Below are 1,153,433 nucleotides of genomic sequence, written 5' to 3' on the forward strand. Positions count from 1 at the left end.
TGTGAGGTAATGCACGTGTGGAGTGTTGCAAGGAGACCCTGCTCTGTCCATGTTCATCTGGCATGCTCGTGGTTCAGTCATGGTGATAGAAGATGGTCATAGAAGTGATATGGCATAGAGTCAGTCAAGCTCACTGTTCAGTAGTTTTTCTATCAGGGATTACAGGCTGGTGGAAAACAAAAAGTTCTTATGGACTTCCTTGTGATGTAATAATGAAAAGGGGCTGGAGGGGATTCTCATCTTCCTCACTTCAGGGGGATTTTTTTTTGGAATTTTTGGAGACATCATCAGTTAGGGATTTCAATGGGAAAATTGTCTCATGGAACAATTTTATTTCTTTATAACTTTTGAAGTTAATTATGCTAAGAAACTTGAATGAGAAAGGCCATAGCTGCAATGAAATATTTAAAAAATGTTCATGCTGGCTCATGGGTGGATTCGAGTACAAGACTTTGCTCTTTTGGTTTTGAAATTTTGAAACTCCCCTAGGATGGAAACCTCTTCCTAGTGTATGTAAAAGTGAATAGCCATCTAAGGTTCTATTACGTTTGGGTAGAACAAAAAATATACTTGTCGCTTGAGAACATTTTACTGTGTTTTGATATCCTATATTCACTACATTGTTACACGAGTGAAAAAAGTCACTTTGGGGTAAGGAGCATTTCTTTAATTTTTAGATGCATTCACTGTGCTCATACCTATTTTAATACTTGATTTTCTGCAAATGTTCTGACAGTAAGCTGCTAATAGGAATGTTCACTGAGGCAGCAAATACTTTAGTGAACATTCAAGTATATCGTGAATGAAAATGAATTCTAAATATATACATAAAGTACAAGATTTTTCATCAGCTGTATGATCTGTGCGCTCACATAAGCAGTCACAGCCTGAATTTTTTGGTGGTGCATGCATATAACAAACTTGCTGAGACACAGTTTACAGAAGGAAACAACAGAAAAGTTTGAAAAAAAGTTAGAGCAGATCTGGTAATGGTAATTTCTGGATTTAAAAAAAAAAAAAGAAAAGAAAAGAAAAAAGAAAAAAAAAAGTATATGACAAATTTCTTTCTCCGCAAATGGGGTTTTCTGAAATGCTACCTCAGATGGTGTAGATCACAAAAGCATAGTCACCTCTTCCACTTCTATAGTTTTTAATTAGCATTGCAGCAGTAAGTAAGGTTGTATTTAAACATTAACTGCAAAAAGGAAGCACCTCACTAAAACAAGTCTGAGTAATTTAAGATTTCCCATGTGGAGACTTAGGCTGCATTTGCTTCAAAATGGCATAAATTCAAGCTGCTGCTGCAGGACATGTCCCCTCTGGACTCTAGGTTCTTGCTGCCTCCTTTGTGCTGTGCTGGTGGTTGAGAGCGAACCAGCTCAGCCCTGTGAGCCAGATGGGAGCTGATGGAGGCGAGGGGAATCAGCCTGCCTTTGTTTTCAGCTGCTCAGCTCCCTGATGTGGTGATGGGAACACGAAGCCAGAGGTGAGGGAGGGCAGGACTGTCTCATGCTGGCAGCCTGTATTTAGTTTGGCCAGAAGGGACTACAGAGCCAGTTGCAGGGAGATCTTGAGGCACTGTTTAATCTCAGAAGGTTGATTTCTCCTCTGTGAAATTTACTGTCTCAAAAACAAAGCTTAAAACTCTGAAGCACAAAATGAAGTGTGCAGAAGAAAACACCCTGTTGATAGGTCATCCAGAGGTGATCCAAAGTGTTGTTTGTGCCTGGCCCAAAGCAAGGCAGTTTCTACCCTTTAATTTGTGAAGGAATTGCAGTAGGCTAAAATATTTTTTTGTATAAATCCTCTGACGCCATCAGAGTTTCAACAAGGGTGATTTTGCCCACGGTAGTATCTGCAGCAAGAGATGTGTTACAATGCCTCCCAAAGACCTGCACGCAAGCACCAGTGTGGATTTATTAAACAGATGGTCAATAACAAAGGAGATGGTGTAAGACAACATGGTGAGCTGGGAAGGTATAGCAGACTTGTGGGAGCTGTCACCACAAATTTCTGGGAGCCTCTCCATGTCCGTATGGCATTTCACAAGTTACCAGGCATAATAAAAATAATTACGAGGATCCTCTGCATCAAGAGCAAGGTGTCTGATGCATTATGGCCATTACCAAAGGTCACTGGATTTCTGAGAGACCATTGCAGTTGCCAGCAAATCTGTCTGTTGCTGCAGGCATCAAGCTAAGATTAACAATCCAACTTCTAACTGAGCATAACTGAAATTGGTGAAAAAAGATCTGAATTTAAGGATAACGTCATTAGGTTTTGAATTATTTAGACCATCACAGTCATGGGGACCCAGAATTGCTCTTTTCACCCTGTTATCTGGAGTCATCAGCTGACTGTCATATTTTCCTATCCTTCCAACGTGAATCTAATAGTTCCTTTAAAAGGAACTAAAAATATCCAAACTCTTTCCCTCCATTCCCCTTCACCTCTTGCTCTTGGCAACCAAAGCCCTGACAAGCAGAAATCTTCACTAGTGAAGCCTCCACCCTCAAAATTAAATTGAAAGATAGCATAGAGGTAAAAAAAAATAGTATGATCTGGGTAATTTTACCCATTATTATAAATAAAAGTGTTTATAAGCAAGTGTTCTCCAACTTCTTGAGAAATGAAGTGCCTCTGAGGATTTAAACAACGCTGGGTAGATGATGAGTCTCAGGAACAGTGAAAGGGAACACAAGTAGGTCAGCTTGCTTTCCTTGCAAGCAGCTCTGCAAATGTTTTAATGCAGACATAAATTAGTGGCTTGGAGAATGAAAAGGAAGCAGTCCTGATAAGTTTGATCGATTGTGGAAGCATCTTCTGGGGGCAGAGTTCCACCTTTATCTGCATCTTCAATGTTTTCCTCTTTCTCTTGGGACCCTGTCTTGGAAAAAAATATCACATTTCACAATCCAAGGTAATTAGCCAACAAAAGTGATTTAAATCATTAATTATGAGCATCTCTGCTTGCACATGACTATGTGTTGACCTTTTTATGGCTGGATGGACTCCTGTGTCGCTGCTTTCTTACATCTTTTTATCACTCTTTATGGCCCATCTCTCTTGTCCTCATGGCACGTTGTCTTTCTGTGCCTTGCCTGTGGGGCATGTCAAGCCAGGTAGTTGCTGTGTGCTCCATGGATGTGCAGCTATTTTATTACATGCAGTTATTTTCGTTCATGCTGGTATCCTTTCCACTGGCACGCTGGCTCCTCAGTGGCAGCAAATCCTCAGGATCTGGCCCAGAAAATGGTGGCTGGTGGATTATAAAATTGCTGTCTTCACAGCGGCAGCCGTGTGTTGACCACAGCAAGAGAGATAAATTTTGATTTTCTTTTTCTCTGGGTTATCCACTCTTTTTCAGTTAAACAACAGGTGCATCAGGCTCAGTCGATGCCGAGGTGACTGCTGACATTCTCCAGCTGTGCATTTATCATCTGCTTCTTCTTTTTTTTTTTTTTCCTTCCTTTTTTGTAGGATGAAAGTAATGACAACGTGGGATTCTAAATATATCCGAGTAGCTCGCAGGTTCTCTGATTGCGCTGTAGGCTGTGTGAAATCTGCAGGCAACAGGACGCCTGCCTTCAGTGTTGCTTTAGGTGAGATGCTGTTTAGTGCCCTAAGACAAAGTCAGAGACATACAAAGGCCCAAAGGCTGACACGCTGGAGGAGATGCTGGCAGGGTTTGCCTGAAACCCTCCTTCTGTTATCAGGCCGTGCTGCTGCTGGAAAGCAGTGCGTGCGGCTCAGTGGTAGATCCCCACTGCAATGAATTAGACACCCACCAGCAGACAAAGCTTTATCCAGTGAAGCAGTGCTGGGATAGGGCAGAGGAAGGACCACCCTCACAGGGGAACCCTCAAAATACCTGATCCTAGTGAGGTATTAATTTTTTTAGGGCCTCAGGCCTGCTGAAACCATCCCTTCTACTCTCTCACCTCTTTCTCTGGCCAGCCGCTCCATCCTGCTCCCTTTGTCCTCCTTCTGCTGCCCTGGCACATGCATTTGGACATGTGGTGAAGTGCAAGGGGAGAGCTGATCTGGCTGAAAACAATTCTGGCTCACAAAGAAGGGACGGGGGGCTAGCCAGCTCGGCTCGCTGGCCTGGTCTGTCTGCTGGGGGCACAGGGAGGAACGCTGCAGGGACTCCTAAACTAGACAGAGTTTAGGCCTCGGGCCATGGTGGCATTTCCTTCTTGTGATTACTTCTTCCTGCCACCTGCACGGACACAGGGTTGCCCCACTGCAGGTTGCTTGGAGACAAAATCACCTCACGGCCTTTAGCGCTGGGCTCCTTAATTTTGGGGGCTGGGATGTGAGTTGAAGGGGGAATTAGAACAAAGCACCCTGTCAAGACCTTTTAGATGCTTGTCTCTTTGGCATGTAGTTCAATTTAGAATAACAGGTTTAAACTAGAGAAGCCCTGCATGGTTTGAACCTTGTTACCTCCAAAAAGAGGAACTGTTCAAAAGCACCGCTAAGAGAAACCAAGAGAGGATTAGAGAAACATCTACGTAAAGGGAAATGTCTCCTTGGTTCAGGAGTACCTTAATTGTGCTCAAAAAACTTATATTGTAAGTTAAATATTATCATTATATTTATGTGTATATCAATATTTAAATATGTTTCTTTTATTTTTCAGTGTTATGTACCTCTAGGCCTGAAAAAAATAAGTGGAGGCTACACAGAGCCCTTTCAGTGAGGAACTTCTAAAGTTGCTCTGAGGATCTGAGGTCGCATGAGTACTTTGTAAAACATGACCAAGGGTCACACTGGAGCATACCCTGCTGCTACAGGGTGAAATAATGCTTCCTGACCAAGTCCTGGCCATCAGGTGGTGACCCCAAGTGCTGGGAGTCTCCAGGTAGTCAGTGAGGACAGCTGAGAGGGCATTTCAGAGGGCCTGAGGCAATACCTTTCCTTCTGTCTGTAATGAGCCCATGGGATGAGGAGGTCTGAGGAAGAAGTCCTTGTGCTATTGAAGGGGAAGTGATGGATGAAGATGTACCTGAGACCAGGTGCTGGATTGGGACTGCCCGGTGGGTGTTTCTGTCCCTTACAGGTCAGGAGTACTGAGCTTAAGGAAGGTAGGCAATGAAAGGTAGGCTTGTAAATGGAAAAATGCAAGTAGTCCCTGAGTGAGAATCAGCTTCCTGCCTTCCAGAGGTCTTACTATTGATGAGTAAGGAGTCAGATTCACACTTATTTTCTCACTGGCCCATTGAATGCTGCTTTCTTAGCAGCTCAGTGCCCCAGCTGTAGTAAACGTATGGGATGGGGGCTGAGCGCCTGTCTTCTGATGACTGGAAGGTCTTGCTGAGATGTGGGAGGAGGGGGCAAAGAGGAATCTGGGTCTTTCATATCTTAGGAGGGTGATATAAACACCCTCCTCAGTTATGATACAGAAGATTATCATCTTTTCCAGTGAGTGCCTGTGTAAGACTCACTCAGATATACAAAGATGGGTTTTGCAGGAAGTACGAAAGTTTCACAGCAAGTTGGAGACAGTGTTAGGGGCTCTGCACGCTGCTTCTTTTCCAGCTCTAGGTAAGTTTGTATTCCAAACTGATGACAACAGCTGATTTTGTTTTTATTTAACATTTATTTTAGTTCCTCTGATAGCTATTTGATACTGTGGTGAGTGATTCGAATCGCTATCTGAGAGCATCTCCAAATTGGCTAAAGTTGGGATTTGCTGATGATGTAGGTGTGGAGGATCTGGCCTTCTGGCTATTAAATTAGGCAGATTTTTTTTTCTTTCTTTCTTTCTTTTTTTTTTTTTTTTTTCTCCAAATTGATTTGTGTTAGAGAAGTACAATACAATATGGAGCAAGTCCTTTGCGTTATGATTTTTTTTTCATTCCAGCAGGAATGGCTGGGGGCAGGGAAAGGAGGGGTGTGATGCACAGAGATCAACCCCCACTTTGTCTTTAGAAAGTAAGGATTTACAAAGTGATGAGGCAGTGGCTGTGTTTCTGTTGTGTACTGGGCAGATTGTGACTGCTGAATAATCTTTAAACTATTGCCCCACCCTCTGTAACGCTGAGCTCCCGAGTTACATTAATCTCATGTTTCATCTGTAAAGCCGTGAAGCAGATACATTTTTCAAAGCCTAAGAAACATTTTTCTTTCCTATTTTTTTTTTCTCGTGCCAATTCCATATCTTTCCTGAGAGAGCTATAATGCCTGGCTGAGTGGAAAAGTAATAGTGGGTCTGCAACAAGTAGATAAGATGGAAGGCTTGCTCTATTGTACAGGGTACAGCTGCTTGATTGCATCTGCTTATTTTGTCTGCGTGTGATATCCACTTTCTAGTTGTCAGAGTTTGAGATTATTAGTACTGCATCTTCACCTCACTGCTTGCATCTACTGATAGCCTTTCTTATTTTCAACCCCATCATGTGATAGTCTCAGCTACTGTAATGATAGCTAAATTTATGAAGGAAGAAAAAAAAAACACAAAAACAAAACATATCTGAAGCAAGTCGCAGCACCCACACAAGTTCCAGAGAAGTGTTTCTTCCTTAGCTACTCCACGGAGTTGCTACAAGCCTTGACGTTTGTCAGAGTGGGGTTTTAGGCAGGGGGAGGTTTGGTATGCAAAGACTCACCCAGCAGTGGAGTGGCCACGCGTGTCTACCTCTGCTGGGGGTCTGCTCATAGCAGGGGCGAATACGTTTCATTTGGCTTTGATCTGCTTTGCTTGGGCAACAAGCAGAGTGAAGAGATCACAGGAAGTGCCACCCACTCGGTTAATCACCCACAGCCCGATCCATGCTGCCGTGTTGACGCTGCTGCCTAGAGCTGAGATACACAGGACAGGAACAGTTTGCAAATGTTTACAGGTGCTGCAATTTTTTTTTTTTTTTTTCCTTTTTCTTTTTCTTTCCAGGTGCAGCACAGACCTGTTGTTCTGTGGTGTATGTGAAGGCATTGTGTGAAACCAGGGGTCCATGGATCTAAAAGCCTTTGTTTTCACAAATGCTGAAGTTAAGATATAGGAGACCTGAACCAGGGCATTTGGGCTTTATAAAGAATTAGTACCAAAACATTTCATAATTCATTAGCAAAATTCTGACATTTATGGAAACATCCTAATTTGTCCGTTAGTAGATATGTATAGCAACCCATGAAAAAAAGTGGAGCTGAATGCATGGAAGCATTAGTGGAGATATGGGAGGTTAGAGGAGAGTGTTTGAGAAAATTAGATTTTCCATATAGCAGAAGATGAAAACACTACTTTGGGAAGATGGGTTTTCTTTGATATCTCATATAGACACATATTAAGTTTTGGTGATGACTGGGCTTGTATAACTTAGAAAAATAAGGTGAGCATTAATCTTTATGGTGTTTGAGGTACAAAAGCAAAAAAGGGTAAATCAATGGGCAGTTGTCAACAGGAGAACTACCATAGTTGTGAGTACTCTACAGTAAGTGGCAGCTGTTGGATGTTGGACTTATGAACTACAAGTCAAAACAACACACCTTAGTCTGCATTTTTTACTGCTAAATGGAAGAGTACTTGCTCTGAGTTAAGTCCAACTAGAGATTTTAGGGTTTTTTCATCAGCTTTCATCAGCAACTACTCCCCAAAATTTATTTGCTTAAGGTAGAAGTAAGGTCCAGCTCCAGTTTTTGTGAATCTTTTTGTGGAAAGGCCTTTGTTGGAGGAAATGACCCATTCCTCTGCTGGCAGAAAAAAATATGTTCTAATGTTTTCATACTACTGAAGAGAATTAGCCCCTGGTCTCTGTGGAAGGCTGGGCTCCCACCTCAAAATACTGTTTGGCCAGTACCAGCCTCAGAGCCCTTCTGGTGCGTGACTTGTTGCAACCTGAAGTATTCACACAATTTTCCCCAAAAGCCTTTTTTTTAAAAAAACAAACAAACAAACAAACAAAAAAAAACAACCAACCAACCAACCAAACAAAAAAAAACATCAGTTCTGCTGCTTGGATCGGTTAAACACAGACTTGGAAAGATATCTGATAAAAACAGCAGGGGGTTAGGAGACAAGGAAAGGTGTGCTGCTTTTAAAGGTGCCTCCTGGGTAGGTCCAGTCACGTGCACCTTGGATCTTCATGATTTTGGACAGCTATATATAGCTCTAATAAATATTTTTGTAAAGCCCGATCAGATCAAAATGATGTTTGTGTTGTGCATGAGGGTTGTTGTGGTGGCTCGGTGAACCAAAGACTTTGTCTCCACAGAGAGGCTTCTTGATACCTCTGGTTTGGCTGAGTAACAAATGCATTTAGTAACTGGAAAAATATGTTGCTGCTTTGTTGATGTGTTGACTCACTTGATGTATTAAAAAACAAAACAAACAACAAACCGATTTGCCTGTCCAAACTAGTCTAACTGACATGTCTGCGGAGGTAGGCTGGGCTGGAGGATGGTGAGATTGGCTCTCATCAGACCATTGTGATTTCTTGTTTGCTTCATGGTCTTTATGAAGAAATCGGTTCTGTATTACCAACAGCTCTTCTGGGCCTCAGATGAGGTCTCATATGGCATTGCTGTGACAAGCAGATCTATGCTTTGTGAGCAGAATGTTGTGGGAAACTCACCAAGCCACAGAACATGAGCATATTTGAGATTTGATATAAACTCCATGAAAAAAAAAAAAAAAAAACAACATTTGATTGATATGGTAATGACTCAGTAAGAAGAGAAAACATTCTATTCAGTGCACAGGAGACGAGATTGGCAGTTCCCAAGCTAGTGTAATCGTGGGTTAGTTGAACCTGCCGGCAATTTGAAGGGTGGGAACTCTCAGGAAGTTTTGCACATATTTGTGTAGTCGTTTTTGAATGATGCACTTCTCCTAGTGGGGGTGGGTTTATATCGCGCGGAGCTGGGTTATTGTTTGCATCCTGGTGTTCTCCTGGGGGAGTTTGAATCCATCTTTTTAGCGTGTGTGTCCGTCTAGGTGGAATTGCCATTTTGGGAACCGGCTGTAATGCATCTGTTGTCAAGCAGATAAAGATTATCTGCGTCTATCAGAGAGATAATACAAGCTTTTTTCCTAAGAACACCAAATTGAAAACTCAAAGATGGAATTTGGAGGTGAACACTACAATTAATATAGGAACTAGAAAGATACAGCTAACTTCACGCTATTCCCGTGTTCATTATGGGCAGTCTTCTTTTTTCCCCTAAAATTTGCAATTTGTAAGTGTATCACTGGCATTGTTTAGGAAGATAGGGATGAGTAGAGTAATTCAGATGTTCCCTGGGTACTGGCTAGACCTTCTCCTGTTTTCCAAGTTTCTTCAGAAGTGCTGAGGTAAACTCCCCTGACATAAAACCACAGCTTCTGGTGTATTATTTCTGAAATTAGACATGTGATATATGGCAAGCTCCATGATGCAACATCATAAAGTAAGTCATTTATATGGAACAAAATGTTGTATTAGTTTTTAAAAGCATGTAATGCAGTTTTGTCATACATATTGTGTTTATACATATACACATACATATTCAGAGTTTTACCAGAGTTAATAACCAGATTTCAAGGTAGACATGAAAAGATATGAAAGTGAACACAAGAATTTACCAGAATTCTCCTTGCTTTGCTTGAGTTTGATGAACTACTGCTTTCATTAATTATGAATGTTGTAGCATAACGTTTCTCTTAGAGTAGGAAAGCTAGCTAAATAAAAGGGTGTTATTAAAATAGTTGTCAGAGTTACTGTGGTTGATATTCCCAGCTAAAACTGGGTCCCAGGTCATGCTGGACTGGTTTCAAGTTTCAGACTGTTACTTGCAAAGAGCAGAAGGGTAATTTCTCAGCTGGGGTAAACTGAAGTTGTTAGAACTCGATTTTAAAGGCAAAGAATTGGAGTGGTTTAAAATAAGCTTTGCGTAGCCTCTACCTCAAAGAGACTTTCTAAGGCATTCAGCTACCATGGTGATGAATGTGGTATAAATAGAAAATAGATTAGATAGAATCCAAAATGTTTCTGAGTAGATCTAAATTAACAGTAGCCATTTGGGAAAGAGAGGTAGGAAATCACTGTGCACAGTTTATGAAAATACACCAGTAGTAAATCTAGAGTGGTTTATACAAAGAGGAAGGTAGGAAGCGGTTGGTAAAGCCATGGCTGGGAATGTAATCTCAGTGGGAATACTGGGTTGTTACTCTGTTCAACCCTAGCATGAAAAAAGCAGAAACAGAAGATGGACTAGAAACCTGGGAAGCACAGAAAAATTCTACCTGGGGTACAAAAACCTCTTCTGAGCAGGCTCGTGCTTAAATGGCAATGTTCCCCCATATGCCTATGGGGCAATTAAAGGATCCCACAGCCACTGGGAAGGACACACAGACATAAGTCACCTGTTCTACAAAGGAGGTACAACTGTAATTTGTGCTGTGTTGCTTCTTCTCCCTGTCCCCTTTTCTTTTTTTTTTTTTTTTTTTCTTTCTTTCTTTTTTTTCCCCCCTCCTTTTTCTTTGGCTGCAGCTGAGGGAAAAGCTCAGACTCTCCAGCAATTTACTTCCCAGTGATTGAGTAATACTTCTGTGATTTCTAGTGTGTGAACACCATTACTTGGTGACCTTTCCTAGTGATTGTATGATGACAACTGCATAACAGCTGCCCTTAAACTGCCCTCATGTCTGAGATGATCAGAGGATTAAAGACCTGTCTTTCATGCTGTTACTTTTAGAGCTTCTGAAGTGAGTCTTTTTTTCATGCTGTTATCATTTTTGCTAGTTAGAAAAAAAAACAACAAGTGCATACTGTAATTATGTATTTGTGAATAATATATAAGCACAGTTTTTGGCTGATCAGATGGGCAAAAAGAGAGGGTGTGGTGTATCTAACTCAAAAACAATTCACAGGCTATGATCTGGTAACAGTTCTCTGCTACTTGCCCAAAATCAAGGTCTAGAAGAACAATGCTGACCAGCCATTCATTTAGAGATTGAAGTTTTAGATTTTGAAGTGCCTTTAAAAAAATACATAGCTGAAATTATTTTGGGTGAGGGATGATGGCTGGATAGAAGAGAACCTTTTGGGGATGTGCCGATAGTGCTCTCTCACCCTCACATTACTTGATTCAAGATACTACAGACATCGCTGTGGGGTGCAGGAAAAAGTTCCTGGGGAGACCCTGTGAAGGTTTCCACGAAAAAAAGCAGTGATGGGGCCAACACAACTATCCCTTCAACTAGGATTCATCACAAACATATAGGCTGAAGGAAAGCTGTTCAGGCAATGTGAACTTAAGTGCCAGCAGTGTCATCCTTTAGATCTCAGGTCTTATCAGTACCACCACGTTAGCCTGGTGCTTTTACAGATCAGATCAGCAGTGAAGAAGAGCTGACTTAAGCTGATCTCAAGCAGGGGGAGAGGTTATGTAAGCAAAGAAAATCTTATTTGTAGCCTCGTTTATTTGAGGGTAGGCAAACACAATTAGTTAACTTGTTAATTAATTTGGCAGTGTCCCTGGACTCTGAGCTTTTGCATGCATTTTGTTTAGGAACCCTGTCTCCTCCTGGCAGATTGCATATGTAACTGAAGCTGGGTTTCCATTACCCCTTCTCCAAAATAGCAATGTGATATATCTGGATATGACACTATCGGCTTTTAAGATGCATGATTTAGAACACAATGTGCAGTTCATCTTAATAACACAAAGCTAGTGCAAGTGCATCAAAACCACCCTCCTCTTCCACACTGACTTTTCACAGCTGAGCTCAGGCTCACTGTTTCAGTTATCTGAAAAGTTTCTTGAGGGCTGCCCTGTTGCTGTTGAATTAATCTCACAGGAGTTAAGGGTTATCAAAACTTCAACACCTTCTACTTCTTTAGAGTACCTTCTTTATTGTAAACATAGAGGAGCATCAACACTTTAAAATAAAAATCCTAAAACAAAAAACAACCATCTGCTGCCTACGCAGTTCTCCCTTTGAGAATGAAATGAAAGAATAGCAGATATTAGCCACATCACTTAACATGTTCCTCAAAGGCATTTGGATGCTGTGGTGAAAAGGGGTGTAGTCAAACTCATCTAAAGGATCTTCAATCATGTAACTTGTGGTAGGCTCTGCAGATAATAAAACTGAGACCGCTTAAGTTTCTTGGATGTCTTACTTCCCTTTCAGTATAGCTTAAACTTGGCACAAACTGTTGTGGCCTATACTGTGCAAAAGGTGGAAGGACGTAATGATCCCTGTTGGCTAAAAACATGAAACTACAAATAATAATGGTTGTGTTTTGAGGAAAAGCCATGACATACATCAAATGATGAAGAAGACTTTATCAATCACTAAGTTATATAGATCAGGTGTCTCCTCTTTCCTCCTCTACCTGAGGAATTACTTACCATTATTTTCATTTAAATAGTCATTAGCTATTTGAGTTCTAATGTATCACCCGGACAGATGAATGTTCTCACATTAGTCATTGCTGCTGGGTAAGATCACTAACTGATGTATGTTATCATAGTTTTATGGCACAGTTTTTGTTCTGGGTTCTCCATGGACTTATCTCTATGTTACTTAGGCTATGGACAGATGTCCTCTTCTGGATCCAGCTGGAACAGCTCAAGATGTTACTGTGCTTTACCCCTCCCCTCACTTCTGCTAACAAAGCAGTTTGTTTGAGTGCTCCCTCACCCACTTCAGGCACAAGCAACTGAGTTAGCTCATAGCACCTATTCAGACTGTTTGAACTATCTCAGCTGGTTTTGCTTGAAGTGGGTTAGGGAGCACACCAGCAAACAGCTGGGAGAGCTAGGGGGTAGTAATCAATGCCCCAGGGACCATGATAAACAGCTTGAGAAGAGAACAGCGGGGCACACATGCTTCAAACCTCTGCAGCTGTTTGCAAATTGAATTTCTACACGCAGGCTGCACGTGAGCCATGGCAATACCTCTCTTTCCAGATGAGGCTTTTTCCTCAGCCATCACAGCGAGAACCTTCTTTAAAGAATAATAAACATTAAAAATTAAAAAAGTGAAGTTAAAAATGGTAAGAAACTTTAGAGATGTGCCCAGATAGCATATGAGCGCATATTCTCTGAGCATAGCATATTGTGCAACAGCATGTGAGAGGGTAACTTTTGGCCAAGGAAGACAAAGTATATTCTTTATTTTATCTGTTGGATCTCGAAGCAGTGCCTTTTATGTGCCGTTCAGATTTGACTGTCCTGAAGAGGAGGCAGATGATTTTCATCCAGCTTGAATCCCCAGTCCCAGAGCCTACTTATTAGAGCCTGCCTGTTAGCTATTTCAACACACTGATAAGGGAGCCCTTCCAACAAACAAATTGGGCTGGCTTCCACTCCACTCTGTTATCTTCCAAAATTTCCACTGGGACTGGAGGACTGGAGTGAGCAAATATGTTCAAGCGAGTGCGCTCGGTTTGGGTAAATGGCTGAACAACCCCCTAGGGCGTCTGCACAGTCTACAGCTATTGCACCAAAGATGGCCTTTCTGAGGACCAGGGGATGCATTTCATTCATGGTTTTACGGACAACCTGTGTCTGTATGAACTTCTGTGCAGCGATGTGGGGCTGGAACAGGGCGGTAGGAAGCAACACCCTCATAATTAACAAACTTGTGGTGAACGCTTGGGTCAAGGCATCTGCAGGGCCTATTTCTGGCGTGCACACACAGTATGACCATGGCTGAGTCACGTATAAGAAGACATTATCATATATGTAAATAGGGTGTCAACAGCTTTGCAGGTGATGTTTGTTGCAGCCTATTTTTTTTTCAAGCATCATCGAGACCTGTGCCTGAATTTACTGCCTTCTGGGCCTGCTCATGGCCAACGGAGAGGATTTGTGGGCTGTGCCACAGCCACCTGCACCCAAAGAAACCCAGCTTTGTGTTTTTACAACTGACTGCTTAAATGGTGGTGTTTTTCCGGGGGCAAACCCCACCATCACTGAAACGTTAACCACCAGGCGAGTCTTGCTTGGAAGGGCAGCAGCATCTGCGATGCTTGCTGAGGGGTGGCGAACCCTTTCTTTCCCTTCCTTCCTTCCCCAGCTTTGTGGCCATGTTTGAAAGAAGCTTTTTCATCTGATCAACTCAGTCAGCGTGCACTTGCTGAGGCGAAGGGGCACCCCTCGGAAAGCTGGGGGATAAGCACAGCACCCCTCAAAAATCACCGTGCCAAGCCCTGACAGAAAATTACAGAGCATTACAGCCCTGCTGACATGCATAGCCCACGACAAGCCCCTGACACCTCTCTGGAGCCCGTCACAACGCCACGAAACTCCGGGACGGACCCCATGGGGTCATGAGGCTGCCCCTCCGTCAGCCCCTCCGCCCTCCCCTAAAATGGCCGCCCGCGAGCGGTGGAGGCGGGCGGGGGCCGCGCCGTGTGGTGGCGGCGGGCGGCGCATGCGGCCCGGGGGCGGCGCTGCCTGGCGGCTGCATGGTGCCGGCCGCCGCTCCGCCGCCCATGCAGTGAGGCCGAGCCGGGCCGGCCCGGGGGGAGCCGGCGGCGGCCCGGCTACTGGTGGTGGTGGTAGTGGTGTAGGAACCGCGTTGCCGGCTCCCCAGCATGGCGAGCTACCTGCCCCCCTGCGTGATAGACGGAGGCACCGGGTGAGTGCGGGGAGCTGGGGGGGGGGATCGGTGCTGCCGGTCCCCGTGTGGGTTCGTTGAGGGGGGGCTTTGTGCCGGGGGGAGGCTCGGTGGGGCGTCCTTTTTCCTCTCCGGGTTTGGCTTTTCTTTGTCACCAGCCGGGCTCGTGCTGTGTGTCCCGGTCCCCTCTACCCGCTGCGGGCCCCTCTGCTGCTGGGCAGGCCGCTGCTTCCCCCCGCCGGGTGCCTTCTTCATCCTCATCTTCCTCCTTCTCATCGTCCTCCTCTCCTTCCTCCTCCTCCTGCCCTTCCTCCCCTCTGGCAGCCGCAGCAGGGCAGGCCGTGTCACCCCGGGGATGCTCCGTCTCCCTCTGCCCGTTTCCCCTCATGGGTCCAGTTTCCACTCACGTTCACTGACTTTAAACCATCATAGGGCTAAAATGCTAAAAACGCAGGTGACGTTTTGAGTGGCTGCATGCTGAGAGAAGCCCTGTGCTTCTCTTGCTTGTGAGTTGCACACCAGAGGTGACCGTGGGCCAGGTGAGGCGTTCTTGCTGTGCTGTGGCATCTCTCTTGCACGCAGCGGCTGGACCACGGTGGCCTTGCTGGGTTGTATCTGATCGTGCCGCAAGGAGTGCACATCTTCTTGAGCTTTTTGGGGTATTGCCTTCAGCCAGCAGAGAGAGGAAAGCCACCTGTATCACATTAGTGGTGTCCTTTGGTGTTAGGTTATCCCTTCTTAGCCCTCGTCAAGTCAACGTGAGATGTACTCTACATTTAGCCAAGCCATGAGTTTTGTAATCCCCAATGCTCCAAGGACTCGAATCTAAATTGCAGAAGCTGTGCTGAGGAGGCATTTCTCTTCTCAGAGGAACAGGTCTTACCTACCTGTCTGTGGCTAGCGAAGAGCAGTAATCATCGAGGTGGTTGTGCCTTGGGAGTGGGAGGTGTCGAAGGGAGTGGTAATGAAGGAGATACTGGATATGTAATGTGCTCTTGCTAATTTCTTTCCTTTGGCCCAACAGTTATGGAGAGCTTTCGGGAGGAGAGGAGACACCGGTCCATGAGTAACTGTTCAGCCAATAACTTCACCTGTCAGGCTGTGCCTCAGGGTCACTGATTGCCTTAATTTATTATGATAATAGACCTTCCTTCTGCAGGGAACTTGCTGCACTATTTTCATTTATGTTATGCTTGGAATTTACTTTTAAGACTTCCAAAACTGAGCCATCATATTAAGAGGAAACAAAAAAAGAGGGAACCAGAGGAAGCACATTACATTGACGTGGTGTTACCTTATCTTCTTCCAGAAAAGGGTTTTGTATTTTGAAGTATGTCTTCATTAAACTGTGACAAAATTTTAAGAAGTCTCTTGTCTCTGTTCATACCTTTATATTACAAGAAATCAGTTCAGTCTTCTCAGTGGAGAATACTGGAGTGCGTAGCTGAAAAGAAAACTTTGGGAGTAGAATAGAGAATGGGTTTCATCTTGCATCTGATTCTGCGTGTGCATTAGCTGCTTCTTGGTAGTTCCCCAGGTTCAATCTATTTATTTGCTGAAGATGTTTTAAGTATCTGTTCTGCACAGAACTGTTGGTGTTATAGGAGTATTGATTCACAGTTTTGAAGAGATTTCCTGGAAAGCGAGGGGAACTCTAGGTGAATCCTTTACAGAAGCTACAATATAAACTACAGAATCCAGAAAATGCACAAAATATGCCTGTGTCTTGCAGGAGACCTCTTTTGCTCTAAGTTTGTGAAGTGATTCCATTCTTGCACTAGCAGTAGATACTGCTGACCAACAGTTATACAAAATAAATAAGGACAGAAAATAGCTTACTGCGTGCTTGCAGAAAAATAATAATTGAAGTGGAGTTTCTGAAATCTATTTAGTGCTTGCATGGCAAAAATTGTTGGATGTGTGTGTGCTTGTATATCAGTTTGTTTCAGAAAGGGTTCAAATATCCCCCAAGTGGACTTCTAACGTCCGTGCCTCCAAATGGTCTTAATTCATGAGACAACGTGGTGTCACTTCTGATGGGACTTCTGCTTGGCTTTGCTGCACAGCGCCAAAGTGTTGAAGACCTTTTAGCAACGAGGTTACTAAATCTGAAATAAATAATCTTCCAGCACAAGAAGAAATATTCTGAACAAAAGCAGCCAGAAGTAGCTTGAGTCACTGATAACAGTCTCTGGAATTTTCCTCTGTGTGGGTTGAAAACCTTCTTATTGTTAGAATGAATCTACTTTGGGCTACAAGCTTCAAACAATTCATTCAAATTATTCGTGAAAAGGCTTTCAGATGAAACATTTGGAAGAGCATAGCGGAAATGAAAAAGTATATGCAGACGAGCTGTGGAACATTACATATATAAAATACACTTTTCTACTTCTGTGTCTGATACTGAATGAGGTGCTTTGTCTGGAGATTAATCCCTGTTCTTTTCATGTAAGTGGATTTAAGAAGTTTGTGAAAAGACTCTTTCTGATGTTGTTTTGTGCACAAGAAGCCTGGGTGAGTTTACTGTTTTTAGCAGCCACAGGCCTCAGTCCTGCACAGCACTGGAGTTCCTCAAAAAAGCAGCAATGGGTGCATAGGAAATAGAGGGTTTTGGCGAGAAACTTATTGTCATAGCAACAGGTTAACATTATTAGAGAGATGACTTTTTCTTTATGAATGAAAGGCGAACCATTTATGACAAATGTTTGCAGAGCGCAGTAACAATTTGTTGGATATGATTGCTCTTTTCCAGTAGTATTTGCAAATGACTTGTCCAATTTTGATGCCCTACATCTTCATTTTATTTGCGGGAGGTTTTTCTGGCGGTCAGGTTATGTGTTGCTATCAGTCTTTTTGTGGCGAAGGGCATGCTATTTTTAGTTGGTTAAGGACTCCCAGGCCTGTCTGATGTTGCTGTTTTAAGCAGCTTTAAACTTCATGACTAGTTTTAACAACTGGCATTTAGTGGTGGGCCATCAGCGTGCTGGTAGGTGGGTGTGCAAACCAGAGGTGGCTCAAAATACTTCTCGTCATTGTGTGTATTTGCAGACACTGAGGATTACTTCTATTTTGGGTTTATTTTACTCAAGTCACTTCGTTTTTATTTTAGTAAGGAAAACTTACTTTGGCAGTGCATTACCGATCAGCTTAGAGGTAACTGCTTGATTTCTGGGTTGAGTGAGCTGAAGTTGTCTAAAAATTGGTGATATAAGTGTTGTGTGTGTGTGTATATATATATATAAATTTTATTTTGTGCGTGTGTTGTTGCTGACCTGTTAGAGATAACATCTTCCAGTGTTGCAGCTACTTGTTTCACCCCCCCTTATTATATACTATACTTCTGGTGTGAAATGGGTTGCTCTATGCAAGTATCACCTCTGCCCTTTCCACGTGAGACTTGCAACCAGCCATTTTTCTAATTGCTGTTCTGGGTCTAAGGAGCATGAGTTAATTAGCTGTTGTTTCTAATAATGGGTTTCAGTCCTGTAAAGGTCTGAACCAGAGGCCCCAGTCCTGCTCGGCTCTCTCAAAGCTTATTACTGTAGTGGCTGGTGGTGCTTCTTAGCAAATCGTGCAGACGTAATGGATTGGGGTTTGATATTTCCTACTTTGCATTCCTTCTTTCTTTGTTCTTCCTTTGCCGTGTCCTTTTTCATTTCAAAAACGCTTTTCCACATCTTGATGAGGACCTCGCATTGCAAGTTTCTCAGGCATGTTTGTAACAATGATAATACAAACTGCTTATGGCAGGATGTCGTGACAGGTGTCCTGGAAGTAAAAACTGCTAAGCTGTAGCATCATCTGAAGTTTTCCCATTACGGAAGTTACTATTTTTTTGTTCCTTTACAGGCCTTTTTTTTTTTTTTTTAGCCCTTTTGATATTCTTCATCATTTTCTCTCTCTCTCTTCAGAGCTTGTTTATGGGTGTAAACAAGCTGCTTTTTGTAAACACTGCTTTTTGGTCCCAACTTTTAAAACAATAGGAATGAAGGAAATTCGAAAATGTTTATGGCCTTACTCTTCTGCATAGCTGTCCAGAGAAACATTGTCTTCTGTTTTGAGGTGGTTAAAGCAACTGCCTGAGTTTGTGGTCTCAGGTGCCTAAATCATGTTGTTCTTATGCTTTAGTAAGACATTTCCCAAATATATCCCTTTTTAAAGTGGCTGAGGGGTCCATATCTCTTTCACTGGTTTGGTCTGTTTGTACATCTTTGCAGTCATCTTCTTGTACATTACATTTTTCTTTGGATTTCTTTTAGTGTTTCAACAGGACCTCAGAAGAGACAGGGTTTAGACTTACTATTCCTCATGCCAAAGCTAGTGAGACTGATTTGTGTACTAGCTGACCACCTGGAAAAATAGTACTTATTAAAACCCATTTCTTTTTCAATTTTTAGAAACTGTTTCAATGATAAATAACTTTCAGGTGACTGTTTTTAAACTGAGTATTTCCTTCACGTCTCCTTTGAGGATGTAGCTTTCATCTGTTGGATCACATTTCTCCTAATCGTTAATGAAGTCTCCAATATGCTGCGTTTTGTAGACTTTCCAGTAGGTTCCTATCTCACTAGCGATAAATCTGCTACTTTTAATGAAATAAAATTGACATACGGGTTCCCTAAAGCTGTCTGTATAATTTACAGATCATGAGTTGTTGCATTACCATTAGTCTGCTAGGCTGTTGCCCAGGAGAAAGCAAACCATGCTTCAGATGCTTAAATATTCATTGGAGAAGGGACTGGAGAGCAGGTAACCTCCCCAACTGTTTAAGTCCAGAGCCTTTCAGGTCGATGAATATTCAAGTGTTTCGTATAAAAGGGAACAAGGTCCGTAGGAGGTCCTGAAAGTGGGTCACCCAACGCTTTAATGGACTCCTGGGTTCTGCTCTGGGAGGTGGGACGTGCTCAGGTCCTGCTGGGCAGGAGAAAAGTCTGGGGCCACGTCTGCGATGCTCTGAGCGAGTGGGCTGGGTAAGAACGGGGAGCATCGTTTGCATCGTTTTTCTTCCTCAGTGGCTTTGAGAGTACTTTGAGTTTCCCTTTCATGTGGTTTTGTCAAAACACCTGAAATATGCCACAGACGCTGGAAAGTCCGTGTCTTGTTTGGTCCTAAATAGGTTATCTTTTCGGTTTTGAACACGATTTTTTTTCCACTGAAACTGAAAATACAGTTATTTATATAGCTCTGATATTATTCCTTCATGGATTAATGGCATGCAAAAGAAACCTTTCCAGATGATCTCTTCTGCGAGGTACCTTCTTCCAAGGGAACTCTTTCTACTGATACTGGAAAATATTAGGGAGATTTTTCTGGAGCAGAGGAAATTCAGCTAGTGACAAAATACTGAGATATGGCCTGTTGGTAACTGCTGAAGTAATTCTTCTGGTGGGATCTGATCCCTGTTTTGGTTATAAGGTATTGTTTTTAGAGGCTGCTGCCCCAGATTGGCTCTTTGAGGGTGTCTTTTTAATACTGTGATTGACTCGGTGAGTTTGGCAAGTGTTTAGAAAGGGGAAGGATGGCAACCTGAAGTCACCTTTGGGCCACTGTTTAGCTTAAGAAATAAATGTTGGTTGTATTGCAGGAACTTTTTAATTTTAGTTTGTGCACACACACACACAGAAATTGTATTAAAATGCTTATATATACATATTTATAAGCTTATACATATGTGTATATATGTATATATTGACTTGTTTTGTGTCAGTGGGGCTTGGAGGGCTGAGGTATGACTGATATTTTCATGATTTCACGAGGCTTCTGCGTGATTGCCATTTCTAAGGCTTAGACATAGGCCTTCTGAATCCAAAAATGGTTTTCTTGGATGGCAGTATGGGCATGCAAGCCAAACCCCTTTCAGAGAGGCAAATGAAGAGTAAGTATCCTGTAATGCATCTTAAATCCCAGTGTAACGCCTGCTTTGTTGTTGGGTACATTTCAACAATATTCCCAAGGTGGGCTTCCTTCTAAAATGTGCAGAAACTAAGCAGTAATTATCATAAGAAGAATTCTTGCTAGTAATGGCCTTTTTTACAAATCAGTCTAATTTAATGCCCTGATTATATCTTTTGAGAGCCATGGAAAGTATGCATAAACATTCTGGATTATACAGGCATATGCTTTCAGTCTAATGATGATTAAAAATACAACAAACCCTTGCCCCCAAAACACAGCCCTTGTCTTTTTAGCCTTGGGGGAAATGGCTTTTTTTTAAAGATTACTTGAAGTCTATTGAAGCTACAGCTTTGAAGAGATGTTGAAAATATAATATTTAAATTCCAAGGTCATTGCTAATTCAGTTTTGATTTAATTTCTTTATCTAAGCCAACTGACTCTTAATGAGTGTTTTTATGCCGAATACTCCATGAAGAGAACTTACTTTATAATCTGCTTAATGAAAAAACAACCCTCAGTTTTAGCGATGTAGTTAGCAAATATTGAGAGCAGGCTGCAGATGAAGATCCTAAATTCACTTTAGGACCTAGGCTGTGATTTTGTGGTTGGTCTTGTTTAAGAATTTTGTGGCTTTAGGTTTTTAGGGCAAAACTGGCTGTGAGTAATGCTCATTCCCTCGCATCTTGCTGCTGTTGTACTTTGTAGCTGTCTAATGACAATATTGGAGGAAAAGTTCAGTCTCTGGAATAATTTTTGTTTTTCTGAAACTGCTTCTGAATGTATTTGTTTATTTTAGGGATTAGAGCTATTTTCCATAGTCTGGGATGCTAATTATTTCTAGTTGCTGGAAGCCTGAACCAGCTTGTAGCCAGTAACGTCATGCAGAGATCTTAAGTTTTGTGTCAAAATTCCTTTTTTTTTTTTTTTTTTTTTATTCCTTCCCAAGTTACTTGCTTCTTTTTTTTTTTTTTTTTTTTTCCTCTTGATACTTTAGTTGATAAATATATATACTATATGTATATTGAGACAGACAGACAATGCTTCATACCATCTGCTGTGTTTCATGAATCCTGCTTGCTTTTGGGTAGTATATATAGATTGCCATACCATACCTGTGGCAGAGTGAGTGGTTTGTGCAAGGCATGAAGAGAAGTTGTATTGGGTTGGAAACTGAAGTTCTGAACTGTGCTTTGTACTTAAGCCACACTTTTCCCTCTGCCCTGTGTTTGACGATATTAAATATGCCGTGTCTCACGACTACTTCACTTACATTAGCTTTCTGAAGCTAATCTTCCTTTCTGAAGCTCCATCTTCCTTTAATCACAGTGTGGCCTGCCCAAATTTTGTCATAGCTGGTGAATGGGATGGAGAAAATAAGAGCTGAGCGTTCAGAATTCACGGTTCTGAAAATCCACTTCCAAAATCTCTGGAAAAGCTGAAAATGTCTAAAAAATAGCACCTAGAGTATTTACCACTTCTGAATCTTCTTCTCAGCAGGTTTACACTTGAAAGCATAACCTAGAAAATATAGACGTGTTATGTGCATGTTTGGCCTTCACTCTGAGAAGTGTTGTGAATTTTTGTTTGAAAGCTTTATTTATTTATTTAAAAGAGCATGCATCTAATGCATCTAATGACCTTTTGATCATTCTTTTCCCAGGTACACCAAACTTGGCTATGCAGGGAATACAGAACCTCAGTTCATTATTCCATCATGTGAGTAGTGTTTTATTTTTGTCCCTCCAACACTCAGTGCACACTGCTTATTACTAAGCACTTTGGTGAGTAAATGGCTTGCTTTCCAATTCCCAGCGTGGCCTTCGTAGTCTCTTGTCCATCTGGGAAGTGATATTCACTGTGTTAGCATCGTTGGCTGGAGTGTAGCTAAACAGAACTTGTTTGCAGTTAGCTACGACTGTTGCTCATTAAATCAGCTCTTAGTTGCTATGACAAACATGAAGAGACCTCCAGTCCTATTTCCTTTTAATCTCCATTCTTTTTCTGCCAGGACTCTTGAGTAGGCAGAATGCAACTCACCTCCTGTCTACCTGACACCATGGTTACTGCCTGGATAATCTGGGGAAGGCTTCCCATCAAATTAAGTACTGAAGTGCAGGTGGCGTCTGCCTTATTTACGTTTGTCTGGGGCTTCAGACAGTTCAATAGTCAAAAAAAGACTAGATAATGGTCATTTTTAGTGGGTAAATATAAACCAAATGTTGTTACCCATTTGTTTTATTGAGCAGAATTACTATTGTAATTTGTTTTCTATGTTAAAATTGTTTAAATGAAAATGTTACGCGTTTTCAGTGTTCTTGATTTTAATTGTAGTCTTAAAAGTTCCTCTCAAATGTTATATATTTGTATAGATTGTAGCACTGACTACGTATTCAGTTCCCTAATGGCACTTACTGTCTCATAGTTAATCTCCAGTTACACTAAACACTGTCTTTTACTTTTTGTGGACTTCATCAGTTAACGCCTTACTAAAGCATCTAGCCTGCCTTTTGAATATTCACAGTAGAAGGTATAAAGATTTTTTTAAAAAAAAAAAAAAAAAAAAAAAAAAAGGATAACCGAGGGGTCAAAGAGTCTTCTATCTAGACTACTGGTTATAGTCTAACTATATTAAGTATTGTTTTAAAAAATCTAACGTATGAATTTCTAATGTATTTTTTTTGTAAAAATGTAGATGTCTTATGTTAAAGGTGTGGTATACCAAGTGTTTCCCATGAATTTGTTTTAAATACTGTTACGTAAAACTGAGATAATGCGTGGAGGCTTGAATGAGTTTCTGCAAGAATTGTTTGCTTGTCAATAATTTTTGGTCCTGGTACTGTTTGATGTGTTTGAGGATGATGCCTGTCTACTGTGCATTTTCTACTCTGTGTGATTAAATAAGTAGTGTTTTACTTCATTCCATTTTTATTTATAGCTTGCCCCAGATTTTTTTTTTGCTGTCTCATCTTCGTGCCTATAGCAGCCATCTAATAATTTTAGTGATAGTTGCAGGCTGATAATGGGACACATGAGAGTCTCCAAAGATTTCTTTGTAGCACCGCAAATTGATTTCTCCCCTCCCTGCTTCCTTGTTCTCACTGATGGGGATAATGACTCCACTACTTATTTCTGAAGTACATAGTTTTTCTTCTCCTCTGCTCTTTTTCTTAATTCTCTGAGTTGAAACTCAGAAAATCACATCGCTTGCAGACTTAAAGGGTATCTCTTGGTGGAGTGCTGCACCTGTGCAAGTTTAGTGACTGCTGTAGGCTGTAACAAACTGAATTTTTAGAGATTTTTTCTGAGTTATCATTTACTTTAATGAGAGAGAGGTGACCAAAATCCTACCTGAGAGAGCGATGAGAATGAATTCTGCTATATTGGTTGGTCAATAGATATAATTTCAGCTTTCTGGCAACTATACTTTCTATATTCCAACTTTTACTCCTGGGAAAGAATCCTTAGTTAAAAAAAAATGCATATCAATTTTATTTTTAGCTCTTTTAATTTTGCCTCAATTTGTTTGGATTTTATTTTAAGGTATTGCAATCCGAGAATCAGCCAAAGTAGGTGACCAGGCTCAGAGGAGGGTAATGAAAGGTGTTGATGATCTGGACTTTTTCATAGGAGATGAAGCCATAGATAAACCTACCTATGCTACAAAGGTAAGGATTTTTTTTTTTTTAAAAAAAGCTTCTCAAATTTGCACATTTTTATTACTACGTATTGTTCTAGACCTTTTAGATAGCTATTTAAAAAACCACATTGACTTTCTTGTGAAACATTTTGTGGCATTTTAACAACTGCATGCTTTTGGTTTGTTGGCCTTACCTCTTTTAAATGTGTGTTTACTAGTGCTGCCCTGTGTGATTGGTGCTTGATGACTTTTGTAAATACCCACCGCACAGTGCAGTTGTTCAGTTTTCAAAATGATTTGCTATTAAAATAGTCATAAACGCTGAATATTTAAATTCTTGCTAAGAGTGTATCCTTTTAATGTGGTGTATGAATTGGGGAACGTGTTGGATACTTTTGCTTCAGGGAATGTCACAACTGCTTTGTGGAAGGCTGTCTTCAGTGTGGCTTCTGTGTGAATCATATTTTCCATATCCTACTAGAGGACTCATTGTACTTACAAGATGTTAACAGCTTATGAATTATGTGGAAAAAATCATATTTTATACATCCTACTCTATTACTTAAATGTCATCTGTGTTCTTACCATTAAACAATATGTAAACATATCAGATTGTATGTTGAAAAATATATTGCCTATATGGTCTTTATTTCTTTTTATAGATTGGCAGACATATTGAATATGAGTATGATTTTCAACTTTCTAAGTGATAAAATTGATACAAAAAGAAATTGAAATACAGTGCTGCTACAAAACAATAGTGGATTAAACACAGTCTGGCTTGCAGTTTTGCAACATAAAATTGCAATTGGAATTACCTGAGGGTACCAGATAATTTAGAGTTAACTACTTCAAGTTAAAGTGAAAATAGAGGATTTGATAATGTGATCATGAGATGAGATGTTTTAATTCTTGCAGAAGATGTAAGGATTTGCGGGCTTCCAGCATTGCTATTTTTGGTTTTGTTTATTCTCATATGGTCTAGAAGGTTGACATGTTTTCTTGCTTCAGTGGCCTATACGACATGGAATTGTTGAAGACTGGGACCTCATGGAGAGATTCATGGAGCAGGTCATTTTTAAATACCTACGAGCTGAACCTGAAGATCACTATTTTTTAATGGTGAGTTATTGAGACTGGGGAAATAAAACATTATTGGAAGGAAAACAACATTTTTCCAAGAATATTTTTCTAAGAGGAAAACTTAAATAATATTTCAAGCTTAAGCTTCCACTATTCCAATTCCAAGCTCTGTTAGAGGGTTTTTCTCTGCATGCCTTACATTTCTTCATCACCTGGAACAAAATATCCGTGAAAGTGCATCAGAACCAAATTCTGTTCAGTTTGTGATTTAGGCTACTGAAGGTTGGATTTTGTTTTTGAAAGGCTTTAATTGCTTTATTTAAACTGAATTCTATGTGAAATTATTGGCTGACTTTACAATGTAGTAGAGGATATTCTTGCTTAGTAGAGCACCATATGTTAGTGGTAAAGCACAAATGTATGAAAACTTCTCTTAAAGATCAAATTAGGATACTAGATTTTAAGTAGTTTGCAATAGGCTTTTTAGAAATTATTCTTTATATTCATTTGCCCTTATGCCTGGTTTGTCTCCAGATTTTTCATTTAAAGGAGCCCTTTGTTGGTTCTAGTTTTGACATGACTCTGAATCATGGAATCATCTTTGTTGGAAAAGGCTTTCAATATCACCAAGCCCAACCTTCAGCCTGGCCTACTGAGTTTCATCACTAAACCATGTCCTTTGGTGCCATGTCCACACATCTCCTAAATACCTCCAGGGGTGGGGACTTCACTGCTTCCCTAGGTATCTTACACTGGAATTTTTGAACAAAAATCCCACCTCCTGCTAACTCTATGGTCTCTCACTGCCTGGCTAAAACTGAGCGTAGGCCGCATGTAGCCATCCCACATCCCCAGCATGTCTTATTTTGTAGCACCCAAGTGAGTGTGGCAGTGTCTCAGCCCACAGCTGCTCAGTGCACTGAACATGGGAGGTCTGGGACATGAGGAATCTTCAAAGATTGTCTGCTCCTAGCACATATGATTAAACCTTTCCCCTTTGTTTAAGCATTGAGTACTGTGTTTTTTCCTATGAGTAGTCCTTCTGAAATCAGCTGTGCTACTCTAACACATTACTTTCGTTGTGAACATTTGGACGTTGAAATCATGCCACTCTATCTAGCCGTAGTGAGACAGTATGGTACAAAACAGCATTTCTTGTAACATGATTATTACTTTCCTTTGAAAACTTAAATTAAGTCATCTGTTGTGGAAATAACCTCCTTGATACTCTCCCCAGATTGTATGAAATTTTTAGTTTTGGAGCTTGTTTGAGACTTTTGAGTTCATTAAGAATTTAAAAAGTTTATTAGCATACTGAGCTAGTCATTACATTAACTGTTAGGACACTACTGAGGATCTTTTTCAAACTTTTTCTTTTTTCTTTTTTTTTTCCTCCAGACAGAACCTCCATTGAATACACCTGAAAACAGAGAGTATCTTGCAGAAATCATGTTTGAATCATTTAACATACCAGGACTTTACATTGCTGTTCAGGTGAACGAAGTGAATATATCCTTCTAAAGTACAGTATAGCTGTAGTATGTATAGTCTTGCATATATAGCACATGTCTATAATGCTTGAAACAATACTTTCTGAGATTATAAATGAGCACATTCTGCCTGCTTCTAAGTGTGTTCTGTTTCTCATATAGGCAGTGTTGGCCTTAGCTGCCTCTTGGACATCACGACAAGTTGGAGAACGTACTTTGACTGGAATTGTCATTGACAGTGGTGACGGAGTGACCCATGTGATTCCTGTGGTATGTAGCAGGGTGCATTGTGAAAATATCTGTGGTTTGGACAAATTTACAGTTTGGCAGTTCTTATTTTAATCTATAGAAAATAAAGTAAACTTTGTTTTAAAAATTTTAGAAGTGCTTGGTTGTTTGGGATTTTCTTTCCTTCCTTATGGAGGTTTTGCAAAATTTTTCTTATATTATGTGGCTTTATTTATTATTTATGGGATTATTTTAGCTGTCCAGGCTACATGAAGACCACAGTAAGGAATCATTAGGCCATATTTTGGAGAATATTTCTGTGTAACTCCTTGTCTTGCATTATTGTGATGCCTCAGTTCTGTTCAGTATTAACACATATCAGTGGGTCAAATCTCCTGCATGCCTAGCATGCTTCTTGTGAGACATCCAAACTTTTTTTTTTGGTGACCTGCACTTTGTGTTGTATAGCTGGTGTCTGCTTTTTTTTTTTTTTTTTTTTTTTTTTCTCTTTTGGAAGTTAGTGAACTCTGCTTGTATGGAAGCAACTGCAAGCTTGCACAAATGCATGTTCATATATATGTGGTTGATTTCAGATGGCTTAATTCTGTTAGGATGTTAAAAATACCCAGTTATCTGTGCATTACTAATATCTGTTTTACTGATGACAGTGTTATCTCTGAAGCATATAGTATGCTTGAATGATCAGTTATTTTAGAAATTAAAATTTGAGTCCTGTTAATTTCTTGCATTTTGGTATTAATTTGGTTATATCAGTATTGTCTTCAACTGGGAAATATTAGGAAAAAAAAAAAACAAACACAATAAAACATATTAAACATATGAAGTTCTGAAGAAATGTATGTGAAAGGCAAGATAAGAAATAGTGTCGGCTCAGCAATACCAGTCAATACGTCCTGGGAAAATATCAACACATGGATTTCTTGTTTTCATTGTACTTATAGTTAGATATTTATTCATTTGATTTTTTTTTTTTTTTCCTGATCATTTTAATAAATTTATACTTTTTCCTATTTGTTCTTCACTCTGACACAGAACATGAGCAGTCTATTCATATTACTTTATCTTTTCAGATTATGCCTGAAAAAAAATATCTGATCAGACTTTGGGTTGTAATGTGTAATGTGTACAAGCTGTTTTTTGTCTACCACTTGTGTGTTTCATTGTCTATTATCTAATCAGTATCTGTTTATATGTTGTAATCAAGGATATTTAAAAAAAAATACACCTTGCAGGTTGCTTGTACATTCTTATGGTCATTTTACAGTTTCAAGATTTTACTTTTTGATTAAAAATCAAAATGACGTAGTATAGAAATGAGTGATAGTTTTGCTGTTAATTGTTGGTATTCCACACTGTATGAGTATGCCTAAACATATTTTTTTGTTGTTGTTTTTCTCCCTCTCCTCCCACATAGGCAGAAGGCTATGTAATTGGAAGTTGCATCAAACATATTCCTATAGCAGGTAGAGATATCACTTACTTTATTCAGCAGCTCCTAAGGGAGAGGGAAGTAGGAATTCCTCCTGAACAATCTCTGGAGACAGCAAAAGCCATAAAGGTACACCCTTCTTTATCTCTTAATAAACATATAAATAAAATTCCTTGAACTAATTTTTTGGCTTTAACAAGTTGCTGGTGGCTCATTTAAAAATGCAAATACAGGCACTGTGTTGTAATTATGCAAGCTTCTGCTGGTTTGTCCAATCAAGTGCAGGGGAAGGAAAAGAAGGAAATCTTCATGCTAGACTCTTTGGTAGAGTTGAGTATGTTCTGCAGATTAAATTAGCATTTTAAGTTCGAAATTTGTTTAAAATTTGCTTTTTAATTTAATAAATATGCCAGTAGGCTGATTGTATGGGTCTGATCTTGCCATGAAAGCTAGCCATTGAATTTCCCTGTTGTCGCGCACCTAGTGCTTGTGGCATTTTCATTTTGAGACAGACTAATCTGATGAGTTGGTGTGGAATTTTATTCAATATATGTTGTCTTGGGTGGTTGAGGCTTCAGTATTCATTTGGGTACAAACATATGTTGAACAGCCCCATCTGTAAGAGTGGTTACATATTTTTGTTCTTCTGTTTGTGATACATTGTAATTCAATAATGGAATAATTATTTTGTCAAATTTTAATGCATGGTACTTCTCAACAGGAGAAATACTGTTACATTTGTCCTGACATAGTAAAAGAATTTTCTAAATATGATGGAGATCCACGAAAATGGATCAAGCAGTATACTGGCATCAATGCAATCAACAAAAACAAGTTTGTTATAGATGTTGGTTATGAAAGGTTCCTTGGACCTGAAATTTTTTTTCATCCTGAGGTAAGTGTATCATTCTGAGGTAAGAACAGGTACTAGTAGTATTAAGTTACAGGCACTTTATTGTGTAAATAAAGTGGAGGGGGGAGGGAATTACAGTGATTTTTGATGCGAGTGCGCCATCACGTGGAAGTGAGGAATCAGTAAGTTTCCTAACTCAAACCTTGTACAGTCTCAGGTAGCATAAGCACAGAAAAACATGAGCACAGTGGGTAATTATTTTCTCGTGTCGTCCCATGTTACGTTTAAAGCCTCATATTTTCTTTCCTTAAAGGCAATCTAAAATTGAGAAGAAAGTTCTTGAACTTGCAGATTTTATATGGTGTTTTCCTTCTTTCTTTAAGCACAGGTTTAAACTAGTATGCTTTTATGCTGTGTATTTGGTTATGCTGCCAGACCTTTTGGGCACTGCTCTGCATGGTAGCATTCCACTAATACTATTTTAAGTCTTGGACATTGACTTTTTTATACTTTCTATTGACATTGAGTCAATTTATAAAGCATATATGCTAAATTTCTCCATTGTCCACTGAAGTCCACTGAAATCTCTTGGTGTGGAAATAAGCAGTTTTGGGAAACATTTACAATACCTAGTCTGGTTTTTGGTAGTTCAGTCAGAGTGAACTTCAGGATGTTGTGATATTCTGGGAGAAGATAGAATCGAGTTTTAATATGTTACAGCACGGCAGAGTATGTTTTCTCTATTCAGCTTATTGCAGGCAACTGTAGTCTGTAAAACTATTAAAAAAATAATCAAGTCCATATTAACAATGAAGTTTCTTGTTGTCTACCCTCTTCCTATTGGAAAGGCATTTGAAAAATCTCATTCTCTCACCTTTTGTCTGAATTCCAGCCTTAATCTGTTTTGCGGTCAATTTATAGGCATCTAATCTTATGTCATCATTAAACCTCTAGGCTAAATAGTTTCTCCTCCCTGCTGTTTACCCATGTAATTCTTATAGAATCCTATCTCACACGTTTTAATAGTTTCTCTTTCCATAGTCCCACAAAGACTGTTAGGAGTAGGGTAAAGGACTAATTTCCATTTTCTTCATTTCTTGATAGTTTCTTGGCTCTGTATTGAAAAAAAAAAAACAACCAACAAAAACAAAACAAAACAAAACAAAACAAAAAAAAAACAAAACTGAACTGACTTTCTAGACAAGAAAAACACAGTAGATGATGTGTACTGTATCCAAAAAGAATTTCTCACTAGACTTCATTAATTCCTCACTTTAGAGGGTAGCTAGGTAAAGCTGCCTTTTGTAAAGCCATCTTGTCATCTTATCCTATTTTCAGTTTATCTCTGTCTTAAAAGATTTCAGAAAAAGTTTAGTAATTCTCCTGAAGTTAGTCTTTGGGGTTTGTAGTAATTCAGATAATTTCTCTGCTTTTAAAATAAGTACTTAGGTATTTTACTTGTCATTCCCTAGCCATATAGTATTCGCTATGAGATGTAATTTCACATATTGGTTCTCTGGTCCTCTTTCTGGGAGCATGTTATGCTCTGCTTTGGATATCATAACTCTAATTTCTACACGTCCCTTCTGCCCTGCTCTTTTATCAGTATACTTACTGGAGAGGTCGGGAGAGGGTTTCTGGCTGTAGTTCATTCAGTTGAGAACTCTCCATGAGAAGCAACACCATTTCTTTCATTATTCTCTTTTAATTTGTATCTTAATGTTTTAACTTCTTGCATGATTAATTCTTACAGTGGAAATTAGCTTGACTTCTTGGGGATTTTTCACATCATTCTTATGGCTCTTGATCTCCAAGCCAATTTCATTTGCTAATTTCTCTTTCAGTTCAGTGTATACTTTGTTTTGGCTTTTTGTTATTCATCCCGTTAGATACTTCATCTCACCTAGGATATAAATCGCGAATAGTGTCTGCACCTTTGGGAGAGTCTTAAAATTATATAATAATATATTCTAAAATAATATATTATGTATTTCTCAGTAATTTACTTAATTACTCAAAAATTTATCTCTGAAAGGGCAAAACCTAGGCTACAAGCATTTTTTTTTTAAAGCATCTGTTAAATTTTAAATGGAAAGTGGCCAGTAGTCCGAGATTATTCACTAGCATTAGTAACTCTAACTTTCTAGTATTTATAAATGCAGAAATTTTGTTAGCACTGGACAGGTATTTGTATTGATGGGGCTTCCACCCAGAACCTAGAGTATTTATGTCTGTTTGAGTATTGGAGACACTTCTGTGCTTAGGAAGGAAAACAAACAAACAACAAAACAAAAATGCCTCAGATTTTTTTTTTTTTTTTTTGTGGGAATTTAACATGTGTGTCTTAGTAGGGTTGAAATCTTTTACGTGGAACATTCTGAGTTGTGCAGTGATGTATTAGATTTCTATTAAAAGGAAAGACATGACTTCACTGCACAGTACCAGCCTATTTAATATTGTAGGAGAGCTCAGACTCACATCACATGCAGTAGTAGGCTTCTAGTGCATAGATTTCGAACAGTGAATTTATGACCAAGGAAGAGAATCTGAATTTCTCTACAAGGGAAATAAGAATTCCTTTTTCGGTGTAGAAGTGGGTTTGATATAATGTAGAATACTTGGTGAACAGGAGTAATATTGGCTTTTATTTTCCCTATCTCCCTTAAAAGTGCTATTGCAAAATCTCTCTACAGTCTCACTTCTGCCTTTTTTGTTTCTTCGTTCTTCTTGGAAGGAAAAATACAATGTCTGTTCTGTTTGATTCTAGTTTGCTAATCCTGATTTTATGGAATCCATTTCGGATGTAGTCGATGAAGTTATACAGAACTGTCCCATTGATGTCCGGCGTCCATTATATAAGGTATGATCTTTCTGTTATAAGATAAACTCAATTACTTTGATAACTAAAGATCAACATCATCATCATGAAGCATTTATATACGGTATGCATAGCTACAATTTCCACTAGTATGACAAATGTGAACTTTGAGTAGAAATAAAGATAAACAGCATGCCACTTCTGAATAAGGAGTAAGCTCTGTGGCAAGCTCTCTTGCTGTATTGGCAGCAGACTATGTGCTTCCTAGTTGCTTTTTGCTCGTGCAGCAGCAGTGCTTTTTTGGAAATAACAGCCTAAAGTGAGAGTGTGGAGAGGTTTGCTTGCTCAAGTAGAAGGCAATAGTTTTTGTCTCCTGTTAGAATGAGCGTTACCCCATCTAGAATAAGACACATTGATTCAGAGCAAATCTGGAGCAGGTTAAAAGACGAAATTCAGCTACTTACCAAACTCAAATGGAAAGTGGCTTTTTTAGTACTTCAGGCTTAGGCATGCTGCAGAAAGTTTTAGGAAATGCTTAATGCCCGTCTGTCTTTTGGGTCTGTGCTTTTTTCCTGTAAGACCAAAGTTTCCATAGAGAAACTTCTTTCGTTGCTAGGGTAGAGATTAGTAGTGGCTTCTAGAAAGTGGTATTCAACAGTTGAGGTAGGTTACTCTTTCTGTACTGTAATCATCAGGCAAATAATTACTGACAAGCCAAGAGAAACTTGGGATTTTTTTTTTTTTTGCCCCTTTCTGTTTTTCATTATACTTAAGTAATTGAAACAATGTTACACAACTGTCTATTGAATGTAGATCAATGTCGTAGTTGCTTAAAAGAGATTGTAAGTGTTAGTAAGGTCATTGCAAAGGGAAGAGCATCTCTATTCTTATAAAACTGTGTAGGTGCAGAAATTCACTCACTTCATTTGTGTGGTTTGTCAATTCCAGTTGCCCACAGTGCTGCTTGGTGGCCAGCCAAGGCCCTGTGCTGTGGTGCTGGGCTTCCACTGAATATATTTGGATGCTTCATCAGTGTTCATGCAGAAATTATCTGCAAGTACCTTCTCACAAATTACATGTGGCATGTAGCCTTTGGAGAATTATTTGCAACCCATCTTTTGATGTCCTGTGGTGTTTCTATCAGGTTCTATTGCCAGGATCCCTGTTTCCTGATCTTATCAACATCTCTCTTACAAGGCCAGCTATCTCACCTTATGTCGAAGTTTGGAGCAGCAGGACCTTTGCAAGGCTGTTGTTTGGCCAGTGCCTGTAGCTGTTCAATAAATAGCACATGGAAGCATTCTTTCACATGTGCAAATGAAGCACATTCATTCTTTTAAATTGTATAATGGTTAATAGCAATGCACTTTTTAATTCCTGTGATTACACCATCTTCATGTGTTGGCTTGGAAAGATTGTTTTATATTCAAAGAATTATAGAATGGTTTGGGTTGGAGGGGACCTTAAAGATCATCAAATCCTACCCCACAGGCAGGGTCACCTTCTACCCGCTCAAAGTCCCATCCAACCTGGCCCTAGGCACTGCCAGGGATGGGGCATCCACAACTTCTTTGGGCTACCTGTGCCGCTCTCTCACCACCCACATTGTAAAGAAAACTGCCACTTTTATTTCGTACTCTATTTCATCTTCCTTTTTCCCCATCCAGAGTCTCTCCCCAGATACTTCCAAGAGTTTTGATAGTAACGTGATGAGAACAGTTATTGATAGGTCTGTGCCTTCTGCAAGTGTAATGCAAGTGGATGCAAGTGTGAGGTCATTGGTCATCCCCATGATTAATTTCTTTCAACTCCTCTCCATTTTTTACTGTGGTTTTGGCACAAACATATGGATGAAAGACTTCAAGATAAAAATGATGTCTGACAGAGCATTCACCTGGTTTCAGAAATATCTCTGAAAGGTTCTAGCCAAGTAAGTTTAAATATTCAGGATTCAATTCAGGGTGGATTGAGTTCTGATATCCTTGGCCTCAGACTTCCTAAGCTTGCTTTTCAAATAGGAAGCAAGGTGTGAGGAGGGGGTTGTAGCATGTTGGAGAATGTGGGCTTTAATTATGGATAGATCATCCAGGTTTTCGGTGGAAATGGAGGTGGGACAGAACTTGAAGGATGCTAATTCTTTTCCCTAGAGATGACTTTCAGTTGGGTGTGCAGCTAGTGGGAAATTGTGAATTTGAGCTTGCTGCTGCAGTTGAGATGTGGCATAGGCTTGTTAACTTTCTTTCAGAAGGTTAAACTGTTGAATACCCAACTTGTAATGACCCATTGTCAAAACCTGGCGAGATCCAGAGTTAGGGAGGCTAATCAGGGGTAAATATCTCTCTCGTTTCACCTCTAGCTTAAGTTACTTTGCTCTACTTTGTGTGAGAGCAGCTTCCCATCTGCTGCTTGGTGTGTAGATGGCGCTGTCAGACTGCTCTGTGGTGTGTGAGCTGAAATCCTGGCTGGGATGGTTCCCAGCTTGTTCGCTGTATCAGCCCTGTCCTTACCTTTCCCCTCTGAAATTGTAGGTGTCTTCGAGTAGAAGACTAGGTAGGGTTCAAAAATCAGGTTTGCTGTTAATCTCTAATGCAAAGGGGGGAGTAATTGTGGGGGAGTTCAGGCTGGAGGCAGCACCAGGCCTTTAGATCTGCATTGTGTTGGTGCTGACGGTAAGTCATGGGGGAAGGAAGGGTGTGCCTACTGCTGAAAATGGAAGCCCCAAGTGATTAACACTGTCAGTGTAGCACAGTACCGCTGAGAAGAAACCCTTTATATGCTTATCCCCTCTGTTATTACCTCTATAACATTTCTTGTGCTAGCTGGCCTGACAGGAGCTGAATCGCAGTTGCTTTTGTCTGAGTGCAGATGGGTTTCTGCAGAACGGCAGGGACCGTACTCAAACTGTTAAATGGACATTGAAAATCGTGATTTTTAAAGAAACATATATATATATATATATATATATTTTTTTTTTAAAGAAATATATATATTTTTACTTCATCATTAAAATAAAACTCATTCCAGAAATAACGTTTCTTACAATGCATTTACTTCATTGTGGAGATAATGTTTCTTGCTCAAGATGTAGAGTACTTCTTCTCACACCTGACGTACAGTCTTGGCAAATATTGCCCAGTTTTAACAAAATTAACAAAAGTGTGTAACTTAATTGATTCACTTGCTTGTGGAACACTTGCCTTCAGATTGTGAATCCTCCTATTTTTACCCATAATTTTTATTAACAATCATGTGTTTCTCTAATGATGTGTCTCCGGTGGTGTGGTTGTGTCATATAAAACAACTTTCGGCTATTATTTGGAAGGAGGGGAGCTCTGAACATGTTGCTGAAGTTCGTATTTATCAGGAAAACAGATGCTTATCAGCTGGGTGCTGCAAAGTCTGAAGTGTCCAGCTGAGAGTGTTCTTACACTGCGTTGCATCTTTACACTGCACCAGGCAGAAACCACTTCTGTACCCTGTGTTTGATGGCGTGGAGCTCTGTGAAAACTTTGAGAAGTTTCACCCCCAAGTTTCCTCCCATAAAAGGGCTGCTTTTATTACTTGTTGTTACCTCATTCAAGTGCATGGAAGGTCTTCCACTCTCTCTTCTAAGGAAATATATTCTTTTCTTCTAAGAGTGTGTATTCTTTCAAATCAATGTAACTTACAGCAAGTTAGCTATAAAAGTCAGCTGGAGCTTTTTTCCATCAGATGGTAAGATCGTCAGTGTCAGCTGTGAAACCTGTGCTTTGCACAGAACTGTTAAACCAGCTGAAGTGTGTTTAAGCACAGTAAGATCAGAAGAAATCTCATTTAAATGAATCAGTTGTAAACAGATACTTGAATCCTAACTCTTGATGTCTTTTTCTGGGAGGCTAGAGAATACCCAAGCAGTCTGGAAATCCAAACAACATGTTTAGCATCCTTCATTGTTATTGTGTTTTTCATTCCAGTAGATATGGGCATCTTTGTATTATGCTCAGTTATTCTAGAGAAGGTATTTGCTGGTGTTTTTTCTTTTTTTCTCCATACAGTCTTTTGCTTCCTTCACTGTGTCCTTTGTGAATGGTGGTGTTTGCTCAGGGGGTGGGGAACGTGTGTGGATTCTGCTTCCATCGTGAGGACTACCTGTCTTCTACCCTCCTTTCAGAAGATTGACCTGCTTGGTGAAGCCCGTATGTGAGCAGTCTTCTGCTAAAGCAGTAGGAGAGATTTGGCCGAGTGCTGACCAGAAGTGCAGGGAACAGGGGAACTGTAGCTGTGTATAATCATGTTATGATGGCAGTTAGCGTCACCTCGTATCACACATGCTGCTTGGCCTGGCTTTTCCAGATACGTGGTAATGAGGTGACTCACCTTTTCAACCAGTACACCCTCTTCTCTTTCTCCTTGACATGCAGAAATACTTAAATAGCTGTAATCTGAGGGAGCTGTGACCTTTTAGCTTCTTGCCCTGGAATGGTAAAAGATCCTTCTAGTGTTACCACTATCTCTGTAGCTGCATAAGTTGGTCTCAGATGTATTCACACAATTATTCTCAGGTACATTCTGAAATCCATTTTTAGTGGTAGCATTGTCTACTTTATGCAGTATACTCAAAGTTTAATTTGCTTTGAACAGAATTATTGCTTTCACTCTCTTTGCCAACTTCATTATCTCCAGGTAATATTTTCTGATGGCATCTTTTTAATTGCTATTTCATCACTCAAGTTAGTTATGTTTTTTTTTTTTTTTTTCCTCTCTCATTAGAAATTTTCTCATATAGAGTGCATGACCACTTTGATGCAGGGGAGGAGATGTTCTTGAATATGGGGGGCAAAAGGGGATTTACCTCCTGCTTAATTTTCTGACCAAGTGTGGTTTCTGGCTTCAGTTTTTATATCTATGGCTCCTTTGTCCTCCTCTTATGAGAAATCTTTCAGTACTGTTATGGGGAAGCGTGCTTTTCTTTTAAGTATCTCTGTTCCTGCTTTGTTATATAGTCTTTTATATTGTAGATAATCTGAAACCATGAAGAAATGAGTTTTCCTTACTGTAATGGATTTTATGATGTGCACAGACTTTATTTTTTTCATAAATAAGCAAACAGCTTTCTTCTCACTTAACAAGGATAATCTTGTGATTTGTAATCTGTTGCTTAAAATCCAAGCAGTTACTTCTGCAGCCTGCAAGTGAATGCTTATTATGCATGTTTTCAACTCTTCAGATCTCTATGCAGGTTTCCTGGCCATATTTTTTCATTATGTGCACAGTTTTGGTCTAAAGTGTCAAAAACTATTACCAAGAGGTAACCCTTTGCCCGGCGTGTAATGAACTCTTGATGTAAGTCTAGTTCCTTGTCAACGCGCGTCTCAGGCATAGAAGTGATTTTAGTAAGCACTTATTGGCATTTGGTTTATGGTAGCAGCAGTATGCAAGGGCACACTTTTTTTTTTTTTTTTTTTTTTTTTTTTTTTAACACGTAGAGTTCATTTTTTGATCATGAACTGCATTCTCATTGCCACCAGTGTTATGTTCTAGCGTTCCTGTTTTGAGTCCCCTCACTGTTGAAGTGACTTCTGCATTAGTGTACAGCCTTGCAGCATTATCAGCAGAAGTAAGGATGTGACATTCTAGAACCTGTCTTCAGAATCCAAGCACAAATCCAGCTATGAGGCTGTCAGCTCTGCTCTGAAAATACCAGAAAAAGGGAAGGCACAGTATTTTTCTCAGCATTGCAGTCCTCTTTGGAGGCCCGATACATTTTTGAAGAATCCTTCGACTTGCTGAATACCATGTTTAGGAATTTAACTCTTAAAAAAAAAAAAAAAAAAAAAAAAAAAAAAAGTACTAGATAACTTTACATATTGTGGAAAGACACTAATGGTAATATAGTCAGACTAGAGCCTTATTTGACATAAGGGCTAAAACTGCTTACTGTGAACATCTCTGAAACTTCTTTGTGCTGCTCTGCATGTATAGAGTACTAGCTAACTATTTTAATGGACTCTTTCTTTAGTGATAGCACATTCTACACAAAACTCTTATTTAAAGAAAAAAGAAGAGAACGTAGGGGGCCGTGGACCTACTATGGATAAAAAAGAGCAATGCTTAAGGTGTTCTTTGTTGCATGTCAGCTTCCTAATACCTTTTGGGAAACTTGCTTGAAGATGGATTTAAAGAGCGTGTCTTTATTTTCTGCACAGAATGTGGTCCTCTCAGGAGGATCCACGATGTTCAGGGACTTTGGACGACGACTGCAAAGGGATTTGAAAAGAGTAGTGGATGCAAGATTGCGACTTAGTGAGGAACTCAGTGGTGGTCGGATAAAAGTAAGTAGGAATTTCAAATGCTTTGATTATGAGGGTAATAAAAGAAATGAAATTCAGAATTTTCACCTCACCAAGTGAAAACAGTGCTATAAGATGAATTGTGTGTATGTATGTATTATTAAGTCTGTTGATAGCCTTCCAATGTATGACATGTCTTTACAGAAACCGTGAAGCGACTGTGAGCAGTCTGTAAGGGCATTTCTGGTAGTATCTTTCTAGGAGATAAGTGATCTTAGCAGTAGGCAAGAGGGGATTTAACTGTTGTGTGCTAATCAGGAAGAGTTATTTGACTTGGTCTCCCAGGGGGTATGGTACACTGAGTAATAAGTATGAGATAGCGATGTTAGGGGATGGGTGAAGATCTCTGGTTATTTTCAGTTTATAAGAGTCTTGCCAGGAAATGCAAACTGATTAAATGTGAACTGTTTCTCTTAGCCCAAACCAGTTGAAGTTCAAGTGATAACACATCACATGCAGCGTTACGCAGTTTGGTTTGGTGGTTCCATGCTGGCTTCAACAGTAAGTCTTCAAGAAAAACTGCTAAATTTTTTATTGCATGTTTTCTCCTGGCTGTATTTGATTTGAGTACTAACTTTCAAACCTTTTAATGGTGACAGCATGAACTATGTCACAATCTGGAATCCTCATGCAACTTTCATCACAGCAAAATTTGTACAGGTCAAGTGGGAGCTTTACTTGAGTAAGGGTATCATGATATGACATAATTCTGAAATAATTTTTATATGATAGCTGTAATATAGTCCATTCGTTCTTGAAGATATCACTTGGGATTAGCCAGGACTTCAGCAGTATAGGATCCAAAGCAATGTTCCTAAAACTGAGAGAAAATCAAATGGAAGAAAATGGAAACAATTCATGTCTCCAAAGTGGGATTTCTTACTGCTGTATTTAAAAGCAGTCTTTTGGTTCAGACAAACTTTTCTTGATTGCCTTCACATTTGAAAATTTCTAATTTTATTCTGTTGTGAAGGTGTAATATCAGATCATAAAGCTGCAATCTGCAAACATTTTAAATCATTATTTATTTGTCTGTTTTTCTATTTTATGCATTCTTATGTTTTTGAGAGGATTTGTTTTATATTTTCATAGCCAGAGTTCTTCCAAGTATGTCACACCAAGAAAGACTATGAAGAATATGGCCCTAGTATTTGTCGTCATAATCCTGTTTTTGGAGTCATGTCATAATGCTCGTACAATGGAAACAAGATCTCTGATTTCTCGCTCGTGAAGAAACTTGTGTAGAGCAGAGGAAGGCAGCAGGTACTGTAAATACTGAAACAAGATGTGGTTATCTCTCGGAAGCATTTGGATCACCACCGTGCACTACAGCACAGCTCACAGCCCCAAGTCATTTCAGTGAAAGCCATTTCTCTGCAAACTACTTCAAAGCCTATCCTTCTTTCTTCCTAAACGTGAGGTAATTGAAAGTAGGTAACTCTCTGTTTAGGAGGTTGTGCAAATACTACTGAAGTGGAATCTAGAAGAATAAGGCAGTGTTTTACTGCTTGTGGAAAGATTTAAACCTTTCCACTTGCCCCGATTCTGCAATCAAATCTTTAGCAACAGAGCACTAAAAACCACATTGCCTTCAGGGGAGTTGGAATGGTTGCAGGTACCTACCCAAACAGATTAGATTGCAGGATTGGGACTGTACTTTGTAAATGTAGTTTTTTCATATCATTTTGTATTTTATTATATTGGTAGGGTGAACTGATGACTAGTTCTAAGCACGAACTGCTGTCAATGTCATGGAGTGATGTTATGCATTTCTGGGTGTGAGGCATGTACTGGAGTTGTGCTGGTATGTTTTATTTCTGGGGAGAAAAAAAAAGCCATGTATGCTAAAAACTGATTTGTTCTTGTTTGAATGACACAAACTAAGTGATTCACAGTATTGTATGAAGTTTATTATAGCCACTGTTATTTTGTTTTGAATTTTCTGAAACTGTTTTATAGAAGATGATGTTTTGTTTTGATGTTGGTGAGTGGTGGATGACACGCGGGCCTTGCACCAGTGAAATAAAAGCTGTTAACATCTTTATGAATGTCTGTGGTAGTCCTGATTTACATACTCCTCTGTCTTATCTCCCAAGGTTAGTTTTTCATTTATATGTCATTGATATCTAAAACTCCAGTTGAAACGAGATCTCTGGTCAAGACTCCTGCTCAGGGCAATGCTTGCTTCAAAGTTAGGTGTGGTTGCTCTGGACCAGTGAAATTTCAAGGATCTTTGAATGGGGATTTTTCAGGACATCCAGACAGCTTGTTCAAAGGCTGAACTACCCTATATTGGTATGTGTTCTTGTGTTAGAAGAACAAACATTGTGCGCCCATGATTTCAATCTTAACAGGGTAGGAAACTCTACTTTTTTAGGGTAGGAAACTCTACTTTTTCTGTTTGTGCTGATATTTATCTGATCTTTGGCAACAAGCTTTGCAAGTCTGCTCCTGTAACAGTTTGTGGAGCCCAGTAAGGATTTTGCAATAGACATCAATTTGTTTTTAACTGTCATGGAAGGAATGAGACCAAGCAATTATTTGTTCAGCATAAATTAAATATTAAACAAAGCATAACTCCATGACTCAAACCTGGTTCTGAATGCTTTTGAACTAAAAGTTCGGCTCAGGGTGAATGTATTGAAGCTTACTTTGCTCAAGTCCTTCCCTAAGAAAGAAATAGAAAATCTAATGTAACGTGCAGTGTTTCAGCTTGTACCAGCGTTACGTCAGCTTGTCTATGTTCAAATATTTTGCACCAAGGCTTACTGCAAGATATGGTGAGGTACAGACTTTAAATAGGTGCAAATCATATGAGAGTAAATCGCTGGGAATACACTTAAAATGCTGGACGAGTATTTCTATGCAGCCCTGAACTGAATGAGTTTTTCTGCCACTTCCAAATCATGTGCTTAAGCAATAGCTTGAGGAAACAGAAACATGGGAATAAGCCTGAAGAATTCTGACATGTTAGCCTAGCAGAAGTTCAGAGGTTATTAATTCAAAGAAAAGGGTGGTCCTGAGAATAATATGCTTCAAAATTACACACAAAATCAGGAGCCATTAGCACCATCCATTCAGCTAGTCTCAAAACGGCATTGGATTTTGAGAATATAAAATAGAAATTTGTCTCTGCACTTCTGGATTTTCATTTTTTTTTTTTCTAATGAATGCAGCAGAACCCAGATCAAGGAGCACAACGTGATGGAAGTCAGGCTTCAGAGGAAGACTTCCATGTTCAGTGCACCGAACATCTGTGGGCTGAGACACTGTCACACTTGCTTGGTGCTACAAAATAAGATGTGCTGGAGAGGTGGGATGGCTATATGTGGCCTACGCTCAGTTTTAGCCAGGCAGTGAGAGATACTGTAGAGTTCGTAGGAGGTGGAATTTTTGTTCACAACTCCAGTGTAAGATGTGGGCACCCTTTTTCCATGTTTGTGTGCTTGTATGCGTGTCAAAAAGCAAGCAAGCCTCACTTTGAAAACAAATGAGGAAATGAAGATGAAAAGAAAAACAAAACAACGAAAGGCCCACCCCATTGATAGCAAGAATACTAATACAGAATATTTGAGTGTGCCAAAGCTGGGCTCCCCTGCTCCTCTTCAGCTTTTTGGAAGGCTGCCTTGCCTATCACATGACAGAGAGCACGTGAGGTTAAAGCCATCATTGGGCAGAAAAAAAGTCCAGATGAGATGTCAGAGGACAAACGTAAATGTGACTCGTTAGCCTCTTTATGTCTAATTTAAGCTTGTTGGTAACTCAGCATGCTTTTTTACAGATTCCTTGCAAACAGTTAATGAGTAAGCACACTTCTCTGTGCACAGCAAGTTGAATGTGCTTGGTTAACCTGCTGCTCTGGGCACTCAGCTGAGAAGGAATGTGTGCATTGGGTTTGAATGTTCTTGGGCAGGGGAAGGAACTGAGCCCAAGGCATACATCCAGAAGGAATAGGTATCTATTCTTCCTCCAGTCACACGCACCAGCAGTTTTTAGTGTATTTCTACAAACCCGATTTCTTAAAGTGTGTTCTCTTAATACATAACCTTTCAGGGCAAATTTCTGGAGCCCTGTGAGGATAGTGGATCAGCTACTCATTCCTCTAAGACAAGTCTTTCTGTATATTTTCAGGAACAGAAAATGTTGTGTTTAGATGGAAAAGTGCCTGTTTTTATCTACTTTGAAGTGGTGAGGTGGTGTTGGTATGCTGTCTTCAACAATATAATTTGGGATTAAACTCTGCCGAAGCACGTAGGACTCCGTAGAGTAAAACAAGTTGGAATTCAGAAGTAGCTAGACCAAGTATTAAGTTTGACAGGCTTTTTGATTTCACCTACCACTGCAGCCTGAATGCTGAGACCCAGTTTGAATCTGGAATGAGGGATTTTTTGCCTAGGAACTGCTATGTGGTTAAGCTGGGGTTTCAAAAGCACCTGAATTGCTCTGATAGCTTGCTGCTGAAGAGCTTCTGGTCCTGCTTTGTCCCTGCAGCAGGCTCTGGTGATCGCAACGCTTCTGTGAGATGATTTGATACGCTAGCCTTGCAGAAACCTCGTTTGTCTCTGTGTGTCGTTCTGTCAGCCTAATGAGTTGAATAAACTCTTTGAAAGTCCAATAAGCACTGGAGCTGATGCAGTGGAAAGGTAATATCCAATTTGAATGGGAAGCTCAGGAGGGGGCATTTTGCCCCACCCTGTTTTCATGCATGCAAAGGTCTGCTGGATTGGTTCGCTGTGTGAATTGAAGCTCTAAATTTACCTAATAGAGGACTGAACCTGGGCCTAAACTGGTCTTGAGCTTTGCTGTCTGTTGCTCAATGAGTCTGGTGAAGTCAGTTCCTCTGTTTTGCTCCTTTTTACTTTGCTTGTAAAATCGCTTGAAAATCTGTAGAAAAGCACTATAAAGACCTAGGGCAACATCATCGCTTCAGTAGCTGCGTGGAGACTGGATGCAGGTAGGCTAAGCTGCAGCAGGCAGTTGTCTGAACTGACAAATTATAACTGGGGCTTCTGACTTTGAGTTTATGATACCACATGCCTGTTGAGAATGGGGTTTATCTGTCCCCATCAACCAATTAGCAGATGATGTATTTTAGCCTTGATTAACTTTGACTTGATTTGAGTCAATGCTCCAGAAGTGGAAGGTATTGTTTCCTGCTACTGATCCCCTGAGCCTTTTTCCTTTTGCAGTAGTATTTAAAAGCACTTAAGGCTTTTATGAACCTGAAGACTGTTGTGCATATGTTCAGCGTGGTACTTTCAATTAAATACAATTAGTGAAGTCTTGACGTGAACCGGAGTGCTGATCTTTCCTTAAATAATTCATTCTTTATGATATAACTAGGTTCTCTCTCATCTGGAAAAATTACTGTTGTGCCAAACAAGCGTTGTAGATGGAACATGTGAAAAGCTTATTTAAAACCACCAGGGATACTCAGAAGAGATATGCAACCTCCTGCTTAATTGAAGAGTGCATTGCATAATATTAAGAAGTGCCGCATAGTGGCTGACAGATAGTTACAGTGAATGAAAGCTCAGGTAAAACTATGGTAAAGAAATAGCCAGTTTCCTCATTTTCATATGCTGGACTTTAGTAAGAACATTTCTTCAAAAGGTAAAGAAAAATACCAGGAAGGAAAGTAGCAAATGAGTGTCCATATGACTTTTAACTTCTTCGGCTTCTTCTCTCTATCACAGAAAGTTGAACATACATGGTAGAAGATGATGAGGAATTGCACATATTCACAGCTTGCTTCTGTGGCTTCTTTTATTCTGGTTTCAGATGTGATGATCATCCTGTTGATATTCAGAGCCTGGCCCAAAATCAGGGAAAAGGCTCCCTTTTGGGATTACTGATCCTGCAATGTTGCAATCCTGCAAATGGCACTTGCCATTTCTTACTGCCATCTGTCACTGTCAGTCTTTGCATCATTTTGGGGAAGTTGCTTCATTTCTGCATGCTTTTTGTCTTTTCTGGTCTTTTCCTAGGGGGCTGCCTCTTAGTGCTGTAGTGCTTGCCTGCTCTGAATTAACTATGAAAAGGTGGGGGCAGATGTCTGAAATGGTCACTCTGGCTTCAAAGGGAGTAGCATAATTGTATCTTGAGGGCAAGTTGTCTTTTCCTCAGATGTGCAACTAAAGCAGGTCAGTTGACTCATCCTTTTTGGTAGTGCTTTATCCTTTCTGTTGACTAGAAAAGGCTATGGTGTCTAGCACAAATATTACATCTAATTGCAAAAGGCTCAAAGTTAGAGGAAAATCCCAGCCTAACCTTGATTTTGGTCTCTGTGAATGGTCCAGGTGGTGAGGGAGCAGGCTCACGGAGGATGACTAACACTATACCATGAAGATCAGTGATGATTGAAGGATGAGTGCTGTGTTGCTTCAGCTCCCAAATGACACGAGCATGTTTTACTTTAACGTTCTTGCAATGAACAGCCTTTGAAGTCCTGCTTAATGTTCACAGCTTGCCTAACTGTGCCAACCTGTTATTTGTTTGGTACGCTCCATACCTTGTTTTGTGAATTTTTTAAAAGTAACTCCTGTAAGCTGCAGCTTATTCATGTGCAAGGTAAGTGTGTTAGCATAGCAGGTTTGATATGCCTCAGGAAACAGCACATGTCTAACAGCTGCCATGCTGTGCTCCCACAGCATCCAACACAGAGCCCCTGTGTGGCAGCGGCTTTCCCGTGTGCACCAGCACTTTTCACATTGGTCACAAAGGAAATTCTGACCACTCCGCCTCTATATGCAGTGTGAGTGGCATTTATGTCTTGCAGCACTCCCCTGCCAGGCCGATGAAAGGCTCTGGAGCTAGCCTAAGAAAGTCTGCTGCCTTGGAAGCAGAGGTCAAGGCAAATTAGGGCATTTTGGGTTATTTTTCAACTCTCCCTCTAGTGGAATTGGGAAGGGGAGGGAGCACTTTATAACTTCCTAGGGATTTAAATGGTATTTGCATTTTTTTACAAATTATTACAACAAAAAGATAGGTGTCACACTGGGGAGAGACATAGGATTCATAAGTACCTGTAAATGAGTAAGCAAACTCCCTGTCACCTTTCCTGCTTCTCTACTGCTATTTCCTTCTGAGTTCTGTTGAGTTCATCTGATGAGCATAACTAGGTTATATTATTAGTCACTGTTTTTTAGCTACGTCTAGTTTGAAGTTTGCTGCTGCTCTCCTTGTGGTCCCAGGAGCCTGCCTGTTCCTCCCAGTTACATCAGCTATTCTAAAATCAAAGATCTCACATTTCCCAACAAACACTGCATCGTGCTAACCCGAAGGGATTTTTTCTTTATTTCGTCATCCTCTGCAATTGGGGCAAGAAGTGACAGGGCTACCTGTAATGGGAGATATTTAACCCTCTGACTGCATGGGAGACAAAACGAGTGGATGTAGACTGGAAAAGACTGAAAGCCTTGGGTATTTTTGAGGGTGATGGCCACCACACACAAGGTTTGTGATGCCTTTGCGGTCATGGGCATCTCCCTTATGCTCCCTAAGTGGTGACTATTAAGTCTATTGTATATCAGTAAGTAAAGGGGCAGTGTAGTTTGACTAGATCTGCACTCATCTTGGACAACTTTTCAGTAGTTTGCTGTGAGATTGTTTTTCCAGCTCCTTGCAGGGTAATGACAAGAGCTGCAGCTACTTTTACAAGGGGAAGCTCGTTCACTGTCTTTGACAGGTGGTAGATGCTGTATATGAAGAGATAACACATTTTGTCTGTGTCCTAAACCCTGTCCCTTCTCTGGAGCAGCTGATTAAGTGCTTCAGGGACACTTCAGACCCAGCAACCAGATGTTTCTGGGGTTTTTCATTATCTTCATTCAGAGTTCACTAACTTAGCAGGGTTGAGTCTTCTTATATGTGGCAGGTGATGCTTACCTCTAAAGAACTAACCTTGGGGCAGAACAGCTGCTGAGGAAATTTCTCGTTAGGTTTAAGTGGTTTCTTGTGCTCCTGAAGTCTCTTACACCAGGAGAGGATGTGAGAGCCCATCAGAGGCTGGAGTGGGCAAAGGGACCAAGTTCTAGTTTCTGTACTTGAACTGTTTATGCATTTGTATTGGCAATTGCTGGTTAGAAATACAAGTAACTCTTGGATCAGTGAAGAGATTTTTGAACAATGATTTACCTACCTGAGACTAACCACTAGGCTCCAAATTATGTTTCCTTTTAAGCATTTTCTTTCTGGTCCCATGCATTGCGTGTGTTCTTAAACATTTCACTTAGCAAACTCTCTGCTTCCTTGGCTTTTATTTTCCATGATAAAACCAAAATATGACAGTGTCAGTGTGATGAATGTAAATAAGAGATGACCAGAAGAATAGTTCTCATTAGCAACTGGATGTATGGTCTATTGTAGTTTAATTGCATTTTGGACTGGGTCAGCATTTACTTCAGGGTAAGTCCTCGTAACTTCTTTCTGAAGAATTGCTGGAAGCCTGTTTCTGCCCCTTGCTTGATGGTTGGTTGACATAGGTGGCAATTTATGACACATTTCTTCCAGTAGTTTTATGCATCCAGTAGGGTACTTTAGAAAACCAACTATTAGTGCAACACACACAACATGAGAGTAGAAATCCTGATGTGTCTGGGCTGTGTATTCTGTTGCTTATTAATTGTTCATCTTTGTTTAATAGCCTGCATGACAGTCTATGCTACTGCCTTTACTGTGGCTTGCTTGCAGGATGTTTTAGTACGTTTGTTCATCTAGTCATACGGCATGTCTACAACACATTAAATGATATTGGCAATTAAAGGATTACAGCCAGGATATAATTATGGCCCGGTGAAATAAAGTTTTCAAATTACTCTACCACAGTCTATAATTATACCGTGTGTGCCCCGGTGCCAAGGATTAATAGGGGGATTACAAACTGTTTTCCCATAACATGCACTTCATGGATACACAGTTTACAATTTGCTGGCTTTAAGGAGTTAGTGACCTCTTGTGGGAAATATTATGAGAGGATACAGTCAAAGTGTAATGTTTCTGTGTTACATTATGCTTTTTCCCTCCTTCACCTGGAGTTTATCATGCAGTGATCAGTCAGAGTAGCCCATGTCCTGACTGTCCAGGGAGTGAGAACAGACTAGCTTCAATGAAGAGCACAAGAGACATCTCAGCAAGATAACCTGGGTTCTCCATCTCTGTGGGATGGAGATGGGAGCCTGGATGACGATTTGTTCCATATTATGCTCCTAGTAGGGTTTAAACATTTTATTTCTGTATATCTGGAAATGATTTACTCTGTGAACCTCTGCAATCAACACTTTTCTAAAGAACTGCAATTATTTGGTTGTGATGAAGATAAACCAATGTTAATGCTATTTAAAATGGGTGAGAATGTAACTAAGGATCATCTCTGACATAGCAAAACAGCATTGAGTTGGTTCAATGGCAGACTTAGGCTTCTTTCTACCAAATTTCAGGTAAACTGAACGCTATTTAATTTTCTGTGAACTTGGAACTCTCTGTAAGGGTAGTATCCAGCCTTGTACTAACTTTGAAATGCAGCATCTTGCTTCCCATGTCAGTTCTGAGTGGTTATAGCAATGCTTATAAATTAAACATGCTCACAACCCTTCTCTGGCATCCACTTGCATGGGAACAGCCTGCTCCTACTAAACTCTCATGTCTTTCCCAATAAAGTGACCACATGCAGACTGCTTTTGGGATGGTCTCAGGACTGTGCTAATTCCCGAGTTGTGCTCTGGCATTAGCTGGCTCAGTGGCAATTGGCCACGGCCCAAATGGTGCTATGGATCATGCTTACAACCTAACTATACAGCTGATGGTACCCCAGTGCCTGGGAACGTCCCTTGGCACTATTTAATTTACCAGCATAAATCGAACCCATGTATCTGCAGTGGCAGAGTGATATCAAATAATGGACTATTTTATTTTCTTAAGGCTCTAAGTCTTTGTCATGCTGTTTTTTATATGAATCTGTTTTGTGTTTAAGCAGAATGCTTCTACTATGGTTTCTTCTGCTATAGAAGAAATGTAAACTGTGTGCTGTCAGGTAATGATGACAAATAAAGTTTTCATTATTTTTTTGAAAAAACTCATTTTTTTAAGCCAGTGTTACAGTTCTTGATGTCAGAATAATATTTAAACGTGCAAGTTGTACATTCATAGAAGGACGTATCAGTTTTTACCCTCAATTTTCCATGCTGTGGGGTCGTGGGTTCTGCAGGTTTTGCAGCTTTTCACTGTTAATGCTTTTCTTTTCACTTCACTATTTTGTACGAGTTACCATCCTGTAACCTCTGTAAGGCTCCAAGATTACAGAGATGTATCTAACATCTAATTTGTCTCTAAGAATCTTTCCTCCTGATGGGAACATGCAAGAAGGGAAAAAAGAACCCAGCTTGACTTCTACATTTCTCTGGATAGCTTTACGGAATTATAAATCGAACAATTTGTTCTGGAGTATTGCCACAAATCAGGCCTGGCAGCTGCAACTAGCCTGCTATGCACATTGCATGAACATCAAGGCTTGCAAGTCTTTCTCCTCAAGCAGAAGTTGCTTTGAATTTGTGGTATTTTTTTTTTTTTCTCCTGTCATGTCTGTGTGATGTATTCCCTGTTTTTTTCACCTTGTTTCCCTGTTTTTTTCACCTTGGTTTTCTTCTGTCTTGGACCTAAGAAGCTTGTGTGGACATTTCAATGAAATGATTGAATTAACACAAATATTGGCTGTGACAAAACAGCACGTTTTGGTGGAGGTGGGAAGAGTTTTTTGGGCAACTCAGTTAGAAATATTCACTTTACTTAGTATTTTTTTCTGAAGAAGGAATACAATTACCAGTATTTGGCAAGATGCAGTCTTCTGAACCAACACATTCCCAAATGCATCAAAATTGAAACTGTAAAGCTGCTGGATGCAGTTGCCATCCTGGTTTGCACAGCAGCAGAATAACACTGCAAAATAAATTGTTAATACCCATGAAAGAAAAGTTTAGTGATGGCATCATTTCCTTCAAAACCAAAGAAGAAAGCAAATCTTACACAGGTTGATAATTTAAATCTTCTGCCCTGTGAGTTACAGACACTTGGTCATGAGCACTCCAAAGCCTTAATAACCAAAGGTAACCCTGAAATTAATTCCTCTTTCCTGCTTGGAGACTCAATGTAATTGGAGTATTATCATCAGTTGCACCGTGTTGATATGAATATCCCCCCAAAATACTGAGCAAATTGCAGTAAAGCCAACTCAGTTCTTTCCCAAAGGAAGGTCCTGTTTCTTCCAGTCATGCTTTGTACTACAGACACTTTTATGGCAGGACTGCCAAAATCTTATAAAAATTGTAGTAGAGTAGGATCAGCCACCCTTAAACATATTGGGCTTCCAGCTGTGAGCAATCTGTCCCAGAAGCCCAATGAGTTTTGTGTGAGGTTGCTAATTTTCTTAAAATCCTCTTTAATGGTGTCTATTATTAAAGCTCTTTCTTCCTCCTGGGTGTATACAAAGAAACAAGCAACTCATGAATAAGTCCGTGCTGGGGTGCCGGCCATAGCACTTAGTGATTCATGAGCCATTGTCTCTTCAGAAGCAAAAAGACAACTACGCTCGAGAGCATACTTCAATTGTTCAAATAGGTGCATTAAACTTTTACACTTGAATAATAAATCGAGTGGAAGTAGGCCTGCCTCTTTGCAGTGACTTTCTATCTGCTGCAGCCAGCACCAGGGGGATCGTTCAGGTGGCTTCAGCCCCCCGGGATCCTTCAGGTTGCTTCTGGATGAGTCCAGTGGGCTGGAGCTCATGGGCTGCCTTTTCCAGGACTGCATCTTAAAAAAGATAAAGGTCTGGTTGGAGTAGGAAAAGACAGCGTTGAAAAAAACTCATTTACTGTATTTTATGATCAGGCAGAAGCATAGTAAGGCACAGCACTGATGAACTGGGGATGAATGTAACAGGCAAGAGCACACATACATTTTGGGCATCATAGCATCATTAAGGTTGGAAAAGACCTCCAGGATCATCTGGTCCAAACACCCCCCTACCACCAATGTCACCACTAAATCACATCCCTAAGCACCACGTCCAACTTCTCTTTGAACACCTCCAGGGACAGTGACACCACCACCTCCCTGGGCAACCTCTCCCAATGCCTGACTGCTCTTTCTGAGAAGAAATGTCTCCTAATTTCCAACCTGAACCTCCCCTGGTGCAATTTGAGGCCATTCCCTCTGGTCCTATCACCAGTTACCTGTGAGAAGAGGCCAACCCCCTCCTCATCACAACCTCCCTTCAGGAAGCTGTAGAGAGTGGTAAGGTCTCCCCTGAGCCTCCTCTTCTCCAGACTAAACAGCCCCAGTTCCCTCAGCTGTTCCTCATAAGAAATAAACCCCACCCTTCCTTAATTTGTTTTAAACTTGTTTCATTTAAAGTAATCTATTTCCCTCATTTACCCCACTATGGGCTCTGCTGAGATTCCCAACACCATACCCAAGCAGCATCAGCTGTGAGGAGGATTTTGGGATCAGCACAACTGAGAGCTGAACTGGGATTAGTTAGTTCAAACAAACATCGACAACAATGACCACAAAGCTAACTGCAACTGTACCTTGTGGTACCAGAACTTGAGGAGAGTTCTTCGTTGGCTGCTTAGCATTTCTCAGCCAGAATAAGTTAGTCCAGAAACCTCCTAACCTTTTTTAGATAAAGCCCTTTCATTAAAAGAGTTATATTTATCTATTTTTTCCTCTTCCCCCACTGAAAATAAAACATTTAATTCCCCAAACTGGAATTGTTCTTTTCTAAATTATATTAGTGCAAGTATTATAAATGAAGTACTGTTATGCTGTACTTCACTACAGATTGGATTTAATAGGGATTTACCTTTCTTTTGGGATCCAGACAAGTGCTTCCAAGATTTCTCACCAGCCTTTTTGATATCATGACAAACCCTGTCCTCCCTGAGAGCTTACCAGAGACAAGAACCAACAAACAGAACCCAAACTACCATGTCTTTGGGGTTAGCTCGTGCTATGTTAACAAGAATGTTTTATTTTTTCAAATTCTCCTGCGAAGAAGTTTTTATTTCAATGAGAAATCTTAAAAGAACTTAGTCAAAGTGCTGTTTTTAGCTTTTGTGGGAAAAACTGCAATAAACCTGATATTTTGACCAATTCTACTGATTGTGTGCTTGGTATGCTACCAGACCTTCACAGGACTAATGAACAGATACTAATTTCCTTCAATCCAGATGATCTCTCATTTAATCATGGGAAGAGTGCGAGCTAACTAGGAAGGCAAACATATGGCAACCTGGCATGCTTGGTCTATGTTAGCATCTAGCATCTCTTGCTCTAGATTTCTCTTTTCTTTTGGTCTCGTTATATATACCATCACTTTTTCAGCTGTCAGTGGGTAGCCCTTGTGAAGGGCAGCAGAGTAAATTTAGGGAGGAACGTGAAGAAAGGTGTGCTCACGTTTGGTATTCTTGCTATTTTAGTGCTAGTGGATAGTCAACTAAATCACTGTTGTGTGCTAAGAAAATGGAATCATAACCCTGAGACTAGGTGCTATTTTTGAGGACATAATTCATCCACTTTACCTTTAGGGTTCTCAGAGTTAGTTATCTAAATCTGAGCTCATCACTTTTGGGCCCCTTTATAATCCAAGGAGAGAGGCATGTGCCTGTGAGGGCAACTCATACAGGTCTAAAACAGGGCAGATGAACGACTCCGTGGTGCTGCCTGCTTTATTTTTATTTTTTTATTTTTTTTTTTTTTGTGAAGTTAGATCAAGATACAGAGCTGAACTTAGGTGAAAAGAGCTCTTTTCCCAGAAACTCTAATCTGTGCCAGAAGCTTGGGCTCAAATTTCTGGTAGTGCATCTGGTCTCTGACAAGAAGACATTTGCTAACCCTTCTTCAGAAACATCGGATCTTTTCCCAAGTCTGAGAGCATCAGAAAGGAGGTTAGGACTAAAACCTCTGAAAAGCTGGAAAAACCTGTTTACTCCTGAAGTAGAAAAAGACCCTGCATTTCTTACTGATATTTCTGGTGATGTTTTCATGTTGTCCTGAACCTGAGTTGATTCAGACATCCGTTTACCAATTACCAGCGTGGAGTAGCACTAAATTGAGTGTAACAGTCATGATCAGATGAACTGTATGTTTCTTCTTTTCACGTATCCTTTCCGCATTATTCAGTTGTGCTTCGTGAGGCTGTATCTTAACTGCTTGCTGTAATTTGTATGGGTCTGCATGCTCCAGGTTTTCAAAGACCCTGGGCTGATGCGCAGTGTCAGAGCTGGGGAGGTTCGTTTCACATTGCTGCTATTTATGACAGTACAGCTTAGGTTCAAAAATCTTCTTCTGACAACTTTGAAATCATCTGACTGCTTCTTTGTGTTTCGTGATTCTACCTTCAAAGTTATCTTCTTAAGTTATCTGCTTATCTTCACTGAGCTATCAACATCTCCTCCTTCTGGAAGCCATACTGCATTGCCTTGCTGTATTGTGTTTAATCAAGTGATAGGGGCATAAGCTGAGACATTATAATTTTGTGGTTCAATAGCAGGGAGTTCGTTATAGGAGTCTGTCATATTACCCTAAAGGCAGCTATAGTGCATCAGTGACTGTAATTCCTGTTCCTGGGTCTGCATCTGTTGCCACTGAAGACAAAGACCAAACCTTTTGGATTCATTTTGTATAATTTGGGATTGGTTTAACCTCTTCCAAATGAAGAACCAGAGCTTCTAAGAAAGAGCAGACAGAAGAGGAGGAGGAGAGCAATGTGTTAAACACATGTACATGGAAAAACAGGTGGGGACAAAAAGCCCAAGCAAGACCCTGGGGGAACGAGGGCAGCCAGCCCTTCTGTGGGGCCTGTTTTATAGGGCTTGTGTTTGGTGAATGAATTCTATGTGGAAGGTGCTATAGGATTGAAGGGGCACTGCTACTGTGAGTCTGATATTTTGTGTTTATTTTGATCATAATGGGAATTATTAGACCTGAGACAGCCATGCCATGACTTCATTGCGTGTGTCCTTTCCAACATCTGGCCTGCTCTTTTTGACATCTCTGACTTCCTATGGCAATGACAAAGAATGTGGCCTGTATTTACAGGGATGAAAATGACAATGCCTGGCTCAGTGCTCTTTTTGATGTTCTTCCCTGACATGGTGCTGAAGGTCTTGGTGAAAAAGTGTGCGAATTCTTATGACGTAGTCCCTCTGCAGTGCTTTAGCTGTTGGTGTAGTGTGAGTAGAAGGAGTAGAAGTATAGGACTTGGAAGTCCCAAGTCTTCCCATCACATAAATTTAGAACAAATAACTGGTTAATGACAGATTCATTGGCCAACAGTTCAAAAATCACTTCTAGCTAGTATGAAGCACTACCTATCGTCACCTTAGCAGTTTCTTTTCAGGACATTTGGGCACTTACAGCTCAGTTGTGTTCTTTCATTGTTGCTATAAAACTGCACACTGTCTTTTCCTGCTCTCAGCTGCCATATGATGTTGGTTATTATACAGTTGTCTATCCAGCTATTTGTCTTTCACTGAAAATTACTGCCAGGTGTCCTGTTGTTTCACCCATGTTTGCTTCTTGTAAGGTCATTGCCTGCCCGATCCACCTATGTTCTGTAGCAAACAGCAGCAATCGCCCTTGACATGAGAGTGCTGTAAGTCAACTCTCTGATTTTTGAGGCATATCCCAAGTTCCTCATCACAACGTTGTGGTTCAAATTGGGAATATAATTTAACCCTCTAAGAATGACTCTGAAAAAGCAAAGGGCTTATGCTGTTACCTATTTGTACCATTATAGTGGCTGTTCACACCATGGTTAAGAAGGTGTAATTGTAACAGAGATATTCATATAACATATTCCACGTCACAAGAGGAACAACCTGTGCTTCCATGTGGACTTCCTTTTTGCATGTCAAGATTTGTGCAAGGTGGCTCAATATTTTTTTGGCCATTTCACAGCTGGAGGAGCAAAGGCAGAGGACAGGTAAATGACTAGCTGTAGAGTATACAAAGGATCAATGGCTGTGGTGAAAGCAGAGTTGAAGTTTCAGAGGTTCCTCTCTGAGCTCAGAGTGGTGAATTTCCCCTGCTTCCACCCCAGGTTGTTAGTATTCTCCTGCTGTAGGCTGCCATCATATGAGCACATTACTCTGAGGATAGGCTTCTAATTAAATTGTTCACAGATGGGTGATTTGCTGGACTACACACATGGTGTCTTAATAAAACTGCCTGTCCCGAGGGTGGAGGGTGTAAAAGGAGAGATTTCAGCTGCCTGGATCAGCTGTGGTGGGCACGTCATGGGACTTTTAGGGTCATCACAGGGAAATTTTCCCTGCGATTCAGCCTGCATACTCAACCTCAGACTGGCAGAAGCAACACAAACAGCTCCAGTGTCAGTTCTTGCAATCTCTGTTGATGCTGTTCAGAACAACTCCTTTTTTTTTCTTTTCATCTGGACTGCCTGTCATATGAATATTCTATGCACTATAAAGGCATGCTAATGCTATGGGATGTTGACAGTTGTAGTAGAACAATGTTTCATGGGTGAATGTTCTTGAATAATGTTCGTTTATTTTGTTATTTGTTAGTAGCTTTAGAGTAAAAGGTTGTGAGAAATCAGAATACATGCAAGGGCCAGTCATGTCTCTCCTCCTTGGCTGGGAAGGATCCTGACAATAGATACGTGTACCAATTGGGTGAAATTCTATATTATGCATCTCCTTTCAGAGATTGCTAGGTTTATCTTAGTATTATGATTTGTCCTGTTGACTACTACAGTTCTTCTGATAACCTTAAGCAAGGACCTGAGCTGCTGTGCAGGTGCATGATGTGGGAGAAGATACAGTGATTTATCCCATGGGATCCCTAGGGAAAATATTTTTATTGCTCTGTAGTTTTCACTAGGGTAATTGCTAAAAGTTCCAATGCTCTTAAAAAAAAAAAAAAAAACTGATTTAATTTTGCCTGTTTGTTGTTGTTCTGCTTAACATGAATAATAAATTGAAAACATTTGGCTTTCTCCAGTTTGATGAAAAAGTTTGTATGGAAGCTTTCCCAATTGCTATCCACCACCAGTGTTTTAAACACCATCCATTAACTTGTCTGCTCCTGCTTGCTGGTCAGTTTTAAACCCTTCTTGCAATGTTAAGATCCTGCTGTTACACTGGTTAATTAAAAGAAATCCAAGCTTCTGGCCAGTTCATTGTATGATGTTTTAACTGATGCAAACCTTTTACTCTTCAGCTAACATTTGTACAAGCAGAAGGAAATTGGAGCAGCACTGTTAGCCTACAAGAAGCAGATTTTTAGCTGCTGGGTAGCAAATGCTATTCTTACGTTGATTTTTGTGTAAATAAAGTACTTCTGGTATACTGCCAACCTGCCAATTTTTTTTTTTTTTTTTTTTTTTTTTTTTAAAGTAATTTCTATTTAATGCACCATACAGCTGAATTCTGCTACAGTTCTCCCTGAGCAGGATTATGAATTCCTGTATGCTGGAAGAATATCTTTTGAAAACCTACCTTGGATATATTTTAAGGGCCTTACAGAATAGTGAAATAGTTGGGTGTTAATTAGTAAGGATGCTTTTTAAAGGATTTTGAAGATTATGAAAACAACAACAAACTAAAAGCTAGCATTCGCCCCAGTGCTCTTTCCTGAAATTTAACTGGGACACCCGATGGAAGCGTGGAAGCAGCTCAAGAGCCTTAATTTACCTTCTCCATTTCAGATGTGAGTGGGAATCAGCAGAGGAGAGCTTTTAGGCAATGATGATGGTTGGGAACCTGATGGACAGATTTTGACATTTTGATGTGCCCTTTCTACGGTCCAAATGTGTTTCTGATCAGTCTTTGCAGGATCCCAAGCTCTGGGGAACTATTCCACCTTGCAGTGAACAGTCCTTGCTGCCCCACTGGAGATCAAATACAGAATATGACATTTGCAGGGAGTTAAGCTGGGCCTGGGAAGGCAGCACGTTCCTCATCCTCTATTTCTGCCAACTGCAGGAGGGTGCAGATGAGGACAGGTGGTGGGGTTGGAGGATTTGATCTCCACGGGGATCTCACAGCTTATTTGGGAGAGAGGAGTCTCATTTCTTCCCTGTAATGCCAGTGTAGGGTCCTGTACCTGGCAGGTGTAAATAACAGCATCTGGTCAGGATAATCAGAAAGAGCTAGAACACAATTCAGGGTGTGATGCATAACTATAATTTGTACTCCATTTAGGTTCCATATGCAGTAACATTATGTGTTTGCATCCAAACAGTACAAAACTGCACATTTTCCCAACCACAAAGATGGCTGCACAGCTATTAGTTCCTATGACTAACATTTATGTCTTCGGTTAAAAAAAAAAAAAAAAAACAAAAAAAACCCCTTCATTAAAATAGAAATAGGTGGCTGGGTGGTGCCTTGTGCTTTTTGCAGAACGCCTCAGCTAGAAAAATTCAGAATTCTGAAGCCAAAAAGGGTGAGCAGCACCAAGCAATCAGAAAAAATTAGCCCACTACACTTACCCACAATGTTTAACGACTGTTTTGTTGCTGTGTGCATACATTCATCCCATGCTACTTGTCAACCCACAAGACCACAGCCATCCAACATCTCATTACCACCCAGGTGCCAAGGCAGGGGGTCTTCTGTCCCAGGAAAGGTGTGGTGCTCTCCATTACAATCTGAACTGTGCTGACTTCCCTTTTATGAATCCTTCTATCTTTTACTAAAACAATTAACTTTGGGAAAGCTGCTGAGTGCCAGTAGGAATTTTCCATTCATTTTGCTGGTCTGCTCAAGGGAAGAGTGACATGAAGGGGAAAACACCATTTAAAATGTGTTTGTATATCCCATTTTCTAATTTATTGCTTTTTAGTAGTTTGATTTTTTTATAGTTCAATATTTGGGGAGGACACGTGATACTAAGAGGTAATTTAAAACTGAAGCTTCTTATGATGGATTAATGAAGCTTCAGTATTTTATCTAACTGATGACATTTGTGAAATGCATCCTTGTGAAAGGAAAGCATTTGTGCACAACAACCCAGCAGGGTTAAGATTAAACATCATCCTCGCCAGTCCTTGGGCTGTCCCTTCTGCCCAGCTCACACTGCTGTGCTTGGCAGCCTCTGGTTTGGATTTCATTCAGTCAGAGGAGACTGCATTTGGTAACCAAAGCCAACACAAATTGCCAAATGAATCTAAGAGTAAAGCATAGGTATTGATGACATGTTTTACAACAGCCATTTTGTCACCTACCCTTTTTCTCCCCTAACCAGAAGTACCCTGTGATGGTCAGTACGGGTTTAATTTCATCACAGAAATTCTCCATGTAGCAGTGTTTGGGCATCAGTGCAATGCCAGTGGGCCTCCTGCTCCTGGTAGATGGGTCTTAGCATCCCCATGGCTGTGTGAATTAAAATAAACTAGCAGCCAGAACTTGTTTGTTAGTTATGGAAAGGCAATTAATTTACTAATTGGAAAGGGGATGCATAAATATGACTGGCATGAGTAGGAAATACCTGAGGAAGCTGACAATTCATCTCTACAATGTTGTTCCTCAGAATTTCTAATTAGAGATAGCAATTGGATCCTTTTAATTTTCTTCCACATGCACTCCAAGCAGCACGAAACTAATTAACTTTCTTATTGCATCTATACATTACTTTATGTACAGAACATAGTGATAGAAGACATTTCTATTTGAGTTCTTGCCTTTTGGCCTTTAATAGAAAATCAAATATTTGCTGTTTGTTAGACTATTAGGGAGTACGTAGGAACACTAATTTTTATCTTTTTTTTTTTTTTTTTTTTTTTTTTTTTTTTCTCTACCAGAAAGGAAATCCTAGACTTTTATAGTTCTAGAAATGTTTTTGTACAGCACTTGTGATTTCTTAGCAATTATATAAACCCTGTTAAGAGCACAGATTAATTAAGTTTAGATGAAGGAAACTTCTTTGCAGTTAATCTTTGAAATCCAACTGCTGTTCTGTACATAAAGCTCTCCTTGGCTAGGAGTAAGTATTTAACTAGGATTTTGTTTTGGGGGAAGGAAACGTAAGCTTAAGTCTGAGCACTGTGCACATGCATACAAAGAGTATGCTTTAAGTAAAATTAACCATTTTGATATACCTTGGGATGATTAATATGTTTAACTTTTCTCTGCCTGGCTGTCTTCTGTTTAGATAGGACTTATTTTTCAGGGAAATTTTCAGTAGGTGGAACGAACCCTTATTGGGATGCAGAATGATGTTAATTAGTGTGACTGCAGTGAGCACAGGCATTTCCCTCATTAAGTTCCCAGGAATTTATTTTGTTGGATTTTCCCCTTTCTGCTGGCCAGTAAGTAGTCGTGTATCACAGTTATCTCTGTCTCAGCATGCTGGTTACTGGGGGAATGCTGAATCTCCGCTGTTGCTTTCTAACAGTTTAACTCATCCCCTGGCTAGTGCTGCTAGATGGATTTGAAGAGGTCCTTTGTCACCTCCCTAAAGCTGCTGAATTTCAGGGATAATTGAACAATTTCTGCTTGGCTATGTCCTCCTGGTGAACTTGGAGAGAAAACAGGCTGCATTACATGGATTGACATAGCAGTATTGAGAGCCATGATTTTTTTTTCCCCTAAGATACCAAGAGAGTTACAAGAGGTAGCAAAACCTCCTAGAAACTGGAATGGAATCAACATTGAGGAAATAACCTGGAAGTGACATCTCAGGAAGCTGAACTTGATGGCTTACTTGTTTGTATTTATTCCTGTCCTCTAACCTGTGGGGTGATGAGAAGGAAACTTTTATACTGTACACACACGATACTGCAATACTTTCTGCAAAGCACAACTTGTGCACGCACAGCATCACTCTGTGGTGCAGGTTTTGTGCTCCTGAACACTGCTTGATTAGCCAGAGGGAGCTCTTTGTCTAATATACATGCTTTTTCAGCCCAGCTTTTTCTTATCGTTAAACAGTAATTTTAATATCACCAGCCTGTCACAACTATTCTTTTCCAAACATATTTTAAAATGACATTTAAAAATTTGGAATAGGTTTTCTGTGTAAGAAACTGAATTTTGCTGAGTTTGCTTGTCTGATCTCTAGGAAAAGTTTGGTCATGCTGGTAGGAGATCTTTGTGCTTCCCTTGTGACGAGTTCCTTGGGAAAACTGCTGTTTGCTGGCTTCATGTATGGGCATACTTTTCAGACCCAGAAGGCAGCTTTCTTAGGTGAGGATTCCAGGTTTGTCACCAGTCTTGCTTACAGGGAAGGTATCCAGATAGGAAGGTGCTATCAGAAATCAGGGCATGGTAAAGCTGTACTCTGTTTACAGGACCCCCACTTCTCTTGTAAACCTTGGATTATGCTTGAATGGAAGAAATATTAATGAGTCAGCTTTAGGTGCTGAAAGAAACCCTGAAAACAAGAAGTGCAAAGGCGAATAACTCACTACCTGTTAGAAAAAAAAAAAAAAAATCTCATTTTTGGTATCTGATGTTGTTAGAGCTGTATATAAGGGGAGTTTTCTGGGGAGAAGCATGCTTGCTCATGGGATGCTTTGCTCCCTAACTGCCTGATCCAAAGCTTTTTGCTGTCCATGGGGTTATACCCAATGACTTCAGCAGTCTGATCCCAAGTATTTCCTGCTGAAGAGTTACAGCTTCACACAGAAAGGTTTGCAGTGCTTGCAAGTTTTTAGATCTTTGCATAGGTGTCAAGAGTACAACCCGTGACTTTTTTCCTTTCTGGTCAGGCTTTTTGCTGTTTTGTGTCTGAATATCAGTACCTCCATGATATTTGACATGATATTGTGATATATGGTATGATATCAACACGTCAGAGACAAAACAGCCAGCCTAACTGCCCCAAACCTCAAAATCCACTTTGGTCAGCTAGAGAGAAAGAGTGAGATGTCTCAGGTGTGCGTGATAGATTTGTATCTACAGCTCTTACAGCAAGCTGGTAACTGGAACCACAAATATGAAGATGCAGCTGTGTGACTCCACCATTGCCAAGAGTCTTCTTTCTAGGTGAACAATTTGTTCTGGGCAGGACAAAATATTATTTCCATGTTTGTATTTCAAAATAAATATATTCAGGGTGAAAAGTATGTTTAGTTTAAATGCTCAAAAAAGCTATTCAGTTTAAAAATAACAAAGTAAAATACTTTGGAGCCCTTGAAAACTACATATTTTTTCCTCCACAAGATGATTCAAAATAAACTTGTGAAAATTGTTAGTCTCCCAAACTGACCTTTCTTCTGCCCACCTCCAGACCCCTGCTCCCACATAGTGTTGCATGGGGCGGTTTCAGACTGGCAAAGCTCTAGCTTGAAGGCGGAGATGCTGCACCTCAGCTGTGCAAATCAAAATCACAGCCTGAAATATTTCTTCTAAACAACCTGGAAAAGCAAGGTGTGCTTTGCCCTTTCCTGTCCCTCAGGTGACCTTCGCAGGGCCTGCTTTCTAGCTGCTCCTTAGGAACATCAATCAGTTTGGTCTGTAAGAGAGCACAGATGAAAACAACGTGTTCTTCCTTATCTGCAGTCAAAGATGCTCCAACTGGCAGCTGCTGCTGAAATCGCTTCTAATCTTGTCTTGCAGAAATGCTCTGCCAGGTAACATGCACTGGCCTTCCTTTCTCCCCGTTATGGGCACAGCTGCCAGGAGCTGGGGCCGGTTCCAGTGGGCAAGCTGGCAGCAGCCCTAGGAAGCTCTGCTGTAGGAGCAGCCCTGACAACGTTCATTGCAGCTGCACCTGTGGACTGTACGTATAGGCACGGATTTACAGGGGACAGGTTAAGAAGGATACAGCCCAATGGGATCAGCACCAGATGCTGATGTACACTCACCCATCACCTGATAAGGACGGAGTTATGTAGCTGCACAGCCCACCTGCTCGTATCATGGTGCACCTGTGGAAAGGTCAGGGGAGTTCCCAGCACCGCTGTAATTATTTTCTGGCCTTGGAAAGTGACTGCTCCACAGCCCAAGATTTAATCTCTCTAAAATTCTCAGGCTTGGGACCTCTGCCATTTAAAAATCCCTGGCTGAAAAGTTCCTGATGGGTAAATCTTTTCAGGCCGGTCTGTGAGTCTGCTAATTCCTTTGTTCATTGTTTAAATAACTAATTTTGGGGGAAACTTTTTGAACGCTGTTGTTCAGAGATACAAACCATGTGTCTGGGGTGGAAGTCTTGGAGGTGCCCCAGAGGCTGACTCTGCTGGTTTAGTGTAAAACAATTAAAATTACATGGGGGTTTATTTGCTATCTGGCTTAGATACCAAAACTTATGTGGCTGCAATGTAAGCATCTAAAAGTGAAGCAGATATTTGAGCTCACATAGCTGATGAAGATGTAGGCAAAATAATCAGTGGAGTTTCTCTGTTTTACAGCAAATTAAATAGTTCTTTGGACTGCTGATGGACTCTGTTGATGAATTTTCCATCAACTAGACTGGGCACTTGGACACCTGGCTTCCACATACAGATCTATAGGTAGTCATTTATGTATAGGTTCCTTTAATGGGGACCTGAATCCTACCATAAATGAATAGAAAAGAGAACCTGGGGACTGATAGAAACAGGCTTTCTCAGCCTAAATAAGAAAAGATTGAAGAGAAGTCATGCTAGTCTTCAAATACACAGAAGAGTGCTACCAAGAATAACATTTTTTCAGCTCTCTGGGGAATCCGATGAGAAAAGATGGATTTTAGTTGCAACAAGGAGGATTTAAGATTGATATCATGAAAAACTTGATAATGAAACACTGAATAGATTTACTGGGAAGGATGTAGAGCTGACAACATTGGAGGTATCTGTCAGCAAGTTATAGACAAATATTTGTTGGAGATGGGAGAGAAGATTGGCTGAAATTCCTTCCAGTTCAGTGACTGAAATGCGAGGTCACTTCACTGTTGTAGTATAACTGAAAGGCAATATATAAAACGCTACACAAATCATGCATTTAGAGAGACAGTTTCTCACCCTGGGACTGGGGATGTCATCAGGTTGGGATAAGTCCCCATTTGTTGCTTGCTGACCATGCTTACGTTTTCCTAAAGATCCTGCTGTAACATCAAACAAGTTACAGCTTTCTGGAACAGTGCAAAAGCAGTTCAGTTTCTAAAGACTTAAGTTATTTATAAATCTAAGTGTAAGCCATCTATAAAGACAAGTGGCATGAACATTTCTGGTAGCACTTTTGCTGTTGAAAGGAACCCCATTCACCATTTTGAAGATGCAGGCCATCTTGTTGTGCAGGAGATGCTTATGAAGTTGCAGGAGTCCTACTGAAACCTGTGTGATCTAGTGACTCTATGACACGTCATGTCTTTTGTGTGAGAGAAATTTGGCTGAGAATTTGCAAAATTCACATAAGAAATGCTCAGATACTGGATTTTCCTGGCCAAAAATAAATAAATAAATAAATAAATAAATAAAAAAAAATACAGAGAAATGAAATCTTCAAAGGCATTTGACAAAAAGTCGTTTAAGCCTTGTGAACTGCTGAAACAGCATGTTTGGGTAGGGCTATCTACTGTAGCTATTATAAATATCAAGCAATATATTACTGTGGCTGTGTTATCTCTGACAAGATTAAGTGCATTCCTGTCATAGAGAATTTTCCAATAAAGATTTCATTGCCTGTTCCCCACATACAAAATGATAAGTGACCCTGATATTTCTCAGCTCCACTTTATCAATAAAAATTGTTCTGGTTGGCTTATTTCTGTTTGTCTCCTAATGAAGTGACATTTTGTGATGTGTCAGTCAATTCTGGACTTCAGAAAGACGTATAAACTCAAATCCACATCCTTAGAGTAGTAGATATATACCACACACTGAAATATGCTGTGCTGTGCTTTTAATCTGTTTTACTCATAAAAGGATAAATCACCCATTAAAAATAATTACTGAGGTAAGGGAATAGATTACTTGATGAACCAGATTGCTCACAGTGAATCATACCACCACTTGCTGAAACAGGCATCTGATGATATGGAATTGGAGACATCAAAACTGATTTAGGAAGAGACACTGGCAATGTTAAATCAAAGTTACTGCTTAGGGAGCAGAATATATGCTCTACTGGATAGATGTTCTCAGGACTGCTTGGGGTCCCATGAATATTAAAATATTCTATGGCACATGTGAAAAATGCAACAGAAAGTTCCAGACAATGCATGTTGACCTGAACTGGTGACAGTGGCTGCTGCATTGAAGCCTGCTATTGTGGTCTTTTCATTGCTCACTCAACCTTGTGCACCAGTTTCCAGGGAAACTCAGCAATGTTGTGACGAACCCTCCATGGTAAATTGGATCCAGCACAACCAAAGCAGTTGTGCTTTCTGTTGGCATGGCAGAGCTTACCCAAAATAAAAGTTACCCACTGGCCTCTCTGTAGGTTAGAGAAGCTCATGATCACTGACACTAGTTTCCAGGGCTTCGTGTGAGCTGTGAATCTTGTTTTAAGAATGCTGTTAGCAATAGGAATGGGTTGGGAGATGCTAGAAGGAGTCTGTGGCCACAGAAGAAGAAGCTTGCAATATCTGACCATTCCTGGCTTGGAGTACAGGGCACTGCTGATGGTAACTGAGGGACTAACCAGAGTTACACCTCCGCCAGGAGCAGACCAAGGCATGTGTTATTCCCCAAGCATGAGAGAAAAAAGATGGAAAACTGTGTAGGGATGGCTGAGGCTGGTGAGATCCTCTGGTTTAGAGTGTGGAATTTTCTATACAGACTAAGGCATGGAGCAAAGTGAAGAGCCAAGAAGTAGAGCAGAGAGCTGTGACTGGAGAACTGACACCATGACATGAAGGAACGAATGATTCTGTCCAAACAAAGACCCATTGGTTCTTCTTAGACCAGGGGTTATTCTGGTAGCCTTAGACTACCCAAAAAACAAGACCAGAGGCCAAGAAATTCTACACAACTCTGCTGCAGCTCGTGCCACTAGAGCTGCAGCTGCTTTCCTAGGTGACATAGTTTTCACTGCCTGTTATGATGTCAAGTGTGCTAAATTTATGATGCAATGTGTTTATTTTAATGTGCAGTGTCTGCATCTCAGCAGTCACATATATTTCAATCTTTAATGTAGCCATCTCATTGTATTATAACACTTTGCATATTTACTCACAGGCTCTCTGAATGGAGAGTTGAACAGTATCTCAAAGAATTTTTACTAATTAAATAGATTGTGTGTTTTGCTGGCAGTGTGTTGTGAACATTAACTTCTGAAAGCTTTTTTCATTTGTCTTTGTCTCATTCCTTGGCATTATGATTACTGCAATTTTAAATGTGATAAGACTTTACAGCAAGTTAGACTGTACGTCAGAAATTCCTGCCTGCAGCAATCTGCTACACTAGATAGAAGTTTAATGGGATTCATAATGTTCACTCACACTCTCTCTTCATCAGCATTTCCTTCCTCCTCTTGACTGAAGGTTTTATTTGTGTCTCTCCATATTCCATTTGGACGGTGGGGAGGGGGGCAGCAGTTGTTTTTGATTTCCTGCTTTAACCTTGACTCTGAAATGCTCTTTTTTGTTGGGAAGCTGAGGCCTTTATGTGGTGTTTCATAAAGGCTTGGATGCTGGAGGAGCTTGCAGCTACGAATTTGATATGTGCTCTCACAAGTGCTATGGACAAACCTCAGCCTGTAGGACGTGTGTGAGTTCTGCAGGCTTAGTGACCCTGGATGCCCACCCTCAGCTTCATCTCCAGCAACAATCAGTCTCCTCCAATTTTGTGAAGGACGTCCTTCTTTCTCCTTCTTCTGGTGGCCTTTTCACCTGATGACATGCCTGCTCACATACATATGCATTTTGTAGCCCCTCTAAGCACTCTGACACTTTTTTATGCTTGTTAGGCTCTTCTGTTTCTTTAAGGTAGGCAGCTGCTCTGGTAAGTTATACTTTTTGAACTGATTTTTTTTTTTCCTTGGGCAAAATAAGATCAATCAAATCATATTGGTAATAAAATTGATAAAGAACCAATAAAAGCCCAGTGACACACCATCTGGCACGCTGAAGATGAATGACAAGAAAACCAAACCACTGCTCAAATCTTAACCTTCCTTATCACATTAGAAGCTCATTCACACTTCATAATAGCCCAACATTTCATTTCGGCTACTGAGATTAATGCCAAAGAATACATAATCACACAATAATTCTCTGTATCTTTCTATCCAGATGCATGAAGTGGAGTCATCAAAACAAACAGATCAGCCATTTATTCCCCCTCACAGACCATATTCACTAGCACTGCATCAGCAGCAACCGAAACAGAACCTCTGCAGTTAGAGAGGATCCTGCTGTTAAACAAAAGGCAGCTGGAAAGAGCAGATTTTCCAAAGCATCACAATTATTTAGGAGCTGAACTCTTGTTAAAGCCCACAAAATTTCAGCCTGTAACTTGCGTGGCCTCAAGCTCTTGACCCATTGATGTGCTTCTGAAATTTTCACCTGACCCTGCCAAGAAGGATATTAGTACAGAATATACAATTGAGACTTGGATGCAGAGCTGATATGATGGCACCCTGCTGCAGCCAATGGAGTTATATCTTGCCAAGGGTTGATTTTGGCTTTCAGCCTTCAGGAGTAAATTGCAAAAGTCAAATAGGGGTTCTAGATGCTTATTGCAAGTCATAGCACTCAACAATCACATCTATATCATGAGTGACCTTTTGGAAATTGCATACAAATATATCCCTAATATGAATCATGACCCTGATGCACCCCGCAAATGTGTGATATTCTAAAAAAATATTGATAAGTGGTCAGTGTAATCATACCAGACAGGGCTGGAGACTTGACTGCATATTTCACGTACAGATTGGTAAAGGTTGCTCCATTACACGTGTCCCGGTGCTGACTGTTCCTCTAGTAATGTAGGATATCATGTAACACCCATCTGCTGATGTATCGTGAGCTGTTCACAATTCTGGTGACAGGTTTTGGTCATCTATCACTGCAAGTCCTAATCAGGGTGCCACTGTGCTCGTGATGTGTTGGTGTAATACATCTGCACAGGGACACGGGTGAGGATTACATACTGACACAGCTGGCAAATACATATGCCCTGTGTGCTTATAGATGTGTGTATGTACACACACACATAGTGTACACACTGTTTGTTGCTCTTTTTGGCTTTAGATTAAAATTGTATTGATGTTTACAGTGTAGCTCAGGTCTCCTGGAAGAGAGGGATATTTATCTCTTGAGATGCTGGATTACCAAAGCAATCCTTGGTGCATCTGCCCTAGGGAATGATATGAATTTGGACCTATAACTCTAAGGAGATTGTTATAATGAGTGTTGTGTGAGTCTTCAGACATAATTTAGACAAATTGCCTTATTTAATATTTAAATAAAACAAATTTGATCTTAATGCAAACAGAAGTAACCGTGTTTGGGTGTAGCAAGGATTTATATGGACACTTTAGGTCCATATAATGGCCACTAAACTATTTATTAAACCTCATGTTAATACCCAGTGTCTTATAAAGCTGTATTACCAGGAGATCTCAGTGAGTAGATTTATCTGGGGAGAAGTGGTCAAGCATAGGGTGCTGCTTGGTGCAATACATTTGTTAATGACCTAAAAGAAAAGATCGGCTCATTATTAGCAAGGTTTGCATTTCGGAGCAATAGTTGGCAGTGGTGCATAATGGTAAGGGAAGGACAGTTCTACATCGTTTTGTAAGCTGGAATGATTTAAATAGCAAGTACTCTTAATGTAACCAAATGCCAGCATATGCTTCTGGGAAGTGGCGCTGTGCACTTACAGGATGTGGGGCTGCCTCCTGGAAGGCATTGCCTCAGGGAGAGGATGGGAGGTCATGGCCAATAAACAACACACCACGGCTGTGCAATATAACCTTGTGCTAAGAGAAGTAACGGGAGCCTCAGATGTATAACCATGGGGAAATTACATAAAAGGGGGAAAGTTATATTACAGCTGTTTGCTGCAATAATATGTCTGTTTGTCAGAAGTGATTGTGTGGTCTGTATAAAGGCACAATGCACTTAATTACTACTAGAATAATTGCAGATATTTTTCAAAATTATTTGAGTTCAGGAAAAAAACAGTTTACTTATAAGAGGAAAATTACTCAAAAATAACGATGCATCTCACTCACTGTCTGTAAGCATCCAAGTGGGGAGGAAAATATTGATGGCAGAGGACTGGTGAAAGGAAAAGGTAAAGCCCTAGTAAGATCTAGTTCCTGGAACTTCAAGCTGGACATATTCAGGGTAATGACACGAAATAACTTTATGGAATAACAGCCCTGACAATGATGCAGCTAATGATCTTGTGGACTCTCCATCACTGCTGGATTTCTCTAGGTAAATTATGCTCAATTCAAGCTGAAGTTATGCAGGAATTACCAGGTGAAATGTTATGCCCTGTGTTACGGTGCTGTCATACTCACTGATCATAATGTTCCCTTCTGGCATTACAAATCTATCAACCTAAGAAATGCATGACCAGAGGGCAGATGTGGTACAGTTACTGCATTCTTAAGTGGAGAGAGCTATCTGGGTCATCTCTCGGGGAGAGAGACTGTGTTAGGCTGGGGACACGGACATAGGTGAGAGCTGACCTTTGGCTTGTTCACAGTGACAGGAATTGCAAATACTTTTTTTTTTTTTTTTTTTTTTCAGAACTACATCTTTTCCTGCCAGTCCTAGGAAACCTTGTTTCTGCAAAGGTCTGCTGTATTCAGCACTGTGCCACCCCCAGCTCTCGACGCATCCCAGAATACCACCGGCTTTCTTGCCTACAAGGGCCTATTGCTGGATCATGTTCAGCTTCATGTCCAGCAGGGCCCTTCAGACCTTTCAGCTGCTCAGCCCCCAGCAGGTACTGGTGTCTGGGTTGTTCCTCCCCATATGCAGGGCTTGGTGTTTTCTTTCCTTGAACTGCTCAAGGTTCCTGGTGGCCCACCTTGCCAGTCTGCCGAGGTCTCTCTGGAGGGCAGCACAGCACTCCTCCCAGCTTTGTAGGGTTTACAAGCTTGCCTACTGATTCACTAGCTCAAGCTGGTGGACATTCTGCTATTAAAAGTATCTTTCTACATTTTCAGCAATGCAAGGAACTGCATGCCCATGCAGCCTGGCTTCTTCAGGGCTGTGAGCTGAATGCTAGCTACAACTGGGAGACCTCTACAGAGCAGGGTCTGTGTGACAGCATCCCCCTTCACTTATTCTGGCAAGTAGCAATCAGTGAGCCAGGAAAACATGTCTCCAGGAGAAGACTGATAGCTCCTGTGAATCATGAGCTGTCAAAAATGGTCTAACTCCCTGCACCCCTCCCTAGTGCAAGGCTAGACTAGAAGACAATCTCTTGGGCTATCCCAACTGTGGTCATAGCTACTACCCCTTGCAGCTGCTTTCAACTATTAGCAGGACACACTACTAGATTCTTTTCAGACTCACTAAATCCCAGCAGTACTCTGAGACTGAATGGAGAGCTGTGTTCTCAGCTCCCTGGAAAATGAGGGCTGTTATATTGTCACATCAACAATTGGGCAGGCATTTTTGCAGGCAAGTAATACCAGATCAGGTGGGAAGATTGAAAGGTGTAGCCAATAAAAAGAACAAAGCAACTGGGATGGAAAATTGTTGTGGTGCAGACTAATTGCAAAGCAGTTATAGATGTAAAGCACAAGTCAAACAAACAGGTAGGGAAAAGATAGCTTGATAGACAAGGAAAGAAATGCAAAGTGCAGGTACAAATGTAATTTCCACAGGAAGCTTTATGAGGAATTATTGCCTTGAGGTAAAGAATCTGAGTCTGTAAGAAATAGCCAATAAAGCAGAAAGAAGGTATTTTATTATTTGAAGAGGTTAAGGTGTAGAAGCAACATCTGTGACTGTCCTCTAATATCAGTAGAGAGTTCTGAGTGCCATTATTCCCCCTGGATAACCTTGAGACACCTCTGGGGCTTCTCCAGTTTACAAAACGAGACTGGAGGTAGCCTGCCCTGTTGACGAAATGATTGCAGGTCCTTCTACATAATTCAAGAACATAGGACAGTGAAAAATTTAGAGATAGAAAATGTGAACCTGAAGGCTGAATGAATTTGATGAATGCTTAACTTGTGAAATGTATTGCCCTGGGCTGTCATGGTGCCCGCCACGTTGAGACAATGATTGAAAAAATAGTAATAAGGAAAAAGGCTACATTATATTGACAAGTTGACATTACAGCTGAGCTTGCCTGGCCTATTGAGCTGCTGTAGGCAGCAAGTACCAGTTCTTTTTTTCAGATACCAAGCTCATGAAACAACTGTCATCTGCTCAATACAGGTAGCAGCAGCTCCTGCAGTGTTCACAGGTAACATTCCTGTCACTGTGATTACTTGGCAATTCCCCCTGTAAGACTGTCAGATGAAGTTGGCATAACTTTTCCAGACATTAATAATTAGGGGGAAACCGCCCTTGATTCAAGGAGGGTGGATTGGTGATTTCTGTTTTCCTTAGCTTGTATCTCAACCATGCCCAGCTCAGGCATGGGGTTGTGAAAATGGGCTTGTTTTGGGGTGTCCTTGGGGCAGCCAGGGCCAGTTGTCTTCATCAGTTGGCATATTCCTGGTGTGGTAGTTTTTCTAATTGCTGCAAAGTGTTCCAGCACATAGTAACAGAAGCTGTGTGTGCAGGATTTTTGTTTCCAGGGAAAGAGGAGTTTGATGTCTTTCCCTCCTGGTGACTGGTTCAGAAGATGGAAACCCTTTACGTATAGTGATGCCTGATCTAAAGCTCATTGAACTAAAGGCTGTTGTCTGATGAAAACCATTTTATGAAAGCTGCTTAACAACTTCCTAAAGAATACTGATGTCTTGCAGACCATGCTGTCCTGTACTAGATGAAGGTCCCTGGAGAACTTCCCAACAACTCCATGTGGAAACACCTGCCTTATGTACAGAAAAGCTCTCTGAAAACAAACAAACAAACAAACAAACATATCTACATCTTCTTTGCTAACTTGTCCATTTAATACAAGGAAAACTGTGCTGATTATCAATCTGAAAGAGGCTGAAATAGTTTATGTTATTAGCTAGACTGAATGAACAGTTCATAAGGATATGAGAATGTCCATACAGGGTCGGATCAAATGTCTATGCCTGTGTTTGACATAGTCAGTGAGGGTTGCACAGGAAAAATACAGCACAAAAGAGCAAGCAGACAATATGACCTCTACTGCCAGCTATCTGTGGCTTCCTCATAAGCATACACTTTTTTATTTTGTAGTTTATTCTCTTACTTTCACAAACATAGATCCCAGTGGTGAACTCAGTAGTCACATACTAGATTTAGATAAGAAAGTCTGATGTTTCCTCTGGGCTGGGTCAGTGAAAAGTCATCTCTAGGCCAACCTGCCACACTGATAAAATGCCCTTTCTGCAGGAATAGCCCAGATTTGGGGACCTCCAGTGGCTAGATTTAAGGACAATTAAAGATTAGATATGATTGACTGGCTCTCTGGGAATTTTGAGGTACAGTTTTCGTATTCTGCAAGAGTAAAAGTAGTCTTGTTTAAACTTTCAGGGATTATATTTCACTAAGAAATAAACTTTGCTTGTAAATTCTCTTGAATAGCTCTAAAAGACACCCTTCAGTGTTTCAGTAGAAAACGGAACCCTTGATGATTTAACAAAGCTGATGTACTGAAGCAAATGAAATTTTGGCCAGTGAATTCTCGAGGCTCAGCTAATCAGTGGTTTAAAGCCAAGAGTGTTTATTCTTTTCATTACTGTAAATACAATAAAACTTGCTATAAATTGTGCTGGTTGTGTATGGTCAGATTATTTGTGGGATTGATTGCTACATGGACTAGAATTACATTACCTTAGGTTATTGGATTACATATCATGTCTTGCTGCATTTTAATATAATTTTGTTTAAATGCAAATGCTAGAATAAATGATAGTTTTTGCTTTAGGGCTGTGGATTAGTTATTCAAGATGATCTTACTATTAACTGTGCAGGGAAGATAAATCGGTTAAAGGAAAAACTTGACATCTTATCAATTTTTTCTATATAGAGGCTTTAGTGGAAAAAAATGCTTGGTACAGCAGTTTCCTTTTAGTTCCTTAATCATGTGTTAAATAAGTCTGTACTCAGAGTTTAATATGGAATTTTAAAGTGCTTAAACCTGGTGAAACCTGAGAAATCACTGCACGCAGGGCAGTGGCAGTATGGCAGTGGCAGGAGAAGAGGTGTTACAATAGGAACAGACCAAACAAGGCATGCTGGAGTTCCTCCTTCCCAAAGACAAATTTATCAAAGCACTTATGGTGCTTGATGGCACCAAATTCTGGGTGTCAGGGATTCACAAGAGAGGCTGGTAACTGCTGTGTCCCTCCAGGTTAGATGAACAGATAGATGCTGCTTAGAGCTGGGCCAGATGGGGGAAGAAGATTGCAGTCACAGAAAATGCTTTAATCACGTTATTTTTCCTTGGAAGGCCAAATAATATTTTTCTTCCTCTTCTCTGGCTATGCCATGACTTTGTGAAGAAGTTGATTGCCCTTGTCCCAGGGAACAGTGACATTTCACAACTCAGTATTGAACACTTGAGACAGCAAACTGGGGGGGTTGGAGAAAGGGATAGAGAAAAATGAAATGATAATACAATTTAGAGAAGAAAAACATGGAACTAAACATGGCTTCACAGGAAAGACCGAGCACGTAATGAGTAGTAGGAAGGGGGTGAGAGTGAGTTCATGGGTGTTGTTGCAGGGAGCCCAGGGACAAGAAGGCATTGCCTCTGCCCTCCCCAAGCCAGCATGCCTTGAATTTTCTGGTCTCCCTGGGATGATCTTAGCTGGGAGACACTGATGGACTGGATAGAATTGAAGCACAGAGAATAATAAGGGCTGTATGGCAGGATTTATGAAGAAAAGTTAAGCATCAAATGTGCACCGTTTGTCTCTGTGACAGACTGACATTACAGCAGTGTAAATACAGATGAAAAGGAAGAGGTGTCATTTAACATAATAGAAGGATGCTGTGAGCAAGGGCTTTCCCTGGTCCTTACTTCAAGCAAGTCCATGCATTAATTGAAATTAAACTCAGCCTCTTCTTCATGCCTGGATGCTGATGAGACACCCTCCCTTGGCCTGCGCCCGATCCCTATCTGCGGGGAAGTTGCTCTCAGTCACCTCCCAGGGGGATGGAGAGAGAGTCCCTCTGCCTCCTGGGAGCCAGAAAACTCCCTTCCCATTTCTGCAGAGTCTCATTGTAAATCTCCATAGTCACTGCTCTCCTACAGCCCATAGCTCAGGTGATACCTGAGTGCTAGCTATTGAGGCTGTTGTCTCCAGTGCTCCAAGCAAATTTTGCTCCGTTGGACAGTGGCAGAGGATGACCTAGCTACACTTAGCCCTGAGCAACCACCTAGCCAGCAAAATTGGTTGTAAAGTTACCAAACCTTAGGGAAAACTTTGATCATCATCAAGTAGAAAGAAAAACCCATGCATCAGAATATGTAACATTCCTGTAAGCAGGAATTATACCTCCCCTCTAAGATTGCAGCCTTGTTTCCAAACCCCACCATTACCTCGCTCAGGCATTGCAGCTGCCTGAAAGCTCCTATGGCTCAGAGCAAGGCAGCGGATGCTCAGCTATCAGGAAAGCATCCAGAAGTAGTAATTTCCCATTATTCCTTAGATTGCATTTTAATTATTGACAGGCAAACAGCCAGCACTGGATGGTGATGACTGCAGGGAGCTGGAGTGCCCAAAGGCATTCTGCAGTAGGGGGTTAAATTTTGTTAATGACCTGAGTTTGTGCCAAACTCACTGCCACTTATCACGAATGACACTAACTAGACTTGGAAGCTCTTTCAGTTAAGTACTTACACTTTATTTACACAAGGAATTACATATACTGCTGCTCAGAAAATACAAAAATGCACAGAGAAAAAATAAGGATGGGTGAGTACCTTTGGATGGTCGACCAATTTCTTTCCTCACATTGCAGAGTTATTTTTCTGCAGCTGGGGAAGAAATTAGCTCATATTGTCACAGCTATCTCAGAAAACTCTGTTTTCCTCTGCTACTTGTATTTCTTCCAGGAAAGAATTTTACTAGGGCATTTGGATTTTTTATTGTTTTGTTTGTTTTTAAACTGTAATGTCATGATTTTTGGGATCTTCTAATAAGTGTTAATGTGTCTGTTTTGTTTTTCTTAGTGCACCAGTCCAAGGAGTCACACAGACAGTTTACATTCATAGCCTCCCTCAACTAAGTCTCTTGTAAGATATCACCTTCCTTTTGGGTTACAAAATCCGTCTCCCCCACCCCTTATTTTCCACTCTTTACAGCTTGGCACATCCATGTTTCACTTTTGCCCTTAGCACTCATATATTAAATTCAGAAATCCACCTGCCAATTTTCATTGTTCCATTCATTCCCTGCTTCTGGAAAATCTTTTTTTCTTTTACTACTGGGGAACTTCTAGCAAACCCCCATGGTATTCACCCTCCCCAAAACTCTTGGTAGGCTCTTGTGCCTCCCATATCAAAGAGAATGGTGCTGCTGCCACCAGAGGTAACGATGCCACAAATTTCTTGGCCATGAAGAGATTTTCCACAGGACTGCCATTTTTTCCTAATTCTTATATCCAAAATAAATGAGTGCAGCAGTGACAATATGTCATGGCAGTGACAATATGTTCAGGAGGTGACCTAACTGCATGCTGTGTCTCAGATGCTCAGTAGATATTGCAACAGTAGATAATGCTAGTAGGATGGTCATTTCAGCTTGTCCTTGTGGTCAAGGCTGCGGGGCTCATTGGCAGAGGAGGAAGGGACTGAATTGCCAGGCAGTCACATTCAGCATCAGCCTTTCATCTGAGCAGCTTCCCCTGCTCCTTGAGCAGTGGACACCTTTGCAATTCCCTGCAAGGTGAATGCCAGGAGATTGAAGAAGATCTAACTTGCATGTTTACTGCTTACACCCACACAGCTTGATTACAAAGCCCAAGATCTTAAGCAGAATTTAGGACTGAGAAGTATGAGATAAAAAGTTGTGTGGCTCCTCGCTTTAAATCAAGAGAGCAATCATCTATAAAGGCAGTCTATTTTCCCTGTTTTATCTTCTGAGAAGAAATGAATGGCTGATAAATTTATAGAAGTTAACACAAACAGGTAATTTCAAAGGAAATTTACACCACCCTCAAGAAATCCCTTCTGCTCATATTTGGCTTTCCACCAAATGTTTTGCAGAAGGCCCACTATTAACTCTGTTTTGATTCACCTTCCAGTTGTGCGCAGAAATGTATGCCTAATCCCTATCTTCAAGTTAGCTTCAACTTTATTCAGAAGGGTGCACGACTGGAGAGAGGAGCTACATTTGATCATTACAAGAATTTTCAATCCACGTGTGTCCTAAATGCTACAAAAGAATAAGCAAAATCTAACTTGTCAAGTGGATTTTATCACAATGTGAATCAGGATGAATGTCAGAACCATGCTGGCCATTTGTTTGTTAATATGTCTCTCCTCAGTATTTACTGTGTTGTATGAACCGTTGGACCATTGCAGTATGGCTGGTCTGGTATGAAGGAAGAAATGGGGCTTCCTCTCCTATATCAGCCCCAGTATAGGCACAGATCCACCTTGTCCATAGGTTTCTTTGGCCTCAGGGTCTCTGAGTGGCTGCACCACCTGCACACTGGATGGATCTTTTTGTACTTATACCGTCCTCAGCTTCAGTGGTACCTACCGTGATGTCAGATGCAGACATGCAAAACAGACCAGATGATCTGTGCCCATTACTATGCAAAGATGTACATGTAGACATCCAGTGTCTTGGTAGCCCCACTGTCCCCCACAAGTATGGGGTCTGCATTTCTCATTTGGTCAGTCATATCTGAAATGGTGGCCTCTTTCTCCCTGGGGGAGTCATTCATAAACCTCCTGAGAGGGACCTATAGGCCATACAAGCTCAGTCTATACCTCTTGCTTGAGACAGAGAACAGGCAAGAGGTGAAAAGTCTATCACTTTGCTGAGTAAGTCTAACAAGCTGTATATATGTGGCTATATAGTCTTAATAACCCCAGCTGTTAATACTCTAACTCTTGGGTTGTTTTTATTTTTTCATTTTTATTTTTTTGCTTCTACCATATAAATAAAGGGCAAAGTTCAATGCGCAGCATTAGTGATCTTGTTTTATATTAGTTTGGTCAAAGCAGGAGAGGACACTGATTGAAGGATAGGCTTTGTGCTTTGTGTTCAGCTCACTACCTTGCCTAGTTCCTTATCCTGGTAATAGACTCCTAGTAAAGTAAAATAAAGCTTAATAAAACTTACACTTGAAAAAGTAATTTGCCTGGACTATTGATTTAATTAACTTGAGTCCATTTGTTTAAGCACTATTTGTTTTCTAAATGCATAGCACAGAACCTACAGAGGAGTGTTTTCACTGCACTGGAGTACCCTGCTGCAGCAAGGTGAGTTACGGAGAAAAAGTAAAGTTTCTCCTTACAGGCACCCTGATGAAAATCTAAGCATTAGAGGGCTAAAATAACCCATCCATGACCTCTACCTCCATGTGGTTTAACACAAGCACTGATGCCTATGCACTGGGATCCCCTTGAGTACTTGGTTTACTGGAACATGTGTTTTTAGTACAGAGTTGGCAGCTTTATATAAATGGAGATTTTGTTTGAAATTAGCTGGCTTTCCTTATGATTTCAATAAAAAGGATCTTTAAAAGACCATGAAAGTCTTCATGCCTTGCAAAGCTTATGCTTATTCTAACAACTCCATCTCTTTTTTGGTTAAATTTGCTCAGTTCTATTGTTTTTTAATGCCAATACCATTTCGTTAGCTGTGAGTCACTTTATCCATCAGATCTGCTTGAATATGTCTTCTGAAAGGCTTCATCTACAAAAGGTCTTCGAGTGAGAGGTAGAAGGATCCTTCCATTTTGCTGTTTGTAAAGCAGGATTCTTCCTTCTATTTGATTTCGTGGTGGTGAACAGTCTTCTAGTGGAGAAAGAAGAAAGTAGAAGGAGGTAATTTTAGGAATCTTAGCTCTTTGGTACAAGAGTATATAGTCAGGTTACCTAGGCTCTGTGATTGCTAATAAGGGATGAGAAAGTCAGATTTCTGTGTCCATTTTTAAGGCTGAGATATGGAGAATGAGAAACTTTACTACTTAAAGCAGTGACATTTTTTATTCCAGTCACTCACTATGAGCTGGGAGTCACTACTGTTTAGTAGGAGTGTCTAAGAACTATACAACCGATTAAAAATAGTATTTCTGTAAGATTTTCCCAGGCTAGTACAGAATGAAAATTGTGGTGTAAGGTTACACATGTCTATTGAATTCTCTTTTGTGGGTATGAGAACAATGAACTGCAATCACCCTAAATCACTGAACTTTATTTCTACAGAGAGTGGTAAGTAAAAAATGCCCCTTCCTCCAAGGCATGACAACTCTGTCATCTGGGAATCCTGTCAGGGCTCTAGGGATTGGCTACATCACTGAATTTATGTCTGGAAGTCTCTTCAGTCCAAATTTCCGTTCATGAAAGGTGCCTAAGTAAATTTGAGGGATGACACTCTGACTCTGAGGAATATGGTACAAGAGCCTGAATAGGATGGAATAAATGAAAATATTTGTATTCTGTTTCTTGTTTAATGTACCACATTCTTCATGAAATTCAGAAGGCAGGTTGGATTTTTTCTTCTAACCTGACATTTCATTTCCTTCCTCAGCTGCAAGGTTGCCCTTTTTTACCATCAGCTAATTGTTCATTACAGTTGAAAAGGGGAGAGCAATTGGAAATCTCCATGGAAAGCAAGAAGTCACCTGGTTCCTGTGGGTGGGTTCATATAGCCAAGTGGACATGTTTATTGGCCAGCTAGTAACCTTTACTCCTTTGACAGTCAAAGGAGATTTACTCTATAAAGTCAATGAAGTGCATCCAAATAAGCACTCTCATTAGGTTTTGAAATAAGGACCTCATCACATAAGCCATTGATATTTCAATTAACTTGGAGAATCTCAGCATCCTTGAGGTGCCTGATGTTTACAGACTTCTGGCCTTCATGATCAGTGATGCTAACGCACCATTAGATATGAGCAGGTTCATGCTCATATCTATCATGAAATAGAAATGTATTTACTGCCAGAGAAATGATTTTACAGTAAACAGTTATTTGACACAAGAACTGTTAGTATTATTTCATTTCTCATTTTAGATTCCCTTGGATTTTTTAAGTGGTTTTGATTAGTTTATTTAAGTCCCATTATTCAATATCTCTGTGCCTAAAGAGAATGCACACCAGTGAGACACTGTGATCTATTACATCCATTTCCTAATAAGAAATATATGTCAGAAATGTTTAAGATTGCAAAGACAGACACAAAGAACTTAGGAAATTACAAATCTGCTGTTGTTCATTCAGCCATATCTCTCCCTCTTTGTGTATCATTTAATGAGGCATACATGGAAAAAAGCTTGTGAAGGTGCAGTTTGACTGCATCATGACATATTTCTGTGACAGACTGCTTGCTCTATGGAATTTCACAGAGCTTTCTTCTAAAATGTATGATATCATAAAGTTCACTGTGTAACCACTAGCAGGACACCTGCTGGACATCAAGACAAGATCTGAACACTGGGAAATCATCACATCCTCATGGGTATCACCCTGTCACCCTCTGGGTCTTTGAAATCTATTTTGCTGGGTGCAGATATTGAGTTTTCCATTAGCAGCATAGATTTGAATCTCACTTCCTAAAACTTCACCTAAACTCAGAGATTTATATGCTTGGCAATCACCTTATGGATTGTTGTGACAGGGAAGACATAAGAAGCCATAGATTACTCCAAGACGTATTTGTAGTAGCTATATGCTTCTCCAGACTTCAGAAAGGAGAGCCCATGCACATAAACATTTCAACATGTTCAACCTATTCAAGTCAACCTATTCAATATAAGGGCTGTGAAAAATATAGTATAATATTGAAATTTTCCTGAGCCATTCTATGTTCTGTGAGCCACTCTGCTCCTCACCAATTCAACTGTAAAAGCACCATTCACGATGTTATTGGCCATTTTGAGTAGCATCTTTCTTGAAGCTGTACCAGAGGGGCTACAAAAAGGCAGCTGAGGGACTGCTGGTGCCATATTTATTATGTGAAAATCTTTCTCAGTGCTGTTGAGAATGATAATAAACAAAAGGAATAGCTTTTAAATAATTAATTGTTATATTAGTTAGATAACATTGAAGTAAGAAAGTGCTAGGGCTTGTAAGGCTTTGTTTTTGTTATTTATTGATTTCAAAAAAGAGCTTATTGTCTAGCCAAGCAGATTTTTTACTGCCTTAGTGAAAATAATCATAAAATCCATAATATGTCCCCTTCCTACCCACTATCTCCTTGTTGAGCTGTCTAAGATAGACTTGGCCAGCTGCTGCAGCATACTGATACTTTTAAATCCAGGCCATCCTTCTTGTAAGTGGTTGCAATCAGTGAGGTCAAGAAAACTTTGCAGAATCAGCTTTTTTAGACTCAATATATGTGAAAAAAAATTAAAAGTCCAAACTTCTGAGCTAAGGAATTCATTCAGCAAATCCTTCCCTTAATCACAATCAAACCAGATTTCTATTAAAACTTATTCAGCACTTGACTGCATGCTATAGGAGCCACACAAAACAATTAGGTATTAGCTGCCTTTTTTCCCTTCTTTTTCCTCTGACCCTTAAATCTGTACAACATCCATTAAGTGCAACTAACCACAATCCTTGTATGTAATCTTAAAATGTAATTAAAACAAAGAAGTGTGAAATGAAAAGCAATCAGACGGAAAATATGGACTCCAATCAGAGCACTTCTTTCTTTTCTTTTGGGAATATCAATTCAGCTGGTTGTATAGCTCAGACCAGTACAGTCTAATCAAAGTGATACTGGAAACCTAAATGAGCTTTGGGGAAGAAAAAAAGAGATGCAATCTATAGATTATCCACAGTGTATTGGACACAAAGCAGCCAGAGTTGTGAAAGTCTTCTCTGGTGTGGAGCCAAGCTTGTAGACTACAGGAGACAAGCCTGTGCTGGGAGTCCCACAGAAAGGCTCCATCACCCTCCAGGGGAAGCAGCGAGTGCCAGTCTGCCAATTTTAGTTATCTCCCTGTAATTGTTGAGTCACAAATGGTAACAGAGGTCATGCACCACCAACAAAAGGAGCAGCAATAACGTCTGGGTTGATTTGGCATCTTTCTCAGGTCAGATCTTAGCCATATTATGCTTTGGGTTCCTACCTCATCCGATCATCACCGAGGAGGCTTTGCAACCATTAAACACGTAGTTTAATGCTTAATCCTTTCTGAGCCAGGGTTCCTAGCCTGCAAAACAGAAAAAGAAAGAACAAAGAAAATATAATTACTGTTTCTGGGAAGTTTTTGGCAGAAATTGTATGCTTTATATGAATACATCTCCTAGTCAAGTGGGAACTTCATCTCTTGACTATTTTCATGTTACCAGGATGATAAATGAGCAGTTCATGGCCATGCTGTTTTTATCCTATGGATCAGCTCATTTGACTCAAATGTTAAATAATAATAATATGAACATCAGTTACCGATACAGGTAATAAAGCTCTCAATCAGCATATCTAAGAGTGCTTTATGGATGTGGTCAGGTACAGCAATAACTAGTCTGCAGGCAAGGCAAACGTGTAATACTCAATGTTCTCTGTCTCAGAATAACACAGATAGGGGTCCATTTGTCCTCATCTCTGTCCTTATTGTGCACTGGCTGGGATATAAACTGTTCAAGTGGAAAATTATTTTTTTTTTATCAGTATTATCTACAGTCCCACAGTGGAAAAGTGGCTCATAATATTACATAGATGGTTTTGAAACAAACCTAATCTGTGTCCTCTCAAGAACCTTAAAATGAAAGGAAGGATCTCCATCACCTTTGGCAGATTTCACTCTGTTGGTAAATTCATTTCTGCATTTGGCCTATAACCACCATCACTCTTTGGCAGAATTAGGATTAATTCCCTTTACTGCACCTCCTGGATGCACAGTGCAGGGAAGCGTGTGAATATCCATGTAAAAATGTCTTTCTCAAGGACTATTTTTCTTCATTTGAATCAGGATTGTGAAAAATCTCATCACCATTTTGTCCTGCTAGGCTGCTCATCAGATCAACGTGAGCTCAAGAAGTCTGGGGACTAATCCTGCATTTGCCAGTTACCAGAAGTAGGAAGAAAAGTGTGGAGAGCTGTGCAGCAGCAATGAAAAGGACAGCCTCATCTCCTTGACAAGGCTGGCACACTTTAGGAGGACTGTGAGAGAGAGGAGCTGCTCCTTCACAGCCAGCAGAAGAGCTCACTTGCATGGGGAAATCCCCTTGATGTAGGGTCACAGTGTGCAGAGACTAGGGAACACACAACAGGGCTGTAGAAGAGGTGAGGACCAGGAAAACCTGAAGGGATTCAGGGAGCAGACCCTCATCCAGGCCTTCAAAGGGAAGGAAGGAAAGGGCTATTTCCTACGGACCCTGAGGAATACAGTCTGTTGAGCCCCAGAAGTGGCTGAAAGGTTGTCAGACTGAGATCTAGATGGAAGCAGTGGATCCACTGTGTGAGAATGAGGCAGATCTATTTACAAACCCTTTTACTTTCTGGTCCATCACACCCATAAGGTCCAAGTTTGATCCAACTAAAAGTTACCTTGTTCCAGTATGTTCTCTGCCAATGAACAGCACTTGGGGTTCAAAGATCTAGGGTGTTTTTGGTGGGGAAGATGGAGGCAGAGCCCCCATCAAGTCTAATGCCCTCTGAGAGCACCAGAGAACCCAGCCAGGCTTGCTTGGGTTGCCAGCAGGAACTCAACCTTCAATCTTCCCAGTACCAACCCAAGAGCCTCTCCAGCAGCCAGGAGATGAGTCCTGCATCATGTTTTTTTAGAAGATATACCTGGGAAGGGTTGGGAAATGTTTGGGGGCAGCCAAATTTCAGACTGGAAAGCCAGACTTGCCCAGTAGGATTGAGTAGAGAAGAGGAAAAGCCTGAAAATAACCAGCAGTGCTTTCCAGCTGATATTTTCCGTGGTTTAGCAGGAAGGATGACTGGTGGTTTTAGCATGGATCATGGGTTCAGTGCAAAGGGAGGAGGAAACAGCTGAAATAGTGTTGAATGGAGACTGTCTCCACTAAAATAACTTTATCATGACAGTGTGTTGGCCACTGACTAGAGGAGAGCTGCTGGGCTTGGTCATGATCTCTGACTATGTGCCTGTCTAGTTGTTTGGCAATGTGACAGAAACACAAATTATTTTATATTCCTTATTCTTCCCATTTTAGTACCTCTCTCCTTTCCTCTCTGCACTTTTCCTGCTCTCTCCTCCTTTCCTTCAACTTTAATTCTATCAGCCTTTTCCCCCATGCACTGTCAGTGTTTTTCCCTATTTTCTCCTTTCATGGCATCTCTCTCTTATCTCCTTTTGAGACCAAATTACTTTTGTTTAGTACCACCGGTGTTCTTTCACCAGTTCTATTCCTCCTCTTTACAACCCAAACTCTGTTTTCCCAAGAGGCTTGGCTCGTCCCAGCTCTTTGAATTCAATTAATTGATCTTCATCAGCCAGATTGCCGTTGGCAAAGAAACCCAGCACACTCACTGTCTTTGTGCTTTAACTTCTGTTTTATCCTCATTCAATTTGTGCCCTTTGCAGCTTACTGAGCCCTAATTACCTCTGCTACCACCTCACCATATTCAATTACAGCCTTCATCTTGCTGACCTGATGTCTCTGCCCTCATCAAATCTCACCTCTCTGACTTTGCCCATTATTTTTGTACAAAGTCAGTACGCTCCATGGGGACCTCAGCTCTTCCCATCTCTCCTTTCACCTCATTTTCTTGACTACTCCCATGCAAGAAGGACGTGCCTGCTTTGTGATTCCCTGCCTTCACCTCTCCCAGCTATTTTGGGGTGGGACAGGATGGTGTAAAGGGTTAATAGATGCAATGAGACTGCTACCAGAGCACAGATGGACCAGTGGCATGCAGTGGCTTCAACCAGCCTGCCTTGGCCCAGCTTGTGGAAACCTGGTCTTACAGCACCATTTTATAGTAAGGGTAAAAACAACTCCCACAGCCATCACCCAGCTGTGATAAGCCCCCCAGATACCCATGAAAAGCTATTAAATATAATTTTGGTGACAATTTTCTGATGAAAGCTTTCCCACTGGTGCCTGGGTACCTCCTCTCTCCCGCTCCTTTTGCTCCTTTACCAATTATCTCTTCTCCTGCTATCCCACTACTGTTGGGTCATGATCTCTAGGCAATTCTCTTTCAAATAGCCTAAATTTTCCACATCCTTCACTCCCTGGCCTATTTTTTGTTCTGCTCCTGCCCTTTTTCTTCTTACAAGCCAATCTATAGCATGGAAGGGAGCTGTATGGAAGTCCCTCTTCATCCTGATTTTTTTTTTTCCTAGAAAGTCCAATGACTTGTATAGACCTAACATGCTTTTGCACCTTTAAAATTGTTATCTTCATTTTAATATGCCCTGGTTTCCAGGATGATGATTTCTGAGTGAGTTATTGGCTGTTACTGGAAAGTTGGGGTAGTTTACTTCTCAAAAGAGTGTTATCACTCCACAGAAATGCCCCTGAAGGTTCACTTCTCATTGAGTTGGTCCTTCAAAGTACCTAGGTTTGACCATTCCCCCCTCTCCCTCCTTTTTGCCTCCTGCTCTGAAACCCCTTCCTATGGTTGGTTCAAGCTCCAGACTGCACCTGCAGCTCTGTCCTCCTCTTTCAGCAGATTTCTGGTCAGTGCTTAGATCTCCGTGAGTCATCAGTGAACTTGCCACAGCCATTGAAACTATGGTATCTGTTAATTCCACTTGCCTCATAATCTGGGAAAAGAAAATCTGCAATTGGAGACTGCTGCTGTAGTGCCCCATCTTGGGGGTGCTATGAGAGGAGAAGATCCAGATGTGAGGACCTGCTGTAGGAGCCAAAACCTATTAAAAAATGTCCCTTTGTGTAATTTCTTTCCGTTATTGTAATCCATCTCAGAGGTGAGGATGTCTGGGCAATTACTGTTTCTACAATGTATAAATTCCAAACTCATTAATCAGATTTCTCATTTCTCTTGAAGGTCTGATTCCCATTTCAGCTCATTTCTTTGTTAAACATTGGGCTTTGTACCTGACCCCAGCAACTCCATTCTTTTTTGGCTGAAAACCAGAGCTGGTTTCTCACCAGTGAGAAGTGGCCATGTGGATGCCTGTGCACCACAGGTGTTGTGTTGTAGATTGTACGTGACCCTCCATGGCAGGTCTTTTGCACATGGAGCCAGAGGCCAGTGAACCCCTTGTGAGGAAAAGTCGCGAATAGACTTTGAGCTTCTCTCTCCTGCAGTGAGATCCACTGTTCCTGGGATGAGGGTGGTTTGTGAAGTCACAGAATTGCAGCCTGGTGAGGCTCTGGGTCCCTCTGGCCCAACCCCAGCAGGGCCACCCAGAGCAGGGTGCCCAGGCCCATGTCCAGGTGGCTTTTGGAGCTCTCCAAGGAGGAAAATTTTACAACTTCTCTGGGCAGACGCAAATTCCCCAGAAATGGGGGATTCATCTCAGAAATGTCCATGAAGATTTCCCTGAATTATTTTATTACAAAAAGAAAGAAATGCATGAGAATAAAACAAACAAAGCATAAGTTTGGAAAACAGATCTCTGTTTTGATTACCTGGTTGCTTTTGTGCATTCCTTGAAAATAGTCTTTCTGTGTAGGATTTTTTTTTTTTTTTTAAAACCAAAGGAGTACTTTGTGCTTTCACTGCTTATTGAGGTGTTTTGTGGTATACACAGGTAGAAAAATATGATACCAGAGCTTCAGGTGTGCTCTGATTCCCATTCATCCCAAAGCTTTGCATGAAATCTAATTATTGTGAGGTCACTGAAAGAGTGTTTTCCTAGGGCTCCTGGAGCAGGCAGTCTGACCCCAATCTCTTCCCAGGGTGCAGTGAAATGAGATCTTCTGCCCTACTGCAATATTTATTCCAAGACAAACAAGGCAAATGATGGGGCTTCGTAATGTAAAGCATTACCGTAGCATTTATTATCATATCCAACTTATTCCTCAGCTTTCCTTAAATTTAATTTACTTACCTCTAAAATCAATGTATTTATGCTTCAAATGTGTACTATAGCTATACCCACCTGGAGAAAAATAGATAGTGTGCTTACCTCTTCTCATAAATGTGTATAAAAACACATTACGAGGGTCAGAATTTCAGCAGATACTAACCAACCTTGTTTCTTTAATATATTTGTAATATTGGCCAACTTCCACTGCTTAGTTTTATATGGCCATTTCCCCAAGTATGCAATGCATGGGTGTTGAAGCTACAGTTACCTAAAAAATAGAGAAGAACTGGGTCAGACTGGAGTGTCTGCACCTATTGCAGAATGAAAACAGGACTTAAAAATGAAGTTTGTCCAAATCAACATATGAATTGTTGGCTGTTAAGTGTGTAGGCTTGGTGGTTTGGTGTTTGGGAGGAAGGATTTGGAATTTTGCTGCCTGTTTATTTATGCACTTGTAGGTGAAGCAGGATGACACAGTGACAACAGTGCCGGGTGACTGACCTAAGGGTTTGTGTAATTCTGGGCATATCCTTAACCCAGACACAGCATCTGCTGTGCTAAGTAAAGACACTGCTCCTCTCCTCTGCACTGTGTGCTGAGGACTGTAGAGAAGTACAGCTTTTATTTTTTAACACAAAGACTTTGTTGAGAAAGGCAGGTTGTACCTGTACTGATACATTGCCTGTGAAGGTAAACACCACAGCTCTTCTGTTTTGAAGACGAATTGCAAGCACCCTGCCAATTTTTGGGTTCCCTGTAGGAACAGGTAGCGGTGAATCTCTCTGACTTCCATGAATACTAAAGTTTTGTGAAACCTGCTCTTCTTCCAGACCAGTGAATGGAGGCGCTGCCTTGCTGTCATGAAAGACAATTTTGCATGTAATGCACTTTCACCCCCTGCACTCCTCCTGGCAATTTTCTTTCAAAGCAATCTCAGAGAAGTAATTTGGGAAGCCATGCTTTAATTTTCCAACTCCTCCACTGACAGACCTCCTTCAGAGTCCAGGCCATTCCCTTAATGGTGATTCACCTTCTGCCACCCTGAGCATTAGGTTTACTACCCATAAATTTAAAGGAGGCTCAAAATGACATCTGTTCTCTTCTGCTGGGAGAGCTACAGACTGAAACAGAGTGGAAAAACCCAGCATATCTCCTCTTATTTAGGAGTTCTGACATCCTTTGGAAAAGATGGAGGGGAGCTTCTTACTTTCTGGGATATCTTCTGCATTTTGGGTATCTATCATCACTTCAACCACGGTTGCACTTTGTGCCCTGTTTTCTCTTAGGGTGGGTTTACCCTGCTGGGCAGCTGAACTCCACCACAGCTGCTCTCTCACTCCCCTTCCTCAAAGGAAAAAAGGGGAGAAAACATGATGAAAAGGGCTCAAGGGTCAAGATACAGATGGGAAGATTTATTTATTTATTGTCATGGGCAAAACAGACTCAGCATAGGGAGATTACTAGGCTTCTCCCTCCTCCCCGAGTGGCACAGGGAAATGGGGACTGGGGGCTGCGGTCAGTCCCTGAGGCTTTGTCCCCGCTGCTCCCTCATGGTCTCTCTCTGCCCCTGCTCCACGTGGGGTCCCTGCCATGGATGCCGAGTTAGAATAAAACAATTAATTCCATTTTTGATATCTGTATAAACTGTCTGTGATTGCCTTTGTCTTGGGATCTGTGGGAGATGCAAGTACCTGAGAACAAAGACCCCATCACTCAGGATTTCTCGTGGCTGAAAGACAGCTTCATCCAAGAAGGCAAGGCCTGGGATATTCTCATGCACCTCTCTGAGTTTCAGCTTTTAGCTGATAGGACTATGGGTGTCTTTACTCCAGCTGGGAACAGCTGAATCCCCAGTGCCTACTCTGAACTTATGTCCTGGCTCCTATTTGCAGGGGCCGTCATACAAAGGGGGCTCTAATTCAGTTTAGGGCCTGTCTGTGTTTTTCCAGTATTACTGCCAATAATGATTGAACAAACATAAAGGCTAATCAGCAATAAATGAGGATTGCTAAAGAATAATTCACTAATTTCCCAGGTTAATATGTTGCTGAGACATTCCTTGTCCTCAGGGAAAATAAGTCTTAAGTTACTGATGCTAGAACCGGATACAGGGCACAGCCTCTAGACCCTAATCTTCCTGAGGGTTTTGTTCCAGGACCATTGGTAATTTCTCCAAGGCTGCTGATGTTGAAAATTAATAATTCCCCACTTGAATTAATTAAAGTATTTCAATTGTCTTAGTATTAGAAATGTAATGAAGAAAAAGTGGATGTGGGGAAAGTGAGCCCAATTAAAATGTAATTGTTTCATGCAATTCACTGTCTTACATTAGTGAATCTCTGAAAAGGGATATTTGTAGTTAAAAACAAAAGTAGGGTCGAAGTTGACCAAAGCCACACTGGGAATCCACCTACATTAACATATCTGTGGTGATCTTTAAAAGTTGCTGTTTTAAACAACAAGAAATTCAAGATATCTTCATATGAAAAAAGCATCTGTTAAATACCCCTCCTTTCTGACTTGCTACGAGTTTGTTAATCATTAACACGTGGATAGAAAAAGCCACTCAAAAGAGAAAAATATTTCATGTTAGGTAGATTTTTACCATCATTTCAAGTATTGGAAAGATATAGTGCATCAAGGGAGGGACCCTCCCTCAGCACAGTAATGTTTTATAAGCCTTATAAAACACCTACCTGCTAACTAAATTCCATCTGTCCAAAAGTCTTCAGGAAGCACTGTGTTGCCCTAGATTTTGGCAAACCGTTATATGAGGTTTAGCCCCATATTAGCATTTTAATTGCTGGCTGATTGCTTTTATGTTGCAAAACTCCGTTCACAACAGTATGTAAGTTGCAATTAGTTTTTACTGTGTGATTCATTAGTTCCTATAAAGCATGTCGTGCTGCAACATTTGGAAGGTAATACACTGGAAACATTACTGCTTGCATTAAAAAGTGTGGAATGGCATTGAAAACCTACTAGTCCTGACCAACACAAAGATCAAACATTTTGGCAGGACATATTCTCTCAGATGAGGTTTGGCTGACAGCTGCAGATAAGGTTGTTTCATAGCTGCAGATAAGGTTGTTTCATATTGACAGGTTTTCCACATAAACAGAAGCTCAAACCTGAACTCTGTTCCGTATGGGTTCACATCTGTGTGGGGTTTGGGGTTTTGTGGGGTTGGTGGACACAGGTGTGGGAGTTTCCTTTATGAGGGTTTGACTGCAGAGCTCAGCCTGGTTTGTGATGTTCCTCCAGAGAATATCCGATATCTTCTTCATGCCTGGAGAATCATGTTTCTTTTGGAGATGCTGTCTTGTTTTCATTGTTCGTGATGGTGAGGTGTGTGTGTAAGTAACATTAATCAATCCTGCCTTGAGGAAGAGGGATAAACTATTTACATCTTTAAAACTTCCCTACGCCTGTTGTCCTGTATTCCTTAGGCAAAGCAGCAGCAGCTTTGGCTGGATTAAAAACCAGACAAGACTTATTGGCTCCATTCTGATAAGAACTGAGGTCCTTTTTGCTTTGTTCCACCTCTTTTGGAAATTGTTGGCAGAAAATTTCAACAAATAGTGCATGAAGACATGATCAAGGAGTTTTCCACTGCTAAACCCCTGGTATGACAGACTTTTGAGTGTCCCTGTCAGTCACATGGATATTTCGATCTTCCCTGACTGGGTGAAATGACCCTGGAAAGGTTGCTCTGCATGTGGGTGCTGGCAATCCCAATTGTCAATCCAAGCTGTGGTCCGGTGGCTGCTGTGCCATGCCATGCAGTGTACATCATCACTTGATGTTCGTACCTCACTGGAGGGGTAAAGCTCAAAATTTAGCCTATGCTTTTGATAGAACATTTGAGTTTTTCAAGACTGATGAATAAAGAGAGTATGTAAAGGAGAACAGTTGAAAAATTTCCCTACTGGACACTTTCGTGGGGGATTTTCTGTGTTTTCTTTCTTCTGTTTTCACAAAAACCCTGCAGATTCGAAGTCAGGCTTTTGTTCATGTTTGTTGCCAGAAAGTTTACACTGGAAGCAGTTGCCCAGTGAAGGGAAATATTGCTTATTCCTTCAGAAATATATTTATGCCAACACAGACTGATACATTTGTAATCTCACAACAAATGAGGTAAAATACAAACTTTCAGGACTTCAACACAGATTGTATCAGGTCACTCAATTTTCTGACATATACTTTACAGCTTTAGGGGTCAAAAGCACCTGCAGCTGGTCAGTCTGCCCCATTGATTTGGAGTAAGTGTCTGCTGCCTCCTAACCCTTATTTTAATCTCTCTGGTTAAGCATCTTGCTGCTCACACCAAACTGTAATACAAAGTGTGGTTTAATCCTGAATTTTAGAGACATACTCTTGTCAGGCAGTGGCAATTCTGCTTTTGGAATAGAAGTGTCTTCATTTCTTTTAGCTTAAGCTGTGCAGTGAAGACAGAATGACTCCTGAAAGCATGGACACAGCAGTCAGATATGCTGATGCAGCAGGTTGAGAGAAAAGTGAGACAACTCCAAAAGTTCTGAGTTAGACGAGGGAGTCAGAAACTCAGAATTTATGAATGCTTTTGTGTTTCTGCTGCCTGGAAAATGAAAACAATATGAGCTGTATTGACAGCAGCAGAGGTAACAATGAAGTGGGAAGGATAGAAATTTTTCACCTGATGCCTTTTCTTGTTTTCATAGTTTATGGTGCATGGAGTTCCTCCAGCCAGAACCTTCTCTGAGGTGCTGTTTGGTGGTTGCTGTCTGTCTGCTACACCAGCTGTGCTCATGAAGCATTTCTGTTTGAACCCTTGTGGGATGAGAACAGGTGGGGTTTCCTGAACATGGGTTTGTCTTGCTTGTTTTAGAGGACCAAGCCCAGCTTGAGTGGTGTAAACTAGTTCCACTCATTGCAGTGAAATGCCAGTGACTTTCCAAAAACAATGATGCCGTGAAGCAATTAGATAAGGAAAACAAAACCAAAAAAACATTCTTGCTTTGGAGTCAATCGAGTGGTATGCTCCAAGATGCCCAGGTAGTACCTGGAGATGGCAGCTCAGCTCATGGTAAGACAAAATGAAAGTTGTCAGTGACTCTTAACCCAGCAAACCAGCTAATCTCAGTGCCATGACAGATCAATTTGTGACTAATTTATCTGCCCATATATTTCTCTGGCACACTTTGTCTCCATTTTGAGAAAAGCAAGACATTTGTGTTTGCAGCATGTAGGAGGTGATGTGTCAGTGGCACTACTCAGGGTGTTAGTTAAACACAAAATAACTTTGTGTTTTACTAAATGTAATTCATCAGAAGCTGTACAGATTAACTGGGTAGAGCTACATTGAACACAATGGCATCTGCAGATAAAAAATGACAAACGATATTACTCCTGCTCTGTGATTCATTGGGAAGATCTCAGAAGCAAAGCATTTTTTTTTGAACACATTATTCAGTGAAGGCCGAACAGCAACTATAAAACAACAAAACCACCACCAATGGTTTTAAATATTGTTGTACATAAAATCTAATTTATATGGTATTAAAGGTTTTTTTTTGGACTACAAGTCATCTCTGGAAAATACTATTGTCTAAATGGTTCATCAGACACATCTCAAACACTTTTATGATTATTAGTAAATGGAATTAGAGCACCTTGTAGTAGTTTTATTACATTTTGCACAACCGTAATGGATTACAGGGAGGCTTGCATCCTATAGCTCAGGCAGCATAGCAGCTTTTAACTCAACATGTGCTTTTCATAGGTTTTGTGTTTTTTATTTTTTTATATTTTGTTTATTTATTTATTTATTTATTTATTTTTTATTTTGGATAGGGGAGGGTTAGAAGGGACAGGATGGGGATGATTCACTGCTCTTAAGTGATTCATGCCTGATCTCAGTTGAAAATGGGAGCAGTGGAACTTGGCTACCTAGGTTCACTAGCAAATCCCATTACGTGTGTAAATGCCTGGGCTTTGCCACCTGTTTTTGTTTCTTGTTTTATCTGGCAATTGGAAGGGGATCTGTTGTATCCAACCAAACCATCAACAAGTTTTAAGATGGGGAGGCATTTGCTTTGGATAATATTGGGTGTCTGCTGTGTAGGGTTTACGTGTGATCTTGCTCTGTAAGCTTCCATGATTCATGGTGGTGTTCAAGGAGTGATTTCAGCCCTGCTCCCTGCTGGGATGGCAGCGTGGTGCCAATTCCGTGTCTTTAGGGACCTCTCTACCTCTCTATCTGCATCTAGGGCTAGTCAATGTAGACCACGCTGGAGAGAAATAAGTATGTTTAGGCCATGAGTTAGTTTAGATGTCTGCTTTGGGGCATATTAGACTACAGTGTGAGTGTCTTTATTAGGTGTATGTAGACAGACAGGCAGCTTGGATAGATGTATCTGCTTTTGGTCAGATGAAACCAATGTGTTTAATCTAAAGTGTTTTTGTGGACTCTCCCAACAACAACAAATGAAATAGAGGGTGATTTTTCCTACCTTTCTTGGACAGATTCAGATGGGATGAATTGCTATCTGGTTCTCCACTGACTGCAGAGAAATCCTTGATGACTTGTTTAAGGCAGGATAGCTAACCTACAGCCAGCTCAAGTCAAATGAGATGAATCTCAGCTGTACAGGGATAAAGAAAGATCTGTGCTGCCTAAAATTTGAAAGTTTTCTTCAACTCTATATTGTATAATAGCAGATATTTCATACTGAACTTGGCTTTTTTGTCCTTAAATCATCATAGTTACAACATCATGACTCAGTCATTTAAAAAACTAAACCCAGCTTCTGATTTATTTTATTTTTTTTTTTTTTTTTTTTTTTTTTTTTTTTTTACTTTTGAAAATATAAGCAGTTACCCAAGTAGGATAGTATCTTGTCCTAGTGGGGGCTGGCCCAACAGCATTGATAGGACAGGTTTTACAGCCCCCATGCTTTTTCCAATTCACAAGAGGAATTATGTGCATGCTTGCTGTGTGTTGAAGTTAAGCACACGCATAAGTGCTTTGCTGAACAGGGATTGATTAAAATACATGCTTTGGGGCCTTAGTTAATTATTTGTCATGGAATGCATAATTGCCTCTATACTGGAGATGACTAATAACTTTCTCCTGATAAGTCTGAACATACACAGTGGTCCTGACCTGTAATTTATCATGATAACACCAGCTTCCTCAAAGCCCGTGGAAAAAGTGGGAAGACATTTGGATCTCTGGTTCCTTGTGAGTTTGTGACCACAGTCTGTGATCCAATAAAAAGCAGCTTCAGTGTATTTTTCCCCTGAAATAGCTTCTTACTTGAGTGGATCCAAGGAGTCCCTGCACAGCTGGCAGATGCTGAGCTTCCCCAGGTAATAAAATAAAATCTCAGCCACTGGCCAGGCTCATGCTGACAAATTCACTGCATAACTTGCACAGATTATAATGCCCTAAATAAATTTTAAATAGTTGTCTGGTACACGATGTGCAGGACACTCGCTATTGCTTGGATATAGTAAAAGACATTAAACTGTGTCTGAGCCCTCTGCTCTGTGTCTTCACACACTGCTGTGCTAACATTTGTAGAGCCTCACTAAACAGGCATATTTAGTAAACGTGTTTCTTTGGGACTGGTTTTCTTGTCTTTTCCCTCTCTTGTAGTACAGAGTAGAAAAAGACAAGCTGCTGTGCTGTTGGCGTACAAACGTGCACTGGTGTCTACATTGAATACAAGCCAAAAGAGGCAGGAGAGAGACCTTTGGGGAACGTGGGGGCTGCATGGGTCAGCTCTCCAAATACAAGACCTGGATGAAATTGCTGATTTGTCATTCCTATCCATGGATGGGGCTTACAACTTCTGTCCCCTGCTGCTGTCTGTCTTCTCTCAGTTACTCTGTAGGGCAACTCTAATGTCTTTTTTTTTTTTTCTTTCTTTCTTTTTTTTTTTTTTTCTTTTTCTCTCTGCATGCAGGTGTGCTCCTTGCTGAAGAAAGCCCAAACAAAGATTTGTAAGACATGCTGGGAAGAAATGTACTTTTCTCTGCAACTGGAAAGGCATTGATAGGTGTGTTTGAGTTTTCCTATGTGGTTCTGAAACTCAGCTTGTGCTGTATGGTGTAGTGTAGGTAAGGAAGCCTGTGCAACATACACACTCTTGTGGCAAGTCCTGCAGGACAGTGGTTTTCAGTCAGGGAGGCCATGGTGGGTGCAAGGTCCTTTCTACTAAGTCTGCAAGAAGCAGACAAGTGAAGCAAGCAGTTTAAATTTACCATACAGGAAACTCTTGTGTAAGCTGCCATATAGCCAAAGTCCTTGAATGTTCAAAAGTAGATCCCAAAAATAGAAAGAAGGATGAATAGCTGTCCAGAGACATTTCCGTACATGGACTCAGTTGTCCAGCAGCAACCTGGAGTTAGAAAAGCAGCAGGAGGCCTTTGGAGGGGACAGGTGGCATGGTACAGCTTTGGTTGTGGCTTCGTGTGTTAAAGGAAGAAGCTTTCTGTGTGAGACAAAGCATTTGCCAAATTATCTCATGTTTCCAGGCATCTGAGATATTGAATTCATCTTTTTCTTTTGTTTTTCTTTATTGCGGCTTCTGTTTAGACAAAATTAATTACTTTCTGTTAGTTTCTCTAGCACTGTTCTGGTAGGGGGTTTGTACATTGGTAGGATCAGATTGCATAAAAGGAGGCTAAATAGCTTTTCTTTTGTTTATGAACCTACCGGTGACTTAAATATTTTAATATCATTAAGTAGCTGCTGCTCTTCATGAAAGTAGTAAATATTGTGCAAAACTGAAATAAATGTTATATCAGGAATCTCTAGGGATCAGTAAGAAAAAATGGTCTTTAAACAGCAGCAGAACAGTAATTTTATGTTTTTACTTAATTCTATTTCCCAAGAAATTATCCAGCTTTATGGTGTAAAAAGTGATCCCGCCGAAAGGGGAGATATATTGTACCAAATGTGATACAAACTTATTAAATCAGGACTTACTGTTTCCTGAACAAGGTAGAACAGATGTTAGAACAGTATAAAAGAAAACAAAGCATCTTTGACAGTTCCCTGAAGTTAAGCAAATGGGAAACAATTGCTAAATGGAAGATTGAAAAGGGCAATCCATTTACTAACAGGGTTTCTACAAGGTGCGAGAGAGAGAGAGATGGGAAAGGTGAAAGCTACAAGCCAAAGAGTTGTAGTTGCCTTAATGAGAGGCATTTGTTAAGTAAGACAAACAGTGAAACAGGTGCAGATGCTGGCTGTCATCTCATCTAGCCCTATCTTGTCAGAGCTGGTGCCCTCATCTCTGACTTTAGGCAGCACACAGCCATTTCAGGCAGGGTTTCTTTGCATGAAACTTTGGAGTCACCTTGTGATCCCTTCATAGCTGGTAGAAGTTCAGTTCTTAGTAGTGTTATAAATGGCTCAGGATTCAAATTAGGATTAAATAAAAAAAATAGGATTTATTGGAAGAATATAAAGGAATAGAGGTAAGCAAACAGCGCTGGGTGCACCGGGAGTCTCCGCTCCACCAGGACGCACACCAGTTGCATCAAGCAGCTGATTTTTATGCTCCTAGACTAATACATATTCATTACTACTTCTAAAAAAAATAGATTATTAAAATTAGCTTCCGGGGTGCAGTCTCTCCTACTGGAGCATGCGCAGTCTCCTCTGGGGTCTCTTCTGGGGGTCTCTAGGGGTCTTTCATGCTGAAGGCTCGTAGTCTTCCTCTCCACCTTTGTACTTACTGGGCACCATACCAAGTTTACAGAACATCCTCTTCAAGTCTTGTCTCCCAGCTGTCCTTCAGCTTCTTTCTCCTTCCTCTTTATCTCTTGGCCCCCCCCTAACCAGATACCAAAGATCCACATAGTATCCCATAACAGTCACTAGTTGTTATCAGTTGTTCTGAAACTCCCAGATACACGAGTAATTAAAACATTCTTCCCCAGCCATTCACAGACACATCTATAGCAGTGTTAGAAATAGAAGTCCGGAATAACAAAAGCAAACAGGTTCATAAATTTAAGAAGTGATAAATTGACTAGAATGAGGGGGAGACTGGGACACACTGCATCTGTGGTTCAAGAATTAAATTGCCAGTGCAGGGCCCAGAGGCAGACAGGATTCAAACAGAATTGTTCTTTATGGACACGAATTGTTAAAACATTCCTCACAGTAGTAAAGACTGCATCACCATCACGAAGTAGGTATCTTCATCAAGCTAGAGCAATTGTGCTCCCAGGGTGCTTCCATGAGAAGGAAAGATATTTTGGGCTGATGGCTCAGGTGCAGCAATTCCATCTGGGCCAGCAACTGTGGCATGGCAGAAAGCTTTTGGGCCATGGAGTTCACCATGTGCCACCTCCCACACACTTTGAACTTTTTTGAACTTGTGTCCAAGCACAAATATGCTGCTCAAGAGAACAGAGATTGCATGAAGAGGTGTGTGCAGGGCACAGGAACATCCCCCTGCCCTCCATACCCCTGGAAGGCCACCCAGACCCTTTGTTCAAAGAAGCATTGCATCCTTTGGAGGGGTGCACAAAATGAATGCCAAGCATCTAAATTTAATAAGGGCGTATTGCTTGCAAAGTAGGAGGAATATTAATTTAATGATGGTTAAGGAGCTAATAGAGAATCCAAAAGCTGCTGGGAATAGGCAGTGATGAGAATTAGAGAGTTGTGAATTATTCACTTTTTGCCATCAGATAACAGGAGAGGCGTAGTGAAACTGATCCTCTCCATTGCTTGTTCCCTGCTGTGTGCGACTTACAACCACATTAGGTTACAGAATCTGCCATAAAAATTAAATTACGCTACTAAGAACATTTCAAAGGCAAAGACAAAACATTGAAGGATGCTCCCACCTCTGGGGATGCTGGTGCCTTGCGAAGGGTGAGAATTCACTGAGCAATTCAGAGATGGACCGCGGGGGGTTCTGCTGCAGGTTGGTGATAAATCTCATTGTTCCTTCTGTTCCTGGTTCTCCTTTGCAGGGGCGTCCTTTCTGAATCTCTTCTGCAAAGACAGAAAGTGTAAACGAGGGCAACTCCATCAGAGATGTCCATGTGAGATGCTCCCAGCTCCTTGCTAAGCCTCTGGCTGTGTCTCCATTCATATCCCATTGAAATTGCCCCTGCATCCCTCCTTCAGTACCTGGATGCTGCTCCCTGTTTGCGAGCCAGATGGGATGCTTTTGTCCGGCTTTGCCCTGAGGGGGGATGTAAGTGCTGTCAAACTTGGATATAGAGAGCACCGGGGCTCCTCTCCTCCAGCATCCCAGTTACCTGCCATGTTTAACAGAGGGAGAGTTTAATCGATGAATAACACAAGGCCCTTTGATTTTCAGCTGAATACCTTGAATGGCTGCTGCCCAGCCTGTCTCTGAATTGCTTAGACCGATGGTGCAAGCCAAAGCCAGCTTAGTGAGACCCCATTTTGAGCTCGTGTGACTTTGACTCTCCATTGCCTTCTGTGCAGTATCTTCTCCTTCATGCTGCTGTTACCAAAAAATGGAATTGGGGATTGCAATTGCAGCAGATCCCAGGCTGATAACGCCCTGTTGACAAATGGTGCTAGGTAATACAAAGCTTGTTTATGTTCTGCTTTGCACGGCTCCACTATCAGCCACCAGTAGGTTCTGGTTTCGGTGTTATCAGGCTGCTACAGAGACCTTAGCATGAGGTACAATGTAAATTAAACACAGAGATATACCCAATAATTCACTGCCTTTCCCACTTCTAATTTGGTGATGGGAGAATATCACTCCCTAATACAACATTTGGTTCCTGGCCAAATACTAAATTTAGATGTTCATTGTCCCTTGTTTACCATCCGTATACAGAGATAAATATTGCTTGTGTTGAGTCACTGTTATTACCTTAGAAATAGTTAAGCTGCCCTAAAAACTCACTCCTTAATTGAAACGGGCAAAAGGTGTGTCAGCTACAGGGGGCAGGGCATCCAGCAGAGGTGGTGCTGTGTCCTTTCCCTGTGCATGGCTTGATTAATTTTTGCTGTTTACTGCTCAGAGGGAACCATTGCACATCACTTTGAGGTAACTGCAGGGCATGGCTTCTTTTCTAAGATGGGAGGCTGTGACCCTGCATTTGTTATCACGTTCTTTGCTAGCGCAGTTTGTTTTTCCTGACAGGCACAAATCCCGGTGTAGTTTATCTCACAAGGATATTGATAACAGGGGAGCAGTATCTCCAGAATAGGAACTTTTTGTGAGAAGATTAACAAAAGAGCTTCTCCTCACTGCTGTTTAATTCCCTTGCTGACTCGAATAAGCAAGTAGCAGGGGTGGGCCACATCTTGTGCACGTGAGCTTGTCATCTGCAAAGCTAGGAAGAAGTGGGGGGGCAATGAGAGCCTTTGGCTAGGAGTGTAACATAACCAGTGTGCACAGGTTTTATAGAAAAGGCAGGGGAGCTTTGTATGGCATACCAGCTGTCCTGTAGCTATGGCTGTGCCATAATTCATCTGAAGGGAAGACAGTCACCTTCTCATGGGCTTTGGTGAATTCTCTCCAGTTTCCCATGTGTGTGTGTGTGTGCTTTTTTTTTCTCTTTGTCTTTTGCACAGTTTATGATCTTTGTCCTGTGCTTTTGCAGAGCATCCCACATGGATGTTTCCTGGCCCTGGGTGCTCCTGCGTGTGGATGAGCCACACGTGGTTCTTCCTGGTGCCAGTCGGTGTGTTGAAGACATACTCTGGTGCAAATGCACAGCTCGGGCTGTGGCTGTACCCCTGATGTTTCTCTTCACAGCTGTTCTTGGGCAGAAACAATGCCATGAAGATGATACAGTATGAAGGTGTGGGTTCAGTTTTGCACTGGTTTGTATTATTAAGGGCTGCTCAGAAACTGGAAATTGAATTTTGTTTGCAAGACATGTCTGTCTCTCTTGCTTTTTTAGCTGTCAGACAATGTGAATGAGTCAAATTTGACAATTGGCTGTCTCTCCATCAGGAAAGACAGCTCAGAGGAGCTGATGTTGACCCCCTCTACAGCTACATACCACAATGGATTTTACTTCAGACCAGTTTAGTCTGGTGATCTGGAGTGTGCAGCCACAACTTCCCCTTCGCTTGGATCCCTACACCCCATTTGGGACTGCATTTTGGAGTGCATTTGGTGCACATGTGGAGAAGAGCTTCTGCTGTGGTTTCCTCCAGAGGCAATTTATTTTGTCTGCACCAACACTACATTGCAAAACAAACCAGTGCATAGGAAGTCAGGACCATTTGGGGATTTTCTTCCAAACCTCTTTGCTGCTTTGAAACAACAACTGCCCTAATGCAGACACAACCAGTATGAACTAAACATGACTGGGCGCTTTTTCCCTTGTGACTTGTCCATATTAACTTGAACAAATCTGACTGCTTTCACCCTCTCCTTGTCATGGCTGCAAACAGGAAAAAATCAGTTCAGAAATGCTTCTGGGAGGTGGCATCTGGGAATGGGACTGAGGGTGAGTTGTAAACCCTTTCTCTAAAGGAGTGGGCTGTGGGCTGTGGCTGAGGCACAGTGAAGCTGTGTGGGATTCTTTGGCTGCAAACCATGATGGGATAGACAGGCTGGCTTCAGGTCTGCCCAAATACTGCGACAGAAGCAACAGTACTAAAAAACACACTAATTGCACTATAAGCTGTATTTTTGGTCAGATTTTGCCCTTTGTCCCTTCTTCCCCCCTCTCCTTTTAATTCAAGTTGGTTTGAGCTTTTCATTTAAAGTTAGAAATTATGCTAAGAGAACACTTTGAGCATAGTTTTCCAGTGTGAGACTGTTATTAAACATCGTTGATCAACCCTGTTGATTGTTGAATTTGTCAGGTTTCATTTTGGCATGGTAATACAGACTTTAAAAAGGAAACTTCTTATGAAAAGACTCAGTGGTTGGTTATATAAAAAAAAAGACACACAGATGTGGGTAGCAATAAAATCACACCATGATGTCTTTTAATTCCATATTAATATATAATTGAGTAATAAAGTAGTAGTCTAATGTTTTGCATGCTGCAGCTTTACATACCCATAATTTAGTCTGTAAAGTTACCTGGCTTCCTTAATCTTATCATGGTATAAAATTGGAATTTCATTATTTGAGTGAAATTCTATTTCTGCTACGCTTTGTCTGAGTCTGCCAGGCAGTAGTGAAAACCTTCAGGACAATTTCCTAGGAGCTAAAACTGCCATTTATTTTTCAGCATTAAAACCCATATAAGATGAAATGACATCTTCCAGTAATGTGGGTGATAATATACAAAAGCTGAGCTTTATAAAAATTAAAGAACAAAAGGGGAATGGCTTAGTTTTAAGTGAATCAAATTAAGGCTATAAAACCGCTATCCAGAGATGATATTGAGATGTTGATGTCACAGATTTTCTGATTTTTAAGAATCTGTAATCAAATCAAATAATTAAGGGGCTCTTTCATTATCTGTAAGCCGGGCTTTTTACAGGTTCTTTAGCTGTATGCAGTGCTTTCAAAATTGTGAAGATTTTCAACTGTATGTTAAGAAAAAAAATCATACAAATATTACATGGATAGTTAACTTGTGAATCTGGCAAACCATACATATTGCATTTAAAAGCAGGAGTAGGTTCAATTTTTAAAGGAGTGAACGTTATCTGAAAAGCCCTGCTGAAAAATGGGGCTTATTTTTGAAAATGCACTTTCAGCAAAGCATCATGTCCAAGGCAAAGCCTTTGGGAAGGGCCTTGGGCTCTTAGTATGCTACAGGAGGATGGAGCCTGGCCTGATTTGTGCTCTGAAATGCAGCATGCAACCTTCTGGGACAAACTGGCTTTTTGACATAGCCATAGGAAAAAAAGGTCAGAGCTGGGACAGAAACATGCAAAATTGCAGAAAGCGGCCTTGTTTTGGACAGTCTTCCAGAAAGTAGCATTTTGCTCGATACTTCACTTGTTTTTAATCTCATATGTATGTTTCTCCTGTCCTTAAATGTGCTATCACTCATTGGAAGCCTTGAGTTTATTGATTAAAATGATATATGTTAGCGCTTTTCATATATTTTCTGTATTTTCAGTACATTCAGTACATCCAGACCTGTTTCACTGTCAATTTTAATAGAAGTTCAGCAAGCTGTCGAGTCTGTCCAAATCCATTTACAGAGAAAAATATTATTTCTGTCGCTGTGTAAGAGATAGGAAAGGGTGTAATAAATTCCACATTTTAAAATAGTTGAGGAGAAGCAGCATAGAAGATTCTGGGAGTCTGCACACATTCATTGGACTGAATCACTGGATACAAAATATGATGAACAAAAAAAGTTCAGATCCAGCCTTTTTTGAAGACTTGACCCATCAGTACTTGGAAGTCTTTTTTTTTTTTTTTTTTTTCTTTTTTTTTCTTCCCTTAGGGGAAAATTATTTCTAGGTAAGATGATCTTACTTGTTGTGAAGGTTAGCTATATAAGAGCCAACGTATATCACTGAATGCAATTCTTTTCCATATTTTCTTTTCTGCTGAGACACTTTTATATAAGCTACACTTCTGACTAAAGACTTTCTTTTTGTTATAACTTGTTTTTCAGTGAATCCTTTATGATAAAATTCAGCGCATCCCAGATCAGACTATTCTACTTCTAAGACAGCACCTTGAAATTTTTAACATCATTTTAGCACTTAATTAGTATTGAGTCACCAAAAATGTCATTCCGCTATCTTCATCCTTGCCATTATGAAGAAAAGGTAACCCTTGCATTGTCTCCAAAGAAAGTGATAATCGTTGAAAAATATTTAAGATCCTTTCAATATGCATGTAATTATCTGGATAGTTGTGCCTCAATATTTTGCTGTGAATTTCCTATAATTTTGAAACTCCTTTGGCAGATGAAAAGTGACTAAAAACTCCCAGATCAAAGGACGACTTTCTGATCATGCTCTATTCTGTGTTACACAGTATGAGAGTGAAGTACCTGGCTGGAAGCAAATATTTGTTCTTGTTTTTCTTTGAATAGTAGACATTAAAATTAAAATTAGCGCTCCAAGTAAGGTTGTGTTTTCAAAGTCCCAGCTTTTTGCTTGATTGTAGGTATTTATTATTTATTTATTTATTTATTTATTTAAATCTGCAAGCATTCTAAATTAAGTTTCACTGCTGCCTGTCAGATAATCAGACAGTGGATTATTTCCCTTTGAAGCACAAAGTAACAAGCAGTTTTTGGAGATATTTTGGTATCATACTTTCAAGTATTAGAGAAAAAAATAATAAGCTATTTTCAACTATTTCATGTACTGTTTATGCATTTGGAAGAGGATGTATATGTATGTAATGTATAAGGTGTACAAAGGTAAAGCTGATATATTTTGGCCATGCACGAAGCTACTGAGATGCATCATGTTATCCTGAAGTTTTATTTTCCATGACTGACCCTTAACTTTGCAGTTACTTTCAGGGTATGAGTGACCGTAGGTAATGCTACTGCGCACTTCTGCTGCTTGTGTAACCTTGTCTCTTTCTTTCTCCTCTCTAGTTCTTGGCAAAGCTCTTCAGAAGTTTTGTTCTAAATAGCTATAGAAAACTATTATAATCTGCTCCATTTGCATGTTGCCTTCTGATAGCCCACTATGAGCAACATAGAAACTCTGCCTGCATAAACTACAATGAGCCTTATGGCCATTATTACTTTCTTCAGTGATCCATGGAAAATCGTGACTCATTTAAGAAAATGCAAAGTTTTTCCTTCTTTCAGGGCTTATATCTTGCCTTGCTGATGGGATGTTAACATCACTGTCACTTCTGGTCATGAGCTTTTTAGGGCTGTAATGCAGCTAACTGTAAATACATAAATAATCCACGGATTTGAGTTTAGCTCAAGTTCACTTAGCCTGCTTGCTCTCCCTCTGTGCTGGCTCATAGCTTCCCAGACACTGTGCCTGAGTATGATCAGTGCTTACTACAGGTGGTCAGTCCATGGCTGAAATAATCTTTGGAAGGCAAAAGTGTATGAGCAGATAGCAGTCTTTACGTGGTGATCTTTATGCACTGACCTTTCTGGTCAGGCTGAGGAGATTCTAAGAAAAAAGTTCACATTTTTTTCAGCCCCCTTCTCCCCCCCCTTTTTTTTTTGCATGTTGGTAGTGGTGGTAGAAATTGTCAGTTTAGTTTTTAGTGAAGCTTATGAGCTATTGTTCTTAAAGGAGTTTCATGAATGCACAGTTTTCTCTAAGATCAAGTGTATGATACGTGATATAAAGCAATACAATTTTTCTGGGAAATACTTCAGCCTTCCCTGAAGTCCACCTTTTTATATGTGATAAATTTTCAAGATAAATGTCTTTTCCAAGATAGTCACGTAAAAAAAGCTGTTTACTTTGTTTTCACATCTGATTTTTAAAATTATTTGCCAGGTATCAGTAAACATATTGTGCTGATTACAATTTAATTAATAAATTTAGATTACATATATGTGTTATCTCAAGAGGCAGACACTGAAGAAAGAACCAGCAATCTGCCTACAGGGCATATTTGCTAATTTCAAAATCAGAGAATCATAGAGTCATAGAATGGTTTGGGTTGGAAGAGACCTTAAAGGTTATTGAATTCCACCCCCTTGCCATGGGCAGGGACCCCTGCCTCCAGCCCAGGATGCGCCCAGCCCCATCCAGCCTGGCCTTGGGCACTGCTAGGGATGGAGCAGCCACAGCTCCAGGCTGAACAACCCCAACTCCCTCAGACTGTCTTCATAGGAGAGGTGTTCCAGCCCTCCGATCATCCTCGTGGCCCTCCTCTGTCTGTGTATTTCTTGTGGTAGGGACCTGCATAAGAAAGACCAACTACCAATTTCCAGATCAGCATCAGCACTGGATAATAACTAATGAGATACTCTTCTGGGATTCCCAGGACATTTCTGTCTGCAAAATCAAAGCTTTGTTAAAGAGGAAATACCACAGATTCAAAATCCTAAGAACTGCTGAAGTGGTTTGCAGATGAAAACAATTCTGGATGTAATCAAAGGACTTGGGCATTAGGATTCTAATAAGATGGAAACTTCAAGGAAATCACTGAGATGGGCTGCAAATTCATCAACCACATATAAGCTGGAGTGTATCTTCTCTCAGAAATAAAATACATGAAAAGACAAAGCACCAATGAAGTGTTGGGTAAATGTGATACTTTAGGTGATGATGGACAAGTGGAAAACAATTCAGCCAAGATTATAAGTGAAAGTATGTAAATACAGTAGAAGATCACTGTCCCAGTAGTTGTTATCATTGTCCATAAAATCAAGAATATAAAAGAGGGTAGAATACTGTTAAAATTAATAATATATAAGCTGAAACAGAAAATGTCGCATTCATCAGACATAAAATTAGACAAAAGTAGTTTATAACCCAAAACAGAGGTACTAATAAGTTATTTTGGTGATGCCTTATGTAATTAGTTGCAGGTGGAAAAAATCTACTAAAAGCATATGTTACTACTATTTGTTCTGGTCTTAAAGATGGTACCATCGTTCTCTTAGATTAATAAACAAATTGCACTGTTCTAGGTGACTTGTTCTTCAGAAATTAGGATTTGCTTCATAACTAGATCAGTGTTGTGTATTTTCTACTTTGAATTAGAGCAAGGTAGGTAGAGTGGAGCACTTGGCAAGTGTAGGTGTCTACTTTTGACTGAGTTGAATATCTCTCTAGATTGACTTTTTTTGACTTGATCACTATTGACTATAATGGGAACACACTCATACAGACCCATTAGTTTATGTGTCTGCTTCTTTAGCTTAATTGCACATGCAGAGATAGTAAGGGCTTGGTTCAGCTGCCCACTCTCAGGACACCTACCATTGTTTAAGATGTCCTCAGGTATATTGCTGAACTATCAGTACATTATATGATATACATAGAGGGGGCATTTAATTTTCATTCATTAACCTGTTAGCTTAGATCTATTAACCTAACTTCAGTCCCTGGAAGAGTTATGATGATTATCCTGGGTGCTATGGAAAGTCACTTGAAGAACAAAGCTATTATCAGTCATACTCAGCATGGGTTCATCAAAGGAAAGTCCTGCCTTAGCCATTTGATCTCCTTCTATGATAAGGTCAACTGCTTGTTGGATGAAGGGTAGGTGGAGAATGTAATCTTTCTGGATTTCAGTAAGGCCTTTGATACTGTGTCTCACGGCATCCTTTTGGAGAAATTGTGATTAGGAGCAGCAGGAAGTTCAACAAAGAAAAATGTTGGGTGCTGCACCTGGAATGGAGTAATGCTAGATGAGTGGCTGGAGAGCAGTTCAGCAGAAAGGGATCTGGGGGTGCTGGTGACAGCAGGCTTGACATGAGCCAGTAGTGTGCCCTCGCAGCCAACAGGACAAACTGCATTTTGGGGTACATTAAACACAGCATAGCCAGCTGGTCAGAAGGGGTGATACTCCTGCTCTGCATAGTGTTGGTGTGGCCTCACTTTGAATATCATGTCTCCACAATACAAAAAGGATGTTAAGGTTCTTGAAAGATTCCAGAGTTGGCTTGTGAAAGGGCTGGAAGGCATGTTCAGTGGAGAGGGGCTGAGGACACTTGGGTTGTCCAGTCTGGAGAAGAGAAAGCTGAGAGGCAACCTCATTGCTCTCTGCAATTTCCTGAGCAGTGAAAACGGAGAGGAGGTGCCAGTGTTTTCTCCCTGCTAATTGATGACAGGACACACAGGAAGGGCACACAGCTGCACCAGAGGAGGTTCAGACTGGACATTAGCTGCACCAGAGGAGGTTCAGACTGGATATTAGGAAAAAATTATTTACCATGAAGGGGGTCCAACACTGGAAGAAGCTTCCTAACAAGGTTGTTGATGCCCTATGCTTGTCAGTGCTCATGAGATGTTTGGACAATGGCCTCACTGATATGCTTTAACTTTTGGTTAGCCCTGAAGAGGGCAGACAATTGGAATAGATGATCTTTTAAGGTTTCTTCCAACTGAACTATTCTACATTTCTAACCTGCAACCCAGAAAATAGCTGTTAATGCTGTAAAGAGTAAGAAAAGGAAAATCAACATCACAACACCGTATCTGCAAAACAACAATATTAGAGAAATGTTTTTGTGTTTCTACATTACAGGCATAGAAACAGATTGCAGAAACAATCAATCAAACAAACAAGAAAAACAACAAAACCCAAAACCTGCATGGTCACATATATCCCCAAACAACCCCTTTCCCTGGTCATGGGTCTGTGTTACTAATAGAGCGAGTCTGGTTGAAACTATAGCTGGTATTAACAACATTTGCCAAATGGGGTACTTCCAATCGTTAGAGCTTTGTGAAGATGCAGCAAGTAATAGAATTAATGTAGTATACAGCAGTTACAAGGAGATATCAATTTAAAAAGTTGTGGAATGAAATGGAAGATTCAACATAAGCATTTATTTCAAGAACGCAGCAGCAGGTTACAAAATCCAGTGTATAGTTCCATTGGCAAGTCGAGTCCTACTGCATTCTAATTAGAAAAATAGGTGAAAAAATGCTACAAAGATGTTGTTTGTAAGCTTTTAATAGTACTCATGAGCTGCTCTGATTCCAGTTAACTTATAGCACTGAAAGGAAGAAGACCTTTACTTGTCTAAGGAGCCATGCTCCAGTGGTTTTCTGCATGCACTGTTTGCATCAAGTAATGGGTACAAAACAGTCTTAATCAGAACTGAAGAATCAGGCAATCTTGGGCTCTCTGCATTGTGCTCAGTAATGGTGTGCTCTGCTGGGTGTAGGGAGAGTTGTAAGAGACTTGGACATGGTTTATTTGAATTAATGATTTAGCATTGTCCTTTGAAACTGCTGCATGGAAAACACTAATTTTCCTGCTTGACTTTTCATGGGACATTGATATAGATTTTTCTGATAAAAGAAAGCAGGAGAGCCTAAAACTCTTGCAAAGCCGGTATCAGTGAATACCATTGTCAGCTCCTCTGTGCCAAAAAGAACAAGCGTGACACTAATCACACTGTTCTTGCTTGTGTGATGTGCAGACTATTAATGAGCAATCAGGAGATGCTCCTGACAGCAGGAACGTGATGTTAGGCATAACAGCTATGCCACTGATGCCAATGGACTTTATTTAGGTAGGTCAAGTAGCCAGACTTGGAAACTGTGAAATGCAGCTGATTCCATTTTTGACAAATTGGTGAATGCAGGTGCATTAGCAAGGTATTAAAGCATGCAGTGATATGCAAGTGTTACCAATCAAAAGGCTGATGTTGAAGAGCAAAAGGGAGTATTAGATCATTTCAATAAAGATAAGGAGGAGGAAGAGAATTACCATAGTGTTTGAAGTATATATCAAGTGTCTTACAAGTGCCTTGCCATGTGTCTGATATTCTTTTATCAGAAGAAAATATTGAGTTATTTATGTTACTTTTAGAGAGGAATATGTAATATATTTCTAGTTCCTTGCATGTATTAAAAATCTCTTTTTGACTAGTAAGTAGCAAGATTTAATTGCAAACTAAACTTCTTTCAAGAGATTATCACTCTTCAGAATCCTGTACTGCTACTGAGCTATCTTTCAGGGAAGGACATCATACTTAAACCAAGTCTGTGGCCCTAGACATCCCCATAGAGCATTCTTAGTGATTGCCTTAACTATTAAAGTGTTAGCAACAACTGTCTATGCTGAAGTTTGTTCATTGACTGCTGAATATTTTTTCTTCATATTTATTTATTTATTTATTTATTTATTTTACTGAATGCAAGAGTATTTGCTGGGAGTAAATCTCGAGAAGTCATAAACAGGAAGATTAAAGATGAAAGGTTGGACCTGGTGATTAGAGGCATGGTTTAGTGGGTCACATTGGTAGTAGGGTGATGGTTGGACCAGATGATCTTGAAGGTCTTTTCCAACCTTAATGATTCTATGATAAGCTCTTATTTTTTAATTTATATTGACAATTAAGTGGAATGACAGAACAGAACCAAAAAGAACATTCCCCTCTTTTCTTCCCATTGCCTTTTTTTTGGAACATAGGGTGTGTAACCCCCTTTCTACACCCCAACCTCTGACATAACTGTACTAATTCTTAGCTTGGGCAGAAAACACTGAGCTATTGTGATGCATGTGGGATACATGGGTAGCTCTCCCTTGGGAGCTGATGAGAAACAACATTGCTGTAAGTAAGTGAATAACATCTTAATGAGTTTATTGGACATATGTTGATTGTTTAGTGGCCTCAGGTCTAATCTGACTTCTGTTTTCAAAGGGTCACTGGGACCATTAACGAAAGAGGGATTGTAAATGTGTTTGAAATACCATGAAGGCCTTTATTTGATTTTATTTATTTATTTATTTCTAGCATTGCTGGAGTTAAGGGCAACCTCCCAGACTTTGAAAACTCTATTTCTGTCTCACTAAAGTTAGTGGGTGTTTTGTTTTCTATTTCCACAGAAGGAAGGTTGAATCCTATATCATGTCACTTTGGTTCTGTGTTGCTTTATTTTCACAATACTGGCAGATGAGCTGAGTGGGTGGTTTGAACACACCAATTAAAACATTTTTCTTGGTTTTAGGTCAAAAAATGACAGTGCCTTAGGTGCCTAATGAGAAATCTTTTTATGAAATCAAGGACTCAGGGCAGAGTTTAACAGGCCATCTTCATTGAGGAAAATACACTGCAACTTGTAAAGTGTGTTCCTTGCATAAATCACATTGAATTCAATATGTTTAAAACACATAATTGAAGTCTCTGTAGAGTGGCAGCTCTTTGTGGCATTTTTCACCCTGCCCAATGTATTTGGTAGCTACTAAAGGATTATTTTTTAGCATGTGAGGTTAGCAAGTACAGCAAACTTTCATCTCCCTGCACTTGTTCTGACAGCCGATTTTTTCCCCAATACACTTTAGGTGTGTGTAGGGAGTGTCTCTTTAATTTGGCAGGAGTAAATATCTGCAGCTCTAATTTAATCTTTTTTTTTTTTTTTTTTTTAGCCTTACATGATATTGTAAACAATTTACATGGCACTGATAATAACAATGAAAGACCAGCCATATGCCATAGAATACTATGATGTAATAGATACGGAATTAAATGCAAACAGCACTTTCTTTTATTTTGATTCAAGACTAAATCAAATGTGAAATTCAGATCAATGCGATAATTTTTATATTAAATATCACATTATCCTCTTATGGAGCAATAAACACTGACATAGGTCTTTCTTGATGGTAACACTCTTTGGAATACAGTCTGATTGCGGAATACATTAACTTCTAGTTTACAATAGCATTTAATATTTTTTTTTTTTTTACACAATATTTTAAGATGTCTGGCTCCACCCTTATGGTAAAGAAAATGAGAGATGTAGATAACTACATAAGTTTTGTTATCACTCATACTTCACTTAGGTTTTTGTGCAAAATAATACTGAAATCAGTATGCAGCTAGACTTTCTAAATGAACAGCAGAACAAGAGGTAATTTAACTGAGTCACAAAAATGAAAAATAACACAACTGGAGTATAAAACATGATCCATTTACACAGGAAAACAATGCCCCAACATCTGCATACCTCCACCACTCAGTTCTCTTTATGCACAGAGGAACAGGAGGTATTTCTTTCAAAGTGGAAATAATAAATGTGCAAGACTCAAGTATATGTTTGGTGTCTTGTCTACGCTTGGGTTGACTATGGCCTTAGGAGAAACTGAAGAACAGAGGGAACTCCTTTAACACTGTCCAGTTTGCTGGGAGATCCCATGGGAAACGCAACAGCCAGTGACACAGAGCTGTCAATGAAAGAAAATTTCTAAGAGATGACTTTGAGATGACTGTATTCATCTGAAAAACATGGAATAACAAAAGAAGTTGCACTTCTTTCTCAAGGCGAGACAAATGTAGTACAGGTGGGGTAACAGCTGTGAGCTGAGGGACAGGGTGAGCAGAACAAATCTTGAGGAAGGCTTCTGATAAGATAAAGAAAATTCAACACACCAATGTTATCTTTTAACTTGTCTCTCTTCCAACCTTACTGAGTCTGATTCTTCAGTGGTGCTAATTATCACATATTCCTTTTTCCTTGGAGGAGTGTTTTTTGGAGGAGTATGTCGTATATTTTGCTTCCAAGTTCCAGATGATGGTAATATGTCTTGGGGAGAGCATGGTACATATCATTAGCTTAATAGACATGAAGTGCTATGGGAGAAGGATTGGCTGTATAACTGTGGAGATAAAGTCTTACCATGGACTCAGTGGAACCAGACACTCTCTACTCAGGAGAAACCTCTCTTGTGAGTTATTATTGAGGTCTTTTAATGCGTAGACTTGTAGGACACATTTAATTGGTCGTGTATATTCTATTGAGGCAAACCGTGTGTTGAATTGTGACTGAGAAAGCCGTACTTGCTTGTGTCTAATCCTACCAAAAACCTTCTGAATGATACAGTTCTCTGCTGCCTGCAAAGTCAAGCTGACTTCAAAGTCAGAGAGGATGTGAAGAAGCATCTGAGCAGGACCTGGGTTCACAAAGAAAATAAATGTGACTGGGTTGTGCCATAATCTCCTATCCCTGAGGTTCCTCCTACGGTTCTTCTAGGGATGACTGCTGCACAAAAATGTCTTCGAGTTGCAAATGATGCACAATGAAGGCAAGATTAATGTCAGAGGACAGAAGACTGATCATGCCATGTGCAGTCTTAGAAGTCCATTTATCATCATCAGAATTTCCCCTACCTTAGAAGGAACTGAAGCTGAGGTTACAGAGCACCCACGTTTTGACACCTTGTAAGACATGGGGCAGCAGACGCATTGTCTTAAAATTGTTTCCCTCTACACAGCTGTATTGAGTATAGTGGAAGAGCATGTTTTAGAAAGCATTCATGACTGCTGCGTTTTCAATAGTCAAATGCAGTAAATAATAAACAACAATGGTGTCTGAAATCTGTTGCACCTACTCCTGTTAAGTGGTGTGTGCCAGTGTTTCACTTTCTGTAAAACGTTACCTTTTAGACTTGTAATCACATTTTTTCCTTCCTAACTGCCCAGTTTGGTTTGCTGTTGAACACTCCTCCAAAGGAGGGCTACAAAGATGATGGTGTCTGGAGGGGAAGAGGTATGAGGAGCGGCTGAGGCCCCTTGGTTTGTTCAGCCCCGAGCAGAGCAGGCTGAGGGGAGGCCTCATGGCGGCCTGCAGCTCCCTCACGAGGGGAGTGGAGGGGCAAGCGCTGAGCTCTGCTCTCTGGGGACAGTGACAGGACCCGAGGGAACGGCATGGAGCTGGGACAGGGGAGGGTCAGGCTGGGGGTTAGGGAAAGGGTCTGCACCCAGAGGTGGTCGGGCACTGGGACAGGATCCCCAGGGCAGTGGGCACGGCACCGAGCTGCAGTAGTTCAAGGAGCGTTTAGGACACCACTCTCAGACATAGGGTCTGGTTTTGGGGTGGTCCTTTGGACACTCAGGAGTTGGACTTGGTGGTCCTTGTGGGTCCCTTCCAGCTCAGGATATTCTATGATTCTATGAAGAGGAAAGCAAGGAATTTTCACATGGGATTGGATTCTCAGCTTACTTTAGATTTGATTAGGGGTTTTTGGATGCAACAACAACAGAAACAAAGTTTGGGCAATTCAAACCTGATTCAGAGGACTGTACTATTCTGGGGGTAATCCTAGGGATAATCCAGTTGTCATTTTGTGATTGAGAAGGAGGAAATTGGTATCAGTTCAATCCAGTTAAGCCCCTTAGGTATGAAGAACATTGTATCATGACAGCTTGTTTAGTCAACTAAAAAAAGCATATGGAAAATCTTGTCATAGGCATGCACAAGACTGCTCCCTTGTGTGTGTGTATCTTCTGCTATTGCCTGTTTCATCAAATTAAGCAAACGACCAGTGTCACATTTCCTGCCCAAACTTTATCGAGTCAGTTAATGTTCTCAGACCTTTGCTTCTATTGCATATTAAGTATGACTAGCCTGATCTTAAGATCTTGTCACATTTTGATTAACAATTGTATTAAACTCTGATCTTGTGATGCTGCAAGAAGGAGCAATAGCATGAATGAGTGGGTTTCCTTCAAAGTCTTCTGGTTTAGCCCCAGCAGGTATCTAAACCAGCACCACACAGCTGCTCACTCACTCTCCCCATGTGGGATGGAGGAGAGAATCAGGAAGGTGAAATTGTGAGAACTCATGGGCTGAGATAAGGCCTAGGTAAAGCAAAAACCACATGCATAAACAAACTAAAACAAGGAATTGATTTGGTACTTCACATCATCAGGCAGGTATTCTGCCACTTCCAGGAAAGCAGGGCTCATCACCTGTAAAGGTTTCTTGGGAACACAAACACCATAAATCCAAACATTATCCCCCTTCCATCATCTTTACCCTAGCTGTAATTGCATGACTTTACATGGTATGGGACATTCCTTTGGTCAGTCTGGGTCAGCTGTCCTGGATGTGTCTTCTTCCAGCTCCTGTTGTACCCCCATCATCCTCGCTGGCAGGGCAGCATGAGAAGCTGAAAAGTCCTTGGCTCTGTGTGAGCACTGCTCTGCAAAAACTAATAAATCAGTCTGTTATCACCACTATTTAGATAAAAAAAACAAAAAACAAAACCAACCAACCAAACAAACAAACAAAAACGCAACATCACACAGGCCTCTCTATGAAAAAAAAACACAACTCAGTTTCAGCCAAAATCATGACACAAGGTGTGCAGAACATAATTTAAGAAATCTTATATCTGACTCTGAAGCCTTAAAGGTTTAAAGGAATATGTGAACATCTTTTGTTTATGGTCAGCCGGAAAAATCCTAATTCTAGTTACACGTGTGAATCCAAAATAACTGCTCTTAAAACAATAAATCAATTGATTTGCTTTGCTGAAGTTATCCCAAGTTTACCAGTGTGATGTAAAGAACAGCATCTCACCTAATGAAGCTGTCTAAGGGAAAAAAGTTAACTCCCTGGGACTTATTTTGAGTAAATGAACAAAGAGTTTGACTGAAAAGCTAACTAAGCACCAGGATGTGTACTTGTAGAGAATGAGTTATTGCTATTCAGGAAGGAGGGGAAATAATAATACTAATTATTAAGAAAATAGATATGTTCCTGCTGAAGCTTTCTATTCCATGGCAGCTATTATTTCCACTGGAATTAACATTTTTACTGACTTTGATCATTCCCTTAGCTGGCAGTTTATGCTGCAGCTCTGTATATTTGCTTTCAGTGTGACTTTGGTGTATCATGCTGTGGTCCTCTTTCCTCACTGACTACTTGTGAATGTGTCAACAGTGACTTTAATTTACTCTGCTAAATCAATGGCTACCTTAATCCCCTTTGTACTCAAGCTGAGGCTGATGTTTTCTGCAATGAAGAACTCAGTAGACGGTTGAAGGCTTGGAGGAGATGAAAAATGAGATGTGAAAAAGCAGAACAAGATACACATAAATAGGGCAGTGAAAATGGCCTTAGGCAAAAAAATTGCACCTGATTTACTACATCTTTCCTAGAGAACTGGAGATTATTGCATGTTTGCAAGACCAAGTAGAATTTTCTGGTAGTTATGCACCAGTTCTTATAGGTAATGTGATACTGCTTAGGTCACTGTCTTTGCCAGTCTGTTTTGCCTCCTTTTCTCAATTTGATGTGTTTTAGTAGTTCTTTGTCATTTGCCTGCTATTCAGAGCGACTGCATTGTTCTGAGCCTGCCAACATTTCCTCCTCCCTCACAAGTTTCTCTTTTTATCTTTATCTTGCTTCTGGCATCCTTCTTCCTTTCATGCAGCACTCTACACTTTTTGAATCGTTATCTTCTGTGCTAATTGTGATCCTTATCCTTCTTTAAATCTCATTTATTTTCTAGGGCTCTAATAAAAATCCCCTAGGCTCTAACAAAACCTTTTGAAACTGTTTGGTGCTTCTTGCATTGACATCAGCAGCTACTAAGAGTCTAAAGCTGCTTTTCCTTAATATCATAATTCATTAAATTGTAAGACCTTGCTGGTGAATAGTCTTCTTGTATTTTAGCCTGCAAGTTTTAAATATTAGCAATGCTGGCTAATGAGTGAGTAAGAGTTAACAGGCTAATGCTGGGACTAGGGGTGATGAGATGAGTTGCAGAAGTGAGATCCAGGCAGATTTAAAAACTACAGCAATTTGCTGTGACCGAGGGAACTGAAATCTTGGTTTTCTGTGGCTTTATATTGTGTGGTTCTATTATCTTTCCTCAAATTAAGTACAGACTCTGACTGAAACTTTTCCTGATTTTGTAAGAGCGTTTGTAACAGTTTGCACTCAGGGGGATTCTCTCATGTCTAACTTCCTAATTAAACTCATGCTGAATTAATTTATTTTTTCTTTCCCCTGCATTAGAACATCTTTTCACAAAACTTTTAGGGATTAAGTGCATTTAAGACTTCAGTTTCTCTCTTCAAACTTTCACCAAAACTAGCTAAGCAATTCAGATGTTAGGACACTCAAAGGTAGTAATTGCCTGTCTACTTTTTGTCTCAAACCAACCTTAGAAAAATGGCTTCCACAGGACCTATTACCCAAATCTTTTGAAAATTGATGGCAATTTTCCAACCTGGAATGGATGAAGGATTGTCTACAACATTCCCTACTTAGCTTTTAGTGTAAAGTGTCAGTAACACTCAATAGATGCTCTCTGAATTACAAATATAGTCAGCATCCATCATCCATATACATGCACTTAAAACCATCTCACTGTGTCAGAAGATATAGAGAATGAGGTTTATTCTTGTTCTACATGTCATCTTTATGACAGTTCCATTCTAAGCAAACAACGAGAAACAGAACTTTGTAGCAACATTAAAATACCTACCTTTTAAATAGAAATTTATCTTTGAAGTGCATTTCTGTAGAATTAAGAAGCGTGGACATTTTAGTGTATAAATTATATGGATAGTAAGAACATAACTTGCCTTTTGAAAATTATTGAAGAGAGAAGTCCAGACTTTTAGGGACCCAGAGGGTGTTTCTGTGTTTGCCTTCTGAAGGAGATTCTGCTTACATGGGTATTTACCCACCTGGCTATTATAGTTACTGAACAGAATTGAGGTGCATGCTCAGCTCAATCTGGGCACTTGTTCAGATGGTGAAGCCATGAAAGGGGTATGGCACAGTTTGGGTACTGGTAGAGAGTGGGAGGAAGTGGGTAGCTATTGTGTGTATGAAGGAAAAGAAATACTGCTGTTTATCTATCTAAGAATGTTGTCCATCAAAACAGAAAGGACTGGTTCCTCTGTCCCCCAGGTTTTAAATTTCTGATGAACCTAGGTGATGGCACAGAGGTAAACTTGTCATCGTGCTGCCTTGCTATGAGTTGGACTTGAACATTTTGATGCAGGAATCAGCTTCATGCATTGAAATCCCAGATGATGGCTAATGGCTCTCTGTCTTTGTAGAAATGCCAAGTGGAAGACGTACGAGGAACGGCTGAGGTCACTGGGCCTGTTCAGCCTGGAGAAGAGGAGGCTGAGGGGAGACCTCATCGCAGTCTACAACTTCCTCGTAAGGGGTTGTCAAGAGGCAGGAGACCTTTTCTCCATTAACACTAGTGACAGGACCCGCGGGAACGGGGTTAAGCTGAGGCAGGGGAAATTTAGGCTGGACGTCAGGAGGGGGTTCTTCACAGAGAGGGTGGTTGCACACTGGAACAGGCTCCCCAGGGAAGTGGTCACTGCACCGAGCCTGTCTGAATTTAAGAAGAGATTGGACTGTGAACTTAGGCACATGGTCTGAACTTTTGGGTAGACCTGTGCGGTGTCGAGAGTTGGACTTGATGATCCTTAAGGGTCCCTTCCAACTCAGGATATTCTATGATTCTATGATTCTATGATTCTATGAAAAAACAAAGACATAGTTCTTGATGTGAGGAGTCACTTGGAAACTCATTTCTGTAGCAATTTGTCAACACAACATTATTTTCCTTTGCAGAAACAAAGGGGAAGGGAATGCTTGTAAAAGTATATTGGGATTTAGTCAAACCTGTATTGAATTAAGTCTTCCTGAATAAGTGTTATTAGTTAAATTGAAACATGTAATTTAGAAAGTTGTTTAATTCCAAGGGATGGCCAGTGCCTTGTAGTCATTTGTAAGCATTGCGTAATGATTAATAATTCTCTCCTAAAAATTTGCTTTTATTTCTTGCTTGAATTTGTTTCACTTCAGATATTGGACCCTGTTATGCCTCTGTCTGCTAAAGATCCTTTTAAGTCAAAAAAATCTCATTCTTTGAGTAGTTATTTCTAATCTAATTAATCATTTAAGCAAAATTGTGCTTTTAAAAATCTATTGGTGCAAAGCTGATTTTCCAGATCTGGAATTATTTCTCTATCTCCCTTGTGAACTCTTTCCTGACCTATGCACTCTAAGAATGATGATAACAAAAATGTAATGGGCTGATCTGTCATCATGATGTCCCCACAGTCATATGAACAGGCAATCCTATATTCTATTTATAGATTTAACAATTTCACTGTCATCCCAGATGGGATGAGTTACAGTGGGGAGATGTACGTTTATTCTTTCTGGCATAATAGTTTAATACTTTACTTCTTAATCTTCACTAGTACTTTCAGGCAAATTATAGATTATTTATTTATTTATTTATTTTTTACCTTTTCCTCTTCAACTTGCCTATTTATCTGGATATTTCAGAGAATATACTTTTTGAACTAAGAAGCATGTGCTTAGGGATACAATATTCCTTTAAAAGTCTTGCTTTCCAGTCTTCATTGCATCCAAGCCAAATCCTCAGGCAGCAGAGCTAATGAAACAATGCAATCACAGGTTATTCAGAGAAATCTGAATCTGTAACTGCTCCATATTCCATATGAGTTCATTATATTCCTCATTCTGGTATTAACACAGGCAGCAGACTTAAATTTTTTTTTTCCTTTTTCTTTTTTTTTCCAGCCACTAAGTATATAATTAAACCATGGAACTTACTGCAACAGCAAAGTGCGAAAGCCAAGTAGGATGGGACTATTTCACAGAAATGTTTCATTTTGGGCTATTAAACAATGACCCAGCTGCAACGCTCAATTCAGAAAATTGCTAGTTATCTTTTTTCTAGAGTATATGTCATGTCTTCTGGTGAATGAGATTTCTGTAGAGCTGTCAAAGCTTCTCAGTAAGCAGCAATATCTTAAAGATAAGTTTCTGCAACAGCAAGTAATTCCTGCTACTCTCAGCTTGTATTATCACTGCTAATGAGAGCCAGGTTTCCCTGCTGAAAGGTGTTGTGAGCCTCAGATCTACAGGAGTGGAAGGGATTAAAACGAAATCCAGTGAGAATGTTTTTTTTTTTTTTTTTTTTTTTTTTTTTTTTTTTTTTAATGACATCAAGACTTTGTATCTCACAATTGCATGAGTATCATCAAGTCTTGGTGATCTCTGCTCTGTAACATACAGTGTGTCTGTGCTTCATCCTATGATAGGGATACAATATCAATGATAAAACATGCTTCTCCAGTAACAAGTAACCTGGGGCTTACGTTTTCCCTTCTTTAGAAGCACTCCAGTACAGTGCACTCCAAGAAAGGATTTTGTTAACAGGTTCAGGGAGCTATCAAGTTTCTTCCTCTCTCTGGGCAATAAGCAGATGTACTTTCTCATTACAGAGCTTTGCTGTTGCTACATTAATCTGAAACCAGGAAGAAAAGACCAACAAATACTTAGGGTGATATGGGATTTGCTGATGTTTCATGAAAGCAGCTAGATTGCTGCAATACAGCTGGGAAATAGGAATATTAAAGTCTACTCTAAACTCTATTTTACTGCAATGATTCATAAAATATTGGTTCTTTGCTTTAAGAGACTGTGGCTGTATAGTGACTTTACATTTCTGGAGAAAGGAGCTCTAAATTGGGTACTAACTTATCAAATTGAAAGGAAATGAGAGAGTTTATTTATTATTATTATTATTAGCCCAAATGTGATATTCTGGCCTCAGATTTTAGAGCAAAAATTGGAAATAAATCTTATAAATCTTAAGAAAAGAAAAAATAGACTGTAAATATAATAACTTGGTAGAGCACTTTAGAAACCCTCAGCACAAACATTTCTTGTGATAGCTTTGTAGATGGAATGGTCATATTTCATGAGCTGATGCATACAACAGTAGCTGTGCTATGTGAGAAACATCAGTTTTTTGAGAAAGCTTATATCCCATCAGTACAAAGACCTACCACCTAGAAATAAGGTTGAACTTTGTTATCTTATTCACTATAAAACTGCAAGTATATTGTTGAGGAGAAACAAAGAATGCAGGCAGCAAAGAGACAGAATATAATCTCATTCATTTTGACTTCTTTGTTGCGCTCATTGGACTCCAAGCTAAAGTGCCGTCCAGAAAGGCTGTTTGCAGTGAAACCACGTCAAGGAAGCAGATCTTTAATTCATGGAAGTCATGATGCTCTGCAGTGCAGCTCCACAGAACTCAGCAGAATTACTTCAGATTACCCCAGTGGAGGGTCTGCTCCGTCTGTTCAGTGTCAGAACAACTTAATGCTGGGCTGATATAATTCTTCCTAAGTTCAGTTTAATGTACAGTTAAGGATGACCTCATCCTGTTCAGCTCTAGATGTCTCTAATCTAGTCATCTGCAGCTGAACCCAGCCAGCCTGTGCTCCTTTTAGTCAATAGGTCAGGTGAATTGGACCCTAAAAGTGTCTCTTCCTGGAAACTGGATGAAATGTGAAGTAGGGATCTAACCTTTGTGAAAGAAGGCAGAATAAAAATATGTTAAGTCTTTTGTATACAGATATGAGCTTGTTTTTCTCTTGATCTGCATCGGAAAGCAATGTACTCATTTCTGTGCTGTTCAGAGTTCCAGAGCCTTCCTACCTTTATTCAGGATATACTCCAGGTTTGAACTGGATATTCTCCAGGGTTATATACCAGGTACCCAAAGTTACTTGGCTTTGAGTTTGGAGCAAGAAGAGAGCAAGCATATCTATGCCAGCACAGTGCCTGAGGCTGCATCCTAGGTATCACCACCTTTGCAAGTACCCAACATGATTTGCATGTGCTAATGCAGCAAGGTGGGTGAGCAGCAGGGTCCTGAGCTGTGCAAATTCACAGCTACACAGTATGGGAAGAACTGCTGCAGAGGTGCCTTCTGGCTATTTTTCCCCTGTCGACCTTTGTGTTTCATGAGCACATCTCAGTCATTTGAAGCAGGTGTCCCAACAGGGGGAGAAAGATGCTCAGTGCTGAGTCCATAGCCCGCAGGACTAACCTGCTGATCAGGAGACAGCACTCAGCAGATATCATGCAAGTATACTTTTACCTGGCACTTTTTTCTTCCTCTTGTTTTGTTACCATAAAATTTAATCTACCTGTGACTTCTTTGACCATTGAGTCTGCACCAGCTAGACAGGGAAAACTGAGTGGGGTCAGAATAGCAATTTTGGGCCTCTTGTGATTATTGCAGTGAAAGCTAAAGAAGCCTGAAATTTGTTGTAGAAATGATGGGAATATGAAGGAGGCCTGCCAGCCAGCTTCTCACACTTCCTTGTCATTTGTGCTGTTTTATTTGGCTGCACCTCATAATCCAGCTCAAAGCAGCTGCCGGGGGAACAAGCTCAAATATAGCTTAAAGCTCTCAAGCAAGGGAATGAATACCAAGATATTACAGGAGACTTTACAGGGAATGGTCAGGGCAGCAAACACTCTGCTAGACAGTGATTGCTGCTCAATTGTCCCTTAATACCTTCTCTGCTTTTCCCAGCACAGGTCTGAAAAGGTGTTGTTGTGAATAGACTTCTACACAACTTAACAGCAAGTTAAGATTTATTAGTACTTTTACAGTAAATCATGAGATCAGATTGTGTCATTCTTAACAGCACTTAATCATCACTTAATCATCAGCCAATTTAACACAGTGATTCAACAGAATTTGCTGTAATAGAAATGGTGGCTTAGTTAAATATTTGAGAAAGGCAAGGTTCACATGAGACTTGATGAAGGGTACTGGGAGGTGGTTTCTAGGCCCGGTTACACGCTTACTGTTTTTTTTGTCCCATTCTAGTGAATTATACTTCTCCCTCATTGGAGTTTGTCTACAGATAGGCTTTGATCCTTGAGGAATCAGCCCTGAGAGATTTTCCACCTCAGGGTACCCTGAAAGGAGTCCTACCTCAGGGAGAGATCAAGGGTCAACCCCTGCAATCCATGCTCAAGGCATTCTCACTTAGGATCACTATTTATAGGATCTCAAGATGATTAACTTCAGGCAGTATTTTTCCATTCTGGCTCAAATTCAGAAGAGGTAATTCTGGAATTCCCACCAACTACACAGTTCCAGTACTCCCCAGGCTGTACAGTTCTTGTACCTTTCAGATCATGCTAAGATCCAGGTTGCAGCAATTCCAGGTACAATCAGGGAGGGCCTGATCTTCCCAACTCACAGGGATGAGAGGAGCAGCAGCAGTTGTCTCATGAGGACATGCCAGTCCCTGCCAGGACTGTGAGCTGATACAGCGTTTCTGCTGCTGTTGGAACAAGGCAAGGACATGTTTGCAGGGACAGGTGTCAGCAAATTGTAGCTTGTCCTGCATGTGCACTGAGCCATGTCCAGTCCTGGAGTCAGAATTGCAGTGCAGTGGTGCAGCTAACAAAGCCTGTCCTGTCTCCTTGTCTTGGCTTAGAAAATATATATATATATATATATATATATATATATATATATATATATATATTTTTTTTTTTTTTTTCTGGAGTAAGTTACTCAAAGGAAAAAAAATCTTTTAAAAAATCCTTAAATCTGTTTCCAGAGATATAAATTATATTAGTGCACAAATTAGTCTGCCTCAGGAACTGGCCAATCATCTAAATCAATCCAACACACAGCAGTAAAAAAATACAGTGAAAATAAAATATGAACAGTTTCTTTCTGAGCAAAGGCTCAAAAATACTGATAACATTTAACCTTCTCTTCTCTTCTGTAAATATCTGTCCCCTGAGAACCTGGGCAATGTTTTAAATCCAACTGTTCAGTCCAGCATAGCTCCAGAGACATCCAGCTGTTCTAAAATGGTGACTGTGAAACAGGATGGCAATATATCTTATTATAAAAATTTCCTGTGATACCATTTGGGAGACAATTTAGTATGCAAGAAGTGTCTTGGAGATGGATAGAGGCTTTCCCATTTTTCATCCTCCTCTGTGATATTATCTATGTGGGAGGCAGCCACTGGAAGGCTTGTGAGAACTTGAGAATTTGACTGAAAGCCATAAAGTTGCACAAATATGTTCAAAAGCTTTGTAAAGTTTCCATTGGAATCTAGGCTGTGAGTTTATGATGAAACCAGCAAACTTTGCCTGCTTATTATCTTTTGATGTAAATGTTTTGAAATATCTAATTTAAAATATGAAAATACGTCTGGAAAAGGTGTAAATACATTCCAGGAATTGACCCCCATGCAAGAAATTAATTACAGAAAAGAATTCTTTGCAACAGCTATCAACACATCTGTTTGCATCTAAGGCTGCTGTTTGTTGCCATTCAGAGGTTCTTTCAAACTGTTTTACATTACTGTGTTAATTAAGATGATGTTTTCATTAGTTTCAGTTCACATATTATTTTAATCTAGATTTTTGAAGAAAACGATTTTAGCAGATAATGGAACGTGGGCAGCATGGTGAAGGCTACAGGGAGCTCATTACCCTTTTCTCAATTCATTGTAGTTTCATCAGTCATTAATTCCACTTTAAGCTTCCCTGTTGCTGGAATGTACATTGTGAATGACTTTATTTTTCATATTCAACAATGTGCCACTTTCCATTCCTAATATAAAGGTAGAATGCAATTATTAGCAGAATTAGAACACTTCAAAAAGTTTAAAGAAGTGGGAAATGGCTCCCTGAGGAGAGAGCGTTTAAGAATGTTTGAAACAGCAACACAAATAACCCTGTAAGTGTGAAGAAAAAGGCAGAGGAGAAAAGGGGTGGTGTGGAACTTGCTCTCCCTTATATCATGAAGTCACAGAATGAGTTAGGTTGGAAGGAGCCTGTGGTCCAGGTCGTTGCTTAAAAGGAGGGTTAACTTCAATGTTAGGTCAAGTTGCTCAGGGCCTTATCTGACTAAGTATCTCCAAGAATGGAGATTCCACAGCCTCCCAAAACAATGATCCCAGGCTTTGATAACCCTTGTGGTGATAAGTTTTTCATCATATCTATTAGAAAATTTTCTTGTGACAACGAGCATCAGTCACCCCTTGTTCTATTGCTGTGCACCTCTGAGAAAAATTTGGTTCTCTTATCTCTATGCCTCCTCCCCACCCCTTAAGTAGTTAAAGGCAGCAATAAGATCCCCCCTTAGATCCTCTCTCTTTTGCAGGCTGAACCAACCCAGCTTTTTGAGCCTCTCATGGTACTTTTTGTCCATCCCCTGGAGCATTGTAGTGGCCATCTGCTGTACTAACTCCAGCATATCTGTGCCGTGCCTGTATATGGGAGGACCAAGTGGGACACAGTACTCCATATGCTGTCTTACAAGTGCCAAACAGAGAGGAAAATAATCACTTCCTTTGGCTTGCTGTCTGTGTTTTTGCCCAGTATTTATTTGCTGCAAGGAATCACTGCTCACTTGTAATCAACTGGTTGTCCACCAGGTCCTTACCTGTAGAGCTGCCTTCCAGCTCGTTGGACTCCAGCCTGTGTCCACTGTGCAGATTATTCCTTTCCGTGTACAGGGCTTTTCATTTGCTGAATTTCAGGAAATTTCTGCTAGCTCATTTCTCCAGTCTCTTAAATCCCCCCAAACAGCAGCCCTGCCCTCCAGTGTATTGACTTTTCCCCCAGTTTGGTATCATCTGCAAAACTGCTGATGGGAGTCCTTGCTATCGACTGGGTTGTTAATACAACATTTAAAAACTACTGGCTCCATTACCAAATGCTGAATCATACTGTGAGTAACTGGCTTCCAGTTGTACTTGTAAACTCTTACCACTACTCCATGTGCCTAGCAAGCAACATCCACTTAGGATGTTTAGACAACCCATCTGGTCCATATCTCTTCAATTTGGCTATAAGGATACTACAGAACAGATTGCCAAACTCTGTGCTAAATCAAGGTGCTTGACAACTACTGCTCTTTTCTTGTCCTCTCATCATAAAAGGCAGTCAGGTATGTCAAATATGATTTCTTTTTTTTTCCCGTTCTGGCTGTTCCCAATCACCCTCTTGTCCTACATGTGTCTGAATGCATCTGAGCTGTCTTCAAGGAGGATTTGCTCCATAACCTCTCCAGGACTGGGGTGAGGATGGCCTGTCATTTCCCAAGCTTCTCTTTCTTGCCATTCTTGAAGATACATGTAACGTTTACCCTTTTCAAGTCATCAGGAGCCTCCATGGCCTTTCAAAGATGATAGAGAACAGACTCACAATGACATTGGCCAGCACCTTCGGATGCATCTTGCCCAGTGCATCCATATATGTTTGGATATAGTAGACTTCAAATAGATCTGCTTCTGCCATGAGTAGTACTTCATTTCCCCAGACTCTGCTCTAAGCACAGGGACAGGGGAGGACTGACAGAAGACCTTGCCAGTGAAGATCAAGGCAATGAAAGCATTGAATACCTCAGGCATTTATAATCAATGTTCACACTCACATTTGTTTACACATATGTGCTCATGACCATATATATCCACCCTCCTTATAACATTCCACCTCCTTATATCACTGCAAATGAACTATATATGTACTAAGGCTCTCACTAGGGCCCTGGAGGCAAACTCCCCTAAATGAATTGAGTTGGTAACTTGTTTATGGCTGGGGTATGCTTTATTAATAGTTTTGCTATTTACTGACAGCTTGGTCAAATCCAGAAGTGAAGAGTCCCCCTAGAAAAGAGAAGTGAATGCTGGTGCAAATGTGTGCAGAGAAAGGTATGAAAGAGAACTACCAGCTATTAGAAAACCTGACGTATAATCCTGGCACAGTCCTATAATTCACAGAGCATATTAGGCACTGAAATTCTTATTCCTCATTTTCTTGACAAATGATGCACCAAGAGCAGAAAATGGCTAATATGAATCTTCTTTCAAGACTACGATTGCAACGGTAATAAGAAATGATGTAAACTTAACTCACTCTTCTTATGGAGAACTAAAGAGGACGACTTGGACTACAGGAGCAGTGCAGAAGTTTGCTCTGAAATAGCTCTTTAATCACAGGTATTCATATATGTATATATATTTTTGCACTCTGTTTAACTAGCATGGTTCTTGTGCAGTACTCAAAGTGGCAGAAAACAAATGCATCTTGGATGTTCCTTTTGACCATGGAAGAAAATTTTATATAAATGAAGGAAAGTGTGTATGGAAATAAGGCTGTGAATCACTTGTTCACAAACAATGTGTTCTGGCCAAGCTCAGGGCTGTTCTGCTTTACTTGAGCATGGACTCGCAGAAAACACAACATGGAGATGCAGAAATCATATGAAAAGGAGGATTCTGTTCTTGGAGAACTCTCTTTACTCCTTATTTTCTCTGCCTTTTGATCCCATTCTATATTTTCTAGGTAAAATGTTACTGAACGACTAGGCTGCAGTGAATCCAATAAATGACAACCCTTCAGTTTTCTTTCATGTAGCTCTAATGTGTCAGCCTTTTAGGAGGTCTTTCTAAGTTCTGCAGTCCTCTGGGCTGACAGGCTGCTGAGCTGTCAAGGCAGGGATTGTCTCAGGTGTTATTTTTGACCCAGGTTCCTGTAGTTTCACTTGCTTCTGCCAAATTCTGAGAACTCTCAAAAGCCTGATTCCCTTACAGGTTGTGTTTTCATCTCTGATTAATGACTGTGATTGAAAATGATTTTCTGGAAGATGATAGCTTGGTTTGGCACTGTCCATTTTGCTACATTCTTGCCTTTTTCTTTAAAACTGTGGAAACACTTTTCTTCATTCTTTAGAAATGCTTTGTTTGCAGTATCTCTGTTCTTTGATACGTTAGCATTTCTTTAGTGCCTCTATTCATCTGTGGCTAAATGAAAACTATTTTTGCTTTATGTGGATTTTCTGATTCTGGTATTCATTTTGGTATTTTCCTTCCCATCACTGTAGGAGTTGGTTCGTTCATCTCTGAAAAACATCCCAGAAAACGGTGTTAGTATTTTGATATATGGAATATGCACACAAACTGATTCTCTTCCATTTGAAATGTTTCTTCCTGAGTTATTTGTTTCTGGTTCATCTTGCAGACTTGCAGACTCAATGCAAAGCTTTTTATCATGTTTGCATACATTTTTACTACTTGTTTCAGATCATTAGCTACTCTTGAAAGTGGTTGTGCCATTACTAATGGCACCCAAGCTGAACCTTGTGATGAAATGCTTCCACATTTGTAAAAGCTTCCTGGTGATATCTGTTTTTTTTTTTTTTTTTTTTTTTTTTTTTTTTTTTTTTTGGGGTGGAGAAGGTAGCCAATGCTTATTGATTAGTTTCTGTTTTGAGACCATAACTGCAGAAAAAACTTGGAAATGTTATTCATAGACCGCTGCTTAGGTCAATATAGCAAAGGTACCATCTATTTCACTTTGTGTACACATCTTCAACTACCTCTCAAACCTGCGGGTGTATAGGATGCTGAAAAACAACCTGCTCTGTGATTCTGCTGCAGTACAGCTCCCAGACCTCCATGTTGCTTCCGTGAAGAGAGTTTAATATCTTTCAATAGGTCAAAAGTTGACATTTACTGTGATGGCAGAAGATTCTCTCTTCCTGTGCTGTAGCATTAACACACTCTCACTATTCTGGCACAAGTTCTGTGAGCTTTGCAGAGAACTTACATTTGCCCCTCTGACTTTTTAAGCATTTTGTCTTTGAGTCTTGGCACATGCAATATCACTTGAAAAAGGGATTCATATGAAAAGATTTTTTTTCCCTGAGAATAATATTGTTCTGGCTTAAAACTAATGTCTGGTGTTCTATGGTTTAAGACTTCGTTTCAGTCATTCCTAATGCTTGCTGTAGCTCCATGCCATCAGCATGCTTTTTCACATTTCTCAGATGCATAAGGTCTGGCCTGTAGTCCAGTAAAATTCCTTGGGAGATAAACTTATTCCTATGGAATATATGAATCCTACTTTACAGTGATGAGGTGGGCATGGATATAAAAGCTTCACCTCTATCCTAGACTTAGCATCTTGCTTTCACAGTTTTCCATCTCTCATGGCACAGCAGCTAGAAAAGTGTCATTTTTAATTCTTTGTTGCATGGCCTTCGCATGAGGGAAAGAGAATGCTCAGCTCCTTTCTCCATTAATGTTGGCACTCCTGTGTCATTTGGCCAGATGCATGCCAGAACTAAAAACTGCAGAGAAGTTATTCTGATATTGAAATATTCTACCTCCTTTCATCCTTCATCTTTGCTTCATTAGTAGCCAAGGGGAAGTCAAATCTGTTGGTTTGCCTCTTTCAATGATGCCCTCCGCTGTCTTTTTCAGGCTATTTCTTAAGGCTGCTCTGAACTTCTGTGTAGCAGGTGGCACAGGCTCCATGTTTTCTACTGTGGCCTTACTGATGCTTGGTTATATTTGTATTCTGGGCTCCATACAGAATATATTGTTGGTGAAACTTAGAAATTCCTAATTTGCTTAATTTGGTTGCTTTTTTATGTGCCTTCAAACCCTTTTCCCCTTTTCCCCTGTGTATTTTAGTACTGCATATGCTATTCCTGTCCCTTCAGTGAAGCCCCTTTGAACCCATTCTTCTAGAGGGTACTTGCACCGTAGTCTTCCATTTTCTTTAACTACATATACTTGTCCCTCCGCATCCAGCTGGAATGTTTTGTGCATGGTATTGGAATATTATTTAATTAATAAGATCTCTTAAGAACAATGTTTAAAAATTCATTTCTGTATTCAAAACACACATCTCACTGACTTTTCTGTAGACTGGAGCATAACAGTTGCACAACAGCATAGCTTTTTTGTCCCATTGTCTGCACAGTTGCCTGGATAGGGATATTTCCTGTATTTCTGCTGTGTTGCTGGCACTGCGTCCTACTTACCATCCTTTTTAGATTACATCAAATACATCTTTGTTGCATTTGCTTCCCAGTTTTGCTTGCAGATACTTATAGATATATTTTCCTGGTCTTTCTCTAGGGTTCTACATAACTGCTTCTTTTGCTGCTAAATATATGTATATCTGTATCTATGTTGACTTCAATAGTGTCAAATCCATCCCAGTAGATGTCATAGACTCGCTTTTTAATAGTTATAACCTGTCTAGTTTTTAATAAGAAAGTCTTTTATGATCCCATCTTCAAGAGAAAGGATCCTTAAAATTGTCTCTTCATTTTGTCTCCTTCTTATTGCAGTTTTTTAATAAGTAAAGCACAGTGCTCTAGACTTGCATTTCCATCTTTGCTGATTCTCAGTATAAATTTTCATGGAAAAATTCACGTGATGAAGAAGTAAATGAGACTTTCTTCAAACAACATGAGGCTTGTGAGGAAAACTTTTGCTAGGACATAATGAAAACAGTAAGTGAAATCCTGCCTCTGTTGTCATTAACGTCAGTGGAGACCTCGTGTGTTTGCCTTCAGTATTTGAGTACAACAGGGAAATGTTGTTCACAACTGCAGATGAATTGTGAAGAAAATGAAGTCCAGGTCCTGAAAGATATTTAAGATCTAAGCATCCCCCAAAATCTTTAAAGTGATTGCATTCTGTCATAAAGGGTGGAGCTGTGGAGCAGGGAATCACCATGTAATCACAGAGAGCTTGGAGAGAACTCTGAAGTTGGATAGGGTTACACAGGGCCTTATCCAGGCCTCTGAAAATCTCCAGAGCTGGAGGTTCTATGAGCACTACTCTCCCTGTGACTATCTTTTTCCATCTGCCTACCTCATGTCCTTTCAGGCGCTAGTTGCTGGGTCCTTCCATCTCTCTTCAGCACCCAAACACGTTCACTGAACTGTTGAAGTCAGATGATCTGCTGTGGTCAGCTGTGTGCAGTCACATGTGGGTCAAAGTGGTCACGAGGCTGCTAAGGAGAGGCAAGGATGAGAGAAACAAGGGCATAGCTGGTGTTATTGTCAGCCCACTGTCTGGGGTCAATGTTCAGGGAATGTAAATTTGCATGCTGGAAGCAAACACATGGCTCCATACTGGGAAGCCTTTGTTTCCCTAACCTGAGAGTGATCTTCTATAAGTTTATGAGTAAAAATGGAGACTGGGGAAGATCTCTGACTTGGAATTAATCAGTCCTAGAAGTAGCATAAACAATGATGACCTAGATGGACATAAAATACAAAATAAAATACAAGCTGGGTTGCTCTTCACAGTCATAGGACCAGATAGCTATCACTGTAATGCATGAAGGGTGAAAAATAAGCAAAAGTAGACGAAAGTCTTACTGCAGGTTGTTAGTTACCACATACCTGTTGCAAAGAAAATATGTGTCAAATATATTGTGCTTAGCAAGTTTTGTGAATGTGCTTCTGATTAAAGAAATACATCTGGTAAAGATGATTAAAATAAAGTAAGTAATATGAAAATTTGATTAGATACTGACCAATAGGAAGAAGTAGGTTATTAAACAATGTATTGACAAAGGGCAGTTTAGGTGAGAATGATCATGAAATGATACATCCATGATTCATAGGACTTGAAGGAAGATAAGTAGCAAAACAGTAACAATGGATGTCAGGTAGAAAGACTTCAGTAAATTGGTAGGTATTGCCTGGGAGGCAAGCCTGATGGAATAGGGAATTTTAGAAAGCTGGCAGTTCCTTAAAGGAGAATGTTAATAAAGCTCTCTGGTTGTGGAGGAGAGATAAGAAGTCAGTGAGAGATCAACTTGGCTAAATTACAAGCTTTTTATTGACTTCAAACACAAAAAGAAAGTATAGAGAAAGTAGAAACTAGGTCAGACTACTAAGGAGAATAAAGGCATTGCAAGAGCTCTCAGTGACCGAATCAAAAAGGTCAACACGTAAAGTAAGAAGAAATAGCAAGGTACATTAGTTATGAGCAGTATAATCATTGATACTTAATAGAAGATTTGGAGAAGCCTAAAACAATGAATGTGTTATTCTGTATGTCTTCACTTGCAATCAGGTGTATAGCACTATTAATGCCAGTGCCCAAAGCAGGGAGATGTCAGCCTAGAGCAGAAAAGGAACACAGTAGAGGGAGTTTTGAAATGTTCTTTGATATGCAAAGATTTAGCAATTATATCAGTGCTATTTTATTTTATTTTATTTGTAGTTGGAAATAAGATATCCAGTAGGTGTACAAAGGGGATGAATGCAAATGAACAAGGAAATATAGACTGATCAGTACTCTAAGAACAATGTAGCGTACAAGGATTTTATGTTGAAATAAAGGATATTGACAGTAAGATTCTTGAAGGGTCTGCCCAGTGTTTTTGTTAGTGACCTGTGTTACGGCGAGGAAATAGAGCTGAGAACATCTATCAGTACACTGCAATGCAGATGATAATTTAATCTTGACAGAATGGAAGAATGATCTAAAAATATGAGAGCATTATTTAATACGGAATGGCTATATATTTATGTAGGAATTATCAAGTATGTGAATATAAGAAGAGAAAAAAACTATCTGGATACTCAGAGAGGGGTGAAAAGGTAACAGGATTACAAACTGGAAACAAGTGAACAACGAAAGCTTTTACAAACCGTTTAGTATGATAGGGGGAGTGTGAACAGGAACACAGCCTACAAAATGCAAAAATTAATCATTCCACTTAGCAATAGGATGGCCTTAAATGAAGAATAGTACCCAGATTTGGATATTACACTTTAAGAAAGAGATGACCTATGCTGTAGCTGAGAACAGCTAAAAATATGACCTACAAAGAGAGATTGAAAGAGTTGGTCTTGCTCAAGCTAAAGAAAGAACACTGAACAAAACATAGAGTCTTCCTTATTTAATTTTCTCTTTATTATTTTCCTTATTTTTTTCCCTATTTTCCCTATTTAAAGGAAAAAAGAAAGTATTTTCTCTAAATGAATTTTGAAAATGGAAAAAAAGTAAGGATCTGACCTGAAGCAAAGAAGATTCAAGGTGAGCTATGGAGATGCCATCAGTCTCCATCAGCTGCTTCCAGAATTGGTTTGACAAATATCCACGTGGAATGCCAGTGGAGAATCCTGCTTTAGGCAAGGAGATGGAAGGACCATTTAATGCCTTCTTGGATTTCTTTCAGCCTAATTTTCTATGGTGTGAGTAAATAAAATTTTTATTTTCATGACTATTTGGAGGCAGTCACTCTTTGTCCTACTACTGCTATACTGGCTAGTGAACAGGACAAAATAAGGATGAATAGGAATTTTGCTCACAGTAATCATTTGTTGTTGCCTCATCTTTAATTTCAGATACCCAGTCAAAGAAAAGAGAGATAATATCACATGGCATAGCTGACTGCTTTTGTTGTGCAGACAGCTAGTGAAATTCACAAATGAGCAAGCCTTTGACTGAAAAGAGTTTTTTAACTCTGGAGAATATGTATGGCTAAATACTGCATTCTCAACAGTGGTCACTTCACATTTGACAAAAGAGTAGAAAAATAAACGTATTTTTTGTGAACGTTTGTTCATAATACAGACAAATCTGCTCACAGTATGAAATGAAATCAGCTTTACCAACTTTTGAGAATTGTTTTCAATGTTCTTTATGCGTCAGTATTGAACACATTTGAGAGAGCATATTAAGCAAGATAAAATTGCAGAAGATGGAAGCTGGCCAAGGAGTTAGGACTAACTTGTGTATCATCTTTCATCCACTAATTGTAGAGGGGCATAAATGGCTGTTAGATTCTTAAAGTTTATTTTAAAACAGAGTCTGTTGTGTTCAATGGCAATAAAACTGTCCACAAGGCAGTATGTTTCAGCTTTTTGTACTCTCATTTCTCTAAAATATCTGTAGATAGAATTTCCCAGAAAAAAAAATAAATATTGAGCTGTAGGTTACCTAATACAGATGAACACAAAGCCTTCAAATGCTGTTTGGCAAATGAAAAACCTCTGGGGAAACAAGGACAAGAGAGAGAATTTTGTTTCTAATAAATCATAAGCATTGAAAACTTCTAATGTCTGGGATGATATTCTCAAGACAAAAGCATCAAGTTTCAGCACTTGGTATTGTTACACTTGGAAGCCATTTGCTCCTAGACGCAGAAAGTAGCTGTATTCTGTTGAGGATGCAAGTTTGAGTACAATCAGAATGTGTAATCAAATGTTTTTGTATTTTAATATTTGTTATTACTTGTGGGAAGTTATGCATAATGCAACATTTGAGAATATTTTTAACATTCCTGCTAAAGAAAATCCATTAAAAAAAAAAATCTCAGGTTTTAATGAATGCAGGAATGGGTTATTCCTTACAGTCATTATTTTGAAGATTATCCCAGGTTATTAGATTTGATTAAAGGATTTTACGCTTGGCTTGCCTGAGAGCTGAGGATTAAGCAATAAGGAGCTTTCTCCTGTAACTTATCTTTGAGCTTATCATTTCAGTACTGCAGGGCTCTGATTACCTACCTGTTTTTGTAAAACATACAGATTTTGTTAATTTACAGCTTTTTAGATCAGTTGAAGCTATTAAGCCTGCTAGATAACCTGGCTGACAAGGCCTGTTACTTGCTAGATTTGTTTCTGTTGGCCTGACCAGTAAAATTCCTTGGTCAGTACAGAACACTCAACCTGTGTGGCCTCTACAAGGATTTCAGTGACAGTAAGGATTGAATTCTCCTCCCTATTAACCAGTACACAAAGTTTTGGGATTGGAAGCTTTTTTGTTTATTTTATAGGAAGGACTTGACATTCTCTAACTCCATCTAGAGTAATGGAGAGATACCAACATGGCTTGGGGTACCCCTAGCTGGGTTCTCCATCTACCGTATTGTAGAACTATTTCTGATCTGCCTTTGCACAAGACCAGGCTGCATTGGATGCTTTCTTCTAAAGACCCTTTGGAGGAGAACGGGTGGAATCTAGATGCTTGCTTAATCATTGCTGTGTCTTTCAGGCAAAACAACAGATGCTTTTCCACTATACGTAGACTGGGGATAGGGGTCACGAGTGCATCTCTTTATGTCCCCTTTCTGAGGCAGTACACAGGTGGCCAGAAGTACATGAACAGAGTCAGAATATCACCGTGAATTAACTTTCTGAGAAGGAAAAAACACTCTGCACATGGTCCTGCTCCCCATGTATTGTCAGCTGTAACTGTAAGAGGTCTTCTTCAGGCCAGTGGATATGTCTAGCTGTTGTGATACTGTTGATCTCCTGCACAGTGGTCTATATACCAGGGCTGTCCAGGTGGAAATGCTATCACTCAGTTCCCTCCTGACTAAAACTGCAGCAGTTTCAGCAATGTTCTGCTGAAGACATCTTTGTCTTCCCAGTTATTCTGTCAAATATTATGTCAAATTCAAGGATGTGTGTTTATGTTCTGTGTTGATTTTCAAAGTTGCTGGAAGCTTCTCAGGTAAATATGGGTTTTGTCCATGGCAAATGACTTCCCCTGTTCCTTGAGAGCTGCTGCAAGATTAGAGCTTGTGGTTCCTGGACAATTCTTGTGATGGCCCTTCATCTCATTTCCAGTGGTGGGGTGATTGAAGGGACCTTGGAGTTTAAAATAAAGCCAAACGTCTGTTTCTTCAACATAACTGCCCACAGACAGCTTTCTGACAGGATTATCCCAGAGGCTTGCCTAAGTTGCTTTTTGATATCTCAAGATCCTGCATACTTACACATTCCTTGGGATGTTCTTTTAAGTCCATGGATGGGTGGTGTCTTTAGTGTGAAACTTAAGTGTACAGAAACAGATAAACAGAGTTGCTTAGCTTTCATGATTGTTAATGCATTTAATTGTTTCTGTCCCATTGGACTTGATGTTCCCACTTTGGTCTCTCTCTCTCTCTCTCTCTCTCTTTTTTTTTTTTTTTTTTAAAGCTTTGACCTCTTTTCTATATCAAAGAGGTATAAAACTGACACCATTCTTTTACTTTTTATTCCCTTAGGTCAGTTCATAACATATTCAGCCTAATAATTGTGCGTTGCATTCTGCTTGGCTTTTCTTTCTTCAAACAACCCTTTGCAGATGTTGCAGCGCAGTCTTGTTGCTAGTGTTCTGGTGCTAGTTCTCTTTTGTTAGGACTTAAACTCACTTTCAGCAGAAAACAGTGGCCCTATTGACAGTGCAGGGAATGCTCTGGACCGCACAGCCGGAGTTCACTTAAAATATGTGAGGTGATATGGGTGGTGAAGGGAGGAGTAGAAGGAGTAATTAATAGTAATATCAGTGGAGAGACCTACAAGTGACTTAAGACTTTTCTGATGCTGTTCATCATTCGTTATGTATGCTATGTATGTTATGTTATGAAAGCAATATGCCATTGCTTTCCTTACTTTCCCTTTCTTTCCAGACTCTTGTACTTGTTTACATACTAGCCTTAGCAGTGGTATTTTGGATGTGTTAGATAGCAAAAGGGTGCCACCCCACAAAGGGTGGTCATTTTCAACATGACCAACACATGCTACTCAAATGCTATTTGTTCAGTTGTACTTTTATAAGCTTGGAGGGACAGACCTCAGTAACCTGAGGCAACAGTGAAGAAATTAAAGTGGCTGATAACTCAGAAACTCTTCCTAGCTGAAACACATCTCATATATATATTTTTTTCCTGGTATTGTTTTAATAAACCAATTAAATTTATTAAAACATGAGTTGTATTCAAAAATTAAATGTCTTTCACCTGAAATAACTTTAGACAGAACCATTTTATTAGTATTCTTAGACCTCCAATGAAGACTAATGATGGTAAATCATTAATATATATTCTACCATTTTAAAAATTAAATCTGTGCCATGATGTGTTTTACTGTTTTATAACTATTCTATGAAGCCCCTTGGGATGTTCTCATAAAAGGTGCCCCATAAATTTTATATAGCCTGGTACTGCATTATATTTTATTGCAATATTCCAGATTTCAAAAAGCCTCTGAGGCATCTTTTTTTTTTTTTTTTTCAAATTTGTGTAATTTGTGTTCACAATTTCTAGTGAAAACACCTACCATTTGCAATTGTCATCCCTGTTCCTAGTGACATATTGCCTTCTGTCATTTTGAATGGAAAAAGCTTCAGCAAAAAAGATACAAAGGGAGATAGTGCTGGAAGAATAAGGTGGATCTCTTTTTGTACATATTTTTTCTGTCTCTGATTACATATCAGTTGGTTTCTCTTTGCTTGTTTTGCCCTCCCACTGAGCTGGTTATGACCAGGGGAGAACAGAAGCAGCCACTTGGGTGTGATCAGAATGCCCCAGCCCCAGACAATTGCCCTGGAGATAAGCAGGACAACCCAGGGGTGAAATCCAAGCTTGGGGGACATCGTCCCAAATTGCCACCTGGTATGAACAAGCAAAGAGATCCTAATTTTTGTCAAACCTCTAAGGTTTTGAAAAAACAGGAAGAATTCTATTTCTCTCCTAAAGAAAAGAGGAAGAACTGTGTCCTGGTTGCTAACTTGAAATTTACTATGTGGGCTTAATTCCCATATCTGTTAAAGACTCTCTATATTGATACTATATTGGAAGAAGGCAGGTTTTCGGTTGTTTTAGAGTGTTTTGGTATATTCTCAGTTACTTTGGACTAAAGATGCAGATAGGGCCTCTCTGTGCTTTTAATATGGGGATGCTGCAGTGGTCTGGGGTGCTTAATGATAAAAAAATAGAGATGTGATGGAGTCCCTGAAACAGATGTCTTCTCGCTCCAAGTGTGCAGTGCCTAAGGCAGCAATGCCTGGAGGGAAGGGAGTCCTCCAGGAAAGCAATTCTTCCAGTGCCTGTGATTCCTGGATTCCAGAAACAGCAGCTGCTCCTGCTGCAGACTCCGACAAGGAGGGATTGCAGAAACCTGGCAGGTCAAAATAGACTTTCGCAGACATTGGGGAATACTGAGGAATACTTGCTACACTGTGAACACTCTTCTGCATGATATCAGTTGTTTCTTAATGTGGAAACAAGTTTGTCAGTACCACTCTACTTAAGAATTTAAATTAATCTTTGCTTGAATTACTTTGGGGCAGGCAGGCAGGAAATTCTTTCTAGGTCTTTCAATTTCTTCAAGAGCTAGCGTTGCTTTTCCTTAAAGCCTTATGTGCTGTGTGATTCTCAGTTATCGATTGAAATGTCCCCACTAGTTTCCAAGATTTAAGATCATGGGGAAAAAAAACTTTAAAAATTAGAACTGTTAAGGCAAAAGATACTTTCAAAAGGGTTTTATGAGTTTTCAATCTCCTGATGTTCCTGAGCGCTTGTGAGTTGCTTCAGTTATTTTTGACAGAACTAGAGATGTGCCAGCTAACCCTGCTCATTGACAGATCTGAGACAGTACCAGACCTATCACAATTGCTGCCTCTGAGCAAATTGCTTGAGAAATAGTAATTCCAGGTTTTGCTTTTTAAATGATGCATGTATCTACCTCTTTCCCCATCTGCGAAAGCTATGATCTAATTCAAAAAGTGAACTGTGAAAGTAAAAATGGTTTTGAGACACACTTGCTTCTTGTATTTTTGCCTCCCAAGTTTTTCCCTCGAGATTTGGTTTTGCAGTTGTATTGGGTGTGTTGCCAATCCTAATGCCTCTGTAAGCCCATTTACAGTCACACTATTTGCTCTGCTCAGTTCTGTTCTTCATTGTTTTCCATCCCTGTCAGCAATTTTAATCAGAGTGATGAAACCAGATTAAAACTATTTAAATATGCTAATATGGTGACAGGCAATTGAATGGCTTCTTATAAATGATTCAAAATCAAACATAGCTTCCTGTGCCTTGCACAGCTGCACCTTATTAGCTTTGATATTTCTGCTTGTCAAATACATTATATTGCCACTTACTTTCTTTGCCGTCTGACTTACCTTTTCCATTGCCCTAGGTTTATTTTGTAGTCTTCTCAAATTGCTTTCCTGTGTTTCTGTCATCACAAAGGTGGCTTTGTAAAGCAGCACCACAAATTGCACCTAATTGGATTTCTTATGCATCATAACTGGAACAGGCTGCCCAGGGAAGTGGTGGAGTCACCATCCCTGGAAGTCTTCAAAAGACGTTTAGATGTAGAGCTTAGGGATATGGTGTAGTGGAGGGCTGTTAGCGTTAGGTTGGAGGTTGGACTCGATGACCTTGAGGTCTCTTCCAACCTAGGAAATTCTGTGATTCTGTGATTCTGTGATAACCTACCAGAAAAGTGGGTGATTGTCCACGAACAGTTAAACAATAACTGGAAGACTTAAAAGGCTAAATCAGGAACCCTTTGGCATCCATTTTGAAACTAGAAAGACTGGAGATTTAAATTCAAACTTTAGAAATCACTGATGGGCAAGATGTAAGAATGCAATGTTAACAGAGAGTTGCCAAATCTCCTGGTGAGGGGTTTCAGCACTCCAAGATAGTTACAGTGTTGATTTTATTGCCAGGCTTAATTTGGTCAGCTGGAAGTATGACTTCATTTCATGCTCCTGACTAACCTAATTATGGGAGCAAAACGTTGTGCATTAGCAGTCTCCAGTGTAACCCTAAATGAAAAAGACAGCCTCAATCCCAACAGAAAAACTGGCCTGTTTTATAATTCTCACAGAGTCAGAGGGAGTGGGAACAGATAAACAGTGTGTCTTCTTTGTGCTTGCAGCAGAAGTGCTTGTCCTACATGGAATTATGTGGGGAATGCAGAGTTTGCTAAAGGATGGGACCTCCAGACAGATTTCCTCAAGAAGAGGAAACTTTTCTTTAATGTATACAAACCAGCTAGTAAAGGAATTGTTTTGAAATTCATAACATAAACATTGAAAATATTGGATATTTGTTTTTGGTCAAAATTGCTGTGTTTAAAGAAAACTAATTTGCCAAACCTAGAGGCAAAGTTTTTTTCAGACATTACCTTCTCAGAAAAAGTAGGAAATTCTAATTTTATGTATAATTGTCTTTTTGCAAAGTCTTCGTGACCCTTGGCATACTGTCACATTCTATTGCAAACCCATATATTATGCTGGGAGGTGCAAATGGTTATTTGCAAGAGACTTTAAATAATTTCATGTACATTATAGTCAGTGGAAGTTAGATATCAGCTGTAGTGTTATATACATGTTTTGCTAAGACATTCAAAGCAAATGCTGAGCAATTTTAAAGACCCTGGAAGATGAACTCTAGAAAGGAAAACATCTTCTGAAAACAAAAAGTATGGATTTCATAGTGCTCTAAAAGCTGGGCAAGAAGTACTCAACATAACATACAGAAAGGGAGATTCATGTTAGAAATGTATTCAGGTTAGGAAAAAGTCTTGGAAGAGCTTTAGAACTGTGTGAGAGGTGTGCAATTTTTGTCACTGAAGGTCTTTAACAAGTGCTTAGGTGAGCATTGCTTGGGATGGTTAAAGTATATCAGATTCTCATCTGGGATATAGTCTATAGGTCTGTCAGCGTCCCTTGTTTCCTGATTACTGTGTTAAATGGGGTAATTATGGAATTTATGAAAATTAAAAAAACTACAATGATTTATCATTTCAAATAAGTCGCTAATTAAAAAAAAATGTATCTGGAAGGCCAGAAACTCTTCTTCTGAAGGTATTCTGGACTCTAGGCTTTGGATAAATGAAAGGTAAGAAGAAATGTGGAGAATATTGGACAGAATAAGGTGCATTTCATTATTTTCTAAGCAGATTACCATTTGTATGCTTCACATCAAAACATATATATATATAACTGCAGTGGTTTGCACCTCCTAAAAAATACTAAGTACCTCTTCACTCAAGCAAAAAAGTCTCTTACTGTCATGTACACCAAATGTAGTCTCCTTGAAGGTGAGCTCAGAGAAAGTGACTAGCTTTTGGCAGGTAGGCGAGCATGTGTTGAGGAAATCTCTGGATTCTTTGTCTGGTTTTATCACCATTGTATGCAACAAAAAGAGTTTTTAAAGAGGTAACCAAAATCCATCTCTTACAGACATTCACTGTCCCACATCATGAATTGTGGATGTTAAGCAGGCATGAGAATACTTTTGATGGCATTGCCATCATAAAATTAAGAACTTGCTTAGTGTAGGACTGGATATCAAAACTGGACAAATAATTTTAGCCATTTTCTAGCCTGGTATGTATATATATAGCAAATGAATATACAGAGCAAATTCAAGATTTTCCTCTGCAATTAAAAAGCTAACAGAAACAAATCAATGTGTATAGAAACAAGAGAGAAATGTAATTAATGTCTCTTAGTGAGCTCTTCTCCAAATAAGAAACCTCTAAGAAAAACTACACCTGCAAGTGACTGGGTAATGTGAAGTGTCACTGACATCCTTAGCTAATGGAGATCTCAGTACATAAAATGATGATCTCCTAGCCATACAGATTACTGAAAATGATAAATAGTTCAAGGCACATGAACATAAGCTGAGCTGAACTTGCTGCTCATCTTTTTCAAGCCTTCTACAAAAGGGGGATTTAAAGGGGGATGGTAAGAAGCTTCTGGCCTGGGTCCTATCACCTTCCCCTACCCAGGTCAAGGCTCTTCTTTATAATACATTTTCTAGTGTTTGTCCATATGTTATCCATGACTAAAAGAGACAAATCTGAAGATAATTGCATGCAGTTTTAAATGTAGCTTTAAATCAATACAAAATTAGTGTTGGGTCCTGAAGTGCTTTTATATGTTTGATGAATTATTATTGTCTTGCTTAGTTGGACCAGACAGGAGGTGTTTGTTCTTTTGGTTACATTGATTTATTCTGCTGTATTCTGTGATTTGAGCAGGAGAAAAGCTGTATTTCAAAATCTGGTGGAAATCTTATTGTAAACAGACTTATCATGCCTTCTGTCAGCTTCGGTTTTTGATTTTTTTTTCTACTTTTCACCTATTTATATTCCAATTTGTAACAGTGACACAAAATTGTGATGTTTTTTCTTTTCTGTTTTATCCCTCTTGTATGTCCCAAACCTCCAACTCAAGGGCCCGGCAATGAAATGTAGCACTGGTTTAAATTCAAGTCCCTTATAGATGCCATCTAGTTATGGGTCTGTAAAAGATCTGCTTTTCTGAGATTCAATTTCATAGACTGTATTTTTGGATGAAAGTTCCATCTCAATGAATGAACAGTATTTGACACAACAGAATCTCAGACTTGACTTCAGTCTTTAGGACTTCTTTTAGTGAAAGTAAACAATTAAAAATGGTAAGAAAAATGTAGTTGCTGAGCCATTACTCAGCAATCAAGTGGTTTCCCTGGCACCTTTACCTTTACAGTCTTCAGCTAATCCTTTGGAAGTGTTTTCACTGCTTATACTCAATTAAATTTATTTTTCATTTTCACTTCTATTTATCTGTTTTTATAATAATAAAAGCCTAGTTCACCATTCAACATTCCTAGTCTTAGTATGATCCATTTTTGAACATTTTAATCTGATTATACTGGCAGTGCAACTCAGGGGATTAGCACAGTGAATTGTGAGCAGCTGGATGTTGTCTGACTTTTTTTGAGGGTTGGAGATTTTTTTTTCATGGGGGATTTCTGCTTTTGCTAAGAAAACAAATGAAATGACAATGCTGAAGAGGAATGTAGGAGAAAGGAAGACTAAACATAAGGTTAAAATGGGTCAATAACAACTAGGCAGAATGGTTGTGTGGGAGCTTATCAGTATTAACTCCCTCCTTGAAAGCAGGAAAGAGCCTGGATGCTCTAACTGTTCATGTGGAGGTGACTCCCCAGTACTCTGGTAATTCACTTTTACTGGTGTAAAAATCAAACCACAGAACTCTGAGAAAATTTAGAAAGGAAGATAAAGGTAATACTGTCAAAAAAATACAACAGAGGAGACAAGCCCATTTTTTGATGTCAGAAAGACAATCTGAAGCTGAGGTCTCATTGACTTTCAGGGAGAGTAAGATCTGAAGAGTGGTGGTTGTTGGCCAAGGTGCTTCTAGTGATGTCTATTTGGCAAAGTGCAGATGACTTACATAGACCAGGACAGGACAGTGCTACCATGATTTATCCCATTCTCTAGAGCTTCATAGTGGCAAAATTACACCTGCAACACAACCACACTGCTAAACTTTTGTCAGTACAGCATTGGTCACAAATCAGTTTGCCCAGCAGTTGGTGGAAATAAGTATTATAGCAACAGCTGGTTACAAATATCACTGATACAGGCCTTGGCCCTCAAAAAAAAAAAAAACAACAACAAAAAAAAACAACTGCTACTTTTGCAATTCTGCCTGTACAAGCAATACAACCCTTGCTTTGGTTACACCAGTGCAGATGATATTCAAAATTAGTTAATTATAGAGCTATATCATTATAAAACTACTCTACTAGATTGTATTATGAACTAATTTACAAAGTTGGAGCAAAAATGAGTTTGAGGCTGTTCTTCCTCTGGATATAGTCAGGTCAGTTCCCAGCAAAACTTTTTAAGTCTCACCAAAACCTTTCTTTGCTCTTCAGCCTTAATAGTGACATGCTATGGAGACATCAAGCTATAGATGTCTACAAAAACAATATTTCAAAACTGAAGAACAATACAGGTTATTCGTTACCCGGATAATACTAACAAGGTAAGAATAATCAGTTGTTACACATGGAAATTAAAATGAAGGCCATTTCCTTGTAAAGAGTCCTGTAACTTGTTCCTGCACGGCCTTAGCCTGGTCATCCCAAATTGCCCCTTTTCTGTGCGACAGTACATTTTCTTCAAGGCAGCACATTTTCTTCTTCTTTATGGCACTGAGGCTTCAAATTCACTTATGATTTTTTACAATTATTCCCCCCAAGTCTGCCCTAAAACCCTTGCCCTGTAACACAGAGATTCGGAAAACATACAGATTAACTGAAGGGTGACTGTGACAACCCATCTCAAAGACAGCTGACGTGTTCCTAGCCTGCTTCAGATGTGAGGCAGAGTGTTTTAACTTCACTTCTCCCTCCACAAATCAGATTAATTTGAATTAATTTGAATTGTGTTTGTTGCAGGCTGTGTGTTGCCTATGCAGGGATGGAAGGGTAATAACATTTACATGTGTTCAAATCCTCCTGTCAAAACAACAACCAAGGGCAGTTCACATATGGAAAAGGTAGAGATCTTGGTAACCTCCATGTGAAGAAGACAAAGGAGAGAGAAAAGAAAGTGGGATTAAGTTCACAGGCATATCTGTAGGGGCAAGGAACTTCTCCGAATACAAAGGCAGAGGATCAGCTTGAATGGGGTCAGTGGAGTTATGCTGCAGGTATTAGAAATCAGTGAGTGAGAATGAAAGTTGGTTGGAGTGTAGGAGCATGAGAGAAGCAGCAGAAAGAGATCACTTTATAGGCAGATTTGCATAGGACCTTTAAAGAGAAAAGTGGGAGATCTGGACTTGATCCAGTAGAAAAAAATACCTGAATTGAACAGGAGAGACAGTAAAAAGGGGATTTATGGACCTCAATGGGCAATGTTCAATACCGGGGTGTCCTGGTTTCAGTTAGCACAGAATTAATTTTCTTCCTAGTAGCTGGTGGAATGCTGTGTTTTGGCTTAGAATGAGAAGAGTGCTGATAACACCCCGATGCTTTAATTGTTGCAGAGCAGTGCTTATACTAAGCCAAGGACATCTCAGCCTTTGCTCTGTCCTGCCAACGGGCAGGCTGGGGGGTGCAGTAAGAGCTGGGAGGGGACAGACCCAGGACAGGTGACCCAAACTAGCCAAAGGGGTATTCCATACCATCTGACGTCATGCTAAACAATATATAGGGGTGGCTAGCCGGGGGGAGGGGGCCGGACTGCTCGGGGTTAAGCTGGGCATCGGTCAGCGGGTGGTGAGCAATTGCATTGTGCATCACTTGTTTGTACATACTATTATTACTTTCGTATTATCACCATTGTATCATCATTATTATTATTGTTATTATTATTTTGTTATTTTTTTTTTCCTGTCTTATTAAACTGTCTTTATCTCAACTCACGGGCTTCACTTTCCATTTCTCTCCCCCGTCCCAGAGAGGGAGGGGGGAGGGTGAGCGAACGGCTGCGTGGTGTTTAGCTGCCGGTCGGGTTAAACCACGACACGGGGCTTGTTGTACGTTACTCAAGCCAATCCTCTTTCCCCTGCTAGTCACATTCTGAAATATGGACCTACTAGGAATGTAATGGAGAGAGGCCAGAGAACAGAGGAGGTGCAGGGCAGCTGGGGTAATGCTGATGTAACTGAGAGCAATGAAAAAGGCAGTAAGAGAACTGTTAAGATCCCTAAACTAACTAATTACCATCTCTTTTGTAAAATCAAATGTTTCGAAAGACCAGTCTCCATTTGATGGGCAAGAGGAAGGAATCCTGCAAACTGGTTATCTTTCCAAAAGAGGACTGAAAATTCATGCAAAGGCAGAATTATTCACAGCTGCTCTGCCACAAGCCATTGAACTTACGCTGAAATATGAAAGTGACATTTTTGGCCAGATTGGATTAGTGAACCAACCACAGCTATTAGTGAAACTTAAGGCACTGTGAGATACAGTTATCCTATGGAAAATAATGTGCTGCAATATAAAAGGTAGGTGCATTTGGCACTTTTGATAGCTAAAGGCTAATGGCTTTGTATCTGCTTTTCTAAAAGCAGATGGGGGCTTATGAATAGGAACAAAAATCCATACATGTTTTTATTAACAGTGAAGTTACTAAGGGATCATAAAGAAAACAGTTTTTCCTTGGGGGGAAGTTCTTCCTGTCCTTCCTTGTTGGATTCTTCCCCTGTTGCTGTGCCGTCATAACTAGGATGGAAAACACATGAAGTGAACTGACAATTTGCATTCCAGCTCTGTCATGTTTCATTTTGTAGTGACAATGTCCTGTCTGGGACATGACAGAGGGCACAAGTACGTTAACTCAAATTTTCAGAGTTGTTTTGTTCAAATGGATTTTTTTTTTCTTTTTCTAAAGTAATGTTATAATGTTACGTTGTTTCCATAAAGAGGGAACAATGCCTTTTCATCCATATATTAGAGATTAGTGCCTAGCTCTGCCTCCAAATTTGCCACATTGGGTGGCTTGTTGGGGTAGGGCAGGAAAAGGTGCCTTGGCAGGCAGAGGGGCTGGATCTGTGTGGAAAGCTATGTGGGGAGTCACAGTAATCACATGTATGGATATGTGCTTCCCAGGTCTGGCTTTGGGACTCTCCAGAAGTTCCTGGAGTTTCTGTACTCATTAGGTTTGAAGACCTGACGTACTGATTCCTTAAATTATTAATGTAGTGAGCATTTATCCTGCATTTATGCTTCACAGATATTCCACTGTTCTCCATAGGCACACTTTTCACAACATGGACAATGTAAGGAGCTCGATTAGTTTTCCTCATGTTCCTGCTTTGTTTTGGTATCAGATTCTTGGCTTTACTGTGTGGTTGGGAGCACTATAGTGGGATTTTTGATGAATTGCAAAGACTCTTTCTACTCGATCAAAAAAAGTAATAGAAACATTAACCTCACGTTCTGCCTAAAAATATAAGTCAATGTAAATGTTGAATTTTAATGGATAGTTTCTATTATGTTTGGGGAGAAGGTCTCAGCAAACCTCACAACACATGTAAACTCCACTGCATTTGTCCATCCATCTTGCAATACTGTAATATGATTGCTTTGCAAAAACAGGCTATCTAACCAGCAGGAAGGAAGCAAGGAAGTATCCAATCTTGTAAGTGAAGAGAAATCTCCATAGCTCAGCTTAAATGAGTCGGAGATGACAGGTGTCTTCTGGACTCTGAGTATGAGGAAATATTAGCAGTCACCTGTGCTTAGTGGTTTTGCAGCATCTCAGTCTGTATCAGTGTATCACAATGAATCCTGAGATCAATACTGAATTGTTTTGTATAGTTGCAGAGCTGAATGATTAATTTAGCAAACAAATATAACAGAATGACAATTCCCTTCTGAAGACCTTTAGAGGAAGAGCATGATTTCCTTTTCAGTAGAGTTGGAGGCCCGCATATTTTATTATGTCTGGTTCCCAAATTGTGCCCATTTGATCTGTTTAACAGAAGGTGATGCATGGTGCTGAAGGGCTGAGGGCCTGTGTTACTTTTGCCTTCTGATATTTCCACTGGATGTGGGAGGTGGGACTGGGGTTACAGTCTCAGGATACTGCCTGCTGCATCCTCCTCTGGAGCAAATGATCTTGCTCTGAAATTCCTGTACTGCCCTTCATGCTTTGGGCTGATTTTCTTTCATTTTTGGTAGCTTTCAGCATTTACTTCAACCTTTGTTCAGCTCTCTCTTGAGGTGCAAAGCCCACCATTTTGCTGCTTTTATGATTATTTAATAATCCCCACTCAAATTATGCACCTTATTTATAGTACAAAATTACACTACTGCATTCTGCCTTCTATGTTTCCTTCTACTTTCAGAAATCCTTTCTGTCTGTGGGACACAAGGCCAACATGGGTACTCTCTGAATTAAACCAAAACCACACCAGAATGTCTGAACTGATTAATTTAAGCCATGCCCACTGAAATCCTCACAACCAGCCTTGTGTCCACTGTTGAGCTCGCGTACACAACACATCTTTGAATGCTTGGCTCACCTTTATTCTTAAGATAAAGGTGACTTTCCTGTAGCTTTCCACTTTGACTTTCCTGTAGCTTTCAGTATGTGGCCAAGTTGGGTTTTCCCTCAGAAGCCTATTTAGAGCCCTTTTTACTTCTCAGGCTTTGAGATGGGGCTTTGCTTTCCTGTAACTTCACCTTTATGCTCTCCATCCTGGACTGTCAGGTCTACTCTCACTCCCCCTGCACTGCCACCTTCCCTGGGCTACTTCTCAGCAGCTCTGCTCTCAGTCTTGGATACCCTGGACTCTGTTATGGACTTTGAAGTACAGCCTAATGCTATCACACAATAGCTGTTTGACACTGATGTACATAATGAAATGATGATGGAGAAACTGCATTTGTCATTGCTTTCAACCTCTGCTCAGCATGACTGCAACCTTTAGAAAATTTTCTTCTCAGTGTAGAAATTGTAAGCACTTATGTGGCACCTGGTTTCTGAGAGCAGAAGTGAAAGTGGTCATGTTTCAGCCACTTGTTATGGCAAATTCTGCACTCTGCATAGAAATGGGGACACAGCAATGTGCATGTGTATGCATTACCTCTCGGGTAGGGGTGGAGGATGTCAGCTTGCACTTTGGCAGAAACAGCTTCAAATCCCAGCCTTGCTTGGCTGTTAACAGCACTTTCCTGTCCTTGTCATCCTGAATTCTGCACAACGAGGGCAGAATTTATCTCTTCAGGCATCCAGCTTCACAAATGCAACTGTGTTTTCCACCTGCAGCCTCTGATGTGAGTTGCAGGAAACTGCAGAACCTTTGCCAATTTTTTTTTTTTCTGATCAGTCCTGTACAGAGGAGACATTATAAACAGTTCATTTCCCAGACATGTAGAGAGGTGGAAGTAGTACTTTCTAATTAGAGATGGAATTGCCACTTAGGTAGCCAGACAGACATTAAGCCACCTTCTGTGCTGAAGGAAATGGCTCCGTTTCAGAAAACAGGCATAAATCAGCTGGAGATATAAACTTGGAGATGTGGTTTGGTGGGCTGTTAGTACAAAGAACAACTCTTAGAGCTTTTTAAATAGGCTGTATTTACTTAAGAAATAACATGAAATACTGAAGGGATATGCTTTAGACAAACACTAATTATTCATTTTGATGCATGACTATCTTCAATAACAGCAAGTAATTCTGTGGCTGGGTGATATAAGAGATAAGAGCTGATGTTGTAATTGGTCTCTTCTGATGTTACAATCCACAAATACAGCAGGGATGGTGAGGAGGATCTGATATGAAATTTACTTTGGGAGACAGCTGAACCTGTTAAAGTCCAAATTTAAGGAAAATGATCAAGAGTTTAGTTCAAAACGGGGAAAAAAAAATGCATTTAGAATGTAGGGCTTTTTCATCCTTCCCCCTCTCCAGTTAGCTGACATAACATTACTGAAAGATTTAGAGCACAAAGAGGAACTTACTGTAGGTTACATCTCTAGCACTTTGCTAATAAAAGGTTATTTCTTTCAGAAATGCCACTATTTTAATCCACTGCCTCAATGCTCTGCTCTGTGGAGAGGTCCCAGTGAAATGAGAATATGTCAGTGGAAGGAGGTAGGAACAGGAGCATTTATGTAATTGGTCCCAGAAATCAGAAGATTCAAGTAGACTTCTAATCAGAAGGATTATATCACTCATGACCTTAATTCCCTCCTTATTATCCACAGTTGGGAAGTACCTCCTGCTTGTGTCTTCCCAATAAAATCAAAGGTGCAATGGGGAGGATAACGGTGTCTAAGATGTTGAAACAGCTCATGGACTCCTATAGGTAGGCTGAGAGGGAAAAGTGTTGTTCTGTGTTTTTTCTCTGCTCACTGGCAGAAAATACTTTCTTGGAAATTGTCTAGAGCCATTAGCATTTCAATTGTATTAGTATGCTTCCTTCATGCATGTAATCACAGCCGTTGCCACTCTTAGTGAGAGGAAATAATTATCAAAGGGAAAAGGAGACCTCAAGGTCAGGTTTCTATCTGAGTGCTTTGTATTTCAGACACCAGCAGTGACACAAGCCCTGGGACCTCCTCTGTGAGCCTCACCTGCCTAAAAATAGGTGCCTTGTTGGTGGAAAGCAGCACGTCCATACATGTCCTCCATTTAAGTAAAGGAAATTTAGATTTTGCCTTGATCTTTTCACTTCCAGATGGGTTCTTTGAGGGGGAACAATCCCTTCCTTTACTGACTTAAAGGAATTTTCTCTGCTCTCAAAAAAAGTGACTTTCACAATGTTTGATGCCAATGGGACTTGTCTATGCGTGACAAAAGTCAATCAGATCTGAACTTGCTATTTTATATAATAGACTGATATTTTAAAAGAAATTTACAGCTTAGTAAAATATTTAGGAAAACAGTAAGACATGGAGCTTCTTCTTTTCCTCTTTGGGGGGCTTTGCGCATTTTCTTAAATCTGTAGATAATGGTAGCAAAATTTATTATTCAGAAACTCAGCTTTCATGTTTCAATGTGTATAAAAATGACATACAGGGGAAAATTCAGTGCCTTAAAAGTGTTGTATGGACACGAAACTGTTGCAGTTGCTTAAACAACTACAGCTCATTAGCTGTGTTGCACAAAAGGGCGTGATGGCCTTTTTTTTTTTCTGACGCAGTTCAAACCTCCTCCTTTTCCTACAGTACTTCAAGCTGTGCCTTCCAGGGATTTTTGTTTGTCAACTGCTGTGCCAATTGGCCTAAAGTAGATATTTTTCTCTTTATAGATCAATCAGAGGGGAGGAAGCTTTCAGGAGAAGCAAATACCAGACAGAAGTTTTAGTAGGTTTGCATGGGCTTTTCCACTCTGTCTTTCTCCCTTCCTTTTGTCTGAGGAGCAGTGATCATTGCCTTTAAGATCTAGTGTTGTTTATACTTACCCATGTGGAATAGCGGGGCTCAAAACTTCACTGATTTTACTGCTGAGCTCTGAGAGATGCGCTAAGAGCACTGGGACTTGACATAACATTTCTTTTCCTGTCATCTCTGATGATGCAGATGCACAAACGAGGTTCTAGCTGTTTACTTGCATGTTAATTTTAAGCTTAATTAGTAACACAAGGGGTGCAGGGAATTAGTGTTTGACAAATGGTAAAAGACACATTTGGTAGGAAAATGAAGCAGCATTTATTTTTAAGCTCCTAAGAGGCTGATCCGAACTATGAAGAGAAAAAGAAAACAAAGTTGAACTACAGGAAAAGTATTTGAGAGTGTGTCCTTTCAAGTACTCCCTCTTCTAATTTAAAAGGCTAATGACTGCAAATATAAAGAATGCAGAAAATTTGTCCTGTATTTCATTTGCTAGAGGAACAAGAGCCAGTCTGAACCTGGATGTGCTTCCCCAGGGAAGACATATGACTAAATTACAGAGGAGGAAACATTATCTGCAACCTCTGTGCTGGTTACATCTCCCTCCTGAAAGCAGTGAAAGTACTTATCTGGTGAAGTTGTTCAACTGACAGACAGATTTACATTTTAAAAGGTTTTAAGACATTTATACTCTTCCTAGAAGCTTTCTCACTTCTATTTGCAGGATCTTACCTCATCCACCAGCTGTATGGAGTCACTTTGGAGCAACTGATGTATTTTCTCTTAGGGATTACACATCTGGGTGCTTTCCTGCTTGTGATTGTGTCTTTGTCCCAAGGATTTCTCATCTTCTTTTGGTGCTGTCCAGGCATACAGAACTACGGCTAGTTAAATAGATTTTTTAAAATAAAGTTAATGCTTAAGAAGTTCACTTGTACTTAAAAAATCTGTAGCTCCACCAGAGTGAATCTACCTGTCCTACTTTGTGTTTTGCTTTCTCTTGCATTGACCTAATTGTTCCTTCTTGTTAGTGAAGTGCAGCCCAAAGACAAAATTTGGCAAGTAAGAAAAGTGCATTTCTGTTGAGGAATGTACTTGGTCTCTCCGTGGCCAGTGGAGGAAGTAAGCCATCAGCTACAGGTAGGGACTGGCTGAGGATCTGACCTTCCCATTCACAAGGCTCACACTGCTGGCCTGTATGTAGAGGGGTGCAGGAATGAGCCAGAAACCTTGGGCTTGGATTTTAGTCAGGAGGTAGCTGAAAAGGGCATCCCATATCATTTTATCCATCAGCCCCTCCATTACCACTGTTAACAGCATTAATGGGTTTCTTCCAACCCTGTGTTGGTTAAATGGTGAAGAACAGAGATCACTTTCATACCCCTATCTAGCAGTGGCTGGTGTGCAGGAAGAATGGATTTAAGTACCCCTGACAATCTGTTTCACCCCTAATCTTCCCCCTCTTTAATTTAAGAGCAGCCTTTCTGAAGAATCTCACCTGCTCTTATTTCTAAACTTGGACAGCAAAATGGCAAAATGGCACTCTCCAAGGGCATGGAGAGGCAAAACCTGGTGTGAGGGGTAAGACTTGTGTGCAAGCACTAAGCAACTGCATCACAGGACAATATTTAACATTGGCTCATGTCATATTGCTGCTCCTCTTGTGCGCAGAGGCAATATTTCACCCCTTCCTGCTGTATGTGACACCTGCTCACCTGGAAACATGGAGCAGCAAGATCAAAGCATGTGAAGCAGCTGCCTTGCACTTGTAAAGTACTTCAAAGTTTTGTGCCTCTGTTCCTGGGAAGACAGCAAGCTGTCAGTTGTACAACCTCAGCAAAACACGATGGCTTTGCTCTGCAGCCTGCTTTTGATTTCTGAGAGACTCTGGAGGGCAAGCACTTGATTTAGATTTGGAGGAAAAGACTGCAAAAGTTCAGTGGGAGCAGGTGAAGGGTGAGAATTACTGTGCAGCTCAAGTGCAAAAGCTAAGAGGTCACGGTTCCTGAAGAATTTAAGCTTTGAATGATTATCTCTTCAGCACGGTGCTTTGCACATGAAGCTTCTGTGGGGTTGTCTTGGCAGCTGGATATCCCTGTTGTTTTTGTTTTGTTTAAAATATCATCCAGCAACTCTGGTAAGCAAGAGCATGTGGAGAGGGCACACTCAGTGACCCGTGCTGAAAGTCATGAAAAACAGCTCAACACCTCTCATCACCTGAAAGGGCTCCTTCAACCATTGTCTTCCAATGCAATTTGCTTCTTAGTGCCTTTGTGCTGTTGTGGGAGCACCATGCAGAAGTGCTCCAAGAGGCCCGATGTGCTTTGTGTTGCCTGGATTATTCCTGTGTGTTCCCCTCACCTGAGCTGGCTCTGCAGTAAACCAGCACCTTCTGGTTCTGCTACTCCCTGAGACCTCTTGTAGTGGCATTAGGGACTTCCACATTTCAGACACCCCACACACTACATCTCTGTCATGAAAATGACAACGGCCAATTATTTTTAGCATTTTGTACAAGCACCAATGTTCTCTATGTTTCTTGTTGCATGTACAAAGAGCTGAACAATAAAGAGTGTTCATCTGCCAGGTATCTATTTTTGTATCAATTGGCAGTCCAGTTTTGAAGTCCATATGGGTTGTACATCCTGCTGATTTTTTTTTCTTCTTTCCTTTAGAAAAATATCACTGTTACTAAGTATCTGGTAGCATTGGGCTCTCTTTTCTTCCCTGCCATGCTGGTAAGCACTTTGAGAAATTTCGACGTCCCTGGTAGTGAAATGAATTTACTCTGGAGGTTCTGAGAGGAGTCATTGGCTCTGCATAAATCTACCTACATTGCCCTGGATGGACTGGGTTATACAATTTTCATTTTGCTGCTTTACCTTTCCCGAGAACCCGTTTGTTTTTCCCTGAAGCAAAGGGGCGGGTCCACACCACTGCAATGGAAATTGGATTGGTTCTAAAGTGCCATTAGTCTTTCCCTGTTTATTGGGAAGGACTTTCAAAATCATTGACTAAACTAGAAACAGATTTAATACACGTTATGTACTTACAAGCAATCTACCTTTTGGGTTTCTACTGTGCTGGCTTTCTTTATTTCTCTTTTTTAAAACCTGTTACATCTTTTCTTAGAGCTTCAAGCTGTTAGTGCATTCTGTAGCTACTTACAGATAAATATAGTATATGGCATGTAGGGGGAAAAAGTAGTCTTCACCCACCCTTGCCTGAGTTGCTTAAAAGGAAAAAGCCTATTCCATGTTTTAAATTTACCAGCTTCCATAAAATTAAAAGGCATAGAGAGATTTCTCCTTCAGACTGAGCTGAAACCAAATATTTTCTGTCTTCCACCAGGGACTGAGTGCAAGGATGCTCAGAGCTTCCTCAGCAAGGTTTCCTGAAATCACAGGGGAGGCTCTTCTTACCATGAATTCAAAAGCCAGATCCTGACTCTCAAACCAGCACTCACTTGTGCTTTTCTCCCTTTATCAACTCAGTGTTCCCTAGATCAAAGAGGCAGTTTTCTACATCTAAGAAGCATGTAAAAATGCATACTCCATGCATGTTCTGGTTATATTCATGATGTAAAAAGTTTCTGGACTACTGCTGCAATATTTTTATTGTAATCTTTTTTCCTCATTTCCATTTCTTAGCATTTAGTCTAGACCTTGTAACTGACCTGGTTAATGCAATGAAATGTCAAGATGAAAATTATAACTTTATTTATTTTATTTTATTTTTTTTCTGAAAAGAGAATGGCAGTCTTATTTTTTTAATTGCTACTTTTTAATGTTGGGTTATAACTTCTTGTTTGCTGGCAAATCTATGAGTCATAATCATCTTTTGAATCCATGGTTGTCATAACTGACTTGAACCAGATAACTTCTTACCAGACTTCTGCAGCTGGATAACAATTCTTCTGAGGTTTACATAACTACTGAAACACACTTTTACTGCTTTTGCCAGTCACTCACACTTATGTAAATCTTAACAAGGCATAATGCTACAGATCTGTGCTGACTTTTACTCTGTTCTAAAGATAACCCCTTACCTGTGATACAGCTTGCTGTTCTTTGTGCTCCCACTGGTAAATATACCACATTTTCAGTTCTTGTGTTATTTATTTTGTTATTGCACTCTCTATATACATCTTTTTTATTGTATAATTATCCTACCTATGTGGTTGCTATTATTATTACAAAGGTGCTCTGCTCAAATCTCTGCATTTTTCTGAAAGTTCATATTATTCCCCTCAGATAGAAACACATCCCCCATTTGAAAAATGACTTTCCCATACACACTATTTTTTTTCCTTGAGAGAAGGAATTAATATCCTTTCTTAAGCTATACATTACAATTTTTGCTCTGTCCCATCCATTTTAATTTAGAGAATGACAAAGGATGGTTTAATTTGACCCAAAAGTTTTTCAAAGCCAGAGGACATTTCTGTACAATTTGTTGCTGAAACCCATTCCACATGCTACTATCTGGGACAACACAGGAACAAGGTTATCCCCCCCTTATATTATAAGTAGACACAGCTATTAGTTTCCCTGTTGATGAATGCAGTGGTATTTCAATGTTGTGCATTCATGTCTTTTCTTTAGCATGTTTCTAAGGTGTTTACAGAATAGGACGTCTACCTACTTTTAGGAAAAGGAAAGCAATATTTTCTTCTTTCTTTTGCAGACTGTTTCCTCCCTTGATGAAAACCTAGCTGTCTGGACTACTTCTTTACATGCAGGAACTTGTCTCTCTACTCTGACTCTTATTTGAAGGGAGATTTTGCTCTTATTTGAAGGGAGATTTTCTGGTTCTGTGTTATCTAACCCCCAAAATTCTGCTGCCTCTAGTTAGGCAGGCTGGCTGCATTCCCATCTCCTCCAAACACAAATACCTGATGTTAGAGTGCTTCTAATCAAAATGATAGATAAATATCTCAGTTCTGTGGGATGTGAACAAAAAATAATAATACATGGAAGGGAGGATTAATGAATTAATTTCAATTGTTGAAATAAATTCTAGAATAATGATGATTCTTGTCTTGCATTCAGTGTGATATTCACCTAATAGAGAAAACGTTATCCTCACGTACTACCCTATCATTCCCACATATGCTTCCCTTCCTACTTCCCACTGAGGTACTGCATGTGTTATTCTTCTGCAGCTCCAGAGAGGAAATGCACGTGGACCAGAAACAAGAACAGCTGAGGATTCAGACTACATGAGGGTCTGCCTGTTAGAAGGTTGTGAGGCTCCCTGTGATGAGTGGGCTGAGTTTCTCTGACTCTCTGGAGAGTCAGAGTGTGTAGGTGTGTGGGAGAGAGGGTTGTCAATAGATCAGGGTAGCAAAGCCTTCTGTTGATGTATGCTCTTTTGGGAGGGAATGACTAAAATAGCAGAAGAATGGAGCTGAAATTTTAATTTTGGCAGAGTAGCAAATGGTCGGAAAGAACCATCTGTTAATGCCAAACACTCCATAGAACAATGTTAGAGCAGGCTGGTCTTTCTAATTATACCTTCCCATGAACCACTTCAACAGACCCACTGTCTTCTGATAGTACCTCTGGACCTACAGATTTTGTAGCTAATGGTCCTTCACATGAGCTCAGCAAGGCTCTGTTATCTGTTGGTGTCTTGCCTTGCCTGTGGCAAGGTTAATTTGCATTCACTCTTGCACTTTTTGTGTTGCTGTCTTTTCTTATTCCTGGTACTTTTCCAGTGTCTCTTATTTAGGTGTACTGAGGAGACCTAAACAAAGCCTTTTCTTCCTAAATCTTCTGCTGTCACTGGTAGTACTCCAGAGGTAGCCATAAATCAGGCCTAATGACTTTCCTCTCTCTGCTGTAATACACCTGGCTCCATTAACTTCCATACATGAGGCCCCATCTTTCAAAAAGCATCACTATTCTGACATGTTTGGGGCCTTATGTGAAGAGTCTGGTGGTGAGGGAGGAGGAGAGACACATCCTGCCCAACCTTCCTCTCTTTACTCTGAAAATACTTGTGTTTGCTGATGTTGGTCACAAGCACAGGGCACCTCCAAATAAGAAGCTCAGCATGTGCTGTCAAAGAGCAATTTTAAATAAGAGATAATTGCCAGCTATCAGCAGCAGCTGTAAACAGATAAATCAAAGAGGCACAGATCCGTTTCTGTGACATTAGCATCAAAGGCAGCAACCATGCAGCGAGTGCCACAGCACAAAGGGGTCAAACTGTCTCTTCCATGGATTCTGCTCCTACCTTTCTTAGATCATAACCAAATTTAAGCTTGACTTTGCCTTCCTATCTCCAAGTGCAGAGAAGGGCTCTTTCCCTCTCCTCCCCATTTTATGACCAGAACCTGTCATAAAAATCTCGGGAGATCAGTGTAGATCTCCTTGCCAGCACTGCAGACAGCATCTCCAAGTCTCTCCAAACCCATTGACGACAGACTCATTTCATTACACGGAACTACCAGAAACACATCTCCAGCAGTACTCTTTGCACTTATGTCAGTGAAATGGTGGTGGTTTCAAAATGTGAATTATTTCCTAACTAAAAAAATTAATAATAAAATGAGTGGGTAAAAAATGATAGCTTAAAAACGAGTCTCATAAAAGTAAATTGAGTTCTGCAAAGTCAAATGAGATACGATGGTCTTTTTTTTATTTGGCTCCCCAAAATCTTGTTAATTTAAAGTCCTGGTCACTCAAATGTTCTGTATAATGAGATCACTAAAAATAATTAGGTATATGTTGCTGATGTAAAGGAAATTCCAGCAGAGATTGTATATAAACTGATAAAGAATCGCTGCTGGTACCGTTCTTGGAAATTGAAGTCAGGAAGAGGATAATTACTGTAGAAATCAGTGGTTAGTTACATAAAGCTGTCCTGGTCTGTTAAAGGCAACCCTGGTTCTGCAAAAATGAGGCAGTATTTTCCTAACAAGGATATAACTTGGCATTTCTGATGCCATGGAGCCAAAAAACAAAACAAAACAAATCAAAACAAAACAAAAACAAAAAAGCAAAAGCAAACACAAAAACAAAACAAAACAAAACAAAAACAGAAGTCAGACTGGATTTTCCCTGCTCAAATTTTTCAAAACATAAGCCCTAGTGGATTATTTTCCATTAGTGGATTATTTTTATGAGGTACCAGGAAGGCTGCAGGCTTGAGGGCATTCTGCCAGGATGCACAATGAGCTGAAGAGTTATCTTTGAATTTTTGATGTCATTTTCAAAGTAAGGCACAGTGGTTCTGCCTCTGCTGAGGTGCTGGAAAATAACATCTCTGTAAAGGATGTATTTTATTTTGATGATTTTCTGCTAGAGGGAAGGAAGGCTGGACAGCACTTGCACAAACTCCAGTGCCCTACAAAGGGGAGGCTGGGGAGGTTGACTTCTTCACATGGCTAACACAAACCTTACAAGTAGCCTTTGGCTTCCCTTACAGCAATCTCCAGAAGTCATTTAGGAAACTTTGTCTCCCAACTTTCTGCAAATCAGTCTCTGAGCAGCCCCAAAAAACAGGACACAGCAAAAGCCTGAAGACTCTATGGGCACGGTGATTTCCCCATTGCAAAACTGCCTCTGTACAAACGAATTCCTCCTCTTTGCACCTCTGCTCTTGGCTGCTGCTAACCACTGGTGTTGGTGAGGCCCAGTTAATTTTCAGCCCGCAGAGCCTGGCAAAGTGCTTTGAATCCCACTGTCTACCTAAAAACTATTTTATTTTTCTGTCAGCTTCCATACAGACTGTTATTTTCTTGTTGTTTTAGAAGCAAGAGTGCTTTTATACCTTTGGAGGCTTAGGTTCACCTCTTGGCAAATAACTGAGTCTGGGTGTCATTGAACTCAGCTTTTTAAAATGATTTGGTTTGATTCAGTGCTCTTCCATGAATACAAAATTATTCTTTTGTTTGCTTCACCTTTCCCCTAAATGTTCATACACCTTCAAAAGCAAACTTCAGGTAAAAGGCCATTGTGAGAATGCCAAAACATTCAGTGTGGGTGTTAAAAAGATATTGCAAGCAATTACACTAGTGCTAATAAAGGTAATTAGAAATGTTTAGCTTAAAAGGAGCAAGATGGTTTTAAAACCCTAAAAGCTACTGAGTTCTGCAAGCAGAGGGATCATCCTCAACAGGAGAAGATTTCATTTTTAATTCATGTGAGCTTCCAGCCTGGAAAATAAATATGGGGAATGGCTGGTTTAGGAAAGTTTTACCTTAGAATAACTGGCATAACAATTCAAGTCATGGAAGAGGATTGACTTGAATCCTGGTCTCCAGATAAGCTCTGTGTGAGTCCCACCACTTAAGAGTCATTGGAAAAATTTCTATTAAAAGACTGCTTACATTGAGCTCATGCTTATGAGGAAGAAAGAATAAAGAACCAAAAATCCTGATTTCAGTAACAATAAAACTCCTGTTTGCTTAAATGGGAGAAATTGCTTCTGGCGCTTATGGTTGTGAGTAGGGTGCTGCGGTTTGCAGTTACTATAATAAGTGATTTCTTGTGTAAAATTAATCCAAGCTATCAAAGCTACCCTCCTAAAATCCAGGCAAAGGGTTGCTGGATGTTGGAGGTCAAGGCTTTAGTTCAGCTACTAAACCATAAGACACTGCTCTGTGTGTCTGAACAGACAGGAATAGAATAGCAAAAATAACTGTGCTGCGAGCACTTTAAGTCCTGGTAAATGTGAGATAATGAGGCTTAAACTTCCACTGAGATGAAAATAATATATATTGCACTGCACTTGCTGTGGGCATTGGAGCCTGTGGATGGTTGCCATGGCTCAGCCAGCACATGGTAGCCTTTTCTCAGTAACCGGAGTGTACATCTGAACCTAACAGAACAAAACAAAACAAAACAAAACAAACAAAAAACCTCCGGGGCTTGTAAGGGTTTGTGATTATCTGGAATATCAAAGCTGCTCACCATCTCACCATCTAGTTTTTTTCTCTCATACCATGGCAAGCAGACCACTTACCCTATAGGTATGTAACAGATATCAAAAAACTTTAATGCTTTTTCCTACTATATCAGCTGGTCTAATAACAAAGTCCTCTTTCTCTATGCTTCCCTTGTACCCTTAAAACCCTTCAACACTATCCCTGCCATATACTTAGCACACACAAAATATGAGGGGAAATAGATGAGAACGAGAGAATTAACTTGTATTCCTGCATGATAGAGTACAGTTACATTGCTAGGGCTGTCAACTAGTGTTACTGTATTTATTTAAGTGGTAAGAATATTCAAGTTTTAATTGGATAAAATATTGCCTTTCTGATATCTCTTTCTTGGCCCTGATTTGATTCCTTGAAGTCTTGCCGCTTCTCTCTTGTCTTTATCAAACTCCTGGTGGAAACCACTTAGTAGGTGGTAGAACCAGCCCAGAACTGTCTGCACTTCAGGTAGGTGACACTCATGTCTGTAAATCTTTACTGCCTCCTTTGTACCCTGCTGTGACTGGTTTTTGTTGCTCTGCTCTCTCTTTAAATCCCGACTACTAATACAGAGGGAGCTCAACGCAATCTTGACTCCTTTTGTGTTACTGAGCCAGTGACTCCTTCTGTATTATTGAACCAGTTAACCTCTGATATATTCATGTTAAACTATAACATTCAAGAAGTAAGGGCTAAGCTTTAAATAATTGAGCACAGGGTAGCAGAGTAATTACATATTATGAACTGAGGGTGAATAAAAACTAATAATCTGTAGAGAACAGCAAACCCATAGAGGAAACACCTCTAGAGAATAACTCCTTTTTAATTTAGGAGTTGCTAGACAGACAAGGTGTAATACATATACCTGAAAACCAGGCTGTCAACACTGTGCAGGTCAGAGGGAAAATATATATAATGCTCATATGTCCAATATGGAATATGTAACAGAGTCCAGATCATTCAGATAAATAGTTTTTAATTAGCTAGGGAATCATGTTGTAATTCAAATATATGAACACTCCCAAGCATCTTCATGATTTATACATGGCTGTTCCTAGCTGCCATGGAAGCAAACCATGCCATGCCAGCAAACAAAGCTCAGTTTCCTGTTGATAACAAAACAAAATCCAATGGTAATTAAATCCTAATCAATTTATTAGTCTTGATGCTCCAAAAGGTTTTCGTCAGGCAGCACTGCAGGGAAAGAGCACAGAAGAGTACAGACCCTAAATGGTCCTTTTTTTTTTTTTTTTTTTTTTTTTTCTGATGCTATTAAAATACTTACTCAGATCTTATAGAATCCCTGCAGTTGGAGACCCCAATAATTTAGGGAAGGGACATAAGTTCCCCTCATAGTCACCAAAGAGCTCCTGGTGACATAACTATGTTTAAAATAAAGCTTTTATTTCATGAAAGCCTACAGTATTTGGATCTGAGGATTTTCATGCAAAGATTGAGAAATTTGGTAAATAAGTATTTCTTGGTATTCCTTCCTGACATTTGCTTGCAAGAGCTCAGTCAGTTTGCATGTGCTGTTGAAATTGCCTACAATTATCTAACAGTTCACAGCAATTGCTCAAACTGTGAAAGAGAACAATATTTCAGTGTGATTAAGTCAAGACAAAGTCTAACTGGGCTAATGCATTTTGAACTCAGTAGAAATGATCAAGTGGTTAGAATTAAGGGCTCAAATCATCTCTAAAATTAGTAGACAACAGCTGGATTTCACCATAAGTTTATTCACCCACATTTTAAGGGCATATAACCAAATAAGCAGATTGTATAACTCCCAAAAGATGGCAATGAGTATCTGTCAGCACTTTATTTAAAAACAAAACAAAACAAAACATTGGAAAAAGGGATATTTAGTGCTTCGGCATGGAACAGTTCATCTTCCTGAGCCCCCAGTGATCCTAGAGGATAGGAACTCCTCCAGACGGTTGAATTATTGATGTCTATACCTAGACCAGTCATCTTACACACCTACCTTACTGTCTAAACTGAGACACACTGAATCTCTTGGTGATTTGAACTGCTACGTAAACTTATTACCACAGCCAGCTGAGTCTAGGGAAGATAAGCTTGCACTGTTTGCAGTGGAGGATTCAGACATTTTCTGTTTTTCTCCAAACATGTTTCTATTCAGGGTCCCACATAAAAACCTGGAAACTTTTCATCTTTAAGGAAAACACAGATTTGAATGCCAATATAGCAGCTCTTCACATTCAAATAGGCCATTTGGACAACTGTTTCTATTCAATGCTTATTCATGAGTACCTTGTGACCTCAATAAAAATCCTGAGGTCCCTGGGTAGCACACAAGGCAAAATCTCTTTACTTAAATTAATTCAGTTCGGGGCTTCCTCTGGAGTCCCAAGTAAAATCATAATGGTGTCAATGTCCCTGGGAAGAATGAAGAGACAACTTTACAGGTAAACTCAGCATCTCAGCTCAGCTTTGGCATTTATTCATTATGTGGTAATTCCCAGTGAGTCTCTTTGTACATTCTTCTGGAAATATACACAAAAGGAGAATCTCAAAAAGAGGGAACATGGATGCTGTTTATAGATGAAAAGTAGGTTATCAGGAAATTAAATTGTTTTAGTAAAATTTTGGCTGAAAGTCTTAGGGTCCCTTGAGATGAGATAAAAAAATGCCCTGAGTTACTTCTATTAGTGATTTATGATGACTTCAGTGGTCTGTAGAATTATTCTCTCTGTGCCAAGAACGTTTTCATACCAATCCAAATGAAAGCATGTTCCTTGCCTTGAAGAACAGAAATAAATGCTATATAAAAATAAACAACATTGGGAGTAGAAAAAAATTCCCTCTTTAATCCACTCTTATATCTATGCTGCAAACCTTGCTGCAACAGCCTTCTTATCGATCAGTCTGTGTCCTTCTTTCACAGTTTAAACAGAAAAATAAAAAAGAGATTCAGCTTTTATACCCTCTTCAAATACAAAGCTCATCTGTTTATTTGTGAATCTTTTCTTTGTCCTCTCCTGATTGTATCCATGTGTAGTAGCAACCACTAATGTGTCTAATAATGTGGCAAAACTTGCAAAGGATGAACGCAAAGAGTAGAAATACTGAAGTGTGAGTGTAATTGTGCTAACTATTATTTTGTTCTTTCTTTCTCATGTGGGAATAAGATTTGCTTTTTGCAATGTGCTGCAGAAGTGGCATCTCCCAGGGGTGAAGAGATTGCTTCTTGCAACCCTAGCCAAAAGAAAAATTAGAGGTGAACAAGATGTTTTTTCCTCCTTCTCCTCCTCCTCCTCCTTCTCCTCCTCCTCCTTCTTTCCCTTTCTCCCCTTTTTTCTTTTTTTCTTTTTCTTTTTTATTTTCCTAATCTCTCTAAGGTTGATTTTGTGTAATAAGAAGCAGTATGTGTGTAAATAAGAAAACTTGCATATGTAATAATGCTTTATTTAAGCAGTAAGACATGTCAGACACTGAATTTTAGGGTGATAACAATGTACCCCAGGTGGCAATCTATCTATTTATTTATTTATTTATTCTCAATTTCTACATGTGTACCAACAGAGTGCCTTTTTTTTTGTCTGTAGACTCCTTACCATATACTGAAAAATTCTACCAAATGAAGACAAGAAAGAATACTGGCATACTAAGAGATCCTTTTTAGTGTACTAAAACAGCTACCTGCAAACAAAACAAAAAAAAAAAAACCAACAAAACACATTTCCCTTTCCCATGGTTTCTCCACAGCATCTCAAACTTTCATTGTAAAGACCCCCTGGATCCCTAAAGTCCTGTAAACACCATGCCCCATGGGATTTTTTTGTTTAAACCAGGGTTTAGCAGTTCTGTTGACCCTATCTGTGGAAAGTGAGAGTGCCTTGGCTTTGAAGCGTGCTGTGAGCATTCACAGTTTATGATTAAGAGAAAATACACTGATCCAGGGATCTAGATGTGTTACCAAATGCTGAAACAAAATACTTTGAACCACATAGAATCAGAAAACTTGTACCCAGGAACTTTAAAAGACTTGACCAAAAAGGCCTGGTCTAATATTTCACAAACTGCAAAAATCCTGCCTTTCTGAACAAGCATTAAAATTTGCAATTTATTAATAGTATTAGCTTTTCAAAGGAGTTCTTTTGAATCTTTTTCTTATTCTTCAATGTGTAAGGAAAAGGAGAAATAAACTGAGAGATAAGTTTTTTCATGTTTGTTTCTGGTGGGAGAATTCATAATCTTCTACTAAAAAAAACCAAACAAACAGGGATTATATCTGATAGACTTTAAGGAGTAGAATTTGCCAGTTTCATTGCATATTTCAGTTTCTTCAAAAACACTTAAATACAGTTCACTTTTGCTTATTCTCTTTTTAGGCAAAATCAAACACTCATATATAGGACTCACTATCCTTTCACACATGTATTTTGCAAAGAGATTAAATATCATGATATCATGATTTTTGACAGTGCTTTTGTGCCACCTGTCAGTAAATCCCATTCAAATTTTTTTTTTTTTTTTTTTTTTTTTTTTTTTTTGTCAGATGAAGGAACTTTGTAAACATTCATAAAATATTAAAGTAACCCAAATATACCACTGTGCATGATAGGAAAATTATAGACAAACATTTAAGCTGTCATTTCTTGCAACTGTCAAGATGGTTTTTACACTCAGAAGAAATTATATCTTCTATAATGATCTTTGTGTAGTCTGTAAACTGCCTTGATTTGTCACATCAGGGTCAATGGAAATGAATAGTCTCGGGTCCCACGATGCCAAAGCCATTTAAATGACTCTTACTTGCTTCTACAGTGTCTTAATCTTGTCTTTTTATTAGTAGGAGTAAATGGATTAAAGCCACTTCTGAATTAAACTCTGAGCTCATGCCTTGATCTTCTCTCTGAACCTCATCAGGTCAGGTTAGTCAGGTCTCTGGATGAGGAGGCAGTATTATGTTCTTTGACAAGATGCTGGGGCAACCAGAATCCTTTCTATTTGGAAGTGCATATCTATTTTCTCTGACTGGTGTTGAAAAGAAAAAATCTTTCCTGAACAAGGTTGACCTGCAGTGTTGCACTTGGAAGAAGCAGAGGGACTCCTGCTCTGGGGTGTCCTGGTGTGTTCATTCTTTCTTACAGTGCAGAGAGGATGAAAGGTTCTTGCTTCTGCATTGGCATGCAGCTGACTGTGGTGTAAGCTAGATTTGCTGTAAACAGACTCTGGAGATACTTGTTGTGGGGAATGGAGGAGCTTCTTCAGGCTCAGCCCTTTCACTATGTGCCCCCTGGGACACTGTGGTCACAATGCTGATCGATGCTAGTGGCACCAAGGGAACTGTAAAGCAGAGAACGAAGAATCAAACTCTTCTATTTCGATTAAGGTAATCGCTAGTAGAACAGGGGCTGTAACTGCTAAATACTGTTATTACCCTAAATGATCTGCAGCGACTTTGGAGACTCATTTTCACTTATTACAGAAGATACAGATATGAAACTCTTTCTCCAAAACAGACACAAATCTTGGGCCATAGCAATGCTACGCACACTGCTCCGGTTCCATGCTGTGGAACATCCAACTAATTGACTTCCTAATGCAAAGAAAAAAGGGAATAAGATGGTGATAAGTAAAGCTTAGAACTAGTACAGAGTGAGGTTTTTAAGGGTTTCTTTCATAGATACAGTAACCAGACGTGCATCCTATTGAGAACTGAAGTACAAGCTGATAAGATTCTGCTGTACCTTAGAAGTTGACTGTGAATTGCAAACTGTAAGCAGTGTGGCAGATGTTCAGCTGCTGAAGCATGGCAAGGCTTGAGCAAGTCAAGCAGGAGCTTCATGTATCTACCCTAAAATACACTGAGCTACCCTAAAAGAAAGCCTATCTGGACATCTTTTGTATAAGTTGTAGCCAAAATGCCTTGACTTCTGAAAAAAGTTTTGTTAAAACTCATCAAATAGTAACAGAAAGCCAGTATCTGGAGACAGTCCAGGGCTCCTAATCCACTAAATAACGTTTAGGAACTCAGCATGACAAAATTTACATTCTTACTCAAGGCACTTAGTGTCCCTTTTCAGACCTGTTCAATGTAATTTACCTTGTTGGCAATGCAAAGCTCAGACAGCAAAGACGAGATATCTAGATACGGCTTCCTCTCAGGCATTATTAATAATCTAGATTATGAAATTCCAGTCATTTACCTCTCTGCAACTTTGTTACAACTAAGACCAAGGATAGTAAGGATTAATTTAACTTGCAGAACATGTGTGTTAATGGAATTGATTTTTTTATAATCCAGAACCTGTTTTTTTTTTTTTTTTAAACGTGTCTGACTTTTCAGACCCAGTGGTTAAAAAAGCATATCATTTCAGCATGATTTTTTAAGTGTGTTTTTGGCTATATGTAGCACATATTGGTGTCACCATGCTTTCTCATATGAAAGGAGACAAATGAGTGCAATGTCCCCATAACATTTATAGTTATGTTAATACCAGCTAAATATATCCACATTTGTAAATGTAAGCGATTGTCATGGAAATTTAAAAAAGGAACAAAAATATATTCCCTAATTCCAATTGTAATACTACTGAAAAGTATTTGGTAAGGAGGGGCCCCTTGACTGAGAAGAAATCTTTAGATTCTTGTGTTCCTTGCAGCCACATGTAGAAATGTCAATCCTTTGGTAGTAACTCTAAGCAGACTCCTTATTACTGATCTCATCTCTTTCTAGCTAAAATATCCCAAGAGAACTCAAAGAATTGAATGAATTGTCACCCAAACCAGATGGACTGATGATCAGTTTAAATTTCATATGGGTTTGCCTCCCCAGCAGTCATTCAGTAGTGCATAGCAGCTTGACTTGTCTTCAGGAAGATGGAAAGCAACCTGTCAGGAGGACAAAAACGCCATCCATTCAAACTGTGATCTGTGCTGATAATGCCGATTGAGACTTGACATGATTGAACTGTATGATGTTTGAACAAATGCCCAATACCTACCAATAGCTCAGAATAGAAGGCAAATTGAAGGGCACTTCTCAAGTTTGGAGTTTGGTGTGGAAAGAGCCTGAAATTGCTCTTATTATTCACAAAGCTTATCTGAACTTTCCAGACCTCCAAACCTGCCCTATAAAGTAGAAGAAAGTAGTTTTGTAGTATCTCTGGTACTACCTGATTATAGCTGGGTTACATATGACAGGTTAATTTCAATCCCTTTTCTTTATATGATTTAGATGTGTCCTAGCATATTAAAGGCAAGAAGAGTCAAAACTTGCTTCGGCCTCAGTCAGCTGGGCTTCCAGTCCAGCAACGTGCATCCACTGAGCTGTGAGCACTGTTTATGTGCATGCTCTATGCCTATGATAAACACAATGTACTGTGGGTTATTTACATCTTGTTCTGCTGCAGGAGGAACTGAGTTAAACTGCTGGGCAGTTGGATCAGTGGCTAAGCTGATGAATGGCAACAATAGTCGTGTAGTCACTCTAACTGAAGGCAGGGGAGCTACCATTTTCTTTTGAACTGCATGGGCATTTTTGAAGCAGCCCCACTTACCTTCCTGAAGGCTTACCTCCTGGAGATCTCCTGGAACACGTGAACTGAACTGCTTTCCAGTGAAACTATTCCAGATGTCCTCCAGGAATACATATAATGTGCTCCAGTGGCTAATAGATGGGAACAGACCACAGGAACAAACAGAGCTGTTCTGTAATACAACCAGTAATGCATTCAGTGAGGATGTCACTTCCATAGCGCTGTTTCTCTTTGCATATCTGCTCCTGTCAGGCCACATTACCAGCTATCGTAACCACAGATATTGTTTCTTCTGTTTTCTAAGCTGAAATGCTTCAGATCCTAGGAATCTTCTTTATGAGTCAAAATTGTCTGTGAGCTCCCTCTTGCAAAGGAAATGAAACCTGAATATTCTTTTTCTGTGGTTTTTAGCGGGGGTCTTGGTTGCAAGCAAAGCCAGGGAATTACAGGTACTGTGCAAACCCAGAAGACAAGACAGGCCCTGTCCTCACCACTTAGGTGGACAGCCCAAGAGTTTTGCCAGCCCCAGCAGTTTAAAGGTTGTGAATCAGGTTCTTATAAATTTAGATTTCAGCTGTAATTTGTTTATTTTTCTAATGGTGAGTTCTGGTTTCTTTTAATTTAGCTCTTGGTAACTAAACTTTTTCACATGTATTTTTCCTTCTTTCCTTCCTTCCTTCCTTCCTTCCTTCCTTCCTTCCTTCCTTCCTTCCTTCCTTCCTTCCTTCCTTCCTTCCTTCCTTCCTTCCTTCCTTCCCTCCTTCCTCCCTCCCTCCCTCCCTCCCTCCCTCCCTCCCTCCTTTCCTCCCTTCTTTCCTGTAATCAGAAGGAAGGAAAACTATGCACAACATATAAATGAAACTCTATAAATGAAAGAGAAATGACAGAAAAATCAGAATTTTTGATATTCAAGTGTACTGGGTTTCTGACTGGGTTGGAGTTGACTTTGTTCCCCACAGAAGCCCATCTAGAGCTGTGCTTTGCACTTGTAGCTGACCAGACCCCTGATATTGCACCAATGTTTTGGTCACTGCTGAGTGCAGCATCAAGGCTATCTTTCCAACTCTCCCTTGCCAAAAAGCTAGTTGGCTGGTGGTAGGCAACAGGTAGAGAGGGACACAAGTAGGACAGCAGAACTAAACTGACCAAAGGGATATTCCATACCACTTACACTCAGCCATAAAAGCTGCAGGGGGGTGAAGGGGAATGGAGGACGCTAATTATGAAAGCATTTGTCTACCCAAGCAACTACTACATGTATTGAGGCTCTGCTTCCCGACATGTAGTTGAACATCACTTGCTGATGGAAAGTAGAGAATAATGTTTCTCCTTTTGCTTTCATGTATTTTTCCCCCCATTTCTTTCATTAAAGTTCTCATTATCTCAACCCACAATCTTCTCTTTTTCACTGTATTTTCTCCACCTGTCCTTCTGAGGAGGGGGAGTGAGAGAACAGTGCATTGGGGATTAGCTACCCACAAGTTGTTAAAACGTCACATCAAATAACACAAGAGAAAAACACTGCTGTTATTCCATTAATGCTGGAATAAGGTTGTCATGCCCTTAATCTATGTGTATAATTTCCTCTAAAAATTCCTTGTTATGTTAAAACCTTGGAGAAAAGATTTCTCAAAACCATGAAAAATCTCAAAGTTCTTCAGTGACTTGATCACTCTTCAAAGCCTGACTTTCCAAATACTGTGAAGTCTTTGTGTAAGAGCAAACTTCAGTGATAAGAAGTCTTTAAAAATGAGAACTACTAAGACAAAGTGTTTGAAGACAGACTTTCTGATGGTCTTTGAAGTCACAGGAGACAGAAATTACTAATTGCTAGGGAATTTCCCTCTAATAAGATGGTTCAGCTGAAGTCTTGATATTACTAAAGCTATTGTGAAATGTGTAAATGTGCATCCTGGTTCTCCTGGAGCACAACAAGAGATTATTACATTATTACTACTTTGCAAGAATTCTTATAACTCTCTTATTGGCTCATATACTGGATTTTCATCTACACTGATTATTATCATTTGCTTCCATGTTTGTTGAAGTTTGCTTTTGAGAGCTGGAACAAAGTGGTTGGGTTTATGTATTTCTTTAAATCATGTTATGCTGCTACCTAGAAAAAACAAACAAACAAACAAAAAACCTGTCAACAGCATAACAAAGACAGCCAAAACCACTGGCAAATAGTTTGATATATTTACCTTTCCTCTGAATAGTTCACTGATGTTACTGTTCCACTTTTGTGGACATGCAAGCATCTGGGGCATGGTTATTATTTACCTCTTTGTTCCTATGAAGAAAAAAGTTGATATTTGTATTGAATAATGCTCTTCAAAGGTGCCTCCCAATTGTGTTTCTATGCCTTTAATGAAAAAAAAAATGCCAGCAAAGTTAATTGTTTACAGTACAGCAAAACTCAGTCTGAAACAAATGAGGTGGAGTCCTTGATGTGAATGTTGCTCTCTGTTTTCACTTGAAAGATGGGCCTGTCTTATATGGCAGGACTCCAGCCAAAACTGTCTGTCAGAAGAAAATATTTTCCAAACATATAGCCAAATGCTGTACATACAGTTCTGTGGGAAACATAAAGGTTTTAAATAAAGGTGATAAAGGTTTTTAAAGAGTAATAAAACTCATTCTCAGCTCTTGTGTAAAGTCTCCATTTCCAGTTTGCTCCTAAATCTAAGCTAACCTTCCATTTCCTTGGGAGTGAGATAACAGCCATTATCCTCATTTTACAGATGGAGAAGTTATCAAAAAAAAAAAAAAAAGCTTAAAATTATTATTATTATTATTATTATTATTATTATTATTAGTGAAAACCTTATGCAAAAACACAGGTGTACACAGGACCCCATGTTCATCCTGTTCAGATCACTGTAATTTCAAAAGTGCTTTAACTGATCTTAAAGCCTAAGACATCTTTTGTAATGGGAAGCCATGTAAGAAACACACTCAGAATTTCATTACCAAACATTTGTGTGTAAAAATGTTTGTACACATATATGTGTTCTCATCTGAGCTATGTTCACTCAGGCCTACCTTTGCTGAGAAAATGATCTTTGTAGATGACATGGCTGTTCCTTAAAATATTACTGTCTAAATACTATGGTGACCTGAATTTGTGTCTGAATACTTGAACTGTGTTAAAACTAAAAACTTAAGTGTTTTCAATCCAAATTTTCATTGTTTTGGTGCTTTCAAAGTTTTTGTGAATACTATACAAATGAAAGCTTTCAGTATTTAATCAGAACATAAAAAAACTGCCAAAAGCTGCCTGATCCTCATGGTGGGTATGTTTTTTTTTTTTTTTTAATTATTATTTTTTGTTTTTGTTTTTTTTCCTTTTTTTTTTTTTTTTTTCTGACACTGTGACATCACCACTCTCCTCTACAAGACAGATTTTTCTGTTCTCCTCAGCCTTTCTTTTTCAAAATACACTGGAACCAGGAACTTTATATAGACCACCTTCCTTCCCATTATGGGATGGACTTCATATGAAACCTAAAACCATATGAAACTTCATATGAAACCTAAAAGGCATCTCATCTTACATTGAGTCGGTCAGGATATCTTCAGAAAAATGGGTAGCATTTTGGAAAACTACTGTTTGTCAAAAACAGGAGCATTTGCTAGAAAACTGTCTATCTCTTGGAAGGATTTTCATGCCTACTGAATAAAAAGAGAAACCTACTTACTGTAGAATAACCAGCAGGTATTCTACACACAAATGATCAAAATCTGTTGAAGAAGAAAATTTACATTTTTCAGTGAAACCAGTGATGGTTAAAAATGAGATCCACACAGCTGAAATCTCACTGTAACATTCAAGGTTGGTAGCCTGAAGGATTTTGACATGGTGAACTCCAGATTGGTTGGCACACAGTGTATGTTTATGTCTCTATTTTTAGTGTATTCTTGCATTTGTATTCTCCCAGTCTGAAAGCCCAATCATTTACATCTTACAGCATAAAGACGGATGGGTCTGGTATTTTTTCTAGAACTAATGCTGACTGTAGAGGTTGTTCAGTACCCTGAGCTGGTGGAAGGGGATGGGGAGCAGGATGTGGCCCTCACTATCAACGAAGAAATGGTTGGCGACTTGCTACGGCACTTGGATGTGCACAAGTCGATGGGGCCGGATGGGATCCACCCAAGGGTACTGAGGGAACTGGCAGAGGAGCTGGCCAAGCCACTATCCATCATTTATCAGCAGTCCTGGCTATCGGGGGAGGTCCCAGTTGACTGGCGGCTAGCAAATGTGACGCCCATCTACAAGAAGGGCCGGAGGGCAGACCCAGGAAACTACAGGCCTGTCAGTTTGACCTCAGTGCCAGGGAAGCTCATGGAGCAGATCCTCCTGAGAGTCATCACGCAGCACTTGCAGGGGAAGCAGGCGATCAGGCCCAGTCAGCATGGGTTTATGAAAGGCAGATCCTGCTTGACAAACCTGATCTCCTTCTATGACAAAGTGACGCGCTGGGTGGACGAAGGAAAGGCTGTGGATGTGGTCTACCTTGACTTCAGCAAGGCTTTTGACACCGTCTCCCACAGCATTCTCCTCAAGAAACTGGCTGCTCTTGGCTTGGACTGGCACACGCTTCATTGGGTTAGAAACTGGCTGGATAGCCGGGCCCAAAGAGTTGTGGTGAATGGAGCCAAGTCCAGTTGGAGGCCAGTCACTAGTGGCGTCCCCCAGGGCTCGGTGCTGGGGCCGGTCCTCTTTAATATCTTCATCGATGATCTGGACGAGGGCATCGAGTGCACCCTCAGTAAGTTCGCAGATGACACCAAGTTAAGTGCGTGTGTCGATCTGCTCGAGGGTAGGAAAGCTCTGCAGGAGGATCTGGATAGGCTGCACCGATGGGCTGAGGTCAACTGCATGAAGTTTAACAAGGCCAAGTGCCGGGTCCTGCACCTGGGGCGCAATAACCCCAAGCAGAGCTACAGACTGGGAGAGGAATGGTTGGAGAGCTGCCAGGCAGAGAAGGACCTGGGAGTGATGGTGGATAGTCGGCTGAATATGAGCCAGCAGTGTGCTCAGGTGGCCAAGAAGGCCAACGGCATCCTGGCTTGTATCAGGAACAGCGTGACCAGCAGGGCTAGGGAGGTGATCGTCCCCCTGTACTCAGCTCTGGTGAGGCCGCACCTCGAGTACTGTGTTCAGTTTTGGGCCCCTCGCTACAAGAAGGACATCGAGGTGCTTGAGCGGGTGCAGAGAAGGGTGACGAAGCTGGTGAGGGGCCTGGAGAACAAGTCCTACGAGGAGCGGCTGAGGGAGCTGGGCTTGTTCAGCCTGGAGAAGAGGAGGCTCAGGGGCGACCTTATCGCTCTCTATGGGTACCTCAAGGGAGGCTGTAGTGAGGTGGGGGTTGGCCTGTTCTCCCACGTGCCTGGTGACAGGACGAGGGGGAATGGGCTTAAGTTGAGCCAGGGGAGTTTTAGGTTAGATGTTAGGAAGAACTTCTTCACTGAAAGGGTTGTGAGGCATTGGAACAGGCTGCCCAGGGAAGTGGTGGAGTCACCATCCCTGGAAGTCTTCAGAAGACGTTTAGATGTAGAGCTTAGGGAAATGGTTTAGTGGGGACTGTTAGCGTTAGGTCAGAGGTTGGACTCAATGATCTTGAGGTCTCTTCCAACCTAGAAATTCTGTGATTCTGTGATTCTGTGATTCTCACACATGTAAAATGTCTAATTTTTTAATGACTATAACTAAGTGATTTGTTAGGTGAGCCAGTATTTCCTATATCTTATTAGAAATTTATTAGAAATTTAAAGTGATAAAATTAGCCTCTTCCATATGGAGAAAAATGCTTTTTTTTTCGGTATTCAAGGGAATGCAAATGAACCAAAGTGTCAGCAGCTCCTCAGATGCAATTACAGCCTCCAAGAACTTGTAACACTTGTATCTTTTAATATGAAAACTAATTCAGCATCTGATAGCAATATGACAGAGACCATACCTGAGAACGAGCATTCAGGAGTGAACATATGACCTGTGATACATATGGCATATACTGATTTTTTTTTTCTGTTATAGAAAATTGAGCAGAATTCACACTCTACTTGCATGCATACACATTTAATGATGTTCAAGTTGCAAAATCAATATCTTGAAAAGTTAGGAATTGACAGTATGAAAGAATCATACCCAGTCTTTTTTATCCACTTTGAATATATACTGTCAGGGTGTTGACTTTAGTAACTTGTAAATATAGTTGACATTTTGATTTCCACAGGATTTATCTTTCTATGTTTCAAGCCCAGTAGCTTTCCTGCTGCTTTTTGTGCCTATAGTTGTCACCTGGGTGCAGAAAGAGAAATGAGAATAACACTGCTGCAATCTTGGGTTAAACCCTTCTCAGTATAAGCAGTATATTCCGAAATTCCTTTTGTACTACAATAAGTCTTTTAATTTAGTGAATGAGTCAAGGAAAAGTACTGAAAGGAATGTCTCCAATAGAAACATAATATTCTTCAAAATTTGAAGTATCTGTTTCAAAACTGTGAATGTAAGAGAGCATCTCAGAACTACTCTGAGGAGGATTTAAGTATAGCACACTTCTTCATGGTAGACAGTGCAAGCATTCCCAGTTTAGGATACAAATTTGGGACTGCACAGAACCACAGTCCCCAGACATTATGAGCTCTCCAGCACAAGGACGGTTATGTACTGAACAGCAGACATTTCCCAGATCAGGTGCAAATGACCCAGGCATACAAAGAATCAGGACCAAGTGCATGTTCCTATCATCTTGCCTCATTTCCAGGGAAATTTGTTGAAAACCAAATCATATACGTACGGTTTAACAAATGGTTAGATACTGGCAAATTATTAGGCCATTTTTATTTTATTTTTGTTAAACCGAATATATTCTGGTATAAATATTCTTGAGAAGGAGTTAGCTTTTTTAAGGGGAAACTGTAAAGCAAAGGAAAAATTAGAAGCATTTTTGGCTTAGGTTTCAAAATGACCTTTTGTATGTAGAAAATGCAATTCAGAGAGTTTTAGTTGTTGCATATGCTTTACACTTTAGCTAATACCAAAATTTATAAAAGTCAAAATCAATCTTTTGAAGAAAAAAAAAGTCTGCTTTGTTAATTAATTAATTAATTATTTAGTTAATTATTTAATTTTTTAGTTTGGCACATGTTTAAGCAAAGCAGTGTTTTTAGCAGGAATGTTTGGCAGAGTTCATCTCAATGAATGATATGTCACTCAGAACGGGATTCATCCTACCTTCCTGTTGCTTTTTAGAAATAAGATATTTCATCTGCTCTCATTACCTAAGGTGGGATTGAGTTCAAGACCAAGATCCATGTTTACGTGTCTACCTTTGAGACAGGTACTTGAGCCTGTGCTGTAGTCAGTACAGCCTAGAGAAACATTCATCCCTAACTCAGACATGCACACATGGTTATACACCTTCATGTGTTGTAATCTCAACCTTTAAAGTCTCTTAATCATCTGGGCTGCAGAGAGGTGAAATGGATTTTGCACTTACTGATTATAAAAGGAAGCTGTAGGAAATGTGTGCCTTACATCGATACCCTCAGCTGGAACTTGAATTTCCTTTCAGGAGTATTTAGCAAAGAAGCAGGTGTGAGTCATGAGGATAGCAGTAAGTGCACAATGCCAAGTGCAGTCTTGTATGACTGGTTTCTAAGGCATAGAAATGTTTCTAATTCAAATGTGACTGCCAGTCAGCAGAATGTATGGTGAATGCTTTTAATGATGTAAAATACTGCCTGCTCCTGGTTTCTTCCTAACATACTGCATGAACTCTGTAATAACGGGTGCAGGTGCATTTTTATATGGTGAAATAATAGCATATTTATCCTTTCACTAAAAGCAGGTATGTTTTCTGTGCAGTTCATTAGTCACGAAGAGAGTGAGAAATAAGAATGTGATGTGCAGCCCCATCTGATGACATTTTTCTGGGAGGGCACTGGGCATGCTGGTGGCTGTCTGAGCAGGTATCCTGGTGGCAGCTGTGCAATAGTAACTTCAGGATGAATTAGTTAACCCTGGCACAGCCTCACATGAAGAGAAACGTGAAGGGACCCATAAGCTGCAAACCTGCTTCTGCCAGCCTGTCATATGATACATGTAACACTTCTAGTGCAGTCTAAAATATGCTAGTACGCTGCAGAAGTTCAAGATTGAATGGGCTTTGAGTTATGGAGCTTGGTTTCCTCTTGGGTAACTAGTCACTAAAGTCACCTACCTTTGCAAAGGATTTAACAGGGAAAGAGGGTTTTATGGAGAACAAGTCCATGTGAAGAGTAGGGTCTGGCAGTTAGATCAGGGAATGAAGTGGGAGAAGGTCAGGATGGCACTGTACAAGTAGATGGAAAATCAATGGACCAAGATGGTAGCAATATCAACACGAAGAATATGGCAAGGTACTCTTTCATAAAATAAGGAGAAATAAGAATGCACAAGATATTTACCTAGTCTAATGTATAAAAATAGTGGACTGAGAAAGCTGTCTATTCACACAACCCAAAATACTTGGAGGAGCCAGTCATCTTCATTTGCCCCAGAAAAAAAAAAAAAGCCAACCAACCAACCAACCAACCAACCAACCAAATAGTATTAAAAAGTCCTGAATCCAGTTTGGATTCAGATTAAAACTCTTGTTAAAATAGTCCTCTTGTTTCCGATTCTGTGCCCTACTGTAATGTAAAAACATTCTTCCCAATAAGTTCAGCAAGACCTGATGTGTCTGAGACACATTACATGCAGGGTATTTCATTTGTCATGTAAAGAATCTGATAGGCCAGCAATAGCTGGATGCTAATGATGCAAATTTGTATTTGCAAATAGTCTGTGCAGCAAAAGAGGTGAATTTTTGCTGTTAGTCATGCCTGTGTGAACCCAAGAAAAGGTTCATTTCATTTCCAACTCAAATCATGGGAGGAAGTGTCTGTTTTTGTTCTCACTTTCATTTGTCTTTGTCCTGTCTGCTCTCTTCCATTCTGCAAACCCACACTCATCTTTTAGGGCATCTCAAAGCATTTCATGGATATTGGTTAATTAAAACCTCACAAGCAGCCTTTAGAAATAGTTCTGAAGCCTTTGTCTAACACATGGAGGTTTGAGTGGTTTGCCCTATTTGCTTTGGATCTGAAGGATGATGACTGTCCACTGGACAAAAAGGGCATTTTCTTATTAAAGCTGACACCAGGGGTGATGTTTTTGCTCTGGTGGAGGATGAAGTTTATCTGCTGTACTCTTAGAAGAGTGAGATCTATCTTACTCTTAGAAACCTCTGGTGACTACCCTCCCTTCTGTTCCAGTTCTTCAATATCCAAAGTTAGTGAGTTTTCCCAGTGTCTAAACATCATTAATGCTGCTTAAACCTCTTAGTTCTCCTAGGCATGAAGAATGGTTTATTTCTCTGTTTAGTTTGTATCTTTTATATTGCTGATGTTTGTTGTCTCAGTGTCCTCTTCCCAAACTGAATTGACCCCATGCCTTCCTATAGGTTGTATTTTTTAAGAGCTTCTGTTTTTGTTGTTCTTCTCTCTTTGATCCATTCATTCCTTGAACTGTGATGCTCAAAGCAAAGCATAGTGCTTTTTTTTTGGGATATGGTTGGTTCTGAGTGCAAAGAAGGAATTCTGTTTGTGTCTAATGTTATTTTTTGTGCTTCTTTTCAGTCTGTTTTTTTTTTTTTTTTTTCCAATAGTTTGACATTTATTTATGTTTACTTTGTGATCCTTTAGAAACTCTAAATCTTTTATTTTTATTTTTATTTTTATTTTTATTTTTATTTTTATTTTTATTTTTATTTTTATTTTTATTTTTATTTTATTTTTATTTTATTTTTATTTTTATTTTTATTTTTATTTTATTTTTATTTTTATTTTTATTTTATTTTTATTTTTATTTTATTTTATTTTTATTTTTATTTTTATTTTTATTTTTGTAGAATAGAGGCATAACCAGCTGCATTCCAGCTATCATGCAATTGAGACCTTGTGGCCTTTCAACATATAAAGCTAATAATATATAAAGCTAATAAATCCTGTATTGACAGGACATGAGATAATGGTTTAAACTGAAAGATTGTTAATTTGGATGGGATATAAGGAAGAAATTTTTCACACACACAAAAAAAAAATGGTGGTGAGACACTGGAACGGCCCAGAGAAGCTGTGGATGCCCCATTATCAGAATTGTTCAGCGTAGGGTTGGATCAGGTTATGAGTAACCTGATGTAGTGGAAGGTGCCCATGCTTGTGGCAGGGTGCTTGGACAAGAGGATCTCTGAAGGTCCCTTCCAACCCAAACCATTCGATGATTCTATGATTATTCTGTAGAATTTGCACTTGTGTTCTGCATCATCTTCCTTATAGCCTGCTTTGCCAAGGGGACAGTTTTATCAGTTCACCACACTGAGAGGGACAACATATAAACCTTATTTTAGAGATGTGTTAACTGTAGGTGCTGTTGTACTGGCTGGTTTAGTGCCCAGGAACAATTCACCTACATTTTGCAAGAAATTAAAAATAAATAAATAAATATCATTTTAGATTTAACTAAAGTGTCCTTTATCCCATTCATATACATTATATGTACAAACAGTTAAGCACTGACATGAAATTATTTTGTAACAGAGCAAAGTTCATATCTAGAAGGGTAACAGAAATTTTAGTTCATTGTAACACTTTTTTTCCTAGTGGAATTTTATTGAAGTCTGTAGAAACACTCAGAATGGGATGACTTGATATTTTCTGTGGCAGAAGTGGTAAGCTATATTATTTCCTACATACTCTAGATCAGAGATGAGTTGCAGCTGTCTTCTTTTCACATGCCAAGTTATTCAGGAGATTTAGGAACCTCCTGCTGTCTCTTTTTGTATGAGTTGGAGGATGGTAACTATGGGTAATTTATAAGTAATGGAAATTAACAAGTGATTAATATAGGAAAATAATTTCAGTCCTGCTTATGTTCTTCTGTAATGAACAGCATTTGTTCTTTCATGATCACTATTATCACACTGTGAGCTTTAATAGAATAAGAGAACTGAGGGTGTAGATCTATTTGCAATCCAAAAAATAAAATTGAGTCGCAAAGAAATCAATTCAGCTGTGAAAGTGTCCTAAAACTTTTAATAAAAAAGGTAGTCCTGTTCCCTCAATGTTTATGCCACATGTTGATGATGTAGAAGCCTTCTTGTCACAACTCTCGCTCTTTGCAGTTTTCAGTATGACAAGAACCCTACAAGTGAACTTGATCTTCTGCAATCTGCACTTTTTATTTATTTATTTATATATGTATTCTGTCTAAATTCTCATTTGGTTGTGTCCTCTTTGTTGAATGTAGTTTTCTGCTATCAAATACTGCAGCTCCCTTGAGCTAGCAGTTTCAGCAAACACAACTTTATTCTCTGAGCTCCTAGGGTGCTCCATGCTGTCTGCTGACTAGAGGTAGTTTCAGGTATCATTACTACAGTGCTCTCTCAGGTGCCAATTAAAAATGATCCTAAAACATGTTGTGGTATATAGCCTGAGAAATCTGACAGCTGTGTTATAAAAAGTAGGAAGATTAGCCTTCTCCTGTAATCATTGAGAAATCCCAAGTAACACAGCATTTTTAAAGAATGATGTGAATGAATATAAATAACATGCATTTTTACACATTTTAAAATATACAAAATATTTAGGAGCTGGAATTACATCTCTAAAATCCCTGTGAACTCTGTTTCACTTCTTCCCATCTCAGTAACATAAATCTTACCTAGGGGAACTATTTGCAAACCCAAGCAGGGAATTTCAAGCCTATGTGAGCACCTCCTTCCCATCTTGCTGTGGATCAATCAATACCACAGCAGCACGATAATGTTCTGCATCAAAAATTCTGCAGAAGCCTTATCAAGACCTACCAGGGAATGAAGTCATAAAGTGTTATTTTGAGTGCAAAGGCTGGCCACACATTTTGAGAGTGAGGCTGTTAATCTCAGCACTGTCACAAAGTGTGGTACCTGGGGAAGAAATAAAAAGTAATATCATCTTGTTTTTGTTTTTGTATATATGGCTGGGGAAAGCAGTATTTCCTTTTCTTAATCCTGCTTCTGCCTTCCTCAACAGATTTCCCACCGACATGGTGTAATAGGTCAAGTTAATAGAACAAGAGTGCCATTTGGTTTGACTGGAAGAAGACACACACTTTTTTTTCTTTTCTTTCTGTGTACTTTTGCTTGTCTGTCCATATAGACTTGTGGGGTTCATATTTTACAGATTACTCTAAAAGATGTATTCTTCTGCCTTCTCTTAAGTCAGAAAGAGAGAAACATGGTTTTGGAATATTTAAATTAGTTATGAATATTTTGAATCTGAATCCCTAGCATCTGGTTGCAGCTACTTATACCCTGAAAACTAGATATAAAGTGCATTTTACAGGTGTGAGTAGCTGTAAAAACATGCAAGGCAACGTGCTATCTAGCGCTGAGGTTTTAAACGAGTAAGGAAGATTGTGTTTTAACCTACAAGGCATGGCTTATTCTTGCTTATACCAGGCAAGATATCATCATAATCACTTCCAATAGCATTCTTATTAGTCTCTTACGGTGTCTATATTAGCCAGGGGCAAACAGCTGACTTAGCATGATTCATGTAGAAATCAAAAGCATACTGTGTCTCTTATCACAACATCAGTGTGATAGGTCATTAAATGTTAATCAAGCAGTCTCCCAAGGTTCTGGGCCATAATTTACTGCTCTACCCAACATGATGGATTAAAGCAGTAATTCTGCCTGATAAGATAGACTCCATGGTATTTTTCCTCATTTTAATTCAAATGATAGAATTTAGTCCTTTCGGTAAGACAGTTTTCATATTGTATGTTTGTAGGTTGCTTTAGGAGGGGAGCATATGACAATAAGGCACAGGAAGAAAGAGAAAGAGTTTTTTTGATAGGGCAATAAAATACTGACAGCACAGCAAGTTGGGCAAAATAGCAATCTTAGAGCTCATCTCCTTTTGAAAAAAAGCTGCAATTCAGTGCAGTTCAGCCTCAGGAATGCTCTGAATGTTTGTCTTTTTTTTTTTTTTTTTTTTCTTTTTTTTTCTTTTTTTCCTGAGTGAAAGGTCCAATACACCATTTTTTTCCTTCCCTCCTAAGATTTTATTTTTTACTTTTCTATTTTGAGACAATCTCACTCACTTGGAAAGCAAAAGTTCGACAATCAGAAACTTCAGTCCAGTGACTGTCAATCACCATAGCACTCCTGGAGGCATTGATAGCTGTATTGTGTCTGTAACTGGTGAAACCATCTGGACAGATGGAGACACATGTGAAAGTTTGCATTAATAATCTTCTTGGCTTATTTTGAACTTGGATTTATAGTTATAATAAGAGCTGCCAGACCTGACTGTTAAGTGCACTGTCCTTTCTCAAGAAACAAAAATGGAAACACAAAGCTAAACCTTGAGGCTGTTAAGTTCATGAGTCTTCTACAGAAGTTAGGGTAAAAACCACAGAGTGTAGATTAGTCATGGGAATGGTGAATTATTAAGAATCCAAGCCTCCTGAAACCTGTGCAAGTTGTGCAAGATGTGTCATCCTATATCAACTCATGCTAAAAAATTACTGCGTTAAAGTAAAATGTGTAATGCAGATTATAATTAAAAATCTAAACACACAGACCAAGGCTAAAAGGGTTGAACAATAAAAGGCATGTTTTCTTGCTTCATCACTTTTTCACAAAGATGTTAATAGCAGTCTCTGATGAGAGCATGCCTTTACTATCTATCCACAAAGCAGCACTGAGGGGACTGCTTGCATCAGTAAAGGAAATAGCACTTCTTGGCAAACTAATTTTCCTGTTTGTCAACAGAAATGATGTGCAGCACTGACAAGTTCAGGAGGTATCAGTTCAGTTTTCAGTAAGTGATATGACCTCGTATTTGACCATATGACATTTGTTGTTAATAGTGGTTAGGTGTGTGCTGTGTTCTATAGCTTGCAACTTTTCTCTACCCAGTATTTCTGATCATTCTCCCCCACTGTTTAATTTTCTAGAGTTCTTCCTAGAGCACATTACACCAGAAATACAAGGTCATACTCAAGCTTTTGACGACATTTTAACTTCTACACAACTAAGAATAGAAAGCACATGGTTAGCGTAGTAAATGTGTATAATCCAGGTGAGAATCTAGTCTGCAACTGAAAGCACATGGTGTTTGTGTAGAGAAGAGAAGTCTCCAGTGATGAAAACATTGGGCACTGTTAAATTCCATGGGTTCTTCTGGCTGTGGGAGAACATATTTTTTCCAAACAATAGTGCAGTTCAGTGTACTTTGGGTGCAGCCTAGACTGCTTCAGATAGTGTTGGATGCTGATCTTAATGCCATGTGTTACACTGAGAGGCAGGGCTCTCATATGGAGGTGTGTAATGTTGGAGTTAGGACGCTGACGAAGTCGGAATTTAGTTTTATTGTGAAGGAATCTGAAATAGGTATGGCTCTCCTCCACAGCAGGACAGCAGCCCTTCTCCAGTGCTGTGGTGGCTCTGGGCAGCTTTGTGTGCTGGCCCCCAAGTGATCGACTATTCTCATGGTCCCCCTGGCTTTCACCTGTGCTAAGGAAGAAGATTTTATGATGAACCTCTGTGTTGTTCCAACAAACTGTGCACTCCTTTCTCATTTTTTTTCCTTCTTTTTCAGTGCCGCACTGATTCTGCAATATATTTGATTTTCTGCCCTTCTGTAGGAATGACTGGTCTCTTAATGGACAGTTATAAAACTTGATCTATAGGCCATTCTTCTTCCCAAATAGTTATTATATTTTAATGTGGAAAGAAATATTGTCATAGAAAACAATATTTTATTTATATTTTCCCTTCAAAATGAGGAGCAAGGAAAATAAATAAATAAAAAAGAGAGAAGAAGGAGTAAAAAGAAAATGGGACTTTTTCTGCTTATTCTGCTCCCTGTGACCTGACAATAATTTATGTGTAATATAAAGTAAAGAAAAGTTGCCATAAAGTTGCATATTGTCTCCCTCTTGAGGGAATAATAATTGTAAAGCTGCAGAACCCAGATCTAGTTTACTGTTATAAATGGATTGTATATATGAATAGCTTTTGGAGGTAAGTGGTGGAACTGTTGCTGATGAAGGTGTTTATTTTATATTGCTTTTGCGTGCAGGGCAATCATTCTCCACTTGTTTGTGATTTTTATTAAATATGATACCCACTCATACTTTATGAGAAATGTTTATGCAAAGTAATCTATTTGATTCAGCATCTCAATATTTACCTAATGAATATATATTGCATCTGATTAATCTTCTTATATTTTACTGTTCCCAGCATTTTAAAACAAAATATAACCAGAGTGGGCAGCTTCATGCTATGCAATAAACTGCAAATGAATAGAAGCTTTTATCAAAGGTGTTTGAACTTATAGCTCATGGCTGGCTTGCAATGTTTTGCTTTCAGACAAAATGACTTTTTTTTCCAAATATATCTGTTTTTATTCTTCTGAACTAAACTGAACTGGAATGCCTGACTTGTGATTTATATGATTTAAGAATTTGAACTGTGTAATTGGTTGTAATCTGCAATTTGATTCCATCCTTTGATTGTGTTTGTATCTTCTTGTTTCTGATACGATTAAAGCCACACATTGGATCTTTACTGACAAGTAGGACAGCTTTAGTTCTTTAGTTCTTGACTGATGGTCATGATACTTGTTCATGGTATTGCCACACAGGATACCAGCTTTGAAAAATCAAGTCTGTGGCAAAGCCACAGCAATGGGGAAGCAGAGATGAGGATTAAGATATGGATAATAATTTCCAATTTCCAAATCAACTTCCAAGTTGCATGTTTTGAAGAACACATATATACTGTTTTTCTACATAGGTTGCTTTATTTTGTTACTGTTTCTGTCCATGATTCAGTAGGTAGCTTTTCTGTGGGAAAGTTGATTTTTTTATTTTACTTTTTTTTTTTTTTTTTTTTTTTTTTTAGGATAGCATTATATAATGTTAAAAAATGTTATTACTACAGTTTTTATAATAATAGCTAAAATAAGAAAACAAGGAAAATAATCAATTTTCCCATAGGATGGCAATTAAAAAAACAAAAAAGTATTTCATTTTATTTGTTTTCCATACCTCCTCTAGTTTTCATATAGATTTACAGCAGTTTGGTTTAGTGGCTTTGCAAAACTGGTTAAGGATGGTGCTATTAAATTGTAAGAGCTATATTAAATGTAAGAGCCATCAACCTGGGCTGAACAGAATGCATTTAGTTGGTCTCTATTAGTGATTCACAGAGATCAGGATGAACAGGTTATGTGGGGAGCTCTGTTTATGTGGTATACCCTACCAGCTCCTGGCAAAGAACAGTTCAAAGAATTTCTCAGCCAGTGATAACATGCATTGACATATTCTCTATCAGTAAGTTTAATTTCTCTTGTGAGCCATATTTTGCTTTTTTCTCTACAGTTTCCTGTGGCAATGAGTTCTACACTTTAATTATGAAGTGTATGAAAAAATAATTTCATTTGTTTTTGTTAAACCTTCCTTCTGATCATTTTATTTCAGACGGCCTATTTCTTGGGCAGTAAGACGTTGTGAATATTAATTTGCAATTTTTCTTGTCTGTACAGTGCCTAGCTATAGAGATCTCTCCTATCCTTTTCTTCTCTCTCTATAATTCCCACAACCTATAATTTTGAACGTGTGGCTATGTTCTTTTTTTTCAACTAAATGCATTATTTTGTATTCATCAGTATTTAAATTTGACTGCAATCTTATCACACTGTCACTCAGTATTGTGAAATCCTTTTGTGAGTCTTTGAAATCAACACAGAATTGATTTTCTGAATAATTCTGTGTTATTTATTCCCTTTTCCAGACCATTTATGAATATGCTGAACAGAACAAACTCTGGGAGAGATCCTTGAGGGACTTCCCTGGCAACTTTCTTTCACTCTAAGTTATCTGTTATTCTTTTTGTTTCTTGTGTTCTAAGTATGTATTAAGCTGTAAGGAGATCATTTCTCTTCTTATCTGTCTACCTAGATTCTCTTAAAGCTTTTGGGAAGGGATGCTGTCCAAAGCTCTTAAAAAATTTAAGTATGCGATATCAGCTCAATCACATCTTTCCTCATGCTTTCTGACTCCTTACAAAGCTCTAACAAAAAATGCCTAAAACGCATTGACCCTTCCTCAGTGTAGCCATGGATACATGGGCTCGTTCAGCTTTCCTGTGATGGCTGTCCCTTCCTGAGAACTGCTGTCTTGCCCTGGTCACGTCAGGTCTTCTGTGGGCCTTCTGCTTCTGCTGTTTGTAATGAAGGCCTTATAGATATTTAGCAAATTGCTCCTTGGTTTTGTTTTGTGGGCTGTCTTCTAGTAGTGTTAAACTTGTCAGAATTTGTTCTCTTTCTCTACATTTTGGTACAGCTTCCACTTTTGAAGCTAATTGCCTCCTTTTATTATTAATCACATGGTTGTGAGATATGACAAGTAATTTTGAATGGTTTTTTTTGAATGGGTCATACCTATTTACTTCAGAAGTATTTAACACATGTTTTTAAATAGCTTCTGCCTCTCCTGCAAGTATTCTGCCTCTTTCCTGCCTCTTTAGTTGTCCCTCTTCTTTTGACTTACAGCTAATTTCTTTCTATATTCAACTTATGTCTTCTAGATATCTCCACAGAGTAGCCTGGAGGCAAACCTGGCCTTGGGCACCCTTTATTTTTACCCTGGAAGATCTGTTCAGTCTCAAACATATCTGAAGCTTCGCTTAATTCACTTATTTGATATTAAAACATGACAGCAGCACTTCTGAAAAAGAATGTTAACATGTATCCTCTATTGGCAATGCCAGTATCAGTTGGCCAGCAGATAAATAATTTATTCACTAAAGGTGATTGCAATGTTCAATTGCTGACTCAAGGCTTAGTTAAGCTCTGACTATATTGTTTGTTCTTTGTAAATGGAATTTTCCCTGCAGATGGTGGAAACGTATATGTGTGTGTGTATGAATAAACCTATATATCTTAAATGGACATCACTTTTTATAGAAACATGTAAATAATTATGAATGCAACAGACTATTAACATTTGACAAAGATGATTCATGGTACCTCAGTGCCCTCCAAGCCATGGTTTGTCATGCAGGTGTGCTCCATTTGGTTCGTCTGTCCACACCTGGGGTCACACAATGCATTGTTTCCTATCCATATTCACATGCTCCTTTTCCAGCTGAGCTTTTTTTTTTTTTTTACAAAGGGAGACCATTTCTCTACTGATTACACAAGAGGGAATCATGTCTGAGACTAATGGAGTTTGGAGCAGATCACTAAGCCTGGAAATCCCACTGATAGAGAAGGCTGAGGTACCTTTCCCTTTGTCATCATCCGAAGAGAACAACTACAGATATAATAAATAGTACACTGTGCTCGGTGCAACAGCAAGACAAGGAAGGGGAGAACAACAGACCTGGCTGTTAATTGAACTTGACAAGTGTTTACACAAGGCATCAGACTGCCTGTGGCCTAGAAGCACTGATTTATATAGCTATTGATTAGCAGTGACCCAGTCAAGAAGAGCAGTGGCAAACTGCTGCTTCAGCATTGCCCAGGAGAGCAAAGTTCAGTGCAAACAGCCCACGCATGTATATTTATAGAAGTAACCATACACCCATTACCATCTCAGACTTCTATTAACATATCCATATCTTACAACATCTGTACATTCACCAGACCAAACCCCTACTCTGTTATCTTTCATATTGATTGGGTTTTTACACAAGTATTGAGACAGATGTACCAGATGTACTTGTTTTTTAGTTGATACATATTTATAAAGGCAGACAACTAAGTATGCACCTGTGGCTGCAGTTTATCTTTTGCTGCCTTGCTTTCCTAGGAATTAAGCACAGCTCTCTTCAAGATTACTTCCCTTTTTATTGGTATCTCATCCTCCACACTGTAGCTGCTTCTCCCTCTAAAATAGTCCAATCCTTCGAATTATAAATACATCTTAACACTCCCTAATGTGATGCATGATATGTATGCACTTCACACTGCAAAGTCCTTCCCTAGTATGAAATATTCACTTGGTCTGCTTGGCTTGCAGTAGATGGAATATTAAAATTTTGTACCAAATGACTTTTTTTTTTTCTTTTTTCTTTTTTTTTTTTCAGGTAAATATTTATTCATCAACTTAATATTGGAGGATTTTTTTTTTTTTAGATGTATGCATAAATTCATTGTTTTAAAATCCTTATCTATACTAATTCTTCTGAACATGAGAGGAAAATACAATAGAAAATAAGAGGTTATTTTTTTGCCCTCTCTTTGGTAGCACAGAGAAATATTCTGTTTAAATCCAACTTTCATTTTTTACTTGAATTTGCCCATTGAGAGTGAGTAGATGACAGACTAGGAATTTACAATTTGTCAGAATTAAAAAGATTTCAGGGTTTTCCTATCATCAAATTAAAACCTGAAATTTCGCAAACATGCAATCTTGAAAAATCCATATCCCAGTCTCAAAAATATTCAAACAAAAAATCATTCAAATTTTATTAGTCAAGTTGTTCAGTTTTTAGTTTTGTCCTTTAAATATATATACATGCATATTAATTTGAATATCAGTTTATTAAAATTTCCAAGCTTGAGCATGTTTTTAAAGTAGATTTAATAACTTTAAAGTCAGATACTTTTGAATATTTGGAAATGGTGGTATAAACATACTCTGATCAAAAAAGTCAGAGAAACTGAATCCTTCAAATATCTTTGGTTCTGATGAACTTCCATCTCCTGAGAAGACAAGCTTTGAAACAAGAGATTCCCAGCCAGTTCTACTGACATGTTCTGGGTTTCAGAGTCCTGGGTTGCAGACCTGGTTTCAAAGTCCTGTTTCCTGCATGCCCCTGAGCTTCTAAGTCTGGGAGAGATCCTAATAGCTTAGGCTTTTGAGATTGGTGACTGGAAGTGGTATCCTTCCAAGGTGCTCTGAAATCACAACATTTTCTTCCAGAAGTAGCATTGGGGATGCCAAAGTCAGACAGAGCCAGCAGTTAACACAGCACAGGGATACATAGTGCAGTGTGGGCAAAATTTTCTTCCTGGGCAGATTTTGGAGTCACCATCAACATCTGAAAGCAACTCAGAATCTGTCTCTACAGCTTAGTTGCATTGCTATGAATTGTTGTTAGAGGCTTTGTTGGTTAGTTATAGCACTAGGAAACTTTTGGGCTGGGTGTTCTGAAGTCCGAAATGAGGAACATCCATTAGGAAAGAGTTGAGAGTGCAAAGTGAGGATGACGGATGGGTACAAGGGAGTTAGACAGCAAAGTGAGGACACAATGCCTTGAAAGCCATCAAGCAAAGCAAGATGAAGTTTAGGTCTTTGTTAAATAATCAAATTTGCAGTTTTTATTATCAAAACTCTCATTTCTGCAGCAATTGTTCTGTTGTTCTGGCTATTAATATGAAGTTTGTCTTGGATATAATAGAAAGTAAATAAAGTATTTGAAAAACAGACCTGGTCTAATGGGCTTGAGAAGCAATGTTATTTGTATTTGTAAAGACTGATATTAATCATTTCCTAGCAGTACTCCCATGTGACTGGTCAGAGCCCTGGAAGAAAAACTATTGCTCTCTCCAACCCCTCCATCACGGTCTGTCATCACAGCTCTCACAGCTCCAGACAATAGCATCCTATTAACAGGGTTGGTCCCCTACCATCATCTGGGTAGAGACTGACCTGAGGGCAGTTGCAGGGTCCACATCACTAACTGTCTTCTCCTGGAGAACTAAACAAGCTATCTGGGAGACCAACAGGAGCCAGAATTACTTATCTGTCTCATGCATCAGCATGAGGACTATTTCTAACTGTCTTTGACTCTTCTGTTAGTTCTACAAGAATCTTTGTATGAAGCTATGGGTTCTGCAGCTCTATAAATTGTCCTGGCAAGAAATCAATAAAGCCTAATAAATTAGGTTTCCACAACGGATTTCAGTAGAGGCCCCAAATCAGCCAGGTATTTAGATGGGCTTACCTTTAAGCAGCTGATCAGTCTTACTTCTAGTCAGCTCTGTGCTGTCTTAGCTCCAGGCATGCAAGCAGTTCAGGTAAAGACATCTTGATGGAATAAGTTTATTTACATGATAAATCACAATAACTGAAATACTTGCTATGTGCTTTCCTGAGCACAGACCTAACCAGAAAAAAGGCAATTGCTGTGTTTTTATTTTATTTTATTTTATTTTATTTTATTTTATTTTATTTTATTTTATTTTATTTTATTTTATTTTATTTTATTTTATTTTATTTTATTTTATTTTATCCTCTGCTTTATGATGTCACCTATTAACTTTAGGTGTGACTAAAATTCACAGAATTGCATAAACAGAAAAATAACTAGAATAATTTTATAATGTGCATTAACACTGGTAATTTCTGAGACAGCAATCTGGATCTCCAAGCATCTGTTATGAATGCAGAACAAGAAGGCCTGGATTGCACACTTCCACCCCTCTGCTAGTCCTGCAGCTTTTTAGGCCAAGGACGTGGATAGCAAAACTGTGGGTCCTGGAGGTTGTCTTACACTTTATCCTTCCAACTTCTAGTAACCTCCGGGAATTACTAATTATATTCCTTACTGGGGCTCTCTGAGAACCTCAGTTTCTTTAGCTGAGAAAGGGTGTTGGAGGGAAGCAGGATTTAAAGAGAAAGAGGGATGAAGCTGGAATACATAAACTATCCCAGTTTGTAAAGTACATGCAGCTGTGACTATTGTTTTGCATTTGCCATTCTTGCTTTGCAGATAAATAGCAGCACAAATGGATTTACATGTAAATTTATCCCATGATGATACTGTCTAACTGAAAAGAACATGGCTTTCCAGGGCTTGCCTGCTTCAGTTCAAGGGGTAGCAAATTCCTCTGTGAAGTTGGCTCATGTATTCAGTGTTTGCAGGGTTGAGATGAGAGGAAAGAAAATCAGGTGATTTTTTTTTTTTTTTTTCTTATTTCTACCAAGTTTGTGCAATCATGAAGTAGTCCTTAGAGTGGGTTAAAGCATACATCAGTGTGGTGGTGCAAAGAAGCATATTTCTTTTAGGGAGAAAATTTCCTTCAAGATCATTTCCTTCATTTGCAGTTCGGAAGCCACACAGTGCTCACTGCTGGGTAAGTGCTGAGGCTTGGCCCCTGCAGTGCAGAGGGCAGCTGCATGGCTAAAGGGAGATGAAGCAACCCAAAGTTTGTTAAAACAGACCAGAGCCAGCTCTCTTGAGCTGAGTGACGGCAGAGTTCTGCCTGCAGGAACATTTAGTTGAGTCCCCCTGAATATCAGCTGTTTGTAATGGAAATGCTGATATCTTATCTGCAGTGACAATAATGGAGGAACCAGGAAATATGTCCAGGGAGACCCGTTATTGGTTGTATAGTAAAAACAGAGGTACATTCACAACTGTAATCTTCTCAGGACAGGAATTTGCTCATGTTATCTGTGGGTCCAAATTTAATGTGTTTTTAATTGCCTATTCAACACACCTAGCAATTAAGGCAAAATGATATCTCTTCTTTTGAAAAATGCATGAGCTGTACAATTAGAAGTAATTGTCCTCGTTAATTGAAAGTGCAGCTTTATTTTCTGTTGATTGTATTTTGTTTTATTAAAGGATTCCAAACTCTTTTGAAATCCCATTAAAGGGCAAATGCTATCGGGCGCTTTCACTGCAGTCACAAAGGACAAATGAAAGGGTTGGCTCAGCACTTGTGGTGCTGTTTAAACTCTGTGAGCATTCAGCTTAAAGTTAGTCATGTTTAAATATGCTAAGCTGTGCTGGAGTGTAACTTTCACACTAGACATCTCTTTCTCACAGCAATCATTGTTAGATCCTTGCCTTTTGGGACAATGGCCATTGCACATGTACAATGCCAAGGAAAATGGTGCCAAGGTTGTGTGCTGCTGTTTGTTGAAGGAAGATTAAATATAACTGCACCGCATGAAGGAGAAGACACCTGGGGAGAACTAAGAGCTTTGGGAGGCCCAGAACAAATATTGGACACAGGTCAGCAAATCTGTAGCTGAATCAGGCAAACAGCCAAAATACTACACATGGATTGCGGGTGGTGCTTCACATCAAGGTTGGAGGAGATTGGTGTGACTGAGCTGTTTCTGAAATGTTTCTCTCAATGTAGGAAGGAGAGCCAGATTTCTTACTCTCATGTCATATACTGGGAATGGTTAAATTGAAGGAAGACAGGAAAAAAAGTGAGCCCAGATGACAATATTGAAAAAAATACATACTTAGGATGGAAACATCAGGGTAGTCCTTGTATATTCTGAACATTTCACTGGATATACAAAGGCATCTATAACAGAAGCTGCATCATGATTTTGATACCAAAATTACACTTGCAGCAGAAGAACTGGAACACTGTTGGCATCCAGGCTACTTTGCTTATCAGTGGATGCCAGAATTAAACCTCAGTGCATGAAATCAAGCCTCAGCACCATGTAAAGTTTCTGCACAAGACCCTCAGAGTCCCTCTTCATCCTTCAGTGGAGAGCTGAGGTGTGCAAAGGTGTACTGACTTACACACAAAGTCATCTTTCATCTTTTCTTGTCCATGGCCCTGCAAATGGAATCAAATGGACGTGGCCAGGCTTTTCTTCCCACAACCCTTTGCCTTATTCTTCGTTTCACCTTTAAATTACTAGATGCTGTGTTTCACAGAACAGCTCTGAAGAAAGACACGAGGCAACTGCTTCATTTAACACTGCTTGACAAAGCGATCTCGCATGACCTCCCAGCAGCAACCTGCTCACTCATTTTAAGTACAATGTAATTGCTGAATGTCTGACTCACCTCACTGTCTTTCAAGTGCACTTCTGTGCCTACATTTTTAGGCATGACTTTAAAATATGGTGCTAAACACTATCCACTTATTTTTCTATATTGTGGTGCTGTTCTCACAAGGATGTCCGTCAATCAAATGGATGTTTAACCTTTTCTTCTGAGAGAAGAAAATAATGCGTGATAATATTCATTGGTCTATGAGAAATGAGAACCTGAAAGCTTCACGCTTCTGTATACTTTTTTGAGTGTAATTAGATTTAATAGGACAATGTTTGCATTGCTTCTCCCCAGATGTGGCAAACAGCTCAGCCTTTTATTTGTGAATATTTCAGGAGTAGCAGTCCTGTTCAGCTTTTGAGTGGTTCAATACCATTCTGACAAAGGTCTGTGTATTCCTAGCAAAATGCTGGAGGATCCAGCAAATGGCAAAGATGCAGCTATGGTTATACTCCACATTAAAGCACAAGAGTATTGTTTGTGCTGTGTTCATGTCCAGATGCTCTGACAAAAGTCTTGGTCCTGCTGAGGCTGACATTATCCAAACCATCCCTGCCTGGAGCTCTGTAATCCCTGAAGTCCAGCTGAGGAAGAGGAAAGAAGGTGTTGCAATGGGATGTGATACAGGTTTGCTGGTAGAGTTAGAAAGTGTATCTTCATCCCCAGACCAGCACATTTACCTTGAAGGTTTTGCAACTCTTTTCACTTTCAAATGCCTGAAGATTTTTTCATGCCATTTTGATATTTATAATTTGGTGACTAGGCAACATAGAGAAAGAATGTCAGCAGCATCCCCAGAAGGCATTTCATCCTGTTTTCAGAAGCCTTAGCAAGGGGCAGGTATCATCCTCAAGGGGTGTGACTCTTTCCATTAATTTTGTTGGAAGACTGCAACTAGCCAGTCTAAATAGTATTCGCTGAAATGAATTTCCACCATTCTCTCTATAAACGGTGTCAGAAAATACCTCTCGTAGAAAATCCTACTTGTTCTATAAATGGAAATATATATATATATATATATTTTTTTTTTTTCCTGACATCTACCTTAAGATGGGCTGAATAACTCTGTCAAAGTACCTTTCTCCCCACCAAGTATTCAAGGAGCCCAAGAGTGGACTTTCAGTCAAGAGTAGTAAGAGCATCCTCAGTCCAGCTGGATGAGCCATATTTGACAACCTATTCTTTAGTAACAGTCTGTACTTGTAGTTCATATTTCAGGTATCAGTGAATATATTTAAAACCGTACTTACATTTATGCAGAACAAATGCTACAATTTAAAAACACATGAATAATATTCCCTTAAATTGCTTCCAGGGCTTTCCAACTCATGCTACCACTTTGCACTAAAATTAAGTGTCTTTAAAACCCATAGCTCTGATTCCTGTTGTGGAAACTGTGGGCTGAATTTGGACCCTAGGGACAGATTCTTTGTTGATGTAAGTGGGTGCCTGATCTTCTTTCTTCAAGTGACAGCTCTTATGTCTTAATCTGGAGACTGAAATATTTTTCAGTGTGAACATGTTGTCTAATGTACAGGGCATTCAGGAAAAGATTTCTCATTGTTACTGGTCTGCTGTGGCTGGTTGTCTGTAACAGTTTTCCATCTCAGATCTCCACCAGGTAAAGCGTGTCTGTCTAAGGCTTTACGCCACATGGCCATGAGTGCCTTGTGAAAGTCTAGAAAAGTAGACCTAACTTCAGTGGTCTCCCACTGGGAGACCAGTGGGAATGTTAGGTTCCTTACAGCTGGATGCTTTTAAAGAATAGGGCTTGCCTTGTTCCATAAGTCCTTTTTGATCTTGTTTTCTCCAGCCCTGTCTCCTTGTATAAATATGACTTGGTCCCTAAAGCCAGAAGCCAGCTTTGCAAGAAAGTGATTACACAAGGTGTTGTTTACATTAAAAATAGTTGAAGACACGAATTTGGAGCAAAGCAATTTTACTACCTGTTAAGTCTTGAATGGTATCTCAGATGAATTTATAGTAGCTCATTCCTATGTTCTATAATTCATATGGATTTTTAATTCTCCTTCAAGAAGCATACTGCCTACAGTGATGTGCATTTTTTACTTTATTTGTTTCTCGTGCCATTCCCTAGCTTGTAAGTGGGGAGAGGGCATTTTTGAGGCACAGACTACCGATTACTATGTCTATATGTAATTTAGCCATGAGCAATACTATATATCTGACTCAGTGGAGGCACTGCAATGTAGATGGGCCAGCCATCTGAAGCTGCCGAGAGTAGTGGCGTCAACATAATGCAAGGTATGATTTGTGGCCTCTTAAAGTAAGTTTCTAAACTAAATCAGATGCATCATTTTTCTCTCCATCTACTAAGAAAGCAGCTAAGAGAGTATAGTTCATCTTTACAGTGTCCATGCTATAGATGTCTGAAGCTGGCTAAGAAAACACCCTTCATTCCCTTTATCCCACTGGTAGGTCCCAAGCGATTGGTGTTTACAGAGTTATGCACAGACATCATCTTGGCTCTTGTTAGGGCTCTGTCTCTCAAGACTGTAAGTCTGGTAATAGCAACTGACAGTTCCAGAAACTACAGTGCAGCTGCTGATGGGAAAGATTTTTCATTCTCCAACTTGCAAATCAGAAGAGTTTTCATTCCATCAGAACTGCTATATCCCATTCTCAGGGTGACAAAAGCAGTTTCTTGGGTCCAAGTTCACATTTGCTAGGAGATCACAATGTGCTATAGAAATTGATTTTCTTTGTCACTACAAGAACACCTAGAGACAGCTCTGAGTCCTGAAGCATGGTGTGAACTTGTCTCACTCTGAGGACAGATGGCAAGTGTATCTGGGATTTTTCATTTCCAGTCTTTCTTTAGCTTGACTGGGACACAGGTGCTAATCTTGATAAACTATCAAAATCCTTTTTTTGTGCTTATTCATTGTTCAAAGGAGTTGCAGAGCAATTTGCTTATTATGTATAACATAACACCTTAGCATGTATTTTATTAGTGAGGGGGTGGCATGGAGAGAACAGGAACTATATGTCCTTCCTGGGGAAAAGTGTAAAGAGACAGTTATCAATGACCAGCTGGGATCTTAGAACAAAGACCTGAACCATCACAGATCCATTCCTTCACTCCACAGTACAAATGGCTGCTGAGGTCTATGAGCACCATTGCCTCTTCATACACTGATGGAAGCTAGGACCAAGAGTGGTGGAAAGTAGTCTCTTAGGAGAAAGAATTATAATCCTTATCTGAGTTTGGCTTACTGTGCTGAGGGATAGGTATGACTACCTTGAATGTGGGAAAAACTGCAGAAAACCTGGAAATAAATTTCAAAATTAAGATCAAATAACAGCACCTTCCAATTCCTATGTTTTCCTCTCACATAGTAGTTTTTCTGAGTGTTTTATGTCCTTTCACATTTCCTTGACAGATAATGCTGCAGTATCTCACTGCTGTTCTGTGATCTCTTCCCATACTGGAATGGGTTCATTCTGATCTTTTTAATGATTTCTGAACATTTGACTCTAACGATCACAGCACTGTCTAAGGTGACGAAGTGTATCTGAGCTGAATGACTGATGATGCAGCTGATCACAACCAGAATCACATATTTTCATTTTCACCAACCTGGCTTCACACAAAGACATTTTATTGGTAGGAAGTAAGTGTTTAATCTGGAATTTGATGGTCTTGTTTCATTGGTTTGAGACTACTCACTATGTGCAATAATGAAACAACAAGATATAAAACAACCTATCTCCTGGCAGTCATTTCACTTCTCTGTTAATTGACAGTGTTGTAAGTCTTCCTTAGCACCATATTGGAGTGAATGTGCAGCTATTCTCCGCACTTATGATACAAAATTAGTGTTTTACCCATACTGTGGGTATGTTCTTCACAGAAAATAGAGGGGGGTAGTCCTAAATTTAGGACAGCATCACAGAGCTGGAAAAACAAGCAGTTGCAAAACATTACTAGTGACCTACCTTTTTATTAATAGGTCACAAATTTTGTGGAGCTTTCTTACCAGACGGTATTTTTCTCATGGCTTCTAGGGTGATTGGGATGGACTTCACTGCAGAGAGGTGAAAAAAGGAGATAAATCTGTTTTATAGCTTGGGATGGAAACATCCTTATTCTTGTGTCTTTCCCAGAAGGTTCATGGTGGATAAAAGTGTAGGTCCATTTCTTTTTAAACTGTTTTTCTTTGGCAAAGTTTCTCCTGGTCCTAATTCTTGCTAATTCCCGTTTTCTTTTAATCTCTGAACTTCTCCCACTCTGTCCCTCCCTTTCTCTGTTTCTTTCCCCTATTCTGTACATCTGTTATTGTGCCTCTCTTCACTTTCTACTCCATAACATCATTACAAGTCTTCCTTCTACCCTTTTTTCCCTGTCAGCAGCCCTCAGGCTTCTCATCTCCTGATCTGTTATCCTGTATTTTGTCTTATATTATTTTGTTGTCTTAAGAATGGTGCTTAACTCTGCCGGGTACTTGTCATTCCTGCACTGGCAAAACACTGGGCAGCTTAAATGGTGTGGACAAGTTTTACAAAAATAATAATCTTTAATGTGTATATTTGCATGAAAAGTTGGTGTAAGTCCTACATAGGTTTCTAAGTATGTTATTGCAGCAATGACTACAATAATTTTGTTGGCAGTACTGTTCTTTTTGTGTTTTATGTGAGACAAGAAGCAAGTACCAGAGGCTTGTTACAGATATTACTATTTACCTTACTCTACCCTTACCACCACTATCCAATTCAGAACACACTAATTTTCATCACAAATTCCTGGGATCAGAACTGTGCAGTATTTTCCAAGGCATATGAAGCTTTGATAAAATATCATATGGCAGGCTGTCAACAATAACAACAACAACAACAAAAAGGTAAAGATTTTTTTTTTTTTTAAATATATATTTACCATGTAGTAAGCTCAAGCTCTAAAGATTTTACAGTAGCCTTTTCTTTTACCTGTGCACATTGACCAGCTATGGGCAGACCCCATATTGCCCAGAGTACTGGGAAATCTCATGGGGTCCTTTACAGCAGTCTGGCCAATTGATGTGTTAATGGTGGCACACCATCTCTAGAGATTTTCAAATATGCCTCAGGAATCAGTCTTTGTGAAAAGAATATTCTTATGTGTTCAGCTTCTGCTAACATCAGGTCCAAATGAAGTTCCTAAGGTACTCTTGAAAGAAAAAGGCAATGGATTATATGAATGTGTGGTTTATTGCCACTTGAGTACCTAAACAAATCACTGAGATGTTTATGGTAACATGTCGTTTCAGCATCCCAGCACAAACAGCATTGCTTACATACATGTACATGCAGGAGTGAAGCACTTGAGTATGCCCACACTGGCTTGCATACATACACCCCCCCCATACATGTGGGGAGATAAAGGGACAGGATTTTTTCACCATTACTCTCAGGGAAATTTTAGATCAAATTCATAGAGAAGTTAAACTTTGTCTGCCACATTAAGTCGATGTATACTAAAGGTACAATAAAGATGCAAAGACATCAATGAACACAACCCCCGGTGCAGTCAGAACTGACAGGCTGAGATCTCTGAAATATGTGATTTCTTTCCTTTCTCTTTAAAGCTTTTTTTCAAAAGTAGCAGCAAGCATAATTTACTGTCCTAGCGAGATATAAATTGCTTTCTGAGAAAAGAAAACTGGGCTTTTGCTTACATATTTCATGCAGCTGTGATTATAGAAAAAAAGGTTTTAGAAAACTGGCCATATCTGATTGCATGCTTGTTATAAATACATTCATTTCCATATCTCTGTTTTGTTACAACTGCAGAGACTATTTCTTTTTTTATTATTCTTTTTTAAAATTTCAATTAATGTTTATTTTTTAATCAAAACAAATACGTCATAAGGCAGTTGGTTATTCCTTATACACAATGTTCCTTACCCAACATTTAGGTATCTTTTTAATGATTTATTTTCTTTCCCAGCAGCAAATTCCTCTCCAAATCTTTCAGATCAAGATCAATTGCCCTTATGGGGAGATTAAGGAATCATCAATGCTGGATTTCTTTCACAGAAGATAAGGTGGACAAACTTGTGTCAGAAATGGCTAAGGTACCTCTGATTCTGTGCCTAAGGGTCTCTCCCAGTCTTGTTTTCTATGATTCCATGATAAAGCATCACTTAACCAAAGAAATTCCACTGCTGTGGGAGCAAAAGTAAACGGGGAATGATGTATGAGAGACATACTCTGCTCTGTCAGACTGTACATAAACTATGAAATTCCAAGAGTTAAGAAAGCTGACAGTGGTAAACCTTGACAACCTTGTTAAAGACAGTCTGTGTTCAGAAAAAGGTCTGGGTAAAGGCAACATATCGGTCATGCTCCATATTGTCTTCTGTGTAAAATGAGTCCAGCCTCATTGTGTTTTTCTTGTAATACATTGCAAAATCCGAATACAAATATCAGACCCATAAAGACCCCAAAGCCTATTAAGAATAGGCAAGTATTCAAGATTTATCCTTGATCCCTGATGGAGCAAGCTGGAGTGATAACATCTTCACACATGCCAGTGAAACACCTGACAAGTGCAATCTTCCCTGCCGGCATATTACATCAAATACTCAAAATATCAAGGTTGTATGTTGTTATTAAAAAAAAAAAAAAAAAAAAAAAAAAAAAAAAAAAAAAAGTGTAGTTCTTATTCACAAAAAGGGGTTGGAGCAGTCCCCAGCCTCCTGAGGAACTACTCCTCAGAAGCAGGACTGAGGGTCAACATTGTAGCAGGGTCTCACAAGGGGATGTATGGGTGCCTGCAGTATACAGCAAGGCAGAGGGTGCTGCTGAAAGCTGAAGTTCAAATATGTTTTTGGATATGAGAGTTGAATGTTAACAAGGGTAAAATCAGGTCTTTTCTACATTCTTCACAGAGACAAGACTGAAAGATACGTGCACAGCAAAACATGCAGAGCTTCAGCACATGAGAAACATGGGCTTCCAGGTCACAGTGACAAAGATGTGAAGTTTACCTTACAGCTTGGACTTGCTGGATAAATCACTTCTCTCCTCTGGTCCATAAAACTATACAACAGTTGTTGCAGATGTAACACTATAAAAGAGCTAGGACATTTACCTTTCTGGGACAAGCAGCATGTTCACTTCTGCAATTCTCTACATCTGCAACAGCTTCTTATGAGAGTTAAACACCTATCTAAACCCATTTCTTATAAGAAATGGGTACAATAGTTCCATCCACCTATATTCTTTATAAGCATTGATACTTTTTGCTGGGATGCAGTACAATTTACACTTTGCTGCTAAAACTGAAGTTGAAATAAAAAGCTTATCTTCTACTTAATTAATAACATTTTCACAACATTGCCTTCAGGTGGGTAATTGAGACCTGAAAACCCACATGTCTTTGATTGTTTTACTAATGGATTGGGTATTTAGTGACAGTGACAGGTTCAAGAAACTTTTCTTTTGAGGTAGCCAATAAGATAAGTCAATGATATACTTTTTATTATCCCTAAACAGTAGTAAATCTTGGGGCCTTGCAAATCAATTCCTGATAAAAGAAATATCTATGCTATGGAATCCAGCTACACTCCTAATCTGAGATCTTAACGAAGTTTATATACCGCTTTCATTATGTAGAGAAATGTTCAGAAAAAAATAACCAACAACAAATCACCAAAACAACAAACAAATCAAACTATCACTCCTAACAATCACAAAGACATTCACTATTTCCTCTGCAAGGACAAATTAAGTCATAAAATATACTGCCTGTTTGCTAGAGCTTCTGAGGCAAGACATCACCGTAATAACAATATGGCCTTTCTTTAACAGACTTGCATCCAGATAAGTTATCAAAATGGGTGTAGCAGAGTCTTTTAGTGCCTCTCACAGTAAGAACAGAAGAAGCCCATGCTAGGTAAGTAAGGAAGTGATGAACTGACACTTTATGAAAATTAGAGCAGATTGAACTTGGGAGTTGGGTGATGCTCTTAGCTATTTCTGGGTCTATTCATCTGAGAAATAACTATCTTCAAGCTCTTTAATGGGAAAAGATGAATCCTTTTTTTTTTTTAGGAATGCTCTGCAGTCTCAAGAGTTTTGTTTGGGCTTTCCTACATAATGAATGGCAGGAAGGAAGGCTGAGCTGAGAAAGACATGAAGAAAACCATGTTCTGCTTAATTATAGTGCTTAAAGAATCTGCCCTATTTTTAAGCTGAAATTTTGATTCATCACAAATATAAAGAAAATATAATCACAGGGTGTATGCTTCTGGCATTGTGTTTTGTACAGTACATAGCCACACCATTGAGAAATGTAAGGAGGGTCCATTTGTGTTCCATTTACTGGTTTTTCCTCCTTGGAAAGATTTTTTGATGATAAATGTGTTTAAAAATCCATTACAACTGGTACATTGGGTTGTTTTGAATTGGAATGGGGGAAAAACAGCATAAACAATTTTATATTTCAAATGCAATTCATGCTGAAACATTCTGCTGCAGCATAATTTAAACTGCAGACAGATTGGAACAAATAATGCAGAACTGCTTTGTTTTAAAATATTGGTATAGATAAAAAATGTATTATTCAAGACAGCTCTTTGGGCTAGTTCTGAAATAGAAAATAATGTATGCAGATGGTCTTATATACATACGTAAGTGAGAAATTTGAAGAAGCAGTAGCACATGAGACCCAGCTGTGATCTCATCAGATGCTCTACAGGGATACTCTCTAACTTGTAAAGTTTATTTTTCCTTTTTTCAATTCCAGTTCCAAAGGCCCTGGTAAATATTTTCCATCCTTTATTCTCTGCTCTACGCACCTTATTTAACCTTCCTTTGCATTTCCCTTCTTAGCCATCCTTGATAAGAGTTTGATCATATCTGAGCCTGCTTATGCTATTATTTCTCCTGTTTGGTTTTATTGATTTTGAGCTCTTCATCCTCACTCTGTCTACAGTAGCCACAAGAAAGACATCTTTGCTTTTCCATACTCGGACAATCTCTATGCCTCATTAGAGGTTTGTTTTTTTTTTGGGCACTTGGGAAGTTACCTGAACTGGAAGATGCTCTGGAGCTTCTGAAAAATACTCTCAATATTGCCTGGTCAGGAAGGAACCAGGGTATAGGCCTCCCCTGTAACACAGTAGACATTGCTTCTCACATGAAAGCTCTTCCTGAAACTTCCCTGTGAAGCCCTATTTTTGAGAAGTTGAAGCAATGTTGAACAACTTGTGTTTGTTCTCAGCAAATGGTCCAGTGCACTAAACAGTTGGAATGGGTGGATGTTTGCAAGAGAAGCAATGCTCTTCACTGCCAGGGTCACTCTGATTGCTGTAACATATCTCCTGAGTGGAAACTCAACTGCAAAGACACATATTTCTCTCCTAGCAGCAGCTGGACTTGGGGCACCCTGTTATTTTTAAAGGAGGAATCAACAGAGTTTTATTTTGCAGCACAAACACTTCAAGTTGAAAGCGACAAAATGCAGTTTATACTTAGTGCCCACTTATACTAAATTGTTCTCCTGTAGCTCATGGAAAATATGTTAGCTGTTGACTGGGACTGCATTATGTTAGACGCTGTATGGTCAGAAAACAAAGAGACAGTGTGTCTGTGAGTCTGCAGTGTCATCCTACCACTTGAAAGCAATATGCTGCCTGTGAGGCTTTCCAGCATCACTCACTGACTGTGGAAATGGCAGCATCAGGGTTCAGGGCTGACAGAGGGACTGAAGCATCACTGTAAGTGTGATGGTGGCTGCAGTCTGCTGTTGCCTCCATATTGCTGGCCTCAGATCTGTGACAGCTGAGCCCACTTTGCAAGCCTTAAATTGAGCTACTGCTGTGTCCGAACCCCTTACCTAACACCCTTCACCAAACACATTTCCCTTTCCATTGCCAGCTCTGGGACCCCAACATAAGAAGGATAGAAGGATGGGGACCTGTTAGAGTGGGTCCAGAGGAGGGCCAGAGCAATGATCAGAGGGTTGGAGGCCCTCTACTATGAAGGCAGGCTGAGGGAGTTGGGGTTGTTCAGCCTGGAGAAAAGAAGGCTCTGAGGAGACCTTACAGTGGCATGCTAAGCCCTAAAGTGGGCTACAGGAGAGCTGAGGAGGGACATTTTTTTCAGGGGTGTAGTGATAGGACAAGGAGGAATGATTTTAAACTAAAAGAGGGTAGGTTTAGATTAGACATTAGGAAGAAATTCTTCACTCAGAGGGAGGTGAGGCTTGGCCCAGGCTGCCCAGAGGAGCTGTGGCTGCCCCATCCCTGGCAGTGCCCAAGGCCAGGCTGGATGGGGCTGGGGGCAGCCTGGGCTGGTGGGGGGGTCCCTGCCCATGGCAGGGTGTGGCACTGGATGGTCCTTAAGGCCCCTGCCAACCCAAACCATTCTGTGATTTTCTGATATGACACCAAGAAAAGGAATTACTTTTGCCATCACAAGTATCGGGACTAGTGCAGGCAGCAGTTGATGAGCAAAAGTATCTCAAGCCCTACAGCCTGCCTCTGCCCCTGGCCAGCATACTGATCCAGTTGAGTCAGTAAGCAGGAGGACTGCCTTTGGACTAAATTCTTTGCCTTTAAAAATCAATTTTGAGGCCAAAAAATAAGGTTAGTGTGTTAACCAGAGAAGGGGTAGAGTGTACTCTAAGAATGATTCATGCCTATTGCCATGTACTGACATAGGAGGATGCTTAACTTACTCTTGGGTGGTATGAATGGAGAGTTAAGATTTTCAAATCTGTCTAATAGATAATTGTTGTGAGAAACTGCAAAGCTTGTAGGCAAGGAGTCAGTGCTGCTGTATTTGCAAATGACTGAGAAACTTGGGATTGCCTTTCTTCTGGTCTGTGCCTAAGAGCTGATGTGGTCTAAAACAGTGTAGATAAAAGTCTGTGGGCAGATGCCACAGATGACAGAAAGCATATTTAATTTCTGCCCTTGAGAGAACTGGTGATGGGAGGAACATTTCAAAGCAAAGACTGAAATAAGTGCTACGTTGTTTCACCTTCTTGATGGGCTTTGCTCTACTTTTTTCTTCTAGTCTTTCAACCAAAGAAACTGTACACTAGGTGACATTTCATATAAAAAAGGATCTCAGTAAATAACCAGGTAATGCTAAAGGATGTCTTTAATACTAGAAATGTGCATTAGTAGCTTTAATAGGCATGGAACTAGCTGTAAAAGTGACTGCCCTTTGTGCAAACCTCAAATTAGCGTATTCTGAAGAATCCTTTTGATGTGTGGATATAATCTGTCTTTGAGTAGTAATCATGCACCTCACACAATGGTATTAGCATGTAGACCATGCAGTTTGGCTCCGTGAATGCATTCTGCTGCAGCAGATGGAATAGCAGCTTGTTTTTGAAATTGAGTTAAAATATAAAAAAAGTAAAGGCTTTGATGGGGAATAGTATTTACTATAATTATGGAAGATCTCATGACAGCAGGATCACATACCTGGACCCTCTTAAGTTAAAACTTTTATCACCATGAGATAAAAATGCCAATTCATTCTTTGCAATATCAGGGCTTACATTTTCAAAATCAACCAGTTATTTCTGGTGCCCCAGTTTCTAGTTTCCTAGTTTTTTTTTTTTTTTTTTTTTTTTTTTTTTTTTTTTTTTTTTTTTTTTTTTCCACTATACAGAAACCTATTTTTGCAAAGAGACTCTTCAGAAATCAAATCTCTTCAATGAGATTTAAATTGGACACACACAATCCCTTTTTATTTGTGAATAATTCAGGCCCAGATGATTCTGATGTAAATACCCACCATTTATCTCTATCAGAGCCAGTTAATATTCGAGAAACAGTTTAAAATGCTATCAATCCATTAATGTTTTATGTCTATGTGAAAAGAAAAAATAAACTATTCATCATGCCCACATTGGACTGGACAGAGAGTGATGGGATTAAATCCAATGGTTTGCCTTAGATATGAAGAGTGACTTTCTAGCAGTAAGACAGCACTAGAGTAGATCAGTGAGGAGGTTGAAAAATCTCTATTATTTGAGTTTTTTGTGGAAAGCTTAGATACCTGCCAGGAATGATCGTTTACATCTGGTCCAGCTTTGCAGATGAGCAACTAGGTGAGCTCACGAGTTTCATTTTCTATCATTCTGTGGATGTGTATATCATTTTATCTGAGGTATATATTGTGAACATCATATATATGATTTAATGCATATGAATGTTTCTATTCTCACGTATATATGTGCATATACAGGACTCACAGACCAACATACATGTATATTGGCAGTTTAGAGACATGGTCTGCTGGAAGAGGAGTTTTCTATTTCGATTTTTAATTTTTTACACTGTGGCATGAAAAGCTAATCAGGCTAACAATAGTGAAGGCCACTGTATTTGCCAGGTTGGCAAGAGCAATGCAAATGCAGAGGTTTTGCTAAACAACTCATTCTTCCTTTTTTAGCTCCAAGAAGAGTCTGCAATAGAACCACAAGGTGGCAGATGAGCTGCAAAGATTACAAAAGATTACAGATTAATAGCAGTAAAATAAAATAAAATAAATAGATTGCAAATGACAAGTTAGTGGAAAAGCATAAAGGATAGAATCATTGTAGTACTTTTGGATGCTTTCATTAAAAAACAGGTGTACTTCCTATCACATAAGTAAATCAAATACCCTCCACTTCTTACTGCAACAGGTTTGAGCTCTAATTGTACCTAGTGGTAGCTAAATCAACCACTGCCAGTTTTTGGGTAGGATCCTTGTTTTGGGCATTATTCCAACAATTTTCCTATGGCTGACATTTTATCAGCCACAGGTTAAGCTTCATCCTGCACCTTAAACACATTTAAGGGAGAAAAAAAAAAAAAAAAAAAAAAGCTTCCAGGACATTTCTTGCTGCTTCAAATTACTGCTTCAGTTTTCAGGTGCTATAAGAGACCCAGCCTTTGGAGGTCTCTGTCAGAACCTTCCTGGCTGGTGTCCTCTGTCCCTGGGCTGTCCTGGGTGCAGGGCTGGGAGGCTCCTGCACGCTGTGTGGCTTGTGCTGTCATGAGGATGCTCAGTTGCTGAGTGTTCAAACGAGGCTCTTATGGACTTTGACAAAATTCAACATCCTGGAGCTGCTGAGGGGGCAAACGGCCAACACTGCTCCAGGTTTTTGCCTGAGACCCAGCCTAGGCCAGCCCAAATCAGTTCAGCCTCAGCCAGAGAAGGCAGGCTGATAGACCTGAGAGCCTGTGGAGCAGGCAGCACCTCAGATGTCCTGCCCCCCCAAGACCAATAGGTTGGCCATCTCCCCTCTTTGCAGGTCCTTATTTACTTGGATGACTCAAAGAAGACAGTTCTTCAGATTTTTTTCTGGAGGCTGAGCTGATCCTATTCTTGTAAGATCCATTTAACGCATGGAGTAGCTTTCAGAGAGTGACAGCTCCTCACAAGCAGTAATAAGCCTAATCTGAACAAAGACAAGCTGCTTGCTAATGGAAACATTAACAATGATTCCATTGCTTTTGTAGTTGAAAACAATTTTATTGAATAATTAAATGATAATTTATTCTTTTTTGTTTTGAAAGCATTCCTCTCGCTCTTTGGCTTGTTTTGTTATGTTGTTTTTGATTTTCCTGTGTTTGATCTTATGTTTGCTATAAGAAGAATATACAATGAAGTACTTTTAAAATGTAATAGATAAACGAATTTGTTGCCTGTGGTCTTGTGAAAGGCTTTGCAATTATATGAGTAAATCTTTTGTCATAAATAATTCAGTCAGTATTAATTAAAAATTCTTGGTTAGTAATCAGTGGGTTCCATATCTTCTGTTTATTAGTTTACCTTTTATTATAATAGTTTCTCATAAGTTATTGTCATTAAAGGAATTTTCTAAATATATTACAGAGAGATCCCATGACAGTCAGAGAAAGTGACTGAAAAAACATTTCTTTCAACATTTTTAAAAAAGATTTATCCTGTTTCTGTTATTTTCTTACCTCATTGTCCAATGAACAAGAACAGCTAAATTTTCAGAGCACAAAAGATACATGTTTGCAGTGTTTCTTGATTTTTGATTATTTATAGTGATTAATCACAATCAATTATAAATGTTTAATGGTTAAATTCATGAGAAATCAGAAAAATCAAGAATGCTTTTACTCTGAATGTGTTTCAAAAGGCAGGTATGAATTAGTAGTTTATATGTGTCAACAAATCCAAACTGTTATAGTCAGAGAAGGAAGAAAAAATGTTCATTATGATACACACATTCCTAGATTATTTAAATTGAACAATGAGAATGGTAAATTCCTAGTCCTGTTATGTGAGCATCCATAGCTTTGACTGACTTTAGGAGAGTTGAGGTTATTAAGGTGAAGCACCAGTTCTTGATGCATTAACAGAACAGTCTAATGGCTCCTTGCTGTAGCTGGCACAGCAGAGACTGGAAGTGCTGTTTTTCTCTAAGTACTGCAGTACTTACACTAATAAGATAAAATAATTTGTTTTATGTAGTATTTGGTCACTCTTCTCCTTTGTATTTTCTGATTTATCTTGGTTAGCTACCTGTGTCCCTAAACAGCAGTTCCAACAAAGCCTCGTCTCTGCAAAGAAAGTAGTTTTTATAGTTATTACAAACCTTATAAAAAACAACTGCTCCTTTTGGTATTATTCTACAATAATGAAGCTACTAGGATAAGTCATTTAAATAATTGTTTTCTTAGGGGAAAAGGACATATTTTATTAGCTTTATTGACCACGTCATTTTCAGTATTTGAAGCAGGAGAAAAATGGCAGTTAGGAAGTTATGAGGAGTGCACATTTTTTTAAGCCCTCTCAGAAGTCCTCAAACCATGTTTCAAATTTTGTCTGATATCCTGAATAAAGTCGATGTATTTTTGGAAAAGCTTGTATTGTGAGACTGTATACATAGGAGTTACTTGCATAGATGTCTACATCTGAGTTAATCATCCTCACTTTCCTTTACAAACACTGGAGGAAAAGCATAGGACCTGCAGGGTGTTATATTTCTCATTCAAAAATAATTTAAGTGAATCACATCCTTGAAGTGTCTTATTCTTCCTGCTGACCATTAACAGATGCTAAGGTGGTTAGTTGGGCAGCTGGCATCTTTTCTGTGGATGTTTAAAGTGAGATGAAATCCCACTCACATAGTTACTCTAAGACAAGATGGGAAGACTGTTTATAATAGGGCATCATGAGAACTTAAATGATGTAAAGCCAGATTCATTTTATGAGTCAGTGATGCTATTGTCAAGGTCTGTGGAACAGCTAAATCAACATCATGATTACAGTATCAAGTATCAGTATTATTTTTGCATCTCTCTAGTTACAATACTGTTATTAGCTATAATATGCAATAGTTACAACAATAATACTATGATTATGAGTTATTATGCAAAGAAGTATTTCACAGGTCAGAAAAAAGAAAGAAAGGAAAGAAAGAAAAGCTATCCCTAGAAGACTGAACTGAAATCATTACTGACTTAAAAGTCTATGTGCTTTCTGCATGGATCAAGTTTAAACACAGTATTTATAATTTAAAATGGGTATTTATGAGTTTTTCTGCAGAGTCCTATCTGGGGGATCTCAGATATTTCATATACTTGTTATAAAGTGCCAATGAGAACCCCACTTGAGAACTGAAGTGGAGACTCACTAGCTTAATTGTAGCTCTGGCTGAACATTATCTCAATTTTATAACCTACTGCATGTTAGTTACACACTACAGTAAGTGGATATAGTGCTTTGAAGGGAAGATTTTCTCCCAGTATGTGCCTGCAGTGCACATGAAGACCTGCCTTGCCAATGAACAGTGGAATGGAGAGGAGACATTACCAGAATATGAGGACAACAGTCAGAGCAGAACATGATTCGTGGTAATTTTGGTAGTAGACATCTTGAAGATTAGATTACTGCTAAACCTAGGTAAGAGCTGCATTCCTATGACTACTGACATAAAAATGAAAGCATAAAAGAAGGAATCTGTGAAAGGAATGGCATATCATAGTCTTGGAAACTGCTACAAGTGAAACTTCAAAGAAAGCATGGTGAAGGAGTTGGATTGCAAATATATTCCCATTGATTCTAACAACCCGTACATTTCAGAATCCATTGTTAGAAAAGTTTTTTTTTTTTTTTTTTTGTTCTTAAATTCCCATTTATCAACCTGCAAGAGAATACTCATGATGTATCGTAGAAGATATAAGATGCCAAAGTTGATTAGCTGGAGTTAGGAGGCTCTATAGCGGCTTTATCAGAGTTCTGGAATTAATTTTATGTCCTTCAGTATTATTTTTTCATCTTCTTCCAGTCAGAAAATACAACAGAGTGGTCTTTCACAGATGTAGGGTAGGTATACTTTTCCTTTGCTTTCTTCTCTGTGGAAAGTTCCTTTTTGAAGTCAATAAAGTCCCATCTAGGCAGGAGCTGGAAAATCTCAGCACAATGATTCATAAAGCATTGTACAACACTAATAAAAAGTCATCAACAGCTGTATGAATCAATAGCATACTGATTTTATTTCCAAATTATTCTTACATTACAGGCCAAAGATACCTATCTGTGGAAAACAAGACCATTTGATGGAGATGTTCTTGCATGAGGGTTTGTTATCAGTTTATTTATTTCTTTTTTCTTTATTTATTTTTCTGTATTATCACTTAATCCATTTAATCCAATCATCTGGTCAAAATCTCCCCAGAAAGGTTTTGTTTGATTATATATTACCTCCAAAAGAAATATAGGCAAGCAATTGCAATATTCTTCACTCCAGTGTAGCTGGCCACTCTTTGAAATGCAATAATACCACTTGCAACAGATTTCTACAGCAAGACTCTTCCCTGGGAGCATTTCTGGATGAAGATGCCAGGAGACAGATTTAGATGGTTTGACTGCGCTGGTGCGGCCTCACCTCGAGTACTGTGTGCAGTTCTGGGCACCACAGTATAAAAAGGACATGAAACTGTTGGAAAGTGTCCAGAGGAGGGCTACGAAGATGGTGAAAGGCCTGGAGGGGAAGACGTACGAGGAACGGCTGAGGTCACTGGGCCTGTTCAGCCTGGAGAAGAGGAGGCTGAGGGGAGACCTCATCACAGTCTACAACTTCCTCGTAAGGGGGTGTCGAGAGGCAGGAGACCTTTTCTCCATTAACACTAGTGACAGGACCCGCGGGAACGGGGTTAAGCTGAGGCAGGGGAAATTTAGGCTGGACGTCAGGAGGGGGTTCTTCACAGAGAGGGTGGTTGCACACTGGAACAGGCTCCCCAGGGAAGTGGTCACTGCACCGAGCCTGTCTGAATTTAAGAAGAGATTGGACTGTGCACTTAGGCACATGGTCTGAACTTTTGGGTAGACCTGTGCGGTGTCAAGAGTTGGACTTGATGATCCTTAAGGGTCCCTTCCAACTTAGGATATTCTATGATTCTATGATTCTATGACTGCAACTGTTCTAAGGAAGTAAACATGCCTGGGACAATCACAAAGTTCAAGTGGCACCAAACAAGCCATTTCCGTATTGCCATGTTCTCTTTCTGTCCAAAGTAATGTACTAGGAAACTGCTCTTGAAACTAATAAGGTTCTGGAAGACATTGGTCAAATTTCCTGTTGGAAGGACTCTGACAGCATTGCAAATATTTGGAGCCATTGTCTGGAATTGTTTAGTTTAGTACTATGGGTACAGTTTTTGCAATAACCAGAGTTATACGTGCATATTGATATCACAAATATCAGTACTCAGAAAGCTACTTCTTCCAGGATATCCAGCAAAACTTAGAGTTTTGTGCCAATTAAATATACTGCCAGTAAAAAGCTATGTTTTTGCATCTCTGAGGCTGAGAATTGGAGGAAGAATACATGATTCAGGGACTCAGAAACTAATCTGTTCCCTTACATATTATTCCTTTTAGATAAATGCATCTAATAACCAAAGAGTTCACTTCTTTCCTCAGCTGCCTTCATACCCTGAAATGGCTTCCTCTCTTCAGACATCGTGGCTATTAGTAGGAATTGAATCCATGACCTTCAGTATCAAAAGAGTAAAACTTTATTATCTAAGCCAAAAAAGTACACCTTTTATCTGTAAGAAACCAGTGGACTATTGCAGATGCTGGGGCTAGCTGTTAGATGAAGACATGATTATACACCAAGCCAGTGTGTTATTACACTTTCACTTCCTCTGCTGAAAGGTCTATTATCCTCTCCATGAGCATGATCTAATGTCTGTTGAAGTCAGCATGAGCTTTTCATTGAGTTTAATCGGCTCTGAATCATGATCTAAATGTGTGAGCCTCTTTGTACCAGCTAGAATTAAACAGAGTGTGAGAAATATGAGGAAGCAATCTTTAAATATATATGTAACTATACATCTACCTCTATATACTGATTACTACATCTCTCTTTATATTCATCTATCCTTCATATAAACACTGGTTTGGACATATCTGAGACAGTTATATGAAGGGGATAATATGATGTGTGAAGGAATTTAGTCTAAATTTAATCAAGGGGTTGTAAAGAGCAATTTAGTTACAACTGATAAAAAGATGAAGATTTGTGGGTGAAAGGAATGAGAAGATGGAAGTTCTCAAGAGTAACCTTCCCAAAGAAGGGAAACTGAGAGTCTGTTTTATGGTGGTTGTTTTTCCTCTTGTTGCTATGAATAGCTTGGCTAACCCAGTTATGATTAAGACATTTTCCTACAACAGTTTCTTATAATCAGCATATATTTGAAGTTTATCTTTGACTTTTTCTTTGTCACTGTAATGAATATATGATTTCTTTTCTCCTTCTGACAATGTTCCTCAGATAGTTTGGCCACAGATTTCATCACAGTTCTAGAAAGAGAACTGTGGAGAGGGGTCTCATCTCAGCTGACTTTAACCACTTAAAGTAAACCTTCTCAACTGACTTTAGCCACTTAAAGCAAACCACCCAGTCTCACCTTTCTGTCAATGGAGGGCACCTCCAGGAAAAAATGTATAGCGTACACCTGAGACACAGGATGAGATGAACACATTTTGGAGGATGCCTACCAGCTTGCAGAAGACTAATGGGACACTTTTACCTGTGGGAGGTTACACATTGGCTCTGTGCTTCTGTATATGCAAGCTTCCGAATCTTTACTGTTCTAGTCTTTGAAAAACCTAATTCAAAACAAATTGAACAGCTCCTTCCTGCAAGCCTACTTGTGCAGCTCCATCAGTGGGCTGTTTTGTAATTACCGCTTTACTAGTCATGGAGTTTCATCAGGAATGTCTTAAAACTGTACGTTCAATTTGACAGCTGTCATTAAAAGTTGGGCCTCCAAAATTAGGGCGGTTCTAATTGAAAAGTCTTTTGGCAATGAATCAGCAATGAACAGCACTCTGAGACCACATAAATAATATGGAAAAAAATCCCATCTTTCTAATTCTGGACCATATCAAACAGCCCCCAAAGTCTGAATGTTTAATTATTTGAAACTGTTTCCAGAGGACAATTTATAAGGACAAGATGACTTTAGGACAATTTTATATGGCAAGAAAAGGGCTCTCAGTCAACCTCAAGTAGTTGACCTGAATCTGTTAAGTCATTACTACTGTGTATAAAAGTGACCACACTGGAGAGACCAAGGTTTTGTCTGGCACCACATCCTGTGTCTGATGGTAGATATGCATGGGTATGCAGGAAACAAAGGGTCCATCATAAAGTGCATTTAGAGCTGTTCTGCCATTTATGTTCCTTAGCTTCTGTTAGTCAACAGTTTAGGAAATTTCAGAACTGGAGGTTTTGTAAATAATGTATGAAACAGCCAGTTTCAGTCCTCCCCTCAGGTATTCTAGTTATATTATAGAATCACAGAGTGGTTTGGGTTGGAAGGGACCTTAAAGATCACCCAGTTCCAACCCCTCCCACCAGCCCAGGCACTCAAAAGCCCCATCCAGCCTGGCTTTGAACATTTCCAGGGATGGGGCATCCACAGCTTCTCTGGGCAACCTGCTCCAATGCCTCACCACTCTCAGAGTAAAGAATTTCTTCCTAAGTATTTCTTCAACGGCGTAGAGGATTTTCTAATGTATTTCTTTCTTGACAACTTCAGCCTATTTGCATACATTCTCATGCCTACTTATTGATGAACAACTAAGTTACAGTCTAAGAGGAACCGTACGTGCCATAGTTCTGCCTACACCATGGATTTCCCCACTTTCAGACAGTAATATGACTGCACAATTACGACTTTTTAATGTGACAGCCAAAACATGTATCTGATGTGTATATGAAAGACAATAGAATATAGCAATGGAGAGAGCATTACATGGCATACAGCTGTGGGATGAAGACTGCTGGGATCAAATTTTCCTTTACATCAAACTCATAGAAATACTGACACAATTGAAATTTTGCATAGTTTGTCACTGCCAATAGAGAAATCATCTAGCCGGTGTTATGCTGTCTGTAAATAAATGAAAACTATCATAAATCAGCCACTTACTTTTTACAGATGAAAATGTATCTTAGTAATAACACTGTGCTGACAAATTTGAGCTCTCTGAAGGGCTAACAGAGACCTGTATCCAAAACCTTCTGCAGAGAGTAGAAATTACTTTCAAGGATTTGGGGGCAGGTTTTCTAACTTTCCCTATCTTCTCCTACATCTTCCAGTCAGCTGGCATTAACATCAATTACTATACTTGCTACAAGAAATGGAAATGTTTTCCATACTATATTATTGGTCTATAAATCATATTGTGAACCTGGAAACACAAATCTAATGGTGTGATATGTAGCTAGAACAGTGGTGAAAAATGGGAAAGACTGCAGTCTGCACGTCCTCTACCTTCCCTTACCACAGTCAGCCATGGCACAAACCCAAACACCATGTCTCCGAGAGCTCCCATGTTTCAAGGACCCATGCCAGATGACACAAGTCTCAGTCTGTATTTCCATCTGGCAACTTCCCTCTTTCTGACCCTTTGTCCACCCCCTGGCTTGGTGTGGGCTGCTCTTCATCATTTGCTGCAAAGTAGCAGAGGTGCAGAAGGGAAATAAAAGTGAGAGGAGGCTGGAAGCCTCAATGTTTGGAGGTCCAGGCCATGTTTGCTTCAGCACAAGCTGTGTGCCATTTTGAGATCCTCGTCTATAGTATGTATCTTCTCTGTAGCATCTCCTGTACACCCCATACACAACTAGAATACCTTGGACTGTGACACAGGGAACACCAAAAATGTGAATGAGCACTGCTCTTTTATGAATAACATTAAATCTCTGCTATGGGGAACCAAACTATTAATTGAAAATTTTCCAGTAACAATATGGCATCCCTAGAGAGCTGTTTTAGACAGGAAATGAGGATAAAAGGAAAGGAAATATAAATTAGGCAATAGTGATTTTTTTGACAGAGTTTTGGTGCACTTAGCAAGGGTGGTCAGGCTGGCTGATCCAATTTGCATTTGACCTAATAACCTCTGTCTGCCTTAGTACCAGTGGAGACAAGTAGGCTTTGCTAAGACATGACTCATCTCCTGAAAGCAGACATCTAGTCAGATGAAGTCCCCAGAAGTACCTTTTTTTTTTTTTTTTTTCATTGATCATATAGGTCAGACAGAAATTCTCAAATTACAGATACATAAAGTTAGGAAGGATGAAGCCTCCTATAAAGACATTGCACTCGGAGCAGAAAAAACACTTTCTACCTCTCCATCCAAGTGTAAAGGAAACCAATCAATTACACGATTAAATCTTTTGAGCAGAGAATATCTTCCTGATATGCAATTTCAGGTAAAAGTCTTGGAATTGCCATAAAGACTCTCTGTAATGTTACTAAGGAAATAATAATCATTTATGTATCTTACTGTCTTTGGGCTGGTATCTTATTTCTACTTAGATTTGGATGTTTGGCATTTTATAGTCTGGAAACTCAGTGTCTGCACTGAGATACATAACAGAATCTATGAAATAGAACTGACATTAAAAGAATGTTTCATTTTATTCATCATTTTGGCCAGGTTACAGATAAAGTAGGCTAATTTTGGTATCTTAACTATTCTGGGTTAAATTAGTTTTTAGGGGTTTAGAGGATTATGTTTCCACGTAAACTTTTATTGGCTACAACATGTTTATTACTCAAATCAAGTAGGGTCTGGTTTTCCAGACTTTATTTTGGTCTTGTGAAGTTATTTAATTTTATTAGATTGTTTAATCTTGTCTAAGTGCAGCTGTTAATCAGTCCCTTTCCACAGGCTCCTTTCTTCCTCTGTCTTTTCTAGAAAATTAGTTCTGTCATTACTACCAAACTCTGCTAGTCTTAGCAAAAATCATCTTGCTCACTGATATCGCAGGAAAACTTTTTATGATTTCCAGAATCCCAGATGCTCTCTGTAGGGCTTGCTTTTAGCAGGTAACTGAGTGAAAGTCATAAGACTGGGCTGGAGTAACCTTGTTATAGTTACCTGTGTGCATTGTTTTAGATTCACTGGTTATTAGCCCCACACATTTTTTTTAAGAGATTACTTAACATATTACTTTCATATCTTGCTGCTTTAATTACATCTATAAAACGTACAGCTCTCATGATTTTTTGTAGATTACACTTAAATACAGATGAGTGCTGTAAACAGGGGCAGTTGTGTGATAACTGCTATTTTGTGTTTCTGTTCATAAACAGGATTTTTATGTTTAATATAGTCTCACACGTTCTGAATCTCAAAGATTTTCTAGATGCTTTTTGTGTCTTTATTTATGCAAAAATAAAAATAACCTTCTGCAGAAAAGTAGATATATATCCATTATAAATAGAAAATTAGTTTGTTGTTTTCCAGGTTGCTAGAAAGTATTTGCTACCCAGTATAGAAATATATCACCAATTTAAGCAGAAAATCAAGGAACATGAATCAAGAAGGAGGCTGAAAAAAAACACACCTGGTGTTGGACTGATCTGTTCTTTCAGCTTCTGTACATGGACATTACAAAAATCCTAATCTATTTTTACACCGTGAACATTTGTTACTTAACAAAGCTAAATATTAGCCATTTTATATCTCTATAGTACTCTATGTGCATGTATGGTTTTAAGAAACCAGCAATGTTCAAAATATACAAAAGGATTGAAAGATAAAGTTGAGAGTCTGCTGCCCTGAATAGGATTAGATTCAAGGGAGATAATACGATTCAAAGATTCAAAGGAGACCATAATAATAAGGAAACTCTAAAAACTCTAAAAATGTTCATTTCCTATTCATGGTAGACCTCTAAGGATGCCCAAAGGGTGTTTGAGGTGGAGTAATGAACTTCAAAAAGATCAAAACTACAAATGTCACATTAGTGACCACACTTTAACCACTTTTATCCTGTTAAGATAAGCAGGACAACTGAGGCAATGGAGGAGCAATAACCTCAGGAAATCTACTCTCTGTCTGGGTCCATCCCATATTTATTCTCTCTCTGGTGGGCAGCACTACCCCAGTGCTGCAATGCTCTCCTGCATAGTGCTGGGTACAAAGACACACTCTGCACAACTCAATGCAGGTGAAGTGCTGGTTTCCCAAAACAACACTTATCCTCTTTATTTTGTCCATTAAGAGCTATGCACACTTAGGTTCACTGTGTGTCCGGGGCAGAGATTTTTCCCTTATTTGTGACTTTCCCTTATTTGTGACTTTGTGATAGCTCCAAAAGCTGATCATCAGACCATAAACTCTTGCATGCCCTGCCTTATATGCTTTCTGCACTTAAAATGCTCTTCAGAGCTAAGAATTGGTTCTGAAGAAGTGTCCAGCTCAGTGTTATTGCTTCTTCTGTAGCTATATTTTCCTTGTCCTCACCAGTTCATTCCCCTCTGGGAGCTGCACAGGCCAAGCAGATCTTTGAGCTGGGAATCTGGGTTGTGCAAAATGCAGTTTAACAAACTGTGAAATACCCGGCAGTACAGAAACAATATTAACAGTAGATGATGATTAGAGCTATTGGAGCCCAATTGTTAATTGGATTGTTACAAATGAAACACATGGACCATTAAAAGGACATCAAACATGGTGGCATGCAGTAGGGACAGCAGGCTTTGGCAAAGACAAATTGTTCATTAAGGCCATATGATGGCGATAAGTAGCAGTTGTTAACACCAAATTTCACTCTAATGAGATGCTCTTGGGTGCCTGGTTAATTTCCCTTTTCATCTTGTGCTGCTTTTTTTTTTTTTTTTTTTTCTTATGTTTTCTTTGGATGTTTTGCTGTCAGCTGGGTGCACTTTTGCCCTGACAGTCTCTTGACAGGTTTCCTGCTTGCCTGGTTGTTTGTGCAGCTACTTCTTCGCCAAGTCACTGACACACACCAGGAGACACATCAGTCCTTTTTAGCTTGGTGGGAACACTCCAGTACACACGAGAGCCCCAACTATTCTTTATTATCCTGCTTGCTTTTACTTTCTGTTCCATTGCACTGTTCCCAGGCTTCCTCCACAGCCATCCCTCTTACTGACACAGCCACAGCTCCCTACCTAGAAATACCCATGGTTCTGCTCCAAGACTGCCTTTTTTTTTTCAATCAGCCAGTGCAGATCAGAAGCAATTCCACCAAAGTGACAGTGTAATATCAGCACAAGCAAAGTCAGGAACAAGGCCTCAGTAAAGAGATCCTCCACACAACAAGGTAGTTTGTTAGTGCTCTAAGATATAGTCGGTTCTGATAAAACATTCCAGTCTACATGAAAGGGGGTTTTGACTAATTTCAAGACCGATCTTTGTATTTCTAACCTATAATTACTGGAGGGATCTGCACTGTGCAGCACTGAGCCCTAGGCAACAAGATGTAGCACCTGAGCTGAGCCCTGGGTGCATGCCATGGTGTGCCCCAGGGTCCTGCTTCTCTGTTTCCCACACCAGTGTTCTAGCTCCAGTGCTGGGTCTCCTCTGCAGCTCTTCATGGAGGCTTTTTTTCCCCTCACAGGAGCAGGTCTGGTGTGTGTTGCTCAGGTCTCGTCCCAGGATGCTCAGTTTTGGATATAGCTCTGATTCTCATCCTTACTTGGTGTTCTGTAAACCCCCAGAAGCTGGCTGCTTTTTCTGGAAGTGGGGGCCATGGGCTGACAGCACCAGCAAGTGAATGCACCACCTTTTCATTAGGCTGACTAGTACAGCCTTTCCATATCATGCAGCTCAGTGCAACACTACATTTAACACATTTCATTATTCAGAGATGCCCGGTACATGGTTTTAGTGCTGCTCAGAGGGTACATGGATGGGTCCAAATCCCCCAAACCCCAGGCTCAAAGTATCCAAGCTACAGTTTCTCATTGTGCATATTTGACCAGCCCTTTATATATGATGCAGCAATGGGAAAATTAACCCAATGGCTCTCATCAAGCATCTGTTGTGCCTATTTTTATTACTTAATTACTTTATCCATACTCCTAGCACGCACACTAGCTCCAGTCTTTAGCAACACCATGTATTCAATTCATGCTGTATATCTTTAAATTGTGTATTTGAACATTTTTGCAGTCTGCTCATCTTTCTCCATGCAAATACCATGTGTCTTGTGTAGACCTTCATTAATCCTCTGATGGACGGCAGGCAGCCTGATCATTAGTGTTGTATTTAATTGCTTATCAGTCACACTCTCAAGCTTTCCATCCTTTGAGCTGCACTTCTACTATTATTAAAAATGTCAACTTTTGCAGAACTTTCTAGCTTTTATTTATCATTTGCTTGGGTAGAGGAAGCCTTGAAAGATCTCTATGTGCTGGTTGAGAGAAGAGTGAAGAGGGGAAGGATGCTCTATTCTGGCTTTATCTCAAGTGAGATAGAGGTTTGCATGACTCACAGCAACATCATTTTAGCTTGAGCAACCCTTCTTTAGTGGTTTATGCTGTGTTTGTATATCCAGTGGTACCAGAACCCTGCCTGTATGCAATCCTGTGTAGACTCAATGCAGGTAGCACTGTGAACACACCAAGCCCTTAGAAACACTTATGTGCTTGTACCATTCATGGGAAGCAAAATAAACAGATACTGCTCTGGGGGAAGAGGCAGTGAGTTTGGCATGCAGCTTTGCTTGGCAGATTAGATTGAATAAATTCATACAGATACTCGGTCACTCAGCTGCTGCAGCTGTGTAGCTTTGAGGAATTTGAGCCCTTGGTGTCCTTCAGAAGCAAGTCTGCACCAGACACTAGGTGTGATAACAGCATCCATCTCCACACAAACCTCAATTCTGCATCTGATACTGTGAGCAGAAGCCTTTTCCCATGAAGAAACCCTCTGACATTAAGATTTCCCAGGCTGGGCAGGGCCAGTTGTAGCCAGGGAGAAATATTTCTGATATGTTGGTAGGGATACCAGAAGTAGCTCTGTAGGGATTGAAATGATTTTGATAAAAACTGAATGATGCTTGTCTCAGATTAATGCATCATATGTATTCTAAGTGCTGTCTCTCAATGTGTCTGGCTTGAATTTTGAGTAACGGAAATGAGATATTTTCCTCCTTCTTCAGTTGTTGAAGAAATGTTTTTGTTTTCCCAGGAACAATCAATATTTGCAATGTTTTAATCTGTGTAAACTCTGAACTCTGATGTTTATAATTACTTGCAATTATTTCTTATGGCTGGTCTTTACAACCCTAAGAAGCTATTGATGTCATTGTGCTTGCTCCTTATTAGGCAAATGATGTCCTGTAAATGTTTTTTGAGCAAAATTAATTGCTCCATCTTGTATTGACCTGTTTGGTTCATGTAATTGATTTATCTTTTATTGCTGATTGGCTGATGATGTTCACAATACAAATTGATAGATAAATCCCTTTGTTGTGCAAAGTATTGCAAAAGAAATTGCTCATCAGAACCTTTTTCTTTGCAATAGAGGTTTTACTGATAGAGAAAGGAGACCTGTCACAATGAATAAAACACCAAGGTAATTTTTGGCTGCAAAAATCCTTTTTGTAATGGGGAGAGATAACTCCTGAGAATTGAAACTGCTTTATCTGGTCATGGGAAGACTGTTCCCAATGGAAAATAACCTTGTCCCTAAATTTCTGTTGTAAATTTAACAGAATCATCAAGTTCACTCAACGAGTCAGGGAGACTGAATGATGAAATATGAATGAAGACTGATAGAGATGTGAAGCTTTTCACTTCTCTGTGACATTAGCTTATTTAATGCCAGTTCTTGAAGGTATCCAAATTCATATTGGGTATCAGATATTATTATGGAAAGACACAATTGGAAGGTGAGGCCTGTGACTGCTGTATTGTCCTTGGTCAGCCTTTCCCAAGCCATCTGGGAGAAATAAATGAGGACTGTGTACATCACCCAGGACATGTTCTTCTTTAACCTAAATATGGCTTTACCAGCGCGATGCCATCAGTTTGCTACCTACTGTACCACTCTACTCCTTTGTAGAGCATCATAAATATAAGAGGGTTTTGTAGTCCAATCTGATGGCAGTTGGCTTCAGTTGTGCTTGTCTTGCAGCAATGTGAAGGAGGGAGTGGATGCCAGGTCTACATAGGCATACCTTGGTGGTTTTCTACCACAAATTCATAGGAAATATGTATATGAGCTGTGGTTTATACCCATGTATTACCTTCTTAAAGATTCATGAAAAAGCAGAGTGTGTTTACCTATGCTGTACATCCATCTAGGTATGTGAAATTTCTAAATAGATCCTTATCCCCGCTGGAAAGTGTTGAGGGGTCTATGAACCAGGAGGAGCAGGGCTGGACTACATTAACAATTGAAGAGCCCCTTGCTCTTTCCTTTTCCTGTCTAACCTTCTTCAGGATCATCTTTTAAACACAGAAAAGTTCAAATATGTAAAGATATGTACAAAGTTTCCCAGAAAGTATAAACCTTCAAAAAGCAATGCCTGGAACATCATTGTGTAACATAGATTCAGTTGTGAAATGTGGCACGTGCTTGGAGTCACTGCCTGCACAAGTCCTGTGCAGGTAGCTAGAATTCAGGTGCTAATGTATTCAGTAACATTATACATGATTTTAAGAGGGCTTTTGGAAATAAAGAGGGGTGTTATGCTCCCTATAAAAGTATTGTTTGATAGTCAAGACCCCAAACCAAACTGCTTGTGCTGAAGTCAATGGTAATTTTTGCTTTCTCTTTTGCATGAGCTGGAGTGGGACAAGAGAAAGATGTTTCCCTTGGAGTTACTGAAGGCAGGAAATGCAAAGATAATCAAAATTGAATCCTTTGATTATTTTCTGCTGTTCTATTCTAGCTTTCTAACCTGCTGCTTCTTTCAGTCAGAAAATGTAGAACAATATTAATTTGTCTGAAGCAAACCACATGTTCTCATTAAGCAATCTCCCATACCTGGATTGTCTTGCCTTGAGAGCTTTTTTGCATATCCCATCTCTAATTGTCAGCCACGCTGACCTTCAAGCACTTTGTGCAGAATGCTGAAAAATGACCAAAAGCAATGTTTTAATAACTTCTCTAGCATGTTAAAACATGGGAAAAGTGCTACTTTATTGTGTGGAGCAGCTGGTACTCATTCCAGTAGGATTTACTGAAAAAACTTTTTTGCTTCTGGCTTTAGGATGAGTCATAATTGATCCCAAGAGGATAGCTCAACTAATCTCTGAACAAAACATAATTATGATAAGTATTTTGGAAAATTTAATTATTCTGCCCCTGGGAACTTACAGCCTTTAGAAGAGATCAGCTTCTTACCAGATTTATTTGGACTAGTGATTTGTAAAGGGACAAATAATGTTTAACTCCCATCATAAAACAACCTTAATTTCAGTCTCATTAAACAAAATTAATCAGGGGACATATCTTTTACTCCAAATAACATCGGTGTGTAGGCCAAGACCCAGGGCCTCTGAGATATGCAATTGTCCAGATAGGAATTAGATAACTAACATCATTGATTTTGATGTAATTATTTACTGAACTACCTTTGTGGATCTGGGACTGAATCTTAGTGAGGACCTCTGCTTTTAAGAGGCCCGTGCAAGCACCCGCTGGCATAGTTCATATGGTGCAAATGCTGATTTTACACAGCAGAGAGCGAGATACTGAGAGAGTGGTTCTGACACAATTGGTGGTGGCTGGTAAAAGCTGGAGATGTGTAGTTTGGGGAGCAGAGACTGAAAGCAGAACTACGTCATTGCAGTCATACAAAGAAGTGCAATGGATTCTAGCAAGGGGAGAAAAGACCATATGTTAACTTAGTATTAGAAGAGATTGGCCATAGTTCACTTATTGCTCAAGCATACTCACAAACATCCTCATAATGGCATCCATATTTTATGGGCTCAGACACCTTCTAGAGCATGTAATAAAAAATATATTGAGGCCAAAATCAGAGCTAGAGGTGTTACATATGAATATAATAACAAATCTTGTTCAGTGTTGGGTAAAGTTTGGATTTTGTTTCTGGAAATACTGCTGGAGGGATGATCCTAGAAAAAAGAATTAATTCTTTTGGTGAATGGTGACTGGAGCATTACATTCCTAGTTTGTTTTAAGAGGGAGCTGTCACTGGTAAATCTGTTGTTTTTTTTTTTTTTTTTTTTTTTTTTTTGTTCTTAGTTGATTGGAGAGACAGTGTAGAAATATTTTTTAGGCTGAGGGAGTTGGGGTTGTTCAGCCTGGAGATGAGAAAGCTCTGGGGAGACCTCACAGTGGCCTGCCAGGGCCTAAAGGTGGCTGCAGGAGAGCTGGGGAGGGATTCTGTGTCAGAGGGTGTGGTGATAGGACAAGGGGAAATGGCTTTAAACTGAAAGAGGATAGGGTTAGATTAGATATTAGGAGGAAATTATTTTCTGTGAGGGTGATGAGGCCCTGGCACAGTTTGCCCAGAGAAGCTGTGAATGACCTGTACCTAGCAGTATCCAAAGCCAGGCTGGATGGGGCTTTGGGCAGCCTGGGCTGGTGAGAGGGGTCCCTGCCCATGGTAGGGGGTTTGGATTAGGTGGACTTTAATGTCCCTTCCAACCCAAACCATTCTGTGATTCTATGATTCCATGATTTTCAGGGAAAAAAAATATTTATATGAAGTGCAAGAAAAACCTCTCAAATTAAAAAAAAAAGACATTTTTTACTTACTAGAAATGATCATTCAGTCTTTCTGTCTTTGCTAAAATAGTCAAAATAATTGAAAAAATCTATCTTAGTGTCTCGCAAAAATAATGTCTTCTTTAGTTAAACAGCGTAGATATATTTTGTTTGTTGGCAAAATTATATTATAACTCTAGACTATTTTTCTCAATTCCCTGAAATAGCCATAATAAAGGACCCTGAAGCTAAACAAGCGCTCATGCATACCAAATTCATTTGCACTATGTACCTGTCAGAGTAATGCTTAAGAATGGAATCAGGTTGGTGGGCATGAGCTCTTTCAGTCTGCTGTGAAGTGTGGATCTAAACATTGTACCAGCAATTTGCATCATTCAAAAAGTCAGGTGCTTATAGCAAGTAATAACACTGACACCAAAAAAAAAAAAAAAAAAAAAAAAGAAAGCTGTGAAGTCAGACTCTGATCCATCTATAGCACTGGTGTTATACAGAGTGGTGCACAGGAACCATCAGCTGTCACCTGCCTGTGTTTTCATCACCAAAGTGCTACAAGGAGGGATATCAGATCCACCTTAGAGCTGCAGATGTTGAAAGGGACAATTTGGAGCCAGATGTGGGGATTGAGCTGCTCACTCTCATGGTCACAAATTGCACTGGTGCTGCTAGAGAAAAACTTTTTGATCATTGGGAGGGTGCAAATGGAAAACCTTTCAGAGGAACAGGCAACATTTCTGAATCCAGGAAAAAATGAAGACAAGCTTTCTGGAATTGGTAATCTGGACACAGGTTAGGGGAAAACAGCAGCAACTGCAAACTGTGCAGGTACAAGTGTGCCCTGCAGTGCCTATAAGCTGCAGTGTCAGCCTTGCCACTACCTACTTGTTGTGGAATGGCCGTCCTAAGGGGGATTTGCAATGTGAATGCCACCTCTCTTCAAGGATCTCCCATAATAACTGCTTGCTGTGTTGTGGTCAGTGTGACGTTGTTAGCACTCTAGCGGGCTGGAGAAAGTGGATCTCCAAACAGAAAAGTAAAGGTCACTGTTTCACAAACCTCTCCATGTATTTATTTATTTATTTATCTTGCTAGTAAAAATATTTGTTTCTGCAATTAACTCCTGTGCAAATCCATTAGCCTTCAGCTGGACTGTAGGATTTCTGTAGCTAGGTTTTAGTGAATAAATTACAAACAATGTAGTTGTATACTTGACCATGTAGCATACTTTTATTTCTCTATGACTTCTGCTTCTACTCCGCAGGATGATCTTTATTGGTGATCCACCTTTTTCCTTTACCTTTTTTTCCCTCTTCATTGTTTCTTCAGTTTTCAAACAGCTTACTTTCTTCCTCCATCTTTTCTCATGCTTTTTATTGACATTAACGTGTGGCTGTTGTTTAAATGAATAATTGAGTGGATTCAAGGTTAAATATTGATTAATTGTTAAGGAGTCTGGATTCAAAGTGAGTGGCTGTTCAAAGGGCTGGCATGTGTGAGTAGGGAAATACCTGGATGGAAAAGATCTTATTTATTGCCTGATTTTGTCATATATTATTACACAGCTTAAAAAAATAATGTCATAGTCTTTTCAGCTCCAGATCTGATTTTGCTGTAAAAAGAGAATATTATTTTTTGTGTTATGCTGCCACAAAGAAAGAATTGTCACACTCATATCTACTTGTCAAGATGCGAGGAAAACACAGCCAGCACATTTAGGTGCTCTTGTCACACCATCATGTTACCTGATCATGCCTGAAGGTTGTCTGGTGTTTGAAATCCAGATCCATTTCACCAGATATCCATTCCTCAACAGTAAGTTTCCTGTTCCCCCAATCGCTCTATGTGGTCCTAATGGCAACTCCTTGGTCAAAACAAGTCACAGTGATTTAGAAAAAGGATGGAATAAATTTGCTTAGCAAAAGCAGTTAATGAAGGACAGAAATATTCCATAGGATATTGCAGCCCAGTGGATCACTCATTTTAGGAAGCGGACCATGCTATCAATTATAGATCTTCTCTACTATCTTCTATGTTACCATTTCTTGCAACAGAAGATGATAGCTGCATGGAAAGGGCAAAAGTATCACTGAAATCAGTACAGTTAGTTTAGATTTACTCTGGCAAAAATGCATTTGAAATTTGGCTTCCTCTTTTTATGCCTTGGGTGTGTCGTTTCTTGTTTTTGTTAGGTCTCTGCCTAGGTGGAGATTGGCCAAGAACTGGATTTAATAAATGGATAAAACCAATTATATATGTATGTGGAACTTGCTTACCCATTCAAAAAAGTCCATTTTTATTTCATAACAGAACCAAGGAAGTGATTTTTATTCTGGATAAAACTACAGAAATGACATTAGAAGTGCATTCTTCCAAAGATTTTTTTCCAAGGCCGAAGTACCTCACATCATGATGAGAGAAGGATGGTCTTCTGTGCAGTCCCTGTGCTCCAGAGGAGGACAGGGTAAATGTCTTCTGAATTAAAAAGGATCAAGTTATGTCCTCCTGCTACATTCATATCAGGGTGATCACCCTGTCCATCAGTGTCAGCAACTGGTCATGTTGCCCATCGTTAAGATACATTAGCACTCACCATGCAAAATATTGTCAGTAAGAGTTTCTGTTTCCATTATAATTTGTTTCAATATCAGTCTGCATAATAACATGTGGCAAAGAGACTTATCAAGAATTAAGGAGCCCTTTTGGTGTGAAATAACTGGTGAATCTCTGATGGTACTGACTGTTTTGGTGTGTCTGGTATGCAAGCCTGGATATACTGTTTCTGATGACATTGATTTATCAAATCAAGAGATGTGGGATATAAATATTTCTGCAACTGCATATCGAAAGTCAAAATCATGAAGAGTTTCTGGCTGTGCCTCTTTTAGCTAGATTTCTTTTTTTTTCTTCTTCTGAAAGCAGTGATCTGAGGCAGGCAGGATTTTTAGGGGAAAAAGTAACATTGCAGAGACCAGTGCTCTAGAGATTTTTGCTTCTCAGCATTGAGTAATACATTTCCACAAGCCAGTGCTTTGGCTTGCAAGAGGGGGAACAAATAGGACTGTAAGGATTCATTTTTCTCCCAGACAGCAGTATTTGCTGCTTTGTGGGCAGGTTTGTAACCCTGCACAACAGCAGTCTTTATTACTTACTTGGCTACTCCGTGGCTGGTATTGCTGCTTTCCTTGCTGTAACGTGGGTTTTTGTGCTGTGAAAGATCTGTGCTGCAGGGGTGAGAAGCAGCTAGTGCTGGCCCTGCTGTGGAGGACACTCAGCTCAGAGGAGGGCCACAAAGAGATGTTCGGTCTTTCCAGCAGCCAGACAAAAGATCTTTGTGTTTGCATTTTCAGACCGTGACCCCAGGTCTCTTGATTTAATAAATCAATATGACCAGAAACAATCTGGCCAGGCCTGGATATCAAACATGCCCAAACAGTAAACTACTTCAGAGCTGTACTGCACAGCAGGGGTGAGCAGAGAGGTCATTTATCCACATCTATAAGTTCACACAGAGATGTCCTGCAGCACTGCTGAGGCTCTCAGCACAAATCAACTCTCCACCACCCAGCTGAGTACTAAAAAGCTACTGTGAACCTTTCCTGGCTTTATAAGAAGTGGAATTTGACTAGTGGTAAGTGCTGTCTAAAACTGCAGTTTCCCTGCAATCTGATGAACCTTTTTGACAATTTAGATCCTTTCTGTGATGTGTTATCTGCAGAAGTGCTTATGTCTTTATATCCAGTATTAGTTTGATGAAACAGCAGCTTTGCCCTCATGAATTATAAGACACCAAAATGCAGGGTTGGTTGGATATTTGATCAGTCAGTGCAAGATGCCACAAGAATATAAGAACACGAGTGGCCGTATCAATTCAGATGAAGTGTCCATTAATCACAGCAGTGCATCCCATAGCTGCTCACCGAACATCTATGTTTAGTTTCTGCAAAGCCTTAAAGGGGAGGGAGCAGCCCAGAAAACCCCATGTCACAGCTGTATCAGGACCACTGGCTTTAAGGAATTCAGTGAATTGTGTTGTGTTTTCCAGCCTTTTGCTGCCATGCAGACCACAGCCATCCATGATGATGCAGCAGCTAAAACAGGAGCAGTGTTTGGGCAGGCTACCTGCTTAGATATGAGGAGAACCAAATCTGAAACAAGCCATGTTGAATCTAATATTGCTGCTTATTTTCCTTATCATAGCTTCTACTAACTGGCCTAGTGCAGCTACTTAGCTTTCAGGCTGTTAGTGATCCAGAGCCCTCCGTGATCCTTTTATTTTTCACTCCCTATATCCTTCAGTTCCTGGGGAAGTTTTATGTGAAAGGCTAAATGTTGCCAATAGTAATTCAGCTATTTCATTGCTAGGAAGGAAATGGATCCTCTGGTTAATCTTTGCTGTCTATTTGTACGTTGTCTATTCTGTGATTACTTCAGTGTCAGACAGAAATACAGGCTGCCACATGGTATATGAGAATCTTCCCAGTTTCTTCTAAAGCAAGCACCAAGACTTATTAGCTGCCTGGTAATGGCCTTGTCTTCCCTGACTGCTCCTTGTTTACTGGTGCTATCAGCTGGCCCTACAGACTTCCCAGGCAAGCTTTTTATTCCCAGCGTGTTGGGAGAATAAATTACTATTTGTTTTAATCTTTTAGATGATTGCTTATCACTGTTCATCTGACTGTTCTTTTCTTCTCTTCTCTTTTCTTTTCTTTTCTTTTCTTTTCTTTTCTTTTCTTTTCTTTTCTTTTCTTTTCTTTTCTTTTCTTTTCTTTTCTTTTCTTTTCTTTTCTTTTCTTTTCTTTTCTTTTCTTTTCTTTTCTTTTCTTTTCTTTTCTTTTCTTTTCTTTTCTTTTCGTGTTATTAAAAAGTTTATGACAGTTCACTATTACTGTTATTATTATTATTTGAATTGGGTTCAGGTTCAGTCTTTTAACCAATGCCTGCTTAATTCGAATAATCTCTATTTCTTTGTTGTGTCATCACATTGATTTCTTTTCATCCTTTCTCAAGACTATTTTAATTAGTGGTAGTCATGGGTTCTATAGTTCCAGTTTGGCATCCTTCAGTAGTCCCCACAGTGTGTAAATGGATTTAATTCCTTTAGCTGTCTGTTTTAACTTTCTAACAAGCTCCCTCATTTTTACTGAAGACATTTATTGGAGTTTGGACCTAGTTGTGGATTTTTGTTGCTTCTGTAAGAATATTGAATCTAAGTGCATTTTAGTCACTGTTAAAGTGTAGGGCTTCCACTGTGCAAGTTTGAATCAGATCCAGTGCATTGCTCAGTGTCAAGGCACAGGTTGCTTTTCATCTCACCATCTGCTCCAGTGAACTATTGCTGAAAACAGAAATCCCTGATACATGAAGAATATAATTCCTGTTTCACTGAAGTCATTGAAATCACAATTTTAGAAGATTTGCCTGGGGAAGATACAGGGATATGGAGTTCAAACCCATTTGTAGCCAGTCTTCATCAGTGAAGTGAAGAATAACTTGAGGAATGGGAACTACTGTTGAATTTTGGAATGCAATTGCCCTTTCCATATATCTCAATTCATGAGCAACAGGTACTCGGTCATTGCTGGGAGCGATAATACTGCTATCTTATAGACATCTATTGGGCTGTTTGCCAGCATCATACATCTTGTACCTGCAGGGTGTGTGCAGGATGGGAGAGGTGGAGATCTTAACAGCAACTCAGAAAGAAAACATCCTCTGATTGCAAATCAACCACAACCTTTGGCGATGTGCTTGTACCATATGGCACCATACAGCTCTGAAATGCAAACCTGACAGAGCAGGCTTTGCACAGACAACCTAATGTGTTGTGTCTTGCTGTTATTTCACACTTCTTAGGTACAGCTCTGGGTAATATTCAGCATATGCCAGCATAACCCCCACATTTTTTTTATTTTTTTTTCTTTCTTGGGGTCAGTAGTATTAGGAAGAAGCTTTAGACTAACAAACTAAATGACATGAAATTGACCTTATTCTCAATGGAAAAAGATGATATTCTAATTTCATTTACAAATGTCATATTCCCTATTCTGTCTGCAACAAATTTTCAAGTGTTTTTAGAAGAAAGGGGATTAAGGGACAGGATTGGAGTAGTTTTCCCAGAAGGCAAAACTGTGTTTTGAGATCATGAAAGCAGGAAGTGAATCTTCCCAGATGGTGATTCTTACCCTGCACTGTTAAATACTGCTATGAAATTGGCTCCAGATGCAGATAAGGTGAATGTAGACTGATGCCTGTTGAACCTCTGCCACTTTTGTTCTTGAACTGTGAAAATCCATAGATAAAATGAACAATTTTTAAGTATTAGTCTGTGTTGTCCTGGCAAAACCTGCGGTAAGAGGAAGATGTCATGGTGTTAAGGGATGGTAAACAAGGGAAAAGACTTTATCTTCTGAAAAAAATATCACTTTTTGTTTGAAAAAAATAATATAAAATGAAAATCTAAGCCCCACAAACAGTAACAAGACAAAACAAAACAAAAATCACAAGTATTTACCTTTGCTTCTTGTTATGACTGGGCAGAGAGAAGTTCATGTACTCATGTTGGCTTTGTATACAGTTTGGTAATGGTGTCACACTATTGGCAAGTACTCAACTGAACAGAAACCTGTGAAGATACTTAATGACACATTATAATTTTGGAGTGTACTTGTCTAGTGTCTTGTGCATTCTTAATTATTTATCCTGTTGACTGACACTGACAGCTCCTGTTGCAGGCTTGGCCACTTACAGGAGCATAAAAAAAAAAGTCAAGATCTGTGAATCACAAGAATACTAGCATGTTAGCATATTAGAATTCCCCCTCTATTTGCCTGAGCTGTCAGATAACATATATTTAATCAGCTGAGGATCAATAAAGCACACGCCCCACCTGCCAAGGTCTTAATTTGGGAACAGAGCTTTAAGAAGCAAGACCATTGCAATGCAGCCTTTGTTAAGTATATGTAGGACAGGGACAAGATGGCTATTGTTGGCAGTCTTATTTAGAGCCTCTTGTAATTTCATTAAAATTTGATTATTTCACCCAGACAATTTAATTCCGATTATTATTATTATTATTTGTTGTCATAAAGTGTTAAGAGAAGATGACACTGTTCTGTCAAGTCTTACAAGTATTCTTATTAACTCTGGATGCTATGTAAACTATTGAGAGCTTTTCCCTTTCACAGTGAATTGCAAAGCTGAAATGAGAAAAACAAGTTTGTGCCCTTTATTGCATTTTTATAATGCATAAAGGCAGTTTCAGAATCTGTTCTACCGCTGGCCTTTCAACAGAAATGCTCTGAATACCTGGTTTTGCTCATGAGCTCTGTGGAGAGTAGGTTCAACAGGACAGAAATATCATAATGGGCAGAAGCTGAAACTGCTGTTTATACATTATTTAACCCCTGAACTGCTGTGTGACTCCAAGACATTACTTTACTACTCTTTCCAAGGCTTGATTTCACCTAAGTCGAGGTGTCATTTGAAGTCAAGGGAGAGAAATAGGTGTGTTTAGGGAGTGGCTCATCTGACCTATCTTAAATGTGATCTTTAGCTTGAGAAGAAACATGCCAAGAATCACACGGACATGCTTCACCATGTCATAAAGAAGATCTCCAGAATAAGTCAAATGAATTACTTCAACACATAGAAGAAAAATCACTGACAGAGCAACACGGTGCCTCCTTAGCCTTATTTGCACATAAATATGTTAACTATGCAACAGAGTCACCAAGGCCATAGAGGCCTTCATCTGTTTCCTGAGATCACATACTGAGATGCTTTATCTGATTCCCAGGATACAGTTCTACTTTATTTATGAGTCTAGTTATTTTTAGGCAGAAAAACATCGGTGTTTCTTCTGAAGAAATCCTTCAGCTTTTCATCCAAGGGTAAGGAGCTGCTTGGAGGCTAAGAATAAATGAATATGACAGTACCTTCCACCTATATTTAGGTGTAAGAAAAGTAATTCCATTTGTCGTGTGAATGGAACTGGCTGAGAGCACAGGACATGGTGCACTTGAATCCTCACCTGAACACAGATAGCAGAGACACTCTAGAAATAAACTGCAGGTTTCACATATCACTTGTGTTTCAGGCTATTTTGATTTCCAAAAATAATCCTTTGGCAAAAAAGATAAAAGCAAACTTGCTTATTCTTGGTAGATAACAGGTAAAAGCCTATTTTGATAAAAGGATGTGAAAAGATACAGTGACAAGCATGTAAAAGATTCATCTAACATTTGATCAAATACTTCTAATATGTTAGAATATCTATTCCTGCTGAATGTCAGTGCTGATATGCCCTTTGGGCACACAACAAGGATAAGACTCGAATGTAAATGTGTGCTGGGAAAACTATACTCTGAACAGGGGAAATCTGTGCATTACAATCATTTCTCGTGCATATCAGCAGCTGTTGGTGGCAATCTGTTGTAGATAACATTAATATATCTCCTTATCACACTGTTAACCATACCTATATTTCCACCAGTATTTTATAATCCCACAGTTTTGACACAGAAACAGGGAATTGTATAGAGGGTTGTATGTCATCTTTGTCAGATATCAATTGGCTGTCCAATGTTGTGGCTGGTTAGTCTCCCAGTGGGGATCTGGAGGAGAACTGATTCCACCCACAGATATATCACAACTCTGAATATGAAGGAAGCCTTGAAACTTGTTTAAATTAGACAGGTAGAGTGGGATCAATCTGAATACCTGAGCTCCTTCACCTAGAGACAGGAATCATTTTATCTTAGTTTATCTTTGTTTTCAGTCAATTAATAGTAAGGGGCAATTTAGAGGATGATATATGTGATTACTTAGACATCTGCTTTGGGTTATAAATCATAACACAGATTCCCTTGACTGGGCATGAAGACAAAGGTTGAGTGATGTCTAACCGAATGTGGGCGAGACCTTTCTGAATCTTTTCTGCTCTAACTCTGCTTTTCTTCCTGCTCTGAAAGCATTTCTTCTTGCCATTTCAAGGGCACTACTGAATGCAGTACAGAGCAGTGTCAGGCTGGCAACCAAGCAGCAAACCCAGCAGTACCAAGGCATTAACTTCTTCTAATAAAAAATTGGCAGGCAAGTCTGAGGAGTGGGACTGTGTGAAAGATAACTATCACACTGTATTTTGGAGGCAGCATTGGAGCATAGCTTTCATGGAAATATAAAATAAATGTACTTCAGATTTTAGCTTTAGGTTGAAAAGTCAACATATGTTGCTGCCTAGAACCAGCGGCTTCAGTTTGCTATGTTCACCTCTGGAAAATTGTTGCTCATCCAACTGTGAATATCTGACAGAGAGCCAGACACCCCTGAAGGCACCTCAGAAACAGGCAGTTTCAGTAAATACTGGTATATTATCAGCATACACACACCAAGCAAATGTGTGCCGGTGAGACCCGTTCCCAAATAATGGCAAATGGTAAGTAAAACAATAATACTGTAGGCTAAACGATGGCATTTTTTAAGGTTATTGTGGTATAGTTAAATGGACAGAAGGTGAAAGAGAAAGATCTCTGGATGCAAGGAAGTCAAGGAAGATAGCTGGGATTATTGAGGTAACTCCTGAGAGAGGGAGGACTCCAAAGGTCTCACAGGCCTCTGAACTTTCTTGTGACTCTCTTGCCCTTTTACACACATGCACTTTCCTAGGACTCTTTTTTTGTGACACAGACAACCTGCCAAAAAGAGTGGTGCCATTTCCCCAGCCCCGGCTGGCAGTTTCCATCCTTTCCTTTCCTTTGTATTTGTTGCTCATACTCACCAGATCCTGCTAAAGACTTTCTCATTCAATTTGCTTTCACTGTCATTTGAGCATTTGAACACTGTCATTTGACTGAAGAGTATCTTTGGTCATTGGCTTGGCAAGTTGGAGAAGAGGGCTTTAAACTAGAGTTGTCAGGGGAAGCAAACCTCTATCCTTTCTGCTCCTCTGTTTGACACCTCTGTCAGTGATAGGTGCCCAGAGCCTGGAGAAGCATAACAGGTCAGCAGGAGAGCACCTGAAGAGTGGCACAAAGGAAGTTCAGTCATTGTGGCCATTAAGCCACCTTCATCAGGGGCCAACTCAAATGTCTCTATTGCTAACACAATCATCTCCCTGTACTCTGCTCTGGTGAGGCCACACCTTGAGTGCTGTGTTCAGCTTTGGGCCCTTCACTACAAGAAGGACATTGAGGTCCTGGAGTGTGTCCAGAGAAGGACCATGAAGCTGATGAAGGACCTGGAACCTAAGTCCTGTGAGGAGCGACTGAGGGTACTGGGGTTGTTCAGTCTGGAGAGGAGGAGGCTCAGGGGAGACTTTATTGTGCTCTACAGCTACCTGAAAGGAAGCTGTGGGGAGCTGGAGGTCAGCCTCTTCTCACAGGTAACTAGTGATAGGACCAGAGGGAATGGCCTCAGGTTGTGCCAGGGGAGTATCAGGTTGGAAATGAGGAGACATTTCTTCTCAGAAAGCGCAGTCAGGCATTGGGACAGGTTGCCCAGGGAGGTGGTAGAGTCACTGTGACTGGGAGTATTCAAGGAGAGGTTGAACGTGGTGCTTGGGGACATGGCTTAGTGGGTGAAATTGGTGGTAGGGGGAAGGTCGGACCGGATGATCTTGGAGGCCTTTTCCAACCTTAGTGATTTTAGGATTCTGTGATTCTATGATTTATGTGTCAGAGGACAGCAAGAGGAAAAGAGTTAATGGTGACTACAGGGCTGGCATATGACATCGGCAAAGCCCTTGGAAACTTCTTGGTTCCCTTTATCAAACTTTGCCTATTTCAAAGAAATCTTATCCAGGATTACAGGTTGAATCATATGGGAGCAGACCCTGAACACAGTCAAACAAACCTATAGGAAGCAAGTAGGAAAATAAGTTGCAGAAGATTACACAAAGATGGCTAGAGGCTGTTCAGTGGTTTTAGAACCTGTTGGTGGACTCAGGGTACAACTCTATGTGTCACAGACTTCCTGAGTATTTAAGTTATTTTGGATCATATTAATAAGAAACATACAAGTGCATCAGTAATCCAACTTACAGTAAGAAAGGTGACCAAAGCCTCTTCGCATCAAAGGTTTTGAAATTTTGCTTTTAATACTTCCATGGCTCAGTAAGAACACTGGAGAATTGGGATGGTTATGCTTCCTTACCACACAAAGGTCTTGGTAGGTGGCTATATCAGAATTAATATGGGGAACTCTGGAGTTACCAGTTTCCAGTATGACAGCTTGTTTGCAGGATGGTACTTTGCAAGCAAAAAGGACAAGACTGTATTTCTTAAAATAGACTTATGTTTTATAACATTCTGCATGACATCTCCCCACAGCCAGTGCTGCTGTTTTGTATCATCTAGAATCACTTGAACAGAACTGTTTCTGCTGCTCAACAGAGGGGAGAATTTGCATTTCTTTTTTGTACTTCAGTCAGAGCGAGGATCCCACTGTGACGGTTTAGAGAGTCTCGTTGGGGGAAATGGATTGGGAGCTCAGTTATCACCATTTTCCAGTTGCAAATCTGATTGCAACTTATGTGTGAGAAACAGCTTTGGGGGAGTCCACATCACTGTTTCTCCTCCTTTTCTGCATCAAAATCTTTCATGGTGAAATGATATGCAAGCTTCTATAATGGGATTTATTTTAAGCCCATTGCAGCAGAAAAAGTAACCAATGCTGCCCCATGATATCTATACATGTGAGGTGCTTCCCATGCATCATCCTGACCCATCTTTTTTCTGTCAATGAAGCCAAAGTGGTTGTTACTAAAACCATGTAAATCATGTGCAGCAATTCATTCACTCCAAAAATAGAACCTGTCTTGCTGCTGGGAGGGTATCTGAGAACAGACTGCAGTTTCCTACAGGATTTTGCTCTTCAATCTTATCTCAATATTTCTAGAGTATGAAGAGTTTGATTTTGGGAACTGAGTTCTGACTCAAAATAATTTGAGAACAATTCTGTTTCTGCAGCTGAAGCTCCCCAGGTTCTGTTCCGGATGCGTCTGGTGGCAGTTGAAGAGCTATAGGGGTGATGTGCTGCCCAGGGACCCCTTCAGGATATAACTTTCCTCCCTGTGCCCAGATGACAATGTCTGCTTCCATGTCCCAGCATGGTGGAGCTGATGAACTGAGCTTCCCATCCCTTGCTAATGCTTTTGACCATGTTAGACACCTGTTGTTTCCTTCCCCAGTCTCTTTTCACAGCAGAGGTCCAGAGAACCACAGCTGATCCCCTGATTTTGTCACTTGCTGCCATACTTAAGCAAACCAAATCCTAGTAAAGAAACAGCCAAGATCATTTACATGTGAAGTGCATATCAAAGCGCATGCTGGAGAGCTCCTTATAAGAGTACGAGCAGGAAGGAGAACAAGGTAAGAAGAGGAGACCTTCATATGGCCTCTCCAGGTATGCCGCAGCCCTTTGTGCCCACAAAGAGTTGTGTTCAGTGAGTAAAACCAGATCTGAAATTCATGTGAATCCAATAGGCTAAGCTATAAAATTACTAATATGATATGGAGGTGTTACTCAGATGTAATAGGCCATTTAGAAAAAAATGGGTATAGATTTTCTGTCTTTTACCTGATCCATTTCCTTTCTTACAAAGGAACAGCTAAGAAGGAAAGTGCACTCTTGTTTCATAACTGTTCCTCTGATGCTTATGGTGATTCTTTAATGGAGATGCTTTGAATCATTTGCTTTAAATTGCTGTTACATATTATTTTCATATCCGCTTTCCGTTACAGTTAAGCAAAGCACCCATTTAGTAATTCTTGCCCAAGGCCACAAGCAAACAATAGGAAGATATTTAGTGTTACTAAGAAGCCGCAGGAATGTAGTGTATGTGTTCATAAACTATACATACATTTCCGTGGACAAAATGGGCTTGCACACATGGCTGGGATTTGTGCTCAGAGTTATAATGGTTAGTTGTGAGGGAATCTTTACATTTGTGCTCCAAGAGGAGGCAATTTCAGTAATTTATTAGAAAATGCTTCATTGCAAAAGGTGTGAACACTCTTTTTAATGCAAAGAATTCAGTGTATGTTGCATATGCTTCTTCAGCACCTTCTTTGCAGGGTGGTTAGGCTCACAGCAATCAAAATTAAAAGCAAATCCCCAGATGAAGCAGTAAAACCCCTGGATTCAGCCCTGAAGGCCCTTAATACCAGTGTCAGAGCAGATGAGTGACGGGGCTGCTTCCAGAGATGATTGCAATTTCCTATTATTATGATCTGTCAAAAATGGTGGGTTTACCCAAAGAGGAAAAAAAATAAAATATCAAAATGAATCTATCAGCTTCAGCAACATTTTTCTCAAAGCAAATAAAATGCTTTAAACCGCCCTGCCTCTCCCTATCACACATGATCACCCCCTGCAAACCTAAGGAAAGACTTTAAAAGCGGCAAAACATTCTGCTTTTGACATTTTCTGAATGCATCATTTTTCACCGTGAAGTCATCTCATACTTCATTTTTTTTTTTAAACCTGTGTGAGTTATAGTAAAAAAAGAAAATGGAAAAAAAAAAACACAAAGAAAAGCAAATGACAACAGCAACAACACAACACGTAATTCACGGAAACCTTTCCATGAAATAGTTCCTATTTTGTTTTACAGACTATGAGTTCATTGAGCTGATATTTTCACCTCTGGATGCTGAGGTATCATATTGAGCATATCAGCACTTGTCTGCACTTTACAACCAAGGGGTATCAGAAATGGGCATATGAATAGTGGGAAGTTACATTGTGGTATATCATCTAGAATATTATAAAAAGGGGCTGATTTACAGACTTTCAGCCACTCTGATGGCACAACCTAGCACCTGAGTGCTGTGGGAATGAGAAAGCTGTATCCCGTGACAAAGTGGCTGCTGTATCTGCATGTACCTCTTCACTTACATTAAATTAGGTTGCCTAATGCAGACCTTTTTCCAAGTTTAGAAAATAATTGGCTGGATGAAACCAAATGCAATCTGAGCAAAACCAAGAGAATTAATGATTTGTCAGCTCTGTGTTTAGTAACAGCAGAAATTAAGAGACTGTCAAAAAGATGTGCTTCAAAAGGTAAATAAAAAGGTTTTATAATAAAAGTGTAAATCAAACCCTTTATGTTTTTCTAATTCACATTGTCATGCTTAATATTTATTATGTATCCTGTGGTTTTCTCACTACCTTGCTGTTAATTCAGTGAGACAAACTTAGTAGGTGACTGACTCAGTAGTAATGTAATTAAAACTCCATAAATCATTTTCACCCAGTGTTTAGCAGTGCTTGGCTTTAGGTCCTTCTTGAAAACTCGTTTCTAGAGCATTAGGACACGGTGTAGTGGAGATAAAGGATTAATGTTTCTTTGTTCTTCTTGTTTTTTTTTTTTTTTTAAGACTATTTCAAAACAACAACAACAACCTGCAATAAACGCAACCAAAAAATAAAAAATAAAAGGAAAAAAAGGAAGTGATAGTCACAATATGGTGCTAACAACAACAGCCACCACCACCACCGACAAAAACACAAAAAACAACCAACAAAAAAAACACACAAAAAACAACCAACCAACTACCACCATCACCAAAAAAACACAGAAGAAATGATTCTCAGAAAATTACTGATGTAACTCCATCATCTGGTGCCACCCTGTTTTTACTACATAATGAGGCAACTACGCTAGAGTCAAGTGATACAAACTTCTTTCCTTAGTCATGCACAGAGGGGATCACAAAGTATTTGCTCCCTAACCACTCCTACAGGGTATAAGGGGTCAATCTGATTACTGGTTATTGCAGCCTGATGCCACAGCGATCCCTGAATTATACAGCCTGGACTTCAGAGACCTCAGCCAAGTCCATCCCAGCCAGAATTTCCCCAGGATGTGGAAGACGTGCCTTTCTCAGGAGCAGGCTACATCTTGCTCCATACATCAAATCAAACACAAGTTTCTCCCATGTCAAGAAAGGCTGTTTCCCTGAAAGACCCTAGTAGCAGTGGCAGCTCGGGACTCTTCTGGGACATCCTTGTGCTTGGGGCCAATGGGCAGTGTGCTGGGATGAGTGGTACTCAGCTGCTTGCTCTGAAGGGATTTGCCTTCTTTTCTGCCTTTAAACTAGGCACAGTCTCTCTGGAAGATTCTTGCAGATAATACAGTAATGTTGTTCATCAGACAGCACAAGCATGTGCTTTCAAGCTCATTTTTCTAGCTCCAAAAGTTAAAGGATTGTAAAAGCACAGGGATGGATAATTTACATCCAAGAATTTTAAGGGAACCAGCTAAGGTACTCTCAAATTCCTTTAAAACTGATGGTTAGCAAGGCCAAGAAATTGCAGAAAAGTGAATACACCAATGTTTTTAAGGGATAAATAGAATGACTTGGGTAATTACAACTCTTTCAACGTGACATTGATCACAGAGAAGATAATGGAACATTCAATCTGGGATTTGACTGATAAAGAATTAAAACACAGTAATGCAATTAATGCTAATCTGCCTAGGACTATGGACAATAGATCTTATCAAATTAAAGTGGCTAATTTTACTTGATGGCTTTACAAGCTGTGTTGACAAGGGAAATACTATCAGTTTGATGGACTTAGACTTCCCTAAAACATCTGACTTAGTTCCACATAGAAAAATAGAAAATCAACGTGTATGCATTAAATTGATTAAAAGCTGTTAATGGGCAGGACTCGGAACATTCCTGTAAATTGAGGATCTTTACCGGGCAGGTGAACTGATAGTTAAGACTCCTATTTAACACTTCTGTCAATGTTTTGAAAGAAAGCATAAAAAACTTCCTGATAAAGATTAGTGATGACAGTAATATTGGGGGAGTGATAAATAATAGTAGAGGGGTGATGGACTCAGAGTGGTCTGAAATGATTGCTAAACTGAGCTTGGCCAAGAAGCATTGCCTATTACAACAGCAAATATAAAGTCATAAATTGAACAAAGAAAGCGTTGATGTTGGATGGAGGCCGCTGCTGGAGAAGCTGATTCCCTGGAAAGGCTGCTCAGACTAAAACAGAGTCAGCATGGTATTCTGTTTGGGTGTCTCACCACATGAACCGAGAGGCTCCTTAGACTATCAAATAGGGGAATACCAAATTGGTATAGTGAGGTTTTAACATCCCATATTGTTTTAGAGTATATCTATACATGACTAAAGCCTCCATTTTGCAAGATAAGTAGCGCCATGCTGAGTTCTTTCTTCCATTAACTATATGCTTAAAACATTTGCTGAGCTGGGGACCTTCACCACAAGATATTCAGATATTCTTAAGATATTCTTCCATTATCTTTTTTTTTTTTTTTTTTTTTTTTTTTTTTTTTCTTCTTTCTTTTTTTTCCTCCTGTTGGTTTCAGAAACTCATTTGGACGCAGTGGTTTTCTGTGGTTTAATTTACTTTCTCTATGTTATTATTGTCTCCAAACTGTGTATATTTACAAAAGGAATTAAATGAGTACTATTTATTTTACAGCCTGTAATGGTCCTTTTGGAGAGAAGCCATTATGTAGATACTTACAGCATACATCTTTTCCTATTAGAGAGCTCTTATGACATAAACACAACAAAACAAATATCAGGCTCAGTCCTGCAAACAGTTTCTCGCTTTATTGCAAGAAACATGCTTTATTTCCAAGAACAGCTCAGTTAAGACACCGAAGTATTCATTCAGCTTAATAGAGGCTGGAATATCTCCTGATTTCATCCCATTACAACAGATGCTTCATTATTGATGTCTGGGTAAAAGTGTCATTCAAAAATTAATGTGCTTGTGTGTGATCAAATGAATGTGCAAAAATCTCAGCTAGTCTCAGTAGGAAAGTTCCTGTGTCTCCCAGTTTCAATTAGGATGGGATATCTGCCAGGATACAGTCCTACAGTACCCCACTAACTACTGGCCTCCAGGTGAAACCCATCAACCATGACACTTTAAGGCCAATCATCCAACCAGATTTTTATCTAACTGGTTTCCTACCAATTCAGACCATAACATGCTAACCTGGATACAAGACTATTGTGGGAGGTGGCTTTGAAAGCCTTGCTAAAGTTGATTTAAATGACATGTACTTCTCTGCTATTGTCCATAAATCCATTTGTTTTATTATAGAAGGTAATCAGATGAATCAGGCATAAACCATCTCTGGTCCATCTGACTATTTCCTTCTATCCATGAGCAGAGAAATGTCTCCATAGTTTTCCCAGGGATTGGAGTGTCTTCAGGAACTCTTCATTTGTTGTGATTTATCTGCACGTCTTTGAGGTTCATTTCAAGGAGTAGGTACTGAAAGCATTTTTCTGTGACTGGCTTAGTTTGAAATTCACTCTGATAACACTAATAGTTGTTGGGCAAGGAACAGATGAAAGAATCAGATTCCTTCAGTCCCTGGACACCAGCTCAGTTCAGCTCAGAGAACCAGGCTGAGCTCAGCCACATGTGACAAAACCAAGTACTTGGCACTGGGGCATAAGGAGTAGAGGCAGAGCAATGCAGGTAGTGCCTTGTATAGTTTAGTTTGATGGAATTTTCCCTTTCTAACTCCTAGTTTCATTTGATGATAAGTTTGTTATCATCATCTTTCACCTTTCAAAGTTCTCCAAGCCAGATATCACCTCAGGCTGATGCTTATTTATTTATTTTTGTTATTATTTTAATTATTTACAACTAATTATATCCAGAGAACAAATATAGGGATAAAAATATCATGTTAGCTGTAGTAAAGGCTTTCTTTCAGTCATGTTGTTGAGAAGGTATATCTTCTGTGTTTTGAGATGATGACTTAAGTCTACAGCTAGAAGGTCTGTATTGTAGAGCTGTGTTTTTGCCCTTCATCTGAAAAATGTTCCAACACAAATCTAATGTAGTAATCTTCAAAAAAGCTACAGTTTGTACATATTTTTTATCAGATACAGAGACGTGGGACCAGGAGAATCAGAGAGAGCATGGTGGAACAAGGACCACGAGCTGTGAGGTACAAGGGGACAGGAGACCAAAGATAAGTTTGGAATAAGAGGGTTATTGTGGTGGTGCAGCAGAGGTGGTATTTTGTGGAGAACAACTACATCTAATACTGTTTTGCTATAAGCTGATGACCACTGAGGTGGGTGAGAGCAGTATCTCGACTGACAAGGTCCATATGGATTGAGAGTTTCAGGGGAGACTTTATCTGATTTCTAAATACCTTGTCCTTGCCAAGCAGAAAGGAAAAAAAGAACAAGGTAGCCAAGAAACTGTTGATTACAGAGAGCACAGCTAGGTAGAACTGCTGTGTAAATTTGAAAGAGAGGAAAGTGTGCCATGGCTGAAGACCGCAGAAAAATGTTGGTGTCTGAAACATCAAGTGAGTAAAAGGGAAGAGCCTTGCTGTCACAGTGGCTAGAGGACCAGAAGTGCTTCCTGAGAGGAAGGCAATAACATTTTATTTGATCTTCTCTATTACAAACCTTGCAGATATTTGCTGATCAGCTGACAGAGCTGTAAAGTTTCCATGCATTATGCACTGGATCCTATATAACCCTGAATCTTTCTTTTAACAGTGCCATTAATTCAAGACTTGTTTGTCTCATGCCCTTCCAGAATGGGGAGATTGGGCAGATGCAACCCTTGCAAAACCAGAAAATTTGTAGGCAAGCTGCAGACTTGGAAACTGAAGAGGGACAAGAGCATCTAAAGGACACAATATTAAAAGGTTTGTCTTCCTCCACTTGTGTCGCCATCACATAAAAGCTTATATAATAGAGAATTTCCTATATTCATTGATGTTGCTGAGCTTCATTTTTCTGCAAACAAAACTGACACCTCCAGTTTATAACAAAGTCTGTCTTCATGGCCAACTGACAGGCAAAAACTGGGAAGTGAAGAAAATGAGAAATTTCACAGATTAACAGGATAACCAGTGGCTTTGCTGTCTCCTGCAGCCTTCATATCAAGACTGGATGCCTTTCTGGAAGGCAGGCTTTAGCCAGATGCTAATCATTGGACTAAACAACCAGATGGAATGGGATGGCTTCTGTTTTGGTAGAAGATCAGGTGGTCTCTGATGACCTTAAAATCTATGACTATCTAACAAACAGGCATAAAGAGCAATGTGCTGTTATTAGCACAAATCTAATATGGAGTATTTGTGGAGATCAGGAGCTCTTCTTGCTCTATCAGACCTAAATCTCATTGCTGTTTTGGCAAAGAACAGCTTAGCTCTACCCCATCATGCTTGTGTGGTGGTCTTGGTATCTTCTGTGAGTTCTGAAGTAGGACTGTGCTCTTACTGGTGTTATCAGTGTGCTGATAACTGTAGCAGGGCAAAGTTAGCACCCTATTATGAGCTTTGCATTTACTTGTTTCAGTTATTTACCTTGAATATTTCAGAAGGGACCAAGGTATAAGCTGGTACTGTTTCTTCAGCACTAATCACTTTTTGGGGCTGTAAATCATACTATTAAGTCATACTTGTTACAAAGCAAAGCATTTTAAAATGATTAAATTTAACTACCAACACAGTACTTTTGTGGCTGCAGTAGTAAGAATTTTGTTCATACTCTTAAAATTCATGGAAATTCTGAGTTATCATCTTCAGTGGGATTTGGATAAAACCCCATGACTTTCTGCTTCCATTATTACAGTCAATAATGATGTTTCATTGACAATAATGAGGCCAGAAGGAAGCCACGAGGAAAGTGTTTAAATGGTCTGTCTTTAATTAATTCCCCCCTATAGAGTACCAGGCCGTAGAGTTGCCTTAGAAAAATGGCTTCACAATGCAATTAAATGGGTGCAACTACTTTCCTCATACAATACTCATCAGTATAAAGAAAACAAACACTCTGAAGTAAACTTATTTTGCTCCATGGGTTAATCAATGGATTAATCAATAAAAGAGTGTATTCCATCTCTCATGAACACTTTATTCTAGTAGCTGGTGATCATCTACCTAGGAAAGGATTGCAGGACTCCCAAATGCATCTCCTTCATACATTACACTCTGCTTACAGCAGTGGAGGAAGAGATCTCCAGGACACAGGGATTAGGCTATAGACTTAACAGGCAAACAGAAGAAATGGCCAAAATCTAAGGAGAAGATTTGACATGAACTTTGTTAAATTATCACCATCTTTTACATATTTGAAGTCCAAGCTCAGCGTATGGCTACTTTATAGCGCTTTGTAAGTTAACAGATACCTGGCATTTATAAATGCCTGATAGAAATTCAATAGTTACTGCTTATGTTCAAGGTCACAGGCCTGGGAAATGGGAACCAACCCACAGCCAGAAGCATGCTCTCAGGTGAGGTAGCTTGGAAAGATTTCAGGGAGAGAGTGGACCGCCTTTCACAGCTTCATAGCAAGATCATAGCTTCTGGAGAAACACCTGATCTCTGAGCATTTGCAAGGAATGATTTTCTTGGTTTGTTTTTGTTTTCTATAATACATGCATTGCAGACTACCACAGCCTCTTCAGATTTTTTAGGGAAAAAAGTCATTAAGGGGTAATCATTCCACATTTGTAGGATAGTTCACTGGCAGTATTTGCTCTAATTGATCCATTCAGGAGAGTTATGTTGGTAGTGTGAATATAATCGACCAGCAGCAGATTATTATTTCTGTCACAGAGCTCCTCTGCAGATGTGATAGAAAGTAACTTTGGTAGGGGCTTACGGGCTTTGGAGAATCTCATCAACCCTGAGCTGTGCACATACTTGTATGCCACTGAGATAAACATGAAATACAACATTCATAACCACCAGACCCTTGGGCTCAGAACACCTAATGAGCGTGGAATGTGTTTCTTATATTTATGTAGATGTTAGGGAATGTTACATATTGACTGAAAATAAAGTACTATTTTTGCAATGCTTTTTTTGTAAAAAAAATGTATTTATATTTATACTTAATATGTTGGAATAACATCTGTTCATATTAACTTAGGAAAATTATTGACTCAAACACAAATTATGTGAACAATCATAGATTTCTGACTGACAGCTTGTTAGCAACATTTGCATTTTATGCCTGTATCATGACAGGTCTGGCAAATGACAGCTTACTAGTCCATTAATATTCAGAAAAGTATTGATAACGTTCTTGTTGCAAAAAAATAATTTGTTTTTGTCATCTATCTTTTAGAAGCCAAAACCAAAATTAAGTGAAATTTGTCTCAGATTACCATGAAAATGCTGTACCTGTAAAGAACAAACAGTAGCTGAAATATATCGAGGAGTTTAATTAAAGAATATCTCTTGGTTTGGGATTTAATACTTTAATCAAGTTCTTTCTGAAATCATGGCATGTATGTTATTCTGTATTTATGGTGGTGGCAGGGAAACACCTTCGCTGTTCCACTGCTAATAGGTTTTATAGAAGCTGTGATTTGGCAACAGTTCCCAAAATCCTGATTGTACTTTCTCCCTACCCACGATCAGTACCTTGCCAAGACATATTTTTTTTTTTTTGTATTTAAATTAAAAATGAAAATACAGCATGTGCAAACTCTGAAATAAGCCAGTATATGAATCGTTTAAACTGCAATGTATACCACTCCAAAAAATAGTTTAGAGTGCATTTCTGAAAAGAAAATTGTGCAAAAGAATGGCACCTTCTTATCCACAGATTTGTGGCTTCCTATGTGTATTTCAAGAAGATTGCTTTGTTTTAGTGACAAATGCACTTTATTACTGTTGTAGCTAAGACAACTGCACAGCAAAGAGGCAATGAGCTGTGCATAGGGTTCTTTGTGTATATTGCTGTTGGAGACTCTTTCCTGTCTCTAAGTTGTGCATGTGCAAAGCCATTGAAAACAACGGTATTGAAAAAAAAAAGTTAAGGCTGCAAAACTTTTGCCTTTGCTGCAAAATTACTTTAAGCCCTCAAGCTCTGCCCACACAAAATAATTTATAGTCTGGAATGAGATGGTGCTTTTATGTATGTAGAGTACACTGGTCTTGTAGGTCACATAAACTAGAGTCTAAGTGTGCATCTATGACATATTTGATGAGGAAAGGCAAAGGAAAGGGAGGAAGGGGAAAAGGAAAGGGAAACAGAAGGAGTGCAATCCTCAAGATGTTAAAAGTGCATATGGCTGGAAGGAAGAGATTGGCAACTCTTGTATTTGTGTATGAGATAAAAATGATACTCCACAGCAAGGCCACCTTACTCACCCCTTCTCAGTCCTCATGGGACTCCAAGGGACAGACTGAACCTGTCCTGGGCTGGGTGTATAACAGGATTTTTGCAATGAGGATGTTTTGCTATGAGAAATGAGCTCTCCAGCCAGACTGATATTTAAATTTATCTGGTCTCCAGAGTATTGTAGCAGCTCATGGGAGGCCTGTGTTATCTCTGTGGAGCGTGAGACTCCCACAGGAGGGTTTACTGAGGTGAAAAACCCTCATTTAACTCTGCAGAATGGTTTGTGGCTGCATCTGCTGTACGCTTATTTCTGCTTTTCTTTTGTCTCCTTCAGGAGAGTTTCTCTGAGACTGGAGTTGCCCCATATGACAATGACTCAGTTCCTGAGTCCATTTCATTTGGAAACCACTGAGAAGCAATAAACACAGAATCCCACATTGGCATTAATGCAAAACCACTTTTTAGAGCAGAAGCTGACATTACCAGGCGCCAACTGATGCCTTTTATGAGCCACTGACAAGTGCTATTTGTGGAGACAATTCAGCATTTAACTGTGTGTAAGAAGTGAGAAACAGGGTTGCCTTATTTTTATCATATTATTTAGCATAAAAACATCACTTTGGCTTCTCAAATGTTGACTTATTCCTCTTGCTGCTGCTTTACTTGAACAGATGAAGCCAAATTTATCTAGGGTATGATTTTGACTTGAATTGAGATGAAAGCCACCTTTCATCAGGTACCTCATGCTTTGTCGTTCCCCTGCCATTCCTTCTGTCCTATTTGAGCATATTATTTACTTATTTGTCATTTTAATTTTGTGTCAACTATTGCCAAAGCTGGTTGTTACTGTCTTCCCTTACCTCCAGATATGTTACCAGAAATAATTTGGGATAGCCAGACTTCTTCAATAAAGAAGTCAAAGCTTTAGAAATATTTGTTCGAGTTTTAACTCATCCTTGGAGCCATTTTTGCAAGTGGACAAAGAGTTGTGATTTTTAGAGAAATTCCTAGTTTTCCAGTACCTTCTTTATTTCCATGAGAGTTAAATTCTCTGGCTAAAAAAGCAAAAGTATTCTGGAAATATTTTCTACAGACAGATGTTTCTCTCCTTGTAACCCTGCTGCTGGCAGGAAAACATGCTCTGGGTGGCAGAGGAAAGCTCCTAGGGAAGTACATATGGCTGGGTTTCGAGCTTTTGATTTTGCAGGGGACCTGTGCATTATGGCTCTCACATATAAGGTCTCCAGAAAACAGATTTACTAGCAGGGCTTCTAAAGCAGGCTGTAGGACTTGGTACAAAACCAAAAGCTCCACTTTATTTGGGATCATTACTTTTTTGGCTGAACAACACTAAAAACTTTATTAGCATTTGTCTTCAGATTTCCCAGCATTGCACAAGTCCAATGGCAGCAGTAGGAAGAACAAGTCTCACAGAATTAATACCATCTAAACTAGGACTTTGTAAGGAACTTGGTGGTTTCAGGATACTTACTTCAGAGCCCAGGCTAGGACATGTTTCAGAGAGCAAAAATCTAATGTGATTCTCTGAGGAGTCTTATTATGATGTTTCAAGTTGTGTTGTTGGTAAAGGAGACCTCCAGAACCACTAGTGATTTAAGAAAGTACATGAGTGGCTGAGAGCAATGGTTGTCACTAGAGGTCCCACTGATCCTATCTCTGTTTGATTGGCCCTCATCTCTCATGGGATGTGGTAAGAAATGTGTGTGTGAGAGATACTAACAATACAAGCAAACACGGACTTATTGTCCTTGACAATTAATGAGATGTGCTAATAGCAGAGATCTGCCCTTCAACGGGTTTACAAATCAGGGAACAAACCAAGGTCTCTGGGCTGTGATTTGGATTGTATAGTCCTGTCGGCAGAAGCTGAACTATTCCTGATAATATCCAAATACCTGCAGTTCAGCTTTCAGAGAGGACCCATGGGGTGATTCAGAACAAGAATCAGAGAAAGAATCTGTCCAAGCATCAGGTACTTTAAAAAAGAAAAAAAAAATTAAAAAAATAAAGAAAAAAAGAAACATCTTTGGGCTATTAAATGTTGAAAGCAAATCTTAATAATAAAAACTTTTTTGATTTTGATGTACAGTATTCAAACTTTATGAGCCCCACCACATTATGTTAAGAATCTGTTTTGTTCTTGACTGGTTTTCAATTCATTTGGAACAGGCTCTAAAAATGGGAGGGCATGTGTGTATATACAGAGAGCTACAAGAAGTCTGAGCTAGAGGTAGAGAGAAAAATCCATGTGGTTTTATTTTCAGCCTATGGTCTGTGATTCCCCAGAGGAAGGTTGAGGGCAGGGGGCTAAGAGGGCCTGTTCTTTCTTTATAAAGATCCTCAAGGAGTAATTAGAAAAAAAAGATAGGCTAATCTCACTATCCAGGGGTTCCTGCCTCTGTGGGAAATTTCTGAAGGTCTGCAAGTTGGAAAAAATAGACAAGCTGAAAACCATTAATCTGCAGCAACACTGGAACATCACAGTATTTCCAGACTTTGCTATGAATTCTCTTGCTTCCAGGGGGTGTTGAGTGAATAATGTCCAACAAATAATTTATGTGATCTGGTTTTTTAATTTTTTTTTCTTCTTTTATTTTGTCTGTATATTGATCACAGTTTTCAACTCTGCCTCTGGGCGTGTTTGTAAAATGTGGGCCCTCATGCTTACCTATCACAGAGGGGTCTTATTAGCACAGCTGGGCAAACCCCACAGTCTTATGATGCAGCCCAGTGCTTCAGGCTCTTTGAAAGTTCAGTGAACTTCAATGTTGAAGAGGCCAGGTGGGATTTGTCTCATAGTGCTGTGCAAACAGCCTCACTCTAGGACAGAAAAGGCTTTTGAGAACACTACGCAGGGCTCTGTGACTGTAGTTCCAGCTTGAACAGATTCAAGGGAGAGTAAGCCTGGTTGTTAGACTTTGTTCATTCACTCTGTTGAGTCCTTTTGAAGGATGAAAGGTGTTACCAAAGTATATGATGAATTATTAATTTTTAATAAATGCACCTAATTTTAAGTATACCCTGCACATAAGAAGGCTACCTCACCTATACAAAATGAAAACAACAACAAAACACGAAAATTTCAACAGAGCTACATCTAAGTAATGTATATAATTATGAAGCCACACAGAAAACATCCCAAGCTTCAATTTTGTCTCCTATAAATAGGACTCCTGGGCTAACAGTATTCTGCTGACCCATAGAATAATAGTTGTCATGGCCCCACAATCACTTGCATGCTCATTGACAGCTTGAGCATATGCTTATTTTATGCTTATTTTAATAAGCCGAGTTCTTCTTGATAGGTAACTTCTGTCAGGACTACACTCTGGATACTGCAGTGGGTTAAGAGTAGGGTCCCTTGTTCTGGCAGAGCTTATTGCTGGACAGGGACTTTTTAATTTGCATGAAGTTAACAGTGAAGAAGAAGCAGTCTCATGGGTAATGCTAGTTACCTTCTAAGGCTTCCTTACTGAAAAACAATATGATCTTTTTCTGCCTATAACTGATTTCATGCAAGTTATTTCTATAGTACAAGCCCTCAAGAAACCACACCAGAAATTTCAAAGAAACATCTTTGCTGACTAAGCTAGGAACATCATGGAAACAATCTCTCTGATGGTACTCTTTATTCTAATTATAGGCAAATCAAGAGCAACAAATATAAGGAAAAAAAGCATGAAAGTCCACTGCATTTTTGTTTCTCCTTTTTTTTTTTAAATAAAATTAATTGCTTAATTAATTTATTATTATTATTATTATTATTATTATTATTGATAAAGATTTATGTGGCTTCTTGGTTCTAATCTGAACTGTTGACCATTGCCAGCCAACAGAGGTCTGCATTTGAGCTTGAATGTCTCAATAACTCCTTTTGACAATTACTCAACTTTGCACTTAAATAGTTTGAAGCAATTGCCCCTTGATTCCTAACTGGTGAAAGTGGTCTGGTCAATATGTCTATCTCTTTGAAGAAAATGTTGAAGTACTATTTTCATTGGGGGAAAAAAAGAAGGCCTGCATAAAATAACATGATTTATCCAGGAGGTATGATGAGGATGTTATTTTTAATGATAGCTCAGCTAAAATAAAATGTGCAATGACTCTAGGAGGTTATCATCTAGGAGAATCGGAATCTCATGAAGACAGAAAAAGGGCAGCATGAAAAATTGATCATAGGGATACATATCTAGCTTACACAGAAGACATTTTTCAAAGAGGAACACCTTTCACACTTTCTGAGGGAGTTCTACCACTTGAAAATACATTTATCAGAGACAGGAAACAAGAATGCTATGAAACTTTCAGCCTGAATCTGAAAGGTGGCAAAACACGTTCCTGTGTTTGTTGCACACTTCAAAATTTGGATACATTCACTGAAAGCTCTAGGTAAATTTGTACTGATCTTTGAGTGATTTTGGACAGGTTTGTGAGTGCCACTGAAACCTAGGTGACAGCCTAATTACTAGGTGAAAGCAATGTCCATTAAAATCTGTAGAAGCCAAAAGCACTTAAGAACCTCTTAAGAAAAATGACTCGCTCAGAAAGGCCACACATAAATGATACTTACATATAATTTACATATTTAAAAGCCTACTTTTAGTTTGATACAATAAGAAAAAGTAAAATAAAACATGCAGCATACCTCAATCTGTTCCTTAATTTCTTCCCAAGATGAAAAAGTGCGTCTATGTGTCTGGTGTTTGGTTCTTTCCTATTAACTCAAGTTGATCATAGAAGCCCTTGATGAAGGGCTTAGGTTCATGCTCTTTTTATTATTATTATTTATTTATTGTTTATTTATTATTATTTAAAACCCTGTTAGATTTTCCCCTCTGAGCACATTACGTGTTGTGCCAGTCTGGATCATGCTATTGCACACATTTCCGAGAACTGCTGCTAGATCTGCTCTTATGTCTCCTGGCCATGCTTCCAGGCACACAACATAGCTACGAACAGCTTGAACTTCCATGAGCTTCTCACACTTGTCCGTTGTATTTCTGTCTTCTTACTATGCGTTTGGTTTGGACTCATATAGCAATGTTTGTTGGTTCTGATGATTTTTTGTGCCAGACTGAAGGTGCTGGAACTTAGGTGTGTTTAAACCTTTTTTTTTTTTAAATATAATATGGTATAATATAATCACAGAATCACAGAATTTCTAGGTTGGAAGAGACCTCAAGATCATCGAGTCCAACCTCTGAAATATAATATAATATAATATAATATAATATAATATAATATAATATAATATAATATAATATAATATAATATAACATTATATAATGTAATATAATGTAATATAATATAATATAATATAATATAATATAATGTAATATAATATAATATAATATAATATAATATAATACAATATAATACAATATAATACAATATAATACAATATAATACAATATAATATAACATATATAACACCATCTCAGTAAAGACTGAGATCTATTATCTATCTGATTATCTATTCATATTTCCATGAATAGATAAACACTTTTTTTTGGGCCAAGCTCATGTTCTGACAGTCAGTGGAATTAATGGTTTTGTTTTGCATACCACAAGATTGTTGATAAATTTGCTGGACTTTAGGCAGAACCCATGAGGATTAGGCATTCTTGGAAGGCAGATATTTTTGTACAGCTTTTTGAAATCTATCCTTTCAATCTGAACATAGAATGTGTGTTGAAGGTTTAACAGTACAAATTATCACTGCTCAGTGGAGTTATCATGTGGAAATTCATAAATTCTATATTGTTTGCTCAGCAGAACTAGGTATTTTATAGTAACCAGTCTCTTAAAATCCCTTTCAGAGGTAGATAATGTTATTCTTGTAGTTCTCATGTGACTTTCCAACTCAGAAATCTATGCTCAGCCCATGCTGCTTGTGGTCTACTGTTAGATTTTGTGTTACAAGTCATAGTTCATTTACTATCATACAGAGGTAAAAACATTACCCTGAATGTATACATTTTATGGAATAAATAAAGCAGACCAAGTGTTGTGCAGTTCATAACACTTGTACTGGATAGCTAAAAAAACTGTGAAGCTAATGATATCCCATTCAGCCTAGAGCAGTCTGCATCCTGCTGTGAATAGAAATGGCCTGCGGTAGTGCTCATGCCTTGTGCTCATTGCCACCTCAGGAAGTGAATGCATTGTGACTCTTCTTTGCTGACAATGAAGAACATGCTTTTGACATAAATTGCAGGGAAATAAAGATTTTCCTGTTTATAGCACTCCAAAGTCAATGAATACTTACTCAAGGACAAATTCACTCCAAGGACTGTGCTGGATTGAATTTAGCACAGGGACATAGAAAACAGGAGCAAAGATACACTACTCCTTTTCCTTTTCTATAATGTGAGGTCTGTAGACTAATTTAGATCACCTTACCAGCTACAACAGAGTTCTTCAGAGTCCTTGAAATCCCAGAATGGGTCATGGGGAAGTTGGTGACTTCTCTCTTTCGGATCCCATCCCATTATTGTAGCTGTTTCCATCAAAGGGAAAAAAAGTCCTTATGCACATTGGGCAGCTGAGGTCCACTGCTTCCTTAGCGAGCAGTAACACCCCAGAAGCCATGTGAGCCCTGACTGGAGCCAGTGGAGTCAAAGAAGTTTTCTTTGACAGATAACCAAGGCACAGGGACAAGGTGACAGGAAAACAGTCTCCAAAAGTATGTAACAGGCAGAACTCTGCTGACAGCCAACCTGTGAGCTGTTGGACCATCTTCAAAACTAACATGGCCATGCAGAACATTCCCATTCCAACAAATCAATAAGGTCAAGTGGCAAAGTGGCATTGATCTCTGATCAATCAGTTTTCTTCTCACAGTTTAATTATATCTCAAAATAAGGTCAATTTTTGTACTAGACTTATATTCTTCATGGTGCAGAGCTTCAGATTGATGGGAAGTTATTGTATTCCATAGAATTTCAAGGGATTATGTTTTTATTCTGCCATCACTTAAAAATTTAGTCTTGTAGTTTTCATTAGTGTATTTGATATAATATTCAAGTTCATGTGCTTTAAGTTTAGGTGTGTAGTGACTTCCTCATATGCATGACTTGCAGCAAGACATGCCTTAGGATTTGAAAGTGTATTAAAAGGTAGAGAAAAGCACAGAGAGAAAGAGACGGATGTGTCACCTTAGCAGACTTGAACAGAGATCTGAGACAATACTGGTTCAGTTTTGAAAGTAAGTTTCCTCCTTTGGGATTGTAGGACAACAATACCATTAAACAAGAGCTATCTCTCCAGGCTTCTACCAGATGTAAATCTCTATAATACCAAACTAGAGAAAGGAAGGACAAGTCTTAGTCTGCAATAACAAGCATTAGAGAAGAAAAATGTTTTGCTCTTTAAAATGTTTACTTTCTACCTGTGAACTGAACAGCGATGTATAAGGTTAGTTAAGCAGCATTTTTATTTTAAAAATAAGGAGGGAGTGTTCATGTCCTCGGGGTAAAAAACTAGATGCTTTCTCCTTTCTTTTTGTCTTTTGCAGAAAACTGCACTTAGTTGTAGGTTTTGCAAAATGTTGTGGAGACTGTTGCCTGTGAGTATAACAGAGGTGTAATCACAAGCAGAGAGAAAGAACTTTCAGCCAAAGATCAGAGGTGGAACAACACAAAATTACTATAAATCTTCCACGAATAAATTTAGACTGTATTTCTCCAATAAACAAGGCTGTCTTTCAGTGACCTTAATAAGGTCAAAGCAGCTTGTCAAATCTCGAAGTAGAGCTCATGATAAATTACATGATGTGGTAATGCAATAGCAGAGCATGGGACCCAGTAGCTGGGGAGGTCCCTGGGAAGCTCCATGAGGCAGGAGCTCTGCAGTGGTGCCTGCAGTTGGCAGCCACTGCCAAGGTCCTCCTGGGAAGGACCTTCTGCCTGGTAGAGGACAGCCTGCAAAGTGATATAACTACTGGATACAGATGGCCAAACACTCTTTCCTGGGCACAAGTGCAGCTGAAAGCTCTTACTGCTGCCACTGCCACCATGAAAGGTGGCTGGCTCATCTATCAGCGTCATTCATGTTCTTTTTCTGCATACAGTATGGGGTCAGTTCAGTTGCACACAGACATGGGGCCATTTGAGATGTCTCCACCTGCTGCAGGCAAGTCTCCTGTGGATCCTGCATCTTTCCTGAAAAACACACTTGGATGTCCCGGGTACCCATGGGCATTTTGCATGGCAAGTGCACCTATGTTTAGGAAACTAAATATATTTCCACAGGGTAAATCATCTACGTTCATCTACATCTACATAAATCATTGTCTACATCCACCTGTATGAGCTAGTCAATATGCCCATTAAACATACCATAACTAAATCAATAGAGATTTAGTCAGTATAAGTCAATGGTATCTATGGGGCAATTCATATCCTTCTGAAACAGACATCTAAAACAGGTCGTATGACTCCCACCCTAGATGTGCTGATTTCTCTCCTGTGACTATAAAGGCAGATCGAAGTAAGACTGCTATAATCCTTCATTCTTCAGATGTCAAATACAAAAGTGAGATCAATCCCTATCTTATTGTAATGGTTAGGTGTGAACCTTGATGAAACTCCCTAAATTCAAGAGATTCTGGTTGGAAGAAAATGGAAGGTGTAGTTTTAGTAACTTATTAATCAAAGATTTGTCCAAGGGATGGGGTCAGCTGCCATCCCCAGTGATGGTAACCAGCTCAATGACACATTGCTTGGTTTAGATCAGGCCAACTGCTTGAGTCTGACCGACAAAACACCAAAGGGAGCAGCCCACTTAAACAACTATAGGTCAGATGACATTCCCCTGCTCAGAAATCAGTGTAAACAGATTGATTTACTAAACTGTATAGACATGTTATCCTGTCTGTTACCAACATTTGTGGTATTTGCAATGTTCAAACACTATGTCTTTTTTTTTTTTTTTTTTTCTCTTTAGTCTATCAATGTTTGAGGTCTGTAGATAGTGCTATTGCATGTTTTGCCCAAAATATCTGAAGACAAAATTAACTGATATCAACAATTACGAGATTACAGGATTCATAATCGACCTCTTTTAGAGTGACTATATAAGATAAATGGATGTGAAGTCACTAAACTGGTCTCTGATTATCCCTTAAAATCATGAACACTCTTGCAGGTAACATTTGGGATGTTATGTAGGAATATAAATACAAAATTTATTGATGGCTTATTGATTTTATACAGTGATTCAAAGCATTTATCTTAGCTCTACTTATCTTATCTCCAAGGATGGCAGCAGCATCAGATTCCCACTAATGGAAAATGCATTTCAGATTTCTCCGAAGAGTGATACAAATTGTTTGGTAATAGTATTTTGCATAACCACCTGTTTAAATAATTACCAGCATCTTCCTCCTCCTGATGTTCTCTAATAAACCTAATGATTTCTAAAAACATTTTACAATCTTCTCTAACAGGCTCAGACATGTCAAGGTTTTCTGGTCTAACAGTCCACAAGGTGAAGAAATCGTGCTTAGCATGCATAAGACATGCTCCAGTGTCAAAGCCAAGTGTTTAGCCAAACATTGCTAACATGTAGTGTTTTCTGCCCATATCCAGCTGATGCTGCCTTGCATCACAGAACATTTAGGTTTCTTCTTGGATCAAGAAGAGAGAAAATAATTTTGTCTTTGGGATTAAGCTGGTGATTAATCTTTTGAGTTTTCATTTTGATTATTTATTTTATTTCATTTTTTTTTTACATGTAGTAACTATGGTTACTTGATGCTGTTGTTTGAATTTGTGATATTTACATAGCCTTCTCCTGTAGTGGAAGTGGGAAATCGACTCCTCAATTGAGCTGAAAGTGTACTTAAATAAACAGCAGTATAAAATGCAAAACATGTTGTGGCTTTACTTCAAAATTTGTTTTGCCATTCCTGTCAAAGTGAAAGAAAATTTGGAGAATATGTTTTAGTGGAAAACTTATTTTGCTTTCATTATGGTTACATTTAAACCTGCTGGAAGCTTGTAAGTTGTCTGCAATGATGCATTGAATGCTCATGGTAGACAGAGATGGTGACATGCAAAATGTTTGTAGATGTGTACAGTTCTTTTGCTGGATCACAGGCCTGTGGAGCACGTGGGTTCCTTCAATGCATAGTGTAGAACAGTCAAATATTTACCCTTGAAACAGGGAGACTGCCCGAAGGTGAGAGGTCTTCAGAAAAAAAAAAAATCTGGAAAAAAACAGTCTTAGACTAGGATGGTGGTTGAGATTAATTTCTTGTTTCAATAAACCCAGAAGAAATCTCCTAGAAAAAGGGGAATTTGGATCAGATCCAATATGTGCTGGAGACACCAGGAGCCACAATGGCTCGAGTTCCCTGCCTTCCCCGCCTCCTCCCCAGGACAGCAGCTTGCTGCCACCTCCCTCAGAGATGCCTGACAAGCTATAGAATAAGTTTGACTACAGATCTGGGTCAAATATGTTCTTTTCTATAATTTATTTGTCATTTTTAGCTTGACTTGAGTGATCCCATCACCTTTTGTGACAAAACCATTGAGAAAGTGGTGCTTTAGGGCAGGGTAGTAGAAACCATCACAGCAGTATCATCACTTTGATTGTGGTACAATCAAACCATGGCATCAGTCTTGATACCTCATGATGGCAACGGCACATCTCTTTTTGGCTCTGTTTGCTTGGTGCTACCACTTTTCTGGTACTTGCCCTTTAAATTGAACAAAGCCAAGATGTTTAACAATCCTTCTCAGTTTAGTGAGAGTGAGGTCATTACTTAACTGCTTTCTGTGTCAGCATCATTGTTTTTTTCCACTAAATGTCCTTATCTTTTCTTGTGCTTTCATATTCGTAAGAAGATAACAGGTCCTCCATAGAAGCAAATTTAAAATGTATTGCTGTTAAAACCTGCAGATACCGATGAGCCAGAATTAATGTTTAAACCTCAAGGGCTTCCAAATGTCAAAGACAACATGGGATTTGTGCAAGGACCTGTTCAGAAACTTTCCAGAAAGGCTGCCTGTTTGCAAACAGTGATTTTCACTTAGTCCAAGCACTTCACTTAAAACTCTCATTCTCAAAAATTAAATCTTAGAAAATAATTACACATTGTTTCAGTTTCCGTGAGGATGTGCTATACTATTGAGTGCAATTATCATTGCCAACCTGTTGTGAAACAAAGTACTTCATGCTAAAAGCAGCGGGAATGATGGGCATTGAAGCCTTCCTTTTAAAAACTCATTGGGCTGTGTGCACTGGAGTTAATGCAGTCCATTTTCCTCTAGGTTGTATCCTGTGGCTGGCTATCTGCTGTCTAATGAAGTGTGTGTTCATGTTGCATCTTTTAATACTTTACAATCTTTTGTTGGCAGCCAGTTTTCATGAAACATCTCTGAGACGTGTGTTCTTGTGTTGAATTTGGCTTCATTATAGCAGGACAGTCACACAGTCTCTTTCACAAATGCGCTAAACACAGCTTAAATTTTATATCCTTAGAAAAATAGGCTAAAAGATCTTGGCCCAAAATAGTTAATAAAATTCAGAATTTGCTTGCTGGGTGTGGTTGTGTACAAATCACTGTTGCAATGGCCAGCTCCTGTATTTGCTGGTTGTTGCATGGGTCCATGCCTCAACCAAGTGACGTTCTTGAAGACAAAATTTGCCTTGGGATTGTTCGTGTCAGGAAGGTTTGAGGGCTGTGACTGCCATTGAAAAGGATTTGCTGGTTTAAAGAGCACTCTTTTGTCAAATGAGTGCCAGGGGGTAACATTTTGTAGTTTGTAACTTAGGCTGGTGATTGCAGCAAAATTGCTGCTTGTGGCAGAAGCAGATGATGGCTCTGTCTGCAACACAGAGTCAGAGGATTTGAGAGAGGTTTTAATGATAAGATACTGTTACCCTGCCCTAGACCCAAAAGCCTGATATCTAGTCGTGAGCAGAATAATTTTCCCTGATAAGGATTCATTAAAAATGTTCTCAAAACATGTCCAGCTCCTGCATTAGACCATCTAGTTTGTAAAACATTTCCAAGTACCCATGAAAGCAGCCAACGGTGAGATTTCACTAGTGGTTTGAAGGCTGGAAGATGTGTAACCAGCTCTCCCTTCTCCAGTATGGATACAAGGCAGTGCAAAGCCAACTATTTCTCTTGCTGAGCTCTCTCAATATTTAGTTCAGTGCTCTGGGACAACTGCCTTCCTGCCTTTGCAGAATCCAGTCCTCAGTGCACTGCAGGGGACATGGTCTCCCAGATCAGATGATGGACGTGGTTTCCCTCACTAAAAATGATCTGCCACAGAAATGAGCTGTTCTGATCATTCTTTCTCTTTGGAAATCTCATCTAATGGTACATTTTTCCTCTGACTACCAGAATGCTAGTGAGAAACATGGAGACTAAATTGCAGAGGTAGAAGAGGGAAAACTCTGGGGTTTCTAGACTCTTTTCTCTGATAATTATCAAATTACTCAAGCAGAGAAACACAACAGAACACAACAGAGAATTCACAACAGAAGTGAAGGTAGGGAGGAGTTTTAAAAATACAATATTATTATATATACTATATATGTTATGCATTGATATAGTTTTATTGTATTAACAGATTAAGAATATTGATTTTCAGTAATTCTTCGGGGCAGAATTCTCTTCTGAGCTCAGCACAGTTATTTCCTTCTCTCAACATCTGGGAAAACTTTGGTGTGAGGATGATATGAATGAGCCTGGGCTGCTGCAGGAATCTGATGTCTGCAAGTGCTTCTGCCACGATCTGTGTTGTGGTGTTGCACGGTGGTGTAGACCTCCCAGCTGAACCCTGATGGGACTGGAGATCTCCAGGAAAATGGACAACGGAATTTCCCTTGCATTTCAGGCCTGGTACTGCCTGAGAAACATGGATGGACTGTCCCACCTGAAGCCGTTCAATGTATTTCAGTTCTTTTACTCAAACAACATATTGTAATATATATTGAAGCTGAAATCTCACTCCTCTTTCTTTATTCTTATAGTGCTGGAAAGTGACTTTTTAAGGTGCATTTTTTTTTGTTCTCTGCCATAAGAATACAGCACTGAACACAGGTGAATCGTCCCTGTATTAATGTTAAATGAGGCCTTTCATAAATCATGACTAAATTTCCTATGTTACATTATGCCAGAAATTCTCAACTTAATGCTCAGTGAATTTAAAGTAACAAACAAAGATTAGTTGATATGTAAGTTGCATATCTACCTAAAAACACATTACAAACTCTATTAAAAATTTGCAGATAATTTAAATGCATTAATTTAAATTAAGGTCATTAAGTAGTGGTACAGTGTATTTTTAATGCTGGAAAATGCCTATCTGGCAGCCTAATTAAATATTTAGAACAAACAGAAACAGCTGAGATCTAATTTTCAAATGTTACTCAGTCATGTTTGGAGAAAGGTAAATACACCTGCATCTGTCTACCTTTCCAAACAAAGAGGTTGACAGCTACAGAAAGATTTATGTCTCTTTTTGTCTTTCATCTACCTAAAACAAGTAAAATTCATGCTGCAGCTGAAGGGATGGAAGCATTAAAGAAAAAGGTAATCAAGCAGAAGCTCAGCCTTTTTTCCACAAATTCAGTCCTTGCTGATGAAAACAGCCCTTCCACTGGTGGCTGTGACTAACAACCTTAATTCTACTCCTCTGCAAGTCTCGAGTTCTATTTAAATCTTTATACTGGAGGATTTACTATGTTCATCCCACTTGAGACTGATCATCTGCACAGCATATTCCTTTCACTTCAAATACTGCATTCACTAGAACTGGTGCAAGTGTCCATATCCCACCTGGTCCCACCATGTGTATAAACTCTGGTGCATCTGCAAAAGGAAAGAAGCACACAGGTGAGTACTGGGTGTATTTACATTTTTTGTTTGCTTGGCCCAGTTGAAAAGGTCCCCTAGGGACAAGGCTGAAGGATGTCCATGTGGCTGAATGAGCCAGAAGCATTTGATTGAGGGGAAAAAAGCAGTGCCTTGACTGTCCATTGCTCTGTACTGTCATTTGCATACTTGGTATGGAAGTACTTCACACCCATTCATGGTGGTGAAAATCACAGCACAAGGTACCAGAGAACCCCAGTTTAGGGGTCTTTGGTGTCTCTGGACTGCAAACAGATGGAGCAGGAGTATATTGCTCCCTTGGCTTAACCTCCTTGGATCAGTGTGGCTTGTGCCGGTCTGGTATAGAACGCACATTAGTATTGAGGTGTGTGATGGATAGAGATGTTTTGGGGTATCTCTTTCTCCCTTGCTGTAACTTCCTGTGTAAGAATTTATTTCACTGAAGGAAAGAAATGCAACCACAGATAAAAAAATAAATATTTCTAGTGTTGGTCAGCCAAACTGGATCCTCTACAGTGGGGCTGGTGCTGTTCTCCACTGGTCAAGCTGATGCCCCACTGAAGCTTTGTTATTCTTCAAATATGTTACCCTTTTCTGAAAGCACTGATGAGCCTTCCTCAGAAGAACATAGAATCATAGAATCACAGAATATCCTGAGTTAGAAGGGACCTACAATGATCTCCTGGCTCTATACAGGCCCACCCAAAAATCAGACCCTACATGTATGCTTCAGTGTTGAACTCTGTCAGGCTCAGTGCTATGACCACTGTCCTGGAGACCCTCTTCCAGTGGCTCATTTTGGCTGCCCTTTCCCCATGATAGCTAAAAAACACAGCTAAGGAGAAGCAAATCCTACCACAGCCATGTGGATCTACATGACACAACGTAGAGCTGTTCTAATTTATGACCCATCCTAAGGTGGCAATTTTGTCACCTGGGATATCTTTGGTCATCTAAGCTATCTGCATTAAGCTGGCAGATATTTTGTAAGTCATAAGGAGGACCTGATTGTTTCAGACAACAGCCTGTACATATAAACAGCTTCTAATAAATCAGACGACTGTGTTTTTCCAGGAGTGCTGGCCCTAAAAAGAGGGGTTTAGCCAAACACTTGTGTCTGCAGAGCGTGCCCATGCACCTGCTCCCTGTGGCAGTATCCCCGGTAGTGCAGTGGCTGTGTTTCTCTATTTTAAAGCAGTAGATAACTGCTTGAAAAAATTCAGTGGCCTTATAAAGAAATGTTTCAACGGGGTGAAATCCCTCTGGCCTGCTGTTATTTTTATACCTGCCAGCTTTCCCAATGGGTGAGTTTTTCCTCCCCTTGTTCAGTGTCTTAACAAAAGTCATTAAAATTGCCACAAAGCTGTCTGTTGTGAGCAATTCCTGTGTGTGAAAGAAAGCAGACAGGAGGATGTTAGAAGAAACATGTAGTTTTGAAGAAATCTTTTCATTCTGCTGATCAATTTGTCTTCTTCAATCATGTGAAATAGAAGCAAACACTTAACTAATAAGACTATTTTGTAAAACTTCTTTTTCTTGTCCTTGTTTTATATTACATGAATCTATCAGTTTGCCCTGCATAAACAAACAAGATTAATAATCTCTGGATGTTCATGAATATATCTACCTCTCATTGTGAAACCTACTGAAATGATTAAAAGGAATAATAAGTACAGTATTTTATGTTGAATAAAATGTCTTTTATTTGGGCATTAACACACTCTGGTTCTTACTTACCAATGCCCCAAGAAACTAAATTCTCATGAGGTAGATTAGCCTTTGAGGGCTAATCAGAAACCTGGTAGAAGCATGTTTGAAGGGGGACATATTTCAGAAGCTGGATGAAGTATGGATGTTAAAAGCTTGTTTCACATGCAAACTGTTCAGCATAGAAAATGGTTTGTTGTCACCAGAAGTGACTGTGAATCCATTTCCCTGTCTCATGAAATATGTTGAAGCTTCACAGAATTCTTTGTTCCAAACCCATATGTATTGAAGACCTATCAAAATGTTTATGTTTACTTATTTATATTTCCTGAGAAATGAAAAAGGGAGGTAGAGGAACACAGAAGACTTGGGAGAGTGAGTGAGTAGATTGTAAATAAGTCTTTCTCCTGCATGCTCTGTAGATGATCTGGTCTCCTTTGTAAGAGGAAAGGGGACCCTTTCAACCTTCCTCCCGTTTTGATAACACTCAGTAAACATCCATGCATGAACACCTACTGAAGTAATACAGTTTGTGCCTCCTTTGCCTACATAGCTACTGATTGTGGATTTTTGCTTCTCATCCTCTCCAACAGAAGAGATTTGGTCTTGGGGACAAGAAAAAGAGCAAAGGCTCTCAAAGACTCATCATTTCTTAACAAGGAATGCCATTGAAGATTTTCTCACTCAATTAACTTTTTTATTTATTTTTTTCTGTATTCAGCCCAGCACATAATTTTCCTGATCTGTGCCTGCAGTGATGGCACTGTTGTAATGCAGTGGATAACAGTACTGCTTTGCTTCTTATGACACATTGAAGAGACATTGAAGCAGTGCTTTGTAAATTTGGGCTGTCTTAAGCACTTGGTGCCTTAGGAGAGTAGGAGCACAGGGATGTGGAGGACAGATCCTGCAAGATTTTGGGAGCCTGACCCAAAAGTGAGTTAAGTGAGCTTAGCCTATATTGGTACAATTTCTACTCAAATTAAATACTTCACTATACAAATAAGTGTTACACAGCAAAGGGTCAACCACCCTGTCAGCATCAGGAGGAAAGGGAGATGAGGTGGAGTCTCCTCTCCCCTCCCCATATCCTCCCTTGCCCCCATAGCTTGTAGGTTTGAGTATCTATCTTGAGGGCAAACTCCCTGAGCAGCAAAGAAGCAGCTAATAGAGAAGGTAAAAATAGGTCAATACATGCATGAGCACTGAAATGCACTAAAGAGAACCACAGTGACCGTTTGGGAAGTGTCCCATGAAATGGGCATATATCAACAATTGCAAGAGCATTCAGTTGGGGTACAGCTGGTTTGGGATCATCGCCATGACCAGAAATGCATGGAAATGTGGTGGTGTCTCTCTATTTCATTTTCTCTTCCTGCTTTCGCCCCTGTCATCTAAACTCAGTGTGGCACTCTCTAGACCAGTCTACTCTGTTCAGAGCTCAGAACATGGTTGTCCCCTGTCATATTCCTACCAGGATTGTTCTGACACACAGAGATCATGGCTTGCTCTCTCTTTTCTTATTAATTCTTCTCTCTCTCTCTTTTGGCCTATGAATATGGGAAGGATTATAGGCTGAGTTCATCTTCAGTTCAACCTTCACCAATAAATATGATTAAAAGCAAAAATTTGCCAAAGAAAATGTATTCTGTCAGCACAAACAATACCTCAACTCAGACCCACTCAGACAGGTGGATGAGGGGAGCGCTACGTGACAGACTTCTGAAGGGTTGCTCCAGCAAGTGTCACGGCTGCTTGAATTTAAAATGTCAGAGACTTGCTCCAGTTATAACTCCTGCTGGGCACCAAAGCCTGTTGAAAAGCCCTAAAAGACAGCTGGAAAGGGAATATTGTATCAAATGTCAGTGTGTTTTAATTGACTGGTCTGAGCACGGAAATCCACAAAATACCCAAAGGCCAAATCCTTGCCCTCAGATAGTTGGCTTCAGGAGAACTTGCAGGTGCCTTCAAAGTGTATATCATGCATCCCTGTTGTCTGAGAAGATAAGAGTCTAATGCGGCTGCTGAAGTTCAGCTTTGAGTTTGAGAGGTGTAGATCTGTGCTCAGCTCCACAGGTCAGGGGTTCAAACCTTGCTAACGACTCTTGAGGAAGCAAATCTGACACATCTATGGCAGAAATCAGCCCTGGAAGTTTAATGCTGGTGAGTTCTCAGTAATCTATTGAAAAGCAATACTAGGAAGAAGGGCAACTTTCTGCCTTTGAAAATGCAATCTCCAAACACTGCTATATCTGAAAATGTGCTTTAGCGGTGGTGTCACATTAGCACCAGTGCTGACCTCTTTGTACTGGACAGACCTGCTCAGAGACAATAGGACCATTTGACCCAATAAGTGTTTATAACCAGGTGTTCAGGGCTACAGCAATGGGTAGAGGTTCTCAGTATTCACTGCTTTTGAGGCCTTTGGCTGAGCTAGACTTGAGCCAACCTATTGGGGGGCTGCTTGTAATTCCCTTGGTCATCTGTCTTTTCATACTTGCCCATAGCTTTCTCCCAGGGAAAGGAAAGAGTGTGGTGAGATGGATCACTCAGCAGGTATGGGCAGGAGAGCTAATACTTGTCTCAGATAAGAATATATGGTTGAGCAGCTAAGGCCACAGGTCTGGGTGGGATAACACAAGTCAAAACATTTTGACTCCTGTTTTAGTGAAAGAATCATGAAAGCTTCTGAGAAAATAAAACAAAACAAACAAAAAAGCCACCACCACCACAACAACAAGTTTCCTTGGGAATCACCTTCTAAAGTGATACTAAAATGCTTTTTATACATAACTAAATAAAAATAAGACCACTGTGCAGTGCTTACTTCTTTCTCTATTTTTCTCTATATTTTTTTTTCATGTCAAGTTTTTGATCACTTCCATATGTGGGAAAAAAAGATATATTTGAACTTTATTTCTAGTAATTCTTTGTGAAGGACTTTCCAACATCTTACAGGGCACCAATAACTGCTAGAGAATGGACTAAGAAAGAGCAGCATAAAGGCACCTTCCCATCACCTGAGTCACGTGTGGCATGTTGTGATGTGCATGCAGACAATATGGGAGACAGCAGCCACAGCCAAGGAAAGTTTGTGGCAGGCAGAAAGGGCTTAAGTAATTTAGAAACATGATATGAGTACCTGCTCCTTGTGGAAAAATGAGAAAAATCTACTGTAAATCCTCTGGCACGATGCAGAAATAAATAAGTGTTGCGCTTCGTGGTACAGCCCTTTAAAGAGTGAAAAAGATGTTCTTGCTCCCCTGTGGTTCACTTGAAATAGGGCTCCAGTGTCAGCTCATGAAGGAGCCAGCCACCTTGCTCTTTTGTGGCCCTGCTCCTCGAGTGCATCCACACCTTGTGCACAGAGGGGAAGGCTCACATTCTCAAGCACTGCATCAGTTTATGATAAGACCCAAGGCAGGAAAAGAAGAACTTAGCTTTAAAGTGGGAGTGGAGGATTAAAATAGAACCATAACCTGAGGAGGTTGGCATTTTTATTTTTATATTTTTGTATTGTGAGTAGCATCAGGCACCAAAAAGAAATGGAAGAAAAATCCACTCCTGTCCCCAGAGATCCAGCAGTCTAAACAGACAAGTGAACAAAAAGTAGGAGAAGAAAGGGATGCCTGGAGAGGTGAAGCAGCAGCTGAAGGTCATGGAGCCAGGGCAGGGTTAGCAGAGGAGCCAAAGCTTTCCTACTAGCAGCCTATCCTTTGTCTATTTGTTGGACCTTCCTGACTTAAGATGCCAGTTTCAAAGCCAAGTTAGCAAGTATAATTGTACCCCAGTCACCTTTATTGCATTCTTATAGTTTACTCCGACAGCCTTATAGGCACATCATTTTATGGACCACTGAAATGGAGGTATCTGCAGTGAGGAGCTCAGTTTAGACTGTGCTTAGCACTACTGTAAAGTAATGGCAGACAATAAACTAGAGAAGACAAGTGGGAGGGCTGTAACATTGAATGTGCTGATATATCAAAGAAAAGGTAATGAAATCCTACGTTGCCAGATCATCCTTCATCCATAAAACAGGACAGTTCACAGCAAGGGAGGATTACATTTAAATGCAGCTCTGCCTTACTAACATCTTTTTGGCCTTTTTCCTTCTCTCTTGCCTGTGCTCTGATGACCACTGGGCTTTTCCTATAAGAGTTTTCCCTTTAATCTCAAACTTAGGGTGTGAACCAGAAAAGAAGTCTTTTATAATCCTTAAGGATAAACCAAATATAGGTCATAAGCCAACTGTGCACTTAGCATTTGTTTTCAAAAAAGAGGACAAGGCTGGACCTGGAAGTAAAGGTGTGCTTGCCAATGAGAATGTACATATTCACAAAGACATTGCTAAATGTAAAGGAGTAATGAACACAAAGTGATCAATCTGCTTTGTTCAGGGAGGCTGGAGAATGACTGCCCTGCCATACCAAAAGCCAGGAGGGTAAAATTGCTTTCACAGTAGCAATTTTATAAATGTATGCTACAACTGTTGGAGAATAAACTATTGGCATCTAAAATAAGCAAAGAAAGTGGTAGATACAACCAAACACCAATATTAACAATTGTACTAAAATTTTTGGAATCAGTGTGAAAGCAGGCAACAAACGAAGACATGAAAGTGAGCAGAAAATGGACAAAAAATAATACAGGATCATCAAAGGGAGAACACCAATTCTGCCCAATACCTTCCTTTGAAAGAGATTGTGTCCCTGGGACTTTCCTTATTTAGAAAATCAAACGCATTTGAGACAGTGCCACATGGGAAACTATCAGTAATATAACAAAACATGAGGTTGAGTGCAAAAACTCTATGGTGAGTATGGAAATGACTGAACAGAAGGCATTAACAGTTGCATGTAAAGGAGCTGTGTCAGTCTCAGGGAAGTTACTGACAATTTTACTCAAAAATCTTTGCAAAAGCATGTAATAGAGAAGATGGGAAATAATAAAGAAAGAGAAATACCTTCCTTTACAAGAAGGCTATGAGCTACTAATGTGACATGACTATGAAAAGGCAAATGCTATAGTAAGCTGCACTGGGAGGAGCACATCCAGGTAGAAAAAGTAGAAGTAGTAACAACACTCCGTAAGGCAGAGGACCTGTAACATTTTGCTATATAAAATGTAATGTAAAATTCTGGCCAACTATATTCAAGTGAGATTAACCACAAGCCAAATGGAGCAGAAAAGTAAAGTGGATAGGAGCAAGAAATTGTGTTTTACAAAAAGAGACTAGTAGGCTATGACTCTTACAGCCTACCAACAGAGGGATGAACGAATGTATGACTACTGTCATCAACTATGTGACAATGAGCAAATACACAGGATGGAAACTCAGCACCAGGAAAAGGAAGATTAATGTAGGTGAAATAAGAGACAAACACAGACTATCTGGAGATATACTTGAGCTAGATATTTCTAACCATCAAAGGAGTGAGGCTCTGAAACAGTTTTTGGAATGGGTCAGAGTACAAGAGACTAATAAGGTGGCACATAGTTTGTGCTGCCTGCAACAGCAGGGGCTAAACTCAATGATCTGGGGGATCCCTTCTTGCCCTGAGCTCTTCTACGTCAAGGAAGAATGGGTAACATCATGGGTGGACACAATCTTCATATGGATTGTTATTCACTGCCTTCTGATGAGGATTTTTTTTTGTTAGTTTTTTATATGTATTGGCAGTTTGAGCACTGGCTGACTGATTCTTGGATGCGATGGCTTTTGGAGTAATTGACACTCCTTTCAGCCCAGTCTTGAAGGCATGTCATCCAACTGAGAGTGTGACCCTGAGCATGCTGCCCTCCAAGGATATGTCAAAAAGAGCTGGAAGAAGGCAAAGCATCAGTTGCCTAAAGGCATGTATGCAGTTGTAAGAGATGCTTTGTTTTATGTGTCTGTTGTGGGGGAGAGGTAGTGTGCAAAGTACAGCAAATAAACTGAGGGTTGAGCACTGCTTTTACAATTACTAAGAGATTTCACACCCCATCCATTCTAAGAAGGTCTCTGGTCCAATAGCTAAGGTTTACAAACAACTTGCTACCATAACTCACTAAACCTTCATGACTCCATAGGTCAGAAATGCAGTCCCGGTGATTAGAATTCAATAGATCTCCACCTTCTTATACCAGGATTAGGTCTGGCCACAGTCATCCTGATGGCCTTTGACAAAGACAACATATTACTTTCGATACAGAATTTATCTATGCAGTTCAACAGAGTAAAGTTATCAGTTATCCGAATAATGTAATATGGAAGGGAAATACAATTTCATTTAGAGATCTACAGGGATAATTTAGTGTTCCAAATAGCCTCTTGACAGATACCTGCAAATTAAGGGTTACTCTCTCCCTCAATTTAATAATAGGGCTCTCCTAGATGCATCCATCTTAGTAAAAAAATAAATTAAAAAAATCAAAATCTAATTTAGCAACTCCCCACACAGTACTGGGATATTTATAAGCAAGTAGCATCTGAATTACTCCAGCCTTTAGTAAGCCTATAAATATCATTTAGAGAAGTAGACTCAGACTTCTGTGAGCTGGAATCAGTGGACTACTACTCAAATCCTCCCCAAACACCCCCTTTAGATTCCTTGTTCTACAAGGAGCTACAAGAGATAGTCAAAACCAAGCTCATGATTTTGATTTACAGTAGTTGTATGCAGTTTGTAGAGCATATTTAAAGTATCTCAAGATTTTCCTGGTTGGATTATCTTGTGTATCTCAAGATTACCTGGATTATTGTCTTGTGGTAATAGGACTATCTTTTCTGTGATGTGTAGCAAAGAACTATCACATCTGTCTGAACAACACTGTAGAAGTAGGAGATTGCCTCTCCCTAGCTCTGCCAATGTCATTATTCAGTGTCTTGTTCTTAGCCAGCTTAGGGCAAAGAAGTGTTCCCCAAGGTCTTGGTGGAACCTGATTTTCTCTGCAAGTGTCTGGGGAGGTGGTTTGAATAACTGAACTTGTAAATGGATCTAGACACTTTGAAGACCATCAGCATATCAAAACTTCTAATGGCCTGGGTTGCACACTCAGCTGGGAAAAAACACTCTGCAACCCAGACCAGCCAGGTGAAAACCAGACAAGCACTCAGTAAAGATGGTAAAACTACCTCAGTCTTTAACTGGGGTGTTTGGATACTGACACAGTTGGGAAAAGTCACTGGAAAACTTTTATTTTGTAAGGATGGCATGAATAGAGAAGTTGAATAGGACAACTCTTATATCCAGTGATTCTGTTAAATGGTGATACCAATGCAGGCACACCCTTTGTTTGGAAGGACACGAGTATGTCTTGGTGTTTATTTGGAGAAAGCACTTAGAAGGAGGAGTACCACTTGAAAGACAATGAGCAATCATTTCTTATTGTGCCATTGAAGTTTTATTTATTTATTTATTTATTTATTTAATAGAATCACTCAAAATCACAGGATGGTTGAGGTTGGAAGGGACATCTGGAGGCCATCTGGTCCAACCTCCCCTGCTCAAGCAGGACCACCCAGAGCAGGTTGCCCAGGGCCATGTCCAGGTTGTTGTTGAAGATCTCCAAGGAGGAGACTCCACAACCTCTCTGGGCAACCTGGGCCAGTGCTTTGTTACCTGTACAGTAAAGAAGTTCTGCTTGATGCTTAGATGGAACCTCTTGCGTTCTAATGTGTACCCATTGCCTCCTGTCCTGGCACTGAGCATCACTGGCTCCATCTTCTTTGCACCTTCCCTGGGGGTAATTATAGACCTTGAGGTAAGACCTATTGGTAAGATAGGTCTTACCAATGTGCCTTCTCTTCACCAGGGTGAACAGTTCCAGCTCTCTGTTTCATCTCACAGGACAGGTGCTACAGTCCCTTGATCAACTTGCTGGTCTTCTGTTGGGCTGTACATGTACATGTATGTCCGCGTCTCTCTTGAACTGTCGGCCCAAAACGGGACACAGTACTCAAGGCTTTGTCTTGCTGACTTGAGCAACTTTTACAAGCAAACATCATTTACTTGTGTCAAAGTCTTGGAGAACTCAGAGAGGTCTTTTGAAACATCTCTCTGAATTTGTTACAATTGCAATATGAAAATGTACAGTTAAAGGAAAATTGTAAGAGTTCTTTCACCACTGATAGTCGATATCCAAGAAAGATAAGATCTGAAATAAGAAGTTCCACTCATAGACATTTAGGCTGCTATGCAATACATTTTTTGCCAGCATAGTTACTTCACTCGTCGATGTGATGAGACTGATTTCAGGTAGAATTTGGTTTCCAGGCCAAAGGTCCTAGTTCATCTGCATTTACATGCCATTCATTCAATATAGTTTATTTTCAGAGAATTGAACAGTTGGAGAGACAGGAATTGAGACACAGATCCTTGAAGGTTGTCATAACTTTTCTTTACTGTCCTACTGATGACAATATTGATTTGTCTACCGTCTATGTTCAAACACACAAAACTGTAGCAGCACAGAGAGCTGAGAGAACATATATCTGATCAGTTATCAAGGCAGATTTTATCAGGAGAGATTGTTGTGTCCCTTCCTGTCATAACTGTGTCTTCCCATGTCTCTGAAAATGCCTTGCTTCAGTGCCTTTCTTTAGTGTGCTGAGTGGAGGTATTTGATTTATGCATCTTCTTTTGACCCAACTGGAGGGCACTGCAAACAAAGCACAAAGCAAAGACATCTTCTCCATGGGATGTAAACTCCTTTGAGTCATTGTCAGACAACATTTCTGTAGTCTTCCAGTTCACAGCTCAAAGCTGGGTTTCACAGCATATTCCAGGAAACACCGAAATTTTTAAAGTTCCTATTGAAAGGGACATGTACAGTGAGAGTCTTAACACCTACTCAGGTCAGGTACTTTGATTCTGCTACAAAAGAGGGAAGCTGTGAGCTGCAATTCCCACAGAGGTATTCAATGTTTATCTACAAAGGGGTATGACACATGAAGCTTAGTAATAAGCACCCATCTTCCCAAGCAGACAAAGCTAAATGCAAATTTCATGGCAAGGCAAATGCATAATTTTCAGTTCATGCTAGGAAAAAGGGGGTGGCTTTTTATGACCCGATCCAGTTTCAGAGTCTTCTTCAACTGATAGATTTGGTCTGTTCCAAACTAGCTGCTGCTGCCATTGAGTGCCAGCAGTCCTTGCTGTTTTCTTGCTGTTTCTTTATTTCTTTCCTAGAATCTGATCCTCTACCTTCCTCTACCCCCCAGCACTGACTGTGTTTCAGTGCTTTGTGAAGATCCTCCTTCTGCTCCCATGGGGATCCATTTAGGACCTACATTGTTCATCTGGGACATGCTGCCCATATCAACCTCTCCAAATTCTCCTGTCTCCCAGTCTAAAGCCTTAATACCTCCATTGCCCTTCCCAGGCCAAAGCAGTGGAAACACTTCCCATACTGGACAGTCCTACTGGGTGGTTCTGATTGCTTATATAGCAGGTTGTAGGGAAGACAGCAATCACATGAGATACTTTTTTATTGTGCCACCACTTCAGTGTGTTCAGCACAAAGCCCCAAGTGTTACACCAAGCAAGAGCAGCTTCATTTGGGATCCACCAGCAGTTTCCTGCCCCAGTGCACGTGTCATGCTGATCAAGGCTAATATGCAGGGGGGTGGGGGTGGGGTGGTTTTGCCTTTTTAGTGATTCTCTTTTTTTTTTTTTTTTTTTTTTGTCCCAAACAAATTTTTCCCTCCCCTTCCATTCCTGCTTCCCCTTCCCTGTACCCTTTTCCTTCCTCTCTCTTCCCCCATGCACAGCCAGCACATACTCATGCACATGTATCTGCTGGCTGCAGCAGCTCCTGGCTGGCATGGGGCAGCTACCCAAGGGCAATTATGATGTCTGTGGTAGAACAGGAAACCAACATCCCATCAAAATGCCAAATCATCATTTTCAGAAGCTAAAATGTCATTTTTGCATTCTTTTAGCTCAGAGCACAGGCAAAACACCAGGCCTGACATGCCTGTCAATGGGAATGGAAGAGACACTGCTGACTCTGTACAGGTGCTGCTGTCCTTGTACCAGAGGCAAGGCTCAGGGTTCTAACACCAGGATGCAAGTGACCCTTCCAATGTGCAGCTGTGGCTGTTTAATCTTCTAACAGGAGCACAACATTGTTGCTGTTCATGGAGCCAGTGTATGGCTTAATCGAGTGGTTATCTTCAACAATGCGCCCTGAAATTAAAAAGTGGAGCCTGCCCAGCCCCTGCTTATCAGTCATGAAACAAAATATGGCCACTCAGATTTCAGGTTCTCTACATTTGCAGGAAAAGTGATGGTGCAGAAACCTCCCCTAAGGCTGCACCCCATACTCCAAACCACAGGCAATGAGGAAAGGCAAAGAAAGGGATTCGCCTGCCCTGAGCAGCTTGTGTAAAGCAGCACAAAACCCTCCCCAGCTAGCCCACAGCTGGGATGCGATCTCCTCTGAAGATCTCCCTTTGCTTCAGATATGAGCAATGCCATGGCCTTTAATCACATTCCTCCCCCAAACAGCCACGTGTACAGGCTGGGGCCTCTCACTGCAGTGCATTTATTCCCACAAAGCCTGTGGTGCATGTGTGAGGTACTGTCTTGCTAACTATTCCTCTCTTCATAAATTATTGATAAAGCTGCTCCTTGACAGATTACAAAGCCAGGGAGCCCTGGGCAATTCTGCTCCTCCCCTAAAATGTTCTTAAGCTTCTATTTATCTGAAGAACATATGCATGCTTTTACTGATGACTTTGCAGCTTTTGAGATTGTCGCCTTCTTCAGGAACACAATTGCTCTGCCTTTCTGCAGACAGGAACACCTCTTTTCTCCCTGCTCCCTAACACTCCACTTTTCATATTGCTTTTGGGTTTAATGGAGAAATACTCTGATGGAGACGTGACCAGATTGCATACAGATAGATCACGAAGTATGAATTCCAAGCTGACAACTGGTTTTGGTATAAATGCTCAGCAAAGAATTGGGTTAAAGCACAGGCACTAGCACGCAACTGTAGCTGGCTTGTGCTGAACTTTGCTTTGTCACCTAGCTGGTGAGGGAGGAAGGCAGTATTACCTCCAACTGACTGCTTAAGGAAAGCCATATTGGACAATGAGAATGAGTAAATTGGATAACTGTAAAATAATTAAACTCCTTGGTTCTGGTTCTGTTTTCCTTCTGTTTGTATGAGTTGGCCATATACGTACTCAGTTTCCCCCTTTGCAGAACTGCATGCAAACTTCTAGCAAACCACAAAAATAAGCTGTGGCAATAGTCTGGGAGTCAGGATGATCAGGTTTTGTTCAGGAAACCATTCCTGTGCCAGTGTATGATACAGGAAACTCGTTTAACACTTTTCTTTTTTTAAAATTTTTACTCAGATAACCCATCTGAAACAGCAAACAGTGTTTAATGCTTCTTAAGTCTTGAAAGCACTATATATAATTAACAGATGTGTGCAGAATGTGTGGCAGTTCTTAAAGGAGAGTCCAATGCCAGAGGGATTGCCTTTATTGCTACTGATTGTATTGTTATGCCTGGTTCCCAATAGGAACACATGATTTTTCATAAAGCTGGGGGCAGTGTTTCATGGGTGGGTAATGATCAAGTATCTGTACAGGTGCACATCCATCCAGTCATCTGGGCAGACAAAGAGCTTGGGTTCAATCCGTTTCTGTAACTGTAGGACCGTCTCAGGATAGTAGGAAAACATAACTTTAGTAGAGTTTTTCCAAATACAGGCTCAAATTGACCACCTGGGAGCCAGCATGGAAGATATGAGCTTACAGGAGAGTGCCTGTGGAGTGCCTGCCCCAAGTCATCCTAGTGTATTAAGAATCATTAAAAACACTGGGTAGAAACACATTACTGTTGGAAACTGAGCTCCCCAGGCACATTCTGCCTACAATAAGTTGCCTCTGAGGTGCATTAGCAACCAAAACCTGACTTATCTCTTGAAGCAGACAGAGTAGCCTTCAAATGGTAAAGAATACATATTACTGTCAGTGATGGCACAGACAGGACTCATTGTCCCAGCCACAACCAAGTTTGAACTGCGTTCAGGGAACTCTGCAGTGCTTGAGCCAAGGAGGCAGGCTTGGGGCAAGCAGCTCTGCTGGAGTCATGTCCATGCGCAGGTCATGTTGTGTTTGCAAGTTTTTTTTTTGTTGTTGTTTTTTTTTTTTTGTTTTTGTTTTTTTTTTTTTTTTTTAAACTGGAAGCTGGTTTACAGTTTTTAGAAAGTGGGGTAACTGTCAAACTTCAAATTCTTTCCACTTCTCTCAAAATCATCTTTCTAAAATTCTGCACCCTTCTACTGTGCCAAAAATATTCTTAAATATTCCTTTTCAAGTCAGCAAAATCTCCTTCTATTTCCATATTTCACTTCTGTATTATTTTTGTCTACTCTGTTTTGCACTTCTAGAATGAGGTAGGGCTTTTTTTTTTTTTTTTTTTTTTTTTTTTTTTTTTTGTTCTCTTTGAAAGCTGCAAATGATCCTGTGCCAGTCCTACTTCGTGCTGGCTTCAAGGAGAAGGCTCCTTCAAATTCCCTGAGGAAAGGCGTGTAGAAGGGAGGAGGGCTGGTAAAAAAGCATGTAAAGGAAGATGGTCCACACTTATCAGCTCCATTTCTGAATTGTTAGAGTCATAGAAACACTGAATCATTTAGATTGGAAAAGACCCTTAAGATCACCAAGTCCCACCAGCCACCTAATTATCAACACATGTCCCAACCACGTCCACACATCTCTTAAACACTTTGAGGGATGGTGACTCCATAACCTCCCTAGGCAACCCATTCCAGTACATAACCACACATTCTATGAATAAATTCTTCCTGATAACCAGTCTAGACCTCCCCTTGTGCAACTTGAGGTTACTATATGAGAATATGTATTTTCTCATTTGAAGCATTTATTGGTGTCAATGGCAGGGCTTGAAGGGTAAGAGCTTACACACTGCAGGTTTGATTTTTCAAATCAGATGTAACTTTTCTCTGTAAGTCATCAGATATCATACTCTAATGGACATTGTTTCCTTGCACCAGAGAAAAATACAATCTTGGTTTCTTTCCCCTGTCCTGCTGGGCCAGTCCATGTTTCAGAATATGAAGAATCATAAAATGTAAGTGACTGGGCTATTTTTACTGTACTTTTTGCTGTTATATATACAACTTCTCTGGCAAAATCCACATTTACTAGCAACTTTTTTTTTTTTTCCCCTCTTTCCCCCCCCCCCCCCCTATTTTCTCTTGAGCCATCAGACCTGGTGGTCTGGCTCAGTTCTTGATTTCTGGGTAAAACTTGGGGGTAAGGTCCCTCAGCTCCATATTTTTGTTATATATCCCCTTTGCTGTCTGAAACCTGCACTTATACTAGTCCAGAGTGAACTGGTGGGAGGAATATATACTACTTGCTAGAATAGGTATTTCTCATCCATTGTCATCAAAGGTATGTTTTCTTAATCTTAAATTACAGCCATTTTTCTGCACACCTGGAAGAGAAGGTTAATATTGAAAATAAACTAACAGGAGTGCCTGAGGGCAACCTCTCTAGTAGCAATTACCTTCCCTGTGAGGTAATCCTTCTGTTCAGTTTTTAAAGGTTATAGTTTACAGTGCCAGGGTCTTTTGAGGTCTTCACTCAGGATTATGAATTTTTAGGTTTGCACTGTAGTTGGGATCTCTTTATGTAATGTTTTTTATTTATTTTCATTATCAGTGAGTGTTTTAAAATTGCTACTGAAACAATCACTCAAAGGACACCAACAGAAGTGGAACATCAGATGCCCCCTGATCTGTTACAGGTATTGTGAAGCATTTCTATGAACAGGACTTCTGGGTTCTGATCTTGAGAACAATGGCTTATTTCTGTAGCTAGTAATGTAAAATTAATCTGAACAACACTCCCCAGTTCAAGAAACTCAAAGTAAGATATCTTCTCATTTATTTGACAGGTTTCAGGGAAGAGTTTCTCATTCTTTCCTGACCACAGCCTGTTGGCAGCTCTCAGTGTCTCACAGACCAGATCACATCTCCCCCACCCATGCCCTCAGTGAAAGGCTTGTAGACGCAGAACAGATGTGCCAGCCAGATGTGCCTAAGGCTTCTGCAGTCCCACAAACCACAAGTGCGGAACTTCTGGGACTGAACTGCATGGGCACGTGCCAAACAAACTGAATATAAGTAAATTCTGTATTGGTCCTCAAGAATTTGCAACCTGAAACACTTATACCTCATTCCAGGGACATTTTCAAAGCTGGAAGAGTGATTACACTGCCATTTTTTTTTTTTTTTGTCTCAAATTACAGTATGTCAAACTGTGAGACAGAATATAGTACAGAGGAAACACTGGCCAGCAGTGACCCATGTTGGAACTGGATACACTGCAGTGCAGCACTGCAAGAAGATGCCAGCTGAGGTCTGTCAGCCATACAGCTGTTCAGGCTATGGTCCAGTCAGTCCACTCTTCCTCTCCACAGGATGTAGTAATACGGATACTAACACATCTACTTGGTTTCTGAAGCAAACTTTTTATAGTTCTGGCTATTAAAGTAGGATTTTATGTATTATTTTTTTCCATCGTTCTGTGTTGAAGATTCCTCAGTTCACCGAGTGTACTAAGATCTCTGCACTTGGCTTCAGCCTGGGACATGACTCTACTCTTTTTCATATGTTCCATTCTCCTGATCGCCTAGTTTTTACCAACCATCCTAAATCTTCCTCCTTACTACAACAAAAAACACAATGCTCATTTCATGTTTTGTCCAGGGCTTTAGTCCCTTCACAATCCATACTGGCCCTGTCTTGTTTCTTCTTTTTCCCTTTAATATCAACACCTTTCACTAGCTCTTACTTATTTGTTTTGACAGAATTAAATTAGTTTAACCCTTGGCATTTCTCATCCTGTTGATAGCATTACCAGATTGAATCTTTTTCTAATGTTTCTGTCAGGATGGTCCAATTCCCCTTTCTTGTTCAGGTTGGATTATAAAAGTCATTTGCTAAAGGCAAATAAACAAAAACTTTTTACTTGTAAACAAAACTTAAAAGCTGTAATAGAACAGAGAACATCACAGTGCCCTTCTGACAAAGGATGAACCATCACTTTCTTGTTCATTGATCCCATTTATTTTCTATAGCAAGAAGGCTGCAGCTCCCAGCAGACCTCTGGAGCACACCATGGAAAGGTGACTCTTTTTGACACATGCATTTAATTTAACATCCCTCACAGTGGGCTGCATCTTCATTGTCCCATTACCCTGTCTCCTATCTTACGTGTCAGCTCTGCTGGTGTGGTGGTTTTATCCAGCTGGGCAGCTGAACTCCACCACAACCGTCCTCTTATTTGGTAGAAAGGGGAGAAAATGTGATGAAAAGAGATCAAGAGTTGAGATAAGGACAGGGAGATCCCTCACCAATTATTGACATGGGCAAACCAGATCCAGAATAAGGAGATTAATCCAGTTTATTACCTATTACTAACAAGCTAAAACAGTGAAAAACAAACAGAAAACACCTTCCCCTCATCCACCCTCTTCTCCCTCCTCCCCCCAAGCAGCACAGGGGCACGGGGGCTGTGGTCAGTCCCTGAGGCTGTGTCCCCACTGCTTCCTCATGGCCCCTCTCTGCCCCTGCTCCATGCAGAGTCCCTCCCACGGATGTTGTCCTTCCCGAACTGAGCCCGCGGGGGCTGTCCACAGACAGCAGCTCTTCAACAACTGCTCCCACACAGCTCCATCCCACGGGGTCCATCCCCCAGGAGCAAACTGCTCCAGCATGGGTCCCCCACAGGCAGCAGCTCCCCCCAGACCCCTACTCCTGTGTGGGCTCCTCTCCACGGGCTGCATCTCCGGCCTGGGGCCTGCTCCTGCAGGGAGATCTGCTCCATGTGGGACCCATGGGCTGCAGGGGGACAGCCTGCTCCACCAGGAACCTCTCCACAGGCTGCAAGGGAACTTGTGCTGCATGCCTGGAGTACTTCCTGCCACACTCACCTTGGAGGCTGCAGGGCTGCTGAACTCATATTTCTCACTCCTCAATCTCCAGCTGCTGTTGTGCAGCAGGTTTCTCCCCCTTTCTTAAATCTAATCTAATCTCACAGAGGTGCAAACGACTTCTCTTACTGGCTCAGCCCTGGCCAGTGACAGGTCCCTTTGGAATGGGTTGAAATTACCTCTGATGTAGGGCAGCTGCTGGGCTCTGCATACAGCAACCACTCCTGCAGCCCCACACTACCAAAACCTTGCCATTTAAACCCAATACACCTGGGCAGGTGAGACCCATACATTTGGTGCATGACCAGCACTCAGCCCTGGAGAAGCGTACCTCACCACAAGGCTCTTAGGTGTCACCTTGTCCACTGAGAAAAGATGGCAGTGTTTAATCATCATCACCTCAATTTCATGAGCGTTAAAACCATCCAGACTGTTTTCATGTAAGACTAACTAACAGGTTTTGTTTGTGAATAATGAAAAGTAGGGTGAAATTAAATACCTCTAAAATATGTTGTCAGTTCTCTCCCCATGTTCCACCTCTGCTTTGCACTGACAGAAAAATAAGATGCATATGAAAATAAAATCACCAATGAATAACTCATCTATTCAGGAGAGCATGCAAAGTCAGGAAGATTGTCTTTCCCATTTATGAGTTTAAAGCATGAATAATTTAGCAACATACTGGCACACTAAATATTTATTTGTGGTACTGTTCTAAGCAGAAAAGATTAAAAAAGGTACAGAAAAAAAAACCAACTTTAACCATAAAGATAAAAATAGGAGATTTACAAACAATCTTAAATGATTTAGGAACAGAATTTGTGCTTCTAAATCACTGCATTTCTGCTGGAAATGTCCTCCAGCATCCTATGTGGTTCCTAGATACTTACATTGGTTTGTCTTGATGTGTCTTATATTTTGCCACTTTTTGAACACAGTTTGTGCTAATATTCTGGAAGTAGCACTTGAAAAACACACAGTGGATACATGGGTTTTAATTCTAAATACATTTTATCCAATGAAAAATTAAATTCCACATCCTTCACTAGCTTTTTTTTTTTTTTTTTTTTTTTTTTGTGATTGGACTAATATTCTGAGCCCTTGCTTTGTTTCGTTCAAATCAAATCATGATCAGCTCTCCCTGAAATCAGTCACTGGAGGAAAGATGGGGGCAGAAAAAAAAAGATACCAGATACAATTTGCTGTAAATAAGGAGGAAGGAATACACCAATGTTTTTGCCACCACGTGGTTTCCAAATATGAAAAGCAAACAGCATTCAACACGCACAGGCAACTCAGGATCTCCATTTTCTCTCCCTGTTCTCAGATGTCACCATCTGAGGTGGTATTCAAGCTCCTAAATTTCTGAGTTGCTCTTCTGTATCAGTTTACAAGCAGTGTATGGGGGGACAGGACAGACTGGATGACATGTTTGGAGACAGCCCCATGTGTAAGTTCTTGTTTTTATAGTTAATGCACCATGATTTTAAGACAGAGCTAAGTGTGTGCAATTTTAGTTAGAGACAAGCAGTATAGGTAAAACTGTAAGGAGAGACCATATTTTAAATACAGAAGCACAAGATGCCAAAGCTATGAGTGAGCATTCAAGTATTTGCTTTCTGAGTCATATTAGAAGTATTTTTTCAAAAAGCTTTCTCCATATTCTTCACTTCTGCAACTTCCCCCCCACCTTTATTTATTTATTTATTTATTTATTTATTTATTTATTTATTAATAGGCTGAGCATATTGTTTCTCTCTGTGAAGTGGTAAGATGAACATCACACTTTCAGGCTGGTAAATGAGCTGCTTGCATCCTGTAACACTGTGCCTAATGTTATGTTAAACCAGTTTCTGCCAAACCTCCCACACAGGAAAAAGTACTTTGTGGGCCTTGCAGGCTGCTATTAGAGAGGATGGGAAACCAAGGCTCCAAACATGATGTTAGCTTCCAGAAGAGGAGCAAAATGTTTGAAGTGTCAATGAGATGAAAGAAGAGTCCTATTTAATACTTAGGGTGTGCATATAGAAATTGTTGGATGGGATTATGTGTTGATATTATGGCAGATGGTTGAAGTCAGACTAGATGACAACGGTCCTTTATGGCCATATAAGCTATAAATGGCATGAAACAGTGTATACATGTATTCATGTTACACCCACAAAATCTATTTGAAACAACCACTAGGATTATGTGATTAGGCATACACCAGCTGAGGAAGGCCAAAATTAAGGGATGACTGCTAATTTAAGAACAGCCACTATGCTTTTCTTTTACTTTCACAATTAATTATGCACATTGCTATGTGATGTGAGGATCCAGGAGGAAAAAGAGTTATTTGTGACCTCTCCTGGGTAGCTGGTGGCAAACCAGAGTGAGCAGACCTGTGGCATCAGCCCCTGGAAGCAACTGCCTTGGGTTTTGGGAAACCTTGAGCTTAGAGCCCTTGGGTTTGGGACCTCTAGGAAAAGGGACTTGGCTGCATCAGGGAAGGGTTGTTCTTAGGCTTTCCTATTGAGTGAGTGCTCCAGCTGGCAAGACTCCGAGCTTCACACCAGGAGACAAGCTTATAGTGACATTCAGACCTGCAAATCCCCACTCTATTATTGGAGTAGACCTCAAACCTCAGGTACCAACTGGAAAACAGAAGCAACAACATTTATCAGCCACAAAGGAGAGCTATGAGGATAAAGAAGTCTATTATGGACATACTGCAAGGTGCTCAGATAGCAACAGTTAAATAAATAGAAAACATCTCATACAGACCTGTCATTTCCTCCATTGATCATCTCCAGAGTGGAGGCTGGTAATTATAGCCCTGTACATTAAATTCAATCATGAGTTTGTCAAACAAAGCATAAGTTAATTAATTTTTACTTGTTCTCTGTAAGATTTTTACTCAGCTCATTTGTGTTAAAAGGACAATGCCTTAAACCACTGCCTTTAGTGTTTTCCAGCCTCACTGTCTTGGTTTAGGTACAACTCAGATCACATCACCCTGAAGCTTGTACTAGCCAGATGTGTAAAAGCTGATCTGTTTTTTCATATGTTGTCCTGTGGTGGGTGACTGCTTGTCTGAAATTAGAATCACGGCCTTTGTTTACTATTCTGAGTATAAAACTTTCCTGCTTGAATTCCCTTTTCATCCTTGATGTGATTTCAGGCTCTTTAATTATTCGACACAATGAATATTTTCTTCTTCACTTCACAACTCTGTCTGTTTTAATTTCTTCTCCTCTTCTAAAAAAAAATAATAAAAATTCATTATTTGTTTTGCCATTCAAGAATAAGCAATCTTCTGGAAGCTTGAGAGTGTCCATCTCTCATCTTTCATCTGTAGGTGAAAACCTGCAGCTGCCATGAACTCATCGGTAGCATGTACTAATGCCAGCAGTGTTCACACTGGGAGTTTTCCACCCTCTCTCTGAATCCTCCTTGCTTCTTGCACAACCATCACTGCAGTTTGATGAACTAATGGCAGTTTCCTTGGCATATCACTGTTTAGATGGGTGTTGTTTTAGTATTTTCTTGGCAAAGGATACTGTGGTACATGTCATGGTGGGAAAGTGGCCACGGTCCTGTTGTGTACGTTTACAAACACCAGTGCCTTGGACAGCCAGGCTTGAGGTAGTTTCTGAAAAAAAGAGTAGAATTCAGGGTGACAACTACCAGCAGGGGAAGGAGCATTGCCCACCTCCATCCCGAACACTGTTCTGGGCTCCAAGTTTTGACTTTTCTCTTTCCCCTTCCCCTTGTCATGGCAACAAGAGTTTGTCCCAAGCCTGGCATGTCTGTGTCAGTGAGGTAGCAAATCCATAACTGGAGTGCTGTTCCCCTGCTGTCTGCTCAACCCAGCACCACCTTAAGCCCTACAGCTATTGCTGTACTCATGCCCAGTCCTAAGGTGCTGGTGGTTTTACTTATCTATGTTTTCCAATCTCCAGGCCCAATATGACAGCTCAGAAGTGGCTTTTTTGAGTGAGGGTCTTCAGAACAGCTCATTATCAGCCTAAAAATATTGGTTTCTGTTGGGTGTTACCTGTCTGTTGGAGGTTTCCTTATCCTTTCACACCTCTTAGTGCTGCCTACTTTGAATATTTTTCTCTAACACTTTCTATATCCTGGTACCTGAGCTGGTGTGATTTGCACTAATCCTTTGTACTGTCAAAATCTGGATTTAGCTCTAGAATCCCTACTTAGAAAAAAAGAAAGAGGCTTCTGAAAAGTGGAATACTTATTACCCAAGCATACATTTAGAAGTAAGGCTTTAGGACACATTACTGATAAAAAATTGTTTCATTTTAGAAAGACTTACCTTGCTTTATTTTGGGTGTAATGATCTTTGTTAAGAGCAGCATCTCCTTTGTACAATGACTGACTGAAACCTACAGTAAATGAATGTATGCAGCACTGAATGAATGCTCAATCCAGAAAATTCAAGAGTGAACCTAAATAACAAGAAATTAGCTCCTAAGCTAAACTTTGCAAATATTTAGAGAAAAACATAGAGTTATGCCTATGTAGGTTCAAATTGATTTTTGGACTTAGTTTACACTGTCAAAATTTGTCAAAAACAGGGAGAGAACTTTTTTCAGTGAAGGAAGAGAAATGGTTAAAATGCAGCTTTTTATGGCATTCTAGGGATAAAAGATAAGGAAAATGTTCCGGACTTGTTAGTGAAAGATGAACCAATGACAAAAATGTAAGAGAGACCCAGAGACCACAAGTGCCTTTCATCAAATACTGCCCAATCAATACAATGCTAAACAAAATCTAGACTGCTGGGGTAAAAAATAAATCAGTCAAGATCACTTTGAAAATTAGACTAAAAATAAAGGGTAGGTTTCCTTCTTTTTCTTTATTTGTTTAATTGTAGTCTGGTTTGTTTAGCTGGGGTTTTCTGTGGAAGGTGCATTTAAAAAAAAAAAGTTTTTATAGGAACAAGAGAGGGAAGAAGGGTAAATGATTTTCATCACAGCTGCTTATTTCTTTGACGAAGCAGCTTCCAGCCCTGCAGCCCTCCCCAGCCTACCTGCAGCAGAGCCTTGCTCAAGGCAATAGGATCATGCTTTTGAGAGGAGCTGGAGGCATGAGCTCTCTGGATGCAATATCTATTTGGTTTTTTGAAAGCTCTAACTTTTTGGCAGTGTTCAAAGCTAAAAGATACCCAACAGTTTAGTTGTCTGCTAAAACAGTTGCTAGGGAAGTTGGTAGGAGCGAGGAGGTGGATGAAAGTTGGCTCAGTACTCTCTTTGCCATGAGCATGGGGTTATCTCCTGCTGGATTAGCTTATCTGAAGGATTTAGAGAAACAAAAGAGCACTGGCTCTGTCACGTCAGTCTCTTTCCAACCAACCCACATTCAGTCGTGCCCCAAGCCTATGTTGGAATGGAGATGGCTTGGCAGTTGCTGTTGATGAAAATGGTTTCAGACAAATTTCTATTAAAAGAATAACAGAGAGCTTTCTAATCAGGGAGGGTTGGCAGAAAAGATGCTAACCAGCTATTTTAAAATAAGTTAGAAAGAAAGCATAGTAGACAAAACATATGCAGTAACTTAATAACAAAAAGCTGACAAATAATATGGAAAGAGGGAAGCTGCTGTGAGCATGCATACAAAACAAATGTTCTGTTGAAGTGAGGTTCCTGTCTCACTGTGGGAATTCAGAGGAAAAAAAAAAAAGACTTTCTGTCTCTGATGCTACTATGAAAAGTAGTTTTTTGCAGTACAGTTCAACAAACTAATTAAAAAATGATCCGTCTCATGGTGAGTTTGGAGAAAAAAGAACTATCTCATCTGTTTTTGAGTACCAGAAGTGATACTTCTCCATGATTTTACAATATGAATTCTCCCATTAGAAGATTTGATGCAGAAGTAGAAAAGTAATGACCTTAGTGGGATAACCAACAATATTTTATATCAAAGAAGATTTTACAGAAATTTGAAGTTTAGTCTGCTATTGCTGTAGGTATCTGTGTCAAACAACCAGATTTGTATTTTAAGTGTAACTTTGTATTTCAGCATAATTATATTGCTTCCCTACTAGTGACTAGCCTGAAAGCATTTTTAAATTAAAGTTTGCTTACTTTGCTTTAAAAATGTGGAAAATTTGAAGTTTTTATACCTCATATATATGAACTTCAGTGCTTGATACACATTTATAGGAAACAGGATGTTCAGGTAAGAAGGAATTATAAAATTATCTGTTCTACTGTAGCACTGTGTTCAGCCCAGGTGAAACAGCATTTTGGAGAATTTATTAAAGTTATGCCCAGGTTGAATTCAGACTATATTGCCAGTCTACTTAGCTAAATCTGAAGTGGACTGCTTAAACCTTCCAGTATACATAAATTCTTTAGGGAATTAGGTAGTTCTAGACATAATCTGCCAGAAAACACACACACTACTTCAATCTTTTAGCTACCAAAATATCTGGTAAAGCCTGTATTTTTTTGATTTCTCTTAGACTAAATCACTGATATGATCATGATATTTAAAATTGGTCTTCAAAATTCTTTTAAATGTGTTCTTATGCATTTCTTACCACTGCCAAGTTATTTATTAGAGTCTCTTATTGCACCACTACTCATACATAATTGTGCAATAAATTGGATATATCAGCTAAATCTGATTCTCTTTCACTCCTGTAGATACAGAGGTAGGTACAAGGCATTAGCATACTTTAAGGAGTGCAAAATTTGATACTTTATACGTGACTCACTAGCTTTCTGTGGGTAAACACTAAAGAAAGTTAGCTCTTCTCCAAGAGATTAATCTCCTTCCAACCCACATCCACTAATTGATTTTTCTCTGTAAATTGTTGCAGTTCTGGAAATAGTTTTACTATCTACTGAGGTTTCTGATTCACTGCTTTATCTGAAGTGGCACTTTCTATTTCAAGGTATTCTCTGATTCAAGCACTTCTGCAGGTGTTGTATGAAAAAGGTTATCATGATCATCATTGCCTGCATGGGAGTCACAATGCTAAGAAGATGCCATACAGATTGGATTTGTGCTGTTGCTCTCATCACCTGGATCATGTTCAAACACTTGGAGTTGACAAATGGCTCAGAAGTTCAGAACATCAGAACAGGAGTGTTGGAAGCAGATATCTATCTCTCTGCTCTAATGAGCTCCTTGGTTCTCTTTGATTATTTCCTCAGAAATAGCACAACTAAATGCTTCTTGCAGCAAAACTCTTCCTTCTCTGGTGATAAATTAGAATAGAATGGTTGTGACTTGATTATGAAATGCAACGTTACTGAGGAGAAGAAAGAAGAGGTGAATCATTATTAGGAATGGCGTTAGGGTGGTGATAAGGTTTCTCAGCAGTAGTGATGTTAAAGGGAGTGTGCAAATGATATGCTGCAGTTTTAGTATAACTGCAGAGTGAAAGGAAGACATATGACTTACAATTTACTGCAAGGAAACTGAGTGGTTAGGTCTGTCCTGAACTCCCTGGAGGAATCACTGAAAGAAGTCATTTGATTTCTCAAAGTCATAGCATCATAGTGTTGGAAAGGCCCTCAGAAGGTCAGCCAGTACATCTGCCTCCGAAGGCAGGACCAACTTTATCTGAGTTATTCTTGTCAAAGCTGTTCTGGAAGACGTCCACTGCTAATGATTCATATGCTCCCCAGACAGCCCATTCTCATGCACCCTGACCTAACCGTAAAATGCCTAGAAAGCTTTTTTCCTGGTTTACAATCTGTTGGGTATTAGTAAAATATTTTGAGCTTGGTTTTTAAAAGTCACTTTGTGGACTCAGTGAGAAGACAGCTTGTTAGGACCACAAGGCAGATACCTAATTCTTGTTGTAATACATTGCTGCAGAAGGTCTACTAGTTTAGTTCACGGGGTTTAGCAGATGTACCCGTGGCAAACAATTATGGTAGAGTCCAACATTTGCATCTTTCATCATACTGTTGCACATATTGAACTGCAGTTTTGGAGCTCATTAACAACACCTACCCATTAGTTCTAATAAAAAGACCTGAGATATGGATTTTATTTTTTTTTATTACTTTATATTTTATTTTTCCCTGAGAAAGACAAAGATGGAGGATCTGTCCTTGCTTTTATAATCCAGCAGATAAGGAATTGAATGTGGGTTTTCTTGTGCCATTGTCAGACTCCTAGGACCTGTCACCCTGCTTCTTAAATAGTCACAGTCAATAATTTGGAGGATGACTCTGGAAATTGAGTTGTCTCAACAAGAAGAAAGGTTATTTAAAACTTTTGCTGTGTATCTCCATGAAATTAAAGTTGATTCAGACTCAAGTTCACACTGCATCATTTCAGAAATTTTTCAACATTTTGTTATTTCTGCAGAAAAAAAAAAAAAAGTGTTGAATTCAATAGATGCAGAAAATTCAGGAATAGTTCGAGACATCTCAAAACAACATTCCCAGAATACAAAGGAGTCAGAAAATTATTACCTTTGGGCTTTGGGTTTGTGAAGATATAGGGGAAAACAGCTTGTCTGCTTCAGAAAACAGGGAAGGCAAAACAAGGGATAAATATAAGGCTTTTTTTTTTTTTTTTTTTTTTGCGGTGGAGCACTGCTTTAGTTGTTTTCTTTTAAATATCATATTAGCAATATCTAAAAGGAATAGACATCTGTCTTGATGTCCATTTGCTATGATCCAGGACAGACCCATCAAAGGTTAAATCCCAGGATTTTATAAGAATTTTATTTTATTTTTTTACTATTTCTAACCACTTTCTTCCTAAGCATGAAGAACTTAGCAGTTGTGGACAATGGTTCTCCATGATCCAAAACAAAGCACATCTCCACACCCTTTAGCCTGGTTTCCATGTACTTATCTTAAAAAACTGAAATCAACTGAAATGGACTCCAGAATTGCAGTTTGTGTTATTTTTGTATCAGGAAGTGGTGCTGGAGCCCAGGATAAAAAGCTAACACTAGAACACTGGTGTTGCTGCTGCTGGGGCTTTCTTCTCTTCTTTCCACCCCAATCCTCTTTTCTCTACACTCTTGAGAATTTGCATCCTATTTCTGCTATTCCACTGTCTTCACATAGTTACCCATGCAAACCACATGGTTACCCATGCAAACCATGGTCTTTCTTTCTTGCTATCACAACTGTCTTTAAAGTGGGCAACTATCCTTCATGGGATGGTTATGAAGATGAAGAAATATACCCTGGTAGGTGAAACATTTAGTGGGGAGATCTGGTTTCATTTATGAATATGTTTGGTGTTCATGGAACAGTCCTACCAACTCTCTATGCCTCAGTTTCCCCAAGAGTAAGCAGAGATAATAATGCTTACCTTTCTTTTCTCAAATATTTTTATTTTTTTTTTTGTCTGATGATGATGATGTATGTATCAGGTAATAGTTGTTTTTACAAGTGTTAACACTAAAGATTATATATTGCATATGTATCTTAGGGAACAGGGAGATAAATCCCCTCAAAAAACAAAACCCTGTCTTGAAGAACTGGATTGTTTTCAACTGGAGGATGAGCAACTGTTTGAAACCAGTGCTTGTATGCTTGTGGATGGAGGCACATGTCAGGTGCTGTCCTCCAGACAGTTGACTTCTGCCTGATGTCTACAGCTGTGACAGAATTCCTCTTTCAAGTGGCCACTGAGCACTACCAGGATATATCAGAAGTGTATTGAGACAGTTCATCCTGGAAAATGTGATTTCACAGTTAGTAGAACATTAGACATGGTGATAAAAAGGCTTAATGTGTGTTGTTTGTTTTTCTGGCAACAGTGATTTTTTTATTGAACGTTTGAAGCCGAGCAAAATGAAGTCTCTACAAGATTTTCTGAGTGACTCTGTTTTGATTTTTCATCTGGAAGAGTATTATTTCCTCAGACATTACAAAAAAAATACCCACAAAAATTTTTTGTTTGTTCTTGACAATAATATGCACAATCCCTGTGCACTTTGGCCTTGGACTTTGCCTGAAATACACATCACAGGAAGACAGCTTCTTCAGACAGAAAGGGCAGCTTTGGTGTTGACATCTAAAACTATCAAATAAGGAAAGTATTTTAATATCTAGGTTATGACAACCTAAGTCTGCACTGCCTTCTGCCCCAGCTGCCTTCCATGCCCCAGCAGCAGTGCTTCCAGCATGGCAGGTATAGCCAGAGGAGCTCAATCCAGCGTGATGCTGATGCAGCCAAATAAATGATGAGGCTTCATCCAGAGCAACTCCTTGCAAATGCACAGCTCTGGGCAGGGAGAGGGATGAGACCAGCACTTTTGACAGCAATATCAAATTATGTAACCACATTTTCAGGTTCGTAGGCAATTAAACCAAGACTGCTGAAACCCAGGGCATTAATGTGCTGATGGTGATTTACATTAATCCAGAGGCTGTGAGCTGTAGTGCAGGGGTAGCTACATACCTACTTTAGATACGGCAGTGAGGAGGGAGGCAGAGAGCCTAAACTTCAGCTACCCCTACACTGACTGTGAAATTTAATTCACAGCCTTGATTTAATTACGTTATGGTAAGGAGGTTCAAAGTGATGCATGACATTTTACCTCCTAGCTCTTAGCAGTAAAGGCAACAGGTTGGGAGGCAGGACGGTTGCAGGATGGTGTTGTTAGTATGTGTGTCCTATGCTTAAATTGAAACATTTTGCCCACCTGGCATGTCAGTTATCTTCTAAGATACTTCATATGTTTTCCAGTGTCTTGTTTTTTTAACGAAACTAAGAAGAGTTTTATGCAATGAAGCTGCCCATCACTACTGTACCTGTGTGGTGGCAGGACTGGGGTGGCAGAAGTGACTGTAGGCAGAAGGGACTGCCAGGACATGTATGCCAGCTCCTGTTTTAACGTGTAACATATAGGATCAAATCAGAGTCAGCTCAAATGGATTTGACCGAAATAACAAGTGAAGGATGAGCCGACCAGAGAAGTAGAAAGGGGACTGATAACCTGTTTTCTTTGAAAACATCCCTGCTCTTACTGAATTTGCACCTGGGGCAGGTGGGCATTCTTCATGCAACTCTGAGAACACTTCCAAAAGTGAGGAGAGAGCAAACGTCTTCAGACCCACAGGGAACCAGAGATGTTGAGAAGAGAACCACTTGATCAAGGACATCAAAGAGAGAAGGTGGGTCTCTGGGAATAGGAACAGATGAGTAAACTCAATCCATCATCATGAGTGGAAATGCCTCTTGGAAATGCCCTTGCCTGAAAGCAAACTGAAGTCTCACCTGTCCAGCAAACTTCAGGAATATCCTGTGTTTCAGGAAATAACACAAGCCCCTGAAGTGGTAAAGGATCACTTGTAATGACCTTCTATGAGATAGGACTCAATTTAGGGATCTAATCTGTGTATGACCCCTGCTTCCTGCTCTCATCAGTTATTAGATGCTGGGTGCTACTGGAAATCTGTGCTGTTTCACAGAGGATTGCTTAGCTGGACAGGGGACAGGACAAGTACAAACATACCCTTGGCTTTTTGAAAGGGAACTTGGAGATCCACTGATAAGAGATTGAGATCTGACTATGCAAATTGTCATGGGGCAGGCAGAAAAAGGAGGGGATTCCTTTAAATCCAGATAACCGAATCAGCTGTTTATCAGCTGTTGTTTCAGCATGGCCCACACAGGTGACAATTACACAGAGCTTGGGGAAGTGTCAAAGCATGGTCCATAGGTGCATACAGAATTTATGTGGATATAGTTGTGCATTGTATAACAAAGAACTGTGGTTGCTTTCAGTTCTGTTCTTGATTGGTGACTAAATAAAAGAGAAAATTTCATCTGGTTTGTATGCCCTAAAAGAGATGCTCTGTAATACATATATCTTTTTCTGTCCCTATGTTTGTTTTGGGTAGGAACAGGTTTGTCAATCAATCAAGACAAGAGTTCATATGTACAATACAGTCATTTCCAATTCCTGTGATGGAAAAAAAATATCAATATATGTAGTCAATGAAAACAGGACTTTATCCAGAACAGTAACAATTTCAAGTTGAATGTTGGGATATACTTTCACATATAATGGTAGCATGAGATAGTAAACCTCTCCCTGTCTAGCTTATTAGTTAGGTCTGTAGCTGAGCATCCATGTGACCCCCAAAACATTTCATTACCTCCCTGTAACTCTTTCTCACTTTTTTTTTTTTTTTTTTTTTTTTTTTTTTCTCCAGCTTGTGGTCAGGTTGCAAGGCAAGGGTGCTAAATAAATTTTTTTCTTTCTGCAGCACAAAATACCTCTTATCTTATTTGGGGATCTCAGAACAATCATATCATGAGCATCTTGATCAAATATATCAGTTACCATGAGTCCAAACTCTCTTCAGCTAGCCTTGCTAGTGCTTTTGCCTATCACTTGAGGACAAAGAGAACTTCTGTAGTGTAGGAGTTGTGGGGCAGTTGGGATCTTTCATCTTTCATATTTTCTATATTTTTGAGATTTTTTTCCTTCACCTGCTCCTGTGCACTGCCTTCAGATGCAATAAAGCACATTTCATCAATGTTTCTAGTGGGATTCAACACATTTCAGTACTCCAGATTCTCCTTTATAATTTTGCATTTGTTGTCATATTGTTTATCAACCATTCCTGCCACAGAGTCTCACATGAGTTCATGTTGATCATCATTTTTTAACATGAGTCTCTGCTCTATACAAGCAGTTCCAGCCGGCTTAAAGCAGAGACTCTGGAAGACCCCAAAGCCAAACACAGTTTTCAATAGACATGACAAAATGTGGGTGATTTTATTAATTAACAACTTGTTCCTTATCAGCTTTAGATGACTTGCCAGAGTATACTTTGTCAGTCCATTTATCATTCTAATTACTGCATAGTCTTTATTCCCCCACAGTTCCTTTGTAGAAGATATCTTTCTCTGGCATCTCACTCTTTAAACCTAAACAAGTGGATTTTAGAGTTGCATGAGAAACGCTTTAGCAATATGTATATATAAATGATCAAAATTTTGTTCAAGGAGACAAATCTTAAAATAAATAAAGGAAGCAAAGACTCCAGGTGGGGCCTCACAATGGCAGAGCAGAGGGGGACAATCACCTCCGTCCACCTTCTGGCCACTCCTCTGTTGATGCAGCCCAGGATGTGGTTGGACTTCTGGACTGCAAGCACACTCTGCTGGTTCATGTTGAGCTTTTTGTCCACCAGAACCCCCAAGTTCCTCTTTTCAGGGCTGCTCTCAATGAGTTCTTTTCCCAGTCTGTACTCATGTCTGGAATTGCCCTGATTCAGGTGCAGCACATCGCACGTGGACTTGTTGAACCTCATTCAGTTCACATGGGCCCACTTCAGCCTGTCCGGGTCCCTTTGGATGGTATCTCTTACTTCTGGTGTATTGACTGCACCACTCAGCCTGGTGTCATTAAAAACTTTCTGAGGGAGCACTTGATCCTAATGTCTATGTCATTGATAAATGTCAGTCTGCTCCAACTGGATATAAGCCTTGTTGGACGGTCAGGATATAAACTCAAGCACTATCCAAATAAAAGTATTGGTTATGAACCAAACAGACAATACATCTCCAAGAGATAGAAAAGAAACACTCATTAAGTGTTGATAGAAAGGTTGGCAGATTGTTTAGAAATGTGTGTTAAGGGCACAGTATCTGCTCTGCTCATATAGGCATCACATTAATTAGCAAAATCTTTAAATGAGGTTAAGGACTTAGAGCATGAATTCTTGCCCTGAAGATCTTAGGGGAAATACCTATCTTCCCTCTTTCTTTTTCTCTCCATCTTTATAGCTCTATCAAAAGGAAAATGCAAGGCAGACGTGCTCAAGTGTGATGAGACAAATAGGTGTCAGAATGCTTCCCTATAGAGATATGAATTCAAAGTACAGAAGGGGTCAAGATGCTCTGACTTACACTAAGCCTCCAAAAACTCAAAAGCATTTCCTGAGCTGCTTGCTGCAGGTGCCTTCTGAAAATATGGCCCCATTTACAATTGCTGGGCACCAAGATCTTCTGAACATTAAGTTCAGTGGAAATTAAGACAAAATATGTCAGAATTTGGTGCTAAAAAGGAGATGATGCCAAACAGAATCTTTTCTGATGCCAGCTGCTGCCTACTTTGCTCCTTTTAGGAGCTATCACCTGCTTTAATATTCTCAGTGATTAATGTAGGCCATCCCCAATCCTCAGGCAAAAGTTGTTACTACTTGATTAATATTAAATACTTCTGGCTTTTTAACATAATAATTTTGTTTTTGCCTAATTATGATCTTTAAAGGATTATATATAGTTTTTTCCTCTCCGTTTGGCAGCCCTAAGTACTCAGTAGTTATTGATCAGACCTTCAACATGAATCCTAATGGAACCACGAAAGCATGTGATACATCTCTGATCAGTCTCTGAATTGCTAATGAATGCACTTCAAGCGAATGAGATTTGTTTCAGCTTTGTGCAGTTCATACAGAGGCTTTGAAAATACACAAAATAAGAGTCCTCATGCTTTTTTTTTGACATTATCAGAGATAAGTTTTATCAGAACCTGGGGTACTAGCCTATTTTTTTTTTTTTCTTGGAAGCTGCCAGTATAAACTCATAACTCTCTTCTGAATTGGCACAGCACATTTATCGTGCTCTGCAGCAAGAAGAGATCAACAAGAGATAATGGACCATGATACCACCACAGCTCTGGGAAATGGGGCAATGGAAACAACAGCAAATGATGATTGAAATGCCAGTGTTAAAGCTCAGCCCTGGAACAGTTTGTTTGCATTGTCTATTCAGTTTCCTCCTCTGAAAAATAAAGCACTGTCTACTTCAGACTATTCTCATGAAGCTTAGGGAAGCAACACAATTTTTCTGATTCTGGATGGAGTGGCAGGATTGGAAATGGTGGCCTGACATCTCTTAACAAAAAAGGAAAGAGGAAAAGGGGAGCTTAGTCTTTCTAAGTCCCCGAAGGAGGATTGCTGGAGTAGTAGATGCTCAAAGAGAGCCTATACTTACATTACGCATTACACTGTGATGAAACCAAGTGCAACCAATGTGCAAGCTGAGTATGGGAGACATAAGAATCAAAGCTTGCCTGTAGGTGGCTGGCAGAAAACTGCTGGGGACCAACACATCTGACAACTAAACCACGTTCCTTGTTCCCAAAATCTGGATATTGACATTTGGCAAACATTTCTGACAAAGAGGGCTGAGTTATGTCTTCTAGTGTGGTGGTGATTTGTAATTCTCTTGAGGTTTTACATGATCTCAGGAATCTTGCTAAGAGCTTGCATTGTCCACACACTTCTTCTTCAGCCATGAATGGCTCAAGTCTTTGTATTTCACACTACTACATCTTTAGGGTGCTATGAGGTCAAAAAAATCCTCAATGATTGGTCTTTTGGACACTATGGTAATGAAGCCATATTATTTGCCAGTAAAAGTGTCAGTAATTGACTGGTGTGATCCAGCATGAAGTGGAAGATAGCTTATTTTTAGGAAAGATGTTTTTATCCATTTTATCATTATTTTACACTTGCTCTCAGAACTTTGAAATTCTAACAAGGACCATTTTAGAAATTAAAAATGTATGGCATGAGGCTATTTGATTTTACCATTAAGGCTCTCCACTGCTGTATTCCTGAGTCATCAAGGGAGGAGGAGGGGGGGTATCCTGCAAATTAGCAGCTAGCTGTGCATTACACAGCTGCACAGAAGGACCTTGAGTGCATTTTACTCAGGGAAAAATGGTAGTGGTGGCTGGCAAGAACTACCTTTTATAACAGAAATGGTAAAAAGCCAGTCAGTTTGCAATAAAAAGAGACACAAACCTCTGGACATGACACGTCAAAACATTTAGACTATTTTGATACTGAATCCCAGTCACTCAGAGAGCCCAATGAATGCACCTCACAACATGCATGCTATTTGCTTTATGTGTTTACCCCTTCTTTTGGAAGGCTATTGCTCTTTGCTCTTCTGGTCCACATAATTTTGCCCGTGTCTAGATATTATACAACCTCTAATTCCCTGTGCAGATGGCTTTTCTGTGATTCCTGCATTGTGCAAGAAGAATAGAATTGGAAAAGTCAAGGGCTAGGTTAATTGTACTGCTGCTGTTTTGCAGGTGTGCTCAGCACTTCCTTTAAATTCCTGTTGGCTAAAGGGTTCAAAGGCAGGTGGCTAAAAACGGGCTGCTACCTCTGTATTTAAACACTTGCATGTTAATGGCCTGACCTGTGAGAAGCAATGGACACCCACATCCTCCTCTGCACACATTTGGGGCATTATCATAAAATGACTTGAATATTAATGCCCCATCTTCCAGTCGGTTAACCTCGAGGGTTTTGCTAATATTAAAGGACTGAGCCCTGTGACTTTTCAGTTGGGTAAATATATTTATCATAGGTGAGCTGCAACATGGGGCAAGAGGAGGTCAGAACAAAATTCATGCCTTGAATCACTAACAGAACTGGAAAGAAAACTTCTGTAACCGTTACAGTCAGTCTAGTTTCTTGCTATAAGTCTCCCTGTGGTAAGGTCTGCTTGATTATGGCTTATTGGTGTTCCTTATTGCCATTGTTTTGCTCTCTTTAATTCTGCAAAAGCTATCACGTTCAATCTTGGTCTGGTTGTCTAAAGGAGTGGTCAGAGGATACTGGTGTAAAGTGGAGTAAAAGACCTTCATTCATCTGCAGCTGGAAGGTGTGACTCTGAATCCATGTCCAACCTGATGGAAATGAACCAGCCTCTCTTAGGTCTTTGTAAATATTCCTCAGACTTCACTTAAAAAAAATCAAGCTTTGGCAAGTACTTAGAACTGGGTTGGAAAAAACTTTTATGGTCACAAGTTCCAACCATGAAACGGACCTACCAAGTCCCATCACTAACCCATGCCCCACTGAAGTGTTAACACTGCATCCTGGTATCAGGGACATCCCCAGATTGGTATCTGAGGGTTTGACTGAAATACACTAAATGGTTGACTATTTCCAAGAATAACTGGGTGAAAGAAGATGATGTGTCATCTTGGAGACACATAGTAGTAGACCAGAAAAATATCTCTTCTGTAGACTTCAATAGGAAGATTCTGATATCTAGAGGAGAAAAAAATCTCAGGTTTTAAGAATTGACTTACATTAATGCTTAAATGAGTGGCATGGTTTGGAATGAGACAGTAATTTTCTTTGTAGAGGCTCACACAATGCTGTTTTTTTTTTTTTTTTTTTTTTTTTTTTTTTTTTTTTTTTCATGAAAATAGAGATTATAGCAGACTGATTTATTAGTTGTTGCAGAACAGTGCTCACACAGAGCCAAGGACTTTCCAGCTCCTTGTGCTGTCCTGCCAGTGAGGACGCTGGGGGTACACCAGGAGCTGGGAGGGGACGCAGCCAAGACAGCTGGCCCTGACTGACCAAAAGGATGTCCCATACCATGCGGCATCATGCTCAGCAATAACAGCTGGGGTGAAGAAGAAGGAAGGGGGGTAATGTTTGGAGTGATGGTGTTTGTGCTCCTAAGAAACCATTACAGGTGATGAGCCCTGCTTTCCTGTAAGTGGCAGAATGCCTGCCTGCTGATGGGAAGTAGTGAATTCCTTGTTTTGCTATGTTTGTGCATGTGGATTTTGCTTTATTTAGTCCTTATCTCAACCCATGAGTTCTCACACTTTTATCTTTCTGATTCTCTCCTCCATCCCACCTAGGTAGAATGAGCAAGTGGCTGGGAGGTGCTCAGCTGCCTGCTGGGGCTGAACCACAGCAGTGAGGGTAATAGCTAACTGTAGTATGACATGAAGACCTTCTCTTCCTCCCAATTCAGTGTGGCATGTGATGATTCATTCAAATCTTCTTAAAACACAATGGTTTTAAGTTGATCTGATGGCCACGATGCCCATGATCTGGTGCCCATTTGTGCAGCGTCCCCTTGGGCTGGCTTCACTTCATGTTAAACTCTTCTCATATTTGAATACGACTTCAAATCAAACACGTTTGAAACAGCTTCAGCACACATTCTGTCTACAGCACCAAGAAGCAGAAGCTGTATTTGCTGTGAAACTTGTGATACAGTTCTTCTTTGTCCACACATGAAACATTAAATCACTGGAAGGCAGCAGGAATGGTTGTACTGTGGCTGTAAATTTGTTAGTGCTGCTGTGATGAGCAAGTCATACTTAGTTAAGCAAACTGTTTGTTTTCACTCTTCCTGAGCAAGAGGCCAAGAGAAGTTCACTGTAATTAACAGTTAGAGATACATGGGATGGAAAAGCATGAGGCAGTGTTTATTTAAAGAGCTATAAAACTGGTAAAAAAATAATTTTCCTACCAGAGGGGGAGCTATTAGAATCAGCTTTCATTAGGAATGGTTCTGTAATAAAGAGTTGTAAGTTCATAAAAGAGTGTAAAGCCATCTGAATAAACACCAGGAGGAGATCTCAGCAGCCCAGGAACCACAAGGGAATGGAACACCAGGTAATACTCATAGGTCTTTCACTTCAGGCTCATGTGCATATAGAAAGCTGCATTTTGTTAAATGCCCAGTGAATTGTGAACTTCAGTGGCTGGAATGGAAATTTAGGAGTCCTGGTGGGGAGCTATCCCTCATGCAGCACCCATGTGAGAAATGCTGGAGGGTCTTTATAGTGTGTGTAATATTGCTCAGCACACTGCTGTGCACCAATTCCTTCTGGCTGCAGCTATAAAGTGGTGATAATGTTAATAGCCACAGTGCCATTGCTGATAATCATCCTTAGCTTGGGTTTTCCAGGGTGCATGACTTTCCATACTAATAGTTTGAGCACCTCAATAGTCTGTTCCTTCCCCTCACAGGGGATGGGAGAGGAATAAGCAGGGTCAAAGCCACAAAATTCAGAGTAGCTGGGTTGAGCCAAAATTTCATCCAAAATGACCCAGGAAACATGCAGATCCTCAGGGCATGTGAGCTCAGCTGAGGGTGTTCCATGTACCTTCCTCCTGGGTCTGTTGAGAAGGGCAGCAAACATGCTGGAGAGGATAGCACAGTACACTGACCCCAAAACTATTCAAGTGGTGTGATAACAGCAGTAGCACAGCTGTGCTTGGCTACTTTGGGGGCCTGTGTTTATATTTTAATTCAGAGCCAAAGCTAATGTTTGAGCAAAGGATTTTGCTTTTTGTTTTTTGGAAGGATGCTTTAAAACCTCTCATATTCTTGAGAAATGTTCTCTCAAAATGCAATGTCTACTGGTCATCAGAGGTATATTTTTTTTTTTTTGGGGGGGGATTTCATTGATATTTAATTTCCGATAAGTCTCATTTTTAATTTGCTTCTCTTCCCTTCTATATTACCAATCATTTCCTAAGGTATCATTCCTACTCTAAGTGACCGGAAATTAAAATAAAATAAAATAATAATAAAATAAAAACTCCACTGAAATTACAAGTGGAGGAAATATTTTTGAAAAATAACAAAGGTTGAAAAATGGTCTGGCAACATTTAATGTGGACACTAACTTCTATTCATAAATCAAATGGCTTTCTTACTTAAGGAACTTGTCCTGTCTTCACTCCTTTGCAAGCACTCACCACACCTTTGGGTGCTGTAAAAATAATAAATAATAATAACTATCACAATCACATGTTGCCAAAGGTAGTAAATACAAGTTTTACTTAAAAAGAAGTCTAAAAATTATAGGTGTTGGTTCATTATCAAAGAACATTTTCTACTTCACACCATTGTATGAGCTTTTGGATTCACGAGGAGAGTACAGAACTGAAAATAAAATCCATTCTCTAAAAGCTTAGATTTCACACACAGTGCTTTATCTTTATTGCTTAGTGGGATAAATTTCTAGCTAAAATTTACACAGCATTTTATAAACCTAATAAGATATTTTCTATGCTCCAGCGTTCCCCAGTCTTAGAAAAAAAAAGTCAATTCATATAGTTAACGGAAAATAGGAACCTTGCCACCTGACAATGGACCTGAAATCCATCTTCTCTACTATCCTGGCTCTGACACCAACCCATAGGAAGTGCTTCAGAGGGAGACCAGAGAGCTTGGCAGCAGGGAGATACAGGCTAATTTGTTTCCCCATACTGACCTCTAATTAAAGGAGATTGGCTTAAATCCTGATGGGTGAGGTTTTGAAATCCTCCAAACCCCTTAAGCACAAAGCCCTCTATGGGTGAAGGAGGGAGATGGAGAGGAACAAAATGAAGTTATGAAGCTCACAGGAGTCCTGTGTAGGGGAATAGAGGGGAATGACTCCAAGACCCTCCATGTAGCGAAGCTGCTGGGGAGGCAGATGGTGTGCAGACTTCAAGACTTTCCTCTGACTTCATGTGGATACTAGAAAACATAAATTAATTGGTTCAGGTGACATTAGGGGACTTTTGTAGACCTATTACCCCAAATCAGACCTTTTAGGACCCGTGTTGGGACCTGTCCTCCTAACAGGAGGACAATCATTTCTAAGCAGACACCAAATCTAATCAGTCATTATTCAATTTATTATTAATAATGGAAGCATTAATATCTCACAGTTTGTGCTCAGCTGGCTCTACTGATCAGGTTTTGGACCACTGTCTAATAATTTCAAAGGGATTTTGGATCCACATATTTCCAGAAAACTGAAATGGCAGATAAGTCACTGTTTCAAAAACCCCAAGATAAATCCAGACATTTCTTGAACCTTTCATTTGTAGAAATTAACATGATGAATTAATTAGGAGGGAGTGAATTTATGTACAAAGTGTTTGAAGTCATTCTCTGAGACTGTGTTTGAAGGATATTTCATACATTCTTTGCTTTCCTCTCCCTCTTTTTTAGTAACTCAGCAACCTCCAGACCTGAGGATACTGGAAATAGCAGTATGGACAGATTTCACAGCTGCTGCTTGGAACTATTCATTTTCACTCCTATCCTTGAAAAACAGAAATTTACTAAACCCTGTTCAGTGTGAATTAAGCTCATGATCACTCCTTTTCCAGGAGGACATGACTACAAGGTGAGGTGACAGGTCTGGCTACTCACTAACATCTCACCCCCCCTCAGTGACTGTTCTCACAGTACAGTAAATGTTGGGTAATTTGGTGTACTTTCTGATCTGTCAGTGAGTTAGTCCTCAGACATGAGCACAGTGCAGACAGGTAGATGGAGAGAAAGCACCATGTGTGGGTATAACCAGTGTGCAGTGCTGCTGGGCTTGGTGTTAGCCTGGGTGTAGGAGGGAAACAAGACATAGGGTGACTTTTTTGAGCATTATAATTCTTATGGGAATGAAACTACAGTCTCCATGGTAAGTGATTAGTCAAGAAAGTGCAAGGGCGATGTTAACAGGCTGAAATAAGTCCATTGGAAAGGCCCTAAGGTAGTCAGGGCCTAAAGTGTGATGGCTAAGTTTCTACAAGGCCAAGCACAAGAGCAGGGACTTAGAGAGCTGTAGACTCTCCACCAATCGAGACATTCAAAACCTACCTAGACAAGACCATAAGCAACACTGTATAAGTTTGAAGCAGGCTCCCTTTGTGCAGGGGTTGTACCAGATGAAATCTGCAGAGATCCCTTCCGTATCTGAACTTTTCCATGGACCTCTCATCTAGATCCCAACAACCAAATTAAGGACACCTTGGCTTACAAACTGCCAAGAGAAAAAAGGGTCAAAGGGGATTTGGATCTATACAGATCCACCTGAACCCACCTGAATCTTTTTGAGGTGCAAATTCCTCATACTTCCAAGAGATGGAGATTGCCACAGTGAGTAGTTGCCAGAAAAAAAATAATAAAAAAATGAATCCCTTAGCTCATAAATCTCAGAGCAGTAACTTAGGAAGAAGGTAAGGCATATACCCAGTTGGAACTTTGTTTGGATAAGTGCTCAGCACTTGGGTCTGCTCTCAGAAGCACACCAGCATGAGTTTTAGTTAGGGAATGAGATTATCAAAATGCTTAGATTTATGTAGTTCACCAGGTCAGAAAAATAATGATCAGCATTAGCCAAAATTGAGCCACTGCATAAGCTTACCTTTGTGGCAGGGATTTCTTAAGCTTAAAAATAAGGTCTTTCAGAAACATATAGACATATATATATACACGCATATATACATTGCATTACATATATTATGTTGCAGAAGTGCATTGTGAGGGATAAGAGTGCCTTAATTTATTTATTTATTATTTATTTTTTAATTTTTTTTTTTTTTTTGCCTCTTGTCTTGGCAAGGAGAAACAGAGTTTGACTTTGAAAATAACATTTGAAAGTCCCTACATTAAATTTACCTCCCTTTGAGGTGCTGCATGAATGGCTGTCAGGTGGAGGCACAACAGATTTGATTCAAGTGTGTAAGAGGAAAAGTAAAGTGAACTTTTTTTTTTTTTGAGAAAAAATATGTTTACCTCTATTTGTTTCTTCTGCTAGATTTTATCATGAGCAGTGATGAAAAGAGAAAAAGGTTTCCTTAGCTGGGTCCACATTTTCATTTGCATTTGCAAGAGTAGAGGAACAAAGGGCAGAAATGTTTTAAAGCAGAACTATGTAGATCAGGGAATTTCCATACTGAGGGAAATGTCAATGTCTTAACATTTGCTTGCTCTTCAGAAGGAAACAAGCTTATTTTTGAAAATCACAGAAGTTCTGCAGAAAATTGATTTTAAAATTCTGAAAAGGAGTTTATTTCACAGTTTCTATGAAAATAAAGAAGCTGTTTAGAAGTACCAGTATTGCAAAATATTGATTCACAGGGAAGTACTTCATTCTGAAAGTTTCCATCAGAAAATATAAATTATTCTTTTATTCCCTAGGAAGAACTCTCCTGCTTCAATTGATTCCTTTGACAGCCTCCCCTTTCCCTGTTTTCCTCACGGTGTCATTGAGGAAATTAAGTTAATTGAAAATTAGTGGCCAGCTACACTTATTACAGATCACACACAGTAAATCACTGTGAAAAAAACAATGTGAAGAGGTATTGGGGGACACTACTTCTTCTGGCCTCCCTCCAGCTACCATTTCTATGTTTCAAGGATGATGGACATTTTAAACTAGAGCTGCTATTCACCTGTTATTTTGTTGCTGCTGAGCCAGCAGGAGTCTTGCAATGGATGTAAACTCCTCATCCTAGGAGAAAAATTACCTATGAATACTTCTTTTTACAAACATGTTGAATTTTCAGGTCAGTGTGGAGATTGTTCTTCACTAACTGGTAGCTGTCAGCAGCATGTTCAGATTGGTAATTAGGGCAGATTTACAGAATGGATTGCAATGGGGGAAGGTTAAGATGTATCTGTCTTTTAACCTGTTTTTAACTCCAGCTCTCAGTTTGGCTACATCACTGCTAATCAGGCACTTTCCTGAACCAGAAGTTTCTTATTACATATATATAAAAGGACACTCTTTTTAAGAAGTGAGAAATATCATCTCTGTTCCATCCACTACATTCTTTCCAGAATACTACTGAGTGATCTTACAGACAAGAAATAGCTCCTATGGCAGTACTTATAGACAAAGTAACTGATACTTATACAGTTCTCAGAATAACACACAGTTACTCCTCTTTAGCATAAAGAGCTCCATATTAGCCATTATAATGCACACTGAACTCATGTTTTCTCTAGGAATCATAAATATTGTGGAACAATTGAATCACTATTGCAGTGGCTGTAGCACTGGTGACGACTTAAATTTAAGAGAGTGATTGATTTACAGTTTATTAAACATTAATTTGATGCCTTTTGTAATGTTGGCTCCAGTGCTGTTTTCTCTCAAGTCCTATTTCCTTTGAAGTTTTATCACTGTCTTTTTCAATAGCAAGATCAGATACTTCTTCTGCATAAGTGTTGCTGCTCAGGACAATGCTGCGCAAGACCCGTTTCCTTATTCAGGACTTTCTGTTGACCTATGGAATCCATTTGTATCTATTATAGTGCTGGATATCTATAGCTCTGTCACTAAAACTGAGAGTTTTGTGATTTATTTTTTTCCATTTCGAGAGTGTGGCATTTGTTTTGCTCTTTTAAAATCCTGAAATGGTTAGGGATATTGGAGCTGGTAATATGTATGCAGTTAAAAATATTTTATTTTCATATCTTTTATTCTCAAAATATACTGTCATGACTTCCCAAGAAAATCCCCAAGTATCTTGATGGCAGTTAACAAAACATATATCACTTATCTATCATTAGATCTGTCTTAATAGAATAAAAATTAGAAGTTTGATTCTTTTTATAAACTTTTCTCCTAGTCACAGGGAACAATTTTGCACTCCCTCCAAGTTAACAGTGTTTCTCTGCTGTTTTAGAGTTTCATTGGCTTATGACAAGAGTTGCATTAGCATATTAACATTTCCTTCTTCTAATTTTCCTTGCTCAGAAAATAGTTCTCCTTTGGATACCTGAGATTATTATTGTTATTATTGTTATTGATATTATTATTTACATTGCTTTCACGAGGCAGAAAAATCATGCAAGTGTGTGTGTGTAATAATTTCTGAACCGTTGTCCAGTTTTAGTCAAATTGGTGAGAGGTGACAAAGTAGAAAGAATAGAGAAGTTAGAAAAGATTTTGTGAAAATTAGAAAGCAAGCTGCCATCTGAGTTAAAGTGCACAGTCTGAAATTTCATGGCTTCAGTTATCAGAAAACCCAAACTGAAGAGGTGCAGGAAATGGAGGAGACAGAAGAGCTCTTTTGAATAATCCAGTCACAGGCAAATCAGGGTGAGGGTTTATACTTTCTTTAAGAGCCATCCAGGCATACACACGACAAGATGGGAAATGAGACTCCAGTGCTCCCAGAACTACATTATTGCAGTTAATGTGCCCATAGAGCAGGACCTCTTGCTTGTCCCTGTTCAATCACATGCCCTGATGAGGAGAGTTCATGGTACAAATAGATAGATACAGGAGTTAAGGTTACAGGTGGTAGTAGGAACAAAGAGACAAAATGTGACATTCCTGGAAATAAGTCTAGAAACTTATATTCTCCAACTTTTGATGTTGCATTTTTAAAAAGGAATTTTGGTATCTCACTCCACTGATTTAATGACGGAATGCCATTTTCTTTATTCCATCTCCTGTGGTCAGTACAGCACCACATACCCCCTCAGTTACATTCAGCTAGTGGTAAGGTTATTGTCCGATATGCTGAGAATTTATTGTCTCTCACATTTCAAGCATCCACAACTGCAGAGATAACGAACAAAATGTCTTCGGTTCCTCATTTATCATTTCTGCTCTCGTAGGATCTGTCATTGTGAAATTAATTTTCAAAGTGAAGTAAGGGAGAAATCCCTTTTAATTGCTAAACTTTTCTATTTTTTTTTTTCTATTATTAGTTGCAGTTAGAGACATGAATTACTTCACTGTCTATAGTTCATCAAATATCTCCATAAAGTGTCTTTGTAAAGCAATTTAATTTTTAGTAATACTTTCCCCTTTCAGGGATAATGTGATGACAACATAAAAGGAAGTTGCCAAAAATGCTTTCTGGGGGGTTAATAAATCGATGTAGTAAACATCAGTTCAAGTAATATTGAAGGCAAAAGGCAAAGTGGAAATTTGCCGTAAGTAGGTATGTTCTTATTTGCATGGATATTTTGTTGGTATCATATTTCACTGCCAGCGTGTTATAATCTAAATCCTTTCAAGACAATGAAAAAAAAACAGTCACACTCATTGCTTCCAAATAATTCGCAGATTATGTGTTCCATTTTGCCATTTTCTTAGAAAATCAATTCCATGTCTCTTTATTTTAACTTTGGTGAGCACTTTTTTTTTTTTTTTTTTTTTTTTTTTTTTTTTTTTTTTGTCTGGAAAAGTCCTGTTATGCCAGCTTATTTTATCACTGACTAGGATCAGCAGCATCTGCGAGAAATTACTGTCTTTCTGTCTTACTGTCTTTCCAACCCCTAAATTTTGTATATATAAGAACCCACCTAACATGTATTTCTTCGTCTTTGAAGGGAAAGATATTATGGAAAAAAAAAATATGGTAACTAGTTTGTAATATTATGGTTAAAAAAAGGAATTCACCTTCTTGGAGTAATTTTTATTTTCTTTTTTATTTTTTAAGTAGGAAGAAAAAAATTTTCCTGGATTAGCATATAGTGACTCATACCAGTTCCTATAATAATAGTTACACAGGAAGTTACACTACTAGCGTTCAACATATTTTGGTCACCCAGAGAACCAGGTCACAGATGAGTTGGCTGGGATACTCTTGCATAAGCCTTTATAAATATGTGAAGCCAACCATTTTTAGCTTCAACAAGGTATTTAAATAGCTTGTAAGGGCCTTAAGGCAAATGAAGAAGCAAAAGAACAATTTCAGAAACACTTTTTGCCCTGGGAATGGCAAGCTCTCTAAGTCTTGGGCAGGCTTCAAAACTGTACACAACATAGAAATGAACTGGTTGCCCTTAGTTTAGGGAGGTTTTGCTCCTGTGCCTTCACACTGAAAACCCATGCTATCCAAATCCCTCCTGTAAAAGTACAGCTTCTGCTATGTTTTCCAGCTGGAGAAGGAGTCTTTTTTTTTGTTGTTATTGTTTTGTTTTGTTTTGGTATAACCAGGTAAACTCTGATACCAGCTTTCTTTTTAATTAAGTATTCTGTCTTTACAAAGCAGGGAGTCAGGTCCACACATCAGACTAAATATCCCCCCAAATAGGTAGCAACCAGTGATGCTTTGCTTCCATCATTCTTTGAGGTATGGCCAGAACTCAATATGGATAACTATGATCTGCAGCAAAACTCCAGCCACAACAGGAACAACATTTTCTTTATGTATTTAATGTAGAAAGACTGAAGCATGTATGCAGGGTTAGACATAGCTGCAACTGGCCATGTTGTTCAAAACTGCAAAGCTACAACAGGAGTAGGAAAGAGCTGTAGGAGGACCTTGAGTTTCACAGCAGTGTCCTTATTTTTGTCCTGGAAAGGACAGCAGCACACAGGATCACAAACACTTCGGTGAAGGAGGTAGTGTTGAGTGGTGTGCAGTAAGATCATTGGCACAGGCAGAAATTTAATGGAGCAGAAAGTGGGACTGGAAAAGTAGAAATAAAAGACAGACCATCCTTAGCTCCATCTTCACTGCTCCACCATCCCTGGCATCCCCTCAGGCACACAGTAAAGGCTGTAGGGCTTGGCAGAACTCTTTCTCCAGCCCCATTTATTTATTTTTATTTTTATTTTTATTTTTATTTTTATTTTTATTTTTATTTTTATTTTTATTTTTATTTTTATTTTTATTTTTATTTTTATTTTTTTTTTATTTTTTTGGTGGTGGTATCTGCTTTTGTGGGTATCTATTTACACTGTAATCATATCTATTTTGAAATGTTTTGTTTCATTTTGATGGGCTTCTGTTTTTCTTCTGCTCTTTAAGTTTAGATCTGTTTTTGAATTGAAAATGTGGCTTCAAAATGAAACCTAAAAAGCTTAATTTCAAGAGCTGTTGAAGTGAAATGCTCCATCATGTCAGAAATGGAAGAGTTTATTTGGGAAACATGGAAGCAAAACTTCAGTTTTTCTAATTTTTTATTATTTTTTTTTCAACTGAAACAAAAACAAATGCTCAGGAAATAATACAAGATTTTGCAAATTTTCAGGGATTAATAATACAATAATACAAGATTTTGCAGATTTTTTTCAGGGATTCTTTATGACTAAAGTGAAACTTTGCTAAATGGAAAGAAGAGACACTTTATTGTAGGTGCTTGGTCCACTAATGCTCAAGTTATTTTATGTTGTAAATGTCAGCTGTAAGGCTCAATTTCTGTTACTAATAACTGGTGTCCAATCTATAAACAGTTAGGCAGTCATATTTTGGAAAAAATGAGCAGTTGTTCAGAAAGGAATATGATGCTTTTATGAAGTAAAAACAAACAAACAAACAAATAAATAAATATATAAAATTACTTTACTGTATGTGCCCAGGTCCTGGCCTCAGGACGACCAAAGGAAACGTTTTGGAAATTCAACACCAAAGTGGTCATTTTAGAATGTTCTTTTTAAAGCCACATTTAACAGTTATCTCTTGTTTTTCTTCATGTGTATTAGCTAATTGCTTTTCAAATCAAAATGAATAGAAGTAGATCTCCTCAGGGACTCTGGGAGTATGCTGGGAACATGTTGTGTTACATCTGCTCATTTCACTTTGAATTGCATCAGATTTTGTAGTCTAACAGACTGTTAATGGGTGCTGTCACATGTAGTTTGACACATTCATATGTCTACATTATCAGCTTGCAGTCTTGATCTTGCCCCCACTGGAGCCATGAGAAGAGGTTCAGTCCTTTATAGGGGACATACATGTAGATATGCCTATGCATTTTGAGAGAGCTTTCTGAGGTTGCACTATTGCATAACTGCTATTGGACAAGATCACTTTGCACATGGAAGGTGCACATGGGTAAAACAGAATGCAGGCTGAAAAATGGACTCCTATCTCACATTTAAAAAGTGAATGAACTACTTTAAGGAGCTAAAAACTATCACTGGATCAATCCAGTCCAAAGAACATCAGCCTGCCCATAGAGATCTTCAGGGAGAGATATTCGGCTTCAGCAGAGAGATGTTCATTCACCCTGAGAGCCCTGCTAGAATTTTGCCAAGCATTAAACTTACATCTGTTAGTTACACAGTGAACCAAATTCTTGCCTTCAGCAACATTAATTCCAGGAGTTAATCTGTGGAGTTGCTGTGAACTACGGCTAATGGAAATGAGAAGCAAATCTGATATAGAATCTCATGTGAAAACTGGCAGTATAGATTATTTGAGACATTATTTCAGAAATATTTCATAGTCGATACTAAGACTTCAAAGCTCAAAGTCATCTCAAATCTCTTGGCATGGGTATATGACATTTATTAATAGCGGTGCTGAAGGACCAGCTTCCAGCTGATGTCATCAGACAAATTACTTCTCCATTACCTATTGATTACAGTTCTGCCTGGCAAAGAAAATGTGCTTACTTTTCATACCAACAAGAAACAGAAAGATGTAATAGCTGACCACTTTAGGTAATTATGCAGTTCTTGAAATGCTTCATCTATAGCCAGATTGAAACTGCAGCTTTACCAGCATCCAGTAATCTGTCTTCTCATCAGGAGTCCCAGAGAACATATTTTTCGTGTTCCTCACATTTCCATGGATCTTTTCCATTAGATACAAGGTTCAATTCATACTTCTAGCCTGATTTCACGCAGCTGGGGAACTGTTAATCAAAGGGTGACTTTATTATATCTGATCAACAAGGCAAGAGAGAATCATTAGTGGGGCTTATGAAAAAGTTTAGATCCATTAGGTTTAGACAAAAGCCACACATTTATTTAAAAGAAAATGCTTGCAAGAATATGTCAGTTTTCACAAAATATGTCAGGGAAAAATCAAAGTGATTGTTTGTTCTGATAAAAAATACCATATCTCTCCATCCTATGAAATAAGCCTGGTTTTGATGCTCCTACTTGGAGATGGTGTGGAGGTGACTGTTTAGACCTAATTACATCTAGGGTATAATAGACACAACGTTGAGACAGGAGAGCTAAAGGACAGCCCATTGAGCTAGGAATGTGATGTGCAGGTCTTCAAGGTGAATCCCAGTGAAGAAAGGATGGAGGCAGAATGACTATTCTAGACGGGTGATGAAAGAAACATCGTTAATTTACAGGCATCATCAAAAAGGCCATTTGTCTTGTCCAGAGTCTTGTGAATCACTGCTAAGGATGCAGGGCAGCTGAGATTCAATTCAGACTTTCTGATCACTCTGCAAAGGCCAAGGGAGTGGAACTGGGAGGGACAGTGGCACTAGGGTGGGCAGAAAAAAATAAAATTTGTAGGAAGAATGTGGACAGCCAGCCTCTTGGTGCCAGTCTACAGCTGTGGTCTGGGAAGTGGCTATATTTTGCTGCTTCCAAGTGTCTCCCTCAGAGGAAGAACATGAAGAGGTATTTCTGTGGGAGCTAGAGAGCAGCTATACAAGAATACACAGAAACTACTGCCTATCTCAGCAGTGCTGTGGACACCCATGGGTGTGCTCTGAAAGTCTGCGCAAGTCTGTTAAGACCTCTAAGATTTACATGAAAAGAACTTTGAAGAACTCTGCCCTGATTTACATCTTTTACAACTCCAAACCTTCAGCCAGCTTCCACAGGGAATAAATCAGAACAGGATTTGTCTCACTGATTATTTAATTACTCTGGGGCTGTTGAGCAGCTCTCTAGATTGGCACAGAGTGGCTAGGAGACTTCAGGAGACATTTTGACTTCTTGCAGAGCATGAAGAAAAAATAATATATATATATATATATTTAATCCACTCTCAAGGGAAAAGTGCTGACCCAATGAAAAAATGGTCAGTGAGCTGGATTTTATCAGTTAAAAAAAAAACACTCAGAAGTCAAACAAACAAATTAAAAAAATCACACACACAAAAGAAACTTATATAAAAAGCAGCAATTCAGATCCATTGTTAACATTCCCATTGTTAACATTCATTTCACAGAAGAAAAAAAGAAAAAGCAAAAAAAAAAAAAGCTCAGTATCTCTAGTTTTCCTGCAACATTCCCCTTTCTCAGGCAATAGTGAATCCACTGCCAACTCCTGCTTTCCTGCTTCCCAAACCAGAGAGAGGAAACACCCCACCTCATTGAAGTGAGCATCTCAGTTATTTCCTAGTCTCTGCTTTGAAAGCATCAGATGCTTTCTCTACATCATGTAGTTGTATGAACACCATGATTATTTGTTAATGTTATGAATAGAATCACCTGTAAAAAAGATGAGTGAACTCCAAATAGGAGGCAAAATTGAGGAGCTAAAATTTATTATATACCAACATCAGCTCTCTGAACATGAGCATCAGGTGAATGGGCAATTGCAGAGCTACAGCAGGTGGGTGTTTGACAGGGTGATGCTTTTATTTTTGTGAGTAGGATTGGGCTCTTCTTGCTTGATTGCCTCCATCCATTTTTACCAGGGTGACATTTTTCTCAGTGAGGATGAAGTTCTGGACCTTTTCTATACGCACAGTGAGCTCTTTTGCAGTTAGGCATATTTATCAGTAATAAGTAATAATGTGTATGTTTATCTATGTTCACAGTCAAGAGTTACCTACACCTCCCAGTGGTGAGTGAGCCAGAACTCAGGCCATCTTTCTGGTCCAGAAGATAAATAAATTAAGAGACGTGAGCTTTTTATTACTTTTGCAATGTCTGTGAGTGCTCTTGGTAAGTGACTACAGTTTTAACAGAGGAAAGTTAAGCAGCCTTAAAAAAGAGTACAGTTTTGTGTTCACTGAAGTAGAAAGGATAACTTTTCTGGCATGATGGAGGTTTCTGAACGTTATTACAAGCCCCGTGAACAAGTGGGGTTTTAAGATTACAGTTCCAGAACTGAAACCTATTGAGGGATACATCAGGGACTTGAGGCAGAAACATAAGCCATGGGTAGGTCTGTTATCAAGGATAAGGCATGTATGGCCTGTAAACAATATCCAAAACATGTGAACAAATCTTTTGAAAGGAATTTTTGCTGCAAAATTTAGCAGGGGTGGAGATTTGTTAGTGTTTCCAAAGAATTTCCCTCCATGAAAAATTGATAGCATGCTAAACTAAGTGAATGAGGTATGCATCTGTACTTCATGTAGCCACCACCATTCTCCAGTCTCCTGGCATGAACTTGCAAGCAGAAAGAGGAAACTGAAGCTGATGGAAGTTTTGACACCATCTGCAGCAGAACCAGGATTTTGGTCTCCAGTTTCACACAGTTATTGCACTTAGGAATAAGAGGCTGAGTTCAAGCACTACCTACCTGCTTGCCTAGGTAGGGGAGCTATGTAAGACTTTGGCATGAGGCATTTGGAAGAGGCTTGTAGTGTGGCTGTGCATGTTATAGAAAATTGCAACTGGCATATGAACCTTAAGGGTGAGACTTCATTTAATGTAACCATGATACTTTACACAGAGTTCCTTCTGCATTTAATGGATAGAGAAAGATGCCTCCAAAGGATAATTGTGCAAAACTGCTGGTAAATAGGCAGAAGTCTTCTCCGTTTATTTTTACAGATGGATCTGCTGCATTTTGACTGCCTTCATCTTTATTGTTCAGAGCCCAAAGCAGAAATAATGTAGCACTTTTCAACTGACTGATAAGCAGACAAAGCATGTCTGCTAGTCCATGTCCCTCCTGTGATGCTGGCTTCATCAGTGTGATGATATCCACAGACTGATGATTCCCAATTTTCACTGAACCTCTTTGGGTAGGATAAATAGGACAGGCATTTGTGTTCTTGTTTAACAGCACTTTCTGCAGATTGCCTCCTTAGATTAACATCTCGCCTTTGTTCAGCTGTCAAAAATAATTCATGTAATGGTGCAAAATGTATTTGAGGCAAATAATAGCACAATAATGAATATAAACCATGTAGCATTGCATTGCAGGTAAAGCAAAAGGGGAAGGAGATGGAAGAATTAATAACTGAAACTACTGGATACTGATTCTTTTTTAAAGATAAACATGGAGTGATAAATAGTCTAAAAAGCAAACATCTATGCAGCCTGAAACAAGGTGTAGACAAGCAGAACACAACCTCCCCCTAAAAGCAGTAGAAAAATAATTAGAGAACATCTGCCAAGGGAAACTAAGTCATTTTTAAAGACTGCCAACAAATAATACATAATGGATTGGATTACATGCTTTGGTCTTTGTATACCCCAAGCTTTTAGTGGTGTCAGGAAGAACTAGCAGAGTCATTGGGGTAAAGTGAAGCCCTGAATAGGAATTCAACACAAATTCTACATTGTTTACATCCTTCCCTGCCATGCACAGGATTATAGGATTTTATACCTTTGCTCATCACCTGAAAGCAGATCTCAGCAGGGCTGATTTACATAATGTTACATTTAAGCTTATTTATCTGGAACAGCATTGCAATTTTGCTTGAATCTTTTCTTTTCCTCCTTTCCTTTTCCTTTTCCTTTTCCTTTTCCTTTTCCTTTTCCTTTTCCTTTTCCTTTTCCTTTTCCTTTTCCTTTTCCTTTTCCTTTTCCTTTTCCTTTTCCTTTTCCTTTTCCTTTTCCTTTTCCTTTTCCTTTTTCCTTTCCATCTTCTTTGTCTTTTTCTTTGTTTTGCCCTTTTTGTCTTATCTCTCTACTCTTTTTCATCATACTATTGGATGAAATATATTAGTATTGAGTTTGCAAGAGAGAAAAACTGAAGATTCATAAAACTTCATGAAAGAGAATTTTACCAGCCAAAGACCTGATTTAAGCACATTTACACAAGTCCTTAATTCCTTCACTATCTAAAGCATCACTCAAGTATGTGCTTAATGCAAAGTATGTTCTTTCAGCCCATTGACAACAAGGTCTAGTAAAAGTATTTGACTAGATATTTTTTCCTAGTTGTATGAAAGCATATTTTATTGTACAGGTTTCCTGTTCCTTAAAACAATAGGCCCAACTGTGGTGGTTTTACCATGCTAGGTGGCTAAACACCACAACCGCTCTCTCACTCCCCCTCCTTAGATGAGGAGGGGAAGAGGTAAAGTAAAGAACAACTCACAGGTTGAGGTAAGGATAATTTAAATAAAAGGAAAGAATAATAATTATTATTAAGGAATGATTATTATTAACCAAACAATTTAACTAAAGGGGGAAAAAAAAAGGAAAGGGGAAGAGGAAGAGGGAGGGGGAAAGGGAAAAGAAAAAACAAACCAAAACAAACCAAAACAAATAAAGGCTATGTGGAAGTGCAGAGGAAAGAAATTACTCTCTACTTCCCACAAATGAGTGATGCTCGACCATGTCCTTAAAGCAGGGCCTCAACGGACATAGCCGGTGTTCGGGAGGAGGACCGACGTTTTCACGAGAGTCCACCCCTCCCCTCTTCTTCGTGTTTCCACCTTTTATTGCTGAGTGTGACATTATATGGTATGGAACATCCCTTTGGTTGGTTTAGGTCAGATGCCCCGGTGATGTTTCTTTTCTCACTTTTTTGCCCACCCCCTAGGAGGGTTAGAGAGAGTCCTGATGCTGTGCCAGCGCTGCTCAGGAGCAGACACAACACTGGTGTGATACCACTGCTGTTCTAGCTACAAGTGCAGAGCACAGCACTGTATGGGCTGCTGCAGGGAAAGTGTAACATCCCAGCCAGACCCAGTACACCAACAAAAAGGAAGGTAGTTTAGATCATACTACATTGCTCTCTTGGTGATAAGGACAAGCAGGTGTCATCAGGCTTTTTAAAATCAATGACCCTTTTTTTTTTTTTTTTTTTTTTTTTTTTTTTTTTTTTTTTAATGGTAATCATACCCTTCTTGAAAGGAGATTATCTGTTTTGTTTTCAGAGGAATTTTTAATCATTACTTTTTAGAGAAATAGAGGAATAGAGGTAGTTTTTATCCAAGACCACCAGTAGAAAGCAAACCAAAAATCTAATTGACTTGCTCTCCACACACATTATGTTTAAGCTATGCCCCTTGCTTTGGGGCATTATCTTGTCATCTCAGGGGCCAGAAAATGTTTATTTTCCCCATTTTTAAGCTATAGTTTTGCTTCTGGGAAGGAACCACAATGAAGAATGGTTATGGTTACAAATATGTGATAGGGAGGATGGGCTGGTGCTCCTAATAGTATTAGTTGTTACACCTAAGATTATAGTGTTTTGTCTGTTTTGAGGTTCCAAAAGGATTTTTCTCCTCAGTTTGTTTTCAGGAAAAGGGAATTGATGTCCTCTGTAGAGTGGGTTGCAGTTGTCCTAGGGTACCTGGGATTAATTTAGCAAATCTTCTGCTAGAGAAGTCCAAAGCAGGGAGTGAGCAGCCATAGTCTCCATCTTTCTGATGTGGCACATGTGGATTTTAGCTCCCCTGTCTGGTTTTGGTAAACATAACTTCTTGAAGAAGAAGGTCCGTGGGGTGAAGACATCTCTGAGCCAGCTAAGGGTCAAAGAGTGTCATTTAGAGAATGTGGGAAAAGATGGTTTGGGGTTTGATGTCTTTTGTCTTGTCTTTTGCCAAATTTGACCTGATTTCAGATTTGACTGTCAACAATATATCATCAGCTAGAAAGTATTTCAGACATTACTGTCTGTTTTGTGACCATGTGTATAGCAGCTTTCCTAGACAGGCCCAATTATACATTACCCTCAGGAAGTCCCTTCCATCAGGAAACCTTCACCTACTTTTCAAAAATTAGAAATACTGTTCCTTTCAGACAAATGAGGAGTGACAGCACATTGGCTAGCAGTGACCAGGTGCCACTGGGTGTTAATAGGAAAATTAATAGTGAAAACCTGACTAATCAAGTTCTATGATACATACTTGCCTGATCTTTGTGTCATGGTTATCTTTGTTTTTCAGGTCCTCAAGTGTGGTGCTGCTATGCTGTGTTACAGAAAAGATAAAGTTCTACAATGGGAGTGTGTGAGATAACATGAAATGAGTGCAAAGCCCTACTAGGGAAACTAAAGAGGACCATATCTATCATCTGATGGGTTTATAAGGGTGGGGAAGCTTGAAAGATTTAGCTCCTTTTGTACAACACAAATCCATTCACCACCTCCTCACATACAGAGCTGTTCAGAAGCAAGAAGCTTTGGCTCTTTTTAGATTGAGGAGAAATAAATTTTTGCTAAGCTGTGCTTTTCTTATTTATAAAAATTATGTATGTTTTGTCTATGTCTAAGAAAGATGCAGACTGGATATTAAAAGCTTTTTTTTTTTTTTTTTTTTTTTTTTCATGCTGGTATTGAATGGGGTTTGCAAAACACCTTGATGACTAATTTTCTTTCATTTCAATGAGTGCCAGGTGATTTAGAAAATGCTGATAAGTACCTCTTACCTCTCTATAAATATCTTAAAATATCTGACCTGCATGACCTATATAAAAGCAGACAACACAGTTACAATTTGGATGCTTTGTGGATGGTAAATGATCCAGGCTGATTGTTTGGCTTCTCTCCACACTGGAATTTCTCCTTCGATGGTCACCCCAGAAAGGACAGAACTTTCTGAGGTCAACCAAAGTTATGTGCATGAGTAAGGGAGTGGAACTGCTCAAATGGAGGGGATGGCCTTGTCTGACAGCTAGAAATATCCTCCTGACATTGTAGGAGTAAATCTGGGAAATGTTTCCACAGGGGATGGATGTTGACATCATCTCAGTCACTTCAACCAGGACTGGAAATAATCAGGGCCAAACTGAACTTCGCTGGGAGATAAAACACTGAGGGAATAACAGTCTTCCCCAGTCTGCTTTCTTCTTGTCTCAGACACATCTTGAATATTCAGTCAATATATTTATTTACACAATATATCAATTTGCAAATGTTATCAAAGGGTTTCTGACATACCATTTGAAGAAGTTCTGATGCGGTAGAGGCTCTTGCCATGTTGTTTTTATGTGCTTCTGTGGAAAGATTTAGTATTACTAATTATTCCATGTCACATTCAGTTCTACTTTTTGAGAGTTTCTTAAAAAAAAAAACACAAAAAGTGTTGGACTTGGACTCTTGGGAGTCGGGGAAGTAGGAAACTCAGATTAAAAACTCTTCCTTGAATTCTTTAACCCTGGAGAATTTTTTACTTTGTTTGGGAGCAGGAATAGGAAATATTCTTTGCTCTATGACAAGACAGGAAACGTCCTGTGGAGGACTGAGGAGAAAGATACATTTAGAAAACATTTTCAACAAGCACGCATCACCAGTAAAGATGTCCCTTTTCATTTCCATCTCTTTCTTTTTTGAAAAAAAAAAAAAAAACCTCCCAAAACTCTCTCTTCATTTCTCTTTTTAAGAATCTATGGCACTTAGCAACAAGTGCCAAGTCCTGTGTCAGGAAACTGGTGCCAGGAGCTATTAACATTTACGTGTCCTTGAATGTGGCAAGGAGTGTTTCCTTGATTTATTTATTTATTTGTTTGTTTTCATTTTTATGATCTGGCTTATAAAACTGGTGAGAGCAGACTGGAAGAGAGTGAATACTTCACTTTCTTTTAAATTCCTGCCACCTACTGTTGTCAGAAGCCATAATATAGCCTAACTAAATGTCATAGTACAAAAGTAGAGGTATTTTGTTCTAATATCCTTTTATTCTTCTCCACTGCTAGCTCATGAGTTGGTGTTGATGGTTGTGCCTTTCAACTTGACTTTTCACAAATCCTCTTACTTGTGGTTTATACTTTTCAAAGAAGGCAAATACATTTTCTTTTTTTTCTGAATGTACTCCAAACACTACACCATTATAAGGTTGTTCCTATAACTTTTGTTGCTTTGAAAAACAAAATGAAAAGCAAAAAAACTATAAACAAAATGAACAATCCTCCTCCCCCTCCCCCAAATTACTGTTTCAAACTCCTGGCAAATCTTTCATGTGCTAACTTTCTGCCCATGGACATTCTGGTCATTGAAGCAAAAGATATGGGTATTAATTGTGGTTTGTACAGCATCACTGTGGGAACAGTGAAGCAAAATACATGTTTGCTAGACTATTAGGATGCCTAGTGGAAAAGTGCACTTTAGATATGGCTCAGGATGTGAAGTCCTGTAAACTGGTTGCTCGTCTGTGGAAAGAGACTACCATGAGGTCTCTGGGTAGAGCACAGGTCACTATTGGTCTGACCTAAGTTAGAGTTGAGGACTGCCTCTTCTCTGAACAGGCTCAAAGCTTCCCAGCTAAGACAAATGCTATCTGGCAGCAAGACCTGGATGTGGGAAGAAAGATGAGACAGCAAAACACTCACATGTGGGGAATATAAAGCCAGAGGCAGGCAAGCCAAGACCCAGTGATTTCTTCCAGTTTTGCTGAAGCTGTGGTTGGCAGTGGACATTGATGCTGCTGTTGATTGGAGAAATTATCTCCCAATGAGCTCTACTCCCAATGAGCACCTACTAGAGTAAACACTGGAGATTTTGTAGCCAAGGATCTTAGAGGCTTATCCACACAGTTAAGTAAGAATGTAAGGGTACATGCTCCGGCCCTGAAGTCAGATAGTGTGGTACTGCTTGTGTCCATAGAGCTTTTTCCCTTAAAAAAGAATGGCTTCCCCAATGCTGCATTTTGGGACCAGTCACTGACCTACATGATCCTCCAGGAGACTAACTTCTTACTGTCTTGTGGAAGCAGGCTGGGAGAGGTCACGAGCCAAAACTTCTAGGAGTCTACCAACAGTGGCAAGCATGGGCTTGTGCCCAGGCTGTGCTTGTTTTTATAGTCCTGGCGCCTCTGATCCTGTAGACTTATGGACAGATGGCATATAAAAAAAGGCAGAGTTATTTTACAATGTCAATTTGTCCATTGGTAATGAATACCAGTCAGTAAACTTATTTTCCCTTTGAGCTCACTATGCAACCTTGCAAAGTATAGAATTTCATAGGCCCAAAGGGCAGCTACAAATGCCAGCAGAAGAAAATCTTGCTTTTCTTCACCCAGAGGAAAACCATCTCTTTGGTGTGTGCAGTCTCAGATTAGTTTGCAATTTCTTGTGGTGGAGTTCTCAGTGCAGTAGTGCTTTTATTTTAATACTGTAATAGAACATCTGACAATAATCTCTTATGTAATTATCAGTGCTCTGTTTCTATCAGAAAATCCTGATATACCTGACTTCAGAAGATAAAGCTTTTTGCAAGATAGAGTAGGACTGTTACATACTGTCAGTAAATACTGCATCTAATATCACATCTATTTTTACTGAAGTCAAAATCATTATTTTAATGCATTATTAGTTGGTGTTTTTCACCTAAATGTCACACATTAAAACATGTCATTTAGCACCCAGGTGTTGTCAAAGTAAAGATACGAAGTAGCACAACATGATCTGCAAAAATAACTTATAACAGGAGTATTGGCCATGAGGATTTCAGTTATATTCTATCTATAAAGGAAGACAGTGAATATGATATCTGGGAATACCCATGTGGTTGAGTAAGGAAGTCACTGTATGGAGCAAGGGACTGTCTAACTGAATCAGTGATAAATGTGGATGGCAAAGGTATAATGTGATTTCTGAGTTGGCTTGGGCAAACAAAATGTCAGGCTGCCATTGAAACAGGCAGTCTCTGCTCATCTCTGCTGCCCTCCTCATCTTCAAGGTTCTTCTCCTTCCCTTTGTGGTTCATGTAGTTCTACCGGGTGACTGAAATGTTCAGCCAGATCAGTAAAGATGTTTCTTGATGCTTAGTTTGGCATTCCTATTTCAGAAGAAATTGGGTATTTCTCAGCTTCCAGCTATAGATAGGTGCATTCATGTCCTCACTCAGGACTGGGGAAAGATGGAAATATTCATTGGATTTTTCTGCCTCATCCTGATTTCCATGGGAAAGAAACCTTGGTTCTTATACAGATGGGTATACGGTAAACTGGTAGATCCTCATAATGGCAACAGAATCCTGGGGTGGTCAAAGTCTTTGCTTCTCAGGTAGAGACAGAGCAAAGAAATGCACAGCTTGTATAATGTCATACATGAACTCTGTTGCAGAGCTGAAGATAAATTTCTTAAATACCATCCAGTAGTATCAGTCATGGGGTCTTGACATGCTTTCAGCATTTATCACTGAAATATATCACCTTTACATGTTACTTCCCTGAGAGTCAGGGATGTTAAGGGCTCAGTTCAAGTGGAGTATTTTAATTATCCATTTTAGGATGAAATAAATGATGTCCTGAACTGTACTGATCACAGTGGCTAGATTTCCATGGACAGTGGCTAAATTTCCACAGACCATTACAGGAGCCCAAGGTCAACCAGCTTCACTAGAGTCCCACTCCCTTGTCCCAATGGGACAGCACAGCTGAAATATTGCTTTTGACATGACAGGCATCTAACATGTTATTGGCCCTAATATACTGCAATTAGAGGTACACTTCAAGACTGTTTACAGATTCCAGCGAGCTCTCTCTGAACTGGGCAGGGTTATTGACTGTGATGGCTTCTACACCAGTAAGACAGCCAGCCTGGTCTGAGATCAAACTAGCCAAAGGAATATCACTATCAATAAGGTATGGTTTCCAAAAGCCAATGTCTTTTAACTATTCTACCACAAGAGTGCTACTGGGATGTGTTTTCTATTATCTAATTTGGTAAAGCCAATCCTTATTTAACATTATTTCCAAGTTTAATATAGTTTGTCTTTTGTTAGGTCACAGCACCCACAAATCAATATGTATTGAGTTAGCCAACCGCAAGGAGATAGTTAATTCTCATCCACCATGCTTTGAGCACTACTTTCATCGACTAGAGAAGGCAGAACTGGCTTTTTACACTGAAAAGCAAGGGGGAAAAACCACTAATGACAATGTGAAGAAGTGACCCCAAGTTATTTAAGTTAGAATTATCACTAAAATAAACCATCAGTTCTTCCATTGTGACTTTTTCAAAGTCATTCACAGGCTTTGAAACTTCCAGCTGCACTATATAGTTATACGCTATATGGCCAATTTCAAATACATTAAAGGCAAGAATGATACAATCTGAGTTACACTAATGTATTTTCTTGTTATATAAATTACATGTTTTTGCATTTCTGTGAGAAGTTTCTGTATAAAGCAGCCAATTTTGGTGCCACAGGAAAAAAAAAAATACTGCAGTGTTTGGCTACTAGAAAATATAATAAGAAGACTGTCTACACAGCTTATTGTTATGCACAGACTTTACTAGCTGGTAACAAATGGTTATCATACCTTTAACAATGTGGAAGTTTTTAGATCTATGAAGTATCAGCAGTCATTGTCATTTATTTTTTTTAATAACTCCAAGCACTCCAAACAGCATTTTCCTTGAAATGCTAGAGTATAGCTGATCACACACTGCTTTTCTTTTCCTCTAATTAAAAACAAATATGTAAATGGGCTTATGATTAATGGGAAAACTTGAAAATGTCATTATTCACAACTTAAAACTCGTAAGTAATAATCCTAATACATTTGACTTCAAATGATCAAAAAAATATGTGGATAAATATGTAAACAAGCAAACAAACAAAAAAGAAACCTGAGACTGGTGATGATGAATGGTTGGCCTATGGTTATGGTTCATTCAGAGCGTGCAGGCACTTAATCTTCTCTGCCCTACAAAGGTAGGATCCCAAACCCAAGTAATGATTGTGGAGTGTTACTGATACACAGGGATAATATAATTTTTCTAAGTGCTGTGTTCAGAGTCTCAGCATTGTTTGGTAACACTGAACAGAAGATAATGCCTGAAGCAGATTTCAGTCTCTGGGGGATTAAATGGCCGGATGCCCAAAGCTCTATCAAATTATTATTTTAAGGATACCTACTAGGTAATGAGAGACCAGAAAGAAGTCACACCCAGCCTTGGTGTAACATCCTGCAACACCACAGGCAAAGAGGTGCCAAGGTGTGACTTGTGTGGCACTGGTGGCACCCAAACCATGTCATGGCTATACATGACGTGGCACAAATCCAGGAGCTTCTTTTCCCATGTGTGAAACTAACTGGCTTCTGCAACAGCTACTGAGGCTTCTGACAAAAGAAGCTTGTGGACTTTTGTTTATGCAAATGTGGGAGTGCAGCCATTTTAAATCTCCTTTCCTTCATCAGTCCTTTATAATCTTCTCAATCTAAATTTTCCATAATCAAGTTTGCTTTAAGCTACATTTATGGAACAATTTTAGTTAAAGGAGTTATGCTATTTCTGACAACAGAGGTGAGCAATTATCCAGCTTCTCTTTAGACATCTCAGTATTTTTAAGTGTTTGGGTTTGAGATCTGAGTATTTTAGTGCATTTTTGTGTGGCAGTGTACATCCATGCAAAGGCCACATATGATGAACATTACAGGTTGCTTCTTGCAGTTGCTGCTTCTCTGAGTTTTGGAAATATGTCTTTTTTTTTTTTTTTCTATCCAATTTTAATTTATGAACACAAAAGTAGTGAGAAGCATGGCTCTCCTATGATATCAAGATTTTATTCACAGTATCATAAGGAAATAACATTTATAATAGAATCCAGCCAAAATTATAGAAATTGTTGTTGTTGTTGTTGTTGTTTGTTTTTCTCTTAACATTTCCCACGTCAGGTAAGAACATAAACTTACTGTTAACTTTTTCCGGTATTGCCCTATGTCTCTATCTTTCTGTCTTTGTTTACCATAATTTGTAATGAACTCTGCATGCCTTTTATAAAGGACTATAGAGCAGTTTTCTTGAAATATTTTTGTCTCCTCCTTGTATCAAACTTCATGAAGAGGTAGGTGAAACAGTCACACATATAAACTGCCTTCCTACAGAAAGATAGAAGAGAAGACAGCAAATAAAAACTTGGTCAAAAAGGAGAGGAAAAAACAAAATACCCCTAAAAAAATTTATGTTATGGGGTAAGCTGCATGTACCTTGTCGGTCAGGGTAGTTATGTTATAGTGATAGTATTAATTTATTAATTCCATGTGGCTGGGACCTTGTACAAATTTATTAATTGCTACCTTTTTTTTTTTTTCTATCTGCAAGATGAACTAGCATTGAGTCCAGATGGCACTGTTGAGGATTTACTTTTAGTTACTTTTGTGAAGTAATCCAAATGTGTATGAAGACCTGTACTAACCTTACTGTTCATTCATATTCCAGACCATGTGAACTTTCTATAATTGTAGAAGAGATTTTTGCAAGATGAAGTCTCTCAGTTCCTTTTAGTGCTGTCAAAGCTGATCCAAAATCTTTCTTCCTTCTCTTGGATCTGACACCTCACTTAATAACAAGGAGTTTTTTTTTGTTGTTATGTTCATTTCATTTAATTATAAGTACTGGTAAAATAAAATTTACAGCAAACTTAAAGGTTTAATTTTTGTGCATGTACTATTTCCTGAATGTATTAGCACCTTTCCCCAAAATTTCATACAATTTTGTGATTAAATCCCCAGAGTTTAAGGGTGAGGTTAGAGAAGACCTATCTTACATTTCTTATCCCACTTGAAGGATGGTCTCTTAAATGCATGTGTCTCTGGTTTTGGTTCCAGACAAGGATGTGAACATTGGTTAAAAGTGATGATACTTGCAGTGTCCTTTAACATTCTGCTTCTTCAAAATTTGGACACAAATGAAGCCTCTGCTCTCATTGCCCTCTTTTATTTTACACTGTTCTCTTCAGTGTCACATGTGTACACTTCCAGGGACACTTAAAAAGGGAGGGTTCATTCATTGTCCTGGTTTGTAAAGACCAGCTGATGTGGAAGAAAAATTAACATTAAAGAATTTTCTTGGAGATTTTCCAGGGAAAGCCTCAAGACTGAGCAAATGAGAAAGGCAATATCCATCAGTTACACCTGACTGTTCAGAGAATTAAGCTTGTAATGGGAACGATAACAAATGCATTTTCTGTCAGTGGGAGGTTTCCTGGCAAAGCTAAAGCCAGGAGACGAACATCAGGCTGTACTGAAATTGCCTAGTTTAGTGGTGTTACAACCCATACCTGCTGCAGCTTATTTGAGCTGTCATTCATGTTTCCTTGCTGGTGCTGGCAGTGTTGTTACGTACTCTCCTCCTACAAAAACTAGGCAGAGATACAGCCAGGAGCCAGGATAATGTTCAGCAAGCCTGTCCAGCAGTCCTGGTTATGCCACCAATCAGCTGAATAATGCAATTAAGGCATTCTGCCCTGTGGTTCCCTCCTGGCTCTTGTCCCACTTAGAGACAGTCTTGGCCAAGCCAGGGAGACAGGGGTGAAGCTGTGTTGTGCAAGGGACTATAAAAAGAGGTAGAAAAAAAGAGGTAGATTTGTACCTGAAGAGCATACAATGGTTGCAACCTCTAGTGCTGCTGTAATACAGTTTAATCACAAAAATATTTTATTATAGCTAAATATTCATGGTTACTGTCTGTAGATTGATAAATAATCACAGCCAAAGCCACACAGCAGACTTTTGCTCCTACGTCCTCTGACTGGACAGATTCTGCTGGATTTTGGAGGACTCTGACCAGTGACAAGAGGGATGTTGGGACAGATTCATCCTGGGGCCTGAGGTAACCAGCAGCTCCGATGAGGTCCCGCGACCATGATGTTAGGGACGGGAGGGGATGTCAAGAGAAGGTGGGTTAGCTAATCTGGCCTTTAGTAAAAGATCTGACCACATTACTACTTCTACAGCCTAAACAAACCCCTAGATGGATTAAATCATAAACAAGAGCAGCAGAGATGGAAATTTTTCCATTTGGTTGATACTTCCAACAAGTCTCTGCAATACTGTTTATATCTTTTCTCTCTCAGCTATGTGGGTCACAAACAGACTTACCTGCTCCTAAAAAGTCATCTCATGCTTTTATCTGCCATCAGGACCAGACACGCTGCTGCAGATCCACCTTGCTCTGGCTCATGACTGTTAATTCTTCCAACACAAAAAATGTGCCAGCAACTGCGTTTTCCTACCAAACTGCATTATTATTACAGGCATAAAAGAACTAGAGGATAGGTTGCATAAGCTGCATATGGATAAAAAGAAACAGGTCATATCTCATTTGCCAGCCTCAACAATTGTACAGATTCCCCTAAAGGCAGCTTTCCCAAGACTGCCTCCTATTTGCAGGGTTGGTCCTGTAGCATCCTGCATCTGTTACCTGCTGTGCACAACTTCCCTGGCTGCACCTGCCTGCAAAACAGTCTGCACACAGCCCCTCTCTGCTGCTCACTGTCCAAATTCTGCTCCTATAGCATCATGGTCATCATAAGAAGAGTGCTCAAATCTGTCAACAGCAGAAGGTGAATTTATCCACCTGTACCATGGCAGCCATGACTGCTCTCTGCTCAGGCCCTCCTTGGCAATAGCAGCCAAGATCTGGTCACTTGTTTTGCTCCCAGTGGGAAGCAAATAATAATAATAAAAATATTGTATTCTTTTTCTAAACATCTACTAGAGGAGAAAAGAGCATGGCATCTACACATCAGGAGGAGGACACCAGAAAAGGGTTGGCATGAGTTTTTCCAATGGGTTTGCAAGATTACAGTGAGGACGGAGACTACCAGGAATGCTTGTAATACTGGCTATTAAATTATTAAACCACTGTTCTCCACTGTTTAAAATACTTCAAAGTGTTTGGAGCAGAGAGATGCTTAATTTGTACTTTAGCTAGGACAAACAATAGGCTATGATTTGTTTAGAGATATTGCAATTTCTTCCATGTATTCCTCCATGCAAACACCCAGAATTTATTTACCATAGAACACCAACACTGGCCAGCTAGTGTCTGTGATGGGAATGGGGGACTTCACTTCCTGGCTCTTAGGTCCTTTTGCAGAAGCTGATTCCTGTCCTCAGCCTGGTTCCCTCCAAGCAAGGGAGAACATTGGCTAAAATGCACCTTGTCCAATGTGCATTGGTCTCCAGCTGGTCTAGACCAGGACCTAGAAGACATGGAATTATGCCCAGAAAAGAGAAGGAAGGGCACTGCAACCTTTCAAAGGTCATTCATGTCTCCAGGGTTAATCCAAGAGCCTGAGAATTCCTTCTGTCATGTCACTAGCATCCAGTCAGTCATATTACACTTGAGATCCTTTGCTAAACAGGGAGAAAGAGTTCAGAGAAAAATGAGTAATCAGCACATCTCATCCCTCAGTGCATTAGCTCAGCTGGTCTTGCCCTTGGCACATTAGCTGTATGTCCTCCTGCCTGCTGGAGGGCAGAGCTGCAAGACACCCTCACCTTGCATGATCTGTTAGATCCTGCAGCTGAGCTCTTCATTGTTAGTAACTACTAGTAGCTAGTACCTACCCAGAAACACAGATTTGGCTGCGATGTGCAAAATGAGAGAACAGTAGCCTCGGGTGATCCCTTCTGTGCCTGACTATCTCAGCAGCAATTTGGGTTTAAGAATAACTTCAGCAGAAGTTCCATGCTTTGGAAGCTGTCCTCCTTGGTCTCCTTTTTTTTTAATCTGGCCATCTTTAGAGCACAGCCTGCCCATGATCTCCAGAGCTGTTCAGAACCATTTCTGTGGATATCAAACTTTCCCTTTTCACTTCTTCATTTCAGTTTATACACAGGAAGTAAGCACACCTGAATCCTCAGGATAATTTTTTTTTGGAAAATTAAAAACAAACAAACAAGCAAACAAAAATATTGTGTTTATTTTGAGAAAAGAAAGAAAAAGGCACATGTTCTTAAACAGAGCCAAGGTGGATGTTTAAAATATTGATATGGATACAGAAGGTCTGTTGACAGAATGATAGCTTGGCTTTGTGTATATTTGTCATTCCCTTTGTTCTCCAACGAGACAAGCCTGGTTATTTATGCTGGGGGCAAACTCTATTGTACAGGGTAACAAAGCTAAGAATGAATTATTAACTCATTGGACAAGTAAGGAACATGCAGTAGCTCTCCTTGGCTGGAGAATACTGCCTTCAGTTCAGCTTGGGATGCAGGGATGGCACACTGCTGGAGGTGGGACAAAAGAGTCGCCTTCTGAGCGCTGCTGTGCTCAGCCACCTGGGGTGGATTTAAACTCACATGCCTTTAGAAATCTAAAGTATCGCCCTAGGCTTCCTTTAAATCAACAAGAGAAATGGGCACCTACAAGCAAGTGCACTTCTGAAGCAGTATTATAGATGCCTGATTTTGAAGGAGGTAACCCCCTCCCCAGACACTGCTGCCTGGATCTCCATTGATTCCAAAAGATGTCTTGGGGCACTGGAGTAGCTCAAGATACTTAAGTGCAGATATCTACTTTTAGCCAGCTGAGTGCATCTTTGGTGGATGGAAGGATTTTTTTTTTTTTTTTTTATCTACAACCATTCCCTGTAGGTGAGGAAGTATGTGTAACAAATTTAATTCTTCTTGAAAAGTGAGCTTGTTTTTCTTATTTACTTTTCTCTGATTCCATAGACACAGTCTTCTGACTTGCCAAGGCCCATGGATGACCAGGTATAAGCCACTGGGTTTTAGAAGTGTACTGTAGGTGAAGCTATGAAAATAACCTTGGTGACAATGTTAGTGGTTTGTACTTTTTGAACCAGTGAGATACCCCCAGAAAAGGTTGACAAATTAAGGGATGGAAAAGTAAGAAACAAATTTTTGCTCTCCCTACATGTACAGAAGTGGGGAAAAATGGTTTCCTGACAGTACTCCTGGTAGGTTTAATCAAAGCAATTGCTGCTGACCTAATTCTCCTCTCTAGTAAACCAGGTTCTGACCTTTACAACAGTAGAGTTAAAGCAGCCTGAATACGTAATACTTATCTCCATCACTGAGATGAGAGTCCCTGGCATCCCAGGGGTCTCAGTCCACATGAATAATTTTGCTTCCCTTAGATTCAGCTTGACTCTATGTGTGGGAACTATTTAATCTCCAAGTCCAACCTCTAATGGAGAAGAAGAGACCTCACAGATGCTTTCATGAGCCTTTTCCTTATGCATTATACCTATAGCCTAACAAAAGGCTCTCTTGATTGAAAAGTATGCAGTTTTTCTGGGAAACTGAAATCCCTACATTGCAAGCTGGAGATAAGAAATAATTGTGCATCTGTATTGTAAAGAGACAGAAGCATTCTGCTGTTGCAGTATTAAAATAATGACTGGCATAAAGAAAAGATTTTGAAAAATCAAGCAGGGGGAGCAAGACTGCATGCGAGTGAGTGCACATGTTGCATAAAAGGCTGAGTGAGGATTAATATTATATTAGTTATTCAACAACACTGAATCACTGCAGTTTTCATTTAATGTTTCTCCAAATGACTATAACCTTAAAAGTCAAATACATGATAGATGCACTTAATCACCTCAATGTAAGAAAAATAATGTTCATGCCTGTTAAATAGAAGAAATGAAACATGACTAAGCTGGTGTTTGTTACAGTGCCTAGTTTCTGACTTTTCTGAGCTGTTTGATGATAAGGCGAGTCTGTAAGGAGTAAGGTAGTTGCTAATGCCTTTTCATCTTTAGAGCAATGGCACTCATTGTCAAAGCAAGGGTTTCAGTACAATTCTCCATGCTGGCCATGGGGTTGGGCCAAGTCCACACCAGAATGTAAAGCCTTAGAGCACCAGGATGTCCTCGCCACTGTTGTCATTGGGATTGGGGGAACCATCTGCTCCAGACTAAGGTCCTGTGTAAGGTGACGAAGAAATGAATAACTCTGGGAGGCTCACACTAAAAACTAACTAACTAATTAATTAATTAATTGTTACAAAATGTTGCACATTGTTCTTCAGATCCATGGGTCAGCATTCAGCTTACACCAGTAAATACAACATGTAGTTTTTGTGAGCAAGCATAGCTGGGTGTCTTACACAGCAAACATTAAAAGCAGGGGGAAATGCTTAATGACATAATGTGTTCATTTTTGTTTGTTGAAAATCATTTTAATTTTTCAAAGAAAACTTGACATTAATGGTAAATTCAACTCTAGGCTGAAAAAAAAATACCTTTCCAACGCCCTTGGCTACTCCATCAGAATGCAAGACTTCTGATTGGAGTACTTTTTTTTATATAGTGCTTCTTTCTTCTTCTCCTTCTTCGTTTTTACCCAAATTTTTATTCATTACGAAGTCAAAAACTGTTGAGCTGAAAAATTATCACGTTTAAATTTCTTTTATGTTAAACGTTTCAGTGAAGCAGCAAAGTGCTTTTTGTATTTCTCCATTGCCTAAGGCATTTCTTAAAGCCTTTTCTCATGAGCTACTTTTACCCAAATGCCTGAGAAGAGAAAAAAAAAGAAATATTCTGAATGAATTGATTTATGAACATAGCTATTGCTTTTTAGCACACCTTTCATTTTTTGTCTTTCTATCCTGGATGAAAGATACTTAGTCTACGAATATTATTGGCTCTAAAACTCTTCTCTCGTATTTCTCATATAGTCACAGATATTAGAGAGAAAGAAGACTTATTGGGCCATTTAATTCATCTCCTTACTACTACGGGACTGATATCTAGAATATTTACAGTACTTTGTTCTGTTCAACTCTAAATATTTTGGTAGATGATGACTTTGAAAAAGCCTAGAAAGCCATTACAGTGTCTCATCAGTCCCAATTCCAGCAAGACCAGTCAAGATAGCCCACTTGGACTAGTATAGTCGCAGCACAAATTTTTTTTTGTGTACAGGAGACAGTGATATGATTGCCACAACTTGTGGCTGCTTCCCCAGCCCATCCATTTCTGCATTGCTCAGGTTGGGGCAGCTTTTTCTGTAAGCCTACAGCAGTCCTCATTCTAGTACCCTTGCACTCTTTCATCTCTTACTGCTTGAGGGTTGGGGACAGGAGGGAGTGTTGCAAACCTTTCATGACTTAATCATTAAGGATGCTCTGCATACAAGCTTACTCCAAAAACAATGCTTATGACTTTCAGAGAGACCTCTCTGGGTGTTTTTTTTTCATATATGTAGATACTGTGATTTTTGTTTCTGTAGACAGCACCTTTAAATCTCATGGAGTAGAGCGCAGCAGTAATTGGATTTTAGCAGACAGAACACCGAGTACTTTCTTTATACCAGGGACTTTGCCTCAGTTTCTTGCTTTTTCTCAGAATGTTAAAACTGCTGTCTTCTGGCTGTGTCCTAAATGTAATTGGATATTGGTATCCTCCTTCCCTTGATCTGTTTTTTGGGGGAAGAAAATATTTGAGTTGAAGTACATAATGGCTCTGTTATATCTGAGTGCCTCTGACATATTTTAATACATTTATTTTTTAATCAGAAATTACTAAAACATCCTGAAAGAGCCAGGTAAGGAATTTGGATTTGGTCCTGACAAAGTGTTTTATTTCTGAGCAGAAAACATTGTACAGCTTTACCAGCATAAATGTTATCTAAGGTCAGTATCTTTGCTGATCACACAGATTATAAAAAGTGAAGATTGAGAAGAATGGATTCAGGCAGAAATTAAAAGATTATTGTTTAGACTCTTACTTCTATTAGTCTTGTGAAATAAAAAAAAAATAAAATAAAAATAAAAATTGCTAAAATAGAGTTTTGGGTCCCAAAAACTCTTGCTGGAAAACTAAAGCTTGGAATTTAAATAATTCCAATGTATTATTATAGATTTGTGAGGACTCATTCTTTCAGTCTGGGTTTTACCTGTAGCAATCTGTCTGATATCATCACCATCAGGAGAGTTTTTTAGTGCAAATGAGATGAGAATCCAGCTTTCAGTGTTAGAAAACTTGGTATTAAAGTAAGCTGGCTAAATTGTGTCCTCTGTCTAAATGCAGGATCCTGCCAAACAGCAAAGGGAGATAGATAAGAATGAGGGAGCAACTGATGCACCTTCCTGTCTATTCTTCGTTAGTGCATCACTGAACCCTGACACAAACGTTTCTCCATGGCTGTGTAGCAACACAGCTTTACAATTTTTATTAAGGCCAGTTAATGGGTCTTCACTACCCTTGCTGCTCACTGTTTTGAAGTATTGGGGCTCTATCCACATCACTTAATTTTTGGCCTAGGAGACAGTGGCTGACTGGCAGAGCCCAGCACTAGCTATGTCAAAGCATGGGATGTCTGACTGAGTTTCTGCCAAATGTTATTAAGGGAACAGTTGCCAGTAAATGCTAGTAAAGATATGGCTTGCTCTACTTTTAAAGAACAGCCTGCAAAGTGCAACACCCACTCATCCTACTCCCGCAAGTCATGTGTGCTGAAAGATAAGCAAATCTATGTGAATAATTTCATTGAAATCTACATTCCTGTCTGTATTAATGTTTGCACTGCTGTACCACTTGGAAGCTGCAGTCATAGATACATACCATTAATATTCTAGGTGCTGTACAATGGCAGAAAAAAAAATTTGGGGTGTTGCCATCATGTTTTTTGTTTGTTTTGTTTTGTTTTGTTTTGTTTTTGTCAGGGTATTGTTCGCCCTGTTCACCCTTAAGTCAGGTAACCTTAGCACTTTCCTAAGCAATTACTGTTTTCTCTTGGACTGGTAATCTTGGCTGTAATCCACTTTGACTGTTCTGGATATTATATTAAAATATTACTGAAAGCAGTGTAGAGACTGAGCATCCTTGGTACTGTCCAAAAAACAGTGCAATCATTGGCTAACCAATGCAAATAATTGGCTAAGTAAGGGTGGAGCAAGAAGTCACCAAGTAGAACATCAAAGGTAAATTACGCAACAAATAAGATTAATAAGAAGAATTAATGGAATAACAACTAAGCAGCATAAAGCTAGGAGGCTCTCCTGTTAAAAAGGGATGTGCAATACAGGCTGGTCTAGGAATCTTCATTACTCCCTACAAAACAGCAAAGAAGTGGAGGAAGGGGGAAATATTGGAAAAGCAGAGCTTCCAATCCTGCTGGAGGGACAGGTTAAAATTCTGCCTCCCTTGTGCAACTGCTCTTCACTAGAGCACAGGACTCCATAACCAAGTCTGTAATTCAGCCTTCTTGACTCGATTCTGAGCAGGGCACTGACCATATCTGGGTAACTGCAGATTATTTGCAGATATTCCTTTGCTTCCAGTTTAAGGTCTCTCACAGAAACAACAATAAAAATGCTTAGATTGTTACTTCAGAAACACTCGAAAATCATTGGTCTGCTTTCCACAATGATCCCTTGAAGCATGATATTGTCATTGTTCATGGGGAGGCACAATGAAAGCCAACAGTAAGCACTGAGACATGCATCTGTAGTGGTGAAATTCTGAATGGGGATATGGAACACAAGTAGGAAAAAGAGATGGAAAACTGCTTTCTGCAGCTCTTTGTTGCTGTTATGAATAGCACCACAATCTCTCTTAATGAAGCAGATGTTCAGATAAACAGATTTCAGGCTACAAACACTAAAATATAGAAACTTCCCCAGGGCTTGAGTTCCAGTTCTGTTCCTTTTATTAAACAGTTGCCATGCTCTGCTTGCTACACTGTAAGCAAAAGGCATCTATTGGATGGAGAATATTTTAGAAATAGTGCTATTACAGTTTCATAGGCACACTGTGCTGTAGTTTCCTTCATCATATTGGATGTAAACTTTGTCTTTCATGTTTGTGATCCCAAATGCTATTTCTCCTCTCTTTCTCATGTGGGACACCATGGCTCTAATGCACTGCTATTGTGAAATTGGGAAATCAGTTTGTGTAAAACAGATGAGTTTTCATTTAATGTTTTTTAAGTCAAATAATGTGTCAGTGCTTGCTAACTGGGACTGTGTCAAATAATTACCAAAGCCTCACGAGAAAATTGTTATATCCAAAATAAATTGCATCCACATTTGGTAACACTAATATATTTACTTTGGGGACTGGTGCTCGTTTTTGGATATACAGAGGACAAAATTACAAGGTGAGAGTGAGAAGGAGACCTTCTGGAGGAAAGGTCTGGTTTGTACTTGGAGAAACCTGGATCAGCTGTGAGGTCTCACCGATCCTGAAGCAGAACACAAGAGATGGCTTTGGAGGATACCTTAAAGGACACAGCAGCTGCTGAGGAAGCTTGGTGAACATTGGTTTGGGACATAGACCACTGGGTCAAATACAACATCTGCACAGGGAACATCTGCTCTAGGTTTGTTTCCAGCCTTGGACATGAAGTCCGAGCAGCCACCTGAGGAGTGTCCATCAGGGGACATCAGCCACAGGTATAGACAAAGTAAAAAATCAACCCTGTGTATATCTCTTAGAAATACACACTTATTCTTAAGCTGCTATTGTCGATTTTGAAATGGCCTGCCTGGCTTGTTCACAAGCAGAAAATTGGCATCTAGAAGTGTAAATTTGGCTAATGAGGAAAGGCGCACAAATCTGCAGAAACAGAAGCTGGCTCCATACAATCTGGAGGCAAAGCAAAAAACATCATGTGCACTGAGGTATAAAATGAATAAAAAAAAAAAAAAGAAAAAAAAGAAAAAGAAAAATTGGACCATAAAGGGCAGCAGCAGTGACTGCAATATAGCTTGTGTGCTTCTGGCCTCCCACAGCCCATGTTAGACAGCACAGCTGCTGTACATGTTGCTCTTCTCATGGTTTTGTCTGGGGAGTGGAGTATTTGCCTTGTGATGTGGAAGAGCTGTGTGATGTGGTGGCCAAGACAATGTGCCAGGACCTGCACAACTTCTGTCTTCATCCAGCACACGGCTAGATGGCACATCTCACTGCAACAGTGATTAGAAAGACACAGTTCCCTACCATCCCCCCAGCTTGAATCAAATTAAAAAGTAATAAGGTCTTGAGTTACAAGACACCTGCAGTGAAACCTCTGTAGAGGCAGCTGGAAACAGAATAAGTCTTCTCCAATATCAAGGGGTAAGAGGTTGCCTTTAAGCTTCAGAAAACAGCAGCATTTGTGCAGGCTGTGTGAATATAAATGTGCATGCCCCACAGTCCACACCTGAGCATGATTTTCTGTTTCCATGCTGTGAGTCCTGATCAAATCAGGTGTGGGAATGGCTCTGTCCCACACCTGTCCTACAGGACCTGCAGGGTAAAGTGAATGTTATATAAAGATCAGTTTAGCATTCTACAAGAGAAAAAGGATCCTGAATATACAGGGTGGTATAGATGGTAGAAGTCATCTGAATTATGCAACATTTTATAGAGCTAGTGTTAGTTTTTCGTGCTTACTAGTACATATGGATGTTTGGTGCTCTTGTGAAGACAGACTGGATGCTGAAGCTGGGTATGTGCACGTTTCTTTCCTCAGGTGCAAGGATGTTTTCTGGAGTCCACAAATGCAGGGAAGAGAGAATTTCTGGCCTGGAATCATAGAGCCATTGACAACTTGACAATCCCAAGCTGGCAGGCACCCACAAGGATCATCAAGTCCAACTCCAACTTCTGGCTCCACACAGAACCACCCAAAAATCAGACACTGTGTCTGAGAATGCTGTCCAAATGTTTCTCGCCATTTCTACTACAGCTCCTGTAGTTTCAGGCCTTTTCATTTAAAGATCACAGACTTCTCTTGGGCTATGGGAATATTTCTCAGGGAGATGGCTTTCCTATTTGAGTCTGTGTTGGTCTCCAGTCCCATGTCTCCCTTGTTTATTATATTAGTAATTGACTTGAGATGACTCCAGAAAAAGAAGGGTACATGAGTAAAAATGACTTTGTAAGAACTAAGTATGATCACAGGGGAATTGAAATGACTTTCCCCATTCAGACTTTTCAGGAAGATCTGCTTCTGTATCTATAGGACACTTTGTTATCAGTGGAAAGAAAAAGGTATGTTAAGAGTGGAGGTCATCTGACCTATTATAGATGTCTATTTTAGAACAATGGTTTTTCCCCACCTCTGTCTCCATTGACTAGATCTCCACTGAATTTAACAGAAGCCTACAGTAACCTCAGCTCAGTAACCTCAGCCTCAGCTACAGATGTCTCCATTTAGTCAGCTAAATCCACAGGCTGATACGGAGAATCTGGGTCAGAGATGTCAAGTGCAAAACTAATAAAGAAATGAACAGACACATTCATCAAACTCTTCTATAGGACAAAACAGCAGTGTGCTAGCAGCAATACACAGCTATTTCTTCCCTTTCATTAAAATGTGCTTAACTTGGATTGCAATTCACTTAAAGGCCTTCCTTCACATTTTGCCTCTTCCCTTAGAATTAGCCTCTGAACTCATAGCATTTTCTATGAACACCATGACCTCCACTAAGAGTACATTATTATTTATTTATTTATTTATTTATTTTAACCAAGATTGCTCTTGTGTAAACAAAGCTGCATATTAAGCAAAATTAGTTCAAAACACTAAATCAGCTTCTATTTGGAGCGGGTGAGGTGCATGAGTTTGGGATGTTTAAATGATGTTTCAAACCTAATTAAATAAATCCAAGGGACTCTGAGTTTTCCCACTGGAATATGCCCTGTGCTTGTTGCACAGAGGCTAATGGACCTTTGGTCTCCCAGTCACCTCTGTGTCCCTCAGTAGGTGTGAGGCTCTGTGGAACAAGCCACCTGCACAGGAGAATTAAATGTACTTGCTGCTGACAGCAGTCTCCTAACAGTGTGCCCAAAGCAGAGGACACAGACTGCTTTCTCTTCTTTGGCTAGGTACTAGGTGCCAAGCACTGTCTGGATGTCTAAGGGCAGTGATTTATCTGCATGCCTCATTGCACCTGTGGGGTGATGGAAAGAAGTAGCAAATGTGGCACTCTGGCATGAACAGTGGACTACTGCATTTCTGTAAGAGAAGACTTTGCCTGGCAGTGCAAGTTAAGACCTTTTCAGTCATTTATGATAAGCACAAGAGCCAGAAACATGAAGAAAGCTGTCAGGAAAAATTCTTAACACCCTGGAACTCAATGATAAGACAATGGCCTGTAATTTCAGGCTCTCAGAGCTCTCCCAGCCCTGGCACAATATGAAATGACTTCTGTGCTTTATTTCTGTCAAAGTGCTACAATCTCCTGAAGCCAGGAACAGCTCGAGAGGCCAGATGAATCATGCCAGTGGCAGGGCCAATTGACTGCAGTCTGAAACTAGGTCTGCAAGGGGTGGACTATCCCCCCCCCCCAGTCCTGTTCACCTCATGGACTGGTGCCGCACCTCAGAGACATGCTCCATGCCTTCTCGGGGACAACATCCAAGAGGCAAACTGTCTGTAACAGGAGATTTTGTAAATCTATTCACTGCTTGGTCTGGTCTTGGTCTTTGAATTTTAGGTGATGGGACTCTGGTGTTCCAGGCTGATTGCAGTAGAAATAGCTTCAGAAGATCCTTGGTTTCAATGAATGTATTTCTGAATGTATTGCCTCTGTTATTGGTTCCATGTGAGACCTCACCATGCTAGTTTTTATATAACCAGCTTTTTGTGCCAAAAAGCTTTTCTGGCTATCAATGCCAACTGCAATTCATTTCTTCTTTCCTTGAGTCTGTCCATGCCTCTTACCAGCAGTTTTGTGTAGCTGCCATAGATAGTCATACTATGGTATTGTTTGAGTGTGGTGTGGGTGGGGACATTTGGGGACATACAAAAGTGTGGCATTTTGTACATCACTGACAAGATGTATTTGGCAAGATGACATCTGAATGTTAAGATTTACTGCTCTGTAGGAAATGAAAGCCTTGTTGTGAGTTACATTAGGTGTTAGCCCAGTAGTAGCTCCATTCAGGATGCAAGAAGTACTCTTTACTTGAAATATATATACTTAAATCTTTGGAACTGAGTTAAAAAAGATTAAACTGCAAAATACATCAAAGATATCCTTCTTGGCAACTTCCTCATCTCACCTCTCTCCCTCCAGGTTACCTAATTAGTCTCTTTGCCTATAAGGGCTGTATTTGCTTCCGTGTTTCTTCCATGTTGCCCAAAGGAGTGTTAAGTCAGTACAAGTGTTAAGATCTTCTTCCACTGCCCTGTACATTGCCTTCATCTCCTTTAGCCCCAGATATAGAAATTTGCCACCTTGTTTATGATGTTGCCACCCTGTTTCACACTGCAAGATTTTGAGAGTACAGCCCAGCATTTTGTTTACCTTCCTTCCCCATCCTTGTCAAGACTCCTTAATGTTTCTGTTGTAAACTATATTTCTAGTCACAGGTCATTTAGCTTCTTGCCTGCACACTGGATATAATCTTCCGAAGATGTTTTGCAAAGATCTTAATCCTTAGGTTATGAAAAATTTGAAATGCACTACATTTTCCCTGGCTTCACACCAGTTTCACTTTGTAGATATTGACTGAATATTATGCTCAAATAACAAAATCGGTACGGGGTCCTTCATTTCAGTAGCAATCCCTACCCCTTGGAAACCATAGGCTGTATGGGATCTCTGCTCATCAGAGTGTCAGTCTGTGTAAGAAAATGATAAACAAATAGCTTAGCCAATATCCCAGTGGTTGTGCCAAATGTGGACCTAACTAATGTGGTGTCCAGACCACAGCTAGATCAGTTGGATCACACTTTTTTATTCAGTGGCACTTCCAAGTATCTCATTTCTGACTGAGCTGTGAATTTATCAAAATATTGCCTCTCCTGCTGATCATCTTACATTTGGTTCCTTCTGCTGGGCCATAAATGATAAAGTTGCCCTCTTTGTTTATACTGTGCATAGCACAGATGGAGCTGTGACCCAAGGCTGAGGTCATCTAGCCTCCTGTAATGCCAGTATAATAATAACAAGCTTAAAAGAAATCCGTGCCTTCCTAGAGGTGCAGGGAAGGACATCTGCTGTAAGCAATTCTTTTGTACAAGCTGCAAAGAAATACTGCGAAAGCTGTGCTTGTGATTTGTCACTGATTTCTGTGCAGTCGTTACCCTTTCTCTCACCCAAATATTTTCATCTTCAATTGTTCCTATATTGTTAATCTCTTTATTGTTGTCGTTGTTTTTGTGGATACAATTTCTCCTCATAAGTGACTTTATATTGTTACAAGCATTGTTTCATCACCACATTGTGTTGTACAGCTGCTATTTTTTCCTAGAACTGCATTTGTATCTGTAATTTCCTGCTTAGTACTTAGTACAAAACCCTGTTGTCCTTGCCTGTAATTTTTGCTTTTTCTCCTTCTCAGTCCTGCTTTGCTCATCTATCATTCAGCTTCTATAACCATGTTTCCCATAGTATCCTTTTCCTTCTTTGTAATTTGTATCTCTTGCAATATTCAGTGTGTTCCCATTTCAAAGTAAAGTTGCAGCAGTTTTATTTTCTTACACTTCCTTCTATTCCAGATTCAGCTATCCTTTCTTTTCCCTAGCATTTCAACTATCATAATACCACAGTTTCTTTCTGCTTTATTGTAATGCATTCTTTTCTGTGGTTTAATTTTATTTTCTGCTTGTACCTTTTGAAGCTTTGGAGTGTTTCTCTACTTTCAAGTTTTTGTTCTCTTTCCAGTACCACTTCCTTGATTTACTTATATTTTCTCACCCCCTAAAGCAATTTCTGTACTTCTCTGTAATGCTATTACAACTCGGGGCTTTTACAACTGGGCAGGTGCCAGGTGACTGCTGGTGGCTGTGCTCAGAGCAGTGAATCCAGTGCTCAGGAGTGGCTCCGAGCCCATGTCTGTCAGTGGACAAAATGCCCCCGCTGCTGGCAGTGGGATGGGGCTCACAGCACCCACCTGGATGCTTCAGAGCAGCTGCTACTGAGACCTGGGGGCTACAAGGCTACAAGAGGGAGACCTCAGGTATAGGAGGTCTGCAGGCAAGCAGCATGAGAGCTGAGCTCTCACTGGAGGCAGCTGGTGAAGCTGCAGAGGTTTGCACAGGGAAGGACCTAGAGGGGATTGCAAGTTGATGCTCTCCCTGCAGGTGCTGCACCCAGTGGAGGGCAGGAGCCAAAAACCTGTGCTACTCCCTCCCTCCCAGGCACTGGCTGTGTGATCTCCCCCATTTCCTAAATGCACTACATCGCCCTCTTTTTTCCCCACAGAAACCTGACTGCTCCCTGCCTCTCACCTTCTCTCTTATTCACCCCCATCAACGTGGTTTTCCCCCTTTCCTTCTCTGCCTCCCTCCACACACGTCTCTCACAGAGCTACTTCGTGTCTGCCTAAGTACCCTGAATAGTGGGATCTAAATAATTATTTTGCTGTCAAATGTTCCATTTTCTTTTCCTTCCCTGGTCTATAATTCTTCTGTGAATGGTGACTGCATAGTTAATCGCAATTCATTACACGGCTGTCAAAAACCAAGCCCTCACTCCTCTTGATATATTTAATCAGTGTCCTTGGCTTGTGCGCAGTAATGTGTAGTGGGCTTTAGATTAAACTGTTATTGTTTTTTAACAGCTTATACATCTTCAAATGGAGTCATTGCAGGACCTTGGGGGAGCTGGTTGGAGAGACAGGGATAGAGTGAGCAGCAGGATAAAAAAACGGCTCCTGAGCATGATCGGAGGAGATGTGGCACAGAGGCTGAACAAGGACTGGTGGGAAGATGCCACCACCTGCGAGCTGTCCCTGCCTTGTGTGGCCAGGCAGGGCTTGGGGACCTCAGCCCAGGCTGCAGCCAAAGCAGTTGGCACCTATAGAGTGTGAGAAGGGTTCTCCAGTGAAATGTTGTACAAATATCTCTGAAGCTTGATGGGCCAAGAGAGTAAGTGAGACAAGGCTTGTGCAGAGAGGTAAAATCATTTTCTGCATTGGTTGTTAGCATTGGCTGAAGCAGGGGGGCTTTTAGGTAAATAAGCCTTTCTTCCAGCCAAAAATAAATGCACTCATCCTCAAAGCTGAATTAAGCTGAGGGTACTGTTTAAATCACCTCACTTCTACCATCCCTGCCATGAGGGACATGCACCAATATCACACCCTTGGTGACAGCGCAGCCTGTCCTGTGTGCCTACAGCCCACAATGAGGACCTGTCAGCATGAGGTCAGGCTTCAGGTCAGCCCAGATGTATTGCTGAGTTCATCTTTTTCGTAGTCACTGCCAACACAATGTCTCCAGACTGCCTGAACATCTATAGGCACTGAAGTGGCTCCATACTGCAACTTCACTGTTCAACACTTAAGAAGTTTAAACAACCTTAGTTTGAAGCCAAGTTAAGTCAGCACTTTACCTGGGAATCACAAATGGCATCTTCATTGTCTGAACTGAAAGCTTGGAAGTGTCAGCTGCACCCTGGATCACCAAACTCATTAACAGCAGTACAGAATAACCTGCACCAAGTGGAAACATGTTGTGTATGAATAACAGGTATGAAAATCGTGAATATATTCCCAATTTTAGAAGTATCCCCCTAGGACAGCACTTTAAAATCCGTGAATCCTACATCTGCTCCTCCCAGAATGTAATGCACTTCACCCACTTCACAATGTCCTCAGAGAAATTTTATGGATAAAACTAAACAACCATGAATCAGAAAGAACTTGAACAGGCAAAGAAAAAAAGACCAAACCACCCAAGTATTAGTAGAATTGTTATTATTATTATTATTATTTTTACAATACAGTCACTCCATTTCTACTCTCTCAGTCTTGATCCTCAAGAGAAAGCTACAAAGCACTTTCCAAAGGTGACAATCAAAAGACATTACTCATGATAAGAAAAAAAATCACAGCATCAACAGAGACAAACATTTATGGCATGTTATAATTCTCCCCTTTCATCACCACACGACAACTCACTTCTCGGATAAACCAGCCGTGCTCCATGAACTATAAATTCTCTCTCTCTGTTCTGTAGCTCTGTCTCTCTCCTTCCAGTAGAAGATATTGCCATGTCACCTTTCACTTTGTAATATCCTTTCTTCTGTCTCAAAGGTACCAAATGCTATTTTTTTTTCTAAGTGATTAAGAGAATCTAAAGTCATACCTTGCCCCTCAGCTCATATTCACCTTTGAAGTTTGGTGTACCTATTTCTGACCCAGTAAGGAACTTTTGAGCCTAAAATGTCTGTTGCAAAGTAAATCAGTTGCTGTAACAAAAGATGCTACCTTCTCCCCACAAACTTTGCCTAGCTTCATGAATAACTTAGATTTGTGTTGAAAAAAATGCATCCCAAATATATCTTTTCGTAAAAATGTTATTCACATTTGGTTTTCAGAACCCTGCTTTTATTTATTTGTTTGTTTGTTTGTTTATTTATTTATTTTCTCTCTCTAATCTGGGAGTGATCTCTAGTGGGGTAATATTGTCTACTTTATTAGGAATTATATGAATTGGATTACTTTATTTTTGAAAAGTATGTGCAGATGTGTGTGAATAAATCACCTCAGATTGGCCTGGGTGGTTTGTAATACCAATTTAATGCTTCGTGGCTGTTCCTTTCATAATACACATATAACTGGCTCAACATTTACATGTGAAATATCAGTTTTTTAAAGCAGCCTGTCTGTGTTAAGCTATAAGATATGTGTTTGTGACTCTGACTCCTGACAAGATCCCCTAGGTGCTACAACGAAGGAAGGTATTATGAAGCAGGGCCTAATCTTGCCATTCATGTGGTGTCTTGAACTTAAATCAGCATGGCACCAGATATGCTACTTGGCATGGGGATTGCAAGCAGGGCTGGGCAAAAGACCCTTCTGAAGCACGAGTACATGAATCAGAGCATTGCTGAGCTCCTCATAGCAGCTGATCATAGATGGAAAGCCCCCAGGTGAATTGTGCAGTCTGATACCTGATGGTGAACAGCAGCTTTGAAACTGCGAAGGTTTTGCCCTTTCTCCCACAGGGCCCGGTGCGTGATGTGAGTGCAGAAACATGCCTGCTGCTGCTCAGGGGGTGGAATTGGTTTGATAGCAAAGCAGGCAACAGGCATGAACACTTGAATTCAGGACCCTCATTTATGCTGCTACTGAATTTTAAGACTGCTAAAATGACTTCTCCTGAATTACTGCTATCATTCCACAAGGATTGTATTTTATCTTCTTTTCAAAAAAGACTTGTTTTCTTTCAGTCAGTAAAAGCCCATTAGACTATAAATCACTTCTGTACTCCTTGTGTCATTAATAACAGCATATTATCTCCTAATCTCTGTGTATGAACATGCAGTAGGGAGGCTCTCAGGGACTGAAATTCCAGGGAAACACTTCCCCAGGTGAACTGCAGCAGTTGGGATGGCGGCTTTTACTGTAACATTTAGCATATATGATGTTTCAGCTCAGGATAATACATACCCAGACCTCTCCCTGGGTTAAGTGCAAGCTGCTTGCACTGCAGACATGACTAATAACACATTCACTCCTGCTTGCCTCAATCCGACACGGATTTTGTATGTGTGACACTGTTGCGGAGTCAAAGTCACCTGCATGCTCTCAAATTGCAGAAAAGGCCTGGAGGAAAAGTAAGTGTTCAAGAATTGATGCTGTTTTAACTTCAGTAAATTTCTAATGTCATTTTAGCTTGTTATAGTACCAATAAATGAAAAATCCTGAAAACCCTAAATGTGTCTTTGCCAGTTGTTCATGCTAAGTACTTGTGGCTATATGAGATACAAAGGGGATGCTACTGGAGATTATTTATTTATAAAAATATATCAGCTGCAGTAGCTCTGACAAGACAAGTGCCTGTTTCCACCTGGGTGGAGGCAATCAGGTGCACAAAACCCACTGGTTAAGGAGTGCTGGAGTGGGCAGTGGTGCTGTGGAAAAGAATCTGGAAATGGGTGCAGGCCTCACAGCAAATGCATCAATGGGGTCATAGAAATAGGCATCATGCTGGGATGTCTAAAAATGGTGCCATGGGTAATCTTCCATGATTATACCACGATATATTACACTATGATATAATGCAGAAAAAGTACAGATTCAGCTACAGCACCGTATTCAGTCCAGGGCACTCAAACAATAAATTAGACTAGAAGTTTGGAGGAGTTAACTGGAGTTTTTTGGTCAAAGAAGAGAGGCAGTAACAGCCTTCAGAGATGCAACAACTTATTATGAGCAGCAAGGTGATAAACTGGTCACCTTGTTCCTTGTGAGTGGGAAAGAAAAAAGGAGCATTAGGCTGCAGCATGGGAAATTTGTTAGGAAAAAAAATTTAAGGTCACTTAAAAGCACTAGGAAGGCCTAGCATCTCCACCTTGCAGGCTGTTGTGAAGATGTCACGCAGGCACCTTTTGGCAACGGTATGTTGATGATTCCAAGCAGAGCTGACCTCTGAAGGTTTCATCTTCTGTAAGTGGGAGGACCGTGAGTTTTGTATTGCCCATACATAATTTAGGAAGCTTGCAGCTGCTGCCTGTAGGCTTCCAAAAACAGCGATGCTCAGAAGTCCTTGGCAGCATTTTTCTGTCTTTCTCAGTGGCACTCAAAGGTGCATAAGGACGGATTTTTTTTTCTGTCTGATCATCAGATTCCTCTGCTCACTTATCCTTGGTGAACGCTACATGTTCAGTGGTTAACAGAAAGACAATGGGTACATTCTGAGAAGTTAGACCATCTGTTTTGCCTCAAATATTGTCTTGTCAAACTGATTTTTTCTTCAAACCTGGGCCAAACTTATGAAGAAACATCCAGAAATAATTAAAAGCAACAACAACAACAAAAAAGAAAAAAAAAAAAACAGAACCAACCAACCAACCAACCAAAAATCTCTGAAACAAAGTCACAGCTCATTTGTTGCCGTGACAGTTTTTCAAAGAAGCATTTATTTTACCATGCTCATACTGACTTTTCCACTTTCATTTTCTTTCTTTTTCTTTTTCTTTCTTTCTTTCTTTCTTTCTTTCTTTCTTTCTTTCTTTCTTTCTTTCTTTCTTTCTTTCTTTCTTTCTTTCTTTCTTTCTTTCTTTCTTTCTCTCTCTCTTTCTCTCTTTCTCTCTTTCTCTCTTTCTCTCTTTCTCTCTTTCTCTCTTTCTCTCTTTCTCTCTTTCTCTCTTTTCCTTCCTTCCTTCCTTCCTTCCTTCCTTCCTTCCTTCCTTCCTTCCTTCCTTCCTTCCTTCCTTCCTTCCTTCCTTCCTTCCTTCCTTCCTTCCTTCCTTCTTTCCTTCTCTTTCCTTCTCTTTCCTTCCTTCTTTCCTTCTTTCCTTCCTTCTTTCCTTCTTTCCTTCTTTCCTTCTTTCTTTCCTTCTTTCCTTCCTTCTTTCCTTCCTTTTTTCCTTCCTTCCTTCTTTCTTTCTTTCTTTCTTTCTTTCTTTCTTTCTTTCTTTCTTTCTTTCTTTCTTTCTTTCTTTCTTTCTCTCTCTCTCTCTCTCTCTCTCTCTCTGTTTCTCTTTCTTGTTCTTTCTTTCTTTTTTTTTTTTTTTCTTTAGACATAAAATATGTAGAGAACAAAAATAGGTGTATCAAATCATTTTTCCTAGTGATACACAACATTTTTTTGAAGCTGACTGGACACAAAGTAGTCAAATACTTACACCTTTGGCTTCTTTAGAGGGCATATGGGCAAATAAAAATCCCATTCAAAGACTTGTCTATAATTTCAAGTTTACCATTATCTTACAAAGATCTTATTGATTTCCCAATTCAGAAAGTAACTATTACAGCAGAATGCCCAGGCCAGGTCCTCACTCCAACAACCTGATGACTGAATCACTCTTTTCTTATGAAAAACCAACAGGATTTAAATTTGATTCAAGAAATAATACTCTGTTTTACTGACAGTTCCAGCAGCCTTGTAATATGTTAATCCACCTTTAATTTAACCTCAGTGGTCTTCAGACTTGACCATACTTAGTTGGGGAGCAGGTGGAGCAATGATACAGGGCAAGAAATGCAATGGTTTACTCTCCAGAGGTGGGCTATGAAAAAAGCTCCTCGAAAATACCTCTAACAAAATTTACAGCTGGAGACAGCAGTGCTACCTGAAGAGCAGGCTGTCCTTGTAAAATTATAAACACCTTTCTTAGCCTGGTATGTGCAGCATTTGCAAGTTCATTGAGCAGTTGTTAAATAATATATTCAGTATCTAATTATTCTCTGAGACGGGAACAGTCAACAGGTTGTCCAGCTCTGCTTTGGTTATGAGCATTGATATTTGCTTAGCAGGTAAACCAGCTGGATGCTTCATTTTCCTTGTTTTGTTTGCAATGAGCATGAACCTGGAAGATCTTATGATCCTTCTGCAAACTGTCAGCTTCTCTGCATCCCAACTAGTTTCTGGAGAGAGCAGAGAGGACTGAGAGAGCACCTTACAAGGCCAGATCTGCACATGAGTGGAATACTTTAGCATGAAAAATGTAGTTGCAGTCAGCAAAATATTTCCCTCTAGGTTTAGCAAATGTAACAGGAAAGCAAAGGAAGTTAATGTTTGCCAGAAGGGAAATGAGTAAGCTCCCCAGTATGGTTCTCAACCGCGCAATCAATCTTGAATATGGAGCCCAGCATGCCCAGAGGCAAACACCCTACTCCTTCTCCCCAGCAGGAATTTATTAGCTTGAGACACTTTCCACAGCTTTCTCTCTGTACTCTGTTTTCATAGTATAGAAATGCTCCTTGGGGGACAGACACTCTGCAAGTGTTATTCAAGTAATTGTTGCATTGCTCTTTGAGAAAAAAAAAAAAAAAAAAAAAAAAAAAAGGGGAGCAGCCACACACATTCCCTTCTTTGACCAGGATGGCTGATGCACCAGAGCATGTATTTTCAATTACAGACAGATGTGGCAGTTGAGATACTTTTGGTGGGGCTGTCACACACAGCCCTGAGGCTGGTTTCCCCTGCAGGACTTTATCCTGGGGCATTGCTGAGTGCAGTGGGGGGCTTTCCACCTACAGCCATGATGAGTTTTAAGCAGCACTGCTGGCTGAGTGCAGATTTTGAGACTAATTCTCCCTTGTTCCCATTCAGAACCATCTGAGAAAATATCTTATGGCCATTCAGAAAATATCTTAATCTTCCTGGACAGCATGGTAGAGATAGCAATGGTATTTAACTGTAATCATTACTTTCTTTAGGAACTGCTGCAGTGGTGATCAAGGGAACTGACAGTCTCTGTCTCTGACGTGCTGGGGTCATGACCAGTAAGACTTGCAGTCATCTCGGTGAATCCCTTGAGCTGGCATCTGCCTTGGGATCATCTTGCTTGTCTTGGGGTGTCTGCAGGGTAAAAGTTACCATCTGAGCCAGTCATGCTTACTGGCAATAGATAGGCACAGTCAGGTTGTCACTCACTGAATCTGTCAGACCTCTCTTCTGGATAATTCTCCCTTTAAAATTCACACTTGTTTCACCAGTGACTGTAATGGATATCACTGCCTCTACTGCTTCAGACATCTGCATTTGGTCAGAGCCAACCCCTTCTCTGGACTTTTGCTACCTGTGAAATGTCTCTGGCACAAAGACTTCTGTCTGAGAATGTAAGGAACCGTATTCTGTACCAAGACCAACAGGTTTGAGAAAAAACCTATTCTGAAGGTTCAGTGATTAATATGCTGCTGCTATCAACTTGCATTTAATAATTAACGTGCTGTTGGTGTCGACTTGTTTTTAGCTTCTTTTCTGAAGAGGGATTCCCAAGGCAGTAATAAACTGACCAGGGGTCAGATCAGAGGCATCATCAACCTTTGTTTGCTGGTGCCACTACTAAATCTTAAACACCCATTACAAAGAGACCATGGCATTGTTTCAAACAGTCACTACCTAGTTTGAATAATGCTGTTATTTTTAAACCTCTGTTAGTAATGAATGCTCTCAGTCTGAGAAATCTTTATTTTGTGGACTTGGTTAAAGATTTTGAAGAACATTTTTCAGAAGGGGATTACTTTGATGATACACTTTAACCATAATAATTGAACAATCCCTATCTGAAAGCTGTGTTGTTGAGATATCATTTTACTTCTGGTGGAAGGTTGGAAATGCTGATGGTTTGTCTATAAGATGCATGAGCAGAGGAGGCAAATTAAAAAACAGGGTCTAGATGAATAATTATTTTGCACACTTACCAGATGAAATTGATTATCAGACAGTCCTCATCAATTCATTTTCCCTGCATCTGTTTTTTTTACAAGAATGAACATATTTCACTCTATTAAAATTTCATGATCTAAGGGAGCTTTTAACACTATTAACCAATAATGCCAATAAACTTTTAGAGCAAAGAGTTGAGCCTCATAGAGATGTGCAAAATCTTCACATGTGGAATGAAGTAAAGAAGGTAGAAAAAAGAGAGGAAAGAGGAAGAACTAAATGAAAAGAAAGAAAGATTTAATAAGTGGTAACTTATCTTTTGTCTCTTCCTCCTTGTGTTACTTCCTGATTAGAGTTTTCCTATTATATTTCTATCTGAAATTGTCTCCTTGCTCTATAAAGCATAGTGAACACATCAGGTGAAGAAAAATAGTTTATCACAATGATTTTTGAGACTGTTTTTTGCAAAATTCATGACATCTACTCAACACTGTTACCAAACATCCATGCTTTGAAATTTGTAAGCTCAGCCCAATACAAGAACATGTCCTTAGCCCATATTTATGTTGAGGGCCTTTGCAGTTACCTGATGCAGGGTATGCATGCCTTGGGGTATTCAGTGTGAGAATCCTGAATTCTGCTTTTGATAGGGATACTGTGGTTTTTCCTGTCTGGAGTAGTTACATGGCTGCATGAAACTTCAGAATTGATATTTGATATAACGTTTTACTTTCTTCCTGGCACTTCTTGCTATCTTGTCAGCCGTGAAAAGGCACATAGAGTCTCTGCATGGACTACCTGCCTTTGTATTTGCCAGCATACAAGAAACAGCCACAAATGTGACCCTGGGAATACCTTTTGCTCCTGTTTAGAAACTCCCAGGGGTGTGAGAGGATTTTCTGTGTAATTATTTAATGGTTGTGGTTGTTTTATGGTGTAACTGAATGTTGAGCAGCCAGCATTTCTGCTTTGATTTTATTTTTTAATATTTGTTATTATTTTTTACAGGGTATGTTTTAGTTCAAATGTGTTACTGCCCAGCATGGGAATGGGCTGTCAGGGAGTTGGCAGAGTTTGGAATTTGGCAGGGTATGTTTCCATGATGTACCTGACCACCTGTGACTACTGTGTGTCTGCTTCTGCAGGAGTTGCTGTGTTAATTTGGGACTGACCATTCATAGGTGATGAAAGAACTGAAACTTGGATTTACTCAACCTAGCCTTAGTATCTACTCAGAAGACTGGAGAAAAGCTGGAGAAAGCCTACTAGCTAGTCATTGGAAAGAGATAGCACTGCCAAGCAGTGGCTTGGATTATAGTTGGATTATTTTGGCTTGTCTGCTAGAGAGAAGGCCTGGGAATACACATTTGGGTGAGAGCTATGGAATTCAGTTCATCCTGCAGTAATAGCTGAGGTGCAGTGGGGAATCAAGGCTGTACCTGTGTGCACACCGTGCACTTAATGTTCCTGGCTGCACAGATGACTCAATGGCCAAAGTTCAAGAAATAGACCAGTTTGAGATGAGGGGACTGACTGAACTCCTTGCCACCACATTTCACACAATGCATTTCACTACTCAGTGTAGGAGCTCACCAGCTGGCAATTTTGGACTGTCCCAAAGACTTCCTGAGGCAGTTCCTGCTGTGTCTAGAGCAATTTTTGTGTTTCAAAACAATTTATACATTTTGACATGTTGATTAATACCCTGGGTGGAGAATCTGGACTCCCTGAGGCAGTTCCCTCTGCAAGATTGATCAAATTGTTCATAGATAAGATATGCATAAATGTACAGTAGAAACATCTCTTGTAGATGCAGAAAGAGTTGCAAAGGACAGGCTTTTGTTCTTCTGTACTGTTGTACATTTCTACTAAGACAAGAGAAGTTTGTCTGTAGTTTAAGAACACCAATATATACATGTATGTATTGTTCACTTGCTGTTGTGGTCCTGTAGGACCAGGAACCACCTGAGTATAAGAACTGTTCATTGGGGGTTCTCACATGATCCAGATAGAGATGTTCTTGCAAGGGTGTTTGTAACTCAGACTCCTGTCACCAACCAGGCAGTGACCAGCCACTGTTCAAAAGATTTAATTCACCATATGAGCGTCACCTTTGGCAAAAATTCCAATAAATCGTTTTTTATCAAACACTATGTGTTGACTGAGTTTCTGTGCAACATGTAGCTGCTGAAAGGTGAGATTCGTGCCTATCTGAACCCATAAAATCAATTTCTACTATAGCAAATTGTCTAATCAAGGAGCGAGGTATGTCATACAGTGTTTAAGAAAATTTGTCATGAGTCTGCAAATGGCTCTTTGCTATTGCACATTCTCCTCTATCAGCTCAGAGTTCTGTTTATAATATTGTGTCCTCCTCCAGAAAATAATTTCTGCATCAATCTCAAAAATAGGAAAGTTTTCTTAATCAGCTGCATCCCAGTTGGGAAAGAGGGAATAGCAGCAAGGACAAAAGTGATGTCCTTGAATCCTTCTTACAAATAATTTAGATTCAATCTGTTTACAGAGGTTAGATACCAGTATGTAATTCAAATCCCATTGGACTGTAACATCAAGGGTGAAGTGGTATTTAGATAGATCATGCAAACACAAATCTTCATTTTCTTAATGAAGTTAACTAACACATTTCACCTTACAGTGCAGAGTAAGCTGTTTCTAAAGAAACAGCAAGGAAACATAAAACAAATTCTGAGTTTCTTGATTAATCTTACAAGCAGCATTGCTGTTTGCATGGTTACAAAGTTATTAATAGGTCAAGACACATCTGTATTTCCAGGCTAAAACCACAACATTAAAATAAAAGGAAATATTTCCACCATGCATTATGAAGGAAAGAAGGACAATCAAAAACTTAATTTAAGGGCTTCGGTTCATTGTGATATTGGCTCACTGTGGAATTAATATAACAGAATTTAGATGCATAAAATATAGACTTCTGCATAGGAATTTGTAATCTCCTTGAGCTTCCTGTGTCATTATTGGAAACTCAGCTAGAGAATTTTCATGGACTTTGAGATGCAGCTGATCTCAAAGTTGACTTTAAAATGTTTGTTCCTCTCTGTGAACAGAAGAAGCAGCCTTGGTAGGTTCATTCATTTGTAGATTGCAAAGGTGCAATGTTAGCTTAGCTAAGCCTACACTACTTTCTATAGCAGAGAATCCACAGAAGCACTTGAACATTTTAGCTGAATATAAGAGTATGTAACTGGATGCTTTTATTGTTCTGAAGAGAGAAGACACACCACAGGTCCATGAAACCTCCAAAGAAACCCCTGGGAATGAAATCAGGAACAAGTTCTTGTCTCAGACACATCTTATAAAAAGTTGGTCTTGCTTCACAGAGTAGGACCATAGGGATGGGAACTGTCATGCTCATTTTCAGGATGCTAGAAACAGCAAAACTGTAGAAATTATAGGAGAAAATTGAAAGGCACTGAATCTATGCTCCTTACAACCAGTGTATCAAAACTTCCCTGTCTCTGCACAAGCACTGCTGCTGCCAAGAGAAGGATATTTTGCACTAAACTCAAAATCTCAACTTGCTGCAGCAGCTAGACTCACTTAAAAACGGATGGCTCAGCCAATGACCACTCTACTAATTTGCTGAAGAGATTATTTCTGCCAAAATGCAGAAAGAAAACAAAGATCATCTGGGCTTTTTCATCACTGCTAACACAAAAGTGAAAGTGATGAGACAAACTGTGTGTACAGAAAATTGAACCTCTGTGACAAAAAAAGCTAGTTAGCTAAAAGGGGAGCCAAACAACCAGGAGACAGTGACACTGCAAATATAAAACATCCCCATCTTTGGCTACCAGGTTCTTAATAAATTCTGCTTTTGCTTCAATGTTTTGCTCACCACCTAATGGCTCTATATTTCCTTGCCCTGGAATAAAGGTTCTCACTTCATTTCTGCTTATCAGTTTTGAATTACATCTTTCGCAGAGATATTCCACATTGGGATGTGCTGTCTGTTGAACACAGAAGCATAGAATCATTTAGGTTGGAGAAAACTTCTAAGATCATTTAGTCCAACCTTTAACCTAGTACTGACGTCCACCACTGAACCATTCTAATAAGTTCTAAATCTGCACGTTTCTTGAAGACCTCCAGGGATGGTGACTCAACCACTTCCCTGGGCAGCCTGTTCCAATGTCACACAACTCTTTCACTAAAGAAATTTCTCCTAATATCCAACCTACATACACCTACATACAACCTATATACACCCCCCATCCCCCTGCCCCCCCCGGCACAACTTGAGGCCATTTCCCTTCATCTTATCACTTGGGTGCCAAAGTTTTCAGGTAACTAATAAAGAAATTTACAAATGACAACAGCTTCTTTTTCTAGGAGTTTTCCCAGCACTCAGCACAAGGTGTTTTGGTCCACGACTGAGCTCCTAGGCTTTTCTGTATACAGTTCATGTCTGTTCTCACTGCCAGCTTAAATCATTACAGGATCTTGACTGTAACAGAGCAGTGACTTACAAATATTGATAGCTTACATTAAAAATGTAGAAACAAACTCTTATTGAAAAGGAAAGCCATCTTAATCACAAGAACAGTGTTCGTTTAGACTTGTTGGTACATTTGCCCTTCTTCCTTGAAGACTACCTTCAGAAAGAGGAAGGAGAGCCCTTAAAGCTTCTTTTCATAAAGTGTGTCTTAACACTGACAGGTATGGTCTGAGATGTGAGAAACAATTCCAAAGCAGCAGTCTGTCATCATGACTTCTAAGAAATCCTGTATTACACAATGTGCACATATGTAATTATGGATAAAAACCTTCCAGAATAACTACATGTTGGCCAAACCTCATCTTCTGAGCATTCTGCTAGACTGCCACAAGATTCTATTTCTAAAAAAAAAACAAATATTCACAAGTAGTTTGAAGACTGGTTGCTTCTGGGTGCTTAAAATCTCCTAGCTTTGCTATAATTATTTTTAATTATAGAGCTTGTCATGGTGAAGTGTTTATGCGATTCCCAGCTTTTGTTGACTGTCAAAGGGAAGTGGAGAGCTTACTCCCTTCATACTATTGGAAAAAAACTAGCACTGTATAAACCTGTTGAGTGGAAATGAGAAATTTAAAATGTGTTTTGCTAGGGCTTTGGTGACAGCTGTCTTCTCCCCTTTCATCGCCATGCTAACAGGTGATAGATGAACAAGAAAGGCAACTATCTCCCTTCTTGCCTTTGTCTCCCTTCAAAAGGAGAAAAAAATGAATCACTTCAGAATAAACATAATTCCTCACCCATGAAGGGCAATTAAACTTATTTTACTAGTGAAAAGGGAAGCTTAATAAAGTTATGAGTGTTTTAAAACTCGTAAAAGAAATTTTTACATTCCCCCTTCACGGATGAGCTCACACAAGTCACAAGCTTGTGAGCACGTTATCAGCTGCATTCAGAGAATAGCAGGCTGTTAAAAGTACTTTGTTAACTCTCTCTGTTTCCAACCTTTTTCCCATTAATTCAAGAATCCTTTTTTTTTTTTTTTTCTTTTTCCCCCCATCCAAAGGATTCAAGCCCAATAACAAATATGATCAAAACAAGACAAGTAATATATTCAGAATTTCATCTCCTCTTTTTATGCCATGTCAGTAAGTCATCAGCGAAAGAAGTGGTAGATTTTCTTTCTTTCTTTCTTTCTTACTTTTTTGTTGTTGTTGTTGTTGTTTCCTCCGTTTCCTCCAAAATAGCTATTGAAAACTGAACAGGTTAAAATATGTGACTTAGGCCCCAAACACATGACCAGAGAAGCAAAGCTCAAAGCAGTGTGATGGAGCAAATCCTGAAAGGCAGCAGTAATGTGCAAGTAAATAGGTTAAAGATAGGCATTTGAAAGCCTAAGAGGTTTAACTCTGGTTCATCCATGAACAGAATTGGCTCTCTCTGAGCACATGCATATTGCTTTGGATGTTTGCATCATGTCTGGTGTTTTCTGCATTATTTGGTCTTTTCTTCCCCAAGTCTGGATAATATGACTTGCCGCAAGCTGACTTATTTTAGTGGTTCTGGCCTCAAATTGATTTGTATTTGCAGACAGAAATTGTCTTTCTTTTTAGTGCTTATACAATCATACATACAACAAGGGAGTGGAGTGAGAAGGGAAGAGAGGTCTTGATCTGTTTCTGGTTTCCAGGAGCTCACGTACAATAGAAAGCAACTTAATTTGTGACCTGCTGCACTGAAGATTCCTGTATATGCCAGTGCTACAGGAATTTAATGTAATTTCTGTGATAAAAGTTACTGAGAATTGTATACTAAAAACAAAACAAAACAAAATAAAATAAAATAAAATAAAATAAAATAAAATAAACTTGTCTTTTGAGAACATCTTGTATCTAGCAACATAGTATGAATATTGGGCTGAAATGCAGTGTTTTGGTCACACCTCCCATTTCTGGGGTGAGCCTCACAGAAGGTAACATTTAAGATAAAATTTCAGACACCTAAAACAAGTGCACAATAAAGATGCACCCCAGGTGGCATTTCCAAAGCGGTCAGTATAAAAACAGTTGAAAAAGATTGCTAAAAAGCTGGGTGTCACTGGTGTCACTCAAACCCTCCATAAGTGGTTGCCTCTTAAAAGTGATCTGTTCTGTTCCTCTTTTCTTGTAGAAAGACCATGCTGCTCTTTCTGCTCTTTTATTTACTCCCCCTCCTCAAAAGAACAGGGATAGAAATTATGTTAAAAAGAGCTCATTGGTTAAGGACATGAAAATCATTCACCTGTCAAGGGCAGAACACACTCAGCTCAGGAATAGGTTTCATTGCCCTTTTTCCTTCCCATGGGAAATAAACTCCTGGCCTCTGGAAATAGGGACACCTAGGTGAGATAAGATGTCACCTGTGGGTGGCTCATGATACAGGCCCTTCAATGGGCCTGAACGTGGAGTGAGCACTAGAGAAGCAATTCTGGTATGACCAACTCAAAGTACAGTCAAGGAAGGAAAGTCAAGTGACATGATACTGCGGGCCCCCAGAACAAAGCACCCACAATCTGCATTTTGAAACAGGCAGAAAAGAGCTGTGGGAAAGTTCTAAACATGAAATATTTTGTCCAAAGCTAAAGAAAAGTGCTAATTAGTATTACAGTGTCAGTAAAGCTTGCCAATGAAGCAATCATATATTTTTCTTTCTTTTCTGCATCCTGTATTTGCTACCCTTGCTTTTGAGAGCCTGTTGCTCTTTGTGTGGTACCTGAAGCATCCTGCACAGCTTTCAGATGCCTTAATTGTGAGGCTGGTGAAAAAAATCAGACAGTGTCAGACAAGAGCAGCAAAAAATATTTTCCAGTGGTTGTCACAGAGAGCAGGGAGAACAAGAAACGCAAGGAAAGCTGCAGATAGACATACCTTGATGATTCATTTCTGATTCTGTTGATGCCTGAAAATTGACAGGACTCCCCTCTCAAGAGTAAGCAGGGGAAAAGGAGACAGAGATAAAATCAGGTGGAGAAAAATCACTTGCTATTCATTGCAATAATTTTCATCTCCTAGCATTAAGCTTTTGTATCTGTTCTTCTAGTGACAATTGATGAAGATGTAAGAGCATGGAAACCTAAGCTTTATCATCCCATATCTTCCTAATAATACTCAGGCAAAAGAGTAACATCCTTTATCAGGCAGAATGACAATGTATAAAGCTGGGATAAGTGATTTCCTAGGACACCATAGTGGTGGTTTCACTCTGCTGGGCAGCTGAACTCCACTACAACCATTTTCTCATTCCCCCTCCTTGAAGGGAAAGAGGGGGAAAATACAATGAAAAAGGCTCAGAGTTTGAGATAAGGACAGGGAAATCACTCACCAATTATTTTCATGGGCAAAACAGACCCAGCATAGAGAGATTAATCTAATTTATTACCCATTACTAAGAAGCTAGATTGGTAAGAAACTAAAAACAAACATCTTCCCCTCATCTACCCTCTTCCACCTCCTCCCATTAAGAGGCACAGGGGAATGGGGAATGGGGGCTGCGGTCAGTCCCTGAGGCTTCGTCCGTGTCACTCCTTCACAGTCCCTCTCTGTCCCTGCTCCACGCAGGGTCCCTCCCATGGATGCCATCCTTCCTGAACTGAGCCCGCGGGGGCTTCCTACAGGCAGCAGGTCTTCAAGTGCTGCTCCCACACCACTCTGTACCACGGGGTCCAACCCCCAGGAGCAAACTGCTCCAGCACTGGTCCCCCATGGGTGGCAGCTCCCCCCAGACCCTCTGCTCCTGTGTGCTCTTAGCTTTACTGCAACAATATAATTACATCTACACCTACCAACACCAACATCTTCTGCAACTTCCAGTAACATCCACAGGCCAAAGTAGAATCACGTCTCAATATTCAACCCTTGACATGGTCATTGCAGAGTGATGGATCAGCATCACTTACAGCATAGAAGTCAGAAAGGTTACAATAACACCAACTGTATGTTAGCACAACAGCTTCTGAAAATAATACACATTTTTCCCACTTACAATGGTGATACATTTAACAAATGTCCCCTTCAGACACAAATTCAATAAGCCTTTGGTATTCTGCGTGGGGCCCAAATATAATATCGTTATGTGATACACACCATTTTACTGCTTTCTAATATAACAACTCTCCAGTGTGAAATATGGTTTACGATCAGCATAAAATACCGATCACTTTAGTACAGTAGTAAATCAAAATTTATTTTGTACCTGGGCTGCCATGAGGGTATGATTAACTTTTATAAAATGGGCAGGATTTTGGGAGCCATTTGATTGGTCAATATTAGCTCTAAACCACAGGTATAAATCTTTATGACTAAACAGGTCGAAATTCATTAGCCCTGTGCCCCTCCCTCCTATCACGTTGCCGTAAAATGGTAAAAAAAGAGTTCCAGTGGAAAAAAAATAATCCTTGTATTCATTCCTTTTTTCATCCCAGAGAATACAAATATACTGCAGGATTTGGGTTTGCACTTACTGAATGATGATCACTGAAGGTCTGACAGCCATGGGCTGGCTGTGTTTGCAAGGTTGCACAGCATGGAGGATTTCACAGGAGCCAACATCCTGCAAAAGGTGCTCACCCTTCTCAGCCAAGGCCTGAAGCCATCAGTGCTCCTTTTCCACATCCCAGGCCAAGCCTGAGAAACGAAGCCACCTGGTGCTGCTTGGAGAGCCAAGATGAGGAAGAAAACTTGGCACAGACTGACCAGAAGTCTCCAATGTTATTGAGTCCCAGTCATTGCTTCCTCTATGTCTTGGGGCAATCCTCTGGCCACATGATCATCTCCATCTCCTCTCAAAATCAAAGGCGCCTAATTTTGTGCATTTTTTCATTTTGGTATTTTGTCCTTGCTTCCCAGTGCACGAATGTCCATGGGAGATGGGGGATTCCTCCAAGCCCATGCAGCAGGTGAGTCCGTAGAGTTCATGTGCATGATGGAGACAGTTGTTTTTCTTTTTTAAATTCTACATGAAGAAACAAGATGGCAAATGGTTTGGTACCTTGTGTTTCTAACCAGATTTTTTCAACATTTACCCTCTTTCAGTGTTAGCCAAGGGTCCTGCATTTTCACCTCCTGTAGGCCCCTAGTTAGGTGGGGTTTTTGTGTGAAACTCATGAAATGCCATACTGCCATGGTGTTGACACCTCCATGGTTTTAACCCCACTGATGACCTGCTTTGCAGCCAACAAACTGTCCATCAGCTATCTAACCAGCAAAGGGACATTGGCTGGAACAGCAACCATGGGCCACGGGAACACGTTCCCAAGGGACTAACACCTCAGCACCCCTATGGAGTTCACCTTCAATTGATGGTGACAAGGACACATGGAGAGGCTGTGTCACAGCAGGAGTCTGGCCAGGACCTTTGTCTCTCCTCTGTGCCACCTCTCTGGCAATAAAGCTGTAATAATTGTCTCCAGACAGTTTATGATGTGTTCATGTACCAGAGTTTCTAACACCATATAAATGATTCGTAACATCCTTTAAACATCTTCCTTCATCCATATTAGATTGCTGTTCCCACGAGATCTATAAATGGATATTATTCATCAGAGAACAATGTTATTGAAGAAATCAAAACGGAATCTATTGCTTTATGCTTGGGAATTAGGTGGCTTTATTATGGAAACTCAGGGTATAACTAATGTAAAGTTAGGATTAGGATAATAATAAATCACCTATTGGATGGGAAATAGCTTTCTTTGCTCAAACAAAGCCTAAGGAAATTTCCCCCATCTGAACAACAAATTTAGTAGAAAGTTCAGTTAAAACTGGAAGGAGTATGCATACAGAACTTGTTAAGCAAAGAGGACTCATTTCTCATCTGAGTGGCCAGAGATTAATCCTGTGAAGGAAGTATCCTCTGCAACAGATTTTAGCATCTTTCTGACCCAGTGGCCAAAAAGCACAGCCGAGCAGGTGAAATCTTGCTCATCGCTTCCCGAACACTCACTGCTTATTGTTTAAATAAGAAATGAGTCATCAGCAATTTTAACTAGAGGCATTGCTGGCTTCATTGAGCAGATTTTTTTGACTTCAGAGAGCACATCCCTGCCTCAAACCATTCCTTTACAGGGAGGATTCACTGCTTTTTGTCTGGAGCAGTGTCAAGCATGGCACAGCACTGATGCATCTGGGGTTCTTCAGAGTGATTTGCTCCTGTTTGATTTGATTTCTTTTAAAGGAAAACAAACAGACTAATAGCTATGCTGAAATAGAAGATGCATCCCTTATGGACTACTATTTCTGGAACTGGAGAGCCTCTTCTTTCTGAGCAGCACGGGATGGGATATGTTTAGATTCTCAGGCAGAAGGAGAAGCCCCACTTCTTAATTCTTAATTACACTCTTCTCCATTAACATGGAGTTTAGGCTGGGCAGACCTTTAAATGTTCTTGTTTGACTTGTGCCCTCCACATCCAGGGTTGATTTGCAATCTTTAATGCCTTTGCATGGCCATCTGGTCACCTGGCCTTCTGCCTGGGGACAGCCTGCTCCTACCCTTGCCCTTGGACATACGGCTGTAGTGATGAGAGAAGGGGAGTCTCCACCACAGGGCAAGAGATAGCGAGGGCATGGAACTGGGAAATTCAGCGGAATTCTCCTCTGTGCTCCCCTCTGCTCTCAGTCTCTGCTCTGGCAAGGAAGGGGAAAAGACCAGGATGAAAAAATACAGAGAGTGAGCCTGGCATCTGCAAGGTCCCTGATTGCTCACACTGATCCCATGGGACTTGTAGACAGGCAGAGGGGATCCAAGGCAGGTGACCCCCTTTGAGCAGTTTACCCTGAGGTCCCCTGATGGTCTGCAGAGCAATTTGAGTTATCAGCCGTCTAACTTCAGACTGTCTCCTGCTGAACACACCCAGCTCTATAGAGAGCTGGAGAGAGCTGATTCCCATCAGACATCCTGCCTGCAGACATCTACCCGTGGGCAGGTAAAGCCCTCATTTCCCACCGGCTTCACCCAGTATCAGTTCCCTGTGGGAGCACAGCCCCAGGACACCCACCTTGTAAAGCTGGATTTGAATTTTGCACAGATGGGTGGGTGTCATTTTAAGGTCTGGGTATGAGAGCATCAATACCATGAGTGCAGTTCTCAAGGGTGAAGCCCACGGAAAGCTGATGTTCCCCCCTTCTTTTAACAGCAATTGCTAAAAAGCATTCCCCTAGGAGTTTCATTTGTGTACAGTCTGGCAGAAAGCAGCAGGTCTAAAATATACCTGGACAGAGATAATGAGCTCCAGACTTTCATGCTCAGGAATGATTAGAGCAATAGAGTTGTTTGAAGGGAGGAGATATCTCCAGGGGCTAGCAGGCAGCAGGTCCAAACCCAGAGGGAATTAAGTCAGTACTTATTACAGAAGATAGTTGATTTACCAAGATTTGTCACATATGTATAATTCAAAAATTAGTGTGCAGGTCTTTTCCTTCAACGGTGTATTCTAACAGGTTTTGGAAGGATTTATTTACAAAGGCTTCTTGCAATATTTTGTCCATTTCATTTTCACTTTTTATTACAGGTAACAGAAGCTGGGAAAATACTTTGAAGAATTGCTTCCTGTTACTATACTCATAAACTGCCCTTGATTAGACAATGAAGTACTGGCTATTTTACAGAAAAGTGAAATGAAATTCTTGCTTCATGGTTCACCACATTTTTGGAAGATTTTTACACCAAAACCACTCTTTACAGCTGCAAAGTTGGAAAAAAAAATCTCAAAATGAAGTGCCAGCAGAGGAGATTTAGGAGTAAATTAATAGAATAAAAAGACATAAATTGCTAGAGCTAGATGATACTAATCCAAGTGCTCAAATAGTACTCAAATATGAAATTGAGGAATCATTAAGAATTGGTTAACTGAGCCTTCCTATCTGAGAAATACAGGACAATGAATACAATTTCAATGGCAAACATGACATTTAAAAATGTTTTAGGCATAGTGTAAGGATCCTGAGATTAGTGATCTTCTCTTTTGCATCAGACAAAATGTATAAGCCCTAATAAAGAAAAGGATTATAAAGCAATGATATGAAAAAATGATATATTGTGAAAAATTAATGGGATATTTGTCAAAAAGAAATTACATCTTACATATCACTTTTAGGATTATTTGCAAAGAGCCCATGAACATGAAGATAAGTAAGGTTTTGTTGGTGCAGAGGACCTGGAGTTTAAAAAACCTTAAATGTCTCACCAAAGACTTGTAAGGATGCTAAGTTCTTATAGGTTAAGAAGGAAAGTCCTACTTCAGGTTAATTATTGAAAGCAATTAAACTAGCAATTGCTTAATTAATTAAGCAGTTAGGTAGAAATAAACAGTTTGTTTTTACACTGAAGAGTAAGAAGATGTGGGGTTCTACATTAAGGATCTCCATTAAGTTCTGTGCTGTGTGTGCTTTCACAAAAGACGGTGGAAAAAGGGAATATACTTAACCAAAGCTACACCTGACTGATGAACTGTGAAAGAGTCTTGTGATATTCAGCAACTTGGAGATAAAAAGGCATGTATCATTCATTCTGGACCCCTTGTTGAGGTCTCAGCAGCAGATATATTACATGGGTGTGGCTTATCTGTTCTATCATCTGCACACAGGATGCCTGATGGTATCTTTAATGGAGTGCTACATGATGTGTGGATGCTTTCTGAAGCCATACAAGATATTTCGTTGGAAAATTCCATCCTTCAACACAAGACCTCTGGCCAGTGCACGATGTGCTTGTGGTTTTCTTACATGCTCAGAGCCAGACTAGTGACAGAGACAGCAGACACACCTGGAAAACATCAGGCTGTGGAGAGAGGTGCCCACACCCCCCAAAGAAGCCAAAGGATCATGAGCTTTGTGCACAAGCAGAAACCCAGTACAGATGTTATGAACAACCTTTAAAGGCAATTTGCTGAACTAAAGGCAATTTGCTGAACATCTTGCAATGCTCACTTAACTCTACATATAAAAGCAAACTGATAAACAGGCAGACAACACATCACTATTTAAATAAGTCAAACTGGAAAGAAATGTTGAAGCAATGTCACTGTGGCAAAAGTAAAGTCCAATAAAAAGAAGATATGAGTGATATGAATGTATAGGAAAGAATATTTATGAACATAGATACTGTAAATCCTTTTAAGTCTATCCCTGTTCTTGAAAAAATGGAGAGCTTTCCTTTCTGTGGCTCACTGTCCTGGTGTGGCACATAAATCCTCCCAGGCAAAAAAAAAAAAAAAAAAAAAGCTTTTTTTTTTTTTTTTTTTTACCTTTGCTCCTAAACAAAAGTGTCTCCCCATGGTCAATCTGTAAGCAGTCAGTGTTTAAATTTTGAGCTGAAAATTGCATCACTGAAGAGCACACACCACATTATGCCCAAACAGAAGAACTTCTCAAAAGAAGAGGGGGAGGAAGGAGACATCTTCTGTACACTCCTTCACCACCCCATGTCCATTCAATTTTCCCTCAGTGCTGAACTAGTTTCTTTTTCTAATATTTCCTGTATTTCCTTTATGTAGGTTGAATCAGGCCCATCCAGTATTTACGGCAGCCCTTATTTCATATTGATTACTTTTAGCTCTTAGTATTCAGCAGCAGCAGAATTCTCTATTGAAGTTCAATGTGAAATCTAACTAGAACAGCACTCTTGTGATAATTATTTTATGAATTAATTACAGGTAAGTGGCTGTGCATAAGGGCAATTGTAATTATCTGTATCATACAGTGAACTCCTGCAAATTGTCATGCACTTGGGCCTATATATTCTTTCCCTGCCTCTTGAAAACCAGCATATTGAAGCTGACAGAACTGCTTGCACCAGAATTTGGCTCAGTGTTGACTGAATGCAATCCTTCTGTTCTGGGCTTTTTTTTTTTTTTTTTTTTTTTTTTTTTCCCCAAAAGATCCTGTTAGTGGCTTTTTCCTCTCTTCCATATTGTTACTCAGTTGCTATGTGAAACAAGTTTCAAGGTCAGGCAATAACTCTGTTAACCTTCCTGATAACACCCCTTCTTTGGGCAAAAAATCAAAGTGAATCAGGAATGAGTATGGAAGCATCTTCTAATAATGCCTGCTTGTCTTGGGGATCTGGTTGAGCCCTGCTTAGTTACGTGATATCCCATCTCTGCTGCTTCACTCCTACTTTTGATTTTTTTCTAAAGAGAGTATTAAGCCTGAAGCCAAACAATCATGAAATAGTACAGACAATAAATTCAAGGCTTATGCACATCTCCCCTCACACATGCTGAATTGCAGCTTCATGTCTGAGAAACCCTTACAGTCTGTAGCGGCCAGGAGCAGCTGACCTGGATGTCACTGGCGCATCCTGATGGAGAAAGTTTATTTCTCCATATCTCCATAGCACCAGTGCCAGAACCTGACCAGAGTACCCCCACAGGAGCTTCTCCAGTGAGGGCTGAGCTGGGGGTACCTGCTCTACCTGTGGCCTCACACTAAAACTGGAATTTTTTTGTAACTATTTCTCATTGTCACAAGTGTTCCCCACATCCCGTGTCCTTCTTTAGCCAGTATTCTTCTGGGTGGGTCTGTAGACACACAAAGGTGTTTGGGCACCTAATTCCAGTGTGGAATGGAGAGATTTAGGCACCACTGCAGATCTGAGTTAAGGAAATACATCTAAGCTAGTTCAGTGTACACTGGGGCAGAAACTGCAAAGGCTGGCCAGGGTTTAATGAAGCTTTTGTAGGTATTCAGAAACTATAAATATCTGGCACAAATAGCATGGAATGTGTGTAGGGGTACATCAAAATTTCTGCTGATCAGGTAGGCACGTCCAGAACACTTAGGAGATGGGAAAAATCATATCTCAGTCCTGATCTGAGGGTTTAAGGGTCCCTTTGCTCCCCCCGTCTCCCATGGGGATGTCTGCACACATTCTGTGTAGCTCCCTAAGATGAGCTCCAAAAGGAAAACTAGTGTTTGAAATCAGAGAAGATGATTTGTGTGGGAAGAAGAAAAGATCAAAGACTAATTAACCTAGATCTTAGGAAATGAACTATAGATCAAGCAAGAAAGAAATGAGGAAAATGAGAGAAAGATTTCTCAGGCTGCAGAATTTGGATCTGGAGAGTTGAAGTACTCTGCAAGTCTGCAGTGAGACCAAGGGGCTCCGTAGCCATGCAGTAACAAAGCTGAGAGAGGATAGAAGTAGAAACACTTTTCTCCAAAACTGTTTACAAAACACTCAAGGAATGCTAGAGAAATGTATAACCTGTGCTGTGTGTAGACTGAAATGTATCATTTTTTGCAAATGTCAAAATCAATATTATAAAGAATAGGAGTCATTTCCCCAAAATGTAGACTTGGAGAACATTTTCATTACAGTGATAGAAGGCACTGCATATTAATTGCTCTTCAACATTTATTCAAGAAGCTCTGAGGATTTAAACCACTGGTGGAAGTTAGGAGAACTGCAGCTTCTAAACACCTCCGAAAATCAGTCATTTAATATTTTCCTCTTTGGGTTGTTGTGAGGCATTTTGATTTTCTGACCATCCACAAGGTGGAAGCTAGTGGCCTTCTCTTTACAGAGGACAACCTGCTTGTTGGACTTTCACTTGGCCCTGAGCAGTGCTAAATAAGAGAACCTAGATGAGTAAAATGTGTGGGATAGGGTTAAAACAGAGCAAAGGGCAAAACCTGCCCCTTTTGAAACCTATCTAAAAATCCCATTGACGTGCAAGAGGGCAGAACATCACGTCTGCTTTGGAGAGGATGACTTTAATTATATAATATGGTACTCAGCAAAGATATAATTCTCACAGCGTCTTCTGCCCTTACTGTAGACTCAAAAGAGCTACTGAGCCCAGAAAGGAGGCAGTTCTGTCCTCACACTCCACACTGCTCTGATGAATGGTGGTCTCCTGAAGATGCTCAGATGGAAGCTGAGGGCCTTGTCACTTCCCAGTGCTATCAGAAAATCTTGCAATTGTCAGGGAATAAAATGTAGCTGCACTCACTCTTCTATGTTTCTTTCTTGTGGCTGCCCATGACATCATTTTTTCTACCATCCAAAATAAGTGGCAGGACATAGCCTCCAGAAATATATTTCAGGCTGCGTGCATGATAAATCACCTTTCACTGCAAAAGGTGAAGAACTGACAGCCCTGTGTCTATGCTTCTTAGCCATGTCCTTTAGAAAGAAAATTGCCTCCATCTGTTTTGAAATGTTTGTTTAAGTTCTGGAAATAAGAAAGATCTATTTACATGGAAGTATTTTTTTTTTTTTATTTTTTTTTCCCTGGAGGTATCCATAATCTTGTCTTCTACAGTGGTTGAAGCAAAGTTCAAGAGATCTGTGGCCAGAGACAGGTTTATGATTATTTCCTTAGAATTGCCTATTTATTTATGAGCTAGGTTAGCCTGGCTTAAGTAATGTATTCAGCAGTCTCAGTTCTTTTGTCAGGAATATAAAATACCTTGAGTGTTTGAGAAGTTCATTTTTATTAATTCTCAGCCCTTTCAAAATTCAGTTTTACTGCTGTCCTTTCAAGTGTTCCTGTCTAAGACCAAGTGCTGACTACAGCAGCTCATCTTGGGAAGTTACTGAAACCTCTGAAATAGAATAGTCAGGCTGGGAGAGAGTCGGGCTGGAAGAAAGCACAGCTCACAGCCAGGCTGGCTCATCTGCTTAGATGTAGGCAAAGAGACACCTGTGTCTTCCAACTTCTTGGGTTTCTGTGGCTCCCATATCTCACCTTAGATCCTTCTTTTCTTCAGGGCACAAATGTGGGCTTCTGCTTGGTGGCCTGATATGACCTATGGGAAGACAACTAGCCATTTATGTCTATAAAGTAGTGTAAAACTGAATTCTGCAATATGAGCTAGGGGATCAAGAGACGCAGAGTAAGTCTCCAACATGAGATTTTACTTTGCCCTTTCAAGATTTTACACTCTCCGGTTAAGTAAAATATTTTATACTCTAAATATTTTAGACTTTAAAATATTTTAGACACCAGGCTTTCTTTACAGAGTTGCAAACTAATGTTTCTCCAAGTTGCCTGTTCCCATTCTGTTATTTCACCTTCCCCTCCACACAGGTGAGCCCTGGGGGCTGAAGAATCAATTCTCATCTTCAAAGATGTTAAAGCAGCTAATAAGATTGATAGGGTTACCTTCATCTCCAGATAAAGCTGGCCAGCTTTTACTTGCTGCTCTGTATATCAAAAATTTCTACCCCTCCTTTAGAAAAAGAAAAATAAAGGTTAATATTCATTCTTGATTGATATCTGATAAACATTTGCAGGCACAAAGTACAGTGGGATATAACTGGTGATGGAACAGAATTTTTCATTTTTGTTTTTAGATGTTTTATGAAAAGGACATCACAAGTTGTAACTGTTTAGGGATTTAAAGTTCCTACATGCGTCTCAGTTACAGTAAGTGTTTATAGCAATGTGAAATCCCTGTTGTCAATCTGCATCTTCTAACGTGACTGCTTTGTAGTCTCTGTTAAGAACTGCTAATGAAAGTTTTGTTTAGCATGAAGTCTTCTCTATCTTTTAAAAGTCTGAAAAGAATCTCCTCCCCTACACAGAAAAAAATAACCCAACATACAGCCTCGTACAGATTAGTCTACCCAACGCAATGGAGTAACAGCATGGTCCATGGTCCTGGGCACTTGGACTGACAAAGGAGAACAGTGGTACTTCACTGTTCCCAGTGCAGACTGGCACTGAAAGAAGACAGGACACATAGCTAGCCAGAAGATTTCACACCTTTTTCTTGACATAAATTCTGATGAAGGTCTGAATCTCTTTCTCATCCATGGTGGTCAAAAGTTTTTATGCACGCCTTGTATCACTAATGCACTATGTTTGTCTCCCTCCCCTTCTCTCCAGCTTGGTCACAGTCTTAGTCTCCTTTCCTTGGCTCCTCTTCTACTTCCTAGTGCTAATCAATTTGTCCAGACACTGTTTCTATCTTAATCTCTGCCTAATTTATAGGCAGAGATCTACATATCTCAAGATCTCAGAAGTGTCTACTGATCTAGTAAAAAGGGTAAAGTCCAAAAACTTCAGCCTGAATGATAATATATGATTTGCACAATTATTTTAGGCGTAAAGGTAACTCTTCTTTCATATTTTCAAATGGTGGAAGTGGTACTAAATCTGCTAAGAAATGTTTCAAGGGTTGCATGGCATGAGTAGCGGAGCATATTTTTCTCTGTCCTCTCCTCAAAACAGTTGTGGTTCCTCTCGTGAGGGTTTCTGGTTAAGTTCAGCCTGTGGTAGATATATGATGATGCGTTTTATTTGTATAACTGATGTTTGGCAAAGTCATAAGCAACTCAAAGCAGGTTGTTAGATGAGGACCTTAGTAATCATGCCCCACTGCCATGTGCATGCAGTTTTGTGCCCTTGTGCATGTGTGGGTCTGTGCATCAGGCAAGAAACATAAAAGAGGTTGTTTTCCACCAAGTAAGTAGTTGTAATACTTTGGCAGAGCCCTCAAATCAAAAGGTCACGGAAAAGTCAAAGCACACAAAATCCACCTTGCTCCACAGGTCTCAAAGTCAGCTGAATAAGAATTGCTTCAAGGATTAGGATTAATTCAGGACAGAACTGTGCTCCTGTCTTGGTATGTATGCCCTCAATGATAGGATTCGGGAAAGAGAGAATGAAAAACAGTGGAAACAAAGTCTCATCTTGAAAATGTTTGTGCAGAAAAGCAGTTCCAGTGAGCAGCCATGCTAATAAAAAAAAAAGAGAAGGCAATTTCAGCTATTGCCAGGACTTTCATGCTCTGCTTAGGCTGCACCTTTGATCCTGTATGAAATCCCCAAAGCTTCGTGCCACCTGACAACGATGTCCCATCTCCTGTGAATTGGTTTAAAGGACGAATCTGTTTCTAAAGGACAGAAAATGCATGATACAGGCTCTACTTAGGAAAACCCATGTGATTTCATAAAAACAGGGTTATGCTTCACTGGCTTGTTAGAACATGTTGAGTTTTACTGTCAGTGTAAAGGCTTCCGTAATGAAACAGCACTACACTGGATAGGATATTCATAAAGCTTTTAAGCCAATTCCTTGGTTTCCAATTAAAATAACATCTAAAAGGCAGAGTTATAGAGCCATGAGATATTAGTGCAGTGCTTAAAATTAGGCTAATTCTAGAAACCATCTCTTAAAAAAAAATTAAAAAAAATTAATGACCATGAGAGACTGCAGAAGCCAGCTGTGGGACATGAGCTTTGTTACTGTTTATATTAACGAGTATAATGACACTGAAATCAAGGTTTTCTGGTTTGTAAATTACGCTAAATACCAACAAATGATATGGGCTTTGAAATTGGACTCTGAAGCAATATCAAATAGTGAATGTGATTAAATATAGATAAACAGAGAACAATCAGTCATGGAACTAGAAACCAAAAAAGCAATTACAAAAAAATGGAAATTTGCTGCTATAAACTGACAAGAAAAGAAATTTGTCAAAGAAAGAGAAAATGTATCAGAAGATGTCCTGAATTCAGACAGCAGTTTCAATAATGAATGCAAAAAGGACATTGTCTGCAATGCTGGGGAATATAATCATCTGAAAATCAAAGGGAGAGGTAGAGCAGTGTTTCTGTACAACGTATTAGTTAAAGACCTTCTATAGTAATTGTCATTATGCTTTTGAAAAAAACCACCACACACACACACACACACAAAAATAATAATTTATCTTAATGGGACAAAATAGAGATGAAGTCTATTATTATGCATTTCAAAGATTTGAATGATAGAGAAATTGTATAAAAGAGACTTGTTCCTCATTGTCTGGTGAAGAAGGCCATACATGTAAACATTCTTACAATGAACCATCAACATTGCTCCTGAGGAAAAAGTACACATAGGTAGGAATAACAGAAAAGAAATATATTCCCCCCTGGTAATTCTTACCCAAATGCCCAGGTGCCTTCTCCTCTCCCTACAAGGTGAGGACAGCACTGTTAAGAGGGGTAAATGGCAATGAAATATTAAGGAGGCATGTGCTGGGAAGAGTACTTCACATGAGGTGTCTTTGGTGCAGTAATGGACATGCAAGAGATGTCCTGAAGAACCAGCAGCTATTGTTACACACCATTTATGAAGAGATGTGTTCTGCTCTTTAGAGCTTTCAATGCAGATGAGCAAAAGCAACCAGGGAGAGCAAGACATTTGCAGTGCAGTGACTTAGAAGGGGAGTGGAACCACAGTTTTGTAGCGTTAGAAGTACAACACTATTTCTGAGGTGTAGAACATATGTATAGCGAAGATTAATTCTGTTCATAGCTTTCCCATGGGCTTTTTCGGCTGCTGCAGTTCTCTTCATTTCTGACCCTCAATTTCCAGATCTGCTGTGTGCCCCTTTCCTTTATTGCTGCTGCAGTAGAGCTAAGCTCTCTAACACATTTAATACATTTATCCTGTACAGCACAAGCTGTTCAGCATGAATGTATTGCTCTTTGCTCATCCCTCTTGTGTTCCCATGGCACTATTGTTGACAGGTTTTGAACACATCACAGACAGAGAGGAGGAGAAGAAGAAATGAATCAAGCTAAAATCACAGGCAATGAAATTTCTTTCTTCTGAAACCTCTTTTTGCTTTATGTTTCATCAGAAAGTTCATTTATTACCCTATTTTTAAGTGAGTTGCCTATTCTACCTTCAGGATCCTAATTGCTTTTCAGATTGTGTATATCATTAATACGCTATATCTTCATTTTCTAGCCTAGGTAGTAATCAAGCGCTCAGTCATTGTTATACTCACCATTCTGCCAACATTTATTAAAATGAGGCAATTAACTATTGTCTTAAATGGAGTTTAGAGGTAAGGCTCATTAGTTTTAGACTCATTACAATTAAGTGGGATGATAAATGTAAAATTATTTCACTGCAGCTTTGTACAGAAAACTTGTTTGATTATGTACTGTCAGTGTTCACTTTGTGTTGCGATTTTGCAGTTCTTCTGGGCCCATTTTATGAAAATTCAAGCCATTACATAGGCACTGTTATAAATGGTAAATTGCATTCCATTCACAGTCCCTGTGTTTGACATTGGAGTTATCCTGCCTCTCATCTTCTGTAAGGCAAAGCTGCCCCATGAGAACTAGATCTGCTGTCTTCTGAAAGTAGTTACACCGTTCAGTCCTAGGGGCCATTTTATTCTTAATCTTGGTCCCTTGGCATCTGATTTTCTATCTAAATACTTATGAATAAAGTATTTCTAAAAGATCCATGCAATAGCATGAGGAGGCTATTATTCCTCCATTGCCTCTGTAAGTGTCTCCATGTTACTGTAAATGGTGCTGTAAGTGCTGTAAGTTAGCTGGTTGTGATGTACAAAGTCCTATTGTGAGGTCCACAAAATCTTCAAGGTACAGCCCTCAAAGTGCATTGAGAGAAATTGTTCAGCGTGAGCACTCAGGAACACTCTCAGGGCAGAAAGTGCCACCCTTCTAGCCGAGACCTCCAAATTTGACCATCTAACCTTAAGATCTATCACACAGAGTGACCTGGTTTCAGAGGCTGATTCCCCCTACTAAGCTCAACTCCCCTACTTGGAGCTTTCAAATGAAGTCCTTTTCTAATTAGGGTCTTTGAACAGAAAAAGGTCATCAGGATCTAAACATACCCAGTCAGGCTTGCAGGTGCTGTCATTGGTTTCCTCAGAGGGAAGCCTCTGATGTGTGGGGCATACCATGCCACCACTCAAACCTGACACTTGCTTCACTTTTTGGAAGTTTAAACATCCTTTAACTTCCAGGCTGGTATTTAACCAAGTTGCCCAGTTTGGCTTGTTCATTGTCTAGAGACACAAGAGTGAGGTATATTATTAATATCTAAAATAAGAGAGACTGAGGGAAAAGGTAAATAATAATCCTGGTCACTAAATGATCCCTTAGGGCATAACTATGCAGTACAACATTTCTGTGCCTTTGAACTAGCAGCTGAACAGGGCACTGTGAAAATGTTTCCAGAGGTGGGGTATGTGTTCTCAGAGATGGGGTATTCTTATGCAGAGACCCAAACATACTCTCCCTTGTAGGACATATTGCAGCTTTCATATCACTGGAGATGTAAATTGCATCGACACTTTGCCTATACTCATTTTAGAAAATTAAGGAAATCCATCAAAGTAAGGAGTAACCTAGATCTGCCCAGCTCCACACCTCAGTAGCTTCCTCATGCATCTCCACGATGAGATAAAAGGGACAGAGCTGGTTAATGGCTCTTTGAAATCTGCCAGGCTTTCCTCTCGGTTTGTGACAGCTTTGAGAATCCCTGGGCTGGCTGCAAAAATGCTGCTGCTGTAGTCCTTGCTCCAAGCTGTTCTTGTCTTTGAAACCAGACCAGTCGGGGGGAATCTGGCCTCTATCTGCAGGGAGGTCATGATCAAATGCCTAAGAAAATTGCGCTGAGTCACAAATGGTCTTGCTCATCAGAGAGATACCACTGGCAGATAAAGAGGACTCTGTTCAGTCACAAATGTGTCAGTGAGTCCCCAAGTACAGGGGAGCTGTGTCAGGTCCTCAGCATATGCCAGGGTTGGACATATTTGCACTGGGGTGTCACATTAGTCATGTCATCTCCTTGAGAAAAAAAAAAAAAGAAAAGAAAAAAAAAAGTAAGCTTGAAGAATTCAGTCTCTTTTTGGAGTCTCTTCTGGATGCTCACTAACATAACTGTGCAAAAGACCTGTTTTTTCACTTTATTAGCCAAAAAGAAAAATGGGACAGGGAGCAGTGGGAAAGAGGAAAGGATTTCTCTCAGTTGAAAGCCAAAGCCTTTGCGAACAGGAAACTAACAAATAATTCATGTCACATTGAATAAAACCTTGTACTTGATCCAAAACAAAATGCTTATATGAGGAGTCTCTTTTATGTTTGAAGGTTTAATAAAAGCAGTCAAACTAAATTAAATCAAACCTGACTTTGAGTGAAGGCCTCTTCTTTTAAAAAATGTCAGAGCAACAGGTGACAAGACAAGCAAGAAACCTGCGAAGTGCAAACAGAATGATAGAATAATTTAGCCTGGAAGGGACCTCTGGATCTGCTTGCTAAAGGCAGTGTTCAGCTGAGTTTGAGCATCTCCTGGTTTGTAGATTTCACTTTCCCTCTTGGAAACTTTTAAACAGGATGGCCATGGAGCACCACTAGATGGGCTTCTGCAGGAGGGGAAATCATCAATGCAGAGTCATGGTGCCTCAGCTATTTGCTACTCCTCAGCAGCAAGGCAGCAGTCACTCTGCCCAGCATCCACCCAACTTAATGTCATCTGAACAGCTCTGTAGATGAGGGATATAAACAGCTTTTTTTTTTTTTTTTTTAACTTCATTTTTATTATTGTTATTGTTGTTATTGTTGTTATTGTTGTTGTTGTTGTTATTATTATTCAGAGACTCTGAGATCAGGTTTCTAACCCAGAAAAATGTCACACTGAGTTAGTGACTAAGGTTGACCCTGAAGTGCACACAGATCACATCACTCTAACACCTGGGCATCATAGTGGTGTTAGCTCAGCCTTCCTCTTAACAGCCTGTGGGGAAAGATATGTTACTGTCTTCTTTCCATGGGATGGGGAATAACGCATGGAGAGACTGTGGCTTGAATCTTCAAAGGCACCTAGTATGCATGGATGACATGGAAGAGGAGCAGTGTCTAATTCCTTTTAAATAATGACTCCCTATGAAATTTGTTCAATGCTTTCCAACCAGGCTGCAGTAGAGCAAAAACCGAACCTTTTCTCCATGGTCTGAGCACCTTGAGTACTGGAGCAGGCTCTCATTAATGGTGGCTGTTCTCAACAAATGAGTTTTTTTGTGAAATGTTGCCTATAGAAACCTGCAGAAGGATTCGTGATTCTTACATTTGATCTGCAGATAGAGCTTTTAAATTGTCAAATGTGGCCCCAGGTGAGGCCAAAAATGCTGTTTTGGAGCTGGCTAGCAACACACTTGAGAATCAAGTATTCTGCCATGATATGATACTTATATTATCACTCTGGTTTGTAAAAAAAATAAAAATAATTCCTTACGAATCCATCATCCTAACCAGTTTGCAGTGACAACTTTCTGTATGCGCATAGAAGAATCTTTCCCATAACTTCAGACACTTCACTTTGATTGGTTCCTTGGCTTTTAAACTGTAATGTGTAATATAACATACAATATAAAATAACAAAATGAAAACAAGTAATTTGTGATTAATCAAAATGACTTGACCTTTTTCAGAAAAAAAAATAAATCAGTTCAGACTAGTCCATTATTTCAAACTGTTCTGTGTTAAAGGGAGAATAAAACAAACCAAACAACAAAACAAAACAAGCAAACAAAACAGTAAGCTTGTGTTTTCAACGTGGTACCAGATTAAATTTCATATCTGACAATACTTCTTGGGTCAGAAATTTTGTTTTTCAGCTTGTTCTCATTACGGATTTCCTGGGAGAGCTCAAGAGGTAACAAAACATAATACAGAGAGGCTACAGAAAGCCTAAAACCCTGTAACAAATATTTCAGGGAATGTACTTTGTGCTTTCAGTTGTGCAGTATTGCATCCATGTAACCAAGAGGAGAATTTGTGCCTTTCTGAGGAACCTACACAGAATCAGGCACTGCCATTTTTCTGCATCAAATCCTCAGGAGCCTGTATATTCATACTTCCAGCAAATAAATAAGATCAACACTGAATTATTGGTTTCAACAGTAAAATTCCAGGCAGCAAGCCTCATTACACTTGTTTGGGAAGGGAATTTAAATGAACGAAATTCAAAGTGTCTGACTTACAGTGTCACACTGCAAACGGCCTATCACTCCTGTAAATCACTCTCAACTGCCTCAACACCAGTTTACCAGAGAGTTTCTGCTCACAATACACTACCTCTAATTTAAGAAAACCTGCTAGCAGCAAGGGTAGGAAGCCCAGGTGCCTTTACTCACACATCGTGTGTTTGCCCAGAGAAGAAGGGGAGTGGATGGACTGATTTGCCAGATTAGATGTGGCCCCACTTCCTATCTCGCTCAGAACAGAGTGCCTGTGATTAGTAGCTATCTGTGAAATCTTCAAAGTGAATTGAGACTTAGTGGTCTCATCTGACTCCCTAATGGTATGTAATCCCTGCGCACAGGGGTTGAGATGAGTTGATGTGACGTAATTTGTAATTAGGCTGCTTGAAAAGCTGAGAGCTGTCAGCTAGCTGGGTAAATCCTGCTTTCTCCAGGGAGTGTATTTTACAGTGTAAGATAAAAAAGCAGCAAAGCAACCACACAGCTTTCAACAGAGCTGAGAAACACCACTCACGCTGTTCATAGCCCCTCACTTTTCTCTCTCCTTGCCTCCTGCAAATAGCTTCTTCTTTCCTGGGATGTTCCCTATTCTTGGTAATGTGGCTTACTTCCAGAAACTGGGGTTGCTTCCTGTATCACTGATGTGAATATCCTAGCTGTGGCTCTAAAGAAGAGGAAAGTAAATACTACATTCATTCAGATCCTCACTTCATGCCTATTTAGATCACCGCTGACTTCAGTAACCCTGAAATAATTCTATTTCTGTTTGTAGGAGATTTAATGGCCGGTTGTCACTCTATTTTAAACATCAATATCACATTGTGTTTCTCTAAATGGATGATCCAGGTGTTTTCTCAGGATTAATAAGGCCTATTTCTTGTCCTTCTCTTATTTCCTGTTCTAATTCAGAAGGAGCTGGTTCCTATGGCATCTTACTTAAATCCTTGTTAGAGTACAGGGGGCTGTGTGAGGGACCCTGGGGATCTCAGTGTTTCTCTGCAAGGGACTGCTTCATATTGAAAGTTCATTTTATGTCACTCCACTGCATTTTCATTGTTCATCCTCCAATCCAAGATTATCTTTGCCCATCTGTCATTTATCCTACCAGTTACATGACCTGTGAATCACCCAGCTTTTCTTTTAAAATCTCTCTCTTTTTTTTTTTTTTTTTTTCTGTGTTCATTCATTACTGGAAGTTTGTTTGTCAAAAAAGAATTACCAGCATATAGTTTAACCTGAAATAGCAGCAAGCTCCACAATGTGCAGCAGAACTATTCGTGCATGCATCTGTAGCTATGTGTGCTACTGCAGCCTCAGCCCCTGCCCTGAATATGTGATCCCCCATATAACACAGGGGCAGCAGAAGTCTGGAGAACCACATGTGTACATGTTGCAGCCCTCGAGGAAGTCCAGATGGCCATAATGTCAGATTTTGCATTTGTGATGCTTCTTGAACAAATGCAGACCTGGTAGTATACACTAAAAAATTGATATTGGAATTTGTCACTTTTTTTTTTTTTTTTCTTTTTTTTTTTCCCACTCACTGTTGTAGTTTGCACTCACACTCCCCTAATATTGCCCTTGCAAAAGTGCTCTTTGGCAACTGGTTTATGTAGGAAGTAGGTCTGTCATCATTCCTAACTTGCTGGTCTTCTGCCTTTCTGGATCGCAGAAGGGTTTTGCTTATGCTCCTCCTTGCTAACCCATGCAGTAGCCATATGTGGGTCTTAGCACAAAGAGGCAACCTTTGACCGAAAGAAAATCTGTGCCCCCAGAATAGCTGTGGTCCAACCAAAGCTATTGCACCTGAAACAAATTAATACAAAGCTATCTGCTGGACTTATGCTATACAGAGATCTAATAAGATGTTCACGTAGAGTCCCTTCTGGCTTTAAAGCCATTCTTCCTGTCTTTTTTCTTACTGAGTAATTACTCAAGAGGGAGACTGAAAATGTGATATTGCTGCTACTGATATGCACTTTGCATTATATGGCATCTTTAAAGCTTCATTTGGGGCTGTGTCCCATTATGCTGGGAGCCATAAAGGCAGAGGGGAAGTCACTGTTGACCTCAGGGAAATCAGCATTTAATTTAATAGCATAAAACAGGTGGCTGTGAAACTTGGAGGTTGGCAAGGCCTGGGAGTGTGGACAAATGGAGGGAAAAGGCTAATGGGAGCAGTTCAGACAGGAGGAGAATATATGGCAAGTTAAACTGACATTTTCCATTCTAACTCCTCTCCACTGCAATTCTGTGTTTAGGCTGCTGTAAAAGCAGAATAAGTCCCAGCTGTTTTGTCTCAGTTCCCACGTACAATATCATAATTTTTTACTAGATTTTAAATGTTTTAAATTCTTTGTCCTTGCAAAATTGTTGCTGTTACCTGGTGCTATAACCACCTTGCTGGTGGTAAAAGAACAGTGTCTTAATGTTTGCAGAGGGCTGCTGTAACCAGAACTTGGAGCAGTCTCCTACACCCAAACAGCATAGCACACTCTCCTGTACCTCCCTCTTGCTTCCCCTTTAGTACATGGACAAGCTTTTGCTACCTCAATGACAAGTAAATGGTAGCCCAGGGGAAAACACAGAGGTGCTGGACAACAGCTGCATCCTTCAGCGTTGAAGGATTGGTTGATAGGGGTAGAAAACCTAGAAAATAGTGTTAGGCAATATTATTTATGTTCCAGGTGGGCTCTAACCACTGAGCTCAAGGGCACATATTTCTCTCTTGCACATGATACTGAGCTTCTTCTATGGTCAGGAAGGAAGCAGGGGGCAAGACAAGCTGCTGGCTTCAGGATCCAGGCTTAGTTCCCTCCATGTCTCTAGTCTTTGCAAAATCTGTGGATTTTCATGGGAATTGCATTAGATTAGATTGCATGCCAAACATCTGTTCTCATCTCCCTGCTCATGGAGGTGCTGGAGAAGTCAAAAGAACATTTCTCCCCCACCTCTGTTAGGTACCTACAATTGAAAATACCATCCTAAATGGCTAAAAACAGGTACGATTTTAATGGGCCACCCATTGAAAAGAAAGTGCCACTGACCCTGCCTGGTACATGGTACAAAAAGAACAAAGGCACTTTCCTGTTGTCAGAAACCTCAGTTTACCAGTGACAGGAAGAAAGGAGCCATGACTTCAGCCTCATAGCTGCAGGACGATCTAGAGCAGGCAACTGTCCTCCTGCTACCTAAATCCTCAGAGATCTGAATCCAAATGCTGTCTGTTGCTCATGGAAAGGAAAGGGAGCTCCCACATCTCCTTCCCTTGGTATTGCTTGTGTCTGTGCAGAGGCAGATGGGTTCTAGCAGCCGTGTGTTAAGACATGTCTGTGTGTAAGAAAAATGTCTTTTCCACAATACCAAACTAAGGCAACATTTCTTTTTTTTTTTTTTTTTTTTTTTTGAAGTAGAATTTACAAGCCATTACCCGTCACATCCAGAGTATTACTGGAGCTGTCAAGAGAAAGGAATCAGTGTAGAAACCTCATTCCACTGAGAAATGTAAAATGGCAACAAGTTGGTCCCTCTACAGTATGTCCAATGCTTAATATGAAATGATGTACAACTAACCTGCAATGAGTTCTGTGCATGAACTCTCTTCTGGGATGCTTTTTTGTGATATCCTTTCTTGTTCAGAAAAATAGCTCCTTTTTAAAACATTCTTCTTCTTTTTTTTTTTTTTTCCTTCATTTTTATTTATTTATTTTTTTTCCAGCACAAATTAATGAAGAAGCTGAGTGATTCAGCTGCTAATGTGATCATAGGAGGGACATGTTTTATCATTTATGATTCTATGGTGATTATAACTCCCTCTCAGTTACTTTCCATGCCACACACTCTGCATTAGTAACAAGTGGCTTCAGGCACATTCCTTCTCTGTAGGACAAAGTGCTGGCTCAGTGACCAAGTCTTCTCCTTGCTCATCTGCAATCTGTACTCGTTGCTTAGTGCCCTTCTCTCTTCCATTTACTTCCTTCCAAAACTTAATTTTACATTCCAACTTCAATTAACCTCTACTGATACATTGTTTCTTCTGGCAAGGGCTCAAGGACCTTGGAGGAATCTCCTGCAAACATCTTCCCCATGCTCTTTCAGGTCTGATTTCAGCTCCTGGATTGAATCTCACACTGGCAAATGGTGGCAAAGTGGCTAAGAGCTCCAACCTCCTCCGTCTTTTCCTCTTCATCATTTTTTTGTCTTTTTCCCATCCACTCTCCCTTGTTTTTTTCATAGCTTCCTTTTCAGACACGGTCCCATGGTCCTCTCCTTCAGTATTCAAATACTTCAGAGGAAAAAAACAAAACAAAACAACAACAACAACAAAAAAAGTGTCTGTACCACTCCACTAAAAATATTTGATTTTTTCTCAGCAAATTGTACAAGCCATTACCCATCACACCCAGCACATTGTTGGGGCTGTACTCACCTGCTTCCCTAATAAACTTCCCACCTCCTTGGTTTCCTTCTCCTTTCAACTCTCTAAAAATGCTGATGACAACAATGAATTCAAGTTTATATTATGCCAGCCATTTTTTTCAGGCTTACTCTTCACCCAGTTTTATGGACGATCTGAGTACTCTCTGACAACTCTTTTTTACTGGCTGTTTAGATCTTTGTTCCCTCCCTGTCCTCCTTGACACTTCGGCTGTTTCTGATGTTGTTTCTGTCTTTTTCAACACTTTGTGGCTTGTGGTGTCCTACAGCAAAAACTCTCTTCTAAGAGTTCTTTTCTCCCTGATTTTTTTTTTCTTTTCTACTTTTTTTTTTTTTTTTTTTTTTTTTTTTTTTTTCTGGTCACTTCTGTAAGTGATGTCAACTCCATTTCTCCCTTCGTGGTCCTGGTAATCACTTGTGTTTTGCCCTGAAATCATCTTTCTCTGCCACCTCTCCTTCTTGTGTCTAAGCATCCCAGATGCCTAATGGTCACCTTGATTCTCCATACAGACAAACCAAACAGGATGGTGGCTGAGGGAACACTTTCCAGGAGAGTTTTGGTGTTGAGCAGGTTTCTGTACATTTGACACTTCTGTGCAAATTCAGATGAGGTAGTTGTAGATAAATACTGCACAAAAGGCATATTATGGGTGACCCAAGCAGTTGTAAAAGTTAGGACATAGGCAAGCATATCTTCACAGTATAATAGTAGTTTTACAACAGGAATTTTCCAGGGCCTGCTAGATATTATGTCCTATTAAGATGATCTGTTGCAACCACTGTTCCTTCCCTAGGATGCAATAAAGAGCCATTCCTTATATATTATTTACACTTTGCTCTGGACTAGGTAAATATATATGGTAATGCTGAGTGGGTCATTTTACACCTCGCTGTGCTCTCTCTATTTTATTTGCTGTGTTAATACACTTGTTTGCAGTGGTCATTTCATCAGAGTATCCTTCAGAGTAGCAAGTACCATTTCTCAGGTTATGGTGCATACATTTTCTGAGGGATATGGAGAAAATTGAAATAGAAGAGATTATTTTTTAAACCCCAAGATGTTTGTCACTCATACAGTAAATCAACTGTGCATTACACAGCTACATTACTGCTTTTTAAAGTGTTTGTATTTGAAAACCAACTATGGAGGAAGCTCCAAATTCCCTCTGGACTTCATGCCATTAGACTACTTTAATCATGCAACAACTTCACGCTCTTATTGAATAGAAAGGGCCTGATTTTCATTTTTGTTAAAGGCAGTTTCTACCGAGAGCAGAGGTGCATTACCAAGAGCAGCTCTCACCTTTAAGGCTGACAGGGCTCATATTTGGTGCCACCAAGCTGCCAAGGTTTCAAGTAGCTGAAGATGAAGAGATGGCTCCTGTGACAGGACACCATCAAGCAATGACAGACCAGATAGATACCAAGCCACTGCAGTGTTGCAGATGGAAGTGGTGGCTGGGATCTCCTGGGAGCACAACCCTTTGGAGGAGTTCAGGATCCCTACGGATAGAAGCAGACTGTGGTGACAGCATCACTGAGTGAACATCACAGGGCTTGGTGAGTGTGATAGGCTGTGGAGTGGCTTCTCCAACAGGAGGAGGTGTCACAGGGCTGAGCCTCTGCTCTGGTTTTGCTGAGGTGTGCAAGCTGTCTTTTCTATAGAGCTTTCTTGGAAAAAAACTGTCTCTCTGAGCTACGCTATATCTGTAAAACCTTTCTTCTTTTCCAGTGGTGTGAAGAACAAGTTGTCCCTCATCTTTTTGCCTCTCCAAGCTATAGAGAAAAAAATACTATTTGCCATTCTTGAGCACACTCACACAAGTAGGTAGAAGAGTGTGAGCAATGCGAGTGTCCTGCTGTGCTCTTGCAGCCTCCCACCATGCTTAGGACTGGGGTGGCACTTTTCTGTGCAACAGCACTTTGTAGGGTTTTTCCCCCTGAACTTATGTGAATGTTTCTTTAAGTGTATGAAAACAATTAGCATTTACAAATCCATCTGTCAAAACTTCCACAGCTTAAAAATTTATTGGGCAAAAAGAACTCACTCTATTGAATGTTTGTTTGCTTGTTTTTTAAACTTGCCATTTTACAACATCTTATGATGACCTCTAATTATTGTATTTTGTGTGCTATGTGCAATTATCACCTTGTCAACTCCATTGTGATGTTCACATCTTGTACCTTTGCTTAGTGGTTCTACTCAGACTAGTCACTTCTTGTATGGAAATAATTTCACACCTCTACTTACCCTTGTGACTTCCTCTGAGCATTCTCCAATTGTCTAAACCCTTTTGGAGAAGAGCTATTAAAATCACAAGCATTACTTCAGATTTGGGATCATTTAATGGATATAAGTAATGGCATAATGATGTTTTCTATTCTGATAGTGTTATGAAAGAAACTTTAGTAACTAACTAACAGGTTATGCATATGGTTTAGTAGAATGTCAACTAAAATGAAAGATCTCTGAGATAGATTGTTCAGCTGTCAACTGATATTGTTGAGAGGTTCACTCTTCTGCCATTTCAATGTATAATCAAGTCTCTGCAGAAGTAGGTAAGAAATATCACTCTGTGATCTCAAAACAGTCACCCGTTCTCTGGACCATTTAGTAACTTTGCAATGCAAAATCCATGTTAGAAATGAAAAGCTTGTATAGCTCGACACTGCTGAACCACAAAATTACTGACTGTCCCAAAATAGTTATGCCCTGCTAAGATAAGACAGTTAAGTGCTTCACCACAAGTAAATTATCATCTAGAAAGTATAACCTTTGCTTAGTAAATCTCCAGAAGAAGTGGAATCTCTGTAGATAATAGCTCAGATAAACTAATGAATGACAGTCAGGAAAACTTTACTGTATAATCTTGTACATACATGGGCTGCTTAGCAGGTGTTATGGAATGAACTCTTATTATCTAGTACAAAGTCTTTAAAATAAGGCTACATCTAAAGGTCTCCACTGGTGCAGGGCCACACTGAGCTCAGGACTTTGAATATAAAACCGGTGTAATAATGGAGCACCGGGAATTAGTAAGTATTATAAAATCAGTTATGCAGTTACTTATCTTAAGCCTTCTTTGAAGTGAGAAGGATTTTTAATGCAGTGATGCCTTGAGTTTAAATTCACTCATTTCAGGGCTTACTACTCACTTCTAAGAGTTTCTATAGACTATTGGATCAGGTAGCTTTATTTCTTACTTATCAAAGACAAAAGGCTTTCATTGAGCTGTTCACATGGAGTCCACACAGGGAGTCTAAATGCCGGATAAGCTTTAAGCATCTGTGCAGGGTGCCTCTCCTCCAGTGCTGATGGTGAATGTCTTCTGTGTAAGAGAGTTGTAGGCCGTAAACTTGCAGCATCAAGTTTCAGTCTCCTCCTTTTAATCTTAATTCAGCAACACTCTTTCTTTTGTGATGATGACAATTTTGTGACTATACTTTGAATTTCCAGAAAACTAGGATTGAAGACAATTAGTTTAATTTCTTTCCAGTAGCAAGAATGACTTACTTAATTAATCTGCACTACAAAGGGATGAGCCATATTGATTCATGAGCTACCATAGCATCCATGTACAGAGTGCAGACACCTATGTGCTTGCTATATTGCAGAGGACTGAGATGGTCCCAGTCTAAGTGGAGAAGGAGGAGTTTCATCTTCAACTGAAGGAAAGGAAGGTAGGAAGGGAGGAAGGGAGGAAGGGAGGAAGGGAGGAAGGGAGGAAGGGAGGAAGGGAGGAAGGAAGGAAGGAAGGAAGGAAGGAAGGAAGGAAGGAAGGAAGGAAGGAAGGAAGGAAGGAAGGAAGGAAGGAAGGAAGGAAGGAAGGAAGAAAAAGAATTTGAAAACAGCAGTGTTTCATATTAGTGTGGTGATATAACTGCTGAGGGAAAAAAAATCCCAAAGGAAATTATGGACAGCTTTCTTGAATAAACGTTTTAGTCAAACACAAATTTCTGGGCTAAACAAGAGTATGTGTAAACTGAAATGATGAGGGACACCACAGAGGTCAAAACAAGGGATCTAATGATCCATTCAGTATTTAAAGTTGTCTGAGTTCATGAAGCTTATCTTGTACCTGGCTTCATTAGGGCTGTAGGGATGCATGGGTTACCCCATCTGTGTGACCAGGCCTTATTATTTATTCACAATTAGAGAGATTGTCATTGTCACTTCATATGATGCTCTGTAGCCTATTGCATTTTTAGGAAACAGGGCATTACCAATATGTTCTCAGTGGAGTTGCATTTGACCAGGTAGGGACACCACCATAAAAAGGGAGTTCAGTTTAAGCTTCCTCAAATCTCAGAAGAAAAGGGTATTGATGAAGAATTTCATTTCCAGTTTGAACTGAGATTGAGTCCACTTCTGATATGTTTTCTTTCTTTTCCTAAAGAACATAACATCCTCTAACTTTAAGGCATTCTTAAACATTAAAGCATCCTCTAACATACTCTGCATTGAGTCAGTGATACCATTAATGCAACTTTACCTGGACATTTTCTTCACTTCATCTATATTTACTTTAACAAGATGCAATAAGATGTATCTTCGTGTTGCAGGATTTTACTATCTAACCCTTTGAATATTGTCCATTCCTCAAATGCATGTCCTGATTTTCTGAAAGAAAAAAGTGTATCTCCTGGGAATCATACAACTTCAGAGACAGTAATGAGCACCATTGACATTTATTTGCATTTTTAGTCCTACTAGAAAATCAAAGCAGGATTTTTGTGAGCAGTTCTCAGATCTTCTAATATGTTTATTAAGAAAAATATTGTCTTGCTCTTTTCCTCTGGGTTGTTAGAGAAAAAAAATAATCTGCTATTGAGAGAGAAACTTGGCCCTAACTCAACACTAGCTAAACAACTGCTTATGGTGCACTCTCTGAACAATTAAGTATGTTCTTAAATGTGTAGTTGAATCAGGACTTTTCTCAGTCCCAAGATAGATTATTGTGGTCAGCCTTCTCTTCTCAAGCACCACCAGAGTCTGAAACAAGAGGATGTTTAGGCTTATTTTTACCCCCTCCCTCCATTTGAAATAATTAACCAAGGCTCCTAAGTACATTTTTTTATTTTTATTTTTTTATTATTATTATTTTTTTTTTCTCTAAAACTGGTGAAAATACCTTACTCCTCTTGACATGGGCAACAAAAGGCTATAAATCTCTGGAGCCTGCCCCACACCACTGTCTTCAAGCTCCTTCGTAGCATCACCGCATGTTTTCCAACACTAGAAAAAGGAGGTATGAACCATACTGGGGTCAGCTTCCTGAGCACCAGCAAGACCACACATCCGTGGAGACCAGCAAATGCATACAGGGCCATTGGACCCCAAGAGAGGGTGGAAAGAGCTGGTGCTCTTCCTAGCACTCTCTTTGCCAAGATGCAGTGCAAAGTGTGCCTACACTCAAAGATGATTGTATTGGGTTTATGTAGCAAGGTATTGGTAGCAGGGGGGCTGCAGGGGTGGACTCTGTGAGAAGAGCCCAGCAGCTGCTCCATGTCAGATCAGAGCCAGCTCCAGTTGGCTCCAAAAAGACACGCCACTGACCAGACCCGATAGCAATAAACAATGTTGTTTGTGTTTCTGTGAGAGCAGATTTAAGAAAAGGAAGAAAAAAACTGCTGCGTAACAGCATCTGGGTGAGAGGATTGAGAAGCAGCCGTGCAGCCCCCAAGGTGAGTGCAGTAGAAGGGTAGGAGGTGCTCCAGGCATGCAGCAGCAGTTCCCCTGCAGCATGTGGAGAAGCCTTTGGTGGAGCAGCCTGTCCCCCTGCAGCCCATGGGTCCCACATGGAGCAGATCTCCACGCTGCAGCCCGTGGAGGAGCCCCTGGTGGAGCAGGTGGATGTGGCCTGGAGGAGGCTACAGCCCATGGAGAGCCCCCGCAGGAGCAGGCCCTGGGACGGAGCTGCAGCCTGTGGAGAGGAGCCCACGCAGGAGCAGGGGGGCTGGGGGAAGCTGCCGCCCGTGGAGGACCTGTGCTGGAGCAGTTTGCTCCTGGGGGATGGACCCCATGGGACGGAGCCGTGTGGGAGTAGTTCAGCCCCGCATGCTCAGTTTGGGAAGGACAGCATCCTGTGGGAGGGACCCCGCATGGAGCAGGGGCAGAGAGGGATTGTGAGGGAGTGGCGGGGATGAAGTGTCAGGGACTGACCACAGCCCCCAGTCCCAAAAGGAGGTCAAAGAGGGTGGATGGGTGGAAGGTGTTTTTAGTTTCTTACTGGTCTAGCTTGTTAGGTAAAAAAATAGATTAATCTCTCTATGCTGGGTCTGTTTTGCCCATGAAAATAATTGGTGAGTGATTTCCCTGTCCTTATCTCAAACTCTGAGCCCTTTTTCATCGCATTTTCTCCCCCTTTCCCTTCAAGGAGGGGGAATGAGAAAATGGTTGTAATGGAGTTCAGCTGCCCAGCAGAGTGAAATCACCACTATGGTGTCCTAGGAAATCGCTTATCCCAGCTTTATACATTGTCATTCTGCCTGATAAAGGATATTACTCTTTTGCCTGAGTATTATTAGGAAGATATGGGATGATAAAGCTTAGGTTTCCATGCTCTTACATCTTCATCAATTGTCACTAGAAGAACAGATACAAAAGCTTAATGCTAGGAGATGAAAATTATTGCAATGAATAGCAAGTGATTTTTCTCCACCTGATTTTATCTCTGTCTCCTTTTCCCCTGCTTACTCTTGAGAGGGGAGTCCTGTCAATTTTCAGGCATCAACAGAATCAGAAATGAATCATCAAGGTATGTCTATCTGCAGCTTTCCTTGCGTTTCTTGTTCTCCCTGCTCTCTGTGACAACCACTGGAAAATATTTTTTGCTGCTCTTGTCTGACACTGTCTGATTTTTTTTTTCACCAGCCTCACAATTAAGGCATCTGAAAGCTGTGCAGGATGCTTCAGGTACCACACAAAGAGCAACAGGCTCTCAGAAGCAAGGGTAGCAAATACAGGATGCAGAAAAGAAAGAAAAATATATGATTGCTTCATTGGCAAGCTTTACTGACACTGTAATACTAATTAGCACTTTTCTTTAGCTTTGGACAAAATATTTCATGTTTAGATCTTTCCCACAGCTCTTTTCTGCATGCTTCAAAATGCAGATTATGGGTGTTTTGTTCTGGGGGCCTACAGTGTCATGTCACTTGACTTCCTTTCCTTGACTGTACTTTGAGTTGGTCATACCAGAATTGCTTCTCTAGTGCTCACTCCACGTTCAGGCCCAGTGAAGGGCCTGTATCATGAGTATCATGAGCCACCCACAGGCGACATCTTATCTCACCTAGGTGTCCCTACTTCCAGAGGCCAGGAGTCTATTTCCCATGGGAAGGAAAAAGGGCAATGAAACCTATTCCTTTTCCCCTTCCAGCATCATCAAGGAGGAGACAGGATGGTCTCATTTATCCTTTCATCACACCCCCGTGAAGGATACTTTATCTGTTCTGGGAAGTGCTGCTTTCTGCCTTGGCACAGAACCCAATGGCAGGCCAGGCAGTGGTGATGCCCAGTTAGACAGCATCTGTGTCTCTGTAGGAAGGAAACAGCACACAAATTCCCCTGCCAGCTGCTACAGGGGTGAGCAAGGAGTGTTGTGCCCCATCTGCACCTGGGTCTGAATTTATCGTATTTAATTTGGGCGTTCAGAGGTGCTGGGAGACCAACCATTTCTGCAGTCAGTGCAGGAATCGTTAGATCTTACTGCTCTACTAACCACAGCAGGATCATTGGCTTAGTTTTACAGCTTAGGGTACTTCAGGTAAGTGCCTATAATTTGGGGAGAGGGAAAAAAGAGGACTCTGGCCCTTCATTCCTGAAGAGGAGGACATATATTTATTTTTTTTAAGTAAAGTAGGCTATGTAACTTTAAGGTTATATATCCCATAAGTGAGGGAAATTGCCAAAGAAATACTCCTTTAACTTTTTCCTCTAACCTGTATATGATAAAGGGAGTAAGATGTGAATACAGACCATACTCCAGGTAAGAGTATAAAGTAAATCAATTTGTTCTAAGTAAGAAGGCCTGAGAGTGGATACGTATCAAAGAAGCTTGGCTAATGTTGCCGCTGTAACATGTAGGAGGGGATGGGTCATAAATCAACTTCATTGGAGCTGTAGGAAAACTGCCTGGAAAAACAGATTCTAATGCAGATTCATGATGGCAAAATTGCATGAGAAACCTCAAGCAGCTCAGCTGTAACTTCATAAGAAAATTAGATGTCTGTTTTCCCTAGACCTTGCTTGTTCTCCAAAACAAAATTCACTCTACTTAAATTATTTCCTTCAACATATCTTCCATGCATAAAGTGGATACATCAGTTTTGACATGGACTGAACAAGGCCATTTTACTTCAGTGCTGCTGGTGTGTGGTTAAAGATCTGTTACTGAAGATATTATTAATTGAAAATTAATTAGTACATTGTACTTTCAGTGACCTCTACTCTGTGGTGTACCCCACTGTACTTAGAAAAATGCAGTAAGTAAAAAGAACATTGCAATTTTATTTTTAGAGACTTTTAAATGAACTCATTTTCCTAATCGTCTTAATTTAGAAGGTGAAGAGAATACAATGGGTGGTATACTTGTTGGAAAAAAACAAATTCCTAATCCTTTGTCTGATACATACAGTATACTCTAGTAATACCTCTTGCATGAATTGTTGAGTGTCTGGTTGAAGAAGAATTTACATATTACTTAGCCCATGCTTATTGTTAACGGTGGAGTTTTTTTGTGGTTATAACTGTTACTTCTCATTAACCTCTGTGTGACTACAGCACTGTAGCCACCTCTCCATCATCTGGGGTCTTGGTAAGTTGGAATACTCTGAATAACAGCAAAACCCTGGCAGCACTAATGTACTGGAATGGATGGAGTAACAGTAAAAACATTCAGCCTTATGAGGCTTATGAGTTTTGCTCCGTGCAAACCCTAGGCCAAAGCAGGCTGCTGTGGATTCAGTGGGATGTCATTGCACTGCACTCTTCAGTGTTCTGTGCTTCTGGAGGACTACAAAGTGCAAATGTATGGCAATAATTCAAATCTGGCCTCATAACTGAGCTAACAAAGCAGAACCTGTTCGGATTCAGAAGGACTTTTCTGATCCAAACCCAACAATGTGGGACCCAGGCGCACTGCTGTAAAGATGCTCAGGTTACACTGGTACCAAGGGATTCATGAATACTTTCCCCGTCTCTGTCCCACATCCTGACTGCATGCTGGGGCACCACCTGGCACAAAACATCCTTCTCTCCTCCCTTGTTCCCCATGATCTTAGGAATCAGTGCACTCAGGCCAGTGTCCAGATGACAGTCTGGTTATCCTGAGACATGTCTTCATCTCAGTGCCCTGTAGTTACTTTGAAGGTAATTCTGGCAGAGGATCTGTTATCTTGGTTGCGACTCCTAGCAGGAGTTAGGAATGTGCTTTTTTGTCTTGCTCCATCAAGGCTGGAGCTAATGAGCCCAGCATAATCCAAGCTGATTGAACATGGAACCACCACAGTGTGGGGGTTCAGACCTTGGTCTAAGAAATACACTAGAGAGGTACCTGTGGCAGTCTAGATAGAGCCACTTTTATTCCCACTTTTATTTATTTATTATTTTATTTTACTTTTACTTCAAGTTGGCACAGCCCAAAAGTGAGTGGACTTACCTCTGGCTCTAGAAATAATACGGCCATATCTCTACGTGTTTCCTCAAACATCACAGTCAGAGGTGAGACAGTTCTGAAGCTCTGGCATGGATAACTGACGGCCAAGGTAATGAAAGTCAACTACACTCGGTACCCAGAGTGCATTAGCTTAGGCATGCATTTTTCAGAAGGAAGGGAATTCAGTTAAGTGTTGGCATTGCAGACTTCAGTATTTAAAAACTCCTTAGTTTTAGAAGAGCTTTGATGTCAGCTAAGTAGCTAACCAAATGATATCCTTTGGGAGAGCAGATGATGTAGTTAAAAGAAACGAAGACATCATGTGAAACCCAGAGCAATAATCTTTGCGTTAGTAATACAGATATTTAACAGGTACAGCTTTTCATCTCTCCACCTGTACAACTCCCCCTGATATCACCGACAGGATGTTTGTGCAAGGGTGGTGGGATCATACCTGCAGTGATCTGAGAATCAGTAGATGGGAGTTGATGGCTTTTTTGAAGGGAAGAGGGTAATGCACAAGTCACCAGCTGTAATTTAAAATGTTCAGCCTTACAGAATACCAAGAGAAAGAAAAAAAAAAAAAAAAGTCTTTTCATTAGAAAAGGGCTAGTCAAAACCAGCTCCCCAGTCTAGGAATGTTGACTCTTAAAGAGAAGGGGTAGATTATATTCCTTTGTTTGTAAAAGACAATACCCTAATGGCCAAAGCTCCTTTGCAGACAGGGCAGAAATCAAGGGAGAAAAGTAAAGTGACTGAAAGAGGAATAAGGGTCAGCAATGTCCCAGGTTTTGAGCTAATCTGAGGTTGCTGTGTCGAATTTTTCAGTGTAAGACCTCATCTTTTATTCCAACTCTGAACAAAACCTTCAAAACCTCTCTTTGTGTGTGTACATTGTTTTGTTTTTCCGGCCAGGCCAGGCTGTCAGTTCCTTTGAGGAGCGGAAAGAGGGAACCCACACAGCATATGGTAATACTTGGCTGCATTGCTGTTCCCAGAGAAAGCTGTTTGGCTCTCCTGAAATACAGACAGCCAAAGCATGTAAGGAAAAGTACTGCGGGTTAGCACTCATACGCTGTGTTATCTCAGACACAACAGTGGTTTTTTTTTTTTTTTCTTTCCCTCTGAATACAGCATAAATAGGACAAGTAACTTATACTATGTATAAGTTATATAGTAAATAGTTAGTATTTTGGAGTAAATCACTGAAATTACTCAGTCCAGTAACCTACCAGATTTGGTTTATACCAGTACACTGAAATTAAAGTCTAACTATGGCCTCTCAGGGTTCACAGAAATTGATAAATAGTCCACATAATTGGTGTCAGCAATGGACCTCTGATTTTCCACTGTAGTTTGTCATTAGCTGGCTCCTTGGCTTTACTCTGGGCCTCCTTAACTGTCACTCTCTGACACAAAATTTAGCACAATTCTAGCACCGTGCTCTTCAGGGACAGTGCCTTAGAGGCTGCATGGGCAAGGCTGTTTGCTCTCTTCTCCATAAAACATTTTCCAATAATCCCAGAGCCAGGTCCTACACAGTGTGGATGTGGTCAGTCTTCTCCAGGAGAAGCAAGACCCCAGGAGGGTGCACATAGTCCAGTCTGTGCCATGTGGACTAGGGTACAGGGCTTGGTGACTGACCTGTCTTTATTATATGTTCTAAATAGTACATTTATAGTACATATGGTAGTTCACAGCCTCGGGGTGCATGCTAAACCTGCATCATAGCCCTCAGCCTGAGTCCTACTCTGGTTACTGTTCATGAACCACCTTGAATAGTGGCTCACCTAGCCTCTAAAGCCTATTGCCTCCTTAGGATCATTGTAAGGAGAAGAGATCTTACATCAGATTTATCTGTAGTGTAAATGTACTTGAACAGGCTTGCTTCAGGCAATCTCTTTCAGATATGCGCCTTTAAAAGTTGGGCTGAACTGTGTTGGTTACAAATGTTCCCTGTCAAGTATATTTACCAGCAGCACTTGTTCCCAGCTTTGCTGCTGGTCAAATGTCTGTTGAAACATCAAGAAAACAAGGGCTCTGGAGTTTTAATTCAAATACTTGTATATCACTGACAATTATCAGCAGCCTTCCTATTGTATAACCTCCCTAGGTTATCAAAAACCCTTGGGAGTAAATACTTTAGTGAAAGACTGAAAAAGCTATCTAAAAGACTTTCCCCCCTTCCCTTTTTCTTCATCATGACTAGCCTGGTGACCACCAACTCTCTGATTTCAGTGTGCAAGTTGTTAACCTAGCAATTAATTGGAGAGCTTGGATCAGGGCAGGGACTTTGCCTAACAGCATGGATAAAGTACTTGTGGCTTTTGCTAATCATTTAAGTGGATTTACTATGTGCCTGGTTTTCTTAGTTCTCAGGCAACCTGAACTACAAGAGCAGCTTTAGATAAGTTGAAGGGAAATACACGCTTTTAAAGATGAATCATCCAATATATTTTGAGTGCCTATTCTGCAATGAGATGATCATGTCATAGAGTCCATTGAATAATAGATGAGATCTGCATTGACTAGAAATCCTTAGTGTAACTCAGAGGTACTCCACTGTAACTCCACTCCACTGTAGCTACCTACTGCTAGGCAGATGAGTCCCATACTAAATGCCTGTCTAGCAAATTCAGTCAGTTTGAACCCCAGGTTTTTTAACTCAAGGCACATGTAAAAGGTGAATGTACATGAAATTGACAGTTTAGGATCCCTCTCTTTACACGTCTATAATATCACTGTCTATAGAAGAATGGCTATTTCATTTCACTCTGGTGTAGCTGCTGTGCAGATCTTATTTGGGGGATAAAAACAGCTGGGTATCCCAGCAATATAAATCAGTTTAATCACACTACTTATCTGGGTGTATGGTGTGGCTACAACAATGAAATCAGCTGACTTTCTTCAGCTGTTGGCTGCTCTGGAGCAATGGAGAGATTTCTATCCTTTAGAAAGGACTCTACAACTACTGAATATCTAAAGTAATTCAGGGACCTGTCACAGGCTTTCCCTGTGACAGCAGTGAGTGAAGTTTCACCACAGAGGGAAAGGAAGAGAAACTGAGAAACTACTTTGCTCTTTTAGTATGGATGTAATCAGCATCATTACCCAAGGGAATTAAGCTGTAAATCTAATGTCAACTTCAAGGTTAGTATCATCCCAAGCACGTCCCAGGAAGGTCTGGGTTCACTGCAGTGAAGTACTTTGACTTACTGTTGTTATGGTACTCTTGATTATGTAGTCCTGTGACTACATGAGCTGTTACCTTGGAGGCCATTTCCTACCTGTGTCCCTTGTGAAGGTGATTTTGAGGGCTAGGACACTGGGAATTGAAAATCCACAAAAAGTAAGAGGAACAGTTCAAGTGTGGTGTTTGGGGCTGAAGTGTTCAACTGCAATGTTCCCTACCCATCACAATCCCAAATCCAAAGAAGAGGGTGGGTTTTGTGAATCAGCAGTTTTGGGATGAATTTCAGTCCCAAACCCTTCTTCCTTTGCAATACCAACTTCCATCCTCCTGCACACTGTGCTGAGGGCCTTTCTGCATAGACAAGGGGTCTTTCTTTCACACATGTCCATGACGAGATTTAACCAGTAACATCCAGAGCTGTGACCAATGCCAGAGTAATCTGAGCCATGGAATTCCTTCATTCCATCTCCTTTGCTCTGCCAACTCTTCTGGGGAATGACCTTCTCCTTTTAGAGCTCCTTAATTTTTTTTTTTTTTTTTTTTTTTTTTTTTTTTCTGGGGAGTCTGAGATCACAGAAATGCCTTTCTTTCTCTTCTTTACATGTCTGTCTGTGAATGCATCTCTGTCTTTTCATCTACCTGTTCTTTTCTCTTCCTGCAGTTCTTCAGGGAAAGTTGTGGTCCCATCTTAGCTACCCCAGCCTGTCCACACCACCATGGAAAAGCAAGCTGTTCCAGAAGAACCTCATGATTACTGAAGTAATGCAAACTCACATTGGCAGACTATAGGTTTTGCAAGCTCATTTATTCTGCTACCACATCTCCATCCCAAACTGGCAAAAAGGCTCCAAACATTCTTGCCCCTTTCTGTCACCTTCAACATCCATGTTCCCTTCTCTTTTTTTTTTTTTTTCCCCTGTTTGATTAACTTTAAAGTGAATACTCATGCCTAAACACCTGTGATTGAATCTTCTTCTGTCCTAATTTGAATGAATCAGTTCATTATTTTATGAACTCCCTTCAAATCTGAATACCCACTAATGTTGCATGATCATTACAAAATCCCCCAGCGGAATTTGACTGCACTTTCCAAATTCTCAGAACAAATTGGCCATCAATTCCTTCTAATATGACTGCAATGGTAGCAATGACACCAGGAAGATAGGACAAATTTTCCTCTTGTTTTATCCCCCTGAAAACCCCCAGGCAAATTTTCAGTCAAAATACTTTAAAGCAACATCTGAGTAACAAAAGTTTTCAATTTTGCAGAGCTCAGTAAGACCTTGCAGGATCAAATTTCTCTAACTGAAGCCTGGCCCTAATGCATATTTATGAACACGGAGGCTCACTATGCAGCCAAATCCTGTAAACTATTATTTGTATATGATAAGATTTACACATGAAAGGGCAATTGTTGTTCTTGTAAATAAATAGCTTGTAAAGGCATTTGCAATTATGCAGGCCTCTTTTCAGGACTGCTGGCTTTTGCTACCAAATTTGGGTGAGAAATAGACTTCAGCAAGGTTTTTTTATAACTCTTTTTATTATAACTGCATGACTTCTTCCACTGTATTCAGCTGAGACACCAACTGTGCACCTCAAGATCTTGGAATATTAGTTCTGCTCTCTTTAAAGGAGGCTTAAAGTTCCTTCAGTTAGGCTGTAAAATGGATAGTCTGCTATGTAAGGAAAGCTAATAAACCTAGATTATTTATTTATTTATTTATTTATTTATTTATTTATTTATTTATTTTTAGGAAGCCAGATAATAGCTTTTCCCTAGATTGCTTCTTGCCATAATGAATTTGTTTGGTGACATCTCATCACAAGACTGATGAGGTGCAATGCCTCTTTGCAAATGGATAACAAAGCACTGCAAAGAAGCCTTGCCGTTGTTTAATTATGAATAACATATATTAGATGCTAACTCATAACATGCAGAGCAGGAACAAGATTTGCAATGTAACATTTCCTGCTTTCCCTGCTGTTACTTTTAGCATACCAACTAATAACCTGTAACATATAATTATAATCCTTGTATATAATGGACATGAATACCACTTTAACCAAGAAGAGCTGCACTGTGAAGGAAAGAAGACAACGAAGTGGTGATACTAACTTTCATGACAAATGTAGTTATAGAAGTCATCATGCACATATGTTTGTGTGAGTCCTAAGGAAGGATTAAGATCATATATTACTGGAGTCAGCTCTGTGTCAGGTTCTGTATGTTTAAACTAATTATTGATGATATAGTGCTAAACAAATATGGCCCTGTGTTGATGGATATGTCAAAATCACTGTCTTAGGACAATGTCTATTAACTCCTACATTGATTCCTTTTGATGGAAGAAATGGTCTAGTGGTGGAGAGAGCAGACCCAGGTCCAATTTCTTGTTTTACCAAGAATGTCTTGAGAAGTGGGAGCAGCCTTTTATCCTCCTTGGGCCACTAGGCCCATGAAGGGTTTGAATATTTGACTATTGGACTTCTTTCTAATGGGACATCAACTTGTCGTCCCATGCAATGCCTGGAGAAAAGGAATGTTTCAAAAGGATTTTCACAACCAGACTAGGAAAGTGTATGTACTGTCAGAGGAGATGCAGCAGACAGATGTGTTTCTTAAATCCTGCTCTCTCCACAGTTCAAGCACTTAATGCATCACCACCTTCTATTTGGGATTGAGTTCTGAGCTCTATTCTTTCCTTGAGAAATACAGCAGAGATCAATACTGTCTTATGAAGGATATACTGCTGTAGTGGCAAAGCTTATGTATCACACGTACTTTGTGTCGGATCATTCAGTAGTCACAAGGCACCAGCATTGCCTCTGAGCACATTAAAAACTTTACTACCCACCAAGCAAGAAAGCTAATGGCCTCTTCTTCTGCAAGCAAGTGCCTAAACCAACAGGCTCAAAAAGGCCATGATATTTGTCTGGAGGATCTTTATTCAAAATGCAATAGAGAAGCTGCAACAAGAGCAAATGAGAATGACTTCCTTGCTATCCAGGCCTTGCTGCTGCCCCTCAGAAAACCTGTGCACACCCCAGGTTGACCTCTAGCATTGGGATAGGGGATGTGCCCATAATCATCTGTGGTAAAAGAGAACCAAACTCAGGTCCACCAGGTCCCGGTGGGGTGCTTTAAGAAGCTGGTTATTTCTGAAACATGGAAACCACACTCCCAGCTCAAGCTGATGTTGAAGGAACCAGCTTCTGATGCATGTTTTTTTTTTGCAAGCCAGCCTCAGCAAGATGCCCATCAGCCCAGAGGGTGAGGTGGATGGACAAAACAACTTTTTCCATATTCCCCAGGCAGTTCTCTTGATTGCCCACAGAGAACTTGAGGTACCTCGGGATTTTTAACATTCAGAGATAGCCTGCCTTTCACTAACTCCAGAGTTGGGTGAGAGGACAACAGTGAGTGTTGCAGCTTTCTTTGGATCAAGTCCTCAGTGTCTCCATTACCCCTCTCTAACAGGGGAAAATAGCATATTTGAGGGTAAATACACAGACAATTGCAAGGAGAGAGGTTAGGTGTAGTGGTGATTGAAGTGTTCTCTTAGCTGGGCAGAATCAGATGTCAGGCAAATCTATCTGCCAGAGAAAATCAATCTTCAGGTAAAACCAGATCAAAACCATGAGGAAAACAGAATTAGAGGGGAGAAAATTCTAGTCTGCCACTTCCCAGACCTTATAAAAAACAAGTCAATTCAACACTCCACTAAAGCCTTCTTATCAATCAGACTGAAAAAAAAAAAAAAAAAAGTGTAAAGCCAGTGTTTTTATACATACATACTGCAATTGTACCTACATCTTTTTAAGAAAAGGGTGCTAATCCAGCAAGAAAAATCTGTTGAATTTCAATCTACACCTGACACAAATATAAGAAGTGACTGAAGCCTCTCTTCATTCTTTTTATTTTTCTATTCATAGACCCTTTAAAATCCTATTTTCTGACTACATGATTTGACCCCAAGTCAGATTGCTCTGTAAGTTTAACCTTCTTTTTCTGTACCCTAATAAACATTTACATTATGAACATCTTTCTGTTCAGTTGCCACCTTTTGCCTCATTCAGTTTACTGTGTTCACAGAAATGCCAGACATTGCACTTGATCAGCAACAGCTAAAAACTGCTTAATTTTAATGCCTGAATAATAATCCTTTTTTTTTTTTGTAATGAAACTCAAGAAGAATCAGAGGATGAACTGCAGTTTACATTTCTTCCACTCCACAACTCCAATTGTAAGACTGAGTAAGAATACAGGCTTTGATTGTCCACTAGATATCAAATTGGGTTGGACTTCATCATATGTATAAAAAACTTATAAAGTATAAGAAACTATTGTATTACGAGGCTGGAATTAAAATCACCTACTGAAACTCACAATAAATCTGTATCATTGTTCATCAGGAATTAACATCTTGAGAATAAATGAGATAGTTACCAGCAGACACATGGCTGATCCTTCAACTCAGTTGTATATATTTATAAACGTCCATACTGTGCACGTCTCTGCTTTTACATATGCATTGGTCTGTTCCTCCCTAAAACCTTTTCAATGGACTAGCCATTTTAAACCCAATTGGATGGAGAGTTAAGAGTCTCAGAGTTATTACAAGATTCCTGAAAATAGCCTAGAAGAGGAGGGATTGAGACCACAGTAATTCCTCACTGAGGAAAGGGCTGCTGTATGAAGTCAGCCCCTGCTGGAGAACCTAAATGGAGGACAGCTGTTACAAGCATCCCAGCTGGAACAAATGTTTCAGCTGAGCCTTGTCCTGTTTCGAAGACCAGAAAGCTCCATTCTTAAGAACCTAGTCTTTGTTTCTTTTATGTTTGTGAGGCTCTCTCTTGTGATTTCCTTCATGCTTGTCCTTCACTAATTCCCACAATTTTTTTTTATGTTGACTCTGCTGCCTGCTGTGTGAGGAAATATGAAGATCTTTAATTAGACTGGAAGATGTGTATTGTTTTCTTCAAGGACAAAAAATCAACTGTGGGGAGAAAAATGAATGTAGGGGGGTGGGAGAAGGAATCTGGAGAAAGGCTCATGTGGTAGCTTTTGTTTGGTGGGGTTCAGTTTTTTTTTTTGTTTGTTTGTTTTGTTTGTTTCTTTGTGGTGACTTTTGTGGATGATTTCTAGAATGCAGTTGAAGATCTCTGTTTTTAAGAACTTGGTGTGGCCTACAGCAGTTGCATTACTGCTTACAACATTAAAGAAATATGTGTGCTGAGTCATTTTTGGTAGTCTTTGACCCTAAAACTTAGGTTGTTTGTGCATATGACCTATATTTTTAAGATCTTAACTGCATTGTATACAACATATGTAGAAATTCTGATCTCTTTTTTATTTTACCATTCTATACACTTATTCTTGAGATGGCCTTACCAGAAACTTTTCCTGAATAGGATGTAAGGCTGGCTATGGTGACTTTAAAGCAACAACTTGAATCTAGTTATACAATTAAGTGTGCACTTGCAATGATCGCTAATGCTGGGTGTTGTTTCTGCCTAACTTTTAATGAGGAAAAGGAGTTTTATATTTGTAACAACTTTCTTAATAACATACCTCCCAATCAGTCCTGCACTGATTAATTTTAAATGTAACATGTCAGCAAGTGCACCCCAGTGGCTTAATTTATTTGTCAAATTAAGGATATGTGTGCGTTGCTATAGAACCACCAATGTGTAGGGCTTGACTCTAATGCTGCAGTCAATTGTTTTTATTTTTTCATTTTGAATAATTCATCACTAAAAGAATCAACTTAATTTCCCCCATTCCCTTCCCAGAAGACTGTAATTAACAAAGACCACATTCCTTATGAGGTTTTACAACTTTAAGTACACAAACTACACTTAGTTTTTGGTTTAAAAGACTAGATAACACCCCCTTAATATTAATTAGAATTAGGTGTTGTCTGTATTGCAAGCTTTTTCATCTTATTGTGATGAATTCTTTTGAGTTCCTATAATGTGTTAGAGTACAAATTATTCCTCATTGATCTCTTACATGGAAGTAAGGTGGGGAGAGCCTAGAGTCTATGGTTCAAAGTAGCTGGCTGTTAAGTATTGATCTGTTTAAGTTAACAAGAGCATTCTTGTCAAGTTCTCCCTGTGTTCCTATATGTTTTGCTCTTTTATATAAAAGTCCATATAAAAGAACTTTGTTGTTTTCTGTAGACATTTTGATAAAGACATCAGAAAGCACCCAGGAAAGGGAAAAAAATAAATTAGAAACGCTGCTAACACTTGCACAACAACACAATTAATTCTTCTGGTAACTGATTTAGCAATGTTTGCTTCATTTGCTGCTCTTGATGCAGGGAAAATCTGTTGTTTCAAAGGTTTTCTCTCACTGCTTGTGAACTCACCTGAATGTATGTGCTGTGAGCTACATCGCTTGTCTGCTCAGACAACTAAAAGTTGTTCCCACACAGCAATACCACAGGTAACAACTATACCTGCAGAGATAACATAGCCTGCTTTAAAAACGCACAAACAAATCCACAACACACAAAGCCACTAAACAAGACCAACGATAGACTTGGAGGCTGAAATGCCCTGTTAAATAGGGTACGTTGTAGGTTGTGTTTTTGGTTTTTGCCCTGTAAGCATACTTTTAGGTATAACTGCTTTTATTGATGTCTGACAGCCTTAGGCAGCAGGCTGTATAGAAACTACTAACTCTTAGATGGTACTGGGGTTCCTGAAGGTCTTACCTCACTGTATCAGCAGTTATCATAGTATCATAAAGGTTGGAAAATACCTTCGAGATCATCTGGTCCAACCATTACCCTACCACCAATGTCACCCACTAAACCATGTCCCTAAGCACCAGGTCCAGCCTTTCCTTAAACACCCACAGGGATGGTGATGCCACCATCTCCCTGGGCAACCTGTTCCAATTGACCTGAAGCAGAAAGAATCCAAGGACTGATTGCAGACTCATTTATTTATTTATTTATTTATTTATTTATATTTTGGAAGGCCATAGGCTTGACACAACTAACACACCTGTCCCTGATACTGGTTGGGTTAGATGTTCCATGGTGGGAAGGAGTAGGGTGATTGCAGCTAAAGAGCAGAGGGAGGCAGGGAGCCAGGTGCAGACCCAATCAGGTTAGTCTGAGGGATGGGAGCTGAGGATGAGATGACAGAATATGCTTACAGCTCCATTTTAAACATCAGACGGTGACTTATGAGGAAGAGTAGTGATAGGTCAAGGAGTAATGGCTTTAAACTAAAAGAAGGTAAATTTACATTAGATATAAGGAAGAAATTTTGCACTGTGAGATGGTGAGGCACTGGCACAGGTATCTCAAAGGAGTTGTAGATACCTCATACCTGGAAATGTTCAAAGCCAGGTTAGACAGGGCTTTGGGCAACCTGGGCTGGTGGGAGGTGTCTATGCTCATGGCAGGGGTTTGATGATCTTTAAGGTCACTCCCAACCCAAACCATTCTGTGACATGGCTAAAGCCAGGCTTCAGTAAGAACATACAGACCCTAAGATACATAGATTGTTACATTCAGTGGATGAACAGCTAAATCTTGCCACAATAAGCTGTGTATGAACTCTTCTGAGATAATCCCTGAAACTCCAGAGCTCCAGAAAGTCTTATAAGTATTGAACTATATAGCACAAAAAGATCATAACTAGAGAAACTGAGCTCATCTTTGGGTACATTTCAGGGTCTGTCTTAAAGCTCAGATTTGGCACTGCAATATAGAGCATGAGCTGCATCCCGATCGGTGTTAGAGTATCCCCAAATCCATTTTCTTGTACAGCACAGCAGCACATCCAATGCAGGAGGTAAGCAAAACTTTCCCCCAGATGTGTATTCAAGGCCAAATCATGCCCTCTAGTGCACTGTTGCTGAAGGGGGAAGGAAGACCTGACTAAGGTTTGACTTCTGTACAAAATTAATACACCTCATTTACTCCTGATTTTTCTGCCCATTAGGCTGCAGTAGTCATCACTATTTTTCAGCAGATGGACTTGTTTTGCAAAGTAGAACATTGTTCATTGGTGTTAGCAAGGCCTTTAGTGTTTCAGTAATGGTTGCCAATGTGTATCTTGTGTCTGAGTTCTTCCTGTTATTTTGTTTGCATTGTTTTGTTTTGTTTTTCAAGTGCCAGTGGTAAGCAATAACTTTTACTGCTATCTTACTGATGATGTGCATGGGGGCTTCAACAACATCTCGTGTAATAGTAAGGTAAATTATTTGCAAGCCAATGAAATTTATACTGAAAGTGCAAGGTAAAATGCTTAAGAAATGATAGATGGAAGAGAGAGTGGATTCCCAGGCAATCATTGCAAACGTTATGTGGTAGTTTGATAATTTCAGTTCCATATTGTTTCAGGGGGCTCCTACAGTGTTCTCTAGAAATACGTTTTTAGGCTCTTTGTCTTTAGAGCTTATAGTAGCCACAGTGGGGGTAGGACCTTAACTTAAGGCTCTATCACAAGGCTCAGGCCACTGAGCTGGGTTATCTCACAGTATTGAAATGAGGCACAATGGATATTCCACTCTGGCTTACCTCACATTAATCACAGCTGTATCAAACTGACCTGGTAAATCCTTCATCCCTATGGATAATGTGAGATTTACCAGGTTATATGTGTTTCTGTGCACCTGAGTATGGTTTTCAAATACCAGAATTTAAAATACTTGAACTTCTAATTGTTTCCCTCCCCTGCCTTCCTGTAAAATTGCGAGCTTTTAACAGCATGCCTTGGAAGACAATGAGGTGTTCCCAGCCAGATTTTACACAGAGTTAAAGAAGGGGTTCTGCCACTGACTAGCAAATGCACAAATGTTCATGTGGCAATTTTACAGCAAATTGTATGAGTTTTGAGTTGAATCATTTTGAATCATTTAATTTTTGAGCTTTCTCTTCTAAGTCAAGTTAAGGAGGATAAGGGGAAGGGCAAGTCCTTTCTCAACAGATGGGTCTGCCCAGGTGGAGGTATGCTGTCTGCTGGGGGCTGTCGTATAGGCCTCCACAAACTGGAGGTACATGCTGTAAGCTGGTAGGTCTTATCTTGCTCATCATCAACCTTGATTTCCACTGCATGTTGCCCAAATAAACAGTTAAAATGCAATGAATTCAGAAGCAGCTATTCTACAGGAGCCTAATGCAACTTGTCTTAAAAGCACCTGATTTTAGGGAGTGGAAGCTCGTGGCTAGCACTTTGTGAAAATGAGGAAGGTAACTGAAGCATTCAAAGTAACTCATCTGTTTTCAAGAATCTTGGCTTAAAACATTTTTTTTTTTTTGCTATTCTTTTTCCATTTAAGTAAATGCTTTACTTGCCCTGGGGATACTGTGTGTTGCATATCCTTCATGCTAAAAAGTAGTTCACACAGAACAAAAATGAAAACTAAGGCTGCTTCGGAATTTTCCATCAAAACTGACCCGTGATAAATACTGTGTTTTCAACTCAATAAGGGCAAAATGGATATTCTCCCACTCCAGACCACTTTTACTGGGGGGTGAGCAAGACTTATTATTATTATTTTTTTCTGGAAAGTCTTAATGTTCTTAGTTGAAAAGACTGTTAAGTCTTTAAAATAAAATAAAATAAAATAAAATAAAATAAAATAAAATAAAATAAAATAAAATAAAATAAAAATCTGGTTTTGTGGATACAAGGGATACAAGTCCCTTTATCCTTCTCTGATGTTCAGGATTCATGGACAGCAGACCTTGGTCTGGGTTGACTGCTTCATTTCCAAAAGAGGACTGATAAACATCACAAGAGATGAAATGAAACTGAGAAGTCCAGCAAAATGGGTTTGAATTACTTCCCCTGTGAAAATCTGAAGAAATCTTTCCAACTGCTTTTCCACTTATTATGACATATTTTGAATTGATGAAGATATTTCCCTGAAAACCTAGATTTTTTTTTTCTTCCCTATTTTTTTTTTTTTTTTTAATGAGGAAAAAATTCCTTTGACTTGCTCTAATGAAAAAATGTCTCCAGAGAATTTTAAAATAGAGCTTTTATTATTTTATTTTATTTTTATGGATTTTGTACATATTAGATGTCAAAACTGACCTGAAGTTTCAAAATATCTAACTGGTGATTGGTGAAGGGTCAGCAAGGCTCTTTGAACTTGTCACCCAATTTATGCATGGCCAAATGTTGCACCATCTTGTGGAGAGCACGATTATGACATCGTTATAGAATTCTCTCATCCATTTGTAGAAAGTGGTACCAGAGTTTTAGTTAGATACAGATACTCATTTTCAATGCACATATACTACTCTTTTATCTGTTTTAAAGAGCTTGTTTCTTTTGCAAAGGTGAAATTTGAATGTAATTTTCTTATTGATTTATTAAATTAAAAGGCCTCAGGTAGCCTTAATCTAGCCTCAAGAACACTTCATGGCAGGTTTCATTGGATGATTTTTCTTATGTTTATAATTTGTATAAATTATGCAATATTTTTGTAACACCCTGTATTATGATATGATTTAATATCTCATATATATTCTTGAGCCTGAAAGTAATGTGGAGAGATGTCTTTGAAAGACCATTAAGTATAAATAAATTAGAGTGAGAGCTAGAGTAGTACTGATGAATAACATTCCTCAATAAGGAGACCTAGTAGACTAAATTAGATGAGTAAATTATTACTTAATAATGCCATGCTTAAAACATTCCTAATAGTTAGGGCATTCACCTGGGAGCGTTAACTTATCTGGCCAAAGCACTGCTTACCCAGCAGCTATGTAATGTAAAATACAGTGCAGTTCCAGAAGCAGGCACAAATGAAGAAATGCCAAGAAAACGCCCCTAATGGCACTCTGTAGATGCGGGTCACCTTGGGCATGTGCTTTTTAGCCTTATGAAACCTGATTTCTTTGCTGGACAAGTTCATTGGTTTCAAGGAATGTGGGCTGGGTGCTGCAGATGGGGCTTTCTGGCTGTCCCTGGTGCCCACTGAATTTAGGAGCCTGTTGGAGGTACAGAACACCAAAGTGAGACTGGCTGTTTTCTAACTTATTTTGGTTCCACTGAGGTCTTTTATCAAATCTAGCCTGCTGCCCTTCCTCCAAAGTCTTAGAGCCCTGGTACAGCCCAGAACCTAGATGCCATGCAAGTGCTCAAGCATTTGAGCTCCTACTTCCTCCTGAATTACTACAGCAGGCTGAGATAAGTGGGCAGGGAAAGGTGGGGTGATATTTGGGCAAGCTGAGGGGTCCAGCATCTGTGTTATTAATTGCTGCTAGCTTTTTAAGCTCCCTTTTTCCTGCTTGTCTTGGGTGAACAACAAGCAAAAGAAGAGCTGGAAAATGTAACTGAGGAGACAGGAGAGGCTTGGTGACCACATGAGCTGTTTTCAGAATGCTAGGAGAACGACACCAAAAACTTGTGTCTCTCATGCTTCTGAGGTTCTCACAGGATTGACTTCTTTCAGAAACAGATTTACAACCTGTCATCACTGCAGCCTGCAAGGGACTGCAGAGACACTGTGAACTAGCTCTAAATGCCCTCATGTAAGCACTGAAGTCTGAGCTTTGAGGGGGAAGATTTTCAGACCAAGTTGGGCTCTGAGCTGGCAGCATTGGCTTGATGTTTTACCCTAAGTTAGAGTCAGCATGGATAAGTCCTGGTTGAATCTCTGCTCATGCTCAAACTTTTGGGGAACTTTGGACACCTCTTTCCTTGCCTGTTCATAAAGCCTGGAAGTCCACATAGATAGCTCTGTTCAGGGAAGATTTAAAGCTAATTTTTCCAATCACTACACTAGCTTTGATTAACCCCCACTTCTGGTAGTGTTAAGAAGTGAGTTTGGAGAGCAGCTGTATGCAATTTCACTGCAGAGCCACTGAATGCAGTGTGGACAGAACAGGTCCAAGTGCTGCTCTCCAGCATTTTGCTTAGTCCATGTCAGTGGTCCCAGCAATACAACTGCAGCAGGAGACGCTCAGCCTCATCCACATGCAGAATTTTTCTGTATTTTTTTTTTTTAACATGTGTTGCCTTAACAGAGACTAAAGGATGTTGTGAGCCTCCCTGTGTTGCTGTCATGAGAACTGTAATGATCAAGCCAAACTCTGCATTAACTGTGTCCACTTCAGTGGATTCAAAAAGCTCAGTCAGGCTTCTGGCTATGACTAAATCATCTAATTATAGCCTTCCCGTGCTGTGCTTTTTGCATTCGTTCCTGATCCATCATTGCATTGATTTTTAGAATTGTGTTCTTTAGCACTCTGTGGTCTCAGTTTTCACATCCTCCTTGTCTCCTCTGCTCTCAACTTCTCTGTGCTTGCTGCATGTTGACTTCTTATCTTTCTAAGCATTTTCCTTAAACCATGGTTTTAATCACGTTTTTCTCCCTAGGTGACTCTTCACCATTTCTGCAAAGCTTTGACTTTTGTGCGAATTCATATTAGACTCTCTGTAGCTCTGCTTTTTGACCTGTACAAAATAGATGTTCCCTCCTGGTTACATCACAAGTGACGTCAAAAATTGCAGAGTGGTAAAATATTGAGTTTTAGACTACCTTGGGCAGCTTTCTACTGTAAATATCAAAAAAAGGAAAATGAAAGTGTTATGTCTTTGCCATATTATTGCAAAAACTTGGAAGCCCATGGAGTTCATAGAGCAGTGATACTATGCCCTATTCAACTCAAATTTAGATCAAAACAGGCTCCCAGAAATAACTTATAAATGTGGGGGCATATTTCATCTAATTCTGAGCTTGAACTTGAAACTAGTTGAATTTAATGGTTTGTGGTCCTGCTGTTTAATATTGAGATTTGTGATACTGGATGTTTCTCCAAAAGCCTCAAATTGTAGAGACAGAATAAATATGGAAATCTCTTATTTTTATTTTGTTTTAGTTTTACAGAGTTTTTCTGAGAAGTATAAATTTGAAGAACTCATAAAAAAACACTCAACATTTTATTAAAATTCTATGATATAGTTTTAGCTTTTTTTTTTTTTTTTAAAAAAATCTTATGTCATGATTGTGTGAATTTTCCTGTATCCATTTTGCATAGCTGTAGCTCAGCTCCAAAGACAGATTAGCTGTCTTGCTAAGTGTTCCCAAAAAGTATGACTGAGATTCCTTCTTAATACCCTTCTCAGCTGAGCTTATGTATAATCCTTTTCAAAGTGTAAAATGCTGAGGGATGTTTATATGCTGTAGCTTATATGACAGTATATTGTTGTTCCTTCACACTTCACTGAACTGTCTTCGAATACTAATCTATAAATCACTTACAATTCTCATATGCACTTTAAAACTTTGTGCAGCTCGTGGCATTGTATGTTCTTTTCTAGATATATAAGACACTTTAGTGTAAAAAACAACAGACTAATAATTTCACATTTGTTTTTCTGCAGTACTTAGGGGCCTTTGCTGAAACAAGGGACAAATTATGCTGGACCATGTAGGTCTGCATGGGTATGTCCTGCTTTAAGCGAGCTGTAAGTGGGTGGGCAGAGGTGGGATCTTCCCATCTCATTCATGGCAGAAGACTTTTTTATTTTTATTTTTTTAATTTATCATTTTATTCTATTTTTGTTTTTATTTTTCCCCTGAGATCATATAGGATTGGACAGAGTTTGCAATTGAATCGATATCTCCTGAATTTCAAAGGCTGCACTTCCACTATTCATTAGTCTTTTTTTTCTTTTTTTTTTCAAGGGTTAATAAATATCAACAAGCTAACTCATATTTCTGGAAGCAAGTACCTTCTCCCCACTATACTAATTACAAGCTGTTCTTTCCCATGTATAAATGAGGTCCAATGCTGTAAGGTTTTTATCAGTTTCAGGGGAGAATGGGGATTCCTGCAAGTGGGGCTCTGGGCAAGCATTAAGTGCAGAAAGGAGAGGAAGTAGGAGACTCTTCAGCTCTTCCTTGCCAGGGCAGAAGAAAAACTTTGCCCTGTGGTGAAAATAGGATCCCTGACTGCTCTAGTGGGCTGGCTGTGGATGGAAGAGGAAGTTACACCTCAGAAAGGGTAGTAGAGTGGTGTCTCTCCTATACTGCTTTCCTTCAGGACAAATCTGTGCTGAACAAGCATGGGATGACACCCCCATGATCAGTCTGTGTGATGCAAAGGGTTTATTGTTTAAGGAAGAGAATACGTAGGCAGGAAGTTTTTTTTTTTTTTTTTTTTTTTTTTTTTTTTTTTTTTTTTTTTTTTTCCTGAAGAATTTGGCTTGAGAGGCAGAATAGGAGAACAGATTTTTTTTTCCCCTGTTCCCTGTAGTGGTCAGAAGGGTTTTCCATGCATCTCCTTGGGCAGTTTTGCTTGCCTAGGTCTTCCTATGAAAACTGTTCAGCCTGGATTATTTGCAGTTGTATGAACATGGACATCTGTGTGCTCAGCACAACAAACTCCCGTGAGACTATAATGCCACCAGGGCATATCAAACATGCAACTATCTGCTACAGAGGGAAGTCTGATGTCTGACAACATGCTAAGGCTTTGGGACCTCTCTCCTACATCAGAGCTTAAAGGCTTATGGCTCTAATTAAATTTACCTTTTAACTACACTTCTGCTATCAGCTTTCATAACAGTCTCTCTAAGCCTGTTCTAGCCATGCAGCTAGAAGATTTAGCCAGTTAATCATGTGATGAGATGTGTACTGTTCAGAACTGGCGGAGCTGTGATTCTCCAAAGCAGTGTTGGCTCTGGTGCTCGGTGAGCAAACCGGGCACTTCTGCTTGCCATAAAGCATCATGGCCCACACTTGCTTCCCTGAAGAAAGAAGCAACACCCAGGAAGGATTTTATTTATTTAAAGGTTTCTAACTATGAAGTAGAAATGCACTAAAAATGCCTTCATTAATCTGATTGGATAGCTGAACCCCCAGGAAAACAAAACAATTTCATAAGATGCAGCATGCATGCTTTTAGCCTTGGTTAAGCAGATCTTACTCAGAGGTAGGGCTTTTGTTTGTTTATTTATTTAATGCTCTTTTCCCTATTTTGCAAACTAGATTTTACAAGTTTTTGTTGCGAGAACAGAAGGGGCAGCATCTGGCTTCATGGGCTGAACTGGAGGGATGGAACAGGGCTAGCAGAATGTGTCTGGATCATGACTTGTGGTGTAGATTATTTACTTTATTTTTAGTGTTTTTATTTTATTTTATTTTATTTTATTATTTTATTTTATTTTATTTTTAAACCTAAACACCAAATTTTTATCAGCAAAGCAGAGTTGGCTGTACAGTCCCCACTTCCCCTGAACTCCAACACCTTTGGAAGAAGAATTCTACCAAAAGCAAACAAATAAAGTAAGATGCAAAGTTCATCGCTTATTAGAAAGTAAACATCTCTCCAGCAAAACACAACGCACCTTTTCTTCCACTGCAAACAGCTGGCTTAACCCCCCCTGAGCACCGAAAGGGGGGAGGATAAATAAATAAATAATCTTCAAGCTTAGTGGAAGCCTTGAGGTTTTTAACGCGATTTCTCAGTGTCCATGCTGGGGTAGGGGGGAAGATCGGGATAAACCCGGAGCAGGGGAGCTGTGCGGGGCGAGGGGCGCGGAGCTGAGCGTTCCCCCCCCCACGCGGCGGCGGCCCCGGAGTGCTGGGGGCGGGCAGAGCCGCGCTCGCCTCGCCTCTGCTTTTGGAGGGCGGGGGAAAGAAGCGGCCGGGTGGGGAAGTGGGGGGGTTGCTTTGGGTTTGGGTTTGGAGCTGGGAAGCCGGGAAGCCAGCTCGCCAAACCCTGCGGCCGGGGGCGAAGTCCCGGTGCGGGGGCAGCCCGCCCTGTCCATCTGCCCGGCGGGGCGCAGAGCCCCCCCAGCCCAACTTTCCCGGCCGGCCCCAGCATGAACCAGACGGCCGGGGTGACCAACAACGTTCGCTGCTCCGGCGGCAAAGGGCCCAAGGTAAGACCGATAAACTGCCCTGTTCTCCCTCGGCTGCTCCCGGGCAGCAGCCCCAACCCTAAACCTGTGGCGTTGGAGCAGCTCTCCCCGCCCCGGGGCAGCATCCCTCCGGTCCTGCACTTCGCCAACTTAAGCATCCATCCTTCTCTGGCTACCCCCAGCTCTGGGCTCACGGCCGGGTTCACGCCCTTTAGGCTGCGGCTCCGGGAGGTGCCGAAGCGGGGTTGTAGGGAGCGAGGATGCTGCGGCCTCGTAGCATCAGTGCTGGACCGGTCCCGGCTGGCGCTCCTGCTTCTAAGGGGTTAAAATGATGTGAAAGTAAAGATTAGTGCCGGTGTGCTGTGTGCGGTCAGGTGCGTCTGTAGCTGCTGCTTTGCTTCTTGCCACGGTGTGTTTGCATAGCCAGCATCTGGAGAAAAAAAAATAATAGCTGGGATAAAACACCTGATTGTGCGCTCTGCTGAATCCAACAGAAATGGAATGGGGTTCTTGCACCTGATTCAGATCAAATTTGCACTAGCCTTTTCTGGTATTAATGAGCATGGCCCTTGCATTTGTCTTTACAACACTGGTACGCTGTAATGTTAAATGAGAGTTGGGTAAATTAATGTGCCTCTTGTAAGCAATTCTGTTGATGCTTCTTCTACAACTCTTAAAAGTGTATTTCAATGTTTGTATTTCTATCGGGAGAAAGGGGGGGGGGGGTGGAGGGGAGGAGGGAAGGGGTTTTTGCTTTATTTTTCTCCCTAAAGATTTCAAATGTCTTTGTAAGGCTAGCATTTTGTAGAGAGACATGTTTGCATGTTAGTTAATGGGGTGCACCATAAAGAAATGCAAAATTTATGTTTCACCAGAAATGGTGCTGTTAGCTTCTTTTTTATTTCTTATTTTACCTCTTAATACTGGCTTTGCTTTCCGTCTTCTAGACTTGACATAGTGGTGCTGTTTAAAATGCTGGTTCTGCTGCTCACCTGGTTGGCAACGTCCCGTTTAATCAGTACAGCCCTGCTTGTAAGAGTTTGCCAACTCTTAGGCACACTGATGTACCCTGTACCTCTCCTGAAAAATGAATTCTGTTAGTGCTTTTTTTCTCATATGATGTTTTAAGGATTAAACCTACTTGCCCTGCATCTATGTGAGTATTAAAAGGCGCTACATGATGAGGGCTGTGGAAGTACACAAACAGATTAGATGAGTCTGCTGAAGTTATTTACTTAGCTCCATGACTAATCATATATTTGAAGTGAAACCCATTCATAAGCAATTTGCATAATTCAAGGGCCTTAAACTGAAGGTCCTCCATGGATCTTGCCTGTAATTTCAAAGTTGGGCCTCCTTTCTTTGGACTTTCTGGTTTTCTGTGAGTTTTGGGTTTAGCAGGTAAGGTTATTGCATGTCAGTAATAATTTTTTTTATCAAGCTGCTGACCTAACACTTTAGTGCAGAAGGAAGAGACGAGGCTCAAATGTGTATGTTCTTAGCACATGGTAACTGATACCTTTGTATTCGTCTTGAAGGCAACCTCATCTTATTTTCAGACATTGTAATAAATGGATATTTTTTTCCATTGGAAATAAATAAATATATATTTTTTTCAAATCAGAAGATTGACATGATTGATGGTTTCTAGTTTTTAATTAAAACACAGTGAGCTCCATGGATGACTGATTTATTAGCAAGAAAACCTTGCGGAGCTCAGAAATGTGAGCATATAAAATAGAACCAAAAAACAACCATCTGAAAAATGTCTGTGGTGGACTAGACAAGAGGCAAAATAACTAAGTGTTTTGTGACACTGACTTCTGAAGCATGGAAATGCTTGTGAGATGTTTAATGTCTTTTTTTTTTTTTTTTTTTTTTTTTTCCTGGGGAAAAAAAAAAAAGACAAAAAAAAAAAGCAAACCAAACTTCTCTAGTTTACCCATCTCCTAACTTTTGAACTCACTGGCTAACTTTAATCAAAATAGACAGAACTATGGAAGTGTTGCAAACATCAACTTTCTACAAGTGGCATGGAAATCAATTGCTTCATAGAGAATTACTAACCTGAACAAGGGAAGAAATAGGGAGAAATCATCCCTTATCTCCACTTGCCCTGTCTCATCAACCCAGTCAGCATGTGGATATAAGTACAACACGGGCTGTCCACAGACCATCCCGGGCTGCGTAGAGGTTGGGACAGAATGGGGGAAAGGAAGAAGTGTTGAATAAACTCCCAAAAGAACCGGATGGTTTTGGTAGGAAAGCAGCAGCAATGTGTGAGAGCTGGGGTATTTGCAAGAGGGGATGGGTTGTGCAAATAGCATGGGGTGGAAATCCATTGCAAATCAAGCACCATTATTTCCACAGCTCATGAAATAAATTGTTCTTTTTCCTTCCCCCAAAATATGTTAGCACATTGTGTCATCTTAAGAGCTGCAATTGCCAAGTCACTGGGGCAAGGTCACTCTTCTTCCTGTCTTCACTTGATTTTTCCTCTTGCTAGACAATAAGCACTCAGGCTCCAACTTTCCTCTGACAGATTTACAGCTATGCACAGTTGTGATGAGCAGTGGAGACAACGTTTTAGAGAGGGATACTGTTAAAGGCCTTAAGTGACTGCTTTTGTTGTAATTTCAAAGTGTAGTAATGCATGCCCACTAAAACATGTAAGGTTTACAGACATTTCCATGTAACACCTTTTACCTGTTTTAACCAAGATCTATCTGTAAGACACGAGTGGTTTCTACTGAAAGGCTGCAATTTGTTTGTTAGAGAGAACTATTTTTGAGAAATTGTTGGTGTACATATGGTTTTTAATGCTCTTTTTTTTTTTTTTTTTTTTTTCCTGCCTATGACTAATCCCATTGCCTTTCTTAAGAGAATTTGTGGGAGGAAGGAGAGTGGATTCACCCCAACACTGCAATGAAAATCTTCATTGTAGGAACATTTCTGACATGTTTGGGTGCTTGGGGTAGTGAGCCCTAAACTGCTGAGAGTCTGCACAAAACCAGCCAGCCCTCTTGTGTGGGCTGAGAGCAGGCTTCAGCTCTAAGGAAGTGAGCATTTTTGGAGAGATGGTTCAATTATTCAGATACTGGCATAAGAATTTGGGGGTCAGTTCCCAGCTGTCTCATTTTGACAGATTTCTTGAATGAATTAACGAGGGCTAGCTCCATATGGGGACTCAGACACTTCAGCACTGCACATTGCAGCTCCTGGCTCTTGGCTTCTGTTAGCAGTCCAGAGCCCTGTGCCAACCAACACAAGGCACAGAAGTTGTCTTAAATCTTGCTTCTTTTCTGAAATTATTACCAAAGTAGATGTTGTGAGAAGTCACTATTTGATATTGACACTCCCAATTTCATCCATCTCAAGGGAGGAAAGTCTACAGAAAAACATTGGGAGTCATTTCTTTCTTTGGAAACAGTTCTGGTTGGGGTCTTCTATCTGTGTACAGAGAGCAAGGAGGTATCGCAGGGATCAGGATTTGTGGATCTGGTGTACTTTTAAGCACTGATGGTGATTCAGAGTCTGACCAGCTCCTGTACTCCAGGGAGTTGCTGTAGCTAAAGGAGGACAGGCTGCTGCACAGCAGGAGCACTCCTGTATTCCCCTCTTGGAGAAGGGCCAGCGCCTGTTCTTTGGAGTGGGGAAGGAGATGGAAAGCCTCAATGTCTCCAGGGGAGAGAGGGATGCACTTTCTCTTTACTTTGTGTGAAAATACATTTAGCCAAACCGTTGGCTCATACACACATCTGGAGGGTATGGTTTGAATCCCACAGTTTTGTACAGCAGCCTCATGTGACGATTAGTGCATAATGGTTGGCACAACACTCCTGCTGATTCAGTCTCTTCTGATTTCTCTCTGGCCATCTCTTTGAATTAATATATCTGTGGTAGCTCTTTAGTGTGGAGCTCAGTCTTAGACACAGTCAATGTGCGTCTTTTGGGTCAGGTTTCCTACCTCCGAGACATGTTGTCCCATCAGATATTGGTACAGCTTTGTTGGTGTACACGAGTACACAATGTATGACCCCAGTAGCACATCAGTGATGAGATCCCAAATAGCCTGCATTTGTTCTGATGGTAATGCTTTTATTTTGATACCTAAATTGCAATGTTTTGTTAGACATTTAAATCTATTTGTTCATCTGGGCTTTAACCTCTTCTTCATTCAGATCCCAATGAGTGGGTTGGAGGTGAGTGTTTTCTTCTCATAGCAGGAGTGATAGGAATCACTCAAGCTCTATGGCAAAAGGAAACAACACAGGGATAAAATTGAGTAAACGGTGTGTGTTCCCATCGTGGTTTTCCTACGTGTGGCTTACAGGACACATTTTAGGCTACAGGAGATACTAAGCAACCACCCTTCCTCTCTTGGCTTTATGTACGTCTGCATATTAAGAAAAGCTCATTGAATCAAACTCTTGAGGTTGGGACATCTGCCTGAATAACTGTAACTTGATTTTTAATCAGCACTAATGAATGCCTGAGGATAGCAGCAAATCATTTGGACAGTCTTCTTCTTCTTCTTCTTCTTTTTTTTTTTTTTTTTTTTTTTTTTCTTCTCATTTTAAAGAAGAGACAATTGTACTAATTATCAATATCAGTATGCAAGAAAGTGGGTATGAAAACAACTCAGTGGAGTAATTTAAAGTCTTTGTAAAAGTAAAGTACACTGAATTATGATGAACTGGAGATAGAGTTTTGATTGTACCCTTGGTTGCACTGCCATTATTTTGAAAATCACAAAATTAACCTATAAGAGAAATAATTTGTAGTTTTGGGGTGTCCATACAGAACAGAATATTTGCAAGGAGTTCAAGGGGTTGATCTAAATGGGCAGTGCAGTGCTCATGCATCTGTGGTCAACAGCTCAATAATGACCTTTAAACAGGATATGAAAGATTTTTTTTTTTTTTTTTGTTAATGTTGCTTTATTCTTTAAACCGTCCTATAATAAAAGATTGTTTCATCTTTACTGGGTGAATCTAATTCTCTTCTTTTCTACATGAACTATTACCCCATGTGAATTTCACTGTTTTCAGTTGAATTACTACTTATTTATGTTGGTTTAATTGCAGACAGATTCAATACCTCTAAATTCATGAAAGCAATAGAGCTGCAGCATTTCTAGCACTCCTGGATGCAGAAAATGAAGATAAAGAAGCTATAGTAGTTCCTGTGTATTATTGCTAAAGTGGAAACAAGTTCAATTTTACTTGCACATTGCATTTTACTGTGTGGGGGAAGCTGCCATGTATGGGCACAACTAAGGAGTATATTTATGAGTTGTCCATTTTTAATACCCTATTGGGAACGGAAGGTTGAATTCTGCACCCTATAAGTATTAAAGTAGGACCTGCTGTGGCTGCTAGGGTTTTAAAGCATGATCAGTTAGCCATCTTCAAAATCCAGCCCTGCTCAATGGGCAGACCCTTAAATCACACTTCCATCTCAAGACATCAACCTTTCAGAATAGTCTAATATAGCACTGCATGAGAGACCCTGCCACATTTGAGGCCCAGCCCTGCTGGATGCTGTTACTCCTTATAGACAGAAATGGCTTTGCCTCAGAGAGTTTACACTTGAAGTTGACAATAGGGGCAAAAATCTGGGATAATAGGAGAATTGCCTTGTTTATACAGACAGTGAAGTAAGGTGCTGAATATAAACTACCAAACATAACAAACCTAATAATTAACTGAATACTTAACTGAATTTCTCTATCATAGACAAAGAAGGCAAAACTAGCTATTGTCCATTTAAGATCCAGTTGGCACATATGCTCTCAACATCCCACCAACATATCCCTCTCTAAAAAATGTGTTATCTCTTGCCCAGTATAGGTGTCAGCAGGAGAAAGTTGGGGTCAATGAAAAGGAAAACATTTATTGGCTTGGGAAACCTATACACTTCCTTTGTCCTTTAGGAAGCCAGGATTTAGTCTGGCTACTCATGGAGAAACATTTATTTTGTACACGGGGTGGAATTGTGTAGTGTTGATTTAACTCTTTCCCCTATATCAATTTTTACAGATCCTCTATCTACTGTATCCTCTGTGGGGGATTGTTCACAAATCAGCAGAGGAAGGCAAAACCTGCCAAAACTGGGAAAGATGAACTGTAAATCAAGAAAAAATGCTAGGGAACTTCAGGGGAAGTGTTTGAAACTGTTTTTGTCACATTCTCACTCTTTCTTGTAAACTGTAAGTTCTCAGTTGGCAGTATCTGGTGGAAGCGCTGAATTAGTGAGAGATGTTTTGCTTCTGTTGATGTAAATGGAAAGACTTAAGAAATTTCTAAAACCTTAAGCAACCCAGCCTTGAGAATTTTAGGAGTATTGATTGTGTATTATCTCAGACAGTGAAATCTGATTTCTCTGTGGTTCTCCCTGTATACCTGATGGCTTTTGCCAGTTAATTCCAGCCATATTCCCTTGAGTGCTTCCTTGCACCTGTCCTGGTGCCAGCTGTTCTGTAAGGTTTCCATCAACTGAAAATTTTGCAAGGAGCATGATGGCAGGTTCAACACTAGAAATTTTGGTGGAAGATGCAAAGATCCCCTTTGAAGTATGGGAAGACAAAGGGAGATGGCCAGGCTGACTTTATAGATGCCCAATGGATCAAGAACCTCCTGGTAGGTGTCATGCTTTCCCCAGATGGAGAGAATCTAATTGCAAAATGCAACCTGGGGAAGAGCTCCCGCAGTGCTTGTTGATGCCACTCTTTTGTGACATAACAAATGTGTTCTGGGCGATGGGGAGTAAAAGGAGTGGGGTTGATTGTAGGGTTGTGCAGGTATGCACCCACAAGGGTGTATTTTGCCTAGAGCAGATGTTATTTCAAGGTTTTTGAGGGAACATAAGAAAGCGGTTGGAGAAGGACTATTCTTTCACCAGTAAATGCTTGCCAGGAGCATTACAGTAGGGCTGTGAGTAGTTTCCAGCTATGTGGGTGATTTTGTTCTCCATATCTCTGCAGTGACCTCAGGTGAGGGCAGCCCCAAGCCCTGAATCTAAATGAGCTCTGGGGATCTGCAACATCAGAGCCATCCTGCTCTTGGTTTATTTGTGGGTGCTGCTCTCTGCTGCTGTTTTTCATCTTTAATGAGAGCTGAACACACCATAAAATTTTATTGAGTGTTTATGCTAACAAAATTAACTAACAGTTGGTGCTTTAAAAACGCAGCCGGAGCTATGAGTGCTATAACTGGAATCTGCAATGGCTTTTTAACTGGTGTAGGACAGGGCAAATATGTGAGCATCAATGTCATTTAACTGCAAACCTCTTTATATTAACTTGTTATTGACCAGAGTAGTTTAATAGAAATTTCAAAAAAATCTTAGTGTGATATGTGCTGATACATGCTCAACCCTGCCCCCGCCCCTCTCCCCCCCCCCCAAAAAAAAAAAAAAAAAAAAAAGAAAAGGCAGCCATAGCTGGAAGCTACATCAAAAATGTTGGGCTAATTTATAATACCAAGACCAGTGGGCTGATAATCAAAATAAATTAGCTTAGCAACTTCAGTACTTAAGTGCTTAAGTCAAATAATAGGAAGAAGATTTATTTTAGCATTTTGACTATTGTGTTTCCCAATAAAATAGATATAATATCATGCTGTGAATGCGGTATGGATCACTTGAGGCCATTGACTTCAGCAAGAGTACAAAGAACCTCTAGGCTATAGAAAAATAAGAAAAGGGATTAACTTCAGATGCAATTTCTTGTTCACTGGAACTCATTTGGGTTATTTCTATATTGGTGCTGTTAAGTAAACAGGAGAGACATTTGCCTTATTTATTTATTTTTCTCATTTGTTTATTTTCATGCATCTTACCTACACCTATTCTGGACAGAATTCAATATTTATGATTCTTATATTATGCTGGGGATTCTTATGCCCATTTTAAACAAAAATAGCTAGATTGTCATGCTGGGACATTTCTTTTGTAGATGAAATGGTTTGGTTATCAGTCAGAATTGAGAAAAATGTATTGACCTAGGTATTGGTAGGGCTAATCTGCATTTCATGGTGTTTCCAGAAATAAAGTTTGGTGTATAGACTTGCATAACGCTAAAGGGGAAGATCTTGATTCACAGACTAAGTCCCATGTTACACTGGGATGTTGGCCAAGTGATTTAGGCTTTATGTTTTTGCATTGTCACTTAAAAATCAGCTAGGATTTATGATAAAGGCCAGACACTGCTGCCAGCAAGAAAAAAATGCCCTAGCCTGCTTTTAGTCTCCCAGTATAGGCATGGTCTTGAGGGTCTACTGTGAAATCACTGCAGTCAGTAGTAATTGTTCCATACTGGGGCAAATATTCTGTCCATGTTTTAGTTTTTTCTGTTGCTAAGAATATGTATGAGCACTTCTTTTGCATGGTCTACCAGCTCTTTCATGAAGGATAACAACTTTGTAACCCACTAAGTGGGGTTTCCCTTCTTACCGTTCATCTTATATTACTGTGTTTAAAATCAGAGATTTTAGGAAATGTTAACATTGTTATGAACATATTCTCCTTTGTGTTCAGGCATAGGACGGACAGCAAGACAGAAGGATGCTTGGTCCCTGTACTGTGAAATGCAAACCTTGCTCTGGAAAATGTCCCCAGGGGAACCTTATGCAAAGGAGCAAGTTGAGCTTGGAAGCAACATGCATGTGGCGAGAGCAGGAACATGTCAAATTTTCAGCTTGTTTGAAGGGGAGATTCTTAATATTAGGAAATGGTGGGGTAGCAAGAAAGAGAGCATGTACACTAATTTCTAGGTGTTGTGCCTTAGAGTAGGAAAAATGAAAGATGCTGTGGCAAACCAAAGGCTTTTCCACATTGAGAGTCCCAGGGAGAGTGTTGGGAGGTGACGGAGGTGGCTGGTGCTGGGCCCCTGCCAGCTAGGCCTGCAAACTGAAAAGGGGCAGAACAGCAATGTTTCGAGGTGAGTTAACTTGCTTATTTGCAGATGGCATCTCAAACTGGAATGCTAGGAAGAGGTTTAAATTATGGCAGACAGATGTGTGCTGCTACTAATTTACTGCTACTCAGGGCAGGAGATACACCATATACTTTTTTTTTTTTTTTTTTTTTTTTTTTTTTTTTGTAATGTTTCTTTATGCATTAGTTTATGCTTCTAGGTTTTTGACTCTTGGACTTCCTCTTAGCATCCCAACACCATTGTGTTTGCAGCTCTTCAGTGCAGTATTTCTTTATCCAAGTAAGATTTTACAGGATAATGACCTCACACAGAGCCTTTGTTGCTGCTTTAACTGTTCTCCGAAGTGGAGGATCAGATAGTTTTTCAAAAGAAACAAGTCCAGGAAAGGTGCAGCAGCAGGGACTCGCTTCAATGTTATTTCTATTGCAGCACTCCCTAGGAACACTGGTTGCATATTGGGATCCAATTGTACAAGAGGCTGTGCAGCCAGAGAGCACAATACTACTTCTTATCAAAGCACAATACTGTTCCATCAAAGAGCTTACATTTTAAATTTGTTCACTGGTTTAGGGATATCCCTCAAACTAAGGACTTTATTCTTCACATTTTATTCTTGCTCTTCAGCACTGATTTCAGTGTGCGATCCCATTGATTGCCATGGGGCTTCTTGTAGGTTGCTTAACGTGAACCAGGTTTATATCTGGGGCCCAATGAAAGCACACAGTGTAATGCATTTTTCTCGACATGATGTGTTGCTGCACTGCCAGTTCTTTTCTGACCACCTGTGGCACAGTTAATCTGCCATCAGAGAGGCTGCCAATGTCTTTCAGTCATTTACGGGGAGTGTAGCCACTTGTTATTATTATGGATCTCTTTTCCACCAGATCAGGACTAATGTTGGATTTCCCAGGTTATCTTCTGTGCGTTCTCTATCTCCATATTTTCTGATTTGTTCCCACCTCAGTCATTTGAATTATACTGAGTCATTTGAATTATACATTCCTAAACTCCCTAAGGCTGCAGATATGTTACAGAGCATATCTGCATCTGTCCTGTGTCTTTCACTCCTTTATTCTGGGTTCATTCTTGCTTCCTTCCTCTACCTCATATGCTCCTGCTGGTTTTCATGGCAGGGAGGACACTGAATATTCCACTTTAAAAATAAGTTAATTTAGTTCTTGTGAATAAAACCAGATAGTTTTCCTTTAAGTAGTAAGGAAAACTCAAGACCGTTTGTTAACCATTTGTGTGAAAAGTTGCCCATGAAGGATATCTAAAGTGTTAATAGACCCAAATACACTGCCATTGTGATTTAACCAGCTCATGGACTAACTCAGGTTGAAACACAGATATCTTCACATGAGCTACTGAAAAGTTAATGATGTTTTTTGATTGCTACAACACAGGCTTTTAAGAAGGTTTTTAAAGCTGCTGCTCAGAATCTGCACCTAAAATTTGGAGCCACATGTGATCATTATAGAACTGATGAGATATATAGCCAAGGATGAAGAGAGGAAAGAAACTGTTTTTGGACCCTCAAACTCTGTATGCATAGCAATATTTCAAGTATTTTTTTTTTCCTTGCCTCTTTCCTTTCCCTCAAAAAACAGTAGAAAACTTCAATTTTTATTACATAATGGAAAGTAATCAATGTTCTGCACCATCATAATATTATGGTAAAAATACTCAGTTACAGTATTTTGCTGTCAAAGATAGATTTAAGTGACTCCAATGGTTAGCCTTCCTCGGGTACTCTCCTTTGCTAGCTTCATTGCATTTTACAGCTTATCTTTTGCATCAGAAAAAAAAAATGATTTCTGTTTGATGTGGACTAACTTAAAGAGCTGAAGATTATTCCGTTTGTTGTTGGTTTTGTTTATTTATTTTTGTAATAAGAAGAAGGAGGTACATGTCTAAATTTCAGTGTTGCCAGAAGAGGCAATATATCTAAATTTCTTGTGTACTACTGGAAGAGTTCCCACTAAAGTTTTTTCAGAGTGTAAAGCATGAAGTTTATTGAAGAACATAGTAATGAAAAACTGTGGCTCCTGGTGCTTAAAAATTTAGTGGTTGTACAAAATGAAGCTTTCGGCACTTCAAATTATAGTTTGTAGAGACATTAGTACAGATGACTTATTCTTTCTGAAAAAGCTCCCCTCTTCTAACTTCCTTGTAAGCATTTATTAGATTTGGGTTTTAATATGGAGATCATCCAGAAGATAAAAATATCAATATTTTAGCTAGAAGCTGTCACTTATATATACTCTTCTACTATAGAAACAGAAATTGAGGAGTTAGGGGAAAGCTAGCAAAGTAAAAAGTGGTCCTACCACCTTTGCCCTCGTCTTAGCAAGTTAACCAAGACTGTAACCCTCTTTGTGTAAGCAATGACTGCGTCCAGCTGAGAAATGTGCAGTTGCTGAAGCAGTCAGATGCACCCAAATACTAAAATAAGATGACAAAATGTAAATGTTGTCAAAACGAAGGCAATAAAATATCCCTTGTTTTGTACAAAAGGTACTTACTGTCCCATGAGGTGCTTGGAAGCCAGTTTGTATGTGCTTGTCAGTGGTTCCACTGAGTTCAAGTCACAGTGCTTGCCCAAAAAAGGTTTATTTGGTGACTGGGAAGGTTATATTGGTGCATCACTGAAAAGACAGCTTCTTTCTGATGTATAAATGTGAAGGAATTTTCACATTTTGGCTACATGCTTAGCTATGCTGTAACAGCTCTCCTAAGCATCACTATAATAGCATTGCCAAGCATGAAATTTCACTTATTTTCCAAGGTTTCCAATTTCTTTTAATAAAAAAGAAAATCAAATAATGTTCAAGCTTATAGCCAGTATTGCTGCAGAGATGTTCCATTAAAAGGTGAAAAAATACCATCAAGATGATGCAAGGATGTTTACTTGAGTCCTCAGGAACTTTCACTCTAACTGGGTAATCAAGGTAAAGTGGTCCTTGAAGGATAGGACTCAATTTAAGGATTACAACACCAATGTTTAGGTGTGTGATTTCATCTCACATGTAATTTAGGGGTAGAGTTTCTCTCCATTATCACTATGTGAGATGTGCCAGGTATCCTTCCAGCTGCTGTACCATGGGAATACAAATTTCCTGCAGCTCTTGTGTTGTGTTTACCATCATCAACAATACATCTTGAAGGTCCTGGGACATCTCAAATGATCCTGGCCACTTTCACTTAGGTAGCTGTATTGGATTGGCCATACCTAAAATCCAGTTATAGTTACTGGGATACATTCAGTGCAATTAAGCTAACTGTAAGGTCCCTGTGGGCCTGCTGATCCCTAACTTTGACTTTTTTTTTGGACTAGATTCTTGTTGATTATAACAGGAGTTTAGACACATGGTATTTTATAAGCACGTAAATTTAGGAATCCTAATCTCAAATTGCAACCCGCTTGCAGTTGCAGCCTTGTACACTGTGTTACTCGCTGTCTGTATGGATGAGAAAAGATGGGAAGAATTTTGGTTTTGAATTCTTGCCTGCCATTTCCCAAGGGCCAGGACATTTCTTTTGGGTCAGGCTGGAGAGCTGAGTACTACAGTGTGATTAGCATACCTCTGATCAGTTTATCTATAATAAGATCTTGGGGAAAAATGACTTTTTATTTTCCTAGAATTTGTGGCTTGGAAAAGAATGGGTTATTCTGATCAGAGTAATTGTGATCAGAGTAATTGTGGCAGGAAACTTAGATTGATGTTTGCACTTCAATCCTGATAAATCTTTGGAGAGAGAACCTCTTGTCTGGAGCAGGAGAGAAATGATTCTTATGTGAATTGTGAAGTAGTGTTTTTTGTTGTTGTTGTTACTGTTTAATTTTTTTTTTTTTTTTTTTTTTTTTTTGAAAGGTTAGACCAGACAAGCCAATCCTTTTTTTATACAGGGAAATAAGGGTTGCAAAAATGCTGATATCAGTGAACAGGAGACTTATGAATCTCTATGTGGAGATGAAGGCAGATAAAAGAGGCAAGATTAAATCCTGCTTTGCCTGTAATTATGAATGTGATATCAACATTTGCAAGGTCCTTTGGGAGCCCTGCAGGGCACGTTGAAACATTAGCTGGTCAACTACTAGCCAGGCCATGGTTTCTTTGGCACAGCTGCTCTCTCCTCAATTGCTCTAAGAACCAAAGATGGGGTAATTACTGGGTGTTCATAATTAAGACTAGGTCTCATTCTCCACTACATTAACATGGTTTTAATGCCAGCATGGTGACATTTTCTTTAGTCCTATTGCCATGACCTCACTGGACTTAATTCAGCACATGGCTAATGGTAAGGAAGAGCCAGGCTGTGCCAGTATTGCTAACATCTCTTGCTGTATTAATGATATTATTATGGCATCCTACCCTAGTTCATTCGTATTTAGGAAATCAATCCTAAATCATTCTGACATTTGAGATAAGCGAATATTTGGAAGATTTTGTTTGTTTGTTTGTTTGTTTGTTTTTTAAGGGAAATATAGCTGCCTTTATTCTCGTTTTCTGTTCGGTAGCTTTGGATTGTTACAATGGAGTTTTCTTCTTCAGTTGTACTTTTTAAAGATATGCTTTCCCATTAAAAATAACTCTACAGCTAAGTGACAATATAATATGTAAAAATCAGTAGGAAAACATCATTTCCTATGGAAATATGGAAGCTCATTGGAAAGTTACTTTCAAAACTCTCCCAGAATTTAGAGACATTATCCTTAGAAGGGAGGGGATTAGGAGTGAAGGAAGAGGAAGTTATCTGCTAGGATATTTCTGTGGACTCCATTGGTGTAGTGTTTCAGCTTCTCAAAATCTCTAATGAGATTTTCTTCAGATCACTACTGATTACTGTTAAATTGGATTGGATTACATTAGATTAACGTTACTCCAGTTTTACAGACAGTGGAACTGAGAAATGATGACAATGGATTTTTGAAGATAGTTTTATATTATATATAAAGATGACATTTTGTGATCTTTGCACAAGCATCTGCCATTACATGGGAGATGGGAACTACTTGCGGGATTTCTCTTTTTTGCTTTTGAGAATCTCAGGGGTGCTTTCCTGAAACTTAGGCCACATAACTCTGAAGCCCTTCTGGGATGCCCTCTGCTGCAATCTGTGGAAGAGCAAAAGAAATGAGTCCAGACTTCAGCATTGTATAATAATAAACCAACCACTCATTTATTTGCCCTCTGGCTGGCAGAAGGAAGGTATTTGCACTCAAGTGGTTTAGTGACATCACTGGACACTACCAGCCTTTGCTGTTTTTATCCAATGCCCAGGCATCTCTGGAAATATAAGTATTCAATTTCCCGGATTTCATTAGGGTTAGGTGTCTAGATACTTCAAGAACTGTTACCCTATAAAACTGCTCCTGAGTAGTTTAGACTTGGGAGTATTCACTGACATCAGAAATAACATGGTTTCAGGTACTTGCTATTGTCCTGATAGTTAATTATTTTCAAATAAATTCAGATAAATGAGTGGCACTTGTAAATATTATTTTTATGTACTGAGTAATATGCTGAAGTGAAATTTTACATGCCAAGTCCACAGGTGCTATCAGCTTCACTGCCTCTGGAAATAATCAAGGTTTGCCATGAATGAGCTGCATGATGTCAGTAATCCTCAGATACTTACAGGAACTAAGTCTGATAGGACTGAGTTACTCAGGGGCCTCTATATGTCCAAGAACAATGGGGATCTGAGAAAAAAAAAAATATTTCCAAGTGTCCATCTAAATCATTGAGGGATTGAAGTGGAGAAGAGGTTAAGATGCCTACAACACAGATGAGATTCAGTTTCTCCTGTTGCAGTCTTTGCAGACATACTTTAAAAGAAAGGCATCTTATAGGGAAGCAGCGAGGCCTGTCTTTAGTGAAGTTCTGAGATCTCTGTGTTCAAGGCCAGGCTTTTTTTTTTACTTGGACTCATACAAGCTGCACTAATCACCAGAATACTCTACTACTCCTTACGAAATTTGAGAATGAGATTTTGGCATTTTTTCCTCCTTGTAACATCCCTTTTTAAAAATTTCCTTCATTATTTAAAGGAGAAAGGGCAGTACAAGTTTTCAGATGCATGCTTAGTATTTTGTAAGCTGAATTGTATCCTCCTTCCTTGTGGCTTGAAATGAATTTTAGATTTTTTGAACAGTGATGTAAGCCATTAAAGTCTTTCTGTTTAAACAGCCACAGTGCTCCTGTAAAGCTTCCTCTTCCTTCAGACAAAGATCAGAAAGATAGCATACTGAGAAATCCTCAGTGGTTTGGAATAAATATCATGTTTTATTTAACAACCAGAACAAGAAGGTTACAGTGGTATATTGGTGTGCATCATCTTATGCATTGGCTACATTCATGAGTTAATAGCCAGCAAGAGTTTACTGCTATTTATCTGCCTATCCAAACTCAACTCTGGCATGTCATTCCCAGCACAAAGCCATCACTTCTCCTTCCCTCTGGGATGACCTTTGTGTGGGAAGCCAAAGAGAAGTTGCTGTATTTTTGCAGCCAACATGGCTCTTCTCAGCAGGGCCCTACTTATTCACTGGGCAGCTTCCAGACTTTGCAGCCCCTTGCCAAAGCAGCTTATCAAGCAATGCATGCCCATGTTTCCACCTCAGTGAGCTCTCTATGTTCATCACTCTTCATAGAGCACCAGAGATGGAGATCCTGATCTCCAAGGGATCAAGTCAAGAAGTTCTCAGTGCCAATGACAAGTAGAGGCTGATGCCTGAAGTGCAATATCAAGAACTCCACCTACCACTTTTCTTCCTATACTACTTTTAAGGCTCTTTCTCTCCACCTGCAGTGGGCCAAAGGTCTCAAGCCTGGCTGAAAATCAGGACTGTTCTGTCAAATTTTGGTTTTATCTTTTTTTGCATCAGCAAATGGGGTATTTTCTAACAAGACCCAGATGTAATCATAAGCTGCATGCTGAACTCTGTGCCTTCCTTTTCTTCAACCAAGTTGCAGATTTTGTTTTTTCTTCTAAGGAAAATGAACGCTGTTGGTTCCGGCTATCAGAGATCTATTTTTTTTTTTTCCTGCTCTGTGGTTTCAGTTCAGTTTGTGCTAGTATGCTTAACATTTTTTTGTGGGAGGTTTGTTTATTTTTGAGATGAGAACCTATGTCAAGCTATCCTGTATTTATTCTGTTTAGCTTGTCAACTCAGATACTTGAGGTCACTCATTGGTAGTTTTAATAGTCAATATTTGCATTCATTAACTTCTGTCTTGGCATCAGAGGGGTTTGCATTCCCAACCTGAGATGCTCCCTGTGAGGGACTTGTTTCCAGAAAAGCTGTAGGAGAAGAATTAGGTCATTTATTTAGCAAAGTTAGGTAGTTGCATATCACTTTTCAAAAATCCTAACTATCTATACATATATTTAATTGTGGAATTCATTTATTTAGATATTAAAGTCTTTGAAATCTCTCTTTCATAAGAGGAAAGCATTTACCATGACATCCATTTCATGCTGCCCCTTTGCATCTGAAAAGGCTCAAGTTGTAACCCGCTTGGTCACAAACTATCAATTACTTCTGTAATTCTCTTTCACAGTGCACTGCAGGAAAAAAAAAAAAAAAAAAAAAAAAAGAGGGAAAAAAATAAGAAAAAGAAAAGACAGATTTTATATGCTAAGGAGACTACTTCAGACAGAAGCAATTAACTGGCGTTGTACAGCTTGTACAAGAAAATCGGGAGATGTGAAGTGAGGATTGGTCTTTGAAAATGTAGGTAACAGGCAGGGCTTGAAAGACTCCTGTTGTAGCAGAGTGGGTAGAGGGCATAGCATAGTGATTTAATTCTAGGTCCTGAGCAGCTTCCTTACTGCAAACTGAGATGAAGACCTTGTTTCTCCCTGTAATCACATTCACAGGGATGGGGCAGTTTTGCTCTATGCTGGAGGCAGCCCAGAAGTCTCTAACATAAAGGTAGTGCCCATCTGTATCATCTCTGTTTGTCCAAGAATTATATGTGACCAAATTCTTTGCTGGAATCAGTGTTGCTGGGGTCAGTGGAAATGTGCCTGCTCACACTAGCAGAAATTTTGCACAGCTCCATCATAAGCAGACAGACACCCCCAAACAAGGCTTATGTATGTGCTAAGAGCTGAAACTGATTGACACCAAGAGGGAGCATGTCTGGGGGGGGAAAGGGCTGCTTGGATCTGCCTCAAAGTCCAGTCATTCAACACATGAAATGATACGATGGAGAAAAGCATCTAATGCCTCTGAAGATTAAATTAGTGGAAAGAATCCTACTCAAGGAGTAGCAGGGTATATAGATTGACCTCACTGGGACTCAGGGGCTCAAATTATCTTTGAGCATCTGGGCATCAGTCCAGTAAAAGCCAGATTTGTGTCCTATACAACAGATTTTCCCCGGTTCTTCCTGAAATAATGCATTTCTGAGGCACATTTTGTTCATATGAAATGTTGCTAGGAAAGCCAAGATGGAAAATTCATAGATACCTTTTCAGACTGAAGCAGCTGGGAGATCTCTGTCTACATGTGACTTTGCTAGCATTTTTTTATTATTTTTTTTTCAGATTCAGAAACCCACACGTAAACAGAAAAGCTCAGGAATGTCATGTAAATTAGTGACACTACCTTACAGAATAGCCAGACCATAAAGCAATAGGTGATTTACTTTTTTTTTTTTTTTTTTTTTTTTTTACTTCCGCACAATTTTTCACCGTGAAAGGAATTATGTGTGTCCTTTGTTTAATACATAAAGTAATTCAGCATGCTACTGTATACTAGAAACCAAGTATTAGTTCAGGCTGTAAAATTCATTTTTGCATTCCTGTTTTTTCCTGTCTGATTTTATTTTTTTTATTTTTTCCCCTGTGTGGCTAGTGGCTAGTGATACCCATGGAGTGGGCAGGGTTCAAGCACTGTCTGGCTCAAAATCTGATGGGCAATTGGAGGACTTCCTTGCCCCAGAGAAGTTTTGGGCTTCTCTGTCATTTGTCCTGTTTTATATCCTCTCTTGAAAATAAATCACTAGTGTTCAAAATACTCTCTTCTTTTCATTTTGTTGAGTTAGTATATTTTTGAAAGTTATTCACAGAGATTTGTGGTGTTTAATTGTGCAGGTTACTTGCTAAGGAGTGGCTGACCTGGAGACATTACTTTATCTGCGGAGTATGAACTCGTTTTGTTGTTGTTTTAATTGCTCCCTCTTAACTTTTAATCTATTCTATATTAAGTGTGGACTGCTGACAGGTTCAGGTTGGGTGATCTCAAGGGCTATTTGTATTAACCAAACCTGTGCTCTTTTTTATTAGAGATGGAGCTTTGCATTTTGGGAGGTAAAGTCTGCAGGCTCTGTGCCATTCTTGTAGGAATTTCTTTAACTTCTGACACCTATTTTATTTGGGGACTTAGGTTTTAGGTAGATGTCATTCAGCAGTTGCCACTCATATGGGAAAATTTCAGCACCTGTTTGAAAAATGATAAATAAAATCAGGCATCGTAGCATTTGAACCCATAATACAGGCTTTCCATGCATTAATACAGCTAATGGAAGAGCAGAGACTTTTCATCTCTCACTAATAATGCTGTGCATTAACCAGTGGTTCAGTGCTGAATAAAATGGCACAGCTTTAGCAAAAATATGTGAAGGCAGTACTCTGCTGACCAGTCTTGAAGTTTTTCTCCAGCACTGCTCTTGCTCTAAGCATGCAGATGTGGATAGAAGTGACCCATACCCCTGCCACACGCATAAATCTAATGCAGTAGTAACGGAGATTTTTCTGCCCTCATAATATGGAGAGAGACCCACTTCAAGTCTCCCAGAAGCAGAGTGCAGGAGTGATGAAAGATGTTGAATCTGGCCCTTTTTTCACAATTTTTACACGAGGAGCCAGAATATGTAAAAAATAAATAAACAAATAAAAAATCTGTAAAGGATGAAGATTCAATTCTGCATTTTGTGTGTGTGTGTGTAAGTCAGTTGCTGGAGCTGATTAAAACTCAGAATTTATCTTTCCTCCAAAAATTTTGTCAAAATCGATATCATTTTGTAAACAGAGCCGGTTTTCTCAATCTGGCTTTTCCTGACGGAAATCTGTTCCAGTGGAAATCTTCTGCCAGACCTTGTTGAAGAACATATGGATCCTAAAACTGCTGTGACTGAGGAATGAGGCAGTTGTCTGTTTGTGAATTTAAAAAATAAAAATAATAACAATGAAAAAAAAAAAAACAACACAACAATAAGAGGAGCTGCTGATTTGGGACTTATTTCCCTATCCATCTCCAGTTTTGTTTCTTGGTCTGAGCAGAATTCCTGAGCACTGATCTTCATTTCTGAGAAAACAGGTTCAGCATGTATATGACCACATACAAAAAAGGATCACACAAAAACAGGTTCAAAAAACATTAAAATAATAATAATAATAATTAAAAAAATCATTTACTGCTTGTGGTGGAAAGCTGTAAGCTTGTAATGAGGGTATATTTGAACTGAAGATGAAAAGCCTACTGCTATCAGGGAGCTGAGTGTACTGTCAGATAAACAAAAGCAAACAAACAAACAAAAAAGAAACAACCAACCAATCAAAACAATCAAAAAACAAAACAAACAAACAAAAAACCACAACTATATCAGGCAGCATATTTGTAGCAATGGTAAGAGGATATATTCTAGGTAAAAGATAATCATCCTAATACATATGCCTCCAGTGCATGTGCTGAATTAAATAATGGAAGTATACTTTCTTACAGTAAATATATGTATCATCAACAGCAATGCTGAATTTGGCTCACTGGCTCTATTCTGTTCTCTTAATTGTTCATATGAACAGTAGCTCTAACAGTTAATAAAGCAGGTTACAGTTCCTGGGGTTTTGCCAACTTCTCTAGTGTATCTCTCAGCAAAAGCGGTCAGCAAAAAATCCTCTGGGGAAGATAGAGTGTTGGCAGCAAGAAGTAGCAGTTCCCCAGGGGTCTTGGCAGGGGTCTTGAGTTAATATAGAAATGTCACTGCTGCAGTAATAAAGCAAAGATGCTTCTTTCCCAGTACTGGCATCCCAGATGTGGTTCCTACATTATCTAAAATTCATGGAAATTAGATATTTTTAGCACTGTGCTCATTAATTCAAACAGAAATGGAGTCCCAAATAGTAAGCAAATATTTTTCAGCTTTCATGGGCTCAGTTGCATCAGTCTATTCTTAGTTTATTCATTCCTGGTTGTGATCAAACTGGATTAAGATGTGCATTCATACGTGGTGACAAGTTTGACTCAGTGCCTTGAAAGGTAGGAGGATAGTTAACTGATTTCTATAGCTATCAAAGTATTTGATTGTGACTAGCAATCAGAAGCATGAAAGGAATTTGCTGCAGCAGGGCTGAATCTTTAAATACCGCCAGTACATTTCCCAAAGCTCACCAAACTGGCCTCTGTGGTTAAGGCAAACGCAGAGTTAGAGATGAACCAAAGGGGAAGGTGGTATTGGAGACAAAAGGGCAAATATATTTTGAATTCAATCAGAGAATTGCTTTGCATCACAGTGAGTTTTTCATTAGAGGTGTGTGTTAGATGACTTTTAAACTGTTTTGAGAGAACATTCCTGCTGTTTATCATCCCCCAAAATAAACAACAAATAATGTCCAAAACATGGAATCAGAGAGGCACAGTGTTTTGCTCACTATCCCATTGCAGGTCAGGGGCAGAAGGGTGAGAAAGGCTTGTAAATCCCAAATTCTCTTTGCATAGACACTGCAGGCTCTTCTTAGTAGCTGCTGTTTGGCAGAGAGCAGTAGGAGCACCACCTTGCTTTCTTAGGATATTTTCGATCCTGAGAGCTGTTCCTGGTGGGTGGCAGGGATGACCTGGGTGCGTCTGGCTGCTGCTGCTGAACTCAGAAATAGCCTGAAGATGTAGCTTGGAGCAATTAAGCTGTCTGTTTTGCAGGTGTGCACATGTTTGTACCTTGAGCAGAAGCTAGAAATAGGTTGTTAGGGGAGGTCTTGTACAGCTGACTGCTAATCGTGGTAAGAGATTTTTATATGCCTAGTGGGGATTTTCTCCATTCAGTGTGGGAAAAATGTCCAGCTGAGAGTGCAGAACATATTTCAGCTCAGCTCTGGGGAAACGTGAATGCTGGTCTCATCCTTCATACAGCTGATGGCTCTACTTAAAATCTCTAGATAAGAAAGTGGCCATCACCTTAAATGTTCTCTGATCTCTTCTGGACCATGTCCATTAGCTTTCTGTTAACAGAACTAGGGACTGAGGCATCTGGCATGGCCTGAAACCTGGACACCAGGCAGCTGGCTAGAAGTCCTGTGCCAATGCAGTATGACTTGTTTCTTTCTCTAGTGCACTCTTCTTGTCAGAGCACTTCTTAGTTCCCTGTAATCTGACAGCAAATGCATTTGGATCAAGTGTTAGTGGGGTTGAATTAATTGTCCCTGCTATTCCCAAGTGAGGAAGTACAAGCAATGCCGTGTTTGAGGAAGCACAGCATGCCCTTCTCTATCACTACATCCCTATGTATTCTCTTCTGGTCCTTCTGGAGAGGCAGCAGAATTAGGGTACGTGATGTCCCTGTGCATAATAGCCTGCATACTTCTGTTTCTGTATGCTGCTGGACTGCCTTGACTCCAGTAGATTAAATATGTCTGGGACAGTTCTCAGATGCTAAGGCCATCTGGCATAAATGGCCGTCCTCTATATCCTAACCTCTTGGAGCCTCCCCAAAAGGGTGCAAATTGCTTTTTGTAAAGGGACAGCACCTGTGTTAATTCCCAACCTGCACCAAGGAGTTGCTTGGGAGACTGCTAGCATGCAAAGACCAAAAATCTGCCTGTAACTTTGTTAACAGTTTAATGTCATAAAGCTCTCAGGGCTTGTGTCCATGAATGGTCTTTGAGACCAGTCATTTGTTAGCACGGGGACACAAGCCCCACAGTCCTGGGTGCACAAGGATCAGGAAGGTGCCAATATCTGTGAGGCCTTAGTGAAGAGAACTGTTTTCTTAAAAGCATTCATAGATTTCTCATTTCTCCATATGGCTTTAAGATAGGACTGAAATCCAGAGGTAAAAACTCTCCTGAGGTGTTTCACTTGCTTTCACAAGTCAGTATGTAGTTTGTTGGCATCTTTAGAGAATGGCAGAATGAAAGGATTAAAAAGGAACACAGGCATCCCATAGGCACCATGGCTGGTGTTCTAGGTTGCCATTCTCTTACTTAGATACGGGAGGCACTTGGGCAGAGCTTCTTCCTTAAAGACCCATAGATGGATAGTCTATGTGTCAAGATGCAATTTAAGAATAAAAAAAGCCCATAGTAAAAACATTTCATTCCATAGCTCTTAGTGCCATTAAACCAGTCAGCACAGGATGTAGAAGTAACCCAGGAAAGAAAAAGCATGATAATTTTTAAAAGAACATAGGCTGCTAAATTAGTTTGCAGCTTCCAACCATCTGGGGAGAAAAACAAAGTATGCTCTTCCCTGCTTGAACTGATGAATTAAAAGTGAAGAAGCAACTGGGTTTTGTATTGCTGGTCTGCATGTTAATTCAGAGCCCAGAGCTGGTGGATTCTGCATTGACTGAGCAGAGTTAGCAGAGCATATATGTTGAGAACTTGCCTCTCTGATACCATTTGAATTATTTCATCCAGATAGAAATGGTTGCCTAATGGCACGCACAAATGGCAACATCTCTTGTCTGGTTTCCCTGGGGAAAGGGGGCATTATGTGATCACAGTGTGTGTGAGTGTGCACTCTGCTTCCCAGTAGTTTTTGAATTCAGTGGGCCAACATCAACCAGCTCTGATGAATGGCCCAAAAAGCTTCATGAAAATCAGTGGCTTCATAGAGGAGAGAAACTCTTTTTGTGCCTCCACCATATAAAAGGCTGCAGTACGTGTTTGTTCACTATTCACGGGACACTGGAAGCACTGTATGAAGGAGGATTAATAGGAATAATCAAGGGGTAAGTGTCATCTGGAGATGACACCTGGTTAGACGGCAGAGAACTTAACTGTGAGTTACGGAGCTATGGAAAACCAGGCTTTAGTACCTCTGTTGTACAGGGAAAGCCATGTTGTTTTAAGGGCTCTGGACCACTGAGAAATAAAGAAGACACAGCATCCTGTTTAAGACTTCCAGAATGTAGCCCATCAAAGAAATAACTAGCAAATAACTAGCCTTCTAGATTGTGCTGCCTTTCTGAGGCAACAATACTATGGTGAAAGTACCAGGTCTTTATATCTTCCTTTGAATTTGTGGACATTCCTCTTGTAAGGAATGGTTGGGTCCTTTCTGGATAAAGAACAGCTATTTATGTGAGGATTGTCTGTGCCATGATGAGATTATGGACCTTTTGTAACACAGACTAGGTTCCTTTATCTTTTTGCACACATGAGAAGATAAGAGCTGTGTCCTGGCATCTTTGCATGAAGCTGTGTTTTTTTTCTTTGCAACATCCTTTGCATATTTGGCATCCCATATTCCTGAAACTCATCAGAGTACGCCTGGGTGCAAGGGAGGTAGAATCTGCCAATTAGTCAAATGTCAAACAGAAGTAATGTTTCATTTAAGTTATTGTGTTGTTTAAAGCATTCATCTTCACATTACTCCTGAAAGGTAGGGAAGTCCTCATAGCCCTCTTCTGCAGTTGGAAACGGTGACACAAAGGTCTTTTTTCAAAGTATTTCAAGAGGTCTCTGCAGGAAGGCAGATTAGACTGAGGCTTCTAGGCTTATTTCCAAATCTGTGTAAGATCAGCTTTCACTTGAGGTCTTTACTGATGGGCTGTGACTACCTCCAGAGATGGGTTAATTTGACCAGGGCAGATGTGGGATTTTGAAACAGCTTCTATTGTAACCTTGGAGAGATGATGGATAAAACACGGAGATGGTTAGGAGCTGTTCATGTAGTCCATTGATATTTGAGAAGAGGCACTACTTTAATAAATAACCAAACCTTTGGGCTGACAAACCTCAATAGAATTTTTTTGATGAATAATACCCAACTTTCAGACTTAGGTCTGTCAGCTGTTGTCTTTTGCTGTTTGTGGATTTTTCATCCAAAATCTTTTTGTAGTTAATAATTCAAATTTTGCAGGCTTTATATTCACTTTGTTCTCATCTTCAACGCATTCTTTGAAAAAGCATGGGAGCTTTCCTCGATATGATAACCATGGCTAGGTATAATATACCCGGAGAGGTCTTATCAGTTCCTTCCAGTGTATAGCAATTATAGTAGTGCTTTTGATTTATGTTATATTCTCCTAGCAACCACGCATTCTGTTTGCCACCTTCATTTCAGCTGCATATTGGACTAACAGCTTTAGGGATTTTTTTTTTTTATTATTATTATTTATTTTTTCTCACAGTAAAAAACCTTAATCTCTCAAACAGCTCCAAATCACTTTCCTGGTCAATGTGCTAAAGCTTCTCATTTTTTATCACAGTTCTTCTTTTCTTAGTATTATTACCATTTTATTTTTTTCAAGATCTTTTACTTTCTCCATTTTTGCATAAGCTTTAAGCTTAACCACTTCATTTATTTAATACCTGGCTGTATCTTTTTTTAGATTTGAGAGGCCGATAAAGACACAACAGGTTTACTCCCTATTGGTATTGCAGTCTTACTGACCCTATCCAAGTCCTTCATTCAGAGTGAATGGTGACACTCAGAAGTTGCCAAGGAAGCCTTTACTCCATCCACAATACTTCCACTGTTTGTGTTGCTGTTGAATTTCTGCTGTGAATGCCTCAAAGGGAAAATAGCATTTCCCCCCTCTTGCTTTCCAATGGGAGGAAAAGAACCACTCAGAAGAGTGCATTTCTCTTGGGAGGTTGTTAATTTATTATGGTGTTCTAAATTTATGTATAAACAAATGCTAATTTGAGAGCAGGCAGCTTTTATAGTACAGAGCCATCTGTAGGGGACCGATTCTAATTTAATTTTATTATTTCTCTTTCTATTTCTAGAACACAACTATCACTCACATCTCCAGACCTCTGTGTCATTAAAGAAAAATAAAAAAAAAAAAGCAAAAACCAACAGCAGACACCAGGCTCATGACTATATCACTGGGGCAGGTCAGGGCTTGTATAGCTAAGCATCCATCATATGGCATACTGGGCAAATGGGGCTTTTGGTGACACAGTCTGAGCCTGGTTTGGGCTTTGACTGGTTTGACTCAAAGGGAAGCTGGATCTGTTTCTGCATCTCTGTTGTCTGTCTCCATCTCTTCAGCATCATACAGCCTTGGGGCCAGATCCTGCACATATGCTTGTGATTGCTTTGGGTACACGTTCACTCCATAGTCAGCATGAAGGCAGGTGGGGCAGGACCGAGCAGGCACCAGGACATACACTGGTCTTAACATGGGAGCATTTTTCTCGTGTGAATGGCTCCAAAGACATTTCTGCCTGTCCTGACCTCTCCATGCCATTGCTCACATCCTCTAAGGTTCACAAACTCTAAGGTTCCATCCTGACAAACATTATCATGGAAGGCAATAGCATTAGGAGAGAAATGTGAGCAAGTTCTAGAGAGTGAGTTAAACCTGAGCTTTGTCCTCTTGTTGCCTTTAATAACCTGACTACATCTTGTGGACAGGCTGGCCCAGGAGCCTCTTGTGAGCTCCTACTGATCATGAACTGGGGGCTCCTCACTCCCATTTAATTCACTGGGAGACAAACTTTTTGAACTTTTTTGAACATTGAAGCAGGTGGCAGCCTTGGTTCAGGTGCAGATCTGAGCATCAGTGGTGCTGAACACAGATGGGTGTGTATGTGTTTTTGTTTGTCTGTTTTGTTTTTGTTTTTTGAAAAGTGGAGACAAGAAAACAAGATTTTCTTTCATGATCTATCCAAAGCAATTATGATGGCTGGTAACCTTCCAGAGATTATGTAAATATAATATCAGCTCCTCTAGAAAATGCATATTAAACATGAAAAGCTACAGAGTGTGTAACAAATGGGAGGAACTGGGTGTTTTAACATAGTTCCCAGTTCAGAAACCTACATCAATCAAGTTAAAGGCTTTGAAAACCTGTCTTACTTCTGGGGAGCTTTCAAGTAATGGGATTTATCACTTTAAAATCCCGTTTGTAGGACCTAGCATACATACACACACACATGTGCACGTGCACACACCCACCGTTTTTTTTCAAGAATAGTAAATCACATGTAGCATTAGCACAAGATTTTGGAGTGTGTTAACACAGCATATTTCAGTCAGTGGCAATCTTACTTTTCACAAATTCTTTGGGTGGTTATGAATACATGATGTAAGAAAGTACAAGGAAATCTTCAGGTAAATTGTAATGTTATATTAGGAAAATGCCGAGATAAGTTTATGCAATTTTTTAAGAAAACCAATAGTTTCTAAACTGTACCCCCACATGAGTATGTGGCATAATGGCTATATATGAGCTAGGCAGGCTGTTCCCCTTTTCTCCTCTTTGAATGTCTCTGGAAAAAAATATTTTTCTTTTCATACTGCTCATCTGTGTGTATAATTGGTGGCAGCTATGCTATCAGGAACAAGAGCAGTTTAGCAATAATTCTGCTGATTTTCAATTAAAATTGAATCTACATTACCCTAAATTCCAAAGATTGACTCTTAGCTTTATTGTTCATGGGGAACACATTTCTTCATGTGACCTATGAACTGCTTGTTTCAAGCAAGATGATTGCTGGTGGGGAATTTTCATTTTCCTTTATTGTTGTATAAATCAGAAACCTCTATAAAAACTTTGGGCAATCTCTGGCGTAATCCTAAATTACTACATGATATCAAATGTATTAGCAGAGAATGTATTTGTGAAAGATGTGCATATGAGATGTTTCACCACAGCTGGAGATGGTACTATGCAGCCCAGCTCAACAATTTATAGAAGAAATCTCAGATGCCTTTGAAATGTATTTGGAAATGTTTCCCATGCTTTTGCCCAGAATAAGCTTTGAAGCCTTTATATAAAAAATTTTGAATCAGGTGCTACAAATTTGAAGTAATCAGCAGTACCAGAGTCTTTAAGAGACATTGCAACAACTGACCAGAGTGAATGGTCTTGAAAATCTCACAGCTGTAATTTGTACATTATTTCTTTGGACAAATACCCTTTCCAGTGGGTGTTTGACTTATTCATGTTATCTGATGACAGACTTCTTTCAGTCTACACCATTTCAGCATTGGTTAGGAGCAAGTCCTAACACCGCTTTAGTATCAGTGGACTCCTAAGTGAACATCTATCCTACCATCGTGGTCATTTCCAATTAACTACTGATCTGGAAATTTCCAGCTCAAATTAGAGAGATTAAAAATTAGGATGAAGAGGAACAAGGGGTATGTGCAAAGGTGTTTTTTGATGTTTTGCCTCATTCCGTCCTACTTGGCCATTTCTCTTGCCCTTTTCTTCACTAAGCAGGAGAAAGGAAAAAAAAAAACAAAAACAAAAAACCACAACATTTGTAAAACTTTTTGTATTCATCTCCAGGGTAATTGTATCTTTCAATGCCCAGAAGTCCTTAGGGCTTTGTAACTCATGCTGTGTCCTGATACAGTGGAAGGATGATAACTCAAGGTGACGTATTTGAGAGGCGGTGACCGTTAGTTCACTGAAATGAATTTGCCTTTGGCGAGAACTAGGTCAAGTCAACGTACTTATGAAAATCCCACCCTCCCTCTGTACCAGACATAGCCTTCAGGTGTAGCTGTTGTAGGCAGATAACAAAATCCTAAGTGTTATAGAACACTGATAATTTATAGTAGCATATACTTTTCATTTCCATCTTTATAATCCTTGGAGAAAATCTGGATTTGTCCACATTGACTTTATAAGTTCCCTGAATTCAAGCCAGGAGGCAGACTGGAAGGAGCAGTGATGAATGCACCCTCATACTTCTCTGGAAAGAAGCAGGCTCTTATTCCCAGTTCTGGACCTTCTACTACACTCAGCATAGCTGGTTATGCTGTTTTGCCATCCTACCGAAGGATGGTGGCAGCACTCCAGAAAACTATTTTGTAACGATTGACACTTTTCTTTGAGGACTTCACTAGCAGAGGGCACAGACCCTCCCTGAGTCCTCCCTGGATTTCTACAGTGCTGTAGCCTGTGCTCTAGTGACAGTCTAGACATCCCCTCTGACCTCTGTCCCCTCAGTCTGAGAGCTGGCTGAACCCAAGTACCAGCTCTACATGTAAGTTGTATCTGTGGGAAGCTTCTTGTTTTTCTTGGGAACTCTTCCATGCTATACTGATGATAAATTACCTGCCTTCCTCTCCATTTCCCATAGGAAAAAACACCTTATAACCCCAACCTCTGCAAAAACTTCCCCTCCTGCTGCACAGATGCAAGCTGCCTTTTCTCTCAGGTTCTCTAACTGATTAAGATATTTTCTTAAATTCTGAACAGCTGTTCTTAGCTTGCGTGTATTTCTGAAGAGTCATGTTTCTGTGTCAGGCCTGGAGGAGGTCATTGTGTGTCCAAAAACTTGTCGTTTTTTCCAACTTTATGAGCTGGTCTACTAAAAAATGTTTTCTCTCTTCACAGACAGAGGTATAAAGGAAAAAAAATCATGGGTTGCGTGGTATGTGTGTTTGTGGTTGTCAGCAAAGTGTAGTCTGTTGGCAGTTTGCTATGGACAGAAGAGTGCAGTTTTGAGTTTTCCATCCTAAATATTACTTTAACTCTGAATGGTGCATAGCAATCTCTGAGACACATTAAAGAAAGAAAAAAGAAAAAAAAGATGACAGTCCTATCTCTGGGGTGCTGTGTGCCATCTTTACCGGAAATAATGCAGGCTTGGTGGCCTGATAGTACATTAAATGCCTTTATTGTTTCTCACCTTTAGTATTGAAGCATTATTTCATCTGACCTTGAAAAGAATTATGTTTTTATGTCCAGAAAAAGAAACAAACCCCCCACAAAACAAATCTAGCTGAGAATGTAACTCTAAGCCTCCTCAGCAACATGGATTACTAAAATCACATCACCTCTGTGCTGTGCTCACTCCACTGACTGCCTATATAGAGCAGCAAAAGGATTATGCAACCATCTAAGAGATTGGCTGTCATAACAAGATCCAAAATCAGGTGAGTCTGATCTAAATTTGGGTTGTTGTGAATGCTTTTCAGATAGCTCTCTGTACACAACTCCAGGTGTCTCAGTCTGAGAAAAGGGTAGATTCATTAAAACTCAGAGTCAAGCTCTCTCAACTTTTTTTTTTTTTTTTTTTTTTTTTTTTTTTTTTTTTTTAAGTTATAGTACACATAATTACATTTAGGCTTTAAATCCCTAACAATGTCTCTTTGGTAGTTAGTCTTAATTAGCATTGGTCTGTATATGCTGAGCAAAAGCTAAAATTTTAGCTTTGCCTTGTTCCACTCTTCCTTTTACTGGAGTAGTTTAAAGGATCAACTTGTCAGGAAGAATAAAAGACTCTCTCATGTTGAGAGTTCTCATAAAAGGCCCTAAGAGCTTCGATAGAGCCATTACTGTCTATTGTGCACAGCCAGTTTGTAACATACAGACATAAGCCTATATTTAATGCACTGAACTCTGTTAACGTGATTGGGAATCAGCATGTTTTCCTGCTGAATTGGGCACCTTTAGCCCCTGTCTCCAAGAAAGCCCTTCTATTGTGTGCTTTCCATCACTAACTTTATTGCTTTGAAATGGTTGTATCGTGGAGGAAGAAAAAAATGAAAAAATATGGAGGAAGAGAGGAGACGTTGACATTAAAAGTGTGAGCATGCTTTGTGCTGTGACAGTCTATGTATTAAAAAGACAGCTTAAGGAAAATTCATTTCTATTAGGAGTGGGAGAATTGAATGTGTAGAGACCTGAATGAGATGCATAAAATTACAAGAGATGGAGGAAATACTGAGTGTCAAAAAAAAAAATGAATCAGGCTGCAAAACAATGCACTGTAAAGGGTACTAAAACTTTGAAGAAAGATTGATGTAACAACAGCTGCAGTTAAATATTGAAGGAAAAAAGTTCTTTCTATACAGTACCACAAATCTTGACTTTAAATCAGTTTTAAATGGGATGAATACATCAAAATGTATAGGGGAAAAAAAAAGACACTGGATTTGTGTAAGGATAATTAAGAGATTTTTTTTTTTTTTTTTTTTTTGACAGTTTTGATCACTGAAAACTTTGTTATAGGAGAAAATTTGGAATTATTTTTGCAACTTTGTGCTTACAGTCTGTGGGACCCAGAATTCCACATGGAAGATATAACAAAGCAGTCTCATACACTGATATCTTGGCAGTTGCGTCAAACAGCTCCCTCAGCATCCCACCTCCATAGCTACCAAAAGGAAAAGGATATTAATGTTATCAGAAAGAAAAATTCTGCATCAAAAAAAAAGAAAATTTCTGCATCAAAAAGACATTTTGTCAGCAAAGATAGAAATGGATAAAAGGCTTCAGAGTCCATTTAGAATTTAGCTATCAGTGACATTTTTTTTTTTAAATTGATGGTCCAGTGCTGTCCAATACTGCATGGAACTAAGGAATGCAAAAATAATGAAGTAGACCTAGTCAAGCTTTAAAGAAGAGTTAGTTTTTTTATGAGATTAACAGATTAACAGAAATATCCATTTTTAATATACTACAAACATTTTTTTAATTTATTTTTATTTATTTTTTTCCCTCCTGATTCCTTTGCTTGTCGGGGGCCCAATTCATTTTTCCTAACTGAGAAATCCAGAAAATCTTCCATTAGAGTTAATTTCTGTTGGTGAACAAGTCACTGAAGGGACTATATTCTGGATGAGAGAGACATCTCTCCAGGGCTTCTCATCACCAGCAGAGACAAAAACTGCTGGAAATGCCTGTTTCTCTCAATTGAGAATACCTGACGCTGATGCCGAGGTAAGGGTGTTGGAGGAAATGAGATAAATACCAACATCAGCCTTCATAATTAATGTTAGCCATCACAGTACAGATTGCAGGCTATAGTTTATGCTCCTTTCTGTGGACTTCATGCAAGTGAGGTTCGTTTTTTACAAGGACACTGGCTAGGTTTGAGTAGCTTAGTGAACCTTGCCATTCATCCCTACAGCTTTTCTAATACCTTTCTGTTTCCTTTTTATGTGCTTGGATGCTATAGTACTGCTGTGCTGGTGGTGGGGAACCTCCTTCCAAAGATGCACTTCATTTATGGGAGGGATATGCCTTGCAGGCAAAGGACATGCTAGCCACCCTGCAGCCAACCTAGCCAAAGAGGAATCCTGGTTTAGAAAAGGTGGAAGTACCAGGCAAATATAGATGCAGGAATCTAGGCACACACTGACAAGTGTGTCTCCAGTGTCCAGAAGCAAGCATAGAAAAGAATGAGAGATTACAGCATGGTCCTAATGAAAACAAAAGCCTGATTCTTTCACAAAGTTTTTTTTTTTTTTTTTTTCCCTTGCAAAAAAAAGAAGGTTCAGTATTGTCAGCAGGAAAATCCACTTTTGGATTGTATTCCAGGTTATAAGCTTCCAATAATGTTTCAGGAGGAAAAAAATAAATAAATGTGAATAAGCAGATTTACATCAGGGAAATATCTGACTGTCATCCAACAAAACTTCAAAGATTGTCTAAGCAGTTGGATCAAAAAGAAGTTTTAATTTGTTTGGTTTTGACTTCAAAATTTCCATGCTTGCTTTTTGATGTTTTTGCTAGTTCTTTTCTAAATTTCAATCTTCAATATTACTGTCTTTTGTTTCTTGGTGTTGTTGAACTTGTAAATCAGGTGATAACTCCTAGTGTAACAACTCCACTTCATTTATTTTGTGCACCAATCACTGTGTTAGTTGAAAAATAGTTTATGCTTTTTGCATTATCTAAATGAAGCTGTTTCAAGGTGCATTCACCTACAGCATCAAGAATTTATTCCTTACACCTCTTTTGCTAATTATTCAGTGTATATGTGCGTATTTGAAATAGTTGCTGCTCCATTCAGGAAAATTTGTCTCTAGTAATTTTGTGCATCTAAAAGTTGTGTCCTCAGTATAACCTGTCTATCTTACAGTGATAGAGTGGAGCCATATCAGAATTTTTATATTTTATAGCATTTGGTCAGAATCCATGCAGATTCAGGAATTTTACCTATTTGCAGAACCATAACATACAGTGTTACTCTGTTAATTCATTTCTCAGGCAGTAGGATATACAAATATCATATGATTTTTCATAGATAGACTATTGATTATTCTTCTCTGTGGAGTAGTGATGGGACAAGAGGTAATGGTTTTAAACTGAAAGAGGGCAGGTTTAGCCTAGAAATTAGAAAAAAATTCTTCACTCAGAGGGTGGTGAGGCCCTGGCCCAGGCTGCCCAGAGGAGCTGTGGCTGCCCCATCCCTGGCAGTGCCCAAGACCAGGCTGGATGGGGCTGGGGGCAACTTGGGCTGGTGAGAGTGGTTGCTGCCCATGGCAGGGGAGGTGAAACTAGGTCCTTAAGATCCTTTCCAACTCAAACAATTATTTGATTCTATGTTTTGTCAGAGTGCTTTTGTAGTACCAGAAATTGAATTCCTCCATGATTGCTTTTGGATTTTTTTTTGGCATCGCTAATGTCCCAACACTGTAGCCAAACTAATCTAAATTAATTTAGGTGTACTGATTTTATGGGCAATTTGTATTAACTGGTGATCTGTCCTTTATGGTTAACGTTTTTTACATGAGCTTATTTTTACCTGCTGCATTAGCCTGGCATCCAAATTGAAATTTGTCAAACTTTGCCTCATATACACTGGGCATTTGACAAAATAAAAGATTTCAACTCATCATCTTCTCATTTGCCTTGTTAATGCATAAATACAGTCTATTTTAGTATTTTCTAGACCGACTACACCTAAATAATTTTCTCTCCTTTTCAAGTGTTGTCGCTTCTAAGAAAGTGGTGTTATCCCCAAGATCTACAGAGAACTTACCAAAGCCCTCTGCTTATCCTCACCATGTTGAAACCTGTCATGTATTCTTAGTGTTTTATTTTTAACCAGCTTCTAACCCATGACATTTCTTTCTCAGCCTATGAGCCTGGAGATCCTAACACAAATCCACTGAAGCTGGTGTGAATCTCTTTCGATTGTCTTCAAAGGGCTTTGGATTAAAACCGTTTCCCCCATAGTGTCTTCGGAGGGATTCTCCAATAAAATAAGATTGCTGTAATATCATTGTCAATCTTACCCATTCTGTTACCAGAGCGCTGTATGACTACAGAGGTCTCACTTTATCCCTCATAAAAGTCTAATGAATTGAGGGTATCTGTGCTAGGGATCTGAACAGGGGCAGGCCAGAGGCTGATAACTGCATGTGGTTGTCTGTGCTGTTAGGTTGTTAACACAGTTGTTGGCACAATTTTCGTCTGTCACTGTCCTCAGAAGTGTTCAGGCACAGCTCCAGCTGTAGCAGAGGCTAAAGACCTTCCCAGTGGGCTGTCAGCATATGCTCCCTGTTTCAGAGAAGTGAGGGACTTCAGCTGGATGGATGCAACCATGTTGCTTGGCCTCAGGAGGTGAGATCGTCCAGTGGGTTATTTTGTCTGCTTACATAGATATAACCATTCAAACTGGTAATAAACAAAATTTTCCTAAGCTGCATATTTTGCATAGCTTTGTGCACCACTTTGTTTTGATGCAGAAGACAAGGTTGCACTTGATGTGTGAACTGGAAGCCAGGGCATTGAGTGCCTGAGGAGAGATTGACAGGATTGGGACTGGCCTCTAAGAGGCACAGAAGAGGACGGGAATGAGTTTTGATGTTCTGTCCTTCAGTCTTTTCTTCTAGACCACCTTCCTACTTATAGTTTGGTAGGTGCAAAATGTCCTGGTCTGAGATTGTGACGTGGTTGTCCTCCAAATGATCCATGCAGGATGTTCAATGGTGCTTTTAAAACTGTTTTTTGTTTGTTTGTTTGTTTGTTTGTTTGTTTGTTTTGTTGTTGTTGTTTTGTTTTGTTTTGTTTTGTTTTGTTTGTTTGTTTTTGTTAGTTGGATATTTTGTGTAAGCAGTTGGCTGAGAGAAAGATGATATCCTTCACATGCATACTTTAAGGTAAAAACCTGCTTTTTGCACTTTAACTGGAAACAATGAAGTTCACTGTCAAGTGATCTACATCCTAAATAATCTGTGTAAAAACATTAGAGAACACAATGTTGCAGGGATTTTTCAATTACTTGATTTCATCTTTCAAAGACAAAATGACATACCACAGTGACTCTTGGACAATAGACCATCCTTGCCCCAGATTAACCTTGTGTTTATTGAGTGCAATTGTCTTCTGCTCTTAAATGCCATGATGCCATGTCTGTTGAAATATTTTTTTTTATTATTCCCTTGAAACACACAAAGTGTTTTTTCAAGTCCCTCTAAAAGGGACTTGACTTAAAAACCAAAACAAAACAAAAGACAATACCAACACAATCTGAAACAAGAGACAGACTGTGCCCTTAGGGAAGGACTGTGCTGGGCATTTTTGAGCATGTGAAAGAACAGAGTTTTTCTTTCCAGCATGTGTCAGCAGACCTGCATGACATTTAAAATGCTTTGGGTTGGAAAGCAGACTAGGAAAAGAGACATTTCAGTTCATCAGTCTTATATTTTTTAAAGTAGTATTTCAATTGACCAAAGTATGCTTCTGTTCCTTAAAATAGAAAATGTATAAGAAAATCTATTAACAGGTGGGATAAGAAGTTCATGGAATAGATGTAATACTTTTCTACATTCCTCTCTAAAAAGCATCAATGCTCATCAAGGCAGTGCAGCCAGTGGTATGACTGGGCACCAACGGAAGATCCTACCAAAATGCGAAACAGGAGGGGATCTGTCTCCTCAGCTAGCTGTAAGTGATGACCAGCCAGAAATGAGTAATCAAGAACACCTCTTGTCCTCCAAATTGCCACTTATCTCCATCTTCTTCACTAAGAAACTTATGAACCACCTTCCTTCATAAATTTCCATAAATCTTATCCACTCATATCTCAGTGTGTAAAAAACATGAAATAAGAAGGAAATGTAGAGATTAAGAGTGGAAAATGTCATGGTTTTCTTCCCTCAATAAAGGCCGTGTGCTTTCACAGGGATGGTGCTCTTGTCTATGCTTGTCTTTGTCTTTCCCCTCCATTTCATTTACTCTAAGCATCTGAGCACCACACCACTGTCTGCTGATGAGCTTTGTTGTATGTGTCTTAAAATGTAATTTCTCCATACAAAGACTTTTTCCTGGTGTTTGGAAAGTAACATGCATTTCAGTGTCAATGTTTAATGGAATTACTCAGAAGAAAAATTATTCTGGGTTTAAAAATCATCATGATAAACCATTCAATAAGACATCAAATCAACACTTTAAATTACCTAGAAACATGAATCTGTACAGGACATTTGGGTTTGAGGCCATCCCTCTGCCATGGCCAGTCTCTGTCAGATAAATCCTTTCATAAACTAATTAACTGATCCTTCTTAGAATAAATTAGGTTATTTGCTACCATTACTCCCACTGGAAAATTGTTTAAGAGCCTTACTTCTCTATTGCTTTGAAACGTTCTTCTAATTTTCAGCCTCAATTTATTCATGACCAGTTTATCTCCATTTGTTCTTGTGCCAGTGTTGTCCTTTAGTGCTTAAATAGCTCTCCTTCCTCTCTTGTTTGATTCCTTGATGTATTTATAGACAACAGTCATATTCCCTCAGAGCTTTTGTTTTACTAGGCTTAAAAAGCCAAGCTTGTCTCTTCCCATAACACTGGCATCATGTTAGTGTGATTTTCTTCATCCTTCCACTGAGCACCTGGTCTTGTCTGAATTTGTTTCACCTATACTTGCATGGTAACCTACAAATACCTGAAAATAATAGTGGCCAGCTCTATTCAAGGTTCAATAAAGGAGAAATAATGGGAAATGATACTTGAAGTAGATGAAGTGGAAATTTTTCATGTTTGGTAGCATTTATAAAAAGCTGAGCTTATTTCAAACACAAAAGCAAACCCACTTCATGCTGTAAAATGTTTACACTTTGCTTTCCCCCACTGCATCTAGCAGCATGTTAATTTTGCTGTTTGAAGCTGGTGTTTTGTTCTCCCAGGATCTTTTTCAGGCCACTGTTTTCATTTTAGTGTGTCTGGGATAGATACAAAAGGGAGAGTGGGGGAGGCTGTGCATTTGTGAGGTCACACATCTCTTTGGCAGGTTATTTCCCTTTTTTTACCCCATCTTCATGTGCAATTGTGCCCTGCAGGAGCTGCTGTGTAGGTTTGCAGCACACTGTCTCATTATTACTAACACCACAAGTTTCCTCTAGCTCTAGTTCGCACATGGTGGCCTGAGCACTGCCCTTTGCTTGGCAGGGTTGAGAAGCTGGGACATGTGATGTGCCAACAATGGGTCAAGCAGCTCATTGGGGTCACTTTCATACCTTGAGCAAATCCAAGCCTGGAAACTGGTCTAGTTTTCTTTCATGCTTTCCCAGGCTCCCTGAAACATGTTGTGAAAACTTCATTATTTATTGTTGTAGTCATCACATTGTGTTTGTTTTTGGGCAAGAACCAAAGATGTTGGCAGCAGTTTTGAGTAGTATATGAAAACAGTTTCAAGGAGTTTGTATTCTGATGTTTCAGTACTGCATAGATTTAGGCATCTATTTAACTTTTAAACAAAAATATCTTTTAAAAATACATGTAACTTTTAGAAATGTATGTTCATCTGCTTCAGGTTAAGCAACTGTGAAAGCCTTTGAAGAGTTGGAGCCTATAAAGATGCACTCAGCTAAGACAAGATGCTTTGGGAAATGCAGAAGAGGTGTTAACACACTTATTAATTCAGTTTCTCTCTTGTATACACAAACTCTCATGTGCTCTTCTCTTTAGAATAAGAAATGTGACATTTATGGGCCTCAATGGTGGAGTAAGTCTGTAGAAGAGACTTAAAACCTGGTGTTCAGGTGTGTGCTTCATTTTATGTGTCAAAGTCAGTTTAGAAGACATATACAATTTATTTTTTTTCCCCACAAAAATTCCTGAAATCATCTGTTATTCCTTTTTCTCTTCATATTCCTGACACATGCTATCATCAAATGGCCACTTCACATACTTAGCTTCTATTCGCATCTCTGTTTCTCATCTAAAATACTTCCCTTTGGTTTCAACCAATTTCTAGGCTTTAGGAGGGCTCTTAATTAGAGATGATCAAAAACATTTTAAATTTAACAACTATCAGGAAATGCAGCTTAATCAAAGTAGAAACATTTTGAAGGGACAAATTGGTTTCAGTTTTGATACAGTTTTAAATAGAGAATAAATGTAAATGAATCATGTCAGCTGTTTCATTTAAAAGTATGAAATATTTCATTTTTACTTTCCTGGTTTGATTAGTTTTGTTTTACCTGTCATAGTATCAGTCAAAACATTGTTCACATTGCCATTCATTGTGTATATTTTTTGTATTTAATATTTAATTAAAATGCATTGGCATTAGTGGAACTTTTCTGTATTGTGATGGGATTATTTTTTTCCTCCAGAGTTTTGTGTTAGTGAGAAATATGGATTGTTAATTTTGCTTTCTGATTCGGGATTTCCTAATTCCAACAATAAATTTGTGGTGAGCCTCTCCTCCGTATTTTATTTTTTTTTTATGCTGCATGGGGAGTAATGCTTCCCCAGACTTTCATTTTTTACAAAATGATCCAGATCAGACCCATTAAAACAACCTTTGGCACCAGAGGGTTCACCCAGATGTCTCTGAGTACTGAAGCTGGCTTGGCAGATACAGCTCTAAATTTCTCCAGAAGATGCAGAGAATGGCAGAGGTTTCAGGACAGGTGGTTTGAAGTCTGTCTCTAAGAGTCACACTGGGGGAATGTGTGTTGAAGGAGTTTTCATGAATCATAGGCTCACAGTGCCTTTAATGAACAAACAAATAAATAAGTTATTGTGACACACAAGTTTTGTAGCTGAGACCACAGCATGGAAGGCTGGGAAGGCACTACCCAAGTCTGGGTATTTATAATGTTGATTTAGCTTTCTTTGCCATTCAATGCCCCGTAAGCAGTTTATTTTCTGGAAAGTTTGAGAGCCCTGTATTTCATTGATGGTTATGCATCAAGTGTTTCCTTGGTTCCCAGGCTGTGCTCAGGCATCTTTCCAAATTATGGTAAATATTGATTTAGTGCCCTGCTTAAACATGCATCTCTGGCGCAAACTCTTCAGTGAGTGTGACTGAGTCAAGCAAGAATTAAATTCACAGCCAGAGTTCACTATAATAGCTGTCTTATTCTTGCCTTCTTGCAAAGCATCATGCTGTCATGTGTGGCTCTGAGGTACATAAATGAAATAAATGTATTAAAATGCTAAGATCCTTGACAGTGAAATATCCCCAGACTCTTAATTCTGCAAAAGTCACCTCTGAAGAGTGACTGTAAAAAAGGCGTGTTAAGGCTGTGCCTTGGGCTCCTAAGAGAGCTTCCCATCAACGCTTCCTCCATCTTCAAGTTAAACCTTCCATGGTTGCTACTGTAGCACTTTGAGCTTGAGCAGTTGGTGTTGTTCCACACAACATCAGAAGTAAAAAAAACATCCCTAAGAAAAAAATGTATTCTTGGGTTTGTAAGTGAAACTATAGCATCTAGAGGGGATATGGTAAAACGTTTGGATAGTCTTTGGTGCATGGTGCATGATGTGGAGTCCTCTTCCCCATTGATGGGCCAATTTAACATCTGTTGGTAGGTAAGCTTTTCTGACAAGATTTATGTAATTGGCGATCTTCACAGAGAGCTTTCACATGATCCCCTGAGGCGTTCTCTGATATTACTAAATTGGGGTCTTTGCTACCTGAGGCTAATATTAAATGAGTTCCTAACTCCTCAGGATTAGCTCCTTTGACCAGAGTTTTTACAAGAACACCGACTATGTATGTATTTAAAATAATGCAGCAAAATAGAAAATGATTGAAATGGTTGACTTGAATGGTTTGAGGGATGGGGAGGGTTAAGCAAGCTCAACTGAAAGGAAAAAAAAAAAAAAAAAGCTAACTTCTGCCTGCTCCAGAAGAAACTATTTTAAACTGTGCAAGTTCCATCTAAGATTTTTTTTTTTTTTTTTTTTGCGCTTATATGAAACCAAAAATATATTCTCTTTGATGTTGTATAAAGCCTAGCCACTAGCACTATTTAATAGCTTGTGTCTCTAAGAATCCACATTTCTAGCAGAATCTAGTTTTCTTCATGAGAAACATACTGTTGGCTGTACTGGATAAAACTGTATTGGATAAGAGGACTTTGACTTCTTACCAGTGTTGCCTCTACTCTTAACTGAAAAGTTTCATCCCCATCCTGCAGGAGTGACACAGCCCTCAGCAGACCTGGGAGGATGTTTGCTTAACAGTGTCCACTGCTTGCACAAGACCTTTTCTTGGTCCTTTCCTTTTCAGATGCCACCTGGGACCTGCATGCACCAGTGGCTTAGTACCTAATGCTGCATTTCTCCTACAGCCACATATTTTGCAATCTGCCTACAAGCAGTGAAACATGAGTGAAGCATTATTTCTTTTTATTTCTACATCTAAAACCTGTAACCTGAAACACAAGTTTTTGAGAGCTCTCTTACACAGAAAACTTACCCATGGTAAAGGGAGGCACTTGGAAAAGGGAGGCAAGGCATTAGAGGCCATAACTGAGCTTTATTATTATTACTACTACTATTATTATTATTAAATATGTTTTATTATTATCTTTTATTATTATTGAGAAAAGGCAGATTTCAGCCTTAACTTGTATATCAACAGAGGCTTCAAGAAGTGGTAAAAAAGGGAAAAATAGACCCAGGTTACCACTATATGTGTGACACATTTCTTTGTGTCTTATTCCCTTGTGGCCTCTTTTCTTTCTTTAATGCCCATACCAGCCATTGTCAGAAGGGAGTGTGTGTTTTGTGGTAGGTATGAGGCAGGGCACTGTGTGCAGGCAGCTGATAATGGCTCTGAGAAAGGAAGAGGACATAACTCTTGGTGGTGTCAGTTTAAGGTGCTGATGGATTGAATGGCAGATTCAGAGAGACAGGTTGGTGTCCCTGACAAGATCAATGATGTGAGAGGTTAATTAATGGCACATGGCTCATTTAGTGTTAGGAGGGGCACCAGCTGGACAGACCATGAGATAGATTTGTTGAAAGAGCATTACAGCTGCAACTAGATGTGTTGGATTTTTTCTCACAGAAATGGGCTCTTCATGTGTACTTTCCTATACCAGCTTGGTTAAAGGTGCCCTAGGGAAATTTGCCCAAATATAAACAGTGTGTTTGTACATGTTTGTATATACGGTACACATATGTTTGTGCATCCCATCTTTGGCTCCCTAAAGGTCTTAAAGAAGCTAAGGGTCTTCTGAGAGAGGAAAGCTTTGATGGTTCTCAAAGAGTCATCATAAAGTTGGGTTCTACTGAGCACACTGACTCCGGCCCAGGCATTTATTTAATAATGTGCTGAACTTCTAGCATGGGAATAGTCCTAGTAGGTCAAAGCATGCACATTAACGCTTTGCTGGGCTGAGTCATGTTGCTCAGCTTTTTGCAAGGTAGAGGCTGTAATAAGCAAGGCTGTTCAGTGTAATTGTGATATTTCACAGTATTCAGACACAATGGTGCTCTTCATTTAAGCACTTTAAAAAGGCCATGGTTTTTGCCTCATTTTAGCAATGGAAAAGGACTTTTGCTCAGGCCAATGGCAGATTTGTAAGCAAAATTCAAATCTCTTGAGACATGGCCCTACTTCTGGAGTAAGTTCAGCTGAGTCTCCCTGAGGATCCACTGTCACACAGGTACGGTGCCTGCTGCAGTGCAGCTCTGGTTCTTTTGGCTCTACCGTCATAGAAAGTCACTGTGTAAGGACTAGTTGTCACTTGGCTTCCATATCTAGGTCTATGGGGTGATGGGCAGAGTGAGCAGGACTCCTTCTTCCTCCAGTCACTGGGAATGACAGTTAGTTCCTGTGAGCATAAGCTTACGTGGTGGGGAAGAGGTGTTGCTCAGCAGTCTCCTTCAGGTTTCCCATAGGAACAAGCAACACTTGGAGCTAATTTTACTAATCATGTGGAAAGAACTGTTTGATCTGAATCCACACGTCTTGCACCTCTACCAGCAGGGCTCCACAGAGCCCTCAGTTCTGTGAGAGGAGCAGAACACATAAGTGAAACATTATTTTAAAAGCAAAAAATTGGCCTATTCAATTCATCTGTCCAGGACCATGTAAGTAATTGCTGGAAAAGTTGTGCCTGTTGTGCATGGCCATTAACAGCAATATGATTTTGTAGAGGCTTTTTTATACTAGATAAAAATGTTTTTATACTATTTTATACTAGATTTTCTACTAGGATTTTATACTAGAAGCAAGAGGGTCTTTCAGAAAACAATCTCAAAAAAACCTTTGCATTCCTTAATACATCCCAGAACCCAATGTTTCAAGCAGATGCTTCATTTCTAGACAGCAGCTGAAAAAACACTCCTTGAAGCAGGTGTACTGATGTGTATTTAGTAAGAGTAGGGAGGCATGCTTTTCATTTCTTTGTTATAAAAGCAGCTGATCTCCAGAAAATAGGTGGGTAATTGCTGATTAATCAAGTATTGGAATTAATGGTATAAAACAGTACAGTAATGGAAAATATTCAAAAATGTATATTGTTCTTCACTGGTTTGTTGATTTTGTAATAAATACTGATTCAGCTGAAGACCCACTGAATGATAGGTACAACTGATGCTATTTCATCTTATAAGTTCTGGTGCTGTTGGTTGCTACGGGTTTTTATAGATTATCAAAAGAAAGATAAACATGTCTGAACACCTGCCGTTGACTGTCTTAGGAGCATTTTGAGAAAATACAGACTAAGTTTGCCCTCTACTGGATTGCAAAATTACATCACTGACTTTATGACCAGCTAGAGATATTATGTGCTTGTTATTCCCATGGAAGTTTTCCATTATGTGATATAACACATACATATTTTTACCTCAAGAATGTATAATTTTCTATGTCATCTTTCCAGGCAGCCACCTTTGTGTGAATAGTTCCCTGAATTATTTTATTAATAGCAGTTTCTCTTCAAAATGACTGCATACAGTGCAACCTTTGAATACTGTTTCTTTTTCTGCAGTGGGAATAATTCTGAACATCAGGAATAAACTAACAACTGATTGACAGAAGCCATCTGCTTGAACAGGATCTTCATTTTTCCCTCTGACATCTTGTTTTCAGCTACGGCTGGGGTCTCCAGCAAGCTGTACTTGCAGCCAGGGAATGGGACTAGAGGGGCTGCAGCTCCTGCTCTTTCTCTGCCAGTCCAGCTGCCTGCCATGTATTTACCGCATGCTTTTAGTGTGGATGGAGCCACTTTGCAGTCAAGGCATGAAACTACGCTGCATCCTATTTCTAATTGCGTAGTGGGACTTTGTGTCCCATTTGGCTTTTAGTTTTTAAAAATAGTGGCACACATATATCTGTGATGCACTGTATTTTGACATCAGCTCCAGAAGGATGACCCCAGAGTTATGAGGTCATACCCATGAAAGCTGATTCTGCCTATAATGAATCACAAGGTATATGAGGCCAGATCCTCATCTAATGTAAATCAGCAAAAGTTCTCTGACCTGAATGTAGTTGTGCTGGCCTGTGCTGGCTGAGGATTTTTCTCATTTTTAATATCACTTCTCATTTGTTATTTTCTTATTTTGGATGAGCTTGTAATGAATGTTTTTGGCCTCGTCACACCACTTCAAATTTCTGTCCTTGTTTGCCATTTTTTGGTCTGCTGGGTTCTGTTTTACTACCAAAAATGCTATGTCACACATATATTTGTACCAAAAAGAAAATCAATAACTGACTGGACAGTGCTCAGTAGATCTTTGTTCTGACCTTTTGTCCAGATTTGTTCTAAACTGCTGGTAATGTGTTACAAGCAGTTTGTGACAATTTGTAGGGCTCCTTTCACAGCCCTCCTGTGGTCTGTGGAGCACCCAGCAGGAGTGTGAACCAGAAAGCCATACTGAGAACTGTTGTGCTGGCAAAGCTCTAGTATTTTGGTATAAATTGTGTTTCCACACCCTGGTGAAAGGTTATGGTGAAAAGTCCTGAAACCAAGACCAAGCCAGAGAGCCCAGTGGTTCCCTTGATTTCCCCACAGCTCCCAGAAAGTCAGAACTTTTATTCTCTGTGAGGTAGGAAGACCACAACCTGAAAAGGTGATAAGGCACAGAGTTTGCTCTTCTGAGAGCTCTCTTCCATCCTTATTGATGAACAACAGACTCCAGGGCTCCTGAGTGCAGCTGTGCAAAGCTCAGGGGAATCATACAAATCCATGGCAAATAACTGCAAAGCAACTGTGTTTCCCCTTCACCACTGTACCACACTAAAAGTAGAGCATCTCGGGCTCCCCACAAGTAGGGAAATTCACCTTTTCCAGACACATAAAGTTCCTTCCAGTAACATGATGGTTTTCCAGAGCCAACAGGTTGTGCTTTTTTTTTTTTCTTTCTTTCTTTTTTTTTTTTTTTTTTTCTCCATTGTAGTGTTGTATATGACTAACCTGAAAGAGGCATGGAGATTGAATATTATCTATGCTGCCCACCAGTCAAGACTAAATTTGGAGGGCAGGAGGAAACCAACATATCTTACAGCATCAGGTAATAGAAGAGGAGATATTTCTGGCTGGCTGATTTATTTGTCTATTTATTTCACCATCAATTTTGGAGCTAAAGTCCCTAGGAAAATGGAGTAAGCAACAAATGATCAGTGGAGAAAGGTGCATGATAAATTAACATGCCCATGGCTTTACAGTTTGTCTCAGAGACAAGCACCTCTGCGGCAGGCAGAAGAGAGTGCAGCTGCTTACGCTTGGGAAGAAATCTTTTAATATTTGAATGCTGGATAGGTGGAAAAGGAGGTCCACTGCAGTAGTGGAGAGACCACTGATTGCTCTGACCAGGGAAGCTTCTCTCAAAGTATGTAGGTGGGCAACATCATCAGCCTTTGGTTTCTGAATTACTTTAGATGTCAAAGCTTGGTATTTGTCCCAGAGGTTCGTGTCTCACAGGTTCCAGACACTCTCTCAGTCCCTGTGGGAACAACTACGTGCTGTGGTTTCTCATGCTGGACAAAGTTTGTTTGCACTGGGGAATGTGATGGCAGAAACCAGCCCAAAAAACTCAAATCAGGAGGTGTAACTTGGCAGAGAATAGCTCTGCTGAGTAAGGAGTTTCTGTGGTTGTGCTTTTTGTTTCGTTTTGTCTTGTTTTGTTTTTAATAGTTCCCAACTAGCCCTTCTGTGCTAAAGTAGCACTACAAGGAACACAAGCTAAATGTCCTGAATCCCACATTTTCCGAAATGTGACATTCTTTGGGATCTCTGAGATCTGGGGACCGTCTGGGTCAGAGCAAGGAAGGTGATACAGCTCTGTGTTGTGAACAGGGCTGGATATGGAAGCAGCACACAGGGTATTCACCCTCCTGCATGCACCCTGCCCAGTGCCAGAAGGAGCTGTAAGGAGTCTGTTGGCTGCAAGTTTCCTATCATTCCTGTAAATTCTCTCATTCAATGTGATTTATTTTCTCTTTCTCAGTGAGCAATCAAGAACAGAGTATGTCAGTAACAGCTGAACAGTTGCATTTTTGTGGTGCCAATTCATTTCTTGACAATAATGACTTCACTTTTGTCCTGTAACTGATATTATTGGGATAAATCCCAAACACTGGTATGTTTGATTGTGCATGGCCTGAAAGGCAGTGGCTTCATCACTGGGGCAGGGAAAGCAGTCTTCTGAACTTTCAGTGTGGCTTCAGCATGGGTTTCTGCCCTGAGGCTGGCAGAGTGTGGGCCAGGAGTAGTGCTGATGCTGTGTAGCAGAGAGGAGAGCAGGTCACAGGGGGAGCTTTCAAGCTTTTACGTTAACACCTTTGATTTATATCTTTCCACCTGTGAGCCCAAGCTGTTCTAGCACCATCAGACCAGCTGTCTTTCTAAGGTAGTCAGAAGGTCCCCTGTTATCATGGTGTCATATAAATTTTTATGATATTTTTCTAAGGATAATTCTGTAATAGAACTAATAGTGCCTTATTTTTCCATGGAGTGACATTCAGAGAAGCTAAGATCTGGGTCCTCAAAGTTTTTTGGCCTTATTAGGCTATATTAGGGTTGTCAGTATGCTAATGAGCCTTGATTGCCCTGAACAGCTTCCTCTTGGAACTCTGCCCACACCTTCTGCCCATGGTCCAGGAGCTCCATTTAAGGTTGAGCTCAGAAATCCAAGGCTCACCTGAGCTATGCCGTAGCTCAGCCCTGAGCCCAGTCCTGTCTCCTGCTGTCCTGGCACTGACTGCACTCCCTGGATATACCCATGGATCTACAGTGTCAGTAGCATATCTCCAGACCTGTCTTCTGCTGGAGCTCTTGGAATGGCCCTGGCCCTGACCCACCATTTCACCTTAGGACTTCACCCATCACCACCCTGGCCCTGCTCAGGTGCCCTATCACCCTTAGCTCCTGACTTATTCTCCCTTGTAGAGCAGCCCTGTTTTTCCTACTCCCTGGCACTCAGCCCTGTTGAAGTCATTGGGCCATTTATAGACGTTTCAAAAACTAGCCTGTGTCTTGCCTGAGGCTGTGGAGTGATAGCACAGACAAGAGAAGTCTTCATTGAACCATTGTTTTTTATGCTGCATTAATCCCCAGTAATTAATAAGATTTACAAACTTACATCCATTACTTAATTGCTTCAGTATTCATAAAAATGTCACAGCGTTTTAGTTCCTTTAGCTTGAGAGGCTGGAACTATGCAATCTGTGGGGCAACATGCAGATGTTGCCTTTGTTATAATGTCCCTTTGTTATAACATTTACTTGGTAGATAAATACATGTAGGTCTTTATTGTTAGCTCTGGCCTGACAGCTGCCTACTAAACATATTTTTGATAGAGAAAACAGAGAAAAGTGATGGAAAAGAATTTTGAAAAATGAAAGAAAATCTAAAGGGTAGCTTGATAATTTTAATTTCTCAAAAGCCATTTTAAACATCTTGGGAGTAGATGGGCAGAGAGAAGAGAAAGGGACCTGGATTGTGAAGACATTACATAGAAATGGTCAGGGGGTTGTGTAGAGCAACTCATTTAGGATATAGAAAGACTCCTTTTCCTGTAATGCACATGAAAGGAGAAGAAACACCTGTGTCCATTTTCCTTGCATTGGAGCCTGGCTCTGAACTCAGTTCTCTAGGTATTACAGAGCTAGTGTGTTACCTCATTTGGTAGTCTTCCATTTTTATTTTCACAAACAATAGCCATGGCATTAGAATGCAGCTGTGGGATTTATAAAGGAAAGGAAATAATTTTTCTTGCGTTCCATCATATCAGCTCACATCTAATTTATTCAATTCATAGATGCATAAATCCACACAGAAGTCAGATTCAGCTGAAAACAAAGTAGATGGAGTATTTATTGTATAGGCAAGAGCAGCCCAGGGGATGCCAGAAAAAGAAAAAAGAACACCAAAGTACATATTCTGATCCCAAACTTAAAAGAACCTCCATCTCATAAACAACTCCGATTTCACATTCTTTACAGAAAGGAAAATAGTATCAGGGCAACTGCTTAAACAGGCTTGATATTACAGCTGACTGGGGAGTAGTTTCATCTCTTGTACCAAAAAGTGCTTATTTTTTATTTAATTAAAGAAAATTGCAATGATTTTAATAGGAAGTATGGCGTAACAGCTGTAATTGCCAATCTCATCCAGCATTGGAGTTACATGAAATCATTCTCCTCTGACTTTGGACCAGATTGGTAAGACCTGTTTTTATTTCAGAACTTGTTTTCTCTGCATTTTGTAAAAACAGTGAACACTTGAATTTCAAAGAGGTAGCAAGCATTTGTGTGGAAGTGAATGGGAGACAGAAAAGATAGTGGCTGCCTAAGGTTAGGATTTCAAACCACTTCTAACTGCAGCAACAGATGTAGGAGGATGTATTTTGTGCCTTAGTAAAGTGATGAGAAAATAAGGTAATTTTCTTCCTATCAACTGTTTGCAAGTTCTTCTTCTCCTTGGCTTTTCAGGATATCTGCATGTATCTGGTAGCTCTTGACCACAGAAGACTTTGGGGCCCTGATTTTCTGGGTTGGAAAGGCTAAGGGGAGGACACCTTGCTACAGAGCTGTAGGGTGGTTGCTGGATGGTGGTTTGTAGGGAACCCCAGCACACAGGCAAGCTTTGGAGCACCGTAGCTATGCATGTATGAGAATGAGCATGTATGAATACTCATGTGTGTGTATGAGCCCAGGACAACCTTGCATGTCACAAAACCCAGTGCTGAGGGAGATGAAGATACCACAGCAAGGTGAGGGCTGAGCAGTAATTTTCATGGTTTTGGCTTTAGATTCAAACATGAAGAGAACCATGAACATACTGGAAAAAGTTCATTGTGCGTTCACAAAAAGAGGACTGGAGCCACCTCTTCTATGAGGTGAGGCTCAGAGAGCTGACACTGTTCGGCCTGGAGAAGAGGAGGCTCAGGGGGGACCTTATCAATATCTATGAATACCTGAAGGGGGGATGTAATGTGGACAGAGACAGGCTCTTTTGACGGTGCTCAGTGCCAGGACAGGATGCAGTGAGCACAGCCTGGAGCCCAGGAGATTCCCCTGACCCCCAGGCTGTGCTGGGCAGGTGGTGGAGCCCTGGCCCAGGCTGCCCAGAGGCTGTGGGGTCTCCTCCTTGGAGAGCTCTGAAAGCCACGTGGCCATGGGCCTGGGCACCCTGCTCGGGGTGGCCCTGCTAGGGCAGCAGCTGGGCCTGCAGGACTCTGAGGTGCTGCCAACCCAGCCCAGTCTGTGATTCTGTCTATTCCACTCATGTCCTGCTTTAGGCTTCTAAATCTTCCTCTGGCCTTAATTCCTTTTGCCCCTTGTGTTTCCATTGAAGAATTACTGTGGTAATGCTTCTTCTGTCCATTCTGCCATGTATTTGATCTTTGTGTCCTTTCACAGCATGGATTTATTAAAATGTGCTGTTTACATTTATAATTTGCTGTTAATTCATCCTTGGAACAAGCAATTGCACTTCTATGAGACATTTTGTTTGACTTTGTAAAAGATAATTGAGATAAGTTCACTTTGCATAACATCTTGCAGATAGCTATCACAGGAGTCAAAAGCTTTTCTTACATAAAATATTTCAAAACCAGAGTTTCTGCTTACAGAAAATGTTAGCATAAAATATATTATTGTCTGTAGGAGAAAGTATTAATCAGCTCTACTTCAAAATGTTTTCCATAGCAAAACTTCATAGTGTCACTTATACTGTGTGCTGATATTTAATAAATTGCTTTTGTTTTTCAGCCATGACAAGGCAAGATGAATTTTGTGGAAAAGGACTGTCTAATGGAGATGTGCTGTATAATTTGGATGATGAATTACTGGAAAACCAGAGTAGTCTGTGTTGTGGTCTTTTTATTGTTCAGTGCACTAATGGAGTTAAGTTATATTTACATTTTCTAATTATATTGTGTTACGCAAAAAAAAATATACGTAAATATCCTCTTGCCAAACCAACCACTGAGCTCCATTCCTCTCTTAGAGAGAGAGAAAAAAAAAGAGAGAGAGGAAAAAAAAAAAAAAAAACAAACAAAAACACAAACAACTAAGCCTGAAATAGAAAACAAAATAGATAATGAAAGCCCACTGCAATCACAAAGAGTCTCCACATGGTATGCCAGGCAAGCCTCCTGCTTTTCATCACAGCCATGCCATGGTGTTTGCTTGTCCATCGAGCACACAGTTTGAAGTCTTCTCCTGCCAACAGCCTTGGCCAAGATCCCTTGCTCAACGATGCTTTGGGAAACTGTCTTTACAGCCCTCTTGATTTTAGATTCAGCCAGGGAATGTGCTTGCTAGGGGTTGTAGTGCTCAAAAGGCTGTTTGAAATCATGCTCTCCTGTGCCAGATGCAAAAGAGCTATAAGGGCAAGGGTAGATGATCAGATCCCAGCACTTGCCACTTTTTCCCACCAGAGCCCAGGCACAAAATCTTTTACTCTGAAGGGATGGTTCAAACTTTGGTGCTCCTCTGTGTGGTGTGTTCTGGAAGGCAGGTGAGCTGCATGAGTCATTAGTCCTCTGGGGTAATTACAGAAAGGGAGGGACAAACCATTCAATGAGGCACCTTTTTTTCTCATATCTTTGTCTAGAATGCCAAAGTGAGTTACAGAGTGCATCACTATAGTACAACAAAACATTATCATTTTAAAGCTGGTTATTTCTTTAAACATGCTCTATCTGCCTCAGTCAACTGAGAGAGCCTACAAAACTCCCCCTTACCTCCTCTAAATGTGTTGCTAATAACTGAATTTCCTGAGACTTGTTAGAGTCAGTGGATTTGGTTTATTGCTTCATATCTATGTATCTTTGGAAGAGAAAAATGATATAATACTTATTCTTTTTGATGAGACTTCCAGGGCTTGTTCTTTGCTGCTTTCCAGGCATTAATTTCAATTATCTCTGTTTTCTTACTTAGCTGTTTGCCCATGTTTAAATGCCTGTGTCTAGATTATATGCTACAGGATACATTAGAACGCAAATTGAGAAAATGTATTCATTTATGATGCCCAATAAAATAGAGCTTTGAACCATATCTTTTAATGAGAAAGATGTCCAAGGCAGGTTTAAACTTTGGTGCTACTTCCCCAAAGCTATCAACCTAATCTGATGTCTAGGAAAAAAAAAAAAAAAAAAAGCAATCAGATCCTTTACTGTCTTTCTAAACAGTTTGGGTATTCAGAGACGACAAACCGATATTATTCTAATGTCATGTTTTATGTTATTGTAAAGAAGTCGCTGTCCTGTTTGCTCCAGCATTTTAGAAACATGATAAAAAGTAGGCCCTACCCAAAACAGTTCACACCTTTATAAACTCAAATAATGCAAGTTAAGTGATTGGCCCAACCGATTAAGTAAATCCTTGACTTTGATGACCTCAGTAACACCAGCCTGGCAACTGGTGCACACCAATACACAATACAGATTACTTGTAGACATGATATCCACTGTTCAAAAGGATTTACATGCCTTATATCAAAGAAATGAGAATTTGAGCCTTGCTCACCACTTACACCTAGAATAAATAGTATGTTACAATGCCTATGTTGCAAGATTTGGTCATCCACTGTACTGAAAATCCATTGAAAGTCCATTGAAAAGTGAAGCAAAAATTATCTGCGGGTGTTGTAGGAACATCATCTGACAGTAAGAAGCATTAACATCGCCTTCAAAGTGAGAACTCAAAGTGAATTGACAGGCTTATATCAACCTCTCATCATATAAAAGGAGTAATGCAATTAAATGTAGTCTTATTTTGTTGAAATATTTTTGTCAGGCACAGGGTGTTCTGAGGTGATACAGATAATTAGCAAAGAAATTTAATCATCCGTATCACAATGAAAGAAAAAAAATTGGCTCCTTAATCAAAACATAGACCCACATGATCTGAAATTAGAATGTTTCAGCATGTCTTCCAGGCTAGAAAGTCTAGCTCAAAATTAATGGGAGTTGGCAAGCATTAAATTATCTACCTAAAAGAACCCATACAGTTTCATGAAAGAAACAGAAATATACTGATACTCACAAAATAAAAGTTATCTGCAGGACTACAATACTGAAATAGTGTCTTTCCTAACATATAGCAGAGACAGAATGCTTTCTGAGCAATATACTGTCACTAGGGCATTTATTAAAAAGAATGTTCATTCTTGGGTAGAGTGGGAACTGTACTATTTTTACCAATAGTGACCTTGACTTACAGTGTTGCACATTGAAGGAAACTTTATGGCTAGACCCTAGCCATAGCTGTGGGATTCAACAGCTGGGCTTTTGTTTGTTTCAATGGGATGAGCTTGCTTGGGTCCTAAAGCTCGGCATTTTCCTGGCAATATATGTGAGATTCTACTTGTGGTTTTGATATCTTTCCAATTTGTCTGGAATCACTGTCAGGAGTGAGCACTTGAGTGAAGGGGACTTGATGCTTTTCGCCTTTTCAAAGTACCTGTCATTAAAAAAAAGTAACTGTCAGAATGGCATTGACTTAAAAATATTTTAGAGAGTGAAATCTAGTGCATAACAAAATTTCAATGTTTAACACAAGTCTGCCAATATTTTCAATTCAGTGTTAATGAAAAAACTTAACGCATATGTTGCTTTTAGCATACCATGTTTTAGTTATTCTTTTATGAATTTAGTATGTGTTTGTTTTTTAAAACTCCGAAGCACCCACTTCAGCTGGAAGAACCAAGTAGCACAAGATACTCTTAATTTAGGAAAGACACTGTGATCTGTTGTTTATGCACTAGATTTGGTGAAGTCCATATGGAAATCCAAAACACGTTCAATAGTGAGAATACTTGCTTAAAGATGTGTGTATGTCATTTCTACTACAGAACATGTAGTTTTTAAAGTTTTAGAAATTTTAGCTGTGTTTAACCAGAAGTGGTACCTACCTGAAAAGCAAGGTCTCAGAATGCGTCATATGCTTCATATTAGTGTTTTTCTGTTGTCACTAGTGCATCTAATGATTTTGACCAGATTTTCCTACCGTTCCCATATATTTACATTTTATAGGCCATTCCATTTTGCAGAAAATGTATTCTGAATGCTTTTCCTCCAACTCTGAATCCCTTGGCAACTTCAACAATCAATTTCATTCATGAAAAAGTAATTATTTGAATTCTGCATATTTTTAGCTTTTATTCATGGGGTTTAGAAGCTGGAAGTGTGAAGAAACAGAAGATTCAAAGGGGAATCAGTAGTTTTTTTGAGCAGTCCTCTGGATCCTACTGTCCTAGCCTGCAGCTGTCTATGTTGCCTCACACTCAGGCTGTGTAATGGAGTGTATACACTGCCTGTCTTAGCAAGTAAACTCACACACTCTATATGGGCACGTACATCCATATGGACTCACCTAAGCCTCTCTTCCTATATGCTGTATGAGTGCTGTAAGTGTACTTCAAGTGTCTGAGGCATTTAGAGGTTAGACAATACCAGAGCATAGCTCTTGGTTCAAAATTTGAAAAACAGCCACAAGTGCTTCTATCTAATAAAGTAGAAATGCAGGACATGTGGGCTGGGAGCTCTATACACCCATTAGTGCTACAGATCTCAATATGAGATCTCTCATCAGATATGCTTTTATGAAGCATACTGTGAGTGTGTAAGCTAGTTGAGGTGGCAGCACAACATGAAGGCAGTGCCCTGTGTGAGCCTGTAAGCTCTGTGGTTTGTCATGGACTACATGAAAACATGCTGTACCAGTGTTATGGTCTATTTGCAGCTGAATAATTCACTTGCAGATAATGGGGAGTTGACTGCATTCCAGGTAGCTGTCTAGAGGTGATGTGTCTCAAGACAAGTCCCTGGTGAATCTAATAAATTACCATGTTTTCTAAGAGCTAGATGTCAAAGCACATACATGTACATGGTCATTTAGTGTCTGAATAGTGTCAGAAGGAATCAGCTGTATTGAGCCCCCCACAGTTTTGCCCAGCATGGAGTAGATACATGACAAATAAACTGTCCAGTTGCACCTTAGGGAACACACGTTCCTATTACTGCAACAGAAACATGCTGGTAAGTCTTTTCTCAAAAGGAACAGTTTTCAGCTATGTGGTTTTGAATTCCCTGGGCATGTAACGTCGCTTAGTCTGGTGTCTCACAGAGTGAGGTTGTGCCTATGAAGGAGGATGAGAAATAAATGGCCAGGCTAGCAGAGAAATAAGGTCAAGAATATGAAGAGGGGGGGAATGTCCTTACATGGTGACAATGTTGGCAGTACCCCCACCAAAATGTAGGTGTGGGTTTTAAAAATAAATAAATAAACAAATCATTAATGGCCCAAAGATAAATCATTCTGAAATTCATATCATACTCCTTATCCTCAGCATATCTGAGATAACATTATTTCCCTCCTTTCAGCCGCTTCTCTCCTATTTGGGTTAACAAAGACGTCTTAAGTACCCTCATGCAGTAAGAGCTAGCAAATGTTAGCTTTTTAGCAGCAGCCGCACTGTCAGTACTCTAATTTCTTGAAGAATTAGGGATTCTCAGAAGTCAATTTTTAATTTATTTAACAGTTCATTTACTTTATCTGTCCCTACAATGTCTTCTCTTTACTAGAATGAATTATCACTACAGTTGTCTCCATGTTTTTGTTTAAATACATAGGCAAGGTTCCAGCATAGTTTGAGTAAGGGTTTTTCAGAATAGAGATGTATCATGGCTTGACTAACAAAAGTCTCAAAATTGGTCCACTTAGGTTGAAAAAAATTGCTTGTTTGTAACTCTCTCTCTCTCTCTCTTTTTTTTTTTTTTTTTTTTTTTTTTTTTTCCTGTGTTGTACTACTAAATATCATTATGGAATTTATTTACTACTACTAAAGTTCTATTCTTGTCTTCCATTAGGTTTGCACAATGTAACAGTCAACCATTCTATTTGGGATATCATCAATCCCATCTCTCTTGCATGCTATAACTTAATAGCAAAGCAAGTACTACAGGTGATCTTTCCCTTGGTAATTATCTACTTTACTTGGCACTTATTAGACCACATATTAGAATAGATTGCACAGTAAGGCTGTAGAGTCACCATGCCTGGAGGATTTCAAGACGTATCTTGATAAAGCCCCAAGAAACCTGGGCTAATGTCAGAGATGACACTACTTGGGAAGGAGATTAGTGTAGGGATCTCATGAACTCCTTCCAGCCTGAATGATACTCTGATTCTGAGTTTTTGAGTTGGGTTCCTCCTCAGGGTTTCTACAACAAAACACTAGCACACAGGTAGTAAGTCTCAATAGGAGAGGAAATGTTGTATTTTTTTATTTTTTTTTTGAGACTCCTGATTTATTTTAGATTTAAGGCTAAGTATTTTCAAGTTCTGCAAGTTATGCTCCCTTGGCAAACTGATGTGTGATAGAAAATGCAAATCAAACCCACCCCAGTGCTCAGTTCAACCCACTGGCCTCATAAAAGGAAGAAGATGTGGGTCTCACCACAACACACTGTGCTGTGGATCTGGGTCTGCCAGGAAGTAAGAGTGTGAGGTGTAGTATGACTTGGTTTTAGAGAGCACAGTCTTGAAATTAGGGTGGAGAGAAGCCTGAGCACAGGCTTGTGGGTTGAGGCTGACAGGAGATGGGATTCTCACAGAAGTGTTTGACTTGGGAAAAAAAAAGTTGTTTAATATATTTTGAAATTACACAAATTATTTTACAGGGGAGAATAAAAAGTGACCTTAAATTAAGGAGAGGAAGTAAATTGCTGATACTCTCAGAAGTGACATTTTTTTTTTTTAGTTCAACAGCTGTTGTATTTGTCTGTGGTCTTACATACTTAAAACATTTTTCTTTAAAAATACTGAATAAATGAAAGTCAGTGCTCTGCAGCCAGCTAATACTGCGTGAGATTAATTCTTCCCTTCTGTTCAGAAGGACTGTTCCCAGGCTTGTTTTGGCTAGTGAGAAGGAGAGCTAGCATCAAATGCAGTGAATGGGTTTTATTTGATAAAATAAATTCTCCCACTCTCTTATCATCATAGCTTTAAATAAAGTATTGTGAATAGGATGTAAGCATTGTAGCCTGTGTTCCCTTTCAGATAAAGAAAGTCTGCATCAGAGTACTGAATCCCACAAAGAATAAAATTTCTATAAGGCAGTTTTTTCTTTTTTTCCCCATATATTGCATACTGTGATAGAAGTGAAAAAAACACATTTCTTCAAAATAGCCTATAAAAATATTGGCAGATAAAGATGCCATATTGTTTTTGTCATAATACCTGAGATATAGAGAAAATATCTGGATCAAGTTTAAAAAGCCCAAGTTCCCAGGGTTTTTCTTCAGGTATGTACCTTAGATACAAATGGATGGATATTTATATATAACTATACTATACATATATGTGTTTATAGTTATAAAGAGGTTTCACTTAAAATCATGGTGTTAAGAGTCAACTGAGTCTAGGCTGAACTTTCCCATGTTTAAACAGTCAGTGACTCTGCTGACAAAGGAGGTACATTGGGACTAAAATGACCAATGCAAGAAGTCACGAATTCTAACAATTTTTCTCTAATAAAACACCTGACTTGGTTAACAAACATTTTTATTTTTGAATTGAAGTTTTCTGGACTAGATCTTTAAATTCAGAATAGCCACCAGCAAGCTTTTTAACAGCTTAAATCTTGTTACTGTCTTTGGTTGTAGGGTGATTGGTTATCTTTCCACATCATTCAAAGTCAAAAATGTTCCCTACAGAAATGTGGAATTTCAAGTCATTTCTACATTTCACTTCCTAGGCATGGAAATTTGATCCTTGTTCAGTGAGAATAAGTATTGTTGCATCTCTAGTGAATTTCCACTAAAATTACCTGGAGAAAATCCATGAAGAAGAAAAGCTCAATAGTGAATGCCAGATGAAAAGAAGTCCAATGGGGTTAACATACTTGAGAGATTAATGTGGTAATATCATTTGTAGCTGCCTAAAACTTACCAAACTGCTTCACTGACCATTTTTAGTGCAATCACCTGGCCACAGCTCAAGGTACAAGTCTGGAGCATGACTTAGTTTCACACTTCAACATCCCAGTGCAAGTCCTAGCTGTTTCATCAGCCAAACAGAAGTGATTCAGATAGGGAAAATAGCAGCCAAAGTCATGATAGGCAGAAGCCAAAGTCCTTGTGACCATGAGGGTTGCAGTTTTGGAATCATCTTAGAAAGTGACGCAAGTCCTTTCCTTAAGAGACATTCTGTTTTCTTATATAGATCAAGTATCCTGCTGTCTGGATGGCAACTGAGTACAGCCAGTAACAAAAAATGTCATTCAGTTTGGAGTTTTCTGATCTTATGGGTCACAGGCTAATTTAGGCTTGTCTCTAGCCCAACCTCCAGCTCAGAGCCAGGTTGCTCAGGGCTTTATCCAGTAGGATCTTGGAAACCTCCAAGGGTGGACACTGGCCATAAAGCTTTCAGAGATAAAGTGATTACTGCCTCTTTTCTCAAAGTGTTAAATGGTTCAAAAACCCGAGAACTAAAAGTGGTAAATCAAGAATTTGTCACATAATAGATTTTGGTTTTTCTCCAACATCAGCAGTGTTATCGCCTTGCACTGTGTTGCAGACACTGACTGTTGGTTCCTATTTCTTTTGAAATCTCTGGATTATGAAAATGTGAGTATAATTTGTGGTAGGTGTAGAAGCACACTAATGCACATATGCTGGCCAAATGAGCACTGGTTGGTGTCAAAAAATTTTTAAAAAACTCAAGAACTGGATAATGTCAAAGGTGAAACTAAGCATTTTCCCCTTAGTTCAACTTCAAACAAAGCTGTTTTAATCAAAGCAATTGCTATGGTTATTCCAATTGCATGTAAATTAAAAATTAAATGAAAATAGGCAAGCAAACCCAGTAGCTGCATTATGCCGAAGCTGAGGGAAATATATCCAAAAAAACACTATTTCCAGAGTGCAATATACGGTAAGTAATTCTATTGGTATATAAAGTAAAGCAAGAGGCAAATGGGACTACTAACTGTGAAGTAGATAACAAATATTCTGCATTCATACATAATTAAAACACCTGAGGGTAAAATACTGAGATGCAACAGGAACTGTTTGATAAAATATAAAAATTGAAGTAAAGAAAACAAGAGACAAAAATTCGAGAAACATTATGAAGAACTTCCTGCTCAAGAGGCACCATGTATCAGGTGTATGCGGTTCCCAAACAAAGACAAGGGAGAAGATAACCAAGACCTATAAGCGAAGTTTCAAGTTCTAGTGAGTGGCATTTTTGTAGTATGTCAGCTCACACAGGTGGACCTCATGTACACCAGCATCACCTGCCATCGGTATTTCCCACGAGTGGCTTTGGGTCTCAGCCTGGGCAGAGGTTAGGCAAGAATTAACCATAGCTAAAGCACTTCACAGGTGTTCACTTCCTCATTACCATTGCTTTCTAGACATGTTTAACATTGTAGGTGAGAGATTTTATATTTGAGTATCTTTCAAGTCGTATCATGGCTGAAAGAAAAATAGTGTGAGCACCACTATGGGATTGCACACTTTTTCTCCTGTTTCTAATGAATGGCCATTGCCTATGAGATGAAGATGCTACAAGCTGTGAAGGACTGGAGTTTGAGGTGCTACAGATCAGCACAGCAAAAGGACTTGTGGAAGGGTCTGCAACTCCCCCAGTGTAAAAACAGGGAGCTTCTACTCTAGCCATCACTTCAGTTAAACCTTGGGTGGCAAGAAGAGAGTTTCCACCTACGCCTTTTTCTTCTTGGTTTTCCTTCTCAGCTATTAAGCAAATCACTTCCCTTCTTCTCAGAGTTTCTTCTTTGGAGTGGGCAAGACCATCCCAAATGAAATCAATGGGCATCTAATCCTGGAGATGGCTGTGATTACTCCTGGTGCATCACTGGACAAGTGACACACATGCAATCCAGGAAGAGAGAAAAAGACGCAGCTCTTCTGGAAGGAGTTTTTCACGTGGGCAGGCTGAGGTGTAAGCCTTTGGGATGCGTGGCAGGGCTGTTTCTGGAAATCCACCTACCTGCAAGGGCAGCTGGAGAGGAGCATCTTCCAACGGCCGCTGAAGGAGCGGCTTGGCTGGGGGTAGAGAGGTTCCCCCGGGCTCACAGCGGTTAAAAAACCAACCAAACAAACAAAAAAAAAACAGAAGTGGGGATGCTGCTGGAAGGGCGCAAAGGGATGCCCGGGGGCTGGCTGTAGGCACAGGGGTTCATTTCCCCACGGTGGGGCCGAGCTCCGGCTGCATGGAGGGAGGCACCCTGCACCCCGTACCCCACACTAGGGGCGCCCCCCAGGACTAAGATGGGCGTTTCCAGGGGGCTCCTGGCGAGCAGGGGGCGGCGGGGGTGGGGTACAGCCATAGAAACGGCGGCGCGCATCCCCCGCTGACCCCCGCCGGTGGGATTCCTCATCCCCACCCTCCCTGCAGCAGCCGTGGCCTGTCAGGGGCCGCGCAGGCTCTAGGCGGTGAACAGTTAACGCCGGGAGAGGCGGCTCCTCTCCCCCCCCCCCCTTTCCTCTGATCCTGTTTGAAGAAAAAAAAAAAAAAAAAAAAAAAAAAAAAGAAAAACGTGTACATCCCCCCCCCCGGGAGAGCAACGAGTCGGGCACGGCCAAGGCAAGGGACCATCACCCCACCGCCCTTCTCCATCTCTCTCTTTTATTTGCTATCCAGCCCCCCAATTTGCAAACGGTCTCCTGGGGTGGCCTCGGCTCGCCGGGACCTCCCGGGCCCGGGGCGGTGGCCGAGGATGGCCGGGGCGGGGGAGGGCGGGCGGCTCCCTCCCGCTCCCCCCGGCGGCTCCCCAGGGCAAAAGCTGCAGCTGGGAGGGGACTGAGCCCGGCTGCACCCCTCTTCTGCAAGCTCCTACCTCCCCTCTGGCAGGGCTTGCTTTATTTTGCTTGCTTTATTATTATTATTTTTTTTTGGCAAAAGGGAAAATATATCGCGAAAGGGTGGGGAAGAAAAAAAAAAAAAAGAAAAGCAAGCAGGCAGCCTCCTCCTCCGCTGCTCGTAGTCCCCTCCACTCCACACCAAAAAGCCATCGCAAGTGCATGCCAGTTCTTCACTAAAGTGCTCCAGCCGCTGGATTAAGTAACTCCGGGAGAGCAGCACACGCACGCACGCACAGAGCAAAAAACATGAAGGAAAAGGCGATGTTTCAAACCGCTAAAATGCAAGGAAACATGATGGTAAGTGGCTGCGGCTGGCGCCACCAATGCTTGTAAGTAAGTGTCGGGGCTCCCTGTTCGGGTTCGGCGCTGCCCGGAGCCCTGACGCCCCCCTCCACGGGCTCCCCTTGGGTGCTGGGGCACCCAGGGAGGATGCTCCTGGTCCCCTCCCGAAGGATGCTTCTGGAGGTGCGGAGGCTGCAGCGCTGCCCCCCACTAGGAGGGGGTCGGGGGCGCAGCGAGGGGTGGGGGGCGCCCGGCTGGGGGTCGGCAGAACCGGGCTCTCTCCGGTCATCGCTCTCTGGTACGGGCAACTTCATCAAGTTGATGTTGGGGTGCTGGTGGGGGGGATACCTGGCATGCTGTTGAGTATTACTAGTGCAAGCATTTGCCTCGATGCCTTTAAAAAAAAAAAAAAAATCCTACTCGGGTACTCGGGATGCCTTTCTAATCAGCTCCCCCTCCATTAAGGAAAGAGGAAAAAAAATAAAGAAAAAGCCAGCTGCTCTCCCGGAAGAAGCGCTGGTTGCCATCTTGTGCTGATGGAAATATATTGGTGTGTTTTGCCCGCTGGTTTGACCCGCTGGGGATGCGTGGTGCCCCGGGGGTTGCTGATGGGATGGAGGGGTGGTGATGGAGCAGTGGGATGTCTGTAGGGCACTTTTCTGGGAGAATAACTTCCTGTGCCTGACCTGGAGCTCGCAAAGGGTACCTGTTGGTCTCCTGTCCCCTCCCTGCTCCCCAGCAAAGTGCTCATAGCTGGCTTTTGGCCACCCTTGGGGGGGGGTGGTGATGATGTTGGGGTGTGATACAATTAGTACCATGAGTCTCTTTTGTGCCTTATGTCAGTATGTTCAAGAGGCAGCCAAAGTGTTCTCCATCCTTTAATTAAGTTCTGTAGTAAAAGGCTTTGCTGGCTTTTTAAGGCAATGCCTCCTTCTCCAAGTCCAGTAATGTTGCTTTTTTTTTCCAGCAGTAGTTTTTAAGAGGAAGGTGCAATGCTATGTGACCTGTGAATTCAACTAAGGGAACTGAACAGGAACTTCTGCAAACAATTCCCCAGCAGAATTGCACAGCCAGTGTGACTGCATCGTACTCCTTTCATTGTGCCTTTTAAATGCCTGGGAAATATCTGGTGCTGGAACTTTTTTAACATGGGGAAATGTAGATTATTATTTGTTCAAGCTACTGATCCTAGAGGTCGTTATAGTCTGTGATGAGGATGTGCTCTACCACTAAGAAAAAATAATTAACCACCTGAGATGACATTGTTCGATTAAAGTGCAGGATTAACCTAATTTACATAGGCAATGTCACAGAACTAATAAAAGCCTCACACACATTTTCCTTGCTGGTGTATGAAGTCAGGAACTGAGGAATGGGCAGGAATTCCCCCACTGCCGCTCAGCTGAGGGCTGGGGCTTCTGCTGGGATTTTTGGCTGGTACTTCTGAGTGTGGCAAAATGGATCCGCATCTGCACACCTCTGCAAGATGAGCAAAGGCTGGAGTGATCGATCTACACAGAGAGCTTTGTAGCCAGGGCTGTCCACAATTCAAACCCTGCCAGAGACAACAGCGGTTGCCTTTGATTCAAACGGGAGGGGAGCAGGATCCAGCCCCCAGGCTGCTAAGTCACAGTTACCGCTTTCTTACTGTCACTCAGGGGGGGTCCCCCCTGACGTGATGCCAGGTTTCCCTTTGACAGCATCTTGGGAAAGAGTTCTTCAATGAAATTCAGAGACAAGGAAACTGTTCCACTGACACAGCTGATTTCTTTAATTAATGCTTGTGTTTTTATGGGCCACCTAAAACACACAGCTGGTTTCTGTGCTAAGCTGGTCTGTGTTTGCAACTGAATCTGCAGTTCATTTAAGCAAGAATTAAATTTAGGTGAATATTTGAGCTTTAAAATCTTTGGAGGGATTTCCCATTTCTTCAAGTTAATAGCTAGTGGACCTAATCCTGAAATCTCAGCTACACTTTCAGTAGAAGCTCTAGCAAGTTAAGACTAGTAGTTTTGTTACTTTTTTTTTTTTTTTTTAATATATTTTTCTTTTTATGTATTTACCACTTTTGTTACAACTAGTATCAGAGTCCTGAACTAATCATGTCAAACCCTCCTGCTCTGAGTATCTTCTCACACACCTGGCAGTCACTGAGATGAGGAGAGGGCTGTGTGTGGAGTTGCAGGGGATTGCATTAAACCCTGCACTACTTTAATTGCCTTAAAGAATTTGAAAAGTCATTGAAAATTCAAAGTCTGCAGTGTTTCCTTGTTTGTTTGTTTTCTAGCACTTTTGCTGTTGCTTAGAATCTGGACAAGCTTCTAACTATATATTGATTTATTTTTTTTTTTTCTTAAAAAAATCTTTCTTAAACTGAGCTATTTCATTCTTAAAATGATGTGGCAGCAAGTGATAATACTGGCATGATGGCCATGCAGTGGGCCTTTTTTAAGTATGGTGATAGCTCACAGAGTTACTACACCTGTGATTTCTTTATTACCTAATTAGACCAGCAAAAACAAAGCCATTCTTGTGACACCAAGATAAATGTTTTTATCCTTGTGATTGTATTTCACCAGGGCTTTCTTTTGGCTTTTTTAAACAACAACATTTACCTGGAAAGGTGCCTATTTTTTATTTTACTGCACTATTTCCCATTCATCATTTGAGCCAGGGGAATGTAACTTTGAGAAATAGTTCATGCTCTTACAATGGGATTTCTCTTAATTCTACATAAATACCGTAGGGAGTGATTAACACACAGTGGTTTCCTCTAGTAACAACTGACATATCCCACGAGTTTTTCACAGTCTCTTTCAAGTTAATATGCAACGATAGGGCTTGGAGATAAATGTGCATCACTTCTGGAGATTAATTTAATGCACCTACATTTGATCCTAAATGTAGGTGCAGCTATATGGTTTATTTCATTGAAGTATTTATTTATTTTTTTATTCCCCTACACATTCAGTTGTCAGGTCAAGGACGATAATACCAACTTCAATTGCAGTTGTTTTATTCTGCCCATGCCTTCATTTCCCCCAGGACTGATCTATCAAGCACACACAGGCTTGCTTTTTTCATCTTCCCATCTTCCTCCTTTTTTGTATTTTTTTTTTTTTTGGATTTGCTTGCAACCACATAGGGGAAAAAAAAATGTTTTAAAGAGGACCTCTAGTGCAGTGCCAGGTTCTCATTTTATGTACACCCGTGTATATTTTGAGAACCAAAATGGGTAGGGGTGCAGCTGCAATGAAGATAAAGAGGAGCTGCTACCTTTGGAAGTAGACACTTAGGCAAGTGGAGAAAATGGGCTTAGTGAAAGAACATAGGGGTCTGTGAGGCAAAATTCAATCTTCTGTACAAGAGCATGCTTTATTAGGTGTGTTCAGTTGTCAGTGACAGCAGTGAGCACCCTCCTGTAGCCAGCTCTCCCTGTTAGAAGGATGTGTTCTGAGTTAGAACTCTTGTTCTGAGTTCCAGTCTAGCCAGAATCTGCCCTAATGTTTGGAAACTACCAAGAGAAACTCCAATGAATGTGCTGATTTTCTGCTTTATTCTCTTGAAAAAGAATTATGGCTGGGGCAGAAGAGGCTGTCCTGGTTCACTGGGAGGACTTATAGAAGAGTCTGGAGATTTAGATGTTTTCTTTGACAGTCTGAATCTTTACTCTGGTAGCTGCAGCTTGGATGCATATATAAAAACAAATAAAAATAAGCCCAGTGGCAAGTGTTATCCTCAGAAACTCTGTTGGCATCTCTGAGGCCTTGTAGGCCTCAAGGGTACAAGTGGCATGAGGATGAAGCTACCTTGTCAGTCTTGGTGAGCTCTTTCTGTGTCTTCCTAGAGACACACTGGTGCAGCCAAACAGAAAATCTGGCTTTGATCCTGCCCATTTTGTTTTCTAGTGCCTCTCAGGAGCAGTAAATTCATATTAAAACCCATAAATAACAGGCATTGAAGTTCCATTGTAATTTCCCTTATTTGCTGTATTTTATCTACAGGTTTATTGCTTGCAGTGATCAATTACATTACACTGAACGTGGGGTAATGTTCCTCAGCCAAGAATACAGCTGGCCTACCATGGGGTAAAGAAGCTGCATAGAGATTAATCTTTTCTTGAAACTTCCACACTGGAGTAGGTGGTTGTGTTTCTGTTCCAGCTCAGTCTCCCTGCTACTTTTTCCTTCCCTCTGCCTCAACTCCCACTTAATTTAGAAGCCTAACCCAGTCCATAGTTTCTGTACTACACATCAGCTGACCACTACCTCGGCTGAAACACAGGGGCTCCAGAGCTACAAGCAGGGGAGCTATGGCAGCAGTTCCCAGGTGAGCTATCATGGCTCCAACTGAAGTTTAAGTCAGGCAGAAATGAAATTGCCAAACAGCAAGAATTGCAGCAGAAGATCTTTGGCTCTACTGCTGCTTATTGAGAGGTGGGTTGGATTCGGAGGACTGTAGCAGTCCAGTATCCTTTCTGGGTCAAACGTAACGGAGAACAAGTTTTTCCTTTTGTCAGGATAACACATGCAGCAGAGGGTACAATCCACAGGAGGTACTGGAATTCCTGTATTTTGCCCAGTGGAAGAGCTGTGAGAGGTGCTGGGCATGTTCTGATATTGTGTTAGTAGTTGATGGGAAATTACGGGTGTTTGCACATTTAAGGTGGGATGGTTGAGAGCTCCACAAGGAAATATCCAGTAGGATCACAATGTTGCCTACTTTGTCTAAAGGGACACCTTTATCCTTATGGTGTAGAGGGGCTGAGTCTACCCACGGCATGTTGGGAAGTGGTAAGGGATCTGCTGGAGCTGCAAATTCCATGAGAAATATATGGGGCCATGCTGTGTCTCAGAACGGCTTTGGGACTCATGTAGTAGTCTGTGCTGCTGGTCAGTATTTAGCAATAGGAAAGAAAAATTGGGAACTTGTGGTGAACCTAATTTTCATAATTGGGAAGGTTCAACATCTTGAATTTTGATGCAGGAATCACTCCTGCATCAGTCTGTCTTGGGTATTAACCAGCAGCTCCTCTTCTTCCTCCTGTTAGCAAGAAGAAAAGAACACTTTAATGTTCTGTTTTCTGTCCCTCCTTTGGGTCTTGACTGTTCACAGTATAGTCTAAGCCCACTCTTTCTGAACCTTTTCTCTGCTTTCCTGAATGGTAGGCGCCCTAACTGAGGCGCCTGTTGTGATTTTACTGCTACCCACTCAGATGTCATTCACTAGCACCCTGAACAGTAACTGAGACTGCAGAGCTGGCTGTGCAGTCAGGACAGCAGCACGATAGTCATCCATATCTGAGGGGTTACTTTTGTTTGGTAATCAAGTGTGGAAGTGCAACTTCTTTCACAACCTAAGATCACAACATAAAGTGAAAGTTTTGGAGAGGTTGATGGCCTGAGATGATGAGGAAAGTTCCCCTCTACATTGTGCAATGTGTCTTTCAACTACTAGAAGATAATTCATAGTATGCTCCTTTGCACCAAGTGTCACTCCTGTGCATCCCACTGGTTGAATTTCTTGGCAGAGCCTTGCGCTCACTTAGTATTCATTTAACTGTCTATATAAAGAGGAAGGCAGTAACAAGTCATGCACAAGTATACCTCTGGTTGGTACAGAACTTCTAATAGGAACAGGATCTTTAATGTAACTGACAAAGGCAGAGCAAGATTCAAAAGCTTGAAGTTGGAACATTTTGGACTAGAAAAATAAGATGCACAGTTTTTACAGAGAAAGTATTTATCTACTGGAATAGTCTCTGAGGGAAGCGTTATAGTTTCTCTGGCTCTTATAGTTCTTCATTAGAACAAGGTAGGAATAGGATTCCTCTGACTAAACATTGGCTTCTTCAATGGAGACATCTATATCTAATACCATCAGCCTTGGCTCTCTTTACAATCATTTTAGTTGATGGAGTCTGGGGCATGATTCATCCCAACTTCATGTAGGTGTACAAAATGGACCAGAGGAACTGCACTCTTAAGTGCCGATTTCCTTTCATTGACTTAAAGAAATAAGGAGTACTGGCTGAGCCATAAACATCTACACTGCAGATATCTATGGCTTGAGTCCGTTGCTTAAACATAGCCATAGACATTCCAGAGTATCTCAGATGACACTAAACACCTCACCAGGTCTTTGCCATTATCAGGACAAGTACTGCTCTGCAGGGCTTGCCAACCATCTTCAGTGGGATTGGGGATACACGAGCTGCATGGTTAGGATTTTACTCTGGCCAGGTCCCAGCATACGCGTGCAGAAGCAGGTTGGGTTTTCCACTGCTGCAGTCTACCTGTAGCAAGAGAGGAGCTGCATCTCAGTTAGATGCCATCTTGCTGAAGAAATTGCTTGGTCCATGGTTTGCGTGTATACAGAGCTGCCCTAGAACGTTATAATGCACCTCTAGCTATAAAAGGACTCAATCTAAGTGGTTTTATGTCATCACAAACTCAGTGCATGCATTTATCTTCTAGGTCTGTGTGTTTGCATGTGTGTTGTCTGTGCATTGTTGTACTAAACAGTGACTCACGTGACGTTAACAAGCAAAACCTATTTATTAGATTGTTTTATGTCCCGTAAATCCTGTGTAATCCACTAATGCATAATTCTGTCACTTAGGAAGCCAGGCATTCTTTCCCAATGGAGCATCGCATTTAGCAGATTCCCATGGTTCATTTTAGAAAGGTTTCAGAAGGGAATATTTTTTTAAAAAATAAAACTAATCTACAGAATAAATACATGTATAAACCATTAGGGTCCAAGTGCTGACAATACATCAGTAATTGGGTCCCAGATGTAGCATGCATATATACATAGATGTTGTAGATTTGCTACCGTCTTAAGGAAATATTATTATTGTAGAAAGGAAAGCTTGCATTTGTCATGTCCTCGTTGCCCTTGAAGTGGATTATCAAGGTTATGTTAAAACTCTGTTTTTGCAGTGGCTGTCTTTGTGGTGGTATCAGTAAAATCCTGGGATTTTGTGGAGCACCTGCATTGTAATGCTTATTCTGTGCATTGGGAAGAAAAGCATGTCTTGCAGGTAGTTTCCAAGCACAAAACTTTTGCTGTGAGATTGGTATGTCCAATGGTATCTTCTCCATCACTATCAAATTAAAGGCTGGGAACAGCAACAATAGAATCACCAGTGGTATTTTGACCAGAGGAGAGAAATACTATTTGTGCAGCTGAGTCTGAGTTCAACCCTGAATCATACAAAGAAAGGTATGTACAGTCTGTACATACCAATCTGAACAATTACAAAGCACAAGGTAGGAGAATTTTAAACTTACTGAATGGCCAGCAACCAGGCCAGGATTTTGTTTGTAATAAGAGCCTTTCTGATGGTGTGTCTCGATATTTATTGTCTTTATTAAAAAATATGAAGTATTTCCACCATCTCATCCCAAATCTCTCTAGAGATTACCCTGAGATGCACCCAAAAGCCCAGCCAAAAGCCCACATGAGACAACTAACCACTCAAGACAGTGGGATTAGCTGCACTGCTGGCTGTTGCGTGCTGTCGTGGTTTAACCCGGCTGGCAGCTAAATACCACGCAGCCGTTCGCTCACCCTCCCCCCTCCCTCTCTGGGACGGGGGAGAGAAATGGAAAGTGAAGCCCGTGAGTTGAGATAAAGACAGTTTAATAAGACAGGAAAATAATAATAATAATAATAATACAATGATGATAATAGTACTACTAATAATAATATGTACAAACAAGTGATGCACAATGCAATTGCTCACCACCCGTTGACCGATGCCCAGCTTAACCCCGAGCAGTCCGGCCCCCTTCCCCTGGCTAGCCACCCCTATATATTGTTTAGCATGACGTCAGATGGTATGGAATACCCCTTTGGCTAGTTCGGGTCACCTGTCCTGGGTCTGTCCCCTCCCAGCTCTTACTGCACCCCCAGCCTGCCTGTTGGCAGGACAGAGCAAAAGTCTGAGGTGTCCTTGGCTTGGTATAAGCAGTGCTCTGCAACAATTAAAACATCGGGGTGTTATCAGCACTCTTCTCATCCTAAGCCAAAACACAGCATTCCACCAGCTACTAGGAAGAAAATTAATTCTGTTCTAACTGAAACCAGGACACGTGCCCAAGTGAAGCACTGGACAGTGAGCAGGCTGCTGAACCCTGTGAAAAATCACTCTCAAGTTACTGAGAATACTGGCCAGAAGATTTCATCAACTCAGGTGTGTGTGGAGATGGTTAGACTTGGCAGGAATTCCAGTCACACATTAGATGGCCTCATTCTGTAGTCATTATTCAGCACTTACTCAAGCAAAACTTTCGCTGAACTTAATGGGTTTACTACCTCTGCTGAGCTGAATAAGGAATTTGTCTGAGACTCAGGTGCCTTCAGACCTGAATCTCAACACAAAACCCCACCACGTGATGTGTCACAAAGGATTTTCAATTATTATCTTTTTAAGATTGCAAACAGAAATATACTGGAGATAAATAAAAGAAAAACAACAAAGGTAAGGGGCATGATAAAGAAGTAAAGCAGAAAGGGAGAGTAAGGTGGTTATCCGAGAAGATGCTGCAGGTTGAGGGAAGCTCTATAAAGTTTTTACTTTATCCCATTTTGTGTGTTGTCCCCCCATAAAGAACCTCAAATGCTCCATCAGATGCTTCATAGAGCATGCTGTGTGCCTGCACTTTTGTTAGGATATTCTCTGATAATGATGAACTGGGAAACATGCTGGAAATAAAACATTTTTATTTGTTTACAATTTGGGACTGATATTAAAACCATGGAGAAAAATTGGAATGATAGTTTGGCATGTTTTCTGTAAATACTGAGTATTTCTTCTGTAGTATACGATATAACCAAAACAACCTAGAAATAAGCTTGTATTGCTCTTTTCTTGCATCTAATTATGAGGATGTGAAAAATATGTTCATATGAATGCCTTCTCATGCTGCTGTGAGGGGGCTGAAAGTACTTTTTATGAACATCTCGTTTGTAAAGCAAATGATTTTAATGCAGGAATATTATTATTCATGAGCTCTGAGTTTATTGACTCCATTAAAAAACAGATCTATGGTCCACACGAAGGATATGTGAATTGCTGTGAGAAGAGCAGAAATTAATTGTACTTCATATCAGTATGACAGTACCTTTGCTGGTCTTGCTATTTGAGAGTTTGTTGTTATTGTCTTTATTTTTCAGGAAAGGAATGCTTATGCTATGGTCCCTGATGTTTTCATATTATTCTCCATGCATTTTATTTTATTAGCATTAATCATGAACATTTTGATTTGTAATTTGTCAAAAACTTTGTTAAGAAAGGTACTATTAGTTTGGATTTGCACATTCCTGGAGGAATCAAAATCTATTAAAGATTACAGCAAACTTAAAAATAAAAGTTAGTTACTTCTTCTTTTGGTTCCTTGGCTTTTATGGATAGGCTTCCATAATACAAAGAGAGCATCCCCACAACTTACTTATTCATTTTCTAACAGAACTGGGGTCCTACTGGAGAAAGGAGGCTGTTGGTAATATCGAAGGGCAACCAAATAAATTAAAACAGCATGTATGCAATAGAAATTAATGCAAAACTCACATTCTCCAGAGGCATGCTCCTTGTTATGTTCCCTGTTCAGCAGTGTGCTTAAGCACCTGTTTAACATTAATGGTAAACATGCATATGCTTAAATGTTTCTGCTGACTGGGGAGTTATGAGAAGTCTGCCTTGCACACACATAGTTAAACAGCCCGTTTTCCATCTGTGTGCAAGACTAGAGCATGGTGCTAGCTGAGCATTTTCCAGGTTAATTAGATTGGCATAACAAGATCCCCAGTGGACTCTGTGCAGTCATCAGCTCTTCTGCACTCTCCAGTTATCAGGAGGTCTGCTGGAAGTAGCGTATCTTTTGCTAGTAACTGAAACAGAATATTGCACTGTATTTCACCAGCGTGTTCAAATGGAAACAGAATTGAATGGATTGTGAGTACACCATAAATATCAATTTGGCTCCATATTGCTAGCGTGAATATGGTGCATCCTTCAAACGCACAGTGTCTACCAAGGACTATTTATTCTATGGAGCTACCAGTAATGGCTGTGCTTTCATGAATTATGCATGTATTTGTCCCTAAACTTCACCTAACCATGATTTGGAGTGTTTAAATTTGATGCTGGCTGTAAGTACAAATTGCAGACATTTTTCATAAAATGTAATGTCTTTTCAGATTTCTCTGCAGTACTAGTAAGAGTCTGTCATGCCTGCATCAGCAACAAAAGAAAAAAAAAAAAGGAATCAAAACTTTTCTAATTCAGTATAGGGGGAAAAAAAGTATCTTGATGCTACAAAGCCTTGCGAGGCAAGGCAAAATTATGTGAAGTCAAGGGTACTCTGTTCATCTTTTCACTAAAGCTAGTGAAACAGGATGTAATCCCATTGTAGATATAAAGCAGTTATTATTTATCAAATGAAGAAAAGAAAATGATCCCACTATATGCCTAGAAGCAGCTTGCCACAGTGTAACGTTGTAGCAGCGAGAATCATATTAGCCCTTGAGGCCTCTTGATGGGTTAAAATGAGGGAGAAAAAGCACATGCTTTTAGGGAGAGATTAAATACATGAGAAGGAATGTGACTATTTTAACTGAATTCAGTGGCACAAAATTTGGCTTTCCAGTATTTTCATGGAGTAACTGCTTTGGTTTCCTCTGAAGAGTCCCTGTTTTCTGTATTTATACAGTTCTATCTGTACATTTGAATATCTGTTTTCTGGAGATTTCTCTAGAATGGGCTTGTTGCTGTTTCTTAACCTATCCTCTTATGTTTTTAAGGAGTTATATCCTCGTGAAGCATTGCGTATTAACAGTGACATGATGGAAAACATTGAGACAAAGCGGGCTAATCCACAGAATGGTGACAAATGGCTGTAGCGCTGTCCTGAGCTCTGTTTCCTCCTATATTGAAGAAGACACATCATGAATAGATGCAACTAAAGAAAGGCAGAACAATGAAAAGACCGGAAGGCTTTGGGCAATTTGCATTTGGGTATGGTGAAGCTTTCAATCTTCAGTCACAGTTTGAATCTATCCTAAATTGATAGTTATTGATGCTTGCTAACGTCCATTGCCTGCTTGCTAATCTTGGTGTGCTGTAAGAGGAAGAGAGCCCAAGCTGCATGAGGAATTGCTGTGAACCAGCTTGTGACCACACCACTTGGGTGCTCTCTGAGGTGGCTGATGGAGCCCACGTTGCACATCGTGTAGCAGGAACCCCACTTGTGCCCAAGTGGCCTTGGTAATCTTGTCACAGGAATTAAAATAATTTGTGTGGAATGTTTTATTTTTTTATTTTTTATTTTTTTTTCAGCTCAGAAATACCAGAGGGTAGAATTCACTCCTTCCGAATGATGTTTTTGTTGTTTAACATAGACATATGTGTGTTGCATGTAGGAGTTGAAAGTACAAGACCAGCTGATATAGGACTGGGGGATGAGATAGGTCCTAAGAGCTCTTCATCTCTGTGGGGCAGGCTCTGGAGTGGACTCTTTGTGCACTGTGCCTTTTGCAGGGAGCTAGCGGCATTGCTTGGAAAGCAGCTTGAAGGTAAATTGCCATGTATGAGACGCAGACGCTCAAGTCGCTGTTCCTGGAGTGAAATAAAGAGCGAGCTAAATTTGTAGTCAGGACACACGCAGTCTCCACTTATGGGCAGAGTCCATATGTCAAAGAATACTGCAGTTGGTGAATTCATGCACGGGCACATCAAGAACTTGCAACACATAGGAAATATTGGAATGGAGGATACTGAGCCTAGTTCCCAGCTATCTGAAGCAATCACAGTGTAGCAGTTTTGTCATCGGTGTATGCAGGAGAATTTTTTGCTTGAGGCTAGTAGAGTCCATCAGATCACAGAAGCTGAGCCCAATAAACGCTTTTATTGTCTGAAAAGTGAATGCAATTATTTCTCTTGTGCCTTGTAAATGTGTCAGACTGGTACACCTACTGTGCTAGTTTCTATCTTGTGCTTTCTCTTTTGGAGATTCTCATAGGAAGACACTTTTCATCTCATGTAACTAAACATACAGAAATGCATAACAGAAATATTAAGATTGGTATTGATGAAATACAAATAATTTTGGCCAGGCTACTTCAACACACAGCTCTTGGTGCACAGGGCAGTGTGATGAATGAGCTCTATGTGAGAATGAGAGTAGAAAGGTGTTTATTAACAAAATCTGAGCATGCTGGCTTTATGATTTTCTTCCATAAGGTCTTGCCCTGGAGCTTGTGACACTAATTTCCCACATATTTAGGAGTTCATAGAGCCATAGAATGGCTTGGGTTGGAAGGGACCTTAAAGACCATCTAGTTCCAACCACCTGCCATGAGATGGGGTGGCAGGGATGCCAAGCACTAGGTCAGGTTGCTCAGGACTTCGTCCGACCTGGTCTTGAACACTTCTGGGCTGGGGCATCCACACCTTCTCTAGGCACCCTGTGCCAGTACCTCATGGCTCTCTGAGTGAAAAATTTCCTCCTAACATCTCATCTAAACCTCCCCTCTTTTTAGTTTAAAACCATTTTCTCTTGTCCTGTCATTGTCTACCCAAGCAAAAAATTGCTCTCAATCTTTTTTGTAAGCCCCCTTTAAGTACTGAAAGGCTGCAATGAGGTTTCCCTAGAGCCTTCTCTTCTTCAGACTGAACATCCCCAGCTCTCTCAGCCTTTCTTCATAGGAAAATGTCTTCATAGGATTTGTTGTCTTTCATTCTCTGCATGTTACCAGCAAGGCTGCACTTGAATTGAGGATGGGGGAAAGTCAAGTGACCTGACCTCCCCAGCTATGTGATGGCAATGAAGCCTGGAAAAGATGGTAGAAGGGGGGCTGGAGAATGTCAGATTCCAGTCATGGGGTGTCTTAAAATAACAAAGCTTCATACATTTGTGGATGTCTAAGTCTATTACTCCCACAGCATTACCTTTATCAATCAAATCTAATCTCATCAAGAAATGAAATCAGGTTTATTTGACAAGACCTATTTTCCAGAAACCCATATAGGCTAACCTTAATTATACTCCTGTCCTTTAGTTCTTAATTAATTGACTCCCATGTCATTTTTACTACTTTTCCATTCTTAGAAGGAGTCCCTCTGAAGGGAGACACCAGCAAACTATCGCTTCCATGGGTAAATGGGACATTAGTTTTGAAGAGTCTGGTTGTAAATTCTGTAAGTCATGAGAGTAAAGTCAACAAGGGTGAGGGGGAAATGAAGGGAGCTGCTTTGTGATACAAGGTAAGACAAAGAGCTGTGAGCAAGAACGTCCATTCAGGATCCTATGGCGTCAGTGAGATGATGGAGTGTGTGTGTCCATGAGAGGACAGGAGAGTGTGAGGCAGAGCAAATTGATGTTAGTGAAAGTCCTAAGGTGATGGTATTGTTTGTTATAAATTTTGTTTGCAAGCTGAAGGAGTGTATGCTGAAGGTGTGAGGAGAGGCAAAAATGATATTGATGATTCAGTAGAGAAACAACTTTATGATGAGATGAAAGTCACTAACAATTCTCAGCTATAACGAGGACAGACTGGGGTGAGAAGCAAAAGAATACTGATGCAGGTCTGTGTATGCTGTGCTGGAGTGGAAGGATGTGTTGCACAATCTAACTGAAAAGCCTACACCACATTGCTATGATGTGGAGCAACTTAAGAAGTTGTTAATGCAAATGTGTCCTGCCATGGGGAGAAAAGCAAGTCTAGAGATTTGACTATAAACGAGAGGAAGGACTAACCTATGGTAATGAAATGCAAAGTGTCTGATCAAAATTCAGCATGTTAATCTGAATAGTAAATCTTTTATATGAATGTGTCACTTGAGCCCCATAGTCTACAAGGTTTTCTTCTTTCAGTATATGTTGCCCTTGATGTCCATTTTGATTGCAGAGTGTGGTAACGTTTCACTGTTGCCACGTCGTTTGCCTGCCAGGCCTGCTTGAAATCAAACAGCTTTAAAGATTTCCAGCTACTGGAGGCTACAGTGCGTGTAAGGCAACTGTGATGTGTTGAAATGGAAAGCATAGGGCCTTTGCCTGTGATTGAGAGAGTGTGATATTTAACCAAAGGGCACTCCATCTGATCTAGTCATATACAAATGAAAATTAAAAGAAAAACTGTATTTAAGTACCAATGAGGGTAATGCTCCCAGGAAACCATGCTGAGCAGTGGCTGTTGTGTCCTCAGCTTCATGGAGGCTTTGACGTGTCACGCTTTCTGAGAAGAAACAGTGTCCAGCAGTGAAGACACCTGGCTTAGCATGCAGCAAATTTGAATTTGTGGGGAATACAACCCTGATATCTTGTGTGACCTTGGGTAAATCTCTCAGTGTGGCTTTGTCATCAGGGGGCAGCTGTATCACCTCCAATTGAGGTTGCTGCAGCCTACATGGAGCTTCCCACTGGTCTTTTCCTCTGTTCCCCAGGTGTGAAATAGAGAAATTAATTTCTTCCTTTGCCTTTGTATGTTTTGACTAGTATTTTAAGTTCCTATAATATTCATGTGTATTGTTACAGTACATAAACTGTCTTACTCTTCTAAGTTGGAATATTGTCTATACTTAAGATTATATTAAATGTCATAGATCTACTGAAGGTAAGTTATGCAGTAGGAGGTAATAGGGACATGTAAATCTCTACAGTTGAGCTGCACTTGTAGAGCAGGTTTATTCTAAATTACAAAGAAAACAAGATAGTTTCTTCCATTCTTGTCTTTGTTTTTGTCCGAATCAAGGTTTTATTATGAATCTAAGCAGTATTTGTTACTATAGGTGCTCTGTAATTATTATTTTTTTTCCAGTGGTATTCGATGTATTACTAAATAGATGATATTTCAATTGATGAGAAAATTCTGACTGACAGTGGAATCTAGTAAAAGAATTGAGATCAAGTATTTATTTTTAAGCTTCTGGATTTGTGTCATTAATCTTATACAAGAATTGCATGATTTTGATAATACTTTGTTTAGAAAAAGAGGAATTAAAGCACTCTGCCAAAGTCAGATGTATGGAAAAAGAAAAACAAACAAAAACAACTTTAGCATATAATCTTTGATTGTTGTTTGCTTTTATGTAATATAAATATGTAGAAAATTAATTTCAGTTTTAATAAGATGAGGCAATCTGATTGATGGGAACTGAAATTTTGTTTACTGGGAAGTTTCAACGGTCCTTGTTTTCATCCTGCTTAGGAAGAAAAACAAACATTGAAATTTTTTTATTATTTTTTTATGCTAAATTGAGATTTAATTTTCTTTCCTCATCTTAGTTTTACTTTTTAACACATAACTTTTCCAACAGTCTAAAACCTACCAATACCATCAGAAGTATGCTGTAAATTGGGGTGACAGAAGAAAGCATACTCAGACACTAGCTATTAGTGCTTAATTCATCCTTTGCTGTTGTAGCTATCATGTTATGCAAAACCACACTCCTCATACACAACTCCTTTAATACCCAGCATGGTATTTCAAGCATGAATTGACTTAGGTTTGCATAAATAAAGAGTGGTATTGGATCTGGAACTGTCTACAGGATAGAAACATTTTATATTGAAGAGTATTTTGTTTCTCTGTCTTCAGAAAGAAAGACATCTGCTGTCTGAGTATGCAATGGGTATGTGTAGCTTGCTTTGTCTTGATGCCCTGTTGGATATGAGATAATTCCAGAGGAGTATTTACAGCTTTCCCAGGAATGAAGCAATAGTTCCATTGCAGCTGTGAATATCCATGTAAAAATGTACTTTCAAAGTCATTCATTATTTAGAGTGCAGTAACAAATACTGAGGGCTTCCTTAAAGTCCTTGGCATACACTATGGGATGGTTTCAAGCTGATTGTTATAGAACTTACATATGGACAAAATTGTAAAACATACCTAGCTAAATGTGGCATCCAAACCCCACACTGGAAATTGAAATTCACTCCAGTTTTGGTGCCACCCATTTAGATCTTGATTCTCCATGCATCTCGTGCAGTTGTGTTGTTCAAGAGGAGTAAAGAGATGAAAATGATGCCCAGGGAGAAACTGCAGCACATATAGACAATATTCATCCTATTTTCCTGTAGTCAGCCACTGACAGTGAATCTGGGTCAGGCAGCTGCTCTGAGTGCCACATTCCCATGACTAGACTAATATCATCCCAAACCTGCTTGTGTGAAAATATCAGAGCTGCTGTCACACTCGACTGCATTTAAACTTGCCCTTGATCACAGTCCCACCTCTGTTCCTTTGTTCTAAGTACAGGGTATTCTGATCTTGTTAGCTTTGCCAAATTTGCTGAGATTTGTGTGTTGACTTTAGACAAACAGCTCCCAAGGAAATGTTATCACTTAAGGTAATCCTTATTACATTGCAGGTTTACATGGCAAGTGGAGCGTGGGGTGTGTTCTCAGGAGGGTGACTTTGTGGTACGAGGTCCCAGAGTAGCTGGTAGCTATCTACAAGAATGGACCCAACTGACTCAGAAAAGAGCTGTGCTCAGAAGCTGGCCCAGAGGTTTGCTGTTTTTATTTCCCAAAACAGAGACCTCAAAGTTTACACTGTTTGTCATATGAGCTTTTTTAGAAGGTAACAAAAGAAAAAACAAGCTGAAGAATAGAGTTCAATGAGCTCTTTGGAGCTAATTTGCAAAGCAATATTCATTTAAATAGTTGCTCAGTGTTGTATGGACTTGTATGCTCTTTGTATGGACTGCATGCTTCTGTACTGTCTAAAATACCTGTGTGAAAACATCAATAAAAAAGTTAGCTGTGGTCCTAACCTGGTTGATTTTCTTCCTGTATGGAAGATGTAGCTTTCACCTTCTCCTTCCTTCAGGACTTTCCTATGATTGCAAGTGTACTATGGGATAAAAATCATCCGCTCCTCTTGGTTTGTCTCCCTCTACCTTTACAGTGTTGTGGCATATATCTAGGTCATAATGTTACTCTGCTTGATGAACAGGAGAGGCAGACAGTCTTTTTGCTTTCCCAGTAGAGAACTCAGATGTTACACTGAGGCGTTCCTACTTCTTACTGTGTTTTTTTCAGTCAGCAATGTTGCAAGGAGTGTTTCATTATATATTGTTGTAAAACATAATTTATAAATGTTGAATCCAAGGCACTGAATTTAGCAGTTAGTGAGATGGTTGCATATTTATGTAGACAAAAGCTATCATGGAGTTTGGGTGCCAAATTCTATTCCAAATGATATGTTAAGGCTTTTTTTAAAGCAAAAGCAATATTTCATCTCAAAGCTGCAGTGCATAAGGGCCATGTCATGCTAGCTGTGCTAACTGCAGTCTTTTCTGTTGTAATGGCAAAAATTCAGGGCTATTAGCAAACTGATCCAGACAGAGAGGGATGTTTTTGATGCAAAGGAACTGTTTCCTTTCCACCTCGGCTGCTCCAGTGCTGCACAGCAGAGACTTGTGGAGCTGCAAGTAGGATGGAGTGATCCTATAAATGACCCTGATTATCACTCTCATAAATGACTTTGTGTTTTCTAACCAAATGACCAATGAAGCAAGAGACATTGAACAAGATTTTTAATTATAACAAATGGAATCTGTGCTCTCTAATCAGATTGCTGTATAGGTGGCTATTATTTATTGCTAAAAGTTAAAGCAATTAAGCTTCAAGCAGTCATTGGGCAGCTTATACCAAAGAATTACTTCATTTGAGTGGTTTTTTTTTTTTTTTTTTTTTTTTTTTTTTTTTTGTTTGTTTGTTTCTTTGTTTCTCTGGTACTAATACTGCTGCCAAAATAACAGCTGCAGGTGTTACTGTTACAGACTTGCAAATGTGAACAAACTTAATATTTGGATTACATAGAATATAATGTGGAGTTTTTCTATTTCTGTTCTTCTTCTTAGCATGTCTTTCTTTATCTGCGTTTTCCATCTATCTCTGAGCAGATTCAACAATGTTCTTTCTCCTTTACTTTTCACCTGCATCACAGCTGTCTGCTTGCCTGTCAGCCAAGCATGGTGGGGTATCTGTTTCAGCTGTTTTAGGGCAACACCAAGAGTAGATGTGATGTCTTAGTTCAGAACGCAGTTAGTTGCTGATGCAGCATGATGACGTTTTGAAGAGTAAGGCTCACTCCTCCTTTGTAACATATTTGTACCAGGGATTTGCGCTGATACAGCTACTCTGGTTGAAAAAAAAAATCTGTTTCAGAAAACTCTAATTCACCTCATTGTATCTGTGTTCACCTGTTTGTTAAGTGGGCAACTTAACATCTGTCTATCATGTTGGGGTGCTGTAAGGCTTGCTCGAGAGCTGCTTTTAAAGCATTTGGAGATGCTTAGATGATAGACATAATAGAAAACCACTGATTCTGTGCTCTACTTTATTTCTCCCTTTTACCATATTAAGTCCAGCTCAGCAATTACACAAAAATATCAGCACAGTGCTGTTACACAAAAACATGTTTGCTCATTGTTTTTATTGAGAAGTGATGTTTGTATTCCCCATGCATGCACACATAATACCTTTAGAAATTAGAGCAAAGCCACCTAAGTCAAAGTAGATTTAACTCACAGCAGGTCACACTGAGAAGGTCCAAGACAAATGTTGCCAGAGCTCCTCAGACAGCATAAATAGCAGAAACAAGAAATCAAATGAAGTCTGTAGTTGGATTGCTCTTCTCTCACGGCATAGTCATCTGGAAGCAGAGGCAACTGGTTACTTAAGGGAGCTTCGAGCAAGGATCTGAGCATTCCTCTAAAAGGATAAAAGATGCTGCTTATTCATATGTTTTCCAAAGCTTTCATGGGATTCAAATGCCTGGTTCTTTAGAAATAGAATAATCCTCTGAGTGGCCTGGAGGAGCCCAGCCTGAATGTTACGCTATCAGAAAGGCATGTGTGTTGGTACGCTACTGTTTGGATGTCAATGTGAAGGCAACTTTTTTGACCTCTTCGTGCCACTCAGCACAAAGGGATTCATTTGGAACTACGTAGTGATTGTAACAGAAACCTGTGTGCAAAGTACTGCACGGAGGCTTGCTCCAGAGGTACCAGGAGAATGGTGTCTTCTTAAAATGTGGCCAGGATTAGCCATTCAGGAGCCAGACTGAAAACACATTATTAATACTTGCTGCCTTCCCCCATACTGTGTTACAGAGCAGGCCAGCATTTATACCCACAGCCCCCCACTTATTTCTGTTCGGACACTGTCAGAGCTCATCTGTCTGGGGGTGCTCATAAAGATCTATCTGAATTAATTAAATAGTTGTCAGTTGGCTATTTACACCACACTGAACTCTCATTCAGAATTAAAGTATCCTTCATTTCCTTTTATTTATTTTACTTGTGAAGTGGATTAAGCTAAATTAAATTAGAGCTATTTTAATTCCATGTGGGACTATCCTCCCAGGAATTTAATGTGGCATAACTCATCCATTTGCAAAGTAAATTTATATATGTCTTCACTGAGAATCTCAATATAAATAGATCCTTAGGCCATATCAAGAAAACTGTTTGCTGTTAGGCAATGCACTTGGGAAGTGTGTAAAGTTATACTGCAAAGTTATACTGCACCAAGTGTACACCTGGGCAATTGTTATGGAACAGTAATGGAGTATATATTAACATCCTGGATTAATTTGTAGTATTCTATCCCCTTTATAGACAAAACAGGTTCTGTTGAGGTCTCTAAGAATTTTCCTGGGAACTTATGACCCTAGATTCTGTTTAGAAACATGATAATCACAGATTCATAAAGTGAAGCTGGAATCTGAGACCTGATTCAGGAGGGAACACCATGAAAATGCTTAGCTTTAAATACAGAAATAGTTTGATTGACTGGTTAAGAATTGTTCTGAATCAGAGCCAAAGTGCTGTGGCTTTTTGTGACATTTATATGGCCTCAGGATATGGATGTTCAGAGAAAACTTCAATGACAGTCTTCCTTAATAATTCAGAAGTCCCGATTTTTCTTCAGAATTAATATCAGTCACGATGATACAATCATTCTGTTCACTTGAGGCCAGACTATATGAGGACCTGTTTGCAGAAAGTAGCTTACTGATTACAGCTTTCTAACAGGCAGCGGGAGCACTGGGCTGTAACCCCTTCTTTTAATTAAAGTTGTTTGTCACTTATTAAGGCTATTTTTAAACTTTTTTTTTTTTTTTTTTTTTTCTTAGTTTCCTGGGGAAAACAGTGTCATGCTTTTCATCAACTTTAATTTTTGTTTAAATTTTGTTTAAATTTTAATTAATTAATGCTAGATTTCTATATGTGTGGCTCTTGCTACAGGAGGTCTCTCTTCATCATTAGGAGGTGAAAAACATTGATAGCAACACTATTGTGAAGTAACACAGAGCTGTTGATGTACTTTACTGCAGTTAAAGATTAATATTTCCTGAGGAATTAATGATAGAAAAGGGATCAGTAGGGAAACCTGTGGGAAATCATGCAGCACCTTACAATTGCTATGAAATTTACACATTTCTACCATTGTAAGTAAACTCTCTGCAACATATGATGAATGAAATTGGAGATGGGCCACAAAAGCTTTTTTAAAAATTAAATTAAACAAAACATTAAAAAAGAAACGTTTAAATTAAAAAAGATCATCTGTAAAGATGAAAAATTAACAACTGTGAGAATTTACCTAGGGACTTGAAAATTTCTAATCTGAATCTGAAAAAAATCTTTTTTTTTTTTTTTTTTCTCCTACAGTCATCTTCAGTATCATTGGAATAGTACAGAAAACACCTGCTTTGTACCACTATCTTTCTTTCAAAATACTGCAAAGCTGAATGAGCAATATTCTTGTAAAGTTTGGTTACCTGGGATATGAATGATCTGTCAGTGGTGCCTTAGGAAACATGAAGAATGTTTCAAGAAAGAACAGTTTTGTTTATTGCAAATCTATTATTCACAGCTGAGTATATGTATTCTTTTTTTTTTTTTTTTTTTTTTACAAGTGTGTAGACTGATCTTACAGATACATTTGAATATGCAGTGAAATCTTAAAAACCTTAAAGTTAATAACCTAAAATAAACTTATTTTAGTATTTCAGTAAGCAGGGGGAAGAAAATTCACAAAATCAAATGTATTCTCCCAAGAGCTTCAAAGGAATAAAATCCCTTTCATTTAAAAAGTCATCTCTTGATTGTAATTGCAAACTTGCAATGGATTTCTTCACAAATGTATAAAGAACATTTTAGAAAGGAGTAATGCATTGAAAAAAAACCTATTCTGTAAGAAACACTTAAATATGAAATTCAGTTGGGCCCCACCCAGACAATTTTCCTCATCTGAGGCCTAGGCCAAAGCCAAGGCTTTGGATCTGTAAGTGCTCAATTACCTGGGCAACCTGATTCTGGAACCCATGGGAAGATGTAGCATGCATGGTTGAGCATCTGCAGAGCACCAGAGTGGGTCTTACCCAAGCCTGATGCAGTTCACGTGGAGAGCTACACTGGCCTGCCCTCCCTTTTTCACACCTTCAGGAATTGTGGCTCTGCCAAAACTGCTTGTTGATAATTCTTGTTGATAAGAGTTGATAAGTCTTATCCCAAAGCTTGTATTGAATAATTTCCAATTGCTTGCAGTCTGGTGAAATAGGAGCTAATGTGAAACTGGGACACAGGCAAATTTGGGAATCACGTACATCTGTGCCTCTAAATCTCATTCAAGACCCTGTATTGTGTAAGGTCAACCCTACCCTACAAATTGGTCCCATATTTCATTGCTAAGCAAATTGATGTCACAGTCATGTCCTTCCTATAAAGAAAATTATATCATGGGAACTATTAAAGCTTTCCCTTTAAACTACTTTATTTTGTGTTTTAGTACAGGACCATTTTAAATTAATTATCCTCTAATTTGTAGTTGAGGCACTCAGTGGCTGTAAGTGATAACATCTCCACAGTGCAGTTAATGTTATGCTTCTTTGTGTATATAAATACTTCACAAAAGCATTTTTCTGTGATGTAAATTGAATTCTAATACGTTAGACAGGATCATTTCTGTATAGTGCTTAGCAATGCATTCCAGGTGCTTGAAAGCAATTTTAGAGAGGGTGAAAAATTCTCTACAAATTGTTCAGATCTTAGAATTTCTGTCTGTATTCTACTAGAATAGAGTAGACCTAGTATTCAGTTAATAAGAAACATTTTTTCTGTATGAATTTAGCTACTTGACTGCAAAGAGAGTGAAGTGATTTGGATTTTCAGGATTTTTGAGTTTTTAATGCAGGTTCAGTTGTGAATTTTTGATGAAAAATATATTAAAAGTTAAAAAAAAAATAAATAACTGAGAGAATTCCTTTTATGTTCTGATATACTTCTATACTTTTTTTTTTTTTTTTTTTTTTTTTTTTTTTTTTTTTAATAGTGAGGTTGAGAGCAGGAATTCCAGCAGTGATTTTTGTAGGAGGCTTTGTTTTTTCCAGTGTTCAAGGTGACATTTTAAAGACTCTTAGAAAAGGATCTCACTGCTTTTGGGAAATAAGGCCCGGTTAGGGATGAGTTGAAGTGAAGGGGAAAAAAAAAAAAAAAAAAAGAGCTGTCTTCAAAGTCTTGGTCTATGGATTTAAAATCTTTGATTAAAAAGAAAAAAAAAAAAAAAGAAAAAAAAAAAGCAAAAGATCTAGCATTCAATTGGGTTTCAAAAAGCTGAGTGATAAATGAATACTAGAGAGTAAACTTTTTATTTGTGCTGTTAATATATTGTTGATCTTATTAACCCATCCACAGGGGAGGGGAAATAGACATGGTTACTAGATGGATTTTTGCTCTTTTAGATAAAGCCCTAAACTTTGAAAGCACTCTCTGAGACATTTTTATGCATGTCTTGATTGTTATCCCTCCGTCATTTATGCTGTAATGCATTACTGGAAGATCTTGAGTAAATTTAATTTCCTTACCAGCTGCAGCCTTTTCCTTTTGGCAAAGAGTGATTATGTTTGGCTGTGTTCAGAATGAGAATAGAAAAAGCTTTTCACAGGGTTTCTCAGATCTGTGGTGCTGTGTGAAGTACTGAAGTAGGAACTGGTAATGGCAGAGACCCTGTGAGATGGGAGATGAGACATTCTGCTACAGCAGCAGAGTCCCTGCTCTCCAGTGGCATTGCAGGAGCTCTGAAGGAAATAACTGCTTTCTGCCAATACTTAGAACACAAAGCATACTAGTACCGCAGACAACATCACAGACTCTCTTAACCGTGAGAACAATCTGGGATACTTTTTTTTTTTTTTTCCTTTTTATTAAGTCTCCATCCAGTGTGATGTAGTTAAAAGACACCAAAGAGCTTAATCAGCAGCTCAGCATTACAGACGTGATTTCCAAAGTGCCAGGCTTAGCAGTGCTCTCATTGAAGTCAGTGGGCATTTTCTCAATGACATTATGGCTATGGGGAGCTTACATGTTTTAAAAAAGCAGTTTGTAAATTCATGTCCCATGGGTGCATTTCAAACAGTCTTAATACAAGAGCTTCATCATTTTGCCCTGATCACAAATTCATTTGATTGTACCACATTAACACTGGCTGTTCAGATATGTGGGGTAGATACAATCTAATGTTACTACTAAATCTGTTTTGTTATTAGTAAGTTTTTCTATGAACCCAATAAGACTGCATTTTCAGGTGTGGCTTTGCACCAGAATGTTTGTTTCCCTGACCTTTATGTACTGTAAAAGAGCAAACAAACAAAAACCTTGGAAGACAGAGGAAAAGAGAAGCACAGCATGATAACAGCAACAACTCAGCAAGCTTCAGTCTTACCTAAATGCAAATCAGCACAAACTTAGACTAATTAAGTTCTGCAGTTAATGACAGACTATACAAGCCTGATTTAGCAGATCCTCTAATGAGACCCTTGGGACTTGGAAAGCAGAAGCACAGTGCCCTCTGAGGTTATTAAGGCATTGCATCCTCACTAAAGATTACAGAACTGCTACTGTGAATGGGAGGCCAGGGCACTCAAGATAGTCAATCCAGGTTTCCTAGAGCAAATAAGAGTCAACGAAAGAGCAGGAAGGAAACATATCACCCTGACATTGCTCTCCTAGTTATTGTTTGTGTACTCAGTATGAGAGAAAGAAGATTCTCCAGGGAACAAAAAGAAGGGTGTTTGGGCCTCTTCCAATATATTATGCAGCAAAAGATCTGTTTATTTAATTATTTGTTTATTTATCTTTTCGTTTGTAATCAGAGGATTAATAACATATATAATTTCATTTGTGTTTTCAAGCTTGCTTTGGATGTTACTTGTGTGCTGCAGAGAGATAGATGCTTTTCATTTGCTTTATTTCACCATCATGGTATTTGCTGTGAATTACCAGAGATCTGCAACTAGTGCCATTTGTTGGCACTGTACTTCAAAGTTTGTCACCAAAGAATGCCAAGGAAGTTAAATGTGGGAAAATAACTTTTTATTTATTTATTTATTTATTTATTTATTTATTTATTTATTTATTTTTGGTATGTGTGTGTTTGTGTTAGAAATGATTCAACACACATGAGCAAAGGCCTTTGAATGATCACTCTGAAGTCAGAGTTCTGACACTAAATATCTCTGGGCTGTGAAATAGATATGAAAAAAAAAAAAGCATTCTAAGGATTAACATGCAAATAAGGGCACAAGTCTGGTGGTTTGTTTTCAAATTCCCACATTCAGTACTGCTCCAACAGCCTTTTTAAAGTGGAGCAGTTTGCCCACAGGATAGGTTTATAGGATCACAGTGGAGCCTGTTCACTCTGGTAGGTCTCACCACTCCAATGCACTGATTTGACTTCCATGCTAGGATCCAAATTCTTGTTCAGCACAACTCCAGTTTAACTGCAAAGATATGTCAGAGGTCTGTGGAGTGAGGTGCAAAGTCTGGGCAAAATAAATTTCTGTTTTTCTCAAGGCAACCTGTGTTCACTTAGAAAAACAGCAACAACAACAACAACAAAATCCTCAAGCTTAACAATTGGCTGATTTACTTCTCAGAGAAAAAAAAAAAAAAGCTTTTCCGACCACATGGGTACACCTTATGGTAGACTACCATGTCATATGATCCCTTCATGAATCTGCACTGGGAGCCTAAAATAGGCATTTGCTGTGACATTCCATTGCTTGATTTGTGCTAAGTGGCCCCGAAGGCTCAAAGGGAGTATTTGCTCCTATAGACAGTTGTTTGTAGAGCATCTAGCACAGTAGGGCCCAGACCTAAGTAGGGCCCTTGTCACAGCCCAGCTGTGGCTGCCATAACCTTCTTCCTGCTGCCACATCTTCTGAGAGATGCCTGGAAATACACATTCACAGTGGTTCAAAAATACACTTCATTTTCAAAGATAGTTGCAAGCAAAGGAAGAAAACATTGAGGGTGGAAGACAAAGCAGATATTTCAGGGTTGCTCAACATCATACATTTTCACAGAACTATTTAAGTTGAAAACCAGCTTTGCAGGAAAGGAAATTAAATTGGTGAAAATTTATATAGTGGCAGCTTCTCTTGAGTTGCAGATTTTACCAGAAGAAAGGAGTAGAAATAAGGAGAGGCACTCAAAGATGTTTAAGGATAAATATCAGGAAAGAGCTCCTTGTTGATAAAGAATTAACTTGTCTTTGTCTGACTTTTCCCAAGAACTGCATACTATTTCTGTTAAAACAGCAGGAAACATGTCTCTGGTTATTGTCTGGGAAAAGGCATGGGACTGGGTGGTACAAATGCATTTTTCCTCGTTCTCAAGCCCACTTCCATGTAAATCTTAATTCACTTGATGGCTGCCCACTGGAATTCCTTGGGCTGTTTCCTCATCTCTCTCCTCTTTCCCCAGTGCTATGGATAAAGTTCTTGAGTCCAGCTACTTTCTCCAATTTTCTCTGGTGTGTTTTCTTTGTGGGATTTGGTCTTCAACCACAAGTCCTTACTCATATTCCCTGATTGTTCTTGAGGGACTAGCTGCTCTGTTCTCCAGCGTGGTGGTGAAAGATGTGCACCACGACACAGCATGAGATGCCAGAGGCTACAGAGTCCTGGGGAGATACCATGCTCTTGTTTTGAATCCAGTAAAGTTCTCTTAGCTGGTGAGCCTGGCTGAACAGCTAAAGCAAGGATGCTTTAATTCCAAATGACTGTGTATGACTTCAGTGCCTGGGAAGTCTAGGTTACAGACCAGGACTCCCTGTGGCTCTTAAAGCAGAAGAAAACCATGGAAACTGCCCCAAAGAACTCATAACTTAAGATTTACAATCCAACTGGTAGCAAAAATAAGTCTCCAAAATGACTGTGGTGTCAGAAAAAAAGATTCACACAGAAATAGGAAATCATCACTCTAAAGGCAGACGAGAGCTGAACAAAATCAAGTCTAACAGGAAATCTACCAGTTTCGAAGTAGTCACCTTGAGATATATTGTTTTTAAAAGCGTGTTTCATTAATGCAGAGGTTGATTAACTATTTCCTGTGTCTGGTCCTAATTTGTTAAAAGTAATTTTTTTTTTTTTTTTTTTTTTTTCTTTAAAGAAGTTCTTTTCCAAAGTTAAAATTTATCAAAATTTGTGTAAGTTTAAAAAAAAAAAAGTTGTCATTGTGACCATTATTAAAATTAGTAAGAGTAATTACTTATATCCAGCATGTTAGTATCTAGATCTGCTTTCATAAATGGAAAATATCGAGAATGGCTTTCTCACATATTGATTGCTAAGTGTGAGTATACATATATATTAAAATGTGTGAGCATATATACACATATTTTGAGTCCATTGCAAACATCTCAAAATGAAGCCATTTCAGTATTTCAAAAACATCTTTTCATTTTTCAGCCAACTGACTGATAATAACATCTGATGTACATACAATGCTAAAGAAATACATCATTTCTCTAACACAGCGTCAATGCCTAATTTTCTGCATTTTCAAATGACAGTTGAACATTTTTCAGCATAATCTGTTTTACAAGGTTGGACCTCCTGCTGGGGAGTAAAGTGCTGTATCAGTGAAGGTAGATGTCAAAGCAAAGTGCTTTTTTTTTTTTTCTCTTTTTTTTTTTTTTTTTTTTTTTCTCCCCACTTCCTTCCTGATAAGGTATAAAGCAGCCTTAAGGGCCTAGCTTCCACTGAAAAATCTAAAAGTGTACCACTTGTTCATCTACAGATGATGAGCTATCAGCTGGCAATAGTGTTTTAATCCACAATCTTGAGTAACCCTGCTGAGAGCAGGTCTAATCAGCACAGCAGTGATGGCCCAGAGGTGATGGAATTTCCCAGGTGTAGTCAAAACTAAAGGTTAAGTGCTGTTCTCTCATTGTTTTTTATTTATTTATATATATATTTTAGGACTATCAGAGCTTTATCTTTTCTTTCTTTGGGCTCAAGGGCTTTGTTTATAGCTTCAGCATTAGCTTTACTCAATGCTGCAATGTTGGTCCTCTAAAAATGCTCACAGCCTTATGTTGTAAAAAGAGGTGGGGGGATGAGGATTGGATTGCTCCAGCTTAATATGTTCAGCAAACCAGCACTGGCTTTGAAGATGCCCCTGCTAACTGGGAAATGTCAGTTGTACTGTTTCCTGGCTTACTGAAATTATAAATTGATGTGGAGTAATTTGCCAAACAGTTTGATGGAAAAGAGACACCTGGAACAAAACAAACAATTCTAAAGCGCTGAATGACAAATTTCTCAGGCCCAGTCCTAGCACACAATAACTGCTTAGGCAATGTTGAGAACTGGTAATGAAGGAGAAAACATGATTCTTATTTATAAACAGAAGTTACTACAGAGTTGCTACAGGATAAATATAAAGCTTACTTGCTGTTCTGCAGTAATGTTGTATGGAGAAAATTCTATTACATAATCAAAATGCCATTGTGTGGCTTTTAGAAATTATTGCTATGGTCCTCTAGAATGAGGAAGAAAGGGTGTTTCAGTGTAGTAATAGAGAGGCTGGGACAAATTTATGTGAACAAATTCATAAGAATGATGTTCAGAGGGCATGTTGGAAGCAGGACAGTCTGCTTCTTCATGCTGCAATTAGTCAAACAAAGAGGAACATTAAAAAAAACAACAACAATGCACTAAACAAAGAGAATAAAGGTGAGTAAGGCTTGGGAATTTTTTACTACTTCCCTTGTTTGCTCTATGCACTTTGTTTCTTTCAGAGGTCTGATTAAAGAATGCTTTGTGCTGACGATGCTGTCCTAGAGTCATTTTAATCAGCTCGCTGTTCAAATATCCCTTGAGTGAAAGAGCTTAGAGATGTCAAATGCACTTCCTCTTGTTGCATTAAGAGTGCTGGAAGATGGAGGAGCAGAGAGAGCTGCTGTATGATCCAAACGTGCTTGAAGCAGGTGGTGCTGCTCAGTGTGGTGTAGAAATCCCAGCCTGTCATCTCAAATATGAATTAGAGAAATATTCCTGGGGTTCTTTGGCACATGTCTCCTGGGGGCATGACACTGTCTTTGTCTAATAAAAGCCTGGCCTCAGCAGGGTGAGTGACAACTTATTTCCATATTTTTATTGAACTAGACTCCTCAAACCTTGTACCGATGTTCATTAAAAGCTGCACAGTTTAGGGAAGAAACATAAATCCGGACTTCCATTTTACATCAGAAGCAACTAAAAGGTCATCAGACTTCCCTTTGTGACTTCAGCAATGTAGATTTCTCTTTGAACTTTGTTCCTTTTTAATATGAGTTACTCAGGTCTTACAGTATGCTGATTACATGTTGGAAACAACTTTGAAATGTGCTGTTGGCAAAAGGTCACCACACTAACAATTTATAAAAATCTTTTAAATCCTTTCTGTGAGGAATTCAGTTTAGATTTTAAGAAATGAATTTCTTTTAACTGATTATAATTAATTTTAGCCCATTTAGTAAAACAGAAAGGACCGTTTTTTAAAGGCATTTAACTTCAGTGATATTTCTTGTCCATGGAGATAAAACTGCTTTTAAAATTAGAATAAATAACTTCATCCTGATTATTCTAAAGTCACCAAACAAAGAGGTGACCTGACCATGATATAAATCAAGTATCTGACAAAACCAGTCCCTTAATCCAGGGCCTTAAATCCAGGATGTGCTCTTCTGGATTTAATGTTACAAACCATGATGTATGTTCAGTTTGAAGTCTGTGGATGATCTGAAATGAGTTCACTGGGATTATGAGGCTTGAAGCAAAGCTTATGGGCAAATCTTCTAGCCTATGCAAAGTCAACACAGTCAGTCTCCAGTTAGGAGCAATTTGCTCGAATGGTGATCTGCCAACTAAGGTAGTGTAGAGGGGCTGTAGAGGGTACAAAACAGGCTGTTGGCTGTCAAGGGAGCTGAGGATGGCCAACTTGGAAGTTTACAGTATCTACATTTGATCAGATAAATCCTATCCTTAATAAGTATTTCATTCTCTAGAGTTGTTTGTTGCATTTTCTTAGTTTTCATTTATGGATAGTGAGCGTGTAGCCAAGGACCATTTAAATCTTGTGAGGAGGAAGGCTAGAAATAAAATGAGGTAAACAGATACCTACCAAGTATCTCTTAAGTATCTATTAAGTATATATCTATTAAGTATCTCCAAGTATCTATTGGGGAATGGCTCTTTTGTCTTTCTTTGCAACCCTCCACTTTTCAATGCCCAGAGGAGAAAGTGTGATTTATTACAAGTTATATGCAGAACTGATCACTGTGTGAGCCTCAGGGTGCCTCTTCACCAGGAGGTCTGTACTGAGAATGTTAAACAGTAGCTGGTTTATTGATTATCTTTCTTATATGTCATTACCATTTTTGATACTCTTTTAAAAGGTTCCCACTCCCTGCAGAAGAACCTGACAGCTTTTGTTTCAGACTGCTGCCTGAAGTTTTGATTCAGCGTTTTCCATGACACAGAGAATGGGGACAGGAATGGGGAGGGTGAAAGTGACTGACTCAAGTGATCAGCTGCATTCTTCATTAGTGGCCTAAGTGTTTTCCCGTCCTTGTTGCATCTTCCATCCTCCATCCCACATGTGGAGTTTCCTACCCACAAGGAGCAGTTTGAATGGCTGCACTCTCTGTGGAGTTTTGCAGTCCAAGTGAGTGTAAAACTATCTCCCATGCTCGCCCTCTTGCTCCCACAGCTGCATGTTGTTTTCCCTTCTTTTGCACATCAGTAGCATTCATGCCCTGTGTGATCTGCTCACTGATGAGCAGAAACCGAATCTTACTTTATTTTGATGGGTTTGGCTGGCTGAATGCGCTGAAGTGATTCACCAAGAGCACGACATCTAAGTCAACAAGGAGCACATGGTAAAGAGGCTGAGAAAGAACCTCTCCAGTCAGTGTTGGCATGGTGTTAGATGAGCTTAATCACAGCTTTGGGGGAGGAGAACCTTCTGAGTTAAAAGATAATCAGATTTGGTTTTAACTGGATATATTTAACAGACTACTTATTTTGCTTACAAGGCAAATTTAACAGTGGTGATATAAACAGGCCGAACTGGCTCAATTCATGCCGTATATATGGTGAAAAGTGAGTGTGGGAACAGCCTGAAGAGTTGTGTGTGCTACCTGTGCATACATCATAATTTCCTGAGCATATCACAGCTAAAGGGGGATCAGAAGAAGAAGGGAAAAAGCAGGAGCTGCATGATTTGTGAGCAGTAGGGGTACCTTGTAACCAGCCAGGGTGAATGCTGAGATGCATCAATCGTTAATTGGTCACTGTAGCAATACTGTAATAGAGCTACAAGAACTTTGATTTTCTGCAAATGAACAGTGATATAAATATAAAAGATTAATTATACTTCTGTTGCTATGTGGGTCTCCATTTCAGAATAAATATTTTTTTTTTCTGGAATAAAAATGATTTTATTCCAGATTAGAGTGTATGCACTGGGAGGGTATTAACTTATCTATAGCCATATATTTTTTCTGTTTTGTAGCCACATCATCTAATTTCCCCATGTAGCTGAATACAGAACTGGGTGGGTTTTGAAGCCCAAATGCAGTAATAAGTGAGATGTGATACAGTGAGAAAATTGATCTGAATGTCACAGCTTGTAATGTAGAGGACACAGGTACCTGTTAGTACCTGTAATGCCATACTCCTCAGCCTCAGGCATGATGGAGTAATCACTTTGAAAATTATCCAGAGCGGAGGGCCATCTCAAACAATTTGCTGAAAATCAGTTTCTGCGTAGGTGTTCCTGCTAAGCGAGTACCTCATTTAAGCTTCATGCTGATTAAGAAGGTCTTTCTATACACAGGGAGATATTAAAAAGAGGTTGCTCAATTTTTTCCTAGTAGATTTAGCAGATATTTTTTCTCTGGGGAAGAACACAATTATTATCAGTTTCATTTGTTAGCAAGTAATAATGTTGCATTTATTACTGAGTAACCAAGGAGAGAGCCTTGGTTTCTTAGATGCTATAGACAGAGAGAACAAACAGCTCTTACCCCAAAACCACATGGTCTGTGTGAGATAGATTTGTAGGGAATAGGTCAGGAGTCTACAGTTTATACTTAAGACAGTCTTAATGTTTGTATTATGTGCACAGAGCAGGGCAGTGCACTTTCGTAATAGCTTCTGGGACATTTTACAGTGGTTCTGCTTGTTCAGCTGGGAATTAGCTAAAAGGAAAGCAGTGGAGCAGGTGTGAAGTGAAACCTAGGACAGAAGATGTGAGAGACAGAGTTGGAGAGAGCTGAAGTGCAGAGAATATCAGCACTCAATGGAGGATGCCTGGGCAGCACTGCAAATGTTCCTGCGAACAAAGATTCCTGATGTATTTGCTTCCACAATTGTTTCTGTTTTCTGGGATGTCTGGAAGACTATCTTTTCCTGGTGCCATTTACTGTGGAAGAGACACTGTGAGCACTGTACAGTGGATAAGCCTTCTTCTGATCAATTTTTGGATCAGAGGAAAGAGAAGTTATTCTTAATGGAGTTCACGTTACTGACCCTCTCTTTCTCTGATCCAGATCCTCATTTGATTATAAGAAAACCTCTACTAGGATTGCTACTGGTTTACTTGTAAAACAGTGGTTTGCTTCTTTTTCCCTACAACTTGTATTTCTAACATTTCAGCTTTCATCAGTTCTTGCAGGGATTTTGTGGAAGCTGAAGATATTGGTAATGTTGACAGTGTTAGTTTTGTGTAGTATAAGAGGTAGCATTCTCTTTTTAAGGACAGAAGACAAAAGAAGGACCTGGGAAAATAAACCTGTAGGTGTTAAGTTAATCAAGGCAATCACTGCGGTGTCCCAATCAAAAATGACAGCATTCTTCTTTTTTAATTCAGACCAACACATGACACCTTCTGCAGTCCTGCTGACAACACGTGCCACAGCACGTACAGCAAGATCAGAGCTGATGCTAGACTGACTGAAAAGCAAGAAACTTAGAGCTTGAATCCCAGTTCTGACAGCTACTCCCAGTGACCTGCAGGATAATGTCTGGCCTGCCACGTTTGCCTCATTCTAGGGCAGTGAGTGAATCCCAGCAGCCAAACACTTACATAGAACTTACTGCTGTGAGCTCTAAATAATAAACTCTTGTACTGTAAGGGAGGGGTCATAAAATTGACATTTGGTCATCAGCTCTGGAAAGGTTGGTCCACCCCAATTTAAATTATCCCTTCGGGGAAAAAAAAAAAAAAAAACAAGAAAAAAAAAAGACGATCATTAACCTCTATATCTCTGTTCCCACACAGTGGCAGAGGAATAAAAATGGAGTTTATTACATAAGTCTGTAGCAATAGTATTTATTGCCTCAGGACTTCACATCAATGCAGATAAAATGCATATCGATATTGGCCCACATATAGCTGTGCATGAGAAAACTCTAGTCTGGAAGAAAGCGCAGTTTTTCATTCTTTTCTATAAAACTTCAATGAAATCATCAGCTTGATAAGACCTCATAGGCATAGCAGTGGTAAAAATTATAAATGCTAACAATTATGGCTGTGTTTAATTGGTCATGGATTCTCTTGCAGCTTAAACACAAAGTTGTTTCTTGCCAGTGACTGTCAGCACAAAGGATTAATCTCATTTGGGGATATGGTTTTGAAATGATGTTCCCTTATCAAGAAGAAAAACTACAAGGATCACTTTAAATCTCTGAAACATTGAGGCAAACCTTAGCTGATGCAAGCTTTCATTCCTCCTCATATTACAATCCAGTCAGCAAGCTGATAATAGTGCTACTTATGTGTCACCTTATTGTTTAAAGCAGCTTCTGATAGGTATGTAGCAGAAGCCCTTTTTATTCTCTAGAGTATATGATATAGAAGAGAAGTTCAGTGCTAATCTGTACAGATGATTTTCTGAAATATATTGGTCTGGGGTTGGATTTCAGCATCTCTATGTGAGAAAGAATATCTGAAAAAAGCAGTGGTTATATGTTTAGTCTTTTAATGGAATGGATTTATCAGTGTTAAACCTCTTTGCTATTATGAAGGATATCTTCTAGAAGAGTATATTAAGAAAGAAGCAAACATTTGATTTGCACAATCTTATACCAGCACCTTAAAATCTCTTCTTAAACTATATCATTTCTCTATTCAAATTCAGGGACATTGTACATGTAAATGCATTGTTAATTATGGAAGTTTGGGCTTTGGATAAGCATTAGAATGTAGTCACAAGGGATTGTAACTGAATATGAAAATTACTTTTACAGCTATATTTTACTCCAAGAACATGCTTAAGCAAGGCCTATCCTGAGGAGGCTGCACAAAGAGTAATTTTTCAGTTTTATTGGTGATCTATTATAGTGCAGATTGGCCAAATTATGATTGTCTTAGTTTTACCCCTACAACTATAAAATAATTGTGCCAATAAAAAAGAAGTTGGGACTATTGACTCCATGACTTTTTAGGTAAGCTGAGAAAAGAGGCTATCCACATTCCCCCAAATTAGCACTACTATAAAGATCTATTAATTCATCTGCTTCACTCATTAATCAGCTATGGCTAATAGGGTAAAACTGAGCAAAGGTTTCTGTAACAGAGTGCAGAGCTTATTAGCACACAGATACCCTGGTCCAGCATGCCTGGGGTGTTATAACAAAAACATTCTGAACTTGGTTTACTGAATAGTTGTATGAGATTATCCTATCCTTTGCATTACATGTGCTGAATGGAATAATGAGGTCAGTAATCAAGAGCTAAAACTTTGCTGATGGATAATAATCCACTTTCTGGTAATGGTTGACCCCTGTGAACAGTCAGCATGAGTTGCATTGATTAACAAGATGAGAGACTGCAGCTTGATAGGAACAACCCACTTATTAGTGTAAAACAATAGACTTATTGTAAATTGCACAGACCAACAAATGAGCAGGAATAAATTGATGCTTGGGCATTTTGAGATCTCTTGGTGGAAAATTCCTCTATAGCATGAACATTAAGCTATGCTCCTGCACTTTAAACTGCCCTTAAGAGAAAGTAATACAGACCAGTATGGCAGAGAAAAGGCCATGGATGTTCACAAAGTGGATGTTCATGGTACATGTTGATACCTAATTTATTAATGTACACAAATGATCTATGGTAAAGATCAGGACCATGACACCATATATAAATAATGCACTTGGTAAGCAGTTGACCTGACCTCCTAGAAGCAGAACATCAACAAACTGTACTCAATAAAATCACATATATGCTTAGCTTATGAAAATTACATCCAAGACCTCCTTTGAGTAAGGTCTGAGAAGCTCCATGATAGGCTTTATGCTCCCACTGTTCTCAGGAGTATGTAATGCATGTGTTACTGTGTAATGTAACTACTAGCAAAAAGCATCCAAAAAGTTTGAGAGGGACTCAGCTTTTCCTAGGTAAGAGTGGGATGACATCTCTGTGTAGGTTAAATGCTGGAGGAGACACAACACCTTCATAATCTGTTGCAGAGAGTTCTTTGGTGCGACCTGTTGGGTAGGAACCTCATGTTTATAATGATTTTTTGAAAGAAAAAAAAAAAAGAAAAAGATTTGGTCAAGTTTTTTTTCAGGCTCCATTTCTTGACTATCATCATCTAAGGTAAAAAATAATTAAATATTGATTATAGGGGGGGAAAAAAAAAATACATTACCCCATTACCCAAACATGTTCTGTTGTAATTGGGACAAACCGATTCCAGAAAGGAAAACTGCATTATAAAAGTAAAACAACAGCAGCAATTATAAGTGAAGGCAAATAGGAATTAAAAATTATAGCAGAAAAATCCCTAGCAAAGCAAAATATTTCTAGTTGTGATATTAATTTCCTGCTGACTTCAGGGAAAGAGGGCTAGCAACAAAGGTGCAAAGTTAGACAAAAGATGTTACTTGATCTGTCAAGACAATTCAAACGAAATCTGTTGGCATTGTGCAGATACCTAATCTCACAGGTGATGCCATAAAGTTGAACTAATTTATTCGTGAAGAGTTAATCTTCCAGTGACAAATCTTTAACCTGAAAGCTTATTTACTGATATATGGCCTTAGTGCAAAACACAGAAATTTACTCAGTGAAAATATTCTTAACACAATTTGGCAGGAAATGCCTTCATTCAATCAGATCCCTAAAAATATCCTCTTAGTGCTGTTGTGAATGCTTACTATTTAACAGCAATGCTTCTTCAAAGATATGAAATTCAGGTTCACTGGAGGTGAGCGTTCTTGTTGCTTAACACGTCCTGTGTAAAGTATGTTACTGAAAAGTTCTTGTTACTCTGTGATCCTGTGCACAGTAAGCTGCTGCTGGCACTTAGGGCAACATGAAGGTTGAAGGACTTCTACTCTACATACCGTGCTATTATATATTGTGTTTTAGACAAGATGAAGGCACTCAAGTGGTAAACTTTTGCAACTGTGTATTTTTAGGTCAGCAAAAAGTTTTTCTTAAATTTGGTCTGAATTTGTTGAATCAGATTGAACACCAAAAGGAAAAAGGAAGATTTGTAAGTAAAAATTCTCTGCTTTAGAATTTTCCATTTGAGATATTTTGTCTTTTTCTCTTATAGCAGTGCATTTCTTTATTATTAGACCACACGTACTTTCTCCAAAGGACAAAGATGATGCATGTTTAGTGAAAACAAAATGAATGTTTTGTTTGTTGTTAAATTATTGTTTAATTGGAAGATACCATATCCAACCTTTCACCTAAAACTTTACCCATATTTCCTTTACTTTTCTAATCAGTCACTAACAAAAAATTAGTCATTCAGGTTTTATTTCTCATGACCCCTTCTGTTCCCACTGAAGTTGATGCATAACATTTCAGGACAACAGTAAACCATAATATGATACTGGTTCTGCCTGCCTTCATTTTGTCTGAGCTTCTGGTTCCTTTCAAAACTGACTGGCCTAAACTCAATTTTAAATTAAAATTTACCTTCATAGTAGATGAGGAAAATATAATAGCAACAAACTGTTGCTTTTAATAGGTTTATGAGTTTATGTTAGTGGTTCCTGAAACTTGAAAGACTCACGGATCTCAGTGGGTAGGTTCAAGAGATGAGTTTCATTCAGAACAGGATGCTGAAAACTTGTATCCATTAAAAGACTTTTAGAGATGTAAGTGAGAAGAATTTAAGATGGTGAAGTGGCTAAATGCATTTCCTGAACACTCAGAACGTGATTCTTCTTGTCATTAATGATGTTGCTCACATTGTTTAAACAAAATATCATGGTCCACTTCAAATATTGAGTACAGAACCAAATCTAAACAAAAAAAAAGTAAAATTGCTTCTGCTTTTAAGAAGGTGAAGAAAAAAAGCAAAAAAACATTTTTAGTATTGGGTCTTTAATTTCTCTGACTTTGGGTGTACTTTTCTTTGTCCACATTCATTTTGTATGTTCTTACCTAATCTATAATGATTTGAAATCTAGCATCGCTCCCTCTTTGACGAGTCTGCAGAGAGTATGTGTATTTTTTAATGCACATTTTTTTTATGTTTTGGGAGATGCATGTTTTTATGCTTTTTTGTTTTTGTTTGCTTGTTTTGGCCTTTAATTTGGATATCACTTTCACCAGCAGTCTATCATTAAAAATACCAGAGTAATATTTCTTTAATCAGAAAATGGGCAGTGTGTTCAGATGACTTTTTTTTTTTTTTTTTTTTTTTTTTTTTTTTTCACTTCATGAGCATCTTTTTCTCCTGTTTCTCCAAATTTCTATTCTGGGAGAAAAGCTAAAGACTTTTTCAATTCTCCCTCCCTCCCTATTCTCTGTATAGCATTGATTAGTTGTCTCATTTAAATACAGAGCTCAATATTGAGGTGTATAAGTGTGACATAAATAAAACAGCACACTCTGCTGAGCCAAAGGGGCTATTTTGCTTGGAACTGGGATAATTTATGGTAGGCTTGGCACCAGCACAAATACATAGTTGGTTTGTTATCACAACCACTTTGGATTTGTGGGAAACAGGTGGTCTTGGACAACGGAGTGGAGAATAGGAAAGCTGAGGGCTGCTGCTGCACTTGTTAGGATAATGCTTTGAGGCAGCTGTGCCTTGGCATGGCTGTGGCTGGACCAGCCCTGACTACTGCCACATGCAGCTGCAGGAGGAAGGGTGGTTGCCCTGCATGGGGGAAATAGTGATTTTTATTTAGGTGATTTATTAAACCATGATGAGTGCAATGAGAAGATCCAGGGTGTGGAGGCAAGATTGTTTGGAAACTTGAGCTGAGGAAGGGGTCTGGAGCCTTGACCTGACTGGGAAGGGGGATTTTCCTTCCCTCTGTCACTATTTTTACCATGATGTTGGTGATGATTTTGGCTCAGCAGAATGAGACCTCCTACATCTCAGCCTCCACACCTCTCAGCCTACCCTATGCGTATCCCACCCAGCCATGAGCCTCCTTGGCTGTGCATCCCCCCACTTTGCAGCCCTCCCAGGACAAGAGACTGCTGAGGCTCCCTCCAGTTTGCCCACCCAGGAGAAAACCCTCACTGTGCTTTTCCTATGGAGAAGCTTTCCCCCCTGTTCCACTGCCTGGGGCAGCCGGGGCTGCTGTGCTGTGTGAGTCGATACCTCAGGTGAGGTGTGGGGATCGGGTGAATGCTGCCAGGTGGTGTCAATTTAAATAAAGCTGCCAAGAGAGTGCATCATAAAAAGGAGGGATAAATGAATCTCCAGGATGCAGCTTCACCATTTCAGCGACCCACAAATTACTATGGAAATTGCACTGCTCATCACCCCCCCCTCCACTTCTCCTCAGGCAGGAAAGCAGAGTCAGCGGAAAGCATCGTCGTCCAGAGCACAGCCCCAGTGCCCATTAAAAGCAGCCTGAGGAAGGACAGGGAGAGTGCAAACAGAGAGGAAAATGCCTGTTGAGCAGGGCTTGGCCTAGGGGAGCTGCCGTGTGTTCACATGTGCTGAGGGAGAGGGGCTTAGGCGGACCTTGTCGTGGCCACAGCGTGGCAGAAAGCAGGCTGTGGGCTGAAGTGTACTGGGGGCCCTCACCTCAATTGTCTGGCAGAGTGTGGGGCTGTGCCTATCTCTGAGGAGAAAAAGGCTTAAATCACTTAGAGCATGCTGCTCTAAGCCTCTAGCGGGAGGGGGAAGGTGGGTTTATTCCCAGACCATTTTTGATTTGGAGCTATGCATGGTGCTGAACAGGGTGACGTGAAGTCAGTAGGTCATTTATTTGCTTGATGGATCCTCTGCTTGGATCTTCCTCCCCTTCACCCTTCAGATACTCTCACCAGATACTGGCTTAATGCATTGCAATTAGTGTATGTGCACAGTTTTTTAGTATTAACGGAAGGAATGCTGTGCAGCATTCCTCATATTTCTTGCTGATGCTTTTCTGTGCAAGGTCTGAAGACCACTGAACCAGAAGTCATAAGATTTAATCTATCACCTGCATATCTATAAGATCGATCACCTGAATACCCTTAGGAGAAAGGCAAATCCTTTTCTAGGATTAAGCTGAAAGTAGGGGGAAGCCATTCCCCAGGATAATGTCTCAATAATGCTTCACTCCAGTTAAAATGCTGGTGTTTTTCATCCCTTTAAGCACTTGGCTAATAGAAGGTAATAATTGGGTTGATTATAATGTTTAGTTTTTGTTGTTGGTTTATGCTATTTCCTACTGTGAGGAATATATGTAAGATGGCTTTAAACTATTTCATTCTGTGGCTTGAAATCAAAATTAATCATAAGGCTCTCTTTTCTTTTTAATATAATCAAGTGTTTCAAGTTGTAAGATTCAGCTTGCGCTGTACACCACCTCATACAAACTGCATGCTTCACGGAGTTAAATAACAGAGTCAGGGCTTTTAATCATAAGTAATGGCAAAGGCAGAAACAAATTAAGAGCTGCAGGCAAGAGAAGAATAATATGTCCTGGTGAGCTTTGAGAACTGATGGTTTATGTGATTATTCATACTCCAGGAGCACTGGTGGGCTTTGTCCTGGGAAGAAGGGCTCAGTGCGGTGCACACGAATTGCACAGGAGATTCCTGACTGACAGTGAAAGGCAAAAGGTGAATGAAATACGCAGATGGAGCAGAGGATGATGGAACGGGAACGTGTCCATTTAGGTTTTCAGTAAAGTAGCTGCTGGCACAATAAAGTCCCATGGATGTTATAGACATTTGGCAGCAGTGGGAAAGGGGGAGAGGAAGGGGCCCAGCCATGGCTCTTTGGGGGAATTTGGTTAGTGTGTATAAACACAAAGAGTCAGTGGCGCTCAAAAAAATGGTTCCTGGGCACAAGAACTGCAGAAAAGGCATTTTAACTTGCAACTTCCAGTTGATATGAAGACATGGCAAATAATTTCCAGGGAAGAAAAACTCAGGGTGAATGTGATGTCATACTTGCAGTTGTATATTTTTTAAAGTAACTTTTAATAATTTTGCAGAAAATTCCAGTTCTTGGCTGGAAACCGAGTATACAGTTCTGAAGCCCAGAGAAGAAAGTGTTGCCAACTGAACCTTGCTGGTATTTTCAGATTTCTGGAAAACTCAATGCATGCAACCAGACTGATGGAACTTAAAGTATTAAGAGCTTATGTTAATATTGAATAATGTACATGTCTATCAAAATATGTTCTTTCGTTGCAACTGCAGTATGTTAGTATTTAATATGTTCAGCTGATCACTTAACTCGATATAGTTTCCAGCCTGCCTCTCCAATGCCTTGTGCTTGAGGCAGTCATTCACACGCTGGGCAAGGAGGAGTAACCCTCTGCCACAACAGAATGGTTGTGATTTAGTCTCACTTCGCATGAGTGAAAATCATTTTACATGCTGGGAAATAATATGAGAGGAGTTGGGAGTCCTGCAAGCAGCCATAGGTTAAGGGAGTTTTTGTTTATTTTTTTACCTTGATGGAACAATTTCAGCTGATACTCAGTCCATGGACGAACAGACAAAATTTGTGCTGCCCCTCAAGCTTTTCCTACTGCTGCCTGTGCACCACCCTGCAATCCCATGCAGTGACCTGTGCAATTCTTGTGGCTCCCATGGCACCATTTGCTGACTAACTGGGGCTGGTGGTTGCCGGTTTGTAGCATAGTTTTCAGACATGGCAGTTAGAAACAAACCATCTGGATGTTCTGGATGTTCTGTGCCTTGTGCTCTAGTAAATAATGAATAGTAATTTCCTGTTGTTATTGGTGTTGTAGAGAACTTTTTTGCTGTTGTTGTCTGACACTGAAGTGATCCTTAAGCTTGAGTTCTGCCCCTTCAACATGCAATCAGCAGAAAACTCTCTTCTCCTGTCCTGATCACTCTTGGTCCAATTCTCTGGATTTACTCTAAAATTACCTTTCCAACCACATTTCCTTTCTGCCTTCACCCCACACCCTGAATGCAACTGTCTAGTTTGGTGCGTTTTCTACTGCAGCTTAGTTCGTTTCCTCTGTGTGTCTGTTTCAGAGCTGGAAGCAGTCCAAGTCACCTGTTTGCAACGGCTCTTAGGTTCTTGGCTTCTTTGCTTCAATAGGAGGCCGCCCTGGTTTGGACTTTTTATCTGTGTGTTTTTGTGGTGTTTTTTGCTTGTTTGTTGTTTGCCTGTTTGGAGTTTTTTGTTTGTTTTTCTTAGTGGTCACTTCTCTGTTAGGCTGCAGTTGTGTATTCTAAAGAAAGCAGAGAGAGTCCTGACTTTCTGTCAGTGGAAGGGATGATTGTTTCTGCCTTCCTCCATAGGTAAACAGGGAAAAACTGGCATCACAACACTTCTGTGTTTCACCACAGTTTGGATGGTATCTTCTTTAGTCCGCTATCTGAACCCAGCACAACAGATGTGCCACCGATGGCAAAATTTCTTTTAGTTTCAACAGTCCATGGTTGAACATCTTCAGATCTCCCACATTAGAGAAACTGCAGCAGAAACCTCTGAGTGGATAGTTCCCCACCCAGTGCTGTAGAAAGGGGATTCAAGTCAAAGAATCAGTGCTCATAATATTTATTTATTTATTACTGTTGCTTATCAGCTCTCTGCTCATTTCAGTGGATGCAGAAAGAAAAGCTCTTAATTTCCACGATCTTTTTCAATGACTCTCATGAATGCTGTGTTTCACTGGCCTCCTGGGCTGTATGGGATGGTCTGTTTCTAGCTCTAGTTTGCCAGTTTTTAGTCACTTACCTTGAAATATGTTGTTTGATTGTGATACAATGCTGTATAAAGCCTCTGGTGACCTTCTCCTTCCTCTGTCACCTTAGGATTTCCTGTGATTAATCCATTGCTCATGTTTCCCTGCAGTGGCTGATCCTCTCACATTCCAGCTACTGTGAGCTTTATGCGGTACTTGCTCTTGTTTTTGTGGTCCTCTTATCGACATCCTGCATTTGCCCGCTGGCCTTAAAATGTCTTTGTCTTTCATCAGCTCTTGCTCACAAGTATTATGGTCTGCTGTTACTGCCTCGTCAGTGTTGTAGGGATAGCACTGCAGCTGGCTACTCAGTCCTGCTGGAACAGAATTGGTCATTGACCTAATGGTGTACCTGCCAACATGGTGATTGAATTCTTGGCAGTTTTTTCTTATACTGTGTACACATTGATAGCCCTTGGATTTGCTGAAGTCATGTTGTGGAGCTCTGTTTAATTGGAAATCACTGCATCTTCAATCACTGCATGCATCACTTTCTTTCTTCTGAGAATGGTTGTGGCTTTTAAAATTAAAAGAATGGTGATTTCCAACATGTTACATGCCAAAGACTGCTTGTCTATTTTTCTTTCTACCTTTTTCTTTTTTCCTACCATATATATTCCAGACTCAAATGTCTATGTATGTGTTCTGCTTTATGTTTTCTTTTTACCTTGGCTTTCAGTACTTATTCTCTTTTAACCTTTTCCCTGTCAGATCACTTGCCTTTGCTGTTTGCAACCATTTCTCTAAGATCAGCTGCAATTCAAACATTTCTCCAGTATGACAGAATCAAACATCCCAAACAGTTACTTTCTGATTGGGCATCTCTAATGACTACAGTGTTACATGCTGATTGCAGTAAGGTCCTACCTACTGCGAGACACCGACCTCTCAGCACTGTGTTGTTCAGCAATGGCTGTTCAGCAGCAGCCAACAATTCTGCTCCATTTCTCAGTTCTTGCTACATGAAGAAAGGTATTTCTCTACAAGCTGTTTCTTTTCCTTGAATGTCAATACTTACCAGAAAGTCTTATTAGATGTTATGGGGTTTGAAGCAGTATTATTCCTGACAAGTCTCTCCCAGGAGGATTTCACTTTTTCTACAGTGAGATAGCAAAAGTTCTCATTTTTGTTCCTTGTAGGTGGCTGTTAATACTGATTGCTCTTTCTTTTACTTTTTCCATATTTTCACAAAGGTTTTGTGTAGAAAACTTCTTTCCTCCAGCTGCCAATCAGAAATCTGAATCCCCATCTGTATGCCTTAGTTTCTAGTAAATTGTCTTCTGTTCTGTTTCTCCCTTTAGTATATTTCTGTATTTTTGTATCAATGGTAAGGGCATAAAAATCCCCATTTTAAAAACCAAACTCACCTTTTATTAAGAGAATTATGAAAATGCTGTATGTAATATGGAAGTACAAACATGATGATTGCCTTGTATCTTCAAAAAACTTTTTTCAAGATATGATTTGTTCCCTCCAGGTTTCGTGGTGTTTGCCCAACATTGTGTACAAATGTTTCGGCAATATGTGAGGCAATGGAAAACTTTATTTAATTTCTAGAGTGAAAGCAAATTCATTAAGATTGTTATGCACTATTACACATCTGTGTTTTCTGGGTGTTCATCTTTCTCATCTTCTGTGATAGGCCATTTCAAAAGTTTTCACAATGTCTGTATGTTTTCCTTTTCACACATGGCTCTTGGCTAATAATTGTGTTATACCTGCGTCTCTGGTTCTCCTCAGTCCACATCAGTCCTGCTTTGTGCACAGATTATGGGATAAAGTGTGATACTGACATGTTTATTCTGGATAGTGAGAGCTGAATCCAGAACCAGGATTCAGTTGATTAATGCTGAAACTTACATGCCTAAACTCTTGAAAGTCTAGAATTACAGTCCTGACAACCTTGGCTCAGCTACAGACTAAAATTCTGGATGCCTACATGTAATATCTTGCTTTTTAATCTTACTCTGCCAAATGCCTTGGACAGACTCTCTTTGCATTCTGAGGTTTGTGTCTGTTTTTTCAAGGTGTCACAGTCTCCTGCCTGTGCCTTGTCAGGAGAAAGAGTGTTCAGCTCTCAGCAAGGTTGTTCTAGTAGGTGCTGCCATTGTGTGCTAACCAGGCATCCATCAAGTTTACTGAAAAAATATGTCTGCTGCTTCAGATAAATGGTAGAGGAGTATACAAGAGGGATGCTCAATCTTTTTCTTTTTCCCCATAGGACATTTTGGGGGTTGAGTTTTCACCTACATAAAGCATTAGACTCTTCCTCTGCCTGAAAAGGATTCACACCCATGTGTACTTCCCCAGATGTAGCAAAACCTTTTCCCTTTATCCTTTAAAATGCTAGCGTGCAAGCAATTTGGGATTCATGGGCCAAGGGACACCACATGACCAACTCACCAGCTTATTAAAGTACTTATCTTTGAATGAGAAGTCTTGGGTTCACATTCTTGCTTCTAGGCCTTTTTATGTATTTTGAATTAAATAGTTATTGGTTATAGCTCTGAGTCCTTCAAACTGACATTGGATGGCTTGTTTCATTATATAGAGCCAGGTGATAAACTGTGTCTGTCAGATCAAAAACTAAATAAATATAAATATCCCTTAGGCCAGGGAAATTCTCAGTTTACCTTGCAATTTTTTGTGGTAATGAAAACGCTTGGAAAAATCAGCACCTCAACTTCAAGAGTTTTATACAGGAGAAAAATGAACACAGGAGAAAAGTGCGCAAAAGCAATTTACTCCTTTCAGCAGCTCTCTAAAATCCATCGTCTTTCAGTCCTTATCCACAACATATATTTAAAAAACATTCTCTTCACACCTGATCTCACTAAGAATCCTTAATCAGATCTTTGTCATTTTAACCTGTTGCAAGTAGAAATTGAAGAGAAATCACAAATTCAGCATTTTTTAAACACAGTAAATAACCTCGGGTGAGGAGTCTTGCTTTGTCTGTGCTGCCACTGGTCTCTGGGACCTTGGACAAAAACTGGAAGCTTTGTTTGTCTCTCCCTACTAGTAAAGTAAAAGGAACCTCCTTCGTAAAGGAGGGTAAAGGGTGTTGGGAGGTATGGAGTAACATAATCAAATACTTCACTTTTCTTCAAATTATTATTATTATTATTATTATTATTATTATTATTATTATTATTATTATTATTATTATGTAGTCCCATATATTTCTGAAAGGCTATCCAGTACCAAACCTAAGCTAGAAACAGGTGATACATCTGAGAAGCAGCAGATCTGGTCCCTCCTCACGTGTTTTAGGAGCCCCAGGAAATTCTCATATAGCTGCACCAAACAGCTGACATCCCCTATGCATAGTCATTGTTAACTCTTTTCGATTAGGGATCCTCTGTTTTTACAGTAAAAATCCAATGAATACCTTTTGTAGCCCTTTGGATATGTGTTGGTGATTAGTGGGAATTCCTCCAGGAGTATATATTGGGAATGGTCTGTAATCAGACCTAGGAAGGACATTCACAAGAGCAACTGAATTAAGTCTGGACTTCACCTCAGTTTAGCGTCGGAGTGTGGACATGCTTTCTCCCCTGTGCTTGGATAGCAATCCCCTATCCTTATAAATAAAGGAGAAACATCCATTGTTACCAAACATTAAAAAAAAAAACTCCAGAGTGCTGCTTGTTTGTCTGTTATCTGTACACATGCAGGTACAAGCAGTATCAGCAAGAAGAAATATAATAGGGGGGTCAGAGTCTAACTGCTGAAATGGATGCTCCGTCACTGTATGCTTACTGCCCCAGTCAGTTTGGACATAGAGACTTCAACTGCCTTCCAGCAGACTTCTTATTTAATTAAATTTATTGGGATGTGAGAAGAGTTCTATGCTCTTAGTGATATTTTATATTAATACCTTGCAAAAACACTGGACTAAGCTACTTTTGTGGTTTATGCATAGCTGTCTGGACTGAACTAATATTCACTTAAACACAGATGTATTTTTTAGTTTACACTATGTCTGTTTTGTAATTTCATTATGTTCCTCTCCTGTCTTTGTTGTATTTGGCTACAGTACTCAGATGTTAAGGCAGCAATTTCCTTTGTATTTTACATGCTGGGGAGCCTGTCTGTGCTGCTTAACATTTTATGGTGAACTTTCTCCCATTTTACAGTCACAATCTTGGATTTGTGTTTATCAGAAAATCTTATATTCAGTAACGGTATTCTTAAAGGCAGTTTTTGACCATGGTGCTTATGAAGGAACTTGCAAACAGAAAGTGAAGAGAAAATAAAAGCAGTATAAGTAAATTATTTTAAACTTCATGATTTTTAGGCTAGTTGCAGTATTTGGAGAAGTATAGCACTGGACTTATTCATACCTTTTCAAAACTTGCATTGCTGACTTTTTGGTATATTTTTTATTACGTGTTCAGTGATGCTACTGTGTACTACTTGGAAATAAAATGAATAATAATAACTTAGTAAATTGGACAGAGTAAAGTATAAAGAAAATATAAGCATGCATATATAGAGAGAAGAAAACCTTTTACTTTATAATATTTTCAAAGTTCTTCTCCAGTATGAAAATCCCCATATGAAAACTATATAGAAACATAATAAATCTTCAGTAGAGTTCTAAAATATAATTTCTGCAGATGCTACCAAAAAGACAAAAGATCCTCGAATATCTCCTCAGGAACTCCAGGTTATTATATACCTTACTAGACATAAGGCACAGCATTAGCAGAATTTTAAAAAGTACAATTAGAAAGAAAGTGATATTTTGTCTGCCTTTTCCTTTATTTGCAAGGAAATGTTCACTCAGATTAAATAGATATTAATTCAGGTTGAGTAGTACTTAACAGGTCCATTCACAAACCAAAAATGTGACTGTGTCTGGTGCTATATAAACTCTGAAAAAAAATTCTAATGCAGGCACTTAGAAGTATGCATATCAATTTTCTTCTCTGCTAAGATAACCACCTGTAGAGGAGACTCTGTACAATGATTTTATTTATTAATTTATTTATGTTTATCTGGAAACAAGCCTTGGTGGAGATACTGAAAATATTTAACAATATACTTGTATGTCCCATTTTTATCCCCCCCCTCCCTTTTTTCCCCCCATGTCTCCCTGGTAGTCAGGTGCCAATGGATGTTTGACTTTGACCTCTTAAAACCAGTTTTCAACTGCTGTCCATTTAAAAAAACTAACAGTGTGGTAATGAATAGCATTTCAAAAGTATTTCCCAAGTACTTTGTAACGGATGGAGTACTTGGCCCTCTGATCATGTTAGTGAGATGTAGTGTTTCTTCCAATACTCTGCTCGATGTAGGACTAAGGATCAATTTTGGTTTTAGCTAATTGCCAAGGCCCAAATAGTGCACAAATTACATTTTATGTCAATTCAGACATCACAAACCCTTAACACAGAGTAAAGAGCTACAAACACTCCTCTGTTTCCTGCTTGTGAAAGTAATATTGGAAAAATACAATCCTAACAAGTCATGTCAGGTTAAGGACATTTCTATTTCAACACATCGGTCTAAAGTGACTAGTGCATTGCATGTTTTCTGACAATGATCAAGTTATTAAATAGTTTATTATTTGGTATGTTATTTTCAATGTTTTATTTCCTCTCTCAATAAATAAATTAATTAATTAATAAAGAGTGCAGCCGCACAACATTTAGTGCTGTGCATCTTTGACTAAGTAAAAATGCTCCAAATGTTACTGGTAACATTCTGATCTGCATCAGGCTATGGAGAACTTGGTTCAAGTCTATATTTAACCTCAGTGAATTTAAAAAACAAAACAAAACAAAACAAAAAAACCTGTCTCTGTCTCATGAACTTTCAGAACATCTTGCAGGAGTGAACAAAAGTGTCCCAAGCCAGTCTCACTGGCATCTTGGTAATGGAGAAGTTCTGTTCCTTCCAGAAGAGGCCTGATATTAGACTGCACGTAGCAATATGTGTCTTGCACTAGAATTTAATGTATGCATCACCAAGAAACAATATGATTTTTCAATTTAAAAACTCATTTTTCTTGTGAAGTTTGCATGTGGAAAGAGAGAACTTTTCTTTTTTTTTTTTTTTTTTGTTTGTTTTTTTTTTTTTTTTGTTTTTTGTTTGTTTGTTTGTTTGTTTCCTTATTAGAAAATCAGACTCCAAGACTTTTCACAGATAGAACCCTTGCCAGAAACAGTGGTTTCCTGTTTGTACTCTTTTACGCTTTGTAGACCCTCAGCACTTACTGAACTACATAAGAGCTCAGCCATTTGAAAGCTGAAATAGAAGGTTGATAATTTCTTCTTTTTCTCTTTTGATTTTTTTTTTTGAGTTTCTGTTAGAATTGGTGAATTGCCCAGAATTGCAGAAACACTGTAAACAAATCTATTTTTGCTATTTTGTGCTCTGCTGTGGTCCAGTCTTCCTCATGTCTTCCTCTCTTTGTTGTCCAAGCTTTTCAAACTGTATTAAAGCTTGAGGGTGACACAGCTCTGTGGGAACAGACAGGCCAATCTGTGTTCCCTGGAGAATAAAGAAGCTATTGCTCCAAAATAATTTGTGCTCATCTATGGACAACCAGATCACCCAGCAAGACAAATTGGATCTAATTTGGGTTTTGGCACATGCCCACATTTCTGTCAGCTTCCCTTGCACATATGCAGGCTTTCAGGGCTGCTGTGGAAGACCAACAGGACCTGATCTCACCAATGAAATTGTCCATACTTCTGTACTGGAGTCAGACCAGCTGAATGAGTTGCCATTGGGCCACATTTTGTGTCACTTAGCTAGGAGGTTTTTGTTCTGGTTTTGTAAGCCTTCAAGCCAGATTTACTGTATTACTGAGCAATGGTCTGAGCAAGAAAATGTGAGGTTCTTACCTGTGCTTGTTAACAATTAGAAAGCAAAGACACATTTGTGCAGTGTATTTTAATAAGACAAGGTTTATTTAAAAATTTTTGTGAAAATGGATTTGCATTAAAATATATCTAGTTTATACTCCTTGTAAAATAAGTTACATATAACACAGTTACAGCTTGCTACAGAGGCCAATGGCAAAAAACTCCCCGGAAACAGTCCACTGCCTAATCCCACTTCTGAGGCTGTCAGCAATGTATGAAGATACATGGAAGACTTTAACATGTTTTAATTATTTTTTTTTTCCTAGATATTGACCACAAAGACTATTTGCAGAAGTTAAGCAGTTACTTTCTTAAGGCTTTGACATCTGTTGACTTTGTTAAACTTTCACAAAACATTTTATTTGATTGTAATAATTCAAGTCAAGCTTCTTACTAAACTTTCTAAGTGTGTATATATATATATATATATATATATATATATGTTTTTTTGGATGACAACTATGAATGATGGTTTGACACTGCTTGTCAGAGTAGCTGAGACTAATATATGCTAAAGACAATGCCCCTCTTCAACTTGACAACTTGACTAGACTTTTGAAGCTGAGTGGTTGAATGAGTAGTAAATATTTTAATTCTGCTGGTCTACGTTTGAGTAATGGATTCATGTAGTAGATGTCGGATTGCTGAGAATCTGCTTTATCATTAGACAAGTTTTAATAATAACAAAACCAAAGAACTAGTGTGTAGTAAAGAAATAAAGAAGCAAGAGATACAATGTCAAAACACATCCCCAGTATTATGCTTAACTATAGGGATTTTCCTTATCTGTTCCAAGTAAGTCAGCTACTTAACTTCTAAAGCCCTTCACAACTGTTGTGTCCTGGAGACTTCTTAAAGTTGCATCTTCTCCTTTCCTTTTGTTTTTTAAAAAAGCAACTTCTTTCTATTTATTTCTTTATTTATTTATCAATGTAAGATAGAATGATCTAGCTTTGATCAGTCGCTCCTTTCCAAGACCTCATTTTGTTACTTGTGATCTACCACTGGAACATCACAGGTATTATGACTGTATTAAATGTGTTTTTCCCCTGTCCTTCCCAAGGTTTATTAATTAACAGTCCTATGACACATAGTGATGGATTATGCACCTGACTTTAGGCTTTAAGTTGCCTTCCTATTTGTAAAATTAGCAATTTTAAAAGATGATGATATAGCTGCTAATATATTAAGAGAAATATCAGCATACAGTCGTTTTGAAATTTGTGTTATATTGCTCACCACATGATTTTCTCAAGAATATGTGAATATATGTATATATGAAGATAAAAATCAGTCTTTTAGTGAATGAGTAAGGATGGAAAATTAAAACTGCTTAGCTCTTCACTTCCTTTCACTAATGTTGTTAGGTTTGAAGGGATTTGGCCAACTTTACATTGCAGAAGTCTAGTTTTGCACTGTGGGCTCTGAAAAGTATTTTAGGAAGCACTGAGACTATTTTCTTACACAATACCCAACTTCAAATGCAATAGCTGTGCATCTGTTGCCTTCTGTTGGCTGTATCCATCATCCAATACCACTTGCTATTGCCCAGAAGAGATACAATTTTTATGAGATACTCCTGGTTTGCCTCCCAGGATGCCTTAGAACTGACATCTCTGTCAGATTGGGTCAAAAAAAAAAAAAAAAAAAAAAAAAGTGTTCTATAGTCCATTAGTGAAAAAAGAAAACATAAATATACACATCTTAAAAGAACTCTATAAATTTTGGAAGCTGTTCTTGTGGGCTAAAAGAAGACTCCTCATGTTCTCTCTCTCATTTGTTTTCTAGACACCAAAACAACTAATCATACCTTTCTAGGACATTGATTTATCTTATGTGTACATATTTCCAGCAGCTGGGATGGACTTCCAAAGTATAAAAGAAAATACTTAGAAGTACTGATGTGGTGCAGAAAGAAACTGGGTATTTTTGATGTGGCTGTTTCTCATTGTTATTCTTTTCCATGGAAAGTCCCCCCCCCAAAAAAAAACAAACAAACACCTCAAGTTTTGGTTTGACCTGTTTTAAATACAGTATTTTTAAAAATATTTTTGCTGACTTCAGAATTTTGACCTGATTCTGCAATAATCTCACATGTTTTGGTTAAATAGTTTCAGGCAAGATGCTCGGGAGAATGTGTGGAAATTACTTTTTTTTTTTTTTTTTTCCCAAAATTATCAAAAGGGATCCAGAAAAACATGTGCTGTTTTGTAAACTGAGGTTGGTTTTACTGTCTCCATGACATGGACTCCACTCTCTGAGTGAAGAATTTCATCCTAATCTCTAATCTAAATCTCCCATCTTTTGGTTTTAACCATCCCTTCTTGTTCTGTCATTATCTGACTGAGCAAAAAGTTGCTCTCTATCCTTTTTATAATCCCACTTTAAGTACTGAAAAGTTGCAGTAAGGTCACCCCCGAGTCTTCTCTTTCTCAGACTGAACAGCCCCAGCTCTCTCAGGCTGTCTTCATGGAAAAGGTGCTCCAGCCCTCTGACTGGCTTCGTGGCTTTCTTCTGGACCACCTCTAACAGCTCCACATCCTTCTTGTGCTGGGGAACACAGACCTGGACACAGGACTCCCAAGTGGGGCCTCACAAGGGCAGAGCAGAGGGGCACAATCATCTCCCTCTGCCTTCTGGCCAATCCTCTGTTGATGAAGCCCAGGATGCAGTTGGCATTCTGGGCTACAAGCGCACACTACAATAGCTTGTGTCAAGCTTTTGATTCACCAGGACCCCCAAGTCCTTCTGTTCAGGGCTGCTCTAAATGAGTTCTTCTCCCAGTCTGGATTCCTGTCTGAGATTTCCCCAACCCAGGTGCAGCACCCTGCACTTGGACTTGTTAAACCTCATTAGGTTCACATGAGCCCACTTGTCAAGCTCATCCAGGTAAACTCTTCCATTTTTCTCTTGTGTATGTTAGCTCTGCACTCAGCAGCTTGTCTCTCCTAACTTTTATTGCTTTCACTAGAAACAACACTATGCAGTGCCTCACCTGTGTTTCACTTTCAAGCCCGGTGTGATGTGGTGAGTCAAATGAGATTATCTGAGCTGTTTGTCCATAGTAAGAATCCTCATATATGAATGTCTACAGTTAGGATCTTCAAACTGAGAACAGAGTTGAATGTTAAAATATACTATTAAATTAACTCATTATGAGTGGAATTAGGAATGTGTCAAGAAAACTGGTGTCTTGCCAACTGCAATTTCTACTTTACATATCATAATGCCAGTCATTTCCAAATGACTTTCTAGTTCTTTGAAAAGTTATTGAAAAATCTACTCCTACACAGGAAGAGGTTAAGGAAGGTTGGTCCTGAGGTTTTTCCTTGGATTCATTTATGAAAGCAGTAAGACTTTTAAATGCAACTGTTAGCTAACTTCAATTAGGCCAGAGAAACTCATCAGGAATTCAGCAAAGTCTTGTTGTTTGGTGAAGCAAATAGACTTGATACTTTCTCTCAGTTTTGCAAATACTACAGTCTGTTAGTGATGCAGTAGATACACACACGGACTCTTAGGAATTTGTTTTAATGCTGAGAGTATTGATCGAACAGTAATCTGAGTTTCTGAAATGTCAACATCAGTTTACAAAATTATCTCTGATAATGTGCTGGCTCATATTATGGAAAGAATTGTAGATTTTGTAGCCTGAAATGGGTAATTTTGATAACCAAATCAGAGCTTTTGTGTAACACAGCTCTGTAGGGGACCAGGTAGAGCTTCTGTGCTAGTTTGGCTAGTGGGCTTTACCTGCAGAGTATATTGTCTCTTACCTTACATAAGACTGGGACACTTTCTGGGAAGAGATCAGTTTTCTGCTATCTGTCCCCATTATCTGACAGATTTTTGGTCCCTACTAATGACTCAAAGAATCTACTGAGGAAGAAGAAATCTGGAAGGAGTCTTTATTTATTTATTTGTTTTTGTATGAGCTTGTTCCTGTTTGTTGGTTATACTGGAAAGTTCTTTTGACCACCTAGAGAAACCAAGTCAATAACCCTTGAGAGCCCTGAGATAAGCAATACAAGCAAGACCTTAAAGTTTTATTCTGGTACTGATTAGACACAACTTCAACCAAAGTCTTGGAGTCAGGACTGAGGTTTCTTAGTCAGGAAACTTTGAACAGGCAATTTGGAAAAGATAGAAAGAACAGTCTTGATGAGGAGGAAAGAGGAAGAAACTTCAGAAAAACAGGTAGAAACTTTGGCTCTTGTAATTGGGGCACATAGAAGAAAACATTAGGTTCATTTAAAACCTCTTGCTAAGAGAGAGTGCATATAATCCTTCTTGTGTGATAATCTATAGCTCCCTTAGGTAAGTGCTTTGTTTCAGAGAAACTGCCTGGAGTCACCGTGTCTTTCTGTGGATGGGTCTCAAACCTGTCCAGCCCTGAATGAAGTATGGCCTGATGAGGAAGCACAGTTGCTCTCAGAGAAACTCTCACAGTTAGGATTATGTGAGAGCAATACCCTGTTAAAAAGCTGCACAGACTGTAATATTTTGCCTTAAAATGCTAACACACTCTGGGTCTGCTGGTTGGAAAGGTTTGTGCATATCCTGAACCCTGTATTCAGGACACAATTTTATTAATGCTAGTAATTGGTGAACTCCTACATAAAGCAAAGGGTGCAGTGATATTAAGGGGAAGTCTAGTTCCCACACCTAGCCAATGGGAAATTTTAATTAATCAGTTGATTTGTCCATGGTTTTGCTCTCCTAATTTTAATTCTGTACATTTTTTCCCCCCCAGTTTTTCATGCACTGGAAGGCATATGAACTTCTGATCGATGCCACTAAACCTGATTTTTTTTTTTTTTTACTTTCTTTTATGAATAGCTTCTTGCACCTCTGACTTTGAAATAGTTTCAAAGACGTAGTTTTACTGTACACACAGATCCAGTTATGCTGTTTAAGGCTACATACTGTTCTCGCATACCAAACAGCTTTACCTGATGACCATGTGTCACCAGCATTCTCTTGCTTCAGGTTACTTTGTGTAGGATCCGTCATTCAAAACCAAGTCATTCTAGCTATGTGATCACGTGTATATCTTTAGTCATGCTTGCAGAACACCTCCCCATTAATTAGGTACTTGTTCCTCCAAGGTGATTAACAAACTCATTTATTCTGCTAATTGCCAGAGGATTTGACACCTAACCTCAAGAATTACTGTAGATTTGAGACAGGATAATGCTCAAGATTTCTTCTTTGACTAGCTGATTCAATGTCCTCTCAGTTGTTGACAGCCTGCACAATCAGCAGAACAGTTCTCTTGAAATGGCTTCCCATCAGTGGTGCACTAGGTGAGGAACAGCAGGAGCTCTTTTATAGGGAAGAGAGGCAAAGCATTTCCTTTAGAGTACTTATCTTGATTGATGATCCCCAGAAGTGTCCATGGCATCCTCAGTTAACCTCAGCTCTGGAGCTGAGATTGGTTTCCAATCACTAGGTTTTATAGGTTTACCTTTGTTTTAGGCACTTCCTTTTTACCTCTTATCTAGGAGTCTAGAGTCTTTTGCTTATATCTTGGACAGAAATAACAAATTATTTTTTCAAAAATTTTTTTTAGTTTAATTTTATTTTTTATGGAGAGTCAAAATAATGACTTCTCTTATGAGTAAGGCATTAGAGTTGTAGTTAAGCAGGGAGAGTTCCCTTGCAGTGATTGGAATGAAACTTCTTTCCAATTGAAAAGCATTTCTGCTATATCTATTTGTGCATGCAAGGGAGGATGATGTTAGTGACAATTTGCACTGTGGATTTTATCAGTTTCAATCTTCATGAAAAAATTTAGCAATCAAAAAAAAAAAAAAAAAAGACAAGACATAACATGATGTTTCACTGCTCCCTAAAAGCATAAAGTTTGCCAGTGTCAGTCAGTCATTTTCTGTGGCAAAGCAATACTTTTGTAGGGAACCTAAACTAGCTTTTACTTGATTGAGAATTAGACACTTTACCCTTTCTGAGTTCATTCTTTAAAAGACAAATAGGGGAAATAACTTACAAATGCATTTGGAAGAAAACAGTAAAACAAAAATTATCTGCTATGAATTTTCTTGAGCCTTTTGAGGTGAAGCATCCTTTTTGATACGGGACTATTTCACTCTTGGAGGAGTTCCAGGAAAAATATTCTCAGCAATGCTGTCTCTGGCAGTACAATATTCTTGGTATTGAATAGATATGTCCTTGTTTTGGGTGTAGGCTTCTTCAGGGAGTTGTCTGAAATATAGAGAGGCCAGTTCTCATTCTTGAATTTTCTGTTCAAATCTTACAAGTCCTGGTTTAACATCTGGGAGAAGCTTTATGTCTGTAAAAAATGAATCCTGGCCACTGGAGATGCCACTTGAGTGATGATGTGACAGTGCTGGAGATTTCTCATATTTTAATACTAAAATTAATTTTAATAGAATGCAGTTTGGGGGCATTTTCAGTTTAGTTTAATTCGTAGGTTGATTGATGGGGTAATAGTCCTGTGGATATTTCCTCGGATCCAGCCCATCTGTAGAGTACTGAAAGTCATTAAAGCTTTTGTCCAAAGGTGGAATGAGGTCTAGAAAGAGCACCAGACTCTCCAATATTCCTTAGGTTTTTTGCTGCTACATACATGAGCTCACTAGTGCAACTCACCAGGAGATGTGATCACAGCAACTTACTGCTAAACCTGACCTTTTGAGGGAGCTTGTCTCATTCTGTGAGAGTTTTCTTATGAGTTTAATCTACTCAGTCGTTTCTATTGTTTTTAAGCAGACGGCTGTATTCAGTAGCTTGCTGAAGAGTTTTTCACGTTACTTATATTTGAGAACTTTTGGATTGAGTTACTGGTAAATCTAGCCCCATCTGTAGGGTTCTGCAGGGGGGTTCATCTGTCTTTCTGTGCTTGTGCAAGCAAGCAGTCTTAAACAAATACATTCATGCCACTGCCATGAAAGGAAAACCTGGAGGACAGAAGTAAATTGTAAAAAAAAAGCTTCAGAACATTAAGATCTTGTAATCCCACAGCCATTTTACTACTTCAGGGCTGAGTCTATTCTCATTTAACGTAGTGGAAAAATGGGAGGATTAATGCCATTGAAGTCAGCAGGAGTGATGCCTGCTGAAGTGAGAGTAGAATCAGAGTATAATCAAGTGACAAATGGGTAGTGTAATTATGAACATCTTAAAGATACCTGCTATAGTCCATGATGGTGTTAATGATCAGCTTATTATTATGATTATTATTATTATTACAGAACTGTATCATTGTAAATATGCACAGTTCCCATGGAATAGAGAGACTTTTCGGTACATTTCAGCCTTGCAGTTTCCCAAGAGAACTTGGAAGACAGACCATGGACATTCTTTCCTGATCATTCACAAGAAAACCAAACAAAACCAAACCAGAGCTATCTGCTCTGCCCACCACAGACAATACCACAGATACGTATACAGTTTTTGCCATGTCCTTTATAACTGGCTGTTAAAAAGTGTTTGGTCATTTTTTTGTTTTGTTCTGTTTTTTAAATCCCTCTCAGTTTAACAGTTATTTTTCTTCTGTATGTTTCTCCTTGTTTTTCTCCACGCTCTCTCCAAAACTATTTACATTTTGTCTCTTCAAATGGGCACAGAATCCCAAACGTAGTCAAGTAAATATCTAACTGGAATTACATTGAAAACTCTTTTCTCCTTCACCAGTCCCAGCATAGTATTTGCACTTCTCAAAAGCATGATGTAGTTTTCTCATACTTGGTTTAAGATTCACTTTAATATCAGATCCTTCCCCGCAGAGCTTCCATTTATGCAAAAATTCTCTAACCCATGTTTGTGTATTTCCTTATTTTCACTGAACTGTAGTTTCTGTTCCTTATTGCATTTTTCTATTTCTCCAGTTTAAGGTCTGTCTGAATTCTAATATACAACAGTGTGTTGGTCAGCGTATTCTAAAATCAGGCATACCTGTGAACTGTAATGAGCCAGAGAGAATGATGTTACAGATGATACCCTCACATTTGTTGACTTTGGAGGAGTGGAGGAGTAAAACTATACTTTTGGCATGACAAAGTAGGTGCTGATGGCATAATGAGCATAGATCTGTCTGGTCTGTGATGTTTACATCACTTTTCTAAGCCAAAACTTAGAGGTGCATTTATATAAACTGCAGAGTAAGACAAGGAATCAGCTCAGCTCCTGACATAGAGATATTCATCTCTTTGCAGAATTATACCCTGTTATATTTTATAAATAATGAGATACTACATTTTCCAAATATCTATTAATATCCAGGAGATACAAGTGCTAGTGATAAAAATCACTGTAGCATTACCAGTTTCTTCAGAGGGAGAATGTTGCTGTCATTCTCAGGCTGAGGGCAAAGCAGAGGAAATGTATTTTTTTTTTTCTGTAACGCTTTTACCCTCTAAAGAAATCAAGGTGAAATTAAACCCATCATAGCTGTGCTGAAAAATAAAATTTACACGAGGAGAATATGAATGCAGTTTGTGGGCAGACTGTTTTCTGCCTCTAGGAAATACAATGAAAATTCAAACTGGCTGGCTGAGTATTGGTTTGTGAGTGTTTTTGTAAGGTTGTAGACAGGCCTGACGAGTCTCACACACAAAGTATAACATCACACATTTGGCTTCCACCTCACACTCCCTGCTTGGATCCTTGGCTTGTGCATCTTGCATTTGAAGTATGCATGGTTTCTCTCCTGCTCAGTGACCCCTTAGGGTGTATGATCTCCCACTGCAGCCTGGTTTCGTGGCTTTCTTTTTTATCAGGGCATGATGTACAGGGACACATCCACATCTGATGGAAGAGAGACTCCACATCTGAATATTTCTGTAAATTTAATCTTGGCTTCTCCTCTCACTTGATTCTGAGTAGAACAGACACTGTCAAACACTGTTTTTTAGTGGCCTACCAGTGGGAGTTTAAGTACGTTGATGTTTGTGTATGCATGGACGTGTTTTAGGCTATGTATGCAGACACTCTTCGTTGCTTTTTCCATATTAGTTTAATCCTCTGTGAAAAAGGATTAAACTAGAAAACAGTACTCTTTCTGTGAAAGAAGTTGATTGTGGTATTATCCTGTCCTCTCCATCACCTTTGTAGCTGCGGACAGCTCTGTTTGCTTTTCCTTCTGCATTCATTGATGAGTGACTTCACACGTACATAAAATCATAGGTATTCTTTCAGGATCCATGCAATTTTCAGAACCCTCAAGTCAATAGACATACCATTTTCAAAAGTGAGTTAATGGGAGATGATCAAAGGCATTTATGCTCTCAAGTCAGATATGGGGCTGAGACCAGATATCCTAGGTAACTCGGAGATATGCAGACATTGAAAGTTATTTTTTCACATTTCTTATTGTGTTTTTGGTGCCTTTAGATCTTGTCTCTGTATGAAATAGGTTCTGAAATAGATTGATTGCCTCTTAAACTAAAGGGGTTGTTCATTATACAGGGAGCATATGTAACTAGAGCTTAGCTATAAATACATACATTGTAGGTTCTTAAAGGTATAAAAAAAAAACCAAAAACCTCACCTTCATAAAGTGAGGGCATATCATGGCTAACAGTTCAGGTGATAAGAAAACAGTGAGTTTTCTGTGACTGTAGCTGGTTTCTAGAGAAAGTCTGGCATACACTGTTGGCTTGAGATCCCTTTCTGCTATGTTGTTGTGTTGTTGTTTTTTTTTTTTTTTGTGTGTGTGTGTATGACATTGCAGAAATCACTGAGGCTGCAGGTTGAAAATGGGCAACTGTGGTGTATTGGAGCTTTATAACCGTACATTCATCTAAATATCGCAAAAGAGGAGTCTCATTGTGCAGAAGCAAATCCATAGATAGATAACATACTTTATAATGGCCTATCCATCCTGTTTCCACAGTAGAAGACAATCTGGAAGGGGGAAATCTGTGCTGTTGTATTGAAATACAGGGTTTTTGTGCCTGTCGAATGTTTTATTGCATGCTGTTAGTGAACTTATATGAAGAAGGAAGACTTACCGTGTTGCTATCTGGAAACTCTGAGGCTGGTGCTCAGTATTGATTTAGTCATTGTCCACAAGAACACTGAAAATTATGCCTTCTGTGGTTGTTATGCTTTCATCGTAAAGCCTTTATTGAACAGCCTTGGCCAGTAATACTAATGGATGGAGCACTATTAAGCTCACTCCTCTTGTGGGTCAAATGAAGTCTTCTCAAAATTTAGAAGTTCAGTGTGTCCTTTCTTTGTCAGTGATTCTGCTATCAGTTTTCCTGGCCAGGTGGAATGAACATTGCAACAACTGTATTGTGTGAAAAATTTGATTCCTAAAATAATTTGGCTCCAAAGTCTCTAGACAAATGAGAAACCTGAAGTGTCAGTTACTGAAGACATTAGGGAGCTCTCACATTCCCTGAGACAGACAAGGTTTTGTGTCATTTGACTTCAGTTTTCTACTGTGTCTGCATCAGTCATCAAGGAAAGATTGACTGATGTCATTTACTTGGACTTCTGTAAGGCTTTTGACACAGTCCCACATGACATCCCAATCTCTGAATCGGAGAGAGATGGATTTGAAGGGTGGACCATCTGGTGGATAAGGAATTGGCTCAATGACCACACCCAGGGAGTGTTGGTCAATGGTTCTTTGTCTTGGTGGAGGTTGGTGATGAGCGGTGTCCCTCAGGGATCTGTCCTGTGACCAGTGCTTTTCAATATCTTCATCAATGACACAGACGATGGGAATGAGTGCACCCTTAGCAAGTTTGCACATGAAACCAAGCTGAGTGGTACAGTTGATACCAAAGAAGTAAGAGATGCCAGGACAGTAGATCCTGGCAATAGATCCAGAGATGCCTGGACAGGCTGGAGAAGTGGGCCTATTTGAGCCTAATGAGGTTCAACAAGTCCAAGTGCAAGGTGCTGCACCTGGGTCAGGGAAATCTCAGACAGGAATCCAGACTGGGAGAAGAACTCATTTAGAGCAGCCCTGCACAGAAGGACTTGGGGGTCCTGGTGAATCAAAAGCTTGACACAAGCTATTGTAGTGTGCACTTGTAACCCAGAATGCCAACTGCATCCTGGGCTTCATCAACAGAGGATTGGCCAGAAGGCAGAGGGAGATGATTGTGCCCCTCTGCTCTGCCCTTGTGAGGCCCCACTTGGGAGTCCTGTGTCCAGGTCTGTGTTCCCCAGCACAAGAAGGATGTGGAGCTGTTAGAGGTGGTCCAGAAGAAAGCCACGAAGCCAGTCAGAGGGCTGGAGCACCTTTTCTATGAAGACAGCCTGAGAGAGCTGGGGCTGTTCAGTCTGAGAAAGAGAAGACTTGGGGGTGACCTTACTGCAACTTTTCAGTACTTAAAGGGTACGTGTAACTCAATGTTCTTGCCTCAATGATCTTGAGGTGTCTTCCAACCTAGACAATTATGTGATTCTGTAATTATAAAAAGGATGGAGAAGGACCCTTTACTTGGGCAGATAATGATAGGAAAAGGGGGAATGGTCTTAAACTGAAAGAGGGGAGATGCCCCAACCCTGGATGTGTTTCCAGGCCAGATTGGACAAGGCCTTGGGCCTGATCTAGTTGGTGGCATCCCTTCCCATGGCAGGCGGGTTGGAACTAGAAGGTCTTTAAGATCCCATCCAACCCAAGCCATGCTATGATTCCATAACTCTATTACAGTGTAGATATCTGCAGGTAGAGGTGGGAAGCCTGGGCTCCCTTGATAGTGGAAGGATCAATGTGCTTTTAGGGAGTGATTTATCCAGCCTTTTTAGATCTCTGCTTAGCAGGATATGGTGTTAACATCATTGTGATAACATCCTTGATGTTATTAACTATGTTCAGTTGCTCTCCACTGACTGTGAAGGGACTTTGTTATGACTTGTTCAGATGTACACCTTTATATTTAATCAGATTAATCCCAACTGAAATCTTAACACCTTCTCTATCCTGAGACAAGACCTCTGTTCTAGTCCTTCTTATAATTTTAGTAGGGACTTGAACAGGATTTCTGGTATCAGCACTGTTATCAGCTATGCTCTATTGTAAACACTGTTTTTCATCAAAGTTTTCAGAGTGGTTGTAAACTTGCTAGTGGTTCTAAACTACCGAACTAAAGGACTAGATAATTACACTTGCATGTCTGTTTCATCTGGCATTATTCACCAAAAAAAAATAAAAATGAGTGTAACATTTCTTGAGGATCTAATGAAAGCTCCACATCAGCAGACCCCACAGTAGTATAGTGGCCGTGACTGTTTACCTTTGTCTTCATTGGACTCAGACCTCAGTTTAGCTAGCTCAGTTTAGTTAAACTTAAACTTAAACTCAGTTTAAGTTTAGATACTTAACTCATCTTGAAGATGTCATTGATTTATTATCTCATGAAAGCTTTCTTGTTTTGCATATGTAGTTCTTTGCTTTGTCAAAAGTAAGGAAGATTTGATAAAGAATGCCCTGGAAACAGGACTGGTTTGGGTTGAAAAAAGTATCCATCTGAAAGAGTGGGTAGATAAGTGGAATGTAGAAGGTATTTCTAGTGATGGCATTGTCCATGGGATTGTAGTTAAATCCTAGGAAAGGTATTGGATCCTAACAATTCTTGACCCTTACGTTAGGGTAAGTAGTAGGCTTTTAATGTTAGCAAAACTTTCAATTAGGAATATATTAGAACATATGGGTTCTTAATGTGTTTATCTTTTCTGCTTTAACTTCCAAAGGAAATCTTCCTATTTCACAGCACTTTATTTCTTATTTAGGAAACTGCTCTTGTTATGACTACTTGTGTCAGAGAATTCTAGAGTACGGAATTATATAATTAATTTCTTAAGGACATAGATTACTAGTCTATTGTCAGAAACAACTTGCATAACCTTTCAACACCAATATTACATTCTAGATTTATATAAAGGTCCCCTTGTGAATTTGGTCCTTTGTGACTCTGTTGAGCATGCATTCAGTGTTTATCTGCAAATGTGAGCATGTGTGTGCTGTCTGATACATTCACAAATAATCCTGGGATTATAGCATCAGTATCCATCTTTTAATAAACTAGCTATGGGCTTTTCTTTCACTTAAAATGCTATGTAGACAACCTGAATGCAAGAAGCCCTGCCTTACTCTGTGAGGTTCTTTAATCTTGCCTTGTATTACATGGAGAAATTTACTAAGAACAAGCATCTATTTTGAATAGCATCATTTTTGGTGGTGTGAACTGAGACCCTTGTAATTAGTACAAAGAGAAAAGAAGAAGAAGAAGAAGAAATGAGCTTGATTTTATTCTGCCAAGACTGTATTTTAGGAATGTGCAGAGTTCAAATTTCTGTCAGCCTCATATGTAGGGAATTTTGTTTTCTCAAGAACAACTTCTTGTAATGTAATTAAACATCATATGTGAAGTATTGTAGTGATTAAGAGCCTTTTAAGAAGTTAGCAAAGGGCAGTCTATTGTGATGCTTATAAATCACAAACTAAATATAAATATGTATCTAAGAGCAGGGAGAGGTCTGAGATGGGGAAAAAGAATAAACATTGATGTCTCTATGTTAAGTTTAGTGAATTAAAATTCTCAAGTGAAATTAGTCTCTAACCTTTCACCACCTTTTGATCAGGCTCAAGTGTTTTAGTAGATAATTTAATGGCAAGAGTTCTTTTGTGTCTGTTGTGGGTTTCATCCTGCCTGGGTCTGAGATATGCCACAGAAGCATAACAAAAGCATTTGTCTATTCTTGGAAGTTGATGATGAGCCTTGTAGTCATTCCCATACTTCTTTCAGTGGAGAAGATCACACTCACACAGAGAAATAAATCTCCTTAATGCTTTCATAGTCTTATGGCTTCATACTTCAGGAGATGAGGTGACCTACTTAGGGGAAAAAAAGATGGTTAAAGAGAAGTAAAGGACAAAGGAGCAATGTAGATTCATGAAGAATCATAGCAGAACAAATTGATCATTTTGGTTTCTGGAGAAATGAATCGGATTGCTTTCTGCTTGAGGCTCCTCAGTTCAGCTTGCAGAGATCCTATGGAAACGGTAACGTGTTCAAAGTATCAGGCTGCTTTGGGTAACAGGCAATATGACCAACTGGACAGGGGACTTTGGTATCTGGAGGGAGAGACTTTTACCTTTGTGACTAATTTTGCTGCGAACATGTTAGTTCTCTCTGTTGCTTTCTCACCTTCTGCCTTGCCTCTGAAAACTGTAAGCTCTTCAGAGAGCTATTTGGCTTACACTGTACATTTATATGTAGGCTGGCACACTGAGCCTGACCACACTGACCATGGCTGGGGTTCCTATGCACTGCTGGAGGAAAACAAACAAACAAAAAAACTCCTTTTTTTTCTTTAATTAGTTCTAATTCCACGTATATCTGTTGATATTTCCCTAGTTGTGCTCAGATATTTGAGATTTTTGAGGCATTTCAGGAAATGCCCACAGTCCTTGCTTACCAGTTATCCTACTGCCTGTCCTATCTATTATTCAGACAGAACTCCACTGACTGCAGCTGAGTCTGGGATGAAGCATTACCGCAAATAAAGTTGAAGGTATGATCCCAAATGGCCTTCCAGTAGTGACAGGTGCAGGAATGGTATTGACTTTTCTGTACATATGGTTCCATTTGTTTTATGTATGTTGAAATGATGTGAAGAACAAATGCTTTGTCCAAATTTATCATCCGTCTTTTGCTGAAACAGTACCCACATCACATGGCATCTTAATATTCTCATATATCCCAGAGGGTGTGTCAGATCTATGCCAAAAAATTCCCACAAAAGCCCTGTGCCTTTGAAATCTTGCCACTTCTCAGGTTTGTGCTAGCTCTGCTTCAATAGTCCAGTTGCTTCTCTCCCCAGAAGTCCTTCAGAAATTGCTTTGCCTCACAGCTCTTGTGGGGCAGGTCATAGAATGTCTCAGACCCAGAGAGCATCAAACCTTTGAAATCATTCTTCAAAAGAAACTTGCTGGTTCCGTGGAAGGGAGTGTTTGGAGGGAAGGGGGAGCACTAGATCCACAGAGCTTTTTCTTTCTGAATGTGTCAATTTAAAGTATATTCAGATCATTTCATTCTAGGTATTCGGTTCAAGTGGATTAGGGAGGAATCTGGGCTTGCTGTAGTCAGTGGAAAGAAGGATGCCCTTCCAGAGTGTCATTTGAGAGTCCATAAGTTTTAAGCATGCTTACTTCCACTGACTGAAAATCCCAACTGTAGGTAGTAAGTATATTTTTTTCTAATGCATTCTCTTGTGTTTGTTGTTGTTGTTTTTCTTCCCAGATTTCCAAAGAAAGTGACACATTTGCAGTCATGCTTGTGTGTCTCTTATTTCCCCTATCAAAGAAATTTTAAAATCAACTGACCTTCACCAGAGCTATCTTAAGGTAGAAGTCCGTATTGCTACAATTTTCTTTAGAAATAGGTAGTCTGATAAGTAAAGACAATTCATAGCCCCTTGAAGGGAGGCTGAAGTGTAATTTTTTGTCTTATCAAGCACTAGAAACAGGAGGAATTGTTATGAGATGCCCCACCTTCAGGACACACTTCAGGTCAGAGCTAATACCTCATTAGACACTACAGAATCTTACTATTAGAAATTTCTCAATAGAAAAACTGTGCTTTCTGAGTTCTGCTATTCTGCAAAACTGCATGATCTTTCTTCCCTACCTTCCTGCCTTTACTGTCTGGTTTTAGGACAGTAGTTTGTTGTGTGATGCCGTATACAAGTGCCACAGTCTGGGAGCAGCAGTGCAAAATACCCTCTGTATTAGCTGTAAATAACTCTCCTTGCTGTGCACCTGTTAGAGCATCACAAAAGATATTTGTCAAGATGCAGGAGGCTGAACTCCAGCTGAAACTACATTTTGCCACATACATGATCCAGTCGATGCCAGTAAGATTGTCTGAAGTTTAAATTAGCACATAGCCTGACCTCTGCTGTTTACTATTAAGCAAAGGGGACAAATCTGTTTCCATTAATCATGGCAATGGTGGATGTAAAAAGCTGTATTAAGTCATAGTGTTAATCTCAGAAATAGGAAGGAAATCTGAAGTAAGGAATTGAGCAAAGTGGGTGGTATTAAAAGTTACTTCTATGCAACTCTTTCTGTGCCACTTTAGTTCTGCATATTGCTCTGCTACAAGGAAACCAGTGTAATTCCAGCTGGAAAAGAACAATGCCCACCTAATACAAGTTTGTAGTATTGATAATTTATGAATAGGCCACCGACCCTAAGGATCCTTCCGCCCTTTTGGCGTATACAGAAGGCTATTACTTTTCATGTGCATATTTGCTTTTCAAATAGTAGGAAGAAACTTGCCTATTGCAGATGATCAGTTCATTCGGACTCATTTCTCCACTTTTAACATAAGAGGCTTGGGCAGGGAAGCTAAGTAATGAAATAACTTAGCTGAGCTTCTCCCTTTTGTGGGTCATCAACAGGATGCAGGTTTCTGAAAGATTAAAATGTATTTTGTAGCTGCAATTTGTTGTATATTCTATTGCATTGTGGTACACTAGTGAAATAACTGTTGGTGCTTTGAAATGTACTCATTTGTGCTGGAATCATGAAAGACATGTACAGACAAGAGTGTCAGGTAAAATTCAGAGTGCCTGAGGAGAGTGAAATACAGCCCTATTGTATAAAGAGCAAAGCTTACTGAAATATCAAGACTGCTTATTTAAACATCATGATGTGGCTGTTTGTGTTTGTTTGTTTGTTTGTTTGTTTTTTCTGTACAAATAAACTGGAAATCTGATTTCTCACATATAAATAATGACATAAATGAATGTAGTGTCTCATAAATGTTCTACTCCTCTAGCTAGCACCTATCTGGGGTTAATTTTCCGGTTTAGGGAGTATTCACTTCTTTCACAACCTGGAGGCCTAATACCCTATGAAACTTTCCTTCTTGTGGAAAGACCTCCTCATCTTTAGCAGATATTGGATCAAGCTTGAGTTCCAGCTTCAGACTGTCACAAATAATAGTTTGGAAGCCTTGTATTTTTGCTGTCTGGATTGAGATTCCAAACTTTGCCATGCCATGTCAGAGTTTTGTGTATGTGTGTGTATGTGTGTGTGTACATGTACATAAACACTGACATACTTGCTGGCATTTTCAAAAGTGAATCTAGAGTGCTGGCAGTCAGTTTCACTCTCCACTCAAGTTTGGATATGGATGCAATTGAGAAGCTGAACTTCATATTTGGCAATACTGAGATCACGAAGGTAGGATAAGGAAACAGATGAATAAGATCGTGCTTTGGGAAGGAGGAAATTACATTTAATCGTGACTTGGAAAGGAGGAAATTGCATTCATTGCCCTTTGGACAATGCCTACGGACATTTCTTTTCAGTTGCCTTTTCCATGCCTCGTCATCTGTGGGCAGATTATTGTCACTTTGTCACAAGGCAGCTAGGGACATGCACAGATTTTCTTTCTGAGGGAAACATTTTGGTTGGCATGGCCAGCTCAGGATCTCTGCTGGCCATTTTTAGGTCACGGGTGGTGCATTAGATGCCAGTTATGATCTATGTGCCTGGGGCTGGTTTAGCACAAGAATCATGCTTGCATCACGGAGCTGAGATCAGAAGGGTGTCTGACCTGTATGCTGATTAAAAGCTAAGTCAATTAGCAGACTGTTCTCCAGGACTCTTGATTGTGTTCCTAATCACAGATCTGAAACAGCGCATATTTCAAGAATTTGAGTATGCTTCAAAAAGCAGTGAGGACTTAAGGTTTTCTTCTTCCACCACTGAAGCAAGTGTTAGCTGTGAAAGTGGCTGGCTGACTGGGTTTCTGTAAAACTGATTACTTTAAAGCTGTTGAAATTTGTTTGAGTGGTTAATGATGTTAGGGCACTGAGAGCCATGGAGAGGCAAATTTGTTAATCATTTTGTATCTAAATAAACAAATAAATTGTCACAACACATGCAGTGTTTCCATTCTCATCTATAAATAACCCTTTCTTCCGCTACTCCCCTTTGCTCAGTGCTGCAGACACAGAGCATCTCATTGATTTGGTTTGATGATTTTAAGAAATGGATGCGAATCATTCCATACTTCCTCAGCTCACCGGTGAACCTAGAAACAGGAAAGTAGCCAGGCACAGAAACACTGCTTCTGTAGTGCTGCCTTCCTGAGCTGCCCCTGCCCTTTGGCCATTCCTGTGTGAGGAGGCAGTCTGTATGCAGGAACATGTGGTGCTTCTTGTAGGATGGAAGTGAGGGAGGTATGTAGCATGCCATCAGCTCCACAACCTCCTCATCTGCTGCCTAAAAACACAGGATCCTAGGGGGAAGAAAGGGGAAACCTACCTCTTCTCTGTCCTTGCCCAGGTAAATGGTAAGTCAGAATTGCTGTGTTGGGTGAAACACATATATCATGGGCTTAAAAAGCAAGGAGCCTTGTGTAGTGACAAGCTTGAGAAGAACTGCCTGTGTTCCAGGGAAGAGTAGCATGGAGAACATCCCCACAGAGCATGGAAAGATGCCTTCTAGAGAGAAAAGAGGTAGGGCACCTCGCTACCTGAGGCAGCAAGAAAGGAAGGATGAGTTAGTTTCAGCTGCTTTTTCAAGGCATCCTGATTAAAAACCCAGGGCTGCTGATAAGCATTAATTCTCCTTTGCATGTTTCTCACTGCTCTTGAGGAGCAAAAGAAGTTCCTACATGGTGAGAAGCAGTCAAGCATTATCCTTTCTAGAAAGAGGCTGAAAAAGGTGGAAAATGCAAGGGGTGAAAGAGGCAGGACTGTAGCCCTCCACAAAGCAGAGGGTGCTGGCTGGTGATGAAGCCAGCTGGCTGGCTGGTGATGTGAGCATCCAGGCTGTTCTCACCATAGTATAAAATTGAAGTCCTGAAGACTCCTGTGACAACTGAACACTGCAACATTTCTTATGGGTCTTATGGCCTATTTCTTATGGGCCATATGGTCATCACCCATTTATGTGGATGAGCATTTCCAACTGCAGGTGTATCCTGCTGTCATTGAATTCAGCAGAGAATTTTGCAGGGGCTTTGCTGATACAGGACAGATACTTGAATAATGAATATCATGTGAAAACACACATTTGCTTGAAGAAACTGGATAGCTGGCTGCAGGTCTGGAGTGTGTGCCTTCTGACTTTTTGCTTCTCCTCCAGCTGTTAATTATTCTTCTGGTTTAGATCTTAAGGGAGGAATTATTTATCTTTTGCTATTTGTGTTTCAGTGAAACATTAACAATCTCTTACTAATTGCCTCTACTAATTAGCTCAACAGTAGCAGTATTCCTGCTCATCTAGTGAAGCCATGGATGGAGAATATGGAACAGGAAGGAACAGGAATAATGCAATCTCTTTGTTGTCCTTGTTTTTTTTTTTTTTTTTTGTTTGTTTGTTTGTTTGCTTGCTTTTATTATTTTTATTTATTTATTTATTTATTTTTATTTTTTTATTTTTTTATGAAAACTGCACAGAAGTAGAGAAAAAGCATAGTAAATCCTGTTATGCAGCAAGTGCACTGCTCAGGACATGCCTGTAGGAGTGCAGATGTTTTGAAATGATTCTGTTATCCTATGAAGAAATTTGAGGGTTTGCAGGAGGCTGTAATTCGGTGTTTACACATCTGTCACTCTCTCCTGTGTACATTGACACAAAGCAACCACAGGCTCCTTTAAATGAAATATTTCAGCCCTAAGATCTGAATGTTTAAAAAACATTTGTGCATAGCAAACCACGTTGATTTAATATGTGACAAGCATTCCTCATTTGAAATGAGTGCTTACAGGCATTTGCTATGATACCAGTTATTTACAGAAGGAAAATTAGAAATGTTATCCAGCAAGTTACAGTATAATTAAACTGAATGAAATATAAGGTTGGAGTGTGCAATAAATAACAAACTTATTTATTGAAAAAATTAAGTGCTGCTACCACTTATCTAATACAAAAGATTCTGCAATGGCAGACTTAATAAATATGCCTTTTCTGTGGTGCTATTTTCCACACAACATAAATCCTTCTTACTAAATAAGATGACTGAAAGAAAGCAGAGTTATGGAAATACATGACTGATGAGAAAGTGGTACAAGTTATTCTAACATAAAAAGATGTCTCACACTTCTAATGCTGACCTTTTTCCCAAGGAAAAATATTTACAGTGTTATATGTTACTTAATAATTTCAACTATTCTGGTCTTCCGGTTCTCAACTCTTTATCTTGAATATGTATATTAAAGTAACTGTGACCATTTTCTGGGATTCAAAAGAGCCTGATCATTCTTCATATGTAGACATAACTAGGACAAATGCCTGTCCTTGGCATCCAGGTGCCTTCCTACCATTAATCTTCACAGCCCACCTGGGTAAGTGGAGATTATTCTGCACACATTTTATTCCTGGGGTAAGTTAAACAGAATCAAACAGCTTGCCCAAAATTTAATCTTGGTCTGACTGAAGTTAATAGGAGGTAAATGCATCGTTATGCTGGAGGCATAATTTCACACGTCATGAAGATGCGAGTCAGTAATCAGGAGTTTCTGTCTATGCATCCGACAGCCAAATCACTTCTCTGTGGCCTGTTTGCTGACTCTTCCTATACATGTCGGCCAGGCTGGAGCTCCATATAAAGCAGTGTGAGACTGACTTTTGTTCTAAATGAGGCCAAGATAGTGTTCTACCTTCTTCTGCTTTTTGTCTTTAAAATGTCCCCACAGCAGTTCTCTAACCTGTAAAAATAAAATAAAATAAAATACATATACATTTTCTTTTACTCATTGGAAATGCTCACCTGGTATCTGTGACCTTGGTATAGGCGAGGAGGTAAGCCTTGTACTAATGTTAATTATGTGTAAAGGCATTTATAGAGATATTTAAAAGGTTACCCTTCTCAGAGGAATAATCAGGGCACTGTCTGCAAAATAATGAAAATTTAAAAATAACTAGTTGAACAATGCCTTGTAGAAATGAATAGGCTATACAAAAACCCACATAATGTCAAATTGCCTGCCTATTTCTAACACACTTTTTATAAAGAAGGGGAATATTGACATATTGGCTCTAATTTTAGATGCCCTAGTGAAACAATGTGTTGCTATATAGGTTCACTTACTCCCGTCCCCATAAAGATTATACTGTAGCTTTTGGTCTCTTTTTCTGATGCTGACTATAACAATATAGGGGCCAAATGACTCCAGTCTATTAGAGGACTAAGGCCAACGGAGTGTGTAGCTAAGCATATCATTTGCAGAATGAAATTCTGGCTCTGGCTCTCCTTGACTCACTCACTTGCATCTCATTGCATTTTCTTTGTTTTCCTTTAATATGAAAAGAAATCACAACTATTTTTTGAGCTTTGCACATGCAATGCATAAAGATGTTAACTGGGGTTAAATCATATCTCCATTTTCTTTTAAAATGGAGACAGGTCTATTTCTGTGTGGGTACAGCTTTGGGAGAGGCATGCTGTGGATCAGGGAAGCAGACAGCATTGACTTCAGCAGCAACTTGTTGAATCTAAAGGAAAGGACATGGGAGGCTGAGACGCTCCATCTCTTATTGCACAGGACTATTCCTAGTATTTACCTGTTCACAGACTATCTTCACTCTTGCACCAGGGCAGTGTTACTTCTTTAGTTAACTGCAGTGCTTTAATTTCAAGACCAGGTAATTTTCCCTTTCAACTTAACATGTTCTCTCTGGCACCCAACAAAGAGAATAGAGTTGAACAGAACTCAGGTTTCAAGGGTTCAAAAACTTTGCTGCTCTGTATTGGGATGGGTAATCAGTCAAGGAAATACCTGCTCTGTGGCAAACCAAAGAATAAAATTAGTTGGAGATGATTTATTTATTTTATTTGTTTGTTTGTTTTTCCAATTTAGCCTTTTTGTTTTACTGTTTTTCATTGATATTTCAAAAACACTTAATTTCTGGAAATAAATCATAGTTATTTTCAGTTTGAAATCAGTGCGTGTATATCTTCTATCCCTAAGCAATAAATCCCCCTCCACAACTGTCTTTGAACTGGGCATTTTGTTTTAAACCAACCTTTTTTCTACCAGCAGTTTTAACTTCAATGGATCAGCATTTTTCAAGGGTATCATCAAATACTTCCTGACCAGCTCTCTGGAGTGTCTAATAAGACTCAGATGAAGGAACATGCTTTCCAAACCAGAGCACGTTTCATGTGCAGTCACTATGCTTTCACATATTTCACAAATATAGGGATTCCTTTTAACTTCATTCTAATCTGTTCTTTTTTTTTTTCTTTTTTTTTTCTTTTTTTTTTTTTCATGTTTATATATCCTTATGAACAAATATTGTCCATTATGATAAAAGGGAAGTGATACAAAATAGGAGAATCCTAAATAGTGTTTGACTCATTCTGCATTTAGGTTGCTGTGGCTTCTTTTGAATCATTATCTATTGTATTTTGGTATTGCTTTGTGTTTTACTGACTATACAATATATTTCCCACAGAGACTAGTTCTATGCATTTCCTGTAGTGAAGACTATTCAAATGGCCCATAATCCTGTAATAGTTTATAACAAAATCAATTTGGTATGCATTGGAAAACATTCTCCACTACTACATTCAAAGGGAATGTGTGCAAAGAGCAGAGAATTCATATTTGTAATGATTTTTTTTTTTTAAGTTGGAAATACGTGTTCTTGTGTAATTGAGGGTTTTCTTTTGTTCTGTTTTATTTTGCTTTTTCTATTTCTTTTTAAGGAGAATCCCATTTTATCACCTTAGCTGGAAAGGTTTTAGGATTTAAATCTTTATTGCAGACTAAGATCTCCTGTTCAGACCTTGTATTTTGTGTGAATTTAGCTCAAATTTCCTAAGTACCTCCATGGAAATAATTAAGTGAATTATTGTGCGTCGCTTTGTGTACAATACCTGCCTGGCAGCACATCTTTGAGTTAAAAGTTAAGAACTGCTGCAGCACCCTCAAGTGGTGATGCGGATCTGTATTTACAATGTTTTTCAAATGTTTATTTCTAGGGCAATGAATCATTTTAATGTTTTGGGCTGACCTGCTCAGATATTGTCAGATCCTGCACTCCTTCCTCAGGTAAAGCTCCCGCTGAATCCAATTAATCACACTGGAATCTGAGCAAGGGACTCAGGAAAGTATTTTTTGATTGTCAAATGATTAGAGCATAAAGCATTCACTCTGACTGCAGTAACTTTGGCTTTTCTGCCAGTTGTGCAGGACTAAATAATGTGAGGACCCTACAGAAAGAGAAACCAGCACATTAGGGTTTTTCTCAAGACTATAGTTGCAAGCGTACTAGACCTGTGGCATGAGCAACAGTAGGATTACAAACCCGAATTGCTTGAGTACCCCTTCTTCCCCCCCATTAGTGACATCGCTTGTAATGCCTGAGGAGGAAAGTTTTACTAGCTTTGTCATGAGGGTCTCTGATTACAGTTTTATTATTATTATTTAGTTATTTATTTATTCCTGTTAGCTGCCAATTTTAAGCAGCCAAGTGAGAACTGGAACGGATGAGTGGCCCTGGGTTGGAGCCTGTTGCTTCCAAACTTTGCAATTGGCATCTCTGCTGATGCTCCACCTCCTTTTCATTCTGCTGAGCTCTCTCAATGCTCGCAGAAAAGAAAAAGAGTCATTACACCATCAAATAAATGGTCCTAGCATGATGTCTGTGAACAATTCTGCCCCCCGTACAGAGTTGTGAGAGCAAATCACCTACCTATGCTGGTCCTCATCTGTAAAACACCAATGAGGGGTTTTATTTCAGAAGTTTACTGTAAGTCTTAATGGATGTTGTCTCCACTTTAAGGGCCTTAAGTGAAAATAGATATCAAAACGCCTTCTTTCTTGTCACTTGTAATAGTGTGTGCTGGGCAGAGGGCACAAGCTGATGGGAGTGGAAGAGCTTCCTCCACACTGGCACTGCATTGTGCGGTCACTGCTAATGCTGCAGGTTAGCAGAACAGCACAGCTGCTTGTTTGCCACTGCAACTTCTGCCAGGTCTGACATGTTTTCTGCATCAAACTCAGAACAGGCTTGACAGACTCTGTAAACAAAACAATATTGTTTCTTAAGGTCACAAAGTGATCCAGACTCTTATTTATAAAATTATATTGTGCCCAGTTTGAGCCCAATTATTTATCTTCTGATAATTATTAAGAAAATTTTAATTTAAATGTTAAATATCATTAATTTTTCCCCTTTCTCACAGTTATTCTATATAGGAAATAGAACTTGCTAATATTTTAGCTCTATTCTGTCCTCACTTCATTCTTTTTTTGTCCTCTCTTCCCATGAAAGACTCATCTCATTTAAAATGTACCATCTAGGCTGTCATGTACATAACAGACTGCATTGTGTTCACAAGAGAAACATGTCAGCAGAGGGCAGGGTCTAAGAGTAGTGAGTTTCCAAAGGGATCTGATAAAGAAATAACAGCTATTTCTAATACAAAGTAGATAACAGACAAAAATTATGTGTGATGGAGCATATTTGATATAATATCTCTGCTTTCACCTTAAAGGCCCACTGTCAGCTTAGAAATCACATTGTGAGCATTGTGATCCTTTGTATTTTATTATTTTCTATATAAAGGCACTACCAGTGACACAAAGGAGCATGAGAGAGATTACTTTGTAAACTTGCCTTAGGCTGCTCCTAAAATAAGCAGAAAGGTGCAATCAGACCTCTCCCACCTTGGCTGCAGTACTAAGTTGGGATGTGCTGGCAGCCCGCATTGCAGCTGACCCACAAACCTACTTTGAAACATTTCGGGGCACATGTGGGGCTTGTGAGGTGGAAGGACATGTGGCTCCTGCTGCCTCTTAAACTAGGTAGCCTGGCTAGAGAATAGTCAAAGTGCTTGTGGCAGAGCGGGGAGCTGGAGCTCAGAGCCAGCATCCCAGTTAACTCAGCCACAAGAACAAGGAGCAACTCAGCACTGGATCATAAACCCAAAACACAGGTGCATTAAAAAAAAGAGGAGTGCTTCTCTACAGCTCCCTAGAAAAAGCATGCCAAAGCTGAAATCACAGCCAGTTTGTTTATGTAGAAATAGGTCTTGCTGAGTGTTCTGAAAGAAACACTATTTTGGGCTTAATAGACCAGCAAAATCCAAAGATTTGAGCTCAATGTGACTGTTTTCTTTCATTTTAAATACAAAGAAAGCTCAGAGGGTTTCAAGATGAAGAAAATGCCTTTGATGGGAAAATCCTAGGTCATTTAAATTCTTACAAATTCAATATGACATCCCAAATTCTGGCCAAAATGCAGGTTTACTCCTCTTTGGGGTGACTGTCCCACTTTCTGGTTGTGTTGTCTCTGTTATCCAGCAAATATTTCCACCTCTGACAAGTTGTTGCCCGCATTTGTCATAATGTGCCGCAACTGTCAGGGCCATGTGTGCTTTATGTTGAAGGACCCGTATGTGTGCAGATGACACAAGTAGGCCATGCTAATTGTTGTGAGGTGTCATCCACTTACAAAAATACCAAGCAATACCAATACAAGAATGTGTTCTTTTGGATGAGGATGCTTGCTTCTCAGTAAAAGATATTTTCAAGGAATTTATTATCCCCAGAATCAGTGCTGAATTCTGTTTTACTGAGTTACTAGGTAGGAAAAATATATTTTAAATGGTGAATAATATCTAGAATAAACAATTCACAGAAAAATTGTAAACTTTGCCCAGTCTCATGAAATGGAAGAAGGTTTTAGTGCAGTTATTTATATGAGATCATTGAAGATGCAGTGTTGAGAAACAATTTCATCATTATCAAGAACCTTAAATTTCAGATAAACAGTGCTGTCATTTCTGTCTGCTTGTTGCTGGTAGCGGTTCCTGGAGGGGCGGAATCAGCTAGTGTAACAAGTGGAGTTTCAACAGAAATTGTTATGGCCTTAAATCATGGTGCCTTCGTTTTCTCAGCCATTGCTTTCAGTGTTGGTGCATTTACAAAATGCAGCACTGTCTGTGCTGCTGAAGTTTTGTTGATGTCATTGCTGCGGAAACTGTGATGGACTCAATGGTTGTTTCTTGGAGCTCTGTTGTGACATTTTTAGCTGCCTAGTTGCTGCTTGTCTGCTTTGTGGAGAGGAACAAGAGGATCTGAATGCTGCTGGGTGCTTGCATAACTTGGAGGGAGTTAGATTTTTTTCCACTGGAAAAGCAAATTAGACTTCTTTCAGAGTTTTGAAATTACCACTAGCAGTCAAAATTTCACAGGATTGCCTTTGTCACAGTCACATTCAGATCATTATGAAGCAGCTTGTATTTTCGTGATTAGCAGAGTCCTGGGTTGCTTCTGTCTTTGCGGTGAAATTATTGAATATCCTTGAAGTTAGTCTTCATTTGGCGTGAAAACTAACTTTTATTTGGTTCACGTGGCGTACTTTTATGATTCCCTGGCATATGCAAATAAATATACACTTAGATTTACTTCTAAGTCAGGAGGGACTAGACGTGTGTGTGCATTGATTCACAAAGCTTAGGGTTTACCTATTTTTTGAAGATGTTACTTAGCAAGACAATAAGATCTACTTTCACTTAACTGGCAGCCAAAAATCAAATACTCCTAAATGTAGGTACATGCCAAAAATATGCAAAGATACATGGGAATATCCACTGGAATTTTCTGAAGCAGTGGCCCATATTGATTACAACATCATTGATCTGATTTCGATAATTCCAGTGCCTCACATTACTAAACACCTTTGCAAAGCTGACCTCAGTGTCTCTGACATACTCTAAAAGACAGCATTAAAGTAGGAAGGAAGCACATATATTGATGAGTTAAATCAAAGCACATCCTAAGAGGTATTTAAAATGAAAATCTCTCTTTGGGTAGCTTGTCTGTTGATACTAGATAAGTGTGTTCATAAACCTGTGTTAAATCTGTAAGGATGTAATTTATTGATCTCCTAGCAGTATTCCATTCTTGTCCTTGTGTCTCCCACCTCTTGAAAAATGAATACACTGTTTGGACAGCCATTGATAATCCAGTATATTTGCAGTTACACAATGGCAGTTGACTGAAAGCATTAACAAATGTTTAAAATAGCCTCTGAGAGCCTCAGTTGTTTTATACTTTATATTACTTAGACAGATGAATTGGATGAATGGAGTACTTTGTACTTAGAAAACTATTAGTGAACTGGTAAGCTTTTTTTTTTTTTTTTTTTTTTTTTTTAATCAATTTATGAAGACAAATGGGCAGGATATGCTTGAAGACAAATATGGATATGCTTATAAAGACAAATGGGCAGGACAAGCATATGCTTGTTTCTTTGCATATTCATATTTCTATCTAGGTTCTCCTTTTAGCTCTGTGAGTCCAAATCCTAAAATTGTGTCATTACATCCCATGGGTCCTTTATTCAGTCTAGGTTTTAGTTCTTTTCCAACCAAAAAGAAAGCTGTCAGTTTAGTGACAGATAGTCCAAAGAGTCACAAATCTGTTTAAAGGAAATCTCTATGTTGTAAAGAAGAGGTCTTTAAATGAAGAGGTCTTTAAATGAAACCATTTTGTCTTGTCTATTCCCTTAGAAGTCCTTGGCATGCATCTGAAATGCTGACTGATTAAATCCCTTCTGCTTCTCTATGATTTTGCATGCACGAATTCTCTTTGGCAAGTGGAAATTCAGAATTTCCGCTACCATTTTTATAGTGCTGAATTAGAGAGGAATGGCATCAGCTCCTCCCAGCATGGGCAATTAAGGATGTGCATATGTGGCTCACAGACATAAGAGGGAGCAGGAACCTTGTGTATCTCCTTCATGTACAGAGCTGAACATAATCTCTGGCCTCGAGACAGAGCCAGTCTGAAGAAGCTGACTGAAGTGTCAATGGATACTTATGCAAAATGGTTACTGTTACTGGCTTTCAACAATTTTTGTTGCCTTTCAGAAGCTAAATTTATTTCCTTTTCTTACTGGTGAACTCCCCTGAGAGACTGTTTTAATCAAACAAACTGATTGTTGTCATTGGCATATCTAACTTAAGCATCAAATAGACACACATTGCAAAGCAGAGAATAATATGCATAGAGACCAGTTCAGCAACATTAGTTGGGTCTTGCATGGCTGCCAACAGCTCTTGGCATCCAAAGAAAAATTTATCTGTAACTTTAATGCTTAACTTCCTTGCTTGTATTGAAGACATGGCATTGGGATCTCATTCTAGCTTTTCCCAGACAAAGCTTCCAAAGACAGAATATTAATTAAGGCAAGAAAGACAGACTTCAATACAAATTACTATTTGTATGTATTACAGTACTTGGTCCAGTGGTAGACCAGGACCCCATTGTGCTGTGCAGCTTCACAAACACATGTGCATCGGTACCGTCTTTTACTTAGGCTTTGCTGTTACCTTTTCTGGCAGCAAAGTGGTGCAACCGTTGTTCTAGGCACTGCCTTCTATCTTTTTTTTCTGCCTTTTATCTCCCCTGTACCACTTGCAAAATCATAAAAACTAGGGATGGGAAAGACCTTCCCTGTCATGTGGTCTATCCTTTCGCCAGCCGGCAGAATTATTCCTTACAGCACATTTTCTAGTGCCTCATACAGGCTATTTATAAATGTCCTCGGCATTAAGACTTTCACCTATTTCCTTTAGAAACAGTAACGCACATACTACCGGGAAGAGCTTGCTGATACTCAGCAACATGTTCTTAGTTTCATTCAGTGAGACCTAGCTGTGTATCAAGACTTCTGGTAGATAAAATCTCCATTCTACTGAGCACAGAGCAAACAGTTATACATCAGGTATTGGCAGCACCCTATGGAGTGGCTGATCCCTCTATTTGAAAATCCTCTCATTGTATGGCTCCAATTAACTTTGTAGTACTCCAGTGCATCTCCCAGCTCTCCAGAGGTGCCGGTGGTTTCCATCTCTGCCAGCTTTGGTCCATTTCTTCTTTGCTTCTTTGACCCGAGTTGTCCACCTCCTCCCTCTCTCAGCCCTCCTGGTACTTCACTGCATGTTTGCCTATTCTATGTGCTTCCATTTTTCTTTCTTCACTGCTCACCCTGGGTCCATCTCTTCCCTTGAACAGCCTTTTCTTCCAGCCTACTTTGGTTTCTTCCCCCAGACTTGTATCCTGTAAGGCCATCTTCCCTACTCTTCCCAGTATGTGAGTAACATTTTCCCTTGAAAAAGCCTCCATCTAATCATTAAATTATTCTTAATGTGACCAGAAACTATTTTTTTTTTCCAATACTGCTCTGCTATTATTCCACCCTTGCTTATGGAAAGCTTGCTTTTTTTTTTTTTTCTTTTTTTTTTTTTTCTTTTTTTTGAATTAATTAATTAATTTATATTTGTAAGGCCTGGAGGATTATTTTTTAGAGTAATCTCTGTGATGACAGAAAGAAATGTGCCTTTTTATGTACCAGGTTCCCCCAATGCTGCGTTTCTACAGAATTTGCTTAGAGATGCTACTTGCACAAATAATAGTAAAAGAAAGTGAACGTCGTAAGTCAGGATAGTCACTCCACAGTATATAATGCCCCTCAGTATTATGCAGCCCTACTGTCACCTATCTTGACAAAATTTTATGTTCCCCCCAGCATATGCATTAGATAAGAAAGAGTGATCAATTGTTTCTTCAGGGACTGCTGTATCAGTGCATCTGACATAAGAAAGAGACTTTCTGTTCTCGTTTGGCTTGGTTTTTAGATGACAGCAGACCTATAGATGGCATAAGCCTGAGGGCAGTAGAGATTCATGAGTTAGAAGTGTTTATCTTGTCTAACAATAGTAATAGGAGTTAAACTAGTGTATCTTTGCTTTTGTAGTGCCTGGAAAATTGCTATTATAAGAACTCAGAAGGATATTACACTTGTGTTAATAAATACCTGTCAACTGTCAACTAATAAATGCAGTCATTTCAAAACAAATAGTAATCTGGGGTTTTGTGGGATGATATGAAAAGTTAACCAGGATATTCTAAAATTGCCTTAGAAGTTCAGTCAAAAAGGAAAATCTCATATTTTAAATAATAAAAAAGAAAACTGTACATGAACAATTAAAAACATAATTTTTGTTACTATTTTCCCACTAAGCTGCTGCTCATAACAATAATCACATATAAACTAGAAATATGCTTAGCTCCATTTGCAACAATTTCCCTATTATTTAGATGACAAGTTCAAAGTTTAAGCAAACATTAATTGCTTAGTCAAAGCAAAAGAATGTAACATGAATAATTGTTCACAAGGCTTGAATCACCTGTCAGACATAAGTAATATATATTTTTAAAATATATCCAAGAGAAGTATTGTTGGATTGCCTCTTTGCCAGTGTCATTCTGAGAAGTCTTGTCCAAAAATAAGTCTTTTATGTCTGGTTTTAAAGGCAGGAGGGCTTGGGCTTGACCTGCTTTTGAAAGTGTTACATTAACAGTGCTCAAATGTGGGGATGCTGTTTATTTATACAACATGGAAAAACAAAGTGTCATTTTTATCTGTGTGCTTTAAAAATGCCAGTAAAACTTAGTTACTTGGTAGCTGCAGGGAAAATATCTTAAGCTAACACTTTATTTTGATGGAAATGTCACTAGTTGGGAATCAAGCCTCCTTGCAGAACTTTGGATACTGAATTAAATATACAACTAAGAGGCACTTGAGAACACTGTTGGTTTTGAAATGCCTTGATTTGTACCTTGGGGTCCGTTTTTAGGAGTTGAGGGAAGGATTCTTTCTTACATATAAGATGTGTGTTTAAAGATGTTAATCTTATGGTTGCACTTCTGAAATATGTTGCCTCTTTAAATGTGTTGAACTATACAATTTACTTTCTTCTCAAATCTCACCGTAGGCTAAGCAGGTCTTTTGTTGTAAGAAAACCACTGTTAATACACTGATCATTTATTGCCATTTACTGTCTTATCTCAATGCTTCCTGTGCTCTTTTTTTTTTTTTTTACTCCATCCTATTTGCTATGCCCTGTTGCTGTGCACATTGTATGAGAGAATCTGATCACATAACCAGGACATTGTAAAGGACTCTGGGCTCCAAGTCAAGCACAGGTGAACAGCAAATTAACCGTGGAATTTCAAGCAGAGTAGAGGACTTCCAGGCAGAGCTGTAACTCAGGAGTGCTGGGTTGTGTCCCTCCCCAAGAGGCGGACAAGACTCCCATAATGTGTGCTTGTGGGGGACAAGCTATATCCTGAGACGGCTTGCGCACAGGCAGAGTGAAGTGCTCTCCAGAGTCCCTAATGAAATCATCTGGGTCCCCTATGACTCAGAGAAATCTTTCTGCTTTCAGTAATGGCCCTGACAGACTTGATTCTGGTAGAATCCTGTTGCAGGGAGGGGTTATTCAAGAGATTTCTGCCTCCAGCTGCCTGCTCATCCCTTCTGCACAAGGTCACTCACTGCAACAGGGTTACAGAAGTGTGTGGTGCAGTTTCCAGTGGTGCAAATGGTCTTCCTTCACCCACTGCAACACCTGGCTCATGCCAGGACTTTGTTTCTGCTGCCCGTGGTCTGTCACGGAGTAGTGAGCTGGAATCAGGAAGGCCTTTAAATAGCTGTGATTATTTATTTCAGGGCAAATGAATCACAGCCCGAAGCTGCATGATCAGGAGTTTTGGTGGATGAGGACCATTTGGCTGGTTGTTTTTCACTGAGCTTTTAAAGTATTTGACGTTGCAATTTTGTGTTCTCTTAATATAATTTTTCCGTGAATTGTGTACACACATACATGCACAATGTGTGCATGCATGACTAGACAAACTTGATTATGTGAAATCTTGATTCTTAAGAATTAAAAGCACAAGCTGAATGTATTTGGAGCTAAATTGATCCTTAGTGGCTCTTTCAGTTTTGAACTGTGCTGTGAGGCAGAATTTTTTTTTTTTTTTTTTTTTCTATTCTTTGTTTGAGACTTTTGAATTCAGACATTTAATCTTTGGTGGTTTTTCTGCTTGGTGGTTTAGTCTTGCCTTTCTGTGGCTTTCTTTGATTATTCCTTTGTGTCCTAGTTTTCTTTAGAAGTAAAAAATGTATTATTGCTTTTAATTTGTTTCTCTTGTTCCTTTTTTTTTTTTTTTTTTTTTTTCTCCTCAGTTTTGGCTGTTGCCAGTTCCAAATAGTCATAAAATCACCATTAATGCAGTTCAAGATGAAATTTAGTGGAGCTAACTGTACAGACTTCTGGTAATGTATAGTCAATTTGTGGCAGAAATATAATTTAAGAGGGGGGCAAGCAGCTTTTGGAGTTACCTCTGGTGAGATATGTGTTGCTATGACTTAGAAGCTAGACCTTCACTTTAGATCTTTGTGCGTTCATCTCATTTTTTAATTAAATGTCAGGATCTTAGTTCTGAAGATCAAAATGATTCCTTCTTTCAAGTTCTATCAGGAAGGAGGCAGAGAGGTTGTTTGTTTTCTCTCTCCATGAGATAAGGTTCCCTTTTCATCTAAATGTTAAGACTTTTCATCCCTGACTTTGAAGACACAAATAAAAAGGAGCGGATGAAACTGTTTAGATGTAAAGAGATTTTTTGATCAGGCAGTTGTTGAAATCATTGGGGGGGGGGAGGAGAGTGTCAGGGACAGCTGCACATTAGAGTATTGTATGTATATGATCGACTCAGTTGTGGGTTTTGTTTTGTTTTTAGACTGAGGCAATTGAATCTTTCAAAGATGGTATTTTCTTAACGGCTAAAACTTTAAGTAAGAATAGCATTTAGAAACATCTCAGCCTTTCAAGTCCACTTACTGAAGTGTAACCAAGTTTGTGAGCTGTCCAGCAGTGAGTCTGTGGCTGGGAATGGCCAAGATCTGGCTCCTGCTCTGTGTGCTTCCCATGAGAGAATGGCAATAGCGCTGGCCAACTTGGAGGTCAAAGAGGCAGCTTTTGCCATGGGAGGAGAAGAGGGGACAGCAACTCTGGCACTTCCCTCTCTCCTTTCAACCTGAGCATCTGTTGCCATGGAAACCCCGGCGCCTGATGCTGGAGCAACAGGACCTGTCACCCCGCGTCCCGGTACGGCCGTGCTGCGAGCGGCTGGACACCCCCGGGCAGGTCCCCCGCTGCCCGCCGGAGCCTCTTTGCTCCTCCGGGAGCCTTCATTCACGGCTGCCGTTATTTCTCCGCGCCGAGCGTGCGGGGACCGGCACCGCCGCGCAAGGATCGCGGCTGCGGGCGGCCCCCGGCCCACACCCGGTCCCGGTCCCGGTCCCATTCCCGGTCTCATTCTAACCCATCCCGGCTGCCCCCGGTGCCGACACCACGCTTGTTTATTCCCTGCCGCTCCTGCCGAGAGCCACTTTGGGTGGATTTCCACTGAGGGGCGCTGAAGCACGTTTTAATGCAGCAAAAAAAAATGAATTAATATAAAAATAGTAAGTGAGGCGATTTACCGGATTTTTTTTAAAAACGACAAACAACAACGTCCAAAAACCCGCAACCTCCTTCTCCCCTTCATCCCCAGCCGGGAAGAGGCGGGGGAACGAGAAGGACGGAACGGAGGGGATGGGGACCGGGCAGTTGCGGGTGCCAAAAACCTCGGGGCGGACCCAGGACTGGGCTGGGTTGGCAGCAGAGAGGCTTCGCCCTCTTTTCCCCTGCCCCTTTCCTGCGAACCGCTCCGGGCACCCCAGCCTCCGGTGCCGGTCCCGCCTCCCTCCTACCTGCCTCGCCTTTCCCCTCCCCATCTCCCCTTCTCCCTCACGAGCAGGTGTCTGTTGTTGCTGTCTCTCTCTCTCTGCTTTTTTTTTTTTTTTTTTTTTTAAGTTGTTTCCCCGGAAAAAAAAAAAAAAAAAAAAAAATTGAAGAAGAAAAAGAAGACGCCGAAAAGGAGATGACTGTAGAAAAGCCCTCCCTCCCCAGAAGAGCAACGTGCTTTGAATGAGGCTTCCCAGCCTCTTCCACTCCGTCTCACACACGCTGTCACTCTGCCTCTCGCTTGTGCACACTGTTGGTATGCGACCTCGGAGGCGACTGCTCTGCCACCTCAGCCTGGGGAGTCGCTGACAGCCAGCGATTGAGCCAGCCCCCCTTCTATTCCCCCCCCCTCTTTTTGCAAACACACACGCACACCCCCAAAGCACATTTAATGCTGATCCACTCAGGCGCCATTATCGGGGGTACGTCTTCTTGGAGTGTTTTGGTTCTTTTTTTTTCTCTTTTTTTTTTTTTTTTTTTTCTTCCCAACACTGGATGGTGCAGCATTCCCGGGGCCTGTGGTGTTTCGGCTCGATTGCGTTCTATTATTTATTTATCTCCTCTCGCCCCATCGCTCCCCCCTCCTCCTCTCTCGATCCCCCCGCTGCTCTCCGGGTGCCGAGGACCGGGGAGCAGGAGCCCCTTACTCTACCTGCCGCTGATGTGGGACCGAGCCTCCCCAGCGTGTAGCATGCTGTAGCCAAAAAAGAAGAGAGGAGGGGGAAAAGAAGAGACACAGAGGGGGAGAAGAGGATCTTTTTCCCTCCCTCCCCCTCGTTTCCCGCGGATTGACTTCATGGCTTCACTGTACCAGCGGTTCAGCGGGAAGATCAACACCTCCCGCTCTTTCCCCGTCCCTCCCGAAGCCAGTCACCTCCTGGGCGCCCAGTGCAGCGAGGAGGACGGAGCTGCCGGCAAGACCCCGCGTCCATTGCAACAGGAAAGCAGCCGGCCCCGCTTCCAGTACCAGCCGCGAAGTGACTGCGAGGAGGAGGATGTAAGCGCCGGGCTCGCTCGCGTTTGGGTTGGCTCGGTTTCGGGTGCCCCCCAGGGTGTGCGTGTGTGCTCCCCTCCAGGCTTGCGGCGGTGTTACGAGCGGTCGTGGCGGTTTCCCTCTCTCCTGAGTGTGTGTTTGAGCTCCTCTTCTTCCCCCGAAGTGCTGGGGACGGTACGGGACGGAGCCCGAGCCGAGCCGAGCCGGGCTTGACCTCCCCGGTGCTTCCCCGCACCTCTCACCTCGCTCCTTGCGCGGCTCTCCAGTGCCGCGGAACAGGGCTGGGGGGCACGGGGTCAGCACGTTTGGGAACAGCGAGGGCAAGCTCCGAGAATCTCCCTCCGAGCGAGCCGACACAGCTTTTTTTTTTTTTTTTTTTTTTTTTTTTTTTCCCTTCTTCTTTCTTAATTATTCAATTTTTACCTTTTATCACTCTCCCGGGGCACAAGTCTTCACCTTGTTCCTCCCTCCTTCCTTTCCCGTCAGCCTTCCCCAGCCTGACCGAGGAGAAAGTTTTTAACCCCTGCGGAGCCATTGCTGGGGCTCTCTCCCTTTCCTCCCTGCCGCCCCCGGGCGAGCCCCCGCGGGGAAGGGGCTAAATCGGCCGCGCACCTTCCGCTCCCACTCTGCCTCCGGGACTAGCGACTTCAAAGGGTGCATCTGCATATCGCCTTAGTAACGAGTGACTCATCCAGGCCGCTGCTGTGCCTGATGGAGTTAAACTGGCTTGGGTCGATAGCGCTTAGTTCTTTCGGGGGGAGGAAAGTGGGGATTTAGGAAGCGGGGAAGTACTCAGCGGTAGTTCCCCACCGCTGGTGTAGCCTGCGTGGTGTTTGGTTTACAGATAGGTCTGGGGTGTTTTGCTCCTGTGGAAGCACGCATAAGGGGGAGCGAAGGGCTGCAGTTGAGAATGATGTTTGTGTGGGTTAAAAATACTTCTTGCCTGAGTGGGACGCGCTGTTGGCTTTGCGGCAGGGTCCAGCCCTGGCGCTCCTTCCTGGGAAAGGCACGGCTTCAAGCTGAGGTAGCACAACTGGCTCACTCGGAGGAGAGAGTTGTGCTTGCAGGGAAACTTCCACGGTTTGTCCTTTAATTCTCCATCTCTTTCCCCACCCCTTGATTAAAAACTTTTGCAGTCGGTGGAGCAGGTGCACTTTTGCCAGTGAAAAGCCAAATTGGTCTGAACCACCCCGAGGTGTTTTCCATGCTGATAGTGCCAGGAACCTGAATTTACGTTTCCTTGTGAGCCACTGATTAGCGACGATCTTGGCGATGCTGCTCCTTGGTATCACTGCAGGGTATCTATCCCAGTGTCTGGGCCCACGCATCCACCCGTGACCCTTGCCGGGGTGGCTGGGGACACGGGGCCCTCCCGGCGACGAGCTGGGCTCTAGGTGTCGCTGCGAGCCAGCGGAGTGCCGCCGCCGGGGCTGGGCTCAGGCACATTTTCCTCATTGTTTGACCGTTTTAATTTCGCTTTCCTGGGCTTGGAGACGACAGATGTCTGGAGCCGCTTCTCTGATCACCAGAAGCGCTGAGCCGAGAAGCAAAGGACGCGGTTTAGCATTTGCGAGTGATTTGTGCTGACAGGCTCTAAAATAATATTAATAACAATAATAATACGCTGCTAAAAGAAGAATTGCTTTTTTTTTTTTTTTTTTTTTTCTGTCTTTGTTTTTTTTTTTTTCCTTGCCCCCTCCTGGTTTGTGTGTTGGTGGGGGCAATGTTGTACAGTGTGATCAATAGAGGGAAAGGTGCCTTCCTAGAGGTCCCCCACGATGAAGTGCAAAAAATCCATAACCAAATACAGAGGGTTGGAGAGACTTGTAAACACACGTGGGAACCTCGTGTGGACTATTTTTAAAGGGGGCAACATATCTGAGAAAGTTCAATTGACCGGGTCAGGCTGTTCAAAGGTACTCCTGTCCGGCAGAGCCTGGGCTGGCGAGTCGTTCAGGTCGGAAAGGTGCTGAGGCGATGAAGGCGGTGAACATGTCCTTCAGCTGGGCTGCAGGCAGGGGGCTGCCCTCAGCGGGAGAGGAGGCAGGGGCAGGCAAGAGCAGAAGGGGATGGTGCTGGGCCAGCCGGATAGGACCCGGAGGCGCTGTCCGTGGTGCCGAACGCGGGCGTTCCGGGGAAGGAGCTGTCCATGGTGTTGAACAGAGCCCGCCCAGGTCTGGGGAGCTGTCCATGGTGCTGAACGTGTTCGTCCCGTGTCCAGGGAGCTGTCTGTGGTGTTGAACCCTCCTGTCCGTCTCCGAATAGAACCAGTGGCGGGCTCCTGCCCTTGACCCTGGTGAGGTCACGGGGGAGAGAACGAGTTTCTCACCTTCCTCGGCAGCTGCAGGCAGGACGAGCTAATGTGACTCTGAGCATGAAATCCCTGTGGATTTGTGTGAAATCTAAAAGGAAATGTGAGGCAAGCAACAGGGAAGGACAGTGGGAGAAGTGAAAAGAGAGCGGTCTGTTTGTGCAGGGCGCCAGGAGCATGTGCTGTTGTTTATTGTGAGGGAGGGCTTAACAAGACATCATTGGAAACTTCTGATATCAATTTGACACAAAAACTGTAGTGGCACATTCACATCATCTTTCATCCTTCAGGACTGATCTAGTAGAAAAAGACAGAGCTCAAAAATACAGGGGGGGGGGAGGGGGGGGAAGTTTTGTTTTGTGGCCACACTTGAAAATATCAAAACAAACCCGAGAATTAGACTGTTCTGTTCCTAACTTTGTCATATGACTAATACTCAGAAGAGGCCTGAGATTATTTGATGGGTTACTAATGATGACTTTCCACATTGAAATGTGCACGCTGCATTCAGTATTATGTTTTTAAGCATGGATACAGACTTCAGTGCTGTAAAAAACAGAGGGAAAGACAGGATCATGCCTTTGAAGGTCACGGTATTGTTAGTAAATGTTTTGTCTACTGAAAGTAGTACTGGTTGGAAAATACTAAATGAAACCTATATGTAGTTGAAGAGGAAGCAGGATTTTTATATTAAACAAAAAGAAATATTAAATAAAGACAATCGTGGCAATAGTTGTAGCATAGCATAGTAATAGCATAGCAGCTACTCAATTCACTTTACAGCCACTATTAAGATGGACATGAAAACACAGCTTTTGTAGTATGAAGGTATAGAGAAGCAGAAGTCACAGCATTCTTTAGTTAAATATTGCACTTTTAAAGTGTTAAGTATTAGTCTGATAAGAGATCATTTTTTCTGGGGGGGTGAGAAGGGGATGGGTTGGGGAGTGATGATCCATACAGGCCAGCTATGAATAACCCCAGAAAAAAAACTTCCACCTTGGCTTTGTGGCAGTATTGATACTGAAATTAATTATCACAAGAACTGTAAACAGAATTATGACTTTTTTTTTTTTTTTTTTTTTTTTTTTTTTTTCTGTAGAATTATGTTTTCACTACATTCATTAAGGTATGAGAAATATCTGTGAAGACAAAGTGAAATCTATTGTGGTGGTATCTTCTTTTTAGATTGATTAGATTAATACTTTTCATACTGTACCATGGAAGGGATTTTATCCTAGATGTTGATTTGAGATTACTTTTTTTTTTTTTTTTCTTTTCTCTGTAAAATAGAGCTTTTTATTTTTTCCAAGCTTATCCTTCTTTGGTATTACAGTGATTAATGAGTTTAATTTTTGCAGGCAACTGCCAGGAGGTGCTGAGTAAGATGTATCATGCTGATTGTGTATAACCCTGCTCCTTTTAATTACTGGGATGATAACAATGCATTAATCAAGAGCATAAGAAATTCAGCACTTTTCTGTAACACAGAATATTGATCTATTTTATAGGGCATCGACTATAAAGTGATGATCACAGAACTCCTTTTTGTATTAAATTCTGTATGATAAGTTATGTGTTAAAAAATATTGAACTCTTCACTAGAAAATTATAAAACTTTTTATATAAAGACCCCTATGCTGCATTCTTGTAGGTTCTGTTACTTGGCCAAAACTCCTACTGGCTTTAATGGGAGACTTAACCATATAAAAACAGCTAAACCCAAAGAATAAAAGATACAATTAATGTGAATACTTTTTCATTTACTGAATTCTTAATAATTCTGTATTTCTTGCATTGCTTAAAACTACATTTGGTCATATATTATACTTTAAATATTTTAAGATTGGTTACTCAGGCTGATTTACATTTTGTGATTTTTTTTTTTTTTTCCATTCAGATATAAATAGTAATAATTTTGAAATGCCACAATAAAACTGCATTTCCTTATTGCATAAATTTAGGATTAAGTAATTAAAATATCAGTTGTTAATAGAGAGAGTCTGAGAAAGTAAGTATCAAAGCGTTAGTGTAAAAAAATTGTAAGTTGTTACGTCAGACTTGCTGTTGCATGTAATCGTAAGTGTTAATTTTCAGTTCATTATTTGTCTAATGGAAAGAGGTATTGCTTTCTGAAAATGTATGTCAAGGACAGTGTTTCAGAAAGGTTGAGGGCTGAACTGCAACAGACCTTTCAGAAATGATGTAGTCTTTTCCCCAAGAGATGAGAGATTTGGTTTGATAGAAGGTATGGCTGGATTGCAGGAATCATAATATTACAGGAAGATAGAGTGGTTTGAATGATAACCAGAAATCTTGTCTGCAGACCTGAGCTACAGGTCTTTTACAGAAACTACTGTTGTTTAATTCTGTAAGAGTCTCTTCTTCTGCCTTTTCTTGGTGGGTTTTTGGATGCTGAACTCAGTTATCCAGCAGCCACTAAGATTTAAAGGGCTGGGACTAGTATTTTCAAGAGAAATAGAGTTAGGCCCTACTAAAATTCTGTAAACCCAGCTTTTTAAATTAATAAAAATTACAGTGTATCTCCCCAGAGGCAAACCATTATTATTATTATTATTACTATTATTATCATCATCATCATCATCATCATGCAGCTTCACCATATATTTTCAGTAATTAATAATGGACACTGGAGGTGATACATTTTTTATACTTTGTATAAAAATTATAAAAGGATTTAATTCTAAAAGAATTAAACCACCTCATGATGTTTGTTGCCAGATCAAAATCAGCTGTTTTTTCTGCAAGCTTTACTAGCCATGGTGATGATGCATGCACTAAAAAAAAGTCTGCCAGATAGAATGTATTTTTAAGTATTCATGAATAACTGTGTGAACAGGCTGAATCATCTCTCTAATAGTAGTGAACAGTGAAATAAGTTGAAATACCTTATTTAGAATCTTTAGCTCACGTTACTTGTCTTGAGTTAGTAGAAGCTGGGACAAGTGCAGAATGAAGACACTGAGAGCAGAGTCAGAGAAGTTTGTGTGGTTTTCCAAAGGACTTTCCAAGATATGGGGAAAAAAATGACATGGAACTGTGATTCTTTCCATTTATCTGTATATTTTGGTTTTAGGAAAGGCTAGAAAGATGGTAGTTCTCAGGATGTCCATCCCACCATCGCAACTTTGAAAATGCTCTTTGGGTCAGAATAATTTGTCCCTTAAAAAATAATAACATAATAATAATAATAATAATAAACTCTTGTGAGCTAATAATTTTATGCTTGTGGTGATTCACGTAAATCTTCCTTTAAAATTCAGTAACTTCAAATTGATTTTACCGGGATTTTTGCCTAATATGCTGGACAATTCCCAGCACGTTGCCGTGATGTACGTGCATTTTCATTCAGTGACCAATGGGTGGCAGTGTCTCTTGCTTACACTCTGTTACGCTGAGCTCTTGGCATTTCATTGATTTTGTAGTAAAGCACCAACCAACCATTTGTTTACATACCAATTCGTACACGTGAGGGTTATTTTCAGTTCCTTATTGCTTTCTCTAGGCATGATTGACTTGCTGAAAATTTAGTAACTCTCTTTCGCCATCAGGGAGCAATGCTTGTTTTCAAAGCTCATCAAAAAATGGTTTAACAACAGTTTTGAATGGTCCCATATTCAAACATGGAGGAAGGAAGGGAAAAACAAATCTTTTTTTTTTTCTAAGGAAATTTTGTCTCTTTTCTCCCAAAGGAAAATAAAATAAATCCTTCTCCAAAACTCTCTTGTGTTCATATTTGGATTTGATAGAGTGTAAATTTTCCAAAGTACATACAGATAATATAGGTTAGTAAATCCAATTTCTTCAAAAAAAAGTTCTTGTTGAAATCCAAATATATGTTTTGGAATCTGATTCCTAAGTAGGTGCCTAAATGCTTATTTTGGATCAGGTTCTTACTTATTCACCTTTGAAAATATCATCTATATTTTTTAAATTCTGTGTGTTTGTATTCATGTATTTGGTAATGATAAAATTCAGCAAATATGAATTCTCTGAGTTAAACTATATTTTGAATCTGTGCATAAGACTATATGAAGAGATCTAGTCTCCTGTAGGATTTTCTGTCAATACCTACCTAAAAATGAGAGTAAGAACAGGTCTGACATGGGTACTGTGCACATGCATATTTTGCAGAGCAGAGCAGTGTAGAAGGGAACAGAGGAAGGGTAGAGTGGTACAATCCCATAAGGTATTTTGAAGGATGAGTGGGTTGTGGTTTTTGCATAGTGGAAACATTTGCTCTTCACAACTTTTCCACCCATAGAGTGTTTAGGAACATTCAACCGATGTTTTAGTTATTTCTCAACTTCTAAGCATTTCAGATTAGAGATCTTTCATACTTTGTTCTGTTAAAATAGCCTTTGAAAGTTTTTCCAAGATTACAGAAAAGATTAACACAGTTTTTAAGCTCCAGGGAATCGGCAATGTGGATCCAGGGAGAGAGGGTAAATATTTGTCCATGTTGCAAGTAGCAAGTTTAACTAAAGCAAATGGAGTGTGTGGGGTAATGTGGAAAAGGCCAGTATTGTGAATCTCTGTTGATGAGATCTTAATAGATTTCTGTAGAGCATATTTTCTAATTGTGTATCACTTGTATAGCGTAAATTATTTTCCTCTAAACAGAGTACTTGACAATAGAGCTGTGCTATTATGTAGACTCTTCTACCAGTTGTTGTCTCTGTGACTTTTAAAACTGGATTTAACATTACTATCTTCACTTTGCAGATGGAAAATCAGAGGCTGAGTTGACACATTGCCTCAGAGACAGGGTGTCTCAGTTCTACAGCAGTGACAGTTTGCTGTGGCTCAGCCCTGCGAGCTGTTGCAGTTTCTGGTTCTGGCCTACAGGGTCTTTAAGACCAAAAATATTTCCAGTTATCACCAAGGATGTTCTTACAGGTGTAACATTAATTGTGAAGTCCGTCACATCTAAGTCTTTGATGTATCTAGCACTCATTAGGGCAACTTTCATATGGCATTTCAGATCTCTGATGTTTTTCTCTGGCTGTTCTAGGTATTGTATCTTTCTTTGGCAGAAGGAGATTTAAAGCATCCAAAAGGAAGGATAGGAGTATCTTAATACTTTCATTATATAATATTTGGGCATGGGGGTGGGGGTGTTCCTTCTGTATTTGTCAAAAGCATCTGCTCCAGAATTTCAAGTAGATTTCACTCTAGGTAGACCTCAAAAGCAAATGCAAATTTCTTCCCTAGCTTGCTATCTTAGACATACAGAGCCACATGAAATGGAAAAGCTGCAATGGGAAATGCCTGGTAACCTTAGCTCTAGTTATACCACAGTCATTAATTTTAAAGTGTTTATGACAAGCATATGTATGTGTTCCTTCTTTTCCATTAAAATGAGCTCTGACTCTCTATAAAAGAAAATAGCAGTGGTATTTTGGTCAGAGGAGAAATGAAACCCACAGAGACTAAGCAATTGCAGATGTTACAGCAGTCTCCAAGCTGTAGATCTGAAGACACTTGGTGAGTGGAACCAGCAGTTGCTTTAAACAGGATCCCTGTGCCTGCTGCTTTCCTACCATTCTGGCAGAGGAATAATGATGTCCAGCATCTGGGCAGCAGCAGGAGGCCTGTTACTGCCTGGTTGTCCTTCTCAAGGGTATAAGCAGTGGTCTGCAGAACATCGTCATGTAAAGCTGGTGTCTGTGGAGATGTGCTCAGATGTTCTGCAGTGCCTCTTGCTACTGCAGAGTGAACAAAAAAATGCCTGTGTCTGCAAGGTCAGCTTTGGGAAAAAGAAATAGTATGTACTGGTGACAGTAGCAAAACAGACACTGATGTCTGTGCCAGGGTAGAAAAGCAATCTGGTGGTGGCTGCTGCCACTGCTGAAAAGGTAGGATGGTATGAGAGGTGTCTCTAGGATGGATGGCTCTTCCCGCTTGCTTCTGAGCCTCACCAGTGCCTTAACGGCAAAAGAAGTTGCAAGCACAGCTCAGTTTTTCCTCTCTCCTCTTCCCCAATCATCCCTCAGCTCTTCATCGTCACAGGAGCGAAACTCAGTTTTGTTTGGAATGCCAGGAAACTGTGAGTCAGTTCTTCCTCCCTATCTAACAGGTGGCTGCTGGCAACCTGTTAGATAGTCTTATCTCTCTCTGCCCTGGCGCCTACAGATGGATCTCCCAGCAAAAACTCAGATGGCTCCTCTCCAGAAGCTTCACAGTGACCTGCCCTCTGGCACTGTAAAATGCAAGTTGTAGCTGCTGCCTGCCTCCCCTGCCTTCCTGCTGGGGCAGGTGGGTCAGGGTATGTCGTATTCCACAGCAACATGAGGGACCTTGAGCAGAGAGGTTATTGGGATCTGCTTTAAATACTGCTTGACCCCTTGCATAAGAGACTGATTGTCCCAAGATAAGTTTATTGCATATACAGCTCTTAGATTTGCACAGATTGCTCCTGGGATTATGTTTCATGTGACTGTAGAATCCTGTCTTTATTTGTCATTTATTGCTAAATCCTTCCTCATGTTTCTGGATAATCTATATAAAATATGGCATGTCTTTGTTTTTGTTTTTCTATTTCCTTTAAAGGCCAGGAAAAGAAAGGTAATACTCAAAAGACCAAATATCTATCACATTGTTGATAGTAATGCTGTAGGAATCAACAATGATGTTGCCATAGAGACATAAATGGTTTATAGTGAACCAAAGATTTCCACTTTTACTGGTCTTGCTGCTGTTAGGCAAAGTGAATGCAAGTATTTTATTGACACAAATCACCTACCTGTTTTATATAAACTTTTTTTTTTTTTTTTTTTTTTTTTTAAAAATTTGAGCATTTATAATCCCATATAGAAGAGGAGGCACCTGGAGAAAGCACTGAATGAAGGTATTACAGTGTCTCACAATGGTGTCTCTAATAGTGGGCGCTGTTGAAGCAGCTGCTTCATTGTACTGTGAACTGCACAAACAGCACTTGTCAAAACAGTTACAGTGATTCATTGCAAACAAGAGTAATTAATAAGGACTGACATAACTAAGGTTTAGGATCACAGTAACCCAATCTATTTTACTTGCCTTGTTTATACTCTCTGTGTTTGGGTTCTGTGCACTTGGAAACAGATTGTTTAAGGAATAGATTTCACCAGTTTCTGGGCACATTTCTATACCTGCTGTTTGAGGTAGCACAGATCTGTGGTAGCACATTGGAATGGCTATTTGGGAGGTCTTGCTGTTCTTGGGTTTACCAGCGACCTGCTGTATGAACTTCAGCTAGTTATTTATCCCTGTGGGGCAGGATCTGCATCTGCTGGATACCATAAAGGAATCAAGGCTGTGACTTCATTCATGGCTTCACTGCAGAGGTACAGAATTAAACCATTTCTGCTTCTGGTCTAAAGTTTTGGCCTAAACGAAATCCATAGAAACACAAGATTATTAATAATTAGCAGTGTGGTCATTGATTCTGACAGTGGCAACGTTTTGGGGAGCATTGCTAATAACCAAAACAGACCTGATTGTGCTTGTTTATGGTGGGCTAAAGGTCTCTCTCATTACAATGTTTCACAGGCAGTGCCAGGAGCTCATAATCACTATAATGCACATTTTTATTTTAGCTAAGAAAAGCTAATAAGCATCTGTAGTTTTGAAAATGTCAGATTGAGCCAAAGTGCATGCAATTAGATAAGGATAATGTAGCAGATAATAAGAAGATACATGATACTGGATGAACAGTTATCAGACTATTATTCTTTGGCTGCTAAACTGCTATAAGTCATATAAAAGAGAGTGGTTGTTAGTTGAGGGAAAACATGCCACAAGTTGTCAGAGAAGGAAACATGAGCTAATGTGATGAAGTGACAAGGTTACCCCTGGGGGAATATCAACATGCATGTCAGTCTCTTGGAAGCTGGAAGGGTTATCTGGGAGAAAAGTCATGTACTTGGGAAGGTGGAAAGGACACTGAGGATAAAAAAGGAAGCCAATATGGAAAGCAAGGTGGGTAAAATGAAGTTATTTATTGTCATCATCTCTAGGGCTTCATTTTCTTCTGTTGTCAAAGATTCTCTGTCTTACGTGGTGATATCTGGGCTATTCTGAGTGCTTTAGGAGGCTAAAACATTACTGAGACATCATCGTCACCAAAAAGTAGATACAGCCATGATATACTGGATATGAATTTTCAAGCAGTGTCCTTAGTCTAATTTGCCACTGGGGGAAACAATGAGGCAGACTCCAAAAGCAAGAGAAAAGAATAAGAGGATGAAAGACAGACAAGGGACAACGGAGGGAAAGAAGAAAAAGGAAAGCTGTGATGCACAGGACTTGATGCTAGCTCTGTGATTCTGGAAGCATCTTGGTGGGAAACAAAGGGATTTTTATTTTATTTTATTTTATTTTATTTTATTTTATTTTATTTTATTTTATTTTATTTTATTTTATTTTATTTTATTTTATTTTATTTTATTTTATTTTATTTTATTTTATTTTATTTTATTTTATTTATTTTTTTCCAATAGGGCTGCTTTGTATGTAATGGGCTGCTATGGCTGCTATGTAATATTATAGCTGCAATCTCAGAAGAAAAACTTATTTTCATTATGAAGTATTTGCATTGTGGATAACAAACTCAAGGCATATTGTAGCACTTACAAAACACTGCCCCTTACCACTTCCATTCTACATCAGAATATATCCCTTTTTGGTGCAACTACTACCTAAATTAACAGTGTTTGTAGTACAATATTTTGAGAAATGTTGTTTAAGTATGTGTTTGATACATACATTTAGGGAATACGTCTCCTTATATCCTCAGGCCTTCACATATGTATGGGAGTTTCCTATGCTATCACCATCCAGTGCAGTCTGCATTCCTACATTGTATGACATGATTGCAGATATGTGGCTTTTCAAACTGAGTTTTCATCTTTCCTGACCATTCACCATTATGCATGGCTGCTTAGCAGTAACTGAAAAACATGTTTTCTATACCCCTTTCATCTTGCATTTATTTTCATAGACTCCATCCAGGTCTAACAGTGTGGGTTTGCAAGAATTGAATTCATGGTGTAAGCTTGGATCAGGTTTCTGGTAAGAAAGTTTACAGAAAGCATCACTAAAACATTCACTGTCTATAAACACTTAAGCTCAGTGTGGGTTGAAATTCTCTTCCTGTGAATATTCAAGGAGGGTCATTCTGTGCATTCTCTGGACACAAAACTCAGTGTAATCGTGTTCAAAAGGACTTTTTTTTTTTTGGGTGGGGGGAGGGGGTTGTTTTGTTTTAACAGTTCACTTAATAGAAAATTATATGTCTGTCATTAAGCTGTCCCTCTCCAGGTATAGGGGCAAACTTGTTATTCAATGGGGAGGGGAGGGGAGGGGAGGGGAGGGGAGGGGAGGGGAGGGGAGGGGAGAAAAGCTCTCTTCTCTCATGTTGAGTCGGGAGAGACTACAGTCTTTCACAGATACAAGAATGTTTATAGCAACTCTGCAACTCTGTAGTGGCTCTCCTCTTTGGAGGAGCAAGAAAGAAATTCTTCATGGCACTGGAGAGAGAAGGTGAAGGTTAAGAGCAAGGTTAAACCAGTTTAATCTCACCCTGTAAATCTGCATGTGAAATCCCTTGTGTTACAACCATGTCACTTCACTGTTTCTTTCTGTCTGTGCTAAGCTGAAGCTGTTCTGGATCTGGGCTTTTGGCAGATAGCACAGTGCTAGTGGACTGGAAAGATACATGAGAATGCCATAGTCAGCTTTTTAACTGTGCAATTTAGTATAAAATGCAGGGAGCAGCAGTGTGAATCAGAGGAACAAATTTGCTCTGAAAGTTCCACAAAAGGCACTTCTTTTCCTAAAGACAGATTGTGCCAGTCAAACCCAAAAAAATGTAATTTAATTTGAAAGTACTGTTCTGCATTCCTTTCACCTGATTTCAATTGTTGATGAGCCATAAAATTTTTCTGTGGTCCACTGGAGTTCAACAGATGAGAATTTCCTAACTTCATAAAATGATTAAAAGCACTCCAAATGTATATTATTAGAAAGGCTTCTGTGAGACAACTCAATCAGCAGGCTTCAGGTGCCTTTATGAAAGGTTTGGTAAGCATTGTTTGAATGGGAGCTTGCTGAGATGTAAAAGAACTGAGCAGGATGCATAATAAAATACAAGACTTTAAATATAAAGTAACTTAAAGAACAAACGGTAACACACGTGTGTGACAGAGGTTTTCCCAGGTTGCCACAATGCCATGGAGATGAATTGTACAAGGATCAATGTCTCTAGCAGTGATAAGTGAAATCTGTGTGACTGATTTTGGCAGCAGCCTGCTCCTGTGTTTTACTTTAACCCAATGCCTTGGACATAGCACTAGAAAATAAGTAGATTGGTTTTATGTGTAATGCCTATATCTCTTCTAGGAAACTCATCTCTTCTAGCATGATGTATCATAAACCAAAAACTGAATCCACTTTCATCAAATGTTTGTGAGTGATGAACCGTTACAAGACCATTCTGTTCTGTTCAAGGCATTTCTACAAAAAGAAGAGGAATGATTGATGGACTTACCGCAAAATAAATGTTGAACATTAGGGACTGCCTTTCCTCTTCCCCCTTTCATGCAGGCTGTGACCTTCCAAACAGACATGACAATGTTGCTACTTCTATTTTATTTTTCTGTTGCAGTTGTTTTCATGAATAACCAGCAGAGGCTTATTAAAGTGTAAATAGTCAATAAGACTTCTGAAAACTCAGCTTTTTAACATTGGTTTGGATACCCCAATTTTTTAAGATAGGGTGAAGAAACCTGGCTGCTACTTTTAGCTGAATGAGTTATTCAGGGCTGACAGTTTGGCTATTGACATTGCTGAACCTTCTGATGAAAACTTATAAAGAATATCTACCATAGTTAGTCTTCTCTTGTTCTCAGGGAAATCAGAATGCTTCAGCAAGGTACGGCACCAAGACCTGTTCCTTACAGTAACATAACCTTCAGAGCTCCTAAGTGGAAAAGTTTATGCTTGCTAAGAAGCAAAGAAAGGGATCCTCTTATCAAAGCAGAGTATTACAATTTTCTATGACTTGATCTCTCCCCTTTGCTGCTAATGGTGGAAATGAAGAACCTGTCCATCTTTGGGATATCTATCTAGGAGAAACTTTTATTGTCAGACCCAAACATTCCCAACATTTTTCTTGTTCAGCTTGAATAATCACTGCTTCTCATTTATCCAGGTCAATGGGCCCTTTCCCAGGAGGAGAGTACAGTTTTTTAAGATGAAAGATAGTGTTGGAATAAGAACAGATGGCTGTAATCTGGCCATAAATTGGTTTAGGCTAGAAATTATGAGATTTTTAAGATCTTGAGCATTGAAGTATTGGAAGAGCCTTCCAGTAAGAGTACGCAAAGATAAGTCATATCTGGCTTTAAGATGGATCTCAATAACTCTATTTTTTATGGGATTATATACTTGGCCTTGGAAACAGAGAAACCACAGTGTCCCTGTTTACAACTAAATCCACTAAAGTTTTGCTTGGAATCAGTGAAGAGATCTTTTCCTCCAGCTGGGTGACAGGGACTTCAGTTTTAATTATGCAGGCTAAATGTCTTTTAGAAAAATCTTCTGAAGAGTTAAAGGTTCTTACTATACTAAATATATATGAAAAAAAAATACAGTAAAATGGGTTAAACAAGGTTGAATCCATCCTTTGAATACATATATAAGGTTACTTGGTCAAGTTTGATCAAGAGTCCCTGGATTGCTTCATTTTAATCAAATTGCATGAGGTGTAACAGGTATATTTGCCTATGGATTTCTAGCTACCTCCCCCATAGGCCAAACAATTTTCCACTTCAAGGGACAATGTGTTTAAAGGTCTGTCACTATAAAGGCAGCATCATCTACATAGCTTTTAGTTGCTGATGATCTGTGTAGGCAAATTAATTCCTCTTATTATTGTAGATTTGTATGTTGTTTTTTTTTGTTTGTTTGTTTTTCACCAAAGTACTTTGCTCTAGCTTTTCTACACAGAGTACTGAAGTCCTTTTCTACATGCAGTAACTTTGCCTATCTTAGTAATTAAGACAGGAGCCTCAAAAGGGTTTTCCTCTGTCTTGTCCTTCATGAACAGAGGAGAGACAGCTGAGTTGGAAGGGAAACTGAGGGAAAACAAACATGTTCATGTGGCTCAGTAGGAAGAACTCTCAGATGTAGGGCTCTGCTCCTGATGTAAAAAGTGTCCAAGAAGTGATACTACGTGTCAGGCAATTCCTGTTAGCTTCTTCCCCTAACGTTGTTTTTCCAAGCTCACCGTGGGCTCAAAATGTTGGCAATATAGGAATGGCTGTGCCTGACTTGTAAGCAGCTGTGCCATTCATTGAATCTGGCCCTGAGCACTTTTTAAACTTGACCTGTGACATAGACTTGTTTAAAACTAATGCAGCCACTTCTTCAAATAAAGTGATGAGAGGCATACGTGTGAAGATATTTACCGTAGCAAGACTGCTCTAACACAGCAGCTTTCCTGCCAATTATTCCAGCACTGACAGAGGAGAAGAGCTCACTCCCATTCTGGACCATGCAGGAGGAAAATAGCAGAAGCACAGTTTTCTGAAATGGGTGGTGAGGGAGAGGTAGGGATGCTATATAGTTGTGGTTAGAGGCTGGGGATGCTGATGATGGCTTCTTATAGGGTGAAGAAGTGGTTTGGGTATGTAGAACAGTGTGTGTGTTGATGTGGAAATGGGTAAAGTAATCTCCAGTTATCTTATCCCAGCAGCAGAGGGAAAGCATGGTGCATGTGAGCAGTAAGTCAGCAAATACCAGAGCTGTAGCACCTGATCGGGAGTTAGACATCTGGCTTCTATTGCTGTGCCATGTAGTTTTTCAGGAGATTTTAAATCTCTGTGTGGTATTAGGCAGATTTTCCAGAAGATTTTGGTTATGCAATAAAAGTCATCTAGTATTGTTTCTACTCTGCTGTGAAGATGAAACATTCTTATTATATCCTGTAATCTCACTTGTACTCTCTATTCTTGATGTTTTTTCTAAGCCCTGGGCTAAAAGGCGTTGTGATAGAAATGATTAAGCCAACAAAACACCCAAACTATGAAGCCCTAAAAACGACTGTCTTTTTTGTACTTTTCAAGACAGTAAAAAAAAGATGAAGCAGTGCAGGTTACATTGCTTGAAAGTGCTAATATGGGTTGAACACTCAGGATTTCCATGCTTGTATGAGCTGGAATTTCACATGCCATGAAACACACAGTATATCTAAATCCTGGCCTCCCCAGGGCCATGTGCTCCCAAGAGATGAGCTTGCCTTGCATCAAGGGTACATGTACGTGGCCCAACGAGGTACTTTTGTGGAAGAACTGCGAGCACTATAGTGCAGTGCAGTGCCAGCTTTTATCTGCTATTCATTTGTATTAATCAGAACTCATTTATCTACTGAATACTCACATGGCTGTGAACTTTCAGTCCCTGGTATAGGTGGTTCAGAGCTCCTTTAGATATCTCTGCATGGTATTACAATGGACATTAGAGAAATCATCACCATGTCAGGCACTCGAAAAATGTAGGCAATACCAGCCTTAAAGTTTCCAGTGAATCCCTTCATTCAACCTGTTCTTGTATTCATTACTCTAGTTTTCCTGCTTATGTCTTTAACTAAATAATTGCATGTAATTTTTTTTTTTTTTTTGAACAGGACCCCCTCTTCCCATCCATGCTTACAGTTATTTAATGCAAAGCTCTTCAAGATTTCATTTCCCCTCCTCCCCCATTGTTTAATGTATGGCCTAAAGCATTAATCTGTGTGCTTTCTTAAGATGCTGTTTAATTTCCTCATGGGCTCTTCTCTAGCATTTACTGTCACGGTTTTTGAATGTGCCTCATAACCTATTGAATTTGTCTTCACAGGACAGCTGCTGAGTGTGAGGAGGGGTTTATTGCAGTTCTATAGACAGAAAACTGAGGAAGAAATGATAATGAATAGAGAATATCTTGAAGTGGGGACTATTTTAATGGGAGACCATTGCACAAGTCTTTGACCTCAGTGACAATGCTGACTCAGCATTTCTACAAATAGTATCAGACGTCCCCAAGGTAGCCATTTGTAAAGCAAGAAATACTGTAATGTTTACTTAGCGGAACTCAACTTAAATGTTTTGCCCAGCATCAGAGAATCTGGCTGTATGAGAGACAGGGGAATCACTGTGTCTTCAGGGTGTCAGTCCACTTGCTTAGTCATGAAACTGTCCTTGCTCTTTCTTTCCAGCTCAGTGCTTCATTTACTGCACACTATTTCTTTTGGGTCATATATGTCAGTGTGGGCCCTACAGATGGCTTTCTTCAGCTTTCAAATCCCCTCATGAGGCAAGGTTGGAAGTCTGTGTATGCTTATAGACAAGAAGGCTAGGTTAAGTTTAACTTAGGCCATATGAGTTCTGTATAGATCCCTGATATTTTGCTATACTTGGTTTTAAAGTAAGACTTATGGGGAGAATTGTTGTCTTTTATTACACTAACTAATAGATCCTGTGGGTAGGCAAACTTAAGTGCATGAGTCCTTCAGATTTGAAGCCTTCCCTCTCACATCAGTTAATTTAATGATGCTTGTTCTTACACAACCCATCTCTGTTACGTCCTCAGATCACTGAGTCTACAAAAGCAGCCCCATCTTAAAAAAGTAAGCAGGAAAATGAGAGATGACATTATATGACAGCAAATGAAATCCCCAGATTAGAAATAGGAGAATGTTACCATAGCCCGTTGAGTCAATGGGTAAACTGAGAGTAGTTTGGTTTCATCAGACACTGTGGGGAAAGAGGTCTACCTCTTGTCTGTAGTTTCATAACTGTCAGGGCACCTTGAAAACACAGAGTGACTTGGGAATTCTGAATTCTTCTCTGATAGAAAAGGGCATAGTATTGTAATTTCTACCTGACTCATTAGGAAATTAGGTCAACTGTCTCTGACACATTTCCATTAACTTTTCCCTGTTTGTATGTGTTTGCCTACCTTTGTATTGTGCTTTAACAACAGATTATCTTTGATAGAACCTAATTTTCTGTGGTATTCGTACAGGGCCTGGCACAGAGAGAACATAGTTCTCTCTGTGGGGTAGTTAGGTAAACTTAGCTGATTTATTTTGTTATCTTGCAAACAAACCTTTTTTTTTTTTTTTTTTTTTTTTTTTTTTTTTAAGCAATATAATTATATATATATATTTTTTTATGAAACTGACAAGGTTGTTCTGACTTTATGGTCAGGTTTGATAACAATAAATAATAATAATAATAAAGTAATCTAGGCTAAATTCAAGAAATGAAAGAAGGAAGTTACAATAATCATTCAGATGGAGTAAATTATCTTTCAGAAAGTTTTCTAATCAATAGGACATGGTATTTTATGTGACTCTGTCTTATAGTGCCTTGTAGAGATAATAAAATATTACCAGTAACAAAGGTTTAAACCCAGGATGAAATTCCAGTAGGTACAGCAGTAAAACAAAACCAACTGAGCTGAAAAGTAGTGTCCCCAAAAACATAAAGTGCAACTATTTTTTCATCCTTCTTATTCTCATGCATGCTCTGCCAGAATTTTATATTATTTTAGTTATTGCAGAGAGTTTATTTCTACCATAGCATTTTGAGAAATGTTTATCTTTTGTATTTTCAGTGCTTTTATTCCTGAGAAAGACTAATTGAAATCTGTATTCAGTTTATCTTGCTGCTCTGTAGGATATCACATTTGAGTTAAGTATAAGCAGAACTTTAGAGCTGATGTAAACTTAGAGGATTTTCTGACTTCTAATAAAACAGAGAATCCTTAGGGTTTTAGAATAGCTCCTGGTGGAGGCAATAGGAAGAAATGTTCATCAGTGCTTAATGGAAAACTGTAGTCCTCCTGCTAAGAGAGAAATGCAGAACCACAAGACTTTTTTATTGCTCTATATGACAAAAGATCTGCTTCCAAGTTCTCAGAGGCAGATGAAACTTCATGTACCTGGAAAGTAGAGATTTTCCTGTGTCTTGAGTGACTCAAAGGACTAGATTTGAAGAGGAAAATTAAAAGAAACAAATGCAGGTTTATGGATGAATGCAGAAGAAATTATCCCTTTGTGTACTCAGAGACATAAATGTCTTCTGGGAAAAATATTTGAATAGAGATGGCTACAAAGAGGAAAACAAGTTTGAAATGTGGTCTGTTTAGAAGAGAGCTCCCTAAGGGTGATATTCCTGAGGCTGACATGAAGTCTTTCTGGAAAGAAATTTCAATTTCAGTTTTTGGCCTGTAGATATTTAGTAGTTGTCAATCAGGAACAATAAGTTAAAGAATTGAGGTCAAATAGCAAAATTTGGTGCTGTGTTGTTTGCTCAAATGAGTAGTTCTGGGCTACTATAAAGTAGATCTGTTTGTTGATTTCTATAATTACATTCAGTGTATCTGATCCTCTGGTCACAAGACCTTGTTGCATTGAAACTGGGGGTTTGGGTGTGGATTCTGAACCAGCAAAGGACTTGCTCTGAAAGCACCAGACAATGTTCAGCATTCCCCAAACACCCTTAGGTTTGGTGTCAGAGGAACAGGAGTTTGCTGCATTAGCTGAGAAGTGCTGACATATTTAATGTAGACAACAGCAGCTTGAGTGCCTGATGTATCCAATAAGCTTACAACTACCCGGTAAACCATAAATCAGAGTTCTGTCACATGAGCTGCTCACAAGTGGCAGCTTGCAGGCAATAAGTGCCTTCTAAATGCTAAGCTAATCCAAATCGCCTCACTGTTCCCAAGGACTAAGAGCATGCACAAAGAAAGTGACTTCAAATCAGCTGCCAAGTGATAGTTATATTGCCTGCTGTAGCTTGCCTCTTTGTACCTAAGCCTGAAGGAACAATCTATCCTTTTGAGACAGCCTGTTTCTGCCTTGTCCAGTGGAGTCCTGATCTGTGAGTGGCATGGTGACAATACAGTGATGGACTGATCAGTATGGGTAAGAGCCACCTGCAGTGCGGCTTCAAATCTCAGATTAAATTTGTGATCTTCACCTGAATTTTTAGTGCATAATGTATTGGTATACCTGTCCTTTCCTATCTATCTCATTCTGTGCTTCCTAACTATTGATGAGGAATTACTTTAATAATCTGTTAATTTGGGAACCGTATTTCTCATTTTTATACAATCAGAATCATAAAATGCTTTGAGTTGGAAAGGGCCTTTACAGATCATCTAGTCCAACCCCTCTGCTATGGGCGGGAACATCTTGAACTAGATCAGGTTTTCTCTGAGATTTGTAGGGATCTCTCATCTCTTCTACCATATAACCAACTCATATTCTTTCCACATTTTCTCAGAAAAAAAAAAAAAAAAAGAAAAAGTCTGGGTATCCATGTGCAAATTATTTCTGCAAGATTTCTTCTTCACCCCAAACTCATACAGATACTTTTCTGGTGTGGCAATTCATTGAGTCAGTCTAGACTGGACTGCGATAAATTAAGACATGGTGCACTTAAATACAGATGTCTCTGTATAGAGGAAAGTTAAATTTCTTACAATCATCATCTGTTGAGTTCCTTCCGGTGGGTCACATGCCAGATATGTTCCATGGAATGTATCCATCCACCCACCCACCCACCCACCCATCCATCCATCCATCCATCCATCCATCCATCCATCCATCCATCCATCCATCCATCCATTTCTTTTAACCTAACGAAGAGAAGAGGAGATGTTTGCTCACAAAATTCTGCATTTGTTTTGCCTGTGGAAAAAGTGGAACTGTTGCTACCAGGATGGTGTAACAGGTGGGGAAGGAGCCAGAGCCCTGTCTCATCCTGTCCAGACGTAGACCAACAAGGCATGGAGTAGTGGTGTTGGTTTTAGCTAAAGGCAACTCCAACACTGCAATGTTGTACTGAGCTTCCATGAATTGCCACTGCTTTGAGCTGAGTAACAGTTTCAGGTAAATGTAATCCTAGAAGAATATCCAGTCTTGATCAGAGTATGCCCCAGTGACAGAGAATCCATCAAGTTGTTTAAGTCTTGCCATAAGTCAGCAGAGTTAATCACTGTGCTCCTAGATGAATGCCTCATTTTTCACGTGAATTTGTCTGTATTTGTTTGACTTCAGATTTCAAGCATTGATCTCTGCTGGGAGGCTGAAAAGCTTTCTGTCATTCAAAATGTATGGTAGAAGAAACCTGTGCTTGATAAACACAGCTCTGTGCTAATGTCACTTCCATTTTTTCACTCTTTTCCTACCTTTGCCATTTAATGTCACAAAAACAAACAACAACAACAAAAACTGTCTTACTTCTTCAAAGGTTCATAATGGAATTACTGCAACTCTGAAGGTTGAGTTGCAACTCCTGTAGTCGTAGTCATGTCTAGTAAAGGTTATTGTGACCGGCAATCTATTATGAGTTTAGGCCTGGCAGCACAAACCTCACTGTGGGTTCCTCACGGCTGCACAATAAAGGAAGTTTGTATTTGTATGGCTGAACTTGCTGAACTTGCTGCTGGGACTTCACTGCTCCAGGGACCAGAACTTGCTAGAACAGAGACTGTATGCTGCTGTCTCCTATCACGGGGTATGGAAATACATTGAGGTTTTTAATTTATTTCTCCCTGATCTATATCTCTTGTCATGGAATTCAAATTAATTCTTACCACTTAGGAGTCAGCAAATTGCCTGTTTATTGTCTATGGGAATGATCAGAATGGAAACTCTGTGGAATATTACTGAAGTATGAATAAACAAGCTCCCTGCTGGCAGTGTCTGTCTGTCATAGTTTTAACTGAAAACAAAAGTTTTAGAATGGATTGCTCTTTAAAATCATGATAAAACATGTTACAAATAATAAGAATGTTTTGCTTAAACTGAGTCTGGTTACATGAGAGAGTTTTGATCTGCAGGGCTTTGACAGCCTGCACTTTGGGCACCAAAATAATGAACTCATGGCTTCTGCGTGCAAATCCCAAATGAAATTCAAGGATAAAAGAAAGAAAAAGGGGGAGAAGAATGAGTAAGGAGGGAACAACCTGTTCTCTTGCCCAAAATATACGCTAGGTGTATGATAAAACTTAACAGCCTGATGAGAGAAAAGAAAGGAGAAGCAAAATACAATTCTGGTGGCAGAGGGACTAAGAGAATAGGCTGGGAATATGTGCAGATAAAATGTCACCAGGAGCCACTGCTGAAGCAGATGGAAAAATTAATTTCTTCTTCTGTTTAGAGAATATGAGGGTAGATGAGAATATAGCCTGGGTAACTATGGGTTTAGTTAAACTGAAATTTGTGGATTCTTGACAGTAGCTGCTTGAGAAGCTAATTTGTAGAGAACTGACATTTCACCAGAGATACCTGAAGGTCCTCTGCACTGCAGCTGTATATGGTTTTCTTGGATTGCTTAGATGCTTTTGAAATGGGTGTGCTTAGGTCTTCAACAGGATGGCCTTAAGTTTACTTCCCCAGGCACAATGGTTTACAGCTTAAGTTCTTAACACAGCTGTAGTGCTGAGGAGAGAGATGAGACCAAGGAGGTTATCTCCTAGCCTCTGAGAGCAGGCTTTTTGTCACAACACATTCTTGTATTTGTCCAGCTTGACTTTAAATTATTCAAACAATTTACATCCCTGCATTAGTCCATTTCATAAATAGAATCTCAATGAGCCCCTCTGTTCACAGAACAAATCATGCTGCATGCCTCCAAGAGCTGTGTGCACTGATTTGGGATGGGCTATGGACCATGGAATATGAACCAGTCACACAGGTTGAGCATGACCCTGTGATTAAAACTGTGGATTGGAGCTTAAAACAAACCAGCCAAACGTGTGCATCTCTCTCTGTAGGCATTTTAAAATCCCGTTCTGTGAGGCCACAGGGGAGATTGGTTTCAGTGGAGCCTAGACTGAGGCTGATGTATTTAGACACCATTGATGGCATTAATGCCATTAATGGCATTACACACTATCTGTGTTTTGATGTTATTCTGCTATTCTCAACTGCTGGCTTCCAGACCAATTTACATAGTAGTGAAGTACTTCCTTTTAAGGAGTTAAGTCAATTAAAATCCCCAAAGAAGGAGTCGAGCATTGATCAGTTGATGGTGGCAGGGCAGCAGGGCTTGTTCTGCAGCTTCACCAGTGCATGTCAGTTTTGTCATCTGGAGAAGTCCTGCACAGCTTTCTTCCCCTCCTGGGAGTGGGCATTAAGCATGGCTGAGCTTTGCCAATACTTCACATTTCTGTTTGTGTGTTGCTGCTGGAGACATGAACAGGATATGGAGGCACTTGGAACAGTCACATCATGATCCCTATGGCATCACAAAGCCAGGCAGTATGTCACATGGCAGGACAAACATGTGCTGTCCTATTGCACGTATCCCAAACACATAGGCTGAAAGGAGGGACCAGAGCAAAGCATAGCCCCTCTCCTCTATTGCTGCTGCCTTCAAATTTCTTCCTGGGCATTGGACAGCTGGAGAAAACATCTTTATGAGTAGAACAGTGCACTACCATGGAGAAATGCAGCAGGTAAGCACTGAAATGAAAGATGTACAGCATCAGTACTGATGATGTCCAGCACCTGTAAACTTAAGCCTCTGTAATTTGAGATTTGCTGAAGAAAACCAGGAGACAATTGTCAGTAGTGGTTGCCTAGTGAAGGGATATTAGACTAGAGTAAGCTCACTCTGTAGCTCCCCTGGCGTGTCCTCCTGTCAGCCTGTGGCTTGGATTGTTCCTGTGCCCTATGTTGTGTCACCAGGTTTTTCGTATAAACACATATAAACTTCTGGCATACATAACATTCTCAGGCAATGAGCTTCACAGTTTAGCTATCTGCTGCTGGGAAGGGAAAAGAAAGAAAGCAAGACTTTTTGTAAGAAGAGGAGAAAACTATAATTTCCTTGCTGTTCCTGCACACCCAAGCTTTTCACTGTCCATCCTGCAATGAAGCCATCAGTCCCGTGTTTCCAGGTATGACTTGGTCTGCCCCTGTCCCCTTCCTTCCTGAGACATCACTAGGGTAATCCTTATTTTTGGGACACAGTGGGGTGATTTCCTTACATGCTATCTCAGAATATCTAGAAACATTGTAATTTAAGTTCTTGCCTAACAAACAGAAAAAAGCTGTGACTGGCAGAGGCTGACCTTGTGTCCAGCCAGAGCAGTGCGCTGGCACAATGCAATAAATTTGCCAAATTATTCTAAACAAGAAGTGTATTATTTTTTTACCACTGAAATGAAGAGCTCTGTTCTTTTTTTCTAATGAGGTTAAGCAGTAAAATCTGGATTTTCTGTAAATCTCTGGATTGTGTTAGTAGTGTGTTTGAAATACATAGCATGGGGAGCAGAGATGGGGAGGGCAGATGATATTGCTGTGAAGTTAGCATGCTGCTTCCTGAGCAGGTGTGTGTGAGCCCAGCTTTGCTGTCTAGCTTTCTCTCATGCTGCGAGTTTGTGCTGGAGTGAGGAGAGAGATCCCCAGTCTCTCTCCTAAGCAGTGTGATGCAGACCAGACTTTGATTTTGGGCTCCCAGGTGAGAATTGTGTAAAATTTGTGTGGATTTCAAACTGATACTGAAGTTCTCCACATTTCTGGGAAAAGAGGGGAAGATGAAAGACATGGAAGACAAACCAAGAAAGAAAGAGTAAAGGACTGCACACAGAAAAAGGGGAAATGAATAGACGTGTGTCATTGCTTTGTATCCGAATGGCTTTGCCACCAGGTTGGCATGCTTATGCATTGTAATGCATTTTTCAAGCTATATGGTGATTTAAAGCCATGACTGGTATCAGAGACTGTAAGGAAAGTAAAAAGCTGCCTGCTTTCTGCCCTGAAATTTCTTCGTTGCCTTGGCTGTATGCCACTAAAGCACAATTAAACTAGCACGAACAGGATGTGTCACTGGATTGAAGATCACAGAGTTCCACCAAACCCTCTGGTTGTGCCCCCCGGAGACCTGCAACAGAAGGTAAACCCTGCGTACTGCTTACATCCCCCGGGCACTGATGTACAGGTAAAAGGCCTCACAAGCACAGCCAGAAATTTATAGCAGAAGCAGATGATGAGACAAAAACAAGAATATAAAACAAGTGACAGAACAGGAGATAAGAGAGTTGCAAGTAAACTCTTAGTTTTTCCTCCTCCTTTCCTGGTACTGTAGAACAAAGAACAAGGCTCTACATTGCCAGCAGTATAGAAACATGCTCTGGGTCTCCAAGCCACTCAGCATGCCTTCAGTAAATCAGCAATTTGTTGATCCTTGTGGCAACAGAAACTCTTCTTCGAGTTGACAGTGCTGTCCTCAATAGCAGATTACATGGACGGATGAGTCCATGCTGCCTCTGATGGTTGCAATCTCAGGGCCTAAGCTTCTGTCCACATTAGTTCTTTTGGCCCTTTTACTGTACATTTTGGGCCCTAAAAGAAGACTGGTGCCACACATTAAATATTTTAGAAAATAATTTTTGAATTGCTTCCTGATGTTTCCTTATTGACAAGGCATTTGACAGTGACAGAGCCCATCTCCTGAGCTAGGCAAGGTGATTTATGCTCTTGCTATGACATCTTTATGTAGAAAACTACACTAAACTCAAATGCCCAAGCTTGTACTAAAGGCTACAATGTGTTCTTGCTGCTCCCACTGCTGCGTATTATTTATAATGCTTACCCCACATTTGCTAATTCTCTGGCACCTGTTACTTGATGACACCTCTTCAGTCCCATAGCAGATCCAAGCACCTTCAGTGTCGCAATGACTTATTTTGAGACCATGGGTGCCCACGTCTACCTCAAACATGTATCCATTGTATCCACAACCCTAGAAAATTAAATGACCCTTGTGTGGTCTTGGTGCTGTTGGAAGGGGCATGGAGGGGCCCTTTGAGCATGTGTGGCCTCCCAGTTTGGGGCAAGAGCTCTGGTCATTCTCCATGGGGCTGTAGTGGGAAAACAACCCTTCATTTCTAGCTCTTCCCACCAAAATATATCCATCTACTGGATGGGAAGCAATTTAATTCCTGCAATTTCTATAATGGCCATTTTTTCCCCAGAGCTGGAGAGAGAGGAAGAAACCAACCAGGTCTAATATAATACCTAAACCTCTGGCATACAGGTCAAAATTACTTTGTTTCTGAGAGCTACTGATAATGGTCCTTATTTGGAGGAGCACCTAAGGGCACAATTAAGCTTTGAGTCTGACATTGCACCCTCTTGGCCCACCAGAAAACCCATGTTCTCACAACATGCTGGTTTAAGCAGGTGCTTGGAACAGCACGTGTAAGAGCTTTGCTGAGTCAGGGTAAGTGAGAGCAAACTGCCATACCGTGAATAACAATGAGAGCCAGAAAAGCTTTCTTAAGGACACCATCAGCTTGAAAATCACACACAGCCTGAAAATTGTATCTGTTCTAATTAGCAGTAGCCCCGTGACTGCGAGAAAGTAGCAAGGCATAAAACGTCTCTCCTCTTGGGTTGATAATTATTCTCCTGATTGTGCTTCAAGCTCTGTTGTTCTTGCTGCTTTATTTGTTTTTCGTGCCTGCTTTGCGTTCACCTCGTGCATTAGCACGATGGCCTTGCTCTGGCATGTTGCATGCTCTTTGCCTTAGGCTGTGCAGACGGGCACATCCCCAGAGCAGCAGTAGGAGGGCTCACAATGCTGTGGTGGAAGTGGGTCTCCCCAAGTGTCCCCATTTCTCAGTGAATCCCCTGTGGGCAGAGGAGCAGCCTTGCTGACTTGCATGGTGGAGCTGGGGAGCGAGGAGGCAGCTTTCTGTGCTGAGCAATAGCACCTTTTTCTCCCTAGCCCACATTCTGGGGTAGGGGACTGAGAGTTAAGAGTCCTTCATTTTGGGGGGATGACTCTGTCATGGTGATGAGGGGGAGACAAAATGAAAAGTAAACTTTCAGCCCTAGTGCTGAGCTGGCAGCAGAGGGGATTTGTGGGGCAGGGTAAAATTTGTCTTCCTTTTCCTGGGTGAGTTTTAGTATTGCAGCTGTGTGGCATCGTGTGGCCATGTCAGCATTTGTGCCCATGTCAGAGGAAGGTGATGGCAGGATTTTGGCCATTACACAAGTTTAACACCTTCTCAAGCTATCCTTGTAGTTACACTGTTTGTGCTATGGGACAAATAGGTCCTGCTGAAATAATAAAAATGCATTTAACCTGCTGAAATAATAGAAATGCATTTAACCATTATTCCCAGATGTTTCCAGGCTTTCAGCCACCTCCCCGTCCCAGCTCAGTGCTCTGTGGTCAGCTGGAGCCTGTACTCAGAAATTCTCCACAAGCTGGCAGCCACCGCCTCCTCTACATGTGTGGCTCCCAACCAGTTGCCAGCAGGACATAGCATGGAGAGAAGCTGGGATTTATGTGCCTCTCCTCAACCTTTCTGCTTGTCCATCCAGATATGTCCCAGCATGACAAGCCCTGTGCAAGGCCTTGCTGCTTCATAGCAATCTGCAGGAAAAATAAAATAAAATAAAATAAAATAAAATAAAATAAAATAAAATAAAATAAAATAAAATAAAATAAAATAAACAAATAATAACAATAATGATAATAACAGTGAAAATTCTGGCAGCTCCTCAGTTTTCAAAGAAAAATGCAGCACATTCACCAGCTGTTAGCAGCCCAGCAGTAAACTCTGGCCACCTTTCTAAAAAATCCAGTGACCTGCTGATCTCTGCCCCTCAAGTGCTGTTTAGGTTCGGGTGACTGCTCACATGCTGGAATTTCTATTTCTGGTAATCATAAAGGTATATTTGTTGCAACTAGGTACATTTTTACATGATGGGAAGGAGGCATGTATTGTTTATATGGTTCAAAGAGAAACATATTTTTATGCTAACCTGATGCTTGCTTGGAAAAGTAATTTAGCAAATAGCTTTAAGTATAGCTGTCAAATATGAAGTTTGAAAAAGGGCTTTTGCTAAGTATCATGTACATACCCTAATTTCACAATTTTCCTCTTGTCTGGGAATGGCTTAGATTTCTGATTGTACCAACATGCCAAGTTTAAGAGCATGATGACGCCAATCATTTATTGCAGCTTAATTCACTAAGACTTTTGCTCTTTCAGTGGCAGAAGGATGAGGCTGGAAGCTAATTTGGTAGTGTTGTGTGACCTTGTGACCAGTCTGGAAAAAAGTGGTTCTTTGTTTTCATAGAGGAGAAGAGGGGTGAATATGATCTGAATTGTTAAGGTACATAATGCACAGTGCTCCTTAGGGTGGCTAACATGAACATTTCTCTGAAACAGAACTTTAAAAATACATGCTATTGATGGAGCTCTTTAAGAGAGAATGAATAAAATCCAAAGTATGCTACTGAATGGATTTTTTTCCCTCACATTTTTCATTGTAATCTACGTACAAACAGAAAAAGAAGAAAAAAGAAAAAGAAAAAGAAAAAAAGTGCACATACGTGGCAGTACTGACATTTAGTCAGCAGAGGGCAGGGTTTGCTGAGTAGAAATTCTGCTGAGAGGAATAAGGCACAAGAAAGAGTTACAGAACCCAGGAAGGAGAAATTTTGAAGATGATGCACCAATTCCTATTGCCTCCCCTCTGCCCCGTTCAGCTGTTCTCAGTTGCAGCTTAGGTTTTGTTACTTATATCTCTGTTTTTTATTTTTATTTATTTATTTATTAATATTTTAAATAATTATTTCTTGGTTTTAACCCATAACATACAACTAATCCTTCAATTTAGTTAAGCTATTTAGGATACATTTATGAGCTCTGCAGGTTCAGGGATCACGTTTTAATTTTCATAAACGTATTTTTTGAAAATTGTTGCTGGCCATATTGTCTCTTTTTGGAAACATTAAAACGGTAGCAGAGTTCAACAAAGTAAAATTGAAAAGCAGAAAGAGTCATGGGGAATTTTTTCTAACCTGAGGTCAGAAAAAGGTGAAAAACTCTTGCAGGAATGAGTTTCATTTACAGAGAACAGGAATAAATTCTGGACTTCTTTGTGCTAACATGGTTAAGTACGAGACCAAAAGGTTGGGGAAATTGTTAAAGTCTGTTGGCTGTCTTACCTGAATGGCTAATAAAGGCATTTGAGGTTTTACACCTTTCAGAGTGTGGCAGCAAACTACTGAACTATTTATGTTTTCTAATATTGATATATAATGCCTGCGATCTGTGTACTAATAGTTTTTTTATTTGTTTGTTATTTTATACTATAAAAAAAACAACAGCAGTGTTTACTCTTCTTTGTTAAAATTAGAGTAAATGGCAGAGTGTATGAGCTCATAGGACATGAATAATAAAAGTGATTCTTTTTAAAATGCCAGAAGGAAAATTCTTTATGTATAGGAAGACTGAGATCTGGATCTGCAAGCTTTAGAAGTGTCCCTATAGCTGCTCTCATCTGTGACTGAATTTAGATCAGGTTTACATGTGATTGCACATATGAAATGTATGCAAAGATATTTAGAGGAAAATGTCACTGTGGGGAAAAAAAAAAAAAAAAAAAAGGATTCACAGTGACAATAAAGAAAATGTTATATTATATTATATATCTGAATAATATAAAATGTTATATTATATTATATATCTGAAATACTTGAGATGATAGTCATTTTTTTGTTAGCCCAATTCCACTTTCATTAAACTGCAAAGAATTCCTGTATGTTATTAGTCCAGTTTCGTCACTGACTTTGTCAAAGCAGTTAAATTCTGCGATAACCTAAGGAGGTGCTATAGATGCTTCAGACATAACTAAAAGAGAAAGGATGAGAGAAGTAGCTATTTCCACTATTTTGTTTTTCCTTATTGTTCTGGCAAGATATGCTCCACTGAGGTGCAACTGCTCTGCTTGGAATAAATAGTGACAAAAGTGAGAATACTTAAATCCTCAAGGGAAAATATGAATATTTTAGAGTAGTCAGATCCTTCAGAGAAATGATTATTTTGGCTGGGAGAGGTTAGTCCTGTTTAGGAGCACAAGCTGATGATTTTAAACTTCAGCCAACAACATTCTTGCACATCAAGTTCATCTAATAATATAGAATTATGAGGGTAGGAAGAGGCTAACTGGTTCATAACTAATAGATAATTTACTTATTTCTTTAAAGAAAAGAAAAAGTGGAGGGACAGTGGATTGTTTAAGCAGAGAAATAGTAAGAAGTGCCACATGGTGACAGTCTGGAGTTCTGGAAATTCCCATAACTTCCACGACCAACTACACTGATGTGGTTCATTACCTTAACACTTGAGAGGATCACTGGTGCCTTTCCTCTGTCAAATACAGTCTGCTTGAGGCGTCTTTTTGTAGGTGGAAAACTGACAGAAGAGGAGACCAAGAGTTGGCCAGGGACGCCTGTGGTCCCAGGAGGAATTAACCCCAAATTCCAGTCGTACACTTCTGACTACTGTCCATCCTCTCTTCCTGCAGCTCTTGTCATTAATACAGATAAAAGGTTATTTATTTATTTATTTCTATGTCTGACTCAGTAAGCGGTAAGATTTGTGCAGAGATCTGCTTCTTGTTTCGCTGTTTATATGTACAGTCTTTTAGAGAAATATAAACAAAGAAAAGCAAAGCAATTTTTTTTTTATATTATTATATATATATATTTTTTAGAACCAAACTTTGCTGGAAAGTTGATTTCAGAAGTAAGTTGTGGATTTGTTAGACATGTTCAGATTAATGCACACTGCAGTGCAGTGAATATTAAAGGAACTGTCAAGAAGGAAAGTCTGTGTATGGGATAAATTAGGACTCTCCAGGGATTAAAAAGATGTAGGATTTTTTTTAAGTAGCTAGTCTGCTATTGAAAAATAATGAGTAGTTTCCATAGCAACCTGACTTTCACATGGTGCACACATACCGTAGCAACATAAAAAAGAACAGTATCAAAGAAGGAATAAAATTGAGCTGTGCTATTTGGATTTTTAAAAAAATGTTCCTCCATCATAAACTCTCTGTTTACAATGCAAAGATCAGTAAATCGCAGAGGATTTTTTTTTTTTTTTTTTTCCAGAATAAATAATTATAAGAACTTTCATCCAAATATTTGGAAAAAGGAAGCAAAGTAAGAAGTAATACTGTAAAGAGGACTGGAAAAGGTTATATTTTTTTCCTGTCCACCCTGTAGCTTGAACAAAGCCAAGAGTATTGCAAGTTATTAACATCTTCTCATGGCCTTGTATCTAATAGAGTTCAGTATAATAAAGAGCCTACTGCTATTATTTCCTGAATATATATTGAGGTGTTTGACACTGTGAGATGCACACAGGTTGGTCATCATTTCACCTGTGCAGAATATTTGTAAGAGAGATGACAGGAAAGTCAAACTCTTCAGACTATAAGTTCTCAAAATTAAGACTAGGTTTCTCTGAAGGTCGGCCACATGTTGCAATTTCTTCAAGCCAGGCTGGAGTTGCTTATTATTTCACAGGGAAATGAAATAGAAAAGATGTAAAGACAAAACAGAAAGACAACCAACAACTTTGACGGAGGTTTGTTGTGGTTGTGGCATGTCAGTTTGAGTACAGAATTCACAACAATGGCTGAAGGCTGTGAACTACAAGGAAGTGAAGCTCAGGAAACTTTCAGACACACTAACTTTGACAAGTTGAACTCTCACTCTGCGTTCTACTCAGGAATATTACTCTCCTGACTCCATAGTCTAGAAAGAAAACTACTATTTTACTTTTCAAACCTGCTTATCTTAGAGAAAAACTGACTGGAGAATTTTAAATGCAAAGAGGGGAAGGGATTATAAATATAAAAATATTAAGTTAGGGTGAGAGGAAGGAGAAAATTATTAATAGTAATCATTATAATAAATTAGAAGATGGAGTTTCTAGATCTTTGGTAAGGAAAGACAAAGATGATGAGATCCTAAAAATCACGTTTCTTCAGACATAACCTTTCTTCCTTCAACAACATTTTTAGTTTGGTAATGGATATAATATCTGAGAGTTGCCTGGCTCTGTACCACAGCCCTAATCACACTCGAGAAACTGCATGTGGACTTAGTTCAGCATGTGCATCCTTATTAGGCTAACATCTGGCCAATGACTGTATCATGGTATAATTTTAAAAGGAGAATCTGCACAGAGCAAATGTGGTTTTCAGTCCTGCAAGGATTGATTCTTGGTCCTACACCATCTCAATCCATGTGTAAATCACTCATAAGAATTCATGAAGTGATGGCAAAGTTCTGTGATTATGCTGTACTGATCTTTGTGTCAATGTTAAAGATGATGGAACAGCTACAGGACAGATAGGATCTGTTGGTAAGCTGAAAGAACACAAAACCCACCTATTTTGAGAAAGTCAAATCTGCAGCAAAAAATATAGGTCAGAGTTGAAAGGTAAGATGAAGTAATGTACCTGAAAAAAATACTCAGTGTCATTGAGAAATGACAAGTGAAGGACAAACTCCATGTGCGTTAATATGTACAAAATGTTCATGTGTATTTGACCCTTCAGTAAGAATAAGGATGGTGTAGTAGGTCTTTGGACTTGCAGGAATCATTAACAAAACCTACGCAAGGGACTAGTATCCGTGCTTTAAGAAAAACATTTAAAGCAGTGAAGAGGATCCAGATAAAAGCTTTGGTGTTTAATAAGGAAAGGAAAAATATGCCTTGCTGGGAGCTGGGTGAATTTGATGTGTTTAGTTTGCCAAAGAGAAAGTTCGTGGCTCTATCATATCACTCTTATCTACTTGGGGCAGGCAGAGTATGTTGAGGGAAAATGAAGGTAGAAAAAGATTTCAAAATGAGGCAGGAAGATGTAGCCTGCTGGTGGAAAAACTTGTGAAGAGTTATCTGTAAGGAACTGTGTCTTGGGGAATTTTTTAGTAACAACTAATCAGTTGTCTACAAAACACTCTAATTCAAATGGAATTCAAATTTGAGCAAGATCTATAGCCATTGGGATTTCTTAATAAGTAACTATAAATGTTCTTTACAGTCGATGAGTATATTAATTGTTGATTTTTGAGAGCTTTGTCATGATTTATTGCACTACAGGCATTGCTTCAGGACAGCTGCTTTGGGATTATTGTTATACATTTGTCTTACTTCAACATCAGCTCCTCAAGGTAGCTTGTCCCCCTTTCACGGAAGGTGTTGTTCAATCAATCCAAGTTTGATAAATTCAGCTTACCTTACACTTACCACTGAGTGCCAGGTCACAAATGTGGATGTGTGCATAGTCATTGCAGAGAGACTGATATATAGTAATTTCCTGTGCTGAAGTCTTTTAGAAATGCCAGCAAGTGGTGCACTATAAATTCTTCTGTTTTGTTTTGTTTTGTTTTGTTTTGTTTTGTTTTCTCTCCCAGCTTTCAAAAATAGAAAGGAATTATTTATTAATTGCAAACAGGTGAAAAAGCCATAACAATCATGTGATTTTGTTTTTTCAGGAAAAAAAAATAATTCACAGATTATAAAATGTGATGATTTTTCCTTTAAAATGAAGAGATTCTGAACCATCAAGGTTCATAAATACCAGAAGGATTGTATCCTTGAAATTAAGAATTTCCTTATGTGATTTTCTCAAATGAGCTATGTATTTACAGGGAAAAGTGCCATTTTCAAGTCAGACTGTTACAAGTAGTTGTTTTTCTTGGTGATATTTTCCATCTGTTTTTCTTATTCCTAGTACAGGACTTTTCATATGGCTTCAGTCTTATTAATATTAACACAAAAATTGACAATAACAAAAATGTTCTGATTTTAACTCTATGAAGGCAAATTAATAAGTAAGACTCACCCTAACCTTTTCATTAGTACCATCCAACACTTGTAGTTAAGCTACTTAGAGCTATGGCAGCTTTTTTTGATATAATACTTCTTAATGCCAAATGCTAATTATTCATGGGAATGTGCTTTCCTGTAGCCCCAGGTTGTTGCAGAAAATGACAGCTTTTAATATTTCTAAAATAAAATAATATATTTTTTTCTCCTGTGGCATTTTAGTGCATATCACATTTAATGAAATGTAGACTTTTAAGGTCATTTCATTAGTAATGAACTCAACAGGATTCTTTCTTTCTTTTTTTTTTTTTTTTTTTTTTTTTTTTGGTGTCTGATTAAACTGTCATAGTTTTAATAAGAAGTTCCTGAGTAATTTTATTTTTGTAGGGAGTTCACTAGGGTTTCCTAACTTTGAAAGTCTCTTTCCTCTATTATATATATATATATAAATAATCTTATATGATTGCTAAAATGAAAACTGTGTGTGATAAATTGAAAAAGATTCCAACTCTTTTTTTTTTTTTCTTTTTTTTTTTTTTTTTTTCTGTGAAGATCTGAAGTACATTCCCTTTTCTTCAGTTATATGACTCTCCATCCCACCTCACTTACTTTTCAATTAATCTTTTTTTTTTTTTTTTTTTTTTTTCCCCCAAGTCCTTCTCTTTGGGGAACATAGTTTTATTACTTCAGAAATCCTCTTCTGCTTTCTACAACTATTTAGATTATTTTAAATACTTGCCACGAGAATTATGAAAACCCCTAACAACTACTGCAAGGCCTGATGTGCACCAGAGAGTTATTTTAACCCATGTCTGCAGGCCTGATCCTGACCTGTATGAATCAGCAGAGAATTTTGGACGCCATGGAGAGGAAGATGCATCCCAGCCACATGGCTGCGGCCTGCTGTGTGTTTGCAGATGAAGACAAAGCAGTGCCTGATTCGTTGTCTTATTGGAAATTTGCTGTCTTTGGAGTTACTCAAAAACATGCAGTCTGTGAGAGGCCAGAACTGATAGCACAAGATCATGCTTTGCAGAGCCTGTCCCCATGCAGCGTACCCTAGCAGGATGCCTCTCTCCTGCTTTTCCTATCTCCATTGCTTCACAAGGACATTTACACTCACAAAACTCCTCTAAAGCCCATAGTAGTACTGAAATGGTTAAAAAACGGCACCTTTTTAGGTACCATCACTGCTAGAAAGTGCTTTCTGGGGTCATTTGAGCTTCATGCTGAGGCATGTTGCTAACTGCTGGTGGTGTGTCTTCTTCAAAGGATGGCTTCCATCCTAGCTTGCTCCTCTGCAGAGAGCAAAAAGCCTTTGAAAGTACCTTCTGCCTCATCAGAGTAATGAGTGTTTAGGAAAAAAAAAAAAAAAAAAAAAAAGGAAAGAAAAGAAAAAGAGAGTCAGCTCAGTGGTTCAGAATTTTGCTGGATTCTGTGTAATTAATTAAGATTTTTTTAAACGTTGGTTGCTCTGCCAGTCTGTGTATCTAGGTTGTGCCAGTTTCCAGGATTCCCCTCCACCCCCATCTCCGCCCCTCGCCCCGGTTCCTCGCACAGACGTGAGCAGCTGCAGCAATGGAAGACTTCTTTGTAGAGGAGGCAGCTCCAGTGGAACAGGTAGGCGGGCTGGGGTGGGCGCTCACACCCTGAGTGGGCCACGATAGCCACTAATTTTTAAAGCCAATGGTCCTAGGCTCCAACCAGCTTACAGCCCTTACAAAGGAGCAGGGCTGGCAGTGTCTCTGAAGACACCAGCTGTAGCTCAGAGCAGCCTCTAACGTTGAGTAAAGATGCCCTCATGTCTGCAAGGAGAAGGTTAAAAACTTCCCCAGGTGACCAGAAACCTCCGTGTTTTGCTCGCCAAGCAGGTATTGCCATGAGCAGAGAGCTCTCTCTTCCTGGGAAGATGTAATTCAGCGGGAACGAAGGCAAGAAGGGAAGGTCTAAGGCCTTGTGGGGAGCAGGGAGGAAGCAAGGCGGGCTGGAAGTTGGGCGAGCAGGCCTGGGTGTGATGGATCTTTCACAGCTCCCCACTCGGCTGTTTTTTTTCAGGACTATTCCTTCACTGTCTTTGCTGTTCCACGTGGCAGTGGAGCTGGATAACTGAGGACATTGCTGTAGTGCAGGTTACATCAAGATCAACTTTACACTTACTCCATATGTTGATAAACAACATTTTCTTCTTATGGGATTTTTGTTTGTTTTTGTTTTGTTTTTCTTATTATTTTTATTTTATTTTATTTTATTTTATTTTATTTTATTTTATTTTATTTTATTTTATTTTGTTTTGTTTTGTTTTGTTTTGTTTTATTTTGTTTTGTTTTGTTTTGTTTTGTTGTTGTTGTTGTTGTTTTATTTCATTTTAATTTATTTTATTTTTTATGTTGGTTACTTTGCAGTCATTTACACCTCCTGCCTCAGCCATACCGTAGATAACATATTTCTGGACAAGCAGAGCCCTTGGACGAAAGGTCTTACAGTGATCATTGAGTGTGGAAGAAATTTGAAGCTGATTAATGCCATGGAGTTTGACCAAAAGGATATAAAGCAGGGGGTGACTTGTTAATGTTGCAGTTATTTTAGGCCAAGCCTGGTTTAGGGAACTTTTCCTACATTAGGGCAAATGACAACTACAGAAATTACCTGTTAGATTTCTGTCTTTCCACCATGCTGATGCTGTAGTGTTTGAAGAGAAGTTTTGCATTAGGATTGATTTGGGTTGCCTAAGGTGTAATGCTATACATATTGAAATTTTCAAGGTGGAAAATGATGTGTAAGTGCTAGTTATTCAAACCTGCATTTTGACTAATAGATGAACTCTAAAATGAGCTATTCTCTTTCACCACATCAGGAATGTAGACTGAGTTTTGCTGCTATTTCAAAAACATCAGGTGCATTAGCAGTATCAGAACCTGCTGCACTTTTCCAGTGATCTTAATCCAGAGATAGCATTCAGGAAATAACAGCTGAGAGCTGGGAGGAAATAGATGCCAATAAATAAAGCTGTGGATGCAAGAGAAACCTATACAATGAATGGGAGTTCCTGGGTCTGATGTTGCCGGTGATGCTCCAGGGTGCTGTGGCAATGCAAGGTCTGATCGCTGAAGCAGGATGCTGTGTTCATGTGATGGTTCCCCAAAAATGCATTTATCATCTGGCACCCAGGCAGACCTAAGATGCGTCAGCTCAGGGACTCTCTGTCCTGAGCCATACTGCATGGATGGGCAGGTTTTCATCTATTGGGCTTTTAGTCAATCATTGTGAAAGGACGGGAGATAATAGCTCTTCCTTACTTCCTGGGATAGTGTGTGAATAAATACTTCATGAATCTTCCAGAGACTACAGGACCATAGATATTTTAAAGAGACTTAAAGTTAGTAGATTGTGTGCACGTCATGCCTGATACAGTGTCTCATCCAGTGATGAGATCAGTGTCTCTGGTTAGAGAATCTGAAGACAAATTCGAGCCTGCTCAGTAGCTTTGGAAGAAATGTTCAGGACATTCATCTGATAGCATTTCAAAGTGAAAGATTAACATTTTGCAAAGTCACATCATGTTTCCTGACTCTTCTTTGAAACAAAAGCCTGTTGTTTCTAAACTAACTTTGTTAGTAAATGTATGTTGCAGTTGGTGATTTTTCTTTATGGACAGCTGACAATATCTGTGAGAAGAGTGAGGAGTTACGGTCTTGCGTTAAATAACAAAGTAGGCACATCAGTAATAAGGTACCACTTCTTTAAGCAGATTTATTTGAATGATTGTGATATAAGCTCATAATTCAATCTATGTGGGCAATTCTCTTTTGCTGCAGCCTCATTTCCATCTGCATTGATGCAGATGTTTGGCTACCAAGCAGAACAGGACTCCAGCTTAATGTTGGTGCTAGTCTGGAATTTATGACTTTGAAAGTGCCCTGTTTAATTGCCTGTTTCCCCTGGGAGTGGTGTGCCAGAGTGTAGAGAGCACTGTAGGACTTCTACAAAGGTTTACGTTCAGCTGTTTCTTTCAGAAGTACTCCTGGAAGAAAGTGTTGGAGAAGAGTGCCTTTGAATTGGTCAAATTCTGAACTGAGGAATTTCCTGTTTCTGTTTCTTTTAATAGGAAGGCTTACTTGCAATGATTATATTTTACTATAGATTTCCATGTGCTTGCACTGTTTTTACAAAAGCTGATGTTTTAATGTGAGGAGGAGACAGTATTCTATAGCTACATAATTGTTATACAAGCATTTTGGGTAATGGCAGAAGGAACACAATTAAAGTTCATAAAATTTACAATTGCAAGCACTTAAAGAGGGTAGGCTTAGAATTTCAAATGTCCATGATAAATTTGAGTGATAGTGTGAAATCAATAAAATAAAATTCAATAAAAACAAATACTAAGTATTGTAATTAGGAAGGGAAATCATATGACACCAGGACAAAAAGGGGAGTAATTTGGTAAGCATCTCTCTGCAGAAAATGGGGTTTGTGGCTTATATATATAGTGGATGACAAGTTAAATAAGAATCCAAAATGTGTGTAATTGCGGAAGTGGTAGAGTTCATTCCAGAATATATTGATGAATATGTGGTTTTCAAGTTATGGGAAGTAATTATTCTACTGTATTTGGTTTTGGATCGGTTTGAAATTGAGTACTGGTCCTAACACTTGGAGGAAAATATGAGGAAGCTGGAAAAAGCCCATATGAATTCAGAAGGGATGAGAAATATTCAGAACTTAGAAAAACTGTGTTCAGTTGGGGAAAAAAAAAAAAAAAAAGAAAAAGAAAAGAAAAAAAAATGAGAAAAATAATTCTAACAGTCAAAAAAGCTTAAAAGCTTGCCTTTTTTGTTGTTGTTGTTTGTTTTTTTTTTTTTTTTAATAAGTTTTCTTCTGGGAAATCTTATTTTACAACAGAGAGCTTTTGATTAGATTTTAGGAGAAATTTTATCATAATAGATGACATTACGAAAGATTATAGAATACTTTTTTCTGATGAGAAGGATTCAGAACAGAGTAGACAAACATCTGTCAGGGTACTTGGGAAACTGTACTGGGACGGACTCAGAATTCTGCTGGGATTTCTTCAGCAGCATGTCTCTGTTGATTTTACTGCTATGCAGAATAAATGCTATGTGTTGGGAGGAAAAAAATAAAACAAAATAGAGAGAATCCTTGTTGTGTGCTTCAGAGTAGTTTTGTGCTGGCACAGAAGAGAGATGCAGAAACAAGACCTATATAAGTGCTACCAAGTCACCATATATAGCATCCTTAGTGGTCATGGCTATTTCTCACAAACAGAAAAGTGCTGCTGTTGCTCTCCTTTGGATTAAGTGCTGAGTGAGTATTCAACATAACTTCTGCAGGTGAACAGCTTACAAACAAAACATAAATTTATAAACGCCCATTTGGAAGAATGCTGGTTCTTTAAATTATACAAGTGATTGATCCTACATTGATCAACACCATCTTTTATCATAAAATCACAAACCATCTCTACCCCAAAATTACCTACTGAAAGATGTGATTGCAGAAATTATAATTATTTTAGAGCTTTCCCATTTTTTGATTAAAATCAGGATATTTCACTGTGTTTGATGTCAAGGTCGGGGAGACAGGAGTAAGGGGATAAGTCAGAAAAAGCTTTGGTGTAACTGTTATGATTCCTTTGCTGGAAAAGGTCCCATTTTACTGCTTGGCTAGCAGAGTAGGAGATAAACAGAAAATGTTTCCTGTGTGGGTTCCAGTAAACAAAATCAAAGATCCAGAGCTGTCATCTGCCCTGCCAATTCTAGGAGGATACCTCTAACTATTGTGTAGCAGGCAAAGGATTTTTCTGGTTAGTCAGTATCTAGCAAAATCCTAAAATAAAAATAAGTAAATGAGGGTGCTGCTGATTTAGAATTCTTGTATTTCTAAGTCTAGTGGCAGTTACCACAGTTATATTGCAAGACATAAACAACTGTTAATGCTTTCTGCTGAAAAGGGAGTTTCTTACAGCTTAAGCGTGATTTAACAGAGCAAACAGACATTTTTAGAAGCACATTGATATATCATGCATATTTGGATCATTTTGGTGGAGTTCTTCTGGGTTACCTATGGTTGTGACAATCCAAAACTGTAGTGTGAAGCATAAAAGGGGTTAAAACCTTTAGAATATAACTAACAAACATTTCTCCTGTAGGGGAAAAAACAAACAGACAACAACAACAACAAAAACAACTACCAACAACTTGTCTGTTGGCTCATCAAGACTGTACATCAGCCTGTTTCAGCCTGTTTCAGTTTCCACAATAAAGTAAGAGGAAATAGCAAATGCTATTTCTATGGTATTGTTAGAACTGGTTCAATGAACAATTCAAGCAAATGTATCCAATTAACTTGGCCCTTTCATGTATCCTCAAACCATTTGCAGATCAGTCCTGTCTGCAGTGTATTAATCTTTGCAGTCAGAGTACAAAACACACTGCAGCACCTAGATCTTCCACAAGCTAAGTCCTCGGTGTATTTTCTGTTCTGTGGCAGAATAATTAAACTTTTTTTAAAAGATATTGGAAACTTAACATAGATCTTATCTTATCTTATCTTATCTTATCTTATCTTATCTTATCTTATCTATCTGGTTTGGCTGTTTAGATAACTAATCACTTTGAAATTTATGAATTTTCAGGATTCAGAAACAGGTATTCCCTAGAACACCTTTGTACCCTCCAGCAATTTCATAAGCCAGAGTTCTCCATGTATTTAGTAGTTCTAAATGAATTTTTCTTCTGTGAATTTGTCTGATACCTTTTGAATCAATGTAACCTTCTAGGCCATCTGCTGATTTTATCTGATATTGTGTAGTTATTATATTGGAAGATAGAGTGAACAAGTACTCCCTGCTGACCTCCTTTCCACTTGTTTTTATATACCCCTATCCTCTTGTCCCTTTTTAGGCTGATGAGTCTGAGATTATATATCTATTCCTCATATGGAAACCACTCTCCATCTTCAGTCTTGTTTGCATGTTTCTGTTTCTATTAAATCATTTTAGGGACAGGGAGCAGCTTGGAGCTGCACACTCTTGAAGGTGAGGATAATCCATGGAGTTATATAGTGGTAATTTTTTATTATTTTTTTTTTCCTGTTTTGTTTGTTACTTCTTTTCTAACAATTCTCAGCATTTGGTTTGCATCTTTAACTGCTCCTGAGCACTAAGCTGACATTTTCTTAGGTCTACTTATTATAACCCAAGCTGTCCATCCTGAGTGCTGATTGCTCAAAATCCATTGTTCATGTAAACTTTAGGGCTGGTTTCCTTTTGTGCATCACTTTACATGTACTTAGATTATACTTTTGTTGGCTATTTTTTCATTAAGTCACCCAGGAGGGCCTGGTCTTAAGATACTTGACAGTCACTTGGGCAAATCTCTATGTCACTCCTTTACTATCCCACTCACTGTCCTTAACTTGTTGGCTCTTCTGTCTTTATCTGCTATTAGAGCCAGTATTGGCATTAATCTTAGTTCTACTGATGGATATGTTCACAAGGATGTCATTGGAAGAAATGTGCACTACATGTGCCATGTTAAATTCCCTTTCCACATGGTGTCTACTGTACTGGTTTGATTTGATACTTGCTAGTATTTTTTTATTATTTTTTTTTTCCTGGCATTATAATCAGAAATGCAGTCATTCTGTTCAAACTGATAATAATTTTCTTATAAACTGTATAATAAAACATAAAATAAACTCGTGTTTTGGGGTTCTTCTTATGATTCTTCCAGTTTCACCACTAGACCTTGGGCAATTATACTGTCTGAGAAATTTAGTTACTTTATGGAGACAATTTGTCAGTTTGAAAATTGGACATGCTAGATTTATGGCTCTGGCAAACTAATGATCTCTTTCTTTGGTGCTTTGTCAAAGCCTGGAGTGCTGCCCATCAGACAGTCTAAGCTTGGTGTCTTTAGGGGAATGTGTTTTGGTGATTAATAAGGTGTTGTCTTCATCATAAAATTATTGCACTGAATCTTGACAGAATGCTTCTGATTCAAGCACATTTATTAGACAGTATCCATTCATGACATTGATGCCACTGTATTAGTTTCCTGCGTTAGTTTGTAATAAAATTAAAAAAAATGTATATTGAAAAAGCAATGTATATATTTGCATAGATTGCTGAAAAAGATATCAGATAAAATATTGCTATGTTTTTATGTTCTGAGAATGTCTCGAACTGCAGCACTCCACCAGCTGATAAATTCCTAGGATCAGGTATGGTTGAATAAGTTTTTACCTTGGTAAGTCAAAATAAAGATGTGTGAGCAGTTGTTTGGAGAACTCAGAAGGTGAAAGGAATATGAAAGTTAATGGCTCTAGGAAACGCAATGAAGGTGGGAGAGTGCATATGCTTTCAACTGTAACTGACTCACACTTGTTTAGGTTGCATCTATGATGTGATATAAACACGTATTATTTCTTGATAAGAAGAAACCAAGAAAACTTCTATTTTTCAAACACTCAATATCTTACCAGACAGGGAATATCTGTACCCCATTTCCTATGTATTTAATGTGAGTTGCATTAACACTGTCACTCACTAAATTTTGCTGTTAATAGATACTGTAACCCTGCTGAATACCTTACTGTGAGTTAAAAATACTTTATGGGAGATTTTTCAGAAGCACAACAGCCATTCAGGTGTCTTATGCTCTTTGAAAGTCTGCGAAAAGAGTAGTAATTTTTGCCCCATATGAGCCAAACCCAGAAAAAACAACAACAACAACAACAACAACAACCTTATGGTGCTATGTCTTTTATTGGGGTTGCTCCTTTGTGCTTTGGCAGTAGCACAATGTCACTGTACAGTGACATGTGAAACCAAGTTTCTCCTGACTGCAAAGGAAAGCTTCATTTCCTCCTTTGAGCATTAGTGTCCCATATTGTGCTTTATCTGCTAGGACATTGATTCATAAGCACGTGACACTGCTTGTTTCTAAGTTAGTAGGATAGTATTGTAGTGGGTAAGAGCCACAATGAAATAAGGCTACTGAGGAGGAGAGAGTATTTATAATGTCAAGGGGATATTCTTCCCTTCCCTTCCCTTCCCTTCCCTTCCCTTCCCTTCCCTTCCCTTCCCTTCCCTTCCCTTCCCTTCCCTTCCCTTCCCTTCCCTTCCCTTCCCTTCCCTTCCCTTCCCTTCCCTTCCCTTCCCTTCCCTTCCCTTCCCTTCCCTTCCCTTCCCTTCCCTTCCCTTCCCTTCCCTTCCCTTCCCTTCCCTTCCCTTCCCTTCCCTTCCCTTCCCTTCCCTTCCCTTCCCTTCCCTTCCCTTCCCTTCCATTTCCCTTATTTTCTTCTTGATGTAGACTGGATTTGGAGCTGTTAAATTGCTGATAATTTTCTCCCCAAATGTTTTACAATTGATGTTTCACATAATTACAAAGATTTTTATTTTTTTTTTTTCTGTTATACACTGTACTCTGTCAATTAATGCCAGTAAAATGAGTTTCCAAAGTCTAGTTAACATCTGCACTTCTGTATCATATCCTGATCAGCCTTTTTGCTAGACAGAATTTCTTCTTGTTGTTTGGTGCATCTGATGAATGTGTCATACATGCTTTTGTCCTTTCAGGTCTCCAGTTACTTTCAGACTGCAGGTTTATTTAGCTATTAAATAATGTTATTGTTAATCAGGGTGTGTGATACCTGGCAGCCATTTCCTGAGTCCTTAAAAGCATAGAACAGAGAAGCACAGAGTGTATGAAAGGACATGGTGGTATCTTAGAGCACAATGCTTTTAACAAAGGTCTCCTCAAAGAACCCTCTAGCATAAGACACAGTTTAAAATGCAGCAAAAGCTTTTTTGCCCATGTAGCTAGATGACCTTTTCACTAGCAGAGGATACACCGAGTCCTGACAGAAGGCACATGGACCTGTTGGCACAGGTATGTCTACCTGTGTGGGAGGGCTGAGAAAGTCAGGGCTGGGGGGAAGTCATTAACTCCCTCATCTCACCTTGCTGTGCAATTGACATTTTGCAGTGTACACCTTTGCCTTAGCAAATGATTGCAGTGTGACCTCTGAAGCAGAAGACACAAGAGTGACTGTGCGATTTATGTAAAGCTTTCTTCCAAGCATGTGAAGGATTGTGGGAATGTTTGAGGCACAAAGCAGGTTTCTGCATGTTGGGAGGCTGCAGAAGCATGAGTTTCATCCAGGGCTGGTACACCTGCTGTAGTCAAATTCAGGCACCTAACATCAGTGCTCCCAGCCGTTTCATGCTGTCCCTCATGTGACACCCCTTCCCTTTCAAGTCTCAGGGTAATCCTAAGAACTGGTGCTCATTAATATTCCTCAAACCAAAGGTTTCCTTTGAAGAGACTTTTCCTTAAAGAGTTTGGAAGACTAATGCAGTCTTCAAACATTTCTCCTACAGTCAGCTCCTTACCAGTGACCTCCCCTGTCTGTTCTTCTCAGGAAAGGCTTTATGTCCTCCCCTGCCTTGCACAGACTGCAGCACATCGCCTGACTGAATCCCGGATCTGCCGCATGGGAGGACTGAGCTGGGTGTTGGGTACCTGGAGCAGTGAATACTGAACAATTGGAGAGGCATTTCAGGAGATAACATATACATAACATATACAGGCAGCTTAAAGAGGTGTGATTCATGCAATCAAGATTCATTTGGGAATGAGGTAAATGGGAGTTTTAGGCACACAGCAAATTCTGATCTGATGTGTTTATTCATGGTATGTTTTTGAGCTATTAGATAGCTGTACAACATTTCAAATAATCTCTGGTCCTTATCAAACATCAGAGACCAAGCAAGCCTTTGAGCTGGGTAGGTGTCTCTGTTTCAGTAGGGTTCAGTTTTTCCTGTAGAGAAAGAGTTGTGACTCTAGATATCAAGACAGACTTTGTAGTTTTAAAAGTACAGCTACATTTATTTATTCATTCAGCCTTGCAAAACTGTCATGGAAATTTATCAGTTCAGCCACAAAGACTAATCTTCTAGTTTTAGCAGGATGGAAATACTAATGACATTTTACTCGTCCATCAAAAATAATTACTTGTCCCAGCTGAGTGGGCAAGAGGAATTTGCAAGACTCAATTAAATACCTACATTTAGGAGAGTTTATTTCATGTTCTTGTTGTAAAGCACTTTGATTTTTATCAGGGCTGTATAAATTAACCACTTCAGTGCTTTCCAAGAAACCTCCTATGGGGCAGAACTTAGATTCATTGGTAGTCTTTGTGCTGTTAAATATGGCTTACACTGAGAAGCAGGTAATAGAAAATATCTACAGTAGCAAAGTGATTGCCACCAAATTCACTAGTGGTATATATATAATACTAAATGAGGCATAATAATTAATGAAACAACTCAGGAAAAAAGGACCAAAAAGGACGAGTACTTTCTCAAGATTTTATTTATCTATCTATCTATTTATTTATTTTGAGACTTCAGTGTTTATTTAGCTAATAAGGAGCTAGACATCAAACTGAGACCCACTGAAATGAAGCACAGCACTGTAGATTGGTGTGGAGGCAATCTAGAGATGCTTGCAAAGAGTTTTATTTAATGGAGAAATTGGGCTTCTCACACCTTGCTGCTGTGCCTCAGGTGTGCACATCCTAGTCATCCCTGCCGTCCTCCAGAGGCCAGCCTGGGGAAGATGGTGACAGTCCCTGTGCTTTGTGCATTCATGTTACATATCCCTGAGGATATGTAGCTGATGAGGAGGCACTATGCTGTCCTGAGCACTGCTGCAGTGAGATGCAGCTGGGTTTTGGAGTACCTCTTACCTTCACAACGTGCTCTTATCTTTGTCAGGGCTGTGATAGCAGAAGTGTTTGGGTTCCAAAAAAAAAAACACGTTTCCGATGAATAAAGCATGAGGTAATAAGTTTATTCATATGCCATGAGCCTTCCTTATAGCTTCTGTGAGTCAGCTGGTCATGCTTCTGGGAAACAAGACCAGCGATCTTCAAGGACACTACATCAGATTCATTTGTGCCATCCTTTTTTTTTAAAGATTTGTTAAGCTGGTTTCCTACAACCTTCCTCATACCTTAGCAGCTAAAAGATGTCTTCCAAATAGTTGGTTTCTGCTGCTACAAAGTCAAGTGTTCTCCTGGTGGGTAGTTCCAGGTCTAATTTCTGAAAAAGAGGGGATTAGTTCAGGATTTATGTAATGAAGTCCTGGATGTAGGATAAATTAAATAGCTCCTTTTATTCTGACATAAATCACAAAGCACCTGCAGTCTGAGTGACTGTCCCTTAAATGTCACAGGGACATGGGTCATTGTGGAAATATTACAGGTTTGAGTCACACACTTAAATAGAAACATGGAAATCGGAAATCAAAGAGAGTTGTCAACCCATCAAGCTCGTCAACTCACTTGTACTCAATATGCCCTAGGAGCCATCCAGAGCAGTTTGTTGGCTGGACTAATACTCCACTGTCAAATCATTTCAGTGTGAATCTTGAATGATACCATCTAAATATAAATGGTAAAAGGCTCTGATGACATAAATGTATTCAAAATCATAATTTTTAGCGTATGCCTAGGCAGGGCTTTGGATGAAATATTTCTGAATAGTTAAAGAAAATAAAATGACCACTAATTAAAAAAGGACCATGACAAGAAGGTTTCAGTGTGTATTGTAACATGTTTTATTGTCACTATGGAGACAGTATTAAAAAAAAAAAAAAAGGCAAATAATAAACCATCTTCTTTTGAAAACACTAAAAAGCTTCCATCTATATTAAAACCATTAAAACTATAGACCACCCACCACCTAATTAAACCTATGGCAACATAATGACCATTTAGTGGTATTGAGCACTCAGAATTAGGTAACAAATTTGCTCAGCCAGCCAGTGGCATTAAATAATCATACACACATAACCTCAACAAGTCAATAAATCAACGCTATGCAAAATCATTACTCCTTTGCATGTCTTTTCTTCTCCAAGATTTCTGCTTCCTTCCAATAATTTTGCACATTAAAGGCTTTTCCAGGATGCCTCTTGGAAGGACATCCAGTTGAGATGGACAAGAAGAGGGAACAAATGCCAAGCCTGGAAGGAATGCTCTACTAAGGATTCCGTACTGCAAGAAGGGGCTTACAGCTGCTGAAATGCCTTTCCTTTGTACAGATGAGGAAAGGTACTCCCAAAGGATAGACAACTACTAATGAAATCTTTTATGAGTAGATTAGTTCTTGTGCTCAAATTCTTCTTTTTTTATGATTGTTAGTCAGTACAATATGCTTTGTTTCTTGATGTCTTGCTTTCCATACTGTAAAGAATAAATAATCTTGGTTCCTTCTGTAAGAGGGAGAATAAATATGCTACAAACTGTGAAACAAATAACAGAGAATTAGAGAAAAATAACTGCCTTAAATTATAGGCCATACCAGATCAAGACTTGTTTGTTACAATCTACCCAAAGGCCAGTCCATGGAAAACCTGAGCTCACCTGTCATTCACCATGAAAAGTTCTGCATTTAGTGTGTCACCCATGAGCAGATATGAAGTGAAATTTTCTGGAGAGTGTGTCACATTGAGCTCATCTTAAAGTTGCACATTCTTCTATGTGAAAAAGTCTAGAAGTTGTCTGGTGCTGTCAGAAATTCTATGATTTAAATCTCTTGTTTGAACGCAGTTGTCAGGATGTGCCTAGGTGAGTAATCCCATTAGACTGGGGAGTGAAGTTCCCACCATGGGAGATTAGGTTACTGGTTAGATAGCTACTGGGAGACAAGCCATGGCCTGCAGCATTGCCCATACCATCAGGTTTTTAATTCTTCATAAAGCCAACATTTATTCCTAAGCCTTTTCTTAAGCAGATGTCACCGGAGTTTTATGTCAATATGTGAAGGGCAGGGTGACAGTGAATTAGGATTTTCTCAGGAAAAAATATCTAAGCATTTCCAAATAGCTCTGTTGACACTCTGAAATAAGCTTCTAGAGCTTCATCTGCTTTCTGTGTGACTCTAGGATGCTAAGAAATACAAAGAAATGGGTTTTAAAGGTTACATGTAAAGAATGAAAGCAATAAAGAAATATAGACAGGATTGAAAGGTAGGTAGGAACCAAGTGAATGTGCAAAAGGAAGGATGAAAGCTGAAAAAAAAAAAAAAGAAAGAAAGAAAAAAGAAAAAGAAAATTATCTATCTGTAACAGACAGGGAAACTAATATCAAGTGTGGAAATATTTAGAGATAAACTCTTTATGAATATTGATCCATATTATTCATGGTTTCCAAAAAAAAGTGTATGAAAAAAAAAAAAAAGGAGAGAGAGGATATCCTCCTTATGAAACTAACTGTTTAAAGAGAAAAAAATAAGACTGAGAAAAAGTGTTTCTGTAGATACAGTTGCATTTTCTGTATTCTATTAGGGAAAACAAACTCATCTCAAATTATTTCTCCCCCTTACAATTATCCATTTGCAATCATGATGCTGCTTGGTTTAGAGAAAAGTGACATTTCATGAAGAAGAATCTAAATTCAAAATCAGGCATCTGTACAACCAAACACTCCAGAAAGCCAGAATTCATGATTCCTGTAAAACTTTCTATAGTAGTTCCTGCAAATTAGACAAAATGTAACAGTTCAAGATCAGCAGTGTATCAGGTCAATCAAAAAGTACATCACTCACCCAAGCTCCAGCCAGTGCTATCTGGATTTGAGTCTCTAGCAAATCTATTTAGACAGGAGTGCTATGTGAACAAACCCCCAGCTGATCAGGTTTGCAGCACAAACCCCAAATGAGTTTGTCACTCTTTTAAATTCCCCCATACACTGGTGGAAAATTGCTGGAAAATGAAATGAAGAAATGGCAGAAGCAGTTTAGTTTCCTGTCAGCTACCAGGTGCAGACAACCTTGCATGAATATGATACATCAGCAAGCTCATGTCAGTGTAATCTGGGCTGGCATGTCAGCATGAAAGAGAAGGTGTTCAGATATTAATGGTCTGTGGCTGGACTTCTGTTCCTGGGTCTCTGTGGTTTAATCACAGCTGTGGGCTTCACCGTTGGCCTTCGTACCCTTTGCTTTGTAGAGATGTTGGACAAAAGCTGCTCGTCCTACAGCTGATCTTATATGTATGAAAATCGTGGGAATCTGTGCAGGTTCCTGGCAAGCTATGCGTACAGCTTTCATTGCAAGGCTGGAGCGCCAGCTTTCTCTCTCTGCACCGTAGCTGGTAAGTCTAATTTTGTTTAAATGTGTGGCCCTGCACAATGTGCATGGGCTTTTTCTGGGCCTCAGGACACACTCTAGGCTTTACTTTGTGGCTTAAAAGTAAAAATCAGTAAGTTTTGTGTGTGCAGAGAGAACAACAAAACTAGGGAGGGACTAGAAAACAAGGCAAGAGGAGTGGCTGAGGGAACTGGGGCTGTTTAATCTGGAGAAAAGGAGGCTCAGGGGAGACCTCATTGCTCTCTACAACAACCTGGAAGGAGAGTGCAGCGAGGTGTATGTTGGTCTCTTTTCTCAGGTGACAAGTGGTAGGACATGAGTATTACCAGGAGAGGTTTAGGTTGGGTATCAGGAATAATTTTTTTCACGGAAAAGGTGGTTAGGCTCTTGAACAGGCTGCCCAGGGAGGTTATGTAGTCACCATCCCTGGAGGTGTTTAAGAGATGTGTGGACATGATGCTTAGGGATGTGGTTTAGTGTTGGGCTTGGTAGTTATGTGGTTGGTTGGACTTGGTGATCTTAATGATCTTTTCCAACTTTTTTTTCTTTATTTATTTTTCTGCCTATTATAGGGATAAGGAAAGGAATAGGGAAAATAAGTTGATTGACTCTAAAGGTGTTACCTTACTGGGGAAGAGACAGCCATTAAAAGTTCCTATGTCAGTCAATGTGCCCAGACCTTCTTTACTTTCAAAGTGAGAACCTCACATTGAGGCACACTTTGTATGTAATAAGAATGTGTACACAGATTATTTGGAATATCTGATCTTGAATAGCCATTTCTGGAATAATTTCTTTTACTTTATAATTTTCATTTTGCCAAGCCCAAAGCTAGCTCTGTTCTTCTAACCTTCTTCTAGCAGCCAGTTACAACCGGAGATGTTGCGTGGGATGTGGAGTCCAAAGGACTGGCATTACAAATACTTAGTTTTAGGTGAGAAACGATATAATATTAACTTGTGCTCCAGCTGTTCTCTCTCAGCTTCATGCCCAGGTCTTGGGTACTAGAAAGAAATAGGGTAGCAGAAAGAATGTGTTCTGTGTCTGCACAGCAAACGATTTCCCCTCAGAAGTGCTGAATGTTTAAATATTTATTATTTGACTCCAGTAAATGCACTGAGAATTGAAGATGTAGTCTCACCAGTGATCAAGCTCTTAATGAGAACAAGTAGTGGTAACCCCAGTGTAATGTGCAAACTAGAACAGTGCATGGGGTCACATCTGTCTTACGGCAATGAGTGACTTACATATGGAAACCCCTGTGATTACAAACAGGTGTCACATTATTTTTTCTATTAACCTGATCAAATAGGTTGAAATCCCCAGTGACTTCAATATTGAGGCTTGTGCTGTGGGCTCTGTGGCACAATTGACTGTAATCTCAGGGGTGGGAGAGCCTTGCATGGGATATGAACTCTGGTGGGCTGAATTTTCTTTAATAATTACCTCAAAGTTTATTCCCTTTAGCTAGGACTGTTTAGTTTGAAAAATCAAACTCATCTATTGTTTCTCATCTATAAATACTGATCTATATATATTGATTCTCATCTATAAACTCATCTATTGTATCAGGGATTTATCATTGGGCTGAGTAAAATCCTGTGAAGGAAAAGCAGTCTTGAAAGTATAGAGATATGTGAACTGGCTGAGCAAGCCAAAAAGTGCTGTTGTTTCGTGCTATGTTACTGAGGAATGTGATTAACCAATTTTTGGTGTCCACAGTTATTACAAACTCTTCCTTTGAACCATTCAATTGAATAGGGCAATTTTTATTTTTATTTTATTTTATTTTTTCAAACAAAGCGATTTATTTCACAGTGGTGAGTTGTCTGACAGTGAGTTTGTCCTGTGTCCAGAGGACATTTGCAACCCTTGGGAGCTCTCTTTTACCAATTCGTGCTGCTCTCCCAGACTTCTCAATTAATAGGATTCCATCTCTCTTCTTGTAAGTGAAGGTCCAGAGTATGTGGTTATTTCTTATTATTCTTCAAACCCTAGTGGAACCCTAATCCATTTTAAAGGGAGAAGATACCCTCCCCCCTGTAAGATGCTAGTGCCCTTGACCACATTGGGTTGTTCAAGAGCCCAGATAAAAAGGAAATACCTACCCTGAACATGACCCTAGGCAACAGCTTACATTATGTGGTGGGTAGTAAATTCACTGATTCATGGACTTCTTGGTGCCCTCATAACAAAGTGAGTGAAATAAGGCAGGGCACAAGCACAGACTTCTTCCTTGCAATCAAATACTTTCTGATTTCTGATTCTGGCTCTGATGAGTATCTGCAGGTGCACTGAAGCACACAGGTGCATGGGAGTGGGGAGGAAGAAGGGGAGCTTAGAATTTAAATTTCTGTTCCAGGCTGTTTTCTGTGGTTGCAGTGTATAATAAAGTTGGTGCGATACCATAAAAACCACGAACAGGTTGAGAGGTTGGAATGATTTCTTCACATCTGAAATGGCTGCATTCATCCTTTTGTGTCAGTTGACATCCCCAATCCCAGCTCCCTTGTAATTAAGCTGTTCAACCTCAGCCATAAATACCACATCGAAATATGGTATTTTTTAGCACTGCAGCCAAGCGACTGCAGTCCTTCTGCAGGTGTGCTGCAGTAAGCCATGAAATGCAGCTGCCACAAAAGTGTCTGGGAGAGCAGGGTCCAAATTACTCCAGCTGCATAGCAATCAGGCTAAATTGCTGTTAGTTTGATCAAAAGGACAAATAGGTTGACAATAATACATGACCGTATTGACAGACAGCCTTTCACAACAGCTATAGAAGCTGAATAGAAAAGAGGTAGGACAAGACTTCAGTGACTTCAGCCTAACAATTAGATTGCCTGTTTCTGTTTTATTTCTCCACTAAATGCTATTATACTTGACATTTATGTGTGTTCACTGCTATAATTTTAAATTGTATTATTGAAATAAAGAATGGTATTTGAAAACCACAAATGATAGCTCATTTAGTGCTTTCCTTGTGGCTTTTGCTCATCATGCTTTGGACATGCAAAGGATTTGGCAGTTGCACAAGTGGGCACATGCAGTATCTCCATTGGGAAAAAAATGCATGTTTTGGACCAGATTTATAGATGAGTTGAATCTTTTTTGCTGTGTTTGTGTGGTCTGGTAGGGCAGACACATGGGGCATTTCTGTGGTCATGGTTTCATGTGTAGCCAAGCAGATGGCTACCAACATACTGGGAGGGAAACCACGTGAGATGATGATTTTCTGATATTTTCAAGTGTGGGCAGCAAGTTACATATGTTTCAGCTCTCAGAGTTTGGGCCATTTCAGAAAGCAACTTAGAAAGGTATTAAATAATAGCAGAAGGATTTCATAAAAGAGGAAATTGAGTGGAAGCACAGTTTAACTTGCAAGAGGTAAGAGTCCTAAAAGACAACAAGAAAGGTACTATAAATTTATTAAGAACATGTGGAAGGCAAAAGAAAGTGAAAACCAATTACTTAATGTGGAAAGAAAACAAATGCAAGATGACTCAGAAAAGGCTGAAAATTTTAATGCCCTCTGCTCCATTCTTCTAAAAGAAATTTACTTGTGACTCTATATTTAAAGTGATTAGTCTTAACAAGGAGATGGGTGACAAGGTGAAACAAGAGAGGAGAAAAGGCTGCAAAATATGCAGGTAAGGCAAATGCATTTAGTCCAGTAGCACCTGATTAAAATTGCCAGTGAATACTTGGGGAATGAACCACAGGGAGGGAAAAAAGAAGTCTGAGAGAATGATAGACCAGTCAACTTGACTCTGATAGCCCAAAGGAAAAAGGACCTGTCCATTAATAAACCTGTAGAGGATAATAAGGTGATAAAAATAGACCATGTGGATTTGTCAAGTATAAATTGTGTCATTCCTGTAACAGGGTAAGAACTGCCAAGTGGATAAAAAGTGGTAGATGTGATATATTGTGAATTTGGTAAGGCTTTTGACACCTCCCCAAACGGCATTTCCCAAGCAGTCTAGAAGGAGATTCTTTATAGTAAAATCATCTTGAAATGGGTGTAGATCTGCTTGAAAATGAATACATATTAATGGTTTGCTATTGAGCTGGGAGAGCATGTTTACCCAGGAATTTAGCCCTGGGTCTTCTAATGGATATTTTCAGTGATTTGGATGCTGGAAGGTAGTCTACTCTTCTACAATTTCCTATTGATGTCAGGCTGAGATGGGTTACAGACACTTCAAAGTACAGGATTAGAATCCAGAATGACTTGGATACACAGAAGGAGCCCTGAATATGTTTTTCAAATAGTTTAAAAACAGTAAAAGTTAAATTAAAAAAGTAATAATTACAAGACTAAAGGAAGAGAAAGCAAATGCAGAGATGCAAAATGCAGAATATTTGGCAACAGCAGTGCACATAGCTACCTGCTATTAGAGTAGATCATAAGCTAGATAGGCATTGTTGATATTGTTGTAAAGATATAAGGGAATGTCATATAGGCTTGCATTAACTGGTATAATATGAGCAGGATGTGGGAAATATTTACTCCTCTATATAGACTTTTTTGTGCTTTTAGACAAGCTTTAAGAATGATATACACAAATCTGAGGAAGTCCAAGGGAAAGCAACAATATTTGAAAAAATCAAATAGTTTCTGTTGGAAGGCTGAGTTTATTTGAATTTAAATGGGAGGATTTTGAGGCATCTCCAGTGCAGAAGAGCATCTCAGAAAAGGGACAGCAGTGAGTGAAAAACAGTAAGAGTGAATGGACTCAATTTTCAGTAAGAAATATTTAGGTTTGTTAGCAGGAAAATATTTGTGATTCTAACAATAATTAAGCATTGGAACAAGCCTGAAATGGTTGATGAAAGAACTAGGAAATATGACCTTGTCTGATTAAGGGTATTATGCCCAAACTGGTGACACTTTTCAACAGCACTGGAGAAACAGTAATTGCTTTTACTATCTACCACTCAGGAATCCTTGCAGTCATCAGGGCTGTGATATAAGGGCAAGTCATTGTCCAAGATAGCTTCCAGTTTCTGTGAGTCACTTTTTGCCAGCCTCAAATCTAGAAAACTGAAAGATTGCAATTATTCAGGTGCACCCTTGCAAAGAAGTCAGGTTTTTCCTCACTCTTTGGTGCTTCCCATAAGTCTCATCCAGCAAACTTTCAGTTCTTGATTTCTGATGCTCAGTGATAGTTTGCTGACAGATTACTAAAAACAAACAAAAATTAATTGTAATGCAACCATATATACTATATTGCATATAGTATACATATATACTATTATAGTTTAGTGCAAAATATTACACCCAACAATAAAATTGACTTGAAAATATTTAATGATGACAGTTTGTAGTGTAGATTTTCAGATGATAATTTGCTATCTATTCAGTGCCATTTACCTGTGAGCATCAGAATATATACATGAATGGAATTGTGCAGTGCCAGAGATGATGAATGAAAACCTGGTCCTACTGAAAACAGTGATAATACTTCTGGTAACTTTAATGAAGTGAGGATTACACGAAAAAGAATAGAAAAAATAAAGGAAATGTAGCTAGTCTGAAACTTAGAAATAACAGTAAGTCACAAAAACTATATTTGAAAATCCCAAGATAGATGCTCAGATCTGAGCACCCATGATTGTCAAGTCTGGATGCAGCGATGTATCGTGTTTTTTTTTTTTTTTTTTTTTTTTTTTTTTTTTTTTTTTAAGTAATTTATTTATTTTCATATTTTATTCATTATGACAGAGGTTAACTGTCCTTCAAAGTAGGACTTGTGAAGGGTGTTGGAGAATGATCAGCACTTGCAGTTCTTACCTGCTGAAAAGTGTATAGGTCACAAACAATATTTCAGTGAAGCTAGAGCTCTAGTCTCATGGTCCCAGCAGAGACAGAAGACTTTATTTCTCCCTAAATATATAACAAAGGCATGGGGATAAATCTAAAGAACTTTATAGTATATTTTTGCTCTTTGTAGATAACATACTATTAATAATTATCTGGGACAAATATCATTGACAAACTATTGATAAAACATCTTACAGATATATTGTAGAGACGAGTTTTCTAGAAAAGGTGAATCACTGTTCAATGTTGAGTCTAGTGTACAGTGAAAAAACAAATTGTTCTTAATTTTTAAAAAAATGTTTTGGATCAAAAATATTTCATTTGGTCAGTAAATAAGACCAAATTAAAAAAAAAAAAAAAACAAAAACAAAAACAAAAAAACAAAGCAAACAAAACATATACACACACAAAAAGAAAAAAACAGTTCTGTCCTTCTTTTGGTCCAAGCTGCAGGCTACTCTATAGACTAAAATTTGAGAAAGTGGGCCTTTTTTTTAATTTATTTTATTATTTTTTTTTTAATATTTCAGAGAAAAAAAAACTAATTCGATTTGTGGAATGTCCATTTTTAACATTCCTGTTTATATTAAAAAAAAAAAAAAATGCATAATGCAACATGTATGGTGAAAATTCTGTTTCAAATGGAAATACATTCCGTTTCAGGAATTGTATTTTGTTCTACAAAGTTAACTATGAACTCGAAAATGCGGAAATAAATTAGGTCCTTTTGTTCCCTCACTAGTAAACTTTAACAAATAAAATTTAATATCCTTGAAGGACAAATGATTCAGAGCACTGAAAACAGAAAGTCTCTATGGATTTGGGTCATGCACTCAATCATTTCTTCTGAACTTAAACATAGCTATGAGAAACAACCTTAGTTCTTTATACATTAAAGCTAGGGTCTTAACTTGATACTTTTGTCACAATTTGATTTTGAGATATAAATCATTAAACCAAAATCTCTATAAAACCTCATTATACAAGGGGCTTCTGTTAGTATCATTGATTGATTTGCTGATTTGCTGTGTGCTCATCATTGATCAGGTGAGGTTTTCAGCTTGCTAAATATGTTCCATATGCATCAAGTGAAGTTGGTATGAAAACAAATACACTGAAACTCTGACACTTGTGCCTTTCCCAAGCCTAGTTTGAGCTTGGTACATCACAGAATTGCAACACACCTTTGTAACCATAAGCCCAGTTAAGGAAATTACTTATTTCTGAAAATGGGCTCTCATCCCATTGAAATCTACAGAATTTAAGCTGATGCTTAATTCTGTTAATTTTGCACTTTAATTTTGCTGAATTCTAGCCATGATTTGGTATTTGTATTTTGGTATCTAAACAAAAGATGCTTGGCTGTGTTCAGCACACACAGCTTTTTAATTCTTTTAAATTCCTGTATCTGAAAACAAACAAACCAACTGAAACATACCAAACCAACCGACAAACAAACCCAAACAAGCAACCAAAAGGTGTTTTTCATTTTGATTTTTTTTTTAATGCAGCTTTTGAGCCTGATAGATATTTAAAGACAAAGTCTTCATGACCTATTAGTGATTATGTAGGCTGAAGTGTCCAAAATGGCCTCTGAGACACAGAGATCACAATCCCCTTTGGTTGAACAAGTAATAAAGAACATTATTTGATGGCTTTTTCAAAGAAGGAAGCATTTCCTCTTTTATTACATTTTCTTTGTTCAAGGGCGTGCTCAGATTAAAGAGGGTGTTAATAAGGTATCTAAAGGTTATTGATCAAAATAAATGCAGGCAGTGGCATTTTTTCCCAATCTGCAACTAGTCAGAAAAATGATCCCATCAAACTGGAGACACTTAGCTCACAGTGACATATTTATTTCTGCTCATACTGCCATACCTCACATCTTCCAGAAAAAAAAAAAAAAAAGGAGAAATTTTAAACTTAAGGTAGAGGGGGAAAAATGTTCCTTTGTTCACACTTACAAGTTCTTAGTTCCAACAGAAATTTATTGTGGTTTAGACAAGTTGAGTAGTTTGTGTCTCCTCTAAAATAGGGAAAGTGATTTATTTATCTTTATCCTGTTTGTAATCTCTTTGATTACTTAAGACTGCAACAACAAACCACATCAGATACCATTTCAAAGAATCCGGCATTTGGAAAAAAACTTTTAAAACTCACACAACAGATATTTCTATGGGTAAAAATGTGATAGAACACTGTGTGGTAGGCTCATCTTCATGCACTACACACCTATCAGCTCAGTTAGCCTCCCTCTGTCTGATGAAATAATTAAATTGAGAGCATGATGATGCACTGTTTTAATTCTGCCATTGCTGATGGCTTATTATTTTTTCTACTTCAACTTTAAAAGGTGCAAAGAATGTGAAACCAGGATGCACAAACCTCCAGGCCCACCAGCAGAAAGTATGATTTACCAGATTTCCTCTAACTGGAATATCTGAAGAGGAAGAACGAGCATGTCCTGGAGGCAAAAAACAAACACCTAGCACCCTGTGCAGACAGCTCGTTTGAAGCACAGAGTACTTTTTTAATTGTGTGTACCAGAAGAACCTGGGTTGTCCCTGGGCAGCTGCTCAGAGGAGGATTTGACCCCTCCTGCTCTGTACCCACTCTTCTGACAAATTTGCTGAATGCTGGACCTTTGAACATTTGTATCTGCTTTTCCTAGGCTGCTCCACTGTCCTGCAGCATGACAAGCAGAGCTCTACAATACAACTTTTGAGCTGCCTGAGCAAAGGTCAAGCATCTTAAATTGACTTATCTAACAGACTGGATTTATTCCATTTGAATTCGTCTGGCCCCTTCTGTTAGACTTGTTTGTCCATAAACCTGTAAATGCATTTCTAAAAGTAAATTTCATGAGACTATTTAGTATCTTTCAACATAATTGTGCTGTCTATTACGGGAACAGTGGTAAGACAAATTCACCCTGGTTAAATTGCTGGTCAATAATATTTTCCACTTCATGAATTCCAAAGTTCTGAAGGTGCTTGATCATATTCAAAACCTCATAAAAATTGTCCATTTAACAGCAAAAAGATGAATTCTTCCTTATTTGGAAATGTTAATTTTATTTGAACTCTAAGATAGTACATATCATTGTACTTTTATGTCTTTGAATATTCTGGTCAGGTTCTACTACTGTGGGTGGAGTATAAGACAAACTTTACAGCATTTCTTACAGTTATAAGCTATAGAAGAGCAATGTCTCAAATTCAGATTGGGACAGTGGGAGTTTTTTTCTTTCTTCTCTCCTCTTCTAATGATGAACATATCCTTCATAGCACAGTGCACAAGTGGGTAATGCCTGTTTGAACTGTACTGAGAAAGGTCTTAACGTTAGTGGAGGGGATGTTTAAGAAACAAAAGCCTCAGTCCCAGTTCTGTGTAAATGCTCTGAGTGAGCTCATCAAAGCAGCTGGCAGTTAGGTAAAGGTATCTTAAGCTATACAACCTTTTAGGTATTTCTTTTCTGTTGTTCACACATCAGGTCTTGTCTATTTGATGATTTTCTTCTAGTTCCCTACATCTCAAGTAGTAATCACTGACAAGTATGAAATCTGTAATTTATTCCTAGGTAAGCAACAAAATTAGGGAGTGGATGTTTAATTAGAATTAGAAAATAAAATAGCATGAATTTGCTTGGTTATTCTTTAGAGCATTAAAACCCTAGGAAATATCATGTCCTTTAGTTAAATGCAGATGTTGCCAGAACACAAAAACCTTGGCTGCCAGAACTGTTAGTGCATGGACATGCTAACTTAATGACATTCCCAAAATACATTTTCTACGTTTCCTTCAAACAAAATGTCAATGTTATTTTTATTTTATTTATGTATTTATTTTTTACATAGAGCTCATCAGGCTTGGTTCTGTACAAGCACAGAGCAGACAGCTGGTACCAGCCTGAGAGAGTTGGACTCTGAGACCTTGTATTTCTCCTGGCAACTTTCTATGTTTTTGCAAATTTGGACATAAACACTGGCAGGCCAGAACACCTTGATAGGTCCTCCTTTCCCCAACTTCTTTTATATGCATGCTGCATTCAGCAATGATTTGCACTTTTGATTTATTTTTCTGTTCTTTCACAACCAAGCGCTACTTTATAAACTCAGAGTCTGGATGCCGAGTCACTGCAATCCTTCCTTATTATTCCATCCCCTAAAAGCTCTATCAATCTGGTAATTGTCTGCTGTGTTACTCCTCATCAGCAAGCAGACTGGCCTTCTGGATGGAGGTAGAAACATTCAATACCTTATCCACTATGAAAAATTACTCTTTGATGTCAAGTAAATTGTAAGAATTACAGTCAAACTGCTTCACATTAGTAAAATACAAATGTAATATTAGCAGAGTACTAATCTTTTGTTAATAAAATAATCTATATTTTTGCCTCTAAAGATAAAGATAGTTAATAGAGGATGAAAACATATAAATGAAGAAACTTGCATTTTGTTGGAATTTTTCTTTCCTTCCCTTTCCCAATATTTTTGCTTGATTTTCCATGAAGTATTATGGCTTTTCAAAACTTACCACAAATTTTTTTGTTCCACTCTTCTGATCTTTCCTTCCTGCCTGCCCTCACCTCTCCAGAGGTAAGAAAAGAAGAGTGCTTTGGTGTCTTTTTCCTTTCTTTCAGATTTACTAGGAAAGAGGAAAGAAACTAGGAGAAGCAGGGAGGATAGAAGGGAAGAGAGTAGGAAAGAAGACTTTTTAGTTGTCACTATGTATAAACTATAAAATATTAAAACATAAACTAGTAGTTTATATGTTTCTGTCCAGCAAACACCACCGAAAGTCCTAGTTCCCTACACGTTCCTGTTAGGCCGTAGAGCACCAAACTACAGAAGGTACTTTCTATACTGATTTCCAACGTGCTTGTGTCTGAATCAAACACCGACTGTAGTTTCATTTGGATAAGGACTGCATCATCTGCTTTAGATGCTTGTGCTGCACTCAAGCCAGTGCAATTTGTTAAAGCCAAGATTGTTAAAGCCTTCAGATTTTTATTTATTTATTTAATGTCATCTTGTTGCTCTTAACTTCCAGATCTCTATCTTTCTCTAGTTTCTCCCTGTTTCTCCAACACTGCTGAGTTTACTATGTGCTGTCTTCCTCTGTATCTGCTGCTCTCCTCCACTCTTCTTGTGTCTGTTACCTCCTTTGGTTCAACTGTCCCCAGAAACCAAGTTCCTTCCCTGATTCACCTTCACATCACATCTCTCCCTTCAGATTCTCCAAGTCACAGATTTCCCTTTCTCTGTTTGCAGCTTTGCCGGGAGCTGCATGACACATGGCCATGGTGTTCAAGTCATCAGCACTTGTACACACTGATAATTAAAGGGTTATTAAAATAGTGCAGTGTGAGTCTAAAGGATGTCAGATTAAAGGTTATGCAATGAATTCAATTAAATTGACAGTAGAGAGCTGGGGAGGCAGGGGTTCAATTTCTTATCCCAATTGGTGGTTATTTTACTTCCCTAGCACTCATTAAAGAGAAAAAAAAAAAAAAGTTAAGCCCTAGAGACATCTCTGACTGCCAGTGCAAACATTCTCATGAAAATACCGTAAAATCCTTAGCTCATAGATAGGATTTATACCTTCTAAGCAATGCGCTTGACAGTCCTTAATCCTGTTGACTTTAAGAATTCTCTGAATATTCTTTATACATTTCTATAAGAATGTCTGAAAAGTGGGACAGGAGATTTTCCATCAAAAATGGTATGTAAGCATCAAATCCATTTCACAGCTTGTGGATGTAGATTGTCCTTGAAGTAAACAGAGGTTTCTTTCAAAGATAAGAAGAAACACCTTAGATTCAATTACAAATAAGTAACCTCAAAGTCAACCCGTTTTGTAAGTCCCAAGCAGTATGGCAACTTTTGGCTTCCTCGTACTGGAGCTGACCATATAATTCACATGAATATAATCACATTAATAGGCCTTAAGGTCAAAAAGGACTATCCCATCTGAATTTCTGTATGCAAAAATCTTTACAACTTTCCCCAGCATAATGGTACTCACCTAGATATCTTCCAATAAGTTGCAATGAAGACAGGGATTTAAAAACATACTTGTGAGAGCAAAACCAAGGAAGAAAAATACAGACACAGGACAGGTCCTTTGCAGTGGTCTAAGTGTTAATAATATTTTAGAAAAATAAACTCTAAGTAGATATTTCTGTTTTGTATTTGGACTAAACGTGACTGTGTATCATTTCAATGTGACAATATGTATGGAGCAAAAGACATACTGTCTTTTATTGTCTTTTACCGTCATTTTATACAGAGGTACAGAGGTACTTTAGACACACTTCCTTTTTTTTTTATTTAATTATTTTTTATTTATTTTTTCCTTCCTGCAGAATTTTAACAGGAATTGGGAAATAAGGTAGAAATAACATAATTGTCTGGTCATTACAGCCTTCCTGGCTCAGCCTGCTCTGAACAACCAATGTATAGTATGTATACATTAGCTTGTTGGTGGTGTAAAAAGCACTTAAAGTAACTACTGAAATTCACAGAATAGGACCTAAATATTAGTACCTGCATGACTGTCTAAAGTCCCATTACAGCCTGTGCAGATCTAGCCAATACAGTCAATCATGGCCAGAGACCTAAATGTTTTTTCAAGCTAATACAGATCCTTAATTGTAGGTACTTTAATTTACAAGTTGAATCCCATCCACAGTGTCCCGCTGCTCATCTGGTTACAGTCCCTAATAACCAAACACATATTTCCTGGAGGAGCTGTGGGATTTTTGGCCTTGTCTGCACCATTGTATACCCACCTGTGGGTCTGGGCATTTTTCCCTGTCTGTGACACCAGATGGGAGGTACAGAGAAACTATGGCTCTGGGAACAGCTTCCCAATCACATAGGGTTAAAGGAGGTGTGGAGAGCAAGTCTCCCTTTGCTTCTTTGTCAGCTGCTGATTTGTTTCTGATATTGCAGATCATCAATTATCTCTGTCTTAACCCATGAATCTGACACACTGGACACTTCGTTCTAGCCTGTTCCTGTTTAGAAGTGTACTAAAATCAAATTAACTGTACGCCCCACCCCAGAGGAGTAGAACAAGTGAGACATTGCCATGAGATCAGGGACAGTGCCCTCTTAGTAACACAATAACTCCCTGCTCATGCAGTAGAAGAAAGGAAACAAAGAAACATGTTGTCCTTGCAGCAGTATCACCATTGTTTTACAGCTCCCCAGGGTGTGCAAGACGTTTTCCAGATGTGAAGGACTCATTCTTCACTTTCAACAGCTGCACACATGCTTCTAACTAAACATCATTGCAGCACATATTTTGGCAGGTTGGAGAACATTTCCTTGTGATTGAAGACCAGGGAATCAGAAAGTCCTTGTTGTGTCACAGCCTCTGGTCCTCAGCCTGGTCCTCAACCTGCCTGCCTGCCCACAATAAACTTGAAGACCAAAAAAGAATTTTAAAATTGCTGTTCATCAGTGCTCACACCAGAGGGAAGTAGCTCTTCAGTTGCCCACTCTAAGGAGTTGTCAACTCTGTCAAACCCATAGGGAAAAAAAATATCCTACTAAGACTTATATTTGGACATAATATATTTTAATTCATCTGTTTTTAGGCTAGTAGACTTGGCTTTATTCTTTTCTCATGTGAATTGATTTTTCTTTATAGAAAAATCACCAATGTTACTAATTACTTTATTTTAAAAGTATTTTACATATCTGAGAGTTGGCTTTTTTTTTTTTTTTTTTTTTTTTTTTTAATCAGTGTGGTTTAACAATCACTTTTTTTTTTTTTCTTTTTCTTTTCTTTTCTTTCTTTTTTTTTTTTTTTTTTTTTTTTTTTTTTAATATAAAAGCCAATATATTTCACATACTATCTGGAACTAGACAGCTACTTTTTTTCAATTATGTTAAGCATATGATTAATCTGGATGGAAATAATAGTTTTATAAAATACAGTATTTTATAAAGTTAACAGTTAAAGTTTACAGTTCTGGCACTTTACTAAGCATAAAAAATCTTGTAGAAAGTGGAAGTTATTTGCCATACTTTTGACTGCTTTCAGGCGATGCAATCCTTAATATAAATACTAAGTTAGGAGATGCCACCATCTTCCATATTCCTGTCCTGGTTTTGGCTGGCATAACATCAGTTTTCTGCATAGTGGCTGCTATGGTGCTGTGTTTAGAAAGCAGAAGAATAATGCAAAACACATTGAAGTTAATGTGAACCATACCAGTTACTAGTGGCTTGAGTTTGCTGCCTGCTTCCACCCGCGTAGTAAGTTCTCATCCTGGAAGTCCCACGGAAGAAATAAGACACTGCTCAGAAGAAGAAAATAATGTAGAGTCAGCAGCCACTGACAGCAGGACTGTAAACAGAAATCAACCTGTTTGCTGGGAAATTTACTTTTTCTTTCTCTTTTTGTCAAGTGTTCACTTTTTCTTCCTGTATTACTAGAAAGAGGTAGATATGCCTTTCTATTCATCAATGTACTTGATCTCAAAAAACTTGATTAAGCCAAAAAATGAAGGTATGGAGTCTCCTGTTCTATGGCAAGACAAGAACAAATGGCTTTTAAAATAAGGTTTGATTTTGAGGCTCAATGGGAAATAGTGAAGATCAGCTTTTCAGAAGTAACAAACTCCATTGAAGCAATGGGGTAACCAATTAAAAATGCTCATTTTTCTAAAACATGGTAACTGACTATGCTGTTTCTTCTAGGAGTTTTTAATGGCTGCATATATTATTGTAAAGAATATGCGTCAGGACACTGGAGTTTATGTGACTCATGTATCATTGCAAATGATGTAGTGACATGTCTTAGGCATATCTCCAGACAAAGCAGAGAGACAAAGCAGCAATGTCATTTCAACCAGATATAATGTGTTTGATCTACAGATGTTTCAAGAACAGATTCTGACCAAAACATTACCTAAAGTTAAAATAACAGAACAGTTAAAATAAGAGAACAGAGAATAATCTCACTATTCTGTGGGCAGAAACTTTTCCTCATAGTGTTTCAGTAGGACTTGCCTGTCTTTATCTCTGCAAAATCAGTGACCTTTTATTGTTCAGATTCTTCTTGACCATTGAGGTTACTGTATTGCCTAATTCTGATGTAGACCAGTATTTATAGATACCCACATCTTTAAGAAAGCTTAGTTCTTTTCCTCAGTTGCTGGAAAAAAATAGTAATGACTTTTGATGAGTTTGCTTTTCTGTAAGGATTTAAAAAGTGAAAGAGTTTCCAAAGCTAAAGATCACTGACAAAATATACCCCTCTGACAGATCCCTATCAACAAACAGTAATCTGACAGATTCACAGATTTTACTGTGAACCAGGTAGCATTGCTTGGCAGAAGACTTACATGCTTCAAGTGAGAGTTTGAAAGTCGCTTACAAAACACTTTATATAATAAATAGTAATTCTGTAACTTGGATAAATAAAACAACAGAGATGATACCCAAAATATGAACAGTTCAATGCAGTATAAAAATACAAAACCAGTGCAACACAAAATAGCACTATTGCATGCCTTGCTTGTACCTTGGTTAGTAAATCCTGCCTTTGACCTCTGGAATCAGTCTCACAGCTAGCTAGACTGAAAATTTCAGGCAGAAGTTTTGGTTTTACTCTACTGGGGTGAAGAACATTTGTCCACAGCTCCAAGAGCACTATTCTATTCTATTACAAATAATAATAATAACAAACAAAGAAGTTTTATACTAACACCAGGAATGTCATGGGATATTTAAAGAATATCAGTGAAAAAGAAAAGGACCACCTGCAGGAAAAACAAGGCCTTCAGAAGAGACGTCTGGAGCCCTGCTGGTACCTTATGGTTTTTTTTGGATGGCACCATTACCTGTGTTGTGGCAACTGAAACAGACCCTAGGATGGTATCTAAACTATAGGTATCTCAATATGAGCCAGCCAGCTGAGCTCCTGTGATAGTCAGTAGAGGCAGTCAGTAGAGGGAGTCGATTAAATTAATGGAGTCAGAAGAGTTCAGATCATACTGAGACAGAAACCTATGTCTCATCAATTGAACTGTGCCCGAAACTCCATTAGCTGCATTGACTGAATCTCCATGGTCTGCAGTAGGACCTCAGAGATGTGGTTCACGTGGCCACACTCAGGCATCGGTCTGAAAGCCCAACCCCACCTTAAACGTTATGTAATGATCTCTACCTTTTTAATTTTTAGTATTGAATGAGAATCTGCATTCAGAGTTCTTTATAGCCTTGTGGAGGTTGTCATGATGGAATCTGTGACTTTTTAACAGAAAATAAACAGAACTTTTGGTAATAATAATAATAATAATAATAATAATAATAATAATAATAATAATAAAGCCTGGGAGGGATTTGGGTACTAAGTGATTATCATGCTTGCTGCTTTCATGTAAAAATAATCAAAAGGGAAACAGTTAATGAGTGATTGTCCCAGCTCAGGGTTTATTTAAAGTTCATGGCAGAAAAGCTGTTGAGACTAGAAGAAATGTGGCTCTTCCCCTTGCTCCTCTCCTGTTTCAGTCATCTATACATTGAGGAGGAATTCAGTGCTTTTGTTTAGCTTGCACATTTCATGTTTTCTTCATAGCTCTTGCAGCAAGAAACATCACTTCCAAATGAAAGATGGAATGGCATTTCATGTTAATGAAATGAATGTGATGGCAACCTGAAAGCATTGGTAATCACAACTCTGCCTGTGGATATGAGACAGGAAAGCATTTTTCCTGCCCTGTTAGAGTATTAAATACTGATTAGACTCCAGTGAAAGTAACAGGTGTAAGAGTGTAAATAAGCTATCCATGTTTCAAACAGTGCTTTGTTTTGTCACAGTGGGTATTTTAACCTGTTTAGAATTTATTTTTTTTGGCTATAAAAATGTCTTCAGATGATTCAGAATTACTGACACCACAGCACAACTCAGCCTTTGCTCCTTGCTAGATCTCATAGTTTCCATCACTCACATGTCTGCTCCTCCTCAGTAACCTGTTTCTTCTTCTTTTTTTTCCTCCTTTTATGCCAAGCATTGCCATCCCACTGCTCAGTGCACAGCAGTGCTACGGCTGTCTCAGCTTTGCCTCTGTAAGGCCTGGTTGGCTCTTGGGGAGGGGGCAATTTCTGTTCATCCTTAAGTTGCCCTGGGAAGTGGCAGCTGGTTTTCTGCATTGTCCTACACTGTCCACCACCTTTCTGGCAAGCGCAGCTCAGCCTGAAGAGTAAATGAATGAGGAACTCAAAGGTGCAAGGAAATAAGTTTTTCAAGCCATGGTTAATTAAAAAATGAAGAAAAACAGGGAAGAATGAACCTTCCTGTCTTTCTCAGTCCCTTTCTAATAGCTCTGATAAAATTTAAGTTGAACCTCTTTGAAACACATTCCCCTCTCTCATTTTTACTGACACTTTTAGCAATCCATTCAGACTACAATGAGTGGCAATTAAAGAAAGTTCAGTAGGAACAGAGTGGGCTCTGGGCTCACCAAGCAGTTGTCAAGAATGATATTAGAGTGAAAGAAATGCTGAAAATCCTGTCTTTTTTTTTCCTCCCCTTTTTCTTGTTTCCTAAGAAAGGGTACAAGGAACTTGATGAAGTTTGAGCTGCAGGAGGCTGTCCTCCGCAGCTACCCTTGGGAAGTCAATGAATTATTCCCCCTTTAGTTTTCTTGTAGTCCTCTGTATGGATTTTATTTATTTATTTATTTGGAATGGTAAAACTTAATGGCAAGGAGTACCTCCTGTTAGATGTTTATGACAGTTAGTCCACGGACTCTAATTTCAGAAAGAGCTGTGACCAAAATTGTAAGGATCATTAATTATTCCTTCTGTAAGTAATTGCATTTCTTTGGATGAGTAGCTTTTCTGCAGAACTATGTAATAATATCTTTGCCTATTAAAAATAAAAGAAACAAGAAATGACTCTGTCCTGGAACATCTGAAGAATACAGGAGATAATGAAAGATCCTAATAATTCTGTATTACTAATTCTACCTTTTTTGGCACTGTTGACTTGAGTGAAAACACAATAACATATCTTGAACTCAGCTCAGTTCAAAACCTGTGGCTTTTTCAATGATACTCATGAAGATACTGAACACCCACACCCCAAATTAATTGCAAATTTGCACTGATGTAGTCACTGAATCTAGCAGGCTGTAAGGATATCAGATACTCTGAGCTGATCCTGAATACTTTTTAACATTTCCCACTCAGGGAACCTGAAATCTTATTGCCAAAATGCTCAAGTGAATTTAAGCATTAATATATGTATCAAAGACTTCTGAGTCACATGTGACTATTATGAAAAAAAAAGTTTGATTTTACAATTTCTAGGTTCTTTATTGTTCATCAGTTTGGTCTGCTTTCAGGTCTGTGATTGTTCTCTTCAGCCTTTGAGTGTGGAGGTCAGTGAGTGACCAAGCTGTTTCTAGTTGTCCTTGAAATGCAGGCAAGAGGAGCCAACATGATGCCACATTGGCATGCTTATTCCTCTGGCATTTTTTTGTTTCTTTTGAAAGGGTACTTGAAGCAAAAAGTCCAGTTTAAATACAACATTTAAACCTGAGGGATTGTTTTCATTGAATCTGAGGTAGGCCAGTGAATTTCTAAAGCCTCTGAGGTAGTTTTGAATGCAGGAAACAAATGTAAGTGGCTTTATGTCATGCTACCATCTAGCATTTCACTAAATGGCTGCTTGAACTGCTAGGTGCTGGGAATTCTAGAAATGGATTTCTGACGTACAGAAGTTATTTTTATACATTGCTAAGTAATTCCTGCATACAGGGATGCCTTCTTTGATTTAAGCAGAGGATTGCTGTGGGATCCTGATAGAGGAGGTATATTGGGGAACAACCAGAGTGGGGCTTCTTGGAGAGGGAAGGCCAGCCAGGAGGGTATCACTGAGCAGGGAGTGGTCCCACAGTGCCTGAGCAAGGTGAGCAGAGCTGCTTCAGAAATGTCAGCCAGGGTCAAACAACAGGTCAGGTTTCCGGTCACCTCTGTAGGATAAGATAGGTTCACAGACAAGCCAGAAAGTCGAATCAGCAGGTCAGGACCTGCAGACACATGGCCAGGCCCAGCAGCCAGACCCAGGGGGGGAAATAAGATTTTGCAAAGCCTGCATAGGGTCTGGACCCACTGGCACCTGACATTGACTGTTCCAGCTCCCAAGAGGACTGGGGAGGGGGACTTGGCTTTCCTTGCTGCATTTACCCCCACACATCCCACATCTGACTGAGTGGTGGCCCCACTGCACAATGCTAGATTTTACAGCCACTCTTGAGGGACATGCTGTGAGTACCCCTCGCAGTGACCCTTCCCAGCTAAGGCATCCAGGTGTCGCATTAAACTCTTGTCTTGGCCCCTCTGAATACATCCCACAGACAGATAAATAATGGTAGAGATGGGCCCTACTCTGTTCTCACCTGCTTTCAGTGTGAAGAATTTAAGCAAAGAGAAACAAATCACTCCCCTACTTTTTATGCAGAAGGTAATCTTTTCAATATCTTCATCCTGCTGCTGTAATGGATGAGTCAGAGATGATAATGTGACCTCCTCTGTGGCCAAGCCATCCTCTTGAGCTTGCTGAATAATTCTCTTATGTGGAGAGCATTCATTAACTCAAGCAAATTTTTCAGGTCTGAGATTTTGCAGGTCAGTCTCCAGTGTCAGCCCAAATGGCCTTTGCTTTCTTCTATGTATGTGCTGAAGTCCATTTGACTAAAAGTCAGACTGGTCTTTGTGCTGTGCTAGTCTGGAAATGCAACCTTTTGTTCCAAATGCAGACACTTAGTAAGAGAAAAAATAACCATGAAGAAATAAGATATAAATTATGCTCCTTATTTTTATTAGCCACTACACAATATTATTTTTATGTCTCAGAAAATATTTAGGAGAACTCTGTTTTACATCCAACTTCTGCAAAACCACTGTGCAGTTATGAAGAACAGGTGAAAATATACCACAGCAGTTTCTTTGAATGCTTTGTTACATCTTCACGAGACACTCAGAGAAATATCTAGCAGAACAGATGGTACAAAACACCATATAACATCCTTATTCTGATGTAACAGCAGAGTAGATCTTCTCTCTCTCTCCAGGGCTGCTCTAGTATCTCTTGAGAGCCAAACGGATGGGCTCACAGCAGGACATGGAAGCGTTGTGAATGGCACTGCTGTGATTCTAGAGATATTCTGGAGAGTCTGGCTGCACCATCTAATATTACTTGATGTTCTCTGGCAAACAAAATTTAATTGCTTTCCATTTACATAAGAACACACAAATTTCAGTAACTCCATCTCATTGTTTTGAGTATTGAGAGCAAGCTATTGAAAGCAGGCTGCTTTACGGTATAGAAAATTCCAGGGTTCAAAGCGGCTAAATGCTCATGTGTTTGGGGATGGAAAGAAAAGTGGAGTTTTTTTGTTTGTTTGTTTGTTTGTTTGTTTGTTTTTCATAAATCCAGGCTTATTTTCTGATCATTCTATTATAAAAAACTATTTTTTTCACCATAAATTGAAAACCTTTTCTTCTTTGACTGAAGTTGAAATATAAGCCCCTTTTTTGAAATGTTTTTGAATTCACAAAGACTCTGTGATGACCATTTTTATTCAAAACAGAACTTTGTATCTGTGGAGCAGAGAAAAGTAAATGGAAATGGTTAAACACTCTAGGAAAGTTAGGCTTCTAAGTAAACTGCTGAAAACTATAGCAAATAGTAGCAGAAAGTTCCTTTCTTGTAAATGTTTTTGTTATAAGAAAGAGGAGAAACTTTGTGTCACTTTATTTGCATATGAAGCTGACAGGAAAATGTTACCTGTTAGGGAGGCAGAGCTTGCACAAGGGAAAGACAAGCAAGGCAGTGTGCAGATTCTGCAATAGGCTGTGAATGGAATCACAAGAATCTAGAGGTCAGAACTTCATTAAGAAATGAAGAGACCATGCTGTGCTATAATGACAGAACAATTCTAATCCACTACTTTGCCCAGTAATTTTTAAAATTTAAATTTGGGTTTGGATAGTTTGGTATGGATATAGTAAGTAGTCTAATAAGCCAGGTACTACAGAAGGTAAGCTATCTGGCTGGAAGGTCTAAGGTTTATGACCAAAGGTTGGAAGTCTTGTCACTGTGTCTGCAACATGTCACCTTGGAAAAGCCACAATAATATTGTAAACTTAATTTTAAAAATCATCAAGAGTGTTTTATTTCTAGGTTATTTGCGTTTCACTGGTTGTGCTTATTTCATATGCATAGTGTTTTTCAAGTACCTATTTTTTGGTATCATTTAAATTCACAAAAGACTGTGGGGCCATGCAATCTTTTTTTAAATTTCACTCCAACTCTGCAATTTGTGCAATTTGTCATCCAGGAAGACATCTTGTCTTATCTAGAGATATAAACACTGGAAAATCTTCTCATTCTCTCATTTTCACACCTGGCTGGAAAAATCAGTATCTCTGTTATCTCTAATTTGGCATGCAAGACATTTTGTTTGGCTGAAAGAAAATATTTCACTGTCCTCAAACCAGTTTTGGTTCAGATTGCTTTAGTGAATTATAATGGCTGCATTGATTTCTTTCAAATGTGTTAGTGAAGATACTGTTCAGAGACCCTAAATGTTTCATTCTTTGCCTGGGCCCTTCCTTGGTGTATAGAGGCTATGTGACTCTAGAGGAGTGTTATGAACATATCAACCATAGCCAAGACCATGACACCTGAGAACCAGGTCTGTAACAAAAATGGGGGCTACCAGGCATCAGATGGATGATAACATGAGTTTCCCAGCCACTTGAGATGGGCACATACCAGGGTATAGTTAATCCGGATGAAAATGTTTTTCATTTTGGCAAACCAAAATTTAGTCTTTCAGTAGTGCAGATACTAAAAACTGAAATATGTCACCAGAAATCTACCATAGAAAATGCAGATTTTTTTCTGGAAATAGTTTCTCCTATTGCAAAGAAAAAGTTATTTGAATGGTATATTCCCAGCCCACTCTAACACAGTCTGTCTAAATCTTAGTATTGCCATCTGGCACCCAGTTGGAGATCCGCAACAGCATATGTCTCTTTTACATTACTATTTGATATTTATGAGTAAGACAACTTGATAATATATTTAGCTAATTACTTTTTTTTTTTTTTTTTTTAATTTAATGTCCAGAAAATTCATGGCAAATTTGGTCCAAAACTTTGTTTTGCTCCAGTGAAGAGCAAACAGCTTTCAGCCTGAAAATAAATAAATAAATAAATAAATAAATAAATAAATAAGGAAAGCTAAAGCAAATATGTTACACACAGAGAATAAAAGAAAAATTGCTGCAACATGATGGGTTGGTCACACAAAGCTTCAGTTCCACATGGAAAGTAAAAAGCAATCAGGTAGTTAAAATCCTCATCCCCCCCAAATAAGAAAATTTTATGATCATGTTTTAGTTGAAAATTATTACTTTTAAATGGAATTGGTATTGCTATCCTTAGGTTGGCCAGCCCTTCTCCATGGCCCTGAAATATATATCTGCTTTTTAAAGGACATTGAAATACATAACTCTGAAAACCAGTCATAATCATTTTGTTTTAGAAAAGGTACCATTGTGTTCCATCAAATTCAGGTGACTCATTTCCTGCAAGGAGTGTGGCTCCTTGGAAGATGGCAGCTAAGGCTAATCAACACGTAGTACAGCTCAGTAGAACCAGAGCAGTAGGGCAAAGCAGTTGGTTTGGAGGGTCCTCCCATGCCCTTTTCAGAGTTACTTCAGTTTGGATTAGTTTGATGAGGCTAACAATACGTGATGTCTAAGCCTGTCTGGAGAAAAGCTGTCCTACTAATTGTTGCTTCTGTCCTTCTTTTGCCTCTCAACCTATCATAGTCAGGAGCAGCACACTATCATGTTTCATACAGTATATATAGTATTGCACTGCCCTGCCCCCTCGCCCATATGAAACTTTATTTCTGTTGCTGTCCATATCCCTGTCTTCATTCTGTTTCTGCTTCTTTACGGATGGCACTATGGCACCGTGGAACCTTATCCCAGCTCAGTGCTTGGTCACAACAAAACAAAGGCCCATTATGGGGAAAAGTGGTGTGCTTGGTCTTGCAGAGCAAAACATTGATTTTCGGAGGACATCCTGGACACACTGAAAAGCCACCCTCCTAGACATTCCTTTGTCTGAGGCCCCTGGGAACATCAGTGCTGCAGCTGTTTTTCCTCTAGTGGACTGGAGGTTTGGATCTGGCAGAGAAGCTCAGGGTGATGGGACAACATTACACTTAGGAAATAAGATGACAAGAAGTAGGTACAAAATATTTTGAATCTGAAAGTGCACAGTAAAGAACCTTTTATGTGAGTTGCTGGTAATGTTTCTTCACTGGATGAAGTTCTGGGAACCTCTTTTGTATTCATGTATCATGTAACATCTGCCTCCTTCCAACTGAAGGCTGAAAAGTTTGGGGTGACATAGTTCTTTTGGGGTTAAAAAAAAAAAAAAAAAAAAAAAGTGAGTTGTTCAAGGCAAATCCTCCAAACTCTCTATTCTTGATAAGGTATTTGTGATACACTGATAAAACTATCTGGGCATCTATTCTGCATGGGTTCAAAAACTGTGTAGGACATATTGAAGGGATGTATATTGCCAACTCAGTCCATGTTGGCCATGATATAAACAGTTGTTTTCAACTGTAACGTGGGTCATGGTGGTCCGTGGCAGCTGATCTATGGACTTCTCAGAAAGATTTTTCTAGGAGGACCCAAGAGATCCACATTTCTCACAATTCGTCTCATATTCAAAATGGATGTTGGCACCTTTCCACTCAAAGATTGTGTCATCCATGGTCTTTGTGTCCCTACCTTGTTGGCAGAGCAGCTGTATTCTCCCCATACAAATAAGTCTTAAGCCTGGATAATGATGGAGCTTGTGTCACATTCAATCATGTCCTCACCATACACCACAGACCACCTTGACTCAATCCCTGTGTCATCTGCTTAACCCCACATAAACACAAAGGCAAACACATGCTCACCCTCCCTGGTAGCACTCAGTTTTTCATCCCTTTCATGCAAACATGGTTACCCCAAATACATCTCCCTGTGACTGTTTTGGCATTCCCTGTGCCTTGGGGTGGGCCTGCAACTGATGTTTCAACACCCCTCAGGAAATCATGCAGACCAAAGCCTGAGTTGTTTACAAAAGAAAAATGCATCTGACAAGCAACAGCTTCAGGACTGGGGGCAAGAGGCATTTGGTGCAAAGAGGCTTTGCTTGGAAATGGCAGGGAGGGGAGAACATGGGGCAGGGAAAAATGACCACCAGATAATCCAGCTTGGGTGAATAACAGTTGCAGAAGTGTGGGGAGACAGAGCCAGCTGATCCCTACACTCTGTGGGACAGTGGGGCATGTTCTTCACAGTGCAGCCTCACTTCCCTGCCTCCCACCCCAGCAAGGTGTGAGCTTTTGTCTTGGTTCTGTCTCCTCCAGTCTTTCAAGAAAATGATTAGTAAATGGTCCATCTCTCCTATCAGTAACTGAAACACTTAGTCAGGACATCATCAGGTTGTCTGGGTTTGTGATGGGCATGCTGAGCCCCATGAAGCCTGGTGGCTGACTAATTTTGAAGTAGAGGGAGGCATTCAGTCCTTTAATTTGTACAAGAGGCTCTTCTGGGTGTTGCTTGAGTTCATAGTGTTTTAACCCCATGATACTGGGGCATGAGTGTTCAATACATGCTGGAGGACTTCACAGTCTAATTCTTTGAACATCTGTGCTGTCATTAAGTGTTGTAACACATTACATGTATATCTGGAAAGGATATGCCAATTTGGTTTCAACTAAAAAGGATCAATCCATTATGCCAGATGCACTTCCTAGTCCACACAAAGACATGCTGAGTACTCATGGGACAAGGATCCACATAATCCAGTACAAGGGATCCACCTGAGAAGTGCCCTACTACTTCACCTTGAGTGCTGATGTCAGCCAGCATCATGCCCTCTCCTCTTGAGGAGCCAAGGCCATGCGAACTTGTTGTTGCTGTATGTATGGGATAACCCAGAACATGTATGTCATGAGATAATGCAGAACATCTGGGATGGGAGGCAACTGAATAGCAAATCTGCACTGGCTACTTGGTAGTATTGCCAAATACAGTAGTTCAACAAAAATGATGGATTTTTACATTTTTGCCATACAAAGTTGACATTCTTTTGAAATATTTACCAAAACAAAAGTAGTCACTTGAAAATTGGTTCTGAACATATATAATTTATTTATTTATTTTAAAAATAATAATATATTCTGACTAAGAAAATACACAGTGGAGTAATGAGAGCTGTGGAGGGCATTACTACATGGAAACTTCAGCTGAGTTCACTGGGTTATTACTGGAATCCTGCAATAAGTTATTATTAATTAAAGACAGTTTTATTTATTTTTTTTCCTTTTTTACTATGGGCAACAAACAAATGAAATATCAAAATCTCATTCTTTAGATGAAATCCATAGGTATTAAAGAAAGGACAGTCATCTACCTTACTTGAAGTTGGCTTGGATTTTTAGAGACTGCATGAAGCTATATATTACTTTAATAGAGCCACATTTCATAATGCAGCATAATTTAACACATTTAAATTGCACAACAAAGAATGTCCTATTTTCTAAGAGCAGTATAAAAACTAAAGCTACCTTTGGATGAATGTGTGCAGAGCAAATGAGAACAGAACAGATGGGAAAGCATTTACATAGGAGATGGCAGGCAATTTCATTTTTTCTATTGGCATGCTAATTAATGATCTTTCCAAAGAAGGAATGCTGCATAAATCTCCTAAAGGAAGGATAATAGCAAGGTCAGATATATCTGCTAAACTATGCAGGAATTTGAATGCACAAGTATTGCAAAATGGTGTGTCAGATTAATAACCTGTTTCAAAGAGAAACTTGAAGCACTTGGTAAATACAATTTGAAATGCAGATATGAGATAGAAGGGCAATGCACTGGAATTTCAAGTTGCAAAACTTAAACTCTTGAGTTGTCCTGGATCCTGGAGCAGTGATTTGTTAGTGCTATTGCACCGAGTGAATGCTGAAAAGTGGGCTGGGGTGAGGGAACATGGCTTTGTCATTTTCTTCCCTTTCCTGACTTCATGGACATCCATGAAGGTCTGCATAGTTTAGCTGAGAAACAGTGATTCAGAAACTTCAAAGCGTTTAGTTTAGTTGAGATAAAATTTGAAGAGAGGTTTTTCTACAGCTTAGAGCAATAGCTAAAACAGTTACAATGCTTGATGTAAAGAAAACCCAGGTGATGCTGCTAGCTCTGCATCAGTCATTCAGTCTGGTCCAGATGGGGTACAGCTCACAGCTGTAGTCTGAACCGCAGTGGCTGGGGGTCTTCTCAGCTGAGGAGTGTCAAAAATCCTTGCATAACAAGACCATGGCAGTGTATTTCTGTCTTTTTGTAAAGTAAATGATGAAATTGCCTCAGGTCATCCTGATGGGCTATGCCACAGAACAGTAACCTGGGACTCTCCATTCTCAGCTTTGTCTGCCTGCAAAGCTGCACTGCCTGAGAGTGTCTACAGGCTCTCCAGCCTCAGCTCTCTCCTTCTCTCATACTCTCTCTTTTATTTGGTCCCTCTTTCTCTATCCTCTCTGCTGACTTTCTGTCCCTGCAGCCAGCTCCCTGAGAATTCAGGGTTTTGGCATCACTGGGTGTGCTGAATTTCATTTTTTAATGCATGGAGATTATAAACTGAAAATATACTGTCAGCTGGAAACCACTTGGAAAACATTTTGAATAGGAAGATTGCAAGGAGAGGAAGTATTAAAAGATGTGTTTCAGGGAAAGACCACAGGACCACACTGTGAGTAACAGGTTGGCTCAGGACTGAAATTCTGGGAAGAGTTTGATCTGTAATGTCTGTAGGAAATCTCTGTGCTCACTCAGCACCAAAATTGCTGACTGTTCAAGTGGGGAAGGAACTGGTTGTTCAGAGCAGGTATTTGATCCTCACTTTGGATCAGTTCCATTTGTGAATAGCTCCAAGCTATATTCATAAGGAAGACTCAGAAAAGTTCTAGAGTCGAAAATGTAAAGTGTCATAACCTCCAGCTAATGGAGGAGCAGCCATCTGAGAAGGTCCTCTCAGGCCCCACTGTTGGGTTTGAGCACAGCAAGAGGAGCCTTGGATATAGGGAGCTATGTGGCTTATGTATCTCACTCATGGGCTCTATCTAGTCTTAAGGACCCAGTTGTCTACCATTCAAAACTAGGGATGTTGCTGTTGCCTTCCTTTCCTCCCTTCTTTCCTCCCTAGCTTTTGTAACCACTTTTTGTCTAACCTTAGGGGACATGATACACTGGGATCTTAATCCCCTTTCTTCTTTGATCAGAGCACAGATGTGAATGAAGTCACATCTTAATACTTGCTCTTACTGTCTTATCATCTACGGGTTAAGATACCTGGGAGGTGAGTGAAGCAGATCCCAGTCCCTGCTCTGGTCAGCATGTTAAATACGTGCCTCAGATGGAACAGCTTGAGTAGAGAAGACATGATATATCCCTGTTACCAGTGCAGGCAGGGAGGGAACAGGTAATAGTTTTCCTCTTCAGATGAAGAAATTAACTTTGTGCACCTAGCTATATGTGCCACTGTAAGCCCAATGTCTAGGCTCCTGTATAGGGCTTATATTCTGTGGAGATCTAGCCAAGAATGTGGGGATTAGAAGCAATGTTGTTGAGTGCTGTAAACTCCTACTTCAGGGTAAATTAATTTATTTTGCAGTTTACACTCCCCCTCTTGTTATTTTCCATAGTAGCTAAAGCTTTTCTGCATAGAGAAGGCATTTTTTGTGACTTTTCATCAGCCTTTAGTGGAAAGCTACGGGCTTGAATTCATATCTAGAAACTACCTTTGCAGCACTAGGGCAAAGCTCCATGTGTGTCTGGAAGTAAAACTTAAGGGAAAAAAAAAAAAAAAAAATAACGAGAGAGAAAAAATAAGAGGTACAGGGATGGCAATCAAAAGCCTGAACACCAGTAGGAAGAAAGGAAGAAGCAGTTGACAGGCTATTGCAGTAAAGCCTACTAACGGTTACTCATACTTCATCAAATGAGAAACTGTCTCAATCCCAACATTAAAAAAAAAAAAAGAAAAAAAAAAAGAAAAAAAAAAAAAAAACAACAAAGAAAATAAATTTAGGTGGAAAAAAAATAACGTGATGATTTTATCTATATTTTCAGTAATATATGAGATTCGTTAACAAAATTTAGATTTAGATTTAGAGGACTTGATAAGCAAGTAGGATTCAGAAATGTAAATATACACTGAAAGAAATGAATAAATATAACTAGAAATATAAAGAAAGACTTAAAAATTACTTTTAACCTTGAATGTGCAAAAAATTTTGGGCGTGTACTGTAATATGTATGTGAAAAGGTTCAAATTCTAAGGATTCCATGAACAAAAGAGGATAATATAGCCAACAACAAAGTTTCTAAAGGATTATTATATATATATTTTTTAATACAGAGGTATGGATGGCTGTTAACATGGCTGGCTTAACATCTAATTTAATAGAAAATGAGACAGTGGCCATAAAATAAATAATGTTGTTTAATTACAGTTGTGACCTTTAGTAATTGCTACATTATTACTTGGTATTGTAAGAGATTTATTGAATTTACTGAAATAATTGTTTTTTCCTCTGGCAAAACCATCAAGCACTGGAATTGGAAAATATCTATTGGATGATCTGGTTTGTATATCCTCTGCTGCACAATGTCTTGTCCAGTTCTGCTGTAAATATCTTCAAGTGTTGTTTTGTGCAAAACTCACTGGAAGGTTATTCTACAACTTCACTGAAATTACCCTGGAAACATTTCTGCTTCTGTTCAGATGACATATAGGGTTACTTCCATCTCATTTCTGCTAGTTGGATATTATTATTATTACTGTGCTTCTTTTCATATACCGCGTTCTTATCAATCTATATGCTTCACTGATTTCACCCTTTTCCAAGAGTTAAACCCTTATCAAAAGGGGATGGTTTTCATTGGTTTATATAAGTGCTTCTCCGATTTTGAAGAAAATGTGAGAATTTGTATTATTGCATCAAGAGCATACAACTTTGTGCAATTATTAAAGAAAAAAAAAGGCAAATAATGACTACCAAATAAGGTACCCACTGTGAAGTTTGCATTTTAGAAACTACAAACTCAGATTCCCTGCTGCCCCTAATTCCATAGTATCCTAAAAACAAAGGAAAAATTCCTAGGGCAAAAGATATTAGTTTAAAAACAAAAAAGCAGTCAAATTAAAAACAGACCTCTTATCTTCTTTTACATGACCAGGCATAGCAAGTAGCATTGGAAATGCCTTATATTAATCACACTACATGGGAGGAAAATAAACTCAAAGAATTAGAGCTAATATTTAAGATGCATAGCCAGAAAATGATGGTTTGGCAGGTGTAATGAGCATTCAAATTATTTTCATAGGTTAACATTTAAAGAAATATCAGAAATCTGTAAAGATCTGTCATTGTGTCACCAGTTCAAAATAGTTAACTTTATTGGGTGGTTGGGTGAAATATGTAAGTAACTGACAGGATGGGGCTACAAGGTGTAGCTGGGTAAAGAGCAGTGAGCTGGCTGACATGGGTTAACACCTCCCAAAAGTAAATGTAAAAGTCATTTAATGTATATCGAACTCATACATCAGTTATACACTTGGATCATTTCTATGGGATCTCTCTAATTTTCTCTAATGGAGAACCTCAAGAAACAAAAAAAAAAAAAAAAAAAAAAAAAGAAAGAATAAATCCACAAATTTAGGAAAAATAATAGCTGGTTTTAGATTAAATGTGTCCTCAAAGTGTCCATGCTGAAATGACATGAATTGGTTATGCTGCATCCTCTGCTGTCACAATTTCTCTGTAGTCTTCTGTGCCTCAGTTTCCCTTGATCCCCCCTTCTCACTGGGGTCTTTCTGAGGCAGCTGTAAATGAGTGAAGACAAGAGACACTTCCATGGAAGAAGGCAAATCCCAGACTTGCTGGAAGCTGAACATCATAAATGGACTTGAAATTAAGTAATTTACCCATATGAATAAAACATAGAGTGCTATTTTTAGCAGCTTGACTGTTCTGACAAACCCAGTAATTTTTCAGCTAATCTCACAGCTGGTCCTCCTGAGCCACGGGCTATCCCCTGTTCTCCAGAATTTGGAAAGTAACATCATTAATGATAATAGTATGATTTTGATGGAATTTTCTACCTTTTAACCAAGCCCAATCCACTGAGGCCTGGAGGCTCATTTCAGAGGCAACCTCCCTCAGATAAGCTACCTCAGCCAACTTTCAGAAACTCATTCAGATTATTAAATTGAACCTCTCACTCTCACAAGAAGATATTGCTTATACTCAAAGACTTAATAAGTCTCCTGGTCTAGATAGCTCCCTCTCTGATCATTACAAGAGGCAGGGCCATTAATATCAGCTTATCAAGCTTTGCCGCCCTGTCATATTTTCCCTTCTTTTAATTTTACTGAAAGTGTTACATTAGCACAGTGCTTCTGAAGAAATATGGAGATTTTTTTTGGTCTGATTTTCCTCCTGACTGTCCTTATTTTCAAGAGGCAGGTTGTTTGTCAAGCTATTGTTGTGGCAAGCCTTTTATTTTCTTCTCAACAGAAAAGAAACACAGTTTTGATAGCTGCTACAGGGCTTCCTCATCAGGGATTGATGGATGCAGCCAGCCATAGAAAGTCTTCCTGGATCTCCATTTCCCAAATCTAGGGCTGGCCATGACTCCTGCCACTGTACTGGGCTGAGCTTTGGAAATTTCAGCTCCCCATCTCCAGGCTTCATAAAGCCACACTGCAACAAGAGAAATGGCTACAACTCAGCCATCCACAAATCTCTGGTGTTGGGCCCTTCTACATAGGGAGTCACCCTGCTTATCAGTCTCACACTGCTATCTGACCTTACCTCCAGGCATCAGGGGCTGAGTGGGAAGGATTTTCTGCAGGTACGAAAGCTCTTTGGAGAAGTTTATGCTCGCTTTCTCCTACCAAGCTCCAGAAATTACCTCATTGAGTCCAACCTTAGCACATATTTTCTTGTTCAGACATTCATATGCAGGATAAATATGTGTTTAAACAGAGCATCTGTGCCCTGTGTCATCATGAGCTATTCCCAGAGCTCATCACTTAGGGGCAGAGCAGTGTGGGCTGTAGTTTCCAATGACAAACTGATCTCTTTTAGTGCACTCTTTCTCATGGATGGTTGCCTGGATTGTTGATAATGCTTCAACCTTATAATGTGATAGACACACAAGAGGCTCCCAAAATATTGTACTAGCTCGCTAAATGACAGTGGCAATAGAATAGTGTCAAATTCAGAAAAAAACTGGTCAAGACATCCAATAAAAAAAAAACTTTTTTAATCATCCCACTTATATAACAAATAGATTGCATCCATCTCTTGACATTTGCAAAAATCAACAAAAGTGGGAAAAGTTGGCCGCTAACAGTTATTATCTTATAAGAAAAAAAAGAAATCTATACCTTTCCAGACAGTTCATCAGGACATTGTCTTTTCTTTGTTCCCCTTATTGTTCATCATATTCAAGATGGAATTAACTATTTTCTCAAAGGTTTATTCCTTTCAGAAATTAATTCAGAAAAATCACCTGTCTTGGTAAATCAGACAGAATTCTTCCCAAACAGACCTTTCAAACTAATGGATTGCTCCTTGAACTCAGATGACCTTCACATGCACTTCAACTCAGAGGACACAGCTCTCACCCCATGGAAAGCCTGACCCCAATGTGTGGGTGATAGCAATCTTATAAATGTGCATTATCCCTCACACAAATTATGAGTTTTTTTTTTGTTTGTTTGTTTGTTTGTTTTTTTCTGTGTGAATACTAGCATAGTCTTTAATTTGTTTAATCTGACTTCAAACAGTTGAAAGTTTTGACGGAGGCAGCTGGGGGAGGGGTGATGTGGAAGGAAAAATTGTGGAAGTTTTTAAAAGATAGCTATAGATAGGAATTACCATTTCCTACTCTAAATAGGGAGAAGATTATGTTCTATTTTTGGAGCTACTCTGTCCCAGATAACAACATTTCTTCTGTCTGTCCTCACTTTGTCATGACTAGGTATCTTTCCTCTTGGCAACTCTCTTTGCCTTTCAGCAGCCTCCCCCTCCCACAACCCCCATTTATTCATATCCTTCTCATCAGGCTGCTTTATCACTGTTTCCTTGAGATTCACTCTTTCTTTCTTCTCTGGCCTTCAATCTCCTCAGATGTGCTCTAAGAGGATCTTTCTTATCCCATATCTTTCAGCTCCAGGCTTGCCTTCGTATGCCTCCTTATAAATTTCTCCTCTCTCAGCCTCCTCTTCTAGGACTGAGCCTCCCATAGCTCTCCACTTGATTTTTTTTTATTTTTATTTTTTCCAAATACAGGCTCTGTGTGTGTGCACTGTCTGTCCCCTCCCTTGAAATGGGTGCAGACACTTTCACTGATAGAATCACTGATTTGGGGGCTTGTTATGGAGACTCTGAACCTGCTGCATGAGACTGTATTGATCTAGGCATATATCTCCTGCTACTTTAATTCTTTGTGTGAAAAATGCAGTCAAAATATTCAATTAAGTACAAATTAGACACTTTGCTATTCAGGTAACACCAAAAAAATTCTACAAGTGACATTTGTGAGATAAACAGTCTCTTGGATGCCATTCCCTTGCTCAGGACTGCCTGCACAGATGCACTCTCACAAGACTGTGTTCAGGCCAAACAGTTTCTATTGTAAGGCAGAAAAACAAGTCTGGAAAATGCCTCTTCCAGAAGAGAGGCCACACAGATGTGCAGGATGAGCTGAAAAAGAGCTCTTTCAGCAGGATGGTATGTTCTGCCTGAGCTCTCTGAGCTATGAACTCCTCTTTCTTAAGGTGTACAGAGGTGTCAGGAGTCTTTTGCCCATAAAGCTTAGCTTCTCTGGGCTGCATGTGTCAGATGTGAGGCTGGCATTGGCCTTGGGTTGCTCCAAAGTGCTCTGCTGTACTGCGACCTCCAATGGGAGGGATGGCTTCGTGTCTGATATCACTGATATCAAAGCATCTTGGTGTCCTCTCCACTCAGTGCATTGCCTCACTGGTCCAAACCCACCCCTGAGAATGTCCATGCAGGAAATGCCATCAGTGGCAAGTATGTCCCCACTGGTGGAACCCTATGAAACTCATAGGCACAGTCACCACTTTGATATTCCATCACTGCAACTTAAGGGAACAGAAACAGCCCAAAGAAAAAAAAATAAATATATATATATATATAAATATATATATATGTTTTCCTATCCACCTCTGAGCGCCATCATTGTATATATTTTAAAAGGCCATACAAGAACAAGGAATCCTGCAGTAATTTAACTGACAAAACAGCAAATATATGTCTATTGGATGTTTTCTGGCTTTATTCAGTTTATAACAATTAACAGGGGAAAATTATCTACTTTCCTATGTTATTAAAAAAAAAAAAAAAATCATTCAATTTATCAAATTGTACCAGCCTGTTCTAACAGAAACTGAGGCAGTTTGCCAGAGACTAATGATTCAGTTTTATATGATTATGTTCTTTAGCCAGATCCAGATATTTAGAGGAACTAATAATTAGTTATACTGCTAATCTCTAAAATGCCTGCAAGGACTCACATCTAAGTACTGTACTTCAGTCACGACATATTTGTGTTTCATGTCATTTAGTATCAGTATGTTAATGTAAGAACTGAACAATGAAAAGATTATATGACCCATACAATTTTACACAGCTTGGCATCATAAGGATGTATAAGCAAAAACCAGCATAACACCTAAATAGAAGCTGGAGGTTTAATTAGAGAAAATGATGTGGCTATAAAATTTTCTGCCTGGTATTGTATATAGCTGACCTTGATATTCAATCAAACTGTCCTTCAGTGGGGGCAAAGCCTAACCTTCTGGCTATGTTCTGCAGTTCAGAGCAGACTGGGACTGCAGAGTGACGTTTCAGTGATGCCTGATAGTTTAGGATGTCTTTATTCATAAGGTCAACATGGAAAGAAGCCTGATCTTCAGAAACATAGCAAAAATTGGTTCCCTCTATGATCATTTGTATTGGACCTTGGGAATTTTTTCTATGCTTAGAATTACCAATTGTTTCAAAAAATAAAATAAAATAAAAATGTAGCTTTATTGCTTGTTATAGTATAGTCTTCTTTTTTTCTGTATCCCTCTGTGTACCAGCCAGTGCAACTGGGATTCATCAGGGAACCTTCAGGCATCTGTACGACGTTGACTGTAATACTACTAAACACTGCATTTACTGTTACATAACATTCAGTACTTAAGTTCATAAAGAGTTTAAAAGACATCTGCCAAATCTGCAGATAACAACCCTGGAAAATATTCCCCTTTTCACTGTGTCTCTGAAGGAGCAGTGGGAGCCAGCTCTTCACTCATGAAATGTGCAATGCTCCTTCTTTCTTTCCAGGTACCGTGTTCTGAAAATCTCCCTTTATTAAAAACAAAAACAAAAACTTTCCCAGTCATAAGGGAAGGGGGAGATGGGTGTCCATTTCCTACAATAGAAGAGGCTCAGTTTGGGCTCTGTGACCAATGCCCATCTAAACTGTCATAAAAATTAACATCGGAATTACCAGATCCAAATGTCATAGAATAATGTTCCATCTGGTCCAGAGCTCTGTTTCCAGAAGTGACTTACACCAGATGCTTCAAGGGAGGAATGAAATATTAAACATTTAGAGAGTACCACTAATGCCCTTACCAACTACCAACTTGGTCATTGGGCAGCTGCTAAGGAGTCTAGTGACAGAGGGAGCCTGCCAGCATCTCTGCTTTTCTAGCAAACAGAGCAAGGAAAAGCACTTCCCAGGGGAATATCAGTATCCGTTATATCCATCCATGTGCACATTTATCATTTCTCCTGAGCTCACATGCACACGTGAATCCAGATCCACACACAACTCCTGTTTTCTTAAGTGCAAAAAATATGCGATGCTTGCAACACATCAAATTTATGAGAGGTGAAAAATTGCTCAGGAGACCCTTGAAGGTAGAATTAGTTTTAATCAGGCTAAGACAGATGAAAACCTAATTTAGTCACCCTAGGCTTTATTTATAATCAAAAGAGCAATACCATCACTTGTTCGTCATGAATCTTGACTGGCACAGGTCATGACTCTTCTGACTGGGTTTAGATGTCTGGTTTAGGATATAGTCCACTAACTTGCTCTCTATCAACTGCAAAAGGAGTTCAGGGTGACTAGCTCAGATGGAGATCTCTAGAGGGCAGATGTCTGTGTTTTGCTAAATGAGTCCAATCTTTGGTGGCAAAGCTAATATTTTTAGAATGATAAGAGGGTTTAAAGAATTAAGATCTAAAATAGTTAAGGCACTTGGGGCCATATTTCAGTCTGCCCCTCTCTTTAGTCTGCCTTATGACCTGGGCAGAAATTACTTCTAACAGAGTCTAGATGATTATGGGAGTGGGATAAGGAGCTTTTTACTTCTAACTAGCAGCTCAGAATGATCCATCTTCATAATGATCAAAATGTGTTAGCAGTAGTTGGCCATGAAATGGGTTGATTGCATCACTAATGGTGGATCACACAAAATGCCCTCTGGATTGACATTAATTTGTCGCGTTGGTGGAGACTTCAGATAAAAACTCTGAACAGAGACAGTGACTGGGCTGCTATTTCCCTTGTAGAGTTTGTTCTTTAAGCAAGAGGGGATGGTTGTACAACTTCTGGCTGTACCTAATGTTTCCTGCCTTCAAGTCTAGTGTCTCCCAAAGTCACTACATCTATGTTTGTCCTAATTGCTTTATATTTCTGTATTTTTTTTTAATTTATTTTTGTCATTATTTAAACCACAGGTTATTTTATTAGAGGTAGGAACTAGATAGTTTTACACATGCATTTACACATGTATTTTCTTTAAGTTTATTTTGTTGATTATCTTTCATTTTATAAATCTTTGTCTCTTGTGGTCAGGGACGAATTGACATCAGGTGTTTCAGCAAATCTGATAGAAGTAAAACCAGAACTGGAAGACCATTACTGTTCCTAACATTCCAAGTCTACACTGGGTGTATAAACAAAAGCTGAAAGCTGCAAGGCACAATGTTGTATCACTAATCAATGTCAGACAACAACATAAAGTAGAAAGACAAAATACACTCCCACAAAGAGCAGCATACCATACACATTTCTACATACTATGTAGAAAGCTTTACCCGATAAGGGAAAGAAATTGAAACTGCCTTTATAAGAACATATGATTAGTTCTGAGAATTAGTTTTCCACCATGGATGGAAAACTAATTGATGAAGTGTAAAAACAGGTATTGTTTAATTCCTTTCCCTCAGAAGGACACAGTGGCAGTTTTTATTTATCAAAAGAGTAATTGCAAAGAGGAAAAAAACTATCTCTAGTCTTGAGTAGGTATGGCACAGAGTAACAAGATTGAAAAATTAGCTTTCTAGCTGTAAAGACTAGACTAGATTGCCTAGGACAGTTATCAGGTCTCCATCAGTGGAGTTCTCTAAAGTAGAGTTGACAAATATCCAACAGGAATAGTTACTCTCTCTACTCCTACTTGGTAAGATTTTATTTTATTTTTAATTTGAGAGAGCCAGAACTTTCTTATAACAAGATGGAAGGTAATACATTGTATTTTGTTATATGTCGAACTATTTTGGTACATATAACTTTTGTTATATAATTTCTTTTTTATATATAACTTATATAACTATATAGTTATATATAACATATATAAGTTATATATAATATAATATAATAATATAATATATAACTTATATATATTATATATGTTATATATATAATATATATAAGTTATATATAACTATATAGTTATATAAGTTATATAACGTGTTGTTGTTGTTGTTGTTACATATAACTTTTGTCACATGTAGAACAGGTATACAGCGTCCTGATTCCCGCTCTTAACTGAGCAGTGAACACTCAGTGAAACACAGCCCTGGAACTCCTTGTTTTGGAAACTACTGCTCACCTGGGCAGTCCTAAATGGTGGGTACCTGGAAATATGAGATGCCCAGAGAGCTCTGTTAACTCAGACAACAAATGCATCTCCCCCTAGGCCCCAGGTTTGTTGCTTATACATATTTGATAATACGTACTCAATTTGGTGTCTTGATGTAGTTTCAGGATAGATGAGGCTTGCCCTCCTTTGTGTTTCTGTCCATCCACTTGTCTCTCCTGCTCAGTTTCCTAGATCTCTTGCTCCCAAGCAAGAAGAATTTAGCCATCTGTCTCTCAAAGCAGGAGGTAGGGCCCAGAGTCCTCATTCTCTGTAGCTCCTCCTGGTCCTTTCTGCAGTCCAGAAGTTCAAGACATTGGGGTACTGAATGGAACAGTGTCACATAGCACTTCTGCTGCTGATGCTGGTGATAGAGCTGGGACTAACTCTTCAGTGAACCCAGTGGCACAAATCAGGAGTAGCTATTGCTGTAAAATGATCACAAGGAAGATGTTGGAAGTTTTCAGGTGGTTCATTTAGAAAACAAAGCCAAAAACCTAATTAGTGACTAATTACCTTAAATATGAACTTTTGATGCTTGGGACTAAATCTCATAAAGGCAGTGGGTATATTGGATATTGTGGTCTAAGTGCACTGGTGGAGTTGTGAGAATATTGCTTTTTCCTCTCAAACCTGTTGAGTTCAAGAGCTTTTAGATAAGCTGAAATGCAGAACATATGTAATGCAGGGAAGGAGACCTTATTAAATGCCTCATACTGGAGAAAATCTTTGTAGCTGAGTTTAATTAAGGCACAGTTTGCAAAAAAAAAATAAATTCTGTAAGAAATAGGCTATTTCACAACAGATATCAGTGATGCCAGGCTGCCATGGAATACTTTGTTCCACCTGTGCTGCTTTCAAGGCTTCTCTTCCACATCTCCTGCATACTGGAAATCATCCACTGAGTGCAGCTTTGAATAACTAAGCCATATGTGCTACTTTTTGCAACGGCTCTTTGCCTGCCTCTCTGCACATTTATACACGAGGAAGGACTTTTTTTTTCCCTTTCATATTTCTCTAGCACAATGAACAGTTGTGGCTGAAGCACTCATTTCAGTTAATATATATGCAAATAGTAGTGACCATTAAATATGCATTGTCTCCTCCCAGTAATGATTTCAGTACATTCACATTGTTGCAGTGTGGCTTCTCCTGAGTGCTTTTTTGCTGCAAAGCACTGATTCTCACTCAGTGATGGTTGGTGTTTTCAGGGAGCAGGGGGCAGGTTCAGGGGTTGGCCATGGCTCCCAGCATGAAGGGCTGGAGGGTATTGCCAGTGAAGGGGGCTGCTTGTCCTCAGCCTGCCAACATAACCATGCTCTGAACCAGATCAATGTGCTGAGAAGCAAACTGAGCTGCCTCGAAAATAACCTGGTAAAAAACAAGAATTTTCAGAGCCATGTCACACCATGACCCCATAAGGAATTGTGTTGACACAACCAGGGAGGCACCATGTTGCAGCATGCTTCATGTATGAAGTAGTAACATTAATAAAAGTGTCTTCTGGTTTTGTCTCTTAAGTAAAGTGAACATGAGTTCAGCCATCTTTGTAGTTCATGTGGCACCATCCCACTTGGAAAAAGCAAGTATAAGAAGGGTAGGCAATGGGCATGTTGTTCTTCTCACTGCTGCAAAGAAGTGTATGTTGCCATGCAAAGTCCTGTTTCATGTAATGAAATCAGCATGTAATAAAACCAGAGCTGTCGGTGACAAACAGGACAATCTGTCCTGGTAAGAGGGGAAGGATAGAGCAAATCAGTTTTCTGTGTTTGGACCAAAAGCTCTTGTCTTTGGGGACAACATTGAGCTTCTCAAGCTGGAGGGATAAAGGAGGATGTCCAGGTGGGAAAAAAAAATCTCTCCAGACTTCTGTCCATGAGCCACAACTCTTTCTGGGCAGAGCTGAGTCCAGCATTTTCTTGTCACTGTAGCATTGTGTCTGCACCCTTTTTCATCACAGTGTTGAGCTATAATAAGGCACTTCCAAGTCTCATCCTTTACAGGTCCTTCATGAAATAAAATGAACCGTTGGGTGTTTTGTTTCCTCCTTTCACCTCTGGAAGATGCTCCTCTTGTTGCAACGATTCATTATTTTTAAATTATTATTATTGTTGTTATTGTTATTGTTATTATTATTATTATTATTTCTTTTTCTCCACAGTTTCAGCTTCTCACTTCTCTGCTCTCTGGTTTGGGCTGTGGCTCTAGTTAACATGCTCATTTCCAGAGTCAGTTCATGTTCTGAGTGGTGTTAGTGTGTGATTCTGCTCTTTGAACCCATGCAAATTTCATGAGAAAACAGGACTGCAGGTTTCCATCCTTTCCTCTCTGAGGCCTTTTTAAGTTTTTTAATGGTTACTTTACTTTGCTTGTCAGAATATTCTTCATCTCCTACTGTTGGTGTCATCATGGTCTTGTGCAGATATTGATTCTGTCAGCTGACAGAGAAATAATGTTGTTCCCCCAAATCCTCTTGTTAATAATGATGGGATATTTTCAAAAACCATGGAATCCATGAAAAGATTTAAAGGCTGATAGAGAGCCTTAAAATGAAAGTGTAGTTATTATTATAACCCCTCAGATAGGAAAGGTATATTTCATCTTGATAATGGACAAGCTTTGTGTGTTGCCACATCTGTGAACTAAGAGTGCCTTGAGCTTTGGAGCCAACTAGCTGAAAAGTGAGCTGAGTTAACTTTGAAGGCAAAGTTCAAACTCAGATGTATGTTGCAGTTTAAATGCTTTGTGGACATCTAGTATACTTGTGAGGAAATGTCTAATTTTGGAGGAAGGTAAGGTTTCAGCAGTGTTGTCCTTTAGTACAGCCCTGAAATAGGGCAGCTCTGAACTTGCACTTGGCTGCTCTGGTTGATGCCCAGAGTAGGCATATGGTCAGATCGTGACCTGATGAGCAGGTAACACTCTGGTGCCATGAGGACCCATGGGCTTCCATAGGTAGGTAACAAATGTTAGAGCAGGCCTGAAGCCACTTCACAGGGCAGTGTAAGCTTGTCAGAGAAGCAGAGGGTCATAGCTCATGCTCACAGCACAGCTGAGCATCAGCTCCAGCTTGTAAAGAGATGTGCTCACATCTCCTAGAGAGCCCTGTGGCCAGGGTATCTCTCTGTCAGGTGAGAGTGTAAGGTGGGAGATCATGAGCTTTTTAGAAATAAGACTTTTGTGGATCTTTTGCTTGTGCTGTGATAGTCTGCTAGTACTTTGCCATACACTTTGCCACCAGCATTTCTTTCGAGAAATTTCCCCAGTGGTAGAAATAAACTATCCTGAACCAGCTGCCACAACTTCATATTTGTCAGCTACTTAGAGGAGTAGGAAATTATTAGCAGCATTTCTAGGTAGTTTGTTCCCCTCGTATTGCAGGCACTCTGTTGTCCAGTCCCACTGATAAGCTACCCAACAATGGTCTTAGAATCATGTAACATTTTTCCTTTCTATTCTGATTAGGAAGGTACTCTAGAGTTAGTTAGTTAGAAACCATCTTATGAATTTTAGCTTACATTTGTTCTTTCTTGTTTATATGCATCTGTCCTGAATTGGTGTTGACCTTGGGTTTAAATAGCTCTTCTTCCCCATTCCTGCTTCCTTCCCCAGTGTATTTATAGATGGCAGTCATATCCCTTCTTAGCCTTACATTAATTATCCTCCTCTAGTTATTCTCATATTACAGGTTATCCATTCTTTCAGTCATCCTCCAGCCATTATTTTCATCTGTTATGATTTTGTTTTCTCTTGAATACAAGTGACCAAAATTGTACCCCTTATCCTAAATGAGGTGTCAGCAGTGCTTTGCAGTTTCCTACTAATACTTCTCAGTCTTTACTAGAAAGTAAAGACTTTCCCAATAACTCCTTGCATTTCAGATTTCTTTTTTGACTGCCTTCCACAGTGGTGGTTCATAATCTTGTGATTGATTGGTACAATCAAACCTTTTTCCTCTTCTGTTAATTTGAGATCTGTTGTAGGAACCTGATTATACTTACAGGAACACCCATGCAGTGCTATATCTCTCAGTAAATGCACCTGAGGTGAGAATTTGAGGTTGCAGTAAATATTCTGGGATGATTTTACTCCATTATGTTTAACTAAATTACTGGATAAAAGCTCAGCATCTTTCCTTACTGGAAGCAAAGCAGCAAAACCCAAAGAAGCAATTATTCCTAAATAGCACAAAGAGTATATTAATGTGTAACCCACCAAGGTAGTCAAATAGAGAAAATTAATACTGAAGAAAGATCTGTGAGAATTTGAGAAGAATTTATAGTGAGGCACAGTTTTCATATCAGAAGTATTCTATTGTCTTTTTACAAAAGGTCAATATGACTTTTTGGTTACCCATAGTCTCTGTCTTCTGTCTGTCCTTTTCTTCATCTGACTGCTTTTTACAAAGTGACAGTCAGGCAGGAAAAGTTCTCTACTTGAATGAAGAGACGACAGTGATTAGATTGATGCTTTATACTTGCTCTAAGGAGGCTTATTTTGAAGTCAGAGTTTATGCAAAGGAGAGGGGAGACTGAGAGTGATGTGGTAAGCAAGATCTGGGCTCTATTCTGACCTCTTCCACTTCACTTACCTTTGTGGAGATACCTTGAAAATGTCAGTGATTTGATATTTGTGGGTTTCAGGCTTTTTAGATCTAGGGAAAAGATGTGAGCGTAAAGAGTGTAGAGAGTGAAATACTCTAGTTTATATATGATTTAGGATTTTATCCTGAAATCGTGGTAAGAATGTGCTGAAAGCCACTTTTCAGCAAATTACAATGTGAGAAGACCATAAATTGGTGAAAGCGTTTTGAATGATTCTGAAATGGATTTAATTTAGAAATAATTATTTTCCTGTCTTCCAACCATAACATTAAACCACAAGGTAGAGTCACATTTAGCTTGATCCTGGCCTGGACATACAATGTTATTTATATGCCCTGAGCACACCAAGCATGCCTGAACAATTTCACTCATTAGAGTGTGTAAAAACCAGAAGTTTCTGTCAGTCTTTTGAGGACAAAGAAATATGAGGCCAAATCTCCTAGATCTTAGAGGAATCAGTTAAAGGAATAATTCAATTTATTTGAGGTATATATTATTTTGATATCATGCTAGAGTCTAATATGATACTTCTGCTCCAGGTGTCTAGTGGTACAGAAGCAAGACAGGGAAGAAGAGAAAGGCACTGATACTGACCCAGCTCTTACTGTGCATCCACATGTTAGCTAGCATTGAGCTGCCAGTCGATTTGTTCAGAGACATAGATACAAGCAGAAGTCATACAACTGCACCTTAACTTCACCTACAATTACTATGTTGTTTTGTTGTTGTTGTTGTTGTTTTTTTCCTATATCATCACTTGTCTTCATTTAGCTTAACTGAAAGTGCTGTTGCCTCAGTGCTTATACCACACAAGATCAAGAAGAGTTTCTAGTTGTTTTCTTAGGTCTAACTAATCATAAACAAATTTAACTAATAATAAACATTAAGGGATTTGGAGTATTCTTACCTCTATTTTCAATAATAGGCAGATTAAGAGGCCTGTCAGAATGCCTGAAAATTAGTTCTGAAAACTTAAAATTTAGAATAATGTTAAATAATTAAAAAAAAATCAAATTACTAAGGGGGAATGAGGTGCTTATAGAAAATCTAAGGAGGTGTAATTAGTTCTTTTCTATAAAAAAGACTAGGCTCACTTTTATTCTTTATTAAACAGGTCAGATTCTACCTCCATTAAAATCAGTGAGAATGCTCCTTATGAAAAAATGTTAGGACTTTGACATCAAATATGAGAACAAAATGATCAAATAGATACCTTGGGCCAGTTTGTCACCTCTGAAAATTGCATGGAACTGCTCTTGGTTTGCTCTCACGACCACTAGAAAGCAAGTCAAGTCTTGAATTTGCTGGTCAATGCGCATCTCCATAAGGATTCTATGATTTTCCTCTACAACGTAAGTAATCAGACATTGCACAAGTAAAAGCTTGTAGCTTCAGACCTGCAGCACTTCTGTCTATATCTTTTCTTGTAGAGAAAGAAAGGGCAAGTTTCATAAGGGCTGCATCAATACTGACCGGTAATATCAAACGTGGCCTTCTATGAAGTGTAATTTGATCAAGAGTACACCACAAGATGGGAAGATAAGATTTCAGCAATACTAGCACGATAAAGATTTACAAATCAAGATAAGAATCTAGGGAAGCATAATGTGATAAGAAAAGTAACAAAAATCACATGGGAAAGAGGTGGTGACCCCTTTACTCATGTGGAGAAAGCCACCGTGTATTCTGACTCTCAGAAACAAAATCCTTTTACAGTATCTATATTGTATGACTTCCTTCCAGACACCTGGCTTCCAGACACTACCTGGCTTTCCATTAGAGGTGACACGTAAAAAAAGGTGTCCTCTGCATAGTCACATCTGGAAAGATGTCTCATTGCTCACCACAGCAATGAGCCGGTGGGGAAGTCAGCTCTGAAGCAGTAACCACCCATAGGAAATCATAGTTTGTCTAACAATGTTATTTTCTCATCCCACAAATGGACTTAAAATATATATTTATTTTTTTTCTCTTTTACCAGAGATATATTTCACACACTTTCTGCTTTCTTTTCCCTTTTCTAATATTATAAAAGGGAATGAAAGAAGCCTATATGCATGAAAAATAAAACCAAATGGCTCCTTTCAGCAGCCTGTGGATAACATGAACTGTGATCAAATTTTTCCGTGGTTGGGACTTGCTGTGGATTCTCTCACAGCTTCATTTCCCTTAAGAGATAGTACAATCTCCTGAATCATCCATTGATTTTCAAGAAATTTAAAACTTAACATCTTTGTACCTTCTATCATACATAGTTGGTGTTTTGTTGTGTTTTGTTGTGTTTTGTTTGTTTGTTTGGTTGGTTTTGTTTTGAAAAAGGAATAAATTTTTAAAAATAATTTGTGAAGAATGACAAATATGCACTTTCACATCATTATATAAATTTCATATCCTTAGGAAACCACAAAAATAAAGTAGAAAACATTTCTCATCACCATTACCTTGCAGCATATTGCAGACAGTTTTGTAATATCATGTGATTTCCATATATTTTAAATAGCTTTTTTTTTTTTTTTTTTTTTTTTAATAGGATTAAAACAATCCCTTTGTAAAGACTCATCATAACAGTTCTTAAAAGTGTCATGGCTGTCAGCTCACAAGTCTTCTTAAAGTCAGAAGGCTGACATAATAATTTTTTATTTATTTATTTATTTTTTTCACTGACCTAAATCAAGTATTGGATGGATCAAACCTTCTTGCTCTATGATCTCAAAGGAGGTTTTTTTTTTTTTTTTTTTTTTTTTTTTTTTTTTTTTAATGTCATGTTCAGCTATTGGTTACTTTATGCTGAGCTGTGAACTGTGTGGTTATTGGAAGCAGCATTAAAAGCCAGGGAGTGACTCTGTTTTCAAGAATATCTATCACTCTACTGTTTTAGGCACCCGACTGGTTGTAGAAATATTTACAGCCACATAGGATAAATATTTGACCTGCAGGCATCAGAGATGAACAAATCCAAATTGTCCAGAGTGAAGAGATTAAAAAAATTATGGAGGGTGAGTGAACAATGCATTAGTCTATTAGAAAGATTACAATACTAAAACATAAATTACAAGCAGATAATTTTGGTGTTTGCGGAAAAAATGTCCTGCTGCATGCATGTTATTTGATCAGACTTGTCATTGCAGCTTTTGATTGGGTGTTTATTATTTTGCAGATAAGGTGCATCTTTGCAAATTTTTTTCTAGAGACATTAAGCATTAAGCATTCAGGCTAATTTGATATTTGAGAAAAATTTCAGAGAATTTGAAAAAACACATGCAATAAAAACCCTTGAGGAAGCTAAGTTAAACTGATTTCCTCAATGGTCTTTAAAAATGTCATTTAAAGGTGGATGAATATATATATATATATTTATATAAAAGTAGAATAAAAAAACAAATAAATAAATAACAATAATTAAAAAAATATATATTTTCCCCTGAGGCTGTATTTTAGAGCTGAGATAAATTGCAGAGCTGATATATGTGGAATGTGCTTAAAAAACATGTTACATCAGAGTCTAGCATGATGGTCAAATGAATTAAATAATAATAGAAAGGCATATTTACTTGTTATTGCATATGTTATAAGTTAGAAATCAGACCACAGAGAAATTGAACAGATTGTTCTTTACCAAACATGAAATTAACCTCGTGCAACAAGTGAAATGAGCATCTCTCTGGTATTTCATGAACTGTTCTTTGAAGATTTCCTTGAGAAGTTTGGGTTTTGTTCGTTTCACTGATAAATATACAGGAAAGAGTAGTCACTTTAAGAGCCTTAAATAAATTTGTTTGGATGCTTTCAGGATATGGGACTCTGATATCAGTTAATGGAGTTACATAAATTGTCTTGCATATAGTCATTAAATAGTGTGTATTTCTCTGTTGAATTGCTTCCTGGTGAAAGTAGCTTATATGATATTGCATTAATGATGAAAAACAGATGATTTCCATGATATAGAGCAATTTGTCATCAAGACATAGAGTAGTAGAGGTTTTCCGCACTTTAAAGACTGTCTTGAAATAGAAGCAATATCTCTATTTATGGTTTTGTGTATTGAAAAGTATTATTGCCTGAGTGAAAATTATATTTTAATCATCAAATAAGTTACATTTGTGCAAACAGGCACAGTTTCCTTAGAAATTAAAGCATATCTATTAAGCATAAGTAGATATTATATCATATTAAGTGACACAAGATAATTACTACAAAGCATGGTACTTAAATGGGCTCAGGGAGGAATTTAGTTTTAACAGGCAAAATGTCCTTCTTGGATGGAAATATTTTATTTGCATATGGCTGTGTACATTGTTGTGCAGCTGAACACTTTGTCTTTTACCTAGTATTTGGTAAAGTTATTAAACTGCAGGCTATTAAACTTCTTTTAATTGACACATTTTCTGCTCCTCTCCCTAAAGCATTCATCCTATTCCATCATTTTGGTACCTGATATTTCAGGGTAATACAGTTCAAAATTAAATTTCTGCAGAGGCAAATGTCAGTTTTAAATGTTACTATTTCTTCTTTCTTACTTCAAACTATTCAACGTAGAAATATTTAAAAATCTTGAAGAGGGCTTTTATGGTTGGGATTAAAATAGAAGGGTAGACCTTTTTATTTTTATTGTGCAGCATGTGCATTTTTAATAAGCCATAATATATTTATGCAGGAGATTATATGCTTATGATATGATGCACGCTCTCTTCTTCCACTTAACTCTTGGCATTAACTTGCTCAATATTTATGGATATATCAAAATTATGATTTACACTGTACTTATCATTAACATCCCTTGCAATAGCTTTCCATAGTTCTTGCCATCCTTCAGAATACAGTCATAAAATGAAGAGATTAACAGATAATTAAATTAAATCCTTAATTATTTGGGGATGATGAATTCACTCTGTGATTCCAGAAAGGTATAGAGAGCCTTTTTCACAGGCAGTATAAATTGAAACCAATGGGACTATGAAGATTTATGCCTGCTTGAAGATCTGGCTCATGCTGTTAATTATCTACTCCCCTTTTAAAAATATATTAATAAAAATTGGATGTAGGTACAGTTTATTATAATATGAAGCTTTCAAGGTATTTTTTGAAATATTATATACATTCAAAGACAGCATTGCTTGAAAAGTATCAGTCATTTTTCACACAACATAGAACGTTCTTCAGCTAGAAGCAGAAAAATGTTGTTGTTTCTCCAGAAATTTTTGACATCCGTGAGAAACCTCTCCTTGTTTTCAGTTAATTCTTGATCTGGCCTATGTTTCACATGGATCTCCAAAGCCCTGACATACAACACTGACAGTTAAATCTTCTGAAGTGTTCATCAACTAGCCACTCCTGCTGGTGAAGTAGCTGGGAGCAAAACACTTCTGATAGTACAGTCAACTCATCTAATTAAGGACAGAAAGCCAAATGTATTAGAAAAATGAGAAAAATTAATTATAGGGTCAAAACCAGAAGAAAAAAATAAACAGTCTTTCTGTATTCAAGATTGAGTTCATTTGCTTAAAAATATATATATATATATATTCTCCCCACAGTCATTATAGAAAAGATTACATATTACAACATTTAATGGTCATTCTAGGCTATCATGAGGATTGAAGATTATAATATTTAACTTACATGCTGAGCAGTCTTGAGAGCTCATTAGTGGTGGTAGATAATGATAGAAATATTTGCTTAATACCTGTGCCATATTTCAGGGGATCACTGTTCAAGTTTTTTATTAATAAAAAACTAAAATAATTGTCATGGAAACATGAAAATTAATATGAAAGCATACACTGACTACTTCAAAGCCACTGAGCCTTTTGTAGAAACCCTTATTTAGAAAATGTTTAGACTACACATTATTTACTCAATAGTACACCTCATTGTGATCCATCTTACCTGTAAGTATTTAAGCTCAATTTTGTAAATGTTTTTTTGACCCGATAGACTGTGGCGGTTATAAAAACCTATTACGATCTTTCATCCCAAGTGTTTGAAGAGCATGTTTGGAGAAAATATGCCTTTGAAAAATCCCTGTAATTTGCTCTGAAAAGTACTTATGGTGGTGGGCTGATACTATTCGTAATCTTCAGGAACAGTTCCTGGAACTAACTGATTCCATCAGGAAGCTGTACTTCCCTGCTTCTTAATTTATTTTAGGTTGCAAAATGGTATAAAAAGCATTGATTTTGTAGTAATTTCTCTGTCTCACTGCTTCTTAAAAACATATATTGATAAATATTATTTAGGTGGTTTGCATTAGTATGCGTAGAGGCTGGATTATAAAAAGAAAACAGTATCTAAGAGGTTTTAAAATACATTAACATTTTTTTCAAGAATTACAGCCTGACCACCCCCAGCCCCAAAAAAACAATAAGATTGACATGCTTAAGCCTATTAACAGAATACCTGTCCAGTCTCATAATCCTGACTTTTCAATAAATATGTTTTCACCTTTGTTGAATTGGCAGTGACCTGCAGGTTCATTGCTGAGGAATAGGGTCTGAGTGCAAGTTCCAGCTAATGTGGCCTCAAATATTCTGTTTGTTCTCCATAATGTGTTCATTAGTGAGCAGTATAGTCAGCTTTAAACCTTATTGGAGACTGACGTTGCCTCCTTGCCATTCCTTCCTGATACTTCTGGGTTGTGTTTTGTCAGAGCAATCTACAGGGGCTCTGCCTGTTGTGTCCCAGAAGACACATGCAAATAGTAAAAGCTGATGGAACAAGAACTGAGTGAGCAAAGATGGATTTAAGAAGGGAACACACTACTCAGGAAATTTCTTGATGTCTCCTTCTCTACCTCTCCCTAAAGCAGCTTTTAGACGGAGACTAATGGGTGTGCAAGTCCATCAATTAGCCCCCACCTCCTCCAATGTCAAGGGTATATCCCTCATCCTCCACTCCTTCAGCAAGCACTAATGCGAGAAGAACAACTGGGAGAAGAGTGGGAAAGAGTGAGGAGGCATCTGAATGTCTTCAGTTGACCCTCGGTGTGGGTGGGGAGCGAGCCTTTGGGTTTCTGCCCAGGCACAGCCAGAGCAGCCCTCCGGCACCATGAGCAACGGGGACCTGCCTGATGCTGACCTGGTTAGTGCTGGCAGGTAGGAATGGGGGGCCAAGAAGCTCAAGGATGACAGAGACCCCCCAGAAATTCAAGATATAGTGGTGGGAGGTGGGTTAGGGGAACTGTTTACCGTCTTGGCACAAGGCAGCAGAAGGGTCAAGATTTCTGGTTTTGTGTTTTTGTGGTCCTCCCTTTTCTTTCTCCTCTCCTCCCTTTTAAAGTCTTTGTGGTTAGTCAAGAGAGGAAAGGAAGAGAAAGGAGTCATTTGGATGCAGCAGGTCCCATCTTTACTGTTTCTGCTGGGGCCAATTCCCATCACTGGGAGTCCTTCATCCTTGGGTAAATAACCACCCAGGAGGAGCAACAGCAATTTATGTGGCTCCTAGTCCTTTTGCTTGGGGACAGATTTTGCAAAGGATCCACTCCATGTCCCCTTCTAGTTAACTACTTTCAAAGACTTGCCATGGCTGTGTCAGGAAGCTCCACCACCACCACTCCAGACCAGTGGATCTATTACAAAGATCTGCTTGGAAAGAGTTTAGAGGAGTGAACCAGTAAAACAGTTAAATGTCAAAAAAATGCACATAAATGTGAATCAATCATTTTTATTTTCTGTTTATGAGGCTGAAAATGTCCAATCATTCTTTTTAGGGGGACCATTGGCACGGCTGCTTGGTGTGTAATGTGTTTCGCTAATGAGGGTGATTACAAAGTGCATTGATTTAAAATAGTAATGGATCATTTTTATTTTTTTTTTTTGTAAGGATATTCTTACGCATGGCAATTAGCACTGTGGAGGTGTTCCTTGCAAAGATAGGTGTTGCAGTCCTTTAACAGGTCTTAGTTATTTGAAATCTGTTCTTAGTGTTGCAAAAACAGTGAAACAAACTATAAATCATTAGAAATATAGATTACTGCACACAGTATTACTGTGTATTGCTCCTTTCATAACTCTTATAGTGTTACCTATTACACTTAACTATTAATATCTGGTGTTTGTTTCAAAATGGAAACTATTAAATTCACTGTATATGTAATTGATTTATCTTTGCTTGTTCCCCAGGGTCAGCAGAGAACTCCCAAGTATAGTAGAGCTAAGTGTAAACTAGATTATAGAATTTACCCATTCTTACAAGTCTCAGTGACCAGGATTTAAATTCATTGATTTAATTTTTTAATGGACTTTGTAAAGCACTCTGCAAATATATCCCATCACAACTTTATATGAAAAGGCAGAATGAGTGAACTTGCAAATGTTATTTATGAAGCTACTTCTGCTTTTCCATTTGGATTTTGCAAACCTCTATGGCTAAAAAAAAACACCACCACCACCATCAAAAAACACAATATTGAAACAACAGGTTAATCCCACAAAGTCTTATCCCTCTAAGTGATTTTATTCACTACAGCAGTTATTTATTTTCTGTGGGTTCTGCCCATAAAATTAAACACACCTATAAAAGTTTATTACATCATCAGACAAAATTAGTGAAAACTTTTTCACTTACATGAAAGTGTTGCATTGTTCAAAAATTAATATAGTCAGATATTCATTGGTGTAATTGTGAGGGTTTTTTATATATATATATATAGAGAGAGAGACAGCTGATTGAGATGTAAGTTGTGGATACACAGATTTGGAACCTAAATGTCATGTGGTGGGCTTTATATCCACCTCATTCACCTTTGGGATGTAGGACCCCATGAAAGACCTGCCAAGGAAATGTCCTCAGTTGAACAGGGCAGCTCAGAAAGTTTCAACTGTCTTTGCAAGTTCAGACTTTTGGAGGTTGCCTGAAGATATAGGAGAGGTTACTTATTTGTTAACTTTCTGTTTCAGCTTGAGTTACATTCCTACCAGGGATGACTTCAGAACTTCTTTTAGCACAGGGTCAGCATTTTAAAAGAAAACTTACAGAAGAAATAATTCTCTCAAAATATCACACTGCAGCTCAAGCACTTTAGCAATGTAAAATTGAAAAGCCAGAAAGCTAATGAAAATATGTATTTAAAACTTTTTTAGAAGTCTTCATTTTTTTAATTTTTTTTTTTATTATTATTTTTTTGAAATCACTTTCTATCTGTGATTCTTATTTCACAGCAAAACATTATAAGATGTTAATAACTGCATATCTATTTGGAAGTCAGTCTTGCTGATGCTGTGCTAATGGCCATTTCTAATCACTGTTAGCAGCAACAGCATGCTGTAGAAAATTTACGTTAGCATTTCCAGTCAGCATTTTCATTATGAATTACGAGATCCAAGGTTTCTAAAGCGAAATCCTGGTCTGCTTGAAGTCGTTGGCAAACTTCCATCAGCTTTGGTAGGTCAAGAATTAGATGCTGAGGGTCTTCTGGGTGAATGCATCTAATTTAACAAGCCATGTGGCACAGGGTCTTTGCTAAATTGCTTGCACAATTAGGTAGTTTCAAATGTTCTGCTTATTTAAATGACATGAAACATTCTTAATTGGCTTAATTTATTTTTAAATTATGAAGAGAAAGAAAGGAGGAAGGACAGCACCGGAATTCATCTCTCCTCTTCAGGACAGCACCAGAATTCAGCTCTCCTCTTCAGCTTCTTTGATCTGGCATTATTTACAAGCACATCTCCATCTCCTGTTGCTCTTTCTGAAAGTACCCATACAGGCTGCATCAGCACATGTTTAGCTACTATGGACTGAGCTTCTCGGCACTAGCAAAACAACAATGGGGAGCCAGTACTTGGCCTTTAATTCATTTTAAGTAACAATTATGACCTTGGTAGAGTACTGGGGTTTGTTAAGTTTAAGTTATGGTTTATTAGACAGCCTGTTCACTTTTGCAGCCAGTGATATCTCTCTATCAAGAAACACTTAGATAAGTGTATATGCATAGAGGCATTCTTACTCAACTCAGTTACAAATTGCCTTCTCCAAGTGGAGGGCAAACATTTATTACCCAACGGTTCATGCATCTTTGGTAGAAGTATTTTACATAATCAAAGGAACATGTGAGCCTGCGTCAAGCTGGCACCTGAGGAATACCACTGCTGGTTAGTTTTGCATACACTCTGTGCTAAATTAAATATTTAATCTGAAAGTTTCATATGTTATACAAAATAATGCATAGAACGTAATGGCAAATAACACAGTCAATGAGAGCCTGACTATAAATGTTGAGCTTGTCCCAGGAACTCCTCTCGGGTCTGTCTCTTTACAGGGTAATGGTGACTTCTCCTTCTTTGCCCAGCAACAGCACTGGAGGATGGAAAAGTGAAAGCATCCTTGAAGAAGTGTGGTGCAGAATATTTGCTTGGTATATAATTACTACATTTAGAGAGGATATACAGTTCCCTGGTGACAAAAAAAAAAAAAAAAAAAATTGCACATATTAGAAAAATGGTGTTAATAGCTCAAAATGCCTCTGCAAATGCAGAAGTTTGCGTAATTACACAAATTTGGAGAGTGTAAAAGCCATATAAAAGCAACCATTTCTGATGGTAAATGAAACTGACAACTTCTTCAGTTCTTAAGGAATTCATTTATGCAAACGCTAGACTTTACTGAACTTTAAGGACTTGCTTTTAAGTGTTTTGTTAATTGCTCTGGGATAAGATCATTTTTTGTCTGAACTTGTTGGTTCATGTCTTTAGGCAGGATGACAACCTCCTGCCCACCCCTCACACCATACGATGAATATCAGAGTGGCCTCCAGCCTAGACTGAGGACCTCATTAAGAGGGAAGGCTTCTCAGGAAGCCTTTATTTTGGACAGTTTCACCACATGCTGATAAACAGAAAAGAATTTAACTTTTCATCTCACTAACAGCAACTTCTGCATCCATTTGTCCTTGCCTCAGACATGCTATGGTCCTATTTTTGGCAATTCTTCTCTGTTACATTTTCTTTTATTACTATTGGCTTCCAAATAAATCATGTGAGATTTCTGTTCTGCTCTAATACCTACAAGGGGGAAGAAGAGGGTCTCTTGTACCCTTCTGAGGTCAATATTAATTTTGGCACTCTTTTTTATTGCTGAAAAGGAAATTCCCTTCCTGTTTTCTGTATAAAGGAAAGGACAACAGCTGTATCTGAGGGATGACAGCAGTGATTCTACTTGTGTGGTAAAAAGCCCAAGAGGGCATTTTGGTAAGCAGGAGAATTGATGGAGACCTGAAAGGACACCTTTGGGAGTATGTAGCTTAAATCAGTCAGCCTCAGAGACTGAGAAGAGGAGAAAAAAGGTCTTTCTTAATATGTTGACTCTTAGTCTCATCCATCTGGGAAAGCTGTTTTTGTAATCAAAAGTTCTCTGTCATTCAAAGTATCCATTTCTGAATGTCTCTATTGAGTGAATGTATTAGAATAGCTGAGTTGTGGTAAGTACAGTAAAGTTGCATCCTGTAGATACCAGCTCTCAGGGAATAACGAGGGCAGTGAGTCATAGGGGGATTTATCCCAAGGTTGTATTGACATCTAGACTTGGCCTTGTGCAAAGCTGAGCCCTCTCAAGCGAGGAAGCCTAGAGCTGACTTGGTTGGCCCTTTGGAAATATGGCCAGACTCCTATCAGGAAGGACATCAGTCTGATAGAATTGATGATCATCTTATTTAAAACTGGGATCTGGTCTGTACAAAAAACAAACAAACAAAAAAAAAACAAACAAAAAACAAACAAACAAACAAAAAAAAAACAACCAACCAACCAACCAACCAACCCAACAAACAACAACAACAAAAGTGAGGTGCATTTCTTGCATTTCCTTCTCTTATCCAGTTGTTTTTTTCCCCTTAACCGGTGGAGAAACACTACCTAGATCACCTGAATGAAACAGCTTTGTGGCTGCTTACCGCATTTCACTGCTTTTACAGCTTCTACAGAACTTTTCTTGAGAACTAAGAATTTCTCAAGTAATAGCTTGATTGACAACAATCAAGTAATATAGTTTATTACTTTTCTCAACATTTTCTGTAGTTTCAGGCTATGTATAGACAGTGGATAGGACAAAAAGTCCTCTCGCAGAAGGACACGTATCTCACTGTCTTTCTTCATTTGCAGAAGAGCAGACCCTCTTGGATCTGTAAGGAGGCTGATAGATGACTGTGACTAAGAGCCACACTAGAGTGCAATGAAGTTTTTTGGCACTTTGTTCTTAACAGCAGTGCTGCAAAGAGATGTGACACAGAGAGTTCCAATGCTCACTTCAGTCATGTTCCCTGTCAGCTCTGCTAGAATCACTTGTTTGCTCAGAAAATGCAGCAGTAACAGCACATACTACTTTAAATAAATTCAGCTTATTTTTAAAGCAATAAAATAATAAAATGAAGCTGAGATAGTTTTTGAAAGACACATGGATGTCTTCCTTCATATCATGGGATTTGTGGTGACTCATAAATTCTTTATGGATCCTTCTTCAACAACTTTGTGCCTCTAAAATATCAACTAGCTTTTGTGGATTTATAACTAATTGGTACAGTCATCTTGGTATTGCACAATCTGTTATATGAAAAACATAGATACTAAGTATGATGAAGGCTTTTGCTTTCCCAGTCCATCCCTCTCAGGTTTCATGATTGCCTCAGAATGTGCTTTTTAGGTATATATACACATTAATTTTGACCTTTGCAGATTATGGACTTGGTTTTGCAATAGGCTTGCACATGAGGCATCCACTTAGCACATCCATGATTTCCTGTATGTTCAAAGCCTGTGTGGTCTGCTCTAGCTCTTCTATACATAGCACTGCTCTGGGCAATGAACTACATGTAAATTAGACCTTGGTATCTGAGTACTAGGTACAACTCTGGCAGAAGCCATTCCCTGCTGACAACTACCCCGCAAAAAAAAGAGGGCATCGAGCTGTTTTGACAAACTCAGCCTCTTGCTTTGGGTGCATTAAGATCAGCCCTTAGCTTCTGTGGTAAACCTTCCTCCTGTGTTTGTTTTTCTCCGCTATTTCTATTGTGTCTCTGTGTAAACCTTTCTACCTGTGAGAGTCTGTGGGGCTGTGGGGGTCTCCTCCTTGGAGAGCTCCAAAAGCTGCCTGGTCATGGGCCTGGGCACCCTGCTCTAGGTGGCTCTGCTGGAGCAGATGTTGAGACTGATATCTTCCACAGGTGCCTTCCAACCTCAGCCATTCTGTTATCTGTGATTTTGTAGACTGATACTATTTATATTATTTCTTCTGGTAAGCAGTCTAAAACCACTGCTCTGTTCTGATGTCTAGCTTGGGGACTGTGTCTGAGTAGCCAGACAGAGCTCCTGGGGTGTTTGCACAGAGAAAGGAACTCTATGCAGTTCGTTATGCTCTCAAGCTCTCCCATTCATGATTGGTACTGTTCCTGGCACTGTTTGCTCCCACTTCCCCATCATTGAGCATTCAGGGACCCACAGGGATACCCCAAGTTTCTAGCTCCTTGCCATGGATGCTGCTGGGGTGGGTGCAGCCAGTAGGTATGTATCCTCTAATGTGTGCAAACAGTGCCCATATTCCTTCATCAGCAGCTCTGCACATAATTTCTTATCAGCTCCTTTTACACCAGGACAAGGTGAAAAGGACTCTGCCTTCCTGGTCTCTGATAAAATGCTTCTAAGAGTATCTTGAAGAGAACCCCTTTGCTTTTTTTTTTTTCCTACATTATCAAATTCAGAAATCATATATTCCTTACCCCATCTGTCTTGCTTTCTGCTCAATATGCATTTGTCTCCTTCAGCATTCTTTCAGAGGATTACATGTGGAGTAAGAGGAAATGATCAAAGGATTGGAACAATTAGTGTTTGAAAGCACATTCAAATATGTATAAAATGCTTTGATTTAATGACGAGTAATGTGGAGACAGGTTGATGGCAGTCTACATATTTATGAAAGATGTAAACATGAGGAAAAAGAGAAAATATTTGTCATAACAAGACAGGGTTTAATTTACATTTAAGGAATTAAATTTTAAATGGAAAAATGCATGCTGAATACAAAGCAAAGCTTCCTGCTTGTAAAATCTCTTCAGCTATGGAATAGTTCCCAAGGGATGTAGCTAAATCCCTTTAACATTATATGAAAATTTTCTACTGACCTAGAGGAAACACTGAAGTATTGATTTAGGAGAACCGTCTTGCATCAGTAAAGATGTGGTCTGAATGATCTAATTGTTTGGGGTTGTTTTCCATCACTAACTCCCAGGATCCAGCAGTCTTTGAATTTCTCAGGATTTGCAGAGGGTAAACAATCTCAGACAAGCAGTTTCTAGTTTTAGTGCTATGTAGTGAGGATGAACAGCAACTGCTGCAACGAGTGTTAGCCTTCATAAGGCTATGATTCTATCTCATCTAATTGCTCTGCAATTATATTTTGGCTTGGTGGAAAAAAAAAAAACAAACACACACACATACAAGCACACAAAACAAACTAAAAAGCCAAAAAACAACTCGTCTCCTGTTTGCACCAGCAGTGCTTTAACAGACAAGTGCTAAAAATTTACTAGCAGAAGGAGCAGTGTTTGTGTAGTGCAGCTGATATGAGTCCAGAGAAGGCAATCCTGTTCAGACTGCCTATAGCAAAGTTTATTGCTCAGATATATAGAAATTTCATAGGACAGCATAAACAGAAATTAATTCTCAAACAGCCCTCAGAGGCAGGCAAGCATCAGTATCCTCGTTTTATGGGCTCAGCTCCTTGGAAAGACTTCAAAACTTTGCCAGTATTGGAGGCATGGCATGAGCATCAGCTGTCTTGCTTGCTGGAGTTGCTCAGCACCTTTCAAAGCCAGCTTACTTGTGAGCATCTACAAATGGGCTTAGATGGCCAGCATTAGTCTCCTAGATTAGAAAAAATATGTCTTTACACATTAGCCAAAAGGAACTGATGCCAAAGTTGGAGTTGGAATGTAAGGTACTAGATTTTCCTCTATAGCAAGCTTTATGTCTGTCTGCTCTTAGACAGGCATTCCCCATTCTATTCTAGCAGTTTCTTTAAAGCTTTTTCAACAGCACCTGCCTGTCTCAAAGCCTGGGTGATGCTTGATGATATCTTTTCCAAGCTCGCTTAAGTCAAAACACCACTGTGCCCACCAGTGCAGAGCTCCCCCAACCTATCACGCAGGGGGAGCTGGCACAGCAGCTCCCTAAAGCTCAGGTGCATCTCTCCCCAGAGGTCTGGCACTGAGAGCAATCTGGGGCAGCACTGCACCTCCTGGAGAGATGTACCACAGTGGAAGCAATGAGATGCAATGCCTGTGCAAGAGCTTTCAGCAACTACTACTATTCTGCACTATTAAAGCGCTTCTAGCATTCAACGTAACAAAGTAGTGTTCAGTGTGCTGTGTTGACTCCAGACACGAGCTGGGAATAAAGAGATTCAAAGTAAGATTTCTTCCCAAAGAAACTGAGCTTTGCAGTGCTAAATACAAACAATTTTACTTTGAGTTTTCTGTACCTGATTAAAGAAAATACAGAAATGAAGTGGCAAATTTGTGTGTTACAGTTACACAGAATATATGTGTGTAGTTATGTGGATAAAAAGAGATAAAGAAAGTAAGTGTAAGTGTAAGACAATAAGAGAATTTATTAAAATCCAAACAAAAAGATTACTTCAGAGATCAGTAACTGGTAGCTAACCTAACTGGGGAGAAAACCTTACCTGGCTTATGTTAGATCAGAGGTGTATGTTATTGTTCATGAGAGGTTTCAGTCCTCCTGCTAATGTAAAGCAGGTTCAAGTGCCAAGGAACACCATCTTGATACAGAACCAATCCATTTTTTATTATCCAATAACTTACAAAGAATTTTCTTAATTTCTCTAAGGCAACTCAATAAGGTATTTTTAAATTTTCTTAATACAGCCGTGGTAAACAAATATCCATACTGCTGCTCTGAAGTGATTTTGTTCCCTATAAGGTAATCAATACATTTATTCTCTGATTTAGAACTAGGCTGGCTTTCTGACTTCTGCCCATAGAAAGCTCCAGGCCACTTCTGCTGAATCTCTTTACTTCCAATATTTTCTGGAAATCTTTATTTCCTATTAGCATAACTAAACAGCACAGAGAAGCCTACACTTATTACTTGTCTATGCTAAGCTCCTTCATGTATTGTTACATGATTCTGGATATCTCATTTTTGTTCCTTGCATTATCTTTCCCTAAGTAATACATATAGGACTACAGAAAGACTTAAGATTACACGATAGAACTGCATTTAGCTCAGTCTTTCTGCCATTCATCAGCATTACTTAGGATTTAGGTCAGTCATCTAAGGATTCATCTCCTAACTAGCAGATAGGTTTTCTTTGAATTGTTAAGTCTCACAGGTCTCTTCTTCCCACATCTCTGAAGTGGTTTATGAGAGGCTTTTTCATTTATAAGCTCCTGGCATGCTCAGATAACTTTCTTACATGGCTCGACACAGTATCAAAGTCCGTTATTTGCTTACCAACTGTAATCCCTCCTCTGGCCTCCCTGCAGAGGAAGACAGCTGAAGTACCAGCCTGCTTGGGACTCAGCCGAGCCCTGGCTGAGGGAGGCTTCATGCAGAAGAGCTTTTCATAAATGTCAAAATCCCTTCATTTGTGAGCCCAGTGCTGGTGATAAGAATTAAATATGGGAGAAGAAATAGGAGGAAAGGCAAAGGAATTGCATACTCAAAAGCAAAATAGCAGTTTTTACACATAAATACAGAGTTCTTGGTATCTAGTGTAATTCAAAAGAATTCAGAAACAGATTCCCCACATCTTGGTATTCTGTGTTTATATATATATGTATTTAAATATACACAGACAGACACACTCCATGTATGCCACAGCCACAGCATGCATGGCTCTGTGTCGGATGTACACGTACAATAGTCATTCTCAGGGAGAAGAGCGATATTGCTTCAGAAAAAGGTGTTTGGAGAGAACTTTGAACACTGTTGAGGTAAAGCCATTCCGGCAGTACAAACTTGGGGAATATGAACCTCTCTTAACTTAAATGAACTCTATGTAGGTTGAAAAACCTTTCTTTAATACTACTGAATCTTTGAAGTGGAAATCTGCACGTTGTGAGGGAATGACTGAAGTATGGAAGCCACCTGCCCACGAGAAGCCTGTAAAGGATACTCACCTGCACTGAGCAGTGCAACTGTGTAACAGGAGCTATTGCTCTATGCAGCTCTCTCTTTACACTGCCTATTTCCCAGCCCCAGTATCAACACACAGACAGTGCACTGTAACAGTATGGAATGACCTATCAAATCCGATGTCACATAACCATCCCAGAAATGTACAGGGCCCCAGGACGGAGACCTGGGACAGACAGCATTGACAGTGGGCTGTCAATGGTAATGGTAGGTAAGAGGACATAAAGTTTCTTAACTCAGGGACACAAAGAGAAACCTTGCAATAAACAGAGACCCGATCTCAAAGTGTTGTTTGGGTTTCATGCGCACAGAAGAATTCATGGGGAACTTCACGGGGAAGATAATTTGATTCAGGTGAAGGTCTTCTCTGTTTCTCACTTACAGGAGAGAAATCCTCTTGTTCTGGTTTTGCAAAACTCCTCTCAGAAGAGCTGGGCCCTTGCACTCCCTCTGTTCAAGGATCAGCACCTTCCTGCTCCTGTCTCCATAGGCACAAGGTGCTTACAAAACTCCTACTCTAAAGCACCAAGACTGTATTTGCATTTACCAGGGATCTGCTAGCCCAGTCTTATGACTAGGGTCAAAAAAACACCAGCTTTTCTCCATCATGGTCACAAGCCAAGTTCAAGGGAAATCTAATCAAGATGAAAAAATAACAGGAAGCTGCTTGGTTTCCAAGATGCCTGAGCAGAAAAAAAATAAATAATAATAACACTTGGGTAAAGGTGCGATTAAGCACTTCTGGTAGATATACATTTCTCCTGCAGGGAGAAAATAACTCATTATTATTATTATTACTACTTTTACAGTACCCTCATGCCTCAGCTGTTTCCATAAAACAACTGCTGTGTATATGTAAAATGGAAGGCACACTGTGATGGCTGTTCAGAGAGTTTGACAATGAGATTGGCTGAATGTCCTATAACTTGTGAATTGTGAACATCCTATAAATATTTTAAAACTTCTGCTTCAGTTACAGCCTCACAGAAATCCATACTGAGGCCTCATTTTTCTGACAGCTGCCTTCAGAGTTGCAATTCTGACTGGTTTTGCTGCTGTGAAACTTAATCAAGAAAAACAGGTCATTGCCAGTTTGAGCCTACCCTCAACATATTTGGTTTAGGCTTGTATTACAGTAATCACCACTTGCTTGCATAGGTTTATAATCTCAGACTGTTTCCCAGACCAATGGCCTCTAGGTCCCTTTACAAACACCTGTACAGTATTGTCAGGGATTAGTTCCACCAAGCATTTATTCTGTGGCTGTAGGGCTACGTGGAGTTTGCAGCCCTCTGATATGAAAGATGACTATTCCACCCGCAGGGATATTTTGTGTACAGTGTCCTGCATGCCTCAAACTTAAGGCTTTGTGGGAAGTGGGTGAGAAAGACAGTCCCCTGGACAAGATGCAACTGGAGAACCAGGTCCAGCTCCGTCCTTTGTCACTGATGCTCTGAGAAGGGTTTGGTTTAACTTGAAAACTGATTTTCTCTCTCTCTCTCTCTCTTTATTTTTTTCCTTCATATACATACATACATACATATATATATATATATATATATATATATATATAATGGTTACAATAACATTTTCACACCTCACAAACATTCTGGGCAGATGATACCTACTGTGGAGGGAGAAGTATTCAGACACCGCAGTAATTAGGATTGGGTTCGTGCATATATCAATGACAGTGAAACACCCTTGAATAATCTCTGCCTCAAAGCAAAATTTGACTTGCTTAATGATCTCATTTTGTCTTGTTGGGTGACTAAAAGGTTACAATAATCTCAGGAGATCCTGTAAATCCTCTGTTGAATCATTATGTGCAGTGGGGCTACTTTTTCTATAAAAACTTGAAGGAAATCAGCATTTCAGGATCTGTGGCGAGAGGAATTTCCATTACAACTTAGATATGAAAGGAATAGGCCTTCTGCTTTGCAGTCATTTTGCACTAGTATCACTGATAGAGAGGTGTAAATTAACCCCAGAAAGTGTATAGTAATCCAGTAAGAGCAGGGATAACAAAAAGAAAAGAAGTACAGCTTTAAAAACAAACAAACAAAAAAACAAACAAACAAACAACAAAAAAAAAAAAAAAAAAAAAAAAAAAAAAAAAACACATACCCTCCATGACTGAACATAATTTTCTGACTTGCTTTCATATCATATTTATTCCTACCAATACTATCAAATATCCATAAATACTATCTGGGAAACTCCTAGCCTAACCAATGATTTGAAAGTTTGTTTTCCTGTTAACAGATATCCTGCAGGAAGTACACTGCTTTCATTTCTGCAGATCTAGAGTCATCCACCATCTTCCAAGTCGTGCACTTTCCAAAAACAAACAAACAAACAAACAAACCAAAAAAAAAAGCATTCAGCTAACCATCTCACTGAAATATATTAGAGAGTTACTCCAGTCGTGTCTTGTTTTCTGCACTCTATAATAAGTACCAAGCAATTACTCTGTGGTTATGCAATTTGTAAAATTGATCTGCTAACTAAAAGTCTGATTCACTGACAAAGAAAAAGTAAAGGCAAATGAAATGTCTTCTGTAAAGGTTAAGTGCATATTTTATTTGTAACAGAGTATTATGAATCTCCCCAGTGCAGTTTTGTGTATTTGAGCAGCAGTGTGCAGATGAAATTTCTTAAAAGTTGCAGTTTTGTAGTTAGTGAAATTTCTGAATCCTGACTGCTGTGGATGGTCTCTGGGGCAGATTCTCCAGTGCCAACTAACATGACTGTGCTCATCTTTGATCATTTCCTTCTGTATGGATGTTAGTTCTTGTCTGTCTTCCCTACCAGACTGACCATTTCCACAGAGATTGTGTGATCTCTAATGTATTTGTTAAATTTTACTTCTTTGTCAACTTTTGTTAAGAGCAACCACAAACTCCTGTCAGGGCAGACATATGTACAGCATAGTCAGATCTGTTTTGTTTCGTTAGAAAACCAGATTTTAGAATCAGATTGAAAATAAGTGCCTAGTGAGGAGTTCTGAGTCTTATTTCCTATGTTTTTGAGAACGTGATGGTATTCTGACAGGTCCACAGTCAGAAGCAAAAACAGTAATAGTAGGTTTTTGGTAATAATTCATAAATTGTTTGGGATCCTCAGCAGCAGATTCTGTGCCAGAAGAGTGGGAGATATGTTACAGAAAAATGTAGAGAAAAACCTGTTGTCTGTACAGAGAGACTGTAATATGGGGTAAAGCTGGAGACAGCACAAAGTCTTCACCCCTTCATTCTGGGACTTCGATTTTCTGAAGGTTACATCCAGACAGTGAAAGAAGCTCTTCCTTCAGCCTTTGCCACTAACAGAATTTGTCACATCATGAATTCTGAGGACAGGTGGGGCAGAATCAATTTGTACCCTGTTTCATCCAATAAATTACAGCAAAAATAAAAAAACAGATTTGACTGTTGCACATAGCAAATCTTGCTCAAATATTTAGTGTGGAAATCATTTTTGTAGCTTCTTTTGTAGCCTTTACCTGTCTTCGATGTGCAATTTGTTACACCTTTTCAGTAGATGTGCAGTTTCTCATACCCTTGCAGTAGAACAAATACCACTCCCAAAAGACCACAGATTGGAAGAAGAGGCATAGATTTCCAATCTTTGCAGTCTAAAGAAATGTGCTTCATATCAAGTGAGACTTGGCTAAACAGAGAAATATGGATCCAGTTTTTAGCAGCTTTCAATCTGTGAGCCAACCTGTGAGCCAATGTCACTAAATTAAGCAGAACAGAACCTTTTCTGGAGCAAGAAGAAATGATGTTTGAGCACCCTGCCAGTTCATCGGTGATTAGCATATGCCTTTGCTCATTACTTCATCAAGAAACTTGCTCCGAGTCAAATGACAAGAAATGAGAAATGCTTTAACTAATCCAAAATTATTTTGCTGTAATTAGTGCAATCTTGAGGAAGAGAAGTTGAGGTTACTGGCAATATTTCCTAAAGAACTATTTGTACCAACAGTGATTACCTAGAAGTACTGTAGTATTTTGCAGTCCTGTATACCTGTGGGGGGATGTGTTCCATACTGTGGTCCCTGGCTTTTGCTGTATGCTGCCTGAGTGATCATCAGCTAAGCACAAATGCCAAAATTCTGTCCCCATGCAGGTCTTCGATCAAGCTATCTACTTCTCCAAGAGCTAATAACTATATAACATAACTAGGGACAGTTTATACATATTTTTAGGGTATGTGTGACCTCCAGTGTAAGGTTAAAACCATATAACCATAGTTGTCCACCCCATTGCACTTCATTTACATTGATGGCTTGATATGTCTGTCATTACTCAGCTGTTAACTGTTACAGCACAGCTGCAACAAGCTCTTGTTTCAAAGTTTCTTGGCAAAATTCAAAACCCACAGAAACAATTCTATGAATTGTGGCCACTGCATCTTAGTTTATCTAGTGGTAATGCAATAACAGGTTTCACTGTGGAAGTGAAAGCCACCTCTAAAATTGAATAATTGAATGCATACAGCCAATTCTGTGAATGCATGAAACTTTTTGGTTTTGCATACTTGAAAACTTGTACTTGTAGTTTAATATTATTTCATTAATAATAATGGAACAAAATATAGGTTAAGTCATGAATCAGTGCATTATTTAGAATCGGCATATTCTATAATTTCCTTGATAACTTTTAGATTTCTGAATGTGAAATATAAAAAATCTGCTCTAGTGATAATTGTAAAATAATCCCAAACGTTCTGCATTACGTTAATCCAACAAATGTGTGTTTAGGTTGTCTAGTACTAAATACTCTGTCAGTCAAAAATATACATTTTTTTTTCCTGAGTACAGTTACCAATAAAATAGCGTCTATTCTGGACAAGTAATTGAAAAGCTGGCACTGTTCCTGTGAATGAGTACAAAAAGTACCACAAAAGGTAGCCCAGTAGCTTTTCTTCTATAGTTGTAATTTGCACAATGCATCCTTTTTTTTCCTTTTTTTTTTTTTTTTTTTTTTCCTTCTGTCTATATAAGGCAGCTGTACAACAATTACTGTCAGCATAAAATGAGCAAGCTTGCAAATTGTCTTCAAAGTCATCCAAGAAAGCAACTTTATCCTTCAAAGTTACTGAAATATTATATTGATATTATATACAAGTATTCAGATAATTTATACGTTTTCTTTGGGATAAGTTAAGTGCACTTTACGTGTTTTATCTGGATGACTCCTAATGCATGGAAATGTGAATTATTCATAAGTTGCCTCTTGGTTCTAGGAGTCTTTATAAAGCTTTTGTTTGCTAATGCATTTGATAGGCTATTTTGTGCACTAACACATTATATAGATAATTCTAGCAATAAAATAAATGCTAAATTATGCATTCTGTAGTTCTGCATTAAGAGCTAGTACAGTGTGCTTCATCATTTTTCCTCTGTTCTACTTCACAAATCTAAAGATAATTGATACTGTGAAACTATCATCTAAATCATTGAAAATACACTGCTGTTGAACTATTGCTGTACATGTTGATGTAAAATTGGTGTTGTTGACAAATTTATTAAAGCAATGAAAGCCTAAATACCTAACCTGGATGCTTCAATATATTACCCAGATTACATTTTCAGCTTCTTAAATTTGTAATAGGAACAAACAGAATTTATAGTCATTATCCAAGCAAAACAACAGATAATAATCTTGAGTGCTTGTGTGTGAATGATGGGCTTTAGTTAAACTGATGACCTAACACCCCCTCCCACCAAAAAAAAAAAAGAAAAAGACAGAACAACCTCTCCAATTTTCCACCCAAAAAGATATAGGATCTAAGGGGCTACAAACAACCACTTCTTCTTTTTGAATCACAAGAGGTTATGGATGAAAGTATTGCTGAAGAAACATCCATGAAGTTTTCTCATTGCAAAATAGTGAATCCTACTGGGGAAGGGAGGACTCTGCACACATGAAGAGCCCTGATGGATGTGAAGGTGATGTGATGACTGGCTCCAACTACCTCCTGACAGATCCTCTGTGACAGCAGCTCCTCTCACATTTCCCCAGTCAAGAATAGTTGTGATAATAGTTAACTAACAACATTAATAAAATACGGAGTTTCAAGTGCTTATCACTAGTTAGTAACTGAGTTAATTCTTTACTTATGCTCTGGGGTATCTTTCACCATTGGATGTCCTCAGAGACATCAGCATCAATGCTGTCAGGCAGGGCAAAGCCCTTTGCTTCTGGTTGGTCATGCTGTCCTTGGAGACAATTGCCAATGAGTTAGCATGCTTATGGTCATATTTCATGATCAGGGTCTTAATAGTTTTCTGCAATCTCTCAAACTCTTTATTAAGATTATTATCTGCTATCTACTGGCCATTTTGATACAGGATCTCTCTACAGCTATGACTTGCACTGCTAGATTGGTCATATCTTTCCCCACATATGTTAGCATTCAAAGAAACTTTTGTATTCCATCCATGCCCATGAGACATGGCTTTGGATTATGACTTAAACCTTGATGTGGTCTTCTTGTATGCTTGCCAGTGCTAACTCAGCCGCAGGCATATACAGTGGACTCTTGCGAGTTTGAATACGTTGGCACCACAGCATCCTTTTGCTTAGTAAAAGTTCTTATTATCAGCATGTGTATACTGTGGTAAATACATATCCCTCAGGTACACTGATAAGCTTTTTTCACTGGAAAATGGTATTTCAGCAAAAGTATCAAAAGAAACAGTAACCCTAGAAACAAGTACAAAGCACAAAAAACACCTGAGGCAAAAACAGAGGCAGAAACAAAACTGCCTTCTGATTTAATGAGATTACCTTTTATGAGGAATTTGTAATTATGAATTTAGCTTAGTGTCTTGAATGCTGTTTGGCCCCTTAGGTCTTGCTCTTCTTCAACCAGATCCTGAATTTTATATAAGCTACCTGAGCACCTTCTAGTGCTAGGACTGTATACCACTTTTACACCATCACTGATAAGTACTGAAGGGATTAGATGTCCTGTTGCTTATGTAGAAATTGAACTATAGGGGAAAACAATCCGCCATGGAATTTTGTACTGAGCCTAGCACCAAATCCATGCTCTGGAGAACAGACTGAGCCCTGCTCAGTGTCTGGCTTGCTAGGTCCTGTCAGGAAGCTGTTTGTCTATTAGGTTCGTATCTTGCCTCTGGCAATGAGTAATATGTAATGTTTTAAAAAAGGGGGGAAAAAAGAAACCCAAAACATAGTGCACTTAACCAGTGCTATTAATTCATTCTCAATGCCCTACAGGCATCTTTGTACATTCTCCAACCTGATCTCCTATAAGTCTTGCCTCAGGTTGTATAAATTAAAAATAATTGCTGCCAATTAAAATTTTTAAAATCTGGATTCAAACTAAACTATCTTAATTAACTTAGAGCTGCTTTTCCTTAGTTTTTGAAAAAGGAGCAGTCTTAAATACAACACCTAACAGAGAAAGAGGGTTGCACTGCACATTTTTCCAAATGCAGACCACCAGAATTCTACCAGAATTCTTATTTCATTTACATGGTTCAGGTGGATTTATTAAACATTTCCCATTCCTTTTTTTTTTTTTTTTTTTCTTGAGTCATATACCTCCCACTTTGCTATAACACCAAAGGATACTTTTAATAGCATTACACTATTCTTAAGAATCACTGGTTACCCCATCTATGAATTTAGCTTTTAAGTGGTTGAAAAGCACAGCACATGTGTAAATGTTTCATGAGTTAGATTTACATTTACTACTGGAAAAAAAAATCTGCCATAGTATTTTTTTTTATTTATTTATTTTGCTAATGTTTTCTTAGAGACATGCTGAAAATATTCTCTTTTCCTGCTGCATTATCTTTCCTTTCTTTCTGTATTTTTATTGCTTCTGGTAATTTGGTTGATAATCACTTGAGTGTATGAGTTATGGGAAGGCATACTTACCAGAACGAATTACAATATTTTTATTTTTTTTAATTTTGAAAAAGTTATAAAAATCGTGATTATATATTTATTTATTTTAAGATTGTTTCATCTTTGTCTTGGAACTTCAGAGCTTTTCTGAATTTCCAGGGCATCCATTGGTTAAAAGTCATCAGAGTGTAGTTATTCATCATTCTTGAATTTAGCGTGTGGATGGATGAACAAATTTGGAGGGAGTCCAGATCTTCATAAACTTTGTGAATTAGGATACAGGCACTTAATAAAACATATAATGATTTAATTGATCCTTAATATAATGGGAAACATTTATATATTACTTGATCTTTATGCTTATTAGTTTACAAAATATTTGTTTGCAAGTGCAGCAGATTATTCAAATAAGGATCTCTGTTTTAATTTAAGCGTTCTTTTCACACTAGGGAAAATTTAGCATGACGTACTCCTGAACTAGAATTCTCCATTCTCATCACTTGCAGTCTGATGTTACCCTGTACTTTTCTCATGGAAATGTAGTTATAGGGCAAGAGCTTCAGGCTCTTGTGTTGCACTGCTACCTGGGATTGAAAAGAGTGGAGGATCTATAGTAGATAATGTGATTGAGTACCACAGTCATGTAGAATGTAACCATGGCACAATTCCTAACAAAAATTTAACGTGTTCCTAACAGAGAGGGGTCAGTATAGTGTCTCATGGAAGAGCTTTGCTTCTTCTGTTCCCTTTTGGTCCTGTTACAGTATGCTATGGATGTTGGTGTATCAACAGAAAAGGAGAAGGGAGCTGTCTAAGCTAGTCTGGAAGCATGAGGACCCAGATCTGCTTACAAAGGCACAAGTTGGATATAAGATTTTTATTTACCTGGTTGCATTCTGGATTTCAGCTGCCATCATCTTATGGAAATGACTGATGTGGACTTGTCCTAATCACATAATAGGTTTGAAAAGTCATTTTTCATGGGACAGGGTATGGAATAAAATGTTGGACACTTCAGAGATCTACTGTTTTACATATTACTTGGCTTGATCTATTACTAAGACTGATTTGAAATAAGATAATTTGCAGAATCAATTGCAACAGTCCATCCACTTTTTAAAGTAAAACTTCAGGTATGTCAACTGTGGAATGACTATAGAAGGACCAATGATGGAGAGGGCTCTGCAGCTCTGGAAAGTCAAGACCAGTGAGGAAAGTGTGGTTAGCAAAGCATTTTCCTAAGCATTCCTATTGCTTAAAGAAGTAAGGGAACTGTGTGCTTCCCCATTTAATAACTTAACAGAGGTTACAGTCTTTTTTTCTTGTCCCTCACACTTTACATATTGAAGCCAAAATTGGTTTTGTTTTGTTTTGTTTTGTTTTGTTTTATTTTATTTTATTATTTTATTTTATTTTATTTTAATTTTCCATTTTCTGTTTCTTTCTTTTCTGCTTTCTTTCTTGGGGAAAAAAAACAACAATACAGAGAAGAATTGTGGACTTCAACTATCCAATTTATTTTTAAGCATGAGACAGTGCTTTCAAAGAGAACAAATCTAATCTCTTCAGAAATGCTCTCCTGTCAAGATTTAAATTGCAGAATCTCCCAAGTATAACATGTAGAGTCATTGTTAAGGAGATTAGGCCAATTTGTACAATTGGTTCTAGAATCGCAAAATTAACATGAAGTTAGTGTGGTCATCCTGAGAAGTGAGAATATTAATGAGACAATCATAAGATTTGATCTTCAAAAATAATTTGATTTTTTTTTTTTTAGTAGTAGTATTTTAACAGGGTAATTAGGAAAAAAACAATTCACATTTTACTGATTTAATTTCCCATAGTCCATATAAGGACATAAAAGTATTAATAAAAGTCTATGTGGAAGGCTAATTTATTATATCTTCTTACATGCTCTACTTAAATTTTGTGTTCGTCGTTATTCTTTGTGCATTGCCATACTTTACAGCCGAGATTTCTGAGATACATACTTCCTAGTGACATTAATGGGAATGGTACATCAAAATCCACTAGGTGGCTTTGAAATTCTCTGATATATTTTCAGTGTACTGTGGAAATACTACTGAATTTATCCTTACACCACCCCTCAGAGACAGGTAAATATCCTTTAAATATATTTTATTGAAGATGAACTCTGCAGAACAGAAACATGAGAGACATAATGGGTCTAATCCTATTGACTTAATCTGGCATTGGAAGCATAATTTTGAGCCAAAACCATTAAGCATTCATCAGCAAAACTACTCTGATAACATATTTGCCTAATACTATTAAAAAATAAGAGATAGAAAAAATATTTTCTTTCTTTTTTTTTTGGTGTGTGAAGTAGGAGAGTATATTTTCATATATTCAGAAGTGAAAACCAAAATATGTATTTATAATTAGCGCTATAATACCTCATGGGAGAAGTAGCTCTTGAGCTCCATATTATCTTGTCTTCCTTGGCAGAACTACATGATGCTGTATTGTATTCTCACTTGGACGCAACAGCACCTCTGGTTACAAAACAAACTGCCAGTGTATTGTGCGTAGTCTGATATCATTGATAGATAAAGTAACCAATTTGCCATTAGGCAAACTAGATTTTTATTATTAATATAATCATATGATATTAAAATTCATATTTCCTGAAGGAAAAAAAAAAAAAAGGCAGGGGGGTGAAAGAAAGAAAGAAAGAAAGAAATCTGGATATCTGTCAAGAACATTTTCATTGTGTTGAAAACACAGTTTCTCATCAAAACAATGTTGACCAGCTAATTATTTATCTAACAGACTCAGTTAACAAGGATGGACAGTTGTTGGTTTTTTTTGCTTGTTTGGTTGGTTTTTGTTTGTTTGTTTGTTTTTTCCCCATAGCCTTTAATTTCTGTGTAATTCTTCTACACTTTATAAGTGGCCTTTCCTCTCTGTTCACCACTTGTAAGACCTCATGTGAAGTACTGCATCTGGTTTGGGGACCCTTCTAAAAGCTTCTTTAATGTGTGATTGAAATCAGATATTAGGAAATAATTATAAAATTAAGCAAACGGGATAACGTTATCTTTCAGCATGGTGGAAATCCTGTTATTGGAAGTGTATCAGGATATCCTGGACAAACACCTTTCAGAAATGGCCTGGGGCAGTTATTTCTTCTGGAAGGATAGTCAGATGAAACCACCCCTTGCAGGTTCTTCCACACTGGATTTCTATGATTTTTCAGTAATACATAAGATAAAGTGCAGGGTCGGTGCCTTGGCTCAGCTGCAGTCTTCTTGTGTGACCTTGGGTACATCAGTTAATTTGAGCCGTGTTTCAACTCTTCATCTCCAAAATGGAGATTACTATTAGTGTTTAGTATTAAAGGTGCAGTTAAGGTATAGTCCTTTAATGCTTTTAAAGCTCTGGCATATTACATTAATGATAAAGATAAAGAAATGTCCTCGCCCTGCAGAATTTATAATCTAAAAAGGTCAAACGAAGAATGTGAGAGGAAGCATCAATATCTTTGTCTTACAGACGAACAACAGAGCCAAATAGAGAAGTGATTTGTTAAATGTGTTAAAGCAGAACTGAAACAAACCCCCCAGATTCGTGGTGTATTCCTTTCTCTCTTATCATAAACACCACAAATGTTGTGATTTTCTTTCTTGAAGCTCCTCCTTCAGAGTTTCTGTATGGGAGTCATTTTTCCTGGCAGCTTTAGTAGGAGCAGTACAACCTGCAGACGTTCAAGTTTATTTCTAGACTGCAGCAAGTATTTCCAAATCAACAGGGCTAACCCTCTGGCTTAGTGCATCTTCCCTTCTTCTGCCCAGCCACAACATGTTCACACTGATGTCTATTTCAAAGGGTGACTTTTTTTATTTTTATTTTTTTTTGTCCATTGGACGGGCATTTCTATTAATAATGCATATTTACTTTCTTTCATGGCTTCCTGGCATTGCTTTGTGCTTTTTGACTTCAAGATCATTGGACCAGAAACCCCAGCAGCTGCCAGTCAGCTTGATCCAACACTCCCTCACGTTCAAAGCTTGTTTCCTTCAGCCAGCTGTGAGTGCTGCAGCACTCCTCCTATTTTTGCATAAGTAAAAATGATCTCTACAGCTTTGCTGTGCTTTGTAGAATTTACCGAGGCCTGAGGCAAACCCCACTAAATAACTTATTTATTTTTAAAAATACATTCATCTGAGAAAACACATGAAAGGGCTGGAATTACTATGGGAAGCACTTCACCTTGGGGTGGGAGCTGCTTCCTCCGTGTCCAGCGATGGTACACGCAGCACAACCGGTGACTCACCAGATTACTGCTCGGGTGGAACAGGCTGTCACGGGCTGATGCGTGATGCCACCGGCAGGACATCGTCTCCTAGCAACTACTGAGAGTTGCTGTCTTCATATTTAACCCTTCCAAATTTTCCCCATGTGCCAGGACGCCACCAGGATGTGTTTGCACAGCAGCTTCTGCTGCAGTTTAATCAATACTTCTCTTTGAACAACGTGGGGCAGGCCAGAGGGCTCCAGCAAATTGACTTGCCTGAATCAGATGGATCAATCCGTGATGCTGATGTGATGGCATGAAACTTTTTTCCCTTCTCTCACCTTCCCATTTCTTTTCCCCATGCCTTTTAGAAGGCAAAATTGTTTCTGCTTTGCTTTCATTGAAGTCTACCTTAAAACACGCTATTCTGCAAAGCCCTTATTTCGGGATATCCAAAAGGAATATTTTAAAATATTCAACTAGTTTAAATATGGTGCAGGAAGATTAATTAGCAGTGTGACCTCTGAACTTTATTATATATCACTTTATTATATATCAATAGATAGATGTTGCATCAGCATGACCCAGCAGTTCCCCTCCAGTTCCTGCTTCCCACCACATGCAATACATCTTCAATGTGACAGCAGAAAAGAAGTTTCTGTATGAAGAAGAAAATTAATTAAAATAACAAAACAAAAACTGTTTGTAAGGTCTTTCACTACACTTAAAAAAAAAAAAAAAAAAAAAAGATAAAAAAAAAAAAGAAAAAAAAGAAAAAAATATAGAGGTGGATTTTATGGAACAAATTCAATCTCAGCAACCTAAGTACAAGAAATCATGGTGTCATTGATTTAGAGGTACATAAGCATTAAAGTGGCAACAGCAGGTGCTTATCAGTTCTGGGCTGGTAAGGGATGGCTCATGCCCAAGTCACTGTCTTTAGTAAACTGTCTTTTGTCTCCAGTCATCACAGAAATGAACTTGGGTCTTTGTTTAACCCTTTTCATATATCTGTGCATTTGAGTCCAAGTGCACTTATCTGAATGGAAAAAAAAAAAAATCATTTCATGCTTTTCTTTAAGTATCATTAAAAGCATTTGATGATGGAAGTATGTTGTGCACACTAGGCGGGCAGGCGTATGAACCAAAAGTTTTATCCCTGTGCTTTGGCCTGAAGTGCTAGCCTGCTTGTTGGCTGTCCCATCTGGATATGAGCCAGCAGTGTGCCCCGGTAGCCAAGAAAGCTGACAGCATCCAGGCCCGCATCAGCAATAGTGTGGCCAGCAGGACTAGGGAAATGATTGTCCCCTTGTACACAACACTGGTGAGACCACACCTTAAATATTGTGTTCAGTTTTTGGCCCCTCACCCCAGGAAGGACAATGAGCTGCTCAAGCATGTGCAGAGAAGAGCAATGAAGCTGAAGGGACTGGAGAACGAGCTATGAGGAGCAGCTGAAGGAACTGGTGTGGTTTGTTTGAGAGAAGAGGAGGCTGAGGACCTTGTTGCTCTCTACAACTACCTGGAAGGAGGTTGCAGCAAAGTGCATGTTGGTCTCATTTCTTGGGTGACAAGCAATAGGACTCGGGTAACAAATGACAGGACGGGAGGAAATGGTCTCAAGCCCACTGGGCGATGTTTAGGTTGGACATTGGGAAGAATTTCTTCATGGAGAGGGTGCTCAGGCATGGGAAGGGGCTGGACAGGGAAGTGGTGTATTCCCCACCCCTGGAGGTATTTAAGAGATGTGTGGATGTGGTAGTGAGGGGCAAGGTTTACTGATAGGACTTGGTAGGTCAGGTTGATGGTTGGACTTGATGATTCAGAAGTTTTTTTCCAACCTAGATGATTCTAATTGAAAATGGCTCCTGAGAGCATACAAATGTTTCATTCGTACCCCACATCACTGGGAGCTGAGCAGCTGGCACTTGCTGTGCATGAGCAATTTAGAAAACTGTTATTTGAAAATGAAGACCAAGAAGAGTTCCTCCTGATGTTTCACCATTTTTAGTTTGAACTGTGAATGACCAAGAGGGTGGTAAATATGCAGAAACAGGTTGCTGACACTGCATTCCCAACATACCTTGCAGAGGTTCCACAGTCAAAGGTCTTTTTTTTTACCACACATTACGAGAACTAAAATCTCTATTGCAAATCAGTAGTAGCCGTCATCCATTATTTTTTTTGACTCATCTCATTGCAACAGCTCCACTACTGAGCAGTGCTTTGCTATAGTGCAATCTGTGTTCATTTAAAAAAAAAAAAAAAAAAAGGTTTCAGATTCTGCACAGGTTTGTGTAACATTGCAAATCTTTCAATATCTATTAGAGCTGAAACTTGAGGCGTGAATGTTAATGGTACTGAAATTTAACACTGTGATGATCCGATGAAGCTGCCTAAGGAGGTTTTTGTAAACCTTTTGTACAATATCTCTGCTTCTTTGCCAGTGAAAATTAACCTCTGCTTGCACAAAAATGAAACTTCACCTAATTCATTTAGAGATAGCAGGGAAAGGAGAAAATCAATTCCTAATGAACAATATCACATTAAAAAGATCTAATTAGGAATGGCTTTTTTTTTTCTTTTTTTTTTTTTTTTATTGCACTGATAATGGTAAGCTTTAAGAATGACATCATGACAAAATCCAATAGCTTACAACTGAGTGAATTTTTTATGAAGGTGTTTTAACTACCGGATCAATAACTTCATACAGCACATAATTAAATTGTACAGAAATTCTCAATAAGCAGTAATGTCAGAAAAGTGGTGCTCTATTTTGAAATAAATTATAGGTAATTTTGTGCTGTATGTACTTCTAAAAGTTTTGTGAATGTTTCTGAGAAGTGGGAATTTTTCTGTACACATCACACTGAGGACAAAGACTTCTCTATTTTGTCTTACTCATGATCAGCTGGAATTGGGTGGAAGAGTTTTCTGAATTTATGTAACAAACTTTCCCTGGAAATGTTGTTTGGATTTCCATGCATCTTTCTTTTAAGGCTGGAACTTGTAGAAATATTAGAGACATACAAAACCATTCAATGTAGCTCCCATTATTTTCTTTTCAAATTATTATTATTATTATTATTATTACTACTACCGTTACTTTATTATTTCAGAGAGAAGCAACTAAGAACAATTCTACTAACCAGAGATAGGCTTAATTTTAACTTTTCATCCAGGGTTAACACAGTCTTCAAATCAACTTCAGTTTTACAGAAATGAAACACTCTCTAATGGGTTTTATTCAGCTACTGCATGGTTTAATACTTAGGATAATCCATCAAGGCTTGGATATAGCTCAGATACAATAATGTGCTGCATATCCATTACATCCAATGGCCCAAAGTATAATTTGCCAGTGGCAAAATTATTTTTTCTAAATGCGCACAGCTAATCTGCACTCACATATTTTGCCCACTGAGGGAACAGCATATCTAATGTGTAATCTTTTTGTAATGAGCCTATTACTCTGGTTTCTAGGTAGAGCTCCACCAGGCATATCTGTGGGCAGTTTTGTTCATACTCTCATTAAAAATTGTCTTAGTAAGATTAGCTGCTGTTTGGCAATTTGCATGGCTAGATATATTTGTTTATAACAAGAGCAGGAGATAATTAATACACTTTATACAGCAAGTTTCAGCCATGGAACTAAAGAGGCACTAGATAAAATCATTTCTGTTTTTTTCTTTAACCAGTGAAGTGTAGCAAGAGTTTCAAAAAATGTAGGAAAAGAATTCAAGGTTACACAACAAAAGAATTTCTGTAGCACGGAACTTAGAGATAAGAAACAATGTGCTGCACATAATACTTCTGAGATTTGAATTAAAACTGCCAGGGATATTGGCAGTGGAGATGAGCACTGTAAGGCAGTGTTCTGCAAAAAGAGTTCATCACTGGTAACAGAATTTGAATTATGCTTTACTAGATTTCCTGCATATGTCAAAAATAAGTAATTGCCAATTATCCTGCTCAAAAGAGCTGGTGGGATACAATCATTTCACTTAAGCATAAGTGCAGAGCTGCAGAGCTGAGGAAAGAGCTCTGCAGAGGGAAAACTTCAAGAAATAGTTTCTGATAAATCAAGATAACTTCAAGTAAAGCAAAGACTAATTTTAGCTTGGTTCTGACATTTAGTTGTTCAACAGTACTTAATAATCTTCAGCAATATACCAGCTATAGGAATGGGTTAATTCAACAATACATATGCTGAACAAGGCAGTACCATTAACTTTATAGTTTGGGAAAGAAACTGAGCCACAGAGGCTGTGGCTCTCTCGGACTAATTATGGAAATCCAAGAATGAATCTGGGTACTGTAAGCTTATCCACTGGAGTCTTCTTTCTCTGGATGGGCAGAAGAGAACTAATTAGAAAATACAATTCCTTATGTTCTGTGCTTATTTTTCCCTCCTGTCTGCATGAAAAAAAAAAAAAAATATTGAAACTGTACGGAAGCCGTTATATTTAGTTAGTTAGTTTAGTTAGTGTTCAGAACCAAAGCTCCAAATTTTTATTCCAGGTTCTGTTGTTACTTCATCCTAGGCATGTCACTTATTAGCTTGTCCAGTGACTAAAATGGAAATAATTAAACGGAGCAGTGGTGTTATGAGATGTACTTGGTTTAGATTGCTTTAGTATCTTTACAAGACTTATAAAGAAAGGCCAAATATTGTAGCACTGCAGTCTTTTCAATGTACAAAAAGGTATGCCTAGGAACTGCATAGAAAATTTAAGAAAAAAAAAAAAATAAAGAACAAAAAAATGACATAACCATATCATAATTGTATAGGCTTGCATATAAATACACTCACCTTATTCAATACTTAGTATGACTAAACCCCCACTGGCACTGGTAGAACTGAGAACTGAGTTTGGCTCTAAATGTCAAGCAATTGTAGGTTTTTCAAATTTCTGGTTTTGTGTATATGTTTGTGTGATAAATATTTGGTTAGGAAGAGGTTTTGTAAACAGACTTCTGTCAGTTCAGACTTGATTGCAGATTAGAGGTGTCAACAGTTCTCTGAAACACCCACTCCCCCGATCCTAAGTGCCTACACACAAATTCCCAAAACTTGAGAACTGCAAATGGGGCCCATAATAAGTGCACGTGGGACAGCCAGAGAATTTCCCCAGGCACAAAGGAAGTCCAATAGTCTCCTGCATTAGCAGAGGGAGCACGCTCAGCTGCACTGAATAGGGAAGTTATCATCTAAGCCTCCTCAATCACAGCCTGCTGTGGTATAATAGAGCTTGTGCTAAATACTGTAACTTCTACACCTGTGTAGGGGATTGTGTAGGTCTGTCCTGATCTGTCCCTGCTGTCCCAGGATGTCTGTTCCCTGAGTGCAGAACAGCTGCCAGCAAGTTATGAGGGTGCCTCCAGGCACACAAGATACTGAAGTGGGATCTGGAAGATGGTTCCTGCATCCTCTGGGATTTGATCAGCAAAGGGTTTTTGGGGACTGTAAGTGGAAGACTAAGAACACAGAGAGGATGAGGGATGCTTTTGCTCCATTGCAGTATTCATGTTGCATATCCTGGAGTCCCAGCTGAGCTCTTGATCTCAGTGACCTAATCTAGGGTTCCAAAATGGAGGGACTGAGATTTCTGAAAGCAGCACAGCAAGTGGTGAATTTGACTCCGGAAGTTAAATAGGACTTGGATTACCATTTAAATTAATCTAAGTTTTGGCTTGACCCCTTCAAGCTATTTAGCTGATCTGATAAATTTGTCAGGAAGCACCCAAATGAGTGCAAGTATTGTTTGCTTAGAAATTTAGGAGAAATGCTATGGGAGGTGATTGTCTCTCAAATTCTCATTGCATTCTTGGTTTGGCTGAATCCCAAATGTGGAGAAGGAGAGTTGAGGAGGAAGAGACTGATAAATTTAGATATCTATGAAAATCCAACAAGATCTGAGATAGTTGCTGTGATTGTGCTCTCTGCTTTGGGGCTTGACAGTGGAACACATGGCTTGGATTCTGCAGGTTGAACCTGTCCCTGGGGTTTCCTCTGTCAACTAAAATAGCCTCATTACATACCATGAGGTCACCGTATCATCTATTGTGTTGTGATGATTATGTCTATCTAAGAAAACAGTGTCAAAAAAAAAAGATTTTTCAGAGGAAAGCAAGAATAAATCAAGTAAAATCCTATTTATTTTTGTTTATATATATATATATTTACTTTAAATAAATAACATGCTTGTAGGGTGTTGATCAATTTGCTTGGAAGCTTGATAATTCATGAGTGAGGCTGTTCTCTGAAAGAGAAACCAATCCCTTCCCCCTGCATGGGAGCCTCAGCAGGATTCAGCTGTGGAGTGAAAAGCCAGCCGTGCTCACAGCACTGCCTTCTATGGGGAAACAGCAGCTGAATTTTAATTTCTGACTGGAGAGAAATGTAGGTTAGAAGGTTCTGCTTCCCTACCTTCCTTCCCTAGAGTTTCATATCCCTGGCTGAGAGGATTATAACTCTCTAGGAAAGCACTTCAGTGGTCTGGCATTTTTGGTCCTTCTTCCTGGAAAAGCCTGCTTGCTGCTCTTCCGTAAGGGGCTGGGGGGAGGTGGGTAAACTTCTGCAATTAGCTGATCCTGCACTGATGAGCTTGGTAACACTTTGTTCTCATCTTGGGTATGGGGTGCCTTTACAGAACTGGTCCATAATCATCACTTGACATCCCTCAATACTAGGGAGCGGCCAGCCAGCTGCAGGCTGGACCCTGGTGTGCTGCCAATCTGGTCTGCAAGGTCAGCATTGTCTGAATGGGTTCAATACATAGTTGAAGAGGAAAAACAAATAAGTGCCTTAAAAGCAATTGTGTCAGTCTGTGTGGGATTTCCCTCTCTGAAGCATAAATGCCAGCAAAATTCCTGTCTGTGCGTAAATTTGAGCTAGTCGCTCCAGGCCCTCTTTGTAGTCCTAGAGGAGAAAATGGCACTTTAGTGGTGTGATTGCTGACCTGGGTTACCCCAGGCTTCCCACTGACTGTTTTGGCAGATAGCTGGTCAGCAGAAAGGCATCAGTCTCTCAGGGAGCTCAGGTGTTGATATCTCCAGCCAGGTGAGCCCTACACCCAGCACCCCTCTTTTTGGGGCTCATTTCCATCATCCTGCAGTGTGCCAAGAAAAAATCCCCATCTAACATTGTGGTTTCTATTCTAGGCTGTGACAGAAGCCTAATCCTCCTCCACCCCTGGGTTATTACCCAAATATCATCTTGAGGACAGTGTGCTTGGAAGGGCCTTTTGGAAGCCTGCAATTGCTTCTTCAGCTTTTTTGTTACATCTGTTCAGAGACAGAGTAACATGCTTAGTGGCTTGACCCCAGCTTCCCCTTCTCATCTTATTTGGCTCAGTTGCTCTGGAAAATACTACAGTGGTTTGTGGGTTTGGCCGTATCTACCTCTCTCTTGTAATAAGGACTGAATTGCTTTTTACTATCCTTTTCTCTCATTCAGTGTCCTCTCTGCCCTTCCCTGTTGTTGGGGCAAGACTCTATAACATGTAATTCATCCCTCTCTCACCCTACAGCATCCTTTTTAATAAACAGACCTTGCTTTGGCCATGCCCTGCCACTCTGAAGCTGTGATTCAAATGCTTTAATACTAAAGTATACAATTACATAGGTCTCTCACCTTCATTTCTTCTACGCTCTTGGAGTGATACCAACCAGCCTGAGTGATTTATTGCATTTTAATATATTGAACTGTTCTTTCACATCTCTTCTCCATTCACCCTCCTCTGCGAGCGCCTTGGCTTCATTGCCTGTAAAGTGTCACCTTGGGATGGATATTTCCCCTTCACCTTCTGAAGGGAAAGAAAAATGAAAAGAAATCTGTTTAGCTACTCTGCTCTCTGAGTGAGCCGTTTAGCTTCTCATTCTCTTTGATTGCTCCTCTTGCACCATGGTAGTGCTGTTAACTAACTTTCCTCTGGGCTTCCTGCTGCCGACGCACCAGGACCTGGGTTATTGCTCACCTTTGTAGTTCTGGTTAATTCATCCTCACCTCTCCACCAGCCCTTCTTCAGCAGTATCTTTGCAGTAGAACTGGAAATTACAGGTATGCATACATGTGAGTGACTTCTTTATTCACTTTGTTTTGCCCGAATGTTTTTTCTGTCCTGATCTCATACATTCTGATGGTAGGGGAAAGGAGAGGAGCTGTACGGTAGCTTTGCTCATTTGATTGTGTGAGCTTTCCCACTGCGCACAGAAATAAATATTAATTTATTTATTTTAAGAGTTGTCTTGGGGGAGAAAAAGATTTAAAATTTATTTACTGTGAGTTTTCTTGTTATTCAGAAACTTTCTGAAAGGAAAATTTAAGAGAATAACAAAGAGTATCTTGGATCAGCATGACAGTAGGTAAAGAATACCTTTCTAAAGTCCCTGGAGGGCTGGCGAATCAGTAAACAAAATACAACAAGATATTGAATGCATCCAGAGGAGGGCAACAAAGCTGGTAAAGGGATTGGAAGGTGTGAGTTGTGAGGAGAAGCTGAGGGCACTTGAGTTGTCCAGTCTAGAGAAAAGGAGGCTGAGAGGCGACCTCATTGCTCTCTACAACTTCCTGAGCAGGGAAAACAGGAAAGAAAGGGCTGGTCTCTTCTCCTGGTAACTGATGACAGGATGCATGGAAACTGCACACAGCTGCACCAGGGGAGGCTCAGATGGGATATCAGGAAAAATTTATTTGCTCTGAGGGTTGTCAGACACTAGAAGAGACTTCCTAGAGAGGTGGTTGATTAGCCTCACTAGTATGTTTTGTCTCTTGGTTAGCCCTGAAGTACTCAGGTATCTCAGCTGGACTAGATGATCTTTGTAGGCCCTTTCCAACTGCTGGATGGTAGGCTTTGATGTTCCTCACCCATCTCTGGGACTGCTTTTTTACCCTCTTACTTACCTAAACACAAGTAAGGATTATGTCGAGAGTACTATTTCTGCTGCTTCTAGCAGAATCTGACTTCAAGGTTAATCTGTTTAAAATGTGGCTGCTCTGACTTGTTGACACAGTCACCTCTAATTACAGAGTCAGAGCTTGTATAATACTAAGGTTTATGTAATTCTTTCCTCAGTTTTCCTTTGCTATTTTTGTTCATTCTCATTCTACAGTTTATTCTTGGCATTGAAATCCCTGTTTTGTTTTTGTGTTTTTTTTTTTTTTTTTTTTTTTAATTTAACAATAAAGGGAATTTATAGACAAAAGGCAGATTCTGATCTCAGTTAGACATCTAATTTGCTCTGAGATTTGGACAACAAGATTGACTACACTGTATAAAACAACACTGAGGTTAAGTTTTCCTATCAGATCTCTTGGATTTTTTCTTGTTAGCCTCTCCTTGCTTAGCCTTACTTGTCAACATCTAAATCACCATTATTTGATTCCTATAAAGACATCTTCTCCTTGTAGAATTAATCATTTGACATGATTCTTACAAAGCACCTTTTGTTTTTCTTTCCCCTGTTTTCCAAATTTCTTTTGCTGGATGCTCAGATAGGTAGCATAGTAAAGAAAATAAATACTTTTCTTTCTGTCTGTCTGTCTTTCTTCTCCCTCTCAGGTAAATTAAAACATCTTAATAAGCATATATAAAATTTCTCACTGGTGAAGTTAGCCACACAAGGAGAGAATGCAATCCAGTAGGCATCTGAATGAGTGGACTAACTGTGGGAAGAGACCTACAGTAGCTGGCAGATGTCGTATATATAGCAAATTAAATTGATGTGGCTTACAAGATTTGGCAGTGTGAATTTTGTCAAGTTGCCTTGTGTTTGTCCTCCTGGAGGCTAACAGTTAGTATGGATGCTCACCTTCCCTTCAATGTACAGGCATTTGGCATGGGAATTGTGCTTGTATAATTTCTGTGACCAATTTGAAACTTACTATCAAGACTGTGGCCTTGTCTGAATACATAAGTTGTTTCATTTTACCCTTAGGAGCACAGCTAATGCAGCACTCCTACTGTGGAGGCAGTGTTCTTAACATAAAGATACCTTAAAATAGTACATGCTATACATTATAATAAATACCTTATAACATTTTAGTTGTTTCTCTGTAGGAAGCAGTGCATCTATGGGATGCCTCTATGTTGATAGAACTGCATCTGCACTAGGTGTTATGCCAGAATATTTATTTTAGTAGCATGACATCCCATCCTTACCTACCACATCTTTACCTACCACAACTACATCAGTATAAACCCTGCACTTAGGTCATGCCAAAAATATTATATGCTTCTTGGAGAGCTGTCTTGACCTGGGGTGAGAAAATGAACATCACAAGACTGGTAAAACACACCACTGTGTTTGAAGAAAATTTCTCTGGAGTTACTGTGTGTATTCAGGTGCAGGTGTACATAACCATGGGGTGGCTTACCTCCAGCAGCAAGAAAAATGCTCAGCTCAACATAAGCACATGGGGGATCTAATCCCTGCAGCAGAACAAGGCTACAAGGTGGGGGCTGTTGCATCTGGAAACCAGATGCAGGCAGGAAAGAATGCTTTTACTTGGTGATGATAATTTTCAAAGCTTTGTATTGGTTTTGTCTTGCTTTGCTTTGTTTCAGAAGCTTGTTTAGAAGACTCCTGCAGAAGATACAAAGTTTTCAATAAAAATATTCCTGCTTTTCTCCCATTGTCTTCCTTCTCCAACTGATTCTCATTAAAAAAAAATATAGATACATATATACTCCTGAATCATCTACCTGTCCCAGATTTCTTGGATGTAAATGGAACATAATGAACAGAACTTGCTTCCAAAAAGTTACCGTTTTGTAAAGAGTGTGAGAAAGGAAATGTCAAGTCTAGGTTTACATAGAAGTTCTTCTGCAAAGCTGTGATTAATACAAACATTTCCTGAGTCATTCTCTAATGCCTCCTCTTTTTCTAAGTACTGTAATCTAAATGAGAAAGTAAACAGATAGAACAAGGCCAATTGTTGCAACTCCCAGAAATTCACAATGGAGAATTAAACCCTAGTGGTGGGGTTGAAGGGAGGTAATTAAAACAGTTTGGAAATCTTAATAGATAGAAGGAAAAATGGGGGCTTTTCTGTCAATAGATAATCTCAATTGCCAAAGTACTTGCAGATGGCTTTCAGCCTAGATATTTTCAGCTGGGAGGATCTTCAGCAGCACAATGAGCTCTGTGAATGCTGACCCTTAGTAAGTATCTAAACTAATCTTCATTTAAAATATCTGGGGAATCAGGAAACAACTGACTCTTACCCGAGCTTTTCTCAGATGCGTTTTGCAAAAGGCTCCCAGCAGACAGAGTAGAGCTGCTCACAAAGACGTCAGTAATCTTTCCAACCTCATCTGTTCTTGTACAGACTTGTATTAAAAATGAAAGAGCCCTGGTGAAATTAATGCAAAATACAGTTGGGAAGATAATGAAAACTCTTTTCTGACAGACTTTAGACTGCTACAAGCATCCCTCACTTCCCTATTCCAAAAAGAGTATAACAGTACTTTTTAGTGTTTTGTTATATTTGAAGGAGAAACACACACATTTTCTACTTTTTTTTTTTTCCCTCCATTTTTTAGTAAACTAAAATGCAAATTGGATGAGGACAACATATAATGTCCTCGCTTATGATTTTTTTTTCTTCTGCAGAAAAGATGTGTTCCGTATTTTAATAGCACCATCTGTCACAGTAGCAAGTGCCAAGCTGCAATATTGATCTTGTCACTTTGGGGAATAGTATGATATTTAGGATTATAAATAACATTTTTCTTTGCTCTGTTCATGTGTTTAGTTTTTATGTAGAACCCAAACTCAAGAAACTACTCTTATCACCTAATAAGTACTTTCTTAGAATCCATAACAGAGGTCTCATTAGAACCTGAAGAGCGGTATTTGTGTTGTTAGCTGTCATGCCTTAGTAATGTGAATAATTTAATCGGTCTATGCAATTTATGTAGTGACAACTATAGCCACAACTACGCAAATTTAATAGTTTCTAGTGCCCATAAGTCATCACTGGGCACGAGTTTTCTCTCTTTAAAAGAGAGGTGATTATGCTGATGAGATTTTAAATGAAGAGCACTCAAACTGAAGTTACAAAGAAAGCAAGTGCTGCATTTCTTGCTATTTTCCATGTTAAACAGCAGCTCCCTGGGTGTTTAAAGGCTCTGTCCCCTTTGTATAAACTGGATATTGTGTTAAGTCTTTATTTAGGCTGCCTTGGAAAAGAGAAGATGCAGTGTGTGACTCATTTGTGTTCCAGGCTCTCTGGAGAGACCAGAGTGTTAATATCAGGTAGAAGTTATCGTGAATCTGGAAAGGTTTCAGTGTGTTGCACTGCTATATTCAGAGACTTCTGCCAGCACATTGCTGCTGAGGAGGAGACAGTTATCCCAATAATGTAAAAAAATTTGTGTCTTTCTTTCCGTTTGCATTTCTTCACCTAGATGTATTTTTCAGCACAATGGGCAAAACTGATGCTCTTAGGTGGTTGATGGCAAAGCTGCTGGACAGGTGAAAGAAGTAATGAAATTTTTTAAGTGACAATGATATTTTACAAGATTTTCAGGGTTGAATACTTCTCTGTTGGACGTGATTGGCATTTTAGTGACATGGCAGCATATTATTATTTTTTTTTCTTCTTCTACTCCACAGTCTCCTTTGGTTTGGATATTACTTAAATTTTATGCCTGTTAAAGTAAGTTTTTGCCTAGGATTTGTTGCATTAAAGTGTTAGAATAGAAATACTTTAATACTGTTTCTTCTGTTAAGAGTTCTGCTGAGCTCTGTATATTTATCCTCTGCATGTAATTTCACTCACAACTTCAAGGCAGCACATGGGGCTCATAAGTACTGCATTTTACAGATTTTCAGCAGTTGTCATTAAACGTCTCTCTTGAAAAAAAATAAAGCTCTTACACAAAACATCAAAAGCATGTACTAAAATAATCCATTATAATCCTATTCTTCATTTCTGAAAGGCTGTGCAAATTGATTTCATCTAAGATATTGCTGAACTATATTCAAGGTTGGGGTTGGTTCTTTTATTTGTTTCATTTCCTTTAACTTATAGAGATTTACAAAGTGAAGTATTTTTACTGTGGAAAAATGAAATCTAGTAAATAGGTTTCTGGATGCTGAATGATGGAGTTTGGATAATCCTTTCTCTAACTCACTGTTTTTGCTGCCTGCTTGCTCAGACCATTGATCGCCAGCATTTCATTAAAGTAGCACCTGGTGAGAGGAGAGCCAGGTATGTAGCCATGTAGAAATACATAGAGATGGCACACTTTCCTTCTTAGAGAGATTGTTGTATATAGATTTACAAGCAGTCTGTAATAGGAATCAGCCAACTACTTCAGAAAATTTTACATATAAGTCACACTTACACACATAGGTTACACATACATATAAGTTGGGATAAGTTCAGCTACCAAAGTGCTTGCATTGCCTTTGGATACCAAATGTGATTCTTATGCAGCTGGACTCTGACAGGGGCTGATTTTCAGCTTTGATATCCATGGGCATCTAGGTCAAACAGTGTCCAGCCTGGGTTTTGTGGGACCTGGCCCCTGCTCTCCTTGGACCTCAGCATTGTGGTGGATGGGCAGGGCTGCTCAGTCCTTGTATCTCCAGAGGGGACCAATGAGAGTCAGAATAGGAACAGGCATTATTTTATATACTGTTAGGTGTAGAAAAAGAAGCAATTACCTTGTTGATAGTTTCTTTTTCTATTTTTTATGTTTTAATATTTATTTATTTGTTTGATTGATTATTTTTACCAGCAAAAGGAAATATCTACCTCTCCTTCCTGCTCTCTGGCAAAACTGGCACTAAGTACTCTTGCAGAGATGTAATGAATACAGGTATAGAATGCTGTTGTTTTCTTATATGTCAATCACTTTGTGCAATTGCAAATCCAGTCTTCTTTGCTGATGTTCTCAGAGCCAGTAATGCCCTGTTGCAAGTGGGAAAGAAGACAGCAAGAGACATTGCTCTGTGTGACAGTTATTGCGCATATATATATAGATATAGATAGATAGATAGATATACATATATATATATATATATATTCCACTCATCTGACTTTTGGTGGTGGCAGGGAGCTATGCCATCATTAGCAGCCAAAAGGATGTGGCAGGGGATGTATTTGTACAGTGAGCTCAAGCCCCCTGGTGCCTTTCCAGGGGAAGAAAGTGGAGGAAGCACTGGGCTATCTCAGTGGCCAGGAGTCGGGCTGCTGGGGAGGAAAGTGAACTGGAAATGACACCAGAGAGCAAGGGCAGGAGAGCTGTGAGGAGCTAAAAGGCTGATGCAGGGAGCGGGAGGATGGGGAGAGAGCATGATTTGTAGGTAAATGAGCAGGTGGGAAAAGATTACATGAAACTCTGTGATCAAAGACAAGATTCTGTGTGCTTTTTTCACCAAGAGCTTCATCTCTTCCTTTGGCTGAATAACAAGATTTGTCTCGAGCAGAGATCTCTAAAGCAAACATGGATATTTCCTCCCTTTGGATGATCAAACAGAAGAGCTGCATGAAGTTACTGGAAGTGCCTGATTAAAACCAAATCCCCCCAAATGACTATGGTGACAGTTGTTTCCAAATGCAAGAAGTTCAGTATAGCTGCAAGCAGCCCACTCAGACAAGGCTATACCTCAGAAAAAGGAGTGATGAACATCCCTGGGGAAGCAGAGAAAGAAGTAAAGGGTGTAACAAAGATCACAAAACAGAGTAGAAACATTGCTCCAATGAAAGTAGAGATTTGTGCTGAGTGTAAATTAATTAAGCAGCAGATTTAATCTGAGGTTTATGGGCATTACTGGGAAAGAAAACATGTCAGACCTATTATAGCTAAAGTATTTGTATCTGTAAATAGACTGTGCAAATTCACAAATCCAAGAGAACATAAAAAGCAGCTGTTTTGGAGATAAGAATAGATGTAGCATGGTAGATATTTGGTCTTCAGTGTACCAGGATGGAGACTAGAGCCCAGTGTGATAGCAGAGCAGGGTGAGTGGAGAACGATGCATGGCTTTGTGAAGGAAAAAAATAATAATTAGGGAAAATATTTGTCTCTAAATATTAGCAGAAACAGAGGATAGAAACAAGTGCTTTGAGGTGAATGACTTCAGGCAGTAAATTGTGCCAAGAATGGTGCTTTCTCCATTAGAAAGGCCAAAGGAATGGCTGCCGATAGCATTTTTTACATGGGGAACATCCTGTTTCATCGCTGGGCAGGCAGAGCTGGGCAGAAGATAGGGCTGCCAGCAGCTCCCCTCTCCTCAGTGGGTCACCCAGATCTGCACTTCCAGACATTATTTCCAGAAGTTTCTGCCTTCCTTGATGTGGGTGTCCCAGCTGAGCATCCCAACCAGAGGGGCTCTCTGGTGCCCATGATGTGGACTTTTATCTGTGAACCAGGCGTCCCGGGGTGCAGGTATTTCAGCTCTTGCCTTTGTTATGACACTTGCTGAAGTTCTTACCCTTGAAATGCAGGTTGGGAAAGGAGTGAGCATCCTCTGCCTGGACAAGAGGATTTGAGGGGACAAGCACGGATGCATTTTGGGGCAGAAACACAAAGCTTAGGACTTCAGGGTTTTTGTCTGTAATGGCAGCTGTCTATAAGAGTCATTTGGACAGGCGACCTATGCAATCAAAACATCAGAGAAAATAGGAATGAAAAAGATCTCCGAAGGTCATCTAGCTCACCCTTTTGTCCAAAAGCAAGTTTAATTATACCCATGCCATTCCCAAGAGATATTACATCTTCTCTGCCTCTGTAAATTAAACGATCCAAGTTCTTTCAGGTTTTTCTTCAGATACAATGTATTCTTAGAAACCTGTGATCCTCTCCTGGACTCTTTCCAACTGATTCACATCCTCCAATCACCCAGGGCTGGTACCCTACACATAACCTCCCCAATTCTGAAGAGAGCTGAGAATCACTAATGCCCTTGTGGACTTTGTAGAAGTTTTGAGATTTTTCTATCAATTTGGAGGGAGCATATGGAGATAACAGTTTAATATCTTAAAGAACTCTTTGGTTTATGGTATGGGACCCTTTTACGAACTTTGGTCAGGATGAAATAATGAGCTAAATTTGAAAACTTGTAGAAAATGCATCAATGTAAACACTTTGGAGAAGACTGAAAATTACAACAAAGTTTTTGATAAATGGAAAAGATTCTTTTTACAAGGAATTGCTTATTGCAGCTGTCCATGTTAGGTCAGGTCTCATTTAGCATCTTCATTTAATGATCCTGAAGAGGGAGTAAACAGCCTGTTAATGAATCTGTGTGTGATGCTATATAGGGAGTAACTGTGAGTAATAGGCAGGAAAGGAAAGACTACAAAGGGACATAGAGACGATAAACACAGATAATGGAGTTAATTTCATCTCTGCATAATACAAATTAATGCATTTGAGTAAAGTGGAGGAAGGGAATATGCTTAAAAAAAAAAAAAACTGGGGAAAACAGGCATAGTCAAAAGCCTGTTACAGGAAAAGCAGACTTAGGTTTGCAATGTGATATTGCAAACCTGAAAAGCTGAGCAGCACTTTGGATTGTTCAGGAAAAGGTTGCACACGTGTAGGATGTGGGAATGTCTCCTCTCTGTTGGCTTGCTTCTGTCATGTGTGCTTCCTATTTGAATACAGACCCCCCCCAAAACAAACAAACAAACAAACAAACAAAAAAATAACACTTAAGTTGAAGGGGGAATGCTTAATGAGACAAGATTCAAAGAGTTTGGATTTGCTGGTCAACCCAAGGGATAAAACAACATATGGATATAGGTTTCAACTAGTAAAAATAAATAAATAAATAAATAAATAAAAGAAAAGAAAAAGGTTAGAATTATGAAGAAATACTGTTAAGAATAGGGAAACTGGCACTAGCCATAGGGCATTTAAGCTGATCACTTGTGATCTAGCCTGGGGCTTAGAAAATTCTACATAGTGCATGGGAAATACTTGGACTCAAAGGGTTATAGTAAATGGGGTTACATCAAGCTGGAGGCCCATCACTAGTGTGGTTCCATTTCAGGGCCAATTCTCTTTTTCATAAATGACTTGGATGCAGGACTTTGAGGTATGCTGTTTATAGATGACACTACACTGTGAGGAGCTGTTGACTCCATTTTGGGCAGAGAGACCTTGCAGAGAGATCACAAATTAGAGGGCTAGGCAATCACCAACAATATGATTATTAAGAGCAAATGCCAGATTCTGCACCTGGGAACAGGCAACCCTGGTTATAATGTATAGACTGAAGGAAGAGAGGCTGGGGAGCAGCCCCATGGAAAGGGATGTGGGGGTTCTGGCTGATGAATATGAGCTAACAGTATGCCCTGGCAGCCAGAAAGGGTGGCTGTACCCTGGGGTTCATCAGGCACAGCTTAGCTAGCTGGTGGAGAGGAGGGATTGTCCTGTTCTGCTCTGTGCTGGTACAGTCTCACCTCAAGTACTGTGTGCAGTTTTACATGCCACAATATAAAAAGGACATAAAACTATTAAAGAGTGTCCAAAGGAGGGCTACAATTGTGAAAGGTCTGGAGGGGAAGATGTATGAGTGTCTGAGGCCAATTGGTTTGTTCAGCCTGGACAAGAGGAGACTGAGGGGAGAAAAGTTCTGACCCAGAGGTGGTCGGGCACTGAAACAGGCTCCTCAGGGCAGTTGTCATGGCACTGAACCAGCTGGGGTTCAACAAGTGTTTGGACAATGCTCTCAGACATAGGGTCTGATTTTGGGGTGGTCATTTGTGGAGCAGGGAGCTGTACTTGATGATCCTTGTGGGTCCCTTCAAAGTCAGGTTATTCTATGATTCCATGAAACATATAGCAGGGAAAAGCTGATTTGTGGGAAGATGGCATAGAAGATAAGGGATGTCATCCTCATCTTTATTGCCATTTATTTTAGTTCTCCCTCACATCACTCTGACAAGAGTAGCACAGGAGGAAGCTTAAAGTAAATGACAACCTGGCCCTAAGAGTTGCTGTTGAGAGCAGGTTCCCTCCAGTGTTTCAGCCCTTCAGTCTCTTCTGCAAACAGACAAATATAGTGATAGTTATATCAGAAACTCAAAGATTTGGATGTAAAAACTCATGGGTTTTTACTTCAAATGATTTCATCTCTTCCCTCTGTGAGCATTCTGATGTGCTGGAGGCTTGAATAAATAAAATTACCTATGTAAACTGCAACACTTCCAAAAACAGTTCCCTAAATGCATGTGTGCATGCAGTTATATAAAGAGAATGAGGGAATCTGTAATTATTGCTTTTGTTTAAAAAAAAAAAAAAAAAAAAAAAAAAGGCAGCTTAGTCCTTTTGTCCAATACAGCGGTCAGTCTTGTCATTGTTGTGAGTAAAATAAATAAATGATCTGCAAAGAGAAAAGAAAAAAGACATCCAAAAGACCTGCAATGTCCTAAAATATCACAGAAACAAGGTAGCAATGCAGAGGTGAACAAGGTTTTTAAGAGACATGAGTAGGGCATGACAGATGAGGTTGTCATTGCAAATAGCTGCCGCAAAGTGTTTGCCATTGGTATTAAGAGAAAAAGCTGAAGGTCATATCAGAGACTAGAATACTTATTCCTCGGACACTACAAAATGCTAAAAAGTTTTATGATTATGCCGGAGAACATAGTTAGGCAATCAGAAGTGTTGGAAGTTGACAAGGCACCAGGTCCAGATGAGTTACATTCCAGCACTGAGATGGAAGCAGCATGTGGAATTGCAAACTTTTACAGGTATTTTTTTGGTCCATCTCCTAGGATAGGGTTGTTCAAGAGGACTGGAGAAAGAGGAGCTAACACAGTCCTTGTTCACAAGTGATGCTCAAGAAAAAATCCAGTGTTTATGCCATTCATTGATATGAGTATAACTGATAAGGGAAAAATATGTTTTGCTTCTGCAAGCACATGATAGAAGATTGTTTACTTGGACTCAGGAAAAGGGAGTTCTGGCTTATAAATTTGCTTGCACTTCTGAGACACATTATTGCACCAGGAGACAAATGTCAAGCAAAGTCTATAATTTATCTGACTTTCCTGAAAGCATAGCATGCAAAATATTGATCTACTTAATAAACACACATTATCTCCTGAAAACGATTAAAAAATAGCTCAGTAAGAATAAATACTATCAGTAACAATGCAGAGAGATAAGACAGCTGAGAGCAAATGTATTAAATAGAATCTAGCAGCATTAGGGTGGGATCTTACAGATTCTTATGCTACATATGCATTGTTTTGAGTCTTAGACTTAAAATATTGTGGAGGAAAAGTGAAAATCTCATACTTTGTGTGCCTTGTGTTACAGGTCAGATTCAGCAAGGGGCAGGACAGTGACAAGCCATTCAAGGCCATGTGTTGTAATCTTTAATCTGTGCAAAATCTTATGTCTGATGTTGGCAGAAGTTGTCCTTGAGGGACGATTCCATATTTGAAGGAGCTCAGCTCTGTCTGGGGTGATGATTGGCCTCATACCTATTAATGATGGCAAACCAGATTGTTTAAAGCAGTGCTGAATTTGATGTCACAAAATACTTAACAGAAGATGAAGAATGGGGTGTGATGGTTTCAACCTTTCTCTGTGCTGAGTTCCTTCCCAAGGAAGGGCTCCCATACTGGTTTGGAGATGAGAGTACCTAGAAGCAAAGGGTAGCTGCCCATCTCTGTCCTGGGTGTGATGTTTTTCATGTCTGCTAATTGTTCAAGCTTTTAGAGGTGTTGCATCAACCCTGCCATGTCCCAAGGCAGCAGACATTAACAGGAGGGATTTCCTCTTTATTTTGCTGCTCTTTGGCTATGAGCCAAATTCCTCAGGCATTTTCTCATCTTTTGCAGAAAGATAAAGCTGTAATATGTTTCTTGCTGATGAAGTTTTCAGTCAAAGTATTGGTCAGACAATGGCACTGTAGGATCTGTCCCACAGTTTAGAGGCAGCATACTTTCCATGCATGCCTCCATTGCAGTTCTGTGCGTTGTTACTCTATCATGCCAGAACAGCCCTCTTGCACTCACTCTGCAGGAATGCAGATAGGAATTGCAAGAGCTCAGCACCTTCAGGGATCTGGTTATGATAATCTCCTTCTCTAGCATAATCTTCATAGCTGAACTGCTGCTAATGTGTTTGCAATTCTCTATTTTAGCATTTAAATAGTAATTATTAGTGGCATGTTCTTTTGGGTGATCAGCCCAAAGCTGCAGTGGAAGTGTGACCTTGAGTTTTTCTATAGACAATGGAAATTAGTTGATAATGGACAACAGTAATTGCTTGGATGACAGTGCACCTCTGGAGCTACATCACCACAATACATCACTGAGGCCAGGAGCTTAGCAGGATTCAGAAAAAAATGAATTAACAGAATGCAAACAAGATGTTAAAAAGAATAAAAAATGGGATAGAGGATAATACAGAGGGTAATTATAATGTAATTATATAAATATAATTATATAAGTAAGCACACTAGCTTCATTGGGAATACTGCATGCAGGGCTGTGCTCAGAGATGCCTAGTGAGGATGTTTTGAGGCTTGAACACTTCTAAAACAGAGAAATTGATTAAATACTTGCGTTATTTACTTTTGGAAGGGAGTCCACAAAGAGTATATCAAACTGCCACATAGGACTCTTCAGGTGTCAGCCTGTGGGCCAGATCTAGCTCATGGAAACCAAGTGTCCTGCCAAGAATCAGTAACTCCATCTTTATCCTAGATCTGCTTCCCTGGGGAGGCACGAGGCAGTGGAGTGTCCTGCTGGGATTTGTCTGGCAGAACAGGAGACAGGATGCTCTGCTCTCCGCTGCTTCAGTGCTGGTGGGAAATCTCGGCAGCAAGAAGGTGTGCCAGAGGGGATAGGATGATGGGGGATTTGGGTGAGCGGTTGGGAGGTGCTGAGATCTGAGGGAGTTGGGCAGAGATGAAGGGTATCCTGTGGGAGGTGATGAAAAGTTGTTGTACAAATAAAACTAAACAGTCATGCAGCAGCCAGAAGGCAAGATGTGTGTTTCTGATGGGGATGTGCAAAATAACCATAGGGTAAGAGAAGAAAGGGATGTGTAGGGCATATACACATGTATGTAGGGTGCAGGGTAAAGGAACCTGAGAGTTTGGAGCCCTTTTCTCTCATGGCAGGGGAAGGCAAAGGAAGGGGATGGGACTAACCAGATCATTGGGATGTCTTTTCCTCTTCTTCACACACAGACAGACAAATGGCCATGGTCATTGTTGAACAGATACACAATAATCTGCAAGGAGAAAAGAACCATGATAGAAGAAAGCAGAGCAATGAAATTTCCCACCCAGGCTCCTATTAAATAGGTTTCCTTTTCACCCATTTCCCAGTAGCAGTTCAAGTTCTGCTGCAAGGCATGATCACAAGAAGAGAAACCAAAAGCAGGTGGAAGGTGGAAAACCTCATGTTTACAATGTTTGAGTTCAAATCAAATACCAGAATATTGTTATCATACATGAAGCTCACTGTCATGGATTGGTCTGAGAGAAGAGTTCTTCCACTTTTGGGAAGAATATGGGCACTTGTATCAAACTAAGAATACCACTGTTGCTCTCATTATCAATAACATGCTTAAGGAGAGATAGTCAGACTCCATGATTTAAGTCAAATTTTATTTTATTTTTTTTTTTAATGAAGATAAAAGCTAAGCTGGAAGCACAGCATCATTCCTGTGTCTTATATTTTCTGAAATTCATTATACTGTCTACCCAATTAATCTGACCACTTGTACTTTCTAGTCAGTTCTCTTCTGCACTACTGTGTTTGCAGGAACAAAAAGCATTCACGATTATAAGGACAAATTTTATAAGCACATTAAATAATAATAATAATAAAAAAAAAGGCATTTGGAAAAAAAAATGTAATGTTTCTTAACAGCAGAAAATGTATGCCTTGAAGCAAATTTGTGAACCTTTACTCTGTGGCTGATTCTGGCTGTCATTACTGTGAGCTGTGCTCTGCTGATCATCAGTCTGATCCAATGTAATGCGTCCTCTGTTTTTATCTTGCCTTCTGGTACAAAGATATCCTTCTTTCAGAAATGGTTTCGCTGGTAAAGTGGCTGCACTTACAGGCTTCTTATTAGGCAATTTTATTATAATGTTTGACAGATTGACGCACTCATACAATTTAGTATTATTGTATCACAGATAACAATAGCAAAACTAACTATGAAAATAGGAAAAAAAAATCTTTAAATATTACATGGTGAAGAGTAGCTTAATTTCATTTTTGGCCAGGGGGCCTTCTTCAAGCTGAGGGAAAAAATATATAATTCCATTATCCTGTGTTAAATTGCTATCTTATTTTTTTCTTTAGAGTTTCTCCAGTGAAAGCAGCATGACCAAAATCTTGCTCGCTTTTGATATACATATATATATATATATATATATATTTTAATGAAATTTGAAAATGGGTAATATATCTATGATTTTTCCATTCTGTGGTTTTATTGCTGGGACAATATTGTCTCTGTTATGGCTTGTGAGCAGTGCTTTGTATGTGTTCTTAAATAGATCTGATGCATGAAATGATGATGTTCCTGTGCTTTCTCAGGCTTTGAAGTCATTAGAGATAAGTATTACCAAGTTTGCTAAATGTTTGGGTGGACAAGCTGCTGTACTGTCAGACCTGAATGTTCAAGAAGTAATAATCCGTACTAAAGAGAAAAGAAAAAGAGTATCAGCATTTTTAAAATGAATGTGTTTTCAGGCCTTTTTATCTCTCTTCTGGGTTTTGTGTCTTGTGTTAATGAAGTCAAGCTTTTTCTTTCTTCAAGAAGAGCAGAAATTATTTTTTTTTTCCTTTTTAATGAAATTTGGGTTTTTCACGTGGCTAACTGAGTGAGGAGGCTCAGGGAAGCTCTGTACATCTTTATTTCCTCAAGATTCAGTTACTAAGGTCAATGCAAGGGAAGCTGGGCTGTGTGGTGACTGTAGGATGAGTGCTTGCATGGGGCCCTTGTGTGGGGTTGGAGCTCTCCCAGATATATGGAGTCTCCATTGCCTCATGGGTTACCTTGGATTTTGATGGAGATTTTCTTAAAGGTTTGGGATCTTTCTCCTCTCCTTAGCACTGACTCTGCTGTCTCTATATGAGGATGGAGCCATAGCTCTGCTTCTGTCTGTCCATCCTTCCTTTCTCCTGCTTGGAGGGAGTTGCACCTTGTAACAACCTCTCCAAACATGTGTGCACACTAAATTTTTTTTTTTTTTATTGTATTTTATTAATATTTTCACTCTTAAATTTGCTTAGGTTTGCATTCTTAGGAAATAATAAAATATTATTTCTTAATGTTTTGAATATTTTGAACTTGAGTAAAAAGTCAATGGCTCAAGAAAATCCTGGGGAGGGGGGGGGGGGGGGGAAGCTGGTTGGTGCTATTCCTTAGTTGCTGGCTCTTTTGTCATTAGGGGTTGCTGTGATTTTTGAAGAGCTGCCATGCGTCAGCACAGCACTGACTGTGTTTCCGTAGTGAATAAAGCAATTATTGCTGATATGCCTTGAAAATGGGGAAAGGCATCTGTTGTTCCTCTGAGGTGAATGGTGAAATGGAAATTGATGCTAATAATAAACATAATTATAAAGATGGCTGCTGGAAAGACTCCTGGTCTGTAAGGGAAAAGTGATGCTTTAAGAGCTGTGCTGTGGATCTAATGAGAATTGGTATTGCATTTTAAACCATTGTACTGAGGCTGGAATGACAGGTCTGATCAAGTCACACCTATTATGTCACATTACTTTGCAAAAAATTCTCTTTTTATCAAAAATACATGATGGCACAAAGAATTAGCTTGGAATTTCTATCTCCACATATCTCATTTTCAAAACTATTTTTCTGAGCTTTTTTTTTTTTTTTTTTTTTTTTTTTTTGTGTGTGTGTGTGTGTAAGGATTGTGGGTTGGAGTTATTTTGTTTGCTTTCTAATACAGAAGGGACAGAATTCAAACAGATTTCCTGAGTTCAGTAAAGCTTAAACTGGCCAATTACAGGCCATCATCAGAGGAGTGTAGGGCTGCAAAATGCAAAGAAATGTGAAAGTCTGTGTTTGGTGCAAGCCTTCAGCTTGCCATGGATCCAGTCTTTGCAACCACTAATGTCAAAGAGGTAGATGATGAGAACATGTATTATTTTGGAAGATTCATGCTGCCTGGTAGTTTATGTGCCAGGTGTCTAGATCTGGGTCACAAAATATCAGCCTTTAAATTAGAGATGGCTTTGTGCAAATGTCAATGGCAAAGGAGTTGAGTTGAAAATATCTTTAAATAATTGCTGTGAAATTAAGGAACAATTTTGAAGTTGTAATTGAGTTTGATGCATCATGATTATGTTATTGGTAGCAGTCCCTGGCTCATCCAATGTTATTATTGCAGAATCAATGTTTTTCATTTAATATTTTCTGAATCATTGTAATCTTCAGTGGTACTTAATTGAATAAAACATAAGATTCACTTGAAATAGCCGCAGATACAAAGTACTGCATTTCTCAGAGGAAGAATGTTTTCACTTTGTTTAACCCAAAGCATCAGTTTATTTGCAAACATAATTGATACTGGCTTGCAGAGTATTCCTAGAGTACATTAAATGCAATAGCCATCAAAACAATATTAGATTTACGGCAGATGAGTGTAAATAGTACAATATTAACTGAAATGGATCTTGGACTGTAAATACACCGTCACGTCCCACTGTGGATGGATCAGGAGTCTCATTCATGAATAACTCTACAGATAAGCGGTGTTCAAAAGGAGAAAACAAAAACAAAAACAAAAACAAAAACAAACAAACAAACAAAAAAGCCTTGGGTTTTGAATTACTTCCCGATACTTTACAAGAAAAACAGCTGTGGATTTCCAGAATGCTGAGCTGCAGGGTCACACACAGGCAAGGGGAAAACCCAGCTCCTGGACCCAGCAAGGCTGTTAATGCCCAGCACCACAGGTAGAAACACATCCCTGGGTTCAGTGGAGGGTGAATCAAACCCCGGCTAGCAATGATGGGCTGGCAGAGGCTGGAAACCTGCATGAGGAACTGTACCTTTCAAATCCTTGCTCAACCCAAATGGAAAGGTAACAGAAACAAAAGTTACTGAATGATGATGTCAATCTTTCAAGCCTTTTGGAAAAGGTACTTTGAAATAGTCTATGAAAGGAGGGGAGAAGTGTGATGCTGCACACACTGAAAGAGTTTTAGTACAGGGTGCCTCAGAAGTGAGTACCAGAGAAAGAAATGTCAGTTCTTCGTGGGCTTAGTCAGAAAAACTTTGTAACAGCAAAAAAATGGTCACTTTAGGAATAGACAGCCATGTTCTGGGCAGGTGTCAGGCAAAATATTCTTCTTGGGACTGTAAATTATTTTCAGCAGAGTCTGTTCTGTTGGAAACCTCTTGAGCCCAAAGCACAGGAAAACCCTGGGCAGTTCAGCTCCTGGGTACTGACATAATACAAATACAAGAAAATAAATAAATAAATAAGCAAGAGATTATTTTTCTTTTAGCCTCCTTTCAATCGCTTTCCAATATGTTGACTATATTGGTTGCACGCACCTGTGTCACAGGATTATTTTATGAATAGATGCTTTTCAGTTGTGACTTCAGCTCACAAAAATGGATTTTCATTTATACTGTGTCTGCATTGCACTTCTCTGACTGTGTAAGGAGGCTTTAAAATTGATGTGTGTTGCACTTAGAGCCACTTATAGCCACTTTACAGAGCCAGAGTAATGTCAAGGAGCTTTAGTGCCTGGGAGAAGAAGATGCACAGGCCTGTGCCAAGATGGAAGCTCTACCAGCCTTTTAAAGCAATCAAGTATCTTTGATTATAGAAATTTAAACTTCATTTACAGTGCAAAATCTGTTGAAGATACTTGAGTTTCTGTTTCCCGAAAAAGAATTCCTCCCCGATAAATTAACTACCGCTTCTTCCTCATGGAAAGAAAGACAAAGTGAAGAAGAGTTCTGGCACCATGCTCTGCAGTGCAGTGTGGGCTCCACTATTTCAGCAAAGGTCTTTGTGTATCGGAAGGGTTTGTTTTACTATCTCTTTTTGTCTTAACATTGGTTAAGTTTAACAAGGCAAATTCATATTAGGGAGAAAATAAAATATTTTTTGAAAAGGTTTCTTTAACAGAACTGCTTGGAAACCTCTAACAGTGTTGCTAAAGATTGTATCTTTACTATAGAAAATTATATTGCAGATTTTATTTAGCAAAGAGATATGAAAATTTTTTTTTTTTTTATTATTATAAACAGAGTCATCCTAATGGTTCAGTTGATTAAAAAAAAAAAAATGTAATGCTGGATGGACTATGAATGAATACATTATTTTCTTGCTAACACTACCACAAGAGTAAACCAGCAATCTCAGACTACTGTCTAGCAGGTAACATTAACTATTAAATAATGACCATGCCATTCTGCTGTCAATACAATCTGAATTGAAATCAGCTTCAAGAAAATACCAAATTAAAACATCCTTTCAAGACCACTATTGAGTATAGTGCTATTTGTGTAATTTTGAATCACTTGCAGCCTGTTCCTGGCAAATATAAAGAGAATAAAGTCTGTTGAAAATAGATTAATCTGTTCTGGAAAGCTTGTCTCTTGACTTCATTTCTGTAGTTAATTAAAAGCTTGATATGTTGCTTAGTATTTTCCCATTTACCCTGATTTTCTTTGACCACTGGAAGGGACAGAATGATCAGGTGAAGTGCTGCTGAGGAATCCTGTTCGTTAAAGCTTTGTACAACAGTCTTCTTTTCATGCTGAGCTCAGATTTACTGGCAAGCATGAACGTGTGTCCTTTTCCCATCAATCTATTATGCTTTCTTCTCATATCACTCCTTTCAGAGAAGCTGTTGCTTGATCTGATATCACCAAACTACAGCACAAGGTGAAAAGTATTTAACCAACTATTCCCGCTCTGGTTTGCTTTATAAGGCAGATGGAATTGATTTTTTTTTTTTTTTTTCCTGCTGGTCAGCTTCTATTTCCACTATTCTAGGCTCTTGAAGTTTAAACCTCTAAATGTCCCATTCAGCAGCCATTTCCCACACCAGCAGATGTCTTGATCTGTGGAGGAGAACAAGAGAAATTGAAAGGCTGCTGATTAAATGAGTAAATATAGGACCTATGCCTATTATCCCTGGAAAATATGTCCAAAAGGTTGTCTCTGGGTAATATTTGCAATAAAAGGCTAGTAGTTTTCTCAGGTGTGATAAAATCTGACCCTTCTTGCTTTAAAAGGTCTGATCTGCCCTACAGAGCATGCAGGGATGGGTGTGGCAATTTCTTTCTTCCAGTGTGAGCTCATGTATGAAGGTGAGACTTCATAAGCTCTCCTAAAGCAATTGCAATTGTGGATATTTTACTGGCAGAGCTAAATGGAGACCCAAGTGTTTTCCAGAACATATCGTTTACAGCAAAGCCTGATCTCAGCACATGCTATTGATTCGCTTTTGTTTCCTACTGCTGACATTTAGCCAACAGGTTTTAATTCCTTCTGCACCTCTTCCTGCAACTAATCCATAGTTGGGATAGTGAAAAACTTGGGTGGTGACTGAAAGTTGGAGTGGTCTCAGCTTTTGTGTCTTTTTGGACACTGTTGTACTAGAGAATATTTAGGTATCGCTTGTGCCAATGCGATGTACACATGGTCTGATTTTTATATACATATATGTGACGGGTATGCGTAATTGCAGAGATCAGTGAGGTCTGGGAATGAGACATGCATTACTTATATGTGACAGGTACATGGTTCTGTCTGTGACACAGCACTGTCAAGCTCAAATTTCATACTTGCATGGTTTGTTAAGGGATATATCTTCAGGGGAAAAAATACACATTCTTCCATAGCCTTTTTTTTCTAGCTCCTAGGTTTTGCAAGAGCTGTGTAGCAATGTTAGGGAACTTTCTATCAGTCTCCAGATATCACAAATTCCCATCCTTGTGCTATTTTCTCAACTGAAGGAAATCAGAGAAATATATATATATTTCATGGAATAATTCAGAGATGTGTTCAATTATTCAGCTGTAGGTTACTTTGAAATGTTTGTGCCATTATTTCTTGTTATTTTCGTACAGCATTATGTGTTATTATGAGAGTGCTATAGAAAGGATGTATTTGTTGATTTGGATTATGTGGAGGAAAGTACAATTAAGTGTACCTTTCTGGTAAAACTGCTGTGTATTTTATTCATATTCACAAAAAGTAACAGTGGAACAAACTGTAACAGAACAATCTCAAAGTCATATTGAATCACCACAGTGTTAAGCAGAGGTCCTCAGGTCCCTTAAAGAATGCTGCTTACCTCTCCTGGGGCCCTACCGCAGCACTTGGACATCCAGATCAATTACCTGTGCCCAAATCACTGCTGCTTACTCTCACTGCTTCACCCTTCACCTGCCTGGCTGTTAGACCTCAAAGAAACAAGCATGTGGGCTGGGGAGACACAGAGTATATTTGAGCCCCAGGAAAGGACTTTTTATGCCCCCTGTACATTTTGGGCATCCAACCTCAGCTTTCTCTTCTCTTCTGTCAATGGCAGTCATAGGAACACTGTAACCATGAGCATGAGAAGGACAAAAAGAATGCACTTGCATTTTAAAGCCTTATTCTACTTCCAGTAGGGACAGGTGGGGTAAAATGTGAGGCAGTCTGTCATTTCAAGTAGAGATGGGAAGGATTTAACAACACTGTTTTCAGCCTGCCCAGTGTTGTGCTCACTGCCCTCTCTCCAGCTCTGCCTGAGCACCCAAGGGGCTGTTGCTGAATTCCTGCTCTAATTAATGAACGTTATCAATGATAAATAAAGGATGTCTTATCTCCTTTTAGAGGTCTTATGCAGTGCTCTGAGCTCAGCTGTTCTGAAGACCCCAGTAAGATGAATGGGACATAGAGATCTATGCATCCTTTGTGTACCCATTCTCTTGTGTTACTTGCAGATCAAATAAATGGATGGGAACAGGATGTTGCCACTACATTACTTGATTTACTTACACTATTCAAGGTTGTGTTCAGGCAGTGGTGTATGTGTGAATTGTACATCATGCAGTAAGTTTTCTACTTTACTGCATCATCCGGTTTCGTGTGAGCTGGGAGCCAGGTTTGGTGCAGCTTTCTCAGTACCAAAGAGTACCACTCCCCACTGAGGCAGTTAAAGCAGAGGGACAGTGCTACCCAATTTCAAAAACCAACTCTCACTCACTGAAAGCTAAACCTCTCAAAGGTGCTCCAAGTGGCACATCAAAACTGCTGGTCAATTTTTAAAAAGGAGAGCATGGATTGATCTGGTTTCTGTTTGCTTTATCACATGGAAAGTGGACTACTGAGGCTGTACCAGTATTAAGTCAACGCTGCTCATCCTATTCCTTCTCTTTTTTTTCTTCTTTTTTTTTTTTTTTCTCACTTTTTTTTTTCTTATTATTATTATTTTCCCCAGCCTTGGAAAAAAAGACAAACCTTACCTCTGTGTTGAGGATTCTGGGTAGGCATTTCCAGCTGGCCTGTTTTCCATAAATATCATTTTTACTTGCACTACATTTTTACTTCAATATACTGGTAATAGGTTTTATCCATCCTTTGCTTTAGCCCACACACCTTGTGAGACATGCAGTGCAGAAAGGTGAATGCAGGGTGGGTATTGAGGCACAGCAAGGGAAAGCAAGTGAAGAAACATAAATCTGCACACAGTTTATTTCATCCACCTGCTGAAGCAGAGCGATGCCCAAGTGTTGTTTTCTGCCTCTTCCTTACACCTCTGAAGGTTTACAATTCTTGTGTAGAAGAATTGGAAAATATTTTAGGGTTTTGCCTTCTAAGTAAATAAATAAAAATTAGACAGATTGTGTGTTGGATTCCTGTATGCTTCTTTTAGAGAACACAAGTGTCTGGAGTGTTTTTATTGTTCAGGCTCTTGAAAAGGCTATTTTGGGCTGGTGGAAAAGCTTATCTAGCACAGAGCCAGAAGGAATACAGCAACATATGTTTACCACAACAAGTTTCATCCCAAGAGATCTAGAAACAGTTGAAGAATGATCACACCAGTATACAAATCCCTGCAGCCATCCAAGCTCCCACTACTAACTGGGGCACCACCAGTCCCCCAGCTCCAGGGAGCATTCCAAAGAGGCAGTCAACACCCAAGTGCAAATAGTGGTGTAGGTGCCAGAGCTGATGCTTTTGCCCCTCTTGGTGCTGTTTGGGAACATTTGGGAGAAGTTACCATGAGGGTCCCCTGCATGCTCAATGGGTCATCACCAACCCTGGAGGTGTTGAAGGTCAGGCTGGATGGGCCCTTGGCCAACCTGATCTAGTGGGTGGTATCCTTGACTATGGCAGAGGGGTTTTATTTAGATGATCTTTAAGGTCCCTCCCAACCTGAGCCATTTTATGATTCTATGATGATTCTACAATTGCTCATCAGGGTCTGGTGGCAGTCCCCAGGTGTCTTCCCTCTTCAAAAAGCCAGGCTCAGCCCTCCCAGCCTAGGGGGTCTGATGCAGCCAGCCATCGGGCTGCCCCTGCAGAAACTGAGGGCACTTGGTCCTTACACCTGTGTCACTTGCAGGACTTCATCTGTTGTGGTGGTATAACTTCTGATTAAATACAACACCTTTAAATGGATGGATGTTATAAAAATCCTTCTATGTAACAGCATCAGTATTTTGCACAACCCTGCTATTGAATGGAGTATGTTGTAAGTTCAAGTTTATTTTTTTCTTTCTTTTTTTTTTTTTTTTTTTGTTTAAAGCTGATATAAAAGTAAATGAAAAATAACAACCATTGCAGTGAAAAGTGTGCTTCATAAAACAAATGTTTAAAAAGCCACTTGCTCCAGCTGTGGCTTTTATGTACGAGGATCTCTCAGGCAATTGTATGTGCTTACATAAGATGTCTTTCACAACATTTACATTTAAACCAGTCATCATCTCATATGCAGATCATTTATTCATCCTATAAATCACTGTTGTAGCTAAAAATGAAGATGGGGCTCTCCCTTTACCAAGCAGTAGGCTTCTAAATAGCCTAATATGTTTGCAGCTGTTTTAGAGATGTGGATTCTCTGTTTGAGGGTAATCTGGGGAGGTTGTTTTGCTTTCTCTTTGCTTTCTCTATTTTCTCATCCCTGGTGGCCTCTTTTACATTTTCTCACTTAGATATTTGAGCTATGAAAAAGGTATTACTCTATTCTATACAGCTTTTTTATATATATATAAAGCAAATAAATATATATATATTATAAAGGAACAAAGAATTAAATCCTTTCACTCCCAAATTAACCATCAAAGAGCGCCCATGCTGAAGCAATGAGGAAGGGACTCAGCTGCTCCCTAGAAATAACCAGAGAGGGGAAAAAATGTCAGGGAAAATTGGTCCCTATGATCATGGGGAGCAGAAAGACTATGCCAGACTGCAAGGAGGCAAACTTTGAAAAACTAATTTGCAGACAATTCACAGCTGGCACTGGAGCTGGGGCCTCAGAAGTCTCTCTCGCACAGATAAACATGTGAGGAAGAGGCATCTGTTGCATTTCAGCTGCCAAGGTCACACCAGCAGGAACAGACAGAGGGGAAGGGAAAAGCCAGTGGTACAGTCCGTATTCCTCGCAGCAACAACACAATGCCAAACGACTATGGCACTGCTAATCATGTGCCTTTGGAGCTGTAATGAGGTATTAAAATACATGTGCTGGCTCAAAAAAATAACCCTATTGTGGATCAAAAGTAATATTTTGGAGAAGTTTAGTCCACTTAAGTAGGGAAGTTTGACTATCTGTACACATTTGATTTTTAGGGTAAGCAAATCAGAGAGGATACATAAACCCAGGCTAGGTTGGGCTTGATGATCTTAGAGGTCTTTTCTAAACAAAAAGATTCTATGGTTCTATGATTCTATAACCCAAAAGTGAGTAGGGTTGAGATATCTATCACGTTCCCCAGAGTCATGCTCCAATTTGAGTAGGAAAGCGTTATGTGAAATAGCTCCAAGTTGCACACAAGTAAGCAGAGTTCACAGCTTGCATCCCAGCGTTGTCTCATTTGTTTACCTTGAACTGTGGGATCCTGCAACTAGGAGCAGCAATGAGAAACAGAAAACAGCTGAAAAGTGTTTCAAGTAAACCTATTATAATCACTTTAAACCTCATTCCCATGATCAAGTTAAAAATAGATGCACCTTAGCAAATCTTCTTGTGATGCACAAATAGTAATAACACCATAAGACTGGGACATCGACCGAGAAGTTTTTCTTGCCATGTCTGTTGTCTTTGTGTCTCCACTGCTTGTAGAGGAATATTGTCTCAAATAGTAAGAGTTTTCAAGCTTGTAGAAACATTTTTGTGTACCCCTTTAAGGAACTGATATTCACTGAAGTACATAATTAATAGCATTGACTAAATAAACTGGTTTTGATCTGTTAAACGAAAATACCACACTAAATTATGTTCTTAATGATCTTGGTCATGGGTAATAGAAATATGATGTATTTTTATCTGTAACTACATTCATAATTATTATTGCCTCTAGCATGTTCAGAGAACATTTGAAATCCTGAAAATCATCCAAGTGGATCCCCAAATCACAGAGATCCTCAGTGGAGACTCTAAAAGTTCACCTGGGCACAGAGGTGACAGCTCCTGTGAGGATGGAGCCTCATGACTAACACTTGGCAGACCCAACATGCTGTAGACCCTAGGGGAGAGGTGGCATTAGCAGGGCTGGTACAAGATAAAGCTAATTAATACATATATTTTTAAGCCAAAACTTTTTTTTTCCCTTCTATAAAAATATCTTTTGGAATATGGTCCTTGAGAAGAGATAGGTTTTGCTGAAAGATAGGGACTGCTTTGGAACCAGATGAAATATTTGTATAGTCTTCTACTAGAAACAAGGTTGAGAAGCAGCTCTGGGAATGGTGTGTATACAACAGAGATGCTCTGCCTTTGAAGAAATAGCTGATCTACCATCTCAGTGTTTCCAGTTCTCAATCCCAGCTGGGACCATTGCTGTTCAATAATGTGATATTACTGTTGTCACATTTCTGGAGAGGGGCAGGGCACAAACTGTTTTCAAAACTACAAAATTAAATTTTCCCTCTTCAAAGCTTATTCAGACAAGCACATAGCAGAGACCTCCAGAGCAAACAGACAGTATGCCTTGCTGCTTTGGTTGCCTATAAAAGCATAAACTCCTGCACAGGGAGTTTCTAACCATGAAACTCTTATGGTTTTACTGTGATCTGTGATAGGATCTGTAGTGGTGGAGCTACTTGGGGCTCTGACCACAGAGACCAGAATGAAGGGGGACTATGTGGATTTATTATGGATGAGACATTGGCATTGGGGCTGCAGAGAGTGAATTGGTCACCAGCACAGCTTGGCACATCTGCAGTACCATAATGATGCTGTGGACAGCCTGTTTTGTACAAACCTTTCCCTCTAATTACCTACTCTTTGAAATCCTCTAGGAAAGCTGAAATGGTGGGGGAATAAGGCAGCTGGAAATGTATTAAATCAGACTTGGAGATTAATTGGATTTCCCATTCCATGTTAGAAGAGCAGGGGCCAGGTGGACCTTCCTCTCCAGATAGTTACTGCAGGAGCTGCCAGGAGCTTGTGTCCCCTTCCTGCTGTCTCCCCCTGGGAAAGCAGCACAGATACCTACTGAGCACCTCTCACCTTGTGCTCTGTGGATCTGTTATGACAGATTCAGCAGTCACCTTTTAAATGCTAAAATCCATGGCTAAAACACTTTCACAAACTCCTCTCATGGTAGGTGTCTGTGCTGGCAGTCTGTCTCTCTTACAGAGTTGCCTTACTAACATCTCCTTCCTCCATAACACTGTATCCTAAAAACTGTAGTTTTAGCACTTTTCCTTTGTAACCTACTTATAAGTAGGTTTTTATATTGCCACGGATTGCCAGAGTATGCGTGTTCCTGGGCCACGTGTCCTCCCAGAAATTAAAGTAAACCAGGCAAACCAATGGGACCTGGTATGTTATGGTGTGAAGCTCAGAGAGACTGTCTGTACAAAACCAGACTATGTGCTGTGCTCTGCTGCAGGTAGCACGTTGCAGCACCTCAGGCACTGATGGTTTAGTTCCACAAAGAATTTCAAATATGTAGCTCTCCACAGGATATGATTTTCATCGGGGGGGGGGGGGGGGGGGGGGGGGGGGGAGAGAGGAACATTAGCAGGCTGTACAAAAATTTAGCTAATCGAGTAGGAGTAATTTCTACTCATTTTGTCCACTGTTTTCAAATTCCTTGATGTGGTGATGAGGGGGGGATAAATAGCCCAGTGTGGTATAGCCAGAAGCCCAGGTTTCAAAAGAGCAGAAGGACTCTGCATCCACTAACTGTACCTGCTGCAGCTGCAGGCTTGCTCCTGTCCTTGCCTAGTCCCTTCTACAGATGTGTGCAGTTGGGGAGCTCCCTGTAAGCACAGACTGCTGTTGGATCTGGCCTCTGTAACATGCATGGGATGGCAGAGCTCTGCACTGACTCCTGAGAGCTTCCATAATGGGACCGCTCCACCTTCATGGGCAGCAGAGACCTGCACCTACATGGGGGGCAGGGTCAAAGATAGCCTCAGTAAGCTGATCTGCCCTAAATTTGGGGGAGCAATAACAAACTGCTGTTTCTTCATGGTAATATGTGTGGTCATACACAATTGTTATTGTGTTTTAGCTAAAAATACTGCATAGGTATACTTTTCTTACAGAACCATTGCAGCATTATTTCCCATTTACACCATAGAAAGCTTGCAGCAGTCTTTGAGCATGGGGGAGTGTGGTGGTGGAGGTGAAGATGCTCTCCAAGAACCCCTGGGAGCATTTTGAGACTGATCCCAGAGCACAATTCTGTTCCTGCCAGTCTCAGGGGAACAAGGCATTTCCCTTCCAGCAGGAAAGATTCTCTGACACACGTGACTAACTTGGTACAGGGTAATTGCAAGTTGTCTGCCTTACTGCAGCACTGTGAGATTTTTTTAAAACAAGCACTCTGGGTGAAGACGAGTTGAGAAGCTGGGGGCAGGTCCTGTCACCTGTCACTGGATCCTCTTCAGGTGGGATGGAAATGACTGTCCTGCTGCCGTGCTGAATGAGCCAATTGATGTTGAGTGGGGATGTCATTTGGGTGACTGTAGCTGGCACCTTGGTTAACTGAGAGCTGCCTGTGCTCACAGTGACGCTCCTGAGCTGTCCCAATGGTGGCACCCTGTGGGAAATGCAGATTCAATGAGGCTGTTCAGGGTTGGCAGGGCATGAGAAGGGCTTCCTGCAGCACACTAAATGGTCTCTGTGTAAATCCTGTCCGCATGGCTGCTGGGGTAGGCAAATCCTAATTCTTGTCCTGTGATAGGGAAGGATTAATCTGGCATACATGATGATGAAGCCAAGCAGTAAAGTTGGTTGGTACCCTAGCACAACACAGAGGTCAGGATGGATGTCCTTGGTCCTGATAATGTGTGAGCAGATTATTCTGTGCCTGTAACGACTGAGTAGCAGTGTTCACTGCTTCCTCTTCTAGCATTGCCCCAGGAGGCATTTGGCAACCTCTGGTCCCTTCTGATCCAAGAAGGTTGGTGGCAGAGAGCTGGAGGACATAGCTGTCCTCTTCCTCCACATCCAGCAGCAACTCATGGCCATCTGGGGGTGTGAAACCCCCTGCACAGGCAGTGGACATGGAGAAGTACCACCAGACAGAGACCAGGGAATTTCAGTAACACTGGGATAAGGGTACCAAAACACTGGGATGTGCTGGGGGAACACTTGGAGTCATAACACTTCTACGTAACAAGGCTAAGACGTATGAGTTTGCATAGCTAACTGCTGGACTAATTAGCACAATTAACTTCCTATGTGTCTAACAATAAGCTTATTGGAAAGAAACCTACAATGTAAGGAAGAGTGGACATTTCCAAAGCTAAAGAAAACTGCGTGTCTCAAATTGCTAACTGCAAAGGAATACACATTGGAAGGGCATGCAAGGGTTAATAGAGAGGAACAAATATATTTATTTCCAATAAAAGTGCCATTAAGTTCAGTGACTGACAGGACTGAGGGGTCAGGGACACTGTGGATGGTCTATGCAGTGAGAGGATCCATTTTGCAGAAATTTCTAGGACACACTGTGAGGAAGTGTAAAACCAAAACAGTTTTGTTTAGTTTGAATTCCTTCTGGGAAGAAAAATAGCAAAAGTGTGGAGTAAAGCAAGACTTCATTACTACATACAACAGGTGGGGAAATAGACCAAGCCGATTGGAAAATTCAAACCGATCCACTTGTACAAGCCCTTGAAAGTAATTCTGTTCTGATGGCTGGGGAAAAATGTCTGAGTGAGAATAACCTCACTATAAACATCTAGAAAATATTGTGACTTAAACTATTGGGACTAAAGAGATGAAATTGCAGTGTAAGCTGGGACTGTGTCATAGAATAACCCAGCAAGAGGTTGACACAGGCTATTAGATTTAAATGTAAATTATTGCTTCTTGTTAGAGAGGTGCTATTCACTTCTTTAATGAGCTGTTCTTAGCTTCTGGAGGCTGGGACCAGGCAAGGTTGTCCAGTTTCCTACCAGCACAATTACACGTTGCAAATTTTTTATGTTGTAGTTTCCGTGAGCTGATGTGCTCTGTAATGGTGGAAATGCAGAAATACCTTCTGGTGCTGAGGGGCTAACCTCCAGGAAAGCTTGGCTTGCTGTTGGTGTGACCCTGAGCTGAGAATTAAATTCATCCCGGAGGGAAGGAGTGATTGCCTCCAGCAGAGCCATGTTCCTGGTGAACGCCACCTCGTATCCTAAACCCATGATGTAAAACTGAGGGACAAATGGGGCACAATCGCTTGCCAGGTAAATGCCCTGCTATTCCCTTTCCTTAGCAAGTGATCTGCTGGCTCAGCAGAGATCACAGCATCGTGACAGAGGATATTTAGCTTCACACAATGCTACAGCATGGAGCCAGGCTCTGGGCTGGATGCAGCCCAGCACAGTGAGTGTGCTGGGCAGGAGGCGAGGAGGTGGAAAACAGAAACATATTAATTTTGATAATCACCTAAAGTGAAGGTGTGCAATCCCAAATTGTGCTAGTCCTGAGCCCATTTAGAGCAGCCTTTGTGTTATGTCCAAGGGCATGGGATCCCCTGGGGGCTAGCAGTACATGGTTTATGCCTCAGACTCAGCACACCCCACTTCTCCCTACCCCATACTGACAGCCACGTGGGCAAGTGGGCTAGGAAGGCTTATTTGTAGGAGAGATCTCTGCTGTGGCATGGAGTCTGCAGGGAAAGGGGTTGGGCAGTGTGGAGCAGGGCAGGCAGGGCAGCTCCTGTGTCACCCTGCATGAGATCGGCAGAGGCAGGAGGAAACAGTATAGGCGACTTACAAAGTGCACCCATCACAATAGGGATTTGCAGAGGGCCAGAGGAGTTCCTTTTACCCTAATAAGCATGCCAGCCTCCCTGGGATGCATTTGCACTCTCAGCACCCCACCGGTGGGAACCTGCACCCACAGTGCATCCTCCAAGCCTGCCTCGTGGCACCGCTTTCCTTCTGCGAGAAACATTAAATCCTCAGTGATGGGAGGTGAGGGGAGTGCATCCTCCTCCTCCACCACCATCACCATCACGACCTCTACCACCACCACCACCACGACCATGACCATCACCATCATCACTACCATCACCATCACCACCACCACCACCACCACCACCACCCACTCCCCCTCCACCACCACAGCCCTGGGACTCCCAGCGTGGCCACAGTGGGGTTCCAGTAGCCTAGGGCTGAGCAGAGGGCGAGCGAGCGGCACAGGGCGAGGGGGCGGCCGGGGCATGCGCAGCGCGGGGGCTGCCGCCGCGGAGGTGGGGAGCGAGGACCACGGCGCTGCCTCCCAGCTCCCGGCTGCCAGTTGCTGGTTGCCAAGCAGTTATCATTGTTTCTGTGACGATTGCAGAGGCTGTTGCTAATTGAAGAAGCCCCCACAGCATCCTTTTCTCTCTCTGCTCCTGCTTCTGCTTTTATTTTAGAGGCTCAAGGGGGAAGCCAGCTAGACTAGTGATTTTTTTTTTTCCTTTTTGACGTGGCGTTTTTATTTATTTCTTTTCGTGGGGGTGGGAAATTTCTCAGCTGGTGATTAAGTGATGGACTAGTTACTCATCCCTTTAGTCTTTGTGTGTGTGTGCGTGCGTGTATGTCTGAACACACACAGACAAGCTTACACACACACAGAGTAAAATCCTGTTTGCCACTGCAGTGGGCACAAATAGGTGAGCATGACTACAGCCAAGGAACAAAATGCATCAGGGAAACAAGCCCAACAACAAGAACAGGTAATGCTTATTTTCCTCGATTTAAAGCAGACATAGATTTGCATTGTATAGCTGTGTTTCTTGTATGATTTATGATTTCTTGTGTGTGTGTGTGTCTTTTTGGTGTGCATTCCTAAAATTGCCAACTGAGTCACCAGTCAGTGGCAGGAGGAAAGTACTGTGTAGCTGGGCTCAAGGTCTGCTCTCTCGGTGTGCCTGGAAGCTGGGGGGGGGGGGAGAGGCTGAAACTGTGCTATTTTTAACAGACTGCACCTCTCCCTCCAGGCTCAGGGGTTTGCTCTGTAACTTGTTCCCTACATGCATGTGTGGGGCAGCTTGCTGGGACAGAGGGCCCCTTTTGCTGCAGGTGGGCAGCAAGGCTCAGTGACAGCCACCCTACAGATGGACATAAAATTGCAGAAGTGGGTTTTGTCCTCTTACTTTGTCTGTCACTTTCAGGGTTGTTTTTTATTTTTTATTTTTTGGCTGATATTTCCTTGGAGGGATACCTCAGGGTACAGCTTGTGCTCAGCTGCACAGGTGCCATCAGTGTCATGGGGAGCAAAAGCTGCCATAAGGAGGGAGTTGGGGGAAATCGCAGTGCTTACACCTTATCTGAACTTGATTAATTTTTCTGTCTCTTGGTAGGCTCTTTATGTATTTCTGTAGAGGTAGAAAGTTAAAGACTTCATTCTCTGCCATGCCTCTTGGTTTTTAAGAAAGCATTCCTATTTGACTGCACTTACCCGGACAGGATGAGGTAGAAACTTTCCCTTTAAAAAAAAAAAAAAAAATCAGCGGGTGGCTTTAAAAAAAAAAAAAAAAAAAAAAAAAAAAAGAAAGAAAAGAAAAAAAAAGAGAAGGGGAGGAGGTGGGGGACATCCTCAGCTGTAAATGACAGGCACTACTAAAGGTGGTGACACTGGGGACAGCCTGGTGGCGATCCCCCAGCACAGGCGCAGCGGCTGCAGCCCGCCCGGCCCCGGGCGCATCCCGGCCGCTCCAGTTCCTCCCCTTCATCCCTCCTTAAACGCCGCAAGTTCTCTGCTTTAATCCTCCGTCAGGACAGCACGGGAGGATAATTTAAACAGAGCTCTCAGGGCACAAATTAATCCTTAAAATAGTTCTCCTCGGCTTGATAGGTTCTCGGCTGAGAACCTTGCACGGTTTTTTTTTATGTATTTGTTTTGTGAGTTGGTGCTTTTTTAACAAGATAAGGAAGGGAGAAGCATGGGGAGATGCTGGGCACCCTCACACCACAAATAGCACCATAAATTCTGCATTTCCAGGGTGACATTTTACTAGTGGCTAAAACGGGCTGAAGAGACCAGTTAAAACAAAAGAAAACAACTTTGATGCTGAGGGTAAAGAAACTGTGCCTCCATCTAATCTTACCTCTGTCATGCTTCCCTGTTTCTCTCCATTGCTTTTGGAATACGTATTTTTGTCACTGCTTGCTGCAGCCTAGCATCACCAGGCTGTGTTTCTGGGAGGAAGGGGTGCACACTGGCCTTCTCTAAACACAGAGGGCTGCAGGGCTGCCCCTTGCCTTCTTAGAGCTGTGTGAAAACGTCGGGTGGGTAACTTGAGGAGTACAAGTCGGTTGCCCTTTATAAAGGAGCGCTGCTTTTATTTCAAGTGGTTTCACCTGTCAAATACCATTTAGCTACTGACTTGCCATGTCTTTGCTACTTCTCTCTTTCCCAGTGAAGTACAAAATGTTCAGAATAGGTCTTTAGTATTATGCAGAAACTTGTCTGAATACATTCTATAACTGATTGAGTTGCATTTATATCCATATGGTACACTTAAATATTTTAAAGGTACACACTGTTTGAGCTCTGCCCCAGTGTAAGCATGAAATAAAAATATCAGGAATATATAAATATCAATGATATTGATGAATATTAATGTTTGAGTCTGCAAGCAACTTTGCTCACTCCCATAATTTTTTTTGTTGTTTCCATAATACGATATTAGTCAAATGGCATTAGTGGGGATTTGAAGCTAGCCTGTGTCCTTTGATTACTGTGCACTTTTATCTTTTAACACCAGACACAGATCTAAACCTTCATTTTATTTAAAATAGTTCAAACAGAAAAAAGACTCCATACAAATTCTATTTCCAGCTGAAAATTGGCTTGTGTATTTCAAGAATTGCTGAGGTTCTTTTCTTGCATAAAAATAATCAAGAAACTGAAAATTGTAGCTGGGATAAAATTGAAAGTAAAGTGCTAGTCTGTGGAGGACTGAATCTTCTTCTAAAGCAGCTGCTGCTGTCGTAAAGAGGTTGTGACTCCCTTTTCTGTATTCATCGCTGTGACATCCCTGGGATCCAGAGGCAGGCAAGTGACACAGTTGGCTGTGTCCTACCCTCCTAACCCAAACAGAAACTGGGCATGAAAAGACATTGCAGGAACAGGGTGGGGAAAGCCTGCAGAAGCTTTGTGGGCATAAGTTAAAAATCTAATTTAGACCCACGTGTTTATACAGAAATCAAGGCAAGTTCTGCCTTGAGAGTTGCAAAAATTGTAATAGTTAGCAAATGATTAAGATACGGAGTTAAACAATGCACTATCTAACCTGCTTGAAGCCGTGGAATAAACATCCCTTTCTTCCCTTTGTTAATTAAAAATGTTTCTATAGTTTCCTCTTGATAAGCAACATCGCTCACCTGCAAACTGGTTAAACTATTCAGAATTTTAATCATTTATCTCCTTGCTGATCTATTTAACGAGGCTGAACTTTAAGTCTTTTGGGCATCATGAACAGAAAACATCCTGTAAGTGGTATGTAACAATTTCTCCTACAGTCAAGTTGTGATTGCTTGATGAAGATGTAAGTCTTAAGTAGTTGCCTCTGTATGCTTTGAAGGTTCTGCCACAAATATATATATATATATTTGTTTTTTAAATGGTTGTAGGTAGATACAGTGTACATGTATTGTGCAATTATTACAGTCATGTTTCTGCTATATCTAGTGTTCAGAAGTCCATAGAAAGCCCTGCAGACACTAACAGGCTTTGGATCTGGCAGAAGAGAATTAGTGAATCTAGGTCTCTTTCTTGGAGATTGTTAGCTGGACGTGAATATTCTATTAAAACCACTTTTCCATTAAATAGAAAAAGAAGAAAAAGAGAGAGAGAAAGGAAAAGAGAAAGAAGAAAATAGCAACAGCGGGTCAGTTAACGGGTAAATGTGCTGTGGTAGTTTATGCCTGCTGAAGCTGTTTGTATTTTAACATGAGTCTGAAAATTTGTTAGGGTCTAATATATTTCATATCTGAGTTTAGCCTAATTCTTGTTACTTTTAATGGCCTTTGGGAATGCAAGTGTCTCTATAGTCATACATAAAAATAAGGAGGCTGATGGCTTGTTATTGTTGTTCTTTTTATGAAAGAGGCAAAATGAGGTAAAAGGCATAATGCTACTATGAGACTTTAAGTATTTTGAAAAATGAGTCAGCATACCAAAGATAACAGGTTCACAGATTATCAAAGAACAACTTTTATAAAATGTATTCAAAGGCGTGATTGGTTAATTTCATACTTGAACACTCAGGATAAATGATTGTTCTTATTTTTTTCCTGCATAAAGAAGAACTGTCATAGACCTGCAGGGATTGAGATCCTGCTCCAAAATGTGCACATGTCCTAGAAGAGGTAGTTAATGATTGCTTACATGCAGCTCCATGTACAAGGCCAAAAATTAAGTGGGGAAGCAAAATAACTCGAGGGCTGCCTCTTAAAAAGTAAACTCTATGAAGTAGTGGCATTAGATCAATAAAACAGTTCTGCTTATTAACTGCCATTAAGATAATCAATTTTGAATTTTACAGAACAGATGAAATTCCAAATGATAGGTGTCTTCAAATGGAGAGAGAGCACATTTACCTTGGAAAACCTAGGCTAGGCTCGGGAATAAGAGGATGAAAGATGAATATTTCATGTTCCTAATGTTCCCCTGCCACTCTGTACTTCACAGAAATAGCCTGCAGTGTGTTGCAAAGTGAGTACAGTTGGAGTATCTAATATACTATGCTAAAATGTGACTCTGTTTGAGTAAATTTGTCTAAAGAGGTGGAGGGAAGTATGTTATGCAGACTTCTTCCCTACACGTTTATAATTCAGGTCACTCTGGAATTCCTGTAGCAAGGGGAGTCAATCCCTGTGTGTTTTGTTGTCTTCCTTCAAGGTCATAAATAACCTTATTAAGATCTGAGTCCAGTGCTGACACTTAATTCTCAGAGTAGATTTAACTAAAAAATATGGCTGACCTTACATTAGGAAGTTGTGTGGACCCTTGAGGGTGAGAGGGATGGTATTGGTGTCCCAAATTATTATACACATATTATACACATTTTAAAGAGGCGGGTTATTTCAAGCTAGTTCTAGACTGGTGTGAATGTACATTAATGGATGAACAGCATCTGCTCATTTAGTTTCAACCACAGGGAAGCCAGTTTATATGCTCTGAGGCCACTCAGAAATGTGAGTTAAAGCTTGGTAATTGTGTACAATTGTGAGATTTGTTTCAGTAGTGCTCCTCTGATCTGAACAAAAATATTAGATGCATTCCACATCTTCAGCAGGGTTGGGGGGGATGTAGTTAAATAAATGTAAATTCATGTGATCTATGTTCCTGGGTCTGAAGATAATCTTAAGTGTTCATTTTTTTTTAATCTGAGGTGTGAATTAAAATCTTTCCAGATCTGCTCTGTTCACTTCAGGTCTGCCCAGCAAAAAGTTGTACCTGGGTGCCAAGTATCTTGGTTAATTGAAGCTTCATCTGAAAGACTACTAGTGTAGAGCAGTTTAAGGCATATATTATAAGTTGTGAATTTTATCTGTTGAAGTAGGGAATGGACTTTGCCCTTCTATTTGTAAATAGCATTCCAAGTGTATGTTAGACCAAGAAGAGCCACTAGTGAATCCTCTGTGCTTGGGGGGTTGAGATAAAACATTGTAATTTTGTGTTTGGAAGCAGACAAAAGTTGACTGGATCACAAGAAGGCTCTGATTTACAGTGCCATTAGCTTACATAGTCAGACTCCCCACTGCAGCACCCCAGTGGCATAAAATCCATTGAGAGTAATTGAGGAGCACTGTGACATACCTCTGCACTACCCAGATTCGACAGTGGGCTGGAAAGAGCTTGGCCTGGGGCTGTTGAACAGGTGGGAGTGAGTCTCCCAGGAGATGAGCTAATTTAGCATATTATCTCAGTGACTTGTGATAGCAAAGCTCCTACATTCTTGGCTGGAATTGAAAATTGTCATATCCCAAAGGTGAGTCCCTGCTTGTGAGAATCCCTCATTCTCACTGATTCGCTGCAGCATTCTGTCTCTAATTATTACAACTGTGTAGAAATCAGGGAGCAGTGTCTGCTTGTGGAAAGTGTCTGGCAAACAGAAGAAAGTAGAGAATTATGAACTTGTATAGAAAACAAAGTTGTTGGTTCTTGTATGTTTGTTTTAATGAAAGGGTTTAATATTAGGTGTTTAAGTGCCTAATTTATTTTAAAATATATATATTTTTTGATATGAGACAATACCATTCCTTGTTGATAACAACCCTGTAAATTACATACCTTATTGTAGACCCAACACAGGCTTTCTCCAGGAAGTCACAGAGAACATTTGTGTTTCATTCTGTTAGTGGTATCTGATCTTTTTCTCAAGAGATTAAATTTCCTTAATTGTGCTCCTGAGAACACTGTATTCAAGAACATGAAATTGCATCAAACTGGCAGTCTTTTCAAGCTGTTAATTTGCTGTGAGGAATGCAGGCAGCTGAGCAATGAGGAGGGGGAGACAGAGATGGAAAGGAACATGTTTGGCATAACACTGACATCTCAAAGGGAGAAGGCTGTAGAAGAGCTTTTCTGGTGTTCAGTATGGAAATGCAAGTGCTTCTGGAAGGCCTCAGGTGTGCCAACACTGTAGATCTAAGTGCACAACTTCTAAGGGGTTGTGTAATTGCATAGGATGACATTAGAGATTGTGTAAACTTTAGACTGTGCCTATAGCTTGACAGGTCAAGTGGTGATTACTCATGGTATGTGTTCTACCTCTGGTCCTTGGGACAGTATTGGTTGAGTGCTACTCTCTTCATGCCTGACATAGATACCTTATACTTCAGTCTTTCTCATTAAATCTTTCTTTTGTTGATAGGTCAGAATAATTTTTCAGTAACTTGTCCCTGAAGTTAACCAGTTACCTAGGTCTTGGGATAATTGGTTTGAACTCAGTAAGAAAAAAATATATATATTTAAAATGTTTATTTTATTTTATTTTATTACCTCTTAACAAAGAACATTCAATTCTTCACTCCAGTTGTGGTCCATTAGCAGTGCTATGCATTGCTACAGTCATTTCATGAACAATGTTTTTAGCTGCTTTCAGTTCTTATGCCTTTAATGATGCTTCTTTGTGATCTTTATAAAGCATTACATTGCCATGAATCGTGATCGCTTTGGACGATGTGAGAAAAGGTATTACTTTTAAATGATGTCGAGTACAATATTATTTATTATTTATGTATTTTTTTGTTTTGCATTAAAGACTTTTTTTTTCCTCCTTTCCTTCTTCCTGTCTTTTGTCCTTCCATCCTTCCTTCTCTAATTCTGAAGTGTGGTTTAAGTAGGTGAAATAGATTCAGAGAAGAGAGAGTACTGGCAGCAGCAGAACAACAAAGCTGAGCTTACCCCTTCTCCAAAGGGCAGCTGTGATTGTGGAGTAACACTGACTGCAGAAGTGAGAGGATGGAGTGGAGTGGGTTGAGCAAGCTTTCAAAACAATTCCTGAACATAAATTTGAAGAGAGAATTATATTTGAAATCAGTGAAGGTGTTCAAGAATAGAAGGATGAGTTAATATCATTTTCTGATCAAAGAGCAAAGTCTGAGTGGGATTTCAGGGATGGTCCAGTGGTTTGAGTATGGGATTTAGTGCTTCCTGTGTCACAGACTTCCCTTGTGGCTTTAAGCAACTATGTTAGACATAGTTCCCTGGCTGCAGTCAGCTTCTTGTAAGTATCACCTTATGTTGATAAAAAAAAAAAAAAAAAAACAACAACAAGAACAATGAGATCTCCTGAGGATAAGTACATGAAATATTATGAGCTTCTGAGATACTGTAGGAACTCAGGCTGTATGAGTAAGTACTCAAGATATTAGAGCGATGTACTCCTTGACATTTAGAGAATGTATGGCAAGAGTCATAGGAGAAAGTCTGAAAGTTAACACTCATTCTGAAGCATTAGATATGAATAAGAACTTCACTAGAAAATGATCAAGATAACGTTAAATTCTGGGAGGATTTTGGATAGTTATAAGCTGACTTGCAAATGAGAGAGAGAAAAATAAATATATAAATAAATCAAATTTGGGGACTGGATCAGATTCTAAGATTCTGGGAACCTGAAGCAATTTTAAACTTTGAGGTAAGATACAGATACATCTTTCAGCGCTCTCTTGCATAGTGCAGAAAGACCTTTTCCGAGAAGGAGTAATTCAATTTTTATTTTTTGTTATATTTTTTTCAGTAGGAATACTGTGGTGTAATTAGAAGCCCACACAGATTAAATGGGAAAGTAGATAAAGGGATGATGAGCCAAGGATATGTGCAGTCAAGGGTAAAAACAAAACCTTTCAGAAGTGGAAGCCAGATGGGCAAGAGAAGCAGGCTGAAGTTCAGGGTCCAGGAGGCTGATGGAGAAGAGTTTCCTGAAAGTCAGGATGAGATTATGAGCCAATGCTGAAGACCACAAGCCAAGTGTGAAGATCAGAGCCTGCTGCTTGCAGACAAAAATCCATTTACAAAAGCTGTGGATGTTGTGGAGGGAGCTATTAAGCATAATGGAAATGAAAATGGCTACCTCCCACCTCCTTGCCCAAACTATGCAGGGCAGGAAAATCCTCCATAGATCAAGCAAAATGAGAGAAGAGATGAGTGAGCTAAAGAATAACTGCTGTCTGGAGGAGTTATGGGAGCTACAGCAGAAGCACAGCAGGATTTGGTGTTTAAAGAGGCTTATGGAAGAAGAGGAAGCTTCCTGTAGGCAGTTGGTCTGTAAGGAATTAGTGAGCACATGGCAGCACCCTTTTGTATCCCACATGGAGATGATGGCAGAAGCAGGGAGGTAAATTATCTGTGATCATGTTGCATAGGGTTAGGGTGATGGCCCTGCTGTACGGAGCAGCAATGACACACACCATTCCCAGGAACACAGTCATTGAAGGGTCTCAGCAGGCTTTGCAACCTTCCCAAGGGCTCACAGTGAAGAAAAGAAGCTGCTGTCCATGTGGGTGATGTGATGGCACCAACAGAGGAAGGGGTTTCAAGGTGAGAACTAGCCACAGGCTTTGTATGATAAAGGGAGTTCAGAGCATTGCTTCTTCTCTTGCCTTTACTGGGCAATCTTGATGTATCCTTGAGCAGTGCCTTGTCTCAGTTTCTCCATCCTGTAACACACTGCTAACTGCTTATTTACTTGCTTTGAGGGAATCAGGGAAGACAGCTATATTTTACCACCTCTCAGACTCCCTCTGTCTCCTCATAAATACCCTGCCTTCAAAATAAATACTTAATAATGCATTAAATGAAGTCTCTGCCTTATATTCTGTCATATGGGAGGGCATGGTGGGAAAAAAAGCAGCAACTGGCTTTGCCAGTTGAGATGATCCCTGGAAGAACAGGAGGGGGAAAAAAAAAGTTAAGCTTCTCTTCTTGCACAGGGAAACAGTTCTGCTTTTCTCCTTCTCCCTCATATAACTCATCCCTGGGTTATCTGATTACCTGTGCCCTTACTGTTGCTGGAGTAAAACCTTCTTTTGAGAGAGAATGTGTGCTAGATGCATGATGTATGATGCATGGTGTATGATGGTAACTGGCTAGAAATGTATGGCTACTAATATTATGAGATATGATTTTGTGATCAAAACTGCAGGTGGCAACATCAGATGGACTATTTCTCAGAGTGGGATTTTACCTACCCTGCTGGACAACATCTGGTCACAGATGAACAACAGGGACTCTTTTGGGATCTTCTCTTGTTAAATAGCCCCATAGTGCCAGCATCATGACCAGTAGCCTTTGTGAGAGAGGCTGGAGATAGGACAGGGAAATCTCTACGGTCCTTGTGGAAGGAGGGGTGACATGGGGAGAGATTTCCCCATCTCCATGACCACCTTGAAAAAGTCAAGTTGTAAATGAACATGTGCAGGAGGACAGGCTAATTTTATTAAATTGGCATGTGCTGGGATGGAGAGAGTTAGTCAACAGGGTTTCGCAGTGAGTCACTGAGAGAGCACAAGCATCTAGACATCATCCTAGACATCATGTGTTGCTGCCTGAAACTTCACATGTCCTTTGCAGCTCTTCAGTGGTCATAGGAAGAGACAACCTCGTTGTGTGGGAAAGCCTCGTGCCCTTGTTGCATCTGTTCTCATGGATGGGAGTACATGGGAGTACACAAGTCCTGGCTGGGTAGGGAATCAAACCCTGAGTGTGTCTCTTGGTGAAGGAGGATGAGACAGGAAGAAGTACTTAAGAAGATTTAAATTGAGCTTACACATGAAAAGTTTATGAAGAAAAAAAAAATAGAAAGGAGAAGGGAGAGAGTTTCTGTGAAACTATAAAAACAGGCAAGTCTCAAGGCTGCACTGTTGTTGGGTTATTGTTGGTTGTTTTTAACCCTTCAATTACATCCTTTGTCAGTCTGAAAATAAATAGCTGTTGTTTTTATTGTTTATAAAAACTAACCAAGATACAAATAAGTGGGAATTTTATATAAGGGTTCATAATGCCAAAGTAGTTTATATTACTGCTTAACTGCTGCTGAGCTTGAAATTGGGAAGATAATAAGCCTTCAACTGAAGCAATTAGTCTGCAGTTTTTGACTCCATTACCTTTGCTTATGTTTGTAGCCAAATAGTTACATGCAGATATTTAAAGCTTAGTTGTAGTATAGTATTGTCAGAACTGAATTCACAACTTAGACATTAATTTATTGTTAATTTAGCTTGTCAGAAATATAATAATAAATATGTAATTGATTGGAGGTAAACACATACAGTGATATATTATGTAGAATGTATTTCAGGTCTTTAATTTACCTTAATTATATGATGTGACCAACCTCTTAACTTTTTTTTTTTTTTTTGTGTGCGTGCAGGGCTTTAAGGGATGTGATATTTAATCTTCATATGGCTGTAGTATTTAAAGAATGTTACATTAAGTTGTAACCAGCCTTGAGTACACTGACAACCTCACACTTTTATCTTTCCATTTTCATGGACAGGAGCAAACAGGTTATTTTTAAATGCTTGTGCAACATTTTGTGACTCTTAGTAGAGAGGAACACAAGGATGTACAGGGAAAACATGTGGCAACACAACCCATATTAAAATGAGAGAGGAAAGATACACAGTCATTGTTTACTAGTTGTACAAAACCATCTACTGCAAAGTAGATGATATAGCTTGAGGGAGGTAATTACCAAAAACTTCATGCTCTTTATGTTTTTGAGGCACTGTGGTAATAGATAAAGGAATTGCTCAAGGTAGGAGGAATTTTTTAATTTTTTCCTAAAGTTATGTTGCTGTAGATGTCACTGTGCTGAGTGTAGCAAGTAATGACTGTTCCTTGTGACGTGGGAAATTTGGTCCCAGACTTGTATCTAAATTGCATTTCTACTTCGTAAGCAATCTTGACACTTCACAATTTAGTAGAATCTAACAATACTAGTAGTCTTCTTTTTTATATTTTTAATGCCCCAGTATGTCTGCTGTAAAAGTTAATTTACAAACATTGCTGAGAATGCTGATCCATTGAATCTAATGAGTATTTGAACTAATCTTGGTGAACTTAATCAGTGGAGGCTTCAGTTGCATTAAATTGAATTCTTTGTGGTCTTTTCCTTGTAAGGTGTAATACATATTTTTACATGAATTATATTGATGCTTGGCATTGCTGTTGCAAGTCATGATATAATTAGAAGTCCTATTCTCACACTGCAAGCTAAACCAAACAGGTAAAACAAAGAACAGTTTGTGAATGTAAGGGACGGGAAAATCCAAGGAGAAATTGATTGAAATAGCCCTGGAAATTATTTAGCTCATAAGGCTGATCCATTTGTAAAATTTCTAGTGATCAGTGAACCTTTTGACTTTCCTTGCTGGAGGCTTTTCATTTTTTTCTTGTTTATTTGAATAGATATCTCTTGGTAGGACTAGCCAACTTCAGTTACTATTCATGTACTTGATGAATGTTACCTTCCTACTCATTACATATGTAAGGTTTATAGTAAGTAAATAGATGATGTCATCTTTTCTCTTTGTTCTCTCTCTCTTTTTTTTTTTTTTTTTCTCTTACTTTTTTTTCTCTCTTTTTTTTTTTGTTTGTTTGTTTGTTTGTTTGTTTGTCTGTTTGTTTTTCTTTGGGGGGCCTGTTAATATTTTTACCCCTTGTCCCCTTGTATATACTGGGCTTGTTAGTTTCCTTCTGTTCTCAGCTCCTAGCTGTGGTGACGCAATGAGCCTGAGTGTGCCCTTCTTACTCAGTCTGTGTTTCTCCCTCCACCTGACATACTTGGCAAGAGAAGGAGGCTGACCAGAAAAGGAATAACATATATTAAGCAGATGGTCTCCAGTCCAAGTACAACTCTGTTGTCTTGGCCCTGGCATTTCATGCAGAGAAGGCTGTGTGAAGGGATGTTAAAAGTATTAAGACTGGACATAACCCTAAGTACTTTGCCCAGTTGCCTGTAGAAAACTGAGACTTTAAACCTGCAAAACCAAAAAAGTTGTAATTGCCAGTTTTATTCCAGCTAACATATTCTATTTTCATCTGTATTTTATGATAGAAAGAGCTGAATATTTTAAGTGGCTCTTCTTTGTACTAGTCTGTCAGAAATGGGAGAAATGTTAATCTGAGAAGTTAAACTTCTCTTAGGTCATCTGCTTTGTGAAGTCTGATGGAGCTCTGGCATGAAATGGACTTCAGACTTAGGACCACTACAAAAATCAAGCCAAGTTTACATTCTGGAACAAGTTTGCAGGCCTGGTCTCCTGATCAGTTTTTTTTTGTTGTTGTTGTTGTTTTGTTTTGTTTGTTTTTTTTTTTTTCAGAAGATTTATTGGGTAAACCATTAGCTAACATCCTCTAGTATCTGGGAAAACATTGTTCACATAGATCTCCTCCTGATCTGGAGTTGGGGAATGACTAGAATGCACATGGGGACCAAAACTCTGTCTCCACTGCCTCTACAATGTCTGGTATTCTTCCAAGAAATTCCTATAGGTTCCTAGAAATGCCTGGAGGGTCCTATAAACTTCACAACTTCTTTGTCCACTTATAATGCTCTTAGCATCTGTGTGGGTCAGTAGATAACTTGTCATCCTGTACTTCATGCCAGGAAAAAAAATATATTTTTTTAAAATCTTTATTTATTTATTTATTTATTTGGCTTTTAAGCAGCCTGAGGTGAATTACAGAAAGCCTACAGGGATCAATGAGCACAAGGCCACTGTCACAGGCGGCTGAGCCAAGATTTTAAGTCTTCAGTGTTTACCTTGCTGTAAATTAGAGATACTTGAAATTATGTTTGTTTGTTTGTTTGTTTGCTTGTTTTTTCTCTCCATAGAATGCAGTTCATCCATGCAGGGCTGCTTCCACTAAATCTCCTAACTCAAAATATTTTGGGAGACCTTTCAAATCTCCACATTGAACACATTTGGATCACAATCCTAATTTCATTTAAGAATATAAATATATCTACACTAAAGTGGACGATCAGAAAGTTTTACATTGAGATTTGAGAGGATGGGGCATTACCAAACCCAAGAAAATGGGTTCTGAAAACTGTTTTCTGCAGCCTAAAAGAAGTTAGAAGTTTATGGTTTTGTTCGTGTGGGTTTTAAATACCTAATAACTCAAACTTTAAAAGAAACTGAAAAAATAGATGTGCCAGAGGTTTGGGGAAACAGTTAATGAGAGATCACAATGAAGCAACATGTGTCTGTTCTTTCTCTGTTTTTTCTGTGTGTAGGGGACAATGATACACATTCTTCAAACTATGTTCCATATCATGTTTCTCCTGTTCTATCCAGGTTCTTATATTTTTAGTTGCAAATACCTATGGGTTGCCATAAACATGAGCTCTAATATCCACTGAATGTCTTTTTTGTTTGTTTGTTGTGTTTTTGTTTTTTTTTTTTTCCATTTTTTTTTCTTGGCCCATTTCTTGACCAAATGCTTTATGTCAGCCAAGGAGAAACTGTTTTTGTGAGGGAAAAAAAGAATTAATTTGTTTCAAGCCATTCACCAAATACTCTTTGTTCTTTTACATGTGGTTTGCTGCTCATCAGGTGTAATGCATAACTTGTATTTATTTTCATTGTTGAAACTGCTGATAAAACAAGAGATGACAATTCCTCTAAGGAGATGGAATTTAGGTGACATTCAGATATTTATACTTCATTACTTTTCATTGACTTGACAGTTTCCATAAAGTTTCCTTCCATCATATAAACCTTCAATTACCAAATGAAGATTAGTCCATGGCCCCAAGCCAACAGACTGTTGAACGACATTTTTATATTCTTTATCAGCATGGATAATATGACTAACTCAAGAATAGATCAAAGTCAGTTCAGAGTTTCTTCAGGATGGATTGTGCTGGTAGTGCATATAAGTGAAGACCTAAGTTTGTCTGAAAAAGGTGTAGCATTCACATGCACATTTGCTCCAATTGTCTTTGCAAATATTAACCATTGTTACATTCCATTGTCTTTCATATCCTGGGAGGGAGGAGAGAATACACGAAAATGCATGTTAAGCCGTACTATTAGCTTAAGCAAACAAACCTATAAAATCATTTATGTTTGTTTTGAAAAATCAGAATGACCAAGAGAAGGCTATGAGCTTTCTTTAAACAAGAAAATTCACTTGTGACTCTTGCTTGCAGGAATTATGGCTTTTAGGAAAGAAAGATTTTTGCAGAAGTAGCTGCTGCTATGGCTAGCTCTCTGAACTCCCTCCTTTCCACCTGGAAGGGGGCTTGTAGAGGCATCAGGTGACCAAAAACATTTGCTTCCCACTGCTTAGCTTCAGTGTGTACCATCAGTGTCTCTGTTGCAGTGCTCACTGACACCACAGAAGGGGCACATGGCTGAGGATGGCACTGAAGACTCCTGTCCATTTTTAGCAGCAGATTTCGGTGCCTGCAAGCCATTTACTCCTATTGTTTCATTTTTATTTTATTTGTTGTTGTTGTTCAGTTCAATAATACTTAAGCTTCGGCCACATGCTCAACTTGAAAAAAGCTGAGGTAGTTCCTAATTTTTTTATTTTTTTTTTTTTAAGAACATTTGTGACAAATATCCTCCTGTATTTTATCTTGGTAATACTACTGAAATATACAATCCTGTTTGTTGTGAAGTGAAGGCACTCTGTATGGATGAAACACAGTTATAACCACTGAGCAAGCTGCAGAGTCTTATTTAGATAGCTGGGATCTGGCAGGAGATGACCAGTTAAGATAAAAAGCCAGAAAAAAAATCAAATAGCTGTAGGAGATGTTGAAAGTAACAGATGAGAAGAAGTTGCTTGCAGAATTTTGATTCTACACAATAAATTATTGTTGGCAAATTGAACTGCTGCCTACTTTTCAGTGATATTACAGAGCTGGAAATAATGCATATTTTGGCCAGACAGTCATCTAATGTCTTTTATTGACAGGCAAATAAAACCTGAATGAAGAAAAAGACTAATTAATCATTACTTCATGTAACCTTTACCAGCATGATACAGTCTTGACATTTGAATCTTAGCGTGCAGTATTCATTTAAATTAGGCCTGTTTCTTGCAGTAAGATCCAGAGGAGAAAAAAAAAAAAAAAAAAGACATGGAAATACTTCGGGAGGTTTCAGGGGAGCCTAATAGAGTTAGGTGTTCGAGTCCAACCAAAAATGACAGTTTCAAATGTTTTAGCTTTCTGTTTACCACATAGTTGTAAATAATGCCCAGGGGGGAAATTGTTGAGTTGTGATAAATTGTTGAGCATCCAAAAGCTATTGCTGGTCTCACTGGGGACTGCTGCAAGCTCAGTGCTCTTGAAAATCCAGCCAATTATGTAGGTGCTTATGCATGAGCTTTGAAGGCTCACTTTTCTTGTGTATTAAAAAACATGTTTTTAAAAAGCTTTCCACTGTTACTAGCCATTTATTTTTCCCTATGTTTTCTTCTGAAAACAACTAAAAAGGTAACACACTTGAAACAAACACATTTGAAGTGCCGTGTAGTCAAATGATGGCATTTAATTTTAGGAAACCAAGGGAGGTCTGCTGGTTAGTATTAAGAATGCAAAGGTAACAGTTTCTCAGACTTTAGGGCACTATACAATCCTGTTGTGTTTTGTCCTTTTCTTTGCACCTAAGACATAAAAGTAAAACTGCATTGTCATTTCAGAGAATATATATATATATTATTTATTTATTTATTTATTTATTTTTTAAATTGAAATATGACAGGCAATGAAAGGCCTCAGGACATAAGATGCTCTAAAATAACTATTTATTATTAACAATCATTATATTATATTATTATATTACCAGTAACTATTAACAATAAAGAAATATAATTATAGGCTTACAATGTTTAAATATAGCCTCCTTAAAGAAAGGTGTATGTTGCTGAATTAGCTCTTTCAACATATAAGGAGTTGCATAACAACGCTTTATGCTTTCTTTGTGCTTTATATCTTCAAATTACTTTTAAAAACATTTTTCCTGACATCTCGGTGATGTAGGTAATCTGTATTACCCACACTTGGTGGAAAGGGAAATTTTATATGCTCATGAAGTGACTTGCCAAGGGCTAAATGCCTCTTGTGTTTCAGCCTCCAATCCCATGCAGTACAATGTTGTTCTGTGCAGTGGGGAATATTGGTTTGTGTCAGTGCTGGCTCCAGGTAGTTTGTTGCAAGATGCAGATATGTACTCCATTGTGTAAGCATTTTGAAAAAGTTAACAACGATTTCTTCCTCTGTTCCTCCCTTCCTCAGGTTTCTGCTCTTTTAAATAAAATCAGACACTCTTGGGTTTTTCAATTTTTGTGGGCACCTCTTGAGATTTGACAACCATTTCAAGTAAGCTCTCCTACATGCTAACACTCCATCAATAACACTTGTGCACACAATGGTTATAAAAGTTCATGTGTACATACAACACCACCATGAAAATCATCAAACAAATCCATGTGCATGTCAGCACCCATTGAACTCAGGGCCTGAGAGCAAGAAATCACTGCCTTAAGGCCAAGATGTTTCCAGAAAGGTTCTGGACAGAATCTCTCTTATTTGAGACCCAGCATTTTCCAATTTCCACTGGATTTCTACTGGCCTAAGTAATAATTGAATTTTGAAAGGAAAAGCAGAGTTGTACAGCACTCTTGAACAATGGCTTATCTCTAGAGTAATGAATGTAGTGCTTCCACTGCAGATGGTTTTAACTTTGAAGTGTTTTGTTATTTGTTCCTGAAAGAAGAAGTAATTCATGATATGTGCTGATTTGTGTCAAAAAAAATAAAATAAATAAATAAAAATAAAAAAAATAAAAAGTAAGTGCCATGGGTGAATGCTTTGCAGTGACAGGAGAAAATGGGCCCTGGTACTGCCTATTGGATGCACTAACATAACCTTTTCTGGTATCTGAGTGCCTGATGATTCCTAACAAATTTATTGCCACTGGTAGGGATGCTGCTGTAGATTATGAAGCCTGAACAGAATATTTTGGTTATATGCTTAGCCTTAACTATGTCAGGCTGCATGCTTACCTTTAAGTTGTGCTCCTCCTTCTCACAGAGAGAGGACAGAGGCACCAATATTTTACCCATTTTATCTCACACCTGTCTCCCAGGACTTCAGTACTTTCAATGCCAAATTGGCCTTTTGCCTAGAAAATTCTGTATCTCCTGTCCTTACCTGACGGTGACTGCAGTATTTTATAACCTGCAAACGTGCGGGCTTCCCTTAAGGGGCAAAATATATATAATTTAGTGGGCAAATAGGATTGGCATGTGAGAAGTGTTAATAGTGTTGTTTTTAGCTCTCCTACTGGACAGCTATGCAGCCATGGGTCACTGAGATGGAATGAAGAAACATGATGAGGCTTTCAGGAAGATCCCAGTTTTTGTGTTTCTGGTTTTCATAGCAATTTCTTTTTCAGTAATCCACAACTAATGAGAACAAGAAGGGTCTAGAGAATGTGTGGAGGCTAGAGGAAAAGGAGCCTTACCTTGAAAACATTAAATATAACATGATAAAAATCTGTGTGGGGAAGAGGAAAACTGTTAATAAAATATATAATTATTACCCTCTGTTTTGTTGAGTTCTTTCTGGCAATTCTGCAGCTACAACTAAACACAGTTTCTTTCCTGAAGTACTTTAGGTGGGCTTTCCCCTTCCTCATGGCTATTTCAGAGTAAGTGTTGCAGAGCTGTCTGGACACTCCTGCATTTTCCAAAAGACAAGGATTCTGGCATTTGGTTGACTGTAATTATGGGTGTTTTCAAGGTAGCCCTTTGTCTCTAATAATTCTAAATGACTTTCCTTTCTTGGTTTAACAGTTCAGTTCTAAATGTATTTATAATACCTACACTCTTGGTTGTTTGATTAATTTAAAATCCTCTGTAAAGGTACACAATATGGAACGATAATCACAATATTCCTTTATTTTTCATTCAATCCATGTAATATCAAGCAATGCGTACAGACATGCACATGTAAATGGGTATACTAACCCACCCAAAAGAAATTTCTCCTATCCAAGGAAACAACCAAATAAGACTTGAGCCAAATAGTAGGAAACCTGAAAAAAAAAAAGCCCAAATATATAATTTAACAGTTTTCAAGTAAAGATGTCATTACTGGTGAATTATTTATTTATTTATTATTATGGGTAAATTATTTGTAAGCATAATTTGGGAATGATGAGTTTACTATCTTGCTATTCGGGGCTCTAGCTGTTAAAGGAATCAGAAGGTATGTAGAGACTGAAAGAGAAAGACAGATGGAGGTTGAGGAGATTAAAATGTTACCATAGAGTCACAGACTCCCTTGTGCTCTCACTGGTCCTTGTGTTTCTTTGTGATGGTGGTGGATGATTTGTGATATTTTTGATTTGTGATATTATGTGATTTGTGGATGATCCACAAATTTTTTACAAGTTATATAGTTCACTTTTTTTTTTTTTCCCCTGAATTTCAGAAGTGCTAACATTTCTAGCTGAAATTGAACTAGATAAGAGTTGTACTTAACTATATGAACTTTTGAAAATTAGTCTGAAAAAAAAAAAAAATCAAATCTCAGGCATCTGAAATTGGACACCCTAAATTAGCAAAACATTTGTCCTTGATCTTTGTCTGACTCATCTCCCCATCTGTGCAATGGGATAATATCCTCTCTTCACCGCATAGAGGTGCTGTGGAAAAGAAGTGATGAATATCTAAACCACTCACATATTGTACTAATGAGCTCCACAGAAAGTGCTGTGAGAATATTGGTAACATTGCTTTTAAAGCAAGTTAGAATTGCATGCTGCAAATAAGGCCATGCACACAATGGTGAGGATCAAGTGAAATATTGAAGAGACCTCGTTATGTGTGAGCACCAGGCACTTGGTGCAATGAGTGAGGCAGTTGAAAGCATGTAGGATGCATAATTATACACTAGCACAACACAGGTGAACAAGAGGATAAATTGTGGCTTGTGAACCTTGAAGCTTAAATCTGACATTTCCCAACTTAATGCTTGCATGTGAACTTTAACCATCTTTTAGGGTAGATGTTGTCTGTTATTGTTGAACAAGGGTGAGATTGTCAAAAGCACTTGGCTCTCTCCTGCCTCTGCTGCCAGCAAAGATAACAGGACTTTATGGATTGCTTTAGTGGGAGCAGAGTTAGGCCAGTTCTGAGTGTTTTTCGAGTCACAAACTATGATTTATGTAGCAAACTGTCTCAAAAAATACACTCAGAAAAATGCAGTACTTAATGCTTGAACTCTGTGAAGCTCTTGTCATTTGTAAGGGCTGTTAGCTTTGTCTATTAAGAACATCCTTGTACGTGATATGCTAAAATTAGGAATTGGCAGTGTTTATTGTTGTTTGCTAGTGCATAACATGAGTATGCACATTTTCTCTTATTAACCTTGAATGCAGAATTTCATTGACCTGATTCTAAACATCAGAAACCAGGAACCTTGAGGTAACCTACAAAGGTTTTTATCTGACATGCTCCAAATTGTATTTAAATGACCCAGAGTCAAGTTTTAGTATTATTTATACTACCGCAAGTGTCAGAGATCAAAACCTTATTGTGTTAGTTTCTTATCAGACACTGCCATGAAGATTTGGTAGTTTAAATTGAAAAATAGTAAACATCAGGTTTCTTATACTTGTTTTACACACAGAGAAGGCAAAATGCGGCCAGCAGGAAGATGAGTTTGTTTTTCATTTGCTTACGATGAGAAGAGATTTCCTCAAAGTCAGACATGAAATCTTTAGCAGAATCACAAACAGAATCCAGAGCTGTTAAACCAGAACTATAACTTTAGCAGTGTTAATTCATTTCTATTCTCCTTTGCAGAGGTACTCTTCTAGTCTGTATGGTGAGGTTTTGCTTTATTATTTTTTTTTATTATTATTATTTTTGCCATCCTTTTAAGATTTCGTACGTCCTTTCCACATTTGAGATCTATTGTTATTGGCAAATAATTATTTTCCTCTGCAAAAGAGATTTTTTTTTCATTGTTGTTTTCCTCACACCACATGCCATGTTTCTTCTAGACTTTGGAAACAGAAGTGTTCTGAATGCAGTGCTACAGGATATTCCTCCCAGCCCCAGCATAATTTTGTAGCATACCCTTGGCATAGACTCCCTGATTCTGCATATTTTCGTAACAGTAAAGAAAAAATATCTTAACTGCTACAGTTTATTGGGCCTTGTGAGGAAAATATTTATTCCATAGAAATTAAAGAAGCAAATATTCCTCAAGTTGAGAACCTGAAGCAAGCTAGCAACTGAATAGAAATAGCTGTCTTAATTCCAGGAAGCTGTCCACTTTCACTAACTAAAGTGCTTTGGAAAACTTCTGTCAACTCTCTGTCATGGAAGCATGTTTGTCTAGCATACTATCTTTTTTCCATTGCTTCATGGGTTCCATCCTACCATGGTGAGTTGTGCAATTGTAATTATCTTTTAGTAGCACAGATATAGCCAGGTACAAACTGAGATATCTTTTAGTAGCACAGATATAGCCAGGTACAAACTGAGATATACATCATAGAAATGTCTGTTTGCCATACTAGATAGGGTTTATCATGCTGAATTCTCTTTCTGAGACTACCACATCTAGAGATAGGTAGAGAGATGAAGATACTATCTTTTCTAGGAAATCATTGTCTACATCTAATTTAATTGACTTTCCAACATCCTTTACTCTCTTTTAGCCATCAACTTTAACTCGTAGTTTTAACTTATCATATATGTATTCATATTACAATAATATCTGGTAGTTCTGACCATGTGTGTAAAGCCATTATGACAGTCACTGTTTCCAAAGAAAAGATCTATGTATAAAACAAAAGAGTATGCATAAAAATAAAAAACAAAGAAATAGGAAGACAATAGAAAGGTCTTTTTTTTTTTTTTTTTTTTTTTTTTTTTTTTTTTTCCCTAGGATTTGTTAAGGATACTAAAATACAGGGTTATATATCAAGCATATTATAATATCTAGGATCCTCATTCAACAGAAATGAATGATGAACTCATCTAAAAACTGTGCGACTTTTTAAAAATCTGTATTTTCTTCAGTGAGACTGAAAGGGAAGGAACATACATTTTCAAGCAGAATCTTTTCTCCCGTTTTTGTATTCAGGAGGTTTAAGTTCTACGTGCAGTTCAACAAGCCTGGCTGGATGGTGGCACAAAAGACTCTGCATTGCTTGTTGCCTGCAGTGGTTCTGGCACCACAATTCAAAGGGGAAATTGAACAAAGTGATTTAATTATTTCTTCTCTCCCAGTATCTCTTCCCTCTGTGCTTTATGAGTACTGAACTCTCTATTTTAAATTTGTTTTAAATCACATTTCTGTATTGTTTCATTTTTTATTGTGGTTATTATCCCTCCCCCAAAATATCTAACAACACCAATGAGATCGTAGGAATCCTTATGATGAGATTTTAAATGTTAGATATAAATTAGTCTTAGGAATAAAAATGATTCATTCCCATGCACAAAAGGAGTATATCAATAAATCTCTAATATTATGTGTTAAATGTGTTCTTAAGTGCATTTGGAATTTCACATGGTGTGCACTTATATAAGCCCATCTCAAAGAGATTAGCAAAATTCCAGATGTCTCTGTGATTTGGTAGTTTGAAACCTTACTCCTTTATCTACCACACTTCAAGATTTATTCCTAAAAGGAACAAAATTTCTATTGCTGAAAGACTGGGAGTAAATCCCATGTACTGGTGCACACCTGTTGGTTTTGTGGGCATCTGTGAGATTGCTGTTTGTTCTTTGGAAAAAATAAAAATCAGCCACTTATCCCAAGTTAGCTGATTTAGAAAGGGAGAAAGTAAATACTTTCATCTTGGTACATTTTTATAAGATAAAGAAAATTTATGAAAATGAGATTTCACCAGAAATTGAATTATTGCATGCACTACAAAAGTCCATTTATTAGTGAAGTTAATGACTAATGTATTTCCATATTCCATTTCCTTTGAGATTACAGCTTTTTTTCTAGGGCTGAATGGAGAAACTATTCTTCTGCTGAATAGGAACAGCATTCGTCATGATTGTGGTAGGACGACTCTTGGGAGAACTTTATAGAAAATAACTTCAGGCAGCAGTTAGAAACATCCAAGTTTTTTACCTCTTCAGTGATAAAATTTGTGCAGTTTGGCCCACTGAAGGACCCAGACCATCCTGCTCTTTGTGAATTACCCATTCATCTGCACAAACCATTGTTCCCCTGTACAAGTGACTAAAGCTTAAACATGGTTCCATTATTATATTATGTTTTGTTAATGTGAGTAAGATATGGGTTGCTGTAACTATATGTTCCTGTTGTAACCTTCTCAAAATTATAGCAGAAAACACTTAAAACCAAACTATAAAAATATATATTATTTTAATTCTGTGAATTAAGTTTATTATTTATTAATAGGAAGTTAATATATTGTAATTAGTAACTGCACATCAGGTTACCTGAAACGCTAGAGTTATTCAAAAAGTACATAGAAGGAAAGCGCTATTTGGAGCTATTAAATCCTACTACCTGAAACACCATTATCCTTTTAGTTAAAATGATTTCCTTTGTGACTCTTGGTTTCTTTGCTAGAAACTTACAATACTTGCTAAAAGCTCATGTTATTTATCTTCCATGAACTCTTGTAGATCCATGATATTTTAGCAAATTCAGATATTTAATAGCAATATACTCTAGATTACTTTTTTTTCTTCCCAGAATTTAGCCACAGGTTAGGTTGTTTTTCATCCAGCATCCAAATTATTCAAAGATATATATCTGAGAAATACAGTGAAGATAAATAATAAAAAGTGAGGATTATGGAATCTGAGGATGCAAAAATAGTCAAAACCAAGATCTCTGTGAACCGTAATTCAGCACAAATCTGATCTGAATGTCACTCCATGCTTTCATCCCTCCTTGCTACATTCTTCAGTACAGAATGTCAGTTGTATCTGTATGGAAAAACGTTTGCAATTTACTTACAAATGTCTACTAGAATGCAATTCTGAGCTCAGTTTTGACTGAACTATGACTGAATTATAGGAAATATTCAAAAAATCTTAAGTTACATGTCTACTATTACTACATACACTACTGTCTGTCCTGTTTGTAGCTGCATTGCCTTCATCTGTTGTGCTCCTCAAATGCCTGTCTGAGAATGAATTTAGGAGGCATTCTGTGTCCACAGGGTAATGTCTGCTCCTGAGAATAAGATAAATTCTTGGTTTCTGCAAATTTCCATGTCTGCATTTATCGTATATATATCCCTATTGGCAAATGTTCAGGAATGAGGGCCTTGGAAGCATTTTCTCTTGTGTACACAGTGAGTCTTTCTCTATGTAGTTCTAAGGAAATACTTCTTAGCATCCCACTTTTAGCTTAGATACATCAAAGACATTATTGATGTCTCTTGATAAGCAGACTTCTGGTTATGCTTAGTGACTGCCTTTTATTATAATGATATTTCACAATTTTTTGTGTGTATGATTTATGAATAGTTCAGTGCCTTTTAATGAACTAATTATGTCTGTTTGGTTTTATTACTAATACTAGAAAATATCTGCTATTTAATATTTTTATTTGATACCTGTAAACAGAAAAATGGTTCTTGGGCTCTTGGGTGATAGATATGTTTGGCTATCATCAAAGCCATTGTTACACAAAGCTTAGATTTGCTTGAATTAATAACAGGAAGTTGGAAGATCCTATAGGAATAGTCTCACAGTGAATTCTACAAGTTCTTTGAAGTGCTGTGCTAGGAAAAATGCTGTATTTCTAATAAAGCAGCAATAGTATTCTATTTGAAATGGTATGAAAGAATCATTACTCACTTCAGTCCCTTTGGCCAATGAACTTGACAATATCCTCATGCATTAAACTTGCATTCGTCTTAACAGCTCAACCATACCAAGCGAAGCATAATGTGAGAAGTTTCATTGTTGGTTATAAGCAGGGCTATCATTAGTCATCAGAGCCCTTATTAAATTATATGATTTGTTTAATGGACCTACTGTATATTTAAATTGCAGAAAAATCAATTACATATTTTTTTCCTAGGGAGTTAGAAGAGAGGACCTGCAAACATACATAAATATAAATTTATGTGAGAATGTTCTAATAGGAACTAGACTGGAGATAGAATTGCTGTGATAATTAATAATTCTATGAAGTCTTTCTTATTTATAAGAGCTGGAACTTAGTCACATTGAAAGATAGCGTTTATGTTAGACATGTTTATACTTTGACCTTATGTCAAAGCTTGAAGTGAGACCAAAATGACATTTCATATAAGTAGTCATTACCTCAAGTTATTCATTGTCACTGCAAATTTCAGATATGATTCTTTTTCTCCAGCATTAGAAATGATATTTAATTATTTAAACCTAACTACCTCGAGCTATTTTCCTGCCCTTCATTGTCCAAGACACTTGCAGAGGATTGACATCTGCCATATACAGAGAACTTAAGATCTGCATCTTTCCAGAGTGGCAGAGAGAATCCAGTAGAATGCTCTATGGCATCTAACATAATCTGTGATGTGGGAATAGAATCCTATTGATATATTCATAGAATCATTTTAGTTATATTCATTATTTAGTGGACTTCCATTTCTTTCTAGTTTCTTGTAATGCTCTCCAACAACTGATGTTATTGCCTTCTAAGCAATCCCTCATATCCACAACACTTCAGATATGTTTACTTTCTTAGCAGACTGTTCCATCTAATACTTTTAAGATTTTGCATAGCTTCTTTCCTATATTTCCTGTGGTCTCTTCTGCACCCCTCTACAGTGCTGTTTCATACCAACTTCTGTACACCTTATCTTTTCTAACAATTCTATACATTTATGAATGACTTAAAATTTAAAGGTAACAAGAATCTTGGCATAATATTTGCAGACATTATTGCAACTTCCGGGGTGGTGGGTGGTGGCAGGTGATGGAGTGAAGGCTGCTTGGTATTTACAGATTTTTTTTTTTTTTTTTTTTTTTGTGTACTTGAAAGAATTACAGCTAAGATTGCCTCCTATATTCAAGTTTCTAGCATGCAAAAGTGATTTTTATCTTCTGTATTTGTCATGAAGTAAACATCATATGTATGAACTGATTATCTGAGATGTATTGGTTCAAGAGAATGTAGGCAGAAAAGACTAAATGATTATGAACTAAGTTAAGAGCTATGTGCTATTTATGCAGTGCTCTGGAAAGCAGAATTTTCACATTTTGTAAGAATGATAGGAGAAATTATTTTGTATGGCTCAGCAAAGGAGAGCGATAATTTCCAAAAGATTATGTACCTGTTTGCTGTAATTTATATAGAAGAGATTTTTCAATTGCTCACATTGAAACTAGATGTAAGACAGTTTGCAACTAGAAAGTATCATAAAAATAATTCTAGTGTAATTTCAAAGACCCAAATTCCAGAACTACTTTTAATTCAAAAATGCACCAGGAAATACAAAAAAAAACAGTGCAGTAGTTGCTGAAGAATGAGAAAACATATGCCAGAGTCATTTGAATAGACAGCTTGGAATATGACAAAAAATGAAATAAAGCTATTTGCAAGATTAGTTCATTCTTAAGATTATGCATTATGTCAGGACAAAGTATTTGCATATTGATACAAATAACTCTAAAGTTAATTGAAAAAAAAGAAAAAAAAAAAAAACACTTCTAGACTTGATTTCAAAGGATAGTTAGAGTCTTGCTTTTTGTCCATGCTTCCACCTTTTCATACACCTCTGCTGGTAACTGTGGAGTCTGGTACGTGGTTTCAGCCAAATGTGATAGTGTGGGCAGTGATTTCAGTAGTATTGAGTTCCAATATGGTAGGAAAAAAGGCATAGGAAAAAAGAAGCTCAAATTAGTGTCTTCTCAAGGGGAAAGGACAGAGAATTAACTTGGCAGTTGTGTGGTCTGGTTGGCCTGCCAGCTGACTAGGCAGCACATGGGGTAGTTTCCTTTTCCCTTGCCAATTTTCTTAGGTTGTGGCTCTGCCCAGTCCAGAAGTTGTAAAGTTTTCTCACAATTTTCATTTGCATTGGAAGAGATTTGTTGATCCCTTTTCAGCAAAAGTAACTTTCAGATCAACCAGAATCTATGAACTGTACAGTCAGACATAGAGGAATAGCAGTTAATGTATAAGTGTCTAGAAGATTAAGTTTGAAGTTCTGAGCAAAAAAAGGTGGAAGTTGTTGAGTTTGGCCAGTCCTAATCAATCCTGTGGGAATACTTCTAGCACTCGCCACCCAAGTTTTCTTCAACCAAAGAAATACAGATTTCATTGTACTCAGTGACAGGAATATTGCAAGTAGGCTCTCAATCCTGGGTGCCTGCAGTAATTCCCGGGAGAATAGCATCTGTTGGCACAAATGGACTGTGAAGCTGATTGCTTTTCTGTCTCAGATACATCAGAGAGAAGACTCATGTAGTGAGGCCTCGACAGCTTTGTAAATCTGAACCTGAAAAAATGCAATTTGCTTGCAGGACTCCAGGCAGGCTAATGCCTTCCAGCTGGAATTTCGTGTATGTGTGTTTGGTAATGTTGTATTAGCATAAGTAATGGCTTTATTTCCTGTGAAGGTCTAAACAAGGAAACAGCTTTAAAGACTGACAAATCAAGAGTCCCCAAACAGATAATAGCCACTTGAGCTTCACAGGGGTAACATTTAGCTTTCTTTCATTTCCGTAATTTTCTTTGTTTCTTGCTCATCAATCTACTCACTTCTCCATATTCTTGTAGCAGCCATTTGTTTTGTTTTCTTGCTTTAAAGGCTTGTTGTTTGGGTTTATTTATTTATTTATTTATTGTCATAAACTCCTGATTACTTTTTAGTTGTCTTTTTTTTTTTTTTAATAGAAAAAAGTATTGTTTATATAATGAATCTTTGGTTTAGTGCCTTTTCCTTTTCCTTTTCCTTTTCCTTTTCCTTTTCCTTTTCCTTTTCCTTTTCCTTTTCCTTTTATTTTATCTTTTAATAAATTACAGGCTTTTGTTTCTCTTAATATGTAGTTTGGGTTAGATATCATATTTGGTTATATCACTCATGTGATGGTTACAACTTGTGGCCAAGGTTTGCAGCCAAAATGAGAGAAACTTTCACCTTCAAATGAGTGTGCAGAAGTCAGTGTGTCATTCTCTCTGTTTCTGAAGATTCAGGAGTTCCCTGAAGCCCAGAGTCAGCAGCTGATTGATAGTCTCCCATCAGGAGAGTTCGCTGCCCCAGACCTTTTTCCTGTAGCTTGCTGCTGTCAGACTGGATGTTTGTGCTCACGAAGCACTGCATGGTCTTCAGTTGGACTCTGCATGGAAGAAAACATGTCTCTGAGCAAAGACTATTGCAAATGTCACTAATCCTCTTCTATGATTCATGTATACCCACAGGATATACCCACGGAGACATGGATGCCATACTGTAATTCAAAGTCATATGCGGTTCAGAAGAGGATCTGTATTTCTATTGGTTTCTATAAAACACCCATCCTACACATATGTTTTATTCTTGCCTATTAATATGCATACCACCCAAAGGCCAGAAACAATTTGAGCTGTATTGTGTTCTGCATGGATAAAAGTAATAGCAAACAACAATCCTGATTCCTAAGAGGACTGTTGTGTGAAAGACAACATGGACCTGTGGTTGAGATGGGCAGAAGCAGCAGGTACTGAGGGGAAAGTGGAGCAAGACTAATGAGATAAACACAAGCACAATAAAAACTAATATCATAGAATCATAGAATAGCTCAGGTTGGAAGGGACTTTAAAGACCATCTATTTCCATCCCCCTGCCATGTGCAAGGACACCAAGCACTAGATCAGGTTTACCAGGGCCCCATCCAACACCTTCAAGGATGGGGCAACCACATCTTCTCTGGGCAACCCATGCCTGAGCCTCACCACACTCATTGGGAAGAATTTTCAGCTAACATCTCAACTAAATCTCCCCTATTTTAGTTTAAAACCATTCTCCCTTTTCCTATCATTATTTGCCTGAGCAAAAAGTTGCTCTCCATCTTTTTATAAGCCCCCTTTAAGTGTTGAAAAAAAAAAAATACAATAAAGTCACCCCAGAGCCTTCACCTCTTCAGGCTGAATATCAGTTCTCTCAACCTTTCTTCACAGAAGAATATCAGGTGTGGAATAATTCCAATTAAAGACAGAATTTACTTCAACAGCAAATATGGTTATCATGATGAATTGCTATCTCTAAGAAGACAAGCTTTTGGAATGAGGATATGCATTTTAATACACATTACTATGGTTCTGTATGCATGTCAATACTTCTGATTTCTGTCAAATTGAGCTGAGACAAAGAACTTACAGCTACTTCAGACTCAGATAAAAGTGTCACCAGGAAGTTTAATTTTTCAAGATGCGTAAAAAATATACAAAATTTAAGCAGTAGACCAATACATTTACTAAATACAAAGCTCCTCTTTGTCCCCCTCTTCACACATATCTTTTGGACTTCTTTCCATTTCTAGTTACATAAACATACTAATTATGTATATGTAATGAATAAAGTGTAAGTTGCTACTGCTCTTACTACTTCCTCAAGCCTTTATGTTACAGGTTGTGTCAAATTTATGGACAAATCCTGCACACTTGACTCATGCAAGTAGATCTGTTAAGTTTAAAGAAGATATCTCTTAATTAAGAATTGCTCATGTAATAATGACACATAAGACAATGACATATAGCTGGGTATTCGTCTGTCAATGCTATAAGTACTCATGAAAATATATTTTGTTTTCTCTGACTCTCCTCCCTATGTGAAGTGTTGATGAGAGAACCATAAAATTCTCATCAGCAAAGCTTTAAAATCACACTTTTCTTTTGGGATATCAGGATCTGTATTCTTACATACAAGATTTCCCTGTTGTCTGCAACCCAAAGGAAACAATTCACTGCAGGAAAAGCAAACAGTATTTTAAATGGTCACATAAACTCAGCATAAAAGACTATTTATTTTATGCATAAGTACATTGATAATGGCATTTTCTGCATTATTTTAATATTTGAACACTAAGAATTCCAGGTTTTGATTTCTCAGTTTGGAGGGCTGCAGGAAGTCTATTTTGCTGTCCCTTATTGCAGTTACAGAGGGTTCAGGCTATATTCAAATCTTCATTTACTGAAAATTGTAGTTAATCATTGAAAGGCATTATAATAATAAATAATGTAACTATATAAAACATAATCTTTTCATGGATTGTCTATTCAGCATAACCACCATGCAACAGAAGGATAAGAGTATAAGAAAGGGTAATGGAAAAGGAAGCAACCATTTTCAGCCTTTATTTTTCAGAAGGAAGTATAAAAGAAGTGAGGAAGTAAAAATAAAATAATGTGTGAAAAGGTCCAGCATTGTTTGTGTGTGTCTGGGGATGGGGTGGCATTGATATACATACTTTATTTTTATTTTTATTTTTCTACATGGAACAGTATAGAAATATTACATATAATTTCATGTTGCTTATCTATTACACACAAGATTTTATTTTTTTTTTTTTATGCATAGAGAATTTTCAGTCTTATTAATGTAGTTTTTTACTTAAAGTTCTCAGTACCTTGATATATCTTTCACATCTTTTGGACATCTATTTTAAATATTCTACTGCTTATTTATTCCATTTTTAATAGGTTTGTCCAGGTGTAAAGCCCCTTTACTAGCTGTACTTTGATTCAAGAGGGAAGCTCTTACTATGGTAGGATGGGTTTCTTTCACTGATGCAGCAGGTGTTGGCCTCAGGGCACTCATTGAGCTGGCAGTAGCAAACCGGCTGTGATTACGTGCATGTGAGAATGATACTTTGCATCTCTGTGTGCAGAATTTAGTTGGAGATTATTTCTTTCCCCCCAGCACATTTTAGATAAGAGACTTTTTTTTTTCTTTTTTTTTTTTCACCCCATTGGTGATGCTCCTAGTTTTACCTGCTGGCATTTTATTCCCTTCTGCAAAATAAATGACTAGCCTATGTCACCTAAATTTACTTTTCTAAATCTACTAAATCTACTTTTTGTTGCCACTGTCATTTGCTGAATTCTCTCTTGATCAAGCAAATCAGCATTCTGAAGGATCAATTTTTTTCCTCGTTTACTAAGAGCAAACAAGGGACACTTCATAACCTTACTGTTAGCCTTAATATAAGAAGATAAATACGCATAGCCTCCTTTTCCAGAAAGCAGATTAATAAGGACACATCTCTGACCTGATGTTAGTCCTTAGCTTTCATTATAAAATCAGAACCAAAATGTTGGAGATGGTCTAAGAACCTAAATATGAAATACTCCTTTGGTGAGCCTGCAGTATCTACTTTTTTGTTGAAGTAAATAATGTTACTAAATTATTTGAAGTATTCACTCAATTTAAAAGATTTGAACTAGCCCACACAGGGCCAGGATTTCTGCTTATCTAACATTGCCTGCACTCTAGGGTATAACTTTTTATACTGAAATGTTCTGTTATCAAAGAGATCCACTTGTTCTGGGTTTATGGTAGTTGTGTATGGGGCACATATGCATCTCTCTGAGGTTAAAAGTGTTAGTGACACTTGGAAATAGGGTACTCACCCAGCTAGAACATCGTTCTGATCCTCAATATAGAATCTAAGGTTCACTTTGTTGTTTTGTTCAGTTTGATTTTACTTGACTGGAGTTTTAAAGTACTAGGAGAATTTTGTCAGTGTCCTATTTCAAGGAAGTCTTATTAAACACTTTCAGTCATACTGCACAGAGTTTCCTGCTGAGTATTGTTGCTGAGGAAGGAAATTCCAGCTTGATATTTTCATTAATGATTTCAGAAAGTTGGACTGGCACTACTTCCAAATGTTGAATCGAGAGGGGTTATAAGAAGACTTTTCATAATGTGAACTACATTGTAAGAGAAAAGTTGTACAATGGTCATATTCTGTCTCCATTAAGGATTATACTACATGAAATCAGCAGGGAAAGCAATTACCTTCAGAGAATAGTAACCTTAAGAAAACACTGTAGGTATTTCTAGCTGCCTCTTGATATGTTGGAAACTTGCAAAAATATAGGGAGTCAAGTGTTGGTGATATCCCCCCCCTCTCTCTCTCTCTCTCTCTTTTGTCATAAGTATTTGTTCCACTAAATTCTAAGTTAGAGGATGAGACCCCTCAAAATCTTCCAGAAATGTAGCTCAGAATTAGATTCCTGCAGTTACTAAGAATAGATAGCTTACATTTCTACTCATCTAGTTTACCTGCTGGATCAGGATTTTGCTTTAACTTACAGATAGCTATATGTTTGCAGACTCCTGATTCATTCCTCATCTTGATATATGACATGAGCTGATTGTTGAAATGTATTTCAAATCCCTTTATATTTACATCATATTCTAAGTATAGAGCTTAATGCAGTGTTTTATAGTGATTCAGAATAGGTGACTCAGAATCAGGGAGAAGTGACTAAATTATTTTGACTGCTCCTGAAGGCATTTCTGTCATAAGGAGATACTGGAGAAGAATTTGTATATTGCATCAGGACACAAATTAAGTTGGCAAAAGAAAATGAAATGTGGCTATGGAGAGTATTGACACGCTGGATTGGGAGGAAGATAAGAAGTGTGTAGGACAGATAAAAGCCAGACTTGGTATGCTCCATCATGCAGTTTGGAGAAATACAAACTTCAGCCTCAGAGATTTTACAGAGCAGTAGTTATGGAGGGATAATGAAATGAAAAAGAACTAAAAGTTCCTCTGTGAAGAAATATATAACTTGCTTGATATGAATTTTAGCTCATATTAATGCTTATATAGTATGTGTTAATGAGTAAGTGTTTGATGTAAAGTAGGTGCTGTATCCTTACTTAGCATTTGAAGTACTGCATAACCTGCAACAATACTTTTAAATACTTTATCATATATAAGTACTGAAAGTTGTCTCACTTTTTTTTTATTTCCTCGTGATAAATGATTTGCTTAACTTGTTGAAGCAAGACTGTTTTATTGAATTCTGGTGGAAGCCTCCATGAATGATGTATAAGGTCTCATTTAATTGGTCTTTTGGTCTTTCCATTGTCTCCTGAACTCACTTTGCTTCCCGAGTGAGTTTAATGAACTTGCTGTCTGTGGGGAACATTGATATTAATGGTGCGGTAATGTTCAAAGGCCCTGGGCAGGACTGGTGCAAGGTGCTGTGCAAACCCACTGATTTGATCACAGGCCCTAGTTTCATTTTGCCAATCTTGTTACTTGGTTTCATACATGCAGCAACTTCAGCGAAAAAATAGTTCCTTTGAAGCTACACTGTGGTAGCATAATTGCTGCTCAGCAGCAGCAAGGGCATTGGAATCTGGCCTGTGGAGTACGATTTGAGGGACCGAATAATTGGAACCATTAAAAACATTATGTCAGGTCTGTCCATGTCCTCAAGGGGAAATCATGCAGGAATAATGGCAATAGGTCCTCCTATATTGGCCCCAGCTGCTCAGCTTTCTTGAGTGGGGTGGTAGGTTTACTTTTTCTGCATCACCTGGTTCAATCCTATATCATTGCGTGGATCAATGTTTTGTGTGATGAAGGGGACGGTAAAACATATTCTCTTAATATTAAAAAGATATTAAGAACTTGCTAGAATTCTTATTCTTCCATTTAATAGAAGAGTAGTTTGGAGCACAGGGGAGCTGGAAAGGAAAAATATTTACTCTATGCACATTTTAATGAGACAAGAGTAATTTTACTCCAAGGTGGACACAGATCTGTTTAGCACTTGTCCTGGAATCACACCATCTGGGCACATCTGACCTAGCCTTGTTGGACCCTGCCTGGTGTGGTAGCACAGTGCTGGGACCACAGACCTCATAGTCAGATGGTTACTGAGTGCTTTAGCCTGGAGTTGGACAATTGCTCTGGCACCCGATGGTGATGGGAATATTCTGTCTTTACTTCTCTGGAAGTGTGATTGGTAAACAAAAAAGCTTGTGGGCTCTAATTAGGAAAATGCAAAGATGAAACACTGTCCAGACAGAATTAATTTTCATTAATTCCAATTAATTTTCCAAATTTAAAATTGATTAATTTTAATAGTTTTTTTCCCAGTTAGGAGATCTGACTGGTAGTCATTGTGATCACCTCTGCAACACAGCTGCAGAGAGAGAATATTCTTCCAAGATTAATGTATGAAAATTGGACTGTCAGATTCCTATTCCTGTTTCCAATTTTATCTCTGACTATTAGTGTAACCCTGCTCAAATCACTTATTGACCCTGGACCTTCATTCAGTTTATTCCTCTGAGAACTCCATCCAGTAGCTTTTAGTTCACAGGGTGCTGCAGATTAAACTTTGCCAAGTATTGCAAAGTGTATTGAAATTGCTAGATGAAAACAGTTTATCAGTGAAGGGCACTGTTAAATTATTTCACCCTAAACTGACTCATCCCGAGAAGTTAAAAATAGCCTGCCGATGGGTTTTGTCTTTCAATTGTGTTGTGACTTTGGAATTTCATTATTGCACTTGCATGGCCAGCCCAAAACCCATGTCACCCTACTGGGAGTGACTTGCTAAGCAGCCTCCCTGTTCTGTGGGGCTGCAGGCACTTCAGTTATCTGTATCTGGGGCACATATTTGCAAGAGACTTTCCACTTGAGCAAAGGAGAACTGATATAATGAAAAAGATTTTTCCAGGCTGTCATGATGGAGCCCCTACAATTCCTCAGACTCTGCTTTTTCACTCAGCAAAGCACTTTGTGATTTCTGTAACTGCAGAGAGCACACCTTATGTGTGTTTCTGCTTCCCTGGCTCAAGTGAGTTTGATGAAATACTGCCAGTTATTCACCTCTCTATCAGATTTATTTCCTCATTCAGGCTAAGCTGTTTCCGTGTGCTCCACAGTTAGATGTTTAAAAGTCACGGTAGATTTATGTTCACTTTTTTCATTTTTGGCTGATATACTTCTGGTTGTTTCTTGTTTTGCTTTTGTTGAGGTATGTGAGAAGAGGTTAATGGGAAAAAGAAAGATTTCTCACACTGATTTCTGACACTTTCTTTTTTTCTTATTTGAGGTAAGATTAAAACATTTAAGCCTTTTAGGTTTAGGGAGGAATATTAACAGGGAGGTGCATCAAATTTACACAAGTTGCATAAGTCAGGGGAGAGACCAGTTCAGTGTTTCCCTGCCCCTGCCTCCCCTGTCTAACCATCGCATGGTGTCCCCAGTTTAACAGTCTTGGTTCCACCCAAATCCTAAGGCTTTCCACACCTATGAAGGCTTAGGGGCAGCTAAAAAAGAAACTCCTGATCTGAACAAGATCAGGACACCAAGAAACTGAGCCAGTAGTGCTCTATGAGGGATCTGCCCTTTTCAGAAATCTCTTACCAGGGAGCATTGCTCAGGGGCACCCTTTTCATTTACACAGAGGCAGTGTGGCTCTCGTGGGAGCTGTTTATTGATGCTATCTGTCTTTCAGCTTCTGTTATGTCTTTTATTTGAGAGACCTTTTCTCAGTTCTGAACGGGTGAGGTAAACCCCAAATACTGTGTTCAGATGTTTCCAGGAGGAGGGAGGCTTAGAATTAAACCCCAATGCCTTCTGAGGTGCAGAAGCCCATGAGCCTCCCATGAACTTTGTGTTTGACCTTTATGACTCACTTTCTGAACAGATTTTCAGAAGAAGTGATTTTTTTGTACTTTCTTTCTGGTTTCAGTAGCAGTTCTAATTGCTGACTATTCATGATGGGGCCCAAAAACTCTGTTCCTTTACTCTAAATTTTCACATTTCTGGATGATGTCATGTCAGGAGGTCCTTTGGTTCTGTATATAATATCAGTAATGTGATCTCAATTATTTGGTACAGTAGGGCATGAAGTAAGTTCATTCATATGTTACATGAAGTAAATTCATTCATCTCTATAAAATGGGCTTGGAGAGGACAGAAATAGGTCGCTGTATTAATTTGAGTATGTATGAATTTTGGATAAGCAGATTGGCTCAGCCAGGGAGGACTAGGCCTTCATTCAGTGATTCTCATGTTTGATAGAGCTACAGAACATGGATTATGACTATAGAGAGAAGGAAAACAGAATGATGGATCCATCTAAGTAGGAAATAAGGTGCGAACATCTCAGCATGGTGCAGCCTTGCCCCCTGATAACAGTTACAGCCTTCTCTAGGTCTTACTTTATTTATTTGCAAAGTAATTACACTTTCAGTTTTCTGTGATTTTCCAAGAGTTACATAAGGCCATGAATCCCCAAGCTTTCTTTGTTATTCTTGTTTTTATAAGATCCCCAGACTCCCCTGGAGGCAGCTCCCAGGAACTGCCCCCAGGCTTGCATGTCTTTCAAAATCCTGTTTCTCCATGATGTGAGATGCTTTGGGTGCATGGAGTTGCTTGACTGGAAGGACTGTAATACTAAGCTGTTATTGGAGAGCCCACCAGCTAGCTGGCCTCCTCTGAAAGTGTGGCATATCCTATTCTTGTGATTCAGTCCTGCTCATCAACAGCTGAAGAACTCATCAGTGCTGGGGGAAGAAGTGAAAGAACTGCACAAATCTAGCTACAGGAAAGCATATGTATGAAAACAAAAGTGCGACCTTACACTGAATATACAAGATTTAATGGGTCCGATAAATCCTTTTGACTACAACTGAATAATGCAGAAGTCTGTTTGGGCAGAACCTTTTCCAGCTTTATGAGAGTTTTGGATGGCCTTCTGGAGATCTTGTATGACTCTTTGGAGACCCAACAGGTATCTCATGCAAAAACGTGTTTCTAAGACAAAACATGTTTCTAAGACAAATAAGAGTTGTGTATAAAAAAATGTATTTGCATAACCTTGATGTGTCTGTGTAAGAATTAGCTTTTACATCTGGCAAATAAAATACTGTGTAAACTTTCTGTGACCAAAAGATGACATTAACACAAAATGAATTGTAATTAATCTTAGTTGACTGCTAATTACCTGTAAAATCTGATTAAAGAGAAAACTAAATTTGCCTGCAGTAATTAGTGTTTCGATATAAAGTCTATGTCCATGTAAATATGTCTAGCTCTCTCTGCTAATTTATCACCAATGATATTTATGAGCTTTTTTTTTTATTTCTTTCTGCAAAGGTTACAGAGAGTGAAGGACAAAATTAGAATAATGATTCTTTGTTTATTAACACAGCAACAGAACAGATATTATATAGATATTTTATAGACTCCAACATCTTGATATTGTCAGAGAAACATAGCATTTCAAACATATTAGCATAGAAATAGGTTTGTTTCTTATTACTTCAAATAGTTCTGCTTGCACTGGTTTGTCATTCAGCTGTCAGCAGAAAGGCAACAAACATTCAGTGTGAATTGACCCCCAAGAAAAGTCTGGCGATTCTTCTCTTCATTGACAAATGGATTTTGAAATATTCACATAATGAAATCCCCAGAGCAAATGGACTTTAATAGCTCATAGGGTTTTGTAAAGCAACATAAAACTGCAGCTAGACACCCGGGGTGAATTTTGAGTAGGGATAGCAGGCAAGTATATACGCACTTCCTAGTGTGATTGAAAAGTGTAGGACATGTAATTCTCCATTCTGACAGGTTGTAAGTCCTCTTCCCTGTCTTCTTAGCACAAATTCATTAGCTGTCTTGTCCTCCATCAAAATGTTTTAAGAATATTTCTACACCAGGAAAACTTTGTAGGTATCATGTCCAACACCAAAAGGGCAATCTATAAAGTATTCTGCATGGAAAAATCACAAAACTACACTCAGCACCGGTACCATTCAAAATGCACCCCATCACCATTGTATCTGCACTAAGGAGAGGATGGACATAGCCTATCTCAGCCACCTAAGTACAACCTTCATGCAGCAAGATATTTTTCTATGGAAATAATCACATCTTTGATTAAACCACCTGAATACTACACTTAAACTCATTGCTAGAATATATTTAGGGGCTTTTTGCTATTACTTCCTCTGGGATTCTATACAGAAAATCACTTCATGATTATGTTCTGAATTGGAAAAATAGCATAGCCTGATTCTCTCCTTTCTGTCCTTTAAATGATTCTCCCAAACCTCACCAAACTGCTTGTCTGAAGCTTTATGGAATCAGGTTGTGTAAGCTCAACAAATAATATGAAAACTACCAAAATATCTCCAAAGCCACCTCAAAAAAAAAAAAAAAATGTTCTTAACGAACAAATAACTGGTGAGCTCTAAACATGAGAGCCTTAGAGTGCAATATACTTTCTCTAATGCACCAAATACACTCCTGCAGTTATGCAAGTGAAAACAAACTGTGACTTTGCATCAAAATACTTCTGTGCTATTAATTGGAAATGAATGGAAAAACCAGTCCTCAGAGAAGAACATTTCTTGCAAAGAACTACTTTATCTCTGACTTGCTGAGCCTAGTTCTCAAGGGAGACGTGCAAAATACCTTTGAGGCAGTTTGGGTTTAAATGCATAATGTTGCTGGATATTAGAAATATAAGAACAGAGTCATTTTTATTTTGTATTACATTTTTTTCTAAGCCTTGCTTCTTGATAAACCCTTTCTGTTCCACCCTCTGTCCAACTGATAAGGAAATGAGCCTTATCACCTCTCTCTTTGGTTACTCTTTGAGATGTTTTTCTCCAAAGTTGTTCAGCTGATTAACATAACTAAACAAAGCTCAGAATATCATGTCCCAGATTGTACTGAGACTGAAGTTTGCTGCTTCCATTTCAGCCAAAACTGTATCAGTTGTTCTATAAAAGATATTCTGATCTTCCAGTCTTATATGATCTTCCAATCTTGCCAGTCTTATATGGATAAAACATGGCATTTAGGTGTTTACAACAGGACTGCTGGTATTTCTCTCCTGAATTCTGTCTCCCATGAGAGCAAGGAGCAAAAGTTGAGGAAGGTTTCATTTTTCAAAGAGGAATTTGAAGGATATCTAGGCAACTTTCTAGATGTGATTCCCTCTCTTTTTCTCCTTGGAGTAAGGATGTGTAGATGTTCTCCTGGTGGATCAGGAGAAATAAGAGAAATACCATCACGCTCTGCTTACCCAAAGTCAAGTAGGAAGACTGCAGAAGCTTTCAGCTAGATCTCCGAAGACACAGAGTTCTGAATTAGGCCCTTAATTCTTCCCTAAGGTATTAAAAGATTATAGTGTTAATGGGTAATTACCAAATAAACAAATAACATTAACTATTACATCATCTGTGTATATCCCTTTGAAATTTTGTATTGTCACATATATCAAGGTGGAGAAGAATTTGTCCCTGTACAGATAAATTAAGAAAACATTTATGTATTTTAAGATTGATTAGATCCTTGATTATTTTTATGTTATTTTTAAGGTCTAACCAATTGTTACTGAAAATGAAATGTATTCCAAAATACCAATAGACCATATATTAAAAAAATAAAATAAAAAAAAATCAAAACTAGTTTATTTACTACTTGTACTCTACTTTTTTTTTTTTTTTTTTTTTTTTTTACACTATTTACTCTACTTTTTGATATTTTGTCTATATTCCGTTGTTATTAGATTAACTGGAAAATCTACAATAACCAGAGTTTTTGTGTTTGAGTACTCGCTTGGGCCAAAGTCCTGAAGAAAAGTTCAAGTGTCTGAAATAACTGTGCTATTTGTCACCTCTGAATAATTTCATCATGTGTCATGATTTTGATTATGAAACCTAAACTTCCTAGTCTTTGAGTGGACATTTCCATGTTCAGAGCTTGGTCAAATTCCCAAATAGATATACAAGAGTGTATTTAACTAAGTTAACATTACTAACTATTAACATTAATTTAGCCAAAGAGAAGCAATACTGGCCTACAAACTATGACTTGACTACTTAATTATGTAATAAAACTGACGTTGAATTTGGAAATGCTCAGGTTCTGTACTTGTGGAACTGTGCTATTCTATTCCCGTTACTTTCATTCTTCTTGCCTTTCTTTCCCATATTCAGTCATTTTATGTAGTTAAAATAAAACTCTACTTTCCTTTAAACCAGGGTTATGCATCGATTGCATTGCCTGAAACAGTGAAGTCAGTTTTGACTAGAACCTTTTGCAGAAGCAATAGTGATGCAATGGAAACCTGTCTAATATGTACAAAACATTGCCATTGCATTGTAATGGATCCTTAGTGGCAGATTTTCAGGCAGTTTGTTCTCATTTTAGGATGAGAAGGCACCTCTCATTCATTTTATGGTGGAGAGCAGGAGGTGAGCTCAACATCCTTTAAAAAAATGTTTTGATTTTTCCCAGTTGTATTTTTCTTCAGTGTTTTCCTTTGTTACTTGATAATATTTAAAATCCACGATTATGCTTGCATAATTCAAGAACTGTTGGGTCACTTGCTCATATTCAGCAGACAGAAGCGCAAATAGTTTTAGCCATTAGGTATCTAAGAATCTCTTCTGTTTACTCTTCCCTAACACTTACTTGTGTCTTACACAGAAACAGTTATAAAATTGTAGCTTTGCTTTATGCATTGTACAGATAATAGTTGGAGTAATTCTGAATAGCTGAAATATTGATGTTTCCTTTGGCAATTTAGCCCCACGGGAAGTCTACTGAGTCTTTTGACTATTTAGAGGACAGGGAGTGTATCTGTATGTTAGTCCTGCAGTGGAATTCTGTTGCTCTCTAGAACTCTATGAAGAAGAATATCTGAATCAATACTCTCTTGCCAGCTTGACTCTGTGTCAATACTGCTAATGTAACCTTACTTCTGTATATATGGGACTGGAGTTAGCTTTCTACTTAGTTCAACTCCAACTACTAGAAATTTTCACTAATTATTCTTGAAATACAGTGAAATTTCTGTAGCAGGTCCAAACTTCTTCCAGTCAAAATTATTTAGAAATCTGAAACTGAGAAAAAGGAAAAAAAAAAAAAATCCATTACTTGCATAACACCTTTTTTTTTTTTTATTTTTATTTTTGTTCAAAGCTTTTAATCTTTTTGTCCTCAAATGCTCCAGTCTGCCAGGTGATTTCATCTGGTAGACAACTGCTATATCCTGAAGCAACAAATGCTTATTTTCTTAGAAAAGCACCTTCCAGCAGGCCTGAGTCAATGGGAGTTGTAGGAAGCCCTCTGTCCATTGTGCCATGGTCCTGAGCTGGACCACTGGCTGTAATTTGGCCTCAATTCTCCATTGCTTACAGCCAAAGCTTGAGTATTGGCTGTTTCTCCTTAAGGTTTTATGACAATTGTCTGTGTTAAAAATACTTAAAAGACCCCCAGGATGAGAGCAGAACTTAGTGCGTCTTCATGAACACCAATAATTTGCCTTGCCAGGAACAGCTGAGTTTTTCACATCTGGAACAAAGTTCTGCTAACATTATCCCTATCTCTAACATCAACATTTTTGAAACAGTCTGCTTTCACTTCTCTTCTTTTTTTTGAATGCTGTGTGTAACAATGATTTCAGAAACTAGTGAGCCAGGTCTCAGAGAATACATGCCTTCATTAAAAGCTAGCTGTCCCAATGAGTGATGAAGTGATGATGCTTTCTGTCCTAAGCCAGCCTGGCTTCGTGTCCTTACCCATGCCCTGTTGCTGAATTCTGGGGTGTCATGTAGTAGGGTGATACTTGGGAATGTACATGAGGAATATAGGCATGAACCTTTCTCCACTGCAGAATATTGTGCACCAGGCTGATAATGCAAATTGACATTTCTGCTTGTCATTTGGAAGTGAGTACTGTAATGCTAAACTGAAATGCAACTGAACTATCATTTAGAGGTAAAACTTAATATGAGTGAAGAAAAAGGGTAGATTTGAGAGCAAGGTAGAACTGCCATTTTTGGACATTTCCAACAGTTACAAAAGGAAGTTGTTGAAATCAGATGAGAAAAATATCTTTTGTCTCATGGGTGACCTGGACATTAATTTTTTTAGATTGGAAAAGGTACAACATGCAGATTGACAGAAGATGCTAGGTTAATTTTCCTATGATGTTTTAGAAACAATTCAACAGTAAACAAATAGGGGAATAGTATTCCTTTCTTCTGATGATCAGTATCAAAGAGCTAGTAAAATAATGAATCAGACTAGATATTGGTTTGGGTACTGGCTTGGGTGAATTTGGTTATTGAGTACTGGCTACAGGGATTTAACAGTACTTTCTTTATGCAGCAGGCACGTGATTTTTGGCACCAGAAAGGGAAGGAGAGGGTTGTTTTTGTTATTTTTGTTATTTTTTTATTTTTTTTCTTTCCTCCTAGTGTGGTGACTTAGCTCTGATTACTGAGGCTGATTCTTCTTTTATGTAAGAGACAAAAGCAGCCAATGATTCAGTCTATTAAAGCTGAACTGTATCAAAATGACTGGTGATTCTGTGCTGGAAATCAGCAACGGGCTATTGCTTGGAATAAAAACCAAGCCTGATAACATCATTGTTTCAAGACTGTCCAGTCTACATCTTTAAAATTCACAAGAAAAACAAAAGACTTAACTGCTGAATTAATCAAAACAGCCTGAATTTCTCTTCAGCAAGCAGATTATCTTCAGAACAAACAAACAAAAAAACAAACAAAACACCAAAGAAAAAATGAGCAAGCAGATAAGAAAGATGTATGACAGGACTGTAAAATGGAAGCTACAGAAACCAACAGACCTTGAGCAAGCTTTATACACTTCTGATGCAAAAAGCCAGGTAAGATAAAATCCTTTAGCTTTGCAAGAAAAAGGTAGAACAATCTGCCCCTGGCTGTTGCAACAGAAAAAGGAGGTACAAGGGTCTGAGACATGCTTGCTTATCTTTCAGTGCTCATATCCAAGCGACTTTTTTTGCTCCTAATTCCTCTAGGCTTCTCATTTGCTTGTTCCTTTGACTCAGATTACCTGCAGGATAATCATGTGCTTGAACCACCTGTTAAAAAATAAATGGCACGGCAAGAGAACCCAGCAAGATATGTTGAATGAATGCTAGCAGAAATAATGGTAACACACACAAATCCAAAGGAGATGATAGGTGAAACCTTGCAGCCCTTGCAGCAACAGCACGTTCAGTCGGTGCCAGCTGGTTCTCCTCCATCGCCCACTCCCTGCAGGAGCCAGAGCCCCAAAAGGACTGATGCTGGTTTTCACTGCTGGAGGTTTCTGGAAGTCTGTTCAGCATAAACTGTTCCTCTCAGCTGTTTTACGTCTCTAAAGGAGGTGTGATCAATGACAAGTCACGGTGAATGACAGGTTTCCTAATTCAAATCATGTCTGGTGTTGGGTTTTGTATCACAAGGCAACTGTATATAAACTTCCTGATCTCTGCCAGGTTTTCCTTTCCTTTGAAATATGCAGATAGTGTTTAAAGTAGAGAAAACATCTGAAAGTAAAAGTTAATAATATTGGGCTAGATTCTCAACTGATGTAAAAGAGCTCATACTTCTGTGGTGATGTTCTGAGTTACCCCAGACAGGAACCAGACGCAGAAAGGCTGGCAGTTTTCTTAGTGTGCTCTTTCAATGTTCTGGGATTATCAAATTGCCTAGGGGCATTAAGCAACTTCATCAATTGTTAATTTCCTTTTGGTGCTTTGAAAATACCATGTGAAATTAGTGATTTTTCTTCCACTGAGGACTATATGCTCTTTTCTTTTCCCTTGATGTCTGTCCATATGCATCTGCAAGGTTTGGGGAAGGACATGGATCTGCTCCTGCTCCTTCCCACTCCCCAGGCAGTGACATCCAGAGAGCTGTGCAAATTATTATTTAATTTCTTCAGCAGTTCTAAAGTAAAAGTGAAAAATGGCTCTACCCTAGGGGCTGGGAAGAAGTTAATATCTTTGAACCAAGTTAAAAATGTTGTTGACTGTATTGGTTTCTGGTTAGTTTACCTCTAAAAAGAGACAAGAGCAGACTTATTTTGGAAACATCATAAGGCAAAAATACATATATATATATATATACTTCTATTCATCAAATATTTTGTCAGAAGTCCTTTTGTTTTTGCTGTTATTGAAATAGTGTCCTGCCTCTCATTTGGGCTGGCTCTGGGCTCACTTGCTCCTGCCCTTGGGCACTGGACTCCTGGCCAATTCAAGTCAGTACTGAGGCTGCTTTACAGCCTCCAATCTTCACTGGGGCCACGCAGTGTTTTTTCTATGCCTACCCTGTGTAAAAGTACAAGAGGCAAGGAAAGGCTGCCTAATTTGTATTCCCACCACAACTTACAATTTAAAGGTATTTAGGTTGTCCGTCATTAGCAAAGGTTTCCTGCAGTCCTGCATATCATTATTCCGGCTGCAGCTTCATAACCTGATGGTCTAGGTTAGAAAAAGAATGTATTGCAGAGTCTGCTGTCTCAGATTAATGCTAAAATAGTGTTTAAATGCTTCTGTGTGATGTCTTGAATGTGGATCAGTTGAAACACTACATCTACCTATCTGCCTAATCATATAGCTACTGCTTGAATCAATAACGTTAAGTAGATGGAGATCTATTTGAAATACAAATCCTGAAAAAAAAAAAAAAAAAAAAAAAAGAAAAAAAGAAAAAAAAGTCACTTGTTTTCTTTAATCTTTGGACCAATACTGTTATAGAGGCTGTTTCATTAATATATTATCTCTGAAAGGTAACTGGGCCTGTTGGAGTTGAAATAAGATTAAATGAATCAGCTACTGTAGTTCATCTGTTAAATCGGAGCACTTTGTTCTCAGTTTGTAAAATGATCTTCAGACTAATGATGTAGGGTCAATCACATGCATTTTTGCTGGAACCAAATTGCTGTTAATTGTGTCATAGCTATGGTGAAGTCAGTAAATGTTGTCATTGTATGTTGACTATTGTGATGCCAGAAGATAAGACATTTTTTTCATTACATGGTACAGATTTGGTGTCTGTACAATGTCTAATTTCTTCCGTGTAGAAACTCTCCACATAGCTCACATTTCTTGCAGAAATATCTCTGGCTACTTCATCCAAATACATCCCATTGCTGAAATGGATGACTTAGCAATGGACAACTGGTATTTAGCACTGTGGTAAACCTGGGAATCATTTAACTTCCATAGACCCCTTTGTAAATTCAGAGTATTGAACAACTCCTGAAAACCACATATTATCCCCAGTTATGCTGTTTCAACTAGTGGCTCACTGGTGGAGGAAAATGACAGGAGAAACATTTGTAATAATAATGTATGCAATGTGTTGATTAGGTATTGCAGTGATTTCATCAAGACATGTATTGAGTATTTAATATACTAATGAAAAAATACTGAAAATAAGAAGGAGGGAGGGAGGGAAGACTGTGTTAACTGGTAGTATCACACCTTCTGGTTGATGTTTCAAGGGATATCAGACAATGTAGAGCCATCTGCTTTGATACACACCTCTGACACTCTGCAGAGGAGGTTTAGCCAGGCTGGGAAGACACTGACAAGAATAGTGACCTTGGTCTAGATTTGAAAAAGGCTGGTGAGATGAGGTGAAATGGAGAGGAGAAAAATCTGCCCCATCTAAAAGGGGATGGGGTAGGAGTGACCTACATAAAAGGCTAGGGGAAAACAGACCTCATCACATATCTTTTCTGCATTAAAACTTTTAAATTTAGTCTTTAAGTTTCATTTTGTTAAAATTTAATAATCTTTGACTTGTCACTTATACTAGCCCCAGGTTGCAGTCTTTGGAATGGCAACTGTGCTGGTGCCAAACCCAGCTGGCTCTGTGTGCCCAATGTGGAGCCTACTGTGAGATGTCTTCACTACGGAGGGACCAGATGGGTCTTTTCCTGAAAAGCAGAAATGGGGAGCATCTCACCAACTCAGAGGGACCACAGTGGGACAAAAGTAGCACCACACACTTGATTTGTGGTTATGCAGGGGGAGACACATTTCTGTCTGACAAAAAGTCTTTTTTTTTTTTTTTTGTTATATTCTTTTCCTATGAGAGAAAACACAAGCACTGATGAAGTTCCTGGTGAAAAATTACAGCCTAGAAGAGCAAAATGCACAGAAATTAGGTTATTCGCCATTCTCCCACCTCCCCAGGGAATGCACCAACCATTCAGCAGCTAGCTGCTCTGGGCTGGATTTGTCTCAGTCTTTCTTGTTGCAGCTGTATAAACAATTAAATATTAATTGGACTAGAAAAACAGATTGGCCAAGTGGAGAAAAAAAGGGACTCACCTGGGACATGAGCGGCCAAGTTCAGCTCTCAGCTCTGAACCTGCTGAAGTAAATTTTTCTGACCTACTTCGGAGCTAATGGTCTTGGTCAAAGGATTGTATTTTATCTCTATTGCTATTACCCAGGGTCTCTTTCATGTTCAGACCATACTAAACATAAAACAACTTTGTTAATGATTTCATGAAAATTAGCACAATCCCACCAGAAGTGTTGATTTCAGTGACCCTCACCATGATCTTTTCCCTACATGAACATTGAAAGCTGAAACATGAAAATAGATACCTGTTAACTTATTCTGCTTTTTTTATTTTTTATTTTTTATTTTTTTTTCCTGCCAATGAGAGGATGGTCAGTTGCCTTTTGCAAGTTGCTAGCTGCTTTCTTAGCATAAGACATATCATATTCCAGATATATTAAAGTTGCTATTGGGCATCAAATACCTACTTTGTTTCCTCAGCAGAGCTCCCAAACCCTTGCATTTTGTCAGTACCTGTAGTGCAAAAAGACCAAGGAAAGAAATGTGAAGTGATGAAGATATTGTATCTAACTTAGAAAGCAAACAAGAAGGACCAGGTGTCCAAAAATGACCACATGGATATTTGTATGGATGTTCATTCAGGAAGCAATGAAGCTCTGTTTTTTGGATTTTGAGCACAGAATTTTTTCATATACAAAAGCACTATTATGAAATAATTTCTCACTTCTAAAAGCACAATTATGAAATAGTTTCTTACTTATGTTCAGGCTTACCTGTGCTTGACATTTCCAGTTGAGTGGAAACTAAATTAAAAATATGGCTTGGAGAAGACTAATACCCTCATCTTTTACTTGTTTCCAGCTTTTAAGTTGATCCCTTTTAGTCTCAGAAATGTTAATAATCAAATGCGATATCTAAGACTCCCTCTACCCCTAGTTTTCTTCTCACTATTCCCTCAACATTTCTGTATAACTGAGCATAAATCAGCCACTGGACAAAATTTAACAGTGATGCTCTGCATTGAGATGGCATGTTTTGAAAACTGGGCTTATTTGTTTTCTGTTTCCTGTGCATCCTCCTTGAGGTTCGCAGGGCTGGCATGGGAAGAATGGCATTTGCCTACTGCTGTTGCTGCCTGCTGCAGCTCATCTTAAAATTTCAAAGCAGATAACGCACAAGGGAGATCTTAGCTATGAAAAGGGCATGAGATTCCCAGTAATTCTCGGAGTAGAGCTTGGGTTCTTGTTGTCATCATTTTTAACACTGTCATAACAAGTATGCTCTGTATTTGTCAGTATTGTTGCAACTTAGTGTTCTGTTAAATTCAGCTAGGTTGCAGCAGCATTTGCCAAAAATTATCCTTTGAGGCAAACCAACAGTGGTGGTGGTTTTTTTTGTTTTTTTTTTTTTTTTTTTTTTTTTTTTGTCATTTTGCCTTTCTTTCTTATTAAATGAAATGATTAAAAGCCAAGTCACATAGACTTTTATTTGAGCTGTTTTAATGAGTAACCTGCAGAAGCAAATGTGTTGCAGGGGCATCTGTTATGGGAGGATGGAAATGATCACAGAGCAGTCTGAGCCATGCAAACAGGAATTTCAGGGGAAGGGGGAATCTGTTGCTTAATGCAGTCCAGTTTCACAACAGCTCCCCAAAGCCAGTCTCACATTTGGCTGTTGTCACTGGAGATATAGCAAAGGACGATGAAGTAAACTGGATTAATCAGGGACCTGTTCAGATTTTGTCACCCCTGCTGGTCTTTTGCATTAGGAGAGTGTGACTTTGCCAGCAGCACAACATTAAGGACAAAGCCTCCAAAATCTGCAAGTCATTCAGATGCACACTTGTTCTCACTTGTCCTCCTTGTGCTTCTGGGCAATGCATTGCCATTTCCAGAGGGCTCCTGAGAAAAACAGCTGCTGGGTCAGTGATTGGAGTGGGGATTGGAGAAATGCCTTCTGGAGAGAGACAGATTTAACCTGGTCCCTTGCACCATGTTTAGCACACCAGCAGCTCTCAGTTGCCCTGCTGCAAACTAATACTGTTGTGTGGGCACTTTTTTTTATTTGTTAAAAGTCTTTTAGGATCCCCAGCTGACAGGGAAGTGCTGTTCCCACTGTGGATGCTTCAGGTACCAATATGTAGCTGCTGTGGGCTGAAGAAATGAAAGAGAAGAGTTTTAATCATTGCAGGGGTGTTGACCTCAGACCTCAGGGTTTCACAGAGTGTGGCTTGAGTTCTGTACAAAGTCAGGATTGTCCTAAAAAAAATCAGGAAATTTAAACAGTTATGCTGTCTTGAATTACATTAGTTTTTTCTGGATCTCTAAGGACTCATTCAAAACATGTTAACAAAGTTTTCTTTCATGGTGAAAGCATAAAATCTTGCTTTTTTTTTTTTTTTCCTAAGAAATACTTTTTAATAATCACATGGCTAAAGAAATGGGATCATTAAGGAAATATCAGGAGTTTGCCAATACTGGTGAGTAAATCTGCACACTCACAGCTTTTATTAAACTAAATGAGAGTGGTGGGAATTGCAAGGCTCTGAAAAGGAAGTTTTAAATCATTAAATCCTTCTGATCTCTCCATGGGGGCATACAGTTTCTAACTATTTTATTTACAGCCTCTGGCCTCTTTCTTTATCACTGATCCTCACTTATGTTTTGGCTGGCATCACACCCAACCAAGGGACCAGTGACCTGGCTGAGCGCTGGACCCTGCTGAGCTCTCAGAGGAGAGGTGGGGAGCAACCTTTTCCAGCCTGTCCTGCTTCCCATTTCACAGCAAAGGTCCCGTGGAACAGGAAAACAATTCTGCTAAGAGGGAAACAAACACAAGTGTTTCTTTGGAAAGCATTCTAAAAAACAATGAGCTGTAACATGTTTGGATTGATCATTACAGGGAATTGAAGGTTTGCTGGAGTAGCCCTCTGCTGCAGAAGGAGTTCACTTCTGTAGCAATTAGTCTTGCTGTGATATGGGGTGCATTTGGGAGCTCTCAGCCATGTCTCTTCCCTCTGGTCACACATCTGGTTGACCAGTAATTGGGAAAAGCTATTCAATGTGAGCAAGATTTCTGATGACCCTTCAGCTTTTGGGTCATTAGTGGGCAACAGAGTTACGGGGTTGGAGACTGCCTGTTTTTCTAGCAGGCTTGCTGCCCTTGCTATCATGTAAAATACTCACTGCATTTAAATCTGAGAAGGTTTTTTCTCCATAAGCATGAGGGAGGTTATGTCTGGTGACAGTGATGCCTGCTGGATATGTGGGTGACCAGTGCTGTGGTACTGGAGAAGGCTGACAGGTGGGACCCTTCTTTCACTGAGGCCAGTGGTAATGTGATGTTTCTCCTGTTAGTCTCTGTACCCTGAGCTTCCTTCAAGCACAGTGAGCACAGGAGTGTTTCAATATCCCACAGGAACAGAAAGAGGACAAGTCCTCATGATTTACCTGAAGCAACGCTTAGCTGCACTAATAAGTTTAAAATCCAGTCAGACACTAGATCAGATGAATCTTTTGAATATATATATGTATGTATGTATGTATGTATTTATTTATTTATTTATTTATTTATTTATTTTATTATTTTTGACATGAATTGCTTCTACAGTGCATTTCTTGAAGCAAGGATCCTTTCTGCTGATCAATCTTACTTAGCAGGAGCAAGCAAAGCTAAAGTCCCAGTGTTTCACACAATCCTACAGGGCTGAAATGATACAAGCTATTTTGTCCTGCCATTTCAAAAGATGGACAAAGTAGGGAATTAATTATAATATTGATTCCAAAGTAACCATGTTAGATTAAATGGTTTGTTCAATACCAGGTGATTTTTAAAATGTATTAAACAGTGCATTATTTATAATCTCCACTGAAACAAGAGGACACGAATATTTCATGTAATTAAAGAAACGGATTCTGAGACCTAACTTTGCAGGCTGAATAAGTAGGTTAGGTGCACTTCTGGGGATTTTTGCTTTACAAAAGGACATGCAAAGGACCTTATGAGGGCAGGCAGAAGCTCCATCTGGTCTAGTGCCTTGTCTTGGACAGTGCTCGGTAGTAGATATCTGCAGAAGAGCATAAAAAAGGGCAAATGCACAGCTGTACTTTCTCAGATCACCCTCCCTGTTTCCAGCTATCTGTGGAGAAGGGCTTGCACTGCCAAGGATACACATCTCCAGATGTAATCACACATAACATCACCGAAATCAGTGCTATTCCAACAGATTTACACTGCTGAAATAAATGTAAGGTCTAGTTTTTAGCTTTCCGTTAAGGCAATGTCACTGAATCCTGTACTGACTCCAGAAGGAATAAACAGGAAAAGGTGATTTTATTGCATTATACCTCAACAAGGCCAGATGGACACCTTTAACAGGAATCGGAATATAATAAAAGCCAGGAGTGCAGTAGTATGTCAGTGATAAAAATCACACATCAGGATTATGAAGATGAATTATACAGCAGTTTGCTGCTTCTTTGAGCCTGAAGATTTCTCTAGAGAATTCAAGGTTTAGATATAAAATGTTTCTGGCTGATAGAGCTGCTCACGTTGTTGCTATGACTTGCTCGTGTTTTCCCCTAAACTGATATAGTTTAGTAACACCTAAGGTTTGTGTCCTGCAGTCCTATTAGCTCCAACACTACTTAAGCTACAGAAAATGGAAGGAGATGGGCATCTCCTTGCTGAAAAGACTGATTTTGACTGCAATATTTCTGGGGGAAGCCAGTGGCTCAAGATTGTCACTGTAACTGTGTTCAGTATGTGGAGATCATGATCTGAAATTCTGTTGTTGATGATGAGGAGTCAAGGGCCTGCTGCATTGCTAGGCTGGGATACGCTCATGAAAATGTTATTTTTTTCAGCCGTGGTGGAAAAACAGTAAAATCTTTTATTCTTACCAGTCCCTGTGTAGCCTTCTTCTCATCAACTCCCTGTTGCTTGTGTTCCTGACCCTTTGCATCCAGATACAGACCACTCACAGCTCCTACAAATACCTTCTCTCTCACTAACAAGGACATTGTATATCCACCAGCATCTCCACAAGCTTCAAGTGGGATCTGGCAAGCAGTTAATCTGTGGCTAACCTGGCCTCCTCCTGAATGGCATAGGTGGAGGAAGGAAGGTTAGCTGTTAGCCACAGTTTTTGCCTCCGTTCTCTCAGTAGTTGGTATTTCTCTTAATGCCAGGAAGCACATGACTATAAGTAGACCTCAAAGCAAGCAAACAAGTGAGAAAAAAGGCCCTGGAGATGAATGTGCTGGGAAGATCAAATCCAGAAAGTTAATGATACATTTTAGGTTTTCCATTTGAAAATATTCATGGCTTTTCAAGTAATCTCATCATTTGGTGTATGTGTGAGTCTGACTCATGATCTTTGATTACGGAGGGACTGGCAATGCTCAGTTATCAAAAAATGTGGAGAATTTTGCTTTTGCTCTGTTTTTGATGTTGTTTTTTTTTGTTGTTGTTGTTTTGTTTTGTTTTGTTTTGGCCATGGTATCCAGACATTTGAGTCTTCTGTGCAGAACAGAGGAGCTCTGTATATGAGATTTACAAGCAAGAGCCTTTGCAACATATTTTCCTTGGGTTTGGGGGAATTGCCTAATGAAAAAAATGTCATAAGAGTGCTTTAGAGAGGGTTTATGTGCAGCAAGGCAGTGAAAACAGCCACAGTCATATGAGGTTGCTCTATTACAAAGGGAAGCTAGAATCCTGGAACACACGGAGCTTCTCCCCTACCTCTATTTTGCTATTTTCTTAGCTGTTTTCTGGATGAAATCCCAGCCAGATCTCTTCTCTTTGGTGGTGAATCAGTGGGAACGCTCTATGCATACTCATTAGACTTCAAAATCCTCATGCATAAAGAAGAGCTCACAGTCAGGACAAGTGATGCTGTTCAACCAACTGCTTTCTTATTGAATTACTTTTATGTCCAGTGCTGAGAAATGTTGCACTTTAAATTGTGTTTTAGTTGTTGAGTTACTTTTTCTTTCTTTCATTTTTTCTTCTTTAACCTCTTAGTTTTCCCACATGGGAAATATTCTGCTCTTTGGTAGATGTTAAACAATTAATAAAATGGCATATTTTGCATCCTTTTGTCTGGACAGAGCAACAGAGCTCTTGTGTGCACAGATACAGGCAGTGACAACAAATTCCCACTCTGCTACTAAAACACATCTGTTCTGTGCTAGAGTTTCGCCGTACTGGTGTTGTAAGATTATTATTTTTTTATGTTATGTATACCAGAATATTTTACGCTGTGTGCTATTTAGAAAGAACATTTTGTTTAATTGTTTTAAACTAGCAGCAAAGGATACATAATTTCTCTTAGCCTTCCTTTCAGTATAAGAAAAATTCTATATGGATTTTTTTTATATATATTTGGATTTTCTGGGACACAAGACGTCTGAGAAATTTTCCTTTCCCAGATAAGTCCTGTGCAGAGCAAAACAAAACAAAGCAAATTAAAAATTAAAATAAAATTCTGTAGTCATTAATTTAGGGGCACAGCAGCATCACAGAAGCCTACGAAGGACAGTTGTCGAGTTTGGTGAGTGAGTCTGGGTTGGGAGCCTCCATGCAGTTCTCAGCCGATGGCAGGGCCAGATCCTCTCCTGAAATCTTCTGCCCAGGACTAACAATCAAGGAAACATACGCTGCATTTGATAGTTAAACTGAAATAGCCTTCATTTCCACTGATAAGAGTTGTTGGAATAATGTAATATTTTGCATTTAATTAGAAAAAATGAGTTGAGAGAGTATGTCATTTTCTTTTATATGACAATTAGAAATGTGCCGACCATCGCAGTCTGGAATTTATGTGCAACTATCCTTTGCAATTAGTCATTTTATTTACTGTCAAATAAATGTGTTTTTAGCAGGATTTCTGTGAAACTCCAATTACATCTAGGGAATGGGTAGATTAATCCCATCTGCATATGCTGGATGGATCTTTCCACAGATACCCCGCATCCCAGCCCCACATGCTTTGTTCTTGTGTGCCTTGCTAAATCAAATAAGGCCAGGAGAAGAAAATTCTCTGCTTTCTTCAAATGAAAAACTGAAGCAATATAACTTAACCTTATTTACCAAAGAAATATTACATTTCCCTATGCCACCTACTAACATGGCAATTCTGAGGAGGAGGAATGCGTCATTCCGCATTGAGGAGAATATTGGTTGGAGGTCAGCACCTAATCCTGCAGCCTTTCTTCCCCTTGCTAAAAACTCCATGACTTAGAAGAGAAAGGACTCTGGGATCAGGCCATAACACACAGAACAATTGAATTATTTCATGAGATGAAGGGGATAATAAATCATGCTAGAATTAACTTTTACTTTTTTTTTTTTTTTTTTTTTTTCCCCCTCTCTTTTTGAGGCAGTATGTATTTCCAGAAACTCATTTCCTTTGAAATGAGTATAGTACAGATTTCCTGCTTTGAACTCTAATTGTAATTATTTGTTGCAAGAGATGTTAGTTCATAAATTCAGGTAATGCTTGAAGATAGTTAAGAATCATATCTACCTTTGTATACACAACACAAAACCTTAATACATGCATACCTATACATGAGTGAGGTCAATGTTGTTACTGTAAAACAGGAAAATGTGTCTCCCAGTCATGTTCATCTACATCCGTGTTGCAGCACATGCTGTTAAACTGATGTTAAATCAGCTAATTATAGTCATGCTAAAGTCTTTTGTTAAACTACTTTTTGAAACTAAAGAATATCTGTAGGAAATGTAATCTGAAATTTTACCAAAGTATTTCACTAAACCTACCCAATCAGAAGGATTCATTCACATTTGTAAGTTGATGTTTCTCCAAATATTGATGTTTTTACATGTCTTAGGAACTAAACTGTAGCCATATGATGATTGCAACTATTTGCTAGACCATCTGTCTTTCAGGACTACCAGAAAGTCTAGATGGATGGAACTAGGTATTTAATTTGAAACTAGGTATTTAATTCCCTTGAATTTACTTATGTCAGACAGAATATAGCTCACTGGTATTTCCAATAATGATAACTAATTGCCTCAGCCAAACTGTGACATCTCAGTAGGAATATGCATTTGCGAGATGCTTACTTGGTCAAGGGGTGATTGAAAAGAGATTGCACATAAATAGCCTATCATATATACCAGTGTAACCAGTATCTTTGAGATGAAGTGTATGGGGAAAGTGCTCCATATCATTTCCTTATAATTTTAAGGGATAAACCTGTCCATGGTGTGGTGGGGAGAAGTCTCTGCACCTCCCTGAGCAGCATAAACTCTGTGGAAACATCACAGAAGAACAGTTACAGAAAAGCTTATGCTGAAGGGACCACTGCAATTTCCTAGCCCAAAACTGCTCCAGGCAGGGCTAGGTCAGTTACATTAGTTTGCTCAGGTCCCTGTCCAGTCCAGCTTTAAAACTCTCCAAAGACAGAGTTTATACAGTCTCTCTAGCTCTTATTTCAATGCTTTACCATTCTTATTGTGAAGATTTTTTTTTTTCCTTATGTCTAATCAGAATGTCCTATGTTGAAACGTGATCGTTGCACTTGGCCTTTGCTGTACATGAAAGATCTACCAAGAAATCTTCCTCAGGTCACCAAAGGTCTACAGAAGAAGAATCAGGAACGTGAGAGACATTCTCATTCATCACTATTGTTCACTTACAAGACACCTGTAAATGGATCAGTAGAGTCAAGCACCATACAAATACAATGTCTCTCCTGTGTACATGCAGCTATCCTTACATAGTCTTTAATTACACTATCACCCACATTTTTATTTTTATCTTTTGCACTAGACCCTCTATCTTATTCAGTTTCCAGGTTTGATGACTTCAGAGTTTAAGCCAAGACTGTATAAAGAAATGAGTTGCTGTCTTCAATATTTGTTGAAGAACCTGAAAAGGATATAGTGAATTTTACATTAGGCATCCTAAATTAGAAACAAATTTGGACTTTCAGCTGTCTAGGTGTTGTTTCTGAGTTTGTAAAGAGAGGATAGTAATTCTCACTTTCTTAAAAAAAAGTGTTAGTAAGACAAGGTTTTTAAGTGAATAAATCTGTGGGCTTTGAGACTGATGAATACCATAGACTATGTCCATATTGGTAAGTGAAAAGCAGGCTCATGAGTGTGTTAATCACACCCACCTCCACAGCCAATATGTGGCCTGTCAACTTGAACACTAAATAGCTTAAACTGCATGATTCAGAAGAGGTGGTATCCAGAAATCTGGTGCTATCCAGGGATGGGATGCCATTCTCTCTGACACAGCCATGCCGAGTCCATCTAGACAGAAACAAGAGCTTGAAGTGATAATAACATATTAAGCTTTGTCCTGCAGGCTGCATGGTGCATAATATGTGCTGGCAAATAAACCATGTGAACACTGGGAGAGTCGAGACTTCTCCATGTGCTCAAACCTTTGAGGGCTCATGGAAATTTTTCAAGTGAGTTAATAATCTTATAAATATACCAAGATTTGATTATGAGGAAGTAAAAAAGTGTAAGATAAAAAAGGGGTCAAATAAATTATTGGAAGAGATGTACTGAGCATACTTACAGTGTGAAATAAACTTACTGAAATAAATGAGATATGGTCTTAGCAAAACAATCCGGGGGCATGGTTTTGCTTCCAAATGCTTACAGTTTGAAAAGGCATCATAAGTCTTGACTTCTAATTCTTGAGATCTGACTTTGCAACCTCGGTGATTTGGTATATTTTTTTGTTGTTGTTTGTTTTTTGTTGTTTGTTGTTGTTGTTGTTTTTAAGCAATTAATATTAGTAGCATCCAAAACTGGGCCAGCAATTTTAGAGGCCAAATACATTAGCACACTCATCTGTAACAAACGTTGCATATTCAGATGATTCATATGGTTCTTTGGAGAATCAGCTGGTAATGGGTATTTTGCTGGACATGTGGAGATTTGTGATTTGTGGTGAAGGACAGACTAGCCATGGATTTGAGCAGATGGTGGTCATTACTTGTGCCAACATGTAACTGTGTTTAATTATAACAGAAGTGTTGAGGCAGATTATTTTTCTGGGCCCTTTACATATATCTTCATCACAAAGTGAGTAAGTATGCAAGGAAGCAATGCATATGAAATATCAGAACTGCAACAAATTCATTATAATCATTGTTGACTGACACAATGTATAATATTTGGAAGTTCGTGGTCTCACATATATATTTCCAGGTAGATCTTTCACTTGAGAGCAATAGACTCAGTTTTTCTCAAAGTGTGGCGCCACATAGTGCAATTCAATTTGATGGAAACTACATTTTTCCTTGAATTCATGAAGAAATACAGTAAACTCTGCCTATACATAATAAATATGTCTGCACACCTTCAACTACAAATACAGCTTGCCATTTTAAACCATATTATGTGGAATTATCTGTAATGTAATGTGATTCTATCTTGGGGACCACACTGCTTTATGTTTATATGCTCTCAATGGGTCATATTTTCAATGTTTATGAGCTATTTTGTTATTGTTTTGCTAATGACACTCAAACCTCTTTCTTTCTCTTGTCCTCATAATGCATCTTCAGTGACAGATAGTGTGGTCTCTTGACTGTGGGTTTGTGGCTGTGGAATAGTTTTTAGCAATTAAACACATTATTGATTAAACAGTTCCTTCTGTTCCATGATTCATCCCACTGCACAGTGCCCAGGGAGCAAAAAACAGCTGCAAAGTGGGCAAAATGTAGAGAAGACAAGCTGTGTAAGATTATTCCTCCCCAGCCCCACATTTCACAGCTAACTTTCAGCCCCAGCAACATCTTGCAATCAACAGCCCATGACAAAATGCTCCAGTAGAAAGCCACATATCACATGCAGAAGTAGTACATAAACTGAGTGCAGCTGAAAGCAGGGCTGATGTTTCCTACTTGCTTTGAGGAATATACAGCTGAAAGCATTATGACATGTTTGTTTATGAATGTAAAAGCAATGATAATAAACTTCCTTCAGTAGTACATTTTTTTTTTGGCCATATGGCTTGTTTTGCTCCCTACAATTGCTGGACCATCACCTACACCCAGCTCCTACTTGCCTGCTGGGGTTACTGGTGAAACCAATGTTGTAGGTACCATTCTGTGTTTTTCAGCTCTTTGCATGTATCTTTTGATGTGCTTTTGAATTAGCAGATTTAAGCTTGTGTGTATCAACACCTTATTTTTCACCATTTATTTATTATCATTTCTTGTAATAGGAATTTCTGCCTCATCCATTGAATGATGTTAAGGCTTTTTAATGTTGGTTGTTGGTCATCCTCAAGTGGTGCTGTTTCTCTATATTTAGGGAATTTCAGTTTGAGATTTGGGCCTAAGACACTTGTAATGTATCTGGGCCGGACACAGAGTGAAGAACTTTGGTACCCAATAGGTCTCAGTTTGTAGCTAGGTTTAAGAAGCTGGGGAGGAGGAACAGGTCAGGCATATCTGTATAGGAGTCCTTGGCTCCCTCTGCGTGGAAGAACAGGGTGAGATGTATGGGGCAAGGCTGGGGCTGGCCCAGGGGCAGGGCAAACCATGCTCTCCTGCTGAGAGCACCACAAGAGGCAAAATTTTCCTTTCACTCTTCTTTTAAATACACATTTTGTATAGAACTTTGTCTGAACTGCCACTGAAAAAAACTACTTTGATTTATGAAGTTCTCTGTTGTGTTTTTTTCCTCTCTCTTTTTTTTTTTTTTTTTTTTTTTTTCATTTAAGAGCTCCAAACGTTTTCATTGCAGTGGATTTCAGTGAATAAGTGCTTGAACTGTCAACACATAATCATGCAAGTAAAAAAAAAAAAAACAACACGGGTACTTGGGGTACTTGGGGCATCTTGTGTTTTTTTCTGTACTGTGTTTTTTTGAGAGATGTGTTTGTTTTAGCTGTAGCTGTGATATACTGCATTCTGTTGGATCTTATCACAGTTTGCAATTTCTTCATTAAACTGAAATAACAAAATTTACTTAGAAATAACAGGAGGCCATTTTGTTCTTTGAAGCTTTGTGTGCAACTGACCTTCACTTAAGCATTTGTACTATATAAATATTTCAAGTGAGCCATGAATCAAGATTAATGCATTAGGTGACTACCAAATCATTAGTAGTGCAGGATGTAATAAAGTTGATGCCAGGGCGTTATTAAAGAGGGCGTGTTAGTCATTAAGATAAAGTAATGGTGTTGTGTAAATGTGAAAGCAGAACCTCATTTCCTCTGGGTGTCTCATCTTAAACAGGTGGCAGTGTTAGGAATGGCAAGTAGCGAAGTAGGAAGTCAGGCATGGTTTAAATCTCTATGGTGACTGAATTCTGATTAACTAATTTACCGCATCTCTTCTCACAAGGAAGATGACGCTTTACCTTATTTTCCATTTGGCCTCAAAACTGTAATCTGGATAGTGTCGAGAGCTGATTTGTCACAGTCAGAAACAAATACTGAAAAGAAGAGAGCAAGGCAAAACTCATAGTTTGCAGCAAGCACACAAATGTCTAATCCTATCCCTTTTTTTCTGGCAATACCTGCAGAGGAATGGGCAATAAGACATTTTTAATCCATTTTCAAGGAAGATATTTTGAGGATAAATAGGAAAAAAAAAATGGAATTCACAAATTCTGCTTACATATAAAAATTCCCTGGTTTTATTGATTGACGTCCATTTATTTTGTTAATTTTGTTTGAGCTGCCACATATTCTGAGTTTTAGCTATGAAAAGATCAGAAAGACACCTTTTTTTTGGTGGGGAGGGGGGAAGGGAGGGAGGAGGATAATTAAAAAAAAAAAGTTCACTTTGTCATCATTTTCTTTAGTTACCATCCCAGTGAATCCCCACTGATGAGGACATCAGACAGTTTAATAAATGTGAACAAAAATTTGTAGAATTTTTGCAGCAGAAATTCTGTGCACTTACACCTACTGGGAGGGTTGAGAACTCTTTCCCATCTCCTGTAGGCTGTGGTTAGTCACCCAGAGACAGAGAAGAAAAAATAACCTTCATTGATGCTCACTTGTTATCTGTGGCACCAGCAGCTTCCTTCCCCTTTCATTTGCTGGAACTCAGGCTTTCCATAACTTTTAGGCCATCAGGGTGGATTTCATAACTGAGGAAATGGATTTCATAACTGATGAGCTGTTGATGATTTTTTTTTTGTCTGTTCCTACTCTTTTTAAATTAATCCCTTAAGATATTGGTGGTGATTGTCCTGCTTTTCTCCATTTTTAGTCTTGTTCTATTTTGATCTCTTCTGTCTCAAGTAACAATTCTACCACTCCTACTCTCATGAGTTCTGGTGAAAATGCTGCTTTTGTCTTCTTTCCATTGCCTTTAGCACCTCATTTATCACTAGCTTTCCTCACCCCCTTATATTAATGTATTTCTGGGACCATCTGAACAATGGATCCAGCTTAACAGCAGCCACACAACCCAGGCTGCAATGATTCTGAAGCCAGGACTGTAGCCTTTCCTGATAATTTATTTTTTCTCTTTCATCTCAAAACAAATTTTGGAGATTGAAGATTTTGCTCTGCTCATTGCTAGTACAGTGGGGTTTCTTCACAGGTTTCCCATCCTCGGCTTCCTTCTTGAAATATCATTTATCTTCAGATTGTTTCCATCTTACCTGTCAGGGCAACTTTACAAGTATATTAGTTACAGGGTAAAATACCAACAGAACATTTCCCAGTGGCCAAGCCCTGCAAACCAGTCATCTGCTATTATATAGTATTTGAAAAAAAAAAGCCCATGGTGGCTTTAGAAACTGATAGGTGGGGAAAAAAAAAAAAAAAAAAAAAAAGTGTATTACTGAAGAATTTAAACTTTATGTGGATAAGTGTTGTAGTTGATGGCTCTACCTTGTAAACTGCCCTGTCTTTTATAATAAATTTTCCTTAGCTGAAGTAAACGTTTACTTTTTTTTTTTTTTTTTCCAATGTTCATTTTTGTAAGCAGTAACTAACATGTGATGTAAATGATCAATTTATAACTATCTGGGGTTTATACCTTATTTCATGGTGATTTATTTTTGTGTAGAATGTGCTTTTACTACAAGTGACATTTCAATAGCGTATTGCAGTCTCAGGAGTCCTTGAACTATTTCCAAGCAGTGAGCCTTCTGGGGTTTAAGCCAGTTGGAAATCTGTCTGTTGTGTTGATGGATTATGGTCCATGTAGTGAGCACTCAGCCTCCACAAGGTTCATGGCATCTTCACCTTTAAGTATCTAATTTATGTAGAAATGCCAATAAATTATTTAGAAGGGCATGCTTGCTGATATCAGCAGTTCTGGAGCAAGTAAAAATGGTATGACTTTGAAAATCATTGGAAATGTTGGCAGATCTTCAACATTTTTTATAGGTTCTGGCTATTAAATATTTGAGAAGTAAAAAGCTTGCTTTTCTTCTTTTCTCCAAGATTTTATTGTCACTTCCTTAAGAATTTAACAGACAGTTCTTGGAATAAAGTCCATATCAATTCTGGAAAAGCGTCTATCCCAGAAACGTGCAAGAGGGCATTGAGCATTCAGTGTGATGTAGATATGAATAGCTTTTGTCTTTCCTCCTGGATCATTAAGAATTTGTTCCTGAGTCTGCAGAAACCTCATCTCTATGCCAATAAACCAGGCACTGCAATGGCCCATTCACTGACTGCAGGGTATGCTCTGAGCACCTACATGCTGCTCAGCTCTTTTTCGCTTCAGATCGGGTGATGCCCATATAATGCTCCTGTATCGAACTCAAAACTTTCCCTTGGGGCTGGTTTGTATTGCTTGTGGAAAAGTCAAAGTTGTGCCAGGGATTTGATATGGGATGGACAGGAGTCCCACTGCCTGGGCCAGGCCACATTTAGTTTCTTACCATAGGTACGTCTTCAGGGGCTAGGCAAATATCCAGGTTAGTACAACATGCAGCACATCTGACGGCATAGGAGCTTGCCCTGGAAGCCTAGGTAATCCTGATGGAGAACTGCAAATGTTGACTCTTCAGGTTAAACACCTAAATCTGCCTGAAGGTGTCTATCTAAATGGCAGTGTTTTTGCAAGTGCTTAACACCTAAGTTCTTTATTAAATCAACAGGAATTTGAAAATGACCTTGTGGGCACAGTGGGATAAAATTAACATATATTAATGTACAGGCTTGCTAGAACTTGCTTTAGAAGAGAGAGCAAAATCCAGCAGTGCTATTTCTACACTTAGGGTTTGCAAGGTACCACCAGGCAAAAGAACCTTTGCAAACACTAACCTCCTTTCCACTCCTTCACCCAGAGCCTCCTCAGATAATAAATAAATTATTCAAAAAAACTTGGATTTTTATTTGATTGCAAGGCAACTTTATCATAGCACTGCTGTGTTAAGATGTCTGCCTTTTCCAGAAAGATTAGGTAGAACTTCAATTAGTGTTTGTGTAAATGAAAGCAAGAAAAAATACTGATATTTGTACTAAAAGACTGGAGACCTAGATTTTTTATTGAATCATCTACCGAACTATTTTGCCTATTTTATTTCAGCTTCTTTAAGTGTCTGGGGTATGCTCAGCCAGTGCATATAACACTGGGCAGAAGTCACTAAGCTCCTACATACAGCACAAGGCTGTTCAGAAATACTGAGCATTAACAGCTCATTTTGTTAGTGCAGGGCTGATCACATAAAAGGCAGAGGCTGCTCCACCCCAGCTGGGCTGTCTCCACCTGGAGCCAGGGATGCTGCCTCTGGAGCTCCACAAATGGTCAGTTCAGTGCTTGGCCACCTGTTGTAAAAAGAAAGTATGGCAGGATAATGTATTTTACTGCTTGATTTAATGTTTATATCATAATATTGGCATTAAAAATTAGAATTAAATTTAAACTTTGTGTAGAAATGAGAAATCAAGTTATATTTCAGATAAAGTTTTGCAGAAATATGACACAGTATATTGATTTCCTTTAATCCTGAAATTCATTGAAGTAGCAGTGGAGCTTTATTCTTATTCTTTATTCTTAACTTATATCTGTTTATCTAATACTTAAAAGCTTATTTTTTGTTGTTTTGGGAAGTGTATTTTAATTTTGCAGACAGGATTAGGTCTTTAGCTAGGATTGATAACAGAAGACCAGGCTACAGCAGTTTTCTTCTATTCACAGTGACAGCACATGGCAAGTCACTTTCTAAAGGCGTCGTGTGAAAACAGAAGTTATCTTAGCATGAAGTTGCCATATGACCTCATGAGTTGCCCAGCAATTTGGAAATTGAATAGTTTTTCAACACCAAGAGTAACTTCAGGCCCCAGAGATGGATTTGTGTGTGTGAACACAGACCACTAAGCTGATAAACCACAAGCATCACTTACTACAACAGGCAGAGATTGTGCCACCTGAATGGGCTTTGGTGCTGCACTGGTTGCTCCTAACTTCTGCACCCACATGGTAGCTCATTGTCTGCTTCAAAGTAGATATCCATCGCACCTAAACAACAATCTTGTTTTAGACAGGAAACATATGGTGAGAATAGACTTTTTTTTTTTTTTTTTTTTTTTTTTCACTGTGGTTGGAGTACTGCAATTTTAGGTATGGATCTGCTTCAGGGCATTGTTGTGAGATGGGAATTGGTTGTAGGGACAGCATTTATTGAAATACATCCTAATTCACCTGAATTTGATTCATATAAACAAATTAGCTCTCTGACACTGTGTCAATATATAGAGGTAGAGAGGCTCTGGATGCACTTCCTTATGACAGGGTTGGGAAAAGAGCTTTAACAATGTTAGGGAACATCAGGGTTTTCAGCTGCTGGCTGTCTCAGAGGTACACTAATGATGTTAAAACATTTCAGGTTGTCAACAGTGATTTGCTTAGCAGAGGCTTTAGGGTCAACATTGCTTCTTATAATTAAGCTCTCTTCGTGTAATGTTTGGACAGTCTCTATCACAAGGAGGTCACAGTTTTGATAGGAACTTTTAGCATCCACTGTCAAGACTGCTGACAAATTGAAAATCTAGCTATTAGCACAATGATGGACACTCTTTTATTTGTTGTGGACATACGAGTGCATCAGCGCCCGCAGCTCATCTCTCCCCCCCCAGCTCAATGACAAACTAAACATGATCTTTAGAAGCTGCAGCATTTCTTCTGGTAATTGCCAATTTATGCAATCATCCCTTTACCTCTCTAGTTGAATTTAGAGGATTCCATAAATGAGCTATTCTTCTGTGAAGGAATGATATCTGAGTGGAGCAAAGTGATGTTTGTATATAGAGGGTTTTTTTTTTTAATAGTTAGGTCAATTGTGGTCATTAAATTTTGTTCCTCCATATGTTTATTGGCTGCTGCAAGAATACTTTGTTTTATATTTGTCTCCAAGCATTTAAAAATTATTTGATTTGTCCTGGGCTTTCCTATTTAGTTCTATCTGGGAGCGTTCCTTAGATACAAGGACCTGGCTGGTCATTTCAGGGACTGTTTCTCTGATCAGAGCAGCTATCAGTAAGTAATCACCTCTGTCTTGCAGTAGTTGGAGTTCTCACAGGGTGAAAGACAACTTAGAGCTACAAAACAATATCAAACTAATGGTTGTAAACTGTGATGTGTTACAGCATGGTCCAGAAGAATCTTGTTAGCTGAGCTGCTTGTAGAAATATTTAAACCTCTCAGTGAACTCCTAGTCTGAAAAGTGAAAGCAATACATCACGTTTTCTTCTCTATATAGGTGTGTGTTTGCGGGCTGCAGGTATGTCAAACTATGTATATGTAAACTATGCATATGGTATAGTTTATGCATATGTATATGCAGGTATGTAAACTACGTATATGGCATAGTTTAGAAAGAAGAAAAGTAGGGTATGAAAAATGTGATGAAAAAAAAGAGTTGGTACGAAGACAGAAGTGTAAGATCCATATTTCAGGTTTAATTTTTAATCACTATCCAAGTCCACTGAGACATGAAAATAGGGTATGATCAATTGATATAAGGAGTGTTTCTTCCAAAAATTTTAATGTCATTATTATGAAGTAACACCTGTTACTGCATAGAAAGTTATTAGACTACATGTGCATGAAGTAATACCCATAGAAGAAGTTAGATGAATAGCCCATAATAAATCATAGACCACAAGGGTATGCAGTTAATATCAAGATTAATTATACACTGATTTGTAAGTCATTATATCACAGATAGCAATGTTGAAGTTTAATTTTTCTCAAAAAAAAAAAAAATGGTGAATTCTGATATAACTGCTTAACTATTTATAGGCACCCTTGAGATGCAGGCTAAAGCAAGACAAGAAAACATATTACTATTTCATTGGTTTGCCTTGTATAATGGAGTGGCTAAATCTACAGTATCAATCACACCAAGACTTAATTAGAGATTCTGTTTTCTGACCCAACCTTGTAAACACCTCTGTTTTGTTTTTTTTTTGTCTTTTGAAGTGTGCAGTAGCAGGCTGTTTTTTTCTTATATTTCACTCCTGATAATCTTCTCTCGTAATGGTTATACAGTGGCATCATTTTTACCTGATTTATTAAAATGACTAAAAGGCAGAAAAACACAAGATATACTCAGCCATGTTGATGAAGTGCTATATTTAACAAAAACAACATATTGAGCATCTCATAATTTATATTCTTGAGCCATCATCATGTGAAGCCCCATAAAATCCTTTCTATCCCTTCTCTGATTAAGGACCAGATCCATTTAGAGACCAAGACACCCATAACGTGGGTTCAGCTCCCTGCACTATGCACAGAGAGGGTAGGATGTTATTGAGAGGTGACACAGCAACTTGTGCACAGGGCAGGCATCCTCCTGGCAGGGAAAGTGCCCATGTTATAGAAGGCTATGCTGTGTCTTGAGCCTTTTCCTGTAGGGCAAGTGCTTGGGAAATCATACATCAAAATATCTAGGAAGTGCTTGAACTCTGCATCTCACTGAAGTCCATGGGACTTGAGCACAAGTTTAAATTGTTTCCCAAATAGAGAAAGGCATCCCATTAAATGCTTTCCTGAGTTCATCGGCAGCTGAGCAGTCCCCAGGGGCATGAGGGTATGAAGGAAACCATTGCACTTTCCCAGCAATTTTTTCCCCGTGGATAGAGGAGAACATTCTACCTGAAAGGAGGCAGAAAAGCCATAGAGTAGTATTGTGCGTTAACTGGTAGCATCATTTCTTAATTGGTACCAAAAGGATTTAGTGAAGTAATAAATACAGTTACTGATTTGAGGAGCTACACATATTATGCTGTGTGAAAATGATATTTAGATGAAGAAATCAACAATACTCTAAGGTACACTGTGTGGTTACTTAATAAAACAAAGGCAGACAAACAACAAACAATTGTAATAGTCATGTTCTACTTTTTTAGAAGTTACCAATTTTCTCTGTCTTTGCTTAATTGTTCTCATTTCCTTTAAACTATATTAAAAAAATAATACCAGTCCCTGTATGCCCACTAGCATAACACTTGTAGTTATAAAGAGCTGCACATGTCATCCCCACACATTAGCAACATTCTGAACTCATAGCTTAAATGTTGCACATGGGGGTGATGCATGCCATCTGGACTAAGGTAAATGTCATCCCTAATGGACATGGGAAGCATTTTTCCAGAGACTGATTCCAAGCACAGCCCCATTATTGGACAGGTCAAGCATTGCCACCTCTGATCCCTCGTCCACCCGTGGCAGTGATCTGTGCCAAATCAGGCTCAGTGAAAGATGCTCAGGCAGTTTGCCGTGACTGCTGTGATCATCCCATCTGCAGCAGAGGGAAATGGGATTCCTCTTCCCTCCGCAACAAATGTTTTAACAATGGATAATGAAAGTGGTAAGCTAGAACTAAACGTGATATCCACTCATGCACATAACAGGAGCTAATAAAATACACAGAGAATTCATTTTCCAGTGCAGAACAGCAGCAAATGAATAACATGCCTAATGACATTCTTCAAGCCCAGTCAAATGCTCCTGTCCTGACCGGGCAATGAAGAAGTGCTGATTTCTGGCTAAAATACATGGAGCTCCACCGTTTCTTTGTGCCCTGGCCAGCCAACCCTTACATGGCTCTGCTTCGAAGACTACTCCCTCTAAACCTCTCTAAACCTGCCTCTAAACCTCATGGGAGATTATATTTTTCTGGACGTGATCAAGGAACCCATGGAAATATAACTCTTACAGGTTATCTCAAACAGAGAGGTGTTTAGGAAGAGGGACATCAATTCTTAAAGGTGTTTGGGAACCTTGCCTACAGTGAAACTGAGGGCATTTGAGTGTCTAAATGGTCTCTAACAAACTACTCTTGGTATTGTTGTAATAAAACCCATCCAGTGCCACCCCCTGCTATGGGCAGGGCCCCTTCCCACCAACCCAGGCTGCTCCTAGCCCTGTCCAGCCTGGCCTTGGGCACTGCCAGGGATGGGGCAGAAACAGCTCCTCTGGGCAGCCTGGGACAGGACCTCACTTCAATCTGAGTGAAGGACTTCTTCCTAATAGCTAACCTAAATCTGCACTCTTTTAGTTACCTTTGTATAGATCTGCTGTTTTTCCCACAAATCTCTACTACTAGAGTGAATGAGTCAATGCCAAATAGTGGGGTCAGCATCGCTACCAAGTGGAGTTAAAAAATTGTCACTTACTGGATAAAAAACTAGATTGGTAATGAGGGCTCCCACCATGCATGGTTAGTCACTTCTGCCTGGAGGAGAAGCCATGGAGGGGGTGACTGATGGGGAGAGGGAATACTGGAATACTTCAGAATAAGAAAATTGAACTAGTACAAGCATGGAAGAGTCTATATACGTAAAGCTTTTTCATCCATTTCTCTCATTTGGGCTTTCCATGTAGGTCTTTTAGCATCAGATGCACCTTCTGTTTTAGGAATTTGAGTTTTTAATATAAGTGAGAAATTATTTAAGATATAATTATGATGTATATAAAGCATGGATGGTATATAATATAGGAGACTCTTGGGAAGTTCATGCTCAGCATGAACCCAAGTGCAGAGGTTTCTTGGACTTGTCTCCAGCGGGCACCTTGGTTCAGATGCTGTGTTGTCAAAGGATCAGGATGTCAAGACATCTTTTATTCCCATGGGGGATAATGACTTCCTGCCTGAATGGCAAATGTTCTCATTCCTCATGAAAAGTTATAGGACAAAGGTTAAGTTGCCTCCTGTAATTTCACAAAGATATTTGACACACGCCTCAAGCTGTCTTTTCTATCTGTGCCAGACATTTTTTATTGTTCTAGAAGCTGACTGAGTAGTGCAGCCTGGTACACCAGGGCTTGTTAAGACCTTGCAAGATTTATTGTTTTCCACTTTATGTCTCCAGCCTGCGAAGGAGATATGCTGTGTGACCATGTAGCTTATGCCGAGAGCACTCCCTCAGGTGGCACTTGCATCTGGACTTCCAGAATCACTGGAATTATGTTACCAGACCCCCAGGGAAGAAGTAGAACTCTGCTTATTCCCTGAAATTTTATATATATGTATTTTAATATATTTGTTATTGAAGCAGGCAGATTCCGGTTCTTTGTCCTATTCCCCAGAAGAGTTTTTCTCCCTCTCAGGTGGGGAAAAAAAATACTGAAATCACAAATAGTGATGAAGCCATTAAGAAAATGGAAATTAAGATGGAAATTAAGGGAGAAGTGGGATATACTTTTTCTGTGAATTCTTACATCTGTCACAAAGTGTTGTGTAGGAGAATGAACAAGATTCTGATTTTTTGTTGTTAAATTAATGCAAAAAAAAAAATGGAAAAAAAATCCAAGGTTTGTAACGCCCCATTAGTTTGCTGTGACATCTCCTGAAAATAATATGACTTTTCTATTTGACATTATGAGGCTATGATAGCAACATTTTATAAAGGCAAAATATGTAGAGAAAAGCAATGCTTTTTCTTCTCTAATTCTAAGATGGCACAAAAGTGTCAGGCACTAAGGCACAGCCTAAAGATATTTCTTGCTAACAAGGAGAGGTCATAAAACATATAGCTTTTTCCTCCTCCATCCTCCTCCTACTAAAAAGTAAATGAGAGCATGTCTGCTTCGCAGTCACTGCCACGAGCCCTGGCTTTAAATGAGTTCACCTGGGTCCTGAGCCCATGCATCTGGCTGCACCAGCCTGCAGCTTAGCCCAGGCAGCCTGCCTCAGTGTTTGTCCCAGCTTCTCAGGCAGGTTTGCAACACTAGTCTCCACGTTTCAAGAACAACATGTCTTCAGGTGCCCTGTGAGCTACTGGGGATGTGGGGCACATGTATCACAGTGCTAACTGCCAATCTGAAATGCTGTCAGAAGCACACATGGCATCAGGGTGTGCTGTCAGATTTAAGGGTCTCTTTCCACTGTGAGCACAAATTGAGGGAAAAAAAAAAAAAAAGGCTTTTACTTCTGCAGTTCCTCTGATGTTTTGCTCTCCAAATCAGACACGTTTTTCATTAATTATTCACTCCAGACGTATTCTCTCACCATATGGGAGGGGGTTAGCTGCAGAGATGAGATTCCACTGCAGCTCACTGCTGCCTCTGGGGCTGCCCGTGAGGGCTGCAACCATCCACCTGGCAAGGCATTGCTGCAAGGTCCAGCTCCATCCAGCTCACTAAAGGATGGTTTGTTTCTCATTTCCTCGGAAATGAAAACTAATGGACAAAAGACAACTCACTTCTGGTACAGAGCTAAGTAGGAACATCTGTAGGGTGTGAGGGTCTGCTTCCCCATGCCAAGAAATTGAAAGAAAATAAACTACCTACATGTGCATATATATTTCTCTGCTGTACCAACAAAATGTAGTGAATGAATCTGTGGAAGTCTTAATTTATTTATTTATTTATTTATTTTTTTTTTGATCCTGCTTCCCTCACTCCCTTAGTTCAAATGAATGACAAAAGTGACTTGAAATATTTTAGTACCTTTGTGTGTGTGTGTGTGTGAAGCAGTGGAATTTGACATTGTATTTTATCTTGACAACCAAAAGACTAGCACTTGACACTCTCTTCTTTAGTAGCTCAGACCAATTGCGAGAGGATAAATGTTATACAGTAGGCTGATCTGACAAAGAGACTGTAGTCATTGTTTTATATGGTAACAGGTGAAGGATTCCTGGAGAGAGGTAGAAAATCCCCTGCCACCATGAAAGGACAGGCAGGGCAGACTGGGACCTGGTCAGCAGTGTGGGTGGCACTGGGGGAGTTAAAAATGCCAGCAGCAGAGCAGCCTTGTCCTCTCTTCCTCGAGGCAGCTTTTGGCAATGGCTGAGTACTCATCCCTCATCATTCAATAACTGAGATCTTTCACATCAGTTATCTGCTGTCTATAGAGGCAGGGAGCGATGGACCAAAGGAACAGCTGTTAAACGCACAAGTGTTTATGTCAATGCAGTAGAAGGAAAATAAGGCAGTGGACTTATCTTGACCAGCTCATACACCTGTCTGTCCCTTCGCGGCGTCACTGCTATTTGTTGGCAGCCAGCATGATGGCTGGCATATAGAGCACAGATCCGTTGTGCCATATCCTTTCTTCTTTGACACAGAGCATTTCACAAAGTCTTACTGTCCTCAGTGCCGCATTTCTGTTCTGAGTTTGGTGACAGCAAATGTTGCTTGAGAAGAGCACAAAGGCTGTGACTGATGGTAGGTTGGGGAGACACTGTTTGGAGCTGTGTAACCTGGAGGACTTGCTCTTACTGTAAGTAACTATAAAGGTCACCATATTGCTGGGTATTCTCTACTCTCCAGGGAAAGAGGGCACTGGGTGCATAGCCATCATGAGTGGAAGAGGATTCCACAGTCTGCAAGTGAAAGAATGGAGAATCAAGAGCCCACACATATAATTTCTGGGGCCCCATTTTCCTGAACTACAATTATGGAGGCATTGCCATGAATTTAGGGGTTCTGGTTCAGCCATCTTGAAAAAATTAGGTTTCAACTAAGGTTTTCTGTTCTAAATGTTAGTCAAGATTAGTGTATACCTGAAACTTTTGTTGAGATCTTTTGTGCAGGTACCATGAGTCCAATAGCTTCATTATGATTCTGTGATTCTGTGATTATTTTTGCCCTTTAGTATCTTTCTGTCTGTACCTAGGCCAACATAAGGTTCTGTCAAGTAGGAAGCTTGGAGTTCAGAAGCCAAATCCTGCTTTTTCTGAGTATACAGAAGTGTGTGCAACTGGAGGTAGAGGGGTCATGATCTGGTGAATGTGAAGGGAGATGACAGATGGGATTTCTAACCAAAATGACTTTATATTTTATTACAGAAAACGTTGAGCAGTGCAAGCTGGTAGTATTGAGAGTCCTGCTTCTAATTATGATTCAACATTATATTTCACTGCTAATAACCTTTTTTATAATCACAAAATATAAAAATAAAATGCACATTGCTGATTTTTGTGTGTGCACCAATGAGTAATACAATCATGATGTAGTTTTAAATTAAATTCTTTTGTTCCTTTTGTTAATTTCAGTTTTATGGTTTTCCCCAGCCAGGGCCTAATTTACAGTAGAGAAAATTCCCTTAAATTGATTTTTTTTAAAATACACTCACATACACTACATTAACCTTTTCATTCCCTTATGGTATGTGTCAAAGAAAAATGATCCCTGTAACATCTAGTTACTGGAGAGATGCATATGTAGAGTATATAAATTAGTAGACTTCTCATTCTGCTCTGGACAGATTTTTCACACAGTAAGTAATAACCTGGCTGTGCTAATGTTCATCCCTCTTTAAAAATACCAATGCCTCAGCTCACAGCATTTGCATTCTCCTGCTGCTACATATCTGATCACTTCTGAGCTCAAAAGTAGTGATGGAAGAGTTTTATCTTTGAAGGCAGAGAAGAAGAATGAATGCACCAAGGCTCATGCCCTCAGAAGCACCTCTGTGCCTGACTCCTGGTGAAGCCACAGAGAATTAGGGATCTCAACATCACTGAGGACATTAGTTTATGTGTGGTGCAATGAGGGATTTCACGCAGACAACCCCCTGGGCAGTTCTGGGGGAATGAGGTACTTGGTAAGGAATTCCATACCGGAAGGGGTTTTGCACCATTGTTTGGGTTCAGGATGTCTTTAAGTCTCACAAGGTGAGTATGATGGGCAGAGATATGAAGATATGATGAAGATGAAGACACCTTCTTAGGTGTGTTTAATCTTAAGTTGATCTGAAGATCCTCAGCAATCTAGGGAAATTAGATTGCCCTCTCTCCCTGCTGGGCCTGTTCGGATCTCTGAAGTTTAGAAGCCAAACCCCACTTCTGGAGAGTAAGAGGTCAGTGGGGTGAGGAATGAACCTCCTTGTTTCTTGGTCACTCACCTTCCTCCTTTCCTCTTTCTGAAGCACTTTTTCATGGGATGCAGTGAAACTGCCACATAAATGTCACTGTGTCTACTTGGGAGATTTCTCTCTCTTCAAGCCCTTACAGCATGTTCAAACCAAGGTGATATTCATACACTTAACTTCTGTTTCAAATACAAGGGGAACCTCTTTAACCCACTCTTTCTCACTTTTGACATCACAAGTGAGAATGTAACAAAATGAAAGAGATAAATTTAATTACAGAGGCAACTTTAGAGTTTGAAGCCAGTGGAAAACACACAGGTAAACCATCAGCATGATTTAGGAGAAGAGACACTTTTGTCAGTGCTGTTAAGATGCTAACATTAATTGTGCAGGGAGATTAAAAATCATTGAAGTGATGCAGTGGCTATGCTGCTGGATGGCAGTGACCCTTGTGAAATAGATCTTCGGGGACAAAAAAAATTGAAATAAAAATAAAAATAAATACAGTCTCTGTCCTTCAGATTTTTTGTTGTTGTTTTGTTTTGTTTTTGAGTAGGAAAATGGATGTCTCATTTCTATTATGTATTTCACTTGCCTAGTCTCAGAATTGTATTGAATTAAGGATATTTCTTTCAAATGAAAAATGAGCAAGAAAATAATTCTTTCAATACAAGAAGTCTTGCTCCTGTGGTGTTGTGCCATAGCTAATACAGCACAGTATGGGAAAGAATGTTGGCATTTTGCTTTCCCAAGGAAAAATGACTTGCTGTTTGTTGGTTGTGTTTACTATTGCCCAGAAAGTTTTGAAAATGAAAATAAATGACTTTGTGAAGCTTTCTGTAATGCGCAGTGAGAACCCTGGTAAAAATAGAAATCAATTAAACCAGACCAAGCATAAGACTCGTAAACCTTTGGAGACCTTGGAGTCACTTTGCCTGTCAGCAGCACTCGGTACTGAGCCAGTCTGCTTGCATTTCATGCCGAAAGCCCGAGCCACTCTCAAAGAGCTGTAATTCGTCAAACTGCGGTTTTCCTAAGCTGGGGCTCGACAAGGGCTGGGGGAATTAAGACTTTTTTTAAAAAAAAGTCATGTCCATCAAATCAGGATATGCATGAAGTGGTTTCAGGTTTGAGAAAGATATCTGAAAAAAGCCTGAGAAAATCCATTAGGAAAGCTGAGATGTTACATGGGGCTCATAACTATTTTTGAGGAAGAAGCACAGTGGGGTCTGCTCTGCCTCAGCATCCAAGACAGGCTCATCAAAGTCAGCTAGGAGGGAAAAAATAAAAGGGGGGAGGGGTGGAAGTATAAAATAAAATAATAATAATAATAAAAAAGAATAAAACAGATGTCCTTTGCCTGTTATGTGAACAAAGGAGACAAAATAATCCTGAACAATAAGTATTGCAGAATTAGGCATGAGCTGGGAGCCGTAGCTTAGATTTAGGGTTTGAGATTTAGGTGGAGTTTAGGTCTGACTTTATATTATAAGTTAACCTGAAGGGACACAGAGGCCAAACAATCGTCCATAATCATTTATGTGTTTTGTTAGGATGCTCCCAGGCACGTTTATGGCTCACAGCATGTTCCCAGGACTGACACATCAAAGCTGGTGTTTCAGAATGAGCCAGGGACTATGCTGGGAAGGAGGATGTGATGTAGTTATCTTGTACAATGCGTAAAAGGGTTTGGCTTGAAATAAAAATTCTCTAAAAATATAAATATAATCTGTGAATTTTAGCATCCAGAATAACTCCAGAGTTGGCAGTTTACATGCCTCCTACACTATAATTTTAATAGGATGCTCAGACAGTTGAGAAATACAGCATCATAATCTGATTAATTTATGCTATGTAGAAAAGACTGAAGGACTCAAGCATGCTACTAAAAATATTATTATTGACTTCAGTAGGGACAGATTCTGGTTTAAAATGGGAAGAACTTTTTATCTCTTGTGAGAATACTACTGACTTATTTAAGGGAAATATATATATATATATTTCTGCTAAACTTGACTTTTATGCAGAATGCACATCTCACAAATCCTGTGGAGGACAGAAATATGTGATATTTTTACTAAAGTTTGAGAATTTTTTAGTGTGCACCCATCAGATTTTATCATCTCCTGCCTGGACATTTTTCTTTGTTCAGTAAGTAAAAACATTTTACATTGTATCTCACCAGAGAGGCTCAGTTAGTTTTCATTACTTTTGAATTCTCATTATTATGGGTTTTGGTCAAACGTTCTTTCCCCGGAAAAGTTATGAACTGGCACTGCAGTGTCACCCCATGTCATCTTTTATTCTGGGTCTGTCCCTATTGTTCACCTACATGGGACATGGGAGGTTGGTTCTGACTCTGACCTGCTTTGGCCAAATGCTCCCACAGCCACAGGATGTTTGGAAGCCGTCACCTTGCAGCACCCTTGTTGTCCATCCACCATCATCCAGTAGGAAATGGTGAGAAAAAGACATTTTGAGCAAAAAGCAGCTGAATTATCTAAATTTGCACTGACAGACAATGGTTGGTGTAGTGTGGTTGGTTGTATTGAAGGTGCTTCTTCTTTCTGTTTTATTTTCATTTTATTTCAATTACCACAAACATGCATGAATATTTGAGTACTAATAAGAGTTATGCAAGGTTTGACCAAACAGGAATCTACCCTCTTCCAGTCCCTACCCATTTTAATTCACGCATATATTCACATAATAGTCACTGTATCACAGGTTTATTTCCAAGTAACCTGACAAGATAACTTTTATTTTCTTAGCACACAGACCAATTTCTGCATCCTGAGTTTAATGGACACCCAAGGAGAGTGCAAAATGAAATGATAAAACCATTCTCCCTCCCCGCCTCCATCCTTGTACCCACTGGTTTGGTATTTCCCAGCTGTCTCTGCAGCTTGGTGACCTCAAAACTCTGCTGTTTTCATGGCTGTTTCTCACATCGTTCCAAAATAAATTATTTAGGAATTAAACTTTGTTCACTTCATGTTTTACTTCCAGTACCATTCAGAAACAAGTTATTTACAAATTAAATTACTGGGAAAAAAAAAAAAAAAAAAAAGAAAAAGCCTAGAAGTTAGTAAAATATAATACTAAACAGAATTTCTAATGCAATGCTGTATTTCTACCCAGGGAGATTAAACACTTCACCACTTCTCTTATCACAAATTCTTCCTTGGTGTTCAGAGTCATAAATTGAATGGCATTTTCTGTTTTTCCTGAAATTTAGTTTCTCTAAAACTGTAATTGCCTTTTTACAAATGTAAGCAGAATAGCATTTGGTTGGAATTGAGGGATGTGACATATGAGCAGAGGTTTCTCCAAGCTCTCAAACCTTGCCAAGAAGCTTCTTTTCCTTTTTCCTGAGACTATAATTCCTAAAGAAGTGGAGAGATGACATTCTAGCATGCCTTGGCAATGTCACCTTTTGCAGTTCATTTCTGCATGGGTATGAACTGTTTCAAGGCTTCTATGTGTGTTGCTGCTTTGTTTGGATGAATCCAGGCTTTCAGTGCATTATAGTGGGAAAACTGGAGCAAAGATTACACTGCAATACACAGGGGTCCTGGGATCAATGATATTATCTGCAACATTTGGGCTTGCCAAGTCTTTTCAGGGATCTGATGGAAACATAGACTCTTATGGAATAAAATCCTAAACATCAAACCTAGTTTTACTGGTGCCATGGCAGATGTTTCACCCTAGCAGACAGTTTGTTTTAGTTTTAGTGGGCGAATATATGTGCTTATATCAAACACTGAAATAAAATCAAAGAAATGCTATTGATTTTATGGGCTTTGTCCCTATTGGGAATAGATCTTTAATTATTAATTGAATTATAGCTAAGGGCCCCTGAGAGGACTGGTTGTCCCACTGTGCCAAGAACTATAAAAACATCTAGGTTATGGTGGATGAATGAAGCTGAAGGTAGGAAAATGAAGATTAATAAGATATTAAAACAGGACCATCACAAGTCTTTACTAAATGTATCTCAAATCACATACATTCTGCTATACGCATGCACAATTATTACAACCTCCTTTCTCCTAGGCTTGAGATAGAAGATGGCCATGTCCTTGTCTGGAGCCATACTTCGTGCAACCAGCCCAGCTGGTGTTCACAGCTTGAAATTTTATCACCTTGAGAACATGCTCCTGGCAGAATTTCAGACTCCATGTTCCCCATTTGTAACCGACTTTGGAAATGCCTCTTTGTCTCACTGTCCGTAAGCACTAGGCATAACTGGAGAATATTTAAGTAGTAATGTTGCTTATTCATGCGTGGTAAGGTGTTAAGAGAATGTTGCAGCAGGGTTACTATTCCTGGGTACCAAAGTCATGTGAGATGCCAGTTCAAGATACAGAGATGCTAAATTAATCTTCTAGTGCTGTTAGGTTTGGAGGGGTTCCAAAACCATTTCATCACAGCACTCATAAAAATGATAGGAAGTTGTTAAATATCCATTTCTGCAGTACAAAGCAAATAGGAATTCCAGATATTACTGTATTTAGATCTTTTTACAGATTTTTTTTTCTCTCTTAATTTAGAAGTAGCACTGGGTTGCACTTGTAGCTGACACAGGCTGGCTTTGCTCCAGTGGAGCTGATGATCTGCATCAGTCAATGCTAGCTGAGGATCTGGTGCCTTCTGCTTTAAAACTGTGGAAGACCCGTCATCTGTTAGAGCTAACAGTTAGGCGTGATGTGCAGATGGCATTCATTTTCTCCTATTGCCTTTGTAATATAAACATGCAAGACTGAAAGCTCTATCAAAGCATAAAACATGCAGGGTTTATTTTTACAAAGGGCTGAGTGTTACAGACACAGCCTTTTCCTTGCTCACCCTCAAACACTCCATTAGTGCCCAGCCTCAGAGTATTTTCTGACGTGCACTTTGCAGCAAATTGTGAGGAGAAGTAGCTACAGGGCCAAAATGAATGGCTTCGGGTAAAAGAGCCTCACATAAATGCAGGGTGGGATAGCATGTTGCATGGGTATAGGGTAGAAGATTTTTCTCGTGGTGCTGTGGAGTAGAGAGCAACAATGTTAACTGTTACAAAGTCATTGTTCCCTATCAATAAAAACATTTTTTTAGCCAGTTCTTCTGGCTGAAGAAAAACGTAATATAGCTGTCTTTCAACACAGCAACACACAGGATGTTTTTATCCCTCTAAATTGTTCTGTTGGACTTTTCTGTGAAAGTCCAGGTGTATCCCATGCCTTGTTTGTAAAAGCAGGCCAAGTTCTTCCTCTTGTTGAGGTCTTTCAAGTGACAACTTTAGCATTTCAACAACTGAGTTTGCTGTAGCCTCAGGTTCTCTGAGCCTATCTGCAAACCGCTTGCTCTTTGGCATCCAGCTTCAACTGGAGTACAGCTCGGGGTGGTCAACAGCAGAAGCTGAGAAGGCAACTGGAGGGGAGAAGGATAAGAAAGAAAACAAAAGTCCAGTAGAGGTACCTCCGTTTGAATTCAGAGATGAGAAAGATGCGGTTACTTGCTTATTATTGTTTACCTGTCTTATGATACTGCCTAAACACTTTAGTGATTGAGGTCTGCACTCTGCCAGGCAGGATACCAAGAATGAGTCCTGCACACAAACAGCTTCCCTCATAAGTTTAAGACATTTAAAATTTAAGCAGAGGATACAGACAGGTGGAGGGGTGTGAGGAGACGTAGGGCAGTATCGATCATCAATAATAACCAGTGGTCTCAGCAAACCTCCTATTGTAAACACTGCTACACTGAGTTTGCTGCTGTTATAATTGCAATTAGTATTTCCTTTATGCAACACAAGGTTAATAATCAGTCAGTATGGGGTACTGGCTACTCATCTAATTTTTAATACTATTTAGCTGTTATAATCTGCAGCAATTTTGTATTATAAAGAACTGATTAACAGCAAGATTATTTTTCTGCTGAAGGTCACGGGGACACCAGTGGTCCTGTACCTTAACTGCTGAGCAATGTGTTTATCCTGAGCCATGACTGGAAATTGGTGAGCTGACTTGCCAGAGATATTACATTCATCATGCTCTGTCATCAGGCACAAGGTTTAATTCAGAATAAAGTAGAACAAGATGAAGTAGAATACATATTCCTCAATTAACTATGTGCTGAAAGTCTTGCTGGAAGATTTTTTTGTTTACTGAGTCTCAGTGTAGCACTTCAGGTCATACCCATGTTATTTAGCTCAAAATTAGAAGAAAATCAAAAATTCAGGAAGCAGAGTTTGCAAGAATGGCAGATATAGAAACCATATAAAGGCACTCCTGTAAACCCCTCTTCTGAAGCCAATCAAAGATCTCACACCTGTTTTTGTTTCATACTATTTGTATTTTATTTATTTATTTTTCTTTCTGATTTACACTGTCATAACTGAGAGGAGAGCTCATTTTCCTGTCTGCATGAGTAGCAATGCCACTGGGAGATTTCCAGCAGATGTAGATTGTTTTATGCATCCTGTATAGTCTGTAAGTGTATAATACCAGATAGGATATACACTCAGTCTCCTTTCTTGAAATGTAGAAGTGACATCTCTGTGTTGAAAAGGACTAAGAGGTGAACCATGGCCTGCCCACTGTTGGTACTTCAGAAATATTGATCTAAGATATATAACTTTTATTAAATAATACCAATGATTGACGATTGATATGTGTATTGTTTTCCTTCCATTTAACTATGTTGACATAACATTAAAAATAAATAAATGACAAACAAAAAACCAGTTTTGAATGAGCTTTTGTTTCAAAAAACTGTTATATTATTGTAATATGGTCACCATGCAGACAGACTTTTTGGCAGGTTTCAAATAAATATGCCAGAAATAAGGTTGTTGACAGCATCTTGGATTGGAGTGTATCCAGCTTTCATCCATAACATGTCAGTGCAGTGATTCTTTCACAGGCAGGAAAATATGTCACCATAGATCCATATTTTAGAGTCTTAAAATACCATAGATGTCTGGATTTATGGCTTCAAAGTCAACTTCACAGGTGGGTAGCGTTATTTTTCAATCATCAATGAAGATGAAAGTGATAACATTTACAGTTTGTAATATGCAACATCAATGAACGGTGCTTGTTTTAAAACCTGTGGTAACATCTGTTTTACTTTCCTAATCCAGAAACAATTAAGGTTTTATGTAAGAAAGAGAAGGGGGTTGAAAAAAAAAATGCAAAAGGAAAAAGGAGAAAAAGGAGGCTGAAGGTCTTTAGCTCGCTTGCAGATATTGTGCAGGCTTTGTGCTAGCTCTTCATGAGAAGCAGAGGGCTTGTGACTCTCACAAACAACTGACTTAATTTTAATGTTCTCTTCTACACTGTTTTTAGTAGAATCATCTCATCAGAGCAGAAACTGTGCATGCTTAGTTTATTTTCATATGTGAAATATGCTCAGATTTTGGTATTAAAGACAAAATAGTATCTTTAGAATTAACAGCCGTGGTTCACAAGGGGTATCTGCTGTTTGGTTCAAATCTCTGTATTTACATCTGCACACTAGGATCTTTCAGGAATGAGCAAATTATGCCTTTTTACTGCACACTGGAAACAAACTCTTTGAGGTGCCACTTCAAGAGTGTTATTTATGTACTTGAATCCGTATCTGACAAAGGCTTAATTAAACACCTTCCTGACTTCTAGAGCCAGCTTTCCTGAGCAATGTGAACAGGCAGCTGATGTCTGTGTGGAGGAATTTATTTTTAAGGGGTGGGAGCTGGGAGCTTGCTGCCAAGGTTATCAGGGATCAGTGACGAGTCTGTAATCTCCTGGAGATGAAGGCTGGTCATAGTGGTGCAGCAGCATCCCTCCGGAATTAACAGAAATACAGGTAGGAAAGACTTAAGCCATGAGTGCTAGTGTATATGATACTGTGTGCATGTGGATTTCCTGCAAGTGATTTCATCAAAAGAGACTTCAAATGACTGAGAACAAAAAAGCTGCTGTCCAAGCCTGTGCTGAATAAAGATGTTTACCTTTCTTTGAAATGCCATTTATCTCTCCTTGCTTTTTATCAAGGAAAACTTTCTGACAGAATTTTGAAAGCAAAATGAATCTTTCCTTTCTGCTTTCTTGCAATGCATTAAAACCCAAAGTATTGTTTTTAAAACTTTTCCTCCTCTTGACATATTAGAAATCCCCAGTCTTTGTTATTGTGAGTTTGTTCCAGTATTGATTGAATGACTAAAGAATTAATGGGGTTATTATACGATAGCAGATTCAATGGAAATATTGATGCACTGAAAGCTTAAGCACATGTGAGCATGGGAAATCTCACAGAATACAAGGTTTTATTTTTGAACTGGATCTGAAATTGTTGATTCAATTCAAGCTTATTGAAAACCTCCTGAATTATTTTTGTCAATTTTAAAACTTCTGGTTGCATGGGGGGAAGTTTATTTTCAGGAATATGGGTGTTTCCATGAGCCCTGCAGTGCTGCCTGCATCTTACCTCTGCCTGTTTGTCCTTCAGACACTGTCAAGGTTTGGCAGTGGCTGGGCAGATGTACTGTGGCTTTTCAGCTGCTTCTCCCCATTTCTCCTGTCATCCCGTTAGGTCCCTCTGTGCCCTGCTGTGGAAGGAAACATATTTCTGCCACTTACTAACAAGACCTGGATTCTTTTCCTGGCTTTATTTCTGATTTGCATGTGATTCTGGGAAAGCCACATACTTTCTTTTGAGCCTGATTTGCACCACCTGAAAAATAGGGACTGTAATACTTTCCTAATAAAAGTGTCTAAGACTACATTAATTAATATTTGTAAAAGTGTCTAAGTTGAAGATGCTATAAAAATGCAAGTATTTATATTGTTTTCTTGATGGAAAAATTATATTTCTCAAGGCTCCTGACCTACTTTTCATATTTGTTTATAGATTCATTCCTTCTAATTATTTTGCATTTCAAATACAATGCCAAGTACAACTGTGGGGAAAACAAAGATGATGGGATGCTAACCTCTGCATCTCTTTGCTAGAAAGAATGGGCACCATTGTGCTCAGTCCAGAACTATAATTATTAATGAACACAAGTACCACCTCAGATGTCTAATGGTTCAAGCCCAGCTCTCCATTGCAGGTTTATAAACTTTGTAATGGATAGATCCCCAAATGCATAGGAAGAGGATTTCAGCATTATATTTTTTTTTTCTGTAAAATGGATTCTTAATATTAAAAAAGTTGGAAAATGTCTTCCTGCATCTTCTGAAATCAAACATATGAGGTTTGCCTGACCTCTGTTCAGGTAATTTTGCCACACTACAGAAAATAATAAATAAATAAACATACATTACAGCGAGTTAAATAGTTTCATTGTAATACAGAAGCACTTCCTCTATTATAAGGCTTTATGTCTTCCTAGTTTGTTTGTTTGTTTTTAAAGAAAAAAGGAACAACAACAACAACAAAAAAAAAAAAAAACAACACTTTAAAGAAGTATCAGCAGGTCTGCATTAGACCCGCCATCCCTAATAATTTAGTAAATGAAGCAAACCTCCTAAATCAGTGAGGTTAATGTGGAGGAAAAGCATCGATGGCTGTTCTGGCTGTGAGGTTTGATCTCTGGAGGGACGTCATCCTTCCAGGAAAGTGGAGAGCACGGATAATTCATACAGTTCCTGTGTCTGCTTCAATTCATGCATAAATTCACATTTAGTGTACAGTGATAAGGGAAATCCAGAAAAAAAAAAAAAAAAAAAAAAAAAAAACATGAAAGGGATAAAATGCAATAAATATTTAAGATCTTGTGAATGTGAACACAGCACTTCATAAAAATCTCTGTCTCAAGAACAGAAGTGCTGTCTACATCCTAGACAGAACGTATGGTTTAAGCATAGTGAAGTCAAAGCTCGTCAATGAGTAGTGATGGAACTTTTATTGTAAAGATTAAAGGCCATGATTAAATATAATGGATATGCTAGACATTAAATCCATCTTCATGTCCTTAGACTTACCAACATGGGAATGAATGCAAGGTGTATTGAGTGGATATGATGTTTTCTGGGAAGGCAAAAAAGGTCACCATGGGAATATCTTCTCTGATATTTTATCTCTTTATATGCCCCTGTGAATTATTTATCTTCCTGTATTCCTCTCTGGTATCTTATTATAAAAGTATCTTGAAAGTTACTGGAAAGCTCTTTAGTCAAACTTAATGAGGGGAGGTAGGAAATTAGCCTTTAAGTGAGCTAAGTGTTGGTGTGGACAGCCAGTGCCAGTATGCAAGGAGGCAGTGGGAAGTGCGGGTTACACTGCTGAGCATCCAAGGGGTGCACTGCATTTATCAGTTAATCTAATTTAGGAAGAATTTAATACCATAATGTATTAGAGTGGCATAACTGTACTTGGCTTACCTGCCTGCCCCAACACGGCTGCATGGTGTGATTCTGTAGGAATACTTTGCTGTTTAGATTCTGTTGTTTTTCTCCTTGTCTCAGTGCCTTTTCTAAATGTACACTTTCCTTTGATATTTCTAGGAGCTGGTGGGGAGTAATCCTCCACAAAGAAACTGGAAAGGAATTGCGATTGCATTACTTGTTATTCTCGTTATCTGCTCCTTGATTGTCACCTCTGTTATACTCCTGACACCAGGTATTTATAACCTTTAAGTCACTTTCATTCTGTTTTTCTTCTGTAATTTTACACTTCCAAGGATAAAGGAATTGCAAGCTGACTGCAAAGTCAGCATCAAAAGAATCATCCTTCCTGCTCTTTAGCTTGATGAGTTGGAGACCATTCTTAAGCAGACTGCTTTAAAGTGTTACATTTTGATTCAAAGGTCAAGATCACTGAGCTGAAGGTACCAGGGTGAAACTTGGTTTCATAAACATAGATGGCAAGTATAATTTTAGATGGACAGGGTAACTGAGACCTGTCCAACCTGCCCATATGGGGCAGCAATCAGGTCATGGGACTTCCTGAAGTCCATGTCCATGTGGAGCTGCAGCTGTTACCTGTTGGGTAATCCTGGAGCATCTATAGTGGTATTAAATGTCTGTGTTTAGGCAACTAAATACCTTCCCATTCAACTATATTGATTTTTATGTCAGACTGCAGTGGTCCAGCTTTACAAAGCAATTCCAGATTGGTATGTGCTGGATAGCACTTAACTACATCAAATGATTAGTCACTTCCTAATAAGAGATTCTTCCAGATAGTCCTGTTTTCAAGCTTCAGCAAAGTTCTGCACATGTAACTTTTGTAATTTACTTCTCTTACAGTAGCTACTGTAGTTCTAGGCTTGAATTTTTGTGTGAGATTACTGTGATTATTGATTATTACATATTTATACAGCCCTCTAAATTTCCATGACTATTTAAACAGAAGAAATAATCTACTTTTGTGGCTCCAAGAAGCTTGTTATTTGAATATGAAAAGACAAGTGAATGAGAGAAAAGACATAGAATTCAATGTCAGAAAGGGTTAGGAGCTACAAAACAGAGAAGGCAGAAGGTCTCCTGTAGGGATGTAAAGAAGAAAAGGGCTTCATTCTTGGATGAGTACATGGAAGCACAGAGAAGAAGAGGGAAGAGGCAATAAGGGAGAAATAAAACCATAGGAAATGGAAGACCACAAGGTGGTGAAGTAGAAAAATGAGATTAGAGTTGTGGGGCAGAAATTTCTAGGAGCTCATAGCATGTGAACTGACATGTAGTTCAGCAGATTTAGCCCATCTTCCCTGACACAATTCTTATTCAACAGTCCTGCTGTAAAATAGACTGAAGAGAGCGATAAATCAAGAAATACAGGACTTCACAAAGTTAACTGGAAAATAAGTGAAACAATCTCTGTGATGTCCTTTTGGTTATTTAAAGTCATGCCATGTTTGGTTTATTTCATGCTATCCTGAATTTTTCAATGCAAATGCAAGTAGTACATGGTCATGCCAGCGTAATTAAGTAATTAAATTAATTAAGGTTAAACTTAATTAAGGCTCATTCTTTAAATTACTTTTGCTAGGGTTCAGATTAACACCTTTGGACATAGCAGTTCATCTCTGAGACATTTTTGGCCATGGTCTGTGGTCTGTATTCATATTAAGCAACACTTATTTGCAGTGATGAAATTGTCCCTTATCCATGAGACATTGAAATGTTACCTCTTTTTTTTTTGAAGTGTATTTACAGTCTTTTCATAAATGAATGCCGAAGCATGAATTCCTAAGCCCATACTTGTGGGTTTCAATAAGTTAACAATGACTCTTATTGCATAGATAAGACTAGGTGTACAGCTTTCACTGAAGAGCAGGAATAGATAAAGGTGGATACATGGGGTGGAGCATGAACATACCTGTGCAGTACTAAAGACAGTCTGAGTCACAAGTTTTTCCTTTTACAAGACCACCTGTAATAAGGATATCATTGTAAGGTTGGTCAGAATATCTGATGAGGATTTAGCATCTCTGGTTTCAGTTCCAAGCTCTGCTACAGACTTCATTTATGACTTCTCCTGAACCTTACTCTCCTTTCTATGTAAAGACACACAAAATCCACTAATGACTGTTATGACTACAGATACTACAATGCTATTGTACAAGTAAAAGCTGAGCCAGAAAAGGTATACTGAACATTGATTCCTTGTAGATAATGTTCTCTTAGGAAAACACAAGTAAATATGTGTTATTATGACATTCTATGTTATGTAGTACAAAATGGGAATGGGAAATGTATGCATTCAGCATTAAGTAAAATTCATATTTGTATTTGTGTGTTTATTTTATTTGTACGTACATACAAAAAATAACATTCTGTGTTTGTGTATGTATTCATAACACATGTATACACATAAATCATCCAGTTATTAGTAAGATTTTAGCAAGAGCTCCAAATAGCACTTTTGAAAGTGTCTCTGTGTTTCTGTGTTTAAAACTTAGGAAAATGCAAAGTCATTTTCTATGCTCAAATTTTATTATATATATATTTATTTTTTTTATAAATTATTAAAGTGGAATTTGTTTTGTTTTTCTCCCTTAACGGTGTTTCAGAACTGTCCTCTGCATGTAAATACAAAACCTCTGAGCTCAGTACCGTTTTTTTTTGTTGTTGTTGTTGTTGTTGTTTTTTCTTTTGTATATATATATATATATATATATTATTATGGATCTAGACTGCTTCATGGTGAGACTCGGCCAAGGGTAAAATCAGATAGCTTAGGTTGCTGCTGTGGCTTGGCAGCAGCTGAGCTCAGTCTTCTCTTGGGCCACTGACCCTGGAGCTTGTTACAAGCACATGCAATGGCACAGGGTAATGGAAGGCTCATTTCACAGGCATTGCCCAGCAGTCAGTGCTGAGTGAGACACTGAGAATGACTTGGCAAACATAACATTTTAAATTGCTAATCCTGAATGGGGATAGCACTTCCCAGAGAGGTAGGAGAGGAGTCTGTCCAAAAGGAGAAGCAGAATGTGAACTTACTTGTCATAAAAGAGCTCACTGGAAGAATAAATATTTATCCTTTGGTAATCAAACTGAGAATACAGTGATGGATATTTGAAGCAAGAGCAAAGGAAGGGATAGGAGGACAGAGAAGGAAAGAGGCAAAGCAGTTTTTTGGATGTTTGTGGGGAGCTTCTGCCAAGTATGAGAGTGGTATTGGAAAAAAAATCCTCTACTGAATCTCTCAAGCAGGATGATGTGGTTTGGCATGGTCAGAGCAGAAAGCTGGAGGCTACTTCACATGTTTGTCTTTCTTCTGATGATAAGACTGGAGTGCAACCTGACACTCATGCTAGCACAAATATATATTTGCATTTCATCTCTGCATTTCTCATTTGTAGTTATCTTGTCCCTCTCCCTGGCTGAGAAACCATTCTTCTTTTGGTATTTTTCCAATGATTTGAAGGACTGTTTTACAATGCAACACTAAGGCATGCAATGAAGAGGTGCTGTAAAACCAATGCTGACCATCATGAAATTACTACAGAGAGCAATTTGGGGAATTCCTGGGATATAGTGCAGTATGCACAGACATGCTCAGACATTAATAATGATGATGATGATGATGATGATGATGATAATAATAATAATAAATAATTATAATAAAGTGGGTATTAGCTAACTGGATCCATAACGTGAATCATCAGGATGACATTTCCCCCATAAACTGAAACTCGGGACAGTCTTTGGAAAATGCAAGAGTGAGTGGTAGAATGGGGAATGGGAATGGCTTGTTTCACAGACCAGATGCTGATTAAGGTTTTTAATGATAAGGAAAAAAGGATTTATGTACCTCTCCAAGATATTTGCAAATCAGTCCAGAGCTTTAAAGAAGGTTTAAACTCTGAATTCAGCTTGAGAAATGCTGAAATTCTGGCTGGTTTGGGTTTCTGAGAAGCAGGTCACTCACCCTGCTGTAAGAGCAGCTTGTAAATTTGGAACAGCATTTACATTCAGTAAACATTGTACTTCCAATAGCAACGTGTTATTGATAGCAAATGCTTAGGTCTTATTTTATAAAATTCTAATAAAACAATATTACTATGATTTATATATCTCTTGATATTCTAGAAAATAATTCTTAAAAGAAGCTGTAGCTGGTGGAAGCTTGCATTTAATTACACTGTAGTACACTACATGCCCACAATTGCCTACGCTGAAGGAGTCTGTTTGTGTGTGTGTGTGTGTGAGTCCTGCCATTCCACCCACCTTTGAAAAATATGAAGCTATTCACTTAAATGATAAAAGCGTGAGACTGAGACTTTCTTAATTGACAGTTGCTCACTTGTTGCAGCATATGGCATCTATATGGGTCTTGTCTTATCAGAGGTGTGTGTGTATTTTTATAAACATGTGCAAATGTTTGTAGGTTTGCATGTGTGCACACATATACATATCAAAGCTGAAAAGAGGACACAATTCTGCAGAAGTTTTGCGTTAAAAAAAAAAAAAAAAAATCCCTCCCAAAATGTCATTAGACAATTTGCTTAGGAAAAAGGTGTTTTCTGGGCCCCTCTATTTGGAAAGTGAGATTAAGAAGGACTTTTTGCATATCTGTTCCTGATGTTTAAAGCTTTGTGAATGTGTACATCAAGTTTGTTCCTTTCAAATATAACCTTTTGGTTAAAAAAATGTACACTCAATCCTATGTAAAAATCTTTACAAATTTCATAAGATTTTTTTTTTGGACAGAGATAGTACTGAAGATAGTCATTGTATAGCATCAATTCACAGCACTCTGTCAGACAGCCAAATACATCACCTTGTATACTTAATATGGCTTTTGCTACTCAGCAAGAGCAAAGAAATATCCACTGACCAGTTGTGCAATGCTGTAATTTGTTTGCTTACAACTGTTACATATGAATGTGCATTATTAGTCAATAAAAAAGTAGGATTTTACAAAAGGGAGAGAGACTGCCTGTTTTTCTTGCCTTGGCCACTTGCCTTTTGGGGATGGGAAGCTCTGCTGAGGTAGAACAGGGCTCAGGTCTTCTCAGTGACTGAGCTGGCATGCCAAGGTGGGATGGGAACTTCTAGTATGTTGGATCAGGCCTGCCAAGAGGTGGATATTTAAAAAATAAAAATAAAAATAAAATAAATAAAAATAAAAATTAAAATTAAAATTAAAAAATCCATGACTTAGCAGCACACAGTAGCCCAAGAGACATGTGAGAAAAGCATCTGACACTGACCTATAGCTGAGTACCAGGGATACTGGAAAGAAAGATGGGCATCCAAAGGTATCTGAGGCTTCCTGACCTGTCAAGCAGCCTCTGAGCATTACTGGAGTTGAGAAGCTTGAAAGAAAGGATTGGTACCACAGAAACAAAACAGGCAAGGAGGTTGGCCAGTCTATAATGGGGCTAGAGGAACGGAGCAGACATTCTTAATGAATGTTCTGACTTGCCTATGTGTTAGATGAGAGGCAGTAAATCTGAATTTTTCACCAAAATGTTATTTACTGATAGCTTATTAATTAATTATTTTTCTCCTCTGCTCTATGACTGAGATTAGCATTATCCACAGTATACTGGAGGAACTATTGCAGCTAATATTATAATATGGTGTTGGACAGTATAAGGGAATCTTATCAAGACATGTCTTATAGAGGCTGATGTGTGTGCATGCTTTATTCACTCCTTCTCCCTTTTACCCTTTTGTCCCTTTTTCCCTTACGAGGAGTTTGAAGGGCTGTGAAGGTGCAGAGGTCACGCAGCCCCTGGACTGGCCATTTGCATCCTCTTCAGAAAGAGGGAATGAGAAGGGCTTCCTGCCCTGCCCCTTCCCAAAGCTCCAGCACGTTTGTGTGTGCCTTTCCTTATGCCTTCATGACGGGGAACAGTGTGTCCTCATTCCCTGAGGTGGCTTTTGGAAAGCAGTGCCTGAACCAGCTACAATATCCCACTCTGCAGTGCCTGATCTCTGCACATGCCTAGTGCTAAGCCCTTGCTCCATGGTAGGAACTAACTGGAACAGTTTCCTGGAGCTCTTCTGACCTATATTTTCCAGGTTAGTAAATAAAATTATGCAGAAAAACTTGGCATAGTGCTGTCACATAGAAGGATTTGGCAGAGGACTTGTATTAATATGTCTTGGCACTTTGAAAGCCAAACTAAACAGTGTGATTGAAATCAATTAGATTTAAAAACAAAAGAAAACAAAAAATGAAAATTGAAGAATTTCTTTTAATTTGGTTAAAAAAAAAAAAAAAAAAACACCTTCTGGTGGAACAAAACATTGTTCAGAATTAATTTTCAGTAGTCTCTGGTAACTCAGGAGTTTCAATTTAGTGTAGTAGAGAAGAACTTTTTCTCTCTAACAAATGGCTTCTAAGAGTCTGTTTCCACTGCTTGCAATCACCAGTGCATTCAGTCAAAGTAACAGCTTTAGTTCTAGCCAAAGGTACCAATGGCTGTGTGATATCAACAGACCCCAGGCATCTGGATACTGTAGCGAGGAACAATATTGCTGTGGAAATACTCAGGATGTGGCCTTATGTTTTACTTTTACAAGCAGATGTGCTTAAGGCTGATTGAAAAGTTTGCATTAAAATACTTTTTTCAGGAAAAAAACTTAAGTGTTGGGAACAAACTACTCAAAGTCATTTTTAAATATCTTTAGAAAATGATTGCTTGTCAAACAACAAAAACAACAAAAATCAACAAGAAAACAACAACAACAAAAACAACTGTTGATGGAAAACAAAAATCGAAAAGAAAATTGTGGATTTCAGGTTTTCTCTAAAAAAAAAAAAAAAAATTTGAGGAAATGAAAATCCATTTTCATACTAGGCATACTAAGCACTTCTATTGTTCCGTAAGCTCAATAATCCATCAATTCAACATAAACACTTCAGTCATAGGCCCAAGTGCCTCTGCATTATTTTTATGAGAACTGTTACACAGTGGAGAGGTGCTGGTGGAAATGAGAAGGCACAATTTTTGTAGAGAAGAAGAGGCTACCTGTGGCAAACTTCTTAAATGTATGTCTTAGTTTTACTCAATTCTACTCATATGTGATCAGTCTTGGTGGCATCCTAGATGAGAAAGATTTCCTTGTGATAAGACAAAAATCTGTTTGCAGTCACTGGCTGAAACTTTAGAAGTGGGGTGAGGGAGCACATTACGCCGTATGCTGTGGGAGTAAAATTTCCAGCAGTGCCTAAGAGCACCACTTCTGTGGTGCTCAGGAAAGCAGGACTTGGTGAATTCCATCACATACTCTATCTCAGATCCCTATTGGATGTTATTTATTTAATTACTTGTTCAAGAAAGTTGTCAACCCATATCCTAATTTCCAGTACTAGAGTGTTGTTTGTTTTTTTTTGCAATGACACCACACATTTGGTCTTGAAGTTGACATGGAATTGTTCTCTGCAGGTTGGTAGGGGCTCTTGCTGTAATACACAATACTTTATTTTCCTGTATGAAGGACAGGGGGGGAAGCATACAGCAAGGTTTTCTTTTTTGGAAAATTAAATTTGCTACAAAGTAGATCTAGGAAGAGTGAAATAAACAAACAGTGCTGCTCATTAAAGAGGATCTTCCAGAATCTTCAATTGGCAGTCTGGTTCTTCAATTTAAAAGTTGACCACAGTTCCATGTTACAATTGTGTTTGCAAATGAAACCAAATCCTTTCAGTAAAAATGAAAATCAGTATCATCCAGACATGCACCACCAAAGGATTTAGAGGTATTTCTCATAGATTTTTCAAAAATATCTCTTCAGTTAGGTGTTTTATGAATTCTTAAAAATATTCTGTCTAAATCCTTACAAGGCTAAATACATTTGCAAGTGTTGTTCTGCATGACAGTTTTTAAGGAAACAAAAATATCAGTTTTAAGTAAGTCAATTTACATTTTATTTTATTTTACTAAAAAAAAAAAAAAAAGAAAAAAAAAATGGTTTTGGAATAGTGAATGTTGAAAAGTTTTAATATTCTTGAGAGTAGTCAGAATTCTATAGTGCTCTGATATCTGCGTGTTTGCATGCCTTTTTATATCTTTTTTGATCTGTTTCTGTCAAAAAGGTGTGTTTTGGATCATTGGTCCTTTTGTAGTTGTTGAATCTAGGCATAAATAATCAGGAGGTTTCTCTTTGTGAACTATTAGATGGTCCTTTTCTACTGTTGACAATGTGAAGGAGCTTATGAGTGACAGAAGGCTTAATATGGACCATTCCTGAATGAGATATGATATGGCACTACTCAGAGTTGCTGTAGTTTCAGGTACAGTTCAAAGTAGAAGTAATGGCAATTTGTTTTTGTATGCTTCACAGTTGAAGATAACAGCTTGTCTCAGAAGAAGAAGATAACAGTGGAAGATCTATTTAGTGCTGATTTCAAAATCCATGACCCAGAGGCTAAATGGATAACTGGTAAGTGAGGCATGAAGGGGCGTCGGCATCTTTCCTTCAATGGCTCACTCCCGGGATACCTGTTTTTATTTTCTTCTTTATTCCCCCTGTTCTTTTCTTTACTCTTCAAATTACAGAATCATGCAGCGGTTGCGCTTGGAAGGGGCCTCAGGAGATTATCTTGTACCAACCCTTGCTTAAGCGGGAGCAGCTAAAAGAGGTTTCCCAAAAATTAAATCCTCGAATTCCTATTCCAGTTTTCCTCCCGATTAATAAGTATGCAAACACCACTGCTCTGTTATTGCCATTTTTTATTTAAGTACCTCCAGTGAGAGAGATCCCATAGAGATATCCCACAGCTAGGCATAATCAAATCTTCTGGTTTATTTTTGTTCATCAGAACACTTTTTTTTTTTTTTTTTTTTTTTTTTTTTTCCAACAGAGAGGTGAAGTGTTGCTAAGCAACTGGCAAACAGTGGTCCAGCAGCAGCTGGGCTGGTGCTTGCACATACCCCATTTGCTCTTTTTGTCCTACCCTGCCGTGCATTTTCTAGTCAGGGGAAAACCAAATAATACTGGAATTAATGCACGTAGTGTTTGCTGGAGTGGAACTGTTTGGGGGACGTAGATTCTAGCTCCCGCTGGAAATTGCTGCAGTCTGAACAATCTTTGGCAGGAATAAAATGATCCGTGGTATGCCATTCATGCAGGTTCCAGTCCAACTCCGATTATCGCTAAAGTTATTAGTCTTTCTTCTGAATTTAATGGGGAACTGGATCAAATCCTTCCTCTTGTTTGGCTTTCATTGTCTGCTGTGCCCATTGGGAACAATTCTAATACCTGTAATGAAAAGAGAGAGAGCTAAAGGGTTGTGCTGAAAGAACGCGCTCCCCAGCCACCCTCAGCACAGCTGTGTCTGCCTTCTTCCTCCAGCTATGGAATTGCAGGAAAGCAATTGCAGACAATACACACCTTCACAAACACACCTGCAGTGGGCAGGAACTCTTTTTCAGGCTGCTTACTCTGGTGGAGCAGTGCTCCCCATAGCCACTCTTTGGGAAGAATGTAAATGGAAATGTTAGGAGTGCTCCAGTTCAGAGTTATTTGTCTACTATTCCTTTTTAGCATTGATATCCCTAATGGTCTTAATGAAAGAAGAGTTGTTTTATTGTGACCTTTGCAGCTACTTTTTTTTTCATTATTATTTGCTAGACTATGAAGGAATGATGATGAATTAAACAAACTTTTACAGGAACGGAGAATGGAGTATTGCCATGGAGCTGTGTATAACCTCTCCTGTCTGAGTATATCTTTTCACAGAAATAAGTTTTTTTTGTTTGTTTTGTGTTTTTTTTTTTTTGTTGTTTGTTTGTTTGTTTGTTTGTTTGTTCCCACAAAACTACAGTCTTCTGTGCAAAAACAGTATTCCCTGTGCTTTTCTGGTTACAATTACATCCTGGTGCCATATGCACTTTAATTGAGAGTCCAATTCTAGCATGTTTTTAACTTTATTTCCCTCTTCCCATGTGCTTTCACTGACTCCAGTGCAATTTAACATAGATCTTGCCTGATCTAAAATTGCTAAAATATCATTTTATACAAGAGAATTATGAAGTTGTATTGTGCAAACCTGCCTGAATATTTTAGAAGGACTTGTTTTGTCGCTGTGTTTCTAATATTGCTGATATTGATTTTAATACAGCTAGAGGCATTTTTTTAAGCCAATAGATATTCTGTAGATTTACCCAAGTAACTTGAGGGTTGAGAGCAGGTTTGCAATCTGCAATGTCATTCATGCAAGTACCCATAGCCATTTTACATTAATTACCTTTCTGAGTTATAGTTTCTTTTCATAGCTCTCTCTACCTGGCTAAATGGCAAAATCTTGGTCAAGGTCCTTCATAAGCAAGATGAAAGACCAATAGTCTGACATCCAAGCACACATTCCTATTGGTTTCATGTTCTGAGTTTAAGAGCAATGAAAATCTGTCTGAAAACACCCAAGCCAAACTAATAAAACCTAGTACAGCAAGAGTGTCGAAATGGCTTTGCAGAAAAATTGCCTATTTAACAGTCACAAAATGAGTGACTTTAGCATAGTTTAGTGGATAATCTGCACAAAACATAAATACCTGTGGTCTATCCTTGCTTCCTTTCTCATCCTGTTAGTTATGTAGCAAAATACCGCAATCATTCAGAGATCTGCAAAATTCAGTCCTCTCAGCTCTTCAAATCTATATTTCCTTCCTTTCCCTTTCCAAAGCAGATAAGTATTTCTCTCCAGGGTGACAATTTAAAATATTCTGAAAACTCACTGGAATTGACGGGATGAACTGATGTTTAAGCATTTTTTTTGATTCACGGTGGGCAAGTGGAAATAACATATTTCAGATCGATAGCTCTGTCATTCCATTGATTTCAAAGGAGCTAGAAAAGTAAAAAGAGAACCAGTTTCAAAGCTGACATAACTACACATCCAATGCAAAGACCACACGCTTTCCCTCAGCTTCCAATTGCAACTTAAGGCTGATTTGTGGATATGGCTGCATCTTTTTTATTAGAATTTCAATTAAATTTACTGGCATGAAGTGAGAGATATGCCAAAGATGGGACTTTGAAACTCTTAGCATTTTTGTGATGCTGCAGTAATTTTTAATTCCAATTTACATCTCTATCCAATGGTTTATGGAGAGGAAAGAATATTTTGTTTAATCAGCTGCTGCATTCACTGTCGTCCACAGCCCCAGACATTGCTCTTACTGAGTCACAAAAAAAAAATCTATAGGGGACCAACCTAATACATAGACCAGAGTCAACTGCTCAAGAGTATATTTCTAGTTCCACATCTTCCATGGATTATTATTGCTTAGATATGTTTTGTAGCATAAGTTAACACTGGCATCATTGTGAAGGTTTCTCTTTTCACAATAACACTGTACATACAGTACAGTATATGGTATATATGGTATAGTACAGTAGATATATGGTATTATAATATAAGAAGTTTGAGATTGTTCTAGTGACCAAATTGCATTCCCATGCCCAGCAATTTAAGTGCAAAGAATCCAAAAAGCATCTCCCTGCCAGACTCATCCATCCCTTTCCTCCCAGTGTGCTCTGGTTGTTGCTCTCCGCATGGCACCCTGCGCCTTTCCATTCTCTTCCTGTAGTGTAAACTTCCCTTAACTGTACAACTATAATTATGTTGTCCATATGCTAAGCATGCATGCGAGCCCCAATTAGCAGCTCATTTCATACTGCGTATCTTAAACACTGTATTTGGACACTTTCTCGTTTGCATATCCTCCTCCGTACAGTGCCACAAGTGTCCCGTGCAGCCTTTTGTTAGCCCACTTGTGGATGACAGATGGCCTAATCGTTAGGCAAGTCTCTAACTGCTTAGCAGTTCTGCTTTCAAGCTCCACATTACTTTGTAATTAGGTTTCACAATTGCTAGGCTTTTTCTGTATTCCCCTTGACATGGGATTTTAGCTCAGGTTTCTGAGAAGCTTGCTGGGATGCTGCAGTGTTCCTGTAATAGTAGACCAAAACTGGGATAAAGGTATTTCATCATGCAGAACTCCTCAGCCACCTGGACAATAACTGATAGTCATTGCCTGGACCCAGCCTGAGAAACTGGTTGGGTTATGAGTGCTGCCACTGTGGTCCAAGGGTGCTGCAGTGATTCCCACCAGCTGTGAATCTGCCCCTGTGTGTCCCAGGAGCTCTCCTCCCTTCTCACAGGAGGCAGAATCATGCCCAATGCCTAAGAAAACAGTAGAAACAGAAGTGTTACACCACTCATGGAGGCTTATGCTCATCTTTTCTTCTTTGTGTGTAATAACAAATAGATTTTGCACACACTGAAAGTACTTGGCTGCTGCTGCTAGGAAAACATAATAGCAGCCTATAATATACAACCCCTGCTTATTGCGATTGATTGGGTGCGGCCTGCCATCGTTACTTATTTCTTGGAAGATGTTTTTCCAGCCTAGCTGTTGGCATTTTGCAAGACAGAGTGTGTATTGTGGTGGCTGTTGTCAGGATTTGGGGCTGAACATTAATGACTGGAAACTCCAACCTGGAGCACATCTCCTTTGTGCCAGACACGGCGAGACAGTCCTTGCGGAGAGGCTGTAACCAAACAAAAAGAATAGAGGATGAGATGAAAAGTGCAATGTACTCAAGCAGCGAGGAGCACAGGAAACCAAAGAATGCCTTCAGGGTTGGAAGAAGTTGACTAATCCAAAAACCTGAAAATTAAGCCCTGCTGTCCAAGTTCCTTGCCCACTTGCTGCAGTTGAAACACTGTCAAAATATTATTTATTCTTATCCGAAGGGGAATAGTGGGTAACTTAGCAAAAGGCTCTGAATGGCATTTTCAGAAATGGCTTCGTTATTTGGAAACCTGCCCCTCAGCAAGAGCCAGAAAGGCTGTGTGCCTAGCTTGTATCTGAGAATGGCAGCTGGGCATTTACATCACAGTCCTGAAAAATGCACTAATAACTAATATCTAAATATAATAGAGCAGTTCTTTTATCTTTAATACTGAGTCACATATGTTTTATCGCATGTTTTACTAATAACATTATAGACTCTCTAGGCTCTTTTTAAGTCTAATATTGAATTTAATGACCTAGAACTAATAAGTTTTATTTCCCATGCTGAAAAAAAATTGTCTTGCAGTAACTGAGGTAATTTATTTCAGTTTACCTTTAATAATAATGCTCAGATCAACAATACTTGGATAGCCCAAATGCCTCCAACTCTATTCTGTGCAGTGTAAATTCATTGCACTGTATTGATAAAAGCACTGATGCATTTCAAATGATGCAGATGCACGTGGAGTGAATGAATTATTTATCGTTTGCTTTACATAGATATGGAGAACTTTGTAAGTGCTAATACTTTTCATTGTGAAAAAAGGGTTGTGTTAAGATGCTGCTTTGACAGCCCTGGAGACTAAAATAGCATTGTTAGAGAGCTGTAACATGGCTAGCTGGAGTTCAGGCTTCTCTGGCTAGCTCCTCCATGGGCTTGACCACATCAGAGAGACCAAATGAACTGCATGTGAGAAGGAGCCTTGTTCTTAACAGGGTTAGGCTGCTGGCATGAAAGGATAGCTTGTCTTTGTCTTTCTCATCAGAGGAACAGGTTCTGGTCTTGTGTGTGTTCTGCAGGTGCTACAAGATGAGGGCTACATACCCGCCCCAACTCTCATCCTAAATAAATGCAAACTGCCCACAGATGTTTTTGTTAGTGTAAATTTGGTGAAGGCATAAAGAAAATTGGGTTACTCTATTAGAATTTTTGCTTCATTGCCTGCTGTGTTAAACAGAGATATTAGTAAGTTAATTTTAATGTATTTTAATTTTGTGTTAAAATCACTTGAGAGAATGTGTTTGCTGAACATAGTGGTTCAATGAAAACTTGTCACACTCCCAGTTCTGGTGTGCCAAACCTCATATCCTGCCTCACGGCAGTTTGTTTTTGCAATGTTTTTGTGAGCATTCTGGCTTTCTGGTCACTCTTGAAATATTTTCTGAGATGCATAGCAAGCCACATGGAGCACAACACAGCAGTTTGTGGTAAAGTTTTCAGGGAATTTTGAGCCTCACAGCTCTGAGATACATGAATGGTGATCTATGAACATATGTATGCTAGTTAAGTAAGCACACGGTGAACTTTGAGGTAGTGTTGGTGTCAGTGGAAGTGTCCACATGCTTTAGTGATGGTTGATTGCTTTTTTTAATCTAAATGTCCTTACAAAATGCTATCTTATATTGCCAAAGAAGAAGAAATAAAGGCTCACACTCTGTCAAGACTGCTACAAGAAGAGAGGAATGTATTAAACATTTTGGACCATAATTTTGATTTTAAGACTCATCCTGGATTATCATCTCCAGGGATTTCATAGAATAAAATATCTACTCTGAGAGCACTGAAAGGAGTTTGCCTTGCTCCCTGCCTTGCAGCTGCTGTGCACTTGCTTAAGTTCAGCAATGACAGTAACCTATTCACTAAAGACGGGAAACCATGGAATTAATGGCTTTTTAACATACTATAATAGGCTGTGGAGGAGAGCATTTCAGCCATGTAGCTATTTTGTTCATTGCTGCTAGAGAGAGTGAAATGAGAAATCAATTTAGTTCTTTTAAAAATTAATACAGTCTGCAGAAGCAGACTGGGGAGCAGCTTTGTAGCTTGGCTATAGAAGTGTCTCTGAGTTCAGCATCTCTGTAGTGCTGGGGTGGTGGTGGGGCACGTGTGGCTGGTAGTAGGGTGAGAAAATCATCCTTTGGCTTCTGAATCTGGAGGGAGAAATATACTGGAGAAAGTCTTGTTTGTGAAAAATATCCCACACTAGAAAAACAGAAGCAACACTGTAATGGCCTTTTTTTTTTTTTTTTTTTTTTTAATGTATTTATTTATTTATTTATTGAGTAGTTTGATATCTTGAAGTGGTCACGATTTTCATGTAGCTAATCCTGCATTTAGGAGCCTCCATAGGTAACCTAATTGCCCCAACATCTGCTGAATGATAACCATTCCCCAGGGTGTCATCAACTGCTTTTGTGCATCAGCACCTCTGAGCCACAAGTCCTCTTGAGGTATCAAAATATGTCTCTAGCTAATGAATACCCAAACACCTACGTGAAAAAGCCATATGTGATCTCAGACATTCAGTGCAGTAGCTTTGTGTTTGTGTCCCTGCATTAAGCCAAGTTGAGTGAAGAGGCCAGCATGGGGACAGGACTGGTGGTGTGAAGGTCACCTTTGAGAAGTGAGATTAAAGGAGGTGAGTGATGGAGAGGGTTTGGCGGGGTGGTGTAGTGGGGAGCACAGGCTGCAAAGTTAATGGGGGTGAATGCATGAGGGGAGGGTCCTGGGGTTATGCAGAGGAGCAGGGGCTGGAGTTGAGGAAATGATGAAAATGAGCCTGCAAGTCAGTAATGTGATCTTGTGTCTTAGGCCATTAAGGCATTCTCACAAAGAGCTGCAGAAGACACTCAGTTGTTTGGGTAACCTTACAGGGACCAATTAAAGAGTAAAAGATGGCTGGAAGATGCCAGGGAAGTCCCTGGATTTTTCCTTCTTGTTTGAGCTCTGCTAACATCCACTCCAGGTGACTGCCTAATTCTGTTCCTATTGACATTATTTTTAAAAGAGCAGGAAAAACAGATTTCTCCCCCACATACAGCTTGATGGTCACACTCTTGCATGTTAGACGAGCAAACATTTCCTAGACTTCTTACATCCATTCACAAAAAGAGATTCCCCATTTTGCATTCATGCCTGGCTCCACTAAAATTAGCGTTTTTCTCTCCAAGTAACTCTGAAGCTTGGTGGTGCCTCCTGCCACGACGATGTCTGCCAGCGAGGAGCATCTGTGGGGAACAATCTGAAACTACAACAGGTGTGAAAGCAAGGAGCACCTGGGCTCTTGTGTGTGTTAAATTTCTCTGCAGATTTGAGGTTAAAATCTGTGGAGATTGGATAGAAGCTGTCATGCTTTGTGCCTCCCTATCATCATTTTTTGTGCTTCACCGAGGTGCATGGCAGCTTTATATGGCTGGGGGTTGAGACAAAACTGTGAAATTCAGTGCTGGCTTTCTCTACCCCTCTAGGCTTCCTGCAGCTGCACTCAGTTCACAGGGGGTAGGCTTTTGATTAAAAAAAAAAAAAAAAAAAAAAAAAAAGGAGGGAGAGAGAGAACAGCAGGAATGGAAATGGGGAAGAAACAGCACTCTGCCATGGGGAGCTGCTGCACCCGTGGGGGACTTTAGAAGATGCAGCTCACATCAGCAGTGTTTCTGCTGCTGAAAGAAAAGAAATGCATTCGCCAGCTCTGCCTACGTGTTTAACAGTTTGAATCCTGTTAAAAAGGGACCCGGTTTTTCATCTTGTTTAAAGTGGCTCAAAATCAAAACCCACTGCTTTCAGAGATGAGGGAGATGTGCTGGTTTTACAGGGATTTAACTGGGAGAGGGATTAGGTGTTCTCTTGGTGTGTGTTAGTTAAAGCTCCAGGTGAAGAGCCGCAGGTTCAGTGTGACACTAATAAAATACTCTTCCCCAGCTTTTACACCTGCAAAGCGAGCAACCATGAGCTCCCAGTTGTCCCTAGCCCCTGGGGAAAAGGGAACTGCTGTGATGGAAATTGCATTTGATAATCCTGTAAAAGGATGGTCACAACTGCAGCCGGCATGGTTGAATTTGTACCAAAATAAAATTGTTGTGCTGGATTCTTGTTTGTTCATTTTCCTTTGTCTCATCAGATGTGTATAGCACAGAAGGGAAAGAGGAGGGAGAAGAGAAAAGTAGCATGTACCCAGCTCCCAGGTGATAGTGAGATGCAACGAAGGGTGATGGTCTTCTCCCTTGCCCGGACATCTGGCCACGGGTAGGGTTGCCTTGGGAGGAAGTAAGAAATGTATTTCAGTTAGATCTCTCACTACTGAGAAAACCTGGACAGATGGATAGGGAATTCAATTCTGAACCTCAGTTAAGGAAGATTAAGAATGAAGGTTTGCATGGACCTGCTGAAGATTTTCCTAACAATCAGGTGGGTGTAAGGACAGAATGTTTTGGGAAAGGAAAATCTAGGAGAGGAGAATCTAGGAAGAGGGAAAAAAAAAAAAAAAAAAAAAAGGTAGAAATGTGTTGTATAATTGCAGGATATGCTGAGCAAGAAGTACATGAGAGGGAGGGCTGATGAGAAAGGAGAGCTCTTCAAGGTACTTGGGGTCTCTTGTTAATCAGCCCATACTGATTACAACAACACTGCTGGTACCTTCAATAGTGATTTCCAGAGATCTGGAATCCATCCACACAGTTCATCTTAAAAGCTCTCCATTCTGTAGGATGCAACTTGGTGCCAAGAAAAGGCAATTTTCCATTTTTCACACTGCTGTGCCTGACTTTGCTTAGTGCGAAGCATGTTTTCTTAACTCAGGAGCTTTCCCTGAGCTTGCTCCACTGCTCTTGGACACTTGTTGAACATGGAGTGCTCACCAAAAATAGAGTGGTATGTATTTTTCCACTTACCCCTTTTTAATGAACATTAAATGAATATATACCCTGATACAGTAATATCATAAATCAGAGATTAAACTTTACATCAGATATTTGTAATTGAAATTTTAATAGGCAAAGATTTACTTATCTAAGAAAGAAATCCTCTGGTGAGTTTGGATCTCCTGAGTGTATTAAGCTGATGAACATATAAGAAGCAGTATTTTTTTATTATCATTACAAGAAATAGTACTAGGCTTATATATATAATTCATTAAAAGAAATTTAGACTAAAATAATTATTGTTGATCAAGGGAATATAATTATACTTTAAAATGTAGATATACAAATCTCACATCAGTGAAAATTCAATTAAGAATGGAAGAGACCAAAGGTTTGCCCATCCCCAAATATTGTTTCCATCAGTGGCAATATGTTCATGTGCAGGGGTAAGAAAATGCAGCAAGCTTCACACACTTTTTAGGTCAGGGGAATACCAGTTCCTCTTGTGGTTTGTTTATTTAGTAACTCTAAGTATATTTCTTGTCCGACTAACTTGCCAACTGTCCTCTAGAGACTTCTGCATCCTTCATGTCCTTCATCAAGGAGTTTCACAAGCCTATGACCTACTGCACATGGAACTGCCTCCTTTTGCTCACTTGGGAATTTGCTCCCGTTTGCTTTGTTTGATGGTCCTTATGCTGGTAGTTTGGATCATCTTCATTGTGTCTTGAATGGTTTCCATCCCTAGAGTGTCATTTTTGAGATAATAGGATCGTCACTACACTGAAATATCAGGGGTTGGCTTCTTAAATATGTTCAAATTATTTTAGTTTCATGACATTTTAAGCCAAGTTCATTGGTGTAGCACAACTTGTTTGACCCCAAAGAAAAAGTGGAAACTTTTGTACTGAACTAGGGATAAACTCTACATGACCCGGTGCTGAATTGTACCATGCTGGATGATCACAGTACTGTAAAACTTGGGATATATGTCCCCAGCATGACTTTCACAGGTTTACATGAAGCCAATGCTGTTCCATACACATACCCCAGGGTTTAAAACTGGTTGCTTTGCTGATATCTCTTTCTACTGCCAGCAATGAGGAATAATCTCTGGTAGAAAATGCAGTGATCCTGTAAGTGATGCTGAGGCAGAAGTTGTGCATGCTGTGAAATAATCTCTGATTATAAGAGTGTACCGCCTCTAAAAAGCCACATCTAATATCATGCTTAGCAGGGAAAGAACTCAAGGTAAGGCATCAAAGGTGAAGAAATGAACAAAAGAAAGAAAAGAAAATGCAAGGAAAAGGAGACTGGGGAAAAAACTTCTTACAATATATTTCTTTCATAGAGAGAAAGAGGTGATAATGTAATCAGATTTGTGTATGGCCAGACAGGGAGTTTGACTCATAACCCTGCCAGCTTGGTATGGTGCCAAGCTTTCCTGTTGATACTTCACCTGAAGTCCCTCTTTACCTAAAGCTTCTGGGCAATTACAATAATATTTATTTTAGAAGAATATTTACTGGTCAAACAGAAAATATTTTATTTTATTATATATATATATATATATATAATAGTTTTCAAATATACTATTACAACTGTGCGTGAATGGCCCTCCAAGGCAAAGAATATTTGGAAAGTAAAGGAAAATAATCCAACATTTAATTTCATTTAAAAAGACTTCTGAAAAATATTGGGTTCTTTTGAAGACCTATAACTGATTTGTCAATGTTTAAGGTTTTCAGTAACTCACAAAATCTAGACAGTAAGCTTTAAAGCTTACTTGGTGTGGATGTTAAAAGGAAATGAAGTCTAGTAAAATGACAGTGGGGAATTTCAAAAGCTCAAATCAAGAAGGGAAAACAGTAGTTTCAGCCCAAAACCAATTTGTCCATAAAGGAAAATATTTTGGATTTACTGCTTAAATGATGCTTATTTTGGCATGCAGTGGACCAGCTAAAAAAACAACTTTATGTTACAAGGGTGTTAATTCTGGCAATTCAGAGAGACTTTGAGCTCACTGCAATTATGCAGAGGCAATCAGTCCAGGTGCTGCTGGAAAGTATTGGCCTTATGCACTTTCTGCAGGAATATCTGAACACCATGTACCTACCAGTGAGATGAGGAGAAACTTGGGTTTGTCCAAGTTTTATTGACTTGGAAAAAAAAAAAAAAAAAAAAAAAAAAGTTTTTTTTTGCACCCAGAAATCCTTCCAGTAGTCACATTTATTATCACCCTAATAAATGCTTATTCTCAGCTTATCAGTCTCATTTTCCTATTTCCTAGTGAAATTCCCCAAACCATTCCCTGAACTGGTGGTTCTCCCTGTGACAGTCCCTGCTGTGATGGCATTCGCGTATGTGAGTAGGGACACAAAAAGCTGCTGCTGCTGATGTTTTTTATTGCTTTGGCTGATGGACTGGCTCATTTTACAAGATGTATTTCTTGGAGGACATGCATAAGCCATGGTCCTTATTAATAATTTGGAAGGTTCTTTTACTTTCTTATTCTCCTTCCCAGTGGAGTATGAACTCTGTGACACTAAAAAAAAATAATAATAAAAAAAAAGTTCATGCACTCTCAAAACCACTTTTTTTTGCTTTTTTTTTTTTTTTTTTTAATATTACAAAGAATATATATGTAAATATATATAATTTATTGAGCATTTTCCTTCTTCCAGGTTTTAATTTCATAGGCAGAATTTGAGAGAGTTTACTATTGCCTTTTGCCTTGAAACATTTAGCTGTGTGGTGGTTTTGCACTGGTGGGTAGCTCAGCTTTACCACCCTCCTCTCTCACTCCCTGTCCTAAAAAGGCAGAGAAGGGGAAGGGGAGAGAGAAGTGAGCAGGCCTATACATTAACAGCCCACTTACATATTATGGATATTTGCCTTAATGTTAGTTTTGCTAATGATATTGCCAAAGGTCAGGAGCAGGGGTTACCAGTCACACACTTTTATTTTTTTATTTCTTTTATATTTTTTTTAACCTCTTACCTAGTGAGATATTTTTATAAGTAGATTTATATACCTATAATTGTAGTATTTCCGACTTTTTCTTAGTGGGCGCAGAATGGCCAGCATGGCTAAATTATCAATTGAAAATAGATCTGAGTATGAAAAATAGGGGACAGTTTGTTAGAATTCCACATTTGGCATTTATTTTTCTTCTTTCCAGGACAGGAAGCTGAGAACATATAATCAATTTTTTTTGTTGTTGCAATCGTTTTTTAAGGGAAATGATATAGGACTATAGTCAGGAGAAAACAGTACTGAAAATAGCCTTTTTTTTTGCCAGTTTGAAGGACCTTAATCAACACAGTGAATTTTGGTAGCTCCATCAAGAAATGATAGATTGTAGTGGGAATAGACATTTTCCACAGTAGGATAAAGACCATGAGAGGCTCATGGATATTCAGGATAAAGAGAAGGATTTCCCTGAGTGACAAAGAAATGATGTATTAATAAGGGAAATAAAGGAAAATATGAAGAAGTAAAGACATATTCATTAAATAAGAACAAACAGCATCCTTTGGTTTTGAAGCTGTTGGCTGAAAGTTTTTAACACATTGAGAAACCATTAAGAAGATACTTTTGGACCAAAGATTTTGTAGGATTCAAGAAAGGACCAATCATTATTTTGGTGTAATCTCATTTACTTCATTGCATTTAAATTGGGTGTTTATATCTGCTCTTCTGCTTTGGTATCTGCATCAGCATGTTTGCTCTCTTAGCAGCAAACCACCACTGATTCAAAACTAATATTGGGCAGGGCAGCAGATGATGCATGATACTGGTACCATGGTGAGAATGGGAATAAGAACAAGATGGAATAAGAAATTCAGTGAATCACTTTTGTGATTCACCTTTGTGATTCACTGTGAGGCTGTCTGTGGGAGCTGGACTGGTCACTGCAGGCAAACAGATTTGAGGTGTTCCAGGAAAACTGTATACTTAGCTAAAATTAATTTTATTTCTTCATTGACAGTTAATTTAAAGCTGATTCATTTGGATGTCTAATTGGAAACTGCTACTCCTGGTAGCTGTTCCCTTGCATTTGGAAGTCCATTCAGCTTCAGGTTGTGCTCCTTGCTAGGTTCTCTGCCAATATCACATCCAGAGGTTCATTAACGGCCCGTCACATCTATTCAAGGTGTTTCCATGGGCTCTGTAACACAGTGCCCTCTTGTGACCAGCCCAAATTCCGTAACCGCACACCGGTAACCGGCGTGGGTAGGATGTTGTATTTAATGTCTTTCGTCGACTTTCAAAGGTCTGGCGTGAGTATGACAGCTGCAGCTCTGTCGCACTCTTTTTGCTCTTGAACTTCCGCATAGTTATAGCATGCTAGATACGTCTGAAATAAGGTGATGTAAAAGGGATCCTGCAATATTGCACGCAAGGAAAATTAAACATTTATCCAGAAATGTGCGCATAGTAAATTTGCTTGTTAATGCACAAAGATCTCCTTCAGCTGGTACTGAAATTTCAAATTTCAGCACTCTGTCTACAATAAAAACAATAATAATAATAATAATAATAATAATAATAATAATAATAATAATAATAATAATAATAATAATAAAAATAATAAAAATAATTAAAAAAAGGTGTTCTCTCTCTGTCATGGCCACTAACAAGTGTAATTGGGTTGGGTGCAAAGAGAAGGAGCCAAGGAAACGCATGGAGGAATTAAGAAAGCAAGCTGTGGGGTCACATTTTAATGAAAATATATTCATGAATTCTTTTTTTTTTTTTTTTTTTTTTTTTTTCTCAGTGTCAAATGCATTATTACATTTATGTGTAACACTCATGGTTATATGCTCCCCTGTGTGAAGGCGACCTAAATGAAGCAGATAAGAGGTGGTGCTTTTGGCAGAGAAGAGAGGGGGTCACCAAGTGATGCTGCAGCTCCAAGGGGTGCATGGAGAAAGGCTGCCTGCACCCTGCTGGCAAGGTGGGGACAGTGGCTGTCACATCAGCTGGTAGCTATAGTGGCAATAGCTCTTGAGGTTTTATATTCCTGATAAAGTCAGTGCCTCAGCATCCCTCACATCACACAAGCTGGGATGAATTGCTATGTTTTATCCATTATTTGCACTTTGTTTTGCTGTTTAGATGCACAGTGAGATTATGAAAAATAGATAATAGATAAATGTGTTCTGGGACTATTTCCTTGGAAATTAGCTCTTTAGGGTTAAATGGCTTCTGGCCTGTACTGAAAGTGGGAAGTTTCAGGCAGGAAATCGAAGTGATGGGTATAATCTGGAATCTCCAGCTGTCCAGTCTCAGTAACCTGGGGTCATTCTCATTTTTCCTGCTGTAACTCCTAGGGTTTGAAGAGCACTTAGTATGAGCACAACTGAACTGAAACAGAAAATGGCAGAGAATTTTTTAGGAAGATTCCTCTACTTTGGAATAGGCCAAAGCCAGTTCAGGGCACTGCAAAGTCCCCATGCTGTTGCCAGTGAAACAGGGCCAGCAGCAATAAGCTGCATATTTTTGCTGTTGTTGGTTTGTTGGTAGGATTTTATTTATTTATTTAAGAGGAATGATTTGCCCTGAATGGAGTCAAAATGGATTTACTTAGAGGATTTCTCTTTTTTTTTTTTTTTTTTTTTTTTTTTTTTTTTTTTTTTTCCTGATTATAGTCTCTGTCTCCTTTTTCCATGCATGCATTAAAAAAGCAGGTAGAGGATGGGAAGAGGAGCTATTTGAAGTTGAAATACATTCTTTGTTTCTTGTATGGACTTCAGTTTTTCATGCCTGTGCCACTGAGTCATGATCTCTACATACAGAGTTGCCAGATTGGGGCTCTTTGAAGCGAAGTTCAGTCTCGCAAATGAGGCGCAGCTGCAGAATTGTACCCAGCTTCAAATTTGGGACTGAGATTTCAAAGGTGTTCACAGACAGGGTTTAGGGCTTAGTTCCTAGCCTTCTTTCAATGAGACTGAATAGACCGAATAAGCTTTTTTTTTTTTTTTCTTTTTTCTTTTTTTTCTTTTCCTCTTTTAGTTAGGGTCTTAAAAGGTTTGAGGTTAGTCAAAAAAAAAAAAAAAAAAAAAAAAAAAGAGAGAGAAACAGAATGGTGTTATGGATTTTTGTAGTTTTAAGTTTTCCCAGGACTCAGCCTTCTTTGAGCTTTTGACAAGTTAATTTACAAGTCTGCTAGAGATGCACCTTGATATGGGAATATTTCTGAGCTATAACTGTGTTTTATTTTACTGGCACTACTGTAAAAGCAATATATTGGTGCACCAAGTACAACTGCATTGAAGTAATGAGCAATTAAAAACACTTCTTGCATAATAAAGCACATTCTCTCATGTTGCACTTACTTAATGTACCAATGCAGTGTGTTATACAGCATTTAGCTAAATTACAGTAAATCACCTGTTTCAAGTTTCCCTTTCTACTTCTCATTTTTAAAAAAAAAAAAAAAAAAAAAAAAAAAAAAGTGCTTGAAACAGTAAAAGGATAATGACCCATAAACCCAGGAAGATAAAAATGGGATTTCAGTTGTCTCCTGGAATTAAAGGCTGTAGCGATGTTGTTAAAGCCAAGCTGTTCTTCATCCCCTGTTGTTCCCTTGCATCAGCATCACAAAGAACAACAGGCTGTTGCTTATTTCTGCACTGTGGAGTAACAAGACTGAAGAAAAAGGAGTTGCTGGTGGAGAGCAGGTGGATAGAAGACAAAAAGTAGGGTGATAGGGGCTGTAGCGAGTTACACGTGCCTAGTGACTACAGGCGCCATCCCCAAGGCCCAGGGCTCGCTGAGGGTGGGATGAAGCTGTGGGTATGGAGATGGGGTTTTGTTGCCATTCACCACTCGTGCTCCTTCCCTCCCTTCTCTCTGTTCTTCCAAAGCCAGCTTACTGCAACACCAGGGGACAGGAGATGGGAAGCCACTTCTGAATTTTCTCTCTGGGAAGCAGCTCAGTATCAAAACAAGCTTGGTTTGTGCTTTGGGCAGGGAACTTCAGATCCAGGTGTTATGAGTACATGCGATAAATATCAAATAGGTACACTGCAGCATGTCTTGAAAGAACCACAGATTGTAGTATTAAATGAGTCAGCACAACATTCTCCTTTTCTACCTGAATTTGGGATCGAGTCTGTCTGGACACCTGAATGAGCTGAATCTGCTGAGGATTGTCTGTGCTGTTATTTCCCATTAGATTCTCTGCTGTGAGGTTTTACAGCAGTGAGGGAGCATGCATGGCCCTACCATTTGCTGACTGCTTATTCCTGTGAATTTTTCAAGTGCAGGACCGAGGGTGACTTCAGGGGTCATGCAAGGCTGCTGGACTCCCGTTAGGCAGATCATGCCCCAAGTGAGCCAGTCACCCTGCAGACCCACTAAATAAGTTACCATTTCATGAAAACAAAGGCAAGTAAACGTTTCTCTAAGCCTGGCTGTGCTTGTTGTTCTCCCCACTTATATCATGCTCAAGTCTTTTCCTTGTCTGGTATTTTTTGTTACCATTTGCTGCCTCTTTTTGTTGTTGTTGTTGTTTTCCTGACATTTTTTCTCTCCTCTATTTACCCTTTTCTGTAGTTTTTCTTCTTTGCTTCCATTATTTCCCCGAGCCCAAGGCTCTCTCTCTGAACGTAGGGGACTGCAGCTGTCAGGATTAAGGGTTTTTTTAAAGTCTCGGTGCCACACACAGCAGCCTGCTCACCTCTGCTTGCCCTTTTTCCTTCCCCTTGTCACACAGAAAACATTTTTTTTTCTAGGAAAGTCTAAACCTACCACAATTTACCTGCCAAAACAAGATGCTCACATGAGCAGTTCAGATGTCTCTGCACCAAATATAAGCCTGTTGCTTTGCCTGGCACTTATGGGCTGCTTCATCCCCAGGTTTTGGCTCGTGGGCTGGTTTGTGGGTGGGAATGTGCCAGTCCCAGCAGCAAACACCCACCCCTGCCCAGCACTCGTCTGGGTGCTTGCTTTTGTTGTGATGCTGTTCCCGTGGTGATATAGCAAATTTCAACACAAACCAGCAGCCTCCCCCAAGCCTGCAAACACTGGCATCTCTACAAGCTGGCATTTTTCTTCCTGTGTACTGCAGGTCTGCTGTGGATGGTCTGGATTTGCTTTATGCAGCCAGACCCTCCTCTTTGGCCTTGGCATGTGTGTGCAAGGGGTGAAGGCTGTGGGACGCTCAAGCCTACCCATTCCTTTCCCTATTCTAATTTCCATCCTCAGTGTACTGGGTCTCACTGAGAAACTTTTAGGATGCTAAAAAATCATAACTTTTTCTTTTTCTTTTTCTTTTTCTTTTTCTTTTTCTTTTTCTTTTTCTTTTTCTTTTTCTTTTTCTTTTTCTTTTTCTTTTTCTTTTTCTTTTTCTTTTTCTTTTTCTTTTTCTTTTTCTTTTTCTTTTTTTCTTTTAATTTCATTACCCCATCCTCATGAGTTTTTCTGAGTGAATGTGGTTAAAACACACAGCATTGCCAGCCTGAAAATACCACCTCAGTCTGAAAAAACAACAATATCACTGCTGCATGCCTCCTTCCTATTATCTTCTGCAGCCTGGTCTCTGCTGGGGTGCTGTGCCTGAACAACACCTGCCTGGAAGGGCTCTGAGAAACCCTTGGCTGGTGCAGGCATTTCAACAAGCACCTGCTGCCAAGCAGTGCCCCGGTGTCCTAAAGACTTCACTGCTCTGGGTCATTAGAAACCCCATGACAGCTTTTTTTTGGAAAAAGGGATGAAAACATTGGGCTCTTCACCTGTTTCCAGCTGAAGTAATTGGCCTCATTGGGTGGAACAGGATGCTCTATTTTCACTCACAAAACTCAGAGGACTCTTCCAGGTTTTCTAACCCCACTGAAAAGGGTGGAAAAATATCTTACTACAGCAGAAGGGGTGAGAAATGACTGAATAGTGCCTGGTCCTGTGGCAGTGACAGCCTTGCACATGGCCCATTGCAATGCCACCTCGTTTTCCACAGAGCATGCTACCCTTTGCCCTCTGGTCACAGAGTAATTCATTTGCCAGCCTCACTGGTCACGCCACCATCCAGAGGCTCATTTATCTGATACAGTTCGGAACAACTTCAGGACTTAGGTTTCTCTTATTCACCAATCTCCCTTAATCTTAGGGATTGAGAACAATAATTCCCCTGATGCTGACTTTCATCAGACTGAGACTCACTCAATTATCTTTCATGTCTGCTGATCTGAAGCCACAGCACTTGAGAAGTTGCCTTTTCCTCTAAGTCTGTAGCTCTAAATGACTGGAGCTCTCCTAACAACCCTGATATTGCCTTCTGTTTTTCAATAACTGTTCCTGCTATTTGCTGCACGTGAATTTTAGCACTTTTTTTTTTCCCCTTATTTTTCTTTCATCAGTTGGTAAACTAATAGAAAATTACAATTTTATTAACAGCATGTTCTAGAGCTGGATTTAACTTCTTATTCCCCCCTACCCCAAGTCTTTTATCACAGAATTCTGCTTTCTGCTTTCCATAATCTCTGGCAAATGATGAAAATTGTCCTCAAAAGCAGACCTGCCTTGCTATTATCTTACAAACCAATCTATCTTCCCTAACAGTGTGTGCTTACAGACTCTCACAGGAGCTGTACAGTCATAAATTCTTGAGCATTGACGCCAATGCAAATCTGTGTTCCTGTAGCTGGGTGTAATTCCTTTGGCTTCCTTGCATCTGCCAGAATTCAAACTTACTCCTTCCAGAGGTAAAGTTGTCCATGAACATATTGTGCTCTGTGATGAGCTATTTAGTGTGATGCCCAGATTGCCTCATAGCAAGTGCTCCTCCAGCTCCTCTAACCATGGCAGTGGCTGATGATCCTGCCCCCTTTTAGATATCCATAATATGGCAGCACTGGATTAGGCATGATAAATAATTAGCCTTCCTATTTCCTTTAATATCCGTCAGTTTATCAATAGAAGAATTTTTGTCAATGAATTATTGTACTCCTTTTTTTTTTTTTTTTTTTTTTTTTTTTTTTAATATCATGGCAAATGATGCCTGATCTCTTGCTCTCTTGCTGGTGATCCAGTGTTTTGTTGGCTGCTTGGGCTGCCTTTGCATGTTGAGCTGATAACTCAGGGTTCCCAGATGGAACCTACCAAGTCCCATCACTAAGCCATGTCCCTCAGTGCCACATCCACATGTCTTTTAAATGCCTTCAGGGATGGGGACTCCACTGCTTCCCTGGGCAGCCCATTCCAATGCCTTACTACCCCCTCCATGAAGAAATTCTTCCCAACACCCAATCTAAGCTTCCCCTGGCACAACCTCAGGAAATTAATGCCAGTGTTTTGTCTGGTTTCACCCCAAAGGAGAGGCTGCACAAGCCCAGAAATAGCAGGGGACAGGAGCTCCTGGCTGCTCAGTTTGTTTTCTCTGCATTCACATTTCCTGCCTGAATTTAAAAAAGATGTTTTCAAGGAAGCAAGGAAACTCTGACACTGCTAATACATCATTGGGCTTGGGTTTCCCAATTTCATTTATTTGCTTTATCTTTAAGAAAAAAAATTGCTGAAGCTCCCATTCCTCCACACTGACTGTACAGCACTGAGGCTGCTCTGTTATTTCTAGTAATCACTGCTTTCTGTAATCAGTCACTTTTGCAAGTGTGACTACGTGCCTGTGCCTACACTCTGGGCACATAATGTGTTCCACCAAGCAGACAATTTCCTGGAAGTTGAGAGAGGGGGAGGAGCTGGCGGGGTGAACTCTGCTGTTGAAGAAATCCATTATATAATGGAATAAATGGCTTTAAGCCTGAAAGTTACATTTTTCAGCATCATTTACACTGAACACCAGCCCCAAAGAAAGGCAGGTATAAAAAATGAGATGCAGTGATGACCTTTATCAGCTGTGGTGACAGCTATAAATCAGGCTGCAAATCCTCATCAGCTTGCTGGACAGAATTCATTACAGACAGAGATTGCTGCACTGCTTTTTGTCTTTGATTGAGGTATGTCCCATTTAAATAAATGCTCCTTCACTGGAACAAATCACACATTTCAAAACAGAAGTCCAAGAATATTATTCATTGATTCATTTGAGGACTAAGACAACTTACAGACCAGCTAAATCTCACAGTGTTTTGCTTGAAGTATAATGCAGATCAATTTGTTCTTTTTTTAAGCAGACCAATTTTCTGTTCATTAATTCAGATGCTGTGTTGATGGCTTGTATTGAATATAATAGCAAGATTTACTGCCCTAACGAATCAGTGCTGCTTCGATTATCTTTCCTTATTCATATCAGAAGTACATGCAGCAGATTAGCACCTGATTTTAAGCTCATTACACTTTATGAAATAATGAAAAATTCTTTCACTGTCTACTTCTGACTATACAGAAACTTTTGTGTCTTGAAGTTCTGTACTTTATCAAAGTGTAATTTTTGCAATACATGCAAGCAGGAGCATAGGGAGCAATAATAGTTTAGTATTAATGTCATTGTGAGCAGTAAACTAACTTTCATCAGTTCAGGTGATGTTCATGAAAGATCCATCAAGTATTAACAGGCCACAGACTCATAGTATTAATATTTTTTTTTTTACCTGAGTGTTGAACTTTGAGTTAAGGGTGAACTTTCATTGTCAGTTTTTCCTGTAATTAGAAAACATTCTGAGAGGCTTGCAATTATGCAGATGCTTTGCTAGCTATGTTTAAAATGAGCTTTTTCTACTTAGAGTTTAGAATGTAATTGGGAAAAACAAAACAAAACAAAAATGCTGACATGGGATGATTATTAAAGCAGTAATCTTTTTCAAAATACCTGATAATTAGGTAGTATTCTGTCTCTTAGTTATTCATGTTTTCTGGAATATCTGAGAATAAAAATATAGACTGTATATTTTCCTCATACAACAAATGATGCTTCAGTGTTAATGGCTTAAGGATATGTATAAAAGGGAAATGTGTGTAGGGAGTGTTAAGACCTTTTATCACATCACTGCAAAATTGTTGGCACAAAGGTGTTTCTTCAGGACCTGGCGTAGAGGCTGGAGGTTGGAGCTGTAAATAAATTGTGCTGGACCAGACCCCAGACATCGTCTGTTCTGGTGTCTGTGCATGAACAAATGCTTAGCAAAGATTTAAAAAGTTAGCACATTTCTCAAGATGATAGTTTGGGATATTCTTCTGGTGACCAGCAATTGCTGGTTAAAAGACTTTCTAAAAAGTGTCTCCCCCCACGACCCATATTCTTTTCTGCGTTTTTCTTCCAATTTTATAGTTCTTGTTTGGACACCCACTGTACTCGGGGACTGTGAATTCCACACCTTGCTATGTGTGAAGTAAGCCCTTTTCTTTGTGTTGAACCTGCCATTGGCTGGCATTATTTAATGCCTCCTAATATTTATTTTGGAAGAGGCAGGGAACAAGCACTCATTATTTATCTTTGCTGTGCTGCTTATGACTTTTTGGACTTCTGTCCTAGTTCTGTTCAATCAGTACTTTTCTAGGTTGAAAAAAATCTTTGTTTAATCATAAATCATATGAAGCACTATTTTAAAGTCCTGAATATAATCAAGAATGCTTATGAAAATGCCATGCCCTTGAACAACACCACAGAACTAATGACAAAAATGTAATACTGTCATATCTGAACAAGAGCTCTCTTCATTACTCTGGTCTCAAATGCAAGTCTTAATCTAATTCAGATCCTGCAGTTTTTATTCAGTGCTAAAGATATTGATAAAATTTATGCCATAATTAAAAGGAAGAGATGCTTTAAGAACTTTGCCCATGACTCTGAAGTGCTGCTGAGGTGATTTTAAGTCTCAGAGTTTGTTATTTGGAGAGTATCATCCATATTGCATCAACAATTTAGCCTTGAAGAATCTGCTTCACCTCACTCTCAGAAGTGATTTTTTTTCTTCTTGATTTTAGTTGTAAACCAGTGACATGAAAGAGATGACTGTTTTATTATTAATAATATATACAGTGTAAAAACTTTTCATCTGCACATTTGAAGTATTTTACAAAGATGGTTAACAACTGTGATGAGGATGGTCATCTCCTGTCTGGAAAAAAAAAAAAAAAAAAAGAGACTGAAACATGGGTAAGGAGGGAACATGCCAAAGTTTTAGAAGAACAGGGTCTGTGGACCCAATGTTGTCCTCAGTGGGTTTCCTCAGGATGAGCAGTGGCCAGCTGCTTGAGGTTACAGCGAGCTGGGTCTGTGCTTGTATGAATCCTGTAGGATTTAGACCCACCTTTGACTCATGCCAGGACAACCCATGGTTTATTTTAATCATTCATGTGTCTGTAACTCTCATGGGATACACCATGACCGTCATTTTCAGGTAGTCACAGTGAGGGTAGTCAATGAAGAATTGTTTCCCTAACTGAAACCAGAAGCAGAAGTTGGGTAGAATCCATCAGTTCTCTAACTTAGTCAGGTTGTAAAAAAAAAAAAAAAAAAAAAAAAAAAAAAAAAAAAACTAGTAAGCCTACTCCTGTGTCAAGAAACAGTGCTGAATCTTTTAATGGCAGTGTGCTTGTGACTTTGGTTTTATCTTTTATCTGGGGGGCAGTGCATGCAAGCACTGATCAGACTCAAACTTCAGTTTATGACATCTGACAAAGTCACAGCCCTCTACTGTTGTAGCTTTTTTTCATCCTGAACCTTTGACCTGCCACCCAACTCTCATTTGGAGTCTCTTTCATGCATCTGTCCCAGCTTTTCTCACAAGTAGGTTTTGAGCTTCAAGTGCTGGAGGCTCTCTCCTGCCTGTGCAACACCTGCTGCAGGGCATTCTTGTCTTTGCCCAGATGTCATGAGTGTTGAGATAACCCAAAATGCAGTGTGGGCAAGGTGATTTGTCTTGTTGCATGTGGAAATTGCAATTTCTACTCATGCATCTCCTTCTGCTATTAGTAAGCAGAACAAATGGCAGAGTTGGAAGATCTGTTCAATATAAGGTATATCTGTTCAACATAACATTTGCTGTGTTAATAGAGGAGTTGCCTTTCACTTTCAGGGACTTCCTAGGGAACTGGCCTAATAAACTTCCACTGAGATTAAGGATCTCAGAAACCCTTAAGTGTTAGGATTTTTTTCTTACCTTGATTTATCTGCACTAACAGTAGAATTGTCTGTGAATTCACGGTTAAAACAGAGCACCCGCTTGCATTCAGCTCTGGGAAAGTGTGGCAGATGAAATAGGTGACAAGCTCTAACCATGTTGTTTGATGACTACCCTGGAAGCCACCTTAATGTTACAGAAATGGCTGCATTAAAAATAAAAATAAATAAAAAATCTGTGTTCTTTACAGGAAGTCTCCCAACAGTTCTTTTGGTTCAACTCCATTGTCAGGTTCTACATAAACAGACAATTTCAGACTTCTTTAATGATCTTTTCTTTTCCTCCTTGCAGATAATGAATTCATTTATAGAAACCAGAATGGCACAGTGATTCTGAGGAATGTTGAAACTAACAATTCAACAGTATTAATAGAAAACAAAAAAATTGTAAGTATTTCCTATAATGAGTAGCAGAATTTCAGTTTTCTTTCAGTTGGATCAATAAAGCAGAAAATGACTTAGGTTTTGACTTCATGTATTGTCAAGGAGAAGCAATACGCTGGTAATGCTATGGGCTAAGCAACAAGAGATAACTTGAAATTCAACTCCAGTTCTCATTATTATTTTGCAATCTCAGTTTCTTTCATACTACTGGGAAGTATCATATAGATATTTGAAGCTAGTCTTGCATATCATATAATTGAAAGATATGTAATCCTTGTCTTTGCATGCCTAATACAAAAGACAATTTATATATTTACTGTCAGTTGGTAGTATTCTCCACATTTCTCTATGCAAACACTTATTTCTTTAACATGTGAGTTTGATAGTTTTTCTTTCCTGATGTTTGAAATATGATTTCAATGTTGCTAAAGAATACTGTTAATGAATTGTAGTGGTTTGTATATGATAAGAACTCCCAGGAATTTACTGGGGAAAGAAAATAGTAAGTTGTTACCAAAATGAATGAAAAGAAAATAAAATCACAACTACTATTACAGGGTATTACTTATAATAATGAAAGTTTTCTGATGCATTGTTTTGTTGTTGTTGTTTTGTTTTTCTTTTTTTTTTCTTTGTAGCCAATTAAACCAGCTTTTTGTAAGAAGAAAAAACATTAAATATAAGAGTGTTTTCAATATTTAATTTAAAAAATGATTTCTGAGATAAAATAAACTTATGGTTGCTCCAACAATGAAATATAAATCTTGTCCTGGTAAAATTGCTGCTAATGCAGTGCCCGCTTAAGGTTTTGGTCAACTTGAGAGTTAGTTTGTTTGTTGTTGTGTGTTGTTGTTTTCTGCTTTTTGTTTGTTTGTTTGTTTGTTAATTTGTTTGTGGTTTTTTTGTAGGGTTTTTGTTGTTGTTGTCATTTTGTTTTGGTTTTTGTTTGTTTGTTTGTTTGTTTCATGCAGTATCTTTACAAAACTCCAAAAGTAGGGAATGGCTAATGTGTTTATAGTAACAACCCAAGAACTGCAGAAAACAGCTTTAGAAACAGTAGACCTGACTTAATTTCAAAAAATAAAAAAAATAAAAAAATAAAATTAATTTCAAAAAATAAAAAATCTCTAAGAAAACTTAAAACAAGATTCCAGGTTGACTTTATTTTGCAGTTAAATTGAGTATGCAACTCATACAAAACTAGAGTACAGTATTTGTCTTATATACATATATATATATATCTTTTATACATATATCTTTTTTAATGAGACAAGGAATTCCTCACTGAATTATTACTGCAAGACCCAACCTTAAACTTCACATGCTGCCATTTAACTTTCATCCTTTGCTACATCACACAAGCAATCTTTTGGTTTTTGTTTGTATGTTTGTTGGTTTACCAGAGCATAACCTATCTCCTTTCAATTCTACTGTTCTTGTTTTGATTTTTTTTTCTTTGTGACTGTGTCAACCTAAAGAGGCATGACTTGAAGCACCATTAACCTAGGGCCAGTAAGGCCAGTGAAGCTGAGTGTTGAAAAATATATCTTCCCTTCATAGATATATAACGAGTCAGTTTCATGTATATATATATATATATACATGAGTCAGTGTTATATATTGGCTTGAACCAATCTTGATCTTGACCTGTGGATCTCTCACTTTCCCTGGTTTCACATAATGATTATTCTTATATCTGTTGTGTATAATATTTTCTCTGAGAAGAGTGTTTTCACCACACTATTGGTAAAGGAACAGTCTGGCATCCATTAATGTCAAGGTCTATCCAAGTCAGGCTAATTCTATTTGTTTATTCCCCTGGTCTTTAATTTTTGCCATTCATAAGAAAAGCACAGTGTTATGAGATGATTCTATATATCCTTGCCGTGACGTCCTTGCTGCCTGATCTACACTTGCTCCTTTGTCATCTGGATAAATAAATCTGCAGAACATCACCTTCATGTTCACCCAAAAAGCCCCAGTACAGGAGCTAGCATTACACCTCATTCAGTCACTTTCCCTTTGTCCTCTTCCTTCCCACTCATGGATCAGCATAACTTCTGCCATCTTGGAATATTTTCCTTTCTTCATGTCGGTAACATATCAGAAAACAAAAACTGCCTTCATGCTGACATCTCTCCATCCTGAACCATGGTGACCTCTCTGTCCCCTCTACCTTTGGGTATTGTCCTACTTCATACCACGTCCAGCCCTGCTGAATATCAGGAGGTCTCTCTTCATGGGATCCTGATCCCTGAAGTCCAAATTCTCCTTCCCATTCTGCAACCAGAGAACCTCTCAGTGACTTGCATCCAGTTTGTTAGGTGAGGGGATAAGGCTTAACAGGCAGTGGATGAGTGGTGTGTCAGTGGCACCTCTCTTTGACATTGGTGACACATATATTGGCACTGTGTATTAACGAAGACTGGAAAGGAAAAGGATGTCTGCACTATACAAATATTAAATACGGCAGAGAAAATGAAATTTCTGACAAGTCTGAGACATTTTGTCATCTTTTCTTGATAGCAAGACTCACAGTACAGTTTTTTGCAGAACCCAGATCAGGGTGCACCAGGAAAGCTGATCACCACAGCATCCCAAAGACTTTCTTGACTGGTAAAAATAGGATAGGATTCCACAGGGTCTTAACTGGTACAGGCAATGGTGTCTCTTTACTAATAATTTGCTCCAGCAGGTATTTACTGTTTGTTACCTCCAGCTCTTTGGCCAGTGACTGCAGGGAATGAGAAAGAATGAATAAGTAGTTATCACAATTTCCCACTACTGCTGCCTACCAAACAGTGTGCAACATATTTGTAAGGAAAATTCTGCCTGAGCTAGCTGCCTGGTCTGGGGCACAGTGCAGTTATACCTTTTCTTATGGGAGCATATATTTGCCCAAATAATATTTCTGGTTTTTTGAAAAGAGATGCAAAATGTTAGTTTTCAAGACACTTAGAATGACAATATTCTTCATCTTTAGAAAGATGGTCATAATAATTAGTTCTAGATGTTATTTTAAATGGTATAAAGTTGAAAATGGATTAAAAAATATTAATTTTAATATCTGATTTATTTTCTAGGTCTCCTTAAAGGCTATTCGATATGAAGTGTCACCTGACCGGGAATATGCACTTTTTGCTTTTAATGTTGAACCAGTAAGTAAATAGATTTGATTTCAAAATACACAACTAGTGGTGGACTCTTTCTTTTTCTTTTTCTTTTTCTTTTTCTTTTTCTTTTTCTTTTTCTTTTTCTTTTTCTTTTTCTTTTTCTTTTTCTTTTTCTTTTTCTTTTTCTTTTTCTTTTTCTTTTTCTTTTTCTTTTTCTTTTTCTTTTTCTTTTTCTTTTTCTTTTTCTTTTTTCCAGTTCTATACCAATAAGATAATATTTTAAATTATTTGCTTCCAATGAAACAAAGAAAGAAAACCCCTCACTTGGATATTCTGAAAGCATGTCACACTGCCATCTAGTAGAGAAGAAAGGTATAAATTACAGCATAGAGGAAACAGTGTCATTGACAGAATTTTATAGGCTTTGGGAGGGGGATGTAAGGACATGTCTTTGCTACAAGGATTTCTATTCCTCTTCTGTGTAATTTTTTTTCCATGGTGCCTTTTTCAGTCACACTATAAATTTCTTCCCAAGAACAAAAAGCAACTGTCAGTGTCTCCCACAACCGAAATAATACATTAATTATGGTGTCACTATTCCCAGTGCTGCAGTTAGGGTTGAGCTATCACTTTCATTATAAATCCTTTTCTTCAGAGGTTTTGGTATAAATCATTTGTAAGAAATCACCATTGGATTACTTCTAAGTTTTAGATTAGGGTGATTTTTTTTACCAAACTTCAAAAGAGAAAAGTGTAACCAGTCATTTTTAAATGACTAAAGAACCAGACACAAGGGAAGCAGATCTTGGGCATGAATAATATTTACTTTCTTTTAAATTCTGCTGGTATAGGATCTGAAAAATTTGAATGATGGCTATGCTGTACTACTTGGATTAACTATAAACCCCATACATTTTGTTCCATAATTTAGGATTGCACCAATTCCTCAAAATGAAAATAATTAATTTACTAGCAACTGCAAGTCTTTTTCCATACAATAAATCTAGTTTGGGCTGCTAACCAAGAGAAATTTTTGGTCCTTGAGGTAAGAGAGGTTGTGGCTCTGTTGCTCATCTGATTTCTGTACTGTCATCTTTGGAGTTATTCCTGACTCACAGTGTAAAAGTCAGGAGAACCATGCCTGCTGCTAGAAAAAGGTCAGATAAAACTGTGTTGGAAACTTTAGGGATAATTCATAAAGGCATTTGTTTGGGAGATCCTTGCTGGTGCAATTTCACTTCCCCAAAGATTAGCAGATTTCTGGAAAGAGTTGGATGTGGAAATATTAAATTAAGTCTAAATACCTCAACCTTTTTCCACTACTGGGGATTTTGCAGCCCAGACTTCACTCTTAACATACAGAGAAATGCCTGAGGCAGGCAGGGGAGGAGGTGGAGGATGGGAATGGAAAGGGCTGGATGCATTTCTTCCACATGTCCCTCACCACATCTCAGTGCTTTCAAATTCATGTTTATGGGATACAGGGTAAACATGGGGTTTGTAGTGCTGAAGGTTCCAAGGAGGAGGGGAGAGGAGCAGCACACAGCTGCCTGTTGCTACTTTCCCCACACCAACTCTTCCTCCAGAAAGGAAAACCCAAGGTGGCAAGCTGGAAATAGAACCTCTGGGAATATTTCAGGACACGACTAGATGCATATTCAGTGTAAGAGAGCACTGCAGATTGCTCAAAGGTTCATATATAAGATTATGATATCAAGAGTTCCTGAAATGGTTTTCTGAAACAAAACTAAACTTAAAAAAAGTCTTTTTTTTTTATTATTATTTTTTTCTTTAAGATCCATGTTCATATCAACTTTGTTTTTGAAAAAAAAAAAAAAAAAAAGTATACTAATAGAGTGATAGTAAGATTCACTCCTGAATATTGCATCCTTAAGCCATGCTGGGTAGCATTTTGTCTATTAAAGTTGCAATAACTGCTAAATTACATATTAAGCTCTCTTCTCCCTTGATATACAGACTGTGGCTACAAATAATTGAGCATTAGTTAGTTTTTCATATTTTCTATCTTTGAAACTGTATTTTTGGCCAAAATTCAAATTACACTGTTTTCAGCAATGCAAGAAATTGATTAGCAAAGCCTTGGGCAGTTGTCCTTGTATCAAAGTCAAAAGGAAATTTCAGGAAATAAGTTGTCAAAGGATGTTTGAATTAAAGTTTAATTCTACACATACTGTCAAAAAAGAAATTTCTTGAACCTATTGTGTATGTTTTTTTAGAGGTGTCAGAATGCATTGCTTTATTTTTTGCCATTTAAAGGTGTAATGTGCTACCTTTTAAAAGTTTGTGTGTATAAATGTTTTCATTATTTTTCCACAATACATTTGTGCTGCATTTACATATGTGTATGGTATCTTAATATATATCATATAAGGTAATCACTTATCTGAATTATAATGTAAATAGATTCAGTCTCCATTCTTAATACCTGTTAGGAGTAAAAAAATAGAAAAGCATCGTATGTCACTAAAATGAGGGGAATTATTTTTAAGAAAAACACTACAAAAAAAGTAATTTTCTGGAAGTAATGGCTTCCTGGTAACATTTTGCTGTTTATTTGCACAGGAACATCTCTGCTCAGTGTTGGGTCTGGGTGAAGGCATTGATGCACACATTGCAATAATATAGCCCTGAACATGCAGATACGTTCTGCAAAGATATTGAGGCAACTGATGTGTGTTTTCCTGTTGTATCACTTCATCACCTTGGAGAATGATGAATTAAAGTGTGCTCCTTATATATATTTCTCCCATGAAGGCTGGCAGGCAGCTGTGGGGCTGCTGTGGGTGCAGCATGGCCAGTCAGGCTGCCAGCTTTCCTTCTAAACTCAGTTTTGTAGTGCTTGTATTTCCAGAACTTTAATCTTTCAGCCAGCAATATTCTGTGTAAGCCTTGTGCTAATAGGGAGATTTTCCCACCTTAACCACAGAAGATATGTTGTTTATGTTTTTTGTTTGTTTGTTTGTTTGTTTTTTCCCCTCTGGAAAGGTCATAGGGAAGATGCCAGGCTTCTTTGTCTTTAAAATATTTTTTGTAACTTTTCTGTTGTTTGCCTGTTTTTATTTCCTCACACGAAAAAAAAAAGCTCCAGCCTGCAAGTGAAACAGGGTGAAGTTCTGGGAAAGAACTGGGGGATAAATGACCCTATAGGGAAACTTCAATTTCATATTGTCCTATTGTCCTTCACTGAAAGATGCATATAGACCTCTCACCCTCAGACCTCAATAACCCCAAAACTTAGGCAAATCAGGGTTCAGCCACAGCTGACTTTCTATCACTTGAAGAGTCGAGGGGTTACAATAACAAGGATTAAACAAAACCTCATGGGCTTGGGTAGATTGCTGTGGTAGTCAAATAGAGGAGTTTGTGTAATGGTGATAGAAGAAGCAGAGGAAAGCAAATGAGAAGAAAAGTGATTTTCTTGAGTGACGTGGCTAGATGTTAAATAGAGAATATTTAATTGCCTCTATTATGAATAGCTGTCATTGTAATGGAAGAGAGGACATAAAGTGGTCCAATTCTTCTTAAAGCTTTGTTTCTTCTTTTCCAATTTACCAGTTCATTACTGTGTGTGAGCTAGTTAAGAGCAATTACATACAGGAAATCCTGGCTGATTAATACGGACCAAACTGCTAAGTCTTCTGAACAACAATTAGGGCTTAGAGACTTTTATAGCTGATACAACAGACCCTATTACCTATTTTGTAGTTAAATTAATGAATTTTTATAATGTTGAAAGCTGCAAAGAATTAATCATCATTGTAATTAAAGGAGGTCCAAGTACTTTTTTTTTTTTTTTTTTAAGTAGTTTCTGTGGTGACTTTAGTACTTCTTTCCATCCTGCCTGTTGCCATAGATGTCACGATGTTTTACAAATGGTTGTTGGTGGTGTGTTTTGGTTAATGTTTCAGACAGAGAGCTTGAAAGTTCATTGTGGCCCTCCTGAGCTAAAGGCACCTCAGTGGCTTCTGAGCTAGAAGCATAAAATCCTAACCAGGTGTTAAGCAACAACTGAGTTTTGTTTCATTAAAAAGGCCTTTTCTTGGTCTATGGAATTTGTATGGGTCTGGAGAGAGAAACTGAGGAGCTGGAGAGGTGGCACCAAGGAAGCCTCGCAATGCCCACTCCAAACATTGTACATTGTATTGAGAGCAAGAATGAACTAGAAATGGGTTATATTTCCAAAGCAGACTATCATTATAGTTGTTGTATTTTTTTTACTGTTTGTCCAAGTCTGGTTGTTATTTAGAATGAACAGGTTTTGTGCTTGTGGCTCCAATTACAACCTCATAACTGCTTTAATTAGGCATGTAAAAATTAAGATAATATAACGCTTGTTATCTCCAAAACACTAATGGGTATAAATATTAATGAATTCTCATAACATCCTTTTGAGCTAGGTGAACACTATTATTATGATAAATATGCCTCTGAAAATTAGACACTGTCATAGTTATTATCAGTAATACTGCTAATATTTTAGCTATGATATTTATTACTTAATTGAAACAGATTTACCAGTGTTAGAAATAGTTTTTTATAAACCTGTTTTCTTTCTGCGGCAATAAATATATTTCAAATTTACTATTTTGTATTCCTACACAACTTCGTTTTCAGGAACAATGATAATTTATAGTGCTTGCACTGAGTACAGTGAGAAAAGTTAGGATATTTGTTCCATAAAATCAAGTTACACATTTAAATGATTTGTTTAATTTTTGGCTCTTGCTGTAAACCAATAGAATATTCAAGAGGAGCACTTGAACCACATAGACTCATCAAATCTATTATGATTTGGTAAATCTTGTGTATATTTCCCTAAAATGACATCTTTGATTGCTTCCTATATAATAAATATTCCTAGTACCTTTGAGCAAATAGTTAATATTTCAGTGCAATTCTCATACCTTCTGAAATTGCACAATTTTTATGAGCATGCCTACAGGAGTTGTTAGCCAGTTGATTCTGGGGAGCCAGGAGTGAATGTGAGGTCCTTCTGTTTTCTGAATCACCTTACATTCTTAGGTCCTGTTTTGAGTCACGTTATTTGAATAGCCAAAAATAGCAGAGTAAATATCCTTGTTTAATAATATACTTTTTATCCTGTTTGTTTTGATACTGATAAGAAGTGCTCCAGCTCCATTTACATAACAAAAGCTAAGGCTTGTGTGTCCAGAAGTATTGTATTAACAAGAAAGTACCAAGAACATAGATGAGGTTAATTTTCTGGGTGATAGTTTACTTTGTATTTGAAGCCGAAGTAGTTGCTATTATTTGAGAAAGTCTAGTGGCAATCATTTAATTTAAAAGGCGAATGTGTTTTGATTTTTTTTTCTTTTTAATTGTGAATCCAGTCTTTCTAAAATAACCTTTGTGACAGACTGCTTATCTTTTCAAATCTAAAACCCACCATGAATAAATTCACTAATCTGGCATTTTGAATGTGGGCTGAATAGCAACAAGATAAAAAAGCAGATTTTCAAAGGCATCAGAGAAGGTTGATTCAGGACCACTTTCATTCACTTTTTGGCTCTATCAGACCTAGGCAACTGCAACCTGGGGCACCTACTCTTCACAGTCACCTTGGATTATATAAACCACAGCTGGTAATAAACCAAATCTGAGCAACTGGGAGATTTTCCTAGGTTTGCATCTCTGTTCAGGCAGAAGTAGCAGTATCTCTGTCAGACATAGCAATGTACTGAGTTCTGCAGTATGTTGGTATCAGTAATTGGTTCAGCCTAATTAATATTTGATATCTACTGTGGCAGAAAGAGACAGGGAAGTTTGCCACACAACTCTGGAGGGATTTATGGGTTTTCAGAACTCTATTAGAGAATTACGCAAACAGTGTCTGCTCAGGTGTCCTCATTTGTGCCTTTGACTGCAGAGCCCTTGCAATCAAGAATCTTTTTTTCTGATGCACACACTTCAAAAAATAAAAATTCTCACTATGGGAGGGTGCATAGCCATTTTAATTGAGTAAACATGCTATCAGGTGGCGGGAATATTTGTTCTTACTGCTCACTGGTGATCGCTCTTTCCAATTTCTCATATGTGGTGTGTTTGGAATAAAAATCTTTGGATGCAGGCATAGGACAGTAGAGCACCTATTAGTGGCAGGTTTAACCCTTTAACTAAAACATTTCATTTTAGTAACGTTAGCACTAGTTTAGGACTAACACAGAGAAATAATAGGTCAAACCTATTCCTTTTTTAATACATTTTGGAGGAGCTTCATGTTTTGTTACAAATCCCTGCAAACCTCCAACAGAAAATTGCTCCTTTATGTAGGCTAAATGTATTATTTTTTCTCTTAAAAACAATCCTTCTGCCTTGACATGGCTTAGTTTAATTAAAGAAAAAAATCCAGCTAAAACAAATAGGTAGATTGGGATTGGACATTCATGTATTAGCTGCAGGAACATTTTTGTAGTTGACTTCCTTGCACAGTCGGCGTAAGTGTATCCCAGTTTAAATTAGGAGACTGTAACTGTGAAAGAAAAAATGGGTGGGTGAAGGATTCCTGTGCTTATTATCTGGGGGGGGAAGGGGGGCGATTTTCACCGCTTCAATGTAGGCCTGGGTGCTCACCACAGCATCATCTCTTCAGCAAGTGTTGGAGAAGCAGAATCGTCTAAACATTGAAGGTCTTGGTGGGGACCCTGCAATTATTGTGGGTAGCCATTACAGTTACTTGTGGCCTTGCAGCCCTTTCCTGGAGTACACAACTAAGCTGCATTAGGATCCCAATTTTTTAGCTGTGTTGTTCCCCATTATTGAAGGATATTTTCATCAGAAAAGTGCATATGAAATGATCATCTAAATGCTTTCATAAAACACGATACAAAGTGTTTGCCATAAATTACAGGCAAAGATCTGCTCAACAGGTACAATTCCCAGCCCCCACATTCCAGTTTTGCTAATGCATACTACCTGTATAGCAGGGGTTCAGTAAAAATGAACTAAATCTCATTTTCTTACTGTGTCTCTATTCTAGACACCATTGTTTAATGTGACTATTGGAACAATATACTAACTGCAAGAAATGGAGAGCACTAAAACTTGAGTATGCTGACTTCAGCTACTCTGCCATACCTGTAATTAGAGCTCTAACTTTTTTTCTACTAAAAACAAAGGATTAAACTCTTGCTGCTCTTCTAACAATATCCATAAATTGAGCTAGGACTAAATTTTAAGCCTCATGGTTTGTGATGGGAGACTTCAATACAAATTGTACAGATGTGACTGAGTAGAAAATAATACTTCAAACTAGGCCAGACAGTCTTGGTCACGTAGCAGAGGCCAACAAACTGTGTCCTACATTTATCCACAGACATAGATATACATCAGTGAACAGAAAAGCAAATCCACAGTTCCAGGGAAGAGTAGAGTAATATCGAAAGTCAGAAATAATTAGCCTGTCATGCAAGAGGGCATAGGTATATTATGTATCTGTATCAGCTATCAGCAGTCTTCCTCTGTAAATATTTTCTTTAGCAAATGAGATTTTCATCAAACAGAGAAGAGAAAATAAAAAGACTCGAGGCAAAACACTATGATACAAAAACAACTTTCTTTTTTTTTCTTGGATAATATTACATTTTTGATGCTACTTCCTTTTCTGAAAGTATAGATGATCTAACTTTAACAGACAGACTGGTAGAGATTAACATTCTAACAAAAATCACAAAACATCTTTAAAAAAAAGTCCTGAAATTTATTTTTGAATAAAACATATGTAAGGTAATTGTGCAAGGTGTCCTAGATAGTCAAAAATCAGGAGAACTTCCTTGCTTTAACAGGAATTAAATAAATGCAGCTATGTAGAAATTACAGGGAAAATAAAATAAAAGTAAATTATATATATATTTATATATACATATATATATATATAAGAACTTAGTAAAAAAAATAGATTCCGTTCAACCCACAGGAGCTTCAGAATTACATGATAGCTGAGTTCCTACTTCTGGTGTAATTTTGCCTCCTAATTTTTCAGAAACAATGAAAATTGCATTTTATGTTGCAATATAATAAGTATAGACAGCTGTTTTAAAATGCTAAAGAAGGAAATATGTTAAGAATAGGATGCAATATAGGAATATGGCACTGATTCAAAGAACATTTGAAAAACCAAAATCAGAAAAGATTTAATTCTGGTGCCTATGCAGAAGCAGAGGAAACAGTCCCTGCCTGCAGCAGTTTATAATCTAATTCTTCTGATTTCGACTCTCTTATTTATTATTTTATTTTAACTCACTAGAATATGAAGAAAATATATTTAGTGCCCTCTTCTGGAAAACCAAATCTTTCTATGCAGATCACCCCAATGAAGTTCCCATACTCAGAAATGCAAATCTTCTGATTCAAATGTTCTTTTTAGCTGTTACATGCCTCAATCCAGGGAGTGTGTGGCTCTGTGTTTCCCCTGACCAAGTGCCTTTTATCTCTTTAGCTGCCTGAAGAATTCTGTTTTTGTTTTTGTTTCAGGACTATGTTAAAACCAATAATTATCCTGGGGCAGCTAACGACCCAGATTTGAAACTGGGATCTTCTATTCAATTTTCTTCTATTCTGTACAGGAAAAAAAAAAAAAAAAAAAAAAAAAAAAAAAGGAAAACCACAACCCCACAACCTTACACTTTCTTAGAAAGGGAAATGAATCCTAGGGCGTTATTCAAGTCTTTAAAGTCAAAAGTCTTCAGATTTTGGTGTGTAAGTGTGGAAGAGTATCAGTATTGCTGTGAAGGGATGTGCAGCATGAACGGGATGGGGCATGCTCTGTGTTTCTTCCTTCCTGGTTTGCTTTCCCCTCACTTTTCGAAGAGATGCCCACCATCACCACTGTCCATTGACCCCTCAGACCCTCAGAAGATGTCTGCAGAGGCCCAAGGATGACACACAAAATGCCCTGCTGTTAGAGGTCTCTTTTGTGATTTCACTTGATAATTTCCTTATCTCAGAAAATAGAAATGTTGCCTCCAATGAATTAGATCCACACATGCATCAAGATACAACTCAGAGTCTTTTTATATCATGTGGAACTGGAAAAGGAATCTTTCCCTGAACAGAGAACATTTTGGGAGCAAGGTGCTTGGCATATATCTGAAGGCTTTCATTCTACTTTCACATCCACTTCCGTGCTCTTTCACTTCTACTCTCTAGCTCCTTTTGAAGGTCTCATCTTTCCTGTCTTGGATTCCTTTCTTTGAGTATTCTAAGACTGCCCTGAGCCTATGAACATCACAAAAGATTTCAGTGACAGTGCTAGCCTCTTTGTAGTATACACCCTCAGAACTGCTATAGTAAAAAAGCAATTTTGGTATGCTAAGGGTAAATTTTAATAGAAAGAACATATGCTGTAGTTCTATAGCTGATTTCTGCTGCTAAAGTGAATTATTTAAAAATGAATAAATTAATTAGATATACTAAACATTCAGCCCATTTTCACGGCTTGGTTCTCATGTAATTGCTACAAAGCTGCACCATTTGAATTGTAAACACCACAGAAAGGAGGATTTTAGAATCCCCCCACAGTCAGCCTGCCCAGCTCAAGAAATATTTCATTTAAAGAAGACAGTATCTAATGCTTCATTATAAGCATTGATTATTAAGCATTGATTTCTCGTGCTGTCCTTTAGCCCTCTGATTTATACTTTCAAAGTCAACCAAGGTGAGAGTCAATTGAGGGAATATAGATGTGAACAACGCAAACTCCTCATCTGTATTTGCTTCCCTGGGCTGCATTTGTAACCAGGGTTCTCTAAGGTGCGGATCTGAGGCTGAAATGGACACCAAGGGCTGATCAGAGGAATCATACCCCATGCATGCTTTCAAGACCATTGTCTGGGAAAGGGGTGTTGCTACATGGTGCTTAGGGACTTGGTTTAGTGGGTGATGTTGGTGGTAGGGGGATGGTTGGACGAGTGATGAAGAGTGATGAAGGTTGGAAGATGATCTTGGTGGTCTTTTCCAACCTTAATGATTCTATAATTCTTTTATTTTATGATACATGACATTGTAGATGCAAAAATAGTAAATGTAAAGAATGACTGGAGAAATCAATTGCAGAGACATCCGTCAAGGAAGGCAGGTGTGAAGGCAGCAGCTCCAAGCTGCAAACTGCAAGAGCCTGGGAGTGCTTCGGGGAGGGATGACTATATCTATGCTACCTCTAGTCTTCCTTCTGAATCTGCATTGGGCTACTGTCAGAGCCACGATGGTGAGCTGGATGGACTCTGGGTCTGACCCAGTACAGCTACTTTTGTATTCATAGTTATTAGGTAATAATAAAAAGTTATTAGTGTCTGTTTTTTTGTTGTTATTGTTTTTATTGATTTTACCTTTTCCTTGGATATATTGTAGGGTACGTCAGAATCACAACATTAACTTTGTACTCAATAATTTTACCATCAAGTTTCTCAACGGGACTTCAAAATAGGCAAGTGCAGTGTTTGGAGAATTTGCATCCACTCTTACACTAAGGTTACTGTAGAGCAGGAGGGGAACCTGGGAGCTTATACTATGTGATGTGAATACCAACAGAAGTCTAAAAAATAAAAGATCAGTAACATAATGAGCTCATTATTCAACCCTTACTCATGGTTCTTAATAAATTGATTGCAGATGCTCCCCAGTAACCTGGGACAGAGTAGCAATGAGTGCACAAATGCTGGTGCAAAGAAAAAAAAAAAAAAAAAAAAAAAAAAAAAAGCTTCAGAGTGCTTTGTAGCTGCTATTTTATTTACGATTAAAAACCAGAACAGTCGTCCTTTAAGCCAGTGACTGCAAGTGCTTGCTCATGCTGCTGGTGCCAGTGGAGTGCTGTGAGGGACAGGTGGCTCGGGAGCAAAAGGACGCTTTTGTAATTGCTTGGCAGGGCAGAGCTGTATTAGAGTGCAGCAGCAGTTGGCAGATTGGATTAACGTTCTCCTAGGGGCAAGATCTGGCACACGAGCTGTATGTTAATACCTGTAGCCTAAGTTGATTCTGGAGCTGCATTTGTAACAAAAAGAACATCCGCTTTACCTCCACCATGTCACAAAGGCATAAATCCTAACACTGGCATCAAATTTCTCTTTTGACATCATCAGTAGAATAAGGCTCTCAAACGTGTAATTTGGAAACATATCTTTTAATAAAGAATTATTATCATGAAACAACTGAGATAAATAATCAGTTTGTTGAAAATGAAGTAGCAGCACTACCTTACAGCACTCTAGTCCATCTACTACTGTATCGGATGCAGCCATCACACTTTATTTGTGGTTATCTTACCAACTAGAGGCGACATTATTTGTAAAGGAGTAATTCTTTGGTTTAGCTGGTTCAGAGATCTTTGGAATGGTAACTAGAAAATCAGCTTCTAATGCCCACACACCCCGCGGTATATTTGTGGGAGAGATTTACATATTAACTGAGCTTGTTGCCTTCAGCATATGACCCTATTACAAATAGCTTGAGTTTGTGTTACAAATGTTTCTAAAAAGCAAGACCCTATGGCATGAATATGCCATCCTTTCCCAATGTCACCTTGTTGCGAGATTGATTCTGCTCCAAGGAAGCCTCTCCAGCATGGGTGGCAGGAGGGCTGGCCATTCACAGCACCGCCTGACTGGAGAGCTGCTCTGATCGTGCTCTGCACACCAAGGACGAACTTATAGCCTCAGGCTCCTTCAGGCTCATATTGCAATGATTTAATTTTCATTTCAGAGCAAATGGATTGAATTGTTGAAAGATTTAGAAAACAGAGTCATGTAAAGATTTTTCTTCTGTTCTCCCACTCTCCATCCCTTGTACAGACCATTTCATTCTCTTCTTCCAAAGCAATTGCTAAAATTTCTTCCCAGTTCAGGAGATACTCAATTTCTTGTCCTTGATTTTATATGACATTGGGTAGCAGTGGAGGAGTCCTTTATTCGCACTGATATAACTGAAATGAGTTATATGAGACGCTGACCCATTAGGTCTCCCTGAGACATTGGTTGCTTCATGTTACCTGCATCATTTTGCCCAGGAACAAGTATGGCGAATTCTTTGGCTGATGTGTTGGGATCCTTTCCTTTCCAAAATAAAGGGTTTATTCCCTTCTCTCAGTAAAAACACATGCAATCCCCAGGTATAGATCTTGATTCTTTTGCCTAAATGTTAATTTAAGTTGGTTCCTGTGGAACACAGAGACAATTATAACAAAGGCAACCAGTTGCCAAATGCTCTGCATCTTGATTAATCCCTGAGACTCCTTGTTCTAATTGCCCTTCCTGCCTAAAACTATTTTCCCCATCTCTGCCCTTTCCTGAACTTACCAGACTACCCCAGCATGGCACAGCACTACTAATGCACACTGCCCAAGGCTGCAACCACATTGCTTGTGGGGCTGATCATCTGGCTGTGGTAAGAGCATCCTAAATTGGGTGTTTGGGAACAGCTGGGGGTTGTTTGGCTGCCAGCTGAAATGATGCACAGGGAATACTCAATGATAGCATTTCATTATGGTTTTCCTAATTTATTAGAGGCACAAAGAGAAATGGGCAGTGCTCCTCGGAAGGCTGCAGTAACAAGCTGGTACACGGCATGAGACTGCATTAGAGGTACATTACTTGGGAAGGCATAACGTATAAAAGGATAATACAATGTAGAGACAAAAGAGAGTTTGCTGCCTCAGATGAAAACAAAACAGGTCAGTATCACAATGAATTTGAAAGGTGAGAATGTTGAAAAGACTTCAAATTATATGGCTTTATTGATTTGGTTGGTTCTTACAAACAATCAAGCTTAGGGTACAAAATACTGGTATGGATTTTTTTCTCCTTCCTTTTTTTTTTTTTTCATTACAGTGATACAAAAGAAATAGATATGGTTTTTCAGAGAGTCTAATTCCAGGTTGGTTACTATGGAGTGCCTATTAAGAATAAATGGTGGTAATACTTTGCTAGAATATGGGGCTGGGGAGAATATATATGGCCAACCTGTCTCCACAAACTGAAAATAAATAAATGGAAGACCATTACCTAATTGCCCACAAAATATGCCTCAAAGAGAGGTATCTGCTTGTGCTCTAAATCACAAATATGTAGGAGAATCAAGAAAAAATGTAATTTCACCTAAACATATGTCTGAAAGATGAGAAGTTGGACAAAACATTACCAAGAAGTTAGTGTTCAGCTACAGGACTGGTTTTTTTCATCCTTTTTGGAGGGTCAGTTCAAACTACTATGGGAAATGAAGGATTTCTTCTCAATTGAACAGAATGGTTCATATGTTTTCAGGTTGTACAGACTCAACAAAACTGATAGCGTCATGAGGAATTTTGATGAAGGCAAATGATGACTCACATTTAGTCTTTGATGTTAACTTTCATCAAAAATACAGAAAATTCTCCAAGCAGGTACAGTGACCTGCTTTGATTCTCCACAGAATACCATAACAAAGTATGGCAATGCAATATTTTTAGTCGGACAATTATCCTTGTCTCTAAAGGAAAATTTATATGGATGACATCTATTACCCTGGAAAAACAACACAGTATTTTCTCGTTGATGAAAGACTGATAGAAAAATCAGTGTGACAGTGTAGCTCTGACTGTGGGTTATCCTTTACTGAGCATAGTACGTGCATGTAGTAGAAAGAAATGCAACCTGTAGCTAACCTTTGCTTGTGGTTTTCCCGCTGAACATTTTTTTTTTTGTCCCCTGTTCATGCCATCATTAGAAAATGGGGTACCAAGCACTCATGCTGCTTCCAGCATAGACCTGCAACCCTCCCGCATTCTGCCATCACTTTATTCTCTTTTCCCTCTTAATTTGTCACCTTCAGAACATGGTGAAACATCACAGATATTAAGGAATAATTCTTCCTTTACCTGCATATTTTACTTCACAGCATGAATTACAGTTTTATGGGGTGCCAAAACCAATATAAAAGGTGTAGCATGTAATTATGTCACATGTTTGGGATCATTCAATTGGACTTCCATATGTGTATTTGGGGGGTTGTCTGCTCATAGCACAAGTAGGAAAATGGACTACAAAATCTCTGTACAGAAAACATTTTTCTGTACAAAAAGTGGGAAACTCTTTTAATGGATCTGGCAGTTCCTGTTTCACCAGCCACTTGCACTTTATTTTTGCTATCTTACTGTAGTGCATGAAAAGGAATATATTATAAAGATAATTTGGGTCTGTTAAAGAAACCTGAGGGGATTGACTATTTGGAGATATACTTTATTGTTACAGAATAAAAAAATGGTTCCTTTTACCCAGATAACTACTGAGGGCTTTATGATTAATTATATTAAAATACTTTCTTGCTGTTCTCACACATCAGCCAACTACTATACAGGGTTTTTTTGATGACTATTTGGAATGATCATTTTTGTTTGGGGATGCTGGGGTGACTTTTTGGATGTAATATCTGATTACTGAATATGAAGAACACACAAAATAGTAGATATTATGTATTAAGCCATTCAAACTGCTTTATAATGCATCTTACAATTTTAACTTACTCTATGGCTGTTCCTTTTCAAGCTCTACATTTTATGGGATTATTTGTGAGTTTTCTAGGTAATAATTTAATCTAAGTAATAACGCAGCATGAAGGACCAGATGGCTCTATGGAGTCATTCAGAAAATGGACACAAAAGATGTTTTATTCCTGTATTTATCAAGTAAGTAATAATCGGGGAGTCATGGCAGACAGTCCATTTGTGTTTAATCTCAGATCAGCAAACTGTTCAATACACTGAGAGATAAGACACTAAATTAGCTTTTTGATTGAACAGCCTATTGGCTGATGAGAAGATTGAGCTGGGTTGGGGAATTTTCTTCTAAACATCCTAAAATAAAGTTTTTACTGCCTGCATGTGCATTGTTTCCATTGATTCAGCACCTTGTCATACAGACATTAAGGGAAGCCATTTGATGAATGCAGATTACTTCAGTTGCTAGCAGGGTATCAGCCCATGAAGTGTGACAGAAACTGGCACAGAAGATGGAACTGTAAACTAAACTCTCTAAACTCTTCCTTTTTTTTTTTTTTTTTTTTTTTTCTCTGATGGTAGTGCTATAACCTCAGCAGATATCATATCATTTTCATCACAGCCATATGATGGAAACTATTTCCAAATTTCCTTCTAAAAAAATTCCTAATTTCCATACAAAACATTTTCCTAATTCTTTTTCAGTTGCACAGGCAGTGCCAAGCTGAAAATAATGATGAAAATTTTATACTTTTAATAAGGAGTTAATGTGGGTGAAGGTTCTGTTGTGTCCAGGTTGTGCCCCTGTGACAAACCCAGTGAGATGTGGGGAGGTCACAAGGAGCCTGCCTGTCTTTTTGGACTTATGTCAAGTACTGCTGCAGTTGTCTGGAGGCATGAACAAGAGCTATGCATTCTAATTTAAAGTATATGAATAATCACAATGAATAAATGAGTCCGAATCCATTCCATTTTTCAATAACATACACTTTCTGTTTAATAAGCCCTGCTGCACTAGGATCTGTGTCTTTGGAGATCATATAAGGGCTTTCAAGGAGAAATTGCACTACCATCCACACCACATTTTGCTCTGATGGGGAACAGAAATTGCTTTTTCCAATTAATATCTGTAGCTTGTAAGAATCAAAATTGACTTGCTGTTTTGGAATTTGGTGGCAAGGAAGGAGACACTGCTTTACTGCAACACATGCTGCAAGGTTTGCAGTCCTGTTGTCATATGGTCAGGTCCAGGTTTCTTTGTTGATTACATAAAACAAGGTCAGTGGCTTCACAGCAAAGTCTTGTCATACATAGTTAGCCCTGTGTTTTTCTGAATTTGAGAGAGAGAATTGCCTTTACAAGACTTGGGCGAAGAGATAGCTATGTATATTTCTGCTCCTTTGTGACTTCAGCAAAGCCAGGCACAGGTTGCAGCAAATAACATAGATTAAAAGTAAGCAAGATCTGTGCTGTGACCTGGGATAAGAGACCCAGTGGGACAGTGCTTCTGGCACAGTGGTTTTAGTATAATGACTTTTACAACACTCATTGATTACAGCTGGCATGGAAGTTTTTGTGACCTGGTTTTGGTCATACCTAAAACCCTTCAGAACAGTCTTAAATCTGTTCTGACCTATGTTGGCAGGAAGACTTGGCAAGCAAGGTTTTACAGATGAAAACAATGCCAAAAACTGCTACCTTTGAAAGCATCTCTTTTCTGAGAGGAGGTGTGTGCCTCTGATATGCAGCCAAAAATTAGGGTTAAGAACATCAAATCAGTGCAATAAACTCTTACTACACCCCTCGGATAGATAGGAGGAATGCAGAGAGTTAACACTGTTATTTTTGTTGAAGAAAATAAAATCAGAGAGGCTACATGAAATGAATATGAACCTTTAAGAACTGTCCAGTCTCTGACACCTTGGGTGTCAGGAGAATGGTGATCTCTTTTCTACACTTTTCCTTGATGTGCAGTTTTCCTAATGACAGGTAAACAATTGAATTTGACTCAGTTTTTCAGCTGATATATTAAGCAGACATAGCCTTTATCTCAAAAATTTAAAATAATTTCATGTTTTTTTTTTTTTTTTGTGTGTGTGTGTGTTTTTTTTTTTTTTTTTTTTTTTTTTTTTCCATATCTAAGAGGAAATCAGCCATTTCAGTTCTCAGGAAGGCATTAAATGGTGTTTCTTCTGGGTCCCTATCTGAGTAGGGGGGTTGGTCACAGTTTGTTTTCCAAACATGTTTGAAATAGTGAGGATGAGAAGGATTTTTGATCTGCATGGGGTGTTGTGCTAAAGAACTAAAATAATAATATACATCTGATCCTGAAATCTTTTCTCATACAAGTTATAGTTGTTTACGTGAGCAAACCTACTGACTTTAAATCTTTCCTCTTTTTTAAATCTTTAAAAGAGGAAAGATTGCTCCAGTGAATGAACTCTGCAAGCTACAAGCCTTTGAAGTCTACAACCTACAGGCACAGTTAATGTGAGAAAGTTTAGAGTTTGCCCGTAGACCCAAGACAGTATAACAAGTAATGTTCAGAAAGTAAAGAAGTTCTCTAAAACTCCTACAGATCTATTTTTTTTTTCCCCACACACACTCCTAAACTCTCTCTCCAAATAAATAAATAAATTCATAAATAAATAAATATTTACATCAGTCTCCGTTAGTGGCTCTAAGACAGCTCTGAACTCTCCAGTATGACTACAGGGACTCTGTATCTCAAGTGGGAACACCAGCAGATGTATTTCTCAGGCTGTTCCTTTTCCCTCCAACTTTCCACATTTCTACATCTTGTCCTGAAGCCCTTGATGCTTCCCTCTGTTCATACTTATTCTGGGGGCTGATTGGCTGATATGTGCCTCTGCTAAGAGACTATACAATGAATTGTTACCTTGAAGGCCAATCTTTGTGTAGTTCACATTTTTTATATTTACATCATTTTCTATATCTTAGTGCCAGGATACTTGAAGACAAAAGTTGCTCAGTATTTATTAGCATTTATTAGTATTTATTAAATATTAGGAAACCAGTGAGCACAAAACTGTCTTTCCATACTTATAAAACTACTTCGGGCTTAACAAAACTGCTTGTTAAATACATCAGTATTTCACTATATGGCCATGTATGGTTTTCCAGCTCTGTAGACAAAAGTAGTCCTCTACTACATTCTCTTTAAAGAATTTTAGCAGTTTAGGAACCTCAACAATGCTTGAATAAAAAGTAAGGCCATGGGCTTCAGCAAGGTCTGCATTTTCAGTATTTTAAGCTTCAAGAGCTCTTTGGAGTTTTGGTGTGATTGGGGGTAGATGAGATAACTAATTTATTTGATGTCATCTGTAACAGGTGAAGCTGAAAAGGATTTGTACTAAAATAAATGCTATCTTGAAAAGAATTTGTTTGTGCTACTAGACCTTCCCTGGCATAATACACCACAGAGATTGACCTTGTCAGGGGAGATTTATGTACCTGTGTGCCTCAAAAGGGGTATGATTTTGGGGTACAACCTGGTGATATCCTTGTAAGAAGATGAATGAATTGCAGAAAGGAGGGATTTCACATCCATATGCCATTCCCTTTCTGCATTTCATAAGGAGAAAACCATTGTTTTCACCTCTATATTCTAGTTGTAGATTTTTATTTTTTTATTTTTTTCCCCCAGGGAGTTTTTTCAGTAATGTAAAGATTTAGTGTTTGGATTCAAACTGTAACAGAGAAGTTTGTTTTGATATCTACAAGATGATGTACCTCATGTTCTCATGTTTCTTTGCCTCTCTACTAAGCCCCAAAAAGATGGGAGCATCTTAGAAACCACTGTGCAGGCTTGCCCACGAGAGTGACTTGCAGGAAGCCATGCTTACTTGTCTTTGATGCTATCAGTGTGCCTGGGATCTGGGATGGTCTCTGCTGAGGCTCGCAGTGCCATGGAGGACATGGTTTCTAAGCATTAAAAAAAAAAAAAAAAAAAAAAAAAAAAAAAGTACCTAGTGGGGGAAAAAATCATTATCAGACAAACTTGATTTGTGAAGCAAGTATTCAAGAAAATTTTTCCTTTTGTTCTCTGGGACAGAATGCTTTTTGAGAGCTACTGGAGGCAAGGAGAATTAAAATTTGAAACAAGTGTCCAAAGGAATGATTTTCATATACCTCTATATATGTATATTGTAACGGGGCATAATTGCAAAAGTGGGTGCCTGTGTATTTATACAGGCATATATTTATACAAATTTGTTCTTATTTAGACTTTCACGCTACTGTCTAGCTTTTTGTGTTGCTCAGCATTTCTTACCTTGGACAACCACAGATCCCTATTAGGGAATGCATTGTCACTAGAGGAAAATTGTCCACTAATTCTTAAATCACTGACCTTGACACCAGTATTATTATTATTTACTACTTAGAAAATGTCATAAAGTCTTCCTACTGAGATGACCTGCCATACAAGCTGACAAGCTCCTCCCCAGGGCCCAAAGACTGCAAATTGATATGAAGATGCAACTTAGCAACTTAACAGGTCAAACAAATGTGAGGTCAGCTTTATGCCTGAAGTCAATCAGGTTTCATTTGCTAGCTGACATGGGTCTTACAACCCACTCTGAGATCACGTAGTGTCACTCCCTTTTTATTTATGCAGGAATAAAGCAGAGAAATATGTGTTATATCCCTGTTGTGTCTAGTTATAATGATGGAGAATGTCTCTAGCTGACCAAGGTGTCCTCATTAATGATTGTTCTATATTTAGCCCGTGTGGACAGCATGTGCCCCCAATTTAATCAAAGACCTGGTAGTCATGGTAACGACACTGAGCATCTGGATGTATACGATTTGGCAAACTGTAATAAAGTGCAAGATGAAAAGCACACACAACAGTGCTAGGTGAATCCATGTATTGTGTTTTTCTTTTTTATTTATTTGTGTGTGTGTGTGTTTTGTTTTGTTTTTTTTCTACTACAGATTTTGAAGTACTTATTACAGCTCCCTAGCTATAAATACTAGATTTTACATATTTATTTATTTATTCAGAGAAAGATCCCTATTAATGCAGGTGACAACTACTAATCTTTTTTTTTTCTGTTTTGTTTAATTTCATTTTGCAGGTATATCAGCATTCATATACGGCATATTATGTCCTCAGCAAAATACCTCATGGGTAAGCAATTATTCAATACTTTAATTTTAAAATTCATTCATTAAGAATTCTGCAAAATAATGTGTATCTTGACAAATGGTTTCCCTGTGACAGCCCTTTGCAATGGTCTGGCAATCAGCTGCAGCAACCACTGTGCTGTGTGTTGTACCAAAGATTACATAGTCTGGAAACAGAAGTACTCAGCTTCCCTGGAGAGCCAGACTATGTGAATTTCATATTCCAGTTTTCAAGTTTTTGGACAGAATGTAGATGTGCTAGTGTCTGGCTGAGAGACAGTTGGCCATTCACCAGAGTGCAGTTGGAGGATCTATCCAAGGGAGTTTAGTTCCTTAAATTTAGTCAGAATTGAGGCATCACCCTTCAGCTTTGGGTCTTTCAGCAGTTTCCCTTGACACAAATGCTTTCTCTAGCATCGCAGATGAAAGCAGATAGAGAAATAGTCTGTTTCCAGGATCCCAATGTTTCTTTGATACACACACTCAAAATTATACTGAAGCTATGAGCCTTTGGGTTTATAATTTATCTTTTCAGAGAGTGTGAGGTAAGTGCAGACAAACAATAATGCCACACAGGCTTTACAAAACATTTTTAAACCTAACGACGGCATATTGCTTTACATAAAGCATATAACATACAAGATTACAAGTCATAATATGTAATAAATCACACAGACTCTTCCTTTAAGCCCCTTATCTCCTTTAAGTGCAAAGTGTTTAAAAACAATGGTAAAAAATAACAATACATTGTGCTGAAATTTAATTTCAGTATTTATTGTGCTTATTCACTAGGTTATCATTTCTATACATTATGGTTAAACAAGTAGCAGAAGTTTGAGATCCTTGCAACAGCTCACAAAACCAGAAAAAAAAAAAAAAAAAAAAATCTACTTGGTTTATGTACAAAGCGATCATAGAATCACCAGAAAATTCAGGTTGGAAAGGACCTCATGATGTCCGAACTCCAGCTAAAAACAGTCTGCTCAGAGCTTTATCCAAGGGTTTTCGAAATCTGCAAGGACATGGACTGCACAGCACTGCTGGGCAGCCTGTCCCACTGCCTGATTGTCATCATGGGGAGAAAGTTTCCCCTTTTGTCCAGGTGATATACTAGGATTTGCCTCAGCACACTTGTTTGCACACGTGCAATAAATAAATAAATAAAAATAAAAGCTGAAATAACTTTATTTGGTTTCCACCAAGCAATCAAGAAAAAAATACTTTTTACAAATAAAGCTGTACTAGGGATACTTATTTTGAAATCTGTGAGTCCTGGAGCTCACAAATTCTGCTTCCATATAGCATATATTTTGTGATCGACCCACAATAAAAAATCATGAGCTCAAGGTTAAATTTTTTCCATGTACAGGTAGAACACGTGTATTAGGAGATTTTTCACCATCATCCATGTCAATGCTCTGGCATCCCAGTGTGAAACATTCCAGAATTCTTCATTCTCTTTCCTTCCCTGTCTCTGTCTGATCTTCATTTTTTCTTACTGGATTTATTTTACTTTTTAAAACTTCATCCTTATGGCCAATTATATCTGAAATTAGCTTGTGGGTTGAAAGGATGTCAAGCAACAGGCTGAACACACAGCATGAGCACATAAGCTTTATATCTGCTCCAAACGTGGCTAAAAGCAAAAGCTTTTGAGAGACAGCACAGTTTTATCCCAGAAAAACAGTACAGGTGAAGACAGAAGTATCATACATAGTGTATATTAGAAATGCTAAAAATTAACAATGCAGGGATCCAGGCAGTTTGCTACTACTGCCTGACCTTTCTTCATCCCTGACAATGAGTTCCTTGTCAACCCAGCCTGAATTTTATCACACACTCAGCTGTGTTTTACCTTTCTCTTCATGTTGTTTGAGTCATGGTACAGTCAGCTGAAGGAAAAAATATGTCAGAGGAGACAAATCCACTATGAGGGGAAGATTTGGAAAATTAAACAGTGCTGGAAGACATACAGCTGTATCAGGCATTGGGGTCCCCACAGGACGATACAGTGTTGGATCAGGCAGCATCTGACAGGAGGAGAGTTGGAAGTGTGGCTGTGTTTGTGTTGTGGAAGGTATGATTTACAAAGCAGTTTAGGCTGTAGATATGTATATAGGCATTGCAATCCACTTTTCAAAGTAATGATTGCTTTTATCTTTCAGGTGATCATAGCACATGCTAGTGTTGGAAGTCATGGCTTATAAGCATTTTCATGGAATGTGGGCATTTATCATTCTTCTGGAACGATAAATTTTAGATATTTTTTAGGGTAGTGCAAGAAAAGAAAGGGCAGGTGTGGTGGTTGATGTTGGATATAACAGGTGATGCAATGCATCAACTGACCTGGTAGTAGAGTCTCTATTGGATGAAGGTAGGAAAATCTCTTCACATATTTCATATTTAATACAGGATTACTGCTCTGATGGATGGGCGTGGATGAAGATCGTTGAGGTCAGGACCCAACGTGTTAATACAGCACAAGGTGCAGTTCTGTTTGGTGCCCCAGCTCCATCATTGACAACAAAATTTGCAATCCACAGGCAACATCATTGCCTTCCATGAGCTGATAAAATGAGGGATAGCTCTGCTAGGGCTAACTATTAAGGAAGCCAAATAATCTAACCTGTGGCATCACTTTTTAAATAAAGTGACATTAATGTCAGCATAAATTGTTTTTTAAAGGGAAATTTCTAATTCTTTCTTAAATGTTCCATAGACTTTCCAGATTCAGGCTGTGCCTAAAGTCAAAAGGGACTTGTACAAGCATTTTGCAGGTTTCATTCAGAGCTTTCCATAAGTGCAATGTGCCAATTTGGGAACACCATCAGCTGATATGTTGACAAATGATATTTTATAAAGGGTACAGGACTGTAACATTTTTCTATGAGAGCTGCTGTGAAGATGAACTCCCTGTGGAAGGAGGAGTAGTGCAATTTGGCACTCTACAGGACAATTGGTATATGTCAATGACATGTATACCAGTGATCTTATTTAAAAATGAAAATTAGGCCGAGGTAAAAGAGAGGGTAAATAAACCTGCAGGGACTCTGCAGAGATTTAATTTCTTCTTCTTTGTAATTTCAGCCTTCTCACAGCTGCCTCTTAGTACATTCAGGCTAGAAGGCCCTACAGCTTTTGCTACGCTTGCTTTCTGTTTTGTTGTTTTTGTTTTTTTGTTTGTTTTGTCTATTTGATTGATTTGTTTGCTTGCTTGTAGCCCGAGATTTTCATTTTTCAGAGGGGAAGCAAGCAAAGATCTGCAGTTCTCATTTTCCTGGGCTGAGCACTTGGGATGTGTAGGGGAGTTGGGTCAGTTCAGCTTTCCTGTACAACGTCCTTTTTTTTCTCCTCCCTATCACCCAAAAACGTGATCCTGGAGCCGGGTGCCATCTAGTGGAACAAACCTCTTTTCTCACTTCTCTTCCCTGACACAAGCAGCTCTCCGTCGACCCCTTCTCTTTTCTCTGAAAGATGCTGCTGTTCAGATACCTGCTGGTAAATGCTTACAGTTGTCTGCATGACAAATATTTTTGCAAAGCTCCTCTCATAACCCCAATGTTGCACTTGCCGCGTTGTAATTGCCAGCTAATTGTAATTTATAGGTATTGTGATTGCATCCCCAGGCTTAGATGTGCAATAGGTAGTTCTCATGTGAGGTGCTGGGAAGAAATGGAACAACAAAACAAAACAACAAAAAATAACCTACAACTATTTCATAATTATTTTTTTTTTACCTAGCTCTGGAAAGCAAACATTTAGCTAATACAATGTAGGCACAAACCAACAATCTGGTTTTTTGTTGTTGTTGTTTGTTTGTTTTTAATTATATTGTGGGTTTTAATAATATTCCTCTAACTAAGTCCAATATGGGTTATTTTAGTCTTTCACATGTTTGGTTGGTTTAGGTAAAAGGCTCAGTTTGCACACAGTTCTCAGTCAGTCCATGGGGAACCTGACTGTTCCCCTCACCCTGCTACAGGGTTTCCCTCACCAGTGTTAACGTCATTTCACAGCAGTGCCTGCTGCTGGGCTACTGGTTTGGTCTAGCACTGCAGGTCCTTAGCAAGAACTAACTTTGGATTGCTATCCCATTGGGTTCCTCTATCCTTAAGTTTTTGCTATGGCCAAAAATAATACTTTTTTTTTTTTTTTCTCTAAACTTTCTATGTTGTGTTTACATTTCTTAAAATAAAGCCCATCATAAAGCATGGATTTTCTCAGACCTCCTAGCACTCATCTCTTTCTGCACAACCCATTTCCCTCTGAGCACAGCAAGTGGCAGAGGTTAGCGCTGCCCCCCTCCAGTGAAGTCTCAGCATGGTGTTAGCATATCCGTCCGGGGCACATCACGGCAGCTTCCAAATCTGCTTATAGGGATCAGAGAGAAGTTAATAGTTATCCCCACTCCTCACTGACTTTGTATACAAGGAGGAGGAAATTGCAAATGCCTACTGCTATGAAGAATTCACAGTTCTTCCCATATTCATATGGTGTAATCAGAAGAACATGGTAAGTAGATAACAGTAGAAATTGTGGGGTTTAGTTCAGTTCTTCCTCCATACAATGCTTTATAAAATATTGCACTACTTCCCCACACTGAACTCCCATTACGTTCAAGAGAAGTTCCATGGGTGGAGTGAATGCAAAATATGCTTTGGAGATCTACTGAAGTGATAATGGGAGGAGAATCTAAGCCCATTCTTCACTGTGAGTAAATTTTCAAAGTGATGGCTGTAGTTCTCTGCAGTGCTCTCACTGATGTTCCTGTCTAATTCATTTATACAGGTATTGGCAGGGAACAGAACTAAAGAAAGCTTAATTAGACTTTGCATACACCTGACCCTATATGACTTTGAAAGACAAACAGGTTTTCCTTGCACATGCTCTCATTTTCATGTTTATAGTAAAAGGCAAAAAAAAAAAAAAAAAAAAAAAAAAAAAAAATCCGTCAGAGAACTGGTTGCACTGCTGACATCTTCCAGACCAACCAAGTTTCTTCTGTTTTGTTCTGGACTATTATGCCCTTTCACTGCAGCATTCAAACATTTTTGTACAGCAAGAATCTTCCCGTACTTCAGTGTCTCCATCTGTGAAGCAAGGAGAGAAATATTGCTTACCCCACAGAGGCAATATGTGATAATTACTGTGGAGAGTGCTGCACGATTTCACTCTTTCACTTTTATAAACTAGAGCCCACATTTTATTTTAGGAGGAAAAAGCACTGTAATTAATAGAGTCTGTTTTCAGCTAATTAAATTTTACTTATAGGAGCTGAGTATTTTCCCCTAACAATGACATAGGGGTTGAAATAAGCCCATATAAGAGGTATGTAAAAACAAATAGTGATGTGAAATTTGTCACCCAAAAAAATAAAAATGTATTGTGCAGTTTCTAAATAATTGACTACTGTGGCATATTCTCCCTCATCCTTCTTTCCCAGTTATCAGTTCATCATTTGTATCATCTTTCTAAGGTGTGTTATGTAGTTAATTCAGGAACCTCTGCTTTGTAATGTCATGGCTCTTGTGCCAGACTCAGTGCCAGTATGCTCTTGTGAGGACACTCATGGTCAGATATGCTTACTCAGTTGTATTTGACTGCAGAACACTGGCCCTTGGAATACACTTAAATTTGGTAGCTAGATTGTGGAGCCTAACCTTAAATCTTCCAAAATGAATTGGAATCTTTAAGTCGAGTTTACTGGAATTTGTCTTAATCTCTCTTGGAACTGTTGGGCTTCTTGCTTTTATAATCATCTGAATTAAACACTCTAAATCACAGTGCTTGAAGAGCAGTTAAATCACACGTGTGTTTATTGCTTGGGAATACATTTTGTACCTCTTTAATAAGAAAGCTCCAGCATTTATTAAGCAAGGCACTCATTTGAGCATCACTCACTTCCAAGTGGTGGCAGGCTGAAAGCAGCTTAGCCTTGGAAGGCAGTTCCAGGCAGGACTCTCAGCTGTGCTGGTGGGAGGAAAGCCACTTCAGTAGCTCAACACCATATCATTTCCACCAGGGATCTGCCATTTGTTCGCCCATGTTGGTCACTGCATAGCATTTGTAATGTGAAATGTTCCTCTTCTGTGTAGGCAAAGCACTTCTTTACCACACACTTCTCTTTTCCAGAGTTAGTTGTGATGTGGGTGGACACCTTAGAAACCATATATAGCAATAATAATAAAGAATGGGCCCCTGATGGGAGGATTGGATATTAAGAATTAAAGTAATGACTGCTGAGACTGAAAAAAAAAAAAAAAAAAAAAAAAAAAAACCTTAGGTAATTAATAGTTAGATGCAGATGTTAGCGGCTTAGCAAAGAAAAGCCCAGCAACCAACTTTCTGATGTTACTGAAAAGGTCAACAGCTTATGGCTCATCAGAAAACTGGGGAGGAAAAAAAAATAAAAATGATTTGAAGCAAAGTCTCCCATAACATTTATATGAGGCAGCATGCCCTGAAAATGGAGGTAGGATTCCTATTAAATTCCATTCTTGAATAAAATGTACAAGGTCGCTGAATACATGCACAGCTGGACCATAGAGCAGCCTTCCAGTACCTAAAGGGGGGCTGTACAGGAAAGCTGGGGAGGGATTCTTTGTCAGGGGGTGCAGTGATAGAACAAGGAGGAATGGCTTTAAACTAAAAAAGGGGAGATTTAGATTGGAAATTAGGAAGAAATTCTTTACTGAGGGTGGTGAGGCCCAGTCCCAGGCTGCCCAAAGGAGCTGTGGCTTCCCCATCCCTGGCAGTGCCCAAGGCCAGGCTGGATGGGGCTGGGGGAAGCCTGGGCTGGTGGGAGGGGGCCCTGCCCATGGCAGGAGGGTGGAACTGGATCATCTTTAGGGTCTCTTCCGACCCAAACCATTCTGTAATTTTGTGATTGCTTAAAAGCGATAATATTGCTGTTGATAAGAAATGGAGATAATGGCTCTAGTAAGTGTTTGTCTTGTTTATTTTATCAGATGAGAACATGATCTATGTGGGTAGAGACTCTTTAAAATACTGTGTTTCAATATTTCTGAAAACATCCACACAACTCTCCAAGATGATTTTTATCCCATTGACGTGTTAGAAAATAAGGTTTGTTCAAAGATTCATAGTTTGCAAAACTATATGGAGAATACTGAGTTGTTCTAGTTTTCTCTGAACCCCAGTAACATGAACTGTTAATTAGAATAGAGCACAAGCCCAATATTCAATCTCTTGACCCAATTAAAGGTGTGATCAAATGTCCATTGAGGTCACACTGTAACGAAGCACTTCTGCTGGTCCAGTAGTGGGGAGATCACAGCTGCATCTTATTTTATGTACTAATAATCCCATATTGCTCTCTGCAGGCACCACTTCCTGGTGCTATATTTTCATTAGATTTTCAAAGTCAGACAAGGTCAGCTGGATAGAAAACACTAAGGTTTCATCACAGACGTACTTTCCTGGAAACTGGCAGAGTTGCTCTGAAGAACCATGTGCTTTTATCCTATGTCCATTATTGTTGAGATCTCAACTAGATTGTTGAGATTGCTTACTAGGTTGGTTGTCTTAATTTTTTATTTTTTTCCCTGTCTTTTGGATAACTGGTCTTCCCAGAGCTATTGTGATGGAAAAGCATCTGCTATAATTCTGTCTAACCTTCTTGATAGCATTCAAATATTTGAGTTTTCTCTTTCCCACACCTCTGTTGTAATTAATGAGACTTGAAATCCTGATAAATCCAGTGCCTTATCTCATGCTTTGCCTAGCTCTGAGATCAGAGCTGGCTGAGAAATCTCAACAGAGTCAGAGAAAATTACTTTTAAGTGGTTCTGTTTATCACCTCTCATTTTCTCTTTAGGGGACAAAATAATACTCCAAGGCAAAAAGTGTTTTATTGTTGTGCTTTGTTTTGTTTTATGAAGCAAAAATCCCCTCTATAAGTTATGATTTAGAGGGGTCACATAAAAAACACGATAATCTCATCCTTTTAAAAATACTGTTACCAGTATCTAAAGACCATTTCTACTCTTTGCTTACTCAGGGAGACCTAGGGATTTTGATAACAGTTTGCTGTCTTCCAGCCTGGATTACCGTGAGTCCTAGCCATGCATCTGTGTCTGTTACATTTTTTTAATCAGTTTTTGTAGACCTTCACTAGAAAGAAAAGCCTGTGCCTTCACTTTACATAACTCCCAAAGGAAGTTGATGGCTTCTTTTCTGACAAGTGATTGATTTTAAAGTGGTATTAGTATTTTACAAGCTTTTCCAGGTCTAGTATGAAATATCACGTTGATGGATGCTTTACAAACAGAGGCAAACTATAATCAAACAAACTTCTGAGCTCCTATTCTTTGCTAAATCTGACTGAATTTCCAAACTGGGTACAAAGACATTTTAGATCCCATGTGTTGTATTTTTTTTCTTTTATGCTCTAAATAAATGACATTTTATCTTGAACAAAAAGGTTGGTGAGCTCTGTTGTTTTTAAGAACAGCTGAGATGTTTTTAAGAACAGCTAGATGATCGGATGTCTATCTGTAGTTGAAATTAGTAAGTTCAAATTGCTTTTATTACCTCCTCTTACTGGAACACTGAAAAGCACTGTAGAGGAAGTATGTATATGTGTGTGTTTATGCATTAAATATTTAATAGTGGATAAGCGTACCTGAATGGAAAAATTTTCCCTATCTATTTAATCACTTTTATTTGAATTCCGGTTATGTCTTCTGACAGTCTAATTTCTTGTTTAACTTTCTGGAAAGTCTTTGATTCTCATTTGTATTATATTTTATACCACCTCTCTAATATTCTCTATAGGGCTGTGTGTCTCCTGGGAAGCAATTTTCTTAATGACACCTGTCTCTTCTTCTCCTTGGTGAATACTGAAATAAACAAGTCACTTAATTGTTTAAGAATGCTTTTTTGCTCCTTGAGAAATGGCATTCATGCTTCTTGAAAACCTTCCACTCTTTATCTAAACTTATCTATGATTCTTTGTTCACTTATGAACAGTTATGTTTTACTTTCTTTTATTTCTTTTTGCAAAGTTCCTCCATTTCACTTTTTTCCTCATCATTCATCAAAGCTTTTTTATTATGAAGTTTCTAATTCTTTATAAACCTTCCACATTTCTCCTTTCCATGGTGTTTGCTTTTTTTTTTTTTTAACATTTTTTAATATCTTTCCTTCCTTCTTCCCAAAGAAGAAGAAATCTATCTAAGTTTCTGCGTGATTTTATGCTATTAGAAGTAGATGTGAAGACACCAAGTTCTAGTTCTGAGACTGATAAGTAGGATAGGCAGATAGGTTTTACAGCTAACCATAAAAATGTCTTAGTGAGCTGACGTGTTTAGGGCTGTTATCTTTCAAGATATTCAGTGCTCAATTGATGAAAATAGCAGAAGCAGGTATTCCTTTCTTCCTCACTTATTTTTTTTGTTTGTTTGACTGTTTTAATTGTCTTTATTTCTTTGAGTTATTTGCATATAATACTGCAACCTTAAAATGTGTTCTGTATTTTCCAAAATTATGTCCCAATTAAACACGGGTATTCAAAGTTTTTCTCAGGAACTAATTCCGGCTCATATATTTAGCTCTGGTTATTCTTTCAGAAAATAGACATGTGGAAGTGGTCTTTAGTGAAAATTGTTATATTTTTATTAACATCGGCCATAGGTGCAAAGAATTTCATACAAATGTTGTTGTTTTATATTGGAAATTAAGTTAAAAAGTTATTAAAACAGACCCAAAGAAGAACAGTCCATACCACACCCCAGACCTTGACTGTTTTTGAGTTTCAGACTTTTTCAATCTGGTATTGTGATATATTTTTCTTAGAATATTCTTGGGGTAAAAGGAAACTCACTCAATTACAGTGGAATTTATTTATTTATTTATTGTTAAGCTTCACTTGAAGTACTTACTATAGAACAGTTTGTCATGTTTCTTCTCAAAGGGAGATTCAGTGCCATAAAGTCTCCAGGGCAAACTTCTATTCTTTAGAATAACAAAAATTGTCTGAAGGAACAAATAAATTGGAAAAAAAAAAAAAATTATGCAATCTCTTTAAAACTAGTCCCTCATTAACAACAGTATTTTTTAAAAATTTAAAACAGGCAACCTAATAGGATTGATTAGATTGTTTTATCCTATGTAGACATTTACTATTACAATAATTACAATTAAAATTTATTTGGTAGATGGTTTGCAAGTTGCACCCAGGAATGTTCCTTACTCAAAAATTTTGAAGGGAGATTTTTTGAGTAATGAGTACTCATGTAAAGAAATGAGTAAATTTCTCTATTTACTGGTTCAATAACCTTTTGTGAACTTTGTGCTGAAATCATCTCTGTGTCTGGAACAGTTTAACTGTCACTGCTCCAGACAATATTGTCTTAACGTGGATGAATTTATACAGCACATGCTGTCTTCTGTTTGGCTTTACAGCACATGCTGTCTTCTGTTTGGCTTAAAACAACATACTTTTTTTTTTTTTTTTTTTTTTTTTTTCCCCAGGCTTTAAAATCAATCATTTTAAGAGATGAAATAAATATCATCAACCCTTTAATAACCCCCTGCCTTGCCATTTCTTTGGCTGGAAATAAAGGTTATAGTCCCTTTCCATAAGGAAACAGTAAAAGTGTTGTAACAGCGCAGTGAAGTTAGTTCTTCATGCAAACCCATAATAGGAGATATACAGGCTGCCTTCAGAACAACCCATTTCCAAGTCAGCACCCTGCACAAATGAGCACACAGGGGAAGGCTCAGATCCAAACAAGGCCTGATGATGAGGGTCTGTGAGGAACACTGGCTCTTTGGAGAGGCTGAGATGACCTATAATGTTGATTGATTCAAGAAAAAATACAAAAGAATTTTAAGCAGGATACTTTGAAGGAAAAAGCAAGAGTGGAGCTATGAGAGGTGATAGCTTCTCAGCAATAACACAGCTCCCAGAAGAAGCTGGTTGATGAGACCAGCATGAGGTCACATGTAACATGCAGTGCTTGGACAATGGGCGAGTGCTCCTGAGTTGTTTTTGTTTGTTTGTTTGTTCGTTTTCCAAAAGTCCCTTGTGGCATTTTTACTGAGGAGAACTGCATGTCCAGAATAGTGTGAAGAAATCTGAGGTGTGTTGGATAACAGCTCTCCAAATGTGTGGTTCAGTTTGTGGGCTGCAAAGAGCTTTCCTGGGAAGAGCAGTAGAGGGTTGTTCCCATTCCACACTGGAGAGGCGGTGTAGGCACATACTCCTCCTCCCACTATGAAAGACACACTCAGTTTGTGTGGTGGTTTTACCCTGCTGGGCAGCTGAACTCCACTACAACCACTCTCTCATTCCCCATCCTCAAAGGGAAATGGGGAGAGAAGAAAGTATGCTGGAAAGAAGAAGAAAAAAGGTTCACAGGTTGAAATATCCTTGAGATAAAGATAATTTCATTAAAGAAACAAAACAAAACAAACAGACAAAAAAAAAAATCTGCATGGAAGTACACAAGGAAGAAAAGCAATTATTTATTCTCTGCTTTCTCTACTTCCCATCAATGAGTGATGTTTGGCCATGTCCTTGGAAGCCAGGTTTCAACAGCTGCTGCAGGAAAAGCTAAATCCATCCCAGCCAGATCCAGAACAGTCTGTAACTGAGGCTGCCAGGGAGGCAATCCATGTTTATTCTAGCACAGACCATGCACCCAACATTGTCCAAGTAAGTGTCTAGGAATCTGCTCTTTCATGGTAGAGTCTACACGTGAACTTCACTTTCATGCCAGCTTCAGGCATCCTGTCAGTCCAGTCTCACCTGGCCACTGCTAACACAGCCTGCGTGCTGATCCTTGCAGCTTCTCTGAAGGCTGCTATATCATGCTGGTCAAGGAGGGTTGCCTTCTCAGATCCCTTGCAGGTGATGCCAAAGTTCTCCACAGGTGATGGAGTGAATGGTTCTACTCCCAGGAAAAGGATTCTCTTCAGTCTATAAGAGATGAGGATCATGTCCATCTCTCAGGAGCATGTTGGGGGGAAAACTCAGATCTTAGATTTCTTTTATATCCCATGGTGAAAAATAATAATTCAGAGCATGAGGATGGCTGCCTGGTTAACACCTCCCTCCAGTGGTCCACATCATGCTCTGAACATGCTTGCTGTGACACATTGAATTTAGAGACAGTTTATGGTAACTTGGTTTGTAAATCAGGCACCTTCAGACAATATGCAATTCCATCAGTCAGCCAGCCCTCCTATCTGCATATTTATCAAAATGTTTTGAGGCAAACAAACAAGATTATACTACAAGAAAAATTTCCCAGACATTCTGAACAACATAAGAACTAATTCAGTAGATGCAATGATATTTTTCCTCAGTGAAAGGGAAGATGACTTTGCTTTTATATATGTGTGTGTGTGTGTGTTTGTGTATTTGTTTATTTTCAGCAGCAAAGCTCTTTGCTGGTAGCCTGAATTCAGGGCTTTTACCTTCTTCCTTGTCTTTTACCTTTTCAGCTAGCAAAGCTGTTTGGTGCAGCTTTTCTCATTGCATTAGAGTTGTCCTCTTCTAAAAGATGATGCAGTGAGCAGAACTGACAGGACTTGTCTGGGCTCTGGCCTGAATTATTGAATGTAATTGGTACGTCTGTCCCTTAGCTCCGTCTGGTTTATCTGAAGCATTACAAGTTTGAATTCTTACAATTTGTCTAATCTGTTTACTTGGTGATGGTATTTCCTCCCTCTATTTGTAGCATCTTGTTTCTCTTCTTACTATGGGTAAAAACAAACCAACCAACCAACTGACAACAACTAGATAATTAATTTGTCAAATAGTAAAGTACTTTTTTTCTACCATAAGAGGATTTGATTTGATTCACTAGCTTTCTTTTTTTTTCCTGCACTCAGAGTTTACTCTCTGTTGAGATAATCAAGAGAGCTAACCAAAGAGATTGAGTCTTAACAAGGAGAGCTAACTTGAAACTTAAGCGGCTAATGAATCCAAGCTCGAAAAGATACAGAATATGATCTGCTATTAGTAGGAGTTCAGCATGACTGTTACCTGTTCTCTTATCCGTATCTTACAAAAGTGACTCTAGGCTTCCAGCAAAGACCATTAATCATGAGAATAAAAGATGTAGCTATATTCCACCAGCAGCAGTCCAGGATGACATATTGCTGGTAGAGTCATGATGTTGGGGCATCCTGCAATACAATTCTACTTGAAGGGTCAATACCTCAGCAAACTACTCGTGCCCCTCCACATCTGCCTCAGACCTGTTGTTGTGAGTACTTTATCATTCAGTCAGCTCCACAGACCTCTTCCCAGAAACAGTAGGGGTTTATGATTTATAACTACTGACCCTCACCCTCTAGCAGGGGTGTGGAAGTTGCCATTCAAACCACAAAAGTTATGGAAGGGGAACTGTAGGCATTGGAATCCTGCCTTAGCACACCTCGTTTAAGGTCTGCCCTGATGGCATGTAGCTTTGAACAAAGGTTTTCAGGAAAAACACCTTTTTCACATTTGAAAGACCACACAAAATATATTTTTAAACACTTCTCTTGCTGCTCCCTTTGGATGTGTTGTGACAGCCATGGTGCAGTGGGATGATTCAGCCACAGGAAATCTGTCCCAAATGGGCAGAGCTGGAGAGTAGCCATGGTATAGCACAACTCAAAGACCAAGCAACAGAGGGCATTCAGTTAACATCTAGTTATTGCATTGAGTTTTGTTCTGTTTGGAAAATATTATCTGGAAAACATCACCTTTAACAAAGTAATGAACATTGTAGAGATGCCTTTTGCTTAAGGGCTAGGCAGATATTGTCTCATTTCTCTGGTTTTGGATGGTGTTGGCCTCAAATTGCCTTGTTATTCCTTTCTATAGGCTAGTGATGATAATGCCCTTACTTTTTAAAGCTGTTTGAGATCTTCTAGTGAGACATACTGTATACAGGCCTTTTTAGTGCTCTTTTTCATAGAATATTACTATATACAGAGTTGTAGCAATATGACTTCAGAATATGAAATGTAATTATTTGTGCTGAGTATAAATACCATCAAGGCAATGGAGGGGTTTTACTTTCTGTGCTGTGATAAAATGATATTAAGCTACTCTGACATTTACCAAAAAAAAAAAAAAAATCCTTTTTCTATATTGCATTTCCTGTGTCTCACTGATGTTCTGCTACAGAAATGAAGGTAATGGATGAAAGAACAAGAAAAGCATTTTGATTTTATTTTCTAAAAGATTGAGATATTTGGTATTAATAGGAGCTTTTGCCTTCAAAGCCAAACTGTGTATCAGTTCTTATACAGCTGTTAAGCATTCCTGCCATCATGTTCAAAGGAAAGTTATTAGGCAGAAAAGCCATGAGACAAAGAAGACTTTATATTTTTCTTGTGGCAATATGTTTGAAATATATAATTATTATTTATCTTTTGTGGATATCATCAGTGTTGATAAATACAATTGCTTTGTTTGCCATCCCTTGACTAATTTGTAAGGCTTAGGCAAGTTGGTGGTGGAACTAATGTGTTTAACTTCATATTAATAAGAAACAGAATTTGGCAGTTAAAAGCTTGATCTTACCAATGCTTGCTAGAAGTATAGTGCTTACCATACAGTAAAATGTCTGCTAAAATCTGGCACCAAATATTAGGTGATTCTTGCTGAAGAATGTCATGTAGAATCACGGTGGTGCCAAAACAGGGTGTGCACCAGCTTAAATGAGGACATTCCTGAAGGTGAAATTTTATTTTTCTCTTTTTGCAGGGATCCCCAGAATTTGTATCCCCCTGAGGTCAGCAATGCAAAGCTTCAGTATGCTGGTTGGGGTCCAAAAGGGCAACAGCTGGTAAGAGAAAGAACAAACATGTAAATGAATTTAGAGAATATTCTGCTAACTAGATTCTTGAAACCTGTGTGTTAGCAACTAACATCTATTGGGAGTTGTTTTATCATGTAAATTATTTATAAAATTGCTAAATATATACATTTACTGCAAAGTAATTGTGGCTAAAAATGCAGGCAAAAGATTTTATGAAAGCTCTTTGAGAGGATGCACCTGCTTCTCCCAGTATTGGACACAGGACAGATTTATAATAGACAGTATGATTTAGTTAGTATATTATTGCTTCACAAGGGTGTCTCCAGATGTGCAAACTTGGCACTAGAAATATTTTAAATCTAGAACAGACTTGCTTTGAATTTGCCCTGTAGTTGTCTGCAAAATGGACAAAAGTAGAAATGTATTATAGAAAGTTTTCAAAGCATACTTTAAGAAACAACCAACCAACCAACCAAACAAAAACAGCTTGTTCGAGATTCATTGTGTTTCAATGGAGCCTTTCATGCTGCAATGGTTTTGAAAGGTCCCATTATGTCTCCTGGATGCTGCCATCTTGGATTTGCCCATTATTTACAGCACAGATTTCCTGGCTGTGTCCCCTGGCTTCATTTCCTGATGCAAACCCAATGTAAAGATATAACATATGCCAAACAATCTCTATTGTAACAAGAAAATTAAACATGTCAACTTCTTTTTATTGATATGGAATTTTAATACCAAAAAAAAAAAAAAAAAAAGAGATTTAATAGTAGCCAAGGAAATCTAGCATCTCTCTCTCCTGTCCCTACTGCTTTCTTCAGGGTTTTCTTGTTTTGTGTTCTTAACTAAATTGTTTTCAAAGTTTGTTATTTAAGAAACTGCAATAGTCATTGCAAGTCTACAAATCAGGTTAGAAGGAAAGTAACGGCTACAAGAAGGTCTCTCCTCTGCTCCATCAGGAAAATCAGGCTTCAGAAATTCATTGACCTCAAATCTGGTAGGAGTGGAGATGCAGCAGCCTTTGCCTCTATGCAAAATGACTTCAGAGAAGCTCATTTTTCCTCATTTCACCCACATATGTGCCCTGGTTCTGTCCTCTAACATGTTCCATTGCAAATTCCTTAGTCTGCTGCCCAACAGATCCCTGCTGAGCAGTTTGTTCCAAATCACAAGAGATTGAGGTCTGATGCTGACCAAACTCTCTTATATTCGTGAAGACCAATGAGTTCACGTCTTTAAGCTTCTGGTTAGCTGATAATGTACAATCAGCTGAAAACACAGCTAGAGACTGCCTCTAGGATATGGCAAAGAAAGCAAAAAGAGAGCAGCATATTTTCTTTGCTGTTTGCTAGTGTTTTCTGTTATAAGTCTAACAAACTGAGCTTCACAATATATAACGAAAGGTACATCTGTTAATGGAAAGATAATACTGAGTTGCATTAGCAATTTTCTTCTGTTCACAAGGGCATCTCTTTATCATATTTTTTGCTGTGGACTTATGTGCTTCAGCACCCTGAGACTCTGCATGTTATTGACTTGCATTTATGTTAGTTCTACCAAGCTGAATGGATGTATTTAATATCCATCTTAGAGAGAAGATTAACTTCTTTCACACCAAAGATAAGACAACCAATCTACTTCCTCTATTGCCTTCTTTCCCAAAGTAACATAACTATGCAGAAAGAAAACATATTCATATCAAAATAGACAAATTATGTATACAAAAAAGCAATACATACAGCTCAGGAGAAGAAAAGGCTTTCTAACTCCCAGCTTGATCTTTTAATACTGAAATAATTGATACCACTTTCCACTGATTTTATTAAAGTTGAAGTAAAATCTTAATTCCCTAAGACATCAAGTTTGGTACACGTTCTTTCTATGGGATGCATGGAAGATTTTTTAAAGTAATTTCAAATATTCCTATTACAATTGAATTCTATATGTATTTTGGAATCGTCTTGCAACAGTGGATTTGTTCTGGATTTATTTTTTTTTTTGGCTTCTAAGTATGTAAATCTGTTGGCCTGTAATTCAGTCATGTATTTATTCATAGCTAATGATCAGAAGAGAATTGCCAAAGAGAGAGAAGCTTTTCTGAAAAAAAAAAAATATATATATATATATATAATAAAAAAATCTTCAAGCATTATAAATGAGGTAGAGAATACACCATGCTCAGTCTTCTGTATTTCAAGACTAACTGAGTTACTCAGAATATAATTCCCAGTGAAGTCATTGTCTCCTTCTGTGAGGCCAACATTGAGTGCAAATGCAGAGAAAAATCGAAGTCTTTTCAAATCTGATGGTGTGAATATTTGCTAAATGTAGGCTGGGTTGTGTTGCAAGAGAAAGGAGATGTTATTAAGTGGGATTGAATGAAGTAACATGCTGGAAACTAGGTGTTGGCTCCCTTTATCCTGGGTGGGACAAGCACATGTTAGAGTCCCAGAAAAAAGTGGAAGTGAAGGGTGAGTGGGTTTGGGATTGCATCACCTTGAGGTACCCTGGCTTTCAGGAAACAAAAAGGATTACCATTGAAATCTCCATATTCAAAGGAGAGGTAGGACTGGTGAATAGATGGTTTGGTCCTGCAACTTTTTATTTCCATTGTTTCTCCTTCCAAGGGGAATTTTTAGTCACTGTCTGACCTCTTTCCCTCTTGCATGTCTAATCATTCAAAAAAGAATCAAATCTGATACAGAAGAAACTTGAATGATCTGCTTTCCTTGTGGTTTAGAATAAACGGTGGAACCCTTTGTGGTTTAGAATCAACAGTGGAACTTTCTAGAAGCAATTTTCTGTTTATCTTGTTTTCCTTTGTCCTTACTTATTAAATTACATGGCAACTGTTAGATTATGAACTCCTCAGAGCATGGTTCTTGACTTCTAAGTAGCCAGTAGAACGCCACATATGCCAACAGATCTACATAAATAATGGCAGATACTGGAACTGAGCAAATCTATGTCAGGAGATCAGAATGCAGAAAAACCCTCACTTCTGGTATCTCAGGAAAAAGAGAGAAAAAAAAAAAAAAAAAAAAAGCTTTAACCTTTCTCAGATTTCACCCAAAGATTTAGCAAGTTAAAAGTCTAACAAAACTGGTGGAAGAGTCAGGCCTTTCTTCTGAGTCAATAGAAAAGGAGCCACCAAAAGTACAAGAGCTAAAACATTCCTCAAATGCGGCAATTAATAATTGGCTCCTTCTTTCATCCTATGATATAAACCATATTTTTGGCCTTTGCAGAAAGTGTGGAAAGCTGTATTAAATTGGAATAGCAGTGTGATACATTCACTTTCAGTGGGTGTACATGACTGTGAAAAGGACTGAAAAAAATCCATCTTTTCCATGATGCATCCAACAGCCCAAAGTCCTTCTTAGTATGCAATGGCATCAGCCCAGTGACCTTCAGCATCTTGCTTGGTGGCTTTCAGTGAATAGGCTGTATTTCCCTCAAACAGTATCAAAGCACGATTCTTTTCAGCAACATAAGGATGTTAGTGGCATGATAGAATTGAAAAAAAAAAAAAAAAAAAAAAAAAAGTATTATGCTCTATCTTTGCCCTATTCTGTGTATGCTTGTCTCAGATTTCCTCTCTTTTTCTGGTCTTGCCATTTGTGACTCAACAAAAACATACTTTCCTCTCAATGGATTATCAATTCTACCACAAAACAAACAAACCAACAAACAAGAGAAAAAAATCTCTTAATTGATTTTACTAAATAAAAAAAAATTAATAAATTTTTGATTTATTTTAAGAGTCTCATGTTTTATATCTTTAGATTTTTGAAGTGGGTTCTGTACATGGGCATGTATGCAAGTTTTCCATAGTATATTTTCCCCAGTATTGTCTGTGCAAAGATTATTCATTACTATCACACTGATCTGAATTTTCATAGAACTTATGAGAGTAACAGGCTCAGACCTCTCTATATATCTGTAGCTGAAGTGCCCAAAGAATAAAAAAATAAAAATAAAAAATAAATAAAAAAGTTTTCCAGATGTTTTTGTCTAGGTTACTCCAAAATGAGCACATCTAGGTTTAAAATATTTGCTTCAAGGACACACTAGGGATGTGGTTGAGTCCTGTTGTCATAAGGAAGGCACAAGCTGCAGGACAACTTTAATAACATGCAGTGAGTATTCGCATTGCCAACACTAAAGTACAGTTCACAGGAGTTGTTAAATTCCAGTTGTCAGAAGCAGAATAATTTCTGCCATGCTTCTATTTTCCTTTTTTTTTTTTTAATCAGAACCTGTAACAGTCCTGACAGATATTAATGATAATGATGACACATCAGACGCTGGGGGATGCAGTTCTGCACAACTTTAGAGGCAGCAGTTATAATTCAAAAATCTCTCTCATAGTATTTATTCTTCAGCAAAGAGAAACATTTTTGTAAGGTTCTCCTGGCCAGTCAGTCGTTTACCGTTTCCACTATTTCCTTAAACTACCAAAGTCATGAAGGAAAAGTTTTATAATTGTATTTTGCTGTTGTTTTGACTGCCCTTATATTTACTGCTTACCCACAGACTGGTCAGAAAGTGTTTCTTCTGCATTCAGAGCCAATAAACCATTTTCAGTGTCAACTCTTTTGGAGCAGGAGCTACCTTTTATTCTTGCAGATTATGCAGCAATCAAGTGTATAATTGGTTCTAAAGTAATAAAAGTTATGTTTCACAGCAGGTGCAATAAGAAATCTCAATTTCAGTGAAATGCAAATACCAGGGGAAATGAGGAACAAGTCTCTCAGTCCTTACCATGTTAGGACTTTTCAGGTGCTCTCAAACCATGAATGCTAATGCTGTTAAACAGCTTGTTGTTATAGGTATTGCTGTCAAAAAAAAAGTGCAATACAATTTAGAGAAATATTGGAGTTAATTCCTATATAAAACATTTGAATGATAGATCCTGCTGCACAGGGCCAGAACCAATCCATTTAATTTGTTATCAAATCATTTCAACACTGTAGCATAATGTCTTGCTAACTACGTTATCTAGATGCAAAATGATGTTTAAGTGATGACACTTGGAACTAAACTGGAGTGACTCCTCTAATTAGCAGTTTTTTTCCTTTCCTGAATTTGTGCCTATCATGCCAGTTTAGTTCCAGGCAGAAGGGCTGCACAGATACCAAGTGAGGAGGACAATTTTCATAGGAGGTACTGAATCATCCGTTGTTCCTAATCCAGCAAATACTTTGAACTGCTGTCTATATTGTGGGTCTCTTTGTTTTTACTATTATTTCATAGATGTTTATATCATCATCTTTAAGCTGCTGTTCTCTCACCTTTTCTTTTCACAATGATCTCTGAATTTGTATTTAGCTGTGGTCTGCTGTATGTAATTATTCTGGCTTGGTTATCTTGTTAGTTGCAAAGAATAAGTGGTTCCCTCCTTTCTAAATCGCATATATGCCCTATTTAGAGTTAGAGGACAGCTTTTTGCATGATTTCTGCATTCTGGTAAAAGCATGAGTTTCATAAACCTTCCCTTCATCCCCTTTCCCAGTGTTAGAATACAGTTTTTAGGAAATCCCCAGTGAAATATATTACACTGAAAAAGTAGTGGTTTGTAGTGGGGTTTTTTTTGGTTGTTTGAGGTGTGTTTGTTTGGTTTTTTTGCTTCCCTTTGATGCTCTGCTCTTTGGTTACAGTGGCCTAGGTGCCCTACTTTTTATTTTTGCACATGCTTGTCACTTTCTCTGACATCAGTAGATTTTATGTGTACAGTCCTCATTCACAAAAGGGAATATCTGGCATGCTCAATGTTGTGAGCTCTGCTGAAAATGGTTGTGTCCTTTCCCATTTCAGCATTCTTGGTGATGTGTTTTCACCAGTGACAAAAGAGTAAGACATTTAAGGTAAGTGAAGAGGTTTCAATAAATGTTACTGAAAAATGATACAGGTGATTACTATAAATAACTTGTTGCCCTTTCTGTGGACATGAAGGATTTCAAAGAAAAAATTCAATTAATGATTTGCCATAGAAGTTTAAATAAATCAGAGAAAAGTTCACTTCTCTTACATCTGAATAGGAGACAATAAGTTCATATAGCATTTAGGGCATCACCCCTAGAGGATCACCACTGCTATAGATTCTCTCCAGGTCTTTGTAGATGTTACTTTTTTCTGGTTTAGTTACAGCATGAAGATGGCAATATAACCCTACCTCCCAGTGGATGTAAAGTATTAAAACATTCAAAATTATGGATATGCACACACGGAGTATATCCCTACCAGAAATATGTGTACAGATGGTTTTGCTAGCTCAGACAACTTTCTCTCTTTTTGTCACAGAGCATCTTGTTGCACTACAGGGCAAGTACTGAATTCTCTTCCATTATATGTTACAGCAGCTCATTGTGTGCTTCTGAAGTTGCACAAACATGCAAAATTCCTGACAGTGCAACATACCAGCACACAGCCATTTCCACTGAAAATAATTCCCTCCTTGAGATCTAAAATCTTGATATTGTTTTAAATTCGGTTGTGTTAAGGGGATATTAAGCATGTATCTTCTGGTTAGGAGCATTTTCATTTAAAAAATCTAACATCCAGAAGCGTATGCTTGGTTCTGTACATAAGTGTTTCTGGCATCTTTTACAGCTGTGGTTTGTAGACATAGTCCATTAAAATAAGTACTTAGAAAGTTACAAGAAAGCTGCTTTTTTTTTTTTTTTTTTTTTTTTTTTTTTTTCATGAAAATAGTTTCCTTTTACTTCATAAAGCATCAGTCATTAGTAACAGTATGTTTAAATACTATGTTTTAGGATAGTGCAAGCAGACTAGTAGCACAACCTAAGAGACTGGAGCACAGCTCACCTTTGTTTGCAGAGGTGGTCTTGTGTTCCTCAGACATGAATCAAAGTTATGAGAAAACTTCAAGAACAATACCATTAGGTCTACTGGTATATCCTGTTCAGCTCCTGGAATAAGTGTTTCTGGTTTCTGTTACTAAACAACATATAAAAGAGGAATATTAACTCTGCAAGGACAGTCGTGTACCTGGAGGAAACCAGTTGCCATTTTTTTATGCTGGCAAGTAATCTATGTGCTCCTCTTAGCTAGATATTCATTCTATAACACAATAAAATAGCTAAAATGAAACACTGTATCATCTCACATTAAATAATCTAATTTATAGTGATGCTCTACATAGACATCAGTGATATTAGGTTACAGAATACAAGATAATCCATCAAGTATAACTTAAAAGCAAAATCAGAGCTCCATACTAAATGGTACATTTACTGATACATACTTTAATACAACAAGGCAGTTATAAATTAAAATAACCCCATTAGAATCCAGGGCAAGAAATTCCAAGCAGACATGGTTCTCTTTGTCGATGTGAAATAAACCTTCTTTTCTTCCTTGAAGAACAGAAAATAGGACAGAAAATTTTTCTTAAAACATACCTATTTTTAAATCTTCCAAGTCATTATAATTGCTTATTTGGCTGGACTCCGGTGGATTCTAGGTGTGATTAGAATCTGTACATGATGTTATGGACTAGTATCTTCACAGAACATAAATAGAAATAGAATGTATTTGTAATGATGAAATGACAAAAATATGAAGAAGAATGTTGAAATCTGAGCAGAATATTAATGCAGTTAAGGACTTAGGCTGGGAGAATGAAGACAAAAATCTCTTCTGTGTCTTTTTTTCCTTTTTTTTCCTTTTTTTTTTTTTTAAAAAAAAGCGGGGGGAGTGAGAGGAGGAGGGGGAAATGTGTCTCTAGATCATAGAATTCAGCTGTTACTCCTATAGGCTATTATATGGGACTTGAGTGCCAGTTTAGATTGTTTCTAAAGACCTTAAGAACCAGAGGATCTTGCAAACTCTTCTGTTTTCCAAAGGGAACCTTAATATTTCTTGAGGAAAAAATCACCAAACTTTACTGAATGCTACAGACATAGATAAAATCACAAATGTGATTTTAGTAAGGTTTATATATAAGATTGTCATTCTTAACTGTTCCTAAGGAGGAATTGCAATATATAGGCTTTATATAAAATTCTTAATATATATATATATATTATTTATTATTCACAGCAGACCTGTATTTTCCCTAGACTTTCCCTAAGCATTCTTGTTGTCCTTCATGTCACTTACAGAAATCACCTTCAAATAGGCTTTGGTTTTCTGAACTCCATCCATACCCAGACAGTGTCTCTATATTCCTTCCAGCTCATCTGTCCACTTTCTTCTACTTTTTGTATGCTTCCTTTTAATGTTTGAGTTGGGTCAGGAGATCAGTGGTCATCCACACAGACTTCCTGCAACCTTTGCTTGATTTCCTACAATCAGAATTAATCATTCTTAAGCTTGGAGGAGGGAAAACATGAAAATCCAACAGCTTTCATTTATCCCTCTTCTCTCCAGATCCTTGTCTCATGGAATTCTTCCAGGCAGATCCCTGAACAGGCCAAAGACTGTTCTCCTGAAGTCCAGGGCTGTTATCCAGATCCTGAACTACATGGTGTCTGTGGCCAAGGCCGTCCCCAGCTTTCACATTCTGTGCAGTTCCTGCAGTCAGGTCCACCTCTGATGTTTCAGTCTTCTGCCTTTTTCTCACTGCTCACTGGTGAACACAGTCTCCACCCATGCCTAACTCCTGTAGGCATCTACACCAGCACCAATGATAAGCCCCAGCCATCCCTGTAACCCCAGACCTAGAGAGCCAAACCCTTGAGAGCTTCTTCTGGCTCAAGGTCTTCAATATGTGAGGGTAGTTGCTCCAGTCAGTGCTGGATACCAAACCTGAGGTGGTTACAAGCCACAGACTATCAGAGCTATCTTTACCCGGCAGCCACAGGCACCCTGATGTTCTTCAAGCTTTCCAAAAGCCTCCAGTAACTCAAAAGGTCAAAAAGTGAAGCCTGGAACCTGCTGCACAAATTGCTGCATCTCTGGGGCAGCCAGGGCCTAGTCACTGATAGTAGAAATAGAAAAAAACTTCATTTGAAGACATGAAGGAATGTTTTTCCATTCCCTCTGGCTTCTTAGTCTCTTTGTTGTCCATGGACAATGAAAGCAAAATTAAGGTCTTAACATTTATTTCACAAGGCATACTTTTACATACATTTTACAGGTGATAACTCTTCTGTGCTTCATTTGCTAGATGCTGTCACTGCATGCAACAGAGTTTTCATTTGTATTTTACAGTAACTCTGATGGTTTTCCTTTGCAGAATCAATTGCATTTCCTTTCATTGCATTGATCTCCATGCAGTTAATCTCTTACACTACTAATATCAGATGTGTACAAGCCTTCGATCTCCAATGAGGAGTCATTAATACTATTTTTGAAGTGTTTATGGATCAGCACGGTTCTTATATGCATCAATCTGTACTACTGTATTCTCAGATTTTAGTAGTCCCCTGGGGGCAGTTACAGCTTCTTTATGTTGAAAGCCTTCCCACAGAATCATTTTAATACTGGCATAGTCTTTGCTTTGGTCTATAAACACCACCTTTCCCCATTTCTAGATAAAGGGTAAGTAAAGTAAACCTTAGCCCTGCCTAAAGTAAACTTTGTCTGTGTGCTGCATACCTTCAAAAACTGCTATGCCTTCTAAATCCTTGGCTTTGGAAGAAGTCATCTTCTTTCCTTGATTTAAAGCAAAGCTAAATACTTGTATGAAAAACTGAAACTGTAGCCGTCTCTGTCAACAATTTATCAAGATGTGATTCTCTGCAATGTGTTGATCATGTGGAATACTTTCATTGGTTCATCACTAATCAAAATAATGACATTTTGGTTTTGTAAAGAAAAAGTTAACTTAAAAAAATATTTATTTCTTTCCATTGTTATCTCTTTGTTATCTGTCTCATTCCTAAGCTGCAAAAATGAACTGTGTGGTGGGGGAGAATGCAAATACTTTGAAGATTTTTGACTTATTTCTTTATCCCACCTGCTATCAAGTTATATTTAAATGGCAACTATAAAATCCTAATTAAAATACTAGCTGTTATTATGTATTTTCACTGTTGAGGGCCAGTTTATGATTTTAATACCCTTTTGAATAACTGATGAGTTGGTGTAATCATATCATGTGCATTAAGGACAACACTCATGACAGAATGCAAACTTTGATGTTCAACTAGCTTCCATTAATGCATTTTTTGGTATTCAGAAGATCAGCAAAGTATTCATTAAATTGTGCATAGTCAATGAGCAGCAAGCTTTAGAACTGATTTTGAATTGATCACACATTTCTCTGCTGCAGTTGATGTAAGAATGATCATTGCAAAATGCCAAGACCTTTTTGGTACAATGCTTGTCAAATTTCCTTGATATCCCAAAGTGAAAACACAATTATCATATCTCCTTCAAGATTCTGCATGGACATTGATGGGCATGCTAATTCTGTGTAGTAAGGACAAGTTTTAACTTGGGCAAAACAGCAAGGGAATCTTTCCCTGTGCAGCTTTTCATTTTCACAGTCCTCAGCTTCTAAGTTTCATAGGGTACGGGAAAATCAAAACTAGTTCAAGCGGGGCTGTCTCCAAATTACTTTAATGGAATTAGAGAACACTATAAAATGAGGCATTGAGGCATGTGAGGAAGGAAGAGATGCACATTTTGTATGCACATTTTCAGGAAGAGCTTGTTCAAAACTATTTGTGTTTATGATCTGACATGTCCAATCCCCACTTGCATGCCTTGGCTGTTAGATCCCTCAAAAAGTGTACAAGCAAAGAGGTAATTCTTCTCTTGTTCCTGGACACATCATGAGGCTAAAGATGTCATTTCTTTTTTTTACTTTTTTTCTTTTTTTTTCTTTTTTTTTTTTTTTTTTCCAAGTATTTCAGACCTATGTGATGTGTAACACCATATAAATATCTTTATATCTAATATACAGTTCACTTCACAACATGAAATTTTACCAGCCTTTACTTGAGGGAGGAAGGGAGGAAGGGAGGAAGGAAGGAAGTTATCTCACACTATGAAGTTTAAAATGTCCTTGATTAGTCTGTGAGATTGTTCACATGCACATTTGATTTAAGAAATAATTGATGGAAATAGAATGATTTGGGGTAGTAGAATCCCCGTTTATATCCCAGGGAGTGTTGCAGGCCTACTTCACTCAAGGACTGATTAACCGTGCAGTAGTCTGGATCTACCTCAAGAGATTACATTCATTTACCCATGTGTATTCTCATTGCACTTGTTTGGAGAAATGAGTGCCTGCTGCTTAAGAAATTTGGTGTGATTGACCTGTAGGTAGAAAAGACCAAAGACTTTGGCATGTCTAATTTTAACAGCATCAAAGCGATAACCACTGAATATATGCTACAGTCCTTCACTTGGGGTTGTTCCTCCCTGCAGCAGGAGAGGGCTTTCAGAGATGATGAAGGGTGTGCATGAGGAAGCCTAGCACTATGGAAATACTGGCTGGGAGCATGCATGTGCTGCCATTGTCATCACAGAGCTAATGGGCCAGATCTTGAGTGGATGAAGGTACCCAATGTTTTCTGTTGGTTGTCTATATTCAGTGGAAGTGGTAGTTACATAACTTATACGGACTGCATTGATTGACTTTATTTGGACTCAGAAGCACACAGACAGCCATCAAAGCTGCTGGAGAAGGAGAATCCCATGGAGCTAGGCATATTTTATCTTCCTTTAGTTCTTCGCTGGCACCTGCATCCCCCTGCTGAGTGTACTTGGCATCTCAGACAGACTGGATCGTGCCTTTGGAACCACATATTTACAAAAGGTGACAAAAACTCATGTACAAGGTGAGGCAGGATTGATTCCAACCAGTGTGTACTGGCAAATGTACAGAGTAGGATACATACGAGAACCATTTTTCTTTGCTATTTCAGCAAAACAAATGTTACAGTGGCTGCAGTTCTGCCTTTGCAGAAGGAAATATGAGTTCAAGTAAGTATCTTGTTGGAGCTGACCATGACTCTGCAAGTAATTTCATCAGCTGAACATGGAGTTCATAACAGGACAAGTAGCATTTTAGATTGCTTCTCTCTCAAGTATTCACAAGCTTATAATAGTCTACCTGATGTGAAATGATAATAATAGTAAGGATGATCTTATGGTTAATGCATTGGAATAGAGATCAAACTGTCCAGGTTTGACTCATGTTTTTTTCCAGTGTTCCTATGTGACATTGAAAACTGGATTTGCCTTCTTATATATAGGAATAGTATTAAATATATGTGGCCTCTAGATGGTCGTCAGGAGAGCACAGGTTTCCTATGTGTCTTGTCTATCTGCAAGATGATTTAGATAAATGAAGGGGCTTAAAACAGCTCTGGGTACCTGTGTTTGAGCAATTTATTCTTGTCTTCAGTGTCTCTACTTTTTTTCTTCACTTGTTGAATGGACACAACAGTGCTTATCACTAAGATGATATGCTGTTGGGTAGGGACTGTCTTTTCTGTGCATTTGTTCAGCACCTAGGACAATGAAGTCCACAGATAATTACCTTTACAAAAAAAAAAAAAAAATTACTGATCTGCAAAATAAATATAAGTGTTTCTTAGACAGAATTTTAAAATGAATCTTTTATTTTATTTATTTTGCCAGAATACTCCCTCAGTAAACTGGTTTGACAGTTTATTTGCAAACTTCTGTATAGAGGGAAAAACAAAACAATACAAAACAACAATCTGAAAATAAAAGAAGGTTTTAACATTAAAAATAGTAGACAATGAAAAACACCATGTTGGATGGAGAAAGAGTAGCATGTTGATTTATTGAGACTATTAGGAAACTTGGCCAATTTGTAATTTAAAACAGTTTCAAGAGAAATCTTTGTGCTTGTCTGTATATGAAGACCAGGTCTATTGACAAAACTTTCTATGTGAAATAGAAAAACTTTTCATGTTAACTACTCTCTGTGGTTAAATCTTGTGGACTGGCCTGGCAGTGGAAAAGGTCTTCTGACATGTAGAAAACATTCATGCTTCTACAATGTACCAATAAGCTAATAGGCACTGAGCTACTAAGGAGATGCTAAATTTGAGTGATGTTGCCCATTACGTGACAAGTTATATTATGTTAGAAAATATGAGAGAAAGAGAACACCAACTTATAATTCTACCTGAAAGCTGGAGAATAAGTAGAAGCAGTAAAAATACAGATTAATGTGTATTAGCTTATTTTATCTTGGTCTTGAAGAAATATGAACCTTACTCACCTTTTTGGCTGTAAGGAAGCAGGGCAAAATAACTGGAAGAGAATATGTAATATCCTTCTGCTCAAAATAGTTGGCCACTCTGACCTTTGCAGTGGTCTTAAAGAGATTATTTTCATTAGATTCCAGAAAAAAAAAAAAAAAAAAAGAAAAAAAAAAAAGAAAAAAAAAATTGTAAGTTAAACTGTTGAAAAATAGCAGTATTCTAATTACTGCATCATAATTACTTACTACCACTCTGGATTGGCTTGGTAGAGAACAATACTTAAGAAACCTTTAAGCAGTCATAAGAAAAAGAAAAAAACAGTTCGAAATAAGTTCTCCTTAAATCAGTGTTGTTACAGCTCTTGTATGTTTTACATGGATTAAGTTTATTTTGTGTTATTTTAAACATTTATCTTACTGTATAAATTTATTTTACTGGATAAATGCTTAATCTTTGGCTTAAAGTTCTCTTACTGGCTTAGGCTGGTGGTTCAACCAGCCTAGTATTTTTTTCTTCAGTATCAGTTGTGTCACATAAGGAAGTCAAATGGCTTGCAGTAATCAGTTCTAATGTAAGTTGCAAACAGGCAGAGGTTTCTTCCCAGCCCTAGTAAATTAGTGCTGTGTTGATACCTGAGGCTAAGGGGGTTGTAAGTTTATGCTGAAAATTTCAGGTGATATCCTGAGCACCATAAAGCTAAGAGCAAAATCCACATCGAAATTATTACCCTGGGAGTCAATGAATACATTAAAAAAAAAAAAAAAATCTGAGTCCCAGAGGACATTCCAGTTATCTTTGTTAAGACATATTTATATCATTATATATATATATATATATATATATAGCTTAGGGATATGGTTTAGTGGGGACTGTTAGCGTTAGGTCAGAGGTTGGACTCGATGATCTTGAGGTCTCTTCCAACCTAGAAATTCTGTGATTCTGTGATTCTGTGATATATATAATGCTTTTATAGCATCCAGCAGGAAGAGAAGGAAATTCTTTCTTCTATTACATCCAGTGGCAAGGAGTTCCATACATTAATTCTGCTTTCAGTGGGAGAGAAAATATTTTTATCCATTCTTTAAAAAGCTCTCTTTTAGCTTTCATTGGTTTCTGTGTTGTTTTGGTTAATAATAATAATAAAGGGCAAAAACAACATTCTTTTCTGTCCCATCTTCATTTGCTTGTGGAGCTCATGACTTACTTGTTTATTCTACAGAATTAACTATTTTAGCTTCTTCAGTCTATGTAGGGATGTTTCTGTTCTTCTTACTTCTTTCTGAATATCTAATTTTTCCTCTGCATTGAATGTGTCATAACCAAAATGAGCATGGTACTCAACCTGCAGTTATCTCCTTTGACCCATTCTGTTTTCATTTTATGTTATTACAGGACTGATATGTAAAGGAAGCATAAAACAATGTGAAAATGATGTCCATATATTTTTTAAATTATTTTTCTTTATACAGATTTCTTACTCTCTAATTAGCTCAAAGGATTGACTCTCTGATAGAAAGTACTACTTTAATGTAATAAAATCAAAACAGTGGAAAATATTATAAAGGTATTTCATAAAATCATCTGATATCTTTCTAACCCAGGCTGTGAAGTAATCCAAAGACATTTCTTTTTTGATGAATAACTGAAGTTCAAAAGCTTTTTCTTAATTTATAAGATACATTACACAAAAATCTTCCTTGTGCTGCTTCAGTTATCCTTTATCTTGATTATGCTTGACATTTTTAGGGTACAAGACTCTGTAGTTAGGAGGATAATTTTAAATTCTCTATGAGGTGCTGCAGTTTGGCTCTGAATTACACAGGAGACAGTTTGAAGTCAAAGCACTATATTATTTTCCATTGCAGCTACCAGATACTGCATGCAGACTGATTAGTGCAATGAAGCTTTGAAAGACAAAACAGTGAAGACAGGAAACATTCGCAGCGCTTTACAAAGCAAAGGGCAGGAGCAGGTTGTCATTCTACCTTATTTATTTTTCCTGTAGACTCATTTAAAATTTAAGGCAGTACAAAATACTGCAAAACCTTCCTTTGCTGGGCAAGAAATGGTTCACATCACTTGAATAACTCCACCTGATTGTGTGCCTGTTGCAGGAGAGACCCCCAAACACCCACCACGTGGGTAGACTTGGAGGTTTGGGTTTGTCTTACAATAGCATCCTTAAGGTGCAGTAAGAATTGAGAACAGGTTTATTGAGTCCCAGTCTGACCAGGTTTCCCTCGCAGTTTTACCAGTACGTGCCACCAAGGTGTTAGGAACCATTCAAGATGCCTCCCATGGACACTGAACACGTAAAAACAGAGGAGTGCAGACCTTTGCCTGTGGCAGGAGAAGCTGCAGAGCAGGATGGTGTGATGTGGGCTGTCCAAGCAATGTCCTTGTCCCTGCAGCCATCCTATGCTGCCTGCCCCTCTTCAGCCTCCTAGCTGGACTCCTGCTCTTACTATTGGTGTTGCTGCTACTGATGCTCCTTTGTTTATACTGATTTTTATTTTTGACTATGAAAAGAAACCTAGCATTTTTCTCAAAGTGACTTTTCTGCTCAGCCTTCCTTAATTTTATGTGCATTTAAGTTTCAACAACCCTCCCATGCAGGCTGGTTAACACATTAAATTCTTTACTCAGTGTCCCTTCTCTGGATCCTCTGCGTACTAAACATTAAGGTACTAAAGAGAATGTAGTATCTTCTACAATGTATATTTTACTTTCAAAAAATAAAAAATAATTAAAAAAAAAAAAATGTTGCAACTTTTCTTAGTTTAGAAGCCCTAGTAGGCAAAAAAAAAAAAAAAAAAAAAAAAAAAAAAAAACACAAGTTACCGTTCCAGTCATCCTTTTTAACCATAGGCAAATCCTCAATAACAGCTGGCAAAATTAAGTTAGGACCTAAATTTTCTTCTGGAATCTTTCCAGCTCATCTTTAGGTGAAACGTATACTGTAATAGGATGTGAAACAGGAGTTGAAAGTAAATATTTTTCCCAATTCTATCCTTTCATGAGAGTAACATGAGAAATTGCATTCTTGTATCGTGGTACAGACACCTAACATTTGTTCCAATATCTCCAAGGCTATAAATCCCCATCTGTAAATGTCTGCTGAACTCTATTAACAGTTTGTCTTATAGTCTGTCTGTGTTTCCTGATGCTCTCTTCAGTACATCTTTGCAGTATGAATGGAATTTAAAAATATTTTAAAAACAAGACTAGGATGCAGTTCTCTTTGAGTGGAGGAGAGGAGAAGATCTGTTTGTTATGGATGACATTAAAGCATCTAAGCAGATGATGAAGACTGATACAATAGACCAATATAATTTTTATTTATTTATTTTTTTAATGGCTGGCTAAAGTTTTGCTCACTTTGTTTACTCATCAACTGTTAAATACCCAAATGAACTGCCTGATTCCAAAAAAAATTATCTAGGAAACGTAATAATGCGCACAAAAAATGGGAGACATTTGGGAGACTGATGTTAGCCCCTTGACAATCTTGGGTTGAAATTTTATAATTGATAAAAAATTTATATTGATACATTCTTGCTCAGTTCTTGTTCAAGCTGGAGTTGCTAAGAGGTTGGACCAGGTGATCTTGGAGGTCTCTTCCAACCCCTGCAGTTCTGTGATTCTGTCATCATCCCCAGGAAGAAGAGCTGGGGACTGTGGCTGGGACAGAGGTCTAGGGCATCCCTTTGTGTCCTGCAGTCCCTGGCCAAAACCCCCATCTTCCCATACTTGGTTCCCCATGTGCTTCAGTCCCATAGGCTGCCCCACTCTGGCAGCACATGCTGTCTTGTTGCAGTTCCATTAAAACTGGACGCAAAATTGTGTAAGAGGTTGCTGGTCCTGTTTTAAGGAAACAGGAGCAACTGGAAACAAGGAATACACAGTTTCCAATAACCAGTTTAGTCACCATGTAGCAACAAAATCAACTCTGCAAACTGCTGCTGTGTCTTTGCCCACTTCTTGCAAATCCATAGAGATGGTGTTCCTTGTTTCATGCCCTCATTGCACTGTTCGATTTCTGAAATGAAGACAAGAGTAAGAAAAATAAAGCTTATATTGAAGGACCAAGGCTTCATCTTGTTGTAAATTAACATCCTTCTATTAGTCGATGGCATTGGAGGCAAGCTGTGGAAATCCTTTTTTGACAAAAGACGCTATAAAATGTGCTATGTGATTTTTATACTGCCAATTATTGTAAAAGGAAAATGCAACATTTTATAACAGAGCCACTGCTTAATGCTGTTCTCTTTTTCTTTTTCCGTTCAAATTAGATATTTATCTTTGAGAATAACATCTATTACTGTGCCCATGTGGGGAAACAAGCCATCCGAGTGGTCTCCACAGGAAAGGAAGGTGTTATTTTCAATGGGCTCAGCGACTGGCTATATGAAGGTAGGACACAACATTTAGGGCAGCAGTTAGTTATGAGCTTAAGTTACACTCTAAATCTACAGAACTGTCTAGAATTGGATGTTCAGTACTATATTTCTGGGGACGGGTGGACCACAAGCTGAAAATTTGCTATTCTAACGGTTGTCTGAAGTGCTGGGCTGGAAATAATGTGAAATGATGTCAGAATTCTGTTTTTCAGGCTGTTTTTCTTTCCTTTAGTCCAAAGGTAATAAATCACAAAGCATTAATGAACAGAGCTGCTTCATTATTTAATGGCACCTGCAATCACTCAGAGACGTGCCAGTTGTCAAATCACAGGAAAGGACAGAAGCAGGGAGGAAGAGTGGTTTTATTTTAAGGAAAGAACCTAGGAAACAATTTTACTTGATTGGTTGTTTGCCACAGCCCTAGGTGGGCTCTGGAAGCTGCCCAGATCTTGACAGCTAAAAAATTTCTTAAAACAGACAGGTCCTCACAGTAATTGCCTTTCTTCCCTTAAAAATAGGCTGGATGGGGCAGAGGGTCATTGCTGGAGCACTACTTTCTTTTGGTCCTTTCGGCTGGCAAATGGCTCTTTAGATGTCTGTGAGCAGCTGCTGCAAAATAATCTTGCCTGCTTACTAGCCTAAGAAAAGATTGCAACCACCTCTGTTCTTTCGGGGAACATAATAGCCTTTTACAATAATGCTCAAGCAGAATTAAAATTAAAATATATAACAGACACATACACACAGCACGCTTCCCTCTCTCTTGCTGGCTGATGCTGCCAGCAGTTTCCCCAAGAATCCTGTTTTGGGGACCTGTCAGTGTGACATGGTTTCTCCCTAAAGTTACAAGTCCCAGAACATCCTCCCTCAGGTCCCAAAACTGCCACTCAGAGAAATCTGTCTTACCTCAACAGACAAGCCTATTAACTGAGCCCTGCTGGTTGCTTCTAGTTTCCTTGAGCTCTAATGGAACAGAATAGGTTGCCAAACAACATTCACCATCAATTGGTTTTTAAAATATGAAGTCCTCCTCAAATTATCGTATATCATAGCTAAGTCAGGGATGTTGGGCTCGAAATGAGGGAATTAAAATCAACTCTTTCATTTATCATGCCCAAGAGAAACTATCAGCATTCAAACTAATCAAACACATCGGTGGAAATCCCTGATACCCATTTAGATTACTTTTGGTATTTAAACGTATGTTGATGTTGTACCACAGAATATTTGCAAGTTAATGTACTCCTTTCAAAGCACTTTGTAAGCAGGGGAGTGGCTAAGAAGTTGCAAAATGCTAATTTTATTTATTTTTTTTCTATTTCTGAATTTGTTGCTGAAGTTTTGGGCTGGCCTATTTGACTGTACATCAAGTGAGCATATTGGTACCCATCTTTTGCTGATAAACATCATTTGGTACATAAGGTCTTATGGAGTCTTGCATGCAGCAGCATATTGACAGGAGAAGTTTGTCACACCAGTGAACTCCAAGCACGCTGGCCAGCCTGTGATGACACTTGTGTTTTGCTGACACGTGTTTTATTCAATTACTGGATTGCTCAGGCAATTTCTTGGCTGACATTGACTTTCAGGTTTGTCCTTTATAATGAACTTACTTGTTAACTGTATGTTAATGTGCTAGGATAATAAATGAACCAAATACTGTCTGCATATAACAGGCCAGGTTCAGTAACCTCTTTGAGCAGCATGTATGGAATAAGACCACTGAACCTGTCATTCCCTGAGAGTTTTGTGGATGTCATGACATAACATCCCTTTGGAAATGGCACTGAGTTTGAGTATATACATTTTATGTTGAAATGAAAACTTGTCTTACTTCACAAGCAATGTAGAGAGAGACCCACAGGAAATGTGAGACGCGTGATGGGTGCAGAACCTGAACTCTAATCCAGAGCTGGACCGTGCAGGCTGAGCTCCCTCTCTTGCATGGCATCACTTGTGCAGTCTTCACAGGGGTAAAGCTGGGACTGGAGTCAGGACTGAGGATTTGTGGCAGATGTGTGAACAAGCTGTGGGGATGCAGGATCGGATCAGTCCACAGCATCCATGTGTGTGCAGTCTGAATGTATGCATGGATGGATAGAGAAGGATCCCAGAAGAAATTAGGTATTACATGGTGGTAGGTGGCAAGGGCCAATGAGAGATGGATGACATCCCTACTGGAGTCTGGGAATTCAGGTGTCACGGTCAGCAAGGCTGAAACTGGGGTGCTCTGCTGACCAGCACCCTTATTTTGCCAAATTGTCTCAAATATTTTGCAACATTGTCTCAAATATTTTGCAAAATTTGTCTCCATTTCTTGGATCCTTCCTCTTCTGGAGGGATAAACCAAACAAAAATGTAAGTTCAAACTCACCTGACTGGGATTGTTTAAGATCTGAGCAAGGATCAAAATTTACCATCCTAGGCCTATCTTTCATCTTCCCCCATCCCCGCTGATGTTTGGAGGTGTTTCCCTTGGGTCTCCTTCACAAAGCTAGGTGGGATGCTCAGCCCCACATTTGCCTGCACCGCTACCATCTCAGTGCACTCTTGGGATGGGTGCTAAGCATATGCAGAAACCTCATTCCATCTGTGCAGCCACCTCCAGCAGATAGTCAGTGAAGGAGCTGCGAGAAACGCTGAAACAAGATCACAGCAAGTTCAGCGCCTAGCTTTCCCCTCGGGTGCTCTTTTAGCTGCTGAAGTTCACCATCACCTGCAGCAGCAGCAGCCGAGCCTCCCCAGAGCGCCTGGAGCTTGCTGTGACGGTGCATGACCTGCTTCTCGCTTTTCCTAAATGCATTGCCAAAAAAATAAAAAGTGAATAAAAATATTTATGTTTTCTATCTGAGGCAGCCAGTTTTAAACATTTTTAGCCATAATCTTTAAGAGCACATCACCACCAGCCCACCCCTGCCTTTTCCCATGCAACCCTCCTGCTGTACCACATGGCTCACAGCCCCAGTGCCGCCTTTCGGGGTACCTCCTGACGGCCCATATGAATAGTGGGCCCAGGGGAAACACTTCTCTTCATAACGTGATTGCTCATGTCAGGACAGAATAGATGCACTGTACTATTAATCATACATTTTTTCCTAAGTCCAGAAGCAGAGCAGAACTAGAGGAGATTTGACAGGCTTTTTTTTTTTTTCTTCTTGCCCTGTAAAAATGCAGGAGTTCATTTCAATTCAAGTTAAGCTCTGCTTTTGTAAATCTGCCAAAGGGGAAAAAAAATTCTTCATGGTATTTATGCTGATCTGTAGACTTTTGATAATATAGTGAAAAACATTTCAAATCAATCAGAGCTTAATCTACTTACTGCATTTAGCTGGAAGGCTATAGATTGATGCATAGATTACTTAAACATGAAAGCATAGATTAAACATGGCTTTTATTACTAAAATAAGCATTCACAATGTTTTCATATATTCTGACTTAACGTTTTCAGAGCTGTGCCTGATAGATGCTTATACTAAAATGTAGTTACACCCTATAAGAGAGCTTTTAAAGTTATGTGGCTGAAACCAGCTAAACATTTAAACAAATAGCACCAGCAAAGAGTTCTTTATATTTCACTGTTTGCTATATGACCAATGTTGGTTTGAGCACATATTTCAGGAACAACGAGGCTTAAAGATAACTTTTAAGCTAGTGGTGGCAAGTACAAAGTATTTTCAAAGTGATAAAATAAAAGGTATTTATATATACTTTATATATGTACTATTTTATTAAAAGAATTATGCATTTTAACAAGTACAGTGCAGCTAAAGCCCATTTCATTTAAATGCTCTGTTACAGAAATGAATTTGACAGAAATGAATTCTGCTGTGGTGTAATTAAAGGGTCTCCATTGGCTACCAGACACAGGGGGAGGCTGTTGGATGCTGTGCGACAGGGTGGCAGAGGGGCTGTGCTGCAGGTTGCCTGTGTGATGCTGCTCAGTGACACAGAGAGGATGCAGTGTGCCTGTGCTGCAGTTTGGAAGCTCGTCCAGTTCATTTGTGTAGGGGAGGGACTCCATTTCCCTGATGTTGTATCCTGGGAATTGCTGAATCCTGCCAGAGCCTGTTTCAGGCTCTGGCATACACATAAAGTGGCTCCGCTGAGCAGTACAGGGACCTTTTCTGGGCTGCACTGCTCTAAAGTCCTGGGGTGACCTCCTTTTAGCAAGCCTGCATTCACAGACACGGCTCTACAGTTATGCTCTGCTGCTTGGAAATCACAGAGGAGCAGGACACCAGGCGGGCTCCATCCCTACACTGATGGGAAGGGAAGGATGGATTTTTACCTACAGATGGGCTAATCCTATCCACAGATTGTGAAACTGATTTCCTTTTGTCTTGCTGTTTGTGCCCTCAGATGTAAAAGTAGTCCCTTACGAGCCGTTATGTGACGTGATCTTCTGGGCACATTTTGTTTGAGACTGAGAGACTTCAGTTGGAAAAGGAAAAAATGCACGAGTTACTCATTGCCCCGTATCCCCTCAGAGTGATCAGAAAGATTTGTCCTGCCAGTCTCTAAAGATCATCTCAGAGCAAGCATTCCCATTCAGACTTGGTCCTGGCCTGGTGGCTGGGACGTCTCCTCTGGACCTCTTCTCATCCTCAAGACAGAGGAGCATGTCTGAGAGGCTCACATGGCATTCATTTAAAACTCTTATGCAATGCGAGTTATACGTATCCAACATTTCAAATGTTCTCTGTTCTGTTGAGCTTAATGCATTGTAGTGTTGCTCTGCTTTATTTTTGGCTGGGGAGCAAGAGGAGCAGTGAAAAGAGACTCCTTCAGCCGTGACTCGTATGTCTTATTAATCTTCATTCTGCCTGCATCTTGCTTCATCACCAATAGATCCTCTTATATGACTTTGCAGTGACACCTGGTGGGAGAGGCCAGGATGTCATCATCATTAAGACAATGAAACTGCAAAATTTTTGCTGCAAGATGTAGTGAAAGACTCCCAATTTCCCCTCCCATAAGTTTCCCTGAAACTCTCCTTGAGCTTGTGGGAACAACATACCCAAAGCTACTGGCTGATTCATGCTAATAGTGTTTCTGTTCCTTTTCTAGACAGTGCAAAGAGAGAAAAGAGAATGCAGTAATAAAGAAAAATCTCCCATAACTTAATCAGCATCTCAGAAAAATCAGAGAATATATTTAGAACGTGTATGGCTGGTCTCAGAGGTGCTGTGCCTGGTAACAGCTGCCAAAATAAATAGCATTTCTTTTGAAAAGTATCTTTTATGCTTATAGTATTTCAAGCAACTGAAGTAGATTTATTTCTTAAACTTGGAAGTATTAGTCCTGGGAAGCTGGAAATGGTCTTAATACTCGTTAAGTGCTAGATAAGTCTGCTGAGATAGTGCCCTGCTTAATTTCCTAAGTTGTCTGTGTGCCCAGTTTGTCATTGTATAATTCGAGAACTCTGAACTTCTGCTTGGAAACAGGAACTTTGGTGATCAAATTGAAAAGGGACATTCATAATTAGACTGAAAGCAAGCAAGTCCCCAGATTCCTGTTCAGTGTCACCAGAGGAGATTAGATATTCTTACATCTGGTAGTATAAGCCTAGCCTTTCCCAGTAAGCAGCTCCAAGGCTTTGGGGGGAGGAAGGAAAGAGGGGGGAGTATAAAGAACTAGTCTGAGACATCACTGAATTTTTTAAGAACCTCTGGATAAATTAATCTCTCATCAAAAAGATTCTCAAGCCAGGGCTCCAGACAGACAGAGAGGCCAGTCCTAATGGGACTACTAATGAAGCAGACAACTCCTTTTGGACAAAAGATGTGAAGAATCACTAGGGCAGTGAATGGTGATTCTCGTTTGTTTTTAAGAACTTTCACATTTTCAGGTAAAAAGAATTTTCAATGGAGGTGGGTAAATGTGCAGTCCTAATTATGTTCCATTAAAGAGTAAAGGAGCAAGGACCACAGAGGGTACTTGGAGATGTCTTTAAATAGTGCCACAAATGCACCCTGAGTCCCAAAATCGTTGGCGTGTCCTCAGGAATGTGCTGGTGCTATTTGGGGCTTTTGAGGAAGCTGCATGGAATTTTTTCCCCTTATTTCTGTGCTTGTTCGGGCAGGGTGGGAAGCCCAGTGTAGTGTTTCAGTGAAATTGTCACTGTATTAAAATAGAAAGCTTTCTTCTGTTTTGCATATTGGGCATCATTCAGCATTGCCCATTAAGTACATGCAGCTGTTGTGTAGCACTTGCAGGCACACAGTTCCCAGTTGGCCATTATTTAGCTGTCTATTGAAAATGTAGGTGACTATTTTTTTTTTTTTGGTGCACCTTTATTTTCATGCGGATTTCTACCACACGTACATAAAATCTGGCCATTTCTTTTGCAACCACATAAGAATGAGGAGTAGTTCTTAACCTCAGCCATGTGTTTGAAGTGGATGCTTCCACTGTAAATAATTCTGTTGCCAGGAAGATCAATTATATACAGCAATATTTTGCCTTATCCATGTTAAAACAGAAGGAAAATGAAGAGCCTTAAATTTCACCTGCTCGTGTAATGAAAGATTTGGTAGAAGTTCCATTATCTTCTAGTTTTGACTGAGGTTCCCTGTCCTGGGGAAGCTTGCAGTGCAGATTGCATCACTAGTGATGGGCTCCTGGCCCTTCTCAGTTGGCTAGGGTCAGAGAAAATTGAACCGTTTACAATGCACATTGTGAATGCCTGCCTTGAAATCAGCAAGCTCCTGAAAACTTTTAAATGTTCTGTTATCTGGACTGGCTTCAAAACCCAGCACCACGCTGCAGTAAGCCATGCCAGCTCCAGCCCAGGCTTTAACCTTTGCTTTCTGTAGAAGGTTGTTTGGAAGGGGGTTGCCAGCCAAACTCAACACCTGTCATCCTCTAATTTTTGGATTGCCATCATTCAGGCTTCAGGATGACTTTTGGAAGGGAAACAGATTATTTACTGTGGTCAGCACTCTCCTCAGGGTGGTGGAAGGAAGCCAGATGTCCATCCTGATATCGCTAGTCAGCCAGCAGCTGCCAATACTCTAAGTCAAGAGGCTTTTGGGGAGTGAGGATGTTGGTGTTTGCACCAAAGACGTCCTTTCCCAGAAGCCCTGCTTAAAAAGTTGTTTCCTCAGGAAGAACTTTGAGCCTCCAGGCTTCCCTTGGCATCATATTCATATGTTGGACACTTCACTGGAAGGAATTCAGAGCTCCTTAAAAGCTGTGGCTAAGCTGAATGTGGGCTGTTCCCTCAATAGCCCCTCCTTGATGGCCACTGATGGTGACAGCTTGGAGGTATCTCGTTCTTGAGGTATCATGCTTATAAATGTCCTGGACACAGTCAGAGAAGAGATTCTAAATAAATCTGATCTGCTCTTATAGTATTTTAGGGAGATTCTTCCAGTTCCTTTCAGTTCTTCCAGTGTCTTTCAATTAATTATTTCAATTGTTCCAGTGTCTTTCAATTCATTCTTTATTGTTTTTTTTTTTTTTTAATTTTATAATTTTGTTTTGTTTTTGTCTTATCATTGGATGATTTCTATATACATGCAGTATTAACAAAATGAAACTGTCATATATTGCTGTTTTCAGAGTTTTAATCTTCTAAGAAAAGATAATATTGAGTTGCAATTGGTCTGCTTGGCTGTATGATTAAAGAGATTATGAAATTAATTGAATCTCTTTCTGAAAATAGATTTGCGGTCAATATAGAAAACATGAGAACACAAATTGTGTTCAGTTAGAGCAGTTTAAATCCAGACTAAGTCTTTTGATCTCTGCAAGTTTAGCTGAGATGTTCAGCTTCCCACAAATTTTTACCCAACTGTTGTGGCAGAATTTCTTCCCTTTCATTGCTATTTTACTGTTGGTACTTTATCAGGTATACAGTTAGCTCATATTTACCTTATGTGAAAAAATGAGACCCAGTTTGCAATCAAATTAAACCTGATTAGTTAGCTACTGTTCTGCTTAAGCAAAAGTATGTGAATAAAAATGAAAAATTGACACATAAAATATGTAGATCAGTATAAAAGTATTAAAATAGCACCTGGTAGGTATTGACAAATAAATACAGCATCACTGAGCCTAATATTTCTTTAAAATGGTGTGATAAAAGTTGTATAACACAGCTATTAGAGATTTCTGATTGCATGTGAGTTCTGGTTCTCTGCTCCAAAGTCATTTACAGTAGCCTCGGGTTAAATACTGTATTTCGGATCTGTGTCCCCATTTTCTGATTATGCTGGCATTTTGAGTAACTAATTAGTAAACTAGCGATTTGAATATCGCAAAATAGATTTTGAAGTACACCATGCTAATTTGAAGTCTGGAATAACTGTGGAAGCTCATAGCGGTGCTCCAGATCTGCATCAGAGTGATGAACACAAGGGTTGTGCTGTAATATTCCTGCTGTGTGTCCACTGCCAGAGTTGCAAAAGAAATATCTTAAATTGACGTTATTCTTGGGGAAAAACAAAATCAAACAATCTCGATTTTGAGAGCGTTGGGAGTTTCTGAGCCACTGATATGACTTTTTCTTCCATCAAGTCGTATCAGTGGGTTGATATGATAAAACATGGAGAATGCATTTACGTGTTGAGGTTAACTGTGGACAAATCAAAAATGCATCATTTCTGTGTTGGCAGAATTGAGTTTGGTTGCTGAGACAAATATAGCAGTCTTCCCAGCTCTAGAATCCTGTGGAAGATTAAAAGAATTCATGTTAATTTGCACAAAAACATTTCACATAAATACTGGGGGAAAATATATCTGTTAGGGCATGTCACCCAGGGACACTATAGGAATCTCTGTCCTGGGAGGGTTTAAGAATGCTTTGGACACATTTTTGTCGTAGGTTGTAGAGATAAAAGATCACTATTTCAGTGCTGGGTGGGGATTAGAAGATGTCTTTGGGTTTCTTCCAGACCAACAATTATACCTTTTTATGTGTAGTTTTGATGGATCTTTCTGATTTCTTTGCAGTTACACATGTTGACTCTGAGATTACAGAGTCACTGTAAAAGCTTTTGGAACATCCCTTCAGATGGTACAAAATACCTGCATCTATACAAAGTAAAGTAAACACACATAACCACTGCTTATACAACATACGTGTAGCGAGTGGAGCTCTTTGTCACAGCACATCTACATTTGTCTCATTATTCCCCTGAAAACCCTCTTCTTTCTCTGAGGGTCTCCATGATTTTTCTGTTTAAAAAACATATTTCAAAGGAGAGATCCAAGCTTAGTATTTTTAAAGTGCTGCAATCACAAAGTGATTAAAGCAACAGAAAGAAGAACAGCCAAAATTGAAAGCTGCTGTAGAAATATTGTTATTGAATAATTCCATCAATTTGACCTGTAAAGTAAATTTCTGTATCTTTTTCCTTGTTGCATTGATTCTTCTGTGGTTCAGCCTTGCTTATCAAAATTCAGGGGCCAGTGGAAAACCTACAGGCTGTTTAAGTAGTTATCCTCTTTGTCTCACTGATCTTTGGCCTGAGTAAAGACTGTGTGCCAGGAAAAAAGAAAAAAGAAAAAAAAAAAAAAAAGAGAGAGAGAAAAATTTATTCTGTCCAAATTAGAGCTAGTGAAAGCTACATGAAACGGATGAAAATTCTGCTGAGAAATGTGAGCCTTACTAGAGGTCTGACCTATCCAGTGTTGTATAAATGTAGCAAAATCAAAAGAAAGTCAGAAATAATGACAGAAGTCAGCTCATATGTTCATAATTTGCACACATCAGGCTTTCTAATGGGGAAAAAAAATAGGAATGCAATAAAGTGTGTAGAAAAATCCTGCAACTCCAGCTCCTAACATGAGCTGGAAACAGCCAGGGGTGGGAGCAGGTCTGTGAGCAGAAGGGCAGAGGAGGCAATGACCCGTGAATGCAAAGGGTGAGCTCCTGCCAAGGGCAGGCAGGGGCTGAGGAGTGCCCCTGCAGAGCTGAACTCAGCAGCTTCCTCCGGCAGAACAGGCAGGAGGTTAAATCTTTGCATGTGAGAAGCAACCTCCAGCACTGCTATCTGTGTTCAACGTTACATGAGGGACAACAACTGAGATGCTCAAGTTCTGGTTCTGGGAAAACAGGATGGGTTTAAGATGTGTGTCAGGATGCCAGCTCTACACCAGGCAGACCTCAGTCACCTTTTGTACATGAGGATATGGGTATTACAGGTCAAAATACAGTATATTTTTCAGATTGGAGTGAATAAGCTCCACATTGACACCTACCAGCATGTGGAGAAAGCCATACCTGGATTTTTGCTCTGGATCAGGAGAACCAAAGAACAAGGGCAGATCTTTAAAGAGTCAGATTGGCATGCCAGCAGTTGCTGGAAGATAAAGCATCCAGGGGTTATATCACCCTCAACACTCTATTAGTTTATGTCACTATAAGTAACTACCATATGGCCTCGCTCCCACACCAGCTGTTTTCCAGCCTTCAGTGGATACAGGTCTACAGGGCAAACTGTGCCAGAGAGTAACCATAATTGGAAAAGTGGAGGAAATAGCATATCTTAAATATCCTCTTAAAACTTAGATGGGTAAGTAGCAGAATGCAGGTGGCCAGCTTTGGCTGCTGTGTGCCAGGCTGGGGACAGCAGCTGCCTGCAGACACCCTGCAGCTCTTGGTGCAGAACCATCAGACCTTTCAGCCAGCTTGTGCTACCATCTTGGCTACTGATTGCATGCCAGATAATTCTGCTTAGATTCCTTCATTTTTTGGGGGGAAAATGACTGAAAATTTATGTCCTATTTCCCAGTCATAAGGAGTTTTAAGACCATGAAGTTCTTGCCCATCAATCTATGCCAGAAAATTTTAGTTTACGGTTTAGAGTCACATCAAACAGCACAGCAATGCAAAATGCTAAGAGCTCAATATGTTAATTCATTTATAATTATTTAAAATGCTGCTTATTAAGAAAGTCCTCGGTTGTGGATTTTGAAAGAGTCTTTCTTTTAAATGTTTTTTTTTTTAGATTTTAATGAGTGTGGAAGCACTCTGTAGTTCTAAAACTACATCAAGCGCTCAGTGTTTTTATTCATAACATTATTTGTGAAGTAGCCAGGACTCCTTGATGGTTGTGCCATGAAAGATTGCCATATGAATATAAGCTACACTACAGAAATATCTCCTGTTTTGTTTTGTTGTTTGTTTTTTTTTTTTTTTTTTCCCCTGGTATTGATTACACAACAAAGGTCAACCACTGCAGTCTGTTGGGCAGAGTTTTTAAATTCCACCCTATTAAAAGAAAATTATTTCCCTTGATTTATGTAGGGAACAAATGTGTCAGAAAAGTGGATGTAAAATTCACACATTACAGTCTCATCTAGTATGTATAACACTCTGATGTACATTTTAGATTCCTTTAGATCCTTGTCCTTTAAATAAGGAAAATTATATGATTACGCAGAAGTTGATACCTCTAAACACTGTACATGTTCCTTAAACTTCTCAGAGTTTTACTCCAAGACTTTGCTTGTTTTTTTGGTGTTTTTTTTTTTTTTTTTTTTTTTTATTGTTTCTACTGAATTTCATAGCATTATATTTTTGAATATAGATAATTAAGCTTTAAATCTGTGTTGTTTGGGCTTGGCATCAGAAAAACATACCTTCCTGCTGATACCTTCTAGTAGTTATATTCCAGTCTAAGAAGTATTAACAATTCTCAAAAATGCAGAGTAAAAGGTTTACATCATATTTCAGGTCTAGATGTTCTCTGCATAATAATTTTAAAATGAAGTAGTAACAGATAATTTTTTTTCATTTTCTCAATAGTACAATCATTTAAAAAGAAGCATTACTAGTTTATTTCTCACTGTGATTTACAAAGGTCTTGCCTAGAACATCTGTAAATTTCTCATGCATCACATTTTCTTATGCATCTGTAATTCCTTTCCAGGCTGAATCTTTTACTGTTTTTTTTCCTAACTATATATCTTTTTTGTTGTTGTTGTTTGTTTGTTTATGCTTGAGGTATTATTTTTATGCTGGTTTTAAAACATTTGAGGGGTTTTTGTTTGTTTGTTTTTTCAAATCTGTGTGGTAACACGAGCAACAAAGACTGAAGGAAAGAGGCACTGTCTCAGAAAGAAAGAGTTAATACAGAAGGGAGGTGAACATGTGTTGGCAAAAAGAAGTAAGTCCAGAGCCGTCTTCAAAACTTCATTATAGATCAGAGAAACAAGCAAGATTGCATTAGCTGAAAGAAAAACCCTTATATAGCAGGGTTTAATCTCCTTGGAAATGTTGCAGAGTTTATTTGAAAAATAAACCTAACAATACTCTATTAAATTTATAGAGGAAATGGAAAGCAGAAACTCAGAGGCCTGTAATTGCCACCTACAAATATAATCATTAGAGTGAGTAAGAAGTAATGAAGGAGGAAATCAGATGCAACTCACCTTCTTAGCCCTTCTCAGGAAGGTGGAAGTCATATTGCCACCGTGTGGTGAGACTACCAAAAGCTAAGAGCAGCTATCCGAGCAGTCTAGAGTGTTGTAAACAGTCACAAATCTGCATGATTTGCTGGAAAAATAAAGTATGCAAATAGCATCCTGATTAGAAAGGAGAAGCAATGCGAGATGAAATCACATTTTGCTTTTGATTAATGTATGCCTTTGGGTTTTTTTGGTGTTTTTTCTTTTTTTTTTAACTTGAATTTTAATTCAAAACTCTAACTGTTGCATAAAAAAATCAGTGGAAAAGTGTGCAGAGAAAAGAATTTTTAAAAATATTCTCTTTTTAAATGAGGTAATTTATAAGCCTTTATGAGTACAAAAATCCATTGTTATGTTGCATCTCTCCTTGAAAATGTCTCCAAAGCCCCTGCATGCATTTTGATTTTTCTCAAGTTTTTATAATAATGCTGGGATACTTCCCAGTGTTATCACATTTATAAATATGAACCTTTCTGTCTCACAAAGAACTTTTTAGAACATGTTGTATACAATAATATATATATATATGTGTGTGTGTGTGTGTGTGTGTGTGTGTGTGTGTATTAAATGGGAAGTCTTCCAGTTTTCCTTAAAGCAGGATTTGGGATTCATAAAAGTGTGTCAGCTTGTTCCTTCCCCCTGCCCAACTTTAGATCATAATTCCTCCTGGCACGACAGCTGATTGCAGTAGAAATTATTAGGATTCAAGGGCATGATTTCACAGCCTGAGTCGGATGAGCTTTGCACAATCCCCGCTTGGATCAGATTAGTGCTGGCCCCTGAGCTGACACACAGCTGAGGAGAGCCAGGGAGCCTCTCAAGCATCATCCTCCTGGAGCAGGGGCTGCCAGCCACCTCACTCTCTTTCCATCCACAGATGTCTGTCCCCAAAGGTGCAAAGGTGCTCCATGGCAGGACTCATTTCTTATATTTCAGTGACACATGATGCTTTCTCTCATCTCCAATGTGTTTAACATCACTTGCATGTGGTTGTGCAGGTTTCAGCGTAGCCAAGTTCTTAAGCTTCATTTTAACCAGCAGCTGCCTTTGTAAGAACAGCTCTTTTAGCACCCTCATGCTTATAGCTAAAATACAAGAATAGTATGAAATGACCATCGTGGTTAATGTTCAGCTGTATCTCTTGGTACGTGTCTAATTACGATCTTCGCAAAAATAATTATTCTCTCCTGATCATAATGCCTTTTACAATCATCAATTAATAAAACCTCCCATTATGTCCTGGTAGAACAGGAGTTATCATCTTTTTAGACACAGGCAAACTGAGTCACAATTATTGACCTGGTTTTAGATGAGCCGAGAGAAATTAGGACACAAAACTGAGGTGAGAGTATCACCTTGGCCCCCTAGATGCCAAAGAAAAGGCACAGCATAACACAGAAACCCAGATCTGGCTGTTTTCTGCATGGTCCTGGGCCATACACCAGCCCAGACTCCTAGCAGGTTGTGTGGCAGGACATGAAGGATGCCCAGATGGGAGAGAGATGTGTCTGTGTGGGTCACCATGCAGAAAGACTGCACTGGTCTAAGTGACTTCAACAAGGACAGGAGCCTTTTCAACCCATAGGGCACCCTACAAGCAGGAGGGAAAATGCCTGGTGTTCAAGCTGCCCCAGTTCTGCTGCACTGTTATTTCTGTTTTGCACAGTGGAAGGGCTGAGAGGCTCTCACCTGACTTGCAAATCCCCCAAAAAATAGGAGCAAATCACTTCAGGCCTTCCCTTTCTACTGATATGACTCACAAGCATTTGCCTCCTACATTAGTTTTGCTTTTCCTCAAAGTTGAGTCATTGTCTTGTATTTGATTTAACAACAATAGAAAAAAAAATAAAAAAGAAAAAAAATATTTGTTGCTACTGCATCAGGCTAGATCAAAAGCAATTTTTTACAGGAGGCTTTCAAGATAGGCAGATTAAAGATTTGGGAAAATCGTAAGAAACAGAATGGAAGAAAAACAGCTCCTAAAAGCAAAACATTATGCTTTCATGCTATTGTGCTTTTAAAATTGAAGGCAACAGCCTGAAAACAGACAATGAAATAAATCCTACTCGATGGGAATTATCTGGAGATCGTTGTATTTATTGCATTTGTTTTGATTTTCCAGTCTCTGCCTTAGACTTTGCGCACAGAGATGACTTAAAAGATTCAATACATCCTCAGTGTAAAAATTAAAGTTTGCTTGATTATTGAACTGACCTGTACTACCCTGGAGAATGCTACGTATTATTCTGGAGTATCACAAGCAGGCTTGAGACCTTGAGAACAGGACAGGAGGGAAAAGCTGTGTCCTGAATTGCTTCAGGTGCTCTAACCAAGGCTGTGCTGCCTCGCGGAGGCACAGCACAAAGCTGCAGCAGGGTTTTACTGCAGGCTTTTCAGGTGTCTATAAATCCCCATGATTTAGTGCTTCTTGCCCAGATTGTATTATGAATGATGACACGTTGGAGGAATTATTTTTCAGCCAAATGTAGGTATGTTAGAATCCTTTCCTGTTTCTCTGCTCTTTTATTTACTACTTGGCATCTGGAGCAACTGTGGAGGTCTCTTCAGCTATTGAGGAGGTTAAAAAAACAGGTGGGATGGGAGGTTCAGGAGGCTCAAGGAGATGATGGAGTTATTGTCAAGAGGGCAATGCTCTGGGGAATTTCCCTGGGAATTTATATAGGTCTGGCAGTGAGGCTGCGGCTCTGGCTCATGGGCACCACTGATAAGCACCAGACCTGGAGCAACTGTGGGAGGTGTTGGCATCCTTCTGCTTGCAATTCTTGATTGGCAAAGCGCCGAGACAAACAAGAGGTTTACTTCTGCCCAGTCATAGACTCATGGACTCATGGTTCTTTTAAAAGTTCTTTTCTTGGGAGTGCTGAACTCAGCTAAAACATTGTGGCCTTTGAGTATGTATGGGATGACTCTTGCTTAAGAGACTACCTCCGAATTTTAGCCACCTGATTTTGACCTTGTTGATTTGAACTGCATGCTTGCCTGGCAAATAGTGAACCAGGGAGGTCTGGCATGTGTCAGAATTACTTTTCAGTTTCAGTGGTTTTGTGAGCTCTAAAATTATGCAAGAAAGAATAATAATCCTGAAAAGGAGAAAAAACAACTTTTATGGGGTTGTTCTGGCTCCCTTAGCAGAGAGCCTGTGGTGCCAGATGAGAGGTGGGAGTCGCAAGACAGAAAGGCAGACATAATAACAACTTTCTTCTAGTGTGAGCTGCCATTTGGAAGTGTTGTAGTACAGGATCTACTCATTACAGAGGCCCGAGATTCTCTTTAATGAGGAGATCATGCAGCACAACACTCCAGAATGGCACCTCAGCTTGAAGGGAAGACACAGGAAGAGTGAAGAGTGGGAGGGATGGAGGTAAACATGCCTCCAGACTCCAACTTAGTGAATGCCCCTGAGTCTGCTGGGCAGCTAGGCAAAAGGGGGGAGGTGGTAAGCAACAAATTGTTAGTGGGGACTCAAGGAGTGCCACCAGGTTGTATTTCAACACGGAGTCTTCAAAAGGGCTGCTGCAGATCCCAGCTGGGCCCCAGCCCTGGCCCAGCTCCTTTCCCTGGCAGAGGACAGTGACAATGTGATTAATGATGCTGCTCAGAGCCCAAGTGCTACCCCTAAGGGGGTAAAAGAGCCAGCCAGCCAGCCAACCAACCAACCAGCCAACCAACAAACTAACCTTTCTATTTCTGTCCCAAAACTGATGAATGAGCTATTTGCTTAGGCAGTATAGAAATTGCAAACACAACTTCACCAAGTGTTTGGTAGTAAACAGCAGATCACAAAGTGTTCAACATTGGTTCCAGCCAAGAGTAACATCTGTGGGGCATCCAGAGATTGTTCCTGACCACCTCAGTACTTTCTTTGATCTGGACTTCTCCTCTAGAAGAAAATATGCACTTGAAAGCACAACAGAGGTATGATTTGGAGGAGAAACTAGCCCTCTGCCTACAACACAGCATCTTAAACAAGGAGATCAAGAGTCACTTCTGTTCAACTTCATTTTAAGTTTGTAGTTCACTTAGTGGAATCAGTGTGCTCTTTGCTGACCACTTGAAAAGGGAAAGAAAGTATAAAGGAGTTGTTTGGCTGCACAGTTTTCCTGAGTAAATGTCTATTTTTGGTTTGAAGTGGAAAATAATAAATCATGTAGTGCTTTCACAGGTATAAAGGAAGTGGACTTTGCTCCTTTGAACACATAAATACTTGGTGGAAAAGCATAGCACTTTTACATTTCTTCCTATTACAATGAAAACCAAGAAATGGATCATTAGTATATATTACTGGATACATTATTTATACCACCTATGGACTTAGAATTGCTCTAAGCCAGTTCTCTGAGTACACAAGGCAGAGGGAGATAATTTACAGGCAATTAGTCAACAAGATGGTTGTGTTCATGGCAGTATATCATGGCTCTTTTGCCAGTTAGGGAATGTAGATGTGCAAACAAGAAACAAAACTTCCTCTTAACATTTGTCAATGAAATGCTTTTCAAACTGAAAAATAATAAAGATCCTTCCCATGGAGTAACCATGCTTCACGTATGTTCATACACTGGTGGAGTCCTGCTGAGCCTGATGAAGATGGGACCTCACCACCGATGTGCCCAAAACATAACTGAAATTTATGGCCACTGACTGGAGCACATGGAGGGAAGGACAGAGAAAGATAACTTTGAAGATGCCTGAAGAGTACATCAATCACAGCACCCTTCTGTGATTGATGTTCCCCAAAGTTGGTCTCTGCCCACACGGGAACAGGGCAGGATACTCACCTTGGGGTACCCTGTAGCTCAGAGCCATCAGGGGGAAAGGGATGTTCAGCCAGCCCCAAGCTGATCTGTCTTCCAGGGAAAAGTTATTGTGAGAAGACGAAAGACATCCAAGGAAGCCTCGGAAAGAAGAGGACAGTATATATGAAAATTGCCATCTGTGAGGGTAACCCACATCCAACTATGCCAGGAATAACATGATTTAGAAAATAACTGATTTGGGGGATAGAAGAACAAGGAGTACAGTTCGGCAGTTTTGGTCCTACTCATCAAGGGCAATTGTATTTTACTTGTAGTTTCTTCGCAATTGGATAACGTTCACCATTCAAACATTTTTGAGGCATTTCAAGGTGGATATTTTATAGGCTGGCAGTGAGAAAGTACCTGATAAGCTGTTACCTTCCTGAGGACCCTGAGGACTTCCTATGGCCTTGCTGAGCATGGTGCTAATCAAACACCCCATGAAAACAGTCCCATCCACGAGTACATGCAGGGAGTAATGAGATACCAGTCAGCCATGATCTCAACACAGCAGCACTGCTAACACTGTGGATGACACAGGAAAAAAATACACCAGCAAAGGTGCTGCTATAATGAGGCTTTTCTATGTGGGAATTGTCTTTGATACTAAACAGCAAGTGTTTAAAGGTAAAGGAGGCTACAAAGGGCCTTTGAAATGAAGATTACTCTACACTAGATATAATGAGCTGTTAGGTAGATAAAAATGGAGCCGTCTACCCTGCCAATAAATGCAACAGATAAAGAGGGAAAAGGGAATGGGTTTCTTGTTGTGGGTTTTTGGTTTTTGTTTTTCCAAAGCCACCCTTAATCAGCAAAAAACAGCAGACAAAATTATCTTTGGTAGATGGGGATTTGTGGGGTATGGGCTGCATTTATTATCTGGTAGGTTATAAGCTTTATTATAATTTCTGGTATTTGCCTGATACATTCAAAGGAACAATATGAGCTGGATCTAATGCATGTCATTTATAACTCTGTGCATGTCATTTATATGGTAATGGGGGAGTTTCCCCTCATCCCAAGTGATTTCTTCAAAATTCTACATGCTGGCTCTCACTGTACTTAGCTTACTCCAGTGTAAATTAAAATGCACATTCATGATCTTTGAACAAAGCGGGCAAGGATAATTAGTAATTTGATACTGTTCTGTACAAAGCAGTTCAAAGTAATACTTATAATTTGCAGCTAATTAATCATTTTTCCTTAAAATTCTTAATTGCCTTTCTATGATATTCATTTTTAATAACTTTTTTTTTCCTATCGGTTTTAGATCCAATTATGCAGGCAATTTCTTTTTGTTGTTGCTGTTCTTATACATGACACTGTCTGTGTTTATATGTATATTTCTCTATGCATTTTGATCTGTTTTTCTCAGAAATTTTACATGCTAGTTTATGGATGGGCTTAGTCACCTGAAAATAAAAAAGTTAAAATGATGATTTCATTGTGTAACTATGAGAAGCAAGATACAACAGGGAATGGAAAAATTCAAATCAATACAACAAAATAAAAAATATCTAAACCTCTGGAATTCCATTGCTAGTATAAATAGTTAACCTCATCTGGTATTTAATTCACTATCCAATTAAAATTCTCATTAGGAGACTCTAATTTTTGTATCTTTAAAGGAAACCAGCAGTCATTAGAGACACAAACTTTGGACTTTCTAAGGAAATTAATTTTTTCATAAATTTAAAAATAAAAATGCTGCTGAATAGTGAAACCTATGTTGGCATAGTACCTATAAGGGAAAATGTGGCAAAGCTCCTTTAAAAACATCATGAATGTGTTAAACCTTACACATAAAAAAAAATCAACTGGATTTTGATTCTTTATCTCCATTGGAAAATTGGAAAAAGGTCATTCAGCCCTTGTCACTGACAGTCCAGCCCAGCAATGAGAGGAGCTGGAGATCTCTGCCCATTGGGCTGTCCCCTATGCTGGAGTTAATAATGGAGTCCTATTTATTTTTTGACTAACTTCTACAAAACTATCTCAAAAGCTTGCTGCAGACTTTGTTCAGCTATGCAGCCGTGGTGACTGCACAAAATGGGTGGTTCTTGGTCCACAGAGCTCCTACTCGAAGCTGTGATTTATCAGCCTTTGAAAGCTTTCATAACCTTTGTGCTTGGCAGATGTGAAGGTAAACACAATAACTTTCTTTCCACCTCTTCTACCTCATTAGAAGAGAAAGTGTTTCCCTAACCTGTCTTTCATTGTCGAGGCATGTGCTCACTGTCTTAATATAAAAAGCTGCCAAGTGGTCATTGCAGGAACGTGCTTTGCTGCAGACTGATTTACGTTCTACCAGAATTTCCCTATCGGGCATTCTGCATACAGAGGACATTGGGTTTTATTTACTATTGACTTACTGAAGTAAGTTTTGGGGCTGAAGATGTTGATGAGGGTGACACAGGCCCAGTGCTCTTTCCCTGGGCTGTACCTGGAGCAGGGTACCATGCCCCTTTCCCTCTTATAGTAGAGCAGCTGGGGACATCACCTGTCCCCAAAGCAGCTATGACTACTTTCTGGGTATTAGTTGGGCTTAATCTTAGGTCTGCTACTCCCTGGAGAGAAAAGGACTAATTCTGAGAAGTCCGAGGAAGGGAACCATGCAAGCTTTTGTTGATAGGGTTACAATAGCTACATGGTAGTCTGCAGCTCAGAAAAAATGGAAAAATAAATAAATAAATAAATTTTTCCTTATAATAGAGATAAAATAGGTTTCAGTGGGTTAACATTATCATGCAGATATATTTGTCTTTTCCATTTGCTTACCTTAATCAATAGTAGAGGTCGCCTAAGACTTTCATGTAAGAGGAAGAAAACATACATGTATAGCAAGAGCATGGAATGATTTTGTTAATGTTTTTTCCTTACTTAGAAGGGGTTAATGCTGTTTCTTACAATGCCTATACCTCCTATTTTCTTTTACTTTTCCTTCAGCATTTTTACTGCTTGTTACATGCACGACACTATCATGCAACAGTGCATCTAAATGATTTCTAATTTTCACAGCATCATGAGAGGCTTGTTGGTGGGACTGGGATGTGCCCAAGAAAGAGACCTTGGAGATAAGGATTTTATGGGCCTGGAGAGCTCATGCTGTCAGGATTCCCTGCATATGTAGATTAGGTTCAGCCATAAACCAACCAATATTGACCCTCATAGAGCCTGCATAACCACAGATAGTTTCACTGATTTTAGAACTATTCATCTTTTCTGGACTCCCTACTACATTATTATTGGACATGACTACACATGCTGTTGTTACCAAGGAAGAATAAAAGTAAGCATTTTGTCCTTATATAATTGTGTATCAATTATTTTATATGATTTCATGACTTGTTTTGATACAATTTATGCATAGCAACTGGAAAGGGTTTATTTGCTTCTGGTTCTCACTCTTGAAGAGTATTTTTTAGTGTTTTCTGCTTGCACATACAAATACCACAACTCATAAACATAGTCAAACCACACTGATCCATCAGGTTTATAATGTTATTATATGCCATTGCCTTCATTAATAATAAATGTTTCTGTTATTTAATAAGAGTATGGTGTTTTGCTTTTTTTTGTTTTATTTTCTGAAATAATGCTATAAGCTAATTCTGCTTCTGTTTTTATCCTGCACTCATTTTGATTATTCCTGGGTAATTCTATTGATCTCAGTAGTTCCTCTAATTATACAGCACTGTAAAATCGGATTCATCCTCTAAGTCATTATTCAGCTAAATCTCCCAGTTAGCCAGACCCTGAATCACTGCTCAGGTTGAAACCTCTGGGGATTTTTGCCATAGTAGGGCAATATAAATTCTGAGTGGGTTGTTAGTGTCTGTAGCAGTTTACACTGGGTAAGAAGTTTGGAGCTAAACTAAGTTCAGTTAATGTGCTACAGTTCCCATTTTATAATGTAGATCCTTATTTTGTAGTATTAACAGGTTTATTAGCCCTCACGTAGGTGACTAGTAGAGTGAATAAATCATGCAAGTAATTCACGTGAAAGACAGCTTGCACAGGTACTGAAAGAAGTCCATAGGGTTGAGGAATCAAGTTTTTTAATAGCAATGTCAGGCTGTTCAGTCTTCTTATCTCTCCTATTTCTTTATGAAACATTAAAAGAGATTGCTTTGGGGCACTTGTGTTCTTGAACTATTGCAATCCTCTAATGAATTTTTGATAGTCAAATTCAGAGGGTTTTGTGATCACTAACTTTCTTGATATGTCCGTAGCTATTGAAATTGATCCCTTGTGTCAAAGTTGGCTGTCCATCTTCTTGCTGTCATAAAACCCACAGATTAGCTGGGAAGAATCTGTAACTTTTAATTTAAAGGAAAGGTGCAGTGGAAGCTGCTTGAGCAGGTTTGAATAGAGTAATATTCAGCATATAATGAAAGCCTTGATTTGTCTCACTGCATTGCACAGATAAGCAAATTGTATTTTCAGCCATAGCAACCTGTTAAGTGGCAGGGAGAAAAAAAAAAAAAAAAGAAAAAGAAAAAAGAAAAAAAAAAAGGACTTGACTATAAGGAGCCCGACTACATCCAGTCAATTGGGCAACAAGAATTCTGTCTTGTTGAGGTCCTTACCACTGAGGACGTAAGAAGAGACCTTGCAACAATCACTTACCCACAGCAATGAGTGCAGTGCAAATTACTCAAGACTTTTGCCAGCTAAAGTTACTATAGATTTAGTGCCTCCAGCACTAACAGGCTTTCATGGAGAGCTGACAACAGGCTGTGGGTCTATGCTTATGGCAGGTAGTGGAAAAATACATTATTATGCATTAGTGACATACTGCAGTCTGCCACTGCGGACGTGTTTTCTAGATGCATTTGCTCTTTGGAGTGAGTGTTAGAAATAGGAATATCTGCCTATGTGATCTCTAAGTAATATTTCTACTTTCATAATTCCATCCCCATTTTCATTATCTCTGGGCATCCTGACAGATTACAGACTTGCCTGTTTGGATGAAAAGTCTGCATGCTGGTCTAACCAGAATGGTTCAAAAAGGTTTTGCTGTGGCTGTGACTGACTCATACCAGGGAAGGAGGAAACCTGCTAATTGTTAAGAGCTATTGTAAGCATTAACTTTGGATCCTTTTGAAAGCAAACAGCAAAGGATTGCTAATGATGGTGGACAGGAGAGAAAAACCCAGAAGCATAAAGAAGGAAAAGTTATGAAAACAAAAGTGGGATGTGGAGACAACTCAGTGTTGTTCTACTTTGGTGTACATCTCCCTTTATGTCTTGCAGTGTTTGCTGCAAAACTGGCTCCAAAATATTAATGTGACCTAAAGATGGTATGGCAGTGTGTATGGAGTGTGGTCACCTTGCCTGCCTAGAGGGTCTGGAGTGGGGAGCAGACCTCCCAAGGCACTTGTGTGCATCTATTTTTTTATATTTTTTTGGTGGTTTCGTTTTAATTATTTTTCATTAAATCTATTTCTATGAATGAGGGGAACTTTAAACATTCACAATTTCTTAGTTATTACAGCCTGACCATCTTCATGCACTCTGCTGAATGCAAAGAGCTGCAGAGAAGTACCCGAGGAGAGAATCAAGCCTGTAATAGCTGCTGTCAGTGTTCTGAAGTCCCCAAGCTCTTAGCAGCAAAGAAGGTCTGGCAACTACTTATCAATAACCTTGTAAACATCACCTCAGTGCCCTGACTCACACAGGAACTACAGGATCCTTTGGTGAAAGGAACACAACAAATTAGAGGAATCAATGGACCAGGAAAAACAACAAAACATTAAACCAGCAGTTTTGATGTGGTTGAGATGCCCTCCTGAAGTGGCCACAGTCCTTCTCCTTGTCCTAAAACCTGTCCTCAAGGAAACCATGGTGGGCACTGCAGATATTTGGGACTGTGGAAAAGGAGCCTGGATTTGAGTGGTCAAAAATTGGGCAACATCTGAGCACACGGAGGCAGAAAGCATAGGATGAGCCCTCATCCCCTGCAGGTGGAGATGAGCTGCTCCTTCTTCCCAAGGGCACAGCTGAAGGCTCTGCATGTCCTCTGGCATCCTTCCTGCTTACTCAGACTAGGAAGGATGACGCTGCACACCTTGTTCACAGCACTGTGAGTCCCTGAGACCAGACAACAGCCCAAGTCAGGGTGCTGCATAACTGATTAGTAAGATGGTTGATTTGAGGGCTAGGATGGCAAACAAACCCCTGCTCTGCCTGTTCCTCCTCAACCAGGAGGAGACCAGGGGAAAAGATAGCATCTCACCAGAGTGTTCTGCAAGGAACACAGGGCTGCAAGGCTGCACGAGCAGAAAACAACATGTGTTCAAGCAATTAAGCTGCATGACTAAGGGGAAATTAATGACACTTGCAGCCCACACCTTCCCCGTGCTTGAGGAGATGCAAATCTCCTGGCTGGGCTCCTTCCCCCAAGATGGGGGGCTCCATGTTCCCGCAGCTGCTGAAGAGATGGGAGCACCTCGACTGTATGATGCTGCTGCCATCGGGTGGTGGCTTTTTGGGATCAAGGATTTTATGTTAAAGTGTGTCCTTTAAAGCATGTCCTCAAATACCACAGGGGAAAGTAATAGTTTATCTTTACATAAGCCCATTGCCTGTCATAGCAGAGGAGGATGTGTGTTTTGAGAAGGAATAAGGGGTCAATGGGATGAACACAGCATTCAGTTTTCCTTAAGGATCTCTTTGATGATGGCACAAACAGCTTGAGAACATTTCTTGCCTGCATACAGGAATCATGGGGTTGGGTTGAGACTGGATTTTGGAGTGTTCTCTCAGCTCCTTTTTTTTTGTTGTATTTTCTTTGTTGTTTTTTTTTTGTTTGTTTGTTTGATTTGTAACCTTCACCTGTTTCCAAAAGGGCATAGAGCTGTTTAGTGATCCTGAAAAATGACTTTTTTTTTTTTTATCTGACTCAATTAGAAAACTCTAAAACAGTATTAATACCACTGAAATCAATAGTGCTGCAGGGCTATTGCTGACATCAGCATAAAATATCGTCAACACAGGAAAATGTAGATTGGATATAAAACAGTAATCTAACAAAAATAATACAAAAAAAAAAAAAGTAATATAAAACAGATTTTTATTCTATTTGAATACACATAACTACTTTTACACCCATTTTATATGCATTAAAGTGACTTAATGGCAGTCATTGTGGAGCTGCACTACAGCAACTGAGAGAAAATTTGGCTTACATATGTGCAGAAGATGGTGTTCTTCTGAAGCCACCCCTGAAAAACAAGTCAGGGAAGGCCAATGTGAACAATGTGCTTTCCCTAACCATGTAAAAATACCTGCTTTTAAACTAGACAATAGTAATCAATTTGGATGTGTGGTTGGTGGTTTGAGATGATCTAGTGATTGATTTTAAAACAAGTGGCAGCTGTCAAATAAGCATCTGTATTTATGTGATGTTTCTCTGACAACCCTTGGGGTTTTGCTATCTCAGAACTCTTTGTTTCCTCCGTTCCTACACCCCCTTTTGGTTCTCTGATCTCTCTTCCTCTTATCTTCTTTTGATGCTTCCTACTGATAAATTCTTTTGAGTTTTCTTTCCTAATGTAAGCCTTGGCCTTTGTACTAGGCTTTAATTTCATTTTGCTTAAGATTCCTTTTTATTAACAGTTTTAATAAAATAGTAAAATGCCTTCAGCACACCAAATCCTAAATGATCTGAGCATCATCTACTATACATTGCACAAACAAAACCACTGTTTCTGCTTCCTGGAATCACTGTGCTTTGCCACATCAGCAATAAATAACATATAAATTAGAAGTTCCCTCTGACAGACTAAATCTTATATAGTTCTTTATGTAAAAGTACTCTGAAATTAATGGGTCTATTAACAGCCCGCTAGATGTACTTAAATGTGTGTGTGTCTGTGTGTACATCTACTCAGAGGAGAATCAAACTGTATTCTGTCTTTGTTGTCTTCTGTGGGCACAACATTTAGAATATTGTTTTGATTTCCTACAGAAGAAAAAAGTTCAATGTCTGGAGCAAGAAAATAATTTTAATTGTATGAAAGAAATTGATTTATTTAATAAGTAAATCCTTCTAAGTGTCTCTACACACTATACCCTTTTTTGACCTTTAGAGATGCAGAAAGCCTCTATTTTCTAGATGCAGTTAAGAAAAGCCTTTCTGCTCAGTCTCCAAGGATGCCTCCTCAATAACTGAAGTTACTTTTCTGAAGTTAATGATACTGCAATTGTAACACAAGGGGCTTTGCCAAAGGTGGACACACCATTCAGATTACAAAGTTCACTTGTTTGTCTGCAGCACTGATCTATGGGAAAGCCATTTTTCTCTTTGAAGAGAAAAGGTTAGTTTCTTTCTATTCACTATAATATTTTTCCCTGGCCATTCTTATTGGAAGACGATAGCAGCCAAAGACTGAAAAGGCCTTAGGACCAGTCCTACACTGACTTGCTCCCTCCTGTAGAAAAGCTTTCTGTGGCACTGTTTGTGGGGATGTACATGCACATTTACTGCCACACTTCCCAGGGGAGCTGGATGTGTGGACCTGTACGTATGGGCACATCCAGAAGATGTCTGTGGAGTGACATGCTTAGGTGAGGTCCTGCCTTACACAAAGCAGAAGCATCTGGACAGCCAAAGAAAAGTGTTTGATCAAAGTGGTGTCTTCAGCTGGTTTTGTCTTGCATGGAAATTGGACTGTTGATGCTTGTATAGTCTCAGTGGCTGAATTATACGGCTAATAAACTCAATCTCTGTTGAGTATGAGAACAGAAAAACAAACAAACAAACAAAACACTTTAGAATGATTCCTTTTTTTTTTTTTTCTCTGTTTTTATTTGGAAGTGACAGAAAGGAGTTGCAACAGCAACTGTCAGAGGACTAAGCTAGCCAATCATTCTTGTCTCCTTGTGCAAGTCTCTGTTTCATTTAACTCACAGTTGGAAATTGCAAGTCATTCATAATGACTTTGTAAGTTGGAAGAAAAGTCTAAGCAGCCAATGGATTTCCCATTCAGCTCCTGGTGGAGGCTTCAGGTTTTCACTGACAGCAAGCCAGAACTTGGTCACCTTCAGCAGAATCACAAGTATGACTCAGGACTGGCAGAGGCTGTGGAAATAGATTTTTAGAAACTTGTGAAGAAATGTGTTTCTCACCCTCCATGGCCATAATGCTTCTTTGCACTTATTAACAAGATGGAGCTCAGCTGGTTGAGAACTCTGCATAAGCCTGGGAAGCAGATTTATCACAGGAAAAATGTAGAGATAGCTCAATAGCAGATTAGGTTATATAACATTAAAACCACCTGCACAGATTTCCAGATGTCTTTCACAAAACAGGTTTTACCCAGAATCTTCTGGTTGCTACTGAGGTTGCAGAAGATAAAGCCCTGATGCTCTTGTCTCCTCTTCTTTAAGAAATTGGTTGCCTAAAGTAACTACAAGTCTCCAATTTCATTGCTCTTGCGAGTACCGCTGGCATAAATTCAATCTTGAAAGAAGCAGACAGACACTTCCTTTCCTTTTACATGCATGCTGGGTTAGTTTTGGCTGAGACACCTGCTAGAAATATCCATCCAACTGCTCATCTGCTATGCAGTCCATCCAAGGCTTGCCCATAAGGTACCATTGCTAAGTGCTACATCTGAACCCAATTTCATCACGTCTTGTTACTTGCCAGCCAAGAAGCACAGCAAGGGACTGCTGCTCCCTGTTTCCTGGTGATGAGCAGAGAAGCATCTAGTAGGAAATGTGTTCCTCTGAGGAGATGGCATTCCTGACATGGGCAGCCCGACCCACTCTGGATGCTCTTCAGGTCTCCACACCAAAGACTAGCAGCTACGTAATGCAATCTTTAATCCATTTCTATCAAGATTACTCTCTTCACATCTCTGCTGTTGCCTCCATTTTTTATTATTTTTTTTTCATCCTTCTTATGCAATGATATTAGAGTCTTGAAAAGGGATATATACCCACCTCCAGCCCAGGACTTTAAATGCTCCTCCTGAGGTCTGTTATCTCATGAAACCCTTTGTTTCACACAGTTTTGAAATGGTCATTCTGTTCAGTCTTATTCAGCTAGAATAGCTGAATAAGTTAATATAAGTTATTAATAAGTTAATAGTTAAAATACACATCCTGTAATGCTCTGTAAGCATAAGCTATTGATGGGATCCCATGTGAAGGCCATTTCTAAAGCAGTTTTGATTTTTACCTGAACCAGTATGTCAGTACATGCATTGCTAGGAGAAAACAAAGGATTGACCTCAGCAGTGTGACTTTATATACAAGGCTTGCCCACTTGGACTGCCACCTTCCTCAGCCACAGCCAGAAATGCCCCACGTCAAGCTGTCTCATGACTTTGTGTTTCACTGGATGACCACCTGGACAATATGTGTCTCCCACCAAGGATTCACGACTTCTAACCAAGGTCATTGTGCTGTTTCAGAATGGTTCAATGTTGAATGGGGTAACATAGAATAAGTATTGACTGTGTTTGAACCTGGACAGACAAAGAGCTGGAAAAAAAGGAGCACAGAGCCACCGGCAGCTGATTGAGGAATCTCCACACCTCACATCCTTCCTACATCATGTAGCACCTAGCAACTGAAAGCTGTAAAGAAGAGAGCAAGAGTTGTGTTCAATATATCCTCTTAGCTAGGAGCTTGTAAGGAGTACATGGAGAGGGACGTTTAATGAGAACCGTGTTTCTTACAGATGTGAAGTGGGATCTGAAGTGACATAGAAAGACCCTGGGGTCTTTCTGATTTTCTGATTGTGCGGTAAATACAAGCACAAAGAATAAAGTGTCCCCAAAAATAAATTGTCTGCAAATTATGTTCTGCTTTCAGCTGAAACTTTCTGACACAATTGTATTTCAGAAGAATGCTCGCTGGTTTGCTAAAGCTAACTGATCTCTCTAATAATGGCAAGGTCCTGGCTTTCTTTCAAAGCAAAGGTTCACACTATTAAATCTCATTAACAGAGGACTACAAAACCTGTGCTAAAACCTTTCTTGGCATGTGACCTTCAGCAGAACTGCTTCATTAAGCCTGAGATCCCGGAGAAAATGTTTGCTGAATAAAGTCATTCTTAATTAATGTTAAAATGTCAAGAATTCATCTGCCACCCATTTTTACCTTTTCCGTTATACTTTTAATTATGACCTTAATAAGGTAGCAACATAAAAGTCAAGAACAGCATATTTTAAATGTATACACAACAGGCAGGACAATGCAGCAAAAGAAATATAACAGAGATGTACTTTCCCATGTGGTATTTGCAACTTCCTAGACATTTTCCTAAACCCTCAAGATGTTGCCATTAAGTACTGATTAATTAATTAATTAATTGTAGAAAGCCTAAATTTTGATGATTTTCCCTTGCACCTTTCCTAATGTTACCTTGAATGCTATCTCAAGCCCAGTGTAAATCTGAAGTAACAAAGATTGCCCCATTTGATCTATGACAAATCTCATTGTGTATCTATTCTCCAAGGAGATTCATCCAAGATTTTATATCAAAAATAAAATAAAATAAAATAAAATAAAATAAAATAAAATAAATAAAATAAAATAAAATAAAATAAAATAAAATAAAATAAAATAAAATAAAATAAAATAAAATAAAAATCTTTGGTGAATTTCTACTCTTCAGCCCAGGTGGGCATTTTGGTTGGACCAAGAGGTCATTAGAGAGTGGTGTGCAAACACGGTGGGTCCAAACTCTGAAAATCCACATTCATTTCTCCAATGACCAGTGATGATAACAAAAGTTGGAGCTGCCCAGACCTGTACAGTTGGACGTCAGTGGTGAAAGCTCAGAAACACTCTGTAGCCTCTTTAATTCTTATTTTCACATTAAAGTAACAGCACCTGTCTTCCTGCCCATCAATCTGTACAGCATATGCAAACCCTTCTGCTCTGGTTTAAATAGGAATGACTCATATGATATTAAGCCTCTTAATGAAAATGGATTACATTATTGCCTTTTGCAAAATAGGAGGTTTAAAAAAGCCAAGTTAGTGTCTTCCAAATGTCAGTAACTGGAGACACTTTGGACAAAGAGTGAATTTTATAGCTTTTCTGAATATCTATAAGCTGGTCATCTTTGCAATGAAGCATATTAAACGATAAGAGAAAGTATTAGAAATTAAAAGTCCTTTGAATTTATACTAAATGTGAATTAGTTTCTGCCAGACTTCAAAATTGTTTCTTATGATTGTAAACTTGTTTTCCACTTATATACTTGAACTCTGACATGCTTGTATTGTCATCTTTCCAAGTACTTTGTCAACAACAACCACACCTCTGACCCTGGCTACTTATGGAATATTGCTTTGCAAAAATGACTTTTAAAATGAAATAGGGATAAAATTCAAGATGGCAACCAGGCCACAGACTCTAAGGAAAAGGGTTACAAAGTTCCAACATTGCATAATTTACAGGAAATTGGTATTTTTGTTTATTTCCAACTGGCAACAGAGATTAGGAAGATTCAAATTTCATCTGAACCACTTGTACCTATAAAGGTTGTATAAAGGCTGGTTGAATCCACTGATAGTGTCTAGTATGACTGTAAAGTATTTATGGAGGAGAATTAAACCTCAGCCACTGCAGTATTTCCATGGGGTATAACAGCCCCAAGGGAGCCTTGCTTTTGTTGTTATCAGGCAGGTAGGAACCCAAAACCTGTATGTTCTTATACCCAAGCACAGGACACATAGTAGGAACAGGCGGGCCCTTTGTTCTTTCATTAATAATTTGATGTTTTTTTGAGCAATATAATTATGCTTAGTAACCTATATATTCAGAGTAATTGTTATCAGTTTTGTTCATTTGTGCATATGGCATAATTTAATAAACATTTTAATTGATATTCCTGTGGCATCTTCCCTGTGCTGTGATTAGACTGGGATTTTCATATCTACATTATTTTCATTTATTGCTAACTAGTTATTTACATCTAATAGTCTTTTCTTTTCCTCTCTCTCTCTGTCTGTTTTTTTATTTTTATTTTTATTTTTTTTTTATTAGAGGAGATCTTGAAGACACATATTGCTCATTGGTGGTCTCCTGATGGCACCAGGTTAGCATATGCAACAATTAATGCCTCCAGAGTCCCCACCATGGAGATCCCAGTATACACTGGCAGCCTTTACCCTACTGTTAAAATGTATCATTATCCAAAGGTAAGGGAAAAATACAGATAACAGTCCTGCTGTTCTAGTTTGGAAAATAAATAAATAAATAAATAAATAAATAAATAAATAAATATTTTTTTCCTTGGTAGGCTCAGACAGGAGACTGTATAATAGTACATATTCATAAGCAATGAAAATAAACAGATCTAAAAAAAGATCAGCCATTCATCAGTAAATGGTCTTCATTGTTCTTTAGCTGTATTTGTAGAACTGCCGTTTTCTGATTCAAGCATTAGTCATTCCAAATGTAATTAAAATATTTTTTTTTTTCAGTTCTTGCTTTGTACCTGAACAAAAGCAATTGTGCTTCCATGCTAGATAGGAGTTAACAATGTCTAAGAGTTTGCAAGCAAGCCTTACTACACTTAGGTTCATGCCTTATATGTAGGTTTTTTTGGAAAGTAACTGTGACCCAACAGGTCATGTCCTTTCCTACAATACACAATGAATCCATATTTTACTGTGTTTACCATTATCTTGTTAGACAACCTTTTTAACAAACACATAAAAAAAAAAATGAAATGTTTATAGTCACCAGGAAACAGTATCTTTTACCAAGAATAGATGAATGTTAATTAAAATTTCCCCTTTATTCTCCCTAACAAACTTTGCACACCTCTGTGCTGCACCACTGCCATTCCAGCTTCCCTGAGAATGGCCTCATACAAAAAGAGTGCATTTTATGATCCTTGGGCTTGTCATAAATCAAAACCAAAATGTGTTTTGTTTTGTTTTGTTTTGTTTTGTTTATATTATCTTATTTTATCTTACCTTACCTTTACTTTACCTTATTTTATCTTATTGAAATCTAGGCTGGAATGGAAAACCCAACTATCTCTTTGCACGTGATTGGTCTGAATGGCCCTACCCACGACCTGGAAATGACTCCACCAGATGATCAGAGAATGAGGTAGGTTCTTCCTGGTGCTGGGATACCAATTCTGTCAGGGGTTTATATCAGACACTTACTGTTTTTTGAGATCATTTTACATTCACTTTCTTTGCCACTGTTAAAGAGTTTCACTTTGGGTAAATCAGATTAAATTTTTTCATATGTTTTTTCTTCTTACATGTATTTTTCTGGAACACTATTAGCTTTTTACTCAAAATTGCTGTGACCCAATCTAACTTCAGAGTAGAGTTATTTCCAGAGTACTCAGCAAAATGTCCCAAAATCCATAAGAGCACTTTCATTTCACATGTAATCACTGGCATTGTAAAGGGATTATTGTCTGCAGCCTGTACAGAAGACCATGAAGCAGAAACAGGGCAGATCTCTAACCCAGCAAACGTGAGCTCATTGCTTCTTGACTTGAGCATAGGAACGAAACCAGAAGGACATTCTGCCAAATACTTCCTAGTATTCACTAAAAATAAATAAATAAGAAAACTTTTCTGTTTTTAAGGCAAATATATTTGAGAAGTTTGACTGCAATTCAGCCAACTGCTTTGCCACCCGTTTTTAATCAAGCAAGTGCTTTGTCCTTTTTGCATTCAGCAAGAGCTGAAAAGTTTGGCTTGGACTTTGGCTCGTGGTCAAAGCTGGAGGCACATTTATGGGTCAGCGAACACTTGTAAGGAGCATCATGTTGTTCCAGACTGCTCTCAGGAGAGAAACAGCTTTAGTCAAAGCCTGGCACACCTACCTGCAAAGCTCAAGTGTTGGGTCCAAGTCTGGATTTCAGTAACTTTGATTTACACTTGAAATAGGTTTCCAGCACACTGAGAGAAACCAGACTGCTTCTTCATGTAAATTATCCACAGAGGCCCAACCATACAGCACCATAATGCTTTCCATGCATATCCAACGTAACGCTGCAAGGTTTTCATTCCCAGCACATCACTGGTTCACATGGCAGCATCCAAGCATGCTCACCTTTCTGGACTGCTTGCTAAGTTAGGCTGCTGGATCCCTGATTCCAGTGCCAAGAGAGTTACTGGTACAGCACTGAGCTAATGATACAGGGCAAGGGAGGGTGTTGGGTTGATCTTCCTTAGGCATAATAAGTACATAAGGCCTGTGCCTGATAGCTGTGCACAGGCTGGGTAGTCATCTAACAAGATGCTAAACCAGTGGGATCACTTACTGTGGAAATTACCTTTCTTTGCATTAAAGCTAATGCCAACCCCACAACACAATAAGTCTGAAAGGCTCCAATTCAAACCCAATTATGAAACAAAAGATGTCTGCCCTGTGAACAAGCCAAATGGGTAGAACTGCAGTTGCCTTCAGAAAACCAGCTTCAGGTCTGCATGTGGCAGGCAGCAATGCCAGCTCTTCGTACCCAAACCCCAGGATCAGAACAGCAATTCCTTGACAATATCATTTTCCTGCTCGTACCGCACTCCATAAACATAGACCCAGAAATGCTTTAATTAGAGTAATAACTTGAGGTTGCAGGATCCATGTTGTTAATAAATTTGTGCTATGTGGCTATGGGTGGCTGTAATTTCTTTGGTAGCAATCAATACTGTAAAATGATGCAAAATATATCATAATTAATTAGTCTCTTTATATTTCATCAAAAACATGGCAATTTCCATCCCTGGGGCATGATATAAGTAGAGCTGCTAGAGCAATAGGGGTATTTTCATTATGCATATGTTTTCCAAAATGAGAGGATTAGTGTGATAATGTTTCATTAAATAGACAAGAGAGATGCACCAAAGAGCTAGTTACAGAAAGGAGTACCAAAGGTTCAGGGGAAGCTGAAAATAAGGCTCTGCAAGCAGAGTGGACCTATATGGAGCATTTCAGTGTGCCCAATCTGTTTACACAGAGGATATATGGGCAGAGCAACCAGATATATGATACATGATATATGGACAGAGCTTGGTGCTTCTTTTATCTGCAGCAAAGTGCTTTAGTATAATTGATCATTTTAAGAATAAAGTGGAAATATACCATTTTTTTTTCTTTTCTTTTAGATTTAAAGAAATACAAATTTTCCACAAATTTGGGATAATTATAAAAAAAAAAAAAAATGATGATGGGAAGCAAATTTGGGGATAAAAGGGCACCCTTACAAAATTATTTTCATTTTTAAAAATCTGTCATTATATTCATTTTTTCCAAATTTTCTGTAATGTCATTCTTTGCTGTGAGAAAAAGAAAGTGGAGGGAGGGTAAAAAAATGCAGTAAAATAAAATATTCTGACATGTCATGTCTGAGAGGCATTTTTATTTTGATGAAAAACACTGGACTCATAACAATAAATTGCTACGTTAGCAGGTGGTGGGAATTAGACCATGGTCCAACTTATTCTGCACGTCACATTTGCATCTCAGATGGCAAATGAAGGAAAGATGCTATCTCTCTGAGTGCAGAATTCATCCCTGGTCCTTCCGCAGACCATGACCATAAGTAATGGAGGAACTCGGACAACTGTGTTCTTTGTCATGCTTAGGTCTTACTTGCTACTATTGCAGTGCAAATATTAATAGTTTAGCTTCATACCTCCAAAAAGCAGCCAAGCAGCATTAGGGCACAAACAAGGGCACTACACAATAACCATGCTCAGGTGTCTGTGAATCCAACCAGTAACGTCTTTACCAGGATGGGCAAATCCCCTGCAAACCTCACAAATTTCCTGGCAGGGCTCAGACAGGCAGTTCCTTTCCCCTGGGAAGGGTAACCACCTCTGATGAAGACGTCTACAAATGAAGCAGTTGGGTATGGTTTAGACTTCACTCTGTGAGAACTAAGTCCTCCTTCAATCAGCTCCCATAAAACCAGGGCTAGGTCAGAGGAGCAATGCTTGGGAAATGCCCTGGCCCCCCACTCCTCTCCGCTGGCTGCTCAGCCTCTCAGAGCTGCAGATGTTTGCAGTTAGCTCAGATGAATCACACCATATTGTCTTGTTTTCCTCTTTTAAATGGGAAGCATAAAACCTGGTTGTCCTACAGAAGAGATGTAAGAAGTAAATTAAAGACTTGGTGCCACTCTGAGGCCAGAATAATAAGTACTGTACAAGTACCTACAGTTACCTCCTGTCTGCGGTGTCCATGGGTTTCACAGCCGAGAGAGGCTTTGGAGAGAAATTGCAATTCTGCACGCATCTCCAGGGTGATAGGGAAGATAATATATAACCTAAAATAATAATTAAAAGTTCTCCAGCAAGAACTGTGGCTCCAGTGTTCAAGCAGTGAGAGGGATGTAAAAATTTAGTACATCTTTCAAACATGAAATTGGATTTATGGAAAAAAAAATGCTCCAAGCCACAAAGTGTACTAAATACACCTTCTTTTTCTTTGGAGACTGAATTTTCTCAATTCATTGTAAAAAAGGAAGGTGAGGTGGTTGTACAGTTTAATTTTGCTACATTGTTTTTTTCCTCTTAGGGAAAAAATTGCTAAGCTCTTGCTGATAAAAAGTAAAATTATAATTTTATTTCAAGCATTGAATTTTCAGACTGCTGTTGTCTCACCTGGAAGTATCCTTCCTCCCAGAGTGGTGGATGCAATTGTTGAGGTCTTTTGTTATTTTTCCTCAGCCAAATCCAGGAACTAAATATTACTGAAAACTACAAAATCAATTTCCAACTTGTTATTTTGCTAGACAAACGAGTCTTTGTTACTTTTGCCCTTTCTCTTCAATATATACAGGAGTGCTTGCCAGAACACGGAGTACTTTCCAGTGACACGGCACATTAATTCCAAGGGTAGCAACGATTCCTTATACATATTTTATAGCAAACAAATGAACTAATAAATTTTTTATAGACTGTATGTTGTGAGGAGTTGTATTATGATTTAAAGGTGTCTTTGGCCCACATAGCCCACTGGTATATTAGACCATCAGTAGCTTTGTCAGCTCAGCAGGAGCTTTATCCTGCAGAAGGGGTGGTGAAGCCCTGAACTGCTGCAGAGGTGGACATCTGTGAGCACCTCCTAAGAGGGTGACCATCAGAGTATTTATTTGTGAGCCTGGATTTTCCAGCCCAGCCCAGCCTAAGCAGTTGCACTGCTCAATATCGCGCATTGCTCAATTTTCCTATGCTTCCTAGGGCAAGATATTGCTTACAGGACTGTGCAGCCCACACTGGCATTTTACTCTGGGTGTTATCACAACCTGAATATGTCCAGCAGCAGAGAACAGCACAGGGAGCGTGGGATGGCAATTTTGCCCGTGCAAACTGTCACATCTCTGCTGACTTCTTTATGGCAACCAGCTGTGACTGTTTTGCAGACACCCTGTGCCTCTCTAAACAATATCCTTCCTGCTCTTTCCCTTCTGATGCAACACTTGGGGATATTTTGGTGTGTAGCAGGGATATTTAGAGACCATTAACTCTTCATAAGCATAAAGAATCTGACCACTGGCAGTGATGGGTTTGAGTCAGCCAGTTAGTCTGCTCAGAATGAAAATTGTTTGCAATTCCTTTTCCACCTGTGCATAAATATGTAGCTCCAGGCATTTCAGTCCTTCGTGGAAGACTGAATAGCTTGAAAGGTTCTTTATCTCTACATGTGGCTTTTCTTTGAAAACGACTTTCAGAAGAGGAAGATAAAACACCTGAACAGCCCTAAAAATGCCATTTTTAGGGGTTGAAATCCACACGTAAGGAAGACTTAGGACGGAAGAAACATCAAGACACAGCATTCACAATTGTCAGAGGTGTCCCTGAGCTGCCTCCAACTGCTCAGCCGATTCCTTGGGATGTCAGTAGCGTGCCATTTTTCCCGTTTCATGTTTTTCTGTGTTTTCAGGGACTATTACATAACCATGGTGAAGTGGGCCACCAGCACCAAGGTGGCAGTGAACTGGCTGAACAGGGCCCAGAATGTCTCCATCCTGACGCTGTGTGACGCCACCACAGGCGTCTGCACGAAGGTAGGCGATGAGCCTGGTGGTTACTGGTGTCCTACATGAGGGGGGATTATTTCAGCCACCTTGCCTGGGGACACATCAGCTGCTGCATATTTGTTTAGGCAGACAGAGAATGTAAAAACTGCTTGCCATATTTGCTGTGTAAGGGTGGTTTTTTGTTTGTTTGTTTGTTTGTTTTGTTTGTTTTTATATCTTGTGAAAAGGCAGGAGAATTATAGTCATGAACATACTGTGTGTGTATGCACATATGCGTACAAGACTGCTTGTCTTGAAATACCTGTGTACAGGCACAGGCACACATACATCAATAAACCATAACCTGAAAATATTTGTGACATTCTACTTCAATGGCATTATGCCCTTGCTTCTCTATCCACACTATAACTTAAGTTAATTAATACCTCCAACAGATATACTAATGTAAATGCATTTATATTGATATTACCTTTGTAAATATTAGATGATCTTTTAAACTGGCATAGATATTTACGTAGTATAATAGTGTTCTGATACACCTTTCCCTTGAAAAAAATGATGCAATGCTGTGCATAGATCACAGTGCAGTCTTTTCTTAACAACCTTGCTTTCAACTTTTATTTATTTTTTACCTACCTTTATTTATTTGGGAAATAATATGCCATGTGGATTTTTTTGTCTGTATGATTAGAATGTTTCATTGAATGAAAAGAATGAAATGAATGAAGCATGCTGATCCATCAGAGCTGAAATACAGGGCAAGCAGTCACTGGATTACACAGTGATCCCAAAGCACAGGCTTGAACAGTTTGGAGGTTTTTTTGTGCTTCTACACAGATTTTCAAATTCACTCCAACTGCTCTCTGCACTGATAAGCAACATGTAATACATGCAAGTTATGTTATTTAACAATCTTCTTTTGTTTTAGAAACATGAAGATGAAAGTGAAGGTTGGCTGCACAGACAGGTAATAGTTATCTTCTCTTTGTGGTCAAATTATTGGTATTTTTTTTCTTTTCTTTCTTTTTATTTTTTCTACCAAGAAGAAAAAAAAAAAAAAAAAAAAAAAAACTAAAACTAAGAAAGGTAAAGGAGTGTGATTTGTGTTACAGAAAACAGTGATTTAAAACCCCTCAGAGATTTTTGATTTATGTGATTTTTCTATTCTTTTATCTTTTCTTTTTCAAATAAGAGTGAGGGTTGTTTTTTTCAACATCTTCCTATATTAAACCTGTAGATTTCCAGCATGTAAATCTCTGAAAGATCATTTATAACACTTCCCCAGCAGTCAGTTTGTAAAGTGATCTCAGATTTGATTAAGCTGTTCTTTATAGAAAAGCTGCTGATACCAATTCAACCACAACATTGAACTGTTTTTCATGGGATATGTGACTGCCAGACAGGGAGGAGCGTATCAGATAAAGTACTTGCACTATATCTTCCCAATTCCTGTTTTAAAGTATTTCACATTTTTGTCACAGCTTGCTCAAAGCATCCAAGAACCTATAGAAACTGCAATACATCAGTTCACAGCAAGAACAATGATCTCCTCTCTTCCAGTGGCTGTCCTACAGCAATGGGCTATGTCTGATCCAGATAAAAATCGATTCTACAGAGGAAATAGATTTTGTGCTCCAAACATTTCAAATAATCTTTTACTCTACTTAGGTATAGAGTAAAAATATTCTGCCAAAGTATTCTTTGCATTTACAACACCAGTGTTGGCTTGAAGAGAGAACAAAAGCTTCTAAAATAAGCCAAGTCAAGAAAAAATTGAATTGTCCATATTTTGTGTCTTAAAAAAGGAAAAATAAAAAAAGAAAGAAAGAAAAAAAAAAAAAAAAAAAAAGTACTTGTCCTGAACAACTAGTAGGTGATCTGCAAGTTTCTAATGGGCTTCCTTCAGGGAAAAAGAGTTTATTCTAGTGCATCTCCAAATATCATATATTTAGTTTGAGTTTGGAGAAGGATGTTACAAACAAATGGGTCAGACATCTTACTGCTTACTAAGGTAAGCTAACACTTGGTATGGACTTTGGAGACATTTATATTACTTTTCAAAACCATCTGTAAGAGTCTGAAGAATTACAGAGCTCTTTTTGCCTGTATTTCTGACAAGAAAAGTACTTAAAATTTTAGTTTTGACTGAATATATGATTACTAGAATAATTACATTTTCTGTATTTACCCTTAATTCTGTGACACATTGATCTAAAAATCTGGAAAGCCATTTTCATGCCACGTGCATCTATCTGCATATGAGAATGATGTAAAAATGTTGAATGTTAGTGCAATTCCTCTAACCTCTTTAAGGAGATGAATCATACATTAGGCAGCCTCTGAAGGAGCACAGGAGTGTGACTCAGTTCTGAAAAAAATTCCTTGGTTGAGACATCTTAATATAGGTGTATGCATATAAGCCAAGGACCCAATTCCCCGCTGTAGTCAGCTGGTACCATCAGCAGTGTGGTCAGACAATTAATGGACCTTGAGCATGATTCAGCCCACCCTGCTGAAGACACCAACTGTCTGGTTGGCCATCTTCTGTATGTTCCATTGGCCAGACCTTCTTTTGAGAAGTACATCAAAATTAAATCAATAAGACTAAGAATCTGTATGCCTCAATCTTTAAAATACTGCCTCATAGTACTCCAGACACACGGTTTCACAAGTGTTCAAGAGCTTTACATTTTTCTTGGGTGTTTAAGTACATCTGATCTTCCTGGGGTAGGGGCAAACTTCACAGTAGGCTGGGAATAGGAGACAAGGAGAAAAAAACATCAGTGAAATAGCAGAAGACACTCTAAAGAGACATGAGGGTGTCTCCAAGGATGACAGAGTTCATATTTTTCAGCTGTCTGAAATACTGGGAGTTTTGAGATATGGCATATGGCCCATGAATTTGATTTTGTTGTTGTTGTTGCAGTGGTTTGGTAACACAGTGAGATTTAATAGTCCGTGTATAGAAGGTCATAGTAAATGATCTTGCATTCCTTTCTGGGCTTCAGTTCATGAGTGAATTTTATTCAAGCCTTGCAACTTTGGAGAGCCTCTCTCCAACACAGGCCAAGAGAGAGACTGGTGTCACTGTCTGGATGACTGAAAAATGGGATTAATTACTCAAAGTGTAATGAGAAATATACACAATTTTCTAGAAAGTGTCTGTCACTCTGAGTCAGATGATATGGCCAGGATTTTCAAACCTTTAGCACAAATAAGAATTTGCACGTGTTTACCAAAGCTGCCAAGGAATTTTGGAAGTTTTTGCTGCTTTTATTTACATGCCTTCCCATGCTCTTCTGAGTATAAAAAACAGACTGACCTTCGTTCATACATTTGATTAAATGTACAAATTCTCTGGGGAAAAAAAAAAAAAAAAAAAAAAAAAAAAAAAAAAAAAAAGATTATAACTGTAAACAGTTCTGTTTCAGTTTTTGTGAAGCAGCCATTTCCAGATGGTGATGGAGACGGTAGAAAGCGATGAAGTCTTTGTTGGCAACATTTTGGTTCCAAGTAAGAAACAGGTTGCTGGAAATGGAGTTGTTGCTGCTTTTTTACTGATGGTGTTCAGGTTGGTCAGTCCCACCAATTCATTCTCCAGCCACAGGGTCATCCTTTCTTTAATGATTATTACTTCAGCTGGAGGATGATGAGGGCTCTGGGTACTCAGCTCCAAGCACTTTTCTCCTTCCTCCTCACCCCTCACAGCAGCAGCTCTGTGTACATCGGCTCCCTGAGCAAGACCACTAAAGGCAAATGGGATCAGGGAGCTACATGTGGTTAGATGTAAGCTTCAAATTAAACTGCTATGGAATTATGCAAAGGTTACCTTCCTTTTATTTTTACTTTTTTTCCTGTAAATGTGAGTCTGAGAGCTCTGAGTTACTGCTATGTGTTGCTGATATAAGGACAGCTTAGTCCTCCATCTGCACAAAGCAAAGGGTTTCTGGAAACTGCCCTTGACAATTTGGGTAAAATTCATTTGTCTAAATACAGAGATCTAGCTGAGCAAAAAGACCACAAGAGCCACAAGGACTTAAGAAGTGCCCTACTGAGCCAGACCACTGCTTCCCCAGCTCCATCATTCTCTCTTTAAGTCACAGCAGCTGAGGATATTTAAGAATTGGTGTCAGCTGGCTGCTTTCTGCAGTCCAATCCTCTCATATTTCACCACCACCTACAATAAAAATATTAGAAATGCTTGAAACTCTGTCTGTGCCTATTTCCTTTAGTGTCTGTTGATGAGTCATAAATTTGTTCAATTGTTTTTTGCACCTTCTGATACCAGCTGTTTTCAGAAGCCTCTTGTGGCACAAACTTTCAGAAATTCCCTACCTGCTGCAGAGCAAAAGTACTAACTTCTACCAGCATTAAATTGATCTCTCATTATTTTCAAGGACTGCTATTCTGTCCTAGTGTTTTGGGATTCAGTGAGTAATAGTCATACAAAGGCTCAGTTTGTGTCATGCAGAGAAGCAATAAAAAATTAAATAAAAATTAAATGAAAGAAAATAAAAATAAGGTAAAATAAAATAAAAAATAAAATAAAATAATAAAATAAAAACGCCATGTACTGCTTGAGGCCTATACACACACACATGTAGGTATGTTCCTGAGGTTTTGGAGTGATTCCAGCATGAAGAGCAGGGGTTTTGTTTGTTTAAATACCACCATTTTAAATGTTGTTAAGCTGCTCGTGTTTATCAGCTGAACCACAGCTCAAGCCAAGTTCACTTCCAGATGCCCAGTGTCACTCTACATTCTAGTTAAAAATACCTGTTCCAAAAGTCTGCATGGTGACACCCCACCTTGCCATCCAGGATAAGTGACCATCTCTGTCACGACCTTAAAAGAGGTTCTGGTTGAATTAATGCATTGTCTTTCCAGCAACAAAAACATGCAAACAGACTGTCTCCTAACATGAGGCAAGTGCTGAAGCTTGTGTCTGTCCTTCGTGCCCTGCACCTCCTTCCCCTGTAGCACTGAGCGAACATCAGACTAATCTGCATAAAGCCTGGCAGAGACGTATTGCTGGAATACATAATGCAGGAGGCACAGATATAGAAAAGTAGGGTGAGCTCACTGCTATTTACCTCTGTAAAGGAAAGCTTGTGGAGCAGCAGTTTTGCTCATGTTATCAGAGTTATTTTTCAAGTTCTCCTGTCATGAATGACTTTTGGAAATAATGTAGAGTTTTGTGTTTCGAGTTTCCAAACAATGTCATAAACAAATGAAACCATTATTTCATGCAACTGCAACAACCTGTAAATGGGAATAATTTAAAATATACTGAAAACCTAAACAAGAAAAAAATAAAAGGAAAAACAAATAGTTTGAACACCTAGCTTAGTGTTGATAAAAAACAATAAGGAGTGGAAAAGAATTAATCAGTGAAGAAATGGTAGCAAAGGAAAACACAGTAAGAATAATGTGCTAGTTTATGAGAAATAAAAATGTTTCTCCTTTTGCTGTGTGCATTTGCATTAGCCATAAGTCTCCCTGTGCAGGGAAGTTCTTGCTGGCTCAGTGTGGTACCTGAACCTGTGTCTAGCAGAAAGTGGGGGTGTTGGATAAATATTGAACCAGAGGAGGACCCAGAAGAGATTCAGCTAGTGTCCCTGTTGCCCTCCCTTGGAGAAGGAGACATAAAGCTGGGCCAGGGCACGCAGGGCTCAGCTGGTCCCCAGGAAAGCCTGGTATCAAAGGAACATTCAGCAGAGGTTCACTCGTGTTTTTGTCCCAGCCATTGAACATACAGAGGACATTCAGCTAGCCAGTTCCTTTTACACAGACCTAAAGTGTCACACCATATGGACCATCCTTCTGCTTCCCCTTGTAATCTATTGTTCAACCATCTCCTGCAGAGGAGACTTCCCATATGCCTTGGGGTTTCTGTACAAAAAGAAAAACAAAGACACTTCCATGCAGCAATTGCTTGCCGTATGTGTTGTTTGATTGCCTTGCACTGAGTCCCTTCTATCTCTGATTGAATGTACCAGTAACCAAATAAAGGCCATTCACCGCGTTCACCTCGGAGCTCTGAGTCAGAGACGGTTTTGCAAGATATCCTCCTTCTCATAAATAATTTGGTGAAATAAAGGTTTGTAAGAGGGCAGGATAAGACAGCAGTGAGATTCTGAAGGATGTTGCTAGGTGGGTTTCTTTGAGGACAGGAATAGATTGGTTCTTCCAGCAGAGTACACAGGGTTTGTCATGCTCGTGCCAACAAGCTTCAAGTCATTTATAAAGGCTCAATTCCAACTGCCCCAAGCAGTCGGCTGTAGATGTGCATTTTTTGCTTTACAAATGGGAGGTGACCTTATAGCAAAGGGACCCTCCTTACTGCCTGACTCCTTGACTTCCCCAGATGAAAGGTGTTGGCTTCCCCAGCAGCTCAGAAGCACTATTTATCAAAACTTTCTCCAGTTTTTAGTCGGCTTTTTGCTCACCTCTGGTTGCTGTTAAAGGGCACTCTGTACTTTGTTGTAAATTAATTTCACAGGGTTTTGCAGCACAGATCAATTTTACATACTGTAATTTAATGGGAACACAATGCTTAATTTTGCTGTTTGCAGAACGAAGAGCCGATTTTCTCCAAGGATGGTCGGAAGTTTTTCTTTGTGCGAGCCATTCCTCAGGGAGGACGTGGAAAGTTCTACCACATCGCTATGTCATCGTCACAGGTAGGGAAGGTGCAAGCATAGAATCTTGTGAATAAAGGAAAGCATTCAGTGGTGGTTTACCAGGCATAAGATAACATGAATTTCTGAATCGGATACTTAGAAGGAAAAAGTCTATCAACTATCTCTTTTCAAACAATATTGTTTCATTGGTTTTTGTTTGTTTGTTTTGTTGTGTTTGTGTGTTTTTTTTAATACCTTCTTAGTTGTACATAAATAAGTAAATCCCTACACTGCCTGAAAGGATTAATCTGAAACTTGTGGACACACTGGATTAGAGAAATGGGTTTGAAGCTGCTCTGTATTGAATTTATCCCATTATCTTCAGTGGAGCTAAGATGATTTTCACTGTGTTATTTCTACACCTGTCTATTCACAGAAATATGAGAGGGAGGTAGAGTGTGGAAATTGCAGGTGCATGGTTTGTTTTGAACAGGTAATGGAGTTTAGAGAGTTCCCTTTCTCAGAACAGAAATACAAAGAGAAGCTTTGCTCAGATGTCTTCTTCTAAGAATAAAGAAATCAAATTCTCTTTTATTTTTGGCAGCCCAACAGCAGCAGTGATAACTTACAGTCTATTACATCTGGTGACTGGGATGTGACAAAGATATTGGCATATGATGAAAGGAGGCATAAAATGTAAGTAAACTTTGGTCTGACAGATCAGTCATCCACTGTTTAGCACTGGGCTATGGGGTTAGTTACAATAATGTTGTGTATGCACCTGACATGTATGAGCTCAAGGAGATGGGGATAAGACAGACACCTCTGTTTCTGCCTCTGTTTTAGTTTAACTTCCTACACCATTCCATATAGCTTGTCTTTGTTTGATTTTCTATATACAATTCAAACCTGCCTTTCTGTGACTATAAATGCAGCATATATTTCTATAGTAAAATGTTTTCTCCTGCAGTGACTTCAGATGTTAAACTCTGAAGGAAAGATGACTATCTTCATTGACTTCCTAGATAGTCAGTTTTATAAAGAATCTTTTATTGACCTTCAAAAATAGCAATGTAATAGAAAAAAAAATGCAAAAAAAGGTCACATTATGTGTGTTTTTTTGTTTGTTTTTGTTTGTTTGTTTGTTTGTTTGTTTAAACAAAAATTAAGCCAGATTTCATGAAAATACATTAAAATGTTTGAAGTTTTTCTGGAATCAAACATCATATAGGGTCCTTTGTATGCAAATACCCATTAGATGCAAGATTGAACTCCCAGTTTCTTAAGGTCGCTGAAATGTCTAAGTGTCTGGAATATGATAAACTTTGAATGATCAGAGCATAATGCTCCTTCAGGGTGCTGAATACCCTCAATTAGCAATAACTTCAATAAGAGCAAAAGGTTATTAGCACTTGGAAGAGATGAGAAGCAAACTAGCACCAAAGCTCTTGCTTGTATTTTCACTTACCAGTCAAACAGAAAATACCGTGCACTATTTGTGCAACCCAACCAAAATTTACGTTTAGGTGAATGCAGCTTATTGGAAAGAGGACAGCAGGGCTGAATACCTGTCTGACATGCTATTCACCCCACAGACACTATGTCCACTATGTCTGCTCCTGTGGTCTGTCACTATTCACATGAAATGCATCTGAGGCATCATTCTGGACCCTGAGGTTGTTCACCTCCAGCAGTATCAGGAGGTTCAAGGTCAAGAAAAACTGCCTCACTAATACTGCAGTGTTACTGGGCTTTCACTCTTTAGCTGGGAGAACAGATCACCACAGTCTCAGCATAAAACTTGGGCAATGAAGCATTCTTCATTTATGCTGCCTTCCCTGCAAGTTCAACTCCCTTTTTCAAAGGGGACATTTCCATATGTTTCATGTAAGCCCCCGGTTAGCTAAACATGCAAAGAATTAAAAATGAAGTAAAAATGGTTCTAGAGAAAAAGAAAAGCTGTTAAAAGGTAATTCTGCACCATAGAGCTTGATGTGAAAATGTGAAGGTCGTTATCTTCAAGCACTTGAACTTTTTTGACCCACTGGTATGCATAGTCCAGGACCCAAACTTTTTCACATCTGTTTTAATTGCATCCCACCAAGTACTTGTTTGAGCTGGCACAGTGACATGTTCCTCTGTATGTTTTTCTAATTTCAGTTTAAAATTTCCTTGCTTTTACAAGATCAAGAAAATAGCTACGTGAATTAAGATGTTATTGTATAAGATATTTGTAAGTGTCCTCCTAAGAATTCAATTATCTTTTTTTTTTTTTTTTTTTTTTCTTTCTTAGTTATTTCCACAGCACAGAAGATTTGCCAAGAAGGAGACATTTGTACAGGTCTGTACTTTACTAATGTCAAATGCAGAATTTCTCTTTTCAGTCTTACATGAATCATTACATAAGAGATTGCAGTAAAAACAATTACTTATCTGTTTCTTTTAATGACATTGTAACACCTAGACAGACAAGCATAACACTAGCGAACAAAATGTGGGAGATTTGGAAATGTTTGAAATTAAGCAATTTTTTCATTTTATTGCAAATTTCAAATTAATCCCAAAATTGATAACCTGTTACAAAACTTTCCAACAAAACTACTTAGTGTTTGAAAGAATTCAGAGTTATGTAAACTAAGAGTATAAACTGTTTCTATACTTCCAGACTTTTCTTCAAAGTTCAACAGCACTTCACCTGCTCAGGAGATTGAAAAGAAAAAGCAATATGTTATGTTTACAAATGTGTTTTCTTTCAGTAATTCTAGGTAACTTTAGTATTCTCAGTAACTGTACAATGAATAAAAGGTTAGTTTATAGTAAGCTATTGTAATGTAGCTATCACAAAGTATTGTGGGAATAGATTACAAAAAGGAGGAAAACCAAAGTCTGAAATAACCATTCTGGAATCATTATTTTCTTCTATTTTTCTTCTCAGTGTTTGTAATGAAGGGCAGGGCTGGTGATAGCATCATTTTATAAAAGACTGCCAGTACATTTTCATTCTCTAACATGATTTCATAACTTTTTTCCCTTAGTGGGGAGAAAACTAGAGTGAACTATATTATCTACAATTTAATCATGTTTTTCTTTTTAATTATGTTTTCCTGTTTGCTGCATTACATATTTTTAAGAGTAGTTCAGGTCAGTATTTATTTTCTTGAAGAATAGAAAATGGGGAAGAAAAAAATCAAAGCCATATTGACTATTAATTTTTATCAGCAGATGGGAAAAAAAATAAAAGTCACTTAAAAGCTGAGTCCAGGCACAGTTGCTCAGAAAACCTCACTAACCTCACCTCCCCATACTGATAACAGGGAAAAAGATGCCCAAAATGTGAATGTCCTCAACTTTATGTTGATTACACAGTGACATTGGCCTCATTTGATTTCCTGAATTGGGTAGTCTGAAACATAATCTCAGCCTAAACAAGATCCCAAGGGCTGCTCAGTTGAGTCTTTAGTGGCCCTAAATAGGTTGCTCAGCCTCATCTCTTTTCACCTTGAAATGCTAGCAAAACCACTCATCTACTTCACTGCAATACTTGGAAGATATATTAATTAATATTCTTGAAGTACCATGAAGCTGCAAGATGCCATAGCACTGCAAAATTTCATTTATTAATATGTGTTAATAATCAGTAATTCATTCTTCAATCTACAGTAGGTTCTTACAAAATGCTTCTGAAAATATGGACAAACCATACTATCTTCTTCAAAATAGACCCCTAAACACAATCTTTTCTTTCTATTTGGACATTGTAACATCAATTGTTCAAATTCCTGAAAATACCTTTAGCCTCAGAGACAGCTGTTACCAAATCAAACCAGTGAGACAACCAGTTAGAAACTTAAAGAAAGCAATTCCAGTCCTTTATTGTCTCCTATAATATAAATTGGTATAGAAACACTACTCCTTTATTTCATGCTTTCATTCACTAAATCATAACTTCCTCTTGTGGAATTGCAACTATGATTTTATTTTAAAAACTGTAACTTCCTACATAACCATCTGACCTTGCAAAGAAATATATCAGTATCTGCTTATATATTGTCCATTCAGGAAAAAAAAAAAAAAAAAAAAAAAAAAAAAAGCCATTACTGCTGTTTAAACTCAACCAAATGGAAATGCTTTGTCTCTTGCTAATGTTGAGCACATTATATTTATGTTCTTGTTCCACAGTGAGGTTCAAATAATGTTGCTTCCAGATAACATTTGCTCAGTGACCTTCATGGACTTGTATTAACTTTTTCAGCGCAAGCACAAATGGGAACTTCAACAGGCAGTGTCTGTCTTGTGATCTGATTGAAAACTGTACATACTTCAGCGCATCATTCAGTCACAACCTGGAATACTTTTTACTGACATGTGAAGGTATGTTGGTTTTGTTTTTGTGACTATTGTGTCTAAGGGTAGGATTTAGGCATGGATGTCTTAGATATCCTACGAACCTGTGGGCAGTTTTGAAAGATAGGCCCTAAATATCTGTGTCACTTCACTTTTAAAGCTTTACTCTTTTTATTTTTTTCTTTTGTGTGTTGTTTTTGGTGGTGGTTGGTTGATTGGCTTGGGTTTTTGAACTATAAAACATGTGTGCAACCTGCTTCTGTGCACATCTTACTACTGAATACAGAGACAAGTTCCTTTAGCCAGTCAAAGCATCCTCAAGTTAAAATAGGAGCAAAACCTAGGGGAGATAAACATCAGTAAATTTATGAGAGAAAAAAACAGCAAGGTGGGATTAACCATGGATGACTGGAACTAAGTTCCAAATGCATTAACTCTGCTGATTTGATTGTAAGGATTTTCTTACACCAGTACTGTGAACTGGGGGATTTCAAAGTTGATAGGTTGCCGTCAAAAGACAGTTTGCCAATAAAACTCAGCTTGCAGAAAAGTATCTAATGGACAATGTGCTTGGTGGGTGAGTACAGAGTATCTGTTGTTTCGCTGCTCATTCATCTTGCATTTCCCTTAGCTTGAAATAATCTACAGGCCCAACAGAGGCTTCCTGATTTGAAAACACCTTACAGGACATTTCTGCAGAAGAGTTTTAAAAGCCAGCTTTCTCCAGCTCTGTTAAGAATCAATGAAGAACTCCGTAACATTTGATCCTATGTGATTTAATTCTGCTTAGTTATCCTAAATTACCCGCACTGTGCATACACACAGAACTGGATTGCAGCTCCCATGCCCGTATGGGTAAGCATTGTTTTTACTGGTTGCCCAATGCCATGAATGAAGTATCTCAAATGGCTGTATACCCCTACAAAAGTCTGGCAAAGCAGCATGCCAGCAAGAAAGGTCTGATTTTCAGCAGCTCAGGAAAAAGTAAGTATGTATATAATATAAAGAACAGTAGCTGTTGTGTATGCTGTTGTAGAGCAGTCAGGTGGTGCATTTGCTATTCACCTGCTTTGAATAGCAAATATTCACTGGTGTCAGCAACTGTGGAGCACACCAATGATAAAGAAGAGGTATATGAGATGGCAACATGGGAAACAACCAGGATAATCATGATAAACAGCCAGACCCCCTGCTCCTGCGTGGGCTCCTCTCCATGGGCCGCAGCCTCCTCCAGGCCACATCTACCTGCTCCACCGGGGGCTCCTCCACAGGCTGCAGCATGGAGATCTGCTCCATGTGGGACCCATGGGTGCACGGGGACAGCCTGCTCCACCAGGGGCCTCTCCACAGGCCGCAGGGGAACTGCTGCTGCCTGCCTGGAGCACCTCCTGCCCTCCTGCTGCTCTCACCTTGGGGGCTGCAGGGCTGGCTCTCTCACTTCTCACTCTTCTCTCTCAGCTGCTGTAGCACAGCAGGTTTTTTTTTTTTCTTAAATCTGCTCTCCCAGAGGCCCAACAAGCATCAGTCGTGGCTTGGCTCGGGCCAGATGGAGCTGGCTCTGATCTGCCATGGGGCAGCTGCTGGGCTCTCCTCATACCCTGCAGGCCCCCTGCTACCAGAATCTGGCCACATAAACCCAGTACATACCAACCAAAAAGTCTATACATTTCTTAGAATGTGTTTTGTCCCAAGAAGGAAAGATAGACTGTATTTTTGAAGACATGTATAAGTAGACTAAAAAATACATGGCAATACAATGTAGTGAAGTAACACTGGCAGTACAATGGGTAATTATCTTAATGGACTATCTGCAAATCCATTACCGTATGTGGCAGACATATGCAGAAAGTGTAATTTCCCACTAAGTATTCAGTAATGTAGTGAACGTTACTGTATTTATGACGTTTGTCTCTTGACAAGAAAAGCCCTGTGTATTGTTATTCTTGTACTCATTTCAAGAAAAGCTGTCAATAGCTCATAGAAACAGATCTCCATCACACCAAGATAATTGTTTTGCCATAAATTGAAGTATTTGCGAATACCAATATTAAATTTTCTAAAGGATCTTATTGACCATTGGGGATATGTTTGTATTGTATTATATCTCATTTACAAAAAAAAATGAAGTGTTACCTGAAGAGATTAATGAAATTTATTAGAGTGTACATTAATCCAGATACACAAGATAATCATTTTGCATAACAAACTGTGGGCCAGATCCTCAGATGCTGTAAACAATACCTCCATTATCAGGTCATTAGTGTTAGATCTGTTTACATCTGCTGAACATATCTTTGTCTGAATTTTAATTATACAGGACTAAATTGTCAAACTCTACTCTCCACACACTGCAAATAGGTCACAGCTTGAACCTTGAAACTACTGTCAATATCTCCATTCAAATACCTTTGCAAAATGTGTGTGCATGAGAAATACAGAGATCCTGGCAAGATTTCCTTTTTCAATTATTTTATAAAAGTACACTAAATTTGGTAGTTTCCTTTCTTACATAAATGCGAGTTGTACTTTTTAAAGTTCTTTACTTTCAAGAAGTTTGCTGGTATGTTTCTTTTTAGAACATTTTGTGCAGGATCCATTTAACATCAGGTGTCTGTTGTGTTCACATCTACAGCAGAGTCAACTCTCTTTGGCTCCTGTTATAGCCAAAGTGGGTATGGAAAGGGGAATCATTGCTTCTGTGTGAAACGCAGAGTTCTGGACAAAATAATCATTCCCTCAGACTTTGGTGGCTGTGCTGAATATGCAGGGAATGGAGGGTGGATGTCTTAATGTATCATGTGCATCAGGCTCTTGGAGTCAGATGGAGAATTTTGAACACCCTGACATAGGCTGAATTCATATTTAGATGCTTCCCAGGAAGTTTGGCTCATGTTTATAAGATACAAAAACTTATTATACAGGTGTTGCAGTTTGATGGAGTCACTTGGATCCACTAACAGGAGGCTTCCTTCTCCATTGCTTCTTAGGCTGCTCACACCTGAAGTCAGTGTTAATATCCAAGCAGTGGCAAACCATACCTAATGCGGTTTGGTGCTTTCTCCTCCATCTAAACTATAAAAAAGCACCCACAGCATGGATCTTGATGTATACATGTACTCTGTAACTGGCTACACAAATGTGTTTTTGTAGCAGTAACCATGCTAGTGTCAGATTTATATGTACCTTTGAACTTAGCTAAACTTAATATTTTTATTTTGACCAACCCTGTAATATTTTGAGAATTCATATTTTCTCAGATGTCCATAGGACAATTTAATGGCCAAATATTTATATGAAGTTTTCAATGGCTTGAAAACCATTTCTGCATTGACTGTTAGAGACTAACCTCCGCCATACCTCAGTTTCTCTCTAACCCTTTTAAGAACTCACTTTGCAATCTTCAGTTGCCAACTTCACTGTGTTTAGAGATGCAGACACAACTGTGGCTCAGAGTAACCTCTCTAAAATGGATGTCAAGCTTTGTAAGGTTTGATTAAGTGAAAGGCACTGGAAAGGGAAAACATATAGCTATTAAGAAAAAGAAAAAAAAAAAAAAAAAAAGTCTGGCAAGAAGTCTGGCATTGCTCATTTGAACCCAAAGGTAAAGAGCTGGAAGATTTTTACTCACAACTTCAGTACCTTAGAGGCAGGATATAATTGTCTTAAAGGACTTTTTGCTGTCCTTAACAGCAGTGCTATGCAGCACAGGCTGAAATGAGAGAAGTTCGCTATAATAAACGGTAACCTCTCTTTCGAGAGGACAATGTAATGCTTACTGTCAATAGGCAACATTTATTGCAATCACACAGTCCCAGAAGGCTAGTTACCTTATTTTTCATCTAATTTTATATGCTCATGATTGAATTACTGTGGTAGGATCTAAGGAAGCATGATGCTTTGCAGACTGCTCTTAGATTATCTTGTTGAGACACTGTGGAAAAAGCAATATGTACTGGAGCAAGGTCACTCCTACTGTCACCTTCATCACAAAATATGGGCTTACACTTCTGTCTCCTATCATAAACCAGCATAGGCTCTGCCACTGATTCCCTTTAAGATAAAGAGAATGAAAATCTGGATGGAAGTGTTTTGCTACCTTATACTTAAATTTAATTGAGGATGGATTTTTCTCATCTGGAATACAATGTAAAATTCAATTGTATAGACAAAAAGGTAAGAAATGACAAGTTTTGGCTGTGGAAAGCAACATTTTCCTGTTTATTTAGTGGTGTTCAGATATATAAAGTGCAGAGCTGAAAGACACTGAGACAGTAATGCACTAAAAAACATTTTTAGGTGATTGCTCCTCCTTTGCAAGAATGAAACCTTATCAAGACAATAACTGTAGTCAGTTCTGTAATGTTTTAGTGTTTCCATTTTAAATAGATGTTCTTCATCTTCAGTGACTCCTTCCCTTGCTCCCCAGAGTTACTTACCAACACTATTAAAACCTGAGTGTTAACAAAGTCATTCATGGAGGAAGAAAGGATGGACAACCGCTTTTATTGCAGGCTACCTTGTACTCTGACACTCTGTGTATCAGGTTTGGTTCCAGTGTCTTTGCTCTCATAAAAAGTGTGTTTGAAGTCATTGAGATGTTGCTTGAACACATGGAATTGACAAAGATTTTCCAGATCCTGGAGTTCAAGTCCCTGCTATTGCAGGCAGCTGCATCATATCTTCCTCTGAGTCAGCTGGTCAGTCGCCATCAACTCACCCTAGCCTTAAGCTAATCTTGGCCAGCTCTATGCCTTTGGGGAGCATACAAAGGGTTCCCCACAAAGGGTTAATGCCTGCTAGCTTTGAGATGAGAGGAATGGTGAGGAAGTCTTCTAACCCATGCATACATTACTGCAATTAATGCCATTTAATATGTGATGAAAATGATAGGGTGTGTGCTGTTCATGGAATGCCTACCAGCCTGCTAATTAAAGTTCTCCATAATCATGCATTATCAGGAAGGGATTAATCATTTTTTTTAAGGATGACACAAAGAAAATTAGTAGTTATGCAGAGGGGAGGGGACTATAATAAGGACTAAGAGGAAACTATTGCCTCATGCTCAGCATGGTTGCTGGTGATACAGAAGTGCCTTTGCCACTGCACTGTGTGTTATCATTTTGTCTATTGACCAATTTGGAAAAAAAAAATAATCTTTCACTTTGAAAAGAGAGGACAGTGTATCTTAGAACAGGGAAAGCTATTTTTTCTTATAGGTCTCAAGTCCTTTCTATTTCTCCAGAAATAGTAAGATTGTTCTGGTTCAAAACAAAATCACTATAGTTTATCCAAGCTCTTTGAAAATTCTTTTTTGTTGGATTCTTTTTGTTTGTAGTTGACTGGTGTGTACAGGTGAAATGTTGTTAAAGCTGTCTGTCTCTTTGGAGAAACGAAAGTAGGCTTTTCTAACAAAAATGTTGAAGTATTATCACCTGATTTCAAAGTCCTCTCTAGTAATGCAGTTATCAGTAGCTCAGCCCAGATGCTGTAGATCAGTAATCACAGGTAGCAGGAACAAAGTCATTTCTGCCTTTTCTATAAGTCAGTTTTGTAGCTGTAGAGAAAAATGATATGTTGTAACTGAGCTGTGTTTGATAATATGCCTAAAGAACCAACGGGAAAGAGATTTATCTGGGTATAAGTCTGCTTTTCCCCAGGTATGTCCTCTGAGCCAGCAGCCACTATGCCAATAGCACTGTAAGTACACTCCTGGTCCTGCAGTGCTGAATGATGCCTGTAGGCTGGGTTAATCATAAAAAATGAGATTTATAGCTCTTTGGTTCTGCCAGATAACATCCTGGTTCAGTCCCATAAACAGAGCAAGGAGTACAAAAGCACTGTATAGGAAAACGTTGTAAAGGATCTCCTTTGAGAGAGTGATTCACACTAATAAAGAAGCAATGCAACCAATTTAATGATAATCTGAGTCAAATTCCTCATATTATTGTACATATAACTTGTCCTGTCATTGTAGCTTTGAATTTTAAAGATGAGTGCTGCAAGTTTATTATTTACAGAGGCAGCACGTAGCTATAAACTTCTCGTCTCCTTAAAATGTTTCTTGAGAACTGAATTATCTTCTTTCTTCCACTTGGAGGGATATGGAAACATCATCTGAACATGTGAGCACTTGGTAGCATTACCTGCTACTTCCACCTATTAAGTTTATCCTGAGCATTAAAATGTGCATTTATTGTTCTTATATTTTCCTAATTATTTTTGTAGTCAAAAAGACTTTCACTACTAAGTTGCATCAAATCATCTAACTCTGCTTTGTGGAAGGCTGTCCTCATATCAGTTTTAATCACATTTTAACCCTGAAGAATCCAGACAATGTTTTAGCAAGGCTTGGCCTTCCAGTATGAAGAGGTCTAAAACCATGTTGTGGAACCATTTTACAAATCCCTTTTTCTGTCTTCTCATGTGGTCACAGCACAAGGTCCTGCCCACATGGATGGCACAAGTCCAAAATGTTATATTTCTGGACAACACCATACACACAGAAACCTTTTTAAGGTAAAAAGGGGCTAAGTTAAAAAAAGACATTCAGTGAAAGCATTAATTTGCAATGAGGGCTGCTTAAAAAGAATTCATCAGCGTAGCTTTTATGTTTGTCAGGGCCAGGATTTGGAAGGGGGTTCACACCCTTGATTTGTACAATCATGTTAAAACTAGTAACTACCACTATCACCTCTCCTGCATTAATAATGTGGCTCTTTACTAAAACCCAGCACTCCCATGGAAAACAACTTTTAAAGGAGGATGGAGGTGGCAAGAAAAGTGGGAAAACTGGATAATGGATGCTGCCTTGTGTGCTGCATAGCCGAGCGCTGTGCAGTGTGAGATAAGCTCAGCCAGCAGCCAGCTGGGTGGGAACATCCTCTGAAATGCCAGCATCCAGCACTCTTACCACTTCTATAGTTCAGTCCAAGGATTTAAAAAACGGGATTTTTTTTAAATGTGAGTAAACATAAAATCCCGTGTGCTGTTTCTAGTATTGTGCCTATTCTTAGATGTCATCTCTGCGTAAACACATTGTCTTTTTTGAGTACATTTATTTTGGAAAATCTTGTAGTATTTTATTTTCTCACGGGATTACCAGCTGATTCAGCCAGGATTGAGTGTGCCCCAAAGAGAAGCTAAATTAAATCGATAAAGCACTTGGATTTATTGATGAATTTCACTCCAACAAAATAACATTTTATTTTCCACATCTTCTTATCAATTCAGCCAGTTTCATCTGTACTTTTTTTAATGTTGAGTTTATAATGCTGAGTTTTGGGAATGTGTTTGCCCTGAAAACTCCATAAAAACCTGGATATATGATGTTTAACTATCAAACATCTTCACAAAATTTGCTAGTTTTGGCATTTCACTCCTGAGAAATTTCCTTCTGTAATATTCATTGCAAAATCATGGGGACTTCTACTGCTAGTGACTTGCTTTCTGAATAAAAGTGTCTGAATTCTTTTTGCTATAGTAAGGAAGCTCATGACCTTTGTCTTTCATAATGAGTGAATCAAATCACATTTTGCTTCAGTTTCTTTATTAATATGAGGGGTTGATGGGATCATCACAGGGACATTTTGGCAGCAATTTGTATAGCTCTGTCATTTTGAACATGGAAAGCTTAATATTTAATGTCTCCAGATAATTCTATATTGAGATTTATCAGGATACAGGGAAGAGGCAATAGAAATTTTATTGTTGGTAAAATAAATACAGTGCTGAGTGTTTAATTTGAGTTATGGAAAGACGCATAAAGCCCTTTGCAACCTTTCCCCAGATGATCATTTTCATGCTTTTACCAGGTGGGGAACAGAGGTACAGTGAGAATTAGTGACTTGCCTATGGCCACATCTCAAGCCAAGTATCATGACCCCCATTTCCTTCCTCATATTGCAAGACAGCACTCTAAGGAAAAGCACCGTTGGCTACTGGAACAGACCAGAAGTGGGTCTAGCTCCACAGCCTGTCTCCATCAATGGAGGCTGCATAATTACCCTCTTCAGGATTTTTGCAATAATGTACCCATCAGGGACATATCTACCCAGCTCTCGCAATAAGAGGTTGGCTCATGCCTTGAGGCAGGAGAATAATGAACCTCTTTCTACATTTTTCTCAGCTCCTTCATTTAATCAGACCTTTTAACCTGTGCTGTGTGGGCCAGACCCACCATCCCTTCAAATCAATGGAAAACCTGGAAATGGGGATTTTTGTAGTAGCTGTGGACAAGCAGATGACAGGAGAGCCCTAAATCAACATAAGATGTCTACCATTCCACAAAGCAAGTTCACAAATTAATGTCTGGTTTATAAAACCTAGTTATATTGCTAATGCATTGCCTTACATATCACACAGAAATCTGGCATATAAGGGTCTCATCAATAATGTTCCTAGAACCAGACTGATCTTAGTATTCATTATTCTCATGTAAAGAAAAATAAAAATAAAAATATGTGCAATAATAATCAAAGTACATAGCATAGCTCTTCCTTGGATACTTTTGGCTGTTTATGGACTATAAAATAACTGAATATTTAGACAAATATATCTGCAAGTGAAGTAGGTGGATTGCTTTCTCTGTTCCCTAAAAAAGCAATCATTTTAATTGCAGAGTACTGCTGGATTCTTTAAATCCTGTGTTGAATGTGAACACCTATGATTTCTATACTTTGAAACAGGTTTTTATAATATTTGTTTTAATTTGCTGGTCCTTATCTATACCTGGAGAGTTGATAACTGTGGGCTGAAAAGTTAAGCTGCAAAATGCTAGTTAGGAGACACAGGTTTGATTTTCTCCTCTGCCACAAGCTCCTTTCAACTCAAGAAAGTATTGTAATTCAAACTTCCTAGAGATGTTGTGAAAATAAAATCCATTACTAACTGTGGTGCTCAGACGTGCAGTGACAATAAGGGCACAGAGGCTCCTGGAAGGATAAAATACCAGAGTGGTTTTAAAAGATTCAGTGAATCTTCAATCCCTTCACTGCAGAGCAACCTTCGTAGCAGAAACTCAGCTATTAGCATGCAGGAGAGCACTCCCATAACAAAAACAGCATGTAAAATGATTAAATCATACCAGAGTGAAGAGCTAACAAGGCATGGTTGCACACAGTTGCTGTTAGCTCACAGCACCGTGCAACATTTCATCTCAATAGCAATTCAATAACCGGTCTGTAATTACATCACAGCCCTTAATAAGCACAGGCCCAATCCTCCCAGGTGCTGAGTGTTCTGAAATCCCACCAGCCGTGGTGGGAGCTGGAGAAGCCTGGTGCAGTAGAGGAGCCCCTCGGCACGTAGCGGTGTGGGACTCCTGCCAGACCAGCTCCTGTGTCACTACAATGACACTCGGTGCCTTTGGAGACAGGTCTGGCATTCAACGGTCTCTTGAATAAAGGACTGAATTTTGTTTTATAGAAGAAGTAAAGTAGCTACAAAATAAATAAATAAATAAATAAATAAATAACCCAGTATGGGTTTAAAGCACGTAATTTTGTATTATATGTTTTTATAGAGCTCCAAGTGTTAGGAGCTGGAAGACCCAACACAGCCACAAGGAGGGCATGCAGGTGGCAGCAGGAATACCATCCTGTGGCTTATTTTATTTGGAGGGTCCTAGGGTGTGTATGTGTGTGCAGTTTGCTCCTTGTAGTTGGTATGGAAGGAGGGCCAGGAGGGACAACTCTACCCTGGGGTGCATCAGGCATGGTACTGCTAGCTGGGCAAGGGAAGGGATTGTCCCAGTGTGCTCTGTGCTGGTGTGGCCTCACCTCAAATACTGTGTGCAGTTTGGGGTGCTACCGTATAAGAAAGATATAATGCTATTAGAGAGTGTCCAAAGGAGGGCTAGAAAGATGGTGGAGGGTCTGGAGGGGTGTGCTCAGCACGAGCAGAGCAGGCTGAGGGGAGGCCTCATGGCAGCCTGCAGCTCCCTCACGAGGGGAGCAGAGGGGCAGGCGCTGAGCTCTGCTCTCTGGGGACAGCGACAGGACCCGAGGGGACGGCATGGAGCTGGGACAGGGCAGGGTCAGGCTGGGGGTTAGGGAAAGGTTCTGCACCCAGAGGTGGTCGGGCACTGGGACAGCCTGCCCAGGGCAGTGGGCACAGCACCGAGCTGCAGGAGTTCAAGAGCATTTGGACACCGCTCTCAGACACAGGCCCTATTTGTTTGTTTGTTTTTTTGGGTTGTCCTCTGGGGACCCAGGTGCTGGACTCGATGATCCTTGGGGGTCCCTTCCAACTCAGATATTCAATGAATCTATAAGTCTATGACTGATCTTTTAGGAAGAATGTGAACAGAGAAAAAGTGGATGCCTGTCAAAAATACAGGGGGAGTGCTTAGTTAATGTTGTTTTATGATAAAACACCTTGTTCTTTCTTTTGAAAGAAGAGCCAAAGTTCCTATTTAACCTCCCCAGGTAACCAACATTAAATGCACAGAAGGAAAATGCCTGTATATAATGCCCTCTGAAACTAAGTTATGTTGAAAGCCTGCTGCTTGGCAGTATTTGTGAAGCATGTGGGTTGACTGTCGACTAATAGTATCATAAAACTGCCCATCGTGGTAATGACAAAACATCTCCGAAGCACTTCTTGCTGAAATTCAAGTAAAAGCTTTCTAAGTGCTAAGGTCCTGCTAAGAGGGCCAGCACTTGGCATTTCAGGTGACCTTTGGCGAAGACTGTAATAAATGATGTCGTCGAGGTAGTCTAAAGAGACTTAATTAGATGCTGAAATAACTACTAGTGCTGAGACAGAAGTTTTATTAACTAAGTCAAGAGCCTATGGACAGAGAAGCACAGTAGGCACGTCCCGGTTTAAGCAGATATGGAAGGTTGATACTCAGATTTTACCAATGAGGTAGCACCAGCTGCCAGCACACTTCAGCATAGCCATGCTCTGCAGACCCCAGCCAAGACTGAGAGCCAGTTTTAGATATTTTCCATACTGCAGGTGCAATAAGCAAGAGCTGCCAGGCTCTGGGGAAGGTGGTTTCTACCTGCAGTCCTGACCGATTGTGCCTCTCTGTGCCCCATCTTGCCTTGCTGGGAAGCACAATGCTTTATAAAGCACCCTGTAGTAATTTTCATCTGGACCATTAACACTTAATGTCCACAAAGTCTGGAAGACAAAGTCAGTGCTGCTGCTGAAAGAGGCACCCCATCTTATGTCCACCTTTAGGGCTTTTCCCACTGATCTACCACCAGTGCCTCAATTCAGTATGGGTCCAGGATCCGATCTGAATGTAAATTTAATATTAATTAAATATATGTACCTATACATATTTTTTCTTCTGTGATCAGTTCTCGAAGCTGTTGTGCTCTTTTACTGCATGGTTGAACAAGCGTTTGTGATCATCCAAGGGAGTGGGAAATGCTGGAATGGGACCAAGTATCCAAGGAGGGTGGAAGCAGGCAACATTGGTTTAAATTATTTATGGAAATACAGAGCAAGGATCTGGGAGTGTTTTGTGGCCATCAGATGAGTGCAGCTTGTTACTGCTGCACCCCAGAGTAGACTGCTATCTATGGTCTCTATTATTCATGACCAAAGTATGGTTTTCATCTGCTGGCCCAGAGTTACCTCATTTTCCAGCACACTAAATGTTGTGATATGCATCAACAGAATGCTTTGCTACTTGCTGCCTTACCTGCAGCTCATGGAGGGTCAGATTTTCTGGACCATTTGAGGTGTCCTTGGCCTGATCTGGGGTATACGGTAAGGGGTGCAGAGCCATTGTTAGACACCCTGTGTTATGAAGGGCTGAATGTCGTGGTGTCTTTCTAGGTGGAGCAGGACAGGCAGCCTCCAGGAGTGCGCTATCCCTGTGCTGCTCCACACCCAAGGCTTCCTGGCCAAAATATCTGAAAACTGGAGGTAAATCTGAAGTGTATCTGACCACCATGATGTGACAACAGCCTCCAGGAGCTGCGAAGGACCCAACAGCATGAGTGTGGGTTTTCCACCCCACCAAAGGAGCCCTGCGGCTGTGGCTGATGCTCACAAATTGTGTCACGGGATGACTGTTATCTGCTGTGACCAGAGAGGTTTCCCATACAGGGATGATTGCAATGACGCTTGGCTTTTTGTATACCCAGTAGTGGGAGGCTGTAATTAGTGCTTCGAGGCAAACTGTGACCTCTTGGAACTTTTCCTGAGGGTTATGAAGCTTAAATTAGTTTCTGCTGTTTGAAAGCATGCACAGACTTAATCTGAGGGTCCCATTTATATTATAATTACTATATAATTCACATTTGCATTCACTTGACTTCCTTTCTTACTTAACAGCTAAGGTTGGCTCTCATGTCTCAGTGCCTTTGTGTGTAGTTCAGGGGTCAGAAGTCCCAGGGGTGAAGCACGGCTGGGGATGTTCTCCCTCGCTCGCATGCCTGTACGACTTTCAAAAAGCAGGCTGATAAGAAAAATCCCTTTTGCACAAGCAGAAGCTATCACAAGAGCTTTTTCTCCAGGAAAAGATAGGACGTTATTAGTAGTTTGGAATTTAAAGGAGAACTTATTTTCTGTTGGCTGTTAACAACATAGTTATTAAAGGAGTCTGAGATTAATTAAATGAAATGCTGGCTTTTCTACATGTTCCAGTCACATTGTCTTCCTTTTAGTAGACCATTCATTTATGCTATAATATTTTCCCGTATTATTATGTATCCTTAATGCTGTGTAAAGTATAGAAATACCCATAAATGGTGACATAGAGTAAGTGAAAAGAAATATGCATGAATAATTAACAAAAAAATATATATATATTAACTAAAAACACCTGTAATTTCCAATGCATGAAAAAAAATAAAAGGATTGTGGAATGAAAGTGAAACTCCTATGACCTTTAAAATTATTAAATTATTTTATTCTGCAAAGCATTACTCATTCCTTGCTTTTACCTGCTCTGTTCCTGTTTAGATTTTGACTCTTGCTTGTAAATATGAGCTGTCTGGCATTGCCCAGAAGCAGGTGATCCATCAACTGCTTACAGCCAGGGTTCCTGTCATTTGGTCACTCCATATGTACAAAATTTTATTTGAACTCCACTCGTAGGAGATAAATGACCATGACAACAGGCTTCCTCTCATGCTTCATATAATGAAGCTTCACAAATCAGGCAGTGGCCTCCTGCACGCTGAGACCAGGGTGCATGTGCGTTATTTCCAGCTATATGAGCGACCTTGGTTGAACTCATTATTCTGTAGTGGATAGTACAGATGTTACCATCCCGCAAGATCTAAGGCTTCCTCCAAGGAAAACTGCTTCTTTCACCTTGTTTGCCAGCTGGACCAGCTGTACGGTTTATTGCAGGCTTTTGTTTCCTGTTTGCATGACAGTTATTTAGTGCTTTATTAATGCAGTCAGTACATTAAGGATATATTAAAGCCTGAGAACTCATGAGACGAAAACAGCTTAATAACTAGGCAATGAGAAGCAATGTTATTTGTGTTTTCTTTTAAATAGCCAATATCAAGTGTCAATTATTACTTAACTAGCTAAGATACCATTATTTATTTGCAAGAAAATTTTACTTACAGGAAAGAATAAATTAAGGTTATCTAAATCAAATTATAATATATACAAAATCCACAAATACAAAATCAGCAATGAGGCTTTACTTTGTCAGTGTTCATGGGCTGTAAACAGCACTAAGAAGAGAATATTTTTTCTCGTGCTGTAATTACAAGGAGATATACTGTTCCTTTGAATTTGTCAACAAGAGGTTTATTAGAGGAGCTGGGAGGATCGACAGGGACTGCAAGGTTCTTTCTACCTTTCCACCACTCCACCAGGGATGCAGCTTTGGGTGATCTGGTGAGCACATGGCTGCACAGTCTCTCCATCTTGACAGCACTGCCATTTGTAATATTTTTTAATCACAGAACCACAGGACTATAGGAAAATTCAGATTGGAAGGGACCTTAGGAGGTCTCTAGTCCAACTTCCCGGTCAAAGCAGTGTCAGAAAAGAGGTCAGACCAGGTTGTTCAGGGATTTACCCAGTCTTGTCTTGAAAGTCTCCAAGAAAGTAGAGTGCACAACCTTCCTGGGCATCCTGAGGTATCCAGAGACTTTCCGAGGTAGGCAGGGAGTACAAACAACGGTCCTCTACATGTGATTTTTCTCTCAGGATTAACTTATATTAATCCTATAAGAAAGTTAAGTATATTTAAAACACAGGGTTTTAAAGGTTGAATCTTTGCTTTCATCTCTTTTCAAAGCTTGGAGAAGGCCTGAATTCAAATTGAATAGAAGGTTAAATTAATGAGGGATTCAATTAGAAAGTGCAGGAGGTAGGAAAGAAATTGGGAAAAGAAAAAAAAAAAAAAAAAAAAAAAAAAGGAAGAAAATTATGTATGGGGATTTCTCTGGTCAGATCCATTCTCTCAGCTGAAGGTCTGAACCAGCATACTGGAACAAAACACCATCGCCTTTGGGAATGACAGTGATCCCCATGTGAACTGGAGTGGTTGCTTCCTGGTATTTCCATCTTCAGGTACACACACTATCAGGTTTAGGAATACTGCAAGCAAATTCTCCTAACATTTTTACAGCTCCTTATTTTTACAGCAAATTCTTCTCTTTTTCACAGCTCATCTGGTCACTACAATGGATGAGTGTACTTGCAATGTTTCTTGAACCATGTAGGTTTTCCAAGTTCCTACTTGGAACCATACACGTGTTGTTAATTTCTGTCTTTTGAAAAACCTGGCCACAAGGAAGGAAAAACTTTCACTCATCCCCCTGGATGTGATGCCTCATTGGATGATATTAATTAAGAGGGAGAGAATGAGGATTAGCTTGAGAACTGTAAGGGAAGGTTAAGGACTGGCTAAATGAAAAAAGGCAGTAGATTATGATGAAGAGAAACACAAGGCTAATTGGGGATCAGCAGCAGGGTTCATTAGGGGCTGGTCTTGGGAATGACCTTACTTAGATTTTTTCATGACAGCCTGGGAACCCAAAGCTGGACTCAGCTAATGAAATTTGTGAAGGCGACAAAGCTGATAAGCATCGTTAGAAGGCAGAGAGAAACAGTGGAGAAGCCGTCTGTCTTGCAGGCCTAGAATGGGGAAATTAATAGCACAAAGAGCAAGATTAAGCACGCGGTGACAAAGGGCAAGAATTTGTCTTGTATGTTTGAAGCTCCAAAGAGCGGGTGGGTGTCTGGGCCTGCAGTGTTCACCACTGGGTGTCTGCAAACCGCCTACCAGCTGGGGCCACGGAGAAGGAAAATGCGATTTTGGCATGGATCAGGCAAGCAATTTTCCGTAGAATCAGGCAAATGGCCCTTTTGCTGTATAAGGACTAGTTAAGACATCCTCTACAGCGGGGGATAGAGTCCCGGTCATTTGTGTTTAGGAAGGATGAACTGAGAGTGAAACGCTCTTGCAATAAAGGATAAGAGGAAAAGAGAATTTGTCTTACAAAAAGGAGCTAAAACAATCTCGTTTACCTAGCTGGATAAGGGCTCTGGGGAGACATGACTGTTCTGACTGCAGAGGGAACACTCATGGTTAGTAGAAAACAGCTTTTTGGCACAAAACCAAAAAGGTCTAAATTGAAGTGACAGCCAGCAGAGTTTGAATTAAGAGGGCAGCTTCTCTTGGAAGAGTGAGGCACCAGTAGCAATTGCCTTGGGGAAAATATATTTAGAGGGCATTTGTCAATATTTTTATAACACACTATTGCCTGAAGAAGCAAGATTTCTCAGAGCTGGAGGTCTCCCGTCCCTCTGTCTTCCAATGACTACAGGAGAGACACTGGGCTGGAGCTGCTTAGTGTCCTTCCAGCTTCCCACACTGCTATTTGCAGGTGCCTCAAAATCCTAGGGAACAGACCCTGGTCCTGACCACACTTACTCACTCGAGCAATCTTTTGAAGAACTCATCAGAGCTATTTTGTGCAATGTAATTAACCTCTTGCTCACTTGCCCTCTAGACACAGCTAACTGAAGCCATCTCAGCACAAGCAGCTTTATTTCTGCTCTATGCAAAGCAAGCATGAAATCTATTACCAGTAAGAGACGGGGCAGACATGAGCGGTACCATCAAGGCGGCTTGTGCAGTTCTGCGTGTTGCCTGACAACTAGACAGTATTGATTATTTTACAAGACAAGTTACATTCGAGGAAGTAAAGATTAGATTAAAAAATTAAATGCCTTGGGGAGGGTGAATAGCAGCACAAATCTGTTTGATGTTTGTGTCAACAAGGTTGCCAAAGCAAACAGCACGAACATCTGTCTGTAGCGCCAACTGGAAAATATTGTAAATGGGAAAATATTTTAATTATAAGCAGTGGCTCACAGAACTTCCCATGTCTTTATTTATTAGGATGATATTATCACCCCAACATATGAACTTTATGCAGCGCATATAAATAATTCATGGATTAGCAAATAAAGAGATCTGGAATCTGTACACAGAGATGGCTGTTGCCAATTATCTCACTTGTGCAGAGCCAGACCCTCTCAGCTCCCATCGCTTGCAGCTGCTCTTTTAAATCATTCATCAGTGCTTAAGAGATACGCTGGTGGCACTGGCAGAGAGTATTTGAATTTTCATTGTTTACACACTGTGAATTTAGCTTCTGGTTTGAAATTATCTGCCACATTGAAGCCTTTGAGAATATGAATGAAGAGAATAAGACAATTCCTCTTTTTTCCCGTTTTTTAACACATACAGTTTTGATTCCCCTTTTTTTTTTTTTTTTCAGTTTTACGTAATATTCTTTTTATAATGACTGCTTCCTTTGTGAAGTTGTAGCTGATATAATTCACTGTGTTGTTTAACCCATGAAAATATCAGAAATATTTTGGGATACTCTCTTACAAGAGTTACAGAAATAATGTCTTGTGAATATTTTCTATATGACCTTCAGTTTTTATTCTAGAAATCTACGCCTTGCTACCTAAATATCTACAGAGCTGCTTATTTCTAATAATGTTCAAGCAGAACCCTCTTGAAAATAATAGTGAAAACTGTTTAAAAATTGATGCTAAGCTGTGGGCAATGCTTTTTCTTGTAAAATTACAGAAGCACTGGCTTTGTGTGCACTTTGGGAAAGCAGGTAGTACCTCCTTGATGATACATTTGCCCTTGTCACTACAGTTCTATGGCTTAATTTACTTCAAGCATGGATAATGAGAGTAACATTTTTAAAGGCAAAGACTTTATGATAGAGACAAATTTTTAGCTATGCTAGTTGAAAACTGAAAATTCCCATGAGGAGACTTTTACACAGCATTACTGACTCTGCATATGGGGAGGTATAGGTTATGTCTGTTCACACAGAAGCTCTCCCATCGACAGTGTTGGTCCTTTCTCTTAGGGTAAGAATAAAGCAGCAGTGTTAAGGTGGCCATTGAGCTGCTGGAGCAGGTTGGTGCAAAGCTGGAGATGAGGTGGTGGAAACACCCATGTGCCATGGAGAGGGAGGATGGGGACAGAGCCCCTAGAGCACCAAGAAGCAAGGGACAAAGAAAGCACCACCAAGTTCCCAAGGAGAAGTGGGCACAAACACTCATCAGAAGTGCTGGATGAAGGACCAGAAGCAGCAGGATGTGCCAGGGCTCAGGAGTCCCCATCAGGATGGTTTGGAAGGGCTCAGAAGAGAGGAACAGTGGTGCAGGAGGTGGCCTCACACCACTTCTGTCAGCTGCGAGCCTCCCATCAACCAGACAAGGTTCCACTCTCGGATCTGCAAATGAGAGTGGATGGCACTTACCAGATGGCATGTGTAATGGGACTGTCACACCGTTACAGGTTTTAAAAATAAAGTACGGGAGGCAGCTAATGAATATACACTTTCTAATTTCAAGAGTTCTGTGCTTTCCCTGTCAGGTGTTAGGCACTCAACATGCATGTGTTATAAGACTCTTGGTGTTTGTGCATCAAAAGGCATAGTATGGCAAGTAACGAGGATAGTTTAGTTTAAAAATTGGCATTGAAATTAGGAGTTTACATCATTCCAAAAAAAAAATAAAATTCTTGATGGGCTTCAACCTGCTCACAAGGCTAAACTGACACAAACCTGATGATTACACTCTACATTTGTCTGTATCATTTTTCCTCATTTGTTGAAAAATAAAAACTGAGCAACTCTAAAGTCTACTTTTTCAAGGATATTTATGTATATTTAAAAATATTTTGATTTGATATTTATATTGTTTCAAAATGAATATCTTTGTGTGGAACCTCACTTGAAAATATTAATCTTAGGAGATGACAGTGAGGTAGTGAGAGACTAACTAAACACAATATATAATACATGGAGTTTTCTAAACGGCACACTGGCTTTTTTCTTTATTTATTATTTTCTAACAGCTTTCCTGGTGCTAACAAGAAAAAAAAAGAAATTAGAAAATAAAAGAATTATACCATTATATTTCTCTCTTTATTCCTTTCTTTTTATTAGGCATTCTTGTGTTAATTAAAGGACTGCGGTAGCTCTGATGAAGACATTTGGGAGGTTTCCTTTCATTTTCAGTGATGATTTTATCATGCCCATGATGAATTGTTTATTAGGTTTGTTATATTTCCAGCAGGCTTGTTTCTGGGACTGCAGAGAAAAAGCAGGGCAGATTGATATATAAATATGGTCAACATATCAATGTATATCAGCAGTAGAAAGGTAAATTTAGCTAAATCTTGGCAATTAAAGCACTCAGTGTTTCTCTCTGTGATTTATACTGACTTGGCTGCAGTTGTAAGAAGGTGAGGTAAATACAAGAATCTGATTGTTGCTGAAGAAAATTCACAATGGCTAGAAACCAAAGTCAGGGCTGGAATCCCAATGAGTATCAGGCCCCTTTAAACTGCCTTAATTTTGAAGTATAGAAAAGGCCTTTTCTTTTTGATATTCAGCCCAGTCCAGCTGCAGGGTCCCCAGATCACCAGAATGCCAGAGCCCCAAGAAAGTCAGAACCACCATTTCCAACAACCTTTTCCCCAGGAGCCGTTGTATAGCCAGCTCCAGATTCTGCCCTCCCTCATCACAAAGCCAGACTGACCCCAAAATGCTGACAGGAGGTACAAGAGGAACCCTACCACTAGGATGCACAGTGGCAGATGTCCCAGGTGTTGGCATCTGCTGGGTGTAGGGATGTTTCCCACCATGTGCCAGTCAGTCCCATACAGCTCAGCCTTTGCATCATGTTTTGGGGAGAAGGAAAGGAAAACCAGATAACCACTATCTCTGAGGTTATCATCGTGATCATTGAGGTGTGCCTTCCACCTTCCTGAGCCGTACAAACCTGTTGGAAAAGCTATGAGCAGGCATGATAGTAACCTGAGAGTAGCTGTTCAGGGTCAGACCAAAGCTCCTTTTGGCCCGACGTGCTGTCTTTAAGAGCAACTGGCAGTTGACTGTTGGAAAATATAAATAAATAAATAAATAAAAGCTGAGCAGAGCAGCTACAAAATTAACTTAATCTCAGCTATCATCCCATTTGTCTAACAGTCAGCCACTTGATGACTTTCTGAATTGGAATTTGAATCCAGACTACTGTGCTAAAGACTATAGCATCATACAGCAGTCTGTGCTAAAGACCACAGCATCCTAGAATCTGTCGCATCCCATGACAATGAATTCTGTTGTTCATCCGTGTGCATTGCATAGTAATGATAATCCTCTTTTTATCATACTAACTGATTTCAGTACCCAAATGCTGCATTTTTCAGACAGCATATGTGGTCTTTTTCAGTGTAAGAGCCAAACTGGTATTTAATTCATTAAAAAAAAAAAAAAAAAAAAAAAAGCTTACAAAACGGCAACAGTTATCCGTGGCATATAAAATGTAAATGCTTTGTGCTGTGATGTTTGTGTGTCATTAGAATAATTTAAAAAGCAAGTGATTTAATTGTGTTTGTGCTAATTATAATGTTTACAAATTAGGGAAAGATGCATTTAGTGGTCCGTTGGGAAAGGGCTTTGAAACCTCACATGTCTTCAAGTCTACAGCACTGTCATTTATTCATGGAATCTTTCTAATACCTGGGTGATTTGGTTTTTAGATTACTCTTGCATGGTAAGCAATTCTCGGGAGGCTTCAGCTGCGTGGAATTCAAAACCGGGTTCACGTGGGGATGTGTGCACGTCGGTAGTTATTTAACTGTGCTGTTTTCTTCTTCTTTTCAAGGTCCACGGGTTCCGATGGTGACTGTTCACAACACAACCGACACACAGAGTAAGAATGGGCTTGTGTCTTGTATTTTTCAGAGAAAGGTAGCCAGGCAGGACACTGAGGCATAGCTGCTCTTTGGTAAATTTGCATCAGGGGGGAGCCTGGACTCTGCCTAAATGCAAGTCTTCTGCAAGTCAGAGGCAGCCAGACCCTAGTTTCAAGCTGTGGACTCTCTCAGGCCCCTGGCTGCAGTTTAAATTGTCCATTTGGATTCCCATGGGTATAGGTGTGTGTCTCTGAAAAGCTTCTGTAGAAAAAAAAAAAAGTTGTTCTTAAAATATTAGAACCACAACATCTTGCTGTTATGCATAAAAGGGTGGTGATTTGTGAATGTCATTTGTTATCAGCTTTCTCAAAAAATGTACACTCCAGGTCTCTCTCTTCTTTTTGTCAGTCTTTCACATTTTTTCTTTCATGTTCTCCCCAAAATAAAGAAATATTTAGTTCAATGTCTGATTTTGAAAAGCCACCCTGATATGAATTACCAGGTTGAGGGAAAGAACGAGCAGGAGTGTGAGCCCCTCAATTTGTAGTACCCCTGCCAGTTTTCCTTTCTGATCATGGGTGTTGTGGCACTTATTTATTTGGACATACTGTTTTTATGCTCGTGATTCTCACCTATACCAGCGTGAAGATGGATTTATTCCAAATACAGGTTTCTACCCCAAAATCTTTGTACGGTCATTTGCCAGACTTACTGGGACTCCCTGCAAAACCCAGAGAGCCACGAAGGTGCTGGGGCTCCTCTTTCGTGCCTGTACCAATTCAAATTAACCAGAAAGATCTGTTTTTACCCAAAATCAGCATAGCAGGGACATCCAGCTAGTCAGGTCTCTCATGACCCTCAGAGACTTCATAGCAGGAGGTGGGACTGAGTCTCACCTGAAACCACCATTTGTCTGCCCCTCTCATTTTGGTAGGAAACTCTTTCCTGTCATTTTAATGTAGCATTTAGCTCAGCATTAACCTGCAATTAAGGCCTTTGGGCATTGCTGTGATAGAAATAATAAGTAACAGCTTTATTCTAGCTGCTCAGTATGTGGCCGTATCTGTTTATCAGGTATCAGTTTAGCTTAGCTGGATTTACAGCAACACCCTGCTGCTGTATCTGCAAAGGAGCAGAGCAAGCCAGGGAATTTCACCCCCAAACTAAATGTTTTCTGTGAAATGCTGAGCTGATTCATTCCCATTGAAGGTGAAAAGAAAGAATCCTCTGACACCAGGACATGTAGGGAAAAAAAAGCATGAGCTCCACCTGCTTTACACAGTTTCTGTGCATGACATTATTGCTTCTTTTCTCAGTTCCTGTTGGCAACATCCATTTCAAGCCCTTACTACACCTAGAAAAGTTTGGCTTGTAAACAGGATATGTAGAGTCCAATCCCAAATTCTAATTGATTTTTTTTTTTAATCAATTTTAAAATCAGATTTGCAGCATACTGTATTCTTGCTGTTCAAATAGAAATGCTCAATAGTGTTCCATGTAGTGTCAACAGCGTCTGACGCAGTTAAGGAGATGTTTTGCACATTTAACTTTAATTTGTTCAAACTGAAGTGTTCCTTTGCAAAGAATGGCATGCACAAAAATTAGCAGCGTCCTGGAACGAGTCAGGTTAAAGCAGTATCTTGCTGGACCATCCTGTAGGGGAGGCAACAGGTATCTATTCTGCCCAAGCAAAGTAGTGAAGGACCATGGCTTAAGCTATCTGCTGTTACCTTATTTATCGGGTGACAGGGATCTATTTCCTTGTGCCTCAGTTTCCCCTCTGGTCTGCAATTTTAAGGGTCAAAGTGCCTTGACAAAGCTGAGTGTGGTGCCAGGGCTTGTTCGTGTTATTGCTGCTGGTGGGAGTGGGGCAGGGGACAGCTCAGAGTACCCCTGTACCCAGAGCCCACCAGGAAAAAGAACCAGAACAGAGGCAGAGCCAATTGTGGAGGGATTATTATTATTATTATCACAGTTTTGTTCCCTTCTTAAACTACTTCTGCTATAAATAGCAAAAATTGACATGTACAGTTGTTCTAGTCAACAAAAATACAAAAATTGCTTTTTTAAGTAACACTGAAAGCAAATTGCAAACTCCTAATGTTTTAATCTCTACACGGGTGGCTGCTCATATCTCAGTCTCTGTACAGGGACATAGCAGCAGGATTTCTGACCTCTGTCTTGCAACCACGCAAGCTCCTTGCTAATGACTGACTCACTACCTCTGACGCAACCTTCGTGCCTTGTGGGCCATTCAGAAGTCATTCATCCAATACTGCTTGGCCATCGATAATTTTTTCTTACTTTTTTTTTTTTTTTTTTTTCTGTCAGAGGATGCAGGCAATTATTTTCAGGATAGGGGGACCTTCCAAGTAAGCTTCTTTATTGTAAAGTAGACTTTCTAGTTTGTTGCTATCTGTACAAACCAAGATCAGTGGGACTGAAAGGCTGACTAATGCCATACCCATCATTCCTGAATCTGGGTTCTTACAGGAGCTAATTCCATCCACGCAGGTCCAAAACATGCAGTCCCTAATGCTGCCATGTCTTCCTCCTCTCCACCCATTTTTGTATTTTTTCCCCTTAAACACAATAATTTTACAATAGATATGGAGATGCCTCACAATAACAGCATGTAGAAGATAGTGCTCTCATGAACTCTGTCACAGGCTTCTGTATAGCTTTACAAATGGGTGAAAAAATGATGGATACTGTAAAAAAAAAAAAAAAAAGAGAGAATGAAAGACTGGAAAAAGTAACATAAGGCACACTGAGACTAGTTTTATTTTGACAGATATATTTGTGTGGTATTTATTACATAGAGAGCTCAGTCTAGTCATGCACAGAACGCAACCCCTGCTGAAATTCATGATTTTCTGCATATAATTAGCATTTCTCTTGCTTCCTTTTTTTTTTTTTTCACCTCATTCTTTTGCTTTTGAATAAAGGGCAACTGACAGTTGCATGTTACTGGCTTTGCTTATTTAATGTGAGCCCATTACCCTATACAGGGAGTTTGCCTCTGTATTCTGCAATAATCTGATAATAGTGAGTTGCACTGAATATTATAGTGTGCTTACATTTAATTAAGCAATGACCATTTGTACTCCACAGATTCAAGCTCCCTGTGGTCCTCAAGCAGAAAAGAAAGTCCTTTAGGAGATATGCCAATCTTTTATTTCCTCCACAGTCTTCCTGGCTTTCTGAGGATGCAATTATATGAACAAATAAAACGGCTTGACTAAATTCCCTTACGTGGCAGGCCCCTTTCTGCTGATAAAGCTACTTGTGTGTGCCGTAATTAAATGAGAATCTTAATATTTAACTAAACGTAATAGGCTGTTGCTCTGGCACTTTTGTGGGGGTTGTGATTTCAATAGGGATGAGCCAGGCTTTTCAGAAGCAGGGTGAATAGGCAGGGAACCGATTGACTCTTGCTGAAAGACGTGGAAAACGTGCTAATGGGAAGGGCAGTTTTTTGTGGTGTGCCTGCCTTTATAGCAGAGATGGGCAATGAGAGCATGTTTATCGCATACCCTGGGTATTATTGGAAGAGTTAGGATTACACATCTATTTGTTGGTGTGTTTCTAAGGGGAAGCTAGAATGAAACACGTAATTTGGTGTGAAGCCCTCCTTGGGTTCACACTGCAGAAACAATGCTCTGGACCCCCCTGGTTCAAACCCAGCCCTGCAAGGGGCTCCCAGGACCAGGATCCAAAGCCAGGATCATCCCATGCCTGAATCCATCCCCATGGGGCCCAGAGCCTCATCTTCACCGGGAGATGTTTCCCACCACCTAGGACTTACAGCCTGAAATGTGTCCACAAGGTGGGCCCTTTCCTTGCCAAATGAGAAGGACTTGTTCTATCTGTTCCTGGAGGTGGCTGCTGTTGCTAGAAGATGCTCAGAGGGTATAGCATGTGGCCAAGGTATGGGTGATAAAGGTTAAGTCTTGGGAAGAAGGAAGGAACTCCTTACTTCAGTCCCAGAGAGTCCTTGGATAAGAGACACAAGCAAAACAAACAATTGTTGAAACATGGCCTGAAAACCAAGACTGCTCCCAAACCCAAAGTTGCAATATTTTATGGTCTCTCACCCCTCATCTCTGCCCATCGCTTTCCTTCCCCTGCACTTGCTCATGCATAGCACCACAACCTTGTCCTGAAGCACTCTAAGGTCTCCTCCCTTTACCCATTTATTGTGTCTATCCTGGCCACAGACTTGAGTACCTCTACCTTTGACCTCTAGATTTACATGGCAGGTAGATATCGCTCTGTAACCCTAGCTCAACACAGGTGGTCACATTCTCATCTGCTATAAATCCACTTAATGTCACTGATTTCAAGGAATACAGTTTTTTTCCATTCCATAATCTGGAATAGATTTCAAAGACTTTGCTAAATTAGATGTTTGTGAGGAGGATATAACTAGTAAGAAATTTTCCATTAGGAAAGTTGTGTTACAATTACTAAGGTGGCTATAAAATGCCAGCATGCATTTTCATAAACAATGCTGGAAGTTTTTGTGATCTTGTCCTTCTTCTTTCAGAAATTTTTGAGCTGGAGGTAAATGAAAATGTGCAGCTGACAGTAAATGACAGGCAAATGCCTAAAGTAGAATACATGGAAATCAAGATAGATGATTACAGTAAGTAGCATTTTTCCTCTTCCTTATTTTTTCTTTTTCTTTTTAACTACTATTGCTGTGAAATGATACAGTCATCTTGCCCAGACTGGCAGGAGGAAAAATTACTTTGGCTCTCAATAAACTCACACAGTTTGCAAAGCACTCTCTTAGGAGGTGCTACATAAGGAAGTTATTACTGAGACAGGATTTGATGAGAATGCAGCTGAAGAAAGGCAAAATAATGGGGTTGGGTGGTGTTTTTTTTTTTTCCTTTTCTTTAAAAGTTTTCTTTATAGAGGAAAATCCACTCTGGGAAATGACACGGTGTGGTGCCCCCATTGTTCAGGGCGTTCGCCTTAGCTGGACTGGTTTATTATTTAAGATGAGTGTGAAGTGGAATTACTGTATGTGCTTGCTGGCTACACAGCTACAGCTGTGACTGCCTTTCAGTATACAATACTGAACTGCAGTGAATGAACATGACTGCCTGTCGAAGTCATTCAGGAGTCTTTGAGAAAGCTATATCATTTGATAGGGTTGAAAAAAAAAATCAGCTTTACAACAAAAGCCAAGAGAGATTTCATCTGGAGTAGAGAAGGCAGAAACTCGGAGCAGTTTATATCAGCAGCTGGTGCATTGTTTGTTCCATTTGTATAACTATTCCCCATGTATCTGTATGCCAAAGAGGACAAAGGGAAGGAAAACCTACTGGCAAACAGGCAAAGCATAAGAATTTTCTGCCTATAACTGCACCTTAAGCAACCTAAAAACTATCTGCTCTATCTGTAAGCACATACCCTGTGTGGAAAATCCACATAGTCAAGGTTGTGCAAAGGCTCCCCAAAATCCCAGTTTGTGTGTCTGGTGGTAGCTCTAAAAACATACAGCTAAGGAACCTGGGTTCATATTTCCCATGCCAAAAATCAGCACACCTCTCAGACAGGGTGCAATGAAAGGAAGGCAGCGAGGCGTGACTGATGGTCACGATACTAATTTTGACCATTACCAGGTGTTATAAAAGTGTGGAACAAAGGCTGAGAAGCAGTTACCATTTGAAAAAGATAATAATGACTCCAAAAATGTTCTGCTTGCCACATTGGCATTAGGAACACAAACCCAGTGCATAAAATAACGAGAGCAGACGCACTTCCAGGCTTTATGGGCAGAAGGAGGTGGAGGAGCCTGTTGAAAGGTGATGCCTATCCCATCCGTAAGCCAACTCGTACTGATAGTGGCAGCTGATGATGAATGACTCCGACTGATGCTAAATTTCTTACCTGCGGGTATCATTGAAGCTGGATTCTGCTCATTTAACCAAATATGCATGTGTGTATAATAAATAAATACTAGCAGGCTGTAGCAGCATGGCTGCTCTCATGTCCGCCCCGTGTTTTCACAGCCGTGGGCTGATCAGCCTTGGGAACGCTGCCTGTGGCACTTATTTATATTTAAAGTCAAGTGATGGCCTTTTTGGCTGTCCCTGGGCCATTGATCCAATTTGCAGCCCATTAGCATTCAGATGGAATAACTAATTAGTCGGAGTGTCAGACAATGATTGCAAAGCAAACCACTTAAACCACGCGGCTAATCTGTGTATTAATCTATTGAAAATGCTCCTAATACCGATTTAATTGCTGGGCCTTTGCTAATCTGGATTGTAGTTAACATTTTAAAAATAAATGTGCTCTCGTTAATGTGGAAAGCATTCGTAAGGGAGCGTGTTCAGCTGTCAATAAGAGGCCGTCAAAAGCAGTTAAAAGAAGCTTTGGTGAGTGTCACCATGCCACACAGACCTCGGGCGTCTCCCACTATTGTTGGTTGGTTCAGGACCAGCCCAGCTATCCAGGCTCCAGCACCTTTACCTCCTGTTTCATAGCATAGTTCAGCCTCCTAAAAACTAGGATTAAAATACATGTTTCTTTACGTGTCTTCACACCACTACAGAAAATAATAATAATAATAAATATATATACATAAATCCTATTCTCTCCCCCACCCGCCGCACTTAATTGGATCTTAAACTATCATCTTCCTTGCCTATTTCCCCCCTCCTCTGCTGCCCTGAAATATTGATTCCTGGCTGTGTCACTCATCCAGCTGCCAAAAAGGAAAATTATAGCTATTGCCAGATGTTAATTGAATGCTGTAAAAGTGATGCATGACTGAGCAGCACACTCTCTACTCTCGATTTACATTTCTTGTCACCTCGGCTACTATAATATGAGTCTTTTCATTGACAACATCTGTGCTCCGAAGGTGTTATTTACCAGCGCGTCTGATGAAATGCCGTTTTGTTCCTGTTCATAAGCAGCCAAAACACCAGAAATATGTATTATCGTTATGTCAGCTTTCCTACACTTAAAGGCATGCTGTCATTTGTTGTTGTTTTTTTTATTGTTGTTGTTTTTTTTGCCTAGAATTGCCAATGCAGATCCTAAAGCCAGCAACCTTTTCAGACACAGCGCACTATCCCTTGCTTTTGGTTGTGTAAGTTTTTGCTCTTCTTTTGTTTCTGTTCACATTATTAGGGCAGCGTGGAAGCTTCAAACATGACCAGAGCCCTTTAAGATATGTTTTGTACAGTGAGTGCCAGCCTGTTTAGCACCTTAGTCCATCACATTGGTCCCTACCCAGTGCCTCACGTCAGAGTTGGGCAAAGTTGGACGCAGGATCCTTCTCTCCTGTGTTTGGGCCAAGGGTTTCTGTTCCCTGGAAGGTGCCCTAATCAAATCCTACAGAGCACATTATAGGATTTTGTGCAGCTGATGCACATACACTCACCATTCAACTATTTTGGTGGCAGAAAGGGGAGGGAGGAGGAATAAAAGAATAAAACCATGAACTTTCTGTCCTGGTGCATGGGCACTCAGCTGGTTAGGTGGATGCACCTCCCTCTGGCTGAGCAGCCTGTTAAGTGCAAGGCTGCAGCACCTGCTTCGAGAAGGGTTGGGAGAGCTCGACTGGGGCCAGCAGGAGATCTAGCACCAGGGATCTGATCCAGGAGAAGCTCTGCCCTGATTCTTTCCCTCCATGTTTAATAAAAGGATTTCAGTAAACAGCTCCAGCTTCTTCCCATCCACAGCAGGAGCTAGGTCTCCCAGGACACAAGGAGGAGCATCCTGCTTTCCTCCATGGTGCCTTTGAAGACCTCCACGATTTTAGCATTTATATTAGGCAGGTAGGATTTCCTCCTGGCAGGCATAGCAGATGGGTACCTCTTTATGCAACATTTAGCAATAATACTATGCAGAACTGAGGGTTTTATGGCAATTTGGAAAGAAACCCCAGGTGGCAATTGACTGACCTTGGAGGAACTTCCCTGGCCCGCTGCATCCCACTGCATCTCTCACTCCCTGCCAGGGGACACCCTGCAGCAGAGAAGCCCCATGTAGGAGGGAAAGCATCGGATAAATGCCTGAACAGCACCCTGTGCTTCCCTCGATGAAGGACAAAACCACCGCAATAAGCACGTCGTTACATCACAGAATTACTGCAGAGAAAATGTACTTCATTATACAAGTGCTTGAGGAAGATTGGTACTCATCAAGCTAACAGCACTTGATTAGGCTGCCTCTGAAGCTGGATGCGCGCGGGTCTCGCCTGAATAAATGCAGATTACTGAAGTCACATGAACATTAAAAACCTGCAACAGCTTGTCTGATGTCCCCAAGAACCCCCCAAAAAGGACACGAAGTGTGTGGGAGCGCCAACAGCTCTACAGTAATTGCAGTCCTAAGATATTACTTCTTATCATCATCATCTCTTGTTTTTTCCTGAGCTCTCTGGCTGAAGTGGGGTCAATATCTCTTGAGGCAGTTCCCTTGTGCAGGGACAGGCTCTGAGCAGAAGGGTGAGGAGGGAGTCTTGCCCACATATTCCCCTTACCCACCGATCTGGGGGCAACCTGGGCATTTTTTACCACTTGTAGAAGTGCTCTTACCCTCTGCACTTGCCTCAATAAATGGATATGTGAGTGACAGCCCCATCTACAGCTACTCTTGAGGAACCCACAGGAGAGGGAAGGGCTGAGCTGGGTGAATGGGGTCAGGAAATGAAACCCAAACACTTGCCCATGAAGGAAAGGAGAACTGATGTCTGCAGGCTTCATCCAAGACATTTTGGCAGTGCCCCAAGCCAGGCTGCTCACATCAAACCCCCACCAGAAACACCCCATCATTGGGCACGGTAGAGAAATACCTAAATCAGAGCTGCAAACAGGGAAAACTCCAGAGCATCACTGTCCTGGATAACTCACAGGAGTCTTGCCCAGTTAGTGGTGTACTTATTCGGGGTGTTCGAAGTTCAGAACTCCCCCCCACAGCCTCTACCCCAGCCTCAAGCCCCAGCCCACCCCACCAGCCTCCTGCGCCTCGCCATCACAGAGGCTGCTCTCCCCTTCCCCAGTCCTGCACTGCCCAACCCCGCGAGCCCACGGGAAGAGCTTTTGCTCCTCAGAGCTCTGCCCCTTTGCTTAATGCCTGTCTGTGTTTCAGGGACGGGACGCCCGGCAGCCAGATCGTGACGGAGAGGTTCGAGGTGACGTGGGAGAGCGTGATGGTCAGCTCGCACAACGCCATCGTGCTCAAGTTCGACGGCCGTGGGAGTGGCTTCCAAGGCACTAAGCTCTTGCACGAGGTTAAGAGGAGGCTGGGCCTTTTGGAAGAGAAGGACCAGCTGGAAGCTGTCCGGTGAATGACGCTGCTCTTGAAGAACTTAATTTGTAGCTAGCAATTAACCCAAGGCTCCCATTAGTCCCACTTCCATCAGTGACCAAGCAGTGGCACATGGGAGAGGGAGCCCATTCCAGCATTGCAGACAGGGGAGAACAACCCTTAAAGAGCTAAATTAGAGCACACTTATCTGCATCACATGCTCAAAGCCCATTTATTTTTAGCTCTGTACAGTCACAAGTAAGCTGGAATATCAACTCATGGATTAATTTTCTGGGCTGGCAGTTGGAAAAAAAAAATAATCTTTAAACCTTCACACTTTTTATAACATTAAAAAAAAAAATACTGCAAAACTCTAAATGGTGAGTCCTGTCATATTTTTAGATATACTCTGAGCATAATCATGTTAAGAACACTACCAGCATAGTGTAACAGCAGCAGTTTTATTATGGCTTTCAGAAGTAGGGCAGGTTATTTGTTGCCATTGCTCGGTCAAATCCAGCACAACAGGTCATAAGATTAAATCGAACTGAGGCTCGCATGGGAGCAGCGTGCAGCAGCAGGAATTTACACTGTCTGCACCATTTTTTTTCTGAGGCCACCCCAAGTTCAAGCCAATAAAAATCTTTAAATCACTACTTTTGCCGTATCTAAGGGAAAACTGTTTTTAACTCGTAGTTTCTCATCTCTTATATTCTAGGACAATGCTGAAGGAGCATTATATTGACAAAATGCGAGTTGGTGTGTTTGGGAAGGTAACATTTTCCTGTTGTTCCTCTACGCTCTTTGGGTTGGCTGATGTGGTTAAGCAGCTGAGCTAAACCCTGATTTATTGAACATGTCAGAAGTGACTTTTTGTTATTATTATTTATTTTTGAGAAAGACTGCTTCTTGCCCAGAGAAGCTGATTATGAAAGCTGTCATTTTATCAATGTATTCATCAACTTTTTTGTTGTTTTTGGTTTGTTTGTTTTTTAAATTAACTTATAAGTGCATAAAACTACTGTTTGCCAGAAAAACAGTCAGTTAATTAATTATTTTTTTTTCCCCTTGCAAGCTTTCATTTCATTTTCATCTCATCCCTTAAGGCCTCTGGGAGTGTGGGCAGATCTAGATTGTGTTGTACAAATGTACAACAACAATATTGATTTCTGAGGCTGATTCGCGCCCCAGAGTGTGCCCGGCTGGGAAACAGCAATTGCAAAGTACACACGATTTGAAATGAGAATGGGACTGTGAGTAGAAATTGTTTATTGTGGGAGATACAGGCTTGGAGTGGGTGACGAGAGCTGCACATACAGCGGCATCTCTGCAGGGAATTATTAACAGACACCAAAATTGTGATGTCCACTTTAAATAACGAAATGCTGAGAGGACGTTTTGGAGAAGTAATGTATCTGAGCAGACCTACAGTCAGGACGTGGGTTGAAAAGAAGCACACAGGCCTCCTGACTTCAGTCTCCTGACTGCTGATGTCCCTGCCCTGTTTGTGTTCCAGGACTACGGCGGCTACCTGAGCACTTACATGCTTCCAGCTGGGGAAGAGAACCAAGTCTTTGCCTGCGGAGCTGCTCTTTCCCCACTGACAGACTTCAAATTATACGGTAAGCACCATCCCAGAGCCCTTCTCCAACCGCTAATGGTGTGCCCACCCTACCCTTGCCCAGTTACCTTCTCTTTCTTTCCCAAGATCCTACCTATTTTTTGCACTGTGTGTCTCCTTAGGACTAGCTGTAAAGCTATAAACCCTTTAAACTCTCCAACTGCTGTCACCAACCTCTACCTGTGCCTTGTACAGTCTCCTCCTTGCCTCACCCATCCATTTGTGTGAGCTCCTCCTTGCCATCTATGGGAGCTGCCCACCCACCCTGTGTTCTCTCTACCCATTAATTCCCCATGCACACAGTGCTCCCTTCTCCCAGAGACAATTCCCCCTGCAGTTTTAGAAATATGTCCCATGTCATTAAAGCTATGCCATAAATTAAATGCTTTATTAGCATCTGCAGCGTTTGACTCAGGAGCACCAGCATCTTGGTGCACCAGTGACTGACAGGTGTTTTCTTTATTTCTTTTCAAGCTTCAGCATTTTCTGAAAGATACTTGGGCTTGCACGGGATTGATAACAGAGCATATGAGGTAACTGCATGGACAATACATTTCCCTGAGAAAACATGAACGGGGTTTTAACTCTTCCTCCTGTTCTGTGGAGGGAGCATGGATGCGCACTGGACTCACTAGTAAAACTTCCTTTATTTAAAAGGCAGAGAGGTATCATTAAGCCCGGTTACTGCTTTTGTTGTCTTGCTAGTAATAATGGATACATTTTTTATTGATTAACCTTCATGTCCACCTGTCTCAATTGGGTAAATATAGATATTCCAGTCTTCCTGATTGAAAGAACTGAGCCTGAGTAACTCGGATGTGCCCAAATGGCCACAATGTCACAACCTCCATTCAAGTTCATCCCAATGGTTTTCACAATTTGATTCTTGCTGAAGTGTAATTTTAGACCCATTTTCTTAAGGAGAAGTCATAGAGCCTCCTGCATACCTCACCGGAGGCTTTTTGCTGGTAATCCAGATGCTGAATTCATTGTCTCACACTTTGCACTGGTGATCTTCAGATCATGGTAAATTCTTTTTTGTTCTTTTAGAAATTTGAAGGCAGGTAAGGAGCAGTGAAAGCAAGTGAAAATATTACAGAAATGAGAAATTTGAATTGCCACTTGCTCTTTGTGCATCGAGAAGTTGGCCTTAGCTAATAATGGTATTTTGGGTTGACTTGAGATAACTGCTAGGAACAGCCCCTGAGCACTTCGCAGAACACTGCACTGCCCCAGCCATGGCCCCTAACTGATTCACTTCTCCTGGATGCTGCAGTTGTACCATGAATTGCTTAGGGAGAAAGAACTGTTCCTATCCCATAGACCTGACATGAACTTTATGAAGGCCACATAAGTCCAGACCAAGGGAGCAGAAAGCAAGGAGCCATATGGAGGGAGAACAAAGCACCAGATATGGTCATACACAGTAAAAAAAACTTAAATATCATGCACAGCAATCAGAGGATGAGAGAACCCATTAATTAAGTCTAAGAGAATCAGGAAGACCAGAGTCTGCCCATGAAAAATTTGCAAACTCTTGTTAAGTCCATACAGAGTGCAGTATTTGCAGTCACTCAGATTTGTATTTCCCCTGTACAGTTGAGAGTTGGTTGGGGGCAAAATTGTTCTCAGCAGTGGACACTTGAGTTTAGCATCAGATCCTTCCTTGGTCTGTCTAAGCTCATCAAGGCTAGCTTTCAAACCATACCAAAGTCACTGCAGCTCGCTGACGAACTCTTAGGCACATGCACTTGGGCATCCTTTTTGTCAGTGCTTCATATTCACTGGAAATTCACTTTGACTTTTTCCATGTGTTTTGCAATTCAGGCTTTTGGTGAACATGAAAGCCTCAGAACAGATGAGGGTCTCTGACCTCTTCCTGCTGCTGGTGCTGAGCCTGGAAGGAGCAGTGGGAGTCTATTTTACTTCTAGAACAATTCTTCAAGTGGCTGAGAGAATGTGCTGTGCTGGTGCCTGCTTGTTATCCTTGTGATCAAGTATCAAATGGAATTAAGTGCTTCTATTCCTCCCATATAAATTGCTAATTTCTTGCAAGAGTTTTAATCTTATTGCAACCTTTACCTTCACAGATCACCAAATTAGCACACAGAGTCTCATTACTGAAGGAACAGACATTTTTGATCATTCATGCTACTGCTGATGGTAAGTTAGCCTATCATTTGCACTCATTATATATTTGGGATGGCTTTGATTTTTCTTAATTAAATTTGCCTCTTTAATGATTCTAATCTGTTTTTACAGAAAAAATCCATTTTCAGCATACTGCGGACCTTATCACACACCTAATTAGGGCAAAGGCTAATTACAGCTTGCAGGTACAGTATGTGTTTCCTTTTTTCATATTTGAACAGTTATTTCCCCATCTGAACTCAAACTGCTGTTATGAAGCAAGCTTTGAAAAGCCACTTGCAAATACAGCCTGCCAGTAGAAACAGAATCGGCATGTAATGTGTTCAGATGGATTTGTGTGCTTACTTGATACCACTGTTTTGGTTTGGACAGTTGTTGAACAGTTATTAAATTAGAGTCAATTAGGTTTTGCAAGATGTATCTCTAAGGAATCGATGCCTGTTAACTTTCAGTGGGAACAACTGGCTAAATTCAGGATGAATTACAGATAAAAAGGGATCTAAATTAAATCAACTGGAAAAAGTTAAGGAGAGAAATGTCGCTCAAATCTGACATCCCCAAACAACATATACCAGTCTGGAAAGCCTCTCTTTCTGCAGAATTACAGCTCTGATTTGCTGAACTGCCCACATCCATGCCATTGAAGGCTCAGTTTCCAAAACAAGGCAATCCACAGGCGGTGGGGATGGTCCCTGTGCTCTGCCACCTCCCAAGCCACAGCCAGGAGAGTGTGACCAGCCCAGGCTAGACCATGCCAGGGACCACAGCTCACAGTAGAGATGGTTGCTTTGCAATGACCAAGCCTACTAACACTTGATTTACTGAATACCAGCTCCCTCTGGCTGCACTTCTGCAGAGCTTCATGTATAGTTGTACTCACTCCATCAGGCTCCAAAGGCAGGTAGGATGGAGCACGGACACCAGGGCTCAGGAACAAGCATGGCATGGATTTGGTGGGACCTGAGAGGAGCAAGGTGCCCCTGCACATTTCCCAGTGCAGAAGCATTGGATTGGCACTTTGGAACTTGAAGGCACCGATGGGCTAGGCACCCCTTAAGGGCTAGGTGAGGAGTGAATAGAGGGCCATGAGATCTACATCGTGTATCAGAATCATAGAATGGCTTGGGTTGGAAGGGACCTTAAAGGTCACCTAGTTCCAACCCCTCTGCCATGGGCAGGGATGAAAGGAATCAAGGTACTCAGAGTAGTAAGACACCTCAGTCCTACCTGCAAGGATCCAGTCCAAGAAAAGCATTTTCCTCCATCCCTTATCCCAATCTAAACGAGTAATGCTGATGACCATCTTTTGCTTTCCTTCAGTGTGTGCACAAGTTACTTGTTTCATTAAAATGGAAAGTTGTGCTTAAGCTATCTCATTTTGAGTTTCCACATTTTTTCTACTTAAACATTTTTCCAGCAAGCTTTGTTTCAATTTTTTACTTAATGACATTTATTTTTAAAACCATCATTTTTGTCAGCAAAGCTGAGCTCCTTGTCTCTCCACAGATTTGCACTGATTTTTTCAAGTCTTCATAAGCACCAGAGCAAACACTGTTACTTTTATTGTAAAGGTGGTTTGATTCAGCTTAGCTTGAACTTGTTCATAATGGAATTGAATGGAAAACCCTCCAAAAAAAAAAAAAAAGAAAAAAAAAGTTTTTTTTGATGTAAGTGTGCACTCATAGCACTGCAGTGCCTGAATTAACCTGGACCTTGTGCACATCCTTAGGAAGACGTGGTGCCAGGGAGGAGCAGCAGGTTTGCAAGCCAAGTTGAGTTGTAGATACAAGTGATCGTTCCCGAGATTTTAAGCCCCTAACAGTGTTCATTTCCTTGTTCCTTTGCAGATTTACCCCGACGAAAGCCATTACTTCAGTAATGAAGCATTACAGCAGCATTTGTACAACTCCATTGTCAACTTCTTTGTGGCGTGTTTCCAAGTTCAGGACAAACTCCCAATAGCCCCCCTGAAAGAGGAGGAGGACGACGATTAACCACACGTGTCCGTGCTAAGCACAAGGCAGATCTCTCTAACAATATGCAACTGGATCATTTTCCTGAAGAAAAAGATGTTATGTTGTTAGCATGTATTTAAAGAAAACTGAAAGCAGCTCATCTGCTTTACTTGACAGCAACTCCTTCCTAAATGGAAGAACATTAAGCATGGTGAACTCAGCAGAAACTGCTGTCTGAAACAAATCCATCACAACCAACATGTTCTTTTTCTTTTTTCTTTTTTTTTTTCTTCCTTTTTTTTTTCCCTCTTTGTTTGCCACAAAGTGACTTTTAGTGTGAAAGTGGCAAGACATTGGACTTGAAGAAACACCCCAAGAAACCGCTTTGAGGACTGGAAGATTTGATGTCCCTTTGCATTCAAGCAATCAAGCAGTAGCAGTGAAATCCATCATCCACATTAGGTTACTATAGTTAGCATCACACTGTGTCAGAATAAAATAAAATAAAATCTAACCTAATACATGGAAAAATTACAGCACAATTATCTTAAGGAATAATGATTCATGCATACTTGCCTGCTCTTTCTCATGTTCAGAAGGTTTGTCATTGCTACAGGGCATACAAATTCAATTGTACAAAGTATCACTATAGTTACGCTGATGTTTACCTTCCTGTAATTATTTCTTAATTTTGTATAACTTTTACTTCTGTTTTCATTAGGTCTCATGCTTACCTTATTAGCTTCTCAGCTTGTTCTGGATGGGGAAAAAACATATTCCAAATTAACCAACTCAGTTTAGACCTTTGGGTTCTAAAGAGGCAATGAGGGTCAGGGTAACCAGCCACTGAAAAAAAAAAAAAAAAAAAAAAAAAAAACTATTAGACTAAAGCAAAGAAAAATCTCACCCTTGTGTTCCCAGCACAGCCTTTGCTTGCAAGATTGAGCATTTTCTTTGGCATCCTTGAAGAATATGCACAAAAATAGCCTGAATCAGCTTAACATTGAGACCATTGAGACATTTTTACGATACTACAGAAAAGGTAACAACCTATCTTTATTTTGGCGGGATTTGGAACAATTAATTGGCAGCCTGTTGGGAAAAGTCTACATTAGGCTTTGGTAGGAGGAATTTGTACCAGATACTTAGCAGATCATCTCATAAAGCCATTTAAACAGAACCAACATGCACAGATTTATTGCACATGCTGTCTGTGGCTTAGTTTTATTCCAGGTCGGTGATTATCACATTCCAAACATGTTTGGTTATCTCTTCTGCTCATACGAGATTTGCTAAGCATACAAGATTTAAAAAAATAAAAAATAATAAAAAATTGGAACATTTTCTGTGCAAAGCAAATTTTAAAACTTCTTGTGATAATATTTCAGCTCTCAGAACAAAACCCAACATTCATTCACTTCCACATTCCCACATCATAAGAATTTTGGCTAGCGTCACTCCTTGTAAAATATTCTGACCAAATGTACAGCCAGTATTAATACTGTATATTTCATTTTGTTGTATATAAAGGAATGTAAGTCAGTTATTTGTCAGGTCCCCAATCCAATATTAGTCTTGTGTTCAGCTTGCATGCGATAACACTTCTTTGCTGATCAGGACTCTTTAGAAGTACTAGCTTGGAAATATAACAATTAATGTAATTTCTTTTCTTGTTTTGACAGCTTGAATGTCAATGCCGGTTTCTACTTTTTACATAGTACCGTGGGTAAACTCACATCCTGACAGCAATGATGATGTTTCCATTGTGTTCTTTAGTGTGTCTTTTTTATTACCATTATTTTAAGCTTTGAATGTTGGTTGTACTTTGACCATCATAAAAAAAAATATACTGATAAACCACAGAAATGACCTGGTTTGGTTTTGATTATCTTCTTTAATTTACAGTGCAATGACATTGCGTGAACAAGAACTACGGTATAAATCTGCTTTATCCGGCAAAATGCCAAATAGACAACAAGAATGCTGCGTGTCCAGATTTTGCTACACTAAACAGGCTCAAAAGCCTGAAATGAACTTGACCTGAGAAATGTAAAAATCTGCTCTGTCCACAATCTTTTTGTAGAAAGAACTTTAGAATGTGGCATGGTAGTGTTTGTTCATTCATGGAATAAAACATTATTTTACCACCCTGGTTGCTACTTCTGTTATTCAGCGTTAAGTACTTAAGTAAATGTTGAGGTGCTGGACATGCTATCCCTGGCTGAACTGAACCCAAACTCCAGGATATAGATGAGCTTAATGAAAACAAGCCCTTATGAATAAATACTCAGCACCGTTTACTCTGCCTGTAGCCTGGTCAATGGTGTCACCATCGTAAGTGCTGGCTGCTTTTAGGAAAACACGTTTGTGGGATGAGCTTTTTTGTATGCCCGTTTTGCTCCACTGGCTGCAGGGACAGCAGTGACTATCACAGAAAGACCTGGGGGACAAGTAAGGGCCCTCCCTTTTGACCCTAAAACACTAAATCACGTTGCAAGGCCGTGCTCTGAAGTAGCCACTCGGAGGCACAAAGGTGAAAAGGATGTTTTCCATCATGCTGACTTGCTGCATCCCTTCGGTGCTGGCCTGCTAGCTGATGCCACCTTGACTGGACCAGATTCACAGGAGGAAAAACATATTGCACAGCAAATATAAGAAACAATTACAGACATTTAATCTTTGTTACCAAAACAACCAGAAAGTAGAAGCATTAGCAGTGGTACAGGGCAGGCAGCTTGCGCTAGTGCAAAATCGCTTTGCTGCTATTTTGCTTAATTACCTAAATGTAACTAATATTTTTTTAATCGTCCAAACAAATCAAGCTCGTACCCTCAGCTAACTGGCATTTCTGGATGCCATAATGTTCAACTGTAGCATCCTGAAGTGGGAGAGAGCTAATGAGCAGTGCCCTACTAATTCAGAAGAAAACCACAGAGGGAAAAATGAGGCATTGCTGGCAGCTAATTAGCAAAGCCAGGCAGCCAGCCACGTTTGTAATTGTCTGTGGGTTCAGGCATGGAGCAAATAAACCCATCCAAGCTCTCTGCCCATGAGTTCATGCCAAGTGAAAGCCTCATCTCTGAAGGTTAGGAAGGAAAAACATGAGTGAAGGAGAAAGGATACATGGGATGCACACTGGAAGACCACTGGAGGGTGGTTAGCAGTGGGGAGAAATGGGTGTTCAGTGGGGGAGACCAAAAGGACAGTGCTTGCCCTGGGTAAATGCCCACTCCCTTTGGTGTTCTTTCTGCTATGGACTTCTTATCTGTTTTCTATTTGCAAAAGAACAGGGAAAGGGAAAAAAAAATAGAGAACATAACAGAAAAAAGCATAGTATCTCAGTTGCTGATTCGCTAATCATTGCCTCTTCCTGAGCCAGCTACTTGCCTATTTGCATTTTCCTCTCCCTACCCAGGCTCTAGATCAGAAGCTCCCAGCCGAGCTCAGGGCACTTGCTAAGACCTGAATCCTCTTCCCACTTCATCTTTTTGTCTTCCTCTTTGGTTTGGTTATGGTCTGAAAGCAAACCCAGCACCCCCTTGGAGACTGGGTAGAAAGAAATATAAAGCAGCTTGGTGAACCCTCCCAGTAAGTCACAGCCCAGCTCAATTCTTCGTTCTAATGGCCAATTCATGCTTGGCCAGCATCCTTTGCTCGGTGCTCAGTCCTTTGCTGGGAAGGAACACTAACAGCCAGGGGACTTGAATCTCTGCTGATGGAAAAATCCCTCGTTTTTTGTAGCCTTGAGTAGGACATCACCACTCACCTACAGCAGGAGCCAGGAGCTTACTCCGTGGGGACACAAGACTCAATGTCTATGTGCTGATGGCCCCGGCAGCAGTTGGAGGGGAAGAGCTGATGGAGGGTGTCTGGAAACAGGGAAGCAGCTTTGGCCTCCCCTGCTTTTTGGCATCTTCCACTTAATTCTGGTTTGTACAGCAGGAAAATTGGGTAAGTGGTGACTGCTCTCTGGAAGCAACGCCCAACATCTTTGCAAAGCATCGTCAGAGGGGGAAAGCTTTGAGCTCGGGGTGACACTGAGCCTGTCCTTAACGCATCCCAGTGCAGGACTTGGGTGTTTATATAAGAACGACAGTTTTCATTCCCCAAACAAGTCCAAAAAGCCAGCTGATGTCAGCAGCTTGTTTCTGCAGTAGTAACATCCTGAGAGCACAGCTGGATTTTCAAGCACAGCTGAAGGAAAGGGGGGCCCAGGGACATGGGCGCTCCGTGGGGGCTCAGGCAGGGACTGGCTGCCTCCCCATCCCCAGCCACTACTACACTGATACCCATTCTTATCAAGCCAGTAACCCTTTAATTACTAGCTGTAATTACAGCAATGCAATCTCCAGGGATAGAAAATAGCCATTCAGCAGCCGGCGCAGTCTAGAGTCTTTTATTTGTCCACAATAATCAATGGCTTTTGTAAACAACAATTTCTGCTGCCGCAGTTGTGTTGCTGACTGAAGTGAAGGGGAAGAGTCAGAAATCCGTTGTAAGATTGATTTTTCTCCTTTCTTTTTCTTCTTTTCTTTTTAATTGCTTTGAGACATTCATTAAAATCCAGATATTAAATGAAGCCACGTTCTGTCTCCTCGCCGGGACAATAGCTTTAATCAAAATGTCCATTTCCATGACCAGAAGAGAAGAAAAGAAAAAGGCAAATACAGTTGTAACCATGCTCCAGGAAAGTACAAAAGTGAACCATGCTCCAGTATTCCTGTGGAATAGCAGGGTTTCCCTCTGTTTTTTTTCTCCTTCCTTCCTTCCTTCCTTCCTTCCTTCCTTCCTTCCTTCCTTCCTTCCTTCCTTCCTTCCTTCCTTCCTTCCTTCCTTCCTTCCTTCCTTCCTTCCTTCCTTCCTTCCATGTACCTTTTGGGTCATTTTAAAGGGACAAAGGACTCTTTCAATGAGCTGATCATTCATGCCAATGTGTCATTTGTAGCCACCAGTGGTAACCAGCCTGCACCAGTTCCTGAGTACCTGCTCCTCTTCTGGAGCATCTCATGGTGGGATAAGTCCTCCAGATGGAAAATCAAACCTGGCACATGATGCAAAGAGGGCAAATCCTCTGCTCCACCTTCAGCTCTGTGACACAGAGGGAAATGAAGGAAGAGGCTCAGAGCAGGGCAGTCCTCTCCAACAGCTCCCTGTGAATTCACCACCCCCCGACATGCAGAACCCCAATAAAGACCAGCATCTTCATCAGGCTGCTCACCCATTGCTCCAAACCCAAGATTCTTCGTGAGCCTATAGTCCACCATGCCACATCAATGAGATCTGTGCTATTTGTGTGAAGATATTGCCCACGATACACCCAGAACTTTGACATTTATTGCAAAGCATTGAAGAGGAAGGAGGTAGGACAAAGAAGAGCCTAGAGATGAGACCTTCCCTATGATTAGGGCTATGCCTGGAAAGCCCTTGTTCTCGAAGAGGTATTTTCTAGAAAATGAGAGTCCTGAAAACAGTAAATGAAAGCCCCATTAACTGTCTAGGATTTATCCAGTAGCCTTTTGCTTTTGCTTCTGTGATTTTCATAATTGCATAATTTGCAGGGAAATTGAGATGGGAGGAACTTTTCTCACCTGCCCCAGGGGCAGGTTGCAAACAATTCATCACTCAGCAGAGGAACAGCAGCCAGAACCTCACCCAAACTTCTCAAAATAAACCTGCAACCTCTGGTTCAACAAAAAAGGGGGAAAAGCAGGGCCCAGCCTGCTACGGATACCTGCTTTGGGACCACCAGGCTCTTGCTTTTAGGGCATGAAGATGAGTGGTTGACACGTGAGCATCTCCTTTCACCCAAGCAGATGGGGAAAGCAAACAAAGAAGCATTACAGTTGTCAATTAATGACTTTTAAGAAATTAACTAACCTCTCAGCTTTCAGCCAAATTCCGTACCGCAGCAGTAAGCAGAGCACGCACACTTGGTAGTCTGTATTTATTATGCTTTTACAGAGCCAGGGAAGCTTTTGAAGGGTAGGATGCCATCTGCTGCTTCGAACTGTTATTTCCTCACTCCCGTCCCTTCCCAGCGTGCAGTCGGTGCTGATGGGGGGAAATTTGGAATACGTCTGGGTTATTTGCAAACTGAAAACACTTTCAGCCATGAAACAAAATTTGCCTGGATAATAAAAAGCTGAATGAAGAATTTAATCTCACAAGTTATGAAGAAAAGTCTCTGCACCAAATGAGGCATCCTCGAGAAGATGAATGATATTGACACACAGACCCGTTTTCAAGCAAGAATTATTTTATTTTTCTTTCTTTCTTTGCAAATGTACCTTTTGGGTCATTTTAAGGGAAAAATATATATATATATATATATTTTTTTTCTATGTTATTTCCAGCTTAAGCATTTTTAGTAATTGTGCCAGTGCCCATCTCCATGTCCAAGGAAACAACCATCACCACATCTGCGAGCCGACGCGACGCCCCGCGACCCTGAAATACAGCCCCAGCGTGTCTTTCTGAAATCTGTGGAGTGAGGAACAAATGAAAACACCTTCAGCTCTTGGGGACTGGAACTTAAACCCATGAGCAAGCTCTATTAAGTCCGGTAATAGACACCAGCCGTACCCAGGCACTCAATGGCAGTAGCCTGGGATGGATGGTGCACCGCCCGCGCCAGCACTCCGGCAGTAATAAGAATCACGCTGGGCTCACTGCACTGCCTAATCCATAATTTATTGGGCTTCATAAATATCAAAACATACCACAGCTGTTAGCACTTCAGTGCAAAACCCGCAAATATTGCTTCAATTATTCAGGAGCTCATTGCAGGAACCAGTCAACTGCTTCCAAGGTGCAATTTCTGAAGGTATCCATTACTTGGGAGCTGCTGGCTGGGCCCCTGGGGCAGGTGGGAGCACTGAAAGCAAGAGGAAAAATCGCCTCTTGTAAAAAAATAGCCCCAAAACCTGAGCTCTGGGCATGGAGAGGGACAGACAGCTTGGTGGCAGCACACAGAGGGGCCATGTGTGGACCCCTGCACCACTTGGAGGGGGCTCTGCTGCAGCATCTCACTCCCAGGGGCTGCCACAGCCAACTTTACACCATCAATCCCTAAAATTCCCCTCATTAAATTTACCCTCTGTGCAGGATACAAGTCACATTTGTTGAAATGATGAAGCCCAGCAGTTCGTTTTGACCCTCCAGTGATGAACCACCATTTGAAGTCATCCTGGGCTTCCCCTCCTGAAGATATTTCCATCACCCAAAACTATTTGGGTGCCTGATACAGGACCAGCACGTGCTACCACCTGTTGGGTGGGCTGAGGTCAGGGTTACAAATACCTGGTAGCACAGGGGCTAAACCTGATTGATACACTGCACCCCCTGTTTCTACAACCAGGTTTCCAGGTTGGACTGATTCTAGTCCTGTGGGACATTGCTAGTCCTGTTTTATGGGCCAGTACATTTTTCCACTATGAAAAAAAAATATATATATACATATCAGTGTAATACTAACCAGTCTCCCCAGCCATCCTCCTGCGAAGGGGACAGAAGAATAAAATGCTTGAAGCAGCAGATGGCACCTCATCAGTTTTACTCCAAAATGAGGAATTTCAGGGATAATTAGGTAACTGAAAGCTTCAGGAAAACAGGCATCCAGCAGGAGACAGTGGTGAGCTTCGCTGTTGAAAGGAAAGGCTGAGCTGAACTAACAGCAAAGAAGCCACATGGAAAGTTGGATTATAAAACATCATAGAAAAGGGAAGCAGGTCTCACTTGTAGGGCTCTTTGGGGACTTTTCCTGATCATGAGATGAAACATGAGATGGGGTTCACCCCAAGTGCAAAGCAACCTGACCTGGCTCTGTCCCCATGTGCACCCCAAAGATGGATGTGGCTTTGGAGAGGGACCCTGAGAAATGAGGACAGGGGACAAACATTTCATCTGAAGGCAGGCACCAGGGGCAAGGGAGGAAATCCAGTCCCAAAAATGTTGAAATAGATAAAAATCAAGGGAAGGTTTGACACAGGATGCAGGACTGGTCCCCCTTACAAAAATGATGCAGAAAAATATCATTCCTGGTGCAGGGGAACATCTGCTCTTTTTGAAGAAAATTTCTGGGACAACTTTGGATTCTAGCAAGTGAAGGTCCCCTACACCAGGCTGTTCTTCATGGAAGGGTGTGCTTGTGACACATACCCAAACCTGGAGCCTGGCTGGTGGCTGGACTGAAAAAAGATGAGTGGTCTCATGAGGCATCACAGTCACAGGGGTTATTGCCATCACAGTTGTGTAATGACACAAAAAAAAAAAAAAAAAAAAAAAAAAGCCTTCCTCCTCTTCTCAACATCATCTTTTTTTTCCCCAGAAGTAACCCCAAAGGTTGTCTCAGTACAGAGAGTGTCCCTTTGGGAAAGCCCTGCCTCCAGCTCGGGACACCACCATGGGACAGTCCCCATCAGCCAGACCCAGCAGCAGGTTGCAGAAGAGTTCAGCTCCATGGGACACATCACTGCGGGCAAAAGAGGGGCCAAGAGCTTCTACCCAGAGGGATTAGAGAAGATCCATATAACGGATCACCTCTGGGAAATCCTGGCAAGGGACTGCCCGGCTCTGGCTGGAGATACTGAGAGCCACCTACATGTTTGTGGTTGGACGTCTCAGTGCAACTGGAGCCTTGGCTTCTCTGCCATCTGTGGAGATGTGCCCGTGTTCGTATGATGCACTGCACTCACATTTCTGGGGCTGCCAGGGCTTGGAGAGAAGGCCAGTGACTGCAACACCTCGCAGGAAGCAGTCAGGACAACATCAGATAAAATGCCGACCTTCCAGAAATCCCACCCAAGGATTTGAACAAAACTTTGTAAGGAAAACCCAAAATTATTTACACATCCAGACACTAAAGACTCACTACCCGTCTTGGTCTACTCCATTGCTCCAGAACTGAAAAGCTGCTTTCCTGTAGGAGTATTTTTCTATATTTAATGCTCAGAGCAAACTCCTGGTGTTTCAACATGGCCAGGGCCATCTGAAGGCCTCCTAGGTCAACAGAGTCCATCTCCTTGCTTAAATGGATGACAGCTTCCTGGCCCCATGAATTTTGCAGAGCCAAACAAAGCAAAACAAAACAAAAAACCCTTTGCAGGTCGTATTTCTATTAGAGAGTTTTGCGGCACGCGGAAGGGCAGCCCAGCAGGAAAGGGCACCCGCTGCCAGGCAGGGCTCCTGCGAAGGAGCAGCATGAAATTTTCATGCAAATTTCCCACCAGGGCCACTCGAATAAAGCTCCAGATTTCCCTGCCTTTTTTAATGAATAAATTACTCGGCCTCGTTAGCGGAGTCTCCAGCACGAGGGCAGCGAGCATCACCCTTGCTGCTGAGCTGACCGAAGAAATGCCACTACCGGGGATGAACGCTGCCCTTAAACTTGTGCCGGAGAGCACACGAAAAATGCCTTAGCTCCTAATCTCACCCACAGCCACGTAACGGGGGAATAATTGAGATGTAAGTGCTGCTCAGGCACGAAATGCAGAAGGATTTTTTTTTTTTTTTTTTCTCCTTTATTAGGCTAACAAACCATTTCTGAACCAGTGGAGCTCTTTAATGTGCCAGGGATTTTGTGCTCGGTAGAAGCATTCCCCAGGTCTTTGGGGAACAGGCGTTTTCTCCTAGGATGCCACAGGCACCAGGGAGGGGATTTCTGCAAATAAAGGGGCTCTGACAGTGACTTATTGATACAGCTGTGGTAGATCTAACACCATGGGACTATCTGGGCATGCTGCTTGTTGGCCTTTGGCTCCTCATCTCCGTTTTTCAGCTCACCTACCCACAAAGCCAGAGGCCAGAGGAGGCTGCAGGGTGGAAACAAACTCAGTGCTCGCATCTCCAGAGCCAAAACGTTGGTACCAAGGTGCTCAGACCCTTTCTGGAGGTTATCCTCCAAGGGAGGACGCACAGCGTGTACAAGAGAAGGGCAGCATTTTATAAACCTTTCCAGCATGTTCCTTTATAAGGCTATTGCAATGGCTGTGAGCCCCCCAGTACCCTGTATCATCCCCGTGTGCTCCAAAAGCCTTCAGCAATGTATCGCAGCCCTTCCCTCTGAAAAGAGCAGTCTGTGCTCTTTCTTTTCCCCTTTTTCTAGATCATGGGACAGCAAACCCACCCACCCCAGGCTCCCCACTGCTGGCTCACACACCAAGTCCATTTGGTGGCACTCTCTGCCACATAGTTCAGACCCCACAGCTTTAAGCCAGGGCTTCTCAGCACTGTCTTTACTACAAAACCTCAACAAATCCAACACATACGCATCGAGTCTAGCTGCAATTAAGGAAAACATACATATGGAAAGCCTGCTACTAGAAATGTCCTTCCTAAAATACAGACTAGCGGTTCCCAGGCTTTCAGTCAGTACATGAACATATGGAGGTTGCCTGATTTTCAATTCCATTAACTTTCTCACTCTGCAGAGTGCTACAAACTGCAGCTTTTCTGCGTACGCCCCTGGCAGCTTTAACCACAACCGTATAGAAGGCAGGAGGGAGGAACAGCAAACGCCCCCTCTGCACCCGGCCAAACATCTCCCTGCACACAAGCAGCTGGAGAAGATGAGCACAGCTCTCTAAAAGCACCATGAAAACATCCATCAGTGCTGGACTGGGTTTGGTTAACAGTTCGGTTGCTCGGGGTTATTTGGGGAAGCATTCAGCAGCTCCAGTCCTACTGGGCTGTTGCTGTTTGCTTTGTTAATGCCCTGTTTCCCAACGCAAATGTTTCCTTCAAAATTTGGAGTAAAAGAAGAAAAAAAAAAAAATTACACAGATTCAGGCTCTATTTCTGACTTTGGGGAAAAAAAAAAAAAAAAAAAAAAAAAAAAAAAAAAAAAAGGGAAGGGAAGGGAAGGGAAGGGAAGGGAAGGGAAGGGAAGGGAAGGGAAGGGAAGGGAAGGGAAGGGAAGGGAAGGGAAGGGAAGGGAAGGGAAGGGAAGGGAAGGGAAGGGAAGGGAAGGGAAGGGAAGGGAAGGGAAGGGAAGGGAAGGGAAGGGAAGGGAAGGGAAGGGAAGGGAAGGGAAGGGAAGGGAAGGGAAGGGAAAAGCAGCTGAAAAAGCAACAGCACATTGCCACGGATGGGACCATGGTACAAGGTTCTGTGGTGTTCATCTGCCTCCTGCCACATCAGCCTCTGGGCTCGCCCCAGATAACCCCCCATGGCCCAGCAGGCTGCTGGAGGAAGGTCAGGAAGATGCTCTCCAGTTTTCTGCATTCACCAGCCGGGCAAAGGGGCAGCTCTTGCTCCTCTGCCCCCATCTTGCCCCTGCCTGTGTTTTATATTCCACCTTCATTCCCTTGCATTTGCCGCAGCTGAAGCTCACATTTAGCTTTGAGTCCTAAAATTTCCTTAATGTCTTTTTGTGAATGCTCACCAGCATTTCAGGGGCTTAGCATCTTCTCAGTGAATCTGCCTGTCCCGTTCTTTCTGATCCTGCCCAAATCTCACCATATGGCATCAGATGCTTCCCTTTATCTAATATATGTTATTTTTTCTGTTTCCTTTATCCTTTGCTGTCATCGCTACACACAACCACAATAGTTTTTTATGATCACTGCATGCAACAATCAAATTTAATAACGATGTTACACTTTCTTAGGCACCCACTAGCATCCTCCTTTAAGTAGTTGCCACACCTGTGCTGCAACCACTCTTAAGAGTAACTGTATCTGTTGAAATTAAAATTGTATTAAAAAAAAAAAAAAATGCAATTTTGCTCATGGGAGGTTTGTCAGAGACATCAGCCAAGCCAGGGTTTCACCCAGAATTTGGAGGAGGGAGCAGAGAAGAGCCAATAATAGAAAGGAGCCAGCTGTGAGAGCTGGGTCTGCAATCTCAGCCCAAACCACACGGATGACAGCAGGGCTCAGCCTCCAGCCGCTGTAAGAACTGCTCTCTTATTGTTCTGGCTACATCTTCTGCAGGTCTGTTCCTGAATGAATGATGTTTGTGATATGAATGAAAGGAAGACAAAACAAACCAAAAAAAAAAAGCACCACAACACACATTATCCTGCCTTATGTGCTCCTGCAATGAGAGCACCATGAAAGCAGAGAAGAATTAAGCGGCGACACCGATGTTCTGCCTCACTGAGGGTTTGCAGAGCGGTAATTAAGAGGAGCACTTTGTGCATAAGAGAGCTTCTCCTGCTGCAGAGGAAGAAAAAACATCTCTGCTCGTTTTAATAAGGCGCTGATGGATTGCACTAATCGGTTACAATAACATTTCAGCACCTTCCTCGTGCAGATCTAACTGCTGGGTAACCCTGGGGTGTTTGCCTTCAGCCTGGACCAGGACCCGGTGCAGCTTCTGGGGAAAGGGGCAGCAATATAAATGGTGCTGGATGTGATCCTTGTTGGGTCCCGACCCAGCCTGGGTTTATTTATTTAAGCTTTTCCAGCACGGCTTTGAAACCCCTGCTGCTTCCCAGGTATTAAACCCCAACAGCTGTGCAGATGGACGCAGCCCCCATTCCCCCAGGTGAGGCTCCTCAAATCGCTGGAACAACTTTCAGAGCAAACCCACATCACCCAAGATATTGTGGATTAGTAAAACCCACCCCAGAGTGAAGGCACAGCCAGAGAGCACAGGCTGGGATCCTGGTGATGGAGAGGAGGGCAGGGAGGTGATGTGCCCTCCGTGGGCTGCTATCACTGATGGATGACATAAGCAGGCACATCTGGAGGCCGTCTGGTGCAATACCACAGCCTTCAAAGCACCTCGTGCTTTTGGAAGCAGAGCCCACCACAGGTGTCACCCATACTGGAAGGGGATGGTTGGGTGGCTGTGGGGTTAAAGTTTCCAAGCAGAAATAAAGCAGAGATGCAAGAGTAGGAGAGTAAGAAGGAGACAGTCAAGGGAGCAGGCGCTTTCCCCTGACCTGCAGCTGCCCAGCAAAGCTCAGCTGGTTGGAAGGGAAATGGACCATTGGTGCTGAGCGTGGTGCTGCACGTGCATCCCTCCCAGGAGCGAGGGATGGGGCAGGAAGAGGGACTCGCATCCACCAGGTTTTTAGTGGCACACTGCAAAGCGCTCCAGTGCTGTAGAGATTACAACCTTGAAGCACGGGAAGAGCTGAGAATAACCTTTGTGTCTGTGTGTGTAAAATGTTACAAAGATAGAAAAATGAAAAGAAACATGAAAAAAGCAGAAGCAAACAAATCCAAGGTAATGCTGGCCATTACATGTGATTTCAAAGGCTGAATTTCTGACTTGTTTTAAACCAAGGTTGAGTCTCTTTCAGACTTACTGCTTAGATTACAGTCTTGCTCTGAAAGGGAATATATCTACCTCTCCGTGCCAGCGACGAAAAATGTTGCTATTCACATCTCATTGGAGGTGCTAGAAGAAAGTAAGCGCTGCCTGTAAATAAGCTGCCTCAATAATTAATTGCTAGCACAGGCAGCACAATAGAAAAGCTCCAGAAATAAGTTACTGCAAACACAATTTCAGACTAACAGTGCATGAATAGCTTTTGAAAAAGCCTCCAAAAAAAACAGACCTTGAGTTTTGAAGAGAGGTAAAAAACCACCAATCAACCTGTCTCTGCTGATCTCAACAGGAGGCCTCAGCCTAATCGACATCAGGTGGGGCAGCATGCAGCCCAGAAAGGAACCCTCATTGGCCCCCATAAAGGAAATACAAAGGGGAAAAAAAAAAAAAAAAAGACAAAAAAAAAAAAAGGCTGAAAGTAGCAGGAGTGTGAGTTGGGGCATTTTGAAAGAGAGTGGAGAAGATGGGGATGGGAATGGGTGGATGGATGGGTGGAGAGATTGGATGGATGGATGGATGGATGGATGGATGGATGGATGGATGGATGGATGGATGGGTGGATGGATGGGTGGGTGGATGGATGGGTGGGTGGATGGATGGGTGGATGGGTGGATGGATGGATAAGGTCTGTGAACATGGTCAGTGATAAAAACCCAGGTACAGAGATAGCAGATGCATGACAACCACAAGAATCTTCTGCTCAAGGAAGCTTCATCCAGAAGCAATGGAAAGAAGAATGACCAAGGATGGTTAGATCTCTTTGGCTCCTGCCACGAAGCATGGATGTTGGCTGGACCCTCCCCTGGAAAATGTCAAGTATGAGATGTGTAAAGGTCAACACATCTTAATGGGGTTAGGGAGCCACAAACCTGGCCTTGCCAGAGGGACACCTTGATGGTCAATCCCTCAACCCATGCAACCATGGGTTGTATCGCATGCTGTTGGGAGAGCAGACAGGCAAGGGCTGAGGATGCACTTGGCACAGACTTTACCCAGCGTGGTTACATACGTGCCTATGTGCATGCACATGACACAGCAACCAGACTCTTTAAAAAGAGGTAAAAAGAGGGAAGGAGACCTTTTGGGCCAATTCAAGGCTAACTTGAAGATATCATTAGCAAGTAGGAGAGGGATGGCACTGAAAGGAAGCAAGAAGGAGAGATTATAAACAGGAAAGGAAGAGAAAAAATATGCATCCAAGTGAAATTTATAATTCCCATGTAAATGAAAGAAGTAATGATGCACATCAGACTAATGAAATTATCCTGCAGACTGACTACTAGCTAATGAAATTGCTTACTTAGCATACAGTAACTGAGCTGCAACTGGCATTGCACTGCGCTCGTGCGAGACAAAACTCTTCCCATCAGTAGTGAGAAAAATGCCACTGGGTAGAGCAAGACAGCTTTGTTTTACCCCAAACCCATCACACAGTGCAGCCAGGACATGCCAGGCATGGGGTCAGCTGCATGGGAGGGCTCGGCTGGGGGCTGTGTGTTGACAGCTCCACTCGTGGGTGCTGGAGCACAGAAATCAAACCCTATTTCTTCTGGTTCGTGGGTGGGTGGCCAGGAGGAATATGTTGTGGCTGGAGCTTCATTAACTAGCAGTTGTGTGGGAGGCACTGGAGCTGTGTCTGGAGACAGCTCTCCACAACTGTACACTAAGAGCTCCAGGGCAAGACCAACAGCACTCTGCTGGAGCGTCTTTCTTACTCTTACAGCATGATGGGCTCCAGACAAGAAGTCAAAATGCTTCAGGTTTTGAACAGTTACAACTGATTTTTCTTTTTTTATATATATATTTTTTCTTCTTTTTTTTTTTTCTTGTTCTTTTTCTTTTTCTTTTTCTTTTTCTTTTTCTTTTTCTTTTTCTTTTTTTCCTTTTTTTTTTTTTTTTTTTCCCCCCAGGAAACACAGAAATCAGAGCTTTGCATCATCTGCAGGAGACTTCCTGATGTTCTAAGCCTGGAAAGGAGGTGGGTAGGAGTTGGCCATGCTGGAAAGCCCAAGAATGAAGGGGGCAGAAAGACATACCCAAGGTCTCCTGAGACCAGCCCTCCAACTAAAATTACCACTTCTAGGAGAGGATTAGAGGTTAATGGATGAAAAATGCCTGCACAGGAGCTGGCAGCTGCTGCTGTGGCAGGCCATCCTCCTTCACTGCCTTCAGCTCATTCTTAAGGAGCTTTGGGGAGCTTGGTGCTGCCACAACACTGAAGATCAGCCTTAGATACATGCTGAATCACACCAAGTGCTTCACTTGAAAGCAAAGCACCCTCTAGATTTAAGAGACAGAAGGGATTTGATTACTTTAGATTAAATTTTATTTAAATAATAGACTAGAATAACTAGTAGAATAGTTAATAATAGTAGTTACTAAAATATGCAATTCTTATAAATACTTAAAGCTTTAAACTGTGCAAGTTTATCACTGATTTTTGGACTTTTTTTTTTCTTTTCTTTTTTGCTGTCTTTTGCAGCAAAATTGTACACAACCAGAAAATTTGACTGAAGAGCTCTTCATCAGCCATTTTATCCTTCTGCATTAGGATTCAAGATAAAACACTCAGCAAAGTTCAGCTTGGTCTGCAGCCCAGTGAAAAGACATGAGACAAGCGCAGGCTCTCTGGAAATCCCACCACACACCTCCCCAGAAGACAGAAGATAACTTTCAGGGGGGATCATTGCAGGAGGGTGCAGATGCTTCACCTGCAGAGCCATTGCCAAAGGCATGGCATCCCACTTTCCCAGGTAGATCCTTATGTCTGTCTACATGTGCTGCCTAAAAAGCCCTTTTCTAACCCCAAAGCAATCACTTCTGTGTCGCACACTGCAGAATAACCACCCCCATACCCATAGGAACCACTAAAGGGCTCTGGGACAAAAGCCACATCACCAAACTGAAAGGCTTTGTGAAGTGAAGCTTTGCAGAGCCAGAAAAACAGCCTCATCCTCCCCCAGATCGATGTTCCTTCATCCCACCCCTTTAAGGTCAGCTAAAGTTTTTCAAGAGGCATTTGCCAAGGGTTGGGCAGTGTTAGCACACCCCATTCCTCCAAGGCCCAGCACTTTGTAACCTTCAGCCTGCCTTCATGTCGGATCCCCTGCCCCGATCCTATTATCGCTGCTCACTGGGGAGACCAGCTAGGTTTGAAGGAAGCCAAGTCTCACAGCTTGTCAGCTCTGAAATATGTTGCCTGAGGCTGCCCGGGCTCTTGCTATTCCTCTTTCAATATGTGGGCTCAGGCAGCCTGCAGCTTTCCCCCTCTTTGCTGCGTAGATGAATTCCTCTTTTGACCACTGCCATTTAAAATGTGGGAGCTCTGTGCTGTCGGACACGTGCAGCCTTTAGCCTTACAAAACACATCCTCAGGGGGACACAGAGACCATGCCATGCTGGTCAGAGCTGTGGGTGGTCACTGTGGCTAAATGCAGCCATGCAGCAAAGCAAGGAATTGGGGATGGGCCCGATCCAGGCAATGGTGCCCAAGGCAGCAGCCCTGAGAGTGTTTCTGACCCCCGTATCCAGAGCTCTCCAGAGGGATAACACCCACTGGAGTGCTACACCCACTCCAACTTGGGCACAGGCTCAAGGACAAGACACTTTTGCCCACCAAGCAGTGTTTTCCCACCTTCAACAGTGTTGAACTAGGTGAAATCAAAACTCTCATGCTGCAGTGATAGCTTCTAGCTGGTCGGCAAAAGCTTCCTGTGACCGTCATGGTGCTGGGAGACCCAGGGGAGGCGCAGGACTTGCCAGAAGTTGCTTCATTCCAGGTTGATGAAAGAAAGCTGCATTTCCCTGCAGCAAAAACAGAGCTTTGCCTTGCATACCCCAGCTGAGAAACACCCCTTTTATAGAGAATTCTTAGGACAAGAGGAATGGCTTTAAGCTCAATGGCTATGTCCCTCCCAGTTGCTTTAAAACCACATCCAAAGGCGAGGTGTGGCACCATGCTGGCTTTGTGATCACTTGGCCATCAGAGCAGAGCCTGCAGAGCCTGGTGACACCTTTGGGAGTGCACAAGATCCTACAGAAGCAGGGCACCACGGAGGCTGCAGGCCAGCAATCACACAGGTTTTGCATCTTCCTTCTTCTCCTGTGGGGCCAGGGGACGTGTGAAGCTGAAGTCCGGCCACAGATGCTCTGGGTCCACCAGGAGTGAGCTGGCGGAAGCAAAGCAGGAATTATGATCTTACTGGCCATGTGGCCCTGAAAAACTTCCCAGCTCCCCAGGATGGCATTTCTGGCCCAACCTGATGCAAACTATTCCTTGCTTGAGCTCAGGTGAAGATCCGAGCAAAAGTTCTCCCCCTTCCAAGACCATCCAGGGACTGACTGTTCCCTGCCTCCTCTCCTGGTTTGGAGATGTATCTCCTTACTAAGCTTGGTACTTAATTTGGTAATTCACTTTTTTTTTTTTTTTTAATATACATGAAAAACAGGAAAACATAATTAGATCAGAAATAAATTTTTAAGCCCATTAGAAGGAGAAGAAAATTGGGATGTGTTTTTACTGCAAGACTTATGGGAACCATTCCCTGTAAGTGCACCTGGCAGATTTCTTTCTGCCCTCCTCTCTTTGCCAGCCCTGACAAATTCCAGCCCTCTGGGCAGTGTTAGCAGAGAGCTGTCCCAAGGACACCAAGGGACAAGTTGAAAACAGGCTCTTACACAGACTGGGATCCTTAAAAGTCCTCAGGGACAGACAAAGCCTGCACAGCACACCTGTGAAGTTACACATGGGAAAGTCCCTGGAAAGCAGGTGTGCCTCATTCTGCTCCAGAAACCCTTTCCTTCTGCCAGAGTGAGCAGAGAGGAGATGAGCTTTCACCTGGGTAAATCCCACCACCCTGGAAACCACTGGTGAGGCACTGGTGACACTGGGCCTTCAGTACTGCGTTCAGTTTTGGGTTCAGCTTTGGGTTCAGCTGACAGCGTTCCCTCAAGGAGCCACCAGGAAGGCTGGCAGGGAGGGTGAGAGGTTCCAGCAGGGCTTTCAGAGGGGATGGGGACGGGCTCAGGTCCCCAGAACCTTGCTCCAAACGTGCTTGGGTGCCCCGAAGGCTTGGAGGGCACGGCGACTTCCCTGAATGGTGCCTGGGCAAAATCCTAAATAGAAACATCCTCAGTGGGTGGGTGAAGGCATTAACGCAATATTTTTATTATTTATTATTTATTATATATTATTTTCATTAATATTATTTAATTTTTATTATTGATACAGTTATTTTTAATTTTTGATTTAAATTGGGCTTGCGGTCATGTGTTCGCTAATGGAGGGCGGCAGGTGGCAGCAGAGGCCGCGAGGAGAGGGGCAGCAGCACAGCGAGCTGATGGCTGTCCCTATAGCTGTCCCTACAGCTGTCCCCACAAATATCCCCACAGGTGTCCTCACAGCTGTCCCCACAGCTGTCCCCTGGGGACACGCGTGGCTACTGGCCTCCACCCCACACAAGAGGGGTCCCCAGGTCGGCACAAAGCCCCCCTCAAAGGTTTAACACGAAGCACAGAGTGTTTTGGGTTGGCAGGGACCTTAAAGATCATCTAATCCCAACCCCTGCCATGGGCAGGGCCCCCTCCCAGCAGACCAGGCTGCCCCCAGCCCCATCCAGCCTGGCCTTGGGCACTGCCAGGGATGGGGCAGCCACAGTGCCTCCGGGCAGCCTGGGACAGGGCCTCACCACCTTCATAGTGAAGAATTTCCTCCTAATATCTAATCTAAATCTCGCCTGTTTTTAGTTTAAAGCCATTCCCCCTTGTCCTATCACCACACCCCCTGACCAAGAGTCCCTCCCCAGCTCTCCTGCAGCCCTCTTTAGGCCCTGGCAGGACGCTGGGAGGTCTCTCCGGAGCCTTCTCCTCTCCAGGCTGAACAACCCCAACTCCCTCAGCCTGGCTCCACAGCAGAGCTGCTCCTCTCCTTGGTCCAGCCCCAAAAGCACTTCAGGGTGATCATGAACACTGAAGAGTCCACCTAGTCTACAAATAGGAGTACTAATATGGGATAAGATCCTTGGCAGGCGGTGTTTTCCAGTTTGTTTTTCAGGTTGAACTAATACAATGAGCTGTATTAATTTGTTCGTGTAGGAAGGAGCCAGATGGGCTTTAGATTTAAATACCCAGAAGTTTTGAGGAACCCAAACTGGTCCTGAAACCCAAATCAAAGCAAGCAACAGCCATGCCCCTGATGTTGCTGAGCCTCAGAGTTACAGCTGGGGGCTCAGTTAGAGGAAACACACACAGGATGAGTGCACAGCTTTTTGAATACAAAAACACTAACCACCCCCAGCCTCCTGGAAGGGGACCCCACTGTCACTTCAAAGGTGCTCATTCTTCTGGAAGTTTATCTGGTTAGAGTAAACCTTGCTTCTGCTGGAAACAACACATTGCATCTCCCTCTGTCTTTCTTCTCTTCTCTCCCATTTCAGTTTGTAGTTGTATTCTGTTAGGGGACTCTTTCCATGTAGATCTCATCACCCTCACACTTACAAAAGAGCTGTTTAAAGTTATGAAAACATACTTTACAGAAGCCTTAACATGACTTGCAGAACATAAGTCAATGCCTTCCCAAAAGACAGAGAGGGATCCGTCCTGCACTGCTGCACTAGGTTTGAATGGGCAAAATTGCATAAGAATACCTTTTTAATGTTTTTATCATAGCTGCATCATGCTTGTAATTTGTAGGGTATGAACTGCATGACAAGACATAATTAGGAGCACTGCTCATTTTAATTAAGGTATCTTACTCGATATGATATTCCCGATCCCCAGAGGTGCAGCGATCGCTCTCTGAAGGTATCTGTGTAATGCATCCTCCTGCTGTACGGGCAGTCTGCTTCACATGCTGCATCTCCTGCACCAGGCGCTCCCTCAGAGGAAAACAACCCCCTGCAAGTGCTTAGGAAATATTTCTGTGCTGTGAGCAGGAGAAATGGAATTTCAAGAGGGAACCATGCTCAGGGAGTGGATATGTGAGAGAGGAGCATTTTAGCTTCAGGTATCCATACGGATGGTGAATGAGATGTGCCAGCCAGGGATCTGGGGACAGCCCTTGCTGGCTGCAGCTCACCCTGCCCAGAAAAGTGGATTGAGGAAAAGTTTCACACCCCAAACCTATCCAAACACTTCTGTCTGTGTTTTCACCCACTGCCACCCTAGGATGCACAGCACAGTCCTGAGATGCCTGCTGCTGCCCTGGCTGCTCTCTCAGCTCCTGGGTAAAAGGAATTGCCAAGGAGCTGAAGCTCACTGCCCTGGTCCATGCCCACAATCAGCAGCTGCGGAGACACCAACTGGGATGGCAAGATTTCTCCTGGAATGCCCTAGGATTTTTTTTTATTTATTTATTTTCATGGTATTTCAGAATAGCTTGTCTCTGTAAGCCACTTCAGGAATGTCGTAGTAATTAATCGCTACCTTCTCCATGAGCAGGAAAAAAAAAAAAAAAAATGACAGGAACTCTCTCCAGAGAAAGTTTCCATCTCTGAAGACCAGAAAAAAAAAAAATGATTCCTGCCTTTTTGCAAGCAAGATCAGAAGGAGAAAAGTGATGAATTTTAATACACTCTTCTGCATATGCTATTAAGCCCAGGCAAGAAGATGGCAGCAGTGCCTGACGCCTTTCTCAACAACCTCCATGGCACATCGGGCACTGCCAACCACTAGAACAGGCTGTTGCTAATTGATAACATTCACTTTGGTGGGAGAGAAGCAGACAGACAAAGACAGAAGCGAAATTTGGGGATGTCCTTGATGGTCCCCCCTTGCTCACAGTGCAAACACCGCAGGGTTAGGGCAGTGATAAGCAGCGCCAGAGCAGGTTGGGTTTGGGGTTGGTTCCTGAGCATCCTTGCTGCTACCCCAAGGGGAACCCCACAACTCTGGGGTTGGGCCCCCTGCAACTCTTGGGGTGACACAACAGCACTCCCCATCTCCATCCCTCCCTCTAATGGGGGGATTCACATCAATCACATTGAAAGAGGAAAGTGAAATTGGTGCAGTTCATATTAGCGGGCTGCCTATTAAACAGAGGAAAGCCTTCTTCACAGAAACCTACACAGACACACACATCTGCAATTATCTTTTTAAATTCTAAATCAAAGCAAATTAGCAGCCTAGCGCCAAGCAGCAAACATGATTTGATTAGGCATTTCATACCCAGGATACAAGAGGGTTTTTTTGAAGACCTCAATTACAGCTGTGAATCGTGCTTTCTCTGTGCTGTGAAGAGCTCACAGCCCAACACTGGCAGCTCCGCACACAAGATCTCATTCCCAAATTCTTTTGTCCAATTCTTTTGATGACCAGATACCATGAACACAAGGGTCAGGGGCTCAGCAGTGCTTGGATCCTCACCTAAAGCACCAGCCCTTTATGCCACAGGAATTACACAAACTTCTTTAGTTCTTTAGTTAAATGTATGTTTCTAATCCTGCGGCTGATGAGAAAAGCTTGAAAATTTGCTTATTAAAGTTTTTATAAAAAGCCCTTTCAGATGGCCAATTAATATTTTAGATGTTGTAAATCATCCCAAGTCCTTTGGGGCAGCAATACCGAGTGTCGGTGTTCACACCACACAACTGAACCGCGTTGTTTCGGCCAGTCCCTGCACACACAACCCCTTTGCACCATTTTTTTTTTGGTTCCCAGGAGCTTCACCAGGACTATGTCCATCACTAAGGGCATGGCTGCGTGCCCAAGAGCTGCAGCACAGGGTCCCAAAACAGCTGAGGCTGGGAGGAGGGCATCACCCCCCCCACAGAAGCAGGGACACCAAGAGCCCATGCCCAGCTCCTCCAGGTGGCTGGTGAGGAACAGCACCAGAGACAAGGATGTATCTTTGGGACACTCAGCATCCGAATTAAACCGGCAGCTCATTAAATGTACAGCACTCTATCAATATTTAATGCTTGCTAGCTTTAGATACGGATAGCTTGTTAGAAATAAATACGGATAAATGTGTTCTTACAGGAGGGACATAGTGCCTGACAAACATCAGACACCTAAAGCTGTTGGGACAGGGGATATGTAAACACCAAATCTTGGTGAATGAGCCTGTTTGCAGCACCAGCTTTCGATTCCCTCTGAGCACGGAGCAGGAGGCGAGCACCAGGAACACGGCGTCCTGCCAGGCTGCAGAGCCCAACAGCACCAACAAACCAAACAAAGCCGCGTGAGCAGGCTCTGTACAGCCAACTGAGGCTGTCCTAAAGAAAAACCCTCCTCTATCCAATGCTGCCTTTAAAGTTGAGGGTTGTGGCTCTGCAGGAGCACTGAGACACACAGAAAGAGCAGAGCTCCTTCCCTGAATCCCTGGGAGCATCCCTGCCCTTGCATCCCTGCCCTGCATGGCCACGGAGCACAAATGGTGCTCTCCTTCCTGTGATGAGGCCCAGGACCCTAAAATTGCAGCCGCTGTCACTGAGAAAGCAACAAGCCAGTGTGTGCAACCTACTCCGTGATGCTCCCGTGCCTCTTCCTGCTGCCACCTCCTGCTTCTGCAAGGGCCTGGCAGCAGCTGTTTGTGTAGGAGGAACAGCACAAGGAGGAGCTGCAAGCAGTAATTGCCGCAAAACCCCTCGGCACGTCTGTTACCTGGTAATTTGTCACTCAGAGAGGCTGACATGGAGGGTGCAGGGTTTAAATTTGGTTTGGTTTAAATTCGGTGCTAATTGCACCAAAGGCCAGCACGACTTCCTCGTACCTTTTGTCAGCCTTGAGCTGCTCTTCCGCAGGGACTGAGGTTACCTGGGCTTTCTTCACTGGGTTCAGCAGCTAAAGGGCAAATCCCGGGGAAAGCAAATCAGTCTTAGCTGCAACTGACGTATTCAATTATTTTTTAATGACACAAAGGAGTGTATTAATTCATTAAACACCCAGAGAGCCATATTCAGCATGAAATAAAGTAAAACAAACCATCTGCAGAGAGAGGCAAAGCAAAGCAGCGCTGAGTGCAGCCACTCCTGAAATCTCTGGTTTATTGCTTCCAAATCTGATAGCAGCCCAGCCTGGGAGCCATGGGTTTGTACAGAGAAACACAAAACCGTGCAAGTTGGGTTTTGGTAAGGGTCATTTTGGGGGACGAAAGGCAATGAAATCCTTTGGATGCAGAAAAAGTCTGGTTTCTGCCTTTGCAGGTATAAAATGGTGTGCTCCTGCTTTGTTTCCTCAGGTAGTTTCATCCCAAATACTTCATTAGTTGGTAGGTTAATCATTCATTTTGCCTTTCTACTCAAAAAGCCCCATCTAAACTGAAAGTTTCTTGCAAAATGCTTCAGTGTAAATGGAACAATTTACTAATTTTCAGCTCCCAGGGGCTCATAACCTCACAAAGCCCTCACCTTCCTTCACTGCCCAGAGGCACAAGCATGAGGTTTCTGCTCTTACCCAGCATCATCCCTGCTGCATGGTTTGCTCTCTTGCCGTTGTGTGCCTGATGCTCTGGGTATTCAAACAGCCCAGGAAGGTGAGCAGGCTTGTTGGGAGGAATGATGTCTTTCACTAAACCAGCTGTTGCCACTAGATAAAAGAGGAGCTTTCAATCACCAAGACCTTCCTCCAGATATACGTGTGTCCCTTAGCTTGGCCACCACCCATCTCAGCTACCCCAAGAAGATCCTTGCTCTGCTACCAAAGCTTCCCCTTGCACTTCTGGGTCGTCACAGCTCTAATGGGGCTTCCAAGGGTTGTTATATCGGCGTTTCACCACAAATCGAAAGGAATGGCTATTTGCAAAACCAAACAGAGCTTGCATTTCATGGGTCTACATTTTGGGTATTTTTCCACCTTAGAGCAAAACCAACCAGAGCAGTTAACAACAGTTACGCTGCTTTCTTCTACTTATCTTCTGCCTCCAAGATTGAGAGAGATACTTTTTTTAATAACAGGACTTTATTATATTGTCTGTTGCAGGGAAGTGGAGATGGAGTTTGCAATAAAATCCTCTTGGCACAGCAGGCCAGGAAATGAAGCCGCATCGGTCTCTGCTGACCGCGACAGAGGAGCCGTGAACAAGAGGCACAGGGGGACATTCATGGCAAGGTGTTTCTCCAGCCTGCACATACACACCAGAGGGCTTGCTCGGGGCCAAACCACTTAATTTCCTTCCCAAAACCATGCTGTGCCCCTACGCTCATGTGAGGTGAGGAGGAAGAGTGCAGGCAGAAATGAGAGCTGCTCTTCGTGCTGCAAGCAGCATCCCACAGGTATTAGGGACTGATCAGAGGCAGCGGAACAAATACATTACTTTTTTTTGAAAGTACAATTTATTTAATTATTATTATTTTTTTGCTTCAAATGGCATTTACCTCTCAAGCAGAACACAGATGGTTCTGAGTAGGTTTGAAGTGCTCACATGTTTCTTCAGAGAAGAAGCTAACTGCCCGCACCTGCTCTCCTGGCTGGCATCACTCTGAGCACCTCGTCCTTCTGCTCCAGGCTGGAAGGCTGCTGGCTTTACTGAGCTGAAATGCATAGCTTTGCTGACAGAGCCATTTCTCTCTGTCTTCCTCTCAAAGTCTCAAAGTCTTCTCTCTCAAAGCCTCTTTGCATGGAAGACAAGGATCGTAGGTCATAGCCATAAAGCTCTGTTTTATCTCCATCCTCTTTGATGGAGCTGCTTCATTCAAAAGTGCCGTATTTGACATGCTTATAAAATTTGGCCTTTTCAGCTTAAAAGGTAGCTCACTATGAGGAGAAGTCCTAGGCAGACACATCCAAAGTTGTGTCTGATCTGGGGTGTCCCCAGATCACCGTGCTTTCTCCCAGGTAGACACAGCTGGGCATCCTTCTGACAAAACGCTGCTTGAGGATCAACAAAATTTACCATGCTGATAAGGGTGGGAGTATTTTTCCAAGCTTCACTCACTCCCCACAACTGTCTTGCTATGTACTCTGTTGGCTAAAATTCCCTTGGCAGAGCTCCGAACATCTCCTGAGGGCTCAGACAGCCTCTCTCCACTTGGCTTCCTCCAGGGAGAGTGCCTCTATCCCGCTGAGGAGCTCCTCAAGCGTGCCCTTCCCTTGAGATGAGCCTGCTGCATTTCAGAGAAAACTTTTTCCCAAAATCCTGGCTAGGCAGTCAGGTAACGCTGTTGGCATCATGTTGGGGAGAGCCTCGCTTGGTCTTACAGCCCCGCAGGTAGAGACAAACACCTGCAATGTCCTTATTAACATTGTTATATTCAGTACCACTATTCCATAGCAATTTTAAGAAAACACACTTAAAATTAAACTCTTGAGTAGTTTGTACACATTAGTGCTGTGTACAGTGAGCCTCATCTTTTCGTGTGCTCTCTGTTTCTTCTGTAGCCATGCCTCAGCTCTGCTGCTTGGCTACTTCTTTCCTTTCCTCTTCCTGCAGGCACCACAGAAAGGCAGAAGAAAGGAGAAAGGGAATGAGTTTTGACTGACTGTCAAGATGTGAACTTTGAATTTAGCTAACCTGTACTTCATCCTCTGCCTCACTGCTCCCAGGGCTAACTTCTCTCTGAACCTCAATTCCCCTCCATAAAAAGGGTAACTCCTACACGTATCAGCCCAGCCTCCTGTTAAGTCAACGTGCTTTTCGAACATAAAATATATAAGCATCAACAGAGCTGTCTTCTTGTCTTCTTGCCCCGAGGAGGGATAAACCAACTAAACTGTGCTTAGAAAACGTCTGATGAATTTTTTAACAGTGCAGCTGCATAAAGAGCAAACTTCCACAACCTTCCCAAGCACATCCGCCGCGGTGCTCGTCTGCTCCCCTCGACTGTTTTACACGTCTTGAGCTGTGCAGTTAATTTTTATTCAGGAGTAGCTCAGCCTGAGTTGAAACCAGTAGGAGATGTGAAGGGCAGCATGAAAGGCTTCTGTAAAAGCATCAGTGGTAAAAAGGGAAAGGAGAAAGAAGAAAGTCTGCTGTTTGATGCGGCAAGGTGTTGAAAATACATGAAAAAGACTGAGGTGCCCAGTACCTTTTTACTCATTTCACAGATTATGAGTTCACCTGAGACCTCCTGGGCTCTTGGGACTACCAGCAGAGTGTTTGGGGACACTGCACTACCCACAGAAGAAGCCAACTTAAGCTAATTGGTCCTACATACATTTATAGGACACATCCAAAGGTGTCAGCTGCTGTCTCTGTAAGGCCCCTTTTGATGATCTTTGACAGGTCACAGTGATTGGGGTAGCATGTGGTAGACTTCTACAGTGGGGTTACAGCAGTGGTGGATAGGGGAAGAGCAACCAACATCATCTACCTGAGGTTGTGCAAAGCATTTGACACCGTCCCCTATGACATCCTCATCTCTAAATGGGAGTGACGTGGATGTGATGGATGGAGCACGGGATGGGTAAGGAACTGGCTGATGACACCAAGTTGCGTGGTGTGGTCAACATACTGGAGGGAAGAGACGGATGCAAAGGGACCTGGACAGGCCTGAGGTGGGCCTGGGCAAACTTCATGAGGTTCAACAAGGCCAAGTGTAAGGTCCTGCACCTGGGCTGGGGCAATCCCAAACCCAAATCCAGGCTGGGCAGGGAATGGATTGGGAGCAGCCCTGCGGAGAAGGACCTGGGGGTGCTGGTGGATGAGAAGCTCGACATGAGCCTGCAATGTGTGCCTGCAGCCCAGAAAGCCAACCGTGTCCTCGAGTCTGACCTCGGACCTGGAGCCTGAGCTCAGCTCTGGGGCCCCCAACAGAAGGACAGGGAGCTGTTGGGGTGAGTCCAGAGGAGGCCACGAGGATGCTCAGAGGCTGGAGCACCTCTGCTGTGGAGCCAGGCTGAGGGAGTTGGGGTTGTTCAGCCTGGAGAGGAGAAGGCTCCGGGGAGACCTCCCAGTGGCCTGACAGGGCCTAAAGGGGGCTGCAGGAGAGCTGGGGAGGGACTCTTGGGCAGGGGGAGTGGTGATAGGACAAGGAAGAATGGCTTTAAACTAAAAAAGGTGAGATTTAGATTAGATGTTATTAGATGTTAGGGTGGTGAGGCCCTGTCCCAGGCTGCCCAGAGGAGCTGTGGCTGCCCCATCCCTGGCAGTGCCCAAGGCCAGGCTGGATGGGGCTGGGGGCAGCCTGGGCTGCTGGGAGGGGTCTGCTCAGCCTTGAAGAACAGACTGGCTTACTGCTGTCCACAACTACAGGGTGGAAAGAAGACAGACTCTTCAAAATGCACAGGCACGGAATGAGAGGGACTCATGGAACACTGGACAGACGGATTAGGTATGAGGATGGTTTTATATATTACCTTGGCGGTAGCAAAAGACAGAAATTGGATGCCCACAGAGGTTGTGGAATCTCCATCCTTTGAGATACTGAAACATTGACCGGACCTCCACAGGTCTCTCCCAGCCTGACCTCTACAGTTCTGTTCCACAATTCCACCTCATGACAGATGGCAAGGAAAGCTGCAGGATGGTGAGTGGAGACCAAGTCTTCCTAACGTCCATCTAAACTGGGGGAATGTCTCTGCTATCAAAACCATATTTCACACCTATTTAATTTTAAATAACTGATATATCAACACAGGTTTTCTACAAAAAACAAAAAAGTACTGAAAAAAAAAAAGCTTATGTTGTAGACCTAATGTTTCTGTAAGCAATGTTTCTGCAAGGTTTTTGTTGACATTTTTTGTTTGTTCTTGCTTTTTTTGTTTGTTTGTTTTTTCCTCTAAGATGTAAAGGAGGCAGGAGCAACAAGGACACTTGAGCATTATAATCTTCCACTAAAGGAAAAGCGAGTTCATAACAGCAACCTAGTATCAGAACACTTCATCAAACCCTTCCTCTACCAACTAATCACAGGCACAGTAACATCTGTGCAAGCCAGTTGGCTCTGGACAGCTCCTGTGGTTCTTGAAAGACTTTTTCTTGGCAGGTTCTGTTTTTTACTCTAATTGAAAGGTTAATCAAATCAGTCATACTTGTATGTTGGCTAAATAAACACACTGTCTCCACTGATGATGAAACAGATGCGTTACCACTTATGTTTCCCACAGGGTTCATTTGTTCCATGATTGCATTTGCTTTTCTCCAAGCTTCTCTATGTAATATCTGACAGCATTTTGGATAGTTCTCATAAAAAGGAAATTTACCTTTCAGATGCTATTGCATTCACACATCTCTTAACTGTAGTAGGCTTTGGCAAAGGTGCTATGTATCCTCCACACTCCTTGATTGTGGAAAACGTGCAAGTTAATCCCAAAAAAGGTGAGAACCATTACTGAGAGGTAAGTGCCTAATTGAGTCTAGCAGCTTATGTTGCCCAGGCAGAAACTTCTAACATGTTCAAATCTGGTTTCCCTCTGCCTTTCTTCCCCTCAGTGAAATGTTTCATTCTGCCAAGAGCTGTCTTAGCAGGTCTTGTTAGCTTCTAGAAACCAGTGGTGCAAAGTTGTATGCCTTGTGATCAATCCCACTCACAGTTAAACATCCCTGCCAATTCATTGTATGCATCGTATTCAACTCTTTCTCAAACCAGCATTTACATTGGATATGGCAATCCATTGTTTGCAAGATACACAGGAAATATGCTGAATGCTTGACAAGTAAAAAGTGTTTATTCAAGGTAAGAAGTTTTGTGTATCACAACATTTCCAAAGTTCAAAAGCTACAACAGCTGATACCTGTTTTAAAGGAAAAGGCACCAAAAACTTTCTGCACGCTGGTAATCAGTATAATGAAAAAAGTCTCAAGCCATACAGAGATTAACACAGATTTACGTTAATTCAGTGTTACACATTCTGAAATGTATTTGAAGACAAGAAAGTATACCTTTTTCTCCAATAAAATATAGTGTGTATGCACTGCATTGTTGAATTTTTTTTAGGGTACAGTTCATCTCACCTATTTTTAATATTCTTTAAAAGGTGTGGATAACCAAGCTAACTTGCTAAACTGTTAAGAGAAGTGATCTCTGCAGAGGTCTTTAATTAAATTGGGTTTTAGAGGTATGCTCCCCCTCAACTGACAGTAAAGAGAGGGCATAATAGCCAGATCTATGTGTCTGAATGTTTTAAGTTATATACACAGCTCATCAGCTAATAGAACTCCCACTGCATTCCATCTTTCCTTTTTTTTTTTTTTTTTTTTTTAAAAAGAAGTGTAAAAAAAAAAATCAGCTTCCATCCTCAGGTCTCCACATTTGAGACTTTTCTTAATCTCATAATGAAAAGGAAACAGTTATGGATAGCTGAACATCACACTGAGGAAAACACATAGCTCTGCAGTTACAAATAAATGGCATTTGGGAAGAAGTACTGTTTCCTCCCACCCTGCACTATACCTTTTTAACCTCCGACGCATCTAAAAACATCTTAAGCCAAAGTATGAAAATCTCATTTACTACATTTTGTCACCTTACCAAAGGTCACAGGGATTGAAATTGCTGTTATTATGTAGCCCCTTACTGCTTACAATAGAAATGACGAATACAGGAGTAAATGAGGATAGCTGAGGAAGCCAGAGCCAGCGCTAACAGGCAACAGGCACAGTACTGACCTCTGCGGGACTTCACTCATCTTGAAATTTACACTCACTGTGTTCCTACAGCTTGAATCTGTCATTTGCTTAAGCACCTTGTTGAACTGAGGCATGGAGAAAAAAGGCAACAGAAACAGTGGTCAAATATCAGGTGGATTTACATTTTAAGCCATAACACAAATGAGATTTGAAATTAATAACTTCTCTGTAGAAAGCTTTGCATAAGCTAAAAATAGCTCCTTATCTCAGTTTAATGCGACTGTTTGAAAAATCTTCCCTGCAAAATAGTTCTGCATAGAAATACAAAATGCTAGAAAAAAGTGTGATAAGCTGTTGTTTAAAGTAATTTTTATCCTTCATTTTGAATTGTTCTTTGAATGGTTCACGAGGTGATATGATACACTTGATACTATGCAGACAAGTGAATATCTGCACACACGCACTAGAGTTTAATGGCTTGCTGATCAAAGAAGAAATGTTTTTAGTGTGACTTTTCATCTACTAGAATCTAAACTGGTAGAAACGTAAGGTCAGATTATGAGAACTGTGTGTGTATTATGAAAAACAACTGAATATAGATGGGGGAAACTGATTTTTTAATATTTATTTAGTAAAACTCACTATACAAACAAAACTTATCACAACAGCATAATATGTGAGGTTATAGTTTCTCCTGCCTTCAAGCTATTCCTTTGTTTCAGTAAAAACACACTTACACACTTACAACAACTTCCCTTATAAAGCATTGGGATTTTTATATATTAAAACATACCTGGTAAAATAAGCTTAAAATAATTTTACATTGCTTGGAAAAAGATTTGAGTAATTTACTCTTACCAGAGTGCCATTGTTGCACATTATTCAAAAAGAATGAACCACCACTAAAATATAGAGTAAAACATTTAAAAGTACATTTATTTAAAATGTGGGCAAAATATCAATATAAAAGAAAATAGAGTATAAGAAATAAAAATAAAGTACAAAACATTTTCATCTTCAACATCCATAATTTAATAGACAGCAAGCCCTTTTATTTTTACATCCAAATTACACTTTTGGCTGAAGTACCATCATTTATGCTAAAATGTTTAAAAACTGGCTAATCATGATACCTAAAGTGGGCTCTTTTAAAAGGGTAGTATCATACAAAACATAGTAAATTATGTTTCCTCATAATAAAATTACACATCCTAAAAAAGATGCAGTTGATTTTTGCTTTCCTGCTTTAAACTGCTCTTCATCCTTAGGTAAACAGCTGGAAAACAGCATCCACAGGAAGTTTTAGTTACTTTGTACAATGGCTGAACAGCTAGATTTAATGCTCCAAGGACTCCGAAGCAGTAAGGCATTTTACTATCCATCAAGTAAATTTATATGTATGCTTGTTAAGGAAGAACAACATTAAGAAACTTTTATAAAACACACCCATAAAGACATAGAACCCTTACCGGTCCTACACTGCATTTATCAACCAGTTAAAAGCTGTTTTTGTCATATGCAAATCACATGTGACATTTTCCTTCATGACAGTTTTTTTCCCCCCATTGCTTAATATTCTTCTCCCGGTACTTTCTGGTGACCCTGAATCCCACCTCCACTGAACTATTATTTATTTTTCAAATCAAAAAGTAATTCTGCCTTGAAATTAAACTAGGTTTCTGGGTTTCAGCTACTTTCTTATCAAGTAAACATTATACATACCAAAAAACAGTAAGTAGTTAGCTCCTAATTCAGGAAACCTTGCAGTAAATCACACTTCCTTAGGCAGCTGATAGCCTTTACAAAAAAAAGGATATGATTCATAATCCAGTGTTTGAGTAAGTACTCCGGTCAGGACAAACTCGGCATTGTGGACATCTGGAAATATTGAAAACATACATAGTTTACACCATACAAAGACATTCTTCCTTCTGCAGATGCATTAAGAGGTGCCATTCAATACCTTTCTGCTCTTCATGCAAGACATAAGGAAATATGGTCCTAGCACTACCACTGCCCTGCTGTTAGCCATCCCACACTTCATGCCACATATCAGGCTTCCCAGTGTACCCTTTTGTTAGTGAACACAGTATGTTTGTGGACTCTACAATGAAGTAAAAGCAATTGAAGTGGAAAAAAAAAATAAAATAAAAAAACACATCTTTAACTAAGCTGACGAATAACGAGAATTAATCTTGCATCATCCAGTGCCAAAACCCCAAGCTCAAGCCCACCACCAGAGATTTGTGCTGACCTGGCTAGAAAATACCCCTATTACAAACACCTAGGAAAATGCTGCCTCAGATTTCTCCATGCAGGATCAACCACATACCCCTCTACTAGTACCTGGAAACGTTCAACAGGCATCTGAACTTGTAAAATAATAGAAAAATAATCAATACTGTTCAAATGACATCAATTCCTTATACATACCTATGCCTCTAGCAAAATACTCTCGACATAAGTGAAGGTCATTTTCACAGGAAATCAAGATTATCTCTGGCAAACTCTAAATGAAAGAAAGTAATTGTAAGCTCAGAGTAATATAGCAAGATATTACCAGTAAGTTTCAGAAAGCAACACTGTACGTACTTTATTCTGCTTATGCTCCATGAGTTTTCGAAAAGAAGGCTGTTTAGATAACACTTTTCCTCCTGCACATTCCACAATAGCTTTCATGGTGGAAAGACTGGGACAAATACCAGGTGTAATGTAGAAGAATTTTCCCTAAAAAGAGAAACAAAATAATAAGAAAGCCTTATTTTCTTAACTGATTTCAGTAGTACATTTAATTTTTGCATGACTCATGCAATCATGGAAACAATTTATAGTGGCCTATAGCAAGAAGTCCAACAGTTGATGAGCTGTCTGTAATTACCACTGATCTGCTTTCCCTGGAGGGATAAATCTGCAGTTTTGATAAATTTGACTAATTTGGGTATGCCTATTTCATAACCCTTAAAATAACAACCACGAAACCATCAAATGACCACTGGTTAAACTACAATTAAAATATATATATACACATATATATTAACTGCAACTTGGCAAGACATGCAAGAACAATAATGCTTCTTCAAGTACAGGGATGCCTAGAGGGCTGCAAAAAAAGCTTTTAGTTCTTTTAATTAAAGCTTTCATTTTTAAAATTAACATCATAATACATTAATTACATACATTACCTCGTGACTAAAAAGAATGCTACTTGATTGAGACTGATATAGGTGAACAGATCACAAAGTAGATTATCTCTGTGTTTAGCAGCTAGGTATAAAAAAGTTCTTGCTAAACTGCAAGACTTGCTAGACTGTAAAACTGAGTGAAATGTAACACTTAGATTTAATAAAACACAAAGATGCCTATTCATTACAGGCTGTGAAAATACATTTTTAGGTGGTTTGCCTCAAGAAAGACTCCAATTCAATTAGGCTGACGAATCTCTAGCAACTTATATTTTCACATACCTCTCCGCAGAGTGGCGTAAATTCAGTCGGAGGCATGAAAACCACCATGCATAATCCTAGCAAACTGTCTGGTGCTAAGTGTATTATTCAAGGAAAATCAGAGTTAAACTTCCTGAGGTTGAAATGCACACTCTCAGCTCCCATTTTTTGAGGCAAGTGCTTTAAACACCAGGAAATTCAGGGGGAAAAAAAAAAGTGCTCTCTGTAATTGGCATTTTGTAAAAGAACAAATACTGGTTTTATACACTGAGCACATTTTATTCCCATGTACAGGATCCAGTCACTCAGACGCATCCCAAAAATGCTTATGTAGGAAATCTGCATTAAGACAAAACCAAAATTTCTAATAAATAGTATGTGTTATATGCTAGACTGTTTTATTGTCCTGAGCTACAAAAGCTGCTGCTGTCCCAGTGCTGAAAAAAGTAGGTTGAAAAGCTTCAAGCATTTAAATGCCTTTCTTAAACTGTGTACCTTGAACAGGGGAGCCACTTGTGCTCTCTTTAGGGACTCTTCTAAACTAAAGCAGAAAAGCACCTCAGCTTCAGCATCCCGCAGCACGAAGTTCTGCTCGTCTGAAAAAGACAAGAAATGTTAAGACAAGAAAGACAAAAACAGCAGCATAATACAGCAGCTAATCTGATTAGAAGACACTGGTGGCAGATTGAGTCTAAATGGTGAACACAGGTTTTACATAATGATAGTACCCCTTCTGTTAGGCTCCTTGTGAGGATGACCCACCATTACTTGGAGAATAAAGTTGTGTTTTACAATTGCATATCCAGCAACAGCCACTGTCCCATAAAGTCTGCTTTTTTAACTTACTGGTGCAACTTACCCAGAAACTGTCACCAAGACCCCATGCAGCATTAACAGAGCAAACTTTCAACCTATTTCCCTTTTTCCTGTTACTCAGCTGACTTTACTTTTAATTCGGGATGGGATTTTGGCCTTAGCTTTGCTGTTTCACAAAAAGGCAGGTTAAAAATCTTTCCAAATTAGATTTAGCTCAAAGCATCTAAGTTTAAGGAGAAAAAAAAATATTGTACGGAGAACTCGTCTTCCCAAACACAATTTTGACAACTTACAAGAGATGGTATTTGTACTTTTCTATAAAAATAGATTATCAATGGGACGATTTTTCCAAACAATTGCTGTGTTTTCCGTCGTTGCACCATGTATAAAAGTGAAGGCAGCCTATTAACTACAAATCTACTAAATTTCAGTAGACAAGTGAAGTATTTCAAGTACTAGATCAAAACAGTCGTTCTTATAAATCCCCAGGCTTTATTTATCTGCTAATAGCTTTCAAATGGATTGATTTTTCAGTTCACTGATGCTGAACCAAGCACGTTGCCGTCTCCAGATTAATAAAAATGTTTGCTAATTTATTGGTTAATTATCCACTGATTTAAATCTTTGTGATGGTTAGGCAGCAATTTAGTTTGCTCCTTTCAAACAAATTACATAAAAAGCATAAAACAATCATAAAACAAGTAATCAGCCTTTAAAAAGATTTTCTTCAGACCCAGCTTCCTTGTCAAATCAACCTAAACCATCTCTTTTGTTATTTTCAGCTGTCAACAGAGAAGTGCAAAAATAAAGTTGATATATTCCAACACAGTTGCAGAACTAAATTAATTTGTTTTATTATTTAAATGAATTCTTGTATGCATTTCCAACAGTGGCTTAGTTCTTTACAATTTGTATTTTAGAAGAATTACTGAAAGCAAAAACATTTGGGGCTTAAAAAGTAATCACAGATAAGATCTATAAATGGCTACATCAGAGAGACAGACTGCTTAACAACATCCAACTATTTATTAACCACTCTAAAGCAGTATCTTTTTTTTTTTATTATTATTATTTTTTTTTTTTTTTTTACTTTCCTTAATGGAAAGAAACTGGATTAAATCAAATGAAAATTATGTGCAACATAATGTTATAGAGGAACAAGAACTTAGTGAAAATGTATACATCATTTCTTCTTGTAACAGCTTTATTTAACCATGCCAACATAGCCTTCTACCACAAATGAAATACAAACTATCTGCTAGAGTAATTGTCTAAACTTTATACTTAATTCTCCATGGGTTATGAACTATAGAGGTCAGACTTGCTGCAGACTTTAAAATCTGTGTTTTGTAAAACTGAACTCTTTAGAAAACTGGCAAGAGACATGAAAATTGAAGTCAAAGCAATACTTAGGCTATATTCACACACCTAAATCAACCAGCCTTAAGTTTATTGTAGGTACCAGTTCAACTTACCAACAAACTTCTGGCATTTGAAGCACTCTTCTAACCACTCCGGAGTGACTATGTGCTTGACTACAGAAATTGCTGTCAGGAACTTGACAGTGCGGGTCACTTTACTGGCAACGAGGTGGGTGCATTTCTGGGCTGATTCTGCTACTTCGCCTCCCAGGATATACAGTTTCTGAAAGTTATGCAAAATACAGATCAGAATGAAACAGTCCTTTATAAATTGTAAGAAAAAAAAAAAAAAAGTGGAATGATAACAGTTTAAAATTAAGCTCCTAATGAAACAGCAAACATAGGAGAGTTTCATATTACAGTAATTCCTTTATTAAAACTGATTAAAGGGCAGAATTTACTGCCATGGAAAACCCAGGTATTTCCAGACACACCTCATCTGGCTAGAGTGAGAGCTACATTCTGAGTCTGCAGCTTTATTTTATTTAAATAATAAAATAACCTTAAGATACAAATATATATTTATTTTTTTTGAACTGAAACATGCTATCAAGCCTGAATAGGCAGAAAATTTAATAATTTTGTTCTTTTCCTCTATGGAAGGTATAATATACACTGTAGCTACAGTAAACTTGATTTTGCTACTCTTTTTTTCACAATAATATTTTTTCTTTGAAGAACATATATTCTTTAAATACATTAGATCTCTATGCATTGTTACCTATGCATTTTAGATGGTGTTAACTATCATTTTTTCCTAGGTTTAAACTACCCTACCCAAACTGTCTCATCACAGTTGGCAGCTTGTCAACTAAGATATAAATCATTATCTGACAGGATTAATAACACAATTGATCAACTGGTAAGGCATATCAAATTATAGAAGGAATTAGAGTGCTTCCTCTGACAAAAAAATTTAGCAATGAAAACATCCAAAAGTACTTGGACAGCTTTACTATTTACGCGCTACATATTACTGATTTTTATAAATATTTTGTTTGAATAAATTAAAAATCAGAAAGAACTATTTTAAAGCATAAATATTTAACACACTGTGGTGTTTTTAGTACAGCAATCATCTGGAGTCACCAAAACAAGAGGCCTACTGCATGTATTAGAAGCCCAGGAAGATCTCTGGCTTCCCTCTGTACGCCACTGCTGTGGGAACAACAAAGTAGTAGGATACACAGGGACAACGTTTTCAATTCTTTCTTACTGTGCTGACTAAGTGCTGGTTTGCATCAAGGTGATACAGAAAAGCACTATTCCGTGACACTGAACCTCTTCACTCTTTATCTCCTGAAGGGTATGCATAAACACATTGTGAATACTAAACTTGTACACCTACAAAAGGCAAAAGCTGTTATTTTCATCCTTAACACATGTTCACCTCAAACACTGTGTTGCTATGAGCGCAGATCTTGTAAGATTTCTTCTCTAATGCTTAAGGAGCCCTTTGGGTATACAGAAGAGACTACCCCTCCAGCTCAAGCAAATGGGAAGTATCCAGCCCCAGGAAGGTATTCAAACTCTGAAAAATCTTAATGGTATCATCACAGCTAAGTTTGGTCCAAATTCACAAGACTTGAGGCTGAAATTTATTTATGTGCTTGTGAGCCATAGCTGTAACAAAATCAGGTTCTTTGATTCTTTGTATAATAAACCTGGTACCAACGTGACATAATAAGGAGCTGTCACTGGAACTTTACTGAGATATACAGAAAAATAATTTACATTTCAAAATATTAAAAATCAAACTTGAAATGCAAACATTTTAAGGGAAAAAGACTACGGATTCCAACTACTTTAAAAACAACCCTCGGTATAATAAAGAAATTAGGTTATTTGGAGAATGCCTAAGCGATGCATGTTCCTAAGCATAGTAGACCCAAACTAGTCCTCCTTTACTTTCGATTAACTGGAGTAGGCACAAGTGGCAGGATCTTTCATGTCCTACTGAAGTCAGCAGTTAAAAAAAAAAAACAAAAAACAGTAACACTGTGCCACAAACCTCAGCCAATACGTGACAAATAAATGAAAATTTCTTCTTTTTGACCAAATGTTTAGCTCTTATTAAGGTTCAAGGAATGACTGGATTTTTATATCATTAAAAGAATGTTATAAATTATTTAGAGGTAAGTTCTGGGAGAGATTTATTAGGGAACATAACAAAATCTCCCTGGGAACACATTATCTCATGCCTGCCATAAGCTTTGTCATCAACTTCCTTCAAAACATTTGGCATCACAGATAACAACAGATAATAACACTTGAAGCAGCTTGAGTTTTACCCAGCACAACAATCACTACTTTCCTCACGTAAATTTGGACATGAAGTTCACTTATTAAAAAAAAAAAAAAAGTGTAAGGGGCGGGCCTCTTTGCCTTTTAAAACCATCTTATGGAACAAAGAACAGTAGCAGAGAAGCAGGAAGTACACTACAGCAGAACAGTTATCAAATAAAACTCAGTCCACATAAATGACTGATCTCAGCCCCAGTAAGTGTAGGTTTTTATCCATCCTATTAGATACAGGCTAATCAAGTCTTACTTTGTAAGAACTCAATGTCCATGAAAAAATAAAATAAAAAATAAAAAAAAATCCATGTAGTTCACATGAAGTTAAGTGGGAAAAAAAAGTCACCTTGATGTACTGTTGAACTTGCATAGGCTCAAATCCTGTGAAGAGTACCATCGGTGTCAACTCTGGGGTGAGCTTTTTAGTAGGTGGTGGTAGGTCTTCAATCCTACAAGATACATGAAATACAGCAGAATGTGAAGTTTGGGCCTGAAGTCATTTTTTAAAAAGCAGATAAACTCACTCTCTGCAACTTTTAGCAATAAAAATGCTCAGATGAATGAGAATTAGGCAGGATCAGTGTTCCGGATGAAGAACTGTTATGCTGAGAACAGAACATTTTCTCCCAACTCTGTTGTCTCCGTGTTCTCTTACTACTCCATGTTCATTCTTCTATTCCTGCCACTTGAGTAGCTGGCAATATGCAAAAAATCTTGCTAGTTATTGCAATTAGCAGGGTACAGGATCGAACCAGGCTGATGGGCAAATGACTGTTCTGTGGAAAGGTAAATTAAGGACTGTTGGCACTGATTGTTCTTACCGTGCTCTTTTGGAAGATGGCTGAAGACTGGGTTCATTTTGCTTTGGTTTCAAAGGCAACCTCACACCCTGAAATTAGAGCATCTACGTGTTTACATCTGATTTGAGCATAGAACCCTATTTTGACTTTAAAGCAGGACAACTGTGCACCAATGTTCTAAGACTATGCTTTAAAAAATACACAAATGAGAAGGATGTACTGCCAAATGTGTACTGGTGCAGTGACTGCTTACACAGCTGACTCAATAGCAAAGCTGAGCACTAACCAAAGCTTCTCCACAAAGTTATACAACCATTTAATTGAATGCCAAATGTTTTTCCCCTTTTAAATAAAGCTGATTACCATTACTTGAAAAAACAAAAAAATAAATGAGAATGAAAACCCTGTGCATTTGTTAAATACATGAAAGCTACAGTAGTCTTCCAGGAACTTATATATCAACAGAAATATTTTCTATCAACAGAAAATAGCAGCACCTGTATTTTAAAACCTCAAGTTCCCTATTTACAGAAACAGAAGCTCCAGTGGATGCTCGGGTGTTCGCTGCATAGACACTCCTTTTTCCTCTGTACTAGCTCAGTCCCCCATGGGGGTTTGCTCCCCACTCTCAGAAACCTGTAGTCTTATGCTAGACAATCACTAGTAAAAGCAGCTGGGAAGAAAAGCTCAAGCACTTTCTTCTTGACAGATGTTCCAACTACACTATGAAAATGCAAAAAGTAAATTGCATCAACACCATCTGACAGGCAGATGTCCTCACATGAGGACCCCAAACTTTAAATCTCAAGATGGAAAGAACTGTCTGCTGTAGAAGGCAGTGAAGTACCTCATCTGACCCTTTCACATGCCCAGTGTTTTCTGTTACCAAATCACCTTGTTCGTATGTAGGTGTCCCAAAGGAAGCTGGACAATATTAACTTCAGAGGTCTCTTCCGATCTAAATTACAAAATTCTAAATACACATGGAAAATAAATGTTCCTATATAGTAAATATTGAAAGGGACGTACTTAAATTAAGCTTTTTGACCCCTTAGTTCTCTGCGTTTGCTGTGTAAGCAAAAAAAAAACAACAGCCCATCACTGGTCCAACTGGACCACAGTAAAAATGCAGATGCCCAATTTTAAGATGAGCTCAAACACTGAAAGCTCAAGGGCTGGAGGTAACAAATCCAAAAATGAGCTAGTGAAAAAGCTATTTTAAATACTACTAATAATAGTACATACAAAATCTCTTCAAGTATTTGTGGGCCACTAATATAATGCATCCTTCTTCAAGGAAATATGACTCTCACAAAACTTGTTGTTGTTTTGTTTTAAAAAAGCTACCTAAGAGAGTATGACAATTTCACAGGGGTCTATAAAAAGAAGACTGTTTTGAACTTCAGGTTCAAAAATTGTACTAATTAAATTGTACTAATACTTTTATATTGGATCTGAACATTCAATTATGAGAGTTATTAAGCTTCTGTTTTCTGAAGAGTATACAAATGGACTGAGGTGAAGTACAAAGTACTCTCAACCCTTAAGTTGTGTTACCTATTCTATTTAAAATTGTAGCCAAGATTCTAACAAACTTATTTCTGATTTTGAGTGCTTTATACCTTAAAAACATTATATGGCCTGTTTCTTTAAAATCAAAGAGTGATACACAATCCCAAGAAAAGAAACTTGATTTTATATAATATCATGCAGTTTATTAGTTCTGTAAAAGATTATTTCTCAGATTTATAGAACACTAGCCTGAAGCACATGGATGGTTTGTGTGTATCCCCTCTGGCATGTTGTGCACTCCATATAGCACATGTGCTCAACCATTAGAAACACTAAGCAGTAATCTGACAAAAACAGCTGTACAGAACTCAACATACCATTAGAAGTTCTGGTGATACCTTCAGTGGAACTCTCCAAGAATCTAGGAAGTGAAGAATACAACAGAAGTGAAACCACTGCAGAATTACTTACAACAGAACACACATGCTTCTATTGATTAAACAGGTACATATGGAAGTGCTACAGAACACAGGATTTGGGGACTGGAATTCTTACCCAGAAGGTTGAGAACTAGATGTTGACTAGGAGAAAGTGGATCTTGAAGACTGAATACTGTATAGCGGCTGTGCTGTATCTGCCGTAAAGCTTCAAAGTTTCCTAGCAGTATGTCACAGAGCCATTGTGCATTTACACAGGGTATTCTCCACTCTTTGGCTTTCTCATACTTCAAGCCACTGGGTCTTAATATTCAGAGATGAGGAAAAAAAATATTTGATAAAACAGGTAAAATAGCATTTATACTAAGAAACTTTAAATACCAGTATTTCTGTGTTGGTCTAATTGTTGTTAACTGTGATAGAGAAAGAAAATACTCAGAAAAAAACTTTTGCTCTGTATGCTAGCACAAGCAAAGTCAATTCAGGGAAAACTTGCGTCCAAATGGAATCAGATTAGACCTGGATTTAATTCAATTTTCCCTCCCCCAACATTTCAAAAACAATTACTCCTTCCCCACCCCAATAGATTTTACAGATGATGCAGCAGTCAGCATCACTTACAAAATAATCTCAAAGAGTGAAACAAGCAATGACTTCTCTTTTGCCTGTCTTCAGTAGGCCAAATTTAAGACGTAAGTGTGCAGTAATTTAGCTCAATAAACAACATCATAAAGTTTAATGCTATCAAATCGCAAAAATGATTAAACATTCTTAATGAGATGTAACGAGCACTCCACATTGAGAAACACACTAAGTGGCAACAGGCAGCTGAGAACGTGAGCACCGTGGAGATAAACCACTTACTCTTTGCAGATGAGAACTGTGTTGCTGCGGCACAGATAGCCCGTGTACTTAGCACCTGCTAGGTAGGCCATTAGTTTGAGGTCATCTCTGTCACTATCAACAAATCCTGTCACAGAGATTATCTACAGAAAGAAAGACGTAGGTATAACTGAAAGTAGATAGCATTTACTAAGCGCTTCTGTTGAAAACAATTTTCTCTTACAACCTTTTTTTACATTACTATGAAACATAGAGCATCTTAGCTACGGTACACAGGCACTGTAGGATACATAACATGGCTTGTAAGATATATAAACTACAATCAAAGGCTGGCTTGTTTATACATAAAATGACATGTTTCTGGCACTGATTCTTCCCAAGTCAGAACTATTTTCATTCTGCTGGTCAACTTTTCGTTATTTACAAAGTCTTACTATGAAAAAGCTCCCATCTAGTTTTCTTCCCACACATCTTTAACCTGTCTTCTGCTGCTGTTTATATTGTTGCAAATGTTTACACTTACTTCCCCTACTCTCCTTTTAAAAATTTCTAAGTGCTCTGCTTTAACCTGCCATGAAGCTGAATAAACTGTCCCAGCTGATCACAGGTAGCAAAATGGTAATTCTATATCTTCCTTTCTTATCCTCAGTCTCACAAAGTTTTCATTTTCACTGTACTTTCCTTTTATTTAAAAAGCGACAACTGTGATTTTGTTGTTAATAATAAATTATGTTAACCACTGTGTTCACATGCACACTGTTATAGTCTATTTTCACCAACCCTGTTTCTTTTCATGTCTTTAAGAAAAGGCTGATACTAAGGCTGTCATCTGTTATGCCTGCACTCAAGACAAAGATCCAGTGCCAAGACATAGTTTGGCATCTTGATTTATGTTGCATTGTATTTCAGTCAAGAAACGTCTCATTCAGCTTCAAGTTTATTTTTTCACCCCACAGCTTTCCACTTTCCCAGCTCTCCTCATTACATGCCAAAACACAGACTACTGGAACTGTGACCTCCTTTTTTCTGACTAACAGAACAAGGTTCCTTCTCTGCTATTTCATAGAATCATTTCGGTTGGAAAAGACCTCTAAGATCATCTGGTCCAAACTTTGGTAGGTATTGACTGAGAAAAATAAAAAAATACTCAAAAAACCTCTAGATATTGTGTTAGTGTCAAGAAGTATAAAATATTAGATGTACTTTTACGAACTAAAAGGCTTGGATTCCCGTCATATTGTTATGGATAACTCATGTCTTGAGTACTCATTTTTACCTCAGTTTCTTTAAGAGAATAATAACCAAACTCACGTTTTAATATTTAGCTTTCAGAATTCAGCAAGACTTGCAAAGCACTCTGAATCGCCTGGTAGTATGCCCCATACCAACACAGGGCTTTAAGATTAAGAGAAGCTCTTCTTCAGTTGACAAAATAAATATGCATTTTGCTTTGGGTACGTACTTTCCAGCTATGTTTTAATATCGCTCATGTAATGAAACAAACATTCTTTAGAAATAAGTTTTTTCCTTACATGTTGAGAGCATGGCTTTCCTCCTGGTGGAAATGCCACTGGGAAGTGAAGGGCTCGATGAGGTGGTACCATTTTCTTCTTCTTCAAGATTGAGTTCAGCCAATGTGCTGTTATGCACCTCTTCCTTTCTCTTAAAGCCTATGAAGACATGCACAGATTTTTAAAACTGAAACACATCTTTATTTTATTTTAGACTTTCTAAAATACAGAGCTTCTGTTTTAATGACTGTTTGCTCCTCCTCAACATTGTCATGATCCTGTTTCTGACAGCATCTTCCTTAGTGTTCTCTGGGATAAACCTACTACATGAATTATGAAACATGTATTATGAAAGTCTGTTGTACTGTAAACTACAAATGATTTTAAAAGCACATAGTGGAAAAAAAAATATAATCAAAGCATGGAGTATTGCAGAAAAAAAAACCTTACCTTTCCAGTAAGGCAATGAAAGCATGCATGAATACGGTACTGGTTTGCTTACCTGAGCATACATGTTACTGACTTGGCTTTCACAGAGAAGATGTGTGCATCTGCTTGTAAGTGTAGGGTCCACTGTCCCACCATGTGCTTGAATGATCTGGTAAGAGAACCAAATTAAAGCTTGTAATATATATAACAATTATAAAATTACCCTAAGAAACAAACAGTCTGAAATCAACGTCTACTGTTTAGAAGACTGTACCATTTCACTGAAGAGTTACCCCCCCCAAAAAAAAGGTTTGTTATGTAGCTTAAGAATTTTTGGGGAAAAAAAAAAAAAAAAAAAAGAAAACAAAATTAAGTATGCACCTTAAGTATGAACCACAAAAAGTGTAACTTTTTAAGATGCAAGAAAAAAAAAATAAAATAAAGATGTATAAACAAAAATAACTTTGTTTTTTATTTTTGCAGAATAACTATTAAACAATTTCTCATAAACCATTCAATTCTATCTCAGCAATAAACACAAGTGCTGTTAAAAATGTCAACAGCTTACTTGATTATGCAAAATTGTTGGGAAAATTCAACTATAAAATCCATCAGAAGTTTCTGAAGAACATCAAAGTCCTCTCATTTAGGAAAGGATACAATCAGATTTTTCTGAAAAATAGAAGTTGGCAAAAAATAGAAACACTCTATTCCTTCATCTTATTCACTCAGGTGGATACCTCACAGCCTACTAAACGCCAAAATTCTATGCAAAAAACAGTCTTTTAATACAATTAAGTTAAAGATAGAAAGCAATGCTGTATTACATTTGCTGTACTACTGTTGCCTGATTAAAAGCATAAATAGTTGGGAAACACTTAACGTTACAGCTTTTTTAGTTAATGTTCTGGCTAAAGACCTAATTCAACCTGGCTGCATGTCTGAAGCATTTACTACTTTTTCTAGTCAGCCTTAGTTGAGTAACGTTTCTTTTTTACCCTAGTCATAATATAAACATTAAACAAAATGATACCTAAAGAAAAGTGAACAATACTTCCAATCGTTCCTTTTAGGATTTAGTTACTGTGAGAGTAAGGTTATCATCGTTTTTTGGAAATACAGCAGAATCTTACCCGTTTCCAGGTTGCTAGCAGCTGTTTATCAGACATCTGTTCTGGGTAATCAGCAATTGCAAAGACACAGCCCAGCAGGAAATATTCTTCTGGAACTGGAATAGTTTGGCACATAAAGGAGAAGAAAAATAAAAACTTAAAGCTCTGAAAGTTTCATTTCAAAACATACTCACTACACTCATCTTTGCTATTACCAAATTATAAAGCACATTTAATTTTGAAGCTAGCTTTTTCTTGGAGAAAACAGGATCCAAAATCTCAAAGCTGACAGTGATGTCTAACGGCACAGTTTGGCCCACTATTTGTGGGGAACCTGGGGTCTTTTTCTGTTGTTTGCTTTTGTTTTGCTGGAGGAAGAGCTGGGTAAAGGGGTAGGAGAAAGGGACACCAAAGGAAATCACAGGACACACACTCCTTTACATAGATCATCTAGGAATAGTCAAAATAGTCAAAAAGCTTTCAGTTCTACTAGAATGGACAGAATTCAAAGCCAACTATGACAATCGCTATCTGATACTGAACCCTCCTCATTAATTTACTACTATTTCCAGAATTTAACCTACCTTTACAGTTGTTATCCCCTCTTAAAGCCTAACAGCCTACCCTTTTCTTTCTTTCAAAGAGGAAAAAAAAAAAAACAAACATAAAACTATGCCATGAAGAGACTAACATTTCCACAGCACAATTTATATGCTAGTAGCATAAAGCATACATTTGAAAAGAAAAAGTTTTCAGTGCTCTCGTGCTTTTCAGATTTCTGGACACCTTATTTATAGCTTACACCTGTCAGCATAAAACTTAGTAAAACAGGTCCTGAGCTATGAATGGAGTTTTGAAGTCCTCCAATAACATACTGTAAACACAGCACTACTTTTTGATGTTCTAGCCCAAATCCTGCCATGTCATTAGAGATTTTCTCCAGGATCAGAAGCAGTATTACTAACTTTCTACTGCAGGATCATGCCCAAAGAGTGGCTGCTGTTGCAGTTGTGTCTGTTGCTGCTGGTGGTGTTGCTGCTGCTGGGTTGCGACCTGGTGCTGTAGTGCTTGAGATGTCTGAGTTAAGTGTTGTGCTGCCTGGTTCTGCATTTGCTGTTGCTGATGCTGTTGGTGTAACCTCTGTAGGTGCTGCTGCTGCAATTGCTGCTGCTGCTGCATTTGCTGCTGCTGATGCTGCAGCTGTTGTTGCTGGAGGTTCTGTTGCTGTAGCTGCTGCAACTGTTGCTGCTGGAGCTGCTGCTGCTGCAGCTGATGAAGCTGCTGTTGCAAAGCATGCTGCTGTTGGAACTGGAGCTGCTGCTGAGGACGGTGGAGCTGCTGCTGGGCATGCAACTGCTGCTGCGGAAACTGAAGCTGCTGCTGTGCGAACTGATGCTGCTGATGAACCTGCTGCTGCTGCTGCGGAAACTGGTGAGTCTGTTGCTGCTGGAAGGACTGCTGGGAGATCTGGGGTTGCTGCTGCTGCTGCTGTTGTAGCTGCATAAGTTGCTGAGGTTGAAGATGTAAAAGAGGATGGTGCTGTTGCTGCTGTGCTTGATGTGTCTGCTGTAACAAATGTGTCTCTGGTGTTAGTTTCACTTGGCTAAACAGCACCGCGTTTGGATGTCCCTGTTGGCTATGATTTACTTGTTGTTCTAAACTTTTTGTAGGTGCTGAAAGTGATTGTAATATCTAGAAAACAAAGATTAGTTTTGTAATCTTTTTGCTGTCATTCAGTTTTAAAAATATTTAAACAACTACTGGGAAAATATCTCTCTTAAAAGAAAAGAAACTTATGCTTAAATATTTGCTGAGCTCAATGCAAATCCTCAAGTGCTAATAGCTTTTTCAAAGTGAAAAGACAGGACGTGCACACAGAAAAGCATTGAGCTACATGTCTAATTAAATGCAATACACATTTTAACAAATTTAAGACTGAAACCCATCCCTGTATTCTTGGTAATTCATTCAAATAGCATCATGACTGTTAACACTGCATCAGTAATTGTATCAATCAACTGCCATACCCATTTTACATCCCTGCTGGCACACTAACTTCAAAGTTTAGTTCCGCAGCCTTGTTTTCTTTCACTTAAATATTGCTAATAATGCCTCCATTAATTAGTACTGTTTGAAATATGGGAGTTGAATTCAACTTTTCATTCTCTTGACCTAATCCAGGGATATTCAGCCACATTTTTAGAACTGAATCCCAACATACAGCTCAGCACGAAGTTTTTGAGAAGAATAATAGATCTTGTTTATGCTCAGTGCTTAAGTAACCTGGAATTCCATTTCATTTTTTGGTGTATAATTCACTGAGTGGACACTAAGACCCAAGGCTAACTATCTGTATCCTCCCCACACCAGATGTCCCTCAGATCTTCATCGGAGGTGACTCAAGTTCTTACAGTGCACTTCCAAACATCTCAGATTGCATTTATGCAACTCTGATGTTGTTGGTACAGCATATGTTACAGCCATGATTACCAACGCTCCACCCATCAGTGATCTTAAGTATAAACAGAGTATCAACATTCAATAACGAAAAATTAACAGACACAAAGAATGTCCCTGTGGCTAAGTATTAGGAGAGATGATGTTACTCAATATTAGGAGAGATTGTTGTTGTGCGTCCTAAAAGTCAAAATTACAGGAATTTCAGGACAGGTATTTCAAAACAATGGGATAAAATTTTCAGAAGTATCCTAGGGCTATATTCACAAAGTATGTCTGCAGCTGCAAACGCCTTATTACTGCAGACTTTGCCATTCACTAGAGATCTCTGGTTCAACTTTCAAAGACTGGGCACTAAGACACAGAACCCACCCAGGCACGGTACCCAAGCAGGATCCAAAATACAGCTTAACCCAGCCAGAGAGAAGTTAAAAGAAAAAAACTGCGGAAGTAGTGTTTCTCCCTCAAGGAGGTAGATCCACAGATGTATCCACAGATGTGAGATGCAAAGCTCCAAATGCTGGAGCTAGCACTGCAACTCACACAGCAGCTGGACAGGGTGCTTGAAAGCAGTCCTTGTACACCACTGTCAGTCCCTTCTCTAACTCTGAGTCCAGAGAACCAAGCCTAACCAAAGCACCTGCATCAACTGCCTTGCACCTCTATAAAAAGTACTTATGCAAAAATACTTCCATACAAGGCCACTAAAGAGGATTTTATAGTGCAACAACTAGGTTGTGGGTGATGTGACGTTTAGGCATGAAAGCACTGGTCAGCCAACCAGGGTTTTGGCTATTCTGCTCATTCCTTACCCCAAAGTTTCAGTCTTTCAACAGTTCAAGGCACTGAGAAGAGGAACCTAAGACTCAGTTTCAAAAGGAAGCCAGCATTTCCTTTTGATATAGGAAACAAAGAACCAAGAAATCCAACTGACTCTGCTTTTTGTGTTTCTTTACAGTACTTGCTGTAAGCTTGTACTCAGGCACCTTTGAAGGTTTTACCTTCAGGTGAACATCCAAATAAATGCCCCAGTGTAATTATCTAAGTAAAAGTTGTGTCTAACATTTACCAGCACCTACTTCTCTCACACACACTCCCTTCCCATAAACCTCTTAGGATTTTAATGCTGCAAGTTATGTCAGTGCACACTCTTGATTTTTAGTCTCTGCTAAAAATAAATTCAATATAAAAGCTACAATTATTTCAACTATGACTGGCATAAAAAGTTGCAAGTTCAGACTTGTGCATCACAGCCCTGACTATGCTGTACCACAACTTAACGATGCCCAGCTGAACAGAACAGGATAGAACTGGGAGCACAATCCATTTTACAGTTAAGTGTGTTTATACCACTAATAATTCCTTGCACTGAGTATAAAGCTTGAAGGCTATGCAATCAGGTTTTCTGCACTAGCCAAATTACTTTAAATTAATTGTTTTTCCCCCTCTTATAAAGAAATCAATACTGAAATACCATGAAACTCTAAACCAAGCTACAGTGAAACATGGCTTTACTCTTAACATTTTTTCCACATGCATTACTTCTGTGAACCTGCTAGGAATGAAGTCACTTATTATTAGGAGGCTACCAATTTGGCTACATCTAAGTAATGCAGAAAACTTTTAATCCTTTGCACATTCAGAGGACAATAAAAGGAAACTTAAATTCTCACGTTAGTTCCTAATAAAAAGTCCAATATCTTATAAATGAAAAATCCAACACTTACATGTGCTACATTTGACGGTCTATTAATCTGCTGAATATCAGCACTATTAGTAATATTCCTTAACGTCCGCACCGCCGGGCTCCATGCAGCCATCATTTCTTGTCGATCAGAACTTTGGGCACCTTGGACCGAAGCCATCAAATTGCCTCTCATATCCGGAGGCAAGATATTCCCTGGCACTGGCGGGACATTGGCACATAAATTAATTAACCCGGAGTCTTTCCCTTGAGGCAACCTACGCTTTGCTGTGGATGCCTGGGGAACTTCAGCTGGCGTCCAATTCAAATTCCTCTCTTGCTTCTCCGGAGAAGAATCTGAAGAATCATCAAACATCAGTTCCCCTTTTGCCTTATCAGCAGTAGTAGATTTTGGTGAGAAAACCTGATCACCCAAAGGCGACCCTTCTCGAGAAGATGCTGGGCTGGATAATTTTTCATCAGTACTGGCTTCATTTTGAGAATCTTGCTCTTCATTTTCTGCTTCTTCCTCCTCTTCCTCCTCCTCCTCTTCTTCCTCCTCGTATATAATTAAGCGAGGATGATACGGAGTCTCTTCTTTTCGAGACTTATCAGCTACAGAATCCAGTACCCAGTCAGGTGTCACAATTTTAATGACATCATGTTTACAAGCACATTCGTATTTCTCCTGGGGGAAAGAAAAAAGATGAAAACATTCAATTTAAAGACAAAAACAAAGAACAAACAAAAAACACAGCACTCTAGCTTTTGGAGGGGCTTGACTAGAGCATGGACAAACAGATCACAAAAGACTGTTCAATGACAAATTGCTCTCTTCCAGAACCAGCAGGACAGACCACGCTACTGGCACCACAGGTTCAAACTGATTTAAACAAAAAAGATCCACATTTACCACACACTGGACTCAGAAGACACAAATGCAGAAGACAAAGTCTTCACTTCCAAAACACCATTACTCAAATTCTTCTAAAACTTAGGATTCGAAAAGATATTTGGTCCTGAGAAAGTTTTCAGAACACCAGCAGGAGTGTCACAGTAAATTCTCAGATGCAGCTGCTCTCAAAGTAGACATTAAGGTGAGCCTAAATACACTCATGTTTGCTCCACTGAAGTATAAAACATTATGAAAAAGCATTCAGGGAAAATGAGAATTTCACAATAAAGCAGAGATGAATATTTAAGAGATGATCGCTGAAAGAATGAATTTCAGCAGGAATATACAGCAGAAAACAGCAGGGTACTTCCCATACACCTTCCCAGAAGTTGCAAACCCTAATGTTGCCCTCAACATGAAAGTTACATTTCATATTAGCTAAATCCATTTCACTGAGAGGTTATGATATTGACAAGGTAGAAAATTTTATCCCTTCCTTCCCCATTATCATTTCACCGTTTAATGATGTGTAGAAATAGGGGAACTTCACTATTTCTTTTCCTAACTGAGCAGAAGTACACACAGGTTGAATGTTTCATTTATTCTAATGTCTTCTTTGATACAAACTCCTCACAAATATCAAAACAGTGAAAAAACTTTCAGCATAAGATTTGAAACTAATTTCAGGATCCAATATTTGAGAGTGATTGAGCTGGGATTTTCTTTGTATGTCAGACAATATAAATTAACAACCAGAGCATTCAGAGGAAATTAATTTCATTTAATGATTCTCTGGAGTTATTTCCTACAATGAAACTGTCATTCATACACAATAAAGAGATTACAGACGAAACCAAGTTTATTTGCAGATATGAATTTTCATTCTTTTTTTTGTGGCGAGAATTATTAAGAATCTTGTTTTATCATCTTGTGTTTAGTCAAAGCAATCATTTCAGTTTTCACTAGTGTCAAAACTCTTCTCATTACAAACTGCTGCAGGTTCCTTTGTAGTATTATGTCAGAACAGCAGGCGCAGATGCATTTTAAGTAATCATCCTATAAATCTGTCCCTGTTCAATGATTATGGAAATTAAACAAGATATTTATTTCGTCCTAAAGATACGAAATGCTAGTGTGTTTTCTTCCATTCAAGTGGCAAACTTAAGACAGTACCCTTTGTTCTAAAAAGCTTACATTGAAGAAGTGTTGCCTTAAATCATACTATTGCCTATTAAAATTGCATTTTAGCAAAGCTCTTCAATCAAGCATTACATTTTGTTGTGGCAGACAACTAGGATGGTTCAGTACATCCCTTTAGCTTCTACAGACAAAAAATCACGGAGTTAAAAATAAATAAGTTCTTATTTAAAGTTTTAAATGAAACAAGCAATGAAAAGCATGCCTTCACTGTACAAGCAACTTTCTCTCCTCCCAATACCAGCCCAAGATTTATTCTAAAGCACTTTCCTACATATTCCACACACGAGTTTAATGACATCCCACTAGCCATATGTTTTTCTCTATCTTAATATTAGATGGCTTACATTAGCTTAGAAATACTAGAAGGGTTGTTGGCGAAACAGTAACACATTAAGTTTGCATGAAATAATATTGGAAACTTGACAAAGTTTTACATGTTAATCTAAGGAGGCATTATGTAGATCTTAGAGCTAGTCGGTCAAACAATTGAAAACGCTCTCATGCTATTAAAGGAGAAAAAAGAAAACACAAAGTAAAACCAAAAACTCGCTGCATCCACTGCATTAACCAGAAAAAATCCAAGCAAATTTTTGTTAAGTGAGCTTAAATTTAAGTGGTATAAACAGACTAATCCAATTGCAAATGTATTTCTTCTTCAGGAAGATGACTACCTGAACACACCAGGAAGTTTCAGTAGTATTATAACCAGAGCCACTGCAGTACAGAAGCTTGTTCTTAGAGGCTCAGTGCTGCCTTCAGCCAGCTACCTCAGCTTTCTGATTCAGTTTCTCTGTTTGTAGAAAGACAGCAACATTTGATTTCCTAAAAGCGAGTGTTTTGAAGCATGACTACTTTATCAATCAGAACTTGTGCAAGAATGCTGTGCACGTTTATCCTACCATCTCTCTTTAAGAGGGAAGTGTTGAGGGACTTGCAAGTTATCTTTAATTCCCTTCCCCATGTAACATCTAAGGCATTTCACTCAATTTTTAAATTATGTTGCTTTCATTTTTCTTCCCTGATTCTAGCTACAGATAAACAAACCACAATCATTCATGATTATATGTCAAATTAGTTTAGGACAAACAGAATAAAGAACACGCTTTATTCAACCAGACATACAAATAACAACCTGAAATTGGACATATTTTGAATTAATGAGGCTTAAAGCCATGCAGAAAATAAATACCAACTGATTAGCTGCAATGCATAATTGTGGTGAATTTAACTGTTCAAGTCTAACAAACAAGCTTAAGGATCTTAACTTCACAGAGAAGGAACATTTTTGATTATTCAAAGGAAAATGAGGGCTACACCAGGAAGAACTGTATACATAATAAACTCTTACCCCCTTTGGCTCAGGCACAATCAAATGAGTACACTTCTTATTTAGGTTCAGCTGGCAATTCCCTCCATAAAAAGTAATCAAAGCCCACAGCGTGTTTCGGTCTTCAGATGAAACCTAAGAGGAAAGTAAATAGGTCTCTTACTTCTGTGAACAAGCTGCCTCCACTCCAAGAATTTTAGTACAATTCCTGACATTGCACTTGGAAATCTGGCTAATAAATTACCCAGCACTTCCAAGTACCAAATTAACGTGAAAGTTACAGGAAAAAAGGGTGACAAAGACAACAAAAAGACATTGAACAATCATTTTAACCTGCATAGAGGCAAATGTCCTTCACTTCTGTAAAACTCAACACTAGGACATCACCTTTCACAAGAAGTAGAAGTTAATGATCAAGCAAACAAGATTTATTCATTACCTTAGGCAACCTGTTTAGATTCATTCAATAGAATTTTAACAAGCAGACCAAATTAATAGCCTACGTAAACATATCAAGTGTTGTTATTTCTAACAAATCGTGTTCAGCCCTGCCAAGAAAGCCAAGTGTGTTTAAGCCATTAACGTTCAAATTTAATGACAGCATTACAGAATAATTTAAGAGGTAAAAAGCACACGTACACACCACTGGCACCTAGGTCCTGATCCTGTCCATCTGCACACACACACAGATCAGACTACTCCCAGATCTACAGAAACGGACACAAACCACTGAAGCCATTTCAACTTATATTTACTCACTAACACCCCTGTTAAGGTTTCAGTGTGTAAGCAGGTACAGCACATTCACTGAATATTGTTAACACAGAAACTAAAAACAAGGAGCAAAGATTTCATACTCTACTGTACTCTTCATCTTAGAATCACCATGCTGCTGGTGATAAATAAATTCAAGATATATTGTTGATTCAAATTTCAATTGAGTTTGTGTCTTCATTTTCAGTGAAAAAAAAAAAAAACTATTTTCCAGTGAAAAGCTGTTTTAGGTGATAATTCACCTAACACACAAGGAAAAAAAAGTCACAACAGAAAAACTGTCCTCAGAAAACCAAAGCATCACACAGTTCGTACTCTGGGGTAGACTGAAATATGGTTCACTTCTTACCTGAGAGAGACAGGCAGTGACTCCAAAAAAGACCTGACATGATTCCGGAGAGAAGCCATTTACACTGAAAAGCAGGTGTCAAGGATGCAAAATAAGCTAAAGAGAAGTTTCCTAAGGGATACTGGAAGAAAATTAACTATTGTGCATAGTACCTCTCTGGTATTATCAAGTATTTGACCATTCAAAACCTTTTATTTTTAAAAGCATGTGTTTTATTTACAATTCAAGTTCTACGTACCAGGAAAAAAAATAAATAAAAAGTATAAAGTAGATCAGGACACCTAAGCCATTATGACCAATTTTGGTTAACATTACAAGCTTTTATCTTCCTAGAATATCTTCACCTATCCCAGGATGCTAAACACAGAAAGTAGGTTGGGGAGGTTTAGGTGGGATAATAGGAAAAATTTCATTACTGAAAGGTCTGTGAAGTATTGGAACAGGCTGCCCAGGGAAGTGGTTGAGTCACCATCCCTGGAGGGCTTCAAAATACCTGTAGATGTAGAGCTTGGGGACATGGTAGTATAGGTTAAAGGTTGGACCAGATGATCTTAGAGGTCTTTCCTAACCTGAATGATTCTCTGATTCTAAGTAAAGTTTAGGAGTCAATCCTTTATCAATAGCTTCCTTCCATTATCAGTCAGTGCTTATCTTCCATACCTAGAAGTACAGGAGAATACAGGAGAAATACAGGAGAATCCAGGGAATAAAGTCATAGTCAGCAACAGACAAAATAGAATGAACATGGTACACAAGAAATTCCAGAAAACAACTGTAAAATTTAAAGTTGAACACCTGTTAAGTTTTAGAGAGATTACCTGAGAACACTAGCAGGCAGGTCACTAGAAGAAAATATCAAATCTGCAGCTAATTTTTTTCCTACCAAGGTATAACACTGGATAGAAAGTTGGCCAAGCAACAGATTCAAAGGGGAAAAAAAACAATCTAGGAGCTACTGTGAATCACAAACTGAAAAAAAAAAAAAAAATCGCACTGGGATGTAAAAGCAGAAACACAGCCTGAAATTAATGTGAAGTTTTCCACCATACTTTCAACACTCAACAAGATCTCTGACAGCAATGCATGTTTGTTTTCAGATGCTTGAAAGAGATGTACAAATGAAGCAGTATGTGAAAAGAGCAATGAGAATATTTTTTCTACAGACCTAGTAAACATGACTTATGAGAGGAAACTGACAGAACCAGAATTGATGGGCTTAAGTAGTTAAGACAACATCTCCAAGTCCATAAAAGGCTACCGAATGAAAAGAGAATTCTCTGGTGTCTCAAATAAAGCAAAACAGGGCTAGACAGCAGCAAGGTATTGAGGCTAAACTCTAGGAATACAGCAGTGAGGCACTGGAAGGTGAATGGGGAAGAATATGAAATAAGTTTCTGTTATGCGGGCCTTGTGAAATAGAAGAAAGAGTGGTTTGACAGAAGTGACATGGAAAAGACAGATGGACCAGCTGACTTCTGTGACCTTTCTGCTTCTTCCACACTTCCATGTTGTTTTGTGTTTAAGAAAAACCCCTAATTCCTCAGAAAAAAAACAACTACAGAAACAGACATGCATCATGTTACGGTGCAACTGCATACTGAGACTAGGCAAACAAGATTACCCTCCCCATGCTGTTGACAGGTGCACCAGCAACAGTTAAACTGAGATCTACGCAGAAAGCTGACAACAAAGCCCAGAACACATCAACAGATTACTGCGATTATCCAGAATACCCCAAGAAGTCCACAGAACACCCTGAGGCTCACCATGTGGCTCAGTATTTCGTCTCAGGCAGTTTCAGCACTGCAGCTTTCAGCAGTGCACGGTTGCCCACCCCTTGCCTTAGCACCTGCTGCTAGCACTTAGAGCAGCAACAACTCAGTACCTAACTTGTAAGAGGTCCATTAAAAGCAGGGAATAAATGGACCATCCATCTTAGAACAGTCAGAAGCAGCAAAACTGTGTTCTGAGTTGATCTGGAAAACAAAACAGAGTGAATGCAACAAAGCTCACTTCATTTTTTCCCTCAGTAACAGCCAGAAATGCTCTGATCGCCCTCCTCCTTTCATCTGTAAAGACCAGGGAAGAAAAAGCCTTCCTCACTTGTGCTTTTGCTGCCCTCTTTATGGTATTATGACTGAAGTTTTCACATACAAGACTGCAATTTCTTCTCCTCCAGTAAGTCTGTTTCTAGATTCGTTTTTCTGTTACTTCCCTTCAACAGCAGTTTAGCCAGATTTTGCTGACAGCACTTCACAGTGAACAGAGCACTCTGCTTTCTCAAGTCCCCCCTGGTGAAAATAACTTTTAGGGTGGAATGTTAAAATGTATTTATATGGAACAGACAAAATTACTGGGCTTTTATCCTATATTAACTTTTTCTACATAGACAAATGCCAAGGAAGTAAGTACTGAAATTGGTATGCAAACAAAGTCTTTGCTATTGCTGCATCCATGTACTTAATTGACAGAAGATATTTCTAGGACTTGCTTCTTCAGTAAATTCACTGTTTTGAGTATTACTCCAAATTAAAACTTAAACAGAAGACTAAAGTGCAGAACCTCAAAGCTCTGCCAAAACAGAGCCCAAACGCCATCAACCAGAAAAAAGCTAACAAAAATAACTACTCCATTTTTTTCCATTATTGCAGTACCTAAAACCCTAATGAAAGGCCGGATGCCACTGCGCTAGAAGCCATAAAGAGACTGAAACAGAACAATGTTAAGACTTAACAGCCCATTTTACTGAGCACTATAAGGCTCTGAATATAATCCCAAACCACCAGGTTCTAAGGACATGAAGGGCCAGAAATAAAGGCAAACGTGCAAGTACGCATTTACTGCTGACAGGTGTGCATACCCCTCTCCTTCCACGCACCCCAAGAACATGATACAGCTGAGACGTGGGCTTTTCCTTTGGCCATTCATATATAACCACAATAAAACTCCCTAAGCAACAGCCATTCAGGGCCACATTCCCACATTTACTGCTACAATTTGGTTATGGACTGCATCGCTCCGTAGTTTTTATCTGTTCCTTTCTCTTCTGAGTACATAACAACATCAGCACTTTTAAAAACACTCTTTTACGGACACCTGGTTCCAAATGGAAGACTTATTTCCTAATAGTGCAACTTCTCTATGGGAAAGAAGAACAACACAACACGAGATTACACAAGTGTGAAAAAGTAGCTAATTCCAAGCTTTTTTTTTTTTTTTTTTTCTCTCCCCAAAACAGCCTTAAGGAACAGGGAAAAGAGAGCTTACAGAAATGTGACATAAACAACTGTACATTCCTATCCTGATAAGGGTAGGCTGATAAACACATTTATTATCTCTAAATGCAAAGCACAAAAAATCACCAGCCTGTATCACATCACAACAATCCCTTTATTTCAAATGTAATAGTTCTGCTACTTGGGGTTTTGACATGTAATGTTTGGTGTATCTTTTCCATTCGGAAGCCAAGTCATTTACGAAAAAGTTTCTTCTCCTTGGGTCAGCTTATTGCCCACGACTATGGCAAGTGTTTCGTGCTCACTGGTGAAACCTATTTGACATGTTGATCAATCAGAACACCTGTAAAGACCTCAATATATATTTCTTTCTGATTCAATGCTTTCCTTTCCTACAGCTCACTCTTTGAGGTTAATTCTCTTGGGGATGCAGAGAATATACAGGGTATCTTCAAAACAGACAAGACACAGTGAGATACAAAGGCATATACATGTACCTTGAAATACTAAGCATAAAACTCCAATCATAAATGACTGAGACACATTAAGACCTGAATCCCTAATACGAGCACCTGGATTCTTGGTTATACCACCTCGTTTTCCATTACGGACACCACCACCCACTACCCTTCCGAAATGAGATCTCCTGCCTGAGAGCATTCCTCCCTAGGCTTGGCACTGTTCAGTGCAATCATCTGGTGGTATCTGTACTGGAACGTACTGCTCTGCTCCAGCTTCTCCATCTCCACAGTCCTTATCATAATGGTCTGAGGGAAAAGATGCACGAGTTTCTTTCTATAACAACAGCCAATCATCATTCCTGTGATCCAAAGAAAAACTGAAACTAAGATGAAACCATAATAAATGGTAAAATGAACTACACCATCCATATGCTCCAAACAAGTTAAGCATAAATCTAACCAAAATGAACAACAAGCGTCTGCCAAAGGCATGGACAGACTACTCCAGTAACAGAAATACTCCCCCTATTTGTTAAAAAAGTGTCATTTATAACACAGAGTATGGATGAGTTACTGTGTGCTTCTTCTCTGTTTCGTTTCTCAAAAAGGCAGTAAATGGACCATTCTACTCAGAACCACCATTTGCCCCCTTACTGCATTCCAGCATTTTTTCCAGATTCTCACAGTTAATTATCAACTTCCAGCTAAAATGGTTGAGTCCATTTGATGACAATTTTCTTGCAAGTTTCTTTTAAGAAGCTAAAATAGCCCAAGGGAGAAGAAAAGCAAAGTAAAACAAAGAAGCTCCAAGCATGCTACGATCCTTGCAGGCAACACCCATCCTATCATTTTAAAAATGTAAGATGCACATACATGTACATACATACGCCTTTAATGACTGGATGCTCCCTATTTTAACACATTTGCTACAAAACTTCATCAAATTTGAACTTAAAGGATACGGTAGAAGAGCTCCACAGCGAACAGACAAGGTCACCCAGGAAGGCTGAAAAATAAGAAATGTAAAATGTTAAAAAAAACTCTGCCTGCATGAATGAAATATAAGGTCATGTCTAAGTTTGTACTACACCTAGTTTGAATTTACATTGCATCTCTCAGCTTTAGAGTCTAAGTGTTTTACAGAGAGTTTACTAAGGCCTAACAAAAGAACCATTCTGATTGATTTGTAAAAGTTAAGAAAGACTTCTCAAAGATCATGCAGTAATATGGGAACAGTTTTCTTGTCCTTCTATAATTCCTTGAACACTGTTTACAGTATTTATTCATATGCTCTCCTTTTTAAGTTCTCCCTGCTCTGAAAAACAAAACAATAACAAAAAAAAAACAAACAGCCAACATCCCCTGCCTTACACTCATGACCAAGGAGTGAGGAACTATAATCTTACACAGAAAGGGGTCTCATACAGTTTAGAAGTGAAAAGGGGGAAAGAATGACATCACATTCAATATGACATAATTTTTCCTCCAAAAAACAAATATATACATATAAACATATATACACACACGCATATATTGTGGTAACCATGTTTATGGTGCCCCAATTCCGGCTATTCTCTCTCCCTTAAAAAAATGTATTAAAAATAATAATTCAATATTTGACTTCATTAAAAAAAAAAAAGAAAGTGAGATTTTTCTCCCTTAAATTTTTCTCTTCCTTACTCTCCATCCCTTTTCTCTCCGTAGCAAGCTACCTTCGCCTCTAACTCCCACTCCCTCGATATTAAGTCTAATCTTCTTGGTTATAGATCATGCTGTGATGTTTTCAGGTCCAACTAAGTGACATCACTGAAAGACCTGCTGTCTTTTTTTTGGCAAACGAAAGAAAACTTAGTTAGAAGTGCTCCAAAAGAAAATTAAATTGTTTAAGTAAAAGGAATTTGACAGCAGAAGGCATTGCTAGGACACTGATGCCCTCCCTTCCCACGAGAGTGGCTGCAGTCTTCTTGTTTATAAGACTGAAAATATGCCACAAAACCCCTTTTATTAAGGGGTAGATATTAAAAATAGGAGCTCAGCTTAAAATTAATCAGCACACCCACTATAACCATAAGGTCTCAAGCTAAGCACCCTTAATTTTGGGGAATTTGTTAATTCATACTTCTACACTGCCAGATGAACTCTCATGCTACAAGCCATCAGAATTCACTACTGTCACCTGCAACCATATGGACACAATAACCCAAAACCATGTACTGGCAGAGAAATAATAATGATTTTTTTTTTTAATCATTTGTGACTTGCAGAACAACAAGCTCACATTTTCAAATATGAAGCCTGTAAACTCACTGGAAAAACAAAATACCAACAATTTTCAGAAAAATATAAAACGAAGAGGGGAAGAAGTTTTTTTTCTAAGCACTTCTATTGTTTAAAATTAACACCATACACATAAGCAGAACCCAGTAAACCATTCTGCACGTTCCCAATTATGTGTTAAAAAAAAAAAAAAAGACATAAAAAAATATTATTTATATTTACAATTTATTTTTTTTTGCATTGCCAGAAACTTATAAACTTTCCCATCAGAAACATCTCTAAAGTCAACCTGCACAGGCCACGATGTCACAGAAGACTGAAGGAGGAACTGCCAGGCAGGAGAGAAAAACAGGGAATGGACCACACACACAACAGTAAAACAAACAAAATATGGAGAGATAACAGATACAGAGTAATGAGAGAGAGAAAGGAGAGGACCCACTTGTAACAGATGTCTACAACTCAGGATAAAAGTTCATGAAACAAGAATAAAAAATGTTAAAGATACATTTCCTTTGGACATTATCTGCAGAGGAATACTTTGTGTTACAACGAAGTGTCTGTGTCAGTACTTAACCAAGGTTCCGGCTGAGCCACTCACCTTTACCACTGGCAGATCGAAAACTTCACGAGATTCTCCAACTTCTGGATTGTCCCCGTCTTCCGAAATAATATGAGAAGCAAGTGCATTGTAAGACACCTCCTTGGCTTTCCCAGCCTTCAGAAGCTGAATAACCTAAACCCAAAAGAGAACAAGGAGAAGCAAATGATTATTATCCCCTTTATTTGAGAAAAACAATAAAGAGAGAAGACTTTTTAGCGGTCTAGAGGAACGAGTACAGCTTTCTTGTTCTGTACAAGCAGAGAGCACTCTTTTTGCGGTAGGCAAATGCATCCCTTTTAAATCTTGATTTCCAACAGTTTGTAACTCTGCTGCATTTTAATGACTGAAGCTGGAGGTTTACTTTCCAAAGTAATTTAGGCTTGCATAGGAATTGGGATGTTCTACATTTTTCCAAAACATATATTCCTTCAAAATCTAGTTTTTCTCAGGCAGACTAAAAAATCCCCTCTCCTTTGCCTTTGATTTTCCAGTTGTTAGCTTCAGAAGCCTCTGAATATACGTTGAGCAAAGTACAGAAAGGAAAAGTAACCAAGTCAGTAGCTATGGAAGCAACATGTGAAAAAAAAGCAAAAAGGCAAACACAGATTAAAAAAAATGGGTATTAGTAGGATTTGCAATTAAAAAAAAAAAAAAAAAAAAAAAAAAAAAAAAAAAAACCACTGTCCTGAGAAGGGGCAACTTCTAACAAAGGGCTGCTGCATTGGGAAAAGAATTGATAGAGGATTAAGAGTATTTCAATATCAGAAAATGCAAAACCTCTTACCACTTACAAAACACATCTTGTTCCTGTTTTTAAAAGGCCAATACAGAAAGTGTTGGTTTAAATGTTATCATTCTCCCAGCTCAATTGTAGAGGTCTGTGCGATGAGTCCAGTCCAGCCCATACTAAACGGGACTCAATTGTATGACAATAAAAGTAGCACAGAAGGCTGGGAGGGTGAAGAGGGGGGAAAACGATCAAAAAAAGTCTGGAGTTCAAAGCTGAAAATTTCAATTCAGATTATTCTTTTCTTTTATTATTGAGAAATTAGTAGTTTTACTACTGGTAAAACTTTATTACTGGTGCTGCAACTCCAATGGAAAACATTAAATCAAAATAAAGTGTTTGAAAATAGTAGAAATTTAAAAACATTCCCAAGGAGGAGGACACAAGCTCATTGTCCTGCACAGCTCTCCCCAAATCCCCTTTGCCTGTCTATATTTATGTGGACACTAAAAAGAGGAGACTGGAATGAAAGCTGTGCATCCCAACCTGACAGCATGAGGAAGAAGTTGCAACTAATGAAGCAGAAATAAGACTTTTTAATATCAAAACAATGCTGCAAAGAGTTGCTCATGCAAAAAGTTCTGCTAGCATCAGGTTTAAGCCTAAACACCGTAACTGTGATGAATGATAGTGCCCCATGATTAAAGTGGTTCAGAAAAGACATTTAATATAACGTGGCTTATGTCAGCTTCAAAACTCTTCCCAGAGCATGTGACTTCTTCAGCTGAAGTAGTGGCAAAACTGTGAAGTTGTACTGAAAGATCTTCCCTGTGTAAGTGCTTGCATGCCTGCAGCTGTAACCAGGCAATAAAACACTGGCAAGCCTCAATATGGTCCTGCACTTCAGACGCCAGCTTAAACCCATTCAGAGAATCTCCATTTTTGGGGCATATAAATTCCCTCTTCCTTATCTCCCACTAAATCTTGAGTTAGAAGAAACAGGAAGAGTTTGAACCTTTGAAGTCAGGCAATGGGCATAAAATAATAATAATAAAATGAGATAACCAGAAGCCAAATACCCTGCTCAAAGTCCTCATGCTACAAGGCGTTATTTTCTCTTTCTTTGATATTGATTTTAACCAGTCCGACCAAAGCTCGACAGTTTGGCTTCACATCTTTTAGGAAAGCAGGAAAAGCTTTTATTAAAAGAAATAATCCTAATAGCTGACATCTAGTTATCGCCTCCGTCAGGTGAGGACAGCCAAGTGCATATCCCAGAGGAATGGGCTCAGACAAGTGCCAGCAGCCCAGTTCTCCCTCATTTGCCAAAGAACATCCAGGCACGATTCCAGACTTTTGTTTCCCTTCTAGTTTATGCTGTATACATTTTAACAGGTAGTGGGTATGCTGTTATTCACCTGAATATACTATGATTTGGGTTTTTTTCTTTCTTACTCTTGGATTTGTTTTGATCAGAGTGCTCGCTTGTGCTAGGCCTGTTCCAGTATTTAAGATAACTGATGTTCGGAGAAAACATTTAGAAATAAGCTGCTCAAAGAGCGCTCATCCCCAAAAGATGAAGGAGGAGATCTCTTTTCAAACTCATCCTAACATCCATTGGTATAAAAAGGAAGTAAAAACTTCAAATATACTTGCAACTTTTATAAAAACTATCAAGGCTACAGTCAACCTGCAACCCAGAAAAGCCACCCGCAAATGGGTGAGAATTTCGTGTGCGTGATCAGAGCGAGCTGGAGCCTCGTGGCAGTGACATTAAGTGCTATGAGGAATGAAACAGGAATGAAACTTCACATGTGAAAACTTGCTGAAAGGAAAGCCTGGTTACTCGCTCCGTGGCAGTGCTGCTGACTGCCTCGCTGTGTCAACACAAACCGAACGAGGTGCCTTTTGGGACGCTATTCATGTAAAATCTGATCTACCAGAGCCCCGTTGTTACTTGCAGTCATCTTTATATATATGATAATGTTGCTGCTATAGTTTTAGATAGTTGTTATTCAGACACATTTACAAATATTTCATGTCTGAGGACTTCAGGTTGGTGTTTTTTTCCTGTTTAAGTGCAGAGCGGGGCTGTTTTTGAGGTATAATCCTGTTGTTTTGGGGACAAAAAACAACTCAACAGGTCAGGAGCTGCAGGACCCGGGTGCCCAGCACCGACTGGAGCACAGCACCCAGGGCAGAAACCCCTTTTAACTTCCCCGTGGAACCCCTTCCCACCCCGCCGCCGTCCCAAAGCACCACGAGCGGCCAAAACACGGAAACTTTTTTATTTATTTCCCACACAACCCGACCCCACAAGGCCGAGGGGAGCCGGGAGCCTCGCACCACAGGGCGGGAGAGGTGTGAGGGGGGGGAACAGGCGGGCGGGGCGCTGACGGGAGGCGGCCGGGCGGGCGGTACGGAGCGCCCCGGGGGGGGTCCCCGCCGCTCCCCCCCGCCGCCCCGGCCCCGTCTCCCGCAGGAAATCCCTCTGCCCGCCCCTCCTCCCCTCACAGGGCTGCTACGGGGCCTGCGCCGCCGGCCCGAGGCTCCCATGGCGGTGGCGGCGGCGGGAACGGCCGTTAACGGTCGCCCCCCACCCCCCTCAACGGTCCCTGAGGGGAGGCGGGAGCGCGCTCCCCCCCCCCTCCCCTCAGGGTGCGGCGCGCGAGCCCCGAGCCCGCGCAAAGGGAAAGGGGGGGCGGGGGGCTGGAAGGTTCCATTCTGCCCCCCCCTCATAAAACGGGGGGGGGGGGGGGTGACAGGAAAGGGGGGGGGAGCCGGTACCTTCGGGTCGATGTCCCCCACGGTGAAGAACTTGACGTCTTTGAACATATCCTCCGGGACTTTCAGCTCGTCCTCGTCCGCCGACATGGTGCCGGCCGTCGGGACCGCCGAGGTGGCGGCGGCGCCACCCCCCCGACCCCCCCCCGGTGCGCCGTCCCCGTGAGGAGCCCTGCGGGGCCCGGGTCTCCCTCACGGCGCGTCCCCTCCCCCCGCCGCCGAACCGCGCGAGCAAGGCGCGCGCTGCGGGACGCACCATCCCCCGCCGGGACGTAGGGGGGGCGAAGGGGGGAGGGGAGAGCCGGTTCGTCTGCGCGGCTCCCCAATCCCGAGCTGCCGTCCCTTCTGCAGCAGGGCGCCGGCCGCCGCCGTTCCGCCGCCGCTACCTCCGCTGCTCCTCCCGTCTCCGAACCGTCCCGGGATGTGGTATCCGGGCCGGGCTGTCCCCCCCCACGTTACGGAAGGCGATGGACTCGCCCGCGACGACAGAGGCGGGCAGCGGGGATACCCGGACCCGCCCATCAGCGAGCAGGCGACGGGAGGGGGAGGGGGGTGAAGGGAGCGCGCCGCCATCTGGCCACGCCCCCGGGTGCGCCGAGGCCACGCCCCCTCCTCCCAAGCCACGCCCCCCGAGGGAGGACCGTTACGGGCCCCTCAGGGAGGCTGAGGGGAGGGAGCCGCGGGCTCCCCGCGCTGAGGGCGCAGTTCCCTCCCTGACGGGGTTCAGTGCAAATACAGTCTCCGCACCATGTATTCTAACATCCAACTCATTAATAAACTTTCTGAATGCTACCTAAACAGAGTTTTTCCCTCCAAAGCCTTCTCAGAGAACCTGTGTTGATACTAAACCACTCAAACTTAGAGGGGGATGCATGGTAACTAACATTAACTGGTCAGAAAATTGAAATTAGCACCCTTTATAGTCATCAGAGCGCTTTCAGAGCCTCTCATCTGGCATATTTTACACATCCGTGCGTTAATGTGCATAATCCGTGCATTAGCGTCCGTAAACCTCACTTCCCCCACCCTTCATATGCTTTCCAAAGAAGTTTTGGATACCTCATATTATAGAATCATAGAATGACTTGGGTCAGAAGTGACCTCAAAGATCATCTAGTTCCTATAGACATATCCCTCCCATACCGAAGAGCAATGCTTTGAGATGGCATCAAAAGGCTTGCTGAGATAAAAGCACTGGACATCTATTGTGGGGGTCCTATCTACGATGCCTTTCCCAGGAGAAAATTAGATGTATTTAACCTGATCTATTCTTGAAACATACCTGGTAGAAACTAGTAATCTGTTTGCAAATAATGCATTATTTATCCATTATTTTTCTAAGAGTTTAAGTGAAATTTATAGTATACAAGTTCCTGGCTTCCTTTTTATTCTTTTTCAAGGAATTAATTTTATTTGCCTTTTTTCTGTTTCTTTGGATCTTCACATGACATTTACCCCTTTCTACTCCAGATAAGTTAGCAACACTTATCAAAGTTTGCTATGACCATTTCTTTTCCTATTTCAGAAGGTGATCTTTTCCTTTGGTTGTATGTTTTGCTTTATTAGCTCCCTGATTACCATTTACTTTTTTTACTGAAAACTGAGGTAAAAAAAGCCATTAAACTTCTATATGATACACCTTTTTCATAGTACAGGAGAAAGTATGAATAATCATCTGCTTATCTCAGCCTATCCTCTTTAGCTACTAATTCATATCCTCATCTCACTTTCTATCTTTCCTAATAACTGACTCTTGTTTAGGCTCATTTTCTTCTGCCCCAAGTATTTTCTGGACTGTTTTTGAAAAACACTTCCCTGAGTGTGTAAGAACATGGTGACCTGATAATTATAATCGTGTTGTTTGGAACAGCTCATCCTTAAGCATGTGATGCATGAGTGTAGGTTGCCGAGGATGTATGCAAAGTAAAGAGGAAGACAAATGTGGAACTAACCAAGCTTTTGGGACAATGTTGGCGGAAATGTTGCACAGCTGATGAAACTTTGCGGCTTGGCTCATGCCCGTGACCTTTGCAGTTGGACAGGTTGGCTAAGGGACAAAAGAAGAAGATGATGGAGGATGAAGTAGTGACTCCTGTGGGGCCGGAGCAGCCCCCAACTCAAATGGTGCGCATGTGCATTTGTAGATATGCTTACACAACACCTAGGAGATGCTTATACAACACCTGGCAGCCCTTAGGACATGTTTTGGCCCCATGTGTCAGAATAGCTGCCAGGTAGGAGGGGATAAAATCAGAACTCTCCAGAAGGAGATGCAGATGTGCTACTGAGGCCAACATTGCCTCAATGCGGAGACCCATTCAAGCAGTGGGTCTGCCAACTCCTTGCCCTAGAAAGGCAATGACTGGGGAATGCACCGCACTCATCTGTACCTCTGTCATCGCACTGGGGTTGGTATATATGTAAATAGCTCGCAATAAAACTTGCTTAGCACATGTGTGTGTATATATATATATATATATACACACCTATAGCTTGTCTGATCTTTGTTGAGCTGAAACAACCAGCTTCAGCCCCCAGAATCCAACTGAAACACCTAAGTTTTGCTTTCCTTTACATAAGGACACCATCCAGCACCCCACAAGTCCAGCCCTTGCTTTCTTTGTTACGTAGTTTCCTCTCTTTCTAACTCCCTTTTTGATCCATTTTAACTCTAAGAACTACTTTGAACTTCATTCTTCTAGAGAAAAATATTTTTTTTTCCTTTCATTTTCTTTCCTTTTCATTAACACTATTGCTTCTGGAAGTTTCTTTCCTTTTGGGTTTCAGTGCCTCTGTAATCATCTTCATCTTCCAGCATGGGTAATTCTCACCTCTTTACTTTCATAAATATCTCTGTCTTTCAGGTTTCTGTTTCACATTTTTCTCTGAATTCTTTTCTCTTCATGATGTCGTTCATTACTTGGCTTCATCTTCTTTCCTAGTGTGATTGCTAAATTGCCCCATCTCATACGAGTACTTTCTTTACATCTAATCTCATATGCCATTGCATATTCCCATTCCACAGAAAGAAAGCCACAATGATTTATCCTCTTGATTTCTCTCCTCGGCCTACTTTCTTTGTCACTATAATGAGTTCCCCTGGTCTTCCTATCCTTTGGGTTCACCATATCCACAGTATTTTTAGTTCTTCATACAACTCAAAGATTGCAAATATTTAAATTATTTCAAATCAGGCACTGTGCTTATACTGACAAAGAAGTGTAATGCAAACAACCAGTGCTTTGAACATGATTTTTAATAACAATTCCCTTTCCCAAAGCTTTAGCTCAAACTGTGCCATTGATTGGGCCACTTTGGATCTTCAGCTAATCGAATCAAAAGAATATGAGAGAAATGTGGTATTTTGAATCCTATCAATTTGAAAACCCTCTACAACATACCAGATATTAGTGATACAAGGTCAGCATACTGCAAAATGCTGAAATTCATTGAAGAAGCAGCTTTCTGGAAAAAGTTATCCATTAATCTAGGTATATAGTAATATCCTTAACCAGAATTGTTCTTTTTGAACAATTATAAAAAAAAGAAAAGAAAAGAAAAGAAAAGAAAAGAAAAGAAAAGAAAAGAAAAGAAAAGAAAAGAAAAGAAAAGAAAAGAAAAGAAAAGAAAAGAAAAGAAAAGAAAAGAAAAGAAAAGAAAAGAAAAGAAAAGAAAAGAAAAGAAAAGAAAAGAAAAGAAAAGAAAAGAAAAGGGGAAGGGAAGGGAAGGGAAGGGAAGGGAAGGGAAGGGAAGGGAAGGGAAGGGAAGGGAAGGGAAGGGAAGGGAAGGGAAGGGAAGGGAAGGGAAGGGAAGGGAAGGGAAGGGAAGGGAAGGGAAGGGAAGGGAAGGGAAGGGAAGGGAAGGGAAGGGAAGGGAAGGGAAGGGAAGGGAAAATTAAGTTTAATACCATCTATAGGAATAGAGGTTAAGAATTGGTTAAAACAGCTTTACCAAAATTAATCTGTTTTATAAATTCAATTGTAGAAAGCAAAGGTAAAGTTGAAGCCCTGACCTTGGATGAGGGAGAGGGACATTCAGGTCTCTCTTACTGTTCCTGAACAGCATAAAAGAAATTTCTTCCCTCTTCTCCTACTTCACAGGTGGATATGGACACTGGATGCATACGTTCTCTGTATGGTCTCTATGGTTGCAGTCTAGACACCTAGAAGTGTCCTAGTGCCCCCTATGCTCTGCTCTGGTGAGGCCGCACCTCAAGTGCTGTGTTCAGCTTTAGGCCCCTCACTACAAGAAGGACATTGAGGCCCTGGACCATGTCCAGAGAAGAGCTATGAAGCTGGTGAAGGGCCTGGAGCACAAGTCCTGTGAGGAGCAGCTGAGGGAACTGGGGGTGTTTGGTCTGGAGAAGAGGAGGCTCAGGGGAGACCTCAATGCTCTCTGCAGCTACCTGGAAGGAAGGTGTGGGGAGCTGGGGGTCGGCCTCTTCTCACAGGTAACTGGTGATAGGACCAGAGGGAATGGGCTCAAGTTGTGCCAGGGGAGGTTCAGGTTGGAAACGAGGAGACATTTCTGCTCAGAAAGAGCAGTCAGGCATTGGGACGGGTTGCCCAGGGAGGTGGTGGAGTCCCCATCCCTAGGGGTGTTCAAGGAGAGGTTGGACGTGGTGCTTGGGGACATGGCTTAGTGGTGACACTGGTGGTAGGGGGGTGGTAATTCTTCCCTTTAATTATCATCTAAAAATTGTAGTCACAGAGTCAGAATGGTTTGGGTTGGCAAAGGACCAACCTGTGCCACCCCCTGCCAGCCCCCTCCCAGCAGCCCAGGCTGCTCCCAGCCCCATCCAGCCTGGCCTTGGGCACTGCCAGGGATGGGGCAGCCACAGCTCCTCTGGGCAGCCTGGGACAGGGCCTCACTGCCCTCATTGTGAGGGATTTCTTCCTAATGTCTAATTTTAATCTCATCTTGTTTACCTTAAAGCTGTTACCCCTTGTCGCTACATATCCTGACAAAGAGTCCCTCCCCGCCTTTCTTTTAGGACCCCTTTAAGTAGTGGAAGGCTGCTCTAAGGTCTCCCTGGAGAATAAAATTAATGAACATATTTTTTTACTTCTTTATGTATTTAGTGAGTCATCTGCCAACAAGTTATTTAATTTCTACTAATTACACTACTTCTAACAAAAACGAGTAACTCAATTTTCTGCATCATGTATGCAATCTAGTTTTGCAATCCATAAGAACAGAAAAGTATCTTGACAAAGTATGCTACTGAACATGGCAAACATCCCCTGTATTTGCCAAAAAAATACATTTTGGATTCTGCTTAAAGGTCAGCACGCAGAATTAAGTCAAATCAGTGGGCTGGTCTGCTTGGTTGTAACAAGCTCTAGAACAAAGTGCTCACCTACATCTGCACAAGGATGAGGAGCACAGGGGCACAGAGGCAGGTGGGAGCCCAAAGCAAGGAACCAGCGCCTTGCCCAGGGCTGTCCCAGCACAGCCCCGTTGTACAGGCATGACACCCATCACCACAAATCGTGGGGAACAGCTCCCCGCATCATCGTTTGGACCGAGGCAAGTTGCTGCTTTGGGGTGGGATACATGATGGGGTGCAGGGGAAAAGGAGGTTTGGGATTGCACAGCATTTATTATAGGATACTTAGGGGAGGGAAGCAAAGGGAGGGGTTTAGGTTCTTTAGGGAGAAGCAAGAGTGGGATATTTTATATTTTAAAGAGGGGTGAGGGGTTAAAAATGGCTGGGCACATACAAATAGCGGCTGCGCATCAGCACAGGCTGTCCTGCCCTCCTGTAAAGTTCCTTCCTAACGCTAATCTGTGTGTGCAGTGTGTGTGGAGTGCAGCAGCTGGGGTCAGGCCATGGGCTGGAGAAGCCGTGTATCCCTAGTGACTGAAGCATGGGAGTGCAAGTGTGGGGCCACGAGCAGAGATCAGGCAGGACCAGCCCATAAATAGGTAAAGTGGCCTGGGAGCAAGGGGGTGAGTGGGTCTCTAGGGGCCAGCTGTGGCTTTGAGGGCACCCCTGAACTTCTCAGGGGTGAGAGCACAAGCAGGGTTACTTATGGGACCTGGGAACTCAGGGGCTTGTATGTCTAGATGCCAGCAACTGGGGAAACTGGGATAAAGTGGCCAGTTACTGGGCAGACTGAGTGTTTGAGACCAGCTGCTGGTGGGGGCCACCTTATACATATATATATATATATATACACACTTATTATTTATTTATTTGTTTGTTTGTTATATTATTTATATTATTTATATTATTTATATTATTTATGTATATTATATATAAAATATATATATATAATTATTATTTTTTCTCACTAGTGGACTTGTTTGTGTGAGTGCTCTGAGCGTGTCTGTGACTCACTGTGTATACGTACACATACAGTACATCCATGCTTCTCTGTCTGTGCCTGCTGGAAATACATCTTCAGCCTGACTACTGGTTGGACCTAGGGACACGGAGCAGCAGCTGCCGTGTCTCTCTTGGATCCATAATGATGTATTTTCCTCTAATTATTCGTTCTCCCCATTCATCTCATCTCCTTTCAGAAGGGTTTGCAGGCTTTCCCTGTCACATCGCTGGACTTGTGCCCGTCACATAACGGGATGCTCAGTCACGTGGTGGTGTGCTCCTGTGCCAAGCCAAGCACCTGCTGAATAAATGTAGGTCTGATCACAGTGCAGAGGGATGAGACCAGTTCAAAGCAACTTAACCTTTTCAGAGGTGCTTAGCACGTGGCAAAAACTTAATCTACCCAAGAAACACCCAAGATTGGACTCTTTATTTTAAGTGCAGTCTTTGCTCTGATGCAGCCACGGCACTGTAATTCCATGGGAGCGAGCACTCAGAGAGATCAATTATGCCTTAATACGAGCTCATTTCTGGGCTTAGTTACTCTAGTGGATAGACTGAACAGAGACTGCACATCGCTGTAGTCCACAATGATCTCAGCAGCACATTATCTGTTCTATAAAAACACCAAGCACAGTAATATGTCTTAACTCTGAGAGGTCTGCACATAGAAGTTTATGGATCATGTTTTCAGAAAAAGCTGTAAAATGATGTGTCCTTTGCAACTGGCATTGCTTGCACATAGTGAAAGCCCACTGAGTTGACAAGATTTGTGCAGACAATTAGTCTTTGTTTACATAAATGCCTTATTTGTGTGCCCAAATGATTCTATGAAAAATTCATATGCACCTACAGTATCATATTTATGCATAATTGCTTGTGAAAAAAAAAAAAATTTTTTTTTTTTTTTTCTTGCAGTTAATTAAATTTGGGGCTTAGATTAAATTGTATATTTGTTTTACTCCAGTGAGCAGAAGCTTTTCCCAGGTCTGAGTTAATAATACATACTTATGTGGCAGCAGCTGGCTCTCTAGATGTTACTTCTCCAATAAAATATATCTTCACAAATTACCCTTATTTATTTTATTTTTTTTTTTACAGAAAGCTGGTGTTAGCTTCAACATGTCTAGAAAATTTTTGAGAAGTCACGGACGGCAAGCTTCCTGCCTTATCACCCTACCAATTCCTTAACATGAATAAGAATCAGGTTTTATAACCTGAGCCAAAATATGCAAAAGAGATAAATAGAGGGCCCTACCTCAGCTTGAAATGTGCAGATTGCCTCTTTCCTTCAGTGGAACTGCTTGCAAAGGCAAACAGGGTTTATAATTAAAAGCTTTCTTTTTATCTGTGCTGCAACACTGAATCCTAAAAGGCTGATTTGGAGCTGATCGTTTCATTCTTGATTCTCTTCTAGTTCCAGAGTAACACTGCGAATGCTGTGTCACTTGGTTGACAGTTTTCTTTTTTAATATAATAGTTACAAGATGTTTTGCAAATGCCAAGTAATAAGGCGTACTTTTACTACAAGTGTGCATAAAAGGGTAGGGGAGGAGAGCGCTCTTGTTAACACATCTAACATAAGGGCATTTTTTAGTCAGAGGTGAGGCTTAGCATTAAAGGAGGAGATACACTTCTTTCTATTGCCTGGCATATTAGTCCACAGGGAAAGGTGAACGAGGATGGAGTGTGTCACATTGCAACGACAGAAAAATAGCCCTGAGCTGCAGCAAGGTATGCCTTTATCAGAGTACTGCAACGCATGCAGTGTAATTGTAAGAGTTACACTTGTCTCGAGTCACCCCTGCTCTCAGATCAAAACTAGCCGTGGGAATTTTTGTCTCTCCTGCAAATGTAGCATCACGCTATCATGGGGTGTGCCTTAAGCCAGTCTGCTGGGAGGGCTGCATGGCAGTTTTTAGGTAATAAAGGAATAAAATATATGGACTCTTCAAAACTGCAATATATCCAAACACAAAGCTGAGAGGAGCATCCAGCATGGGTGTTGGGGAGCAGGAGAAACCCTTGGTTAACCCCTCTTCTTTACAGCCTACAGTGATAACATCTGCACAGCCTTTCTGCTACTTTGTTCTAGTTTGTCAAATTTCCTTATGGCTAGAAAGGGTTCCCCAATATCTAATTTGAATCTTCTGTCAATGAGGCTGATTCTTTATGTCTTTCCTTCACGCTACCAATAACCTTCTCTATATAAAATTTCTATACACATACGTAGTTATATATATATATGAATGAAATATATATGTAGCATTATGTTATAATACTTTCTTAAAGAGTTCTGCACCTGACTGTAAAATACCAAGAAAGAATAGTGCAGTAAGAACAGATAAATTGCTAATCTGACCGACGTGGAGCCAAAATGACTGAAAACGAATCTGCTGGTTTAATTTCTTGAGCCAGTTCAACCTGGGTTTATGAAACAGTACAAAGTGGCCCGTGCTGCTGAGATGAGAGGGGAAACTGTCCACTGCTAACTTCTGCTGGCTCTTACTTGCAATACGACTTAAACTGACATAAACCACCACGAAACATCCCCAGTCCTGGTTGCACATTTCTACCTCTGTGCTTTTTTCTGCATTATGCTCACACAAATGTGTCGGTGCCCCAGGGATGACCCATGCTGATTTTGCTGAGAACAGCAAGAGAACAGAGAAAAGGCTGTTTGTTTTCTTCTGTAGGTCATTTTCCTGACTCAGTTACTGTCCCGGTGCTGGCACGGCACAGGCGGTGACTCAGGGTTCGTGGAGTGGGAGACAGAGGGCAGCAGCTACACGAGCCTGTCTGGCTGCCTGTGGTGCCAGAGAAATCCGCACGTAGCCATGGGGTCCACGCTAAAACCAATGAAAAACATTTCTGCCATGGAGACTTTCCCCGGCTGATGTAAATTCAGAGCAACTCCACCATCTTCAGAACAGGTCCTGAAACTTACAGCGTGGAAGGCCAGGAGGTCACTTAGATTAACCTCCCCGAGTAGCACAGGGACCAGAATTGATCACTCCGTTGTTTTCCTCTAAAAACAGAGCCGATCTGGTGGCACATTTCTGCTTCGTGGCATTCCTGAATTTAAAGCAGCGTTTTCTGGGTGGCAGAAAGGCGTGCCTGCACGTGCTTACACACAGCCACAGCAGTTTATGTACTTATCTGCCCACGATAGCTGCAAACAGAGAAGCTGCTTGCGTTTGTCATTCATGTGTGGTTGCAGCTCTGGGAGCTCCCAGAATGTACACGTGGATGTGACCGCAGTACACAGACAAGTAGCTGCTGCTGCCTGGTCGGACTGTCACTTTTTTTTCTGGGGAAGGAACCTGGCTTTCATTTCTTATATATTTTCAAGTGAAATGAACTTCAATTTTATCCAAAATTGTCTTTTTCTGAGCTGAGTGTCTTGAGTGACTGGGTAGCTGAAGTGGAACTTCCAGAAAGAGATTGGACCTTCGTATGAAGACACCAGGAGATGACGAATCCACTGCTGCTCTTAGATGATCAATGATTTTAACATGACCTCAGAGCCAGCTTAATTAATTAGAGATTGATATGTGGAACTCTCTGCCTTTTTAGTATGCCAAGCAGAAAACATTAAGAAGTAACACAATTACTACTTAGGTCCTTAATTATCTGCCACTCTTCAATGCAAAAAATAAATTAGAATTATTGACTGGGTACCTAGAGTAAGTCTGTTTTAATGATCTCAATTACTAACTGGGCGCTGGGATCCAAGGAAACAGGTCTCACCATCAAGCCCTCCCTCACTAGAGCCAAGTTCAGCACAAACACAGCCACGCTGCTTCTACTCTTGGCTCTGACTCTCTTTTTTTGCTTCCTGGAAGCTTTCTGGACAACAAAGGTTCAATAAATCCCCAAATGTTCTGGCTACTTGAAGTACATGCTGTGTGACAAGCTGAAGCCCCCTCGGTATGAACAAAAAGCTCTCTGAACCAAGAAAGCCTACAATCGATTTATGTCTCAAGGTCTGGTTCCTCCGTGACCTGGCAAGGATTAAGTTCACGGGATGGCTCCTTCGGTGGCTTATAAGGTCTTTCACTTCTACAATATCCCTGATGTCCCTACAGCCGAGTCAGATATAGCTGAAAATGCCCAGAAATTGGGGAAAAATAGACAACTGCTGTACCATACCCAAGAAAATGTGATCATGTTGAACCTCTCCAGGACGCCAGCCTGAGAAGAATTTGCTGCTCCTGATTTTGGCATACTCCAGCCTGAACTTGTTAGCCCTCAAAAGTGCTTAAAGGACCACCCTGCTCCTCCATCGCTGAGGTTTCTGACACACTCTTCTCCACGTTGGTCACTTTTAACCTCCGACACCCCACCTGACACTCGCAGCTACAGGTTTAATGTTTAAAGAAGCGGCTGAAAACCTCTCTGAGTTTATTTAGAGCTCGCTGAGTTCCCTGGATAAATCAGAGCAGCCTCGGGGGCCCAGGACTTGCCAAGTCTGAATTCTCAGTGTTGCGAATGGAAGAAAGTGTGGCGTGAGGCAGAAGGCACCAAAGCTGTAATGATCTTTCTCCGGGGTGTCAATTACCCTCGCTGTTTGCCTTACAGCACACGTAGGTGATTACAGTGTGAGGGCCAGGATACATTTGTTTAATGTCTCCTTGAACTCCATTACATTTTCCACTCATCTTGCTGGAGCCTTATCTTCAATTACACTCCTTTCCATATGCCCCAAGCTGTTATTTGTTACAAGACCAACCTGACCCTGTTGTATCCAAAATGTCAGGGAATTAAATCAAATTTTTATACTTTTCAACCCGAAGAGTTATCTCCTGATGCACATAACAAACAGATAATGAGATCTGCATTTTATTAGACACACTGGTACTTCCCGATGTTTAACTATTAGGCAGAGCCCTTTTGCTGCTCACAGTTACGATTACATCCCTTTTCTCTGTGGCTGGATAGCTGTCAATTGATTTAACTTATTCAAAACATGTAGCACAGTCTTTTCCTCGGCATTACTTGCACTCGTGCTTAGGGAATTGGATATGTTTCTATTCTTTTTTCCTAGAAGGGAAGGGATATTTCCATAGTTACATTTCTCTACAGTGTAAGCTTTTTTGCTTTCTGTATTTCGTGACAATTTTCCTAAGCTTTGTTTCAGAGTTAGATTCAAAAATCACTTCTTAGCTTTAAGGGTATCCTTAAATTCTACTCTTTATCCTTCAATTCTACTCTTTCTTCATAGGATTAAACCACATATCTGAAATTAAACACAATCTTAAACGAGAATGTGTTCCTGAAATAAGTACATGTAAGAAGTGCCCCGCTGGACACATCCCAATGGCTGACATACACCATCTAGTTGTAGCACTCAGCACTTTTCACACTTTATATGTACGTACTTATAATTTTTGTTTCATACAGTGTTCACGACAATCAAATGACAAAATCACCAATTTGGGATTTAATCAATGCAAATATTTAGATACATCACGGGGCACAGAAAGATCTGCCCTCCCCAAAAGAGTCTAGGTGGCACATGGCTCTCCTACCTGCTGGAAAGTGAGCCGCACACCCATACACATCATACACATTGCAGTCAGTAAATACCAAAAGTCTATTAATTAATTAGAGATTGATATCTCTAATTGATATCTCTGGTTATCTCTCTTGATCTCTCTGGTTTTATGGGCATACTCTTGTTCAATGAAAAAAAAAAAAAAAAAAGGAAGAACGCAGGGAAGTGAATCAAACTCACTTTACCCTAAGCTGACAAGAACAGTATCGCATAGGTCGTTGTTTGCTGCATCTCAATTTACAGAGGGTAATTTCTCCTAATAGGCTAACCTGATTGCTTGCTGAACATACCTCAGAGACTGTTTGTCCTTCTTTTGTACAGCAAAAGCCCACCCACGTCTCTCTTGATTCTGAAAGGGTAAAAGCTACGATAGGAATATTATTTTTCAGATTAAAAACCAAAAAGTACAGATAGGGTTGTCTCTTTGACATTTCCTAAGTATTCCAGAGGATTTAGAGATGTGTGATTTATACATTTAGCTTTATTCAAATAAAAAATAAAAATAAAAAAGGAAAAAAAAAAACTTACTGCATTTTAAATTATAATCCTCCCTGAAATCAATGGGAAAGATGCAGTCAGATCCATGGATTGCTTCAGGAAATCTATTTTGCTGATGCCCACAGAAAACAGCTGCCATAAATTTTTCGAATCCGTGCTAGACGTCTCGATGGCTAACTCTGTTTACACAACCCAAACCTCCGCACTAACCCTCACCTGTCCTGCTGGATATTTATCAGCCATTGTTTGCACGAAGCGTCTTAATGAACTCCTCGTGGTTCTCCACAACTCATGATGCTCTTTTGCAACAGCTGCCATCAATCTGACGCTCTAAGGCAGTGCTTAATAGGGCATGCCTCTCGCCAGGCAGGAGGGATTATCCAGGGCAAGGACACGGGGATTTATGGTTCCTTAGAATCACCGCTGCTGTAAAACCAGAAAAACTGCAAGAAAGCCTCACAGACATGGAGAAGGAGCACTGTAGCTGAGAGCATTTGTCTTTGTGCCTCTCTCACATGATGTGTTGAGCCCCAGACTCCACTTCTAGGCTCCCGCTGAGGTGCAGAAGGGACGATGGAAGGGAAGGACAGTCACCAACCCAAACAGGAGGGGGCACGTGCATGGGGGCAGCTCTACAAGACTGAGACCAGCACCAGGAGTCAAAGCTGAAGGACAGGAGGTCTCCTTCCTATGTGTGAATGGTGGACGAAGGGCTTTAAAACATCAAAATGTTAAGTGGTTCCTCTTTTTTTTCCCCAATTTTTCTATAAAATTGTTGCTTGCGATTACAAAATGGCACTTGTAAGCCTACTGACGAGTCAGTTGCCAGTGGTGATGTTTCAAAGCCAGTGCTAACTATTCCAGTGCTCAGCAAGGAGCAGAACAAAGGAGAGGCCTCAGCACACAGCGAAGGGAAGACAGAGAAGTGTGTGGAGGAGGAAAGGCACCGTCGGTCTCTCCAGAAAGCTCTGAACATGCACCAGGTCAGATGAAGAGTCCTTTTAAAAAACCCAGCGAGATGCATTTGTTTTCAAAACGAGGCTCATCTTTCAAAGTAATCCATGAGGCATCTTCTGTGCAGACGGATAATACTTTAATGAAGACACCCTGTGAAGCTTGATCACATGAAACCCTGAAAGAACTTAATGACATCAAAATGGAAGATTTGGACTACATTTACTTGAAATTCTGTAGGGAATTTGTCTGCGGGACCAGACAAAGGTGGGCACACAGCTGTACCCCAGGGTAGCAGAGAGGAGCAGGCCTCAGCAGGCCTCAGCCATTCTTGCTGCAGTGCTTTTCCCTCCGCCAGCTCTTGCACGAGGTTTTTGCCACTGCCACACGACGTGTCCCCAGAGCTGAAGCTGAACATGAACCTTTGGTGAGCTGCTGCAGCTCTCAGATGGCTGGTTCACCACCCCTGAGTTACAGGTTACCAACCTTGACCCTCAGACCAGCAGACAGAAGAAAATAAATCACCTATTTTGTAATAAAATGCATTGCTAGACAATTAAGGAAGGTCTGGCAGCATTTTGCTGTCAAAGCAATGAATACTGGCTGTCAAAAATAATCATGCTGCTAATAAAAATTCTTAAAAAAATACTTTTATACAACTGTTTTCATCCCACAGGGTCAGAGTTTTACAGCTGTAACAAGAAGACACAGCTTGATCAGGTGCCTGCTGAAGTGAAAGGAACCAAAATAAAATATTTTTTAGCACGATGCTGCCAAAATCTATGAGAGAAGGGATATTTGGGGTCCTATAAAAATGACTGTCTGTTCAGGTAGCCAGAAAGGTTTGCTTCGAGAGGCAAGGATTTTGTCAGCCTGCAGGAGATGTCTGCAAATACTTTTCTTGCATGGGCATGCATATCTACCTTTTTTTTTTTTTTTTCTGACTTCTAAATAATTCCTCTCATTTGTATGAGCCTCTCACTCTCTGAAGAAGCAACGTGGATATGAAATATGAATAACATTCTGCAGCTTTCCTGTATTCTCTAATGAGCTTTACACCGGTGGAAGGCCTGCCACGTTGATGGCACTGAGAACTTACTGAAATCACCAGCACTGCTCTGATCTGTGTGACCTGGGCAGGCAGGAGGAGGGAAACATATAGGTATGCCGAATAATCAGGGGGAAGAAAATACTCCACACGTGGAAGGAAACAGCGTGTGAATACTAATCTGAGAAGCTCATCAGCAAAACCCAAGCTGGGAAAGCTGTACAAGCGTGCCAATGCTCTCACTGGCTGGTAGATGGTAGAGATGTGGCTGCGGATGCTCAGAAATCTCCAGAGAAGAAGGCAGCAACCAAAGGTGTATAAATAAATCGGGCTACTGGTGGAAGACGAGAAAAAAATCTCCCACTGAAGACATCATTTGATGGCTGGCATTGGTGGTTTCATTTTTGTACGTGCTGTCGATTTGTTACAGTAACAAAACCAGTCTTGAATGCTAAAGAAAGTGGTGGGTGGAGATAAGGAACTCAAATCAAGGAAGACCTTGCTGCATGGAACATGCTGCCAAGGAACCAAAGGGGGAAGGAAGGAGGTATTAGGAAAATAATAAATAAAAATAAAGGTGCTGGCCTGGAAAACTATTTGAAGTGTTTTCCGTCCTTATCATGGTAAATGGATCTTAAAATATTTTGTCTCTGGAGTTCTGATAGATGATTTCCAGACTATGGTTGGATTTATCTAAATAAATGTTCAGAAATCTACCATCTGCAAGGAGGCAGAAAGATAACCTGGAAGACAACACACACCAGGAAAAGCCATGTTCAGCCTCGTGCTATCACAGCCATTCCTATAGCTTCACACCTATGCAAATTATCTGCCAAAATGCGTAAAGCTCAAGATAAACAAATCTCTTCCACAACTTGGCATAAGAAGAATAGGCCTGAGCTGAAATGATAATTGAGTTTTAGAGACCCATCCATTTCCTGTCATCGTGCCATCTGTCTGCCTGGCAGAGTCCTGACAGTTTGCACTGGCAGCTTCGATTGCCAGAGCTCATGTATTAAGTTAGAGGTACCCGGTCGTCACACACGGCTTCTTAGGATTTTCCTACAGGCCTGGGATTCAAGAAGATTGACAGAACCACAGGATACTCTAGACTCCCAAAAGCATAATGTACTTTGACATTTTTAAACTTTGTTTTTAGTTTTTAATCAGAAATACGGATTCACAAGCAACCTGCAGAGACTAACTCCATCAGGGACAGGAGACAGCCATACATCTCGGGACTGACCACGGACAGATTACAGATGCAGGTATATATACGTGTTAAGTATTTGCTATCAGCAGAGAAATAAATGAAAACTGCAGATGCCTTGCGAGGGCAATACCCCCTGAGGCAGGCTCCAAGTTATTGCATTACTGTCATAACTACTCGCTGCGGAGTACCTGTGACTAAAAGCCAATATGACACCTAGCAACTCGGCCGATTCCCCTGAAATTACACAGATGATTAATGCTGTCCCTTAAGGTATGAAAGAAGGGATAAGGTTATTTATGTTTCATTTATTTACACAGAACGCAACTTCAGCTGTGGCACTGGATGATGCAGGCGTTGTCTGTGAGACTTCATGAAGTTACGCCGGTCCTCCGACGATGAACGTGGCTTTTTGCTAAGCAAAAACTAAGGGGTAGTTCCAGCAGGAGTTAATTCACATCAGGCAGAAGATAGGTAAACGCTCCTAATGGACCATTTACTGGGAAATATATGGTGTTTCATGGTACTGGAGTCCATCCTCCCTTTAGGCTGCCTGTGTAATAGATTGTGGACAAATTCAAGAGACACAACTGTGAGGAAAGACACTCAGCAGGGAGGCTGCATAGGAGGGGACTTTGCTCTAGGCAAAGAGGCTGCTCTGTTAAACAGCTTTTATTCTTGTTCTGCTTTGTTCTTCCAGCAGAAATTAAAGTTTAGACCTGTCACTGAATTCATACAAATGGTGATAATTCCTAAAGGAAGGCTGGCATCCCTAGGCTGAATTAGACCTGCCATTAGAGGCTGAGTGAGGAACAGATTTCAAGCAACACAAGAGACCCAGCCGGACAAACAGCTCAGTCCCTGGAATGCTCCGGGGATGCAGGGTGCTCAGGTCCTCCTTGCCCCTCCTTGGGATGCTTTTAACCTTTGAACCATTCCTATGTACCAAGGACATGCTCTAACTCATGGACCACTGCAGGTGGAAGGCGTTTCGCAGTGTTCTTCCCAACTAGAGCTACTGCTCTGGAGCTGAGAAAGGTTGGATGAAATGAATTAGACAAAGAGATAAAAGAGATGAAAAAGGTGAAAGTTTCATTAAAACTGGTGCGTGTCCATGAAAAGCTCCAGTTCAGCATCCCTCCTCTCCACTCCCCAAACTACATTCCTACCACCACAGGACACTGAAATCCAAACCAAGCCAGAAGTGGGGCACCGTAAGAGTCTATCGTGATGCACATTGCCCATCACATTGCCCATCTCTGAAGATCTTGGTTTTAGCAAGACTAGTGTGAGACTCAGAAGTGTGGATGGCTGTAAGGGTGTGAGAACAGCCTCACAGTTTGCCTGGTTTACGTGTGTTTGTATTTGAGAGTTTTGCTGCTGCAAGAAAGGAGTGGGTGGTGTGCAAGCGTGTTCAGAAAGCATGTCTGGATGTAAAACGCCCGAGCTCGAGTTGATGAATGTTAAGCAAAATTGAGTTGGTGACTACCTGTGTTTCAGAAATTGCACTGACAGGATACACACTTACTGAGCAGTCTGGCTGGCAGCTGAGCAGAGCTCTGAGCGATGCTGTCTATATCCAGTGAGTATGCAAGTGCCTTTAATGCTGGTCTAACCCAGCAGCTCCACCTGCCCTGTAGATCGAAGTTCTCATTTGTTCAGTGAAAACACTTCCTGGGCCATTTCCTTTCACTTTTCTGCCAGTTTTACATACAGAGGTTCAGAAGATCTGTATACAGATTGACAGTAAAAGTGTACTGACCCTGTCCCTAAGAGCAGGCACTACTTGGACATGTATGTAGGAAGGGACACCGCAGTGACCATGTCTGGAATTCCCTCCCGCCCTCCAACTATCAGCTACTATGGGATAGTTTGAACTGGAATGTACCTCCATTAAATGGTATTTTGTTACAAGTAGCATTTAATGGTTTCTAGTGGAAGGAAACTGCTAAATCTGGGAAAGCAGCATAACTATTAACTCCTCTGGCACCATCAACGGCACCATCAGTGAGATAATCCTGACTTTGTAGTCTAGATGCTTGTCTCAGTTTCATAGGTGAGATCATTCCACAAACATAACTAAATTGCCACAGACCCCAAGCTTTCACTCACTTTATAAATATCAGTGGTTCTGAGGAAATCAATGGGCTTACTAATGTGTGCAATGTAAACAGCATTTGGTCTTTAAAAATGACAGTCACTTCCAGAATCCAGTGTATCAAGCCACCTTGCTTAAAGATTACAGAATCAGAATGTGGAATGATCTAGGGGGAGAAGGAATTCTGGAGATCACCTAATCCAACCCTCATTAAAGCAGGGCCAACTGGTGGTCTTCTATGATGGCGTGACTGCATCAGTTGGCAAGGGAAGACCAACTGATGTCATCTACTCGGACTTCTGTAAGGCCTTTGACACAGTCCCACGTGACATCCTGATCTCCAAATTGGACAGAGATGGACTTGATGGATGGACCATTCAGAGAATAAGGAGTTGGCTTGAAGGTCACACCCAGAGAGTGGTGGTCAATGGTTCTATGTGCAGGTGGAGGTCGGTGACAAGTGGTGTCCCTCAGGGGTCTGTCCTGGGACCCACGTGAACCTCGTGAGGTTCAGCAAGGCCAAGTGCAAGGTGCTGCACCTGGGCTGGGGCAATCCTGGACATGAGCACAGACTGGGAGAAGAACTCATTGACAGCAGCCCTGCAGAGAATGACCTGGGGGTTCTGGTGGACAAAAAGCTCAACATGAGCCAGCAGAGTGTGCTTGCAGCCCAGAAGGCCAACTGCATCCTAGGCTGCATCAGCAGAGGGGTGGCCAGCAGGGGAGGGAGGGGATTGTGTCCCTCTGCTCTGCTCTTGTGAGGCCCCACCTGGAGTTCTGTGTCCAGGTTTGGGACTCCCAGCACAAGAAGGATGTGGGGCTCTTAGAGAGGGTCCAGAGGAGGGCCACAAAGTTGGTCAGAGGGCTGGAGCACCTTTCCTATGAAGAAAGGCTGAGGGAGTTGGGACTGTTCAGCCTGGAGAGAAGGCTCTGGGGTGACCTCGTTGCAGCTTTTCAGTACTTGAAGGAGGCTTATAAAAAAAAATGGAGAGTGACTTTTTACTCAGTCAGTTAATGACAGGATGGGGGGAATTGTTTTAAGCTAAGAGAGGGTAGATTTAGATTAGACATTAGGAGGAAATTCTTCACTCAGATTGCGGTGAGGCACTGGCACAGGTTGACCAGAGAGGTGGATGCCCCATCCCTGGAGGTGTTCAAGGCCAGGTTGGATGAGGCCCTGGGAAACCTGATCTAGTGGGTGGCATCCCTGCCTATGTCAGTGGAGTTGGAACTGGATGGGCTTTAAGGTCCCTTCCAATCCGAGCCATTCCATGATTCTATGATCTTGCTACCTGCATCCAATGCCCCATCTCCATACACCCCTAAGAAGAGTCTGCCTCCACCTTCTCTGCACCCTCACATGGGGTAGCTGGAAACAGCGGAATGATTCTCCCCTAAAACTTCTCTTTTTAGGGCTGAAAAACACAGCTCTCCTTCTCCTTCTAGCAATTGTCTCCTTCTCCTTCTGGTTAGTCCCCAGCCAGTACGGTTGTACAGGGTTCTTCCTTCCCAGGTGAAGAACTTTGCATTTCCACATATATTCTATATATATATGTGTTTGTGTGTATTTACCCACAATTTCTATTTCCAATTAGTACTCAGCTGACCCATCCAACTCCAGAATCTGCTAATATATATTTTTTAAAGTCTGGTAAGTAAGATAATGAAAATATATTTTTTTTTCATTAGGACATAATCTAGTTTTACTTCTTCAGATTTAATACATTTTATTTCCATTTCCCTTTAAATGTAATTTTTGTGTATTTTTTCCTGAAGCAAAGAATTATAGTATCTTTTCAGGAGCACATATTCCATAATTTGTGGCTAATTCTGTTAATTCTGGGCTTCATAGGATTCTCTGGGAAGGGCCCACGCAACAAAAACCTCTCGGTGCTAGCAGTTGCTAAGTGTTTTGATCAGTTGAATGATAGTCAAGGACGTTTGGCACCTTGCAAACCAGGAATTTTAAATCAGGAGGCTTTTATGAAAGCATGCAAACCTCAGTTGCCCTTTGCATTGCAAGTAAAAAACCTAACCATTCAAAAATTGCCAATATTCACGTGCACAAAAGATAAAATAACAATCTCTTCCCCCAAAAAGATGGCACTATGCTCCCAAAATTATGTTACAGCCTCTAAGGCTACATCTGTTCTAGGAGCTAAAGCAGACCAGGTCCTGTTCTCTGGCCCTAGGACAAATGTCACAGCCCAGCATGAGTCCGTATGGGTAAATTCACATCCCCCAAAAAACAAGGTGGCCGTCAGGCTGCCCCACACATGCCCCACATGGGGGGGAGCAGAGCCTGTGCCCCCGCTGTGCTGTGCCCTGCCACGCACACAGCCGACACAGGACAGCATGGGGCCAAATCCCACACACCCACCTGATGCAAATCCCCGAACCTGTTTTGGATGTGCTGCCTTGTGTTTCCCTTGGCAGCATGGAGAAAGGAGGAGCAGCGCTAGGAAACATCTCATTTGATTCCCCCGTTATTGTTACTTTGCTGGTTTTCATTAAAAAGTCTGGAGAGGTTCAGAGGACACAGCGGAAAGCCCCCATTTGGGTTTGCCCCTGAACACCATGAACACACGGGTGCTCCCCAGAACATCAGCTTCTTTTAGCTTTTCTCCCCCAGCTCTCTAAAAGTCCCACAAGTGTCATTGCCACCGTTTCGTCATACCAATGCAGCCCCTGCCGATGCAGGCTGTGAGCCCCTGCCTGCTTGTCCCTGCCACGTGCCTGCTCCCGGGGACAGCCAGCTCCTGCCCCAAACCTCTCCGGACCCCTTACCCTGGGACCTTCCAGAGAAGGAGGAGGCACAGCCCTACCTGAATGCAACCCCAGGCTGGCAGGCAGGAGCTGGCTGGCATCCCTGCATGGAGCTAGAGTGCCGGGAAAGCTGCGCTCGGTGGGCTTAAATCCTGCCTTCCACTATGAGGCCCTGAATCTCATCACATTCAGCACGAGAAAAAAAAAAAAAGGTGAAATGCTCAAACGGCACTTCCTAACAATATAGAAAAGAGAGATTGTTGCTAATGAAGGGCCTGCCGATCGCTCACAAGTTGGGAAATGTCAGAGCAGAAGTTCTCCGAGAAATAATCCCCCTCCACGTTCCCCCCACCCCAAATAAAGCAGGGTCGCCAGCCGGCTCGCTAGCTGCAAGCCCAGGCGAGCCGCCACATCCTCCTACCCCCCGAGAAGCCCCCAGGTCCAATTCTGCACGGATGCTAACTTTGTGCCCTTCTTCCACCCTACAGGGGGCCAATCCCACCCCCGGCATCCCCAGCGGGGACAAAGCCGGGCACGGCGCATCTCCCCTCTCCTCTCCTGTTCCAAGCGGGATATAAATTAAAAAAAAATAAAAAAATCAAAAAACCTTTTTCCCCGAAATGACTAAGCACCAAAACGCTCCGCACCCGCGCAAGGAGGCGAGGGGGGGGGGGGACGACTCACCTGCCCCGGCCCCTCGGTAGGGGCAGCAGCTCCTCCGCACGGGCTCCGCCGCCGCCGCCCCTTGGCTGCCTCCAGCGCCGCCCCGCTCCGCTCCGCGCCGCCCCGCCGGAGCGCCGGGGGGAGCCGCGCAGCTCCCCGCACCCGCGGAGCCTCCTCCCGCCGCCGCCGAGGACGGAGAGGGCCGGGGGATATCGCCGGTGCTTGGTCGCCGCCGCCGGGTTCTTCCTCCCCGGGGATGAAGACTCCGGTGGGGAGCCCCGCGGAGCGGGCGGTCCCCGGGGATCCGCGCCCGCGGTAGTAACAAGGATCCCAGCGCCGGGACCGCTATGGAGAGGGTGCTCAACGCCAGTTGTTTCGCTGCTGCCGCCGCGATGCACGATGCTGGCAACCGGAGCGCATCGCCCGCTGGTGCGGATGGCGGCAGGACGCAGCTCTCCGTCTTCAGCGTGTTGGTCCTCACCCTCCTGGCCATGCTGGTGGTGGCCACTTTCCTCTGGAACGGGTTGGTGCTGGCCACCATCCTGCGGGTGCGCACGTTTCACCGGGTGCCCCACAACCTGGTGGCCTCCATGGCCATCTCCGACGTGATGGTGGCGGCCCTCGTCATGCCCCTCAGCCTGGTGCACGAGTTGTCCGGGCGGCGGTGGCGGCTGGGCCGCTCCTTGTGTCAGGTGTGGATCTCCTTCGACGTCCTGTGCTGCACCGCCAGCATCTGGAACGTCACGGCCATCGCCCTGGACCGCTACTGGTCCATCACTCGCCACCTGGAGTACACGCTGCGCACCCGGCGCCGCATCTCCAACATCATGATTGCCCTCACCTGGGTGCTCTCCGCCTTCATCTCCTTGGCCCCGCTGCTCTTCGGCTGGGGAGAGACTTATTCGGAGGACAGCGAGGAGTGCCAGGTCAGCCAGGAGCCCTCCTACACCATCTTCTCCACATTTGGCGCCTTCTACCTGCCCCTGTGCGTGGTGCTTTTTGTGTACTGGAAGATCTACAAGGCAGCCAAGTTTCGCATCGGGTCCAGGAAGAACAACTCCATCACCCCCGTTACACCCGGAGCCCTAGAGGTAGGTCACCGTGCTTGCTCTTTGCTTTGGGGAACTTCTGGGAGCAGCTGAGCTGCCGAGACCCTGCAGCAGTGGGGAAAACTTACACCTCAAGTTGGCAAGCAAACAGCATCCCTCCAAAGCCCAGTGAAGCCTGAAGGCTTTCAAGGGAAAGTTGACTTCAGAGCTTGCAAGCCCAGGCTTCTGACTCCCGCATTCCCAGCTGGGAGCATGCAAGGAGTGGTCAAAGCAACTTTGGGCCATATGGAGAGCCTTGGCTGCACATGGGTGCGCGGCGACCCACAGAGGTGCTCCCACAAAATGAGGGATTGGTGCTCATGAGCGAGAGCAAGGGGTCACCGTTCTCCCCTTGGTGAGGTGTGCAGGGATGTGAGTGCAGCTGTAGGGTTGGGGAGGTTGTGAATCTACCCACAAAGAAGACACACACAAAGCACCCTTGCAAATCCTGCCTGGGTTGTGCCAGTTCATCCCAAGCACGGTCACTGTGCACTGTGAAGATTTCTTGGGGGAAAGAAGGAAATCTGTTTTAATTGTCTTGCCTCTCCTGTTAAGGACTCTTAAACTCAATGCATTCAGAGTAAGAAAGGGACTTGCGTGCGTGGTGTGTGGGTGTGCGCCTGTTTTACTGATCTGATCCTAAAGGGGAGAGAAATCTTTGTGTGATGTTGCACGTATTTCACCTGGGCCTTTGGTTTTGGGTCTGCGTTGCCCAGAAGAGGGTCACACCGTGACGTAGATGGCCCGCATTGCCCCGGGAGTGCTGGCCGTCGCTTGCACAGTCTGGTTGCCTACCCGCTGTGTGGGATCGGCTGCCCGAGGCACATATGGCTCAACTTGTGTTTGTGTTTGGCAGGTGAAGGAAGCCGCCCAGCAGCCACAGATGGTCTTCACTGTCCGGCATGCCACTGTTACGTTCCAGACGGACGGAGACACATGGAGAGAGCAGAAGGAAAGGAAAGCTGCCCTCATGGTGGGCATCCTTATCGGGGTCTTCGTGCTCTGCTGGATCCCCTTCTTCATCACGGAGCTCATCAACCCGCTCTGCTCCTGCGACATCCCGCCCATTTGGAAGAGTATTTTTCTATGGCTAGGCTATTCGAATTCCTTTTTTAATCCACTCATCTACACTGCTTTCAACAAAAACTACAACAATGCCTTCAGGAACCTGTTCTTTAGACAGCACTGAGCGAGAGAAAGCTTTCCCGCTGCCCCAGGGGGCCGTTCTCAGCTCTCGGTGAAACCAACCAAACTCCAGGGATTTGAAAGCCACAGATACTGAGGTGATGCTAAAGATGCATCCCCATGGGTCGTATGTCCCTGTTCCTACGCAGACTCTATCCCAGCTTCTAAGGCAGTTGCTATTTTTCTTGAAACAGCATGTGAGGGTTTCTCCGGCCAGCAGCGAAGCATTCTTCCTCTGGTGCCCCACTGCTCCCTTGCCTTCGCAGGGATGTTTTTGGGACTGTGTGGTGGCAGTAATAATGCACAGCAGCCTTCTGGCAAAAGGTCACATCTGAAACTCTGGTTTCAGCTCCTGCCTGGTCCCTCGGAGCATTAATCAGCTTTGTCCCACGTGCATAGCTGGGACCGCTTAATGTTAGGAGGTTTCGGGATTATGTGTGAAGCTCGATGTTTATGGCTCGGTCGGACAGACTGTTTGTCTTGTCTTTCACTGGTGGAGATTGTTACGTGTCTGTATTTGAGGAATAAAGGTCCTCAGCAAGGGTTAAAAGCAGACTCCCAAGTACTTTCTCACATGCTTTATCAACAACAGATTGTGCTATTTGCTATTGGATTCCAAGTAGCAAAGCTTTTTTATTTTTCTTTCTTTCTTTCTTTCTTGTTTGTTTTTGCTTTGTTTTGTTTTGTTAATATATTTATTGTGAAGGCTTAATGCATGGTATACACTTGAATGAGAAAGAATGCCTGGGAAATCCACCCCTCATTCTCTGACTGCTACTTGTGAGCATCTGTCTCAGACCTTTACTTTCCAAAACACCATGTGTTCCTGGCCTATAAATGTTAAACTTTGTGTCTGTGTTTGCCATTCTAAACCACAGATGTATTTTGAGCAGCTGTGGGGCAGGTTTCCTGTCGTTGCAGGGGATGTAAGGAGCGTGTTTCAGATTTTGTGTCAATACAGATCTTCATTTGGCTACTTATGGGTATGATTCAGGTCTTCCTGAAGTCAGAGCAAAGACCCCACTTAATTTCCTCGAGCACTGGACTGCAGAAAAGGGGCAATTAATGATGGGCAGTGTTTCGTTCTGGAAGGAAAACTAATCCATGGATGTGCTCCGCCACGAGGACCACACTTAAGCAGTTCTTCTTTACCCCATCCCTCCTCTTCCTCCCCCATAAAGCTTCAGTCCTGCCTGGTGGCTATTGCTCTGTGTCCTCCCTGCCTTTCCGTGTTGCCAACATAATTACAGTTGTTGACATTTCACTCCTAGAAATATGCACTTTATACAGTGCCAGGGGAAGGCTGACAGGCCTCCAGATAAAGAAAAGCATTAGTTTTAACTATCACCTCTTAGGGGGCAGCCTCTGAAATCAGATTGGAACTGAAATGGTGAAGGAAAAGACAAGATGGGAATCAGAATGACATGATTTCATGTCAGATACCTCAAGAAGAAGAGATAAAAGGGAAACATGTCTATAAATCATGGAAAAGCTCCCTTGTGGCAGATAGGATTAGTTCCTATCCTTAGTGGATCATGAGACATCAGAAGTTGAAATTGTCACTGGTCCTTTAAATCAGTCAAATATGTGGTAGAGTTGGTTAGAAAAGACCTTTCTCTTTTGTAATCTTGAGACAGGTGAAAATGAGAGCTCAAGGTGCTCTCAGGCCTTGCAGTTCTTTCAGGACCAGTTAGACAAACATCCATCAGGAGTGACACAGACGTAGCTGATCCTGCCTCCAGGCAAGAGGAGAGACAAGAAGGCCCCTGAGATCTTTTTCAACACTATTTTATAAAAGTCTGTTAGAAATATTAGGTAAAATCCTACCCTCACTGAAGGCAGTGGACAAATTCTCAGGGACTTCAAGTAAATCATCCAACAAGCTTTGTTGTGTAAAAGGATAGTTTTAATGTTAATTAATTCACGAAGATGGGTGGGATGGGAACGATCTTCTAATTCCCCTGAAACAGAGTCTCTGATCTGCACTAACCGTGGACCAGCCTCCCTACAGCTGGCAAAGAGTATTTAATTTCTTCATTACATTAAGTATTACCTCTGACATATCAAAAATTGTGATAAACTCTTGAGCAAATTCCTTTTAGTGGGGATATAAAGGTTGCATTGCTTTCTTTGGACAGCTCATCACCAACACAAAGTTGTACTTTTGGGGAACTTGACTGCTGTTGTTGTGTGAAGGGTTGTTCAGCCAAAAGTGAGTTGGAAAAAAAGGTTCCCTCTCCAGCCAGGCCCTCAGCTCAGCTCTGTAGTAGGAGCTACATGACAGTTTTCAGCTAGTCCTGAAAGCAGAAAATGGACTATTTATTTCATCTGAACTACATGGCTCTGAAATACAACCCATGCACTTTTAAAAACTATCATGCTTTTAAGCATGCAAGACTTTCTTGAGGTCTGAAACAGAAGAAATAACTTTTGAGCTAGAGTTGGGTAAAAATTTATCCCAATGTATTACGCTAAATGATCAGACAACTCTCCATCTATGCCATTGGTATTTTCCTTTTTTAATTGTTAGGCACCACGGCAAAAATTTCAACACAGAAGCATGGATTAATCATGACACTGGACTTTGGCCCACTGTTTAACACACAATGCTATGTCTATACAACCCCATTTCAGGCTGGGCTGTGTCCCTTTCCATTTCTATTTGCTGTTGGATGAGTACTGCAGATTCTCGATGGTTCCTGCAGTTCTATGTCATGCAGGATCCTTGAAGAGGATGTAGAATAAACAGTATCTTAACTTAATATCCTGTGTAAGTAGACAAAACTCAAACTGAAACCAATGGGAAAGATGCCTGCTGTTGCTGTGGCTTGCTGTCTGGGTTGAAGCTCCCTCTCATTACAACCTGTGTTTATTCGTGCTATGCCTTAAGCAGTGACAGGGAGACGGGAGAGTATTATAAAATGACACTAAATATTTCTAATTTGTCTATAGTCATGGATAGTCCAATATCCTGGCGCAAATTACATCCACGTCTATTTGACAACCCACATCCCATACAATCCATACTGATCTTCTGCAAATAACAGCTTCCAGCTGGTCATAAGTTTTGTTCCTTTGATTCTGCACATAATTAGCAGCTCCATTACGGGCTGATTCCTACAGCTCTTGCTTGAGGCTTAAGACCAGTGGCTTTTCTTCTAAATACCACTCCTGCAATGTAATGTGATCACACAGGAAAAATATCAGTATTCCGGAGATTGTGCTGAAGATTTGCATCGAAACGTGCAGCTATGATCAGAGCATATGAAGGGGCATAAAGAAACCTTGACTTCTGATCCTGGCTCTGAGGCTTTTTACAAAGCTCTGCCTATTCAAACACATATGCCGAGTGGGCTCCCAGAGACCCAGATCATGTTTGAAGACATGCAGCCCCTGCTTCAAAGGATGTCTCTTGTACCTTCTTGTTCCCATTTATAAAACGGAGTCAGTGGTGTGAAGAGATCTACCTCACTGAGGCTTTGTGAGGCTTAATTAGTAAATGTTTATCGTGTACGGGGAAGGTGGAACACTCTGGTTTGAATGCTGAGACGCATTATAAATTGGGCTCCTATTTAATTTCTCAGAAGAACATTATTACCCATTATTATTGAATTTCCTATGCAATTTAATGGCTATATATAATACTTCCAGAAAAGATTTAACTAACCTTCTTCCACTTACAATTAATTTATTTTCCTCTCAACGCTCTGACAGTTCAATGAACATCTGTATGGGAGCACGAAAGCTGGAGCAACCGCGGCGCACGCTGCCTGCTGAATGTCTCCTCGCAACACTGAATGCATTTGGTCAAGGTTCAAGGAGCAGCAGCTCTCAAGGCGGCCTGCTACCCTCTTTCCTGTATTTTTTTAGGGAGAGGAAAAGGTCACAAAAAGCATGCCCTTGGATTAAATGACAGGCAGGCTGAACACCTTCCCCCTCCACCCCGTACTGCTGACCTTTCTTCTCGATGCAGGCAGGTCAAATGGTGACTCCAGGACAGCCAGAGGTGGGCCACGTATGCCTTCACCTTCCCTTAATTTACCCAGCTTTTTCCTAAAAATTTCCACTGATGTGGCCTTTAAGCTGTCAGTGGCAGCTGCAAGAGGTGGTTTCATGGAGGTAAAGTTGTGGGCAATTAAGGAAATTTCATCTGACACAGGTAATTAATGGCTATTAGTTCCAGCGATCGCTGCGGTGAGGTACAACTGACGAAGTGTCAAGGTGATTTCTGTAAAGGAATGAATGATTTTAGCTGCTTTGTCCAGGAGGGGCACAGCACCCTCATCCACTTGGATCCTTCCCTGCACCCACACACCGGGACAGCAGCAGACAAAGGGAACACGGTGAGGGTGTCATTAGTGCCCCATGGGGGAGCAGTGGGGTAAAATGCCTCTATCAAAATCTGCATCCCTGGCTGAATGGCACCAAGCTGCCAGCTGCTTTGGCTTTAAAAGAGGTGGGCAAAAAGCTCTTTAATCACCATTATTTTCCGTATCACCTGAGATGAGTTGCAGAAGGCTGGATGACAGCTGAAGTTGTGCTATTTTGAAAGGGCAAACTGAGGGAACTGAGTACCCATAAGGCTGATGCTGTTACTGATTTACAGCTTGAAACCGATCCTTGGCAAAAATGTGGAACAGCTGATAAAGGACTCAATGAATAAAAAACTACAGGAAATAAATATAATTAAAATAAATCTTGTTGATGTCTGCCTTTGATTGCAGCACACGGTTCATTGCGGATGGTGGTACAAAGCATTCATTTCTCAGTAACGAATCTGGCTCGATGGCATGACACTGCTATGAAAAAGTGAAGGAGAAATCAATGTGGGGTTCAAACTGCCCGATATTTGCTAATGATTCTTGGACTGGAAAAGGTGTAAATGCAGCCGGTGGAGTCACTCACATGGAGAAATGAGGGTGCAAGCCAGTGAGGGGCACTTTAGCACAGCGTGATGGAAGGGGTGGCACTGTCCCTTTGGACGGGGCCGTGGCAGGTTTGCATCAGGAGCTGGGCACATGGGACAATTCGGCACGGTGGCAACAAACAGGAGCTTATTGCCTGTGCAGGGGCTGTGTCCAAGCATGGAATTTAAGCTGGTCACTGGAGGAGAGGCTGCAGTTCGGATTCGTTGCGTTTTGCTCTTTCTCCTCCTCCGTGCACGCAGCCGAGCAGCGAGCCTGAGCCTTGCAGCTCTCTCCGCAGTGTAATTTCTCATGCTGGGCAAGTCAAATACTTTCCCTAATCAGCCGGAAAAGCAAGACAGGTGGGGCCTTTCTCCAGACCCCCTGGGCACTGCTGATGTTCCTCAGCCTAACCAGCATCTTCATTAGTGGGAGCAACACCTCCTGCAATGCTGAGCGCCCGCTGGAGCTGGCACCACGCAGGGCTGGGTGCAATTCCCAGGGCTTTGCACCCTGGAGCAGGCTCCATCCCATCACTGCAACAAAAATGGGAAGGGGGGAAATGAGAGATATTCCCTCACCGTGGGCTTCTGCTGAGCCATTTCTGACAAACTGGTCCCAAATCCTGCATCCAACAGCGCTCCCTGGGAAAGCAAACCTGGCCAGGTTGCTGCTGTGGTGGGGTTCCTCATCTGTGTGGGAATGCAAAAGGAAGGAGAAAAAAAATCTTCCCTGCTCTCCACAACCCTAATTTGCAGGAAGAAAAATCCCCAACCCCAACACTCTGTTGGAGATGAAACGTTTGCTGCATTACTGGGGCATCCACCCTGCCCAGTTCCATCCCCTTCCCATGCTGCTGGCTGCGGAAGGTGGAAATCCCTGAGTGATTCAAGGCTGTCTGCTGCTGGCCACATCCCCAGCTTTGTGCAAGCACTGGCCTGCAATGCTGCATTTTTCATCATTCCAGCAGCAACCTGAGGTCAGCGCGTCTTCCTTGGGCCTTGAATCGTGGTTATGCCTCAGGCTGCTGGCACAGAAGAGGGCACTGTCTAAAAACCAGCATCTCCCCTTGCCAGACTGCCCCTGCTCTCTGGGATCGGGGTGCCAAACCGGCAGCTGGGGTGCACGAAACCAGAAGCATCTGCTTGCCTGAGCCACTGGGACCCAGTGCCTGAACCAGCCGGCTGCTGCCAGGCAGCGTGCGTCCCCGCTGAGGTTGGCGTGCAGGGAAAGAGGGAAAAAGATGTCACAGGAGGACAGGGGCTGCAGATGATGTATCGGCTGTGCAGCAACAGGAGTCATGTGAAAACGGCATGTTTTTAAACCTCTCGTGTCCCAAAATAATTGTGAATGTAGGGAAGGGAAGGGAAGGGAAGGGAAGGGAAGGGAAGGGAAGGGAAGGGAAGGGAAGGGAAGGGAAGGGAAGGGAAGGGAAGGGAAGGGAAGGGAAGGGAAGGGAAGGGAAGGGAAGGGAAGGGAAGGGAAGGGACGCTGACGGTCCCTGAGTTTTGCAGCCTAATCAAAAACCTGCCTTCGAGGGTGGGGAGAACAATTCTGATGCAGAGCCAAACCCAAATCTTCCAGCAAGCACCAGAGCATATGGAGCCTCTCAGACAGCGCTGGGGAGGTGCAGGCCCGTGATGTTTCTCTCTCCTCAGCTGCTCGCCCAGTGCCAAGGTTTGCAGGTGCGTTAAGGCAGGATGCCCCCGCCGCGCGTCTCGGACCTTCCAGGCACACATCACGGTGCCAGGGTGAATATTAAACAGACAGGGGGAGAGCAGCAGATGCGAAGTGCAAGGCAGCGCTGGCACCAGGGGTTACTCAATACCTGGAATTTGAACGCAAAAAAAAAAAAAAAAAAAAAAAAAAAAAAAAAAAAAAAAAAACAAAAAAACACCTGCAAGTCTGCAGTATAAAATAATTAAGCTTTTCTGAAGGTTTTTACAAGGAGGCAGGTGGATGCCAATGCAGCACGCAGTTTTGCAGCACAACCTCAGCCTTACGGGGATTTCAGAGCACATTACCCTGGCTAAAGCTACTTTATGTGATGCTAATAGCTGCCAACCAAATGAAAGTTAGGGCTGTTTTGTAGTAAAATAAGCGTTTAAGGCACCCAGACAAGACTATAAGCAGCATAAACCCTTTAAATTCCTTCAGAGATCCCAGCAGCTGTCAGTATTTGAATGCAGAACACGGCAAATAACTCCTGAACAAAATCTGTTTGACAGCAGATCCACTGCTGCTCCTCAGATAGGCTCCTGCACGTTGTGGCTGTCACTTTTATTTCCACCTGTCTCCAAGACAGCAGTTACCCACCTGTAGTGAGCGCGCTTTTTTTCCAGGAAAAGAGTGAAATGTCTCAGCCCTGTCCAACACTGCTGTGGCAGTTGGATCCTCTCAGGACACCCGTCCTCACAGAGGGGCTCACACCCAGCTGTGTGACTGTTTTGGGTTTATGTGGCAAGGGTTTGGTAGCAGGGAGCTGCAGGGGTGGCCTCTGTGAGCAGAGCCCAGCAGCTGCCACATGGCAGATCAGAGCCAGCTCCAGCCAGCTCCAAAGGGACCCGCTGCTGGTCAGAGCTGAGCCATGAGTAACGCTGGTTGGGCCTCTGGGAGAGCAGATTTAAGGGACAAAAATGTTGTACTACAGCAGCTGGGGGAGAGGAGTGAGAAGTGTGAGAGAGCCAGCCCTGCAGCCCCCAACATGAATGCAGCAGGAGGGCAGGAGGTGCTCCAGGCATGCAGCACAAGTTCCCCTGCAGCCTGTGGAGAGGCCCCTGGTAGAGCAGGCTGTCCCCCTGCACCATGGGTCCCACATGGAGCAGATCTCCACGCTGCAGCCCATGGAGGAGCCCCCGGTGGAGCAGGTGGATGTGGCCTAGAGGAGGCTGTGGCCCATGGAGAGCCCCCCCAGGAGCAGGCCCTGGGCCGGAGCTGCAGCCCATGGAGAGGAGCCCACGCGGGAGCAGGGGGTCTGGGGGGAGCTGCTGCCTGTGGGGGACCCGTGCTGGAGCAGTTTGCTCCTGGGGGATGGACCCCGTGGGATGGAGCCGTGTGGGAGCAGTGCTTGAAGAGCTGCTGCCCATGGAGAGGAGCCCCCATGGGCTCAGTTTGCGAAGGACGGCATCCATGGGAGGGACCCCGCGTGGAGCAGGGGCAGAGAGGGGCCATGCGGGAGAAGCAGGACAAAGCCTCAGGGACTGACCACAGCCCCGGGTCCCCATTCCCCTGTGCTGCTCTGGAGGAGGTGGGAGAAGAGGATGAATGGGGTGAAGGTGCTTTTAGTTTGTTTTTAATTTCTCATTGCTCTAGACTGTTACCAATAGGCAGTAAATTATATTAATCTCCCTATGCTGAGTCTGTTTTGCCCATGAGGATAACCGGTGAGTGATCTCCCTGTCCTTATCTCAACCCACAAGCTTTTTTTCATCCTATTTTCTCCCCCTTTTAGTGTCGAGGAGAGGGAGCGAGAGAGCAGCGTGCTGGAGCTGAGCCGCCCACCAGCATGAAGCCACCACAGCACCGCCGTCCCCAGCCTGCTGCAAGGCAGCACAGAGAGCAAATCTGCCCCAGCACCACAGGCTCCCAAGCAGAAAGGGAGGCACAGACACCATCTGCCCTCTCTGCAGCGAGATAAGAGTCTGTTTGGCACGTCTCTTCGGCGAGACGTGAGGTCAAAGGCTGACAGCGCTCGTATCTGCTGGAGGATGGCAGCCCAGGGCAGGGAGAGACTGATTAGTTTTCATTTCCTTCCATCAGCTGCCATGCAGGGGGAAAAAAGGAGCAATATCCCTTTTATTGTTCCCAGATGTGGTTCTGGGAGATACTTAGATGTATTTATTTTTTTAACTGAATGGTCATGAAACACCCCAGTAACCTGGATGACCCAAACCTCAGTGCAGAGGATGGAAGGAAAGCGTACTGTGCTGCTCAGCTATGGACCAGCTATGCACGATGCCCAGATACTGCGGGAAATGAATGGTACGAATGTTGTGTTTAGCACTTGGATGCTTTGCTTTGTGTGGTCCTTTGTAAATAGTTAGCATCTTTCTTTCTTTCTTTCCCTCAACAACTCTTATAGTACCCCTCTGAACCAGATCAAATCCACTGCCCTCCTCCACCTTCCCCTTTGACTGCTCTGAACGTTGGGATGCTTCAGAGCAGGATTCGTGCTGTGCTTCCAGCCTCCTTTATCCAGCTGTATGCCTGCTAACATGGCTTGGCCAGGCAAAGGCAGAGTGCCCAGCATGGCTCCTGCCTGCTGGAGCCCCACATGGCCCCAGGAAAATGAGTCCTTCTTGGGCACAACGATCAGCCCACATGCACTGGAAAATGTCAACAGAGATGTGTAATTTTCCTATAAAACAAACACAAACACTATTTCTTTTTTTTTTTTTCTGCTGACTGGGAATACTCTTTGTGCAAACATACGAAGGACAAAAATCTGTCTCAGCAAAAACTTAATTACTAAAGCTTCTCTCTAATCAAAGATAAAAGGAAAGGCAAGCCAAAAGTAAACTGAATTTTCACCCAGGAAGGTTCTGTTAGCTTGTTGCATTTTTCTAATGTGAGAGTTATATGTGACTGAAGGAGGTAAAACATCTCATGAACTCTTTCTGGAGGAGATTAGCAAAAAGTTTTGGCAACCACAGTGATCACTCAGGACTGAGTGCTATTTTATTCATCATTATGTACGAAGGGCTGATGCTATAGCCAGAGGCTGCCGTAGTCAGGTGAGAAATGGGACCAGGAGGTAAAGACCACAGCCATCACTGAGCGGTATTTTTGTGAGCATCTTGTTGCCTGATTTCCCATTCAAAAGAAGTGAGGTATTGTTAAAAATAGATGTTTTTCCACTACGTGGGCAAGAAGCCTACAGAGACTCGCTCACATTTAAACATTAAATTTGCAGACTTTTACAGATAGGTGAGGTGAATTTCACCTGGGGTAAAAATTAATTTTAAACCCGGAGAAGTACAGAATGTTCATTTACATTTTTTTCCTCTTTGATGAATGGATAAATCTAGGAACCTGGCAGATTTTTTCCCTCTTCCCTCTTTTGGTTCACTTCTCACAGATTAAAAAAAGAGAGATGCTGAGGGTCAGTTTCAGCCTGTGGGCCTAGGGCATCTGGACTGTGAAAAACAATTTTTCCCACTGTACCATGCTTGCTGCCCATGTGCCATGTTTTCTTTGCTTTCTCTGAGGCCTCTCAGACTCCAGCTGGCCTAAAGGAACTCATCATCTTCAAATTGTGCCACCTCTCCAAATCATTGCAGCTGGCAAATTATTATTAGAAACATGTTGTGGAAACAAGAGCATGGCAGTCACTACAGAAGCTCATCGTGCCCAGGGTTACCCTTTACCACTGCAGATATCCATCATTTAACCATTTTTGGTTCATGATTCGTGTTGGCAGGGGGCTCAAAACCCATACAGTGCCACCCCCTGCTATGGGCAGGGCCCCCTCCCACCAGCCCAGGCTGCCCCCAGCCCCATCCAGCCTGGCCTTGGGCACTGCCAGGGATGGGGCAGCCACAGCTCCTCTGGGCAGCCTGGGACAGGGCCTCACTGCCCTCACAGTGAAGGATTTCTTCCTTATCCCCAGGTGCTCCTTTGGCCTCAACACAGCAGTTGCAGGGAAGGAGGGCTGGATCCTCCCCTGAGAGATGCACGGTCACAGAGCCAGCAAGAAGGAACACATCTGGGGGTTCAGAGCCCTGAAGAACTGGCATTGATTTTGCAAGGTTTCTTCCAGACTATGATTTATTGTGTAAAAAACGTGAGCATTCCCATTCGGGAGTTATTACGCCTCATATTGAAGGTAGCTATTCACTTTCCAGGTCCAAGAGGACTACTGGCACTTAACGTGACCAAATGGCAAACCTGGGATTTTCCCACCACCACCTCCCTTGGCTCCTTCATTGTGCTTGACCAACCTGCTAACAACCAAAGCATCTTCGGTGTTTCAAATTCTATTCTGAGCTTAGAAACCTATCTGACCAAAACATGGCATTTGCAAACCTGTTCTCTAACTTGGGGAACCCATTTTTATTTCCAGTGTCTCATCAATTCAGAGCTAGTGTCGGATGGGTTTAGTCTAATCCTACTGAAAAGACCTGAGTGAAGGTTTTGTTTGTGGTAGGTTTTGTTTTGTTGCGTTTGTTTCTTAAAGGCTTTAGTCTTAGACTAACACGACAGAAAATCTTGCAGGGACTAGCATGTCGTTTTGACTGCAGTATGACAGATAACTTCATTTATTCACATTCGTACCCTCCACTGCAATTCAATCTATTGTTCCAAAGTCTGATTGCATGTGGGAACCAGGGATATACCTTGTACTCTGACTGACAGTATTCTAGGAATTAATTACAACTATTTTTTTTATTATATTTTTTTAATACAGGAAAAATGTTTATTGTCTATTTTTTGTTATTGCCTTCAGCGATCATCTGGAGAATTCTTGTAGCTACATGTCTCACATGTATTTAAAGTAAAAAATAATAATAATAAAAAAAAGATACAATGGCCTCTTTTTTTTTTTCCTTCTTTTTCTTCCTTTAGAAAGAGTTGCGTGGAAGCTGTTTGGCAGTGCGTGGGTGCATTGTGTGTATGTCAAACTCACCACGGGGAAGCTAATGAGGGGAGAAGAGTTTTGCCTACAACTTAAACACCTCTTCCAGCCATTCATTTGACTGGCATTTCAGGGAAAAGCCAAACCTTAGAGGAAGAAAGAAAATCCTGAAGTGTGTAGGTGACAGACAGCAATGTTCAGCTGCAGTTGATGTCACAGCGTGGCTCTGCAGTTTCTGCTCTGAGGCTGAGCTGCCCTGGGAGATGGCAAGCTGCCCTCCTGCTGTTGCCTTGCTCCAAGTGTTGAGTCTTCGTGCTGGACTTCGCTTGTGGCTCTCTTGAGATGCTCAGCTGCCCCCATGCCCCACCACGGAGGCTGTCCTGTAGCTCCCACGTGCCCAGGAGCTTTGTGATCCCTTTCCTCACTCCCCTGGGTGGGAACACAGCAGGTCTTTCTCATTTAGCTCAAAACCCTGGTAGTCAAATGCCTCCTTGGAGTGAGTTTGCAAAATCCCTGTAGAGCAGGAGATTTACTAGAACAATATCACTGGACAAGGGGAAAACAAATGGATTTTAGCATGTGACACACAGCTTCTTTGGCTACCTGCCATTCTTTGTAAATGTCTAAAGGCAGAAATGGTGATGCTTTTTCAAGTGATGGCTCTTGTGGTCTCAACAGGAAATCCCTCTTTCGCAGAGGAGTCTTACAGCAAATACAGGGAACTTTACCGCTGGCAACCGCAGGTGTTACAGGTATTTTTGAGCCTGGAGACAAATCAACAGGCTGAACTGCCAACAAGAACCCACAGCTTCCTGTCAAAAGTGCTCATCCTAAAAATACACAAGAGCTTACTCCTTTTTGCCCTTTGCAGGCAGTGCAATCATTCCTGCAAAAGGGCTCTGATCCCAGCTGGGCCTTCTTGGTGCTCCGATGCTGCAGGTACCAAGAGGATTTACAGGAGGTGCAAGCTGAATTTTCTTCTTTTGACCCGTTTATATATGTTTTAAGACTTTTTGAATGTGTGAGGCATACTGCTGAGCTGCATGGTAGGTGCTGCTTGATTTAAAACCATTAAAAAACAGAGAACAGCTGGTTTCTGGTTGCCCCACGGACTGTTCTGGGGCCATTACTCTACATCTTGTTCTGTATATTCTTTTTGAAACCGTCTATCTGAAATGCCTTTACAAATGAAAAAAGAAAACAGGTGTAGGCAGGAATAGAAAGGGAGGAGACAAAGAAAAAATGTAGTCAGAGCTGCCTGAATGGTCCACTGCTTTCTGAGGCTACATCAGTCGAAAGAAAAATGTAAGCAGTGGTAACAGGAACACAAGCAAATTGCCCTAAGCCCCGTTATTTGACTTCCAAAAAGCAACAAAGGGTGAGGCAGCAAATACAGAATTTGGATGTCTTTGAACAATTATGCTTGTATTTTCAAAGCATCCTAAAAAGGGAATGCCTAGCTGAATTTCTTGAATTTCTCCAAAAGAAAAAATATTAAAATAAAACAAAACAAAACAAAACAAAACAAAACAAAATAAAATAAAATAATAAAAAGACTTTGTATTACAGACTTGCTTTGTCATGGAGAGTCTGACAACAGGGACCCTCCCCAGAAGGGAAGGAAATGAAGAGGCACCACATCAGAAAAGGACAAGCTTTGCCAGGTGGTTAATTGTGGGAAGAGCTAACCAAGCACTTCACTCTTACTTGAGAGCAAACATCTGTTGTTTTTTTTTTTAAGATTCAGACCAAGACAGGCAGAAGGGCTGAGGGCGGTGATGGAAAGTCAAGGTTGAATCCTATAAAAATTACAATAAAAAGTGAGCCTTATGAGATGATCTCAGTAGTCACTTAGAGATCTAGGGTTGTTTCTCCAGCTTCAGCTTGGATTTGAGTTCCCTTAAACACCACTGGCTTTGATGTTCACTTTTCCTCATGTTTAAAAATTACAGCCCTGAAGACTAAATCTGAGAGACGTTCACATTAACATCAATGCAGCCTTGGACACTTGGCCTGCTAATCAAAATAAAGCCATGATAAACCACTTGATGATAAGCAGTAAGAGTGCTGCAGAGGGAGATTTGGGGTGCTGAAGACCTGCAGATGCCAGGGTCTCACCTGCTTCGGGGCCCAGAACACACCCTCAGTGACCCATGAACTTTTCATCACCCTAGTGTGAAAGCTGCGGAGGTGATCCTAACCTAAAGCCCCGATGTCAGCGTTCAGACTGCTGCTGTGATTTAGCTCCAGTTAAGAAAACCGCTTTTTTTTTTTCCCCTTTAATAACTTCCTGGTACCTGGTGCTGACCCTCACCTTCCCAGCTTGGTCATGGAGCTGCTGGTCACTGGGGACATGCCTAGAGACCTGTCTGGTGGCTGTTATCTTATCTGCAGGGGACATCTAGATACTTGGTTTAGATGCCCAAAAGTTGTTGCCCCAGTCAGAAAAGGGATAAAGATGATAAATGTCTCCCATTCATCAGCATTTTAGATAAATTACACGTGCTGTAAAAGAACCAGAAGCTGAGCTTAGAGTTTTATGTGAGAACAAGGGAGTAGCTCGATCTGAAATAATTAGCTTCGTTTGAAGGAGAAATAAAATCAAGATGGATGTGTGCTGTGTTCCCAATCCTCCCCTGAAGAAGCATGAACTTCACAGATGTATGGGCCTGTCTGGGAGCATTCAGCAGCATTCACTTAGGTCATTATCACACAAGAGCTGGTCCAGGTACAGACTTCCAATTACCTTTAAAATAATAAAGTGCCTAGAAGATACTTTCATTGCAATTTCTGTTGCATTTTTCCCTTTATTGTGGACATAAAATGATTACCGTGGCTCTCGGCTGGCACCTAAGAAGCACCAATGTAAACAGAGATACCAAGTATCAAAAAAATCTCTTCTTTTTACATTATCACTGAAGAAGAATTGCTCCTTTCAGTTAAGCAGTGAGTTGCTGTTTTAATTTTCTCCTCTCCTGCTCCAGCAAGTGCGGGGCTTCCCCTGCTGGAGGGCTGCTGCCTGCACCCTCCCTCTGGGGGCAGCAGCAGGCACAGGGTGCTGTGTCCCCAAATCAATGCATTTGTTTATGGGAACACTTTCTGATTTCTAAACCCATTTCATAAATATATATATATATTTATGAATATATATATATATTATATATAATATATATTTTTATATATATATTTAATTAAATTTAAATATATTTATATATAATAATATATATTTTTATATATATATATATATATATATATATATATATATATATATATAATGTATATATAGGTACCTATAGATAATATAGGTATCCTGGAGTACATTTTTGTTGGACTTTTCCTTAAAACCTGTTTCTTCTTTCTTGTATGGCATCATCTAAAATTTACATCTAAAATTAATATAAGGTGTACAATGTTTCTAACTGCCATGAAATTAAAAGAACAAGTCGTTTAATTACCTACTCATGCAGGTGACCTTAGGTAGGCTGTCAGCCTGGGTCACCCCAAGGCAGTTAGCAGGGCTGACACCAGCTACAGACCTGCTCCTGAGCATGCAGCGAGGCTCTGCAGCAGTTGTCAACAATATTGGAGTTAAGAAACATTTCAAAACCTCACCTTTTTTTTTTTTTTTTTTTTTTTTTTCATTCTGATCTTTCTGACTCCCACTGAAATGCTTTAGATAAACGGCAATGCCCTATGAAGAAGCCAGCAACCTGCAGCTATGCACGTACATGAAATAGGGCTGGCTGTCCTCGGAGGGGAAGGTCTGCAAGAGGATGGAGAGGAGCAAGGGGCAGAGAGCAGAGGCAGGGGAGGGGACTTTGGTTCCTAACTTACCTTTGCTGTGGGTACCAAGTGCAGGTCATTGAAAGAATTCATGTTCCTCTGCTCATCCATGGACCTTGGGACCATCTTTGGGACTGGCACAGTCGCTGAGAAAGGAACAGGACAAATCTCAGGTAATTGCTCTGGGTCTCCTCCTGCGTCCACCTCCTCCTGGTTTCTCTCTGCATCCCCTGGACCACTTTGTCCTCTTTGCCCATGGCCTTGCCTGTGGCTGCTGGGTGGGATGTGGCAAAACACAGCACGTGCCCATTATCCCCATCACATGCCAGAAATTCCAGGACCATAATATTTACTGAGATTTTAAGGTACTTATGTAGAATAAATAAATAAATAGGAAAATCCATAAACAAGTCAGTTTTAACACAAATGTGTCCAACCAGTCCAAACCAGAGCAGAGTGCTTGCCAGTGCTGGGGTCTCCAGGCCAAATCCCAGTGCTGGAGGAGGCAGGGAGGGCCCTTCAGATAAATCTGTTGCCCTTCATGTTGTCTGATGTTTCTCAGCTGCACTCTGCTTTTACAAAACAGGCTTTTTCACATCGGCAATCAAATTTGTCGTCTGAGGAGGGAGAGAAGCAATTCCCACTTCCCATTCTCCTAAACACTCATCTGTTTTTAAACAGGTTTATTATGTCTCCATTCACGGTGAGAAATGTGCAGAGCAGCAGCAGTACAAAGAAATTCGTGGTGGCTGAGCTCTTTTCCCAGAGCAAGGCACCAGCATCTCCCCCCAGCTCCCTCCCAGCAGGGACACCAGGCTGGGATGGAGGAGATTTGGGCAGCCGGGGCTGGTGGGAGGGGTCCCTGCCCATGGCAGTGGGTTGGATTTGGATGGGCTTTAAGGTCCCTTCCAACCCAAACCATTCCGTGATCCTATAGCACACGCTGCCTCTTAAGAACAAGCCCTCAAACAAGTGCCATCAGCTTTCACAAACTATTTTGGAGAAGCTGGGTAAATATCACAAAGTGAGATCACTCTACACGTTTCACTCAGCTTCTCCCCAAACCCCACTGCTTGCTCAAGGGCTGTAATTCCTTGTCCAGCCCTGCTCCCAGCAGCAGCTGTCTTTTGACAGAAAGGGTTTGAAATCCTCTCTAGTAAGGAGTGTGTGGGTTTCCACATGCTGTATCCACTTTGTTCACAGTTTGCAGGCAATTTGAAATAAGCTATTGAAGACACCAAGGCAGGCTCTGCCTATTGTGAAAAGCTTTTATAAAAAAATACAAACCTTTGGATCAAGTTTGCTGAGGGGTGTTTCATAGTACTGAATATCCATAATTTTAACCAAGCACATTTTAAATAATACTTTTTAAGCCTGTCATACAAAGTACTGCCTCAGAATAATCCCACCAGTTTGGAAACCCGTCTCTTCTAAATTGCTCTTTTAACACGTACTTATTCCCCAAATCCTTTTTTAACAGGAGGGCTGCCTTGATAGCCATGGAAAGTACATAAGCCTCACAACGAGATATGCAGTAATGCCCATTACCACTCTGTACAGCGATGTCCAGCTGAAGCAGGAGCTCTTCACGGCAAATAGAAAGCACTCCCGTGCTATGGATGTGTATAAATAACATAAAACAGCCCTATGTATGCTTCTCTGGTGATGTGCAGACGGATGTTTGTCTGAAGCCTGGGATCCTGAATTCAGCTGTTTTCAGAAAAGTGAGAAAGAATTAAAAAAAAAAAAAAAAAAAAAAAAAAGGAGCAGAATTGGAAAGCAAGCCAAACTTCATGCCTGTAGCCCACAAAGAGCTGCAGGACGCTTTCAGCTGTGAATGTTTCCCCGTGCCCAGTTGCAAGAAACGAGCCCAAGTGAGGAGAGCAGGTACACACGGATTTTCAAGATCTGGGGTCAGAATACATGAATTGAAAAGGATGGAAAATGTTCATTACAGCTGAAATCAGTGAAGGGGGTAAGAGTCTTGTTTGTCAAACCAAGCAGATGGTGTTTGTTTGTTGTTGTGTTTTTTGTTTTTTTTTTTTCTCAAAACTCCACTTTTTGAAATGCTTTTGGCTTTTACCCACCACACTGTGACTCTCCTGGTGTCACCGTTATCTCTCTATCAAAATTTCTGTTTTCATTGCCTCTCAGCTTATTCAGCCAGGTATGTCTGTACTGCTTTTGTGTGTTGCAACACACTCAACCCCCTCCGAAGCATTCAAATCCTACACATCAAGGCGCCAAGCAGGCAAACACGATTACTTCCAAGCAGCATTTATATCACCAGAACTCGTAGCGGGTTCAATATGCAGAAGAGGTCGACAATATTTTCAATGAATAAATTGAGAGGGATCTAGGTGCTTAGTACATGTTAGAAATTCAGCTGGCGTGCCGTGTAGTGCTTGAGCTTCCAGGAGCAAAGCACAGCCTGAAAGCCCTCATCCCAAACAGCCACAGGCAGATCTCCCCCTGTCCCCGGACTCACTTCTATTTACAATAAGTCTTAATACAGAAACCCAAAAACCTGCTGCAGTCTCCAGGGAGCTATACGTCTATGTTAGTGGATGGGAATCTTAAAAGTGACTTGATTTCATTTGCTGCCATCTGTTTCTCCTCACTACCTCCTTTTTTTTTTTTTTTCTTTTTGTTTTCTTTTTTTTTTTTCCTTTTTTTTTTTTCCTTTTTTTTTTTTTTTTTATGAACTTTTGTTGTACACCTTGTGCTGACCAGAACGGTGACAGTGCTGGGGCAGGAGAGCATCTCCTAGCCAAAACACCTCTTGGACCACCTACAGAGTATCCCTGATCCACCAAAGTAGAAGTGGCCCAGACAAACCTGGGGGGCATCTCACAGACCACCCCAAATCTCCACCTGAGCAAAATCCCCCCTAATCTTGCTCAAATATTCAGCAGAGCCAGGCTCCTTGCTTGGGTTGTCACAGCCCCATTCCCACCTTTTTTCTGGTGATGGTCCCTGTCCCCTCAACACACCCAGGGACACATGGAGGGGGCTGCACATTGGGCCCATTCACTGATCTCCACAGTGTGGTCAACCTCCAAAAAGTAGGGAAAAAATATAGCCAGTAACAAAAGGAAGATTTTCCTGCCAAATTCCCATTAAGCTGCCCAGATGGAAACCAGACGCGGAGAGGTGATGTTTTTACCTCCAACATTATCTTCTTCAGTTTATTGCCCATATTTCTCAGAATGAAGGACTAATTTTAATTTTAAACTAATTTATCCTTGGTAGTTTTATATTTACAGTAGCTTTTGTGTGTGTGTGTGTGTCAATTTTTCCACTGTGCCTGCAGTTAACTGAAATGCTTCCCTTATATTTTTTTTTCCCATAATCACTAATTTCCCCGATACTGCAGACTGAATTTATGACTTTTTCTAAGCACTCCATAATGTCATGAGCCAGCTGAGGATCACTGTTGTCCTCATGCATATTAAGCCCAGCTGTACAGGGAGCTCCTGCCTTACCAACCACTTGCTTTCGAAAATGAGAAAATGGCAAGAAGCTCCTCTTGCTGTATTTCTGCCAAAACCCTGCGTTGTCCAAAGGAGAACAGGGAGAGGTTGTAGGAAACCTGACCTAACTTCTGGGTGCCAGAGGTCCTTCCCTCCTGACCTGCAGGCGTCTCCATGTCCTCAGAGCTGCTGGAAATGTCACCCCCGTGCCAGGTCCACCAGCTGGCCCAAGCGCGTTGCCAAGCCTCTGGTTCACACCGAGCCCTTTCTGGTAAGGAATTTTCACCTTTTGTGCTGCCTCTCACATCTGTCAGCACTCTCCAGGTCTGCCAATATCTCTCCGCTTTCCCCATTTCATGGGAAAAGTTCTACAGCAGGCTGTGGGTTTTTCCTTCAGGACAGTTCACTCTTCCAAAAACAGGGATTTGCAGATGGGCCCCAACACGTGCAGAAGTGCAGCAGTGGCTGTGCACAAGGAGATGCTGTCTGACTGCTCAGTGTTTGCAGGAAAACCAACACCTCTTGACGGAGATCTCGTTTTATCTCTTTTGACGCAGTTTCTGGGCTTTACATCCTTTTGCAATGTCCAGATCTGTGACCCCTTTTGTTTCATGCTCTGCTTTGGCTAGCTGACAATAGTCCTTAAAAAAAGCTGTCTTGTCCATCACCTCTTGGTATCTTAGTTTTTATTTTTTTGATGCATAGAGGGTCCTGCAAGGTAATGCAGTTACACAGCAAATGGAGAGGCACCGCCAGACATCCCTGATATCATTGTGGTCATGCACAAGGATATCCAGAGCATCGAAGCAAACCAGCAGCCACAGAGAATTTCATTGCTCCCATCCAGCCAGCACTTGGCTCCAGACCCCAATCTCAAAGGCCAGTCGGGCTGCAGGGCACATTAAAGCTTTCTTTGCTACCTGCATTGCCTCTTGCCACCCGCCCATGCTCCTTCCCATATCACGCTCTGCAAATCTCCTCCCTAACCTCTGGCACTCCTGAATGCTTTCACATTTGCTTTTATGAGTACGAGTTCCTGCTTAATTGCCTGTAGCATTGCCTCGTACTAAAGCCACTGATTAAACCGCTCACTCCCAATAAAGTTTATTCCATCTTGGAAGAAATCACGCTGAGCAGGTGGGGTATCAGCACCACAGCCACAGACCTCAATGCTCCTCCACGGAGAAGCCAAGCTCCAGCCACCCCTACAGCAGCCTTTCTGGGTTTATTCCTTTACTCGGCAGCCCTCCTGCACTTCACCCCTTCACCTGCTTTATCAAAGAGGGAAAAAATAGCAATTGTGTGAGCAGAAATGGGAAAGGGGACAGATTTAGGGTGAAGATACATTATTTTGAGGGGTAACGTGTATAATAGTTGGAGCAACACTAATTTCTTAGAGTAATTCTTTTGGTGTTAGACAATGATGCAAGGCAATATCTGAGAAAAATAATAATAATAAAACGTACTTAAACTAGTTCTGATTGCTCTCTTTCTGAGAAGAAAAAAATCATAACTGTGCAAGCAAAGCTCCCAACCCAACCTGCAGTGATTCTTCTTAACATACACCTACAGCAAAAGAGGGAAACGTTTTCCATGCTCTGCTGTCTTTACACAGCTCTCAGGTTTTCAAAGTTTGATTTCACGTCCACCTACAATCCATTTATCAGAAGTTGGGTCACTCATTCACTGCGTTTCCTTTCCTATAACCTCCCTGCCCTGGCCTAGGCTGTTGCACTATCGCAACACAAAATGTGATGCTGCCTTTTGCCATTGTTACTCATCGAGTCTCACTTCACTGGCAGAAAGCCCCAAAATGGGAGCCCAAAGAACAAAATCTCTATTTCCCACCCTTCACAGAGCAGCCTTTCCTGCTTAAAGTTGTGGAAAGTGTTGATGGGGTTGAACTGGTTGGTCTTCGTTTTCCCCAGCTGGTCTGCGCATTAACATCAGCTCCTGCAGAAAATGTTGACCTCCCACAGAGCTGTGGTGAAGAAGAGCCCTTCCACTTCTGCTGGCAGGCACTGTACAGCTCACGTTGGCTGTCCCCAAGACGTGTTTTCTGTACACGGGCTGTTTTTCAAGGCTTTTCTTCCTCTCTGTTTTAGGTTGGAAAGCATCCCCACCCACACAGACTGCAGCATGGAGGGATACGGGGTCTGGCAGCCAATGGAGAAAAAAAAAATCTGGAGGAAAGAGCTGAAGGATTTGATTGCCCTTTTTTATGCAGTGCAACCCCATACATACCCTGAACCATAAATATTCCTTGCAAGGCACTGTGTGGTGCCAGCAGGCTGCTCATTAAATTGCCATCACCACTACAGCGGGCACCCAGACAAGCTTCCTGCTCCTCACAGAGAAGCTGGCTTTTATATGTGGTGGGGTGAAGGGGAAGGTCAGAAATTTGAAGGATTTCTTCTCCAGGTGGCCACACGGAGGTTCCCAGACCATGTGTGAAGAGCTGTGCGTGCTGCAGCCTGGTCTGAGACATCGTGGCAGGGGGTGGCGAAGCTCCGTGCACAGTGGGTGTAGCTGGATAGGGAACTGCCTGGGAAAAACCCTGATTTTTTTTTTAAATTTAATTATTTAGTTTTAATGAATGAGCCCAAATGCTTAGTTTTGCCATGTTCAAAATGTCACCTTTCTATTTTTCAGTTTTAAATGGCATTTTTATATCTTACTTCACCTTCTCTACAGAAACCTGAAGAAATCCTGGAAATTATTATTTCTTTCCTATCTCCAGGCATTTTCCAGCGTTTATATTCATCTTTAAATGATTTTTCATTTGAGTCCTTGGTACGTCTAATGAACTAGAGGACAAATGCATGCACAGAGCTGCTCACTGTCTGTGCTCTGGGCTGTTTTCATGGCAGAGCCCAGCAGGAGATCGCAGCGTGCCATGCTGGGGGCTTGCAGGTGTCAGCAGCAGCTCTGGTGTGGGTTGTTGGTGCCCTTCCACCATGCAGACATGTACATGTTTTGGGGGATGCAGCATGAAGGATCTGTGTCAGCACCGCTGGGTTCCACTGAACATATAAGTATCTCCATTCATAACTACCTCGAGTAGTCAAAAATCACAGCACTGAGTTAAAAATAATGAGATTTAAAAACAAAAACAGCACACAAACTCCTTGAATCTAGGACCATTGTTTTATTTGGCACGTGGCTCATGATGGGCCCAGTGTTGCACTGCACACATGTACCGCAGCTTATAAAACTGCATTATGCATATACCAAGTCACTTTTATCAACTTTGATTGCAGATGGTTCCTCCTTTTTAATTTTAGTCTGCATTTAGGTCTGAGAAGCTTTCCTTTACATCTACTAACTTTTTTTTTTTTTTTTTTTTTTTTCCCATACAGGAGACAGAAGTCATTCATACACTCCCACTGCTCCAAGCTCTGGGGCATTAGAAACTCTGAGTGTTACAGGAATTGCAGAAGAAAAAAAAAAAAAAAAAAAAAAAAAAAAGGCAGATCTGGATGCTGGCTGTGGTCTCCTCAAACAAACAGCAAATGTTACATCTTAGAGAGGTGTTGACTAAGAGCCAAACATTTTGCAGCTCCGTCAGAAAGTACACAGTGTGTTCAGTTGTGCAGGAAACTCAGTCGGCTGAAATCTAGGCAGCTATTAGTACAAATTTCATCAAGACGGATTTTTTTTAACCATCAAAATTCCTTCTGATATGCTTTAGTAAACTGAAAAATATACCGCAGTAATAAGCTATCAGCAGGGAGATAATGCCTTGGAGAAACCACCACCACTAATGCCTCAAATATCTAGGCACTGCAAGAGAGCCCCACTGCCACAGGTGCTGAGCAAGCCAAGAGGAGACACGAGGAATTTGAGATCTGAGAAGTGCCCTGGAAGAGCTTAAATCTGCATGGGGGGACATCCACTGCTTCTGTCTGGAGTAGGAAATTATCAGCTTCCAAATGAACAGACCATCTAAAGCCATAAAAATACAACCAAGCATGAAAGTAGGTGCCCAAGGTAGACCTGATGGACATGCGCATCTCGCTGTGTCCTGCAAACCTCTGATCTTGCTGCCCTTGTTTCCATGCGATGTAAGGGAGATGTTGTGCAGATCTTCATGCACCTTTATAGCCCCAGCAAAGGGCACTGCACAGCACCATCAGGGTCCTGAGGGCACCTTCTGCTCTGGTCCCTCAGCCCCCTGCACAGCACTGAGTCTCTTCCTCTGACTCAAACATCTGGCAAAAGGCTACTGTAGTAACAGAAGACATAAGAAAAAAAAAGAGCTTTCCAGACTATGAAGTTTCTTTCTTCATTAGGAAAAACAAGTGAGAGACCATAAAATTTTTATGACTTAATTCCAGGGCATGAGATGTAAAATAATATTAGGAACATGGTTCTATCGACTGTACCAGTGTGACTGAATACGAAGCCAAGCTTGCATTGATGTAACCAACTGGCCAAGGCTGGCCATCTGTGTTGTTAGCAGTGTGTCCGAAGGGCAGGTCGTACATCTACCACGGACCCCTGCTCAGGACTATGGACTCCCAGACAGCAGTAGCAGACATGCCCCGACCAGGACAGACTTTTCCTCTGGAGGTGCAGCTTCTTAGTACAGCTTCTTATCAGGCAACGCATTGGACATCATGGGGGGCTGAGCTGACGGTTGTGTTTAGACTCCTGCTAGCTCTGCACAAGGAAAACACCATGAAAAAGATTGGTAGCTCTAGACTGGAAGAAATGAGGAATCTCATCATAGGGTAAATCCTCAGAATTTAACTACTTAATGATGCAGATGGTGCCAGATCTATTCCCATGACACAGGTCCTAAAGGAAACAAAAGGAGAAGAAAAAAGCCCCAATCACCTGCCCATCATTCTGCTAATCCCAGCCCACATGTTGTTCCAGATATGGAAGGGTAGAAAGTCTTTGCTGAGAAAACCAGCCCCTGTTACTAAATTTGCACTGGCATCTGAGGGCTGCCGTAAATGAGTATAGCTGGGAGTACCCACCTGGCTTCAGATTCAGGGTTAGGATTTGCATTACAATTATTTTTTTCTGGTCATTCCAAAGACCGGTTCATTCATCAGCTGATGCTTTTGCCTGATAATTAGTGCCTAGCAGCACCTTGGAAACAGTGATCCTATTTTGTGGGTGACTTAACGCAGAAACCTCTCTGCCTGAAGAAAAGAGAAGAGGCGTCGTGTTTACGAGCGTGCAGGGAAGCTGTGCAGCAAGTGCTTCTGCAGACAATGCCCGCACTCGCTCTGCAGGAATGTATAACTAATGCCCTTCTGGAAACGGCCTCATGAAGCAGAAACCATGAAGCCATGAACAGATGGGAAACAACCTTTCACTCACTTGCTGCATTTTGAAATTGGAAATAATTTCTAACTAAGAACACAAATGAACAAAGCGACTGCAGAAGCAGAAATACTTCTGATATGGCACTTCCACCCTTTTCATGGGAACACTCAAGTCTTCCCAGAAATTCATTTACTTTAAGTAATTATCTGCTTTTTCTTTATTTTTTTCTCTCTTCTTTTTTCCCTTTTTTTTTTTTTTTTTTTTTTTTTTTTTTTTTCCTCAAGTGTTTAATTGTGAGAAAATAATTATAGAGGAGTAATGTGATGGGCTCAGTGAATGTATGTGTGTGTTATTAAATATCTTCAAGGAAATCCTGCATAAATTTCAAGCTGGGGTATGTAAAGCATGCCACAGCAGACAGCCCAAGCACCGTGAGGAGGAAGAGTTTACCACTAGGAAGCAGAGGATGTATTCCCTGTCCTGCTTCTTATTGGGCTCAATCTAAAAAGACAAAGATGAAAGGAAATTCGTCACAGGCAGGACAGGAGGATTAAAGGTGGGTGGAAGGGCTGACGAGCGAATAGAGAAGTGATTCTGGAGAAACCATGAATGAGAAATAAACATGTCAAGAGAACCGAGGGAAACAGTTGTGATATTTATGAATTCGTAGAAAGCAGGTAGGCATGTTTTATGTTTTATTGTGCAATTTTTCCTTCAAGGGAAACAGCTTTGCGGTCAGGTTATTTCTTCTCCCACACTGTGGCTTTGCTGTTTGTAGAACAAGAAGCAAAATAAAAGAGAAGAGATTCATGGCTTAAATTCCTCCCTGCAAACATGCAATGAGCAACCCAGTGGCTCTCACAGGTGATGCCCAACCACAAATTCCAGGGTTGGAGATTGTCTTTATGTCAGTCCCTCTGCAAATACCACTTGAGCAGCCTGAAAATGCCCTGGGGATAAAGCCCACGGCCATAGGGCTGGAGCTGGGTGGACAGGGGCGGTTTTGCAGTTCCTGAGGTGGGAGTGAGCCCCAAGGAGCTGCTGGGACCCCAGCATGGTCCACACCATCAGTCACTGCAACTTCTGCACTGATAGAGATGAGCTGCTGCTAAAACCATGAGGAAAAGTGGGAGAAGGAATGCTGGAGACCATCACACTGGTGGAAAATCACCACCTGAGCAAGCAGGAGCCCGCTGCTCACGTAAACCTGGAGATGAAAAGGCCATTTCAGTGTGCCTCATATGCACTACAGAGCACTACAGCTGCTCAGGCTGCAAGAAGGGATTAGGGCTCATCTTCTCCCTTGTCACTGAATCATTTTTAGACTAATAGGGGCAAATAACAGTAAATGAATCAAAGAGAATGTGAGTTAAGCAATCAGGTAACACATCTAATGGAGATAAAAATGATGGAGACTGAAAGGGCTGTGTTTTTCCATTTGCTCTTTATTAAAAATACGAAGATGAAAGGCATGCAATACCTCTGAGAAATACGCGTGGCTGAATTGCAAGAGTGACACAAATTACCCAGCATTTACCCCTGGAAGAACAGAGATTTCTGCATGGAGCAGCGTCCACACTTCACCTTCCCAAGTCCTCGCAGCTCTTGTGAACAGCCCTGCTGGAGACACCGAAGGTGCTCCCTGGCACAGGGCTCCTGCCTGCTGTTGGCCCTTTCAAGGTCAGTAAGAAGAGCAAGGTGCTGGGCCACAGGTCTCTGCCTTTAGGTCTTCACCCCCAACACCCAAGTCTTTCAGCCTCCAACATCAGATATATGTTAAAGAGGCCCCAGGGATGTAAGGTGTTGCAGTGTGAATTACGTGCCATCACTTCTCTTTCTGGTCAGAAGTAGAAACTACAAAGACTCTTCTGATTAAACAAATAAATAAACTGAACGAAATCCATCCACTGGGGAAGCCGACTGGCTTAAACCAGAGATTCAGAGGGTCTACATCCTCAGGGTACAGATCTCAGGGGGGCTATTTTATCTAGTCCAAAGCCTGTGTCCCTTCATGGAACTGGTGGAGCTGTGCACCACGGGCACAGCTGGACGAGCTCCGAGTTGAAAGCTGGTTTCAGACACCAAACAAGCAGTGGTGCATCTGTAGATGTTACGCTGCACAGCAGCTCATCGATTTAAATCTCATAACCCCTCAAATCTTTGCATCTCGTGGGAGTGCTGGCTGCTCTCCTGGCACCCAGACCTGCCATTTAGCCTGTAATGCACAGCGTGAATTGCAGCAGTGGCACCGAGTCTTCAGACACAGGCAGTGGCTCATTCCTCTTGGTGAAACGGGGCCTTTTTGGTGCCAGGCAGGCAGCAGGGAGCCATCTTTCACTTAAAAGTTTCACTTTACGAAAGGAGTTGGGCTAGCCAGGGAACACGGAGAGGTAGCTCAGAGTTACTTCCCTATGACATGCTGATGGGCCAGACTGAAAGGAAAAAACACAACTGTGTTTGTCATGACCAGAGACAAAAGTGGCCATGAAGAAGGATGCTCAGAAAGGACCACACTGAGCCACCAAATGAACCTGCTAGAGGCAGTGTCTAAATCCCAGTTGACCTCAGCAGATGGTTTATCAGGACCCAAAGCTACAGGTCATTTCTGCATGTCTCCAAATAAAACACGCCCCAGATGCAGGATGTTTTCCCCCACTATTTTCACTTTATATTCTGTCTCCCTTTTCTTCCACCCAGTTTCCAGACAGGGGTAAACTGTTCACATAAAAGCTGATTTCTTTTAGGGATGTTGGAGAGCAATAAAGGGAGGTGGTGGCTTTCTTCGTGCTTCTGGGAGCACATCATGTACCAAAGGATGGCTTTTTTCCATATTTACTGCAGAGCATCGCATGCTGTTTTGCCAACTTTTTTGGCATGCAAAGCAACAGGAAAATAGCAAGTTCGAGATAACTTGTAAGGTTTTAAATTATGATTTTCAGGAACACCTTGAAATTCTGTGTTTGAAAATATAAAAATTTAATATGTTTTTGGCTGTGAGCAGCAAGTCACGAACACCTGAGGGTGCTTAGCAGCAGGGAGAAAACTTGCCTTTGATATGGGATGGTACCCACAGCAGGAGGAGAGGCAAAATGCAACCTGTTACTTGAACACATGGATTTGATTGCTTTCTGCTTTGCATTGATTTTGTACGCCATGAATTCACCAACTTTAATATAGTAGCTATTGATTTGTACTAGTGAAAAAGACGGGAGAAGCTAGCCCCCTCTGTGACAAGCAAGTTTGTTTGGTTTTATGACAAAGATTTCGCTTCCATGCAATTACAAATGAAATGACTGCTTCGAACTGAAATACAGATTTTCCCAGGTTACACATGCAGGGCTTGGCAGGGCTTGCCCAGCCTCAGGGCAGTGGTCCTTTAGGATGAAGGGAAGGCAGGGACATACACCCAGCCAGGAGAAACCTGCACCCTGCTCTGCTGGACCACCACAAGCAAATAACATCACACCTCCTCTGTCTAATCCCAGCTGAACTGCACTGCCCTGACTCACCACCAGTCCATCAGTAATTTATTTATTTTTTTGACAGTCATAAAGGCAGAAATGCACATCTCCGTGCTCCAGCCACCACATCTAATCACTCCTTCCACTGGGCTGCTTTTATTTTTGGCTTGGTTTTGTGCGATTTGGGTTTGGTAGAACATCCCCTGGATAATAAGACCTGGTAGTGTTAGCATTAAAACCCAGTCAGGACCACCCAGCCTGCCAGGGCTGAGTCATTTGGAGGTCTGAGGCTGCGGGTGACCCAGCCTCTGTGTCCTCCTTTGATGTCACTTTGCGAGCTCCTCAATGAGCACCAGGCCCACAGCCATGCTCAGGAGAGCCCATTAGCTTTCCATGATTTTTGATTCACTCAAAAATGAGTCAGACATGAGGAGCCTGGGCATGATCAGGCCATCTCTGAGGATCTCCAGCAAGAGTTGCGTTCTCCTAAGCAGCTGCAATACCCAGACTCGCTCCCAGGTAAAGAGCAAGATCACAGCATGCCTCTGGGCTCGGCAGAGATGGGGCTGAGCAAGCAGCAGCTGCCTCTAGACCTGTGCTGGAGGCACTGACGCTGCCAGGTATAACACCAAAATAAACCCTGGCCGTGAATTCATGCCAGTCCCTGATGGCAGCTGTGCCAGCCCACAGTCGCACCTCTCTGTAATCCCACCAGCCAGCAACATATGGAAGCGAACGCAGCACTCTGGCCAGACTGGGCTCCCAGGGACGTGGCTTCATTCCCCGGTGAAGGAAGGTTTTCCTAAGCCTGCATAAAATAGCCCTGTCAAAATGTTTTGTCCGCAGTAAATGTACTTTGCAGTTACAGCACTCCATGAGCCCAGCCTAAGGGGGGTGTGGGGAGCGGGCACAGCCTCGGCGCTAAGCAGCAGGAGGGATGGTTTAGGTAATTCATCATATTAGAAGTGCCACATGAGATGGAGCAAATTAGACGGCTTGTTCAGCTGCTAATGAAAAGAAGAAAACATTTCCAACCAGAGCACTGTGAGCTCCTCTGGTCTCCTGCAAACTCCAGGAAGTTCACGGAGGGACATGAGTAGCGCTGTACGTGATGAGGTGGTGCAGGGCTGCTGTGAGGGGAAGAATACAGACTTCTTGCACAACAAGGTCTCAGGGTGACCTTGAACAGAGTGGCTATGCACCGGGAATGATTTGGAGGCTCGCAGGGAGGTGGGAATGATGGACCCCTCCTCTCACCTGTGTCCTCAGCTGAATGGTGCAAAACAACTCAACTATGCTGCAGAACAGGTGATTGTACATCTGTCAACAGGTGCTGATGTGTTAGAGAGATGTAACAGCATAATTAAATAAATAAGAAAGAAGAATATGGGCTTATCCTCAATGTAGGATGGCTGAAATGTAGCCCTCTTGCCACATGCATGCTGATCAGCTCCATGGGACACAGCCTGGAGAGCTCAAGCCTAGAGCCAGTCCCCATCCAGTGCCCTCCTGCCCCATCTCACGGGCAGTGGAGAACCTTCCTCCTCCCCCTCATCCTTGAGTGGCAGTGAAGCCAGTCTAGTCGTGGCCAAGTAGCAACTGGGTTTCCCATGGAAATTGTTACACTTACTCGTTTAAGCCAACTATTTCCAAATATTTTCCTGTTTATTCCAAAAAGCTCTGTGCCCATGAACATTCCTGTGAGCTAAGTCACTGCCTATATTTCAAGCACCAATAATATCCATGGAAAGCTAACAACAAAAAGGCAATAGCATCGCCCTCTCTATAACCATGCACATATGCTCATGTTATTGCCTCTGCGGCATTTTGCTAGCTTTGGAATTACCATGACAAGGGAATGAGCCAGATGAAAATGGGAAAAGAAAACCCACCTCCAAATTCAGGGTGTTCTCTGACTTCTGGGCACTCAGGAAAAAAAGAGCTGTTCCTTTGTTCCTTTGCAAAAAGACAAAAAAGCAAAATAGATGTGTTTTTATTTAATGTCTCTTTGGCCTTTCTACCTTAAATGGACTGTGATTTTTAAATTATGTGATGCATATTGAGTAAGTGTACCATCTTTTGTGTACCATCTCTTAGAGATTATATATATTTTCAATATCCAATTACAGCGAAATAAAGGTCAGGGTCCTATCAATGCCCTGTTCCAGAGGACACAGCAAAACCTTCAGCTCATCGGTGTTTTTCCTTGCATTTGTGTACTTAATGTTATATCCTGTTATTCTAATGGGGAAGATTATCCACTTTTAAAACAAATTTTCTGTATTGATGACACTGCAAGCACAGCTTTGTTGAGCTGGTTTCTGCCTGGGAATGTTCAGTGCCCTTTTTAAGAATTAGCTTGATGGATATTTTTTCTCCTTTGCCTTGTCAGCCTTGAATCACAGGGGAATCACAAAGGTGGAAGGCAAAACTTCAAGATAATACAGAATTTTTCAGCAACTTTTTTTGTGACCAAAGACATTCTGGCCACAAAGGATTCATTCTGAAATTCAAAGCATCTGGGTTTGCTGAGTAGCAACATGAGAAATATGCTTATCTATGAGGATCATCTTCACTGAAGGTTGCAATGGGAAAAAAACACAGAAGGCAGGATGGGATTTAGTATCCAAAATCACCTGGGTTCTTTTAAAAGTCATAGTTAGACTCTCGCACTAGCTTTCCTACAGAATTTCTCAGGGTGAGACTGAAATTTGGCTGGTAAGACCACATGAAGGCTAAAATATAATCCTATGCTACTTTGGGGGAAAAAATCTTGACTTGAGTATAGAGATGAAAGGGATGAAAGCCCACCCAAACCCTGGTGCGTGCTAGCAAATAAAATAAGGTCCAAGTATGTCATTTTTCCACTTGCTATGAGCCAGGGACTGAGGTGCTGCTAAAATCTTCCTGAAATCCAGATACTGACTCTTATCCATCTTGCCCTTAGCCCTGTGCTCCTTCACTCTTTTCAGAGAACTCAACCAGATTTCTCTAAAAATATGAAGTGAGTGTTCCCAAGAATCTAAGCACTAATCAATCCTTCAGTAGGACAGATGTGTTTTCTAGTAATAATAGTAATTATTTCTGAAAGCCCTTGGAAATTTGACTGCTGTTTACCAGCAGTAAGTAGGAACAGAAGAGGAACTATTTCGGGTCATAAAGCCAGGCTGCTGCTGTGCTCAAAGAACCAGTTCTCTTCTGCAAAGTTCTTTTAATGATGAAAGTTTCCAACAAGATTACTTTATTAAGGGCATTTCTACAAGACACAGGTGTAGACATAAACCAGCCTTAGAAAAATGGGGCAATTGGTAAAAATAACCACTAAGTAGCTCATGGCTATTTAGATTTTGTTACTTGAATGGAGAAATGTAAACACAGTGACATTCCTGATGTTTTCAGGAAATATATGACTGATGACCCCATAAATTACCCCTGGATCAAGTTAACCACCAGCATATGTCCCATCCTCACTTGGACACACATGCACATGAATGCAGTCCTGCAAATCCACCCTGTCATCAAACAGCCTGTGAAAGATAAATACAGCAAATAGGGGCTCCAACGGACAGTGGAAAACCAATCTAAAACCTAATACTCGTGAAAAAAGATATGGACAAAGCTTTCACCACTTCAAATAAAGTAAAGGAGTCTTCGTCAAAGGTGTAGATACGACAGGACAAATCTTTCCATATGGCTAGTCAGAACAGAATCTCAGCTCCAGTCAGAATTTGTAGCCAAAAAGGTTTTTAAAACTTCAGGCTCACAAAAATATGCATTGAAGAAAGCCAGCCTTTGTTGTTGTTTTTTTCTTTGCTTTGTTTTGTTCTTCTGATTCTCCCTCAATTCCACTTCATTAGGATTCTAAGAGTGAGACAAGCCTGTAGCACTGTGGTCCCACAAGGTATCGTGCACAGAAGGTGCTCACCATGAAACCAAGCCCTGATCCTACACAGAGGAGGCAGCCTGGCTACCGAGCTGCCCATCACACTGCATGAGGAGCATCCCCAAACCTTAACCCCCAAACCCAGCCTCCTTGGACTTTGCTTTCACCCTTATATGACCCGCTTTTCAACCCCTGTAGTCCCTCCAAACAGCATTATTATCTCTCCCAGGAAACATCAGACCAAGTGCTTTATACACACAGAGAAGATTGAAATAAATAAATGTTGTTTTGAATTAAATAAATAAATAACAGAAGCAGTTACCAAGAACAACAAAGATATATTTTCCACTGACTAGACATTCTCAAACCTTGTAGTTTAAAAAATTATATTCCAACTCTGCTTACTTGATAATCAGTTGAATTTTTGTTTGTTTGTTTGTTTGTTTTAATCCCTAAACATTGGACCAAACTCATGTTTTTTGGCTTAGTTCTGCTGCCCTGAAGACAATGGTAAACTTTTTGCTAAGCTCTGGTGTGAGCTGAGTTGGGTTGTAGTGACTGCTGTAAATTCCTCTCATAGATGCTAAAAAATGGAGCTAAAACCTCGTTGTGTGAGTCTTATGGATGTCTGGAAAATATAATCAGTGTTTACAGTTTCCTACAATTGGTGGCAGAATGAAAATAAATACAAGCCTGAGTAACGATGTGCTCCTTTACTGCTCTACTTGGTTTAATTCTGGTCTCAAAAAGAAGGGGAGAAAACAGAAAAGAAAAAGAGGGCTCTAGACTGGAGCCCTGCAGCGCCTACAGCTCACTCCTGCTTGAAAATTTGCCTCAGTTTGTTTAGTGAAATTTCCTCCTACTCTCCAATTATTTCTCATTTTGTTCACAGCTGCACACTACTTCAATAATTCCTTCTGTGAGGAGACAAACCAAAGACACAGGTTTTAAAAATGCAGCCCTGGTGCCTTGACTTTTTGACCAAATTTATCTGAATTAATTGTCCTTTGGCGCCTCTTCTGCTAGAGCCAGGCTTCGTTTAGGAGACCTAGTGCTGCCAGAAGAGCGGATATTAAGGGGGGATCTGCCCGTTCCTGTGAATTTGCACATTTCTCAGCTGGCAGGCACCTCTCAGACACCTTCAGATGGCTGCGAGGAGGAATTTTTCCAACATGAAGGTGTTGGCCTCTCTGGGAGGCAGAGAGCAGTTAACGCTGGAGCTAATTACGGTGAGGCTGACAGAGGCTGACACATCTATTGTTTGATGAAGGGGCCACCGGGATTTCTGCCGGGCGAGAGGGAGGGATGCCTTTCTCCATCTCCCCACAGGCCCTTGACATCGGGGAGTGAGAAGACAAGGATGCCAGACCTTCTAATTATACACCAGCAACCTGCGAAAACAGAGCTTTGGAAGTGTTGGTTAAAAATAATGCCCCCAGGCTCGGAAGCCAAGCGGCATAACAAGAAAGAGCAAAAGGGTGGGAGTGGGGAGGTGGGAGAGGTCTTCTGCTCAGCCCCTCGTGGATGGGGCCAGCAGAGCTCCTGGGCCCTGATTCACAAAGCACATGTACAGGTTTGTATCACCTAAAGCTTTGGCTGTATTTTTATTTTATTTCCCAGATAAGTTTTACACTCAGTTTAAAGGCACCTTTATCAAAAATAGTCCTGATATCATCTATCGAGCCAGTTGTCCTCCAGCCCTTAGGACAACTGCTCTCCTATTTTCCTGTAAAGAGAAGTATGGGCATCTACTGCTTAGCCCCAGGCCTTGAAGACCCGTGCCCAGCTCTGCAGCAGACAGACCAAGTTAAGGCAAGCAGGGAATCTCTGCAGCTGGCATTTATTGTGGATAAACCTGAGATCTGCACAGGGAGGAACTTCTGTGCATTGAGCTTTTGTCTGAAAATCATCTGCTGCATCACTAAAACCACATTGGAGGAGTGTTGTCTGAAAACCTACCTGCATCCCCACTAAGGATGGGGATCCCACAGAGGAGGATACAGATAGAGCAATGGGTTTCCTATGTCCTAGTGTCCCTAAGGTCTCCGGTGAAAGGACCTTCCTCATCCTCTCTGGTTTGTGAACTGGGGCCTCCAGGTATCTTCACTGGGCAATATTGGAAAATATGTCTCAAATATAGAACAACTTGGCACTAAGGTAACTTTTCTGAGGAATGATTATCCATCCTGCCCCTTCCATTAACCCACCCGGCTGTGAATGCAGCAGAGAGTTAATCAGATGAGTTTCTTATCATCTAAGGATGACGACGTTAATATTCCCTCCTCAGCTTTTTCAGAACAGTTGCTCTGCCCACGCCTTTCAGCCCAGCAGCTGCAGCACTCCGTGGATTCTCAGACCCTTTAATTAAATAAAAGGAAGAAAAGCCCCATAGTCACAGAGGTGGATCCAGCCCACATCCCCATTACTTTCCACGTAGTGTGGCTGACCCCCTTGCAAACCGGTGGTGTCACAGAGCCTAAAACTTGCCAGCCTGCCCCTCTGGAAAGACAGTTTTATTGGGCAGCACATCCCAAAATGAGAAAGGATTGCCGTCATATATCTGGCTCCTGGTTTTATCAGTGTCCGCAGCTCCAAGCCAAAGTGAAGTATTAGGAGGTAAATCACCTCCATAGGTTTCTCACGGGCACTTAGGAAGAGAAAGCAATTTTAGGCAGGACCACAAGGAATTCCTCTTCCTTGGTAAGGAAATTCTATTATCTCACCTCGTGCTCCATTGTTGCCTGTCAATATTAAACTAAATAAATAAGAGATGGGGAGAGAAAACCAGAGGGAAGCGATGCTCTATCAGGGCTCTCGAATGGCAGAGGAGCACAGCTCACTGCCCTGGCTCTGCAGTTCATGATGTCTTTTTTTAATCTCTGTCACAGTGTTGTTGATGCCCCCACTGAGACAACAGCACAACCCATCTTCTCTGCTGGCTGTTAGACTTTCCGATGTGAATCTGCCACTGTTGAGCATCTTCCACAGGTACATGCACAGCCCAAGGTGCACAAACACGCCAGCCTCTTACTCCCTGAAGGAATGTACAGACAGTGGTGATGCTCTCATCCTCTGTTTTTTGGGTTGTTACACAACGCCTGGCATTCCCCCAGCAGCCTACCCACAGTCACCACTGGAAGGTTCACAGAATTTGCCCATTTCTCCTATGAGTTTCCAAAGACAGCTTTGAAAGTGCATGAAAGCCCCTGGCAAGCTGGGATGAAAGGAGAGGAAAGAAAAAAATTATTTATTTACTTATTTATTTGAGGCTGAGGCCCTGAACCATGCAGGACAGGCAGCAGCTTGCAGAGCAGAAGCTTGTGGAATATGAAAATGGTGAGTACCAAGTGCTGTCTTCAGTATTTCCATGCCAGAAAGTGATCTGAAATACCTTGATTATGGGAAAACAATGCACTGAGCACAACTGCCAGTGCCCATCACTTTCTGGAGAGGCACTGGTAGAACATGAGCTGGAAAACTGTACAAAACTGTCCAAAAACCATACAACTGTGAATAAAAAACGGCAAAAATTGTCAACAGCAACCTGAAATGCCAAGAGGGATAACAATATCAGCTCGACGTGTCTCTGGCAGAGCAAGTAAGAGGCAAAGACAGTGCTGCAGGGTGATGCATGCCCAAAGGCAGCACAGCCTCTGTCCTTGGAGGGCTTTAGGGACAGCTCTTATGTGTGTTATGCCTCAAATATCTCCATGTCTGTGCTCTTTTCAGTGAGGAATCACCCTGCATTCCTCACCTCTGCAGAGGGCTTTGAGGACTCAGAATCAAGACCATTTTCAAAGGACTCAGCCACCACTTTGCTGAGAAGTATTGATAGTGCTGCATGGGTTACAGTCCAGATCCACACCTCCTGGGTTGTTTCTGCCTGTTATAGGGGATTACATGCACTCTAGAGGTGTTGCCCAAGCTCTGCCTACACCCTATGTCCATACAAAGTCATGATAAACCACCAGGACGTGCCAGACTTCAGGAAAATGAGATATAGCCTGCTCCGACCATGCAGGAGAGTGGAGCTGTCCTGGGGATCTCCGAGCCATCAGATGAATCCCTGGGGCACACAGGGTGAAAGAGAGCCTCATAATAACACTGCCTACATCCATGGAACAACAGTGGGTGAGAAATTAAAATACCAATTGTCTATTCAAATAAGGAAAAGGATGAATGGCTGTGAGCACAGGAAAGCATTTCAAAGGAAGTAGAGTCATGTCTTGCAGAAATTGCACGAGGCTGCTGTTTGTTTGGAGGTAGCAGAAGCTAAGACCTGACAGTTTCATCAGAGAAATTGTTTAGGAAATGACCAAGGAAACATACTTCATTGTTCAAATATCAAGCTGCTCATATCTGGAGAGGAGAGCGTGTATTTGTCAGCAGCAGTAATACACCCCACAAAGAAGAATAGCAGGGAGGCTGAAAATTTTATCATAGATCTGCTGTGACTCAGATATCCCTGGTGCTCAGGCTGAATACACAACACCAGAGAGGAAGACTCATATTGCATTTCCTAGAATGAGAAGCGATGGGCAAACACCAAGCATGATATAAGTCCTTACAGAAAAGAAAACAGAGATTTTCCCAACTATTAAGTGGGGGGAAAAAATAAAAATAAAGGCTGTGAATGATCTCAGTGCAGCAATAATCAAGAGAGATGCATCTGGAGTAACTGACAGCTATTGAATTGGGGAAGCCATGATTAGACAGGAGGATTCAATATAAGAGGTCAGGGGAGTACTGCAATAGTTTACAGTGTGGGCAGCGATAGATTAAGACAGATTTGCAAGAAAGAAAAATCTACTGAAAGCAATTTTCCTTAAAAATCCTTTTTTTTTTTTTTTTTTTTTTTTTAAGGTAGAAAACAAACACATTTTAGGGAACAGAAGGAAGATGTGTGCCCTTTCAAGAATAAAAAAGTGTGCTGCAATATATCTAGAGAAAAGAAAAAAAAAGAGCAGTTTAAGTACATTGCTTTTATTTGACCATGAGAGCACCCAGTTCTGGTTAGGTGACCTTGGGAAAATCACCTACCCAGACTGACCAAGCCGGTTGCTTCACTAGGAAAAAATATAAAATAAAATGGGGGAGGGTGACCATGTCTTGGATTTGGCTTATTTCTATTGAAGAATTTCCAGTTTAGACATGTTCTCTTCAGAGGCCACGTGAACAGAAAGTTGCAGCTGTTTCCTGTTGTGTTTACTTGTAGATTCATGGCAGGAGCTCATTTTGATATGCGTACCACAACGGCAATTCCCAGTCTGCAGTAGGGAGAGCAGCCCACAGTTCAAAGTCAAGCTGGAAGGCAACTGCAGGGCTATTAATGAAGCTCATCATCATTCCTGTCCAGTGACCTGACCTGGAGACTGTTATTCCTCTTACAAGTGGGCTTTGAGGTAGCTCCAGCAATGAGCTATGTCAGGAAAGAAAAAGGAGGGCCAAGGCTGTGGCTGTATTCCCCATATGCCATGTTTTTTTTCTCTGATGGAGGTGAAGTTGCACACAAGGTTTGTTGGAAAAAAATCAGCATAAGAAAAGATTTATCACTTCTGTTCAAGCCTGAATTCTTGTTCTTTTATGTTATTCTCTAAGAGCCACATCAGAGACGTATTGATCACAGATAGCTCGTTCCCATCACGAGATAGTGAAGCTTAAGCACAAAGCTGGGGAGTCAGAGGTGAGGTACAGGTCTTCGAGGCTCAGGTTTTTTATTTTGCCTTTGGGTCAGAATAAGTGATGAATGGGCGTTTCTACATTCTGCTTTCTCAGACCTGCCACATACAGACTAAACTGTTTTGGGTATGGGAGAATAAAATATCAGAAAGGTAATCTAGGTCAATAATTAGGATTACAAATTCAGGACAGTAGATGTGTGTTAACAGCAAAGAATTGCAAAAGCACTTTGTGCCACTAGATGTCCGAGCAATAAAATGACATGAAATTATGTGTAGATGTATGTAAAGTGATGCAAATAGAAAAATAATTCTAATTTTGCTTGCATAATGATGGACTGTGGTATATTACCAATCAAGATCAAGTCTTCTGTTTAAAATAGATGATTATATGAAAACGTCAGCTTGCTGCAAACACAGCATTGGGAATGCTTAGAAAAGTAACAGAGAAGACAAAGGAAACATTATTATACTATGCTAGCATCTTGAACACAAACCTGATACACTTATCGATTTAGTTTCTTGTACACATTTTGGATGCTGAGACCACAAATCCAGCTATTCATACCTCACCCAACCTAGCACAGCATTACTACTTATCCCCTAAACTCTCCTGCAGAAACCACGCATGCTTCTCTCCCTCCCATCAGTTAGAGGCAACTGTCTGACACGGCCCTCAGAAGCTCTCCTTTTTAATGTTGTTTCCAGGTGGAAGTCATCATCCTGGGTGTCCTTATGTTAACCAACTGCAGCAAATGCATCTGCCACAGCACACTGCAAGCCACCTGTCTCCTTGTTCCTTCTCCTATGTCACCACTCAATCTTCTTGAGAAGGTCCCTCCACACTGGGAAACACTGACAAAGCCCAGCCAATTCTGTAAGATATACAGATATACACACCTATATGTACCTCGGTACAGGATAACCGGCTGCACCTGCACAGCTCAGCACTGTGGTCTTGTTTGACCCAAAGACTATAATAATATGAGTTGTTCTGCTTGGAGATGGCAGCTTTTTATTTGCATCCTGAAAACCAAATCACACGAAGAACTCGAGTTTATAATTCAGCCTGCTATGAAAAGGCAACTAACCTCTCTCTGTTATTTTCAGAAGCTACCTGCGTATTCTACACACTGCTCTGATTACTTATTGGCCTTTTTTACATGAATGCAGATATCCAGTCATCTTAAAACAACTTAAAACAGGCTCTTAAAACTTCTAGGACATGAGAAAAATGTCAATGAGTCAACAAATGAATTATAATTTTGTACCCCACAGATGAAGAATAGAGGAATACAACAGGTCCTGAACAGGAATGAAGATTCAGAAAGGAAAATGACAGCAATGCTCTCGAGATGTATACAGCTTTGTATTTATGGTGTTCAAAGATGCAATCAGTTGAGCAATTTCTGAACAGGACTGTAACAGCTGGTGAAAATGGCTCCCTGCAGTTACTGGTAGGCTGGTAATTCGGTAACCTGATTTGGGTTAGAAAGTCTATCGTGCATAAATCCCAAACAGTCACCTCAGCTGCCCGCACACAGGCACTGCTTGGGATGCCTTCAGTGTCCTGCCTGCCCTCACCTCTGGAAGGGCACAGGATTCCCACAGGACCTGTGCTAGATCTGCCACACCATGGAGCCACCAGTCTTCATGGGAGAGGTTGAGATGACCAAGGCATTTCAACCCAGATGTGTCTAGGCTGCTAATTCAAGCCATAGGCTTCATGTTTCCCTTTAAAACAGGCATGAGCTGCAAACATCAGTTTTTTAAATAAACTAGGCTCAGAGTGAGTTATCATCAAGGCTTACGTGGCAAGAGAAAGGTGAGGCTAGGAAGAGCTCTCAGCCTTGCCATCATGCCTGTGCCCTTCCCTGAGCACCAGCACCATCCTGCACCATGTATGGCAATACTCTGAGTACCCAGCAGCTGTGGCAAGGACACTTCATCAGCTCATAAGGACTATAAATCCATATCTTTAGGTTCAAAGCAAATTTAATTAGCATCTTGTTTATTTGAAATAGGGCTATGTGCCTGAATGTTCTTCTTCCCTTCAACTGTGAATAACAAAGAATTATTTAAAAAGTTCTCAAGAACTCAAGACAGCAATTAAAAAAAGATGAGCAATCTCCACAAAGTACAGCATGGCTGCTTTCCAAATTAACATTGGAAAGTTCCTCGGCTGGGATGTTACTGTGATTGTAAGTTATCCTCTCTGAGGCCAGAGATGTAGCAGGATCCCCACGCATCCCTCTTGTACAGTTGTACCTCACTGTGCACAGGGCACACAGCTGCTACGTGGCAGAAATTGTGCTTGGAATTGTGTATCTGGATACGGAGTGAAAAAGGACCTGTCAGGCCATCCGTGGTGGGAATGGAGTGACTTGCACAAGCCCTTCCAGCAGACCCCAATGGTTAAATGCAAAATCCCAGTAACAAAATCCCAATCCCAAAACAAAAATAACATTTTCCTGACAGGGAAAATACTTGTGGGGAGCAGCCAGATACCTGCAGTTCCACAAAACTGTGCATTAGGAACAGCCAAGTTAACAAGGAAGGCCGTTTTTAAAACACCAAAAAACTCCTCTGCTTCTTCTTGAATGGAACTTGACATGTCCTTAGTCCGTCAGTGCAAGCTAATCCCTCGGCTCATTTGTAAGGAAAATAGTGATATAAATGGATAAAGCTCTCAAGGTAGCTGCTAACAATCATGTTCCAAGCCAATTTTCTGCTTCACTAATACTCTGAAGCTAATCAGCATTTTTCTAAATGATCTCCATATAATACTAAATTTTTATGTCCCCAAAATACCCTCTTGGAAATATTTATGCTGGTCACACACCCAGCCGCTTATTTATCCTTACCAATTAAAATACATTTTGCAGACGTATTTCTGCTAGCTGCAGCCCCTGAAACCGAGTGACCTTCTCCTGGCTCGGAGTTTCCCTGGCAGCCAATGTGGAAAGTGAGGTGAAGGACAGCAGGATGAAGGATGGTGCCAGGGCGGATGCTGTCACAGCACGGAGCAGAGGGGCAGCAGACGGCGGCTTCCCAGAGCCCCTGATACTGCAGAGCATTGAGAGAGCTGAGCATTTTGTGCCTGGAAGCGAGGCTGGGCACTGCGGGTGGCACCGAAGGAGACACGCGGGTGACGTACTTGCCCTTCAGGGCACGTCCGGTATGGGATTAACAAAAACTGATTTGCATTCAAATTCACCATACAAATTTAAACTTGCTGCTGCATTGCCTTCCACAGCAAGCTTTGTAACAACGGTATTCAATTAACCAGCTCTCAGTTTTCTGATAATGGGATATATTTAAGGGCAAGACTACTCTGTTAGCGACTATTCGACTTCTTCCTCCTTGGCATCCCACCAAGGTCCTGGTTGGATATTATCTTGTCCTGAGTGTTTGTCACTGCTCATTTTCTAGATTTCTTCCATTAACTCTTCTAACCATCAGCTCAGGTTAAGATGCAGACCCTGATGAGACCCATGTAAAGGAGCTCTCCAAGATGTTTGAAGATGAACATAGATGAAAAATTTAGTTCAGTTTTTCTGCAGTAGCCTTGTCTGAGTGCGCCCTCCATACCTCATTCTTTGGCGGGCTTTACCACTCTGATAGGCCTCCTCTCCTAGGGCTTGAAAATGATTTATTGTTAATTTTGATGCCTTTCACAAGCTGCTCCTCACTCGCTTTTTATCCGGTCTTGTTTCATTTTAAAACTAGCACATTTTTATAGCCCTTTTATATCTTTTCCCACTCCAATTTGAGCTGTTGCATGATGCCTCCTTGCTTCCAGTAGAATCAGCCAGAACATCCACACTGGGCTTTCACAAATGAGTCTTTTTACAGGTTTTGCCTTTCCTGGTTCCCACCCAACCCCAAGGAGGGTCCATGACACGTGCTGCCACACAGAGGATGCTGGGCAAGGTCTTTGTGGGAAGCCTGACATAGGTTATTTCTGAAAATACACCCACTATAATTTCCAGAGGGGTCTTAGGTCTGAAGAAGAGCTAGACTGAACCACAAAGACTACAGAAATTAGAGGTGCTTCCTGGAAAGAAAAAGGAAAAATAAAAATAAAAAAAATAAAAAAATAAAAAGGGAGAAAGATGGAGATGCAGGGCCTCTGCTTTTTTCCAAGATGCTGATAACTTTTAGCTGAGCGTGGGTTTCCTCAAACACAGAAACTGATCACCTTCATTTTTACTCAGTATCTCCATATCAAAAGGATTTAACCCATTTCTACACTGACTGCAGGATTATTTCTCCATTAAACAGCACCTTTTTCTACTCAATTTTAATGAAATACCAGATGCATAGTACTACAAAAGAGTAAGGGAAAATATTGCCAGCTACCTCTTCAGAACTCTGCAAGGAGAAAAAGCTAATAATAGTTAAAACTTCTTGCAGCTGCAAGTTACTCAGTGTTGTGATGACATGGGCTGTAATAAGTAGCACGGGAGGCAGGCAGGAATGGGTTCACAAAGCTTTATAATGAGCACGATGTGAAAAGAAGATTTAAATTTTCAGTTAAATCCACCTAAGAACTACCTTAGCAAAGACAACTGAAACATTTGCTATTTATATCTTTATATTAGCAGTAAAATTCATAATTTCCAAGAATCAGTTCTACAACAAAATTCCACTTTTTTCAGGTTTAATTCCATTCTCATCTGAATGGAATATACTTTCAGTCAGTGAAATCAAAGAGAACTTTGATAATCCCTTGCAAACGACATCCTTCAATAAGTCTTTTCTATTACATTTACTCCATGCAAGTTCTTCTCCAGGCTTGCTGAGGCACCATGGAAGATTCACAAGTTACAGAATTTCTACGTTGGAAGAGACCTCAAGATCATCGAGTCCAACCTCTGACCTAACACTAACAAGTCCTCCACTAAACCATATCACTAAGTTCAACATCTAAACATCTTTTAAAGACCTTCAGGGATGGTGACTCCACCACTTCCCTGGGCAGCCTGTTCCAATGCCTCACAATCCTCTCAGTAAAGAAGTTCTTCCTAACATTCAACCTAAAACACCCCTGGTGCAACTTTATCCCATTCCCCCTCATCCTGTCACCAGGCATGTGGGAGAACAGACCAACCCCCACCTCGCTACAGCCTCCTTTAAGGTATCTGTAGAGAGCAATAAGGTCACCCCTGAGCCTCCTTTTCTCCAGGCTGAACAAGCCCAGCTCCCTCAGCCGCTCCTCTTAGGACTTGTTCTCCAGGCCCCTCACCAGCTTCATCGCCCTTCTCTGGACTCTCTCGAGCACCTCGATGTCCTTCTTGTAGCGAGGAGCCCAAAACTGAAAACAGTACTCGAAGTGCAGCCTCACCAGAGCCAAGTACAGGGGGACAATCCCTTCCCTAGTTCTGTGAGCAGAAAAAGGAACTGATCCTAATTTATACATTTTTAATATATAGCTGTATGTTTTAGTCACTAGAGCAGAGAAGTATCAATTAGATACATAGGAACAAGTCAAAGTACTGCTTTGTCAGCAAGTTACACTCAGTGCAGAGAAAGAACTGCAATACCACAATCTTTCTTAATTTGTGGTTACGGCTAAAATGAATTAAATGTTAGAAGAATTTCTGTTCCATAGAACTGCTGTCACTTCAGTTTGGTTTTTTGTTTGTTTGCTTGATTGATTGATAAAGCATGTAAGTTCTCAAGATTTCTATCCAAGGAGACACGACTTAAAATTAATTAAAAAAATAAAAAAATAAAAAAAAAGGAATGCTAAACCATTTTTGCCATCCTGGAACAAAAGGGGGACAATTTTGACCCAAATTGCCCTGTAAAACACAGAGCCTAGCAAGCCCGTGTATCCCACTTTGCAGAGACGTTTCAGAGGCTTCCCACAACGTGAAGCTCCTGCCCTCAGTATCATAGCAACCTTATTTTCCGATCATTTTAATAAACTAATTACCTCAAATGTATTTGGCACTGGTCCTGCGGGAATGTTGTGGGAACATTACGGCTGCGATGATTAGAAGCTTCCTATTCATTTCCAGGTTAAATGCATTTGTGGTCATTTTATACCCATTTGTTCTCCTGCCAACATCGCCTGCAACCGTGAACTAGAAGTCCTGAGAGCTGCAGGACACCTGGGGGTAGCACCGCTGCTGCATCCTCACCTTCATTTCAGCCAAAGCACATCAACATCAACATGTGCCACCAGAAACTTCACAATTAGCCCTGGCTACAACCAGCTGCTGGTCCACCCATAATGCAAACCAAGGAGCTTCACATCTGAGAGTTTTGAGGGGGATTCAGCTGAACAAATGTACAGAAGGATTTCAGCTGCCTAAGCACGAGCAGCTGGTGCCATTTCAGGCTTCTGTGAGGTTTGGATGGTGCAGATGGACATGGCACAGGACCTGAAAAGGACTCACTGCTCAGACAGGGTGTGTTAAGGTTCCCCCAAAACCCTGTCTCCATTAGGAACCTGAATCCCACCTGGAAGTTCACCATAGCACATGCTGAATAGCTTTCAAGGGTTTGCTCTCTCAGTCTCCACTGATTATGATGGGTGTTTAGCCATGGTGCTTGCAAAGTGCCAGTACATAGGCAACTGAATATAGGTGCCCTAATTAGGGACCCAAATCCCACCTCATCTTGCAATATTAATGGGGAAAAAAAAAAGAAAAAAGACTATATTTCTGGACAAACAGCCTCCACATCAGTGTAATCTGCTGCCTCTGTAACCCCCTCTACAAAAGAAAATGACACCAATGGAATGATCCTGCATTAGATTTGGATTAAGGAATAATTAAGGAAAAACTAGTGGCAGCTTTGGATAGCCATTGCTAATTACCAAAAAATGACGTTTGCATGGGCAATGGGATCCACCCTCTTATCAAAGGGGTATCACATATTCAGAACAACATTCCAAAAATTCAACATCTTAAAAAGAGAAGGGAGCTAAACAAAATGTAAAGCATAAACAACTCTTTTCTTCCTGCTTTCCTCCAAGTAAAGGGTTACAGAAACACAGGAGTATCCTTAAATTTACTGTGGACATAATGTTTTTTTTCAGCCTTTATTTCCAATATCAGACTTTGACAAATAACTTTTTATAGTTGGATCTTATGCTCTCCCAAGGTGAAAGCATAAAAATTAAAAGAAATGTATTAGAAAATCTGGACTGACCTAGTTTCAGTTATCCTTACAAGGCATTAGTTAGAAAAGATAAGACGTTGTAAGAAAGATTTTATCTTCTAGAAGTGAGATTTCTTATGGTGTTTGGTTTGTCTTACCTGAGGCCATCACGGTGGAGTCAGAAGGTCCCTCAAATGCAGCAGAAAAGTAGGGGAGAGCATTGTAATGGAGAAGAGAAGGAAGAATACAGCTGGTATTGATAACATAGAAACTTTAATGTGTTGGACACCTTTAAATGTAGGTCAATAAAATTAAATGGAAGGATAAACCAAGAGAAGATTACAAATGAATTTCTTTATTCCAACAATACATCATCAATGTATGTTAGAGGTGGAAAGAGTACCTGGAAGGACTTGGATATGAAAGGCTTAGGTTGTCCTTGCCTGATAGGGCAGGAAAAATGACAATCTGTCCCACCAGCCAAGAGAAATACCAACATAAAAGATTTTCAGTCACCTCAAAAATATTGATGAAAATGAGCAGAGAGACAGCAAGGACTGACATAAAAGGCTTGCCAGTGGGGTGGTGGTGGTGAAAGATGGATCTTTGAAATCCAGAGCTGTATTAGTTAAAGCAAAACTTGCCAGTCATGCGAGGCAATGAGAGGTTTGGAAGCAAAACTCTTGCCTCCAGCCCTGTTGTCAGTAGGGTAATGCTGATGCTGCTCGAGGACCAGAAGGAGGAGGATGGAAACAAGAACAGGAGCATGGTAGAGTCAGGCTGACCCTGACCTTGAGTAATTTCATATCCAGAAGCTGGAAGGACCCATTGCCCTTCCTCAGTCCCATATGGGACACTTGGGCAGCAACAAATATTTTAAGCTACTCTATCCAGCCAGGAACAGCATAATGTAATGGGAGAATAGCAAATTTAAAAGGGAGAGAAAAAATGAAAGGAGTAAAATGACAGTCTCTTATGTCTGACCTTAAGAACAGGTAAGATTTCAGAACAGACTTGGAAGAAAAGTATAATGGCAGTAAATGATATAACAAGCAGTATGGACTTATCAAAGTAAGATCAGGAACATAATTGGCTTTATAGATGCAGAGAGTGCAGTAGAGCTCATCCATGCTGGCTTGGAGAAAGCATTTGATTAAATACCATCTGGGAGATTAGCTCAGATGGGGAGGGTGGAAGCTAGATTGACTGCAAAGTGGGTGTGCTGCTGGTTGAAGGGGAGATGAAAACACATACTGCTGCAAAGGTGAGGATCAAGCTGGAGGGGAATTATTAATGGATTTCCTCAACAATCAGTCTCAAGACCAATATTTTTATTAATTACTTGGGCTTGGAAAATGCCTGACAAAATCTGCTAATGACAAAATTTAGAGGCGGTGTCAATATGGAGGTGGAATGAGATAGCTGAAGCAGCACATGATCCTGAGGACTGAGGTAAGAACAGTGAGGAAAAACTGATTGGTACAAAATGCAAGGTAATTTAACTGGGAACCAAATAAACAAGCAGCTTTCTGACATAATTGTGTATCTCGTCAGCTGTGGAGCACCAGCTGATCAGAGTGACCAGTGGGAAACAGCAGCTGGGAAAATGGAAAATCTGCTCTTAGTGCCAAGATGGGCTGGGTCCTAAATCCCTCTGAGGAACTAGGAAAGGTCTCTGTGGTAGAGGTAGGAAACACAATTGTCCTGGTAAAGTGTATTGGTGCCCCTCATCTGTGAACTGTCTGTGGTCAAGTGAGAAGTGGGTTCAGCCAGAAGGGGGTAGATGAGGGTTGTTAAGATAACTAGAGAAACTGGGAGGCATTTGTACCAAAATAGATAAAAAGAGTTTGGTTTGATCAAGCCTGGGAAAACAGCTACCTACAAACACACGAGTGGTAAATAGATAGGAAGGAGGAAATGTGTGCAACTGGCATAATAATGTTGGCAGAAGAATGAACTGGCACAAGTTATCATGAATAATAACACACTGCAGCACGGAAGAAAGTTTCTGGCTATTTATTAAGAGAATTAGTGGGGAGAAGCAATCTCCTTTTAAGAGGGAGTTCACCCAGCTTGTGGAAAGCACAGTGTGCTTGTCCTCATGACCAAGGTAAGCAAACTCCAGGACATTAACAGGTCTTTTCTGGATCTTTGCTACTGAACGGGAATTCCAGAAGTAAACAGGGGAACAGCCTGGTGCCATGAACAGGAATTTGCAATCCTGTCATCTCTGTTCTTAGAGAGGCAAAGGGAGACCTGCTGGGTATCTGGACATGGGCCAGCCTGGGGTAGCTGGGCACATTCTGCCATTACAGTGGGACACGGTGTTTCATTTTAAATCCTGCTCTAAAAACTGTTGCACAGAATGATGCTGAATAGCTAGTGTGCTAATAAATTATAACTTAACTTGGTGACTTTTTATTTAACCACCTCCAAAAGTAGAGGCCCCTATGACAGCCCTGAAACAGGGATTGTCCCCTGCAGTTCAGTGCAGAATGGCAATGCAGGGACACTCACAGCTGTCCCCAGCCTTCCTGCATGGGCAATTCAACATTCACCATGAACAGCCATCTCCTATGTTGGCCTTCCTGATAGTGCTTGGATTTTGGCAACTGCAATACTGGGAATTTTATAGAAGAGCCTGGCGGGTCTGTGGTGAAGGTGAGACAGCAGCGGACCTGAGGGGAGAAGGGAAGAGGACTGGAAAGGGGAGAGGAACAAAATCAGAGAATGGAGGAGAGAAAGAAAAGGAAAAGGACCCTGGGGGCTGCTGTCTTATTTATTAGGCCACGGTAGCTCACCTGGGAGCGTGGAGGCTCCCCTGGCATGCTGAGATAAGCAGCTGCTGCCTCCTTCCCAGAGGGAACATTGAAGTAATGGGGTGTTCAGGGGATGTGCCGCTGTGCCAGAGGCAAGCAAAAGGAACGGTGTCATTATTGTGCCTACAGAGGCTGGTGGGTCCCCAAGAGACAGTGACAGTAATGGTGTTTTAAAGTAACTCAATAACTATTCATGCCAGGAGGATGAGTTATTCTGAGTGGCCTTATTTGCTAAGTTACTAGACAATAAAAATAAGAGGATTTTCACAGCTGGTGCAGAGAGGATACTTCCTCCATCTTTCTTTTAATATAGGGGAATAATCAAAAGTTGGTGTAAATGGACACTTTCCAGTCCCAGGAAGGTGGATGTAGTGCTTTGCAGAGCATGCACAGCTGGGGCTCAGTGTGCCTGGGTTGGGGAGAAACAGTAGCAAGGGCTGAGCATGGAGAGCAACCACAGAAAATGCAGCAATCTGCAAGAAATTCCCCCATCAGTGTATTCCCTCATGGAGCTCTGTGTGGGAATGTGTCTGGTTCTGGCCCTCCCTGTACAAGAGAAACTTGTACAGACCAGGAAGAGTCCAGCGGAGGGCCACCAAGATGACTGAGGGACTGGAGAACCTCTCCTAGAGAAGAGGCTTGGGTGGGACGACCTTATCAATGCCTACAAATTTCTGAAGGGAGGGTGCTAGAAGGACAGATCCAGGCTCCGGGGGAGACGACGAAGATGGGGAAGGGTCTGGAGGGGAAGACTGGTGAGGAGCAGCTGAGGCCCCTTGGTTTGTTCAGCCCCAAGCAGAGCAGGCTGAAGGGAGACCTCATGGCTGCCTGAAGCTCCCTCATGAGGGGAGCGGAGGGGCAGGCGCTGAGCTCTGCTCTCTGGGGACAGAGACAGGACCCAAGGGAACGGCATGGAGCTGGGACAAGGGAGGGTCAGGCTGGGGGTTAGGGAAAGGGTCTGCACCCAGAGGTGGTCGGGCACTGGGACAGGCTCCCAAGGCAGTGGTCCTGGCACTGAGCTGCAGGAGTTCAAGGAGCATTTGGACAATGCTCTCAGACACAGGGTCTGTTTTTGGGGTGGTTCTGTGTGAAGCCAGCAGTTGGACTCAGTGATCCTGGTGGGTCCCTCCCTACTCAGGATATTCTCTGATTCTCTTTTCAGTTGTGCCCAGTGCCGGGACAGGACCTGGTGTCAATATGCACAGGGTGTGTGGTTCCCTCTACCAGAATGAGGTCCCAAAATGCCCACTTGACAGGCTGTTCTGGGGGGCACCCATCAAGAACAAAGTGTGCAGAGCAGGGACAGTGTCCCAAGTGCCACCTGATGCCCCGGAGCTGGGTGACATGGCAACAAGATCCCATGTCTTGGTCCTGCCTGGAGCTCCATCCCCAGTGAGCCTGCCCTGCAGTGCCCCACCTTCTCCAGCTCTTGCTGCTGGACAAGCCATGAGGTGCTCAAAAGAGCCCAAGTCTGCATTATTGTTTTTCCTTTCAACTGGAGAGAACTCCTCCTCGTCTGGGCAATGAGGTCTTAGTAGAGTGCAATCTCCTCCATCTACATAGCTGTTGTGGAGAAGGTAGGAGCCAAACCTAGCTCTCAAGAGAAGTACACAAACACTTCTCCTGTCAGACTCCTTCCCTGGGAAAAACAAGACCAAAAACACTCATACAAAAATTACACTCACAATCATTTATTATCCAAACTTGCTGAAAGACACTGAAATTAATCAAAACATAAGCTGGGCAGGGATACGTTAAGCAAGTGAAAAATAGACACAGTTTGGATGTGCTGGCACATACCTGTCAGATATAATTAAGGCTCCCATTCTTTGTTTTTCCTACCAATAGTTCTATATATTAAGTTCCATTCTATTTTAATTACCCTTGTTGTAGCATTGCTTCATTCAAAATGAGTAGCTCTTAGGAATGGTGCTTTCAGGGAAACACATTGGGTATTTTTTCCTTCATTTTTATTTTTTCCAGGAGAGGGCATTTGTAGTTGGCATTTCCAGTAAGTGTGGGGAAATCCCTGTTTCCAGTGCCTTGGGAAAGATAATGAAGTTTACACAGTTCTGAAAAAGTAGAAGGGAATTGAAGGCTTAAAATTACTTTTATAAAAGAAAACTGGAAGCTTAATTTTAGTGTTCATTCCAGGCAGCAAGTAGGAGTCTCACAGGTGAGATAAAGCTTTGTAAAGTAATTAATTCCCCACGTTAATTTTATTTAGGTGCCACTCAGCAGTATCCAAAGGTCCAAGCCTGTGACCACCTTCTTGTAGTACTAGCCAGGCAGATTACAATAAATCCTCCATGCCACCCAAAGTCCCCAACAAGACCTAGCTGAAAATTTCCCTCAGGCTCAATTTTTCTGGTAGAAATCGAAATGCCTGCAAAATCATCTGTTTTAACCCAGCTTTGATTATTTCAGGTGGTAGAAATGAGTCCTGGCAGCTTATGTCCTGCACCCAGGTCCCTGTGGATACTTGCCCTACAGCAGCTGGGGAACACTCTCTGCTTTGGGTTTATGGGTCCCTTGCATCTTCCTGGAAATCTCAAATGTGTTTTCTGTGCAAGGATATGCACTGGGAGTCTGATGCCTCTAGGGCATGTTGGATCCACTGCAGCAAACTAGGAATCTGTCCATGTGCATGCTAAAACTCCCACACTCAGAGCTCCTGGGTACCCAGGTGAGTGTCCTTGCACAGAAAACACCAGGAGCAATTAACTCATGGTGACAGAGATGACAAAACCAAGAAACTTCATCTACATGAAAGGTCAGCCTTGCTCTTTTTTTTTTTTTTTCTTGTACAAGAAGAAAAATTGTTGCAGATTCTGTATATACCATTAAATTTTGATATAAGGAGGTACATGGATAAGCAAACTGGAACAAAAATGACTAAAGACAATGTTCTCAAGAGACTCAAGCCCAAGCACTTTTTGTTCTCAATCCTCAAATTTAAAGCCATGAATTATTTGGGATGTTTCCTTTTTAGACAGCCACACAGCCTGTCAGAAAATTGATGCTTGCCACTTCCCTTCAAAAGACTTTTTCCAAGTTTTTATCTTAGTTGCCAAAACATAAGGCGTGCAGGTCTTCTGTTGCTTTTGGAAACCAAGTCCTTATGTATTTAAAGAATAAAAACATCCCATAAAGTCTACCCTCTCCTTCCCACCTCTTTTTTTTCAAAAGCAGGCGTGGTGGATGCTCTCTTGGTACAACTTTTTCAGTGTTTAGTGTTTTGTGTTAACCAAGTAAGCTGGAGAAGAGAGCTGATGGCACAGCCCCTTGTGTGTGCACCATGTGGGCTAAGATTAGCCTACACAAACACTTTCTGCATGGGATTACACAGGACCAGAGCTGAGATCCCCAGTTCAGCTGCTTTCACCCACTGAAATAACTGCAGAGAGCAGTGATCCATCAGGGAGCAGCAGGAAGTCATTCCCAGCCCTGTGCACTGCTCAGACCCTCAGGTTAGTATCACCCAGCTTCATCAGCGCACTGCTAAGCTGTTTTGCTGGCATTTGGAGTACAGTAGCATGATGAGTTATTGATATTTCCTTGAATATTACACAACTGCTTGACAAGGTAATCCATCATGAGAGTGAAAGCAGATAATTTCCCGGGAGCACACTGAATTCCGGCATTCAGTTCCCTCTCTGGTTAAGCCCACTTGCTGGTCCCATTGTGTTGCTGCCTGTTCTTTGAATTGCCATTTATAAATTGCTCTGTGTACAACCAACTCTGGCGTAAAAGGCTTTAACAATTGCAACATACAGTCAAATGCAAATAATTGCTTTGACAAAAGGAATAGAAATCACATCAAGGCACATAAACCCCATTCCCTGGGTACTGCAGTTTAAAATAGATTGTGCCCTATGGCTGATAATGTACTCCTGTTGTAATCAGTAAGAGTCTACTAAATAAGTCAATTATTGTTCTAACAAGGCATTCATTAGTAATCTGGACAGAGATCATATGGATGGTATATAACAGCTGGAAGTGGCAGAGAGAAGCAGAGAGATGGCAGGATGAAGGCACAGGTATAATAGGAGGAGCTGCAGCCCTTTTCAGAGATCCTGCTTTAATTAGGAAGAACTGCAAACTGCCACCTGTGAAGCAGAAGCTATCTCACTCGGTTTCTGGTGAGCGCTGTGCTTTGCCAAGCCCTGAAGGCAGGAGGAAGGCAAACAGCACAGATCCAGAGCAGATCCTGCTGCCAGCAGCGTGACCCTGCTGCCTCCAGTCCAGGCACACCGGTGTCAATGGTGCGTGTGCAAGCATGGCATGAAGGCTTCTCATCCTGCCAGGAAATTCACACTACACACATATAGGACAAGCCATCTGAGACTCATCTGAGCTAAGCAGCACTGCCATTTGTGCCTGGCGCACAAGGCTGAGGTACAAACTTCTAGAGCTCGAAGCAATACTTGAATGACAGATGAGTCACAGCCACCACGTGCTTCACCTGATGAAACGATGGGCTCCAGCTGCTAAGGGAGTTCCTGCTGATCCTACAAACACTGGGTCTGTAAGGCATTCTGACCTGCAAACTGCCCTATGGGTCGGGGTGCCACCACCATCGAGCACCACCATGAGCCCAGGTGAAGGTGGCAGTGAGTTTGGTGGCATGTGCCCTCTGCAGCGCAGGCACATCCAGGGAGCTTGATGGAAGCACATCTCTAATGAGGGCTTTTTGCAAGCAGATGTTCCTCTTAAATCATTCTCATGTTTCCACAGAAATCACCATCTGCACTGGCATGTAGGTGAGGGCGCGATGCCCTGAAGTTGTGTGCAAATTGCTGCCCATCCCAAGGAGAAGGCTGACAGAGTGCCTGGTGGTTCATCTCTCCATAGGTCTCCTCTGTGCGCTCTTCACCAGGTTAATCCTGCCCTCTTTTCTACCAGCAAATTTGCAGGAGGTCACAGGGATGGGCACAGCTGTGAGTAACCCCTGTTGCATGCAAACCCTGCTTCGTTTTTTTCTGCTTTCTCAGCAAAAGCTTTGTAGGGCATGAAGATGAAGTTAGAGGGTGGGTGTGCAGAGATGCGGTGCAGGAGCTGGGAGCAGGTATGGTCCTGCCCCTCCTATGCCTCAGTTTCCCCACGGAGGTGACACAAAGCTCAGCATCCCCCTTGCTTGCAGGCCAGTTTTGGTATTTGCAGCATTACCCAAGAGAGGAGAGGAAGCGTTCCACGTCAGTGCAGAGTAAATCATTAGTAAATGAGAGCTAATGAATGATCACATGAATCCCAAACCGGAGGGCATCCTCCCTGCTGCTCCAGCTGCCTCTAGGTGGTTGATTTCTAAATTACTCTTTCCTCATCGCTTCAAGACATCGCCTTGGGAGCTAATCGTGCTGCTTCTTCCAGCGTGTCCCACTGCTCATCTACACCCGAGAGCCGTGCTCCTGCTCCAGCTCAGGTGGGGCTGACCCCAGCCTGGATGCAATCTATTCCTGCTGGAAAAGCTGATTTGCTTGAAGGGAGAATAAGTGCTGGGTGGTTATAAAGCACCTTTACACACACACCTGCATGAGGAGCTGCATACAGGGCTGGTTTACAACTTGTCAGGGTGCATGGGCAACCACTGGCTTTGTCTATGCAGGGAACTCTGCTCCATTTCTTGTAGCAGAGCCCACACCAAAGCAAAAGCATGGGTCGCCACCAAGATTTCTGCAGTTGCCACAGCACTGTGCAGGGACGTCTGGCCAGGGAGTTGTTATTAGCTCTGGGTGCAGGAAAACTGAGACAGAAAAGGCAAGGGAGGCCCTAGACTCCCTCAAAAAGCAGCAGCAGGGATGCTGGAGTTATGCCATGAGCTGGGCTCACATCTACCAGCACTGACTTCTTCAAAATACTAACAAAGAGGAGGCAAAAAGTCTGTCTTGTCAAAAGTTTGGCTTGAAAAAGTCACAGTCTTCCAAAAAGAGTGTTGTGAATCCTAGTTGTTGGAAATTTTCAGCAGGTTCCTGCTCCACGGCCATGGATGCAGCACTTCTGCCCCCAGACAAGCACAGCCCCAAGGACTGAGGATTGCTTTGCTGCAGGGTCTGGGTCCCTCCTGAAGGCTAGTCTCACAAATGTCTTTATGGCTCCTGTAATTATTTCCCTCCCCAGTTAATAACACCCTTGGGCTCCTCATGAGGTAGGTAAGCCACGTGCAGAGCCTGGGGCACAGGGAGCCGTGATGTTCCCACCACTGCCAGCCACAGCAACCAGCCCACCTACACCTGTTTGTCCTGATTAACTGCACCTCCTTAAGCACTTAATTTTATTTTTTTCCAGACCACAAAGTACTGTGCCAGCATCCACAGCCAGCCCCAACATTTTCTCTTTAGTTTACGTCTGGTTCAACTGAGCATGTCCAGCTCTGTAGTGCAGACACACAAAGAAACAAACACATTGCTATAGAGACAGCTATGATTTGCATCTTAATTAAGCAATGACAGATGCCCTGCTGATAAAGGCAATCTTTAGCTATGGATCCCCATTGGTTTTTAGGTTACAGCATCCCCGATTATAAGTAGGTGCTTCTGAAAACAGCATTTCAGCAGGTGATTGGCAGAGCGTCACGTCTTAATGTTTTTGCTGCGCTGATGCTCTGATGTGAATACATATTTCTCGCTGGTGAGACACTCAAATACTCTGGGCTCAAAGCAGAGAGGGACTGGGGAAATTCCAGCTGGTTCTGCATGGCATAGACCCCACTGCTCAAGGTGGGGGGACCTGGGGCACGTGAAAGGGCTGCAGGAACCAGCAAAGCAAAGGTAAGTGCTTGTGCCACAGGCTGAATGCATGGGGACAACCACAGCATTCAGCCTCAGGGAAGTGCTTTGCTGTGTGCAGTCCTGAAGAAAAATGATCAGCCAAGGAATGGCCTCAGACCTGGGCACGGTGCTCACAGTGCAGCACTAAGCAACCCCGAAGAGCTGCAGAGGCTGGAGAGCTGAGCACTTGCAGGACAGGAGATGACCACGATGGATTTTCATCCCTGGCAACACTTGACCAGTCATTGAACACCAAAACCTCATTTCACCTCTTCTGCACTAAAGGGACTTTGCAGAAATAATGCTTTCCTGCTGGTCTGAGCACATGGCAGCAAGCAGGATGGAAGGAGTCAGCTGCAAGCAAGGAGGAGACAGGGTGCAAGGAGACATGAAACTGTGCACCCCTGCTCCCCATATAAACCACCCCCATGCTTAGGGATGTGCCTGCAGCCCTCTCGTCTGTGTTATCTTTGCAACCATTTCAGATTAAGATCTTTCTGAAATTTGGCCAAAGGCTCAGGAGGAATGGGTAAAGTGAGACAGGCAGGCAGCAGACTGACACCTGTGCATGGTATAGGAAACCAGTATCAGTTGCAACAAATCCTTTATGGGATTTCAGTCCAAATGGTTATGTCTCTGCAGGCACATTCTGGTAATATTGGATGCCAGGCTCTATCCTACATCAGACGGTGACTCCTACACCAGAGGCGTGGATTAGGCCAAGCAGACAACAGGACTGGGAAGAGATGCAGCTGCAGCAGATCACAGAAACCCCCCGCTAGCCCACAGAGCCATTCCACTGAGGCACCTCCCCATCTTTCTGGCAGAAAGTAGAGGATGTGTGTTTGTTCTGCCAAGTGAAACCGGAGTTAACAGTCAGGTCAGGTGCCTCCCGGGAGGATCATTCAGCCCTCGCGCCCCTTCCAGCTCTGTGGCATGCTGAGCAGCTCCCGCGCTTGAAGGGCAGGAGGCCCATGCCTGAGCACACCAAAAAGTTAATTGGAAGGAGCGGCAGTGGAAAAGGCCTGACCTTTTCCTGAATTGCAGCCCAATGCTGAGCAGCAGAGGTCATCCAATTAGTGGGGAAAGTGATGCTGGAAGAGAACTTTCTGCCGTGACAATGTGATTGTGAGGGGCCCCATCGCAGCACACGCAGTTTCAGGGTGAGCTGTTCCTCACAAGGAGAAAGTGGACGCTTCTCCCTCGGACATGGATGGTCACCACCAGCACCGAGATGGCTCCTGGAGCTCCGTAGGCATTGCCAGAGATTGGTTACGGTCCCCACAGCCTGCTGAAATGATGCCCTGATTCCTGGCTTTTCTTGCTGGCAAAGCTGAGTTATTCCAAGGGAAACAGCCAGGTAGGATGAAGTGTTTAGACCGAGCAATCTCCTGTGCTAATAGCTAAGAGAGACCATTTCTGTATCTCTGACTCTTACTGTATCCAAGCCCTAACAGGTTTTCTGCTCTCCACAGGCACTCAATTTAAAAAGAAACTCCTCCATCAACACTTCTTCAAATATCCCCAGGGCTACTCTCCAGGCTCCAGCAGGACTGAGTCAACAGGAGTCCTCCGGGCTGGTTCAATGGGCTGTGTCTTAACGCATATCCACTGGGATGTTTCTCATTTCACAGGCTAACAACGATTTTCCTCATCTATTTTCTGATGAAAGAAAGCAAACAATTACTGCTCGGGATATCAGCTAGCAGCGTATCTGGCTTACTCAGATAAACTCAATTCCTTTGTGCTGCAAAACACTCAGAGATCATGTTAATCTTCAACAAGGTGCTGCGAGTATTTTACAAGGTGTATATTAAAAGCAGTTGTACTGGGATATTGATCTTTCCTCCACATTCAGATTATTCTCCACGCTGTACGCTCCTTTGTAGTCTTAGAAAGCCATGAGAAGTGCAAGGAGGAACAGTGATTCACTTTCTTCATCTTCTGCTATACCGTACAATTGGCAGAGTTAAAGTTAATACCCCGAATCATTCAGAATGGATCTAATTATATTCTATCTGAATCAGAACAGCCTTTTACTTGGTCAGAGGTTCAAAAGAAAGCAGATGGAAAATGCATAAAGTCAAAAAAGTGAACGGAGCAGCTAACTTGAAGGGGATTTCACCACCAGCCATCCCCATATGGCAAACAAGGAGCTGTGGAAGAGCCCTCATGACATGTAGGGGCTGACTGATGGCACTCGAGGAGCACCAGAATAAGGAGAAAGGAAGAAGAAGAGAAGCATTGGATGCTCTAGGAGATGGAAAAAAAATGCTGAGAAGTAAATGTATGGCTGTTCAGAGGATGACAAAAAACAAACAGCTGGAATCTTGTATCACAGCCGGCTTTTAAAGAGCAGAAATGTAATTTAGGTAATAGTTATTAGAGCGCTTCCTCCAGAGAGGCCTGTTTGTTAGTCTCACACCAGTTTTGTTTATTGTGGTCATAAAGAGAGCCACCAATATATGTAGAAATAAAAAGCAAACGGGGATTACCAGAGCAGTATGTGAGACAAATCTCAGATTTTCTAGAGCATGTATTTAGCAAGCTTGAAATCTCTTTTAAAATAAATCTGATTTTCTAATTTTTTAAATGTCGTTGATTACAGTTATTTGGTTGGAGAAGGAACATAAGCAGGTGTTACTAAGAGATCTACCCTCATTAGGAAGATTTATACTCATTTCTTTAACAGAAACCTATGATCCCCATGTGATGAGCGAGGTCCGGCTCCCAGTTAAAAGCAGGAGAGATACATGTAAATAAACGCTGTAATTAGAACTGACACTTTCTGCTCAGCTGCTAACAGTGACCACGGGGATGAAAAACGACATTAGTTCCACCCTGGGCAGAGCCACTGCATGCTGTAAGAGATTCGAGGAGAGCATTAAGCAGCAATGAACTGGCTTACAGGCTCTGGCCAGGGATGCTGGGCGGCTTGTTCAATCCGCAGCGCCAGTTCCAGCAGGATGACTGGCACCAGCACTGACAGAGAGCTGCCAGCTTTCATTGTAGCTGCTGTCTGCAAATGTTGTCCATGTACGGGGAGACAAATCTGTCTTTGGTGATGGTGTGGTGCAAAAACCTTCGGCCAGTCCTTCAGGTTCCCAAAGCTGAGGAGGTGACGTGGTGTTGAAGACCATGGAAGATGGAAAGCCCTGGAAATGTGAGAACTTCAAAGACTGGCACCAAGAAATGATGGATGCTCCAGGTACCTGGAATATTCCCATGGAGTTTTCTATCCCTCAATCTATTCTACCAAGAGGAGTCCTTCTAGGACAAAAGGGGCAAGACTCCGACCAACCTTGTTAGCCTACACAGCCATAGCACTCGGTAGCAGCTCCTGGTGTCCCAGCAGAAACCCCGAGGCACAATCCTTGGCAGCTACGTTGGGTGCTCATTTGCAGGGGAATTAAAAAAGGATGTAGCAATTTCACGATGCCGTGGCATCAATCAGAATTCATAAGCAGCTTCCTGAAATTATCACATATGGTAACTACACGGCATCTGGCTGGTAATTAGATGTCAATATTTAAGGAAGCGCGGCTGATGCACTGTCTCTGGCTTTGTGCTTTCTTTTTCACTCCTGTTGCCTCTTGAAGAGGAAGCTTAGCTATTTGTTTCTGGTCAATACGACAGCACAAGAATTTGGGATGGGTTTTGCTTTTGTGCCTGAAAGAAGGGTGACATGGCCCCAGTCCAGCCCCATATTGAGCAGCCAGGTCAGCAGTAACACCTTTTCTCTAACCTCTGCATGAAGTCTGTGGGTGCTAGCTGTATATCTTTATTTGCTTTTCCTTCACATGAAATTAAACAGTTTAAATTTTTTTTACATGTGGTCAGCTCCATGACTTGCGCCCCAGAAACCAGTGTGGGCAACCCCAGGAGGAACAAAACAGCACAAATGCAGTCAGCACCATCCCGTGCCTTGTAAAAAACACATTTTATAACCTTTAAAATATGATAGGAGTGTTTTAAAATAACAGCTCAGCAGAAGATTGATCAAAACAACTTTAATTAGAGACATGAGGCTATTTACATTGGCTTTTGCCTTTCTAATTTAACTTTAATTTTCATGCTTGAGGGTAACCAAGCAAGCCAAAACTCAAGTGGCTTAGTGGAAATGTGTGCTTTTAATGAAAGCATCTCTCACCCTCTGTAGCAAAACAGCAGAGATGACCAGGAAACAGCAAGCAGGAGCCGACACGTTTGGAAATGCCCCAGGTTTGTTGATGTGATGTGTCCCTTATTCTGTGAAGCAATGTCTGATCATTGCTCCAGGATGGTGACCTCGTGTCCAGGTATGACCCCTTCCTGGAGACCCTCAGAGCTTCTGCATTGTCTGTAGCTGGAACCTGATTTATTTTACCCTTATGGGCAATGAGGTTGATGCTGCAAAGCGTGAGGGAGATCAATTGTTACCTTTAGCTGTCAGGGATGCAGGGATGGCAGGGATTGATCCCATCAGTGGCAGGTGTTACGCAGAGGATTCATTACTCAGGCATTTATATTTTGGATGCTGTCTTTGCCACCCCAGTGTTGCCTGTTTGCAGTCACCCAGCTGTAACTCTTCCTGGCTTGGCAGCAGTTTGGTGATGGAGAGCAGCTGGAGGTGAGGTGAGAGGCACAGGGCTCACTGCTGATCTCCTCGGGAACAGGAATGGGGCAGATTTCATCCCTCCAAACCCAACACCTCCCAAACTAACACCCTAACCCTGTGTTAGTAGGTTCCACTGTCATTTGGGAAGGACAAACAGTAGGAACATGCCATTTGGCTGAAACCTCTTTTGGCAGTATGAACGTGTCCAGAAAGATTTTAACGTTCTAGAAAGATGTAAAATTCTAAAAATGTTTAAAACATTACAGGTCAGTTTGATACAATCAGCCCACGGTGGATGCTCCAGTTACCAGGAGCACACATGCCCACAGGATGTACCACTGCTGTCATTGCCCGTGCAGCAGCAGGATGGTGTTTCTGATGACTGCAGCCACACAGAGAGGTTTTAATCAGAAACTATTTCTCGAATGGCTTTTCTTACAGGGGAGTGGCTTCAGGTTGCATCAGGTCTTTAGTGAGAGAGTTGTGTGGCATTGGAATAGGCTGCCCAGGGAAGTGGTTGAGTCACCTTCCATGAAGGTTTTCAAGGAAAGTGTAGATTTGGAACTTAGTGGCGTGTTTTGTGGTGGACTTCAGTACCAGGTTAAAGGTTGGACCAGAGGATCTTAGAGGTCATCTCCAACCTGAACAATTCTGTGATTCTGTGATCCTTTTCAGACATCTCGTGCTTTCTTAAGCTTTCTTGAGCTGCTCGCCCTGTTGGCTGCCTGCTCTTGGTGGCACTCTCTGCCAAGAGGACTGTATAGCTAGATAGATGCAGTGAGAGCCAAGTGAGCTGCTGAGACTTCAGATTAAGTGATGTGTGGAGATTTGCTCTTCCTACCTGAATGCTGAGTAGCATCAGAAAATCAGGCAATGGCAACACCAGCCAACTTGACTTTCTGTAGTTAGATGGCATTAATGTTAGATGGCATAAATAAAATTAAATCTTTTTCTCCAGTCACCTCTCACAGGAGAGGACAGGTCAGACCTCCCTTTGCTGGGGAACAGTGCTTGATGCAGTAGTGATGGCCTCCAGATTACCATCTCTGACCCTCCTGAGGAGCCTCAGCCTCCTCCTCTAGGTCTTCTCAGAAATTCCTGCCCCACCATGGAAGAAGCAGCCGTGAGTCCACAAGAGATGAACAGAGATAGGGTCATCCCACAAGGATGTTCCCACATGGACAGGGTGAGAACCCAGCCTGGAAGCCCCAGCTGTCCCTTTTCCCTTCTCCAGCTGTTTCTTCATCCCATTCCTTCAAGTGCTTGCAAATTTTAATCTGTCCATACTGTGAGTTTGGGGAGAAAACACCCAGCAGGCAAACATTTATTCTTTTTTTTTTTTTTTTTCATATTCTTCTCCCAGATCAGTTACTAATGACACCTACAGGGCAAAATTAACAGCATGGCAGAAGCTAGCTGTGACTGCAATCTAAAGCAGAAGCAGTGATAAGAACCAGGTAAGAATAAGTAAATAAAGCTTGAATTGATCAAACACCCACAAGCGATGCACACACTTCCCGAGCACAGCTCCTGCAAAGTCTGGGTGAAGGATGGCATCCCTGCCTGCCACAGCCCCTGTGTGCACGAGCTAAGCCTCTTACTTCAAGTGATAAAGCTTGATTAATAAATAATTTCAGGCCAAATGGCTGGTAAGCACTTCAACATTACTGTATTTATCAGATGGGCTGCAGAAGAGATGGAATTAGAAGAAGCTTATAGAGCAAGTTTGGTGAAAATGGTTCCCTCCCCTCAACTCAGATGCTCCATGCATAGGGATGGGGAGAAGGGCTTCCAGTGCATTAGTATGGCTAGCATGCAAAGTGAAAGGCTCATAAAGATCTGAAGGAGACCAGAAAGCACACTGGCCTCTCAGAAACCTACAGCTGGCATAAATATCACTGCTGAAACCCCGTAATACCTGGTCTGAGTGATGACCGGTGTGAAAGAGGAGGTACAGCACTGCGGTGAGCTTGACTTTGGGTAGAGGGAAAATGGGAAACACAAATCATTGCAAAGGAGCTGCTTCATGTCTCAGCAACAGCAGCTGGGCATTAGTGGTGAATGAAAGCCAGGAAAAAAAAAACACAGCCCAGACGTGATCCATCACCTGCCCAAAGGGCAGGCACTCTCCGGGGACTGGTGGCAGGGAGGTGACATTCCCACCAGCTCATAAACCTTTCCATAGCCATCTCTGGAGAAGTCTTGGCATCAAGCTCAAAAGGACACAAGCATCTGGCTCTGAGGAAAGACCAAGAGGACAAATAATCTTGTAGCAAGTCCCAAGCCAAAAAAGCTCCTATTTTCCTACTGCAAGAAAGAGGAGGTTTATTGCTTTGATCTCACTAATGCTTTGAACCCGCAGGGCAAACTGAAAAACCTATGTCTACAGTACGCCATAAAGATGATTGAGAGAATTTCAGGCTGATATCAAGCAGGAAGGGCAGGCAGAAATACAATGCTACGTCAGCATGAACATGGCACAAATGTGCAGAGAGGGACCAATAAACTGGGGACTGGAAAACAAACCATTATTAGGGATGTAACCTGGAGCCAGAAAAAGGTCTTTGCCAATGAAATAAAGAGGACTCACTTCTTGCTTCAAGCCTTACCCAGAGCAGGCTGCATCTATATTGGCCAAAGCTCTGTTATGTTATCAAGTCTACACATTCATTTCTTTTTCATTTTCCCCCATGTTTCACAGTTCTCTTGTTTCTAAGAATGAAAAATATACCTAATCAACTTCCGAATTTCTCTCGCCTTTTAATAAAGTTGGACTTCATCACAAATTTCAAATAAAGCAGGAAAAAAATGTTCTGGAAGCATTTTTATAAAACATTCTTCTCTTCGGGGTCTAATAATTACACAGACTTGTTGCAATCAAACCACTGAAGTTATCAGGAGTGTTTGCAAAGACCTGACTTATGGCATGTCATAAAAGAATAATGCAAAAGTCCCGGTAGTTCACCACAAACACTCCCAGCCTTCCAGGGCAGGTAGCCACCCCTCTTGGTCCAACACCTGATCCATGGCTGGGCACCCTGATGGCCATGCTAAAGGGACCCAAAGGATTTCCCAAGATTTTCTTTTGACTGAAAGTGCACGACAGGGCTGGGACTGGAGCAAGGGATGAAGCTTGGGGTCACTGCAGAAGTCCCAGGGGAAGGCGATGTGTTCTGAGGGGTCTGGATGAATGCTCCTGCGGTCTCCTCTTCCCATAACATCTCTGCATTTCTGAGCCTGGATATTTCCAGTTTCTTCTTTAGATCTGTGCCTGGATGTGGCAGGTTTGAGCCTGGGCAGGTTGTTCATGCACAGTTTGATGCTGAAGTGCAACAAGCCTTCATGCTTTTTGGGGCTCTGCTGTGACACCCTGTTGAGCATCCACATCCAACAGTCCCCCCAAATTCTTTTGCAAATGCCTCCTACTCACTTCCCTTATCTCTTTAGTGGTCTCACAGTTATTTAATCTAGCTCCTTGGAGTTTCATTTTCATTTTAATTTCCCCAAGGTTCTCTTACATTTTTTTATTTTTTTTACTGCCTCTATTTCAACTTCTGCAATCAGCCCTAATTGAAGTTTTTTCTGGGCTGAGCCATCAGATGTGCAGCTGATGAGCACTGGTCTAAATCATCCCTCTGCTTTCTTAATTCTGCAGTTGAATACATTGTATTATTAGGAGAAGGGAGGGCAGGAATTCCTGTTGCTTGAGCGCTCTGCTTAGACCAGGAGGATTCTTGATGGCAGAGGTTAAAGCCCGAACACACTTGTGTTGTGTAGCACTGACCACAAGTTCACAAGGGGCCACACCTGTCTGTGTACCAATTTCTGCTCATTTTTACATGATCACAGCTTCCACCTCTGGCTGATTTTGCTGAAAGAGCAAAGGGTTATGACCCAAAATGTGTGGTGCATGGCTCAGACCAGAAGCATCTCCTGGGGGCCAAAGGACAAGTTCCAGAAAGCTTAGTAGGTCTGAGACATTTTCTCTGTGGAGATGATTAAGCCCCAAGGAACCAAGATAATTCAAAAGCAAAATACGATCCGTTACCTTTGAAGTGTTGTTTCTAATTTAATTTTAATGATGCTTATGAGAAATGTGACAGCTGTGTGTCTGATTTTTAATTGCGGCATCTTCTATCTGTGAGGCTCCAATGTCGTGCTATGGAGGCTCTGCTGATTTCTGGTTGTATCTATTGCAATAAATATACTAGAAATTAGATCTTATATCCTAACTTCCCTCCTCAGAGCAGGGTTACGTAGCAAAACCTAGTTTATTAGCTTTGTCGTTAAAGGCAGCAGCTTTGTCTGCTGTAGCTGAGGCTGAATTATGGATCTGAAAGTAGAGTCTGTTGTGGAGGTCTATAAGGAAGTATTGTACCAAGGTACTGACAGAATTGGAAAAGTGGAGCTCTTGAGATGTTCTGGCTTTGGCACATTCACTGTCCCAACAGTCATATTATTTGTATTTAATTTGAGATTGATGGATTAATTTGCTTTTTTTTCTTACTTTTTTTTTTTTGTTTGTTTGTTTTGTGTTGTGTTTTTTTTTTTTTTAATTAGTGGGTTGGCAGTCAATCTGGGATCTCCCCACTCCTCCTGCTTCATTCTGTCTTTCTCTGTCAAGAAAACCCTTTAGGATTGAGCCATACATTTCAAGAGATTATTTATTATTTTGTTCTATTCTAATAGCATTTTTCTTTGGACACAGAACACACTGGTTTCATTTCTCACCTTTCCATCTCCCAGGGACACACCAAGAAGGGTGAATTCTGTTACAATAGACTTTTCAATCATCAGAAGTGTTGCCTAAAAACCTTTCTGGATGTCTTTGGAGGAAGTTTTGCATGCCCAATTTCAATCACTCTTCTCACCTTAATTGCTGATTCCTCTCCTTACTTGTGCATAGTATTAAAGGTACCGAAGAACCAAAGCAACACGTAAGAAGTCTGGATTCAAGCTCAGAGCTGAGCCTCTTGTTAGTTGGGTGTTCACCTAGAAATAAAACAGGAACAGATTTTCTTTATCACCCACAACATTCACCCTTCACTTATCTCCCTAGTATTCCTCCATGCCAAACCTTGGTGTCAGAGGGCTGGAAAGCAGCTGTGCAGAATGAGATGAACACCAGGCTGAATGGGAGTCAGCAGTGCTCCCTCATAGCAAAGAGGGCACCTTGCACACCATGCTGCAGTAACAGGGGGAGGCAGGCAGGTCAAGGCAGTGATTTCTCCATTGCATTGAGTTATGGCTCTTGGGATGCTTGGGGCCCAATCAGAAAAGATGATAGAACACCATCTAACATGTGAGAAATCCTCATTAGATACAAGGGAAAAAAAAAAATCCAAATGAATGAAAGGTCACAGAGATACCAGGGAATCTCCATCCTTGGACATAACCCAGGTTTGACTCTACAAGGCCAGCCACCTGGTCTAGGTGTGTCCTGATGCTGGATGACCTCCAGAGGCCCTTTCCAGCTGGAATCTCCCCATGAGCTGGTGATCCCCTGCCTTTCCTGTCTTCCTCAGCCAACCAAACCAGAGAAGCCAACGTGGTCGAGTGACAAAATCCAAAGCAACTGTTGTGAAGTCCATAGAGTTATACTACTATGAGAGAAATCTAGCATCTCTGTGTACTGGAAGTAAATTCATAAGCAGCCGTACACCCATCAAACACCAGAAAAAGCCCTCACTGACTGCATTTCTCACTGCTTGTTTCACACCAACATTTTAAGCTATTAGCACTGAAATGCATAAATAATGCTTTCTTATTTAGCAGCCTTATTAAACCCTGGAGACTGACTTAAGCTCCTAGTTTGTTACATTATTAAGCTTGTCACTCATTATTAGATCAGTTTGGGTTTATCGTAGCTCTGAGCTAAAGACTATTAAAAGCAAAAATTGGCATTTACATAACATTAAGACAGCGCAGGCCAATGGAAAGTTGGAAGAGTCAAAATTTAAGCTGATACTTCATGATCAATGTCCACAAGGGAAGAAGGAGCCCACTAGCAAGAAATAAAGTGATGGGATCTGGTTTTCCATGGCCTTCCACACATGGGAGGAGGTGATGGCTGTGGAGCAGCTGGGCTGTCTGGAGGGGAGCTGCAGCATTTTCGGTCCTCTTGGCAGAAGCAGATACAGCCTGTTTTTCACTGGGAGTTCCCCGTCTGGTCCCTGTTTAAATGCTGTTTCAGATTCCAGCCTTGCAATAAGAAGAAAATTACAGCAACCAAGCCAAATTCCGTTTTTAAGGAGAAACTTCACCAATCCTTCAATCTGACCAGGGTATCTTCTGAAGAAGGGACGGGAGGTGTCCACACCGACAGCCAGCTTTCATTTTGTGCTCTGCAGGCTCTGGCACGTTGATGTGGTTGGCACCAAGGCCCCTTTGCCCACACACCAGCAGCGAGCAGAACTGCAGGGCTGCGCATCTCCAGGCTTAGTGCCCGTGGTCCAGCCCCAGCTTGGAAGCCAGAGTGGCTCTCAATGTATGTGTCTGCAAGGGCTGGCCATGCCCAGGTGTGCAAAGTCTTCACAATTCTTTTATTTTCTTCAATAGGAATGAATACAATGAGCTTCTGGGACAAGTTCAGATCAGCCACAGTGCTCAGCCCGCTCCCCACGGAACCCCCATCCCTCAGCAGGAGATGCTTGGAAGATGCTTAGAAGGAGAGGCCCTAAACTGCCTCTCTGCTGATGGGCTTTACTCTATTTCTTACTGGTTGCTTGATTTGCAGGCAAAGAAAAGTTTGGTATTTGAATTTTTGTGATATAGCTTCAAGCGACTATAAAAGAAAACACAATTTTCTGAACATCTCTTGAAATACCACCATTCCAGGGTGCACCTTCTTGCATTCTTATTTTCAAATCCGCATTCTGTCCCCGCCTAAATTCTGGACTCTCTGATGTGTTTCTCAAAGGGATCCTGCAAATAATGAAATCCCCACTTTTGCAAAAGCGAAGATACATGTAACTCAGTATTTTTTCCTACAGAATATGCCTTTGATCTTTGTCATCTCCATTTCATTTCTTTGCCATTGCAGTGGTCTCATATTTCATGTTAATGGGGGATATTCACCCATTCTTTTCTTAAACTGTTTTTCTTTACTTTTTTGTGAGGATCAAAGAGCAAACATCATAGCTTCTGATCAAACACGGACTGATTTTGTATCTCTCATCTTTCCCATTAATTATCTGACCATTAATGAAATATGTCTAATATGCTCCTGATGGGGTTATCAGCTGCTTTATCCTCCTGTTTGGTCCTTCTGGTCATGTTATCATCTTTCTCTTTAATTCCTCTAATGAACTGAGAAAGAGAAAAAGTATGTGAATAAATTAATGTGTGAGGGAAGGCTTCACATGCTGTTGGGGAAGCAAAAGAAGCTCAAAAGTTTGCTGAGCACACGTGGCAGTGAATTAGTGTCTGGATGAGCACAAAAGCATCAAAAGCAGCTTTCATTCAGCTGCTCATCCACAGCCACGCCAGCTTGTCCTCGCAGAAGGTCCCAACAGCATCGTGTTGGCTGCCAATGGCACCTAAAAGGTCAAGTCCTTGCTCATGAGCGCCACTTGTTTCATGGCTCAGGGGAGGAGACCTGGGCTTTCCTTCACCCTACACCTCCATACTGTGGTACCAACAGTGATGAAGGACAGGGCGGTCACACATTCCTTACTATTATTTTACCAGTAGTTGTTTTTTATTCAGCACCTCTTTCATCAGCCCTTGTGCTCTGAGCCATAAGGTTAGCACCAAATCAACCCCCAGGATCTGCTTTGGGTTCTTCTCAATTTTTACATGTATTCCCAGATTGGTCTGATGATCAAGAAGGCTGTACCAGATGAGGGCATGAGCCTGGGTCCCCTTTGCTTGATCACAGAGATTTGGGCAGAGAACAAATCAACATAAAGTTGAGATATTTTCAAGGACAGTGACTTTAACTATAAAACCGAAGCTGGGCATGTGTGGAGCTTTGCAAAACCAAAGCTATGCATGGAGAAATACTCCCTGTTTCAGCAAGACAGCTGTTAAATTAATTTATCAGGTTTAAAATCACATCCCAAGGACACCAGGCATTTTGCTAACACCCAAATGACCTGTGTTCAAATCCATCACGCGTCTCAATGTGTACAGCCACGGTGTTGCAGTAGCTGTGGCCTTTGAAGATTGCTGGATTATATCTGTCTACCTGAGGGCATTTTTGTTCTTCACCATCATTTCACTTGGTCTAACCTTAACGTGCCTCATCATGAAGTGCTTTGCCTTGGTTTCATTGTGACACAGAACTGCTTGACCCTGTTGTGAAACCTAATACTTCTTTTCCTGCTTTCTCTGTCAAGGCCAGGAGCAGTGAAAAGCACCCTCGAGCAGTTTGTTGGCGTAACTGCAGCTAAGGCAGCCTACTGGTAATGAAGGCACCATCCTCTGTCTGACAGCACGCTTTCCTCCTTCGGTATTTCAGCCCACTGGAAACCACCTGGATGAGTAACTCTGGGTACGGAATACCCCTCTGAGCTGCTTCTCTTCAGAAGAAATTAAATGTGGAAGAAACATGGAAGGCCATCAGAAAAAGATGAGTGTCCAGCAATATGAGCTCCTTAAATATGTCTTGAGTGCTGTCCTTACTTGGTCTAATTGTAATTTTGTTAATGTGGAGTTTAACCCTGAGCGTTTATGAATTTGTACAATTAGTGCCTTTAGCAACTCCTACAACTAGAGCTGATTTAAAAATAGAGCATTTTTAGAGCTACAACAAAGGCTTGAACATATCAAAATCTCAGTATACAAAAATTAGTAGAAGTAAAAAATTGCTAATTTTCAAATGCCCTCTCTGCTTGGCAGTCTCGCTGCAAGAAAAGACAATAAAGAAAAATCAGTGTTATTGCCATGGTAAGTCAGTGATGTGGCAGGGACACAGCAGGCATAGCCCATAAAACTGTCATCGTTTATTTTCTGAATTTTCCAAATAGTAAAATCCCTTTCAATTTTACAGCATTCTCCCTGCGTTCGTGACTTGAAGTTGTTTAGGTGCAAGATCATACCCACGTCAGCTCTAATTTCAAAGTGGGTATCCAGTTGTTTCTACCAACTTTACTTTTCTACTAGGGAATTCCTTAGACGAAAGCATTAAAAATTAAAAGATATAAAGAGAAAAGAAAAAAGGCTGAAAATATGTCTCAGGCAATTAAATAACATTACTCATTTATTTTCCAACTCATCTCTCCAGGCAGTGTTGATGTATTTCTCAGGGCATCTTCCCCTTGCCCGTTCCTCTCAAGAGCGTGACTTTCAGAAAGTTCCTAATTTTAATCACGTCCTGCAATGAAGCTCCGAATAGAAAATTAGAAGCAGTACAAGAGACAATGTCACTGAAGAGTGACAACCTTGAAAGACTTTGCTCTATATTTCATGAGATGTTAGGGCTGACGTCTCTGAACCTGTGTAGCCCTTGTACATCGAGCTCATGGTTACCAAAGAAACTAGCCTTCAACACATAGCCCAAAAAGTCTTCTTGTGCATCCTTATGGACTTCACAAGGTAGACATGCACTGAGCTACTTCATTATCCAATGCCAGTGTTCCTCTGAGGTCCCTGAGCCTCCTGGACTGCCCCATGTCAGCTCTGTCTGCATGGACTCCTGCCTCAGGAGGCTCCAGAGCAGCTGCTGTAGGATCTTCAAGTCCTCCATCAGTAGGACCTTCAGGTCCTCCATGGTCAACGGCAGAGGTGGGTGCTCCTGGAGAGGATGAATACTGGTAGTGTGGATGTACCCCCTTGTTTCTCTGAAATACCACACATCTCTGCAGATGTTGTGGTTATGTCTGTCTTTCCTTGATGCGTTAAGTGCCATGAGGCTGCAGTGATGGGCTTCTTCCTTGACATCTCTCCAGGAATGAAAGGCAGAAACCCATGTCTCCTGCTCCTGCATGGTGCAGCAGTCAGCAAGGACCAGAGCCATCCTTGGCCACCACATCATGAAGCAGGGGATGGAAGCAGAGGACAGAGGTGTGAGGCTGGAGCTGGGTTGGTTGTTGCTGTTGGTAGGCCCATCACTAGAGGGAGACCAAGATCTACCCTATGGCTGGTGGGTGCTCACCTCTGGTTGGAAAACAGGAACGATAAGCAGTAACATAGCATTTTCCTCTTTATTTGCCAAAAAATATTTGTGGTCCAGATCAGGGAGACTGTTTGATGTGATTACTACATCATGCGGTATAGCCTGTGTGGATGCTGCATCACGTCCTCAGGATCTCCTCGATCTCCTCCCAGTTTAACACCGTGGCCCTGGTTCAAGTTCTTAGCAAGCAATACCACTTGTCTGCTTTATTACATGACTGAGAGAGGATTTGGTCGATCTCTGTGGAGAAATGTCTACATCTGAATCACATCCATTAGGCTTCAGATACCAGCTGGGGCTTTGCCACTCGGAAAACTATTGTTGCTGTGCTTTTATGCTTTGAACCAAACAAAAATCAGAATTGATATATTAGGCTTGGAGCTGCCCTCTGCTCCTCATGATGGCCAAAATGGGATTTGCTCTGAAGGTTAATCTTGCTTTTGTCCCTGTGTGTGCCAGGAGAGGAGACTCTACCAAAATCTGCTCAGTTTGGACCAGAGTTGGGGTGGCTCTGCCACTGCTGGTGCCTTGAGGTTGGTCCAGGAGGACAGCAGAGGTGTCCGTGCCAGGTTCTTCCCGCACCATAAACCTTGCTGTCACACCCAAATGAGACATAGCCATGCAAAGACTAATTGCAGTGTGAGTCCAGTGTGTCATAGCAGGATAACCACACCTGTGCAACAGGTGACACGAGCTCCACGTTTCAGGAACAACAAGCACGTAGGGAAGGAGCTCAGACAAAATCTTCTAGCAGATAGTCAGTTTCCTTCCTGAAACGAAGTACTATTTTTGGAAGAGAAAAGGTAGATACATTGGCTAGTAAAACCTCTACATCTATTCTAACTTGCACGACACTCTGGTGGTTGAAGTTTCTTACCAAAGCCTTCAAGCTTCTTTGTCTAATTCATGGTGCACTTGTAATTTCTGGCCCCTTCTTGGAGCATGCATGTGAACTGATTTATTTTTTTTTGCGGCTGGTGTTTGCTGGGTGCTCGTGGCCCCTCCGCCTCATCACTCCTCGGGGAGCAGCAGCTGCAGAAATATTTGCAGTGCAACCTGATGAGGCTCATAAAACACTGCGAGTGCAAACACGATCAGATTTACAGAGCCGCATGTGTCCCACAGCCACCGGGGGCTGCTGTCGATGGAGACGGTGACAGCCACCATTTGTCACTTGGTAAAAGGGCACAGCTCGCCTCGCAGACCAGCCCTTGCTCTTATGCAGCCCTGGGTATTCGTCCTGTGGGGATGCAGCCAGGCTGAGCCTGCTGGAGAGGTGCCACCAAGCTTTGCTGCCCTTGGTCTGGGCAGGGAAACAGCAGAGGAGGGTGTGGGGTTAGGAGGGTTTGTGCCAGAGGTGGAGACAGTTAGAGATGTATTAGCTTTTGCATCAGATTTCAGCATTGCAGCTGGCCTCTGCTTTCCCAAACGCAGCCCCTGCTGCCTCCCAGACCTGACTTTCTGATTTTAAAAGTCTGCTGCTTGTGCCATGCGTGTGCCACACTCGCAGCTCCATCCCTCTGTAAGATCTCCTTCCATGCAAGGCCAGAGGGGGGCTTCTTGCTTGCAGCCAGCCACCACGAATTCTTGCTTTGTGTGTGCAAGTGAGCTCAGTCAGAGAGCTGCTGGATACTTGTGCCCGTCACTTTTTCACATTTTGGCCATTTTTTTTTTATTATTATTATTTTTTCCCTACTGCACCTGGCCATGCCTGACAGATAGAAGACACCCAGAAGCCTTCTGCACGCACCCTGCACAGGTGCAGATGTCTTCCGCACATTGAGGGAACCATCCCAATGCCACCCTTCATGCGCATGAAAATAAAAGTGTTGGCCTGCTAATCAATTTGCTGTGCAGAGTAATTAGGGCAGGGTTCAAAGCAAAGAATAGAGAATGAGGGGTTAGAATAGAATGGAAGGGTGAGAACAGAGAATTAATTCCTTGCACCGTGTTTTTAAAATGCTTGCTACAAATCACGCTCTTTCCAGGCCCCAACAAAACCTAATCAGCAGTTAATCTTCTCGCAAGATGACTTCATCAGCCAAAGCAACTTGTGATAGATTTATTTAACCATGGTATTAGTTCATCAAATCACAGCCTCATTATAGGCTAATCTCCTCTCTAGCCCCAGAAGGAGTCCCGGACGTGACAAGCCATCTCCTTCCAGCCCCAATGCCATAGCTGTGTCTGTGGATCGGGAAGAAGCACAAGGTTTTGCTTGGTCTCAGCCTGAGTCTCGTGTGCTGGATCTGAGAGAGGTTTCCACAATCTGGGAAAGATCCAAAGCACTGGACATTGAATCAGGGAGGCATGAGAATGCAGTCCTGATACAAGACTTTTAAACAAATCAAAGGGATTATGAAATGTATTAATGAAGAAAAAACACAAGGAGCAATTCATGAGTCCATGGTCAGCTTGGCTGCTGTAGCCCTGTCACAGCTCACCACAAAAAGCTTGTTTTTTGTCTCCATCTGCTGCCACATCTGGCTTTTCTGGCTCTTTAAAGAAGTCCAGGAAGTGTCAGGTCACTTGTTTTGGAGGCACCCTTGCTAGCTCAGCATCAATCTAGAGCCACACTGCTGGCATAAATGGACAACACTTTTCTTGGAAATGTAAGGTATTGCTTAAAATAAATGGCAGGCTGATAATAGCAGGGTCCTCCACAGATCTCACTAAGCAATAATTCCCAGAGATTTCCAGCTCTGGAAGGTTTCAGCTGGGAACAGCCCTTTCAATTTAAGCCGTCGCGTTGTTAACCTCAGCAAAATTGCACAAGCAGCTGATGGAGCAGTTCCGCAGTGCTGTCAGCCAAAGCCAGAGCTCTGAACATGCCTAGTTTGTAACAATAAAAAATAAAATAAATAAATAATAAAATAAAATAAAATAAAATAAAATAAAATAAAATAAAATAAAATAAAATAAAATAAAATAAAATAAAATAATAATAAAAGAAAAAAAACTGTGTTGAAGCCACCTAAATACTGCAGTGGTCTGCCAACAGAATAGTCCACAAGGATAAAACTTCTTGGCTGCTTTAAAATAAAAATATACTCCACCAGTGTGGTTCACCGCATTTTGAAGACTACAAGAGCACTGTTGCTTTGTGTAGCAGGGAGATGAGGATGAGGAGCTGTGGCTGAAGCAGCCCGGGAGTGGTGCTGTTTGTCTGCCTCCCATTGCAGGCCTGGCAAGAAGCTGGTGACTGCAGCCAGCTGTCCTTGAATATTGTTCCAGAGAAAGGGATGTCCTTAAACACCAGAAAGCCATTCTGCAAGGTCTCCTTGGGTATATCTGCTCATATTTAGGGTCTGCTTCAAGTTCATCTTCAGCCTTGTCAACCACACGTGCCATCCTTGCCCTGCTGCCCCACCATGGTGCTCCCAGCAAAATCATGCATCCTTTACAGCCAGGCTAAGGTGAGATGCTCTGAGAATCCCCCTCTGGCCTGACTACATCTCTCTGTGGGCATCAAGAAGAAACAAGAAGCTTTACAGAACTGGGGTAGGCTCAGACTCCAAGTGAAGAAGCCCAAGTTTACGTGCCCGTACTGCCTCGAGTCAGTGGTCTCTGGAGAGCCTTTCAGTCCCCCACAAAGCAAGCAAACACCTACACTGCTCTGCTGACGTGTTCCATTGATGGGAACTGCAGCCCAGACTCCCACGTCACGTGGAGATGCCTACGTGGTGACACCTCATTATGGGTGTTTCCTTTGGGATGCTGAGTCCCTCCCTGGAGGGCAAAGAAGGATTTATGGGGTTGCAGTCACCCCGCAGGAGATCTGACCTTGGAGCCACACACAGACTGTGGTTATCGTGGAGGGCAGACACTGAGCACTGACATTTTCAGGACTAGGGTCTATTGAGTTTGGGCTTGAAGAGGGCATTAAGACCAACCCAAAATGCAGCTGGGGAAAAAAAAAAAAAAAAAAAAAAGGGTTTTGCTGTAAGTGACTGCCACTATTTGTCACTTTCCATAGGAAGATTCGATATTTCTGGCTCTGCAGCTCCAAATCCTTGCCTAATACCAAGTTATAACCTCAAATCAAAGGCAGCAGGGTCCGAAGACAAAATTTAATGATGAGGCAGCTTGGCGAGGGAGGACAGCTGATCGAGATGAACATTGTGGAGGTCAGCAGCTCATCATCAGAGCCAACCCTACAGCAAACAGACCACAAGCCCCAGGTTGTCAAGAAAGTTTGTGCCTTGAGACCAAGTTGGTATTGAGATAGTAGGTGATGTGTGTGGAGAGAACATGAGGATTTGCAGTTTTGCTTGGAAGAAGCAGAGGAATGGGAAAGCAGCAGGGAAATGGAAATGACTGCAGAGGAACCTGGTGCTTTGCCTTACCCGTCGGGGAAGGTCTTAGCACTGCAGGTGGGAGATGTGGCCATCGCAGCATGCTGTGGGATGGGAGGCAGAAGGCAGCACAGCATCCTCCCGGGTGCCTCAGGTTTGTGGGCTGGGCAGGATTCACCCCAGCACAGTGAGCCGCGGGCTCCCCTGGGCAACAACACCACATTTCTTCTGTAGCACAGCTGCGGATATTGCATGTCAGAGCTGTCGTCGCCTTGTCCTCACCGATGGCGCTTTGAGCAAGGCTCGTGCTGGGTTAGAGCATTGTTACTTAGCAACTTCAGCCCGCTCTGTAAATGAAGTGGCGTGGAGGGCTCTTCTGCAAGGGGAGGAGAGCAGTATTTGAGGTAGTTCTGCCCTTCTGCTCTTACCTAGGCATTTGGTAAAGCTGTTTCTTTGTACTTTTTCATCTGCACGTCACTTTTTCCTAATCTTAGACCACAAGCTTTTGGCAAATTCTGCCACCTCTACACACAGCAAGAACTACAAAGTCTGTGTGTTAGACAGAGGCTCCAATGTACTTTGATAATGTTGTGAGTGAATAACAATAAAGTTGTTAATTAAGCCCCGTGCATTTTGTGTGTGAATACACAGATATCTGTAAAACTACAGTTATGGGCTCAAAAGAACAAAAACTGTGAAATTCATGTCTTGTTGGAGTCTGTTAACTACGGTGTCAGTAGGGCCAGGCAGGTCCTGGAGTTGTGGGTTAAGAAAATGAATGGCCCTTGATGATATTTTGTACTCTACCACAATTTGTCGTAAATTCAAATGGAAAAATTAACCTTGAGTGTATAAGAGTTGCTCAGACAAAGACTCCACTTCCATCTTGGTCCAGGGTAAGGAGCTGCTCTCTGTTCCTTTTCCTGGCAGATGGGAGCCTCTGCAGCAAGCAGAGCTGTGAGGGGATGGGGGCAGCCCTCTTGCGGACTCAGGTCTGAACATGGGACAGCAGAAATTGTGAGTGTGGCACCACTGGGGAGCAAACAGCCCGTCTTCATGGGACAGGAGGAGCTGCAGCCCCACTCATGAGGTCTGGTGGAACTGAGACCTCATGAAGCCGTTCCTGCAATGCTGAGGTGCATCAGGCCAGTGATCCACGACCTAAAGGTGATCTGAAGCACTGCATGCACAAAAGGTACTTAAACCTGTCCGTACAGAGGGCAGTCCCCTGCCCTGGCCTCCAGCACCTCACACAAGGCCCACAGGACCCACCTCAAGGCCCACAACCCCAAGCATCACCCTGAAGGTGGGCGTTGGGCCCTCTGAAGAGCCAAGCAGGTTGTTCCTTCTTGGAAAACACAGCAGGACCCAGCAAGGCAACGCCCCTGGTGATAAAAATGCTTGGAGCACTTTGTCAAAGGGCTGGGATGACAAATAAACTAGGCTGAACCGTATTCTGGAGGTTGTTGTTTATGGCCACAGCATGTGGTGGGTACCAGAAGTTCCCAAGGCATGAGCACGCCCAATTTACCTGAGGAGGGCAGTCACTATCACAGTCTGGGACTTGGGCACCTCATTTCTTCTTGTGTCTCACCTGAAACACTTATTTTACCTACTGATTCACTAATGGCTTCATTAATTCTCTTCAGTTTTTGGGAATTCACCTTTTCCAGGATCCAGTCCATTGCCTTGTCACAAGGGTGTACACTCTTTAATACTAAAATTACGAATCTACATTTGCTGCCTTTTCATTATGATCAAGCCACTGGGTAATTAAGGTCATGCTATATGAATGATATGTCTGGGCTATCACCATGCCAACAATCACTGTGTCATCTGGATGTTTTTCACCCATCATTTATATTTTCTCCTCAATTTTTGATTGCTCTATGATAAACATATTGGTAAGTCTTGGGCAAAGGTATAAACCCTGAAAGGAAAAATTAGCTGATAATTCCTAATTAAAAAGATTAAGTTACTTTCTGAGAGTAGCCAGATAGTTTTTAATCTATTTAATGTGATGTATCATTTTTAATGTGCTGTACCATTTTTCATGCTCTGTACTATTTTTTTTAATGCCAAGTTTTAGTAAAGTTTGAGCATACTATGTGATGATGGCAGACACTTAAAAAAGCATAAGTACAATGCATGCAGTTGACCTCCATCAGCTAAACCTGTTAGCTCACCAAGGAACGCTATCAACATAATTTAAGAAAGAACTATTCTCTATAAAAGTATCTTGATTGTTACCAGTGTTTTCCAGCTTGTAAATTCAGATGAGCATCTCATTTTCTTGAGAAACATGACGGGTGGATGCTGCTGGAGAAATCAGAGAGGAACACAACAGCAGCAGCTCTTGCTATAGCATACAGAGTTGTCAGGATTTCTTGGCAAGCTGTATCTACTCATATCAAACCTAGTTATATAAATAAAATATATATAAAAGTAAATACAGAAGTGCTGGAACAGAGCTATCAGAATCTAAAGAATAAGTAGCTGTGTCATGTAAATCTGCAACTCAGAATTTATAACTTATAATGAATAAATAGCTCAACGTTATATTTCTTTAAACATAAAATGTAGGGAAAAAAGGCTCATGAGAAGAATGATAGAAAAAGAATCATTCAAATAAAAATATGATAGCAGAGAGGTACTTTTATCCTTATATGTATACCATTGATGAGACTGGGTAGGAAAACTGAACTACTGAATGCCTTTTTCACTGGCAACAATTTTGAAATGATGTTTAATGACAGGAGAGGATTTAGTGGGAAAAAAATTCACACACACACAGAAAGATCTGAAAAGTGAATAAGATACCTAAATAGCACAAGAACTGAGAAGCTCCATCTGCTTGGCGTCATCAAAAATAAGATCAAAAATTGGTCTGATCCCCAAGCATAAATATCTTTAAAGGAAGGAAACCTTGAGAACAAAGGGGATGTGAAATCACAACCAATGTCTGGAGGTTAAAGCCAGACCATTACCAGTGAGGTACACAACACAACATTTTAATGGGGAAGGTAATTAGCTACCAGTGCAAACTAACTAAGGACAGGATCATCTTTAGGTGGTTTTCTGAGGAGTGAGAAGCAATGCCACCCCCTGCTGCAGTCGCTATGATAACCAGCAAGTGGTTTCCAGCCTGGAGACTGCTTTCTTCTGCCCTTTATCTGCTATGAAGTTCAGACCCATCTGTGCTTCCTCTCTAGAAAGTGACGGAGGAGTGACATATTGCCCTTCTAGCCATAGCTGACCCTGCTAAAACAAAACTGTCTCTTCTGGTGTTCTCATATGAAGATGCTGGAGTTTGCAGCATTTGCATGTATAGCGATACCAGTGCTGGGTTGCTACAGACAGAGCTGCAGAAGCCCTGCAAGTGGGCTCAGCACCACATGAAGTTGTGGGAGATGCTTCCCAAGAATCCAGGCAGGATCCTCTCTGCAGCCTGCACTGGGGGTATGTAAACACTTCTCCAAAAAATAAGCAAAACACTTGAGACTCAATAAAATATCACTGCATTTTACATTATTTTGAATATTGCCAAGCAGCCCTAGTGAGCAGCACAGGTGATGACGGGTCACTGGTCCCATACAGAACATGAGAAATAAGCGATGTACCTTGAAGGGAGAGGCATGGATGATAGTTTTTGTTAGTTCCACTGAGCTGTAATCCCCCACCACGCTCCTTTGCTTGTACCTAGGAATTCCCATCTCATCATGCCTTTTTTCCATAACAAATCCTATTATTATTTGGTGTACAAAGCAAAAACTGTATCATGCTTTTGGAGATGCCTACACTACATCCTCGCAGCTGTCAAATCCACTATCTGCAAAGCAGGTTTTATTTTTACCACATGCACTCAAGGAAACAGCTTACCCTAGTTATGGTTTTCAAGAACACAGCCATAATATTTCAGATATGTGTACCATCATCGTGACAAGTCTGTCAGTCAGTCTGTCTTGGGAGCAGCTTTATTTTTCCTGCATTAGCTGTGCTGTGATCAGACCTCAGAGCCCCAACATGGCAGATGCCACATGAGAAAGCAGTGAAAACCCAGTCCCTGCCAAGGCTCACTCCTTTCACTGCAGTACGAGAGCCTTCAAAAAGGCTGCTGGAGAAGAGGAGCTTCATCTGGTGAAGCCATCTACGCCGTGCAAAGAAAATACAAGAGGGTCCTGAGTGAACGTGCTAGGGCTTTACAGCTGTTTATTCATTTGACAACTCAAAGCCTGACACGGGGGAGATCAGGGCCCATTTCCCAGAGGATTGGGGCCTGGGAGCCTGCAGGGGAGCCTACAGCAGGCAGGGCACTTGACCCCCTGAGGTGATGGCAGGGGGAGCCCCTCCTGGGTGAAAACCGATGGAAAAGGAGTGAGGAAGGCTTTGGCTTCCTTCCAACCTACCCCCAGCAATCAGGGTCCCAAACCGTACAGCAGGAAGGAAAAACTAGCAGGGATTAATGGATTTTATTTTCTACACGGGCACTTTTAATGAGAGGTGATTCTCTCATGAACCCTAAAATAGTTTAACCTAAACCTAACCTAAATATAGGTTATCATTTGCTTCAGGTTCTGGGAGGTTGGTACAGCCATGAGTGATGGCATTAGAGCAGTGATGGTGCAGTGAGGACCCACACGGTGGATCAAAGTGGGATCCCGAAGCCTAATGCAGCACAAAGACAGCCCCCCAACTTGCCTTTTTGTCCCTGAAATACATAACCCAGCCAGAGGCATGGGGGACAAACACCACCCGGTTTGGGTCACACCAGGCCTAACTCCTCCTGTTCATTTCTTTGGAATCCAAGGAGAAAGGCACAAAAATCGGGTGCAAATGCCACCATCACCCCACACTAACTTTTTTATCTACACAGGAACAAAACGGGGTTGGCACCTGAGTGCCCCGTTCTCTTGAGGACACGCATGCCCTCATATCACACACACGTGAACCAGGGCCCAGCGAGGCCCTGTTCCCAGGCAGAGCTCTGACCCCATCCCCTGAGCACCCTGAGCTCTGTGCTTCATGCTTGGGCCTTCGCTCTCCTGCACTGCCTGGTGACATTGCCAGGCGTCCCCCAAGGGGTTGGGGTGACATTGCCAGGTGTCCCCTATGGGCTAGGGTGGCCCTGCTCATGCCTCAGCCCTGGCTGGGGGTGAGGGGTGAGGGCCATTCCTCTTACGCTGTAGACACAGCCTCAAGGGAAAACAGCAAACTGGGATACATGCGTGGCATAGCCTACATGAGCAAAGGTCCAGAGATACAAGAATAAAAAATGAATGTATGATCTTTTTCTTTCCTCAGCCCTAATGCTCTCTCTTCTTTGTTCAGTATCATCTAATTCACAACAGCCTTTTTAGAAGGAGATGCTTACATTCCTAGAATCATAGCATCACAGAACAGTTTGGGTTGGTAGGGACCTTAAAGATCATCTAATACCAGCCCCCTGCCATGGGCAGGGCCCCCTCCCAGCAGCCCAGGCTGCCCCCAGCCCCATCCAGCCTGGCCTTGGGCACTGCCAGGGATAGGGCAGCCACAGCTCCTCCAGGCAGCCTGGGGCAGGGTCTCACCTCCCTCCTCACGTCCCCGGCACTTCTTGTCTGTCACCTTTAGTTCCCTTCCTCCCTGTTTTTTCATGTTGCTGCACCTCCTTCCAGGTTAAAAAACCTCAGTCCCGAGGTAGGTGGCCACCACCACCTCATTAGTCCCCTGAAGTCACCGCTCTCCTTCCCCACTTGTTGCCCCGGTCTCGCTGGCTGGTGGCTGCATTGCACAACTGGGTGTTTTGACACTAAGCAAGTGTGGAAAACGGAGACGGAATCCAAAATGTGACCCTAGACTGAAAACATGCATACAATTTGGGACAAAGACTATCGAGCAGAACGTGACAGTGCAACATCTGAAAAACCAAAGTGCTGTGGCACCCGTGTAAATGAGACACTGCAAGGAAGGAGGGAGGAGGTTGCTAAAAGTAATAATATGTTCTTTTTCTTTCCACAGAGAGCCCCATTTGTCACGTAATGATACAGTCAATAGCTTTATCTACCTTTTGCAGCTGGCAGGCAGAGTATGTGTAGCAACATTACCCCCTACAGTTCAGCAGTATGTTCCCACTTTCTTTAAGCTTTGGATATGGCTCTGGGTTTTGCTTATCTTAAGCCTACAAATGAACTTCTTATTTTATCTTGAATCTATTAAACCCGTGCATGCTTGGAAAACACTTGAAGGAGGCATGAGGAATGGGTATGTCAGCAGCCTGCAAAGACTAATTACTGCAAATAAAATCTTGCAAAAATGCAACACGTTCAATTAGCGTGGGTAACTTTATGTTTGCACTTTCTCCTAATTTACAGCTTTTCGTTAACAAGTTTTTGTTTGACCAATAAAAATGATGATTTTTTCCCCTTCCATGAAGTTTTAATCTACTACTTGAGAAGAATGTAAAAATGTCTCACAGGATGGAAAATTTAATTGAAATTGCAGATTTGGCAACTTTATTGTAAACAGCACACTTTCAGAAAGAAAAAGTTGTCCTATGCATTTTTTTACTTTTTATTTTTTGAGGCAAAATATGTAAAATATACATGACGTTTACCACAGTGTGGTTGCCTGCCCGGGGGTGCCCTGTGGTCTGCCTGGCAGGAGGGCTCCTGGGAGGGTGTATTTGGGGAATTTGAGTCTGACCCCACAGCTGCTCCCCTTGTCATGTGTTCTTCATTCCTTAAACACAAAATGAAAAAAAAAAGAAATGCAATAAAGCTTTCTTTAAAATAGAAATCCAAGGAGCAATATGCTCAATGCAAGATAAGCTTAATGCCAAAAAGCAATACCAACTGGACTTGAATTTGAGATTGGAAGCTGTATGGATTCCCATAGTCCGGGTGGGCTGTGTGATCATCGAACAGGAGCCAGGGTTGCATTTTTCAGCATACCATGCAAACTCCAGCTCACACAAATAGCAGGCAAGCGATTTCCTCAGCCAGGTGTGACAACTTCATACAAGTCCAGTGTAAAACAGCAGCATGGAAAATTCTTACAATAGAAGCAATCCCAAATCTGAATGGATTCAGGGGGAAGGGCAATCATTTTTCCACTGATCAGCCTGAGGCTGTGTCTTTACCACCCTTAAAAGTGCTTTTAAGAATCCCGGAGAATTAAGTTTCCATCACTGTTGCGTGTCCTGCCCCATTTACACACCCTGATGTTATCAGTGCAGACTGGGTGACACACACCAGTGTTTCCTTGCTGGCAGAGGAGAGCTACAGGCAAAGCTTTGCAGACACAGCTTTAATGGATCTTGTTAGATCACTGGGGCTCCCTGACTTTGGGGTTGAACGTACCTCACCTTGACTTCACAGAGACGAATCGATCCTGACCACGGGGTGCTTTTGCAAGTAGCGGCAGCCCTACAGCAAATTCAGGGAGTAGATCACAAGAATTTGTTCCAGCTCACATTTTTCTCTTCCTTTCAAGAGTCTGTGATAGCAGTGCACAGTAGCAATTAATAAGAACAAACATATGGTTGCAAGGAATCCCTCAGTTCTCCATCACGCTTTAACTTCCTTGGAGAGCAGAGCCTGACGGAGAAGTGCAGAGCGAAGACCTCCACAGGCACATCTGTGCACTCAGAGATTAATCCTTTAAGAAAAGCTCAGGGCTGAGGGAGCCAGGCGCTGTGTCAGAAACCAGGATTTCCAGCCCAGCACCTGCTCTGCAGCTCTCCCCGTGTGACTTGTGACAAGTGTCAAGAAACTCAGATCCTAGGAATATCAAAAAGAAACCTGTGAATACTTACACATTGGGTTTTCCCTGGGTTTGTTGTTATTACAGTCGTGTTTGTTTGTTTGTTTGTTTGTTTGTTTGTTTGTTTGTTTCTGGGATTCTTGCCATGATGAAATGAAGGTTGAAATGCCAGCACCCCCAGGGCAGACACCGAGCTTCCCAAACAGCCTTGCAATACCTGCACTGGGTGCTCCTGGCACAGCACTGGGGCACATTTGGGTTTCACCTGTGGCTCCCTGCAGGTTCATTCCCTGCCAGCAACACAGTGGGAGCAAGGTCCCAAGGCAGCAAGGATGATGAGAAGTTCATTGCTACAAACCCTCACCAAAGGAATTTGAAGCTCCACATCCTAAAGAAAGCGACACCTCCAATCTCTTAACTCCCTTGCAGCTTCCCAACGAGACCTGTGCAAAAAGAACAATCAGAGCTCTCATCAAAACCAATTTGATATGCTAAGGCGATGCCAAGTAATTATTGTGGGACACCACGGTACAGCTGTCTCGAGCTCCTGTGCGCTCAGCACATTTTGAGATGACTTTGGCAGTGCCTTTGCTGGGTTTTGCAGTCACATGGGAGCCCTTCAGGCTGCCAATGTGCTCCTGGGACACCACAGCACGGCCACCTTCTTCTCAAGGTGGGATATTTGGGTCCAACCCTTCTCTTGGATGTGCTGGGGTGGGCACTGGAGCCCAAGGGGCTGCCCACCTGCAGGGCTGCAGTTGTGGATCGGCCCCATCCCATCACCAGCGCTGGCGGAGCTGCTCAGACATCCAGAGCATGAGGCTGTCCCCTTTGTCAGGCCCCAGGATATCCAGGACATTTTCCTAGAGATTTTTCATGAGACCCTGTAGGAGACCTTCAGCTTCTTGAAAGCCAGGCAAGATACCCTAGGGCCTCTCCAATGGCACTGAATATCCACGTTTGTGCTATCCTATCTGGACTCCAGAAGGTCATGTCTGTCACATAGGTTATCCATGGATATATCAGATATCATAAGATCTATCATATGGCAACAGATGTCTGCATGTGGACAACCAAATTGGGCCCTGGATCCCCATTGCCTGTGATTACAGCTCAACATTTTCCTCATAGCCCTACAGGTTGACCAGAAGACCTCCAGAGGTCCCTTCCCACCTAAACTACTCCATGATACCCACCCACATGTAGACACCAAAGTACTTGTGTCCTAACCTGTGGGCCTATGTGTGTCCCACCTGTAGCTTCCTTCTTGTCCTGCACATCACAAGAAATATGCCTTTGCTGCCCATCTGCATGGCACTTGCAGGCTGGATCCCAGCCTGGTGGAGCTTTCACATGGGTGTTAATGGGATCAGGAGCATGGCCCACGCAAAGATCAGATGTAAGCCTCTTACATCAGCACCCAGAGGCATTAGGCTCTTCATACATTCAGATCAATTCTGTAAAAAACAATAGGAAAAGAGAGAGCTTTGTTGCCTGTTGTTCTGAATTAAAGGAGACATTGAACAGATCACCAGAAAATATTAACAATTAATGGTGTCTAAAACATGTGCTTTGAATTTTTTCAGAATCTACCTAAACACAAAAACAAAAGGATTTTCCTCCTTGAAACAAACGTGAAATGCTATCTAGTGTTGGCTCTTTGCTACTGCAGTCTCACGTAGGTGTTTCTGAAAGAGACAAAATGGGCAGCGAAGCATTAATGTGCCCTGGACAGTCTGCAGCAGCTCTGTGCACAGGGTGTAGGGGAGCCTTGTCTGATTCTTAAGTCTGGTCTGAATCCCAAAGGCCATACAGAGCTCACACTTGCTGGATTCACCTCCCACAGAGGAGAAACAGAGCAGGGAAAAAAAAAAAATCAAGAAGAGAGGATGGGAAATGAGAAGTTGCAACCAGCTGCAAAGCCACACACCAGCAGCGGGATGGCTGCACTTTCCCATCTAGTTTAACACAGCACAGGAGTCTCTCTAGCTGGAAAATATAATTTATTTTTAATTTATTTTAACTATGTCCACTGTAACATTGAATTATGTAAAATTCTAGTATTAACTATATATACATATATTTATTTATTTTTAATTCATAACTGGATTTAAAGCTCATAGGACAGAAAGACAATGAGCTGAAGGCCCCCTGGGTTTCAAATCAATCCCTAGTATTTGTCCTACATGTAAAAAAATTGAACTTCTGCTTGTAAACATTTGTGGTTTCCATTCTGCTGGCTGAGTTAATTACAGATCAGGTTCTGCCTCCAAAGCCACACTTGCAGGAGAATTCCCGCACGAGGCCGTGTTTTCACTGGCAGTTTTTCTGTCCATCAGCCAGCTGCTGTGACATCTCAGCACGTCCAAAAACATCTTCTTTAAATTGCCATCAGCCTTGCCTACGACGGATCAAAACATTTTGACTTCCCCTGCGTGACGTGCCTCAGAAATGTCACTTTTGCCCGCAGCAGGTGACGCACCAGCTAACAGTTTTCTTGTCCTTGCAGGAGGAGGAAGCAGAGGGAGGGGATGGGAAGGAGGCAGTGGCAGCAGATTTGGATTTTCCCCTGCTGAATTTTCCCCTGCTGCCTCTACAAGCTGCATCACTCACCTCTGCTTGGGGCACATGTGGCTGGCACCACTGAGTGCAGGGCTCGTGAGGAGCTCACAGAGAGCTCCCAGGGTACTCCTGAAACCCACACACAGCTTTCTTCCTAAAATAAAGGCTGGATGCTTCTCGCACACCAGGCATCAGTCATGTTGCTGCTGTTAGACTGGCAAATGATGAGGCACAGTTGTGTTTCCTCTGTCTGATCCCAAACCTGAAAATCAATTCACAAACTAGCAGGAAAAGATGGGAAAAGATCCCCAAGGAATGGGAAAGAATGAAATGAATGTCTTACCCAAACTGGGTGAGACAACCAGCTGATGGCAGCAGGGGAAATGGCCCTTTCTGTGGCTGCAGGGCAGAAATCCTTTATGTTTCCTGAGCGTTTCCCCTTGAGGATTTCCTCTTGTTCACCTCAGCCTGCAAAGGTGAGTCCTGTGACATTTTAACCACAGGGGCTGGCGCCACAAGGCAAAAACCCCAGGGGAGCTGGAGCAGGGGCCCAGAAGGATGCGACAGGGCCTCATGCTGGGAGCCCGCTGTGCTGCTCCAGCACCCGATAAGATGACAAGTGGCACCGATTTGCTGTTATCTAATAAAAATACACAGGAGACGTGCCCCCAGTGGAAGAAACAGCCAGGTGTAGCAGCACTTCAAAGGCACGCTCGGGGCTCTTGGCAGTCAAAAAAGAGAATCTTTTTTTTTCTTTTTTCTTTTTTTTTAATGGTAGGGAAACACATTGCTGGAAAAGTCTTTCTGAGGTGCAGGCTTGCACATCTAAAGGCAGCGAGGCAGTGAAAACGACCATCGGTGCTGATCAGCAGGGTCTTTTAGACTCTTCCACAAAAAGCACCATGAGGCTCCCCCAGCTCCTTCTCCCAGTCTCACCAGCATGGTTCCAGTTTCTGGTGGCTCAGTTCTGCTTCCTCAGGACAGAGGGAAAACCCACTAGGGTCACGCTCAGCATGGGCACAAGTAAGGTATTTTTCTTCCACCAAGGCCTGATCTTAAGAGCAAATCCTCCATCAATAACAAGGTGAAAACCCCAACCCCAAAACACCTGAGGCTGGTTTATGCTACTTGGGACTGTCACAACCCCTTTGCTCTCTGGGATTAAGGTCATGAGCACCTCACCCACAAAGGAAAAAGAGAAGAGAGAACGTACCAGGTCTGAAAAAGCAAGTTCTCAACCTGCCACAGTGTCCTGACACCTCGGTTTCACAAGTCACTTGTTTTCTGCTCATTTCAGAACATTTTAGCACCCTGAACTAGTAGGAAATCGTTTCTTCTGGCTGTTTTTTGGCTACACAATTCTTTTTTTAAGCTTGTTACTGATACCCGGAGGTGAGGCAGCCGTGCAGACCGAGCTGTGTTGGGAAGGATGTGCTACATGGGTACGGCCACATGCATTTTAACTCCTTACTGATACCCTGCCTGGAACGATCCGGAGGCAGGATCTGGCCCTGCTGCTCACAGCCCTCACCCTGCTGTTCTTTGGGTGCTGTTCTTGCATGGAAAAAAAAAAAAAAATCTCACAAATAACAAAGCCTCGGGAAGGCAGCTATTTACCAGAACAGAGTGAGTCACCGTGTTTACTCTGCACGCTGGGATCTGAAAGACAAGAAGCCACAGAAGGTCACGGAGGAGCTGTCTCCTTGCCACTTATTTTGTCTGCTCCTCCGACAAAGGCGAAGCCATCTGCGGTACAAGCGATGAAGCAGTGATGACCAAAAGATTTCAAAGGGGCATGCAAGGAGTGCCAAACGCTCTCGCTAAAGCCAGAGCAAACAAGAGGAGTTGTACAGCTCTTTGTGTAACCTTTACTCTCCCGTTACGTGCACCAGTTTAGAGTAATTACGGCAAAGCCGCTGACTGTATTAGAAATGTAATGACATTAGCAGGACTGTCGCCGCGTTTGTAGCAACAGTTGTGAAATTAATTTTTTTCTTCATTAAGGAGATCCTTATTTGCATGATTAAAATGTCAGCCCAGATAAATGCGCGTGCCAGAGAATGAATCACTGAGCAAAAATGCCACCTGCCAAGCCCGGAGAATAGGACAAACAGGCAGGCGGCACGGGGCAGCTTGGAGCTGGCTCCAGCTCCCGACGGGAGCTGCTCCTGGGGAGCTGTGATGGCCACGATGTGCTGGGGCAGGATGCTGAGTACCAAAAGGATGCTGAGAACAAAGAGGTAGCCCTGTAAAAGAGGGAGAAATATGTGCAGTCCAAACTTTCCCCTCTGTTTCTATTTGGAGGTGAAAAAGCCCATCCATGAGCATGCATCTCCCGTGTCCTGTTCTTGCCTTCCACGCACACTGCTAATGCGTGATGCTATTGTTCCAAAATGGCACCACCTCCCCTCAAAATGGACCGAAGCTCCTACCCAGAATCACATTTCCTATTTGCTTTCAAGCCCCGGGCCCTGAGGCAGGCTTAGAGCTGTCCCCAAAAGGGCTGCGTCCCAAACAGCAGCTCTGAGGAATGAAGGAGTGGGGAGCACCAAATCGTCTTCCTGTTTGGGGTCAAGAGGGGAAGCTGAAAAGATAGTGTGGTCTTAAGGATAGTGGATGTTATCTAAATCAGACAGATCCTCATCCTTCAAGAGCATTTTCATTAATAATGAAAGCAATAAAAAAATAGGATAGAAAAAAATATGGTATTTTAAACTGAGATACTCCTTTTAGAATACACTGGGGTTCTCCTCATCTGTATTTTCATGGCAAATTTTAAGATTTGGACTTCTTTCCATTTCAGGAAATGTAATGAAGCAATTCTGATGTCTCCAAGGAAAATGTTTGTTATTCAAAACATTGGATTTTGATGGCATGAAACATCCCGATTTGATCTGATGGCTTGCTTTAAAGTAAAGTGCTAAGAGCCGGAAGGCGAAGCCAGCTGGGAAAACCAAACACTTCACTCTGCAAGAGGCAGAAACAAACCTCTTGAGCCACTGCAAGGCTGTGACCTGGAGGAGTCCAATATAAAACTTCCCCAAATCATTGCATTTCAGTGAAATTGTGCTGGGTAAGCAGCACTTTCTATTGCACTGCTCCGTGACGCCTCGTGCGCCCAGGCAGGCAGGGCAGGCAGCTCCAAGCCCAAGCCGAGCTGCCAGTTTATCACAGCTGAAGCAATGAGGCAAAAATAAGCTGGAAAACTGCAGCGTGCCCCCCCCCCCCCAGCCTCATCATCTTCCTGAGCAGATCACCACTGCTGGCATAAAATCTTTCTCCTGACCTTCGTCTGAGCAAAGCAGCCACATCAATACCAGTCTGTGATATGTTTGTTTCGAAAGAGAATATGCTACTGAGGTATTTCGGGTCAGACATTTTTTTTTCCACAACCCCTGTTAATCAAGTCTCTGTAGGCAAGGAAATTGCTGCAGATATTTCTAACAGAGCTGAACTCAGCCCAGTACGAACAGAGCCAGACGAGTCAGCTGAGACAGATGTTTCTTACGATTTCAAAATTGCCCTGGCTATTTTTGTAAAAGTTAGGAAAGAATCAGTAATAGTTCCCGAGTGCTAATTTGCATGGATGGATTTGTTTAGGAAATGGTGTGCTCCAGGCCACAAAGATGAAGCACCACTGGTGGGAAGGGGGGAAACTAAGGCAGAAGGCTCCAACCAGGGGATGCAGATCACAGAGATAACTCAGGGCTTCATGCAAGGGTTAGGGTTAGGACTGGGTTTAGGATTAGGGTTAGGGTTAGGGTTAGGGTTAGGGTTAGGGTTAGGGTTAGGGTTAGGGTTAGGGTTAGGGTTAGGGTTAGGGTTAGGGTTAGGGTTAAGGTTAGGGTTAGGATTGGGGTTAGGGTTAGGGTTAGGGTTAGGGTTAGGGTTAGGTTTAGAGTTAGGGTTAGGGTTAGCCCACAGGAAGGAAGAGGAGGTGGGGTGGAAGGTGCCTGACCACATCACACCTCCCGATGGACTCAGCACATCACCGCAGAGCCCAGAAAACCTCTTTGACCCAAGAGTTTGGTACAGGGGCAAAGCAAAGAGGCTCTTGCTCTGGTTCAGCTCCTTACACGTAGGCAAGATCTCAGCTGCACAGCCTCTTCCACGAAGCCTCCAGGGACTGGGGCAGCTGTTGACTCTCCAGGAACAAGAACAAGTACTCACTGAGTCCTTGCTGGGGTTTCAATTCGGACCTGCAGTGATGCAGTGAGAAATAGACTGCAGCCTGCCTTGCCATGTGCCCTGCACAGCATTGGGCTTGAGGTGATTTGACATCCCTGGGCCTCTGGAAGAGCTGCCCCATGACCTACCAAGGTCTCTGCTCAGAGCAGAGAGGTTCAGTGCGGGGTTCTCGATGCTATCTTCTGCTGCTGTCACACCGAAAGCCAGGCAAGCCCACAAATCATTATTACTTATTGGTTTTCAGCTCCGTTTGAATCAATTTGTATTACAGTTTGGTGGACATCTATTTAATTCTTGCATCCTTCCTGACAGCAGGGAAATGGTTTTATTTTTATTATTATTACTGTGGCTTTTTGCATTTATGCTGGAAAGTCCCACAGCAATTGTGCAAAGGAAAGAAGAATTAGGTAGGGTGAGATGCATGAAGTTAGATGACATAACAGAAACTAGCAATGAAAAATCAGAACTCCTAACCCCTGGATGAACTGAAGAACGGCATTAACTAAAACACTCCTAATTAACTAAAACACTCCTAAAACTCCTAAGGTTTTGTCACTGCCAGCCCTCAGTCTTTGGGAGGATGGGAAGCCCTATTTTTATCAACACCCCCTATTTCTCTGGGCTCCCAGTAAATGCTTATCCTGTATCTTAGGCTGTGAACTTTGCACTCGCAGACTTCTTCCTCCACTGTTGCCACAATAAAAGGCACGTGAGCATGTTCTCTAAAATTAGCTATGTTAGGAAAAAAAAAAAAAAAAAAAAAAAAAAAAAAAAAAGCAATATCATAAAAGCCCTCCTTGACCTTGTTGCAGAGTTGGATCAACACCTAATTGTTAAATGCTGCACGTCTCCCTAAAGACAAAACAAACACGAAGAAAAGCTCCTGGATTCTGGAGACTGGCAAAGCTATCTGCCATCTGCAGAAATTCAGCTGGGCCTTCAGCAGATAATAATGGCAGACAATACCTTTATTTTCCTCATTTTCTCTCCTTTTACACAACTGAATATCTTCCCCTTTTGGAACAGGCGTCCCCATTAGCCTGGCAGAGGAAATGTTTTCCTGGGACACTGCTATTGTGAAACACTCCAGCTAATCTTTCCAGTGTGTCGGTGGTCAAAGTCAACAGCATCTTGAAATTGCAGCCTGGAACAATTGCCTGTGGTCCCACCATTGATGCTCCTGTTACCTCCACTAGAAAAAGCACTTGCAATGCTTGAGCTGCAAGCACACTCTGTTGTAGAGGTCAGGCAGAGGCTGGCTGTCTATTTTATTATATTTTTTTTTCAATATTCCCTGATTCTGGACTCTTTAAATGCATTGACAAGAGGGTGCAGTGCGAGGCCAGCTGTCTCCTGCACAGCGTGCAATGGTTTCACATGAGGAAGGGCATCTTTAAAGGCAGGACTCTTCGGTTTTGCATTTTAAGAGCAAGTTGGGAGAGCTTTCCTTGCCCTGTGCTGGGACTGATTCAGGCAGTTCTGCTCTGGGAGGAAAAGGCACGGCCAGCAGCACGGCCTTGGCCCCAGACCCCAGTGGGGATTCAGCAGCACATCACCCTGCTGTCCCCCTCCGTTCCCCTCCCTCCTATTTTTTTTGTTTTTATTTTTGACTGTGAATTTCAGAGATTTTAGGCTTCTTGGAGCATTCTGCTTAGGCACAAAGGAAAAACTCCAACAAAATCTTACACTGGCCACAGTGCTGTATTCTGATGCAGCACGCAGCATCCCCAGCCACGGAGCAGAGCTTGCTGATTTTCGCTGGATTACACCAGGGGTAGCTACTTTCTAAGTGACTTGCTTTTCTTTTTTAATTTATGCCTCTAATTTGCTATCTAAATGAAAGTTTCTCCCCAGAGTGTTTCTTTTCTGCAGTCAAAGGCCAATATTTGGGGGCAATTGTTTCCAAGCCAAGTGGCTAAAGTTAGGTTGATAGTGTTATAATTACATGAGCTTGCATTATGCATACTTGATTCCCTCTGTGTCTTTCTCTAGTCTGTGGCAGCTGATGGTAATGGAGAAAATGCTGCTGTATTACATCCTAAAATTTCAGTTTCCTGTTTTGGAAACTTGCAAGTCTCGTGTAATCCCTTCTGGTACAGGCACATGCTCTGGGGAACTGCTCCCTTGCCCATGTGCTAATGAGTACTTCCTATCATTAGACCCAGGAATCATTACTGTGTAATCATAACTGGTTATAAAGCAATTAACAGGGAAAAAAAAAAAAAAAAAAAAGCTCTTAAGAAGAATGCTGATGGTGTTTGGGAGCGGGTCCTGCCTTCCAGCTGCCTCCTGGCAGGGGACGTGTAGGACAGCGTGCCAGGAGCCTGGCCTGGACCTGCTCCTGCTGTGCCCCCAGCCTGGGCAGGGCACGGACACGGGGCTGTCTTTGGGCTGTCTTCTTCTGTAGGGACGACTGCTGGAGAGCTGTGACAAAGCAGCTGCACATCCTTTTTGGTGTATGAAAATCTCTGTGGGACTTGCCCAGCAAAGGGCAGTCAGAGGCAGGCACCTGGAGTCCCTAAAAAACTGACACATTTCTCACCACTGGCTGAAGAGGGAGCCTAAGGTGGATTCTCAGCTCTAGATCCCTTTTGACAGATATTAGCTGGGATTTTACCCTAACATTTGGGTGACTTGCTCTAGGTCAGAACAAAGAAATTGCAACAATTCTGGGGCTAAAACCTAGGTAGCTCTGTTCTGCAGGAACACCTGCACCGTGCAACCTTCTTTCTTCTCCCTTGAGAAGAGAGAATACATAAACCCAACTATGGGACCCAAGCTCCCCTGCATTTCAAGCAAGAAATTCTTTATTATGAGGGCAGTGAGGCCCTGGCCCAGGCTGCCCAGAGGAGCTGTGGCTGCCCCATCCCTGGCAGTGCCCAAGGCCAGGCTGGATGGGGCTGGGGGCAGCCTGGGCTCGTAGAAGGGGTCCCTGCCCATGGCAGGGGTTGGGATTAGATGATCTTTAAGGTCTCTTCCAACCCAAACCACTCTGTGCTTCTGTTCACTCTGTAAAGCCACGAACTTGGCTGGAGAGCATCTCCATGAGCCCCAGCTCCAAGCAATCTCCCTAGGAAACTGCAAGAGCCTCCATACAAGGAGCGATGTTTTGCATATGTATGGGCCATGTGGCATGATTCACCCTTGCTCACTGACCTACACAGTCATTTATGCCAGTGCAGGATGGAAACAAAGCACTGCGGGTCCTACTTTGGCAGCACCACGCCAAAAGCAAGGTGAGATGCAGGCAGGCATCCCCACATCTGTTGTTCCAGCCCGTGGTAGAATTGTCCCCAGGCTGGAAGACAAAATGCTAGTGTCTTATAAAGAAAAGCAAAGGAGCAGCGTAAGTCATAAATACGTCTGTGAAGAGGATTTGCTGAGATCTCACCACCCTCACTGGAAGCTCCACCAGCACAAACAGGGCTGGTCCTTTACCACTAAGCCTGCTTGTGTGAGGTTATACAGAACCGTGGCAAAAACCCCACTCGTAGCAACATTCATGCTGCCATGAGGCTATGGTGAACAGAGGATCCAAGGTTGGTGGAAAGACACCGTGTCTTTTAGGAGATGTTTTGTTTTTAATAGATATTCCTGGAAAAAAAAGCAGAGAGGGGTAGAAGCTGTAGGAGACAAAAATGTTGGCAATTAAACTATTAGACTGATGAGTCCAAGCTTAGCCTCTACACAAACAGGATGAAGTGATGAGCACTGCTCTGTCTGCTCTAGGAAGCTGAAAAGAAGAAAAATCCTTTGGGAAGAGGTAAGAGAAGGTGAGAACTTCGTTGAAGCAAGTATCCACCATGCCAAACAGAGGCAGTGTGGGGTGACGTTACGAATGGAGAAGCTGCTCCCGCAATGTACTGAACATCCCTCAAGTCCTACCCTAATTAGCTGAGCCTGGCATCTCGCAGTCAGGCCATGAGAAAATAGTGGAAAGCTTCCTGATTTATCGATACCCGGGGAGAAAGGGCACGGAGCTGACTGATTGAAAGCAACCAGCCCTGCAGCCAGTGCCAGGCTGCTCAATCACAGCAGGAATCCAAAGCGGGGGGATCCGCGGGGAGGAGATTTATCACTGCCTACAGCTGGCAGCACCATTTATTGATCCAGGAGCACAAGATGCTGCCGTGTTGTATAGGTGAAACACTGATGGAGCAACACGAAGCTCGGCAGTCCCATGGGGCTGGCTCAGGGAGCCCTGCTAAGCCTGATCTTGCTCCTTGTGCAGCATCGTGGTGGTTCCCAGCAGCAGCAGGGCAGTGTGATGGCTTCAGGGCTGGAACATCACTCCCACCAAAGGCTGAACAGCAGCAAAGGGCCACCAGGCCACTGGGTTGATTGTAAGGTGGCAGCTTAACTTATTCCGTCCCTTTTTAACTGTTTCCTGCTGGCTGTTCTTAAATTTACGCGCTAAGAAAACGCACCCCATTCTGCCTTCAGCTGTTCCCTGAATTAAACAAGTGCTCCCTAAAATCCTTGCTCTGAGAATGCTTTAGGAGTGACAAGGACGTGGGAAATGGTGAATTGGTGGCCCTGTGCTTCTGCAGGGTGGCAGAGGGCTCAGGTGGTGTGAGATCAGCAGCGCTGGGGTACAGCCACCAGGCCACCCCAAGGAGAATCACAGGGGGTTTCTCCAGCAAATGTTAGGCCAAGGAACCTGCCGCTGGAGCTCCTACTCTTCCTGATATCCCAGTCCCTCCTCTCTACATCTGAGACCCTCTGCCCGACATATTTTCCATCCAGGTTGAAGAGAGCTGGCACCTCCCGCTGGGCGAGCAGCACCCTGCCTCTTGGCACAAACCACTTCCACCCACACCTATGTCAGCAGGAGGAGGCTTGGTGCCACTTGGCTGAAATCCTCACATTTCCCTTCAGAAGTTCCACTTCCTCAGTAATTTTCACTTCTCATCAGCTTCTGCATAACTCTTCTTTTCTAAAGCCGGCACAGGAATTTTCCCTGCATTTTAACTCTTTTCACCTCCTCCCCAGATGTACAGGCTAAAGGTTTGTAATCTAGCATCACTCCAAATGCAAGTGCTCTCATCTTGTTTTGACAGCTGAGCTATAATAAATTCTAATGGACTACCTGGGATCCTTCTTCTAATAGCTTTCTATGTTCTTAAAAAAGAGATTAAAGAAAAAAAAAATGCTTTAAAAGAATCAAATCAACAGCTAATAATGGGAACTATACCAGTTCTTACTCTGCATACGCAAAACAGAGCATGCAGGCAGCAGCACCTTTTGCCCAAAAGAAGCTGGGTCACTGACTTCAGGATTTTGCACATTGAAATGCCCATGATATACAGAGTCAACATGCCAAGGAAAATGAGAATGCCAGTGCAAGGAGCTGTAATGAACTTTGTGAAGAATTTGGAAGAGAGGCATGTCTGCAGTCTTCTGACTGCTTTGCAAAAACTTTAGCAATGCAGACAGCAGAGACCTCCGGTAGCCATAACATTTCTGAAAGCTTGTCAAAGCATTTTCTTAGTTTTTAATTAGCTTCTGCAAGAGGTCACGGCTTACAGCTTGGAAGAGAGAGCCAGGAGTAAAGACACCCAGGGTCTATTCCTAGCTCAGGAAGTGACAGGCCAGGTGGCTCCTGGCCACCCGCCGCAGCCCCTCTGCCCAACTTCCAGACCTGTAAAATGGGCAAAATAACCCTTGCTGCTCAGGGATGATGCGAGACCTAATTAGATGTTTGCAAGGAGCACGCTGACCCTCGGATGAGTTGGGCAAGGGAAATGAATGGTATTATCATATGGTTAATGAGCTCTCGCAAGACAGGAACTCCTTTGTTCGACGAGACAGGCTCTTCCAGCAGCAGCCAGGTTACAGCCCAAGTTTATTAGAGGAAAGTGAGTGTTGCTCCTCTCTGTGTAACTGAGAATATATTGCTTTATATTAGGAGGATTTATCTGCAATGTATTGCATTCCTCAGAGCCTTTACCTTTAGGGAAAGCCCTAGGAATAACTCCTTAATGCCTAGTTTTGTTATGAAAATGAACTTTAGCTATCTTATGAATTGTTTATCTTAAGGCTGCACAATCACTTTGATTATAAGAGTCTAGTGTTATTCAAAAGACTGAAGAATCTCAAGTGAGTAGATGAATATTGAAAAGATATGAGGGACATTCTGCTTTTCAGATTCTCTTCCACTCGTATGCCCATTCCTTATATGAAGAAGAACAAGAGTGTAATTGTATTGCAAGCTAGTATTGTGATACTGAAGAAGCAATTATTATATGTGTACAAAAGGATCATTAAATATTTCCGTCGGTAACCACGGATCGCACCAGGAGTGTATCACAGTCATGCCATATTTTCATTACATTCCCCACAAGAAACTTAGTGAACAATTAATTCCAGCACGAGCAGGAGGAAATTGAAGAGGAAGATCTTTTTTCATCCACCCTTAAAAACAGGCTGAAATGAGAAACAGCGACAAAAAGTGACTGAAAACTTTGCCAGGGGGTGGTTGGTGGGATAACACAGGAAGCCGTGAGTAACCCTCGGGCTTGCTTTGTTTCTCAGTGCTGAGAAGGGATAAATACAGGTGCCTCTTCTCCCACCTGCACCTTGCTATGGCTGAGCTCCAGCAGCACAGCTTCTTGTGCTGCTGCCTGCAAAAGGCAGTGAAATCTCCCGGGCACAGGTCCCAGCCCTTTGGCGAGCTCTGCTGAGGCCCAGGGGAGAGGCAGAGGAGGAGAAGTGCTGAGGAAGCGTAAAGGAGAAGATGCTATTCTTATCAGTGGGCATTTATACTTCTGGCACCCTGTGACAGCGCCTGATTAACAGGCGAGGTGCAAGGCATATGTCTGTGCCACTGTCATAGCACAGAACGGGAAAAAGCTGAGCTCTTCCTCCTTTGAAATGTTAAGTAAAAGAAGAAGAGCTCTGTAACTGCTAACAGCCAGGTTACTGAAGGAGGAACTGAAGGCTGTTATGAAATTGGTATAAACAACTCCAAGGCTCCAGAGGTTCCACATCTTTAATCAAAGATAAGTCAGACCTGCGATAACACTGGAGCTATCGAGTTAGCTTCACGTTAATTGAAGTGTTCAGACATCACAGCTAAATGCTTTTCTTTCCATTGTTTATTGCTGGCTGTTTTGCAATTACAGCCCTAAGTACAAAGCATACGGCCTTTCTCAATTCTTCCAAGCTATGTAATTACTCCAGCAAAAAGATTAACAGAAGGCCGGTTCCACATCAGCCTTTTCACAGAGTTCAGCAGTCATCCTCCTTAGTTTTTTTGTAGGTATGTGACTAAATTCAGCACCTGCAGTGACTGCAGTCCTTCAGCCACAAAGCACGCACACCAGAGGGAAAGTTTCTTGGATTGCTTCCTCGATCTTTTTCTGGAAGGAATCACCACCTGGAAGGAGAGGGAAGTCAGCTTGATGCCGCCGTGACAGTAAAAGCAGACACTTCGATGTGGATAACACTTATAGCTGACACATCAATGGGAAATGATTCTTGGTGAATTTTGTAATTTGGAGGTGAAAAGTTGTGAATCCTGCTCTGACTTTCACATCTTCATCTGCTGGAAAGTGTTCTAATTCCCATATAATCTATTTTTAACACCCCTGTAATTAATTGCTGTACTTTTCTCCACCTCGTCTGAACTCTTTTATTAGTAGTTGTGGCCCACTTTGTCTGCTGAACGGAGCAAATCCATTTAGTATAGCAAAGAACAGAGATCTGCAGTACCTCCAACACCTACACTGCAGGTAAACTTCTTTGAAACGAGTCATGTAATAGGATCTACTCCAGATTAGCAGAGGTATAAAAGTGGATCTGGATCTTAAGCTTAAGGCCTCGAGGTCTTTCTTTCTGGATCCCTATAACTATTCCAGCTGTTCTCAAACTGGTAGATGGGATGAGAGCAGCCTACGCAGCCAAAAGAGGTGTTTCCCTTCACCAGCACTTACTGCCAACACTTAAGCAGGCAAACATTGGGTAATCCCTATGACTGTTGTCCTGGCATATCTCTTGTTGCTTAGAAAACAAACATGTCAGTGGCTAGGCAGAATGATTTCTGCTGTAACAAAAAACCCAGCTTATTTGCAAAGCACTTCTGATAACAGATGCTGTAAGGAGAAGGTTAGTAGGTCAGCAGATGAAAATGTGGGAGCAGTTTTTACAGCATTTTCCAGCCTCCTACTCAGTCTGCTTTTAAAACTAAATGGCATTCAACCCCCGGGAATATCCTCACTACATTTTAGATCTTACGAAATATGGATTCTATTACTAATCATTTTTGCCTTTGAATTTCCACCTTCTTTTCTCCTTTCTGTAGTTCATATCCTCAAATAATATTTACCTGACAATTTTTTCACTAAATATCTTTGTTTGACTACGGGACAGCCTGGGACACCCATTGTCTATTCTAATGGGATGCAACTACTTGTGGTGTTTACAGAAGATGGCCAACGTGAGGAGTGCAGAAGATAGCCATCCTAGATGAAATCAAAGGTCCAGTTAGCCCAGTATCTGAGAGTGGCCAGCGTGTTAAGAACAGGACAATCTTGCATGGTTGGCCAGCCCGGACATTTTCCCAGCTTCCAGCTACTTGGAGTTTAGCAACTTCATAAGCAGAAATGTTGTCTTCATATTCAGTAGATTTCCTTCCATTATTTTGTTCTATTTTTCTGTGTCTTCGCAAACAACATACTTTTGTAGGTTGCACATTTCAGATTCTGTGGGAGAAAACTAAAATCATTCTTTTTGCCGTTATGAAAGTGGAGACTCATCATCTGTGGTTATTTCATCCCTAACAAGAACAAGACTGTGCTTAATAATATTCAGATTTAAAACAAAACAAAACAAAACAAAACAACGACACTTAGGATCTGCAGGTTTGGATGTTAGTGATTCAGTGCACAGCTTCTTTCCCTGTGAGTTATTAAAATCACTGCTGCAGTGTGTGGATATTCCTGGATGTGTGTGGATATTGCTGGATATTGAAGAAATGCACAAAGTTCTCAGCACTTTGAGACTTTAAAAAATGACTAAAATAACTAATCCAGTTTGAGTACAGCTAGTTCTGCTTTCCTCAGCTTGCATGGCTGAAACAATTTTATTGATAGTCACTGAAATGCCCACTTATGGGCATGACGATCTTATTGATGGTCACTTAAATGCCCTCTTTTTGTCCTCAGCTGCCACAAATGGTTACTGTGCTGTCTGGTGACTGTCCTGTTCCACCCAAGAGGAAGCCGTACAAACATGCACGAGGAGGCAAACTATGATGTTCATTAAGACCTCACCCCAAACTCGATTTTGTGACTTCGGCGCTGGCTTTAATTACTGAGTGGATTGAACAAGCTAAGCAGTCTAGCAACCTATTATTAACTTTACCTGGAAACACAGCTGAGTCTAGCTATTAGAGGTGCTTCCAACTTTGTTTTGGAAAAAAAAAAAAAATCTAAATGAGGGCAACTCCTCCCCTGCCATCCAGTTTCACCTGACCTCTGCTGTGTCACACCCTTACAACTTTTAGCTGAGTAAGATGAAACTACAAGGAAAACTGTCTTGTTGTGATTCAGTACCTGGTAAGTACAAAAGGAGTTTGTCCTTGTTCCTGCACCAGAACACTCTGCACAGCGACTTCTTTCTTCTACCCCTGCACTGGCCACGCTTGCTATTTAACCTTGGGGTCAGTTCTGCTGATAGAAACATGGCTATATGACACCAGCCTCTTGAGTACACACTGCTAGTAAGTAGGAACTTACTTACAGGAGTGTCTGCACAGATGGCAGGAAAGGCGTTTGCTCAGCCAGGGCTTGCACTGTCACTGGCTGCGAGCACTCTCGCTACAGTGGTGTCAGCACACCAAAGCAGCACGAACCAATACAAACCTCCTCCTGTCGTAAGCATTTCATTCCTGAAGAAACAGGTCATCTAAGAATACAGATTGCCAAAAGCACACATGGACAAATAAACAGCTTTTGGACGTGCAACGGCAGAATGGGGAAATGTCCTAAAAACCAGGAGCAGCAATTCAGTGGGAGAAATAATTCTGTTATCTCAGGATTCAGATTGCCACATCGAAGTCCTTGTGAACATAGCCAGTGACTTAATGTGTACACAGACACATGGGACTTAGTTCTGTGAAGCATCAAGCACTCCCATATGGTGCAGAGAACTTCCTACAGAAGCTCAGGAGTTTTGAAGACTCTGAAATTTAAAAAAAAAAAAAAAAATAGAAAAACAAACAAACAACAAAAAACCTGCTAGTGCAGATACTTCCTGCAAATGGAATAGATGCCAAAACATGAATGCAATACATGAGTTAATTACTGCTCATCTGCTTTCAACAGAAAAATAAATTATTGCCTTGATTGATTACAAGACTGCAAAAGTACAGTTAAAGGTTAGATAGCAAGTTTATTCACAGTGTCTTTGAAATAATAAAAGACAAAATTATTAAAATAGGGTAAATATAAACCTATGGTGTTTTTTTTCAATTAAACAAAACAAACTAGATCCTTCTTTTTTCACATCATTTTCATATAGAGGTGATTTTTTAAATACCTGAACATTTAAAAGTCATCCGGTCCAAGCATCCCCTACCACCAGTGTCACCACTAAGCCATGTCCCCAAGCACCATGTCCAACCTCTCCTTGAACACCCCCAGGGATGGTGACTCCACCACCTCCCTGGGCAACCCGTCCCAGTGCCTGACTGCTCTTTCTGAGCAGAAATGTCTTCTCATTTCCAACCTGAACCTCCCCTGGCACAACTTGAGGCCATTCCCTCTAGTCCTATCACTGGTTGGCCATGTTGAACCTCATCCCATTGGCCTCTGCCCATCAGTCCAACCTGTCCAGGTCCCTCTGCAGGGCCTTCCTACCCTCTGGCAGACTGACACTTCCCCCCAGATTGGTGTCATCTGCAAACTTACTGAGGGTGCACTCAATTCCCTCATCCAAATCATCAATAAAGATATTAAAGATGGGCCTCAACACCGACCCCTGGGGAACATCACAGTGACTGGTCACCAGCTGGATTTCACTCCGTTCACCACCACTCTCTGGGCCCAGCTGTCCAGCCAGTTTTTAACCCAGAAAAGCATGTACCTGTCCATGCCATGGGCTGCCAGCTTCTCCATGAAAATACTGTGGGAGACCATGTCAAAGGCCTTGCTGAAGTCTAGGCAGACTATATCAGCAGCCTTTCCCTCATCCACCAGGCGGGTCACCCAGTCGTAGAAGGAGATGAAGTTGGTCAGGCAGGACCTGCCTTTCATGAACCCATGCTGGCTGGGCCTGATCCCCTGGTTGTCTTGCATATGTTGTGTGATTGCATTGAAGATGATCTATTGCACAACCTTCCCCGGCACCGAGGTCAGGCTGACAAGCCTGTAGTCCCCCAGATCCACCTTTCAGCCATTCTTACAGATGGACGCCACATTAGTGAGTCTCCAGACACCTGGGACCTCTATGATGACCATGACTGCTGATAGATGATGGAAAAAAGCTCAGCCCCATGGACTTGTGACAGTCCAGGTGGAGCAGCAGGCCCCTAACTGTTTCCACATGAACTGTAGGGGGCTTCTTCTGCTCCTTGTCCCAGACTTCTGGGTCAGGAGGCCAAGTATCCCAAGGATACCTGGTCTGATCCAGATCCCAAAGCATAAATTAGCCCAGCCTGACTCCTGGCAGCACTGCAAAGGAGCCTTCATGTCTCTGCCCTGCTCTCTCCAGTGCTCTTTTGGGAGCACGATCCTGAGGCTGACGCTGCACATCTCTGCTGGAACCTGCAGGGCCTGCTGGCAAGGCCTTCACACAGCTGTGACGCAGGTAATCTGCTGCTGGGCTGGAGGGAGCCATGGATCTGACAGATGTTCACGTAACTCTCCACTTCAATCAATAGGGCCTGCTGGTCCGAAGTCAACTTTCCACGTAGTAAATAAACTGAGGTCACCGCATCCCCAGCCTGGTTAATCCACAACCCAGACAAGCCGTGCGTAGATAACAGAGAATTGATTTCCACAGCGCAATTGTAGACAAATGACTACAAACTGCCCATTCAATTTATGAGCTACAAGGAAACATGAATGTTCTTATGATTATCTGTGATCACCAAAGTTTCTTAAGAAACAGAACAAAAAGATCCAAAACAAAAGATAATGAAGCAGCTTATTTATGGCACGACTTCTTGTTTGCTGATTTAAAAAGCAAAGCAATGCTACCATGGCAGATAGAGAAGTCTGAGCTGGCTCTCAGAACAGCATATCCAGTATCACTTGACACGGATTAAGGGCAAGCAGAGGGAAGTGAATTTCAACCAGCTTTGGATCCTCCCCCTTTCGGTCTTCTCAGGAGACTAAATAATATCTGGTGGCATTAGCAGATGGACTAAATGGGGAAAGAAAATGGGAAGTCGGTTTGAAACAGCTATGGCTCAGGCAGTTTGGGGAAAAAATATAACAATTTTGCTTAACAGCAGAAAAAAGACACTAGCAACACTGCTATAGTAGCTAATCTGAGCATAAGTATTAAGGTTTGCTGCATTTTTTCTTGTTCTGTAGTTATGTGTTGACACCTAGTATACAGGACTGTGGGCCTAAAAAGAAGTGTTATGTGTGCTAGATTTGAGTAGCTGAGAACTGAATTTTGCTTTTTGTCCTTTTGACTGGTTGAATCAAAGGATCTGTTCCAAATGTCTGTCTAGGGTAGGATAAAGCATTGTTAGCCTTCTCGATGCTGCCTATGCAATAAACTGCAAAGAAAACTGAAGGAGACAAGTCAAACAGGATTGCTGCTCATGGGAACAAAACTTTGTAAAAGGCTTGAACTAAAAATTTCATACCTCAGTAGAAATTCAAGCTTTCCCAAAAGGTAGGATTGATCAACTTCGCAGCTGTGGGTTAGTTGATAACAGGCTCCAAGGCTGCTGGCAGTTCAATATCACTTGAGCAGTAAAGAAGCCTTTGCAGCAGCTTTGATAAACATCATTACCTCAAGTCTAGGTCCAAATTATTTTTTTAATGCTTGGTTTAAGCAGTACATCTCACCAAGCCATTTCTCCAGGGCAAAAGTCCAATTGTACTTCCACCAGTCAGAAATATTCTCTGTTCTCCTTGCCCTTCTGTCAGTCTTTTTTTTTTTTTTTTTTTTTTTTTTTTAAGCTGAACAGCAGCCTTTTGAAACGACTAAGTTGTTTGACGGGCAGTATTACATAAAATTATGTTTTTAATAGTGTTTTCAGCTGTTTTGTATCTGTTCCTGAAGAAAGGTTTATTGCAAAAGCAATGACACGCTCCACTGCTTGGGAAGAGCTAAAGACAAGCTACTCTGCAAGCTGGCTCCTCGCGAGGACTGTATTTGCAGAACAACCTTCTCCCAGCCCTCGTTTTTTCTGTTCCCGCGGGAAATATAGTGATGGACATATTTCATCTCAAACATGAAACAGTAGCAGGCATTATTTCTACAGAGAATCCCCAAATATTATGCAGACAGGAACATTAAAGATATGCCAGCAATTCTTACAGTGTTTATGACCCTGTTATCTCAAAGATCGGAGAAATTAATTGCTATTTGTAAAATATATGGTCAGTCTAATCTGAAACACTCACAGCAGACATATTGTCTTTTAAAATATTGTAAAATTCCTTTTCATTCATCTCAGCTTTTCATGAATGAATCTTTTGGAACAAATCAATTTTTTTCCCCCATTGAAATGGATCGGTACAGGGTATTTCCCAACACAAAGTTAAACCTTAATGACCTCCCTCAGCAAATTAGGCTGTGTACTTTAAACGTGTGCTTAAAATTTTCCAGTGTAAATTTAACTTTTGCTCATGAAGAAAGTCATTGGGCAGTTAGACATTTCTGACTGACTGCCAATTCAAACATTAGGTATTTGTGTCAAAATTTCTCTGGAGAATGGGCAAGACGCAGCTTTAGCAGATCCACGGAGGTGAGTAGAAGCAGAAAGGGACACTTTCCTTTCTCAGCCTCATGAAAGCCTCTCTGATACATAAATGAGCCTCGGTAATATCCCAAGACCAAACAAGAGGACAAATTCTGCTTGCACAATTCAGATGAGATATCACAGTAGTGTCAACAAAGCGCGCACAGAATACAAGTCAGAAAGATTTGGCCAAATCTTTCAGCAGAACCAGACAGAAGCATTCAGAAGTGATGATGGATAAAGGTTTGATGGAGGGTGAGAAACGTCATGGGCTACTCACACACACATCACCACCGTGATTCAATGCAGCACCCAGAGAAAAGGCGAGACCTGAAGGAGGAGTATGTTTCCATGGGTGGCTGCCACGAGATAGGGATTAGATGCCGTCGCACTATTACTACAGTCTGTTTACATATAAGAAGCAGGAAAATCACTGCAGAGAAATAGGATTAGTACTAATCTCAAAATCACAAGGACGACTGTTTATATGGATTTAGTAAGTTAACAAGTATCGAGTGGGGCAAGGGAAGTGGTACCATTTTTAGCCTCCCTTTGTAATGAAAAAAAAAAGATTTATTTGGCCTTGCTGCCTCCTCTGGTATTTGCTTTCCTACTTATCCTGTAACTTTAAAACCACTGACCAATCTTAACCTGGTTTTACAATTGCAAAAAGGTCAACGAATGAGTAAATTATAGATGTTTTCAGAATGAAGGCAGCAGTGAAACAGGCAGCAACATATGTGCTTTTTGATAAATTCCAGTTACGCTGGACTCAGGGAAATAACACCACGTACTTGCAAGAATCTATGAAGGAGCTTACAGCTCCAGAAACAAGAAAAGTTAGTCGGTTTGCCACCAGTTGAAAGGCACGAGCTCACAAAAAATGATTTGGTACAACACGTGTGGAATGGCTTGGTGGTTAACTGCATTGAGACACACTGTACAAACAGAGAAGACAAAACATCTTGTGGGGCTGGTGGGGCTGTGAGGAGAGCTTCTCTGCAGCTGCTTATTCCCAACCAGGCAATCAGTATGTATGGATAAGTAAATTAGATCAGAGAAGGCTGAAAAGAGCAAACCAGTTGGTTTTATCTGGCTGCCGTCCCCATTCTGCTTCACAGAATGATTGCACAGAGAGATCTGTGAGCACAGGGTAGGGGCTGGCAACAGGAACAATCATGCAGGAGTAGAGATAGGGCTGACTAGCCAGTCGATAAATGCTTGCATAATCTGGGGTTCAATCCATATGTTGGAAAGTCAGACAAAAATCTAGAACCTGCAGGAAAGGATGAGGGAGAATGGAGAAGTGGATGTGATAATAAAAGGCCTAAAACAGACTGGGAGGTTTTACTTTGCACCAGAATAATTATCACTGAACCCAGTATGGTACCAGCCAGTGTGAGAGCATCACGCCTTGGCTCTGTGGAGTTGAAACTCTAAATTATTCCTATTTATTTCTTAAGGACAAGAATAAATAGCTGATCCTTGAAGAAAATACCGAGCGAGAATTTCAAACAAGAAAAAGAATATTTAATATAATGAAACCCTCACATGTTAAAGTTTTTTCTTAGACCTAAAGAAAGGCACTAAGCGCATTCTGTGTTGTCCCCATAAGGCATGTATGAAGCAATGGCTCTTGGAGCCTATGCAATTCTTTCAAGACGAGGCAAGATAAATCAGTTCACAGTAAGCTCCAGGCTTTCACAGCTGCAGCCATGTAGAAGCTGAGCGAGGATCAGGTTTATACAACACCTGAGTCGTGGAGCTCATTTTCACTTTTCCTTATTTCACAACCATTTTTATTAACCTTCGTACGAAGAAAGGCTCAATTATCTGCTAACAGTCCCTTCGGTCATGAGTGTTCATTATGATGTGTTCATGTATGTGTGGGTCTTTACAGTGTACGTTGTCGCTTTGCTGATGATAACACATGCAAGAGTCACCTGGCGAGGTTTAATCAACATATTTATCATACATGGAAATACGCCTTCCATGGGCATGAGGAACTTGCAGTTTTCAAAATAGCCTCGGGCATTTGGACCCATTTATCTGGCCTTCATGTTCACGCAGGAAATTTCTACATCTGTGGAAAACTCCCCCTTGGTGTCTGAAGGCAGACTGGTAAATAAGTGACTTGTTTCTCAACACTCGGTGGAAACTGAGCGCTTCTGAACATCGAAGTCAGCAAATGAGGCAGCTTCCCCCTTCGTGGCAGTAACCACAAGGCCTCCCGGCTGGAAAAGAGTAGCCCGTCTGTAATTTGAGAGAAATATGGGCAGCACAGTTATTTATGCTGAATCCACTTTATATGGTGTGACCGTATGTTGTGGCCTCGTAGTTATCATTTTTATGTCAGGCTTTGCATTGCCAGGAGGGTGTAAAAGGCCAGGGGTGTCAATAGGAATCAGGCCCTCTTTGTCTTCTGTGCATGCAAGCATAACATTGCAAATATTTACCCAATTAGACAGTTAGCTCCACCCGACTATGAGCAAACAAAAACAACTGCTCATAGCATTCCAGAGAAACAACACAGCGCGAGAACAAAGATTTCCACACACAAACATGGGCAGCCATCTAACCACAAAGCAGCAAAACCAGCAGATTTGTTGATGGTAAAAAAAAATATAGGGGGAAGTTCTCTTCGATATCCACACATCTTTGTGCTGATGATTCAGAAGCAGGAGCTGCTGCTTGATTTTTCCAGCTGAGTTTCCCTCGGTGAATATGGGGAAAATAAATGCGTACCCAGTCCAGCAGATGCCAAAGCTGGCTGATGAGAAGACTGATAGCTTCTAACCATGGGGCACAATGCCCTTTTAGCTTCTAAGATGTGATACAGAGCTATTATAGCTTCTAAAATTGGATACAGAACCATCTTATCTTGGGCCATTTTGTACTTGTGTCTTCTCTTTTCTCTTATAGTTTGTTGTTCCTTGTGCTGTTTCTCACTTGCCAGATGTGGGACACAAGAAACCAGTAACACCCAAGAGGTTCGTGCCTCCTGGCCATGAGGTCTTTTTGCAATCGCAATTTCTGAGCTTCTGCAATAGATGTGAAGGCACCGATCTCACCTTCACCAATGGCACCAGCCCCTGGCTTTGTGAGGCAATGCACAAACAAACCTTACCACCGAGTTAAAGCTGGATGAGCTCTGGGCATACCAAGCACCCTGCATGCTAGCAGGGTAGGAACACTTGGCAGCCCTCTGACCTCAGAGCTCGAATCTATCCTTCATTTACTGCTGAATACAGAAAGCAAAAGCTTTCTCTGCAGTCGGAGGAACCAAGCACCTCCCAAAGCCAGTCCAGACAAAGTCGGATCTCAGCAGCCCTGTGCAGGTACGATTTCCCTCAGCTGCCTGCAAAGGCAACTGCAAGGAACTGGGCTCGAACGGAGGCACCACCATCAGGTGCGTTAATCCCAGCAGGCTGAGTGTGCATGGTGCATGTTCCTACACCAATGCATGCTGCTCTCCTGTGCTTTGAAATCAATCCAGTAAGCCTGAAAAATACCGGGAAGCTGGCAGCTTGCCACTCGGATCATTAGCAAGATGAAATTTGCAGAATCCTAAGCTAGTTTTTGATTTACGATGACTCTTTTAGCAATATCTGTAAAAACAAAAGTAAAATTTCCGATGGCATACAACCGAAGCAGTCCTATAAGGACCAACCATACCTTACAACAATAGCAGGAGTTACATTAGCATATAATTATGTCCTTGAGTTTACATGCAAGTGGCCTGATCTCATTATTACAAGTAAAGCGTGTCCTTTTATGAGTAAAAGCCGAAGGGTTTGGCTCTAAGTAAATGCATTTTTCAGCACATCCTGGCCTCAGCAGTTTCTAAACTATCGCCCCAGGCAAAGTGGTAGGCTCCCTGTGTGCTGCACTTTTTAAACCTAAAGTTCAGTTCTGCAGCCTGAAAATATACCTGACAGCAATTCTCACCACCCAGGTGGAGCGCACTGCATTTCAGATTACTGCTGATGTCATCACCGAAATAGGAACCTTGACGTTTTGTCTGAAAAGCGGCAAAACAGTAGCACTGTTTGGTCTGGAAAGTGTCTGAACGGTAGCACTAACCATGATACAGCAGGGAAGCCACATGTTCCTATCACACCATGCGGTAATTTGCACCCAAGATCTCTCTCCAATGTTGTCTTTCCTCTGCATTGGTCTTCCTGGCTGTATCCTGAGCTTTACATGGCCAAGCTTTTCCCAGCGCCCTGTTCAAAGGTAGGAGTGCTCTCTGAATACGTGAGTCTACACTACAATGGGAGAAAAAATCAAACTTAACCACTCGTACTTCAAGGTGAGCTTAACTCTACATATTCACACAAGGAAGAGGCACTGGCAGTATTCAGGCATCTCCTTGGGCTGCTTTCAGGCAATTTATAGTGAGCTCTAGATGAGCTATATGTGTCTTTAATATACATATTTATAAATAAAATAAATAAATAAATGAATGCGGTGAGAATCGTGCAGCACAATCCTATATGTAAAGCTCTTGAAGAAAGTGTTTCCCATACTTTAGCAGCAGCTCTAAAACTCTCAACCTTTGTGGCCCAGAGCTGAAGGGCCAGGAGGATGTAGATACATAACCATGGTGTGTGACACTGAGTCTCTGCTCAGAAGCTACAGCTCTGCTATTTGCAGTTAATACTATAGTAAGGCCAGACAAGGAAGTGGCGGAGCAGAGGAGAAGTCATCTGATTCAGATCTTTCCTGTCTCATCAGGCACCAAGGCTACAGCCAGCCCTCCTCGCTGGAAACAGTCTCTCTACCCGTTTTAGTGACAAAAATGGGAAGGTTTCCATCATTCCATCAAAAAGTGCTGGAATTGTGTACCACAAGAAGAGAGAACTGTAAAGGGAACTTATTGCACATTGCAGTAATGTGCAATAATTTCCTCAAGGAAATTCTGTTTGCATTGTAGCAGGGAATGACCAAGCCGCAGGTCACTACAGAAGTGAAGAACATTTTGAGGTCACAACTAGCCACGGGCAGGCTTGCACTTACACCTTGGAAGAAGCCCTTTTACAAAACCTGATGTTTTATAAGGATCAGTGATAGAAATGTACTCTTCTGCGTTCTTCTCTGGGCAAAAAATGTTCCCATCAAGAAATAACCTATATAAAAGGCAATGTTCCTTCTGTTAAGTTTGGTTTATTGTTGTTTGTTTTTGTTTGTTTGTTTGTTTGTTTGTTTTGTGCTTTTTTTTTTTTAACATGGTACATCTGTTGTTTATTCCACCTTTGCTTTAGACTATCGTGACTTGGACTACTCATAAAAAACTGGCTGTTCCCTCATGTGATGGTTGACTAGCTGCTCATTTACGAGGGCATTATAGCCAATAATTTTGTTTTTAAGGAAACACAGTCCTTGTAGTGCCCTGCTTTTATGCCACAGCTAATGTGGAAAAAAAAAAAAAAAAAAAACACAGAATTCCAGCAATTTTTAACCACGCCTGGACAGAAGTGTTTGCAATGGTGAGTAACACCGCTCACACCAACCTCATAAACCTGCTAATGTCATCAGAGAACCAATTTTTTGTACAGCATAACCAACAAATAGTGTTGTTGTTTTTTTCCTAATGAAGCTCAGACCAAACCACCGTGTTGACTATCCAGCCTGCAGTCACTGAACTAGCTGCTCCATAAATACGCAGGAGGACAGTGATGAATGAAGTTGAAACAAAGGCGCTGTCTTTGTGTCAGGACAGAGGTTCATTGACAGTGAGTCAGTGCCCACAGCTGCATGTGGGATGTTGATTAGCTAATTATATGATAGTTGTTACACGAATTTATAGACACTTGAAGGCTGCAGCCTACATATAATTGTTCTTTCTGTTTTGTTCTGGGAGAAACGCAGCTAGAGAAACGTCTGCAACTAAACAAAAAAACTTCTATTAACATTTGTCATATGCCCGATACGATATTATTAACTGCACAAAGAAATGGCTTCGTTAGGATATCTTAGGGTTTAATTTCCATGTTAAGACTCCAACTTGAGTTTGTCACCCTCAGATTATACACAAGCAGCCGAGTTTTCAAGTTCTGCTCACTGGGGATGACTCACGTTATTATATACTAACCACCAACACACTTTGCTTTACCCCTTTGTTTTACATGCCTGAAGTGTTCTGGCTGGGGTTCCTCTTGTCACCAGTCCATACTTTTTTGCATACTGCTTATTGTACCATGTAATCTCTCCCTGTACTTCTCCTTTTAGCTTTTAATGAGATCCTGCGCTGGGACTTGGGCAATTCCACAAACCCATGCTGCACAATCCTGCAGGCACCGTGTCACTGCGGTCCTGGGATCTCCGAGGAGGCATCGTGCAACCCGCAGGCTTCAGTGGAGATTCCTGACAATTCACCCAACTACGGCTGAAGACAGCCAACAAAGCCAAGAGCTCAGTCTGATAAACTGCAGCCCGTGTCAAAAGATTTTTGGAACTATTGAGCATAAAGTTGGCATCAGGGACCGAACAATGCATGTCACTAAATCCCTTTATGGAGACACGGGAGATTAAGGTTTAGGTTATGACCGGGCAAGTTCCTTTTCTCTGTATCAATCGGAGAAAGCCTGAAAGGTGAATAAAAATCCAGAAAGTCACCAGTGAAGCAGAGGGCGAGCAGTGCTGGGGATAATACATCTCGTTCAGCAGCAGAGGAAACGAGTTGTTTCTGTGATTCTCTACCGCTGCCTTCTGAGATTGTATCAGCAGCCAGCTCAGATTTTGGTCTGTTCTGAACAGGGAGGAAAACAAAATGCCCCAGTATTCGCTAGTAACCTATCCGAAGTTTCCTGCTTGAGAGGCCCACGACACAGTCTTTGTGAAACACGCAGGTTGTCAGATTTCAGAAATGTCACAGTTTAATGCAGAAAGCAGGGAAGAGCAGGTGAAATCATTTCTGTCATTTACGTAATGATGCTGAGTGCTTCCAGAGTCTGCTGTCTTTGCTTAGGAAAGAGATAAAAATAGCTGTCATTAATCTCACAGACACCTGAGCACTTCTTTCCAGAAATAACCATTAAGCATAACGTTTCAGGCATTAATCAAAGCTTGCAGAGGTCTAACACTTTTTAGGAAAAGGAAATCCAAGGCATTATGGCTATAAAGCAATGCAAATGTAAAGGGGCATTTAACCTTCATTCTAAGCAGGTAACTTCGTGAAAAATATGCTTGGGGGTAGTTTCTCAACTAGTGTACATTCGTATTGCTTCCACTGGTTTTAGCAAAGCTGCAGCAAGTTTTACCATCTCAGAAGTTGGTCTCGGCTGTCTGAAAGAAGCCTGGAAGAAAAAAATTTGTAAAAAGTTGGAAAAAGATACTGCAGAAAGCAGCAAAGGAGACATACCCAGGAGGAAAGGAAAACACAGGATAAAAAATGCTTAAAAGGTTCTTGCAGGAAAGATAACTAGCAAATGTCTGCAGCACAAGGGAACGTGAACTCTGCCCAGATGGGTAGGACTTAGGGAAAAAAAATAATACAGAAAGATATCTTTTTGATTAAAGCAGAGATGTAGCACAAGCAAGGATGAATTAGTATTTGTTTCCCTCAGGTCAACTCCAAAAGAAATTTCTTACAAAGACGGGTCATTTTATCTCAGATCTGCAGTCCTGTTGATAAATCTTGAAGTGATTTAAGAAGAAAATTTCGCAGGGAATGAGCTCTAGCCCTCATTTAGAGTTGCTGAAGGTATTGCTTAGTGTTCCAGGAATATACATAAATCGCTTGTGTCAATTCAAAACGTGTACACGGTTGCCATGAAGAGAAGTGTTAAGTCTGCATGTGATTTCCTGGAACAAATCAAATGTTTCTGTGGAGGAACTCATAAGTGCTGACAATATAGTAAGGCTGTCTTCTCTGAAAATAGTTAACTTGAACATACAGTGCAGGTCCACTGGGTCAGAAAAAAAAGCGAAGGAAAGGAAACGGATGGTGTAACGCAAACCACAGTTCTGCTCTGCCATGTGGGCAATTCATGAGGCTAAAAAACAAGCAAAACTCCAGCTGCACTAACACGAGAACACTTGGTGAAGCAGGAAGAAGGAAAAGGGATATTCTGACAGGATGAAAACCAGCGCCTCTGAATTAACTGGCACAACCACATTTTGCTGGTGTGTGTGGCAGAACGCTGGTGTGCTCCATTTCACGATGACAAAACCAAACTGGCAGCGTGTGTGCGAAAGGCAGCTCCTCAGTCACCTCTTAATCAACATTATAGCCACTTCAGAAACGATGAATGGAAAAGGTGTGAGGTTTCTGGAATGAAAGAAATTTTCTATTTATTGACATTTCAACTTACTTGAAGTTAGAGGAAGAACGCCAGAAGTAAACCTATACTGTAAAACAAACTGAATATAGTTATGCATACTCAAAATGCAAATTAATGGGGGCTTCTGAAATAGCTAAAAAAAAACGTTACCAATCCTACTTGTTGATTATCTTTCAAAATCTGACAGAAGAATCGAGATAATTTTAGCATATGAGAGTAAAACCAAAACTGCTTCAGTGCACTGTGGTGAAACTGAACATGAAGACGTACAGCGCCATGCACAGAGTCCACCTATGCGGCAGCCCAGCAGTAAGGACTACAAGGCAGAACTGGTCTGATCCCACACTAGTCAGTATTCAGATAATAATATTTGTCTTCTCTGTGACTTCCAGCAGTGGCACTATGAATTCATCCACCTCAAAGACAGTACAGAACCTACTCCAAAGGCACATTACACAGCAGGCTCTGCCATCATAGGGCTTTGAATGCCAGCTGGGACAGATGGAAGATCAGAAGGGATAGCCACACACTAGATGAATTTTTCACTTTATCATACAGAAAGGATGTCCTTCTTTTCGTATGATTTATTGACAATTGTTACATTGAACACATCAATGAAACACAACTGGGTTGAACTGGGACCAAGGGCTATGAAGTTGGTGAAGGGCCTGGAGCACAAGTCCTGTGAGGAGCAGCTGAGGGAGCTGGGGGTGTTTGGGATGAGGAAGAGGGGGCTTGGGAAACCTCATTGCTCTCTACAGCTGCCTGAAAGGAAGGGGTGGGGAGCTGGGGGTCAGCCTCTGCTCACAGATAACTGGTGACAGGACCAGAGGGAATGGCCTCAAGTTGTGCCAGGGGAGGTTCAGGCTGGAACTGAGGAGACATTTCGTCTCAGCAAGAACAGTCAGCCACTGGGACGGGTTGCCCAGGGAGGTGGTGGTGTCACTGTCCCTGGGGCTGATCAAGGACGTGGTGCTTGGGGACATGGCTTAGTGGTGACACTGGTGAGAGGGGATGGCTGGACCGGATGATCTTGGAGGGCTTTTCCGACCTTAATGATTCTGTGATTCTGTATGTCATTTATTTTATCATTCTGTAACAACCCTGTGATTTCTGTCATTCTGCATTTCCTTTATTTTACCCTTCTGTAACCATCCCGTGACTCCACGTTCACTGCGCCCCTCGGCGCTGAAGTAACGCTCCCTACTTCCACCCCCCCACCCCCCCGCCATGAGGTAACCCCTGACGCGCGCGCTCCCGCGGCGGGGCGGGGCGGGGCCGCTGACGGAGGGAGGAGCGGCGGGGCCGCGCGCGCGCGCGGGGCGGGTGGTGTGTCCCTACGTCATATCAGCCGCCCGCCCGCCATTGGCTGCGCCCGCCTCACCCGACGCCGCCGGGCTGAGCGCGCGACTCCCGCGCTCGGCGAGCTCGCGCCGCGGACACGCCCCCCTCCCCCTTTTTAGCCACGCCCCCTCGGCCCCTTTGGCCACTCCCCTCCGCCGCGGGGGCGGGCGAGGGGCGGCTGCGGCGGGGCCCGGCGCTGCCCCCGGCCGCCGGTAGGTCGGCGGCGCCTGACGTGACCGCGGCGGCCGGCGGTTATAAACCCCAGCGCCGGCAGCGGGACGGCGGCGGGGTGGGTGCTGGATTCGTCCCGTCCCTCGCGGGTTGAGCGGCGGCGGGGGGCCTGAGGTGAGGCGGAGAGCGGCGGTGGGTCGGGGCCTGACAGGAACTGGGGTGGTTCTGACAGGAACTGGGGGGTCCCGGGGCCGGTTGTGACAGGAATAAGGGGGTTCTGGGGTCGATTGTGACAGGAATAAGGGGGTTCTGGGGTCGATTGTGACAGGAATGAGGGGGTCGGAGGCTCGGAGATGCGGGTTCTGACAGGAATGGGAGCCCCCAGCCCCAATAGGAGCCCCCCCGGCCAGATCCTGACGGGAATGGGAGCCCCCGGCCCTGACAGGACCCCTCCGGGCCCCGTCCTGACGGGAATAGGAGCCCACAGCCCCAATGGGAGCCCCCTGGGTTCAACCCTGACAAGAATGGGACCTCCCTACTCCCCCCCGGATTGATCCTGACAGGAATGGGAGCCCCCCAGTCCTGATGGGAGCACCCAGACTAGACTCTGACAGGAAGGGGAGCCCCCAGCCCCAATAGGAGCACCCTGGGCCAGATCCTGACAGGAATGGGAGCCCCCTGTGCCCTGACAGGAGTGGGAGCCTGCCGGGCCTCATCCTGGGTCCTGACAGGAGCCCCCCAGCCCTAACTGGAGCCCCCCCAGCTCCCATCCTGACAGGAACGGGAGCCCCCAGCCCACTGGAGTCGGGGTTTTCATCCTCCTGCCGGTCCCCTCCTGCTGCATCTCCTCATATCTCGCCCTCAGGCTTGCTATAACCAGTTGTTTTTCCCGCTCACGTTGCAGAGCTGCCGGTGAGGCCGATGCCCCGGCTGGAGAGCTGCACCTGGAGCTGTTCGTGCGCTGCCAGGGGGAGGCACAAAACGCAGCCGGGCGACGCGGCCACCAAAGCGGGCGAGATGCTGAGCTCTGGAAGCCCCTCGCAGGTGTCAGCAGGACACGGGGCGCGGAGCCCCGGCGGTGCGGGCAGCACCCTGAACTGGAGCCGGCACCTGGTGCAGCGGAGCGTGGTCCTCTTCGTGGTGGGCGCTTTCATGGCGCTGGTGCTGAACTTGCTGCAGGTGCAGAGGAACGTCACACTGTTCCCCGAGGAGGTCATCGCCACGCTCTTCTCCTCCGCCTGGTGGGTGCCCCCGTGCTGCGGGACGGCGGCAGGTGAGCGGCGGGCAGCGGGGCTGACCTCGTTTTGTGTGTTTTTACCTGGATTTTAACTGTTTGGGGGTTATTTTGGGGGGGTGTGCGCCTCCTTTACACCAATGGGGAAGGAAGGCAGCGCAGCTCACTGTGCCCCAACCTCGCGGGCGCTCCCCACACCACGAAACCGCCTTGATTTGGGTATTTTGGGGTTTATTTCCCCACACACACCCCGGAGCGCGCAGCGAGCAGCAGCAGGCGCGGTGCAGCCCCGCGGCGCGTTCCCGCGGCGGCGACAGCGGCGCGCGCGCTCCCGCTCGGCCCCGCCCCCCTCGGGCCGCCATTGGCCGCCGCCGAACTGGTGAGTGGCGGGCGGCGCTCGCCATTGGCTGAGGGCGCGAACAGGCCAGGGGCGGGGCCCAAAACAAGGAAGTCACGTGCGGAGGGGGAGCCGCGGCCCCGGGACGGGCAGCGCGGAGCCGCCCCGGGGCGCCGGGCACGGAGCGGGCCGGCGGCGTTGTTGTGCCCGGCCGCCTGCTGGCACTGCGGGTAAACCCAAACCCCGCCGTGATGATGCCCTCCTAGGGGTTGGAGGGCTGGCAGGTCGGGTCAAGGGGAGCAACGCCGTTGTGAGCGCGATTTGTGTTCAAAGTGCTTTCACAGCGCTTTTTCTGCCTGTTTTTAAAAACAGAGGTGCTGGCTTGTGGCGCTGAGCAAGAGGGTCTGATTAATGGAACTCACGTGAGTGATAAGCTCCATGCTAAGTGCTACGAGATAGCCTCATTACAGCCTTCTGATAGCCCAGTTATGCTTGGATTAATCTCTGGCATGTAGCTGTTATCTTAAGGTAAAAGTCCTGCTAGCTGGCGCCAAGAAGTGAGGCTTTCAGCACCAGATCCATTGACTTACAGCAGTAGCTCCTGTAACCCTCTTCACATAGAAGTGACTTCTCTTAGGAGTTTAAGGAGGAAAAAAAAAATAAAGTAGGGAAGAAAACAAACATCCCAAACAGTTAAAGCTCACTGTCTAATCAGCATTTGTTATAATACATGGAATTGCAAGCCTTAAAAGAATTAAACAAGTACCCAGAAACTGAGCACAGACAAACAATTTCCCTTCTGCAACCATTTCTCATAAGGCTGAGAGAAGGCGATATGCAAGCAAAGCTCTGCCTGAATAACAGTGTGAGTAGATACTTTTCACTGACACATGACTGATGGCAGCTGTTTCCTTAAGCTCTGCCCTCCTTCTATTTGATATCCAAATTCATTTAATTTGGATGGGAGCATAGGCTGCATTACAGTCCAGAAGAAGGAGGGAAATCAGCTCTGCCAAGGGACTTTTTAGTCCAAGCAAATAGTAATTCAGGGCCTGATTCACAAGCAATAAATCAGGTTTGTAAAAGGAGCTGTCCTGCATATGAGCAATAAAGGTATGCTCCACTCCTCGCTATAATTAAGCTTTTTGTTATTTACTGGTACAAAGCAAGCATGTACTCAGGCTGGGAAATGATACTTCCTCATGGGGGTTAAAAAGGAGCTTGGAGTCAGATGTATGTCTGCTATAAAGGTCCAAACAGAATGTTGCTTGAAAAAGTATGGTGGTTATTTTTCATTTCTAAAGTTTGGGGAGGTTGGGCGGGAATGCTAACAACCGTTTTCTTCATCAGGCCTGCAGCAGCATGGTAGGCACATCAGTACTAGAAGGTTTTATCAAGCACTTAATTGCTAAACTAATATTTAATACTAATGAAATAATCGTGATGTAATGGTTACTATAAGTGGTCTTGCTTCTCTTGCAGCTGTTGTTGGCCTGCTGTACCCCTGCATTGACAGCCACCTGGGGGAACCACACAAGTTCAAAAGAGAATGGGCCAGCGTCATGCGATGCATAGCAGTTTTCGTTGGCATTAATCATGCGAGTGCTGTATCCTTCAACTGGTTGATGTTGTTGCTTGCTGTACTTAGTGTATTGCCATGAAACAGGCTCTTCCACTCATGCCTGGGAGAATCACAAAGGTAATGATAATGCCATTGGCAGAGGCAGACTTCTGAGACCTGCAGTACAGTGCAATATCTGCTTTAAAACAGATGACGTAGTTAACTTAAAAGTAGTTATGGGGTTCTGGGATGGAGAAGGGCCAGATGTATGGCTGGTGTAGCTGAGTGTAACAGGGTAACATGTTGGTTTAACCTGTATGTGTTTGCTATGTAATAGTTAACACAACTAACTAATGAGATCCACTAAACTCTTCAGTAAGAGCATTGTTTGCGTTGAATGGTGATGGCTTGGGCAGAAAACTTCAAGTCAGCAAGAGCTGTAATTGTTCAGCAGGTCTGAAAGGCAGATCCCTACCATTTTGTCACTAGAAATACGAAATCATGCTTGCTTTCAGTTTGAGTAGGATGTGTGAAGATTTGAAAGGATTGTCCTTAACATCTTTTTTTCCAGAAATTAGACTTTGCAAACAATGTCCAGCTGTCCCTGACTCTAGCAGCCTTATCGCTGGGTCTCTGGTGGACATTTGATCGTTCAAGAAGTGGTCTCGGACTTGGAATTACGATAGCCTTTGTAGCAACTCTGATAACCCAGTTCCTTGTATATAATGGTGTTTATCAGTAAGTTACGCTTTTAAATGCTATTTCAACTCTCTTGTCTTAATTAAAGCAGGGGGTGCAAAGGTATTGCAAACTACTTATTAACATATTTGGTGTGTCCTTGTAAGGCATCTTATATGTCTAAGGCAGCTAATTGTCGTGCTGTTCTAAATGACGGCATGGAGGGGAGGGGGGCAGACTGAGCTGTTGTCATCTCACCGTATACCCCAACAAACCAACCTTCTCCTGACTTGGTGTATCACCAACTGGAGCTCAGGGGAGGAGAATTCCTAAACCTTGCTAGCAAGGACATTGGCTAGTTAAAGCTTATAAGTTAAGAGACTTAATTTGGTCCGCCTATTTTTGCTCCTATGTTTCTGTGTTGGTTGGGTCTGGTGAAAAACCTAGAGCATCTTGTTAACAGTACATAAAGTGATGATAACATGATAATACCTTGTCTCTGATTTATTTCCTTTTGTTTATTAGGTATACATCCCCAGATTTTCTTTACATCCGTTCTTGGCTTCCGTGTATATTTTTCTCAGGAGGTGTGACTGTAGGAAACATAGGACGCCAGCTGGCTATGGTAACTACTGTATAATTAGCATTTCCTTTTAGCAGTCCAAATAACTTCTGTCTTTGTTACTCCAAGAACAAACTATGCCTTTAAGGGTATGACTCACAGATCAGGAGATTAATACCTATCTTCCCAAGAGCTGAAATGTAAACATGCAACCTGTGTTACCAGTGGAGTGGGAATTGTCTTAGCAAGTGTTTGAGTATGTTCTGTGTGAAACTTTTTCCAGCAAGAGCCTAAATGAGACTTGAATCAGTATATCAGTATACCAGATCCAGTCAATTTAACTTTTCCTACATAACTCCTTTATCCTGGAAAGCATTCAGCTATTCTACTTCAAGTAGTTGAGGTGTCTTCCCTTTTCTCTGAAGGAAGGGCCTTGATAGGCGTAGGAGCTCCTGAAATAATAAGTCTCCAAAGCTCCTTAGGAAAGGGAAAAGCTGTTTTTAGGGACTGAACTACAAATGAGCAAAAAGGCCAGTCAGCAGCTAGCTGTCTTGCCTCGAACAGGCTTTCTGTCCCTTCTGCCTAACCTTTCTAACCCAGGGCATAGACACTAATGTGCTTCCGATGTGGATGGTCAGAACTTGATACAGCAGATGGACCGGCTCCCAGCCAAGCTGGGGGGAAAAAGCCACATTGCTTGACCACCACTGATTAATTTCTGTAGTACTGATTCTCAGTTTCACTACATTAACAGTAACCCCTAGTAGAAAAGACTGGGGGGTGGGGGGAAGGCATTGGCAAGTCTGCCTGGTTTAAATAGTTTTCTTCTAAAAAATTATTTCCTGATATAACTTAGTATCAAGCCAGATCTCCCAGGACCTTAGTCAATGTCTTAACTTCATTTTTATTTTTTTTTCCCCTGATGTTCTTTAAAGTATAAGTTCATTACTTCCACTTCAAATCCCAGCAGTACATGCAATCTGCATGTGCTTTTTTTTCCCTTAGGACTAAGTGTATGGGGGCAGAGAAAGGTAGATTTTTTTAAATAAAATATATCAGTAACTTTTTCCCTCTCAGCTTGATGAAACCCAACATTTCATAGTTTGATTTCTGAAGAGAAGGTGAAGGTGCTGCTGCAGCTCTTGCTGCATGTTGATACCTAAAGCTGCTCCTTCATTACTCATCAGTTGGATTAGATGGAGAGCAATACATTATCTTGAGTTGTAACCATCATTCTCAGCATCTGGCAAACTAGGGTTATCTTAAGGACACCCACCTCACAAATATTTGTTTGCTACTGCTTGGGGGCTGCAGAACTGAGCATGTTCAATACTTGGACATCTGTATTTTCTCAAGAGAATGAAGGAGAACTTACTACAAGCTCTATTTTAAATAAGTTGTTTAAATGCCTTCTTACATTGATGTGCGAGGGTTTCACACTAGAAAAGGAGCTTAGGAGGAAATGAGCAAGTCTATCTGATACTAGGCTTTGCAGGGAAAATCCAGTAACTTTTGCTTGAAGTCAGCTCGAAAATGAAACATTAAAAATGAAACAAATGTCCATTAAGTGAGTGCTGTGCATTGCCTGCAAATAAATATCCTGAGATAGGAAGGCTGTAAAAGTCTTTATCTGTCTACCAAGCCCAATTCTTTTCATCAAATGAACAAATTGAGGCAGCACAAAACTATGGTGACACTTCTGTCCACAGTTCAGGAGTACATCCTTGCTGGGATTTTACAAGAAGCTGTGTCTGCTAGGTCACTGTCAGTTTGACTAAATAGTCAACTAACTTTCGTTATTGGAAATATTGCATAACATAGTAACTTCTTACGTGGTACTAAAATATACTTTCTGTTGTTCTTTTAATCCATAGGGTATTCCAGAGAAACCACACAATGACTAAATCCTTGGAGGAGAGAGCATGGTGCCAGCGTGAAAGCAACATTGAGAAGATGTGTTCCTGTTTTAAAATGAAGATTATTTAGAGAAAATAATCTCTCTATGGGCTCACTGCACAAATGACTTGTGGAAAAAAAATTAATCCACTCTTAGAATAGCCAAGTGAAATTAACTGCTTATCTTGAAATCTTACCCTGATTTACTGCATAAGCATTTGCATATGGCTGTTCTCTCAAAGAGTTTAACACCAAGTTGAATACAAGCATTCAGGCTAAGTGGCAGTTTTCCAAGTATTAGATTCCAGTGTAAGTTATTGAAGCAGCTGCCACATTTTAAAGCCTTGAAACAGAAATTTAATTACAAGCGCCTGTATCAGTGCCCAAAGGAAGTAGATCGATGGTGCTTAACAATGATGAAGTATGGTTTAATAGGAATAGTATTTATCCAAATCTTTTAAAAAAAAATATATATAGGGTTATTTAAAAATAAGAGTGATCAAAACAGATTAAAGGCATTGCACTAACGCTTTTAGGAGTCTTATGAAGGAATCATGCCCTTACCAGTAATGCTGCATTAAGTTTGACTTTAGCAGTGGAGGGGGTTTGAGGGACAAAAGGCTTGAAGTCACCTGGCTGGGAAACTTCTAAATTACTTCAGTACAGTAGGTGAATGCTGGAGACAATCTTGTTCCAACATGAACTTTATCAAGAAACTCTAGCTTGAGCAAATCTTGTTCTGGCCCAATTCAGTAGGAAAGTGTTTGTAAGTGTTCCTGCTTAGAAGTATGCATGTGCTTCAGTGTCTCACCAAAGCTGCCTTCAGGTGTCTTAAATGTGTGGTGTCACTGAAGATACCTGCATTGCAGGTGCTTGTGGTTAGTGAGGATGTGGCCCCAACTCCTCGGAAGATCTGCAGTTTCCTCCTTACAGCTGTTTTTGATCTTGCATCTGTTTGAGTGAGGGTTTTGACTAAAAACATTGGAAACAGAAGCAAGCCTAAAATGTGACTTAAACTGCATGTGAAGAATTTTGAACAGCTTGTTTTCTTAATTCAGTTTATGAAAGAGATCACTACTTGTTTTTCTCGCAACCCTATAGAACTTGCAATCTGTGATTGCCATGTGTAAAAAAAGAAAGAAAAAAGTGCTTATGTCACTACATTAAACGTTTGGTGTTTCTTAATACATAGTTCTGTGAGCACAATGTATTCGTTTGATAGCTTAGACCACAGTAGACCTAAATAGCAAGTATTAGGTCTTAAAATTGAAGTGCAATGTACAGTAAAAATCTGAGCCTTGTATTCTCTTACATAGCGATCATTTCTTATGACAGATTAAAGAGAAGAAGGTTCTGAGTTCATTTCAATGCTGCATGGAGTCAAATGGAGCAATAATTTATTTAACTAGTAATAGTAAAGCTAGTTTTGTTGTATCTTTCATCAAGCCCAGATTTTTAGAAATACTCCAATTTTGTGGTTATGGTGTACTTGTAAACTTTTATGCATTTGCCTTTTTGTATTCTACATTTTTTGTGTGTGTTTGTTTCCACTCTTACATGGCTTCTGATGTAATTAGAGGCATATGTTAAAGACTGACCCGTCAAAAAAAGATGTTGAGGCAAGGTAGCAGCATCCTGGCTGTTTTCACTCTTCTACGGGAATGCTCTAACTGCTGCTTGTGCTTCTGTTCTGGAGGAAGAGATTAGCACAGAGACGGTATTACAAAACAGCCCCCAATTCTAATCTTGCTTTGGTGTGAATTGAGTAATTTCACTGGCGTAAGATCCTTTTCTCAAATGCTTAAAACCTAAACATATAATCACATAAGTCTTCAGATCAGGACTGGATCAGCTCAGATACTTTAAGTGTGCTACCTGCTGGAGAGACAGTTTTGCAACCATCTTAAAACTATTTCCAAAACTTCATAAAACTGGACATAAGATGACTGATTTCTACATATATTTGATTGATAAAGAAGTATTTAAGACTTATTTGTAAAGCCTGAAGCTAGATCTGTATGTGTTAAAAAATAATGCAGCCAAAAAATGTAAGTCAAAAGTTCATTTTTTGCCAATACTTAGAGGTACCTGAACCAAAGTGATTTAAGTTTGGAAGAGGTGGGAGGGGAGTGAAGAAAATTTGCACTATGCTGAATTTGAACACTTAAATTCTCATTCTTACTGATAAGTTTTCATTGGTGTGTTTGGTTTTACACTTTTTTTACTATTAAAGTTCTACGATCAAGTCACGTTTGCCATGGGTTCTCTGTATTCACATTATGCAGGAATCTTTCTTGAAAAGGACAGTTGTTATGGTTGCATAACTAACAGTCAGTCATGCATACTCAGTGGTATTAAAAAAAAAAAAAAAAAAAAAGAAAATAATAATCCTAAACAGAATTTATAAGATTGAACTTTTAGAAGGTTTTCCAGCATGAATTACAGGGTTTAAGAGAAACAGTCTTGCTATTTTGCCAAGTGACATAAGCGTGTGTTACTGCCAGGTGAATTAGGCTACAGAATGCTATTACCATTGTCTTCCAAGATACTCAAGTTCATAATCCGAAATAGAATACAGAGGGGTGCAGGGTAAACATGCTATGTCTTGCAGCTTGGTTGTCTGCAGAGAGGTATCACTAGATGCCAAAGCATCTTAGAGGGCACACAGCAAGGAGGAGTAAGCACAGCTGGTAAGGCTAAGTGCTGCTGAGGCTTGCACCATCTGATTTAGGAAAGATAACATCTTGATAATTTAAACAAAAAGATTTTGATTTTACTTTACCCAAGTGCTTGTTTGGGGCTTCCGTGTTTGTAGGGGAAGCAGTAGAATGGTTTTGCGATCAATCTTCATCCACTTCACTGCAGTCTGTTGGCTTAGCTTGAGCAGCCTTCATGATGAGGTTCCTAACTGCTTTGGCATAGCCAGCCTGCCTTCTGTTCAGCGTAACTCTGCTGCACAGCAGCTGAAGCAGTAGCCAACATCTCCGGTCTGAGGATGGCCTGGATCCTCCAGGTGCATTGCTTCCCCTCAAACTGCTTGAGCTTTGTCAGAAGGAATTAAAAAACATGCACAAAAAGATTTGGGATGTAGCTTGGTGCCAAAGAGAAGTAGGACATCTGACTGAGGGTCTCTCTTTGGGACAGGGAAGTGTGCCCAAAGTTTCTACATGGAGAAAAAAATATATATATATCAGTCTTGCCAGAAAGTGTGATGATTTGGCCTGTGTTTAGTTCCTGCACGCTCATTCTGTGGGTTATTCAGCCTTTGGTTTTAAGCGTGGGGATTTGCAGGTGCTAAATTAGCCACAGGAGGGCCCATAGACTGTTCGCTGAATGCAGCAGGAACATATTGAGGTGAATAATGAAATTAAGTCTCAGTAGCCTTGCTGCACAGCAGAGGAGCTCCAAAATTCATGAGAACAAAGCATTACATGCAGGACTAATTGGACAAAGCATACTTCTATAGGAAAGATCATTAAGGGTTCTGCCTCAGAAGCTTTTAAGGGGTGTCTGTCTCAAGGGGACACAGCCGGAGAGGTCCCTCCAGTGAAGGGGCCAGGACAGTGTCCTAAAAATAATGGTGATTTCCTTGGGTAACGAAGCACCACGTGAGTTGCCCCGCCTCGTGTTGTAGTCCTTTCCCTGCCTTTAAATCCTGTTGTGCAATGACATTTTTCTGTCTTCGCAGGCTACAAACGCTGGTTGTGATGACAGCTTAATAACAGCGGGGTGAGGAGAGCAGTTTTATTGCACAGCTGCGTGATAAGGAAGGCGGGAGGTTGTAATCGTGCTGCTGGTTAACCCTCCAAGACAGAATTCAAAGGACGTGTGATAATTTCTGTAAATAAAGCATCACTGCTCAAGGAGTCCTAAAGGGTCAGAGCTTATGAGTTCAGCTCAGTGAAGGTTCCCCCAGCTGTAAATGATGTCTTCTCTCCTATGGTACGTCATGTCTAGGTGGTTTCAGAGCCCTGTTATATTGTATTAAATAGCAGGCAAGTGCTGAAAAAATTCCACCAACTTGTTAGGTTTCCTGTGGTAATGAAAGCAGATCAGCATTTTTACATGGAAATCAAACACGGCTGCCCTGCTTCTCCTGGGCTTGGTGCTGGGAAGGGGAGCTCCAAGCTCCCTGTCTCCTACAGCACATGGTCCAGAGGGTTCTTTGAGCCGGCGTTGTTTTCTGATTCATCAAAAGCAGCTGAGCAGCTCATAGCTTCAGAGTAGCTCATAAGTGACTTCACAGGGGTCAGATTCATTAGTCCTGAGTGGTTTTAGCCTTGGGTTCTTCAGGACAAGAGCACTGGCATTTTGAATTGCATTTTGAATTGGAAAAAATATATTTTTTCCAGAAAAATATATGTCTTTTTTCCTTTCCTTTATGGAGCTGTGCTCATGGAGGTGGCAGCAGCCTTAGGGGGAGAGCAGGGAGGTCAGGGCTAAAGGGCTGGATGTCCCCTCCTGGCGGCCTCAGTCATGTTTAAAGCCACCGAGCAATCGTCCTACCAAAGCTCCCGTAGGTCACCTTCAAACATCTTGCTGAAGGCTGTGTCAGAACGGGTTGAGAAAGAGTGAATAAAAACATCAGGAAAAGAGCTCAGATTTTTACCAGATTTCTTCTTATGTGCAGAAAGCCCTTGCTATCAACAGGACAGATCCTAGGGTCTTTGCTTAGTTTTTACTTTGTCTTTACTCAAACCCCCTGCAGAGCTGCTGGGGTGAAAGTCTTACCATGGTACAAATTAGTTCTTACTCAATACGTACTTAAAGAAACAACCTGGAGACTAATAATTCTCTCGTCGGGCCCCGGTTGTGAAACACAGGCATCTGCCAAGAGTTTTGACGCCCTAGGTTATGGAAGGCAAACCCACAGGGCTGAGAGGTTTGGCACAGGAGGCCCACAGCCTCCGAGAGCGGCAGCTGAAGGCCACGCAGAGGACGTGGGATATTTTGGGTGGCACAAATCTTCAGCTCTGAATCCCAGCATCACTACCCACTAATGCACAAGCCGAAGATGTCGATGAGCACTTAAGAAGAGAAATACCAGCGCTTCAGGATCGTGCCCAACAATTAAATGTTGGAAGTGGACCCCGAAGCCAACAGCACGCAGATATCCCAGCGTCATCACCCCCACCACCAGCAGTCGTGGGAAGGAGTCAGGAGAGGGGAGTCTGAATGCAAAGTTATGAGGTTGCTAGAACAACCAGCCCCACGCAGGGGCCGGCGAGTGAATCCCATCGTATCGGCAGTGGGATTTGGGGAGAGAACAGCTGCATTTGCCTGCCTGCTCCTTGGGCATGTTCCACCTGCTTAATTGAGGGCAGGTCCAAATGAGCCATCTGTTGACCTGGTTGAGGAATCAGAGTTTGCCGTTAATTTGAAGATATTTTTACAAAGTTATTAAAGACCTAGAAGGAATGGAGAGACGAGTAAAAAATGAAGGTAAGAAGCTTTGCCTTGGAGGCACAGGTAATATCTGTAACAGATGCTACACCCTATGCCTAAGCTAATTGTTAAATGAGTCACCCTGGCAAAAGAAGCATTAATAAAGGGAAGCGAAGACTGAACATCTGGAAAATAATATGAAAGGAAAGAATTTTCATATTTTGGAACTCCTTGCTGGGTGGGAACTGCTTGGGGAGATGGCTCTAATTGCTTGTCTGAGAGAATGAGAAGTGAGGCTATTCCCAGCCCGCCGTCAGCACAGTCGCTGCCTGCTCCTCCCTGCTCCCTCGCCCCAGTGCTGCAGTAACAATGCAGGGCCCCGACCTGCAGGGGCTGAGACGTGCTCTTCATCTTCTGCACCTCTCCTGGACAGCGATGTGGGCCTGCAAAATGTGCACCAGCCTCCCCAGGACTCGGTCCAGGCTGAGGAGAAGCTGGTCTGAGCAGCCGAGTGCTAGAGCTGCAATCGAAACAAGGTGGTTCAGTGGCACCCGGGTCTTGGTGCTGATGAGTGTCGGCCAGGATTCATTTTGCTGCCCCCTCTGTTTGCCTGGGGCCATCTTGGCCATGGCCATGTGGTGGGCTTGGAGAACGTCAGCCCTTCTGCTGGCTGCTTTGTGCATTTTTGCTGGGAATGGGGAGCTGAAGACATGGGCAGGTTTCTCCCAACGCACAGCACGTTTCCCTGCACACACCTCTGGGGAATGATTCTCCCACCTTTCCTCCATTTGGACTTCTTGCTCTTTGGTTATCTTGCCCTTTTGTTCAGTCTTTCCTTCTTCCTCGCGGGAGAAGTCCTTTCACCAAACACCCTCAGGTAGCCCTGGGCAGCTCCTGGGCAGGAGCTCTGGAGCATCACCCCGAGAGGACACCGCGGGTCGGCAGCTGGAAAATGGAGAAAGAAGAAACACTGAGCAAGGGCTCGGCACCAAGACAGGAGACCTGCATCTCTCATTTCAAAGAGACCATTGTTTTGCTGCACAAGCCCTGCTGTCTGATGCAGGAACATAAAATACAAGCAGTTTGATCTACTTTTATAAATAGAGAATAAAACCCACTCAACCACCCTCCAAACACGATGCTGCTCCCAGCCCTGGCGTGGAGGCACCACCAGTGGCACGTCAAGCCCTCTGGAGCTTTTCTTTCCAACCCCAAAAAGGGAATGGAAGAGTTTTTCAGTATTTCGTGTTTGTGTTTTTCTAGATAAAGGTGCAGAGCCGAGCAGG

At 40.2% G+C, this 1,153,433-nt stretch overlaps 5 protein-coding genes across 12 annotated transcripts; 4 read left to right on the forward strand and 1 right to left on the reverse strand.

The window, feature by feature from the left end:
• Window positions 1-14,431: 14,431 nt before the first annotated feature.
• ACTR3B (actin related protein 3B) lies at window positions 14,432-40,382 on the forward strand. Of its 2 annotated transcripts, none has more exons than XM_032182768.1 (12): window positions 14,432-14,572; window positions 22,107-22,162; window positions 23,987-24,111; window positions 25,095-25,205; window positions 26,565-26,660; window positions 26,819-26,926; window positions 28,320-28,463; window positions 29,056-29,229; window positions 31,955-32,047; window positions 38,191-38,316; window positions 38,752-38,835; window positions 39,431-40,382. In XM_032182768.1, exons 1-12 carry the CDS (start codon window positions 14,529-14,531, stop codon window positions 39,563-39,565), a joined length of 1,296 nt encoding a protein of 431 aa, XP_032038659.1. In that variant the 5' UTR covers window positions 14,432-14,528; the 3' UTR covers window positions 39,566-40,382. The 2 variants fall into 2 exon arrangements, with proteins under 2 accessions (XP_032038659.1, XP_032038660.1); XM_032182769.1 differs by having other exon boundaries at window positions 14,433-14,572; window positions 39,427-40,382.
• A 353,564-nt stretch (window positions 40,383-393,946) lies between these two features.
• On the forward strand, window positions 393,947-945,168 carry DPP6 (dipeptidyl peptidase like 6). Of its 7 annotated transcripts, none has more exons than XM_032181652.1 (26): window positions 393,947-394,135; window positions 773,748-773,862; window positions 781,986-782,084; window positions 805,456-805,550; window positions 808,631-808,705; window positions 828,263-828,315; window positions 843,043-843,124; window positions 860,547-860,667; window positions 890,897-891,051; window positions 891,876-891,973; window positions 896,774-896,897; window positions 897,799-897,837; window positions 903,446-903,553; window positions 904,098-904,189; window positions 905,787-905,834; window positions 907,746-907,864; window positions 927,983-928,030; window positions 932,563-932,661; window positions 935,058-935,127; window positions 937,134-937,328; window positions 938,011-938,065; window positions 938,809-938,914; window positions 939,388-939,446; window positions 941,004-941,076; window positions 941,176-941,249; window positions 942,912-945,168. In XM_032181652.1, the coding sequence occupies exons 1-26, from the start codon at window positions 394,076-394,078 to the stop codon at window positions 943,056-943,058; spliced, it is 2,409 nt and encodes an 802-aa protein (XP_032037543.1). In that variant the 5' UTR covers window positions 393,947-394,075; the 3' UTR covers window positions 943,059-945,168. The 7 variants fall into 7 exon arrangements, with proteins under 7 accessions (XP_032037543.1, XP_032037546.1, XP_032037541.1 ...); XM_032181655.1 differs by lacking the exon at window positions 393,947-394,135 and adding an exon at window positions 452,581-452,815; XM_032181650.1 differs by lacking the exon at window positions 393,947-394,135 and adding an exon at window positions 535,585-535,800.
• Window positions 945,169-973,739: 28,571 nt separating this feature from the next.
• PAXIP1 (PAX interacting protein 1) lies at window positions 973,740-1,006,247 on the reverse strand. Its single transcript, XM_032183128.1, has 21 exons — window positions 1,006,142-1,006,247; window positions 1,002,625-1,002,759; window positions 1,000,709-1,000,752; window positions 996,050-996,113; window positions 994,948-995,061; window positions 991,548-992,192; window positions 988,329-989,055; window positions 987,385-987,479; window positions 986,325-986,420; window positions 985,844-985,981; window positions 984,333-984,454; window positions 983,587-983,771; window positions 983,409-983,452; window positions 981,541-981,608; window positions 981,066-981,168; window positions 978,476-978,644; window positions 976,680-976,780; window positions 975,334-975,468; window positions 975,175-975,250; window positions 974,559-974,619; window positions 973,740-974,138 (listed from the first exon to the last, which is right to left on the reverse strand). Exons 1-21 carry the CDS (start codon window positions 1,006,226-1,006,228, stop codon window positions 974,123-974,125), a joined length of 3,225 nt encoding a protein of 1,074 aa, XP_032039019.1. The 5' UTR covers window positions 1,006,229-1,006,247; the 3' UTR covers window positions 973,740-974,122.
• A 21,408-nt stretch (window positions 1,006,248-1,027,655) lies between these two features.
• HTR5A (5-hydroxytryptamine receptor 5A) lies at window positions 1,027,656-1,029,540 on the forward strand. Its single transcript, XM_032183371.1, has 2 exons — window positions 1,027,656-1,028,354; window positions 1,029,208-1,029,540. The coding sequence occupies exons 1-2, from the start codon at window positions 1,027,656-1,027,658 to the stop codon at window positions 1,029,538-1,029,540; spliced, it is 1,032 nt and encodes a 343-aa protein (XP_032039262.1).
• Window positions 1,029,541-1,140,595: 111,055 nt separating this feature from the next.
• On the forward strand, window positions 1,140,596-1,149,011 carry INSIG1 (insulin induced gene 1). The gene is made up of 6 exons (XM_032181801.1): window positions 1,140,596-1,140,668; window positions 1,141,399-1,141,767; window positions 1,143,548-1,143,672; window positions 1,144,198-1,144,364; window positions 1,144,830-1,144,929; window positions 1,146,741-1,149,011. Exons 2-6 carry the CDS (start codon window positions 1,141,416-1,141,418, stop codon window positions 1,146,768-1,146,770), a joined length of 774 nt encoding a protein of 257 aa, XP_032037692.1. The 5' UTR covers window positions 1,140,596-1,140,668; window positions 1,141,399-1,141,415; the 3' UTR covers window positions 1,146,771-1,149,011.
• Window positions 1,149,012-1,153,433: the final 4,422 nt, after the last annotated feature.

The sequence above is a fragment of the Aythya fuligula genome, chromosome 2, assembly GCF_009819795.1.
Source record: "Aythya fuligula isolate bAytFul2 chromosome 2, bAytFul2.pri, whole genome shotgun sequence".
NCBI classification, from domain to species: Eukaryota; Metazoa; Chordata; class Aves; order Anseriformes; family Anatidae; genus Aythya; species Aythya fuligula.

Coding starts and splice junctions, on each gene's coding strand:
- ACTR3B (XM_032182768.1), top strand. CDS start 14,529: ATGGCGAGCTACCTGCCCCCCTGCGTGATAGACGGAGGCACCGG. Junction 24,112..25,094: donor AACCTACCTATGCTACAAAG/GTAAGGATTTTT, acceptor TTCTTGCTTCAG/TGGCCTATACGACATGGAAT. Junction 26,927..28,319: donor TGACCCATGTGATTCCTGTG/GTATGTAGCAGG, acceptor CCTCCCACATAG/GCAGAAGGCTATGTAATTGG.
- DPP6 (XM_032181650.1), top strand. CDS start 535,600: ATGGCTTCACTGTACCAGCGGTTCAGCGGGAAGATCAACACCTCCCGC. Junction 535,801..773,747: donor GTGACTGCGAGGAGGAGGAT/GTAAGCGCCGGG, acceptor TGATATTTCTAG/GAGCTGGTGGGGAGTAATCC. Junction 935,128..937,133: donor TATCCCTTGCTTTTGGTTGT/GTAAGTTTTTGC, acceptor TCTGTGTTTCAG/GGACGGGACGCCCGGCAGCC.
- PAXIP1 (XM_032183128.1), bottom strand. CDS start 1,006,228: ATGTCGGCGGACGAGGACGAGCTGAAAGTCCCGGAGGATATGTTCAAA. Junction 985,982..986,324: donor TCAGTAACATGTATGCTCAG/GTAAGCAAACCA, acceptor ATGTCTTCATAG/GCTTTAAGAGAAAGGAAGAG. Junction 976,781..978,475: donor CAAATGCCAGAAGTTTGTTG/GTAAGTTGAACT, acceptor TGTCTTTTTCAG/ACGAGCAGAACTTCGTGCTG.
- HTR5A (XM_032183371.1), top strand. CDS start 1,027,656: ATGCACGATGCTGGCAACCGGAGCGCATCGCCCGCTGGTGCGGATGGC. Junction 1,028,355..1,029,207: donor TTACACCCGGAGCCCTAGAG/GTAGGTCACCGT, acceptor TGTGTTTGGCAG/GTGAAGGAAGCCGCCCAGCA.
- INSIG1 (XM_032181801.1), top strand. CDS start 1,141,416: ATGCCCCGGCTGGAGAGCTGCACCTGGAGCTGTTCGTGCGCTGCCAGG. Junction 1,141,768..1,143,547: donor GTGCTGCGGGACGGCGGCAG/GTGAGCGGCGGG, acceptor CTTCTCTTGCAG/CTGTTGTTGGCCTGCTGTAC. Junction 1,144,930..1,146,740: donor TAGGACGCCAGCTGGCTATG/GTAACTACTGTA, acceptor TTTAATCCATAG/GGTATTCCAGAGAAACCACA.